The sequence below is a fragment of the Corvus moneduloides genome, chromosome 30, assembly GCF_009650955.1.
Source record: "Corvus moneduloides isolate bCorMon1 chromosome 30, bCorMon1.pri, whole genome shotgun sequence".
Taxonomy (NCBI): Eukaryota; Metazoa; Chordata; class Aves; order Passeriformes; family Corvidae; genus Corvus; species Corvus moneduloides.
The window spans coordinates 158506-1171635 of record NC_045505.1 but is presented as its reverse complement, the minus strand read 5'-3'; the positions used below and the strand labels follow the sequence as shown (position 1 = coordinate 1171635).

The following is a 1013130-nucleotide window of genomic DNA, read 5'->3' as shown; positions in this document are numbered from 1 at the left end:
CTCCAGCCCTGTGTCCAGGCATTTCCTAGCCCAGGCTTCGTGTCACCCTCTCCCGGGGGCCTCCGCTGTGCCAGAGTCCTCTCTCCCAGAGTTCCCTCTCCCAGAGTCCTCTCTCCCAGTGCTCTCTCTCCCAGTGTCCTCTCTCCCCTGGTTTTGGAGCTGTCTTCCCAAAGACAGGAAGGAATCAATGCACTTGGATGTGGCAGAGGAGACGCTCACACCACCAGCACCTCCTCCAGCCCAGCCCTGTCCTGCTGGAGATGGTTCTCCTGGTCAGTGTCTGGTTTTGGGGCTGTCTCCTGATTTCCAGGGGGGGTCGATGCCCTTGGATGTCTAAGAGGAGATGGTTTCACCACCAGCCACTTATCCTCCAAACCCAGCCCTGACCTGCCCCTGACATCACCTGGTGGCACCTGAGGTGCCAAAAGCCTTCTCCACCAACCCCTCCCGATACCTTGAACATGTGGGGGACGTGGAGCTTGGGGGACGGGATCCCGATCCCGAGGTCGATGAGCACCATGATGACGATGGTGAGGAACACAGCAAAGTCACTCACTGTGGATCGGACCTGGGGCGAGAAACCGGGGCTCAGAGGGGTGCCAGGGACACAAGATGGGAAATCTGGGGACACCCCATCAATGTTTGGGACTGGTTAATTCCTAAAATCCCACCACTCCAAGGACACCAGCAGCCAACTCCCTTGGGACGGATATTGCTGCGTGTTGGAGATCTGGGGATCTGCTGGGGGACCAGTAGAAGGAGTTTAATTAGGGGGAAAATTCAAATTTTAATTCAAACAGTAACAAACAATACTAAAAATGATGGAAAGGCACCACACGGCTGGGTAAAAGGGGAATAAGGCCACTGATGCACCACTCGTTCCCTGTTTTTTCCATGGCAACTCCTCATTTGAATGCCACTCCAGCAAATGACGCTCAGAAGGTGAAAAGAAATGAAATAACTTTGGAAGAGCTGATTTCCCACTGCCTGAGCCAACAAGCATCGCTCTGGAACAGGTCGTGAGGCGGGCGGGGAATGCTGCAACCTCTCTGCACTCATGGAAACGAGGGAGGGACATCCAAGGTCAGGACTTCCCAGCCTGGCCGAGTGCTGGCGAATCCTTCAGCGCTCCAGGGATGGCATTTTGGGAAAGGAGCGTGGAGCCTGTCACGGCCACCACCTTCCACCTACTCTGGTTGGGAAGTAACGGCTGGTTTTAAACTTCTTCAACAAACTCGACAGGGCAAAGGTGGAGAAGAAGAGGATGCAGCACCAGAAGAGGACGTTGGGCGCGTAGGGGCCGTTGCGTCCACAGGCAGGTCCTTGGAACTCCCCATGCAAAGAGCGACATTCCTGGAGAAACAGAGCATCAGGACACGGAGGAAAACTGGGATAACGGGGGGGGTTTGAGGGTCTTGGTGCAAGATCTGTGATCCTGCAGCTGCCACAGAAGTTATGAATGTAAATATATTATCAATATACCAATGTATTGTAAATATATCAGTATATTATAAATAGGTAAATATATTTAATGGGCAGCAGCGGCTGAACAAGTGACACGTGGAGCTGGAATTACACAGAGAGGAGCAGAGGTGGGATATGGTGGGACATCCTCTGCTCCACTGTGGCTGAGGAAAACACCAGGGGGAAGGAAAAGCTGGAAATTGGTGGATAAAGATGGAGCAGGGAAGGAGGGCTGGGACAACCGTGGGAGGAAAAAAGAGACAAATCCTCCCTTTGCAGTCGGGGCTCACAGGACGAGGCCAAAAGGGGCTGGAGAGCTCCCAAAGAGCTCCTGTCCCTCACCTGGGCTCTGCTTCCAGGGACAGTCCTGTGGAGCTGCTCAGACATGCAAATTTATGTGAGACCCCACAGACAGCAGGGCCTGGAGTCCTTAGGAACCAATTAAGGGAGCCAATCACGGCCTTCAGGCAGCAACTGCAGTCCTCCAAAGCTCCAAGAATCAAAGCACTGCCTTAACCTCGATCCCGGTCCCACAGCCTGGCTTGGGAACAAAGTGAGGTGGGCAAGGTGGGCTGGGCAAGGTGAGATGGGCAAGGTGAGATGGGCAAGGTGGGCTGGGCAAGGTGGGCTGGGCAAGGTGAGATGGGCAAGGTAGGCTGGACCAGGTGGGCTGGACAAGGTGAGCTGGGCAACGTGGGCTGGGTCAGGTGAGCTGGGCAACGTGGGCTGGGCAACGTGGGCTGGGCAACGTGGGCTGGGCAAGGTGGGCTCTCCTTCGCAGGACCAAGCAGGTTAAAAGTACCCATGAGATTTCAGCAGGGACTTCTCAGAGCACTTTGAAGCCCAAAGTCACCTGAAGATGGTGCCTTCGGCACCTGTGAGCGGCCCTGGCCTCCCCTGGCCTCCCAGAGGAACCGGTGGCCCAGGGCACTTACGGTTACTGTGAGGTTTCCCCAGGTGATTCCTGACACGTTGATCCCGTTGCTCCGCCAGAAGCGCAGGGTTTCGTTGCTGGGATGAGCCGGGGGCTCACACTTACAGCTGGAGGAGGGAAGGCGGGACAGGGCTGAGGGAACAGCGCCGGGACAGCCCCTGAGGCACCTGCAGAGGGCTGAGGAGGAGAACACCCACTAATAGATGGTGAGGAGGTCGAGCTTGCTATGCATGTGCACGGGGAAGGTCTCCCGCAGGTGGCTCAGCTTCTCCAAGGCCTCGTAGATGAAGATGATGCAGATGAGGGAGGCGAAGGCCTCCTCGGTGAAGCGGGTGATGTAGCACACCAGGCAGCTGGCGTCCGTGGCCACCAGCACCACGCAGAAGAACGCAGTCCAGAGCCCGATGCAGGTCCGCAGGGACAGATAGGAGAGCGTGTATTCCCTGGAAAAGCACAAAACTCCTGGGGAAAGGCCAGCACAGGCCTCGGAGCCAAGCTGTTCTCCAGGGAAAATCAGGAGCAATTTGGGAGCGTGTGGCGGCTGCAGGTGGTAACTGAGGTTTCCACATCCTTGAGGTTGCAGGGTGTGGGTGGAGAAGCCAAGTGTTTAATTAGCATTAATTAAGGTTGTCATAATGCCTTGAAGGCTGACTGAGGTTGTGGAAGGTTCTCCCACATCCCCCAGAGTCCCAACACCAAAACCAGCTGGGTCAGTCACCCACCGGCAACTTGGGGCTTAATGAGAAGTTTAATTGCGGTGTCACACCAACGTCACCAAGATGGAAGGACAGTCATGGAAAAGAGCCGTTTCCCAGGAGAAGCTTCTACTTGTTCAAAAAATTCCCCAAAACTCAAACTATTCCAATTGAAAACTACTTGGATATTTGGGCGAAATCTATTTCCTCCTCCAGCAAAAATCAGGTTTAAAAGTTTTGTACTCAGTAGAAAACAAACCCTCCCTCATTTCCAAACCAGAGTGATTTGTCTCACCTTCCCTGGGCATCCATCCAGAGCCTCTGGTTCCTCCTCCTCCCACTGCTTCATTTTAACCCTAAAACCCAAAATGACCCCAAGCCAAAACCCCAAACGACCCCCAAGCCCGAGGGCTCTCACCCTTCCTGTGCTACAGCAGCAGCATGAGACCTTTGTGACCCAGCAAACAACTTAAATCTGACAACTGCCACCGAGAAAATGAGAAGAAAAACATCTTCTCCCCACCCCAAAAAAGAAAAACATCTTTTCCCCAAAAAAATAGAAGACAAACTTCTCACTTGCAGAATTTGTAGAGAATCTTCTCAAAGACCAGGACGGGCCCTGTGCTGCCGAGGATGGTGAGGGGTTGGCCAGCAAAGAGGGAATAAACCACGCCCGTCATGGATGCTCCCAGCAGGGACTCCATGGCACTCTGGCAGGGAAGAGAGGGAGCAGGGAGTAAAGAAATCATTAGGGATAAAAAAACCCCAAAAAAACCCAAAGGAAATTCACAGCAGCAAAGAGATTTCAAAGATGATGGAGTGGGTTGGGTTGGAAGGGACCAGCGGGTTGGGCTGGCAGGGAATGGTTTGGGTTCCAAACACCCGCCATGGGCAGGGACACTCCCCAGCAGCCCAGGGGGGTCCGTTTGGGGCGTTTCCCCCTCCCGGGGCTCCTGGCAGAGGGAGGAGCTCACGATGTGGCCATGGGTCGCCTCCCCCAGCAGTCCCCCGAAGGTGATGACGGGGGACATGCAGGCACAGTAGAGGAACAGGAAGGACGCCAGGCACTGCAGGCTCAGACCGTCCCGGAAGTCACTCCAGAACCACGGGGCCTTGCGCTTCACATCCAGGACCAGCCCTCCAAAGAGCCTGGAGGGAGGAAAAACCAGGCTGGGAGAGCACGTTTGGTGTCCTTTGTGCAGAAACCTGCAGGGGTTTCCAGACCTGCCGCCGCCCCAAAGCCAGAAAACCTGAGGGTGCCGATGCTGGGGCTGGGCCCCCCTGCCCAGGTGTCCCCCCTGCCCAAATCTGCCACCTGCCCAGGTGTCCCCCCTGCCCCGATCCCCACCTTCCCAGACCTCCTCACTTCCCAAATCTCCCTCCTGCCCAGGTGTCCCCCTGCCCAGCCCAGGGGACCAAGGTGGCAACGTGGAGCCGCTTCACTGAACCAGGTGACGCCAAAAGCTGCTGGAAGGGGAGGTGCCTGCTCAGATTTTGGAGGCAAAACAGAAGGCGGCCTCAAACCAGGAGAGCTCCCACCTCCCAGTCCGCTCCAGTTCAGGACCGCTGTGTTTCTCCGGCTTGCTGTGGGAAGAACTCTCATCCAGAGCTCCCGGCATCTTCCTCTTTTCCTGTGAACACGGAATTCAGCTCAAAACAGGTCTTCTCTGGTATATTATCAACCACCGGCTTGTTTTGCTCCTGGCCTGGGTGTGGAATTCCAAGTTTAGCAGAATTTGGGTTGTTGTGCTGCCTGTCCCCCTTGCAGCACTCACCTGGGAGGGGACATTTTTGGGGGGCTCGATTCGGATGGATGGGTCCCACTCTCCCGGTGGCAACACCGTGACCTGATCCAGGAACTCGTCGATGCCGGCCACGAGGTCAGCCCGGTCCTTGGCTTTGTAGGCAACATCGTGGAAAACCTGCCCAGAGGAGACCTCCAGGTGGTGAGAGCAGGGCCCAGCCCGGGCGAGAGCACAGCCCAGAGTGGGTGAGGGCACAGCCCAGCCTGGGTGAGAGCACAGCCCAGAGTGGGTGAGAGCACAGCCCAGCCCGGGTGAGAGCACAGCCCAGACTGGGTGAGAGCAGAGCCCAGCCTGGGTGAGAGCAGAGCCCAGCCTGGGTGAGAGCACAGCCCAGAGTGGGTGAGGGCACAGCCCAGAGTGGGTGAGAGCACAGCCCAGACTGGGTGAGAGCACAGCCCAGAGTGGGTGAGGGCACAGCCCAGACTGGGTGAGAGCAGAGCCCAGCCTGGGTGAGAGCAGAGCCCAGCCTGGGTGAGAGCACAGCCCAGCCTGGGTGAGAGCAGAGCCCAGCCTGGGTGAGAGCACAGCCCAGACTGGGTGAGAGCACAGCCCAGAGTGGGTGAGGGCACAGCCCAGACTGGGTGAGAGCAGAGCCCAGCCTGGGTGAGAGCAGAGCCCAGCCTGGGTGAGAGCAGAGCCCAGCCTGGGTGAGAGCACAGCCCAGACTGGGTGAGAGCAGAGCCCAGCCTGGGTGAGAGCACAGCCCAGACTGGGTGAGAGCACAGCCCAGAGTGGGTGAGAGCAGAGCCCAGCCTGGGTGAGGGCACAGCCCAGAGTGGGTGAGAGCACAGCCCAGAGTGGGTGAGGGCACAGCCCAGAGTGGGTGAGAGCACAGCCCAGAGTGGGTGAGGGCACAGCCCAGAGTGGGTGAGAGCAGAGCCCAGCCTGGGTGAGGGCACAGCCCAGCCTGGGTGAGAGCACAGCCCAGAGTGGGTGAGGGCACAGCCCAGAGTGGGTGAGGGCACAGCCCAGAGTGGGTGAGAGCAGAGCCCAGCCCGGGTGAGAGCAGAGCCCAGCCCGGGTGAGGGCACAGCCCAGCCTGGGTGAGAGCAGAGCCCACCCTGGGTGCCCTCACCAGGGCAGCTCCCCTCTGGCTACAGCAGGATCGTCTTCCCCAAATCTCCTGGCAGCCGGAAATATTCCCCCAACAGGAAAAATCTGGGCTTTTTGGTGCTTGTAGTCATCTCCTCCATGAGGCCACCATCTCTCATGGCCTTGAGGAGAAGTTCTACCACCCTGGCAGTGCCACCACTGGGATGGTGCCAGCCCTGGATGTGGGAAGGATGAGGTGCAGGATGAACCCCGGGTGGGATTTCAGCCCTGCCCCTCGTGGCCACACTGGAGGCTTTGGCTTAGAGGGGAGGAGTTCTTCTGGCCCGGGCAATGCCACCACTGGGGACAATGTCCTGGGTACCCCGTAGGGAAGGGTGGGGTGTAGGATGCACCCAGAGGGGGTTTCAGTCCCCAGGATTTGGGTTGATGTAAATCTGCCTGGTTTGGGGTGCAAATGAAGGGCTGGGACAGCAAATCCTCTTCCTCACTGCTCCAGGGACAGGGAATGGTGAAGAACCCCAAAAGTGACCCCAAGATCCCTCTTATCTCGTCACACCTCGTCTGTCATGGTGGTGGCCATGGACCTGCCGATCTCGTGGTACTGATGGGCTTTTCCTCCTGGCCCCAGCAGAACAAACAGGAACCTGGGCAAGGAAAACCAAACTGAGAGAGGGAAACGCGGCTTCACTCCAAGAGCACCCAGGGAAATCCCTGGGACCACAAGGGTGAACATGTTGGTTCCCCGCCTCCTCTGTGGGCTGAATTGTTCACCAAAACCAATCACAAATCTCATTTTGGGGCCAGTTTCACTAAAATTGGTCTGTACGTTTCAAAGATCCAGCAGGGAAGGGAGGAAGGTGAGGAGCGGCATGGGAGAAACGTGCAGCTCCCGCTTGTTCCCTTGGGCCCTGAATCGTGGGGCAATTTGAGGCGGGTTTGGGGTTTTTTCAAATAAAAACTTTGTGCTTGTCCTTCAGACCTTGTTGGGATGGGAACTTCCGTCATTCCCGACAGGAGCACAGCGGGGGTCAGGCGGACAAAGGCCACGAGGGGCTGCTGGAGGAAATCCAGCTCTCCCACCAGCACGTTGGACGCTTCGGCTCCGCTGGGAATTTTCTTCATGAAGTGCAGCTCCGCCTGGGCAGGACCAGCGATTCTCAGGGAATTCCCCAAAAACGAAGCCCTCAGGGCCCCCCTGGAGGTGTGGGAGAGGGGCACGGGTCTCACCTTGCTCAGGTCCATGGCGCTGGTCTCAGGGGTCACCCCGTTCTTAGCTTCTGCGGTGGTGGGAGAAGGGTGAGGGGTGAGGGTTTGGGCTGGGAGGGAAGAGAAAGACACTGAGAAAGGGAGGAAAGGAGGAGCTGGGGTGTTTCTCTTTTGCCAGAACAAGTCTAACGGGGACGAAGTCACCCAGAAACCCTGCCTGGTGCCAAAGCCTGGAGAAACCCTCAGCTGGTGTCAGATCCTGGGAGAAACCTTCACCTCATGCTAAAGACAGGCAGAAGACCTCACCTGGTGCTAAAGCCCTGGGAGAAAACTTCACCCGATGCAAATTCCTGGAGAAAACTTTACCTGGCGCCAAATCTGACAGAAACCTTCACCTGGTGACAATCGCCTCCAGAAACCCTCACCTGGTGCTAAAATCTGTCAGGAACCCTCACCTGGTGCCAAATCCCAGGAGAAACCTTCACCTCGTGGTAAAACATGGCAGAAACCTCACCTGGTCCCAAACCCTGCAGGACCTCACCTGGCCCCCAACCCCGCAGGACCTCACCTGGCCCCCAACCCCACAGGACCTCACCTGGTCCCAAACCCTGCAGGACCTCACCTGGTCCCAAACCCTGGCAGGACCTCACCTGGTCCCAAACCCTGCAGGACCTCACCTGGCCCCCAACCCTGCAGGACCTCACCTGGCCCCCAACCCCGCAGGACCTCACCTGGTCCCAAACCCTGCAGGACCTCACCTGGTCCCAAACCCTGGCAGGACCTCACCTGGTCCCAAACCCTGCAGGACCTCACCTGGCCCCAAATCCTGCAGGACCTCACCTGGCCCCCAACCCTGCAGGACCTCACCTGGCCCCAAACCCTGCAGGACCTCACCTGGCTCCGAACCCTGCAGGACCTCACCTGGCTTCTCGAGCAGGTGCAGGTCCTGTTTCTTGCTGACGTCGGCGAAGGAGCGCACGATGGGCAGGAGGTTGTTCCTTTTCCTCTCGTTCTGGTGGTGGTGCTTCTTCAGCAGCACCTCCCGAACCTTGGCCCGCGTGCGCTCGTCGAACTCCGGGGACGGCTCCTGCTGGGCCAGGATCAGGTCTGGGTGGGACAGGGACATGAGGTCAGAGCACGAACGGGCCCTGCCAGAGCCACTCTGCCTTTAAAGCCCTGAACTCCAGGGTGTGGAGGGCAAATGAAATCAGTGTAATGGGGGGAAATGGCTTGGAATGAATCATTATTGAACGAAGGTCAGCTCTCAGGGAGAGCCGAAGAGCCAGGCCCGGAAACACTCAAAAATGTGCAGAACATTCCCCTTTTACCTCAGAACATTCCCCTTTTACTGCAGAACATTCCCTTTTTACTGCAGAATGTTCTCTTTCTGCTGCAGAACTTTCTCCAGTCTCTCTCTAACCCCAAAAATCGCTTTCCAATGGACCCCACGCTGCCAGCAAGAGCTGCACACCCAAACCCCACTCGAATCCCAGAAACCCCATGGGAACAGCTGGAAACGCCCATCCCTGGGCAGGATTTCCCCCGTACCCGCGATGTCCTCGATGCTGGTGGCGCGCACGTCCAGCAGCACCGTCCCGTTGATGATGCAGCTGCGCAGCTCGAAGAGGCTGTGCAGGGACAGCGTGGCCACGTAGGGTTTGCTCCAGCGCTCGCCCCCATCCTCCACGTCCTCCTCGAACTTCAGCCACCTGCGGATTTGGGGTGGGATCAGCCGGAGAAAAATGGCTCCAGCCCCTCGGATAAAACCAAGGGGCGGCAGGAGGAAGTTCCTGCAGCTGGGAAGGTTCCACATCCCAGAGAACAGGGACTCCTCTGGCGCCACAGCCGGCAGCAGGGGTCATGCAATCATGGAACAGCCTCAGCTGGAAGGGACCCACAAGGATCACAGAGTGCAACTCCTGGCCCTGTGCAGGACACCCCAACAATCCCACTGAGGGCGTTGTCCCTGACCTCTGGAATCATGGAATATCCAGAGATGAAAGGGACCTACGAGGATCACGGAATCATGGAAACTCTGGAATTGGAAGGGACACACAAGGACCATCAAGTCCAACTTCTGGCCCAGGATAACCCCCAAAATCCCAACTAATCCCCAAATCCCAATGTCCAAGCATTCCCTGACCTCTAGAACCATGGAACCTGAGTGGGAAGGGACCCACAAGGATCATCGAGTCCAATCCCTGGCCCTGCCCAGACACCCCAAAATCCCACCCTGCTCCAGAGAGCTTTGTCCAAACGCCCCTGGAGCTCCGGCAGCCTTGGGGCTGTGACCATTCCCTGGGGAGCTGTTCCAGTGGGGGAAGAACCTTTTCCCAGTATCCAACCTACCCTACTCCTGACACCGCTTCCTGCCCTTCCCAGATCCCAGGGATTTACCTGGCCGTCTCCTTCCACTCGGCATCTTCTCCCTCCTTCACGCAGATCTCATCCAGCTCCGTGAACAAGTCATGGGGGACGTGCTGCTCGTCCTCCTCCGTGCCCAGGATGAACTGGACCCGCTGGGATGGGGTGTCTGGGGACAGGAGGAGATTCCCCATCCCATTACTGAGCCGGGATCCATCCCGCCACGCCCACATTCCGGTGGCATCACACTGGGACCAGTGCAGCCATAAATGCAGGGCTGGCCCCTGTCCCACAGCTCTCTGTGGGCTCTCACAGAGCCTCCGGCCCCCCCTCCATGAGGATGAGCTGCTTTCCTTCCCCACACCTCCGGTTTCAAACCACGATCCCTAAATCCAGTATGGATTTAACTCCAAAACTGGAGAAAACTTTGGGAAAAGGGGAGTCTTGCTAAAAAAACCAGTTTTCTTTGGTAAAACAGCCACGCCAAGCATCCACAGGGACCGGGCTGGGAAGGCCAGTGGTGGCCACCCCGGCAGGACTCACAGTGGTATCCCTGCTCCGTGGGGACCGCGTCCTTCTCCCGCTCCCGTTTCCGGTGTTTCTGGCTGTGGGCGCGGTGGTGCCGGTGGCTCTGGCGCACCAGCGGCATCCGCACACCCACGTACAGGGTCCGGTGGCCTGGGAAAACAGGGAGGTCGGGAATGAGCGGTGGCTCAGTCGCTGCAGCCGTCCCAGGAGGTAACCATGGAATCGTGGAAGCTCCTCAGTGGGAAGGGACCCACAAGGGTCATCGAGGCCCTGCACAGGACACCCCAAAAATCCCACACCACCTTCCTTTAATGTCAATTCCAGTGGATCCCTGACTTTCCCAGACTTGTCCTTTTTTTTCCAAGCCTGTTTTACTCAAGCTTCACACCAAGGGACAGTTTGGGATCACCTAAATGTGCCCTGAAAGCACCAAAACCCTTCTCAAATTCCAGCTTGGGCTGGACAACACCACCAACACCACCACCACCCCTTGGATTTGCTCATTAAGGGGGAGATAATGCAGTAATTATAGTTTTGAAATCTTTTTATGGCACAAGGTGACAAGGAAAGATCAAAGGAGTCCCGTGATGATGAACTCCAGGAGGAAAACAGGGAATCTGCACCACACCAAACGATTCTCCTGCCCTGCCCAAGCCAGGAGCAGCTGCTGTGGGAAAAGCAGATGGGAATTACCCAACCCCATGGCCACGACTCACACCGGGGCCTCCACGAGGGCTTTAAAAGCCACCACATTAAAAACATAGATCAATAATTTGTTGTTTAATCAAGAACCACGACAGGTTTGGCTGCTCCTGATGTGATACCGAGCAAGGGACATTGCAGGGACTTTTTGCCAGGGTCTGGTGGCCCCTCCAGCAGGATCCCAGCAGGATCTCACCTTCCAGCTCCTCCTTCTCATAGTGGATGTTGACCACATTGCTCGTCCTGCCCTGGTCAATCACGGCCTCCTCGTCGTGTCTCTAACGAGGAGAAGAAGGGAAACTTTGGCCATGGGCGTGCAGAGCTCCCTCCACCCTCCCTGTCCATCCACCATTCCCTGAGGAACGCGGCTTCTCCTCCAGGCACCGCCCAAAAAACGAGCACTTGTGGGAGGTTCTTTTCCCATTCCCAAATAAACCCATCCATGTTTACGCGCTGGGAGTCCGGAAGGGTTACTACAGGGGGAGAGGGATTTCAGACCCAAATTCGGGCATTTCAGACCTAAAAATACCCAACCGCCTGCTTTGGTTTTGTGGTTCCTTTCTTGAAAAAGAAAAGCTACACCAGGATTTCCAAGCTGGGGGAAAAGAGCCACTTTTGGTCTCAGGGTGGTTCCTGCAGGACTCCCTGGGTGGCTCTTGGCCACAGGACATGGCCACCAATGACCTCCAGAAGCCCTCAAGGTCCTGCAGAGGTGACTCTTCAGCCCAGCAAGGCTCGGGCTCCCCTCAGTGCGAGTTTTCCATGGAAAACAGCATTTTCCATCTTTTAATTGAGATTTCTGAGCCACCTGGGCTCGTGGGAAGTATCCCTGTCCATGGCAGAGGGCTGGAGCGGGAAGGTCCGATGGTTTCCCAACCCAAACCATCCCATGATTCTTTTATGCCTCAAATACTAAAGGAAAGATGCCACCACTGCTCACCTTGCCCTTCCTTGTGCCCCTGGACAATCCAAGAAAACCAAAATCCCATCATCCGTGCAAAGAAAAACCCCTGCAACACCCAGCCACCCCTGTTTTCTACCAGCTTCCCAACCATTCCTCATCTGAGGGCTCAGAGGGAAGGTTTGGGATGATTGAGTGGATGAGGTTCATCCTCGCGTCGATGCCATCGCGGCGACCGAAAATGATTCAAACAACAAAAATCACACCCAGATTTCGATTCCTGAAACCGAAGGTGGGAAAGGAGCAAAATCCTGAGGGAACTGGGGGAGCTGGTGGGGCCGCTGGATGGAATTCCAGGAGCAGGAGCTCCCCTGTGCCCCGGGAGCCAGTTCAGAGCAACCACAGCTGGGATTTGTAAGGAAACTTTCCAACGCTGCCCTTGTATTGATCACGATGCCCCAACGCGAGGTTATTGGAAAATGGAGACTAAAGAATGGATTATGATTTCCACTGGGAAAACTAACAGGGAGTCTGCTCTTAATCCCCCAAATTCCTGCTTTAAGCAACCGGTGGAAAACCTTCAGGTCCCAGTCACGGGGGAGTTTGATGAGGAAGAGGAACAAACATTCCTGTCGGGAATGACCAGCTGGTCCCTGAGGACCGATTCCAGAGTTGACTGTTGCTCCCTCCCCGCCCGCTCCCGGACTTGCCCACGTTGCCCAGGAGCCAGATTTTCCTGAGCCAGTGGCTTTTCCGTCCTCGCTCCGGTGACATCCATCACCACCCTCCTGCCCTTCCTGGCACCCTGCTTCCTCCGGAGCTGCCAGAAGGGACTAAACTCCAACCTCGGAAAAGGCACGGGGTGAAAGGGCTCAATGAATCGCAATGAAAAAGGGGAATTTAGGTAAAATGGTGAATTTGAGCCACACCCACGGCAGTGGGAATAAAGGGAGGGATTTGGGAGTGGCACATTCAAACCTCCCGTGGCTGACACAGGCAGTCTCCTTCTCTCCCGAAAAACATTTTGCCAACCCTCCCCTCCCGCACTCCAGGGAAACTCCAGCAGGATTTGGGGGAGTTTTCCCTCTGTCGGGGAGATGTGCAGCCCCTGGCAGAGCCCCGGCCGTGCTCGCTGGGATTCTCCCAGAAAGGGTCACTTTGTCACTGCCGTGACCTCGTGGGTCCCTTCCCACTCAGGACATTCCATTCCCGTCCATCCTCACGTCAGTCCCAGGTTTTGGGTGAGCCTCCAGATGGATCAGGGGGTTGGATTCCCCCAGGAGAAGGTGGCACCTGGTGCCCCTCAGCTCCAGAGATAAAAAGGGATGGAATCGGAATCCGTGGTGCCAAGCCGGGGATTATTTACAGCCACGCTCCCCAAAACTCTGCCCACTTGGAGAACACAGCAGACAGGAAGAACCCAGCTCTGTTTTATGGAAAACTCTGCGGAATGGGGTGTAAACGCCACATCCTGCCAGGGGAAGGACAATCAGCCTCTGGGTGAATTTTAAACCCAAATTCCCGAAGAACAAGTGAGGTACAAATTGTCAGGAAAAGAGACATCATGGGCAGGGCTGATTTCCATCCAAACTTCCTGCAGAAAGTCAGGGAATTCCAGGAAGGTCTCTCTTTGGCACGAGCCCCATCCCCTGGGGGATCCTCGTCAGCCGGAGCCAGTCCTGCCACAGGACGGAGAGTCCGGACAAGCCCCATTTTTCCTCTCCTCGCTCTCCAGCTCTGCCTGGCTTCCTGAGCTGAGCTAATCCGGCATCTCCATCCTCCAGACTCGTTTGCTTTAATGAGCTTCCTCCCCGGCGCCGCCGGACTCAAAGGTCACCTGCCCGGAAAGGTGACCCGGGTGTAAAATGACCCGGCCGGGGAAGGCGACACCGAGGGCTGAGCAGGGAAAATCCCGCCGGGATCCAAGCTCAGAGCCCCACTGCTGGGTTATTAATCAGGATTGGAGCTCCAGGAGCTTTAGGACGGGCAGGTGGGCACCTGTGGGTCCATGGGTGCTCCAACATCCCATCACCCTTCCCTGGATGCAGCAGCGTCCCCAAAACCACACAGAGGTACCACCAAAGGAAACTCCAAAGCCCCCGAGCCTCAGTCAGGCCACTCTGATGGCCCAGGAGGGGTTGTTCCCCAGAGGAAATTCGGGAGGACTTCAGGACTTTATGGACGTGGGCCCGTGGGTTGGGGATGGGATGGAGCGGGAAGGAGGGATGGCTCCAAACCACGAGTTATCCCAGGATACCAGGGTGGGTACCAGCCTTCCCTCTCCATCCTCCTCACTGCCAACCGCCTGGGAACCACCAGACCAGCCAAACTGGGCTGGAAAGGGGATGCCGAGCTTGGCATCGCTCACTCTGGAGTTTCAGAGTAGCCAGAGTTGTTTCAATTTTCTGTTTTCTAAGAAAAAACTCAATTTGGCCACCTGGAAGTTGTTTTTTGGGGAGACAGAAAGGAATTGTTGCTACTAGGAGTGAAATCAGGAGTGGCTGGAGCAAAGCAGGAAAGCCCATTTCAATCCCCCTCTACGTAACGAGCTCAGTGCATCCCGTCCCCCTCTCCAAATCCATATTTTGTTGGGATTCTGTGTCCCCCAGAGGGATTTTTGGGGGTTCTGCCTCAGTTTCCCTGACTCCCTGCAACTCCTCAGGTTAGGAAAGAAAAACTCCTGCTCTGAGGAGATTTGGGGTAATTGAGGATGAAGAAAAGCTCCAAGCAGAGGCTCAGGACCAGCTTTGAGCCCTCTTGGTCCCCAGCCCAGGACACACCAGGAGCGGCCACCAGCAGCGTGGGGAGGATTGATGTCACTCTTCTCACCCGAGGTGTAATTAATAATTAATTAATAACTGACCCACCGTTCTTACGGGATGAGGGCAACAGGGGGTACCTGGGGGCTGCTGAGGTGGCAGAGCAGGGACACCCCCCTCACCCCCTCCATCCCCATCCCTGGGGTCCCTCGTACCGCGTCACCCCCAGGGACCCTCCGGCTCCTGGGCCAGGAGCTGAGCTGGGATCGGGACTGGACACAGCTGGAAATGGGGGAGGGGACAGGTCTCGGGACCCCCAAAATGGGGCTGGGGAGGGCCACGCTGGTCTCAGCCGAGCATCACCAGGACACGACGCTCACCGGTGCTGAGGGGACAGAAACTCCTTTCCTGCTATAATTTCCGGGCAGATTAATTTATTCCCAACCTCTCATTAATTCGCCGCCTGTCGTGGTCACCCAGAGCGGCTCCTCCGGCCGGTCCCGTGGGTGCGGGAGGGGGCAAGGGACAAGGAGACGCCAAAAGGGGGGGGGGAACAACCCAGCGGCCCCCTGCCCCCCCCCCCCCGGCACCGGGCACGGACTGGGGGCACAACACCGGAGCCCCCCGGACCTCGGGGCTGCGGCTGGGTGACACCGACTGGGTGACACCGACTGGGTGACACCGACTGGGTGGCGTGGAGCTCGGCGGGGACAGTGGCCTTTGTCCCCTCTCCAAAGGGCCGATGGCGGGGGGAGCAGGAGGGAGGGGAGGCACATCCAGATGCGGAGAAGGAGCCGGGCGGGGGCCCAGTGGGGACCCCCCCAACAGACAGCACGCAGGTGCCCTTCCCCCCTCTTCCCCTCCCTCCTGCGCCCACCTTGAGCCCCTCTCGCCCCCTCTCTGCACCCCCCGCCTTGCCCCCCCTTCCAGAGGCCGGACTCCCCCTTCCATACCCCCGGCACCCCAATTCACGGACCCCTCTCCCCTCCCCCCTCGCCGATGCCCTTCACCCCCCTCCGCACGCCCCTTGGGGCCCCCCCTTGCAGATTCCTCCCCTCCCCGCCCCCCCCCGCTCCCCTTCACCCGCCCCGGTCGGAAATGCCGCAGTGAAGCAGCCACGGAGCATCCTCCGGCCGCACCGGGGGGACCGGGCATCCCCCGCCGCCGCCCCCCACCTGGTAACTGAGGATCCCATCGGGCTCGTTGCTGCCGGCGGGCATGGCTGGGCCGGGGCCCGGGCACCCCCCCGGGGTGGGGGCCAGGGGGGGCCGCCGCCGGCTGCAGCCCCGGTGCCGCTCACACCGGCTCCAGCATCGCCCGGCGCCGGGGCCAAACCCCGCCCAGGGCCGGCGGGAGGAGGAGGAGGAGGAGGAGGGCGGGGGGAGGAGGCAGGGCCGGCGGGTGGGGGGCGATGCCCGGCGGGTTTCCTGCGGGTTTCGCTTCGGCAGCGCCCCCGGCCCCGATTCCCTCCAGCATCGCACTGACCCCCCCTCTCCCCCCCCGCCTTCGAAATCGCCCCCGGGCTCACCCCGCTAGCCCCCAGCCCCGCCTCCTCCTTCCCTGCAGCACCTGCCCTCAGCTGACCCCCAGCATCCCCCTGCCCCCATCCCCACCCGGATTCCCCCCAGCTTCACCCCCAGCCCCTCCAGCATTTCAGAGCCCCCCCTCAGCATTACCCCCTCCCAGGGGCGCTGCAGCAGCACCCCCAGCGTCCTCCTGACCCCCCCAGGATCACCCCAATTCCCCTCTCACCCCAACCCCCGCCAGCATTTCAGAGCCCCCTCTCCAGATCCATCGCCCACCCTCGGTCCCCCCCCAGCATCCTCCTGATCCCCCCCAGCATCGCCCCGACTCTGCTTCAGCACCGGCCCTTGATCCCCTCGAGCGTCAGCCCCAAATCCCCTCAGACCCCCCCAGCCCCCTCCCAGCTTCCTTCAGCATCGCCCGCGATTCCCCTCCACCATCCCTGCCCAGCATCCCCCTGGTCCTGCCCAGCATCACCTCCGACATCATCCTGGCCCCCCCAGACCCATCCTGACCCCCCCGGTCACTCTCATCCCCTCGAGAATCCCCACCCCAAACCCCATAACCTCCCCCTCACCCCCCCTGGCCTCCTCCACCATCCCCCACCCCCCTTTTCCCCCCAGCTGAGGCCAAACCTGGCCCTTTGCTCCCCAAAAAGCCCCTCGTCCCAGCAGGAAAGGCTCAGAAATTTGGGAGGGTTGAGCTGTCACCTAAAACTCTTCCAAAAACAACACTTGGAAGTCACTGAATTGCTCGGAAATGCACATTTTTTTATCCCATTTTCCAGTCTCTGCCTCCTCGAGCTCGTGTCCAAACACAACGGGATCACGGAACATTTCCCTTCCTTTAATGAGGGATGAAAATCGAGGGTCAGTTATTAATTAACAGAGTCATGAATGACTTCCCATCCTCGCTGGTGGCACAGATGGGCTCCTGCTGCAGATGGGGGGAGAGATGATCCCCCTCTCCCTCATTTCCAATGGCAGTTCCCAGGAGGTTTGGGACAGCCACAGCAGAGTTTTTCCTTAAGAGAAGTGCTGTTCCTGGGCAGGAAATTTCCCTTTTTCCTCAGTCTCCCATTAGAGGGATGAAATCCCGCCCTGCCCCACCCTCATTTCTTTTGTCTCCTCTGAAAATGTGGCCCCAGAGGAGTTGGGTGCTGGAATCTGGGGGTGTTTTGGGATTAGTGCCCAGAGCTCGGTGTCAGGACACGCCCGGCACCTGGGCAGCCCCTTCCCCCTCCCACGGCCCAGACCCGAATTTAGAAACCCTCAAAAATGAACATTTCCCACCCAAAATGCCGTTTCCAGCTGCGTTTTTGCTGCCGTGGTTTCCCCAGGAGCGCTGTGGCCGGTTCCATCCCCGCTTGGAGCGGGACACCCTCATCCCCGAGTTCTCCTGGCCCAGCTTTCACCCAATCCTGATTTTCCAACTTCTCCTTACGGGAATCTGCCCTCGCCCAGCTCCTGCCTTTCCCAAAACGACTCCCACCCACCTGGAGCCCAACCTGGCCTCAACAACCACACCCCACCCACGGCCCCACCAGCACCCTGCAATTAAAGTTATTTCGGAGGCAGAGGCACATTCCTGCCCTGGAGAGGGCTGCATCCAAAAGGGAAGCTCCGTGTCCCTGGGGACCAGCTGGGAGGGGGGGATTAATCACCCCCACAGCTAAAAATGTCCTCGAGAGAGGCCAGGTGTGTGGAGCTTCCATCATTGTCCCTCCCGGCTCACTAGGGATGGAGGATCAGCCCAAAATTCCCTCGTGGCTCACTCCAAACGCTCCCAGTGGGATTTTTCATAGGATTTTGGGCACTGCGGAGCCGCACCAGCCCCGTGCTGGCAGCTTTGACTCCTGAGGAAAACCATCCACGCTCCTGCTTTGGGAATTCAACTTCCCGGCCACGCTCTCCAGGTGAGGGGAGCCTGGCTGGATTCTCCTTCCGGCCATTCCGGGTGGCTGTGGCGATTTGGTACCAATGAATCGATGGGTTCTTTGCTCCGGCTTTGGGATCTGCGGCTTCCAGGGACTCGCCTGGGAAACGAGGGTTTCTCCCCTAAGAAGAGCATAAAACCCCATCAAATAATCCCGGTTAATCTGAGGAGCCACAGGAGGAAACTTGGAGCAGGAGGCGGTGGTGGGAAAGTTCACTGGGATGTGGAGAAAACCTTGAGAAAATCCCAAGAAAACCCAGCAAAAACCCATTTTCAGGGAAATAAAGGCCTCGGTTCTACCCAGGGCTGGAAGCAGCTCCAGTATCCCCATGGATGGAGAATCCAAGGTCAAAGCTGCAGATGCAGGGAAAGGAGTTGTGGGATTTGTCTTGGAAAGTGGCTCCGGGGACCCTGGGGACACGCAGAGCTCTGTCACGAGTAAATCCATTAAAGTGGCTCCGTTTTGAGGAAGAAACGTCACTCCTGACTGCTCTGTGCTGCCAAAGAGGAGATGTTGGAGCTGGAGATCCCAATTATTCCCGATGCCTGGAATTAGAGGAGATCCTGGCTCTCCGTTTCAACACAAGTTTCCTCAAACAGGAGATGCCAAATCCACTTCGGGAGAAACGTGCAAAATAGAAAGGCCTGAGATGGGATTTTTCCCAAAGAAAAGAGGGATTTGGAGCTGGTCCATGCTTTGTGCCTCAATTCCCCACTTCTGCAGTGAATTCCTATTGGAAACACATGGATACCACTGATGGAAGTGCCATAAAACACCCAAATTACTGTTAATTAATTAAAATAATTCTTAGTGACCCCCAAAAACCTTGAGATTCTCCCACTCAACCCTCCAAACTCCCAGAAAAAGCCAATGTGCCTTTCCAGACATCCCTAACTATTTATGGAAGACTCCTTTCCACTCAGTCAAAGGCAAATTTTGAGGAATTCCCTTTTCCCGGGAGCTGCAGCTCCCCCTCACACCTCCAGAGCCCGGGATGGGATCCACTTCGATATCCACGGAGATCAGTAACCCAAAACACACCCGAGGTGATCCAAATTCCGCATGGAGGACGAGGAAGGTGGAAAGTGCTCCCAGCCCAAACCAGCAGCAGGATCCCAGGATCCTCATCAGCCACAGAGCCCCAGGGCTGGAAGAGCCCTCCAAGGCCACCAAGTCCAGCTTGGGAATGTCCAGAGCCCGTCCCGTGGGTCAAGGTACAAATCCATGGATTTCCCATAGGGAAGACAAGTCCTACTCCAGGTGGGCCAAAATGTGGCTCAAATACTCCGCGTGTCCCGCTGCATCCGGGGGGAAGATCTCCTGGCGCAGGTCACAGGCCGGAGCGGCCTCGCAGGCAGGGCCAGGCCCGAGCGTTCCCTCCTCCAGCGCCCAGCCCGGAGTCCAGGACGTCTGCAAGGAAAAGAGGGATTTGGGACAGAGAGACCCCCAGGAGCGGCCTGGGGCAGCCCCCAGAACCCGACCTTTTTGTGCCCAACAGGGCTGGGCTGGAGCCTGGGGGAGCTCGAGCTGCCCCTCGCTCCACCCTCCATCAATTCCACGGGACAATCCCATGCCCACGTGGCTCCCGAGCCTCCCCAGCGCTTCCAACGAGCCAAACCAGGAGGAAAATTGGCTTTGAGCAGCAAACTGGAGCCCATTTGTCACTTGTCCCTGTGCCATTGTCCTTTGGGTGCTGATAGGGCCCCTTGGGGCCTCCCCAGACAGACACGGCCCCACTTCTCCCTTCTCCTTAAAAAACTCCCTCCCAAATATGGCCCAAAATCAGGAGTTAACCCCGGGAATACCCAGCCCCTGAAGCCATGGAAGAATTGTTAAGGGCTTCATTTAGGAAAAGGAATGAAAGAAAATGGGTTTGGCATCCCAGGGACCCAGGACTGCAGTGAAGGTTCACCAGGAGGACTGAGGGGCCAGAGATCAGGAGGTCTTTAAAAGTCCTTTCAGAAGGACAGGAATCATTTGGAATGGTTTGGAAATGTGTTTTGGGGTGGAGAGATCTGGGAGAAGGAAGGAAATACTTCAGAGCTGTTTAACTGGAAGACCCAAAGGAGACTGAGAGAGCTTTTCCCCCAGCTGACTCCTCCAGGGGATCCTCAAAGCCTCCACCAGGATCACGGGAGGGACGTCCTGGCTGGGACCCCGGGGGATTTCTGTACCCAATTCCCCTGGGAACCAGAAAACTGGGTGCCCAGAGACTTTTTAGGGCAATAACCCCACTCTGCCACACTTCCCGTGGGTCCGGGACTGATGGAGAGGAGGATGAAGAGTCCCTGATGCCGCAGCTCCCTCCAGCCTCCCGAATTACCTTCACAGGCCCTCGGATCTCCACCGGAGCCTCCACAGGGAGAGCCCCGTCCCTGGGAGCATCTTCCCTCTCAAGCACTCCTGGGGCTTCATAGAGGTCCAGAAGATTTAGGAAGGAGCCCTCAGCCCCTGGATTTAGTGTCTCCAAGTCCCGTGGGCTGCAGGGAGCTCTCCCTCCTTCCCGGGGGACAGGGAGGATCCAGGTCCTCATCCAGGTGGGCACAGCCCCCTTCTCCCCCTCGGTGCTGCCAAAAGCTGCGGCGCCTCCGGTTCCAACGCCGTTCCCAGGGCTCAGGGGGAGCCTGCTGGCGGCCTGGGGCTGTTCCATGGGATGAGCAGAGCCCTCCAGGTTGGATGCGGAGGATGTCGGAGCCCCTGGGTGGTTTTGGTGGCTCTCAGGTGACCTCTGGCCTTCCCCCGTCACCGCGTCCTCCGTGCACTGGATGGGCAGCGACACCGGGATGTCTTTGGGACAGAGCGAGGCAGAGGGGTCACTCCTGGCAATCTGAAGGGTTTGTTTTCCCTTTCCACTGCCCCATTTTCCTGCTGGGCTTGGGGAACCCCTGGGCTGGCAGAGCTCCCCTGTCTCCTCTGGAGCCTGGGCCAGCAGAGAAAGGACACTGAGGACAACCAGGGAGGGCTGGAGGAGCATCAGCTCCCTCTGGAGACCGGGACATCCCTGGGCCCCCAAACTCCAGGCTCATCCCAGGAAAGGCTTTGGTTTAGGTCCTGGAAGGACACAGGTGGACAGGAGGGAGCCCCAGGGCAGGGAGGCTGCATTTTCCCAGCACAGCTCTGTCCAAACCGAACCCTCCTGGCCACAAAATTCCCATTTTATGGTTGGGAAAATGGTGCCAGACCCCGTGGGAGTGATGTGAGTGTTTGGGGGGAACAGGAGAGTATGGGAAGGAGGAATCCTTGGAAAACCAGGGGGTTCTGGGTGTTTTCTGGGCTGCGGATCCTCCCCCAGCCCCAGCTCCCACCCCCTCCCAGTGATGGTCCCAGGACCAGGAGTGTCCCTGAGCAGCGAGAGCCAAAAGCCACGATGGGCTCAGGGCTCGCTCCTGCTCAAAGCCCCTTCACCCCACCGCCCTTCCCGGGGGAAGCTTCCTGCAGGCACCGGGATAGAGGTGGGAACGGCCCTGCCAGGGTAAAGGTGGGAACGGCCCTGCCAGCCCAAATGTGCGCTCTGGGGACACTGCAGGCCCCACTCACCCAGGACTGGCCCCTTCCTGGCCCTCAGCCTCTGGAGGAGCCTCCCCTGCTCCGAGCACAGCTCCTGCAGCCTGGCCACCTCCGCCCAGAGCTGCAGGAACAGCTCCTCCATCTCCCTCACACCTGGGCAGGAGAGAGGAGAGGGAACGACCACCTGTTAATGGTAATAATAATTAATAATCATAATAATAATCATCCACTGATAACTGGCGTTATGCACAAGCAGTGAGGAGCTGCCAGGGCCAGCCCGAGGATCTGGTGCTGCCGGTACCTCGAGATCCCGGGTGCTGTGGGTGTGTGGGATTGCACAGAAAGGAGCATTCCCGGTTCTCTCATAATTTATACAGATAAAAAAAGGAAAGGGAAGTGGATCTTCCTAAGAAGAGCCAAGCTGGGCTTTTCCACCTCTCCCCCACAGCTTCTGCGAGCTCCAAACAACCCAAAAATCCCATTCAGTAAAAAAACCTACCTGGAAAAAGCTGTATTTCCAACTCAGTACCAAAGGATCGAATTTTTTGGGCACGAGAGGAAAAAAAACCCCAACTACAAATCCATCCAAGGAACGACATCCAAGGGTGGGGACACAATTCCCTTTTTTTGAGCTGCTCACCCCCTTCTCCTCCCAAAAATACCCCGGGAAGCACCACCCAGCTCAGGCCCACCCAGTACCAATTAACCAAATATTGTCATTACGGAGGAAAATTGTGCTCCCCACGCTTGTCCCTGCTTTATTACAGATTAAACTTCCCAGCTTCCCCATCTTGCACCAATTATTACTGGGCGAAAAAATAAATAAACCCAAAGCTGGGCACAAATCTGCAAACCATCTGCAAAGGGGATCTGAAAGGTTCGTGCGATCTTAATTAGCATAAATATGCAAATCAGCCTGGCTTCCTGTCAGCTCCTCCAGGTTTGCTGCCGCTCAGCGCTGAAAGTTTCAGCTCGGCGTTCAATTTAAGCTCTGGCTCAAATTAGGGGTTTGGCTGGAGGGCTGGATGGAGCCGCCTCCGACGCTGTGGATTCCCCGGGAGGGATGAAGGGCAGAAATCCCGAGGGAAATGCACCTGGAGCAAGGAAAACCTCAGAGGCAATGGTAAGGTTTGCTCCCAGCGCAGGGAATTTCGGTGCTCGCCCCACACCGAGGGGAAACTTCGCCCCAGTTCTGGCTCTTTGGGGTTCCTCTACTCCTTAAAACCTTAAAACCGAACATATTTTTCACCCCCCGAGGCAGCAAACTCCACCTCTAATTCAAGTTTTATTTTGCCTGAGAGTTGTATAGAAAGACGCCAATTAATTATTAATTGGAGCGTGACCCGGAGCCGTCACTCCCTAACAAGCCTGGGAAGATTTTGTTATGGATTTCACTCCATCCCTGCTGGGGCTTTTCGGGACTCAGCTCCTCCTCATTTCCCCGGATTGGTGCCACCAGGACGAAGCTACAGCAGGAGATTTTTCATGTCCCGAAAAAGCCTCTCCCAAACTGCAATTAAAAGCAGCAATTTGGGAGCACAAAACTCCCCATTTGCGGGGTTGGTGGAGCGGCTGCGAGGGGCGGAACCCGGCGGGGGGGGAACGGGGCGGGTTCAGGGCACCCAAAATCCCATCCCCACGGCCCAGCCCGGCGTGGACCCCAAAACCCTTCTAATTTCCCCCAAAAGTGACTTACCGTGGTGGGGACTGTCCTGGCCCTGCCCGGTGGCCGCGGTGACATCGAGCTGACAGTGGCGGCTGCCCGAAAGTCGAGCAGCAGCAAATTTGGGGGAGGGAATTTCCCCTTCGGGTTTTGAGCGAAGAGCGAAACCTCCGAAGCAGGAAATGAAATGGGCGAGAGCGGCGGCTCCGAACTCGGAAAAGCCCCGGGGAGGGCGATGGAGGCCCCGGGGGGCTCGTGGGGGCCGAGGGTTGGCTCCAGGCGGTGCCTCAGTTTCCCCTCACGCCTTATTCCAGCTCATTAGCGCTTTAATTTGCGGCTGAGGGGTGTTTGTGCCCCGGAGACCTCATCCCCTGTAAGCCAGTTAATATTCCAGCGAATATCCCAATAATCCCGATTAATCCTCGCTCTGCTCCTGCTCAAATCTCCCAAATCCTCCGCGCAGCGCCGGAGCCAAAGGAAAATCCTCGGCTGGATGATGGGGCCCGCCCGGGCCCGGGGGTTTTCCCGTGCTGCTCCCATCACCCCCAGCGCCGGGCGCTTACTGGTCCCAGCACTCCTGAGGTCATGACCTTGGGACCTCCATAAATCCCTGTGGCTCCCAGCACGCCCAGTGCCACTCCCTTACTGGTCCCAGCACACCTGGGCTCACAGCCTGTAACCTCTGTAGGTCCCTGAGGCTCCCAGTGTCGCCAGTGCCAGGCATTTACTGGTCCCCAGCACGGCACCCCCATTTCAGGCACGGGGCCGGTGGGTGGCACCAGCACCCGGCGTTGTTCCCTGACCGGCACCTCTAGGACCCGGCGTTTTCCCCGGGACAGGCGGCTTTAGGACCCGGCGTTTTCCCCGGGACAGGCGGCTTTAGGACCCGGCGTTTTCCCCGGGACAGGCGGCTTTAGGACCGCGGCGGCCCCGGCCCGTGCACCTGTCCCGGGGGGGCGGGGAACAGGTAGCGCAGGTGGCTCCGCCCCGCCCGGACGCACCTGCGGCCCCGCAGCCGCCGTGGAGCCGGTGAGAGGGGAGGAGAGGGGACGGGACAGGACGGGGGTCCCGCTGCTGAGCCCCCCTCAGCTGTAAGCGGGTCTGCGGGTCCCAGGGCCGAGCCCTTGCCGGGGGAAGGGGGTCCCGGGGTCCCGGTGCACAGCCCTCGCCCCAGGGAAAGGGGGTCCGGTGGTCCCGGGGGTCTCGGTGCGGCGCCCCCCTCTGCGGTAAGGGGGCCCAGGGGTCCCGGTGTGAAGTCCTTGCGCTGGGCGAAGGGGTCCCGGTGGTCCCGGTGCGGAGCCCCCCACCACGGGGAGGGAGTCTGGAGGTCCTGCTGTGGCCCACCCCCTCCAGGCAAGGGAGACAGGAGGCTCCCGGTGAGGAGGGCTCGCCCCGGGGGAACGGGAGCAGGGTGGTCCTGGTGAGGGCTCCTCCTGGGGGTTGGGTGCTCGGGGGTCCCGCTGCAGAGGCCCCTCCGTGCAAGGGGGTTTAGGTGGTTCTGGGATGGAGCTCCCCGGGGTGGGGGGGTCCGGATGGAGCCCCTCGAGCAGCCCAGCGGCTCCAGGGCCTGTGGCAGTTCCTGGCAGGGCAGAGGGAGGACCCGGCCCCCGTCAGCCCCACGGGGTACCCCAGAACCCCTGTCGGGGCAGAGACCCTCACACACCCCCATCCCCCGGGGCTCCCATCCCACACCACCGGGAGCGGGTCCAGGACCCCTGGGGCTCATCCCAAGGGATGAGGGCAGCACCTGGACGGGGGGAGCCCGACAGGAATCTGCTTCCTGTGAGCTCGTGCCCCTCGCACTCCCCAGCACATCCAGTTCCTCGCACTGGAACTGAATCCCACCGGGAACAACCCCGGCTTTCCCTTGCTGCGCCCCACTTCCCGCTCCTGGCTTTTCCCCGTCCCTGCCACTCCCGATGTCACCGTGGCTCGCTGCCACGTGGAGCCCGTGGCCACCTCGCCTGCGGCAGTTTCGGTGTCATTCACTTGTTCTTCTTTTTCCTTTTTTTCCTCCACGAGGATCTCTCGATTTCCACCTCTTCCCACCATCCCTCGCTCCCACACCACCGGGGGATGCTCCTCGAATTCCCACCAAACCCCTTTTCCCCCTTTTCTGACCCCAGCAGGCTCTACTGGGTCATTCTCATGTTGTTTTTCGAGGGTGCAGGGCCAGCACACGGGATTCTCGGGATGGGCTGGACGGGATGGAGCAGAATCCAGCTGGGAGTTTGCGGGGCCTGGAGCAGAGGGCGCAGGTGCACCAGGAGCTCCCACTGGGGCTCTGTGCCAAATCCACCCCGGTCTCTTGGGGGGGGATTTTTTAATTTGTATTTGGGTTTTTTGCCCTTTTGGGGAGGGGGTTTTAACTTGTAGTTGGGGTTTTTTGCCCTTTTGGGGAGGGGGTTGGGGCCCCCCGGGAGCGGCCGCTCTTGTTGTGCACAACCGGCGCAACCTACACACCTGAGTGTCCCTCTGGGGTTAATTAGCACCGACACCTAACGAGCTTCGTTAGCAACGTGGCAGGAAGGAAATTCCGAGAGATGCGCGGATAATGGAAACGGGGGATTTTCCCCCAAAATCCGTTGCTTTCCCCTCTCCCGCCTTGCACGGCAGCGCCCTGCGATGAAAACCTCGGTGCTCAGGGGCACGGGTGGGGTGGGGTGGGGGCACCTTCGCTCAGCTGCGGGCAGGAATTCCGAGGAAATGGCAGAAAATACGAGGGGATTGATGTTTTTTCCCTGGTTCTGCTTTTCCGTGGAGCCGCTGGATGGGGCCGCGCGCCCTTGGCAGTGGAGCGTGGTCCGGCTTTGATCCCGCGGCGCTCAAAGCGGGGACCCCGGGGACCCTCCTCCTCCTCCCCAACCCAAACTTCCTCGCCCTTGAAGTTGTGGCAGGTGCCCTTCCCCGCCCCATTTCCAAGAGAATGAAAAGAAAAGGGAAAAAAGGAATCAAGGGAAGGGGGGGGGACCCCAAAGTGGAGGAGGAGGAGGAGGAGATGGCGGTGAATGGATCCCGCCGGGCTCGTCCATGCTCCGGCGGCCGTGGCTCACAAAGAGGAGCCGCGGGAAGTTTGGGGGTGGTGGGAAGCTCAGAGCCTCCGACGGATCCCGGGGGAAATTTGGGAGCTGGCGCCGAGCTCCCGGTGGCCGCAGCACCGGACACGGCATCGGACACCGAACCTGCTGCTCCAACCCGGCCGAACCCGGAGCTCTGCAGGGTCTGCTCGAGTTTTCCTTCGCAGGCAGGAAAATGCCCAGGAAAAGGCTTTTTCCCAGCGGCCAAAAATATTTTGGCAAATTTCTGGCTCTGTTTTAACTTTGGCGCGCGAGGAGTGGTGGCGGGGGGAGGCTGCAGCCTCTGAATCAGACCCAGGAGAAACTTTGGGGGGGGGGGTGTCCCGGGTGTGGTGGTGGGGTCCTGCACATCCTCCGGCATTTATTAACCCGCACTTTTCTTGGTGCTTTAATTTTGGGATGGGTTTAGGGGCTGGAAGGGCTGGGGAGGGAATGAATTTTACAGGTATTGCTTGTGCCTGACTTTATATTAACATATTGCTAATATTATATGACTGTATTAATATATTACTAATATTGTATTGCGATATTGATGCGTTAATATGTTACCGATATTGCATTACTATGTCGATATATTAATATATTACATTGCTATTGTATTAATTTATTATTGTTTGTTATTAATAATTTGAGTTTTTGTCTAGTGGGAGGTCCCCGCTCGTGGCAGGGGGTTGGACTGGATGGTCTTTAAGGTCCTTTCCAACCCAAACTGTTCCATGCCTTGATTTATATATTTATATATTCATATATTTATATATTTATATATTTACATATTTGCATATTTACATATTCCGCTTTAAGTACAATAGAATCTATTCTAAGTGCAATACATTATGTCTCAAGTACCATATATTCTGTTTTGACATCAGTGGGATCAGCACATCCAGCCCAGGAATTAACTGCAGGTGTTTCTCCTTCCCCCAGGTCGCTGGAGCAGAGCAGCGCATCGTGATGCTCCCCGAGCCCCCACATCCCTGAACCCCCATCCCAGCCCGGAGAACCCTCCAAACCCCCCCCAAAACCCCAAAATGAGGCTGTTCCGCCGCCGCTACAGCCCCTTGAAGGTGGCCTTGGCGGGCGCCGTCTTCGTCCTGTTCCTCTTCATCCTGCAGAAGGACGTGGGGCGCAAGGACCCGGGCGAGGAGCCGTGGCTGAGGAACATCGTGCAGGGCAAGGACCAGGTGCTGGACCTGATGCTGGGCGCCGTGCGGGACCTGCGGGACTCGATGCCGCGGCTGCAGATCGGGGCCCCGGAGCCGCCGCCGGAGCCGCTGCCCAGCGCCCGCTCCTGCCTGCCCGGCGTCTACACCGCGGCCGAGCTGCGGCCGCTCATGGAGAGGCCGCCCCAGGACCCCGCCAGCCCCGGGGCCGACGGAAAAGCCTTCAAGAAGGATCGCTGGACGCCCGAGGAGACGAAGGAGAAGGAGCGGGGCTATGAGAAGCATTGCTTCAACGCCTTCGCCAGCGACCGCATCTCCCTGCAGCGGGCGCTGGGCCCCGACAGCCGCCCCCCCGAGTGAGAGCCGGGTCCAAGCCCCCCCGGGGCCACTTAAAAATGGGCACTTACTTAAATCTGGCCGCTTACTTCCTTAAATCTAGGAGGAAATTAAAGCAGGTTTGGGCCAGCACGTCAGCCAGCACTGGCAGGGGATTGAATGAAGGCAGAGATGAAAAAAATGCATTTATTTATTTATTCTTATTTTTCCCTATTTTTGGCCCCTTGGGGGTGGGTTTAGTGGCAACAGGCTTTTTGTGTGTCCCTGTACCTGCTTGGTGGCTCCGGCACCTCCCCGCCTTTCCCTCCTCTCCCTCCTTTTTTCCAGTGGTCAGACTTTTTCTTTTCTCATCCGAGTGGAACAGCCTCGGACCCCGCTGGGGCAGGGGGGGAGGGAAAAGGGGAAACTCCAGAGATTTCCCCGCCTGCCCTCGGCCAGGGGCTGCCGGATTAAAGCGGGGCCCCCCCAGCCCTGCCCGCGCAGGGGGTTGGGATGGGGGAGACACGGGGGGAATTCGGGATGGAAAAAGCCTTGAAAGGGATGGAGGAATCCAGCCCCCCGCGCCGGCAGGCGATTATCCGTGCTTAGCAGGTGTAGCGGTGACAAAGAGGGGACACGGGGGCCGGGAGCGGGACTCACTCAACCAAAATCAATGGGAATCAAAGCAGGGATGAGTCCGGAGGGGCCAGAGCTGCTCCCCCGCTGTGGGGTTGGGGGAGGATATCGGGGGGGGGGGGGTCACTCCGGTCGTGCCTCCCCCTTCACACACCCCCCCCCCCCATTCTGTCCCCCAGGTGCATCGACCAGAAGTTCAAGCGCTGCCCCCCCCTCCCCACCACCAGCGTGGTCATCGTGTTCCACAACGAGGCCTGGTCCACCCTGCTCCGGACAGTCTACAGCGTCCTGCACTCGTCCCCGGCTCGGCTGCTCCGAGAGGTCATCCTGGTGGATGATGCCAGCACGGATGGTGGGTGGGGGCCACGGGGACACAGAGGGATGCAGGAGCCGTGGTGGGATGTGGGGCCAGAGGGGTGCAGGAGCCCCAGGGAGGTGTGAGGGAGCGGTGGGGGGATTCGGGGACCAGAGGGAGGCAGAATCCCTGGCAGGATGCGGGATCAGAGGGGTGCGGGAGCCCGGGCAGGATGCAGGGGATGCCAAGCCCCTTTCCATGCCTGGAAGCAGCAGCTCTGAGCCGCTCGGAGAAGCGGCTCAGGCTCCCGACATCCCGGGTTCTCCCAACAGCCGCTCCCCGTTCCACACCCACCCCGGAGCACCTCCGGGATTTTCCCTTCCCCAGCACTGCTGTCAACCCAGCCCTGGGGACAAACCGGGTGCCCCACAAACCTCCACCCCCAGCCAGCTGCAACTCTCGTTAATGAGCACCCCGAGCTAATTAAAGCGGGGTTCAGTGTCGGGGCGCTGGGAGGAGCGGACTCTGCCCTTGTCCCAGATAAATTCTCCCTTTCCGCCCGCGGGTTCCCGAGCAGCAGCAACCTCGCGGTGCCGCGGGGCTTCATTGCCCGGGAACTTGGCTCCCACTGTGGCTGGACGTGGCTTGGACTCGGGTCCCCTTCCCAGGACGGTTTTCCGGCGGTCCCGGCTCTCACTTGGCCATTTCCAGCTCCTGGCTTGGCTGCATCTGCCAGGAAATCCCGGGTTCCTCTGGTCACCCATGTCCGCTGTCCCTTCCCTCAGAAACAACTTGGTCCTGGTGACACTTCAAGCACAGGGATGCGACCTCCTCACCCTGTCATTCCCTGTCCCTCTCCAGAGAGGGATTATACGGGAGGGGGAGTTTCCCTCATAAAACTCATTTTCTTTAGCCAAAAATACACTTGGGTTTGGGGCAAAGGTTCAGGTGTCCCTGAACCCAAACCCGGCTGCAGGGTCTGAGCAGCAGGGGATGGGATGGGATGGGATGGGATGGGATGGGATGGGATGGGATGGGATGGGATGGGATGGGATGGGATGGGATGGGATGGGATGCAGGGACCGGCACCTGCCTCTCCGATGGATCCGGATGCTCTTCCCGCCCGCAGAGTACCTGAAGGAGGAGCTGGATCGCTACGTGGAGCAGCTGCAGATCGTGCGCGTGGTGCGGCAGCGGGAGCGCAAGGGGCTCATCACGGCGCGGCTGCTGGGGGCCAGCGTGGCCAGCGGGGAGGTGCTGACGTTCCTGGATGCCCACTGTGAGTGCCCACCCTGTGACTCCTGTGTCTGCTCCCGGGCGCTGTGAGCGGGGCTGCCCCGCTCCAACCCTGCCCCATGTCCCAGGCGAGTGTTTCCATGGGTGGCTGGAGCCGCTCCTGTCCCGCATCGCCGAGGAGCCCACGGCCGTTGTGAGCCCTGACATCGCCACCATCGACCTCAACACCTTCGAGTTCTCCAAGCCCGTCCAGAACGGGAAGCAGCACAGCCGGGGCAACTTCGACTGGAGCCTGACTTTCGGCTGGGAGGTCGTTCCCCCCCGGGAGAGGCAGCGCAGGAAGGATGAGACCTTCCCCATCAAGTAAGCCCAGCACGGGGGGATTCGTTATCCAGCTGGGTTTGCTCTTTTTTTCCAACGAATTGGTGTTTTCCTTGGTTTTGGTGCCTCCGGGTGGGCGGTGCTGCCCCTTCCCAGTGGGGTTTTCCCCGGGGATTCTTGGCATGAGGGATCTCAGGGGGTTTGTTCCCGGGCATGGTCAGAGCTGTGGGGGTGGTGGAGGACAAACCTCGCCTGAGGCTTGGGGGACGGACCTTGCAATTGCCTCCGGCAGAGTCTCTCATTAAGGATTTAATTGCTGTCTGTACCTTCTCACCCTCGCATGCCCAGGTGCCCCCGCACTGGCACAGCAGCACAAGTCACCTGCGGATTAGACTTGTACCAAAATCCCTCTTTTTATCCCTCTATTTTACATGCAGAGAAATCCTGGGTGATTTTCCCACCTCTCCGCTGCTGCCCCAGGACAAGCCGGGTGCTCCCACGGGGAGACACCGGACAGCCCGGCTGGCCCCGTCCCCACCGCGGCCGCGGGGCTGGCTTTGTGCACAGGTCACCTGGGAGACGCTCCTGTCCCTATAAAGGCCCCTTTTACCTCCAGCCGGGCGCTTGGCTCCCGGCGCTGCCTCGTCTCCAGCAGCTCAGCGAATCCTTGGGGTTTATTATTTCTCCTGAATAAAGGCGAGGTTCTGTTCCAGCCTCAGATGGAAAAGATTAGGGAAGCAGGAGGAGGGATTGGGGCACCGAGCTCTGACCTCCCCCTGTTTTTGGCGACAGGTTTTTGGTAACAATATCCCCTTTTCACTTTGAATCCAGCCGACAGCGAGGCCCCTCCGTGTCACGCTGTCACCTCTGTCGCCTCCCAGCAGCCGGGCCCAGCCTGTCCACCAAAGCCACCACAGCTGGATGGGGGGGGACTCTGATTTTGGGGCTGTGATGTCCCAAAACTCAGATTTCCGCCCTTTTATTTATGTTTTACCCCTTCTTTGGCCCCCCCAGGTCTCCGACCTTCGCAGGTGGCCTCTTTGCCATCTCCAGGTCCTACTTTGAGCACATCGGCTCCTACGACGACCAGATGGAGATTTGGGGGGGTGAGAACGTGGAAATGTCCTTCAGGGTAAGGACGGGGGGTCACCTTCAAAGGCACCTCCAGGGAGCTCCCTGTTGGGGGGCCCGGGGGCTGGACCCCCCCGCCTCAGGTGTGGCTTCCCCGCAGGTGTGGCAGTGCGGGGGACAGGTCGAGATCATCCCCTGCTCCGTCGTGGGCCACGTGTTCCGCTCCAAGAGCCCCCACACCTTCCCCAAGGGCACCCAGGTGATCTCCCGGAACCAGGTGCGCCTGGCCGAGGTCTGGATGGACGACTACAAGGAGATCTTCTACCGCCGGAACCAGCAAGCCTCCCAGATGGCCAGAGAGGTACTGGACACCCTGGGGGGCTACTGCTTCTATTGGGGGGGGGGGGGCTGGTCCTGCTGGGAGCTCCACTTGAGCAGGGGGAGGGGGGTGATGGGCGGGAAAACAGACACAGGTGGACAGAAGTAGCCAAAAGCCTATTTTCTTTTAATTCTTTGGCCAGAATGTTTCCCAGTAGGAAAACATCGATTTGTATGATTTTTTTTTTTTTTTTTTTTCACAACACCAAAACTTTGTGCCAAAATATCTCCGAGCTCTTGGTGGAGCCCGTGGGTACCTGCCAGGTGACACCCCCCCCCCCCCCCCAATTGTCTCAGTGCTGCTCACACCGTGAGGGGTGATGACAAACCTGGGGTGACGCCCAGCTCTGAGCCCCAGCTCAGAAAGGAGTTTTTTGGGATTTTCCCTGCTGTTTCCGGAGGTGACTTTAATTTTCTCCCGTGACTCCGTTGATAGAAGACGTTTGGTGACATCACAGAGCGGCGCAGGCTGCGGGAGCGGCTGCACTGCAGGAACTTCACCTGGTACCTGCAGAACGTCTACCCCGAGATGTTCGTGCCCGACCTGACCCCGACGTTCTACGGAGCCGTAAGTGCCGGGATGGCCAAAGCATCCACAGGCCTCGGCCCTGGGTGGGAACAGCGGAGCGGGGAAGTGCCCAAAGGTTGGGTTTGGGGGATTTGCATTAAACCAGCGCAGGGGACGGGGGTTGGTGCTGCCACGTTTGTCACCCGTCGCTGTGTCTGTCACCGTGTCTGTCACTGCTCACTGTGTCTGTCTGTCACCACCTCTGTCACCGGCTGGCCGGGCCGGTCTGGGCTCCGGCTGAGCTGGAATCTGGCAGAGCTGGTTTGGGGTGAGCTCCAGGGTGGGGAACCCACAGGAACGTGGATTTGGGTTAAACTCGGGGGAAGAGCTGAAAACTTCCCTGAGCCCCGAACAGTGCCCTGGCACAGGGAGGGCTGGGAAAACTGAGCTGGGGACGGGATGCGGAGCTCCAGCTCCATCCCGAAGGATTCTGGGAACAGGCGGGATACAGGACCCCATCCCCATCCACCCATCCACAGGGAAGTGGAGACAGGCGGGATGTGGAGGGCTGGCTCCATCCCTGAGGGAGCTGGGGACAGGCAGGACACGGAGCTCTGGCTGCGTCCCCAAGGAACTGAGCACAGGCAGGATGAGGGGCTCCAGCTCCATCCCTGAGCAGTCGGGACAGGCGGGGTGTGGAGCTCCGGCTCCATCCTCAGGGATGGAGCCACCAGAAAAGCCCTTTCCCCCAAACTGGGTCTGCCCCTCCTCAGCCAGGGCGATGTGACCGCAGCCGGCACGACCAGGTGACGGCCCGGTGACAGCGCGGTGACAGGGTGCTGGGTGCTGGCTCCCGTCCAGCTTTTAATTCACCTTTATTTCCTGAAACCTCAACCCGGGCAGCTTTCCCTTTGCTCCGTGTGCCGGAGGCGTTGGCTTGGGCGTTCCTCGTGTCCTGGAAAGGACACGGGACCCGGATCCGGTGCTGAGTGCCGGAATCGTGTTTGCACAGCGATAACCCAGAGCCCCGCACAGCCAAACCTGAGGCGGGTCCTACCCCGGCTCCTCTGAGCACTTCTTTCTTCCACCCTCCCCCCCCTTTTGCCTCACTCCTGCCCCTTTTCCCCTCTTCCCCGTCGTTTTCCCCCTCTTTTTCCACCCTCCCCCCTCTTTTACCCTGCCCCCCCCGTTCCCTTCGTCATTTTCTCTCTTTTTCCCCCTCTTTCCATCTCCTTTCTCCCCTTCTGTTTCCCCCCACCCCCACCTCTCTTCCCCCCACCCCACAGATAAAAAACGAGGGCACCAAGAGCTGCCTGGACGTCGGGGAGAACAACCACGGTGGGAAACCTCTCATCATGTACCCCTGCCACGGGCTGGGGGGCAACCAGGTGCGCCCCCCAAGCCACCCCCATCATTTCGCCGTCTGCCCCCCCTCCCGGTTTTCCCCCGGGGGTCCCTCCCGGGGCGCGGCAGTGACGGCCCCGGTTGGCTCTTCCCGCAGTACTTTGAGTACACGAGCCAGCGGGAGCTGCGCCACAACATCGGCAAGGAGCTGTGCCTGCGCGCGGGCGCGGGCGCGGCCGAGCTGGGCGAGTGCCAGTTCCGAGGGAAGCCCGGCCGGGTGCCCGCCAGCGAGGAGTGGGACCTGGCGCAGGTGAGGAGATCCCTCCGTGCCGGGCACCGCCCCTGGGCACGGCGGCATCGTGCCCGCCACGGCGCTGCTTCCCCGGTGCCGCTTCCCCTCGGTCACGCCCCTCGTTCACCCCGCGATCGCTCGCTGACTGCTTGGGTTGTTTCTCGGCAGAACCGGCTCATCAAGAACTTGGCCTCGGGGATGTGTCTGACGGCCCGGGGGAAGCACCCGGCGCTGGTTCCCTGCGACCTCACGGACCCGCACCAGCTCTGGTCCTTCACCTAAAAGGGAGCGGAGCCCCCGGCCGGCCCCGGCCACGCTCAGGAAACCAGGATCCAAAAACCTTCCTTGTTCGCTTTAAGAAGTGAAAGCCTTAAATATGCTGCATTTCGTGGCTGCCTTGAGCTGAATCCCGTGCCTTTGGGAGCCGGGCTCTGCCGGGGGCACCCCACGGACCCCAAAACGCAGCGGTCGTGTGGGGACGCTCCTGCAGGTGCTCCTCGGAAGCCGCTGCTCGTCCTCCCCATCCCGGCTCCAGCCAGAGACGCTTCAGTTCACATCGGGCATTAAAAACGTGGATGTGCCTCCGCAGATGTGGAATCGGGGTGCGGAAATCCGTCGAGGAGGAGGATGGGGACCGTGGGGCTTCTCCCGTAAGGGGGCATCGTGGCTTGCGGTGGCCCCTGGCGGGCAATGGGAGAAGTTGGGATCTGTGCCTTAGGAATCACGTTGGATTTGAGGGGGAGGGAAGTTCGATTTGGGGGGTTTGTTATTGTTAAATGATGATGATTCCTGGGTGCGATTCTGCTCGGGCTGAGCAGGAGCAGTTTCCCTGGATGGCACCACAGAATCCTTCCGAAGAGGATCCCGGGTGCCGCGTCTCCTCTGTTCCTGAATTTTTGTCTAGCCCAACTCCTGTAGCTGCCACTTTTGTTGCCATTTCATTTATAGTGAGTGCAAAATCCTCCTGGACATGGCAGGAGGCGAGAGAACCTGTCCTAGACACACAGCCTCAAATAAAGAGATGATTTATTTTACACAAATGCTGTCTCTAGCCTTTCCAAGCTCCCCACAATCCTCTCACCTTATAACCCTCCCTCTTCCTGCCCTAGAAACTCCCTATTTAGCCCTAAAATGAATCTACAGCCCTTTGTGCCACAACTGGGGGCTCAGCTTTGGTTTGGGGTGTCCCTGCGTGGGGCGGAGCCGTTGCCGCTGTCCCTCGCCGTGTGCCCTTGGTGCTGATAGAACCAACACGGGATCATTTGGAGATTGTGTCCCTGTGAAATCTCGTGTTTTCCTTGGAGATAAGGGCAGAACGGCAGCAGCGGCTTTTTACTTCCTCCATTTTTCTTTACCTCGGTGAGCCCATGACCCCCGTGGTCCCAAATGCTGTTTGCCAATGCCTGTCCCTCGAGGGCCAAGGTTCCCCCCCAAAACAGCCTCAATGTGGAGTTGAAGGGGTAAAAAAGGACACCGTTTTGGCCAGAACTCCGGGCTTTATTTCAAACCGTAGCGCTGCTTCATTTAGCCCCAAAGTCAGGCCCCGGGGAGGCCGAGCCCCGGCCCTGCTCCAGCGCTGGCTGTGCCGCGGGGTTGGCGAGGGACTGGAGGTCGTGCCCCGTTTGTGCCTCGATTTCCCCAGGCCAGCAACGCTGCGGCTCCATTCGGGTGCTGGATCAGACTCTGGGACCGTCCCACAAATCAAGGCCACGGAGAGCCGCAGCCGAGGCCCCCCGGGGCCCAGACCGGGACAACCTCGGGACACGGCTCCGGGACACGGGAGCAGGAAGGTGCCGGCGCGGGGCGGCGTCTGCGCGGGAGCCGGAGCCGAGGGCCGCTCGGGGTGTCCGTGGGGTGCCTCGGCCTCGGCGCCGTGTGTGCTTTGGCAGAGGGGCCAAGGCCGCTCGCTGGGGCCGCGGCACCTGCTTCCCTTCCCGCGCCTCCTCCCGCGGCCCCGTTAAAGCGCCCGCGGGGCAGCGCCTCGGTCCCGCCGTGGACACCGCGCTCCAGGATGATGCTGCAGCTCGTGCTCCTCGCCGCCCTCGCCCTCTGCGGTGAGTCCCGCCCGGAGCCTTCGGCCTCGGCACCTCCTGACACCCTCCCTGACCCCTCCGCTGGGGACTCACGCCGTCCCTCTGTCCCCAGGGCGCTGCTCCGAGCTCGATCTCGATGGGATGCAGCGGGTGGTCGGTGGGACCGAGGCGCGCTCGCACGCCTGGCCCTACCAGGTGAGTCCTGCCGGGGTCCCAAGGGCGATCCCGGGGCTCTCCTCGCCCCGGCACCCTGCGCTGAGCCCCCCCTGCCCGTGTCTCGCCCCCTCCCCAGATCTCCCTCCAGTATTACTCCGGGGGCAGCTGGCACCACACCTGCGGGGGCTCCCTCATCCGCACGAACTGGGTGATGACCGCCGCCCACTGCGTGAACAAGTGAGCAGGGCGGGCCCCCTCCTTCCTCTCGGGAAAGCTCCTTTCCCCCAAAACCCTTTCCAAGGAGAAAGTCCGGCCGCCCCAAGCCGCAGCGCAGCCGCCCTTGGAGGGCTTTTGGGCTCCTCCGGCAGGGGCTCCACGGGGCTGTTTCGGGAGCATCCTCTCCCTGCTCTGACCCTTCCGCATCAGCTCACGCTTGGAATGACCGTACTTTGGGGCTGAAGGAGTGTTTTTTGCACCTTCCCGGCAGTAACATGAACTACCGTGTGGTGGCCGGCGAGCACAACCTCAACAGGAACGAGGGCAGCGAGCAGATCTTCAGCGTCAGCAAGATCATCGTCCACCCCTACTGGAACAGCAACAACGTGGCCGCGGGGTAAGGCCCGCGGGAGGGGAGCTGGGGGAGCCCGGCCGGGATCCGGCCCGGGGGTCCTTGTAACATCCTCTCCCTCCGCGCCGCAGCTACGACATCGCCCTGTTCCGCCTGAGCGGCTCCGCCACGCTGAACAGCGCCGTGCAGCTGGCGGCGCTGCCCCAGGAGGGCACCATCCTGCCCAACAACTACCCCTGCTACATCACCGGCTGGGGGCTCACCCGCAGTGAGTGACGGGCTCCCCCCGCCCCAAATTCCCCCGAGGCTGGGCGACGCCGGCAGCCCAGGGAGCTCTCGGAGCGCTTGGCCGCCCCAGGAGGCTTCGCTCGGGGCACGCAGGTGCTCAGCGCCGGCTGGGGCCGCGCCGAGCTTTGGGGGGACGGACGGGGCCGGGGGGCTGGGCGGGGGCGCGGCTCTGCTTTCTTTGGCCGGGCCGTTGCGGGCTCCGGCGGCTGCGAGCCGCCGCTGACCGGCGCCGGGTCCGTGCAGCCAACGGGCAGCTGTCCAGCGTCCTGCTCCAGGCCTACCTGCCCGTCGTGGACTACCAGACCTGCTCCAGCCCGTCCTACTGGGGCTCCACCGTCAAGAACACCATGGTGTGCGCCGGCGGCGACGGCGTGCGCTCCGGCTGCCAGGTCCGGCCCCGCGCCCCGCGCTGCCCCCCGGCACCCCCGGCGCCCCCCGCAGCCCCGGCTCACGCCGCTCCTCGCTCCGCAGGGCGATTCCGGCGGTCCCCTGCACTGCGCCGTCAATGGCCAGTACCAGGTGCACGGCGTCACCAGCTTCGTGTCCAGCCTGGGCTGCAACGTCCTGCGCAAACCCACCGTGTTCACCCGCGTCTCCGCCTACGTCTCCTGGATCAACAGCGTAAGGCGGCCGGGCCGGGCCGGGCCGGGGCTCAGCCCCAGCGCTCTCGGGGCACCTCTGCGCCGGCCCCGGCCCCGCGCGGCTCAGCCCGGCCCCTTCTCCCTTCCAGGTGATCGCCCAGAACTGAGCAGAGCGGGACAAGCGCCCGCTCGCCCTCGCCCACGGACATCCCCTGACTCCCCCGCGCCGCGCTCCGGCCTTCTCGCCCCCGAGCCGGGGCCAATAAAATCTCTCTTCCCGTCTCTGTGCCTCGCTGCTGCCTTGACCCGCGCCCGCCGATCCTTCCTCCTCCGGCCCGGCATCCTCCTCCGCTCCCATGCCCCGCACCATCCCTTGCCCGCCTCCTCCTCCTCCTCCTCGCCCCTCAGGGAAGAGCCCTGGGCAGCAGGAGCCGGCTCCGAGCTGTCGGGGCAGCCCGAGCGTCTGTGAGATGCTGGCAGAGGGGGGGGAAACGCTGCAAATCCCCTTCCTGGGCAGCAAGGCGCATCCTTGGGAATGCGGGGGACACCCAGAGGATACGGGGCCGTCCCATCGCGATTTTCCCTGACACTCGCTCCGTTTCTCTTCCCAAACGGACCTCCTTGGCCATGAGAGATGCCGGGTTCGGGGACTGTCACCTCCTCGTCCCTCAGCTGCATCCTGCGGCTGTGCCACAACCCCCCAGCCCGGGGGCAAACCGCCAGCACCAACGTGCCCCAAACACCCAGTTTACGCCCAAAACAGACGCCGCTGCATGGATCCAGTGGCCCCTGGGGGTTCCTCTCACCCCTTTGTCGTGTCCTGCTGAACAAAACACCCAAGGACAGCAAGATGGCCCTCCCAGCACCGGGGTGGCCGCAGGAGCGGTGGCTGCACCTGGCACTGCTGAAGCCCCTCGAGGGCTGTGTCCACTTCTGCCCCTTCCAACAAGAAAAACACTTGAGGAGGAGCTGGACCATGTCTGGAGAAGGAAACAGAGCTGGGGAAGGGACTGGAGCAGCTGAGGGAGCTGGGAAAGGGCTCAGCCTGGAGCAAAGGAGGCTCAGGGGGGACCTTGTGGCTCTGCACAACTCCCTGACAGGAGGGGGCAGCCGGGGGGGGTCGGGCTCTGCTCCCAGGGAACAGGGACAGGAGGAGAGGGAAGAGGGGAAGTTCAGGCTGGACATCAGGAGAGTGGGACAATCCCCTCCTTTGACCAGCTGTGGTGCTGGGCCTGGTGCCCTCATTAAGGAAACTTCCCAGTCTGAGCATTCCCAAGATTCTCTGGCTGTCGCACTCTCACCTCAAGAGACTTTCGCTGTGGGGGCTGGAGCCCCTTCACAGCAGTGTCTCCAGTGATCCGACGGGCCCCCCTGGACTCCCCACATCCCCCAGTCCCAAGGTCAGGCGCTGTTTCCTCAGCGGTTCCAGCCCTGGTTTCCCACGGCAGTCTCAGTGTCCTGTTCCGTCGATCCCGGGGCAGTGACACAGGCACAGCCTGAGCTGCTGCCTCTGAGGAGAAGCCCCAACAAGGGAACCCCTCAGGTTTATCCCCTCACAGTCCAAGAGTGCAAGTTTGGCTCTTCCTCCCAAATCTTCGGCCCCTCCCGTCTCGCCCAGTGTCCACCCACCTGGCTGTGCCACTGCTCTCCAAAGGGTCGGCAAAGGCTCAGCAGTTCACAGTCTCTGGTACCACCCAGAGCTCAGCCTTCATCTCAGCTGCAAGCTGAGCTACTGCACCAGCTGCGTTCCTGGCACACCAAGCACGGAATCCCAGGATTCCTGAGGTGGGAAAAGCCCTCCCAGCCCGTCAAGGCCAAGCTGTGCCCGATGCCCACCTTGTCACCAGCCCAGAGCACTGAGTGCCACCTCCAGCCCTTCCCTGAACACCTCCAGGGGTGGGCACTCCAAACCTCCCTGGGCAGCCCCTGCCAAGGCCTGAGCACCCTTTCCCTGGGGAAATTCCTGCTGCTGTCCACCCTGAGCCTGCCCTGGCCCAGCCTGAGGCCGTTCCCTCTCCTCCTGTCCCTGATCCCTGGGAGAAGAGCCCGACCCCCCCCGGCTGCCCCCTCCTGTCAGGGAGTTGTGCAGAGCCACAAGGTCCCCCCTGAGCCTCCTTTGCTCCAGGCTGAGCCCTTTCCCAGCTCCCTCAGCTGCTCCAGTCCCTTCCCCAGCTCTGTTTCCTTCTCCAGACATGGTCCAGCTCCTCCTCAAGTGTTTTTCTTGTTGGAAGGGGCAGAAGTGGACACAGCCCTCGAGGGGCTTCAGCAGTGCCAGGTGCAGCCACCGCTCCTGCGGCCACCCCGGTGCTGGGAGGGCCATCTTGCTGTCCTTGGGTGTTTTGTTCAGCAGGACACGACAAAGGGGTGAGAGGAACCCCCAGGGGCCACTGGATCCATGCAGCGGCGTCTGTTTTGGGCGTAAACTGGGTGTTTGGGGCACGTTGGTGCTGGCGGTTTGCCCCCGGGCTGGGGGGTTGTGGCACAGCCGCAGGATGCAGCTGAGGGACGAGGAGGTGACAGTCCCCGAACCCGGCATCTCTCATGGCCAAGGAGGTCCGTTTGGGAAGAGAAACGGAGCGAGTGTCAGGGAAAATCGCGATGGGACGGCCCCGTATCCTCTGGGTGTCCCCCGCATTCCCAAGGATGCGCCTTGCTGCCCAGGAAGGGGATTTGCAGCGTTTCCCCCCCCTCTGCCAGCATCTCACAGACGCTCGGGCTGCCCCGACAGCTCGGAGCCGGCTCCTGCTGCCCAGGGCTCTTCCCTGAGGGGCGAGGAGGAGGAGGAGGAGGCGGGCAAGGGATGGTGCGGGGCATGGGAGCGGAGGAGGATGCCGGGCCGGAGGAGGAAGGATCGGCGGGCGCGGGTCAAGGCAGCAGCGAGGCACAGAGACGGGAAGAGAGATTTTATTGGCCCCGGCTCGGGGGCGAGAAGGCCGGAGCGCGGCGCGGGGGAGTCAGGGGATGTCCGTGGGCGAGGGCGAGCGGGCGCTTGTCCCGCTCTGCTCAGTTCTGGGCGATCACCTGGAAGGGAGAAGGGGCCGGGCTGAGCCGCGCGGGGCCGGGGCCGGCGCAGAGGTGCCCCGAGAGCGCTGGGGCTGAGCCCCGGCCCGGCCCGGCCCGGCCGCCTTACGCTGTTGATCCAGGAGACGTAGGCGGAGACGCGGGGTGAACACGGTGGGTTTGCGCAGGACGTTGCAGCCCAGGCTGGACACGAAGCTGGTGACGCCGTGCACCTGGTACTGGCCATTGACGGCGCAGTGCAGGGGACCGCCGGAATCGCCCTGCGGAGCGAGGAGCGGCGTGAGCCGGGGCTGCGGGGGGCGCCGGGGGTGCCGGGGGGCAGCGCGGGGCGCGGGGCCGGACCTGGCAGCCGGAGCGCACGCCGTCGCCGCCGGCGCACACCATGGTGTTCTTGACGGTGGAGCCCCAGTAGGACGGGCTGGAGCAGGTCTGGTAGTCCACGACGGGCAGGTAGGCCTGGAGCAGGACGCTGGACAGCTGCCCGTTGGCTGCACGGACCCGGCGCCGGTCAGCGGCGGCTCGCAGCCGCCGGAGCCCGCAACGGCCCGGCCAAAGAAAGCAGAGCCGCGCCCCCGCCCAGCCCCCCGGCCCCGTCCGTCCCCCCAAAGCTCGGCGCGGCCCCAGCCGGCGCTGGGCACCTGCGTGCCCCGAGCGAAGCCTCCTGGGGCGGCCAAGCGCTCCGAGAGCTCCCTGGGCTGCCGGCGTCGCCCAGCCTCGGGGGAATTTGGGGCGGGGGGAGCCCGTCACTCACTGCGGGTGAGCCCCCAGCCGGTGATGTAGCAGGGGTAGTTGTTGGGCAGGATGGTGCCCTCCTGGGGCAGCGCCGCCAGCTGCACGGCGCTGTTCAGCGTGGCGGAGCCGCTCAGGCGGAACAGGGCGATGTCGTAGCTGCGGCGCGGAGGGAGAGGATGTTACAAGGACCCCCGGGCCGGATCCCGGCCGGGCTCCCCCCAGCTCCCCTCCCGCGGGCCTTACCCCGCGGCCACGTTGTTGCTGTTCCAGTAGGGGTGGACGATGATCTTGCTGACGCTGAAGATCTGCTCGCTGCCCTCGTTCCTGTTGAGGTTGTGCTCGCCGGCCACCACACGGTAGTTCATGTTACTGCCGGGAAGGTGCAAAAACACTCCTTCAGCCCCAAAGTACGGTCATTCCAAGCGTGAGCTGATGCGGAAGGGTCAGAGCAGGGAGAGGATGCTCCCGAAACAGCCCCGTGGAGCCCCTGCCGGAGGAGCCCAAAAGCCCTCCAAGGGCGGCTGCGCTGCGGCTTGGGGCGGCCGGACTTTCTCCTTGGAAAGGGTTTTGGGGGAAAGGAGCTTTCCCGAGAGGAAGGAGGGGGCCCGCCCTGCTCACTTGTTCACGCAGTGGGCGGCGGTCATCACCCAGTTCGTGCGGATGAGGGAGCCCCCGCAGGTGTGGTGCCAGCTGCCCCCGGAGTAATACTGGAGGGAGATCTGGGGAGGGGGCGAGACACGGGCAGGGGGGGCTCAGCGCAGGGTGCCGGGGCGAGGAGAGCCCCGGGATCGCCCTTGGGACCCCGGCAGGACTCACCTGGTAGGGCCAGGCGTGCGAGCGCGCCTCGGTCCCACCGACCACCCGCTGCATCCCATCGAGATCGAGCTCGGAGCAGCGCCCTGGGGACAGAGGGACGGCGTGAGTCCCCAGCGGAGGGGTCAGGGAGGGTGTCAGGAGGTGCCGAGGCCGAAGGCTCCGGGCGGGACTCACCGCAGAGGGCGAGGGCGGCGAGGAGCACGAGCTGCAGCATCATCCTGGAGCGCGGTGTCCACGGCGGGACCGAGGCGCTGCCCCGCGGGCGCTTTAACGGGGCCGCGGGAGGAGGCGCGGGAAGGGAAGCAGGTGCCGCGGCCCCAGCGAGCGGCCTTGGCCCCTCTGCCAAAGCACACACGGCGCCGAGGCCGAGGCACCCCACGGACACCCCGAGCGGCCCTCGGCTCCGGCTCCCGCGCAGACGCCGCCCCGCGCCGGCACCTTCCTGCTCCCGTGTCCCGGAGCCGTGTCCCGAGGTTGTCCCGGTCTGGGCCCCGGGGGGCCTCGGCTGCGGCTCTCCGTGGCCTTGATTTGTGGGACGGTCCCAGAGTCTGATCCAGCACCCGAATGGAGCCGCAGCGTTGCTGGCCTGGGGAAATCGAGGCACAAACGGGGCACGACCTCCAGTCCCTCGCCAACCCCGCGGCACAGCCAGCGCTGGAGCAGGGCCGGGGCTCGGCCTCCCCGGGGCCTGACTTTGGGGCTAAATGAAGCAGCGCTACGGTTTGAAATAAAGCCCGGAGTTCTGGCCAAAACGGTGTCCTTTTTTACCCCTTCAACTCCACATTGAGGCTGTTTTGGGGGGGAACCTTGGCCCTCGAGGGACAGGCATTGGCAAACAGCATTTGGGACCACGGGGGTCATGGGCTCACCGAGGTAAAGAAAAATGGAGGAAGTAAAAAGCCGCTGCTGCCGTTCTGCCCTTATCTCCAAGGAAAACACGAGATTTCACAGGGACACAATCTCCAAATGATCCCGTGTTGGTTCTATCAGCACCAAGGGCACACGGCGAGGGACAGCGGCAACGGCTCCGCCCCACGCAGGGACACCCCAAACCAAAGCTGAGCCCCCAGTTGTGGCACAAAGGGCTGTAGACTCATTTTAGGGCTAAAAAGTTGGGATTTGTGGATTAATGAGTTTTTTGGGATTGTCCTGTGTAGGGCCAAGATTTGGACACACAGCTTGTGTCTTATCCAACTCCAGATGTTCCACATTTCTTTATTCCCAGTGGGCCCTTCCAAGTCAGGATATCCATGGTTCCATGATTCCGCACATCAGGGAGCACTTGGACACCGCTCTTGGACACTGGGATTTTGGGCATCTTTGGGGCTGTCTTTTGCAGAACCAAGAGGTGACCTTGATATTCCTTGTGGGTCCCTTCCAACTCTGGTTATTCCCTGATCCGAGAGGTCAGGGACCTTTCTGACAAGAGTCTTGAGCATTAGGATTTTGTTGTCTGTGGACTTTTGGGGTTGTCCTGTGCAGGGCCAAGAGCCGCCTCGATGATCCTTGTGGATCCCTCCCAGCGCCGGATCCTCCATGGCCCCCAGCCCTGTGCCCCAGCCCTGTGCCGGGCGCCGGGGGAGCCTTTCCGGGGGTTCCGGGGTGCGCAGCGGATGCTGCCTGGCCTTGCCTCCAACTTCCTCCATCAAAACCCTCAAACGGCAGCTTCGGGGCCGCGGGCGGGGCCGGGCCGGGGCCATGGCCGAGGGCAGGAGCGGCAGCGCCGGGCTCTTCGCCAGGCAGGTCCAGAAGCGCTTCAGCCGCGCCCAGGAGAAGGTACGGAGGTGCCACCCACCCCCAGATCCCAGCTTTTACTGGATTTGTCCTTTCCCACCACAGGGCTCTCGAGGGGGCTCAAATGGCACCGCTCGGCACCTTTGGGTGGTCAGAGGGTGGGAATTCGGGGGTTTCTGGGTCAACGTCATCGTTGCTCCAAGGCTTTGGATGATGGCATCTCCCAGAGCTCCCCAAGATACTTTGGCTTCTCTAGTCATGGGGGGTTTTCCACCCAAAATGCCTTGTAGAGGTTATGGGGGGGCTGTGGGGTGATGGCACAGGGTCCCTGTGGGCTGGCTCGGGGTGACGGTGCCCAGCAGGACCCGGCGTGGCCGGTGGTCCCAGCAATGCTGGTGAGATCGGCACCGGCCCCACAGGAAATGGGGGGGAAGGGCTGCGGAAGCGGCACGAGCAAGGCAATTCTCAGCTGCAGGGGGGCACCTCGGGGGGAGGGAGAGGGGGCTCTTTCCTTTTCTCTGCCCAAAAAAGCAGCCGTGACTCCCATTTTAGGCTGACACAAAGACCCCCCCCCCTCAAACCCTCCCTTCCCGGGTTTCCTGGCCAGGGCTCGGTGCTAAATTGGGCTCTCCAGGGCTCAATCATCCCGGGCCAGGCTCCGGCTGCTTCCCGCACACGCAAATCTCCCTCCCGGCCGGCCCCGACCTCTTCCTGGACACTCCAAAGCTCCCTGCTCCCAGCCCTGGCCTCTTCCTGTGGGGATCAAGCTCTTTGTGGACACCCCAAAAGTCCCTCCTGCCTGGCCCCAGCCTCTTCTGGGGGGGGGCGGCGGGGGCGGATCAGCCTGTCCTGGACATCCTGAATTTCCCCCCATCTGGCTTCAGTCATTTTCCGGAGGGTCACCCTCTTCCTGGGCACCCCAAAACTCCTTCATGCCTGGCCCAGTCTCTTCCCAGGGGGGCTGAATCGCTTCCTGGTCACCCCAAAACTGCCCCAGTCCAGACTCAGCCTCTTCCCAGGAGGCTCAGCCTGGACACCCCAAATCTCTCCCCTCTCCTTCAGCCTCAGACCCTCCTCATCCTCCTCATGGTGTCCCCTGTGCCCCACAGTCGGGGCTCAGGGTGTTTTGGGGTGCACAGGACTGCACCCATAGGGTTTGGGGGGGGCGGGAGGGGATGGGTTGGCACCCAAAAATTCACTGTTTTCCTGAAAAGAACAAAAGCACTGGGGGACCCACCGAAATTTTGCATTTCCACATAAATCCTGCCCTGCTGGATCCTCGGCAGCCCCTCAGGGGGTTTTGGGGGGCACAGCCCCGTGACCCCGGGGTGTGGTGGGCGCTCCTCCCCTCTCTCTCCGTCACAGGTTTTGCAAAAATTGGGCAAAACGGTGGAAACCAAAGACGAGCAGTTCGAGCAGAGCGCCTACAACTTCCACCTGCAGCAGGTGACAGGGGGACAGCGGGGACACTGGGGACACCCCGACCCTGCCCGGGGGTCTCTGTGCCCCCCCAGCCCCGGGGACAGCCCTGACCCCTCCTCGCCGCCGTGTTTTGCAGAACGAGGGGCACAAACTCTACAAGGACCTCAAGGGGTTCGTGGGAGCCGTGAGAGGTGCGGGACCGACCCCAAACGTCCCAGGAAAACCCGGGAACAGGGAAGGGCTCGGGGGGAGCCTCGCTGGGTCTGTGAGCCGGGATAATAAATAAGGAATATCAGAGGAGATAAATCATGCTCATAATAAATCGATTATTAATAAAGAATCATTATTAAATCAGAAGAAATAATAAATCGAAAGAAATATTGAGGATAAATAGATGGTAAGCTACAAATAGATAATAAAGAGAAAATAGATAATAAAAATACTGTAGGTGGGATAATAGATAATAAATATATTATATATGAGATATATATTATATGTCTTACATATACGAGATATACAACATGGATTTATATCTCATATATGAAAAACATGGGATAATAAAGAGATAAAAGTAACAGAGAGATAATAAAAATATAAATAATAGATATTAAAGAGATATTAAAGATACAATAATAATAAAAATACTGTATGTGGGATAATAGGTAATAAATAGATATATATGGGATATATATTATATATGGGATATTAAATAGAAAACAAGCAGATAATACATATATCATCTATCGGATATATGTGCTATATCTGGGATAATAAAGAGAAAATAAATAATTTAGAACAACATACCCGGGCTAATAAATAACATCAGGCAACAACGAATTAATTAATAGCGATAACAAATAATCGATAAGGGGTAATGGCCGCTATCTGTGCCCCCAGTGATGCACGAGAGCTCCCGCAAGGTGGCCGAGACGCTGCAGGAGATTTACAGCCCTGAGTGGGACGGGCACGAGGAGCTCCGAGCCATCGCCGACGTGAGCCCGGCGTGTCCCCAAGGGTCCCCTTGAAGCCTGGGGGGGTTGGAGGGTGCCGGGTGTCACCTCTGCCCCTGTCCCAGGGGTTTGGAGGGTCCCGGGTGTCACCTCTGCCCCTGTCCCAGGGGTTTGGAGGGTCCCGGGTGTCACCTCTGTCCCTGTCCGGGGGGTTTGGAGGGTGCCGGGTGTCACCTCTGCCCCTGTCCCAGGGGTTTGGAGGGTGCCGGGTGTCACCTCTGTCCCTGTCCGGGGGGTTTGGAGGGTGCCGGGTGTCACCTCTGTCCCTGTCCCTGTCCGGGGGGGTTGGAGGGTCCCGGGTGTCACCTCTGCCCCTGTCCCAGGGGTTTGGAGGGCCCCGGGTGTCACCTCTGTCCCTGTCCCCCCAGAGCAATGACCTCCTGTGGGACGACTACGAGGCGAAGTTGGCCGACCAAGCCCTGCGGCTCATGGAGAATTACCTGGCTCAGTTCGGGGACTTCAAGGTGCCCCCCTGGGCGGCCGGGCGGGGTTGGGGACAGGGGGAACGGGGGGGGTCCTGGCTGACCTGTCGCCCCCCAGGAGCGCATCGCCAAGCGGGGTCGAAAGCTCGTGGACTACGACAGTGCCCGGCACCACCTGGAGGCTCTGCAGAGCGCCAAGAAAAAGGATGAGGCCAAAATCGCCAAGGTTGGGACCCCCTGGGACCCCCCGGCACAGTCCCCATGCGGGGACAGTCCCCCGGCCGTGCGGACAAAGCCACGGCCCCCCCGTGTCCCTCCCCGCAGGCTGAGGAGGAGTTCAACAAAGCCCAGGCGGTGTTTGAGGACCTGAACAGGGACCTGCGGGAGGAGCTGCCGGTCCTGTACGGCAGGTATGGGGCTCTCACAGGGGCTGGGGGCATCGCGGGGGCTCGGGGACATTCGGGGGCTGGGGAGACGCTGCAGGGATTTGGGACATCGTGGGGCTGGAGGTCACGGTGGGGGTTGCCAGGCTGGGGATATCACGGGGCTGGGAGACATCGCAAGGGTTTGGGGACATCACGGATCGAGGGCTGGGGACATCGTGGGGCTGGGGGACTCTGCAGGGGCAGGGGGACATCGTGGGGCTGGGGGATACGGGCTGGGCACAGGTGCCATCGGGAGGGTGAGTTCCCCCCATGGCAGGGAAGAATTGGCCTGGGTCTCTCCTCAAAGTCCACCCTTGGGGACACATCGGGGATCCTGGGGGACATTGGCCACGGGGGCCTGTGACAGTGGGAGGTGGCAACTCCACAGCATCCATGGGGTGGCCCTGAGGGGGCCATCCCCCTTCCCTGTGGGGTCCACGGAGTTGGATGCGGGTGGGACGTGGGTGAGCACCCCCAGACCCCTCTGGTGTCCCCCCGCAGCCGCATCGCCTGCTACGTCACCGTTTTCCAGAACATCTCCAACCTCCGTGACGTCTTCTACAAGGAGATGAGCAAGGTGGGGAGGGCACCTCAAAACACCTCCCCCATCCCCTGGCAGCACCAGGCTTCCCCAGGTGTCCCCAGGCCTCCCCAGGCCCCCCCAGGTGTCCCCAGGTGGCTACGCCGGTGCTGCCCCCCACACCCCCGGAGTCCTCACTTTTCATTTAATTCACTCAGAGCAGCCCGAGAGTGTTCGGGGTGTCCCCAGGTGTTGGGGGCCCTGCTGAGCCCCCGGATGATGAGGGGCACCTGGGGGCCCCCTGAAGTGTTCCTGTGTCCTCCCTCCCCAGCTCAACCGAGACCTGTACGAGGTGATGAGCAAACTGGAGAAGCAGCACTCGAGCAAGGTCTTCATCATCAAAGGTGTCCCCAGGTAACACCTGGGGGAGCTGAGGGGACGGCGGGGGCTAAGGGGACAAATCGCCCCCAACCCCCACAAATGTGATGGAGTCCGGTCCCAAAGCCAAAGAGGGGCTGAGCGTGCTTTTGGTGGTCCTGGGGAGTTAATCCGGGTCCCGCTGGATGGGGCAGCGTCACCTGCAAGCTGGGCCAGTGACACCCCAAGGACGCCTGGGGACACCCCAAGCTGAACCCCTCTGTGTCCTCCCCCCCCCAGCAACCGCCGCTCGCTGGTCATCTCCTCGCCCGTGAGCCCCCCGGCCATGTTCCCCTGCCCGGACAAGGCGCCCGTGGTGGACGCGGAGGTGACACTGGGGTCCCCCGGCGGGGACAGCGCTGCCACCGATGCCACCTCCAACGGGGACCTGGGGGCTGTTTCCCCCGGGCCCCCCCCGGCTTCGCCCGCCAGCGGGGGGTCTCTGGACACGGCGTCGGTGTCCAGCGAGGAGACGGAGGAGCCCGGCCCCGGCCACGACAAGGCGTCCCCGGAGCAGGAGACATCGGTGACGGTGTCGGTGTCCAGCGAGGAGACTCCGGAGACCATCTCCGACCCCCGCTCTCTGTCCCCTGGTCGGGAGGCATCGGCGACAGCCGCGGAGCCGGGGGCCGACCCCTCCAGCGGGGGTCCGGAGCCGGGGGGCGACAGCGGGGCGCGGGGGGGGGCCCGAGGGCATCGCCACCTCCCTGGCGTCACTGATTTTATCCGAGGCCATTGCCCAGGCCACCGGCACCGCGTCCCCAGAGCCGGGAAAAGCCACGGGCACGGCAGGGGACAGCACGGCCACCAGCGCCGAGGGTCAGGCGCGTCCCGCGGTGCCACCGTCCCCCACCGCTGCTGTCCCCGGCGATGTCCTCGGGCCCGCGGCGGCGGCACCGGCGCGTCCCCGGGAGCCGTGCCAGCTCGGCGGTGACACGGCACAGCGCGGTGACACCGGGGACAGCGCGGAGGTGACGGATATCGAGCCAAAGGTGGGCAAAATTCAGGTGGGGAAGTTCTGGGAGACGCCAGGGGTGGGAGCGGGGAGCTCGCACAGGGGGATTCCTGGCCGGGGGGACCCCCGGGCGGGACGTGGGGACACGGGGCCGGCCCGGGGGACAAACCCGGCCCACGGGACACTCTGTGCTGCAGGTGGGGCTGGACCTGCCCCTCCCCGCGGCGTCGGGCCCCGGGAACGGCCGTTCCCCCTCGGGATCTCCAACCCAGGCGGCTGCAATGGGGCGGGGGGGGGTCACTTTCGGGTGGGGTTTAACGGAATCACGAGGTGCCCGTGTCACCCCCGTGTCTCTCCCAGGGCTGTTCCGGGACACCGGAGCAGGACACGAGCCAGGACACGAGCCGGGATCCCTCAGGTGCTGCAGACCTCCCCCAGGACCCCCCCGAGTTCCTCAGCGCCCTGTGATCCCACGGGAAATGCGGCGTCTTCCCCAAATTCATTCCCCAGGATGCATTTCCCAGCCCCCGTCCCGTCCGAAATAAAGGTGGAAAAGGTGGCAAAACCCCAAATCTCTATCTGGGATTGCGGAGGGGTCCGGGGGGGATCCCCACCGGCGGGTTTGGGGTGGCTGCGTGGGGGGGTTGGGGGTTGTCACTCTCTCCCGTCCCCTCCAACACCCGTGACTCAGGGAGAAGGCGTCGAGCCTGTTCCACCAGCTCCCGGAAAATGCGCCGTCATGCCAAAAAGCCCCCAAACACCCCAATTTTCCCCTCCCGTGATCCGGAATTCCCCCATTCCCACACAAAGCCCCATTCGCGGTCGCCGGGGTGAGGGTTTGGCTCCGCAGCCAGCGAGGGGTTAACGGAGGAGGAATCCCGGGGGCTGATCCTCATTCCAGCCGAACTGGAAAGGTGAGGCAGGGAAAGGGCAACGCCTCCACCTGGGCAACGCCTGCACCTGGAGCCGCACATGGTGCCGGCAGGTAAGAGCTGGAGGAGCGGGACCCGGGTCCCGGGATGCCCCCCCGGAATTCCCGTTCCCTGGGGGGGCTCGGAGGGGGTGGGTGCGCCACGCACGGGGTTTTGGACACGGAGGCACCGGAGCCCCGCAGTGAGGGCCGGGCTGTGCAGCTGGTTTGGGGTGAAGCCGGAATGTCGGGGCTCGGCCGGGCATTTTCCAGCTGGATTTGGGGTGGGAGGGGAGGGAAAAGGCCGGATCCTGCCACAGGGAGAGGCTGAAAACAGGAAATCCGGCAGGAAAGCTGAGGGGGAAACGGGGAGCAAAGTGCTGATCCCAGGGGATCATGGCAAGGTGACGGAGAAGAAATGAGGGTGAGCAGCAAATCCCGTCCTCCGTCCGCTGGGGAGGGGAAGGGGGGGCTGGGAAGGTGCTGCTGAGCACCCCAAAAAGAAGCCCGTGGAGACGTTTGCTGATCCCATCCTCCATCCGCCGGGAATGGGAATGGAAGTGGGATGGGAACGGGGGGGCTGTGAAGGCACTGCCAAGCACCCCATAAAAAATCCCTGTGGGGGTGGTTTGCTCATCCTGTCCTCCGGACACCAGGAATGCGCATGGGAATGGGGATGGGAATGGGGGGCTGCAGCCCCAGCGCTCCTCGAAGGAGTTTTGGGGGTCAGAGCAGCGGAGCGGGGTTGGGTTCCCTCGGGAGCGGCTCTCGAGCCGCTCGGCCGGAGCGCAGGAATGAGGAAGATGAGGGCTTTTCACAACCCTGCTTTAAAAACCCATGGAAATCCATCGGGATGCGGCGTGCTGGGGATGATTCACTCCCGCTGCCAGCCCCCTCTTCCGGGCTGCATCCCGGCCTGGCACCGCCAAACTCCCCGTGGATTTCCGCGCTGGGAAGCACCGGATCCTTCCCGCTGGGCTTTGGGGAGTTCCTTCCCACCATCCCAAGGCGGGAGCAGCGAGGGCCATCCACAGGGAGCATCCCTGCCCCCGGACAGAGCACGAGGAGCTCCACCTCCATGACCACGGATGGTTTGATGGAAATCAAACCTTTCCTCAGATAAAACTGGGTTTAGACCTTTGGTGAGTCCCAGGATTCTGGTTTTTGGGTGCTGTGGGTCCCAGCATTCTGTTTTTCGGGAGCTGGGCACAGAACGGGTTTGTGTTTCCCACCGGCAGTGCCAGACTCTTCCCAAGAATCCCTCCCTGAGGCTCGGACCAGCTCCCGTTCCATCCAGCGGCGCCTTTTCCTCTTTTTCTCTTAAATCCCGATCTCTTTTGGGGAAGTCAGACCCAGTTTCCGCTCTGAAGCCACCCGGGAGCAGCAGCTGCTCCTTGGGACGGTCGTGGTTGGCTTTGGGGAAGGCCCGTGGCTTCCTGGACAGCGCTGCTGGGGGGGCTTCACAGCAAAGCTGGGTTTAATGAACAGCTGGGTTAAAGCAAAACCGGGTTTAAAGCGAAACTGGATTTAAAGCAAAACTGTTTAAAGCAAAACTTGGTTTAATTCAAAGCTGTGTTTAAAGCGAAACCGAGTTTAAAACAAAGCTGGGATTAAAGCAAAACTGGATTTAATGCAAAACTGTTTAAAGCAAAATTATGTCTAAAGCAAACTGGGTTTAAAGGAAAGCTGGGTTTAAAGCAAAATCAGGTCTAATTCAAAGCTGGGTTTAATGAGAAGCTGGACTTAAAGTTGGGTTTAAAGCAAAATGAGTTTAAAGCAAAACCAAGTTTAAAGAAAAGCTGCGTTTAACATAAAACTGGGACTAAAGTAAAAACAGGTTTAAAGCAAAATTGAGCTGGAAAGAAAACCGGGTTCAATGAAAAGCTGGGTTTAAAGCAAAGCTGCGTTTAAGGCAAAATCGGGTTTAAAACAAAGCTGGGATTAATGCAGAGTTTGGTTTCAAGCAAAGCTGGGTTTCAAGCAAAACAAAATTTAAAGTAAAACAGGATTAAAACAAAGCAAGGTTTAATGCAGGGCTGGTTTTAAAGCAGAACTGGTCTTACAGCAAAACCAGGTTTAAAGCAAAGCTGGGTTTAAATTAAAACTGGGTTTAAATAGAAGTTTGGCTTAAAGCAGAGCTGGTTTTAAGTAAAACGGAGTTTAATGAGTGGGTGGCTTGTGCCAGCCCGAGCCGGGCATTGCCTGCTCGGGGTCCCGCCCATCCCGAACGTTCATTTTTCCCCAATTCCCGGCGCCCCCCGGCCCCAATTCCCGGCGCCCCCCCCGGCCGTGGCCCCGCCCCGCTCCCGACCCGCGGCCGCGCTCCCGCCGCTCGATTTCCTCTTTTCTAATAAACCACAAACAAATGAGATTTGATTCGCTCCCGACCGCGCTGAGTCACGGAATCCCCGAGCCCCGGAGCCACCCGGCCCCGAGCGCCGGAGCCACCGCCGGGACACTTTGGGGGGTCCCGGGGGTCCCCACCGGGCACAGCCGAGGTGGGTCCAGCAATTCCACGTCCCGGCTGCGGCATCGCCCTCCGCCCGCGGATTTAGGGCATTTTCAAGGACTTTCAAGCAATCTGAAGCTCTCAAAATTTGGAAGGGAATCCAGTCAGGGGCTGGTCCTTCCCTGTCCCGGCTCCGACCGCAGTCCCAGTGATACCAGTGCGTAACTGGTGCCGCACCCCCCGCACCCCCTCGCGCAGAGCCTTTCGGGGAGATTCATGAGAATTCACTGCTTTTATCCCTATTTTTGGCAGTTCCGAAGGAACCCGGAGCCTCACCTGGAAGGAGCCACTGGAAGGAGGGATCTCAGCCCCACCTGGGCCCAGGCGATGGGGCAGTGAGTGGGGAATTTACCGCTTTTATCGCTATTTTTGGCAGCTCTGAAGGACTCCAAACCTTCACCTGGAAGGAGCCGATGCGATGGAGGGAGAGCGACCCCACCTGAGCGCAGGTGAGCACCTGGAGCCGCTTTTCCGGGCTCTTCCCACCTTCTCCGCCTGGCTCAGGCCCTCCCTCTCTCCTCTGTCCCGAGGAAGACCTGACGACCCCGTACCTGAGGAAGGCTCCCACCCCCCCCGGCCATGAGGACGCCGACACCGCCGTCATCGCAGGTGAGGCCGCTCCTCCGGCTCCGCCCCGGGGCAGTGCCGCCGTCCCGGGGCTGACCGGGGCTCCCCTCTGCTTCCCCCGCAGTGGTGATCACCCTGGTGTTCCTCACCTTGCTGACGGTGCTGGTGGTGATCGGGATTTACCTGTACCGGAACCAGGGCTCCTACCGCACCTACGAGCAGCCGGAGCCGGACGTGGCCCCGCGGGCCGAGGAGGCTCCGGCCAAGGAGAAGGAGGAATATTTTATCTAAGGACGCACCTGGGATTCACCCAGGTCCCGAAATTCCCTGGAGTTGGGGGTCTACATAAATTTTCAGAAGTTAGGATGCTACCTGAATTCCCCAGCATCGGGGATTTGGGATCTGCCCAAATTTCCTGGAGTTGGGGGTCTACCTAAATATCCTGGAGCTGAGGATCTGCCGAAATTTCTTGGAGGTGGGGGATTTTCCTAAGATGGGAATCTGCCTAAATTCCCTGGAGTTAGGATCTGACTAAATTCTGGAGTTGGGGCTCTGCCTAAATTCCTTGGATTTGGGGATCCACCTAAATTGGAAACCTGCCTAAATCCCCTGGGGTTGAGGTTCTGCCTGAATCTCCTGGAGCTTGTGATCTACCTAAATTCCCTGGAGCCGGGGTTCTGCCTAAAGTTGAGGCTGATTTTGGTTTTTCATTTCGTTTTTCCCTTAATTTATGAAGCCAACCATGGAAGGAATATGTGGGTGCCCGAGGGCAGGAAAAACCCCAAATAGCCCCCCTGAAATAACAACCCCAAAAAAGGAAGTTCCCAGCCCAGCAGGAAAAAGGAAAGAAGTGAGGAAACCGCCGGCTGGCAGCAGCCAAAAGGGTTCTCAGAGGCCCGATAGAAATTTGTTACTTCATTTAAATTTTCAAAATAATCTTTATTTTATTTTTGGTTTTTAGTATAAAAACTCCACAAGTTCAGTGCAGCACAGAGAGTCCGAGAGCCGAGCTCGGGAACAGTCAGGGATGGTCACACACACACACAGGACACGGATTCAGATTAAAGTGAAATACTAAGATAAAACAGAGTCGAATCTGAGCTCCTTTTTCATCAAATAACAACCAAAAAGAAGAAAAACACCCAATTGAGGATCCCTGAAATGTTCCTCCTCAGCTTGTGGAGGTTTGGTTACCAATGCACGCATGAGTCACTGATAAACCCACTGATAAACTCATTCACATCCCATTTACAGACATCCCATTCATAAAAATCCATCTACAAACGTTCCATTCATAAAACTCATTCATAAACCCGCTGATAAGCAACTCATTGATAAACCCATTGATAACCCTCCTCCCAAACGATCCCATTCCCGAACAGTCCCCGATCCAAGCGGATCTGTGTTAACTGACAGTTCCCACACGCCCCCGGACAGATGGAAACCAGCCTCTGGGATTTAAGGAATCTGGGTGTGAAAACACCAGGTTTGAGTTAAAACCAAGCGTTTGCTAATTAAGCATCGGTTAAACCTGGTTCTGGCTGGAATGGGATGATCCCACGGGAGCTGCAGCACGGCCCTGGCACCGGTCATGGCTTTGATTAGAGCTGAAGTGCAAACAATCCAAGGTTACTTGGAGCGGGTTAAAAAATCCCAGGATAAACGTTTCCGGAGGAGAAAGGTGGGAGAGAGTGAGGGGGGACCCCTGGAGTGAGGCCAGCAAGGGCTCAGGTGCCCTTCCCACTGCTGGGAAGGGGATTTTTGCCTCTGGAGAGGGAATTTCGCTTCTGGGGAGGAGATTTTGCCTGTTTTCTACCCAAAATCCACCTTTCCCAAAAGGAAGGGAAACCCGGATGGGTTCAGCAGGGGCAAGAGGGCAGTGGAAGGGGAAACACTTCCCCAGGGCGTGATTAGGCCGTTAATTAATTAGAGCTTCATGTAAATGAGAAAAGGGCGGGGCTGAGCTCACCCCAATTTGTGAATGAACCCCCCGGGACCCACCCCCCCCCCAATCACCCGCTCGTGTCACCTGCGGGGGGGGGCCCCTCTCCGGCCTTTGGGGCTCCCCAGGTACCGGGGGGAGGTGCTGATGGGCGGGGGGGGCTCCCCAAACCCGGCCCCCCCTCACCAGAGGCTGAAGCCACCCCCGGCCCCCCCCAGGCCGAAGCCCCCCTTGCGTGGGGGCAGCAGGATGGCAGCTCCGGGCGGGACGGGCACCGGGGGGGCACCCGGGGGGCACCCGGCGGGCGGCGGCTGCAAGACACAAACGGAGGGACGGGTCACTGTCACGACAAGGGGACAGCCGAGGTCACTATCACGACAGGATGGGTCAGGCAATGTCAGTGTCACGACAGGAGCGGGGGACAAGGTTATGCCACAGCAGAGAGCTGATGTCACTGTCACAGGAGGGGACAGCCGCGGTCAGTGTCATGTGAGGAGGAGGGAGACGAGGTCACTGTCACAAAACGGGACAGCTCAGGTTGGTGTCACACCCAGGGCGGGCACGAACCCCCGTGGGCTGTGGGGACACAACAGTGTCCCCAAACCCTGCTGAGGGACAGCGGCCGGGGGTGTCCCCAAACCCTGCTGAGGGACAGCGGCCCTGACCCACCTGTGACACCTGCAGCACCTGGGAGCTGGGGGACACCTGTGGGACACCTGTGGGACACCTGTCACCTGTGCTGTCACCTGTGCTGTCACCTGTGCTGTCACCTGAGGGACACCTGGGGGACACCTGGGGGACACCTGTCACCTGTGCTGTCACCTGAGGGACACCTGGGGGACACCTGGGGGACACCTGTCACCTGTGCTGTCACCTGTGCTGTCACCTGGGGGACACGCTCTCCACCTGTCCACGAGCCACAGGTGGGAATTCCAGGGGAGCAGGAACCTCTCAGGTTCCAGGGAAGGGGAGCCAAGGGAGGCCAGGGAAGCAGGGACCAGGCGAGCAGGACCCTCCCCAGCTCACAGGAAGTGCCACGCTCAGGTGTGGGGACAGGTGAGGTCAGGTGGCCAAGGGTTTGGGCATCACTGGCCACACCCAGCCCGGCTGTGAGCCAGAGCCACCTGCGATCCCCAATCCCACCTGGAAGTGCCCAAGGCCAGCTGGGATGGGGCTGGGACTCCCCTGGGCCAGGGACAGGTGATCTTCTGCTCCCTCCCCACCCAAATCCCCCCATTGTGTGCACCCACCTGCACTGCCGGCGATGCTGCCAGTGCCACCTGTCCCAGACCTTCCCCCCCAACCCCAGATCCCACAGATCCGCCTGCACTCACCGGGATGCCGCCGCTGCCCCCTGTCCCCAGCCTGGCTCCGGTGTCAAATGCCCCTTCCAGCAGCACCGCGGATCCCGGCGGATACACCTGTCCCAGCGGGAAATAGGCCACGGGGGAGCCCAGGGCCCCCACGGGCACCGGCGGGGCCAGGGGCAGGTACAGGGACGCACCTGGGTACGCCGGGGACACGGGGGGGACGCTGGCAGCGCCCAGGGGGACGAAGCTGAGACGGTAGAGCTGGAAAAACGCCGAGTCAGCAAGGTCAGGCAGGTGTTATCCCACAGCCAGGTGTGCATCCAGCACCCGGGGGGCTCTCACCTGCCTGCGGGAACAGGGAATCACCTGGGATTCACCGCTGGGCTCTGACGGGGCTTTTGGGGTCACTTGGGCTATGGAGGGTGTCACTGCCCAGGGGAACCAGGTGAGCTTTGGGGCTCCCCCGGGGCGATGGGCAGGAGGGGTCCCAGGGGTAAGGGGCCCCTCTGGACAGGGCTCCCACCTACCTCGGGGTACGCAGGTGCAGGGTCAAGGTAGGGGGGCGGCTGCGGCAGGGGCAGAGCCTGGGGGTACCCGGGGGGGGCCAGGCCGGGGAACGAGGGCTGGCCTGGGAACGGCCCTGGGGGGGAGAAGCGGGTCAGGAGAGCCGGGATGGAGGAGCTGGAGGGTTTGGGATTGAGCAGGAAACTGCCCTGCCTGGAAAAGGCATCGCCCCCGCGCCCTGTGCCCCCCTCCCCATGGTATTGGCGTCCCCGTTCCCCTCCCCCGTGTGGCATCAGTGCCCCCCCCTCATGGTATCAGTGCCCCCCTCCCCCCCGCTATCAGTGCCCCCCTCCCCATGGTATCAGTGCCCCCCCTCCCCCCCCGCTATCAGTGCCCCCCTCTCCCCGCTATCAGTGCCCCCCTCTCCCCGCTATCAGTGCCCTCTCCCCGCTATCAGTGCCCCCTTCCCCATGGTATCAGTGCCCCCCTCCCCACGATATCAGTGCCCACCCCCCCCCCCCACGGTATCAGTGCCCCCCTCTTCCCTCTATCACTGTCCCCCCCCCACGGTATCTCCCCCCACTGCCCCCCCTCACGGTATCAGTGCCCCCCCCCCCCCCCGGTATCTCTCCCCACTGCCCCCCCCCGCTATTAGTGCCACCCCCCCACGGTATCAGTGCCCCCCCCACGGTATCTCCCCCCACTGCCCCCGCTATCAGTGCCCCCCCCCCCCCGTTATCAGTGCCCCCCCCCCCCGGTATCTCTCCCCACTGCCCCCCCACGGTATCAGTGCCCCCCCCCACGGTATCAGTGCCCCCCCCCCGGTATCTCCCCCCACTGCCCCCGCTATCAGTGCCCCCCCCCCCCCCCGTTATCAGTGCCCCCCCCCCGCTATCAGTGCCCGCCCCCCCCCGGTATCTCCCCCCACTGCCCCCCAAGGCATCAGCCGCCCCCCCCCGGCCCCTCCCATGGTATCTCCCCCACCCCGCTCCCAGCCCCGCCCCCGGGCCAAAGCGAGGCTGAGCACGCGTCTCCATGGCAACCCTCGCCCCGCCCCCCGCCCCGCGCGGCCCCGCCCAGCCCGCGCCGTCACGAGCCCTTAAAGGCGCCGCGCGCCCGGGACGGCGCTCCCGGAGGGGACCGGGGGGCTCCGGTGAAGGGGAGCGGGGGGCGGCGGCCCGGCCTTGCCTTTGCCGTTCATGGCGGCGGCGGCTCCCGGAGTCGCGGCGGGGGAGGAGGAGGAGGCGGAGGCGGAGGCGGGGGCGGCCCGCTGGGGGGGTGAGGGACAAGGCAGGGAGCGGGGCAGGAAGCGAGCGCCGTGACGTCATCGCGGGCGGGGCGGGGCCGCGCGCTCTTAAAGGGGCCGCGGGAAATGGAGGGAGGGTGAGGGGGGTGTCCCGGGGGGGGGGGGGATGGGGTCACAACTGAGGGGCTGGAGGAGAGGGGGGGGTCCCTAAGCGGGGTCTGGGGGGGTCTTGGGGTCCCCAGGCAGGGGTTGGGAGGGCTCAGAGGGAGGGGGATCCCTAAGCGGGGTCTGGGGGCGCTGGGGGGGCCCTAAGCGGGGTTTGGAGGTGACGGGGGGTCCCCTGAACCTTTCTTTTTTGGGGCGACCCCCGAAGGGCCCCCTTGGCCCCAGGGTGCCCCCCGACCCCTGGGCAGGTGAGCAGCGGGTCCCCCCGAGCCCCCAAAACTGCCCAGAGGCTCCGGGGGGGGACACGGGGCAGCCTCTGCCCCTCCCCCCGTTCCCTCCTCCCGCACCTGCACAGGGGACCCGCAGGGAAAGGAGGGAATAAAAACCCCTGAGGAATAAAAAACCCCTTTTCTCGCGTGTTTTGTGGCACTCGGGGGCTGAAGGAGGGGCGGAGGTGTCGCAATATTCCATGGATTTGGGGTGGAGTTGGCCAAAATCCTGAAATCCTGGCCCAGGTGTGACTGTGAGGGGCTCACCTGGTGCAGGTGCGGGGGGAAGCGGGGCTGGGCACGGAGCGGGGGTGGAAAATAGCGTTTGAAAATGGAATAGATCTCAAATAGAGCGAATAATAGCAAATACCGATAATAAAATAACAGCGTTCTAGATTTGGGCATAAATGCATGAGAATTTAACATCAAATACAGTTAAAATAAGTATTTTTAAAATATCTATAAAACCTTTAGGGATATATAGTGCATACTATAGTAATACAGAAAAATAGCAAATAATAAATATTAATAAAATATTAATGTAGTATATAATGTATAATATATAAGAATAAATATTAATAGTATAAGTATTAATAAGACATTGTATTAATTAATAGAATAATATATTAATATTAAATAGCGTATAATTATGCATCAATCTATAAATATAAAATATAATATATAGTATCATATGAATATATGCCAAGAAATAAAGATTTATATAAATAGACAATATATAGTATAATTGTAATAAAACACAGCAAATACTGATAAAATAAGAGAATATATAGTGCATAAAATATAAATACAACCTGCATCACATATATAAAGCTATCTATAAATAATCCATATATCTCTACGTCCTTAAAGAGCCCCCTTGGAGTGTAAAATTCCCCCTAGAAGTTAAAAATTCCGCCCCCTTTTGGGGTGATTTTCCTGCTCCCTCTCCCTTCATTTCGCCCCCACTTTCAGGACTCAAATCTCTCCTTTCCCACCTCATTTTCACCCAGCTCCATCCCCAAATCCGAGCGAGCCGCTCATGAATAATGTAGCAGATGGCGCATGAATATGCAAACGAGCCTCCCTGCTGGGGGGCTGCTCATGAATAATTAATGAGGGCGAAATGTTCCTCACCTTCAAAATGCAGAGAAATTGAAAAAATAATATTTATCTTCAAAGTGGGACCAGACCCCGCTCAGGGACCCCCCAGACGTGGCTTGGGGACCCCCCAGACCTTCCCATGGGGACCCCCGTGCCCTCCAGCCCTGCCCCGACCCCGCTAAGAGAGCCCAGGACCCCTTAGGGACCCCCTCTTCCCTCCAGACCCCGCTTAGGGACCCTCAGACCCTCCTTGGGGACCCTCTATCCCCCCAGACCCCGGCTAGGGACCCCCAGACCCGCTTAAGGACCTTCCTCTTCCCCCCAGACCCTGCTTAGGGACCCCTCTCCCCCTCTAAACCCCCAGACCCGTTTAGGGACCCCACTCTCGTCCAGCCCCTCATTAGTGCCCCTCCGGGCCCCCAAGGCCCCCCCTCAGCTGAGTCTTTGTTAATTAAAATCCGCCCCCCCACCCGAGCTGTTTTCCTTTCCCTGTATGCAATCTATTAGCGCTATGCAAATGAGCCCGGGATTTAACTAGCTGTAGGTATTTAACGATTCGTATTAAATATTCATAATCATGGCAGCGCATATGCAAATGCACCGGGCAGAATTGGGCCGCGGCCGCCAATAACAGGCGCACCTGGGCTAATTAGAATGTTAATGAATATTAATGATTATTAATGAGGAGGGGTCGGTCTGGCTGTGGGGTCATTAATATTTGGCCCTTGTCCCCCCCTTCCCCCGCCCCCATCCCTTGTCCCCTTTGTCCCCTCCTGTTTGGGGGGATCCTGGCACTTCGGGGGCTGGGGGGGCTTCAGGATTGGGGGTCCAGGGCTTTGGGGGGGTCTGGAATTGCCGGTGTGGGGTTTTGGGGGGTCCAGGATTGGGGATCTGGGGTTTGGGGGGTCCTGGCACTTTGGGGTCTGGGGTTTTGGGGGCTCTCTGGGCTGGGAACCTCTGATTTGGGGGTCTTGTGGCTGGAGGGGGCTCTGGTTCAGGTGCTGGGGAGGGTCTCTGGTTTTGGGGTCCCAGGGCTGAGGAGGGCTCTGCAGCTGGGGGTCTCTGGTTTCGGGGAGGCTCTGGCTCTGGGGTGTCCCTCTGCTCTGGTAGGGGGTCTCTGCCTCGGGGGGGGGGTCTTTTGGCCCTGGGGCATCTCGGGAGTCTCTGGCTCTTAGGGGGCTTCTGGAGGGGGCTCTGGCTCTCGGGTCTCTCTGGCCCCGGGGGGTTTCGGGGAGGTCTCTGGAACCGGAGGGTGTCTGGCTCGGGGGTTTCTAGGGGGTGTCCCGGGGGGTTCTTGGGGGTCTCTGCCTCGGGGGGGTCCCGGGGGGTCTCTGGCTCGGGGGTCTCTGAGGTCTCTGTCCCGGGGGTCTCTGTCCCGGGGGTCTCTGGGGTCTCTGTCCCGGGGGTCTCTGAGGTCTCTGTCCCGGGGGTCCCGGGGGTCTCTGTCCCGGGGGTCTCTGTCCCGGGGGTCTCTGAGGTCTCTGTCCCGGGGGTCCCGGGGGTCTCTGTCCCGGGGGTCTCTGTCCCGGGGGTCTCTGTCCTGGGGGTCTCCGAGGTCTCTGTCCCGGGGGTCTCTGTCCCGGGGGTCTCTGAGGTATCTGTCCCGGGGGTCTCTGAGGTCTCTGTCCCGGGGGTCTCTGTCCCGGGGGTCCCGGGGGTCCCGGGGGTCTCTGTCCCGGGGGTCCCGGGCGTCTCTGTCCCGGGGGTCTCTGTCCCGGGGGTCTCTGTCCCGGGGGTCCCGGGCGTCTCTGTCTCGGGGGTCTCTGTCCCGGGGGTCTCTGTCCCGGGCGTCTCTGTCCCGGGCGTCTCTGTCCCGGGGGTCTCTGTCCCGGGGGTCTCCGAGGTCTCTGTCCCGGGGGTCTCTGTCCCGGGGGTCTCTGTCCCGGGGGTCCCGAGGGTCTCTGTCCCGGGGGTCTCTGCGGCGGCGCTCGCAGCGCCCCCAGCGGCCGCGGGCGGGAGCGCCCCTGCGGCAGCGGCCTGCGCATAAATTATGTTCATGACGCAGCAGCCCCAAAACCCCGGGAAGAGGCAAAAATCCCCTTCCGGGACCCCCGCGGGACCGAGCCCCCCATAACCAGCCCCCGCCGCTCCCCCCGCCCCCCCCACCCCCCCGGGCCCGGGCCGGGGTCCCGGGGCCGCCCCCCCGCCGCCCCCCGCCCCTTTGTGCCGCCGCCGCCGTCGCGACCGCAGCGATCGCGGGAGCGGCGCGAGCGGCGGGGACCCCCCGGGCCCCCCCGGCCCCCCCGGGGCGCCCCCGGACCCCCGACCCCCGGCTCGGTGAGTGCGGGGCCGGGGCGGGCGGGGGGCGGCGGGCCGGGCGCGGTGAATATGCAATGGCGTAATTAGCATAATTTATATATTTATGATAAAGAGCGGTGGGGGGGCGGGGAGGGGAGAAACGGCGGAAAACGGGGGACAGCGGGGGGGGCACCGGGATTTGGGGGGGGGGAAAGGGAGGTCAGGGGAGATTTGGGGGGGCAGAGGGGCTTGGAAGGAGGCGGTGGGGCCGGGGGGAGAACTGGGGAGAACTGGGAGGAACTGGGGAGAAACGCGCAGGCACTGGAGGGGGGGGCAGAGGGGAGCGTGGGGACTGGGGGGGATTAGGGGGTGCCAGGGGGGACATCGGCTTAGGGGGGATCCCTGAGGGAACCCCGGAACTGGGGGGGGCAGGGAAGGGGGAAGAGGGGCTGGAGAGCCCCGGGGCAGGGAAAGGGGGGGACTGTCCGGGGGGGGTGCACGGGGGCGGGGGGGGTGTCAGGAGAAATTGGGGTGCGGGCGGTGGGGTTTGGGGTGCAGGAGAGGGGGCAGGGGGTGAGGACAGCTTTGGGGTCCTGCCCGGGGACGGCAAAGAGACTCCCGGGGTGAGAGGCGAGGGGGGCACCGGGATTTGGGGGGCAAAGACAGTTCGGGGGCGGGGGGGGGCAGAGGGGCTTGGGGGGGGGGGGGCTGGGTCTGGGGGGGGAATTGGGGAGAACTGGGGGGACACGCACGCGCTGAGGGGGGGCACATGGGGGCAGGGGGCACCAGAACGGGAGCTGAGGGTGCCGGGGGGCCCTCGGCTAAGGGGGGTCCCTGGGAGCACCCCGGAATTGGGGGGGGGGGGCCAGGAAGGGGGGGTTGGAGAGCTCCGGGGCAGGGAAAGGAGGTGACTGCCCGGGGGGGGAGGGGGCAGGAGGGATTTTGGGGTGCAGGAGACGAGAAACAGTGCTGAGGGGGGCAGGACGTTGTTGGGGTCCTGCCGAGACCACCAGGGGGGAGTCGAAGGGGGGAAGGGGGATTTGGGGGGGAAGGACAGATTGGGGGGGGGCTTGTGGGGCAGAGGGGCTTGGAGGAGGGCGCTGAGTTCACGGGGGAAACTGGGAGGACGCCACGTGTTGGGGGGCACAGGAATGGGGGCTGAGGGGTGCCAGGGGGACCTCGGCTAAGTGGGGGTCCCCGGGGACACCCCTCAGTTGTGGGGTGCAGGGAAGGGGGAGGAGCGGCTGGAGAGGAAAAGGGGGGCGGTGCACGGGGAGTGCAGGAGGGATTGGGGTGCGGGAGGTGGGGTTTGGGGTGCAGGAGAGGAGACACGGGGTGGGGGGTGAGGACAGTTTTGGGGTCCTGCCCGGGGAGGGCAAAGAGACCCCGGGGGGGGGGGGGGGCACCGGGATTTGGGGGGCAAAGGTGGTTGGGGGGAGGGCGGGGGAGTGAGAGAGGCTTGGAGGGTCTGGGGGGGACATTGGGGAGAACGGGGGGGCACGAACGCAGTGAATGGGGGTGGTGAGGATTAGGGGGTGCCGGGGGGACTTCGGCGAAGTGAGGGTCCCTGGGGGCACCCCGGAACTGGGGGGGTCAGGGAAATGGGAAGAGGGGACTGGAGAGCCCCAGGACAGGGAAAGGGGGGCACTGCCTGGGGTGGGGGGGCAGGAGGAATTCGGGGATGAGTTTTGGGGTGCAGGAGATGAGGAACCGGGCAGAGGGGGGCAGGGCATTATTGGGGTCCTGTTGGGACCCCCAGAGGGGCGGCAGTGGGATGTGGGGGGAAAGGCAGGTCAGGGGAATTTCAGGGGGGTAGCGGGGTTTGAGGGGCAAAGGCAGGCCGGGGGGGAGGGGGTGTCCAAGGGCATTTTGGAGTGTTCCAGAACAGCGGGGGGGGGGGGGGGGGGGGGGGGGAAGGCTGTGAGGGTTTGGGGGGCTGAACACCCCTTAGAGGGGGGCACTGTCCCAGGGCTGCCCCCACAGCCCCCCTGAGCCCCTCGTTTGGTGGTTTTGGGGTGGGGGGACCTTCCCTGGGTGTTTCAGAGCCCCAGCAGTGCAGGGATGGGGGGCAGGGGGGGTCCCCAACTTTGGCGGGGGGGGGGGAGGAAGGGGCTGGGGCTGTGTTGTCCCGTGTCCCCCCCAAACCTGTCCCCAGCACCTCCATCCGTGGCCATCTCAGCATGACTCCTGTTCTTCAACCCCTGCACCCCACCCGAACCCCCCAAAGGGGTAATGGGGGCACAGCACTGCCCCCCATCCCAATCCATCCCACCCCATCCCATCCCATTGATCCCATTGATCCCACTGATCCCATCCCATCCCATCCCATTGATCCCATTGACCCCACTGATCCCATCCCATTGATCCCACTGATCCCATCCCATCCCATCCCATTGATCCCATTGATCCCACTGATCCCATCCCATTGATCCCACTGATCCCATCCCATCCCATCCCATTGATCCCATTGACCCCACTGATCCCATCCCATTGATCCCACTGATCCCATCCCATCCCATCCCATTGATCCCATTGATCCCACTGATCCCATCCCATTGATCCCACTGATCCCATCCCATCCCATCTGTTATGATCCAATTATTATTCTTAGAAATGCCCAAATTAAGGTGCAGACGAGACCATTTGCCAGTGACAATAGTAAGGGTTTTGTTTGATGCTAAATACGAGAGAGAGAGAGAAAGAAAGAAAGAAGTAGAAAATAGGTGAGGGGGACAGAAAGAGTGACAGGGACTGAATAAGGAAAATGTCCCCACTCCGTGGGTCCCAAGGATGTCCCATTGGTGCTCTCCAGCTGCTCTTCTTGGTGGTGAAGGTCCCCCCAGAAGGTGTAGGATCCCAGGGGTTGTGGGTACACCCCTGAGCCGGGTGGCGATGGCCAGGCAGGTCCCCCTGGGGGAGGGGGCCGTGCTCACAGCAGGCTCTGGGTCTGGAGCATCATGGACAGTCCTGTGGGGCCTCTGGGGAGCCCTTTGGGGGGTCTCTGGTGGGTTGTGCCTCCCCCTGGGCTGTCTCTCACGTGAAGTCCCGTGGATGTGGCCTGTGGGGTTGGGGGTGCCACAGCCGGGCCGGTTTGGGGTTGTGTAACGGAGGACCCGAAACCTCCTCGCCCCCCTCGGCTGGGGGGAGTCTGTGTAAACCCGGCTCCTGTGAGCTCTGCTCTCCCCCACCCCAAACTCACCGTGTGCCTTTGGCCTTTGGTGGGTGCACACCTTTCCCTCAGCCCGAGGTGACTGAACAATGGGTTTCCCTTTATCTAATCAGCAGTTTGACTTTCGGTTCAACTCCCACCCTTCAGGGAGGCTTCTTCGGTTGCAGCTTCTTTGTCATGAACAAAACTTTCAGTGTTTGAGGCATGAACTGTTTTCAGTCTCTGACACCCATCCCATCCCGTCCCATTAATCCCATCAATCCCATCAATCCCATTAATCCCATCCCATCCCACTGATCCCATCCCATCCCGTCCCATCCCATTAATCCCATTGATCGCATCCCATCCCATTGATTCCATCCCATTGATCCCATCTCATTGATCCCATCCCATTGATTCCATCCCATTGATCCCATCCCATTGATCCCATCCCATCCCATCCCATTGATCCCACCCCATCCCATTGATCCCATCCCATCCCATCCCATTGATCCCATCCCATCCCATTGATCCCATCTCATTGATCCCATCCCATCCCATTGATCCCATCCCATCCCATCCCACTGATCCCATCCCATCCCATCGATCCCATCCCATGGGATATAGGCGCGGGGTGGGTCCCGTGCCCCCCAGACCCCCGTGCTGCCCCTCCAGGGTGTCCTGTGCCCACGGGGGCACTTCAGGACACGGGATCGATGCTCCAGGTTCTATTTTGGGGAGGGCCAAACTCCACTTCTGGCCTTGGCAGGAGATTGTAATCCCGGGAATAAAAATTCCTGGGAAGTCACCACAAAGTGCTCCCACTGCTCCCAGCGCTGGGGGGGCACACTCCCCACAGGCAGCAGAGCCAGGGGGACCCCAACGCCGCTGATTTGGGATCAGGATTTTGTCCCCAAAACGCCCGTGAAAGTGGGAAGGAAATCAGGGATTGAGGAATTCCACCAAGGCCGCGTGGCCCAGATGCTCCCTGCATCTTCCAGTTTGGGAAAAACGTGGCAAAACCGGGGAAAATCGTTCCTTTGTAGTGGTGCAAAAAGGATTTTCGGAGCGTTGCAGTTAAGCTGCTGAGCTGGCAGGAAACCTTTGGCCAACTGGTTTGGGGTTTTCCTTGGTTTCCAGCAGTTTTTGGGCCCCTCCTCAGGGTATTTCCTCTCTGATGGAGTGATTAAAGGATATTATTATTATTATTATTCCCTGGATTTGGGGGTCAGGGCGCTGGCACCCCACAGCCACACACCCGGCTCAACAACAGCCCCTCCTTTTGCTCAATCAAATCCCCCCCAAACTCCCCTTTTTCTGGGCTGCCCCTTTTCCCCGGATTTGGAAGATTTTGGGGCAGTAAATGAGTTTTCCCAGATTTTCCTTTGGAATTTGGCTGCCCCAGGAGGTTTCCAGGTGTGAATCTGGATGGATTTGGGGTATTTTGGGGGCAACATCTCATCTCCCGCCTCAGTTTCTCCATCTGTAAATGCCACAAAGCCATAAAAGACATCAAATTTAGAGGGAAGGAAGGATTTGGGGGGAATTATTCCCTCCAGGAATGAATCCGAGATAACAGCAGCAAGGAGTTTGTGAGTCCAAAGTCTCCCCTGCTCAGGTTTAACTCATCCCTGGGGTTTCTCACCTGGACAAACTCCATTTTCCACCATCTTTGGATCCATCTCTGCCTCACCAATGCTTAATTAACATGGAAATTAGATCCACAGGGAGACTGGGAGCATCCTAAACATCCTTCTCTTCCCTTTCCCCCCCCCCCCCCTTTCTTTATTTTTTAATATTTTTATTATTATTTTGTGCATTTCCTTGCCTTCCCTCCATCTGTTGCTCCGTGGCCGCTCCTCCCTGCCTGCCCTCGCCACCATCTGGATAAATTATCTGTCGCATTAAATGCCAAAAAATACCCCAGAAGAAGTGTGAGAAACGGGATCCGTGATAGGGAAAGGATCCCGCTCCCAAATCCGGAGCTGGATGCCCACCTACATCCAGCCTGGAATTACAAATGTCTGATTAATTGTCTCATTAATTAGTCTCTCCCCCCTCCCCCGGGTTATTTGAGTCTCCTCCCACCAGCAGCAGGGAGAGAAATCCAAGGATTTTGGGCATCTCGTGCCCTCCTCAGCCTTTTGCTGCTCCAGTTCAGCCAGAATAAATCCAGTTTGGCTGCTTAGCTTGGTCTGGGATGGGTGGGGATGGATAACGGGGAGGTTCTGTGCTCCTGTGTCCCCAGAGTCCCAGAAAATCCCACACATCCATTACGTTTCCCCTTTCTCCTGACCGAGTCGCCTTTTCCCAAAACTCCTCCATCCTTTGGGAGCAGGAAGGGAGGATGGGGGGGATCCTGGGGCTCCTCGTGTTTTCGGGGAGTGCAGGAGCAGCCAGAGCTCAGCACGGGAACAGCTCTGGGTTTTGTGTCCCTGCAGGCCAAACCCAGAGACCCCAAAACTCAGAGGAGCCCAGGGAGCTGGAGCCCCAAAACCAGGAGAGGCAGAACCCCGGAGAGCCCAGACACCCCGAAACCCGGAGAGCCGGAGCACAGAATTGCAGAGACCCAGGACACCAGAGAGCCGCAGCCCTGACACCTGGGAGCCCCGAAACCCAGAGAGCCGGGGCCCATCAGCCCATCCCGGGGGGCAGCACCCACATCCAGCCCCGTGTCCGGCCAGGAGGGTCCCTCACCCCGGAGCAAACCGTGGGTGAGTAGCCGGCACCCCAGAATCCCAGAATCAGTCTCTGACACCCATCCCATCCCATTGATCCCATCAATCCCATTCATCCCATCCCGTCCCATCCCATCAATCCCATTGATCCCATCCCATCCCATCTCATTGATCCCATCCCATTGATTCCATCCCATTGATCCATCCCATACCATCAATCCCATTGATCCCATCCCATCTCATTGATCCCATCCCATCCCATCAATCCCATTGATCCCATCCCATCCCATCTCATTGATCCCATCCCATTGATTCCATCCCATTGATCCCATCCCATCTCATTGATCCCATCCCATCCCATCCCATCCCATCCCATCCCACTGATCCCATCCCATCCCATTGATCCCATCCCATCCCATCGATCCCTTCCCATTCCCCCTTTCCCCTTCCCGTTTGGGGTCCCAGCGTGGCCTCAGCCATCCCCTCCACCGCAGCCCCCCTGTCTCACAGGTGCAGGGGAAGGGGTGGAGATCCCACCTGGAAGAGGCAGGAGTGGAAACTTTCCCACCTTTTCCAGCCTCAGGTGTAGGAAAAAAACTGCCCCAGGACTTTGGGATGTCCCTCGGGAGGCTCCTCCCGGCTCCCTGTGGCTCCCTGGGGTGGGTGTGTCCCACCTGGGGGTGACTCCAGCAGGACACAGGGCCCCCCCCAGCGACTGCTGTCACCTGCTCCAGGAAGCGTCCCCAACAATCTGGGCCTCCTCGGGAAGCACCAGGGACTTGTGGGGGCAGCCAGGGGTCACCTGGAGATCTGGGGACCCACTTTGGGCTCCAGCGAGGTGGCTTCACCTGGCCCATACCTGGTTTTTAGTGTTTCAAAGGGGTTTCAGAGGGGTGAGAGGAACCCCAAATCCCCCCGGGCACCCCCAGGCTCTCACCCAGGTGGTGACAGCTCCTCCTTGTCCCCTCTTGCAGCATGTGGCAGGTGTGACCCTCCCCACCTGTGCCAGGTCACCATGGAGCTGTGCCCGGGGCAGCCCCAGGAGGCCCTGCTGACCGTCAACGAGCAGGTACGGCCACCCTGCCCCCCAAAACCGGGCCGGGGGTGGGACCCCAGTTTGTGCCCTGGGAGGGGCTGAAACTCCTGTAGGGAATTCGGGGGGCTCACCTGGCCCTGGGCCACACCTGTGGGGCTGGAGGGGCACTCTGGTCCTGCAGGTGTGGGGTGCTGGCCCTGCTTTGGGGTGCTGCAGGTTTGGGGTGCTGTGGATGTGGGGATGATGCAGGTGGAGGGTACCTGCTCTGTTTTGGGGTGCTGCAGGTGTGGGGGTACCGGCTCGATGGGTTCATACAGGCTCAGGTGGAACAGCCAGGTTTAATTAATCATTAATTAACACCGGGGTCACCCCCAGTCCTCGGGGGGAGGGCCCAGAAATGAGTCTGGGGGCACTGTGGGGGCTCTGAGGGCTCATGGCTCCCTCTGAGGGGCTGAGCCAGCCCTGCCCCAGCAGGAGCAGGAACATCCCTCGGGAATGGGAACGTCCCAGCAGCTCCGGGGGTGGGTCTGGGGGTGCGCTGCGGCTGTGAAAGGCAGGACCTGCCTGATAAAAAGCCTGTCCGGGACGATAAGAATCCCGGAAGGATAAACAAACCAATCCCAGCAGGATAAAAACCCCAATCCCAGCAGGATAAAAAACCCAGTGCCTGTGGGATAAGAAGCCCAATGCCTGCGGGATAAGAAGCCCGATCCCGCCCCCACAGGGGCTGCTCCTCACGGCCTCTTCTCGCTTATCGGGCTCAAAGCCCAGCACGAACCCGTCCCCTCCTCCCCGGGCCGGGCAGGGGGTGCAAACCATTAGCCCTGAGCGTTCCACACCCTCCCACCGGCCCCTGGCTCCGAGCAGCCAAATCTGCCTCCATGGGGATGATTTTCACCGGAGGGAGAGAAGGAGGAAGGAGGGAGGAGGTGGATGGGAGATGATGGCCCAGAGCCACAGCAGTCCTTAAAAACACCAGTCCGGGAAGCAATGGCATTCCCATTCCCGCTCACCAGAGAGGCCCAGAGGCAGGGAAACCGAGACCTTGGGCTCCAGCCATTGGTCCTTGGAAGGTTCTCTGGCCTGGTCAGGGGTCTCCTGCTCCTTCTGCGGGGTGGTGGCCTTGCCCTGGTGCCACAGTCACATCTCACACCCCACACGCTCCAGGCTCTTCCAACAACGGATGGAGATCCCGGTTTTGTAGAGCCAGGTTTGGGAGCTGCTGGAGCTGGGGGTTCAATTCCCCCAAGGCACAGCCAGCCCAGTGCTTTGAGAAGGTGTGGACTGGGTGGTGTCTTGCAGAGAAAATCGGCGTCTCTGAGGATAAAAGTGTTCTCTGGCACTGGAGACGCTCCCATGTCCCACCGGGAAACCCCAACAGCAGCGCTGCACCTCACTGAGCACTGCCCCACATCCAGGGGGGACTGGCACTGCCTGGCCGGCTCCGTGGGTTTGGGAAGAGCTGGATTTGCTCTGGGTTTGGGAAGAGCTGGATTTGCTCTGGGATTGGGGGAGAGCTGGATTTACTCTGGGTTTGGGAAGAGCTGGATTTGCTCTCGGTTTAGGGAAGAGCTGGATTTGCTCTGGGTTTGGGAAGAGGTGGATTTGCTCTGGGATTGGGGGAGAGCTGGATTTGCTCTGGGTTTGGGAAGAGCTGGATTTGCTCTGGGTTTAGGGGAAAGTTGGATTTGCTCTGGGTTTGGGAAGAGCTGGATTTGCTCTCGGTTTAGGGAAGAGCTGGATTTGCTCTGGGTTTGGGAAGAGCTGGATTTGCTCTGGGATTGGGGGAGAGCTGGATTTACTCTGGGTTTGGGAAGAGCTGGATTTGCTCTGGGATTGGGGGAGAGCTGGATTTACTCTGGGTTTGGGAAGAGCTGGATTTGCTCTGGGTTTAGGGGAAAGTTGGATTTGCTCTGGGTTTGGGAAGAGCTGGATTTGCTCTCGGTTTAGGGAAGAGCTGGATTTGCTCTCGGTTTAGGGAAGAGCTGGATTTGCTCTGGGTTTGGGAAGAGCTGGATTTACTCTGGGTTTGGGAAGAGCTGGATTTACTCTGGGTTTAGGGGAGAGCTGGATTTACTCTGGGTTTAGAGGAGAGTTGGATTCCATGCACAGCCCACTGATACGTGGAAAAGACTCCTCTGCTGGGTTAAGCGGTGCCGTGGGTGTGTTTATTCCAGCGCTGGGGCACACGTGGGTGTGGATTGCCCCACTAAATGTCCCCCTCGGCTCGGTCTGTGTCGGGTCACGAGCTGCATATTCATTAAACTCCCCCACGAGCCTATGCATATTCATTACCCAGCCCCGCCTAGCCCCCTTTCCTCTCTTAATGAGCCCAAAGTCATTTCCATCCGCATTGGGCTCGTGCAGGAGTCTCTGGGGTGAAGTAAGGAGTCCTCAGATGAAGTCGGGAGTCTTCCTCAGGTTAAACTTTTCACCTTGTGCTTGTTCCCTGAATCCCTGGCCCAAGTTCAAACCCCAGGGCTGGGTTGAGCTGGTTTCTGGGTCCAAAGCGGGATCTTTCGGTCACGGCTGCTTCCCCTTATCAATAGCTTTGTGTCCTCCCTTTTTCTGATCGGCAGATGTGACAAATCCAAGCTGTGTGCAGCCCCTTCAGTAATTCACTTAACCCTCCTTTCCCCCACTCACCATTGGGATCCATCCCTTTCCCTGCGCCTCCTGTTCCGCACTGAGGTCAAATAAAGTCACAGACCCTCCCAGGACACCTGGTGGGAACCCCAGCACTCCGTTGAGTCCAGCCCTACCAGATGTGGGCAGCTGGGAAGGCATTTTCCCACCCAGACATGCCCAAACTGTTCCCTGTGGAATATTTGGCTCGTCAGGGATCCAGGTCACCTCAGGGAGCTTCCTGTGCCTTTTCCCTGGAATTCCAGGCCCTGGGTGATGGGAATGGCCCAGGACAGCCCCGTCCCCGAGGCCCATCGGGTGTAGCCTCAGTACCCCTGGTTGGGATAACCCAGCATGTCCTGGATAACAGCTCCCAGCTGCCAAGGTACTCCAGGTTTCTATGGGCTCACCTGCTCCTGCTGCCAAAAAACGCAGGATAAATCAAACTCTAGCACTATTTTTAGTCCTAGAAAACGGCGCTGCTTCAGTCACTCCCCAAACTCCCCCGCCCCCCACTTCCAAAACTTTTCACTATTTCTACATTTTAGCGAACGAAGAAATCCGTGCCCATGGGCTATAAATTACAGAACTGGCATTAATTAGCGTTCTGTCCCCTATTGGTTATTGATTTCTCTCTCCTCATGCTGGTTTAGTCCCCACTCTCAGTCTCTTTGTTGCATTTTTCCCAGATAGGGAGAGTTTCGGTTCAGCCGTGGACTGCCTGTGTCTCTTCTTTATCTCTGGCTCCTGCAGAATGTCCTTGTGCTCTGTAAATCCTGCATTCCTCACGTCCAATTCCAGCAAAAACATCTCCCTCTCCCAGGCTTTGTTTATTGAGAGAAGGATCAAGGTTGGTTCAGCAAAACTCAAAAGTTTCAGCGATTTTCCCAAACTGGGTTCCCAAAATAGCAGCCGGTGACAAACCTTGCTAAGTGCCGGCTGCGGTGGAACGTGGCGCTGCTTGTGGTTAATTAAAGCCATTAATTAGAGAAGTTAATTAAAACAATTAATTAGGAAAGTTGTTAGGGAAGTTAAATCATTTCCAGCGCAGAGGCACAGTCTGTAAATGGTTCAGGAGGGGTTGGGTGGGAGCTGGGAAGAGAATTCCCTGTTTTTCATCCCTGTTCCCTTCCCAGTCCTGTCCCTCCCCCTGCCCTGGGACAGCCCCAGGGGACATTTTCTCGTGTTTTGTCAAGGTTATTTCGTTCCCCTGTTCATAGCCCTGAAAAATTCAAACAAATCATCACAAATCTGAAGCCCTCCGAGGCAGAACTGATACAAATCCCTTCATTTGGATGATTCCAAATGTTCATTAATGCTCGTACCAACTCCCAGGCTTCATTCGGTTCAATTCCCTGATTTTCAGTTCGTTGAGACAAATTTGTACATAAGATAAATGTACATTTAAGGGAAGAATAAAAGCTTTTCCCACACCATTCTTCTTTTCCAGTAAAAAAAAAAAAAAGAAAAAGACAAAATCAACTCAGCAAAAAAATCAAACTGGCAGCACACGAAATAAATCTGGTTTGGATAATCCCAGTCATATTTAGTCGCCCAACAAGTTGCTCACAAGACAAATCAGCAGTTATTATTAAATTGATAACACAGGAGGTTCTTTTGGGGACAGTTTAAAGTGGTTTTGGTCCCCCACAGCTCAATCCGATCCCATAAAAAGGGAAAACTCAGCCCAGGACAGAGCAGTTATTAAAAAAACAGGAGAAGTCCATCAATTCCCAACTCCTTGTCTGCTCTGGCGGCTCCAGGGTGGAACGCTGGCATCGGTGACTCCTGTGAAAGTGGAAGGGCAGAGTGATGAATGCAAACCCCAAATCCTGGGATGATCTGGGAGCCTTCCCTGTAAACCCAGTGCCCTCCCCACTCAGGACTGGCCAAACTGGTCAGCCCCAGCTCCCGGGGGCTCTGGCACTGGTGAGGGTTGGAAGGGGAGTGTGAGACCACCCCCAGTGCCCAAGGACCTTGTGGAAATCTCAGCTTTTCACTCCAGGAATTCTGATTTTCCCTCTTTTTCCGCTGCTCTGAGGGCAGCACTGCCTGCCCTCTGCCAGGTTTCTGTCCTTCTGCAGGAATTGCAATTCCACCCTGGCGGGGTCAGGAATTGTCAGAGCCCAGCTCAGAGCGGGAGGAGAAAAATGACCATTGGTCACCGGGGACAGTGACCACTGAGTGACCCTCAGCAGTACCACCCTCAGTGACCCCCTGAGGGTCAGTGTCCTGCTCCCCACGGACCCTCCCTGAAGGTCAGCTGGGCTTTGTCCCAGAGGAGACCTCACAGCAGGTCTGGGTCACACCAGAAACCCCAACACCAGTGCTGGACCTCGCTGAGCACTGCCCCACATCCAGGGGATCCCAGCATTGCCTGGCCAGCTCAGGGAATTTAGGGAAGAGTTGGATTTGCTCTGGGTTTGGGGGAAAGTTGGGTTTGCTCTGGGTTTAGGGGAAAGTTGGATTTGCTCTGGGTTTGGGGGAAATTTGGATTTGCTCTGGGATTGGGGGAAATTTGGATTTGCCCTGGGTTTAGGGGAAAGTTGGATTTCCTCTGGGCTTAAGGAAGAGTTGGATTTGCTGTGGGTTTGGGAAGAGCTGGATTTGCTCTGGGTTTAGGGGAAGAGCTGGATTTGCTCTGGGTTTAGGGGAAGAGCTGGATTTGCTCTGGGTTTTAGGGAAGAGCTGGATTTGCTCTGGGTTTAGGGGAAGAGCTGGATTTGCTCTGGGTTTTAGGGAAGAGCTGGATTTGCTCTGGGTTTAGGGGAAGAGCTGGATTTGCTCTGGGTTTTAGGGAAGAGCTGGATTTGCTCTGGGTTTAGGGGAAAGCTGGATTTGCTCTGGGTTTAGGGGAAGAGCTGGATTTGCTCTGGGTTTTAGGGAAGAGCTGGATTTGCTCTGGGTTTAGGGGAAAGCTGGATTTGCTCTGGGTTTGGGGGAAATTTGGAATTGCTCTGGGATTGGGGGAGATTTGGATTTGCTCTGGGTTTAGGTGAAGAGTTGGATTTGCTCTGGGTTTGGGGGAAGAGCTGGATTTGCTCTGAGCCTTGCAGAGGAACAGCCACGATTCTCAAGAGGGTCAGGACCAGGCAGTGATTGACCCTCTGAGGGTCAGTGTTCTTCTCCCCATTAACCCTCCCTGAGGGTCAGCTGGGCTTTCTCAGGGAGAAAACCTCCCGAAGGTCTGGGTTACCCCAGAAAACCTCAGGGGGTCTGATGTGCCCAGGTCAGACCAAGAGGAGAATTGGAGTGGTGGGGAGCAGCGAAGATCAGGCACCTCTCCAGCTGCCAGGACCTTCTGCCAGAGGTTTCTGTCTCTTGTCCCTTGTCCAACCCTCCAGGTGCCGTTATCCCATAGGGAAACCTCTGGATTCTCAGAGTGATCCTGGCCCTGGCACGAATAAAACATTCCAACCACCCCAAATCCAGGGTAACGCGGGGTGTTGTTGATGGAACCCTTGGGATGAATTAGAGTGACACTGCATGACCTGTGTTTATAAACATATAAATATATAAAGATACATCAATATAAACATAGGGGTGTGTAGGATTTGGTTTAGAACAATTTAGTTGCAATGGAGAGCAGGGTTGGAGCTGTTTGGGTTGGCCTCATCTATGGAAAGAACAAAAATAATACAAGAAAATGTACAGGGAAAAGAGAAAAGGGAAGGAGGGAGGGAAGGAGGGAAGGAGGGAAGGAAGGAAGGGAAGGAAGGAAGGGAAGGAAGGGAAGGAAGGAAGGGAAGGAAGGGAAGGGAGGGAAGGAAGGAAGGAAGGAAGGAAGGAAGGAAGGAAGGAAGGAAGGAAGGAAGGAAGGAAGGAAGGAAGGAAGGAAGGAAGGAAGGAAGGAAGGAAGGAAGGAAGGAAGGAAGGAATTGGGAAGGAAGGAATTCGGAAGGAAGGAAGGAATTCGGAAGGAATTCGGAAGGAAGGAAGGAATTAGGAAGGAATTCGGAAGGAAGGGAGGAAGGAAGGAATTCAGAAGGAAGGAATTCGGAATTCGGAATTCGGAAGGAAGGGAGGAAGGGCTGAGTTGTTGTAACTTGGATGTGCCTTGGTCAAAGGGGAAACACAAAGTTCAGGGGCTCGATGCCCCTTTGGGGTCGGGTGAACACCCAGGAACCTCCTGGGGGGAGTTTTACCCTCTCTGATGTAACACCGGGGTCACCCCCAGCCCTCGGGGGGAGGGCCCAGAAATGAGTCTGGGGGCACTGCGGGGGCTCTGAGGGCTCATGGCCCTGCTGGGACCCCGCGCTCCCTCTGAGGGGCTGAGCCAGCCCTGCCCCAGCAGGAGCGGGAACATCCCTCGGGAATGGGAACGTCCCAGCAGCTCCGGGGGTGGGTCTGGGGGTGCGCTGCGGCTGTGAAAGGCAGGACCTGCCTGATAAAAAGCCTGTCCGGGATGATAAGAAGCCCAGTCCCGACGGGATAAGAAGCCCGATCCCGCCCCTGCAGGGGCTGCTCCTCACGGCCTTGTCCCTTATCTGGCTCAAAGCCCAGCACGAACCCGTCCCCTCCTCCCCGGGCCGGGCGCGGGGGACGGAGCAGCGCCGGCCGCGACAATGGCAGCGGGCTTCGGGTCATTGACCATTAACGTCCCGGTCCCGGCCAGGCTCCTGCAGGTACGGGGGCACCGGCTCTGTTTGGGGGCACCGGCTCTGGGGTGCTGCAGGTGTGCGGAGTTCCGTAGGTTTGGGGGTGCTGGTTCTATTTAGGGGGTGCTGTAGCTGTGGAGGTTCTGCTGTAGGTTTGGGGATGCTCTAGGTTTGGGGGTGCTGCAGGTGTGGGGGTTCACCTGCCCAAGGTCTCACCCGGGGGTGCCCCTGGAGCTGGGGTGCTGACAGCGAAGCGCTCAGGTCTTGGGGGGCTGCCACCCCCCCACCCGTCCCTCCTTCCTCCAGGGCCCAGGTGGGCTCTGCACCCCAAAACAGGCCCCGTGGGGCGGGGGGAGCCCCTGGGGGACACGGCCGCGGGGTGACATCCCCGGAATTGACTTTGGGGTCCGTTTGCAGGTCATTGTCATGTCCAGCCATGAGACCATCCGGGTGCTGGAGGTGGGGGTGGATGGGGACCCCAAAACGGCCGGGGAGGGAGCGGGGGGGTCCCCGGGACAGGGGGGCCCCCCAGGTGTGGAAGACGCTCCCTCCAGCACCCCGAGCTCGTCCGGCGGGGAGGCGGCAGGTGAGAGACCCCCCCCCTCCTTCCCGGGATGGTTCCCGGCCGTGCCCCGGGTCCGTCCTTCCCGGGATGGTTCCCTTCAGTGCCCCGGGTCCGTCCTTCCCGGGATCGTTCCCTTCAGTGCCCCGGGTCCGTCCTTCCCGGGATCGTTCCCTTCAGTGCCCCGGGTCCGTCCTTCCCGGGATGGTTCCCGGCCGTGTCCCGGGTCCGTCCTTCCCGGGATCGTTCCCAGCTCCATCCCGGGCAGCGGAGGGGGTGACTGGGTTGTGTCACCTGGGCTGCTCCGGGGTCCCGCTGCAGCTCCACCCCCACCCGCTCCCCGGGAACGCACTTTTTGGGGAGATCCCACTTTTTTCCTCGCTGGTTTCTGGCCAGCGCCCCAAATCCACCCGCACGTGTCACCTGTCCCGCCCTCTCCCCTGCCGGGGGGAGGAGGAGGCCCCGCCCGGGGGGATGGGGGATGGCCGCCGCCCCGGTCCCACTACGGCTGACCCAAGGCACTGCCCCTCCCCGCACCTGAGGACACCTGTGGGAGGGTGTTCGCTCCCTGGCTGTGCAGAGTTCGGGTGCCCCCCTCCTCACCCCCACCTGTTTCTCCCCCAGGTAAAGCCAAAGCAGCGTCGTCGCCCGTCCCCGTCCCCTCGAGCCACGCCCCGAGCCAGCCCGGCGTGACCCACCTGGCCGTGCAGGCCGCCCCACAGGTAACTGCCCCCCGGGGCCGGGGGGCGAGGGGGGCCCCGGGGGAGGTGTCCGCGGACAGGGGGTGGCCAGGTAAAGGGGACCCGCTTTTGTCCCCCCACACAGAGGGGTCTCCACAGACCTGGGGTGGGGGGGAGGGGAAGGGTGGCCCCCAGGTGCCCCTCGTCTCCCTATGGAGAAGGGGTTCCGTGTAAGGGGGGACCCCGAGGCAAAGGGGATCCCCCTCAGTGCCCCCCACCCCCCACAGAGCGGGGATCAGCGGATAAGGGGGACCCCCCTTTATACCCTCCAGAGAGGCATCTCCACACCCCCCCCAGTGCCCCCCACTCAACAGAGCTCCCTCCCCATCTCCCCACGGAGTGGGGTTCACGGGTGAGGGGGGCTCCCCCTTTGCCTTCCCCCCCCCTCAGATGTTCACCAGGGAGCCCCCCCTGGGCCCCCCTTCCCGCAGGGGTTCGGGGTTCACCAGCTCGGGGGGCTCCCCCTTTGCCCCCCCCCCCCAAGAGGGATTCACCGGGGAGCTCCCCCTTTGCCCCCTCCCCACCCCAGAGGGGTGTCCCAGGCCGGGGTGGGGGGGCCCTGTGGGGGTTTCCCTGATGCTGAGCAGGGCGTTGATTTGTGTTTCTCTTTCAAATCTCATTTATCTCCGCAGGTGTTGGCTCAGGAAAGCTTAGCCACAGGTGTGACAGGAGTAATGGTTCCGGCAGGGACAGTTACTCAACCTCTTCTTATCCCCATCAGTATTGCAGGTCAGGTGACAGGCCAGCAGGCGCTGGCCCTGGTGACAATTCCCACAGCAACGCTCGCCGCGCTCCCGGGACTGACGCCGGCGGCACCTGCGGGGGCGATTTTCAAACCGCCCGTAGCCAATCTCACAGGTAACCGCAGGTAACCGCGCCTGCCCCGCCCGCCCGCACACCTGGGAGCGGAAACGGGCTCCGGCCGGGGAGTTTGAGTGAAAAAGGTGCAGATTTGGGGCTCCAGGAAGGGTCTGAAATGGGCTTGAGTTTGGGGGATTTGAGAATAAAAAGTGGCGATTTGGGACTCCAGGTGTGGTACCTGGTGCAGATTTGGGGTTCCAGGTGTGGTGCCTGGTGCAGATTTGGGGTTCCAGGTGTGGTACCCGGTGTAGATTTGGGACTCCAGGTGTGGCACGTGCTTGCAACAGGTGAAGTCCAGGTAGATTTGGGGCTCCCGGTGTGGCTGCAGGAGGGGTCTGAAATGGGCTTGAATTTGGGGGATTTGAGAATAAAAGGCGTAGATTTGAGGTTCCAGGTGTGGCACCCGGTGCAGATTTGGGGCCCCAGGTGTGGGACCTGGTGCAGATTTGAGGTTCCAGGTGTGGCACCCGGTGCAGATTTGGGGCCCCAGGTGTGGGACCTGGTGCAGATTTGAGGTTCCAGGTGTGGCACCCGGTGCAGATTTCGGGCCCCAGGTGTGGCACCAGGTGCAGATTTGGGGTTCCAGGTGTGGGACCTGGTGCAGATTTGGGGTCTCCAGATGTGGCACCCGGTGCAGATTTGGGGCTCCAGGTGTGGCACCAGGTGCAGATTTGGGGTCCTGGTGTGGCACCCAGTGCAGATTTGGGGTTCCAGGTGTGGGACCTGGTGCATATTTGGGGTCCAGATGTGGCACCAGGTGCAGATTTGGGGCTCCAGATGTGGCACCAGGTGCAGATTTGGGGCTCCAGGTGTGGGACCCGGTGCAGATTTGGGGTTCCAGGTGTGGCACCAGGTGCAGATTTGGGGTCCTGGTGTGGCACCCAGTGCAGATTTGGGGTTCCAGGTGTGGGACCTGGTGCATATTTGGGGTCCAGATGTGGCACCAGGTGCAGATTTGGGGTCCTGGTGTGGCACCAGGTGCAGATTTGGGGCTCCAGATGTGGCACCAGGTGCAGATTTGGGGTTCCAGGTGTGGGACCCGGTGCAGATTTGGGGCTCCAGATGTGGCACCAGGTGCAGATTTGGGGTTCCAGGTGTGGGACCCGGTGCAGATTTGGGGCTCCAGGTGTGGCACCTGGCTGCAGCAGGGGATGCTGGAGCTCCCTTTGCCCCCTCCCCAGCTCGTCCTCAGCCCAAACCCAGCCCGTGGGCTTCACTGTGAGGGCTTTCAGTATAAAAATTACAGATTTAGGATTCCAGATGCAGCACCTGCTGCAGGAGTGTTCTGAAATGGGCTTGAATTTGGGAGATTTGAGACTAAAAGGTGCAGATTTGGAGGCCCCGGTGTGGTACCTGGCTGAAACAGGTGACCTTGGGGCTCCCTTTGTCCCTTCCCTAATTCATCCTCCCCCAGCTCAGCCCCAGTCCAGGTGGTCTTCACCTGCAGGGGTCTGAATTGGCCTTGAATTTGGGGAATCGGAGTATGAAAGGTGAACATTTGGGGCTCCAGGTGTGGCACCCCCTGCAGCAGGTGGGGGGGACCGACCCCAACATGTGGGGTTCTTACGGACCCTGGACCTGTCCCAGGTGTGTCCGGGCAGATTTTGGGTTCCCCCAGGTGCCCCCCACTCTGTGCTGCAGCAGCACCGGGGTCAGGTGAGGCCCCGGCCCGGTGATGGGAGGGGACAGGCGGGGCGGGGCGGGGGGGGGGGACGCGGGCGCGGTGCCCCCGGTGCCACCCCACTGACGGTGTCTCCGTCTCTCCGCAGCCGCTGCCGTGCTCAGCCCCGCCATCCCGGCCATCCCGGCGGTCCCGGCGCCGCGGCCGCCCCCGCTGCCCCCGGGGCAGCCCCCGCTGCTGCCCCAGCCCCCCCCGGCGCCCACCCCCCCAAAGGACCCCCCGATGTCCGTGCAGCCCCCGATGTCCGTGCAGCCCCAGATCACCGGACTGGCCTTTAACCCCGGCATAGTAAGGACCGAGCCCACCCCATCCCGGGATCCAGCGGTCGCGGGGCCACGGGGAGCCCCGGGAATTCCAGGGCCACGTCCCGGCCTCAGTTTCCCCAGGCAGGATCCCACTCTCAGTTCCACACGTGAGATTCTGACCTCAGTGTCCCTGGACAGGATCCCCGCCTCGGTTTCCCAGGACAAGACCCCAGCCTGTTTCCCAGGTGGGATCCCTGCCTCAGTTTCCCTGTGCAGGATCCCAGCCTCGGTTTCCCCAGTGCAGGATCCCAGTTTCAGATTTCCCGGGCAGGATTCCAGCCTCAGTTTCTCGGGGCACAATCCCTGCCTCAGTTTCCCCATCGCGATGAGCTGCAGCAGCTCTGCTTTGGGCAGCTCCCAGGGGATGGATTTATAGATTTAGGGACCCCCTGGGACTCTGGTGGCCACGGGCTGGGGGGGACGATCCGGGGGGGTCCCGGTGGCCCCCATTGCCCCAGCTCTGACCCCGTTTCCATCCCACAGCTCACGGCAGCTCTGGGGGCGCAGCCGCAGCTCCTGGGGTCCCTCAGTGCCCCCCCCGTGATCGCCAACCCCCTCCCCAGCGTCCAGGGGATCCCAGGGCAGCTCCTGACCAACGCCCAGGGCCAGGTACCGCGGGGGGTCCCCTGTCCCCCCCCGGGGTTGTGTCACCTGGGGAGGGGGTCCTGGATGCTCCCGGTGTTGTGTCCCCACTCCCCTCCCTCCCCCCCCCACTGGGTGGGCGTTTTCGGGTCCCCCAGCACCGTGTCCCCCCCCCAGGTGATCGGGACCCTGCCGTGGGTCGTGGCCCCCCCCGGGGTGGCCGCGGCCGCCCCCACGCCGGCCCCCCCCAGCCTGCAGGTGACGCCGGTGACGCCGCAGCTGCTGCTCAACGCGCAGGGCCAGGTCATCGCCACGCTGGCCACAGGGCCCACGCTGACCGCGGGGGCCACGCTGGCCACCGCCCCCCCCGCACTGGCCCCTGGCAAGAAAAATGGGCCCGCTGAGCCCCCCGTCAAGAGCGAGGTGAGCCCCCACCCCTGAGACCCCCTGAGCCCCCCAGGCCACCCCCCCACCCCCCACCGAGGTGGGTCACGGCCGGGGGGCCAGGGCAGTGTGGCCGAAGGGCGGCAGCGTCCCCAAAGGGGCTTTGGGAGCAGGGGAGCGGCTTTGGGACCCTCTGAGTACCTTTGGGACCAGGCCACGCGGCCTTGGGGGAGACAGAAGCGCCTTTGGGACGTGGCCAGGTGGCTTTGGGATACCACGACCATTCCTGGGACACGGCCCCGTTGTTCTGGGGAGAACGTGAGCCCCTCTGGGACCTGGCCATGCTGTTCTGGGGGGACACGAGCACTGCCGGGACGTGGCTGTGGGACCCCCTGAGCACCTCTGGGCTGCGGCCACATGGCTCTGGGACCCAGACGGGTGGATTTAGGAGCCCGTGAGCACCTTGGGGACCCAGCTGTGTGGCTGTGGGGGCACATGAGCCCCTTTGGGTCCTGGCCATGGGGATTTGGGACGCCAGGAGCACCCCCAGGCTGTGCCCCCTCCTGTCCCGTGGCCACGCCGTGGCCCTCCTGGTGCCACCAGCTGTCCCAGTGGGCCGTGCCCCACGGGGAGCGGAGCTGCCAGTTCCCCCCAGGTCACCCCCGGGTCCCCCCCACCTCAGGTCCAGCCCATCCAGCCGGCCCCGGCCGGGGTGGGGACGAGCCCTGCGCCCGTGGCCAAGGTGTCGCCATCCCCAGTGCCCATCACGTGCTCCGAGACCCCCACCGTGAGCCAGCTGGTGTCCAGTGAGTCACTGGGAGCACTGGGAGAGGGATAATGGGCTGTGGGGTCCGTGGGAATAGCAGGGACTGGGGTCCTGTGGAAAGAGGGATGATGGGGGTCTGGGATCCCTGGGCAGAGGGAAAATGGGAACTGGGAAGAGGGATAACAGGGTCTGAGGTGTTCTGGGGTTAACAGTGTTGGGGAACCTCTGGGAAGAGGGAACACGGTGCCTGAGGTCCTTGGGAAAAGGAATAACAGGGACTGGGCTCCCTGGGAAAAGGGATAACGGGGACTGGGATCACTGGGAGAGGGATATCAGGGACTGGGGTCCCTGGGCAGAGGGATGAAGGGGTTCACAGCCCCCCATGTCCCACCCCAGAACCCCCCGCCCCACCCAGCGCCGAGGAGGATGGGATCAACCTGGAGGAAATCCGGGAATTCGCCAAGAACTTCAAACTGCGGCGCCTCTCGCTGGGGCTGACCCAGACCCAGGTGGGGCAGGCCCTGACGGCCACCGAGGGCCCTGCCTACAGCCAGTCGGCCATCTGCAGGTAATGTCACCTGGGGGACAGGTGTGGGGTTATCTGCAGGTAATGCCACCTGGGGGACAGGTGTGGGGTTATCTGCAGGTGATGTCACCTGGGGGACAGGTGTGGGGCCGTCTGCAGGTAAGGGGACACAGCCAGGTACAAGCGGTGACAGGGGCCAGGTTGGGCATGGGGGGAGGAAAGGGGAAGGAAAATTGGGGGAAAGGAGTATTGGAGAAAGGCAGGAAAACAGGAGGAGAGGAAAATTGGAGAGGAGGAGGGAAATTGTGGGGAAGGAGGAAAAGCAGAGAATGGGAGGAAAACGGGGAAATGGAAAGCTGGGAAAGGGGGGAGAGGTGGAGGAAGAAGGAACTGGAGAAAAGGAGGAAAATTGGGCAAAGGAGGGTGCTGGGCATTGCTCCCCCCTCACTGTCACACCCCCAATCCCATCCTGCTGTCCCCCTGTCCCCCATCCCTGAGGGTCTCCCATGTCCCCTGTGTCCCCTCAGGTTTAAGAAGCTGAACATCACCCCCAAGACATCCCCCTGAGTGTCTCCCTGAGTGTCCCCTGTCCCCGCAGGTTCGAGAAGCTGGACATCCCCCTGAGTGTCCCCCTGAGTGTCCCCTGTCCCCGCAGGTTCGAGAAGCTGGACATCACGCCCAAGAGCGCGCAGAAGCTGAAGCCGGTGCTGGAGAAGTGGCTGCGCGAGGCGGAGCAGCGGCAGCGCGAGGGGCAGCAGCACCTGCTGGAGTTCGTGGGGGGCGAGCCGGGCAAGAAGCGGAAGCGCCGCACGTCCTTCACCCCGCAGGCGCTCGAGGCCCTGAACGCGCACTTCGAGCGCAACGCGCTGCCCACGGGCGCCGAGATCACGCGCATCGCGCAGGAGCTGCGCTACGAGCGCGAGGTCGTGCGCGTCTGGTTCTGCAACCGCCGCCAGACCCTCAAGAACACCAGCAAGCTCAACGTCTTCCACGTGCCCTGAGCTGGGGTGCTGGCAACGCCCCGGGCGGCCCCCGGCCCGCTGCCGTCAGCGCTTTGGCCGCTGGTTCTGTCCCTCACCGCCACCCACGCCCGTAGCTGTGTCCACCCGTCAGCATCTCCCCCCGTGCCCCGAGCTGGGAGCACCGGGAGCCCTCCTGTGTCCCCCCGGCCCCCTGCCATCAGCACTTTGGCCACTGGTTCTGTCCCTCTGCCACCTGTGTCCAGGCCCTCACCTGTGTCCACCCCCACGCTGCCCTTCAGCACCTCCCATGTGGCCAAGACTGGGAGCACTGGGAGCTCTCCTGTGTCCCCCCGGCCTCCTGCCATCAGCACTTTGGCCACTGGTTCTGTCCCTCTGCCACCGCCCCCATACCTGTGTCCACCACCCCTGTAGCCGTGTCCAACATTCAATGTCTTCCACACGCTCTGCACTGGGAGCACTGGGAACACTGGGAACATCCCAGTTCCTAGTCCCCCCAACCACCTGCCATCAGCACTTTGGCCATTGATTTTGTCCCTTTGGCCACCAATATTGTCCCTCCACGCCCGTGCCCATACCTGTGTCCAGGCCTTTCCCTGTGCCCACCCCCCCTGTGCCCCTCAGCATCTTCCCAGTGCTCTGAACTGGGAGCACTGGGAATCCCCTCTGTCCCACCGGTCACAGCCCCTTGACCTCCAGCCATCGGCACTTTGGCCACTGGTTTTGTCCCTTTGGCCGTGGATTTTGTCCCCCTGCCCCCGTGCCTGTGCCCACCGGTGCCTGTGTGTGTCCCCCCGTGCCCTCCTCGTCACGCCTCCCCCGCCTGTGACACACGTGGTGACAGACCCCCCCCGCCCTGTCCTGCCCCCTGAGTGTCACACACCCACCCAAAATCAGTGATTTCCATTTTTCTGGCTTTTGCCCTTTTTCCTGTGTTCCTGAGGCAATGTCACGGCTCACCAGGGGTGACCCCCAATTTATGTCACCCCCCCGACGCTGATTTGGGGGGTTCCTCACCTCGTGAGGGGCTTCTGGGGGTGATCCCCCACCTTGGGGATGTCCCGTGGGTGGATTTTGGGGACATCACTGGACTCCCCGGGTTGGGGGGGCGTGAACCCCAAAACAGAGGCAGCGCCCCTTCCCCACCTCCCCCTGCCCTGAGCCTGGGGGGCTCCAGCCCCCCCGGGGGAGCGATGGGAGGGGGAGGTTTGGGGGCGACGGGGGACACCGGGGTGCCCGCTGGGGCCGCGGCAGACTGATGCACTTGATGTAGTGGTGTGAAATAAACAGTATTTTTCTTTTTTCTTTTCCTTTCCCCTTTTTTCCGGATTTGGGGGGTCCTTCCTCCTCCTCGGCTCCCCCGCCCGAGGTCCGCGCAGCTCCGCGCACGCCTCAGGCAGCAGCGGGACTCGAACCCGCGGCCCCCAGGGGGGCGCCGCGCGGAGCGGAGCGCGGCACGCCGCCGCCGCCACGCCCCCCAGCCAATCCCTGCGCGGCCTGCTGCGCGTGGCGCTCTCTATTGGTTGCTGCTTCCGCCTGTCACGCGGAAAAACCCCGTCCCATTGGCTGAGCGCGGCGGAGGGGCGGGGCCGCCCTCCCAGCGGCGGGGGCGGGGTCGCCGCCTCCATCTTGGCGGAGCGGCGGGTTTGGGGGTCCCGGCCCGGAGCGGGGGGGGCCGGGCCAGGACTGGGGCGTCCCGGCTCGGATCAGGGGGTCCCAGCCCGGCCCGTGGGGTCCCAGCCCGGACTGGGGGGTTCCAGCCAGGACTGGGGGGTCGCAGCCCGGATTGGGGGGCCCCTGCGAGGGGCAGCGCCTAGGGCGGTGTAGGATTTGGGGGGTCCCTGCGGGTGCAGCCCTTAGAGGGGAGTGCAGGATTTGGGGGGGTCCCTGCGGGTGCAGCCCTTGGAGGGGAGTGCAGGATTTTGGGGGGTCCCTGTGTGTGCAGCCCTTGGAGGGGAGTGCAGGATTTTGGGGGGTCCCTGTGTGTGCAGCCCTTGGAGGGGAGTGCAGGATTTTGGGGGGTCCCTGCGGGTGCAGCCCGTGGGGGGGGTGCAGGATTTGGGGGGTTCCTGCGGGTGCAGCCCGTGGGGGGGGTGCAGGATTTGGGGGGTCCCTGCGGGTGCAGCCCGTGGAGGGAGTGCAGGATTTTGGGGGGTCCCTGTGTGTGCAGCCCTTAGAGGGGAGTGCGGGATTTGGGGGGTCCCTGCGGGGGCAGCCCGTGGGGGGAGTGCAGGATTTTGGGGGGTCCCTGCGGGTGCAGCCCGTGGAGGGAGTGCAGGATTTGGGGGGTCCCTGCGAGGGCAGCCCTTGGGGGGTGGTCCGTAGAGCTCGGGACCCCCGGGGGTGCCGCCTCTCAGGAGTTTGGGGGTCCCCTCAAGGCGTTCCCTTTGAGGGACTTCAAGGGCGGGGGCGCAGCCTCGGGGGTGTCGCTGGGTTTTGGGGTTCATTCCCCTGTGGTAGTGGGTTTTTGGGTGTCCCCAAATTAGGCACCTCAGGAGAGGGTCCCCAAGAGGGCTGCGGGGCTTTGGTACCCCCAGAGAACAGGGGGAGGCGTTGGGGTGCCCCCGAGGAGCCCCTGGGTTGGGGGTGACTCTGAGGAGCCCCATTTTTGGGCTGACACTGAAGACCCTGGTTTTGGGGTGACCCCGAGGCCCCCTCACACTTGAGGTGCCCCCAAAGCCCCCTGGTTTTAGGGGGACCTCTACAAACCCCTTTTTGGAGCCACCCCGTGTTTGGGGGTGACCCCACCCCCCGCTTTTGGTGTGTCCCCAGGACGCCCCCATCTTTGAGTAGCCCCTGACCCCCCCCCCCCTTTTTTGGGGTGTCCCCAAGGCCCCCTGGTTTTGGAGTGACCACAACAACCGCGTTTTCTTGGGGGTGACCCTGCCCACCCCCCGTTTTTGGGGGTGACCCGGCCGCCGTTTTTGGGGTGCCCTCGGGGCCATGGCGTGGGCGCTGAAGCTGCCGCTGGCGGACGAGGTGATCGAGTCGGGGCTGGTGCAGGATTTCGACGCCAGCCTGTCGGGGATCGGGCAGGAGCTCGGCGCCGGTGCCTACAGCATGAGGTACCGGGGACCCCAAAACATCCCGGGCACCCCAAAACATCCCGGAGAACCCCGGGGCTTGGCAGGGGCTGTGCGGGGAGTGGGGAACCCTGAAGTGAGCTGGAGGTTGAAGGCGTTGGGTGGGACCTCAGCACCGGTACCTGCAGCGGGAGGGGACCCCAGAATCTCCAGGGGAAACCCCACAACCTCCGGGGGTCCCCAGAATATTCATGGGGGATCTCAGATCCCCAGGGAGGAACCCAAAATCTCCTGAGGTCCCCAGAATCTCTGGGGGGGATCCCAAAATCTGTGGGGGATCCCAGAATGGCAGGGGATGGCAGGGGTGTGGGGAACCCCGAAATGTGCCAAAGTTGGGGCACGGGGGCGGATTGGGAGGGAAACGGGGGCGTTGGGGTGGAGTTGGGGTTGGAGCAAGGAAGAGCAGGCTTGGAGGTGGAGTTGGGATGGAGTAGGGATGGAGTTGGGATGGAGTAGGGGTAGAGTTACAGTGGAATTATGGCTGAAGTAGTGCATGGAGCTGGGATGGATTCGGGATGGATCTGGGATGGATTCAGGATGTGATTGGGATGGATTCAGGATGCCGCTGGGATGGATTCGGGATGGATTTGGGATGGATTCAGGATGGATTTGGGATGCAGTTGGGATGGATTTGAGATGGATTCGGGATGCAGTTGGGATGGATTTGGGATGCCGTTGGGATGGATTTGAGATGGATTCGGGATGCAGTTGGGATGGATTTGGGATGCGATTGGGATGGATTCGGGATGGATTTGGGATGCAGTTGGGATGGATTTGGGTCGGGATGTGATTGGGATGGATTCGGGATGGATTCGGGATGGATTTGGGATGCAGTTGGGATGGATTTGGGTCGGGATGTGATTGGGATGGATTCGGGATGGATTCGGGATGCCGTTGGGATGGATTCGGGATGCAGTTGGCCTGGAGCTGTGGATGGATTCGGGATGGATTCAGGATGGATTTGGGATGGATTTGGGATGCAGTTGGGATGGATTTGGGATGGATTCGGGATGCGATTGGGATGGATTTGGGATGGATTCGGGATGGATTCGGGATGCAGTTGGGATGGATTCGGGATGCGATTGGGATGGATTTGGGATGGATTCGGGATGGATTTGGGATGCAGTTGGGATGGATTTGGGTCGGGATGTGATTGGGATGGATTCGGGATGGATTCGGGATGCCGTTGGGATGGATTCGGGATGCAGTTGGCCTGGAGCTGTGGATGGATTCGGGATGGATTCAGGATGGATTTGGGATGGATTTGGGATGCAGTTGGGATGGATTTGGGATGGATTCGGGATGCGATTGGGATGGATTTGGGATGGATTCGGGATGGATTCGGGATGCAGTTGGGATGGATTCGGGATGCGATTGGGATGGATTTGGGATGGATTCGGGATGGATTTGGGATGCAGTTGGGATGGATTCGGGATGCAGCTGGGATGGATTTGAGATGGATTCGGGATGCCGTTGGGATGGATTTGGGATGCAGTTGGCCTGGAGCTGTGGATGGATTTGGGATGGATTTGGGATGCAGTTGGGATGGATTCGGGATGGATTCGGGATGCAGTTGGCCTGGAGCTGTGGATGGATTCAGGAAGGAGCAGGAGTGGTTATGGTTGGAATTGGGGTCATTGTAGTGGTCGGGGTCAGGGTTAGGAGTTGGGACAGAGCTGTGTGCAAGATGCTCACAGGTGTGCCCAGGTGGGCTCAGGTGTGCCCCAGGTGCTTACGGGTGTATTCAGATGGGCACAGGTGTATCTCTGGTGAGCAGGTGGCACCTGGGGACAGGTGTGCAGGGTGCAGGGGAGCGGGTGGCACCTGGGGACAGGTGTGCAGGGCACCCCTGGAATCCTGGGCTCAGTCTGGAGCAGGGTCCAGAGGCAGAGCCAGGTGGGGGCGGGGCTTTTCCCCCAGGTAACGAGGCCCAGGTTGGAGTGAAGGAGTCCCTGACCCCGCGGCCTGGCCCCCACCTCACCTGTCTCAGGTGACTCTGTCCCCGTGTCCGCAGCGACGTCCTGGCTCTGCCCATCTTCAAGCAGGAGGAGTCCAGTTTGCCGCCGGAGAACCAGGACAAGCTGCTGCCCTTCCAGTACGTGCTGTGCGCCGCCACCTCCCCCGCGGTCAAGCTGCACGACGAGACCCTCACCTACCTCAACCAAGGTGAGGCCACACCTGTCCTGCACAGGTACCTCCGGGAACCACCCCGAGCAGGAAGATTCCGCCTGTGGAAGTTTCCAGGGGGAAATTCCCGATTTCTGCGTTGTTCCTGGTGGGAAGTGGGAAGTGAAGCGGCGCTGCCTTCACCTGGCTGTGCTCTGGCCAGGTGGAGCTTGAGTCACCTGGGGGATTTCACCAGGTTAAAGTGTGGGCTCAGGTGACAGGTGTGTGTGAGGTGTATCCATACAGGTGTGTGTAAGGTGGTTACAGGTGTGTGCAGGGGGGGACAGGTGTGTTCAAGGTGTACCTGTACAGGTGTGTTCAAAGTGTATTTGTGTGTGTAAGGTGTATCTGTACAGGTGTGTTCAGGGGGTTACAGGTGTGTTCAGGGTGGTTACAAGTCTGTGTAAGGTGTATCCATACAGGTGCGTACAGGGGGTTACAGGTGTGTTCAAGGTGTATCTGTACAGGTGTGTGTAAGATGGTTATAGGTGTGTTCAAGGTGTACAGGTGTGTGTAAGGTGTATCCATACAGGTGTGTGTAAGGTGGTTACAGGTGTATTCAAGGTGTACCTGTACAGGTGTGTGTAAGGTGTATGTGTACAGGTGTGTGTAAGGTGGTTACAGGTGTATTCAAGGTGTACCTGTACAGCTGTGTGTAAGGTGTATCTGTACAGGTGTGTGTAAGGTGTATGTGTACAGGTGTGTGTAAGATGGTTACAGGTGTGTTCAAGGTGTACCTGTACAGGTGTATTCAAGGTGTGTCAGTGCGGGACAGGGGTTACAGCTTCAGGCTGTACCTGCTGCTTTCAGGTAGAACTGGAATCTTGGGGTTGGTGGGACCCCAGATGAACGAGGAGCTCAGGTGACAGGTACAGGTGACAGAAAACCCTCAGGTGCCCTCCTGCCCCCAGGTCAATCCTACGAGATCCGGATGTTGGACAACAGGAAGCTCGGGGAGCTGCCCGAGATCAACGGGAAGCTGGTCAAGGTGGGCAGAGAGCACAGGTACCGCTGGCCAGGTGTGCCCGTCCCAGCCGGCCGCTCTCCAGGGCCCTGCAGCAGGGTGGGAGTGGGAGATGTACCTGGTTTGGGGGGGAGAGGGGTTCCCTTTGCCCCTTTTTGGCACAGGGAAGGGCCGCACACCTGGCCAGGTGTGCCAGGGCAGCTCCAGGTGATGTTTCCCCCTTCCCCAGAGCATCTTCCGGGTGGTTTTCCATGACCGGCGGTTGCAGTACACGGAGCACCAGCAGCTGGAGGGCTGGAGGTGGAACAGACCTGGGGACAGGATCCTGGACATAGGTGAGTCTCACCTGGCTGGGGCGGGTGGGGGGTCCCAGGTGGGCCTCACCTGTTCCCCCCACAGATATCCCGATGTCCGTGGGGATCATCGACCCCCGCGCGAACCCGACGCAGCTCAACACCGTGGAATTTCTGTGGGATCCGGCCAAGAGGACATCGGTCTTCATCCAGGTGAGGGACAGGGGGCTGTGTCCCACATCCAGGTGAGGGCCAGGTGGGCAGTGCCTCACATCCAGGTAAGGGACAGGTGGGCTCTGTCCCACATCCAGGTAAAGGACAGGTGGGCATTGCCTCACATCCAGGTGAGGGACAGGTGGGCATTGCCTCACATCCAGGTGAGGGACAGGTGGGCTCTGTCCCACATCCAGGTGAGGGCCAGGTGATCCCGGGTGCTGCCCCGTGGATGCCAGGTGCTGCCCCAGCTGGCAGCAGCGTTCCCAGGGCAGCACACCTGTCCCCAGGTGCACTGCATCAGCACGGAGTTCACGCTGCGCAAGCACGGCGGCGAGAAGGGGGTTCCCTTCCGCGTGCAGATCGACACCTTCAGGGAGAACGAGAGCGGCGAGTACACGGAGCACCTGCACTCCGCCAGCTGCCAGATCAAGGTGTTCAAGGTACCCCTCCCACCTGGGCTCACCTGGGAGGCTGTCCCAGTTTGCCCTGGGAGCTGCTGGTGCCTCTGGAACCTCCCACCTTTAGGAGGTGCTGGGAGGGGCAGGGGTCGTTCCCACCCTGGTCACACCTCAGGGTGCCTGTGGCTCCGTCCCACCTGCGACACACCCAAAAATCTCACCTTGGCTCCTCTTCTCTCACCTGTTCACCCACCTGTCCACCTCGAGGGGTCAGTGGGCTTTGGGGTCCTGCCCTGCCCTCCCCATGTCCACCTGGGCCAAATTCCTTCACCTGTGAGTGCAGGTGCAGCCAAATTTTAAGAGAATTTCTTCAGGGATCTGCCAAGGGGAACACCTGGATACCTGTGGAGGTTCCACACCTGTGCTTCCCCTGGGATTTGAGTGAAATCCCCCCGGTTTTGGGTAGAAGAGGGGCCCAGGTGTTCAAGGTGTGGCAAAGTCAAGGCCACCCCTGAGACCTCGTGTCCAGGTGCACTTTGTCCCCCCAGAATCCCACCTCCTACCTGGGTGATGCAGGTGCAGAAGACACAGCTCAGGTGTATTGGGGGTTACAGGTGTACTCGGGGTTACAGGTGTACTCAGGGGGTTACAGGTGTACTTGGGGGGTTACAGGTGTGTGCAGAGTGGTTACAGGTGTGTGCAGAGTGGTTACAGGTGTACTTTGGGGGTTACAGGTGTGTGCAGAGTGGTTACAGGTGTGTGCAGAGTGGTTACAGGTGTACTTTGGGGGTTACAGGTGTACTCAGGGGGTTACAGGTGTACTTGGGGGGTTACAGGTGTGTGCAGAGTGGTTACAGGTGTACTCGGGGTTACAGCTGTGTGCAGAGTGGTTACAGGTGTGTGCAGAGTGGTTACAGGTGTACTCAGGGAGTTACAGGTGTACTCTGGTGGTCACACCCCTGTCCCTACAGAGGCCCTCAGGACAAGCTTCTCCCAGAACGACTCCTTTTCCCTCTGTAAAGCACCAAGAAGGCCGAGTCACCTGTGTCACCTGTGTGTTTCCCACACACCTGTCCTGGCCTGTCCCTTTTCCAGCCCAAAGGAGCCGACCGGAAGCAGAAGACGGATCGGGAGAAGATGGAGAAGCGAACGCCCCACGAGAAGGAGAAGTACCAGCCCTCCTACGAGACCACCATCCTCACCGAGGTGAGCTCACCTGGCTCACCTGGCCGGCAGGGAGCAGGGCTGTGCTGCCGGGAAAGCTTTGCCCAAGGTGTTCCTACCTGCCAGGCAAAACTGGGGGCAGAGAAGGTGCTTTTGTACCTGAGAAAGGGCTCTGGGGACATCACTGACCTGAGCCGGGCAGGTGTGTGCAGTGCAGGTGTGTGCAGGTGTGTGCAGTGCAGGTGTGTGCAGGTGTGTGCAGTGCAGGTGTGTGCAGTGCAGGTGTGTGCAGTGCAGGTGTGTGCAGGTGTGTGCAGTGCAGGTGTGTGCAGTGCAGGTGTGTGCAGGTGTGTGCAGGTGTGTGCAGTGCAGGTGTGTGCAGGTGTGTGCAGTGCAGCTGTGTGCAGGTGTGCATGTGTGTGCAGGTGTGTGCAGTCCCAGGTGTGTGCAGTCCCAGGTGTGTGCAGGTGTGTGTGTGTGCAGTGCAGGTGTGTGCAGGTGTGTGCAGGTGTGTGTGGTGCAGGTGTGTGCAGGTGTGTGCAGTTGTGGGCAGTGCAGGTGTGTGCAGGTGTGTGTGTGTGCAGTGCAGGTGTGTGCAGTGGAGGTGTGCGTGTGCAGGTGTGTGCAGTGCAGGTGTGTGCAGGTGTGCAGGTGTGTGCAGGTGTGTGCAGGTGTGTGCAGTGCAGGTGTGTGCAGGTGTGTGTGTGCAGTTGTGTGCAGTGCAGGTGTGTGCAGGTGTGTGTGTGTGCAGTGCAGGTGTGTGCAGTGGAGGTGTGCGTGTGCAGGTGTGTGCAGTGCAGGTGTGTGCAGGTGTGCATGTGTGTGCAGGTGTGTGCAGGTGTGTGTGGTGCAGGTGTGCGTGTGCAGGTGTGTGCAGTCCCAGGTGTGTGTGCGCGCAGGTGTGTGTGTGTAGGTGTGTGCAGTGCAGGTGTGTGTGCAGTCCCAGGTGTGTGTGTGCAGGTGTGTGCAGTGCAGGTGTGTGTGTGCAGTCCCAGGTGTGTGTGTGCAGTCCCAGGTGTGTGTGTGCAGGTGTGTGCAGTGCAGGTGTGTGTGTGCAGTCCCAGGTGTGTGTGTGCAGTGCAGGTGTGTGCAGGTGTGTGCAGTGCAGGTGTGTGCAGTCCCAGGTGTGTGTGTGCAGTGCAGGTGTGTGCAGGTGTGTGCAGTGCAGGTGTGTGCAGTGCAGTCCCAGGTGTGTGTGTGCAGTGCAGGTGTGTGCAGGTGTGTGCAGTGCAGGTGTGTGCAGTCCCAGGTGTGTGTGTGCAGTGCAGGTGTGTGTGTGCAGGTGTGTGTGTGCAGGTGTGTGCAGTCCCAGGTGTGTGTGTGCAGTGCAGGTGTGTGCAGTGCAGGTGTGTGCAGTCCCAGGTGTGTGCAGTCCCAGGTGTGTGTGTGCAGGTGTGTGCAGTCCCAGGTGTGTGTGTGCAGTCCCAGGTGTGTGTGTGCAGTCCCAGGTGTGTGCAGTGCAGGTGTGTGTGTGCAGGTGTGTGTGTGCAGGTGTGTGCAGTCCCAGGTGTGTGTGTGCAGGTGTGTGTGTGTGTGCAGGTGTGTGTGTGCAGGTGTGTGCAGTGCAGGTGTGTGTGTGCAGGTGTGTGCAGTGCAGGTGCAGTCCTGGCACACCTGTGCTCACCTGGCCTGTCCGCAGTGCTCGCCCTGGCCCGAGGTCACCTACGTCCCCAGCGCGCCGTCCCCCGGCTTCAACAGCTCCCACAGCAGCTTCTCCATCGGGGACGGGTGAGTGGGGACGGGATACTGGGAGTGCTGGGATGGGGGGCAGACCCCAGTGCCATCCCAGTGACCCCAGTGCCATCCCAGTGATGCCAGTGTCATCCCAGTGTCATCCCAGTGCCATCCCAGTGACCTCAGTACCATTCCAGTGCCGTCCCAGTGACACCAGTGTCATCCCAGTGCCATCGCAGTGCCATCCCAGTGCCATTCCAGTACCATCCCAGTGACCCCAGTGCCATCCCAGTGGTGCCAGTGCCATCCCAGTGCCATCCCAGTGCCATCCCAATGACCCCTGTGCCATCCCAGTGCCATCCCAGTGATGCCAGTGCCATCCCAGTGCCATCCCAATGACCCCAGTGCCATCCCAGTGCCATCCCAGTGATGCCAGTGCTGTCCCAGTGTCATGCCAGTGCCATCCCAGTGCTGTCCCAGTGACCCCAGTGCCATGCCAGTGACCCCAGTATCCCAGTGACAGTATCACCAGTATCATCCCAGTGACCACAGCATCCCAGTGATCCCAGTATCCCCATTAAAGTAATCCCAGTGTCCAGCCATCCCAGTGTCCAGTTACAATGTCCCCATGTCCCAGTGCTCCCAGTGTCCCCAGCATCGCAGTGACCGTGTCCCTCTGTCCCCAGCAGTGGGTCCCCGAGCCACCAGCCCGACCCCCCCACGCCCCTGGCTGACGTAAGTACCTGTCCTGGTACCTGCCCAGGTACACCTGGGGGGGGGGAGGTTCCACAGGGGGACACTTGGGGTCACCTGGAAACACCTGGGAGGCCACGGCCCTTCTGTCCCCACCTGGGGGGGAACCCACACCTGCGCTGGCCCCCCCTGAGCTCACCTGAGCTCACCTCAGAGGAAACTCCTCCAGGTCACCTCTGAGGCCATCACCTCATCCCAGCTGCTCAGGGCTTCAATCCACGCCTGCCTTGGCTCACCCTGAGCTCACCTGTGCCCCTGCCCGAGTGCAAACACCTGGTGTGCCTCACCTGGTCACCCGGGTCACCTGGCAGCACCTGTGTCCCCCCGTGTCCCCCCAGACGCTGCTGCCCACCTGGACCCCGCAGGAGGCGCAGCAGTGGCTGCACCGGAACCGCTTCTCCACCTTCTCGCGGCTCTTCAGGAACTTCTCAGGTGAGTTCTGCTCCCTCACCTGGGCCAGGTCACCTCCTCCCCTCTCCTGGGCCAGGTGAGATTTCCCCAAATCCCTGTTTTTATAACCCAATCTAACGGCTCACCTGGCACCGCCTCCCCCAGCTCACCTGGCACAGGTAACACGAGAAGGGCTGATTTTGGAGCTGAAAAATGGCAGGTTTGGGAAAACAAGGTGGAAATGGATGATGTGGGGACAATGAAGCTGAAAAATGGGGATTTGTGGGGGGAGAACGCTGAAAAAAAGCTGATTTGGAAGGGAAAAATAGCTGAAAATGGCAATTTAGGGGAAAACAAATTTAAAGTGCCAATTTTGGGGGAGACAGAGGGAGAAAATTTTGAATTCAGGCAAAAATGGGTTGAAAAGTGCTGATTCTAAGGAACATGAAGCTGAAAAATGGCAATTTTGGGGGGGGAGCAAGAGGTGAAAAATGCAGATTTTGGGGAAAACCAAGATGGAAAATGCCAGTTATGGGCAAAATGAAAGTGAAAAGCTGATTTTTGTGGAAAACGGAGGTGAAAAATGCTGATTTTGGATAAAGCAAACTTGGAAAATGGCAATTTTGGGGAAGACTGAGCTGAAAAATACCAAGTTGGGGGAAAATAAGCAAAAAATTGCTGATCTGGGGGAAAACAAAGCTGGAACATGCAAGGTTTGGGATAACCAAGCTGAAAAATGCTGATGTGAGGGAAAACAGGTGGAAGATGTTGAATTTGGGGGAAATCGCACTGAAAAATGCTGATTTGGGGAAAAATGAAATTGAAAAATGGTGATGTGGGGAGAAAAAGGGAGAAAAGTGATGGTTTTCGGGAAAACTGAGCTGGAAAATAAGGATTATGGGAAAACAAAGGTGAAAAATGCTGATTTTAGGAAAAAAAGTGGGAAAAATGCTGCTTTGGGGAAAACAAAGCCAAAAATACATAATCTGGGGGAAAGCAACGCTGCAAAAGGCTGATTTTGAGGAAAAACAGGTGAAAAATACCAATCCTGGGCAAACAGAGGAGAATTTGGGGCGAATTCGGGGTGAATTTGGCCCTTTGGGGGTTTTCCAGGAGCAGATCTGCTGAAGCTGACGCGGGAGGACGTGATCCAGATCTGCGGCCCCGCCGACGGCATCCGGCTCTTCAACGCCCTCAAGGGCAGGTACGGGGGGCTGGGACCCACCTGTGGGGCTGGGACTCACCTGTGGGACTGAGACTCACCTGTGGGGCTGGGACTCACCTGTGGGACTGGGACTCACCTGTGGGACCCACCTGTGGGACTGGGACTCACCTGTGGGACCCACCTGTGGGACTGGGACCCACCTGTGGGGCTGGGACCCACCTGTGGGACCCACCTGTGGGGCTGGGACCCACCTGTGGGACTGAGACTCACCTGTGGGGCTGGGACTCACCTGTGGGACCCACCTGTGGGACTGGGACCCACCTGTGGGGCTGGGACCCACCTGTGGGACTCACCTGTGGGACTGGGACCCACCTGTGGGACTGGGACCCACCTGTGGGACTCACCTGTGGGACTGGGACCCACCTGTGGGACTGGGACCCACCTGTGGGACTGAGACTCACCTGTGGGACTGAGACTCACCTGTGGGGCTGGGACCCACCTGTGGGACTCACCTGTGGGGCTGGGACCCACCTCTGGGGACTGGGACTCACCTGTGGGGCTGGGACTCACCTCTGGGGGCTGGGACTCACCTGGCCCAGCCTTTTCCCACCCGAGTCAGGAATTTAGAGGCACTTTGAGGAAGGCAGTCCAGGCAGGAGAGAGGAATTAGGAATTATTTCACTTTGAGAGTCCAGGAGTGGAGCCACAAGCCAGGAATTGATCCAGGAGCTGTCTCCACCTGTGACCCACCCAGGTGGAGTTACTTGCCTGGGAAGTTCCCAAAAAGAGGATGTTTCTTACACCTTTCCCTAAAAGGCAGGGGTTTAACACACCTGGAGCGTTTGGGAAGGCTGAGAGGGACAGGGTGTCCAGGTGGGGATGTCTGGGAAGCATCATCCCAGATACCTGCCACGGGACAGGGGAGGGCATCCCAGGAGCATTGCAGGTGTGCATTCCTGCCCCCATGGCACCAGGGAATGCTGACCCAGGGTCACCTGTGCCCCAGGGGACACCTTGGGATCAGCCAGGTGGGGACAGCCACAAGGGTTTTCCTGCGGGATGAGCTCATCCAGCTCCTGCTGAGGACACCTGGCAGGGAAAGGGGCTGGGAAGGGAGGGGACCGCAGGTGACCCTCACCTGTCGCAGGATGGTGCGGCCCCGCCTGACCATCTACGTGTGCCAGGAGTCGCAGCAGGTCAGGGACCCCCAGCACGAGCACGAGGACGGCGACGGCAGCGCCGGCACCTTCTTTGGTGAGGGGGAGCAGGGATCACACCTGGGGGGGATCGGGAATGTGGGGTCACACCTGGGGGAGCAGGGATCACACCTGGGGGGGATCGGGAATGTGGGGTCACACCTGGGGGGGATTGGGAATCTGGGGTCACACCTGGGGGGATCAGGAATCTGGGGTCACACCTGGGGGGTTGGGAATCGGGTCACACCTGGGGGAGCAGGGATCACACCTGGGGGGGATTGGGAATCTGGGGTCACACCAGTCTGGGATGTGCTGGCAGCTCTTTCCAGCAGAGCACCTGCCCACGGGTGCTCAGCACCCGCTGGCCCCATCCCTCATCCCCTCCTGAGATCAGCTGTACCCTCACCTGTGTCCCCACCTGTGCCTTGACCTGTGGCCTCACCTGTGAGCACAGAGCTCACCTGGGCCCTCTGTACACCTGGGGTCAGGTTAAAGTGCCAGAAAATGACCCCCTTCCCTCCATTCTTTGCCCCGATCCCAGAGGATTTCCCTCGGTGCCACCACACAGGTGTTGGCATCTCACCTGTGCCGAGCCAGAATTGGGAACACCTGTGAGAATCCAGGGGGGCTGGGGAGGGGCTGTTCCCATCCTGCTGGGAATAAAACCCACCTGGAACAGGCCAGGTGGTGCTGCCCAGGTGGTGCCAGAAGGATTTTGGGGCCGGGTGTGTCAATCGCACGCAGGACACGGGGACGGGCGGGTCCCCGTTCGGGGGCACAGCTGAGCCCAGCCCCGGGGGGCACGGGGGGCACACCTGGGCAGGTGCGAGGCCGTGCTGTGCCCTGCAGTGTACCACGCCATTTACCTGGAGGAGCTGACGGCGGCCGAGCTGACGGAGAAGTTGGCGCAGCTTTTCCGCGTGCCCGCCCAGCAGATCCAGCAGATCTACAAGCAGGGACCCACCGGGATCCACGTCCTGGTCAGCGACGAGGTAACGCCCGCCTGCCCCACAGGCACAGCTGGGGGCTGCTGGGAGGGCGGGCAGGATCCCCTGGGAGGTTCACCTGGAGAACGGCATCACCAGGGATCACCTGGGCAGGTTTTAGGAGGGGCTCTCTCTGTTTGGAGACAAATTCTGGGAGAAAAACACTCTGCAAAAAGTGTTTAAAGAGAAAGGACGTCAGCAATTCCCTTTTTCTGCCAATGAGATGAACGAATACCAGTGGGTGAAAGTGACAAAAAAAGGTAAAACAGTTCATTACCAAAGCAAGATACCTGCAAGGCACAGAAAGAAATATTGCACCTTACAGCCCAGCCCCACCTGGGCGCGTGGCCAGGAGGCGAGGACGGGGGCTGGCCCCGCTTTGTCTCAGGGAGGGGGAGAAGGGAGTGCACGCAGCAGCTCGGGCAAAAGCAGACGGGAGCCTGGTGATCCTCTGGCCTTGGTCTCCTCCTCGCAGCAGAAGCTGCTGGGTTTTGGTGTCTTTCCTCCTGTTGGTTCAGCTTCTCCGAGCTCTCGGAGCGGCCCCCGCCGGCTCCCTGGACTGAAAACCAAGCCAAAAACAGCTCAAGAAAAAAACCCAAAATAAACAAAGTCACCTAAAGGATTCCTGGTACAGCCTCCAGGCTGGGGCAAGGGAGAAAATAGAAAACTTCTTGCTTCAAGCTAGCGAGAACCAAGGCAGTGAAAGCGAGGATGGGACGTCACGCGCCAGAGAGGGAGGCTTTGAATGAAACCCGCACGGGTTAAAATCCCCCAGGTCCCTCTCAAAGCTCCAGTAGCCATTTCTGGGCATAAAGCAGACGATCAGGGAATGGAGAATCATCTGAAAATCACCCCGAGACAAGGGCCCGAGGAAGGAATGAAGTGTTTCTGGCTGGTGCTTCCAAAGCGCCCACCTGAGCTCCCACCTGGGCACCTCCAGCCCTTTGGAACCCAAACCCTTCCCCAAAACCCCCTAAATTGGTGTTGTTTTGGGTTTTTCCAGATGATCCAGAACTTCCAGGATGAATCCTGCTTTGTCCTGGACACCATGAAAGGTGCGTGAGTACCTGGGGCTCTGTGTTTGGGCCGCACCTGTGTCCGATGGCCCCGCCCCACCTTCCCTCACCTGCTGCGGGGTGACCTTGGCTTCCTTTGCAGCCGAAACCAACGACAGCTACCACATCATCCTGAAATAGGGGGCCAGGTGAGGGACAGGTGAGGAGCACCTGCAGCCTCTCAGCACACCTGGAGACCCTCCACTCCCAGCACGAGGACACGAGCAGAGAGATCTGGGAACCCCCAGGTGTTGTTACCTGGCCGCCCTCCTCGCAGGGAACACCTGGAAACCCCCCCGGAGAGCCCCCAGGTGTGGTTACCTGGCTGCCCTTCCCACAGGTGACTCCTGGGATGGACAGGATGCTCCGTTGCTGGAGCTCTGAGGCACCAGGTGTTCACCCACCTGGGAAAGGTGCTGCCTCCAGGTGTGTGCAGGTGCGAAGTGATCTCATAAGCTCATCAAGAATTCCAGATTTAATTATGGAAAATTGGAGGATAAAGGAATAACTTGGGGGGGGGGGGGGGTGGCGAGGGGACATTGCTGCGTGTTTTGGGGAGAAAAGCAAAGATTTCGCTATTTCTGCTGAATATGTGAAGTGATTGAAGGGGCTCCGGGCAGGTGTCCAGGTGTGGGAGGTCGATCCCCAGATCCCCCCAGACTTGGATGCTCCTCAGCCCATCAGGCATTTTGGGCAAAAAATTGGGGAAAAAAGACAATATAAACCAAGGATTTGAGTTAAATAAAGCTGGGGTGGGATCCAGGTGAGGCAGGTACTGGCTCAGGTGACAGTCATGACAGTCTGGCCATTGCAGGGGGTCAGCTTCTCCAGGACTGCAGTAACACCTCCAAAATCACCCCAAAATCATCCCCAAGACCATCCAAAAATCACTCAAAACCACCCCCAAGTAATCCCCCAAATCACCCCCAAACTACCTCAAAATCACCTCCAAAAATCTGCCAAACCACCTCAAGATGGCCTCAAAATCACCCTGAAACATCCCTGAATCTTCCCCCAAATTACCCCAAGTCACCACCGAAAATTACCTCAAAATCATCAACAAATTACCTCAAAATCATCCACAAATTACCCCAAAATCACCCAAATCCACCCCAAATCCCCCATGCCCAGGGGGTGTCAGAGCCGGAGGATCCCGAGGCTGATGGTGGTTCAGGAGGAGCGGGAGCGCCCCGGGATTTCCCCTGGAAAAGGCGAGGCTGGAGGGCACGGAGGGGCTCTGATCCTTTAATTTCGTTAATCAATAACTCGGAGTCGTGGTCCTCAGTTCGGTGCCTCCCCCCAGACTCCGAGCCACGCCCTGACCCAGGCGTGAAAAGAACAATTTACTGGAAACAGCAACGAGATAAGAAACAAAGGGAAACAGCAACACTGATAAGAAATGGTGTGGAATGACCTCGGGGTCCTGGCTGGTACAGAATGATCGGAGGGTCCTGGCTGGTACTGAATGACCACAGGGTCCTGGCAGGTACAGAATGACCTCGGGGTCCTGGCCGTGCCCCTCACAGCTGCTGCAGAAATTAACCCTGTCCTGGCCACCACCAGTCCATTCCCCGTGCCTTACTCCACACCATCCATGTCATTCCTCATTCCACACCTTCCACTCATCCTTTATTCTACACCATCCACATCATTCCCAGGTCCCCACACCTTCCAGCTCCTCACATATTTATGTGTACACACGTATTTGTGTGCGCACACGCAGGCAGGAGTTTCATCTCCACGGTCCCTGGCTGTCCCAGGTGTCTCTTGGGATCGGTCAGTCCTGGCTGTGGGATGTGTCCGTCCCGGATCTGTCCCAGGACACGAGGGCTGCTCTGCTGTCGGCTGGTGGCTGCATCCAGAGCTCCCAGCTGGTGCAGCCCATCCTCACCATCCGTGGGAGTTCTGGCAAACGCTGGCAGTGTCACCCACAACCACCATGACACAGTTCAGCATTCCAGATGTTCTCACCCCAAAATCAAAGCCCCTTGAAGGACACTTGTGTTTCCCTGCCCTTGGCATCACCCTCCAAGTGCACCCAGGTCCATGAGCAGAAACAATCCCAGGGATGGGTTTGCCTTTGCTTGGGGCAGGACTGATCCAAACTCTCTTCCCTGACACATTCCTCGCATGAACCACAGGGACTTTGTTCCCTTCTATGGCACCTGGGGGTTCACACTGGGCGGGGCCAGTTCAACTGGTGGAGCCTCGGGTGTTGAGTGACCAGCTGACCTTCACAAAATGCAGATCCCAATGTTTGAAGGTCCCACCAGCCCCTGCCTTCAGTGTGGGTTTTAACAGCCATTGCACCGTTCCCGTTACCCAGGGCTGGTGCCTGACAGGGAATGTGACACCCCCACCCCATCCTGAGCTCTCTGGCCCAGGTGTCCGCGAGGCCATTCTTGAGATGAGTCCCAGTGTCCGACTCCATCTTTCAGCGCTGCCATGTCGCCATGGGACTTGTTTTCCAAGGCCCAGGATGGTTTTCCAGGCAGTGGCGTGAGGCACAGGGTCCATCTCCAGCCATCCACTGGTGCCCCCCACCGCTGTCAGCAGCAGCGCCTGCCTTGGCGGGTTTGAGGCGCTGCGATGTGATCGATCTGCCAGCCCTCCCCACGCTGGTATTTAGATCACAGGGGCTTCACCCGCTTGGCCCTGCCTGATCACAGCGCACGTTTCACAGTCGTAGGCTACCAGGGGTGCAGTGTCCATGGCTAAGCCCATCCCTCCGTCATGAGCCCATTGCTGCACCGCCTTTTTGCCCTGATGAGCCCACCAAGCTGGAGTAACTCTCCAGATGTGCCTGACCCACCTGGTCATCGTCGTGATGCTCCTCATTAGCGCCTGATGGCTTTTCATGGTCAGCCACTCCACCCGGGCAGCGATGTCTTGCCACACTTGGGCAGCCCAGATGAGTTTCCCTCCGCGCTGCCAACTGGCCTTTTTCCGTTGTACTAGTTTGAAAGCAAACCAGTGGGAGATCCCAAGCCAGAGTTACAATTTAATAGGAAAATTAAGATAAAGGCAATAATACAGAAACCCTGGCTTAACCTGACAGGGTCAGGATACGACCTGACACCCTGCCGGGCAGGGCAGTCCGATTGAACGGTGGCTGCACTCCTGTTGGAGTGATGGATGTGGCTCTGTTGAAGCGGTGATCCTGTAGAAGGGGCTGCTCTTCCTCTGAAGGCCCAGTGGTGGCTATGTAGCTCTTGTTCTCTGGGAATCCACTGGGAAAGGCTGCCTGTAGTGTTCCAAACCCCAGATCATATCCAGGTAGGAATGCTTGGCTCCTCCCCCTGGGCGGAGCATCTCACAGTGGGCTGATGACGTTTTACGGGCCATGCGGTGAGGCCTTTGTGGCCCATTAACAGAAGATACTCCCCGGAGGGAGTTATCAGGGATGTGTCATGCAAGAGATAAGGAACGCTGCCCCACCTGCTTTTAACAGCTTATGAAAATGGTGATAGAATACCTACTTTTGGTTAAATCTTACATTGAGACATCCATCGTGCCAGCCACTCGCACACACCATTTGTCACCACCCACGAGTTCCTTCTCTTGCTCAGCAATATCCAAAGCCAGCTGGGCGGCTTTCAGCTCTGCAACCTGACTTGATCCCCCTTGTCCCTCGGTAGCTTCCCCGAGCCGCTGCACAGGGCTCCGTACAGCACTTTCCATCTCCTGCTGGTCCCTGCGGTCCAGCAGGATCCGGCACTGATCTCCCACTCTGCGGTAGCTGGTTGTGTGGTGGGACCTCGGTCACCTTTTCCTCCTCTGATGATAGTTTGAAATATTCACCTCCAGGCCAGTTTGTGATGATTTCCAAGATCCCAGGATTAGGATTTCCTCTCCGAGCTCGCTGTGCCATCAGTGCAATCCACTTGCTCCACTTGGCATCAGTTGCGTGCGTGATTTGTGGAAAGGGCTTTCCCTGTGAACGTCAGCCCAGCACTGGCAGCCGGGTGCCAGCAGCAGCAGCGCTTCGGTGCCAATCACATCCGAGGCAGCTCGAACCCCTTCACAGGCTGCTAAGATCTCTTTCTCAAGCTGTAGCTGATCCTCTGCCCTCAAATCCAGAGCCCCAGAGGTTGTTCTTGAGGTGCCTTCTGCCAGAGGCTCCAGGAAGGACCATTCTCCCCAGCTGCAGGGTAGAGCAGATTCTTCACATCCTGCCCTGGTCTGACTGGCCCAAGGGCTCCTGCAGGAACAATGTGATCTGACCGAAAGCTTGTTATCCTTCAGGGCCTCACTGGAAATCCTGCTGCTTTCGTGTCACAAGGTGGAGAGGGCTGACAGTCCATCTGCAACCAGGGATGGGCTTCCTCCAAAACCCCACAGGGCCAGGAAGGCCTGGGTCTCCTTGGTGCTGGTCAGTGGGGACACAGCAGTTACCTCATCATCACCTCTGCTGGAATCTGCATCCATCTCACCACTCCACCCCCAGGAACTGAATTTCCTGGGTGTGCTAGTTTGAAAACAAACCAGTGGGAGATTGCAGGTCAGAATTATAATTTAATAGGAAAATTAAAATAAATGCAATGGTACAAGAACACAGGCAGAGTCAGAGTACAGCCTGACACCCTGTCAGGCAGGGTGGTGGTAGCAGTCCAGATGAAGTGGTTCTGTTGAAGCCGTGATGCTGTAGAAAAGGGTTTGGTCTTCACCTGAAGGTCCAGTGGTGCAACTCTTGTCCTCTGGGAGTCCCGTAGGTCAGGGCTGCCTGTGCTGTTCCAAAGCCGAGATTACATCCAGGTGGGAATGCTTGGCTCCTCGCCCTGGGCGGAGATCTCCCAGTGGGCTGATGTAATTCTATGATGTAATTAATGCATGGGCCCTTGACAGTCCATTAAATAGAGATAGACCCCAGGGGGAGTTATCAGGGATGAGTCCCGGTAGGAGATAACAAGCACTGCCCCACCTGCTTTAATCCCTTTTGAAGGTGATAATGGAACACTTTTGCTTCTGGTTACACCTTACATTGTAACTTAGGGCACCGGGCAGGCCCCGTGACTTGGCTTTGTTCAGCGGCGTTCAGGAGGATGTGGATGATCTTCTCCCTTTTCCCAAAAACTTCCTCTGTTCCCCCCCACAATGATGTCATCAATGTACTACAGATGTTCTGGAGCCTCACCCTTCTCCAGCGCACTCTGGATCAGCCCATGGCAGATGGTGGGACTTTGCTTCCACCCCTGGGGCAGTCGGTTCCAGGTGTACTGCACGCCCCTCCAGGTGAAGGCAAACTGGGGCCTGCACTCTGCTGCCAGAGGGATGGAGAAGAAGCCATTGGCAATGTCAGCGGTGGCACCACTTCGCTGCCCCACACTCCGTACTGGAGTTCCAGCACGCCCAGCACAGCAGCTCTCGGTGGTGGTGTGACTTCATCCGAGCCACGGTAGTCCACTGTCAGTGTCCACTCTCCTCTGGACACCCCCAGGCCATATGGGGCTACCGAAAGGTGAGCGAGCCTTGCTGAGCTCTCCCTGGCTCTCCAGTTCATGGATCTTCCAGGGATGGGGATCGGGCAGTCCTGGTTGGTGCGGTACTGCCGAAGTCGCTGTTGTGGTGGTGGTGATTGGTACCTGCTGTTCCTCAGCCCTCCTCAGCCCCAGAACAGAAGGGTCCTCTGAGAGACAGGCAAGATGTTCAACTTCTAATGCCCTCTGTCTCCACAGCAGCTGTCCCCAAAGCCCACCAGTGTCCCTCTGGGTCTCTGAAATCCCCTCTCCTGAGGTAACCTGTCCCAAGGATCCCCGAGGCCTCTGTCCCAGCCACAGTGGGGGAGTTTTGCCGCTCGTTCCCAGTCAGGGTCACTTCAGCTTCCAGCACAGCCCCTGTTGGGATCCCCCAGTCACCCCAGAAACAGAGATGGATCTTCCCCCACAGACCTCGATGGCATCAGGGGACGCTGTGTGCCAGTGCTCCTGTGGCTCTGCCGGGCCAGGCCTTGGATCCACAGAGTCCAGCGGATCCTGTTGTCCCTTCCCCCACGTGGCTGGAGGGAGCTCTGGTCGGGTCATGGCACTCCCTGCTCACTTCCATAAATATGAACTTGAGGTCCCCTCGTGTCCCCTCTGTGTCACACAGGTACGGCCACAGGTGACCTCGTGGGGTGTCCCCTCGTGTCCCCTCTATGTCACGCAGGTACAGCCACAGGTGACCTCGTGGGGTGTCCCCTCGTGTCCCCTCTATGTCACGCAGGTACAGCCACAGGTGACCTCGTGGGGTGTCCCCTCGTGTCCCCTCTGTGTCACACAGGTACGGCCACAGGTGACCTCGTGGGGTGTCCCCTCGTGTGTCCCCTCTGTGTCACACAGGTACGGCCACAGGTGACCTCGTGGGGTGTCCCCTCTCTCTCGAGCAGGGGGCAGCTTCTCCCAGTAGCAGAGACTGGTCCATACTGGTGGGACAGGGGACATTTCCTAATCTGCTCGAGCCTTTTGGCTCTGTCCAAGGTCTTGGACGGTCCTTCCACAGCCAAGGCCGGTGGGGAGGAAAAAGGCTGATCTCCATGGTCACTTGGGGCACCGTTTGTTCTCCTGCCTCCGTTGCCATCACTGCCAGGGAGCTGGAGCACGACGATGCTCCAGACAAACCCCCACCACCTGGATTGTGTGCCCTGGCCCTGCAGGGACTGCTCGCTCTTGGAATCCCTGTGGGTTCCCTCCAGCACAGCCAATTCCCTCAGGTCCTGGACACCTTTCTCCATGGCGTTCCAGCTGCCTGGAGGCACCCTGGGATCATCCCTGAGGGAACACCTTTCCCTCACGCTCAGCAGGAGTCTCCTGCAGGGGCTGGGAGTCTCTGTCCTCTTCCCAACCCCCTCATCAGTGCCCACATCCCAGGACAGGGATCCCGGGTGCTTGGCTTCACTCCCACCCAGTTCCACGCTCACGATCTCCCAGCACTGGAGCAGCTGGGCCACCAGGGCCTGAAATCTTTTCCTGTATCCCACAGGTCTCCCAGGAATAGGCATCAGGGGGATTCTTGCTGCCTCTGCCTCTTCCTTGGGTTGGGAGGGCCCCGCTTGCTCTTCGTCCCTCACTGAGTGAACTGGTTTGCTCTTGGATTTCTTCTGTGTCGGGGTGGCTGCTCCTGGCACGGGCTGTTCCTCTGGCCCAGCTGCACTTGCAGTGGCCACGCTGCCTCTGGCTCTGCTCTCGTCCTCCTCCTCCCCCGAGGGTGCTGCCCAGTGACCAGCAGTGTCTGGCTCATCACCACCAGGGCCCAGCACACTGCACTGGGTTGCTGACAAAGCACTTTTCCTTCACATATTTGATCACTTTATCGCTGCGGTTTTTCGGGGGTGAACTTCCAAACCATTGGAGCAGAGAATTTCCTCAGATCCTGGCCCATTTTCTCCCACTTTCCAAACTGCCACGACTCTCCACCCTCAGGGCAGATCTCTGAAAGGCCTCCCTGGAAACCTCCTCCTCCTCCTGGACCACACTGAGCAGAGCTGGCAGAACCAGGAACAGGACCAGGCTTTCCTTAGCACCCAAAGGGAATTCAGGATCCTCCGAAGCTGCTGTAACAGGCCTGAAGGAGGCAAAGGGGCTGAAAGGCTGGGGAGAATCCTCCTTCCGTTTCTCCCCCCAGGATGGGTTCGGTTATTCAGGAATTCCCGGAGTAGGGGAGCAGGGGAGCAGCGCTGAACGCGCACCCCAAATGCCCCTCACTGCCCTGGATGTGCCCACAGCACGGCCACAAAGCAGCCCTGATCCCTCTCCCTGCTCTGGAAAGGATACCAAGGAGAATTTGGGAACATGGCCAGGCCTGGACACCACACCCACACGAACACAAACAGCCCAGCGGCTCCGGACCAACACACACATCGTGGGTCAGAGTTGTTTCCAACCCGCTCTGGGCACATCTCCGGGGGTCTCAACTCTTCGTGCCCTCCTTTGGGCTCCAGTTGAGGCTGTTGTGGTTTAGGAATGGTGGTCTCCAGTTTAGTGCTGCCCCTGAGACTCCAAACCAGACCCTGCTCCCCCCCTCCAACGGGAGGCACAAAAGGTGAAGATCCCAGGTGGAGATAAGAACAATTTACTGGAAACAGCAACGAGATAAGAGACGGAACAGGAACAGCGCCAATATTAACAACCAAAGGTGTGAGAAAAGAAATTATTCACACGGACAAACATCCCCGACAATAAACAAACCCCAGAGGGTTCCCTCATCCCATTCACTCCATGGAAGGAGCCCCTTGGCCCTGGAAGAGAATCCCTCCCCCGGCCCCAGCAGTGGCTGAGGTGGGACAGAACCACCCCTGGTCCCAGCCGAGCCCCTCCCGACTGCTGCAAAGCCCAGCCCTGTCCTGGCCAGACCAGGAGTGGTCAATCCATGGCCCCGTGGGAAGATCACCTGGGAGGAGCCAGGTGAGGGGGTGCCCAGGTCAATTTGGGGGTCTCAGGGAGGGGGGGACCCACTGGAGGCTGTACCAGGGCTCAGGTGCCTCGGGCCCCTCCCCACGGCCTCGAGCCCAGCCCAGCTCCGGTCCAGCCGCGCTCCCCGCTGGGCTCTGCAGAAACGGGGCGGGGCTGGGAAATGTCTTGGACCCCCCATCCGCTGTAGCCCCCCACATCCCCTATAGCCTACCCCATATCCGCTATAGCCCCCCCATATCCTCTATAGCCCCTGCATATCCTCTATATCCCCCATATCCCCTATAGCCCCATCCATATCCTCTATAGCCCCCCCATATCCTCTATAGCCCCCACATCCCCTATAGCCCCATCCATATCCTCTATATCCCCCATATCCCCTATAGCGCCATCCATATCCTCTATAGCCCCCCCACATCCCCTATAGCCCACCCCATATCCTCTATAGCCCCCATATCCCCTATAGCGCCATCCATATCCTCTATAGCCCCCCCACATCCCCTATAGCCCACCCCATATCCTCTATAGCCCCCATATCCCCTATAGCCCCCTGCATATCCTCTATAGCCCCCCCACATCCCCTATAGCCCACCCCATATCCTCTATATCCCCCATATCCCCTATAGCCCCATCCATATCCTCTATAGCCCCCCACACCCCCTATAGCCCCCCCCATCCTCTATAGCCCCCCAATATCCTCTATATCCCCCATAGCCCCTATAGCCCCCTCTGTAGCCCTCGTATCCCCTATAGCCCCCCATCCCCTGATGAAGTCGGGGACTCCTGGCCAGCAGGTGAAGTTTCAGTTGACCGAAAAAGGGAAACATTGTCCCCATTTTTGGAAAGATGGAAAGGAGGACCCTGGGAACGGCACTGCCACCCCCCGGGCCTCGGATGGATCCCCCTGGGAAGGTTCTGTGAGGCACAGCGGGAATGGGGAGGGGATTCGGGAACCCCAGCTCGACCTCACCAAGGCCGAGTCCTGCCCAGTGGCCTCCGAGGGAGTGACCCCATCAGGACACGGGAAGGGACACGGATTCCATTTATCGGGATTCCTGTGAAACCTTTGGCACGATTCCCCACATCCAGGCTGGGGGCACGGATTCCACGGTTGGACCGTTCGGTGGATCCAGAACTGGCTGGAAAATCACAACCAGAGGGTCATGGGCAGTGGCTCAGAGTCCCGATGGACATCGGTGACCAGTGGTGCCCTTGGGGCTCCACACTGGGACCAGCGTTACCGAAAATCCTCATCAGAGGGACCGAGGGACCTGCGCAGGTGACACCGAGCTGAGGGTCAGGGACACCCCTGAAGGACGGGGCCATCCCGAGGGACCTGCGCAGGTGACACCGAGCTGAGGGTCAGGGACACCCCTGAAGGACGGGGCCATCCCGAGGGACCGGGACAAGCTGGAGCAGGGCCCTGTGGGGATCTCCCGAGGTTTAACAGGGCCGAGGGCAGGGGCTGCTCCTGGGCCGGGGCAGCCCCCGGGATGGATCCAGGGGGATGAGCAGATGGAGCAGCCCTGGGAGAAGGAGCTGGGGGTGCCGGGGCTGAGAGCTGGACCTGCCCCAGCCCAGAGACCCCCGAGCCTGGGCTGAGCCCCAGCGTGGGCAGGGGGGAGGGGGGGTTCTGCCCCTCTGCCCCTGTGCTCAGGTGAGACCCCACCTGCAGAGCTGCCCCAGCCCTGGGGCCCAGCACAGGGAGGACCTGGAGCTGCTGCAGAGATCCAGAGGAGGCCCCGGAGCTGCTCCAGGGCTGGAGCCCCTCTGGAGCCAGGCTGGGAGAGCTGAGGGCGTTCACCTCACTCTGGGGAGAGCTCAGAGCCCCTTGCAGGGCCTAAAGGGGCTCCAGGAGAGCTGGGGAGGGACTGGGGACAAGGGATGGAGGGACAGGACACAGGGAATGGCTTCCTGAGGGCAGGGATGGATGGGAGATTGGGAAGGAATTGTTCCCTGGGAGGGTGGGCAGGCCCTGGAATGGATTTCCCAGAGCAGCTGGGGCTGCCCCTGGATCCCTGGCAGTGCCCAAGGCCAGGCTGGACATTGGAGCTTGGAGCAGCCTGGGGCAGTGGGAGGTGTCCCTGCCCATGGCAGGGGTGGAACCAGATGGGTTTAGGGTCCTCCTAACCCAGTCCATCCCATGACTCTGTGTTGTCCCACCCCAGTATCCCCCTGACCTCAGGGCCCAGCCCAGTGCCCACGTCCCGAAATCCCGATGTCCCATTTCAGTGTCCCATCCCAGTGTTTCCATCCTGGTTTCCCAGCCCAGTGTCCCAGCCTGGTGTCTCATCCCACTGCCCCCAGCCCAGGTCCCAGCCCAGTGCCCCCATTACACATCCCCATCCCAGTGTCCCATCCCAGTGTCCCATGCACACAGCCCCAGGCCAGTGTCACATCATGCTGTCCCATGCCCATGTCCCCATCCCAATGTTTTCATCCTGGTGCCCCATTCCAATGTCCCCACGTCCATCCCAATGTCCTGATGTCCCCATCCCGATGCCCTCATCCCAGCATCCCAATCTCCACGTCCCATCCCAAAATCCCACGGCAGCATCCCCAGCTCTGTCCCCCACCCCCCATGTACCCCCACGCTCCCCAGCCCCCCCACACCCCTCAATCCATTGCATATTTTTATTGGATCAAAGTTACAGACCTGGGGGGGAAATAAAAAATAAATAACGCCCCCCGAGGGTGGGACCCCCCCGGGGCTGGGGGGGCAGGGGGCAGGGATCCCCCCGTCCGTCCTGGGGGTCAGGGCTATGTACAGGGGTCCGTCTGTCCGTGCTGGGGGGGCTCTGCGGCACCGGCCCCCCCGGGGGGACCTGGCCCCCTCCTTGTGCCCCCCCCACCAGCCAGGGGGGCCGGGGGGCTCCCCCTGCTCAGGGGTGGTCCTGTTGTATGGGGGAATCCCCCCGCATGGGGGGTCCCGTTGCCTGGGGGGGTCCCTCTGCCCAGGGGGGTGGTCCTCCTGCCCCGGGGGTCCCGTTGAATGGGGGGATCCCCCTGCCCGGGGGGTTCCTGCTGTCTGGGGAGGTCCCGCTGCCCAGGGAGGGTCCGGGGGGATCCTGGGGGGGTCCCGGTGCGTGGGGGGATCCCCCTGCCCGGGAGGGGTCCCTGCCCCCCCACTCAGTCCTCGGTGATGCCCTTGGCCCGCAGCTCCTCCTGCACCCGGGCGAGGTACGTGGGGTCGGGGTACCCGAACCTGGGGGCAGAGGGGGGAGTCAGTCAGGCCGTGCCCCCCCCCGGGTGCTCTCCCTTCAGCCACCCTCCCTTCCCCCACACACCCCAGCTGCCCCCCCAGTGCCCCCAGTCCCCTCCCCCCGCACACCCGATGCCCGCTGGCACCATTGGTCTTGTGGTGGACGTTGTTCCCCCACCCCTCGGGTGCCCTCCCATGTCCCCAGGTGCCCATCAGCCCCCCCAGGTGCCCCCCTCGCACAGCTGGGTGCAGGCAGTCTGTGCTGGACGTTGCTCCCCGACCCCTCAGATGCCCCCCAGGTGTTCCCAGGAACCCCCCAGGTGCCCCCCAGCCCCCCCGGTGCCCCCCGCACAGCTGGGGCCCGCCGGTGCAGTTGGTCTTGTGGTGGATGTCGTTCCAGGTGATGACGTTGGCACGGCCGGTGGTCAGCGAGGTGCCCACGGTGAAGGTGAGGCGCTGGGCGAAGGCCTTGCGGAACAGCCCCAGCACCTTGTTCCCCTCGGGGCAGTCGGGCAGGTATGCCACCCGCGTGGTGCCAGGGTACCGCACCCCCGGGTTCGGGTGCTCCACCTGCACGGGGCACGGGGCACAGGTGAGGGGGGCACAGGTACGGCACCCCCGGGTTCGGGTGCTCCTCCCGTGGGGTTACAGGTGAGGGGGGAGTGACGGGGGGCACAGGGGGACAGATGCCAGCGTCTGTTCTGGGGTACTGCACCCCCGGGTTCAGGGGTGCCACCTGTACAGGGGGCACAGGTAAGGGGGGGAGGGACGGGGGGCACAGGGGACAGGGGCACTGCCCGTGTGGCGCCCAGGTACCACATCCCCAGGTGCGGGTGCTCTGCCCATGCAGGGGATGGGGGTACAGGTAAGGGTGGGGGTGCCCAGGCACTGCACCCTCGAGTGTCCACCTGGGGTGGGGACAGGGGCCAGGGTGGGAGGGAAGTGACCGGGGGCACAGGGGACAGGTGCCACTGCCCGTGTGGTGCCCGGGTACCGCACCCCAGATTCAGGTGCTCCACCTGCACAGGGGACAGAGGGGACACACACCAGGTAAGGGTGGGGACAAGGGACAGGGGGACAGGGCTGGGGGGTGCTTCACCTGCCTGGGGGGTGGCGGGCACTGGTCAGGGTGGGGGACAAAGGATGGGGGGGACAGGAGGGATGAGGGGGATGGGGATCAGGGCTGGGGGCACAGGATGGGGGCACCCAGCAGGGTTTGGGGCACCCAGGGGTGTCGGGAGCACAGGGGTGTTAGGGACACAGGGCTGCATCAGGGGCATTTGAGGGCACCAGGGGTGCCAGCAACACCCATAAAGATTTGGGAACTCCCAAGGACACCTGTCAGGATGTGTGGATAGCCCAGGGATGCTGGGTACACCCAGCAGCAGGGTCTGGGGGTACCCAGGGCTGTTGGGGGCACAGGACCAGGTCAGGGGGTTCCTGTAGAGTCTTTGAGGCCACTCAGGAGTGCCAGGGGCACAGGGCTGGCTCAGGAGCATTTGGGGGCACCCAGGGGCATTTGGGGGCACCCAGGGGCGTTTGGGGCACAGGACTGGCTTGGGGTACCCATCACAGTTTTGGGGCACCCAGGGGTGCTCCATGCACTCCTTGGGATCTGGGGGCACCCAGGGGCATTGGGGGCACAGAGCTGGGTCAGGGGTATTTGGGGACACCCAGGGCCATCCAGCAGGACCTGAGGGTGTTGGGGACACAGGACTGTGCTAGGGCCACCCAACAAGATTTGGGGACACCCAAGGGTGCCAGGACCACAGACTGTGGCCGGGTGCCCTCATCAGGACTTGAAGGCACCCAGAAGTGTTGGGGACACAGCACCAGGTTGGGGCACCCATCATGGTTTTGGGGCACTTCAGGAGTGCTGAGAGCACTCCGCAGGATTTGGGGGCACAGAGCTGAACCCGGGCCATTTGGGGTACGCTGGGGGCACAGGGCTGGGCCAGAGCCACCCGCCAGGATTTGGGATCGCCGAGCAGGATTTGAGACCCGCCCCGCGGCCGCACTCACCCCCTGCACGCCGGGCGGGAAGACGTACTGGATGATGATGGTGCCGAAGGCCTCGTAGCCGGGCAGGGGCAGCGCGGCGTCGCGGGTGACCAGCATGCGGCCGTCGGGGGGCTGGTTGCCCACCAGCTGCCCGTAGAAGCGGCCGCAGACGGGGCAGGCGGAGCGCACCTGCAGCGCCCGCGCGATGCACTCCCCGCAGAACGAGTGCCGGCAGCGCTCCAGCGTGCGCGGGCCGCGCATCTCGCCCAGGCAGATCGGGCACTGCCGCTCCGGCTCCTCGTCCCGCGCCGAGCCCGCGCCGGGGGCACCGGCGGCACCCGCGGGGGGCTCCGGCCGGGCCCCCAACACCTCCCCGTGCCGCTGGCTGCGCTTCTTCAGCTCCTTCTCCGTCTCCTTGAGCAGCGCCTTGAGCGCCTTGCGGGCCGGGCAGAGCCCCGCGCCGCCGGGGGGGCCCGGGGGGGTCGCGCAGAGCTGCAGCACGTACAGCTCGGGGGTCTCGCCGTCCACCAGGATCCGCACCCGCGCCTCCTGCGCCAGCAGCGCCAGGCGCGCCGCGCGCTCCCGCGTCACGAACTCCCACACGCGCTTCGGCACCGTCACCCGGCTCTTGGCGGGGCCCCCGCACCCCGACATCCTCGACAGCACGAAGGACACTGCGGGGACAGCCCGGAGCGTCAGGGGTTGGGGAAGGATGGCTGAACAGCCAGGGAGTGGACATGGACACCCCAAAACACCCACGGACACCCTAAAACACCCAGAGATTGGGTATGGGGCCCCAAAACACCCATGGATACCCTAAAACACCCAGAGATTGGGCATGGGGCCCCAAAACACCCATGGACACTCTAAAACACCCAGGGGCTGGGCACAAACACCCCAAAACACCCATGGACACCCTAAAACACCCAGAGATTGGGCATGGGCCCCAAAACACCCATGGACACTCTAAAACACCCAGGGGCTGGGCACAAACAACCCAAAACACCCATGGACACCCCAAAACAGCCAGGGACTGGGCATGGACACTCTGAAACACTCAGAGATTGGGCACGGACCCCAAAGCACCCATGGACACCCTGAAACATCAGGGCCTGGCACAGACCCCCACATGGCCAGAGACTGGACCCCCCTGGCACTGTCACCCAACTCCTGGTGGGGCCCCCACACCCCAACATCCTCCACAGCGTGAACAACACTGCAGGGGACACCCCAAAACTGTCAGGCTGGGCACAGGTACCCCAACCCCCCAGAGACTGGGAACACCCGGGACACCCCAAACCATCGGGGGCTGGGCACAGAACCCCAAACCCCCAGAGACCCGGATCCCTTTGGTGCCATCCTCCCACACCCCAACATCCCCAACAGCACAAATAACACCAGGGAAGGGGGACACCCCAAAACCGTCACGGGCTGGGCTTGGAGCCTGGGCACAGACCCCCCCCAAACCATCAGGGGCTGGGGATGGACCCCCCAAAATCTTCTAAGCCTGGACCCCACCATCAACCATCACCTGGCTCTTGGTGGCCCCCCTGCACCCCAACATCCTTGACAGCATGGATGACCCTGGGGGACCCCAAAACTGTCAGGGACCCCCGAAATCCCCATGGACCAGACCCCATCACCTGGTGGCCCCCACACACCCTGACATCCTTGACAGGACAAAGAACATGGGTGGGGACACCCCAAAACCATCAAAGGCTGGCCATAGGAGGCCTGGAACCCCAAAATCTGGGCACGGGATCTTAGAAGCCTGAGACTGGGCACAGACTCCCAAATCCCTCTGAGACTGGACATGGAGCCCCAAAACCTCTTAGAGCCTGGGCATGGATCCCCAAAATCCTCTGGCACTGGGCATGGAGCCTCCAAGACCCCAGAGCTTGGGGGCTGTGGGGTGCCCCCAAAAACCATCCAAGTCTGAACATGACCCCCCCAAAACCCTCAGAGTTTGGGTACTTAAGGGACTCCCCCAGAACGCCCAGAGCCCAGACACAGCACCCAGGGGGTCCCTGAGGGGGCCACAGTGTCCCCCTGCCCCCATGAGGGGACATTTACCCACCCAAGGTGCCACCTCAAGGGTTAAAACTGCCCCCGTCCCGCAAATCTGCCCCCAAACCCCCCAAAGCTGCCCCCCCCACCCCAAAACCTCTGGGGGGGTGGGGGCAAGGTTTGGGGCCTCCCCAGCACCTCCCTCCCCATCCAGCGGGGTCCCCACAGCCCGGGGGTGCCCGAGGGTGGTCCCCAGAGCCCGAGGAGGCTCCATGGCCGGTGGGGGTCCCACAGATTAAGGGGGTGCCCGGGAGAGGTGTTCGGAGGGGGTCTCACGGTGGGGGCTGCGCGAGGAGACCCCCACAGCCCAGGGGGAGGGTCCCAAGGGGGTCTCCAGAGCCGGGGGCGTCCCCAGAGCCAGGGGGGTGCCCGAGTGGGGCGCACACGGCCGGGGGGGGTCCCCAGAGCGGGGTGTCCCCCGCACCCACCTGGTGAGCCCATGGGGGACACGAGTGGAGGCGCCGGTGGGTCAGCAGAGCCACGAGCCCGGGACTGGGGGGACACGGGGAGACAAGGGGGGGTCACAGATGGTCCCCATCACCCCCCAGACCCAATTTGGGGGCTCGTCAGCCCCCCCGATCCCCCCCCGCCCAGGTGACCCTACAATAACAACAGCAGCGTCACCCCCTCCGTGTCCCCAGGGGACCCCACAGCACCCGCAGCCCCAGCACCCCGCCAGCGTTTTGGGGGGGGGGTCACCAGCTTCTGGGGGTCTCCAGCCCCCCCGGCCCCCCCAAAACCCGTTCAGCACCCCCGCATTGGGCGTCGAGGGCTGTTTGCCCACCCTCGGTGTGGGGGGGTCCCCTGGCCGGGGGGGGCTGGACGTGCTGCCCCCCCCACCCCGGGGGTCCCCCACCCCCGAGATTCGCGAGGGGCTCCACGCGGGGGGGGGGGGGGGGGAGGGATCAGGGTGGGGGATGGGGGATGCGGCCCGGAATGGGGGGGCTGAACCCCCCCCGGGGAGCTGGGGGGTCTCGATGAGGCCCGGGGAGGGCAGGACAGCCCCGGGGGGGTCCGGATGAGGCCCGGGCGAGGGGACAAGCCCAGCCGGTGACCGGACAGGCCCGGGGGGCGTGAGGGGTCCCGCTGAGGCCCGGGGCGGGGACGGAACAGGCCTGAGGAGGGGCCCGGGGGGTCCCGATGAGAGCCGAGGGGAGGTCGGGGGGTCCCGATAACGCCCGGGGGGGGTTCGGGGGGTCCCGCTGAGGCTCGGGGGGAGGAACGGACAGGCCCGGGGAGGGGCCCAGGGGGGCGCTGCGGTGGAGGCAGCACCAGGCCCGGGGCGGGGGGCGCGGGCAGAGCGGGCTGCCGGGGGGGGGGGGGGGGGTCAGGCCGGGGCGGGGAGCGCGGCGGGGAGGCCGGGGCGGTGCCGGGGGGTCCCGGGGGGTATCGGGGGTCCCGCACCCACCGGGCCCGGGCGGGCGCAGCATGGCGGGCGCGTCCGGCGGCGGGGGGCGCCCTGCGCGGGGCCGCGTCACGTGACCGCGCGGGGCGGGGCCGCCATGGCAACGGGGGGGAGGGGCGGGGCCATGGCAACGGCGCGCGGGGCCGGGCGGGAGGACGTCGCCATGGCAACGGCGCCGGGGGCGGGGCCGAGGGCGGAGCCACAGCGGCGGCGGAAACGGAGCCGGCAGGGGGCGGGGCCTGGAGCCGGGAATTTGGGGAGGGGGTCCCTGGGAATGGGGGTGCCCGCGGGGGGCGCAGAGGGGTCCGAGGAGCCCAGGGAAGGCGGCAGACTCAGGGCCGGTTCAATAATTTATTTCTCGGGGTACGGAGCGGGGGAAGGAGCCCCATCCATGCAGGGGAGCCCCGCTGGTCATGGAGGGGGGGGGACGACACACGACACTCCCGCAAATGGGGGACAGGGGTGTCAGCCCAGCAGGGCCCCGCCCCCCCAGGGTCACACCAGGCCGGGGTCCTCCCCTGACCCCCGGGAGCTGCAGTAAAGGGGGGGAGCTCTGGAGCCCCCCCAGGTCCCACAGGGAGGGGGGCAGGGTGTGTTCCCCCCCAGCCTCATTCGGAAGAGGGGTGGGGGCCCCCTTCCCTGGGGCAAGTAGTGTTTGACCCCCCCCTCCCAGCTTTCGGGGGGGGCAGAAGGGTCCCAGAGCCCCTTGTGGGGGGGGAGGGGGGCACTCCAGACCCCCCCATGCCAGGGCTGGAGTCCCCCAGGCCCCCCTTACATAAAGTTAAGGCACTTGAGTAGTGAAACCCCACTGGGGGGGGGCTGCTGTGGGGGCACTGAGCATGGGGGGGGGGGGGGGCAGCGCACCCTAGGGGGGTTTTGGTCCCGCGGGGAGGGGTCGGGGCCCCCCTTCAGGCGAAGATGTTGGTGATGAAGTCGAGGAAGCGCTTGGCGTATTGCTCGGGGTGCACCGTGGAGATCTCGGCTCCGGCCTGGGGACACCGGCTCAGACCCCACACGCACGCCAGGAGCAGCCCCCCGCCCCAGATACCCTGGGAACCGACCCCCCCCAGCCCCTCCTGACACCCCCCACCCCAAAATGAGGCCCCCACAATACCCCTGGGAACTGACCCCTCCCCAAAACCCCCCCACAGCGAGCAACACCTGCCCAGGCACCCCCTACAGTTTCACCCACCACCCCCCACCCCCTCCTGCCCCCCCCGACCCTGCCAGGGCCTTAACCCCCCCTCAAAGCCTCCCCTGAAGGGTCGCCCCCCCACTCCAGGCCCCCCCAGCCCTTCCCTCTCTCCGCCTTCAGCACGCCAAGAACCCCACTCCCCAAAAAACCAAGGGGAAGCCCCGGCACTCCCCAATTCACCGGCTCGGAGGTGATCCCCCCAATTCAGGGGCGCTCCCCCCGGCTCAGAGGTGATCCCCCCAGTTCGGGGGTGCTCCCCCCAGCTCGGATCCCCCCAATTCAGGGGTGCTCCTCCCGGCTCGGGCCCCCCCTCACCCCGTGTTTGACGGTCTTGGCCGCGTGCGCCGCCTTCTTGCGGGCGTCGTACTGGGTGAGAACATCGATGAGCCCCATGAAATAAACCTCGCGCCGGGGGGCTCCTGGGGGGCACAGCGAGGGGGGGCGGGGGGGGGTCAGCGCTCCCTGCACCCCCAAACCCCACCCCACACCCCCCCCCTCACCCCAAGCCCCCCCCCGCTCACCCTCGGCCCCGCGCAAGGCGTACACGTCCACGCAGGGGTCGAACTCGCCGGGCCCCAGGGGCCGGTAGGAGTTGAGGAGCCCCCCCAGGCCCTCCGGGGAGGTGCCATAGGGGCCCCCCAGCCCCCCCTCGTCGCCTCCTCCAGGCTCCTCTTCCTCCAGCTCCTCCTCCTCCTCCTGCTCGCCCCGGTCCACCTCGTGGATGCCCAGGAGCAGGCTGTAGTCCATCAGCTTCTGCTGCACCAGGAACTGCGGGGCAACAGCGGGAGTTGGGGGGGGAATGCCAAAACCCTTGAGGGCTGCCCCCCCAAAACCCCCAGAGCCTGAACACTGAGAAGGGGATCCCCACAACCATCACGTACTGGGCACAATCCCCAAAAACCCCTCGGACTCTCGGCACTGGGGGGACAAGGAAGGGGTCATTAGGGGTGGGGGACGCTTCCATGGCCCCCCGAACCTCAGAGCCTGGGCACTGGGAGGCCAACCTAGGTTCATTTGGGGTGGGGGGGGCCACTCCCGCGGCCCCCCGGGGGTGCAAGCCCCCCAGTTCCCACCTCCACGTCCCGCTTGAGCTTGTCCATGAACTCGCGCTGCTGCTCCTCCTCCACGAACACCTTCTCGTTCTTGTTGAGGAAATCCACGTCCTTCAATGTGGGCAGCTCCTTGCCCTGTGGAGGGACAGGAGGGGCGGCCCCCCCAAAAGCCCTGAGCTGGAGGGGCACCCCGGGGCTGCAGGACCCCCCCAGGCAGCGGCTCTGCCCGTGGGGGTCCCCAGGCTGGATCCCCACCTCATCAGGGGAGTGAGGCCTGCTGGGGGAGGGGGGCAGGTAATGAACTGTTATTATTGGGGGAGAGGGAACATGACGCCTGGAGACCCCCCCCTAAATCTGGGAGGGTCACAGCATCGTCCTGTGGTACCTTCTCCTTGTCACTGGCCTCTCGGTCCACGAGGGAGCCCTGGGGAGGAGCAGGGCACAGAGGTGACGGGAGGGTTTTTGAGGGAGGCTGGCCCCATAACGGGAGTCGGGGGGCTCAGGGGACACCCCGATACCTTCAGGTCGTACTTCCTGTGCACAGGCAGGCGGTGGCTGAACAGGTTCCTCATGACCAGCAGGTAGGTGTCCTCGCTGTCCACGCTCACCCGGTACATGCCCAGGAACCGCGGCAGCAGCGTCTGCCCGTGGCACTGCACCACGTACTGGGGGAGTGGGGGGGGACGAGGGTGACACACCCGCACTCGGGGACCGCCCCCCGCACCCCACAGGCCCCCCGTACCTGGTGGTAGTGGGACAGCAGCCCGTGGACATCGGCCACGTCCTCGCTCGAGAGCTCCTTCAGCACCAGCGTCCGGTCGGCCGAGAGCAGCAGGCGGTGGCCGCTGCCCACCCAGCGCGGGGGGCTCCGCGTCAGGGACACCTGGGGGGCACACGCGGAGGGGTCGGGTGGCCACGAGTGCGGGGAGAGTCCGGGGGGCCCCCCCCCAAAGCGTCCCCCCCACCCACCTGGTAGTCCTGGTCGTCAACGCCGAAGCGCTCGCGCAGGTTGCGGAACACCTGGGGACAGTATTCCTTGAACTTGAAGTGGCTGGGCAGGTTCTCCCTGAGTTTTGGGGGGGGGTTCGTGGCATAACGTGAGGTTTTAGAGGTGTCCCCCGCTGCAGGACACCCCCCAGGCCCCCCGGCGCCGCTCACCTGTTGAACAGGTGGTTGTTGACCTTGATTTTGGAGCTGGCTTTGAAGTCGTCGGGCAGCAACATCACGGGCAGCGGCACCTGGCTCAGCTCGTTGATCTGGGGCGGGGGACGGACGCGTTGGGACCCCCAGGAACCACCCCCACAACAACCCCCAAGTCCCCGGGGGTCCCCCAAGAGGGGCGAGAGGGGGTGACGGGGATCCCGGGGTGACGGGGATCCCGGGGGATGGCGGACTTGGGATCCCGGCCAGGGGGAGACGTGAGGGCTCCGGGGGAAATGAGGGTCCCAGGGAACGGACACGGTGGTCCCGAGGTGGGGGGATGCGGGGAAAACACGCGGGGGTCCGGGAGGGAGGGGCACGGAGGTCCCGGGTGGGAACGGGGGTCTCGCTGGGGGGACCGGGACCGCGGTTAAGGACCGGGGATCCTGCGGCCAAGGGAGGGCACACAGGGGTGCCGGAGGGAGGGGGGAGGGTACTGCGGGGGGAGCGGGGGTCCCGCGGGGGTCCCGGTGCCGGGTCCTGACCTGGTGCGTGACCCCCCAGCCCAGCACCGCCAGCAGCGGGTCCGCGGCCCGCGGCAGCTTCACGCGCTGCGGCACGAAGCGCTTCTGCTTCTTCTTCGTGCGGGCGGCGCCGGGGCCGGGGCCGGGGCCGGGACAGGGACCCGCCGCCGCCGCCGCCGCCGCCATGGCCGCCGCTTCCGCCGCCGCCGCCGCTTCCGCCCGGCCCCGGCCCGCACCGGAAGCCGGAAGCGGCGCCAGGAGTTGGGCGGGGCTGGCCCCGGGCGTGCCGCGCGGCCGGTAGGGGGCGCCAGAGGCCGTGGGCGGCACGTGCGGCACGTGCAGGGGCGTGGGAAACCGGCAGGGGGCGCCCGAGCCCCGCGGGGGACACGTGACACGGACACGTGACAGGGACACGTGTGTGAGCCCACCGGGACACGTGACAGTGTGACACCGGCAGGACACGTGGGACACTGACAGGGGACACGTGACACTGACAGGGGACACGTGTGACACCAACAGGGGACACGTGTGACACCGACAGGGGACATGTGACACCGGCAGGACACGTGTGACACCTGCAGGACACGTGTGACACCGACAGGACATGTGTGACACCGACAGGGGACATGTGACACTGACAGGGGACACGTGTGACACCGGCAGGACACGTGTGACACCGACAGGACACGTGTCCTCCCCATAGAGGGCGTTTGTGATCCCTGCAGGGGACAGGTGTGACCCCACAGCTCTGGAGTGCTGCCCTGGGCGGCTCCAGGTGTGCCCTGGTGGCTCCAGGTGTGCCCTGGGTGGCTCCAGGTGTGCCCAGAATGGCTCCAGGTGTGCCCTGGGTGGCTCCAGGTGTGCCCAGAATGGCTCCAGGTGTGCCCTGGGGGTCTCCAAGCCCTTCAGACTGGACAGGTGGAGCAGGAGCGGTGCTGGGTCAGCTCTGAACGTCGGGGACGTTTGGGTTTGATTGTGCTGACCCTGACCATGAGGGGAATGACGATGATGATGAAGGTGCCAGGGAAGGTCATGGTGATGAAGGCGACAATCGTGGTGACAACGGAGGTGAGGATGATGACAATGATGATGATGGTGACAGTGAAGGTGACACTGATGAAGGTGATGAGGATGAAGGTGGCATTGAAGGTCACAGTGATGAAGGTGATGCTAATAAAGGTGATGCTGGTGAAGATAACGATGATGAAGGTGACAATGATGAAGGTGTCGATGATGACAATGACGAAGATGAAGGTGATGAGGATGAAGATGATGATGATGATGAAGGTGACGATGATGAAGGTGACGATGATAACGATGACGAAGGCGATACGGCCGAGTGCCTGCGGGTGGAGGTCAGGGCGAGGTCAGCAGGCCGGGTGTCACGGGGGGTCAGTTCCAGACCCCCAGCCAGGCTGAGGGGTGAGGGGAGGCTGAACTGTCCCGCAGAGCTCCCGCGGCCATCGGCCCTCAGGCACCTGGGCAGCCTCACCTGGCCGGACGTCACCCGGACGTCACCCAAACATCACCCAAACGTCACCCGGACATCACCCAAATGTCACCCGGACGTCACCCGGACGTTACCCCAGTCCAGGAGGCTCCCGAGTGTGAGAGAGAACTTCTGCCACACCTGGGACCTGAGGAGGGGCCGCTGGACCCGCCCTTTGTCACTGGCCAGGGCTGGTGGGGACAGCGCCACTTGGGCCAAGTGACCCCAAAATGTTGGGGTTTTCCCTGGTGGGTGAGGGAAGGAGGGACACCAGAACGTCCCCCCTGGACCCGCAGCGGGCTGAGCCCGGCCTGGGCAGGACACTGGGCAGGGCAACGCTCGGGGAAAGGCGGGGCCTGGTGTCCTTCTGTGACGGAGTGACCGCTCAGCAGGGGACAAGAAGGTGGGGGATGTCCCCCTGTCCTTTGGGAGAGCTCTGGATGTCCCCCTGCCCTTTGGGAGAGCCCTGGATGTCCCCAGGAGAGCTCTGGATGTCCCCCTGCCCTTCAGGAGAGCCCTGGATGTCCCTCTCCCCTTCAGGAGAGCTCTGGATGTCCCCCTGCCCTTCAGAAGAGCTCTGGATGTCCCCAGGAGAGCTCTGGATGTCCCCCTGCCCTTCAGGAGAGCTCTGGATGTCCCCAGGAGAGCTCTGGATGTCCCCCTGCCCTTCAGGCGTGTCCAGCACCGTCTCCCGCAGCAGCTCCTGGATCAGTGTCTGAGCACGGGGTGGATCCTCAGCGGGTCCAGTCCCGGCTGATGGCCCAGGTGGGGAATGGAACCAAACCCAGGAGGGGCCAGGCTCCCGTGGGGCTCCCCGGGGTCGCTGCTGGGGCCGCTCCTGTTTCACACCTTTGCTGCTGACCGGGATGAGGGGTTGGGGACACCCCGAGTCGGTTCACAGGTGACACCGAGCTGGGTGGGATGTGGATCTGCTGGAGGGTGGGAAGGCCCTGCAGAGGATCAGGACAGGCTGGAGCCATGGGCTGAGCCCAGCAGGGTGAGGGTCACCAAGGCCAAGGGTCCCGCAGCAGCGTCACAACATCCCCATGGAATGCTGAGGGCTGGGGAGGAGAGCTGGGAAAGGGGCTGGGGACAGGGGCTGGACACGAGCCCGGCTGTGCCCACGTGGGCAGCGTCACCTGGGCTGGAGCAGGAAGAGTGGCCAGCAGGACCAGGCCAGCGCCTGCCCCTGTGCTGGGCAGTGCTGGGGCCACCCCTCCAGGGCTGTGTCCAGCTCTGGGCCCCTCATTTCAGAGGGGCTGCAGAGTGTCCAGACAAGGGAGCCACGCTCGGGAAAGGTCTGGAAAACGCCCGCTGAGGGGCGGCCGGGGGTGCTCGGTCTGGAGGAGAGGAGGCTCGGGGGGATCCCACCGCTCCCCATTGTCCCAGGTGGGGCCGCCCCTCCTGCCCTGTCCCGAGGAAACGGCCCTAAAGCGAGTCAGGGGAGCAGGATAAGCGATGAGACGATTCTGGAGTGTTGGAGGGGCTGGCACTGGAAGGGGCTGCCCGGGGAGCTGGGGGCGGCCGGGGGTGTCCCTGGTGGGGTCCAAGGGGTGTCGGGACCCGGCACCAGGTGATGTGGTTTAGGGTTTCAGTGGTTTAGGGGCTCCACGGGCAGTGCTGGGTGGGACCGGGTGATCCTGAAGGTGTCTTGGAACCTTGGCAATTCTGTGATTCTGTGACAGGGATGACACCTGCAGGGACAGGGGTGACACCTGCAGGGACAGGGGTGATCCCCGCTGGGACAGGGGTGACACCTGCTGGGACACGGGTGATCAGCACAGGGACGGGGGTGACCCCAGTTGGTGGCGTGGGAAACCAAAAGGGGGTGTCTGATCCCCGTAGTGGACAGGTATGACCCCATAGGGGACAGGTGTGTGACCCCATAGGGTGACAGGTGTGATCCCATAGGCGACAGGTGTGTGACCCCATAGGGGGACAGGTGTGTGACCCCATAGGGGGACAGGTGTGACCCCATAGGGGACAGGTGTGTGACCCCATAGGGGGACAGGTGTGACCCCATAGGGGGACAGGTGTGTGACTCGTATGGGCACAGGTGTGTGACCCCATAGGGGGACAGGTGTGATCCCATAGGGGACAGGTGTGTGACCCCATAGGGGGACAGGTGTGACCCCATAGGGGGACAGGTGTGTGACCCCATAGGGGGACAGGTGTGATCCCATAGGGGACAAGTGTGATCCCATAGGGGACAGGTGTGTGACCCCATAGGGGGACAGGTGTGACCCCATAGGGGGACAGGTGTGTGACCCCATAGGGGGACAGGTGTGTGACTCGTATGGGGACAGGTGTGTGACCCCATAGGGGGACAGGTGTGATCCCATAGGGGACAGGTGTGTGACCCCATAGGGGGACAGGTGTGTGACCCCATAGGGGGACAGGTGTGATCCCATAGGGGGACAGGTATGACCCCATAGGGGGACAGGTGTGTGACCCCATAGGGGGACAGGTGTGATCCCATAGGGGGACAGGTATGACCCCATAGGGGGACAGGTGTGATCCCATAGGGGACAGGTGTGTGACCCCATAGGGGGACAGGTGTGTGACCCCATAGGGGGACAGGTGTGACCCCATAGGGGGACAGGTGTGTGACCCCATAGGGGGACAGGTGTGACCCCATAGGGGGACAGGTGTGTGACCCCATAGGGGGACAGGTGTGATCCCATAGGGGACAGGTGTGTGACCCCATAGGGGGACAGGTGTGATCCCATAGGGGACAGGTGTGATCCCATAGGGGACAGGTGTGTGACCCCATAGGGAGACAGGTGTGATCCCATAGGGGACAGGTGTGATCCCATAGGGGACAGGTGTGTGACCCCATAGGGGGACAGGTGTGTGACCCCATAGGGAGACAGGTGTGATCCCATAGGGGGACAGGTGTGATCCCATAGGGGACAGGTGTGTGACCCCATAGGGGGACAGGTGTGACCCCATAGGGGGACAGGTGTGTGACCCCATAGGGGGACAGGTGTGATCCCATAGGGGACAGGTGTGTGACCCCATAGGGGGACAGGTGTGATCCCATAGGGGACAGGTGTGATCCCATAGGGGACAGGTGTGTGACCCCATAGGGAGACAGGTGTGATCCCATAGGGGACAGGTGTGATCCCATAGGGGACAGGTGTGTGACCCCATAGGGGGACAGGTGTGTGACCCCATAGAGAGACAGGTGTGATCCCATAGGGGGACAGGTGTGATCCCATAGGGGACAGGTGTGTGACCCCATAGGGGGACAGGTGTGATCCCATAGGGGACAGGTGTGATCCCATAGGGGGACAGGTGTGTGACTCGTATGGGGACAGGTGTGTGACCCGTATGGGGACATGTGATCCCATGCAGGACACGTGATCCCCGTGGGGGACTTGTGCGTGACCCCTACAGGGGACACAGGCAGTCCCTGCTGGGGACGTGCGAAACCGACAGGGGGGCCCCGACCCGCACAGAGACACGTGTGACCACACAGGGGACTCGTGTGACACCTGCAGGGGACAGGTGCGATCCCTGCATGGGGTGTGGGAAACCGAGAGGGGGCGCCCCTTCCCCACAGGGACACGTGTGACCCCATAGGGACAGGTGTGACTCTATAGGGACAGGTGTGACCCCATAGGGACCGGTGTGACCCACAGGGACACGTGTGACCCCACAGGGACACGTGTGACCCCATAGGGACAGGTGTGACTCTATAGGGACAGGCGTGACCCACAGGGACAGGTGTGACTGCTATAGGGACCGGTGTGACCCACAGGGACAGGTGTGACCCCACAGGGACAGGTGTGACTCTATAGGGACAGGCGTGACCCACAGGGACAGGTGTGACTGCTATAGGGACCGGTGTGACCCACAGGGACAGGTGTGACCCCACAGGGACAGGTGTGACTCTATAGGGACAGGCGTGACCCCACAGGGACAGGTGTGACCCCACAGGGACACATGTGACTGCTATACGGACAGGTGTGACCCGACAGGGACAGGCGTGACCCACAGGGACAGGTGTGACTGCTATAGGGACTGGTGTGACCCACAGGGATAGGTATGACCCCACAGGGACAGGTATGACCCCATAGGGACAGGTGTGACCCCATAGGGACCGGTGTGACCCACAGGGACACGTGTGACCCCACAGGGACACGTGTGACCCCATAGGGACAGGTGTGACTCTATAGGGACAGGCGTGACCCACAGGGACAGGTGTGACTGCTATAGGGACCGGTGTGACCCACAGGGACAGGTGTGACCCCACAGGGACAGGTGTGACTCTATAGGGACAGGCGTGACCCCACAGGGACAGGTGTGACCCCACAGGGACACATGTGACTGCTATACGGACAGGTGTGACCCCACAGGGACAGGCGTGACCCACAGGGACAGGTGTGACTGCTATAGGGACTGGTGTGACTCACAGGGATAGGTATGACCCCACAGGGACAGGTATGACCCCATAGGGACAGCTGTGACCCCACAGGGACACGTGTGACACCCGCAGAGCGTCCCGTGCAGGGGGGGTCCCACTCCCCCCTCCCCAGACCCCCGTGTCCTTCCTGCTGCCCCAAATGTCCCGTGTCCCCCCATCCCTGGAACGAGCGTCCCCCCAAATGCCCGGTGTGACTCCGCTCCCCCAGCCCCCTCCCCCAGCCCCTCCGGCCCCCCCAGCACCCCCAGCCCCCTCCGCGGCCCCCCAGGCTCCTCTCAGCATCTCCAGCCTTTATTGAGCCTCCGGCCGCGCCGGGCGGGACATGCAGCGCTGGGGGGGGCGGGGGGCACGGGGGACCCCCACGCGAGGATGGCCCGGACGGTCCTGTGGAGGGGGGGGGGGCACAGCCGAGATGCCAAGCGAGGGGACCCGGGGGGTGCGGGAGGGGGGGCTGCCCCCCACTTGTGGGGCTGGGCCGGGGGGTGACATTCTCCAGGTCCGCGTTAAGGCAGCTCGGGCGACCCCCGGCGCCGCCCCCACAGCGGGATTGGGGTGTCCCGGGGGGGGTCCTGGTGGGGGGGGGGACAGCCCCCCCGGCACGGGGCGAGCGTGGCACGAGCACAGGACACGGGTGACACCAGGACATGCGAGCGGAGCCGGGTCTGGCAGGACCTGGGGGGGGACACGCGGGTTGGGGGGGACAGACCCACCCCGGGCGTCCCCCAAGGATGGGGGGGGACCCCAGACCCTGCAGGAGTGGGGACCCCCACCCCGAGGAGTGGGGAGGGGTTTGGGAGTAGCGGGGTGCAGGGATTTGGGGGCATCCAAGGGAGCGCTGGGGACACCCAAGGAATGGGGGGAACTGGGACTGGGGGGGGTGTAGGGTTGGGGGGGGATCCCCGGGGTCCCTGAGACAGGGGGGCGGGGGTCCCCGGGGGTGTGTGAGGAGTGGGCTGGGATGGGGGTCCCGTACCTGGGGGGGCATTAACTGGCCGCCGTCTCCTGGCGCAGGGGGAAGAGCTTGGCCGCCTCCTCGGCCTCGCAGGCGCAGGACAGGTCACTCCTGGGGGGGCACGGGGTGTCAGCTGGGCCCCCCCCCCCCGAGACCCCCCCAGCCCCGGCCCCCCCTCACCTGTTGTCGTTGATGTCTGTCACGTTCCCTGCAAGGAAGAGCAGCAGCTCCAGCGGCGCGGTTTGGGGACACCCCCACCACCCCCCCGTGGCACCACCCCAAAACTGGGGACACCCCACGTCCCCCGGGCCCCCCCTCACCGTTATCCACGTTGAGCTGCTGGTAGGAGTCCGGGGGGCTGCTGGACAGCGTGGGGGGGCCGCTGGCAAAGCTGGGGGGGGCATGGGGAGGGGGGGACACAGCGACAGGGGGACAGAGGCCTTGAGACCCCCCTGGGCACTGCTGGCACCGGGGGGGGCACCCCGTGCCCTGCCCCCGCTCCAGCCCCTCAGAAACCCGAGCCTGCCCCGCCCTTCCCGAGGGATCCCCCCCTGCCCTCTGCACCCCCCGTACCCCACCCGCCCTCCCCCCCCGGACCCCCCCGCACTCCTCCTGCCCCCACCCCGGACCCTCCCACACCCCCTGCACCCCCCTGTGCCTCCTTCGCCCTCCCCCCAGGCAGCCCCCATGCCCCTGCACCCCCGTGTGCCCCCTCTGCCCTCCCGTCATGCCCCTCCATTGCCCCCCGCCCCACTCACAGGCCGTGGGGGCCGGGCAGGGGGCCCGCCCCGGGGTACCCCTGGAACAGGCTGTTGGTGTAGCTCAGCCCGGTGGGCGACGGCACCTGCCCCGGCCGCACCGGCTTGGCTGGGGGGGCACGGCGGGGTCAGGGGCGCTGGCTGGCACCCGGCACCCCCGGGAGCACCCCCAGAGTCTGTGACACCCCCTGGGCCGGACCCTCGGCCCTTGCAGGGGGTGTCAGCCCCAGCACCCCCTATGAACCCCAGAGCGTGCCAGGACGGGTGCCCACCCTGCACCCCCCGTGTCCCCCCTGCACCCCCGTGTCCCCCCTGCCCACCCCGCACCCCCCGTGTCCCCCCTGCACCCCCGTGTCCCCCCTGCAACCCCGTGTCCCCCCTGCCCACCCCGCACCCCCCGTGTCCCCCCTGCAACCCCGTGCCCCCCCTGCACCCCCTGCACCCCCCGTGCCCACCCTGCCCCCCAGTACCCAGTGCCGCTCCATCCTGTGCACCCCCTGTGCCCACCCTGCACCCTGGGCACTCCCTTGCACCCCCCATGTGCCCGCACCCCCTGTACCCACCCTGCACCCCCCCGTGCCCACCCTGCACCCCCCTCACCCCCTGCACCCCTGTACCTGTGCCCCCGCCCCGCAGCTCCCCGCGCACCCCCCGTGCCCACCCTGCACCCCGCGTTCCGGTGCCCGCCGTGCCCCCCGTACCGATGTGGGCGCCGGGCCCCCGCCGCGCCCCCCGGGCCCGCACGGCCTCGCGGATCCGCTCCACCTCCTGCTGGTACCGGCGCTTGTCCAGCCGCGCCCCCTCCTTGGCCGCCCTCAGCGCCCCTTCCAGGGCCTGCACACGCCCAGCCGTAGCGCGCAGCCGCTTCTCCAGCTTCGGAAGCTCACAGCGCAGATCTGCATTGTCACGGACCAGCTGTGCGACACGTCAGTACCGGCACCGGCACCGGGACCCCCGCCGGGACCCCCACGGGCACCTGCCGTGCCACCCGAACCTGCCCCGGCACCCGCACTCTGCACCGCCCGCCCCGGGGCTGCATTGCCAGGGACTCGTTGTGCGACACGTCAGTACCGGCACCGGGACCCCACCGGCACCGGGACCCACTCCCACCATCACCGGCATCCGCCCTGGCACCGGCACCGGCAGCCACCCGCGCACACCGGCACATCCACATCCATCCACAGCCGCCGGTACCGGCACCGGGCTCTGCACCCGCACACACCAGCACCGGTACCGGCACACAGCAGCACCGGCCCGCACCGGGACACATACCGGTACCGGTACCGGCATCGACATCCGCACACACCGGTACCGGCACCCACCGGCACCGGCCCGCACCGGGACACACACCGGTACCGGTACCGGCACACACCGGCACCGCACACACTGGCACCGCACACACCAGTACCGGTACCGGCACACACCGGCACCGCACACACCGGCACCGGTACCGGCCCCGACATCCGCACACACCGGCACTGCACACACCAGTACCGGCACCGCACACACCGGCACCGGTACCAGCCCCGACATCCGAATACACCGGCACACATCGGCACCGGCAGCGACACCAGCCCGCTCCGGTTCCGACAGTGCCACCGGCACCAGGCACCCACCGGCACCAGGCACCCACCGGCACCACGCACCCAGCCCAGCCCCGCACCGGCGGGGGCAGCCCCGGGGCGCCCTGCAGCCCCCCCGCCCCCAGCAGTGCCTGGGTGGGGGTCTCCGTGCCCCCAGCGGTCCTTGGGTGGGGGTCCCAGCAGTGCCTGGGTGGGGGTCTCCGTGCCCCCAGCGGTCCTAGGGTGGGGGTCCCAGCCCCCCAGCAGTGTCCCGGGGTGCCCCGGCCCCCCCAGCAGTGCCACATGCAGCAGCGGGGCGGTGCTTGGGGGGCAGTGAGGGGGGCTGGGGGGGGCGCAGGGAGTGAGGGAGGGGCTGCACAGCCGGGGGGGGGCAGGCAGGAAGGTGCCGGTCAGAGCGGTGCCCCCCACCCTGCAAAACTGGGGGCTGCCAGGGGGGCAGAGGGGACGGGGGGGGGTCTATTGCCCCCCCCCGGGGGGGTGGGGGGGGATCCCCCCCCGTGTCCTGCCCGCGGGGGTGCCGGGGGGGGCTCGGTACCTTGGACACCCAGAGATCCAGCTTGGGAGGAGGCAGCGGGGGGCAACAGAGCCGGCATCAGCGAGGGGGTCGCGGGTCAGCCTGGGGTGGGGGCCGGATGGAGCGGGGGGGGGGGGGGCACCCAGGGATGGGGGGGTGGGATGGAAAGGGGCGCTGGGGGTGATGCTGCAGGGGCCACCAGGAGAGCGAGGGGAGGCTGCAGAACCGGAGGGGCCCTGGGGTGGTTATGGGGCAGTTATGGGGCAGTTATGGGGTGGGAACCCCCCCCTGCGCCCCCCCCGTGCCCCCCCCGCGCACCTGTTTGTGAACCTTTGTAAGCTGCTCCAGGTTGTTCTCAAGAAAGGAAATCTTCTGCTTCTGGGAGTGGAGCCCCCCACTGTCCTCGGGTTCCAGCTCTGCGCTCTGGGGGCACCGGCACCCCCGTCAGAACCGGATCCCCCCTCCCCGGGAAACGCCCCCCACACGGGGATCACCCCTCCCCACCCAGACGGGCACCCCCACACCCCGGATCAGCCCCCCCCGCCCAGCATTGACGCCCTCCCCCCGCGGCTGTCCTGAGAGCCCCCCCAGGCTGAGAACCCCCAAACCTGGGCCAGGCCCCTTCCTTGTGACAACCAAGCTGGGACCCCCCCCAACCCCAAATCCGGGAATGCCCCAACCTGGTCTGGGAGCCCCCAGCCTGGGCTGAGATCCCCTCAGCCTTCAAAGGGCTCCTCCCAACCTGAACCGGACCCCCCCAACCTACTCTTGGCTCCCCCCGAGACCACCCCCCGTCCCTGCTCCCCCCAGTGCCCCCTTCCCTTCCCTTCCCTTCCCTTCCCTTCCCTTCCCTTCCCTTCCCTTCCCTTCCCTTCCCTTCCCTTCCCTTCCCTTTCCTATCTCTGACCCCACACTCTCCCAATACCCCACTTTCAGACTCCCCACTTGTCCCCTCTTTTACCCCCTTATCCCTCTTTTGTTCCTTCATTCCCCCCCTTGCCCGCTCCTTTTTCCGCCTTTTTCCCCCCTTTTCCCCATTTCCCCCCCTTTCCCCCCCTTTTCCCCCCTTTTCCCTGTTTTCCCCCTATTTTCCCCCTTTTCCCCGTTTTCCCCCTATTTTCCCCCCTTTTCCCCGTTTCCCCCTTTTCCCCATTTCCCCCAATTTTCCCCCATTTTCCCCTTTTTCCCCATTTCCCCCCCTTTTCCCTTTTTTCCCTCCCTTTCCCCCGTTTTCCCCCTTTTCCCCTTTTTCCCCATTTTCCCCCCTTTTCCCCTTTTTCCCCATTTTCCCCCCTTTTCCCCCCCTTTTCCCCCCCTTTTCCCCGTTTTCCCCCCTTTTTCCCCCTCACTTTCTTGACTCGAGTCGTGACGTCTTGAACAAACAGCTTGCGCAGGTTGTGGAGGGTCTGGAGTTCACGGGCCTGGGGGGCGGGGGGTGAGGGGGGTGCACAGGGACCCCCAAACCCCCCCCAGGCTCCCCTGAGCCCCCCAGGACCCCCCACCTACCACGGTCTCCTCCAGCCCCTTGAGGTCCTGCTTGGACTGCTCGTGGCGCTCGTAGAGGAGCCTGGGGGAAGGGACCCCAAAGTTAGGGGGGCTCAGTCCGAGGGGGGCACCCCGGGGTTGGGGGGGGGCAATACACGGAGGGGAGGGCACCCCGAACTTGGGAGGGTCACTTCGAGCTTGAGGGGGCACCCCGAGGATGGGGAGGTCACTCCAAGGATGGAGGTGTCCTTCTGAGGTTCGGGGGTCACCCCAAGGTTGGGGAGCACCCCGAAGTTGGGGGGTCACTCGATGGTTGGGGGATGTCAGGGGGTCCTGGGGGGCTCTGGGGTCAGGTTTAGGGTGCCGAGGATGGGTCCTGGGGGCCCTGGGGTTTGGGGTTCCTGGCGTGTCAGCAGGGTCGTGGGGGAGTGGGTTGGGGTCCTGCAGGGAGTCCCTGGTGGGTTCTGGGAGCTGCGGTGGGGGTCCCCAGGGGAGCCCCGGGGAGCCCTGGGGGTCGGGTTGGGGTCCCAAGGGGATCCCAGAGGCCCCTGGGGGTGGGGTTGGGGTCCTGGGGGTCTCACGTGAGCTCCTGCAGCCGCGCGGCCTTGGCCCGCTCCTCCGCCCGCAGCGCCTCGTGCTCCGCCCGCAGCCGCTCCAGCTCCAGCTCCAGCTTCTGGTTCTGGCTGTGCCGGACACACGGACACGGGTCAGGGATGGACAGATGGACACAGGATCAGGGGACAGACAGATGGGTGAGGGAAGGAGGGATGGACAGAAGGACAAGTGTCAGGGGTCAGGGGGTCAGGGCTCGATGGAGGGAGAACAGGGGATGGATGGGTGGATGGACAGGGGGCATGGACGGACAGACATGGGGTCAGGGGATGGACAGACCGATGGACACGAGGTCAAGGGGGCTGAGGACGGATGGACAGCACTCAGGGGAAGGATGGGTGGAAGGAGGGATGGATGGATGGATGGATGGATGGATGGATGGATGGATGGATGGATGGATGGATGGATGGATGGAAGGATGGATGGATGGAGGGATGGAGGGATGGATGGAGGGATGGATGGATGGATGGAGGGAGGGATGGATGGAGGGAGGGATGGATGGATGGATGGACGGAGGGATGGAGGGATGGAGGGATGGAGGGATGGATGGAGGGATGGATGGATGGATGGATGGATGGAGGGATGGATGGGGGATGGATGGATGGAGGGATGGATGGAGGGATGGATGGATGGATGGATGGATGGATGGATGGAGGGATGGATGGATGGATGAAGGATGGATGGATGGATGGATGGATGGGGGATGGAGGGATGGATGGAGGGATGGATGGATGGATGAAGGGAGGGGTGGATGGATGGATGGGGGATGGATGGAGGGATGGAGGGATGGATGGATGGATGGAGTAATGGAGGGATGGATGGATGGATGGATGGATGGATGGATGGATGGATGAAGGGAGGGATGGATGGATGGATGGATGGATGGGGGATGGAGGGATGGATGGAGACAGACCCACAAGGGGATTGTCCTTGCCTGCCCCCACTGTCCATCCCTCCAGGGATGAGCCAGGGAAGGGACAGAGCTGGGCTGGGCTGGGGGCAGCCTGGACGGGGCTGAGGTCAGCATCAGGGGCAGGGCCAGGTCATGGCTGGGTCAGGGGTCAGGGCCGGGCTCAGGGTCCGGCCGGGGTCACTCACTCCCGCAGCTCGTCAATGGTTTTCTGCCGCTCGTTGACCTCGTCCCGCAGCCGCGCCAGCTGCTTGTGCTGGGCCTCGCGCTGGCTCTCGAGCTGCAGCTCCAGCGCCGCCTGCGCCCCACATGGGGCCTCAGCTCGGGGCACCCCGGGCACCCCCGGGGACCCCAACCTTTCCTGGGGACCTCAGCACCTCACACCGCAGCACCTCCCCAGAACCCAGCATCTCCCAGGGACCCGCACACCCCCAGGGACCCCACACCCCAACATCTCCCAGGGACCCCACACCCCCAGGGACCCCACACCCCAACATCTCCTGGGACCCTCAGCACACCCATGTCCCCCACAAGTCCTGGGACCCCACACCCCTACACCCAACACCTCCCAGAGACCCCAACGACCCAGCCTCCCCAGCACCCCCCAACACCCCCCAGACCCCCAGCATCACCCAGCACCCCCCAGCACCCCAGGGACCCTCACCCACCTCGAGCACACCTCACATACCCTAAGAACCCCCAGCTGCCACCCCCCGAATCCCCCACACCCTTCAGGGACCCTGAACCCCCCGGGGTTGCTGTGTCCCCCTGCACCCCTCACCTTGACCTCGTCCGTGTCCTCGCTCTCATCCTGCTCCCGCTGCTTCCGAGCTGCCCCCTGCGCGGCCTCTGTAGGGCCCAGCGAGACAGGGACCCCTCAGCCCCCCCCTCAGTCCCCCAGCGCCCCAATCCCCTCCATGAACCCCAGCCCCCCATACTCTGCCCAGCCCCCCCGTTTCCCCCCCAACCCCTGTGCCCCCCATCCCCCTGAGCCCCCTGGGCCACCCCATACACCCCCATCCCCCTGAGCCCCCTGGGCCACCCCATACACCCCCATCCCCCTGAGCCCCCTGTGCCACCCCATCCCCCTGAGCCCCCTGTGCCACCCCATCCCCCTGAGCCCCCTGGGCCACCCCATTCTCCCGCCACACCCTTGAGCCCCCTGTGCCCCCGGCCCCCCCTTCTCCTCCCATGCCCCTGAGCCCCCCACCCTCCCGCGCCCCCCACCCTGCTCCTGCAGCCGCGCCAGACCCCGCTCCCCCCATGCCCCCGTGCTCCCCCCGTGCCCATCCCGTGCCCTCAGGCCCCCCCGTGCTCCCGTCCTGCCCCCAGCCCCGACCCCCCGCTCCCCCACCCTGCGCCTGCAGCCGCGCCAGCTCCTCCCCGAGCGCGTCGTGCGCCTCCTCCAGGTGCCGCTTGCGCAGCTCCAGGCTCTGCGCGTACTCGGTCAGCGAGCGGATCTTCGCCTCGTGCTGCAGCGGCACCGGCACCGGCCTCAGCCTCCGCCCGGGGGGCACCGGCACCCCCCGGCACGCGGGGGCACCCCAGCTCCCGGAACCCCCCCGGCACCATACCCCCAACACCCGCGGGGGCACCACCCTGGCAACCCCCAACCCCAGGACCACCCCCCCAGGTACCCCCTGATACCCCCAGGGGCACAGCGACCCCCGCGGGAACAGCCCCCCCAACAACCCCAGGGGCACCCCCCAGAGCCATTGACCCCCCACCACAGGGGAGTCAAACCCCCGGGTCACCAAAGCCAGGGTCACCGAACCCTTGGACCAATAAACTCTGGTGCCACCAAACCCAGGGCTAAGAAATCCAGGGTCACCAAAGCCCAGGGAAACCAAACCCTGGGGCCACCAAACTCGGGGGCCACAGAACCCCCAGGCCGCCAAACCCTGGGGACACCAAAGCCTTCAGCTGGCAAACCTTGGAGCCGCCAAACCCCGGTGCCACCAAATCCAGGGTCACCAAATCCCGGGGACACAAAACTCTGAGCCACCGAACCCTGGAGCCACTAAACCTTGTGCCACCAAAGCACAGGGTCCCCCCGGCGGTGGCACTGCCCCCGCCCCGGCGCACCTGGGAGATGAGGAGCTGGCAGGAGGACAACTCGCGCCCCGTCACCTCCAGCTTGCGGTGGCACTCGACCTGCAGGTTCTCCAGCTGCCGGCAGCGCTTCACCACCGACTTCACCTCCGACTTGATCTTGCTGATGTAGAGCCGGGCAACCGCGAACTCCTCCTCGATGGCCCCGCTCACCTCCACGGGCTGGGCAGGGCATGGCAAGGCAGGGCAGCGGGCACAGGAATGGCACAGCGTGGGTATGGCACGGCACGGCATGGCATGGCACAGGTGTGTGCCACACACAGGTGCAGCATGGCATGGGCACGGCATGGACAGCACACGGGTCAGCGGGCGTGGCACGGCGCGGCATTGAAGGATGTAGGCACGGCACGGGCACCGTGTGGCACAGGCATGTGCCGCACACGCGTGTGGCACGTGGGGACGGCACACACGGGGATGGCATGGCATGGGCACTGCGGAGGCGTGGTGGGGGCATTACGTGGGCGTGGCACGGGCACTTCATGCACCTGGGAATGCTGTGGGCAGTGCAGGGGCACGGCGTGGGCATGGCGTGGGCATGGCGTGGCACAGACAGGACAGCCTGGCACGGGGTGGATCTGACACTCACAGGGCGTATGGAATGGCATGGGCATCATGGGGACAAAGAATGGGCATGGAATGGGCACGGAATGGGCACGGAATGGGCACGGAATGGGCATGGAATGGGCACGGAATGCGCATGGAATGGGCACGGAATGGACATGGAATGGGCACGGAATGGGCACGGAATGGGCACAGAATGGACACGGAATGGGCACGGAATGGGCACAGAATGGGCACGGAATGGACACGGAATGGACACGGAATGGGCATGGAATGGGCACGGAATGGACATGGAATGGGCACGGAATGGACATGGAATGGACACGGAATGGGCACGGAATGGGCACAGAATGCGCATGGAATGGGCACGGAATGGACATGGAATGGACACGGAATGGGCACGGAATGGGCACGGAATGGACACGGAATGGGCACGGAATGGGCACGGAATGGACATGGAATGGGCACGGAATGGACACGGAATGGGCACGGAATGGACACGGAATGCGCATGGAATGGGCACGGCATGGCACAGGCAGAGCACACAGATGCGTGTGACATGGCACGGCTCTGGTATGGGCACAGCACGGCACGGCTCTGGTATGGGCACAGCACGGCACAGGCACACACCGCACACGGGGAGGGCACGGCAGGAGCACGTCCCACCGGGCACAGACCCCCCCGTGCCCCCCGTGCCCCTCACCAGTTTGATGTCGCCGCTGCCCACGAGGGCGCTCAGCTCGCTCAGGTCCCGCAGGAGCCCGTTGAGCACCTCGGCGGCGCGGCGCCGCTGCTGCCCCCCGAGCTCCCGTGCCCGCGACAGCTCCGACTCCAGCGACAGCGTGGTGGCCTGCGACACCCAGGGGGCTGCGCTGGCACCGGGGACAGCGGCACCCGGCACCCCCCGGGGACCCCTGGGCCACCAGGGAGCAGCGGCACCCGGAACACCCCGCGGACCGAGGCGCAGCAGCACCTCCGCGACACCTCCCCGGCAGCCCCCCACACCTGAGAACCCCAACACCTCCCAGACACCCCTGGCACCCCCGTGTCCCCGAACACCCAGCACACCCCGCCCCGGCAGCCCGGCACCTCCAGCCCCCCTCCAGCACCCCCAGCACCCCTGACACCTCAACACCCTCTGCCCTGGGACCCCTCAGCACCCCCTGCCTGAACCCCCGCTGCCCCGGCATCCACACCACAGCCGGCACTCCCAGCAGCCCCTGGCATGCCACCAGCAGCCCCCAGGACCCCCATCTCGGCACTCCCAGCACCCCCTGGCATGCCACCAGCAACCCAGCACCCCCCAGGACCCCCATCTTGGCACCCCCAGCACCCCTCAGTAACCCTGGAACCACCACCGTGGCACCACCCCCAGCACCCCACGATCCCACCCGCGGGGTGCCGCGGGAGCACCCAGTCTGGCTTCCAGGTTAAAGGGTGCGGTTCCCCAGTTTGGGTGCTGGTTTGAGGCGGGGGGGGAATCCCCTTCTGCTTGGAGGGGGTATCTCTTTCTTGGGGTGTGGCTTGATGGGAAGGGGACCCTCTTTGGGGTCTGGTTTGGGGTTTAAGGGGCTCCCAAGTCTGAGGCTCCTGTTTTGGGGTTTCCCTGGCTCAGAGCATCCCAGTTTGGGTTTTGAGTCCCAGTGTGGACCTGGGAGAGGGGGCTCTGGGAGTTGCTGTGTCAGAGGGTGGGGGTCCCAATGGGATCCATGTAGGTTTCCCAGTGGGGTTGAGGAGCCCATTTGGGGTTACCAGTGGAGTCTAGGAGGGATCTCAGCTGGGATCCCCAGCGGGTTCTCAGTAGGACCCTATTGCGGATCCTGGTCAGACACCCATGGGGGCTGCCAGTGTGGCCTCGTGGATCCTGCTGGGAATCCCTGTTGGGTGCCCATGGGGTCTCTCAGTAGGTTTCCCACTGGATTCACAGCTGATGAGCCACTCTGGGGTTCCCAGTAGTGGGGGGTCTCAGCAGGGATCCCTGTTGAGTCCCCTTGGATGCTCCCACTAGGACCCCACTGGGTTTCCTGTCAGGTTCCCAGCATGACTCCACTGGAATTCCCAGTGTGGGGTCTCAGCTGGGTTCCCAGCTGGGTTCCCAGTAGGATCCTGTTGGAAATCCCCATTGGGTGCCTGTGGGAATTCCCAGCAGGACTCCATTGTGAGTCACCGTGGGGCACCCGTAGAGGTTCCCAGCAGGACCCTGCTGGGCTTCACCGCAGTGTTTCCCTGTCGGGTTCCCAGTAGGACCCCACTGGGCTCCCAGTTGTGTTCCCTGTTGGGTCCCCCATTGATTTCCCCATTGGGTTTCCCGGTTGGGTTTCCCTGTTGGGCTCCCATTGGTTTCCCCTGTTGGGTTCCCCACTGATTTCCCTGTTGATTTCCCTATTAGCTTCCCAGTTGGGTTCCCAGTTGTGTTCCCTGTTGGTTTCCCAGTTGGGTTTCCCCATTGGGTTCCCCATTGGGTTCCCAGTTGTGTTCCCTGTTGGTTTCCCAGTTGGGTTTCCCCATTGGGTTCCCCATTGGGTTCCCAGTCGTGTTCCCAGTTGTGTTCCCTGTTGGGTTACCCCACTGGTTTCCCCATTGGGTTCCCTGTTGGTGTTCCCTGTTGGGTTTCCCCATTGATTTCCCTGTTAGCTTCCCATTTGGGTTCCCTGTTGTGTTCCCTGTTGGTTTCCCAGTTGAGTTTCTCCATTTGGTTCCCCTTCGATTTCCCCATTGGGTTCCCTGTTGGTGTTCCCTGTTGGGTTCCCTGTTGGTTTCCCCATTGGGTTCCCAGTTGGGTTCCCTGTTGGTGTTCCCTGTTGGGTTCCCTGTTGGGTTCCCCATTGGGTTCCCCATTGGGTTCCCTGTTGGGTTCCCCATTGGGTTCCCTGTTGGGTTCCCAGTTGGGTTCCCTGTTGGTGTTCCCTGTTGGGTTACCCCACTGGTTTCCCCATTGGGTTCCCCATTGGATTCCCTGTTGGGTTTCCCTGTTGGGTTTCCCGGTTGGTGTCCCCGCCAGGCTCCCAGCCTGACCCCGCTGAGTCCCCGTGGGCTGTCCTGGTGTCCCGGTGCGTTCCCCACCTCGGTGCGGGCCAGCTCGTCGGCGAGCCGGCGGTTGTGGCGCCCGGTGTCCTCGGCCTCCTGGGCCTTGCGGTCGTAGCTCCGTGCCAGCTCCTCCAGCGCCGCCAGCACCTCAGTGACCTCGGCCCGCGCCGCGCCGTGCTCGGCCCTCAGCGCCGCCAGCTCCCGGCGCGCCGCCTCCCCCCCGCCCCGCGCCGCTGCCAGCACCTGGGGGAGGCACAGGGGGCACAGGAGTCGGAGTAGGGGTCCAGAGGGGTCCAAGGGTCACGGTGGGCATCCCAGGGGTCAGAGTGGGGGTCCCAGCGGTCACGGTGGGCATCCCAGGGGTCAGAGTGGGAGTCCCAGGGGTCATGGTGGGCATCCCAGGGGTCAGAGTGGGAGTCCCAGGGGTTGTGGTGGGCATCCCACAGGAGGACCCAGAAGTCGGGGTGGAGGCTCAGGTTGAGAGGTCCTGGGGGGTCCTAGGGACCGGTCCCAAAGTGGTTCTGGCAGAGTCAGCCAGAGGTCAGAACTGGGGGTCCCAGAAGGATCCTAGAGGGTCCCCAGGTGGGAGTCTCGAAGGAGACCTGGGGGGGTTCCAGTGAGGTCACATTGGGGACCCAGGGGTCAGATTTTGGAGGGTCCCCCAGGCACTCAGGGTGAAGGGGTCCAGGGGGTCTGGGTTGGGGTCCCAGAGGGGTCCAAGTGGGTCCTGGAGGGTCTGGGTGGGGTCCAAGGGGGTCAGTCAGACAGAGGGGGTGTCACGGGGTGGGGGGCAGGGCCCTCACCTCCTCCTGGTCCAGCATCTGCTGCTTGAGCTTCTCCATGATCTGGCTCTGCTGGTTGATCTCGTCATCCTGGGGGGCACAGGAGGGTCCACACGGGTCACCCGAGGGGCTGCGGGGTGGGGGGGAAGGGGGGCTGGGGGTCCAGGGGGGAGCTGGGAGCTGCCAGGGCGTCCCAGGAGTCCCGGGATGCTGAGGGTCCTGGGGGCTGCTGGGCAGACTGGGAGGTCCCCAAGTCTGGGGGAGCTCAGGGGGTCCCTGGCAGGTCCGGAGGGGTCTCGGGGATCAGGGGTCCCCACCTTGTCATCCAGCTGCTTGTAGAGCTTGCGGATCTCCTCCTCGTACTTGTGGCGCTCCTCGTCCGAGATGTGGATGACGATGGAGGAGCTGTTGTCGTTCAGGGGGGGCTCCTCGGGGGCCCCCCCTTGGCCCTCCCCTGGCCCCTCGCCTGGCCCCGTCTCGGTCTCGGACTCGTTCAGCTGCTCTGTCTCGGGCACGGCCTCCCCTGTGGGGGGACACGGCCTCAGCGTCCCCATCCAGGGCTGGGGGGTCCCCCTGGATCTCAGGGTGTCCCCCAGACTTGGGGGTCCCCTCGCTGCTCCGCCAGTGGCTCAGCTCAGCCTCCCCTGGTGAAGGACACGGCCTCGGGGTCTCCTCTGGGGCTGGGGGGGCTGTTGGGGTGTGATGGGGCCCCCTCCCCACAGTTGGGGTTCCCCTCTGGATCTCGGGGTGCCCCTCACGGCTCCGCCAGTGGCTCAGCCTGGCCTCCCAGGGGACACCCTCTGCCTCAGTGTCCCCAGCGGGGGCTGGAGGGGAAGGTGGGGTGGGATGGGGTCCCCCCCAGCTCTCGGGGTGCCCCTCACCGCTCCGCCAGCGGCTCAGCTCCGCCTCCAGCCGCGCCAGGGTTTCCCTCAGCGCTTTGTTCTTCTCCTTCTCCTTCTCAAACTTCTTCTTCCACTGCTCGGCCGTGAGCTCCAGGTTCACCGACGCCGTGTTCTTGATCGTCTTGGCCCTGGGGGGGCACCCCGAAACTGGGACCCCCTGCTCCCCATCACTGGGCCACCGCGGCCACTCCAGGGGCCACCTGCCCTCCACTCCCCTCCTAGGTCTGGGGACCCCAATGCAGCCCCCGTGGGGTGCAGGGAGGCACTTGGGGCGCACTGGGTGCCGTTGGGGTGTGGCTGGGACACAAGGGGTGCTCCCGGGGTGCAGTGGGTGATGGGTGAAGTTGGGGTCCAGCAGGAGCTGTTGGGGTGCGGCTGGGCTGGAACAGGTCCGTGGGGGCAGCTGGGGGGCAGTGGGGGTGTCACGGCTACGTGGGGGGCACTGGAGGTGCAGTGGGAGCTCCTGGAATGGGGTTGGAGGTGATGGGTCCATGGGGGCACATGGGACACAACCGGTGCGGGGGGCGGCTTCAGTTGGGTCCCCCCAACCCCCACCCCTGCCCGAACATGAGGGGGGACTCAGGGGGGGTGCGGGGAGGTTCGGGACGCCCCCAGCCCCCACCTCTGCCCGAACATGAGCGTGGATTTGGTCTCGGCGTCGTTGTAGCTGGACGGGGAGCAGCAGATGAACATGGTGGTGCGGCAGTTGCCGCCCAGCGAGTCCTGCAGGATCCGCGTCATTTTGCTGTCGCGATAGGGCACGTACGCCTTCTGCGGGGGGAGGGGGCGGCGTCAGCGGGGAGACCCCCGCAGGACCCCCGGGGGCAGCACATGGAGGGGGCGGGGGGCTCAGCGGGGCAGCCTCCACCCCGGGGGACACACGGGAGGGGACAGCGGGCTCGGGTTGGGGACACGCCGGGGTCAGGGGGTGTCCCCCTCGCAGGACCCCGGGGCGGGACACGGGGTGGGCAGGGGGGCTCAATAGGGGGGGTGACACGGCGGGGGTGCTCAGGGAGTGTCCCCCACCCCAGGACCCCCGGGGGGGACACTGAGGGGGCGCACGGGGGGGGGAGGGGGCTCAGCAGGAGTGTCCCTGCCCCTGGACCCTGGGGAGGGGGCATAGGGGACACATGGCGGGGATACACGAGCGGGGGACACCGGGGGGGACTCCGGGCACCGCGGGGGTCTCACCGTGCCCTCGGCCAGGGCCGAGATGACGTTGCCCAGCGCCGACAGGGATTTGTTGATGTTTTTGGCCTCGTCCAACACGGCTCCCTCAGCCCCCGTCTTGCTCACCTGGGGGGGCGGCAGCTCAGGGACCCCCCGTGTGCTCCCCTACCCTAGGGACCCCTCCCTGGGGTGGCCCCAAACCCCAACCCAAGGGTGCCATCAGTCAGGAGACCCCCAGTGCACACACTCTCCGCCCAGAGACCCCCACCCCAGCCCGGCGATCCTGAAACCTGATGGTCCCCAAAACCCCATGGCCCCAAAAAACCCATGGACCCCCCAAGACCCCCGCCCTCCCAGTGTCCCACAAAACGCTACTGCCCCCCCAAAACCCCACAGACTGCCCCAGGCCCCCCCTCCCAATGCTCCCCAAAACCTCATTAACACAGGTCCCACCCTTCCAAGGGGGACACCCTCCCCCAGTGCCCTCCCAGTGCCCTCCCAGTGCCCCGTACCCCAGCCCATCTCCCCCGCCCCCCCGGACCCCCGGCTCTGGAGTCCCACAGCTCCGGGGTCCCCCCACCTTTGAGGTCCCCCCACCTTTGGGGTCCCCCCACCTTCTCGCTGCCCGCCAGGTCCACCAGGTAGAGTTTCCCGCTGAGCTTCTGCTCCGTCTCCACGTTCTCCTGCTTGATGTGGATGAGGAAGATGCTGTGGCTGCGGGAGCTGTGCTCGTTCATGTCTGCAGGCAGGGGCACACGTTGGGGGCACCCCCAGGACGGGCAGCACCCCCGCAGTGCCCCCACTGCACCCCAAAACGGCTCACAGACCCCCACAGTGCCCCCCAAAGCCCCCCAGTGCTGCTCAAGGACCCGTTCATTTCCCGGCACCCCGACTCACCCCGTGGACCCCTGAAAGCCCCAGGGACCCCCATAACTCCTACAGGGTCCCCCGTGGCTCCCCACAACGCCTCCGGCACCCCAGGGACCCCCAGCAGCCTGTGCCCAACCCCCATCAACACCCAGCCCCCCGTGTCCCCCCGTGTCCCCCCGTGTCCCCCCGTGCCCCTCACAGGTGACAGCCGTGCACGGGTGGGATGTCCCAGCTCCCACCCCGTGTCCCCCGTGTCCCCCCGTGTCCCCCCACGCCCCCCGCGCTCCCCCGTGTCCCCCCTGTGTCCCCCCGTGCCCCCCGTGTCCCCCCTGTGTCCCCCCGTGTCCCCCCGTGTCCCCCCTGTGTCCCCCCGTGTCCCCCCGTGTCCCCCCGTGCCCCCCGTGCCCCCCGCGCTCCCCCGTGTCCCCCCTGTGTCCCCCCGTGCCCCCCGTGTCCCCCCGTGCCCCCCGTGCCCCCCGTGTCCCCCGTGCCCCCCGTGCCCCCCCGTGTCCCTCCGTGTCCCCCCGTGTCCCCCCTGTGTCCCCCCGTTCCCCCCGTGTCCCCCGTGTCCCCCCTGTGTCCCCCCGTGTCCCCCCTGTGTCCCCCCGTGCCCCCCGTGTCCCCCGTGCCCCCCGTGCCCCCCGTGCCCCCCGTGTCCCTCCGTGTCCCCCCGTGTCCCCCCTGTGTCCCCCCGTTCCCCCCGTGTCCCCCGTGTCCCCCCTGTGTCCCCCCATGCTCCCCCGTGTCCCCCCGTGTCCCCCCGTGCCCCCCCGTGCCTCCCCGTGTCCCCCGTGCCCCCCGTGTCCCCCGTGTCCCCCGTGTCCCCCCGTGTCCCCCGGTGTCCCCCCAGTGTCCCCCCGTGCTCTCCCCGTGCCCCCCCGTGCCCCCGTGCCCCCCGTGTCCCCCTGTGTCCCCCCGTGTCCCCCGGTGTCGCTCACTGGTGACAGCCACGTGTCGGTTGGATTTCCCCTCGTCGATGACATCCAGGATCTCCTCGGGGCTGGACACGAAGCGCTCGGTGCAGCCCTGGCGGGGGATGGGCACGGGGGGCTCAGGGGGTTCCGACCCCATCCCCCACCCGGGAGTGCCCCCCCCGGACCCTCCCCTGCCCCTCACCTTGACGTAGGGGACGCGGTTCTTGTCCTCGTGCACGGACAGGTTCGTCTTGGTCACTGGGGGGGTTGGGCGGGAGAGGGGGGTTGCGGCCTCCCGAAGTGCCCCAGGAGCTGCCAGCGCCTCCCAGTGCTTCCCGGTACACATCCAGTGCCTCCCAGTGCTTCCCAGTGCACATCCAGTGCCTCCCAGTACACATCCAGTGCCTCCCAGTGCTTCCCAGTACACACCCAGTGCCTCCCAGTGCTTCCCGGTACACATCCAGTGCCTCCCAGTGCTTCCCAGTGCACATCCAGTGCCTCCCAGTACACATCCAGTGCCTCCCAGTGCTTCCCGGTACACATCCAGTGCCTCCCAGTGCTTCCCGGTACACATCCAGTGCTTCCCAGTACACATCCAGTGCCTCCCAGTGCTTCCCAGTACACACCCAGTGCCTCCCAGTGCTTCCCAGTCCCCATCCAGTGCTTCCCAGTACAGACCCAGTGCCTCCCAGTGCTTCCCAGTACACATCCAGTGCTTCCCAGTACACATCCAGTGCCTCCCAGTGCTTCCCGGTACACATCCAGTGCCTCCCAGTGCTTCCCAGTACACACCCAGTGCCTCCCAGTGCTTCCCAGTCCCCATCCAGTGCTTCCCAGTACAGACCCAGTGCCTCCCAGTGCTTCCCAGTACACATCCAGTGCTTCCCAGTACACATCCAGTGCCTCCCAGTGCTTCCCGGTACACATCCAGTGCCTCCCAGTGCTTCCCAGTGCACATCCAGTGCTTCCCAGTACACATCCAGTGCCTCCCAGTGCTTCCCAGTACACATCCAGTGCTTCCCAGTACACATCCTGTGCCTCCCAGTGCTTCCCAGTACACATCCAGTGCCTCCCAGTGCACATCCTATGCTTCCCAGTACACATCCTGTGCTTCCCAGTGCTTCCCAGTACACATCCAGTGCTTCCCAGTGCTTCCCAGTGCACATCCAGTGCTTCCCAGTACACATCCAGTGCCTCCCAGTGCTTCCCAGTACACATCCAGTGCTTCCCAGTGCCTCCCAGTACACATCCAGTGCTTCCCAGTACACATCCTGTGCTTCCCAGTGCCTCCCAGTACACATCCAGTGCCTCCTAGTGCTTCCCAGTCCCCATCCAGTGCTTCCCAGTACACATCCTGTGCCTCCCAGTGCTTCCCAGTACACATCCAATGCTTCCTAGTCCCCATCCAGTGCTTCCCAGTACACATCCAGTGCCTCCCAGTGCTTCCCAGTACACATCCAGTGCTTCCCAGTACACATCCAGTGCCTCCCAGTGCTTCCCAGTACACATCCAATGCTTCCCAGTACACATCCAGTGCTTCCCAGCACTCCCCAGTACACATCCAGTGCCTCCCAGTGCTTCCCAGTACACATCCAGTGCCTCCCAGTACACATCCAGTGCCTCCCAGTGCTTCCCAGTCCCCATCCAGTGCTTCCCAGTCCCCATCCAGTGCCTCCCAGTGCTTCCCAGTACACATCCAGTGCTTCCCAGCGCTCCCCAGTACACATCCAGTGCCTCCCAGTGTTTCCCAGTCCCCATTCAGTGCTTCCCAGCAATCATCCAGTGCCTCCCAGTGCCCCATTGTACCCCACCACTGACTCCCAGTGCTTCCCAGTAACCATCTAATTCCTTACAGATCTCCCCCGTCCCCTTCCATTGATTTCCAGTTCTTCCCAGTAATCATCTGGTAGTTCCCAGGACCCACCCACTACTTCTCAGTTTGCCCCCAAGGGCTCCCCACTGACTCCCAGCACTTCCCAGTGCCCCTGTCCCAGTCCCCACCAGTCTCTCCCAGTGCCCCCGTCCCAGTCCCCACCAGTCTCTCCCAGTGCCTCCCCACTCACTGTCCAGCAGGTCCCGGATCTTGTCCAGGTAGATTTCAAAGTAAGACACCTGGGGGGAGGGGATCGGGTTGTCAGCCCAGGGCCGGCCTGGCCTCCCAGTGCTCCCCCCAGAGCTCCTCCCAGTGCTCCCAGTGCCCACCTTGATGTGGAACTCGAGGTTCTCGTCCATGGAGTAGATGTGGTTGAAGATGTCGCGGGCGATGCGGGGGATGATGCCCATCTGCTGGGGGTCATGCAGCTTCCCCTGGGGGGGCGGGGGGCAGTGAACACCCAGCCGGTGCCAGGGCACCCCCAGTGCCCCCCCCCAGCCCCCTCGGAGCCCCCCAGTGCCCCCTCACCTCCATGGTGTGGGTCTTGCCCGATGACGTCTGCCCATAGGCGAAGATGGTCCCGTTGTACCCGGCCAGCACATCTGGGGGGCGAAGGTGGGTGTGGGCCCCCCGGGACCCCCAAACACCCCTCAGGGCACCCCCAGGACCCCCAAACACCCCTCAGGAACCCCCCGGGACCCCCAAACACCCCTCAGGAACCCCCCGGGACCCCCCAAACCCCAAGCGACTCCTCTGGAAACCCCAAGTGTCCTCGACCCTCTCAGGGACCTGAGGTCAGCTCTGAGCCCCTCCGGCATGCCCAAAGCCCCCAGGACACCCCGAAGGACCTCACAGACACCCCGAGAACCCTGGGGACTGCAGTGACCCTCAAAGGACACCCCAGAGCCCCCGTGGCTTCCAGTGACCCCCCCCTCAAAGTCCTGCAGAGCCCCCAAAGCCTTCTGGACACCCCAAGGCCCCCCTGCCCGGCGTGCCCGGGTGTCCCCAGCTGTCCCCGCGGGTCCCCGGCCCCTCACCCTTGACGATCTGCATGGCACAGGCGTGGTACACCTGCTCCTGCGTGGTGTTCGGGGGGAACACGCGGTCGAAGACGTAGGGTTTGCCCTGGGGGGACACAACGGGAGCCACACGGGGGTCGTTGGCCAGAGAGACCCCTCCCCCCCGAGGTGCTGGGGGGGCTGTGGCAGTCTCAGGGCTCCGCTGGCAGGGTCCACTCAGGTGCAGTGAGTGCCAGGAGGGGAGGTGGGTGGTTTTAGGGCCTCTGGCACTCCGTCCCCTTATACCCACCCTGAACCCCACTTACAGCCCCCATTCGTGTACCCAGCCCCCACACGCCCCAGGGTCCCCAATATCCACACAGACCCCACTCCCCACAACCTCTCACAGACCCCCAGACCTCTCCAGACTTCCCCGTAACTCCCCACAGATCCCCACAGACCCCCCGAGTCCCCCACAGCCCCACGAACCCCCAAGGACCCCTCAGCCTCCTCAGAGACCCCCCCATACACCCCCACAGAACACTCAGCCGCCTCGCAGACCCCCACAAGCACCCAATCCCCCATAGACCCCCACAGACCCCTCAGCTTCCATACAGGCAACCATAGGCCCCCCAGCCCTCCATAGACCCCCATAGGCCCCCACAGGCCCCTTAGCCACCCTACAGACCCCCAGAGACCCCTCCAGCCTCCCACAGACCCCCACAGACCCCTTAGCTGTCCTACAGATCCCCACAGACCCCCCAGGCCCCCATAAAACCTGTGGGTTTATAAGACCCCTCAGCTCCCTGTAGGCCCCCATAGACCCTCATACACCCCATAGACCTCCCAGCCGCCGTGTGGACCCCACAGACCCCACAAAGCCCCCCCGAGACCTCATCCATCCCCACAGAGTCCTCATCCCCTTACAGACCCCCCGCGGACCCCCCCTAGATCCCCAAGGATCCCCACCCCCCCAGGTCCCCCATAGAGCCCTCAGCCCCCCATAGACGATACAGACCCCCAGAGACCCCCAGAGCCTCCCCCAGCCCCTCCGTCCCCCCCCCCACCCCACGCCGGGAGCTGTCCAGGCCCCGGTGCTGAGGCGGGGACGCGGGGACACACGGACAGGGGGACACACGGACACGGGGACACACGGACATGGGGTCACACGGACATGGGGTCACACGGACGCAGGGACACGGGGACAGCCGGCGACATCAGCCCGCGCCCCCGCTCTCCCCGGGCTCCCCCCCCCCCCCGGCGCCCCGCAGCCGCCGCAGCACCGCGGCCCCGCCCGCCGCCGGTCACGCAACCCCACAGCCCCCCCCCCCACCCCCCCCCCCCACCGCCCCCGCATCCCCCACACCCCAAACCCGCGCCCCAAACCCGCAACGCCGCCCCTGCAACTGCCCCCGCAGCCGCCCCCCGCATTGCGCCGGCACAGCCGCACCGCGGCACCCCCGTCCGCGGACCCCCCCGCACCCACTGAGCACCCACGGACACCCCCCCGCACCCACGGACACTCCCCTGCACCCACGGACACCCCCGCACCCACTGAGCCCCCCTTCACCCACGGACCACCCTGCACCCACTGAGCCCCCCCGCACCCACGGACCCCCCCGCACCCACTGAGCCCCCCCGCACCCACTGAGCCCCCCTTCACCCACGGACCACCCCGCACCCACTGAGCCCCCCCGCACCCACTGAGCCCCCCTTCACCCACGGACCACCCCGCACCCACTGAGCCCCCCCGCACCCACTGAGCCACCCCGCACCCACGGACCACCCCGCACCCACTGAGCCCCCCCGCACCCACTGAGCCCCCCTTCACCCACGGACCACCCCGCACCCACTGAGCCACCCCCGCATCCAGGGGCCCCCCCGTACCCACGGACACCTCCCCCCCATCCGCGGTCTCCCCCCATCCACGGACACCCCCCGCGCCCACTGACCCCTCCCCCCCGCATCCAGGCACCCCCCTCCCATCCACGGACCCCCCGCCCCCACACCCCGCTGTCCCCCCGGGACCGTTTCTTCCCCCCCCCCCCCCCCGGGCAAGGGGGGGGCGTTATGGAGGGGCGGGGGGTGGCGATATTTTGGGGGCCTGAGACGTCCCCCGGATGAGCCCCTAACAAAGGGCAGGGCCGCAGCGGGAGGGGGAGGGGGGGATCTGCGGCAACCCCCCCCCCCCCTCCGCCGCTGCTTGGGGGCCCGGCCGTGCCCCCCCCGGGGGTCAGGGCGGTTCCGCTCATTGTAAACACACACCCCCCCCCTCCCGGCACTGGGGGAACTGGGAGTGCCGGGAACCTTGGAAATGGGGGGGGGGGGGGAGGGTAAGGGGGGGCATGGAAGAGCCCCGGGGGGCAGTGGCCACACCCAGGACCACTTCCCCCCCCCCGCCCCAAACAGGTTCTGCCCCCCAAGTGACAGCGCCCCCGCTCCGGACAGCTACCCCCCAAACTGGGGATACCGCCCCCGCCCCCCCCGCCCCCCGCATCCTGGGGGTCCCCGCGCCCCCCGCACTGACTCACCCCTACCACGACGCTGTCGTCCCCCTGGAACACGGGCAGGAACTTGTCCCCCCGCAGGATCTCGGCCTGGTTGAGGGGCCGGAACCGGCACAGGACCTTGATGCTGCACTCGGAGCTGGGCTCGGCCATGGCGGGGGTCGGGGGGCGTCGAGAGGGGCGGCCAAGGGGGCGGCTGGTGCTCGGGGGCGGCGGGTGTCACCCGGGGTGCTGCTCACAGCCTAAGGGTCAGGTGGCAGCCGGGGTGCGGGATGGTACCCAGCGGTGCCGAGCGGTGCCCGAGGGTGCAGGATGCGGCTCAGGGATGCAGGATGCTGCCCGGGGTGCCGGGTGGTACCCAGGGATGCGGGATGGTGCTCAGAGATGCCGGGTGGTACCCAAGGACTCTCAGGATGCTGCCCGGGCTGCAGGATGATGCTCAGTAGCGCAGGGTGCTACGCAGGGATGCAGGGTGGTACCCAGGGATGCAGGATGCTGCCCGCGCTGCGGGATGCAGGATGCTGCTCAGGGATGCGGGTTGCGGGCTGCAGGATGCGGGAGGCGGCGCCGGGCGGGGCTGACGCTCCGCAGCTGCCGCTGTCGCCGCTCCTGTGACCGCTGCTGTCGCCACTGCAGCCCCGGGACCGGGAGGTGGGGGGACCGCCCCCCCGCGCCCCCTCCCCCGCCTTAAGGTGGAGCCGCCCGCGGCTTTTAAGGTGGACGGGACTGGAGGGGGGGCACTCAGCCCTGGGAATGGACCCCCCAAACTGCTGATTCACGGCGCAGGGAGCAGGGCAGGGTGCGGGACCGGTCCCTGCACCGGCCGGGGAGGGGGTCGGCGCAGGGCCAGCCTCCCTCCGGCCTCCCTGCTCAGATTCCACCCCCCCCCCCCCCCACGGGAAGGCAGCGCTCCTGACTCATCCCCCCACCCCCGGCACAGTGAGGACTCTGCCCGGCCCGGAGGTCCCCCCGCCCTCCATGAGACCCCCCCAAACATGCCGGGGGGGACGGTCCGGAGCTGACCTCGGGATTCCTCCGCGGGTGGAAAATGCAGCCCCACCATGGGACGCAGCCCAGGACACCCCTCCGTGGGTGCCCACCCCTCTGTGTGCCCCCTGTGCGCCCCCCGGCCTGGGCGTGCTCCGTGTGCCCCCTCCCGTGAGTCCGCCCCGGGTGTCCCCCCGTGTCCCCACCGTGTTCCCCCATCCCCGTGTGCCCCTCATGTGCCCTCCCGGGTGTCCCCCGGCCGTGCCCCCACTGTGTGCCCCCCCGTGCCTCCCCCGTGTGTCCCCCCGTGTCCCCCCACGTCCCCATGTGTCTCCCCATGTGGCCCCACTCCTGAACCCCGTGTGTCCCCGCGTGTGCTCCCCATCTGTCCCTCCGTGGCTGTCCTCGTGTTCACCCGCCGTGTGTCCTCCCCGGGTGCCCCCCATGCGTGTCCCCGTGTGCCCCCCCCACCCGTGTGTCCCGCTCTGTGTCTCCCCCTTCCCCGCCGTGTGCATCGCCGTGTTCACCCCCGGTGTGGCCCCCTTTACCCCCCGTGACCCCCCTCGTGTCCGTGTGTCCCCTGTCCCACCCCATTGTCTCCCCCAGGGCCGCCCCCGCCCCCGTCTGCCCGCTCAGGCCCCGCCCTCAGGCCCCGCCCCACCAGGCCCCGCCCCCGGCCCCGCCCCCCGGCCCCGCCCCTGCGCTCTCGCCTCTCGCGCCGCCCCGCGCCACTCTCGCGAGATTGGCCCCGCCCCGGCCCTGCGCGGCCATTCCGGGACCCCCCCGGCACCGACCCCCCCCAACACCGACCCCCCCCAACACCGACACCTCCAAACACCGACACCCCCCAAACACCGACAGCCCCCAACAGCGGCCCCCGCCATGGCCGACCCCAAGTACGCCGACCTGCCCGGCATCGTGAGTGCGGGGCCGGGCCGGGGAGGAGGCGGGGGGCTGAGGGGTGTGGGGGGATCAGGGGCCTGGGGGTACTGAGGGGTGTGAGGGGATCGGGAGGGTCCGGGGGATCTGAGGGGGTGCTGAGGGGATCGGGAGGGTCAGGGGGATCTGAGGGGGTGCTGAGGGGATCGGGAGGGTCAGGGGGATCTGAGGGGTGTGAGGAGATCGGGAGGGTCCGGGGGATCTGAGGGGTTCGGGAGGGTCCGGGGTATCTGAGGGGATGCTGAGGGGATCGGGAGGGTCCGGGGGATCTGAGGGGGTGCTGAGGGGATCGGGAGGGTCAGGGGGATCTGAGGGGGTGCTGAGGGGATCGGGAGGGTCAGGGGGATCTGAGGGGTGTGAGGAGATCGGGAGGGTCCGGGGGATCTGAGGGGTTCGGGAGGGTCCGGGGTATCTGAGGGGATGCTGAGGGGATCGGGGAAGTCAAGCGGGATGAGGGCCCTGGGAGAGAATGCGGGGGTCTCGGGAGGTCTCGGAACAGTGAAGGGACCAGCGGGATGTGGAGGGGTTTGCGGAGGTCGGAGAAGGGGGGCTCTGAGAGGGTCCGAGGAGTCAGAGGGGGTCAATGGGATCTGAGGGTGCTGGGGGGTGTCTCAGGATGGGGAGAGGATGCGGGGGGAGTCTGCAGGAATTTAGGGATCCGTGGGCACTGGGGGGGACTGAGGGGGTCCAAGGGGTTTGGGGAGGCCCGGGGGGATCTGAGGGGATTGAGGGGCCTGGGGGGAGAATGACGGGATTGGTGAGGTCAGGGGTCCTGAGGTGGTCTGAGGGCATGAAGGGGGTCCGAGGGGGTCAGGGCAGCTGAGGGGCTGGAGGGATCAGATAAATTTGTGGGTTCTGAGATTGGGATGACTGACGGGGTATGGGACCAGGGGGATTTGGGGCATCTGTGGGGTTGTAGGTCTCTGAGAAGATCTGGAGGTGAGCTGGGGATTCTGAGGGGTCAAGGGGGTCTGGGGGTTGGCAACATTTGGGATGTCTGTAGGAATGGGAGGGAGCTGGGGCTGGGGAGGGGGCTTGGGGTGCCAGGGAGCTCTGGGTGAGGAAGGTGCTGGTGAGGGCCAGGCTGTGGGGGGAACACCCTGGGGGGTGGGAGCACCCCGGGGTGTTTGGGGTGACTGTGGGAGTCGAGACACAGAGCATGGGGGAGGTCAGGGGACAGGGAGTCAGGGTGTTGGGAGCACATTGGGGTGTTCGAAGGGCTGCTGGGGGAGCAGGGGCAGTCAGCAAGGGGTGTGGGGACACTGGGATGTGCAGAGGGAGATGTGGCACGTCGGAGGTGTCCATCGGGGATGAGGTGTGGGGGGCAGGGAGCTGCTGGGGGGCAGCCGGGGCTGGGTGGGGGTCCCAGCACAGCCCCTGGTGCCGCAGGCCCGGAACGAGCCCGACGTCTACGAGACCAGTGACCTGCCCGAGGATGACCAGGCTGAGTTCGAGGCGGTAAGGCCCGGCCGGTGGGGGAAGCAGCAGCTGGACCGGACCCCCGGGACCCCCCCGGGACCCCCCAGCCCATCCGGCCCCCCCCCAGACCGGCACCGTGGCAGGGAACCGGCTCCTGCCCCCCATGCAGCCAGCAGCACCCCAGAGTGACACATCCCCCCCACGGTGACAAAGTCCCCCCACGGTGACAATGTCCCCTACAGTGGCATCTTGCCCGTGCTTTGGGGGGCAGGACGGGGACAGCAGGACACAGCCTCCGCCACACAGGGTGCTGTCCCCGTCCTTGCTGTCCATGTCCCCAGGAGAAAGGGGCTGCCAGTCCCCTGACCCCACCCCAAGGGGAACAAGGGGGACCCCCTAAACCTGCTCTGAGTAGTGGGAGGTCCCCAGGCCTGGGCTAAGGCCATTCTTGGGGGGCAGCTGTCACAGGGGTGACAGGGGGGTCTGTCCTCGAGGGGCTCATGGGACCCCCGGAGTGGAGCGACACAGAGGTCCAGGAGGGGCCCGAAGGACCCCCAGGGCCCAGGGGGGTGACACTGGGTTCTGTCCTCGAGAGGCATGAGGGACCCTCGGGGATGGGGGGACACGGGGGTCTGTCCTTGAGGCCACACGGCACAAAGGACCTCCAGGGGTGTGGGGTGACCCCCAGATGTGCTGGGGAGGACGATGGGGGTCACAGCACAAGGGGTGACGCGGTGCCCTCCGAGCCAGTGAGGGGGTGCCAGGCCTTGGAGGTGCAGGGGGTGCAACCACCCTCTACCCCCGGTGCCGTTGGTGTTTTTGGGGTCTGGGAGATAGGCACAGCTCCCTGGCATGGAGCAGGGGCCCACCAGGCACCCCCAAATCCTGAGGGGGGCAAAGAGACCCACCCCTGTGAGAGCCAGAGCAGTGAGATGGACTGAAACAGGGGTTTGAACCTAAAGTGGACCCAAAGTCATGAGGTGATGTGTGGCCCCTGCTGTGGTGGGAGGTGAGGGATGGGGGGTCTTAGGCCCCCCTGCCTCGGGGAGCCCTCCACCAGCTCTGGGGCACTGAGGGATCCTCCCTCCCCCTTGGGGAGCCCCCCAAACTGACCAGGGTTCCCCCCGCTTCCCCCCCCGCTCCCACCTGGCCTGGACTCAGTTTGCACAAGTAAGCGTGGCCCTGCTTTGGGGTGCATGGGGGGGGGCACTGCTGCATGTGCATGGGGGTCCCAGCGCTGTCCCCTCGGGGGTCCCCCCGCTGCGCTGGGCGTTTTGGGGTGCCCTGTGCTGCCCCCCCACCTGCTCTGCCTTGCCCTCTGCATCCTCTGCCTGCTGCCCACACTGCCCCCTGGCCTTGGGACCCCCCGGGACCCCCCAGGACCCTCAGGCTGGGTCTCACTGCCCTGGGGACACTGCCTGGGCACGGGGGGGCCGTGCTGAGCCCCCTCACCACTGCCAGCAGTGCCTGGGGCGGCTGCTGGGCTGGGCAGCTCATGCTCCTTCAGAGCCCCCCCAGGCCTCCTGGGGGCCCTGGGGTCCCACTGAGTGTTGGGGTCCTGTGGGGGAGCCCCTGGCTCCGCTCACATCCCCCCACCCTGGGGAAGAGCCAGAGCTGGGGAGGGCAGTTACGGGGTGAGCCCCGAAACTCTGGCCACATCCTGCTGCCCTGCAGGGCACGGCCCTGCTGCCCCCACCCCCGGCTGCCCCGGGTCTGTCCCCCTGCCCCTTGTCCTGCAGGGGTCCCCAGCCCTCGGGGGTCCCCATCCCGTGGGGTTCCCTGTCCCGCGGGGGTGCCCATCCCGCAGGGGTCCCCAGCCCTCGGGGGGCGGCGGGCGCGGGCCGGACCTTCTAACGCGGATTTTGTCTCTCTCTCCCCTCTCTAACCTTGCTCTGACTTTCTCACCTCTGGGAAACGCCAGGAGCTGGTAAGCGCCCGTCTCCCGGCTGCTGTCACTGTCCCTCAGCCACTGTCACCCGCTGCCACCCACCGCAGCCCCCTAACGCTGCCAGCGCTGCTCCCGCCGCTCTCACTCCCCGCAGCAAACCAGGGCTCCCTGACAGCACCGGGGCCAGAGCCGGGAGGGGCTGGAGAGGGGCCGCAGGGGGGTCCTTTGGGTCCCCCCCAGAGCCCTGCTGAGCTGGGGACTCCCTTGATGGCAGCTGGGGGCGAGGGGAGCCTGGACACGTCAGCTGTGCCACCCTGCCTGGCACAGGGCATGGCCCCTTGGTCTGGGGGTCTGGGAGCCTACGCCCCCCACTGCCCCTCTGGGGGAGGTCACCCCGAAAGGCAGCCAGGGGACAGTGACAGCCCCAGGGGGCCGGGGGTCACCCTGGGGAGGAGGGTGTCCTGCCAAAACGCAGCTGGGGGACAGTGACAGTCCCACGGAGCCAGGGGTCACCCTGGAGGGGCCAGCAATGGGTCCTGGGCCTGGCCAGGGGCTGCTGGAATGTTCCACACTTTGGGGTAGGCTGAACCTTGGAGGTCCCTGAGCTGGACCAGGTCAGGCCAGGTGTCCCAAGTCCCGACACGGCCCTTGGGGGGTCCCTGCCTGGTGGGCTGGGCCAGACCAGGGCTCCAATGTCACCATGCTGGCCCAAGCCAGAGTCTACTGTCCCCACCCTGGACCCTTGGGGACGTGCCACATCGCTGCCTGCAGAGCCGTGCTGGGGGCCTGCGCCTGTGTCCTGGGGAGGACCGGGCCACCACCCCCCGTCCTGCCCACGCCGTGTGCTGGGGGTGGCGGCAGCCCTGGGGCCCCCTCGTCCCCATCCCTGTCCGTGCTGGGGGCGGTGGCAGTGCGGGGAGCGCCGGGTGCTGCGGCTGTGGCTGAGGGGGCTCTGTGTGCAGGAGGAGCTGAGCAGCACCAGCGTGGAGCACCTGATCATCAACCCCAACGCCGCCTACGAGAAGTTCCGGGACAAGCGCCTGGGCACCGAGGGTGTGGGTGAGCTGGGGGGCTCAGGGGGGCTGCGAGGGGCTGGGCAGGCTGGGGATGGGCCAGGGCACCCCTGGGGGGCTGAGCCCCACGTGCTTTGCTGGGTCACACCCGGCTCTGCCTCTTCCAGATTTCTCTGACCGCATCGGCCGGACGAGGACGACGGGTTATGAGGCCGGAGAGTATGAGATGGTGAGCGGGGAAGGGGCACCCCCTCCTCCCCACACACTGCTGGGGACATCCCTGTGGGCCACAGGTCCCGTGGGACCCCCGGCGTCACCGGCTGCAGCCTCCAGCCGTGCCTCACAGCAGCGATGTGCCAGCTCCACCACACCGTGCTGGTCTCTCCCCAGTCCATCCCAGTCTGCCGTGCTGGGAGCCCCTGTCCCGAGCACAGACCCCCGAGGGTGCTCAGGACAGCGCTGGTCACCGAGTCCTGGGATAGAGCTGGGGGTCCCAGGATGGATCTGGGGATGGACCTGGGGGTCCCAGGATGATCCTGGCTGGCTCACGTTTGGCTGGGTGTCCCCCAGGACCCCTGGGCCTTCCCTGGCTGCCCCCTCCCCATGTCTTGGGGTCTGTGCCCCAAGCAGGGCCCTGCCTGTCCCCTCAGTGCCTCTGTGAGGTTCTGTCACCCCCATTCCCCGGGCGGTCCCGGTTCCTGTGGTCCCTCAGGCCCGTCACAGGGGCTCAGGGTGGGCTGCAGTCCCTGTCACCCAGGGTCAAAGGGGGGAAGGTGACGGAGGCTCACCTGGCTCCTCCTTGGCCTGCTCGGAGCGGGGTGACATCTGTGTCCCCCGGCCCCTGGCCTGGTCACTGTGGCCCATCGGGCCAGGCCATCACCCCCTACACTGGCCCAGCTCGGGTTTGCTCTGGGAACAGCTGGATTTGGGCAAAGACCAGGAAACCCCCCCATTCCACGGGGGACACACAACCACCCAGAACCACCCCCACGGCTTTAGAGCTGCGGGTCAGGAGGAGGAGGAGCTCTGTGGGCACTGAGATGGGGAGATCCACGGGGGTGACGGTGAGGAGCTTCATGGGGGTGAGGATGAAGAGCTCCATGTGGATGAAGATGAGCTTCATGAAGGTGAAGATGGGGAGCTCTGAGTGTGAACATGAGGAGCTCTGTGAGGATGAAGAAGAGCTCCAGTGCAGCCCCTCTCCTTGTTGGTTCAGGACCCTCCTGGGCTGCTCCTGTCCCACCCCATTGACCCCATCAGGTTCCCTTTAGGTGCCACCTGAGGACCAGGTGCTGCCACCTGAGGCTGCTCCGACCTGTCCCTACAGGCCTCACCTGCTCCTTCTGCTGCCAGCACCTGTGAACCCCCTGAGCCCCCCCGTGACACCCCTGACCCCCTCTGAGACCCCTGAGCCCTGTGAGACCCCTGACTCCCCGTGAGATCCCTGAGCACCCCATGAGACACCTGAACCCACCATGACCCCTCCAACAGCCCAGGAGCTCCCCTGACCCTGTGTGAGCCCCCTGGCCCCCTGTGAGCCCCCCGACCCATTTCTCCCGCAGCTGGGTGAGGGTCTTGGTGCCAAGGAGACGCCGCAGCAGCGATTCCAGCGGTTGCAGCACGAGGTGCAGGAGCTGCTCCGGGACGTGGAGCAGATCCAGGTGAGCTTCCACCTGTCCTGGGGGTGACACAGGTGAGCACCCACCCAGGTGTGTGTCCCAGGGTGTGTCCCGGGGGTGACACAGCCCCTGTGTGTCCCCTCAGAGCTCGGTGAAGGAGTCGGGGGCTGAGGAGGAGCTCACACCCATGGCCCTGGCCAGGCAGGTGGAGGTGCTGAAGCAGCAGCTGCTCAGCTCCCACCTGGAGAAGGTGCTGGGCCCTGGTGCCGCCATTGACTTTGCTGACCCCGAGGGTGCCCTGGCCAAGTGAGTGGGGAACGGAACCCTGGGGGGGGATGGCAGCATCCCCGTGGGGCTGGGACAGGGACCCTGCCCACCTTGTCCTCTGCCTGCTTTGTCCTTGTGCCCCCTTTGCCCCCTGCCTGCTTTGTCCTTGTGCCCCCTTTGCCCCCGTGCCCACCTTGTCCCCTCCTGCCTGTCCCCAGGCGGCTGCTGCAGCAGCTGGAGGTGGCCAAGTGCAGCAAAGCGACCCCGGGGAAGGGCCCCGCCCGGGCCCCCACCCCCGCCGGCGATGCTGTCACCTTCGAGCTCTACTGGAGGCCGGAGCAGGACCAGTTTGCCCAGTCTGCCAAGGTGAGCGGGGGTTTGCTGGCCCCACAGCGGGGGGACACCGCACCTGGGACCTGGCCCTGCACTGCAGTCCCGGCACCTCACCCCAAACCCCACAGGTGTCGGAGCTGGAGAAGCGTCTGGCACAGCTGGAGGCGGCCGTGAGGTGTGAGCCCGACAGCCAGGTGGGTGCCCAGGTGAGGGGGGCCGCCCTGCCTCCCTCCTGCCCCTCTGCTACGCCCGTCCTTTATCTGCCCCCTCCTGCCCCACTGACGCCGTTTTCCCCCACAGAACCCACTGCTGGTGGGGCTGAAGGGCTCCAGCCTCATGGTGAGTCAGGCACGGGGAAACTGGGGGGAGCCCTGTCCCCCCCCCTGCCCCCAGCACTTTGGGGGGCTGCCGTACCCCCCCTCACCTGCCCCCCCACCCCCAGGACACGGTGCAGGTGCTGCAGGCCAAGGTGAACATTCTGGATGTGGCTGTGCTGGACCAGGTGGAGGCTCGGCTGCAGGTGAGGGGGGCTAGGGGGCACTGCTGCAGTTGGGGGGCACTGCTGGATTGGGGGGCACTGCTGAAACTGGGAGACATTACTGGATTTGGGGGGCCACTGCTGGATTTGGGGTCTCTTTCTCCCCCCACACCAGAGCGTCCTGGGGAAGGTGAACGAGATCGCCAAGCACAAGGCCACGGTGCAGGACGCCGACACCCAGAGCAAGGTATGGGCTGTGGGGCCCAGAGGCCACGGGGGGATCCAGAGAGCCCCCCCCGGGCTGCGCTGACCCCCCAGTTGCTGCCCCTCAGATCCACCAGCTGTATGAGACGCTGCAGAGCTGGGATGCTGTGGCCAGTGCCCTGCCCGACGTGGTGCAGCGCCTGGTGACCCTGCGGGACCTGCACGAGCAAGGTGAGGGCCGGGGGGGCTCGGGGACACCGGGGGAGGGTCACTGCCCTCCCCAGCACTCAGGTGTGCCCCCCTCCAGCCACCCAGTTCGGGCAGGTGCTGGTGCACCTGGACACGACGCAGCAGGAGATCGCGGGGGCTCTCAAGGACAATGCGGTGCTGTTGGCCGAGGTGGGTCCCCCTGGCCCCCACCCCTGGCCCTGGGGTGTCCACCTGTCCCCCCCATCACCCCATCCCCTCCTCCTGCCCCCCCAGGTGCAGAAGACGATGAAGGACAACCTGGCCATCGTCGAGGACAACTTCGCCGACATCGATGCCCGCATCAAGCGGCTGCAGAAGTGACAACACCCCAAGCCACACCCTGGGCTTCCCCTGAGGACTTCCCCAGGCCCCCCCAGCGACCCCCTGGGCCCCGTGACCCCCCCACGCCGGTCCCAGCTGCTGCTTGTAAATACCCCGGCTCTGCCCCCCCAGCACATCCTCCGTCCCCATCCCCGCAGGGGTCTCTGCACCCCCTCAGTCCCCACAGGGGGTTGTCCCTGTCCCCCTGCTCCATCCCCGTGTGTGGGTCTCTGGTCCCCCCTGTACCCCAATAAACGGCTCCGCTCCCAGTGTGTGTGTCAGCATCGCTGATGGGGGGCAGGAGCAGGGCCTCCCAAACCGGGGGTGGGCAGTGTTGGGATTGGGGTGGACCCGAGGGGAACCTCTTGGAGCCAGGACCCCCATGAGGACGAGGGGACAGGGGGAAGCTGGGCCCCCAAAGTGGGGGGGAGGGGGTCCAGGTGTGTCCCCAGTCCTGCTCCCCCAGGCCCCCCACACCCGTTCTGCAGCCCCCCACCCATACAGCCAGAGCACCCCATGTCACCAGTTCCCCCCAAGTGCCACCAGCTTCCCCCAGTTCCCCCAGTCCCACCTACCCTCCCAGCTCCAGTGGCCCCAGTCCCACCTGCCCTCCCAGCTCCAGTGCTCCCAGTTCCCCCAGTCCCACCCCCTCACCCCAGTGCCCCCAGTTCCCCCAGTCCCACCCCCTCGCCCCAGTGCTCCCAGTTCCCCCAGTCCCACTCCCTCACCCCAGCGCTCCCAGTTCCCCCAGTCCCACTCCCTCACCCCAGCGCTCCCAGTTCCCCCAGTCCCACTCCCTCACCCCAGTGCCCCCAGTTCCCCCAGTCCCATCCCCTCGCCCCAGTGCTCCCAGTTCCCCCAGTCCCACCCCCTCGCCCCAGTGCCTCCCACTTGCAATGAGAGGCTCTTGACGTGGGGGTGGGGGGCTGAGAGTGCCCGGCAAGGCTGAGACCCCCCCCGCCCCCGGCCCCTCGTTAATCCCGGGGGGGGGGGAACGAGCCCCGGTACCGCCGAGGCCCCGCCCACTCCCAGTCAAGCCACGCCCACTCCCAGGGAAGCCCCGCCCCCTCCCCGCAAGCCCCGCCCCCTCCCCGCAAGCCCCGCCTCCTCGCCCCGTGCTCGCTGGGGGCGGGGCCCATTTCCCGCCATTGCATCATCCCCGCGTGACCCCCCCGCGCGCCCCCCCCGCGCGCTGGGCGGTGCCGTCCGCCCCGCCCCCGGCGCGTTCCCATTGGTTGGCGCTTCCCTGCCGGTCACGGTTCTCGCGCGCCCATTGGCTGCTGCCGGCGCGAGCGTTGCGTCAGGCTCCTCTTAAAGCGGCGCGGGGCGGGGGAGGGGGCGCAGCGCGGGACGATGCGGATGAGGATGAAGCGGGGGCAGCGAGCGGAGCGGGGCCGGGGGGAGCCGGGACCACCCAGAAAGGTGCGGGGAGGGCGGGGGGCAACCCGGGGGCCGGCCCCGAGGGACGCTGGGGTGGGGGCGGGGGGCGCAGGCGGAGGGTATCCGCTTGGTCCCGGGGGAAAACCGGAGCGCCCGCAGCCGCCTCCGCGGGACGGTGACCCCGGGAGCGGGACGGGGTCGTGGGGTCACCGATCCTAACACCACTCCCTCGCTCCTTCCCCAGGCATCCAGGAGAAAGTGTGTCCTCGCCGACCACCACACCTGAGAGCAGGTAAGGGGACATCCCCCGCCGTATGCACACAGCCTTTGGGTCCCGGGGCCGGCTCGGGCACCGGAGGTCCCGGCCCGAGCCCCCCCCTCACTCCGTTCCCGTTCCCTTCTGCCTCCCCCAGCCCGTGCCGGGCCCGAGGTGACAATGGCGGCCGAAGGGCTGTGGGGGCCGGGCGGCCCCCCCGGCTGGGAGCTGGAGGGGTGGTACCAGGACCTGCAGGAGGTGCTGGCGGCGGAGCCCCCCGGAACCGCCCCCACCTGGGGGGCTGAGCAGGTGAGCGCAGGGCTGGGGGGGCCCGGGGGGCGCGGGGCGGGGTCCCCCATCCATCACCGTTCCTGGTCCCCGCTCTCTCTGCAGCTGGACCCGGGCCCGGGGGGCTGCGGGCTGGACGCGGCTCTGGCCGAGGAGCTGCTGGAGCTGCTGGGGCCGGAGGGCGCGGCACCAGCGGAAGCCCCGGGCACGGCCCCCGGTGGGAGCTCCAGTGCCCTCCCAGGCCCCGCCGAGGAGGAGGAGGAGGAGGCGGCGCGGGGGGCGCGGAGGAAGCGGCGCGGCGGCCCCGGGGCTCCGCGGGACGGGGAGCGGCGGGTGCGGGAGCTGACGGCGCACAACGAGCGGCTCCGCGCCGAGATCCAGCGGCTCAGCGCCGAGGTGCAGCGCACCCGCGCCGCGCTCATCGACCGCATCGTCAACCTGCGCCGGGTGTAGGGGCAGCCCCGGGACACGGACCGAAGGTGTCAGCGCTGCCCCGCAGCCGGGGACAAGGACTCTGCTGCCCCACGGACTGGTGGGGGCAGCCCTTTGGACAGACGGACATTGTGGACAGACAAGTGGATGCAGCTTCTGCACGCTGTTGTACAGCTCTTGTCATTTATTACACACATCTAACCACAACCAGCACGGCCCGGTGTGGTCACTGGAGGCACTGGGGCCACTCTGCAGAATGTCCCAGTCTGGTTACTGGGGCTACTTCTTCCGCTTGCCCTTGGGGACTTCGGGGCTCCGGCCTTCAGCCAGTGCCAGCTGCTGCTTCAGCTCCAGCAGTTTGGCCACCTGGGCGTCCACCTGGGCCTTCTCCACCTGGGCCGCCTTCAGCTGCCTCACCAGGTTGCCCTGGACAGGTGGGGGGGAAGGATTTGAAGGTGTGATGAGGCTTTGGGGGGGATTAAAGGCCTGACAGAGCCTGTGTCCCATGCCCTGTCCCCCTTCACCTGCTTGGCCACCTGCTCTGTCAGCTCCTGGATCACTTTGGGGTCACCTGGAGCTGCGGAAGTGTTGGGGGCTGGAGGTGGGGCTGAGGCTGGGGGGGTCTGTTTGGCCTGGAAGAGGAAGAGATGGGGGGATAAGGCCCCCCCTCCTGTTTGGGGCAGGTGCAGCTCACCTGGGGCAGCACCAGGAGTTACCTGGGGCTCTACAGCAGCACCTTTGGACTGGGAATGAGGAGGGAAGGACGGGGGGGGGGGGGGCACCTCAGCCCCCACTCACCTGCCCTCCCCCGAAGCGCTGGCGCAGAGCTTCCACCTGCTCGGGCTCCAGCTTCTGGAACAGGGGGCTCACCTGGTGCCGGCAGGGACAGAGGGGTCACACCTGTGGGGTCAGCACCTGCCCCCCCCAGCACCGGGGGTCAGGACCTGCCCTCCCTTCCTGAGGGTACAGCACTGGGGGCACAGGCTGCCCTTGCCCACCCCCCGGCCGTACCGTGCCCACGCGGTGTCCGGCGGGCAGGGTGCAGGTGAGGCCGGGCCCGAGGCCGCAGCGCTCCGGGGGGATGCGGAGCTGGCCCTGGATGGCGGCGCTGACCCCGGGCACGAAGGGCTGGAGCAGCGCGGCCAGAGCGGCCGCCACGTTCACCGCCACACCGGTCACCGTCCCTGCGCGCTGCCTGGGGTGGGGACACGTTCAGTGACACCTCTGTGACCCCCTCCCTGATCCCTCCCCCGTGTCCCTGTGCCACCTTCACTGCCGTGGTGTGCTTGGGCACTGCCTGGTGGGGGGGGACACCTCAGTGCCCTCTGTGACCCCCTGGACCCCACCCTCACCTGGTCAGTGCTTGTGGGAGGGGCCATCAGTGACACCCCCGTGCCCCGCTACTACCAGTGCCTGTGGACAGGGGCCTCTCTGTCCCCGCCCCAGCTCCTGGCCTTGCTCCATCCCTTCCCTCTGACCCCCAGCAGTGCCAGCCCCCACCCTGACAGACCCAGGAGTGGGGACCCCTCCATGCCACCCTCTGCCCCCTCAGCTCATGGCTGTGCCCCCAATCAGTGCCATCCCCATCAGTGCCCCCTCCCTGTCCCCCCGTGCCCCCTCTGTGCCCCCTCCGTCCCCACCTGTCCCTCTCGTCGCCCTTGATGCGCTTCCAGGGCTCATTCACCTGGATGTACTGGTTGCCGTGGCGGGAGATGCTGAGCACGCACCTGAGCGCGTCGCGGATGCTGAGGGGGCACAGGTGGGGCTGAGCACACCTGCAGGGCAGGCTCTGCCCCCCTCCCTAGGGTTCGGGACCCCCAGCACCCACCGGACTTTCTCCATCAGCTGGTGGTACTGGCGCATCTCCAAGGTGACCCGGGCCAGGAGCCGCTGGTCCTCGGCTGTGAGCACCATGGCGGGGACAGCGCCCGCGAAGAACTTGCACACGAACATGCCGGCCCTGGGGACAGGGGAGGGACAGGTGTGAGCACAGCCCGGGGACAGGCTGGGGACAGGTGTGAGCAAACCCTGGGAGACAGATGTGGGACCGGTGTGAGCACAGCTGGGGCCCAGCCCTCCTCCCCCCCAGGTGTCCCAGCACCTGTTGATGAAGTTGCCCAGGTTGTTGAGCAGCTCCGAGTTGTTCTTGAGCAGGAGGTCGGCCCAGGAGAAGGCGCTGTCCTGGCCCTCGGGCCGCAGGTACAGCAGGTAGAAGCGCCAGACGTCGGCGGGGATCCCGGTGTCCTTGGCCATGTCCCCGAACACGCCCACGCCCCGGCTCTTGGAGAACTTCCCGTCCTCGTAGTTCAGGTACTCTGGGGGCAGGGCAGCGCCCACCGTGGGCAGCCGGCCCCTCGCAGGCAGGGAACGGCCCCAGGCACAGCACAGGGGCAGCACGGACCCCACACACCTGGGGACCCCCTACACCCGGGGACCCCCCAGATCTGGGTACCACTCACAGCCAGGGACCCCCTACACCCGGGGACCCCGCAGCTGGCCCGTACCTGTGGCGATCAGGTGCTTCACCAGGGTGTAGTTGTCGTCAGCACCCAGGAGCGAGGAGGGGAAGACGACGCTGTGGAAAGGGACGTTGTCCTTGGCCATGAAGTTGTAGAGCTCCACCTGGCAGGTAACGGGACAGGTGGAGACGTCACCCGAGTGTCACCGAGTGTCACTGAGTGTCCCGCTCTGTCCCCACCTGTGCCGTCACCCGGCTCCTCCCACCTGCTGGGGGTTCTTCCACCACCGCTCCCACTGGTCGGTGTAGTTTGCCGTGATGGACAGGTACCCGATGGGAGCGTCGAACCACACGTAGAACACCTGGGGGAGGTGACACCTGAGCAGGTGACCCCAGCGGGGAGGGCTCAGCAGGGCCCCCCCAGGCAGAGCACCTGAGGCTGGGGGGACCCACCTTGTCGCGGAAGCCGTCGAGGGGCACTGGGGTGCCCCAGGTGAGGTCGCGGGTGATGCAGCGCGGCTTGAGCCCGTCCCGCAGCCAGGTGCGCGTGATGTGCCGGGCGTTGGCCGTCCAGTCCCCCGTGGCCAAGGTGCGCTCCAGCCAGGCCTCCAGCCGCCCCTCCAGCTGCAGGGGACACAGGTGGGACACCTGGGGTACCTGGGGGTCCCCAGCCCCACCTCAGCCCTCCCCCAGGGGCGCAGCTCACCTTGGGCAGGTCCAGGAACAGGTGCTGGGTGGGCGTCACCACCGGGGTACCACGGCAGACCTTGCACTGGGGGTTCTGAGGGAAAACGGGGGGTCCCCAACGCTGGGGGAGCAGATCCCCAAAGGTGGAGTGGGGGGCACCCAAAGGTGGGGCAAGGGGCGCTACCAGAAGTCGGAGGAGGAAGGCCCGGGGGGCGGTTAGGGAGGGCTGCAAAGGTGAGGTGAACTGGGAGGTCCCCAAAGGTGGAGCTGGGGGGTCCCCAGGGGGTGCTGCCCCACCTTGAGCTCCACGGCGTTGATGAGCTTCCCGCACTTGTCACACTGGTCCCCGCGGGCCTCGGCGTAGCCGCAGAAGGGGCAGGTGCCCTCCACGAAGCGGTCGGCCAGGTACCGCCCGCAGCTCTCGCAGCGCAGCTGCTCCAGCGTGTCCTGCAGCAGGAACCCCCGCGCCAGCAGCCGCTGGAAGATGTCCTGGGCGATCCTGGGCAGGAACAGGAGGCCACGTTAGCCACAGGTACCCCCCCGGTGCAGGTGGGGCTCACCTGGCCTGCTGGGGCTCACCTGGTCTGCTGGGGCGTGGTGGTGCGGCCGAAGTGGTCGAAGGAGATGCGGAACCAGGCGTAGACGTCGGCGTGCACAGCATGGTAGCGGTCACAGAGCTCCTGTGGGCTCAGCCCCTCCTCCAGCGCCCGCGTCTCCGTGGCCGTGCCGTACTCGTCCGTGCCACACACGAACAGCGTGTTCCAGTTCCGCAGCCGGCAGTACCTGCAGGGACACACCTGGGCGTGGGCACCTGGCACAGCTGTGGGGACAGCTGTCACAGCTGCAGGGACACACCTGTCCCACCCGGGCACGGGCACCTGTCACACCCGCGCAGGTGTGCGGACAGCACAACACCCCCGAACAACCCCCTGGTCACCCCCTCGTCATCATCCGACCCCCTCCTTGGTCACCCACGGGCCCCAGGGGGTGTCCCACACCTGTCACACCTGTGCAGCCAGCACAGCCCCCCCCCAGCCCCAGGGAGGCTCCCTGCAGCCTCACCTGGCGAAGGTGTCGGCGCTGAGCACGCAGCCGATGATGTTGCCCAGGTGAGGGACGTTGTTGACGTAGGGCAGCGCGCTGGTGATCAGGACGTTCCTTTCGCCCTCCACAGGTAACCTGGCGGGGAGGGGGGGTCAGAGCAGCGTCCCCCCCACCCAAACCCCCCGGCGTCACCTGGGCACTCACACAGGTGTCCGTGGCTGCCGGGGCGGGGGCAGCGCCGCGGGGCCCCGGGCCCAGATGTCCACGGCGGCCGCGATGTCGTCGTCGGTCAGCATCCGCTCGGGACCCTCCTCGTCCTGCGGGGACCGGGTGAGGGGGGCTGCGCCCACCTGCTCCCCCAACCTCCCCCCCGGGGCCGGGGCCGCACCTGGGGCTCGTGGCGGGGGCCCAGCTGGGCCGGGGGGTGCTGGGCCAGGTGGTCCCGGAGCTCCCGCAGCGCCTCCGGCAGCAGCGTGGCCGCGTCCCGGCACGGCTCCCACAGGGACATGGCCCGGAACCAGGAGCGCAGCACCTGCAGCTCACCTGGGCGGAGACACAGCGGCCGTGAGCGCCAGCCCCGCAGGGACCACCCCGCCCACCCACCGGCTCTTACTGGGCACACTGGTCTCGTCCTGGAGCACTGGGAATAGGCTGCCCCACACCACCACATCAGCGACCGAGGCGGCGTCCTGGGGGGAGACAGGCACGTACTGGGGGTACTGGGCTGTACTGGGGGAGTACTGGGGGTATCGGGCGCTCTGCAGTGGAGTTGGGTACTGGGGGTGCCAGCAGCACTGGGGGAAGACTGGAATATACTGGGAGTACTGGCACTGTACTGGGAGTATCAGGCAACCTGTGCCACAGCCCGATTTGATACTGGGAGTACTGGAGACACTGGGAGGGACTGGGAGTGTGTTCTGGTCTGGGAGACACCAGGAGTACCATGTAGGAAGAACAGAGACAAACTGGGGCAGAATGGGGACACTGAGGAGGGCACTGGGTGGTGGCAGTGCCAGGTGAAGCCAGGATTGGGAGCTGCAGGGTGGCACTGGGTGGACTGGGAGGCACTGGGGGCCGTTTCCCATACAGGGCGTCAGCAGTGCCCTGCCCTCCCTCGGGGAAGCCCCTGCACAGCGTGGGGGCAGGGCTGGGGACACACCTGTCGGGCAGGTAACAGCGAGCTCAGGACCCCCACTCACCCCGGCCAGGTGCGTGGTGCCGCTGCGGGCCAGGTGCTGCTCCAGGTGAGCCAAGAGGTGCTGCAGGTCCGCGACCGCGTCTGGGCCCGCCCGGCCCTGCACCAGCCGCAGGTACAGGGCAGCGGCCACCGCCGGCTGCGGACACAGCGGGGGTCAGAGCGGGCGGGCACCGGGGGGGGCACGGCGGGCACCGGGGGTCACTCACCTGCAGCTCGGTGGCCTCCCATTCCAGCCACTGAGTGGTGAGGTCGGTGGGCTCCTGCCCACGGCACAAGTAAAAATACCTGCGGGGGGTTAGGGGGAGGCGGGGGTCTGAGAGGGGGGGTCGGGGGATAAGGGGGTGTTGGAGGAGGTTCGGGGGGAAGTTCTGGGGGGTTTGAGGGGAGGGTTTGGGGGATGAAGGGCGGGGTTTGGGGGATCCCCCACGTCCCCCGCACTCACTGGCAGATGGCGTTGGGAGAGAACAGGACGGTGCCGTTGTCCAGCTCCAGCTCCAGCCCGGGGGCCCGCGGGGGGCTCGGGAGGCCGCGCGGCCGCTCTGTGGAGCGGGAGAGGGTCAGGCCCGCGCGGGGGTCCCGAGGCCGGTCCGGGGAAGGGGGTCAGGCCCGGGAGGCGCGGGGGGGCTGTGGCCGGCCCGGTCTCACCTGCGGGGCCGCCCAGGTGCGGCCTCACGGGCGCGGGGGCGGCGGCGGCGGCCGCGAGCACCTTGAGGGCGGCGGGAGCGCCCGGCGGGACCCGGAGCCGCATGGCGGGAAAGGGGCGGGGAGGGGCGGGGCCGGCGCGCGGGGCACGGCGGGAGTGGCCGAGGGGGGCGGGGGGGCGTGGCCAGAGGCGTTCGCCCCGCCCCGCCCGCGCTCCCCGCGAGCCCCGCCCCAAGTCTCGCGAGAGCGCGGCCGTGATGTTGCCGTGGCAACAGGGACGCTGCTGGCAGGGCCGGGACACCGGGATGGGATGGGATCCATGGGATGGGATCCATGGGATGGGATGGGATCCATGGGATGGGATCCATGGGATGGGATCTGTGGGATGGGAGGGAATGGGATCCGTGGGATGGGAGGGGATGGGATCCATGGGATGGGATGGGATGGGATCCATGGGATGGGATGGGATGGGATCTATGGGATGGGATGGGAATGGGATCCATGGGAGGGAATGGGATCGATGGGATGGGAGGGAATGGGATGGGATCTATGGGATGGGCTGGGATCCATGGACTGGGATCCAAGGGATGGGAGGGAATGGGGTCCATGGGCTGGGATCCATGGGCTGGGATGGGATCCATGGGCTGGATCCGTGGCATCCATGGGCTGGCATCCATGGGCTGGCATCCATGGGCTGGCACGGCACAGCCGGCACCCCACGGAGTCTCCCAGCCCCCCCTCAGGGCCCCCCAGAGCCGCTCCCGAGGCCCCGGGCGGGGCCCAGCCGGGCCCAGGGGGGGCTCCCGGGTGACTCCAAACCCGTTCTGGACCGAGTCCGATCCCGGGGTCTGAAGGGGAAGGTTGGGATTTGAACCCAAACTTTGTGAATTTAACCCACACTTCATCAACCGAACCCACATTTCCATGGATTTAACCCAAATTTCATTAATTTAACCCAAATTTTGTTACATTCAGTGGTTTTTTAAATTTCCCCTCTTTAAGGCACAACTCCCCCTCAAGTTTAACCACTTCTTTTATTTTTCCACTTAAATATTCTCTTTAAATACAGCATTGTCCTGGGAAACTGCAGAAAAGCGGGAAAAATGAATAATAGTGGGGAGAAGCTTTGGATTCACTTGGGGGCATTAAATGTGGAATTAAAACGGAAATCAAAAAGCTGAAAAATGAAATTAAAAATGGAATAGAAAAAGGAAAGAGAAAGAAAAAAATAAAGGAGAATTAAAAGGTAATAAAAAGAGAAATGGAATTAAAAGAGAAAGAAGTGCAAGTAAAAATCAAAGAGGGCAATAAAAACAGAGAAAGGAAATAAAAACAAAACTAGAAAGGAAATAAAAATTAACTTTCAGAGGAAAGAAAAACGGAATTAAAAATCAAAGAAATCAAAAGACAAATTTTAAAAAGGCACTAAAAAATAAAGAAGGAAATCAAAACGACACTGAAAGTTCCGAAGCCGCTTTGGGGGGGCAGAGCTGCTGTTTGGGGACCCCCCTGGGGTTTTTGGGGGGGGGGGGGTGGGGAGGGGGGGAGGGGGGCAGTAGCACCAGGGAGGGGCCAGACCCAGGAAATCCCGTGGATCCAATGGGATGGACGGGAAAAGGCCCAAAGCCACCCGGATCCCAGCAAGGGCAGCGGGATTTGGGTGAAACCGGGATAAATCCTGGGAATTCTGCGCTTTGGGAAGCACCAGCACGGGAGCTCCAGGGGATCCCAGCCCTGGGGGGATGGGGCAGGATTTGGGGTCACCTCCCCCTCCTCCCCCAGATGGCAAAAATCCAGATTTGGACCCATTTCTGTGGGATTTGGGCACCTCCGTGGGGGGAGAATCCCGGCTCGCCCCGGACTGAGCCCCTGGGGGGGTTGGGGGTCACCGAGGCCCTGGATTGGGAACCGGCCCCTCCCCACCCCAACCCCCTTTAGCCCCCTGGGAAATCCCCTTTTGAACCCCTTTAAGCCGCTCTGAACTCCCTTAAATCCCCCCAAACCCCTTGGAACCCCCTTTTAAAGCCCCCTGAACCCCTTTTAAACCCCTTTAAATCTTTCTAAACCCCTTTTGAACCCTCTCGAACACCAAAAAAAAACCCCTCTGAACCCCCTTAAACCCCTTTGACTCTGCCAGACACCTTTAAATCTCCTCTGAAGCCCTAAAAAACCTCTGAACACCATTAAATCCCTCTGGAACCCCTCAAAAACACCCTCCGACCCCCTAAATCCCCCCTCTGGATTCCCTTTTTAGTCCCTTTCAGAACCCCTCATTTGAACCCCCCTAAACCCCCTCTTAAACTCACTTAAACCCCCTTTTGAGCCCCTAAAAAAGCCCTTTAAAGCCCCTTAGACCCCAGTGAGCCCCTTAAACCCCTCTGAACCCCCTTAAAGCCCCTCATAAACCCCCCTTTAACCCCCTTCGAATGCCCATAACAATCCCTCTGATGCTCTTAAAACCCCCTTAAACTCCCCTGAACCCCCTTAAACCCCTCTGAACTCCTAAAAAAACCCTTTCACTCCCTTTTTAAACCCTCTCAGATCCAGCTGAACCCCTTTTATTCCCCCTTAAGTCCCTCTGAACACCTTTCCACCCAAAAAAAACCCTCAACGCCCCCATAACCCCTAAAAACCCCACTTTGAACCTCCCTGAACCCCCTTCAAACCACTAAAAAACCCCTTTGAACCCCCTTAAACTCGTTTTTAAACCCTCAAGCCCCCCTGAACCTCCTTTTTACACCCCCCCCCCCCCACGGGGGAGCAGGTGACCCCCAGGAGCACCAGGAGATCCTCAACCCCCAAAACTGGGAAAACTGCTGGAAAAGCCGACAGTTAAATCAAAAAAGTCAGGAAAATAAAGGGGTGGCAGCAGCTGGATTGGGGGATTTGGGTCCCTGTGCCCCCCCCAGCTGATCCCGGGGTCCGGGAGCATCCAGGTGAGCAGGTCCTGAAGGCACAGAGCCAACAGGTGAGCGGATCCCAGGGGCTGGGAGTGTCCAGGCGAGCAGATCCAGGGGCACAGACCCAACCAGGCGAGCAGATCCCACAGGCTGGGAGCGTCCAGACGAGCAGAACGCAGGATTTGGGGCCCAGACCCAGCCAGGTGAGCAGACCCCAGAATCCAAGAGCATCCAGGTGAGGAAACCCCAAGGGCACAGCCCCAACCTGGGACGGGCTGGAGAACAGGCAGCTCCACCCCACATCCCGATTCTCCCCCACTCCTGCCTCCTCCCAGGCTGGAATTTCTCCTGGCCCAGGTTGATCTCACCTGGCTGGAGCCCAAAAAAGAGGGAACAGCCCCAGAAATGACAAGTTTCACCCCAAGACAGATCCCAGAGCCTCAGGAAGGTCCGGAGCACAGGTGGGTTTTCCATGAATCCCACTCCAAGGAAGGGCTGGAAGGACCAGGTGAGTCTGGAGAACCTGAATCCATCCCAGTCTGACCAGTCTGATGCCAGGGGAGATGCCTGGAGTCAGAAGGAGCACAGGTGAGCAGGAAGCACCTGAGGAGCAGCAGGAGGAATTCCAGGTGCTCCGGGAAGCGGGGGAACATCCACAGGGATACCAGGACACCTGGGCACAGCCGCAGGGCTCTGCTCCTGCTGGCATCGCGGGGAGGAGCCGGGACGGATCCCGAGGGCTGGCGTGGCAGGTACAGGTTCTTTGGGAAGCACAGGCAGGTGGGAGGCACCCGGATGGATGGAGCTCACCTGGGATGGGTGAGGAGCCAACAGAGGGATCACGGACCAGGTAGGGCAGGGCCAGGTGACATTGCTGAGCCCCCCAGGCAGGAGCAGGAGCAGCACATCCGTGGGGTAACAGGGCCACCTGGGCACACCTGCAGGGCTCTGGTCCTGCTGGCATCGGCCCACGAGCACCTGGATGCACAGAGCCCACCAGGAACGGGCCGGGATGACAGGGAGGGACAGGGGACATTCCTGCACCCTCACAATCCAAAATCCTGGTCCTTGGAGGGGGGCACTCCAACCCCTCAACAGCTGCTGGAGGGAGCTCCCAGCAAGTGAAGGAACATTCCAGAAGGTTCTGACAGGTACAGGTGGTCAATTCCAGGTGATGGAGGAGCCAACGAGGAGGTGAAGCTGGTTCAAACCCCCCAAAATTCTCCAGGTGAGTCTGGGAGCTCCGGTCTTGGGTCTCCTGTGCCAGATCCAGGTGTTTCCCAATCCATCCCAGGTAAGTGGGAGCATCACCCGGATGAAGCGGGATGGGATGCGGCCCAGGTGAAACATTCATTAAACAAACTGGAATTAGGGAAAAAAGGGGTTTTTCCCTTAAAAACAAGGAAAGCGGAGGCAGCCAGGAGGGACGGAGCTGCCACGGGAGCCAGGAGGCTGCAGCTCAGGTGAGTCCTGGCACAGGTGACCCCTGCCACGTGAGCGAAGAACTCGTGGCCCCGGGCCAGGTAAATCCTCTGTCCAGAGCAGCCCCCAGCAATTAAATAATCAATCCATGGAATAAATAACGGAGCCACAGGGCCTGAGGCCGCTCATATGGGCAGGTGGGGGTGCTCCAGGTGCTCCGCGAGATTTTGGGGTGCTCCTCCCTTGCTTGCAGCAGCGGGGACAGGTGGGACCCCCAGCTCCTTCCCGGGGGGGCTGGAGGCTGGAGCTGGGTGCTCCATGTGGCCACTCCCACCCTTGGCACCCGCCCGTGGCTCCAGCTGGCAGTAGAGCCCAGGTGCATCGGCCAGGTAAGGCTGGGAGCCCACCTGGGCCGGCTGCCCCGGGGGGTAGCACAGCACAGAAGATTCCAGCGGGAACTGGGCTGGGATGAGGATGCTGGGGCTGAGCCCGGGGCACGGGGGAGGTTTCACCTGCCAGGTGTCATCCAGGTGCTCCCCCAGCACGCAGACTCCACCCCCCTCTCCCCCAGAGCTGCTTCCAGAGTCTTCCTCAGCCTTCAGCCTCTCCAGCTCCTCGGCCGTCTGCAGGTGCAGCACTGCCCGCTCGTTCTCCGCCAGGTACTCCTGGAAGTCCTGAGTCTCGGGGGGCTGTGGGGGCGGCCAGGTGGGCCCAGGGGGTGCGGCCGCTCCCTCCTCTTCCTCCTCCTCGCGCCGGTTCTCCAGCTCCAGCTTCATCAGGGTGTGCAGGAAGTGGGTGCGGACGCGCAGGGGGTTGAACTCGATGCGCCCGGCCACGTTCCCGCAGCCATCCCGGGAGCAGCCGCACGGGAACGACGTGCGATCCACCTGGGCCACGGGGGACAGGTGTGGGACCCCCGCAGCACCCCCCTCCCCCAGGACCCAAATCCCACCCCAAAAAAATCACAGTGAGGGTTTATCCCAGCCAGGTGTCTCCATCATGCGGAATCAGCAAGAATTAACCCCAAAAAAAACCCCTTGCTCCAGGCTGTCCCGTTTTTTGGGAGAGGTGGAATGTGGGAGTGTCCAGCTGAGCCCCGACACCAACGGGTGGGACCGTCCTGGTCCCGTTCCCGATCCCCCTCGGGAATCACCTCCCACCTCGGACCCGCCCCTGGGCTCCTCCTCCGTCCCACCTGGTCCAGGTGAGCACCAAACCCTGCACTGACCAACCCTTTCACTTCCAGCTATTCCAAGGAATCAGGAATCATTCTCCAGTTTTCCAGTCCTCTGAGCATCCTGTGGATTCTGGGATGGCTCCCAAAAATCCCACCTAGCTCCAGGGCTTGAGGAACTGGAGGATTCTCAAGAATTCCTGCTTGCATTCCATTGGGAAGAGATGTGGACAGCTAGAGGGTCCCACAGGATCCCCCCAGAGTCCGAACCCCAGATCCCACCTGGACAGCAGGAATTTGGCTCTGGGGTGGGCAGAGGAGTTTATCCCTTCCAGGTACGCCCAAAACACAGCCTGGAGCTGTTCCTGCTCCTTCAAGGAACACGGACATAGGAACATTCCAGCCCCTGTTGCACCACAAATCCCGGCTGCCTCACCTGGCCCCCTCTGCTCCCTCAAGGAGCAAGAACACGGGCACAGTGGGTGTGTGCCAACACCTGGCCCACCTCGAATCCCACCCGTCCCCCCTTCTCCCAGTTCACCTGGCACACCCGGCTCTCCCCACTCCTCAAGAAGCGCAGACACAGAAGCACAGGCACAAGCTCCAATCCCAATTATCCCCCCCTTTCCCAGTTCACCCAGCACTGGCTGCCCTCACCTGGCACACCTGGCTCTCCCCACTCCTCAAGGAGCACGAGCACAGAAGCACAGGCAGGGCTGGGATGGGCACGAGGAGCATTCTGCTGCCCGTGCCAGCCCGAATCCCCCGCCCTGCGCTCACCTGGCACTGGATGCCGGCCTGGCTGCAGGCGCAGGTGCGCGGCTCGCAGGTGAGGCGGCACAGGCAGCCGCACTGCTCGCGGGACAGGCGCAGCGCCCGCAGCTCCTGGCGCTCCTCGGCGTCGATCCTGCGCACGCCCGAGGCGCGGAGCAGCGCCCGGCGCCGCTTGGTGGGCAGCGGCTGCAGGTAGAAGTAATCGCCCACCTCCACCTGCCCCACGTCCAGGTCGTCGTCGGACACGTCAGCCAAGGTCAGCCCCGCAGCCTCGGCCGAGGGCACCGTCCCGTTCTGGGTCAGCTGGGCACGGGGGGCACACGTGGGGATGTGGGACCGTGGGGGTCACCTGGCCGGGTGCCCGTCCCTCCGCCCGGCTCCGAAACCCCTAAACTGAGCCTCTCCTTGTCCCTGCCAAGACCTGTCACCCCCAAACGCCACCCCAGGCGGTTCCCGTGCAGATTCTTGCTTGTAGCTCCTAAGATCCCCTCGAAGTGTTTCCCACCTGGGTTCCCCCCGCTTTGCCCCTCTTCCAACCCCACCCAGGCATGTTTCACTTCCCTCCCCCAAATCCTCCTCAAGGCCTTTCCCACCTGCTCACCACCAAACCCACCCAGGTGTTTCCCACCTCCTCTCACCCCCAATACCTGGCTCCCCCAAAATCCCCCCACAGCCACCCTCTGTCACCCCAAATCCCCCCTCCCCAGCTATTCCCCACCTGGAATCCCCCCCCGCTACCCCTCCAGGCACTCCCCACCTGAATTCCACCCTCCCTCCCCAGCTATTCCCCACCTGGAATCCCCCCCCGCTACCCCTCCAGGCACTCCCCACCTGAATTCCACCCTCCCTCCCCAGCTATTCCCCACCTGGATCCCCCTCTGCCACCCCAAATCCCCTCCAGGTATCCCCCCCAGCCAGCCCCTCCCAAACCACCCCCTCACCTCCCTCCTCCTGGCGCGCAGTTTCTCCCTGCGGAGGTGCTGCCGCAGGTGCTGCCGGTGGCTCACCTGGCGCAGGTGAGCGAACTGGCTGAGGCTGTACCTGCGGGCGCGGTGGTGCCGCGGGGCCATGCCCAGGGAGCTGCCGCCGGCGCTGGGCACGCAGGTGAAGCCCTGGCGCCGGGCGAAGTAGTACACGGTGACCTGGGCGAAGCGCACGCGCTTCCCGGCCCGGCGCGCCCGCGAGCGCCGCAGGATGGACGGGGCTGCGGGCACAGAGCGGCTCAGGGGGTGGAGAGCCCCAAAGTCACCCCTATTTACCCCAAAATTACCTTAAATTCGCCGAATTTCCTCTCTGAAGTTTAAAAACGCCCCGTAATTCCCCCACCGCCCTCCCCAACCAATTCCACGAAATTTCCCTGCAAACGCTCCAAATTCCCGTCCCCCAAACTCCCCTAAAATCCCTGAAATTCCCCCCAAACACTCCAAATTCCCGTCCCCCAAAATCCCTGAAATTCCCCCCAAACACTCCAAATTCCCCTCCAGGCTCCCCCCAAATTCCCATCCCCCAAACTCCCCCAAAATCCCTGAAATTCCCCCCAAGCCCCCCCCCAAAATTCCAAGAAAATTCAAGCCCCACAAACTCCCCAAATAATTCCCCATGAATTCCCAGATCCCCCAAACTTTCAAAAATTCCCAGAAATTCCCCCAATTCCCCAAAAAGCAAAAAATTCCTCCAAATTCCCCCATAATTAAAAAAAATTCCCAATTGTCCCTCAAATTAAAAAAATTACCAAAAATAAAAAAAAAAACCACCAAAATTCACCAGAATTTAAAAAAAAAAAATCCCAAAATTCACCAGAACTTTAAAAAAAATCCCCAAACCCAAATCCCCAATATTTCCTAAAACCCCCCCTAAACCCCAAAAATCCTCCCCCAAAATTGCCAAACCGCCACAAAATTCCCCCACGATCCCAAAAAACTCCACAATACTCCCCCCAAATTCCCCAACACTCCCCCCCCCAAAAAAATAAAATCCGCACCACAACCCAAAAATCCTGAAATTCACTAAAATTCCCCAAAAGCAAAGAAGCCCCAAATCCCCCCAAATCCTGCCCAATTCCCCCAAATTCCTCACGCCCGGTGCTGCCGGAGCTGCCGCTGTCGCAGCTGTCGCCGCTGTCGCTCGTGGCGATCTCGTCATCCGAGGTGGAGCCGCTGGATCCCCCCGATCCCGATCCCAATCCCGATCCCGCATCCTCCAGCTTGCGCTTGATCCCGGCGCTCGGGACCGCGGCCATCGGGGCTCGGCTCGCATGGAGACCCCGGCGGGGTCGGGGACGGGACCACCCTGCGGGGAGCAGCGAGGTGTTCCGGGGGAGCCGGGATCCCTTGGGATCCCTCTGGAGCACCGAGGTGTTCCGGGAGAGCCGGGATCCCTCTGGAGCACCGAGGTGTTCTGGGAGAGCCGGGATCCCTCAGGATCCCTCTGGATCACTGAGGTGTTCCAGGGGAGCTGGGATCCCTTGGGATCCCTCAGGATCACCGAGGTGTTCTGGGGGAGCCAGGATCCCTCAGGATCCCTCTGGATCACTGAGGTGTTCCAGGGGAGCTGGGATCCCTCAGGATCCCTCTGGAGCACCGAGGTGTTCCGGGGGAGCCAGGATCCCTCGGGATCCCTCTGGATCACTGAGGTGTTCTGGGGGAGCCAGGATCCCTTGGGATCCCTCTGGATCACCGAGGTGTTCTGGGGGAGCCAGGATCCCTCTGGAGCACCGAGGTGTTCCGGGGGAGCCAGGATCCCTCCGGATCCCTCAGGATCACCGAGGTGTTCCGGGGGAGCCGGGATCCCTTGGGATCCCTCTGGATCACTGAGGTGTTCCAGGGGAGCCAGGATCCCTTGGGATCCCTCTGGATCACCGAGGTGTTCTGGGGGAGCCAGGATCCCTCCGGATCCCTCAGGATCACCGAGGTGTTCTGGGGGAGCCGGGATCCCTCGGGATCACCAGCACGGCATTCCCGGGGTGTTCTCCCCATCCTGATCCCGGCGAAATCCCCCAATCCCAACTGGAGTTGTTGTTCCAGCCCATCCCATCCCGGGCCTGCGGGAAGGAGCTGGGTGTTCATATTTCATGAGTCACGATTGCTCGGGATCGCCAGGAAAAGATTCCCTGGGTTTTCCAAGAATCCCTGCCCTCCCCATCCCGGATAAATCCCGATCCCAACAGGAGTTCCCCATCCCAGCCCATCACCCAGGGGTGGGGCCTGCTGGAGGGAAGGATCTTCACACAAACATTTGCCATCACATTCGCTCCCTCCATCCCGAATTTTCCATTCCGGATTGATTTGGGATGGAATTCACCCGAAACCAAAGGAAAAGCTTTTTTTTTTTTTTATTTTTGGTTTGTTTGATTGAGGTTTTTTTGGGAAAGGCACTGCCAGATTCACCCCTGGAACATCCTGATCCCTCTCTAAAATTCCCTAAAGTTTAGAAAAAACTCAAAGAATTCCCAATCCATCACAGATGCCAGATTGGGAATCAGCCCCCCTGGGATTTTCCTGCCCCACACCCCTTAATCCCAAAAAAGCTCAACAAAATCCCAAATAACCCATGGTGATATTTAGGATTTGAGGGAAATTTCCAGCTCCAAGTTGGGCAAGGGAATTTTGGGACCTGATTTCCCATCTCCACATCTGGGAAAGTCCCAGAATGAACTGGGAATTCCCAACCCATGCACCAGTTTGGGGTGAAACCCAGGGGTTTGGGGTGAAACCCAGGGGTTTGGGGTGGTCTTTCGGGACGGAAAGTGGGGAATCCTGGTGGTAAAGGAGGAAGGAAGGAATTCATCGACCCGAATCCCAGGAAAAGGGGACGTGGAAAACACCCCCTCCTCCTTTCCAGCACCCTAAAATTGCCAAAAAGCCTCAAATTATCCCCCAAAACCGCATTTCCATGGAAAATCAGAGATGGAGTCCAGGTGGGACCCCAGCACCTGTGCAAGGTCCATCTGGGATGGCACCTGGATCCTTCCCCGATGGATCTATCCTCATATAAAAGCCCAAATTATTCCAAATTATCCTTTTTATGGCATAAAGAAACTCTTGAAGAGTCAGAGTGAGGGAAAAAAAACCCAAATAAATGCAAATTCTGGGTTTCCATTTTTTCCTGGTTTTAAAGTGGAAGGAATTTGAGATGAAGAAGGAAAAATGGGATCAAATGCTGAGGGATGAGCCATGGGAATCAGGGAATTCCCATTGTTTCCAGGATTAAACCTCACCAAAAGGAGTTAAGCTAAAAACATAAATTATTTTTCCCCATGTTCTGGAATCACCTTTGGAGCAAGGAACGGATCAGGAGAGTTTGGGATTCCCACAACCACAAGAGCTGATCTGGAAAACCTCCCAGCTGAAAGATGATCCAAGGGGGGTGGGGACAAACTGGGATCTCATGGAATCAGCAGGAATTAACCCCAAAAAAAAACCCCTGCTCCAGGCTGTCCCGTTTTTTTGGGAGAGGTGGAATGTGGGAATCACCCCTCGGGAATCACCTCCCACCTCGGACCCGCCCCTGGGCTCCTCCTCCGTCCCACCTGGTCCAGGTGAGCACCAAACCCTGCACTGACCAACCCTTTCACTTCCAGCTATTCCAAGGAATCAGGAATCATTCTCCAGTTTTCCAGTCCTCTGAGCATCCTGTGGATTCTGGGATGGCTCCCAAAAATCCCACCTAGCTCCAGGGCTTGAGGAACTGGAGGATTCTCAAGAATTCCTGCCTGCATTCCCCAGCCTCCAGCAGCAATTTTATTTTTTTTTATGATAATGAGATTCCCATAAAAATCCAGAGCCAAAAATGGATCCTCTGGATGATTCCCACGGTTTTGAGGGATCAGAGGTGGCACAAGCAGGGATCCAGGATATTAAAGGATGGGAAGAGAGTGGGAATGATCCGTGAGCAGGGAAGAGTCACTCTGGGAGAGACTCGTGGGATGAGCAGAGCCCGATGGGAGCGGGAACATCCCAACCCCATCCCAGTTTGGGACTGGGTGGAATTCAGATTATCCCACTGCAGCACCCTGAGCCTCCCAGGACGGTGACACAGGAACCAGGATGGAACTCCAAGTGCCCCATCCCTCTGGGATCAGGATGCCCCAGCAGGGATTCCAGCAGGAACCCCCCCAGAAAGGGTCTGGGACCACCAGTGAATCCAGGTGTTATTCCAGGGAAGGAACTGGGGCAAATTAACCCAAAAATGGGATTTTGGGATGGTCACCAGGAAGATTTTGGCAGTCTGGATCCTTAAGGAATGGGTCCAGTTTTCCAATGTGTTCCCCACGGATTCGGCTCAGCAGCTGGAGGGTCCATGGATTCCCCAGGGATTTGGGTCCATCCCAGGTCATTGCTGACATTCCCAACACCCAGCTCTGGGCTTTTGGGACAAAAGGTGGAAAATCTGGGTTCCTCAGGGAAATCTGGGATACGGCTCCCACGGAGCTTCCAGCATTTATGGAACCAGCATCCCACGGAGGATCTGTCAGCCAGGCGAGCCTGGGAAGGAGGGACAGGTGTGTCCCCCCCCAGGTGGGCAGGGGGACAGAAAGGTGATCCCAAAAAAACCTCCTTGGGCCCTGTGTCCATCGCTGGACTCGAGGGATAAAGGTGGGTCCATGGAACACCTGGATCCAGAGGCCTGGGAGGGGAAGGGAACCCCGGGAAGGGGAAGGGGAGGCTCCTTCTCAAATACCTGGGAAGGGTCCAGTGGGGGGGAATGGAAAAGGTGATCCCACAAAACACCCCTGGACACCTGACCAGGCCCCCCCTCCAGGTGTGACCCCCCCCATCATCATCATCATCATCACCGGCAGCTTCTTGGGGACAACATAACCCCTGTGCCCCCCCCATGAGGTCCCCAAGGCCACCCACAGGGGCCAAGGCCACTCAAGGACCCCCAGTGCCCCTCTAAGGTACAGCAGAGGGGGGACCCCACCTGCCAGGACCCTCCCCCCCCCCATAGCCCCTCCCCAAATATAAAGGGGGGGCCCTATACAGCCCCTCCAGGCCCCCCATCCCCCCCACACGGGGGAGGCCCATATTTCACACAGCCCCTCCATCCATCCTCAGTCATAAGGACCCCCCTCATCCCCTACAGCCCCCCCAGCCTCAAGGCCCCCCCATATCCTCTCTGTCCTCCCATCTCCTCCACGCTCTTGGCCATAAGGCCCACCCACACCCCCCACAGCCCTCCCACCATCCCCTACAACCCCTCCAGCCATAAGGCACCCCGTGCCCTACAGGCCCTCAAGCTACAAGCCCCTCCCTCCCACATCCCCTACGGCCCCCGCCCCGCTATAAGGGCTCCCAGCTGCAAGGGCCCCCCCTCCCCTATAGCCCCCCCAGCGATAGGGCCCTCCCATCCATAATGCCCCTCATCTCCAAGCCCCCCACACATCCCCTGCTGCTCCCCTAGCTGTGAAGCCCCCCAGACCCTTTTACCCCCCCCATCTCCTATAGGTGACCGCTGCCGTAAACGCCCCCCCCATCCCTCATAGCGCCCCCCACATCCCTTAAAGCCCCCCCCGCCCCCCGGCAGGCGGAGGCCGCCCCTCCGCCCTCCTTCCAGCCCCCGGGTACACCGAGGCCTGACCCTCCCGCCCTTCCCCCTCCACTCACCGGTGCCCGGGGGGGGTTCGGAGGAGTCGGTCCGGCGGGGTGGGGGTGGGGGGGTGTTGGGGGGGCCCGGGGCCGGTCCCGGGGGGGGTCCGGGGCCGGTCCCGCCCCGCCGCGCGCGCCGACAACAATGGGGCCGCAGCAGCTGCGCCGGCGCTTTTATACCGCCCCGCGTCACGTGACCCTCGCGCCGCCACCGCTCCGCCGCGAGGCACCATGGGAAACCGAGTCCCCTGGGGACACGGGGCGGTGCTGGCGGAGGGTGTGATGGGAAATGTAGTCCGGAAGTGCGGAATGTGGGGGGCTGTAGGCAAGCATGGAATCACGGAATGGTTTGGGTTGGGAGGGACCTTGGAGATCACCCAGTTCCACCCCTGCCATGGGCAGGGACACCTCCCACTGCCCCAGGCTGCTCCAAGCCCCAATGTCCAGCCTGGCCTTGGGCACTGCCAGGGATCCAGGGGCAGCCCCAGCTGCTCTGGGAAATCCATTCCAGGGCCTGCCCACCCTCCCAGGGAACAATTCCTTCCCAATATCCCATCCATCCCTGCCCTCAGGAAGCCATTCCCTGTGTCCTGTCCCTCCATCCCTTGTCTCCAGTCCCTCCCCAGCTCTCCTGGAGCCCCTTTAGGCCCTGCAAGGGGCTCTGAGCTCTCCCCAGAGTGAGGTGAACGCCCCCAGCTCTCCCAGCCCGGCTCCAGAGGGGCTCCAGCTCTGGAGCAGCTCCGGGGCCTCCTCTGGATCTCTGCAGCAGCTCCAGGTCCTCCCTGTGCTGGGCCCCAGGGCTGGGGCAGCTCTGCAGGTGGGGTCTCACCTGAGCACAGGGGCAGAGGGGCAGAACCCCCCCTCCCCCCTGCCCACGCTGGGGCTCAGCCCAGCACAGGGGGCACCTCAGTGCCAGTGGCCGTGGCCAGGATGTGTCCAACACCCTCAAATCCTTCTGCACGGGGTCACCCATTCCCCAAATCCTTCTCCCGGGCTGCTCCCAATCCCTTCCCTGCCCAGCTGGAGCTTTGCCCCGGGTGCTTTTGTGTGGAGCTTCCTGAGGCTCCCGTGGTCTCACCTTTCCTGCCTGCCCAGGGCTCTTGGAACGGCAAAACCACGATGGAACCCTGGCCTGGGACACCAGGGTGAGGACAGCAGGGTGGGGACACTGGGACGGGACACAGAGATGGGACACTGGAATGAGGCTGGGGACACCAAAATAGGGGCAGTGGGATGGGGACAGTGTCCCGGGAAACCAGGATGGGACATTGGGATGGGGCACAGGGATGGGACACTGGGATGGGACATTGGGATGGGGCATTGGGATGGGGCATTGGGATGGGGACATTGGGATGGAACATTGGGATGGGGACATTGGGATGGGACATTGGGATGGGGCACTGGGATGGGACACAGGGATGGGACATTGGGATGGGACACCGGGGTGGGACACTGGGATGGGACACTGGGATGGGGACACAGGGATGGGACATTGAGATGGGGACACAGGGATGGGACACTGGGATGGGACATAAGGATGGGGCACCGGGATGGGGACATTGGGATGGGACACCAGGATGGGGCACTGGGATGGGACACCAGGATGGGGCACTGGGATGGGGACACTGGGATGGGACATAAGGATGGGGCACCGGGATGGGGACATTGGGATGGGACACCGGGATGGGGACATTGGGATGGGACACCAGGATGGGGCACTGGGATGGGGACATTGGGATGGGACACTGGGATGGGGACGTTGAGATGGGGACATTGGGATGGGACACTGGGATGGGGACATTGGGATGGGACACTGGGATGGGGACGTTGAGATGGGGACATTGGGATGGGACACTGGGATGGGGCACCGGGATGGGGACATTGCAATGGCCCACCTGGGTGGGACTGGGGAGGGGACACGGGGTGGTGTCCCAGGAGCCCCCGGCTGTGGCTGCCAGGGCAGGTTTGGGAGGGGGGACAGCGCCATCCCCTTGGCAGTCCCATGGGGTCACTCAGGAGTGGCTGCAGGGTGGCCCCAGGCCTCACTCCAGGGTGTCACAGGACGCTTGGGGGGTGGCTGTGTAGGTCCCCCGGGGTGGGTGCCCTGGGCACTTTGTCCCCGCGCTGGCAGGAGCCACCGGGGGTGGGACCGGCACCTCCGGGGACGTGGGACGGGACCCAGCTGCCATTTGTCCCCCAGCACGGCTCTTGTTCGCCCACGAAGCCGGGGGACCCCAACCCCAGCTCTGCCATGGCCCTGTCCCTGTGTCCTTGTCCCTGTGGGTCCTTGTCCACCACGTGGCTGTGTCCCTGTCCCTGGCGTGTCCCCGTCCCTGGCATGTCCCTGTCCCTGGTGTGTCCCTGTCCTTGCCACTGCTCTGTCCTTGTCCACCACATGTCCGTGCCCATGTCCACGTCATCTCCTTGTCCCAGGTGTGTCCCATTGTCCTGCTCTGGCCTTGGCCTTGGCCTCGCCATGTCCATGACCCCGGTGTGTCCCTTCCCATGTCCCTGTCCCATGTCCAACCCCTGCCCAGTGTCCCTGCCATGTCCTGTCCCATGTCCCATCAACCCCCATATCCCTGGCATGTCCCTGTCCCGTGTCCTTGTCCCATGTCCCTGTCCTTGCCATCTCCCTGTCCTGTGTCCCTGTCCCTGTCCTTGTCCTGTGTCCCTGTCCCGTGTCCCTGTCCCTGCCATGTCCTTGTCCCGTGTCCCTGTCCCCTGTCCTGTGTCCCTGTCCTTGCCATCTCCCTGTCTCGTGTCCCTGTCCCGTGTCCCTGTCCCTGTCCTGTGTCCCTGTCCTTGCCATCTCCCTGTCTCGTGTCCCTGTCCGTGTCCTTGTCCCATGTCCCTGTCCTTGCCATCTCCCTGTCCTGTGTCCCTGTCCCTGTCCTGTGTCCCTGTCCTTGCCATCTCCCTGTCCCGTGTCCCTGTCCCTGTCCTGTGTCCCTGTCTCGTGTCCCTGTCCCATGTCCCTGTCCCATGTCCCGTGTCCCTGTCCTGTGTCCCTGTCCCTGTTCTGTGTCCCTGTCCCTGCCATGTCCCTGTCCTTGCCATGTCCCTGTCCCATGTCCCTGTCCCATGTCCCGTGTCCCTGTCCCCTGTCCCTGCCATGTCCCTGTCCCGTGTCCCTGTCCTTGTCCCGTGTCCAGCCGGGGCAGGATGGGGCCCTGGTTCGTGCTGGGTGGGGGGAGGGGACTCGAGGAGCGTTCCTGTGGAAAATCCACCCCCCCTTCACCAAAGGCCACGCCCGGGGAGCCACACCCAGAGACCACTGACCACACCCACTGACCACTGACCACACCCACCGGCCACACCCACTGACCACTGACCACACCCACCGGCCACACCCACCGACCACTGACCGCACCCCCAACTGGCCACACCCACCGACCACTGACCACACCCGCCGACCACACCCACAGACCACACCCACCGACCACTGACCACACCCGCCGACCACACCCACAGACCACACCCACCGACCACCGACCACACCCACCGACCACAGATCACACCCACTGACCACACCCACTGACCACCGACCACACCCACTGACCGCACCCATCGACCACACACTGACCACGCCCACTGACCACGCCCTACTGACCACACCCCACGCCCGCTGACCATGCCCACTGGCCCCGCCCCCGGGCCAGCCACGCCCCATGTGGACACTGCAGTGGTCCTGGGCTGGAGGTGCCGGGAGCGCCGGGGAGGGGGAGATCCATGAGGGGCGCTTGGGGGGGCCAAGGAGAGTCTGGGGCTGGTGGGGGGCGAGGAAGGGACTGGGACCCCCATGCCCCACAGGCCCCCTATAGCCCCTCCCACCCCCTATAGCCCCTCCCATCCCCTATAGTCCCCCCCGCACCCCATAGCCACCCGAGTGGGTGGGGCCTGGGCCACCCTCCCCCCACTCCTCTCCTTACTCCCCCCCCCCCCCTCCCCCCCCCAGTTTTTGGAAGAAAGAGGCCGATTTCGGGCTGGTTAAAATCTCACCATCCATTGGGTGGGTAGAAAAGGGCGGGGGGGGGACAGCCCCTCCCCCAGCCCCTCCCCCACCCACCCCGGGGGGTCCGGGGGGTCCCGGGGGGAGGGGCCGAGACTTGGCACAAAAATCCTGGCGGCAGCGCGGGGGAGGGGCTGGACCATAGAAAACGGAGTCGGGGACAACAGGAGGGGGGGGAGGCGGCGCCCGGGGGACCCCGGCACCCGCCCGCGCCCAAAGTACAAAAGAGCTAAAAACACCGCGGGGGGGGGCGGGGGGGCTCCGGGGACCCCGCGGGCCCGGGGTGGCCCTGGGTGGTGGCACTGGGTGGTGGCCCATGGCAGTGGCCCTCGGCGGTGGCCCTGGGGGTGGCCACGGTGGTGGCCCACAGGGGATGGTCCTGGGGGTGGTCCTGCAGGTGGCCAGTGGTGGTGGGCCTCGGGGCACCCCGGGGGGCAGCCGGTGGTGGTGGCCCGTGGGGTGGCCACCCCAGGGGTGCCCCAAGGTTGGTAGCCCTGGTGGTGCCCTGAGGTGGCCAACAATGGTGGCCCTGGCGGTGGCCCACAGGAGGTGGCCCATTGGGGTCAGTGGCCCTGGGGGTGTCCTAGGGGTGCCCCAGGTGTGGCCGGTGCTCCATGGAGTAGCCCACGGTTGTGGTGGCTCTGGGGACACCGTAGGGGTGGCTGGCAGCAGTGACCCTCGAGGTGGCCCGTGGTGACGGCCTGGGGTCAGCAGCCCCGCGAGTGATGTCCATGGGCTGTCCCGTGGTCAGTGACCCTGGGGGTGGTGGCCCTGTGGCACCTCTGTGTCGGCGGCCCCGTGAGCACCCCGGGGGGCGGTAGCCCTGCGTCACCCCAGTGTCAGCGGCCGTGCGGCACCCCAGGGCTGGCCGCTGGTGGCCGGGGCCGGCGGCCGGGGCCGGTGGCCGTGCCTAGTCGCCGGCCATGCACTTGAAGCGGTTCTTGAAGAAGAAGAGGCGCTGCTTGAGGCGCAGGCTGTCGTCCCGCGCCGCCGGGTACCGGTACCGGTTGTACTGGCGCTCGCCCTCCGATCGCCGCCACGGCAGCGCCAGCTTGGACGCGTGGTCCACCACCACATCCTCACACGAGCCCACGTGCAGCACCCCCAGCCCGTCGATGAAGAACTCTGGGGGGTAGAGGGGCACCCCAAAACGGGCTCAGAGCTGCCCTGGGGTCCCTTGGCCTGACTCTGATCCCGTGGGCCCGGCCATGGTGGGGGGACCCTAGCGTCCATCCCACCTCTGATCTCCTGACCCCATCGTGGGGGACCCCAGCACCCCCCCTTATCTCTGACCCCCTGACCCCATTGTGGGGGACCCCAGCATCCCCCCCTTATCTCTCAGCCCATCGTGGGGGACCCCAGCACCCCCCGCTTATCTCTGACCCCCTGACCCCATCGTGGGGGACTCCAGCACCCCCCGCTTATCTCTGACCCCCTGACCCCATCGTGGGGGACCCCAGCACCCCCCCCTTATCTCTGACCCCCTGACCCCATCGTGGGGGACCTCAGCACCCCCCCCTTATCTCTGACCCCCTGACCCCATTGTGGGGGACTCCAGCACCCCCCCTTATCTCTGACCCCCTGACCCCATCGTGGGGGACCTCAGCACCCCCCCCTTATCTCTGACCCCCTGACCCCATCGTGGGGGACCTCAGCACCCCCCCTTATCTCTGACCCCCTGACCCCATCGTGGGGGACCTCAGCACCCCCCCCTTATCTCTGACCCCCTGACCCCATCGTGGGGGACCCCAGCACCCCCCCCTTATCTCTGACCCCCTGACCCCATCGTGGGGGACCCTGCCATCCCCCCCATCCCCCGCTGCAGCCCCAGGGCTCTCCCCAAGTTCTCTACCAGAGAAATTCCCCTTCCCCCCAGGACTTCCCTCATGGTGACCCCCAGGACCCCCCATCAGGACCCCAAGATCCTCCAAGAACTCCCCAGCCCCTCCTGACCCCTCCAGACCCCCCCGGGACCCCCGCCCTGCCCCCTCCCCCACCGTTAGTCACCCCTGCTGCCCCTTGAGGCCCCCAGGCACTCCCAGGACTCCCCGATGCCTCCCAGACCCCCGGGGCCCCCTGGCCCCCCCTTTCTGCTCTCAGGACCCCCCCACCCCCCCTTCCTGGGAACCCCCAGGTGCTCCCACTCCTCTTCCGTATCCTCCTGCAGCTCCTCCCAGCCCCCCCTGAACCCCCATTTAGCCCCCCCACCTCCTTTCCAGGACCCCAGAACACCCCAGAACACCCCAGCAGCCCCCAGGCACCCCCTGCTTCCCCTCCTTGGGACCCTCAGCGCGGCCCCCAGGCCCCCCAGACTCCCTCCAAGGACACCCCCAGAGCCCCCTCCCCAGGGCCCCGTGTCCCCCTCGGGACCCCCACAGACCCTTCCTTCCCTCCCCCCGGCATCCGGGGCCCCCCTAGGCTTCCCGCCCCCCCCCCCCCCCCAGACCCCTCAAGACCCGCAGGGGGACCCCAGGACTCTCCTCTACCTCTCCCCCACGGCATCCCCTCACCCCCCAGATCCCTCAAACCCTGGGACCCCCTTACACTGTCCCCCCCAGGACCCTCCCCCCCAGCGCCCTCCGCCCCTCACCGAGATGAGCCACGCGGCGCAGGCGGGGGTCGAAGCCCACCTGGCGCACCTTGTCGGTGCGGGCCAGGAAGAAGTTGACGACGCCGTCGGTGACGACGCAGGCGGGGAAGCCGGCGAGGCGGTGGTGGAAGCCGGGCCGGGTCCGCAGGCAGTCGCCCCCCGCGCCGCCGCCCCGCACGCTCAGGCGCTGCCGGTACGTGGTGGTGTAGCCCGTGATCTCCCGCACCGCGCCGCCCACCTGCGGGCACAGCGGGGCGCTGGGGGGGCGGCACTGCGACCCCCGGGACCGCCGGCACCGCCTGTCTGTGGCACTGAGACCCCCGGGACCCCCGGCACCGCCTGTCTGTGGCATCGGGACCCCCGGGACCCCCGGCACCGCCTGTCTGTGGCACTGAGACCCCCGGCACCCCCGGCACCGCCTGTCTGCAGCATCGGGATCCCCGGGACCCCCGGCACCTCCTGTCTGTGGCACTGAGACCCCCGGGACCCCCGGCACCGCCTGTCTGTGGCATGGGGACCCCCGGGACCCCCGGCACCGCCTGTCTGCAGCATCGGGACCCCCGGGCCCCTCGGCACCTCCTGTCTGTGGCACTGAGACCCCCGGGACCCCCGGCACCGCCTGTCTGTGGCATCGGGACCCCCAGGACCGCCGGCACCGCCTGTCTGTGGCACTGCGACCCCCGGGACCGCCGGCACCGCCTGTCTGCAGCATCGGGACCCCCGGGACCCCCGGCACCTCCTGTCTGTGGCACTGAGACCCCCGGGACCCCCGGCACCGCCTGTCTGTGGCACTGAGACCCCCGGGACCCCCGGCACCGCCTGTCTGTGGCATCGGGACCCCCGGGCCCCTCGGCACCTCCTGTCTGTGGCATCGGGACCCCCGGGACCCCCGGCACCGCCCACCTGCGGGACGGGTGGGACGGGACGGGGCCGCCGCACTGGGGCTGTGCCAGCACCTGGGCACCAGGATCCCCTGAAACCCCCCGAGACCCCCGCGCCCCCCAGCATCGCCCACTTGGGCACAGGAACTGCTGCAGCGGGGCTGCACCGAGACCAGAACATCCCCAGGGATTCCCAGCGTCACCCACCCGCGACCCCCGGGACCCCCAGCATCGCCCCCCGCGGGCACTGCAGGGCGTGGGGGGCACCCGGACCCCCATTCCCACACCACGGGGACCCACTGTGCCCTGTGCCAGCTCCAGGCTGGTTCTGTCCAGCACTGGAACTGGGCATGGGAACGGGGACCACCCTCCCCAGACCACGGGGATGCACTGGCCATCCCCTGCCCCCCCGTGTGCCCTGCTGGTGCCCCCAGTACCCCCCACGACCCCTCCCCCAGTCCCCGCACCACGTCCAGGATGGTTCTGTCCAGCACTGGGCACTGGAACCGGGACCACCCTCCCCACACCACAGGGACCTGCTGGCCAAGCCCCCCACCCCCGTGCCCCCTGTGCCCCCCGTGCCCCGCACCAGGTCCAGGCTGGTTCTCTCCAGCACGTCCACCAGCTTCTCCAGCCGCGTGCGGGGGGTGAAGATGAAGTCGTCGTCCACCCACAGCACGTACTTGGTTGTCACCTGCGACACCGCCAGGTTCCTCCCGGCGAACCAGCCCTGTGGGGACACCCCACCGGACCCTCGGACACCCCACCGACACCCCACAGGTGCCCACGGATGCGTCCCCTGAGCCCCGTGGCCCTGACAGACCCCCACGTCCCCCATCCCCGGGGACCAACAGCTCTTCCAGGCGTCTTATCCCCCTTCTCTGGGACCCCACAGACCTGACAGACACCCCCCCACCCCCAATGCCCCCCATCCTCCGGAGACCTCAAGCCGTGCCCCCCCCCCCCATGAGCCCCCCGGACTCCTCACTTTGTCAGACCCTCACATGTCCCCTCTCTCTCTGGTCCCACTGCCCTGACAGAGGTCCCATGTCCCCCTTCCCCCTTGTCCCCCATCCCCAGGGACCCATCACCTTGCCAGCCCCACCCATGCCCCCCCATCCCCGGGGGTCTCCAGCCCTGCCAGCCCCACCCATGCCCCCCCATCCCCGGGGGTCTCCAGCCCTGCCAGCCCCACCCATGTCCCCCATCCCCGGGGGTCTCCAGCCCTGCCAGCCCCTCCCCCGTCGCCTCTCCCACCCAGGGAACCACAGCCTCCTCAGACCCCCCGTGTCCCCCCACTCCGGGCTCCCACCACGCTGCCAAACCTCCATGCCCCCCCTTTTTGGCGACCTCAGCTCCTGTCAGCCCCTCCCAGTGTTCCCCTCCCTGCAGTCCCACAGCCCCACGCCCCCTCCCTGGGGACCCACCCACGGCCCTGTGACCGCCCCGTGTGCCCCCCAGCAGCCCCACCTTGCCGAAGGGCATGAGGTAGTGCTCCAGGTGGGGCCCGGACAGGGGCTCGGGGCGCTGGCTGTCGTCGGCCACCACGATGGTGACGGAAGGGTAGAAGCGGCGGATGCTGGCGATGAGCCCCCGCAGTTTGTCGTAGCGCAGGAACGTCTTGGTGGCCACTGTCACCAGCGCCGAGATGTTGTACCCTGGGGGTGGGGGAGGAACCTGCGTTGGGAGCGCTGGGAGAACTGGGAGCTGTGGGAGCCTGTACTGGGGGTGCTGGGGTCATGCTGGGAGGGCTGGGCACCCATCCGTACTGGGAGCACTGGGAACCTGTGCTGGAAGCCCACTCTGGGAGTGCTGGACACTCCAGTACTGGTCACCTGAGCACTGGGAAGCCACACTGGGAGCACTGGGCACCCCAGTACTGGGAAGGCACCGGCACTGGGAGCACTGAACATCCACATTGGGAGGGTTGGGCATCCGTACTGGGAGCACTGGGACTCTGTCACAGGGAACACTTGGAAGGCTGGGTCACTGGTACTGGCAGAACCAGCAGTGTCCAGCACTGGGAGTCCGGCACTGGGGGCACTGGGATTCTGCTACTGAGGGAACTGGGACTCTGGCACTGGGAGCACTGGGGGCACTGGGATTCTGCTACTGGGGGAACTGGGAGTCTGGCACTGGGAGGACTGGGGGCACTGGGATTCTGCTACTGGGGGAACTGGGAGTCTGGCACTGGGGGCACTGGGATTCTGCTGCTGGGGGAACTGGGATTCTTGCACTGGGAGCACTGGGAGCACTGGGATTCTGGCCCTAGGGGCACTGGTTCTCTGGCATTGGGAGCACTGAGATTCTTGCACTGGGGGCACTGGGAGCACTGGGAACTCTGAACACCCACACGGGGAGCGCTGGAACTCTGTCCCAAGGAGCGGGGATGGGAACACTGGGGGCACTGGGAACACTGGGAGCACTGGGAGCACCACGAGCGCTGCGGCCATGGCGAGGGCTGGTTTCGGGGTGCAGGGCCCCGTGCTCACCCCCGTCCCCGCTGCTGTCACTGTCGCTGTCGCCGTCGCCGTCGCCGGGGGTTCCCGGGCCGTACAGGCGGGGCGTGGGCGGGTGCCGGATGCGGATGGCGAAGGCGGCAGAGTGGCCGTCGGTGGAGAACTGCACTGCAGGGCGAGGGGGGGCTGGGGGCGCGGGGGGCGACACGGGGGGCGCGGAGGGGTAACGGGGGGCCGGGGGGAGGCTGGAACTCCCGGGGTGCGGGGGTCACTGGAGGGAACAACGGGGGGGTACCACGGGTGCTGGGTGTCCCTGTGGGCATTGGGGATCCAGGGAGTGCCGGGGATCCGGGGGCAGCTGGCAATCCAGGGCAACCAGGGGGGCTCGGGGGTCCTGGGAGTCTCTGGGGGTCCCGTGGGTCAACCGCGGTCCCGGGGGGCACTGGGGTTCCCAGGCACGCCGCGGGTCTGGGGGTGCCGGGGGTCCCAGGGCTCTGGGAATCAGCACCCCCTCCCCCCCCAGAGCCGCTCCCGGCACCCGGCGCGGCTCCCCCCGTACCCACCGATGTCGGCGGTGTCGGGGTGGAACTGGGTGTTGGTGTAGGTGACGAACTGCAGCTGCCGGTTCAGGTGGTCCAGGTGGGCGGCAGCCAAGGACAGGTGCGGCTGCCCCTCCCCCCGCAGCGCCACGCCCTCCACCTCGGCCGCCACCGCCAGCGTTCCCAGCGAGGCCGTCAGGTTCACCTGGGGGCGGCACGTCACGGGGGGAACCCGGGGGGGGCACGGCAGGGACCCCCACACCGGGCGGGCCGCACACGGGGGTGGGGGGAGCGCGCCGAGCCCACCCCGGCCCCTCCCGCCCCAGGCCACTCCACTGCCCCGCCCATAAACCGGACAGACCCCGCCCACAAACCGGACAAACCCCGCCCACACACCGGACAGAGCCCGCCCATAAACCGGACAGACTCCGCCCATAAACCGGACAGACTCCGCCCACAAACCGGAGAGACTCCGCCCACAAACCGGAGAGACTCCGCCCACGCACCGGACAGAGCCCGCCCATAAACCGGACAGACCCCGCCCATAAACCGGACAGACCCCGCCCACAAACCGGACAAACCCCGCCCACAAACCGGACAGACCCCGCCCATAAACCGGACAGACTCCGCCCACAAACCGGACAGACTCCGCCCATAAACCGGACAGACCCCGCCCACAAACCGGACAAACCCCGCCCACAAACCGGACAAACCCCGCCCACACACCGGACAAACCCCGCCCACAAACCGGACAGACCTCGCCCACAAACCGGACAGACCCCGCCCACAAACCGGACAAACCCCGCCCACACACCGGACAAACCCCGCCCACAAACCGGACAGACCTCGCCCACAAACCGGACAGACCCCGCCCACAAACCGGACAGACCCCGCTCATTCTGTCCGAGCCACGCCCCGGTCACGCCCCCTCCCAGCCCCTCCCAGCCCCTCCCCCTGCCCCGCCCTCGCCCTCACCTGGTACCTGTTCCTGGCCGGCGCCTGCAGGCTGAGCCCTGGGGGCCGCGACACGGGGGTGAGGCGGGCCGGGGGGCACAGAGACCCCCGGAGGGACCCCCTGCCCCCCCTCTCACCCCAGAGACATCCGGGGGTGCCCCCTGCCCATGGACCCCCATCCCCGTGCCCCCCCCCGATCCTGTGCCTCCGCCCCTTGCTCGCCCCCCGCTGCCCCACACCTCCATGTTTACCCCATTCTGTGCCCTCCCCCGTGCCCCCCATATGCGTTCCCCTCCTTCACCCGGTGCCCCCCACACCCGTGCCCCAACCGTGCCCCCGATCCCGTGCTCCCCCCGCGCCCCCTCACCGGGCACCAGCACCGTCTGCAGCGGCCGCACCTCCACCCCCTGCGCCGGGTACTCCAGAGGGGAGTTGGCCGGGACGATGAGCAGGCGGTCGGCGGGGGTCTGCACCCTGCGGGGGGGGCACCGGAGGGTCAGCCGGGGGTCCCTGGGGAGTCCCACACTGCCCCGGGAGGTCATCACCCTGCAGGACTGGTCAGTCCGGGGCTCACACCCCGCACCCGGCCACGAGGGTCCCAACCCCCCCCAGGCTGAACCCGGGGTCCCGTCCTGCCCCGAGGTGCCCTGGGGGTGCCCCCTCCCCCGCACCGGAGCCCCGGGGGTCCCTCCCGCACTCACCGGTTCCGGTAATTGCGGTACTCGCGCTCCCGCAGCCGCAGCTGCCGCGGCCGCTCCCCGGGGGCGAAGGCGCTGGCGAAGTCGAGCCCCCCCGGGCCGGGCCCGAAGAGCCGCCGCCGCAGCGGCAGCGCCAGCCCCGCCTCCGCCTCCGCCTCGCACGAGCACCCGTTCCTGGGCAGCAGCCTGTCGCGACAGGGCCGCTGTCACCGACACCAGCGGCACCTGCACCACCGCAGCCGGGGACGGACACGGGGACCCGCGAGCGGCACCGCCCTGGCACCACCCTGACACCTCCCGTCGCTGCCTGTCCCCGCGTGGCACCGCCCTGGCACCTCCTGCCACCTTCCAGACACCGCCTGCCGCCACCCAGCACAGCCCTGACCCCACCCTGGCACCGCCTGCAGCCCCCTTTGCCATCCCTCTGCGACCACCCCATCACCCCTCCCCAGGTGCCCCCAACACCCACCCCCACTTTTGGGTGCCCCAACCCACGGGTGCCCCTGCCTCGGGAGCCACAGCCGCATCCTGGGGTGTCCTCAGCCCTGAGTAACCCCATTCTTGGGTGTCCTCACCCTGCGGTGCCCCAGCCCCGGGGTTCCCAGGCCCCAACACCCCGTGGGTGTCCCCCCTGAAGACACCCTCGCCCTTGGGTACCCCCATCCTCAGGTAGCCCCACCCCACAGGTGCCTCCCCCACGGTGCCCCCCGCCATCCGCCCCGGGTACCCCGGTGCCCCGTCCTTACTCCATGACTTCCTCCTTGAGGCGGAAGGGTACGTGGGGGTAGGCGCGGGCGGGGGGGGGCAGAGGGGGTGGCAGCCGCTCGGGGGGGGGGCGACGCAGGTCCACACTGGGGGGGCCCTTGGGTGCCCACAGGTGCAGGTACAGCGCGGCCAGCGAGGCCGAGGCCACCAGCAGCAGGCACAGCGCCCGCTGCGCCCCCCGCATCCTGCCTGGTGGGGGACACTGTCACCCCCGTGCCCCTCCGTGCCCCCCGGTGCCCCCCAGTGCGACCCGACCCCTCCCAGTGGCCCCCAGTGCCCAGCGAGGCCGAGGCCGAGGGCTGCAGCGCCCAGTGGCTTCCAGTGTAACCCAGCGTCCCCAGTGCGCCCCGATGCCTCCCAGTGCTCCCAGCACCCCCAGAGTGCGACCCAGTACAAACCAGAGCCCCCAGTGCCTCCTGCTGCCACCCAGCACCCCCGGCGCGAACCAGCGCCCGCAGCACCTCCCAGTGACACCCAGTGCAAACCAGTGCCGCCAGTGCAGCGCACCATCACTCCGTCCCTCCGCTGCCTCCCAGTGTCTCCCAGCGCTCCCATCTCCCAGTATCCCGGTTCAACCCAGCGCTCTGTCCAGTGCCCTCCCAGTTGCCCCGTGGCACCCCCTCCATCCCGCTCCCCAGCGCTCCCAGCGCTCCCAGTGCTCCCCTTGCCCTCACCTCGGGGTGGGCGCGGGTCCCAGCGGGGGGGGCTCAGCCCTCACTCATGGCTCTGCCCCCCGCAGCACCGGCCTGGGGACATGGGGACAGTGTCAGGGGCGGGAGGGACCCGCACCCCCAGTGTCCCCCGCCGTCCTTCCCCCCCCGGCTCCCCCAGTCCCCCGGGATGTGGCTGCAGCCGGGGGACGCCCCCCGGGGGCTCCCCCCGAGGATGAGGGGCTCAGGCAATGGCAGGGCTGGGGGGAGACGTCACGTCGGGAGGGGCTGGGGGTGTTTGGGGGGCACGAGGGGGGGCAGGGAGGGGCCTGGGCGATGCTGGGGGGAGGCTCGGGGGGCTGGGAGGGGCGGGAGGCCCGGGGGATGCGGAGGGAGGGGGGCTGGGAGTGTCCGGGGGGCTGGGAGGGGGGGGCGGGGGGGGCAGGGGGGGACCGGAGGGTTTCGGGGGGGCCCGGCGGCCTGGGGGGTGCCGCGGGATGTGGGGCGTTGGGGATGTGTGGGGAGCGAGGCGGCGATGCCGCAGCCGTGGGGCAGCGGCAGGTGCCATCCCTTGTCGCGACACGCCGCGATAGAGCGGCCCCGGCCCTACCTGGCTCCGCTGGCGGGTCCCGGCGCTCCGCGGCCGCGAGCGGCACCGGCACCGGAGCGGGCGGCGAGGGCGCCCCCGGCGGCCCCGGTGTGGAACGGCACCGCCGCAGCCCCGGGAGGGGCGGGGGGGGGAGGCTGCGGGGGGAAAGGCGGGGGGGGGGGGGTGCGAAAAGCGGGGAGGGGGCGGCGGCGGCGGCGGCGGCGGCTGTCACCGCGGCCTCGGGCCTGCCGGGGGTCGGGCCTGTGGCGGGGGGAGAAGGATCAGCCCCCCCGGTGCCGCTGCCACAGGCCGCGCGTTGTGCCCACGCGTGGGGCGCACAACGGCCCCATTGAGCGGGGGGGGCGGGGGGGCTCTGCCTGTACCGGGAGGGGGCGGGGGCTCGGAGCGCTGCGGAGCCGGGGGGGGCCGGGGAGATTCGGGGGGTGGGGGTTGGCAGGCGGTTGGAGGAACGCTGGGGGGTCCTTGGGGGGGACTGGGGGGTCCTGGGGGGCGCTGGGGGGGGGTGGGCGCGGCCAGGGGGAGGTCGGGGGCGCCGAGGGGCAGCAGGGGCTGGTGGGGATGGGGGCAGGGAGGGTGCTGGGGGCGGCCCGCGTGTGCGCGCCCGGGGTCCCAGGCGCGCCCCTCACCCTGGGCTGGGGCCGGGTCCCCCCTCCCGGCTCCGGTAATCACGTGACCCGCCCCCCGGGATGCTCTGTGCCCTCCGCCAATCAGCGCGCGCGGATCGCCTGCATCCCGCTCAGCCAATGGGAGCCTCCGGGCGCTCCGGCCAATCGCCGCGGCCCCGCGCCTCGCGACCGCCTCGCGACCACCTCGCGACCGCGGCCTCACACCCGGCGGCGTCATCGCCGCCCACCGACCAATCAGAGCCGCGCTCGCCGTTGACGGGCAGGAGCGTGGACCAATCACAGCCCGGAGTGGTGGGGCTGGGGCGGGCGCGGGGAGGCGCGGGCGGAAGCGGAAGCGGCGGCGGCGGCGGGGGAAGATGGCGGCGCGGCGGGGCCCGGGGCCGGTGGCGGCGCTGGCGCTGCTGGCGCTGCTCGGCCCGGGGTGGCCCCTGCGCGGGGCCCGCGCCGCGCTCAACCTGCAGGAGCTCAGCGAGCTCAAGTACGGCCTCGAGATCCTGGCCGAGCCCGTGCTGGCCGGGCAGGTGCGCCGCGGCACCGGGGCCAACGGCTGGGCGGGGGGGAGGCGGGCAGCGTCCTTGGGGCCCTACCGGGACCGGCACACCGGCCACAGCGCTGCCGAAGAGGGGAGAACCGGCTGAGGGTCAGGAATGCCGCCCGCGGGGTCCTGCGGGGATCGGGAGCTCCCGTCCGAGGACGTTCCGGGCCCGGGGCACCGGCTGGGGGTCCTGCTGGGGCCGGGACAGCGGTCAGGGGCTGTGCAGGGCCCGGGGCACCGGCTGGGGGTCCTGCTGGGGCCGGGACAGCGGTCAGGGGCTGTGCAGGGCCCGGGGCACCGGCTGGGGGTCCTGCTGGGGCCGGGACAGCGGTCAGGGGCTGTGCAGGGCCCGGGGCACCGGCTGGGGGTCCTGCTGGGGCCGGGACAGCGGTCAGGGGCTGTGCAGGGCCCGGGGCACCGGCTGGGGGCTGCCGGGCAGTGGAACACGGCCAGGGGTCCCTAGAGGGGCCGGGGGCACCTGTTCGGGACGGGTCGGAGGCGCCGGGTCAGGGTCAGGGGCGCTGCCCGGACTGGTACCGGGGTGAGGGCACCGGTCCAAGCGGGTCCTGGGTGGTCGCAGCCCGGGCTGGGGCTCGGGGCCCGGGGCGCTCCCGGGGGGAAGAGCCTGGCCGGGAGTCACCGGATCCGGGGGCACGCGGGGGTCCGTACCTCTCTGGTCGAGCAGCTCCGCAGGGGCAGCCCGGGGGTCCCGGGGGTGACAGCGACCCCCTCTCACCCCACCGGAGCTCGCGGGGCCGCACTCGTGCTGCTGGCGGATGTCCGTGGGTGGGTGCCCGGGCTGTGGCTCTGGCGGTGCCAGGGGAGGGGAGGGGAGGGGACTGTTCCTCCCACTTCGTGTTTTCGAGTTTCCCAGTTTGAGAGGGGAGTGGCACACCCCGCGGGCACCCGCTGCCGCGTTTTGCTGCCTGGGACGGCCCTGAACTCCCTGAGCTGTGGGGCAGGAGCTGCCGAGCAACCCCTGAGGGTTGGAGGGGTCGTCCGGAGCCCCCTGCAGCTGCTGGGGGCAGTGCCAGGCCTGTCCCCGTCCCCCCCCCGTGTGCCCTGGGCTGTGACAGGGACAGGGGTGAAGGCCACGCTGAGGGAAGGCTGCGGAGTGCCCTGGCCCCGTGGAGGACAGGCTGTGGGGTCGGTCACATCCCGCCCAGGGGAGTCTGTGGGGTCACTTGGGGGGGCTGCGGGGCGCTGGAGGGTACTGAGGGCTCCCAAGGGGGGCAGAGTTCAGGATCCTGGGGGGTCGGAGGTGTCCTGAAAGGGGCTGTGGGGTCCCGGGGGGAGTGCCCAGGGCTCTGACAGCCCCGGTGGCCCCTCCCCAGCACCAGGCCGAGGACGTGGTGACGGTGGCCTCACGGTTCAAGCAGCGCTACGAGTGCCGCCTGCCCCCCGCGGCCGTGGGACCCCCGCCCGGCCCCCCGCGGGACCCCCGGCTCTACAACGGCTCCGGCGTGGCCGAGCTGCTGCGGCCCATGGGGACAGCGCCCTGTCTGCTCAAGGTGGGGCCTGGGGGGTGACAGGGGGGCACCCCCAGCCTCACCTGGGGGCTCCAGGGCACCCCCAGCCCCCAGCCTCACCTGGGGGCTCCGCTCTTCCCAGACCAAGGACTGGTGGACGTACGAGTTCTGCTATGGGAGGCACATCCAGCAGTACCACCTGGAAGGTGACAGTGGGGACAGGGGGAGGGACAGAGTGGCCTTGATGACTCCTCCACCCCCCCAGCACCACCCAATACCTGCCCTCTGTGTGCCCCGTCCCCACAGAGTCGGAGATCAAGGGTGACATCCTCGTCCTGGGCTACTACCAGTCCGCCTTTGACTGGGACGACGAGGCAGCCAAGGTGCGTGTCCCCCCCGGCCGTGGGGCCAGCGGGCGGGTGGCAGGGACGGGGCTGTCCCCGTGCCCACCCCGCGGCCCCCCCCCGTCCCCCCCAGGCCTCCAAGCAGCACCAGCTGCGGCGCTACCACAGCCAGAGCTACGTGAACGGCTCCCGCTGCGACCTCACCGGCCGCGCACGCGAGGCCGAGGTCCGGGTAAGCGCAGGGGACACCTTGGGGCACGGGTGGCACTGGGTGGCAGCGGGGGGATGGCAGGGCGTCACCCGAGGGCCGTGCCCGCAGTTCCTGTGCGAGGAGGGCGCCGGGGACTACATCGCCCGCGTGGACGAGCCGCAGTCGTGCTCCTACGTGCTGACGGTGCACACGACGCGCATCTGCCACCACCCCTTCCTGCGGCCGTCCCCGGGGCTGGCACCGCAGCCCATCCGCTGCCAGCCCGCCCTCTCGCCCGCCCAGTACGTCCAGTACGTGCGCGCCCAAGTCTGTGAGTACTGGGGACCCCCGGCCTGGGTGTGGGGCCGTGGTGTGGGGCTGGCGCTGTCCCCTCCATCCCGAGGCTGACACTGACCCCTGGTGCGGGGCTGGCACTGACCCCTGGTGTGGGGCTGGCGCTGTCCCCTCCATCCCGAGGCTGGCACTGACCCCTGGTGTGGGGCTGGCGCTGTCCCCTCCATCCCAAGGCTGGCACTGACCCCTAGTGCGGGGCTGGCACTGTCCTTTCCAGCCTGGCGCTATCCCCTCTTTCTCAGGCTGCCACTGTCCCCTCCAGCTCCAGCCTGGCCCTGTCCCCTCCATCTCGAGCGTGGCACTGTCCCCTCCAGCCTGGCCCTGTCCCCTCATCCCCTAGCTGGCTTTGACCCGTCCATCCCGAGGCCAGCACTCTCCCTTCCCGCTGGGACTGGCACTGTTCTCTCCAGCCTGCCCTTGTCCCCTCCATCCCGGGGCTGGCACTGTCACCTTGCTGGCCCTGTCCCCTCTGCCCTGGGGCTGGCACCGGGACTGGCCCTGTCCCTTCTGTCCCAGGGCTGGCCTTGTCCCCTCTGACACCGGGCTGACACGGTCCCCTGCAGTGTGGAGTTGGGCCTGTCCCCCCACGGCTGTGCTGTCCCTGTCCCTGTCCCCCCACAGCCATGCTGTCACTGTCCCTGTCCCCATCCCCCCACGGCCGTGCTGTCCCTGTCCCCGTCCCCCCACGGCTGTGCTGTCACTGTCCCTGTCCCTGTGTCCCCAGCTGACACCAAGAGGAAGGTGGAGGAGATCTCGGAGGAGCTGCGGAGCCTGGACACGCGGCTGTGGAGTGACAGGGACAGCGAGTCCCCCTCGCAGAGCCCTGAGGGCGCCCAGGACGGTATGGCCCCTGTCCCCAGCTCGCAGTGACAGCACAGCCTGTGTCCCCCCCTCCTGCTGGGGCCCCTGGCCTGACTGTGGGCTTGAAGCTCCCAGTGCCAGCCATGTTCCCCCTGTGGCAGCTGTGTCCTCCCCTGTGCCAGGGAACCAGCCTGACCCAGCCAAGGATGTGACAGGTGGGGAGCCAGTCGCAGCCAGTGACCAGCGGGACAGCACCAGGGTGAGCCCCAGTGGCCCTGGGGACATGCTGGGGGTCTTGGAGTGGGTTGGGGTCGCTTTGGAGAGGGGTTTGGGGTCCTGCTCCATCCCCTGTCTCCTCCCCGCAGGAGCCGTCCCCGAGGGCAGCTGGTGGTCGGGCAGCTGGTGAGTCCCAGGGTGTCCCCCTCATGTCACCTCCGTGCCCAGCCTGTGCCCCCTGTGCCCCCCCTGTGCCTCCCCTGCACCTCCCCACCGCTCCCACCCACCTGCTCTGGGTCCCCTCGTAGATCCACGGAAGAAAATCCACTTCAAGGTTATCCGGAGCCCCGGGGACCTGCTGCAGTTCATCGAGGAGCTGAAGGAGACCACCAGGAAGGTGGGGACCCCCCCGTGCCCCTCAGGCCTCTCCGTGCCTCAGCTTCCCCCTGAGCCCCTTCCCACTGCCTCAGGCCAAGGAGAAGGTGAGCAAGGAGGAGGAGGAGGCAGCAGCAAAAGCTCCCCCAGCCCCCCCCAGCCCTGTGGAGCCCCCCAGCCCCGAGGCCCCGCCTGGCCCCGAGGCCCCCCCCGCGGGGGAGGAGGAGGAGGAGGAGGAGGAGGAGGAGGAGGAGGAGGAGGAGGCGGGGCCGCTGCTGGCGGGGCTGGAGCTGCTGCCACGGGAGCAGGTGGCGAGGCTGAAGGAGGAAGTGAAGAGCCAGATGGAGCAGGAGTTCGACAGCATCATCAGCGAGGTGGGGACCCCCTGAGTGAGCCGGGGACCCCTGGCCAGGCTGGGACCCCCACAGGGGCACTGGGACCCCCTGGCTGGGCTGGTACCCCCTGAGTGAGCTGGGGACCCCTGGCCGAGCTGGGACCCCCACAGGGGCCCTGGGACCCCTCTGGCTGGACTCTGTAGCCACACTTGGGGGCCCCCTGGCAGGGGTGGGACCCTCTGGCCGAGCTGGGGCCCCCCAGGCTGCACTGGGGCCTCCAGTTGGGTTGGCTCCCCCCAGCAGCACTGGGGATCCCCTGGTTGCTGCAGGGACACGCTGTCCACACCAGGGAACCCCTGTCCCTGCTGTCACCCCCCCGACCATGCTGGGACCCCCTCCCAACTATGCTGGGGACCCCCTGACTGCCCTGGGACTCCCCTGGCGGTTCCAGGGCTGCCCAGCACAGATTGGGACAGGCTGGGGATAACCTCTCTGGGCCGGGGAGCCCCCAGCTACTCTGGGTACCCGCTGACCCGGGGAACCCCGCCTTGAACCCTCCCGCAGGTGGAGGATGAGTTGGAGACCGAGGGGCTGAAGGGGGAGTTCGACCGGACCCGCGCGACCCGGACCCTGGCATCCACCCTGACCCGGCTGATGGACCGGCTGGACAGGGCTGAGCCCCGCCACGACCCCCCCGAGCCCCGCCGCGACCCTCCCGGGCCTCCCCCCGGTCCCGGGGGGCACAGAGAGGAGGAGGAGGAGGAGGAAGAGGAGGAGGGGGCAGCCGCGAGGAAGGGCGGGCCCCGGCTCCCCGACGGGCGGGTGCGGGTGCGGATGGGCAGGGCTGGGAACCGCGACGCTCCGCAGGACCGGGAGCCTTCCCAGGGGAAGCAGGAGCCCCCCCGGGAGGATCAGGAGCCCCCCCGGGAAAAGCAGAGCCCCCCGCAGCTACCGCAGGTGGAGAACGAGGTGCGGGAGCTGCTGGCCAAGGAAGGGCTGCGGGCTGAAGGTAGGGAGGGGTCGGGCTGGGGGAGGCAGCTGGGGGGGAGCCCCCCCGCCCCCCAAATCAACCCCCCGGGCCCCCCCTCCCCAGGGAAGATCGAGATCAAGATCGTGACGGCGTCGTCGGGGGGCGAGGAGGAGGAGGCGGCGCAGTGGCTGTCGGAGGAGGATTCCCGGAGCCTGAAGGAGATTTTCCTCAGCATCCTGGTGGGGGGGGGGGGGGGGGGGGCACGGCGGGGGCACCGAGGGGCCGGGGAGGGCACCGAGGGGTGCGGGGGGACAACTGAGGCTCAGGAGGAGGGGAGCTTTTGATGTTGGGGGAAACCAGGGACACAGCGGGGGATGTGTTGGGGGGGGAAACTGAGGCACAGGGGGTGGAACTGAGGCATGGCAGGGCTGGGGAATGTGGGGGGCTGAGGGATTGGGGGGGAAACTGAGGCACGGGGCGGGGAAACACACGGAGGTGGCGGGGCTGGGGGCAGGAGACAGGCTCGGGGTGGAGCCGAGGAGGGAAAAGCGGGGTACGGGGGACAGTGGGGTGAAGGGGGGCTCCGATCTGCTCCCCCCCAGGTGCAGGGCACGGAGGAGGCGCAGAAGGAGCGGCGGCGGCAGCAGGCGCTGGAGGACAATTACCGCTTCGTGTGGGGGGGCCGCGACGAGCCTCCCCCGCCCGCCGACTCTGAGGACCAAGACTTCTGATCCCCCAAATTCTGATCCCCCGACTCCTGAACGTCCCCCCACAATCGTGGCTCCCCCCTCATGCCGTGGGAGTGGGCAGGGGACGCCCCGAGGACACTGCTGACCCCCGCCCTCTTTAGGGGGAGGTCACTGTGTCCCCCCCCCGGGGACCCTGCCCTGCTTGGGGGAGGTGACCGTGACCCCCCGGGGGGACCCTGCCCTGACACCGGGCCCGTTTGTGACGTGGATGACCTGGGGGGGGTGGGGAGGGGGAAGAATGGCCGTGATTTAGGGGTGGGAGGGTTGGGGGGGGGAAGGGGCTGTAATTGGGTGGGGGGTCCTGCTGCCACTGGAGCCATTGGTGCTCCCCCCGTGCGGGGGGGTTCGCTCTCTCATAATGAGATGTAACGAAGTCGTCCGGCCTCTCTGCCCCCCCCCCCCCTTTTTATCAATAAACCGAGGTCACCCCAGGCTGTGTCTGTGTGTCCCCGCTGTCCCCCGCCCCGTCACCCCCTGTCCCGGGGTCCTCATCCCCCCCCCGGCCCCGCCCGCGGGGTCCCGGGGATCCCCTCCCCAAAATTGTCCGGCGGGTGGGGTCGGGGTGGGGTCGGGAGCAGCCAATCAGAACCAGGGCGTGGTCAGGGGCTCGCCTGGGCTCGGCCAATGGGAGCGCGGGGGGCGGGGCACACGGGGACCACCGGGACCCCCGAACGGACCGGGACCACCGCAAGCCTCGGGGACAGCGGTGCCACCGGGACCCCCGGCACTGACGGGACCCCCAGGAACCCACGGAGGCACCGGGACCCCCGGAGCCACCGGTACCGATGGGACCCAGCAGGGCCCCCAGATTAAGCAGAGCCAGCGGGACCCCCAAACCAAGCAGGACCCAGGGACCGACAGAGTCCTCGGGACCCCCGGACTGAGCCGGGACCCCCAACCCTCGCCACCAGGTGAGGCTGCACCACACCCCCCCCCATGGTACCTCGTGTCCCCCCCATCCCGACCCCCACTCACCCCCACTGTCCCTGCGCCCCACAAGGGGCTGGCGATAATCCGGGGCTCGGGGGCGAAGCTGCCCCTGTCCCCCCTTAACCGAAAGCGGGGGGATCTGTGCCGCCCACCCTGAGCCCCCAGGCACCCCTCGGATCCGGGGTGCCCAGCGTGGGGTGCCACTACTGTCCCGTGGGTGTCACCCCCCCCCCCCCGTGGGTCCTGTCCCCCACCCCAGGGCGTTCACCCCCTTCCATAGGTGCCATCAACCCCCAGGAATGTCACCCGCCTCTCTGGGTGTCACTCCCTGTGGCTCCTGTCCCTCATGGGTCCTGTCCCCCACCTCCCCTGGGCTTTACCCCGGGGCAGATCGAGCTGTAGCAGATGAGGGGTGACACGGGGGGAGTCCCCACTGACCCCCACATACCCGAGCCAGGTGTCCCCGTGCCACTCCTGAGCCTTGGCAGAGCCCGTGGCTGCCCTTCCACGGGGGCATCTTGGTGGATTTCATCACCACCTTCCTCCTCCTGCACGGCCTCCTGCTGCCCCAGCCTGTGCCCACGCCCAGCCGGGACCCCCAGGAGGCCAAAGACCCCCCCCGGGCCATCCTCATCCCCTGCCCCATCGGACTCTGCAGGTGGGCGCCGCTGCCGTGGCGGGTGGCACTGGGTGGGGACACGGGGGACTGAGTGTGGGGGGCCTCACTCCCTCGGGCTGCTCCACGCCCTGCTCGTGGCAGCGTGGGGACATCGGGGGTCTCCACTCCGTGGTCAGTGCGGCCCCTTCTCCCCAGGCGAGGCCGCGGGGGTGGCCCGAGGGCTGTTCCAGCGGGTCCGGGCTCTGCGCTGGGTGGTGGCGGCACCGCAGAACCCGGAGCCCACGGCCCGGCATGTGCAGGACACGCTGCAACGTGGCCCCGTTCGACACCCGGAGCCTGCCCCCGACACCCCGAGCCTTCCCCCGACACCCCGAGCCTTCCCCCGACACCCCGAGCCTGCCCCCGACACCCCGAGCCTGCTCCCGACACCCCGAGCCTGCCCCCCACTCCCCGGCCGTAGGGCTGGAGGTGCCTGAGGGCCGGGGGCAGTTCTACCACAAAACCACCCGCGCCCCCCGGTACGGGCACCGGCACCACCGCAGCCCCCGGCTGCTTCCTCGAGGCCCACGATGACACCTTGGTGCTGCTGGGCAACCTGCGCTGGCTGCTGGCCGCCCCCCTGGCCCACCAGCCCCTCTACTTCAGGAAGAGCTTCCAGCCCTTCACGCACCGGGGCTACGTGAGCGGGGGGCTGGCTACGCGCTCAGCCAGGGGGCCCTGGGCCACATGGCCCCAGCCCTCGCCCGCGGCACCTGTGGCCACCGCGGCCCCGAGGAGTCCTGGAGCGGCTGGGGGTGGCTGTGGGGGATTTGTGGGACATGTAGGGCCGGGAGACCTTCCACCCGTTCCTGCCCGAGATCCACCTCACCCACCGCATCACCCGGGGCTTCTGGTACCAGCGGTACTGCTGGTACCCCGCGGTGGAGGTGGGTCACCGCCCAGTCATGGGGTCACCCTGTCTCTGTCCGGCCCGGGTAGGGGCAGCTGGTGGGGTTGTTGTGCCCCCCCACACGTGGTTATGCCCCCCCCATGCATGGCCAGAACCCCCCCATGTGTATCCTCAGTAGCCCCACCTGTGGCCACGGTCTCCCTGTGAGTGGCCACCGCTCTCCTTGCGTGTCACCATCCCCCACTGCCCCACACACAACCATGGACCACTTGTGCGGCTGTGCTGTCCCCATGTGCATGGTCATGACCCCCCTCGCGTGGCCGTGACACCCTCGCGGTGCAGCCACAGTGTCACCCCCATGCCTGGCTGTCATGTCTTGCCAACACGGCCGTGGCATCGCCCCCCAAATCCCCGTGAGGTCCCCAGCCACGGCCAGGATGTTCCCACACCGTGTGGCTACGCACCCTCTGTGTGCGGCCAGTGCATCCCCCACAAGTGACCGCCGTGTCCTCCCTCACGTGTGGCCGCAGGCTCCCCGTGTGTGACCACGGTGGCCTCGGTGTTCCACGCACAGCTGTGACCCCACTCCCACGGCCGTGGTTCCCCACATGTTCCCCCCACGTGTGACTGTGGTTCCTCACACGACTCTGCCCAAAACCCAACCACGGCCCCCACCCTGTGCCTGCCCCACTGCCCCCCCGCCGTTCCTGTCCCCACGGCCGGACAGAGGCCCTGGTGACCAGGGACAACCTCCAGCTCCCCTTGCCCATCCTGCCCTGTGGCACCACCAATGGGGTAGGGGGGTACCGGGTGCCCAGCGCCTCCCCCCAGCCCCCCCCGTCCCCCCAGGGTCCCCAGAGCAGCTCAGACCTGGCCGTGTCCTTCGGCTACGTGGCCGGAGGGGAGATGAACGTGCTGGAGCTCCTGGGCCAGCGCCTGCACCCCTACGGCTGCAGGCCCCGCTACCGGCCCCCCCGACCCCCCCCGCGGCCCCCAACGCCACCTGGACCCCCCCGGACCCCAATGCCACCCGGAGCCACCTGGGACCCCAAGAACCCAACGCCCCCAAGCCCTGCCCCTCCCCTTCCCGGACCCCCCTGCGCTGAGGGTGGCCCCAGATTTGGGGGTTTCCTACAGTAGGGTGCACCCGGGGGAGGGGAGGTCCCCATCACCCCGTTCCTGCCCCGGGACCCCAAATGCCCTGAGCCCTCCCTGTGTCCTCTGCCCACCCCGACACCCCCGCGGGCGGACTCGCGTGGCCCTAATTAGTGGCTGTTAATGAGCTTTGCGGGGATTGGATGGCCCTGTTCCGGGGGTGCCGGGGGCGCGGCACCGCGGGACGGGGGCCCGGGGGCTTTGGGGGGGCCCGGGGAGGGATCAGAGGGGTCTCAGCGGGAAACGGAGCTGGGGGAGGATGGAACACGTCCCATCGCCACGGGGGGTGGGCAGCGCTCGCAGGGGGGCTGTGGGTGATGGGACCCCAAGGCGGGGGCAGCTCAAGGCCTCTCTGTGGGGATGGTCCCCTCCTATCCCTTCCTGGCCCCTGTCCCCACCTCTGTGTCTGAGGTGGCCGTGACCCCACTCTCCGTGTGGCCGTGCTGGCCCCCCATGTGTGGCCATGCCCCCCCTCAGGGTGTCCCCCCACGGTGACGGTGGCCCCCCCACGTCCGTGTTGTCCCCATGACACCCCACGTTGCCCCCCCCGCCCCGCAGTGACCACAGCGTGCTCCCACGCGTGGCCGTGACCCTGTGGCACCCCCCCCCCTCCACGGGCTCTGCCCTCCCTGAGTCACGTCCCCCTCTGGTTCCCTGGAACCCCCAAAAGTGATTGCCCCAATTCCTGGGCGCGGTCGGTGCCCACAGAGGGGGAATTTTGGGTCGGGGACAGTGTCTCACGTCCCCAGGCAGACTCTCGTGGCCGTAATTAGTCACTATTAATGAGCTTTGCGGGGATATGATGGCCTTGATCCCGGGGGGCGGGGCCGCAAAGCGGCGCTGGGGGCTTTGGGGGGGCCGGTGGGGCCCGGGGGTCTCAGCAGGACGCGGGCGGGGCGAGGCGGGGAAAGGCTGGGGGGGTCTGTGTGTGTCGGGACCCCACGGTGAGGGGAGAGCCGGGGACAGGGGGACAGTGTCTGAGCTGGGGACACCTGTGGGGCTGTCCGGGTGGTGATGGGAGCACAGCGCTGGGGACGAGGAGGCGACAACGAGCGCGGGGGTCGCTCCAGGCCGGGGACAGGTGCAGGGCGGGATGGGCGGGTTTGGTGCCCGCGTGTCCCTGACTCGCTCGGGTTTGGTGCCCGTGTGTCCCTGACCCGCTCCTTGTCCGACCCCACAACACCCCCGACCCCTCCCCGCGTGTCCCCTCCGCATCTTCGGACATCGGACGTCGCTGTCCAGCGGCTCCGGCCGGGCGGTGCTGGCTCCACCCAGTTCCGCAGGCCACGCCCACCCAGGGGTGCACACCCCGCTAAGCCCCGCCCACTGTCCGCTCTGTGCAAGCCACACCCACCTGATTTGCATCACAGTCCCGCCCATCGAGCAAGACCCGCCCCTTTTGTCGCCTATTTGTTTGTTTTAGCCACGCCCCCTTGTTTGCATATGAATATCCGCGCATCAGGTCACCCCAGCACCGCCCATCTGACCACGCCCATCTTATTAATATTCAAAACACATCGCAACGAGACCATGCCCACTCAGTTGCTACCCCGGCCCCGGCCCCGCCCCCGCCGGTCAGGTCCGGTCGGTTCCGGTCGGTTCCGGTCGGGTCTGGTCGGGTCCTGTCGGTCCCGGTCGGTCCGGTCGGTGCAGGGCAGTCGGTGACCAGCCGGGCACGGGGCGGGACACCGGCTCCTCCCCGGTGCCGCTCGGTGTCCCCCGGTGCCCCGCAATGTCCCCAGTGCCCTCCAATGCCCCGGTGACTCCCCAGTGCAGGACAGTGCCGCCAGTTCCGCCAGTTCCGCCAGTGCCCTCCCAGCCGTGCGCGGAGGCCGGATCCCGACCTTCTCCACCGTCCGACCACCGCCCTGCGACACCCCGCTTGTCACCCCATGTCACCCATCCCCCTGTCACCGTGTGACCCATTCCCCCGTGATCCCCCTGCCTCGTGTCATCGCCGCCCCTAGGTGCTCCTGTGGCTCTGTCACCCACCCTGTGTCACCCACCTCCTGTGTCACCCACCCCGTGTCATCCACCCAGTGCCACCCTATGTGTTCCTGCCACTCTGTGTCACCCACCCTGTGTCACCCAATGTCCCCAGTGCCACCCTATGTGCTCCTGCCACTCTGTGTCACCCACCCTGCGTCACCCATCCCCTGTGTCACCCTATGTGCTCCTGCCACTCTGTGTCACCCACCCTGTGTCACCCACCCCCTGTGCCACCCTATGTGCTCCTGCCACTCTGTGTCACCCACTCCGTGTCACCCACCCTGTGTCACCCACCCTGTGTCACCCACCCCCTGTGCCACCCTATGTGCTCCTGCCATCCTGTGTCACCCACCCTGTGTCACCCACCCAGTGTAACCCACCCCTGCGCCACTCTGTGTGTTCCTGCCCCTCTGTGTCACCCACCCTGTGTCACCCTATGTGCTCCTGCCACTCTGTGTCACCCACCCTGTGTCACCCACCCTGTGTCACCCACTCCGTGTCACCCATCCCCTGTGTCACCCTATGTGCTCCTGCCACTCTGTGTCACCCACCCTGTGTCACCCATCCCCTGTGTCACCCATCCCCTGTGTCACCCTATGTGCTCCTGCCACTCTGTGTCACCCACCCTGTGTCACCCATCCCCTGTGTCACCCATCCCCTGTGTCACCCTATGTGTTCCTGCCACCCTGTGTCACCCACCCTGTGTCACCCATCCCCTGTGTCACCCTATGTGCTCCTGCCACTCTGTGTCACCCACCCTGCGTCACCCATCCCCTGTGTCACCCTATGTGCTCCTGCCACTCTGTGTCACCCACCCTGTGTCACCCACTCCGTGTCCCCACCGCCCCGTCACCCTGTGTAACCCACCGAGCTGTGACTGTGTCACTCACCGCCCCCACGCCCTCAGCACCCCTTGTCACCCACGCTCCGTGCTCCTGCCACCCCCGTGTCCCCCGTGCCCCCCGCGGGAAGGACGAAGCGGGTCACAGCACCAGTTTCCGACATTGTCACGTACTTACAGTTACACCCGAGAGATGAAAACACTGTACACGGCCCGACCCCCGGGCGGCCCCGGGCCCGGGTCGCCCCCCCGGGCCGCCCCCCGCCCCCTCCCGCCCCCCGGCCCCGCGCGGGGTCCCTGGCTCAGCCCCGCCGGCCCCGCCGGGGCGTGTTGGGGGCGTCACAGCCGGGGCACCCCTACATTCATGGGGGTCCCGGGAGGGGGACGCGGCGGTGCCCCCCAGGCCGGCGGGAGGGGGTCGGGGGTCCCGCCGGCGGTGCCCCCCGCGGGGGGAGGGGCTGGCTCTATCCTATCGCTAAACAAAGCAATAAATTAACGGGGTTCCCGAGGGGACGCCGAGAAACGGGGGGCGAGGGGAGGTCGGGCCACGGGGGGGGTGTCAGGCCGCGGAAGGGGGGAGGGGGCGTACAAAAGGTGGTTGTAGAAAAGGGGGGAGGCGTCGGGGTCTGCTCTGGTCCTGCCACGGAGCCGGGGCTGTGCCAGAGCGTGGGGGGCACGGGGACAGGAACACGGGGTGGGGGGCACGGCCGAAGGGCACACGGGGACAGGGACACGGGGGCGGGGCAGATGGGGTGGCAGCGTGAGGGTAACTTGGGGAAGGGGGCACGGCTGGGGAGGTGACACGGGGAGGGGAACACAGCGCGGGGGAACGGGGATGGGGGTAGGACAGGGTGATGTGAGCAGGGGGCAAGGGAGGGGGCAGAGGGTGACACGCGCAGGGTGCTGGCACAAGTGGGGTGACACGGGCAGGGGTGACAGGGACAGGGGATGGCACGGGCAAGGAGTGACATGGGCAGGGGTTACCCCGTCTTCAGTGCCCCGACCCCAGCTGTGCCCACCCCACGCTGGGGCACAATACCCCGGGGAGGGGACAGGAAGGGGACCTGGGTGGCAGCGTGGCACTGTGACCCCCGGCATGGGAGTCCCTGGCACGGAGAGGGGGACAGGACCAGCGGAGACCCCGACATGGAAAGGATAATAAATAGAGCATCAAAAATACAAACCGTGGGCAAGGGGTGACCCCGAGAGTGGCACCGGGATGACCCCGGGGGTGGCACCGCGGTGACCCCGGGCTGCGGGCAGGGCCGGAGGGCTCCGGGCCCCTCAGGGCTATACCAGGGCGGACCGGGGCTCGCAGGGGCCCACGCTGGCACAGCTGCTGCGGCGGCGGGGCCCGGGGGTCGGGGGGCCGCCGAGGGTCGGAGGGCCGGGGGTCGGGGGGCTGCCGGGGGTCGGGGGGCTGCCGGGCCCCTCGCCGGGGCAGCCGTGCTGCAGCAGGATGTCGGCGCACTCGCGGCTGCCGGCGCGGCGGGCGTAGAACAGCGCGGTGCGGCCGTGGCCATCCCGTGCCCGCACATCGGCCCCGTACTGCGGGCACAGCCGCGCGTCACCCGCGAGTGAGGCCACCACACGGCCCCCGTGGCTGTGACATAGCCCCAAAGGCCGGAATGTGTCCCCCAGGGATGAGTCGTTACCCCCGGGTGTCCTGACACAGCGTCCCTCCCGTGGCCATCCCAGGCTTCCCACGGACACTTCACATCCCCCGTGGTTGTGCCATCGTCCCCAAGACCGCACCATGTCCCCCATGACCGTGTCATCTGTCCTCTGGCCATGCCACGGTCCCCAAGACTACCCCGCATCCCCCACGGCAACACCACATCCCCCACAGCCACGTCATGGTCCCTACAGCCCCACGATCTTCCCCCGGCTATGCCGTGATCCCCAGGCCCACCCCAGGTGCCCCATGAACACCTCACACCCCCCATGGCCCCCAAAGCCACCCCATGGTCCCCATGGCCATGTCACTTGCCTCCTGGCCATGCCATGATCCCCAAGACCACACCCCATCCCCCAAGGCCATACCACGTCCCCCGTGACCACTCCATGGTCCTCATGACCACCCCACATCCCTCACACCCATGTCACGGCCCCACAGCTGTGTCATCTCCCTCGTGGCCATGTCACAGCACCCATGACGACACCACATCCCCCAAAGCCACCCCAAGACCCCACCACTTCCCCCGGCCAGACCCCCACACCCACGCCCTGCCCCACGTACCCACACCAGCAGCTGGGTGACGACCACCTGGGCGGTGTCGCAGGCCAGGTGCAGCGCCGTGCGCCGGTCCGTGTCCCCCATGGCCACGTTGAGCTGGTCCTTGTGGCTGTGGGCCAGGAGCAGCAGCACCGCGGGCAGGTCCTGCTCCCGCACGGCCCCCAGCAGCCGCTCGGCCAGCGGCGCCTCGGCCGCGGGCAGCGGTGCCAGGAACAGCCGCTGCTCGTACTTGGCGCGGATCCACGATTCCCTCTCCTCCCTGGGCATGGGGGCGTGGGGACACGGGGTGTCAGGGACAGCAGGGTGGCACCACGGGGACACAGATCCACAGTTCCTGCTCCTCCCTGGGCACGGGGCGCTGCCGTGATGGGAGGACACGGGGGTGGCAGGGACAAGGGGCAGCAGCCGGGGGTGCGGTGGTGGGGACACAGAGGTGTCAAGGGGGCACCACAGTGGGCAGGGAGAGTGAAAACAGGGGACACGTGAAGGCCAGGGACACAGGGTGGCAGCAGGGTGGCATGGGAGATGGGGACACGGGGGTGTCAGGGACTGCAGCGTGGCATTGCTGGATCGTGGGGTCACAAGGCACCAGGGACAGGGGGGTGGGGACACGGGGGCACTGGGGACAGGGGGTGGCACCGCGATGACGCGGGGACAAGGGGCATCAGAGTCTGTGGGATGGCACAGCGGTGACTTGCAGGGTGGGGACAGAGGGCATCAGGGGCTGCAGGGTGGCATCAGGGTGGTGTCATGGTGGCATCAGGGACATGTGGTGACACAGGGGGGACACAGGGGTGGGGCTGGGGGACACCCACCGGGAGGACTCGTGGGTGGGCTTGCAGCGGCCGCGCGGGTTCTGCTCCCAGATGCTGTTGGCGGTGGCGTTGCCGATGGCCGTGAGCACCAGGGTGAGCTCCCGTGGCCAATCGTCCAGGTCCAGCGAGCGCACGCGCGACACGTGCGTGCCCAGGTTGCGGTGGATGCCCGAGCACTCGATGCAGATCAGGGCGCCCAGGTTCAGGCTGGCCCACGTGGGGTCTGGGGGTGAGCAGGGGTGGCGATTGGGGTGGGGGGTGACCTGTGGCACCCCTGGGCTCGGGGCACCCCCTGGTGTGGGACACGGTGTGGCCCATGGCATGGTGTGGTAAGTGGTTGCTGTGATCCACGGCACGGTGTGACCCGTGGTGCCGTGTGGCATCGTGTCACCCACGGCATCGTGTGTCCCATGGCATCGTGTGACCCTGGCACGGTGTGACCCCTGGCACCATGTGGCCCACGGCATTATGTCACACACGGCATCACGTGGCCCACGATCCCCCCTCACCCTGGTTGCCCGGTAGCCTATGGCCCGTGGCACAGTCTCACCCCACGGCACCGTCACCTGGCTCCAGGGCTCTGCAGGACCCATGGCACCGGGTCACCAACAGCTCCCCACGATCCCCGTTGCCCCATGAACCCACATCCCCCCATGCCCCACGCCCACCCATGTCCCCCTGCTGTTCCCCGGTGCCCCTGGGGACTCACTGGGTGCCCCGCAGTCCACGCAGAGCGAGTTCCCGCGGGCGTTGCGGATGGCCTGGATGGCCACAGCCTCACTCTGGCTGTCCATGCGCGCCTGGAGGGACACACGGGGGTGAGCGGGGCGGGAGGGTGACACGGGGACCCTGCCAGCCCCCCGACACCAGTCCCACCTTGTTCTTGCTGCTCTCGCAGCACTGCAGGCTGGCCAGGATCTGGCTCTCGATGGCCTGCACCCACGCGTCGCGCTCCTCGAAGCTGCCGGCCTCGAAGTGCCACGTCTGCCCCGTGCTTGACACGATCAGAAACTCAAAGTTCTCCTCCTCTGCGGGACCAGAGACCCCCGGGGGGGCGGTGGGATGGGAGGTCCTACACCTGCGGGGGGCTGGGCTGCCCCAGCACCCACTCCAGCCCCCCACATCCACCCCGGCACCCAAATTCTGCCCAAGCCCCCTCCCCAGAGGTCCCCACCCCTCCCGGCGTGTGTGCGAGCAGCAGGCAAGGGGGGCACAGCCACATGCACGGGAGGCACCGCTCACGCCACGTTACCTGTTTTATAAATATTTCTTAAACTACCAAAACTTTTTAATTTCCACATTTTGCGCTTGGCTGCGGAGGGTCCGGGCAGCAGGAGTGGAGAGAGGAAACGGGGACAGAGTCAGGGGGGCCCGCGGAGCCCTGGGGATGGTGCAGAAGGTGGCAGGCGGTGGCAGAGCGAGGGGGATGCGTGGGCAGCGTGGCTGAGCACGGACGGGGGGTGAGGGGCAGGATCACCCCAGATCCCTGGGCCGTTCTGGGGCGTCGTTGCCGTGGAGGACGGTGGCCTTGTCCCCTCAGCGCCATGGGTGACTGGGGCTGGGGACGCACGGCTGTGGCACCCACCTTCTGCCTGCCCGGTCGAGCCCTCGGTCTTGGACGGCGTCATCAGCTTCTTCCGCCGGTGCTTCTTCCTGTCCACCAGGGGCGAGGGCGGAGGGTCCCTGCCCGCGCTGCCGGGGCTGGACACGGCCTCCAAGGACAAGGGGGACTCTGCCGAGAGACCACACGTGGGGAACTGGGGGCACCATGGACACCGGGGTCACTGGGGTCACCAGGCTCACGAGGACCACGGAGCTCTGCAGGACCATTGAGGCCACCAGGGTCACCAAGTCCATCAGAACCACTTGGATCAGCAAGGGCAATGAGGGTCACCAAGTCCACTGGGCACAGCAATATCACTTGGGCCACCAGGGCCACTGGACTCACTGGGGTCACCAGGGTCACAAGTCCACCAGAGGCCCTGGGCACACTGGGGTCATCAGAGCTCCCCAGGGTCACTGATCTCACTGAGATCAGCAGGATTCCCAAGGCCGCCAAGTTCATTGGTCTTACCAAAATCACTGGGGCCACCAGGGTCACAAGAGTCCTCTTGGCTCACCAGAGTCACGAGAGTCACCAGGGCCACTGGCCTCACTGGGCTCACCAGGCTCATTGTGGCTTCTGGGACTCCCAGGTCCCCAGCAGTTTCACTGTGGCCACCAGTGCCACCAAAGGGCCACCTGGTCCCTGGGCTCACCCTATCCACCAGGGTTATTGTGACCACCAGGGTCAGCAAGGGCCATCAGGTCCCCAGACTCACCAGGGCCACCAGGTTTACCGTGGCCTCCAGAGCCACCGGCGCCACCAAGGGCCACCAAGGGCCACCATGTCCCCGAGCTGCCCAGGAGTCGCCGTGCTCAGTGGGGTCGCCATGGGGCAGTCCCTGTGTGTGCCCCGGGAGGTGGCATTGTCCCTGCACGTGCTGGCATCACTCACCTGAGGCGAGCTTGGCGCCCGAGGCAGAGGCGCAGCGCTGCAGTGACCGCTCGCCCTTGCCCACCACCTTCAGCCCCGGCTCGGGGGGGAGGCTCAGCCCCACGGAGGGGACGCCGGCTGCGAGGGGGAGGGACAGTGACACAGTGGTCCCCGTGGTGTCCCCCCCTGCCCGGTGTCTCCCTGGTCACTCACTGCCCGGCTCGGGGTCCCGCAGCAGCCCGTTGATGCTGGCCGAGGGGCCGCAGGCGGAGATGGCGCGAGGCGGGCGCTTCCCGGGCACCTTGACCGTAGTGCGGAGCAGGTCCATCTCCTTACCGTGCGTGCTGTGGATGTAGTCCTGCGGGGACAGCGGGGGTGACACCGGGCCCTCCCACACCTTGGGGACCACAGAGGGCCGGGGACACTCACGTTGATGCTGGGGTGATAGAAGAGGAGGCCGTTGCTGGACAGGGTCACGTACTTCTTCTTCCACTCCTTGTTCAGGGAGTTGCCGCTGCGCTTCAGCAGGAAGCTCTGGGGACAGGGGACAGTGAGGGGACAGAGGGCACGCTGGGACCCACCGGTGTCCTCCTGCCACTGCCACCACCCACCTGCTTGATGGGGATGGCACGGCCACTGCCGGCCACCTCGCCTCGGCTGTCCAGGCTGCGCTTCTCAGAGTCGCTGCCGCGGCGCGTCTGCGGGGACGGGGACAGGGACGGGGGTGGGACTCGTGGCACAGCTGGGGACACCGGGGAGCCCACATGCCCCCCCACTGCTGGAGCCTGGTGGGGGGGACATTGGGGTGCCACAGACCCCACCACTGTGGCCTCGTGGTGGGAACACCCTGGGTGCCCACGTGTCCCACTGTGCCACCACCACCAGGTCAAGGGGACACTATGGATGCCATGTGTGCCCAGCACCCTGCTAGAGGACACATCAGAAGCCCCGTGGTGGGGACATTCTGGGTGCCCTGTGCATCCCCCATCCCCACCCTCGGTGCCCACGTGTCCCTGAGTGCCACCACCACCATGCCAAGGGGACAACTGAGATGCCACATGCCCCTCAATGTCACCACCCTGCCAGGTGACACCTCAGGTGCCATATGTCCCTTGCTGCCACCACCCTACCAGGGTGACATTCTGGGTGACAATGTCCCCCCACTGCTACCACCCTGCCAAGGGGGCACCCTGGATGTCACATCTCCCTGTGTCACCACCACCACCAGGCCAAGGGGACAACTGAGACGCCCCCCAGTGCCACCCCCCTGGCAGGGGGCACTCACGGCGAAGAGGCTGGTGCGGCGCTTGGCCCCGCGGTGCAGCGAGCTGGGCGTCCCCAGCGGGGCCGGGGTCTCGCTGCGCAGCTCCCGGTGGCTCACATTGGGGGTGGACGGCAGTGAGGACGAGTAGTCGCTGGTGTGGCCGCCGTTGCTGGTCTGGGGGGACACGGGGTCAGCCTGGGCTGTGGCCGGGGGCCGGGGCAGGGGGCCGGGGGGTACCTGGCCAGGGTGGACGCCCCCCACGGGGGTGGAGGCGGCCGAGTGGCTTGGGGAGCTGGGCAGGGACTTGCAGGACGCCATCAGCTGCTGCTGCTTCTTCAGTGCCACGGCCTTCTGGGCCACTGCGGGGACCCTGAGTCAGGAGGGCTGGACCCCGACCTGCCCGGCCACAGCCTGGATACCCACACCTGGACGTGGTCCCCACCCTTATCCCACCTGGACATGGTTCCCATCCCACCCAGCCACTGGCCATTGTCCCCATCCCACCTGGACGTGGCCCCCATCCCACATGGAGTGGACATGGTCCCTGATCTACCCAGCCACGGGCCCAGCACACCTGAACATGGTCCCCTGCACTACCCCGTCCACTGTCCCCATCCCACCTGGGCATGGTCCCTGTCCCAGGGGATGGTAGGGTGGCCTGGACACAGTCCCTGTCTCACCTAGGCGTGGCCCTGTGCCATCTGGCCACCATTCCCCTCGACCCAGACATGATCCCACGCTGGCCACCATCCCTGTCTGACCAGGTCACCAGCCCCCTCCCACTGTGCCCATTCCACCCTGGCCACCGTCCCTATCCCACCTGGCCACGGTCCCCATCACACACCGCTCCCTGAACCCATCACACCATGTCACCAGCCCCCTCCCACCCTCTCGCCACCCCCCTTCTCAGCCCCCCAGCCTCAGGGCGTGGTCACCCACCCTCGGTGAAGACCCGGTCCACGTTGAGGCCGTACGTGGCGCAGGTCTCGTAGTAGAGGCAGCGCCGCATGTCCCCGCAGAGCGCCCGGGCACGGGCGTCCTCCACTGCTCGCGGGCTGGACGAGCTGATCTTGTCTGGGGAGTCAGGGGGTGAGCCGGGGGTCCCCCGTGCTGCTCCCACCCCCACAGGGTCCCCCCGCATCCCTGGCTCACCCTGGGTGCCCACCAGCGCCAGGGCCACGTCGCTGGTGCCGCGGAGGTCACTGAGCAGCGCGTGCAGCTGCGTCACCTCCTCGAAGCTGCTCTCGCTCTCCAGGCTAAAGACGAAGATGACGGCGTCCGCCCAGCTGGCAAACTGGGGGGCCACGGGCGGGGGTCAGGGCTCGGCTCTGGCCAGCGTGGCCCCCCCGGCCCCCGGTCCCCTCGTACCTGCGCGTCGGGGGCGCCGGCCTCCTCCCGGATGAGCAGGAGGTGGCTCTGGCCATCGACCGTCACCTCACGCTTGAACTGTCCACCTGTGGTGGGGCAGGGGGAGGGGAGGGAGGGGGCATCCTGCAGCTGTGCTTGGCCCACACGGACAGAAGGTCCCATGGCCATGACCAGCACCGCGTGTGACCAGCACTTTGACCCCAAATGTCCCACAGCCATGACCAGCACCATGACCTTGCCCATTCCATGACCATGTCCACCCCATGACACGTCCATTCCATGCCCAGCTCCATGGGTATGTCCACTCCTCCATCTCCATCCCCACGGTCACTCCATCACTGAACCCATCCTCATGACATGCCCATGCCCACGTCCATCCCATGCCCACGTCCATCCCATGCCCACATCCTTTGCACGACCACTCACTCTCGGTGGGCTCCAGGCCCACGTAGGAGCCAGTGAGGAACCGGTGGACGAGCGCTGATTTCCCACTCTTGCTGCTGCCCAGGACTCCCTGGGTGGGCAGAGGGGATGTCAGGATGGCTGAGGACACGGGGACACAGGGACACGGGGACATGGGGACACAGGGACATGGGGACACAGGGACATGGGGACATGGGCACACGGGGACACAGGGACATGGGGACACGGGTACACAGGGACATGGGGACACAGGGACATGGGGACACGGGGACACGGGGACATGGGGACACGGGGACACGGGGACATGGGGACATGGGCACACGGGCACACGGGGACACAGGGACATGGGGACACAGGGACATGGGGACACAGGGACACGGGGACACGGGGACATGGCACCCACCAGGCGGATCTCGGGGATAGAGCGCCCCAGGGTCCACTCCTGGCTGTTCACCAAGGCCTCTGCGGAGGGAGACGGGTGAGACAGCGCCCGGGACCCCCAGGAACCTTGGGCAACCCCCAGCAGCCCCCGGCACCCCCAGCAGCCCCTGGCACCCCAATCCCCGGGGGGCCCCCACCCTGCAGCGCAGCAGCAGCAGCTTCCTGAGTGGGCGGCCACCAGCTGTCACCCAGCAACGGCACCGGGCCCGCGGGGGCGGCGGGAGGACGTGGAGATGCCACGTGGCAGGGACGGGGACGTGGCAGCACGAGGCGTCGTGTGCCAAGGCACGAGGACACAGTGGGCATGGAGACACGGCGGGCACGGGGATGGAGCGTGGTGTGAGAATACGGCGTGGCACAGGGCATGGTGGGAACCGTGACAGGCACCAGGACACGGTGAGGCACCAGGACGTGGCGTGGCACCAGGACACCATGGATTCCAGGACATGACGGCCATGAGGGCACAGCGGGGCACCAGGACGTGGTGTGGCACAGGGACACGGTGGTAACCAGGCCACAGAGGGGACCATCAGGCCGTGACAGGCACCAGGACACAGCGCGGCACGAGGATGTGGGGTGGCCCGAGGATGCCGTGGATTCCAGCACACGATGGGCATGAGGACACAACGCCAGCAGTGCGGGACAGCGTCGGGCATGAGGACGCAGCACAGCGTGGGCACATGGTCTGGAACAGGGACACGATGGACGTGGCAGTGGTGGCACAAGGACATGGTGTAGCACAAGGATGAGGCATGGCACACGGACATGGCATGGCACGAGGACACGGCATGGCACACGGACATGGCATGGCATGAGGACACGACACGACACGAGGACACGGCATGGCACGAGGACACGACACAACACGAGGACACGACACAACACGAGGACACGACACGACATGAGGACATGGCATGGCACGAGGACACGGCATGGCACGAGGACACGGCATGGCACGCGACGGGCACAAGGATGTGGTGGTACGAGGCCGCAGCGGCGCGTGGCGCACAAGGACACGGCGTGGCACGAGCACCTGGTGTGGCACAAGGACGTGCCCTGGGCCCCTCACATCTCCTACCTGGCATCCCCAGCCCCTCTGGGCACCGCGGCACCACAAAGGGGGAACCTGAGGCAGGGCACAGGCAGAGGGTCCCCCCTTCTTGTGCCTCAGTTTCTGCCACCGACACCCAGAGCCGGGTCCCCGCCACGCGCGTGGCAGCCGGGGAGGGGTTAACGCCGCTGCCTGTCACCCCTCACTGTCACCGAGCTGCCACCCCCGGGCCCTGCAGGCACTGCCCACGCACCCCATGGCACCAAGGTGTGTGCAGGCAGACCGAGGGACGCCAGGGGGGACAGAAGGACACGGGGTGGCCAGGCAGATGGGGGACAGGATGTGACGCACAGATGGAGGCGAGGATAGACAGGCGGACGGCGGGACACAACGACAGAGGTGGGGGTCGCCCCGGACCCCCATGGAGTTCCCCCAATGGGGAAACCGAGGCGCGGGATCCCCACCAGGGCCAGCACCGGGCCCCGCCAAATCAGGCGCCCCACGTCGCCCCAAAGGTGCAAAAACCTGGGACCGCCCGTGTGGGGTGGCCCAGCCTGGGGGGGTCACAGCCCCCCCGTTCCCCAGCACCCCCACCCCGACAGGCACGGGGAGCAGACGGGTCCCCCTGCCCCACACACGACCCGGGGGTCCGGGGGCCTCCTCCCCCCTGCCAAGGAAACTGAGGCACAGCACCACGGCCACAGCGGGCACTGGCACAGCTGCCCCAGGTCACCGAGGGGCGTGGGGACACCGAGCCGCGGCCGGGGCGCCCCCCGGGAGCCCCCGGGCCGGTACTCACTGTGCGGGGTGGCCCTGGCCGGGTCGGCGGCGGGGGGAGACCAGGGGGGCGCGGGGTGGGTGGGGGTCGCCGCAGGGCTCTTGGTGAAGATGCCGCTGATGAACTTGAGCATCTTTCGGTCGCGGGTGGAGGCGCGACCCCCCTCGCGGCCCCGCTTCAGCCCCGTCTCGGGGGGGGGCACGGGGGCCAGAGCCCCCGGCCCCGGCTGCAGGTCGCTGTAGTCCAGGGTCTTGCTCTTGCCCTTGCTGGGGGACAGCCGGGCCCGGGGGGGCCCCTCGCTCTTGCCCCCCGCCTTGGGGCGCCCCTTGCCCTCTCCCTCGGGCCACGAGAGGCGGCTGCCGGCGGGTTTGAGGGGGGCCTTGCCCGCCCGGGGGTCGGGGGTCCCGCGGCTCCCACCGCTGCTCCCCGCCTTGGGGGGTTTTGGACCGGCCAGGCGGAGGCGGCGGGCGCCGGCGGAGGGGTGCGGGGAGGCTATGGGGGGGTTCAGGGGCGGCGGGGGGGCTCTGCTGCCCTCCGGGGGGCCCTCGGGGCCCCCCCAGGTAGCCTGGCTCAGCAGCGGGCGGCGGGGGGTCGCGGCGGGCTGGGGGATGTCCAGGGCGGCCAGACCCCGCTCCCCCGGCCCCTCCAAGGTGCCCTTGGCCCCCCGGGGGTCGGGTTTGGGGGGCAAGGCCGGGAGCGGGGGGGGCAGCAGCGCCGGGTCGGGTTTGGGGGGCACGGCCGGGGGCGGGGGGGGCAGCAGCGCCGGGTCGGGTTTGGGGGGCACCGCCGGGGGTGGGGGGGGGGCAGCAGCGCCGGGTCGGGTTTGGGGGGCACCGCCGGGGGCGGGGGGGGCAGCAGCGCCGGGTCGGGTTTGGGGGGCACGGCGGGGGGCGAGGCGGGCGAGCGGGGGCGGGGGGCGTCGGGGCCGGGGGGGCCGGGACCGGCCGTACTTATCCGGAGCGCGTCCTGCCGCTGGAAGAGCCGCTCGGGCCGCCGGGCTCGGCCGGGCTCGGGGGTGCGGGGGGCAGCCGCAGCCCCCCCGGGGCCAGGGGCTCCATCGCCACCCCCCCCCCGCCTCCTCCGCCTCCCCCGCGGCGCCCACCGACTCGAGCTTGACCAGCGTGAGCGAGATGAGGTAGGTGGTCCTGCGCTGGAGGCCGGTGGTCCTGCTCATGGGTGCGGGCAGGGCCCCCCCGGGGCGCCCCCCCGGCCCCCCTCGTTCCCCGCGCGGCGCCGCGGCCGCCGGTGCCGGTGATGCTCCGGTCCCACCCCCGGCCCTGCCTCCCCGAAGCCTTCGCCGCTCGCCCGCCCCCGGAGGGGTTGGAACCGCCGCCGCCCCCCCCACGAAATACAACCACCCCCCCGCCAGCCGCCGGGATCGGGGCCGCCCCCCCCCGCCTCACCCCCCACCCCGGGTTAGCGGCCGGGGGGCATCGTGGGGGGAACCCCCCAACCCCTGAGCCGGGGGGTGGAGGGGAGGGGTGGAGGGGAGGGGGAGCTTTTGGGGGTGGGGGAGGATAGGAGGGGTGTCAGGGCGGGGGGAGGGGGGGTTCTGGGGATTTGGGGGTCCGGGAGGTGGGGGGGGGGGGGGAATGGGGGACTGCAGGTGCGGGGGGTTGGGGGATGGGGAGGACAGGAGGGGAGATGGGGCGGGGGGCACAGGGGGGGGGTGGGGAGCGGGGGGTGAGGGGGCTACGGGAAAGGGGGAAATGGTGGGACGGGGGGGTTGTGGGGAGAAGGGGGGTTATGGGGCGGGGGGGGTCATGCCCGGGATCCCCCGGGACCGGGGCTCACGGCAGCGCCCCGACGGGCTCGTCCTTGGCAGCTGCGGCGGCGGCGGCGCGGGTGGTGGCCGGGGCCCGGCGGGGGGGGCCCTGAGCGGCCGGGGGGGGGCCGGGGCCCGGCGGGGGGGGCCCTGAGCGGCCGGGGGCGGCCGGGGCCGCCGCTCTCCGCCATGCGCCGCTCCCAGGGCCGGGCTGGGGCGGGGGCGGGCGGCGGCCCCGCCGCTACCGGGCAGGCGCGAGCGCTCCCGGGCACCCCCACCCCTCCGAACCCCCGTCTCCGGCCCCGGCACCTGCTGGGCTGCCGATACCCCCCCACCCCGACACCCCCCATCCATCCATCCATCCATCCCTCCATCCATCCCTCCATCCATCCCTCCATCCATCCATCCATCCATCCATCCATCCATCCCTCCCCCTGCTCCCCGTGCCCCTGAATCCCCTCCCTCCCCTTCCTAGGGCAGCAACGCTGGGTCGGGAGGGGACCCGCACGGGGCGGGGGGGGCGTGGGGGCGGCTTTGGGAGTTTTCGGGAGGCCTTGCGGGGCTCGGAGAAGGCTCATTCCCCCGTTTTCTGGCATTTTTAGCAGCGGCGCAGCATCCCTGCGCATCCCGTTACCACGGCAACGGCGGGGATGGCGCTGGGACCAGCCGTGGACCCCCCCCGTGTCACCCCCCGTCACTCCCGTGTCACCCTCGTGGAACCCGCGTGGAGCCGGGCCAGGTATCACGCCCATTTGTGTCCCCCACGCCAGCGTGACCCCCCCGGCTCCGCGTGTCACAGCCCCGGGAGGGACCCGGGGCTCGGGGGCACGGCGGGACCTCTCGGTCCCCCGAGCCCCCCCGAGGTGGCTGCTGCCTCCCGTGCGTGGGGTCCCCCGGGATCTGTCACCGCTCCGGGGTCGGTGACAGCGCCGGGGGCGTCGTCCCAGTGACGCGCACGAGGCCCCCCCGGGGAGGGGGCCACCCCCAGAGGTGTCCCTGCTGTCACCCCAGGGCTGTGACCGTGGAGCTGACGCTGTCCCGGGGGGATCTGGCCGCTGCCACCACCCCGTGGGGTCAGTGCTGCCTCCTCCAGTGCCCCCTTGTCTCTCCCAGAGCCCCCCAGGTGCCCCCAAGCCAGGGGCCTCCCCCATCGCTCGGGTGTCCCACGCTGCGGGGGGAGTGGGGGGGGGGGCACGGGGTCACGCCGGGTCCGACCCCGCTGCCAGAACACCCCTGTCCCCATCCCTGTCCCCATCCCTGTCCCCATCCCCGTCCCCGATGCTGCTGCCCCCCGGGGGGGCAGTTGGGGGGTTTAAGCGGGGGGGGGGGCAGAGCAGTCGGCACCTCCGCGGGTGGGGAAAAGCCCTGGGGGGGCTCTGGGGGGAGAGGTGGGGGGGCCTGTGCCCCCTCCAGCGCTCTGTGGGTACCACAGCGGGCGCTTGGCAACGCGGCATCCCCCGGCTTCCCGCTGCCATGGCAACCGCGCGGGAGATGCCGGAGGGGGGGGGGCACGGGGACGTGGGGGCTCGGTACGGGCAGGGGGCGGCAATGGAACCCCTCCCCAAGTGACGTCACCGGACACCCCCGGGTGGGTCGGAGGGGTGGGGGGGTGGAAACCCCAAACTCCGTGCGGCCCCCCCCCAGCACGGCCGCCCCCATCCTCCCCCAGCGGGGCCCCCCCTCACGGGACCCCCTCCAGCAATAAGCGCCCCCCTCAGATTGGCCCCCCCAGCATCAGTGCCCCCCATGCAGGGGGTTCCCCCCCCCGGCAGCCCCTCCGACCCCTCCAGCAGGGCCCCCCCATCCCAGCAGGGCCCCCCCATCCCAGCAGGGCCCCCCCATCCCAGCAGGGCCCCGCCCCGCCCCCCCGGCAGCAGGGCCCCCCCACCCCCCGCGGAAGGTGCAGAGAGGAAGTGGCCCCATTTCCCACAGCCGGAAACCGCCCCAGGGCTCCATCGCGGAAATGGGGCGGGGGGGGCCCGTCCCCAACCCCCCAGCGGGCCCCTGCACCCCCCGGGTCCCTCAGATGGGTCCCATGGGGGGGTTGGTACTGCCCAGCCCCCACTGCCGCACCTGAGCTGGGACGGGACCCCCCGTGTGGCCCTGGGTACCAGCAAAGGCCAGCACCAGTGCGGGGCTGGGGGGGGGACACCAGTGTCACATCCCTCCATCCGTCCGTCCCTCCATCCGGCCCTCCATCCGTCCATCCATCCATCCCTCCATCCCTCCCCCTGCCCCTTCAGAGGATGCCCCCCCCATCTGCCCATCCTTCCAGCCAGCCCCTGTCCACCTGTCCAGCCCTGCACCCTTCTGTCCATCTGTCCATCCCTCCCACTGTGCATCTCTCCATCCATCCCTGCATCCACCTGTTTGTCCATCCACCGGTCACCCATTCATCCTCCATCCATGCATCCACCCCTCCATCCCTTCCACCTGCCCATCCTTCCATCCGTCTGTCCATCCATGCCTCCAGCCAGCCCCCTGTCCACCTGTCCATCCATCCACCCACCCATCCATCCATCCATCCATCCATCCATCCATCCACCCACCCATCCATCCATCCATCCATCCATCCATCCATCCATCCATCCATCCATCCATCCATCCCTCCCTCTGCCTGTCTCCTTGTCCATTCCTCTGTCCACTTGTCCATCCATCCCTCCATCCCTCCCACTGGCCGTCTGTCCGTCCATCCGTCCCTCTCCCCACCAGCCCATCCCCTTGTCCCTCCACCCACCTGCCCACCCCTCATCCCTCCACCCACCCCCTTATCCATTCCTCCACCCGGAGGATGTCCATCTGTCCATCTGTCCGTCCCCCCACCCACCTGTCCATCCCGCTGTCTGTCGGTGCCCCCTGTGTCCCCTCCGTGTCCCCCCAGCCCGGTGCCCCCCGTACCTCGGAGGGCCCTGAGGGCGCTGCCCAGGCTCCCTCGCAGCCGGGGCTCGGGCACGGTCTCCACGAGCCGCACCAGCCGGTTCAGGTGGCCCTTGGCCCCCTCGTGCCGGGCCACCTCGGCCCGGATGGCGGCCAGAACCTCGCGCCGCTCCCGGGGGGCCCCCATGGCACCCCCCGGCCCAGGGACCCCGCTCTGCCCCGGCCTCCCCTGCCCCCCACGCTTCCTGCCGGAGCCTCAGCGACAGCGGGGACACGTCACGGGCCTGGGAACGGCGGGGCCCGGCCCCGTGGGCGCGTCGGGACACGCCGGGACGCGCCGGGGCCCGCCGGGGCACGGGGCACAGCCCGGAACGCCCCGACGCGCCACCTCCGGCCGCCACGCCACGGCCACGCCACGCCACGGCCACGCCACGGCCACGCCAGCGACGTGCCAGGGATGCGGGTGGGGGGACAGCGGCACAGGGGACACGCGTTGGGGACAGGGACACATGGGGGGGACACAGGTGGGCACTGCGGGGGACACACCGAGGACACAGCACGTGCGGGGGCCACGCCGGGATGCTCAGCTGGACACCCACGGGGGTCTTGTGCAGACGCGCTGGGGACACGCGTGCAGTGACACGGACACGCCAGTGACATGCTGGGGACATGTGGAGGCACACGGACATGCTACGGACACGTGTGCAGCCACAGGGACACGCCAGTGACACACGTGGAGTGACACAGACGCTGCGGGACACGTGCGCTGGGGACATGCGTGCGGTGACACACGGACACGCTAAGGACACATGTGCCATCACACAGCCCACCCCCGCATGCACGTGTGTCCCCCCCAGCCCACGCCCCCCAGGTGCCCCCGTGCCACCGCAGGGAGGGGATGAAGCTGCCAGGGGGCCTTGGAGATGTCGCTGCGTCCCTCCCAGCCACGGACTCCTGGGTCCCCCACCCCGAGTGCCCCCCTGGGAGGGAGAGGGGTCCCAGTGCCCACGGCGGGTGCCGACACCTGCAGAGGGTCCCAGCAGCCACTGTGGGGTCCCAGCACCCTCAAGGGGTCCCAGCAGCCACAGGAGACCCAACATCCACCGGGGGGTCCCAGCACTCATTGGGGGTCCCAGCACCCTCGAGGGGGTCCCAGCACCCAGCGTCCCCATCCCCTGCACGCCCCCAGGCAGAGGTGGGATTTGGGGTCCTGTGGAGGGGTTTATTGAGGGGTGAGGAGGGCTCATGGGGGGGGTCATGGGGGTGTTTTGGAAGGGTCAGGGGGTGAGGGGGTACGCCGAGGCCACGAGGCGCTGCTTGTCCCAGGTGTAGGTCTGGATGGTGGCGGCTTCTCCCCCCAGGCTGACGTGGCACCTGCGAGGACAGGTGAGGGTGACCCCGGGTCTGAGGCCCCCGGGTGGGTGCCATAACCCCTGGGTGGTTGTCAGGTCGCCCCCTTCGGGCAGGTGCCAGCCACCTCCCCCAGTGCCCCCCAGGTCGCCCCCCTCGGGCAGGTGCCAGCCCCCTCCCCCAGTGCCCCCTCCCCAGTGCCCCCCAGGTCGCCCCCCTCGGGCAGGTGCCAGCCCCCTCCCCCAGTGCCCCCTCCCTCAGTGCCCCCCAGGTCGCCCCCCTCGGGCAGGTGCCAGCCCCCTCCCCCAGTGCCCCCCACTCACTGGCGGTCGGGGCGGGCCAGGAAGCAGAGGGTGAACAGCGCCAGGTCGAACTCGGGGCTGGAGCCCACCAGGAGCGACCCCCGGGGTTTGGAGTGCCCGTCCCAGCGGAACTGCAGCGACAGCACGTCCGGGAAGCCCGTCCACTGCGGGGGGGGGCGGGCCGGGGGTCACAGAGGGGACACACAGGGGGACACCCCGCCCGTGGGCACGGGGGGACCATCGGGGCTCGGAGTGCCCATCCCAGCGGGTCACTGCGGGGGTGTCGCGGCGGGTACAGACGTGGGGTCACGGTGTGTGCATGGGGTACCCCAGGTGTGGGGGGCAGGGACACAGGAGGCCCCTGGGTGTGGTGCCGGGGGTCCCTGGGTATGGACACGGGGGGACGGGGACACCAGGGGTGCTGCAGGTGGAGGATGGTGACAGGGAACGGGGAGGGTGGGGGCCACCAGTGGGACGCAGGGGGTCACAAGGGACAGGGTGGTGGCTGAAGGGGGTGAGGGGGTCTCAGGGGCATTGTGGGTGGGCACAATGACAGGGACCCCGAGGGTCATCCTAGGGGACAGAGACCCGGGGGGACATTGTGGGGGATGGGGGCAGGAGGGGAACCCGAGGGCTGCTCCGTGTCCCTATCCCCCACTCAGGGGATCCGCCCCGTGTCCCCCAGTGTCACCCCCATCCCTCACTCAGGGAGTCCCCCGTGTTCCCATCCTCATCACATCCCCCTCCTCTGCATGTTCCTTTAGTGCCCCCGGTGTCCCTGTGTCCTCCCGTGTCCCCCCATGTCCTCCTGTGTCCCCCGTGTCCCCTCGTGTCCCCCCTGTCCCCCCGTGTCCCCCTGTGTCCCCCATGTCCCCCATGTCCCCCGTGTCCCCATGTTGCCCCGTGTCCCCTTGTGTCCCCCCCTGTCCCCCCATGTCCCCCTGTCCCCACTCACGGGCCCATCCCAGCTGTAGCCCAGGTACTCCAGCCGCCCCCATGTCCCCGTGTCCCCCCATTCCCCCGTGTCCCCCTGTGTCCCCCCGTCCCCCTGTACCCCCGTGTCTCCCCGTCCCCCTGTGTCCCCCTGTCCCCCTGTGTCCTCCCTGTCCCCCCGTGTCCCCCTGTGTCCCCCCGTCCCCCCGTGTCCCCCCGTGTCCCCCGTGTCCCCCTGTGTCCTCCCTGTCCCCCCGTGTCCCCCGTGTCCCCCGTGTCCCCCCATGTCCCCCCATGTCCTTCCGTGTCCCCCGTGTCCCCTTGTGTCCCCCTGTGTCCCCCTGTGTCCTCCCTGTCCCCCTGTGTCCCCCCGTGTCCCCCCATGTCCCTCCGTGTCCCCCGTGTCCCCTTGTGTCCCCCCTGTCCCCTGTGTCCCCCTATGTCCTCCCTGTCCCCCTGTCCCCACTCATGGACCCGTCCCAGCTGTAGCCCAGGTACTCCAGCCGCCCCCATGTCCCCGTGTCCCCCCCTGTCCCCCTATGTCCTCCCTGTCCCCCTGTGTCCCCCCCTGTCCCCCTGTGTCCCCCCATGTCCCCTCGTGTCCCCCTGCCCCCCGTGTCCCCATGTCCCCTGTCCCCCGTGTCCCCGTGTCCCCCTGTGTCCCTCCTGTCCCCCCCGTCCCCCCGTGTCCCCCCGTGTCCCCCGTGTCCCCCTGTCCCCACTCACGGGCCCGTCCCAGCTGTAGCCCAGGTACTCCAGCCGCCCCGCGCGCTCCAGCGCCTGCAGCTGCACCCAGTTGTGACACCCCGACACCGAACCCTTCTTCACCTCCCCTGGGGACACAGAGAGCAGGTGACCACAGCTCCCCCCCCACGGACCCCGCACCACGGACACCCCCACGTGACCCCCGACCCACAGCCTTGGCCCCCCCAGCCCCGCCAGCTTCATCCCCATTGTCCCCCCATCCCCTTGGTCCCCAGTCCTTCTCCCTGTTCCCTCCCCATCCCCACGGTGACCCCCTTATCTTCAGTGTCCCCCCTTGTCCCCCCAGGTCCACCAGGCCCCCTCACCATGGAACACGTGCTCGAAGCCGGAGGAATCCAGCGCCTTCCCACTGGAGCGCGAGTAGAGCCCAAACCACATGGAGTGGAGATCGGCCCGGAACGCCTCAGCCGAGGGGTACAGCCCTGGGGACACCGTGGGGACACCCAGGGGACATGGGGTACAGCCCTGGGAACATGGGGTACAGCCCTGGGGATACCATGGGGACATCCTGGGGACATGGGGTACAGCCCTGGGAACATGGGGTACAGCCCTGGGGACACCGGGGGGACACCCAGGGGACATGGGGTACAGCCCTGGGAACATGGGGTACAGCCCTGGGGATACCATGGGGACATCCTGGGGACATGGGGTACAGCCCTGGGGACAGGGTGGGATGTGTGGACAGCAGGGTTCAGCCCTAAGGACAGGACAGGGGGACAGGAGGGACACTGTGGGGACACTGTGGGGACACTGGGAGGACACTGGGAGGACACTGGGGGGACACTGGGAGGACACTGGGAGGACACTGCGGGGACAGGATGTACAGCCCTGCAGACTGGGGGGACACTGTGGGGACGGGGGGGATGGGGGGACACTGTGGGGACACTGCAGACTGGGGGGACACTGGGAGGACACTGGGGGGACACTGGGCAGGCAGAGGGGTCACTGTGGGAACATGGTGGGGACATTGGGAACACCATGGGGACACTGTGAGGAAAAGAGGGGACAGGGTGGACACTGGGGGGACACTGGGGGGACAGGGTGGACAGCCCTGCAGACTGGGGGGACACTGTGGGGACACTGTGGGGACAAGAGGGGAACAGGCCGGGCACATGGGGATACCGTGGGGACACCGTGGGGACAGCACGGCCCTACCCTTGCTGAGGACAAAGCGCTCCAGCAGCGCCAGGACCGGGGTGTCCAGGGCGGTGTCCAGGAATTCCCTCTGCTCCTGCTGCTCCTCGGCCGTCTCCGTCTCGTCCCGGCCCGTGCGCGGCTCGTAGTTATCCAGGAGCGCCAGGAGCCGGGAGAAGGTGGGACGGGCCAGCAGCTCTGGGGACACGTAGGAAAACAGCCTGGAATGGGGAGGGAGACACGTGGGAATTGGGACTGGGGAGGGAAACGTGGGATGGAAACGCCTGGGGTGGAGGGATGGGATGGGATGGGATGGGATGGGATGGGATGGGATGGGATCAATGGGATGGGATCAATGGGATGGGATTGGGATGGGATGGGATGGGATGGAATCAATGGGATGGGATCAATGGGATGGGATGGGATCAATGGGATGGGATTGGGATGGGATTGGGATGGGATGGGATGGGATGGAATCAATGGGATGGGATCAATGGGATGGGATGGGATCAATGGGATGGGATGGGGGAATGTGGGATTGGGATGGGGGATGGATGGATGCACGTGGGGTGGAGATGTGGGGTGGAGGGACATGGATTTGGGGTGTAAGGATGAGGAAGGAAAAACGGGGTGGGGAGGGAAGGGTGGGACGGAGACACGTAGGAGCAGGATGTCGGGATGAGGACAGAGACAGGCGGGATGAAGGTGTAGGATCAGGGGATGTGGGATCAGGGTAGAAGGATGGGATCAAGGGACGAGGATGGAGCCAGGTGGGTTTGGGACAGAGGGGTGGGATGGAGTGGGATGGAGACGGGTGGGACAGAGAGCAAGAAGGGCAGAGGGGTGGGGGGGATGGACGAGAGGGAGAACACGGTGGGTGCTGAGTCCCCCGAACCACCCCCAACCCTGTCCCCACCTCTCGGTGCCGCTCCCCGAGCCCTGCAGGTTCAGCTCCAGCTGCCCCGGCCCGGCCCGGTTCGAGTCTGCCGCGAGCAGCTGCTCCGAGAGCTCCCGGAGCTCGGCGTCCGACACAGCCCGGGGGGACCCCGGCACCGCCCGGGGGGGCTCCGGCACCGCCCGGGGCTCCGGCACCTCCCGGGGGGGCTCCGGCACCGCTCGGGGGGACCCCGGCACCTCCCGGGGCTCCGGCACCTCCCGGGGCTCCGGCACCGCCCGGGGCTCGGGCACCGCTCGGGGGGACCCCGGCACCGCTCGGGGCTCGGACACCGCTCGGGGGGACCCCGGCACCTCCCGGGGCTCCGGCACCGCCCGGGGGGGCTCCGGCACCGCCCGGGGAACAGGGGGGGCCTCCCCGCTGCCCCCCGCGCCGGTCACCACCAGCAGCCACAGCAGCCACAGAGCCATCGCGGCCCCCCCCCGGGCCCGCTGTCGCTTATAGCTGCCGCTATCGCCGCGATAACGCCACAAGGTCGCGATGTGGCCTCGACAGAGGGGAAGACCCCAGGGGGGACCCCCCCGAGCCCCCCCAAGGCTGGCTGGGGGGCGGCTGCACCCCCAATTCCCCCCGTCTCTGTCCGCGAAGGTTGGTTTGGGGAGTCGCAGCCCAAAATTTGACCCCTCCCCGGGGTGTTGGCACCTCCAAATCTGTCCCCCCCCCCGCCCCCCCGGAGCTGTTTAATGTTTAAGGGACCAAATGTGGTCTCTCAAGGACTTCCCAGCGGGGAGGTGACGGCCCCTCCGAACCGCTCCACACCCACCTCGGGGGACACAGGGGGGTATTTGGGGTACGGGGGGGCGGCAGGAGCAGGGCGGGACCCTGGGGGGAGCCATGGAGGACCTTGAGAAGGGTCGGGGGGCCCAGAAGGATCTGAGGGTCATGGAAGGGAATCTGGGGGGGCCTGGGGGCAGCGGGGGGGAGATCATCGGGGTCTCTTAGACCGGGGGGGCTATGGGAGTCCTCAGGCATGAAGGGTCTCTTGGGGGGGATAGGGGGGCTGGGGGGCTATAGGGGGATCCTGGGGGGCTGGGGGGGCCCTTGGGGTCAGTAGGGCTGGGGGGGCTTCTCGAGGGTTCCTGGAGGGCTCCGGGGTTTGGCGGGGCTGGGACTTTGTGCTGGGGGGGGGCTCGGGGGTCCCGGGGGCGGGGCGAGGCCGCGGGGGGCGGGGCAGGAGCCTCAGGGAGGCCCCGCCCCCTCCCGGGGAGGCCCCGCCCCACCAGCGGCGGCCCCGCGCGCATGCGCAGCGCAGACGGCGCTCGTCCGGCTGTGGGCGGGGCTATGCCCATATACGGGCAGGGGGCGGGGCCATGGGAGTGGTGGGTGGGACTTGCGGGCGGGGCTATGGAGGAACACGGGGTGGGCGGGGCTTTGCGCCCTGCGCACGCGCAGTGCGGGCGGGCGCGCGCGGGGCGCGGGGCCGCGGTTTAAAGGGGCCGCGGCGCGGGGACCCCGGAACCCCCCGAGCCCTCCCCCCCCGGGACCCCCCGAACCCCGGAACCCCCGGAGCCCCGGGAGTCCCCGCCCCCGCCATGGTCTGCGGCGGCTTCGCCTGTTCGCGCAACGCGCTCTGCGCCCTCAACGTGGTTTATGTGGTGAGCGGGGGGGGGGGATGAGGGGGATTGGGGACCCCTCTGCTCTGGGGGGGGCGGGGACCACCCTGTCTGGGGTGGTGGGGAGGGGCTGCGGGGTCCCATGCGGAGGCCAGGGGGGAGTTTGGGGAGGTCTGGACAGCGGGGGGACACCCTCCCAATTTGGGGTTGTGGGGACCAGGGACCCCCGTGGGGGGGAAGTTGGGGATCCCCAAACTTTGGGGGGGGGGGACCTCCTGGAACCCCCGGAGTGGGGGCGGCGAGGGGCTGTGGGACTCCCCCTTACAGGGTGGGAGATGGAGGGGAGGGGCTCGGGGGTCCCGGGGAGGGTCAGGGGACGCCCCAATACCATAAGAGGGGGTGGGGTCAAAGGCCACATCCCCCCCATATCCACACGACCGGGAGGGGCTGGGAATTCCGGGGGGCTGGGGAGACCCTGGGGACACCCTGCCCCCCCCTCAGGTGGCCTGAGGGCCCTGGGCTGTGGGTTCCCCACACACTGTGGCCCCCTCCAGGTGGCCCCGAGGAACCCCCCCCCCTCCCCAAAATGCTCCTGGGGCCCTCGGGCTGTGGGGGGGGGGGCACGGAGGGGGTGACACCGCCCCGGTGCTTGGGGGGATCTCCGGGGGTGTCCCGGAGCCCCCTGACCGCGGTGCCCCCCCAGCTGGTGGGGGTGCTGCTGGTGGGGGTGGCGGGCTGGGCCCGGGGCCTGGGCATGGGCTCCAGCCCCCCCCTGCTCGGCGGAGCCTTCGCCGTCGGCGTCTTCCTCCTGCTGATCGCGGGGCTGGGGCTGCTCGGGGCCCTGCGGCACCACCAGGTCCTGCTCTTCTTCGTATCCTTCGCTGGCGGCGGGCACCGAACCTCCGCTGGGGCCTGAGAGCCCCCAGCCCCTCCCGGTGTCTCCCAGCCCCTCCCGGTGTCCCCAAGCCCCCCTCAGAGCCCCCAGACCCTCCCGGTGTCCCCCAGCCCCCCTGAGAGCCCCCAGCCCCTCTCTGTGTCCCCAAGCCCCTCCCGGTGTCCCCCAGCCCCTCTAGGAGCCCCCAGCCCCTCTCGGTGTCCCCAAGCCCCTCCCGGTGTCCCCAATCTGCCCTGAGAGCCCCGAGCCCCTCCCGGTGTCCCCAAGCCCCTCCCGGTGTCCCCCAGCCCCTCTAGGAGCCCCCAGCCCCTCCCGGTGTCCCCAAGCCCCCCTGAGAGCCCCCAGCCCCTCCCGGTGTCCCCAAGCCCCCCTGAGAGCCCCCAGCCCCTCCCAGTGTCCCCAAGCCCCCCTGAGAGCCCCCAGCCCCTCCCTGTGTCCCCAAGCCCCTCTGCCCCCCCCCCACCCGTGGCACCACCAGGTCCTGCTCCTCTTTGTCCCCTTCGGGAGGGGATGTCCCAAAGCCCCCCCGGATCCCCAGCACCCCCCTGCCACCCCTCTCAGGGTCCCACCCTCTCCCCCCTGTGTCCCTTTTGAGGGGGGCTCCAAACCCCGCCCGGGGGCCCCAAAACCTGCCCGGGGCTGGGTCTGGGGAGGTTCCGGGGGGGCTCTGGGGGGGATTCTCTGTGTGTGTGGCCCCCCCCTTGACCCCCCCAAGTACGTGCTGATCCTGGGCCTGGTGTTCCTGTGCCAGCTCGGCGTGTCCTGCGCCTGCCTCGCCCTGGGCCGGGAGGCTCAGGTGGGTCATGGGGTCACCCCCCGCACCCCACAAAACACCCCTGGGACCCCACAGCTCCATGGGGGGCTCAGGGAATGCCCCCCCCTCCCCAAACCCTGGATCTCAGATGGGTCATACCTCCTGGAGACCCCCCAGAATCCCTCTGGGACCCCCACCCCACCCCTGGGACACCCCCAGGAGCCTCACAAGTCATCCCACAATCCTGGGTGCTCAGGGAACCCCCCACACCCCACAACCCTTGGTGGGGGGGGCGGGATCCTCCCAGCCCTGGGAGGGGCACGAAGGGGCACCGACTGATTTGGGGGGTGGGAGGGGTCCTAGAGGGCACTGATGGATTTTGGGGTTCACTGACCGATTTTTGGGGTCCCCAGGAGCGGTTGCTGCGCTCGGCCTGGCCCCTGCTGAGCGGGGGGGGCGCGGGGGGAGCTGCAGCGCAGGCTGGGCTGTTGCGGTCTGGGGGAGCCCCCCGGGACCCCCCCTCCTGCCAGCCCTGCCCCACTGAGCCCCACCAGGCTGGAGCCCCCCTGGGAGCCCCAAAACTGCCCCGCTGTGAGTCTGGGGGGGGGCGGTGGGGGTCTTTGGGGATCCCCGTGGGGGGGGGGAATTGAGGGGGGGTGTTTAGGGGGTGATTGGGGAGGTGGGGGGTAATGGGGGGGCAGGGGGATTTGGGGGATTTGGGGACACCGCTGGGGGAAGAGACTGAGGGGTTGGATGGGGACCCTCGGGGGGTGGCGGAGGGTTGAGTTTTTGGGGGGGGGGAGGAAACAGAGGGAGTTTGGGGAAGCCCCCGGATGTGCTGAACCCCCCCAGGAGGGTCCCACCCCCCCCCCCTGCTGCATGTCCTGGGGCAATGTGGGGGTTTGAGGACCCCCGGGGGTGGGCAGGGGGTGTTGGGGACCCCTCCCTAACCCTCCTGTGTCCCCCCCCCCAGAGGTGCCAGTTCCCCCCGGGGGGAGTCCCCCCGTGCCCCCCCTGCGCCCCACAACTGCTGCAGCACTCGGACCAGGCCCTCAAGATTCTGGGGGGGGTCGGGCTGTTCTTCAGCTTCACCGAGGTACGGGGGGGCGGGGGGGAGCCGGGGGGGGTCTCGAGGGGTTCGGAGGGTCCAGCAGAGCCACCAACCCCCCCGTTTCTTGCAGGTTTTGGGGGTCTGGCTCGCCCTCCGCTTCCGGAACCAGCGGGACCCCCGTGCCAACCCCCGAGCCTTCCTATAGTGGGGGGGGGGGGGGGGGGCACACACCCGGGGGGGGGGGGGTCACGGCCTTGAGGGGGGGTCCAGAACCCCCCAAACGCTGACCAGCTGCCCCCCTGCAGCTGCATGAAGCACTGGGGACATGGACCCCCCCCCCCCCAAATCAGGGGGTGACCTCCCCCCCCCCCCCCGGAGGGGCCGTGAGGCAGAGTCGTCCCCCCCCCAGTCTCCCCATCTCAGTCTGACCTCTCCCAAACTGGTTTGTACTGGTCATTCTGACACCCCCAGCCCCCCCACCGTGTGTCCCCCGGGGGGGTCCTGGTCACTCCCACGCTGGGGAGGGACACACGGGGAAGGACCCCCACCACATCCCAGTCGGACCCCTCCCAAACTGGGAGATTCCCCTCCCCCCACCCTTGTGGGCATTGGGGGCTGGGGGGGGGGGAGGGGTGCGCAGGGGGGGTCATGACCTTCCCAAACTCAGCAGGCCCCCCCCATCCCAGCACTCCTGAACTGGTCCGTACTGGTTCACACTGGGATGAGTGACACCCCCCCCCCCAGTGTGTGTGTCCCCCCCCAGACCCAATGGGGGGGAGGGAGGGGGGGCAGGGGGACGCCTCCCAATAAACACACAACACTGACCATGGCTCGGGGTCATTCTGGGGTGCCCCCCCGGGGTGCAGTGACCCCCCCACGGCCACCCCCAGTGACACAGGACGCACAGGTTGGGGGGGGTGCTGCCCACTCCCCTTTATTGGCAGACAAACGGGGGACCCCAAAAACCACACCCCCCCCCACCCCAGTAAAGGGGGTTTCCCCCCAAACCCAGTCCTGCTGTCCCCGGGGGGGTTCAGGGTGTTTGGGGGGGGGGGGACACCCCTCACCCCCCCTCACGAGGACCAGTGGGAGGGGCTTAGGGGGTGTTTTTGGGGGGTGTCACCCCACAGTTCCACCGTGCAGGTCCGAGCGCCCTGGGGGGTGCTCAGGGGTGTTTTTGGGGGTGGGGGGGGTGTCACCCCTCGTCCCCCCCCTGCAGGTATCGGTGTCCCAGGGCCTCGTGAGCCGAAATTCGCTTGTGGGGGCTGAAGGTCAGCAGTGCCTGGGGGGGAGGGGGGGACACCGGACGGGACAGTGTCAGGGACATGGGGGGGGCAGCACTATGACCCCCCCCCCCCCAGTACCACCCCAAAGGGGCTGCACAGCTCAGGGAGGCCCCATCACGTCCCCCCCAGGTGTCCCCGACTGTCGCACTCACACACAGTACCCCCGTGCCCCCCCGTGTCCCCATTCCTGGGGTGTCCCTAGTCCCACCCCGTGTGCCCCCCCCGCATGTCCCCTCCCCTGGTGTCCCCATTCCCCCCCCCAGCAGCACCAGCAGCTGTGTCCCCACGCTGTCCCCCCACCAATGTCCCCTCGTGTTCCCCCTCACCAGCAGCAGCTGCTCCCCGCTGTCCCCCAGCTCGGGGACCTCCCCCCGGGGCTCGCGGGGGGCGCAGGGGGCGAAGGCGTCCCTGGGCAGGGCCACGTCCTGCGGCCACTCGTCCTCGTGGGGCAGCCCGATCAGCCTGGGGGGGCACGGGGATCAGGGGGGCCCTGAACTGACCTTCCCCCCCCCCCCCCAGAACAGGTCTCCAAATGGGTCCCCTGCTCGCAGAACCCCACCCAGAACAGCCCCCCCCGCCCCCCCCCATAGGAGCCCCCCGGGAAATCTCTGCTTGCACCCCCCAGCTCATCCCCCCACAAACCCCCCCTCCCCACCCCCAGGTGCCCCCTCCCCATTCCAGCCCTCAAAACCCCCCCTTGGGCCCTGGCCCAGCCCTGCCCCAACCCCCCATAGCCCCTCTCCCCCCTGGGACAGCCCCCCCAAACCAGGACCTCCCAGCCCCCCACCTCTCAGCCCCCCCAGCTCCCCCTTGCCCCCCACCCCACACACTCGAAGATCTTCCCCAGCTGATCGGCCTCCGACGTCCCGCAGAACAGCGGCCTGGGGGGGACAGGGGACACGGGGGTGCCGCTGGCGTGGGGACACAGGGGACACCCCCCTGCCGCTGGCACCCACGGCGAGGGGCGGCCGGAGGGACCCCAGGAGTGTCCCCATGTCCCCCCAACCTGTGTCCCCCGCCATGTCCTCGTGTCCCCCGCCATGTCCCCCATCCTGTGGGAACCTGTGTTCTGTGTCCTCATGTGCCCCCTCGCTTCCCCCACCCCTTGTGCCCCCTGTCCCTGTGTCCCCCACCCCATATCCTCCCCCTTTGTCCCCTGTGTCTGGGTCTGTGTGCTTGTGTCTCCCCTGCGTGTCCCCTCACCCTGTGTCCCCTCCGTGTCTCTGTGTCCCCATCTCTCCCTCCTATGCCCCCCACCCGATGTCCCCCCCATGTCCCTTTGTTCCCCCATGTGCCCCCCCAGCCTGTGCCTCCCCCGTGTCCCCCGGTGTCCCCGGTGTCCCCTCACTTCCTGCGGAACATCTCAGCGAAGATGCACCCGACGCTCCACATGTCCACGGGGGACGCGTAGGCGGCCCGGAGCAGCACCTCGGGGGCTCTGTACCACAGTGTCACCACCTGTCCCCCACCGTGGGACCCACAGTGTCACCAGGGACCCCCTGGCACCCACAGACCCCCACCCAGAGCAGCACCTCGGGGGTGTGGTAGCGCTGTGTCCCCACAGTGTCACCGCAGTGTCACCCTGTGACCCACCGCGGGACCCACAGCACCCAGCAGTGACCCACTGACCATTCCTCAGGGGCGTGGTACCACAGCGTCCCCACAGTGTCACCCTGTGACCCACAGCTCCTGGGGGTCACGGCCACCATCACCTGATGCCACCTGGGACCCCCAGCTCCCACGGCCACCTGGCTCTAGGGCCACCCAAGACCCTCAGCTCCTGGGGGTCACCGCCACCCCAACCCACGGCCACCGGGACCCACACCCAGCCCCGTGTGGCCCCACCCGGGACCCCAAACTCCCAGGACTTCCCAGTCCCGATCCCACCTGGGACCCCCGGCACCCCGCAGCCCCCCCCGGACGCACCACAGGGGTCAGGGCCATGTGGCAGCTGTAGATCCGGGCCAGCCCGAAATCGGCCACCTTGAGCTGGCCCGCGCTGGTCACCAGCACGTTCTGGGGCTTGAGGTCGCGGTGGACGATGCGCTGGGCGTGCAGGAAGTCCAGGGCGCGCAGGAACTGCCGCATCAGGTCCTGGGGGGAGGACATGGGCTCAGCGACCCCCCCCTGCACCCCCCGGGGCCTCGGGACCCCCCCCACATCCACCTTGATGGTGTCGGGGGGCAGCCCCGGCGCCGGCGCTTTCTCCAGGAAGGTTTTCAGGTCCTGCTCCACGTGCTCGAACACCAGCGTGACCTTGGCCTCGTGCGGGGTGCGGGCACTGGCACACACGTCCATCAGCCTGGGGACAGGGACACGTCCATCAGCCTGGGGACAGGGACACGGGGACGGGGACGGGCTGGGGGGGACGTGGGGAGATGTGACAGGGGCCGTGGGGTGTGACAGAGACCGCGGGACAGCGGGGGTGGCTCTGCGAGCCACAGTGGTGCTCCCCACCCCCACTGCTGTGCCCTGGGAGCCCCATCAACCCTGGGCCCCCCTTCTCTGTCCTGGGACCCCATCACTCACCTGGGACCCCCATCCCTGCCCTGGGAACCCCATCACTCACCTGGGACCCCCATTCCTGCCCCGGGACCCCCATCCCTACTCTGGGAACCCCATCACTCACCTGGGACCCTCATCCCTGCCCCGGGACCCCATCACTCACCTGGGACCCCCATCCCTGCCCTGGGAACCCCATCCCTGCCCCGGGACCCCCATTCCTGCCCTGGGACCCCATCACTCACCTGGGACCCCCATCCCTGCCCTGGGATCCCCTATCCCTGCTCTGGGACCCCACCGCTCACCTGGGACCCCCCATCCCTGCCCTGGGACCCCATCACTCACCTGGGACTCCCTTCCCTGCCCTGGTACTCCCCATCCCTGCTCTCCTGGGACCCCCATCCCTGCCCTGAGACCCCCATTCCTGCTCTGGGACCCCCATCCCTGCCCCGGGATCCCATCCCTGCTCTGGGACCCCCATCCCTGCCCTAGGACCCCTTCCCTGCCCTGGGACCCCCCATCCCTGCCCTGGTACCCCCCATTCCTGCCCCGGGACCCCCATCCCTGCCCCGAGACCCCCATCCCTGCCCTGGGACCCCCATCCCTGCCCCGGTACCCCCCATCCCTGCCCCGGTGCCCCCCTCCCCGCTGCCCCATGGGGTGACCGGAGCGGCGGTGCCGCGGGGCAGCTCCGGCTCTCACCGGACGATGTTGGGGTGCTCGAGGTGCTCGAGGCGCCGCAGCAGGGCCACCTCGCGCACGGTGCTGGGGGGCAGCCCGGCCCCCCCCGTGGGCACCCGCACGTTCTTGAGCGCCACGAAGCGCCCGCTCAGCCGGTCCCGAGCCTTGAACACGGCGCCGTGCGCGCCCACGCCCAGCTCGGCCACCGGCTCGTACTGCACCTCCTGCGCCATCCTGGGGGGGGCCGGGACCCTCAGGGACACCCCGAAACCGACATCCATCCCCCCAGCACCCCACGGCGCCATCCTGGGGGGCGAGACCCTCAGGGACACCCCGAAACCCGACATCCCCCCCCCAACACCCCGCACCAAACCGCGCCATCCTGGGGTGTCCGGCACCCTTCAGCCCCCAGCCCCCCACACCTCCTGCGCCATCCGGGGGGGGAGGGACCCTCAGGGACACCCCAAAACCGACATCCCCCCCGCCCCAGCACCCCGCACCCCCCTCCTGGGGTGCCCAAACCCCGCAGTGAGACCCCGGCACCCTCCAGCCCCTCACACCTCCTGGCATCCCAGTGTGCCCCCAGCACCCCACAGGGAGGGACTCCCCCTCCCCAGCACCCCACGGCCCCCAGCCCTGCATCCCAAATCCCCCATCTCTCCTCGGTGCCCACCCGGTGCCCTCTCCTCACCCCAAAGCCCCCAGCTCTCTCCGGTGCCCAGCACAGGTCAGACCCCCCCCCCCCCAACCCTGCACCCCCAAACCAGCGCTCCCCGACCCCCCCCAACCCCGCACAACCACTGGGACCCCCCCAGCCCCCCCCAAACCAGCCACCCTCAGCCCCCCGCGACCCCTGGGCGCTGCCCCTGCCCCCCGACCCGCGGGGGCCCCCCCGGGGTTGGAGGGGGGGAGGTGCCAAAGTTGGGGGGGGTCCCGCGCGCGCCGGGGGGACCCCGGAACTCACCGGGCGGCGCGCGGGGCAGGGGGGAGGGGCGGGGGCGCCGGAACAGGCGGGAGGGGCGGGCGGAAGGGCCGGGGGGGAGGGGCGGGGCGGGGGGAGGGGCGAGGGGACCCCCCGAGAACCCCCGGGACGGGGGGGGAGGGGCAGCGCCCGGGCCGGGCTCGAACCCGCGGCCGTGGCGGGAGCAGCGGGGCGGGGGGGGCCCCAGAAGGCAGGACCCCCCCCCCACCTGATGGCCACGGCCCCCTCCCCTCTCGCCCCGCCCCCGCCCCCCCGGCTCAGGGGTCTCCAACGCCCCCAGGTCCCCCCCGGCACTCACCGGTCCGGTTCCAGAAGGTTCCCTCACCTGAGGTCACTCCGGTCCCCTCCCTCCCCCCCCCCCCGTGGTTCCCGGGGGCTCGGGGGCGGCTCCAGGATGGGCCCCACCCTCACCTGCCCCCCCGCCCCCCCCGCCCTGTTTGCCCCCCGGTTCGCCCCCCGCCCCGCACCGGGTCCGTCCCCGGTGCCACCACCCTGCCCAGGTGACAGCGGCCGGGGTGCGCAGCGCCCACGGGGCCTTTGGGGGTGCCCAGGTGAGCCCTGTCGCGATTGTCCCGACCGAGGGAACCTCCCCTCCTCCTCCTGCTGCTCACCTGCTCCCGCTGTCACCTGGGGGAGGGGCACGGGGGGGTCACCGCGCTCGGCTGCCCCAGGGTCCCCACGAGGGTCCAGAGTCCCCGGTGCTGACGTCAGCCCCACCCCCACCTGGGACATTGCCCCCCCCTCCCCGCCCCCCACCGTGGGTGGCACCGACTGGGTTAAACCCCACCGGGCACCGAGGGTTCCCCCGACACGCCCCGGGGGGGGGGGGGTCACCCATCACCCCACCCTGGGCATCGTGGGGGTCCCGGGGGTCCCTTGGGCACTGCAGCCCTGCTCGGGCCGTGGCCCCTCCCCCCCCAGGGGGCTCTCAGGGCACCCCCCCTCACCGTGGGGAGGGGGCTGTGCTCCCCCCACCCCCCTGCGGGGCCACGTCACCCCCGGGCGCACCTGGGCAGGTCGGGGCGGGTCCCCCCCATCCCCAGCCTGGGGGTTGAGTCACGGGGGGTGGGACAGGAGCTCCAGCAGCACCAAAATCTCTTTATTGGCCAATAAATAACCCCCAAATCCCGGGGGGTGTGGGATGGGGAGGACACGGCAGGGCTGGGGACACCGTGGGGTCAGGGCCACCGAGGAGTCACGGCCACCACCCAGGGTTGGGGTTACTTTGGGGTTGGGGACACCTTGGGGTCAATGTCACCACACGGTCAGGGCCACCATGGGGTTGGGGCTACTGCCAAGGTCAGTGTCACTGTGGGGTCAAGGCCACGGTCAAGGGTCACCACAGGGTCAGGGCTGTGGTGACATTGGGGACACTACGGTGTCAAAGCCACCGCTGAAGTCAAGGCCACCAAGGCCACCACACCAAGGGGTCAGTGTCATCATCGCTGGTGGTGAAGTCACCACCAGCGTCAAGGTCTCCCCGCCGTCCCTGGTGTCCCCGGTGTCCTCATGCCTCCGAAGCCTCCGGTGTCCTCAGTGTCCTCGGCGTCCCCAGTGTCACCGCTCGAGGAAGCGCAGGCCGATGGGGGCGGCGGGGGCGAGCAGGGTGCGGGTCATGGGGCGCACGTGGCCCCCCTCGGGCTCCGGCTGCACCTCGAACCGCAGCAGGATCTGGGGGAGCAGGGACGGGTGAGCGACGCGATGGGGACACCGTGGGGACGTGGGGACACCGTGAGGACGCGGGGACACCCACCTGCGCCAGCGCCATGTGCAGCTGCAGCTCGGCCAAGCGGCGCCCGACGCAGCTGCGCGGGCCGAGGCCAAAGGGCAGAGAGGCAAAGGGGTGCCCGGTGCCAGGGGGGTGCCCAGGAGTGTCCCCGGGGTCCCCGGGCGCGTCACCGGTGTCCCTGTGGCGCAGCCAGCGCTCCGGACGGAAGGCGTTGGGCACTGGGAAGAAGCGGCTGTCGCGGGATGTGGCGTAGTGGCAGAGGGTGATGAGGGTCTGCAGGGACATGGGGGTCAGCAGGGACACCCCGGGGACACCTCGGGGACACAGCTGGGGTGTGGGGTGTCCCCCCAGCTCACCTGGCGTGGCAGCAGGTAGTTGCCGACGCGGATGTCGCGGTCGGGGACAACGCGGGCGTTGGCCGGGATGACCGGGTACAGCCTGCGGGGAGGACACCGGGGCGTCACCTCCCTGTCCTCGTCCTCCTCCCCACCCCTGCCCCCATCCTGTCCCTGTTTTATCCCCAGACTCCTCCTATCTCCATCCCCATCCCTGTCCTGTCCCTGTCCCCATCCATCCCCATCCTTATCCCATCCCTGTTCCCGTTCCCATCCCGGTGTCCCTCACCTCTGCCCACCTGTCCCCATGTCCTGTCTGTGTCCCCGTTCCCGTCTCCATCCCTGTACCCATCTCTGTGCTCCTGTCCCCTTCCCGTCCCCACATCCCAATCCCTCTCCCCCTGTCCCATGTCCCCATCCCCATTTCCTTCCCATGTCTCCTCATCATCCCTGGTCCCCTGTCCCATGTCCCCACCCCCATGTCCCCATCCCCATGTCCCTGTCACCTGAGGGTCTCCTTCACCACAGCGCGCAGCAGCGGCAGCCGTCCCAGTGCGGTGGCGGTGGCAGCAGCAGTGGCACTGTCGGTGGTGGCACCGTCACTGTTGGTGGTACCGTTGGTGGCCGTGGCCGCCACCAGCTCGCGGTGCAGGGCCGCCTGCGCCCCTGGGTTCCGCGCCAGCTCGTACAGGCTCCAGGCCAGCGTGCTGGCGACCTGGGCACGGAGGGGACATGGTGGCATCAGTGGGACCCACGGTGACAACAGGGACACCCCAGTGTCACCCCCCTCACCGTGTCCACCCCGGCCAGCAGCAGCTCGGAGACGTTGCCGTAGATGCTGCTGATAGGGACGCGCTCCCGGGCCAGCAGGTCGGTGACACACATGTCCCCCTTGGCCAGCGGCCCCTGCGCAGCCACCGCGGCCACGCGCCGGTCCACGTGTCCCTTGGCTGGGGACAACAACACCCCGTCAGTGCCACCGTGGCCATGCATTGTCCCCAGGTCCCTTGGGTGGGGACAACGCCCTGTCAGTGTCACCACAGCCACATCCCACCAATGTGTCCCTTGGCTGCGGAGGATGATGGTGTGGGACTGTCACCACGGTCATGGGACATCCCTGTGACCCCACGGGGTGACTCTGTGTCCCTTGGATGTCCTCGTGTCCCTGCAGTGTCCCCTCGCCAAAGGTGAACATGTGCGTCACCAATGCCCTGGGACGCCCCCATGTCCCTGTGATCGCTCCCAGCGTCCCCGTGTGCCCCACGTGAGCAGCAGTGGCACCGTGGCCACGGGACATCCCCGTATCCCTGCGGGATGTCCCCGTGTGTGTACGATATGCAGGGTATGATGTCCTGGTGTCCCCGTGGGACATCCTCATGGTGTCCCCCGTGAGCCCCTGTCCTCCCTGTCCCCGTGTCCCCTCACCGAAGGCGAAGAGCTGATCCCAGGCGCGGCAGAAGGCGTCCCAGGGCGCAGGGTTGAGGCGCAGGAGGGGACGGGGCAGTGCCATTGTCACCAGCGTCAGTGCCAGCACCTCCCCCACGCTCCGGATCACACCCTCGGTGGCCTCGCCGGTGTCCTCCAGGCAGCCCAGGCGGGAGGAGAACAGCACCCAGGAGATGGCTGTGGGGCACGGGGGACGTTTGGGACGTGGGGACATCGGTGATGGAGGGAACCCTGGGGATGGGGGGATGTGGGGACACTGGGAACCCTGGGGACACTGAGGGGGGATCCCAGAGTCCCTGGGGACACTGAGGGACAGAAGGTGCCCTGGAGACTTGGGGGACACAGGGAGTCCTGGTGGGGGACCTGGGGAGCCCTGGGGTGTCCCTTGGGGGGGTGCGGGGGGTCCCTGTGGGGGTCACAGCCCTTTGGGGTGCCCCATCCCCCTCTGGGGTCCCCTCTCACCCTCGAGGCCGAAGCGGTTGAACTCGATGCCGATGTCGGGGACGATCCCCTGCGGGTGCTGCCGCCGCAGCCGCTGCAGCCGCGCCACCAGCTCGGCCACCGCAGTGGCCACGGGCCCCGCGAAGGCCTTGGCCGCCCCCGGGCTCAGCAGCCCCCGCGCCAGCACCCGCCGCGACCCCCGCCACGCCTCGCCCTCCCTGGGGACGGGGACACGCGTCACGGGGGGCGCGGGGACAGGAGGGGCACGGGGGACAAGGGACACGGCACGGGGTGGGGACATGGGGAGGACGTGAGGACGTGTGTGGGGAACAGGGACAGGGGGACACGGGGGACAGAGATGGGTGGAGGACAGAGGATGTGGGGGGGGGATGGGGACAGAGGTGACACCGGGCATGGAGGGACCGTGGGGACATGGGAACACATGGGAAGAGGGGGAACAGGGACATTGGGACGTGGATGGGGATGGGGACGCGGGTCATATGGGGAGCCGGGAGGACACAGGCGACACAGGTGGGGGGGACAGGGACATGGGGACGTGGGTGAAGGACAGGGACATGGCAGGGACACGGGGGACAGGGCATGAGGGGACAAGCAGAAACAGGGTGGACAAGGACACGGGGAGGGACAGGGACATGGGGGACGGGGGGTGACGGGTGGGGGAAGAGGACACGGGGGACGCCAGGACACGGGCGGGGGTCAGGCACACGCACAGGGTGAGGGACAGGGACACGGCGGGTACCGGAGACTTGAGTGGGGACATGGGGGGGGGGATGGGCACGGGGGAAATGAGGGGCGGGGAATGGGCACATGAGGGGCACAGGCCGGACATGGGGGGGGCACAGGGGACACAGCTGGGACACAGGGGACATGGTCCCCCCACGGGGCAGTGCCAGGGCCCCCCCCAGGTGTGATCAGGGGCACCTGTGAGAGCCACCGGGTCCCCGTGCCCACGGTGGGGGCTGGGCAGGGGTTTGGGGTCCCTCCCCCTGCCCACGCGGGGCCGGGCTCCCCCCGGGCAGTTACTCACATCCTGCGTGGGGGTGTGGGGGGCAGGGGGGGCAGGAGGAGGGGTAGGGGGGCTGAATCACGCCTGAGTCACCCCGGGCCCCCCCGCACCCCACGGGCCCTTCCCGGAACGGGCGTGGGGGGAGCCAAGGCCCCTGGGGGTACCGACACCCCCAGCTCAGGGGGAGCCCTGGGGTGCGGCCCTCCCCCCCCTCGTGACACAGCTCCTCGTGTGACCCCCCCCCCCACCCCCAAATCCCACATGCAGCCCCCCACGCCAAGGCTCCAAACCCCAACCCCCGCCCAAAGACCCCCCCGGGCGGCCCCCGGTCCCCCCAGGATCAGCCCCCACACGAGTGACCCCTCCGTGCACTCACAGGGTGAGGAGCCCCCCCGGGACCCCCCGGAGGCTCCGGTGCTCCTTCCAGGGGCAGCTCAGGGCGCGGCTGGGCTCGGGCCCCTCCTGCCGCAGCACCTGAGCCACGAGCGCCGGGTCGGCCACGTGCACCGTGAGCACCGGCCCGAACCGGGCCTTCCAGAGCGGCCCGAACCGGCACCGCCCGTGAACCTGCGGGGACACGCGGGGGTCACACCGGAGCGAACCGGCACCGGGCAGGAACCGCGGGGTACACGGGAGAATCACACCGGCCCGAACCGGCACCGGGCAGGAACCGGGGGATACACGGGGGAATCACACCGGTCCGAACCGGGACCGCCCGTGAACCTGGGGGGACACGGGGGGGTCACACCGGAGCGAACCGGGACCGGGCAGGAACCGCGGGGCACACGGGGGAATCACACCGGCCCGAACCGGCACCGGGGGGCACACGGGGTGGTCACACCGGCCCGAACCGGCACCGGGCAGGAACCGGGGGGACACGGGGGGGTCACGCCGGCCCGAACCGGCACCGGGGGGCACACGGGGTGGTCACACCGGTCCGAACCGGCACCGGGCAGGAACCGGGGGGACACGGGGGGGTCACGCCGGCCCGAACCGGCACCGGGCAGGAACCGCGGGGTACACGGGAGAATCACACCGGCCCGAACCGGCACCGGGCAGGAACCGGGGGGACACGGGGGGGTCACACCGGCCCGAACCGGCACCGGGCTGTCTTCGTGGGGAACACAGGGGGTCAGACCAGCCCAAACAGCCCCCCACCCTGTCCTGAACTGGGACCAGCACCCAGGCTGGGCTAAGGGGGGATCGGGGTCACCGGGAGTCGCACCGCGGGGGGAGGGGGCCGGTACCCGCTGCCGCAGGGGATGCGACAGGAGCAGCTGCAGCTCAGGGGGAGGTCCCAGCGTCCCCGTGGTCCCAGACCTGCTGTGACCCCCCGAGGGTGACCTGGTCTTGGGCGCCACTGTCCACCTGGGAGTGGCCCCGTCCCCGGTGCCGCTGCTCCCCCCGCCCTGCCAGGTCCCAGCACCCACCGAGCCCGGGCTGGTCTCGCCCCTGCCCAGCCCCGCGGACCAGATCGGGGTCTCGGTACCATCCCCCACGAGTCCTGGGGACCAGTTTGGGGTCTCCCAACCCCACCCAGCCCCGGGGACAAAGATCAGTGTCCTTCCCCCCTCCCCTCCGCGCCCCCAGGTGGGGGGACCACGGTCCCTCCAGTCCCCTCCAAGACTCGGGGTGGTGGCACTGAGGTACGCGCTGTCCCCTCCAAGCCAGGACCGTGACAGATGTGTCCCCCCATCTCCCCCATATCCCAGGACAGCGGGACCAGGATCCTGACGCCCCCCACCCAGGCTCCAGAGCGGAGGGATCAGGGTTCCCCTACTCCCTCCAAGCCCCAGGTCAGAGACCCCGGGGTTCCCGGTGCCCCCAGCCCCATTTACCTGCATCTCATGCAGCCTCCGCACCCCTCCTCGGCACAGCAGCTCGAAGATGAAGGCGGTGGAGCTCGGCCCCGGCATCTCGGCCAAGCCCCGGGGGCGGGAGGACTCCGGGGGGCCGCGGGGGTGTGGGGTGCGGGGCTGTAGAGAGGGATCAGGGGGGACTGGGGGACCCCGGGGGACCCTCGGCTCGGGCAGGGAGTGGGACAGCAGGGCGGCCCGGGCGGGCAGGCGCAGGCTGGGGGCCATGGCGAGTCACCGGGGGCTCGAGCGGCACCGGGGGCACGGGGGGAGGGCAGCGGTGACACCAGGGGAGGCGGGAGAGTGGGGGAAAGTGCCCGGGGGGCCACGGGCGGCACCGGAGGACTCGGAGGACTCGGGGGGACCCGGTGGGAATCGAGGGGGGGGAGCGAGGCCGAGCCTCGACTGCGGGGGGGGCCCCGGGCCGGGCATTTATAGCGCCCACGTGCACCCGGCAAGGCCACGCCCCCTCCGCTGTAGACACGCCCCCCGGCCTTAGCCCCGCCCACAACGCCAAACCGGGAGTCAGACCACGCCCCCTCGCGCTAAGCCACGCCCCCGGGCACGGAGCCCCTCCCGCCCCCCGCTGGTTGATTTGCATAGCGGGGTCCTCGGACCAATCAGCGCGCGGTGTGGGCGGGGCCCGGAGCGCGCGCACGAGAGCGCGAAACCGGGGGCGCGAACGGCCCCGAGCCCCCCAAAAACACCCGGGGACACCCGGACCCCCCAAAACCACCCCGGGGATACACGGACCCCCACAAAACCACCCGGGGATACACGGACCCCCCAAAACCCCCCCCGGGGACACACGGACCCCACAAAACCACCCGGGGATACACGGACCCCCACAAAACCACCCGGGGACACACGGACCCCCACAAAACCACCCCCGGGGACACACGGACCCCACAAAACCACCCCCCCGGGGATACACGGACCCCCAAATCCCCCTGGGGATACACGGACCCCACAAAACCACCCCCCCGGGGACACACGGACCCCCCAACCCCCCCCCCCCGGGGACACCCGGACCCCCCAAAACCACCCGGGGACACCCGGACCCCCCAAAACCACCCCCCGGGGACACACGGACGTCCACAAAACCACCCGGGGACACACGGACCCCCCCAAAACCACCCCCCCCCCGGGGACACACGGACCCCCCCAAACTCCCCCGGGGACACACGGACCCCCCACCCCAAACTCCCCCGGGGACACACGGACCCCCCCCAAAACCACCCCCCCCCGGGGACACACGGACCCCCCCAAACTCCCCCGGGGACACACGGACCCCCCACCCCAAACTCCCCCGGGGACACACGGACCCCCCAAACCCCCCCCCCGGGGACACATGGACCCCACAACTCCCCCCCCTGGGGACACACGGAGCCCCCAAACCCCCCCGGGGACACACGGACGCGGCCTCCCCAGAACCACCCCCAGTCACACACGGACCCTGCACCCCCAAACTGGGCGGGGGGATATTTTGGGAGGGGTCGGGGGGTGCCTGTCCCCACGGCGGAAGGGGACAGTGCCCGGGAGGGGGGACACGCAGCAGCCCCGTGTGCCCCACTCCCAGTTCCACCAGTGTTCCCAGTCCCGGGGGAGGGGTTGGTCCCATGCCAGCTCCCGTTGGGGGGTACGGGGGGGGACACAGGGCTGCCCCCCCGCCCCAGTACCGGATTCCCGGGAATTTCCGCCTTCCAGCACCGGAAAAGAGCCGCTGGAAAGCCCCGGCTGTGCGCCGGGATGTCACCGCGTCCCCCACCCCCCCGGGGGGTTTTCTGCGATGGGGAAACTGAGGCAGGAACCGGCCCCAACCTCCGCATTTTTGGGGTGGAAGGGGCAATTCCCGGCAGTGTCCGCGGGCTGGGGGAGGGGCAGGTGACACCCCCCTCCTCGGGCAGGGGTCTGCGGGACACTGAGCAGACTCGGGGACACTTTGTGGCTTTATTACAAAAGGGGGCTGTGACGGGAGGGGTCCGGCCCCCCCCGCAGGTCAGGGCCCCGCCGGGGGGGGGTCGGGGCGGCGGCGGAACACGGCGGAGCAGGGCGGGCGCCCGGCGCGCCGGGCCCTTTGTCCCTCCTCGGTCACCGACGGCAGCAGCGGCACCAGCGGGTCCGCGGCCTGCACGGGGCGGGGGAGGGGGGTGCCGGTGACACCGGGGACACCGCGGGGACACCAGAGACCTCCTCAGTGAGCCCCAGGTGGCCCCTCCAGTGACCCCTGTGTGATCTCCCCTTGTGCCCCAGTGCCACCCCGCGACCCCCAGTCAGTCATCCATTGACCCCCAGTGCCCCCCCATACACTCCTGTGCCCCCAGTTGCCCCCCCCAGTGCTCCCCCAGTTCCCCCCAGTCAATCACAGTGTCTTCGACACCCCCCAGTGCCCCCTTCACCAGCCCCCAGCGCCCCCCAGTTGCCCCAGTGCCCCCCAGTTGCTCTCACCAGCTGGGCAGGGGGCAGGGGCTCAAACAGGGGGTGCTCCCCAAAATGCTGCAGCATCCACTGGTGCAGCTCAGGCACATCTGTCACCGTGTACACCAGGCCCTGGGCACCCCAAAAACACCGTGACACCCCAACCCCCCTCCGGGTACACCGGGCTCTGGGGGACTCCAAAATCAGGGACACCCCAAACCCCCCCCACTCCCAGAAGGGCTGGAGCCCCCTCCTCCCCAACAATCCCAGAGGATCCTGGGGGATTTGGGGATCCCTGAGGGCACTGGGGAGGGTCAGGGGGAATTGGGGGGGGTCAGGGGGAATTGGGGAGGGTCAGGGGGAATTGGGGACCCCCAGGGGGAGACAGGGGCCTTCCCCAGGGGCTGCACTCTACCAGCAGTGTGGGGACATGGGGGCTTGGGGAGGAGCCCTGGGGGTGTCAGGGGGTTCTGGGGGGGGTCAGGAAGTTTCGGGGACCCCTGGGGGTTCGGGGACTCACCCCGGGGCGCAGCACGTAGCCGTACTCCGCCAGCATGGCGGGGCTGATGATTCTCCACTTGTGCTTCGTGCGCTTGAAATGGGGGTCAGGAAACAGGAAAAACAGCTTGGAGAGCTGGGGGGGCAAGGGGGGGGGCAAGGGGGTCAGCACCCCACCGGCACCGACCCTCCCAGACCCCATGTGGGGAGTGCAGGTTGGGGCCTGGGGGGGTCCCATGGGAAAGCAGCCGGGATGTGCAGGGGGGGGGGGCTGTCCTGGGGGGGCTGGAGGGGGGTCCTGAGGGTCCCCAGGGATGCTGTGGGGTGCTGGGGGTGCTGGAGGGGGGTCCTGAGGGTCCCCAGGGATGCTGTGGGGTCCTGGGGGTGCTGGAGGGGGGTCTTGAGGGTCCCCAGGGATGCTGTGGGGTGCTGGGGGGGCTGGAGGGGGGTCTTGAGGGTCCCCAGGGATGCTGTGGGGTGCTGGGGAGTCCCAGAGGGGTCCTGGGGGCTAAGGGGTGTCCCCGGGGAGGGGGGTGCTCAGTGGGTGGTTGAGGCATTTTGGGGAGTCCCAGGGGTCTCAACTGGGCCCTGTGGTAGAAGCAGGGCAGGTGTTCCAGGGGTTCCCAAGGGTTTTGGGGGGGGTCTCAGAGGGGGTTCAGACAACATGGAAGTTTCTAGGGGTACTGGGAGGGGGGGTTGTGGGTTTTGGGGAGTCCCAGAGAGGTCCCTGGGTTTTGGGGGTCTCGGGGCAGGTTCAGAGGACACAGAAATTTCCAGGGGTGCTGGGGGTGTTGTGGGTTTTGGGGGGGGGGGGGGGGGGGGAGTCTCGGGGTCCCACCTGTGCCCTGCGGAAGAAGTGGGGCAGGTGTTTCATGGCGTTGCCCCTCACGCAGGCCACGTTGCCGAAGCGGCCGGGCTGCGCCGCCCGCAGCGCCCGGATCCGCGCGCGGGTGAACGCGGCCACCTTCCCCCGCAGCTCCAGCCCCAGCGACAGCGTCTGCGGGAACCGCTCCGCCAGCGCCACTGCGGGGGCAGCGCGGTCAGAGAGACCCCCCCGGCACCCCCGGCCCATCCCCGGCCCCCGCTGCCCCCGCCCGGTGCCCTCCCCAAGCCCCCCGTGCTCACCCAGCAGCCCCCCGTAGCCGCACCCCACGTCTGCGAACTCCACGCGGGCCGGGGGGGTCCCGGGGGGGGCGTCGGGCGGAAAAAAGGTCGGGAACAGCGAGGCCCAGTCCATGTCCTGAGGGCGGGAGGGGCTGCGGGCAGCGCGGGGCGGTTACTGCCTGGCAACCGGAGCGGGGGCACCGGGGGCACCGGGGGCACCCGGGGGGACACAAGGGCGGGGGAGGGAGGGAGGGGCGGAGTGACCGGGAGGGGATGGGGAGCGAGGGGGATCCAGCCCGGGTGTTCCTGGGGACGGCCGGGTTCCATGCTGGGGGTCCCGGGGGTCTCGACGGGGGCGCGGGGCGGTGCCGGATCCCGGCCCGGGTGGTACCGGGGAGGGGGTTCCGGGCGGGTATCAGGCGAGTCCCGGGCGGCTCCCGGGGGTCCCCGCACTCACTACCGCAGGGTGTGGTCGGCCAGCGGGTTGGAGTGCGCGCGCTGTCGGTAGAAGCGCTTCTGCGGCGGAACCGCGGCCTCCTCCTCCTCGGCCGCCGCCATGGCAGCAGCGTGCGGCGCGGGGCTGTGACGTCACACGCAGCCTGCCTGCGGGGTGAACCTTCCCCTCCCCCCACCGAGCTCAGAGCGCCCCCTGTCGGCCCAGTGCCACTCCCAGTGCTCCCAGTGCCCCTCCAGTGCTCCCAGTGCCGCTCCCAGTGCTCCCAGTGCCGCTCCCAGTGCCGCTCCCAGTGCTCCCAGTGCTGCTCCCAGTGCCGCTCCCAGTGCTCCCAGTGCCGCTCCCAGTGCTCCCAGTGCCGCTCCCAGTGCTCCCAGTGCCGCCCAGTGCCCCTCCAGTGCTCCCAGTGCCGCTCCCAGTGCTCCCCAGTGCCCCTCCAGTGCTCCCAGCACCTCCCCCAGTGCTCCCAGGGCCCCTCCCAGCGCTCCCAGTGCTCCCAGTGCCCCTCCCAGTGCTCCCAGTACCCCCCCAGCACCTCCCCCAGTGCCCCTCCCAGTGCTCCCAATGGCCCCCAGCACCTCCCCCAGTGCTCCCAGTGCCCCCCAGTGCCTCCCCCAGTGCCACTCCCAGTGCTCCCAGTGCCCCCCAGTGCCTCCCCTAGAAGTCCTCCAGTGCTCCCAGTGCCCCCAGTGCCTTCCAGTGCTCCCATTTCCCCCCAGTGCTCCCACAGCACCCAGCCTGGCGCTCCCACTGCTTCCAGTACTCCCAGTGCCCCCCAGTGCTCCCCAGTGCCGCCGGTATTCCCAGTCCCTGCCGTGTCCCCCAGTCCTCCCAGTCTCTCCTGTGTTCCCAGTTTCCACAGTGCCCACAGCCCTCCCAGTTCCCCCGGTCTCCCCAGTGCCTCCAGTCCCACCAGTACCCCCAGTGCCCCCCAATCCTCAGCCCCTCGGTGCCCCCAGTGCTCCCAGTCTCCCCCGTGCCCCTATTCCACCTCTCCTGCCACTGTCCCACAGCCTCCCCTGGGACTGTCCCTCAGTCCCTGCCAGCGTCCCATCTCCCCAGTTCCCCCAGTTCCCCCAGCGTCCCATCCCCCCAGTTCCCCCCGCGTCCCATCTCTCCAGTTCCCCCAGTGCCCCCCAGTTCCCCCGGTGCCCCCCACTGCCCTCAGTCCCCAGGTTCCCCCAGTGCCCCCCAATCTCTCCAGTCTCCCACAGCCTCCCAGTCCCCCCAGTCCCTCCCAGCACCCGCAGTGTTCCCAGTTCCACCGGCCCCCCCCCCCCGCTCCGCGGGCTCTTCCCGCTCGGGGCCGTTTGGGGAATTCGCTTGCGGGGAAGCCGGGGCCGATTTCTGGAAAGCCCCGGGGGTGTCGGGAGGGCCGGGGGGGGCGGTGGGGGTTGAGCAATGTGGGGCCAGACCCGCCCGTCCCGCCCGTCCCGTCCGTCCCGTCCCTTCGGGGCTTCCAGGAACGGCCCCGCGGGCGGGCGGCACCGGGCGGGGAGTCCCGGGCGGGGTACAGGGGGAGGGGACACGCAGGGACCGACCCCTCCCCCAGTCCCCCCCCACGGCCCCGGGGCGCCCCGACCCCCCCCAGGCCGCCCTGACCCCCGGGGGACACGAGGGCCACCATTAACCCGGTGACGCAGGCGGTGACGCGGCTGCGCGGGGGGTCCCGAGCGGGGCCGGGGGGACCCGGGGGGGGTGGCCCGGGGCGAGTTGTTCATTACCCCGCGGGAGGGACCCCCGGGGTCACCCCCTGAACCTCTCCCCCCCCGGTTACTGGTTATCCCGGCGATCCCGGCGATCCCGGTGGCACCGGGGACGGTGCCGCCCTGCATGGGTGGCACTGGGAGGGCACGAGGGGGAGATGGCACTGGAGGGGGTGACACCGCGGGACGCTGGGACCTGGTAGGGATGGCACGGGGGGGTGGGGGGGTGGGGTTTGGAACGGGAGCAAGGCTGGCACCGGGTCCCCCTCCCCGGGCAGGGACAGTGGGACAGGGACACCGGGGTGGGCTGGGGCAGGGGGACACGGGGGGGGGACACTGGGCTGGGGACAGCAAGGACGAGAAGCGCATGAGGAACACGAGGGCCGGGGGCACCAAGGAGAGGGACACGGGGCCAGGGACATCAGGGACAGCGACATGGGGCCAAGGACACCAAGGCCAAGCTCACCGGGGTCAGGGACACAGGGACTGTGGGGACTGGGAATACTGGGGGCACTGGGGAGCACTCAGACAGGGCCAGTAGCAGCAGGGAGATGGGGACACTGGGATTGGGGACATCAGGGCCAGGGACATCAGGGACCAAGGACACAGGGCCAGGGACCCCCTGACTGAGGACACTGGGATCAGGGTCATCAGGGCCCCAGGGCTGCGGTGATACTGGTGGCACTGGTGGCACTGGTGTGGATGGGTGACAGGAGCAGGAAGGGACAGGTGGTGGCATTGGGAGGAACCCCTGGGGGGACTGCTGGGGTCTGGCTGGGGTGAGATGGGGACAGGGATGGGGAGAGAGGGGACACCAGGGATGGGGCAGGAAAGGGGCTGGGACCAGGGGTGACCAGGGATGGCCTGGGGACATTGGGGACAGGGCAGGGGACAGGGGCATGGGGGGAGGGGCCAGTGGGATAGGGCAGGGGACACTGGGATGGGAGAGAGGACACCGGGATGGGGCAGGGGACACCAGGGCCGAGCTCTGGGGTGCTGGGGAGGAGAAAGGGGACACTGGAATGGGCAAGAAACACTGGGGACTGGCCTGGGGACACCAGAAATGGAGCAGGGGACACCAGGAGCCACCTGCAGACACCGGGGGCACGGGGCAGGCGACACCGGGGACACCGGGAGACGCTGGGATGGTGGAGGAGACAGTGGCACATGGCAGGGGACACCAAGGGACGTGAGGGGACACTGGTGGGACATTGCCAAGGGACGGCAGGGACCCACCAGGGGGACACTAGGATATAGGATGGGACACGGGGGTGGGGCAGGGGACACCGGGGGACACTGGGGGACACCGGAGGATATCGGGGGACACCGGAGGACATCAGGGGACACTGGAGGACACCGGAGGATATCAGGGGACATCGGGGGACATCGGAGGACATGGGAACATTGGGGGACACTGGAGGATATCGGGGGACATGAGGGGACACCGGGGGACATTGGGGGACACCGGGGGATATCGGGGGACATCGGGGGACATCAGGGAACACCGGGGGACATCGGAGGCCATGGGGACATTGGGGGATACTGGAGGATATCGGGGGACACTGGAGGACACCGGGGGACATCGGAGGACACTGGGGGACATTGGGGGACACCGGAGGATATCAGGGGACACTGGAGGACACTGGGGGACACTGGGGGACATTGGGGGACATTGGGGGGACATCAGGGGACGCCGGGGAACAGTGGGGGACACTGAGGGACATTGGGGGACACTGGAGGACACCGGAGGATATCGGGGGACACTGGGGGACATCAGGGGACACTGGGGGACACCGGGGGACACTGGACCCCCCCGGGACCGAGCGGGCGCCGTGGGCGGAGCCCCATCACGGGCGGAGGAGGGGGCGTGGCTTATCCAGAACCGACCAATCAGGTTCGGGGGCTCGGCCCGGCCCCGCCCTTTCCACGATGGCGGCGCCCGGGAGCCACGTGGGGAGCGGGGGGGGGCGGGAGGAGGAAGAGAGAGGGGAAGGGGAAGAGGAAGAGGAAAAGGAAAAGGAAGAGGAGCAAGAGGAAGAAGAGGAAGAAGAGGAAGAAGAGGAAGAAGAGGAAGAGGAAGAAGCCGCGGCGCTGCGGGCCGTGTTCCCCCGCGACCCCGAGCTCTTCGCCGAGTTCTTCCCGGAGCGGCGCCGGTTCCGGCTGTGCGGGCGCGTCCTGCGCATCGCGGAGCACCACGGGCCGCGCCTCGGGCCCGCCGGGGCCGTCTGGGAGGCGGTGAGGGGCACCGGGGGGCACCGGGGAAGTTCCGGGGTCGCCAGGGCTGTAGGTGACATCCCGGCGGACACCGAGTTCTGGGGAGTAACCCGAGGGAACGGGGAGCAACGGGGGATGGGGAAAGCCGGGGGATCCCGGGGGTAGGGGGAGATCGGGGACACCGGGAGTGGGGAGGTGACATCCCGGGGGTACTGGGAGTGATGGCGGGGGGGGCACGGGGTGATGGGGGGCGGGGGATCCCGGGGGAGACACACACGACATCGCAGGGGTAGCAGGAGGGAAGGGGGACCCCGAGAGAACGGGGGCAGCGCTGGGGTGAGGAGGGTCCCAGGGGGGCTGTGACATCCCGGTGGGCACCGGGAGTGATGGGGAGAACCTCGAGAGAATGGGGAACACCGGAGGGGTTTGGGGGGACCTTGGCGGGGCACCGGGGGTGGGCACCCTGAGGAGATGGGGCTGCTGGGGGGTGAGGGCCGGTGAGGATGGTGAGGGGGGCGCTGGGGGGTGTCCCCGGCTCAGGGGGACTCCATGGGCTGTGCGCCCCCCCAGGCCCTGTCCCTGTGCCGGTTCCTGGGGGAGCAGAACCTGGAGCTGGCGGGGCGGCGGGTTCTGGAGCTGGGGGCCGGGACCGGCATCGTGGGCATCTTCGCTGCCATGCTGGGTGCGGGGGGCACTCATAGGGGTGGGGGTTATCTATGAGCGGGGGGAGGCACCCATGGGTGGGGGGGGATCCCCATTCCCCTGCCCAGTACAGAACTGGAAACCGGCGTGAGCAGCCCTCGAGTTTATTGGGATCTGGGGGGCGCAGGGGTGGTGAACCCCCCCTTTTGACTCAAGGTTCTTTGGGGTCGGGGTGGCTCCGGGGAGGGTTTGGGGAGGTCCAGCGGGGCTGCCCCTCACTCTGACCCGGGGTTTTTTGGGATGGGATCCTGGGGCGGTGGCTCCGAGGGGGTGCCCCTCACTCTGACCCGGGGTTTTTCGGGATGGGATCTTGGGGCGGTGGCTCCGAGGGGGTGCCCCTCACTCTGACCCGGGGTTTTTTGGGATGGGATCCTGGGGCGGTGGCTCCGAGGGGGTGCCCCTCACTCTGACCTGGGGTTTTTTGGGATGGGATCCTGGGGCGGTGGCTCCGAGGGGGTGCCCCCCCACACTCCGACCCGGGGTGAATCGGGATAGGGGTTCCGGGGGTGCTCAGGGTGTCCGCAGCCGTGCCCCGCTGACCGCCCCGCTGCCGGTGCAGGGGCGGAGGTGACGCTCACGGACCGTCCGCCGGCGCTGCCGCAGCTGCGGGACAACGTGCGGCGGAACTTCCCGGGGGGCGCGGGGGGGCCGCGGGTGCGGGCGCTGCGCTGGGGGCGCGACCAGCGCCGCTTCCCCCCCAAATTCCACCTCATCCTGGGCTCCGACATCGTGTACGACCCCCGCGCCTTCGCCCCGCTCCTGGGCACCCTCCGGCACCTCGTGGTCCCCCCAGCCCAGGCCCTGCTCAGCGCCCGCCTGCGGGGGGGGGACGCCGGCACCTCCCGCTTCTTCCGCCAGATGTTGCCCCCGTTCTTTCGGGTGCAGCTGCTGCGGCGGGAGCCGGACGGGGACATCGAGATCTACGCGGTGACCCCGCGGCACGGAGGGGGGGTCCCGCTGGACCAGGAGAGGGGGGCGCGCCCCGTCCTGGGGTCCCTCACGGGGGGCTGGGGTGGTCCGGAGGGGGGGAATTAAATGCTCCGCCGGGACCTCACGTCAGCCGGTTGTGTGTGATTTGGGGGGGGGGTCCAGTCTGGGGGGGGATGGGGGGGGCTCTGTGGGGGTGGCAGAAGGTCGGGGGGGGCCCGTGAGGGTGAGCAGGGGACGGGCCAGGGCTGGGGTGCCCTATAAGGGCCCGGGGACGGGGGGTCTGTAAGGCCGGGGGGGGGGGGGGGGGGGCTCTGGGCCCCGGGGGGGGACCTGTAAGGGTCAGGGGGGGGAGTCTGTGAGGTTGTGCAGGGGACGGGCCAGGGCTGGGGTGCAATATAAGGCCCCGGGGAGGGGGGGGTCTGTAAGGCCGGGGGGGGGTCGCGCTCCCCCCTCCCCCCGCAAACCCCCCCAAGTCAATCCCGCGGCTCCGTCGCGCCCGCGCTAACGTCACACACGCACAGCCAATCGCGCGCCCGCGCGCTCTGACTCTTCCCGGCGCCCGTAGCGCGGGGCCGTGACGCCATCGAGGCGCGCCGCGGGCAGGCCGGGATGCAGCGCGCGGCGCTGGGCGCGCTCGGGGGGGCGGCGCGGGTGAGCGAGACCCCCCCCCCACACCGGGCCCAACCCCCACCCGGGACCCCCTGCCCCCATCCCGGAGCACCCCCCGCCACCGCTCTGGGCCTGTCCCATCGCCCCTCCGGTACCACCCCCTCCCCCCCCCCTCCCCAGTACCGGGACACTCCTCGGGCTCCCCCCGCCAACCGGGACCTCCCCGCACCCATCCCCCATCCCGGGATCCCCCATTCCGCACCCACCGGGACTCTCCTAAGCGGGATCCCTGTCTAGGGACACCCCAGACCCCGCCCTGTGCCGGGACCCTCCTCAGGCCCGGATCTCCCCGCGGCTCCGCGGGTGCCGGTACCGCTGACACCCCCGTTCCCCCCCAGGTCCCCCCGGGCCGCTGGTTCAGCGCGGCCCCTCCGGCGCTGCGGGATCTGCGGGAGCTGCGGGCGCGGACGGGGCAGCCGGTGATGCGCTGCCGGGAGGCGCTGGAGCGGGCGGGGGGCGACCTGCGGCAGGTGCGGGGGGGGGCCTTGGGCAAGTGCAGGGCGTGGAAGAACCAGGGGGTCACTTGTGGTGGGGGGCGGGAGAGAGGAGGACCTGGAGGGGGGGCAGCGGCAGGAATTGGGGGGCGTGGGGGACACAAAACCCGGGGGGGGGGGGAATGAGGAGCCGGGGGAGGGGGGGCAGAGCAGGGCGAGAGGGGCGGGGGGACTCCGGGGGTCCTTGGGGCAGCGGTGTTGGGGTCGGGTCTGTGTCCTCCCCGCGGCCCCTCCGTGTCCCCCAGGCCGAGGGACAGTGCGGGGGGGACACTGGGGTGACGGTGGCCCCTCCCGTTTGCCCCCCCAGGCCGAGGCCTGGCTCGAGGCCGAGTCTCGCCGCCGGGGCTGGGCCCGAGCTGCGGCCCCCGGCGCTCGCCGGGCACGCGAGGGGCTCGTGGGGGTCCTGAGCGAGGGCTCGGCCGCCGTCATGGTGGAGGTGAGTGACGGGGCTTGGGGGGTCCCCGGGGGTTTCCCGGGGGGGGTCTCTGTGTCCCCAGCGTCCCTGTGTCCCCCTCAGGTGAACTGTGAGACGGATTTCGTGGCACGGACCCCTGACTTCCAGCAGCTGGTGGAGATGGCGGCCAGAGGGGTCCTGGGGCACTGCCAGGGGGCCTCGGGCACCAAGGTGGGGGTGCTGGAGGGGTGGGGTGTCGAGGGGGTTGTCAGGTGGGCTTTGGGGTGTTTTGGGGGGGTTTTGGGGGTGTTTGGGGGTGTTGTGGGAGGGTTTGGGGGTGCCAGGGGTATTGGGGTGCTCCCCTGACCTCTGCCTCCCCCAGCATCTGCTGCGAGAGGAGGAACTGGCCCAGCTGCGGGCAGGGGACGGGGCGGAGCTGCTGAGTGACCAGCTGGCGCTGGCTATGGGTGAGTGGGGACCCCAGGGCCTCTCCCAGTACAGCCCAGTATGCCCAGTGCCCCTCCTGTGCCCCTCCCAGTATGCCCAGTGTTCCTCCGAGTCCCTTCAATGCCCCATCTCGTGCCCATCCCGCTCTGCCCAGTGTCCGTCTCACCACTCCCAGTCTGCCCAGTGCCCTTTCTATGCACATCCCAGTCTGCCCCCTCGTCCCCAACCCCCAGTGATGCCAAGTAACCACCCTGCCACGTGCTGCTGCCCTGGTGTCACCCCCCGTGCCCCCAAAACCTGACAGTCCCAGTGCCCCCAGTGCCCTGTCCTGGCACTGGGCGGGGCAGAACTCCCGGGGTGGTTTCTGGGGGAGCTCTGGGCTGGCAGGGAGGGCGGTCCCTGACCCTTTCAGGGGGTTCTGCTCTCTGTGAGGGGGTGCCAGGCTCGGTACCATTTATGGGGTGCAGGTCCTGACCCCCCCTCTCCCCCGCAGGCCGGCTGGGCGAGCGCCTGGCGCTGCGCCGGGCCGGGTGGCTGCGGGCCCCGGGCGGCTTCGTGGCCACCTACGCTCACGGCTGGGTGCCCCCCGGGCCCCCCGTGGCCATGGGCACCTACGGGGCGCTGGTGGCCTGTGGGGGGCCGGGCCCGGAGCCCCCCTCGCCCGAGCTGCAGGAGTTGGGGCGCAGGGTGGCCCAGCACGTGGTGGGAATGGCGCCCACCGCCCTGGGCACCCCCGAGGACGAGCTGGGCGGGGACACGGAGACGCGGCTGCTGGCCCAGGGGTCCCTCCTGGAGCCGGGGGTGCCCCTGGGCCGGTACCTGCGGGAGCGGGGCGGGCTCCAGGTCTGGGACTTCTTGCGCTTCCAGTGCGGGGAGGAGCCCCCCCAGGAGCCCCCCCAGGAGCCCTCTGCCCCCCCAGCCTGAGGGACGTGGCTCAGGGGGGGTTCAGCCCCTCGCTGGCACCCCTGGGGACACTCACCCACCCTGTGACACCGTGTCTCCCCCCTCCCACGCCAGCCTGGGGAGCAGCGTGAGCCCCCCCCCCCGCGGGCGATTTGGGGGTATGAGGCTGAATAAAGGTGGAGAAGAACCAGCCCAGGTGTTCTGTTGGAAGGAGAAGGGGGAACCCAACACCCCCCCGCCCCGGCCCCCCCCAACCTTCTCCTGCCCCCTCTGACCTCCCCCAGCAGCCCCCGCTCTGCTGCAGGTTTTTAATGGGAAATCGACACAAAAAGGGGCCCGTCTGACCCCAAAGAGCCTGCACCCCACCGCGGGGGCAGAGGAACGGGAGGGCATGGCTGGTGCCAGGATTTGGGGCTGGGGGGGTGCCCCCATCCCGTCCCTGACGCCCCCTGGGGTGGCTGCTGGGGGGTCCCAAGGGCCGGGAGGGGTGAGTTAGGGGGAGGGGCGAGGGACAGGCGGGGACCAGGGGACAGGCGGGGACCAGGGGACAGGTGGGGACAAGGGGACGGGGGGGACAAGGGGACGGGGGGGACAAGGGGACAGGTGGAGACAAGGGGACGGGGGGGACAAGGGGACAGGTGGGGACAAGGGGACAGGTGGGGACAAGGGGACGGGGGGGACAAGGGGACAGGTGGCTGGGGGGGATCAGGACTGGGGGGGGTGACAAGGGGGGCACAGGCGGACGGTGGTGGTGGGGGAACAGAGGGAGCAGGAGTTGGGGGGAAGAAGGTGAGGGGGCGACGCACACCGAGAGCAGCCGGTGGCCGACGGCGGCCGCTCCGGTTCCCCCTCCCTCCCACGGGACTGCTCCCCCCGCCGTGTCCCCGTCCCCCCCCGTCCGTGACGTCACCAGCCGCCTCCCGGGACAAGTAACCGGGAACAGGCCGGGCTGGAACAGCCTATCCTGGATTACTTGAACCGGGCTGCGGCCGCCGAAGCCCCCCCCCCAACCCCACCCTGAGACCCCCAACGCCCCCCTCCCACCCCCCCTTCACCCCCGGCTCCTCCCGGGAGTCGCTGTCACCGCCCGTTCACCCCGGGGGCGGCGTGTTCGGGGACACCCCAGCCCCACAGCGGAGGTGTGGGGACCCCGGCACCCCCCCCCCCCCCCCCGTACTCTCCGGGAGCGGCGGGGGGGGGGTGACAGCGCAGGGAGGACACGGGACGGGGGGGGGGGGGACACGCGCCGCCCGCTCGGGGCTCAGCCCCGGCCCCTCCCGTGACCGCCTCCCCCGGTCCGAGGGGCTCAGCCCCGCCTCCCCCGGTCCGAGGGGCTCAGCCCCGCCCCTCCCCCCCCCCGGTACCTGCCGCTCCCGCCGCCGTCCGGCCCGGGGGGGGGGGGGGGGGCGGGGGAGGGGCGGGGGGGCCGCGCGCGCCCACCGGAGGAAACGGGGCCGCGGCGGTTTCGAGGCGCCCCCGGCCCGGGGCGGGGAAGGGGCGGGGCCGGCGCGCGCCGTGATTTTGTTATGGTGGGCGCGGGGGGGGGCGTGGCCGAGGGGGGCCTTGAAACGGGCGCCGGGTGTTGATTGGTCGGGGAGAGGGGGCGGGGCCCGGCCGTGTTTACCTCGCGCTGCGCTCCGGTGGGGGCGGGGCTTGCGTGGCCACGCCCACAAACGGGGAAGGGGCGGGGCCTGGGCGGGGCTTTCTTCTCGTCTCTTTTCTGCTTTAAATATTTATATTTAAATATTTATATTTAAATTAATTTTGTTAAATAAGGCGGAGAATCCCTTTCCCCCCCTGGATTTATTAGAGGGAACCCCAAATTTTCCCCGTTTCAGCCCCCAGTTCCTTCTTTTTCATCCCAGTTCCGCTTCATTCACCTCAGATTCCTCCCGTTTCATACAAATTCCTTTGGTTTCCCCAAAATTCCTAGTTCCCCTAAAATAAATTCCGCCTATTTCACCGCAAAATTCCTCCTCTCTTACCCCAATTTCCTTTTATTTCACCCAAATTCCTCCGCTTTTCCCTCCGTTTTCCGCAAAGGAAATGGTTTCCTCGGGTTTTGGGGTTTGTTTTTAAAGGAAACCCCTCCCGGGGCGGCACCAGACCCAGTTCCAGGAACAAGTGGGACGAAGTGGGAATTTGCCGCCCGGCGTGGGGAGCGGGGCCGGCCGCGTCCGGGCGTTTCCCTGCTGGAGCGTCCAGCTGGCAAACTGGGGGCGGACTGGGACTGGACTTGGGGCGGACTGGGAGAGGACTGGGAGTGGTGGGCTGGGAGCAGACTGGGAGTGGTCGCATCCCGCTGATAAACGGGGCTGGGACTGGACGGGGGGCGGAATGGGAGCTAACTGGGAGCGGACCGGGACTGGACTCGGAGCGGACCGGAACTGGCTTGGGATCGGACTGGGGTCAGACTGGGACGGGACTGGAATTGCACTGGGGGCGGACTGGGAGTGGGACTGGGAGTGGAACTGGACTGGGAGCGGACTGGGACGGGACTGGAACTGGACTGGGACTGGACCGGGGGCGGACTGGAAGTGGACTGGGACTGGACCGGGGGCGGACTGGAACTGAACTGGGAGTGGACTAGGGGCGGACTGGGACTGGATTGGGAGTGGACTGGGGGCGGACTGAGGCTGGACTGGGGGTGGAATGGGAGCGAACTGGGACTGGACTCGGACCGGACTCGGAGCGGACCGGAACTGGCTTGGGATCGGACTGGGAGCGAACTGGGACCGGACCGGGACCCCCGCCCCCGCCCCGCCCCCAACATCCGGGTGCCTCGAGCCGCAGCCCCGCCCACCCCGCTCTGCCTCCCCATTGGCTGTTGCTTTATGACGTCACTGGTGGGCGGGGCAATGGGGCGGGGGGGGCGCAGCCCCTTCCCAAGGGGATCCCCAAAATCTCCCCCAGCTCGGCCCCGTCCCTCACCTGGGACTCCCCCGGGGCGAGAGCGGCGGGAATGGGAGCGGGACCCCCCGGCAGCCCCACGGGGATGTCCCCCGGGATGTCCCCCGGGATGTCCCCCGGGATGTCCCCAGCGCGGCCCTGCTCGGGGGGAGGGGGAGGGACAGCAGCGACCCTCGGAGCCCAGAGCCCCCGACCCCCGTCCCTCGAATGGGGCGGCTTTGGGTCTCCACCAAAAATCAATCCCGCGGCTCCAATTTCCCGGGCAAACCCGGGATGGATCCAGCAGCTCCGTCACCACCTGGGACCTGTCTAGTGCCACCAGTGCGGCGTGGGGGTGGGAAATTGGGAACAGATGGAATTCCTTGGGGAAAAAGGGGCTGGGCAGCGTCATTTTTATTTCTAAAACAGGCTGAAAACTGCAGAGAAGGGAAATTCCCGGCGCTCGGTTGCGTTTTTCGGGAACTGCTGCCCCTGCACCCTTCTGAGGGTGGATTTGGAGCTCCGGACGCACCCGAAACTCCTGGAGATGTGGGAAATGCCTCTGTCCCACGTGTCCGCCCTGGCCCAAGGCCAGAGCCCAGCAGCAATACTGGCTTTTACTGGGAATTCTGGCAACAGCCTGGAATATCCCCAAATTAGGGAAAACCCCCAAGGAGCGATGCTGTGGTGCTGAGCCACGGGAGTGACCGGAATGGAAATCCAGGAAACACCAACGCGCTCTTCCCGGGGCAGCCGTTGGGAGGGAAAATGGGGAAAAGCTTTTGGGGGGGGGGGGGGGGCCCAGAGGCCCCCTGGGCTGAGGGGCTGGGCCGGGGATCCCCAGGATCCTCCTGATCCCGCTGTGCCGGGGGGTCCCAGCTCTGCTCTGCTCCTGCCACGCGCCCGGCGCGGGGCCGCGCTGGTGCCGGGCTCCTGTGGCACGGAGGGGTCCCGGGGGTCCGTCCCACCACGGGGGGGTCCGGGGGGGTCCAGTCTGATCCTGGCGCTGGCTGGGGTCACCTGGTGACGGACGTGTTGGAATCGACGTGGCCGAGGAGGAAGAGCTCGGGGCGGGCGGCAAAGCCCAGGCGGCCCTGAGGGGGGGAAGGACACAGTTAGTGCCAAGGGGAGGCAACGGGCCCAAGTTGAGCCTGGTTTAACGAAGCCTGAGCCAAAGAGAGTTTAAGGAAGGCAAGTTAAGGAAGCCTGAGCTCAGCCCCGGTTTAACAAAGCCCAAATGAGGCCCAGGTAACAAAGATGAAGTGGAGGCTGGTTTAACAAAGCCACAATTTAATGAAGCCTAAACTAAGTCTGGTTTAACAAAGACGAAGTTGAGATGGGTTTAACGAAGCTCAAATTGAGGATGGTTTAACAAAGCCTGAATTAAGCCTGGTTTAACAAAGCCGATGTTGAGCCCAGTTTAACGAGCCGGAGCAGGGCAGGCTTTTAATGAAACCGGAGCTGATCCCGGTTTAAGGAAGCCCCAGTTTGGCCCAGTTTAACAAAGCCCGGGTGGGTGCCGAGGTGGCAGCACCGGCCACGGCTCCAGAGTCACCGCGTGCCCCCGTTAACGGGCACTGGGCCAGCACCACAAGGACTGGTGTTAACTGGGAACGGAGCCAGCAGTTAACTGGGGCAGACACCAGCCCAGCCCCACCCCAAAGGCTCCTCCCTCTGCAGCCTCAATTAACTGCTCCATCCCAATTAGATCTGGGGTGTGGATGAGCCTTAATTAGCAATGAGGGCACAGGCTGGTTCATCACACGGAGACACTCCAGACCCTCCGGAGGAGGCTGGTGTTAAACGGGACTGAGCTGAGGCTCTGGAGGGGCAAAAGCAGGAAAAAAATGGGAATTCCGGGATTTTTGGTGCAGCTGGTGGGTCGGGCCAGAGCGGGGCAGAATGGACGTGCCCAGCCCTGATGCCACTGGAGGAAGGCCCCTGGGGACACGGGCACAGCGAGGCCCTGGGAGCCGATCCCACGGGAGGGGGACGTGGCCCAGCTCATCCCCCCGGCACAGCCCCAGCACCAGAGCCAGGAACTCCGAGCAGCCCCAAAAAATGACCCAGGAAGCCAAGTTGGAAAAGTCTCCATGTTTTAATGGCGAAGGGGGTTCGTACAACCAGGACCAAGGGAAAACCCCAAATTAGTGCAGCGAGGAGCAGAGGCCCCGGACGGGGACCCGATCGAGAGGCTCCATGCACAGTCAGTGCTCCAGCCAGGAGAGCTGACCCCTCCCAAGGCAGAATTCCCAACCCAGGAAAGCTGGGGGGTGGTACAGCGGGATTCCAAAGCCTGAGCCCACCTCTAGTCCAGCCCCCCATCCCCCCACCCTGCAATTCCCACAGCTGCTGTGTTGTGGGAGTGGGTGTAAAACCTACAAAGGTTACACTACGGGGTTAAATCCTGCTGGAATTCTGGGGTAAAAACATGGAAACTGGGAATCCACTGTGGTCAGGGGGAGCTGCAAGTCTCAGCTGGTTTGGGAAAGGGTGGGAAGAGGGATGTGATCCTGCCTCAAATCAAAGGGGGGTTTTCCTGCTGGGCTCTGAGTGTTTTCACCTTCATCCCCTGGAATGTGTCCTGGGCACCAGGGAATAGCCCCAGAGCTCGGGCAGTGATGGATAAAACTCTACAGAAGCTCAGAGCAGGAGGGGCTGCCCTGACCTGCTCTGATCCATGGGGAAGAAATCCCCATGACCACATCCCAAATCCAGTGTCCAGATTCCAAACCAGTGTCAGGGCAGCATTCCCAAGAGTTGGACACTGCAGGGATTTTATTTCAGAGAGAATTCCCTGCCTGGGACTGGGAGTGCAGGGAAAATGCAAAGGGAATTCCATGGAGGCCTCGTTACCCGCTGGGCAGCCCTGACCCAGGGATCCCAAATAAACCAGGACTGGTCTGGGCAGGAGCCCCTCCCCTCAGGGCTGGAACACTCTGGCCTGGTCCCAGGGGAGGTGTTTTGGGACCCCCACCCACCCCTGCTCCATCCTGCAGATCCATGAAATGCTTTAGGATCTAAACTCACGGAGCTGCACCCCCCTCGCAGCTCCAGCCGGACAGAGAAGGGAATTTTCCCCAAATAACCCCAATTTGAGCTTCTGACACCCAATTTCCATGATCCAAAGATCCAAATCCACCCCAACAGGGAAGATGGGGCCCCAAAATGCCCCTGGGAGATCCGAAGGACACCCTGTTCCCTCCATCCCAACCCACTCAGGTTGCATTCCTGGCAAAGCTTCTTCCAAAACTCGTTAAACAAAAGGGGGATGACAGGAGGGACTTAAATCCAGGACAAGTGAGAGCAGCAAAGAAACCCCTGGAAAAGGCTCTTGGAGCCTCCACAGCCTGACTTTGAGTTATAATCCAGGGATTTTTGAGAACTCCAAGAGTATTTCCACACATCACAAGGAATAAAGTCATAAAATCATAAATAACCACAAACTCGTTTCCTTTGCTGACCCCAAAATCCCACACTGGGCCATTAAAAACCAGTAGTGTCAATATTAATGCTCAGGTTTCCCCTCCTCGTGGGATCCCCACTGGGAATGGGAAGTGTTTTCCAGCGAAAAAGTACCAAATCAGGTCAGGCTGGGGCAGCAGAGGTAGATCCAGCCGTAGTGTCACCCCACACCCAGTGCCAGCAGCATCCCCAAACATCACCCAAAAGGGCATTTGGGGCTTTTTTAGCTTATTTGCCTATTTTATCCAGGTCTGTGCCAGAGCAGCGTTCCTGGAGCTCAGTGTTTGTGCTACGGGGGGGGGGGGGGTCAAACGCTCCGGGATGAGGAATTTACAGGGATTTAAAACAAAACTGGGAGGGGTCAGGCTGCTGCTGTGCCCCTGAGCCCCTCCCCAGCCGTGTCTCCCACGCAGGGATGATTTGGGGGATCAGCAAAGGAACGCCCGGCCCCGAGGATTCCGGCAGCGCCGGGCGCTCCGCGGCCTCCCGCGCGCGTCCGTGGCCCCGGGGAACCCGGCTCCGGTGGCGGCTGCTGAGGTCCAGCCCCCACCCCCGGCTACTTGGGGGGGTGGGAGGGTGGCTGCTCCGGGTGCAGGGTCCGGGTGACGCTTACCGTGTTCCCGCAGGCCAGGAAGGAGGCGCCCAGGGCAATGAGGCACAGCCACGTCTGTGGGGACAGGAGGGGACGGTCAGGGACAGCGTGGGGAGGGACAGCGACCGGGGTGTCACGGAGTCGTGGAATCACAGGGTGGGGTGGGGCTGAAAAGGCTCTGGGATCACTGAGGCCAGCGCTGGCAAGGCCAGCACTGGCCATGTCCCCAGGTGCCACATCCATATGGTTTTCAGTGCCTCCCAGGGATGGGGACCTCACCCCTGCCCTGGGCAGCTGGGTCAGGGTTGGACAGCCCTTTCCAGGAAGGAATTCTCCCCAATATCCAAGCTGAACTTCCCCTGGAGGCTGCTTGCCCTGGTCCTGTTCCCTGGGAGCAGAGCCTGACCCCCCCCCGGCTGCCCCCTCCTGTCAGGGAGTTGTGCAGAGCCACAAGGTCCCCCCTGAGCCTCCTTTTCCCCAGGCTGAGCCCTTTCCCAGCTCCCTCAGCCGCTCCTGGGGCTCCAGACCCTTCCCCAGCTCCTGTCCCAGTTCTGGACATGCTCCAGCCCCTCCGTGTTCTGCACTCAGGACCCCAAACCTGAGCCTGGGTGGGGGGAAACCCCACTGATGGCCCCAGAGAGGGAGCACTCCCTGGATCGGGAATTAGCCAGAATGTGCCACTCAAGGAGTCGTGGCCAGTGGCTCCGTACCCGGGTGACGAGTGGGGTCCCTTGGGGTCTGTACTGGGACACACAGGTGACACAGAGCTGAGTGGGGACATCCAGAGGGACGGGATCCAGGGGGATCCCGACAGCCTGGGCTGAGCCCCAGTATGGACAGCAGGTGAGGGGGGTCCTGCCCCTCCGCCCCGCTCAGGTGAGACCCCACCTGCAGAGCTGCTCCAGCCCTGGGGCACCAGGACAAGGAGGACATGGAGCTGCTGGAGCCAGTCCAGAGGAGGATTTTTGGGAAGGAATTCCTCCCTGTGAGGATGGGGAAGCGCTGGCATGGATTTCCCAGGTGATGCCCCATCCCTGGAAGTGTTCAAGGCCGGGCTGGACGGGGCTGGGAGCCACCTGGCCTGGTGGAAAATGTCCCTGCCATGGCAGAGGGGTTGGATGAGGCGTTAAATCGCCTTTAAAGTCCCAACCCGTCCTGTGGTTCCATGGCCATTCCATGATTTCCACCTCTGTGACACACAGACAGGGACAGAGGGGCCGTGCACTGTTCCAAAGTCTTCTCCCAGCTGGAAGGGGGCCCAGGTGGAGCCTGACTCACCAGGTACGCCACGAAGGACAGGTAGACAACGCTGAGCACGGCGGCCCCAATGTACAGGCCCAGGTGGTTGAGGGCCATGACGTAGGCCACCACGAAGTACATGTTGATGGCACAGATGAGGAGGATCAGGAGGCCCCCAGCCACCCTCCAGAACCTGGGAGCAAGGTGAGACACAGCGGGGTGAGGTGGGGGATGCCCAGGTGAGGGGGAGGTGGGCCCAGGTGAGGGGCAGGTGGGCCCAGGTGACCCCCGTGGTACTCACAGGCCGTTGGCGAAGTCGTGCATGACGCTGGGCAGGCTGGTGAAGGTGAGCACCGGGATCAGCGCGAACGGGAGCTGCAAGGGGCAGGGAAGCAGAGAAGAATGAAGAGTGGGAATTGCTCTGATTGTCAGGGAAGCCTGGAACAGTCTGGGTAGGAAGGGACCTTAACACTCATCCCACCTCATCCCCTGCCATGGCAGGGACACCTTCCACTGACCAGGCTGCTCCAAGCCCCATCCAGCCTGGCCCTGGACACCTGTGGGTCAGGAGGGGCCGGATCCCACCTGGCCACAAACAGCCCCGGGCCAGGAGGGGCCAGGAGGGGCCAGATCCCAGCTGGCCATGAACAGCCCTGGGCTGGGAGGGACTGGATCCCACCTGGCCACCAACAGGGGCTGGATCCCAGCTGGCCATGAACAGCCCTGGGCTGGGAGGGGCCGGCTGCCCCCGCTCACCTGGAGGCTCATGAGGACGTTCAGGAAATCGTTCATGCCTGTGAGGTGCTCGACGTCCTGGAAGATGGCGACGAAGAGGGTGGGGGTGACGGCGATGGAGCGCGTGAGCAGCACCCGGGCGAAGCGGGACCAGCGCAGGTTCAGGAAGCCCTGGGGGAGCACAGGGGGGGAGTGAGTAAGGAGTGAGTATGGTGTGAGTAGTACCAGAGCACTGCAGGTTCAGGAAGCCCTGGGGGGGGATGAAGCAGTGAGGCTGAGATGGCAAGGAGGGAGTAGGGAGTGAGGAGTACAGGGTGAGGAGTAAGTAAGGAGTACAGAGGAGTAATGAGTAAGGAGGACAGAATACAGAGCAAGGAGAACGGAGTGAGAAGTAGAGAGTCAGGAGTATGGAGTGAAGAGGAGCACTGAGTATGAAATGCAGAGTAAGGAGCAGATGAGTAAGGAATATGGAGCAAGGAGTACTGAGTGAGGAGTATGGAGTGAGGAGTATGGAGTACGGATTAAGGAGTAAGGAGTATGGAGTAAGGAATAAGAACTACAAGGAGTAAGGAGTACAGTGAAGAGTGAGGAGCACTGAGTACGAAGGACAGAGCAAGGAGCAGATGAGTAAGGGATGTGGAGCAAGGAGTACTGAGTGAGGGGTATGGAGTACAGATTAAGGAGTAAGGAGTGTGAAGTAAGGAATAAGGACTACAGGGAGTAAGGAGCCTGGAACACCGAGTAAGGAGCAGGAGGTAAGGAGGGAGTAAGCAGTGAGGAGCAGGAACTGCGTTACCTCCATGACGAACTGGCCCGAGTAGGTGCCCGTCATGGTGGAGCTCTGCCCGGCCGCCAGGATCCCGATGGCCCAGATGTAGAGGGCAGCAGGGCCGAAGTAGCACCCCAGGACAACGCCCTGCAACGGGGAGGGCACAGCTCTGTCAGCCCGGGGCCACCCAGGGCGGGCACGAGCAGGAGGAATGCCCAGGAGCAAGTCCTCAGTAAGAAGGGGGCTCAAGGGAGCTTCTCAGCCCCACTGTTTTCGGGCATCCCTTTACTGGTCCCAGTCCCCAGGGCTCCCAGTTTACCCAGAAGCAGCAGCTGACACCAGACCTGGCTGCCCCCACCCTGAGGACACCACACAGGGTCACTGGGCTGCCCCCACCCTGGGGACACCCCACAGGGTCACTGGGCTGTCCCAGACCTGGCTGTCCCCACCCTGGGGGCACCCCACAGGGTCACTGGGCTGTCCCAGACCTGGCTGTCCCCACCCTGGGGACACCCCACAGGGTCACTGGGCTGCCCGCACCCTGGGGACACCCCACAGGGTCACCAGCTGCCCCAGACGTGGCTGCAACCCCTGGGGACACCAGACAAGGCCACAGGACGGTGCCCAAGCTGTCCTCTCCAGGGACACTCACCCCCTTGTAGATGTCCACCTCCAGTGTCTGGTTGTTGTTGGGGAAGAGCGAGGAGTGGGGGCTGCTGGAATTGGCACAGACCTGGTACTGCAAGGGCACGGAAGGGTGGGAATAAGGGAATGGGTCGGGATGGAAAAGCCTCTGGGATCACTGGGTCCAGCAGCGATCTCAGCATTGCCAAGGCCACCACTGATCACGTCCCCAAGTGCCACATCTGCACAGCTGTTAAATCCCCCCAGGGATGGGGACTCCAGCCCTGGCCTGAGCAGCCTTTTTCATGAAGGAATTTTCCCTAAAATCCAACCCAAACCTCCCCTGGAAGCCTTTTTGTCTCACTCTGTCCCCTGGGAGCAGAGCCTGACCCCCACCTGGCTGCCCCCCTCTTGTTGGGCAGGTGTGGGGAGCCACAAGGTCCTCCCTGAGCCTCCTTTGCTCCAGGCTGAGCCCCCTCAGCCTCTCCTGGTGCTCCAGTCCCTTCCCCAGCTCTGGACACACTCCAGCCCCTCAAGGACACCCAAAACTGACCCCAGGATTGAGGGTTTGACCTCAGCAGTGCCCAGCACAGGGGGGTGGGCACTGCCCTCATCCCTCCATCCCTGCTGCAGCTCCCAGTCAGTCCCAGTCCATCCCACTGGTCCCAGTCCCTCTTACCACGTCGGCATTGGTCTTGTTGAAGAAGGCCTCGGCAAAGACGGTCACCACGAAGATGTTGATGATGAAGGAGACGAAGAGCGCGATGCACGACTCGATGAAGAAATACTTGTTGGCCTCTCGCACCTCGCGCTTGTCGGCGCGGTTCACCTGCCGGGACTGGGGGGGACGGGGCCAGGGGCACAGAGGGGACACAGGAATTCGCTGTTAGTCCCTGCAATCAGAGCTTGACTGCAGGGACGACAGCACACGGATCACTGGGTGGCCAGGACACCCTTGGGCCCCACACCAGCCACGCGTCCCAGGCTCCTCCGAGGGCGTTTTCGTGCCCCTGATGCCTTTTTTTGCTTTTTCTCTTTGATATTTTCTCTCTATCCTTTACACATCTACTTGCAGCTTTGTAGCTTCACATTTTAGCTTCGTTTCGACATTTTCCTAGGCAGAAAGACAGAACAAATTCCAGGATCCCTGTGCTGTCTTGGTGCTGTCTTGGCTCTCCTTAGAAACCAAGCCTGAAACCAGCTTTCTAGGACACGCTTTTGTAAGCAAGGCCCGGATCTCATCTTAAGGGGGGAGAATCTAGAAAGTGCTAGAACTGGGGGGAATCACTTCACCAGGGGGGTTCCTCACTGGGAGGCTCCTGCCAGACAGGAATCTATAACCTATATAATCTGACCCACAGAATCTATAAAAACCGGGTGCACAGCTCCGGCTTTTTCTTCCTGACGCATCCGTGCACCTGAGGATCCTCGTGGAAAGGTGCCCTTTTATCACCCTACTGGTGCCTGACTCATAAAAAGGCATCGCCCCAGGGTTCCCCCCGTGGCGTGGGCGCTCACCTTGACGAGGGCAGAGTGCAGGTACATGTTGTGGGGCATGATGACGGCGCCCACGATGCCCACGGCCTGCTCCAGCTGCGGCGTGCCGCAGTCCCGGCAGTAGGGGATGAACAGCCCCTGCAGCAGCTTCTCCTGGTTGGGCTTCACTGTGATGTACTGGGCAAGGGGGGAGAGGAAAACAGGGAATTTTGGGGTGCTATAGGGAGGGTGGCTGCTCCCGAGCGAAATCGTGAGGAGGACTCAGATTGTGTTGATTTTAAGCGTCCGTCCTTGCGTTTGGGGCTGTTTCGGCTCAGGAGTGGGATCGCAGCGTCGAATCGTGGAATTGTTAAGGTTGGAAAAGCCTCTGGGATCATCGGGTTCAGCACTGCCAAGGCCACCGCTGACCGTGTCCCCAAGTGCCACATCCACACAGCTTTTAAATTCCCCAGGGATTGGGATTCCCTCCCTGCCCAGGGCAGCTTGTCCCAGTGTGCCAGCCCTTTCCAGGAAGGAATTCTCCCCAATATCCAACCTAAACATCCCCTAGGAGGACATTTCCTCTCATCCTGTCACCTGGGAGCAGAGCCTGACCCCCACCTGGCTGTCCCCTCCTGTCAGGCAGGTGTGGGGAGCCACAAGGTCCCCCCTGAGCCTCCTTTGCTCCAGGCTGAGCCCCCTCAGCCTCTCCCGGTGCCCCAGCCCCTTCCCCAGCTCCATTCCCAGCTCCGGACACGCTCCAGCCCCTCAGTGTCTCCTGGGGGCAGGGGTACCTCGTATCCGAAGGTCAGGGCCATGATGGTGATCAGGAGCCCAAAAAACGCCTCCAGCTTCCGCAGGCCTGCCAGGAGGAACAGGCCCATTGTCAGCAGCCCGAGACTCGCTCCATCCCAGCTTTAGCTCCCGGAATTCCGAGGGAGAAATTACCGTATTTGTCGAGGAAGAGGAAAACGAAGGTGTCAGCGATGGTGATGAGCACTCCTCCCCAGAGCGGGATCCTGCGGGCGAGAGCGGGGTCAGTGCCCACCCAGAGCTCCAAATCCCTGTTATTTAGGGCTTTTTTGGGATGGAGCTGTATGTCTGGGGGGTTCTGAGGGGGGGTCTGAGGGACCACGGGGCTGTGTCCTGCCTCAGGAATGCCTGAATCCATGGGACACCCCATGCCTGCCTGGTATGGTTCCATTTCCTGCCCTCCCCAGCCCAAAGGACGCCTTCCCAGGAATCCTATATGGAACGTGGAGCTGGGCAGGAAGCTGTACCCCAAATTTTCTATCAGCCAGAGCTAAAAACAACCCCAGACCCTGTGGGTGCCCCACAGTCGAAATCCAGCGCTGGAGCTCGGCCAGCCGGGGTGAGTCACATCCCCGGTGCTGCTCTGGGAGCATTGATGGGAAGTAACGGAGTTTTTGGTGCAGGGTTTCCCTTCCTCCCTCGTTTCCCACACCAACCCAACTCACTTCCCCACGGAGAGCAGGTTGATGGCGATGGCTGAACCGATGACCTCCTGCATGTCGGAGCCGATGATGGCGAGTTCCACCATCAGCCACAGGATGATCCGAGGGAACTGGGGGGGAAAGGAACACCCAGCGCCATGAAAACCAGGGCAAAATCCCTTCTGCCATGGGGCTGTGGTGATCCCGCATGCAGGAATGGGATCCTCTCCCTGGCCTGGTTATGGCTGCTCTGGAGCTGAAATCTCAGCTCCTGTGGCAATCCTGGGGAGGATCTGGGTCACTGATGTCACCTCGGCTCCTGCCCTGGCTACAGGAGCCGATTGCAAGAGTGAAATGTGGTGTTTCCATGTGTGGATAAACTGGGAATGAGCGTGGGGAGATGTCCCAGGTCACAGCAGTGACACGGTGTCAGGAGCTGGATGAGCAACACCCGAGTGCACAGGGATGGGACATCCCAAATGTCCCCACAGCCCTTCCCAGTGCACAGGGATGAACGTCCCCAGTGTCCCCACAGCCCCTGCCCAGCCCAGCCCCACTCATCGTCAGCAGATCTTCCTTACATAAGCCCAAGGAATTCCCAACCAGGTGATAGAACAACCAAGAAACGGTTTTGACCTAAAGGGCTGTTTCTCTCCTCATAATTCCTTGGGATTATTTTAGCATTCCTGTGCGGGGAGGGAGCTGAAATCCCAGATTTTATTCCTGACTGGCAAATGGCAACATCCCCCCACTCCCTCCTCGTGTTTCCCAAGCCAGGACAGCACCAAGGGACCCCGAAACACACCCCAAGTGCCCCATTAACAGCCCAGGCTCCTAACGAGTCCTCATGGCACCACCAAGGACATTGGGACACCCAGGGGAGTGTCACCCACCCACCCCAGCCCCCATGGCACCCTTCAGAACCCGGGGGAGTGTCACCCACCCACCCCAACCCCTGTGGCACCCCTCAGGACCCGGGGGAGTGTCACCCACCCACCCCAACCCCCGTGGCACCCCTCAGGACCCGGGGGAGTGTCACCCACCCACCCCAACCCCTGTGGCACCCCTCAGGACCCGGGGGAGTGTCACCCACCCACCCCAACCCCTGTGGCACCCCTCAGGACCCGGGGGAGTGTCACCCACCCACCCCAACCCCTGTGGCACCCCTCAGGACCCGGGGGAGTGTCACCCACCCACCCCAACCCCTGTGGCACCCCTCAGGACCCGGGGGAGTGTCACCCACCCACCTCAACCCCTGTGGCACCCCTCAGGACCCGGGGGAGTGTCACCCACCCACCCCAACCCCCGTGGCACCCCTCAGGACCCGGGGGAGTGTCACCCACCCACCCCAACCCCCGTGGCACCCCTCAGGACCCGGGGGAGTGTCACCCACCCACCTCAACCCCTGTGGCACCCCTCAGGACCCACCTTCTGGTACTGGCGGTGGCAGACCTCGGCCAGGTGCAGCCCCGTGACCACGCCCAGCCGCGCCGCCAGCCGCTGCAGCAGCAGCCCGATGATCGTGGCCAGCATGAGCACCCACAGGAGCTGCAGGACACGAGGACACCAGTGGGTGGGGGGACACGGGGAGCCACAGCCACCCACAAGGCCCCTGGTCTCCCCAAACCCCACAGCACTGGTTGAAAATCCAGATTATCAAACTGTTGAAAAATCCACATTATTGACGTTTTTGAGGCGGTCCCGTGCCCAGAGCTGGCGTGGGATGGATGCCAAGAGACATAAAGGCAGCATCTGAGCCCCTCCTGCTGCCCCTCGTCTCCGGGGTGCTTCCAGCAGCAGCAGCCCCCTGTCCCACCCTCCCCACGGGACGTGTCTCGCCCTGCACCCACCTTGAAGCCCGCGACGGCCCCGGACTGCAGGTCAGACTCGATGTTGCCGGGGTCGAGGTAGGCGATGCTCATCAGGAAGCCCGGCCCCGTGAACGCCCACAGCTTGCGGAAGCTGAAGCAGGAATGCTGCGGGAGAGGACGGACACGGCAGGAAATGGGTTAATTCCCCCATTGACACCACAGGTCAGGCTCAGCCTGAGCCTTAAGCCCATCCTAAACTCTTCGGGGCTGTAAAACCAAACTATTCCCTAATCTCATCCTAAAAATCCTGCCTGTTCCTCAATCCCACCCCAAAGCCTGGATCTGTGGTCCCAGTCTGAGGGGTTCAGGCCCAGGCTCTGGGACGGGCAAGCGTTCCATGCTCATGGAATCCCAGGGGGACGAGGGATCCTCCCTCGCTGGCAGCTCAAACTGGGGGCTTCAGCCACGGGCAAGAGGCACCCCTGGCCCCGGGAGGGAACAAGGGGACGGTGTCACGAGGCCAGCCAAGCTCCTGCTCCCTGATAAGGGAACAAAGAGCCCAGGGCCCTCCCTGAGGGATGACAAGGCCTTTCCCTGCTCTTTGACTGCTCCAAGCAGGAGCCAAATCCCATGGGATCAATCATTAACACAGGCCTCACATCCCCCCAGACCACAGGAGACCCCTCCCCCTCTTCCCTCCCAAATCCCCATCTCCAGGTCCCACTTCCCAGTCCAGGAGACCCCCCCACCACTTCTCTCCCAAATTGCCATCTCCCAGTCCCCCTTCCCAGTCCAGGCTGGAAGGGGAACTGGTGCCCATGGGAATGACTCAGGGGGGGTGTCTGAGGCAGATTTTTCCAGCGGGGTTTTCCCACTCACCGTCTCATCCTCGGGGATCGGGATCTTGCTGTCAAAGTAGGTGGTGAACGGCTCCCCCTCGTCGGCATCGGGGGGCTGCAGGGGGCTCCTGCTGCTGGAGATGGTGCTGACGACCCCCCCGAGGCCCCCAGACTCCCCAGAGACATCCTCTGCAGGGAGAGAGGGAATGGGAGCAGTGAGCACCCCTGGAAAGGCAAGGAATTCTGACAGGGGCTGGGGAGCCCCACGGGCATCGCAGAACAAGCCAGCACACTCAATGCTAATTAAGTGATAAAGAGATAATTAAATTAAAATATCCCACACCGCTGCACTCCTTGGAGCCCGCTGCCTTCCCAGAATCTCCTCTCCCACCCAGTTCCAGGCCAGAGCCGGGGACTTATTGATTCCAATGAATTTAAACCATCCCCATCCTGGGGGCTGATGGGGGGGGATGGCAGCACCGGTGTCCCCATAATGATTAACCAGGGCTGGATGAGCCAGATCCCAGGGAAATCTGGGACTGCTCCTGCACCATTATCCCAGCCTCTCCTAGCTGGATCCCAAGGAAATACAATGTCTGGAAGAAGGGACAGTCAGGAAGCACCAACAACTCCCCATCTCCCACAAGGAGAGCCAGCGCTGAGAAAATTCCAGGAGTTTCTGAACATAAGGAATGAGGGAAGCGTGCAGGGTCACCCCAGCAATGGGGCACATTCCCACATTCCCACCCTGTCCCCCCCACCACCTCCAGCAAAAGCCCTGATCCTGATCCCATTCCCACTCCCAGTCCCGTTCCCACTCCCAATACCAGTCCTGTACTCCCTCCCAGTCCCGTACTCCCTCCCAGTCCTGTTCCCACTCCCAGTCCCATCCCCACTCCCGTACTCACTCTCAGTCCCACTCCCAGTCCCAGTCCTGTACTCACTGCCAGTCCCGTACTCACTGCCAGTCCCACTCCCAGTCCTGTTCCCACACCCAGTCCCCACTCCCAGTCCCGTTCCCAGTCCCAGTCCCGTTCCCAGTCCCGTTCCCAGTCCCAGTCCCGTTCCCACTCCCAGTCCCGTTCCCACTCCCATACTCACTCCCAGTCCTGTTCCCACTCCCAGTCCTGTTCCCAGTCCTGTACTCACTCCCAGTCCTGTTCCCAGTCCCAGCCCTATTCCCAGTCCCAGTCCCATACTCACTCCCAGTCCTGTTCCCACTCCCAGTCCCGCTCTCACTCCCGCTCTCCCCACGGGCCATTTCCCTCCGGGAGCAGCGCTGGAGCACTCTGGGCTCCGAGGGCTCGGACAGGGCAGCTCTTTGCCCAACTCTCCTATTGCATCACCACCGGGCTCCTCCTTTTCCCGGCCTCCCAGAAACCCGCCAGGGCTGCGTTTACATAAGGGATTTGGAGCTGCCCAGGTGTCCGGATATCCCTGCTCAGGAGATTTCTCCCAGGACATACCTGCCCAGGCCAGGCTGGTTTGGCTGGTTCAGCCGGGCTGAGTGACCCTAGGGTGCTGCAAAGCTCCTGTGGGGCTCATCCCAGCACCCCAAACCAGTAGGGAATTAATGAAAGGAAGGAGGGTGACGAGGGCAGCCCCTGTTCCCGATCCAGCCTCACCGTAGGACGCCTTCCGCTCCATGTCCGAGTTCCCCATGGTGCAGCCCTTCCTGTGCTCCGGGAGCTGTTTTATATTGGACACATTGGCTGTGAAGAAGGGAAAAAATCCTGTCAGGAAGGAAAATCAGAGCTGGCAGGAGAGCGGGGAGAGCCAACAGCTCTGGTGGACACAGATTCACTTCCCGAGCTCTTTTTCAGCTCTGAGAAACCTGACACAGATGGGATCGCTTCCTGAGCTCTTTTCCAGCTCTGAGGGTCTCAGCAGGGATGGGAGAGGGGATTTGGGATGGGACCTGCTAAGGAAGTCCCCCTGCTCTGCCCATGGAAGCCCTGATGGGCACAGACGTGGCAGACGTGGCAGGAGTGTCCGCAGGCAGCTGGAGCTGATTGCGAAACTCTGGCCGAGGAAACAAGCGGGGAATTGCCTTGATGTGGAAACCACATCTCGTTCCCCCTTCCCAGCACTCCCAAATCCTCACAGCGCCCCTCAAACCCCTCCAGCACTCCCCAAGCCCCTCCCAGCCCCCCAGGCAGTGGGAAAGTGGGTTAAGGCCAGGTTTAACTCCTCCATCGTGGCCTGGGTTTAAATTCAACCCATGCGGGAATGAGCCAGGATCTGGGATGGGGCTGGAGATGGAGCAGGAGGGAAGCAGGATGAGGGACAGGCCAGAGGATGGAGCAGGAGGAAGCTGGGAACTGGGATGGGACTGGGGATGGAGCAGGAGGGAACTGGGGATAAGCTGGCACCCTCTGGGCTCCAGAAGCTCAACCCTCCAAGGACAAGCCAATGTCCCTCAGGGTCGACTTTTGGCCTGTAAAGCACTTAATCCTCTGTCAAATTCCATCAGATTGGAATGGGAGATTTCCACAAAACAACGGAATATTGGTTCAGTGAGGATGTAAAAGGAAATCATCAGCCAGGGATTCAGGTTAAGTGAACTCCAGCTCTCACCCCTCACACATAATTTTCCTTCTTTTCTAAGCACCAAACCTCACAGCTTCCATTAAAACCAAAAAACCACTAAAGTTTAGCAATGAACCAACTTTTCTGCAAAACATGACCCAGCAGGAATGACCTTACCCCGGCAGCAAGTCCCACCAGAGCTTCACTCCATGATGAAGTGAGGAGGATGGTCTTGGGGGGAATGTTCGTTACGGACCCACCTCATATCTGCCCCCAGACCCAGCCCAGCCTGGGCAGGGCCCCTTATCTGCCCCAGCAGCTGCTGGGCTGGGGGCAGGACCCACACCCGGCTCAGGGAACGCGTCTCCAGTTTCACTCACCCAGAGGAGACTCTGCGAGCACACATGGGGCACGTGGGCTGCCTTTTCCATGAAGGAATTTTCCCTAAAATCCAACCCAAACCTTCCCTGGAAGCCTTTTTGTCTCACTCTGTCCCCTGGGAGCAGAGCCTGACCCCCACCTGGCTGCCCCCCTCTTGTTGGGCAGGTGTGGGGAGCCACAAGGTCCCCCCTGAGCCTCCTTTGCTCCAGGCTGAGCCCCCTCAGACCCCTCAGTCTGGTGCTCCAGCCCCTTCCCCAGCTCCATTCCCAGCTCCAGACACGCTCCAGCCCCTCCATGTCCTGCACTGGCGACCCAAAACCAATCCCAGGATTCAGGGTGGGGCCTCAGCAGTGCCCAGCACAGTGGGATGGGCACTGCCCTGGTCCCAGTGGCCACGCTGTGGCTGGCACAAGCCAGGTGCCTGTGGCCTCCTTGCCCACCAGGGCTCATGTCCACCTCCCTCAGGTTCTGTCCCACCCAGCAGCTTCCCTGACACCAGGTGTGGGCTCACCAGGCTCTGCCTCCACTGTGCCCCCACTGCTGAGTCTGGCACCACGCCGGGCAAGGCAGCCCCTTCCCAGGGAAAGGTTCCCTGGAATACAACAAGCCCTGAGCACGACACCACGAGGTCACCATGCAAACCCGCCAGGACATGGGTGCTGCTGTCTGGGCCTTCCCCACGTGTGTGTGGAACAAACAATGAACAAGGAACAATGAGGTTCTTGTTCTACCCCCACCCTCCCTTCCCCCCAAACCCACTCTGCCAGGTCCTTCCAGGATGAGCCGCAGGCTCACGCTCCTCCTGCTCCTCCCTGAAGGACACAGGAGCAGCCTGGCCCCGTGCTGGGAGCAGTTCCTGCCATTGAGGCCGTGCCTTTGATGTGGGGCTTTGAGCTGGGCTGGTTTCTGCGGGGCAGACAGGATCCTTACGGATTCTTCTGCCTCCACTCCTTTGGGGCGGTTTTGGGGCCGACATCTTGTTTTGCTCTGTGCACAGACACCCTGCAGGCCGGTGGCACTGCGAGCCCTTCACCTGGCCACTGACCCTCTGGTCCAGCCCTTCCAGGGGATGTCACACCAGGAGCCCCGGGCACAACGCTCCAAACCAGGGCACACAGCCTAGGTGGCCACTTGCCATCCCAACACAGGCAACCGGTGAACTGGGTGGTGACCGGTGCTGGTGTAATGGCTGGACTGGATGAGCTCAGAGAGCTTTTCCAAGCTCAATTCCCTGATTCTGCCCTGTTGACCACCTCCCACGTGGCCCTGCTGCTCTGCTGGCACCGGCACCACCAGGTCCAGGACCTGGAAAACCTTTTCCTCTGCACGGACCTCATGGGGGCACCCTGCGGCACAGCACAGTGGGTCCATCCTGCAGGATCCATCCCTGTGGGATTCCTCCCTCCTTGCTCTGCCCCACTGCTGCCCACGACACGAGAGGATAAAGGCAGCGGTGACCTCGGCTCCGCTCCAGTCACACTGGGACAGATCACCTGCCCACCCCTGAACAGGTTGGACCAGCTTGTTCCCTACCCATCCCTCATCCCATCCCACACTCTGCAGCTGGGAGATGCCCTGGGTTCAGGAGGGCACGGGGAGCCGAGCCTGCCCTGCTCCCCACGGTGTCCTCCGAGACAGACGGACGGTGACCTGGTTATTCCCACACCCAGAAACAACCTCCTGGCAGGGAAGAGCAGCTCCCCTCCCAGCCTGCTCCAGCTCCCACATTTACATTTAGGAGCCAGCCCCATTGTTTCGAGCGTGGGACGGGGCACCTGACGCACACCTGAGACTCCGAGGATGTAATGAATCAAACCGTGTCCAGCCCACAAAATCACGGAGCCGTTATCCCATGGTCCCGCTCTCCCACACCTCCGGAGCTTTTCTCACAGTTCCGCTGCCCGTGACTGCGACGGGGCAGCCACGGGAGGGACCGGACCCCGCTCTGAGCACCTGCACCCACAGCCGCGTGTGGACCTTGGCCGGGCCGGCCCCTCCGGCGTGAGGCGAGCCGGGAGCACGGGGGGGCCCTGCCAGGTCACAGCGACATTCCCGGAGCCGCTCCAGGAGCCTCTGGCACCGGCCGGACTCATCCTCCCCACCGGGAGGGTACCGCAGCTGAGAGCGGGGACACCGGAGGGCGGATCGGCGGGGACAGCGGGGACACGGGCACTGTCCGGGCACCTCAGCCCGGGTGGGACGAGCTGCACGGGGCTGCTGAGCCCGGTGGGGCTCCACGGCTGTGCTCGCACACAGCCCCAGCACCCCCAGCGCGTCGGAAGGACGAGGGACGAGGCCGGGGGAACCCCCAAACCCCGAGGGAGGACAGAGGATCAGACCCCGGGACACCCCAAGGTCACCGAGAGCCCGGGGGACCCCGAGCCCCGGGGGGAAGGGGTGGGGGGTGCGGGGAGCGCCCTGGGTGCCGCGGGGGCGGCGGGGGAGGGCAGCGGCTCCACGGCCCCCTCACGAACCCCACCGCAGGGGTCCCGCAGCACATCCAGGGGACCCCCCAGGCACCCCCAAGGCAGGAACCCCCCGCAAAACACCCGGGCAGCCCCCAAGGCAGGAGCCCCCCGTAGCACACCCGGGACCACCCGAGGAGGGTCCTCCCGTCCCATCCCGTCCCGTCCCGTCCCGTCCCGTCCCTCACTCACCGGCCCCGGCCGCCCCCGGCCCCGCCGCCGCCGCCTCATGCCCGGCTGGAGCCGCGTCCCGGCGCGCGGAGCCGCGTCACGGGGCGGGCCGGGGGCGGCACCGGGACCGCGGTGTGGAGATGCGAGAGGCCGCAAGGCACCGCCGTGGTGGGGCCTGAGCCCAGATGTGGGTCTGGGGTTGGGGGCAGAGCCCCAGGTGTGGGAGCCGCGGGGCTCCGCTGAGGGGGAGCTGAGCCCCAGTGAGGCCCCAAGGCTGGAAACAGGGCCCCGAGTCCCAGTTTGGGGCTTCAAGTCCCAGTTTGGGGCCCCAGTGCAGACCCCAGCAGGGCAGGCCCTGGGCTGTGGTGTGGGGGTTGAGCCCCAGTGAGGCCCCAGAGGGTCCCCGGACCCCCGTGCAGGCCCCGTGGTGGGTGGGGGCACACCCAAGGGAGCGGCAGAGCTGTGCCAGGGAGGGTCAGGTTGGACATCAGGGAAAGGTTCTGTCCCAGAGGGTGCTGGGCACCGCCCAGGCTCCCTGGGAAATGGGCACGGCCCCGAGGCTGCCAGAGCTCCGGGAGTATCTGGACAACGCTCTCAGGGATGCCCAGGGTGGGATTGTTGGGGTGTCTGTGCAGGGCCAGGAGTTGGATTCGATCATCCTGGTGGGTCCCTTCCAGCTCAGTTTATTCCCTGACTCTGTGATTCCCCCTCGACCTGCAGCCCACCAGGCCCTGCCCCTGCTCCCGCTCCAAGCTTTTCCCAAAAGCGTCTCATTCCACCCCAAAACACGGATCCATTGGGAGCCCTGCAACTCTGCTGGGACCTTGCCCGCCCTGGCACCGCTTTTCATGCCAAAAGCCCCAAATTCTGCCCCAGTTCCCTGACTTCTGCTGCAGGCAGTGCTGGCTATCCCTCACCTCACCTGGCTGTCCCAGAATGGTTTTGGGGAGAGAGGCCTGACAGGGCTTTGGTTTGGTTTGCTGCTGGCTTTTCCAGAGAGAAACGCTGCTCCCTCACTGAATTCCTCCTCCTCTGTGCATTCCCTTGGGATAACTTTTTCAAACACCCCCTTCCTGAAGATCAAGCCCATGGATTTAATTGGGAATGGGATGCAGCACCGGGCAGGAGCAGCTTGGCATCACTAACGGTGTTGCTAAATGACCACGTCCTGCAAAAATGAGGAGAAATCCAGGAGATGGGAGACTCCTCCACCACAGATTCACCCTCAGCCCTGACCCAACAGTGCAGCTGTCAAAGATGGGAATAACCCAACTGGTGGCCTCGCTCCCCACCTGCAACCAGGTGTGACTGGCCCCAGCCTGGAGCTGGGAAACTGCCCAAATTCCCCAAATCCAGGTGTTTTGGGCTGGGGACGATGCCAGCTGCCAGGGGTGGTGGGATACTCACCCAGCTCGCAGCCAGGGGTGGGTTTGGTGGGCATGGCTCTGCTGCGCTCTCTGGATCCCGGGCTCAGGTCCCACTCACTCCCGAGGGGTGACCCCTCCCTATTTAAGGGGTGTCCCCTCCCTCCCTCTCCTCCACCCAGAGCAGAGTTCCCGAGGAAGCTCAGAGGCACCTCAAAGCCTGCGGCATCTCCCAATCACCAATTAACACCCCATTAACCAGCTTTGATGTGGCCCCACGAGCCAGGGCTGATGGAGCTGCGGCAGCTCCGCTGAACCGCGGCCGCGCGGGCCCGGACTCTGCTCGGTGCCCGAGGTCCTGCCGGGTACGTGCGGCGTGGATCGTCCCACGGCATCGATCCGGCCTTATCGGCCACGCTGGGGGCAGCGATAACCCCCTCCCCAGCGGGCTGCCGATAAACAACAGCTGAGTGAGCAACACCTGCGCACAGGGAGGGAGGGAGGGCACAGGGCTGCGTGGCGGGTGCCACAAGCCAGTGAGCTGGATGGAGGGAGAAGCATTCCCAAGGGTCCCCAGGACACGGAGGGGCTGACTGAGATCTGGGAAGAGGCGGCGTAGCACCCGGTTTCGGGAATTCCTGAGGAGCTGCGGGTGTTCCCGAGCAGAGCTCGGGGAAAGGGCAGGGGCTGCGGGTGTTTCCCGAAAATCCTTGGACAATGTTTGTTCCGGCACCTGCAATGAGGAAAACAAACATGACCCACATAGGGCCTCAGGGCTGCGGGCAGAACCGGTTCTGCTGCCCGGGGAAAGAAAGGGGGGACAGACGGAGGGTCCTGCCCGGTGCCCCGGGAGGCCCAGGCGGAGCAGGAGGCACCGGGATGGGGCTCGGCAGGTCCCGGCCCCTCCGCCGGGAGATTTGGCCTCCGGCGTGCCCAGGCCCGGGCGGGGGCAGCGGCAGCTCCTCCACGGGCTCCCCAAGGGCTGGGAAAGCGTTTAAACCCCGGTGAAGCGGGAGGAAGGCCCCGGCTCACCAGCCCGCGGCCACCGGCTGCCCCAACGCTGAACCGCCGGGGCCGGAACGGGCGGCCTGGGCCAGAGCCGCAACCCCCGGGCGGACGGAGCCGGGGAAGAGCCGAGCTCTGGCCTGGGCCAGAGCCGCAACCCCCGGGTGGGCGGAGCCGGGGAAGGGCCGGTGAGGGGCCGAGCTCCGGCCTGGGCCAGAGCCGCAACCCCCGGGCGGACGGAGCCGGGGAAGGGCCGGGAAGGGCCCGGCCCCGCCGGGGGGGGGGAAAGGAAGGAACGGCTCTGGCCGAGCCCGGAGCCCCGGTCGCGGGCACTTCCGGCGCGGCAGCCAATCAGCGCTCAGAGCCCCACGTGATCGCCGGCCTCTGACCCGCCAAGATGGCGCTGTCCAGGGCCGCTGCCCGTGGGGGGCTCTGGCGCCTCGGCCCCGCCGCCCTGAGCCCCTCTTGGGGGCGGATGGAGCCGCAACTCGCTCTGGGAGTGTCCAGGTGAGCGCGGATCCCCACGGGGCAGCCATGCCCCGTGGCACCGGCTGGGACACACCCCCCTGAGGGAGACCCGCTGCCGACGCAGCCCTGACTCTTCCCAAACACCGATCGTAGCCCCCATGCCTCCCAGTGCCGGCGGCAACCCCCACTAAATACCGACCACACTCCCCCAAACACCCACCGCAGTCGTGAACCCTCGCCTTTGCCCCCCTCGTCCTCTCCCATTACCCCCCGGCCCTGGCCATGTCCCCACCCCCCCGTTCCCCAGCCCCCAGTGCCTCCCCGTTATCGCACACCCTTTCCATTACCGTCGTGCTGATCCCTGCCCCGGTGCCACCCGTTTCCGCCCTCCCCAATCCCCCTCCCCTGCCCGAGCCCCACAATGCCCGGCACGGGAATTCTGAAATCAACCGGGGCCCCTCGATCCCCCTGGACCTGGGGCGGGGGTGTCCCATCTCCCCCCCTTCCACCTCTCCAGGGGCTTTGGGAGCCTCAAACCCGGCCCGAGCTGACGCGGGGGGTGGGGGCGCAGGTGCCAGGTGTGGTGCCAGGTGTGTTGCCAGGTGCGCAGGTGCCAGGGGCGTTCCCTCTCCACCCGCGCCGCCTCCCGCGCCCTCGTGGCCGCCGTGGCCGCCGCAGCCCGGCGGGTCAACGCCAGGTACGAGCGGTACCTGGAGAGGAGCTTCCCCCGGTTCTATGTCCTGCACAGCACCTTCAAAACAGGTGAGTCCCAGGCAGGGGGGCCCCCAAAGGGAGGGTCTAAAAAGTGGGTGCTGAAAGAGGGGTCCCAACAGGTGGGCCAAAAAAAAGGGGGTCTGAAAGAGGGCGGGGTGTTCCAAAAAGGGGCGTCCCACGAGGTGGATCCCGAAAGAGGGGTGCTGATGGGGGAATCCAAACATCGGGGTCTCAAAAGGGTGGGTCCCAAAAGGGGGGTCCCAGCAGGTGGGGCTTGGGAGGTGGCTCCTGGGACGAGGACACATTTTGCTTCTCCAGCAGTGGGGACAGTGGCTGCACTGCCTGTCCCCAGCCTGGGAATCAGTACCTGAGGGAGTTCTGTCCCTGCAGGAGTCCAGGCACTCTTCCTGGAAGTGAAGGAAATCAGGAGAATCAAGTCCAAGATGTCCCGGCAGCGGCTGAGCCCGCAGCAGCTCCCGTACCGCGACATGGAGCGGCTGCGCCAGGTGCGCCTCCCCGAGCCCCCAGGAACGCTCCCTCCCCACGGAAGGGGGGCTGGAATTCCTCTGTGACACATTCCCTGCCTAAAGACAGGGAGTGGGAGCTGCAGCCAGCACCGGGGGGGGGGGATTTTAGGGAGTTTTGGGAGGTGGGTGTCAGGTGCTGACTCTGTTCCCTCCTTCTGGAGGCAGTTCCGCAGGGATGTGCTCAAGGCCATTCCCATCGGGATCATCGCCATCCCGCCCTTCGCCAACTTCCTGGTCATTGTCTTGATGTGAGTACTGTCCCCAGTTCCTGAATTCCGTGGAGTTGGGATTTCCAGAGGCAGGAATCTGCCCGGGCTCTCCCTCTCGCTGTGAGGACAAACACCTGGATCCTCAGGAGCTGAGTGCTGGATTGGCAATCCCAGCTCCTGGGACCGGAGTTGGAATCATGGAATCCGTTAAAGTGATTTAATGAAATCAATAATGATCACAGAGACCCTCCCTGGGGTTTTGCAGTTCTGCTGCCCCCTGCCCCCAGTGCTCCCAGTCAATGTCCCTGACTGTGGCCTCAGCTCAGAGGGGACGTGGGGAACTGCTGGAGGACAGGAAGGCTCCACAGAGGGATGGGGCCAGGCTGGATCTGTGGGATCGAGGGGATGGGGCTGATGGGATGAGGATTGACCAGGCCAAGTGCTGGGTCCTGCCCTTGGCTCACCTTGGCCCCATGGAATGCTCCAGGCTGGGGACAGAGCAGCAGGACAGGAGCCGGGGTGAGTGGACATGAGCCCAGGTGGGCAGGGAGGCCACAGGCACCTGGCTTGTGCCAGCCACAGCGTGGCCACTGGGACCAGGGCAGTGCCCATCCCACTGTGCTGGGCACTGCTGAGGCCCCACCCTGAATCCTGGGGTTGGTTTTGGGTCGCCAGTTCAAGACCCTGAGGGGCTGGAGCGTGTCTGGAGCTGGGAATGGAGCTGGGGAAGGGGCTGGAGCACCGGGAGAGGCTGAGGGGTCTGAGGGGGCTCAGCCTGGAGCAAAGGAGGCTCAGGGGGGACCTTGTGGCTCTGCACAACTCCCTGACAGGAGGGGACAGCCAGGAGGAGGTCGAGATCTGCTCCCAGGTGCCAGGACCAGGGGAAACAGCCTCGAGGGGAGGCTTGGGTTGGATTTTAGGGAAATTCCTTCATGGAAAAGGCAGTCCCGTCTTGGCACAGGCTGCCCAGGGCACGGGGGAGTCCCCATCCTTGGGGGCGTTTAGCAGCTGTGTGGATGTGGCACTTGGGGACACGGTCAGTGGTGGCCTTGGCAGTGCTGGTGCCAGTGCTGGACCTGATGACCTCAGGCTTTTCCAACCTTAACGATTCCCTGGTTCCTTCCCCTTTGGGAATGAATACCCGCAGCCCCTGGGGTCAGACTGTGCTGCCCCAGCCCAGGACTCCCCTTGGCCTCTTCCCACAGCCTGCAACCCGCCTGCCCTGCCATTCCCTCCCTGAATCCCTGTCTCCTGCCTTCTCCCAGGTATTTCTTCCCACGGCAGCTCCTGATCCGCCAGTTCTGGACACCCAAGCAGCGGGTGGAGTTCCTGGATGCCTACGACTCCATCCGGAGGGGCTCCTACCCCACCGTGGTGCGGAGCCTGGCGCTGGCAGCGCGTTCCCTGCCTGAGCCCCAGCCCCGGGAGCTCCTGCAGCAGCTCTGTGCCCAGGTGCCTCCCCACCGCCACCCCTCGGGCCTGTGGGAGGTGTTGTCACCTGTCAGAGGTGTCACCTGCGCTCCCGGGGCTCTTTCAGGTGCAGGGAGGTGCCCGGCCCCACCTGGCCCAGCTCTTGGCCGTGAGGAGTTTGTTCGCTGGGTCTCTGCTGGCGCTGAGCAGGCTCCAGGTGGATCATGTGGTGAGTTCAGCTCAGTGCAGGTGCTCACCTGCTCAGGTGTGCCCCCAAAACCAGTCCAGGTGCAGATGAAAAGCCGCAGAGGTGCCCTCGGGTCCCGGGCTCATCCCCACACCGTGGCAGCAGGTGAGGGGGGCTCAGCTGAGACCCCACCTGCAGTGCTGCCTCCATCTGTGGGAAGGATGTAGAGCTGCTGGGAATGAATCCAGAGGAGGATTTGGGGAAGGAATTCCTCCCTGTGAAGATGGGAAGGCACTGGGAGGGATTTCCCCACCCCTGGAAGTGTTCAAGGCCGGGTTGGACGGGGCTTGGAGCCACTTGGGCAGGTGGAAGGACCTGAATGGATCCCACCCCTGTTTTAGGAGGGGTTGGATACCTCACAGGCGCTCTCCTTGTCCTCCCCAGAGAGCCCTGGGCCAGGTGCTGTTCCTGACCCCACACCTGCCGGCCTTTTTCCTGCGCTATCGGCTGCGGAGCCACGTCCTGGAGATCCGACACCTGGACCGGGCCCTGCTGCGCCTGGGCCTGGGGCAGCTCTCTGAGGAGGAGCTCCGAGCGGTGAGGACCCCTCAGCACGCCTGTCCTGGGCTTGTGTCACCTCACGTGGCACAAGGGGGTCCCCCAGCCCCACCCTGGGCAGGTGGTGGTTGCTCTCTTCTGGGAAAATGTTTTTCACGCTGGGATCACACCTGAGCACTGTGGGGAGCAGTTCCCTGCTTCTCTTCCCCCCCCTGGAGCCCCAGCAGGATCCCGGTGCGACGCTGGAGTTCCCTGTGCCTGTCCCTGACTGTCCCTGTGTCCCCAGGCCTGTTACCTGCGTGGGCTGAACTCCACTCACCTGGGCCGGGCCGAGTGCCGAGCGTGGCTGGAGCAGTGGCTCAGGCTCTCCTGTGAGCTCCAAGGTACCCTGGGAGGGGGACGACACCCGAAAGCCTTCGCTGGGCACAGGGAGTGTGGCTCCTGGGGAATTTTGGGGTGACAGGGGGGCTTTGTCCCCATCTAGGCTTGCCCCCACACCTGAGCAGAGCCCGCGCCCAGGTGTCCCTGTCCCACAGACCTCTGGTGGCAGATTTCAGCCCCGAGGAAAAGAAAACAGGAGTGGGAGGGGAAATGTGGGACCAGGAGCCCAGCGCTCCCCCCATGCCCATCCCAGTGTTCCCAGTCTGCCCAGTGCCCCCAGAACCCACCCCGTGCCCACCACAGGGCTCCCAGTCTACCCAGGGCCCATCCCGTGCCCACCCCAACACGCCCAACATCCCCCAGTGCCACTCCCATCCCAGTCCCAGCCCTCCCAGTCTGCCCAGTGCCTGTCCCAGTGCCCCCAGTCTCTGACCCTGCTCCTCTGCTCTTCCAGCCTCCGAAGCTTCTCTCCTGGCCCACAGCATGGTCCTGCTGTCCCTCAACTACAGCCGGCCTCCAGAGTGACGGCCGCGTGCCCCCGAGCCCGGCCTGGCACCCTGACGGACCATGGAGTGACCGCTGCGTGTCCCTCCCCTCAGCCTTGTGCCCCGACCTGGTCATTCCCAGCCCGGTGCTGCCAAAATCCCAGCGTTTTGTGGAGCTGGCGCTGGGTTTTCCCTTCCTTCGGAGCCGTCAGAGCGGCCGGCAGCTCGGAGAGGTGGCTTCGGCATTCCAGTAATTAACTGCATCCCGTTAATTGTGGGAGAGAGCGAGCGAGCGGCTCCCTGGCCCGGGGATGTTCCCGTGGGATCTGGTGGATGCTTCCCATGGGATTTGGCAGCCGTGACTCGGTGCTGGAGGATTTTCCTCTGTTCCTTTTCTCTACTGATCAGTCTTTAAATGTAACACCCGCCCCCCCCCCCCCCCCCCAGGGCTTCAGAAGCTCCCTCAAACTCCCCCCAGAGCCTCCCAAATCCCTGGGGGGGACCTTCCCCAGAGCCTTGGGGGGTTCTGGGATTTGCCCGGAGCAGGGGGTGGGTTGAGGCAGGAGGGAGTTGGAGCTGGGATGCCCCTGCTGACTCCAGGGGTGGGAAGGGCCGAGCGTGGGGGACCCAAATTCAGCCTCCTTGAAGTGTCTCAGAGCTTTTCCCCCTGCATTTCCCACTCAGCAGCGGCGGCTCCAGGGATTTGGGGGGGTTAAACCCCCCCTGCCCCGCCCTGCACGAGGAATCCCTGACCCCAGAGCTGGGTGGTTTGTCAAAGCCCAAAGGAATCGTGGCTCTGGTGTCTTTGGGGGAGCTCCTCGGTGGCTCTGTCTGACACGGGACATGGGGACAGCTGGAGAGTTTCCCTTTGAAGCAGATTTGGGGTATCAAAGGGTAGGAGCCATCCCCCTTCCTGCTGTTTTTTGTGAATTGGGGACCCCCCCCTCCATGAGGAATTCATCGGTGGGGGGTATTTAACCCCTTTTCAGCCACAACCCACATCTAACTTAACCATTTCTTTTCTTTTTCCACTTACGTATTCCCCATAAATATGGCGTCGTTCAGGAAATAGAGTGAAAAAAATGTGTAATATTGAGGAGAAGCTTTGGATTCACAAAATCAGGGAAAATAAAAAATGAAAAATCCAGTGGGAGCTCAGAGGAATTTAAGGGGACACCTGGATTTTGAGGAGCAGGGGGACTCAGAAGCACCAGGACCAACCAAGACCTGGTGTTAGTGTGCATTAATTCCAATAAAAATTATATTAAAATGCAAAGATAGCCTTGGGTTGCCCCAGTAACACCGAAATCTGGGTAAGAGAGAATAAATTCCAGTAATTCCTGTTTTTTGGGGAAGCACCATCTGGCCCCACACCAGGGGATCCATCTGGGGTCAGGTGTGGAGTCACCCCCGCCAGGACACGGGGGTGGGGGGAGTGGGGGATCCATGGGGATGAAAAATATGGGAAAATAAGGATTTTGACCCTTCAGCCTGTGTAACCTCTCGGTGCCATGTCACCTCTCAGCCCTGTGTCACCTCTCAGCCCTGTGTCACCCCTGAGTCTGTGTCACCCGTCAGCCCCTGTCACCTCCCAGCCCTGTGTCACCCTTCACTCTGTGTCACCTCCCAGCCCCTGTCACCCCTCAGCCCTGTGTCACCCCTCAGTCTGTGTCACCCTTCACCCTGTGTCACCCCCCAGCCCCTGTCACCTCTCAGCCCCTGTCACCTCCCAGCCCTGTGTCACCCTTCACCCTGTGTCACCCCCCAGCCCGTCACCCTTCACCCTGTGTCATGTCCCAGCCCCTGTCACCCCTCAGCCCTGTGTCACCCCTCAGTCTGTGTCACCTCTCAGTCCTGTGTCACCCCCCAGCCCCTGTCATTTCTCAGCCCTTGTCACTTCCCAGCCCCTGTCACCTCTCAGCCCTGTGTCACCTCCCAGCCCCTGTCACATCTCACCCTGTGTCACCTCCCAGCCCCTGTCACCACATCCTGGGGCCATGCCAGCTGCGGGGGCGGCAGGAAACGTTCCACCGCCCCGAGCCCTTCCCGTGTGCGCGGGTGACCAGAGCCGGGGGTGCCGGTGCTGCCGGGGGTGCCGGTGCTGCCGATGCTGCCGATGCTGCCGCGGTGCCGGTGGCGCCGGCCCGGGCGGGCCGTGTGGCTGCGGGCGCTGTACAGTTACCGGTACCGGGCGGACGACGGGAGGGACGTGGCCATGGCCGCGGGGGAGCGGCTGCTGCTGCTCCGCAGGGCTACCCCGGACTGGTGGCAGGTGCGGCGACCCCGGGACCCCCCCTGGGCGCGGCCCTTCTTCGTCCCCGCTGCCTACGTGGCCGAGGAAGAGCCCGGTAACAGCGGGACCCAGAGCCCGGAGACCCCCACGGGTGAGTGTGGCGGGGGGGGCTCTGGGAAGGGGCCGTGGGGCTGGCGGGGGGGGGGGTTGGGGGGCACTGGGAGGGTGGGGCTGAGAGGGCACGGGGAGCTCAGGGCGGGGGGCGCGGCGCTGAGGGTGCTGGGCTGGGGGCACTGGGGCACATTGGGGCTGGGGGCGCATCGGGACTGGGGGCACATTGAGGCCGGGGGCACTGGGGGCTGTTTTGGGGGCACAAAGGGCTGGAGTGTCACAGGCTGGCGGGCACGGGGAAACAACGGGCACGCAGGGCAGGGGGCACTGGGGACACACTGGGGACACACTGGGAATACTGGAGCTGGGGCCCGGGGTGGGGTGTGTGTGTGGGGAGGGGTGTCTGCGCTCCCAACTTGCTGCACGGAGGATTATTTTGGGTGGGTGGGTGCCCCAATAACCTGGGTGTCCCCCCGGTCCCAGCTCCCCCCCGGGCCCTGGGGCTCAGCACCAGCCCCCTGCCAGACGGGGCCCCCCTTCCCCCCGCGCCGTGCCAGTCCCAGCAGGACACTGGGGTGAGTGGGGGCCTGGTGACCCCCGGACACCCTGTGTCCCACCCTGTGTCCCCCACCTGCTCCCCTCGGACCCCCCCCCCCCGGCACCCTCCCTCCCTGAACCCCGCACCCCCGTCCCCTCCTGCACCCCCAGTCCCCCAATGCCATCCCTGCACCCCCGATCCCACCCCAAACCTCCCCCCCGACCCCCCCCCGCCGTTTCCCGCCCGCCGGGGCAGCGGAGGAAGTGGGGGCGGGGGAGTTTGGGGGTTCCGGGGGGGGGGCGGGACGGGGGGGACAGGGCAGGGGGCGTTGGGGAGGTGAGGGGGCAGAGCGGGGGGTATTGAGGGTGGCAGGAGGTGGAGCAAGGGGTCACCAGAGGCTGGGGGGGGGGTCAGGGTAGGGGGCAGTGGAGGATATGGGGGGGGGGTCTGGGCACAGCAGGGGCTGGGGCGTGCTGTGGGCACTGCCCGTGTGCCCCACCCAGCTCCGGTCCCTCTCCCCCCCCCCCCAGGTGCCCCCCCCGGCGCCCCCCACCATCTCCCGCACCGCGGGGGGAAGGCAGCGGGCGGGCCCCCCCATGCCCGCAGGGCCCCCCCTGCAGGTTTTGGGGTCCTGGGAGCGGCACCGGGACCCCGAGAGCGGCCGCTGCTTCTTCTACAGCCCCGAGAGCGGCACCAGCTCCTGGAAACCCCCCCGGCGGCACCGGGACCGGGGGGACACGGGGGCGGGGGCTCCAGAACCAGGTGGGCACGGGGGCAGGGGGCACCGGGGGGAGGGGGGAACCGGGGTTGTGCCAGGCTCCCCCCAGTGCGGCCTGCACCTCCAGCCCGTCCCCACCACAGCCCACCCTCACGTCGCCCTCGCCCGCTCCTTGCCCCGCATTCTGCCCCCCCAGTGTCCCCCAGTGTCCCCTGTCTTGCCCCTTTTGCCCCCCCACTCCTCGATTGTCCCAAATCGCCCCCCCCGGTATCTTCCCTCCCCATCCTGGGTGGGTAACGGGGAGCACTGGGGAGGGGATGGGGAGGGGATGGGGGGGTCTCCCACACTGTCCCTCCCCCACAGCAGGTGACCCATGGCCGGACCCTCACCCACCGCAGCCCTGAGGAGCGAGGAGCCGCCCCCGCCTGTGAGTGGAGATGCGGGGGCGCGGGGGGCACGGGGGGCACGGGGGGTTGGGCACTGACCCCATCCCGTGGGTGGTGCCCCGGCCCGAGGTCACCCAGCAGGGCAGGAGGGAAGGGTGGTGGGAGAGGGAGGGGAAGGGAAAGGGGGGGTGTCCTCCGGGCTGGGGGAGGGGCTCTGTGCCAGGCCGGGGCCTGTCTGTGGTCCCTGGGGGTGGGGGGCTGTGCCAGGCTGGAGGACGGGGTCAGAGCTGGGGTGCTGCCAGTGCCCAGCCCTCCCCCCCCGGCTCTGCAGGGTTCGGGGGTACCCCTCACCCACTCCCCCAGGAAGAGCTGGGGGGGCTCCTGGGTGGGAACAACCTCGTTCCCCGGGGGCCAGGACACCCTGCCTGGGCGAGTGGGGGGCACCGGGGGGGACTCCGAGGCGTTGGGAGTGGGGGACACAGCGGGCAGCAGGGGGAGAGGGCTGTGAGGGAGCTTGGGGTGCTGTGGAGGGATTGGGGGGGCCGTGGATGTGCAGGGACAGACACCCCTGACAGCTGCTGTCCCCCAGTGCCTGGGCTGCAGCTCCCCAGGAGCAGAGCGGGTTTGTGGGGGGCTTTCCTGACCCCCCTGGAGCTGGAAGAGAATCCTCCAGGTGAGTGGATTGGGACCCCAGTGGGATGCGGGGCCTAAAACCAGGGGCTGGGGGCTCTCCAGGACAGCCCAGGGTGCCCCTGCACATCCAGGGCCCCCAAAACGGAACAGAGGTTGCTCCTCGTGTGGGGGGCATGGGGGGAGGAGGGGGCAGCACAGACCCCCTTGGGTTGGGGCACCCCGGAGCCCCTCATTGCCCAGAAACTGGTCCCAGTGTCCTTCCCTGCCCTCACACTGCCCCCTCACCCCCTACCAGTCCCGTTTGCCCCCCACCGACCCCGCTCCTCCCCATCCCAGTTTGCCCAGTGCCCCCCATCCCAGAGCGCCCCTGTCCTGGGGTGCCGCTGGCCAGGCACCCACGAGAGCCGCTCGCCCGCTCCCCTCTGCGCTGGCCGGAGGAGCGAGACTCGAATCGTGAGCTGGGATAGGGACCAGGAGAGGTCACTCCTCAGGGCCATTGAAGGCAAAACGGGCTCGGCTTAGAGATAGAAAATGAATTTATTGCCGACAAAATCGGGGCAGGGTAGTGAGAAGTGAAACAAACCCTTGAAAACACCTTCCCCCCACCCCTCCCTCCTGCCCAGCTCCGCCTCCTACCCCCGGGGGGCACGGACATGGGGTGGGGGCCGTGGGCAGTTCATCCCCTTCTCCCGCTGCTCAGGGACAGGAGCTGCTCCCCTGCTGCACCCTGGGGTCCCTCCCGTGGGAGACTTCTCCAGGAACTTCTCCAGTGTGGCTGCAGCCCCCGGCAGCAGCCCCCTCACAGCTCTGCAGCCCCTCCACAGCTCTGCAGCCCCCTCACCCCTCTGCAGCCCCTCCACAGCTCTGCAGCCTCCTCACAGCTCTGCAGCCCCTCACCCCTCTGCAGCCCCCTCACACCTCTGCAGCCCCCGGCAGCAGCCCCCTCACAGCTCTGCAGCCCCTCACCCCTCTGCAGCCCCCTCACAGCTCTGCAGCCCCCTCACAGCTCTGCAGCCCCCTCACACCTCTGCAGCCCCCTCACACCTCTGCATCCCCCGGCAGCAGCCCCCTCACAGCTCTGCAGCCCCCTCACACCTCTGCAGCCCCCGGCAGCAGCCCCCTCACAGCTCTGCAGCCCCCTCACCCCTCTGCAGCCCCCTCACACCTCTGCATCCCCCGGCAGCAGCCCCCTCACCCCTCTGCAGCCCCCTCACACCTCTGCATCCCCCGGCAGCAGCCCCCTCACAGCTCTGCAGCCCCCTCACAGCTCTGCAGCCCCCGGCAGCAGCCCCCTCACAGCTCTGCAGCCCCCTCACACCGCTGCAGCCCCCTCACACCGCTGCAGCCCCCTCACCCCTCTGCAGCCCCCTCACACCGCTGCAGCCCCCTCACAGCTCTGCATCCCCTGGCAGCAGCCCCCTCACAGCTCTGCAGCCCCCTCACACCTCTGCATCCCCTGGCAGCAGCCCCCTCACACCGCTGCAGCCCCCTCACACCGCTGCAGCCCCCTCACACCTCTGCAGCCCCCTCACACCGCTGCAGCCCCCTCACACCTCTGCAGCCCCCTCACACCTCTGCAGCCCCCTCACACCGCTGCAGCCCCCTCACACCTCTGCAGCCCCCTCACAACTCTGCAGCCCCCTCACAGCTCTGCAGCCCCCTCACACCGCTGCAGCCCCCTCAAACCTATGCATCCCCCGGCAGCAGCCCCCTCACCCCTCTGCAGCCCCCTCACACCGCTGCAGCCCCGGGGTCACTCTGCCCCGGGGTCAGCCCTGCCAGGACAGGCTGCTCCAGCGGGGCCCCTCTGTCCACGGGGCTCCCACGGGGTCCCAGCCTCATCCCAGGCATCTCCTGCTCCAGCAGGGACTCCCCCAGGGGCTGCGGGGGGATCTCTGCATCCCCCATGAATCTCTGGATCCCCCGGGGATCCCCAGGGGCTGCGAGGGGATCTCTGTACCCCCCATGGATCTCTGGATTCCCTGTGGATCCCCAGGGGCTGCGGGGGGATCTCTGCACCCCCCATGGATCTCTGGATTCCCTGTGGATCCCCAGGGGCTGCGGAGGGATCTCTGTACCCCCCATGGATCTCTGGATTCCCTGTGGATCCCCAGGGGCTGCGGAGGGATCTCTGCACCCCCCATGGATCTCTGGATTCCCTGTGGATCCCCAGGGGCTGCGGGGGGATCTCTGCACCCCCCATGGATCTCTGGATTCCCTGTGGATCCCCAGGGGCTGCGGGGGGATCTCTGCATCCCCCATGAATCTCTGGATCCCCATGGATCCCCAGGGGCTGCGGGGGGATCTCTGCATCCCCCATGGATCTCTGCATCCTCCATGGATCCCCAGGGGCTGTGGGTGGATCTCTGGATCCCCCATGGATCTCTGTGTCCCCCGTGGATCTCTGCATCCTCCGTGGATCTCCAGGGGCTGCGAGTGGATCTCTGCACCCCCCGTGGATCTCCAGGGGCTGCGGGTGGATCTCTGCACCCCCCATGGATCCCCAGGGGCTGTGGGTGGATCTCTGCACCCCCCATGGATCTCCAGGGGCTGCGGGTGGATCTCTGCATCCCCCATGAATCTCTGGATCCCCATGGATCCCCAGGGGCTGCGGGTGGATCTCTGCATCCCCCGGGGATCCCCAGGGATCTCACCACGGCCTGCAGAGGAATCTCGGCTCCGGCTCCTCCTGCCCCTCCTTCCCCCCTGCCCTTGGTGTCTCCGCGTCGTTTCCCTCTCGTGTTCTCACCCTGCTCTTCTCTGGCTGGAATTAAAACTCTGCCACCACCTTTGCTTTGATTTCTTCTGAAATCTCTTATCCCAGAGGCGTTACCGCCGTCTCTGACTGGCCCAGCCTTGGCCAGTGCTGTGTCCATCCTCTGAGCCACCAGGGCTTGGCTCTGCCAGACACGGTGGAAGCTTCTGGCAGCTTCTCACAGCAGCCACCTCTGTGCCCCCCACTGCCAAAAACCAGGCTGAGCAAAACCAACTCGGTCCCAGTGCCCCCATCCCAGTGTGCCCAGTGCCCCCATCCCAGTTTACCCATTTTACCCATCCCAGTGTGCCCCCATGGGGCATTGCAGGGCCTGGGCTGGAACGGGCACTGGGCTGAGCAAAGAAAGCTGAATTTTGGGAGGTTTTGAGGGGTTTTGCCTTTCATTCTGGAAAATAATTTCCCTGCCTGGATACGCTTTAGTCTCAAATTTCCCTCCTGGCGGGGCCAGAGCTGTGGTGAGCGAGTGGTGCTTCATGGTGCCCCAAATTCCCCCCACCTCCTTCTCCACCAACCCTCGGGCTCTTCAGTGCCAGCCTTTACTTCTGGTTTCTTTATTATTATTATTATATTATCATTTAATTATTATTATCATCATCATCATTATTGTCATTATTCTTTATTATTAATTTTAGTATTATTCATTTTATTATTGTCTTTATTAACAATTTATTACCAAATGATTATTTATTAATAATAATAATTTATAATTATTTATTATTAATAACATCATTATTTATTTCTACGTTTTTATCTCTTTGTTTTATCGACAGTCTTTATTTCTAGATTTCTTTCGTTTTTTATGATCATTTCTATTATTTTTTATTAATTTTTTTCAATTCTAACTCTTTATTGTATTATTTATTGCAGGTCATCTGCCCCCCCACCCCATGCTCAGACCCCCAGGAGACCCCAGGCCCCACTGTGGAGGGGACCCTGTCCCTGATGCCCGGGGCACGGGGACGTGGTGAGCTCCAGGCCTGGCACAGGATGGGCTGGGGCAGCATTCAAAGCATCGGGGACATTTGTGTCCCATCCTTTCTGGGGTCGGGTTTGCTCCATGGCTTTGCACCCCACAAAACTCCCCGTGGAGATGTTTGGGAAGCAGCCAGCCAGCCCCATTTCCCAGCAGAGCTCAGGATGGTGACGGGCAGAGCCAGCAGCTGCTGTGGGTGGGATGAAGGTCGTGCCAGGAGTGGTGGCAGCTGAACCACCACACCCTGAGACCTCCAAATCACAAAACCACAGCGTGGGTTGGGTGGGATGGGACCTTTGAGCTCATCCAGTGCCACCCCTGCCGTGGGCAGGGACAGCTCCCACTGTCCCAGGCTGCTGCCAGCCCCAATGTCCAACCCGGCCGTGGGCACTGCCAGGGATCCAGGGGCAGCCCCAGCTGCTCTGAGCACCCTGTACCAGGGCCTGCCCACCCTCCCAGGGATGGATTCCTTCCCAAAATCCCATCCAGCCCTGCCCTCTGGCACTGGGAAGCCATTCCCTGTGTCCTGTCCCCTCTGGCCCTTGTCCCCAGTCCCTCTGCAGCTCTCCTGGAGCCCCTTTAGTCCCTGGAAGGGCCTCCAGGGTCTCTCTGGATCCTTCTCCTCTCCAGGTGAGCACCCCCAGCTCTCCCAGCCTGGCTCCATCAGTACAAAGCCCCATCTGTGCCCCAAGGTGGTGGTGCATTTCGGAGATCAGGCCTGCTGGAAAAAACTTGTTCACCAGCTACAAAACACTCAGGATGCAGTTATTTTCTGCTTTACTTTCTTTATTATACCTCTTAAAAATTGTTAATAAAAAGGAAACAGTTTAAGTGGCGAAGTATCTGTGCAGCTCTTCAACATCATTCCCCAAGCAGAAAATAGAACAGAAAGCAGCGAAAAGAAACCTTGTTGATATAAACATCTACACCCACCCCCAAAGCCCTTCTGAAGTGCATCTCATCTAATCTCATCTAATTCAATCTAATCTCATCCACCATCTATCATTTATCATTTATCATCTATATCTTCTATCTTCTATCTTCTATAATCTATTTTCGATCATCTATCTTCTATCATCTATCATTTTATCATCTGTCATCTATCATCTATCATGTACCATCTACCACCTATAATCTATATAATCTATATAATCCATGTAATCTATATAATCTATAATCTATAATCAACCATCTAACGTCTAAAATCTATCATCTATCGTCCATCATCTCCCATCTCTAATAAAATCACTGCCCAGGACCACGAGGGCCCCGAAGCCACTTGGGCTTCTCAGAGCATCTCCAGGGCCAGCTGGGGGCGGACCCCGGCCCTGGCTCCGTGTCAGCCCCAGGAGCTGCCTGCAGGGGCAGGGAAGGGGATTTGCGAGGCTGCCGGGTCTCAGCACACCGAGCAGAGCCGCTCTCGTGTCTCGTGTCACAGCCCGCGGCTGTGGATCCGCGGGCACGCTGGTGCTGGCTCGTGCCTCAGTTTCCCGCTGGGGAATTGCTGTGCCCGCGTGGAAGCAGCTGAGAGCTGCCCTGTGCTGGGGCTGGGTGTGGGAGCAGCGCTGGGCAGGGCAGATCTCCCGTCCCTGCCTGCAGGGCAGAGGCTCAGGCAGAGTCAGGCGGTGCTGAAGGGAAACTAGAAGGTAAAAGGGGAGTTCTTCTCTACTTTGTTTTCTTTATCTCTTAAAAATTGTTAATAAAATGAAACAAATTAGAGTGGTGAACTATCTGTGCGGCTCTTCACAGCGTTCCCCAAGCAAAAAACAGAACAGAAAGCAGCAAAAAGAAACCTTGTCCATAAAACCATCTACACCCACCCCCAAGGCCCCTCCTACATCCCACCCAGAAAGCCCCCCCTAAATCCATCTACTCTAATCTAATCTAATCTAATCTATTCTAATCTAATCTAATCTTGTACCATCTCCCATCTCTAATAGACTCCTATGTGGGCCAGAGATTCCCAATCTATGGCATCCCCCTCTGGCAAAGAGGCCTGGATGTTTTCAGCCCCCTGCACAGTGGGGATGCCGTCGGAGGGGCTGTCTCTCATCTCCTCGTGCCAGACAGCCTCCAGGAAAGCTGTGGCCATCAGGTTTTCGTCCAAGCCCAGCTTGGTGGGGCTGCCTTCGGGGAGGACTTGCTGCTGCCCTTGTGCTGTTGGGTGCACAACACCGGGCGGGGTGGGAAGTGGGAGCTCCAGGTGCTCAAGGGCGGAGAAGTCTCCTTGCTCCGGGGCAAAGTCAAGGAGAGCCTCCCAGTCAGTGCTGCCCTTCAGCTCCATCAGCTCGCTCGGCTCTTCCTGGGGCCCCGAGGCAGAGCTGGGAAGCCAAGACACCTCGGCCAGTGGCGTGGGCCAGGGCTGGTTGTGCTGCTGCTGCTGCCCCGCTTCGTTCTCCACAGGGTTCCAGCTGTGGCTGCTTTCAAACTCTTCAAACTCTTGCAGCAGCTGCTGCAGCTCCGCGCCTACCTCGAGGCTGCTCTGGGAGCTGCAGGCCAGAGTGGCCGGGCTGAGGACACGCTGTGCTTCTTGCTGGGCTCTTTTGGTGGAGGCTGGCTCTGGAAGCTCTTTGGAGGTGCTGCTCTGGAGCTGCTCAGCATATCGGGGGTGAAGCTTCCAAAACGCACCTCTGCCTGGCTCGCCCTTCTCCCGGGGCACCTTGATGAAGCGCTTGTTGATGCAGAGGTTGTGCCGGATGGAGCTCTAGATGCAAAAGAGAACAAACCCCAGGGCTGAATGCCTGTCTGCTGTTGGGGGCAGACCTGTGCGGAGTCTGCTGCAAAAAGCACATTTTTCAGGGAGGCCCCTTGGTAAAAGAAAGCAGAAATGGCAACATCAAGGTGTGCCAGGCTGCTGCGTGCCCTGAAGGAAATCCCCTGAATCCCTGTATGTGCCTGGAGTGCAGCAAAAAACCCAAAAGAAAGGAAATTCAGTTGTTGGGCAATGCCCCAGCCTGGGCTCCCCAAAGCCAAGCCAAAGCAGCCAGATCCTACTTGCCAAGCACTCCCAGAGTTGCCCAAGCCCAGGGAAGGCTGGGGCAGCCAGGTGGCTCTGAGAGGGACCGGGAGGGCTTGTCTCACCAGTGATGGGCTTCCAGGCCTGCTGGAGACCCCAGGGTCGGGGAGAAGGTGGGCAATGGCTGGGCAGGATGTTTGGAGCCGGTGTGCCCAGCCCTGGCTGGGTGATCACGGCTGCCCAGGATTGTGGGCTTGCTGCAAATTTGGGCCAGCAAGAACCCAAGCAGGGGCAGGACCCATCCAGGGCCCTACTGCCCTGTCCTGTCCTGCCCTATCCTCTCCTAGAAAGCATCCCGGGCCAGAGGAGGAAGGCAGCGAGCCAAAGGGGCTGGGAAAAGCCGCTCTGGGGCTGTGCCCAAAGCTGGCGAGCCTGGGGGCTGTCCCCTTGCCCCTGAGGACATGTTCGTGCTCTCTGGGGACAGCAGCCCTCTCTGACCTCTCTTAGGCTTCCCTCTGCAACTCTCAGCAGTTGCTGCCGGCACCGGAGCCTCCTTGGCCTGTGCCTGGGGCCAGGAGCCCAGCGCCCTGCCCTGCTTGGCCAGCAGCAGCAGCAGCAGCGCTTGTGCTCGGCACCTGCCCAGCCAGGGACTTGTCCAGCAAGTGGCATCTCCATCCCTCCCGTCCTGTGCTCAGTCCTCAGCACTCAGGGACGCTCAACCTGGCGTCTTCTGCACGTGTGCTCAGCCCCGAGGGCCTTGGGACCCCACAAGAGCTCCAGGAAGGTCGGCAACGAGAGGCCAAGAGGACCTCAGGGGCCACGAACCCAACGGGCACCTCCTGCTCCCAAACTGGCCCCAGGCTCTCCCCCAGCAGGGCTCTTTCCCTCTGCCAGCCCTGCGGCCGTGGCGTTTGTGCGCAGCCAAGCTCTCTCCTGTCCCAGCCCTTGCCCAGCAGCTGCCACTCTCCTGCCAGTGCCATCCAGCACGGCCACGGGACCCTGCCAGGCAGGGTGGAGGCTGTGGAAAGAACCCTGGGCAGTCCAGAGAGGGCTCCAGATCTCCTCCTACCTGCCAGCTGGGATCGGCACGGCGGAAGTAGCAGAAGTTGTCGCTGATCCACTTGCAGATGGCTGCGAGGGTGATTTTGGGCTTCTTGCTGGCTTCCATGGCCATGCAGATGAGGGTGGCGTAGGAGTAGGGCGGCCTGACGTGCGCGTTGCTCTTGTAGTCGATGTCCCCCGTGGGCAGAGGGGGCTGGGGCACGGCCTGGCGCGTGGTCACGGTGCTCGTGGTGGTGGAGGAGGACGTGGGCGTGTGGGGAATATCGATGTACTGGCACAGCTCCTCAGAGGTCAGGGGAAAGCCTGGGCACTGGAAGTCCACCAGACTCACCAGATTCTCCCAGATGCTGCAGCGATCCTCGGGGTCCTCGCAGATCGGGGCCAAGCCGATGTGGGCGCCTGTGAGGTCGGCCAGCCACAGCAGGTCTGGCTCGCCACCATGCTGCTCTTCCTCGCTGGAGCTCGATTGCACCTGAGAGCTGAGCCCGGGGCTGGGGCACACCATGCCTCGGCGCTTGGCGGCGTTCACGGGAAGGGGAGGCAACGGACGGGGCAGATGCTGCAGGAAGAAGAGGGAGAGGGTTGAGGGTCCCCGAGGCGCAGCCACTGCCTGGCACCGGGACAGGGCTGGGCCTGGGTGCTCCCGGTGCCGCTGCGTGAGACCCGTTCCTGGGGCGTTGGGCACGGGAGCAGCAACGCCTGTCCCGGGGGGCTTTAGCGGCCCGGAGCCTCGGGAAAATTCCCTCTAAGCCCCGTGCCCCAGTGCCACCCAAAGCCAGCCGGGCTGGCACTGCCCAGCGAGCTACTGGTCACCGAAAGAATGAGAGAAACCAACATCGCCTCCCCGTCCTGAAACAACCCAAATCCAGTCCTGCCATCCCACCAAGCGGGGTTGTTTCTCCCATCTGCCACGAGTCGTAGGACAAGCTCTCGGCGTCCAACAGCTCGACAAAAGAACCTGAAGTCGTATCGTCCATTCCTTCCCGTCCCGTCCCATCCCCGCCACCACCTTCCTTCAGTTTGATGCTATTTGTTTCTTTTTTTTTCTCCCATTCCCCTGCTCCCCAAAACCAACCGTAGCAGGCGGAGGCGCTGGGAGCGTCCCTCCGAGCGAGCCGGCAGCTTCGGGCTTTCGGGAGAGCCGGGCAGGGGATGCGGTGCTGGCTCCGGCAAAGCCGGGCTGCAAAGCCGCAATGCCGGCGTGGCTTTTGGGCCAGGAGAGCGAGAAAAAGCGAGACAGAGAGCGGCCAGAGGGCAGCGGCGGCTGCTGGCCCGGCTGCGGCGGCGCTTGGGCGGCGGGAGCGATGCAGAACTCCCGGCTCGCGGGCGACGCCGCCGTTTGGGGCGGGGGGCTCGCGGCCGTGTGGGGCGGGGGGCTCGCGGCCGTTCCCAGGAACGGGCATTTGCTCGCCCGGCCGCCAAACGGGCTCCTCGGCCCCAGCTCAGGCTCAGCACAACAGCGGCGGCTCGCTCGGTGCGCGGTGCCGAGCGGCAGCCAGGGAGCCGGGGCATCCTCCGAGCGCTCCCTCGCTCGCTGCAGCCCTCGGCAGTGGCGAGCGGGCCCGTCCGTGCCGCCGCCCTCGCCAGCCCCGCGGCATTCCCCTTAGCCCGTGCAGGTGTCGTGCCGCAGCTGGCGCGGGTCGGGAGAGAGAGCGTGGTTTTGGGAAGAGCGGGAGCACAGAAGAGATGAGAAACCAATCCGGGGGAAATAAGAAGGGGCAAGAGCAGGGCCGAGGCCCCGGCGCTGACGGGCTCGCACCGTCCCGCCGCCCTCCGGGGTACTCGGGCGGGGGTGGTAGCCAGGGGTGCCGGGGGAGTCGCCGTGCCCCACAGCCGTGGCCACAGCCAGCGGCTGCAGCCCTTCGGTCTGTGTCCTGCCCCCCAAGCGCACCAGCAGCCCTTTGGCTGCTCCCCGTGGCCCCACCCCGCTTCTGGCGCCTGAGGCGCCACAGCCCCGAGGGCAGAGGAGTTCGTGTGGGGTGCAACTAAGAGTTTGTACTTGGAAGGGGAAGATCAGCGCGATCTTTCTGTGCTGACCCGGTGCATTTGAGAGCAGGGACGTCTGCAACTCGGATGCACGCCTTGGGTGATTCCGACGAGCGAGGTGCGTTCGCTTCCTTTGCAAGTCCGCAGCGGCATCGTGTGGTTGTTTGGATGAGCGCTGACAGTGCCGAGTTCCGTTTAGCTTTAGACTCCGAGGTGCAAAGAATCTTAAGGTAAACGTAGCCGAGAAGAAAAGCACACGTTCACATTTTTGCTCTCTCGCTGAACGCAGCTCCATCATTTCCCTCTGGAAACAGCAGAGGAGACAACGTTCTGGGTTCCACGTTCTCTTTGAAGGATATCAACAGCACCATGTGCCCCGGGGCTAGGAGCTCTCCTTCCAAACTCCATGTCCATTCTTTCTTTCAGTCCTACAGAGCTCCCGAACCCAACGGAACTGCCTCAAGGGTAAAGACTGGTCACCAAAGGTGCCCTCTCAGCCGGCTGCTGCTGTCTCCAAATGTACCTCGCATCCTGTGAAAAGCAGCACATCCCCCCGGAGTTCTGCACTTCCCTGCTCAGCCGCATGGACCATCCCCGTCTTTCACTCTTGCAGAGCCCAGCTTCAACACTTACTGTGCCCAGCAATTGCTCCCATCCCAAAGGTCCCAGAACAAAAAGGAAGCACCGGTCTTCACTTTCTCCTTGCAGCTCAGAAAGTGCAGCACACGCAGCTCTGTGCGCTCAGCTCTGGGTACACTCACGTCCTTTCCGTCTCCCAGAGTGCAGCTACAAAGCCGGGGACGTTCCGCAGACGGTCCCACAGACAAGGTTCCCGGGGAAAGAGGCGGTGCTGGAATTCTCCTTCCTTTTGCAGCCTATGATCTGCACGGCCGACAATGAGACGATTCGTCTTCCTTCCCAGCTGTAGGCACGATCACATTCGTTCAGCCTCCCGGAGCCAGGATCCACAAAGGAGCCCCCGCTCCCACTGCTCCCACACGAACGGGGCCGGGCCAGAAAAGCGCTTGGATTTACCTGGGCACTGTCAGCGCTCATCCAAACAACCACACGATGCCGCTGCGGACTTGCAAAGGAAGCGAACGCACCTCGCTCGTCGGAATCACCCAACGCGTGCATCCGAGTTGCAGACGTCCCTGCTCTCAAATGCACCGGGTCAGCACAGAGAGATCGCGCTGATCTTCTCCTTCCAAGTACAAACTCTTAGTTGCACCCCACTCAAGAGGACACACGAGCTCCTCGGCGCTAAGAAGTTTTTTCATTCTCGCTGAGTCCGGTGACAAACTTGAAAACATCCGGCAAAACCATAGCTCGCAGAAGTGTCAGCTGAGAGAGCGCCTCCGGTGCCAACCCATGGAACCCGCCCTGGTATCTGCGCTTTTCCTTCTCAGCTCCGTGTACCCTCCTAAGCCTCAGGCGCACGGAATCGGGATCCAAACTGAACGGCACCAGGGATGGCTCCCACACGAAAGGTACCGGGAGAAGCAGCTCAACAGCCTGGCTTTTGCATTCCCACTGTAACAGTTCCAACAGAAATGCCTGTTGGGGAGAGCCTTTAAATTCACCACGACCACCCAAAGTGTGGATCCAAAAGTGGTTTCCTTGCCAAAGAGAGGAACTACGAGACCATCTCAAAAGAAATGGGATCCCTCCTTCAAAGCAGAAAACATCCAGGGATTGATCCTGTAACAAAGGTGCCAGAAAACTGTTTCTGAGCATTACCTGCCCTGGGCACGATACCAGCTGCACACCAAGACTCAGCATAGCTGCTTAACTTGCCCAAAAGAAATGTACTGCCAAAATTTTAAGAGGCCACCTCTGAAGGTGCAAACGACATGCTAGATTGAACCTGAGACCACCTTCAAAAGATGCATACCAGCTCCCTAATTGTACAAGTCCAGGAAATGCTTCCTCACCAAATATGCCAGGACAGAAAGATGCTGCTGCCTTTTACCTGCACGTGGCAGCTTCTTATCTGCACCTGAAACACAGGGGCTACACGCTTTCCTTCCCATGGAAAAGCACTGGCCTCCTCTTTCAGCTGTGCACCAACTCAAACTTGGACAGCACCTCCAGTATCAAATCCAAGTCCAAGCAGTGCCCCTACACCAAAGGCGCCAGGACAGAAACGTCTCACCGGCATTTACCTCCCCAGGGTACCTTACCAGCTGCTCCCCCAACACTGGGACTACATCCTTTGCTTCCCAAAAAATCCACTTGGAGTCGCTCGGCTTGCCATGCCTTCAGTGCCACTGCCTAGCTCTGCCTAGCCCACCCTTGCTCTGCCTTCCCTTGCCTGCATCTGCCTTGCCTTGCATTGCCTCGCCTGCCACGCCCTCGCTCTGCTCTGGTGCAGGCCAGGCAGTGCCATGGGAGTGTCGGCAATTCCAGGCAAGTCAGGGGAGAGGTAGGAAAGGCAAGGCAAGAGCAGCGAGGGGAAAGCAAAACAGGGCAAGAGAAGGCCCAGAAGTTGTAGGTGAGGCAAGGCAGAGGAAGGTAAGGGATGGGTAGGGCAGGCAGGGACAGGGAGGCAGGGCAGGGCAAGGCAGGGCAAGGCAAGGCAAGGCAGGGCAAGGGAAGGCAAGACAAGGCCAAGCAGGGACAGGGAGGTAAGGCAAGACAAGGCAGGGCAAAGCAAGGCAAGACAAGGCGAGGCAGGGCAAGGCAAGGCAAGGCAGGGACAGGGAGGCAGGGCAGGGCAAGGCAAGGCAAGGCAAGGTGTAGGAGCCCAGAGTGCCAAGAATATTTCTCTGCCTGTTTTGAAGGGTTTTTACCCCCCTGAACAACACTGTTTTGACCTTGGTCCATGGAAAAAATTGCCAACGATCAGACAAGAGCTAGAAAATACAGTGGTGTGAATTAGGTGATAGATAAGTGAGATTGTCACAGGGTGAAAAATTTAGAGGTTTTGGGCTTCTCCTTGTAATAAATAGATAAGAGCAAAAAACATCAAAATGGAGGATTGTTGTTATTCTCCAAACCTTCTTTTTCTACTACTCCATGTTCTGCAGTAAAAGTAATTTGGGATGGACAAAGAATTCCACAGTTCCTGCCTGTGTTACTGAATAATTGGTAGGAAAGTGAAAATAATGTACGTTTTTAGTAACCATTGGTTAAATTATCTTTAAAAGGCTGTGTAAAACTTGATAATTCAGCTTTCTCCTGCATCCTCTGCTCTGTGCTGTGTGTGGATCATGCTAGTGACTCTGTTTCTTTGATAAGACTTAATAAACAACTATCTAGCAGCAGCAAAGACTAAAAGTCTCCATTTGTCTCTCAAACTAACTCCTGGCAAGGACTTTAAAAACTCTCTCCCATCAGGAGAGGTTTGATTTATGCCACGGGCTGTGGTGGCAAGGCAACGCAAGGCAAGGTGAGGTGAGGTGAGGTGAGGAGAGGCAAAGAAAGGGAAGGGAAGGGAAGGGAAGGGAAGGGAAGGGAAGGGAAGGGAAGGGAAGGGAAGGGAAGGGAAGGGAAGGGAAGGGAAGGGAAGGGAAGGGAAGGGAAGGGAAGGGAAGGGAAGGGAAGGGAAGGGAAGGGAAGGGAAGGGAAGGGAAGGGAAGGGAAGGGAAGGGAAGGGAAGGGAAGGGAAGGGAAGGGAAGGGAAGGGAAGGGAAGGGAAGGGAAGGGAAGGGAAGGGAAGGGAAGGGAAGGGAAGGGAAGGGAAGGGAAGGGAAGGGAAGGGAAGGGAAGGACGACAAGGCATGGCAAGTGTGGGAAGAAAGGGATAGGCAGGTCAAGGCAGGGATGGGTATGAAAGGCAAAGCAAGGGAAGGGAAGTGTAGGCAGAGCTAGGCAAAGCAAGGGGCGGGTTTGCCGGGCAATGAGCTATAAGAGGAGCAGGCAAGACAAGGCAAGGCAAGGAAGGAGGGAAGGGACGTCAAGGTGGGGGATGAGTGAGCAAGGCACTGCCAGGCAAAGGAGTGGTGGGAAGGTCAAGGGAAGGAGACAGAGGGGTCGGTAACGCAATGCGGGGTTGGGGTAGGAGAGGCAGGGCAAGGGAGGGGATGGGTGTGCAAGCCCGTGCCAAGCAAGAGGGGTAGGCAGGGAAGAGCAGGGCAAGAGGCTGGTTTGCAAGGCAAGGCAAGGCAAGGCAAGGGAGAAAGGCAATGAAAGGCAAGGCAAGGCAAGGGAGTTGTAGCTAATTCAAGGCAAGGCAAGGAAAGGGTAGGGAAGAGATGGGAGTGGGATGCAAAGAAGGCAGGTCAAAGGAAGGGCAGGGCAGGGCAGGCAAGGCCAGAAAAGAAAAGGGAAGGAAAGTCGAGGAGAGGGATGGAGATGCAACACTGTTCAAGGCAAGGTGGCAGATGTGTTGCTAAGGCAATGCAGGGTTGGGGCAGGCAAGGCAAGGCAAGAGCAGGGCAAGAAGGAGGAACCCAAAGGGTGGGTGGAGTGGCAGGCGAGAGAAGGCCCAGAAGTTGTAGGCAGGGCAGGGCAGGGCAGGGCAAGGCAAAGGCCAGGCAGTGAAGGCAAGGTAAAGACAGAGACGGACGAGGTGAGGAGGATGAGGTGGGGGATGAGTAGTAAGGCCATGGCAGGGAAGGGAAAGGTAAGCAGGGCAAGGCCTGGGGTGGGTTTGCAAGGCAAGACAAGGTTGAGGGAGGCAAGAGAAGGCAAGTCAGAGGAGAGGCTTGCAAGGGAAGGGCAGGCCAGGAAAAAAGGGGTAAAGAAGTCAAGGTGGGGAATGGGTGAGCAAGGCAAAACGAGGCAGTGAAGGGGTAAGAAGGGCAAGGGTAGGACACAGAGGGCTCAGTAAGGAAGTGCAAAGTTGGAGCATGCACAGCAAGGCAAGAGATGGCCTGGAATGGCAAGGAAATGCAATGTTGGGAAGGGAAAGGCAAGGGAGGGGGAGGCAAGGCAGAGGAATCATAGGAGGAGCAGGCAAGGCAAGGCAAAGCCAGGGGAAAAGGGGTAGGGAAGTCAAGGTGGTGCGTGGGTGAGAAAGGCAATGCAAGGCAGGGGAGCCGAAGGAAGGACAAGGAGGGGTCGGGAAGACAAGGCAAGGGGGGTTAGGAAAAAAGTTCGAAGAAACTATCTCTCATTAGTTACCCCAGCAGGAGCGGCCAAAAAAGGTATTGAGATTCTCCAACACCCAGAGAGGAACAAAAGAGATCTTCTGCCTCTCGCTGACTGGGCTTGGGAAACCTGCCCCAGGCAACTCTCTTGGCATCTGGGCAAGAACAAAAAAGAGAGCTCTGTGTGTGCCTGTCCCTGTCTTTTCAAGGGACCCCCCAAAACCTCCCACCTCGGCAAACCAGAGTAAAACACCCCATGGCCCTAAAGGGACAGTAACACCAACTGCGTGGATTGAGAGAGGAGAAATGTGGAACACAATGCACATTTTTGGAGACACCCAGGATGGGAAGTCAAAGTAGGGGCTGTGTGAGAAAGGCAATTCCAGGTAAGGGAGGGGAAGCAGGGCAAGGAAAATCAAGGGTTGGGTTGACGAGGCAAGGCAAGAGAGAGGTAGGCAAGGCAAGGAGAGTCCTAGGAGAAGCAGACAAGGCCGGGCAGGGCATGGCAAAGGTAGGGCCAGGCGTTCCCTCCTGTGGGAAAGGGCCATCCTTTGCCGCCTCCATGGCCAAAAGTGGGATTCTGCCTCCTAAAACTGCAAATGTCCAAGGATTGCTCCCAGACAAGAGCATTCAGGTCCAACAGGTCTGGCTGGGCTTGAACTCCCGGGGGCTGCCTCTCATCTTCCCCCGAGGCAGTGGAGCGCCAGGCTTTCCCTCCTGTGGAAACAAGCAGGGCACTCATGGAGGAGAGTGGGATTCCGCCTCCTAAAATTAGGAATGTTTGAGGATCGTTGCCAGATGAAATCTGCCAGGGTGTGGCTGGCCTTGGACTCCTGCGAGCCACCTCTCAGCTGCCCCTGAGACACTGGGTTGCCAGACTTCCCTCCCTGTGGAATAAAGCCCTCCTTCACGCCCAGGCGCCCGGAGATGCGAGCAGGATTCCCCCTCCTAAACTGCAAACATTCGAGGATCGCTCCCAGACAAAAGCTGCCAGGACCCATGGATCTGCCTGGCCGTGGCCTCCCGAGGGCCACCTCTCAGCTGCTCCAGAGACACTGGGTGCTGGATTTTCCTTCCTGTGGAGGAAAGCCATCTTTCCAGGCCAATACCAGCAGTCCAATGTGGAAATACACCTCCTAAAAGTGCAAAAGTTCGAGGGTTGCTCCCAAACTGCCAGGACCGATAGGTCTGGCTGGCCTTAGACTGCCAGGGGCCACCTCTCATCTCTTCCCAAGACCCTGGGGCACCAGCCTTTACTTCCCACGGAAAAGACCCTTCTGTCACAGCCAGGCGCCTGAGGCGGACAATGGGATTCCACCTCCTAAACCTGCGAACGTCCGAGGACTGCTCCGGACGAGAGCTGCCAGAACTGACGTGCCTGGCTTGCCCCGGCCTCCCAGGAACCTCATCTTGGCTGCCCCCGAGGCACTGGGGGGCCCTGCTTTCCTTCCTCTGCAGAAAAGCTGTCCTTTGCAGCCCAGTACCCACAGCCAGAAGTTGAATTTCGACTCCATAAACTGGGAACGTCTGAGGATTGCTCCCGGATGAAAGATGCCAGAACCGACTGGTCTAACTGGCCTTGGCCTCCCAGGGGTGCCTCTCCTCTGCCCCCAAGACTCTGGGGTGTTGGGTTTTTCCTCCTGTGGATAACAGGAATCCTCTGCTGCCCTGCCAGGCGCCTTGGGGCCGGATGTGGGATTCTGGCTCCTAAAATTGTGAATGTCCAAGGGTTGCTCCCAGATGAAAGCTGCCAGGACCAGCAGGTCTTGGTGGGTAAGGTTAGGGTTGGGGGTTGGGGTCGGTGTCACGATTAGGGGTAGGGTTTGGGATAGTACAGAGAGGGTTAAGTGTTTGGTTAGGGTTATGGTTAGGGGTTGGGTTTGCTTTTGATTTGGGTTTTTGTTTTAGCTTCAGGGTTATGGGTTTGGGTTCGCGTTATGATTTAGGGTTAGGGATTTTGTTAGGATTATTGTTAGCCTTTAGGGTTAGATTTTGGGTTAGAATTAGGGTTTTTTTGCGGTAGGGATTTTTTTTATCTTCAGAGTTATGTTTTAGAGTTAGGTTTCTGCTTATAGGTTAGTATTGGGTTAGGGTTAGAGTTTTAGGGTTAGGGTGCTAGTGTTAGGGGATTAGGGTCCTGTTTGTACTGGCAGCTTTTGCCTAGGAGCCATCCTCGCATGTATCAAATTTGCATTTTATATTCTAATTTCAGCCATGAGCTCCTGCAGGAGAATTCCTGTTCTTTTCCACAGGAATGAAATCATGTACCCGCAGTGTTTCAGGAGCAGATGAGGGGCTGCCTGTTGTGTGTAGCAACCACCAAGACCTTCCCGTGCTGCCACCCTCCCTGGCACCCACCTGGGCACCCATCTCAGCACCCAGCCCTGTCTTTACATAACTGACTCAGAGCCTCCTGGCTTTTCCAGGCAGCAGATTACGGCACATGGCTCCCAGGATGATTCCTTAAGCCCTAAATCTGCTCCCTGTCCTTCCCTGAGGTAAGGCAGAGCAAGAGGGCGGCAGGAGGTGTCACACCGGGGTGACACCGTGATGGCCATGCCACGCCTGGGGTCCAGACATTCAGCATCAGGATTCTGACACTCAGCATTGGGATCCTCGTGTTCAGCATCAGCATCGGGACTTTCAGCGCCAGGATCCTCATACTCAGCACCAGGATTCGCAGCTTGTGCTTCCCAGCACAGAAGAAACAGCTGGGATCCTTCATCTGATCCCCATTTTCATGTTCAAGGATGCAGCAAAGTGCCCTTTGGGACTCTGCCTCAGTGGCTGCTGAAAACGGGGAACGTGGCCTCCCACGATTTCCTTGGCACCAAACTCCTGCCTTTTAGGCAAGAAAAGAGCTGATCCAGGGACTAGAAGTTCCCTGTCCCAGATCTCACAGTCCAGATGGCCCTTGAACTTCAGGAAACACATAAAAACCTCCCAACCACAGACAAACAACAGCAACAGCAACAAAACCCTTTAAAGCTGAAGATAAGGGAGCAGTCGGGCTGCACGGGTAATTCGGGAAACAATTTTTGCAACTCCTGGGCTAAGGCTGCCCTTGGAGCTTTGGAATCCATTCCTAGTGGAGCAGGAGGGATGGAAACTCCAAGGCACCTTTCAAGGGGAAATCACAGAGTTTACGGAGTGCACCTGCACAGTTCAGGTGTCCAAGCCCTTGGCTGGAACAGCAGCTTGCCAGATTTATCTGCTCAGCCAATTCACCTGGATAAAAGGTCAGGTGGGAGGAGTTTTTGGGGTTTCAGCTGAGCCTGTGGGATTGCTCAGGCAGCACTGCCACGCCAAAGGGAGACAGGTATAAAAATACAGCCCAGGGCTCCCAGCAGCTCCTTGGCTAAAGACATTAAATCCTGTCCTGATCCTGCTCAGGGTGGATGGAGCCATTTTAAGCTACAGTTTAATTTAAGATCTCTTGGGTAGCTGAGCCCACATCAACGTGCAGGTTGTCACAGCTTTGGTGCCAAAAGGCCACTGCAGCCACAGAGCACAAACCTCTTTTTCCCTGCGGACGGCACAGAGGGGACATTCCACGGTCCCTTGGCGTCTCTTGGCTGTGGCCGGGATGCTGCCCAGCTGAAGAGGGACCCACGGGGATGATCTGAGCAGCCCCAGGGAAGATCAAGGTGAGAAGACCATCCCCCATCCCCTGCTTGGGAACATCTAAGGGGTGGGAAAGTTCAGTGGAATTCTGAAGGCTTTCCTCCTTTCATGGCACCCATCAGTTAATTGTTGGCTTCTGCGTAGGAGCAAAAGGGTTTAATTCCTGCTGCCAGGCTCAGCCAGCGTGTCCCTGCCCACAGCTCCTGTTCCAGGGCTGTCCTTTGTCCTGGGGGAGCCAGGAGCTGCTCCCGGCTGCTGTTCCGCTGGGAAAAGTCTTTGCATTTATTGGGATGTGCCCTGGATAAAAGGGGAGGGCGGCTGGGAAGGGCTCAGACCCTGTGTGTGCCATTGAGGGGGTGGACGTGTCCTTCCTACCGGTGCTTCGCAGAGCAGCCCAGCTGTTCGGTTCCCTGATGCGCCTCTACAGCCCTGGGGCCGTTCCCAACCTCACCGCCCCCCCGGGCTCAGCGCCTAAACTGCGGGACACTCACCCACCCCTCAAATTCCCGAGGTGTCCCCCTGGTTTTCCCACTGTGCCGCGGGGGGCTGCTCCCCTCCTGGGGTGTCACAGCACCCAGATACCCCCGTTTGCACGGGGCAGAGGATGGAACCCGGGCTGTGCTGGAGGCCGGGAGGCAGCCGAGGCTTCCCAGTGGGATGAGAGATGCCGGAGCCCCCATGGTTCCCACGCCCGCTCTGTGTCTGCACAGGGGGAGTGACAGTCCCGAGTGCCCCCTCATCCACCCGGCAGAGGCTCCTGGCCCCAGGCAGGGCGCGGGGCCAAGCTGGGCTCGCTCCCCCCGCCCAGGCCGGATGACAGATGCCTGCAGTGGAGGAGAACACGCTGCAGTTCCCACTTCCAGCCTGGATGCCTCCGACCCGGAGCTGCACTATGAGGAGGAGGAGGAGGACGCGTTGTCAGAGTCCTCGGAGCCCTCAGACACCAGCAGCATCTTCTCCGACGACTCCGTCTACCCTTGCTACGAGGTCTCCCCGGAGACTGACAGTGCCGAGGTCCTCAGTCTCTACCAGTGCTGTGCCAGGAATGATGCCAAGCTGGTGTGGGAGAGGCTGGAGCGTGGGGTGACCCGGAGTGAGGCCACAGAGCTGGACATCAATGGGAGGGTGAGTGGCTGGGGTGGGCAGGGTGTGCACCCTGCAGAGCAGAAAGAGGATTTTCCAGGAACAGGCAAATCCTGAGGGCTGCTGGTTGCTAAAGCAGGCGGGGCAGGAGGGAGAGGCCTGGCTGGAATGGGTCTCCTGGGGTTGATGCAATCCTTGGAGCAGAACCTCGTCCGTCCTCCCATCCTGCGCCTGCCTGGTTCGGGTGGGGGGACGCTTTGGAAGGGCCGTGGGAGCACCGTGATGGGAATGTGGTGCGGAGCTGGTGCTGAGTGTTGTTCCCTCTCCAGAACGGGCTGATGGTCGCCTGCTCCAAGGGCTTTGTGGACATTGTGCCGCTGCTGCGGAAGTGTCCCTACATCAACGTCAACCAGCAGGACAACGATGGGAACACGGCCCTCATGATGGCTGCCCAGGCAGGTCAGCACTGCGCCCGGCCTCGGCACAGGCAGCACCAGTGACACCCCTCAGGAAGGGATGTGACCCCCCTGTGCTTCCCCCAAAAACCACAAAACAATCTGTCACGAAAGCCATGGTCCCAAGGGATGTGTGACGTCGGCTACATTCATGGTTCACCTCAGCACTGCTTTAAAACTGGTGCAAAAATGGAGATTCCTGCAGTGCTGTTCTCTCAAAGGTGCTGTGTCGGGTGGCAGAGCCGGGCTGGAGCTGCCCCGTGAGCTCCAAGAAAGCTCCTGGAGCCGCAGGGATTTACCTGCCCAAAGGCTCTGAGCTCTGTGTAGGGCCCAAACCTCCAGCCACGATGGTTTTCTTTGCTAGTCTGGCTCCCTCCCCCCAGTTTACCAGGAGGGGAAGGAGAAGGGTCCTGAAGTGGGAATCACTCTTGATTCCCGTTGTATCCTTGCTGGAATTCATGATTTTATGGGGTTTTTTTTGCATTTTTGGACTCTTTTCTTTGTTCTCCACTAAAGCAGCACTGTTCCCTCCATGGCCAAACCTAAATAGACCCAAAGCTTTTCAATCCTGATCCCTTCAAACTCCTGCATATCTGCACCCCCACGGAATGCAGCTGCGAAATCCTTTGTCCAGCAGGCCCCAGCCGCTGTCCCCGTTAGCTGTCGGAACTCTAACGCAGCTTCTCTCTGGCTGTTAAGGACACATCACCATTGTCAACTACCTCCTCAACTACTACCCTGCGCTCGAGGTGGACCAGCGAGACCCCCGGGGCCTGACGGCGTTGATGAAGGCAGCGGTGCAGGGGCGGCAGGACTGCGTCACCGCGCTGCTCCTGGCTGGTGAGCACCTCCCCAGGGGCTCTCCGGGGTTTCGGGAAGGGGTGGCTCTGCTGCTCAGGGTGGGATGTCGTGGTGATGCTCTCCGCTGTCTCCAGGAGCTGACCTGCAAGCGGTGGATGCCGTGAAGGGGAAGACAGCCAGGGAATGGGCGACCTTCACCGGCCGCTTCGAGACAACCGTGCGCATCCGGACCCTCCTGCGGCGCCCGCGCGCAGAGCAGTTTGCAACCCAGTACCAGCCCGAGTGGCCGGCCCTGGCCGAGCTGGTGGCCAAGGCCCTGAGCCCCAAATCCAGGAGCAAGAGGCTGTCGGAGAAGATCCGATCCATGTTCACCTTCAACATCCCCCACGATGCCGAGGAGGACGGTGTGATGGACCACATGGTGAGGATGACCACGTCCCTTGCCAGCCCCTTCGTGGCCACTGCTTGCCAAACCATCTGCCCCGACAGCCCGCCCGAGGTGGGCAAGCGCAGGCTGTCCGTGCCGGAGATCCTCGGGCAGCACGTGCTGGATCCAGAGGACGAGTCAGAGACGTCCTCGCGCCCCAGCACCGCAGGATCATCCTGCAATGGCCAAGCTGTGTCCGGGGTCCGGCTGCCGCCGCCGCGCCAGCCGCCCAGCCGCCTCCTGAGCTTCCTCCCGCTGTGGCTGCGGCATGGGAACATCATCTTCCCTGGGGAGCCCATCCCCAAAATCAAAGTGAGCAAGACCTCTGAGTCCTCTGCCAGGGAGCGGACGCCATGTGTGAAGGACAAGAACCTGCTGCAGCCGCCTCAGTGGAGGTACAAGGCGCTGAAGGAGGAGAAGAGAGCGGCTGAGGAGGCCAAGGGCGGGGAGAAGAAGAAGAAGAAGAAAAAGAAGAAGAAAGGTTAAGGCAGGAGGTGTCAGGGTGGGGACAAGGGTCTCGCTGTCCCCCTGGATCCGCTGGCTTCTCTGGCACAGGGGTGGTTTTGTTCCTGGTGGATGGGAACGTCCAAGGGAGGAGGACACACCCAGCTGAAATGTCCCCGAGGGTTCACAGGCCCCTGCCTGGCCTCTTGTCCTCTCCACCCCAAGGGTGGCCACCCTAGCATGGTACGTGTCGTGCTGGGCACTTCTGTGCTGAGTCCCTGCACCGAGCTCCAGGGATGCCAGGGAGCAGGACTGTGGCACGAGTCCTTCCTCTGTTTTTTCCTCCTCTTTTTTTTTCTTTTTTCCTGCCTCTTTGATCTCCCCCAGCTCTCGATTCCGCAGCGTGCGTTGGAATGTGGCTGAGCAAATTAAAATGGAAGTGGTTGCCATGCTAACGGGATTGATTCCATGAATAAAGCTCGGGGTTGCTGTGGGGCTGGCAGGAACGCTCCCCCTTTGCTGCCAGTGTCCCCTGGCCACCCTGTCACATCCCCAGTGACGTTCCCCGCTCCCGTGTGCTCCTGTGTGGTGGATGGATACACCAGGGCTCAGCACAGCTCCACGCTGCGGAAGGAGCACCAGCTGCCAGGCACAGGCTGGAAACCAAGCGAAACCAAGCCTGGGGTACTCGTGGGCTCCATCCCCAGCTCCCCCCAGAGCTCCGGCACTGCAGCAGCAGGGTGCTGGTGTTCCCATATTTCCAGGTCCTCTCAAATCCAGCTCCATCCCAGGGTGTAGGAACGCGAAGCTGCAGTGCCGGCTCGTGCAGCGTGGGCAGAGTTTGACTCCAGGAGGTGCTCGGAGCAAAAGTTACCCAGCTCGTAAATAATTCTTGGCCAGGTGTGGAGCCCCCTCCCTGCACCACCCCCTTTTTAGGGGCACGGGAGTCCACGCTCCCCACTTTGAGGCTGCAGCTCCGCCCTTTGTGGGGCACTGGGAGGTTTGGGCTGGGCCGCAGGTGGGGAAGCATTCTCGTGGGGAAGAAGCTGCAGCGTCCCCGGCTGTTCCCCTCTATCCCTTGGCTCGCTCGGGCTCCCCGGCACGTGGCTGCCCTCCTTCGCCAGCTCCCTGCGGCTCGCAGATGAGCCGGGGGCGGGCGGCACATGGAGCAGCCGTGGCATGAGCCGTGCCAGCCTGGCTCCTGCCACGCAGGGGGAAGGGAGAGACGGGCTCCCGCCGGCCCCTCATCCCCCTCTGCCGCCACGGGGGTGGCTCAGTGACACCCCAGGGGACGGCTGGATGTGCCTGTGGAGGGTCCGGCTGTGGTGCAGGGATGCCCCTTCCCTTCTGCACGATGAAATCACAGCGATGAGCACCCGGAGGATGAAGGAAAGTCTCACTTTGGCTTCAAGGGGTGATGGGAGGTTGTTCCAGGGCTGGCATGGGACTGTGGGTCGTGGTGCTGTTTGGGTGGTGCCCAGCGCTGCTGATTCACCCTGTGTGCCCCAGACAAGGGCTGGAACCGGGGCAATCAAACCTGCGGAGGGTTTGATTTGCCCATCACCTTCCTCTACAGTCAATCCCACTCTGGAGGAATTCACTTTCCCACGGCGACAGTGCCACAGCTGCAGCTGGGCCCAGGGCTCCCACCCATCCCTGCCCTTCGAGTCGCCCGGGATTAGGATTTAGGAACTTTCAGAAGTTCTTTAGTGTTTATCCCCCCAGCGATGGTTAATGATTTAAAAAGGAAGGTGGCCCATTTGAAAGATGCAGTTGCAGGGATCAAAGCAGCCAGCAGCAGCGCTTGCCAGAGAGCTGGCGCGCTCGCCTGCCCAGAATAACTCCTGCCCGCCGCCGTAAAAGCAGGATGCCCTGTGTCTGCTCCCATGGAAGGGATGCAAGAACCATCCAGGAATAACCCCGGGAGGGGCCAATCCGGCCGGATCACTGAGACCCGCCTGGAGCAGAGATGGTCACGGAGATAAGGCGTCTGCAGGCACCAGCTTCCTCCCGGGCAGCCCCTATCTGATGGAAACTGCCCGTTTCCCCCGCGCCGCTTCGCAAAGCTCCCGGTCCCGCACGGGCAAAGTCACATGTGAAGGTCCTTCATGTTTTATCCTGGTTTTGTGCTTTTGTTTGTTTAAATCTCCTAGATCGCGGCTGATAGCGGGGCCAGGCGGCCGGCGAGATTCAAAGCTCCGCCGCCACCGTGTCCCGGCCCGGGGAGGCTCCGGGTGGGTTCGTGATGCGGTTGGGGCTGGTGATGCGACGGCAGCGGGGAGGTAAATCCGGCCCGGTCACCGCCTTAGGAAAGAGGCTGCAATTCAGGAGCGGTCACCGTGCCGGGGAGCAGCCGGCAGAAAGGCGGGGATGGGGCTCGGGATGGCACTGGAGGGAGAGGTGGGGGCGGGAGGAGGGAGAAGCAGCTGAGATTGGGGTGACCCAAAGAACAGCCCCGAAAGCGGCAAAACGGGAAGCAGCGCTTCCGCTGCCCACGGTCCCGTGGGTGCTGGGGGAGCGGGAAGTGCCCGGGCTCCGACCGTGGGAACGGCCCTGCCGACGGTGTCCCAGTGCCCGCCACCATCCCGGTGCCCGCCACCACGGCGCCGTGTGGGAACAGCGGGGCTGTGCCAGCGCAGGGCACCAAGCGAAGCCTCTCAGGCCACCATGCCCTGCTCCATGCCCGCAGCCAGGGCTCCACATCTCCAGCGGAGCGGCCATTCGGTGCCACGCCCTGATGCCACCAGGGTGGAATCCTCCCCTGCCCTCCAGCACTGCACCCTGGAATTGCTGGGGCCAGCATGGAATAACCAGGGAGCCCCTTGGCTCTGCCACGGTGCTCCATCCCCATGAGGGCTGGAGAAGGAGGGATGGCCAAGCAGGTCAAGGTCATTCCCATGGCATCTCTCTAGAACATTCCCATCCCCACCCGTGTCAAAGCAACCAGCTGTGCTCCTGCTGAAGACCTTGGGATGCTTGGGGTGAAGTGGTGGTGGCCATGTCCATACCATGGCATAGGGTTTGCCATGGAAACTGGGAAACTGGGGTGGGAAAGCGCTTGGTGAAGGACAAGGAGGGAGTAACAGGCAGGGGAAAGCAACCAGGATGGAGCTGGGGCCCGGTGAGCGGGAGGAAGGGAGGCTGGTCGTGGCTGTGTGCTCAGCAATAGGAAATGCTTTATTAGCTGGGAGTGGTGGAGAGAAGCCAGGCAGGAAGAGGCAGTAATAAGAAACATTTTTTTGACTTCTCCCACATCCAGACCACAGAGCAGCTGCCAAACGGCTGCATCGGACAACGGGGTCGCCAAGCCAAGCCCCTGCAGCCAGGCCGGGAAGGGTGACATTCCCCCAGCGGGACGGGCACGGCCGTGGGAGCCCCCACGGTGACAGGATGGGTGGCGGGAGGGGAGCAGATCCATGAAGATCCTCCGAGTCGGGGCTCAGGGCACGGAGCAAAGCTGCCCCGGCTGAGCCAGATCCACGAGCGAGATCGCAGCCGGGAGAGCCTCGCCAGGGCCGGGCAGTGCCGTGGGCTCCTGCAGGACGTGGATGCTGTAGGTGAGTGGGGAAGAGCCACGCGCTCGTGGGGTCTGGGGCTGCACCGAGCTCAGTGCTTCCCTCCTGATTTGCCCCTGAAATCAGGATTTGGCTCCGTTTTCTTTGTGTTCCATGGGACGCTGGTGTTGACATCAGGGTCGAGAGGCTGGAATTTGGGCCAGGGGCGTGAATCTGGGTTCACATCAGCGTGGTGGTGGCAGGATCTGTCCCCAGGTCCTTGTTAAAGAGCTGAAGTAATAAGCAACTGCAACGGAAAGGCTGGAATTGATGTGGGAAATGGGGAATTTGGGCGTATTTTGAAACGGCATGGGGGAAAATGAGGGAAAGTTGAGAGCTCCGCTAGCGAGGGCTGCAACGAGCAGTGGGCTCCAGCACCACAGAATATGCTGCCTCGATGCTCCCCTTCTGCACAGCCAAATCCCAGGTCTCTCAGAGGAGGGGTGGGCAAGGAAGACCCGAAGGGGCACTAAAGAGGCTCCATCTCCAAAGCCAGGCTGGGGAGAGCCCACCATGGAGCTCTTTCCCAGCGCGGGCACTGGAGCCCGCTGTAAGGCCGGGGCAGCCACGCTGCCCTTGTCCCTGCTCTGCACGAGGAGCCGTAGGCGATGCCAGCCCCGCACCGAGGTGACCCCGAGCGGGTTTTGCTGCTCTCTTTGTGTGCTGCACATTCCTGGGATGGTGACTCCCGTCAGTGAGAGGGGCCGGGGTGCAGGAGCCCACTGGAGGGTGAATTCTGCATCCGTGACCTGCCTGCAGCTGCGGGCAGGGAAAGGAAAACCTCCACCTGTGCCTGAAACCAGGCTGGAGCCTTGGTGTCCGTGGCAAAGCTCCTGCCAGCTCTGCCCCGCTGTCCATCCCGTCCTTCATCGCTGCGGCCGGTACACGCCCGGCTCACCTGGCTGGCACCGGCGCTGGCACGGGGGTCTCGGCCGTGTGCGACCCCCTGTGAAAAGGTGGCACAGGGAGCTGAGTCGTGAGCCACATCCTGTGGCTGAGCCCCCCGTCAGCAGCAGAAACCACAGGGGAAGGCGGAGGAGCTGGGATTGAGAAGCTCGGCCGAGCTGCCCTGGTAAGAGCAGGGAGCCCTGAACCATCCTGCACATCCCAGGGTTGTGCCCAGCCACCCTTCCCTGAACCCCTCTTGTGTCCTGCTCCGTTTTCCCTTTGCTTTTCCCTCCATGGGGTCATGGGGAAATTCCCCTTCCCCGGGGCTGGTTCTTGGTCCAGACCCTCCAGCTGCAGCATGGCTGCCTCTTGCTCCCAGCCACTCCTGCCGGCACCCACGTCCCATCCCACAGGTTTCCCTTGAGGGTTTTTCCTTCTCCTGATGCTACAAATCCCAAAGAATGTAATATAACACCCGGCCAGGCTGGGTAAGATGCTCTGGATGTCAGGAGGGCACGTGAGCTGCTGAAGAGAAAGGAGGAAGGAAGGGGCAGGGATGGGTACGCCAGGGCTGGTTGGTGCCACTGCTGAAGAACCTGGGTTGTTTTTCCTGTGGGATGCCAGGAATGACTCCAGATTAAGGTTTGCTCTCGGTAATGACGACGATCCATGCGATGTTTCATACACAGCAGAGTTTTGGGTGAGGCCCTGCCTGCTTTGTATTTCATGGCAAATATCCTGCAGCTGTCTAATGGCTCGGGATTTTGTGGAAGTGGCTCCAAGGAGGGAATTCACCACCTGGGAGACTCAGCTTCCCTTCGAAAACCTGCATCCTGGAGCTCTCAGGATTGCAAGAAGTGCGGTGCTCGGCAGCATCCTGGCGGTCAGGATTCAGCAGTCCAGCTCCAGAGGGGTTGAGGTTTTAAAATAAAGCAGATCCCAGCCCAGCTCCTGGGGAGTTGGGATTTTAAAACAAAGCTGATCCTGGCCCAGCCGAGGGTCAGATGGGTCAGCCTGGCACCGCTCCTCACACGAGGCACCAAGGACCAGCCCCCAGCTCCCAGGATCTGGTCACTGTTTCCTCCCCTCGAGCAGCAACCAAGTGAGTTATTCTGGGGAGGAAAAGCCCGATTTACGGCATGGCTGGAGCCTGCCGGGGTCAGCCACGTCCGTGTGCGCTCCCGAGGGCCGGGCTTGCGTGACTCCGCTTCCCCATCAAGGCCAGAATCTAAACAATCTTGATTCCTGTCCCAGCAGCCCTGGGCTGGGCTCTTCAATTGCAGGAAACGGAGCCTTTGCCATGTTTATGTCGGGAACACGAAGAATGAACTGAGGAGGGGCTGGGAGCCCGCGGCCGTGGAGCGAGGCGGGGGGCGGCGGGGGGATCGCCGTGTTTGCCTTGGCAGAAACGTCTCTTTTACGAGTGGGAAAAAAAAAAAAGGAAGATTAAAAATAGCCAAACTTCCCCCAAAGGCTCAGCAAGGAATTTTTGGCTGTCCCAGCACCTCTCTTCGTGTCATTGATAAGCTCCACACAAAAGCACCCCCAGGACTGAGCCCCTGCCCGTGGCCAGCGGCGCTTGGCGGCTCCTGGGCTGTGCACGGGGGTGTGGGGGCTTTGAGCTCCATCCCACAGCCCGGCTCTTGCCGAACCTGGAATCTCCAGCAGTGCCGTGGCATCGTCACGGCTGCCGAGGCCCTGGGGTGTGGTTTTAGGGAGCAGGAGCCATGGAAGCAGTGGGAAATGCCGGTGTCCCTATCACTGGGAGAAGGGAAGGAGGATGGGGCTGCGTGGAGATGGCAAGGCCCTGGCTCCAGTGCATTCCTGAGCACTGTGGGGCCGTGAGGGGCATCCCATGCCATGGTAGGGAGGTGCCCCGAGCTTGGGAGGTCCTGGGATCTGTTCTCAGGAAGGGCTGTGCCCAGGATGTCCGGAGCCAAACTCAGTTGGAGCAGCACATCCTACCTCACTCCATCTCTGCCTTGCCCTCTCCCTCTCCCGTCCCAAAGCCCCCATGGGTGGTGATGAGCCCTTTGGGAGGGCTGGGGGTGCCAGGGCTGCTCTCACCCCTCCGCTCCCCACAGGACGATGCCGTGTGGAGCCGGTGGCCGGGTGGTGCTGGCGCTGATGACCCTGTCCCTCAGCTTCGCAGCCGGTGAGTGCCAGTGCCATGCGGTGACAGCCGGTTAAAATAAGCCCTCGGCTTTTTGGGAGCATCTGTGCCCAAAATAAAACCCAGGGTGGAAGCTGGGCTCCTCAGGGACTGTGCTGTGCCCCTTTGGAATGCTGGCCCATCCCCCAGAGAGGATCTCGGCTTAGTTAATTGTGGTAGATCAAGTGCTTTGCTGTCACCGGAGGGGAGACCGGGAAAGGCTGGCACCACGTACTAAAAAACGTGGGTTTTCCCAGAGGTGTTGATGATGATGATGATGATGATGATAATGGTGGGAAGCAGGAGGAACTGCTCAGCATCCCGGGGAGCACCAGGTGACCTGGGGACAGATCCAGGCTGGGTGCTTTTGCAGGGAGGGCCAGGATAATGTGGCTGTGCCAGGGAGGAGCAGCAGAGCTTATTGGGGTCTCTACCAAGTCCCTGTCCTGCCCATGGGGCCACCAACCCCAAACCGGCCCTGCCACCACCCCACGGCCCTGGCACCAGGCAGCCTTTGGGGCAGGGACACAGGAAGTGCAGGATGGCCACCGCAGCCATCCCCTTGCTGTCCCCTCAGTGTCCCCTCTCTGTCCCTTTGCTGTCCCCTTGCTGTCCCCTCAGCACCGGATGTCTGGCTGCCCTCGTGCTGAACTGACTGATTCCAGGAGGGATATTTTCTGCGCAAAAGGGCAGAGCTAAATTAGGAGTTTGGGAGCGTGGCCGCCATCTGAGCCACTCTGGCACCGTGGCGCAGGAAAGTGCCTTCAGGGAAGTCAGGAAAAACTCCAGGAAAGACCCTGGGTTTGGCAGCCGGCTCCCAAAACACCCACTGGGGAGGCCCTGGCTGAGTTTGGGGCTTTTGATCCCAGTCTAGCTCCTGGGATCAGGCTCCCATAGGTCCCACGTCCCCTGGGATTCCGTGGGCAGGATGTGACCCTGTGTGCTGTAAACCAGTGCATCCCAGTAAATCCCAGCTGCTGGGGCTGGAGGCACAGTCCATTCCGTAGAGCCTCTTGGGGGTGTGGGAGCAGGTGACACCCAGGTTTAGGGCTGGCACTTGGATCGTCTCCTGGGGTTTCCCAGGAGCTGTCAGGACGGACTCCCTGTACTGAGTGCTCACAGCAGCCTTCCCCTCCTTCTAGGAGGCTGCCCACTCTCAAAACTCGGTTCAGGAGTCTTTAGGACAATGTCCCTGTCCCCAAAGCCACTGAAGCTCCTGGGTGGGCAGTGGGGTGACCCCATGGCACAATGTGTCCCCTCCTGGTGCCCGCAGAGGAGCTGCTGTGTGCCTGCGACGTGCCCCACTGCAGCCAACCCAACTGCACGGGCAAGGTGTGCTTCGTCAGCAAGAGGAAGGAGGAGGGGACCATCACCCAGCACCGGGGCTGCTTCTCCCAGAACATCCTGGAGCACTGCCAAACGCCCGTGACGGAGCAGTACGGCATGAGGTGCTGCAAGTCCCGCATGTGCAACGCCGAGCTGGAGATCTTCCTGCAAGGTACAGGGGCATGGGGAAGAGGGGACGAGCTGCCCACGTGGCTGGAGATGTGGTTGGGTCTCAAGATTGTCCCTGTCCTCACTCAGCACGTACAGAGCCACCTATTCCCAAGTGAGAAAGGGCCACCAAGATGTCCTCAGGTGTCCCTTCTTGGGCTGTGCCTGCAGAGCTGCCACCCATGGGGTTGATCCCAATGCAGAGACACTCTCCCCAGGTTCAAGGCCAAACCCCAGACCTCCACCCACCCAGGTCCACCCTCATGCTCCCATCCCTCGTTTCCCCTACCCAGGAGAAGATGCCCTGGGAAAGACGCCTTCCCTACCCAACCTCCTCCTGATGATCTTCGTCCCACTGCTCGCCCTCCTCGTCCTCGTGGCACTCACAGCACTCTTCTGCTGGAAGGTGGCCCAGCACCGCCACAAGCATAGCGACTTTGGTGACACAGACCTCATGCTGAAGGCATCCATGGTGGGAGACAGCACCTTAGAGGTGGGTGAGCTCCATGAGACACCCCAAATGTGCCCAAGGTGTGTGTGGGTGGGGGGTGGCCACCATGACCACCCTGACCGTGGCCATGACCCCATGGCCACGACCCCATGGCCACCCTGTTTGCGCAGGACCTGCTCAATGATGACTGCACCACGGGCAGTGGCTCCGGGCTGCCCTTCCTCGTCCAGCGAACGGTGGCTCGGCAGATCACCCTCATGGAGTGTGTGGGTAAGGAGAGCGGCCGAGGGGGGGGGCGGCTGCCCCAGTCACCCCCAGCTGGAGCTTGAGTGATGACACCACAAATTCAAACCAGAAAGGGGGGTTGGACCCAACCCTGTCAGCCAAAACCCAATAGCAACCCCACGTTCTCCCCCTGTCCTGCTGACTGGGGAGGGAGGGAGCAGCTGGGTGGGTGAGCGGATGTTGGCCGAGGTTAAGGAACCCTGTGATGCTCCATCGCTGTCCCACACGGGACCCAGGTGGGCCTTGGGAGTGCTCTGAGTGATGCGGTGCCATGGCTGCGGCAGGTAAAGGGCGCTATGGTGAGGTGTGGCGAGGCGTGTGGCACGGGGAGAGCGTGGCCGTGAAGATCTTCTCCTCCCGGGACGAGCAGTCGTGGTTCCGCGAGACAGAGATCTACAACACCGTCCTCCTCCGGCACGACAACATCCTGGGTGAGTGGGAGCCCAGGAGGGCTGGAGAAGTGGGGGCAGAGCGTGGTGGGTCCATGGTCCCACGTCTTTCTCCCTGTCCAGGCTTCATCGCCTCTGACATGACGTCCAGGAACTCCAGCACGCAGCTGTGGCTCATCACCCACTACCACGAGAACGGCTCGCTCTACGACTACCTGCAGAGGACGGCCCTGGATGTGGAGACCTGCCTGGGCTTGGCTTCCTCCATCATCTGCGGCCTCGTCCACCTCCATGTGGAGATTTTTGGCACGCAAGGCAAACCCGCCATCGCCCACCGGGACCTGAAAAGCAGGAACATCCTGGTGAAAAGCAACCGGCAGTGCTGCATCGCAGACCTGGGTGAGATGGAGGGGTGGGATGTGGTACCCCAGGTATATATAGGGGGGTGAAACCCCAGGGCTGTGATACCCGGGGTTGCAGCTCCCAGAGGTGTGGTACCCAGGGATGTGGTACCCAGGGATGTGGTACCCCCGTGACAAGGTACCCCGGGGATGTGGGACCCCACAGATGTGATGCTCCAGGAATGTGGTACCCTGGGGATGTAACGTTCCAGGGATGTGATGCCCCAGGGTGGTGGTGCCCCAAGGACGTGGTGTCCTGGGGTTTTGGTACCTCAGGGATGTTGAGCCTCGTGGATGCAGCACCAGCACAGCACTGACCAGGGCCGGTATCCCAGCGTTTTATAGTTGAATTGATGACCTTAAAAGTCTTTCCCATCCCAAATAACTCAGTGATCTGTCCCCCCAGGTTTGGCTGTCATGCACTCCCAGGGCAGCGACTACCTGGACATCGGCAACAACCCCCGGGTGGGCACCAAGCGCTACATGGCCCCGGAGGTGCTGAGCGAGCAGATCCGCACCGACTGCTTCGAGTCCTACAAGAAGACGGACATCTGGGCGTACGGGCTGGTGCTCTGGGAGATCACCCGGCGGACGGTGGTCAATGGTGAGCAGCTCCCGGCTGCCGGCTCCGCTCGCTCCCGGCTCCCCGTGAGGCTCCGAACCCGTTCCCGCCTTCCCTCCTTTTCTTGCTGGTTTTTTTTCCCCCTTTCCTTCGCCCAGAAGATTAGCTGTAAATTATAAACACTGTAATCTAGTGTCAGCACCCGGCTCCCTGATTAAAGGGCCCATTAGACTCAATCAGTGCTTTGTTTGTTCAGCGCTGATTAGAAAACAAGCAGCTTCAAGCGCTGCCTGGAAAGCGGCCACGGCCGGGACCTCCGGCCGCCGGGTTTGGCTCGGCAGCTCGGGACTGGGGCAAGGGGTAGGGACCCCCCGCGCTGGGGATGAACCTAATTGGGGCAGCCTGGCCAGTGCTGCTCATCACGGCAAAGTCCGGTAAAAGCATTAATTAAATGGTGGGCGCTGGCGGGTGGGGCGGGAGGTCCCCCCAGGCGCAGTCTGGCCCGGATAATCTCATTTACGGCCCCAGGGCTCCCTCAGATTACACATTTACTCCGAATTACCCCAGCCATGCGCACGCAGGAATGGCCTTCAGCCGGCTGGGTTTAACCCTTCCAGGATCGCTCACTCTCCAGGACGTGAAGAGTCCACCCTTCATTCCTCAGGGAATCGGGGATGGGGAACTCCAGGGCACCCTGAGATTTGGGGGTCACCCCTTGGGGTGCAGGGAGCTGGTGGGGGCTCGTGGCTTCCCAGAGACATTAAATCCCACGGGGACACGGACATATGGAAGCATTAAGCAGAGATTAGCTGGGCCAGCTGGCAGGCTGGCCAACAGGTGCTGAGTGGAGGTGGCCACAGTGCCAAGGGCTGGTATCGGTGCTGGACCTGGTGCCGGAGCTGATATTCGTGGTGGGGCTGGTGCTGGACTAGTGCCAGGGCTGCAGTTGGTGCTGGAGCCACCAGTGGCACCGGAGCCAGCGCCAGAGCCAGCTCCCACCGCCCCGTGTGTCCAGTGAGGCACATCCCACCGGCAATTCCCCACGTGCCCCCCCGGGCAGGGAGCAGCTCGGTCGTGCCGGAGCCTGCGGGCAGCCCACGATGTGCAGGATGGGGGTGAACCCCTCGCTCTCCCCCGTCCTCACGCCAGCCCCCTCCCGCAGGCATCGTGGAGGAGTATCGGCCGCCCTTCTTTGACGCCGTGCCCAGCGACCCCAGCTTCGAGGACATGAAGAAGGTGGTGTGTGTGGACCAGCAGACCCCCGTGATCCCCAACCGCCTCTTCTCCGACTCGGTGAGTCCCGGGGGACCGCCCCCCTCTCAGCCCGAGCAGGACTTTTGCTACCCATTAAGCCCTTTCATCTATCCCTCTTTTTGTGCCTCCCCAGGTTCTGTCGGCACTGGCGAAGATCATGAAGGAGTGCTGGTACCAGAGCCCCTCGGCCCGTCTCACCGCGCTGCGCATTAAAAAGACGTTGAAGAAGCTGAACAATTCCGTGGAGAAGCCAAAAGCGGAGCAGTGAGTGCCGGGAACACACCGGAGCCGCTTACGGGCTGCGCCGGGGACGGGATGGCTCCGGTCACAGAGGGGATTTGCTCACAGCCCCTGCCTCTCCCACCCCCCCTTCGAGCCGTTTGAATCTGCAAGGACGGAAAAAATAGGAAAAAAAAACCCAAATAAAACCACCAAAGGAGGAATCTTCCACCCGGCCATAAAAATACCCCCCGGATCCGTCACCCGACACCGGCGCGTCTCGCCGGGACGGCGGCGATGGCAGCTGGTCGCCCACCCCGAGCCCCCAGGCTGGACGCCACGGCGAGGGGCACCGATGACAGAACCAACCTCTGCTGCACCCCCAGCCCTCGGGGCACCCACCCAGCGCCGGCCGCGGAGCTGCCCAGACCCGCCCGCCCGGCGCTGGCAGCGGCAGGAATTCCCCGGCAGAACTGCGGTGCCCGGCGCACCCCTCGCTAAAGGAGGGATGGGTCTCGCTGGGAAAGGACGGTCCAAGGGCAGCACCGCCCTGGCCAGGCCAGATCCGCACCGTGGATTGTGGGGATCCCAAGTACGAGGAGCTGCCGGCGTCGAGCGTGGCCTGAGCGTTCCGTGTGCTGCAGGGACCTGCCAAGCTGGGGGTCCCATGGTGATCCTTCCTTGCCGAGCAGCCAGCATCCCCCTTGCCAAAGAAGTGCCCTTTTGGGTCTTTGCCAATATTTTGGTTTTTTCTGAGGTGTTTTGGCTCGGCCGGCTTCATCCCGCGTTGCTCCCTGCCATCCCAAAATCCACCCCATACTTGGAGATGTTTGGACATGACCAGGATGGGATGTTCAGCAGAACCAGCTTTGCCACATAACTATTTAATTATTAAGATTTAATATATTTAATAAAGTGTAAAGCTATTTTATCGCCTAAGAGCTGCCGAACCTCCCATGCTGGGCACTGGGCACTGCAGCAGGATGGGCCTCGGCACCCCTGCATGGCTCCATTTATGGCTTCACCTCCTCCTATCCAGCAGCACCATTGGATCCCATAATAAACCCAGCTCCAGCCTCGTGCCAACCCTCTCCCTCTGCCCGTGAGGGGCTGGGGCTGCTCCAGAGGGCCATGGCCACCAGCCCTCCTGCTCTGAGAGGTTTCACGGCCGAAGCCCCCCGGGATGGAAGCGGAGCTGGTGCGGGATAATGTGGCCGTTCAAGGGGTTCAGCTCCGAAGCGTTCTCAGCACATCACAGCTGCTGCCTTGGTCTGCGCCCAGTTAGAGACTGGAAGGAACTGGGCAGCAAAGGGCAACTGCTGGTTCTGGGCAGGGCACGAGGATATGGAGGATCTTGGGTGCCCTGCCCTGGGCTTGGAGTGCCCCACCTGGGGGTTTGGGATGCTCAGCCTGGGTCTTGGGGTGCCCTGCCTCAGGGTCTGGAGTGCCCTGCCTGGAGTTTGGGGTGCCCAGCCTGTGGTTTGGGGTGCCCTACCCAGGGTTTGGGATGCTCAGGCTGTGATTTGGGGTGCCCTACCCAGGGTTTGGGATGCTCAGGCTGTGATTTGGGGTGCTCTACCCAGGGTTTGGGATGCCCAGCCCAGGGCAGCTCAGTCCCCACCGTGCACCAGCTGCCCCGGGAAGAGTGCACACACACACACACACACACACATTATGCTTGCACACACACACATCATGCTTGCACACACATCATGCACACCTGCACACACACATCACGCCTGAACACACAGCCCATGTACGCTCAAACACACGTCATGGATGTTTGCACACACGCGATGCCTGAGCACACGCAGACATCAGGCGTGCTTGCACACACATCACGTTTGAACACACACTGTGCACACACAAACAGTGCCTGAACACACAAATCACGCATACATGACCACACACCACACATGCTCGCACACACACATCATGCTTGCACACACACAATGCGTGTGCACACACACCATGCAAGCTTGAAGATGCACAAATCATTCTCGAACACGTGCACACCACGCATGTGCACACGACTCATACCTGAACACACATCATGTGTGCTTGCACAAACACGGCACAGATGCCACAAGCACACCACGGATGCACACACGCACGCCGTGCATGCTTACACCACGCATGATTGCACACACACACCAAATCACACTCGAAAACACAGATCAGGAATGCTTGAACACACTCATCATGCGTGTGCACACATCAGACATGAGGGCACCATGAAAATCATGTGTGCACACACATTACACACAACTCACACAGACATCACACAGACACATCACACACATCACACACATCACACACACATCACACACATCAGACACATCACACACACATCACACACACATCACACACACATCACACACATCACACACATCACACACATCAGACACATCACACACACATCACACAGACACATCACACACATCACACACATCACACACACATCACACAGACACATCACACACACATCACACAGACACATCACACAGACACATCACACACATCACACACACATCACACAGACACATCACACACACATAACACACACACATCACACACATCACACACATCACACAGACATTACACAGACACATCACACACACATCACACAGACACATCACACAGACACATCACACACATCACACACACATCACACACACACATCACACACACAATCACACACACACATCACACACATCACACACATCACACACATCACACAGACACATCACACACACACAACACACACACATCACACACATCACACACACACATCACACACACACATCACACACACACATCACACACACATCACACACAGACACATCACATATCACACATGTATCACACCCCTATCACACACACACCACACACACATCACATACACACCATCATACACACACATCACACATCTCACACACACATCTATCACACACGTATCACATATCACACATGTATCACATATCACACCCTATCCCACCCTATCACACACGTATCACATATCACACATGTATCACATATCACACCCTATCCCATCCTATCACACACGTATCACATATCACACACGTATCACACACCCTATCACACACATCTATCACACACACGTATCACATATCCCACCCTATCACACACGTATCACATATCACACACGTGTCACATATCACACCCGTATCACATATCACACCCGTATCACACATCTATCACACACACACGTATCACACACCCGTATCACATATCACACACGTATCACATATCACACCCTATCACACACGTGTCACATATCATACACGTTTCACATATCACACATGTATCACATATCACACACGTGTCACATATCACACCCGTATCCCATATCACACCCTATCACACACGTGTCACATATCACACACGTGTCACATATCACACACGTGTCACATATCACACACGTGTCACATATCACACCCTATCACACACGTGTCACATATCACACATGTATCACATATCACACACGTGTCACATATCATACCCGTATCACATATCACACCCTATCACACCCGTATCACATATCACACCCGTATCACATATCACACCCTATCACACACATCTATCACACACACACGTATCACACACCCGTATCACATATCACACCCTATCACACACGTATCACATATCACACACGTCTCACATATCACACATGTATCACATATCACACACGTGTCACATATCACACACGTGTCACATATCCCACCCTATCACACACGTGTCACATATCACACATGTATCACATATCACACCCGTATCCCATATCACACCCTATCACACACGTGTCACATATCACACATGTATCACATATCACACCCGTATCCCATATCACACCCTATCACACACGTGTCACATATCACACATGTATCACATATCACACACGTGTCACATATCATACCCGTATCACATATCACACCCTATCACACCCGTATCACATATCACACCCGTATCCCATATCACACCCTATCACACACGTGTCACATATCACACATGTATCACATATCACACACGTATCCCATATCACACACGTATCCCATATCACACCCTATCACACACGTGTCACATATCACACATGTATCCCATATCACACCCTATCACACACACGCATCACACACCCGTATCCCGTATCCCATATCACACCCTATCACACACGTATCACATATCACACACGTCTCACATATCACACATGTATCACATATCACACACGTGTCACATATCACACACGTGTCACATATCCCACCCTATCACACATGTATCACATATCACACACGTATCCCATATCACACACGTATCTCATATCACACCCTATCACACACGTGTCACATATCACACATGTATCCCATATCACACCCTATCACACACACGCATCACACACCCGTATCCCGTATCCCATATCACACCCTATCACACACGTGTCACATATCACACATGTATCACATATCACACCCTATCACACACACGCATCACACACCCGTATCCCGTATCCCATATCACACCCTATCACACACGTATCACATATCACACACGTCTCACATATCACACATGTATCACATATCACACACGTGTCACATATCACACACGTGTCACATATCCCACCCTATCACACATGTATCACATATCACACACGTATCCCATATCACACACGTATCCCATATCACACCCTATCACACACGTGTCACATATCACACATGTATCCCATATCACACCCTATCACACACACGCATCACACACCCGTATCCCGTATCCCATATCACACCCTATCACACACGTGTCACATATCACACATGTATCACATATCACACCCTATCACACACACGCATCACACACCCGTATCCCGTATCCCATATCACACCCTATCACACACGTGTCACATATCACACATGTATCACATATCACACCCTATCACACACACGTATCACACACCCGTATCCCATATCACACGCTGTCACACCCTATCCCACAGCTTCCCCCCCCGCGGTCCTTTCCCCCCTCCCGTCCCCTGTGCGCACGCGCGGTCCCGCCCCGCCCCGCCCCCGCCCCGCCCCGCCCCCCCGGGCCCGCCCCCGCTCCCCCTCCCGCCGGCGCTGCGGCCGCTCCGCTCCGAGGCCGCGGCGCGTCCCCGCCATGGCCGCCCGGGCCCCCCGCTCCCCGCCGGCTCCTCCCGCCGCCCGCCGGCCCCCGCCGCCCCCCGCCGCCGTCCTGCTCGCCCTGCTCCTGCTCCTGGCCGGGCCGCTCGGCGGGGCCCGCGGTGAGTGAGCGGCGGCGCCGGACCCGGCCCGCACCGGGCACAACATGGCGGCGCCCCCGCCCCCGCCGTGAGGGGAACGGGGAGGACCGGGGAAGGGTCGTGAGGGGGAGCAAGGGGCGATGCGGAGGGAACCGCGAGTGAGGCGATGCGGGGGGCTGAGGGCAGCGGGGGGGAGGGGCCGGGGCCTGCCTGGGCCTGGGGCTGCCGGGCGTCTGTGGGGCAGGGGGGCGGCTGTGGGGCGGGCGAGTGGGGGCTGAGGCCGAGGGGCGATTTCAGAGGGGCTTGGGGAGGGGGGCGGAAAGGGGGTGGGAGAGGGCTGAGGGAGCTGGAGGTGTGAGGAGGCCCTGAGGAGTTTGGGGGCGGGGAGACGCAGGGGTGGGTGTTTTAGGGTTTCGAGAAGGGCTGCGGCGGGGGGATCATGGCATGGGGGAGGCGAGAGGGTTGGAGGGGCCTGGAGGTGCCCCCAAGGCTGTGAGGAGGCCCCTGAGGGGTTTGGGGCGGGGACATAGGGGTGGGTGTTTCAGGCTGAAGAGAAGGGCTTGGGGCGGGATCCATGGGGTTAGGGGTCCTGGAAGCAGGGGGGACTCTGAAGGCAACAAGGACGTGTGCTGGAGGTTTGGAGGGCTTGAGCTTGGCCGGGGGGGCTCTCAGGGGGCTCACAGGTGTGTGGTGTGAAGGGGTCCCTGGAGCTGGTTTGGGACAGTCGCTTTTCCCTGCAGAGGAGATGGGGGGCTGTCGGGGAGGGGCAGCAGCAATTGGGGCTGGGGGTTGGCTCCCAGTGCCAGGGGGTCCTGCAGTGCCAGGGGATGCTCTGAAGGGGCCTATGCTCACCTTGGGAAGAGATCTGGGAGCCTTCAGCATGGTTTCAGGGGATAACGATGGGAATTGGGATTTATGGGCTTTTCACAGAGGAGGAGCTTGGGGGTCTCAGAGATGTTCTGGGCTTGTCACAGAGGAGTGTGTCAGCTCAAGGTGGGAAGTGCTACCGTGTTGTTGTGTAAGTTCTGGAGTTTGTGGCCTCTTCCCATTGTCCTGTGGTCCATCCCAGGGGGAACTTGGCAGCTCCCCGTGCCCCAGAGATGGCAGTGTGTCTGTAACATCCAGCCCTCTGGAATCGGCAGTTCGGGCTTTTAAGGGGACCTTTCCATACCCTGAGCTTCTGGACTAGAACAACTGTAAATATTTGTCTGGAGGGAGGGGAGGGAGGAAAACCTCTTTGTGTCGGTTGTTTGTTCCGTGTCGATCCATTTCCTTTCCCTGACCCGGTTTGGCCTCTTCCAGAGGGAAGAGTGACGGGTCTCAGCTCTGGGTTTGGGAAGAGTGGGGGCCCTCTGCTCCAGGCTTGGGGCAAGTGGCGGATCTCGGCTCCAATTTTAGGAAAAGCAAGGCTCCTGATTTGGGGTGAACTCGGCCCTTTCCCCAGAGGAAGGGCCTGACCGAGCATCTCTCAGGGGGACAGGACAGGCAGGTGGCCATTGCCTCCAGTGTCCGAGGCTTCCCAGCGCAGTCCAGCTCTGTGGCTATCGGGGTGATCGCTGTTGTGTAACTTAGGTGCCTGTTCTGACAGGCTCCACAGTGGAATATTTCTCTCCTCCCCAACCTCTTGCCGTTTGTGTTCTGCATTCCCGATCGACCGTCGGAGGGTAATAAGTGTGTGTGTGCAGATCTGGGCTTGTTAGAGCACAGAAATGGCTTCAAACCTCACCTGGGCTGCAGGTGAGGGTTTACCTGTGAGTTCTGGGAATTTGGGAATAGAAATGTGCTTTTGGGAGGAGAGTAGCTGTGTTTCGGTGTAACCTCAGGTAAAACCCAGCCTTACAAGGGTGTTTCAGCTGCTCTGTGATAACTGGCAGAGCAGGATCAGATGAGACTCGTGGCACGGCTGTTCTCAGGCTTTCACTTAGGTAAAGGCTGGCGTTTATTAAAAAAAAAAATCATAATTAATAAACAGGAAAGGACCAATTGACTATACAAATCTCCTGGAAACTTGGCGACTCCCGGCGCCTTTGATTTTGGGCTCTATGAGTGACTATTGTTTCCGCTCAGTGTGTGCTGAACGCTTTCATTCAGTACAAGGTGTGAGCTCAGCCTGGATTTGAGGGAGTTGCACTCATGGAATGAGGTGCAGGATGGCAGGGAACAGGGAATCACCCTGGGAATTGTTCGCTGCTCGAGCAGCCATGATGCACGTTTTGTATGCCGGGGCTGCCCTCACTATTGTGCTTCATACTGGAGATTTAACAGCTGCTTATTCCGGGAAAGGCTGGAAAAACATCAGAATTTCTGCAGTGCTGGGGAGCGGGGAACCTCTGCGTGTCAGTAAACAGTGCAGGCAACACGCCTCCAGCCCCTTCCTTTGAAAAAAAAGGAAAATAATCAAGAAAGGCACCTTTGCAACGATGGCTACGGGGTGTTGTAGGTTGACTTTGCTTGAAATAAATCAAAAACCCACCCTGGGGAACAATTTTGGAGCAGCAGATTTTATTATTAAAACACCTGCTTCAAATATTTACCCAGTTAAATCAGGCAAATGCTGCTTGGTCCATAAGTTATATCCTACAACTTTCCAAGAAAGCCTTTCTCTAACTGGAAATTAAAAACAGTGTCCAACAAGCATTCTTGAACTCGTTCAGCTCCTTGGCCAGACAGCTTGGGTTGTTTTTTTCCTTTCCCCTGGATACGCTGCCAGGAGAGTGGATGCTCCGGAAATGGCTGTTGCGAAAGGAGTGAAGTCAAACGTCAGTTCTCTTTAGCAGCAAGCAAAGTTCACTGGGTGGTGACCAGGGGAACATGTCCTGCCCTGAGCAGACCAGGCAGGAATTGCTTCTCTGTGAGGGTTTTACAGCCATGAAATGCTGGGTGGGAGCTCCTTTGTCCTCCTTATTTAAGCCCCTGGCTCTCAGCTGCCCTGTGCTTCTCTTGTGCACCCTTATTTATTTATTTTCAGCAGAAAAAGAGCCTTCTCTGCACTTTAAATCCCCTTGATAAAGTCTCGCTGCCTTTTGTGGCCATCTTGGAAGTACCTGTGGATTGCTGGATGTTAAACAATGTATTTCCACTCTGGAAAAGCCAATTGCCTGAGAGTAGTCAGGATGGGTCTGAAGTCTTGGAACCTTGATAAATAAACCTGGGCATCAGGTGTGCAGGATGTTCTTCCACAGCACCGGTGTGTGAGGTCTGTTGACTCCTAAGCTGGTTTCCTGACAAGTTAAAACACAAAATGGGTGTCAGACCAGAGCCCAGAGAGGGAATGGGGAGCCATGTGTCTGTGTTCTGGGTGGGAGAGCAACAGCAGAAACATCAAGGCTTCTTCTAATTAACCTCTTAATGATGAGACTCCCATCAATTCCTTATTTACAATTCATTTAGAAGCTCTTTTGTGTTCCTTGAGTAGATGCAGGGAAAGTTCTGCACTTTAAAGGCACATTCTTCCTGCCTCTGGTTTTTTTTTTTTTTTCCATTTCGTGTGTTTTCTAGTCAGCCGTGCTGCCTTCACGTCAGGTCCAGCCTGTGCCAGGGGACTGCAGCCAGCTCAAAGAAGTTGAGACTCCTACTTCCAACTTGAAATATCCCAGGATAATGTTTAGTTTCTGGATGACTTGCTTTAAAGTGCTTTGTTTTTTCATAGTGCTTTGCAGCTAATTTTAACTCCATTTCGTTTAGCAGCAGTGGGTCAGTAGATATCATAAGCACCAGCAAGAACCAAAAGAAAGATGTTTTAATCCAAAATAGGAGGAGAAATTGAAGGGGAAACAAGATGTAGGGAAGGTACTCGAGGTGGTGGTGCTGTATCTGTGGAAGGGCAGATCCGTGCTCATTTCTCCAGCTCCTTAGTAAGGAAATGGGCAGTGAGAGCATCCAGAACTGGCCTAACATTTGATTTTGGAGGCCGTGGGTGCAGGTGAGCTGGCTATGGCGGCTTGGAGGAGACACTGGAGGAGTCACTTTGGACTTGAATGTCTCCTAGCAAGGGGTGTCAGGATCCCAGTTGCAGACACCAAGCAGCAGAACAGTCGAGGTGAATGTGAGTGTGAAGGGCCAGCAAGATGATCAGAGGGATGGAGCACCTCTCCTAGAAGGAAAGGCTGAGAAAATTGGGATTGTCCAACCTGGAGAACAGAAGCTTTGGGGTGACCTAATTGTGGCCTTCCAGTACCTGAAGGGAGTCTGCAAGAAAGATGGAGAGAGACTTATTTACAAGGAGTGCCAGGACACAGGGAATGGCTTCCCACTGACAGAGAGCAGGGTTAGATGGGATAGTGGGAAGGAATTGTTCCCTGTGAGGGTGGTGAGGCCCTGGCACAGGGTGCCCAGAGAAGCTGTGGCTGCCCCTGGATTGCTGGAAGTGTCCAAGGCCAGGCTGGATGGTGCTTGGAGCACGCTGGAATAGTGGAAGGTGTCCCTGCCCATGGCAGGAGGTGGAGCAAGATGGGCTTTAAGGTCCCTCCCAACCCAAGCCATTCCAGGATTCCATGATAATATAATGGAAAGTAAATCTTTTTTCTTTAAAGCCTTCATCAGATGGCTCAGTGTGCCCTCATTGTTGCCTTTGGGAATGGGAGCTGGTTGTTTTCTTGGAGCTCTGTTCCTTTATCCAGCTGAACAAGGAGCACGCAGGGACTCCTGGACACACCTCTGCTCCCTCACCACGAGGGAATGGATATTATTCCTAACCCCCTGTGATACGGATTGTTCTTTATTTTGGCACAGCACAGAGCCAGACACTGACAGGTATTTCTTTCTTCCAGCATGTTTACACACGTCCCTCTTCATTAAAGCATCTGAAGAAGCAGCAGAGCTACAAAGCCAATTGTTTCCCATTTCTGTTGCTGCCGTTATGCTGCTGCAGCATGAAACTGGTGCTCCCAGAGTGGGGCTCGTTAAGTTTGGTGCTGCACAAAAACACAATCAATTGCAGCTCCTGTTCCAGAGCCTTGGAAAAGCTCAAAGTCAGGGCAAACATTCTTCCAGCCTCAATTCAAACTGTTGAAAAAGAACAGCAGCTACAATCCCTGCAAAAAATCTGTTTATCTGGTAAATACGTGGGTGGTTATTGGCAATTTTACCAATGATCATCTTCAGGTTAATTATCCTCATACATATTGATCAGGTAGAGTTCAGCCCTGAGAAAATGGCATCTTTCTCAGGCACAGCTTTGGGAGATGCTGGAAAATGTATTCCAAAAGGTGGTTAACACCATTGCAGGAGATTTTGCTGTGAAACTTTCCCCTGTCTAGCTGCAGAGACATCTTGACACATGCAACTCCGTGTGAGAATAAATATGTGCAAAATGAGCTCGGAGAGTTGCTGGGAAAGGAGGAGAAATGTTCTTTGCCTGTCAGAGCTCAGTATTTGAGTCTCCCTGGAGCATAGAGCTTGAATCTGCAGCCCCCCACCTGTTTGTTTGGATCCATTTGGGGAATACAGGTTGCTTTTAATGGGGGGGATTTGGTGGGAGAGAGCCAGCCCTTGTTTTCCTCTCTTCAGTGGTTGATGCAGGGGGTTATGGATACCTCTGTGCCCCGGGATCCTTTCAGAGCTGGGGCCGTAACCCGGGAACCTCGTGGGGAGCAGAAGCAGCTCTTGGGCTTGAAGGAGTCAAACCCTGGGCTGGGATACATTGAGGATCAAGGAGAGCTTGTCTTTTGGCAGTGCTGACTGACCTCTCTGGTTTTGGGGAAGAGGCCCTGCACTCGGCTGGCTGCGCCCGGCCGAATCACAGCAAGGTTTGCTCCAACCTGCTCCATCTCTCCAGTGAGAACAAAGCTTCATCCACAGGATCTGCAGCTGAACGTTGGGCTTGTTCAAACAGTGTCTGAAGGGCTGGGCTCCGAGCGGGATGTCGGTGTGGGGAGCAGATCGGGCGGGCTCTGCTCCAGCTCCGCTTGCACCTTCCACACAGACTCATCCCCGGGCGCTCTGCGAGGGGGGAACGCGCCGCCCCAGCTCTGGGAACTGCTCTTTGTTTCCCTTCACCCCATCTATTTCCTTCAGCCCAGGCGGTTTCTTTTATTAAGTAGATTATATGTTTGGCTCAATAGGAGCTTTTCTTCCCGAAGAAAAAGAATGCTGTTGGCATGAAAAATCCCTTTATCCACTCTTGCTTTGCCCTGGCTGCTCTCGAGAGCACCCAAGAGATACCTGCGGGGGGCTCTGCTTCCCTGTCCACCTTCTGTCCCCCACCCAAGGGCAAACAACAGTTGCTTTTTCCTGGCTTCTAGTAGGTTTCTGATAGGAGAAGAGTTTTCCCTTCTGGTTAACCAAACTGGAGTTACTGGACCCGCGTGAGTTGCACTGTAATTCTCCTCTTTGCCAGGAGATTCCCAGTGAACCCTGCTGCAGACAGGCCTTTCCTCCCTGGCACACACAGAAAATTGGAGAGTTCCTGCCTGCAGCCTGGAGGTTCTGGCCAGCAGTACCTGGAAAGCCCCTCAAGGGTCTCTGATGAGACGTGTAGAGAAGGACAGTCGTGTGCTGAAGGCTCCATTCTCTTTGTTCCAGCTGCTCTCTGACCGTGGGGATTTTTGAGGTGCAAACATAAGAATTGAAGTTAAAAAAGAGCAGTTGTCTCAGAGGGGGAACGGGGTGAAGTGAAGCCGTGGGGCATCCCCCTCCTTAGCAGGAAATTTTGGCTTTCTGCACAGAACAGATAAGGATCTCGCTCTGTCTCGGGGCTGGGGCTCTGGTATCATACCTTGCAGGTAAAGTGATTTTTTTTTTTGGTTTTTAATCCTACAAATGAGACTGAGCAGACACAACCAGCTTCTCTGCTTTCCCTCTCAAAGGCATGCTTAGTTTCAGGCCAGATACTTCACTCAGAAGTTTACAAAACCAGTTTTATTAGTGCATTGAAGTGCTTTGTTTGCTTTGGAGCTTCTGGAAGCAAAACTGCCACAGCCTAAATCTTGGGATTGAGACCTCAAAAATGAGTGCAACAGGAACAAAGTTCAGTTTTGTTGTATCTAAATCAAACTGAAAAGAACCTACACAGTGAAATGTGTGTGGGTTAAATGTTTTTAATTTGTACCTCGAGCTTTTGATAAGTAATAAGGGAGATGCTTTAAAAGACCTTTTCCTTTTAAGTAGACATGAAGGCAGGAATGTGCCCTGGCTGCTCTTTGCCATCTCAGATTTTCATAAAATCTCCTTTATCACCAACCTTTGTTCCCCCAAGTGTATATATTCTTCAGAATTGTCTTTTCTGCACTCTGCTGACCATGGGAAAACACTGATCTTGGAGCTGTTTGAGGTGAATGTTAGTGGAGGGTTTTTTTCCTTTCATTACAATATTTCCTCTTAAAATCTTCAGAATCTGTGGATGTTCTGCACCCTTCTCAACACAGATCAGTCTGAGGGTCTTCCCTGTCCGTTTTCTGTCCCGTGTCCCTTTTCACTGGCCTGTGCTGAGCACCTGGTAATAAGCTACATTTGCTCATGATGCTTTTTAAAGGTGTCTCACTCAACAGCTCTTCAGGTTTTAATCACAGTTACAGAATCCTGGAATATCCTAAGTTGGAAGGGACCCACCAGGATCATCCAATCCAACTCCTGGTCCTGCACAGGACACCCCAACAATCCCACCCTGTGCCTGAGAGTGTTGTCCAAATGCTCCTGGAGCTCTGGCAGCCTCGGGGCTGTGACCATGGAGCCTGTTCAGTGCCCAACCACCCTCTGGGGGAAGAACCTCTTCCTGATACCCATCCTAAACCTCTCCTGACACAGCTCCAGACGTTCCCTTGGCTCTTGTCACTGGCTTTTCACTGCAGTTTTGAATCTGTTGATTCCAAACTAACCAGCACCCACATTCAGCCCATCTGAAACAGCTCGCAACAACAGCTGGAAAAGGAGGAGCAGCTTCCAGAGAGACTTAAGTGAATAGTAATGCAATTACCCTGATTGATTTACCCAGGTCTCTGGGATAAGGGCTAATGGGTGTCTTCCTCCTAAACCAACCGTGAGTGAATCAGGACCAGCTTGTTTTTCATTAAGCTTAAGGTAACATGGCCCCACACACGAGTGTTGAGGTGACTTTGTGTGTGACTTTACACTGGGAGGATTTAGATCAGCCTGGGCAGAGTTAACTGTGGCACTTGTATCTTTTAAAACCCTTCTTCACACCCTCCCTACCTGAAAGCCCATTTCTGCAGCGGGTAGGGACATGTTTTGGATTCCCTCTGGGAAGGCTGGGAGAGCTGAGGAAAGCTGGTGAAAACCCGGCATGCTGCTAAACAAGCCCCACCCTTCTTCTTGACATTGTTGGATTCCTCTTTGTTCCCAAGGATGGCAAGGCCTGGGGATTTGCTTACAGTTTTTCAGGCAGCTTAAGAAAAGTACAATGACAGCTGGGAGGTGGAAAAATGTGGGAATCTGCCTCAGAGTTTCTCCTTCTCTTTATCCAAATAATCTTTGTGGAGAGCAGGCAAAAAGCCAGGAATTTATTTGACCCAAGGTAGTGTCTCAGATCAGGAAAGCAGTTACTAAATAAGTGGCTGATCTAGCTGGGTGTAGCACGCTTGGCTCGTGCAGTCGGTTGGGATTGGGTTTGGTTTGGCATCTGCCAGCTGCTCCTTGTCTCTGTGAGCCGGGGTGGTGGTCCCTTGCCAGCCCAGACTGGGCAGCTCCTGGAGCCTGGACAGTCAGCCCAGGTGGAATCAGGTCAGTCAGTTTGAGTAATTGCTGGTTTTGGTTTGAGTCTGACCCGAGGTTGGGCTGGGAGTGGATCTCAGTCGGATCTCGCCCGGTTTGCAGGGATGATTTGGGTCAGCGCTGGTGGTGATTGCAACAGGGGCAGGCAAAGGGCTGCCTGGGCAGGCACCTCCTGGAAAGGCTCCTCTGCCTCCACACTCTGTTTCATGCCGAAATTGGATTCTTGCAGGTCTGGAATACTGGGTATGACTTATGCTGTTTGCAGAGCCGGTTCTTCCAGAGCTTGAGAACGGCCCTTCTGGAATGGAGAATATAAAGAAGGTTTCCTCTTGTTCGAGCTGTTGCTCTCCGTGGGTTTTAAGGAGTTGATCTTGTTTTGATTTCAGCTTTGACATGTCTGTGCTCTGACTGCAAACAAGCCAACTCCACGTGTGAGACGGACGGCGCCTGCATGGTCTCAGTCTTCAACCTGGATGGTGTCAAACACCATGTTCGGACCTGCATTCCTGAGGCAAAATTGATTCCTGCTGGGAAACCCTTCTACTGTCTGAGTTCAGAGGATCTGCGTAATACTCACTGCTGCTACTCTGATTTTTGCAACAAAATTGATTTAATGGTTCCCAGCGGTGAGTAGAGAGTCAGATAAATCATGTGTTTGAAGTGGGAGGAGAGGAGCTGTCTGTTTGGGATTGGGAATTTGGAGTTCTCGGCCCTGTTTTCACTTCTTCCCTTCAGTTGCTGCATGAACTTGAGCACTGGGTTTATTTCCTTCATCTGTAAAGTGGAGAAAACAAACTACTTCAAACGAAAATGGGAATGCATGCGTTCCCTTTGTCACCGAGCTGGACCTGCCTTTATGAGCTGGAGTTGCTTCCCTTCCAGGAGTCCAAATCTTTTCAGTGCCGAGCACAAGTGTGGGAACATTGCAGCAGCTTCAGAGCAAAGTGTGTGGGGAGGAAGGTGCCCGGGTTCAGAATACACGCAGGGGAAGCAGCTCTGCCTCTGAGTGAGGGTGTGGGAAACTTCTGCTTCTCATTCCTGGGACGGAGAGGGCATGTGGTGCTTCCTCATGCCTCCTACTTTCTGTTTTGGGCTGGTTTTTAGTGGGTGCTGTGAAGACTGTGGAGTAATTTTCCTTGGGAGCAGTGAGGAGGTCTCATCTGTGCTCAAAAGAACAAATAATTGTCTTAGGTACAAGTTCAGTGGTTGTTGCAGGGCAAAAGGGAAAGAGGGAGTAGGGAGGCCTGGCTGACTGGTTGAGTTCAAATGGAAGGTGAACTGCAGGCTGTTCTGGAAAATCAGCCCAGAACACATTCCTGTCTAAAGGAATGAATGCCCATAATCCCTGATCTCACAATTGCAGCTCCATCTTCATTTTGGGGTTTCAGCTTCATTTTGCCTGCCTGATGATCAGCCCCACCTTAACATCGTTGTTTGATGTGTCCCCAGGCTAAAGTTGTCCAGGCTCTGAGAGAACAGTAAAACACAAGAAGAAAGTCCTCAAAGGAATGATAATTTTCTCAAAGTGTCTGGTTTTCTCCTCCCTTTCCTCCCAAGGACACCTGAAAGACAATGAGCCCCCATCAAGCTGGGGTCCCGTGGAGCTGGTGGCGGTGATTGCCGGGCCCGTCTTCCTCGTGTTTGTTGTAATGATCATTGTAGTCTTTGTGTTCCATCACCACCAACGAGTCTACCACAACCGCCAGCGGCTGGACATGGAAGACCCTTCTTGTGAAATGTGCCTTTCCAAGGATAAGACCTTGCAAGATCTGGTCTATGATCTCTCCACCTCCGGCTCTGGCTCAGGTATTGCAAGATGACAGGACGTGACCTACGAGAAGTTGTAGCTGGAGTTGTCTCTTTGGGCTCGTGGTTGCCACAGCTTTGCCACAGCGGTGAGGCTGCTGCCTCAGAGCCTGTTCAGGGAGTCTGTCATGAGTCTGTTCAGGGGGTCTGTCATGAGTAACTCGAAGGGATGTTTAAATTCTGTTGTGGTAAGAGCAATAGTTAAACTCCTCCTTAACTGCAAGAGGATACCTCAAACAGCTGCATCTATTCCCAGTTTAGCCTTGGAACAGGATTTGGGTTGGAAACAGGCATTAACTGCTAACCTGTGCATTGTTGGCTTTCAGAGGGGAATGCAGGATGTCACCTGCATCAAAGCTGCAGGAAAATGGGGAAGATCCCAGCATATCAACATTTTATGGTGCAAACAGTGCATTTGCACAGCCCATTTCATCCCAGAGAACCCTTGGGTCTCCCCAGGTGGATGGTGTGCAGTGTTTGCTTCTGTAGCACTTAAAAGGAGTCCCCAGAATAGATGGAAAGTCATCATTTAGTGGTGGCTCTGAACTAGGAAGGTAGTCGGGTTAAAGAATATAAGGCATTTTGCAGCAGATGGAAACTGCAGGAAAATCCACAGAGGAGACAGAGAATGTCACAACCTGGTATTTGACCAGGGAATAAACCTTCAGCAGCACATCTGCTGCTATATGTAAAATATTTGGGATGTCTTCTATGCATGCTGTGAGCAGGTGAGCTCCGTGCTTTCTGTAAGCAATGGCAGCGATGCTGGGACTCCTTTCTTAAGAGGAATTTGGGGGGGTTTTCTGCTTTTTAGCAGAAACTGACTTCATCGAGTTCCATTCTGTGCATATTGAGGCTGCAGTTCCTTTGATCTGTCGTGGAGCACAAGTTCCCCAACTGCTCCATGCCGGATCTCTGCTTCAAAGCAAAATGCAGATGCTGCCCAAGCAGTGGCACATCCCACGCAAGAGCTGCCACCATTCCCTGGTTTGGGTCTTGCTCAGGCTCCCAGTCATTATCAGATGTAGAGCCTGCTGGGTTTGAGGACATTCTTCAGCCTCTGGGGTTTCAGGAGGTTTTCTGCTACCACAGAGATTCATTCCTCCGATTCTTTGTCCCCAGGCTTGCCTCTGTTTGTCCAGCGGACCGTGGCTCGGACAATTGTCCTTCAGGAGATCATCGGCAAAGGCCGCTTTGGGGAGGTGTGGCGGGGCAGGTGGCGTGGAGGTGACGTGGCTGTGAAGATCTTCTCTTCACGTGAGGAGCGTTCCTGGTTCAGGGAAGCAGAGATATACCAAACTGTGATGCTGCGGCACGAGAACATCCTGGGATTTATTGCTGCGGATAACAAAGGTAAGAAGTGCCTGAGAGCAGAGGTTTCACCACTGTGCAGCCAGTTCCAGTGCCTGACCACCCTTTCCAAGAAGTTTTCTCTGATACCCAATCTAAACCTTCCCTGGTGCGACTTTAGGCCTTTTCCTCTGTTCTTGTCGCTTGTTACCCCACCTGGCCCCATCCTCCTGTCAAGGAGTTGAACAGACTGAGAAGGTCCCCCCTGAGCCTCCTTTTCTCCAGGCTGAGCCCCCACCTACCTCAGCCGCTCTTCAGAAGTTCTCCAGACCCTTCCCCAGCTCCACTGCCCATCTTTGGTCACACTCCAGCACCTCCACGTCTTTCTTGTCATGGGGGACTAAAGCTGACTAAAGTCAACTTCTCAGGGCCTCTACACTGCCCAAAACTGACTCCAGGATTCGAGGTGTTGCCTCACCAGTGCCTGGCACGGGGGGTCAGTCACTGCCCTGGTTCTGCTGGCCACGCTACGGCTGATATGAGCCATTTCTTACTTGCCCCTGTGGAGCTGCAGCCTTACGCAGCAGCTCTGCTCTGTCCCAAAAGCCTGTGGGATGCTCAGTGGCCATCCCTGCACTGGATCTGCCTGAGCTCCATCTCTTTCCTGTTGCAGATAATGGGACATGGACTCAGCTGTGGCTCGTCTCTGACTACCATGAGCACGGGTCTCTCTTTGACTACCTGAATCGGTACACGGTGACTATCGAGGGCATGATCAAGCTTGCCCTGTCTGCTGCCAGTGGGCTGGCCCACCTGCACATGGAGATCGTGGGCACTCAGGGTAAAACCGAAGTTGGAAAAGGCATTGGGAATTCTTGAGGGGAGGATAAAGCAGGACTGCTGAAAGGAGCTGATGTGCTGTACAGCAAACCCTGCCTGAGTCAGCCCGGCTTCATCTGGTGGTTATTGACCAGAAATAGAGCGATTGCTTTGGCTGGCTGCGAAGTGGGTTAACCTGGCGCTCGCTCCCAGGAGTTATATCACCATTTCACATCCCATCCTAAAATTGGCGCTGCCTGGGTGGGATGTGAGCACAGGCAGCAGCAGAATCACAAACTCCTGACGTCGGCGCCTGTGCTGGGATGTGGAGTTTACATCCCTCTTGAGGCCTCTGGGTGCCACTGCATCAGCAGCGCCTCCAAAACACGATTGGAGCCTTTCCCTGCTCCGTTCCTTACGAATCTAAACAGGAAAATGTGTTGCAACAGCGGGTTTAACGCCCTGAAATCCGGTGCTGCCTCTGCGCCCGTTCGACAAATGGAATTCCCCAGCTTGACCCTTGCTGCTTTTTATTTTGCTCTGCTAGGAAAACCTGGGATCGCTCACAGAGACCTGAAGTCCAAGAACATCTTGGTGAAGAAGAACGGCACATGTGCCATCGCTGACCTGGGCCTGGCCGTCCGGCACGACTCCGTCACGGACACGATTGATATCGCACCAAATCAAAGGGTCGGCACCAAACGGTAGGAAAGTGCATTTGAAGGTGTTTGAGTGTGACTGGAAATGCCTGAGCTGCTGGTTGAGCATTGGGGGAATTCTCTGAATTCAGCATTTCCCAGCGTCTTGCAGGATCAGTTTTGTGCCCGAGTTGATGCCAAAGGGATGTTCCAGGTGTCACCATGCTGGGAGGTGTGGGCCAGCTGTGTAAACCTGGCACCAGGAGCTCATGTGATATGTGACAAGCAGCTTGGCCTCGCTAAAGCCTTTGGGACCTTCTGTTGGGAGCTTGATGTAGTTTTGGGACATTTTTACCTCTTCTCCCAGCTTGCTGGAGTTCTTGAGTTATTTTCTTTGCTCTCTTAGATCACGGGGCCCAGTTCTGTTTTGATGGTGTCTGTGCCAAGCAGAGCTTTTTCTGCTGGGAAGTGCTGTGTGGGGAAAGTGATCATTTACTATCTTCCAGAGAATTCCTTCTCGGAATGAACATGCTTTTCCTTTCTCTCTGCAGATACATGGCCCCAGAAGTCTTGGATGAAACCATCAACATGAAGCATTTTGATTCATTTAAATGTGCCGATATCTACGCCTTGGGCTTGGTCTACTGGGAGATTGCTCGAAGGTGCAACGCAGGAGGTAACGTCCTTTGTGTGCCTGGGCCATTGGCTACACTTGCTCCAGGGTCTCCCAGCCCTGGGGTTCCTATTGATCACAACCTTGGGGTTCCTGTTGATCGGGAGTTTGGGAGGTTTGAGCGAGAACAGGGCTGTGGGAGGACGTGTCCCCGTGTGTTGTCACTGAGGGAGGTAACAGAAGTGACTCATGACTGCTGCTAAGCCTGGCCAATGTTAGGTCAAGGGTGTTGGTGCTCCCAGTGGTGGCTGATGTTCCTTTGGATGGATTTTAAGGAAGTGGTGGTGCCGATTGGTGGGGGACTCCCCCAGATCAGTATAAATGTCTTGGCATGTGCAGCTGCAGCATCATCCCACGTGTGACAGTCCCACTGCTGTGGAGATTCAGTGACCCTGGCGCCTTGCTGGGAGGTGTTGATCCCAGCCTGCTGACTCTGTTCCAGTTTAGGCAGCTGCATTTTATTTCCCTGAATTTTTCTTGTTAACTCCAATTCCAGATTCTTCATTTCTGTTCTAAATAACTGCAAAGTGTTGACGCATCTCAGCAGTGAGTCATGGAGCCCAAACCTTATCCGTCTGCCTTTAGCAAGCACAGTGGCCACGGTCCCTGTTCCCAGGAATTTCATTTTCCCTGCTCTGCCTTTCAGGTATCCATGAGGAGTATCAGCTTCCCTACTACGACCTTGTACCCTCTGATCCTTCGATTGAGGAGATGCGGAAGGTCGTGTGTGACCAGAAATTACGGCCAAACATCCCAAACTGGTGGCAGAGCTACGAGGTAAGGTCTGCTTTCATCTCCATGCCCCCTTCCTCTCCTATGAGGAAAGGCTGAGAGAATTGGGATTGTCCAGCCTGGAGAACAGAAGCTTTGGGGTGACCTAATTGTGGCCTTCCAGTACCTGAAGGGAGTCTGCAAGAAAGATGGAGAGAGACTTATTTACAAGGAGTGCCAGGACACAGGGAATGGCTTCCCACTGACAGAGAGCAGGGTTAGATGGGATAGTGGGAAGGAATTGTTCCCTGTGAGGGTGGTGAGGCCCTGGCACAGGGTGCCCAGAGAAGCTGTGGCTGCCCCTGGATTGCTGGAAGTGTCCAAGGCCAGGCTGGATGGTGCTTGGAGCACGCTGGAATAGTGGAAGGTGTCCCTGCCCATGGCAGTGGGATGGGATGAGAGGGGCTTTAGGGTGCCTTCCAACTCAAACCATTCTGTGATTCCCCCAGGAGGTAACGAACGAGCGCTGTAAGGGGCACTCTGATTTTGGGGGGTGTGGAGGCTGTGTGAGTGCCCAGGCAGAGCAGCAGCCTGGCAGACCAGTGGGGCCAGGGGAAGAGCAGAGCACTGACCTTCGTTGTTGTTTCTTGCCCAGGCACTACGGGTGATGGGCAAGATGATGCGAGAGTGCTGGTACGCCAACGGAGCAGCTCGGCTCACTGCCCTCCGCATCAAGAAAACCCTCTCCCAGCTCAGTGTCCAGGAAGATGTGAAAATTTAGGCTCTGAGCCTCAGCAGGAGGAAACTGCACAGGAGCTGCTGTGCTACAGTAGACATGTGATGGAGGCCTACCTCGTGTTTCAGCCCAACCTACTGCTACAACCAGACAGCGGGACCTGCAGGCTGCTAGGCAGGGGGACGGAGCCTACAGAATCGCTCTCTTCCCTGCTTGGGTATGAAACAATCTGAAACCTTTTGTGATCACCTCCTGAGAGCGTGGAGACTTGAGAGGGACTTTACCTGAGGGATCTCAGCCATGATCGTAACTCTTTGTTCCTTTAAAGGAAATCCCTGTAAAGTTCAGCGTGCGTTGAGCACCCACTGGTGGGGTCGGAGCCAAGCCCGGGTGCTCGGTGCCGGGAGTGGGAAGGGAAAGGGAAGGTTTTCTTGCCGTACTCTTGAGGATTTTTCCAGGGACTGGCACGTTAATGCAGAAAAAGCAAAACAAATGGTGCTCTCTTCCGAGAGGCTGAGCCGGAACAGTTGATCAGCTTCACAAAACCGTTTCCCCTCCTTTTCTTAAGCTTGAAAAAGTCCAACTCAGCGCCCTGGCGGCCGTCGGGGCGCACCGGTGTCTGCATGCGCGGGGTGCGCGTGTCCCTGTGCCTGGTCATCTCCTCCATAGCCGTGCGGTGTCTGCCTGTGGGTGGCTCATCTCTGTCCGTGCTTCCTGTGCATGTGCAAATCTCGAGTGTCCCGTTCGTGAGCTGTTGCGCTGGTGCTCTCCGTGCTGAGTCGTGAGCGTTGTGGAGCTTGGACGGGCTGCTGCCGAGCGGATCCCTGGCTCCCCGATGGGCGCCGCGGCCGTGCTGACTCCGCCGCCGGCTGTCAGAATGTCCCATCAGGTTGCCTCACTGCCACCCCTTCCCTTTTTTTAAGACAAAACAAATAAGGAACTGAGAATCGCTCCTGGAATCCAGGTTTTTTTGTCTTGAGCCCCTGGGGTTTGTAATTCTTGGTAGCCGGGAGCTGAGATGTGTCGGAGATGGAGCAGGCGCTGTGGCCGGCACGTGGGGAAATGCAGGACTCGGTTCCCCTGGGAACACAGTTCCCGAGTCCACCACCCAGGCAGATCTCTGGGGGCCTGATGATGCAGCACTACAGGCTGGGTACAGAGTGGCTGGACAGCGGCCAGGCAGAGAGGGAACTGGGGGTACTGGTCGACAGCAGGCTGGACATGAGCCAGCAGTGAGCCCAGGTGGCCAAGAAGGCCAACGGCTCCTGGCCTGGATCAGGAATAGTGTGGCCAGCAGGACCAGGGAAGTCCTTCTTCCCCTGTACTCGGCACTGGTGAGGCCACACCTCGAGTGCTGTGCCCAGTTCTGGGCCCCTCAGTTCAGGAAGGACGTGGAGACGCTCGAACGTGTCCAGAGGAGGGTGACAGGGCTGGTGAGGGGCTTGGAACACAAGCCCTGTGAGGAGCGACTGAGGGAGCTGGGGCTGTTTAGTCTGGGGAAAGGAGGCTCAGGGGAGGCCTCATCACTCTCTGCAACTCCCTGAAAGGTGGCTGTAGCCAGAGGAGGGTCGGGCTCTGCTCCCAGGCAACCACTGACAGAACGAGAGGACACAGCCTTGAGCTGCGCCAGGGGAAGTTCAGGTTGGACGTCAGGAAAAAATTCCTCACTGGAAGAGTGATTGGGCACTGGAATCGTCTGCCCAGGGAGGGGTGGAGTCACCGTCCCTGGACGTGTTTGAGAAAAGCCTGGATGTGGCACTTGGTGCCGTGGTTTAGTTGATGAGGAGGTGTTAGGTTGGGGCATAGGTTGGACTTGATGCTCTCAAAGGTCTTTTCCAACCTAGTTCATTCTGTGACTCTGTGATGTGGGTGCTGGGGGTGCTCTGCACCTCGCAGAGGTGCTGGGCAGGATCTGACTGCAGGTGTGGGTTGGGAAATCAACATCCATCATTTTAATATAAGTGTATAAATATCTCCTAATGTGGAAGTGGCTGTGTCTCAGTGTGGGGTGGGGGGATCTGCATGGGTTTTCTTTTGATTCAGTGCTGAATCCAGGTGAGGGAGAGGTGGGGTGACTACAGCAAACATGGAAGTCAGGGCTGTGGCTGCCGTGATGACTTTGGCAGTCAGGAAGAGCCGTGGTGTGGAAGTCAGGTCAGTGTCTGCAGCAGAGAACTCTGAAGCCATAACTTTTAACTGGAGTGGTTTTGATTATTATTTTTTTTAAATTATTATTATTATTATTATTATTATTGTTTTCTGGGAGGGTCTGGATTTTAACTTTTTTGAATATTGTTAATTCTTTCTAAGAGCAGAAAAACAATCTCTAATTATTACCTCTTGACCTGTTGGTTTGTAAAGAAATCACTGCAAAAAAAAAAAAAAGAAAAAAAACCAAATGCACAGCTCGATTTACACTGGAACTGTTTCTACTCTGACCTTGCTCCTGCTCTCTAAGGTGAAGTTTCATCTCTGCTCCGGCCGCCAGGGTTAAGTCTTTATTTCAATCCCTCTGTTCTTGCTGTCTGTGTCCCTGTCCATGTGTCCCTCTCCCCCCAATTCCCCGTGTGTCCATGATCTTGTATAAAGTGAGGAGTGTGGTTTTTGAATCATGTTAGGGGCCGTTTTGCATCCCCCAAGGAGTTTTTGGCGGCGCGGATCTGCCGTGGGAGCGCCGGCTCGCAGAGCGGGATGGGGGTCCCCTGTCCCCCCCCGGTTTGTCCTGAGTCACATCTCAGCCACAGATTCCCACCGGTCTCCAGGCACGTGTGTCCCTTAAACCTGCCTTGAGAGGCCGAGGGGGTGGCGGGCACTGGCAAGCCCTGAGGACTCCCAGGCCACTGGAACAGGTGCCAGGGATGCCCTGGGAGCGGGGGGAAGGACGGGCAGGCCAGGAAGGGACATCACCCAGCTGTAGGTACTGCAGGCTCTCCGTTGGGTCTCCATCCCAGTGGCTGCAGGCCGGCACCCAAGGATGCCGTCGGCTCCGAACTTGCACTGACTCACCCCCTCCAACTGTAGCCACACATGCACCTGCCTCAGCACTAAACCAAACAGCGGCCGGCGAGCGGGTGAGAAGGGATGAGGGAAGGGCAACATCCCCACGAGCAGGATTTTAGGAAAAGCTTTGTTTCGGGAGAGATGGGGAAAACCAAGCAGGATCCGAGGCAGGAACGCTGACCATGTAGCATTTACACAGCACTTTCATGCAAACTGGTGCCCGGGGGTGCCAGTGCTTGCCGAGCTGACGGAGCACATGGGAATTGCTGCCTGGCTCCAAAAATTGCAGCAGCTCTGGGAAAAAGCAGCATTCCAGGCAGTTCCGAGGGGAGCCCGGTGCAGGACAAGGAGGGGGTCCATCAGCAGTACGTGGCTGCAGGACAGAACTCTTGGTACTTCTCTGCCCCTTTGGTTTGTTTGGTTTTGTACATTTTCTTAGCAAAGGACTGTAAGAAAATAGCCACTTAGCCACTTTACCTCTTCAGTATGCAAATGTACATACGGTGTAAGATAGGAAATCTTTTGTTTAATATAAAACCAGGCTGTCGATTTCTGCTGTACATTATTAAAAGTTTGTTTTATTCATGTGAGTTGTTGCAGTCTCAGTTCACTGTGAGGGGTGGGAAGTGCAGGGCACAGCTCAGTCCCCCACAGAGGGATCTGGGGTGGGGGGGAGCTGGTCCCTCACAGCTAAAATAATCTCTTTAGGACTCTTGGTCAAAACATTTTAATGTTGAATATTCCCATTTTTAGTGGAGATGCAGCTTCCAACAGCCACCAAGCGCCAGCATAGTGCAGGTGAGACAAAGAGGTGGCAGGTGGGATTCAGAAGCAGCGATGAGCAGCTCTGGAGACAGGCACAGAGCAGGAGGGGTTACGGAGAATACCCTGGAGATCCTCTCAGAGCGTCCCTGGGGATGTGGTGGGTACAGTGGGCATCTCCCTGGAGCATCCCCGAGCCTCCACACGGACCCGTGGCTCCAAGGAAGGATAAATCCCACAGCAAACTGCCCTGTGCTCCTGTGAAATCCTGTTTGCTCCGAGGGCAAATGGTGCTGCGGGAACTGCCCCTGCTAATTCCTCGGTTAGAGCCTCCTGCAAACGAGCCTGTTGTGAGCGGATCAGGGAGAAAATCTGCCGAGGCCTGGGGTCCCCCCGGGCTCAGACAAGGTGGGGAGGGGGAGGCACCATCTGGGCTTGTCCTTCCTCATTCCCAGCTTTGTCTGGAGCTCCTGCTGCAGTCCCCAGGAAAATCCAGCCCCATCCTGGAAACGTGGGCAGCAGTGAGATGAGAGTATGAGGGATTTTAAAGCAAAATCTGTCTGCTCCTCTAGGAAATGGGATGAGAAAACAGTCTAGGATGGCTTCAGCCGAGGAGCCAAGTCATTACCAGATTTTGGGAACAAGATGGGGTGTTCCTCTTCATTCCCAGTGGTTTGGTGCCTCAGCATCGGAGCTGGGCTCAATCCCATCCTTTCCCCAGCACTTCCAACCCGGAGCAGTTCTGCTCCTGGAGCAAACTTGCCTCCCTGGTAACCCCAGGCCAGGCTGTGGGCGGGAGGTTTGGGTGGAACGCCAGCGGGATTGTTACAATCTTCATTTTTTTTGGCAAATTTTAAACAAACATTTGGGCAAAGCTCTCAACTCCAGCTGGAAAATTCCCGTTGCCTCCCGCCGGGGCGCAGCGAGGAGCTGCCGGAGCCGCGCGACGTGTCCGCAGCAGACACCGCGGCTGCCTCCGGGAATTGTTCTTCCCTCCGTGTCCCAGCTCAGCGCCGGCACAGATCGTGCAGCCACAGTTTAAATCCCTCCGGCCGCCCCCGCTGGGAGCCGGGCCGGGGGCTGTGACCACCGCTGCCCCAGCTCCTGCCTCCCATTAACTCCCAAATGCGGCTTTGGCGGCGGCTGGTGGCCTGGGGATGACGTGGTGGCAGCTGTCGGGGAGCAGCAGAGCCCCGCATTGCTTCTGCTCCCGGAAACCCACGGGTTTCTCCCCAAATCATCCCTGAGGTGATCCCCGGGAACCCTCCTTGGCACCCCACAGTGCCTCCCGTGACATCCCCAGCAGCATCCTGCCCTGCACCTCCAGAATACCACCTCCCCCAGGTTCCTACTGCCCCACAGAAGCACCCAGACCTCCACGCTGAACCCCGTGGTGTCCCTGAGGATGCGCCCACGCAGGACCCTCCCACCAGACCCCCGCGCTGGACTCCCATGGGATCCCTGTGCAGAACCTCATGAAGGGCCCTCCCACTGGACCCCCACGCCGGACCCCACGAGGTCCCTGAGCAGGACCCTACGCTGAACCCCCCTGCTGGACCCCCACAGGGTCACCGAGCAGGACCCCAGGCAGAACCTTCCCCCTGGATCCCCCGGGACCCCTAAGCAGGACCCTGCATAGGACCGTCCTGCTGGACCCCACCCAACGGACCCCCGCGCTGGACCCCACGCTGGACCTCCATGGGGTCCCCGAGCAGGACCCTCACACTGGGCCCCTCACTGGACCTCCACGTGGTCCCTACTCAGGGCCCGGGGCCGGAGCGGTGCCGGCCACACGCCGGACACGGCACAGGCTCCCCGGCACGGGGCGTGGCCAAGCCACAAATCCACCGTGGTTTAACGCCCAAGTGGGTGCGGTTTGGGGCCAAAAGGGGCGCGTCCCGCGGTGTCCCCGCCCCCAGGGTCCATATAGCGGCGCACGGGACCGCCCGGCCCGGCCATGACCCTGCGGCGGCGGCGGCGGCGGCGGCGGCTCCGGCCGAAGGACGATGAGGCACCGGCGGTGGCCCCGGAGAGCCCCGGCCCCGCCGAGCTCTACCGGGCGCTGGCGGCGGCCGGCGGGACCCTGCCCCGCGTACGCAAGGTAGGGTTGCGGGGGGAACGGGGGAGCCGCCCCAGTGCCCCCCGGTTGTGCGCCAGGGCCGGAGGGGGAACCGGCGCCGCGGGGGGAGCGGGGCTGCGCCGTGTCCCCATCGCGCCCAGCCGCTGGTCCCTGCGCCCTGCGGGGCTGCTCCGCCGTCTTCTCCTGAGCTCTTGTCCCGCCCCGAGGTCTCCCTGTACTGCCCCGGGGGCCCGCCTAAGCTTTCGTCGTGTCCCCATCCCGCCCCGGTGTCCCGATCCTGCCCCGGTGACCGCCCCCAGCCTCTTGTCCTGCCCCAGCATCTCCTCACCCTGTCCCATCCTGCCGCAGCATCTTCCCAGTGTCCCCGTCGCGCTCCATATTGTCCCCCCCAGGCGTCACATCCTGTCCCGGATCCTCCCCACGTCGTGCCCCGGTATTACCCCTGTACCCCCACCCTGGCTTTTCCCCCAAGCCCCACGTCCTGTTCAGGTCCCTCCCCACGTTCTCTCAGGTGTCTTCCCTTGCCCCTTCCCAGTGTCCCTCCAGGCCCCGCGTCCTGTCCTGATCCCTCTCCATGTCCTGCCCTGCAGCTTTCAGGGCGCAGGGCCAGACCCCCACCCCAGTGTACGTGGCTCTGTCACTGGGACAGGGGTGACCCCACGGCCCCCCGGGACTGTGTCCTGTGAGAAGGGCAAGGGGACAGGTCACAGGGTACCCCGGGTCTGGTTTGGTGGAACACGGGGCCCCTAGGAAAGCCCCTCTGTGGTGGCGCTGGGACTGACACCGCCCTGGCGCTCCCCCCGGCCCCGTGGTGCTTCCTGAGTGTTGTGGGGAAGCGAGAGCAGAGCCGACATCCGGAGCAGAAGTGGCCTCACGGCTGCACTGCCACAGCCCAGATATGCATGGTGGCCCAGCTCCCACTCACCGGCCAAGGCCACCACAAGACATGTCCCTGAGGGGTCCAGGACATTCCCACGTCTCCTTCCCGTCGCTGTGGTGACGTGGGGCCCAACGTGACAGGCAGCAACTTTCCCTATGGTGAACACACCCAATTCTGGTTGTTCTGCACCCATGGATGTGTTTGGGATGGTCGGTCACTATCTGGTGACACCCGCGGGGCTGGTGACACCCGTGTGGCAGAGCACAGAGGGAACCGCCGGCACCCGGCTGCCACCAAGACGTGCCATGTGCCGCTCTCAAAGGGCAGCTTATGGTGTCACTGCCTGCACTGGGAGCCCAGCAGCCACAGAGGGGCATTTGGGGACAGCCCTGTCACCTCCTGCCCTGCGGTGAGGGTCCTGTCTTGCCCGGCCAGTCCCTCCACCCGCCCACGCCTCTGCGCCTGCCACAACGGGGACATTGTCTGGGCCGGGGGGGGGTGGATTTTGCATGAAAAAACCCGACTTTGTGACCACAACAGGGCCTCTCTGTGCCGGGGCCCCTCCGAGCGTGGCGTGGGGTGGGTGCGGCGCAGTTGACGTCAAAGCATGGGGCGAGCGCAGGGCAGCTCTGAGGGTGCCTTTGAGCACCGATCAAAGCCCCGTTATGCCCAGCCGGCCGGGGGGCACCCGGGTGCTGGTTCGGTGCCGCCTTGGCACGGTGCTCCCCCAGGGTTTGGTGCTGTCCTGGTGGGACACCCTGTTTTGGCTGTCCCTGGAGGAGGGGGGGGATGTCCCCTCGGGCGTTCCCCGCTGATGGCTCTTCCTTTGCCGCAGGACGCAGGGTTCAAGTGGGCATCCCCGAGCCAGTCCCCGGAGGAGCACAGGTAGGGACAGGGGACACAGGAGTGGGGTTGGGGTCCCTGTCCCAGGGGGTTGGAGCTTGGCCCTGGGACATTGTTCCACACTGGAGGCCCCAGGAGGGCTGGGAATGAGGGGGGTTTTATGGGGAAACCTGCGGCAGGTGAGAGCAGCGATGGGGTCACAGCTGCCTGGTGGGCTCAGACACCCCAGACCCTGTGGGGATCCTGCCTGGCACCCACAGGATAAGTGACAGAACTCTGGCCAAGGCAAACTGGGGGGGGTTCCATCCCTGCGGACCAGGGGGGGAATCCCGTTTTAGGGAGAGGTGTCCTGTCCTTGGGGACCCCAAAGGCGCATTTTGAGAAGAGCCCAAAGTTTGCACGGGGGGGTTTGGGTGTGCCAGGGGCTCTGCCTTGTCCCTGATCCCTGTGTCCCCAGGAGGGTGGTGACGCTAGAGAAGAAGGCAGAGGAGTCTTTCGGCTTCGAGATCCAGGTGGGTGTTGAGCCGATCCGAGCCCGGCCATGCCCGGCCACGCCATACCCTGCTCCCCACCCTTCCAACCCGCACCTTGCTTTGCATCGAGGGTATTTTTAAGTTGTTTCTGAGCTCAGGGTTATTTTTAGCGGGGCCGTGTTACTGAACCTCCCCCGGCTGTGCCAGTGGGGGCAGCCGGGGGGGCACACTGGGGTGCAGCCATCAGGGTAAGACCCCCCTCCCGGCGGCCGGAGTGCTGCCCCGTATCACCCCAGAGCGATTAAACACCGCAATTGCTGCCCCGTGGCTGCTGCTGGGGGGTCCCTGGGGGTCGGGGTGTCCCCATGCCCCTCACTGGACCCCCATTCCAGACCTACGGGCTGCACCACCAGGACAGGAACAGCGTGGAGATGTTCACCTTCGTGTGCCGCGTGCACGGCGGGAGCCCGGCCGAGGCCGCAGGGCTCAAGGCTGGTGAGCACATCCTGGGAGAGCCGGGGGGACCCTGGCAGTGGGGACCAGCGTCCCTGAACCCGTGTTCCCCCCGTGCTCTAGGGGACACAATCACGGGGGTGAACGGGCTGAACGTGGAGGGCATCCGGCACCGCGAGATCGTGGAGATCATCAAGAGCTCAGGCAATGTACTCCGGTGAGCTGGGGGGCGCAGGGGGGGCCTGGGTGGATGCAGCCCCCCCCTGCTGACAGCTGCTGACCCACAGGCTCGACACGCTCTATGGGACGTCCATCCGGAGGGCCGAGCTGGAGGCCCGGCTGCAGTACCTGAAGGTGAGCAGGGACTGGCAGGGGTCACGGCGGGTTGGGGACCCCCTCCACCAGAGTCCTCACCCCCTCACCCTCCCCGCAGCAAACCCTCTACGAGAAGTGGGGGGAGTTTCGCTCGCTGATGGTGCAGGAGCAGCGGCTGGTGCGGGGTGAGTGGGGGCCGGGGGCTGGCAGGAGGGCTTTGGGGCACTGCCCGGCCCCCCTGACACCCCCGTGTCTCCCACCAGGTGTGGTGGCCAAGGACCCCAGCATCTACGACACGCTGGAGTCCATCCGCTGGTGCCTGCAGGGGGAGGGACTGCCGGGGGGCTCCTCCCGTGCCAGCGGCAGCGATGACTCCCTGTACCAGACCTGCGTCTTCGCCTCCTCCAGCTCCTTGGATGGGGACAAGGATGGGAACAAGGACAAGGATGAGGACAGCGGGGGTCCTGCGCCCCCCCCACCGCGCCCCCGACCTGCCCTGGCCCGCAGCGCCAGCCTCAAGTGTGCAGGGGGCCCGGGGGCTGCGGGGAGGCTTTGGGCCCGGGCCGGGGACCCCGGGGAGGGAGCGGCCGCTCCCCGCAAGGGCCGACACAGCAGCTTCCGCCGGCGGCTGCTCAAGTTCATCCCGGGTCTGAACCGGGCGCTGGAGGAGGAGGAGAGTCACCTCTAGCCGGCGGCCCCCGGCCCCCCAGGACTATTCACTTATTTATTGCGAGGAGCTTCATTCCCCCGGTCCCCATCCCTGGGGGCTGCAGGAAGGAGGTTTGGGTTGGCCCCAGGGGTCCCGATTTGGGCACCCCCCCCCCGGGCCGTGGGGATTGTGACACTGAGGGACGGACGTGACACCAAGGGACAGACATGAGGACTCTCGTGAGGCGGCTTACGGAGCTGTCGCTGCTCTCGGGAATGGCTGCCTTCCTCCCTGGAGGGGAGCGCCGGGGGAGCCCCCCATTCCCCAGGTGAGGGGGGCTGTGGGGGTCCCACCCCCTGCTCCTCCCGGGCTGTTGTACCACGTCGGTGCTCGCCAATACAGAGACGATTTGCAGCGATGTGTGGCTGTGACTGAGGGGGGACGGAGCCCCGTGGGCACCAGGATGGGGTGCCTGGGGGGGCCGGGTCCCTGGGGGACCCCACCAGGCTACAGCTCCCCCATAGCCCCCACACTGCCCCCTTGGGCCTCCCCGCTGGGCTCCGGGCAGGGTGGCCATGGGGTGACCAACTGATGTCGCCTCGGACGTGAGTGAGCTCCCGGGGGCTCCCCGTGTCCCCCCGCCTGCTGCAGCCCCCGGTGCCGCAGGCCACGTCCCGGCGCTGCGGGGCCCCGGCCAGGCCCTTCCTGCCCCGTTTCCTCCGGTAGCCGGCGGGAAGCGGGTCCCACCCGGAGCCCTTCCGCCCGCGGGGGACAGGGTGCCCGCGCAGGACGGGCACGGGGGTCCCCCCACGCCCTGCCTCAGTGTCCCCCAGAGCCGCTGAAGCAGCATCCAGAGGAGCTGGGGGACACAAAGCCCCCCCAGCTGCTGCTGCAGCACCGCTGCGTGTACAGGGATTCCCTTGCACGACGATTCCCTTGCACGGGTGCTCCGTGGGGCACCGAGAGCCCCCAGCCCCCTGCTCCGTGTCTCGGTTTCCCCCCTGGCTGGGCTGTTGTGTGTTTGGGGACCCCAGCTCTCAGGTCCTGGAGTGTCCCATGGCTCAGCTCTCCCCCCTCCCCTTCCCTTCCCCCACCCCAGGATCCCAGGGGTGTCTGCTCTCCGGAGACCTGGGGGTGAGAACCCCAAAGCTGCGGGTGTGTGCGCCATGGAGTGGAGGGTGGGGGGCTCTGCTGGCTCCCCCACACTCTCCTACCTTGTCCCTGTTCCAGCTCGGCTTCGTGCTGGACATTTATGGTCTGGCTCCCACAGCCCCGGCAGCTCCCGGCATCCTCCCGCGTGCTGCCAGGGTCGGAGCACCCCGTTCTTGTCAAAGCCACAGCGGGTCCCCCCGTCGCAGCTGCCACCCCATGCTGAGCTTTTTATAGCCCCGACCTGGGGCTGCGTGTGCCCGGAAATGGGCAGGTGGCCGTGGGACACCGGGGTCACGCGTGGCACCGGCTGAGCTGGGCAGGGCCGGGGGGCCAAGGCTGCGGGGTACGGACCGGGAACGCCCCGGAGCAGCCTGTCATTACCGATAAATATAGGCCCGGGGCAGGGAGCCAGCGCCGGCCGTGGGCACCGGCTAATCACCGCCCGGTCATGGGCACCCTGCAAGCCCCAACGCCCGCCCTGGGACTCGGGAAGGGCTGGCTGGTGGCCACTGTATCGCCGCGTCCCCACCCGGGTGTCGGGGTGGATCCCCGGGGCTGGTGTGAACAGGGGTCCCCCCTGCACCCCCGTGGCCTTGCCAGGGTGGCTGGGCTCGGGTTTCCTCCCCCGGGGCTGTCGCAGTCCCCGCGGCCTCTCCCGGGGTACAGCTAATCCCGGGTGCGGGGGCTGCCAGTGTCACCCTCCTGCCTCCGGTAGCGCCGCAACCAAGCGAGGGATGCGGGGGGCTGCAGCCGCCACGCTCCGTACCCCCGGTGCCTTTGGGACCCCCGAGAGCTCTGGGACCCCGCTGTCGGACCTGTCCCGAGGACTCCCGGCCGTATCCCCGGGCTGGCACCGGCCGTGCTGCTCGTCGCGTGTTGCAGGGACCCTGGCAGGTCCTGCCGAGCCCGGGGGATCCCTTTGGGGGCGGCCCCGGTGGTGCCGCGGGATCCCCAAGACGTCAGTGACGAGGTGTGACGTCAGCGGGCAGGTGTGATGTCACGGAACCCCGTCGGGGGCGGGCGCCAGCGAGAAGCGGGGCCGCAGCGAGGTAATGGGCAACGGGAGGAGGCGGCGACGGCGCCCGCCCCCGGGCCACCACCTCTGATACCCCCGTGAGCCCTCCGGGCCCCTCTGGTGCCGGGCTGCCCCCGCCCCCGCCGCTCCTCACGGGGCCCGGGGTTTCGTGAGGCCGGGCAAGGTCCCGGTACCGGGGGTCCCGGCAGCACCCCCGGCGCCGGCTGCGGCTCCCGGGGCACCGGGGCACCGGCCTCAGGGTGGCTCCATTCCCCCGGTGGGACGGTACCGCGGGGCTCTGCCGCTGCAGCGGGCACTAATGGAGAAGAACGAAAGGGGCCGCCCACCCCGGGGGCGCTGCCAACCCGGGCACAGCGGGCCGGGTCCCCCAGGACCCCCGGTTTGTCCCCGGGGGCGGATAACGGCGGGTACGGCAAGGGAGGGTACCGACCTGGTACCGAAGTGTGTCGGGTCGGTACCGGAAGATACCAAGGGAGTACTGGGGTAGTACCGGAGGGTACCGGCTGGGAAGATACGGGGTGGTACCGGGGGCATCGCGGGAGGTACCGGAGCCGTACCGGAGGGTACCGGCATGGTACCGGAGGGTATTGGGCGGGTACCGGCGTGGCACCGAAGGGTACTGGGAAGTTCTGGGTCCCTTCCGCTCACCCTTCGGCCTCCCGCGGACCCGGCCCGGCTCTGCACGGGCTGAGCTCATCTTTCCAGCCCGCGGGCGCTGTTCCCGGCGCCGGCGCCCGCCAGCAGCCGCCGCTCTTTCCATCGGCCCGGCCAGGGGCTCCCCGGGGGACCGGGCGGAGGCGGGACCCCGCGTCACTCCCCCCGCACCCGGGCACCGAGCAGGAGGAGACCGGGGGTACTGGCGCCGCTGAGCACCGGAGATACCGGCTCAGATGGGCATCGGGCATAGCGGCACCGGGGGTACGGGGAGACCACCGGGGAGAGCGGCACCGGGGGGGCACCGGGAATGGGGGCACTGAAGATACCGACACCGAGGGGGCTCCAGGGATAACGGTACCGGAGATACTGGCACCCCGAGGGCAACGAGAATGGGGGCACCAGGGTACCGTCAACGAGGGGACACCGGGGATACCGACACCGAGAGGGCACCGGGGGCAGGGACTTAAGTGATGCCGGCACCGAGGGGGTACGGAGGGTGGGCGCACCGGAGTACCAGCAACGAGGGGACACCGGAAATAGCAGCAGCGAGAGAGCACCGGGGTGGAGGCACCGGGGAATGCCAGCCCCGGGGTACCGGCAGCGAGGAGACACCGCGGATACTGAAGGGGCACCGGCCCTGGGGACACCGGGGATACCCCTGACACCGGGGCCTCCCTCCCCCCGCTGGCGGCCCCCGGAGCCCCGGGGGGGATATGTGGGGGAGCGAGGGGCGCCCGAGCTATTTTTAGCCGGGGCCGCGGGGGTATTTTTAGCCGGGGCCGCGGGTGCGTCAATGGAACCCCGCGTGCGTCACGGCCGCGCCCCCGCCGGGGCCGCCCCCCCCGTGCGTCACCGGCCCCGCGCCGCCCCGCGCGTCACCGAGCGCTTAAGAGAAAGTAGTGGCGGGGCCGGAGCCCGGCGGAGCCCGCGGAGCGGCGGTGGCAGGAGCAGGAACCGGAGCGCCGCCGCGCCGGCAGCCGGGTACGGGCGGCACCGGGATGCGGGGGGCACCGGGGGCGGGGGTCCCGCTGGCAGTGGGGGCGGGCTGCGCGCACCGGGAGGTGCACGGGGTCGGGTGTCCCGGTGGCACCAGGGGGAACAGGACCGATCGTCCCGGGCGGCACCGGAGGGATTCAGATCGGGCGTGTCAGGTGGCACCGGGGGAATCTGCGTCGGGCATCCCGGTGGCACCGGGGGCTCAGGGCGCATGTACGTGGGCGTCCTGCAAGGTGTATGTGGTCGGGTGTCCCAGCAGCAGCACGGGCAACCGGGTCGCGCGTCCCGATGGCACCGGGTGGAGCCGGGGCTCGCGTGTCTGAAGGACACTGTGGAAGAAACTCCCGGTGCCACCGGCGATGGTCGGGGATCCCGGTGGAAGGGACCGGGCGGTGTGCGCTGTGCGGGACTGCCTCTTGGGGGTATCCGGTGGCACCAGGGGGAACCGAGTCGGGCGTCCCGCGTGGCGCTGGAAGGCGCACGGGATCGGGCGTCCCGGTGGCAGCGGCAGGAACTGGATCAGGAGTCCCGGTAGCACCGGGAAGAGCCGGGGCTCGCGCACCAGACGGGAGTTGGCAGAGCGAGAGATCCCGGCCCCGGGGGTCCCGGGAAGAGCCCGACACCACCCACTCCTCTGTGAGGAGCTGTGCAGGACCGGGAGTCGCTACTAGGACTGTGGGGATCGGGGCTGCTTCCCCCATCGTGGCACCCCGACCGGGGCCAGCTGCACGTGCAGGAACACCCCGTCTCTGGGGATTGTGGGGGGCAGAGTCACCCCATAGCGGGCATCCCTCCGGGATCCCTGAGCAGAGTGGTCATGGAACTGGAGTGGGCAGCAGCTGGGCAGGCAGGAGCATGCGGGGAGCACGGGGATTACGGCGCTGCGAGCTGGGATGTGCAGGCAGCATCAGGACCTGGCAGTGGAAACAGGGATGTGCAGGCAAACCCCGCACTGCCCACGCAGGCCTGGCAGCAGCCGCCACGGCATTACCGGGCAGCAGGTGCCGGCAGGGATGTGGGCAGCGTCGCCCACCCCCAGTGCCACCGGCTGCTCTCGCCCGCCCGCGGCCCGGGGCCCGGTGCCAGCGGCTGCCACCCGCCCGTGCAGGCAGCAGCCTCAGGGCTGGGCACAGGCAGCTGCCTGCGCTCCCAAATGAGGAATCTGCAAATAGAGCCCAGCCGTGGGCAGCGCGGAGGCTGCTGCGGGAATCTGTGCCCAGTCCCTGGGGAAACAGGGCAGAGAGGACCCCAAATGCTGTCAGTGAGTGGGTGAGAGCAAAAGCGTTCAAATAACCGGGACCACGGGAAGGGTCGAGGCATTGCATCCGCCGGGGTTTTCGTGTAGGCAAGGAAAACTCCCACTGGCAGAGACAGTGTCCCCCGGGGCCGTGTCCCCAGCACGGCCTCAGGTCCTCTCGGCTTCATCTGGGGACAGGAGGCAGCTGGGGGGTCATCGTCCCCTCTGAACCCACGCGCAAACCGGACACGCACAAACTCCGCTGGGACGCCAGCAGTGGGCTGGGGGCTGGTGCCACCTCATGGGTGCCAGAGCTGGACCCACGCTGGGTATTTTTAAACCCAGCTTCTGGCGGGTGTCGGCTTTCTTGGTGCCCGCGAGAGTTGCCCAGATTTGGCTGGGGGAATCCGGGGGCCGGCGGGTGCTCTGGCAGCAGGGCCGTGCCAGGACCGCGGCTGGGGGCCAGCACAGCGTGACCTTTAAAGGTCTGCAAGATGAATTACATTATCGGCTTGCCATTGGGATCACTTCTGGCTTGGCTTTCAGCTGGACATGGGACTCCGCTTGTCTTGTGTCTCACCGGGTCCATGCACAGCCCTGGGGGGCTTCAGGGACAGAGGGTGGGCTCCTCTCCCCCTGCACCTGGAGGTCTGCCTGCACTGATGTTCCTGAAAAGCCCCAAAAGGAGTTGTGGGGGAAGTGGCATCCTCAAAACCTAGTTCAGCCCTGACTCTGTTTTCCCTCAGCCAGCCCGAGGGCTTGGGAATCTGCTGGCCACATTCCTCCCTCCTTCCCTTTCGGGGGCTTTTGCTAAGCCAGCGTTTTGGGGAATGTCCTTTGTACCCATTGGCTGTGCCGTGACCTTTCCCAGGGATAGTGGTGGCCGCCACCAGACAGCCGGTGGCTATGGGGGTCCAGTTCCAGCACGAGGGGAATCTCCGTGGTTCCCACCCTGTTTCCATCCTCTGCCTGGATGACGGAGGGCTGATATCGGGGTCCCCGCTGACACCCCTCTCTCCCCACAGAGATGCCCTGCATCCAGGCACAGTACGGCACCGCGGGCACTGGCCCCTGTGAGCGCTGCCCGGCCGAGCTGCTCAGCCCTGAAGGCGGCCGATTCCCCATGGAAGTGGCTGGAGCCGATCTGGCGGCCGCCCCTGCCCTGCCCAGCTTCAGCACCTTCATGGAGGGCTACGCTGGCGAGTTTGACGCCTTCCTCTACCAGCTGCCAGCAAGCGGCCAGTCCAGCGCCGCCACCGCCTTCAAGCTGGAGGACTTCCAGGTTTACGGCTGCTACCCCAGCGCCTTCGGTGGGCAGCCGGACGAGGCCCTCTCCTCCAGTGGCTCGGACTGCTACGGGAGCCCCTGCTCCATCCCCTCGCCTGCCACGCCAGGCTTCCAGCCTCCACAGGCCCCAGGCTGGGAGGGCTCCTTCGGGGCGTACTCACCGCTACCGAACTACGAGGGTGGGCAGCCCTGGGCAGAGCCAGCCAAGGGCGGGGGGTCACAGCCCCCCTTCTTTGCCTTCGGCCCCCCGGCCCCCAGCCCAGGTGGGTCCCCCGTGACCCTGAAGGGGCAGCCAGGCCCCGCACCCTGTGTGGACCCGCGGCTGCTAGACACGGACGCCTTCCCCCCGAGCCAAGGTCCTGCCAGGGGTTTCGCGGGGCTGCCCCTGGCCCCCACCTCCCCGCTGCTGGAGGGGCCGGCGCTGGCGCCCACCAAGGTGCGCAGCCCCGGGGCGGGCGAGGGTCGCTGCGCCGTCTGCGGGGACAACGCGTCCTGCCAGCACTACGGTGTGCGCACCTGCGAGGGCTGCAAGGGCTTCTTCAAGGTAAGGGGACCCCCAACTCAACACGGGCTGCCGGGATGTTCCCACAATGCTTTGCAGCAGCAGGAGGATGCTGCGGGGTGCCCCAGCGAGGGGCAGGGCAGGGAGCACGGTCATGGAGCCCTCCCCACGGACATGGAGCCGGATGCTGGGCTGGAGCGGGAGGCAGGGGAGGACAGAAGGGCTTTTGTTTGGAGCTCGGCGCCCCGGGCTGAGCTCAGCCGCTCCTTCCCCACCCGCAGCGCACAGTGCAGAAGAATGCCAAGTACATCTGCCTGGCCAACAAGGATTGCCCTGTGGACAAGCGGCGCAGGAACCGCTGCCAGTTCTGCCGCTTCCAGAAGTGCCTGGCCGTCGGCATGGTCAAAGAAGGTACCAGGGTCCCATCCTGGGTGGGGGGTACCCAGCAGGAGTGGGGAGTCCCCACTCTGCAGCCTTTCAGGCTGCACTGAGGACAGACACACTCACTGCAAGTCCCAACCACAGTGGTCCGGACCGACAGCCTGAAAGGGCGGCGGGGCCGTCTCCCCTCCAAGCCCAAACAGCTGCCAGATGCGTCCCCCGTCAGCCTCATCACCTCGCTGGTGCGGGCACACATCGACTCCATCCCCAGTGCCACCAAGCTCGACTACTCCAAGGTAGGGCCAGTGCCACTCCATGCCCTCCCCAAGATCATGCCAGGGCTGGGGTTGGATCCTGACCCAATCCCCATCCCAGTTTCTCACCCATCCCCATCAACAGATCCTGATCCCGTCCCCATCCCAATCCTGACCCATCCCCATCGCAGTTCCAGGAGTCAGCACCGCGCCCGTTTGAGAAGGAGGACTCGGTGGACGTGCAGCAGTTCTATGACCTGCTCACCGGCTCCATGGACGTCATCCGCAAGTGGGCCGAGAAGATCCAGGGATTCTCCGAGCTGCCCAAGGAGGACCAGGACCTTCTGCTGGAGTCAGCCTTCCTGGAGCTCTTCATCCTGCGTCTGGCATACCGGTGAGCCCTGGGGCAGCGCAGAGCAGGGGGAGCCCGAGATGTGCCGAGGGGTGACGCCTGGATTTGTGCTGGCAGCTCTAAGCCAGAGGAAGGGAAACTCATCTTCTGCAACGGGGTGGTGCTGCACCGGCAGCAGTGCGTGCGCGGCTTCGGAGAGTGGATCGACGCCATCCTCGAGTTCTCCCAGAGCCTGCACCGCATGAGCGTCGACGTCCCCTCCTTCTCCTGCCTTGCCGCCCTCGTCATCATCACAGGTGAGACCCCCCCCAGCTCCAGGCTGGCTGCTGTCCCCATCCCCACCTCGTGTCTGTTGCCGCGGTCCCACACGCTGTGTGTAACCCCAGACCGGCATGGGCTGAAGGAGCCGAAGCGGGTGGAGGAGCTGCAGAACCGCATCGTGGGCTGCCTCAAGGACCACGTGGCAGCAGCAGGGGCCGAGCCCGGGCGCTCCAGCTGCCTCTCCAAGCTGCTGGGGAAGCTGCCGGAGCTGCGCAGCCTCTGCACCCAGGGCCTCCAGCGCATCTTCTACCTCAAGCTGGAGGACTTGGTGCCGCCACCGCCCATCGTTGACAAGATTTTCATGGACACTCTGCCTTTCTGAGTCCCGGGCAAGGGGCTGCCACGAGCCCCTGACCTGCCTGGGGACATCTGGGACCCGCCCTGGGCAACCCTGGTTCAGTCCGAGGATGCCTGGGAACCCCCTGGGCACTCCTGGGTCACCCCTGGCATGCCTGGAACATCTCCTGTGTACCCCTAGATCAACTGTGGGATGTTTGGGACCCCGCCTTGGTCACCCCTGGGTCACTCCCAGGATGCCTGGAACTGGCCCTGGTCACTCCTGGATCAGTCCTGGGATGCCCAGGACCTCCCTGTGGACTCCTGAATGACCTCTGGGACACCTGGGACCTCCCCGGGCCATCCCTAAGACCCTATGTACACCCCTGGATCACCCCCAGAACACCTGGAACCCCTCTTGAATCACCCCCAGAATGCCTGGGACCCCCCCCTAGGTCATCCACAGGATGCCTGGGACCCCCTGGGCACACCTAGGTGGCCCCTGGGATGCCTGGGACCACCCCTACATCACTCCAGGAATGCCTGGGATCCCCTCTGGATCACTCCCAGGATATCTGGGTCCCCCCTCAGATGCCTGAGTCTTCTTGGGGGCGCCCTTGGGGGTGCCCCATGTGCCTTCACGGCCCAGGGCACAGCCCCACAGCAGCCCCGGTGCCGTCTTCCCCGAGGGCATTGCCGGCGCGGTGCCCCCTTCCCCTGTAAAAATGCCCCTGATGTAAATAGCGCCAGCCGGGTCCTGTACAGAGTGGGGGGCGTGGGCGAGGGGTGGCTCCGGCCCCCCCAACCGCGGCCCCTTCCCCTTTATATATATTTTTCTGGGTTTCCCTCTTTTTGGCCATTTTCTGTATATAAACTTGTACGTACAGCGAGAGCCACTGAGCGGGACCTTTGTTGCGTGTACTCCCCGTTAGTGAATATTGCGGGATTGGGAAGGGGGGACAGAGCGACGGGGCTGGGGACAGCTGGGACGCTGGAGGTGGGGAAAAACGGGATGGCAGAGCTGGGGAGAGTGGGGATGCTGGAGCTGGGGACAGCCAGAACGCCGGGGAAGGGGAGAGGCGGAGGGCTGGAGCTGGGAACAAACAGGACACTGGAGCTGGGACAGCCGGAGCTGGGGACCGGAGCTGGTGACTGGAGCTGGTGACAGCCGGGGCTCGGACAGTGTAGGTGTCGGAGCTGGAGGCAGCTGGAACACTTGGGCTGGATAAAAACAGGACGTTGGAGCTGGGGAAAAAAACAGTCTACTGGAGCTGAGACAGCCGGGGCGATGGAGCCGGGGACAGCTGGAGCGCCGGAGCCGGGATGCCAGAGCTGGGGACAGCCGGGTCGGTGGATCTGGGGACAGCTGGGGCACCGGAGCCAGGGACAGCCGGGATGCCAAAGACAAGAACAGCCGGGGCTCCAGAGCTGGGGACAGCCGGAGCCGGGGACAGCCGGGGCTCCGGAGCCGGGGACAACCGGGACGCCGGAGCCGGGGACAGCCGGGGCTCCGGAGCCGGGGACAGCCGGGACGCCGGAGCCGGGGACAGCCGGGACGCCGGAGCCGCACGTTGCCCACGCCGCTGCCCTTGAGCCGTCACTCATCGGCGGCTGCCGCGGCCCCGCACCTGTCGCCTGCCTGATTTATCCTCCCCAAAATAACCGGGAAGCGTGACCGTGTCCCCCGCTCGTGTTCCCGGGGACGTGGCCATTGGCAGGGCCAGCCCTGGCGGGGGGGGGGGGGGGGTGATGGCGTTTTGGGGTCCCGATCCCGGGAGCTGGGGACGGAGCCGGGGGTTCCAAGGCAGGGGGGTGACACGCGCGGCTTATGTGTCCCCCGGCTTGTCCCCTTCCTCCTGCTGGGGACAGCCTGGCCCCGGAGCAAACGTTAACGGGGACACCCAGGGCCGATGCGGAACAAGGGCCACATTGAGGCGCGGGGCCGGGGGCGCCCCGCGGTGACACAAAACAAGGGTCCCTCTGTCCCCCCCGCCGCCGCCCCCGCCATGGACACAGCGCTGACGCACGGCGGGGCCGCGAACGGGAGTCGGGGTGGGGAAGAGCGGAGCTGCACGCAGTGGGCACGGGGGGCACGGGGTGGGCACCCGGCACGGCACGACTCGGCTCCGCGTGGCTCTGCTCCGGCTGCGGAGCAGGAATGGCCGTGCCGCAGGTCTCCGTCCCCTCCCCACAGCTCAGGGCCGGCTTCTGCCCACCTTGTCCTCATCGCTGTCCCCTTTCTCTTGGCAGGGGCTGCTGCAGGAGGGACGGGGATGGTACCAGCGGGGCCGAGTAAAAGCAGCTCCGTGGGCAGCTCCGGCCACGCCGGTGGTCCCGGGGCTGCACGGCACAGACACGGGTGTCTCGGTGCGTGCTGCGCAGGTGTCTCGGTGTGTGCTGCACAGGTGTCTCGGTGTGTGCGGCGCAGGTGTCTCGGTGTGTGCTGCACAGGTGTCTCGGTGTGTGCTGCACAGGTGTCTCGGTGTGTGCGGCGCAGGTGTCTCGGTGTGTGCTGCACAGGTGTCTCGGTGTGTGCTGCACAGGTGTCTCGGTGTGTGCTGCGCAGGTGTCTCGGTGTGTGCCCAGCTCCCCGCCCGGTGACACGTCATGGCCACATTCCTGCTGCTGTTTACACCAGGCCATGTGTCCCCATGGCAGCGTGGCCGATCAGTGCCCCAAATCCCCATGTCCCCACTCCCTGTGTCCCCTATGTCTGCCCATCCATCCATCCCTCTTTCCCTGTGTCCATCCGTCCCACTGTCCCCGTGTCTCTCCATCCATCCCTCTATTCCCATATCCCCCATATTCCCAGGTCTCTGTTTCCAGTATTCCCTGTGCCCTGTGTCCCCATGTCCATCCATCCCCTCTTACTGCGTCCCCCAAGTCCCCACGTCCCTGTTTCCACTATCCCCTGTGCCCTGTGTCCCCATACCCATGTGTCTCCCATGTCTATCCATATCCCCATCTCCAGCCATCCCGCTGTCCCGTTGTCCCCCTACTCTTCATGTCCCTTTACCCAGTATCTGTCCCGTGTCCCCATATCGCTGCGTCACTCTGTCCCTTGTGTCCATCTGTCCCTGTGTCCCCCTTTCCTCATTTTCCCACGGCCCTGCTGTCCCATATCCTCGTGTCCCTTCTGTCCCCATAGAGGTGTCCCCCGTGCCCCTGTGGCCCCTGTCCCCACGCGTGTCGCCCCGTTCTCGCCGTGTCCCCGCGGGGGTCAGCGGGGGACACCGGACCGCCCGCCCCGCTGCAGTACCGCCGCGGAGCCTCCAGCACAGGGGGCGCAATGGAGCCGCTGAGCCGCTCTGCGCTGCGGCATTGCAGCTCTATGGCCCCTTGGGAACGAACCAAACCGGGGAGAGGGGAATCCGCGCACTCGGAACGGCGATTCCACCCCCGGGAGACGCTCCGCGGCCGGGAACGGCACCGAAGGGACACAGTGTCAACCGAGTCAAGTTCAGAGTGATGAACACGGCGGATATGACGGGAAGGGCCACTAAGGTGGCCGGTGGGGTGTTCTGATCCCCTGCGCAGATGGGACGATCCACTTCCCTCCTCCGCGCCGTCAGATGGTCGGGCCCGGGCGGTGAGTGCGGCCTCGGGCGGGGACCGGCACCGGCACCGGGACCGGGGGTGAGGGGGCCCGGGGGCCCAGGGGGATTCGGGGCCTCGAGCCTGGAGGGAACCTGAGGCGCTCCGAGGGAGACTGAGGTGGTTTCTCTGGGTTGTTAGAGGCTCGAGCCAAGACATCTGGGTCCCTGTGGGATATTGAGGGGCCTGTAGTGGGACCGCGGGGCCCCTGTGAGGTGAGCGGGCACACACTGGGATACCGCCCTGGGGTGTGAGGAGACCAGAGCGGGGTATTTGGGTCCTTGTGGACACCCGGATCCCTGCGGGACACCCAGACCTGGACGCCCCGAGCTTCTACGAGGTGCGTGGGAGGGTCCATATCTGTGGGATGTGAGGTACTCAGACCAAGACATCTGGGTCTCTGTGGGGCTACGGGGGGCCTATACCAAGGACGCCTGGATCCTTGTGGCACGTGAGGGACTCAAATCAGGACATCTGGGTCCCTGTGGATTACCAGGAGGGCCACACCAGGTCCCTCTGGGGGGGCACTCACTGGGACACCAGCACACAGGGGAGTTGGCAGAGGGGCTGTCACCCAAGCAGGGGTGCAACCAACACCCCCCACCCACCCTTGTGTCCCCTCAGCACCCGCTGCTGTGCCCCCTCCAGCGCCGCCCCTGCCATGAACTGCCGCGCCGAGGTGCTGGAGGTGTCGGTGGAGGGGCGGCAGGTGGAGGAGGCCATGCTGGCCGTGCTCCACACCGTCCTGCTGCACCGCAGCACCGGCAAGTTCCACTACAAGAAGGAGGGCACCTACTCCATCGGCACCGTGGGCACCCAGGACGTGGACTGCGACTTCATCGACTTTGCCTACGTCCGTGTCTCCTCTGAGGAGCTCGACCGGGCCCTCCGCAAGGCCGTCGGGGAGTTCAAGGTAAAGGGGGGAGCCAGCAGGGATGAAAATGGGAGCGTAAAGGGCCTTAAGGGGAAGGCATACAAGGAGCAGCTGAGGGCACAAGATCTGTTCAGCTGGAGGAGACTGAGAGGAGGCTCATCCCTAGCGCAGCTCCGATCTCTGCTCCCTGGGACAGTGACAGGACCCGAGGGAACGGATGGAGCTGTGTCAAGAAAGGCTGGATATTGGGAAAAGGTTCTTCCCCCAGAGGATGGTTGGGCACTGGAACAGCTCCCCAGGATTTGGTCATGGCCCCAAGGCTGCCAGAGCTTCAGGGTGAGATTGTTGGGGTGTCCTGTGCAGGGCCAGGAGTTTGACTGGATGATCCTTGGGGGTCTCTTCCAACTCAGGACATTCAGTGATTCTGTAAAAGCCAATGGGATGTGCCCGAGGAGGGGTCAGGCAGTCCCTGCTCCCTCATGAACCGCACGCTGTCACGCAGGACGCGCTGCGTGGTTCCGGCTCCGATGGGATGGGGCAAATCTCCCTGGAGTTCTACCAGAAGAAGAAGTCACGGTGGCCCTTCTCGGACGAGTGCATCCCCTGGGAGCTCTGGACCATCAAGGTGAATGTGGTGAATCTGGCAAACGAGCAGGAGCGGCAGATCTGCCGCGAGAAGGTGGGTGAGAAGCTCTGCGAGAAGATCATCAACATCGTGGAGGTGATGAACCGCCACGAGTACCTGCCCAAGATGCCCACCCAGTCCGAGGTGGACAATGTCTTCGACACCAGCCTGAAGGACGTGCAGCCCTACCTGTACAAGATCTCCTACCAGATCACGGACTCCCTGGGCACCTCAGTCACCACCACCATGCGCCGGCTCATCAAGGACACACTGGCGCTGTAGGGCTGGTGTCACCCAGGCAGGGTCACCATGGGCAGTGGCACTTCTCTGGGACAGTGACCCTGCTTGGATCCCCTCCTTCACCTCCAAAAAGCCTCTGGGAGGAGCTGGGCTTGGCCTAGCCTGTAATTTGGGGGTTGCTGCTCCTTGGTTTATGCTGTGAGGTTTTGTCCATCCTGGAGAGCTGGCTCGGTGGCTCCGGCCTGGCTGATGACCGGGGTGAGTCCTCAGGGCATTGTGGCACCAGCTCAGAGTGGTGCTGGAGCCTGGCAGAGGGTGCTGGGGGTCAGGGTGACACCTGAACCCCACCCCTCTGCAGCACACTTGGTGCCACACAGCCAGTGCTGGCCATGTCCCTTATCACCACCTGTCCCCCGGTGTCACCCCTGTCCCTGGGGGGCCAGAGCTGCCCCAAAAATAAAGTGTTTCTGCTTTCACATGGAGCCTGGTCACATCCTGGCTGTGGGGGCTGGGGGCCGTGGGAGGGGGGAAGTGGATGCTGAGGCTGAGCTGGTGGTCCCCCATCACATCCAAAACCAAGGGGCTGGGCTGGGGGTCCCCACTCCACCCCCGTGCCGTAGAGCTGAGCTGGAGGAGCCCAGTGTAATGGAGCTGAGCTGGGAAATGCCATTGCACAGCTCGTACCATGGGGCTGAGCTGGGGGACCGCAGTGCTGTGGGGCTGAACTGGGGGTCCCCTGAGCCATGGGGCTGAGCTGGGTGTCCCCATTGCACCCCAGTGCCACGAGGCTGAGTTGCTACAGTGGGGAGAGGCAGAATGGGCAGTTGGGCAGCCCCAGCTGCCCCCCAAGGCACCTAGGGAGGGGGCTGGGGTGACTCCTCCTTCCTTGCAGGACCCTGCACCCCTCCAGGGGGGCTCCAAGGCGGGGCAAAGCTACTGCCCCTTCCCGGGGGGGGCACCCAGTGCCAGCGAGCGTGAGGGGGGCCATGGCAGGGAGGGATAAGACAGTCCTTGACATCACTTAAACCCTCCCCGTCTGTCACCGCCACACTCGGCTCCCAGGAGGAAGAAGAGGAGGAGGAGGAGGAGGAGGAGGAGGGGGACATGAATGCTACCCGCGAGGACACGGGGGTGAGCGAGGCTGCCCAGATCGCCGTGGTCCTGGTGCTCTGCCTCGCTGTCACCTTTGCCATCCTCTTCCTCGGCTGCAACCTGCTCCTGCAGGCTGAGAGCCTGGCAGCACCCACAGCCCAGGGCGAGCGACGCCTGTCCGAGCCCAACGGTGGCACCGAGGGCACGTAGGGACCGGCGGGAGCCGGGTGCGTGGACAGATGGATGGGTGGACGGCCGGGCACAGCCGGATATGGATGGACAGCAGCGTCCTTGCCCGTAGCATCTCCAAGGGACTGGGACAGCGCTGGGGGCTTGTGTGGGTAGATGTCACCGAGTGCATGTAGGGACTGGGCAGGCAGAGCCCAGTGGATGGACAGATGGACGGATGGGTAGGTGGACGCGGATCGCCGTGGATGGACGTGGCTGGGCAGCTGCATCCTTGCCTGCAGCATCTCCAGTGACCCTCGGGAACGGAGCAGGATGTGCACTGGGATCCTGCCCCGAGGCTGGGGACTCGGGGGTGGATGTCACTGAGGGCAGGTAGGGACCTGCCTCAGCCTGGCAGACAGAGATGGACGGATGGATGGATGGACACGGCTGGATGTGGATGGACATGGCTGGACAGCAGCATCTTTGCCCACAGCATCTCCGAGGGTCCCCCAGGACGGAGCAGGGGCCCATCCATTAAATGTGGATTAAAAGGTCCCAGGTCAGCAGCGGCGCTGGGGGGGCTGAGGCCGGGCCAGATCCCACCCTGGGTGCGGCAGTGCTGGTAATCCCCCCAAGAGGATTAGGGGAAACTTTTATTCCCTGTTTCAGGGCTAATCCCTGGGCTGGTGGAGCTCAGCGAGGGAGGCCAGGCCCTGTGCCACTGCTGGGGGTCTGGGGTCGCATCCTGCCCCTCCCAGCCCCTCGCACCCCCATGGCCACATTCCACCCCCGCAAGCCCTTTCTGCCCTCCTGGCCCCATCCTGCCCCTCTGCTCCCTTTGGGACCTCATCCTGCTCCCCCTGCTGCCCCTCCCAGCCTTGACTCTGCTCCCAGCACCCCACAGCCACCAAAAGTGGGATGAACTGGGGGTCACCCCACACTGAAGTGGGGCTGGTGATGTGGGGGGGGCTCCCAATTCCTCCCAAAAGCAGATGCCCCCTCTCCTTAATCCCACAGCTTTAGTAACAGCGCTGCAAAGCCTTGCCAAATGTCTGCTCCCTGCACATCTGTGTGCCCCCTCCTCACCCCCCGCCACAGGAGCTCTGGCCTGGGGAGGCTCCTCAGGCTCCTGGGCTGCCTCTGTGCCCCCACCACGCTCCCCCAAATCAGGCAGTGGCCGTGTAAAAGACTCCATATATTTCACATGTACAAAAAGTCACTGTGGGGGGAGGGCCAGGGGGGTCCTGGGGCGGGGGGCACCATCCTGCCCCTCTCCCGGCACCCCCCAGCCTGGCTTTGGTCCCTTTTTTTTGGCACTTAGTGTTCACATCAGTGGTCAAAGTGTCGAGCGCTGGGTGGGGGGGTCCCCGTGGTCCCTGTAGTGGGGGTGGGGGCTCTGAGGCAGTGAGCCCCCCGGGGACAAGGGGACCCCGATGGGGAGGGGGCACCCCACGGGTCAGCTCCTGATGCTGGGGCTCCACCACAGATGGATTTGGCCTCTGCCTTGGGTGGGCAGGGGGTGGTCTGGGTGCAGGGTCTCCCCAGGCACAGGGATGTCACCCGTGAGGATGGTGGCACGAGGACATTTTGGCCCTGTCCCCACATGGCGTCAGGGCAGGACGGAGCCTCTCTGGGCACCTGGGGGGCAGAGGGGGGTGAGGAGGGGAAACTGAGGCAACCCCAGTCCTCCCCTGCCCCCTGGTCGGGCTCCTCAGCCTCGCTCGGCTACAGGCGGATCCACCTTCGGGCTGTGGGACGGAAGGGACAGTCAGGGACAGAGCCAGCGACACTCGGCCTGGCCTGAGGGGGGCCCAGGTGACCCCCCCAGAGCGCAGGCAGCACAGGGTGAGTCCTCCAGGCACTGGGCTGGGACCCAGTAATGCACTGGGAACCCCACTCTGGGCTCCAGTAGTGCACTGGGAGCCTACCCTGGGATCCAGTTTTGCCCTAGGATCCTGCCCTGGAACCCAGCAGTGTACTGGGACCTTGTACTGGGACCCAGTAGTGCACTGGGATGCCAGCCTAGGATCCAGTATTGTGCTGGGATCTCATCTTGGGACCGACTGGGATCCTGCCCTGGGATCCGGTGATGCACTAAGACCCCACTCTGGGATCCAATATTGCAGTGGGATCTGTGCTGGAATCCAGCCTTGCTCCAGGATCCAGTGCTGGGATCCTGTGCTGGGACTCTGTGCTGGGTACCAGCATTGAATTGGAATCCTGTGCCAGGGCCCAGCCTTGCACCGGGATCCTGGACTGGGATCCAGTGCCAGGACTCTGTGCAGGGCAGCAACGTTTCACTGGGATCCAGTGCCAGGACCCAGCCTTGCACCCAGCCTTGAACCGGGATCCAGCCTTGAACCAGGATCCAGTGCTGAGACTCAGCGTTACAGTAGGATCCTGTGCTGGGATCCAGCTTTGTGCTGGGATCCAGCCTTGCACCGGGATCTTGTGCCAGGATCCTGTGCTGGAATCCAACCTTGCACTGGGATCTTGTGCTGGGATCCAGCCTTGCACTGGGATCTTGTGCCAGGATCCTGTGCTGGGATCCAGCCTTGCACTGGGATCTTGTGCCGGGATCCTGTGCTGGGATCCAGCCTTGCACTGGGATCTTGTGACGGGATCCAGTGCTGGGATCCAGCCTTGCACTGGGATCTTGTGCCAGGATCCTGTGCTGGGATCCAGCCTTGCACTGGGATCTTGTGACGGGATCCAGTGCTGGGATCCAGCCTTGCACTGGGATGTTGTGCCAGGATCCTGTGCTGGGATCCAGCCTTGCATTAAGATCCTGCCCCGATCCAAAGGACCAGAGCACACCCGACACCCTGGGGTGACAACATGCAGGGAGGGGACGTGCAGAAGGGGGCATGCAGGGTCAGGGGGAACCCAGGAACATCCAGGTGGGATCCAAGGGGATCCAGGCATGCAGGTTGTACCTGGGGTCTTAACAGCTGGACTCGTCGTGGTGGGACGGGTCGCAGAAGAAGCGGGAGCCCCGCTTGGCCGTGCGGGCAGTGAAGGGGACGCTCTTCAGCGCTGTGAGGGTACGGGCAGGGAACGGGGGGGACAGGGACACGTCAGCCCCCGTGGCTGGCGGGGCCAGGGCAGGGGGCCAGGGGCCAGGGGGGCCGTACCGGTGATGATGTCCTCGATGGTGCCATCCTTGCCCTCGTACATGGGCCGGTGGTCCTTGGCCTGGCGCCGCCGCAGCTCCGCGATCAGCTCCTGCTGCTGCCACTTGTTCCGCTGCAAGTGGGGCAGGGATTAGGGGCACGGGTGTTCCCTCTGTGCCCCCTACTGCCCAGCCCACCCCATGCCTGCCTCCACTAACCTTCTCCTGCTTTTTAGCCTCCTGTGCCAGCAGCTTCTCTCGCATCACCTCCTCCTGCTTCTTCCGTGTCTCGTTTTCCTGCTCCGCATCCTGCCAGGGCACGCAGGTGGGGAGCGTCAGCTTTCCCCCCCCGTGGTGTGACCCACGGACCGTGTATCCCCTCCCGGCCCCACCTCACCTTGTAAGAGTGGATGAACCGCACAAAGACTGGGAAGAAGACGGACGGGGGGGTCGTCTTGGGGCTTTCGCCAAAATACCTCACCACGGTGTTGTAGGCGTCCTGGCACAGGAGCGGTGGTCAGGGATGGGCAGTGTCCGGCACGGGGCGAGTGCAAGGCATGGCGGGCATCACACATGAACAAAGCAAGGCAGGAGTGCAGAAGAAGCGTGCAGAGCAAGGTGTGTGTGACAAGGAATGCACGGGGAGCGTGCAGAGAAAGGGCAGGAGCACACCAGAAGTGTGCAAAGCAAGGTGTGGATGACAAGGAATGCACAAGGATCGTGCACAACAAGGTGTGGATGAGCAGATGTGCACAAGGAGCGTGCAAGGCAAGGAGTGGAACCAGATGTGCATGAGGAATGCACAGAGCAAGGTGTGGATGACGAGGAATGACATGGAGCATGCAAAGGAAAGCAGAAGTGCAAGAGGAGCACGCAGAGCAAGGTGGATGAGCAGATGTGCACAAGGAGTGTGCAAAGCAAGGTGTGGATGAGCAGATGTGCACAAGGAGCATGCAAAGCAAGGTGTGGATGAGCAGGTGTGCACGGGGAGTGTGCAAAGCAAGGTGTGGATGAGCAGGTGTGCACGGGGAGTGTGCAAAGCAAGGAATGGATGAGCAGGTGTGCACGGGGAGTGTGCAAAGCAAGGAGTGGGACCAGATGTGCACAGGGACCATGCAAGGCAAGGTGTGGATGATCAGCTGTGCACGGGGAGTGTGCAGAGCAAGGTGTGGCTGCGCAGGTGTGCCCGTGGTCAGTGCCAGGCCAGGTGTGGGCCACCCTCACCTCGGCCGTGCGCGCGTCGCGCTGCAGCCGCTCGAGCTGCCCCTCGCTGCCGCCCAGGAAGCCGCGCAGCACCGCGCTCTCGTGCTGCCCACACTCCCGCCGCAGCAGCTCCATCCCCCGGCCCAGCTCCTTCACGTCCAGCAATACGTTCTCCAGGGACACTGCAGGGACACGGGGCGGGTCAGGGGCTGCATGGGGTTGGGACAGCGAGGTGGGGCTGTGGGCACAGGTTGAGGGGCACCTGCTGCAGCCTTCTCCACAAAGTGCAGCTCCTGCCAGAAGGTCGCCAGCTCTGGGTACTTCTCCCGCACTGTCAGCGCGATGAAGTGCAGCAGCGTCATCTTCCTGTCTGTCGACTTGGTGTCCAGGAGCTGCAGGCGGATTTGGAGAAGGGGTCAGTGCTGTGGGATGGGAGCCCCGGGGTCCCAGGGAGCCGGGGAGGGGCTGCCCACCAGGTCCAGGCTCTGCAATTTGAAGCCGTAGACTGCACCACGTTTGCTGCTGTTCATGTAGTTGCCCAGTGCCAAGATGATCTGCAGGGGCAAAGCAGTGGGGTTGGAGGGTCAAGAGGGAGCGAGACCCCCACAGGATCCCCCTCACCCAGCTACGGTGAGGTGGGAGTGCAGGACCCCCACCCGGCCCATCCTCACATCCCCACCTCCAACATGTGCTTCAGCTTCTGGGACGACTTGACAGAGGCCGAGGCTGCGATGATGGCGTTGAGCTGCTGCAGGGGGACAGGATGGGGGGACTCAGCCGGGCCTCGGGGTGCAGGGACCCCCCTGGCGTGTCCGGTATCCCCCTCCCCAGCTCCGTACCGGCGTCAGCATCTGGATGTTCTCGGCGAAGTTGCCGAGGAAGGCCATGATGGCCATGCGCTGCGGCAGCCGCTCCACCTTGCTGAACTGCAGCATGAACCGGTCCTCATCCGCCAGCTCCTCCAGCGGCTTCCGCTCGCGCTCGTACTGCCGCAGCGCCTTCGCCTCCGCCTCCGTGGGCAGGAACCGCATCAGGCACTCCACAAAGTCCACCGGCAGCGTTGCCAGGTCAAACCTGCCCCGCACCACAACGCTGGGGAGCAGCTCCCAGCCTGCGAACCCTGGATCCCAGCCTGGCTCCCTGCAACCTGCTTGGCCACCCTGAACCTCAGCCAGACCCCCTGCACGCTGCCTGAACCTCTGTTCCCTGCCTGGACCTCCTGAACCCCAAGCAGACCACGTGCCCCCCAACAAGCACCCCAACAAGCCCTTCTGCATTGTGCCTGCCTCTCCTGTACCCCTATGGACCCCCCCTTCCCCTGGCCAGACCCTCTGCAGCCCAACAAGCCCCCCTGCATTCTAGACAGTCTCTCTGCACCCTGCCTGGCACCCCCAAATCCCAAACAACTCCCACTGCACCTCTGCCAAGACCCCCTGTACTCTGCCTAGGTCCCCTGAACCCTAAGCATTCACTCTGCCCCCCCAGCTGAACCATCTGCACCCCACTCAGCCCTCTCGAACCCTGCCTGTCCCTCCTGCATCCCAACCAGGCCTGCCACACTCTGCCTGTGCTTTCTGAACCCCAACAAACCCCCCTGCACCCCACCAGTGCCCCTGTACCCTGCCTGGCTCCCCTGAACCCCAACCAGACCATTTGCCCCCCAGCCAAACCCTCCACAACCCAGCCAATCCCCATGAACCCTGCCTGGTTCCTCTGCACCCCAACGGGCTCCCCTGCATCCCAACTGTTCCCACTGTACCCCAGCCAAGGCCCTGTACCCTGCCTGAAACCCCCGCACCCCATCCACACCCCCCGAGCCACTAGAACCTCAGCCAGATCACCTGTCCAAGCCCTCTGCACCCCAACGAGCCCCTCTGCACTTTGCCTGGTCCCCTGCACCCCCACCAGCACCCTTGAACCCTGTCTGCCCCCTGCATCCTATTCCTGACCCTCCCTGCCCCATTCCTGGCCCCCTTGCCCCCCTCCAGCTCCCCTGCACCCCCACCAGATCCTGTCCCCCAGCCCCCCTGTCCCCCCGGCGCGGGGCCATACGTGTGGATGGCCCGGCAGATCTCGTCGGCGCTGCGCCCGGCCTTGCGCAGGGTGATGGCCAAGTTCTTGGCACGGTTGGCCTCCAGCAGGGTCACCTTGGTGGCCACTTTCTGCGCCGCCTTGCTCTTGGCACACACCAGGTCCAGCGCCGGGCCCTGCGCCTTGGTCTTGAACAGCTCCTCGAAGCGCTCCAGGTCCAGGTCCTGGGGGGACGAGGAGGGTCAGAAGTGGGGGTGGGGGTGCCCATCAGTGGGGAGGGGCTCCTGGGCTCACCTCCAGCACACGCTCGTCGTCCAGCTCGCTGAACACCGTCCCGCTGATCTGGCTGGGCTTCAGCGCCGTCCAGTTGAACACAGGCAACCGGAATTTGGTCTTGATGGGCTTCTTGATCCGGATGGCTGCCGGCAGGGTGGGAGCCAGCTCAGCACCCCCGGGGCATGGGGACATGTCCTGTGCCCACCTTGAGCCACCCCAGCCTGGTGTCACCACCCCTGGGCCACCCCATCCCTGAGTGGGTGTTCCTTGGGGATTGCAACCCCAACACCCTGGTGCCTGCAACCCTTCCCTGTCCCTGTCCCCACAGTTCCCACGTCCTCGCTGCCTGCACAGTCCCTACACCATCCCCGTCCCCGTGGTCCCCACATCCATCCTGTCCCCTGTCTCTGTCCCCACTGTCCCAGTCCCCACGTCCTCCCTGTTCCCTGTCCTCACAGTCTCCACATCCTCCCTGGCCTCCATCCCCATCCCTGCGGTCCCCACACCCTCCCTGTCCCCATCCCATGGTCCCCCTTCATCCCCACTGTCATGTGGAGGCACAGGACATGTCCCCACGTACCTGAGAGCCCGACGGTGAGGGCGATGGAGGGTGAAGCCCCGGGCAGCGGCGGGGCCGGGGGGCACTTCCCTGCGAAGCCATCAGAGGGTGAGACCCCAATTCTGGGGACCGCCCAGCCTCGGGCGTGGCCCAGCACCGGGAACCTCCCTGTTTGGGAGCCCTCCCACCCAGGGCACAGCTCAGCTCGGAGATGTCCCCGTTTTGGGGTGCCCCGGGGGCTTCCCCTCCTCACCTGGGAGCGGGGGCGCGGGGGGCGGCAGCGGGGGAGGCGGTGGGGGCGGGGGGGGCGCAGCCTCCACCGGGGGCGGGACCGGGAGCCGCAGGGTCTCCTCCAAGGGCTCGGGCGGGGGAGGTGGCTCGGCGCTGGGCAGCGGAGGCGGCTCGGAGCCGTAGTGCCGCCGGAAAGCCTCGTCCTTCTCCTTGATCATCCTGCGCAGCGTGTGCACCTGGTGGCTCGTGTGCTCGTAGGTCTCCTGGGGACAGCGAGCGTCAGGCCGGGGGGGGTCGGGACCCTTCCCCACTCCCTACAGCCCCTACGGCCCCCACAACGCACCTTGACCACCTCCAGCTCCTTCTCTCGCTGCAGCAGCTGCTTCTCCAGTTCCGCCACCCGCATCATGTTCTCGTTCTCCAGGTCCAGCAGCTTCTCCGTTAGCTGGGGAGGGGGACACGGCTGTGACAGCAGCCCAGGGACCCCCCCCCCCGGTGTCACCGCAGATCTCCCCGGGACCCAGCAAGGAACGTCCCTGCATCCCCCTGTGCTCACATACGTGGGACAGGTGCTCCTCCAGCTCCTCCACCTTCTCCAGGGCCACGTTCTTGGTCTCGGCATCCTCCAGCAGCCCGCCCACGTCGAAGACATTGTCCAGGTATGCCTGGATCTGCACCTGCAGCTTCTCGCTCTCCGTGTGCCTCGACTTCTGTGGGCACGAAGGCGGCGTCAAGGATGGGGGAGCCCCCTGGCACAGCTCCCCTGACCCTCGACCCCCCCCGTACCTGCAGGAACTCCTCCAGCCCCAGTTTGGTGAACTCATACTGGAGATGGACGCGGAAGTTCATGTCCTCCACCGAGTGCACCACGATGTTGATGAACTGCATGCAGGCCACCTGCAGGCAGGGCTGGTGTCACTGGGAGCTCTCCTGCCCCCCAGAGACCCTCCTCCTCGCCCAGGACAGGGTGTCCCACCATGAAGTCGATGCTGCTGTCCTCGTTGCGGAAGTATTCCATCAGCCGCTCAAAGCGGTGCTTCTCCTTGCACACCTGAGCAGGCAGAAACGGGGTTAACCTGGCGTGGGCCCCCCAGCCACTGACTCCCCCCATCTCCTGGACTCCACTTCCCTAATCCCAGTCTGGTCCTGGTGCTCCCAGACCCCCTATTCCTCATCCTCCCTCATCCCTCCATCCCCTTCACTCCAGACTCCCCATCCCAGCCTTCTCCTGGGGTTTCCCCTCATCTCACATTGGTCCTGGGGTCCCCAGTGACCCTATCCCAGTCTGGACCTGGGGTCCTCCCTTCCTCCGTTCCTGGGGTCCTGTTCCCCAATCCCAGCCTCTCTCTGGTGCTCCTGTTCCCCCCATTTGGGGCTGTTCCTGTCTCCCCTCTGGTCCCCCCCAATCCCAGTCTGGTCCTGTGTCCCCCCATTCCCACCCCCCAGCCCAGACTTGCAGTTCCCACTCCCCTCGTACCTCCTTGAAGTTGTCAAAGGCAGCGAGGATGATCTCGTGGCCGCCCCTCACCAGGCAGACAGCTGCCAGCAGCTCCAGCACCAGAGCCTTCATCCTGGGCACAGCGTCACCATCAGCATCAGCAACACCCCCAGCCAGCCCCAGGACCCCTGTCCCACCCTGCCAGACTCTCCCTTACCTCGGGTTCTTGTTGTTGAGGCTCAGGGCGATCTCATTGACAGCGTGCGGGTGAGACATGACCAGGTTGAAGCCGTACTGTGGGGACGGAGCAGGGACGGCGTCAGCCATGGTGGCAGTGGTGACAGCAGTGTCCCCACCGCAGGGTGACAGTACCTGGTAGTTCATGATGGCCCGAAGACACATGATGCAGAGGTGGACATCATCCTTCTGGCTCACCAGGCGCGAGTTCTTCAGCGCCCTGCGGCTGGGCAGTGTCCCATAGCTGCGGGACACGGCACACAGTGAGCGGGACCGTCCCCCACCGGTGCTGCACCGCCAGCGCTCACCCGGGTGGGAACCGAGGGACAGTGTGGGGACAGTGTGGGGACAGCAGGGATTTCGGAGGGGCAAAGGCAGAGAGAAGCGGTCGGAGGGCGAGAGGGACAGAGTCTGCAGACGCGGCACTGGGCTGGCCCCGGACAGCCAGTACTTACCCGGCGGGCGGGCGAGCGGCGAGGTGGGCACGGAGGAGAGAGAGAGAGAGCACAGCCAGAGAGGGGGACCCCGGCCCTGGAAGCAGAGACGGGGTGCATTACCCCGGGGCGCGGGGGCAGAGCCAGAGCAGGGGTGAGCGGAGCCGTGGTGGGCAGAGGACAGGCAGGACGGCGATGGCCGGACAGTGACGGCAGCGCCGGGGCTGCACGGGCTGGCAGGGCAGACACGGCGCGCGAGGCAGAACGGGACGCAGCACGCGTGGCACGTGCCACAGCAGAGCCACGCCAAGGGCGAGGCACAGCCTGAGCTCCGGGCACTGCATTTGTGACATGCAGCTGATGTGCATGGCACAGGACAGGGCGGTGAGTGGCACCGGGCACGACTGTACAAGCCACGGCAGGACAGTGCTTGGCACGGCACACACCATGTCACACACACCACGGCACGCCGGCACACACCATGGCACGCAGCACAGCAGGCAGCAAGCGGCAGCGCCGTGGCCAGCAGAGCCCTGAAGCAGGACGTACCCCCATGGCAGGACGTCCCCCCACAGTGGGACATCCCCTGGGCACGTACCGTAGGGCTGTCTGGCGGGCAGAGCGGGCCAGGCTGCTGGCGAAGGGGGCGGGCAGGGCGCTGGGGTGCTGCAGATCCTCGATGGACCTGCTCCAGGCACGCAGCTTCTCCAGTGCGCCATCCTCGCCGCCATCCAGGCCCTCAAAATCCAACCTGGTGGGGGGACACGCGCGCAGCAGGAGGCACACGGCTTTGGCGGGGGGCACACGGCTTTGGCAAGGGGGCACACGGCTCTGGCGGGGGGCACACGGCTCCAGCACGGATGCAAGCACTGAGGCAGGTGGCGAGAGGGCAGTGGCGGGGTGGGGAGAGGCACGAGGGTGGCTCTGGCATCCCCAAAGCAGGCAGGAAGGCTCTGAAAATCCCGCGTCCCTCAGAAGCCCAGTGCAGACAGGTCCCTGCCGTAGGGGTGATAAGGGACCGAGCAGTATCAGGCGTCGGCAGCAGGGAGCTGCCACAGCGACCAGGAGCCTCCACATTTCCCAAGGACTCCCTGGGTCCCCCCTCACCCCAGTGACCCCCCGACCCCACTTACATGACGGCGCACTGGGCGAAGGACAGGTAGTTCACCAGCACGTCCAGCCCCTTGTTCTCATCATTGAGGAACTCCCGCACCCACCTGCGGCACCAGGGACCCGTCAGAGCCCGCAGGAGTCGGGGATCCCCCCGACACAACCCCCTCCACCACGGAGACCCCTGTCCTGGCACGGGGACGGTGGGGGGATGGTGGGGGCACCCCGGGGTTGCCGTGGTGGTTGCAGCCCCTCTGCTATCGCTGGTGCCAGCGGCAGCACGGGGTTATCTGAGGAGTGCAGGGCAGGGAGGGCTCGGTGTGGGCGGGAAACGGAGGTGGCTGCTGAGGCTGCACCTCCACCCTGGGAACCTCGCGGGGGAATTTGGAGGGGATTCGGGCTGCCCCGACCCCCGGGAAGGTGTTGGGGTGCACTTGTGAGGTGCTGTGCCCAGGGGCAACGAGGGGGGCAAGCGGGGTGGGGGTGCGCGGAGTGGGGTGCGCGGGGTGGGGGATTCACCCAGGAGCATTGGGAGCACCGGGGGTCCCCACGCCTGCCCACAGCCGTGCGTCAGGGAGCCACGGGGGCCGCGGCCGCCCCTTTCCTGCCGCCGCCAGCCCCTCGCCTCAGCCCGTTTCCTGTCTCCGGCTGCTGCTATTTTGGGTCCGTGGGCAGGGACGAGCGGGGCCGGCGGCGGGGAACAGCCGGCACGTGCACGAGCCGGCCCGGGCACGACCGAGCCGGCCCGGGAACGACCGTGCCACCGGGCACCCGCCGCTGATGTCCCCAGCACCCCCTGGACGGCTCCGTCCCACCCGACGCCCCGCGCAGCCCCGGGGCATCCCGGTGCGGGTCGGGGTGTCACCGGCTCGGGGATGGTGCCGACCGAGTCCTCCGGTTGGTCGGGAGGAGCCGGCCAGGATCTGGCCGCGCTGCCTCGTTCAGGGCGTCATCGCCGGCCATCCGCACCGGCATCCGCCCCCGGGACCTGCCCGCGGGCCGGGGCAGGAACCGGCCCAGTTCCTGCAGCGCCTCCGGCTTCCCCTGCAGCTGTGTGGGGCTGGTGACAGGACCCCACCGCCCCCCCGGGACCCCACACCCCATCCGGAACTGCGCACCCCACTCTGCGGCCCTGCAGCTCTGGGCTGGACTCCACTACCCCTCCCTGCGACCCCATAACCCCCCCAGGACCCCACACTCACCCGATGTGGTTCGTCCTCAGGCTGATCTCCAGCTCGCGCAGCACCTTGGTCGACTCCTGCACCCTCCTCCTGAACTTCTGGGGGCAGAGCGAGGCTGAGCCGTGCTCCCCCAGACCCCCCAAACCCCCTAAGGCTCCCCCAAACCTCCCAGCCCCTCACCTTCCGTGTGACACCTGGCTCCAGGAAGCTGCGCAGCTTCTGGATGTAGGCGTGGGGAGGACTCTTCACCTGGAACCGCTCCTGGCGGGGACAGAAGGGTGTTGGTGACACTGGGACAGCAGCACAGTGTCCCCCCCCGACCCCCATGGACCACCCAGCCCCCACCTGGTCACAGATGAGGTCCCACTTCTTCTCGTTGTCATACTGGCGCAGGAGCCGGGCTTTGTCTGGGGGCAGGTTCATGGAGCTCTGGGGACAGAGGGGGGGTGTCACCCTGGGGGACATGGGGACAGTGCCCCCCAAGGGGCACCCAGACCCATGGCACAGCCTAGGTGCCCCCAAAAAGCACCCCCAGCACAGCCAGGGTCTCCTCTAAGGGCACCCTGACCCATGACATAGCCAGGGCACCAGGATGCAGCAACAGGCACAGATGTGGCACGGGGACAGCAGTGCCACTGGGGCCACTTGCCAGCCGCCAGCAGCACCAAATCTGCCTATCCCTGACGCATCCTTCCTGTCTGCACCCGCTTCCGCGCGACAAACCGCAGCCTCCACTCCTGACCGCGGCACGAGGCCAGGCACCCGTGCCAGCTCACCAGGACACCGGACATGAGGCCCGGCACTGGGACACTGGGCACAAGTCCCAGCACAGGTGTCTGCTCACCCGGGCACCGGGCACAAGGCCAGGCTCTGGTGCCAGCCCGTCGGGTCACTGGGAAGAGCCATGGGGGGACCCCAGCATCCTCTGTGCGGGGTGGGGCACAGGACAAATGGGGTGCCACAGTGGGCACCAGGGATGCCAGAGGGTCATGGGACTGGGACTGCTCTGGTGGGCAATGCCACCCCAGTGAAAGATGCCAGCCCAGGTGGGTGGTGCCATCGTGCTGGGTGATGCCACCCTGGTGGGAGATGCCAGCCCAGCGCATGATGCCACCCTAGTGGGAGATGCCACCCCAGTGACGCAGCTCCGGGCAGCCCCGCTATCAGGAGCCGGTCACCAGCGCTGCTCCACCCACCCCATGTCAGCTAAAGTTAGCCTTCCCCTGCTCATCCCGATCCCACGGAGCCGCAGGAAACCGGGACAGAGCCTGGGCGAGGCCGAGCACCCCTGGGTGGGGGTCCCGCTGGACCCGCAGATTCCCACGGGACTGACCACCAGCACGGGGCCGCTAAAACTGCCCCCAAAAGGGGCACCATCCCCTCCCCAAAGCACTGCGGTTATTCCCCCGTGGCCACCAGTAAAATCCCGGCCCCCCCTGGGAATGGAGGCGGAAAGGACACACAGAGACCCCGGGTGGGGTCGAGGGGCACCCGCGGGGGGCTTTGAAGCGCAGCCGCCCGTCCCGGCGTTCCCGCCGCTCCGTTTCCTGCCTTTGTGGTGGGAGCGCGGCCGCTCCCGGCCGGGCACTTCCTCCGCCGTTGGTCCCACTGGGAGCCTCCATGGCTGTCCCGGGGCTGAAAACCTCCGGGAAACGGTGCTACCGGGGCTGGAGCCCGCCCCGGGGCTGAGGGGCTCCGGGGCGGATCCTCGCCTGCGGGGGCCGCCGGAGCTCTATCACATGATGGAATATTTTCCACCCCCGGCAGCAGCCGGGACGGCACCGGGCGCCGCCGACGGCCGCGGGGACATTTTGGGGGGGGGGGGGGGGGGGGGGGGTGGCTGGTGCCACCACCCTGCAAACTGATCCCCCCGGCACCGGTGTCGCCTGGCAGGACGTGTCCCCCCGCCACAGGCCCCGCGGACACCGGCGGCCGCATCCGCCCCGCGTGGGATGCGGGACGGGCAGCGCCGCCGCGGGCGGGAGCCGCTCGTCACCGGCGGGACGCGCCCACGCCGGGGCTGCCGGTGCCCCCCGTTGCCCCTGAGCTCGGCTTCCAGAGCCCCGTGGGACCACTCTCGGCATTTCCTGCCCGGCTGCGGCTTCCGCTGGCGGCGGCTCCCACCGGGATGGCGGGGCCGGTTGCCGGGGGGCACCGGTGTCACCCAGCCATGGTGCCCCCCCCCACCCCCCCCCCCAAAACAAAGCCGGCGCCGCGGTGGGGCCACCGGGACGGCTCGTGGGTGACCCAAGCGCCGGTGGGACACCTCGGCGGTGTTGGTGGTCCCAGCGGCACCGGTGGCATTGCCGAGCCACGTCCCTGGGCCGCGGTGGCACCGGGGTAGCCACCGCCCCGGCTGTGACAGCGGACCTGGGACCGCGCAGAGCACCCGCGCCCACCGGGAACCACTGCATCCACCGGGAACCGCCGCACCCAGAGGGGAATCCCAGCCCTGCGGTCCCCCGCACCCACGGAGAAACCCAACTCCAGCCCCGCGCGCTGCCCCGACGGGACTTTCCCGGCTCACAAAGTTCCCGGGCCTCAGGAGCCCCCGCGGTGGCACCGGGAGTGGCGTCACCCCCCGGGGCTGTCCCGGGTGGGGTGTTCCCCGCGGCCCCGCGGCCACTGCCCATCCCCCCGGGCACCGGCGCTCCCCGCCCGCCCCCGGTGGCTCCGGGCGGCGGTGCCGTCCCGGCGGTACCCGGTGCCCGCCAACTGGACCGGGAGAGCGCATCGGGAGGAGTCCCGGGAAGGGATGAACCGGAGTGGGGGCTCAGCGGGAACAGGGACGGAGCGAACAGGCGAAGCGCACCGGGAGGGCACACGGAGGGAACGGAGGGTGAGCACCGGGAGCTGGGGAGCGCGGCGGGGGTCGGCCTCTCACCAGCACCAGGGCGAAGCGCTCCTCCAGCTCGCAGGGCTCCGGCATCGGCATCTTGCCCGGGGCGAACAGTCCGGGCCCCCCCGGGGCCGCCGCCGTTCCCGGGCCCCGGGGCAGCGCCTCCCCGTCCGCGCTCTCCACGTTCCCCATCCCCGGCCCAGGCACCGGGGGGCGGCGGGGGAGGTTCAGCCCGTCGTGTCCGGCGCTGCCACCGCCTCCCGGGCCCGCCCCGCCCGGGCCCGCCCCGGCGCTGCACTTCCGCGGCGGCGCCACCGGAGGGCGCGCAAAGGCCGGCAGCGAGCGGCACTCTCCGATTGGCCGGAGCGGACCCACATTGACCAATCAGCGCCGCGCTCGCGCGCGGGGGCGGGCGCTGCTCGCCCAACGGCGGCGCTCGGGCGCGGCCCGGGCCGTGACGGCGGCTCGAGACGAGCCCCGCCCCCCGCGCTGACGAGAGCCAATGGGATGACGCGGGAGGCGGGACTACGCGGGGGCTCAGCCAATGAGAGGCGGGGGCGTGGCGCAGAGCTCGCGGCCTGGCACGGACGGCGGACGCGGCGCAGGTGCGGGCGGGGGGCGCGGGCGGGGCGGGCCCGGGGCAGCCCCGGGGGAGCCCCGGGGGTCCCAGGGCGGCTGCGGACCCCGGGAAATCCCACAACGCCCCCCAGAACGCGCCCCGAGCGGACCGCGGCGGTCCCGCCCCCACCAGGCCCCGTGGCGGGGGGGGTGGGGGGGGAGCGGCGCGCACGGGTTCGGCCCCGGGGGTCTCCGCCCGGTTCTAACGGGAGGATCGGGGGGGATCGGGGCGGTGGAGGGGGGGGGAAGCGCCGGGGCAGCGCCGGGGAGGGGGTGCAGGAAGCAGCGGGTAAAGGTCGCTTGGAGCTGACCAGGGGCGGCACCGGCGAAAGCGAAAGCGGCGCTGGGGGCGGGGAGGGCGGCTCGGGGTCCGGCCGGCCCGGGACCGGCACTCACCGGGCCCTGCCCAGTGGAACCGGCTGTCACTGGGACCCGAGGGGTGTCACCCCCGGCGGGGGCTGTCACGCCCCTGTCACACACACCCCCGCCGCCACACCCCGGCGGGGACTGTCCCCATGGCCGCACCTCCTCCCTTGCCTTGCCCTCTGACCTGGGGCTGCCCCAGGGCCTCGTGGCACCAGCCCAGGGGTGACACCGGTCCAGTGCCACCCCATGCCACTGTCCCAGTGCTGAGTTGTGACCTGTGCACCCCTGGGCCGTGCTGGTGTGGCAGGATGAGGCCCCTCTCCGAGACCCTCCCCTCTGCCGGGGCAGCTGCCGGAAGCCCCTGTCCCCCGGCAGGCCCTGTTTGGTCCCCTCCATCCCTCGGGGACAGGTGGCTCGTGCCACTGGCTGGGCAGGTCGGGCTCTGGCAGGTGCCAGAGGGGACAGAGCCGGCCGAGCCGGCTGGACGAGGACAAGGAGGAGGGCGAGGAAGAGGAGGAGGAGGAGGAGGCCCTGCCGGGAGCCTCCCGCTGCCAGAGCCACCTCTGGGGACGTCATTACAGGCACTAATAGTCACCTGGCACAAAGACGTTTCCAGCTGCCGGCAGCGCTCCCACAGCACCGGGCACTCTTCAGGGGCTCCCCTGGCCTCACAACAGCCCCATTGCGGGATCTCCGAGGGCCGCCCTGGCCTTGCAACAGCCCTGCAACACCCCGGGGGCCACCGTGGCCTTGCAACAGCCAGCAGTGCTTGCACCAGCTGGACAAGGAAGGCTCCGGAGCCCCGGCAGCTCCGCAGCTCCTGCCACTCACTCCGCAGCTCCTGCCACTCACTCCGCAGCTCCTGGGCTCCCACCCGGCTCCTGGGGGAAGTTTGGGAGCTTTGGGTAGGCTCCAGATCCTTCCTGACCCCGCTTCCCCTCACAGCTTGCACCCCTGTGGAGCGGCCGTGGGCCCATCCCAGCCTGGCACCATGAACGTCTTCGACCGGAGCATTAACTTTGATGCCCTCTTCAAGTTCTCCCACATGTGAGTGACACACAGGCAGGGCGGGGGGCCTGGGGGGCTGCGCCAGCCCTCCCTGACCCCCTCACCACCCCCTCCTTGCCCACAGCTCAGCCTCCACCCAGGAGCACCTGAAGAGGGTCTATGGCAGCTTCGCCATCTGCATGTTTGTGGCGGCTGCAGGCGCCTACATCAACGTGGTGACCCACCTGTTCCAGGTGAGGGGCCTTTGAAGGGTCACAGGTGGCACCCCAAGCCCTGCACCACCCAGGTGAGGCAATGCCCAGCCCTCATCTGTCTCTTCACTCTCCCAGTTCGGGCTCCTGACTGGCCTGGGTGCACTGGGGCTGATGGTTTGGCTCACGGCCACCCCGCACAGCCGCGAGACTGAGCAGAAGCGGCTGGGGATGCTGGTTGGCTTCGCCTTCCTCACGGGTAGGTGAGCACCACAACTACCCCCCGCATCCCACAGGACCCCAAATCCTGTGGAGGGGCCGGATGGAGCCCCCAGAATGGCTCTCGTCACAATCAGTTCTGTCCTTCCAGGCATCAACCTGGGACCCCTCCTGCAAATGTGCATCTCCATCAACCCCAGGTAGGAGATGCTCCCACAGACTCCGTCCCCCACCTCCAACTGCCACACAGATCCTATTCCCCACCCCCAGCTACCCCCCAAGCCCTGCTGATGCCCCCCAGCTGACCCCAAAACCCTCTGACCACCTCTTTCCCCTCCCAGCATCATCCCTACTGCCTTCCTGGGCACTGCCACCATCTTCGCCTGCTTCTCACTGAGCGCCCTGTACGCCCGGCGCCGCAGCTACCTCTACCTAGGAGGTGAGAGGGGCTTTGGGGAGGACTCTCAGGGGCCTGGGGGGTCCCTGCGGGGTGTGGGGGGCTCCCCAGACCTGGCCCTCACCCCCTGCCCTCGCCCTGCAGGTTTCCTGCTCTCCGGCCTCACCCTGATGCTCCTCTCCTCCCTGGTGAACGCCTTCGTGAGATCCACCTGGCTCTTCACAGTGAGTCCCCTTCCAGCTGCTGGGACCCCGCTGAGGATGGGCAGACAGACAGGTGACACCAGCAGGGGACTGTCCCCACCTCATGTCCCTCTCTCCCCTGCAGGCCAACCTGTACGTGGCGCTGATGATCATGTGCGGCTTCGTGCTCTTCGACACGCAGCTCATCATTGAGAAGGCGGAGAGCGGCGACAAGGATTACATCTGGTGGGTGCTGGGGACACAGGGGGGGTGACACAGGGGGCAGGGTGGCCTACCCTGAGCATCCATCCCTCCCTCTCTCCCTCCCTCCCTCCCTCCCCCAGGCACTGCGTTGATCTCTTCCTCGACTTCGTGAACATCTTCCGGGAGCTCCTGATGATCCTGGGCATGTCCGAGGTAGGTGAGGGTCCCCGGGCAGGGCAGGGGGACAGAGGGATGGAGCCCACGGTGACCGTGGCCACCTTTCCTCTTGCAGAACAAGAAGAAGGAGAAGAAGTGAAGCGGCTCTGGGCCGAGGCGGAGCCACCCCTGTGTCCCCATGTCCCCTCCCGTCCCTCTCTGTCATTAAAGGGGCTGCGCTTTGCTGCCGAGGAAGCAGCCAGAAGCTTTCGCACCTCGTGGGTTTTTCTCTCGTTCAGCTTTTTTTTTTTTTTTTTTATTATAAACCAGTCAATTTGTGGATCCTGCTGGAATTTGGCTCCCCCTGGTTTTCCCCCCAGCCTGTGGCCCTTGGAGTGGTCACCCACTTGTCCTCTTTCCTCTGAGGTTTGTCCCCAGCCCCACCGGCACCCGGGGTGTTACCCTTCCCCGGGAGGCTGTAAAGCCCCAAACCAGCCCCCGGGGGGTCGTTGGTGCGACCCCCCCTCAGCCAAACTCATTGGTGGAGCCTCCCCTTGAGCACCAGTGCCAAGAAACGAACGTGTGCTGGGAGGGGGCCGCGGGGACATCGCATTCCCAGCGCTCTCAGTCCCGCCACCTCTGCTCTTTGTACACCGGGATGATTCAATAAATCGCTCAGACTCCAAACTCTCGTCCCCGTCTTTCCATCCCCCGCGTCCATCCGTCCATCCCTCCATCCCCCCGCGTCCATCCGACCCTCCCTGGAGCGCAGGGACACAGCGGCTGCACCATCACGTGTATAAATAACCCGGGCGGGGGGGGGGGGGGGGCGGCTTTATTGAGTTAAAAACCCATCGGCGGGGGCTGTACAGAGCCATAGCACCATCGGAGAGAGCCGGGACAGGGAGCGACAGGACACCGGACCCCCCCAATCCAGGCAGCACCCTCAGAGCGGGAGCGGGGAGCAGCGGGGACAGGGTGGAAGACGTGGGAGCAGGGCCGGGGCCGCTCAGCCCTGGCTGCCGCAGGAGGAGAGGCTGTCGTAGAGCGAATCGCTGAGGGACTCGGAGTGCTCCAGCCCGGCGGGGCCGTGCCCCCCGTCCCGGGACCGCGCCTCCGTGCTGCCCTCGTCCCCCACGTCTGAGGCGCTGGGGGTCCGGCTGCTGCTAGCGCTCAGGGCAGGGGGCAGCGGTGGGGGGGCCTCCGGGGATGCCCCTCGATGCCCCGCCGGGCTGCACACAGGGGCCTGGGGAGGGACAGCGTGGGCAGGGGGGGTTGCCTGTGCTAATGACACCCACGTTCTCACTCCCCCGTGGGGGGAACCTCTGTGCCCCCCCCCCCAAAACATTAGAGGGGCATTTTAAATCCCCCCCACCCCTCGGGGCACATGAGGATGTGGCAAATGATCACTCTGGGGAGTGTCCCCCCACATCCTCTCCCCATGGCTTCTCCATCGCCACAGCATGGCCAGGAGGGTCTGGGGTCCCTGTGCTGGGGTTTTGGGGTCTTGCTTCAGTGTCCTCACTCTGGAGTTTCAGGGACCCCACACCAAGGTTTTGGGGTACTCCAGGATTTCAGGGCTCCCACAGCCCGCCCTTACCTGCACAGGCCGATGCAGCCCCTCCAGCCCCCCGGGGGGGCACACGAAGGGGTCAGCAGCACTGCAGGCTTTGGCATTGGGGAAGGTCCAGTTCTTGCTCTGCTGGACGTGCCGCGGCTTCCGGGCGTCCTCCCCGGTGTCTGCGGAACAACGGGGGGCCAGCGCTGACCTGCAGGGCCTCCACACCCCCAGCCCCCCACCGTGGGGCCGAGCCCCTGTTGCACCTGAACGGGGGTGGGGGCACACCCGGCACGGAGGGGGGACACCCACCTTGGGGCACGGGGAAGGGGACACCCACCTTGGGGTGCAGCGCAGTGGCCGTGTGAGCTGGGGGGGGGGCGGGAGGCGGCACCCCGGGGCGCTCCGGTGCTTTCCAGGCACCAGCAGCTCCTCGGCGCTGGGCACCTCTCGCTCCAGCGTCCGGGCCTTGCGCGGCACTTTGGTGACGGCGGCCGGCACGGCCCCGGGCAGCGGCTCGGGGCGGCCCCGCGGTTTGGGGGTGCTCTTGGCGGGGACCCCCCCATAGTCAGGGGGCGGGAAGGTCCCGATCCCGCTGTCCAGTGTCCGCGTCAGAGACCCACAGGCTGCAGCACAAGGGGAGGGGTCAATGCCGGGGGGTCCACCCTGGTGCCCCCTCTCCGCCCTAACCCCCCCATCGCCCCCTCACCAGCGAAATGCTGCGACGTCCCCGACTCGGACAAGCTCTCGTCGGACGGGGAGCTCGTCCCGGAGCCCCACGTCAGGCACCTGCGGGGATGCAGAGGCTGAACGGCTGCGGGGTCCCCCCGGAGCGGAGGCCTGGGGGCTGGAGCGGGGGTCCTCACCTTGTCCGAGGGCTCCCGCAGGTGTCCCACGATGCCGTTGCGGGGCGGGCGGCAGAGCCGGGGTTCTTTGGCGTCGGGGGGGACCCTCCGGAGGTCACAAAGCTCCCGCTTGTGCTCCAGGCGGGTCTCGTAGGGGACGTCCTTCCCGTCCACCCTGGGGGGAGGCAACGATCAGGGGGACGCCCCACCCTCCCCCCTACCCCGAAGGGACCCAGGTGGGAGCTGACCTGTCCAGCAGCTGCTGCATGAAGGTCTCGGCCGTCACCTCCTGGTACATGACGGGGAGGGGGCCGGGGCCTCGCGGGGGCCCGCGGGGACGCCCCTTCTCCAGCGCCAGTCCCTGCAGGAACGCGTGTTCCTCCCGCAGCGCCTTCCGCAGATCCTCCGCCTTCTCCATCAGCTTCGAGATGTTGAGACTCTCGGCTTCCAGCTTGCGGGCGGCCAACTTGACCTCTCGGCGCAGGGGCGCGGGGGTCCCGGCCCACTCGCGCCCGCGTCCCCCGTCCCCACGCCGGCTCAGCGCCGGCAGCTTGCTGCGCCGCAGCCCGAACCAGCTCGCCAGCCCCGCCGCCTTGCCCTTGGCCTCGGTGCCCGGCGCCCGCTCCTGCCCCTGCAGCCGCAGCACGTTCTCCTCGATGCCCTTCATCACCTTCTCCTCGATGGCCGAGTGCCCCGCGGCGCTCGCCGCCGGCCCCGTGGGCTCGGGGTCTGCGGGGGTTTTGTGGGGACCCCCGCCCGCCTTGGCGCCCGCTGGCTCCTCGCCCCGCGGCGCCCCCGCTTTGCCCGCCTTGGTGGGCAGCTTGGTGGGGCTGCCGTGAGGGCTGCGGGAGGCCTTGGCAGGGGGCGTGGGGGGGGTCCGTGAGGGGGTCCGGCCGGTGACGGGGCGCCCCTTGCCCCCCGCCTTGCCGGGGTCGCCCATGGAGCCGGAGGAGTAGCAGCGGGCCAGGGGCTCCGCGCCGTGCGCCGGCTCGGGGTGCTTCAGGCTGCCCCCCAAACCCCCCCGGGGCGGAGGGCGCAGCTCGGCCCCGTGGCCCCGTTCGGGCCGCCCCGGGCCAGGCGGCTCGCGGCCCTCTGCCCCCCGCAGCTTGCCCAGGGCGGCCAGGCGCTCCTTGAAGGGCAGGTAGCCCGGCTCGGGGGGCTTCTTGCCAGGGCGGCGGCAGGGAGCCGAGCCCCCCGTGCCACGGCGGGAGCTGGGGGGGGAAGCGGCCGCCCGCTCCCCGCCGGCCAGGGGTCCCGGTGGCCCAGGGGGCTGCTCGACCGCCTCGAAGGTGCGGGGGTGGGGAAGGCGGAGGGCTCGGTGGAGCCGGGCTCTGGGGGGGGCATCGGGGGATGGGCGGCGGCTGAGCGCCGGTGAGGCCTCGGGGTGGGCGCCACGACAGGGGATCTTGGAGGGGTGGGCGAGCTGGGGGCTGAGGCGCAGCCCCCCGGGGGGGGCTGGCAGCTTGAGCACCTTGCTGGGGGAGGGCAGGGGGTTGGGGACCCCCCCAGGTGAGAGCGGGGTGAAGCCCCCCTCGGGGCTCTCCTCGCCCGGCGTGTAGAGTCCCAGGAAGGCGGGGTGCTCCCCGCGCCGCTGCCGGGGGGGTCCCCCAGGGGCTTCGCCGTTGCTCCGGCAGCAGCCCCCTCCCTCACCTCGCAGCAGCCGCTCAGCCAAGGCGCTGAGCAGAGCCCCCCGCGGCGGCCCCCCTTCCTCTGGTGAGGAGCAGGGGCTGCCCTCGGTCCCCCGCCAGCCCCCCACAGCCCCCGGCCCCCGCAGTGGGCAGGGGGGCCAACCCGGGGCTGAGCAGGGCTCGGGGGAGCCAGGGGAGGCCGGAGGGGGCCCCAAGAGCGGGTCTGTCTCCTCCAGCTTGCGCAGCACCTCCAGGATTTGGGCTTTCTTTTTGAAGAAGGGGGACAAGGCATCCAGGGGTGGGGCACCAGGGCTGAGCCCAGGGCTGCCTGATGGCACCGGTGGCAGCACCTGCGGGGACCGGGCATAGTCACCCTGTGGGCACCTGGCACTGAGCCCCCTGGTACCAGAGGGACACTCTGGAAACACAGAGAGGTGCACAATAGGCTTTGGGATGGGGACACAATGGGGACAGGGACATCTGGGGCAATGGGTTTTGGAGCCAGAGACATCACAGACAGAGGGGTTTGGGGAGGTGGACACCATGGAACTGGAGAGGTGACACCACAGGGAGCACAGGGACACTGCTGAAAGTATGATGGCACAGGCACATGGATGGGGACACCACAGATCCAGGGAGGGAGACAGGACACCGTGGGCCTGGAAAGCCACGTGTCACAGGCCTGGTGACACCACACACTGGGAGAAGACAATGGGGAAGGGGGTGACACAGCCCGGAGAGGGGGACACTAGAACAGGAAGGGGTTGGGAACACCGGTACTCACCTCAGGCAGGGGCACACAGAGGCCGGGGAGCAGCGGGGGAGGCTGTTGCTCAGCAGAGCCTGGCTGGGGGGTGACCGGGACATCTGGGGCTACTGGCACTGGGTGCAGCGGCAGCTGGAGAGGAGAGAGGTGGTGGGTTAAGCTCTGGGGGAGCTCTTCCCCATGCCCACCCCCCAGCTCCGATGCAGCCCTAGGCATACCTGGGGCAGGGACCCAGTGGAGAGCTGCAGCTTCTGCTGGAACAGGTCGCTCAGCACCTGGTTCTGCCGCTCCAGCTCGAAAACACGCTTCTTCAGCTTGATGCACTCCTCACGCAGGTCCTGACCGGGGCGTGGGGGGTCAGCCAGGACCCCCCGAGCCCCTCAACATCCTCCCGAGCCCCCCAACACCCTCCCGCCCTCCTGCCACCCACCTTCTGGTTGAGCAGCGCCTGCACCACGTGGTTGGCAACCTGGGGAGCAGAGGGGAGGTCTGGGGTGGGGCACATGGGCACACACGGCCTTGTGCCCCCGCACACGCGTGTTCATGTGTGTACCACGTGTGTACCCCGTGTGTGGCTGTGTTCTCCAGTACCTCGTCCAGGCAGCGTTCGTACGTCTCCCGCTGGTTCTCATTGGCCTGGGCCAGGGCTGAATTCTCTGCCTACAACAGAGCAGGGACAGCTCAGGGGACACCGTGGACATCCCCATGGCACCAAGCAGACCTCTGTCTCCTGGTGGCACTCAGGGCCACTCATGGCAGGATGAGGCTGCCCCAGGAGCAGTGGCACACAATGGCCGTGGAAAGCTGGACAGTGCGACCCATCACCATGGAGTCCAGACTGTGGGCTCCATGGCACTGGCCACAGCTGGCTCTTGGCACTGGCTGCATGGTGGCCATGGCCATGGATTCACAGTGGCCACAGCTGCCTGGTGGCACCAGCCACAGCTGCCCAGTGATCCCGTGTCCTGGTGGTCCCATTCCCGCATACCTCCAGCTCCCGCAGGCGCTGCAGCAGCTCATGGCTGGTGCCCGTCTCACCCAGCGCTGCCGGGCTCCCGGCTCCCGGTGCTTCGGCCACACTCTCCGACATCACTGCTGCAGGGGACACGTGTCACGATGGGGTCCCTGCCGGCCCCTGGCTGGTGGCACCTGGCCTGAGGCACCCTCAGGCCCTGCACAGCCCGGCCCTCCCTTACCTGGCTTCGGATGTCCTCAGCCCCGTCCCTGTGCGGTGTCACCTGCCGGGGAGAACTGGGCTGAGGAGGGGGAAGGAGCCTCAAAAGACCCCCAGGGCCGAGTCCTGACCCCACTGGCACCAAGAGCCGCAGGGACCCTTCTTGCTGCCCACCTCCCTCCCGGTGGTACAGGGGAACCTGAGCGGCACCAGGATGCACAGCACGCCTGGGACCGGGACCGGAACCAGCCCTGGGGCACCGGGATGTGCAGCACCACTGGGACGGGCACCGGCATCAGCCCCGGAGCACCGGTATGCCCCCAGGACCAGGACCGCCACCGGCACAGGGTCACGAGGATGCGCAGGACCACTGGGACCGGAATCGGCACCAGGGCACCGGGATGTGCAGCACCTCCGGGATATTGGGATATGCAGCACCCCCGGTGCTGACCCCGGCCCCGGGGCACCGGGATGCGCAGCCCCGGCGCACAGGACCCTCGGCCCCCCCAGTGCCGCACACCCCCCGCTCCACCCTGGGCTCCCCCCGCCGCCGGTGCCACCGCGTGCCTGCGCTGAGCCCCGACCCCGGCCCGTACTCACGCCCGGGGCTCCCGGCGGCTCCGCCAGTCTCGGCTCAGAGCGGCCCTGGGGCCGGTCCCGGCGGCGGCGGCGTTTCCATCCCGGCCCGGCCCGGCCGCGCTATTGTTGGGAGGCGGCGGCGGCGGCTCCGCCTTCCCGCCGCGGCCGGGGAGGAGCTGGGATGGAGCCACCGCCTCCCCCGGTGCGCGGCTCCGCCAGCGCCAGCCCCGGGGAACCGGCGCCGGGGCCCCCGGGAGCGGCGGCACCAGCACACCGGGAACCAACCCGGGAGAGGAAGCACCGGGAATCCCCTCGCGGCACCGGGCACCGCCGGGGGGGACAGGCCAGCGCACAGAGGGATCCCCAGAGGGCATTCCGCACCCTCTGGAGGGACCCCCCGGAGCCCGGGAACCCCTCGGGGAGCCCCCCGGGGCTGCAGACGCGGCGCCGAGCCGTGACCCCCGGCCGCGGCCTCCAGCCCCCGCCCCACGAGGGGGAGGTTTGGGGTTTTGGGGTTCACACGGGGCCACGCGTCCCCGGTTCACCCGGACCCCACGGCACCGCGGCGGGGCGGGGGGCGCTCGGCAGGACGAGGGAGACCGGAGGGGACAAGAGGAGGGTCTGGTGGTGATGCGGGGGATAAGAAGATGGTCTGGGGGTGATGGAGGGACAAGGGGAAGGTCCTGGGGGCACGGGCAGACCTCGCACATGCTGTCCCCGGCCCCTGCAGCCCGTGGGGCGAACCCACGCGGGTCCCTTTGGTCCCCATTGTCCCTGAGGTGCCCGTGGGCCCCTCGCCTGCCCCCCGCGCAGGAAGCGGCCCCGGGGCCGGCGGCTCCGGCTGCGTCACGGGGGGAAGTGAGGCTCTGTCTGGAGGGGAAGAGCAGCCCGCGGCCCCCCCAAGCCCCCGGCGGGGACAGCCGGGGGGGCCCCGACAGATGGACAGCGCGGCCATCCCCTCCCCCAGCGTGGGGCCCCGCGGGGGCAGCGCGAGGGTCCCTGTGGGGAGGGGGACACGGCTGTGGCACAGCCAGGGCCACCCAGAGCCCCCGTCCCCTCCCCAGTACCCCCCAGTCACTTGTTCCCCGCTGCCCCGGGCACTGTGGACACACGGCGTGGGGGCACGGCACGTGCCCAAACCGCAGCCCAGGACGTGCCAGCGTGGCTGTGACGGGCTGGCCCTGGCCTGCCCCACAGCAGGGCCCCCACTCCGAGCCCAGGGACGTGGGATGACAGCCCTGAGTGCCCCCAACCCTGCTGAGCTGCTCTGGGGACAGCCAGGACACACTGGGGACAGTCCAGGGATGTGGGATGACAGCCCCGAGTGCCCCCAACCGTGCTGAGCTGCTTTGGGGACAGCCAGGACACACTGGGGACAGTCCAGGGACATGGGGTGACAGCCCCGAGTGCCCCCAACCCTGCTGAGCTGTTCTGGGGACAGCCAGGACACACTGGGGACAGTCCAGGGACAGCCAGGATGCACCAGGGACGGCAAGGACACCCTGGGGACAGCCGGGATACACCGGGGACAAGTGGGATGTGCTAGAGAAACAGCCTCGGGGTGCAGGGACACATCGAGGACAGCTGGGACTCGCCAGGGACACGCAGGGACAGCCAGAGATGCGGTGGGGACACTGGGAACAGTCAGGATGTGGTGGGGACAACAGAGACACACGCAGGGGGCAGCTGGGGTGTACTGGGGACACTGGGGACCGGCGGGTGGGATGAAAGACAGTGGGGGACACCCCAGGGACAGTCGGGATGCAGTGGGGACACTGAGGACACCGCAGGGACAGTCAGGATGCGGTGGGAACATACCAGGAAGAGTCAGGATGCAGTGGGGACACCTGGAATACCCCACGGAGAGTCAGGATGCACTGGGGACACTGGGGACACCCCAGGGAGGACAAGCCGGGATGCAATGGGGACACTGGGGACACACCAGGGAGAGTCAGGATGCACTGGTGACACTGGGGACAGCCGGAATGCACCGGGGACATTGGGGACACCCCAGGAACAGCCAGGATGCAGCGGGGACACCTCAGAAACAGCCGGGATGCTCTGGGGGGACACCGGGGACACCCCAGGATGCACCGGAGACAGCGGGGAGAGCCGAGGACACAACGGGGATGCACCGGGGGGCAGCAGGGGAACACCGGGCCACCCCCGCCGTTTCCCCGGGGTCAACCCCCACCCTCCCACGGCACGATCCGGTGCCCGGAGGCCACGGATGCCCCCCCGCCTCCGGTGCCCCCGAGGAGCGGCCCGACCCCCCGGCCCCCCGCCTGCCCTCCCGCCGCGGAGCGACCGGACTCACCGGGGGCTACGGCGGGGCCGGGGCCAGGGCCGGGACGGCATGGCCGGGGCTGGGACCGGGACCGGGGCCGGGGCGGGACCGGCGGCGGCGGTGACGTCATGGCTCCACCGGGCCGGCCCCGCCCTGCGCCCCCACCGCCGCCAATCCGCGCCCGGGGGCGGCGGGGGAGTCCCGGTGCCGCCGCCGCATCCCCGCCCCGGGCACCCCCCCCGCATCCCCCCCTTCCCGTGATCCCCGGAACCGCCCGAGACGGAGCCGGTACCCCCCGCCCCTCCTTCCCCGCGGCGGGGATCGGTACCGAGCCACCGATCGCGGCTGCCCCGGGATGGGATCGGCCCGACCCGCGCCCCACGGAGCCCCCCGAGTGTGTCCCCCCCGGCACTGCAGCCGAGACCGAAATGAAGGGTGACCCCCAAAGAGCCCCCCCGGTAGCAGGAGGCGGGGCCTGGCAGCAGCGGGGTCCCCCCTCCCCGGGAGGGGACACAGCCCCCAGGGCACCCCCGGACATCCCCCCGCCCATCCACCGGCTGATCCACAGACACAGGGACACCGAGCGCCCACCTCCGTCACTTTATTGTGGGGGACCCCGTGGGAAGGAACCTCTGTCCCCTCAAAACGTTACAGGGCCACGTCACCCCCCCCCGGGGCACATCAGGGCGTGGCAAAGGATCCCAGAACTTCCGTGGTTTCTCCCCCTCTTCTCCAGGTCTTCTGCGGCTGCTCCATCCCCAGAGAGGAGGGGAGGGTCTGGAGACCCCACGCTGGGGTTTCAGGGGTCCCTGTGGCTCCAGGAACCAGTGGAGGAGCCGGAGCTGCAGCTCATCCTGGCACGGGAGCAGGACTCCAGCACCCGAGTCCCCCCCATATCCCACACTGGGGGTCCCCCGGGTGTGGAGACGCCGGAGCTGCCGGGCTCAGCTCACGGCCCCTGGCTCCAGGCTCCCGTTGGCAGCTGCTCCCCGGGCCGGGGTGGACGAGGCTGTTTCCTGTGGCTGCTGCTGCTGGTCATGCCGGGGCCCCGGCTGGTACGGGAGGTGACCCTGCAGGGGACAGGACAGGGACGGTGTGTGTTGGCTGTGGTGGGACACAGCTGGGGACAGTGTCGCTCCCACACGAATTGGCTGTTCCATGGGATGGGAGCACCAACAGACCGGGAGACGCTTCCTGTGGGCTCCTGCTTGAAACCAACGGCTACAGCAAACCGGGGGTCTTCAGTCAGAGCCTGGGCTGGGGTCCCCCCCACCCCAAAACTCGGCTCTCATGACAGAGGAGGCAGGACAGGGAGGTGGGTGACATCACCAAAGAGGACACTCTGTGGGGAAATCCCAAAGAAGCCCCAGGCTCCAGGCAGAAGGACAGGAGCAAGTTTCAGTTATTCCAGTGAAAAGTAAGACTCCAAGGAAGAATGGAGAACCCCTGGCCTGGGAAACAACTCCCCTAAAAACCCCCAGCTGGGATTAAGAGGTTCCAACAGCAGGCAACCCCCCTGGCCAGACATCCCCAGTGTCCCAGCCATCCCCACCCAGGACAAGGGTGGCACTGAGCCACCCACGGAGCCACCTCGGGGGCCAGGCTCTGGCTGCCACCCCCACCCCGGCACTCCTAATGCCATCCAGACCATGGGCACACCCAGGCTCTGGAGCTGCGGGGTGGAAGAGGAGCCCCTCCTGGTGGGAAGAAGGGCGGGGTCTCCTGCTGGGAAAAACCCATCCCGGGGTGGGTGATGGGTCCCACCCGGCCATACCTGCGCGGGCAGCTCGGCCGGAGGGATGAGCGGGGTGGAGGAGCTGCCCCTGTCTGTCTCCTCCAGTGCCAGGATGTCGATGGGAGCCTCGGCCATGTCCCGCAGGGATGGATCGAGGGTCACAGAAGGGTCAAAGAGCAGAGGGGAAGGGGGGCACTGCATCCCATCACCCACCACGTCCAGGTCCTGGCAGGGAAAACAGCGCAGCGGCTCATGAGGAGGGGTCTGAGGAGACTCCAGTCCTCTGAAGCAGCAGGAAATGGAGGAGAAGGGCAAGGGAGGAGGAGGAGTGGGCGCCATGCCCCTGGGACCCCTGGCCAGCAGCCAGGAACACACCCCAGGAACCCCCTCCTCCTCCTCCTCCTCCTCCTCCTCCCTCTGGAATGCCGTGATCCTGGCTAACACTGTTGAGGACAAGATGTGGGACACACCACCTGGAGCCCAGCATGATGTGTTGTCCCCAAAATGTCCCTCCAGCACCTGGAATGGCTTCGATAGGGTCTAACCAGGCCCTTCTGGGGACCCCCAGAGCAGTCCCCTGTATCCAGCATGTCACAAACATTCCTGGGGACCCCCGGATCAATCCCTGCTCTCCAGGATGTCACACACATTCCTGGGGACCCCCAGATCAATCCCTGCTCTCCAGGTTGTCACAAACATTCCAGGGGACACCTGGAACATCCCCACCTTCTCCTAGGATCTCACACCTCCTCCGCTTGCCCTGACACCACAGATGGGGACGGACAGGCTCTGAGGACTCCTCCATCTGCCCTCTCCCTGACGAGGGGAGAGGCTGGGATTTGTTTTGGCTCCAAAGGGGGTTTGACACAAGGGCGAGATTCCCGTGACTCACGAGTGGCGCTTCCCCAGCCTGGCACGACGTGAGACACAACACAGATGCCCCCCAGCAGCTTCCACAAATCCGCAGCGCTCCAGAGGGAGCTCAGAACCCTCTCAAAGGACAGGATGAGGGAAAACAGTCCTGTTTTTCCTTCCTAACCCAAAAAACCCACCTCCTGTTTGCACAGAAAGGGGCTGGGATCTGATCTGAGGCGGCTCCTGCTGCTGGAATCCTTCCTCCATCACCAAACCCCAGAGCACATCCCAGCTTTGCCTCCAACAGCAGGGCTCTGCAATCTCGGGAGCATCCAAACACGGAGGGGACACCTCGCTCAGAGGAGCAGCTCCCACAGATCCTGGGCCTTTGCTTTTGGCTAAATGCATTCCTGAGGCTTTGAAGTCTCTTGGCTTCAATGCAGGATGCCACAATAATCTGGGGATTAAAATCTTCGTCTTTTCCTCATGTGAGAGAAAATGGGGGGGAAAAAAAATCCTCTTTCTAAGAGGCCCCTGAAAGGATTTCAATGAGCACAGCCATTCCAAAGGAGCAGCCACCAAACCTTCCACATTCCTGCATTTTCACAGAATCTCAGGATGCTTTGGATCGGGAAGGAATGTAAAGCTCATCCCATCCCACCCCCTGCCATGGGCAGGGACACCTCCCACTGTCCCAGGCTGCTCCAAGCCCCAATGTCCAACCTGGCCTTGGGCACTGCCAGGGATCCAGGGGCAGCCCCAGCTGCTCTGAGCACCCTGTGCCAGGGCCTGCCCACCCTCACAGGAATTCCTTCCCAATAGCCCAGCTAACCCTGTCTCTGGCAGTGGGAAGCCATTCCCCCTTGTCCTGGCACTCCATCCCTTGTCCCAAGTCCCTCTCCACCTCTCTGCAGGCACTGGAAGGGGCTCTAAGGTGTCCCTGGATCCCTCTCCTCTCCAGGTGAGCACCCCCAGCTCTCCCAGCCTGGCTCCAGAGGTGTTCCAGCCCTTGGAGCAGCTCCGTGGCCTCCTTTGGCCTCGCTCCAGCAGCTCCTCCTGCGCTGAGCATCCCAGACCCAGATGCAGCATTCTGGGCGGGCTCTCAGGAGGGCAGCGTCCCCGTGGGACCCACTTACATCGCTGAATTCCAGAGGCAAACTCTCCGTGGGCTGGAGCTCGGCCGCGCTCAGGTACAGATCGGTGGGAGCAGCTCCCAGCTCCTGGGGGACAGCCAGGACCTGCTCGGGGACGTACATCTGGGGGGGCAGGCGGAGGTGCAGGGGGCAACAGGGCTCCTCAGAGAGGCTCACGGGCACAGGCTTGTTGCATGGAACTTCCTCTGAGCCCTGGCACGGCTTGAAGAGTGTCTGGTTTGTATCCTGGCAGATATCTGGGAAGAGGCAGTCAAGGAAAGCAGCAGAGGTATGGCCAGAAACACATCCAGAAGGATGAACGCTGAGAAACGCTCCCAACTCCCCCACAAATGGTGTTAAACTACCCCCCCATTTCTCCCAGATCAGCAATCCAGAGCCTAGAGCTGCACCCCAACTGCCCAGGGATGTGGGTGACATAATTTCCATGATGGAAAACTGGGACAGCAGCCACAGCCCCCCCCCACCGTGGGGGCTGGGAGATGTGGCTGGATCCCTGTAAACCACTCGCAGATCCTCAGATGGATGGCACAAAGGCACGGGATTAACTTTTGTTTGCAGACATCCGTGGAAAACGATCAGCTCCAGCCCCACAGGCAGGGAGATCCCAGCACACACAATGCCTTTCCCACAGCCAGGAGTTTAGTTATGGTATTTCCATCTTCCCACTGCATTTTCCTTCCCAATGGAAAACCTGTTCCTGCCAGAGGTGTAAATGGGATTTCCTGCCTTTAATCTCAAACTCTGCTTCAACTGCATCACACTTGCAGAGAAATCCAGAGGCACAGAAGCTACAGATCAAACCCCATCCTGCTCTGATCCTATCACCTTCCAAACCTTTCCGCTTCCCACCCCTTCTTTCTCTTCCCACGCCCATCCTTTTCTTCCAAGCCCCATTCTCTTCTGATGCCATCCTCCTCTTCCAACTCCTTCCTCCTCTTCCCACCCCTCTCTTCTGACCCCATTCCTCCTTTTCCACCCTTTTCCTCCTCTTTTAATCTTTCTCTTCTTCCTATCCCTTCCTCTTTTCCCAATCCCCATTCACTTCTTCCAGCCTCTTCTTCCAACTCCTTCTTCCTCTTCCTCCTCCTCTTCTGATCCCCATCCTTTTCTTCCAACCCCTTCCTCTTCTTCCCCCCTTCCTCCTCTTCCATCCCCTTCCAACCAGGATCATCCCAACTGCTCTCCAGCTTTGGGGGGGGTTCACGCTGCAATTTCCTCAGACACCACACACAGTGTGGGAGAGGGGAAAATATTCCCAAACTCACACAAACTGGGAAAAGACACCATGTTTACATCAATTTCTTCAGCTGTCTAGGTTTGAGATTCACCCTTCTCTCCTCCCTGCTCCAAGGATTTCTCATGAATCCACTTCCTGGCAGAGCCATAATCCAGGCTGGCAGCAATGTCGGAGCCCAGCCCAACAGAGACAGACCTGGGACACCCAAGGGCAGAGGTGGTGAGGGACCAGGGGATGGGGAAGGCAGATTTTCATCTCCTGGAGCAACTCCCAGCTCCCGGCACCGACTTTACTGGTAGCCAAAAGCACAGACTGCCAAGAGGACAAAAATCCCAGGCTCCATCTGGAGCCTCCCAGCCTTTCGCCATCCCTTTAGTGCCCTGTCACAAACAATCCAGCTCCTGAAAGCAAACAGAGCCCAAGAGCCTCCCAAAAAGCCACAGATGTTATCAATGTTATCAGCTGCCCGAGGAAAAGCTTGTTTGTGTCAGTGAGGGTCAGCTGAGAGCTCCTGCCAGACCCAGCTCTTCCCCTCCCTCCCGGGAGTGGCAGCTGCCAACAGCAGCTTCTCCAGCTGTTTTATGGGATTTCTCCTCTTTATTTTGAGGTCTGTGGTGGTTAGAGAGAAACAAAGGCAGCTTCCAGCTCCTGCTCCCTGCACAGGGCTGGGGGAGTCTGACAACTCCAGGGACAATGTGAACCCAGGGGCTCTCAAAAATCCAGAATCTCCAAAAAATCTGAAAGCTCCTCCAGATCTAAAAGCTCCCAAAAACTCACGAGCTCCTCCAGACCCAGGAGCTCCCACAAATCCAGAAGTTCCACAAACCCAGGAGTTCCCACAGACCCAGGAACTCTGATAAACCCAAGAGCTCCCACAAATCCAGCACCTCCCCCACAAGCCCAAGATCTTCCACAGATCCAGAAGCTCCTCCTCACCCAGTCCTGGGACCCAGCGCCAGAACTTGTCCTGACTCACCCCACTGCTCACTCCTGCAGCTCCAACCTGATCCAAATCTGGACACATCCACCCACTCCCACAAGAGCGGATAGAGCTGATGCACCCAGGGCAATGCTGGAGTCAGGGATCCCATACTGGGGGTCATCCCTGAGCTGGGGGATCCTTGATCCCATGCTGGGGGCTGATCCCTGAGCTGAGGGATCCCAGTGGGACTTGCAGTGCTGGCTCTCCAATAGCTGAGGCTGATTTGGGAAGTAGAACAGCTCAAGGCTGTTCACACACACAAGAGAACTTTTCCAGGGGTCACAGAGACTGAGGCGGGCCACAGCAGCTCCAAAAAGGCTCGGAACTACCCTTTCAGACCCTCCCAAAAATCCCCAAGGCCACGCTCTGGTGTGTGTGTCCTCAGGTGGGGGGCAGGCTCTGCTCCCAGGGAACAAGGGACAGGACAAGAGGAAACAGCCTCAGGCTTTGCCATGGGATGTTCAGGAATTTCTGAATTCATCAGGAGGAATTTCTTCATGGAAAGGGTGGTCAGACATTGGAAGGGCTGCTCAGGGAGGTGGTGGAGTCTCCATCCCTGAAGGGGATTCATGCACATCCCTCACAGCTCGGGATCTCTGCTTCCACGTGAAATGCCCACCCTGTTTGGATGCTCTGGACCCAAGAGGCCACGGCAGGACCACCCCTGGGACCAGCCCAGCCCTTTGTTGCTCCCTCACGAATTGGCTGTTCCACGGGATGGGAGCACCAACAGACAGGGAGACGTTTCCTCTGGGCTCCTGCTTGAAACCAACGGCTACAGCAAACCGACGGCCTTGATTCAGGGCCAGAGAGGGACAAAGGAGGCACAGCCACAGGGCAAACTGCTGGCAGACAGCTGGGAACAGTGTCAGGATCAAAGGATACGTGTGAGGCAGTGCCGGGTCATGGGGAGGGACTGGTTGGAGCATCGGACGTCATCAACAAAGGCCAAGCAGCGCTGGCTGGAGCGGGTGGTGTGTGCCTGAAATCATGGAATGGGTTGGGTTGACCTTAAAGCTCCTTAAGCTCCTGTTCCCAAGGGCAGGGACACCTTCCACTATCCCACGGTGCTCTAAGCCACATCCAACCTGGCCTTGGACACTTTCAGCGAGGGGACAGCCACAGCTTCTCTGGGCAACCTGTGCCAGTGCCTCCCCAACCTTGCAGGGAGGAATTTGTTCCCAATATCCCACCTAAACCTCTCGTATCTTAGCTTAAAACCATTCCCTCTTGTCCTGTCACTGCCTGTCTATGTAAAAACTCCCTCTCCCTCTTTTTATTAAGCCTCCTTTAGGCACTGGAATGGACTCACTCAGACCCAGGAGCTCACATAGACCCAAGAGCTCCCAAAAACCTGAGAGCCTTGACAAACCCATGAGCTCTCACAAACCCATGAGCTCCTACAGACCCAGGAGCTCCCAAAAATCCCCAAGCCCACAAATACCCTGAGCCTCCTTTTCTCCAAGCTGGGCCCCCCCAGCTCCCTCAATTCCTCAGTTTTCCAGCCCCTTCTCTTTGTGCTCCAGTCCCTTCCCCAGCTCCGTTCCCTTCTCCAGACTTGACCCTCGGTGTCTTTCTTGCTGCAAGGAGCCCGAAACTGACCCCAGGATTCAAGGTGTGGACACCAAGAGCTCCCACGGACCCGAGAGCTCCTGCAGACCCAGGAGCTACCACAGATCCACAATCTCCCGCAAACCCCCCCAAGCCTCAACAAACCCAGCAGCTTCTCCAAACCCGCGAGGGTGACAGCCAGGGCTATCCTTGCAGGAAGGGGAAAATCTGCCAGGGCCTGGGATCAACTCCCAGAAAGACACAAGAGGAGACACCCATCCAGGATGTCCCCACGGACCTGCTGGGCCGCGCCGTCGGTGGCCAGGACCCTGCGCTCCCGGAGCTGCCGGTGCAGCAGAGCCTCCACCCCGTAGCGCTGCCGGTAGCGCCGGAGGCACTTGAGCCGCTTTAGATTCTCCCTCTCCTTGGCCATCAGCCCCTCGGGCCCTGTCAGGAGGCTGCTCCCTGCAGAAATAAAAGAAGAGTCAGGAATCTCCACCCACCTGCCCGTTTTTTTTTTGGCATCGAGAGCCCGAATCAGCCGTCAAGGGCTCCATCCACAGGACCAAGGGGAAGCTTTGGGAGCCGTGCCAGGCGGTGCAGGTTCCATCCCAAAATTTATCCCGACCTCTCACCATGCACCAGGAACGCTTGGGCCCCCAGAGTATTTTTAAAACCTCCTTTAAAAATAATTCAGCCGCTCCCATCCGTTGTGATTTCAGCAGCAGAACAGAAGCTTGTCAAATTCCAGGTCGCTCCTGTGTGAGTTCTGGAAGCTTCCCGCCAGCATTCCCAGTGTAATTACAGGGCAACGCTCAGGATCTGCTTTTCTCTGACTCGATTGCTAAAAAGAGTTCTGCAAAATTGGTATGTACCAAACTCCTGGTTATTTTTACTTGAGCCTGAGCTGAATTATGGCGTTTTCCAGGATGAGCTATTAAAGGACGATGCTGGAAAAAAAAAAAGAGTCCTTTGCTCTGCAATACTTGGGATCAGTTATACAACTCGGTTTTGCCTCTGTTGAACTGGGAATTCCTGCTCCCAAGAGCATATTCTGCACAGGGAGAACGTCAGCAGAGGCAGAGGGAAAGCTGCATCCATGCTAAGGAGGAATTTGCCAGTGAAGCAGCACTGGTGTTACTGGAACCAACTCCTGTCCACACACCAAGGGCCTTATGGATGAATATTTTTTGTTCGTAAAAGGAAAAAACAGGAAATCCCAGTACAAAATAAGCGCTTTTGTCTCAGAATTAACATTACAGCTCATTTCCTGCCAACGCTGCAAGCTCTGAAGAGCAAAGAAAAGCATGAGCTTTGGAACTCTAATGATATGGATCTCTGGGCATGGGACCAGCACAGAATCGTGGACTCAGAAGAGCTCTCCAGGATCAGAGTCCAACCTGTGACTGATCCCTACCTTGTCAGCCAGACCAGAGCACTGAGTGCAATGTCCAGTTGTTCCTTGAACACCTCCAGGGATGGGGACTCCACCACCTCCCTGGGCAGTTCCAATGCCTGACCACCTTTTCCCTAAAGAAATCCTCTTGATGTCCAACCCAAACCTCCCCTGGCACAGACTGAGGCCATTTCCTCTTGTCTCATTGTTCTGTGGGAGCAGATCCTGATCCCCATCTGGCTGCACCCTCCTATCACGGACTTACAGAGAGTGAGATGGTCTCACCTGAGCTTCCTTTTCTCCAGGCCTTAGGATTGTAGCTTTTATGTTTTTCATATCCTGTAATTCTTCAGTGTATAATTCTAAACTCCATATAGACTGTTAGCTACTGTTCTCCCATTCTGGTCAGGCAAAACAATTCCTCTCTAGGCCTGAAGCTCAAGGACACCTCACTGTCTCAGGCCCCGAGAAATGTAAACAACAGTGAGTTGGAGGGGAGCAAACTTGGGAGTAAATGACTTCATTACCTGAAGCTGTAATTGAAGGATTAACCCCTGATATGCAAATGGACGAAACTTATAAAAGTATGAAAATCCATGACCTGACATCCATTTTGTGTGTAGCTCCTGGGGGCTTTGACTGCCCTAATGTACCTGAAGGCCCTTCAAGAAATAGAACTGCTTTTATCCTCTTAATTTTGTCTAGCCTCTGTTTTCAGGTAGTCCCAAAAAGGCATCAGGCTCAGCTCCTCCCAGCTCCCTCAGTTCTCCAGACCCTTCTCCTTGTGCTCCAGCCCCTCAGCGAAACACCTACTCCAAGTGTGGAACCCTCCCCTTACCCTGCTCTGAAATCTGCCTTTAGAAAGGCCCAAACCCCCGTTTTTTAGCAGATTTTTTTGTGCACGCCCTCAGGCAGGAGGTCCCGGGCTCACCGATGGCCTCGTGCTCTCCCTTCCGGCTGTGCAGGAAGCGGCGCTTCTTCTCCTTCAGCAGGTGCTGGAGCCGCTTGAACTGGTCGATGTAGAGGGACTGGAGCCGGATCAGCTTCTCCCGCATGATCAGAGCCACCTCCTCAGCCGTGTACACGCCGGCGTGCCTGGAAAACCCACACAAGAGGGTCTGGCTGGGAGGGTCCCTGGAGACTGATCCCCCCCAAAGGGTGTGGGGATTGATCCCTGAAGGGTGTGGGGAATCCTATGGGATTTTTCCGCTGAAGAGTCTGGGGGTTCCTCAGGGATGAACCCCCAAAGGGTGTGGGGGTCCCTTGGGGCTGCTCTCCAAAAGGGTGTGGGGGTCCCTCAGGGCTGATCCCGCTCAGGGTGTGGGGGTCCCTTGGGGTTGTTGCCACAAAGGGTGTGGAGGTCTTTCAGGGCTAAACCCCAAATGATGTGGGGGGGTCCCATCGGGCTGTTCTCCTGAAGGGTGTGGGGGTCTCTCAAGGCTGAACCTGCCATGGTTGGGGGCAATTCTCTGAGGATTATTCTTCCAAAGGCTGTGGGGCTGCCTCAGGGTTGATCCGCCCCCCCCCCAACAATACTGATGTTATTAGGAAAATTCTGGGTTACACCATCAGCAAGTGATGAGCTGAAATACTCAATTTCAGGCTTTAAGAGAAGGGATCACCCAGAGAAGCTGCTGAGCGATCCACCCCACTGTGGAAGAGGATGAGCAGCAAATGTTTCCCAGAAAACCCCAGCTCCAGGACAGCCAACAAACCACGTGGGCACAAATCCATGAAAAACCACTGATGTCATCACCTTTTTAACACAACCACCGTCCCCTGGAGCCAGAACACGTAACACGTGTGTCGAATGTACCTCAGTGAGCCCAGAACATACAACACGTGTGTAGCAGGCAGCAGCCACCACGGAATCCCAGAGGTTGGAGAAGCTCTCCAGGATTGAGTCCAACCTGTGACCAACCCCCATCAGAGCCCTGAGTGCCACATCCAGTCAATTCCTTGGACACCACCAAGGATGGGGACTCCACCACCTTCCTGGGCAGTTCCAATGCCTGACAACTCTTTCCATGAAGAAATTGCTCCTGATGTCCAACCTGGCACAGACTGAGGCCGTTTCCCCTTGTCCTGGTTTCCTGGGAGCAAAGCCTGACCCCCACCTGGCTGCAGCCTCTTGTCAGGAAGTTGTGGAGAGCCAGAAGGTTCCCTCTGAGCCTTTTTTCCAGGCTGAGCCCCTTCCCCCCAGAATGTAACACAAATTTAACTCTCCAACCTACTTGAGAGGATCCTCCTGGTCGCTGTCGATGCTGTCAGCCTCACTGTCAGGGTCCCCACGCCACGTCTGCTCCACGGTGACAGGGTCCTGCTCGCAGTCACTCCAGCTGTCCTCATCTGCAGGACATAGCACCGGGAGTCACAGGACACTGTCCCACATCCGCGGATGGCCAGGGACACCCCGGAGCTCGGCCCCATGGAGCTGAGCCGGCTCTGCCTCGTGCCAAGAGGGAATTCTCCACCCCAAAACTGTGAGTGATGGACATGGAGCAGGAAACAACAGGAAACCTCCCAGCTTGGAACTGCCAGAACACGCTGGGAGCGATGCTCCAGCCCTCCCAGGAACCACGGAAATCCGGTGGTACTATCCAGCAGCCTCACTAACATTTCCATGCTAAACCTGCAGGATTTGGGTCTGGCAGCGTGATTTCTCTGCAGGTGAGACACACCAGGCTTAACAAAATCCCAGCTTTTACTTCCAGACCATGGGATCTTTTTCCCACTGGACTTAAGAAGGGATGTTCTTGGCTTTCCCCCACAGAGCAGCCCAGCACTGCTTTTGGGTTCAGTCCTTACCCAGGATGCGGCTGGCCTCGCTCCGGCTGCTGTCCATGCTCTGGGAGCCCAGCTCTGCCCGGGCATAGGAGCTCAGCTGGCACAGGAGGGTCTCGCCCACGGGCCCGGGGTTGGATTTCTTCACCTGAGCCTGGAGCGCCAGCGCGTTCCGCCGGGCGTGCTCCGCACAGAACGAGGTGCTGAGGGACAAACCACGAGCTCGTTATGACCCCCGGCCCTCAGCCAGGCAAGGAAGCGTGGAATAGTTCGGGTAGGGAGAATCTAAAAGCTGATCTGAGTCCCCTCCCAGCTCCTGCTGCTGGAATCCTTCCTCCATCACCAAACCCCAGAGCACATCCCAGCTTTGCCTCCAACAGCAGGGCTCGGCAATCTCGGGAGCATCCAAACACGGAGGGGACACCTCGCTCAGAGGAGCAGCTCCCACAGATCCTGGGCCTTTGCTTTTGGCTAAATGCATTCCTGAGGCTTTGAAGTCTCTTGGCTTCAATGCAGGATGCCACAATAATCTGGGGATTAAAATCTTCGTCTTTTCCTCATGTGAGAGAAAATGGGGGGGAAAAAAAATCCTCTTTTTAAGAGGCCCCTGAAGGGATTTCAATGAGCACAGCCATTCCAAAGGAGCAGCCACCAACCCTGGAACAGCTCCCGAACCTTCCACATTCCTGCATTTTCACAGAATCTCAGGATGCTTTGGATTGGGAGGGAATGTAAAACTCATCCCATCCCAGCCCCTGCCATGGGCAGGGACACCTTCCACCATCCCAGGCTGCTCCAAGCCCCCTCCAGCCTGGCCTTGGGCACTGCCAGGGATCCAGGGGCAGTCACAGCTGCTCTGGGCACCTGTGCCAGGGCCTCCCCACCCTCACAGGAAGGAATTTGTTCCAAATATCCCACCTAGCCCTGCCCTCTGGCAGTGGGAAGCCATTCCCCCTCATCCTGGCACTCCATCCCTTGCAAACAATCTCTCCATCTTTCCTTCAGCTCCTTCAGGCACTGGAAGGTCACAATTAGGTCACCTCTGGACTTCTCTTCTCCAGAACAATCCCAATTCTCTCAGCCTTTCCTTCCAGGAGAGCTGCTCCATCCCTCTACTCAGCTTGGTGCCTCTCTAGACTCGCTCCAACAGCTCCATGTTTTTCCTGTGCTGGGGACAGGGCTGGAGGCAGCTCTGGGTGCAGGGTTTCACCTGAGCAGGGCAGAAGGGCAGGGAACACCCCCCGGCACCTGGAATCTCTCATAGAGAGCTGGCTGCAGGTCCAGCCTGGGAATGCTGAGAGCCCACTCAGCACTGTGGGAAGGTCACCTCTGGCACCGGCAGCAGGCAGAGAAAAGAGCTTCCAGTTAAAGCCAGTGAGGTGGGTGAGTTTTTGAGCTCTTCTGCTTCCAAACATTCTCACTGGACTCTGCCTTCCCCACATTTTATGGCACAGGGACCAGGGTGGAGACAACCACTGTCCACATCCCTGTAAATCCCTGGAAGCAATGCTCCTGTGAGGAATCTGTGCTCTATCGCCGTGTCCATAACTGTTCCATCCCCTTCCATCCCCAGCACTTGGAGTATTTTAAAGAGCTCAGGACAGCAGCAGCACAACCAGATCAAAGCTCCACAGGGACCTGAGTGGCTGCACTGGGGACTATCCACTGGCACAGGCAGTGGGAAGTGCTGGGATGAGGGAGGGACAGCACAGATGGATCCAGTGTAGGGCCTGGAGCACTCCAGCCACCTTCTGCTTGGCCAGGGCACAGCCCACGGTCCCAAAATGACTCCATGGAGTCTTTTTCCAGCTTAGAAACACTTCGGAAAAAGGGAGATACTTCTCAGAGGTAACCCAAGTGCAGCAGCTGAAGGAGAAAAATCATGGAATAGCCTGAAAGGGACCCACAAGGATCACCAGGTCCAAATCCTGGCCTTACATAGGACATCCCAAAATCCCACCATGTTCCTGGATGCATTATCCAAACACTCCTTGGGTTCTGGCAGGGTCGCTTGCGAATGTGACCACTGCCCTGAGGAGCTGTTCTGGTGCTCAACTGGGGGAAGAACCTTTTCCCAAAATCCAATATAAACTTCCCCTGACACAGCTCCAGCTGTTCCTTCAACAGGGAAGATGAAGAGAAAAACCTCCCCCTGCCTCTTTTAATTCCATAGGTTTTGGAACTGGAAAACCAGGAGGCAAAGCCACTCACCCATCCTTCTTCTCAGGTTTGGGAGCGGCGTTGGGACAACGCTTCCCGTTCTTTGTGGACACGTAGCTGCACTGCTTGAAGGGAGCATTCCTGTCCTCGAGGATGTGCTTGATGCAGAATTCCTGCCCTTCCAGGCGGGGCTGGGAGCAGGGCCGGGGGGCGAAGGCACAGGCCAGGGGCTCCTGCGGCCGCGGCACTGGGGTCAGGCGGCCTCGGCTCGTCGGCAACACATGGATCCGGATCCTGTTCATGCCGACGCTGCAGGAGGGATGCAGAGCAAGGAAAGAGAAATAAATAAACCGGTGATAAAATGAAAAGCAGCAGCGGGAAATTAATTTGAATAAAAGTCTGACCCCTATAGCACAAGATGAGGCTGCTCCTAAGGAGGTAATTCCCAACAATGTTCGAGGGAACTTTTAGCCCTGCAGAAATCTGGGTGGGATCCTCTTCTCCCAGTGCACCCTCAGTGCATTTCCTGGATGCTCCCAGTGCCCATCGCCGCCTCTATCCCGATGTATCCCGGGGACTCGTCCTGCCCCGCTACCGGTGCCCATCCCGCCTCAACCACGGTCTATTCTGGTGCTCATGCCGGCCTATTCCCGCCTCTATCTCGGTGTAGCCCGGTGCCCATCCTGATCTATCCCAGTCTCTCTCCCGGTGCCCATGCCGGTCTATCCCAGCCTCTCTCCCGGTGCCCATCCCGGTCCATCCCAGCCTCTCTCCCGGTGCCCATCCTGATCTATCCCAGCCTCTCTCCCGGTGCCCATCCCGGTCCATCCCAGCCTCTCTCCCGGTGCCCATGCCGGTCCATCCCAGCCTCTCTCCCGGTGCCCATCCCGGTCCATCCCAGCCTCTCTCCCGGTGCCCATGCCGGTCCATCCCAGCCTCTCTCCCGGTGCCCATCCCGGTCCATCCCAGTCTCTCTCCCGGTGCCCATGCCGGTCTATCCCAGCCTCCCTCCCGGTGCCCATCCTGATCTATCCCAGCCTCTCTCCCGGTGCCCATCCCGGTCCATTCCAGCCTCTCTCCCGGTGCCCATCCTGATCTATCCCAGCCTTTCTCCCGGTGCCCATGCCGGTCTATCCCAGCCTCCCTCCCGGTGCCCATCCTGATCTGTCCTAGCCTCTCTCCCGGCGCCCATCCCGGTCCATCCCAGCCTCTCTCCCGGCGCCCATCCCGGTCCATCCCAGCCTCTCTCCCGGTGCCCATCCCGGTCCATCCCTGCGCACCCCCGCCCGCGCACGTGCTCTGCCTCCGCGCTCCCGCGCATGCGCGCTACTGCCGCCCCGGCGCCGCCATTTTGTCCGCGGGCGGCGAGCGTGAGGGGCACCCCCTGAGGGGCGCCCAGGCAGCGCTGCCGGAGCGGAGAGCGGGAGGAAACCCGCCTCCGGGGCGATGCAGGGCGGAGGAGCCCTGGAGAAGCACTCGGGAGCCGCGCTGAGGGGCACACCGAGCCCCATTGCGAGCAGGCGGCGCCGCCGCCATCTTACCTCTCTGCCGCCGCGGCCTCCGCGCTGCCGCGCCGTGCACCCGCCCCGCCGCCTCACTGGCCCGCCCGCCAGCCAATCAGCGGCGGGCACAGGGGCAGTACCGCGCACGATTGGTTGAGCCTGCAGTCACTCACGCTGGGAGCGGCCGCGCCCACCTATGGTCACGTGGGGGCGGCGCGGCGGGAACGCGACACGTGGGCGCGGCGGGAGCGGGGGGTCCCGGGGTAGGACCGGGGGGGGCCCGGGGGGGGCCCGGCCCGGGAATCGGGGGGGGGCAGGCCGGGACCGGGTGTGAGCTCGGGCTCCGGGTCAGGAGACGCTCGCGGTAGGCCCGACTTGGTCCCAGAGCACCAGCACGGGGGTCACGAGCTCCCCTGGCATCACTCGGTTCCCTCCCGGTCTCCCGGGCCGACACTGCTCCCCACCGCGAAGGGCAGAGCCTCGACACCCCGGGAGCAGCCGCCTCCAAGAGGGGCTCCAAAAGACGGAGGGGAAGCAAGGGATGGGCCATGCCCAGAACCTGAAATCTAAGAACTGGTCCCAAAACTGGACCAAATCGGTCCCCAAATCCTTGGAGGGTGTTTGGCAGCAGCAATTCCTCCTAAAAACAAGCTAGATGTGGAACAAGAGTTTCTCAAAACCATCCAGAGACCACTCATTTATTGAAGGTCAGAGAAGTCAAGTCTAAGAAGAAAGGAAATAGGACTTTCCCAAATATTCAACCCAAACCCCGGCAGGTCCCCTGGTCCTGGGCCGAAGTTCCAGTAGAAGCTGCTTCCAGCTCAGCTGGCAACAGCCATGTGCCAATGGGATTCCCTGGAAGAGCTGCCCCAGGCACAGTGACTGCAGGACCAGCCTGGCACTTTCTCATCCCACATCCCACTGGCAATGTACCCCCCGAGTTCCCTGGTCCCCCCAGGGTTTCCAGTGGAAATCCCAGAATCTGCAGGAAGGGAGCAAGGGATGGATATCGGATCCCAAACCAGAACAGATCCAGGGGCAAGGGAACAGGACCCATAGGAGGGAGAACAGCTCCCATCACCTGGGATTCCCTCAGCCCCCCACATCCCTCCATCCCCCAAAAACTCCTGAACACCAACACCTCGAGCGGAACCTCCCCAAAAGCCCTCCTGGGCTCTGCCACAGCCCCTCGGAATTAAAAGGAACCAAACCACTAAGATATAAGTTAATGCTTAAATTATTTGTAAAACATCTTAAATTTTCTGTGACATATTTTAAATATCCCCCATGTTCCCCAGAGAGGGGTCAAAGCCCAACACTAACTGGGAGCCTATGGGGGAAAGGGAGGAATAGAGAAAGGGTTCCTTATCCTTTCACAGCTTTAACAACTAAATATCAATAATAAAAGTTATATTATAATAAAATAAGTTCTTCGTGAGGCAGTGGAGATCAAAAAGCCCTTAGAAAAGCCCTGCAGGTTTGGGCTCGGGCTCTGGACTCAGTAGTAAAAAGGGGGTTATTTGGGGAGGGGAGGCAGCGGGGGGGGCGGTTCCGAGGGCAGGGGGGGCGGTCGGGGCTTGTCCGTGTTGGCGGCAGCTCTGGAGCCGCTGGAAGCCCGGGGGTTCAGGAGCTCGTACGAGTGGAATTCAAAGGCGGGGGGCTGGGTGGGCTGCATGCCCTGCGCGCTCAGCAGCGAGTGCAGCATGTTCACCGTGTCCTGATAGTCACTGGCCTGGCTGGCGTTGTGCCCGTTGGCCCCCGAAGGCCCCTTGTCCGATTTGTGGGTGCCCCGAGCTTTGCTGGGCTGGGATAAATCTGAGCTGTGCCCAGGGAGATGGGCGGCCCCGGGAAGGTGGGCGTATGGGAACGGCACTCCGGGGCCTTTGGAGACTTTGCCCACCTTGGGCTGGTGCTCGTGGGACATGGCCAGGGGCTCCTCGGGCAGGGGTCTTTTGCGGGTGGGGGCGAGAGGCCCGTAGCCCTTGTGGGGGGTGGTGGTGGCGGTGGCACCGGGTTGGGCGCTGTGTTTGAAGTCCCCCGGGCGCTTGGCTGCGGTGCTGGGGCCGGCGCCGAGCTGGGCGTGCAAGTGTTTGTGCGAGTGGTGGTTGTGGTGGTGGTGGTGGTGGTTGGATGAGTGGCCCTTGTGCTTCTCTTTGTACTCCCGGCTCTTCCCTCCACTCTCATCCGCGGAGCTGTGTCTGTCTCCGGGACCCGGCACCTTAATCCGCATCTTGATCTCCTCCTGCTTGGAGGGGATCGGCCTCTCCCCGCCTCCACCCACCGCCGGGATCCTCATCTTGAGAGCTTTGTCACCCTTGTCGGCGCCGGGCAGGCGCTCGGGGTTCTCCGGCCCCGCGATGGGGATTTTCAGGATGATTGGGGAGGGGTTGCTGTCCTGCTGCCCTTCTCTCTCCCGCTGCTGCTGGACCAGGAGGTTCTGTGCGGCGTAGGCGTACTGGGAGCGCACGTTTGCTTCCATGTTTTCCAGCTGCCGCTTCTGTGCCGCCAGTTCCTCGGCGTGCTTGGCCCGGTACTCCTTGAGGGACACCTTGGCCGATGGGGCGTTCTTGGTACTCTGCTTCGGGTAGGCAGCGCCGTCCTGCTGCGGGTGCTCGGCGGCCGACGAGCTCTCGCTAGTCCTGTGGATGTCCAGCTTGGCCGGGGGATGCCAATGATCCGCCTGGGACGGGTCGGCAGCGCTCGGCTCGCCGGGGGAATCGGCCGCGGCCGGGAGCGCCGGCCCTGCGCCGGCAGTGGAGGACGTGGACATGCTCATGAGCCCAGCGATGTTCATGTCCGAGCTGTTGTTCCTGGAGATCATGTTGAGGATTGTCTGCTCTGACAGGCTCTCGTCCTCGCCGTGGTCGTCAGTCTTGGATTTCCTGGCTGCTTGAGAGGCCTGGAATGAAACAGATCACCGGGTGTTTACTTGGGGTGTCGCTGGAGCTGGTTTAAATCAAGCAGCTCACCAGGACAGGGCAAGGTCTTCTTTACAGACAGATCCACTTTGCTCCCATCCCTCCTTGTGCGAAAATTCCCAACCCCTGGAAGAAGCAGGGCTGCTAACGCAGCTGGAAAACCAAAGTTCTGCGCAAGTTAATTCACAACAGATGAACTTGAGCACCACAAGCACCATACAGTATCCCAATTCCACACACACCTCCCTCCCCTGCTGTCCTGCATTGGGATTCCCAAAGGAATCACAGCCCGTGTCCGAGTTTCTTACCCGCCAATTCCGGATCCGTTTCAGTCGGCTGGGAGTTTTCTCGAGGATTTGCAGGAATTCATGGGTCAGTTCTGCAGAGGAGACACAAACCCAAGCGGGAGAGTCAGAGCAGCCCCAGTCCATGAAGACAACCCCCTCATCTGATGGATGGAGCTACTGGTGGGATGGAGCTGCTCCAGGAGGGGAATTCTGACAACTGGAATCACTGACCCATTCAAACTCATTTCTCTGTGCTGCTACAGAAGCTGCTGCTGCCCTGGAAAACCTCAGCAAGCCCTGAACTCCTGGAGCCCGTGAAGTGGTGTTGGAACATCAGACCCAGGACCAGCGATGCCAAAATAATTTAAGAGCCTTTTGCAGGGGAAAAACCTCGCTCCCAAACTTACCATCTAAGAGCTCCAGAGTTACAGTGCCATCAACGTATTCCCACCAGTGCTTCCCGTCCGTGGAGACTGGGATCTCCCAGTTGGACCACTTACAGGCCAGGTGGATACAGACGCAGGCCACAACGGGCGGGGTGTACTGCAGGCTGAAGGTGGTCAGGTGCAGGCTGACGTCACCGGGAGAGAAAACAAAAAGCCATCAACTCCCACGCCTGAGCTGCAGATCCACGCGGGACATGGGGGGGAACGTGGGGGTGGCCCTCTGGACCTCCCCAGAAAGACCCTGGGGCACAGCCAGCTCCATCCCGCTCCAGCACAGCGGGGCTTCGGGACCGCTTCGCTTGTTCGGGCCTGGTTTGCTACAGGGAATTTGGGTTCTCCTCCATCAGTTTTTGTTCAGTTTTTATACAGGTAATTTGGGAGCTTCTCTGAAGAGGAAAGCCACTGGGGACCTGCCAGCCCCACCTGTGCTCTGAAGAGAAACTCATCCCTGGTTTGCTACAGGAAATTCGGGATCTCCTCCAAAGGAAGAATATCAGTGCTGAGGTCACCTGCCAGCCTCTGCTCTGAGGAGAAGCTCAGCCCTGGTTTGCTACAGGAAATTTGGGATCTACCTCCACTGATAGCCCTGTTTATCCCTGTTTTGATGTGGGAAATTTGGGATTCCCCTCCAAGCAGGAAAGTCACTGGGGAGCAGAGAAATTTGTCCGGTTTTTTGCTCACCCCTGTTTTGCTACAGGAAAGCTGGGATTTCCTCCATCTCTGTTCATTCCTGGTTTGCTACAGGAAGCTTGGGATCTCCTCCACTGGTTGCCTTGTTCATCCCTGTTTTGCTACAGGAAATTTGGGATCTCCAAGGACGGAAGTCAGTGCTGGGGTCACCTGCCAGCCCCACCTCTGCTCTGGGGAGGAACTTCCAAGCACAACTCCTGGATGGCATTCAAGGAGCAAACCTGTCCTTTTCAGCTTTAGGAAGGGTCTGATCTTTCCCAAAGGATTTTTAGGAATACACTCTATGCTGGAGTGACTCAGGAAAACCTGAGCCAGGTGACCTATCACATATTTTCATTAATAAATTGATTTTCCACGTGGCAGCTCAGCCATCAGTGCTGGGGGGTGTGGGGAGCACCAGGATCGGGAGAACTGAGGGACTACGAGGATCCTGCAGGAACATCAGAGCTTTAGGAAACACAGAAGCAAGTCTTGAGTGTGGGATTTGCCCACTCCTGAACAGGCCCTTTGGGAATTATGCCACCGAGCCCTCACGTGGCACCATCTCCCCACCACCCTATTCAACATTTTTCCATCGGTGAGAAGTGGAGAGGCAGAAGTTTGGCATCTACATCCAAAAATCCTGAAGTTTCGTGGACACTGGGTTTATCCAGGGGAAGTCAAACCCAGGGAATTCAGAGCCTCGGCAGAGCGAACTCAAGGATAACAAAGAGCCTCAACTCTGCCCCAGAACGAAACCAAAGGGAGCACAAGGATAAATGCAGTTCATCCCAGAACTGGCTCTCTCAGACAAAACTGAGGCTCTTCTTCACACTTTCTGCCTGGATTTCCCTCAATTACAGCCTTAACTCCTAATCCCGTGGCTTTGAAATTCTTGCTGCAGGGATAAAACAGGTTTCAGGGCTGTGTTTACCCAAACATCACCAACACCACATTCCCGAGGCCGGAAATCCACAGGGTGCCCTTTGGAGCCCGAAACACCTTCAACAAACAGTGCAGGTGAGCAGGCAACACCTCCCAGGTGGAAAAGGGAAACCACGTGCCCACAGACATTCCCAGCCATGGCTTGGAGGCATCTCCGGCCCTGCAGCTTCACCTGTGCTGGCACCCAAACCACTTTTCCCTCCCTAATTTCCCAAAACCTCAATGTTTTCCATGTCCACGATTTTTTTTTTTGTCTGTTCCAAACATTAACTCCGTGATTTGTCTGAAGCTGAAAATCCAGGAAATTGAATTTAAAAATAATCCCAACAAAAGTGCTGGCATCAGGCTGGCAGTGAAAATTTAGGGACAAAACAAATCAGGGGAAGAATCTGGAGATGATTTTTCTTTCCAGGGAAAACTTAGGGGCAAAACAACCCATACAAAAAACTTGGGGTTGATTTTTCTTCATTTATGCCCTAAATCAGCCTTTTTTGGGGTACAAACCATATTCAGGGACAATTTCCACAGCACCTTGTTGAGTGAAAACACTCCAACACCCAAGGAGTAAGCAAGGAAAAATGTATGTATCCATTTCCCCTCCATCTTTTTGGTTAGTTTTGGGGTTTTTGGCATTTTTTTTAAACTTTCACAACTAAATTCCTATCAAATAAGCAGTAAAGCTCCTGAGGATTCCATCTGCCTTATTTTCCAGCTCATTTTACCCAGCAGCTGGCAGGAAAAAGGGCTGGAACCCTTTCTTAAGGCTCTTCCTGCGGGATCCCCAGCTGCTCCGTGACTGAACGATGCCTCTGGGGTCACAGGCAGCAGATAAATTATCAATTATAAAATTATAAAATAATAACCTGTTTGTAGCCATGAAATAGGAAGTTTGTGCCAAGTCCTTGCTGGCTGCAAGAAAAAAAAAAGAAAAAGGAAAAATCAAGGTGTTATCTGCATATTTTCATATTATCAATATTTTCATATTATCATATTTTAGTGCAAGAACCACAGGCCACCCACGGATTGAGCAGCTGCAGGCCACAGCCACGAGGATTTTGGGAACTACTGCTCACTGAGAGTTTTGTGTGGTTCAGCAGAGCCAGAATCATCTAAAACTGCCTCTGTTTTGAGAATGAGAGGGATGGAACAGCTCTCCTGGGAGAATAACCTAGGAGATTTGGGATTGTTCAGCCTGGAGAAGGCTCTGGGGTGACCCTGTTGTGGCCTTTCAGGTTCCAAGAGAGCAGAAGTGGGACTCCAGATGGGACCTGGAGTGGCAGGATAAGCAGGAATGGTTTTTCCCCCAGGAAAAAGGCGAGATTTAGATGGGACAGTGGGAAGAAATTCCTCCCTGTGAGGGTGGGGAGGCGCTGATTGCCCAGGGAAGCTGTGCCTGCCCCATCCCTAGCAGCATCCAAGGCCAGGTTGGAACAACCTGGGCAAGTGAAGTTGTCCTTGCCCTCCCAACCCAAACCATTCCAGGACTCTGGGAAGCTCTGGAGCAATTCCAGCTGGACATTCCCCCGTATTTCCCCAGCCCTTTCCTCCCAATTCCCTCTCACCTCGGACAAGCTGGGTGCACTTCACCACGTGGGTGTGGGGATGGTCAATAGTGATCTCAAACCCTGGAAGGACACAGAGAAAGGACCATCAGAACCAGCAGCACAGCCCTGGATCCACATTTCCTGCACCCCTTCCCTCCTACAGCCCTGCTTGGAGCCGGGCAGGAATAGAGGAGCCCATTTTCCTGCATCCAGAAGCCTCAAGTTCTCCAGCTACAAACCCAGAAGGTCTCTGGTGCTCCCAGACCTCCCAACTTCTGAAAGGCCTCACTGGAAACAAAACAACTATTAAGGATTTTAAAAATAGCAGGACAAAGCCCCTTGAAGCAGCTGGGAGGAAGGCGAAGACAATGGCATCTGCTCCATGGAATTTCTCTCACCCAAAAAGCTGAGAGGAAGCAGATTGTTTTCCCTTTGAACGGGCCTAAAGCACTGAGGGCATCTGAGTTTAATCCTCGCTCCTGTTTCCTCCTCAGTTTGGGAATTATGTTTGAAAGGGAAGAAAGAATTCCAGTTGGTCCATGTGTGCAGCAGATCTGCAGAATGTTCTGGGAGAACTGGGATGTTCAAAAAGGCCACTGGAGAACTGAGAGGTTGCAGAACTGGGCTTGGTTTAGCCACAGGCTTGTGGCCCACGACACCTCTGCCCCTACTGAAGGAGGGACATGGGGTGTTTGCTCTGAATCCAGTCAGGAATAACAAATCCTGCTCTTTTGGAGGGAAAATCTACCTACAAACTGCCTCTGAAACAGAAGATTTGTTAGTGAAAACAACTTTTAACAGTACATTTGATAAAGAAACAAGGCACCAGCTCCACCAGCCACAGCCCTACGTGGAGACTACTTCCAAAAACACCCAGAAACTGCTCCTGGTTTGTTGAGTTCTGGGGATTTTCCCCCCTTTTAATTATTTGACCAAAATATTCACTTTCAACCTATTTTTTAAGACATCTCTCAGTACAAACTGCTTCCTGCAACAGAACTGGAGCATTATGGCCTGGAATTGGATGGTCTTTAAGGTCCCTTCAAACCCAAACCATTCCATGATTCTATGATTGAGCTGGAAAGCACAACCCAGGACAGGGACCGATGTCCAGGCAGCACAAATCCTGGATTTTTCAGGGAAGAAAAAAAAAAAAAAAAGAGATAAACCACACTTAAATCTCTCAGCACTGAGCCTGGCACAAGTTACACCTGAAAAATTGATGTTAAAACAGGAGTCGGGCTGAAAAACGGGGTTTGTTGTGTGGACTCTGTGGAAGGGGCGAGGCTCTCCAGCCTGTGGAATTCTCCTGGCTCTGGGATTCGTGTGGCAGTCCGGCCGCTTCGAGGAACTTACCCAGGGTCTGTAGGATTATGCTCTCTAGAATGACCAGGTCTTGGGCTTGTTGCAGGTAAGCCTGGGGTTGAGAGGACAGGCAGGTTACTCACGGAGAGGCACTCGGATCAAGCCTGCACATTCCTAACACCCTTCTCTCCGGGGCAAAAACGGGAATCTCCCTGCACAGGGGGACTGGCACAGATTCCCTGGAAGTATTCAAGGCCAGGCTGGATGGAGCTCGGAGCAACCTGGGCTAGTGGAAAACGTCCCTGCCCTTGGCAGGTGGGTGGAATGGGATGGGATTTAAGGTCCTTCCAACCCAAACCATCTGGGGATTCTAAGAAAGAGGGAGCAGAGTGTTGGGTGGGCCCTGGGTGCTGGTCCCCCACTCTCCTGGGGTGGCACACGAGCAGTGCAGGAATCAGCTGCTTTTCCTGTCTTTTTTTTTTTTTTTTTTTAAATTTTCTGCAAGTTTCCCTGGAAAAAGCTGCCCCTTCCAGCAGGACTGGCTGCTTAGCTCCAGGTAAAAGGGGCTGTCTGGACAGATGAGGGATCAGCAACGTTTTTAACCCACTGAGAAAGGTGTGGGGACAAACTTCTCCCACAGTGGAGCTCCTCTGCTCCACACCTGCGTCCACACCCTCCTCGGCAGCATTCCAGGGACAGTGGCACACAGCACACCTGGATCTAGGTGTGCAGCAGAAGAGAAAAGGGTTTGCACAGAGCGGGGAAGCCCAAATCTCTCCGTAGCAGGAGTGGTTGGATTGAGAAGCTGCCCCTGAGCACCTCGGGAGGGTCGAGGAGCCGCCGGAGCCGCGCAATTCCGGATGCCATTCCCACTCCTCGGGCCTCCAGCGCTCACAGCACATCCCAAGGCTCCATCCCCACACTTACCTCACTCTTGGTGTCAAGCAGAGGCTCCTGGGGGTGCAGACAGGCATGTGCCACCTTGATTACATGCTCCAGCTTCCGGGGCTGCTCCTCCACCTTGGCTGCCAGGAAAAGTGCTGCTGGCACCACCGACTGTGGAGGAAAACACTCTGTTTGCTTAAAAAGTCACTAAATTCACGATTAAAGCAAATAAATCAGGTGGATTCTCAATATTCCTTCAGGGAACGAAGGCTGTTCAAGTCCAGCCACCACCAGGAGAGAGAAGAGGGTCCCTCTCCCTTCCCAAACCCCTTCCCAAGGTGGGCCCCCCGCCCAGGCAGCGACAGGAGTGGATTTGGGGTTCCCAGCGCCGCCCACCCTCCCCAGATCCCAGCACTTACGTTCCTGTGGAACTGGGTGAAGGACTGCACCATGTAGAAGCGGTGCATGTACACGATGGCCGTGTTGATGGTGAGCTGGGAGCTGGGAAGGGGTTAAGGAACAGCGCAGCCAAAGCAGAGACCCCCGGGCAGGCTCAGGGGAGCCGCTGGAACAGATCCCACAGGCCAACAGCACCAGGAGGGGACGGGCTCTCCTCATTCCCAGGGCAGGTCTTCCCTGCATCCCGGCACAGCTCTCCCCACTCCCGAAACAAGCTCTCCTCGATCCCAAAATGGGCTCGGCGCTCCCCATTCCCAAGCCGAGCCTTCCCGACACCCCAGGAGAGCTCTCCCTGCTCCGAAAATGGGGTCTCCTCCATCCCAAACAGGCTCGGCTCTCGCTGCTCCCAAAACCCTTTCTGGGATCTCCTTGGTCCCAAAACAGGCTCGGCTTTCGCGGGGACTCGTGGGCCGAGCCTTACCACGCCTTCGCAACGCCTCAGTACAGCTTTTCCCACTCCTGAAACGGCATTTCCTCAATCCCAAAACGGGCTCGGCTCTCCCCACTCCTAGGCCGGGCCTTCCCGACACCCCAGCACAGCTTTCCCTGCTCCTGAAACGGGATTTCCGCGATCTCGAAACGGGCTCGGCTCTCCCTGCTCCCGTTCTACCCGTGTCTTCCCTTCCCCGCATCCCGGCACTGCCTTCCCCACTCCCGAAATCTCCTCGATCCCAAAACCGGCTCGGCGCAGCCGAACCGGGCCTTCCGCTCCCTTCCACGCACCCCGGCACAGCTCTCCCCGCTCCCGCGCCGGTCAGGCCTTCCCAAACCTTTCCAACACGCCGGCACAGCTTTCCCTGCGCCCGAAATGGCATTTCCAGAACCAAAAACAGGCTCGGCTTTCCCCCGCTCCGAGAGCCGGGTCGGGCCTTCCCGACACCCCAGCACTGATCTCCCCGTTCCGGGGCCGGGCTCTCCTCGATCCCCAACACACTCGGCTCTCCCCGCACTCGCTCCCGACACTCCCCATACCGGCTCCCGGCTCTCCCCGCACCCGCTCGCGGCTCTCCCCCCTCCCCGCTCTCCGCGCCCCGCCCCACTCCCACCCGCGGCCTAGCGCGGCCTAGCGCGGCCGGATACACGTTGAGGCGCTGCCCCATGTCCTGCAGCAAGTTGGCCGCCTGCTGCCGGTACGAGAGCTCCTTGTCGGGGTCGAGGCCGGCGCGGCGGGACGGACTCCGCTCCAGCTGCTCGCGGCTGAAGTACCAGCGGCGCCCGGGCCCGGCGCCGCCGCCGCCCGCCGAGGCCTCCATGGCGGCTCTGCGCCCGCGCGGGGGACGCGGCGTGCGCACGCAGCGCGGCGGCGCGATGACGTCAAGCGTCGGGTGGGCGGGCGCGGGGAGAGCCGTTGGAGGCGCGAGCGTTCCAAAGCAGGGCGGGACCGCCGGGGAGGCGGGGACCGGTGGAGGCCACGCCCACTCCCGACAGGCCACGCCCATTCACGGATAGGCCACGCCCACTCCCTGACAGGCCACGCCCACTCCCGGCCCGGTACCGCCCGCGCCCTCCCTCACGCCCGGTGCGGGGGGGAGGGGGAGGCTCTGATTTCGGCGGGGGCCCCCCCCACCGGCTTCTCAGCTCCCCCGTACCGGGACTTCTACGCATTGAGACGCGGGGACCCCCGGGACATTGGGGTGTCTACCCCATGCCGGGGCCCCCTCCTCACCGGGACCGCGTTGTGTGTCCCCCACTCCCCGGGATCCCGGTGTATCTCTCCCCATCGGACTCCGGTATGTTTCCCTCGCCCGGGACCCCGCGGCGCCGGGATGCCCGCAGCCCTCCCAGATCCGGTTTTACCGAGCTCCCGCAGGCCCCCGCACCTCAAGACGCTGACTGTACCCCCCCCCCCCCCCACCGACTTCTCACCCCCCTTCCCTTACCGGGACCCCTCCTCAGCAGGATCCCGGTGTTTTTCCCCCCCTCCTCCCACCGGGATACCGGGATCTTGGTCCCCCTTTCAACCGGGATTCCCCCGTGTGCCCTCCCGGCCGCCCTCCACCCCACAGGCCAGGCCACAGCTCGTATCCAAAGTGTTTTATATATAATTTATCTGTACACACGAAGGACAAAGTACCTCAGGTCTGCGCTGGGGTGAGGGGGCCAGTGCCCCCCCCCCCTTCCCCCCGGGCTGAGCCCCCCCCGCCCCAAAACTGCTTCAAAAAAAAAAAAAAAGAAAAGAAAAAAAAAAAAAAGTCACTTCATTAGGGTTTTTTTTGCATTTAAAAGGGGGGGGTCTGCCCCCCCCCCCTCCCCGCCACAGTCCCCCCGGAGGGAGCTGGGACCCCCGGGGGGTGAGGGGGCTGCGGAGATGCTGGGCCTGCGCCTCCCCACCCCCCGCAGGCGGCACTTCAATTTGGCACATGGAGGGGGCTGGGCAGCCCCCCGCCCCCAAAACCCCCTGCAGTCCCTTTCCTGGGGGGGCCCCATCTCCCGTCTTTGGCACATGGGGGGTTTCAGCAAAGGGATGGGGGTTACCATGACACCCCCCCACCCCAAGAAACACCCCGGTGCAGGGCTGGGAAACACCCCCTAAAACACCCCCGGAGAGGGGGCACAGGGTCACCTCCCCACACCCCCCAACCACCTCCCTTGTGTCCGTTTCTCCCTTTTCTTTGTTTTTTTAATACGTGGATTTGGGGAATTTTCCTTTTTTTCTTTGCCTGAGCTCGGCACAGGCTGGGGGAGCCCTCGGCGTGCGGGGACACCGTGGGGACCCCCCTAACTGCCCCCAGGGCCCGCATTGAGGAAGTAGGTGGTCATCTCCCCCTTGCCCTTGACCTTGACCAGCCCTCGGCACTCCAACACGTAGCCCTTGGCCGCCAGCACCTGGTACAGGTCCGTTGTCACCTGGAGGGGGGACACAGGGGTCAGGGGGGCCCGTGGGGGTCTCTGGGTGGGTGTCCCGTGCCCCTCCCACCCCCGGCTGACCTGGATGCGGTCGGGGACCCCGGTGCTGTCCATGCGGCTCGAGACGTTGACGGTGTTGCCCCAAATGTCATACTGGGGCTTGCGAGCTCCGATGACCCCTGCGACCACCGGGCCCATGTTCAGGCCTGGGGGGACACGGTTGAGAGTCAGGGATGACCCCCACGCTCGGGGAAATGGGGGGAGGGCAAGGGCAGGGGAGAGAAAGAGGGTAGGGAAAGGGGGAAAACGGGGTGAGGAGGGAAAAGAAGGGGTGAGAGGGGGAAAGGGGCTGTGAGATTGGAAAAGGAGGGAGTTACGGGGAAAAGAGGGGTGTGAAGGGGGGAAAAAGGTGGGGTGAGAGGGGAAAGGGGAGGTGAGAGGGGAAAAGGAAGGAGTGAGGGGGGGAAAAGGTGGTGTGAGAAGGGGAAGATGGGGCAGGAGGGGAGAAAAGAGAGGGCAAGATGGGGAAAAGGAGGGGTGAGAGAGGAAAAGGGGGTAAGGAAGGGAAAAGGAAGAGGTGATTGGGAAAGAGTGGAAAAAGGGGTGCAAGAGCCGCCAGGCACAAAGCCATGAACGACAGCCAGGGGCGTGCATGGGATGGCTGGAGGTGCAGAGGGGCGTGCAAGGGGCGTGCAAGGGCTCACCGATCTTCATCTGGAAGTTGTTGAAGGAGTGCTCGTTGATGTACTTCATCTGCTCCATGAGGTGCATGGCGTAGTCGGCCAGCGCTGCGATGTGGCTCCGGCCCTCGCGGTCGTAGGTGGCCGCGTTGAGCCCCGACGCCGCCATGTAGGTGCTGCCGATGGTCTTGATCTTCTCCAGCTGCCGGTACTTCTGCTCGCTGATGATCTGGGGGGACGGGGTGGGGTCACCCCCACAGCGCCTCGACGGGGCGATGGGTACCCCAAATCCTGCACCCCCATCCCATGGCTCCGTGAGTGCTGCTCCGTGGCTTTTCCAGCACCTCCTGCACCCTGCACTATGGCGCCATAAATGCTCCTCCACGGCCTCTCCAGCACCCCGTGACCCCATCCCCTGCACCCCAGCCTCATCCGTGGCGTTCCACAACCTCTCCAGCACCCTGTGCACACCATCTCCTGCACCCTGTCCCCGAACACGGTGCTCTGCAGGCTCTCTGTACCTCGTGCACCCCATCTTCTCGCACGTCATTCATGGTGCTCCACAGCCTCTCCAGCACCCCATGAATCCCATCCCCTGCACCCCATCCTCATCCATGGTGCTCCACAGCTTCTCCAGCACCCCATATCTGCATCCCCTATACCCCATCCTCATCCAGGGTGCTCCATAGCTCCTCCAGCACCCCATGAATCCCATCCCCTGCACCCCATCCTCATCCATGGTGCTCCACAGCTTCTCCAGCACCCCATATCTGCATCCCCTATACCCCATCCTCATCCAGGGTGCTCCACAGACTCTCCAGCACCCTGTGCACACCATCTCCTGCACCCCATCCCCAAACAAGGTGTTCCACAGCGTCTCCAACACCCCATGAATCCCATCCGCTGCACCCTATCCTCCTCCATGGTGTTCCACAGACTCTCCAGCACCCCAGTGAACACCATCTCCTGTCCCTGTCCCCAAACACGGTGTTCCACAGCCTCTCCAACACCCCATCTTCCTGCACCCCATCCCTGTGCACCCTATCCATGCTGCTCCACACTCTCCAGCACCCCACGAACCCCATCCGCTGCACCCCACGAACCCCATCCGCTGCACCCCAACCTCATCCACGCTGCTCCACAGCCTCTCCAGCATGCCCTGCACCCATTCCTGTTGCTCCATGAAAGCTTCTCCGTGGCTTCTCCAAGGATGGAGTACATCCTGTACCTCATTCACGCTGCTCCACAGCCTTTCCAGCACCCCGTGACCGCATTCCCTGGACCACAACCTCATCCATGGTGTTCCACAGACTCTCCAGCACCCCATGAACCCCATCTGCTGCACCACAACCTCATCCATGGTGTTCCACAGACTCTCCAGCACCCCATGAACCCCATCTGCTGCACCCCAACCTCATCCATGGTGTTCCACAGACTCTCCAGTACCCCATGAACCCCATCTGCTGCACCACAACCTCATCCATGGTGTTCCACAGACTCTCCAGCACCCCATGAACCCCATCTGCTGCACCCCAACCTCATCCATGGTGTTCCACAGACTCTCCAGTACCCCATGAACCCCATCTGCTGCACCCCAACCTCATCCATGGTGTTCCACAGACTCTCCAGCACCCCAGTGAACACCATCTCCTGTCCCTGTCCCCAAACACGGTGTTCCACAGCCTCTCCAACACCCCATCTTCCTGCACCCCATCCTTATGCACCCTATCCATGCTGCTCCACACTCTCCAGCACCCCACGAACCCCATCCGCTGCACCCCACGAACCCCATCCGCTGCACCCCAACCTCATCCACGCTGCTCCACAGCCTCTCCAGCATGCCCTGCACCCGTTCCTGTTGCTCCATGAAAGCTTCTCCGTGGCTTCTCCAAGGGTGGAGTACATCCTGTACCTCATTCACGCTGCTCCACAGCCTTTCCAGCACCCCGTGACCGCATTCCCTGGACCACAACCTCATCCATGGTGTTCCACGGACCCTCCAGCACCCCATGAACCCCATCTGCTGCACCCCAACCTCATCCATGGTGTTCCACGGACCCTCCAGCACCCCATGAACCCCATCTGCTGCACCCCAACCTCATCCATGGTGTTCCACAGACTCTCCAGCACCCCATGAGCCCCATCTGCTGCACCACAACCTCATCCATGGTGTTCCACAGACTCTCCAGTACCCCATGAACCCCATCTGCTGCACCCCATCCTCCTCCATGGTGTTCCACAGACTCTCCAGCACCCCAGTGAACACCATCTGCTGCACCCTGTCCCCAAACACGGTGTTCCACAGCCTCTCCAACACCCCATCTTCCTGCACCCCATCCCTGTGCACCCTATCCACGCTGCTCCACAGCCTCTCCAGCACCCCACGAACCCCATCCGCTGCACCCCAACCCCGCACACTTCACCTCCACACACCCCCTCCCCTCGCCCTTTCTCCGCCCCAGCACCTCATCGAAGTCGGCGATGATCTCGTTGAGCAGCCGCAGACACTCCACGCCCTCGTTGTTGGCCTCCAGCTCCACGTAGAACTCAGAGAAGTTGCTGATGGAGGCGAACATGACGGCCACGCACTCGCAGGACTGGTAGTAGAGCTCGTCGTTGCGCCGCTCCCGTGCCAGGAAGTGTGCGGCCACGTCCTTGGGCAGGATGTTGTGCAGCAGCCGCCGGTTGTAGGCCTGGAGCTCCTCCATCTCCTCCTTCTCGCCCGTTGCCTGCGGGCACAGACCCGTGTGGGAGCTGCCACAGGACCCCGTGGCCGCCCTGGCATCAGGGTATGGGGAGGGGGTTGGTCCCAGCCCCATGGTCACCCCAGTCCTGGGGTGCAGAGAAAGGGTCACTCCCAGCCCTGCGGCCTCTCCCGGGTCAGGGTGTGGGGAGTGGGGTGATCCTGGCCCTGGACTGGTCCCTGTCCCATGACTGCCCTGGTTCTGGGGTGCAGGGAAGGGTCAGTTCTGGTCCTAGAGTGCAAGGAAGGGGTTGGTTCCAGCCCCAAAGTCATCCTAATCCCAGGGAGCAGGGAAAGAGTCACTTCCAGACCCATGGTCATCCCATTCCCAAGGGAGCAGGGTCAGTCCTAGTCCCACAACCACCCCGGTTCTGGGGTGCTGAGAGGGGTCAGTCTTGTCCCAGAGTATGGGAAGGGGTCAATCCTGACTGCGTGGTCACCCCAGTCCTGGGGTACAGGGAGGGGGTCGGTCCCAGTCCCAGGATGCAGGGAAAGGGTTGTTCCAAGCCCCCCCACACCTTGGTCGTACCTGGAGCTTCCAGAGGAAGTCGAGGCGGGCAGTGGACTCGACCTGCTGTGCGTGCAGGTACAGGGCGAGCGCGAACACGGCCAGGACCACGGGGGTCACGTAGCGCAGGGCCACCTTCCCCTCCGCCAGGCTGCAGGACCCCCGGGATCCCTGAGACAGGCTGAGGGACCAGCCCCCACCCATCCAGGGATCCCAAACTGCACCCAGACCCCAAAGATCCACTCACCCACCCAGGGGAACCCCAAATGTGTACCCAACCCCAAAGATTCACCCACTCACCCAAGAGGCACAAAACCTGCACCCAGACCCCAAACATTCACCTGTCCGTCCCAGGGACCCTCAGTCTGCACCTAGACCCCAAAGATCCACTCACTCACCCAAAGGAGCCCCAAATTTGCACCCAGACCCTAAAGCTGAACCCACACCAGAGACCCCGAGGCTGTACCCACCCCCCAGTGCTGCAGCACAGACCCCCAAGGGACCCTCCTGCTTCTGCCCACCCTCACCCCCCTACGCCCAGGTCCCCACTGGCTCCAGTTTGCTGCTCACCACTCTCCCTGCGTCACGTTGAAGGAGGGCCTGTGGGGACAGGAGCCAGGGGTCAGTGGGGTGGGGACACAGCTGTGAGGTGGGGACCGCTGGGGGACCGGAGGCACTCACAGGGCATTGGCCAGGACCAGCAGGTCGGCGTTGTCAAAGAGGGCTGCGTGAGGCCCCTCCACCAGCAGCAGGAACGTGGCCTCAATGCCCACCATGAGCAGCAGCTTCCCGATGCTACTGATGTGCAGGAAGACGGAGCAGGCGAGCAGGCTCAGCACCACGCTGTAGCTGAAGTACTGGGGGGGGCATGGTGGGGTGCACCGGCACCCCAGGAACACCGGATGGTACCCAGAACACTGGGTGGTACCCCTGGGATCTTTGCAGCACCCAGGGAACCCCAGATGGCACCCCAGGAACCAGGACTGGCATTCCAGGAACCCCTGTAGTTCCCTGGGAACCCTGGATAGCACCCCTGGGAACCCTGGATAGCACCCCTGGAATGCGGGATGGCACCTCTGGAATGCTGGATGGCACCCCGGGACCCCCTGTAGCACCCTGGGGATACTGGCGGGCACTCCTGGGAATCCCTGATGGCACCCTGGGAACCTCTGCAGCGCACTGGGAACCCCAGATGGCACCCCAGGAACCCCAGCCCTCACCCCAGGAACCCAGGATGGAACTCCTGGGGAACCCTGGACAGCGCTTGTGGGAACTCTGCAGCACCCCAGTAACCTCTGCAGCACCCTGGGAACCCCAGAGGGCACCCCTGGGAGCTCTTTGGTACCCTGGGAACACCAGCCAGCATCACAGCAACTGCTGAAGCACCCCGAGAACCCCAGCTGGTACCCCAGGAACCCCGAATGGCACCCCAAAGAACCCTCTGCCACCTTAGGAATACCAGCTGAGACCCCAGGAACTCCTGCAGCACCCCAGGGACCTCAGACAGCATTCCAGGAACCCCTGCAGCCCCTTGGGAACACTGGATGGCACCCTTGGGAACCCTGCAGCACCCCAGGAGTCCCAGCACCTCCCCACGCCCACAGGGACCTTGCACCCCTGGGGACACCGTGCCAGCACCCAGCAACCTCAAGGGCTCAGTGCCAGCACCCGCTGAGGACCTTGGACCCGAGTGACCTGTGCCAGCACCCGGTGGCTGTGGGGACATGCTGGCACCCCGCACCCATGGGGACCCCATGCCAGCACCCTGGGGGACACTGCACCCATGGGAACCCCATGCCAGCACCCTGGAGGACACTGCACCCATGGGGACCCCACGCCAGCACTCCAGGGGACACTGCACCCTCTAGGACCCTGTGCCAGCATGTTTGGGGACACCGTGCCAGCACTCTGGGGAACACTGCCCCCATGGGGACCCCGTGCCAGCACCCTTGGGGACACGATGCCCACAGAGATCCATGCCAGCATCCCTGGGGACACTACACCCATGGGGACCCTCTGCCAGCGCCCAGCAACCTCAAGGACCCTCTGCCAGCGCCCAGGGAGGACTTGGCCCCAGCAGGGACCCCTGTAGGAACCCAACCCCATGCCCTGTGCCAGAGGGTGCCCGCGGCCGCTCACCTCGGGGAAGTCACAGGCCAGCCCGTCCCCATGGCAGGAGCCCGCGGGGGTCCCCAGGGAGAAGTTGAGAGCCCGGAGCTGGCAGGGCCCCACAGCCCCGGGGGTGATGTTGAGCTCACGGGCGGCGCAGTCCCGCAGGGCCATGCGGCTGCAGGAGAACTGGGGGGCCAGAGGGGTGAGACAGTGCCCCACAGCTCCCCACAGCCCCCCACAGCCCCCCACGGCCCCCCATGACCCTACCATGTTGACGAAGGCAGCGATGAAGACGAGGAGGATGGTGAAGACGGCGATGCCGGTGCTGCGGGCGCGGGACTGGACGATGCCCCGGGAGAGCTGCTGCAGGGCGGCGGGGAAGAGCTGGGGGGGAACCGAGGACCCTGTAAGGCATGGCCAAGGCCCCCCAAAAACCCTCCCAGCCCTCAGGTACTCACAGTGACACAGGAGTAGATGGCGCAGATGAAGAGGATGGCGGCGAGGAGGATGAAGATGCTGACGTAGACCCCGAGCATCAGCGGGGAGCTGGGCAGAGGTGGGAGGTGAGTTGGGGACGGGGTTGGGGGATCAGAGCTGATGTTTGGGGGGGCTGCGGCACTTACTGGGGGAACACCAGGATCTGGAGGCAGCAGATGAAGCAGAAGACGAGGAGGGTGCAGGCCACGTAGCCACCAAAACGGTCGTCGACCTTCTTGGAGTACTGAGGAGACAGGGGGAGGTGGGGTGGATGGAGAGAGGGGACGGGGGGGACCCCAGGGGAAGAGGGGAGGGGGGGCTGAGGGGTGGAGGGGAATGGGGGAATCTGGGGGATGGGATGGGGGGAAATGGGAGGACCCCAAGGGATCCAGACGGAGGGGGACTGGGGACATCCCAGAGGATGGGATGTGGGAGGACAGGGGCAACCCCAAAGGGGAATGGGGGAACCCCAGGGGATGCAAGGGATGGGATGGAGGGAGATGAGGGGACCCCAGAGGGTGGGGAAAAGGGGGACAGGAGCACCCTGGGGCATGGGATGGAGGGGGATGGGAGGGACTCTAGTGGATGCAGGGAGTGGGATGGAGGGGACTGCAGGGGATGGGATGGGACATGGGGGACCCCAGGGGATGGAATGGTGGGGGACAAGTGGACCCCAGGAGATGGGAGGGGACGGGAGGACCCCAGGGGATGGGAAGGAATGGAGGGGGCAGGGGATGAGGTTGAGAAGGTGGAGGGACCATGAAACCAGCACGGAGTGGACCCCAAGGGACAGAGGAGAGATGGGAGGGACGAAGGTGCTGACGGGACCGGGGCAGAGGGGACTTCAGGAGACAGATGGGACGGTGGGTCCAGAACAAAGGGGACAGAGGGGCCCCCACCTTCTTCTCCAGCTCGGGGGTCTGGAAGGTGAGCAGGAACTTCTTGACATGGTCCTTGCGGAGCTGGTCGATGCTACGGGCATCGATGGCCCGGCTCAGGAACTCATCCACCTCATCCTCAGGGTTGAGGGCCTCCTGGGCACCACGGCTGGGGAATGCAGGGGTCAGGACCCTCCCAGGCTCCCAGCTCTGCCTCAGGGAGGGGCTGGTCACGACCCCCCCAGCAGCCCAGCATGGGGACACTCACTTGTCCTTGCTGGAGTCATCAATGCCCTGGGAGACACAAGGGAGATGGAGATGTCAGCGACACTGGCACGGACGGGGGGGACCATCATGGACCACAAGGACATGGGACATCCCCCAGGGTCACCCGGGATGGGGGACAGAATTCCAGGGGTAAATGGGATGAGGGGGTGTCCCCAAGGGTTCTTGGCAAGGCCAAGAGGGTTCCCAGGGGTCTGCAAAGGAGGGACGGGTCTAGGGGGGGATGTCAACACCAGCGAGGACGGGAGACCCCTGAGGGTCCCCAGGACTGGTGAGAACCAGGAGGATCTCCAAGGTCACCAGGGACCACCCAGGAACTGCCCGAGGCCCGCGGGCAGCAGGAGGAAGCCATGAGGGCTGCGGGCAGGGCTGGGGAAGCCACCGACAGCCACGGAAGGGCAGCAAGTGGCTGATAGCACTGCGGTGGGGGTCCCCCATGCCCGATGCCCTCCCCGGCACCGCTCACCATCTGCCGGAAGGCCTTGGAGTCCTTGGTGCGGGAGAAGGAGCGCTCGGGCACCCAGCGCGGCACCAGCCCCTCGGTGGAGTTGGCGCGAGTGCGCTGCAGCTTGGCCAGGATGGCTTTCTCCTCCTTCTGCAGGGTGACACAGCCGTGAGGGGGTGACCCCAGCTTTCCCAAGCCCCAGCCGCCCCCCAGCTGCCCCCCAACTCACGCGCTTCTGGCTGCAGCCGACGATCAGGAAGGTCTCGATGTTGTGCTCCTTGAGGTAGGCGTTGCGCTCGCCCCCGTGGCCCGGCTCCACCTCGTAGTCCCCGTTCAGGTACTGCAGCGTTGCCCAGGTGATGTGGATGCGCCTGGGGACGGGGAATGAAGGTGCTGAGCCTTCCCTGCCCGGTGCCCCCCACCCCGCACCCCAACCCAGCCCCCGCGTCCCGGCTCACCCGGCTTTGCCGCCCGCTTCCATGTGGTTGGCGAGGGTGACATCGTTGGACCAGACGTCGAACTGCCACTTGCGCAGCCCCAGGACGCCGCAGTGAACCCGCCCGCTGTGGATGCCCACGCGCATGTTCACGTTCACCCCCGTCACCTCGCGCACCAGCCTGCAGACGGCACCGGCACCGCGTCACCCCTGGGCGCTCCGTGGCACCCACAGGCGCCTCGAGGTGTCCCCAAGCAACCCTCGGCCTTGCAGGGTTCCCAGGCACCACAGCATCCCATTGGCACCAGGGCATCTCCAGATAGTTCACAGCACCCCCAGGCACCCCATGGCATCCCATGGCCTTTCAGGATTCCCAGACACCACAGCACCCCAAGACACCCCAAAGCACTGCTGGACTCACAGGCACCCCATGGCACCACAGCACCCCCAGGCACCCCATGGCATCCCTAGGCGCTGTGACCCAGACTGGTGAGTTCTGGGGATGTGCCAGGAATGGGAGCCGTCCCCCAAGCTGCAGTGGCACTTGGGACTTGCCAAAACTGGGGAAATCACAGCCCCCCCAAGTTGCAGAGGCACCAGGGACACACCAGTGCCAGATGCAGCCCCTCAGGGTTGTGGTAGCGCCAGGGACATACCAGCACCACAGTGGGGTGCAGCCCCCCAAATTATGGTGGCACCAGAGATGTCCCAGCCCAGGGGATGGGCACAGCAGGGTCAGGTGCAGCCCCTCAAGCTGTGGTGGCACTGGGGACGGGCACAGCCCCGGTCTCTGCCCCACTCACGAGATGGCCTCGATCATGTCGACGCCCATCTCCACGCAGCAGTGCGCGTGGTCCCCGCGCGCCTCCGGCAGCCCCGACACGCAGTAGTAGCAGTCCCCCAGGATCTTGATGCGCAGGCAATGGTTCTCCTGGGGGGCACGAGCAGGTTAGGAGGGCTCCAGGACCCCGCGAACTCCCCTGGCCCCTCCACTCACCGCAGCCAGCTTGTCAAAGCGGGCGAAGAGCTCGTTGAGTGTCATCACCAGCTCCTGGGCCGTGCACTGCGAGGCCAGGCTGGTGAAGCCCTCGATGTCCGCAAAGAGGATGCTGCCAGGAGGAAGAGCACGGGCTGGGCATGGCCCATGCACTGCCCCAGACACCCTCCCCAGTGATACCTCCCCCAAACCTTGCCTGCACCCCTGTCCCCGCAGTACCTGACATTGTCGTGCTTCTGGATGTAGATCTTGTGGAACATCATGTCCTCCTTCTTGGTGTTGATGTCCTCCTTCATCTCCATGGCCACATGCTGCGGCAGCACCGAGAGCAGCAGCCGCTCCTGCACCCACAGCAGTCCCATCAACAGGGCTGGGGTGCTGAGGGACCCCCCCAGCCCAGCACGGGGACCCCCGGGACCCCCCATCCCACCTGCTGCCGGTTCTCCCGCTGGAGGTGCAGGCGTGCCTGGATGTAGCCACGGGTCTCCTGGAAGGCCTGGCGCTGCGACACCTCAGCCGGGTAGTGGGTGCAGACCCCCACCACGTTGGTGCAGAGGAAGATCAGGGCATTGGCGCTGAGCTGGGGGGGAGGTGGGCTCGGTGTGACCACCCGGGGATCCCCATCCACCTCTGCCACCCTCCTCTGTGCCACAGAACCTTGGCTTTGGTAGGGTGGGTGCTGTTCAGGGGAGGAGAGGGGGCCGCAAGGAGGGGGATGTGGGTGTGGGAACATGGGGGCTCTGGGACACGGGGCAGGGAGGATGCAGGGACATGGAGACACAGGGGACAGGGTCGGGGGGATGTGGGGCACCAAAGGACATGGGAAAACAGGGCAAGGGGGCTGCAGGGACATGGGGGACTTGGGGCTGCGGGAAACCAGGGAACAGGGGATGCAGGGACCTGGGGACACAGGGTAGGGGGGCAAAGGGGACCTGGGGACACAGGGTGGGGGGGGCAAAGGGGGCGTGGGGACACAGGGTAGGGGGGCAAAGGGGGCATGGGGACACAGGGTAGGGGGGCAAAGGGGACCTGGGGACACAGGGTAGGGGGGCAAAGGGGGCATGGGGACAGAGGGTAGGGGGGCAAAGGGGACCTGGGGACACAGGGTAGGGGGGCAAAGGGGGCATGGGGACACAGGGTAGGGGGGGCAAAGGGGGCATGAGGACTGGGGACACAGGGGACATGCATAGAGTGAATGTGGAGGACCTGTAGATCCAGGACAGGGGGAACATGGGGATGTGGGGATGTAGAAAACCAGAGCAGGGGGGATACGAGGATACAGGGGCCTAAGGCTGGGGGTACATGGGGACCTGGAGCATGGAGGTCACGGGGACGCCCTCGGGAAGCAGAGGAAGTGGGAAAGCGGAGATGACTGCAGTGGGAGCTGCGGTTTGCCCCATCCCCATCTCCCAGGACTGGGGCCAGGGCTATTTATAGCGCTCCAACACAGTGGGACACTGGGAGCAGGGGCCTCACACCCCCCCCAACCCCGGCCCCATCGCGTCCCCCTGGAGCCCCATCGCTCCTACCCTGAGGGGGTGAACCCTAGCCGGGGGGGTGGCCCCTCCCATGACCCCGCTGGCCTCGGATGTCATTGTGTTCCTTGCCCTGGGCCCCGCGGGGACGGCACGTGGCCCGGGTCCTGGCCAGGCAGGGCGAGGGTGACGGGTGACGAGTGGCCCCGTGCGAGGAGGGAGAGCTGCTGGGGCTGGGAACACGCGGCCCTAGGGTTGGGGGAACCCTCTGCACCCCCTGTGCAAGCAGCACCCTCCTGGGAGAGCCCACCACATCAGAAGGGCAGGACAGGGGACACTGGCAGTGTCCCAGCCCCCCTGGGTGACAGCCACTCCCCTGCCCTGGTGCCCTGGACTTGCGTCCCTCCTCGGGGCTTTCTGCCAGCCCTACAACGGGGGCTTTGTGGGTGCCCCTTCCCCCAGTGCAGCCCACAATGGTGAGTCTGTGCCGGGGTGAGGGGCACTGCAGAGACCCCCGGCCCCATCACGGGACCTTCCCTGGGGCTCCCCTACCCCGGGGCAGCCAAGGGGCCCCTCCTGCCTCCAGAATTTTCCACCAGCAGAAACACCAAGTGCAAAAAAAAAATCCCAATTTTTTTGAGAGAGCGGGATTCAGGGAGGGGAGGTCCCCACCTGCAGGTGGGCGGGACGCCGAGGCGCAGCCCCTCCCGGGTGTGTCCCTCCAGCCCTACCTGCTTCCAGAGGAAGGGGTCGGCAGCGTTGCGGTGCCAGGCGATGGCGAGGTGCAGGACGGAGAGCAGCACCCCGGCCAGCACGGCCGCCCGCATCCGCACGGGCAGCAGCGTGTAGGTGATGTAGATGAAAAAGACGCTCCACCAAACGCCCTCGGCCGCGCTCCGGGGAGCCACGGCCACCGTCCCCAGCGCCTGCACCCCGGCCAGCAGCCCCAGCACCACGTAGCTCACCACCCACATGTAGTCCTGGGGGAAGGCGCTGCGACTGCACAGCACCATGAGGAGCAGGAACAGAGCCGTGGCACCGGCCAGCGCGGCGGCCGCCGGCACGTGCGGGGCGCCGGGCAGGCAGAGGAAGAGCAGCATCACCCCGCAAACCAGCACCAGCACTCCCATCAGCACCGTCAGGCTGCTCTGGTTCATCTGGAAGAAGTAGCGCTGGTAGAGCCGCTCCAGTTTGGCCGACTGGAAGCGTTTGGAGCGGAAAACCTGGAGCAGCCGCCGCCAGCACTCGCCGGCTGATGGTCGCCCCCCATGTCCTCCGGCTCCCTTCGGCCCCTTGGCCTCGCCGTCCTCCAAGCCCGCATCCACCGATTTGAGTCCCAGGTCGCCCGCGGGCCCCTTCTTGCCGTAATGATCCTCCTGCCAAGTGCAGCGCAGCCCCCGGGGGGGTCCTGCACCCCGCTCCATCTCAGGGTCCTGCAGGCAGCTCATGTAGCGGGGGCCACAGAGGCCGGCTCGGGGCCGGGGGCCCTTCTTGCCGTTGCGCTCCCCCCATGCCGTCTTCCGCTCGTCCACCTTGGGCACCAGGATGCCGCTGAACCACGACATGCTGTGGGCATCAAGGAGGGGTCAGCGCTTGGTCCCCCACTCTGACACCCCAAAAGGGGCCCTGGTGTCCACGGGGGTGCAAGGCCATGCAAGGGGTGGAGGGTCCTGGTGTCCCCACCGCCACCCTGGAGGATGCAGGCCCCAAGTCCCAGCTCTCCCGCTACCCCCATGGCTCCTGTGGGAATGGCCAGTGCTGGGTTCCCGGTGCTGGGTGCCCGGTGCCAGAATCCCGGTGCACGGTGCTGGGTTCCCGGTGTCGGGTTCCCGTTGTCCCGGTGCCCAGTGTCCTGGTGCCCAGTGCGTGGCCCTGCCGAGGCCGCCCCGAGCCCGCCCTTCCCGGTGCAGCGACCTGCGACAAAGCTGGGACCGACCCGGGCGTCCCGGCCCTGTTTGTCTTGAACGGCGGCCAACGGGCTGTACCGGGCACGGCCGCCCCGGGGCACCGGGAACCAGCCGGGACGTGGCAGCCGGTCCCTGCCCCGGGCGAGCTGCGGTGGAGAAAGGCCACCGGGAAGGGCCGGCCCCGGTGGCGGCGGCGGCGGCCGCCTCCCTCCCTCCCTCCCCGGTCCGGGCACGGGAGCTCCGCCGAGCTCGGCCCGTTCACCGGGACCCACCAGCGCCCTCCGGCCGCCGCACCGGACGCTCCCACCGCACCGGCAGCTCCCGCCGCACCGGACCCCCCCGAGCACCGCGCAGCCCTCCGGGGCCGCACCGCTCCGCCGCCCGGGGGCCCAGCCCGGTGTCGCCCCCCCCGCCCTGATCCCAGTCCCAGTCCCGATCCCGGTCCCGATCCCCGACGCCGCCGCCGCCCCGATCCACCCCCCCCGCCCCTCCCGCCGCTCCCGGTGCGCCCGGGCGGCCCCGCTCACCTCCGCCTCCGGCGCTGCCGCCCGCGGGGCCCCGCGCCCCGCCACGGCCCCGCCGCCGCCCGCTCCTACACGGCGGCCGCGCCGCGTCCCCGCCGCCCCATCCCGCGCCCAGGCCGGGCCCCCGGTGGCGGTGGCGGCCCCGGTCCCGGTCGCGGCCGCGCAGCCCCGGCCCGCCCCGGCCGGTGCCCGCCCCCCCTCCCCCCCCCCCGCCCGGATCCGCTCCCGGGCGCTCCCGGCCGGCGGCCTTAAAGGCGCAGCGGCGGCGGCGGGAACGGCCCGGTGCGGCCCGGAGCGGTGGGGGCGGACTCGCACCCCCGGGGCTGCGCACACGCGCACGGACACGAACACACGCACCGACATGGCGGGGACACGCGCGGCTGGGCCCCCCGTGTCCACACCTCCCAGGCCCCCCCTTGTCCGCACAGCCCCCCCCGAGTGTGTCACTTGCACACCCACCGCAGTGCCCCCCGTGCCTTCCCCCCGCACACCCGCCCCGCGCATCCCGGGACCCCCCTTGCACACGCACACATTGCACACCCCGGCACACGTGTGTTGCATGCACATGTGTGTTCACACGCACACGAACGCCCCTCGCACACGCCCGTACACGCACAAACTTCCCCTTGCACACGCACACACATGAGAACACATCCCCTTGCACACACGTTTTCCTTGCCGCACACATACACATTGCACATACACACCCTCCTTGCACATTTACACCCCCTCACGCACACACACACCCTTGCACACTCATGCAGCCCCGCTACACACTCGCACATACACCCCTACATATTCGTGTGCAAACACACGACCCCCCGTGCACACACGCCCGTACACCGCTCAGGTACAGCGGGCGTGCACACATGTGCAGGTGCACACACACACCCTTGCACACACAGCCCTTGCACACACCCCCTTTGCACGCACACACTCACGGGGGCACACCCTCCCTTTATCCACACCGCACACACTTCATATACACTCCCTTGCACGCACACACACACTCACCCCTTGCACACGCGCCTTTACACGCACACAGCCCTTACACACGCTGCCCCCGCCTTCACACATACAGTCCTTGCACACACCCCGTTATACACCCCTTACACACTCACAGCCCCCTTGCACGCACACACACACACACGCATCCTTTGCACACGCCCCCCCCCCATTTCCACGCACTCTCACACCCAGCTTGGCACAAGGCACCCCCTCACTGCGCTCCCCACCAGCCCACCCCCCCCGTACCCCACGAGTGTGCGTGGGACCGACCCTGCCCTCCCCCCGTGGCCGAAGCTCCCCTTGCCCCCCCTTCCCTCCCCCGCAGCGGCGGCGCCGGGCCGCGCACCCCCCCACCCCCCCCCGCCGCGGCGCCGGGCCCCGGGGAGTGCTGATTAATCATTAATTAGCAGCCGCCGGCGGGGCCGTGTCCCTGCGGCCCCACGCGGAAGTCCCGCCGCGCGGGGGGTGGGGGGCCCGTGCTGGGGCTCCGTGGGGCTCCCGGTCCATCCCCGGCCCGCGGTCCGGTGATGCTGCAGCACCGGAACCGGCCGCCACTGTGGGCACGGCGGGGACACGGGGCGTGGGGTGGATGGGCTGCGTCCCCCCACGGCCCCGCCCGCCCCACGCGGGGGTCTTTGGGGGCGTCACCCCGTGGGGGGGGTGATGCCGCGGCGTGGGGGTGGCAAAAAAAACTGTGGAAGGGGCAGGGCGGCCGCGGGAGCCGTCCCGGTGGGATGCGGGCGGAGGGGCTCGGGCTCCCGCATCCCCGCACACGCGTGGGCAGGGCCGCGGCGGCCCCGGGGGGCTCCTCTTCCCCGGTACCGCGCGGCCGGTCACCGCAGCACTGCGGGTTGTGGGGAGGGTCCGTTGCCGGTGCCTCCCGGTGGCTGCCCAGCTGCGGGGGCGCGGACCGGCCGCCACGGGGATGGGCGCGGGGGCGGGCAGGCGGGGGCGGGGACGGCCGGGACGCCCCGGCGGCCCCGTGTGATGCGGAGCGCGGCAGTGGCGGCGGCGCGGCCCTTCCCCGCGGAGCGCCGCGGTCCGGTGTGGGGCTGCCCCGCCGGGATCCCCGGGGCTCCGGAGGGTGCCGCCGGGGATGTCCGCCCCGGCGCAGCCTGACGCTCCCGGCTCCTTCCAGGTGAGCAGACCGGAGCTCTCCCGGCCGTCGCGGGCTCCGTGCGGCCCGGTTCGGTTCTGCCCGCAGAGCCGGGGGCCGCCGATGGCAGCGCCGTGGCGGGGCCGCGCCGCCCGGGGCCGCCCGGTGCTCACCGCCTGCTCTCGCCGCAGAGCCCCCGGAGGCTCCCGAAGCGCAAGAGCCGCTTCAAGCGCTCGGACGGCAGCACCTCGTCCGACACCACCTCCAGCATCCTCCGCAGGCAGGTGAGCGGGCCGGCACCGGCACCTACACCGGCACCGACACCAGCGCTGGCACTGGGGCGGGGCAGCCCCGCCAGCCCCGGGGCCGCCGCTGCTGCGGCTCCGCATTGAAGCACGGACCCGGGATGGGGAGCGGGGAGCGGCCGAGCATCTCCCACCCCAACCTCCGCACTGGAGGGAACGACGGGGCCGCCTCCGCCCCGCCGCTCCCCCGGGACCGGGGCTGGGCGCCGGCACCGAGCGCCGGTGGCATCGCAACAGCCGCTCCCCGCGGCTAAAAATAGCGAGTGCTGCGTCAGGGCCGGGCCGGCGGCGGGCACCGGCACTGCGGCGCGGGGGGCGGCCCCGGGAAACTGAGGCAGCGGAAGGGGAACGGGCCGGCAGGAGGTGTAGAGGGGGCCGCGGGGCTCCCCGCCCGCTCCCGCAACCGGCACTGGGCCGCCTCCTCGCGCTGCCAGGGAGAGGCACGGACCCCTCCGCTGCCCCCCACCCGGTGCTCCGGTTCCCTCCGGCCGCCGGCGGGTGAGCGGGTACCGGGGAGGCCCCGTGGAGGGCGGGGGGTTCCTGTAGGGGCGGCCTCAGGAGGCGCAGAGCGGCCCGAGCATCCCGTTTCCCTCGTGGTGGGGTGGCATCTGCTGTTCGGTACTCCCCGGTACCCCCAGGGACCCCGCGACCCGGCCCGGCACCCGGCGCTGCCCCTTCAGCACCTCGGAGAGGGCCCAGCTGGGCCCCGCCATGTGCCCGGTACCGGGGCCGGTGCTCGATGCCTGGTGCCCGGTGCAGGTGTCCGCGGCCGGTCCCGCCGCTGTCCGAAGCCCCCACCTCGCCGAGCGCTGCCCCGAGGTCCCCGGGCCGGCCGCGAGCCGTCCCGGGCCGGTCCCGCCAGGGCCCGTCCCGCTGCGCGGTAACGGGGCGGGCCGGCCCGGTCCCCCGGGGCCCGTCGCTGCCCCCCTCCTCGGGGGCGGGGGGGGGGGGGGGGGGCGCGGCGGGGGGGCGGGAGCGGCTCCGGCCCCGCCGCAGGGCTCGCCCTGCAGACGGGGCTGCTGCCGGCTCGGGGCAGGAGCGGAGCCGCCGCACCGGAGCATGGAGGTACCCACCGGGACCCCCCGCCGCCGCCCCGGAGCCCCGAGCTGCGCGCTGCGGGAGGCTGCACGGCCCCTCTGCCGCTGCTCCGGGACTCCCCTCTCACCCAGAGCTCTCCTCTTGGCAAACTGTCCCCCCCCCCGGGCCACCGGGTGCTGTGCCGGTGACCCGTCCGGGGGCAGCTCATCGGGACCGCTCGGGACTCCCGGCTGCCAGCGGAGCCCCCCGGCGACCCCCGCCAGAGAGGGGCCGGAACCCCCCGCCAGCACCGGGAAGGGGGAACGGCGACCCCCAACACACACCCACCCACCCCTCCCGGGCTGAGCGGCGGGGGCGGCTCCGTGCGCCCCGGGGGGGGGCGGTGGGAGGCGGGGGCGGGGAGGGGCGGGGAGGGGCGGTGGCGGCGGAGCGGGCAGGGCCAGCCGGAGCCCGAGCCGCAGCCGGAACCGGAGCCGGTGCCGGTGGAGCGGGGCGGGGGGGCGCGGGCGGCTCGGCTCGGCTCGCCCCGTCTATGTCGTTTTCTGACTCCAGCGCTACCTTCCTGCTCAACGAGGTACCGGCTCCGGTACCGGTCCCGGTACCGCGGGGACCGTGCGCAGGGGGCCGCGGTCGGGCTGGGGGGGAGCTGCGCCCTCCGGGGTGGTGATGGCGCACGAGGGGGGTGTGCCTCGGGGGGGGCCGTGCCCGGTGCAGGGTTCATGCCCGGTGCGGGGGCTGCTGTGCCGCCCCCCGGCCCTTTGTTCCTCGCCGCCGCTCTCGTCCCCCCCCGGCAGATACCGCCGGGACCGGGACCAGGCGGGACGAGAATCCCGATACCCCCGGCCGGGGGCCGATGTTCCAGGCCGGGGGGTGGCTGCATGGGGGGGGTCGTGCTGGAGAGGGGGCTGGAGATGCTGTGCAGGGGGGCCTCACTGGGGTGATGGGGGTGTCGTACTGGGGGGCCTGACTGGAATGCTGCGGAGCCGTACTGGGCATGCTGGGGGGTGGGGGATGCTCGGGGCGCGTGGGGCGGTGACGATGCCGGGGGGGGCCGTGCTGGGGAGGCCATGTTGGGGGGGGCTATGCTGGGAAACCATTTTGCCTGCGGGGGGGGCTGGGGGGGGGCCCAGGCTCCCCTCAGTGTGAGCGGGGTGGGATGTGCAGGTTAGCGGGGGGCGGTGCTGGGCAGCGGCGCTGAGCTCAGCCCGGCAGGGCCCGGGGGGCCTCGGGGGAGGGGGGGGGGGGGTGCTCAGCCACATCCAGGGACCTATAAATATTTCACCGCAGCTTCTGCGCCTGTTCCAGGCGCAGCGGGCGGTGGGTAAATACCGGCGCGGCGGGGAGGGGGAGCCGGGGGTGCTGCGCTGAGCACCCCAGGGTGGGGGGCGGCAGCGGCGAGACCCACATCCCCAGGGTGACAGGGGTCATCTCCCCATCCCTGGGGCTGCGGGGGTCTCCGCCGTCACCCCCCCAGCATGTGGGGGCTGCACCCCAGGGCAGCTGTGCTGGGTGATGCCACCGTGGACCCCCGAGAGCTGGAAGGGGGTCAGTAGGGTCCCCACGTGAGGCTGCCATCGCCTCAGCACGAGGTCCCTCTTTGTGGGGGTTCCCCTCACAGCCCCCCGGCACTCAGCCCCGTTCCCCCAGGGCTCGGCGGACTCCTACACCAGCCGCCCATCCCTGGACTCCGACGTGTCCCTGGAAGAGGACCGTGAGGGTGCCCGGCGCGAGGTGGAGAGCCAGGCTCAGCAGCAGCTCGAGAGGGCCAAGGTATGGATGGGGAGACACCCAGGGCATGGCCCGGGGTCGCTGCCAGGGCCCGGGGGTGCTGATCACCCCGCCAAACGCCCCTAGCACAAGCCGGTCGCCTTCGCTGTGCGCACCAATGTCAGCTACTGCGGGGCGCTGGACGAGGAGTGCCCAGTGCAGGGAGCCGCCATCAACTTTGAAGCCAAAGATTTCCTGCACATCAAAGAGGTCAGCTGGGGTGCTGGGGGGGTCGGTTCAGGGCCAGGGACCTCCCCTGCTCTCACCTGTGCCCTGTCCTCACCCAGAAATACAGCAATGATTGGTGGATCGGGCGCCTAGTGAAGGAGGGGGGGGACATCGCCTTCATCCCCAGCCCCCAGCGCCTGGAAGCCATGAGGCTCAAGCAGGAGCAGAAAGCCAGGTAGGGATGGGATCCCCTGGCCCCACCCTGGGGCCCCCAACACTCGCTCACCCCCTTCTTCCCCAGGAGAGCTGGCAATGCCTCGGGCCTCGGCGACAGCGGGAGCCGGCGATCGCCTCCCCCCTCCTTAGGTAAGGGCAGGGGAATTGTGGGGGTCCCGGGGGGGGTCCCCACTTTACTGTCACCAACCTCTGTCTCTTCTCTCCCCAAGCCAAGCAGAAGCAGAAGCAGGTGAGTCCCAGGTGCAGGGCTGTGCTCTGGGCAGGGGGAGGTGAGGAAGGGGCTGCAGGCAGGGCCAAGAGTGGCTGCTTCTGGGGTGGGGTGGGAGCAGAGACCCCCCTCTCGTTCCTGATTATGGGGCTGGGCGCGCTCCAGGATGCCGTGACTGTCTGGAATATGCTCATTGACCCCTTCCTGGCTGGGGGTGGGAGCACAGGGCACTGACACGTCCCCGTGTACCCCTGCAGACGCAGCACATCCCACCCTACGACGTGGTCCCCTCCATGCGGCCTGTGGTGCTGGTGGGGCCCTCACTGAAAGGATATGAGGTATGGGGGGGCTGCAGGGTGGCCTCGTTGTGCCCTCGGGATGGTCGCCTGCGCCCCTTATCCCTTCCCTGCCCATCCTGTGCCGGCGGCGGGCAGATGGTGGGGCCGAGGGCGGCTGGCAGGGTGCTGAGCGGCTGCCACCTCCCTGCCGGTGCCATCTGCCATGGCTCACTGGGCTGGCGGCCCCGTGGCAGGTCACCGACATGATGCAGAAAGCCCTCTTCGACTTCCTCAAGCACAGATTCGATGGCAGGTGAGACCATCACACCGCCCAGAACCCCCCCTCCTTCCACGGCATGGGGGTCCCCAGGTGGCCACGGTGTCCCTGTGCTCCCCAGGATCTCCATCACCCACATCACAGCTGATCTGTCCCTGGCCAAGCGCTCCATCCTCAACAACCTGGGCAAGCAGGCGATCCTGGAGCGCTCCACCACCCGCTCCAGCATTGGTGAGGGGCCAGGCTCACTCCGGGGGTGCAGGGATCCTCTCCCAGGGGCCAGCCCAACCTGACACGGCCCCCCCCGTGTCCCCCCAGCCGAGGTGCAGAGTGAGATCGAACGCATCTTCGAGCTGGCCAAGTCCCTGCAGCTGGTGGTGCTGGATGCTGACACCATCAACCACCCGGCCCAGCTGGCCAAGACCTCCCTGGCACCCATCATCGTCTACGTCAAGGTGTCCTCACCCAAGGTGAGGGGTGACCACGGCTCTGGGGGGGTCCTGGCTGCCCCCTGTGGTGCCATCACTCCCCTCTCCCCTCCCCAGGTCCTGCAGCGGCTCATCAAGTCCAGGGGCAAGTCCCAGGTGAAGCACCTCAACGTGCAGATGATGGCAGCCGACAAGCTGGTGCAGTGTCCCCCGGTGAGCCAGCCAGCCCCCCTGCCCTGGGGATGCCTGGGGGGATCCCCGAGCCCTCCCTGACCCCTCTCACCCACCCCCCCAGGAGCTCTTTGACGTGATCCTGGATGAGAACCAGCTGGAGGATGCCTGTGAGCACCTGGCTGAGTACCTGGAGGTTTACTGGCGTGCCACGCACCACCCGCCACACGCCCCCCACGCTGTCCCCTCGCCCACCGGACTCCCGGGCCTGCAGGTAACCCTGTGGCCCCCTCCCTGCTCCCACGGGGGTATAGGGTGGGGGGGACACACAAGCCCCCACTGGCCCCACGGGGACTCAGCACAGGGGTGCTGGGGCCAGGGAGGCTGCACAGCCCCCCACCCTGTCCCCCCAGCCCCTCCCTGCTCCCCACAGGGGTCTGCAGAACAGGGTGGGGGGCGCACAGGTCAGAACTGGGGACACACAGCCCCATTCCATGCTCCTCATGGGGATCCAGCACTGGGCTGTCCAGGCTGGGGGGGACATGCAGCTCCCCGGTCCCCTCCCTGCTCCCTACGGACAGCTGGCACAGGGGTCCACAGATGGGGTGGGGGGCACACAGCCCCCCCTCCCTGCTTCCCACGGGGACCCAGCACAGGGTGCCAGGGCCGGGGGGCACACGCAGCCCCCCACCGCAGCCCCTCCCTGCCCACAGAGCCAGCAGCTGCTGGGGGAGCGGGGCGAGCACTCGCCGCTGGAGCACGACAGCCTGATGCCATCAGATGAGGCGGGGGACACCTCGCCCCAGCCTTGGGGGGCCACATCCCAGCGCAGCTCGCGGCACCTGGAGGAGGAGGAGGAGTACGGGGACCCCTACCCCGACCTGTACCAGCCCCACCGGCACCACGGCAGCGGTCCCGGCACGCCGGAGCGCCCGAGCGAGCGCAACCACGACAGGAACTGGCAGCGCAGCCGGCCCTGGGCCAAGGACAGCTATTAGGGGTGGGGAGAGGGGGGGCACGGCTGGGAACCGGCCCCCCCAAACCCCGGGCGCTCCCCGCCTCGCCCCAGCCCCGTGCTGGGGGTGCTCAGACAATCGAACTCCGCACCGGCAGCTTCCTCTGGCCCGGCCCCCCGGGCACGTCTTCAGCCATAAGCACAGCGCGGGGGGGGGGCCCGGCGGCCAGGATGCCCTGGGACTCCCCGCCAAAGGTTTGGGGAGCCTGGGGACAGACACATGCCTTCGCCCTGCCTCAGTTTCTCCCCCGCCCCGGGCCCTGCATCACAGGTCGGCTCATTCTCCGCAGGGCAACTGTCATGGACAGTGGGTGCCCCCCCCCAAGAAGGGGGGGTAAGGAAGGGGGGACAGTTGTAGCAGCATCCCCCACCCCGCACAGACCCGAGGAAGAAAGGGAAGGTGCCTGCTCACCCCCGGGACCTGGCCTGCCCCCTCCCCACCCCTGCATGGGACCCCCGGGAGAAGTGGGGCACACCACTCGCTTCGCTCTGCACCGATTCCCCCGCCCCGGTCACCGCAGCCAAACCCCTCCTGCCCCCCGGGATGGGGAGGGCAGAGTGGGGGGGCTGCATGGGGTGTGGGGGCCGCTCCACGCTTGCACCCACTGCCCTGTCCCCGACACCCCCCTGTCCACACTGTCACCGCACGTCACCACAGAGTCCTGTAAATACGGTGCCCACTGCCCTCGGCCGGGGGTCCTGGCGTGGGCTGAGCCCCCCCCGGGGCCATTACTGGTGGGGAGGGGGGGGAAATGGGGTGGGGGCCACAGATTTGTTATAATTTCTTTTGTAGAAAGCACTGATTTCCCTGTAATTGGTTTCAGAAACACACGAGTGCTCAGAGGTGCTGGCGTCCGTGTCTGTGGAGGGGACATGGGGGAACCTGCTCTGGGATGGGGGGGAGGGACACTGCTGGTGGGTTCTGAGCTCCTCCAGTGCACCCTTTGGGGCACTGCTGGCTTCTGTCCCCACGGGAGGTGGCACCCAGGGGCCAGGCAATGGCACCCAGGGAAGGGAGAGGACGAGGAGGTGCCGCCGGTAACGCCGCTGCCGGTTTATTCCTGCAGCTTGGAGCTTCAGCTACAAAAAAAACCCCAAAAAACCCAAAGGATGAGGTGCAGACAGTTCCCAGGACAGCCCAAAACCCAGCCCCGCCCTGGCAGCAGGGAGGAACTGGCCCCCAAACAGCCTCCGGCAGCTCCTCCGCTCCATGGGGAAAGTGGGGAGGGGGACTGGGAGAACAGGGGGGATATTTGGGATAATCCCAGCCCCAGTCTCTGCTTGTGGGCAGTCCTGGTTGCGCAAGGAGCTGGGAAAAGAACGGCCAGAGCAGTCCTGGCAGCCTTGCTGGTCCTGTTGTCCCTGGTGAGGTGACGAGGAAGGGCCAGCGAGGCCTCAGGCGAAGATGGTCTCCTCCCGCCGCTTCTTGGTGAGGATGGTGCCAGGCTTGTGCTGGGCATCGGGGTGGTTGGCCAGCTCGGGGGGGCAGGAGGACACGGGGCTCTCCAGGATTGCCTGTTTGAGGTCGTAGAACACCGTGGAGTCCTCCTTGGTGAGGAAGGTGATGGCCACACCGCTCTTCCCTGCTCGGCCCGTCCGCCCGATGCGGTGGATGTAATCTGGAGGGGGCACGAAGGGTTCAGTGTGGGCAGCGCCAGGGCCAGACACTCCCTGCACCCCCCCTGCACTCCCAATACCAGGGCCAGGCACCCCACAGCCCCCTGGGTGTGGCAGCACTGACGCTGGGCACCCCACACACTCCCAGTACCAGGGCTGGGCATCTACAGTGCTCCCAGTACCAGGACCAGACACCCCCAGCACTCCCAGTACCAGGGCTGGGCACTCCCTCCCCCAGAACCAATGCCAGGAACCTCCCCCCAGCCCCCCGACACAGGCAGCACCAGGGCTGGGCACCCCCTCCCCATCCCAAGAACCAGGGCTGGGCACCTCTGCAGCCCCCCTGGTGAGGGCAATACCAGGGCCAGGCACCCCCTGCACACCCAGTACCAAGGCTGGGCAACCTCACAGCCTCTTCAGTGTGGCAGCACCAGGGCCGGGCAATCCCCCAGAGCCCCTCCAGTGCTGGTAACACCAGGGCCAAGCACCCCCAGCATGGGCAGCACATCCCCCACAGCCCTGCTGGCACAGGCAGGACCGGAGCTGGGCACCCCCCCAGGCCCCCCCAGCCTCACCCTCGATGTTCTTGGCCATGTCGTAGTTGACCACCATAGAGACATCGTGGATGTCGATGCCACGTCCGGCCACGTCCGTGGCCACCAGGATGTCCTTGGCCCCGGCCTTCAGGTTGGAGAGGGCGAACTCCCGCTGCTCCTGGCCCTTGCCGCCGTGCAGGGTGCAGGCGTTGTACTGTGGGAACAGGGGGGGTCAACATCGGGGAGTCCCCACGTGGGGACAAGGGGGACAGGGCTCAGGGTGACCCCCCCAGCCCAGACTCACCCCCATCTTCTCCAGGGATTTGGCCAGCACATCGCAGCCCTTCTTCTGGTTGACAAAGATGATGATGGGCGGGTCGAAGCCCTGCTCCAGGATGGCCAAGAGCTTCTTCCTGTAGAGGAGAAGGAAGAGACAGTTGGGCAAAGAGAGGCTGAAGCACCCTGCAGAGTCCCTGTCACCCTCCAACCCCCAGGCCACGCCCAAACCCCGTGCTCCCCACCTCTTCTCCGACTCGGACATGAGGAAAACTTTCTGTTCCACCCTCTCGTGGGGTTTGCCAGCAGAGCCGATGTAGACCACGGCCGGGCGCCGCAGGTAACTGCGGGCCAGGCGCTCCACCGCCGGCGGCATGGTGGCCGTGAACATGACGGTCTGCAAGGAACGGGGCAGGGACGTCCCGTGAGGTGGGAACGTCCCCCAGCGAGGTGGGAATGTTCCCCCAATGAAGAAGGAATGACCCCGGTGGGGCAGGAACATCCCCCCACAGAGCAGGAACATCCCCCAGTGAAGCAGGAATGACCCCAGTGGGGCAGGAATGTCCCCCCCATGGAGCAGAAGCAACCCCCAATGAGGTAGGAATGACCCCAGCAGGGTAGGAATGCTCCCCCATGGGACAGGAACATTCCCCATGGAGCAGTGACATCTCCATGCTGGGCAGGATTGTCCCCCATGGGGCAGAAATGCCCCCCACAGGGAAAAAATGTCCCTTTGTGGGGCAGGAACGACCCCTCATGGGGCAGGAACATCCACTGTGGGGCAGGAATGTCCCTCCACAGAGCAGGAATGTGACTCCCATTCCCTCAACCCCTTCCCCAAAAGCCCAAATTGCCCCTCCCCACCCCATGGATCCCCTCCCAGCCCCACAGGCCCCCTCCCTGCCCCACCGGGGCCGTTCCTACTTCATTGAGGGATGTTCCTGCTCCATGGAAGGACACTCCTGCCCCACTGGGTGGTTCTGACTTCACTGAGGGATGTTCCTGCTCACCGGGGGGGACATTCCTGCCCCATCAGAGTCATTCCTACCTCACTGTGGGATGTTCCTCAACCCCTCGTGCACACCCACCTGTCTGTACTTGTGCTTCCCGGACTCGAAGTTGGCCAACATCTTCTCGGGGTCCTCGGCCTCGTCGGTGTCGGGTTTCTGGTTGGTGACGGGCATGTGCTCCAGGATCTTCTGCACGTCAGGCTCGAAGCCCATGTCGATCATGCGGTCGGCCTCGTCCAGCACCACGTAGGTGCAGCGGCTCAGCACCAGGTACCGGTTCTCCAGCACGTCGATGAGCCGGCCTGGCGTGGCGATGACGATCTGGGGGGGGACGGGGGGGTTGGTGGGAGCAGCCCGGGGCTGAGCCACCCCCCTGGGACCCCCCAAACCCGCCCCGCTCACCTCGCAGCCCATGCGCAGGCGGAAGCCCTGGTCCTCGCGGGAGATGCCGCCGATCACGGCCACGGTGCGGATGCCCAGGGGTTTCCCAAATTTGATGGTTTCCTCCTCAATCTGCTGGGCCAGCTCACGGGTGGGGGCCAGGATGATGGCGTAGGGCCCCTGGTCTGACTCCTCGATGCTGCAGCATGGCGGGACATTGTTGGGTCACCCACGCTGCCCTCCAGCCTCACCCCCTCCCCTCCACCGTGTCACCCTGTAACCTTGCCTCAATCCCTCGGCAGTGTCACCCTGTCACCCCACCCTGTCACCTTCACGGTGCCACCCTTTCCTGACTCCTCTGCAGTGTCACCCCGTGCCACAGGCAGCATCCCCGCCCCGCACCGGTCGATTTTGGGCAAGGTGGTGATCCACACGAGCAGCGGGATCAGGAACGCCGCCGTCTTGCCGCTGCCGGTCTCAGCCACGCCGATGATGTCCCGGTTCTGCAGCCCGATGGGGATGGCCTGGCGCTGGATCGGGGTCGGCTCCTGCCAGGGGGAGCAGGTTGGGAGCAGAACTTCTCCTCTTCCCCCTCTCTGAACTCCTGATAACCCCATTTTCCCCCTCCCCAGCCCCCCCTCTCCGTGCCCACCTTGTATCCACACTTGTCAATGACTTCCAAGATGTGGGGGGGCAGGGAGGAGTCCTTCCAGGAGCGGATGGGATTTGGGATCTTGCCCCCCTTGGTGGTGATGCTGTAATCCTCGCGGAAGATGCGCCAGTCCCTGTCCGTCATCTCGTCCAGCTTCTTCTGGGACCAGTGCCGGTCATCCCAGCGCTGCTTGGCCTCCTTCTTCCGCAGCTTCCGCAGCCGTGCCCTGGCCGGAGGGAGGGAAGGGATTGGGAAAAGGGGAGAGGGAAAGGAGGATAAGGGAAAAGGGAATGGGGGAAAGGGGGATGAGGGCAGAGTGAGGAAAAAGATGACAAAAGGGAGTGAGGAAGGAGGTGAGGAAGAGAAAAGAGAAAGGGCATAGGGCTTGCCCTGCACCTCCAGAACTCTTCTGCCAACTTCCTGCAGGACCTGCTGCAGCTCAGCTCCACATCCCAGCCACGCCAAGCCAGCCAGCACCCCGCACATCCCTCAGCACCCTCCCAGCTTCCCCAAAACCTCACTCCTCCTGCTCCTTCTCCTCCAGGGTCCGCCTCTTCTCCATCAGGTCCCCGTAGAACCGCGACTGCTCCCGTTTCTGTTGCTTCAGGTCGATGCCGGCGATGAAGCCGCGGCCCAGCAGCTGCACCTGGTGCCTCTCCTTGTACCTGGAGCAAGGTAGGAGCATCAGGAGCAGTGCTGAGGGCTGCCTTGCACCCCGCAGGGACGCCCCCAGCCCCAGGGGCACTCACAGGGGATTGTAGTCGATGGATGTGTCCTCCGACGCGTCCCACTCGAACACAAACTTGCGGTCGTTGAGGTGCCGCGTGCGCCGGCGCTTCTTCACCCCCCCCAGGTACCGCTCCTGCAGGACCCCAGGCTCAGCGGGACCCCCCATCCTCCCCCTGGCCCCCCCAGAGCAGCCCCCAGCCCCACCTTGATGGCGTGGAGCTCTTTGCTCTTATCCTTCTCCTCCCGGATCTTCTGCCTGCCCTCCTCGTCCTCAGTGCCGTTGGTCTCCCTCTCCATGCGTTCACGGCGCTCGCGGCGCTCGCGCTCCTGGGGGTCTTCTGGGGAGCAGGGGAAGGGGCTCAGAGCCAGCCCTCACCCTAAGGGCTGTGTGGGGGGCTCCAGGGATGACCCCTTACCCAGCATCTTCCTGCCCATCTCCTGGAACTGCTTCCTCTTCTTCCTCTCCTCCTCCAGCAGCCGCTGCCGCTCCTCCACCTCCTGCTGCCGCCGCCGCAGGGCCTCGGCCTCCCGCTCCGCCTTGGACAGGAACTTGGGCTGGGATGGGAGAGATGCAGCGTCACACTGGGCCTGGCTGCCAGCCCCGTGCTGCTGTAGGTCCCCTCAGCCTTCTCTGCTCCTTCCCAGGGTCCCCCAGGCCTCCCCTCTCCCTCCTGGGTTCCTCCTCTCCCTCCCTGGATCCCCCAGACTTCTCCACTCCCTCCCAGGGGTCTCTCTGCTCCCTCCCCGTGTTCCCCAGCTCCGTCCTTCTTTTCCTCCTGGGGTCCCTCTGTGTCCCTCACCGGACCCCTCAGCTTTCCCCGTTCCCTCCCAAGGTCCTTCTGCTCCCTCCTGAGGGTCCACCAGGCCTCCCCTCTCCTTTCTGTGTCTCCACAGCCTCCCATGTGCCCTCCCAAGTCCCCCAGACCTCCCTGCTCCATCCCATGATCCCTCCCTGGCACTCCCTGCTTCCTTCTGAGGTCCCTCTGTATCCCCAAGTTCCTCATCCCTCCCTGTTCCCTCCCAGGGTTCCCCCTGCGGTGTCCCCCCAAAACATCTACACCCCCAGCAGAGGGAAGAGGCTCCTGTTCCTGCTCCCACCTTGGCTTCTGCCTCCTCTTCTGCCTTCTTCTTTGCCAGCAGCTCCTCCAAGGACAGCGGCTGTGCCTGGAAGTGGGGCCAGATGTCAGCACCACTCCCAGGGACCTGGATCCCCCTGGAGCCACTCCTACTCCCCCTCCTCACCTTCTCCTTCTTCAGGGCATTCTCCTCTTCTTCCTCTGCTTTCCGTGCATCCCGATCCTTCCGAGACTTTGAGTCCTTCCCCCTGCCCGGGGACAAACTTCCAAGGAAAACAGCTCAGAATCAGCCACCAGACACAGCCCTGGGGGCTCCCCAACCTCCAGAGGGTTTAGGAGACAGCAGGAACCCCTCAAAAAAGCGACAGGACCCACCTGGATCGCTTCCGGTCCTTGTCCCGCCGGTGCCCATCCTTGTCCCTGTCCCGCTCCTTCTTGCTGCGGTCACGGTCCCGCTCCTTGTGCCGCCGATCCCTGCGGGTCGGGGGGATGACAGTGTGACCCCAGAACCCCCACTCGCCCTCCGTGGGACTGTCAAAGCTCTTCCCAAAAACCCAGGGAGTCCTGGGCCCTCCTCACCTCTCCGTGGACTTGGAGCGGGACCGGGAGCGCGAGCGGCTCCGCCTCCGGTCCCGGGATCGGTGTCGCTTTCTGTCCTTGGCTGGGGAACCCTTGCGGTCCCGGTCCCGCTCCCTCTCCCGGTCGGGGGAGCGGGAACGTTTCCTCTCCTCCTTCACCGGGGATGCATCCCGATCCTTCTTGTCCGTCACTTCTCCGGCCATCTGTGGGGAAGGGTCAGCGGGGAGGACACCAGGGGGGCTCAGGGGGTGCAGAGGGACCCCAGGAGAGAACACGGAGGGCTGGGAGGGGGACCCAGGGAGGGCACTCAGGCACAGTGGAGACCCAGGAGAGCCACAGAGGAACCCCAAAAAGGCGCCGGGAGACGATGAAGGACCCGGGGAGAGAACAGAGAGACGCCAAAAAGAAGCAGGGAGAGCTGGGGAACCCGGGGAGAGCGCAGAGGGACCCTCAGGAGGGAGTGGGGAGCCCTGGGGCACCCCCGAGAGGGCACAGAGGGACCCCAGGAAGGAGCGGGAAGGGCTGGGGGGCTCCGAGGAGAGAACGTGAAGGAAGAGGGGGAACCCGACACGGCACGGGGAGGCCCGGGGGGTGGGCGCAGAGAGGCCTGGGGGACACCGAAAGGGTTCCGGGAGGCCCGGGGTACGCGGCGCAACGGCGCTCCAGGCCCTGCCCCTGGCGACCAGCTCTGCCCGGTGCCGGTGCCGTGGCCCCAGGGCCCTCCAGGCCCTGGACGCCGAGGAGATCCCCCGGGGGTGCCGGCAGTGCCCCTCGCTCCGCTCCCGCCGCTCCCCGCTCACCGCCGCAGCCCCGGGTTCAGCGCCGCCGCTCCGCCGCCGCCGCCATGTCTGCCGGGGCCGCAGGGCACGCCGGGACGGCACGGGACTACAGCTCCCGGCAGCCCCCGCGTCGTTGGACTACAACTCCCAGCATCCCTCACGCGTTCTCAGCGCCCCTGCGAGCCGCAGCACCGCCGCGCCCCGTGATCCTTCCGCCGCGCGGCAGCTCCCCCCCCCCCGCAATGAGTCCTGCGGGACGGTGTCCCCGCGTCCCTGAGCCCCCCGCATCCCGCAGGGACCTCCTGCGTACCCAAATGAGGCCCCTGGGGCCGTGTCCCCACAGCCCTGTGCACCCCAAACTCTCCAGGGACCCCCCAGATCTGCTCCTGCAGGAGCCTCAAACCCCCACTGCATCCCCATTTACATGATAGGGGGACCCAGGCAGAGTCGGGGGGCAGCAGAAGAGGTGGGGGGTCCCTTTTGGCACCCCCCAAATCCCCCACCCCAGGGATTTTGCCGTCAGCACCAGCACCCAGGGGTGAAAGCACAGCCCCACGTAAGTGTCACCATCACCGATGACACCAAAACACAGGGCCAGGCAGGGCTGCACATAGGTAGGTGTTATATTTCTGATAATAAATAAGCTTTTTAATAACACTGACATGGAACAGAGACACCCCCCCAAGATAGTCCATAAAAGAGCCCCCCTCCCCCACACATCAGGGTCCCCCAGGGCCAAGCAGCAGATGAGGGATGGGGTAAAGGGGGAGAAAACAGGATGAGTCCATGGATGAGCCCCATGATGTGCACCCCAAACCCCACAGTGACCCCCTTGCGTTGATGTTCCTGAGGGTCTGGGCACCCCAAACCCCACAGGGGTCCCCGTGGGTTGATGTCCCCAGGGTCCTGTGCGCCCCAAACCCCCCAGGGACTCCCTCAGGGTTGGGGACCAGGTGAAGACACCCCCCAGGCCCCCCCCCTCCCATGGGGGCAGCCCCCCAGGCTGGGGGGCTGGCAGGGCAATGGTGCGAGGGGAGGGCAGCAGCCCCCCCATCCTCCTTTGTGGGGGTGGGCTCCAGGGCCCTGTCCAGCCCCCCCACCCCATTCTGGGGGCTTGGGGGGGGGTCAGAAGGTGTGTGAGTGTGGGGTCATTCCCGTCCCCCTTTCACATGACGGAGCAGCTTTTTGCTTTTTCCTTCTTGAAGGTGGAGGAGATGAGCTCGGAGCGGCTGGGGAGGTGCAGGAGTCTCTTGGAGAGGCTGCGGGGGGGGCTGCGGGGCGGCTGCGGGGGGGCTTTGCTGAGACAGATGCCGGACACTGTCCGGAAGATGCTGTGGACGCTCTTTTCCGAGGTGAAGGCTGAGCATTCCAGGTATCCCTCGGCTCCCAACTGCCTGGCGGCCGCACAGCCCTGGAACCAGCCCCGCATCAGATGGGCCCCCCAAACTCAGCCCCCTGCAAGCACTGGGACCCCTCCAAACCCACCCTCTGCAAACACCAGGATTTCCCCCAAACCCACGCCAACATCAGACCACCGGGACACCCCAAACCCACCCCCCTGCAAACACCGAGACCACCCCAAATCCACCCTCCCACGACCACCCCAAACCCACCCCCAAGTCAGAGCAGCAGGTGCCCAACCCCACCCCAGGGCCCCCCCAACCTGCTCGTAGGAGATGGGCGCCTGTTTCTGGTGCGAGAGCTCCAGGAGGGTGCTCAGGTCCGTCCGAAGGTCCGTCTTGCACCCGATGAGCAGCACCCGTGTGTTGGGGCAATAATCCAGGATTTCTGTCTTCCACTGAGGGGTGAGGGGTACAGAGCTGCTCTCAGGGACAGGGGACCCCAAAACCCTCTCCACGTCACCCCAGAGGGTTGGCGTCCCTGAACCCCCAAAACCCTGAAGGGATTCCCCAGGTCAGTGTCCCTGTGCTCCCCAAACCTCACAGAAATCCTCCCTGGACAGTGTCCCTGCATCCCTGAGCCCCCAAACCCCATAGAGACCTCTGAGGACAACATCCCTGTACTCTCCAAACCCTGCAGGGACCACCCCAGATCGTTGTTCCCCTGTCCCTGCACACCCCCCCCATCCCCCACAAGGGCCCCCTGGGCTGGTGTCCCCAATCTCTGAGCCCCCCAAACCCTGCAGGGTCAGCGTCCGTGTGTCTGTGAGTCCCCCAAACCTCACAGGGACCCCCCTGCATCAGTGTCCCCACATCTCTGAGCCCCTCCCAAACCCCACGGGGACTCCTCTGAGTCGTTCTCTTTGTGTCCTCAGATCCCCCAAAGCTCACAGGCACCCCCTTGGGTTGGTGTCCCCAATCTCTGAGCCCCCAAACCCTGCAGGGTCAGCGTCCCTGTGTCTGTGAGTCCCCCAAACCTCACAGGGACCCCCCTGGGTCGGTGTCCCCGCATCCTTGAGCCCCCTAAACGCTACGGGGACACTGTCCTGGGGACTGAGCCCCCTCCCCACCTTCTTGGCTGCGCTGTCGAGGGTCTCGGGGCGGCTGATGTCGAAGCAGAGCAGGACGGCGTCCGAGTCGCTGTAGCAGAGGGGACGCACGTTGTCATAGTAGGGAGAGCCTGGGGGAAAAGGGGGTGTCACCGCTCAGCCCCCTCACCCCAGGGACACGAGAAAGGGGGTCTGGCAAAGGGACACAGCCCCCCATCCTGCCCGGGGTGGGGGCACAGCTCTAGAGCCCCCCCTAAAAGGGACAGAGCCCCCCAAAACAGACACAGCCCCATTCCTGCCTGGAGTGGGGGACATAGGTCTAGACCCCCCCAAAAGGCCCGATGGGCAAACAACTCTTGAACCCCTCAAAAGGGACAAGGACCCCCAAACCAGATACAGACCCCGCTCCTGCCAGATGTGGGGGTCACACAGCTCTAGAGCGCCCCAAAACAGACACAGCCCCTAAAAGAGACACAGCTCCCCTCCTGCCCAGGGTGGTGGAGCTCTAGAGAACCCCAAAAAGGACACAGGGGCACAGTCCCCCCAAAAGACACAGAGCCACCTCCTGCCTGGGGTTGGGTGCACTGCCTTGGAGCCCCCCAAAAAAGACAGAGGCCACAAAAACAGACACAGCCCCCCTCCTGCCCAGCATGGGGGGGTCACAGTTCCAGAGAACCCCAAAAGGGACAGGGGAACAGAGCTCTAGAGCCCTCTAAAACAGACGCAGCATCGCAAAAGGGACAGGGGGACACACAGATCGAGACCCTCTCAAAAACGACAACCCCTGCTCCTACCCAACGTGGGTGCACCGAGCTCTAGAGCCCCTCAAAACAGACACAGCCTCGTAAGAGGGACAGGCGGACACACAGCTCTAGAGCCCCCCAAAAGGTACAGAGCCCCCCTCCTGCCGGGGTGAGGGCCACAGCTCTGGAACCCCCCCAAAACGCCACCTCCGTGCCCGCAGCCCATTAACGTCGCATCGCGCCTTCACGAGGCAGCGGGAAATGGATCCCGCGGTGTTTATGTAACAACCCCCCCCCCCGCCCCTCATTTTGGGGAGCCCCGGCAGTACCGAGGGGTGTCGAGGGGAGGGGGCAGCCGGAGGAGGGGGTTGGACACCCTGCCACCCCCTCGGGGTCCTCGGGGACACGGAGCCGCCAGCACCGCACCCGGGACTGCGGGGGAGGCGGCGCGGGGGGGTGAGGGAGGGGGTCAGTGGGGTGAGGGGGGGGGGTTTCCGGGATGTCCATCCTCTCCACCCCCCCCCCCCCCGACCCCCCAAAGGCCTCGGAGGGGTTTCGCAGCCCAGACGCTCCGTGCACAGAATAGCAAAGAGGCTGCGCCAGCGCATCGCCATGGCAACCGGGGACCGGCGGGGACCCCCCCGCCGGGGGGGACACTGCAGCACCGGGCAGGGCTGCCCCGACCCCCCCAACTCTTCGGGGTGACCAGGGAAGAGCAACACCGGGATCTCCCATAATCCTTCCAATTCACAGGCAGGGCGCAGGGAGCACCCTGGACCCCACCCGGAGGGGGGCAACGGTGGTGGGGATCCCCGCAAAGGAAGGGGTTCAGCCCTCTGTGACCCCCCCCGGTGTGTCCGTACCTCCCACAGTGAGGTCGGTCCCTGGGGAGTAGCTGCGCCCCCCAGACCCGGGGATATGACCCTAGACCTGAAGCCCTCCCAGGGCGGCCACCAAGCTCCCGCCCGCCCCCGCAGGGACCACAAAACACCCCCGGGTTCCCAAAACACCACCGAGACGCCACTGTGGCCACCAACGCCCCTCCCCCCCAGCGCTGCAGGTCCCCCGAACACCCCCGGGACGCCAAAACACCCCACTGCGGCGACCCCCCGCTCGCTGCAGCCTCCCAACCCCAACCCTGCCAGCCCCCGAATCCCCAAACCACCTTCCCCTGCAAACAACCCAATCACCCCCTCCGGAGCCGGGGCTGCCCCCGCCCCACTCCACCGGCACCAGAAGCCCCGCCAGCCCCCCGAACGTGCGCCGCGCGTGTCTCCCCCCGGTACCGGAGGTGTCCCAGAGGCTCAGTTCCACCCGCTGCTCCTCGCTGGCCAGACAAGCTGTGTAGTTCTCAAACACGGTGGGCACGTACGTCTGCAATAGCACCGAGAGCGTCAGCGCCCGGTCCCGTTGCCGGTGCCCGCTGCCGATTCCCGGTGCCGGTCTGGGCTCACCTCGGGGTAGCAATCCTTGGCCAGCACCTGCAGCATGGCAGTCTTGCCGCACTGCACGTCGCCCACCAGCACCAGCTTGCACCGGGCCGGAGCGGCCGGTGCCGGCCTTCGCTCCCGCATGGCGGTGGCGCGCACAGACTCCCCCCTACTCTCACCCACCCACCGCCCTGCGCCCCGCCGCCGCAGACGCCCTTATATACCCCGCCGGCTCCAGGGCCCGCCCACGGCGGCGCCCGTTGGCCAATCAGCGCGGGGAATCCCGGACCGCCGGCCAATAGCGGAGAGGCAGAACTGGCGGGACCCGCCCCGTGGGGGTGCGAGCGCGCTGCTGCCCGCCAGGGGGCGCCCGTGCAGGTCAGGGCGGAAGTGCCGCGCAGGCCCCGCCCCCGAGCGGCGGCGGCCGTTGCTGGGAGACCGCGGGGACGCGGGAGCGGGGCCGGTACCGGGGCTGGGGCCGGGACCCCAAAGGAGGGGAGGGAGACCCCTGGAGAGGGGGATGGGGGTGGGCAGGGGGGTGGTGGGTGCCGGAGGGGCTGGGGAGGGAGAGGGGGTGAGGCTGGAAGGGCTCTGGAGTTGGCGGTGGGCAGCGGGAAATGGGCCTTGAGGGGAGGCCCGGGGAGGGAGATGGGAAATAGGTCTGGGGGGGCACTGGAAGGGGAGATGGGGTATGGGGATTGTCCCAAGTGGAGAGGGTTCTGGAGGGGGTGTTAGGAGTGAGCAAGGGGAGAAGGGGCTGGGGGAGCCTGGGGAGGGAGATGGGGGTGGGCAGCAGGTGACGGGGTCTGGGGGTGCCCCGTGGTGCGGGGGGGCTGGAGCGGGAGATGGGGGTGGGCAGGGGGAACGGGCCTTGGTGGGCGCCGTGGAGGGGCCACCACGCAGACCCCGGGCACCCCCCGACCCCTCCCGCTGTGTCCCTTTCTCCAGCCATGGCGGGGCCCCATTCCACAGCCCCCAATGCAGCCGAGACCGAGCTGCTGCTGCTGCAGAAGCAAGCGCTGGCTGAGGAGGAAGCGGCCAAAGCCAAGCAGGAACTGCTCGCTCGCTTCCTGCAGGTCTGGGACCCCACTGCAGCCTCCCCTGATGGCCTCCAAGCCCCATCCCCCTGAGTCCTCAAACCACCTTTCCCCAGCAAATGCCCCCAATCATCCCCACCAGGGCTGGAGCTGCCCCTGTTCTGCTGGACCCCCTGGTACCAGAGACACCCCCAACCCCACTCCTGTCCCTTTCCCACTTCCCACGGGGCCCTCCACAGGTCAAGTTATCCCGGGAGGAGCAGAGCAGCATGTGGGGTCTCCACAAGGTCTGCACGCTCTGGCGCTTGGCGCAGCGCAAGACCAAGGACCAAGAGCTGCGCCAGGACATCGAGATCCTCAGCCAGACCTTCACGCGGGTCATGGACTGCAAGGACGGCGTCATTGAGGTGGCTGCGGGGCTGGCAGGGCAGGGGGTGTGCCAAGGAACACACATGACCCCCCCCAAAAAAACTCCACAGGCGCTGGTCAGGGAGCTGGAAGAAGCGGAGGAGCAGCAGAACCGAGCCCTGCGCAGTCACCTGCACCTCACGGACCAACTGCTGCAGCTCCAGCGCTGCCGCCTGGGCTACCTGGAGGAGGGGTTTAGTGCCCAGGTGGGCGCCCTGAAGGCCGAGTTTGAGGCTGAGAGGTGTGGAATTTTATGGGGAGAAGAGGAATGGGGCAGCAGTGGCACCCGTGGGCTCTCCTGGGGTGGAGTTGAGCCTCTCCTGGCCCCAGTGGGATCCCTGCAGCATCTCTGAGGAAACCCCTTTGCCCTGCTGTGTGTCCCCACAGAAAGACCATTCTGGAGCAGCAAGACTGGGAAAGGTGCTGCCTACAGGACATGGCTCTGGCCACAGAGCAGGATCACGCCAGGAGTGACCACGAGGCCATGCTGAACTTCCAGAGCGCCCGGGACGACATCAAAAACAAGGCAGGGGCCCAAGGGAGCATCGAGGGGCTTTTGGGGCTGGCAAGGGAGGTTTGGGGGTGTAACCTGTGTGTCCCCAGTGCTGGCAGGAGCAGCAGTACAGCCGGCTGCAGCTCGTCGCCAGGCTGGAGGGGCTGTGGGAGCAGATCCAGAAGGCCCGGAGGAGCTACACCGAGGCCACAGAGAAGAGGAAGGTGGAGTTCGAGGAGCTGAAGAAGAAGTGTGTGAAGAGCTCCTGGGATATCAATGTGCAGGCGAAGAAGCTGCAGAAGCTCCAGGTTTTGGCAGGGCGCTGGGTGGTTGTGGGAGTGGGGTCACCCACGTTCCCCGCTCATTTTCCATGGGATCATGGAATTGTTGAGTTTGGAAAAGCCTCTGAGACCATCAAGTCCAACCCAGCACTGGCAAAGGGGTGACAACAGGCTGGGCTAAGCAGGGGCCCCCAAAGGGCTCATGGAGCAGCGCCTGAGCCATGGAATCATGGAATTATTGAGGTTGGAAAAGTTTCTAAGATCATCAAGTCCAACCGTTCTCTCAGCACTGCCAAGGCCACCACTAAACCGTGTCCCCAGGTGCCCCATCCACGTGTTTTTTGAACACTTCCGGGGACGGTGCCTCCACCACTGCCCTGAGCAGCCCATTCCAATGCTGGGCCACCCTTTCCAAGAATTTTTCCCCAATATCCAACCTGCTGTTTCACCAGGACACGATTACAGCCACTAGGAGCCAGATCGCGGCTCACCTGCAGGAGAGCGAGGAGCAGAACCAGCGCATACAGGAGGAGAAGGACCACGCCGTCCAGAAGCTCCAGAAGCTCCGGGCTGCGATCAGCCAGGCCGGGACCACAGCTCACGCCCACCTGGTCACGCTCACCTGCCAGTGCAGTGCCACCCTCAAAGCGCTGCAGCAGGTGGTGGAGAAGGTGAGTTGGGCAGCGCTGAGCGGGGATGTCCCTGTGCCCAGTGTCCTGCTGTCCCTTCCCACCTGCCCTTCCCGGCATCCCCCCACCAGGCCCAGCGCATCCTGCGCCTGGCTGAGATGTGCCGCAGGCTGGAGACAGAGGAGGAGAAGGTGCTGCCTTTCTACCCCTCCTCGCTGGCCGAGTGGGAGCAGCAGGATGTCCGCAGGATCCTGGCGGCGTCCCCCAATGAGCCGCTGGCACGGGTGAGGAGGCACCGCCGCACTTCCCAGGGAACGAGGGTTGTGATTCGGCCCTGGGAATCACCCAGCTGGTGCTTGGGCAGGCTGGAGACTCCAAACTCCCCCCGCTGCCTCCCCCCCAGGCCATGCAGGACTACGTGGGGCTGGAGCGGTTCTGGCAGCGGTTCAACAAGGCGAAGCTGGAGGAGAAGGCGCTGGAGCGGGCGCAGGCAGCGCTGGCAAACAGGAACCGGCACCTGCGTGAGCTGCTCCAGCAGTACCTGGCGGGGGCTGCGCTCAGCCAGAAGGTGCCCAGAGACCCCCCACCCCTCCTCACCACCAAGCAAAAGCCGTGTCCCCAGAAATGAACCCCACTTAGGGGAGGAGCCACGCACAGGGACATTGGGCATGGCGCACCCCAAGAGCCTCTGGGGAGGGGTCAACCACCTGGACCCCATTCCTGGCTCCATTCCTGGCTGCACCAGTTCCAGCTGAGGCTGCCTGGCAGACCAGAGACCTGTCCGGTGCTTGGGGCCACCGGGGACTGCAACTGCCTGGAAATGCCTTAAAAGAGCAAAACTGCCTGAAAATGTGCTCCAGGGTCTTATTTCTGGGATTCATTGAGCAGGGGCAGGGGGAGTCTGTCACCTCCCGCTCAGGTCTGACAGGACCCCTCAAGGCCCTGGAGCAGGCGGGGAGCTGACGGGTGCTCAGCCTCTTCCCACTGCTCTGTCCCCATCACTGTCCCAGGAAGAGCAGCCACGGAGCAGCCGCAGATGCCGAGAGGAAGTTTTTATTTCTTTTTGGCTTTGTTCCTCTTCTCCTCCTTCTGTTTTTTCTTGGAGACCTTGGGGCTGCTGGCCTTGCGGTACAGGTGGAACCCGATGAGCCCCAGCAGTGCCGGCACCAGCCCCAGGCACAGCAGCGGCAGCACCTCGTTCACCACCTTCTGCCAGTAACTGGCCCGGGACAACCTCACCAGCTCCACCTCGAACCGCAGCACCGCGTCACCTGCAAGGGGGGCACAGCCTGAGCGGGGACCCCACAGAGACCCCATGGGGACCCTGAGGGCTGCGCTCACCTGGGATGGTGGGAGGAGAGCCCCGCTTGCCATAGGCTAAGTGAGGGGGGATGATGGCTCTGCGCTTCTCCCTGCCACAGCGAGAGCGTCGGTGCCACAAATCATGGTGGGGACACTCGGGGGGGGACACTGCCCATCCCCGGGTCCCCCATCTGCACTTACCCCACACACATGTCCAGCAGACTCTGCTCCAGACCTGTAACAGAGTGGGGTGGGGGTGAGTGGGGCTGGTCGGGGTTACCCCGGTTACCCCCCCCCAACCCCGCTCCCCCTGAGCCCCTCACTCACCGGGAATGACTTGGTGCTTGCCCAGCTCCACCTGCAGGGGGTCCCGGCTCAGTGAGGAGTCGATGATCCGGCCATCCTCCAGGCTGCCCTGTGGGGGACACGGCCACAGTCACTGCTGAGGTCACCCCTGGCACTTTTCTCTATGTGGATGCCAGCGTGTTCCCAGTGCTGCTCTGGTGCTGATCCCTGTGCTGATCCCAGTCCCTGTGGCCCCCCTGTGCCATCCCTGTGCTGATCCCAGTCCCGGCACACTCCGTGTCACTCTGGGACATCCCCACCCCTCCCAGTGCCCAGGGCCATCCCAAGGTAATCCTCGGGCTGATCCAGCGCCAGCCATGCCCATACTGGGGTCATCCCATGCCAGCCCCAGTGCCATCCCTGTGGCACTCCAGGTGCCACCCAGAGCCCATCCTGGGGCTGTCCCCATACCAGTCTCAGTGCCACCTTGTCACCGTCCCCTTGTCCAGCCCAGTGCCGTCCTCATGCCCACCCCAGTGCCACCCCTACGTTCACCCCAGTTCCACCACGGTACCATCCCATTGCCCACCCCGGTACCGCCCCATTGCCCACCCCGGTACCACCCCCGGTACCGCCCCGGTGCCGCCCCGGTGCCGGCCGAGGCCCCCCCGCCGGTGCCGGTGCCGGTGCCCCCGCCCCGCCCGCCGGAGCGCAGTGCTGACGTGTTCCTCCCGCCGCCCGCCCGCACCGTGTAGTGGATGTGCACCGTGTCCCCCGGCGCCGACAGCTCCGTGCAGCCCTCGGGGGGGGGCACCTGCAACGGGGAGGTCACGGGGAGCCGGGCCGGGGCCCCCTCGCCTCGGGGTCCACGCACCCCCCGTGCCCACGGGTCCCCCGAGCGCTCCGAGAGCCGAACTCTCATTCGGGCCCCCGTCCTCGGTGCGCCGCGTTCCTCCGCCACAGCCCGGTCCTCCCGGTGCCCCACCATCGCAGCCCGGTTCTCCTGGTGCCCCCCCCCCCCCCCCCCCCCCATCGCAGCCGGGTTCTCCCGGTGCCCCGTGGCTCCCCCCTCCCACCGCCGCAGACCGGTCTTTCCGGTGCCTCGTCCCCCATCCCGTGCCCAGGCCGGGCCCCCCGGTGCCCCCCGAGCAACACCATCCCGCCGGTGCCCCGTGTCCCGCCGCTCCCGCCGCTCCCCGCCGGTCCCGCCCCGGTCTCAGCTCTCTGCCCAAGGGGCCGCGTGGGTCCCCGGTGCCCGGTGTCTTCCGCGCAGCCCCGGTTCCCCCGTCCCCCCCGGGCTCACGATCGTCTCCAGCCGCAGCTCCCGAGCGCCGGTTTCGGTTTCGCTCTCGGCGGCGCGGGAGAGCGGCGGCGGCGACAGCAGCAGTGCCAAGAACAGAAGCGCGGCGTGGAACGGCATGGCCGGGCTGGCGGCGGAGGAACGGGGATCGGGACCGGGACCGCCCCCCACTTCGTGCCCCGCCCCCGGGCCCGCCCCCACACCGAGACCGGCCCCGGGACGGGCACCCGCAGCTGCTCCGGGCCCCAGTGGAATTGGGGGACAGAAGGATTCTCGGGACCGGCCGCTGCATCGGTGCCCGGTGCCCCGCGTGGGGACCCAGCCCGGCCGGCACCTGGGTCCGGTCCTGCCCGGGCACCGTCCCGGCGGCTTCGGCCCGCACCGAGCGGGGGCTCCAGGTGAGGGCCAGAGTGGGGGTCAAGACGGAGGGTCTGGGCGGGGGTCCGGGCCGGGGGACCCCCGCCCAGGCACCGGTTGGATGCAGCCCCCGGTGTCCTGGCGCCGCCGGTGCCAGCAGGCGGCAGCACAGCCCGGGGAAACCGGCACCCACCGGGGCCCGGGACCCGTCCCCGGGTGCAGAACCCTTCTCCAGCACCCCGCGGGTGCAGGTCGTTCCTTCTCCTGGCACTTCAGCGGCTCTTCCAGCCCCGGCTGTGCAGGACAAGAGAAGCCGAGCCCCGAGCCCAGACGGGGGGGCCGCTGGCCGGCTGGAGCCCGGTGGGACGGAACCAACCCCAGAGTCCCCGTCCCTGTGCCCGGGGATACCCAGCCTCTAGGGCAGAGCTGGAAACACACGGAATGCCCCCGGTCTGGCGGGGTCACACCGGCACATGGTGGCAGCCTGGATCTCGCTCCGTGTCAGCGGGGATGGCCTCACTGCCGGCCCTGGTGTCACCGGCCCCGGTGCAGCTCCGGGATGGTGACGACGTTGACGCCGGGTGCAGCTCCCGGACGACGGCATCGGCACGCCGGCCCCACCGGCGCACCCACATACCAGCCTCGGTTGCCGAGAGGTGGGGAAGCCGGGCTGGCGGCTGGGCCCGGGGCCCTAATGGGATTAGGGGCGCCGGGTCAGCCCTCGCCACACAAAGCCGTCGGTCCAGCCGGTGGGAACGCGTCAGTGCCGGCTCCGCTGCTCCCACCCACCGGGGACTCCCGGTCATCCACGCTGCAGCCCCCCGATGCAGCTCCCAGAGCCCCGGTCACCTGCACTGGAGCTCCCCCACGTCATTTCCACAGCCCCAGCCCACCAGCGAGCTCTGGTCACCCCCATTCCAGGCCCTCTGCAGCTCCCACCCACCAGGGAGCCCCGGACACCCCCAGCACAGCTCCCTGGTGTCACCAACACCAACAGCTCCCCAGCCACCAGTCCAGAGGGGACACGGAGATGGGATGGCAGTGCTGGCCCGAAATGCGACTCAGTCCCCCTTAACCCGTGCGGGGGGGTGACATGGGGTAGGGGTGGCACGCGGGGGCCAAGTTCCACTCGCGCCCATCCCAGCACTGGCACCGTCCCCACGCCCCAGCTGGGATTAGCGCTAATGGGATTTACCATTTCATCCAATATTCCCCTAAAGATGAGCCTGGGAAGGGGGGGGGCCCCTCCTCACCCCCTGCCAGCCCCACCTCACCCCCCCTGCCCCGTTAAGCTCTTTCTAATTAAAGCCAGTCCGGGGCTGTCCATCACTGTCCCCTCTGCAGGACCCCCACGCTGGGGGGGCTGCGGAAGAAGAGACGAGGGGCAGCGCTACATAAAACATGTTTAATATCCAAGGGGGGGGGTCAGGGGAGGTCACCCACCGTCTCAGGCGCAGGGGGCTGGGGGGGTAGGGGTGAGAACACACGTCCCTGGACAGGGCAGAGCCGCAGCGACACATCACACCAAGCACAGACCGGGGGTATAAATACGGTGCTGGGGGCGGGGAGGGGGGGGCACAGTACGGGGTGGGGGGGACACCGTCCGTCCGTGAAGGGCAGGGACATACAATCACTATGCTGGCATGATGGGGGGAGGCAGGCGGCCAGGGAGAGGAGGGGTGGGGGCATGGCCAAGGGGACCCCAGGAGTCCTGGCGGCCCCGTGCTTCCCCCTCCACGGGGGTCACGCTGCGGGGAGGAGACCTGCCTCGAAGTGACATGGGGGGGCCGGGGACGTGTGGGATGCCCGGGGGGGCACACGGGGCCGGGAGGGGGTGCTGGGAGGGAGGGGGAAGTGTATAGTCCCAAATTCCCCCCCATGGCCCTGCTGCCCCCACATTTGGTCCAGAGGAAGGCGAGGGGTGCAGGGACATGCATGGGGACGGGGTGTCTCTGGCCCCCCCTGGCAGGGCAGTGCCAAGGTGGCCCCCCCCCAGCCCCCATCCCACCCTCCCAGGGCTCTGCCCCTGCCCCCCTGGGCGTTATATAGAGCTCTAATTCCACGCACGCACACACGAGATCCGAGGGGAACCAGGGGGACCCCAAAAAAGGCGAAAAACCCCACAGCAACCGGTGCCAGAAGAAAGCAAAACCCAACCAGGGCAGGGAGGGGGCGGCCGGGGGGGGGCCCTGGCGCGGCCCAGGGGGACCGGGGGGGCACAAGGGGACCCCCCCTCACTTCTTGTTCTTGAGCTGATTGGCGAGCCAGTCGAGGCCCTCGTAGAGCCCGTCCCCGCTGGTGGCACAGGTGGCCTGGATGTACCAGTTACGGTGACGCAGGGAGTGCAGCCCCAGCTTGTCCGTGATCTCTGCTGCGTTCATGGCATTGGGCAGGTCCTGGAGCAGACAAGGGAGGTCACACAGGGGCCCGACGCTGCAGCAACGGATACGACCCCTCCATGGGGGCTGGCACCAGCCCTGATGCCATGGGGGTGGGCACAACCCTGCCACAGGGGACCGTCGTGAGCCCTGATGCTACAGGAAGGGGCAGGAATCTGCCATGGGGATGTGAGACACTGGCTCTGACACCACAGGGATGGCCACAGGGCGTTAAAGACCAGCCCTGGTGCCATGGGGGTGGCCCTGGGGGCCAGCACCATCCCTGATGCCACAGGGATGGCCGTGGCTCTGCCACACAGTCTCTTTGGCACCAGCCTTGATGCCACAGGCACAGGAGGTCCTACCACAGGACACCTGCCCTGACACCCTGGGGACAGTCTCAGTCCCACCCCAGGGCCCTCCCCACCCCCAGACCCACCTGCTTGTTGGCGAAGACGAGGAGGACGGCGTCCCGCAGCTCATCCTCCGCCAGCATCCGCATCAGCTCCTCCCGCGCCTCGTTCACCCGCTCCCGGTCGTTGCTGTCCACCACAAAGATCAGCCCTGGGGAGAGCAGCGGGCACTGACGGGGTCTCTGCAGTCACCCCGCTCCCCAAGTCCCCCCACTGCATCCCCTGAGACACCTACCCTGGGTGTTTTGGAAGTAATGCCTCCAGAGGGGCCGGATCTTGTCCTGCCCACCCACATCCCACACGGTGAAGCTGATGTTCTTGTACTCCACCGTCTCCACGTTGAACCCTGCGGGGAGCGACAGCGGAGGGAAACTGAGGCACGGGGAGCCGCGAGCTCCTTCAAAGGAGCCCTGATGGGGAGCGGTCTCTGCTCGGTGCCCCCCCAACCCCACCCACCGATGGTGGGGATGGTGGTGACGATCTCCCCCAGTTTGAGCTTGTAGAGGATGGTGGTCTTCCCAGCAGCGTCCAGCCCCACCATCAGGATCCGCATCTCCTTCTTCCCAATCAGGCTCTTCAGCAGGTTCCCGAAGATGTTGCCCATGGTGACGGCGGCGCTGGCTCCGAGGCCGGATCCTGCGGGGGCATGGGGCAGGCTGGGGGAGGCCCTGAAATCTGCAGGGGTGGGGCTGAAGGGGTCCTCTGTGCTTGGGGGGGGGGCTGCGGGGATCAGGGATCCTCATGTCCTGGGGGGATGCAGGGCTTGGGGGACGCCAGGCAAGGGGCTGGGGAGGGGGCCACGCACTGCATGGGGGTGTCCCCGTGTGCAGCTCGATATGGGGGGGCTGCAAAGACAGGGATCCTGAGGCCCCCCCGCTGTACCCTGCAAAAGGACAGCCCAGGGCGCTTCACTGGGGGAAACTGAGGCAGGGCTGCCGCCCTCCTCGAGGGGAGCAGAGCCCCCCCGGACCCGGCCCCTCCTCTGCACCCCCGGCCTCTGCACGACCCCCCCCCCATCACCGCAGCCTCGCCAGAGGGGGAGGCCCCCATCGCCCCCCCCCGCACCGCAGCGCGCCCCTTCCCCCCCAGCGTGTGCAGCCCCCGCGCCCCCGGGACCCCCGAATTCACCGCTACCCCCCCTTTACCACTCCCCCCATCGCAGCGCGCCCCCAAATCACCGCCTCTCCACCCCGCACTGCGCCGCCCCCCCCCTTGCGCATTGCCCCCCGCCCCCGCCCGCCGCGCCGCACCGCATCTCCCCCCCGCCCCCGGTGCGACCCCCTACCCCCCGGGGCTCCGCGCCCCCGCCGCACCGGGCACCCCGGCACGCGTTGCAGCCCCCCCCCCCCGCGCCGGTCCGGTGCCGACCCCCCCCGTGTACCCCCACAGCCCCCACGGCGATGCCCGCGCCCCGCATCCCCGAGCGGTGCGGCCCCCCGCACCTGGTGCCGGTGCCGGTGCCGCCCCCGCCGCCGCTGACTCTGCACCGCTCCCGCCGCCGGAAGCGGAGGCCCCGATCGCGCCGATCTCGCGAGAGCACCCGGTACCCCCCCCCCCCCCCCCCCCACCCCGCCGCCCCGCACCGCTTCCCGCACCCCCCCCCCTCGGGGACCGGGGGCGCGCGCGGGGAGCGGCGGGGGGCGCAATCGCGAGAGCCACGAGGCGTTACCATGGCAACGGCTGCAGCAGTGCGGGGGGGGGACGCTGTGAGGGGGAGCCCCCGTGTGTGTGTCCCCCCCCCCCCCCCGCCATGAGCCCGTTCCTGGGGGCACCGGGACCCGCACCGGGGGGTCAGAGCCTCGTCCAAAGGGGACCTGCACCGGCGAGGCGGGATGGGGATGTGGGGAGAGGGGGGTCCTGGATCTTCCCCCCCTCTATGAGCACCGGGAGGCAGAGTCCCGACCGGGGGGGGGGGGGGGGGGGGGTCCTATGCTTCATGGGGGGCGGGGACCCCAACACCGTCACGGGGGAACAGGCTGAGCACCCCCGCACCGTCCCGACATCGTCGGTACCGAGGCCGTCCCGGTGCTCGCAGGGTAGGGGCCGGGACCGGGCGCGGGGGACCCCCGGGTGCTTCCCACGTCCGTCTGTCCCACGTTGTCCGTCTGTCTGTCCCTGCTCGGTGCCACGGATGCCCCCCGCCTACAGGCAGGTACCGGCGGCCACCCCAGGGGCACCGGGCAGCACCGGCCGCCCCGACGGCTGCGGGAACGGTTCCAGCGGCACCCCAGGACCGGGGGGGATCCCGAGCATCGGGCAGCCGGGCCGCCGTGGGCTGCAGCAGAGGGGGTGGGGGGAACGGGGGCTCGGGGCAGTGGGCAGGGGGTGCGAGAGCCGGAGGGTCCCGGGATGGAGCGGGGGAGGCGAGGGCCGTGGTTGCGCCCCGCCGCTGGTGGCACAGCCCCGGGCAGGGCCCTCCCAGCCGCGCCCCGGGGCCTCCCCGCGGCCGCTGACCTCAGCCCCGGGAGCCCCGACGGGGCGGAGGCCCGAGGGCGTGGACACGGCCCGGCCCGGCCGGGAACCGGGGCGGGAGCGCCGTGCTGGAGCAGACCCCGGGTCGGCCCTGGGCTCCTCCCGGGCCGGGGAAAGGGGTGCGGGTGGGTGCCGGTGCGAGCCCCCCACCCCCGCTGCCGTCCCGGGCTTTGTCCGTCCTTGAATTAAACTGGTGAGCGGCGGCCCCGGGCCGTGACGGGCGAGCGGGGCTAATCCGGCCCCGCATGACTGGTCCGGGGAAACCGCGGCGGGGGGATTACCCCCCCCCGGTCCCCGCCCCAACGGGGGACTCAGCTCAGGCCCCCCGGCCCGTCGGGCCCCGCACTGGGGACTTCACACCCACCCACACCCGGCCCGGGCGGGGGGTGACGAGGACAGAGTCTTGTCCCAACCGAGACCGGGCCAGCACCGGCCCTGCGTGACCGTGTTCTGGCCGTGGGCACGTCAGGCCTCCCCCGCCAGCGTCCGAGCACCCCCTGCCCTTCCTTCTATCCCCCATCCCTCAATCCCTCCACTTCCCCGGTCCATGCCTACCTCCGACACCCCCGGTACCGGCCCAGACTGGGCGCTTCCGGGCAGCGCGAGTTGTAGACACCGTGGGTGTCAACGGGCACGTTCACGGGGCTCCGGGGTGCCGCCGGGACAGCCCGGGACAAGCCGGGCTCGAGCGGCTAGAAGAGGCTGTCGCCCCGTCCCGCCGGGCACGGACCAGGACGGGAGAGGGTTCCGTGGGCTCTGGAGAGGCACCGACGCAGCCTCGACGGTCCACGTCCCGGGGGGCTGCATGTGGTGTACCCCGGAAAGCCAGTGGCCCCGGGACGGTGTCCCCGGGCTTTCCCGGGATTGTGGTCCCCGTGAGCCCTGGGTTGTCACGGAACTCTGCCTCCCCCGTGCGCCCCGGACTGTCCCGGGAGATCCCGTCACTCCTGTGCACCCCGGGCTGTCCCGGGACATCCCGGGCTATCCCAGTTCCCCGCTCCCTCCGTGCTCTCGGAGCCGTCCGGGGCCGTCCCGGGTTATTCCGGGACCGGCTCCTCCTTGCGCCGGGAGCTGTCGCGGGCCGTGCCGGGCTCCCCCCGCCGGTGCCGGTGCCTGTGGAACGTGTGCGCGGGACGGCAGAGAAGGCGGGGGGCGACAGCCGGGAGCTCTGGGCACGGGGCCGGGGCGCAGCCACCCGCCGGGCTAATCCGGGCCGTGACGGACAGCCCCGGCGCCGCCGCTCCCGCCGCCCCGTAAGAGGTGCCGCAGCTCCGCCGCTCCCCATTGTTAGGGCGAGGACGCGGGGAGGCCCCGCGCGGCGGGACCGGCCCACGGGGACCCTCCGCGCCGCCCCTATAAGAGGGAAGGGGCTGGAAGATGCTCCCGGGTGCTGAGCGCTGTGCACCCGCCGCGCCGAGACGAGTCCAGCCGTGCCGGCTCCCCGGGGAGCTGCCGGTACCGACCACCGGCACCGGGTACCGCGCACGGACCGCCGAGAACCAGCACCACTACCGACACCGGGTACCGCGCACAGAGTGCCGAGCGCCGGGCACAGAGCACCGGGTCCCCAGCACCGGCACCGCGAACGGAGCGCCCGACGCCGCGCTCCAGGGCCCGGTCAGTGTGCGCTGGGCACCGCACCCCCGACGCCGCGCCCCGGCCACCGGCTGCAGCCCGGTGGCGGTGGCGGTGCCGGCCCGCCCGCCCGCCCGCCCGGCGCTCCCCGCGTCCCCCCGCGGCCGTCCTCATCTCGGAGCCGCCCCGCGCGTCCGGAAACACGCGTGGATGTAGCGGCCGGGCCGGGGGCTCTGCGGCACCATAAATACCGGGACGGCCGCTCGCCCGCGCACTCTGCCGGGGCTCCCGGGGCCGGAGCCATGCGCGCCGCCGCGCTGGGGCTGGCGCTCCGGGCACTCTGGGCTCTGGCCCTCTCCTCCCTCTCCAACACGCTGGCAGTGAACAACAGCGGGCGGTGGTGGTGAGTCGGACAGCACCGGCACCGGCACCGGTACCGGCAGCGGGGTGGTGAGGCGGGAGGGCAGGGCTGGCACAGGCACAGCAGAGACTGCCCCGTGCCCAGGGATGGGGTGTGCGGGGGGACACAGGGCTGCGACCCCCGTTTGGGATCCCTACAGGGATACCAGGGAGGAAGATGCTCCGGTCACATCGAGGAGCCCCCAGGGAGGTTGAGGTGAGGAGGGAGGTGCTGGGCACCCCCCACCAGTTGTCACCATCCCCACCTGTGCCACAGGGGCATCATCAACGTGGCCTCGTCCACCAACCTGCTGACGGACTCCAAGAACGTGCAGCTGGTTCTGGACCCCAGCCTGCAGCTGCTGAGCCGAAAGCAGCGCAAGCTGATCCGGCAGAACCCCGGCATCCTGCACAGCGTCAGCTCCGGCCTCCAGACAGCCATCAAGGAGTGCAAGTGGCAGTTCCGCAACCGCCGCTGGAACTGTCCCACCTCCCAGGGCCCCAACATCTTCGGCAAAATCGTCAACCGGGGTGAGGCTGGGGGGCAGCGCAGGGGTCCCCAGACCTCCTCCAAGCACCCCCGTGTTGGGATGCTCAGCAAAGCTCCCCTGGTTTGCCATGGGGCATCACCAGCCCATCGTGATGGAGGGTCGGGGGTGCCGGTGGGAACCCCCTCCCCATCCCGGCAGCATCCTGAGGCCCCGCTCCCTCCACAGGCTGCCGGGAGACGGCGTTCATCTTTGCCATCACCAGTGCCGGTGTGACACACTCGGTTGCCCGGTCGTGCTCAGAGGGGTCCATCGAGTCCTGCACCTGTGACTACCGGCGCCGTGGCCCTGGGGGTCCTGACTGGCACTGGGGGGGCTGCAGTGACAACATCGACTTTGGTCGCCTCTTTGGGAGGGAGTTTGTGGACTCCAGTGAGAAGGGCCGAGACCTGCGTTTCCTCATGAACCTGCACAACAACGAGGCTGGGCGCATGGTGAGGGCACTGGGAGCTTGGTGAGGACACTGGGGAATGGTGAGGGCACTGGGGGCTGTGGGCAGCGCTGGGGTGGGCACGGAGGTGAGCATGGCCACCAAGACCCTCAGCCTGCTCCCATGTGTGGGCTGGGAACTGTTTGAGATGGGTTTCGCACTTGTCTTTGGGACAAGTGATGTCTGAGCGGGATGTGATGCTGCAGAAACGAGGGGTGTAGGAGCGTGGTGGTCCCCGGAGGGGTCCCAGGCTGCTCACAAGGCCCCAAATTCCCCCTTCCTTCCAGACGGTCTTCTCGGAGATGCGCCAGGAGTGCAAGTGCCACGGCATGTCCGGCTCCTGCACCGTCCGCACCTGCTGGATGCGGCTGCCCACCTTCCGTGCCGTGGGCGACGTCCTGAAGGATCGCTTCGACGGCGCTTCCCGTGTCATCTACGGCAACAAGGGCAGCAACCGGGCATCACGGGTGGAGCTGCATCACTTGGAGCCCGAGAACCCGGCCCACAAGCCCCCCTCGCCCCACGACCTCGTCTACTTTGAGAAATCCCCCAATTTCTGCACCTACAGCGGGAAGACGGGCACAGCGGGCACAGCCGGGCGGTTCTGCAACAGCTCCTCGCCGGGGCTGGACGGGTGCGAGCTGCTGTGCTGCGGGCGCGGGTACCGCACACGCACCCAGCGCGTCACCGAGCGCTGCAACTGCACCTTCCACTGGTGCTGCCACGTCAGCTGCCTCAACTGCACCAACACCCAGGTGCTGCACGAGTGCCTGTGACCTGCCCCGGGACCACCCTGCCCAGCCCCGGAGGGGGTCTGCGCCACCCACCCCCCATGACGGGTGCCCGGCTGGATTGAAGGCACCCAGGGGTGGGGGTGTGGATGTGTCCTAGGGACCCCCATCCCGCCATGGGTGGGCTCAGTGCCACGCACCTTCCCGGCCACCCCCCCGGCTCCACGGGGTCCCTTCTTGCTGTAAATAAAATATTTATTGTGGACGGTTCGGTGTCGCCGCCCCCACCCTGCTTCGCTGGCCCCGGGCCCTGTTTTTTATAATTAAAGATAATAATTAATAATAATTAATAATAATGATGCTTTGTTACAGGTGTCACTGATAGCCTTTAGAGAAGAATAAAGAATATATTTTTCTCAGTCCTGCCCCGCTTCGTGTCTGGGGGGGCTGGGGGAGGGAGGGGATGAGCTGTGGGGGGACACCAATGTATCCCAAACTGTGTGATGTGCTGCCCATGTCCATCTGTCCATCCATCACTTCTCCATCCCCTCACCTCCCCATTCCACGTCCATCAGCCCCTCCGGCTGCTGTCTGTCCATCTTTCTCCTCCTTCCCTCCACTCTCTGACATCCCCTCCCCGCAGACCCCCTTCTTTCTCCCGCTGTGCCCGTCTCCATCCCAGCCATTCCTGCCGCCGCTCCCGGCCGGGACGTCCATCCCCACGGCTGCGGCGCCCATCACCATGGCACCTTGACTGCAGCATCTCCGATGCTGGAATTTGCCGGGGCGGTGGGGCTGGTGCCGCCGAGGCCGGGCGTTGGGAGCGGCCCCGGGAGGTACAAGACGACAGACAGGGAATGAGCATCGTCCATCACTGCTCCCAGCCGGGGCTGACGGCTCCCCTTGGCTCCGGGGGAAAAGCAGGGCCGGGGAGGGCACCGGGGTTACCGGGGCAGGGGCCAAAGGGGACAGAGATGGCCACTGGCCCCACAAACAGCCCCACATCCATGCGTGGGGTCTGACCACAACCGGAGAAAGGCTGTGGCAAAGGTGGGGGAAAGCTCCGTGGTTGGCAGGTGTTCTGCTGGTATGGCTGCCCTCCTGGGACAGGCATCTCTCTGGGACAGACTTCCCTCCGGGATGGGCATCCCTCTGGAATGGGCATCCTCCTGGGACAGTCCTCCCACTGGAGTGGGCACCCCACCGGGATGGGAATTCAGCACACAGGACATGTCCTGAGATGGGCTGAAATTTCCCTGGGATAAGCATCCCACAGGGGTGGGCATATCCCCAGAATGGGCATCCCTGGGAAGGGCATCCTTCGGGGACAGGTATCCCACGGGGACGGGTTTCCCACCAAGGTGGGCACCCCTCTGTGACAGGCACCCCTGGGGCGGGCACATATCCCCCCCTGCACCGTGACTTCACACTTGGGGACATCAAAACCTCCATCTCTGTGTCTGGGGGGCCCCCAGCCCGGTGCCCACCTGTCACAGGGGTCCCCACAGCCTGGGCTCCCCCCCCCCAGAGCTGGGAACCCCTCTGGGCCCCTGAGGCTCTGCCGCATCAAAGGCTGCGGGATGACGCTGCCACCACCCGAAATATCCCGCGGAGCCGATAGTGGAAAAGTTGATGTTTAGACTCAGAGGAGGGGGGGAAAAACACCCTGGAGGCCCCTGCTGCCCGCGCCAAGGTCAAAACACAGCCCAGCGTGGAGAGTAAAATACCAAAATGCAAGGAAAACGCCTGGAAAGGAACACAGCCCGAAATAACCCTCCGAGCATCTCCCGCCTGCCGGGTTATCTGCCTGCTAAATTCTGCTCCTGCTTCAGCATGAAAATAGCCTGTTTTCCTGCGGTAGGAGTCAGGAATATAGATAATGACATTCTTATAAGTCACCTCTGTTACTCAGCTTTTCCTGCATGTCCTGCTGGGCACCTCGGGCAGCCGCGACCCCCGGGCGGGCAGAGGCACCCCGGGCACAGACCTCCCCGGCTTGGACAAATACTCCTGGGTGCTGGAAATAGCTGCTGTGGGCCAGCGCAGGGACAGGGACAGGGACAGGGACAGGGCGGTCCCATCCTGCAGCAGCCTGTCACATCTGGGAAGCCGGGTAACAGCTGGATGGTGGCCACAAGCTGGGCCTGATGAGGGCTGGGACAACCCCCTTCAGGGATGGGGTGCAGGGGGCTCTGCCCGGGGGTGTGAGACAGAGAGACAGGATGACACACGGAAATGCAGGACAGAGGGACAGGGGAGCTTCCAGGATAGAAGGAAGGTGTCATTTCCAGAAATGCAGGACACTGGACAGGACAGTACCCAGAGGTGTGGGAAAGAAGGACAGGACAGTGCCCAAAGTTTCAGGACAGAGGGACAGGATGACACAGAGAGATGCAGGACAGAGCCATGCCAAGAGGTGTGGGTCAGAAGGCAGGTGTCATTCCCAGAATCTAGACAGAGGGACAGGACAGTGCCCAGAGATGCAGGACAAACAGACAGAGCTGTGCCCACCTGCCCAGACTCTCAGGTGGTCCCGTTCCACCTGCGGGACCGCCCCCATCCCATCCCATCCCATCCCATCCCCTGTCACCATCGCCAGCGGCACAGCCCCGTCCCGGCTCCCCTCGCCTCCGGTCGATGCGGACCCACGTCCCGCCAGCTCCCGGCTTGTCCGGCCGCCCCCTCCCATCCGCCGCATTCCTCCGGCGCGGGGCCAACGCGCCCAGCAACGGTGGCAGCGCTGGCCTCTAATCCCCGGGCATGCCAGCCCCGGGGGGACCGTCGCCGTCACCCACTCCCTGATAGGTGACCAATGCCCGAGACGAACAATTAGGGACAAAGCGGAGCCGCCGGGGGCTAACGCCGGCCTTCACGGGTGCCTTGTGCGGCATTCGGCGGGTTTAATGAATTGTCCATCAATCCTTTCAGCTCCGCTCGCCCGGGCTGGATTAATCTGAGAAGCCGCAGTGGGGAAGGAGCCGCTAAGCCTGTATTTATTACTCTGCCATTGTAACTAATTGAGGTAATTATCTGTGACTCCAACCCCGCGCAACAATGCCGCATTCACCGGACCCTTCCCACCGGCTCCTCGCGCGGCCTGGGAGAGCCAGCACCGCGGGCAGGACCGCGGGGATGCAGGGACACGCTGGGGACGGCGGGATGTGGATGGTCAGGAACGTGGCGTGGCTGGCACCGTGTGTAACCAGGTGACACCGCACTCTGGGGACACGGACAGCACTGCTGGCACACGTGGGTTGTGGCATGGCCAGTGCCAGCTGCACGTGTGGGTCATGGCTCTGCGGGGACACTGCCAACACCAGCACATAGATGGACACAGATCTCTGGGGACACCACTGTCACCAGTGACACGCGAGGGTCACAGCTCTGGGGACACCGCCAGCACTGGCACATACATGGACATGGCTCCTTTGGGACATCGCCAGGGTCAGTGACACACGAGAGTCACGGCTCTCTGGGGACGCCAGTGACCACCAGTGACACACAAGCGTCGCGACTGTCTGAGCATCAGCACATACATGAGCACAGCTGTCTGGCGACATCGCTGTCACAAGTGACACACAAGGGTCGTGGCTCTCAGACACCCCCAGCATCCACGACACACGTGGGTCACGGCTCTCTGGGAACACAGCCAGCACTGGCACACACAGGGACACAGCCCTCTGGGGACACCACCGGCACCAGTGACACAGGAGGGTCACAGCCCTCGGGGGACACCACCGGCACCAGTGACACACAGGGCTGCCGTGCCTCTCAGACAGGATGACACACGTGGGTGACGGTTCTTTGGGGACACCGGTACCGCTCCCCCCGCCGCTCCCGGGGCAGGACCCCCGGTGCCCCCCGGTGCGATCGGTCACCGGCTGAGCGGCGACATCTGGCGGCCACAGGCGACAACGCGTCCCTGGCCGGGGACCCCGGTACCGGGCGGGACCCCCCCGGTCCCACGCGTTGGCACCGCCACGGGCTGAGCCCCCCTGGCCCCGGGGGTACCCCGGGCTGCGGCGAGTTTCGGGGGCCGGCGGGTGCCCCGGGGGTGCCGGGGGAAGGCGCTGGCGCCGGCGCAGCCCGAATTAGAAGGTGATTTTCCCGGCGGGGAGCGGGTTTGGGCAGGAGCTGATCCCACGGGAAGGGCCGCGCCGCTGCCCCCGCGTCTGGGACACCCCGCGCCACGCCGGGCAGCGCGCCGAGCCGCGGCGTGACGTGCTGGGCTGGGCTGTGCCAGGCTGTGCTGGGCTGTGCCAGGCTATACCAGCCTGTGTCAGGCTGTGCCAAGCTGTGCCAGTTTGTGTTGAGCCAGGCCAGGCTATGCCAGCCCGTGCCAAGATGTGCCAAGCCGTGCCAAGCTGCAAAGAGCTGTTCTGGGCTGCTCCGGCCTTTGTGAAGCTGTGCCTGGCCATGCTGTGCCGTGTTGTGCCAAGCTGAGCCGTGCCAGGCTATAGACTGTGCTAAGATGTGCCAAGTCGTGCCAAGCCTTGATGAGCTGCACCGAACAGGCTGTGCTGAGCCGAACCGTGCTGAGCTGTGCTGAGCCATGCCAGGTGGTGCCAGGCTGTACCAAGCTCTGCCAGGCTGCCCTGAGCTGTTCTGGGCTGCTCTGGGCTTTGCCGAGCTGTCCCTTGCCATGCCAAGCCATGCCAAGACTGCCGAGTTGTGCTTGGCTGGTCTGGGCTTTGCTGAGCCGTGCCGGGCTGCTGTGCCAAGCTGTGCCAGGCTATACCAAGCTGTGCTAAGATGTGCTGAGCCGTGCTGGGTCATACCAAGCCACGTTCCAAACTGTGCCAGGCTGTGGCAGACTGAATCGTGCCATGACAACGTGTGACAAGGTGTGTGGATCATACCACACCTTGCCAACCATCCCACACTATGCCAGGCCATGCCAAGCCGTGCCAGGCGCCGCTGTACCTGGTGCAGGACTACGGCTGTGCCACGGTGGGCTGCAGTTGCCGTTGTGGCTCAGGCCAGACCCAGGTGTGGGACTTCGGTGCCATCCTGGCCACGTGCCAGCACAGGGGACACACGGGGTGACGTGGCCCTGGGGGTGCCCCCCCAGCCGCCCGGGTGGCCCTGCTGCGGCAGCTGCCCCGTGCCGTGACCTCCGGGCCGGTGTCACCGCGATAATGACAGGGTCGCGCAGGGGGGCGGGGGAGGAGCCGGTTTTAAATAACGTGCAAATTGGACACGATATTTGTGCGGTTTCCTGGGGCCGCGGGGATCCTCCCCCCCCCCGCAGCGTGACTAAGAGGTGGCGGCTGTTTGGGGGGGACAGTTCCCCCCTGGTGACTCACTCGGGGTCCCCCCCCGGCCGTGACGTGGGGCCGGTGGCCGAGGGCCAGTCCTGCTGCGCTCACCTACTCATTATGGGGGATACGGGGGGAGCTGGCACGTCCCGCCCGTGTCGTGACGCACTGCGGTGCCCGCCGGGACGCCCGGGACCTCCGACTGACCCCGACACCACAACGGGGAGGGAGTCTGGACACCGGGAATGTCACGGGGGTGTGCCCAGACACCTGTGGCCTTGCCGGGGTGGGTGAGGGGGGCCACAGGGAGGCCTGAGGGAGTGACGGTCCCCCCCGACCTCGCACAAACAAGGGGCAGAGGCAGCACACCGGGATCCCGGAGCTTTTATTGGGGTCAGCCCGTGGGAACTCCAGTCCTGAGCCCCGCCCCAAGACCACCCACCAAGCCCCGCCCCTGAGAACCACACCCTGGCAAACCCCGCCCCAGACGTGCCACACCCCGGCAAGCCCCACCCCTCAGGCCGGAGTGGGGCTGGCGGGGCCAGGGGGGGCCCCGGTGCTCTCCAGGCTGCTGCTGCTGCTGCTGTAGGCGCGGGGGTCTCGGCAGAGCCGCTGCCGGGAGCCCCCCACGCTCCCCTCGGCGTCCGAGTCGGAGTCGGGCGCCGTGTGCCGCCGGATGCGGGACACGGCCTCGCGCAGCGCCTGGGCGTACAGCACCGGCCGCCGCGGGGGGAGCCGCCCCCGGGGACCCCTGCAGCCCCCCGGGCTCCGCCACGGGCTGCGAGGGCTGCCCGAGGGCTCCCGGGGGGGCGAGGGCGCAGCAGAGGGGCTGACGGCCCCAGGGGGCACGGAAGGGCTGCGAGGAGGGGTGCCGGGCCCCGGGGAGCCCTTGGCATAGCGGACCAGCTGTCGCTGCGGGGGTGGCACGTACTGGGCCCGGACCACCACACGGGTGGCGTCAATGAGGACGTGTCCCCCCGTCCCCCGCCGCCCCCTCCCGCGCCCCGGAACCCGCTCCCGGCCGGCTGCCGCCCGTGGGAGCGTCTGGCAGTGCCGGGGGGTGCCAGGCTCCCCTGGGGACAGCTGCATCCCACGGGGCCACCGGTGCTTGGCCTCGGTGGCCGCCCGGGGCAGCGTGTGGCTCCAGCCGCTCGGCAGAGCCCCCCGGGCCCGAGGTGCCGGCGGGGGGCTGCGGGGTCCCCGCAGGGGGCGGAGCTGCAGGGTGCGGTGGGGGCCGTCGTAGGCGGGGGGGGAGATGTACGGGGGGGGTCCCCCGCGGCGGGCGTGGGCCGCCTGCACCCGCTGCATGTGCACCTCGTAGGTGGGGGGGCCCAGCTTGTCCCCCGACACCGGGGGCCGAGGTGTAGGCACAGGGTGCCCCCCCCAGGGCCCACTGCCCCCCGTCCCCTCAGGCTGTCGTGGGGGGCAGGGGGTGGGGGGCACCCGGGGCCGGGTGGTGAAGTCCTGCAGGCGACAGGGAGGGTTGGAGGGCACCGGGGGCCAGGGGGGGGCCAGCTCGGCCACAAAGCGCTTCTCCAGGTACCTGCAAGACAGAGACGGGGAGTGAGGGGCGCGAGGGGTGGGTAGCGGGACGGGCCCCCCACCCCGCCGTCCCCACTCACGCGTACTCCCCGGCGATGCGGCGGTAGGTCCAGGGGGGCTCGGGCCGGCACCCCGCGGCCATGCCGGTGCCCGTGCTGCAACACGCCACCGTGTCGATCTCCACCAGCACCAGCTTGGTCCGCTCGCAGATTCGCAGGCGCCCCGCGCCCCGCTCCGGACCCCCCAGCATGGCCCCGGCTGAGAGGGGGGTCCCCGCCGCGGGGGGCTCACCGGAGCCTCGGCGGAGCCACGCGCCCGCCCACGCGCACCCACCTGCCGCACGTGCGCTCCCCGGGACCCCGTGTCCCCCCCGGTGCCACCTCGAGGCAGGGTGACCCCCGGGCGGCCGGGAGACCGGCGCACCGCGGGGACCCCACCGGCCTTCCCAGGGGTGTCGTGTCGCCTGTGTGTATGTGCCCCCCCCCCCCCCCCCCGCGGGATCCCTTCCCCCCCTGCGACAAGCAGGCGATGGCGGGTTTGGCACCAAGCGCTGCAGCCCACGCGGGCTCCGAGCGGAGCTTAGCAACCCTCCGGCGGCGGCATGGCAACCGGCACAGCCCCCCCGAGTCCCCCGGGCCCCCCGGTACCTGCCCGGCTCTCTCACCTCGCTCTGCAGCCGCTGCCGGACCCCGGGACTGGCAGGGACAGGGCCCCCGGCCCGGCCGTCCCCTCCCCGCCAGGAATGTGCCTCGCTCAGCACGGCCGGGCCTCGCGCCTCCCCTGTGGGCACCGGCTGCAAACCCCGGCGTCCCAGCTGCCCGCGACCCCCGCCATCCCCCCCGCGGGACCCTAACGTCCAGCTCCCGCCCTTAAACCTCCCCCGGCCCCTGCCCGACACCCCCCGCTCACCGTGGTGCCCGCCAGAGGGTCCCCATGTCCCGCCGGGTCCCTGTCTCTGTCCCATCCCCAATCCTGGCCTTTTAGAAAAGCCACAGGCGGAACAAACAGGGATTTAGGGTCTGGGCGAGCTCAGCAGATTCCCCCTTCCCACGGGGGGGGCCACACCCCCTCCCCATGCTCCCCCCTCCCCGGCCAGTGGCCCCCCCTCCTCCGTGCCCTGCACCGAGCCAGGCTGGTGCCAGGTCTGTGTTTATTCGTGGTTTCTCTCCACACACGAAGCGGTGGCGGGCGTGGGCAGAGCCGGGGGGACATGGGGGAAACCCCTGGGGGCGTGGAGGGGGTCCCCGGGCCGGGTGCAGCTGAGGGGGTTTCACCAAACCCAGTGAGACCCCCATGGGAGAGGGGGCAGGGTGACAGGGACGAGGGCCCACACAGGAACAGCCCTGGCGTGGATATGGGTGACCCAGGCTCGGCACCTCTGGAGGGTTGAGGGCTGCCCCCATCACCCCACACGGCTTTGGGGTGCAGGGCACGGCACGGGGGGGCTGCGAGCTCCCCCCCATCCAGGGAAGGGCAGCGGGGGCTGTCCCAGGGCTGGGGGTTATTGCTGGATGCTGCTGGTGAGTGGGGGGCACACCCCAGGTGTCCCCACCAGCCCGGGGGGGGGGCACAGTGTAGCAGGAGAGGAGAGTGGGGGGCTTGGGAGGACTGAACCCCCTCCCCCCCACCGCCTCAGGGGCCCTGCGGGAGGACCAGGGCTTGCAGGATGTCCGAGAGGGAGACAATCCCTTTAACCACATCGCTCTCGTCCACCACCACCAGCCGGTGGACCTGCGGAGAGGGGGACACAGGGAGGGGCTGAGGGGGTGCAGGGACCCCAGCACACTCCTCCCGACCCCCCAGCACTCTGGGACTGTTACCTCAGCCTCGACCAGGCGGTTGATGATGGCTTCCAGCGTCTCGTGCTTGTAACACTTGAGGACGCCCTCGAAGTAGTGGGAGCGGTGCTGCAGCGCCCGCGTCACCGTCACATCCAGGTTGTTGTAGGTCTTCTCAGCTGCCAGGTTCTGGGGCAGGGACAGGCATTGGGGAGACAGCTGGGACTGGGGGCACCCCCACCACCCCGCAGCGTCCACCCAGCCCAGGATTTCCCCCCACCAGTACTCACAATAACGTCGAATTTGGAGTAGATGTCCACCACCCGCCCTGGGGAGGGAGGGGAGCAGCTCAGCCAGGCCCCTGGTGCTCCGGAGGGGACACAGCCCCCAAGGAGGTGACCTGGGGACAGGCAAAGCGAGGACAGCCTTACCCGAGTCGTCGACCACGGGCAGCGCGGAGACGCGGTGCTGCACGAAGATGCCCAGGGCCACGTAGATCGGGGTGCTGGTGCCAACCACGGCGATGTTGCTGTAGGTGCCGATCTGCAGCTCCTCCAACGTCCGTGCCATGAACTCAGGCTTGGGGACCTCTGCGATCTGCAGGGGATGGTAAGGGGACAGTGCTGAGCCCAGGCCTGGAGGTCTCAGAGTGACCCCTGGAGCAGCCCGGGCCAAGGGTTCCGGGGCAGCTTTGGCACAGCCTGAGATGGCACAGGGACCTGGCACAGCCTGGGCTGGCAGTCTTGGGGTGGTACTCGGGGTAGTCCCAGGGTGGTACCTGGCACAGGGACCTGGCACAGCCCAGGATGGGGGTCCTGGGGCAACCCCTGGCACAGCCTGGGCTGAGGAGCTCAGGGTGGTACCTGGCACAGGGACCTGGCACAGCCCAGGCCGAGGGTCCTGGTCTGGCCCCCATCATCACCAAGGGGCAGAGACTCACAAAGAGCTTGAGGAACTTGAGGATGCGTTTGTGGGTGAGGATGTAGAGCGTGTTCCCCGAGTCGGGGTCGATGACGGGCAGGCGATGGATCTTGTTCCGGATCAGGGAGGAGACGGCGTCGAACAGGCTGTGGGGCGGAAGGGAGGGGGAATTTGGGGTGTCCCCGGGAGTGCCACCACCAGCTGTGCCCCTCTCCCTGCCCCCCAGGGTACCTGGCGTTGGGGGAAATGCAGACCAGGGGCTTGAAGGAGTCTTGTAGATAAACCTCTGTGGGGAGAGGGGGGGTGAGGGGAGTGGGTGGGTGGGACGCAGCACCATGGGGCTCCGGGCACGCTGGGAAGGGCGGGAGGAAGTGGGCAGAGATCCTCCTCACCTCTCCACGTCTCTATTTTATGCTCTTCTAGCTCATAGATCTGCACCTGTGAGGAAGAGGAGAAACCCAGATCACCCAGCCAGGGTCAGGCGGGGCGGGCAGAGCCCGACCTGAGCCCCTCAGAGACCCCGGCCCTCACCATGGGCGACTTGTAGTAGCGGTGCAGGATGTTGATAAAGTCAGTGATGGTCAGCATTCCTGGGGGACAGACAGCGTGAGGAGGGTCCTGCCAGCCCCCCCCAGCCCCCAGAGACCCCTGTCCCCCTCGCTCACCTACAAAACTTTGCTTTTTGCTGTCCCACAGCGGGGCTGCCCGGACACCGTTGGTGACCAGCGCGAAGAATGCCTTCTTCACCTGCAGGCACGGGGGTCAGGGAGCCCCAAAAGTGCCTCCCCGGCCCCAAAAGTGCCCCCCCGGCCCTGGCACACCTGCAGGGATGTGTCGAAGACGACCAGTTTGGAGCTGGTGGGGATCAGGTCGTAGCAGCGATGGGATTTCATGAAGGCGGTGTAGGCACCGCGGTGGGTGTCCCCTGGGGCGGCAGCGTGAGGGGGCACCCCAAAACCTGGAGCACCCCAAATCCCAGACACCCCAAATCCTGTGGCACCCCCAATCCCGGGACACCCCAAATCCTGTGACGCCTCAATCCCGGGACACTCCGAACCCTCGGATACCCCAAGTTCCGTTTCACCCCCAATTCCGGGACACCCCGCTCAGGGCTCTGCGACACCCGCATCTCCGGGATATCCCCAGTCATGGGGCATCCCAAATCCTGCGACACCCAGCTCAGAGCTCCGGGATACCCCAGACTCCGGGACAGGAACCCCGCAGGAGCTGCAGCCCTCGGGACACCCAAATCACCGCGTCACCTCCTGTAACGGGACCCCCCCGCACGCCGGGACCTCCCAGGCCTCCCTCGGAATCACCTTCCAGCCCCGGGGGGCTCAGCTCCGCCGGGCTCTCGGCGGCCGGGCCGGGGTCAGGGTCGGGGCCGGGATCCTGGGGACAGACACGGCTCGGGTCAGACGTGGCCGCGGCCCGCGGTCCCCGACCCCCGCCGTGTCTCCCCAGGTCCCGCTGTCCCTCCCACAACCTCCATGGGTCCCGCTGCGTCCTGAGGCGCCGCTGCCCCACTTCAGCCCGGCTCTGGCCCCGCGTTCGCCCGGTTCCTGCTCCCGCTTCCCCGCGGCTTCCGGATCCACTTCCGCCCGGTTCCGGGCACCACTTCCGCTCGGCTTCCTGATCCACTTCCGCCCGGTTCCCGCCCCGCTTCCGCCCGGTTCCAGCCCCGCTTCCGCCCGGTTCCAGCCGCACTTCCGCCCGGTTCCCGCCCCGCTTCCGTCCGGTTCCAGCCCCACTTCCGCCCGGTGCCCGGAACAACTCGGGCCCTTTTCCCGGCCCCCCCACGTGAGCGGCGCGCCGCTGTCACGGCCGGGAGGGGCCCTTTCCCGTCCCGCCGGGTCACGGACGGGCGGGGGTGTCACACGCGTTGGGAATCCCCGGGGGCTTGGGGACATGGCGGGACACACCCCGGGATGCCGCAGGGAAGGGGGAACGCGGACGTGGGGCTCCCGGGAAAGGGGAGCGGGGGGGTGGCGACACACGTGAGGGTCCCCGAGAGCGGGGGGGTGGAGGAGGGACACACCGGGGGGGGTCACGGGGTGGGCGCTCCATGGCAGGGACCCCAGCCTGGGGTGGGGGGACACGGGGGGACACCAAGCCCCAGACCGGGACCGAGCTGTCCTGGGTTGAAGCCCCCCCTTGTCAGGGCTGTCCCCTGCCCCCCCAGACCCCCCCATCCCCTCCCAGGAGGGATCAGGCGGCCTCGGCTTCTCACGCGCTTTATTTAAAATAACATCCAGTGGTTCCGGTATTGGTAAAAACGGGATTTCTACACGCCCCGGCCTATGTACAGCTCTGAAAGTTAAATTTCTCGTATATTTTCTGTTAAAACTTTCTCATCCCCCCCCACTCGCGCTTTTTCCTCTGTGGTTGTTTTTTTTTTTTTTTTTTTTTTGTAATTTTCTTTTTTTTAAACATTTTTTACCTTAAACCTTTTGTTTGTTTGGGTTTTTTTTTCCTTTTTTTTTTCTTTTTTTTTGGTTTTTTTTTTGTTGGTTTCTTTCTTTTTTTTTTTGTTTTTTTGTTTTTTTGCAGCTTTGACGAGTTGCGGAAGCAGCTTTTAAAGATCGGCCCCGGCCCCCACTGCACCGGGGGCGGGGAGGGGGCACCACCCCCGCCAGACCCCCCCCCCCCTCCCCAATCTCCCCTCCTCCAGGAGCAGGAGGGTCCCTCCCCCGCGCCGTGTTTGTGCGTTAAGAGATCCCGGCGCCCCCCGGGGTCCCCCCCCGGAGTTGGGGGTGTGGGAGGGGGGGGATGGGGACAGGAGGGGACCCCGGTGGGGCCGCAGCCGGCGCGGGTGTGGGGGGGCAGGGGGGGGGGCCGGGGGTGTAATGCCCACTCGCTGCTTCGCTCTCCGAGGTCGCCCCTGCCTGGCAGGAGGTTGCAGAGACCCCCCTCCCCCCACACACACACCTCGGAGATTGGGTTGAAAACCTCCCCCCCCCGTTGCCCCTGCACCCCAAATCTCAGCCCAGCAGAGCACAAAGAGCCCCCCCCCCAGCCCCGTCTAGTATATACAATATAAGGTATAAATAGATAAATAACCTTCCCCCCCCAGTGCTGCCCCAGCTGGGAGGGCCGAGGGCAAGTGGGGGGGAGAGGGGGGAGGGGGCTCCACCCGGCCCCTCCCCAGCCGTGGGGGCCACGTGTGAGGAGGAGGGGTCCTCACCCAGCACCTCCAGCCCCCCACCAGAGCTGGGGGAGTGGGTCTGACACCCCCCCGCCGTCCCCCTCCCCACCTCACACCTTGGCACGTCACACGGCTGGGACCTCCTGAAGGGGGAGGACAAGGAGGGGGTGTCCCCGTGTCCCCCCTTCAAGGCTCCTGCAGCCACATCTGAGGAGGGGGACAGGGGGAAGCCGCATCCTCTGGAGCCCGAGGGAGAGGGAAAGACCCCCCGCACCCCAGGAGGGAGAGGGGGCCGGGTTGGGATGGAGGGGGCTCACATTTAAAAACAACAACAAATAAAAGAAACAAATCTAACACTTAAAATGAGGTAGGTTTGGGTGCAGAAGCTCCTTGTGTCTGTCGGGGTCTTGGCTGCATCCCGCCGCCGCTCCGGGGTCTCGTCCACACGCACAAACAAAAAGAGATCAAAGGAACCGAGCGAGCTCTGGCCGCCACGCCGGCGGGGCAGAGCCCGGATTGTCGAGCTCAAGGAGTCTGTGTTACCTTGGTAATTAGCGAGCAAATATTATTAGTTTCTAAAAAAAAAAAAAAAAAAAACCAAAACAAAAAAAACCAAAACAAAAAAACGAAACCAACCAAAAAAAAAAAAAAAAAGAAACCAAAAAATAAAATAAAATAAAATAAAATAATCGTTATATCCAGACCGGCTCCGCACAATCGCTCCGGCTGCGCTGGGCCCGGTGCTGCTCCCCCGTGGCTCCCCCGCGAGGGAGGCAGGCGGGGGGTGGTGAAGGGGGTGTTTCTGAGCACCCCCCACTCCTTTTTTCCTCGCAGGACGAAGCAAAGAAAACCCTGAGTTGCCAGTTCATCTGTCCGTCCGTCCCGCTCGGGCAGGGCCGGCAGCGCTGCAGCCGCCGCTCTCCCTCAGTGCCCGGCTGCCCCCGGCACCTCCTGCAGCCCTGGGGGGCTCGGCGAGGTCTCTGAGGCGGGGGTGGCAGCCCCCAGCCCCTTTTTCCCAGTTAGTTCATCCACTTCCTGCAGTTCCAAGCTCCACAGTGGCAGGGGATCTTGTGCTGATCGTCCTCGAAGTCGAACTGGTAGTCATAGGTGAGCTGGGAAGGAGCGGGGAGTCACCCAAAGCACAGAGCTCAGCCCTACCACCCCCAGCCACCCTCCCTTGGCCCCCCTCAGCCTCCCAGGACCCCCTCAGCACCCCTTCAGTCCCTCACTGACCTCCTCCCCCTTGGGGATGCGCCGGCTGGAGATGATGATGATCTTGTCCTCCTTGTCGAAGGTCACGACTTCGGCCACACAGTTCGGGGCACACGAGTGGTTGATGTACCTGGGGGATGAGGGGGGTCAGCACCAACCCAGGGATAGGACAGATGGATGTCATGGCTCCCTCTGGGGGCATCCCACCACCCTGAAGTCCCCCGTGCTCACCTGGCCGGGCCCCCCGTCAGCGTGGCGTCAATGACGTGCTCGTTGTTGATGCGGAACATGTAAATGCCGCGGTTCTGCCACGGAGGAGAGGGGGTTGAGGAGTGCACTGAGGTCCCCATATCCCACCTGAGTCAACGTCCACCACCCCACATCCCACTGGAGACCCTCAAATCCCATATGAGACCCTCCATGTCCCACCAGAACCCTTAACACCCCTCCCAAGTCCCTCCACATCGCGCCTGAGTCCCCCCCATGTCCTGCCAGAGCCTCCAACATCCCACCCAAGTCCACCCACATCCCACCCGAGTCCCCAACATCCCATCTGACTCCCCCATGTCCTTCTCAAAGTCCCTCCATGTTCCAGCAGAACCCTCAACACGCCACCCAAGTCCCTCCACATCTTGCCCAAGTGCCCACACGGCCCCCAGCATCCCACCAGAGCCCCACCTGCTCCTCATAGATCTTCTCCCGTCGGTTGGCCACCTCGTTGCGGATGATGGTGCCGATGTACTCGATGACCATCGTGTGCTTCTCGATGTCCTTGGCCGCGTAGAGCCCCAGCCCCTGGATGCGGGACCGCGCCAGGTACACGTTGTTCTTCCACTCCGTCTTCAGGCGCCGGTACTGGGAGGACTTGGAGTGCACGAACTGCTTGCTGTAGGGCGTGTTGGTCTCGCCCGTGAACGTGCTCTGGTAGGCCTTGGACATGCTTGTGCTGTTCAGGGTGTGGGGCCTTCCAGGGGGGAACGAGAGGAGTTAGAGCTGAAGGATCTCCAGGGATCCCAGCTCTCCTGGTGGATCCCAACTCTCCCCGTGAATTCCAGCCCCACTTACCGCTTGTAGTGGGTAAGGATCTTGGGCTCAGAGCGGGCGCAGCCGGTGGGATTGATCATCAGTGGCAGCTCCATCAGGGGATGGCGCCCGTAGCGGAACAGGTAGTTCTGGCAGCTCTCGACGCCCGGCAGCTGCAGAGGGGGACACGGAAGGACCGGGGGTCAAGACGCAGCACCAGCACAGCCACTGGGCCCTTCCCCAGCAGGGTGGACCCCCAGTATGGGGGAGACACCCCCACCCATCCCAGGACCCACCGACTCAGCGATGCGCAGCACCGCGTGCACCGTGAGGCCGAAGAGCTCCTCGCCCTTCAGGTACTCAGGGAAGAGTCGCAGCATGTCGGCCTCCTTCCTCATCATCGCCACTGGCTCGATGATCCGGTTCCAGACAGCTGCCAAGGGAAGGGAGAACCACAGAATTAATGAGCCTGGAAAAGTCCTCCAAGATGATCGAGTCCAAGTGACCAATCACCGCCTTGTCACCAGAGCACAGCACTGAGTGCCACTGAGATGGGGACCCAGTGGGGACCTCAAGCCACCTTCCACCGCCTCACCCTCTGGTGTGTTCTGGTGTGGCTCAGCCACTGGGACAAAGGCCGGACGCTGTCATCTCCCAACTCCTTACCTTGTGGCGAGGAGTCAGAGAAGACAAGATCCTCCAAGCCCTGCTCGATGACCTGCACGACGAACTCGGGGCGCCCGTTGTTCTCGCAGATGGTGCAGCGGTAGCAGCAGCGGCGGTTGTTGGTCCGCAGGCTCCAGTAGATGCGCGTGGCCTCGTAGCCCACGGGGTAGAGGGCCGTGACGCTGTGGAAATCGGCCATCTGGTGTGGCAGCAGCTGCCCGATGGCGTGGAAGACCAACCCACCCACGCGGAACATGTGGAGCCGCTCCCCACGCTGGATGATGCTGGCGATCTGCTTCACCTCGTCCCGCTCGATGTAGACGCGGCGGAACACGGTGAAGCTGCTGAGCTCCTGCTCGCAGGGCCCCTTCAGCTTGTGCAGGGGGCACAGCATGGTCTTGTCCTTGAAGAACATGCACTTGGCGCGGATGGCGCAGGCAAAGTGGTACACGCAGGGGCAGCGGATGCGGTTGCAGCTGTTGGTGGCACCGGTTTTCTGGCATAGGGAGCACTTGGTGAGCAGCCCGCGGTGCAGGGCCACCTCCACGTTGATCAGGGCCCCTCCCTGCGTCTCATACACCTCCGTGGACCACAGGGCACAGTTCAGGTGGACCCAGAGGTCGAGGTCAAGGTTGAGCAGGCGGGCCGGCCCGTCCGTGGCCCCGTCGCCCTCCTCGTGGCAGAAGCAGCACTTGCGCAGGTCCTGCGGCACCTTTTCGGGGCGCAGCGTGGTGCCCAGCTTGTCGATGAACTCCGCAATCTCTTTGTCGCCGTCGCGCTTGGCCCCCCCTTTCTGGATGGTGACGAGGAAGCGCAGCCGTTTCCAGCGCACTCCCTTCCACTTCTTCAGCCGCGGCCTCGCCTCATCCCCGTCCTCCGGAGGCCGCGAGCGTGGCTTGAAACGGGGCGGCGAGTGGGCGGCTGCGGCCCCTTCCTCCTGGAGGGCTGGCGAGGGGGCCAGTGGCAGTGGTGACAACGGGGCTGGGGCTGCCTCGTGGGGTGCCTCGGGGTTGGGGACCCTGGTGGGCTCAGCGGGGCTGGATGGGGAGGGAACAGAGGGGGACAGCGGGGGCGAGGGCTCCTGGGGCAGGACAGAGAGCTGCCGCACATCCAGGTTGGAGACGTTGTTGACGTAGCAGTGGTGAAGGGTCTTCTCAGGAGCAGGGCTCTCCTGTGGCACAGGGAGGGGGGAACAGGTCAGAGCATTGCAGGGATGGGGACCCCCAACCTCCCTGTGCATTGCAGGGAGGGGTCCTTGGCCTTGCAGGGGCCCTGCAAGGACACCTCAGCACCCCATATGCCCCCGACCCTGCAAAGACCTCCTGGACTCCTCCCTGGGAGACTCAGCACCGCCCATGGGGATACCTGGCCCCCTAAAAAAGTCCCTGCAACCACGCAGTGACCTACAGAGACCACCACACACCTCCACCAAAAAGCCCCTACTCCTGTACCCCCACACAGCCACAGCCCTATGGGTACCCCAATACCCTCCCCCCAGGCTCCCAGCCCCGGGGGACCCCTGCATGCCACTGACCTGTCTGAGCAGCGTCAGGAGGTCCAGCTCGCCCTTGAGGCTGTACCCCGGCAGCACCGCGTCAAACTGCTTCAGCCACTCGGAGCTGCTGTCCGGCACCTTCCCAGCCAGAGCCTTCTCCTTCCCTCCGAGCATTCCTGGGAGAGGGATGGACAGCCTGTCGTGGGGGTCCCAGCCTAGGGACATGGGGGGCCCATGGGGACAAGGTGAACACTCACCGGCCATATCGGTCTCCACCTTCTTGGCCTCAACCACGGCTGCTCGCACGGGACCGTCAGGGAACAGCACCTCATAGGAGCTGGGGATCTTCATGCTCAGCAGCTCGGCCATGGCCACCATCACCCCATTGAGGTTCTAGGTGAGAGAAGGGCAGGATGGGTCCAGGGTGCTGCAGGTGCCACTGTGTTGGGTCACTGCTGGGACCCCGAGGGTCTTGAATCCCCCCATGCCCTCGCTCACCTTGGCAGCAGCTGCAGACACCGTCAGCATCACAGAGACCTCGCTGCTCTTGCCCTTCTCCCACGGGGCTCCTGGGCCTGCTGCCCCCACCTTCCCTGGGGGAGCCCCAAAGGGCTCAGTGACCTCATAGGGTTTTGTGTCGGGGAACACTGGTGTGGGGAGAGGGGGGTCAGAGCCAGGGTCAGAACTGTGCAAACCCAGCCTCACCAGCTGCCACCCATGAGCCCACCCAACTGCCCCAGATCCCTGCTGGGAATCCTCCACCCTGCAGATCGCTTTCCCTCACATCCCACACTTCCCAAGGACCCTTCCCCTGACTCCCTCAATCCCCTCCTAGATGGGGAAGCCCCTCCTACCCCATCCATATCCCATCCTACCTGACACCCATGCTCCAGACCCCCTCCTGCCCAGTCCACATGGACCACAGACCACTCCCGCCCTGCTCCACACATCCCTCCAGCCCATCCCACCTGGGATACTGGCCCGGGGGATGATGGGGATGATGGGGGACAGCACACGCTCCTCCAGCTCTGGCTTGGCCTCACTGAGAAGTGGGAATCGGAGCAGCTCCTCGCCCAGGACGCTCTCAGGGGATGAAGCAGGGACGATGCTGTCGGGGGAGTCACTCTCATCGTCACTCTCCATCCTGTGGGGACGGACATGTCAGCGGCTGGTGTCACCCATGGAGGGCTGGTGTCACTTGTGGGGGGTCACCACCCTGGGGGGTCTCACCTGACGTCCTCGGTCTGGTTGTGCGGAGGGGTGGGCAGTGCTGCCAGCAGGTCCAGGCTCTTCACCTCCACGGCCGGTGCATCTGCACACAAGGGATGGGTGTCATGGCAGGGGGTGACAAGCGATGGCAGGGACTCTGTGCCACCCCCGTGCCAGCCAGGCTCACCTTTCTGGCCGTGGGGCTCGCGGGCTGGGTCGGCATCCTTGGGCTGCTCCCCCAGCTCTTCAGGGGCCGTGACACCGTTCACCATCTTCTGCTGCACGGAGGGAGGGGGTGTGGGGGGCAGCGAGGAGGGTGGCGTGGGTGGGTTGCTGAGGTTGTTCTAGGGGGAGACGGCGGGGTGAGAACAGCAGGATGGTCCAGGACCCCCGGATAAGGGGGACACCAGGGAACAACCCCCCTCTCACCTTGGTGAGCAGCTGGGAGTAGTAGTCGGGGACGCTGTCGAGCACAGCGCTGCCGAAGGCGCCCCGCAGCTGGCTCTTCCCATTGATGGGGCTGCTGCCGAAGGGCGCGAAGAGGCTGAAGTTGGCCATGATGGTCGGCTCCGTCAGTGGCAGCAGCGACAGCTCCTGGGGACAGAGCGGTGAGGGAGGGACAGGGGCAAAGGCAGCCCCTCGCCACGCCCTGGCCCACAACCATACCTGCTTCAGCTGCTTCATGAGTGCCTCCCCAGGACGCAGCCCCTCATCCTTCCGCAGCTTCTTGCGGGACGCTGGAATCCGCTCGTTGCCTTTCTGCACCCGCTTAGGCTTGGTGGGTGCTGGCTTCCTGGCAATGGAGGGGTCCTGGGGAGGGAGAAGGGGGCGTGAGCCGTGCCAGGGCAGCCCTTCACCCATCACCCCACCCCCTCACCCCAGCCCAGCCTGTCCTGCTCACCTCCCGGCCCAGCAGCAGGGACTGCGGCCGTGGCTCTGTCCCGGTGCTCCGGTTCTCCATGTGCCCATTGAGCTCGCCCGGGCTCTGCGCTGAGAGCTGCACATTCTTGGCCCGCAGTAGCTTCTGCAGCAGCAGGTGCCCGGCCTCAGAGCGCCCACCCGAGGCCAGCAGGCTGTTGGCTTGGCTGTCCCCAGGGTCCCCGTTGGCCTCTGGTTTCGCTGTCTCGTCTCCATCCAGCTCACACTGTGCCACTGCCGCTGCCTCTTCCTTCGGCTCCTGCTTCACCAACACCTGGGGGGCTTCGCCTGCTGCAGAGGCCCCCTCTGGCATAGCCCCATTGATGTGGGTCTCACCAGGGTTGGCTGGGTCCACCCCTGGCGCCTCGGGGTCCCAGGGGCCGTGTGCTGGCTCAGGGAGGGCACCGCTGGGCGTGGGAGTCAGCCCTGGCTCCGTGGGTGCCGCAGGGCTGGGGGCCAAGGCTGGGATTCCCGGTGACGTCTTCTTTGGCTCTTGGGGGCTCTGCTCGGGGCTGGCCAGGTGCTGGGGGGCACAGCCCAGGGGCGAGGGGGCTGGTGGTGTGGGGAGGCGGATGAGGCTAGGCTGGGGGCCACGGGCAGCCAGGGCTGCCTGAACCAGCTCAGCCAGGGGCTGCTGGGGGGGTTGCCCTGGCAGCGCCCGCCCCGGCTCAGTGGCAGAGCTGCTCTGTGTCTCTGCTGGGGCACCTGGCCGGGGCTGGAAAAGGGACCCCATGGGACGAGGGGGCTGGCGGGTGGCAGGCAAGCTGTAGTCCGGGGCCTGCCCGGGGAAGGGGCCAGGGGTCCGTAGCGCCTGGTTCTGCTGCAGCAGGCTCTGCTGGTGCCGCTGCACCAGGAGGGCCTGGAGCTGCTGCTGCTGCTGCGGCGTCAGATGCCGCAGCTGCGGGTTCTTGGCCAGGACACCCTGGAGCTGCGCCCGGATCTGGCCCATCACCGGCCCCGGCACCTGCCCCAGGAGACCCGGGGGGAGAGTGGCTGTGCCCGCTGCCGCTGACCCTACTTTGTGCTGAACGGGGCTCTGGAGCCGCGGGGGCTGCGGCTGCCCTGGCAGGGCCCCTGCCAGCCCCTTGCCCGGCTGCTCTGGGGGCCGCGGTGCCGGCACCATGGTCTGTGCCGGGCCTGTCCCACAGCCCAGCGGTTGCTCTGCCACCCCCGCCGTATCCCCATGCTGCTGGGACAGCTCGGGGTGGACAGCCCCAGGGCTCTGCAGTGGCGGGGCGAGTAGGGCGCCTGGCTGCCCGGGGGCGGCCCGCAGGGCACCTGGCTGTGGGGAGGTCAAGAGGAGCTGCTGGCTCTGCCCCAGCTCAGCCTGGTGCTTGGGGGCCAGGGACTCCGGGCCCCCCAGCCCTGGCGGGTTGAGGGCTCCCTGCTGCTCCCCATGCAACTGCCCCCCGCTCTCGCCGCCCTCAGCGTGCAGGGCGCTGCCGTCCATCCCCGTGGGCTGGTCCTTGGCAGCCAGGACCGCCGGGGCCGACTGCATTCCCTGACTCAGGTGCAGCACAGAGGGGGCCTGGCCCCCCGCCCCGTGCTGCGGAAAGTGCTGGATCGAGGGCTGCCCCTGGCCCAGCCCCAGGAGACCTGGCTGGGCAGCCGCTGAGTTCTGCTGCTGCTGCTGCTGTGGGGCCAGCATTGCCCGAGACTGCCCCAGCTGCTGGGATAGCACGAGCCGGTGGCTCAGCATCCCCGGAGTCTGCGGCGTCAGCTGGGGTGAGCCCAGCACCCGCTGCTGGTGGGGGGCCAGGACGACCTGGCGCTGGGGTGGGGGGTGGCCCATCACGGGCTGGTGCTGCAGCCCTGGCGCGTGGCCCAGCACACCTGGCTGCTGCTGGGGCGAGAGCTGCTGCACCAGGAGGCTCTGCTGGCTGCCCAGCAGCCCCGGCTGCTTTGGCACCATGGGCTGAGCCCCCGTGCCGGGCTGTGGGGCTGGGGACTGCTGCTGCTGCTGCCCCAGCAGGCCAGGCTGCCCGGGCACGGCTGTGGGCTGCATTGGGGCCTGGCCCAGCACACCTGGCTGCTGCATGGATGCCTGGCCCATCATGCCTGGCTGCTGCAGCGATGTCTGGGCCAGCACACCTGCCTGTTGCATTGAAGCTTGTCCCATCACACCTGGCTGCTGCATGGACGTCTGGGCCATGATGCTCTGTGGCTGCATCGAGCTCTGTCCTATCACACCCGGCTGTTGCATGGACGCCTGACCCATCACACCCTGTTGCTGCATCGACGTCTGTCCCATCACACCTGGCTGCTGCATGGACGCCTGCGCCATCACACCTGGCTGCTGCATGGACGCCTGTCCCATCACACCTGGCTGCTGCATGGAGGTTTGACCCATCACGCCCTGTTGCTGCATCGACGCTTGTGCCATGACACCTGATTGCTGAAGTGACGTCTGTCCCATCACACCTGATTGCTGCATGGATGCCTGTCCCATCACACCTGATTGCTGCATGGCTGCCTGTCCTATCACACCCGGCTGCTGCATTGACGTTTGTCCCATCACGCCCTGTTGCTGCATGGCTGCCTGTCCCATCACACCCGGCTGCTGCAGCGACACCTGTCCCATCACACCCGGCTGCTGCAGCGACGTCTGTCCCATCACACCTGGCTGCTGCTGCAGTGACACCTGTCCCAGCATGTTCTGCTGCTGCAGTTTCTGTGCCAGCTGCATCCTCTGGAGCTGCCGCTCCTGCATCAGGCGGCTGTCGGCGGCCAGCCCACGCAGCGCGGGGTTCCCACTGAAGAAGGCGCCAGAAGAGCCGGGTCCTGGGGCGTTCCCCACGGGCTGCTGCCCCATGAAGGACAGGCCCTGCTGCACGGCCATGGACACACCGCCCTGGGGCAGGCGCAGCCCCCCGGGCTGCCCTGGCTGCTGCCCCAGGCCCTGCGCTCCCACCACGGCCCCCCCGGGCTGCTGCACGCCGTGGGCTGAGAGGAGCTGCCCTGGGAGCTTGGACATGAGGCGGGGGCTCTGCGAGGGGCTCAGGGCCATCACGGCCGAGGCCTGGTGCTGGTGCTGCTGCTGCTGCTTGTTGCGGTACTCAGCCATGAGGTTGGTGTGTTCCTTCTGCTGCTTCCGCACCTGATGGGGACGGTGGGGTGTCAGTGCCAGGAATGCCACGGTTTTAGTGCCAGGGACAGAGGGGACAACACAGCCTTAGCACTGGGGACAGTGAGGCATCAGCACTGGGAGTGGCACAGTGTTAGTACCCAGGACACTGGAGCATCAGCACTGGGAATGGAACAGCGTAGTACCCAGGACAGTGGGGCATCAGCACCGGGCACGGCACAGCATTAGTAGCGAGGACAGTGGGGCATCAGTACCAGGAATGGCACAGCGTAGTACCCAGGACAGTGGGGCATCAGCACTGGGAATGGCAGATAGCAGCGCCAGAAATGGCCCAGCCTCAGCACTGGGAATGGCACAGCTTTACTGCCAGGGACCGTGAGGCATCACACCAGGACTGGCACAGCATTAGTGCTGGGGACAGCAGGGTGGTAGAACCAGGAATGACATGGCACCAGTGCCAGGAATGGCACGTTTACACTGAGGACATCACATTTGCACCGAGGATGGCACAGTGTTAAACTTGGGAAGAGCGGTGCATTAGCACTGGGGACATCACGTTTGCACCAGGGACGAGGTGCCCACCCACATGCAGGGTCCTACCTGGTCCAGCTGCTTCTGGATCTTGCTCTGCTGCTCTGTCACCAGCTTCAGCTTCTCAGCATCGGCCTCGGGGAACTCCCGCCCGGCTTTCTTGGCCGTGCGCTGCTTGGCACACAGAGCCTTGCGGGACTTGCGATGCGCCCCGATCTGCTCCTCCAGCACCTTCAGCTGCATCTGCAGCAGCTGCTGCGTGTGGAACAGCCACTCCTCGTACTGCCGCTGGTCGGCCTCGTCTGTGGGACGGGGAGAGGGCATGGGTCAGTGGGGACCCCAGGTAAGCAGAGACCCCAGGTCAGCAGAGACCTCGGATCAGCGGGGACCCCGGGTGAGCAAGGACCCCGGATCAATGGGGACCCTGGCCCCCAGGGGCAGGGTGAACCCCATCCCTGCTGTGTCAGTACTCACTGATGACGCCCTGTGCAAACGTGGGTGGGTTGGGGCGAGCCTGGGTGGGGTCTGTGCCGCTCCGCTCCTGGCAGAAAAGGGCAGCGTTGGGGACACACGCTGTGGACTTCTGTCCTCTCCCCACAGTCCCCACCCCCTCAGAGAGCCACAAAACCATTGGCCGGAGCAGTTCTGGCAGCTCCAAGAGACCCCTGTAGCCCCTCTGGACACCCCACTCACCTGCCCGCTCCCCGCCAGTAAGTGGTTCTGCATTTCGGAGACAGCCGGGCCCCCTGAGAGCCGCTGGGCCAGCAGGGAAACCTGTTGCCTTTGGGGGACACACACAGAGATGGGGTGTGAGCCAGAGCCAAGGCAACCTGCCTGCCCCACCCTGTGCCCCCTACATCCCCCATTCCTGTTACCTGTTCATGCCTGGAGCCACCCCGATGCTGCCCTGAGCCATCACCTTCTTGATGCCCTTCAGTGCCACCATCTTGGCCTTGGCAATGGGGTCCATGATGTCCTCAGCCGCAAACTTGTCCAGGTCTGCTGGGAGAGAGACCACAGCATGTTCAGCCCTACGTCCCCCACCCGAAAGGGCCCCGTGCTCCCCAGAACAATCATCCGCAGCCCCTACCTGTGTCCGGGAAGAAGCTGTTGGCCAGCTGCTGCTGCATGACGAGCTGGGGGGGCTTCAAGCCCAGGGCAGGGGGCTGCACCCCGGCCATCGGCTTCTGCACCAGCACCTGCTGCTGGCTCTGCTGCGGCTGCCCCAGGGCCACCTGCACCCCATGGGGGGATGACAGCACATGCGACTGCCCAGAGCCCATGCCCATGTGGGGGGCCAGAGCTGGGCCCTGCTGGGGTGCATTGAGCCGGGGGGCCTGCGGCGGCAGCAGCGGTGGCCGGGCCACCAGCCCCAGCGGGAGGGGTGTCTGTGGGGTGCCCAGGCGGGGTGGTTGCCCCTCGGGAGGCTGCCCGGACGCCCCTGTGTGCAGCATGGGGTGTCCCGGGGCTGGGAGGTGGGGGGTGCCACGGGGCAGGTGGGCCGACATCTGCTGCTTCTTCTGCAGCTCCTTCTTCTCATGCTCCAGGAGGTCCTCGATGAGCAGCGGCAGCTCGCTGGCCACCAACGAGCTCTCCATCTTGTCCAAGTCATCCGCCGGCGAGTGCCGGGCACTGCCCAGCCCCAAGGCTCCACTGTCCAGCTCGAACTTCTCCAGCAAGGGGTTGCTCTGGCCACCCAGCTGGGCAGTTGCCAACCCACGGCCAGGGCCGGTGTAGGCGTCCTTCTCCAGCACGGGGACGCCAGTGTGGCCACTGTTGGAGAACTGAGCCAGGCCGAGGCGAGCGGGGCCGGTGCTGGAGCTCAGAAGGGTCTGGCCAGGTTTGACACTCAGCCCCAGGGAGGCAGAGATTTTATCCGTGCCCTGCAGTGCTTCTGACTTGACCGGCACCGGGAGGCGCTCAGGGCCGGTGGCGGTGAACTGGCAGGGCGAGGTCTTCAGGCAGCCGTCCTCCAGCTTGGGTTTGATGTCAGTGGGCAGTGAGCCGGCCTTGGCCTCCACACCCTGAGCCTTGAAAGCCTGGTCGGGGGCCAGCACAGTGCCCGTGGGGCAGGCAGAGAGTCCCAAGCCCATCCCAGACACCAGTCTCTCCTTGGGCACCTCCTGATCCTCCGCAGATGGGGTCACATCTTTGCTGTCCGCAGGGTCGGGGAGCTTCAAGGCGGGCGCTGGCGGTTCCGTCTTGAGCTGGGCCTCGCGCTCAGCCTTCTCGTTGGCCGACTCGACCAGGCGCAGGTGCTCGTTGAAGATGTCCTTCTTGTCACCTGTGTCCAGCTCGGGGTCAGTGTAGGCCAGCAGGTCGAACTCATCACCATTTAGCAGGTCATCAAGGTGGGGGTCTGCTGTCTCCAGGCTGTCCAAGTTGTCCAAGTCATCGTCCCCTTTGGCCACATCTGGATCCAGGCTAAGGTTGGCCAAATCATCATCATCTTCCAAGTCCTTGTGGGAGCCAAAGTCGTCGTCCAAATCAGGCTCCACGGGCACCTCGCAGGGCAGCCGCCCCCCCTCCAGGCTCAGGTGGCTCTTCCCTGGGGCCGGCGCAGGGTCCGGAGCGGGGCCGTCCTTGGGACCCTCAGGGCGGAGGGCAGCACCAGAGGACAGCGGGCGCGGGGGGACGTGCTGCAGCTCCAGGGTGGGGGCCGGCAGCGGCGGGGCCGCCTTGGCGTGAGGCTGCTGCTGGTGGCTGTTGCCCATCTCGGCTCCCTGCGGAGACGCGGGCGGCAGCGGTGCCGGAACCTTCTGGGATGGCAGCGCCTGCATGGGCATGACGGGGGTGCAGAGGGCCTGGGGGGTGCCTTCCTCCCCGGGCAGGAAGAAGCGAGGCCGGGGTGCCTGGGGGGCAAAGGGAGACCCCACGACCCCTCCAGGTCCCTTCTGCATGTTGTGTCGCAGCTCGATGAAGGGAGCACCCAGGGCAGCTGGTGAGGGGGGCACGGCCTCGGCAGGGGTGGGCAGGCGGGTGCCCAGGCTGCCCATGGGGGTCCCAGTGGCCGGGGGGGCGAAGCGGGAGGTGACAGGGAGCCGCAGGGCCGCCACGGCCGCCTGTTGCTGCTGCTGCTGCTGCCAGAGGTGCTGCTGCTGCTGCTGCTGCGGGGACGGCGACGGGAAGACCCCACGGGGGTAGAAGGCCTGGGGGGGCCCCACCGCCGCCCTGGAAGACACCGCGGTGTTGGCACCAGCTCGGTACAGCCCCGACGCACCACGTCCCATCCCCCTCAGACCGTGCCAAGCACCCAAAAACCCACAGCCACCCCCTCCCTCCCGAGTGCTCCCCAAAAGCTGGGGGTACACATGCTCCCGGGGTGATCCCTGCTGGCTCCCACCCGTGCATGCTGAGCCCATCGCCCAGTCACGGGGCACCCACCGCCCGCTGATGTCCAGCATGGCTGGCGTGGCCGCCGGCGGGGGCCGGGAGAGCCGCTCGTCCTGCGCAAACGCCGCCTGCACCATGACGGAGCCGGGCAGCTTCCCAGTGCCAGCTGCCGTGGCCAGAGTCCCGAGCAGACCCTTGTCCTGGGAGAAGGAAGGAAAAAAGAGAGTCACCCCTCCATCAGCAGCACCCCCACCCATGCACACCGTGCCTCAGCTCTCCCACCTGTGCCGGTTGGTACGGGGCCATGCCCCGGCTCAGCTCGAAGCTCTGCCCGCTGGCCTCCGGGGCCCAGCCAGCTGGCGAGGAGGAGGCGGCAGCGGCCGCGCTCTCCTTCTCCTGCCGAAGGCTGTTCCGCTGGATCTGCTGGCGGATGAGCAGCTCCCGGAGCCGCTGGCGCTGAGAAAAATCGACTGTTAGAGCCCAGAGTGGCAACAGGAGCAACGCAAACCACACGTGGAGTGGCTGTCGATGCCTCCAGAGTCCCAGTTTTTCCCTTTCATTCTCTCCCAAACCCGGATGGATACAGCCAGATCCCCAGAGAGACCTCACCTGCCGCTGCTTCTCCAGCTCCGACTGGCTCATGGTGCCAAGAGCCCCGTCCTGGCCACCAGGCAGCTCCGCCAGGTCCCGGTTTGGGGTTGCCGAGAGCCCCGTGGCCACCTCCTCCCTCTTGTCGGCCGTCAGTCCCAGCGCAGCGCGGGGCAGGAAGGCTCCAGAAGGGTCCTGCTGCTGCGGGGGGGCCGGGGGCTGCGGCGGCAGCACCGACGGGGGCCGCAGGGGCGAGAGGCTGTAGGAGTCAGGGGCGGCAGTGCCAGGGCCCAGCGGGCTGCTGGCCTGGTGGAAGCTGGGGGACGAGGCGTAGGCCGAGCTCTGGGGCTTCCCAGAGCCGTAATGGCTGTTGATCCCGTGGGGCTGGTGGGATGGGGAGCCCTTGAGCGGCTCCGAGACGGCCGGGGGGAAGGTGAAGCGTATGGGGGGCTGGCTCCCCGGGAACACGCTGGCGCCGGGCGAGCGGGTGAAGGGTGGCTGTGGCCCGGCCGGTGCCTTGGCGTGGGGGTCGCCTGCCGGGGTGCCTCCAAAACCTCCGCCAGCCGCCCCCACTGATTTGAACCCCGGCTCCGGCATCTGCGGACGGGGGGGTTTGTGCAGCGGGGTGAAGGGATCCCGGGACTGTGGCCGGGAGGGCGGCTGGGAGTAGGGATCTGGGGATTGGAAGCGAGGGGTGACGGGGGACTGGCAAAAGGCTTCGTTGGAGAGCGGGCGGGGGGTCAGAGGGGACTGGGAGCTGGATTGGGACTGAGGGCTGGCGGGGATGCGGGTGAAGGGTTCGGAGGGCAGGGAGCGGGGCGGGAGGGAGCAGCAGGCCTCGGGGGGCTGCAGCCGGGGGGTCAGCGGGGGCTGCGAGTAGGGGTCCAGGTAGGGCGACTGACGGTAGAGATCGGGGTGGCCAGGGGGCGAGGGGGCCAGGGGATGGGGGTCGGGGGGCCGGTGCCCCAGCCCCGGGCTCTGCGGCTCTACCTGAGAGACCCGTGGGGTCATGGGGGCTTTGAAGACGTCGGCCGCCTTCAGCTCCGCAGCCGAGAGGTGGGGGCCACCCGGGGAGTCCCCGTAGCCCATGGCAGAAGCGTAGCCGGGCGAGCAGACCCCCAGGCTTCCCCCATCCTCCTTCTTCACCTCCAGACCCTTCTTCTGCTCCCCAAAAGGCAGGGGAGAGAGCAGGGCCTCAGGGGGCCGCGCCCCAGGACTACCTGGCACCGAGAGGTTGTCCAAGGAGGGGCACCGAGGCTTCAGGAAGGGGTCGGGGGTGCCGGGTTGGTGCCGGGGGGTGCCAGGCGGCGTGGGGTGGAAGTCGGGGGGAGCGCGGGGGGCTGTGAGGGGCTGGGGCTGGCCAGGGAAGGGCTGGAAGGCAGCGCCCGATGTGGGGCTCTGGCCCAGGGGCGAGGGGAAGCGCGGCTCCAGCGAGTAGGTGGGGGCCGCGCCGTAGGGATCGTGCGAAGGCACTTGGGCGGGGGACTGGGGCGGGAGCTTGAGGAAGAGCTCGCTGGGAGACTCCGGTCCCCCTCCGGCACCCGCTGGGGGCTTCAGGAAGCCCTCGCCGGTGGCGGGGGGGCTGCTGATGTAGACGGGCTGTGCCCCTGGCGGCACCGGGATCCGCAGGTGCAGCGAGGGCCTCTCAGGCTTGCGCAGTCCCTCCCCTTTGGTCTGCTTGTTGATCTGGCTCTCGGCCTGCTGCAGAGAGAGCCGGGCCATCAGGGCTGGGGGAGCCCTCCTGCCCTCCCGGTGGGGAGGGGACGGGCTGGAGGTGGGTACACCGTGTCCCCCAGGGCTGGGCCGGGGCCGCCGGGCACCTCCCCGCGCCTCACGTACCTTCTGCACCTTGTTGATGCGATGAGCCGCCCGGTTATCTTTGGCCTTTTGCTAACAAAGACACGAAGCCAGCTGACTTGCAGCCCCCGGCGCCCCAGCCCCCCACTCCGCTGACCTCCCAGCACTCACCAAATACGGGGCTTTGTCCGTGGCAGGGACTTTCCTCCAGAGCTTCATAATCTGCTTGCAGCGGCTCGACCAGTCTGGGAGTCCAGTATGAGCAGATGAATGGGAGAAAAGCGACATTAGCCCAGACCTGACGAGCCCACCCACATCCTTGGTGAGTCACTGTCCCCCCCTTCACGTGAGACACAGCCCTGTGCCTGGGAGATGGAGCTGAGACCCCCTGCCCACTTCAGAGAACACTTCAGTGCCACAACAGCCAGGATCTCCCCTCCAGAAAGGGACCAGGGGAGTCACGCTCCACCCACAGCCCCACCCCTCACCCCACTGGGGTGGCTGCAGCCCCCCCAGAGCCCTACCTGGATAATCCTGCTTGAGGTTGGGGAAGTTCATGTTGGCGTAGAGGACGGGGGAGATGGTGGAGAGCTCGCCCAGCTCCTCGTCCTTCTCCCAGCGCTGCAAACTGCGCTGGTTGTAGGACAGCCCGTCACCCTCGCCCTCCGTCGTGGGCGTCGTGGGGGTCGAGGGGGTGGTGGCGGCCGAGCTGCTGGCCCAGGGGCTCTCAGGCTCGCAGTGATCTGGGCTGAAGAAGCCACTCCGTTCCCTGAGTGGAGAGGAGTGTCACAGATCATCAGGGTGTGAGGGAAGAGTGGGTGCCACGACACCCCGCAGTTCAGCTCCTCCAAGGAGGGGACTCTTTAAGTACCTGTTATCGAGGAATGGGGACTGGCAGACCCCCGAGTAGGAGTCCAAGGAGACAGATCCAGACAGCGAGCCCAGGGAAACGCTCCCTGTGAGGGAAAGGAAGTGGGTTGGAGGGAAGGCAAAGCTGGGGCACAAATCTGCACCCGCCCTGGGGGCCCAAAAAACCCCCAGATAGCACAACCCCCAAAATGCTTCTCATGTTCACCCCCGAGCAACAGGGAATACCCAGGAGCCTGGGCTCTCGGGTACCACAGGCACCACTGCTCTCCAAGCATGTCAACCCCATGAGTTTGGCTTTCCTGGGCCTGGCCATGAGTCCTGCCCTTCATCACACCCTCCAGGGACCTCCTGGGTGACAGGGGCTCTGCCAGTTCCACCCACCCTGCCCCGAGAGCTGGAGGTCTCCTTGCAGGAACGGCCGCTGTGCCCGGCTGGGGTCCTGCCCGGCCTCCATCCCCGCGGCCACGCAGTTGAGGGGCTGCTCCCCACGTTCCGCCGAGCCCAGCACGTCCTTGAAGAGCTGCTGCACGTCTTTGCTCTCCATCTTGGGCAGCTCTGCAGGGGCAAAAGCAGGAGCTGAGCCACCACAGCGTGCAAATGCCACACTGATGGGAAATGGAGAAAGCTCGGGGTCACGGTCCTGGGACCGCTATGGCTTCAGCGGACGAGGGGGTACAGGATGGTCTCACCTTCCGTGGGGATCTTGTCAAGGTCGGAGCTCAGCGCTCCCTCGCCAGGGGTGGCTGGTTTTTCAGTGTCCCCAGGGTCTGGAGAATCCTTCGGCTCATCAGCCCCTGCGAGGAGGAATCAGGAAGTGCCCTCAGACTCCTGGGGCCCCCCAGGGGCAGCCCCCATCACCCAACAAGGGACGGGAGTGCCTCGGTCCTCCAGCGACGCCGCGCCACGTGGGGGCGCTCGAGGCGCCACTCTATGGTCACCGGCATCATGGGAAGGGAACCATAGAGGTCAGCCCTGCCTAGAGGGGCCCCCTCAACCATAGAGTTCCGTCTCGATGGTTGCGGGCGCCATACGCCCCGTGGAGGACTCGGCCATCGAGGGGTCCCGTGGGGGTCCCGGGGCTCACCCAGGTCCTCGGCCTTTGCGTCGTCCTTGCCATCGTCATCCGGAGCGGCAGCGCTGCCATCGGTGCTGTCGTCCCCTGCAGGGCACCCCAGGATTCAGTGAGGAGGGCCAGGACCCCACAACCCGCCCGGGGTCACTCCCTGACCCCCAGCATCCTCCTACACTCCTCAATGGCAGCCCCCAAGAGTTCTCAGCATTCTCCAACAAGCTCAGGGATGCCCAACAACCCCCTAGCCATCCTCAGCCATCCTGGCGACCGCGACAACTTCCAACAAACCCGGGGACCCCGGCTGTTGTGGAACAACCCCAGGAACAATCCCCAACCATCCTCAACAACCCCAGGGATCCCCAACCAACTCCAGGGACCTCCAACCACACTAGGAACCCCCATAAACCCCCGGAACCCACAACGACCCCCCACTAACCCCTCTCCTGGACGGCAGCCATGGTTTGGGTTGCAGACCCACTCCTGGCCACACTCACCTCGGGGATGGGTGGGGGTCTCCCTCCTGTCCGGGGTGCCCCCCAGAAGTGCCCCAGCCAGGTTGGGGTCCCCCTTGGGCCTTGGGGCACCCTGGCCCAGGGAGGGGCGGGCGGCCCCGTCCCCCACTCCGCCCGCTGCCAGCAGCGCCTTCCGGCTCAGGTCCATCAGTGCCTTCCCAAAAAACGCCTCCTGGAACGGGAGGGTTCCGTCAGCATTGGGGGGTGCCCTCCATCCATCCCCCCCATCCATCTCCAGCCCCTCCATCCATCCTACCTGCAGGTATGGGGGGAACATGTCCTCCAGCTTGCTCTTCTTCCGTCCCCGGCGCTTTTTCTTCTCGTCCCCCTCTCCTGAGCCTGGATCCAGGCCGGCCTCGGCTGGGACATCACCCGGAGCCCCTGCAACGGCCCCCCCAGGAATGAACACTCGCCCCCCCCAGAAAGGGTCCAGGGCTGTTCCTGTGCCACTGGCACAGCGTTGTGGAGTGCAACCTGAGGGCCCCTCCACATCCCTGGAGATGAGAGAGGAAGCGGAAATGGGAAGGGGTTGAAAAGAGAAAGAATGGTGCTGGAAAGGGGAAAGAAAAAAAGAGGGAAAGGGAAAAGAGGGAGGGGGGGAAAGGAGGAAAAGGAGGGAAGGGAGGAAAGCAGAGAAGGGGAAAATGATGGAAGGGGAGCCACTGGGCCCTACCATCCTCAGGGTGTCCTTCGGTGCTCAGCCCCTCACGCCCCACGTCCGGCAGCACCGCCGAGACCTTCTTGAGCCGCGTGTGGGACTTGCGCTGCCGCACCATGAACCCGCCGATGCCTGGGGGGCAGAGAAGGAGGGGGGATCACAGTGGGGCCTGGAGGGGTGGGTTACAGAAGAGCCCGGAAGGGTTCAGGGCCTGTGGGACACTCACCGGGCCGGTACGGTTTACGCTTCCTCTTCTTGCACTCCTCAGGGTCCTCCAGCCCCTTCCCCGAGTCCCCGTCAGCTCCAACGTCGCGGTCGGGGCTGGCCGGAGCCTCGAGCTTGATCTCACACTCCATGTGCTCCACACCCACTGCCAGAGGGGTGCACATGAGTGGGGTCCCCTGGCACCTCCACACTGCACGCCCCCAGCTCTCCCGCTGGCAACACCCACCCTCGGCTTTGAGCAGCTCATCCGTGTCCAGGTCACCGTCCTTCTTGTCCTCAGGGCCCAGGGGGTCACCCCCCTCCAGCCCCCCATCCCCGTTGAGGGCGCCTGGGCGGCCCTTGCGCTGCCGCCGCTTGTGCAGGGGCGACAGGGTCAGGTTGCGCAGCACGGCCATCCCTGTCTCCGTCAGCCACACGCCCTCGAAGCGGAAATACTGGGGCTCTGAGGGGACAAACACCGGCATTGGGGACAAACGCCAGAACTGGGTGCACGGCCAGAAGAGGGCACAGCACCGGGAACCCCACGGCCCCGGCAGGGCACCGCACGTACCGGGATCCTTGGCTTTGACCATCTCTGCAGAAGGTGCGGGCACTATGACAGGAAAACAGAGGGGAAGGTAAGTCCCCATGCCACCCAAATGCCCCCCCAAGTCCCCCGGAGCTCCCTCTGCCCCATGAGCTCACCGGGTTTGACCACATAGGGCTGGCAGGCGCTGCAGTCGAAGCCTTCATCCGCAGCCTGCTCCACCTCCTCCTCGGTGAAGAGGCTGTCGCACGCCGCGTGCAGCCACCTGCAGACAGCAGCGGAGGCCTGTCACACACCACGGCCTCCCCCGGAGGACCCCAAATGTGACCCCCCTCCCCAAGGCCAGGGCACGGTGCTCACCGATCGCAGTGCCGGCACTGGATGAGCAGGTCGTCCTCCACGTACTTCTCGCGGCAGAAGGGGCAGACGACGAGGCTGGCACAGGGCGCGCAGTGGGTGTAGTTGTTCTGCCACTCGCAGTGGAAGCCGGGGGACGCGGCCCCGCACTGCACACAGCACACGCACCTGCACAGGGGGAGTCCAAGGGGTCAGCGCCAGCGCCCAGCTCCCCCCGTGGCTCCCTTTGTGTCCCCCACGCACCACTTGCACTTCCAGCCGCCCTTGGGCACGGTCTGCAGCGGGGGGTCCAGGCAGTACGTGTGGTAGCTGATGTCGCAGTCGTCGCAGAGCAGCAGGCGCGAGGGGTCGGAGGCTTTGCCGCACACCTCACACACGATGCACTCCACGCAGCGCCAGCCCTTCAGCAGCATCACCTTGGTGATCTGGGGACACGGCAGGGCAGCCACGTGAGCCCTGGGCATGGCCACGGGGGTCCCCAGGCTCGGTGTGGCTGTGGGGGACACGCCAGGGCTCGGCACGGATGTGGGACGCGCCAGAGCACAACTCAACACACGGACGTGCCAGGCATGACCTCGTGTGCATCCCACGGGACGTGGACAGTCCCTGGGGGGCACAGCACAGTCCTGTGGGGCCAGGGGTCCTGGGCCCCCTCCTCACCTTGCTGTTGACGCAGTAGGGGTGGTAGCACTGGGAGCACTGGGAGCAGGCGAGGAGGTGCCCCTCGGCCCCACGCCCGAAGCTGCCGCACACCACGCACATGTCCTGGGAGGGGGGAGAGGTTATGAGTGAGGAGACAGCAGCCGGCGGGAGAGAGAGAGAGTCTGTCCCACCCTGTCCATCTGTCCATCCTGCCACACCCTGGTTACCTGCATGAGCACAAACTTGTCAGTGTTGGAGAAGAGGACGACCGTGTTCTGCATTGTGTCGTCATCGTCCTCGTCCTCCTCCTTGCTGGGCGAGCTCTCCACATCAGCGAGCTGGGGACAGAGCGGGAGGCTCAGCACTGAGGACACCCCCTCTGTGCAGGCTGGGGGGCACCAGGAATACACAGGGCCAGCAGAACCCCTCCCCAGGGGGAAGCTCTGTACCTGCCCTATGCTTGTGGGGTGAAGCCCCCAGACTCAGCAAAGGCCCAGGCAGTTTCACCTCCTGTGAGACCTCCATCCACCCCATCCTAACTATTCCCAAGCCTTTCCAAGGGATGGATGGTGGGGAAGGGGATGGGGGAGACGCTCAGCCTCACAGCTCAAGGACCCCCTGGACCCCACCTCTGCCCCAGCCCAGCCTTACTGCTAAGGTGTCAACAGACGAGGTGGTCGACTTCAGGCGTGCACGGCCCCGGCCTCGGCCCCCGTGGGACCCCCCTCGGGGGCGTCTCCGCCCAGGGAAGCTGCTGCTGCGACCCTGTGGCCAAGGGGAGAGGGGAGTTACAGCACCGGAGGGCCCAGTGGGACCCCCACGCCAGGGCAGCAGAGGGGCACTGCCCCATCTCACCCCGCCACACGCTCAGCCCTCGCCTACTTGCTGCAAGGGCTGCCCAGGGAGCGGATGTAACCCCAGTGGGGTACTCAGGGTTAGGGGTCCCCCCAAAATTGTGGTGAGCGGGGTGCCTCCATACCTGCTTGACGCGGGAGCGCCCCGGGGAGCTGCGGCGCCGGCTCTTGTCCGCGTCGCCCTTGGCTGCTGGCTCGAAGAGCAGCGAGTCATCGGTCTCGGCGCCCAGCGGCAGCGACCCAGCGTCCTCCTTCTGCAGGCTGGCATCAGCCGAGGCTGGGCCCAGCTCAGGGGACAGCGACCCCCCACCCTCAGGGTCCGGGGACCCCAGCAGTGGCTCCGAGCCGGGGAAGCTGCTGCTCGTGTCCCCCTGGCTCAGGTTGGAGATCTCATTGAGGATGTCGGGCCGTGGGCGCAGGGCGGGGGGCTCGGGGCACCCCTCGTCCGCGTGCCCCAGCAGCTTCTCGCCGGTAGTGCACACCTCCATGGGGGTCTCAGGGCCCAGCTCCTCTGGCTCCAGGAGCAGGGGGGACCCCGAAGGAGACCCCTTGGCTTCGGGGTCCCCCCCAGCCCGGCCTTCCTCCAGCGCATCCTCCTCGCTGAGTGGCGGGGAGCTTCCACTGGTGCCCTCCCTCTCCAGCCTCGGTGCCTCTTCTTCCTCCTCTTCCTCCTCCTCAGGCACGCCTGGGAAGGGCCCCAGCTCAGGGGCTGGGCTGCCGTGGGGGGCATCTCCAGGGGGGCTGGCTGGGGACTCCCCCTCGCCACCGGCCATCTCCATCTCCTCATCCTCAGGTGGCTCAGCGGGGGCCAGGGTGACAGCAGGGGAGCCCAGGGGTGGCGGCGGGGAGCCAGGGGGGTCGGTGTCCATGGCGGTGCCAGGGCTGCCGGGGGGCTCAGGCAGGGCTGGGGCGGGGGGCTCGAGCACCTCGTCCTCCTTGGCATCAGGGGAGGGGGCTGGGGTCCGTGCAGGTGAGATGGCACGAAGAGCTGGGGGTAGAAAGGTGGGAACAGTGATATCACAGCCCCCCTGGAGACACCCACCCCCTCAATCCCAACCCTGGTGTTTCCCCAGACCCACCTGGGGGAGCTGAGGGTGGGGGTGTCATCTCAGGGGGCAGCGAGGGCTCTGGCTCCAGCTCCATCTCCTCCTCCGGGAGCACCTCTGGAGCCAGGGCTGGCGCTTCCTCTGCCACCGTCACCTCGGGGAGGAGACCTGGGGAATGGGGATGGGGTGAGCGGGTATGGGGGTCCCCTCCACTTCCCTGTGCCACCCAGCCTGGGATTGAGAGGCAAGACCCCCTCCCACCTCCCCGTGTACCCCAAAACAGGGCACCAACACATGAAAAGAGGAGGAATACGGGGGTCAGGCAAAGCCAGTGTTGGGAGGAGCCCCTGGTGTGGGACCCCCACACCCACCAGAGATAAGAGGAAGGGGAAGAGGACAGTGAAAAGCTCCCAGATTACCTGGTGGGTTCAGGTCCTCCTCGGGGAGCAACTCACTGGGGACCGGCTCTTCAGGGGGCAGCTCAACAAGGGGGGGCTCCTCAGGGCTCAGCTTCTCGGGGGGCAGCGCTTCGGGAGGAGGTTCCTTGGGGAGCAGCTCGTCGGGGGGGGGGTTCATCGGGGGGCAGCTCGTCGGGGGGCAGCTCTTCAAGGGGTGGCTCATCAGGGGGCAGCTCTTCGAGGGGCAGCTCATGGAGGGGCGGTTCATCGAGGGGCAGCTCGTCGAGGGGAGGTTTGGGGGGCGACTCATTGGGGGGCAGCTCGTCAGGGGGTGATTTGTCGATGGGCAGGACTTCAGGGGGCAGCTCATGGGGGGGCGACTTCTTGAACGCTGGTTTCTCAGGGGGCAGCTCAGCAAGGGGAGGGACGTCAAGGGGCAGCTCATTGGGGGGTGTTTCACTGGAGGGCACCTCCTCAGGGGGAGTTCTGTCAGGGGGCAGCTCAGCAAGGGATGGTCTCTCGAGGGGCAGCTCCTCAGAAGGAGGCTCCTCGGGGGGCAGCACGAGAGGAAGGGGCTCCTCAGGGGGCTGCACATCAGGAGGCTGAATGTCAGAAGGCTGCGTGTTGGGGGGCGGCTGATCGAGGGGCAGCTCATCAGAGGGCAGTTCTTCGGGGGCTTCCTCACTGGGGGGCACCTCCACAGAGGCCAGCTCGCCAGGAGGAGACTCAGCATTGCTTGGGGGAGCCTCGTTGGGGTCTGGGGGTGCCTCTTTGGGGTCTGGGGGCGTCTCGCTGGGGTCCAGGAGGGGTTGCGTCTCCTCATCACCCCCCACAGGCTCCAGCTCAGGCGGGGGCATGGGTGCATCCGTCGGCTCGCTGGGGACAGGGGACTCCGACCTGGGATGGGGGAGCCTGGGTGAGGGGGCAGGGCTCAGGCCACCCCTTCCCCAGGGCTGTGGGACACATCCCCTGAGCCACAAAGGGCCTGATTCCCCCCTCCAAACCAGCACCCCCATCCCCACTCACGTCTGGGCGGGCGGGTCGGGCTGTGCTGGGTGTTCTGCCGCCGTGGGGGCATCGGCTGTGGCACGGCGCTGCTGGCAGTCCCCGCACACCGCAGACCCCGGGGACCACTGGCAGCTGGAGCCGAGCCCCGCGGGGTGCTGGCCACAGTCCGAGCAGACCCAGCAGTTCTGGGGGGAGGCAGAGATGTGTCAGGGGGTGCAGTGGGGGGCAGGCACCCTGTGCCCCTGAGCGAGAGCAGGACATACCTTGCACCTCCAGGAGCTGGTGGGGAGGCCCTGGATGGCCGGCTCCATGCAGAAGGGGTGGTAGCCCTTGTCACACGCCTCGCACACCAGCATCGCAGAGTCCCGGCTGGGCTGCCTGTGGAGTGCAGGGGCGAGTGAGTGAGGGCTGGGACCCCTCCTTGGGCGTGTATTCCCCTCCCCACCACGGGGCTGGGGGCTCACCTGCAGGTTTGGCACACTTTGCACTCGGGGCACTGCCAGCCCGAGCGCTTGCGGGGCGTCAGGGAGATGTCCAGGCAGGCCCCGTGGAAGTGCTGCCCGCAGCTGGTGCAGAACACCAGGTCCCGCAGGTCGCCCGGCCCTTTGCACACCGAGCACCGCGCATCCTCTGCCAGCCGGGAGAGAAGGGGGTCAGGGCTGCCTACTCAGGGGGTTCTACCCCACTGGGACCCCTGGCTGGGGCAGGAGGGTCCCAGCACCCAGGGGTGATGTCCCCAGCCCCACGCACCCGTGTCCACGGCCTCAGCCACGTGCTCAGGGCAGAGCAGCCGCAGGGTCTTCATGGACTGGAAGCAGCCGCTGGCGGCGGCACAGGGGAAGTGGTAGAGGCGGGAGCAGCCGGCGGCTGCCCGGCACGGGATGGTGGCCCCCGCCCGCCCGCAGCGTTCACATTTCTGAGGGTGGAGGAGTCCGGGGGGGTCAGCGCTGCTGCAGGGGGCCAAACCGAGCCCCCACCATCCCCCGGGACCCCTCAGGGTCTGCTCACCTGTGAGATCCCTGAGAAAACAGCTCTGGCCACGCCGGCCACCTCCAGCCCAGTACCAGCCGCCCAGGCCGCACACCAGTGGTGCACCCAGCAGTGCCCTGTGGGGAGGGGGTGTCAGGGACAGCTTGGGGACACCCAGGTGGCAGGATGGGGACCCCCATGCTGTAACTGCACTCACCTGTCGGCTCGAAGAGCTGCACTGGGGTCACCCCCTCGGAGAAGCCAATCTGAGCCAGACCGTCGCCCGCCAGCTCTGGCTCTGGGGGGAGCTGGCTGGGCCCTGGAGGAGGCTGGCCAGGCCCATCCGGGGGCTCGTGGCCCACCAGCCGTTCCGGCCAGTCGGGCACTGGCTCGAAGCGCTGCAGCTCCCGCTGCCCGTGTAGGCTCCAGTCCCCACAGTTGCAGAGGGCGCAGCGGCGGCCCAACGGGCTGGGAGAGGGCAACGAGGGGTGTCAGCGGTATTTAGGACCCCCCCAATAGCTCCACGCCAGCCCCAAGCCCTCCCACCCTCACCTGCCAGCCTCAGGAGGTCCCTCCGTGTCCGTGCTCTCCGGCTCTGGCCCCGCAGAGGCTCCTTCGGGGGGTTTCAGGGGGTCCCCCTCAGCGCTGCCCATCTCCTCCGAGGCCACAGCCCCATCGGCTGTGGGGAGAGGGGGTGTCACCACCACAGGGGAAACAGGGACAGGCCCCCAAAGTCCTGCCCTGGCTCACCTGGTGCGGCCGCGTCCTTCTCCTCGCTGGGCGCCTTCTGTTCATCCATCCTGCCTCTGGCGTCCCTGGGGGGCCACAGCTGCAGGGGGGACATCGGTCAGCACCAGGGGTGATGATACCTTCCCTGGTGCCCCTGCAGCCCCCCATGACCCTCTACCCTCTAAGGGACAGGGCAGCCTCTTCCCGTCACTCTCCCCAAGGGAAGTTTGTGGGCTCTCAGACTGGGAATGTCCCCCAGGAGCAGGGGGTGGGTCCCTCCTCCCTGGAGGTCCAGGACACCCCCTGGCCTCACCCATCACCCTCTGCCCCCCAGGTCCCCCCCAAGTCCAGGCAGTGACACCCAAACACATCTGGGGCAACCAAGCCCCCAGGTGACCTCGATTAAACCGTGGGAGAAGTGGGGGGTTGGTGACCCCGGCTCTATCACACCCCACGGAGTCACCAGGACCCCCGAGGAGCCCTCAGGACCCCCCCGGGAGCACACCCAGTGCCCCACACCTGGGGGATCTTTGGGGAGGATTTGGGGGTGCAGCAGAAAACGGGGTTCCCACCACCAGCACCTGCCTGTGCCACAATTTCCCCAGGCCCAGCACGAATCCTACACAGCACAGGGAGTCCCGGTGGGAAGACTCACCCCAAAACTCAACGCACAAATCTGGGGGGGGGGGGGGGCATATCCTGATCTGCAGCCGCCCCCTCCCACCGCTGCTTCACGCGCACCCCAAAAACCCGAGAGGGCTCTGGCACCGCGGGGCACTGAAGGGGACCCCAACCCTGACCACGAGCCACACACGGGGTACGGGCGGGAGACCGGGAGGGGACCCGCGGGCACGGGGGGGGCCCCAACCCAGAGCCCGGGGCACCAGGGAGCGGGGGACGCGCTGGTGCCGCGCCAAGCCCCCAAAAACCCGAGACGGCGCGGGGCGGGTGGAGAGAGCCCCCGGTGGGGTCCCGGCCGCGGGGCAGGAGCGTCGTGTCCCACCCAGCACCCACCCAGCACCCCCCGCCGGTTCCCGGTGGGCCCGGGGGTATTCGGGCCCTCCCCGGAAAGGCTCCGGGGCCGGGGGGATTTGGGCCCGCCCGAGAAAGGCTCCGGGGCCGGGGGGAGGCCCGACCACGCGGGGACACCCCCCCACACCCTTCCCGGTACGGCCGGGCCACGCTTCCCCCGCTCCCCGGTGCAACCGGGGGGTCGAGCCGGCCAGGCCCCGATCCCCGGCCCACCGCGGCCTACGCTGGCACCGGCACCGGGCCCCGAGCGACGGGCCCGGCCGTACTTGCGCTGCAGCCGCCCGAGCCCCACCGGTACCGGACACAAAGGCGTAGGAGCCGCGCTCTGGGCCCGGCCCCGGTCAGGCCTTACCGGGAGCGGCGGCACGGCGGAGGCGGCGCGGCCCGAGCCCGCACGACCGCGGGGCCGCTCCTTCCGGAGCCGCCGGGGCCCGTCCCGCCCGCGCGGGCCCCCCGACGGGGCCGTTCGCACCCCCGCGCCCCCCGCCCGGTGCTCACCCCCGCGGCCGCCCTACGCCGACGGGCCTCGGGGCGCGGGGCGTTCGGTGCTCCCCGGCGCGGCCATTTCCAGAGGAAAGTAGGTCCCGCCGCCCGCCCCCGCCCCGCCCCGCCCGCCCCGCCGGGGCCGCCGCCGCGCTGGGTCCTAGGGGGGAGCCGCGGACCGGGGGGCGCCGCCGCTCCCGCACTACTTTGGGCGGCGGGGGCTGCGGGCGGAGGGAGACGGTGCGCGGCGGGCGGGCGCTGCGGCCGCGGGGGGGGGGGGGTGCGGGGGGTGTGACGGCGCGCGCGCGGCCGCAGCGCACGCTGCCGGGCGGGGCGGGGGGGGAAGATCCCTCCGCCGCGCTTAACCCCGGCGGCGCCGGGGCGGGAGCGCACGTGGGCACCGAGGGGGCGGGGCCGGCGGCGGGAGGCCACGCCCCCTCCCGGGACCGGCACCGGGGCGGCCCCGAGGGTGGACAGAGGGAGGCATTCGGCACGGCCACGGGGTTAGAGGAAGGGAGGGTGGGCTCCGGGATGGGGTCGCCCGAGCAGCCGCCGGGACCGCCCACCGTGTCCCGGGCTGGTGTCTCTCTGTTGGCAACCACTGTGTCCGGTCCCAAGGTCGCCCGTAGCAGCCACCGGGGAGCGGTCCCGATGTATCCGGAACAGCTGCTGTGTCCGGTCCCGGTGCCCCCGGTCCCGGTGTCCGTGGAGCAGCCGCTGCATCCGGTTCTCGAAGCCCCGGTAGCAGCCGCCATGCCCGGTCCTGGGGTCCCCCCCGGTAGCAGCCGTCGAGTCCGATCCCGGTCCCCGCGCACGGCCACCGCGTGCTGCTGCTGAGCCACGGTGCTGCACCACGCGTGCCCGGTTCCGGTATCCCCGGAGCAGCCGGTCGTGCTCCCCACCGCACGGTCACTGCGAGCCCCACACGCACCCCTCGACCCCAGACCCTAAGGAGTACACGGGGCCGGTACCCCTCCCGCTGCGGGCCCACATCGGCCCCTGAACCCCGGGACCCCCGATCAGGACCCCACAGCCCCGGGGGAGGGGCGGACCCTGGGCCCCCGGGAGCTCAAACCCCCAGACCCAGAGATGTGGGAGGGCTGTTGAGGGGGTGCAGCCCCCCCTTAGCCCCCAGGCTGCACTACCCTGGCCCCAGCACCCCACTTCCTGCCCCCCAGCAGCTCCTGCTCCTCTTTACCACCATAATTGGGTAATTAGCAATAATTAGCCCGACTGGGTGGAGATAAGCCACAAGGGGAACCGCAGCCAGAGCCCCCCCACAGGCTCGCAAACATTTTTCAGGGAGAGAAATGGAGGGGGGATAGGGCTGAAGAACCCCCCAGGGGTCCCAGTGAGGCCCCTAGGGTGCTCAGCCACATGAGGAGGGGGCTCGGCCCAACAGCACCTCCAGGGTTGGAGAGACCCCCGTGCTGTGGGGTGTTGGGGTAGCCTCACACGCTGCCTCCCCCCTCCCCAGCAAGGAACAGCCCCCCCAGTCCAGGGGTTTACAGACAAAACAACGTTTAATTGTTTCAGCCCCGACTCCCACGGGTCCAGCCTGGCCGGACTGCGGCCCCACGCCGGGAACAACACCCGCATTCAGCCCTGGCTCCCAGAGCAGGAACGGCCCCGACCTGTCCTTGTGCATGTAGGGGACAGCGGTGATGAGGTGGGGGGGCTCCCAACTGGGGCAGAACCCCCAACCCTGCTCCCAGTCCCCCGTGAGTCCCATGGCCGGTGCAAAGTGAGGGGTTCCGAACCACAGCAGGACCACGTGGCTTCCCCAGAGCCGCTGCCGTGGTCTGGGCGAAAGTCCTGGGGGGATCTGGGCCATCCAGGGGGTCCTGCCCCATCCCAAGGATCACATCAGGTGGCAGCTGGTGGATCTGCCGTAGGAATTGTCCACCCGGTCGATCTCCTCAATGAGCTTCATGAAGATCCCCATGGTCACCTGAGGACGAGGGGACATCAGTGCCAGCCCACGGGGAACCCCGCTCCCAACCCCGGCTGGGCTCCGTCCCCCAGACCTGGCTCTCCTTGGCTGAGGACTCGAGGAAAATGGCCCCCCACGACTCCGCCAGCTTCTTCCCTTCATCTGTCCTCACTTCCCGGCTGAAGACACAGAACAGCAGGGGACAGGCAGGGTGTGCCACTGGGACACACACACACGGGACCCCCAGAACCCCCCTTACCTCTGCAGGGCCAGGTCTGCCTTGTTCCCCACCAGCACCACGGGCATGCTGCAGGCACAGGGAGGATCAGGGCCCAGACCACCCTGGGCCCCCCTTCCCGAGAGGGACTGCACCTACCGTGTCTTCCCCCGGCTCTCGTGCAGTTTCTTGTGGAGGGTCTTGACCACCTGGAAGCTGCGGGGACAAGGGGACATCCAGGCACTGCTTCCCCCTGTCCCAGTTGACCCATCCCCAAGTCTCAGGGGTTCCTCACCTCCGCAGGGATGTCACCGAGTAGACCAGCACGTAGCCATGGATGCCGATGATGAAGGAGTGGGGCAGGACGGTGTACTCATCCTGGGGGTGGGGAGACAAAACCGGTGGCAGGGGTGGCTGAGAGGCCAGCAGCCCCTCAACACCCCCAGACCCCCCAAACTGCCCCAGCATTACCTGCCCGGCCGTGTCCACCAGCTGCAGCTGGAACTCATCCTTGCCCACCACCACCATCTTGTTGTAGGCTGCAAGGGTGGCACCAGGTTAGGGAGGGACCACCTGGGACCCCCAAACCCTCCCCCCCAAGGTTCAGACTCACGGCCACCTCATTCCAGGGGTACCTCAGCCCCCAACACAAGGTTTTGGGCTACAACCCACGCCCCGCAGAAGTGGGGGACACGTCTGTCCTCATCACCTGGAATCCCACAGGGGCACCAGGGAAAAGACCCCGGGCAGGCAGCCCCCCACCCACCCCCCCCCGCGGGGGACTTACTGCTCTCCACCGTGGGCTCGTAGCACTCCACGAACTTTCCCTCCACGAATTGGTGGGCCAGGGACGTTTTACCTGGGTGGGGGGGAAACAACACGGCTGGGTGGCACCGGCATCACCCCGGGGCAGGGGACGGAGCCGGACGGAGAGAGGAGAACCCCCTCTCGGGGCGGGGGAATTGGGGGGAGGGGGGCTCCAGGAGGTCCCGGGGAGGTTGCCCAAGCTGAACACGACCCCAAACCCCCATCTGGTGGGATGAGGACCCAGCGTGCTGAGCCCGGAGAGGACCGGCACAGCCCCTACCGGTGCACCCGGTAATCCCCAGTGGGGCAACCCCGCTCCCACGCACCCCCGGAGGGCAGAGCCGCCCCCCCGGAGGGCAGGACGCCCCCAGGCCGAGTCCCTCCGCACTGACCCACGGCGCGGTAGCCGAGGATGAGAACTTTGCGGTGCCGGAGCGGCGGCATGGCCCGCGGGGCGGCGCGGGCGGGCGCGGCACACAGCGCTATAAACCGCCCGCCGCGCCGGGGGGGCGGGGCCGCCGCCGCTACACCCGCGGCCGCACGTGACCACAACACCGCCCGCCCGCCCGCTCCCATTGGCTGAGGCGCGACGGTGGGGGCGTGGCTCAACGGCCGCGCAGGCGCATTGGCTGCCAGGGCTCTCCATTCATGAAAACGGAGGGAAGGGCCGTGGCCACGTGGTGGTCGCGCAGCTGGGCGGGAAATGGGGGGGGGGGGGAGGGGTGTCCTTGTCCTGCCCACCCCCACAAACCCCCTCCGACCTGTCCCGGCCCGGGGACACCCGGGAACGCTCACACCCACCTCCTGCTCCCCGAGATCCCCATCGCGGCCTCCCCCAGCACTAGGACCCCCAGCCCTCCAGGGGTATTTCAGCCCCTCAGAACGCCTGACCCCTGCCCCAGGGATCCCCAGCCCCTCGGGATGCCCGATTCAAGCCTCAGGGAGCCCCAGCCGTGGGATACCCCAATTTCCTGCAGTGCCCAACCCCAGCCCCAGGGACCCACAGCCCCCTGGGGATACTCGAGCCCCTGAGGGCTGCATTGCTATTCCCCTCACCAGAAGCTGAATCACGAGGTTGTCTCCATCTGGCCAAAATTTGGAGGGAAACTTGAGTTTTTTGCCCATCTGGGGGCCAGGTAGTCCAGGGGGAACTGAGGTCCCTACTCCCACACTCAGGACCCCCAGAGCCCCAGGATGTCAAGCCCTCAGGGATACCCCAGCCCCCTGCAATGCCCTACCCAGTTCCAGGATACCCCAGCTACTTGGGGTGCTTGACCCCCACCACAGTGACCCCCAGACCCTGGGGATACTCCAGCCCCTCAGAATGCCCAGCCCCAGGGACTCCCAGCCCCCTGGGATGGTCAATTCCAGCCTCTCCAGACTCCTCTTACGCATCCCCCACTTCCAGCCACAGCTCCAATAGGGCCATAGACTTTCTTTATTTCCCCAAACAATTAAATAGTAGTATTTCTTTTGGTTTTTAAACAGAAGTGGTTAAAAGCAGGCTGCCTCCTGCCCCATGGGGTGAGCCCCGCTGCTGGGGCAGGCAGGCATGGGGGACATTTATATTACCATTTATAAATAGAAAAATAAAACTCTCAAGCAGGACAGGTTAGCGGTTAGCATGGTTAGAGTCGGGCCTGGCACGGGGTGCCCGTGCCCGTGGCAGACACCTGGTGCTCATGGCAGACACCCCGTACAGCCGCCCTGCAGCGCAGGGACAGGGACACTGTGGGCGACAGGGACAGACCCAGAGCAGGGGGACAGGCAGGAACTGCTGCCAAGTGCTCAGTGCTGGGGTGGTTTTGGTATCCCCCCTGCTGGATTTGGTCCCGGGGCCAGGTCTGTTGGTGCCGGGCTGTGGCTTGACAGGCACCAACCCCGGCCCCAGCAGGGTGGTTAATAAAGCAATAAATACCGGGAGAGCATGTGGGGGTCCAGGGTGTGGGGACCCAGCTGTGGGGCGCTCTAGGATACAGGACAGGGCTGAGCCAGGTCCTTGGGCCACCCCGTGACACTCCATCCCATCCCCACCACCCCATATCCCAGGGCAGTGCTGAGCCCCAACCTCCCCACAACACCAGTGGTGCCCCTGTCCCTCCTCCCTGGGTCCAAGGGGTGCCCAGGGCTGGAGCGCCCTGTTTCCAGTGTGTGGCATCACCTGCCATGTGCTAACTGGGGGGGCCAGGGACCCCTACACCTGCAGGGCCTCGTGGCCCAGCACGCCCCCAGCCAGCTGGTAGAGCAGGCGGGAGTACCAGTGCATGCCCGCCTCGGGCACCGTCCCATTGCCCACCTCGGAGTGGGCTGGCAGCAGCGAGAGGAGCCCGTGGAAGAGGCGGAGGGGGGCGAAAGCTCGGTGGGCCCAGCGGTGGCTCTCCAGGACGGCGTAGCAGGATGCCAGCACCCCGTTGACCAGCAAGGTGCCGTGGGAGGTGAGGGGGGCAAAGACCCCCACGCCATCCTCCCGAGAGACCCTCAGCACCCGCGTGGGGCGCAGCCCCTGCCCGCCAGCCCCGTGGGCCAGCACGGCGTCACCTGGGCGCACGCGGCGGGCGAAGATGGGCAGGAAGGCGGCGGAGCCGTTGGCCGTCCCACGGGCCGCGAACACCAGGTGGGACGGGGTGAGGAGCAGCCGGCGCGCTGGGCTGGCCGTCTCGATGGCCACGAAGGAGGCGCGTTGGCCCAGGTCCCGGTCGAGAAAGAGCAGCACCTCAGTGGGCACCAGGCGCCCACCTGGCTCCGCGCCCAGCACCCAGTCGCCCTGGCGCAGGTCGGCCAGGCCCCGGCGCTCACCGCTCTGCAGCGTCACGGTGGCGTGGCCAGGAAAGCAGCCACCGGTGCGGATGGCCAGCGAGTTATCTGGGAGGATGGAGAAAGTTGTGGTGTTTCCACCGGCCACCTCCACGGGGCTACCACCTCCAGAGGGGAAACGGCAACCCCCAGACCCCCAAACCACCCCTGGAACAAAGCGGGTATTTTCCAAAGCTCCCCCAGTTCCTGTGTGCAGCTCCTGAGCGCTGCAGGGCCCCTTTGTCCGCCCTGCACTGACGCCCTTTGTTCCGGGCTGGAACGGTGACATTTATGGCCACTTTCACTTTCTGTCAATTGTCACTTCTGGACTGGATGGCAACTGCTGGCTGGAGCAACTGTGGGGCAGGGGGCTGTGCGGCTGCAGGGCTGGGGGCTGCATTGCTATTTCCCTCACCAGGAGCTGAACCACGAGGTTGTCTCCATCTGGCCAAAATTTGGAGGGGAGAGTGAGATTTTTGCCCATCTGGGGGCCAGGTAGGCCAGGGGGAGCTGGGCTGGGGCCGGACACTGGCTGAACCCACTGGGGCCAGACACCAACCGGAGCAATAATCCCACATGGATCCAGGATGTAAAGGGAGAGCAGGCAGGGCTGTGAGGCTGCGGTCTAGGATGTTTACAGGGCTGGCAGCCCCCTGCCCTGGTGGCAGCCCCTTCTGCGTGGTACCTGCTTTGACGGAGACGTGGATGTGCGCCTTGGACTCATAGTAGACCCAGTCGAAGCCGGCCTCCACGGCCAGGCGTGCCAGCATGCCGTACTTGTGGCGGTCACGGTCGGACGTGGTGATGTCCAGCGCCCGGCCCTCGTAGTGCAGAGAGTCGGGGAGGTGGTGCCCATCTTCATCCCAGCCCTCGGTCACCCGCAGCTTCACCCCCGGCCACATGTTCATCACCGCGATAGCCAGCGAGTTCACGCGCTCCTTGCAGCGCTGTGGGGACACACCAGCACTGGTGTCACCCTCCCCACGACAGACAGGGACCCCACGGGGACAGACAGACACCAGGCCTGCAAAGGGCTTGGAGGGAGCCCAAAGGGGCTGCTGTGGGGGCAAGGTGGGGTGCCCCCGCAGAGTGCAGAGAGGGTCACAGCCAAGCTGCCCCCGTGCTTGGATGCGGGTTGAACATTAACGTGCCCCGGGGTCCCACAGTGGAGCTGCTCCACAGGCAGCCGGGCAGAACAGGCAGGGGACCGGGACGGGCACCGGGACGGTGTCACCTTCCCCGCGGCCACGGCCGTGACTGATTAACCTGGTGGGGGGGCGGTGAAGCAGAGCTGGGGAGCAGCTGACCCTGAACCAGCCCCGAGTCCGGGCTGACAGGGACAGCAGGGGGTCCCAGGCGGTTCGGGGGTCCCTCTCCCCATTAGCAGTGGCAGCATCGACGTGGGGTGCAGGGGTCGAAGCTGCCCCCGTCCGCCCCCGCAGCCGCTGAGGTCACAGCGTCCCTCGGTGCCCCAGCGCCCCTCCTCTGCGCAGTTCAACAAAGCGGCTCCCGGGAGCGCGGGGCCGCGGGGGCGGGAGTGCGGGGCGCGGGCCCGGGGCGGCCGTGGCGGGGGGAACGGCAGCGGCGGGGGGGCAGGAATGCGCTCGGCCCGGCCCGGCCCGGCCCGGCCACAATAGGCGCCTTCCAGCCCGGCGCTGACCTCAGGCCCCGGGAATGCCGCCGCGGCCACAAAGGGCCCTTTCAGCCACCCGCACCCCGTGCCGGCTCCGTGCCCGCGGCTCCGCTGGGCCCCGCCGTCCCGGCCCCGCCGCCTCCGCCGTCCCGGCTCGCGGGAGCTGCCGGCGCCGCCTGGACCACTCGCAGCATCCCCCGTCGCCATGGCGACCGCGGGGCCGCCCCTCGCCATGGCAACCATGAGCATCCTGACGGGCGCGCGGCGCGTCCCGGGCTCCCGCCGCCCCGGATTCCCCCCGGGTAGAGGGGTACCGGGGCCGCCCCCTCCGCGCTGACCCTGGGGCCGGGGCGCGGCGGCGCTGGGGGAGTGGAGCCGCCGGTCGGTACCTCGTGCCCCCGGTGCCATCCCGTCCCGTTAATCCCCGACGGTCCCGGATGCCCAACGCGGCGGGAGCGCCTCGTCCCCGGGCTCCGGTGCTGCCACGCTGCCGCCAAGGGCCGCGGAAGGGAGCAGGGGACCGGGGCGAGGTACCGTGCGGCCCCGACGGGGACCCTGCATCCCGGGAGACTCCGTGCTCCTGGGGAGGGTCGGTGCCACCCGGGACGATCCGTGAGCCCCGGGATGATTGGTGCGCCCTGGAGAGGGTCGGTGGCGGCCGGGAAAGCTCCGTGAGCCCCTGGGAGGGTCGGTGCCGACTGAAGGAGGTCCGTGAGCCCTGTCGAGGGTCGCTGTGCTCCCGCCCGTGCTCCCGCCCGTCCCCCCGCCGTCCCCGCGTCCCCGCGCCCCCGGGAGCGAGGCCGGACCGGGCCGGGCCGAGCCGGGTGCAGCCCCCACCTCGGTCATGAGCCGGTCCGCCCCCGTGTTCTCCTCGTCCTTGAAGATGATGTCGGGGTTGTAGTTGGGCACCAGGTCCCTGAAGCGCTCCGAGCCCCGCAGCACTTTGCCCTCGGCCTTCCCGCTCGCCCCCAGCGTCTGCTCGGGCACGTTGGGCACGAACTGCTTGTAGAGCAGAGGCGAGAGCTGCCGCCGCCCCAGCCGCCGCCGCCCCACCGGGCCCCGACCCGGGCCGCAGCCCAGCACCGGCGCGGCCAGCAGGCAGGCGGCGAGGCCGAGCAGGACGAGGGCGAGCGGCGTCCACCGGGGCATCCCGCCCGCCGGGCCCCGCTGCCTCCGCAGGTCCCGCTCAGTCGCCGGGGGCACGGGCGGCTGGGGCGGGCATGGTCCCGGTGTGGCGGCCCCGGGGCTTTTAGATGGTCGCGGTGCCAGGGGCGGGTCGGTGCCGTTTCCTTCTCACACCCACGGTCCCGTCGCTGCTGCGGGATCCGCGGCCGCTCGGGACGACTGACCACCCCCCCGTGCCCCCCCGTCGGTGCCGCCACCCACTCGGAGCGCCTCCGGTTCCGCACCCACGGTATCAGCACCCCCTCGCCTGGCGCTGCACCCCGGTCCGGGGAAGTCCCCGACACAGCCCGAGCCACAGGGAAAGCCCTCGCACCGCGGCGTCCCAGCACCGGCACCGGTACCCAGCTCCGGGCACTGCCTTGGCACTGGCACCGGGCACCCGGCTTCTGAGGCTGCCCTGGGACCGGCACCGGGACCTTACCCCGCGCCCCAATCCTGCTCCCCCTCCCCGTCTAAATCCCGCGCGCTGTTGCCGCCTCCTCTCCACGTCCCCTCACTGCGCTCCGGTACCGGGACCCCGCCTTATCCGATCCGAACGCCGCGATTCTGGTCCTGAGACCTCTCCTGCCACCGCCTGTTGGGACCGGGGACCCTCTGTCCCAGTCGCAGTCCCTCTTCTCCTCCCGCTGTCCCTTGCACCGAGGACCTTCTTTATCCTAAGGCTGTGCCACCGGTATCCGCACCTGCTCCGACCCCTTGGCACAGCCCCGCTCCCGGGACCCGCTCCCTGGCACTACCCCTGTCCCCTCTGTTCGGTCCGACCCACAGTTCCGGTCCCCGTCCCTGGCCCAGCCCCCGGTACCGGCTGCCTTGGGTGCTGGTCGGCACCGTGAGCCGCCCTCAGCCGCCCCGGCCGGGCTGCCCCCACCGTGGCCGCTCGGCTTCGGCGCTGGGCAGCCCCGTCGGGCTCCGCCTCGGACCCGGCCCCCGGGAGCGGCGGCAGCGGCGGCCACATCCCCCGGGGCCGCCCCCGCCGGGCTGCCCTGCCCCGGCCGGCCCCTCCGCGCCCCGAGACCGGGGCACCCCCGGACCGGGACCGGGCTCCGCCAGGGATCGAGGTACCGCCGAGGATGGGGCCGGGCTGCTCCGGGACTGGCACCGGGCTCCAACAGGGACACGGGCGCCTCCAGGAACGGGACACCCCCGGGACCGGGCTCCCCCCGGGGCTGGGACCGTGTCCCTCGACGCAGCACCCGAGAGCTCCCGGAGAAGCACCCAGGGGTTCCGAGGGCCTCGGCGAGGGCAGGAGGCAGCAGCGGGGCAGTGGAGGGTTGGGAGCGGGTCGGGGGGGGCCCGGCCTCCGCGGCCCCCCCACAGCTTCCCTGCAGCCCCGGTGCCAGCCCGGGGTGACTGGGAGGGGAGCAGGTCGCGGGGAAATCGCGGGCACCGATGGCCTCATTTCCTGCAATATAAACCAGGTTTCCTGTGCTTCCTGCTCAGCCTCAACCGGGGGGGGGGGCGAGGGGGGGCCCGGGCCCCCCATCCCCGCCATGGGGGGGGGGGGCGGGGGGCGGCCTGGCTCGGCCCCAGCCGGGGCAGGATGGGTGGGGGGCCGATTCCCGGGGCAGTTTCCGCTCCGGCCACACGACCCTCCATCCCAGGAGGTGCCGCCTCTGCTTTGCCCCTCTCTTGGGGTAGCTCAGCCCACACCCCGAAGCTGCCCGGAGCCCCCCAAACACCCCCGGGGTCCCTCAGCCCGGGCAGCGGGCAGGGAGCTGCCCTCATCTGCCACCGTGCCTGGAAGAAGCTCGTTAACCCCAACCAGGAAGAGGGTTAATTATGGCCCCCAGGGAAGGAGGGGCAGAACTGTGACCTCCCCCCAGGCGGGGACACCCCGCCCCTGCCCCCTTCCTACTCGGCCCTGCCCTCGGGGGCAATAAAACCCCCAGATTCAGATATTTTTATATAAAAACCAGTCACTATTTATTGCTCCAAACAAGTTCTATGGTAACAGAGACCCGACATACTCATCACATCAAGCTGCCAGAGAGGGGGGGACTCGTCCCCTGCACCCCAGGCCCCCTTATTGGGGACCCCAAAGGCCTTGGGGTGGGCGGGGGACAACCAGTGCCCCCCCTGCAGCCCTAGAGTGACACAGGAATGGAGTGTGGAGTGACTCTGGGCAGGGAGCACAGGACCCCCTCCCATAGTTTCAGGACAGTCCCCAGGTGGGGCAACATTTAAAACCCAACCAGACCCCAGGGAGCAGCCTGGGGAGGTCGGGGGGGCCCGGCCATTCTTGCACGAGGTATGTAAACGGGGTGGGGGGGCTGCAGCCAGCGCAGCCTCGGGGGGACCCCGCGCCCCTCAGAGATGTGTGATGGGGGTGTGGCTCAGGGCCGAGGCTCAGTAGCATAACACGCTGAGATAGAGCAGGGGGGCAACCCCCAAAGGTGTCTCAGCTTTCCCTGGGGGGCTCAGATGCCCCTGAGGCACCAGGTGCTATCAGGGCCAGCTCTGTGGCTGACAGCCACCCTGGGGCCACCACAGTGGGGGGGACACATCCCTGTCCCCCAGCCTAAGCAGGGCTTGACGAGAGGCTGGCAGGGGTTGTCGGCCCCCCCATGGGGTCTGAGCTCTCCCTGAGGGGCTCTGATGTCCCTCAGGCACCAGGTGCTATCAGGGCCAGCACTGTGGCTGACAGCCACCCTGGGGCCACCACGGGGTGGGGGGGATGACACTTCCCTGTCCCCCAGCCCTAGCAGGGCTTGCTGCGGGTCCGGCAGCGCGTCACGGGCAGCGGCAGCTTGTGCAGACCTGGATACAGAGAGAGTGTGAGAGCCAGGGTGGGGCACAGGGGACACCCCAGCAGCCATCCCTGTGACCCCATGTCCCTGTTCTCACCAAAGGCACGGATGAGCTCGGCCTGGACTGCCCAGGAGACCTTTTTCACCAGGCAGAGTGTGGTGAGCCCTGCAAAGCCCATGTTGTAGAGGAAGACGATGTAGAAGTTCCCCAACCAGTTGAAGCGGCCGAAGTCCCCCAGGAGGTCAAAACGGGTGATCCCTGCACAGGGGTGGGACACACTGGTCAGGGCACCCCAATCCTGGGGACACCCCCATCCATGCATCACCCTGATCCCACTGGGGGACTCACCGAGTGTCCTGGAGAAGACAGGCAGTGCTGAGCTGAGCACCAGCAAGGAGACACAGTTTCCAATGATCTGGGGAGAAGGAGGAGGTTTAGGGGGGACAGTGCTGCTGCAGGGAACCCCCAGGCTGGGGAAGGGGCTTTCCAAGTGCCAGAGAACCACTGGGATCCTGCCCAGCAGTAGGACACTGTCCTCCCATGTAGGGACACCACAGGGTGCCCGGGGACACGCAAGGGACACATTGTGGGGAGCAGGATCTTGCACCCCCACGGGAGCTCAGGAGCCCCCCAGCCCCGTCCTGCTGCTCCCACCTTGGTGAGGGGGGTGTCCTGCCGCTCCGGCAGCAGGCGAGTGAAGAGGGGGGAGCTGTAGAAGCCCACAACAGAGGAGACCATCAGGTAGCTGCAAGGAGTGTTAAGGAGGAAAACAGGATGGGATGGCACTGGGAATGGTGTTGGGGACACAGGGGATGTCACTAGGGACACGAGTGCCCGCCTGAAGGATACAAAATGAGGACAACCTGCAGTGCAGCTCCAAAGGAACCGAAGATGGAGAAGGAAACCTGGCCCAGGGACGCATCCTGCAGGAAGAGGAGGGAGCAGGTTGGGGAGAAATGGTCCCCAGACCAGCGAGGGACAGGACTCTGTGCTGTCCCATCCCCTCACCCGGGTACCTGCATGCCCCGTGGCATCGCGGCATCATCCAGCAGCAGCTCCAGGACGTGGAAGCAGACGATGAGCACAGAGATGCCCTGGGAGGAGCAGGGAGGGAGTAAGGGCAGTGGGGAGCATGGGGACAACCCCCAGCTCCCATGGGGGCACAGGACCACTCACCGTCAGTGCCAGGAGGACCAGCATGGCCAGGGGGTAGCCCAGGTTCCTCTGCCAGGGCGATGCTCGGTGCCGCAGCTCTGTGGGGAGGATGTGCCCAGGTGAGAGGGGAGCACAGCTCCCACCCCAGGGCAGGAGATTGAGGGGGCCTCAAAGAGCCAGGATGGGCTGTAACACCCCCCACCCCATCTCCCACCCACCCTCCCTCCATGGAGGCTGCCCCAGTGCTCCCAGTGCCAAGCTGGAGGGAACCCAGGTGTCCCGGCCTTCCCCCTGCCAGGCTCCTCACCCAGCTTCCGCCTCTTGCTCCGGATGGCAAAGAATTGCTCCCGCAGCATCTCCATGTCCAGATTCAGCCAGCAGGAAGCTTTGCCTGCCAGGGGGGAGACCCAAGGGGCTCAGGGGGGATGAGGACTCCTATGTGGTGGGGTAAGGGGGCCCCAAATCCACCCCATGCTCCCCTTTCCCAACCAGCAGCACCCACCGGAGCGGATCCTGTGGGACACGGCGGCTTCCTCAAACCTTGTGCAGCTCAGCTGCTCATCCAGGTCTTCCAGGAGCTGGGGGTGGGTGAGGAGCCTGTGAGAGGCTGCCGGGGTATGTAAATGGCTCCCCATGCCTGAGGTGGGACACCACGCAGCCCTGAAGCTGGGGCAGAGGGACCGGGGGGCGGGGGACACCTTACCCGGGGTTTCACCAGCAGCTTCCCAGTGACGGTGAACATGGTGGAAAGGCCAAAGGGGGTGCACACTGTGGTGGGAGGAGAGGCTGAACAGGAGGTGCCCCTCCATCCTACCCCTCCCCACACCCCCAGAAGGATCCTGGAGGCTTCAGCCCAGAGCCACGGCCCCTCCAGACCCCATTTGCCTGGACCACCACCAGGGCCTCGGGGGGACACAACTCACACAGCAGAAGCAGGACGCCAAAGAGCGAGATGCAGGAGTAGAGGTAGGGGAGATAATATTCCCAGAGATCTGCGGAGACAGCAGGGTCAGGCCGGTGGCACCAGGTATCCCTTGTTCCATTCAGTGCCAGGGTCTGATTCTGGAGTAGGGAGGGCCCAGTGCACCCCAGCAGCACCCACCGTAGAGTGACTGGCGACTGGCAGCATCATTGCTCACGATGGCAGAGGCCACCCAGACCATGCCCAGCACCAGCAGTGTCAGCAGCAGCAGCACCACCGACGTCTCGTACACCCTGGCCATGATGCCCTGCAGGAGCTGGGTTAGCAGGGAGCCACACATGGGGGGACAGGGGGGACACCCGCAGGGTCACCCACCTTCTTGGATCCTGCAAACCCCTCCGACTCAGTGAAGAAGTAGGCAAAGGGCATGAGGAAGACCAGGGACATATTGGAGAAGAGGAAGACCAAGTTCCAGAGGCCTGGAAGAGGGGGAACAGCATGGAGTGAGCTCCCGGGCAGGGCAACCCTGACTCACAGATTTTGGGGTGACACCAGGGTCACCCCATGCACCCACCATGAATGAGGGACCCGTTCAGCCACTGGATGTAGTAGTTCTGGGGGAAGGAGAGCAGCACCTCATTGCTGATGATGGAGAAGGGCAGGAGGAGGACGGCACCCAGCGCCACAGCCAGGGTGAAGGTGCAGAGTCCCAGCCTGCCGGAGGGACAAGCATCACCTCTGGGTCAGGGCTCCTCTGGGTGTCACAGCCCGGCTCTGCCCCCCAGCGTCACCAGCACCCACAGGACACGGTGTCCCAGCTGAGGAAGAGGCTGAGTGTCAGGGAACAGGGAAAGGGGCAAGCAGGAACTTACGCAATCCTGTTGACAGCAGCATCCTCATCATCGAGAACTGCGGGGACAAAATCCCAAACCAAAGGGCTGGGGGAGGTAGGGCTGCCCAGAGCATCGCTCCCTGTCCCCTGCCCAACTTCTCCCCACTCCAAATGCTGCAGAAATCCTCCCGGGGAATTTGGGCTTTGCTCCCACCTGGGGCAGCCAGTGGGTGCCCCGCAGCAATTGGTGTCACGGCAGCTGGGGCTGCTGGGGAAGGCCGAAAGCGATGGAGGAACAGGAAAAACCCTCGGGAGGCTGAATGTGGCTCTCAAGGGCTGCCTGGCTCTGGCAGCTCCTGCTCTCTTACCTGCTGTGAAATCCGCATGCTTCTTAAAGTGGGTTATGATGAAGTGGCAGAGGATGTAGAGGCTGGCGAAGAGCAGGGCACAGATCTGCGGGCAGAGGAGTGTGGGCAGTGCGGGCATGCCCTGAGGGCAGCGCTCCTACCCTGGCTCCTACCCCAGGTGATGCTGCCAGCCCTGGGGCTTGTCAGCTCCACCCTATTTGTTTTTCCACTCCTAGTCTTGGTTACAGCCCACTCGTGTGCTCAGACCTATTTGTTCAATGGGGGCTGCACACGGGGTTCACACATGGGTGCCCACAAGCTGGCACAGCACTCAGGCCAGCGGGCTGAAGACCCACCCAGAAGCTCTGGATCAGCCCTTGCTGGCAAATCTGTGACCCCGTGGGACATCCCTGAACTGCCTGATCCCACAGCCCTCGCCTTGCTGGCACCAGCACCCAGCAGAGCCGCGGGAACAGCCTTGAATCAGGCACCAAGGATATCTGTGGTGTCCTTCCCGCCCCCGCTGGAACGCCGAGGTCAAGCCAGAGCAGGCAATGTTCAGGGAACACGGTGACCTTTCATCCCTCTGGGTACGCGTCAGGATGGGGAAAGGTCACCTGAATCCTCCACCTTGGCACAGGTGTAGTGGGGAGCAGCTGTGGCACCTCCCTTCTCCCTGGCCAGGGGTGCTCAGCTGGCCGAGGGTCCCCAGAATCTGCCAGTGGGGTGGCAGGGAGCCCCCAGAGCTGGCCCAGCTCTGGACTCCCAGAAGGGCAGCTCCCAGCAGGTCCTTCTATTCCTGCTCCCACCCAGTGAAGGGTCTCAGGCCGCAGATTCCTTCCTGCCGTGGTCTGTACCCCACAGGCCAATGCTTTGCCTGGTGGGGGGACCCCCAACACCTCCTGTGCTCAGTGAAGTGGGGCCAAGTACGTTTGTGCTGCCCATGCCAAGCCAGGGGCTCCCGGGTGAGCCGTGGCTCCCCAGGATGGAGGGCAGGGGAGCTCCAGGGCAGAGGTGCTGGGCTGCGGCCACCAGGTCCTCCCTGTGGGTGCCGAATTTGGCTGTGGCAAGGTGGCCTCGGCCCTGCCAGTCACAGCCTACTTGGCTGCCCTGCATGCAGCATCCCGAAGGCCCTTAGGAGATGCAGGACCAGGACATCCAGGTCATCCCCATCCCTAAGCCTATGGCAGCGGGAGCAGACGAGCAGACCCAGCTGGCTCCCTCTGCAGTACCCGAGGCTTAGGCGGCTCTGTAGGGCCCCTTCCTGCTCACACCGAGCTGCTGGCCTGGGGACCAGGACAGAGCCAGGAGCCTGGCGTGGGGCTGGCCCGGCCCTAACACCACCACAGCCCAGCACCCCCAGCCCTCCCAGCACGACAGGACCGCAGCTGGGACTGCTGGAGCTGGCAGAGGGGTTGCGGCAGGGCCTCAGCAGGGTTCAGCCTTGGGACCCCGCTATCTGCTGGGCACACGCAGCCGCGGTGGCTCTGGCCCCGATAAGCACGGGGTGTGGAGCACTGCCACAGCCGGGCCACAGAGCTCCCGACGGTCCCACGGAGGGCTGCGAGCTCCCAGTTCCCCTCCCACCTCTCCCCTCCAAACCGGGCCCCTTCCCCCGCCCGCCGCCCCTCACCGCGGCCACTCACGATGCACTCGCGGACCCTCTCGTGGAAGAGCTGCTCCCGCACGGCCAGCGCGTCCTGCTCCACAGGGGCCATGCTGCGGCCAGCATGGCAGGGCCGGGGGGGCTACCGCGGGCAGGGGCAGGACGGCAGGGCCGGTACGGCCGCTCCGGTACAGGCTCTTCGGTACAGGCTCTCCGGTACCGCCCGGAATCGCCGCTCTGAGCCCGCCGGGACCAGCCCAGCGCCGCCGTGGGTAGCCCCGCCCCTCGCCGTGGCCCCGCCCCCGCTCCGCTACAATGTACCCGCTCCCCCGCGGCCCGAATGGGGCCCGGCCGGCCCCGCCCCCTGCCGCCCATTGGCTCCGGGGCTTGAATGAGGCGAAGCTCATTGGCCGGAGCGCGGCGCGGCGCGCGCTGATAGGCTGAGCCCGCCCGCCGCTCCCACGGGCCAGCGGCCCCTGCGCAGCCCCCGGATTTAGGGGCAGGGATGGAGCTAATCCTGGGACACGGCTAATCCCGGGCGCGTTAATCCCGGAGAGCCGCGGGGGGCGGGCAGGGCTGGGCTCCCGAGCGCTGAGGGCACGGGGAAGGGCATGGCCCCCCCTGGCCATGGGGGGGATCAAAAACAGCTCATGATGGAGCCCAGCAGGACCCGGGGTGAGGCCCCACCCTGTGGCACCCAGGGATGTGGGGTCTTCACCCCCCCCAGCTAGCAGAGCAGGGAAGGGCTGGCCAGCTCGGGTAGCAGCAGTACCATGCCAGCTGCCTCACTGGGCACAGACAATAGGGACAGTCTGTTCCCATGGGATGGGGCCAGCCAGCCCGGGCGAGAGCCGGCGCTGACACAGAGGGTTTGTATCCGACACAGTGTAGCTTCTCTTAAAGCCTTTTATTCACAGACACGGTACAGACACATGGAAAATCTGCATGATCACATCCGAGAGGGCAGTGTACCCCCTGGCTGAGCCCACGGGGCCAAACCCCACCCAGTGCACAAGGAAGCTCGAGTGTTTGAAGCAGACATTTCGTGGACATGCGACAGCGACAGAAGGAACCCAGCGTTTAGTATTCCTCCCCTTCCTCCTCTCCCTCCCCTTCCACTGAATCCACCCCCACCTCCTCATAATCCTTCTCCAGGGCAGCCATATCCTCACGGGCCTCCGAGAACTCCCCCTCCTCCATGCCCTCCCCCACGTACCAGTGCACGAACGCCCGCTTCGCGTACATCAGGTCAAACTTGTGGTCCAGGCGGGCCCAGGCCTCGGCGATGGCCGTGGTGTTGCTCAGCATGCACACGGCGCGCTGCACCTTGGCCAGGTCTCCCCCGGGCACCACCGTGGGCGGCTGGTAGTTGATGCCCACCTTGAAACCAGTGGGGCACCAGTCCACAAACTGGATGCTACGCTTGGTCTTGATGGTGGCGATGGCGGCGTTGACATCCTTGGGCACCACGTCCCCGCGGTACAGCAGGCAGCACGCCATGTACTTGCCGTGCCGCGGGTCACACTTGACCATCTGGTTGGCTGGCTCGAAGCAGGCGTTGGTGATCTCGGCCACCGAGAGCTGCTCGTGATAAGCCTTCTCAGCAGAGATGACGGGGGCGTAGGTGGCCAGCGGGAAGTGGATGCGGGGGTACGGCACCAGGTTGGTCTGGAATTCTGTCAGGTCGACGTTCAGGGCTCCGTCAAAGCGCAGGGAGGCCGTGATGGAGGACACAATCTGGCTGATGAGGCGGTTGAGGTTGGTGTAGGTGGGACGCTCGATGTCCAGGTTGCGGCGGCAGATGTCGTAGATGGCCTCGTTGTCCACCATGAAGGCACAGTCGGAGTGCTCCAGGGTGGTGTGGGTGGTGAGGATGGAGTTGTAGGGCTCCACCACGGCCGTGGAGACCTGCGGGGCTGGGTAGATGGAGAACTCCAGCTTGGACTTCTTGCCGTAGTCCACAGAGAGCCGCTCCATCAGCAGGGAGGTGAAGCCAGAGCCGGTGCCACCGCCAAAGCTGTGGAACACCAGGAAGCCCTGCAGCCCTGTGCACTGGTCAGCCTGCAAGGAGGGAAGAGGCAAACAAGACCAAACTGTCAGAAATGCTGAACTTCAGCTGCTACTGACTTACCCAGGAAGGCACAGATATTTCCCAAGGATCTCAGGCTTTTGGGGCACCTCTGCCAGCTCTGCTTCCAGCCACAGCACTCTGTGACTCAGCATGATCTGCCCTCAGGGAAAGGGACCCCTTCCTGCAGGGATTTGAGGACACTCAGCTGCTTCCTCCTACAACCCTGGCAATCTGATTGAGGGAAGGGGGAATCCACTAGAGCTGGCCTAGCAAGAGTTAAACACTCGGCACAGCTGCTCATAAGCAGTTGGTCAAGCAGGATCAGAGTCCAGATCAAGGAGAAACCTCACATGACCTTAAAAAAGGGATGAAGTAAGGTTTTCCCTGGGATAGAAATGACCCAGAATCCCTTGGCAGCATTGGTACATGCCATGCTCAGGGTGCAGGGCCCTGAGAAAAGGGATTCAGCCCAAGAGGAAAGGGGCTGATCCTGATTGCCACTTAGAGGATCCAGACCCCATAGGGAGCCAGGATGTGCTGCAGGCTAACGCCTGACTCACAACAAATCATCCAGACCCTGGAGGCACAACCTGGGCCATCCAGGTCCCAGCAGGAAGGCAGCAGGTTCCTCCTGGGACAGCCCCACCCTCTGCCCCAAAGGGCTGATGGGCTGAGAAGGACCTGCCCAGGGACACCTGGGGCTTCCCTTTGTCCCCACATCCCCCGCGGGGATGGACCCACCCCACGAGACCCCACAGGACACTCACCAGCTTGCGGATGCGGTCGAGGACCAGGTCGATGATCTCCTTGCCGATGGTGTAGTGCCCACGGGCGTAGTTGTTGGCCGCATCCTCCTTGCCCGTGATCAGCTGCTCGGGGTGGAAGAGCTGCCGGTACGTCCCCGTGCGCACCTCGTCTGCGGGGAGAGCCCCGGGCCCCGTTAGCACCCAGCGCCCGCTCCCCGCGCCCGCCCCGCCGGCCGCCCCCCGTGCGCTCACCGATCACCGTGGGCTCCAGGTCCACAAAGACGGCCCGGGGCACGTGCTTGCCGGCGCCTGTCTCGCTGAAGAAGGTGTTGAAGGAGTCGTCCCCCCCGCCGATGGTCTTGTCGCTGGGCATCTGCCCATCGGGCTGGATGCCGTGCTCCAGGCAGTACAGCTCCCAGCAGGCATTGCCGATCTGCACGCCCGCTTGGCCCACGTGGATGGAGATGCACTCGCGCTGCGGGGGCACACGGCACTGGTTCACCTCTTTTGTCCCAGCCCAGCCCCCACCGGGCTGGCACCGAGCTGGGAAGGGTCCCTCCCCAAGGCTGGATGGGGCCAGATCCTGCCCAGATGCACCTACTGTGCTCAGCTCTGGTGGTTCCGTTTTGCTCCACCCCCAGGAGCTGAGACTCTGCACCAGTTGGTGCCCTTCACCCTACACACCCCACAGAGCAGGAATTCGGGTTCCCCAAGGTTATTGCTGGTCCCCCCTATTCCCAGTCCCCCCCCCCCCCCCCATCCCTGGCTCATATGTGGACAGGGACACTTCACCTTCCTCCCCAGGTGGCTGCCTATTACCCTCCTTTCCCGGTTCAGGGACACCCCTACAGCCCAGGGAACCCCTCTTTTCTCCAGTGCAGGGTGTGCTCAGCTCCAAGGGTCCCATCCTTTCCCTCCCAGGAGCTGGGACCCTGGCTGCTGGGGGATGAAGAGATTTCCCAGGGGCTCAAGCTCAGCACCCCCAAACCCCAGTTGTGCCCTAGTGCCACCCATGATCCGACATGGGAGCTGTAGGGTGACACCCGTGTTTGGGGACAGACTGGAGCCACCCCGCAGCCGCCACCATCTGCTCCCAAATGGCGCCCAGGGGAGGACATTTTCCAGCCCGGCAGCCTGGGCAGGGCGAGGTCGGGAGGAGGAGGAGGAAGAGGAAGAGGAAGCTCAGCGCAGCAGCGGGGCCGAGACTGCACCAGCTGACCCGAAACCGCGGGGATGGGCCGATGGCGTCACCCCCGGGGGGTCGCGCACATTCCCGGCCGCTCCCCGCCCCGAGCCACCTGCTCCCGCGCGTTCCTCTCGCCCGGGGCGGGGGCAGTCCCGGCTTTGGGGGAGATCTGGAGCCGAGGGCGGCCCGCGTGAGTCCCCCCAGGAACCGCAGAGCGGGACCAGCCTCACGGGCTCTAGTGGGTACCGGGGGGGGTGGGCAGAGAACAGCGAACCTCGTGCTCCAGGGAGGGGTGAGACTGGGGGGATCCAGGGCTGGATTTAGGGGGGATCCAGGGCCGGATTTAGGGGGGGAAGGGTGACTATGCGGGAGGGGCGGGGCTGTGCCCCTGGCGAGGGGCGGGGCTGTGCCCCCGCCGCGCGCCTTCCCGCGCGCGGGAACGGTAACGGTCGGGCTGACCCCGCCCCCACCGGTGGGCTACCGGAGACCACGTGCGGCCGCCCCAGGAGTGCTGTGACCCCCCCCACTCCTCAGTGCACCAAGGACCTCACCCTCTGTCCCTATTTAACACCCCCAGCCCTGCTCTACTCACCCACCGCTTCTACTGTAGTCCCCATCCCCTCCTAACTTTCCGTGTCGGTTCCCCCCACCCTTATAACCCCCAGCCCTATTTCCCGGCCCCGGAGTCTCTCTCCTCGCCACTCCATCCCCCTCCTCTCGTACGCACCCATTCTCCCCTAATCCCCCTAGATCCAGCCCTTCTCCCCCTCTACCGTGCCATGCTCCGGGCCCGTCCCCCCCCCATTTCTCCCGCCCCGTCCCCTCACCATGGCTGCGGCTTGGTTACTCGTCCCGACAAGCAAGGAATCGACGCAAGTACCAGCTACCGCCGCCCCCGGGCGCCCCCCTATATACCGGCCGGGGGGCGGGCCGAGCGCCCCCGCCCTGCACTCCTATTGGCCGCTGCGCCCGTCCATCCGTGCGTTCGCACCGCTGATTGGCTGGAACGCATGGCGCGCTCCGCCTCCTCCGCCCTCCGTGCTGCGGGGCTGAAAGGGGGGGGGGCTCTCCCGCCGCGGGGTGCAGCCCCCCTCCGCCTCCCCCCCCCCCGGTTTGCGAAGGGCCCCCCGTGCGGGGAGTGCGGGGTACGGGGGGTCTGACCCTCCTGCGGTCCTCAGCTTCCCCCCGGTGCTGCGTTTGCCGCGTAGGATTGGGGGGGCACAGCCGCTCCCGCCCGCCCCCCCCCCCAGCGCCGCCCCTCCCGCCCGGTGCGGCTCCGCTGCGGAAGAAAACTGCGACATGGGGGGGGCGACACGTGCTGCCGCGCCCGGTATCGTCGTCCCCCCCCCCCCCCCGTCCCCAGGTTGTTAATCGGCTTCTCCGGACGGACCCCCACGCCCCATCTGCACCGCCCGGCCCCCCCGCCCCGGCTCATTTGCACCCCGGGGGTCCCTCCCGGACCATCTGCAGCCTGCGCAACCCCCTCCCCCCCCCAGCACCCCCCGGCCCATCTGCACCCCTCAGCATCCCCCAATTCCATCTGCACCCCCCGGCCCCTCCCAGCCCATCTGCACCCCTGGATCCCACTGCGATGGGGGGGTCCGGGCTCTCCTGCGGGGTCTGCACACTGGTGGGGTGGACCCCGCTTTTCGGGGTGGGGTTTGTCTCAGCCATGTCCGCAGCATGGGGGGGACTCCCCACACCCCTTCCGCCTTCTATGGGGACCACCGTGATGGCCATAAAACAGGGGACGTGCTGGGGTCCCACTGTACCCCCCGAACCTGGAGCAGCTCCCTGCCCGGCTGTGAGGCCACGGAGAGCAGCGCGGGGAGCCAAGGGGGGGCCATCACCAGCCCCCATCTAATCCCCGCAGCTATTTGCACCCAGTAATCCGCCTTCCTGTTTTGCCAAGAGCTTTGCGGAAAACCCAGCGGCCCCTTCGGCAGCACACGCTGCCAGAGTCCCCCCTCCCGCATCCCCTCCCGCCCCACCGGAGCCACCCCACGCCGGGGTCACCGTCCAGCCGAGACCAGCCCGGGGTGGCGGGGCTGGCGCGGCAGCATCCTCCGCAGCTGCACTGCAGCGGTGACGTGGCTCCCCGCCATTTGCCTCGCCAGCCGCGTGGCCACATGGCCGCTCCGGCCCCGCCGGTCCCACCGCGAAGGAAGGGGCTGCTCCCCCCCTCTCCTCAGCCTGCCCGCTCCAGGCTCCCACCCCGCTCTCAGTGTGGGGGTCGCGGATGGCACTTGGGGGGGGTCAGAGCTCGGTTCTGAGCGACGCCAGAAGAGCTGCTCCCGGTTCTGTTCGTTGGTGTTTATGGAATGGGTGTTCCGGGGGGGTCGTTACCCCCCTCTCCCTCCCCCCTTCCAGATTCCCTGCGCATCACATCACCTCTGGAATAGTGTTACGGTAGTGTTTTGGGTCTCTCAAAGGATCCCCGGCAAAAGCAGGTTTAACGTTAAAGTGAAAGTGCGACAGAATTCACTGGCAACTTCCCCCTATGACTCACTTGATAGTGAAAGCCAACAGAGGAAAATGGGGCTAAAAATTTAAAATCGATCAATGTAAAAACTAAAATTGGCCAAAAATGACCTAAGGGAAGGCTGGGGGTGGGAAAAGAATGAGAAAGATAAAATGGAATAATGGAGGTCCTCCCTCTGAGTCAGAAGGGGCAGAGTTGACCCCCCGCCCCATTGTCAAACTGAGCCCTGGGCTTGGCCAACAGTTTAAGCCTAAAGGTTTAACAGCAGTTAAACTTAATCCAGAGCTTAATTTAAATAATTTAACAACAGATTCATATAGAATTTACTCTAGGCACAATAGTAAGTCACAGGCCTATTTTATTTATGAATCTAAAGTGCTTAAGAATCTGAGAGCAACATTCCTGGCACATTTGCTATAGAATATTCACCCTTGTACGCACACTTACCTGAAGAGCACATACAGGTATAAACACCTGTGAAAAATCCACCTTGAATTCAGTATTGATGTCAGTGCATTTGTGTCTTCTCAACAGGCCAAGGGTTGAGCCCCGAGTTCTGGGGGATCAGCCCAAGCTCTGTTCATCCTCCGAGAATCCCAAACTCGTGAGCTTGCTGTCCCTGAGAGTTGTCCTGCCTGCTGTGGGCTGGGCGAACTCAGGGGGTCTCACTAAGGACCTGCTGGTTATAACATTGCAAGTGTTGGCTTGAGACATCCTAATTTCCTCTCCTGGCTACAATGTAGATCAGGAACTGCCTTTGAAAGTTCGGTAACAAACTTGTTGTCGCGCTTGGATTGTTCTTCAGGTAAGAAAAATTAGTTCCCAATGCCATTCCTTAAAATCAAGGAGTTGGTTTGACAGCACAAGTTCCTGGGAGCCAACAGCATTGCTGATGGACTCAAGAGGAGCTTGGCCCAGGTGCTGCTCATCCAGGCCTGGCCTGAGCTCACAGTGCAGCCCAAAGAGGGAGGGGGGACACCACACAAATGAGGGTCCCAGGCCCCCCCCCCCAACTGCAGCAGCAGCTCGAGTTTCACTCCACGTTCAACTTCCCCTTCATTATTTATCCCTGCGTGGAGCCGTGAGGGATAAGGTAAAAGGATAGGAAAGGGAGGGTAAGGGCTTCCCTCATTCAGGGGGGTCACTACCACATTTCCCCCTCCCCCCCACCAGTGACTGGGACCAACAGGGCCAACTCCTCATCCCTGCAAGAAGAGCCAGAGGGATTTAAGGACATGCTGCGGTTGGTGTTGGGAGAGCCTTGTGTATCCCCCAGACACGCAGCTGGATGAAGGGAGCCCTCTCAGCCCCAGCACTCCCACCTGTGGTGGGCAGAGCATCCCCTCCCCACCCCCAGGGCGATGCAGCCCCTCCCCTACCCAGGAACAGGAGGTAGCAGAGATACCAAAGACTTCTGCCAGACTGGGGGGCTTCAGGGATCTCCAGCCCACCCAGAGGAGTTAAGGCTGCCAACGTGCTCACTTGGCTCCTGGTTTTAAGAAAACCCAACCCTCTCCATTTCCCCAACCCTTGGGGTGGGGGCACAACACCAAGCCCAGCAGGATGACGAGGGAGCATGGGTTTGGGAGGGTCTGCAGGGTGCTGAGCTCACCACAACCCCCAGCACACACTCAGGGAGAGGGTGGAGACCCTGGGTACAAGCAGGGCCTGCAGGGCTGTGTCATGTGCTGGTGAGGAAAACATCAAAGCCAGGGAGGGACATCGCCACAGGGAGTGAAGACACCAGAGCCAGGGTAAGACAGGGAATGCTTTTTATTCAGACCCACAGGAGAGGACGGGTGGGTCCGTCACAGACTTTTCCATTGAAGCACAGACCATTGACAGGACAGACCGCGGCGCACACACTGCTACAGACCCCGCGGGGTCTTCAACTAGTTTATGTTCCCTGTTCGAGCAGCACCCTTGTGAGTTTAGTATTCCTCCCCTTCCTCCTCTCCCTCCCCTTCCACTGAATCCACCCCCACCTCCTCATAATCCTTCTCCAGGGCAGCCATATCCTCACGGGCCTCCGAGAACTCCCCCTCCTCCATGCCCTCCCCCACGTACCAGTGCACAAACGCCCGCTTTGCATACATCAGGTCAAACTTGTGGTCCAGGCGGGCCCAGGCCTCGGCGATGGCCGTGGTGTTGCTCAGCATGCACACGGCGCGCTGCACCTTGGCCAGGTCTCCCCCGGGCACCACCGTGGGCGGCTGGTAGTTGATGCCCACCTTGAAACCAGTGGGGCACCAGTCCACAAACTGGATGGTGCGCTTGGTCTTGATGGTGGCGATGGCGGCGTTGACATCCTTGGGCACCACGTCCCCGCGGTACAGCAGGCAGCACGCCATGTACTTGCCGTGCCGCGGGTCACACTTGACCATCTGGTTGGCTGGCTCAAAGCAGGCGTTGGTGATCTCGGCCACCGAGAGCTGCTCGTGATAAGCCTTCTCAGCAGAGATGACGGGGGCATAGGTGGCCAGCGGGAAGTGGATGCGGGGGTACGGCACCAGGTTGGTCTGGAATTCTGTCAGGTCGACGTTCAGGGCTCCGTCAAAGCGCAGGGAGGCCGTGATGGAGGACACAATCTGGCCTATCAACCTGTTGAGGTTGGTGTAGGTGGGACGCTCGATGTCCAGGTTGCGGCGGCAGATGTCGTAGATGGCCTCGTTGTCCACCATGAAGGCACAGTCGGAGTGCTCCAGGGTGGTGTGGGTGGTGAGGATGGAGTTGTAGGGCTCCACCACGGCCGTGGAGACCTGCGGGGCTGGGTAGATGGAGAACTCCAGCTTGGACTTCTTGCCGTAGTCCACAGAGAGCCGCTCCATCAGCAGGGAGGTGAAGCCAGAGCCGGTGCCACCGCCAAAGCTGTGGAACACCAGGAAGCCCTGCAGCCCTGTGCACTGGTCAGCCTGCAAGGAGAGACAAGGTGGGGGGGGGGGAGGGGGGGGCATGTTTACTCCAAGCAGCAGAAGTTACTCCTTCCTCTCTGTGGCCTCGCAAGGACATTTGGGGGCTTTCCAGCAGCAGAGCCAGAGTAAGCAAGGGAAGGGGGGGACGACAGGGTGGCACTGAGTCCTTCTGTTACCCACTGACTCATGGTGAATCACCCAGGGAAGCTGCCTGGCCTCTGGGGTGGGACAGTGGTCAGGGGCACCTCGAAATGCAGAACCGCCACCGGCTCAGTGGCAAAATGGGAACAAGTTTGACCACTGGGGACTGTCACGGCCACATGGCTCTGGCAGGGACTGGCTCGGGGCTGCCCGTCCCCAGTGCATGCAGCTGGACTCGGCCACGTCAGGAGCCAAGTGGAAACAAAGAGGGAATTGCCGAGCTCAGCACCGGTGGCGCCCGGGGGCTGCGGCGCTGTGGAGCGGCTCCAGCTCCAGCTGCGCCGCGTCCCACTGCCGGCCAATGGCAGCCACTGCACAACAGGATTACCATTAATTAATAAATTAAAACTAAACCCAACCCAGCGAGTCTGGAGGGGAGAGCGAGACAGAATGGAGGCTTTGTCCTCGCTCGCCATCTGCACCCCCCGTGCCCCTACCAGCTTGCGGATGCGGTCGAGGACCAGGTCGATGATCTCCTTGCCGATGGTGTAGTGCCCACGGGCGTAGTTGTTGGCCGCATCCTCCTTGCCCGTGATCAGCTGCTCGGGGTGGAAGAGCTGCCGGTACGTCCCCGTGCGCACCTCGTCTGCGGGGAGAGCCCCGGGCCCCGTTAGCACCCAGCGCCCGCTCCCCGCGCCCGCCCCGCCGGCCGCCCCCCCGTGCGCTCACCGATCACCGTGGGCTCCAGGTCCACAAAGACGGCCCGGGGCACGTGCTTGCCGGCGCCCGTCTCGCTGAAGAAGGTGTTGAAGGAGTCGTCCCCCCCGCCGATGGTCTTGTCGCTGGGCATCTGCCCGTCGGGCTGGATGCCGTGCTCCAGGCAGTACAGCTCCCAGCAGGCATTGCCGATCTGCACGCCCGCTTGGCCCACGTGGATGGAGATGCACTCGCGCTGCGGGGGCACACGGCACCGGCTCACCCCCTTTGTCCCCTCTTTGTCCCAGCCCAGCCCCCACCGGGCTGGCACCGAGCTGGGAAGGGTCCCTCCCCAAGGCTGGATGGGGCCAGATCCTGCCCAGACCCATTGCAGGGAGTGCTCAGTTCTGGGAGTCACATCCTGCCGGCGCACGGCACCGGCTCACCCCTTTTGTCCCCCTCCCCAGCTGTGGCAGCAGCCCAACACTGTCTCGGCTGTCACCGAGCTGGGATGGGCCCCTCCCCAAGGTTGGATGGGGCCAGATCCTGCCCGGACACACCCATTGTTCAGGGTCTGGAGGTGCACCCAGCGCAGAGGGTCCCATCCTGTCATGTCTCCCTCACCCCTGGCACCCTGCCTGTTGGGGGATGGGCAGCTCAGCACTTGTGGCTCATCCTGCCCTGAGGGACTGGGACTGGCTCATGGTGAGACAGGGAGCCCCCGGGGTCCCACCCTGCCCCGGTGAGACCCAGCAAAGCCCCAGAGTGGCTCAGCACCGGGGACTCCTCCTGCCTACCCGGGTCCCAGTTGAAGCAAGGCCACACCCAGTGCGGGACTGGGGTGGTCCCATCCTGCCGTGCTTCAACCTCTGGTGCGGGATGGGGTGCTCAGCACCGGGGGGCCCATTCCGTCCTGCTCACCCGGCACCGGAGACCCTTTCTGCCCCGTTAAACCGGGGCCACGCCCAGCGCGGGCTGAGCGCAAAGCGCCGGGGCGAGGGGGGGGGGAAAGAGGGTCTGTCCTGCTCGGTTTAACGGGAGCCACGCCCAGTGATAGACGGGGGCTCGGTACCGAAAGATGGGGGGGCTCGATCCTCACCCTTTCAATCGGTGCCACGCCCAGTAAGGGCTTAGCCCCGGGGACATATCCTGCCCGGTTTAATGGGAGCCACGTCTGGTTCAGGCTCGGGGTTCGGTCCCGGGGAACCATCCTGTCGGGTTTAACCATAGCCACACCCGACAGGAGCTCAGTACTACGTCCCAGGGTCCCATCCTGCCCTGTTTAACGGGAGCCACGCCCGCTGCACGGTCCCGGGGTTCCATCTTGCCCGGTTTAATGGGAGCCACGCCCGGTGTGGTACCGTGGATCAGCGCCAGGGAGCCATCCTGCCCGGTTTAACGGGAGCCACGCCCTATGGAAGCTCAGTGCGGGTCCCGGGGGTCTCATCTTGCTTGGTTTAACGGGAGCCACGCCCTATGGAAGCTTAGTGCTAAGTCCTGAGGGTCCCATCCTACCCGGTTTAACGGGAGCCACGCCCGCTGCGGGCTCGGAGGTCGGTCCCGGGGGAGGCAGAAAGACCCTTCCAGGCCCATTTAACGGGAGGTACACTCGGGACTGGGTCCCGGGCGACACATTTTACTCGGTGTAACGGGAGCCACGCCCGGTGCGGGATGAGTCCCGGCGCCGATGGGCGGGGGAGGGGGACAAGGAGCCCCGGGAATAGAGATCAGGGGGGTTGGGGACCAGGGACAACGGCGAGACGGGGGCCGGGGGGAGGGATGAAAACCGGAGACTATGACGGGAGGGTGGGGATTGGGATCGGGGAAAACCACGGGTCCGGGGGGTGGGAGGGATGGGACCGGCGGGAATGGGAACGGGGAACCACGGGACGAGGGATTATGGGAATAGGGAGAAGAGAGATCCCGACCCCCCCGCGCCCCCTCACCATGGCGGCGGTCGGTCCGGGGCGGTCTCACAGCCCGACGCTGAGGCGGTCGATGTAAGAGGCGCGGCGGAGCGCGGGGCTCGGTGCGGGCCTTTATAGCAGCGGCGGCGGGGCGGGGCGGGCGGCGGGGCCGGGGGGGCGGCGGGGCCGGCGGCGGCGGAGGCCATTGGTCGCCCGGAATGAGGTAATGCCCCCCCGCAGCCGCAGACAAAGGCCGGGCGGTGCGGGAGGGGGGCCCGGGGGCTGCGGCGGCCACGGCCCGGCCCCGCCGCCGGAGGGGCCCCGGCTGTGTCCTTGGCACCGTCCCTGCCACGCCCCGGTCCCCGGTCTTGGCTGAGCCAGCGGTCACGCTCGGGTCCCCATCCCACGGTCCCCATCCCCCCACGGCGTCTATCCCCCAAATCCCGCCGTTCTTCCCGATCCCGTTCCCCCACTGCCCGGAAAGGGTCTCTTGGTCCCGGGGCTCCCGTTACACTGCGTAGGACCACGCCCTGGTCCCCATCCCCGGTGGTGCAGCCCTCCCCTTGTCTGGTCACTGCCCCAGCTCCCAGTTATCCTCGGCCACACCCTGGCCCCTGTCCCCAGCCATCCTGGTGTTCCCATCCCTTGTCACACTCCGGTCCCCATTCCCAGTGAGCCACGCCCTGGTCCCCATCCTCAGGGACACTGCTCTCATCCCTGGCCAAACCCCTGTCCCCATGCCCAGGGACGCTGTCCCCATCCCTGGCCGTGCCACAGTGCTCTGGTTGTCAGCCACGTCCCTGCCATGGCCCTGTGCCTATCCCGGCCCTTTCCCTGCCGTGCCCAGCCCTTCCAGCGCCTCTTTGTCTGCGCGGGCAGTGGGAACCAGCGCTGCGGGGCCCAGCCGGGGGGACAAAGAGTCATCCCCCCGGGCAGCTGGGGACGAGCACGGCCGGGGGGTGAGAGACAGCGGGAGGACACGGGACAAAAGCCCCCAGGGCAGTTTTGGGCTGGGGGCTCAGACCAAGCGGCAGCTGCTGTGCGGCAGCTGGTGGCTGGGATGCAGCTGGGACACTGGGACACGCGTCCCCTGGCCACCCTTCCATCTGCTGCAGCCGCTGCACAGCCCCCCCGAGCCACCAGCCCCACAGCCCTGGGGTGTCTCCCTCCTGGGGGGCTTCCCTCTCCTGTTTGTTCCTGCAAAGCCCGCAGAGGCTGGGGGTTGTCTCCCCAAGGCAGGAGGGCCTGGGGGGCTCAGTCCCTTCGGAGGAGTGACCCCACACCACATGCACGGCCCCAGCTGCTGCAGGTGGAGCTGCCAGGACATTCCCCCTGCTGAGAAATCACTTTTTGTCTTCTGGTGTTTCTCACATTATGCAGATTTCTGGGCAGATCCAAGGTTCCCATGCCCCTGCTGCCAACCCCATGTCCCCACCACCATCCCCATGTCCCCACTGCCAGCTCCATGTCCCCACCGCCAGCCCCATGCCACTGCTGGTGCCCTGTTTTTGGGGTGCTGCTGGAGGTGCAGGGCTGCAGACAAAGAGGGGATGGGATTTGGGCATCGCCCACCAGAACAAAGGATCAGGTGGCCCCGGCTTTGCTGAGTGGAGAAAAAACAGGAGATTTGGCTCCCACCAGGCTGGTCCCCATGGCAAATGGGTGTTTTGGGGCACCCTCACCCCAAGGCAGTTCAGCCCCCAGCCCTGACCCCACTGTAGGTCCATCCATGCATAGGAAATGCCTCCTTCCTTTGTCTCCCTACAATCCCAAGTGCTTGACACCAGTGTGGGGCCTGTCAGGGTGTCCCCATTGTGTCCCCAAGGCTAGGGCTTTTGGGAGCTCACAGCAGCCCCCTGACTCGGGGACTGCTCTCCAAGCTAAGGAGGGTCCCCACCCATCCTATTGCCCTGAGCTGTGGGCAGGGGGTGCCTCATAGGGCGAGGCGTGACTCAGCCCCAGTGGGTGATGTGGGGTGTAGGGTGAGGGGCACTGGGCACTGCAGTCCCACTGGTGCCCCCCAGCCGCCTCCCATCTCCTCAGATATGGGCGACCACACGTCCTGCACCGACTGCTGCCAGGCAACTGGTGGGGTTGCTAGGAGACCAGTTGCTAGGAAATGGGCTGGGACCCCCCTCACATCCCCCTTCCCCAACATCCATCCCGGGGCCTGGTGGGCGGGGGGGTTGCCGGCAGAGAAGGCTGGGTTCCCACCACCGCCTGGCCTTATTGTCACGGTGGGGACACCATCCCTGGGACCCCCACTGCCTCACCCTGCTCTGCTGTGCGTGAGGCACCATCCTTGGGACCCCCAGTGCCTGACCCTGCTGTGCTGGGGGTGGGGCACCATCCCCTGGACCCCCAGTGCCTGATCCCTGTGCTGTGCCAAGGGGGGGTACAAAGGCCCTGGGGTCCCCCAGTGCCCACCCTGCCATGGAGGTCACCAGCCCTGGGCCCCCCCAATATCCAGCCCTAGTGTGTGCTGGTGTGGGGGGGTCTGGCGCAGCTCCCAGCCCCCCCCCACCCCGTCCTTCCCATTCGTCTGTGCTCTGTTGATTGTTGGTAGCAACACGGTGGCTCCTGGTGACGGTTGCTGTCCCCCTCTGCCATGTCCACTGCTCTGGTGCCACTGGGTGGGACAGACCCTGGACCCCCCCGGGGTCCCCCCTGTCTGCACAGAGTCCCCATGGCTGCCCCCACCCAGGCTGGGCAACTCGGGGGTTCCCAGAGCTGGCGTCTCATCCTGCGTGGGCTGATTTCCTGGCTGCTGGACTCCTGCCCGTGGCACAGCCGAGATTCCCAGCCTCCCCCAGTCTGGGCCCTTCCTGGGCATCCCAAATAGGTGACCTCGAACCCCATGACCGGGACACGCCATCCCAAGGGATCGACGGGTCTCAGCCCCATCAGGGGCTGCCATGGCTCAGGGCTGACATCCCAGACACAGGCTGCTGCTATTTTTAGCCTGTTTTCCCGCAGAACCCAGCTCTGTCTGTCTGTCTGTCCGTCCGCTGCCACCATCGATGTGACAGGTTCATTCAGATGGAGAGACAGGGCAGCTCGGGGGGCGGGGGGTGTGTGGGGGGGACGCTCCTCTCCGGGGTGCCGGATGAGGCCGTGGTGTGGTGAAGGGGCTCCGCCGCCTCTCTGCTGACCCAGGGCGGCACGGGGGGGCTGGACCCGCGGAAGGGTGGCACCCATCCCTGTCCGCGCCCCCGCCCCACTCGGAGGGCAGAGGGAAAGACCCTCCAACCCCAGCGCTGGGGGCAGCGGGGTGACCGCATTCCCTGTGGCAGGAAGCAGGGCGGTGTCACCGGTGTTCCCGCAGCCTGGGTGTCCGGATGCCCCCCTCCCGCCCCCCTCCGCAACCCCTCCCGCTCCCTCCCGGCTCTGCGGGAGCCACAACAAAAGGGAGACTCAGCCCCGGGAGGGGAGACACAGCGGGGGGCAGGGGAAGGCGCAGGGGGGCAGCCGTGGGGTGCGGGGGGCTGCGGGCGCGCTGCCCGTGGGGAGGGGGCTGCGGCACCGCCTGCGTGCGGGGCGGTTCCGCAATGCGGCAAAGCCGGGAATAAAGGAGCGGGGCGGCGGAGGGGTGGGGGTGAGGTGGGAGAGACCCTGCTGTCGGGGGGGTGCGCGCTCGGCCCGGCCCCCCTAAAGCATCCCCTGACCCTCAGCAGGGCCCCGGAACCGGGCGTGGTGGGGGTCTCGGAGGGCTCTGGTGGCATCGGGGGGGTCAAGAGTGGGCATTGCTGGGACGGCGGCCACCCCGGCCCTGGGCGTGTGGCAGCACCGAGGATGTGCCCAGGGAGACACCGGGGTGCTCAGGCAGGGGAGGGACACTGAGGTGCCCAGGGTGTGAGGGGACACAGAGTGCCCAGGAAGTGGGGGGGACATCGAGGTACCCAGGGAAGGGGGGGACATGCTGAGGTACCCAGGGTGTGAGGGGACCCTGGGGGTGCTCAGTGAGTGGAGGAGACGCTGAGGGTGCTCAGGGGCGGGGGGGACACTGAGGTGCCCAGGGTGTGAGGGGACACTGAGGGTGCCCAGGGATTGGCGGGACATCACGGTGCCCGTGGACCGTCTCGGGGGCCGACCCCATGTCCCCATGCTGTCCCAACCCCCCCTCTGGCCTTTGGAACGCGACTCCCACTCTCTTCAAGCCAACCCAGAGTGGGGGAGGCAGGGTGGGACAGGGCACTGCACCCCGGGGGTGGGCGTGGGATGCTCTCCCGGCCCCGTCCGTCCTGCCCCACAGGAACTGCCCCACGTGGGTTCCCCCGGGGAGCAGCCCCGGGGCTGGCAGGGAACAGGGCGGCGGCGGGCACAGGAGCCGGCGCGACGGGAGCCCGCGGGGCTTCCCACGGGAACGAGACCGGGATGGGGACGAGGGTGCGGAGAGGGATTACCGGACCCCTGAGGCCTCCAGCCCAGGCGGGGCCGGGGCGCTCCCTGGGCAGATGCAGCACCTGAGGCTGCGGCCAGGGGATTCAAAGACCCCTCCTGCCGCCGACTGAGCCCCCCGCCACAATACCGCAAAGCCCCCCGCCTCTAAAGCCCCTCGTAAAGCCCCCCATAAGCCCCCTCACCCCAATATTCCCCCGAGCCCGCTGCCGCTAATACCCTCCGACCCTTCTGAGCCCCACAATCGCCCCCTGTCTGCCCGTCCAGAGCCCCCCCAACCCTCGGGACCCCCAACCCTCCGTCCCTCTGTCCCCGCCTCTTTCCCCACCCTTAACCACGCCCATTCCACACTGACCACGCCCCATTCCCCGCCCCCACCCCGCCTCCCGCCCACCACATTCCACTCCGCTGACGTCACCGCCCACCCACCCTCGCCGACTTTCGAACCGGCCAATCAGAGTCGAGGCGGGGCGGGGAGGGCGTGGCCAGAGCGGCGCGTGGCCCCGGAGGGGCGGGGCAAACCCGCACAGGCTCCTCCCCTGTCCCCGCCCCCAGCAAGCCCCGCCCCCCGGGGTATATCTCGGGGGCCCTACGGGGCGACCCCCGCCTCCCTCCTCGACGGCTTCGTAACGGTTCGGGCAGCGAGCGGCCATGGTGAGGGGTGGGGGCGTGGTGGGGTCGTGAGGGGGCACCGCGTGGGCTGGGACCCCCTGGGAGTGCGGGACCCCCAGAGCAGCGCGGGGGGCTGAGAGGTGGGGGCGTGCTGGGTCCCCCCCCATGTCCCCAGCAGCACGTGGGGCTGTGGTCTGGAGAGGCTGGGAGCTCCTCGCGTGTTCAGGACGCCCCGTGGGGTTGCCGAGTTCTTGCTCGTCCCGGGCAGGACCTGAGGTGGGGGTGCGTGTGTCCCCCGCAGCCGTGGAATTCTCCCAGCCGGGGGTTGCTGCCCGAGGTGCTTCCACCGGGCTGTGCCGATGCCCCCTGGGCTCCCTGCCAGATGCGTGGGGACACGCCAACTGGCGCTGTGTGTCCTGGGCTCCCACGCGGGTCCTGAAGACGTCCCCACAGCCCCCCACGAGAGAGGAACGTCCCGCGAGGGGCTGTGGGAGCGCCGAGGGGACCCCCCGTGCCACCCTCTCCCGGCTCTGCTCGCCGGGACACGCGTGGGAGTGAGTCATGGCGGCGTGGGGCGATGGCGGAGGGGCAGATCCCACGCTCTCAGCATGGCCCGGGCACAACCAGGAGCGGCTGCCACGGGGAAAGTCCTCGCGGTGACCGGAGTTTGCTTTTGTCCCGGATGGAGCTGGCTGCCTGCCGGGCGCCCAGAACTGCGGTTCAGGGCTGCGACGGCACCGGGACAGTCTGGGGTTGTGCAAGGGGCTGGTGGAGAAGAGAGTGGCTCCACATTCCGTGAGGTCTAGAGCTGCCCCCGAACCGGGAAGTGATGGGTAGCACCCTGGGGAGGGGGCTGGAGTGTCCCTGTCCCTGTGTGATCCGTGGGTAGAGGGGAGTGGGAATGGTGGGGACCGGGAATAACCCTGGGGAATCCCAATTCCCGGCTGGCAGAGGGGTGGTGGCATGAATGGCGCCAACCGGTGCAGGGTCCCACCTCCCTGGGGGGCCAGGATGGGACCCCCAGAGCTGAGCACCCCCTGTGTCCCTGGTACCCCTAGAGCTGTGCACACTGGTAGCTCCAGTCTGTCCACAAACACAGGGGTCCCTCCATACTTCCCTCCTCAGCTCCTGGGTGTCTCCAGCAGGAGTTTGGGATGATGCTGGGTCAGCCCTGTGCGAGCCAGGGCACAACCGAGGTTTGGGGGGGGCGGGCTGAGCTTGTCCCCCCACAGCGTTACCGCTCCGTCCCTCTATGGGGAGGGTCTCACGTCCCGGTGGGGAGGGACAGGATGTGACCCCCAGAACTGAGCACTCCCTGCAATGGGTCTGGGCAGGTTGTGACCCCATCCAGCCTTGGGGAGGGACCCTTCCCAGCTCGGTGCCAGCCCGGTGGGGGCTGGGCTGGGACAAAAGAGGTGAACCAGTGCCGTGTGCCCCCGCAGCGCGAGTGCATCTCCATCCACGTGGGCCAAGCGGGCGTGCAGATCGGCAATGCCTGCTGGGAGCTGTACTGCCTGGAGCACGGCATCCAGCCCGACGGGCAGATGCCCAGCGACAAGACCATCGGCGGGGGGGACGACTCCTTCAACACCTTCTTCAGCGAGACGGGCGCCGGCAAGCACGTGCCCCGGGCCGTCTTTGTGGACCTGGAGCCCACGGTGATCGGTGAGCGCACGGGGGGCGGCCGGCGGGGCGGGCGCGGGGAGCGGGCGCTGGGTGCTAACGGGGCCCGGGGCTCTCCCCGCAGACGAGGTGCGCACGGGGACGTACCGGCAGCTCTTCCACCCCGAGCAGCTGATCACGGGCAAGGAGGATGCGGCCAACAACTACGCCCGTGGGCACTACACCATCGGCAAGGAGATCATCGACCTGGTCCTCGACCGCATCCGCAAGCTGGTGAGTGTCCTGTGGGGTCTCGTGGGGTGGGTCCATCCCCGCGGGGGATGTGGGGACAAAGGGAAGCCCCAGGTGTCCCTGGGCAGGTCCTTCTCAGCCCATCAGCCCTTTGGGGCAGAGGGAGGGCTGTCCCAGGAGGGACCTGCTGCCCCTATTCCAGCCCAATGCTGAGCCTTGCCAAGGAGAGGAGGGTGGGAAGCCCCATGGCCAGGGCAGAGGGAGGCAGGACAGATGGTTTGTGTGCTGGTGCAGCACTGGTTTGACTGGTGTGGCTGCCCAAGCTCTTTGAACCTCTTGTTCCCACGCTGGGGCTGGCGCCGGGGTGGCCGGACCTGCTGTGCTGTCGGCTCCGCTCGGGGAGCTCCTGGCACATCAAAGGCTGAGCTGGCTGCCCGTGGGCTCCTGTGGGAGAAGCTCCTGCTGCACCCTCTTGGAAAAAGAGGGGGTGAAGCCATGGTTGACTCTGGGTTGACCCAGAGCCTGCTGGGGTGTCTCCCAGGAGCTGGGGGATCCACCATGAGTCAGTGTCCAACATGTAAGGCCAGGGCTGCCTTGTCTCCCACCCTGGTGGTTTCTGCTCTGCTGCTGGAACACCCTGATAATGTCCTCATGTGGGCACACAGAGGAGCAACTTCTGCTGCCTGGAATAAACATGGCCCTCCTTGTCTCTACTGAGTGTCCCCAAATCCCTGCAGGAAGGGGTCCCTTTCCCTGGACCTGGTCATACTCAATCACGGGGCCTGAGATCCTGGGACAAATATTTGCTGCCCTGTGAGGAATTTGTACCTTCCTGGGTAAGTCAGTAGCAGCTGAAGTTCAGCATTTCTGACAGTTTGGTCTTGTTTGCCTCTTCCCTCCTTGCAGGCTGACCAGTGCACAGGGCTGCAGGGCTTCCTGGTGTTCCACAGCTTTGGCGGTGGCACCGGCTCTGGCTTCACCTCCCTGCTGATGGAGCGGCTCTCTGTGGACTACGGCAAGAAGTCCAAGCTGGAGTTCTCCATCTACCCAGCCCCGCAGGTCTCCACGGCCGTGGTGGAGCCCTACAACTCCATCCTCACCACCCACACCACCCTGGAGCACTCCGACTGTGCCTTCATGGTGGACAACGAGGCCATCTACGACATCTGCCGCCGCAACCTGGACATCGAGCGTCCCACCTACACCAACCTCAACCGCCTCATCAGCCAGATTGTGTCCTCCATCACGGCCTCCCTGCGCTTTGACGGAGCCCTGAACGTCGACCTGACAGAATTCCAGACCAACCTGGTGCCGTACCCCCGCATCCACTTCCCGCTGGCCACCTACGCCCCCGTCATCTCTGCTGAGAAGGCTTATCACGAGCAGCTGACGGTAGCCGAGATCACCAACGCCTGCTTTGAGCCAGCCAACCAGATGGTCAAGTGTGACCCGCGGCACGGCAAGTACATGGCGTGCTGCCTGCTGTACCGCGGGGACGTGGTGCCCAAGGATGTCAACGCCGCCATCGCCACCATCAAGACCAAGCGCACCATCCAGTTTGTGGACTGGTGCCCCACTGGTTTCAAGGTGGGCATCAACTACCAGCCGCCCACGGTGGTGCCCGGGGGAGACCTGGCCAAGGTGCAGCGCGCCGTGTGCATGCTGAGCAACACCACGGCCATCGCCGAGGCCTGGGCCCGCCTGGACCACAAGTTTGACCTGATGTACGCGAAGCGGGCGTTCGTGCACTGGTACGTGGGGGAGGGCATGGAGGAGGGGGAGTTCTCGGAGGCCCGTGAGGATATGGCTGCCCTGGAGAAGGATTATGAGGAGGTGGGGGCCGACAGCATGGAGGGCGATGAGGAGGGGGAGGAATACTAGTGCCTTGTCTCTTGTGTTACACTGTGGTGCTGTTCATTAAAATGGCTCTTTCCACTGCTGCCTCGTTCATTGTGCTGGGACAATCTGCCTTGTGGTGACCTGGGGGGACGTCCCGGGGAGGGGGGGGGCCTCAGCTGGGCTGGCTGCCTGGCACTGCTGCCAGCTGGCACGGGGGCTGTGCTGGAAGAGCCTGGGGGGTTGTGTGGGGTCGGGGTCCCTGGCTGGGTCCTGTGCTATGAGTTGGCAGTGCCCTGCTGGGCTGTCTGCAGTAGTGGGGGGGGGGGTCGTGTCCTTCTCACCATTCTGCTGGCCCTGGGGTCACCAGGTGGGGGGAGACCCCTGAGAGCTCCCATGTCTGGGTAGGACCCAGCCCTGGTGCAGACAGGCTGGACGTGGTGTTACACTGCTGCTGGCACGGAGCCGCTCTCGGTTCTCTGCAGAGCTGGGAAGGGGTCCTGGGCGGGGGGGACCCTCCCCACAGCCTGTGGGCAGGGCACCGACTCCTTCCCGTAAGTGCCGCACTAGCTGCCCGGAAAAGGGGGGGGGGGGGGCGAGGCGGGGTTGCAGAGCCCACGGTCCAGCGCTGCCCCGCGCATGGCAGCTCCCGCAGAGCCGAGTCACGGCGGCCCCGACAGAAAAGGAGCGGGGCGGATGACAGGGTCCCCCCTCCCTGGGAGCCGAGCACCCCGGGCAGAACGGGACCCAGCTCAGATGGGTGCTCTCCCTGACCCCTGCAGTCCCCGGTCCCTCTCTGCATCCCGGCTGGGGGGGGCTGTACCCCCACGCTACCTGGGGGGACCCCATAAGGGGGTCTGACCGAGTGGGGGGGGTCCTGTGTCCCCCGGACACCCTCGGCCCCTCTCCCCCCTGCCCCTGGTGCTACTGGGCTCCTCTGCCTGCACCGCCGAGGGGGAACCCACCAGCCCCCCGCCCTGCATCCCCAGGGGGTCCCCGAGCCCCCCTGAAGGGGAATGCCTGCAGCCCTACGTCCTGCAGCCCCTGCTCCTTATCCCGAGGGGTGCCCCGATCACCCCCAGCCCCTTTCCCCGCCCCTCCGAGGGGATATCCGCAGCCCCTGGTCCTCCCCCCGGCCGGGAGACCCCTCCCCTCTCTCTGTCCCGTACCCCCGGGTCCCCCCGGCGGGGCGGAGCCGCTGTCCGCTATAAACAGCCGATACCGGCAGCCGCCGCCCTCCCGGTGCAACCATGAGCCGCCGTGACCGCGACCCCGGGACGCCGCCGCCCCTCACCGTGGCCCCAGGGCGGCTGGCGGCGGCGGCGGCAGCGCGGGGAGCGGAGCGGGAGGAACTGGCTGCGCTGAACGATCGTTTCGCCGCTTTCCTGGAGCGGGTGCGGGCGCTGGAGCGGCAGAACGGGACCCTCCGCGCCGCCCTGGGCCGCGCCACCGCCGCCACCGGACCCCGCACCGGGCTGGTGCAGGGGGAGCTGCGGGGGCTGCGGGAGCGGCTGCAGCGCCTCGGCCGCGACCGGGACCGGCTCCAGGCTGAGCGGGATGGGCTCGCCACCGACCTGGCGGCCCTGCGGCAGCGGTGGGCCAGCGGTGGGACCGGGGGAGGCAGCGGGATGGGGACTGGGGATGCGCCGGGATGAGGGATGCACCGGGGTGGGGACGGGAGGATGTACCGGGAACCGGGGAAAGCGCCGGGATGAGGGATGAACTGGGATGAGGGATGAACTGCGATGAGGGATGAACTGCGAAGAGGACCGGGGATGCGTCGGGATGAGTTATGTGTGGGATGGGGACTGGGGGATGTGCCAGAGAGGAACTGGGGTATCCGCTGGCATGAGGGATGGGATGGGACTCGCACCAGGATAGGGACTGGAGGATGCAGCGGAATGGGGACGGGGGAGCCCCGGCTAAGTCGGGGTAGGGACTGGTGAATGTCCCGGGTGTACTGGGAAGAGAACCCCCGGGAAGGGACGCGCTCAGCAGACACTGGGGAAGGCACCCGGGATGCACGGAGGACACTGGGAGGTACTGGGAGATGTGGGCTCTGCGGAAGGGCGGGGCACTGGGAGGGGCAGGGCACGGGTGGGGGCGCTGGGAGAGGATTGGTGCGAGCCCCGGGGGTCACTCCAACCCCGTTTGCCTCCTCTGTGTGTGGAGGGGGCTGCAACAGGAGGCAGGAGGGGGGGGTCTGCACCCCCGCCCCCACCTCCCTCTCATCCCTTGCTGTCCCTAGGCTGGAGGACGAGACGCAGAAGCGTGAGGATGCCGAGAAGAGTCTGGTGTTGTTCCGTAAGGTGAGAGGACTGGGGGGCCCGTCTCCCCACGCAGTACCGAATCCTCATCCTCCACCTCCCTGGGGAAGCTCCAGGGTCTTCCCATCCCCTCCACGCTGCCCTGCAGCTCATCCCGGCGTCTCCCACAGGACGTGGACCACGCCACGCTGTCCCGCCTGGAGCTGGAGCGCAAGGTCGAGCTGCTGATGGACGAGATCGGCTTCCTCAAGAAGCTGCACGAGGAGGTGGGTGCCGGGGTGGGATGGGGCGAGGGGGAGCAGGTCGGGTCCTTGTGCCACGACGTGATGCCCACGCGCCCACGCAGGAGCTGCGGGACCTGGAGGTGAGTGCCCCGAGCCCGGTGGGGCTGGCCGAGGTGGAGGTCTGCAAGCCGGAGCTGACGGCTGCGCTGCGTGAGATCCGCACCCAGTACGAGAGCATCGCTGTCAAGAACCTGCAGGAAGCCGAGGAGTGGTACAAATCAAAGGTACCCGGGGCTGGGAGGGGTTTTGGGGTGGCTGAGCCATCCCTGAGCTCTGACTCGCGGGGCCCTCGCAGTTTGCCGACCTCTCGGATGCAGCAAACCGTAACCACGAGGCGCTGCGGCTGGCCAAGCAGGAGATGAACGAGTCCCGGCGGCAGATCCAGAGCCTGACCTGCGAGGTGGATGGGCTGAAGGGCATGGTGAGAGCCAGGGAGTGTCTGGGGGGTGCAGGGACCAGACCCCACCCCGGCCCCATGCAGCCCCTTCTGTGCAGAACGAGGCGCTGCAACGGCAGATGCGGGAGATGGAGGATGAGTTCGGGGAGGAGATCGGGAACTACCAGGATGTGGTGGGGAGGCTGGAGCAGGAGATCCAGCAGATGAAGGAGGAGATGGCGCGGCACCTGCGCGAGTACCAGGACCTGCTTAACGTCAAGATGGCCCTGGACATCGAGATTGCCACGTACCGCAAGCTGCTGGAGGGCGAGGAGAGCCGGTGAGGGGAGCCCAGCACACGGTGTCTCCCCACTGCCCCGGGGGGGGGAAGGTCCCCCGCGCTGAGTCACCCTGGTTATTGTGAGATTTTCTCGGGAGGAGGCAGCTCCAGGCCTTGTTCCCACAGGAAAACAAGAGGTTCCCATGGGAGCTGAGATAAAGGCAAGGCCAGGGGCTGGTGAAGTGGTGGGGGAGCTGCCTCTAGCTCTGCTCCGGGTGCCAGCCTGGCAGCCCGTGGGCATAGCCCCCAGCTGAGATGGGATGTGGGTCATGGACTTGGGGGTGAGGCAGGGCTGGGGTCACTGGCAATGTCCAGGAGTCCCAGACCCTCCTCATCCCCTTCTCCCTGCCAGGATCACCATCCCACTGCACCCCACCACCTCCTTCAGCATGAGAAGCTCAGGTGAGCAACAAGCTGCAGGTCCTCCACTGTGTCTGGGGGTCTTGCCTTGGGGGTAGAGACCCTGTGTGGGTGTGGCTGGGTCCCTATGCTCCTGCCCATGGTGTCTGGGAGGGCACGGGGTGCTGATGGCCCCTCTGTGCCCAGTGCTGGAGCCCCAGCCCCCGGAGAGCCCGGCACGGAGGATGGTGCTCATCAAAACCATCGAGACACGGGATGGGCAGGTGAGAACCGGGCCGGGGAGAATTGGGGGTGCCCTGCCTGGGAGGCCCAACTCTGCCATGGGACTGACCCCCAAATTCTCCTCTTGCAGCAAGTGGTGACGGAGTCACACAAGGAGCGAGCAGGGAAGTGACAGAGGGGAGCTGCTGTGATGGCCCCGACCCCGTGGTGGGAGTTTTGCCAGACCCTGCTGCATCCTGTGCGGGGCATGGAGGAGAGCAGGGGGGCTGGGAGCCCCCCAATTCCTATTCCTGCTGTCAGCACCACGGCACGATGCCGTGGTGTGTCCCTGTGCCTTGTCCCCCCACTATTTATCGCTATTTATTGCCCATTTATTATTCTCCCAACCACGACCCCAGCTGTATTTAATATCGAGTGTTCCCTGTGCTGCCCTGGGGCCGAGGGGGGTCCCGGCCTCCCTCCTGCCACCAGAGCTGGCACCGGCTGCCCCCGGGGTTGGCGGGTCCGGTGGCATCCAAGCGCTGTCCCCTCTGGTGTCACCGCCCCGGCGAGGGAGTCAGGAACGAGCTCAGTCCCGGCTCTGAATCCCCGGGGGTCCCGCTCCTTCCCGGGACCCCGCGACGTCCAGAGGACCGACGGGCACGCCCGGTATCCCGGAGAGCTCCAGGCCCACGGAGTCTCCGTCCGGAGAGGGATCGGTGCTCCCGGAGCATCGCGGGACCGGCAGCACCTCCGGGAGCGCCGCGCTCGTTCCTTACCGGCACCGCCAGAGGGCGCCACCGGCACGGCCCGATCGCTGCCGCGGGTTAATTACGTGTTAATTAAGGGTTAATTACAGCGTGATGAGGTTCTGGGTGTGAGGGGAAACACCCTGATTTCTAGAATTGCGTTATTTTAAGCATTTTTTGGCATGGTTAATTGCGTTACTTTAACCAAAGTATGCAAGATCGCGTTAATGCAGGATTTGCTCATTAATTTTGCTATTTTAAGCAAATTTTTGCACTATTTCATTATTTTCAGCATTTTTACGCACAATGCGTTATTTGAACAAATCTTGCACATATAATTGCATTATTTTAAGCAAATGTTGCATTATTGCATTTTAAGCATTTTTTCACATCATTGTGTTATTTTAAGTACTTTTTTGCATTATTGTGTTACTTTTAGCAAATTACACAAAATGGCATAATTTCACGGAATTTTGGCATAATTAATTGCATTATTTTAAGCAATTTTCGCATCATTAATCACATGAACAGAGGACTATCAAATTGCATTACTTTAAGATAGCTGTTCCATGATTAATTACGTTATCTTAGGTAATTTTTCGCATGATTGAATTGTTTTAACCATTTTTTTGCATAATGAATAGCATTATTTGAAGCACTAATTGTACTTTAACCACTCTGGGTCACAGCAACGCCTCAGGAACAGTTCCGGATCCCTGATCCGGAGGGAGCAGAAGCTGCTGCCAGGGGGTCTCGGCCCCAGGGGACCAAGGGGGTGTCCTGTCCACCTCTCCCCAGGATGAGACCGAGCTGGGAGCCCCTCACAGGGGTGACAAACACACAGTGACAGTCCCCTGAGAAAGGGTTTAATTGGGGGGGGGTGGCACAGACAGGAGGGACAGACAGACAGACAGGTGTGAACACGATGTACAGGCACCCCCCGCGCCATCTCTGGGGACTGGAGCAAAGCTGGGGGCGCTTGCAGTCCTGACAGACTGGGATTTGGGGTGGGGGGCAGTGGGAACACCGGGATGGGGCCCCATGGTGGCCGGGGCTCTTTGGTTTCGGCATTAAGGCTGCGCGGGGACACCTTGTCCCGAGCAGGGCGGGTGGGATGCGCTCTGAGGCACTGGGATAAGGGCCCAGTAAAACCAGTTCCCCACTCCTGGAGGGTTGGGGCTGTGTCTGGGACGCAGCAACGTCTCCCTCCGGAACGAGGGTGCCACTCAGAGCCTGGAGAAGGGGGGGGCTCCAGGGGTGTTCCCCGCTTTCCCCCAGGCATGAACCTGTGTGTGGGAATGATTCCCACCTCTGCCCACCACGCTGGGGCCCCCCCGGCCGCAGAGGTGCCCACCTGAGGGCAGGTACCCCCCGTTAGGACAGCGAGTTGAGGAAGTGGCTCTCCCCTGCCAACGTGCTCAGCATGGAGCTCATGTCCCCCACTGCCATGTTGGCACCCCCAGATGAGGGCAGCAGGAGCCCCCCAGCCGGGCTGGGGGGTCCAGGCAGCGCCGTGGGGGTCTCCACATCCTCCACAATGGCAGCGAAGTCAAGGTGCGTGTTCTCCAGGTCCAGTGAGTCCAGGCTGTTGGACACCTGCTCGCCCGAGTCCAGGTAGTAACAGGAGGTGCCTTTGAGTCCCTCTGTGCCCCCGCCGTAGTGCCCGGCACCCCCGCAGCTCGCTGCCCCCTGGCCCAGCAGCTTGTGCCCACCTTTGCCCCCCTGCCCATGGGGGCCCTGGCCTGGGTAGTACAGGGGGAGGCTCCCGGGCCCCTCGGGCACAGGCCGGGTGGGGGGCAAGCGCGGCAGGCGCCGGGCACCGGTGTCCACCCCATCGCAGATGTGCCCTGGCTGTGCCAGGCCGCCTGGGTAGCTCAGGCCAGTTTGGTGACCCGGCGGTTTTGGGCCACCCGGAGGGTGCGGGACCATCTCGGGGTTGAAGCAGGGGGGGCTCAGGAGGTGCTGGGGCTCCGCCAGGCTCTGCAGATGGTCCGGTTTGGGTTGGTAACCGCAGTACCTGGGGCTGAGGTACGGCGGGGCCGGCATGGCCTGGCACTGCCTGGGCTCGCTGCCCAGCCCCACGCCAGCCGCTCCCCCCTTGGAGGGGGGCTGCTCCCCCCACATCAGCGCCTGCTGCGCCTCCACGTAGTTCCGGACCATCACTTCTTTGGTCTGCAGGGTCGGGGTCTGGGCTCTGCGGGTGCCCGGGCTGGCCATGCCCATGTACCCGCCCGGTGCTGGTCCCGCGGTGGGGTACCCGCCCGGCCCCATGTCCATGGCGTGGCTGAAGGCAGCGTGGGACGGTGGTGGCCCGGCCAGTTTGGCACTGGGGCAGGGAGCGAGTGCTGGGGTCGGCGCTGGGTATCGCTGCTCAGATTTGATCTGCAGTCGGTTAAACCGGTGCGCCCCGGGAAATCCACCGTCCTGGCACGAGCTCACCAGTTTGGGATGCTGCCCGCAGGCACTGGGATGGGGGTACTCGATGCTTTGATGGGGACAGTGTGGCCCGGACATGGCGGGAGCTGCAGCACTGACACTTTGCCGGGAGCTCATGTCCAGCGTGCCCTGGGGGGGCCCATCCCAGGGCGCCGGCACAGCCCCATTCCCATTCCCAGCAGGCAAACTGGGGAAGCGCTGGTTCATCTGGCACTGCGGGAGGGAGAACTCGGGCTGCAGCAGCCCCTCCTCCATGTCCCCATGTGTCCCCACCATGGTCCGCTGAGCACCGTAGATGCCACCCTGGAGCTCCACGCCAGTGCCCTGGCACGGGAAGCTCTCCTCAGGATAGCTCAGGTACTGATCCATCTCCAGCAGGCCGGGCTCGGGGCCGGGGCCCCCCATGCTCTCCAGGAAGACGTTCTCAGTGATGCTGGGGGGGCGTGGGGAGAAGCCGTGGCGCTGCAGGTTGGCATCAGAGCTGCCCAGGGGCTGCAGCGCTGTCCTGCCCACGCCGGGCACGCTCACGTTCCCCACGCTCTTAAACCGCTGCACCCTGGGCACGGCCGGAGGCTTGGCCACCGTCCGGGCAGGGTCACTTGCCCGTCGCACGCCGTGCCGGGGCACCAGGTGAGCAGGGACGCTGCCCGGGTAGCCGGGGTGCTCATTGGAGCTGTGCCTTCTCAACAAGCCGTTGGCGACGCAGCGAGGTCCGGCAGGCGTGGGGTAGCCCCCGGGCACGCCACCGTGGCCACCCGTGGCCGCCTGCTCCATGCTGGGCAGTGGGGTTGGCGGGGGGCCGCCCGTGGCCGCGGCGTATTTGGCCTTGAGGCGGTAGCGCTGTGCCGGGGTGAGGTTGCCCACCCCCGGCAGCCCCCCGCCGCAAACGCCGGCGTCGCTGGAGCGCCGCGACTCGTCGGGAGAGATGGGATCGTAGCCGTCCGCCGGGCACGTCCCACCGGGCATCGCTCCCGCCTCGCCGCCCGGGCACGGCCCCGCCAGGTACGGGGACACCAGGGACGAGCGGCGGCTGACGGTGTAGGCGGAGCTGACGGTGCTGGTGCCGCTGCTCCGGCGCTCGCCCAGGGCCACCAGGCCCAGTTCCGCTGCCGACAGCTCCGCGATGCGCCGGTGAGAGGCTGGGGGTGGCACTGGGAGCCCGGGCACCTCCCCGGGCAGGCCTGAGGGAGAGAAGGAGGAGTTACCCTGGGACACAGCGTGGCAACGGTGTCAGAGCAGGGAGAGGAGCCACGTCCAGAGCCAGGGATGTGGCTCTTCCATGGTTAGAGCCTGCGAGGACAGGGAGCAGGTGGCAACAAAGATGGGCAGAAGCTCATTTAGGTTGGAAAAATCATTGACTCATGGAATGGTTTGGGTTGGGAGGGATCATAAAGACCACCCAGTTCCACCCCTGCCATGGGCAGGGACACTTCCCACTATTCCAGGTTGCTCTAACCTGGCCGTGGACACTTCCAGGGATGGAGCAGCCACAGCTTCTCTGGGCAACCTGTGCCAGGACCTCCCCACCCTCACAGGGAATTCTTCCTCTCAATATCCCCTTTAAACCTGCCCTCTGGCAGTGGGAAGTCATTCCCTGTGTCCTGTCACTCCAGGCCCTTGTCCAGAGGCCCTCTCCAGCTCTCCTGCAGCCCTGTTAGGCACTGGAAGGGGCTCTAAGGTTTCCCCAGATTTTGGGGTCTACCTCTAGTGCCAGGAAGGCGCGGAAATCTCTGGCTGCCAACCAGACCTCTCCCCACACTTCCCACGGGACAGGCCCCACACCCCCACCCCGATCTCACCGGCTCCGGGGATGGGTGGCAGGTTCAGGCCCTTGGAAGCCGCCGGTTTCCTCAGCTGCTTCAGTTTGTCAATGCGGAGGTTTTCCAGTTTGTGGAGGGCCATGAGCCCTGAGGTGCCCATGGGCTCGCCGGGCACCACGTCCTCCAGCGTGGACAGGTCCTCGTAGCTGCCGCCGGCGTTTCCTGCCATCTCCACACCGCTGTCGTTGTTGGTGGTGCTGCCCAGGGGCGAGTGGTCACTGCTGCACGACGACTGCCCGCCCGGGCTGGGCTGCGGCTTCTGGGGAGAACCAGAGCATGGCCAGGGAAAGGGGTCAGGCATCCGGGACGTGCTTGGAATCATCATGAAGATTGGAAAAGCCTCTGAGATCATTGAGTCAACCCAACTATTAACCCAACGCTGCTGTGTTCACCGCTAAACCACGTCCCCAAGTGCCACATCCCGGCGTTTTTTGGGCACTTCACCAGGGATGGTAACTCCACCACTGCCTTGGGTGGAGATGAAGAAATGAAGAATGAAGAAATTTTCCCTAATATCCAACCTAAGCATCCCCATTTCCCTAATATCCAACCTAAGCTTGAGGCTGTTTTCTCTTGTCTCATCACTTGGGGATGATCCCCCACCACCACCCCCTCCCTCCCTCCACCATTATCCCCGCAGCTCCTCACCAAGGCCAGGTCAGGCACCAGGAGTTTCCCATCATCCTTCCGAGCCTCGCTAGGGCCGTTGGTGTCCTTCTCCTGTTTCATGTCCGGGGGGGCACTGGGGGTGGGCAGTGCCCGGCCCGGCCCCACATCCCCTCGGTGCTTCTTGGTGACGTGGGCATCGGGGCCGTGCACGGTCTTCACGTGCTTCCGCAGGGAGCTGGGGTCCGTGTAGCGCTTGGTGCAGCCGGGAATCTTGCACACGTACGGCTTCTGTCCGGGAAAACCACGGAGCAGGGGAGGGGGTCAGCTCCAACTAGAGCCCCCTCCCCAAAAGTAAAGTCCCCCTCTCCCAGAGAGAGCTGAGGGTGGGATTAAAGCAGGTGAATCCCCTTGGAAGGGGCACGGTGGCTGCTGGGGAGTGCTCAGGAAGGCAAAGGAGGGAGCTCCCCAGGAGCGGGGTAAAGGATCCCAGAGGGAATGGTGGTGATGAAGGAGAGCAGGGAAGGAAGGAGTTGGGGCACACAGGTGCAAAAAGCAGGGATGTGGGGCGTTCTCAGAGGACAGAACTGATCCAGGAGCACACAGGGAGCCCTGGGTGGGGCTGTACCTCGTTGGAGTGGGTGCGGTTTTGGTGCTTGGCACGGTCGGAGGCGTTGGAGAAGGCCTTGTTGCAGCCCTCGTGCTCGCACACGTAGGGTTTCTCGCCCGTGTGTGAGCGCAGGTGCGTCTTGAGGTTCTCCAGGCGGGAATAGGCTTTGTTACAGCCCTCGAACTGCAGCAGAGCAGGGTGGCACACGTCACACAGCGTCACCAGGCCCTGGACCACGTCACCCCACATCCCACACCTGTGGCACGGACACGTGTCTCACCTCCCAACACACCTGCCCTTCACCCTGGTGTTGCGCCACCACGTCATTGTGTCCCTGCCCATGGCATCCCCTCAGAGCGTCCCCACAGGGAATCCCCAAACTGGGATGGACAGCAGCACCCAGCTCCCCATCCTGACATGAACTCAGGAACGCGTTCCAAAGCACAGGACAGCGCTGGGGCAATGTGACTCTGGGGTTAGATGGGACGTTGGGAAGGAATTCCTCCCTGTGAGGGTGCTGAGGCACAGGGTGCCCAGAGCAGCTGCGGCTGCCCCTGGATCACTGGAAGTGTCCAAGGCCAGGCTGGATGGGGCTTGGAGCAAGCTGGGATAGTGGAAGGTGTTCCTGCCCATGGCAGGGGCTGGGATGAGACGAGCTTTAAGGTCCCTCCAACCCAAAACATTCCAGGATTCCACGACCCCACGGCTGTACCCACCTGCTGCCCACCCCCTTCTGCCACACCACGGACCCCGCGGCCTCCAGCTGCCACCACCCCCTCTCATGCTCTACCCTGTCCCTCCTCATTTTCTCAGCTTGCTGAGCATTTTTGAGGAATTTCTGGCATCGCACCGTGCACTTGTGAGGTTTCTCGCCCGTGTGACGCCGCATGTGCACCACCAGCATGTACTGAGCCTTGAAGGGCCTCTGCTCCCGGGAGCACGCTGCCCAGTGGCACACGAACTCCTTCTTCTCCCCATGGATGTGCTCATTGTTGATGTGCTGAGGAGGGAGAGCAGCGTCACTGGTGGCTTTGGGGAGGAGGACAAGGGACAGGGAGATACGGGAATGTCATGGGAGAAAGGGATGTAGAGGGATTGGGAGAGGACTGGGATGGCAGAAAGGGACATGGAGGGACTGGGATGGCAGGTGGAGACACCAGAGTCTGGGGGAGAACGGGTCAGATGGTGTTTGGAGGAGACAGAGAATACAAGGGATGTTTGAGGGATCCTCTGGGAGGACTGAGCAGATAGAGAGGTCAAGGTGATCTGAAGGTTGGTCAGGGGGATACAGGAGAGTTGGAAGAAGGAAATCTGGAGCAAAGGAGGGAGTCTGGAAGCATCAGTGGCTGAGGAGAACTGGGGTATGCACATGCCTCCCTTCCCAGGAGGGAATTTCCAGCATCACAGTGAGATCCCAGCGCAGGTGGTTGGGAACTGGGAGCAGGAATCATGGGCTGATCCGGGGGGATGTTGCCCGGCAGCCTGAGGGCAGCTTTTGGGGTGGGAACACCTTGGCAGCCCCTGACTCACGTGCACCAGCTGCTCCTGAGTGTCGAATTCCTTGGCACAGCCGTCCCAGTAGCAGTTGGTCTCATACACGGCCTCACACTCGGGTTTCCCATCCTCCTTCTCCAGCTCTTCTCGAACATCCAGCATGCCCAGCAAGGGGTCCTGGGGGAGCAGGGACAGGTGAGCGCTCCCAGGTACCCCACAGGAGCGGTGCTGGGCGTGTGGGATGTGAGGAGGGGGGGGTCTCATCGCCTGGGATGTACCTGGGTGCCCGTGGATGCTGGGCTGGAGATGTCACCCTCAGATCGCTCCTCTGGGAATTTGGCAGTCAGGGGGCTGCTCAGGCTCCACTCCAGCTTCAGCTGCTGCCGGGGCAGGGAAAGCGGGAAGCAGTGAGCACGGAGATGGCCAGCGGAACATGGCTTACAGGGATGGCCGGCCCACGTGGATACATCTCACACTCATGATTCCCTTCTCACAGGGATCCCCTCTCACACGGATTCCTGGCTCATATGGATCCCCTCTCACATGGATCCCCTCTCACATGGATTCCCTCTCACATGGATCTCCTCTCACACGGATCCCCTCTCACATGGATCCCCTCTCACATGGATCCCCTCTCACATGGATCTCCTCTCACATGGATCCCCTCTCACACAGATCTCCTCTCACACGGATCCCCAGCTCACATGGATCCTCGGCTCACAGGGATGTGTCTCACATGGATCCCCTCTCACACGGATCTCCTCTCACACGGATCTCCTCTCACACGGATCCCCAGCTCACAGCAATCCCCTCTGACACGGATTCCTGGCTCACACAGATCCCCCCTCACACGGATGCCCCCCGTACCTGGCAGTGTTTGAGGGCCCCACGAGCGGGTGGGTGCTGCAGCAGCCCTGGGCGCATGGGCAGCTCGTGGGAGCTGCAAGCTGGGGGAGGCGTGTACAGGTGGCCTTGGCCCTTCTGCTGCCCAGGCGGACTCTGGTACCCTAGGGATGGGCTGCAGAGAGCAGAAGGATGAGCAGGTGACACCGTCAGGAGACAGCATTGGGGTCTGCTGAGCCAGGGATCCCAACCAGCCCTCCCCCACCATCCCACGCTGCTCCTGGCTCTCCCAGCGCTCTCCAAGGTGGGAATGGGCACTCGGCTCCCAGCCGGGCTCCCACCAGGTGCCCACCTGATGGTGCTGATGGACAGGTGCCCATAGGAGCCGCCGGCGGAGGCGCAGCGGGAGTTGATGAAGGCGACCAGGGAGTTGGGAGAGGTGCGGATCACGGTCTGCAAGTCGATGCTGGAGTCGGACAGCGGGGAGATGGACAGCGCCCGCTTCTTCCCCAGCTTTCCCGCACCACGGGGTGTGGAGAACCGGGAGCCTGGGAGGGCAGAGCAGGGGGCACTGCCCTCAGCATGGTCCTGTGGGGCTGGAGACACCCCAAGGACACCCACACGGTGTTTGGAGGCTGGAGGAGTGCCCCGAGGGTGCCAGTTCGCTTCGGATTTAGAACAGGAGAGATGCTTAACTCCTCTGTGGAATCCCCCCCACCCCATGGCCCCCCAAAACCGCAGACTCACCATCACCAGGGTGTTCGGCTCCTGGTGCCAGCCCATACCCACGGTGCCCGGGCTGATGGCACACGGGGAAATCAAGTCCTGGAGGAGGGAGGACGGGTGAGGCGGGTGGGGGAGAGGGACCCCCGGAGCACCCCTGACCTCGGGGGGTGAATCGGGAGCCTGGAATCCCCACCATGACCCACCTGGTGGTCCCGGGGCGGCAGGGGCCGGTCCGTGGGGCGGGTGCAGGCAGCAGTGCTCGCTGTAGCCGGCGGCCGGGGGTCCCGCGGGGTCGAACATGTCGCGGTGGGGCCCGGGGGTGTCTCAGGGGCGCATCGGGGCAGCGGCGGGGCCCGGGGGGCTGCGGGGCCCGGGGGGCTGCGGGGCTCGGGGGGCGGCGTGGGGACCTGGGGGGGGGAATAGGTTGGGTTTGGCCGCCAGGGGGCGCCGCAGCACGCGGGACCCCCCTCCCCGGGAGTGGTTTTAAACTAAAACAGGGGAGATTTGGGGGTATTGGGAAGAAGTTCCTCCCTGTGAGGGTGCTGAGGCCCTGGCACAGGGTGCCCAGAGAAGCTGTGGCTGCCCCTGGATCCCTGGAAGTGTCCAGGGCCAGGTTGGACGGGGCTTGGAGCAACCTGGGATAGTGGAAAGTGTCCCTGCCTATGGTGAGGGGGTGGAACGTGACTTTAAGGTCCCTTCCAACCCAAATCATTCCGGAGTTCTGGGATTCTATGAAATGGAAAAGCGAAGCACAGCCAGAACCATTCCCGGGCCAAGGACCAGAGCGAGCTCCCTACTCTTCCCTTCCCAGGGATTCTCCAGCATCTGCAGGTCCCACCCAGCCCTGCCTTGCCCGTGGGTCCCCACCCTGCCCGCGGGTCCCCACCCTGCCCTGTCCCACCCACGCATCGCGCCCCTGCCACGGGGCTCAGCCCAGCCCACCGTGGATCCCTGCCTGTGGGGTCTTGCCCTGAGCCTGGTCCCGCCCCCATCCAGGGCCACCGTTCTGTCCCCAGTCCATCCCAACCCCCTGGTCACCATCCTGTCCCCCAACTCCATTCCCACTCACGATCCTTGTCCTGCCCCCCAACTCCATCTCCACCCAGAGCCACCATCCTGCGCCCACCCATTCCCACCCCCACGGTCCCTGTCCTGGCCCAAGACCCCCGAGTGCTGACATGAAGGACAGGAGCAGGAGAAGCCACCACAGGATGAGGCAGATGTGGGTGGCGCTGGGAACAAGGGCTCCTTCCCCCTCAGCTTCGCCCTTTGAGACGCAGGGAATCGCCCCAAACAAGGGGTCTGGGGGAGTGGGAGCCCCTCACCCCGCTGGGAAAAGTGCTGGGCTGCGTTTGGAGCGGGGGGGGCGAGGGGGGCAGCAATTCTTCCGCATGAGTTGCCCCTTTGAAAGCTCGTCTAGGGGCTTTGTGAGAGTGTCAGGCAGGAAGAATGGAGGGGGGGGGGCAGCGGGGCAGGCAGAGGGGAGGGGGCTGCCCGGGAAGGTGGTGGGACTGGGGGGGGAAAGGGGAAAGAGAGATGAGGAGGAAACAGGGGGCAGAGAAGGGGGGCTCTCACCTGCCCCCTGGGCCTGGGCCTCGCACGACAGTTTGGGGATTGCTCCCCACCCTGCCAGGGCTAAAGAGGTTTGCAAGCCCCCCCCTCCAAAGTTTGTGGGGTTGTGGGGTGACCCCAGCCCCGCAGCCCTCTGTGCACGCCTCTGCTCACGTGTGTGTGCACACAAACGCACACACGGATGCACGACGCGACTCACCAGAGAGGTGCACCTGGGAGGTGATGGGGGGCTTGGGGTTCAGCGAACCCCCACCTCCCCCTCTCCACAACCACCACCTGAGACCCCCGGTCGCCCTGGTGACCATCAGTGACCAGCAGTCCTGGAGCACAGGTTCACACACCTGCAGAGCGGCCACCCCGTGCAGTCACATGGCACCTGTGTGACACCAGCACACCCAGAGAGGACACGAACGGCCACAGGAACACACACAGAGCTCGGTGTGCACAGGTGAACACGCTCGGCACACAGAGCATCACAGCGTGACTAAAGCTCATTCTCCCACTAGCCCAGCTTGCTCCAAGCCCCATCCAAACTGGCCTGGAACATTTCCAGGGCTGGGCACACGTGGGCACACGGAGCACACACATGTGCCCAGCATGTCACCGCACACGGGGAACACACAGGTGTAGCACAGGTCACACCCACCTCAGCACCCGCCTTGTTTTCACACTGCCTCCCTGCCTGGGGCTGTGTCCCCCCTTTTTCCCCCTGCAGCACCCCCTGTGCCAGCTCTGGGGGGCTCTGGTCCCCAGCTCCACCGAGGTGCAGCAGCAGCGTGAGGGTCCCGCTGTGCCGAGGCAGCGCTGGGTGCGAGTGGGGAGGGGTTTGGTGAGCAGAGCCAGCCTGGCAAGGTGGCTGCCAGGTGGCTGCCAGGTGGGTGCCAGGTGGCATTTCCCCAATCCCCCACATCCCACCTCTGGGCACCAGCACACGACAAGAGGCGGCTATGCACCACCACAAACACCCCAAAAACACCGGCCCCAGCCACAGGACGCTCCCCTCAACCCATGGGGTCCACAGGGGCTCCCCAAACCCCGGTGGCCCCCCGAGCCGAGGAGGCTGGATGGGGCCGGGAACGCTGGGAGCCAATGGGAAGCAATGGGAAGCAACGGGAAGCAATGGGAACCATCCGGCGTCTCGCCCACCGCCGCGCTCGCCTCCCCCGCCGGCCGCACACCGCCGCGGCCCACCCAAGTAGCAGCCTTTGGGCATAAATTTGAGAGCCAGGCGCAGGCGGGATGAGGGGAATCTTCCCTCGCTCTCCTCCTGCCAAGAAACTCAAACTGAAACACATTCCTGCTCCTCTCTGCCAAGAAAACCAGGAGCGCAGCCAGCGGCGGGAGCTCTCGGAGCAGGGCTGGCTCCAGACGCCGAAACGCGGCGCGGGAGGGGGTCAGGGCTGGCCGCCCCCCTCCCCCCCAGCTCCTCGCCTTTTATTTCCTGCAAACACATCTAAAATCTGTCATCTGGCTCCAGTTTCCTGAGGACACTGGGGAACGGGGCCGGGGGGAGAGCAAAGGAGATGGAGGAGAAGGCAGAGAGAGAGAAAGGGGACGGAGAGAGCTTACAGGGTGGGGCGTCGGGATGGTGACACCGAGGGGTGGTGGGGGCAGAGAGACCCCAATACCGATGGATGGTGGAGCAGAGATGGTGCAAAGGTGGGAGACAGACGGGCACTGACGGAGCGGGGAGACCAGAAGAGGAGGAGAAGGAGGAGGAGAAGGCTGCAACCCCCACCCCACCTCCCCACGATGGGGCAAACCCCCACCCCGGCACCCCATAACGGGGCGGACCCCCACCCCAGCACTCCAGTGCACCCTGTGATGGGGCAGAGCCCCACTCCAGCTCCCCCTGATGGGACAGACCCCAGAACTCCCCGACCCGGCAGACCACTACTTCAGCACCCCACGATGGGCAGACCCCCACCCCAGCTCCCCACCGCACCCTGGACGGGGCAGACCCCCACTCCAGCACCCCAAGGCAGTGCAGACCCCCACCCCAGCTCCCACGTGCACCGGGAACGCTCCCCCCAGCCCGCAGCGGTGGGTGCAGGGGTGGTGCCGCAGTGGGTGCAGCAGGGCGGCTGCCACCCAGCCCAGCCCCCGGGGGTGACGGGGGGTCCCTGTGCCCCCAGCCCCGGCAGGGTTAACCGGCCCGGAGCCCCACTGTGGAGGAATGTGATGTCAGGGCTGGATTAGCCCCCGCGATCCCACAGCCCGGCCGCGCTGAGCTGTGTGTGGCACAATCCATCAGCCGCCGGCACAGCCCCCGGCGTGGGGGGCCGGGGGGGCCCGGGGGGGGCTGCGTGCGTGGGGCAGCCGCGCTGCTGTCAGCGCCTGTGTGAACACACGTGTTTTCGGTGTGTTTGCGTGTGTGCACGCGGATTTGGGGCTATGCGGGAATGGTTTTTTGGGGACAACACCAGGGTGGTGATGGTGGGGAGTGGTGGGAGCAGAGACATCCCAAAATCGAGGGGTGGTGGGAGAAGAGACACCCCAAAAGTGATGGGTGGTGGAGCTGGGATGGTGGGAAGGAGGGAGGGGGACAGATGCAGGCACTGATGTCCCTGGGAATGTAGGGACACAGGGATGTGTGTCCATGTGCTCGTGTGGGATGTGCACAAGTGCATGTGGGGAGCTACAACACCTGATGGGGGCCCCAGTCGCCCCAAATCCTCACTCAGGGAGGAGCAAGGCAGGGCCAGAGCAGAGAGAACAAGCAGACAGAGGGAAGGGTGCGGTGCTGTGACAGGGGCCAGGGTGGGGACACACCCTAGGAGAACCCTGTGTACCCTTTTATCGGGAGAGCCGGGGTCTGTGCCGGGGTGGGCAAACCCCTGAGCCCACCACGGGCACCCCAACAGCCCCAAGCCACCTAACCCTAACCCCGACCCTAACGCTGGGCTGCAATTCTCCCGGCTGGCCTTCGACCAGATCTCTCCTGGATCTGCCAGGAGCCAACGCTCCTTGTGCCAGCAGCAGTTTGGGACCGTGGGGACACATCCCAGCTGCCGGCCAGGGCAGAGGGTCTGGCAGGGTCACCCCGATCCCCTCTTATGCTGCATAGCCACAGTGAAGACCTGGAGATTCCCGATGGAACGAGCCTCTTTTCTCTGCCCTAGGAGCCCAGCCCGTGCTGGGAGCTGCTTCCCCTGACCCCAAAAGTTTCTGGGCTCTGCCTCCAGCAGAAGCGACGTGTGGAACCCCCGCCTGCCGCCCCCGACCCCCCCCGTTAGGCCGGGCTTTAGGGCCAGCCCCAGCCCCTCCGCATGGGGCAGCTAATCTGCCCAGGACCGCGGCTCCACAAAGCGCATCGCTTCAGGTTCAGGGGGTCTGAAAGGGGACGACTCAGGGTCATGATCCCATGCTGGTGGGGGCTGCCAAGCTCGTTCCAAGGTGGTCCCTGGCCTGGAAAAGCTGAGGCAGGGAAGAACCAGCTTAACACTGGGGACAGGGGATGTTTATGCTGGTGAGGAGGGAAAGGTGCTGACACATCCCCACCAGGACAGCCTTGGGACATCCCCCACTCCATCCTCCCTCTCCCAGCCCTGTCACACATCCTTATTCCCCACCCAATCCCAAAATTCTTCCCTGCCCTTTGCACCACTCCCAGGGAGGATCAGAAATCCCTCCCCAGTCCACCCACCCCTCCAGGTGTCCCCCAGCACCCCAATGCCACATCTCAGGGGGCAAAACCATCTACCCCTCTCTCCCACGTGCACCCACACCCACCCAGGGCCATGCACCGACACGTCTCTGGACACGTTAACACACGCTGACATACGTGTGCTTCAGGAAAGGGAAGGCAGGCAGCCTGGTCCCGCGGATCAGGGATAACCCACGGAGGGGGCTGCAGACTCCCTGGAAAGCCGGGATTCCCAGCCCTCCACCACAGCACAGCTGCTCGGGAAGCCGTGGCAGGGCTGGGGGGGCTCCATAGGTGGTCCCCGGGCAGGCGGGCGACCCTCGCTGACGTTGTTTGCTTTGGCCCCCAGCACACGCTACCCCCAAATCACTCCCCTAAAGCCACTTCCCCGGCCCGCACCTTCACCAGGCTGGAGGCTGGGTGGGGGCAAGGTTTTGGGGTGGAGGTAAGGGGGGCACACACACGGCAGCAGCTGCTGTAAGGAATTTTTATGCTTCCCTCTTCCTCCCCGGCGCTGGAGGAACATGTGGGACCCATAAAAGCCCAGCTCTGAGTCACGGCTGTGGAGCCCCTGGCAGGCACCACTCCTTCCCATGGCATCAAGCACCATCCCATCCCAGCACGGGGGGCTGGGGACATCCTGAACATCCGAGGGGTCGAAGGTCAGACACGGCAAGCAGTGAAATCCATCCTCCCACCGCAGGCAGGGGATTGACACTGAGCCTGTTCCTACCCCAACAACTCCATCCTGCAGGATTTCTCCGGAGATGGGAACAGGAGGATGTGCAGGACGCAGAAGGGACTCTGGCACCGGCTAAAGGATGGGATATACAACACGAATCCTGTTAGTCTGTGGAATTGCCTGTGGCTTGACACGCTGAGCACGGAGCAAGGCAGCACCCTTGGGGTTTTAGGGAGCTTCTTAGGGCAGGAGACCCCTCTGTCTGCTGGGATGTGGCAGTGTAAGTGCTCTCAGGCTGTTCCCAAACTCCCCAGCCATCCTTTGCCTGCTGGAATACATTTGTCTCTCCTGAAGTATCTGCCACGAGTGGTAGTGGTGGCTTGTTCCTTGGCTGGAGACCTGCTCTGTTCCCACACAACAACTCCATCCTCTCTAGGATGTCCTCTGCCATCCCGGGGGCACCAGCCAGAGCTCTGCTCCCCTAAACCCTGGCCAGGACTTGCACAGTGGGGTTCTAACATCTGGAAACATCCCCCCAACCTCACCCTGGATGCAGCGGAGCTGAAACCCGACTCTGTTTTGCCACTTGTTCCCACTCCAAGGCAGCTCTTTCATTTTATTTTATCAGCTGTTCACCTTGTCCTGCAGCTTCCCAAGGGTTTGGATGTGCCATAAGGATTGGGGTGAACTCGCCGTGTTCCTGTGGGAACCCTCAGCCTCATGATGGACCAGGCCATCCATCCAACTCCTGGCCCTGAACAGGGGACAACTGAAATCCCACCGTGTGCCTGGGAGTGGCATCCAAACACTTTTTGAAGTGTGCCCACGTGAATGTGTGTGCAGGAGGGAACCTGTGCAGGGGTGAGGACGCGTGTGCAGTGGTTGGAAGGGTGGCAAGAGTGAGGATAACGGGCTGGCACTGCGGCTGGAGCTGCAGGATGTCCCCGACAGCATCCCAGTTGCACTGGAGGAAGGGCCCTCACGTCTCCCAGCCCGCCCGCCCTTGGAATCATGGAATCATTAAGGTTGGAAAAGCCCTCTAAGATCATCGAATCCAACCATTAACCCAGCATCGACATGGCCACCACTGACCCACGTCCCCAAGTGCCACATCCACGTGATTTTTGAACAGTTTCAGGGATGGTCACTCCACCACTGTCCTGGGCAGCCTGCACCAGTGCCTGACCACCCTTCCAGAGAAGGAATTTTCCCTAATATCCAATCGAAACCTCCTGTGGTGCGAGTTCCCAGGTTCTGGACAGCAAGGCACGGGTCCCACCCGGAGCCAGAGCTCCACACCCGCCTCTCCACAGGCTGTCCCGCCCGGACGGCGCGTCACAAGGTGTCCGTGCTGACTCACTCCGGGATGGAAACTTCCCTACTCCAGGGAGATCCTCGCAGCTCAGCCAGCTCCAGCACGGAGTTTATTCCACCACCTCCCACCGCACCGGCCCTGGGGGCCCGGAGACACCCGGCTCCCAACCTGCCCTTGGTTTTGTGATGGAAAAGACCCTGAAATATGGGGGAGATGAGGATCCCCCCAAGGAACCATCCCCTGTCCCGCGCGGAGGCAGCCTCTGCCTCAGCTGGACGCACAGCAGGAAAACTGGAAAGCTTTCCTAGGTCTGAATTTCTGAAGAAGAAACTTCATCCAGCTGCGTCCTCCTCCCTTCCCCCAAAACCCAGTGCCCACCCGCATCCATCAGCTCAGGTTTGGCACACGCAGCAGAGCGGGAGGAAACTCATGGAATCAGGGTGTTCAACAGCATCTGCCAGGTCCCCAAATCGCTTCCAGGGCTGGGAGCAGGACCTCAGCTGTGGCTGGAGTATCCAGTAGTTTCCCAGTCCCCAAACACAGCGTTGGAATGCCACAGCCATTCCTCAGCCGCATTCTCTCTGTCCTCACCATCCTCCCAGGAGAGGCTGCAGCCCCCAGACTGCCACCGCAGTGCTGGGTGTCCCCCAAATTCCACAGCCATCGCTCAGCTCCGTCCTCTCCATCCTCTCCATCCCCATCCTCTTGGGAGAAGTGCAGCCCCCACGGCGTCCCCGCAGCGCCGAGTGCCATCACACGGCCTGGCAGGACATCAGGGGACTGGGAGCACCCATTATCCCCGCGCCAACCCCTCGGAGCCGTGCCAGGGCCCCGGGAACAGCGGGTGCTGCTGGTGGGGTCCATCCGGCTGCTCTGGCCCTGCGGCCACCCCCGTGCCCTGCCAAAGCTCCTGGGTGCGGAGGCCCACGAGGCGAGTGCTGGAGCACCGTGGACACCCCGGCCGGTGGGATACGAGGCTCAGGGTGGCCAGGGGCTGGCAGGGTGGGTGGCACAGCTGGCACAGCCCCTCGGGACAGTCCTGCGGCTGCTGCGTCACCGGGGCCGGGACAGCAACTTCCACTTGGTTGCTGCTCCCACTCCAACACCCCCAATCCAGGCAGAGCCGGCAGCACCCAGTAGCACCCAGTAGCACTCAGCAGCGCCCAGCAGCCCCCAGCCCCGAACCAGCCTCCCTTCCGCGGGCTGCGAGCGGCTCCGCCGGCCCGGTGCGGCCGTCCCAGCCCACCCACACACCGACCCACCCTCCCACCCACCGGGCGCTCAAAGCGCGGCGGGAGCGTGCGGGCGTGGGCGGGAGCACGAGGGGACGTGACGGGGCACGCGTGGGGCCGATCCCCTCTGCCCGCCCCGCGTGGCCGGTCCCCCCACGCCGGGAGCCCCGGTGGAAGTCCCGGTTCCCCCGCGGAGCCCACGGGACGGCCCGCAGAGGGATCGGCGCCATCCCGGGAACGAGGATCCCGCGGCCCGGACCCGCCCGACGGCTCCTACCTCCGGGGGGGCTCCGAGCGGCCCCCGGAGGGGCGGCGGCTCCGGCAGCTCCGCGTCCCCCGTTCCCCCGGTGGCGGCGGCGGTGGTTCGGTCTGGGAGAGAAGCGGCACATCCAGGGGGGACGGCGGCGGCCGCCAGGATGGGGCGGGACGGGACGGCGCCCCCCGCACTCCCCCGGCCCGCCCCGGGCGCCCGGAGTAAGTTACCGGAGCCCCGCGGGGGCGGCGGATCCCGGCGGGTCCCGCTCCGCCAACTGCGGCGGCGGCGGCGCCGATCGCGCTCGGGACGGAGACCCCGGCCGGGAGCGGCGGCCCCGAAAACCCGGGCTGGATCCGGGACACGCACGGCCCCGCGCCCGCGCGCACCCCCCACGCGCGCACCGGTCCCGCGCGCTCACGGCCGCCAGGCCCCCACGCGTGTCCGCGCGCTCGCGCGGGTGTCCAGCGGGTCCCGCACGCTCGCGGCCGCGGGCACCCACGCGTGTCCGCGCACCCACGGGGGTCCCGCATAGCCGCGGGTCCCGCACACGGGGCCCCGCGCGTTGCGTGGGCACACGGTAGCGCACACGCACAGAGGTGGGGACACGCGTGGGCACCTGTGCGCGCGGACACGGGGCGCTGGCAGCGGGCGTGTGTGTGGGGACCCCTGTGCACGCGCAGCTGTGCCCACTCGGGTGAGGGATCACGAGCGCGCGTGTAAGAGTGCACGCGGCGCACACGCGCGTGTGCAAGCGTGGGCACAGCTCTCGCACGGTTACACGCGGGGGACACAGCCCACGCACGCGTGGGGGGAACACTCTCCAGCCCTCACACACACACGCACAGGGGGCACAGCCCACGGACACGCAGGGGGGCACAGCCACCAGCCCACAGGCACGAGGGGGGAACAGCTCGGGCACACGCGGGGGACACAGCCCGTTTACACGCACACGTGGTGGGCACAGCCCAAGCACACGGACACGCGGGGACACAGCCCACACAGGCGCGCACACGGCGAGCCCAGCCCACCCACAAGCGGAGTCGCAGCCCTCAGGCCACGCACACGCGGGTGTCGCAGCCCGTTTACACACACCAGCAGGGGACACAGCCCGCACACAAACACGCGCGGGTCGCTCAGCCCAAGCACAGGTGGAGACAATCCCCCCATCCCACCCACTCGCAGACGCGGGAGGCACAGCCCGTGTACACGCAGGGGAGACAGCCACGAGCCCACGCACACTCAAGGGGCACAGCCGCGCGCTAGCAAGGGGAAAATAGCACGCACACGCGGGGGGACACAGCCCACGCGGGGTCACACTCCCAGCCCGCGCACACGCGGGGAACGCAGCACGCGCTCTCAGGAGGCACAGCCACGCACCCGCGGGTCGCACCCTGGGGTCGCACCCTGGGGTCACACCCTTCAGCCCACGCACGCTCGTGGGACACATCCCCCACCCCGGGGGTCCCGGCCGGTCCCGTGCGGGGGTCGGGGCTGAACCGGGGGGAGCGCGCGGCGGGGCAGCGCCCCCTGGTGGCGGCGGGCGGAGCCCGTTGTGCTCCCCGGGCCGGTGCCGCCCGTGACCGGGGCGAGCCCCGCTGACCCCGGAGCCGCTTACCGGGATTACCCCGCCAGGAGCTCTGGTGTCCCCGGCATTAGCCTCCCCCTGTCCCCGGGTGTCATCGCGCACCGGGGGCGGCTTCACATCTTCACGGTGCCGCAGCTCCGGGACCCCCGGGGCAGAGGGGCAACACAGGGACTGCAGTGACAGGATTTCAGGACCCCTCAGCTCCCAGCCGTGGCCTGCAGAATCCATTCCCTGCCTTAGTTTCCCTCCCTACTGTCCTTATCTGGGATCAGCTTCTTCCCACCACAGCGAGAGTGAGGAGGGGTCTCTGCTCCCCAGGGAGCCCCCAGCACACGGGAGATGACAGTGGCTGCAGGGTCAACCCCTTCCTCTAGCAGGAGGAGGAAACAGCCAGCGGTGTCCTGGGGTGCCCCCAGAGTCTGCCATGGCTCGAGTCCTGCCACAGCGGCCACGAAGCAGGGCCGAGGGTGTGGGTGCAGGTGAGGGGGTGGTGCAGGTGAGGAGCTGCCTCCATCTCCGTTTTGTAACAGGCATAAGCTGCTCAGCAGCTTTACTCTGAGATGAGTGTGACCCTGGATAAGCTGCTTGGGGTCTGGGGACTTGCCCTGAGCCCGCCTCCCTCTTCTCACGGAACCATCTGCATGGCCAGACTGTCCCAGGTCCCTTCTGCCACCAGCTCCGAGCCCCTGGGTGTAACCAACACCTGGGCAGGCCCTCGGAGCAGCTCTCAACCACCACACCCCTACCCTGCCTCATCCCCCACTGCACGAATAATCCCGGTCTCCTGTTTGGGAAAGTCAAAGCAGCTCAGAGCAGGGCCAGATGATCCCCCAGATTAGGGATTTAGCGGTGCCACCACAGCCAGCTCAGCACCTCGGTGCGGGGGCAGCGTGTCAGTGTGTCAGTGAGTCAGCACACGGTGCACACGCATGTGGACACCCCCCTCCACACAGGGACACGCTCACTGCCATGGAGAAAACAAAGGAAAACTTCCCTTGCTGGTGACAGAAAACACGTTTGTGGTGTCTTGGTGGGATGCTCCACGTGGCTGGATGCATTCCCTCCTGGAACGCTGATTTGGGAGGGGAACAGGGTGACTCTGCAGACACCACACACATCCCCGTGTGCTTCCCAGAGATCCAGCTCCCAGCGTGTGCAGGGCAGCACGTGCTCCCAGGACACGGACTGGGGGTGTGGGAGCGCCCAGGAGGCTGAGGTGTCCTGCAGGTGCCATTGGCTTTTGCCCACAGTGGAGATATTTTGGGAGTGCGGTGGTGGCCGCAGTGCCCCAGGTGCTGGGGGGATGCCCGCTGCACTGGCTGATGAAAGCTGCCCTTTGGCCGCTGGCAGGGCCAAGCTGGGAAATCGAGGGGGTTTGTCCCCAGATAAAACAGCCCCAAACTGAGCTTTGAGCGGGCGCTTGCGCAACAGGGACCCAGGCCAGCGTGTGGAATCTCAGCGGGATGAGCATTGCCTCCCACTCCAGGAGCATCTCACCCCAAATTCCGCAGGAGACTCTCCGTCACCCACCCGAGCCTCTGTCTGGGATGGGGCTGAGACTGGGGTCACTGGGTGATGTTTGGGGGAGCACACGAGGAGGACTGGGGAGGTGGGACATGGTCAGGTTCTTTGCAGTGGGGCCCAGGATTTGGGAGTGGGCTGTGGCTCAGCAATTGGGATCACCCACCTGCAGCCAGAGCGACCAGAGTTCCACTTGGGATTGTTCCAGGTGGAGAAGAGCATCTCCAAGCTGGGTGATGCCTCCCAGTGCCTGCCCTGCTGGGACACAGCTTTGATGCTCCCACCCCTCTCCAATCCTTAGTGAGGTGGGACCTGGTTCCCAGCCCCTGCTTGATTCCTGGGAACCCCATCTGCAGGGAAGACCCCCCCTGCAGAGGCCTTGTGAGCATGCCAGGAGCCCCTCGAAGCCCACAGCTCCCCACAGCTTCCAGTATGGCAGTGCCATGCAGCTCCTGTGCTACTCCAGCCCCAGTGCCTGAGGGATCTGGACTCTTCTGGCCAAGCAGGACCCTCTCTCCCTCACCCCATCCCTGCAGGTGGTCCCAGGAAAAAGCAGCCAGAGCCTGGATCTTGCATTTCCACCCATTTATTCTGAAAGTCACACCAAAACGTTTTATAATAAATTAAAGTGGAGGCCATGTGGGTGCACGAGGAAGGGGAAGGCAGAGGGGGATCTTCAGCAGAGAGGATGGAGCACCAGCGAGTCCCAACAGCCGCAGGAACTGAGAAAGTAGGAACAGCTGCAAAGCCAGCGGCATAAACCAAATCTGTACCTTGAGTGTGGTCTTGAAGGCAAAGTTTCAGCTGGAGCTCCCCTCATGGAGGCACCAGGCTGGAGGAGACCTGGCTGGGGGTGGGAACAGGGGAGGAAAGCACAAACCCAAGGAAAGGAAAAGCACACAGGACCTGGAAGCTTGGCCCTCACAGCTCCACGCCCTCCAGGGATCAGAGAACTTTGTCCAGTCACTGCTGTTTTGGGGTTCTTGAGAAAGTCCTACCCTTCATCCCCCTCTCCCAGGCCTGTTATCTGTGCCCCATTCCATCTGTCCCCAAAACCAGGCCTGAACTGGGTGCAGGAAGGTTTGTTCAGTAGGGAAACAAGCGGGACTGCCTTGTCCTCCAGCTTCCTGCCTGGAGGAAGCAGCTCCGTTTCTGCATCCACTCTGCTCCCAAGAAAGCCACGTCCCAACCCCTCATCAGACACTGAATGCGAACCAAGTGGGGCCCCCACACCAGAGGGGAATGTGACCACCAGGAATGTGGGATCAGCTTGGGGACAGCGCAGGCAGGGATGTCCAGAGTCAACAACACCCACAGCCCAGGCTTGGGTAGACCAATGTGGCTTTGGCTCAGTCCCATATGTCCCCAGAGACCCCTGCTCCGGGCACTCTCCAGAGATTCCCTGCTCCCCCTGACAAGACCCTCTCCCTCCCAATCTTTCCAAAGGGGTCCATTGCACCGAGGGCTGACTCCAGCTCATGGAGCTCTCCAGCTCCTTCCCCCTCCACCAGAGGAGAAGGGGGGTCCCAGCACAGCTCCCCCAGCCCTAACTACAGCCACAGGCATCAACAATCATGTCGGGAATGTCAGTCTTGACAATATTGCTGTTGCGATCGAAGTAGAGGACGGAGAGCGGCCGGCGCCGCGTGGGCACGCAGCAGGAATGCCCCAACGCCCGGACGTTGTTGGCTTTGACAAGGTTGAAGACGGCCGTGTGGAAGGAAGAGGCCATGCCAGGGCTGCCGGCCACGTGCAGAGGGCACTGGCCCACGCAGTAGTTTATCTGGTAGCCCTCGGGCTTGATGATCCAGTCGTTCCAACCGATGTCACGGAAGTCCACGTAGTAATCCTTGCGGCAGCAGAGGTTGGAGTTCTGGCTGCAGCGGAGGCTGCGCTTGGCCACGTGGTGTTCGGGCTCCCTCACCTTCACCTTGGCCACCAGGAAGGGCTGGTGGGACCAGCTGGCATTGACCAGTGCCATGATATTGCTCCCGTCCCGCCAGCTCTCCAATTCCACCCGCAGGGTCCGGCTCTGCCCCCCGAAGAAGCTCTGCAGGGCCGGCAGGAGGGGGAAGGAGAGCCAGCCGCTGTCCGCTGTGCTCAGCCGCCTCTCCCCCAGCAGCGTGCGATTGCCCCGCGCCACGGCCCCGGCCTCGCTGGCCAGGAAGATCCTCAGGGTGAGGCCGGCCCGGGGCACTCGCAGGTAGAGCCAGAGCTGAGCCTGCAGGATGCGAATGTCCTGGTCCTGCGCCTGGCTGAACTGGAATTGCAGCCCCAGACTGGAGGGAGATGTGAGATCTGAGGGGAGAAAGGCATGAGAAGGTGAGCGCTGAGGGATGCTCCCCGGCCATCCGGCAAGTCAAGACTTCCAGCTTCATCTGTCCTCCAACCTTCCCTGGGAATGCAACCTCCGGAATGGGGGGCTGTCCCACGCTGCCTGGCAGAAGGGATGCAGAAGGGGAGCTTGCTCTCACCTGGCCCCTCTTCACAGGGTGAGGCTGGAAAGTGTTTCCAGCCCCCCAAGCTAATCCTGCAGCTCCCATCTCTAGCTACTCGGGAGTCCCAGGCACCCTGGGGAGCCCCATGTTTTGGGGGGTCATTGCAGCCCCTCAGGGCGCAGGGTCCCAACAGGCAGGAGCAGGAGAGGGGGCACCTCCGCCTCCCAGGCTGAGCCCTCGCGCAGCGGGGATGTCACTGATGCGCGACGAGTGCGGTGACTCCAGAGTTACCCACAGCCCGGGTGGGTCCGGGTCCCCGCACCCCGCGGGGCTGCGCGTCCCTGGGGGTCCCCAGCGCGGCAGGGCACGGACCCCTCGCCCCGGGGCTCACCGGGCTCACCCGCGCCCCGTCGAGGGTCGCGCACCCACCTGCCTCCGCGAAACTGATGATCTCGTAGCCCTGCTCCTCCTCCTCCTCCTCGCCGGTAACCCCGGGGCTCCGGTGGGCGCCTCCCGCCTGCAGCCGCCGCAGGGCGCGGGCCACCGCGGCGCGGGGCACGGCGTGGGCGAGCCGCGGCCGATCGCGGAGCCGCAGCTTTTCCAACAGCTGCTTCTTGGCCACCTCCTCCAGCAGCCGCCGCTCCGCGCCCTCCGGGCACGACGGGCAGCGCGGCTCGGCCGCCGCGCACAGAACCGCGGCCAGCAGCAGCCACGGGCCCGCGCCGCGCGCCGCCATCCGCGCCCACCGGACGGGACGGGATCAGCACCGGGAGCGGCACTGACGGGGCGGGACCGTCACCGGCACCGATCGGACGGGAGCGGGAACGGCGTGACGGGACCGCGCCGATGGGACGGAAGCGGCACCGGGAGCAGCGCCGACGGGACGGGAGCGGCACCGGGAGCGGTGCGGCGCGGCCTGCTTTGGGCACCTGCGGCCGGGGGCGGTCCCGCCGCCCCCCCGCCCCCCGCCATTGGCCGCCGCACCTGCCTGTCCCGTCCCGTCGGGGATTACGGGGATTAGCACCCCACCCCCGCCTCCCCGCGGGGGGGTCGGTGAGCAGCCCCCCCATCCTCCCCCGTTCCCGGTCCCCGCCACCCGTCGGGTCGCTGCGGGAGGAGTCCCACGGGGGACCGAGCACCGGCCCCCGCCGTGCACGCGTGGGCTGAACACGAGTGAGGGGTGATACTGGGGAGGTTCACGCGGGTGTGCGCAGAGAGTGGAACGTGAGGAGCTGTGCGGGCAAGGGGCTCTCTGTGCCCTGGGCTCTGCCTGCGGGTCACCCTGGCATCTGCCCGCGGGGAAGAGGGACCCCGGCCAGCCCCCCAGTACGGGCAGTGGGATCCTCCAAAACCTTCGGGGAGTGAGGGCTGGATTAAATCCTGGCCGGTGGAGGAGCCCCAGCAGCCAGCCAGAGAGATCCCAGCTCAGCTGCCCATCCATGGATCCACAGACCTGCCCCCAGCCTGGGCACTGCCCCCTGGGCACCCCCGAGCCCTCCTAGCCATGACAGTCCCGTTGGGTGCTGACAGAGGACTCAGCAGGGATCCAGGGGCTCCTGGGATGACCCTGCAGCTCCTGGGGACTGTCACGTCTCTGGGCTTTTGTCACTCCCACCAGTGATAGGTTTGGGGATCTGAGCCCACCCCTTGGACCACCTGGTCCATCCTCAGCCCGAGGCAGAGCTGGGAAGGGCCAGTGAATGCATACACGGTGTTCCCTCCTCCTCACACAATAAAAAGCGGATTTGTGTGTCCTGAGGACTCAGGAGGTGACAGCCAGTGTCACATCAACCTGAAGATGTTTCTCGGACTCTTTGGAGCGGGATGTGCAGACTGAGGCAGGGCAGGGGCTGGCAGAAACCTCCTGAAAGTGATGCAAGGTGCCACGTTGTGGGGGATCGGCAGAGCCCAGCTGGAGCAGGGAAGCCAGGGAACTTGAAGCCCCGCCAGGCCAGAGCTCCGGCATGTCCTGTGCCCACCGCGCCATGCACCGACTCCAAGGTCTTGACCACACAGAGCCCCTGGCCCTGGCCAAGCCAGAGGTGCCATGTAAACAGAGTGGGCTGTCTGGGAAAAAGCACCCACCGGAGGTGATGCAACCACGGAGCAAGGGGACAAAGGGCTCAGCTGGCCGGGCCTGCTGGCAGCTCCCAGAATAGCCCAGGAATGTCAACAGAGAGGAAACAGTGGGCACAGGCTGGCCTGGGAGCACAGATCCCACAGGGCCTGGGAGCCCTGGCTGCAGGCAGGAGCAGGATGGAGCAGGATGGAGCAGGATGGAGCAGGTGGCACTTCCAGCCAGGTGCAGGGCACACGTGCTCACAGGCAAAGATGCTCCCACATGGAGAGTGACTTCTTACAGGACCAGGGGTGGTGTCTTCCCACTGACACAGGACAGAGTTAGATGGGACATTGGGAAGGAATTCCTCACGGTGAGGGTGGTGAGGCACGGGCAGAGATTGCTTGGAGAAGCCCCATCCGTGAAGTGTTCAAGGCCACACTGGACAGGGCATGGGGCACCCTGGGATAGTGGAAGGTGTCCCTGTCCATGGCAGGGAGTGGAACTGGATGATCTTTAAGGTCCTTTCCAACCCAGACCATCCTGGATTCTATGATATGCACTTACACACGTTCAGGCTCCCTCCCAAATACCTGGACACCTGCTCCATTTTGGACACGCTCCTTATGCACCCCGTACCCATCGCCCTGCTGTGCTGAATTCCCCCACCCCTGCCAGATCGTAGAGCCATGATCAGCGCAGGGGTGGAGGAAACAGGAGACAAAGCGTGACAGAACAGGTGAGGGACTCTCCAGCACACCCACCCTCCATTCCAGGCTGGCAGTGGGGTGTCCCCAAAGGGATTAACCCTGTCCAACCTGCCCGGATCCCTCTGCATGAGGCAGCACTCCAATGAACCCCCACTCCATCTCCAGCTTAGCAAAAGCATCCCATGCCCCTCACACCGCGTGCCCCCCGGCACGCTCCGGCCCCCGGATCTAGGGCAGGGGTCAGCACGGAGCCGTGGCGGCTCTTGCACCCATTGCATAATTGTGTTGTTGATTAAGCGGTTCCCAGAAAGCAAAGCCCAGGGACTGACCTGACCAAAATACCCCCAAAGTCCCCCTGGGTCCAGCACCCGGTGCACACATGGCTCCGGGGCCTCTGACCCCATGGCCGGTGGGGCGAACGTGGCACCTGGTGACCTGACCCGGAGGTGACAACTGGCTGGGCTGAGCCGGGACCCCCCAAGAGCTCGTGCAGCAGCGCCTGAGCATGGCTCATGGAATCATGGAATCATGAAATCATGGAATCACGGAATCATGGAACCTTGGAATCATGGAATCATGGAATCATGGAATCTTGGAATCTTGGAATCATGGAATCATGGAACCATGGAATCATTAAAGCTGGAAAAGCCTGGATCATTGAGTCCAACCAGTAACCCAGCACAGCCAAGGCCACCATTAACCACGTCCCCAGCTGCAATATCCACATGTTTTGGAACCCTTCCAGGGATGGGGACTCCACCACTGCCCTGGGCAGTCCGTTCCAGGGCTTGACCACCCATTCCATGATGAAATTTTCCTTAATCTCCAATCTAAACCTCTCCTGGCACAACTTGAGGCCATTTCCTCTTGCCCTGTTGCTCATTCCTTGAGAGAAGAGCACCAGTCACCACAGTGGTGCCGCTGGCTGGGAATGGGCCATGAGACTGAGAATTAAACATTAACTCTTCTCAAGGCAAGGGAAGGGACTGTCAGAAATTCCCACCCCTCCTGGGAGCTGGACTTGCCCAGGGGCACTTGGCACAGTGCGCTTGGACCTTTGCTTCAGGGGCTGTTGATACTGGCAAAGGGTCCTTCCAGCACATCTGTCCCCTCCTGGAGTGGAGGGAGGAGGGACATCACATCTGTCCCCATCTGTGTCACAGCTGCATCCCAGCTGATTGCATGGATGCCGTGTCCCCGTGGCATTGCTGTGCTGGGGGCTGCAGGGTGGGCTCCCCACTGGCCTTACTGGTCCCAACAGGACAATTTCCCATCACCAGGCCTGAGCCACCCCTTCCACAGCCTCCTGAGGGATCAGGGGATACCAGCAGAGCACAGTGTCATGGTTGGGAGGGACGATCCCTGGCTCCAGGGAATCTTTCCTGATTGCACCCTCCTCACCCTGAGAGTTCCCCAGGTGGGAAGTGCCACCTTGGAATTCCTGAGCACCCCGTGCTGTGGGTGAGGAAGGGGCTGTCGGGTCCATCCAGGTGCCGTGTTTCCCGTGGGAGCGGGACAAGCCCCAGCTCAGCCTCTCAGGGTTGTGCTGCTTGAGCTGAGGGGTCTGTGGGGCCACAGGACCAGCCAACGGCTCTCCTGCCCCTTTCCCAGTCCCTGCGTGCCCACAGCTGCTGCATCCCAGGAGGCTTGGCCCTGGCTCCAGGGAAGCTGTTTGTTCAATAAATATAGACAGTGAAACGAGGCGTTGGAAAAAGAAGGCAAAAAACAAACACCAAACCCTCTTTGGGTTTGCGCAAGTGGCCTTGGATGCCAGACAGGATCAATCCCCGAGCCTTCCTCCCTTCCCATGTGGCAGGAACGCTTTGGGTCCAAGTCCTGGAGGAACCTGGACACCTGGATCTGGGGAGAAGGGGGTCCCTGCCCCATCAGGGCTGGTGGGAGGATGTGTACAATGTGGGTGGTGTCACCTGCTGATGGCCCTTCCATCCCTTCTCCAGGTGTCAGAGGTCCTCCAGGACAACCCTGCTCCAGCCAGAGCTGCTCATGGCTTGGGGCTCATCCTGGAGCAGTCAGAGGACGTGAAGCTGGATGGGGAGAGGGTCTGACACCACCTCCTCGCTCTTCTGACCCTTTCCCCACCTGGATCAGTTCTGTCCCAGCCTCTGGGGTCAGTTGTCAACCCTTGCAGGTGGATCCCAGGACTGAGGTCACCTGGCTGGGGCCATGGGGGTCCCCATTCCGTGGGGAGCACCTGCCACAGGGTGTGTGCGTTGTGGCCAAACACTGTCACCTGCTCCAGACACTGTCACCTGCTCCTGGCTCTTCCATCCGTTCTCCACATGGGACAATGTGCGTCCTGCCCTGGCTCCAGCCAGAGCTGCTCACAGCTCATCATCCTGGAGTGGGCAGTGGATGCAAAGCTGGGTGGGGAGAGGGTCTGACACCAGCTCCTCCCCCTGCCAACCCCCTCCCCGCCCACATCATCTCTGTCCCGGCCTCTGGGGTTGGTCGTCAGCTCTTGCTGGGTGGACCCCAAGACTGAAGTCACCCCTCAGGGATCACCCCAGGACCCCCCACCCCAATGTCCCACCCCAGCACCTTCTCCCCTCTTCTCCAGTCCTCGCAAACGGGGGACACGTGGGGAGCGGTGGAGAAACCCGAACGCGCAGTTACGTAATGGGGCCGAAGTGTTGGAGCCGCCCTTTGCCCCCCGCTCTCACGGCCCTGACATGTCCCACTTTGCTGTCACCAGGCTGGCGAGGGGCAGCGGGGGGGGACAGCTGCTCTGGCTGCAGGCCAGGGATGTGCCGAGGGGATGCTCTGCAGTGGGGCGAGGGGGTTTGGGGGGGTTTCTGGGTGCTGAGGCTGCCCCAAAGTCTGTCCACTTCAAAAGGCAGAAGTGTTCCTCGGTTCTGTCTTGATTTGGGAGAGGGGTGGCCAAATACAGGTGGTTTTGGTGGAATGGGAAATTCGGCCCAAGCAAGGAATGGCGCCTTTCCTGGTGGGAATTACAAATCTGTGCCCAGTGGGTTCCCCTGCTATGCCCTGGATTTGGTTGGGATGAATTAGGGGTTCCCCATTGTCTTGGGGTGACCTTATGATGTGTATCCCATATCGCTGCCTATGCCCAGAAATTAATTTTTGTGAAGACAACCTCTACCACCCCTCCTCCGATGCCGTGTTTCCCCACCCATCGCCCTGGGAAAGGCAGCCAAGGGGCAGGGAGCATGGGAGGGCTTTGGGAGCAGTGTGGAGATGCCCAGTCCCACTGCCTGGGTTTTCAGTGGCAGAACGGGTCTGTCCCATGCCATCCCAGGGCTGCCCATGCCAGGAGCACCGGAAGATGTGCTGGTGAGTGACAGGGCACACACACAGGGACACACACCACGGCTGGGAGTCTTTATTGGACACCAGGTAGCTGGGGTGCTTGGAGAGGGGGACACATTCCTCCCACTGGGATCGATTTCCCTTTCCTCTCCCTGCTCAGCCATGTGTCCAGCTGAGTGGGGCCATGGGAATGACCCCTGCCCTCTGTCCTCGCCAGCCCCAGCAGCTCAGCATGGCCACTGGTGGGTCCTGTGTTGGTGTAGCCACAACCAGGGTGCACCACGACTTTGGGCTGGGATGGCAGCGGGACCATCCTGATCTGGCAGGAGAAGGCTCTGGAGTCCCACATGAGCCAGTCTGAGGGGCTGTGAGAGGAATCCATGGGCAGATCTGAAGGGGGAAAGAGCCATGTGGGAGTGGAGAGAGGAGGGGACTTGCACATTCAGCATCACCCTCGATGCTTCACCCTGAGGAGGAGAAACCCCCTTGGCAGAGCTCCTGCCTCCCAGCCAGGAGCCAGGAGGAGGGAGCCCTGCACTGCCATGTCCTGGCCTCCCGCCCGCTCCGGCAACACTCAGGTGCAGCCACAGGAGTCCACGATCATGTCGGGGATGTCGGTTTTGACGATGTTGCTGTCCCGGTCATAGTAGAGCAGCGAGAGGGGCCGGCGCTGGGTGGGAACGCAGCAGGAGTTCACGGCTGCCGTGGCGCTGGCAGCCTTGATGCGGTTGAGGACGGCGGTGTGGAAGGAGGCGGCGAGGCCGGGAACGCCGGCCATGTGCAGCGGGCACAGCCCCGCGCAGTAGTTCATGTGGTAGCCCTCCGGCTGGATGATCCAGTCCTCCCAGCCGATCTCCTTGAAGTCCACAAAGAATTCCTGGCGGCAGCACATCCGCGAGTCCCCGCCACAATCGATGCCGCGACGATGGACACGGTGGGGTGTCCTGGCCTGGGCTTGGGCCACCACAAATGGCCAGTGGGAATCACTGTGGTCAGATGGCAGCAGGGACCCCCAGTCCTCTGGCACCTCCAGTTCCACCGTGAGCCGTGGGATGTCTTGTCCAAAGAGGCTCCGGACAGCTGCTCCAATGTCCAGTGTGGTCCAGCCGGATCTCTGCACCTCCAGCTGTGTCTCGCTGGCCACTGTCATGTTTGGCCCTGCCGGGTCCGGCTGCAGGATCCTGATGGTGATGGGCTGTGCTCCGGGGCTGGGGGCTGCCCAGAACAGGTAGAGGGTGGCCTGGAGGATCTCAGTGCTCCCGGCCACCTCCTGGGAGAAGCGGAAATGAAGGTGGACACTGCGGGGAGTGGAGGATCCTGCGCACAGAACCAAGAGCAGAGTCAGGAGTGAAGCAAAGCAGGGACTCGTCTCCTCCCACCCCTACCATGGGCAGGGACACCTTCCACTATCCCAGGTTGCTCCAAGCCCCGTCCAACCCGGCCTTGGACACTTCCAGGGATGGGGCAACGTCTCTGGGCAACCTGTGCCCATCTTCACAGGGAGGAATTTCTTCCCAAAATCCCATCTAAATCTCCTCTTTTCCAGTATGAAGCCCTTCATATTCCAAGACTCCCCTTTGTCCTGACACTCCAGGACCTTGCCCAAAGTCCCTCTCCAGCTCTCTTGGAGCCCTTGTAGGTACTGGAAGGGGCTCTGAGGTCTCCCCGGAGCCTTCCCTCCTTCCTTGGCTGCAGAGCTGCTGCTCCTCCTGGCCGAGAAAGGGCTGACGGGGCCATGAGAGCACTCGGGGCTCCTGGCACAGCTCTGCCTGTGAGGACACAACCCCCTCCCCGTGCTCCAAGCCTGGGTTCACCCCCTGGCTCGATTCCACCAAGCCAGGAGACAGCTCCCCATTGTCCTGCAGTGTGGGAACACAATGTGCCGCGGAGCAGCATTGTCCCTGAAGGGCTTTGAGGACACAGGGCCTGCGAGGGGAGTGGAGCACCCCCACCTCACCACGTGGAATTTGGTCTGGGAAAGTGAGGGTGCAGGGTGCTCTGTGGGATGGAGTGGCGAGTCTATGTCTCTCCAAGGAAAGTTGTCAGCTAGAAGCGGGATTCTCTTTTTCCAGTGATGCTTGTCAGGAGCCCTGAGTGTGTTTTGGGGAGTTCTCTCCTCCCAGAAGCAGCAGATTTTGGAGTGAAATGAGGCACCCACTGCTTTGGGTGGGACGTGGAGGCGCAGTGGGCTGTGGAGCTCTGTCCACATGCTATGGGCTGGCAGGAAATCGAGGCTAAAAATCCCATTTCGGAAAACATGGCCATCTGACCTCTCCACCTCCAGCACAAGAGGGACGGTTCAGCCGAAGTGGGCAACAGGCGACACGACACAGCAGCACATCCGCGCTCTGTGCCACCCTTCCACCTCTGCACATCCCCTCTGTGAGTGATTCCCTTGGGACACGCTTGGGATGTGGATACAAAGGTTCGGGAGCCTCTCGCACCTTCCAGCAGTGTTCCCTCCACCCCGTGCACTCCCACCTCCTCACGACCTCCCTTCCCTCCATGCCCCCCACCCACAGGATGCGGATCCGTACACACCTGACTCAGCAAAGCTCAGGATCTCGTATTCCTGCAGCCCCATCCCGGGACGCAGGGGTGGGACGCGGCCGTCCCGGAGCATCCCTGGGGTGGCGGCCGTGTCCGAGCGCTGCGCTCGCATCCTGCGGAGCGCGGTCAGCAGGGCCCCTCGGGCCGGGGGCTGGGGGGCGCTGGGCCTGGCTGGCAAGCGGAGCTTGGCTAGGATGCTCTGCTTGGCCAGCGCCAGGAGCGCGTCCCGCTGCGTGCCGGGGGCCAGCGCGGCCACCCCGCAGGCCGGGCACCACGCACCCTTGGCAGCCGCCACCCGTAGCAGGCTCAGGAGCAGGAGAGCCACGGTGACCGTCATTGCCGGTGGCGGGGGGTGACAGCGTGGGGGTTCCAGCAGTGTCCGAGAAGCCGAAGGGGATGAGCCAGCGGCAGCGCCGGGGCCAGGGAGCGGAGCAGGGTGGCGGAACTGGGCTCAGCGGGAGCACGGAGCGAGGATGGGCTCGTTCTCCTGACGTGGCCACAAATATTGGCTGATCCCGGGCGAGATAAACGCCCCTGCGCTCCCGCGGAGCCGCCCGGCCGCGGGCAGCGCGGCGCGGCCGCTCCGGTTAAGGTGGAGCCGGGCGGATGGTGCTGCTGCTCGGGGGGCGCAGAGCGGGGACATCGAGGCCGCCCCGGTGCCACCCCGGCGGTGCCCAGGCAGATACACGGTGGGGGCTCCCGGGGTATCCAGGGTGTACCGGAGGCCCCCGGTGCGCTGTGGGGACCACGGAGGTGGGGGATCCTCGGGGAATGTGGGATCCCCGCGGGCTGGGGGATCTCTGGAGGTCGGGGATCCTCAGAGAAGGGAGATTCTGGGGGATGGAAGGGCCGTTGGGGATGGGAGATCCCGACCAATGAGGGATTCCCGGCGGATGGGGAATCCTGGGGAATGGGGTACCCTTGGGGGTGGGGGATACTCAGAGAAAGGGAATCCCAGGAGGATTCCCGGCGGGATGAGGGACCCCTGGGGATAGGGGATCCATGGGGGATGAGAGATCCCTGGGAATGAGGGATTCCCAGAGATGTGGGATTCCCAGGGCTGGAGAACCCTTGGGGATCTAGGACCCCCGGGGGACTGTGGGATCCCTGGTGATGTGGGACCCCCGGGGAGATGTGGGACTCCTAGGGAATTTGGGATACCCGGGGATGGAGGATCCTGGGGGGTTGTGGGACCCCGGGGGAGATGTGGGATCCCTGATGACGTGGGACCCCCGGGGGGGCTGTGGGACCCCTGGTGACGTGGGACCCCCGGGGGGCTGTGGGATCCCTGGTGATGTGGGACCCCCGGGGGGCTGTGGGACCCCTGGTAACGTGGGACGACCGGGAGGCTGTGGGACCCCTGGTGATGTGGGACCCCCGGGGAGGTGTGGGACTCCCGGGGAATTTGGGATCGCCGGGGATGGAGGATCCCGGGGGCTGCGGGACCCCCGAGGGGGCAGAGTCGGACTCCCGCGGGGGGGGCGGGGGTCACGGCGAGTGGGCGGAGCCTGGCCATAGCCCCGCCCCAAGCCCCGCCCCTTCCATAAAAGGCGCCCCCGCCGCTCCCTCCGCCGCGCCAGGGGGCGCCCCACGCCCCTCCCGCCTTCCCCGGCGCGTAGCGTCCCTCCGGTTGCCACAGCAACGCGGGCGCGCGGGCGCAGGATGATGACGCAGCACGCACGGCGCGTTGACGCAGCGCGCACGCCGCGGGGGAGGGGCCGCCTCCTCTTTCCCTTTTTTTTTTTTCCCGTTTCTTTCCCCGTTTTTCCCCGTTCCGGCCACTCTCCCCTCCCCCCTCCCCCCCGTCCTGCCCCTCCCGCCTCCCCGCCCGGGCGGCCTGCGCTGGCCCAGGCCCGGCCCGGCCCGGGGTGGCGGCGGCGGCCCCGCGGCGCAGGGCCCGGCCCGGCGCGGCCCGGTAAGTGCAGCCGGGGGCGGGGGGGATCAGGGCTGGGGGCAGCGCGGCGATCGCGGTGCACCGGGGACGGCGGCCGCCGCGGGGACCCTCCCACGGTGCCCCCGGTCCTTCCCCCGCGGCGGCGGCGTGTCCCGGGGCTGCTCCCGCCGGGGCGCTGCCGTCGGTGCTTCCCGTCCCGGGGCTGCCCCTCTCGGGGGTCGCTCGGTGCGGGCTCCGGCACGGGGCTGCCCCTCTCGGGGGTCAGTTCCTGGTCGCTCCTCTCGGAGGTCGCTCATTGCGGTTCCCGGGCTGCCTCTCTCGGGGAGCGCTCGATGCGGGCTCCGGGGCTGCCCCTCTCGGGCTCCGGGGCTGCCCCTCTCGGGCTCCGGGGCTGCCCCTCTCGGACTCCGGGGCTGCCCCTCTCGGACTCCGGGGCTGCCCCTCTCGGGCTCCGGGGCTCCCCGTCTCGGGGTCCGGCTCCTGCGCTGCCCCTCCCGGGGCTCGCTCGGTGCGGCTCCCCGTGGGCTCTCCGGGCCTCGCGGAGCCGCTGCTCGGAGCAGTCTCACGGAGCCGCTTCCCCGGGCACGTTGGCGGAGCACGTGGAGCCGGAGCTGCCGGCACCGGAGACACGGCAGGTCCCGCTGGGAGCCGGCAGTGCCCGGGCTCGGCTCGCACGGAGCTGGAGAGGCCGAGAGCCACAGGTGGGAGAGGAGCCCGGGGCCCTTCAGGAGCTGGGAAGCGCCGTGCGATGTTCTGCTGTCCTCACGGACAGCGTCTTTGCTTTGAAATGCTTTTCCTGGCAGTGATCGCCAGTCCTGGGATCTCCCAACAGGTGGGAAGGTGCTGGTTTGGAGGGATGCGGAGGGTCTGTGCTGGTGGGATACGTGGAAAGGCGGTTTTGTTGCTTCTTTTTTGGTGTTCCTGGCCCTGAGACCGTTTAAATCCTCCCAGGGTTTTTATTTGGTACCTGTAGGAATTTGGGCTGAGGGTCAGAGTTGCTTCTGTCTCCTGGCAGGAGGTGTCATAGGTGAGTTGATGTTAATTAAAGTGTTAATTAAAGCGTCCTCAGGTCTGTTTGAAATGGACTGGTAGAAATTTGTGCTTCTGAGCTGCTGGTGGAAGCAGACGTAGCCGGTGGGCTGGGGGAAGGAACATCACCAGAATCCTTGTTGTTCATTCCCAAACACGTTGGCTTTTGGGGAATTTAAAATTAAATGTCCTGGCTCAAACCTGGCGTGGGCCCCACCTCTCTCCCCTTGTCCGAGATCTCCCTGTGGTGGTTCCTAATCCTGGGAGCTGATTTACCTCTGCCTAATCCCGGTGACCTGTTGCTGTAGGGGTGCTCTTAATGCCAGCATGGATCAGCTCAGGGACACAGGAGCTTTTCCATGCTGGGAAAATTCCCAAGGGTTCCTGGAATACTTTTGTGATTCTGCAGTGCTGACGAAAGGTGTTGGGAGGAACAAGGTGGATTTTTGGCCACGTTTGCTGAACATGCAGCAAACCAGAGTGGGAACTCCACACAGCTGAAATCCCTGTGCCTGGGAAACTGTGGGCCGAGGATTTGGGATTCTGCTGATTCCTGGAGTGGGGAGTGTTGGGAGAAAGGGCGGCACTGCTCAGTCTCACAGGAATTGTTTGTTCCTGGTACTTGTCACTGGTTGTCTGACCTGGCTTGGAAAAGGGGTTGGAAGGAATGCCAGATCCCTGGAAGTGTCCAAGGCCAGGCTGGACAGACCTTGGAGCTGGGATAATGGAAGGTGGCCTGGAACTGGATGAGCTTTAAGGTCTCTCCCAACCCAAACTATTCCAGGATTCCCTGATTAGAGGGGCCTGGTGAACTGACCCAAAGGGGAAGGAAACTGCTGTGCTGATGGATGAATTCCTGAGGGAGAAGCAGCTCCTCTGGCTCAGTGCTGCCTTGGAGCAGTGGAGAATATCCATGTCCAATCCCTCCTTCCAGCTGTTCCACAGGACCCCTGGTGCTGGCTGTGACACCGGATCCTCCGTTGGAATCGAGTTCCCCTTATAGCACTGATGCCATTTGTGTTGCTAAATTTAAGGTCGTGGCAGTGCTGCTATTCCAAACCCCTGATTTTGGGGAGAAGGTGCCTAAATCACCCCTCTGAGGTGCCTAAATCACCCCTTTGAGGTGCCTAAATCACCCCTCTCAGCAAACACTGCTCCCAGCCCCGCTCTCTGTGCCTCTGTCTGCACCTCTGCAGTTCACTTCACCTCGTTATCTCATTTACTATTAAATTAGAGCCAGATCAGAGCTCATTTTAATAAATGGATTATTTTTTAGTTGTCTTCGAGGAGGAGGTGGCTGCCCCAGAGGCACCACAGAGGGATCTGTGTCCAAACTTCCAGAGCAGCTCTGGGAGCTCCTCTCCCACCTGAATCACTCCAGTGCAGCAGGTTTGGGTCACTCAGTGTTATTCCCAAGTAATTTGGAGCAGGAGGTGCAGCCAGAGGCAGGGAACACAGCTTGGCACCTTGAAGACTTTTCAAAGGGCTTTTTTTTTTTTTTTTGTCTAAAGAGAAACTCAATAAACTGATCTTGCCAATACTCGGTGCTTCCCCTGCATTCTTGTGCCAAGGCGCTTTCCTGGCCCTAAATTCTTCCCAAATATCCATTTGTGGCTGGATCCAAAGGCTCCAGCAGAGGTTGAAGCCCATGTTAAAATGATTTAATGCCTGTTGAGATGATCCTGAGCCTCTCAGCCTGGCTGCAGGGGCAGAACTCCCAGCGGATTCATTCCTCAAGGGAATAAGCAGCAGGGAGATGTTGGTGTTTCTGTGCCCTGGCAGGGAAGGCGATGTTGGGAGGAAACAAATGCATGGGACAGGGGGATTCACCTCCTACCTTGGTCTGAATCATTTTTTTAAGGATGGGTTTTGGAAGTGCCTGTTGGTGTTTGGAGAGGTCAGAGACCTCCAGGTGCCTGGAGTGTATCTGGAGAAGGACAGTGGAGCCTGGGAAGGGGCTGGAGCAGCAGGAGAAGGGGCTGGAGAACTTCTGAGGGAGCTGGGGGGGGGCTCAGCCTGGAACAAAGGAGGCTCAGGGGGGACCTTGTGGCTCTGCACAAGTCCCTGACAGGAGGGGGCAGCTGGGGGGCGGTCGGGCTCTGCTCCCAGGGAGCACCAGGACAAAGGAAAACAGCCTCAAGCTGCACCAGGGGAGGTTTGTGTTGGACATCAGGAGGAATTTTTCCATGGAAAAGGTTGTCAGGCATGGGAAGGGACTGCCCAGGGAGGTGGTGGAGTTCCCATCCTTGGAGGTGTCCACGGAATGACTGGATGCGGCACTCAGGGCTCTGGTGGGGATCAGTCACAGGTTGGACTTGATGCCCTTGCAGATCTTTTCCCACCTCAGGAATTCCATGATTCTGTGAAACAAGTGGCAGACCTGATGGTGCTTGACAACCTGACAGTGCACGACCGCTCTTTCCATGTAATATTCCTGCTGCTGTCCATCCTGACCCTCTCCTGGAGGAATCTGGGGCCATTTCTCATCCTGGTGTTCCCTGGGAGCAGAGCCCGACCCCAGCCGGCTCCGCTCTCCTGTCAGGGAGTTGTGGGGTGAAAAGGTCCCTCCTGAGCCTCCTTCGCTCCAGGCTGAGCCCCTTTCCCAGCTCCCTCAGGAGTTCTCCAGACCCTTCTCCTGCTGGCCCAGCCCTTGGCCAGCTCTGGCCACGCTCCGGCCCCTCAGTGTCCCTGTGGCCGTGAGGGCCAGAACTGGACCCAGCACTGGAGGACAATCCCAGGTGCCATCGGCCTTTTGCCCACCTGGGCACACCTGGGCTCGTGTCCAGCTGCTGGCACAGCACCCCAGGGCCTTTCCCAGCTTTCCAGCACCTCTTCCCCCAAGCTGGAGCATTCCATGGGGTGGTTGTGACCCAAATGCGGGACCCAACACTTGACCTTGTTGAACTCAAACACACTCAAGGACCTGAGGGAGTTTCCCTCCCCTCCAGCTCTCCTTCATCTTTCCTTGCACCTTCCCTCGAATCCCACGACCCCAGCTGGGATCCATCCCTCCCTGGATTGCAGCCCAGGTGAGGGGTGTGGGATGGGCTGGGGTCTCCCTCGTGCCTGTCAGCACCGGGATTCCCCGGCACACGCTCCGGATCCAGGGGTTCCTGGGAAGGGCAGCTCCATCCCGGATCCGGAGCACGAGCTGTCTGTGTGTGCCGCAGGCTGAGTCACCGATGCTTCCCGGAGAATTTTGGGGTTGATTGAGTGTGGGCAGGCCCAGCCCACTCGTCAGAGCAGCTCTTTTTGGGTTTTTTTTAATGAAGTTTTTTAAATTTTGCTCTTGCTTTGACATCTTTTTCTTTGAGGAATTAATTTCTCCTGAGCTGAGTTTAGACACAAAATCCGCTTTGTTTGGGAAGGTGTTATCCTGGAAGCTGACCTCTCTGGGGAGGCTTCAGGCAGGAAATTCCATGAGGAAATGGGATCCTCTGCTGCCTGCTTCCCTGTGTCCATCCCAGGAGCTTTGAGCCCAATCCTGGTGGGATTTTACCTTGGATGGGGGGGAAGGAGGGAGCAGGAGCAGGAAAGAAAGATCCAGAACGTGGGGAATGCAGTGATGCCCAGTAGGATCCTGTCCTGCCTGGTTCCCCATGTCCAAACCCAAAAGACCAGGAGCTCTGAGCCCACTCCTGTTGGGATTTGACCCTGCATGGGGGGAAAGGAGGATGAATGGAAAAGGAAGACCCAGAATGTGGGGAATGCTGAGGTGTTCATGTCCTTCCCAGCAGGATCCCATCCTGTCTGCTTCCCTATGTCCAAACAGCCCTGAGCTTTGAGGCCAGTGGTGTTGGGATTTGACCCTGGATGGAGGGGAAAGCGGGGAGCATGGAAAAGGAAAACCTGGAATGTGGGGAATGCTGAGGTGTTTGTGTCCTGCCTCCGTGAGTGGCTTGGTTGCTCCAGTCTCAGCCTGCTCTCTCCCTTTAAATGTGTCTGTATCCCAAAATTTTGGGGTTTTCTTTTCCCAGCTCTCCCCCACAGATTGCCTTCAAACAGGGACATGGGATGTATGGAAGCAGTTGGTGTCCTTGGCGCTGCCTGGATGGACGTGAGCCCCTCCTGCTGAGTGTGATCCCAACAGCACAGAGCTTCCCAGAATAAGGAAAAAATCCTAAATTCCCACTGGGATGTGACTGGGAGGGTCCAGCAGCAGATTTGCTGGGCTGGTGAGAGCAACTCCGTTTTACCAGGGAATTTTGGAATCCCAGGATGGTTTGGGTTGGGAGGGACCTTATTAAAGCTCATCTCATTCCACCCGCCTGTCAATCCTTACGGGTATTCCCAGCTTCTGTGGATGGATTCTGGGTGGATTCTGGATCGCAGGAGTCTTGACTTGCCACTAGTGGGAGCGTTGGGAGCTTCTCCTCCATCTCCTCACTGACCAGCAGCTTTTTTGGGAGTTTTGGTGTCCTGTCAGAGTCTCCTCACAGCAGCTGCTGCCATGTCTTCCCTACATTTATTTTCATGTTTGTTGGGAAAACTGCAAAATATTTATGGAAAGCCTCTGAGTCCAGAGTTATTAGGTTTTTAATCACCTATACATGACACAATTTTATTTTTCCTTAGGAAAATCTCACTCTGTATTTTCTTATTAGTGGCAGTTCCCCATCTCACAAGTCCTTGGGAAGCTGGGATCGTTGTTCACGAGGAAGCAGGGAAAAATCCGTGTCTTTCTGGAGCTATTTTTGAAGCTGAGAGAGGAGGGGAGAACGCAGCCATCTGGCAAAGTATTCCTGCAAAACCTGGAAAGCCCATTTTTCCCTTTAGAGCATCCCAGTGGCAAACTGGGATAAAGGGGCTGTACCTCTGACTGAGCTTAATTAATAATGAATAGGGAATGGGAAGTGTTTTGTACAGGTGGAAGGAGCTGGTAAATGATCTTCCTACATCCTTTCTGTGTTCTAATCGCCACCACGAAAATCCAGGTGACACCTACACTGTTCAGAGAGTTGGGTATTTTAGGGTAGCACAAAGTTGGGTTGGTTTGGGGTTTTTTTTAGGATGCAGGAAGGGTGATGGAATCCTGAGACAAGAGTTTTCCGCTTATTGCCTGACTGGGAGTGGTGTTTGTGTGATGATATTTGTATGGTTTTGATGGATATATTGTATATTTATCTATTTTTATACATTTTATATATCTAGAAATACAACATTCTTTATAATTTGGGGTACAGCTCTTGGGACAGTTGTCCAGCAGCTGCTGTTATGGGTGATGAATGGAAGTGCCTGGGCTGCTTGCAGCTGGATTTGGGGTAGTACCCACCTACATCCTTCCTCCTGCTGGGGCTCATTTTTTGGGACTCTGCTTCCTTGCAGGGCTCCGATCCAGGACAGGATCCAGTCTGGAACGCTGCTGCTGTGCTAACAATAATTGGGTTAAATTCCCAGCTAAAAGAGAACGTGAACACCTGTGCTGGGGTCGGGGTGTGGAGCTGCTGGCACCCCTCGTGCTCCCGTTCCTGCCACCCCTCTCCTTCCCTCCATTCCTCTGGAGCGGCGCATGGTCTATTTTTAAATCTTGCTGGGCTCTGTATTGCGGCATTTCTCTTCCTGAATTATTTATCAGGGATTGGAGCTGAATGGAGCGTGCTACGTTTTCCCTGCTCGGCGCTGCCCACGTGTCTGTCTTGAGCCATTGACAGATTTGGTTCATGGCAAACCACACCGGGCCTGGCTCGGACAGGGGCTGGAGGGGTCAAGGGGTCACAGGCCAGGCCCAGACCCTCCGGATCTTCAGGTGTCTGATGCTGGGACAGACAGGGAGGGAGTGGTTGCCGTGATAATGCATCCATGGCCAAGCCAGGTTTGAATGGAAAGGCCCTTTTTTAAAATAGAAAGTGGAATTAAAATTCTTTGTGCTGCCTGGAGAACGCTTCCAGCCCGGGAAGTGTCACCTCTGCACACATGCCGAGGAAAACACGGGATCAGACTGTGGGCGTGGAGGACTTGGGAAGGTCCTTGACTCTCCATGTGGTTCTGTGGTGTCTGTCCAAGTGTTTGTGTCCTCGCTGACCCCCATGCTCGGATGCTGGCGGGTACCTGGCAGCACCTGACGTTGAGTCACAGCAGGCAGCCTCTCCATCTCCAGCTCCTCTCCGCAGTCCGTGTGCTCCTCATGTCCTTGGAAGCAGCCGCTGTCTGGGGCGTGGTTCCACCTGTGCACTCCAGTAATTAACGCTGGGAATGGCCGCTGCTGGATCCTGAGCAAGGTCAGGTCCATCCCAAAGAATATCTGTGCTCCAGCTCCTTGGGGATTTTCCTCTCCCTCGTCCCCGTGGTGCTGTGGGGGCTGAGGCTGACAGGAGTGAGACGTGAGCCTGTCCCAGATTTGGGGCTTTCCCCCAGTCTGAGGGGACAGGGAGTTCTGTGCTCTGGGTGGGTGCATGGATACATGGAATTCCCTTGGCAAAGCTCTTCTCCCTTCCCAGCCACTGTCTGTCTCTGGGAGATCCCAGTCCTGCTTGCTGGTGGGGACTTGCACCAGTGCCACCCCACTGGTTTAGTGTCTGACTTTTCCCCCTTCTGGTGGAATTTATCCACTTCCTAATTGACTCCTCTCCATGGAAGCTGGGCTGCCAGACAGAGCCTGGGCTCATGCAGGGAAGGAGGGAATGTCTTGTTGCATTTCCCTTTGTTTCCTCTTCCCTGTGACCGTTGGGCACTGGCAGCTTCCCTGCCAGCCGGGAGCACTGGCAATACCTGGAACTGCTGCATCTTCCCCGTCCCCGCTTTCCCTGACCCAGTTTCTCTTTGTGGCTGCGATTCCAGAGCCGAGGGCTCTCGGTGTGAGAGGCAGGAATCTGCTCCGTGGGGCTTTGTCCAGGCTGCTGGGGCTGATTCATTCTTCTTCTTCTTCCTCCTCCTCCCTCCACACGGGATTTGTTGTCTCCCATGTAAGGAGAAGGATGCAGCTCAGGAAATCCTCTCACTTGCACTGTGTTCCATGAGGATGAAATGCTGCTGGCTCGCAGCGATGGACGGGGATTTTGGGAAGAGCTGGATGAGCCTGCAGGAGGCTGCACCTGTGCTGTCTGGGGCAGGTGCTCACGTCTTGGGGCCGGAGGCTTTCGCATTCCGCAATCTGCTGATCCACCCGCCCAAATGCCAGAGCTCAGGTCTGCAGGCTCTCATGGAACTGCTTTTCTTCCTCCTTTAACTACACACAGTGAGGCCTCGACATCCAAACCAATGGGATGTTCTTTGAAAACAGGGAGATCTGTTTTCAGGTCTTTGAAAACAGGGAGAAGAAGGGGACAGCACCCATCCTGGGTTTTCTCCTTGTACAGCACTGATCCTGCCACTGCAGGGCTCCAGCACCTATCCCTCACGATCCTGAGGCTCCAGCACCCATCCCTCACGATCCTGAGGCTCCAGCACCCATCCTTCACGATCCTGAGGCTCCAGCACCCATCCTTCACGATCCTGAGGCCACCTCTGACCGCAGGATGCTCCTTAGCAGAATGAAGCTGTTGGCTTCACTGGGTTTGGGGGAGCTTGAAGGCTCCGTGTGGAGCAGTGATCCTTGCCCTGGGAATGCTTCCTCTGCCCCTTTCTGTCACTTCTTCACTTGCAAAGTATCTCAGAGCTCCAGGTTTCACACTCCAGGGACCTATTCCTGGGTGCCAGGAATAACCAACCCCCAAAGAGATGAGTTAAAAGGGGGTGAAAGCTGGTGCTGAGCTGTTGGGCTGATCCCTGGGTCCCGCTGGCCTGGCTGCCACGGAGAATCACTCTGAGCACGCGCTGCCAGCACTGGCTCCAGCCCGGCTCCTGCTGAGCAACCGGGGCTGCCGCAGCCGCTGCCTCTGGAGCTCCTGAGCAGCAGCAGAACCCGAGCTCAGCTGGAGCCCCTCGTCCTCCTTAGGCTGAGCTCAGCTGGAGCCCCTCGTCCTCCTTAGGCTGAGCTCAGCTGGAGCCCCTCGTCCTCCTTAGACTGAACTCAGCTGAGGCCCCTTGTTCTTAGGCTGAGCTCAGCTGAGGCCCCTCGTCCTCCTTAGGCTGAGCTCAGCTGAGGCCCCTCATCCTCCTTAGACTGAGCTCAGCTGAGGCCCCTCATCCTCCTTAGACTGAGCTCAGCTGAGGCCCCTCATCCTCCTTAGACTGAGCTCAGCTGAGGCCCCTCATCCTCCTTAGACTGAACTCAGCTGAGGCCCCTCATCCTCCTTAGGCTGAGCTCAGCTGGAGCCCCTCGTCCTCCTTAGACTGAACTCAGCTGAGGCCCCTTGTTCTTAGGCTGAGCTCAGCTGAGGCCCCTCGTCCTCCTTAGACTGAGCTCAGCTGAGGCCCCTCATCCTCCTTAGACTGAGCTCAGCTGAGGCCCCTCATCCTCCTTAGACTGAGCTCAGCTGAAGTCCCTAATCCTCCTTAGACTGAGCTCAGCTGAGGCCCCTCATCCTCCTTAGGCTGAGCTCAGCTGAAGTCCCTAATCCTCCTTAGACTGAACTCAGCTGAGGCCCCTCATCCTCCTTAGACTAAGCTCAGTTGAAGCTCCTCATCCTCCTCCCCCCCCCGAGCTCAGCTGAAGCCCCTCATCCTCCTTAGGCTGAGCTCAGCTGAAGCCCCTCATCCTCCTCCCCCTGCTCAGACCCTGGTCCCCATTTCTCAAAGAGCCTGTGAGGTTGTGCTTTGGTTTTCTTGCCCAGGTACCTTCATTGGAAAAGTTCTTTGCAGAATTGAGAGTAAAAAAAACTTGAAGTGGCCAGAAATGGGAGACATAAAAGGAACTGGGATCCTTTGGATCCGTCTTCCTTGCACCTTTTGGTGGGAAAATCTTGTACCACATCCCTGGAGTCTCAGCATTCCAAGGTGTGGGTTGATGAATTGGGACCTTTGATAACACTGGAAGAGCATTGCAGGTGATTTTTGTCTTCTTGTCCCTCATAATTCCTTTCTCTCCCATTTTCCATCCATGGGATGTGGAGAGCAGATTTGATTGTGGCCTCTGTGCCTGCAGAATCGCCAAGTCTGGGGTGGAAAACGCCTTTCTGGGGAAAGTTTAAGCAAGCAAAAGGTTTCCAACTTCTCTGGGGCTGTTTGCATTTCTTGTTTTCTGCCTCTCTGTATTTAATCACCAATGAATGAGCAAGAAAAATAAAGAACTGAATTGAAATTAAACCGCTAACAAAGTGACCCCTCAGAAGAATTGCGGCAGCAGTGGCAGGAGCAGAGCAAGGCTGGCTGTGACCCACCTGGGCAGGTGTGGGGTGTTGTGTTAGGTGTTGTCCACGCACCTGAATCCTTCTGGAGGCTGCTGATGCCTTGGGTGGTATCTGCCATCCCTTCTTTTATGGAATCATGGAATACCCTGAGTTGGAAGGGGGGGGCCCCCAAGGATCATTGATCCCAACTCCTGGCCCTGCACAGACACCCCAAAATCCCACCCTGGGCATCCCAGGGAGTGATGTCCAAAGGCTCCTGGAGCTCTCACAGCCTCTGGGCTGTGCCCATTCCCTGGGGAGCCTGGGCAGTGCCCAGCACCCTCTGGGAAGACCCTTTCCTGATATCCAACCTGACACAGCTCCAGCCATTCCCTGGGGTCCTGTCCCTGGTCCCCAGAGCAGAGGTTGGAGCTGCCCCTCGGGATGAAGCTGCAGCCGCCGAGGAGTCTCCCCTCAGTCTCCTCTTCTCCAGCTGAACAAGCCAAGTGCCCTCAGCTGCTCCTTGTGTGACTCCTCCAGACCTTTCCCCATTCCCATGTCCCTCCTTTGAACACTCTCCAGTATCTTTAGACCTTTTCCCTATCGTGGTGCCCAAACTGCCCCCAGCACTGGAGATGAGGCTACCCCAGCCCAGAGCAGAGTGGGACAGTCCCCTCCCTCACTGTCCAGCGGTGCTGGAGCTGATGCCCCCAGGATGTGGTGACCCTCCTGGCTGCAGGACGCACGCTGCTGACTCACATCCAGCCCCCCATCCACCAGGACCCCCCGGTCCCTTCCGGGTGGCTCCGGGGCTGGCAGGGGATGGATGCTGCGTCTTTAACGGCGTCTCGGGCTGCGCGGAGGCAGCTCCATTGAAGATTTGCGGGAGAGCAGGAGGGGGGGTGTGGATGTGGCTATTGGCAGAGCTGTGCTGACATCCCTGGGAACAGCTGGGATCTGCTCCGCTGCCGAGCCGCTTGTCAGAGCCCTGAGCTCGCCGGAGCAGCCGCAAAGATCACAAGCGTTTTATTCGGGAGGGCTGGCAGGGGCTTCCCGGGAGCGATGTTATCCTGGCAGAATTCCTCTTGAACTGGTCGTGGCCATGGAGTCTCTGTTGAAATCGGGAAACAGCTGACGTGCTCAGAGTGCACAACCACCACGGTGAGTTTATTTTTAGAATGAGCTTTTAATTATTTGGGGCTTGAGAAAAAGAAAGATCGATCAGACTTTTCTTTTTCCCTTCCCCAGTGCAAAATGCAGCGTGAATGTGGGCGAATATTTCAGGGATGGGGAGCTGGCAGTGTCCCTCTCCCGCTGGGAAGTGCCAGGATTTCTGCTGCTGGATGGGGTTAATTTAAAATGGAGCTGGACTAAATGAATATGTGTCTCTGGGATCTCAGTCAGGACTTGGGAGCGTGAGATGCGCTCTCCTCTTCCTCCTTTTGTGCTGCCGGGGATGCACCTACGGAGAGAGGGAATCCCCGGTCGGCATCCTGTGCTCTGCCATGTCATTAAGGAGTTCCCCTGACGGCATCATGGAATCTCCTTGTGCTCCAAGCGTCTGCAGCTTGCTCCTGGGTAGTTCCCGTTGTTTTGCAAAGACAGAACCTTCCCGGCTCTTTCGCTGGGTTATATTTTAATGGATTTACTTGTTTGGAGCTGGCTAGCCGATGGGGAATGTTGGCTACTCAGTTGGCTGTGTGCCAAGTGACGTTTTCGGGGTGGCTTATGCAATTTGGTGTTCTGTAGGACGGTGCTTGTAATCACTGATACATTAACCCCATTTTAAAAATTAATTTAGACCTCTCACTGAGTTGGGTTTAGTGGAAGCAGGAGGTTGGGTTGACTTTTCCCCCTCCTCGCACGTGTCCGTCATCCAGTTTTGCCTCATGCCCAAGAAGTTGTGCTCTCATCATTCCAGATTTAGTGCTGGGAGCTGGTTTCCTTGGGACTGAGGTGTGGTTACTGTGCTTTGGGATCTCGGGATCTCTCTACCTGCTCCTCAGTCTCCTCAGACTTCACACTCAATCCCAACTTCTGCTGCTGGCAGCCAACAGATGAAGTTGAGTTTTTTCTTTGAATCATGATTTCCCCATTTTTTTCCTATGTTCAAATCCATTTCTGGGTCCCACCTGGAGAACATCCCACGTCTCAAGTGGCTCTGTGTCCTCTGCCGGCATGGGGAAAAGCGGGAGCAGCAGCTGGAGAGCAGGAGGAGGGATGCAGATAACATTCCTGCCTCGTGCCTTCCTCCTGTGGAGGTTTGGGTTTGAGAAACAAAGTTTGGGGATGTGCTTTGCCAGCCGGGTCAGCTCAGGAAGGTGAGGGAATTCCTTGTTCCCTCATCCAGATTTTTAATGCCGGTGCTGCTGCCTGGCGCAGGCTCAGCACAGGAGCAGCTGCCAGCAGGAGAAGAGCTGTTTTCCATCTTTTCCTGAGCCTGGTTGGTACCTCCAGCACAGGTGCCTCATTACGGATGGGCTCAGGAGGGAATTCTGCTTGGGATTCTCCAGAAAAATTGGGAGCGTGTCGGTGGGAGCTGTGCCAGGGATTTCCGCTAAGCCATGGAAGGGTTAACAGCAATCCCTGTTCAGTGCTGTCCTATTGCATCCTGACACTGTGGAAAGTAGGTGGATAATTCCTTGCTCGCTTTTCAGGAAACCCCTGTGGTGGACAGCCCTCATTAATTGTTGCTGGGAAACTGCTTTGACGTCACCGGAGCAGTTCCCTGCTCTTTGGGTGAATACAGGAATAGCTCGTGATGAGGAAGTGGGAAGTGGTGTGAAATGGAGCAGGGAGCTCTTGACAGGGGATTCTCATCCTGGATTTCTTTCCTCTCTCCCATAGTTCTGCCCAGGAGCCCTCAGGAACTGTCCACAAAGCTTCAGTGCTGCATTGGGAGCAGCACTTCCTTCTCCAGGAAGCCCTTCGTTCTCCAGGGCTGTGTCACTGATGAGCCTTCACTTTTTAACTCTTTTGGGGTCAGGGTTTTTTTGCTGTTGGTTTTGGGTTTCTTCCTCCTCCAGATTTTGTGAACGAGGGGTGAGAAGGTTATCGCTCAGCCTAAAGCAGCTCCCAAAAATCAAAGGAGAAGAGAACAGCAGGATCACAGTTTCCTTTCCTTTTAACATCAAACCAATAATGTCCCTTTTCCTACCTGAGGGGAGAGCAGGGCTGACAGCGGCCCTTGGTGCTGGGAGCTCCAGGCTCGGACAACTTGGAATTAAAACTGTTTAATCCCTCTTTCCTTAGGGAAATGTTCCTTAGGACCATTTAATTCCTGAGGTGTTGGTGCAGTGGGTTCCTTTCTCCCAGCATTACCCTGTCAGTGTCTGGAAGCTGAGGCACAGGATAATTGGAGCAGGAATTCTCTGTGTTTCCTTTTCCACACGTGGAAATTAGGTTTAAACAAAGTTTTCCCATCCAGGTCAGAGTATTTCAGAGATTTTTGTACCCAGAGGTGCTGGAGAGCAGCAGAGATCAGGTGGGGCTGTGGCTCAGGTGTGCCCAGGTGGGACATGAAAGGGCCTGAAAGGTGAGGAAAGTGGAAGAAAGGACCTGAATGTGGAATCATGGAATGGTTTGGATGGGAAGGGACCTTAAAGCTCATCTCATTCTGCCCCCTTCCACTAAACCAGGCTGCTCCAACCTGGCCTTGGACACTTCCAGGGATCCAGGGGCAGCCACAGCTCCTCTGGGCACCCTGTGCCAGGGCCTGCCCACCCTCACAGGGAGGAATTCCTTCCTGAAAGAAGGAATATTGATGTTTATAAAACTTTTATACACTTTTACGCGATCCCTGGGTGTCACATGGAAATTATTTTGGCAGTCCCGATACTGGTCACACTCCTAGAATACTCCTGGAAGTTGATACCTCTCCTGAGTTTAGTCCTTGCCTTGATGGGGGGAGGTACCAAAATATCCGAGTATTTTATTCCCCCTGAAATGAGGTTGTGCTTTGAGATGTTTTCCACAAGGAAACCTCCTGATTCTCCAGAATTCACTCGGACTGACCTGCATTTCCTGTCTGCTTGTTCATGTAAGGTTATTGCCCCCCTTTTCACCTGGACTCAAACCCTTCCATCTGCATCAGAATTTCAGGATTTGATGTCATGTGGGGGTGGAGATTAGGACTCAAAGCAATGACTAAGCACGGGGACTGTGCAGGCAGAGACGCCCGGCCTCCTGTGGGGACTTTTGCTGGGTTTTGTGGGAACTGTAAGGTAGGGAGGAATTAAATCCCTCTCCAACTGATGATAAGGAATAAGGAGTGAATTCAGGAGAGGTGGCTTTGAAGTTGGAGTTTATGAGTGTTGCTGCGTTTGGGGTTTCTCACTGAACCAGCTTGTCCCAGTCAGAGCTGTTACCTGACTGGGAGCTGCTTTCTCCAGCAGGAGGAAAGGGGAGCGAGCTCCAAAGGCTCTTTACCTGTCGGAATTCCAGCCGAGCCTGCAGACTTTTCCTGGGCTGCTGGGGCTGCTGGTGCAGTGCTGAGTGGAGCCCAGGATGGAGATATTTCGGGAGCTTTAGTCCTATTAACAAATCCTTCCCTCCCGGCCTCTTGTTGCACCTGGCAGGTGCCCCTGGTTGCCGGGATTGTCCCAGCCGCTCTTCCCTGGCCGAGGAGGAGCCACTGGGACAGTCCCTGGGCACGGAGAGGGCCCGGCAGAGCCCGAGGGGCTCCGTGCCGGGAGTGGCAGCCCCCTCCCCACCCCGCCGCCTCCGCTTTTCCCTGTGCGAAGCCTTTTCCGCAGCCTCTGCCGCGCCGGGGATGGGGGGACCTGAGTCACCCCCGCCCCGTTGCTCCTGGCGACAGGGCCCGTTGCCATGGAGCTCGGCTCCCCATTGGCTGCCGGGCAGCCAATGAGCGAATTGCTCGCCAGAGCATCACTGGTACCCGGCGGGAGGGCGGTGGTGGTGGGTGGTGGGTGCTGCTGCCCCCAAACTCCGGCACAGGGGGACAGTGGGTGCTGGGGACAGCATGGGATGATCTGGGTTGGGAGGGAGCGTAAAGGCCGTTCCATCCCAGCCCTGCCACGGGGACACGGCCCTGTTGAGTGTCCCGTGGAGCGAGTCTGGGAAAGCCAAGGGAAATGGAGGGGAGGGAGGCAGGAGTCTTGTCTTGGAAGCCAGGTGGGAATGCTGCAGCACTGACGCTGCTTCCCGTGGCCGTGGCTTGGGTAGGTGCTGGGAAGGTGAAACCCGCCTGGAATCGTGGAATATCCTGATTTGCAAGGGACCCCAGCGATCACTGAGTCCAACTCTTGGTCCTGCACAGATACCCCAGCAATCCCACCCTGTTCCTGAGAGCGTTGTCCAAACACTCCTGGAGCTCTGGCAGCCTTGGGGCCGTGCCCATTCCCTGGGGAGCCTGGTCAGTGCCCCAGCACCCTCTGGGGGAAAACCTTTCCCTGATAACCACCCTAAGCATCTCCTGACACAGCTCCAGCCGTTCCCTCAAGTCCTGGGTCAGTGGAGAGCAGAGATTGGCACTTGTGAGGAAGCTGCAGATGGGGATGAACAAGCCAAGTGCCCTCAGCTGCTCCTTGTGTGGCCCTTCCGGACCCTTCCCTATCTCCATGTCCTTCTTTTGGATGCTCTCCAATAGCTTTAGATCCTTCTCATATTGTGGCACCCAAAACTGCCCCCACAGAACTTGAGGTGAGGCTGCCCCAAAGCAGAGCAGGACAATCCCCTCCTTCAGCACCTGTTTCCTTAGCCCTGAAACCTGAGAGGGAGAGGCTGAGGCACCTCAGATCCTTCCATCCCCGTCTCAGGCCCCTCCATCCCCGTCTCAGACCCCTCCATCCCCGTCTCAGGCCCCTCCATCCCCGTCTCAGACCCCTCCATCCCCGTCTCAGACCCTTCCATCCCCACCTCAGATCCTTCCATCCCCACCTCAGATCCCTCCGTCCCTGTCTCAGACCCCTCCATCCCTGTCTCAGACCCCTCCATCCCCATCTCAGACCCCTCCATCCCCATCTCAGACCCTTACATCCCCACCTCAGATCCCTCCATCCCCACCTCAGACCCCTCCATCCCCACCTCAGATCCCTCCATCCTGCTGCACCACCAGAGCCGTGTGTGGGCAGCTGCACCCGGCAGCCGTATGTCTCCTTTGCACCCTCATTTAGCTCAGGAGCGGGTCTGTTCCCTCAGAAACAAGGCCAGGAAGAGAGTTTATTTAGCAGGAGCTTCCTGCCGTTTCCAGATTTGCTGCCGGATCCATCTGAACTGGAAATGCAGAACTTTCTTGCTTTTATTCCCTGCCCAACCAGGAGCTGCTGCTGCTGCTGCTGCTGCATTCCCAGGGCTCGGCAGCTGTGAACTGCAGGTGGCAAGAAGGCAGCAGAGGTGGAATTCCATGTTCCTTTCTGGAGTGAGGAGGAGGATGTAAATGTGTCCCGACTCCCTGGCCCTTGGCCAGCATTCCCAGTGTGCCCAGTCACTGCTGTCACTGGCCCAGTTGCTTTGCCAATCCCCATCCCCAAACCAAAACAGCAACAGCACCTCACCCACCTCCTCCCTTCCACCTTCTCCCACCTTTGCTCCCGTTCTCTTTCCTGACACAGATTTTGTGTTGCATCTGTGTGATTTCTTTCTCTCTCCCAAGGCCCAGCTCAATCCCACCCACCCCCTCCCCGAGTCCTCTGAACTTCCACGCTCTCCGCAAGCCCTGTCTGTCACCGTCACTCGTGTCTGCCACCCCCTCGCTGCATCCCACGGCTGCCCGAGGGAGCGGGGCTGATTCATTCATCCCGCAAGGAATCCTCCTCTGGAAAGCAGCAGTGCACAGATCTTCCCTGGATTCTGTATGCAGGGAAACGTCCCGGAGGCTGGCTGGCAGGGACGGAAGCTGTAACAGGAGGGGGCAGCTGATAAATGTCAGTTCTGTGGCTCTGAGTTGTCTTTTCTGGGAAATCTGATAATATTCCCCGTGTGATGCTGAAGTTACATTGCAGCACGATAGAAAAAAATCCTGTTATCCTTCTTAAATTTGGCTGAGGTGTTTGGCTTGGGGGGAAAAGCTTGTTAGAGGGTGGGTGGTGCAAAGGGAATGAGCTGTACAAAACCTACTCCTTTATTTGAGTGTCATGTGTGCAGTTCCGGTGCTGCCTCCTTCCTCCCTTCCCCAAATCTGCTCCAGATCCTCTCAGAATGTTTAAGCCCCCCGCCTGGGCATGAGCCTGGAGCAGTTTCCTACAGTGTGGAGTGTTTTGGGGTGAGGGGAGGCAGAGTTTACCACCTTCACCCCCTGCACAATCCTCCCACAAATGAGGCACATCAGGCAAAGCGTTCCCTTTTCCCTTCCTGACCTAATTCCTGTCGGAGCAGCGTGGGATTCCCTCGTGTGGGGCTCGTCACCCTGTACAGCATCCCTGGGAACACCACTCTGGATATCAGCCCACTGGGGGGAGGACAGGCCCTCGCAGCTGCAGGATGGATGCTTTCCCTGCACCTTTTTCCCACAAATTTTCTGGGATATTTCCCACCCACTTGAGGTGTCGCTTAGCCTTGAGTTGAGTAACTTTTCCCTTTCCTGGTTGTCCCATCTATGGCCCTGCACTGGCAGCAGCCTCACTCACTGCAGCCTTGAGCAGGTGGTGATGGAATGCAGGAAGCTGAGGTGGCCAAGCTGCCTCCGTGGGTCAGTCCTGTTCCAGTCTCCCACTGGATCTGGCATTTCCCACACGCCCTGGGGCACCTGCCCTCCGTGTCTTGGCAAATTTGTTACAAAGCCCCGTAAGAATCCATGGAATGGAGGCAGTTGCCTGCATTCTCCTGCTTTCTGTGTCTGGAAGTGATTCCAGTAACTGCATAAATGTCAAATACACCTTTTGTGCTCAGCAGCTCCACAAATTAAAGGGGAATAGTCTGGGAATATCAGCTGTCCCTGTGCAGAGTCGGTAGCCGATCAATCTCCGTGGGGTCTGGCTCTGTTTCAGCCACCTTCTGCCAAAGGAGTTGGAAATGAGTTGTTAAACATCAGATGTGTTTTCTGGTATGAGGGGTTTTGTTTGAGCCTCGCTCTGATTTAGGCTCCCCTTTTCTTTTTGGGAACTTGTCTCTCCAGAGGTGTTTCCCAGTGCCACATCCCTCCACAGCCACGTGGAGCTGGTTTAGTCCTTGCTCAGACTCCCAAGAGCTGCTCTGAGTGACCGGAATCATAAAATCATGGAATGGTTTGGGTTGGAAAAGACCTTAAAGCTCATCCCATCCCACCCTGACGTGGCAGGGACACCTCCCACTATCCTGGGGTGCTCCAAGCCCCGTCCAACCTGGCCTTGGGCACTTCCAGGGATCCAGGGGCAGCCACAGCTGCTCTGAGAAATCCATTTCAGGGCCTCCCCACCTTCCCAGGGAGGAATTCTTTCCCAATATCCCACCTAACCCTGCCCTCTGGCAGTGGGAAGCCATTCCCTGTGTCCTGGCACTCCAGTTCCTGATGAGCTCTAGGGGCAGGGCTGATGTTTTGATTCCAGATGATCAGTTTGGAATTAACACTTAATTTGATGAGTGGGTCCTGGTTGAGGCTCTCAGCACCCCAAAGCACAGGCACTGCCCTGTCCAGGCTCCACTCTAATCCAGAGGTGCTTCCAGGGGCTCTGGGGGCTGCCTGCTCCTTGCTAATCAAAGGGAAGCAATTAAATGCAACTTTAGCAGGAATTTTTGTCTTCATGTGTAATTCGAGTCCCACTTGTCCTGAAGTATCTGGCCAGAAGGAGACAGCAGGGTTGCCTTATCTCCCAGAGCATGTTTGGGATACAAGGCCATTTTCTCACTGAAGATTTGACTGACTCCAAAAAGATTGGGCTGGGATTTGGGGAAATGCAGATTTTTGGTGGTGGTTTGCCCTGAGGCAGAGCACAGCTCTGGCTGCTGGAATTTATTTCACCTGTGTGATGTTTGCTGGTTTAGAGCTGCCCTCAGTCTCTCTCTCCATCACTTACCTGCTTCGGGACCTCTGTCTACCTCAGGGACTTTGTCCAGCCCTGGTGCCTCCAAAATCCTGGTGAGAACCACAGAGCTCCTGCCAGATGCCCTTGAGCTGGGGCTGCACCCGGGGGATGAGTGGGGGGGGCTTGATCCGAGTGCTTGGGATTTGTGGGTTTGGGATCTGCCCACGAGGTGGGTTCCAAGGAAGTTTCAGCCTGCACGAGCAAGAGTTTGTGTCCAGAGAGAACATCTGTGCACCCCTGACCCCCCGTCCCTGTCCTGCCCCTTGTCCTGCAGGTGCCCGTCGCTGCGCCGGAGGGCTCTGAAGATGTCCAACAGCAACACGGCACAGGAGTCCCTGGAAATTATGAAGGAATCGGAAAAAAAAGTGGTTGAGGAATCTGTGAACAAAACCAAATATGTATCCAGGTCACCGAGCAAGGAGGAGGTGGAGAAGGATGGGGGGGAGGAGGTCAGCGTGCGCCAGGAATCTCAGGTGAGTGTGGGCAGGGAGAGCTGGGCCTTCACCTGCTGCTTCCCATCCCTTCCCAAAGGATCTGAGCCTGGGCCCCCTTTTCCATGCTGGGCAGCCTTTCCAGCCTGCTCCCTGCCTCTTTAGCTGAATCTGCGCTGGCCAGAGGGATTGAAATATTCCCTGAGCCTGGGAGTGGAATAACTGAAATATTCCCTGGGGACACTCGTGCTCTGTCCCCAGGTTCTGGTGCCAGGGCTGTCACCTCCCTCTTACTCCTTTCTTTGATCTGAGGATGAGTTAATGACTTCATGTCAAGTGAAGGCATCCAGGGAGAGCTTGGTTTCAGGAATGCTGCTTGACTATTGCTGCGCTTCAGTTAAAAATAGGACGGGAATGTTTTGGGATTTCATTTCAATAAGGAAAAAAAGCTCAGTGCAAGCATCATTTGCGGGTGCTGGGACTCATTCCCACCGCTCTGCTCTCCTGCCACCTGTGCTTGTGGCTCCTTGTGGAGCTTGAAGCAGTTCCCACCCTCAGCTGCCTGCTGGATTGCTGCTGCCATTCCAGCTCTGGGCTGGCACAGCTGCCAGATGTGCTCACAGCTGCATGGGCAGAGCCAGAGCTGTGCAGGGAGAGCCTGACCAGGCACTTGGGGATGGACTGGGGGAGATTTCTGGGCTCGGTGGCTCTCCAGACAGAGCAGCAGTGTCTCTGCCGTGATCCCCTTTTGTGTCCCAGGAATGGCAGAATTCCAGGTTAAGCCTCTTCCCTTCCCTTTTCTCTCTCCACAGAAGCGAACGTCAAGCCATGGACACGCCAGGAAAAGAGCCAAGGTAGGAGCTCTGCTGCCATCCCAAATTCTGAGCTGAGTCCTGATCCCAGCCTTGGGATGCTGCTCCTGAGCCTTTCCTGTCTCTGGAGGCCACGTGCAGCAGAGGATGGGCAGGACAGGGATTTCCGTGTGCTCCTTTCTAACAGGATAAAGGCTGGAATTGCTCTGTCTGAAAGTCAGGGAGTGCAGGAATTCAGGCAGGGAACTTCTCACCTAAAGTTTGGTTCAAAGGCTGAAGGAATAAAACAACTCCTTGTTCAGGGATTCCAAGTCATTGTATATCCCTGAACATTGTGGGGAATATCCCTCTTATTGAGCAGTTTAATTGGGAATGGCTGCACAAGTGCCTTGGGAGTGCAGCTGCAGGAATTCCAGGGTGTGTTTTGGCTGAGGTGTTGTAACCACTCTTTTTTTACCTTTTCCAGTCTAACTCAAAGCTTAAACTGGTCAGGAGTTTGGCTGTGTGTGAGGAATCCTCGGGCCCCTTCGTGGATGGGCTGCTGGAGTCTCAGGTAAGCCCAGAATGAGACAAATTTGGGAGTGTAGAAGCCCAGGAAATCCATGTTTTGCTAGAAATGATCCATGTCTTCTCTCCTGTGCCTTGGGGAGCCAAAAAATTCCCACAAGAGCTGGTTGAGACCTTCCCGTGGTGCTTTTCTCAGCCACCGGCATCTCCAGCTGTGGCTCAGGGAATGTCCGAGGGACTCCAACGTCCTTTGTTCCATCCCAGGACATCATCCAGCTGCACGTGAGCTGCCCCTCTGACAAGGAAGAGGAGAAATCCACGAAAGATGGGGTGGAGAAAGAAGAAAAAGACAAGAATAAAGAAAAAACACCAAGGAAGATGCTCTCTCGAGGTCAGCTGCTGGTTTGAACTGGGGCAGGTGCTGGTTTGAACTGGAGCCAGGTGCTGGTTTGAACTGGAGCCAGGTGCTGGTTTGAACTGGGGCAGGTGCTGGTTTGAAATGGGCAGGTGCTGGTTTGAACTGGGCAGGTGCTGATTTGAACTGGGCAGGTGCTGGTTTGAACTGGGGCAAGTGCTGGTTTGAACTGGGCAGGTGCTGGTTTGAACTGGGGCAGGTGCTGGTTTGAACTGGGGCAGGTGCTGGTTTGAACTGGAGCCAGCTGCTGGTTTGAACTGGGGCAGGTGGTGGTTTGAACTGGGCAGGTGCTGGTTTGAACAGGAGCAGGTGCTGGTTTGAACTGGGGCAGGTGCTGGTTTGAACTGGGCAGGTGCTGGTTTGAACTGGGGCAGGTGCTGGTTTGAACTGGAGCAGGTGCTGGTTTGAACTGGGGCAGGTGCTGGTTTGAACTGGGCAGGTGTTGGTTTGAACTGGAGCAGGTGCTGATTTGAGCTGGGCAGGTGCTGGTTTGAACTGGGGCAGGTGCTGATTTGAGCTGAGCAGGTGCTGGTTTGAACTGGGGCAGGTGCTGGTTTGAACTGGGCAGGTGCTGGTTTGAACTGGGGCAGGTGCTGGTTTGAACTGGGGCAGGTGCTGATTTGAGCTGGGCAGCTGCTGGTTTGAACTGGAGCAGCTGCTGGTTTGAACTGGGGCAGGTGCTGGTTTGAACTGGGGCAGGTGCTGGTTTGAGCTGGGCAGGTGCTGGTTTGAACTGGGGCAGGTGCTGGTTTGAACTGGGCAGGTGCTGGTTTGAGCTGGGCAGGTGCTGGTTTGAACTGGGCAGGTGCTGATTTGAACTGGGCAGGTGCTGGTTTGAACTGGGCAGGTGCTGGTTTGAACTGGGCAGGTGCTGCTCACCTGCTCTGGGAATGCTCTGGAGGTGGGGCAGCTGTTGGATGTGGGCTTGGTTGTCTCTGCTGCTGCTGGGCAGGACCGTGGGGTTGATAACATCAGGGAATCCTGGAATGGTTTGGGTGGGAAGGGAGCTGAAAGCTCATCCCATCCCATCCCATCCCATCCCACCCCATCCCATCCCACCCCACCCCATCCCATCCCCATCCCATCCCATTCCTGTCCCCATCCTCATCCCATCCCCACCCCACCCCATCCCATCCCATCCCATCCCATCCCATCCCATCCCATCCCATCCCATCCCATCCCATCCCATCCCACCCCACCCCATCCCATCCCCATCCCATCCCATCCCATCCCATCCCATTCCTGTCCCCATCCTCATCCCATCCCCACCCCATCCCATCCCATCCCATCCCATCCCACCCCACCCCACCCCACCCCACCCCATCCCATCCCATTCCCATCCCCATCCCCATTCCCATTCCCATCCCCATTCCCATCCCCATCCCCATCCCATCCCACCCCATCCCCATCCCATCCCATCCCATCCCATCCCCATCCCCATCCCATCCCATCCCATCCCACCCCATCCCATCCCACCCCACCCCATCCCATCCCCATCCCATCCCATCCCATCCCATCCCATTCCTGTCCCCATCCCATCCCATCCCCATCCCATCCCATCCCATCCCACCCCACCCCACCCCACCCCACCCCACCCCATCCCATCCCATCCCATCCCATCCCCATCCCCATCCCCATCCCCATCCCATCCCATCCCATCCCATCCCATCCCATCCCCTGCCATGGGCACGGACACCTTCCACCATCTCAGGGTGCTCCAAGCCCCAATGTCCAGCCTGGCCTTGGGCACTGCCAGGGATCCAGGGGCAGCCCCAGCTTCTCTGGGCACCCTGTGCCAGGGCCTGCCCACCCTCCCAGGGAGGAATTCCCTCCCAGTATCCCACCTAACCCTGCGCTGTGTCAGTGCCCTGTGTCCTGTCCCTCCATCCCTTGTCCCAAGTCCCTCTCCAGCTCTCCTGGAGCACCTTTAGGCCCTGGAAGGGACTCTTAAGGTCTCCCTGGAGCTTTCTCTTCTCCAGGTTGACACGTGCTCATCCCATCCCATCCCACCCCTGCCATGGCAGGGACAGCTCCCACTGTCCCAGGTTGCTCCAAGCCCCATCCAGCCTGACCTTGGACACTTCCAGAGATGGTTCATCCACATCCTTCCAGAGCAGAGCATGGAGAAAGGGAGGGAGGGATTCTCCAGGCTGACACATTCCCAACAGACTCAGATTCCTGAGGCATAAAAATGGCTGAAAGAGACACGTTGGATGTGGGGAAGAAATTCCACCCAAAATCCCCGTGGGGCAGCTCTGCACGGGTGCTGATTCAGTTTCATTGGTTTATTCTGCAATTATTTTTAAATTTAAAAGGCTGTGGGAAGAGGGGAAACACAGGCCAGCAGGGCTCTCTAGAGCCTGCAGCATTTAAGGATTGTAAGGCAGAAATTGCTTGGACCAAGGTGTGGAATATCCACCTGCAAGGACCTGCTGGGACAGCAAGGAGGGTCCGGAGGGTGGTCCAGGGGGTGGTCTTGGGGCCAAGGTGTCCTTCCACAAACCCATCCCATCAAACTCTGTCTGGAATCCTCCTAATGGGGCCTTGGAGTACCTTGTACTGGGTGTGCTGGTCCTGCTGTCCTGGGAAAAGGCTGCTTAATCCCTGGGTTAGACTGGGGAATGCAGGAACGTCATCCTCGTGCACACAGACACTGAGACACAGCCCTTTCCTCTCCCCTTCCTTCCTCCTCTCCCCTTCCTTCCTCCCTTCCCTTCCTTTTTCCCTTCCCTTCCCTTCCCTTCTCTTCCCTTCCCTTCCCTCTGTGGTAATTTGGGGGTTTTTTTTGTTAATTTGTTCTGCTGCCCTTGTTGTTTTTTTTCAGATTCCAGCCAGGAATATACAGACTCCACTGGAATAGATTTGCATGAATTTTTAGTAAATACACTGAAAAAAAACCCACGGTAGGTCCTGGTCAGTAAAACTTCTCCCTGAGGGGTCTGTGTGTCCCTGTCTTTGGGCATTCCTGTATCCTGGGGTATTGCAGCACCTCCAGACAGACCTGCAAGTGGTTTTGTGTTTTCCTCTTCGGAATTCCAGGAGTTACCAGAGCTGGGACGATGCAGAAACTAAAAGCACAACTGTAATTTTATATCCTGTTTAATTCCAAACATGGAATTGTGTTTGATGGAGAGAGAGAGGACAAATGATTTGATTGAATGCAAAGAAATAGTTCTGATTGCTTTAAACCCTTTTCTATAAATGATTGTCAAGTGTCAGCCCATAAAGGAGCTGCTGGGGGGACAATCAGTGGAATTGAGGGAAAGGCTGGCAAGGGAATAGCAAAGCTGGAATCTCCACCAGTGGAGCTTCCAGCAGAGCAGAGATTCAGGCTTTCCAAAGCCAAGCACTGTTAGCAAAACAACTTTACACTGGAAAAAATCTGGTGTTCAGTTTGGAATATTTGCAAAGCACGGAGTTCTTTAGCCCATTCTGTTACCGTGTGGAATCAGGTGTCACCTGCTCCAGGAGTCTGGGACTTGTTCTGCTGCAGGAGAGGGGTCGGGATCAGGAAATGCTGTTCCACTGTCCCTAAAGTGGCCTTTTCCTTTCTTTTTTCTTGGCAGGGATAGAATGATGCTGCTCAAGTTGGAACAGGAGATTCTGGAGTTCATTAGTGATAACAAGTAAGTGATCATCGAGTTTGTGTCAAGAAAAAGGGGTTTGTAATGCGGAGTTTGGGAATTCGGGCTCCCAGGGGAGAAGGGAACATTCTCGGGACACACTGGTGAGGAGACCTCTTCCCTTGTACATCCTGACGTGACCAACTGCTTGGAATTCCAACCCTTTCCTCCTCTTCCCAGCAATCAGTTCAAGAAGTTCCCCCAGATGACCTCGTACCACCGGATGCTGCTCCACCGGGTCGCGGCTTATTTTGGGATGGATCACAACGTGGATCAGACCGGGAAGGCTGTGATCATCAACAAGACCAGTAACACACGAATGTAAGGTCCCTTCCCTTCCCTTCCCTTCCCTTCCCTTCCCTTCCCTTCCCTTCCCTTCCCTTCCCTTCCCTTCCCTTCCCTTCCCTTCCCTTCCCTTCCCTTCCCTTCCCTTCCCTTCCCTTCCCTTCCCTTCCCTTCCCTTCCCTTCCCTTCCCTTCCCTTCCCTTCCCTTCCCTTCCCTTCCCTTCCCTTCCCTTCCCTTCCCTTCCCTTCCCTTCCCTTCCCTTCCCTTCCCTTCCCTTCCCTTCCCCCCTTTTCCCCCAGCCCAGGAATGCTCTGTAGCAGGATGGGTTCCACACCACATTTTTTGTTGCCTCATAAGCAGGGGAGATCCCTCTCTAGAAGAATCAGAGTCATGGAACGAAGGAATAGGGAAGAATCTTTTCCTTCCAGCCCTCCCTGGCTCACTGTAGTTCCTGGAGAAGGGACAGGAGCTCTCGATGCCATCAGCCAGAGCTGAAATTTCACATCATAAACATCTTGGTCTGTTCTGGGCCCGGTTTTCCCCTCCTAACAAGGCTTGGTTTCCCTGCAGCCCCGAGCAGAGGTTCTCCGAGCACATCAAGGATGAGAAGAACGCAGAGTTCCCGCAGAGGTTTATCCTGAAACGGGATGACACCAGCATGGATCGGGATGATAACCAGGTGAGGGGTGGCCGTGGGGCATCTGCAGCCTTTGGGAAAGTCAAATGTGACCGGTCACAAGGCAAGAACAACTCCAGAATTCTCTTGGGTTTCCTGAAGTAGCATTTCATAGAAGCTCCCACCCCACCCAAGCAGCAGCATCTGAATTTCGTGAAAACTTTTCCAAGTACTGTGGAAATGGATGAAGATTTGGCGTGGGTTCCATGGGTGTGCTTCTCCATACCCTCAAATCAGCCAGGGGCGAGGCCAGGTTTTAAGGTGGAGCCTTTTGCCAAGGTTTCCTTGGGAATACCCCTCAGCTGAGTGTTGCCAAGTGTCTTTCCCCTCTCTCTTCCCAGGGCATGCAGTGAGTCCTGCCTTTCCCCAGGCATCTCGGGGTCTTGTAGCTCCCATCTTCATAGAAACATGGAGTGGTTCGGGTTGGAAAAGACCTTAAAGCTCATCCAGTGCCACCCCTGCCATGGCAGGGACACCTTCCACTATCCCAGGGTGCTCCAAGCCCCATCCAACCTGGCCTTGGACATGCCCAGGGATCCAGGGGCAGCCCCAGCTTCTCTGGGCACCCTGTGCCAGGGCCTGCCCACCCTCCCAGGGAGGAATTCTTTCCCAATATCCCATCTAACCCCAGAGTCACATCACCCCAGCGCTGTCCTGTGCTCTGGGACCTGTTCCTGAATTCCAGTCAGGATGAGAAGCTGGTCACTGCAGTCAATCCCAGATTTTGGTTTCCCTGTGGTGGCACTCAAGGGTGCGGCTGCCCACGGAGCACAGAATCCCTGAGGGAGCAGGAGCGTTGGCACAAGCTCCAAAGGGTGACCTTCAGCTTTTCCCCCTGGGAACAGACTGCTGGGGATATTCCTGATCTCTGGCTCAGGCAGAGTTCAGGCAGGGTGGTTGTGCTCGGGGCAGGAGGTGGATGGATGTCCAGGAATGAACATCCTGGCACCTCTGGGAGGTTCATCCCTGGACTCGGGTGTCCTGAAGGTAGGTCCAAAGGCAGAGGCTGAATCACTGCATCCAGGCACCACCTAATCCACATCCCACCCAAAATTCCCAGCGGCTGACTGCTCCCGCTGGCAACTGCTGACCCCTGAGCTGTGTTTGTCCCTTCAGATCAGACTCCCCTTGCAGGATGGGAGAAGGAGCAAATCCATAGAAGAGCGAGAGGAGGAATATCAGCGGGTCAGGGAGCGGATATTTGCACGAGAGGTAAGTTTGGATCACTCACCTGCCAGGACCCTCCTGGAGCTTTGGGGCAGAAGGTGGCCTTGAATATGCTGAGAGGTCAGGTCTTGTTGTTGCCTTTTTGACCAATTTCCCAGAATTTTGGGGATGTGCCAGTGAATTCCAGCTCCCAACAAAGACGTCTGAGATACACCTGCACCCTCCAATCTGCTCCTTCCCTAAAATTTCAGGGATCAGTGGATACAGTCCTGTTCCTTGCTGCCCAGAAGATGATAAATTTACACAGTGGCATTTTTGGGGTGATCAGAAAACCAGTTCCTGCCCCAAAGGGAGCAGCAGCTGCATCTCCCAGTTTCTTCCCCGTGCTGGAGCTTCTACCTCCTGACCCAGCAGTGCAGGGCTCTGCCTTTCCTGGGGGAATTTGGGCATTCCCACAAGGAATTTGGGCATTCCCAAGAGGAATTTGAGGAGGCTGTTTATTGTCTGTCTCATGAAGTGTCCAGCTCGGGTATTGCTTCCTGAAATCCCTGCTCTCTGCTTGGAGCCGTGTCCCACGCTCCCATCTGGCTCGGAGGCTGCTCCAAGGGCACTCCCAGCTGGAGTCAGCTCCAAATGCTGCATTTAGTCCATAAAGACCCTTCTGTGCCTGGCCTCGATTGTCACATGGACAAATCAAAGCTGCTTCAATGCAGGAGGGAGCTGAGGACTCAGATTTGAGAGATCTCGGGTTCACAGGGATCAGGAAAGGTTCCCAGAGGCCTGGCTGGAGATCCACAGGGAGCTGATGTGCAGGAGGTTCGACACCACACTTCAACACACACTGTCCCAGCCCCACCCTCTGGAATCACCTGGGTTTGTTCTTCCAGAGTTACTAAATTTCCCTTTTCTTTCCTCCCCATCTCCGTGGTCGTGCTCCCAGTCTGGCCAGAACGGATACCTCACGGACAGCAGGTGAGTGCTGCCCTGCAGCCCCTGGGGGTGTCTCCAGAGCCCTGCATGACTCTAAAATTATGCTTTCCCCTCATCAGACTCTCCACAGAAGGCTTTGTTTGTATCCCACAGACAGAGGCAGATTTGTAGGGATCTCTGTGTGATTTATTTTGTGCTGTGTCCTGCTGAGTCCCCCCCATGCGCAGCTGCTCGTGGACTTACTGACGGTGTTTTCTTTGCAACGTCAATTTGGAGTCCTTTTTTGGCTGATTCATCAATTAAAAAGGAGGCTGGGAATGGCAGGGAGGAATTCCAGCAGTTTTCAAACCATTCCACTTCTTGTTCCCCAAAAGGATAGGAAATCCCTGCCCTTACAGTGCCAGGATCAGCATTAGGATCAGGCAGGGTTGTCCCTAATCCCTGATTATCAAGGCTGGATGATTTAATGGTGACAGTGAAGTGTCTCAGGCTCCAGCTCAGCCAGAGGAGCTGCTGAGGGCCCTGGGAACGTGTTTGAGCAGCATTTTCTTATTAAGCAGTTTTCCCATGGATGAAAGGGTTGGCGTGAGGCTGGTGAGTCACCGGGCACAGACCCGGCTGCCGAGATGTGGGGATAAAAACGGGATCAAAAGGGAGAGAGCCTCATCCCTGCTGGGCTCTGCTGTCCCAGCCAAAGCTCTGGAGATGGGGCAGCTCCGTGTGGGACAGGACAGGAGGATCTGAGCCAGGCAGGAGCAGCTTTGTGCCTCTCCTTGGGCCGTCACCTGCCTCAGGCTGTCCTGGAGAATGCGGTGTCCTCAGCACAGTCACAGGGGCTGTGCCTGGGGTGTTCAGGACAGCAAGGACAGTTCTCAGATCTGTGAGGTTGGAGTAAAACTCCCCCAGAATGGAGCAAAAGCCCCGTTGCTGATGGAGCTCAGCTCCCAAAGCTGCAGCCCCAGCTGTGCCAAGAGCTTCCCTGCCTGTGGTGCCCAGGCCCCGAGGAGCTCGGTCAAGCTGCTTTTGGGGTTTCCCTGGATGGGAGAGGAAGGAGATGTGGGCCTCGGGACCATTTTGAGCTCTCTAGGGACATAACCATTGTGCTGCTTTTTCCAAGAGATGCATTTTTGGCTCCCACACGCTCCCAGCAGCCCAGGACATCACCTCAGGAGTTCCTTCCAAGCCTCTTTTTTCTGAGCCAGGCTTGGCAGCTCTTCCTCACCATCCATCCCCAGGGAAAGCCCAGGAACCCATTCCCAGGCTTCCTAACTGGGCTGATAGACCAGGCTCACTGCTCGGGGTCATGTGCTGATAGTCCATAAAATCCTGCTGTGGCCAGAGCTGGCCTGGGCTGAGGGAGGGTGGTCAGTGGGGGCACAGCTCTGGGGTAGTGATATCCCAGAATCCTGGAATGGTTTGGGTTGCAAGGGACTTTAAAACTCATCCCTTTCCACCCCCGTGCCATAGGCAGGGACACCTCCCACCATCCCAGGTTGCTCCAAGCCCTGTCCAACCTGGCCTTGGACACCTCCAGGGATGGGGCAGCCACAGCTTTGGGCAAACAGGCCCAGCTGGGCAGAAATCCTCACCAGGGCTGGGGTGGGAAGTGGTGTCCAAGATTTCCATCAGCCTTGTCTCCAGGCTTTTAAAAGCTCCCCGTTCTAAAATGGGGAGCTTTTTAGCACAGGATCTTACTCTGACCCTGCTAGGGTCTCCTCCAGGCTGGAGTCAGGCTGGGGAAGGGGCCAGGAGCTGCCTGTCACTGCAGGGACTGGGTCAGCACAAAAAGCTGTGCCCTGGGGAGGTTTTTGCTGTCAGACTCCCCCCCCTCCCCCGCCCCAAAAGGGTCCCAAACCCAGCTGCTGACTGTCCCCACCACCCTGCCCTGGGTGTGCTGGTGCGGCACCAGCAGCTCTGCCACTGCCCCTTCACTGGAGCCCAGTTTGACTCCTCTGCTCTCTGCAGGGGCAACCGGGACGGGCTGAGCCGGGCCTCGGGCAGCCGCCAGAGCAGCACCGAGAGCGAGATCAAATCCCTGGAGCCACGGCCCTGGAGCAGCACGGATTCGGACGGCTCCATCCGCAGCCTGCGGCCGCCCGTCACCAAAGCCAGCAGCTTCAGTGGCATCTCCATCCTGACCCGGGGGGACAGCATCGGGAGCAGCAAGGGCAGCACTGCCAGCAGGACGTCACGGGCAGGTACAGCGCTGCTTCCAGGCAGGTGTGGGGCCCTTTCCCTGCCTTTCCCTGTGTGCACCTGGCACACAGTTTTTGGGCTGGGGAACTGAAGCTCTTTCCCTGCCAAAGGGCACCTGGCAGACTGGTTTTGGGCTGGGGAACTGGGGCTTGTGATGCTCTGGTTAAAACAGGACATGGGTGGCACCAGGATCTCGGTAGCCTGGCATGGATGTGCCAGCTGGTTGTGCCACCTGGTTCATCACCTGCTTCTTCAGAGCTCACCATTACCTCTCCCATCCCTTCAGCAGAGTTACCTGGGGCAAAGGGCAGAGTTTGCTCCCAGCCCCTGCGACTCAAACTCCCAATTTGTGTTGTTTTCTCTCCTCTGCTGTGCCCCAAGTTGTGTTGCTGTTCCCTTCTGCTCCCAAGATCTCTCCCACCCCTGAGGATCCTCAGGATGAATCTCCTGGCACTGGGTCTTGCTTTCCAAGGAGGAGGGCCATGAAAGGTGTCACCCATTGGTCTTGTCAGACGTTGCAGTTACCTCGTCAAAGACTCCGTAACTGGGATCTGCCCATGATGTTCTCTCAGGGATTCACGGGATGGGAGCAAACTGCAGGCTTGAGCTCCAGAGCTGCTGGGAGCCAAGGCAATTTGGCTGGAGCCAAAGGGAATTAGGATCCCGAGTCTCTCTGCTGCTTCAGCTCAGTCCTTCCTTGTCCATCCAGCCCAGCCCACGCACGGGGGATGTTCCCCTGGGGTGTCACGGGTGGCCTGTTCTGGCAGCAGCTTCCCAAGGGATGTGTGTGCTGGGTGGGCATGTCCAGGACACCTCCCCTGGGTCAGGGAGGAGCAGAATCCCTGATTTCCAACCAGCTGCTTGGCTGGAACACCTGCAAGATGTTTGTGGAAGAGGCAGCCTGGGTTTTGCTCTCATTTAATCCCGTGACAGCTGAGGAGCTGTGGGGCAGCTGGTGGCTGCGTGGTGTCACTGAGCAGAACCTGGTGTTGTCCCACCGTCCTCTGTTCCCACTGGTCAGCAGCAGGTGCCAAACCCTTGGGAACCATCATTTTTGTGGGCAGGAGGGGCAGATTGGTGCATGTGGGCAATAACTGCTCCACAAGAATCCTTCCAGGGCTGGATCCCAGCACCCAGCCTGGCTTTGGAACCACACCTTCATCTCCCAGTTCAGAGGTGCCCATGGTGTCTCCCGGGATCCTGTTCCCATCGTGTGCAGGGCTGTGCTCACTCTGGGAGCTGCAGCCACCTCCAGGACTGATTCATGGAGTGCTGGGAGCACTTACTGAAGATCTGTCCCGGCGTGTGCCGAGCAGAGTGAGAGAAAAGCTGCTTTTTGGCTCTTCCTGTAATTTTCCCTCCAGGCCCCACCCCGGGAACAGAACATTTGCTTTCCAGGCTTTATATAATGGCAAGTGATCAGAAACATCTTGGGAGAAAGGGAAAAAAAATGCAAAGGAATTGTCGCTCGAGGGGAAAAAACACCAAGCCCACCTTCTTCCACATCCTCGTGTTTATTCCGTGGGGGTGGAAGTGCTTGGGACTCAGGGGCTCTTTTCCCATCCAGTCTTTGAGCAGCTGGGCCAGTGGAATATTCCCTCCTTTGCAGTGTGTGGCTGCTGACAGAGCTCCTCAGCAGAATCCCTGGAGATCAGCTGTGGAAATGTGGGAGATCAGAGGCAGCACTGGTTAAACAGCAGCCACTGGGCATCGAGCAGTAGTTGCACAACCCTTTTATTTCTGGAAGTAAGACCGGAATACTGAGGAGACACTTCCCAGCTGGGTGCCAGCAGTGCATATCGTGCTCCTTCCCAGCTTTTCCTGCCATGGGAAGGAATTGCTTTCAGCCTGCCATCATCTCCCAGCCTTTTCCTGGGAGAAAAGGGGCTCAGTGAGGCCGTGGAATGGGATCCCCCCACTCCCCTCTGCTCCGGGCAGTCAGATGGGTCATGACAGCGTTGGTGTGCAGGTGGGGCTGTGCTCAGAGCTGAGCTGGGACTGGGAGCGGCTCTCCAGCTCCTTCCCACAGACTCTCGTGGTCCTGAGCTGACGCAGGTGTGCCTGGCAGCTCCCTGGTTTTGGGATCCTGTGGGGGTGAAGAGCCTCCACCGGGCCAGTGCTGCTGTTGGCAGCCCAATTCCTCTTCCCTGCATGTGGGGCAGAGGAGGAGATCCCTGATCAGCTTTGGAGGGTCAGTGTGTGCACCTGGACATGGCGAGGAGGGAGGTGCCACGCCCTGGAGCGTCAGAACCTTGCTTTGCTGTGAGCAGAGACAAACCGTCCCTCATCCCACCGCCTGCTCGCGTGTCCCCGTGGGAGCTCCAGCCGTGACAGGATCCCCCTGAGCCCTCCCCTTTCCTCCTGGATCCCAGCCCTCCATGCCTGTCTCTGTTGCAGGTTTGGTGCTAGGTGCCCCTGAGACCTGCAGCCAGTCCCCATCGTCGCAGCCCAGCCGTGGCCTCCTGCCCTGCACGGCCCCGCAGCCGCCCCCACAGCCGCCCCCGCAGGCCCCCGGCCTCCCCCCAGGCCAGCAGCAGCCGGCCATGAGCAGCCCCATGATGTCCCAGGTGAGTCCCACAGGGCACAAGGAGCGGGGAGGCCGGGCTGGAGGAATCCCGGGGTGCTCTGGGCTTTGGGGGTCCCCGCGCTCGCTGTCCTGCAGTGCTGATGGCAGAGCAGGAGGAGGTTGGGCTTTGCTGTGTCTGAGTGATTCTGTGGGATATCCCACCTTCCCAGCTCCCTATGGTCTGCTCAGGCCAGCAGCCCCCCTGGAAAAGGGTCTGTAGCCCTTTGGATGCGTGGCAAACTGGAACCAGTTCCACTCAGCACCATCCCGAATGGGTGTTGGATTTGAGCTCCCCAGGGCTGATCTGAAGTCCTGGGGGAAGGCAGGCCTGGAGCAATGCCTGTTGTGTCCTCCATACCATCCATCCCTGAGTTAAAGCCAAGGGGTGTTCCGTGTCCCACAGCCTGCTGGGCTGTTCCCAGGGCTGGAACCCTCCAGGAAGCACCCATGGGTGACATTCCCATGTCCATGTTCTGCTCCCGAGGCTGTGTCCAACCACAGCCCAGCCCTGCCCTGCTGCAGGGGTGGGGATGGGGTGGGAACCATCCCAATGTGAGGTTTGGGGAGCACATTCATGTGGAGTGGGTGGTGGTGTGGGAGTGTCCACAGCACCTTCCTGTCCCACACGTTGGTGCTGGACCTCAGCCTGCCCAGGAGCTCCGCAAGACTCCTCTGGCATCACCTTGGGCTCGTGGTGTCTCCTACAGCAAAGAGCTGCTGGAGTTACAGCGGAGGGGTTCAAGGTGCAGCAGGGCAGGGAGGTTGCTGGATAACCACACCAAGGCTCCCTTTCCCATGAAAAGTTGGACCACGTGTTCTCCTGAGGGCCCTTCCAGCTTGGGCTGCTCTGTGATTCTCAGTGTTTTCACTAGACTGGAATGAGAGGAGGGAAGAACCTCCTCGAAAAGCTTTTAGTGCAGGTAACAGGAACAGCTCCTTGCTGGCTGTTCCCAGCTGCAGCAGAGGGGAGAGCCCTGGAGTGGCTCTGGGGTTGTGGATCTGTTTGTGGAGGATTCTGGGGCTCAAGGGATGAGCTGTGTCCCTGGGGTGTCTGTCTGGAGCTGGAAATGCAGAGTCCCTGGGTGGGATCTCGTGGGTTGTGCTGGGGTTTCAGTTTGTATCTTCTACTGTCTCGTCCAAGGGTTTAGGTCCTGGTAAAACTGATTTCAAGGGTTTGACTGTTGGTGAAGGGTCTGGAAATGCACCAGCCCCATGTCCCTGTCCCTTCCATGTCACCAAAGGTCAAATGAAAAGATCAAACCCCCCTGTCCAGCACTGACCATCACAGTGCCCAAAGCAGGGGGTGTGGGGTTTGAGCGAGGGGTTCTCATAAAGCCGGTGCCCCAGGTGACACAGTGGGGGTCCCTGTGGAAGGTGAGTGTGCAGGAATGGCCAAGGAGCACTGCAGGGAATGCTGGAAACGGGAGAGACACAAGGGCTGTGCTGGGAGACGCTGCTCCTGCTGCTGCTGGCCCTGGTGAACTCGTGTCACTCTTCCTGCCAGGCAGGAGCTGCTTTGGGGCAGCTCACTCGTCCCCAGCTCTGCAGAGCCTCCGGCTGGGCCGTATCTGATGGGATGGATGCTGCCCTGGAATGGTCTCTGTGCTTCCCAACCCCTGCAACGCCCCTCTGTGTTTGCAGTTGGCTCACTTGACTAACCTTGTTGTTCCTTCTTTTTCTCCTTCCTTTTCCTTCCTTTTCCTTCCTTTTCCTTCCTTCTCCTTCCTTTTCCTTCCTTCTCCTTCCTTCTCCTTCCTTCTCCTTCCTTCTCCTTCCTTCTCCTTCCTTCTCCTTCCTTCTCCTTCCTTCTCCTTCCTTTTCCTTCTTCCCTTTTCCTTCCTTCCTTCCTTCCTTCCTTCCTTCCTTCCTTCCTTCCTTCCTTCCTTCCTTCCTTCCTTCCTTCCAAATTCCTTTCGAATTCCTTTCGAATTCCTTCCTTCCTTCCTTCCTTCCTTCCTTCCTTCCTTCCTTCCTTCCTTCCTTCCTTCCTTCCAAATTCCTTCCTTCTGAATTCCTTCCTTCTGAATTCCTTCCTTCCTTCCGAATTCCTTTCGAATTCCTTCCTTCCTTCCTTCCGTCCTCCCTTCCTTCCTTCCTCCCTCCCTCCCTTCCTTTTTATTCCCCTTTTCCTCTCCCTCCATTCCCTTCTCTGCTGGTCGTAGCCGGTCCCGGCGCTGCAGCCCGTTCCGTACTCTCCAAGCTCCTGCCCCCAAGTCCTCTTGCCAGTCTCTCCACCCCAGCAGTACAACCTGGTACAAACCCCAGTTCCTCTTCTGCACTGTCTGTTGTGCTCTGTGCTGTGTTTGTGTTGTGTGAGCTTGTGCTGATCAGGTACGTCCCGGACACCCACCCCCTGGGGCTGGGATTCACGGAGCTCTGCGCTGCAGCGGGATGCCCGAGGCCACGGGAGCACTGCTGCTGGAGTGGAGCTCTTGGAAAGAGCCTGGGAAGAGCAAATTCCAAGCCCAGAGCTCCCCAGCCATGCCTGTGCTCAGTGCTGGGGTCTGGGGCCGCCCTGTGGGCTCAGCCAAGCCCCTGTGTTGTCTCCACTGGGATCTTTTGGGAATGGTGTGCCCCGTGGGACGTGGCCGCTGGGCTGGAGTCACCCCTGCCTGCGTGGGACCCCGCAGTGTCCCCCGTGTCCGCTGAGCATTTGGCCCCCCCCAGTTCGCATGTCCCCCTGTGCTGCTCTGGGGCTGTGGCTCGTGTGTGGGGGCCTTTTTGGGGGAGCTGCTCCCAGAGCAGGGAGAAGGGGTCTGCATTTACCAGCAGAGCTGTGTCCTCCCTGCTGCTGTCCCACGTGCCACCCTCCTCCATCCTTCCCTTATCCCACTCCAGGCCGACGAGCTCAGCAGCCCCTTCGGGCAGATCAGCCTCAGCCGACAGGGCTCGACGGAAGCCCCGGATCCTTCCTCGGCGATGTTCCAGTCATCCCTCATCTCCCAGCACCCTCAGCAGACAGGATTCATCATGGCAACCCCTGGGCAACCCATCCCCACCTCCAGCTACTCCGCCTCGGGGCACACGGCCCCCACTCAGCAGGTGCTGCAGCCCCAGGGCTACATTCAGCCTCCCCAGCAAGTAAGGACACAAGGGGATATCCCCAGAGCTGCCAGGCCAGGGACTGCTGGGGAGTGGGTCCCTCTTTTTCTGCGGCTAGTTGGTGATGGATCCATCCACGGGGGTCCAGGCTCCGGGTCTCGTGCTCCCCTGCTAGGCACAGGATGATCCCCGTGTCCCTCTGAGCCCACGAGGCTCTTACCTGGGACCCCCAGGGCCACTCCTGGCTCTCAGCAGTGGGGGAGGGACAGTGGCCGGACTCAGGGCTGACACCTCTAAGCTCTCTTTGGGGTCCTGCAGGGCTTTGTGACCTCTAGGATTGTCCCCTGAGCTGTGAGGAGAGAGTTGTGCCTACTGTGCTCTTGCACTACTGTGCTGGGAAAGGCTTGGATGAGGAGGCTGGGAGGCGCGGGAAGGGGCTGCGGTTCCCCGAGGAGCCATCAGCTGGCCAGAGCCAAAGCCCTGGGTGGTTCCCTTCGGCAGAAGCCAGGCCAGGTGAGAGAGAAAACTGGTCCTGGGGGACCAGCTTTCTTGGTCCTGCCCCTTGCCATGTCCTCACCATGGTGTTTTCTTGCCCCCAATAGATTCAGGTTTCTTACTACCCCCCCGGGCAGTACCCGAACTCCAGCCAGCAATACCGACCCCTCAGTCACCCAGTGGCCTACAGCTCCCAGCGCCCACAGCAACTCCCCCAGCAGTCCCAGCAGCCAGGTAAGGGGCTGGAAAGCGGGGATGGGGGCAGCTTTCCCTTTCTTGTTGCTTTTGTTGGCTCCAAAGATCTCCCGTGTGCTGTGTGGGGCCAGGTCACTCTTCCCTGTCTCCCACTCTTTGCTGGACCTGCCTCTTGGCTGGGAGGTTGGGATGCCTCCATTTGCAGAGGCTGTTGAGTCCTTCCCCTCCCTCTGCTCTCAGCTCACTGGAGGGGGGATGAGGTGGATTTAAGCCCCACTGAGGGGCTGCCAGGGGGATTTAAAGCCAGGAGCTTCCCTTGGGTGTGTTCACATCTGCTCTAAGGGAAGCCCTTTCCCCACTCTTTAGCAGGAGGAGGGAGCAGAGCAGGAATTGATTCCCTAAATCCTAAATCTGGGGCTGTTTCCTGTGTCCAACTGGGAAGCTGCTCCATCAAAACCTTGTTCTGGCAGGTTTACAGCCAATGATGTCCAACCAGCAGCAAACATACCAAGGTGTGATGGGGGTGCAGCAGGCGCAGCCCCCCGGGCTCCTCAACAGCCAGAGGAACAACATGGGGGGCCAGATGCAGAGCATGATGGGGGTGCAGCAGGCGCAGCCCCCCGGGCTCCTCAGCAGCCAGAGGAGTGGGATGGGGAGCCAGATGCAAGGTCTGATGGTGCAGTACACGCCGCTGCCTTCGTACCAGGTGGGCATCTGCTGCTGCCCAGCGTGGGGTGCTGGGAGGGGGCCTCGGCTGTGCAGGATGTGCCCCGTTCCTGTGCCTAAGGGATGGAGCCCGAGGTGGGGATCTGCTCACAGGGCAGCTTGGGGAGGGCACATCCATGTGGGAATCCTTGGGATGGATCTGGAGCAGGGGGACCGGGAGAATCTCTGGGAGGGGCTGCCTGTGCCTGGGTGAGGTTGCTCTGGGCTGTAAGGAAAAACCACCTGGAATCTCTTCACCTTGGTTGTTCCCCCTGCTCTGTTACCTGTTACCTGCTGCTTTCCTCCCTGCCCAGGTTCCCATGGCCAGTGAGTCCCAGAACGTGGTCCAGCAGCCCTTCCAGCAGCCGGTGCTTGTGCCAGCCAGCCAGTCTGTGCAGGGGGGGCTCCAGGCTGGAGGGGTCCCCATCTACTACAGCGTTATCCCCACTGCCCAGCAGAACGGCACCAGGTGAAGCTCTGCCTGGGGGTTCTGGCCTGCCTGGGGGTGCTGTGCCCACGGTGGGGGTTTTGGGGGTGTCCCATCAAGGCCAGGAGTCAGCCTTGATGATCCTTGTGGGTCCCTTCCAACCCGGGAGGTTCCATGATTGTGTTTGGTGATTCCATGATGATCCTGCTGTGAGCACACCCTGCTCCTGTGGCTGGAGGGGGCTGGGCGCCACAAGTGCTGCTCCTCCCTGACCTTGTCCATTCCTGGCTCCCTTAGTCAGGGCTTCCTGGCCACCAGCGTGTCAGGCTCCCATGTGCCCAGCCCTCTCCAGAGGCTCCCATGTGCCCAGCCATCCCAGTAAAGAGGGAGCTGCGAATTACCTGCGCAGATGCCCCAGCTCTTCCTCCCCATCCTCACCTGAGCCCTCTGCCCCACAGCCCATCCGTGGGGTTCCTGCAGCCTCCTGGCTCTGAGCAGTACCAGATGCCGCAGTCCCCGGCGCCCTGCAGCCCCCCCCAGATGCAGCAGCAGTATTCAGGTACGAGGGGCCACGGGCAGGGCTGGCATCGACTGCACGGGTGGGATCAGCTTTTGGATCACAGCCAAATCTGGCAGCTTCTGTGCAAGGGGATTCCTTAGTCTAGGAATGATCAGGATGTGGCACTGGCTCGTGCCTGGCATCTCCCTGCCGTGGTGGGCAGGGGGGTGGAGGGAGCTGTGGATTGGCGAGAGCGGGAAGAACTGCGGATGGGGAGCCTCGGGATTCCTGCTCCCTGTCACGGCTGCTGGGAGCGAGCTGGGGCAGAAGCTGGACTGGGATGGTGGAGGTCTGTGCCTGGATCCGTGCTCGGAGCCTTTGCCTGGAGTTCTGTGGAGATGCTCAGAGCGGTCACTGAGCTGCCATCCATCAGCTTGACCCCTGTGCTCCCATTTCTCCTGAATTAATCATCATCACTCCCAGATGTAACCTTTGATATTAGAGAGGAATCCCCAGCAGGTCCTGGTGGGGTTTTTGCAGCTGGAGAAAGGCAGGAGTGGCAGCGGAGAGAGTCCAGAGCGGGATCGTAGGGAAGGGTGTGCAGTGGCAGGGCCGGGCAGGTGCCCCGTGTCCCACAGCAGCAGAGCCATCTGTGCCTGTGTCTGTCCCCAGGGGTGTCCCCGTCAGGCCCCGGTGTGGTGGTGATGCAGCTGAATGTCCCCAACGGCCCCCAGGCCCCCCAGAACCCCCCTGTGGTGCAGTGGAGCCATTGTAAGTACTACAGCCTGGAGCAGCGGGGGCAGAAGCCAGGAGACCTCTACAACCCCGACACCAGTGCTCAGGTACTGGGGGGACTGGGAGGGACGGGAAGGAGGCAGCTCAGCCTTCGGGGTGGGCTGGGTGAGGGGTGGGGGGTTACCCCATGGGGTCAAGGCAGGTGTGGGAGTGGTCACAAGCACTGGGAGTGTCTAACACTGTCCCTCCCCCAGGCCAGCACCCAGCTGAACAGCCCCATCACATCCCCCACCCAGTCCCCGACGCCGTCGCCCGTCACCAACCTCAACAGCGTGTGCACGGGGCTGAGCCCCCTCCCCGTCCTCACACAGTTCCCCCGGCCCATGGGCCCGGCACAAGGTAAGGGGGAGGTGTGTGGGGCCAGCTCGGGGCTGGGAATGCTGCAGCATTTCCCGGGATCCCACAAACTCGGGCTCCTTGTGCAGGTGACGGGCGGTACTCGCTGCTGGGCCAGCCGCTGCAGTACAACCTGTCCCTGTGTCCCCCGCCGCTGCTCCACAACCAGCCCAGCTACACAGGACACCAGGTACAGCCGGGCCAGGCCGTCCTTTCCTGGCCCTTCTGTGGCTCTGTGAAGCCACAGTGTCCCCTGAGGTGACACGGTGCCCTTTTTATCCTTCAAGGGGCAGACCGGAATGAAACACGGAAACCGGAGCAAGAGACAGGCCCTAAAGTCAGCGTCCACCGACCTGGGGACAAGTGACGTAGGCAAGTGACCCCCTCGAGCCCCTTTGCCCTCTGATGTCCCCACGTACGGATGTTGGAGACTCCAGGTGCCATCCCTGCCCAAGCCAGCATCCCACAGGACCCCGTGCTGGTTTTGGACAGTGGCTCCTGCCAGTCCTTCCTCCCCACACCCACAAACACCCCCCAGTCCAGGTGAGCCCAGGCTGGGGGTGCAGCAGATCCAGCCCCAGCCCGCTGTGCCCCGAGGGAGGTGGGAGAACAGGGAGTAAAACCTCTGGAGGAAAAGGACACCTGGGTCCTGTTCCTGCCTCTCAGAGGGTGGAAATGACGGAGCAGGTGGAGCTGGCAGAACTGGGATTTTATTCCTCTTTATCAGCAGAAAGTGAGTGTCCAGACACTGAGATCTCATTTCCCACCATTGCTTTCCCAAGTCACTCTTCCCATCCATGTTTCCCTTTCCCATGGGGCCCGCAGCTTCAGAGCCTCCTCTTTGGGATTTGGGATGTCCCGGCGTGGCTGTGAGGGCTGAGGGTCCCAGTGAGTCGTTTCTCTCTGAAGGACACCCCATGCCCGGGTTGTCTCTGATGGGTCCTCGGGGAGGGAGGGACCCACAGCTTGGATGGAGCAGCTCTCACTGACCCTCTGGAGGCCTCAGGCATGTCCCCCATGTCACCTCCGTGTCACCACCAGCAGCTGCTTGCAGGGGCCCTTTAAGAGCTGCCTACCCCCCTCCTGCCCTGGCATGGTCCGTACGTGCCACGTTAATATTAGCAAAGAATCCCTTCAGCAGCTCTGCTAAGCCCAGGGCCAGGGCTGGAGCCAGGAGCTGCAGAGGGATTTGGGTACCACCAGGGAGGGTCCAGGAGCTGCAGAAGGGTTTGAGGATTGCTGGGCAGGGGCTGGAGCTGCAGAGGGATTTGGGTACCATTGGGGCAGGGGCAGAGGTCAGAGCCAGAAGCTGCCAGAGGGGTTTGGGTACCATCAGGGAGGGCCCAGGAGCTGCAGAGGGATTTGGGGACCACCAGCAGGGCACACTCAGTGCCACCATCCTCCATGGGTGCAGCCATTCTCCCTCCCAGGGTCAGGGTGGGAGCGTGGGGTTGGCTCCCAGTCCTGGTACGGGAGGTTTGGGATAGAAAAGCAGGCAGGGCCCCTGGGAAAGCCTGAACTGCCCAGCTGTCCTAAGGACACCAGGAGTGTCCCCATAGCCCTGGGACACTGGGAAATACCCACATCTCCTCCTGGAGCAGAACCAGAGCATGGGCACGAGAAGGGATGGGGATGGGGCATTCCAGGGAGCAGGTAGGGATGCTTTGGAGGGGAAGTGACTGGCTTAAAAAAAATTGATTCCTGCTGCGGGGGCAGCTTGGCACTTCGTGGCATTGCTGTGCCCAGGAGAGGTGGGTGCTCCAGCCTGGGGCCGGGGTGGCTCCTGGGCCACCAGGACCTGGCCAGTGACACGAGGCTCCTTCCCCGCAGTGCTGGGCCGGGTGCTGGAGGTGACGGACCTGCCCGAGGGCATCACACGGACAGAGGCCGACAAGCTCTTCACGCAGCTCGCCATGGCCGGTGCCAAAATCCAGTGGCTCAAAGAGACTCAGGGGCGCCGCGGGGACGGAGGCGGCGGGGACAACAGCGGGACTCCGGAGAACGGCAGGCACAGTGACCTCGCTGCCTTATACACCATCGTGGCCGTGTTCCCCAGCCCTCTGGCTGCCCAAAACGCCTCCCTCCGCCTCAACAACTCCCTCAGCCGCTTCAAGCTGCGCGTGGCCAAAAAGAACTACGACCTGCGGGTGCTGGAGCGGGCAAGCTCCCAGTAGGGCTCCCGCGGGCACCGGGCACTCCCCTGGGCCTCTTCTCCTCCCACCCTCCCTTCCTCTCGCCCTCCTTCCTTGATATATTTATATGAACATAATTAAGAGACAAGAAGTTGATTTTTTTTTTTTTTTAATTATTATTATTTTTGGAGTGACGCCCGTGCCCGCCCCCCTCCCCTGTGTCTATGGTTTTGTTTAAGCACTGTGTTGGACCGCACATACAGGTGTTGATTGGTATGTTCACTGCACATTTTATTTAATCGGATTATTATTTTGCGGGGGGGTATTTTTGGTTTTATTTTATTTGGGGGGTTGTTTTTAAATTAAAAAAAAAAAAAAAGGAAAATTGTCCCATCACTCGAATGTAACTTTCCGTTCTCTGCCAGTGCCAGGGCTGGGGGCTCTGTGCTGCCTCAGGGGCGTGAGGGGACAGCAGAAGGGACACTGGCAGGGGGATGGTCCTGCCCAGTGCTGCCCTCCAGCTTGGCATGTCCAAGGGCTGTGAGCCCGTGGTGTGCCAAAGTGCGGAACCCAGGCTGGGATCAGAGCATCTGGATTGGGGCTGAACTCCCCTGAGAGATGTCCATGACCCCATCCAGCTGTGGAATTCCAGGGCAGGAATGAGGCCAGGAGTGGCCCCAGCTGTGTGCCCTGCCAGGAAGCGTCAAATCCCTGCTGACAGGAGCAGCACCTGGAGCTGGTGGGTGCAGGTGGGGACAGGATTTGGGCTGGCACAGCCAGAGCCTGTGGCAGGAGCAGGATGCTCCCAACCTTCCTGGGCAGGTACAGCCGGACAGGTAAGAGCTGCCAGGAAGGGGGGGGCTCCAACCCCAGGCTTGTGCCAGCTCCCACCTCACTGCCACCCACAGCCAGGCAGGGACCCGAGGGACCCCGAGGTGCCCGTGAACTCCAGGGTCCTGTTCCTGTCACAGGCAGCCCGGCAGCAGTGGGATCCCAGCTCCCGGCATCCCAGCAGAGCCTGGAGCAGCAGGATTTGGTGCCAGAGGGTGCGAGGCAGCCACTCCTACCCCATGAGAGACCCCACTGCTGCCCCTCTGCCCGGTGACCCCCCAGCCTCGGGGGCCTCCAACGCACGAGTGGAGACACCGAGGCTGGAGCCTTTGGTGTACCCAGCCCCTGGAACCCTCCGTGTGCCCGATTCCCGGAGCCCTCGCTGTGCCCGGTTCCTTCTCCGTCCCATGCCAGGCTGGGGGGGCCCCTGGCACGCCCAGCAACCACCAACGCAAATAGCCGGTGGCTCCTCCGCCCGCTCCCTCCCGGCGCACGCTGGGGCTCCAATTTCCCGGCGTCAGCCCCCGCCACCGCTCAGCTGTCGTCCTGCTCTGCCCTGTCACTCCGCTCGCCACGGGACCGGGCCGGCTGCCGCCCTCCCCGCGCGCCGGGCACGGGGGGCTGGGGGCTCTGCAGCCACCGGGGCCCCGGCACCGCCCGCCCTTCGGGGGGTTCTCCAGCGCAGGGCGAGAACTCCAAGCACAGGGTGAGTGTCCCCGTGTGTGGCCCCCCTCGCCGTGGCCGTGCCCACCCCGGGTCCCCCCCGCTGCTGCAGGGCCTCGGGGTGCCCCACGCCCGCAGCGCCCCTCGCCCCAGCGCTCCCCAGTTCCGTTGCTGCTTCCCGATGGTTTTCCTGGCAGGTTTCCATGGGGCTGGAGGGGCTTGGGGGGTGGGTATCACCAAAAACAGCGAGGTCTGGGTGGAAGCACTGCAGGGAGGGTTGGCAAAGGTGGCATCGGGATGGCTTTGGGGCATGTGGGAGCAGCTCCTGCCGAAAGCCGGATGATGCCCATCAGTGTCCCCCGTTGCGCTCATCTGAGGCACCGTTTGCGGTTTCACGGTGAGATGGGGATGTCCAGGCCGAGGTGGGCACGTGCAGGTGGCCCAGGGGCTGGCTCACAGCACTTGGCACCGCGTCCCCGAGTCAGCGGATGTGCCACGCTCTGGGCTGGGCACCGGCCTCCTCCAGCCTGGCCCTGGGGCTCTCCTGGACAGAACCAGCCCTGGCCGGGGCAGGGGCTGCGGGAGGGGCGGTGGGAGTGACCCCGGGGTTTCCCCTGGCAGAACCAGCCCTCGCCAGGACAGCGGCTGCGGGACGGGAAGGGGAAGGGGAGGCACTGCCCACCCAGCAGGGTCTGACCGCTTCAGCCCCTGCCGGGCTCCTGCAGCTGGACCTGCCCCCGCCGACGCCATCTGTGTCTCTTCCCCTCGCAGCATGACGGAGAAGGAGGTGCCAGAGCCACCAGCTTCACCTGCTTCAGGTGGGAAACCCAAGAGCCGGGTAAGTGGGTGTCCACAGGGCAGTTTGGATGGGTGGGGAAGCCCCCTCTCTATCATCATCCTGCCGTAGCCCCAGGAGGCTTTGGGGGCGGGGGGTGCTTGGTGGGACCCCGATCCAGCCGGCTGCTGGGTGGGCATTTCCCAGCTTGGCATTTCCCTGACGTGCCCACATCTATGAGGTGCCCAGGAGCCACAGTTTTCCCTTTAGTGGGGACTTCACGGGACTGGGAGGAGGGTCGCCATCCTCAGAGCATTCCTGGGGTCTCCTCCCGCTGTGGAGGGGGGCTCTGGGTCGAGGCACTGGGGTGAGGAGCCAGGCACGGGGTCTCTGCCCTCCTGCCTTCCCCACACCGCCGCGCACCATCCGTCCTCTCCATCCCAGCAGCTGCAGAAGCTGAAGCAACTTTTCCAGCGAAAACCCAAGGAGGAGCCGGAGCCGGCGCTGGAGCCGCAGCCAAACGGGGAGCTGGTCAGCCCCTCGGGGGGACCCATCTACTACATCTATGAGGATGACGAAGAGGAGGAAGAGGAGGAGGAGCCCGAACCCCCTCCCGAACCCGAGAAACTTGTCAATGACAAACCCCACAAGTTCAAAGATCATTACTTCAAAAAGCCCAAATTCTGCGATGTTTGTGCCCGCATGATCGTCCGTGAGTCCTGACGGGGCTGGGGGCCATGGGCAGGACCGGGGGCCGCGGGAAGGGCTGAGGCTGGGGGCCAAGGCTGCCCAGGGCTCTGTCCCGGCCGTTTCACAGCTGCAGTGTCACATTCCCTCTCCTTTCCATCCCCACCCCCCCCCCCCCCACTGCCAGTCAACAACAAATTTGGCCTGAGGTGCAAGAACTGCAAGACCAACATCCACCACCACTGCCAGTCCTACGTGGAAATGCAGCGTTGCTTCGGCAAGATCGTGAGTGTCACCCCCCCGCCTCCAGCCCCCGGCTCGGGCACCTCCGGGAGCGGCCACCTCGGCCCCCGCGGGCAGGACAAAGGTGCCACCACCCCTGTCATTTCCTGGCTCAGAGGGGGACCCCGGCATCCCTTTTACGGGGTCCCCGAGCTCTGACAGATGGCCCATGGGTCCGGGTGGGTGGCTGATGCTGCGACCCCCCCTCTCTCCTCGCAGCCCCCCGGGTTCCGCCGGGCGTACAGCTCCCCCCTCTACAGCGACCAGCAGTACGCCGGCACCAAGGACCAGCTCTGTGAGTCCCCGTGCTGGGGCGCCCCGTCCCCTTGGTACCCACCCCGGAGTGCCCCATCCCCTCGTGTCCCATCTCTGACCCCCCCCTCACCATTCCCGTGCCCCCCCCAGCAAACAGGAGCGATCCCGTGTTCGAGACGCTGCGGACGGGCGTCATCATGGCCAACAAGGAGCGCAAAAAGGGGCAGGAAGACAAGAAGAACGTGAGTGTGGGGTCGGGCCCTCCCCAAATTCCAGCGGGTGCGGTGCCAGCACCCCACTGCCCCCCAGCCCCCCCATGCTGCACTCCCTGAGAGCTCTCTGTGCCTTCCAGCCCTTGGCTGCGATGATGGACGAGGAGTCGGAGGCCACGAAGCCGGTGGGGAGCAAAGCCGAGGGTGGTGAGCGTGCGGCCGAGGGTTGGGGGCTGAGCCCATGGGACAGGGAGGGAGCCCCTGGCTGATCTTGAGGGGGTCAGCAGGGTGGGTGTGCCCTGCAGAAAGAGGGTCCCCGGTTCAGATCCCCACCCTGGGGCTCTCGCTACATCCCCACGTTGGCTGAGGAGACTCTCGGGAGGCACCACCAGGAAAGGTGTGACCTCCTCCTCCCGTTCCCAGGTGCCTCTGAAGGGGACAAGAAGGCTGAGAAGAGCCCAACAGATGACAAGGTACCCCTCATCCTTGCCCTGCACCCCAAAACTATGGACAGAGCCTGTGGGATCTCCCTGCTGGGATCCTCGGGGCTGCCTGCAGCCCCTGGGACTGCAAACCCCACTGTGTCCCCCCAGAGCAAGAAGCCGCAGCCAGGGGCGTTCCTGCAGTCCCACTATTTCGTGGCACTTTATCGCTTCAAAGCCCTGGAGAAGGACGACCTGGACTTCCCGTGAGTTCCCAGCCTTGTCCTGGGCTCTTTCCCGACGCTTTTGGCTCGATGTGGTTCTGTGGATTTCCCAAGGCTGAGCTGCTCCATGCAGGACCTGCCTGTCCCTGAGCTCATGGGCTGTGCGTGTCCCCTGCCAGATACGGGGCTCGAGGAGCTGGTTCTGCAGGAAAAGCGGTTTTCCTTGGGGTCTCCCACGGCCGGGGGTCCTGCCCCCCCCTCAGAGAGCCCTTCCTTCCCTTCCAGGCCGGGGGAGAAGATCACGGTGGTCGATGACTCCAACGAGGAGTGGTGGCGGGTGAGGCTGGTGTGCGGCGGGAGGGAGAGCTCGGCTGGGAAAGGGGGGACACCCGAACCTGCTGTCAACTCCCAGCCTGGCAGGGGGTGGTCTGAGACCCCTGGATTGGCTCCGACCCCTCCTTGCACTCCCCCACTGCCTCCTTCCAGGGAAAGATCGGTGAGAAAATCGGGTATTTCCCCCCCAACTTCATCATCCGGGTGCGGGCGGGCGAGCGGGTGCACAAGGTGACGCGTTCCTTCGTGGGCAACCGGGAGATCGGGCAGATCACGCTCAAGAAGGATCAGGTGAGACGGGACCTCCCCCCCCAATCACCACCCGGGGACCCCCAGCCCCTCTCCAAGCCCCTCATCACGGCTGCACCCCACAACCAACATCACCCTCCCCCCCCTTCCCACCTCCCCCAGCCCCTTGGGTGAGACCTGCTCTGCCCCGACCCCTCCACACCTGGGGTTCCCCCCGCTCTGGGGGGTCCCGGGGGTCTCACCCGACCCCCTCTCGCCTGCAGATCGTGGTGCAGAAGGGGGAGGAGGTGAACGGTTACGTCAAAGTCTTCACCGGCCGCAAAGTGGGGCTGTTCCCTGTGGACTTCCTGGAGGAGATCTGAGGGGGGCTGCGAGGGGGGGACCCCCGGGATGGGGACAGAGACACCCCTGGGATGGGGGCGGTGAGACGCTGGCTGTGGGGTGGGGATGGGGACAGGGACGGAGAGAACGGCTGCAGAGCAGGGATGGGGACGGGGGACCCTCGGGATGGGGAATGGAAGGACCCCGGGATTGGGATGGGGAGCCCTGGCTGCGGGACAGGTATGGGGTCAGGGAAGGGCACCCCCATTCCTGCTGCCTCCAGCAATGGGGTTCCTGGGGCAGCTGTCCCCCCCCAGGACCGGGGCAGGATGGGGGGACAGGAGGTGCCTCAGGGGCTGTCCCCCCGCGGGAGGTTTTGGTGCCTCCAGAGACACTGGATGCAAGCAGGGGGCACCCCCAGACTCGCTGTGGAGACCCCCCCGACTGAGTGGGGGGACACCGGGTGCCGTGGGGAGGGTCGGGGGGGGTCCTGCCCCGCTGCTCCCGGGTTTTGGCAATACATGGCTGCGCCCACCCCCCGCTCTCCAGCGTGGATTTAATGGGGGAAGGGGGGGGGGGGGGCACTGTGGGGGTGCGGGTGGTCCCCCCTCTGGGGGGCACTGGGGGGTCCTGGGGGGTCACTGTGGGGGCATCGATGACCCCTTGGGAGGTGCCACTGTTGGGGTGCCAGTGCTCGCCGCTGGGGGGGGCCACTGGGAGGGTGGCGGTGGGGGGGTGTCACTGGTCACTGTGGGGGTGCCGGCGGCCCCTGATGGAGGGGTCACTGGTCACAGGGAGAGTGGCGGTGGCCCCTTTGGGAGGGGGGATGTCACTGGTCACTATGGGACTGCCGGTACCCCCAGCGGGGGCTCAGCCGGGCACGGGTGGTGGGAGGGGATAGGGCGGCACCGGGACCCCCCCGCCCCGTCCCCCGGGGGGCGGGCGCTGGCGCGGGGCCCGGCGAGGCCCGAATAGGGGCGGCGGGGGACAGGTGACGGTGCCGGGGACAGGACGAGACCTTGGAGCGCGGCGGGGGCGGGCGCCGAGCCAGGAACAGGTGCCCGGGCCCCGGAGCGGGGGCTGCGCCCCGTGACGTCACGGGGCAGTGACGTCAGCGGTAACCACGGCGACGGGCAGGCGGGGTGGGCGGGGCCTGTGGAGTGGGTGGGGCCGGGCTTCCCCGGCTCCGCCGCGAGGGGGCGCTGCCGACTCGTCGCGCGGCACCGCTGTATGCAAAGATATGCAAATTAGGCGGGGAGGCTGCGGCGCCCCCTGGCGGGCGGCTGTTGGGGCAGCCCCCACCCCCCCCCGGTACCGGTACCGAGGAGGGGATTTTGGGGGGGCGGGGGGGGCACTGCCCCAGGAGGAGTGTCCTTGTTCCCCCCCCGCTCCGTGGGGCCGGGCCAGGGCTGCTGAGGGGGTTCCGGGGGTACAGGGAACCCACGCTGGGGGTCTCCCCCCATTCCCAGCATCCCAAGGAGATGCTGCTCCAGGAATGATGGAAATGAGGGGGTGCGAAGTGGGGGCGGGGGGGGGGAGGGGGCAGTCCCCGGGACTGACCTCCTTCCCCCCCTCCCCTCCTGTCACACAGCTTTAAATGCCGAACCATTAAAATTTTCCACCTCATTTGCGGCTCCTCACACGGTTAATTTTCCCGGGATTGTCTATTTATTTATTTGCGGAGCCCTGCGGGAGGGGGGGGAAGGCGGGGGGGAAGGCGGGGGGGGGGGGGGGGGGAAGCAGCTGATTTGCTGCATCTGGGCGGTGGGGAGGGAAAGGGGGGGAACCACCCTGGGAAGAGGGGAGGGCTCTGGCTAATTTAACAGCTGAAGAGAACAACTTAATTGGAGTCAGCTGGAAAATTGGGTAAAACCCCTTCTATCAGCCTACCACCCCCCAGTCCCCTTCCCTGCCGGCTTCTGGTGGGATGCCAGGGTGGAGATGCGTTTTGGGATGAATTTTGGGAAGGGAGGGAAGAGCTGGCCCCAGCCAAGCAGCTGCCCTTCATTACAGACAGGAGCTAATTGGATTGATCAGCAGTTAATAGGGAATTAAGAGGTGAAGCGCACCCCCCCACCATCACCCCTCCATGTTCATCCCCCTCCTCGCATCCCAGCTCCCGCTGCTTCCCGGATGGATGCGGGGGGCAGGCGGAGGTGGGGAGTCACTGGCACCCGGTGGATGGGCTGAGGATGAGGGGTGGGATGGGATTTTCCACCCCTCATTTAAGGGCTGCTGAGCACTTTAGGGTTTGTTTCTTTCCTGTTTTCCCGTGGTTTTGCCATTCCTGGTGCTCCCAGCCTGGCTGTGACCTGGCTGCTTGCAGAGTGGGGGTGGGTTCCCCCAACATTCGGCATTTCCCTGCTCCTCCTTAGGCGAAGGGGTTGCCCCCCATCCCACCCCATGGAACACACAGGGATTCAGCTGGAGGAGCCCCCCTGACCTCCAGATTAATCACCTCCAGTTCTCTCTGCATCCCGTGAAAGGTCAGGAGTCTGCGAGGCCCAGGAATTAATTGAAATCCCACCGGTCTCGTTCCAGATCCATACATCATCCCAGGGGAGCGGCTCCGGGATGCGAGGGTGGGGGCACCCCCTCCTGCACCCCCTTTCCGGGGCGCGCGGAGGACAGGGAGCAGCAGATGCAGCGCTCGGAGCTTGTTCTCCATCTCCAGGCAGGGAAATAAATGGATTAAAGTAAACGAAAGCGTCTGCGCTCCCCACCTGCCCCCCCGGCTATAAATCAGCATAAATGCAATTTCCATATTCATGGTATTTATCCAATAACTGTCCTGTCCCAGATTAAACGCGCCCCGGGGAGCACCGGGGCTCCTTATCTGTACCGGGGGCTCCCGGGGAAGAGCAGCTCTGCCGGGGGCTGGGGCGGGAGGGGGCCCTGCTCCTCATCCTCCTCCTGAGGGACTGGAGAGGGGTGGGCTCCTCTCCTCATCCTCCTCCTGGGAGGCTGGAGCGGGGAGTGGGGTGGTGGGTTCTGCTCCTCATCCTCCTCCATCTCTCGCGGCCCCGGCGTGTCCTGGGAGAGGAGCTGGGAGTGGGGGCCCCAAGGCTCGGCAGCGCTCCTGTCCCGCTCCCTTCCCTCTGCTTTCCCCCCTTTCCTTTCTGTTCCTTTCCCCCTCTCCTCCTGGCGCGGCCGGGGGGAGCCTCGGGGTCCCCACAAATCCCCCACTCCCCACTCCACTTCCAGCGTGGGCAGAGATAGGGTCCGATCGCGCTCCAGCCCCCGGGGGGGGGACACACGGACCGTCCCACCCGGCTCCGAGGGCAGGACCAGGGGGAATGGTGCGGGTTGGGGGGCAGCTGCCCCCCCCCGGGGTCCCCACGGTGGCTGGGGACACACGCGCCACGTCTCCCACTGTGACAGGTCCTTGTCAGCCCTAATGACCCGAGTCCGGCAGGGCCCCAGGGCTCGGAGCTCGTTACGGGGGATTTAATGAGGGCAGCAGCAGCCACCGCCGCTGGCTGTTTGCCACTGGCGGTGGCCTCGGGCCCGCGAGGACCACGGGCGGTCTCCTCCACGGCACGGCACTGAGTTCCTCAGAGCCCCCCGAAAACACCCACAGCCCCCTCAAGCCCCCCCAGGCTTCACAGGTCCCCACAATCCCCCCCGCAGCCCCTTCTCTCTGCCCCCAGCAGATGTGGGGAGCTGGGGCAGTGCCCGCCCCCCGCCCCTGCTCAGGCTGCTCCAGCCTCTGGTGGAGGGAACAGAGGAGTTTGGGGGCTCTTGGGCTGTGGGTTAGGGGTGAGAGGCAGCAGGAAAGGCAGATTTTGGGGGGTATGAGAGCCAGGGGCTAAGGGGGGTGCAGCCAGGGCCGGGGGCTGGTTATGGGGTCCCCTACATGGCACAGCACCAAGCCTCTCACAGCCTTGCACAGCTCTCCCCAGCTCCTCACAGCCCCTCAGAACCCCCCCTTAGATTTGGGGCCTGCAGACAGGGCTGGGGGGTGCTGGTGTCGGGGTCTGTCCCAGCTGCAGAGGTGGCAGGGGGGGCCAGCCTGGCTGTCCCCCAAATCCTGGGGACCGGTCCCAGCTGTGTGGCGGTGCCAGGGCTGGGGGGGTTCAGCCGCGGGGACACTCCAGGTGCGCCAGCCCTTTTTAGGGGGGGACAGTTCTGAGCCTAGCGGTGTCCCGTCTGCAGCGCCTTTGCTCTGAGGCAGCCGCGTCCTTCTCGGCTCCACAGCAACCTGCGCAAGCAGGAGCCGGCGGGCAGCGGTTAAATATTTGGTAAAGAAGGAGGCGAAAGCAGAATCGGAAAGAACTCGGGGGGGAGGGGGGGGTGGAAATGCGCTGTGACCCCACCCTGCCGCAGAGCGGGGCACACCCCAGGCACCCGAGGGTGGTCGCATCCTGCTGGGACCCCGCGCAGGACAGCGCAGGCCCCACGCCTGCAGTTACAGGGCAGGTGCTGGAGGGGGGCCCCCGAGGACCCCCTGTCCCTGCTGAGCTCTCAGCTGAGCAAACCAGCCCCGCACCCCCGACGGGCCGGGGTCTTTGGGTGATGAGAAGACCCCCTCCTTGTCCCCCTGGCACCCCTGTTTGCCTACCGTGGTCCGGTGACCCCCCCTCAGGCACTAATCGAGGCAGGGATGAGCTCTGGGGCAGCTCTGGCTCCTGGGGACCGGGGGAGACACCTGGGAGGGTCCTGGGGATGGACAGAGCATCTGGATCAATCCCTGCCCTCCTGCTGTCCCCCCACTGAGTACTGGGGACCAGGGGGGAGACCTGGAGGGTCCTTGGGGAGGGACAGAGCACTTGGATCAATTCCAGCCTTCCTGCTGCCCCTGCTCCCGGCTTCTGACCCCCCCTCCCTGGCTGTGGGATCCATCCTCCCAAATCCTTGCCGGAGGATGAACCCCCCAAAGCCTGGCTGGGGCGTGTGGCCGCCTCAGCCTCTGTCCCCACAGCCCCTGTGAGGTGAACTAAATCCATCCTAATTAGCGCTGATTTGCATGGGGAAATGAAAATTAATCTAGCTTGGCTTTATTGGAATTAGTGATTCCAGTTGGGCACATCAGGCAGTGGCAGACGTCTGGAGGGGCTGAGGGGCTGCCCCCCTCCTCTCCCCCTCCAGCCTGGTTTGGGGTCTCTCGATGGTGACACGAGGGTGCTGGGGAGCATCCACGGGATGGGCTCAGGTGCCTGGGTTGGGCTCAGGCGCCCTCCCAGTGCGCCCCACTCCCTCTCCCAGTACCCCCAGCTGTGGGATACAGCAAAGAGCCCTGTTTCCCCCAGTTGTCACATCCCACAGGTGGTTCTGGGCACGGTGGGGAGATGACACCAGCGCTGGCACCGCTGGGGTGGGAGACGCTGCAGGGACGCGGGGTGTCACATTAGGGGTGGGGGTGTCATGTGCGTCCCTGTATTTCCACACCTGTATGTCCCTGTTCCTGGGCATCTCCACAAGCGTGTTGGCAAGTGTGTGCCCACGCGGGTGCCCAGTGCGCGCCACGCAGGAGCACGGGGTGGGGGCGACAGCGGGGGGAGCTCCGGCCGCGCCCCCTTCGGAGCCCTCTGGCCCCGGCTGCCTCCCAGCGCCGGCGCTCCGGGCCCGGGGGCGGCAGCGGTGCTCATTGTTATGGGGTCCGTGATGAGGCGGCGTGCGCAATTCTCATCCCGCTCATCAAAAATTAACGAGGAGAAAACAGCTGGGCAGGAGCTTGGTCCGCCGCGGGGTGGGGGTATCACGGTGTGACAGGCTGGGGGGCCGTGGGATGGGGGTCGGTGCCTGGCACTTCATAGATCACTTCGTCTTGGGGTGCCCCTCCAGCCGCAAACTGGCCGCATCCCTCTGGGATGAGGTCTCCACACCGCAGGAGGACCCAGTCCATGGGCAGGTTGTCCCCGTGCCCCATCACCATCTCAGGGTCACATCTGGCTGTGTCCCCCTGCCCCATCACCACCTCGAGGACGCGTCTGCCTGCGTGATCCCCCCCAGCCGCCCCTCGGGATTTCATCCCGGCTGACAGGAGCGAGACCTCCCAGCTCCTGCGGCTGCATTTGCAAGTCAACCAGGAGCTGAAGGGCCGGTGGCGGCGCTGGCAGGGGCCACCTGTCCTGTCTACCTGGGGACAGGGACGGGGACGCCCAGGGGAGGGGTGGGAGGATGGGGCGAGCCCCGGCGCGGGGGGATGGGGCTGTTTCCCCCCCCCCCCCCCCGTGTTTTCCCTGGCTGCGGGGGAGGGGTTTGCCTGTCTGGGGGGCTGTTTCCTCCTCCGCGCAGGCTGTAAACACTCAATTAAGCGGGAGCCGCGGTCCTGCCTTCCCTGTCGCTGCGGGTAATTATGTCGGTTTTTCGGTGTCAGGCGCGGCGGGGAAGCACGATTCCAGCTAATTGGAGCAGCAATCCCAGCCCAGACCCTTCCGCAGCTGCTGGTGCTGCCGCGTGACAGTGGCCCGGGGCCCCCCCGGATCGGTGCCCGCAGGATGCCTGGAGCCACCTGGCCCCCGGATGCAGAGCTCTCCCTGGATTCCACCTGTTCCCTGGATTCCATCTTCCCACTGGATCCCACCTATACCCCGGATCCAACCCTCTCCCTGAATTCCACCTGTACCCCGGATCCTAATCCATCCCCTGGATCCCACCGGCCCCTGGATTCCACCATCCCCCTTGATCCCACCCTCTCCACCCTTCGGTGCTGCGGGACTGGCTGAAGTACCTGCTGGGTGCTGTCCTATGCTCTGCTCCATGGTGGGCTTGGGTCCCCCTCTCCCAATTTTTCAGGGATCATTTTGGGCTCCCCAGTTCCTCCAGATCCCTCCGGGGGCTGGGCACACCTGGAAGCTGAGGTGTGCAGAGCTGGGGAGCCTTTGAGGATCCAGGGAAGGATCTGCAGGGAGAAGGGAGCTGCCTATCAGGGTGAGCCCTGCCAGAACTGGGGTCTGGTGGGGGAACCCGGGATTTGGGGGTGGGGGAGGACTCGCTGCCTCCCATCCCAGAGGAGCCGCACCGGGAGCTCAGCGTCTGCCATTGATTTCTTATTATGGAGTTCAGGAAGAAAAATGAGGCGCTGGGGCTGCGGAGCCGCCACTGTGATTTGTTGCCTTCTCAGCGTGTCCTGGCGGGGATGGGAATTGATTTTGGAGGCTCTGGAATCAGTCAGCGGGGCTGGGGTGGGGGGAAATATGGGGGGTGGAGAGGGGACAGCTGCTGGGGGCTCGGCACAGCCCCCAGGATGTGGGAGATGGGACCTCCCGGACCTGCTCGTGGTGGTCCCCACGCTGTGCCGGGAGTGACAGCTTCCATGGGGGGGGACAGGTCCCTTCGTTGTTGGGGTCCCTGCCCTGGTACTGGGGGTCCCGGGGCCGCGCTGAGTGGGTCCAGAGAGGCTCACGGAGGGGGGGCTGTAGCTGCAGGAAGGTCCTTGACCCTGCACCAGCTGCAGGAGCAGGAGGAGAAGAATAAAGAGAAGGAGCAGAAGGAGAAAGACGAGAAGAAGGAGAAGAAGGAGAAGCAGCAGGGCACGGCGGAAGGCACGGCCCCACCCGCGTCCCACGCTGCCGAGTGCCCCGCGGCGGCCCCTTCCCGGTCCCTGTCCGGTGCCGGTGCCCCCGGGCCGACCCCCGCCGCCGCCACCAGAGGGCACCACAGGCCTCCCGCAGGCCCCGGGGCGGCCCCGCGCGGCACCGGGCGGGACCGGGCCGAGACCCGGCGGTGTCCCCGCCGTGCGTGTGTCCCTGCCGTGTGTGTGCGTGTGTGTGTCCCTGCCGTGTGTGTGTGTGTGTCCCCGCCGTGCGTGTGTCCCTGCCGTGTGTGTGCGTGTGTGTGTCCCTGCCGTGTGTGTGTGTGTGTCCCCGCCGTGCGTGTGTCCCCGCCGTGCGTGTGTCCCTGCCCTGTGTGTGTGTGTGTCCCCGCCGTGTGTGTGTCCCCGCCGTGCGTGTGTGTGTGTCCCCGCCGTGCGTGTGTCCCTGCCCTGTGTGTGTGTGTGTCCCCGCCGTGTGTGTGCGTGTGTGTGTCCCTGCCGTGTGTGTGTGTGTCCCTGCCGTGTGTGTGTCCCCGCCGTGCGTGTGTGTGTGTCCCCGCCGTGTGTGTGTCCCCGCCGTGTGTGTGTCCCCGCCGTGCGTGTGTCCCTGCCCTGTGTGTGTGTGTGTCCCTGCCGTGCGTGTGTCCCTGCCGTGTGTGTGTCCCTGCCGTGTATGTGTGTGTGTCCCTGCCCTGTGTGTGTGTGTGTCCCCGCCGTGTGTGTGTGTGTGTCCCCGCCGTGTGTGTGTCCCCGCCGTGTGTGTGTCCCCGCCGTGCGTGTGTCCCTGCCCTGTGTGTGTGTGTGTCCCCGCCGTGCGTGTGTCCCCGCCGTGTGTGTGTCCCTGCCGTGTGTGTGTGTGTCCCCGCCGTGCGTGTGTCCCTGCCGTGTGTGTGTGTGTCCCTGCCGTGTGTGTGTGTGTGTGTGTGTCCCTGCCGTGTGTGTGTGTGTGTCCCTGCCGTGTGTGTGTGTGTGTGTCCCTGCCGTGTGTGTGTGTGTGTGTGTGTCCCTGCCGTGTGTGTGTGTGTGTCCCTGCCGTGTGTGTGTGTCCCCGCCGTGTGTGTGTCCCCGCCGTGTGTGTGTGTGTCCCTGCCGTGTGTGTGTGTGTGTGTGTGTCCCTGCCGTGTGTGTGTGTGTGTCCCTGCCGTGTGTGTGTGTCCCCGCCGTGCGTGTGTCCCCGCCGTGTGTGTGTGTGTCCCTGCCGTGTGTGTGTGTGTGTCCCTGCCGTGTGTGTGTGTGTGTCCCTGCCGTGTGTGTGTGTGTGTGTGTCCCTGCCGTGTGTGTGTGTGTGTCCCTGCCGTGTGTGTGTGTCCCCGCCGTGTGTGTGTCCCCGCCGTGTGTGTGTGTCCCTGCCCTGCCGTGTGTGTGTCCCTGCCGTGTGTGTGTGTGTGTCCCCGCCGTGTGTGTGTCCCCGCCGTGCGTGTGCCTGATGCAGGTGTGCGTGTCTCTGCCTGTGCATGCGTGTCTCAACGTGTGCACGCGTCTCATCTCTGCAGGTGTGTCTGATGAGTTCACGCGTGTCCCAGCCGTGTGTGTTTGTGCCCCCCAGGGCTGTGTGTGTGTGTGTGTGTGCGTGTCCCAGCCGTGTGCACATCTGATGTGTGTGTGCCTGGGCGTGCATGTCCCAGCCGCGTGTGTCCCTGCCATGTGTATCCATGTCCCAGCTCTGTGTGTGTGTGTCCATGTCCCTGCTGTGTGTCCGTGTCTGTGTTGCAGCCACGTGTCCGTGTCCCAGCCATGTCCCAGTCGTGTCCCAGCTGTGTGCTCCTCTCCGGCCCCACCGGTGTCTTTGTCACGATGAAGGACGAGGCCATTCTGTTTATTAAATTGTAGCGCGGCACGGCGCAGCCCTCGGAGCCGCTGACCCCGGTTATTTATAACGCGGGCGGGGAAATCGTAGCTCCGAGCTGGGGCTTTTCTGTGGAGAATTATGGAAAAAGGAATCGATAGTGCGGGCTGGGGCCGAGGTGGTGGGGAACTGTGGGGTCAGTTCCAGGAATCACTTCACTGGCATGGCTGAGCTGAACCCCACGGCTCCCCAGGACTGCCCCCAGCTCCCCAGGATCCTCCCTGGCTCCCCAAGACCCCCTCGGCATCTGGGGGGAGGCTTTTGCAGCAGCACTGGGGGGTGTCATGGTGTGGGGGAGTCAGGGTCTGAGGGTGCCAAGAGTCTGGGGAAGTCAGGGTTTTGGGGAACAACGGTCTGGGCGTGTCAGGATCTGGGGGTATCAAGGTCTGGGGGTGTCAGGATCTGGGGGAGTCAGGGTCCGGGGGAATAATGGTCTGGGGGAGTCAAGGTGTGGGGGAATAACGATCTGGGGGGTTTATCAGGGTTTGTGGGTATCAAGGTCTGGAGGAGGCAGGATCTGGGGGTGTCACGGTCTGGGGGGGTGTCCGGATCTGGGGGTGATCCCCGCACCCCGCCGCGGCTGTGGGTCGGAGCTGGGCTCTCCCGGTGCTCGTCCTGCCGCTCCCGTGATTAATGTGGGGAATTAGGCCGGTAATGGCTCTTAAATGACGGTGCCAGTTGCAGGCGCCGCGCCCCGATGGGTGATGGATGGTGCCGGGCCCTGGGTGGGCGCGATCGGAGCCGCGTCACGATCAGGGCAGGAGAGAGGAGGGGGCTGTGATGTCATGGAGATCAGTGACGTCACGGGGCAGGTGTGACATCACACTCCGGCTCAGCGCCACCGACCCCAGGCGCGCGGGGCTGGCAGGGCCGGGGCTGCTCCCCCATTATCTGGCTGTGCAAATCATCACGACATGTCGCGATAGTGCTGCTGGGTGATGCCCATTCGTGCCGCTCGGGGTCACAGGCAGCAGCACGGGATCGCCGGGATCCAGCCTCTTCTCCCTGCTCCAGGGCTGATCCCGGAGCGCACGGAATAGAATCCATCCCGTTAATTCTCCATTTAATTATCGGCTGTTTGTTTATTGTTTGTTTGCTTTACTTGGGATGAATTTTTGATGCTGGTTTCCATCATGCCACGCCAGAATCCGGTGGGATTTACGGCTCTGGAGGGAGCAGAGGCGGATCAAGGGGAAGGGTCCCCAAGGGGTGACCCTGTGTCACTTGGGGGGCACAACCAGTGGGTGCCAGCTGGGAGGGCCAGGGGGGCTGGGGGGGCTGGGGACTTGTCCCAGGGGATGTGGGGATTGGGAGGGGTCGGGGGAGGTTTGTGACCTTGTCCCATGGGAGGTGTGGAGCCGGGATGGGGACAGGGGGCCATGGCCTTGTTCTGTGTGGATCGGGAGAGATCTGGAAGGGCAGGAACTTGACCCAAGGGCTGTGTGGATGGGGAGGGGTCTGGGGGAGTTGATCCATGGGATGTGCGGGTCGGGAGGGTCTGGGGGAGCTGGAACTTCACCCAAGGGCTGTGTGGATCGGGAAAGGTCTGGAGCGGTTGTGAACTCGTCCCATGGGATGTGTGGAGCTGGGATGGGAACGGGGTGGGGGCTGTGGATTTATCCCATGGAATGTGCAGATCAGGAGGGGTCTGGGAGGGTTCTGTGAATGTGATCCACGGATTGTGGATCGGGAGGGGTTTTGGGGGGGGCTGGGGGCTTGATCCATGGGATCTGTGGATCGGGAGGGGTCTGAGGGGGCTGTGGATTCAATCCATGGGATCTGTGGATCGGGAGGGATCTGGGGGGGCTGTGGATTCAATCCATGGGATCTGCAGATCAGGAGGGGTCTGGGGGGGCTGTGGATTCAATCCATGGGGTCTGTGGAACAGGAGGGTTCTGGGGGGACTGTGGACTCAATCCATGGGACCTGTGGATCAGGAGGGGTCTGGGGGGGCTGTGGGTTCAATCCATGGGATCTGTGGAACGGGAGGGATCTGGGGGGACTGTGGACTCAATCCATGGGATCTGTGGATCGGGAGGGATCTGGGGGGGCTGTGGGTTCAATCCATGGGATCTGTGGAACGGGAGGGATCTGGGGGGGCTGTGGATTCAATCCATGGGATCTGTGGAACGGGAGGGATCTGGGGGGGCTGTGGGTTCAATCCATGGGATCTGTGGAACGGGAGGGTTCTGGGGGGGCTGTGGATTCAATCCATGGGATCTGTGGATCAGGAGGGGTCTGGGGGGGCTGTGGGTTCAATCCATGGCATCTGTGGATTGGGAGGGGTCTGGGGGGGCTGTGGGTTCAATCCATGGGATCTGTGGATCAGGAGGGATCCGGGGGGGCCCGTGGGGCGGGGGGGTGCTCAGTTCCAAGGCTGGGAGCCAGAGGAAGCGCGTGCTCAGGTGCAGGCACGTTCATGCCGAGCCGCAGCATCTCCCATTAATGAAGCACTTCATCACGGCGCCGTGCCAGGGGGGGCACCCAATTCCGGGTGATAAATTCCCGGCGACGGCCCTCGCTCGCTCGCAGCAGCCGTGATTCTCCTTCATCTTGAATAATATTTTTGGAGCGGTTGTAAAATAACCCAGCGCAGCAGCTGCCAGCGGAGCCGCGGGCTCCAAAGCCCCCTCCCCAGGCCCCCCCCCAGGGCCCCCCCGGCCCCCCCAGCCTCAGCACTGGCGATGTCACCTCTGTGTGTGTGTCTCACGTGTGTGACCACGCGGATGCCGAGCAGGTGTGGCCGTGGCCGTGCACGTGTGCGGGTGCAGGGACACGCAGCTGCACCGCAGGGCTTGGGGGTGCCCCCCCCCCAGATCCTCAGGGTGCCCCCCAGGGGATTCCCCCACACCCTTGGGTACCCCCAGGCTCCTGGTTGTTCCCTTGGATCTCTGAGTTTTGTGGTCATGTTCCCCCTTGTCCCACCCAGATCTCTGAGTCCTCTGCTGGGTCTCTGAATTTTGGGGTGAGGGTCATCTCCAGATCCTTGGGTGCCCCCGTAGATCCCTGAATTTTGCAGTGAAGGCCTGCCCAGAATCCTAGACCCTCCCCTGAACTCCTGGATTTTGGGGTGAGGGTCCCACCCAGGCCCCTGGTCCCATCCTGGACACCTGAGTCCCTCTCAGACCACTGAATTTCGGGGTGAGGCTTCGGTGAGTATTCCCTCTAGACCTCTGAGTCCCCCGTGGACCCCTGAATTTTGGGGTGGAGATTCCTTCCCGGACCCCTGGAACCCCTGGATGAGATCCCATGGATTGACTGGGTAGACCAGAGCCCCCTGGTGTGGGTGGGCATGGAGCTGCCCAGATGTGCACATCTGTGTAGCCCACACGTGTCCCCACATGTTCACGTGTCCCGGGCTTGGCTGCTGTGATTCCTTTCCTTCTGGGCAGGATTTGCGTGTTTTTCCCCCAAAATGCTGGCCCCTAATGTGCCAGGCTGGGGGAGAAGCTCCAGGGGCATCTCTGTGCTGGTGGTTATGGTGTCACCCTCGGGTGGGGCCCGCCTTGGAACCCCCCCAGCTCCCCGTCACGGCTGCTCCCGAGGGTTCCTGGCACCCCCACGGAACAGGGAGGCACCGTGAGGAATTAAACTCTTAATTACAGTCATTAATGAGCGTGGAGGAGGCTGGGCTCCGTGGGCAGGGAATCCCGTCATGTGCCAGGGGAGCTCCCGCAGGGAATGGGGGGCTGGGGGTGCAGGGTGTCCCAAAGCAGAGCTGGGACTGACAGGACCGGGGTCCCCCGGACCCTCTGGACCCGGTGCTCCGGTGCTGGGTCAGCGTCCCACCACGTACACAGATGTCCCTATGCACACACCCCATGGACCCCTCATGCCCCCCCACCCCGTACCCCCCTTCCCTGTGCCCCCCTGGCCGCCCTGGGCAGAGGAAGGTGACGAAGGACACGCGGGCCGTGCCCAGGGCAGGATGCTCCGTCTCGGGGAGTGGCACTTAATCAATCGCATCTCCGATCTCTAATTATGTCACCCGGGGCCTCGGATGTGCCTCAGCCTTCTCTTGTATCCATGGACTCCCGAAAAAATCCTCCCCTTTGTCCTTTAGGCTTGGCTGGAATCGGACAGGGTGGGTGGCACCGTGGTGGGGGGGACCCCACAACTGGGTGGGAGAGGGGAGCATTCCGGGGGGACCCCAAGGACTTCCAAAGTAGGGGCTCACGGGCACGGCTGTGCTGGCACTCGCTGCTGCCATAGCATGACCAGCCCCCCCCTCACGGAGGGTGGGGGTCCCCATCCCTGCTGGGTCCATCCTGCCGCCTCTGGCCGCCCGCTCCATCCCTCTCCCGGTCCTTTGTTGGGTACTAATAGCCGCTTTCCATATGCACGGCAGCATCTGTTCCTGCCAGGGAGATTTGCATCGCTAAATGTAAATTGGGTGTTCTATCATTTATCATAAACGGGAGGGCGGGGGGTGGGGGGGCGGGGGGCGCGGAGGGGGGCGGCGAACCCCGGCCAAGTTGTCATCGGGAATCACACGGCTCATCCTTCGCCCCGGCACCGAAGTGCGGAGCCACCTGTGATGGGGCTGGCCCCGCGTGGGGAGGGACACCGAGGCCGTGCGGGGACATCGGGGTTCGCACCCAGCGCTCATCGGTCCCCCAGACATCGCGGTCACCCCGGGGGAGGCTGGAAGGAGCGGAGGGCGCCCGGGCTCAGGATCTGATCCCCAGCCTCCTTCTCTCCCTCCCCCCTGGCCGTGTCCCCGGGCCGGGATGTCCCGACCCGCCCCGTCCCTCCCAGCCCGGCTGCAGACGCCTCCCTCGCCTCCTGCCCACCCTCCATCCTCGGTCGGACCTCGGAACCCGCCGTCATCGCCGGACCGATCCCACCCTGGCCATGAAGGGTCCCCTGCGTGGAGGAATGTTCTCCCGGCATGTCAAACGGCACCCCGGCGTGAGTCACCCAGCCCCCGCTCCCTCCAGGGACCCCTCCATCCCTCCCCTGCCCTCTCCCCCTCCTCGCAGGGACCCCGCGCAGCCCCCGTCCCTCGGGCTTGTCCTTGCCCATCTTTCGCCACATGTCTGGAGCCCCTGGGCTTCCTCACGTCCTTCTCCCTCCATCCCTCCATCTCACCATCCTACCCCCCATTCCTCCTGTTCTCTGTGTCCTTCCTCAGCCTCCTCTTCCTCCCGCTCCCCAAAACCCTCCTCAGCCCCCCAGTCCCGCGTTATTCCGGCTTCCCCTTCCCACTGTCCTCCCGCACTCACAGCACCCTCCGGGTAAGCCGGGAGTCCTGGGGATCCCCATCCCTCCTTCACCAAGGAAAGGCGAGACCACCCAGTGCTTCCCACCCCATTCCCTCCATCCAGCGCTGGCGAGGGGCCGGGGCTCCTTCACCGAGCCGGGCTGGGGTACCTCAACTCTTACCCACACCCCAACAGGCGGCTGGTGGGCGAGGGAAACTTCCCCATGTCCCTCCCCACCCACTACACCCTGTCTGGGGACATCTCTGTCAGAGGGGATGGAAATGAAGCCCCCTCCCCACTCACCCCAGCAGCCCCAGATCTGTCCCTCAAAATGTCAAGCTGAGGGGTTTGGGTAAAAGATGCCTCAACCCCGGGGCTGGACACTGCCAGGGGAGTGCCAGCACCGTGGGCACAGGCAGGTGGGACCTCCAGGGTGCTTCCCACGTCCTTGGATGGGCAGCACAGGCCGAGGCTCCTGTGTGATCCTCAGTTCCGAATGGGGAGATTTGGGATGTTTCTGTTCCTGCCATAGCTGTGAGTGAGTGACTTGGGGGGCACAAAGAGGACCCCAGACTGGAGGTGTAAAGGCATGGGGGGGTCCGGGGTTCTTGCACACGGCAGGGCTGTTGCTGGCAGGGGCTGTTGGGGCAATTTTTGTGGTGTCACCCGCTCCATGCGGTGTCATCCATCCATCCCACACGCTCAGCTTGCTGGGCAGGTGTAGCCGCGCTTTCACCCGGCGATGGATCCTCGGCCGCAGCGTGCCCAGCTGCCTGGCAGTGATGGATGTCCCAGCTACGCTGCACAGCACCGTGGCCATGAGGCACAGCAGCACTGGCAGGCCCAGAACCCGCTGGCACGGCTCGGTGGGCACCGAGCGGCCACCAGGCAGAGCCTGGCACCGCGCCCCGCCGCCCACCCGCCTCGTGCCTGGGGGAAATCGGGCTCCACCGCTGGCACCTGCGGCTTGGCAGCCTCCTCCTGCCCCTAATTCTTCCCAGCCATTAATTACCCAGACGGTGTCGGCAGCAGATGGTGAGACGGCCCCGCTGCCCCGAATCTTCTCCAGCAGCCACAGCAATTCCCGGCGCTGCAGCAGGTTCTTGATTTGCCAGCGCTTGGGCAGCGGCTGCTGCCAGCTCCTGCTGGCACTCGGTGCCAAGGACCATCATCCACTGATGGCTCTGACCTCCTGGATGGGCGCTGGCATCTGCCGGGCGCTCCATCGTTTCAGCCTGGCTTGAGCACAGCACTGCTGAGCAGGAGCTGGGCCGTACTGGGGACACTGGGAGAGGATGGGGGGGTCCGGTGGGGAGCAAAGGCTGGGCAAGGGGACACAGCTGTGCCCCCTTCCCCATGCAGGTCATGGAGCTGCTTGGCAGCGAACAGAGGGCTCGGACTGACCCTTTCCATCATATTTTCCAGTCGTGTCCCTCCCTCCCAGTGTCATCCCAGTGGGGAAACTGAGTCACGGAGCGGTGGGCGTTGAGTTCGGGGGCACTTTCTCAGAGCTGCGGCTGCCGAGCAGAGCTGCGAATCGAGGCAGGTGCTGGCGATGCGGCTCCGCCGGCACCGCTCCCGTTAATGGGCAGGACGAGGCTCCCTCCCAGGGGCACGGGCTGGCGCCGCGCTCATTACGCTGCCCGCGTCCTCCCCGGCGCGGGGGCCGCGGCAATTTGGGGGAGGTCAAAGCCGCCTCGGCTCGGCTCCGATTGAGGCCGCGTCGCTCCGGGCACTGGGGGATTGGCAGCGCGAGCGGAGATGAGGAGATGGAGCCAAGGTGCGCTGGGAGCCGCCGTGGGCACGGAGCGGGGGGTGAGGGGACCTGCTGGCAGGATGAATGTGGGGGGGTTGGGGTCACTGAGTGCCCCCCAGAGCCGCGCTGGACCCCTGGCTGCTCAGCCCCCGCGTGGTCCAGTCCAGCCCAGTAAGATGAACTGGACCTCCTTGTCTCGTGCTCTGTCAGGAGATGGTGCAGAGGGGGTGCAGAGCCTGGGGGGCTGTGGAGGGACAGGGACCCTATCTAGGGTCACGGAGTCGCTCGGGGACAAACCTTGCCCAGGGCCGAGTACCTCAGGGAGGAACCACGAGCCGAGGCTCAGCCCTGAGCAGCAGCACTGGGAACACTGGGAATGCTGGAAATGGGGTGCTCAGCACCCAATCCTTCAGGGAAGAACCACAAGCCGAGGTTCGCTCTGATCAGGGGCACTGGGAACGCCAGGAATGGGGTGGCCAGGACCAAATCCTTCAGGGAGGAACCATTAAACTGAGGCTCAGCCCTGAGTGGAGGCACTGGGAACACTGGGAATGCCGGGAATGGGGTCCCCAGGTCCTCAGCAGCGCCAGCGCTGGGCAGCCACAGGCGGAGGGGAAGTGATTTCTCATTCCAAATCCAATTCCTCTCCAACACGAGCCGATTTTTCTCTCCCTCTTTTAATTCAGTCACTCAAGCTGACAGCTACACTGTGTACCGCAGCCCGGCTACAGGATTGCTCTGCCATATTCCCCCTGTAAATCTCCCGGCGTGTCAGCTCTCCCTTTCACTCTCCAGTCCGCCTGATAAATATTCATTTTATTGGGGTATTTTTCATTTCTCTCTCTCTCTCTCTCTCTCTGCAGCTCGTTCCCCTCATTGGCTTCATCAGTGTGGGCCTGGGCAGCGCGGTCCTGTACCTGCTGCGGCTGGCGCTGTACAGCCCAGACGTCAGGTACGGGTTGAGGTGCCCTGGGCACCCCCGGGGCACCCCTCGGGCTCTCATCCCACACCCCCAGAGCATGGGGGGGCTCAGGCCAGGTGTGGTAGCAGCTGCTGGGGTGCCCACACACAGCTTCATGGTGAAGGATGGGGGGAAAATGTGGGTCCAGAGGTGCCCAGAGGGAAGTTTGGGGGGTTGTGTCCCCTCCCCTTGCCTTGGGGGGATGAGGGGAGGGCCCCTCCAGCTCCAGGCGCTGGGAAGGAGGTGAGTGGGTGAGAAGGACGTGGGTGAGAGCTGAATGTGGCTGATCGGCAAGGGACAAGAGTGTGGGGAGGGTGGGGTGGAGGGGAATGGGAAATGGGATGGATGGTTGGAAAAGGGAGCGGGGGAGGAAGGGACAGACAAAACCAGCAGGGAGGGATGAGCAGAGGGAGAGGTGTGAGGATGGATGGAGAGATGGGATGGGTGTGGGAAGGGTGGGATTGAGGAGGGAATGGTCAGAGGGATGCTTGGAGAAGGGACAGGGAGAGAGAGAGAGAGAGAGAGGGAGGGATGGACAAAACCAGTGGGGAAGAATGAGCAAAGAGCAAGGTGTGAGGATGGATGGATGGATGGATGGATGGATGGATGGATGGATGGAAAGAGAGCTGTGGAATCCCAAAGGATGGATGGGCAGGACAGCTCCACGTGCTGGGGTGACCAGGCTGGTTTTCCCATGTCCCCACTGCCCCCCACCTCGTTTGTAATTGTTTGCTCCCGGTAAAACCACTCACGGATTTCATCTGGCACCAGCTGAGCTCAGCTCCACAATTAGCAGATCCAGACACCTTGGCAGGCGGGTGTTTAGGGGGGGAATAACAGCCCCCCCATGCCCCAAACACATTAATGCCATTAAACAGCTCCGGGGGGGCTGTGTTTGCTGCACGGCCCCCCCTCCATCCCCCGATACAGACACAAACATCTTCCCAGATGGAAAATTCTGCTCTTGGCCAGCACCAGTGGATGGGGGGGGACGGGAGAAGGGGGGGGGGGCAACATGAGCTGCTCTCTCCAGGGACCCCATCCCACGGCTCCACTGGCCTCCCACAGCCCTCCCGGGACAGGAAGGGACGTGTCCAGTTTGGGAAGGTGTCAGGGAGAACTGGGGATGGTGGTGTTGGGGCTGGGGGGCTACAACGGGGTGGGGGGGTCTCTCTCCCACTCCTTACAGGCGCTGATGTCCCTGTCACCCCTCGCAGCTGGGACCGGAAGAATAATCCTGAACCCTGGAATAAGCTGAGCCCCACAGACCAGTATAAAGTGAGTACTGGGTGAACTGGGGGGCTGGCAGTGTGGCGGCGGGGAGGTAGCCACATTTAGGGCAAAACACCGAGTTTTTCTCTGGAAGGGGAAAGGGGGGATCAGCCCTGGAGCAGAGCCCCCCAACTCCTTGTGCTCCAATTTGGGGAGGGGGCTCTCTGTGCCCCCCCCCATGGCCAAGGCCAGGCTGCAGTGACACCTCCCTCCCTTCTCCAGTTTCTGGCAGTTTCCACTGACTACAAGAACCTCAAGAAGGACCGCCCCAGCTTCTGAGCCACCTCTGGGACGTGCTGGGCTGGAGGGGGAGCCCACCCCTCCCCCAAAAACTCCCTCACGGCCCCCCCAGCTCTGCCACAGCCACCACACACAGCTCCCACTGCTTCCCCAGCACCCCCAAACCGCGTGGTCGTGCCAGCCCCCCCAATAAACCACGTCCCCGTGGGTGCCCCTGCACCCCTCACCTCGTGACTGTAATTAACTCGTAGGACAGTAATAAATTAATGGGGGGGCAGGGGCGGCAAATGGGATTTTTTTATGGTTTCCCAGAGCCAGGAACGCAGGAGATGTTATCACCCCCCCGGGAAGGCTGGGGCGGGGGGGGGTCGCATCCTGCTGGAAGCAGGACAAGCCCTCGGATGCTGTTTCCGCTCTCCCACGCTCCAGGATCGCCCCTACCCCGGCCCCTGTGGAGAAGGGAAGAGCTGGGAGAGGTGGAGGGGTCACACCCACACGTGCGAGCGATGTCCTGGATGCGTGTGCACCCCCCCCGGGGATACGTGACACGGGGCAGGGTGCAGCTGGTGCCCATCTGGGCAGGAAAAAGGGGGGAAAGATCCCAAGCTATGGCCCCCACACTCGACCCCACAACTCAGCATCACCCCCTGCCCTCAGAGCCCACTGGGGGAAGCACCAGGATGGGGACACTGAGGTATGAGACCTCCCCCTGCCCCGGGTCTCCTGGCATGGTGCTGAGGGGCTCCAGCGACCCAACCCCCACCTCCCTCTGCCCCCCAGCACAGCACCCACACACCTCCAGGCTCTGCCCCCACGTTTATTAGCAACCCCTCCCCATAGAAAAGTGCAAGATGAGGCTGGAACAAGCGGTGCCCCCCGCCCCAAGCAGGGGCTGGGGGGGTCTCTGTACCCTAACACTGAGAGCAAGACGGGCGTGCGCCGCCCGCACCCCGGGGACGCAGCACCCAGAGGTGATAACGGGGAAGAAGGGGAGGAGGGAAGGCAGAGGGTGGGTCTCAGCCTCTCCCTGTTCCCCCCAGTGACCCCAGCCTGGCAGGAGGGGTGCCTCCCCCTCAGTGGTCGCTGAAGCCGGGCATGGGGAAGGCACGAGCAAAGGTCTCGACGCGCTGGCGAAGGTTGCTCAGGCGCTGCTGCGTCTCCGAGTCCTGCAGCAGGAAAGTCTTGAAGTCCTGGAGCTTACCTGGGGGTGGGGGGCAGCAGGTAAGGAGGGCGGGACCCCACAGCAGCCCCATCCCTTCCCAGGTACCCGCGATGGGCGCTGGCACCGGTGTGGGGAGCAGGGCTGGGACCACGAGGGGAGCAGGGCTGGCACCACGAGGGCAGCAGGGCTGACGGACACCCAGGAAGAGGGAAATGGGGGGAGACCCCCCTGTCGCTCACTGGTTTTGCTCTTGACGTCCAGGGCCAGCGTGATGCCCTCATCGATGAACTCCACGACCTTCTGGAAATCCTCCTCACGGAATTGGCGGGAGGTCAGCGCGGGGGCACCTGGGGACAGAGCCCATCAGGGATGGGACCACTGTGGGGGCACCAGCCCCACAAGGAGCTCCCAGAGTCCCAGCCCCTCACTGGGGCTCCCCCAGTCCTGGTCCCCATGGGGTCTTGCCCCCTTTCCGGGCCAAAACCGGCTCCGAATTCCCACTTGGAGTCCTCAGAGAAGGGTGAAACAGGGTGGGGATGCTGTGGGGTGAAAGCCTGGGGACCCCCCACCCCAGGGATGGACCCTCGGTCCCTCACCGAGGCGCAGCCCCCCCGGCGTCAGCGCGCTCTTGTCCCCCGGGCACGTGTTCTTGTTGGCGGTGATGGAGACGAGCTCCAGCACCCGCTCCGCCCGCGCCCCATCGATGCCCTTGGGCCGCAGGTCCACCAGCACCAGGTGGTTGTCGGTGCCACCTGGGGAGCAAAGGAGAGGGGTGAGGACCCCTGAGCACCCCCAGACCCCCACGCCACCCCTTTCCTGCTCTGCAGTGCTGCCTCTGTTCCACCTCACCCCCCCCCAATCCCCCTGCACTCCCCACTGCTGCCCCGAGACCGAGCGGGGCCACTCGTCCCCCATCACAGCTCACCCCTCTTGTCCCCAAAACCATGGGGCTGAGCATTACCTGACACCAGGGTGTACCCGCGCTGCAGCAGCGCCTGTGCCATGGCCTTGGCGTTCCTCAGCACCTGCTGGCAGTACTCCTGGAAGGCCGGGGAGCTGGCCTGGCAGCGGGGACACCCCATCAGCACCGGGGGGCCAGGTCACTCCCCGCCCCGAGCCCCCTATCCCAGCACAGACCTGTTTGAGGGCCACAGCCACAGCAGCAATGGCGTGGTTGTGGGGTCCCCCTTGCAGGGAAGGGAACACGGAGAAGTTGATCCTGTCCTCGAGGTCGTAGAGGGTCTCCTTCCCTGTCTTCTTATCCACGGAGCGCACGCCCTTGCGGTAGAAGATCAACCCCGACCTGGTGGCAAGAGACGCTGGCACCGCTCCTCCCATGGGTGACACCACCCCCATGGTGGGGGACGAGTGGCCCCGCTCATCGAGTGGCAGCTCCATCCTCATGGGGGGAGTCCCAGGGGTTCCCGAGGGGTCACAGCCTCACCTGGCGCCGCGCAGGGTCTTGTGCGTGGTGCTGGTGACCACGTCCGCGTGCTCGAAGGGCGACGGGATGGCCTTGGCCGCCACCAGCCCGCTGATGTGGGCCATGTCCGCCAGCAGGTACGCCTTGACCTCCTCGCACACCTGGGGACACCGCGGTCACCTGCTGACCCCAGACCCCCGTCCCCAGCCCCAGGCCCCTCCCCATGTACCCTCTTGATGCGGGCGTAGTCGATGAGCCGGGCGTAGGCGCTGGTGCCCGCGATGATGAGCCGGGGACGGAAGAGCCGCGCCGTCACCTCCAGCTGGGCGTAATCGATCAGCCCAGTGGCCGGCTGTGAGGGACAGACAGACAGACAGACGGGTCAGTCAGTCCAGGGACAGATAGACACAGAGACAGACAGAAAGATGGGTCAGTCAGCCCAGGGCTGGATGGACAGACAGACAGAACTTGGTCAGTCAGCCCTGTGGCCAGCTGTAAGGGACAGACAGACAGATTGGTCAGTCCAGGGACAGACAAGCAGGTCAGTCAGGCCAGGGACAGACAGACAGACAGGTCAGTCAGCCCCAGGGATGGCTGCGAGGGATGGACAGACAGACAGACCCCTCTGCCCCCTGCCCTGAGCACAGCACGTCCAGCTGAGCCCTGGGCATCTCCTGTGGCACTGGGACACGTTGGGACATAAGAGGAGACAGAGGGCAGGGGTTTGGCAGAGCAGCTCGGACACCTCGGGGACACCTCGGGGACAGCTCAGGGCTCACCCCTCAGCTACAGACCCTCCCTTCCCCCAGCTCACATCAAGCTTGTAGGGCATCGACTCGAAGAAGATGGAGGTGGCCGAGATCCTCTTGACGTCGGTCATGTACCCGTGCGTGAGGCTGCAGGGAGGGCAGGGGGTGAGGCCGGGACCCCGGGGGGGCAGTGGCCCCCAGGCTGCCCCCCCCAGCTCCCCACGTACTGGCCCCCGTCGGGCAGGTCCAGCCCCATCAGGCGGTCGTGGGGCTGCAGCAGGGCCGTGTAGGCGGCGAAGTTGGCCGGGGAGCCCGAGTAGGGCTGGACGTTGACGCCCCAGCGCGTGGGGTCCAGGTCGAAAGCCTCCAGCGCCCGCTGCTCGCACAGCAGCTCGATCTGATCCACCACCTCGGCCCCCCCGTAGTACCTGGGAGACAGGGTGGGGTCACCAGGGGCTCCCCACTGCCACCCCCCCACCCGACCCCATGGGGTGCAGAGGGCAGCCCCCACTTGGGAGCACCCAGTCCTGCCCCGGGGCTCCCCTGGGCAGCTGAACCCCCAACGCCCCCCCAGCCCACTCCCCTCTTTACCTCTTCCCAGGATACCCCTCCGAGTACTTGTTGTTGAGGCAGGAGCCCAGGGCTTCCAGTGCCGCCCGGCTGCAGAAATTCTGGGGGGAAAAGGTGGATGGGAATCGGAGCAGCCAAACCCCCCCCTACACAGGGGGTCCCCCAGGCCCGTCCCCACCCATGCCCGAGCCCCCCGGCCCCCACCTCAGAGGCGATGAGCTCCAGCCCCCGGCACTGCCGATCCTTCTCCTTCTGCACCAGGCTCCACATTTCGGGGTCGCTCTCGGCCAGGCTCTCCTGCCCCGTCCACCCCGGCACGTGCCCGGCGGCGGCGGTGGCGGCAGCGGGGCCGTGCTGTGCCCGCTGGCTGCCGGTGCCCACCCGGCCCCCCCATCGCTGCAGGGTCTGTGCAGAGAGGGGGGGACAGGTTGTGACCCCTGGAGCTGCCCCAACCTGTCCCAGGACCTGCAGGTGACAGTGGCAGGAGCAGCACCCCGTGTTCTGTCTCCAGTCACCGGTGTCACCCCGCAAGGTGGGTGCATGGGGACCTCAGGGACCCCACAGGGCACGTGGAGACTCCTCCACGGTCCCCCCAAGGCACATGGGGACCCCCTCAAGCTCCACAAAGGGCACACGGGGACCCCCAAGGACCCGTAAGGAACATGGGCAACCCCCAGGAACGTCACAAGACACATGAAGACCCCCCCCCCCCCCCGAAGCTCTCCACAGAATACACAGGGACCCCACAAACCACATGGGGACCCCTCCCAGGTTCCCACAAGGCACAAGGGGACCCCCAAGACACACGGGTACCCCCCCAAGCTCTCCACAGGGTACACAGGGACCCCACAAGTCACATGGGGATCCCCCCAAAGCTCCCATAAGGCACACGAGGACCTCCAAGGACCCCACAGGGTACATGAAGACCCCCTCAAGGTCCTCACAAGGCACACAGGGACCCTCCCAAGGCACCTGAGGATCCTCCCCAAGTTCCCCACAAGGCGCTCAGGGATCCCCCCCCAAAGCTCGCGCGCACACCCATGGGACCCTCCCCTCGTTGGACCCGGTGCAACCGGGGGGCGGCCGTGGGGGGGACCCCCTCAGAGTCCCCGTGCACAACCAGGGGGGCCCCCAGTGCCCCCCTCAGCCCGGTGCCGGGTGATGTAACCGCCGCCGCCCCATTGCATCACCCGCGGGGCCGCGGGCACCGGGCAGGGGCCAAGGCCGGTGGCGGTGGCTGTCCCGGCCCCGGGGACTTTGGGACGGACGCAAAGTCCGCAGGGGGGGGCGGGGGGGGGGCGGGCCGGGGTGGGGGGGGGAACACCGGCATGGGGGTCCCGGTGCCCAAGCGGCCCAAGCAGGAGAACCGGGATGGAGTTGAGAGCCCCGGGGGCGATGGAGGGCGGAGGAAGGGGGACACACGGGGAGAACGACGGGGCACCGGGACATCCCCCCCCCGCCAGCGGGCACCGGGACCCCCCCACTGGGGACGGGGACACGCCGGGGACCCAGACCCGTGCGTGCACCGGGGGCTGTGACACACTGTGGGCACCGGCACCCCTGAGAGCACCGAAAGACCCCCGGGGACCGGGACCCCTCTGCGTTCCGAGACACCCCCTCCGAGCACCGGGACTTCCCGTACACCGGGGTGTCCGCCCCCCCCCCCCCCCCACCGGGTACCGGGACCGTCCCCCCGGGCACCGGGACCCCTGAGAGCACCGGGAGACACCAGGGACAGGAGCGCCCGGTGAGTACCGGGGGATGCGGGAAGCGGGGATCCTTACCGGGGACGCTTACCGGGAACCGGAGACCTCCCCCCCGCCCAGGGACCGGGCCCCGCTCCCAGCCCCGAGGCTCACCCTGCCCAGACGGAGCGGCCACATCTCTGTCCGCACTGCACGTGGGTCCCGGCCGGGTCCCGGCCCCGGTCCCGGTCCCGGTCCCGGCCCCCGCCTGGCCCCGCCCCCACGCGCGCGCTGCCGGGAGGGCGGAGCCACCGGAGCCCCGGGGCCGACGGGAAACTGGAGGTCCGACACCTCCCCACCCCCCCCCCCCCCCCCCCCCCCCCCCCCCCAAAACCGGGGTCAGCCGGGTCCCTGCACCTCCCCCCCATCCCTAATCCTGGCGTCCCCCATCCCTGCAACCCCCTCACCCCAGGCCGGGGTCCCCCATCCCTCCCCCCCCCCCGCCTCATCCCGGGTCCCCATCCCTGCTCATCCCCCAAACCGGGGTCTCTCATCCCTGCACCCCTCCAATCCCTAATCCCCGGGGCTCCCTCCTCGCTGAACCCCCCATTCCTAATCCCGGGGGTCCCACCTCCTCGCTCCCCCCCCCATCCCCCGTCGGGGAGGGATCAACACACTCCTTCTTTTTTCCCAGGCTTTTCTTTATTTTTCACTTTTTTTCCATTTTAATTTTCTTAAAAAAAAAAAAGAAAAAAAAAAAGGTGAACAATCCCCTCCCCGAGAGGAGGGGGCACCCCCGGGAACCCCCCCATCGCATCCCTCACCGCCACCTGGCACTTCTTCACGGCTTCACGGCTTGGGGTGGAGGGGCTGCACGCCTGGGGGGGGGGGGGGTCCCCATGGAGTTTGGGGGGGGGGGATGTCCATGGGCCACCGGGGGCACGGATGTGGCACCGGAGGGTGGCCAGTGGAGGGGGGGGCTCCAGAATGCCTGGGTGGGGCCCTTGCACACGCGTGGTCTGGGCTGGACAGGTGTGTCACACACACAGGTGGGCACGGCTGGGAGGCTGCAGAGCCCCCCCAGTGTATGGGGCGAGGACTGAGCCCCCCCCCGCCAGCACCTTGACACCCCCACCCCGTACCGCCTGTGACACCCCGGAGGTGACATCGCATGGGGCTGTGCCCCCCAATACACCCCCACACTGCCAGGGACCCCAGCCCAGCCCCCAGCAAGGGGGGGCTCCATGCCTGCACCCCCCCAGCTGCAGTAGGAGGGGTGTCAGTGGGTGGGGGGGCCGCAACCCCCAGCACCAGTTGTAGCCGGGTGGGGTGGTGATGGAGTTTCAGTGGGTGGGGGGGGGGTCTCAGTGGGTGGGGGGACCCCCAGGTACAGGTGAACCCCAGTGGTGGGGTCTCAGTGGGTGGGGGGACCCCCAGGTACAGGTGAACCCCAGTGGTGGGGTCTCAGTGGGTGGGGTCCGGGACCCCCAGCACCGGCTCTACCCCCAGTGATGGGATGTCACTGGGGGGGAACTGGGACCCCCAGCACTGGCTCTAACCCAGTATGGGGTACTCAGTGATGGGGTCTCAGTGGGTGTTGGGGACCCCCAGCACTGGCTGTACCCCACTGTGGTGCAAGGATGCTGCAGGGATGGGATGGCATTGGGGGGGGGGGGGGGGAGGGGAATCTGCAGCCCCCAGAGCCAACTGAATCCCAGGGATGGGATGTCATTGGAGGGGTCCAGGACCCCCAGCACTGGCTGTCCCACAGCCCAGCACAGAGATGCTCCAGTGATGAAGAGGGGGCCGGCATGGGGGTGACAGGGGGGCCCCGAGTGACGACGGGGACACTGCAACCCCCCATCCCCCACCCATCCCCTGCTCCACTGCCGTCAGCCGAAGTAGGGGTTGTCGTGCTGGAAGTTGTAGTCGGGACAGACCTTCTGGACCAGCTTGTAGTCGATGCTGAGGAAGGAGATGAAGATGCAGATGACCTTGAAGGGCTTGGCGCAGAGCCAGGCTGCGTGGCTCTGCGTGTGCTCCGTGAAGCACACCTTGGACGGGTCGTACAGGCACGGCTTGTTCTTCCGCGCCCGGTTCGTCTTCTCGTACTCCACGTGGCAGTTGAGCGCCTTGGCCGGGCGCCCCTCGGGCAGGGTGCTCTGCTGGGGAGGGGGCAGTGGCCGTGGCAGGGGTGGGGGGCCGGGCACCAGCACCTCGAAACCCACCGCCTTGGAGGGGGGCACGATGCTGACGGAGACGTTGCCCAGGCTGGAGGAGTTGTGTCGGAAGTAGACGCTGAAGGTGCCGTTGATGTGGTCGACGATCTTGCCCGTCACCAGGAGGCTGAACTTGAGCGTCTTGATGTTGAAGTAGAAGTCGCCCCACCCAAAAATCTTCTTGGTGCGGCTCGACTTGAGGGTGGGCTTGCGGTGGGCGCGGGGGCTCAGCAGCTCCCCAGCCGTCTGGTTCTTCTGCCAGTCCCAGGGGCTCCGGCCGGTGCCCGCAGGTGTCCCCGCACCCCGGGGAGGCTCTGCCGGGATCAGCCGCCCGGGGTCGAGTGCTGGGGGCTTCAGGGTGCCGTAGGGGACGTCCTTGAGGAGGCCGGAGGTGCCCATCTCTAGGTACCCCAAGGTCTTGGCGACGTGACCCCCAGCACACACCGTCTGGGGGAGAGAGGGCAGAGACTGCATGAGCTGTGCCTGTGCCCTTCCTCATCCTCCCACCTGCACCCTCCTCATCTTCTGCCTCCCTCCTCTTCATCTTCTACCTGCACCCCTCCTCATCCTCCTACCTACAGCCCCTTCCTCTTCCTCCCACCTGCACCCTCCTCATCCTTCCGCCTGCACCCTCCTCATCCCTCTGCCTGCACCCTCCTCATTCTCCTACCTACAGCCCCCTCCTCATCCTCCCGCCTGCACCTTCCTCATCCCTCTGCCTGCACCCTCCTCATCCTCCTGCCTGCACCAGCTGGGCCGGGACCACAGCGGCCCCTTCCTGAGGTTCCCCCGGTCGCCGGGATGGACACAAGTGAGCAGAGCCAGATGCCAGCCCTAGCCTGGGACCCCAACTCTGACGTGTCCCCTGTCCCTCATCCCCCTGCCCACCTGCCCCCCGTGCCCCCATCCCTCATCCCACTGCTCCCAGGGTGCCCGCTGCGCCCTCCTGCCCTGCCAGCTGCTCTGGCACGCGGGATGCTGCTCCAGGAGCCCCGACCTCGTCAATCACTGTCGCCCTGAGCTGGCAGGTGCTTGGCTGCTCTGGCAGTTTCTGCTCTGGATGACCTGGATCCCGGGGGGAACGAAGGAGGGGGAGTGGGGAGGGGGTGGTGAGCAGAGGCACCAGCTGGAAGGGCTGGGGGAGCGTGGGGGGCTGTGCTCTGGTGGGAAGTTGAGGCAGGCCCAGGGAATGGCTCCTGTCATCACTGGGGGCTCATCCTGGCATCACCCACCTTACGGAATGGCTTGATGCTGTTTCCTGTTTGGGAATGATCCCCATCAGAGATGATGGGGGTCCCATGACCCCCATCAGAGAGGGGTGAGCTCCCCATGCCCCCTCCTCCGCGGCCGGGTGAGTCAGTGTGTGGGGTGTCCCCACAGAGATAGAGCAGCACCATGGGGGGAGCCCAGCCACGGACCCCCACCCTCACTGCTGAGCCAGGGGCTCCGCCTGATCCATCCCTGGGATCCCCCTGAGGATCCATCCCTGGGATCCCCCTGAGGTGTGCCGGGCTGAGCCCCTAAATCTGCTCCGGTTGTGCTGTGCCAGAGAGAGGAACCCTGGGCAGGGCGTGCAGCCCGGCCATGCCCATGGGGAAGGGATTTGTGGTGTTTCAGCCCCTTATGGGGAGGTCAGGGTGTGTGGCGCAGAGCTGCAGCTCAGCATCCATCCCTGCACCCCCCTGCCCGGCCAGCCCCCCGCTCCCCCCGGCCCTTTCCAAGCGCGGCTGCTGCCTTCGCCCTTATCTATATTTCAACGCAGCTTCAAAGCCGGGCGCCTTCGCCAGCCGGAGAGGGGGGGCAGGACCGGGATGGTGAGATAACAAGGGGAGGGGGAGAGGGGCACCCCCCAGCTGGGAGAGCTGCATTTTTGGGAGGGGGGTGGTGTCTGCACCCCAGCTCTGCTCCATTGCTCCGTCCATCACGCCTGGGACCCCTCACACCCCACTCTGGGGAAGCTGAGGGGCACCAGCTGGGAGCCCCCCAAATCCTTCTGCACCCACGGCGAGGGGCTGGGGGCTTACACCTGCGGGGAACACGCACAGCAGCACACGCTGCCGAGCCCCCACCACCGGGAAGGATTTCTGGAGGTTTCTGAGCTCCGCGCTGGATTTCCATCTCAGCCAGGGCTGGGAGCCAAGGCTGGTCCCCAGCAGTGCCGCAAGTGCCCGTGCCCTCCTCCCCTGCCTCAGTTTCCTTTTGCAATGCCCCTCTCCATGATCCCGTGCAGGGCTGAGGGGGAATGTGATTGGATTGGAACGGGCTGCGATGGGAATCGCTGGAGGTGGCAACGCGGGAGGGACAGGGAAGGGACAGGGATGGGCAGGCAGTGGGGAGGGGACGCACTGGGAGCAGAGGGGGACAAACACTGGCAGCACCCGCGGTGCTCCTGGGGGCTGTGGGTCCCCAGGCCAGGCTGGTGCGGGACAGAGCCCGGGGCTGGGGGGCACAGGCCGGGCACGGACAGAGCAAACAACCCCCATCCCTGCAGGAACAGAGGCGCCCCAGCCCCTGCGAGCGAGGGGCCGGACTGGCAGCCCCCCAACCCCTCCAGTCCCTCGGCAGAAGCTGCTGGGGGAGCGGGGGATGAAAGGGAATTGCAGAGCAGGGCAGCGGCTGCGATGCAGCCAGGGCGATCGATTGCGGCACCAGCGCAGTCCGGGAGCGCGGGGGGACCCTCGCTGCCCGCAGCCCCCGCTAAGCCCGGGCCGGCCGGGGGGCTCGGAGCCTCCGGGCTCGGGGCAGGGAGGAGCCGGGCCAGGGACGCTTCAGCCACGCCAGCGCCGTGGGGAGCCAAGGTCACCCCCCTGCGCCCTGGCAGCGCTGTCGGCATTCAGGGCAGGTCCCGTGCACCTCGCGTTAAATATTAATGCTCCTGCTGTGCCGTCGGGGTGCAGCCGCGCACACGTGCCCCTGAACCTCCTGGACATGCGTTGTGGGTGCACAGGGGGTCCCAGTGCCAGCCCCCTCCCACCCTGTTCTCACCAGGAGCTGTGGCCAGTGCCAGGCAGGGCCGTGCCTGGTTCTGTGGCGTGGGGGGGCTCTGCTACCACGCACAGGTTACCTCGGTGTGCCTGAGATGGTTGTTTTTCACTGTCACATCTCACTGCTGATCTACACATCCCTGCCGCTCCCCTCCTCATCCTCTCGCCTGTGTCCCCCTCCTCATCCACCTGCCTGTGCTCCTCCTCATCCTCATCATGATCCCTGCGGCATCATTCCACGGCTTAGCTGCTCTCAAGCCCCTCATGTGCCCTTCTGTACCCGTATGGGGCTGCCGCATGTCCGCAGGCTCCGTGTGTCACCCCCCGTGAGCACACGGAGCCAGGCGAGGATGCGGGAAGGGCTGGAGGCAGCTGCAGAGGGACCGGGAAGGCTCTCGGTGCCGGCATCAATTTGGTTTGTCAGGCCCGGCAGTGATGGCCGCTCACATCCCATTTGCTGTTGGGGCCAAGCGCCGTCAGTTGCTCCCCCGAGACCCTCGGTCACCTTGGTGGAGGGCAGCGGAGCAGCATGGGGGGGGGACAGGGGGCTTGGCTGCCCCGGTGTGGGCTGGGATGAGCTCCAGCACCCCGAGAGTGGGGCTGGGAATGAAAGGGTATGGGATCAAGGCAGAAGAGCCCCACTAGCACTGGAGGGGGAGCAGAGAACCATGACAGCCCCCAACAAAGGCCTCATCTCTGCCACCAGCCTGTCCCTGTCCCCATGGCCAGTCTGTCTCCATGCCCACCATCAGCCTGTTCCTGTCCCTGTCCCCACGGCCAGTCTGTCTCCATGCCCACCATCATCCTGTCCCCATCCCTACCGCCAGCCTATTCCCACCCCCATCCCTGTCCCCATCCCCGTTCCCATCCTGTCCCCACACCTCGGCGGGGTCCGCTGGCAGCACGGGCACTGATCCGCTGCTCGGGGGTCTCCCGCTCTCCCCATGGGCGCGGGGTCAACCCAGCCTCTCCCCTGTCACCCCGGACGCCTTCGTTAGCGCGAGGAGATTAATTGGAGGTGGTGAGCGACAATCCCCGTGGGCCTGCTCCCCCCGGCACGCGCAGCCCGGGGCGCCGTGGCATTTCCAAAGGTTAGCAGCAAACAAGGTGCCTCTGACAGCTCCCATTTATCTCCCGGCGCCGCGCGGGTGCTAATGCGGTGCCGCGGTGCCGCGCCGGGCTCCGCGGGCCTGCGGGAGGGACCCGGCGTGCCCAGGCGTGTCCGAGCGGCTGCGCGTGGGCGAGAGAGCGCGGAGAGCTCCGGGGTGGCTGTTCCCGAGTCTCTGGGTGAGCGTGTGCACCCGTGGGTGCCGCAGGTGTGTGCCCGGGCCACCTCCGTGCCCGAGTGATGCGACAAATGCCAGCGGGTGCTCTCGAACACACGCGCCGCTCCACATGCAGCTGGGTGTGCACAAACACCTCCACGTGTCCTGCGTGGCCCTGCGAGCGCGTCTGTGTGTGCACACGCACGCGGTGACACACGCATGGTGACACGCACGCGGTGACACACGCGTGCACGGAGTGAGGTGCTCGGCGTGGCTGTGCGTCCCGGGTGACGCGTTCCCCTGCTCCCCGTGCACCCGCCCCCGTCCCCACCACCATCTCGTCCCCATCTCTACCATGCGTGCCCGCCCCCATCCCTGCTGCCAGCCTGTCCCCATCCCTACCAACAACTTGTCCCCATCCCCGCTGCCAGCCTGTCCCCATCTCTAACAACAACTTGCCCCCGTCCCCACTGCCAGCCTGTCCCCATCAATGCCACCGGCCTGTCCCCACCCCTACACCCAACCTGTCCCCATCCCTACCAACACCTTGTCCCCGTCCCCACTGCCAGGCTGTCCCTGTCCCTACAGCCAGCCTGTCCCAATTCCTGCCACCAGCCTGTCCCCATCAATACCACCAGCCTGTCCTGATCCCTATCCCCTACCTGTCCCCATCCCCACTGCCAGCTTGTTCCTGTCCCCATCCTTACAGCCACACTGTCCCCAACCCTCCCAGACAGGCAGGGCATGGCCTGCACACTGAGCTGCAAGTGGCCGCCCTGGGCAGCACTTGGTGCCAGGGCTGACGTGCTGCTGGGCACCCCTGGGCTGGCAGCGGGGAGCTGGGGGCACTGGGGACGTGGCACTGGGGATGGCTGCAGCCGAGGGTGCTGCTCCAGGCAAGGGATCAAGGGCAAAAGGACAGAGGAAGAGGTAACACACAGGGACAAGTCGGGACACACCCGTGCATGGCCACCCTGCCACGTGTACAGTCACAGGGATGGCTGGGTGGATCCTGCTGGGAGAGGGGCTCAGTGAGACCCCCCCTGAAGGCTTCCTCAGTCCTTCCTCTGCCTCTTCTGTGCTGCTGCGGCCACAACCCCTGATGGGGTGGTGGGCAGGTGAGCACGACACCCCCAGCACCACGACGGGCACTCCCAGCATTGGGATGGACACCCCCAGCATTGAGATGGGCACCCCCAGCACCAGGATAGGCCCCCCCCAGCACTGGGATGGGGCACCCCAACACTGGGATGGGCATTCCCAGAATCGGGACAGGAACCTGACACCAGCACCTCCTCAGCCAGAGGAGAGCCTGGATGAGCTCACCAAAGCCAAACCCACCAAATCCACCAAATCCAACCAAATCCACCAAACAACCCACCAAACCCATCCTCGGGTCCTTCCCGTGGTCCTGCTGGGGTCCCACTGCCGGTGACACCGAGGTGCTGCATCCCAAGGGCCGGTGTCACCTCCAGCAGAACCATGACCCGCACGGGGCCGGGGGGGTTGGCTTTGGATCAGCTGTGCCTTCACCCCCCAAACAGACACCTCGCTCCTCGCCAACAGAAAAAATATGCAAATGCTGCAGCTTTATTAACGCGCTCGGCACGCGCTGGCTAATAAATATTTCATAGCCCGAGTAGGACTTTTTTTCTCCCTCCTCCTTCTTTCTTTCGTTTTGGTTCCTTTTCCCTGTCACTCGTTTCCTGCCTTTTCTTTCCTCAGCCGTTGTTTTATTTATTTATTACTTTTAAGGGCTTCACGGTGAGGCAGGAGCTGGGAGGTGGCTGGGGGGGGGGGGGCGGGAAGCCAGGAAAAAATGTACATCCCGAGTCTCTCCCCCCACGGGTGAAAAAGGAAAGTGCTGTTAAGAGCAAAGGAAAAAAATATAATAGAAGGGAGGAGACGGCAGCAGGCAAAGGATTCGGGGCTTGTGTGACTCATTGGGCTGGAGGAGAAAAGGGAATGAATGGGAAAACAGGAGATAAACGGAGCGGGAGGGGGAGAAGGGGTGCGGGTGGGTGGGCAGCAGCCAGCAGAGAGGGGACACGGGGGCGGTGGGGGACGGGGACATGTGGCTGTTGGGCATCTGTCACCCAGCAGCCCCCTGAGCTGACCAGAGGCCAACAGGCCTGGAAACCCCTTGATTGACTTCAGAGGGACCCAGCTGCTTGTGGGGGTCACTGAGGCGGGGGCTCCTGCTGGTCACCCCCAGTCACGCTGTGCAGGACGTGGGGACAGGGGCAGCTCACGGGGACGGTGTGTGGGGACAAGGAAGTACAGCCAGCAGGGGCGGGTCCCAGGTCACTCCCACACCTCTGGTGCCAGGGGATGGCCCCCAGGATACCCACACTCGCCCTCCTCGGCCCTGCCTCAGTTTCCCCCCAGCAGAGCAGGCTGTGGGGTTCCCTCCACCCCTCTTCCAGCTCTTCAGCAGGTGAGGACTTTCCAGGGCTGCAGAGAGGCAGCGGATTCCCCCAAGTCCCCCAAAAACAGGGGGACCCCAGGCCCGCAGCGACGCAGCCCCCACCTTCTGCCCGGCTGCTCCCCCCCACCCCAGCCACCCCCACCCCTCGCCTCACCATTTCACTTTATTATTGCAATAAATGTAGCCATAAAAGTGGCAGGTATTGGCGCGCACAGAGATCGCTGCTTCTGAGCTATGGAAATGTAATTTCGAGTGTGCCCGGGAAATTTTATAAGATCGTATCAGGCGGGATCATAAATCGCATTTCCAGCCCCCCCCCCATCCACCCTACCCCCCTGGATGAGACAGGGCCAGTGCGAAAGTCACCAGAGAGGAGGTAAATGCCGGCCTGTCCCCTCGGTGAGACCCCATCCCTGTGGCCCCCACCCTGCACATCTCCCCCTGACATTCCCGGAGCCAGCTGGGATTTGTTTCCCCAAGGAAGGGGGGGCAGCAGCAAAGACACAGCTGTCCCCCGCACCTCCCAACAGTGGGCTTTGAGACCCTCCAAGAGACCCCCCAGGAGCGCTGGGGACCCTCAAGGGCATCGCTGGCACCGCAGCTCCTCTGGGGTCACAAGGACCATGACCCACCACAGCCGGGTACTGAATCCCACCAGGAGCAGGGGACAGGGTGTCCCTGCAGCTCAACGTCCCCTGGGACCCTCCTCACGACCCCCAGGGCTGGAATCAGCCGCTCTTTGCAGCCACCACCCAGCCCAGGCTCCGGCCTCTTGCCGGTGCCAGGTGAGGCGTTGCTCTGCCTGCTGCAGACGGAGGCTCCGCTGCCCTGTGCCGGAGGGCCCGGGGGGGGACAGTGAGAGGGTCTCCCCCACTGTGACATCCACCCAGCAGCCGGGACGGTCACGGGGGTCACACGGGATCTGTGCACAGCGGGGTGCGCTGGGAATTGATTTGGGATTGATTCGCGTCCCTGCTCTGTTCCTCCACAATGACTTTCCTTTTGCAACAGGGAAAAAGGCGGGGGGGTTGGGGGGGGGGGGGGGGGCACGGGGACGTGATTATTCCTTCAGCAGCAATCCAAGCGGCGGGAGAGGAAGCTTCATCTTTCCTGGGCCATTTACCTCCAGCGCCCGAGCGCGAAGGCTGAGCCAGGCACCGCGGCGAGGCTGGAGCTCGGCCAGGGCAGGGGGTGGGAGGGCTCCAGCTGCGGGGTCTCAGCGCGGCGTCACCCCACGCTTGGGCCACCGGCTGCGGGGACCTTGGCTCCCTGAGAGGAGGAGATGTGGATGCAGAAAGGATGGGCAAAGTCATTAATCTGGGAGTGTTAATTGGCAAGGGTGTGATTAGTGGTGGGGGCTCAGCTGGGGGCTGCTGTGGCAGGGGGGGAGCACCTGCCTTGCCCCCCATCCCGGCTCGGCCACCTCTGCCAGTCCCCAGCGGAAAACTGGCAATTAAAAAGAGGAGAGAGAGGGAAAAGCAATAAAACGGGACCCGGCTTGGAGCCAGAACGACACCGGGAAGCACAAGGGTGGGTGGGTCTGGCTGGGGGGCACCCCTGGGTGCCCCCCCTCCCCAGCCACTGCTCCCCCTCCTCGGTGAGGCTGTGCCAGCCACGCTCCAGGCTCCAGCCTTATTGAATCTCCCAGCTTAGGGTGCAAAGGGCACCAGAGGGAAGAGTTATTAAAAAAAGGGAAATGAGTCGCTTGGAAACCTTCTTTCGGAATAACAGTGTGTGTTTGTTTGGCGATAGATTAGCTCAGCCATGCTGAGCACACAGCACCCGCCGCAACGGCGGGCGGCTCAGGGAGCCGCAGAAACGGCGACAGGGGATGTATGGAGCCGATCCCGGCCCCGCGGGCACCGTCCGGGCACCGACCCGCCGCAGCCGGTCCCTGGAGCTCAGCACCCCCCGGGGCCCCTGGCCAGATGGGGCTGCAGGGCAGCACCGCCACCCAAACCTCACATCCTCTTCTCTGGCCCCAAATGTGCTGCACAGCTCCCAGCAACGAACCGGCTAAATTCCCCCTGAAAATGGGAGCTGGGGGGGGGGGGGGGGGGGGGGGGAATTGGGGTGTCCTTGCATGGAAAGGGCTGACAGCATCTGCTAAGAGCAAAGCCATCTGTCAGCCAGCAGCCCAGGAGACAGCTCCCGGGTGACAGCAAGGCGAAGGAAGGGGTGAAGTGGATGAGTTTGGCATCCCGGGCCACCAGCCTCCGGCTGGCATGGCCACCGGCCGAGAGAGGCAGCATTTTCCTGGGAAGGGTTAACCCAAGAAGGAAAACCTGCCAGCAACACTCAGGTGCTTCACAGACAGCCGCTGTCTCACCTGCCTGTGCCAGAAAGGAGGGAAACCGAGGCACGGGCGCCAGGGGGTATGGGGGGGCACATTCTGGCAAAGGCAGCAGGGATGGAGCAGGGTGAGGAAAGACACCGTTGTCCCCAACCTGGTCCTGCTGTGGCACCCAGCCACCCCATCTTGGCTTCATCCTGGTGTTCCTGCCCGCTCCTGCCTGCTCCAGGGCCAGCATCACCCATCCTCTCCACTGCTGAACCTTGCTCAGTACTGGGTGGGGGCCACCCCATCACCAGGACATGGGGCACCCAGGGCCAAGGATGGCGTCCGCCTCCCAGGAAGGCCAGGGGGACGTGGATTGAATCTCCTTTCCTTGATCCAAGGCCAGCTGTGTCCAGCTGAGGGCCCTGGGTGCACCTGGGGGACTGGCTGGGACCCTCGGCAGGGGGGAGCCAGGCCAGCCCCACCCGGAGGGACCCCCAAGATTTAATGCTCAAGGAACAGAAAATAATGGGATGCATAAAAATAACGCAGGAGCCTGGAAAGGCTGGGGAGGGGGGGATGTCACTTGCAATCAGAGGTGGGCTCGTCCCCCTGCCTGTTCCGGCACTGCCAGCACTGCAAAGCCCGGGCGGCTGCAGCCACGAAGGGTAGGGTGCTGGGAAGGGGTGGTCTGCACCCCCGCAGTGGGAACAGCACCCACATGGGCTGGGAGAGTTTGTCCATCCCAGCCGGGATCGATCCCAACACACCAGTGTCACCCAGCAGGGACTGTCAACCAACCCACGGCCGGGGGCTGACACCCTGGGGGTCCCACACGCTGGGGGTCCCACACCCTGGGGGTCCCTGCCTTCCCTCCTGCGCAGGGACAAGGCTCTGCCCTGGGGTGCAGCCCCTCTTGCCCCTTTGCCCGGCGCTCCCACCACAGCCCTGGCGGGATGCGGCACTGGGAGCCCCAGTCCGAGGCACCCACTGGAGCCAGGGGGAAGCCAGTGGGATCCCCCCACCCATCCAGCTGCCTCCTGACCCCCAAAAGAGATCGGGAAAGTTTCTCCCCAACAGGCCCCAGAGCGCCGAGGGGCAGGAATGGCTCAGCTACCCTTCCCTGGCACCCGGTGGGCCCACGGCTGGGCAGACCCCTGCCCCTCCCGGAGCACTGGGAGGGGGGGAGGGTCCTGGACCCCCACCGCAGAGGGGTCGGGGCTCAGGGCATCTCCCGGGGTTACCCCTGTGCAGGAGCCTCCCGCACCCTCATGCCCACCCCATGCCCCAGGACGTGCCTGTGTCCGTGGCCCCCAGCTTTGAGCCCCCCGTGCCCCCCCTCAGCACCGCAGCCTGCGTGGGCGGGGGGGGGGGGGGGCCAGGGCAGCGCCCTGCTCCGGATTTCATCAAAACAAACCCATTTGTCTTGAAGCAGCTACAGCACCGACAGATGCTCTGCAATGGATGGACACGGGGAGGGGGGGGTCACGCCGAGCCACCCCCACACGCGGGCACACGTTTCCCCCTCCCCACGCAGGGAGCAGCGTGCCAGCGAGAGACAAGTTGCAGGAGCCTTTGCCTTGGGGGGGTCGGGTGGTGCAGGGGGGGTGTGGGGGTCCCTGATGTGCATCCAATTCCCGAGAGGGAATTGACTCGTTTGATTTTATTCATGAAACACAGAAAGTAAAAATGGAGTGTCAGGAAATCAGATCTGCTGGGTGATGAGCCCGGCCCCCCCCGGCTGGGCTGGGGGGGCTCCATCCCCCCCTCCTGACCACCACGGATGCAGCTGTAGCCCCCCGAGGGGCTCCAAGAGGAGGTGGCAGAGGGGGGACACGCGGGGGTGAGTGGCCTTGGGAAGCTTTGAGTATCTGGGACTGGGGGACATTTTGGGGGGGGACTCTGCAGGCGGGGGGGGCTCTGCGGCTGCAGCCGCTCCCCAGCTCCCGCAGACAGGAGGAAGGGGGGAAAACAGGCAAAGCTCCCTCCCCCAGGCCTGTCCTGGGGGTGCGTCCACCCCATGGCTGGGGGGCACTCGGTGAGATGGGGATGGGGTGGGTGGGAGAAACCCCCCGGCAGGGCCGAGCCCCGTGCAGGGGCTGAGCCCGAACCGAGTCGGGACAGGAATGAGGCGTCGCCTCTGCAGGTGGTTTTGGGGCTCACACCCTTGGCAGAGCCGGGGAACAGCTGGGCCCCCCCCCAGTCCCGCGTGGGCCCCCCCCCGGCACGGAAGTCACCCTGCTGCCCGCTCCCCAGGTGCGCTGCAGGTGCGGGGAGCGGGACAAGGGCACCCCCGACCCCCTCGCGGACCCCCCGGGCAGAGGGTCCGACCCCCCCCAAGAGAGGCCGCTCCCACGATCACGCCCGGCGCTGTCTCGCTGCCCCCCCCCCCGCATCTGCCAGACGGCGCCTCCCGCGCTCTGCAACCGAGGGGGGGGAGAAGCTGGAGGGGCTTCACCGGCCACGGGACCCCCCCGAAGCTCCCCCCGACATCACAACTCTGCCCGAGCTCCGGGACAGCCCCGGTCCCTCCAACTTGGGGAGGGGGGGGGACCCCCCATATGCAACCTCTGTCCGCCACCCCCCCCCAACTCTCCCATTCACCCCCCTACGACCCCTCCTCTCCGTGTCTGCACGACCCCCCCAGGGTCGCGCTTGACCCCCCCAAACCGTCTGCTGTTTCCGTGACTGCCGGAGCCCCCCCAAATGCGCGACATCCCCCAAACCGCACCCCCCCCCCCCAGCACCGACCCCCCCCACACACACACTGCACGACCCCCGTCAGGACCCCTCGCCCCCCCCCCCCGGATTTGTCCTACGCCCCCAATAACTGCACGATTCCCCCCGGTAATCGCCCCCCTGCCCGGTAACCGCGCACCCCCGCACGCCCCGCGGCGGCGGCAGCTCGCCCGGGCGGGGGTCCCGGATGCCCCGTACCTGCAGCAGCAGCAGCCCGGGCCCGAGCAAGGGCAGGCGGCGGCGGAGCATCGCGGGGCTCCGGGAGCAGCGGCGGCGGCGGCGGCGGCGAGGGGCGGCGGGAAGAAAGTTGGAGACTTGCGGGGCCGGGCGGCGCCTCGGCGGCCCCGCCAATCCCGGCCGGCGGGGGGGCACCGGGGGGGCGGCTCCGGGGGCGCCGGGACCCCGCACCGGCCCCGCGCGCACCGGCGGCTCCGCCACAGACCGGGGCAGAGGACGCGGGGAGAGCCCCCCACCTCGGGGTGCCTCCGGTCCTACTCCCCCTCCCCCCCCGCATCTCGGGGTGCCCCTGGTCCTACCCCCCGCCTCCTTCAGCATCCCGGGGTGTCCCCGATCCTGTCCCCCCGCCCCTTCTCCATCAACCCGAGGCGTCTCCGGTCCTACCCCCCCGCCTTCCCTCGCACCCCGGGGTATCCCCAGCTGTGCCCCCCCCCCTCTTCCCCATCGCCTCGGGGTGCCCCTGGTCCCGCCCCACCTCTTCCAGCATCGATGGTGCCCCCGGTCCTCCCCCCACCCCTTTTCTGCGACCCCCGGACCCCGGGAGACCCCGGTCCTGCCCCTCTCTCCCGGAGACCCCGCATCCTCCGGACCCGCTCCTGGCTCCCAATCCTCCGGCATCCCGCGGTGCCCCCCTCCTGCTCCCCGCTCCCCCAGATGATCCCGAACTTGTCCCCCTCTCCCCCCGCCCCCCGGGATGCTCCCGGTCCTGCCGCCCCCCCGCTCCATCTCCCCGAGACCCCGCTGGAGGCACCGGGGGGACACCGACGGTCCTGCCCCTCCTGGGGAGGGCAGAGGGTCCCCCCCTGCTTGACCCCCCAAAACTTCAGCAGGAAGGGAGGAGGCACCCTACGGAGGGTCTCTGGGGGGCACCCCAGACCCTGCCACACCCGAGGGGGTCCTCTTGTCCTGCACCCCCACCCGCGTCGGGCCGGACACGCCACCTGCGTCACCTGCACGGACACATGCGTGTGCACATGGACACGCGTGTGCTCAGCCCCCAGCGCCGTGCCCGGCCCCTCTCCCAGGGGTTCTCACCCCCCCGAGGGGTTTTCACCACCCACCCCCCCCCACCGCAGCCCCCTCCTCACCCCATCAATTTATCCTTATTCCCATTATTATTTTATTACTGCGATTATCCCGGAGAGCTGCCGGCGGGGACTTGGCATCGGCAGGGCTAGGGGCATTTGGGGGGGGGGGGTCTGGGGGCACTCAGGGGGGCTTGGGGCACGCGGGGGTGGTGGGGGCACGCGGGGAGGGCGCTGCAGAACCGCGTGGACATGCGGAGACGGAATGGTGAAAGGTAACGGAGAAATGGGAAAAGGGAAGGGAGAGGGCGAAGAATGAGGAAGACGGAGCCGGGGAAGAGAGAGGAGCGAGCAGAGCCGCGAGGAGCGGCGCGTCCAGAGGTCCTGGCATCAGCGGGGTCCCAACCAGCCCCAGACCAGCCCCGTGGGGGTCCTGGCCACGTGGGCACGTGGCCCCTTCTCCCCGGGGTCCGCAGCTGGGGGTCAGAGGAGCCTCCCCCACTTCAGGGAGAATTCCTCCAACCCCCCGCCCCCGCTTGCTGCTGCCCCGGTGCCAGCGCTGCCGGTGGGTGTGAGACCCCACTGCCAACCCCACAGCCCCCCGCGGCTCCCTGGCCCCCCACTTCCCGCACCGCAGGAGCCTCCGCACCCCTCTCCTCTCCCAGAGAGGTCCCCCAGGGACCCCAGAGCTGCTCCCCCCTCTGCCACATTCACTCTGCAGAGGATTGGGGTGGCTGAAGCCTAGGGGGCTGTGGGGGCACCCAGACCCCTCGGGAGCTCCCCCTACATCGCCAAGAAAACTCCACGAGGGGATCCCGGTGTCCCTGATGGTCTCACGGGGGAGCAAACAAACACCGGGGTCTGAGAGGGGTTGGGGGGCTCAGGAAGAGCCCCCCCCCCCTTATTAGCTCACGGGGCTGAGATGGGAGGGGCAGAAACAAGCGGGGGGAGGGTGGGGATGAATGGGGAAGAGGGTGAAAAATAGAAAATATTGAAGGAAAAAGATAAAAAGGGTTTGGAGGGGGAGAGGGGAAAGGGAGGAAAAACCTCGGGAGGAGATTTAAGAACCGATAAGTGAACAAAGAGCTGGTATTGAAATAGATCTGAGGCCGCCGGCACCCGGCGCGGGGCTGGGGGGCTTCAAAGGCAGTGGCTGCGGGGGGCCGGGGGCTGCGCCGAGCTCGGTGATGATGGGGGGGAAGGAGGGGTGGGCGAGGGGCGACCCGCTCCGCTGAGCCACCGGCCGGGGAGGACTGGGACCTGCCATGGCCCTGGGGGTCCCTCACAGCCACCTGGCACGTGGCGAGGCTGCGGCCGATGCCACGAAGGCTCGACGCCCTGAGGGCTCAATGCCGAGAGTGAGGCCGGCCCGAGCCCCCCACAAGCCCCCCGGGGCGGCCACGACTCCCTGCCCACCGGTCTTGCCCACCGGTCCTGCCCACTGGTCCCTGCTGCTGCCCTGGGCGTGAGGGGTGTCCCAAATGAGCCCCCCACCCGCAGCGCCCCGTGCTGTCCTGGTCACCCCTGTGGCTGTGGCAGGGCAGGATGAGAGGATCGGCCCCACCGTCCTGCCAGACACGGGGGGACACGGAGTGGGGGGCACACGGGGGGCTCCTGGTGGGCACAAGGGGGACACGGGGGAGGGACACGGTGGGTATGTGGGAGGGACACACACGGGAGGGGAAAAAGGGAAGAAACACGGGTGGGGATGTACGGGGGGGGACACAGGGGCACATGGTGGGACATGAGATGGGACACGGGGGAATACACAGGGGACACACAGCGGGGGGGCATGGGGGACACTCAGGGTGGGCTTATGGGGAGGGATCCATGGGGCTGTACAGGTGGGAGAGGCGGGGGACACTGGAAGATACACGGGGGGATACACGTGGGGGTTCGGGGACGACACACGGGAGGATTGGGGAGGGGGGGACACGGGAGGGACAGAGAGGGACATGGGGAGATACACGGGGGAGTCAGGGAGGACACGGGACGGGATACGGAGGGGCCACATGGGGAGACATGGGGCGACAAGGAGGGGGTCACACGGGGGGTCACACGGGGGGGGGCAGGGGATGCACGCGCTGCCCCCCCCGCCCGGCTCCGTTCTCGATGGCGGTGTCGCCACCTGGTGGCAGCTCCCGGGACTGCGGGCGCCGCCGGTGCCGGTTCCCGGTGCTCGGTGCCGGTTCCCGGGGCTCGATGTTCGGTGCCGGTTCCCGGTGCTCGGTGTTCAATGCTCGGTGCCGGTTCCCTGTGCTCGGTGCTCGGTGCCGGTTCCCGGTGCTCGGTGCTCGGTGCCGGTTCCCGGGGCTCGATGTTCGGTGCCGGTTCCCGGTGTTCGGTGCCGGTTCCCGGGGCTCGGTGTTCAATGCTCGGTGCCGGTTCCCGGGGCTCGGTGCTGGGTGTCGGTTCCCGGGGCTCAGTGTCCAGTGCCGGTTCCCGCTGTTCGGTGCCGGTTCTCGGTGCTCGGTGCTTCCCGGTGCTCGGTGCTCGATGCTCGGTGCCGGTTCCCGGTGCTCGGCGCTTGGTGCCGGTTCCCAGCTCCCGTGCTGGGAAAACCCTGTGTGCCCCCTCACCCCACCTCGGTGCCCCCCACTGCACCACGCGATGGAACAAGAGGTCCCGGTGGGATTCTCCTGCCTTACAGCAGCCACCTGCGACCCCCCACCCCGTGACCCCCCCCTCCGAGCCCCCTCCTCTCCACACCCCGACCCTCTCACTTCCCGGGGCCAGGACTGGCACCTCCGGGCTTTGAGGGCATCACAGCTGTGACCCCCGGAGCCCGGGCTCCCCCCGAAAGTGCTCCCCAACACTCCCACCCACCCCCCCCAACCAGCAGCCTGTGCTTCAGTTTTTAAAAATTTTATTTATAACAATATCTGTTTTGTTTAGTTGTAAAGTAATCCAGCAAAAATTATTAAAACATTTCCCCCCAATAAAAGGATGGGGTCCCCCCCCGCCCCCCCCACATGCGTTTATTTATTTCTACTATAAAAGCTAGGTCATTTCCAGGGGTTTTTTGTGGGGGTTTTTTTGGTTTTTTTTTTTTCTTTTTTCCTTTTTCCTGTTAAAAAATGTGCATGTCGGAGAGCGGGCGAGGGGCAGGTGAGAGGCTGGAGCGGGGGGCTGAGGGGCTGGGGACCCCTCCCCCCCGCACCGCAGCGGGGCTGGGGGCTTCATCCTGGCCCCTGTAACAGTCGGGCAGAGAATGGGGGAAAGGGAGGCAGAGAGAGGGAGGGGGGGATATGGGGGGGAAAGGGGGGGGAAAACGGCAGTGGGGAAGGCAGGGAGGGAGGGAGGGAAGGAGGGAGGGGGAGAATGGGGGGGAAAACGGGGGAGGGAAGGAGGGGAATGGGGGGCTGGGGGTGGATCGCAGAGGCCAAGCTGCAGGAGAAGGGGGAACCCGGGGAGCAGCAGATTTCGGCAGGGGAAGGAAACGGAGTCCCTGGAGAGGGGAGCTGCTGCAGTTGTTGGGGGGGGGGTGGGCAGGGGGCGTTGGGAGCCTGTGGTCCCCGCTCTGCCTCCCCCCGACCTGTGCCCCCCCGGAGCAGTGACCCCACGTGTCCCGTCAGCCCCAGCCCCGATGTGTTCGCCCCGGTACCGTGACACCCCGGCCTGTGCTGGGGGCGGGAGGGGGTGAGGAGGGGTGGGAGGGAAAGGGGAAGAGGAGGTGGGGGGGCCCAATGTAAAGAGATTTAAAATAAACCAAAGCCGGGTCTGGCAATGAAGACGCCGAGGCCTGGGACCGGGGAATATACAGGTAATAATACTGCTCACATAGAAAAGTAATAATCCTTCATTTGTACATTTATACAGCGGCTCGTGGCCCCCCCCCCCGGCCCCCCGCCCGCCCCTGAGGCGGGAGCTGTGCCGGGCCCGGGCCCCGCGGCCCCTCGCCCCCCACGCCCCTATGCCAGGGGGTCTGCCAGGTCGTCATCCCCCCGTGCCAGCAGCTCCCGCTTCTCGTCCGTGCTGGCCAGGGAGTTGCGGCTGTTGTGGGCGCCCATGTACAGCGTGGCATAAACTGGGTTGGTGAAGTTGGTGGGCTGCAGAGGAGGGGGGGGAGCAGGTGGGAGGGGGCACGGACATCCCCCCTGGCCAGAACTGCCGTCCCCAGGGGTGCTCCTTGCCCTGGGGCGACTCGGTGAGAGCCCCCACCAGCTGTGACCTCCTCCTGGGACACGGGATAGCCCTGCCGGCCCTGCCTGCAGCCCCCAGTCCCAAAGGCTTTGTGACCCCTCACAGCCCCCAGCCCCAAAATCTTTGTGACCCCTCACAGCCCCCCAGCCCCAAAGGCTTTGTGACCCCTCACAGCCCCCAGCCCCAAAATCTTTGTGACCCCTCACAGCCCCCCCAGCCTCAAAGGCTTTGTGACCCCCTCAGAGCCTGCCCAGCCCCAAAACCTTTGTGACTCCTTGGAGTTCTCCTAGTCCCAAAAATCTGCGAATCCTCAGAGCCCGCCCAGCCCCAAAGGCTTTGTGACCCCCTCAGAGCCTGCCCAGCCCCAAAGGTTTTGTGATGCCTCAAAGCCTTTGCGACCCCTCCAAGCCCCCAACCCTGAAGCCTTTAAGACCTTCAGAGCCCTGCCAGCCCCAAAGCCTATTCAGCCCCTCAGAGCTCCCCCAGGACCACAGAGAGCCCTGAGAGCTGCAGCAATGTGTCCCCCACCCCAGCACCCCCCACTTTGGGCAGGACCCCGCAGAGCTGACAGCCCCTCACCTTGTCAGGGTCCAGGGCGAAGTCTGCGTCCAGCAGCTCCCCCACGTCGTCGTCGGGCTCCCCCTCGTACATCTTGTAGGTGGGATTCCCGATCTCCACGTTCATGGCACCGTTGGTCATCCGCTGGTGCTGGAAGCCCTTGGCACTGAGGTGGGCGAGGCAGAGGGTCAGTGCCAGCGACACCCGCCAGAGACAGCTCCCGTCCCCTCCACCCCACCGGACTCACCCTTTAATTCTCCACTTGTACCAGACAAAAGCCACCACAGTGAGGAGGATGAGGAGCAGCAGGATGGGGATGACGATGGAAGCTGTTCCTGCAGGAGGAAGGCACGGGAACAGTCAGAGCCTGGGGGGGCGGGGGCAGCGCTCACACACCCCCACGCCAGCTCCAGCAGCCTGGGCTGGCCCTGTTCCCCCTCCACCACAGCACGGGGTTCAGGGGTCGCACAGGGGCACTGGGTAGCCCTGGATCACCCACAACAACCCCCCTGGCGTGGCGTGGTGTGGAAGGGGGGGGTCACACACTGCCCCCCACCCCCACTTACGGCTGCTTTGCTGCTCGCCCACGACGAAATCCTCGCAGCGCGTGCCCGTCATCCCCGCGGGACACCTGGGAGCGCAGGGAGAGCACCGGGATTAGCGGGGCAGGGCCATGCAGGGAGGGAGGGAGAGGAGGGCACAGACCTGGGGTCAGGCTGGGGCGGGGGCACACAAATGGGGGTGTGTCAGTGACGGCTCGGGGGGCACACAGCCCGCCTGTCCCCCCCTCCCCTCCATGCCCCCCGGTCCCCTCCTCTTACAGGCACTCGGGCAGCTGGGTCTTGTCGCTGATGGAGCAGGTCCCGCCGTGCAGGCAGTAATTGTCACAGGTCAGGCAGCTCGGCGCTATCTTCCCATCAGGGCAGCTGTGGGGCACAGGGGATCAGCCCCATGGGTACCCTCTGTGCCCTCCCGGATGTTCTGTGCTCCCCCCAGCCCCCCAGGACTCGGCTGTTGGCTCATCCCACTGGCACAGCTCACGGCTGAGCTGCATCCATGGCTGGGACACCGGGATGGGCTTTGGGGTGACACTGAGACACCTCCATCTCCTCCTCCCAAGACCACCAGGTCCCCTGGATTTATCTGCCCTAAATTACTGACCCAGCTCTGGCCGATCCTGCCACAGGGGAACAGGTTTTCTCTGGGGGTCTCTGTGCCCACCACCCCTTTTCCTCCCTCCAGCTCAACATTCCCAGCACCTACATGCAGGAGACCTCTCCGCTCTGCTTGTTGATGCTGCACTTGCCCTCCTGGCACCGGGAGCACTTGTTCTCCTGGCACTGGGCGCCCTCGAACTGAGGGGGGCAGCGGCACTGCTTGGCACCGCTGGCCGTCATCTGGCACACGCCGTCATTCTCGCAATAGTCAAAGCACTGCCCTGTGGGAGACGAGGGTGTCAGAGCGGGCAGCACCCTCAGAGGGCTGCTGGTGGCCCCAGTCCCCCACGGAGCACCACCACTGCCCACATAGCATCCTCCAAAACAGCGGGATCTGGGAATCCAATCCCATCGGTGCTGTTCCCAGAGGTCCCCAAGCACCTCCAGAAGAGGGGGACCAGGGAGCCCAACCCCTGATGCTGTCCCCAGGGATTCCCACACAGAGGGGGGGACCTGGGAGCCCAATCCCTCTAGCACTGTCCCCAGACATCTCCAGGTGAGGGACAGCCACCCTCCCGATGCCCCCACTGCTGTCCCCACCCCGTGGCACTCACGGTACTGGCAGCGGTCCCCGATGAAGGTGGGCAGGCAGCGGCAGGTGGGCTGGTTGCCCTGGTTGACGGTGCAGCTGCCGTTGTGCTGGCAGTAGTCCGTGCACACCTGCTGGTTGCACCGGGGCCCGGTGAAGCCGGTGGGGCAGCGGCATGTCGGCATTCCTGGGGATAAGACCCGTTAGCTCTGTGTCCACCTGTCCGTCTGTCTGTCTGTCCGTCTGCTCAGGACCGGCCGTGACCCCCCCAGCTCACCCGAGGGGGAGGCAGCGCAGGTGCCCCCGTTCTGGCAGTAGTCCCAGCACTGGTCAATCTGGCACTTGTCCCCGTTGTAGCGTGGCTGGCAGCGGCACTTGGCCTGTTTGCGGGCGTTGAGGAAGCAGCTGCCGCCGTTCAGGCACACCAGGTCGCACGTGTCAGTGGTGGGCACTGGGAGGGAGGCATGGAGGGGCTGGGGGTGAGCAGGACCACACTGGCAGGACCCAATCCCCCTCTTCATCCTCATCCTCTCCTCCTGCCGTGTCACCTACCGACGGGGGAGACGGTGGGCGAGGGAATGACCACACAGGTGCCGTTGTCCAGGCGTTTGCCGTTGGGGCAGGTGCACACGGGGCCGCTGGGGCTGAGCAGGCAGAGCCACTCGCACTTCTTGCGGTCACAAGGGTTGGTCACTGCGGGAGGGGAGGGCACAGGCGGTGAGGACGGCAGGGAGAGGATGACGGGGTGGCGACAGCATGGTGACCCACAGCCCTTCTTGCTCTACAGCACCTCTAGGACACTCCCCTCCACAGCCCTGTGCTGTCCCTCCCATGCCCTGGGGTCACCAGCTGACCGCTCACCACTGCAGCTGGACTCCCCCAACCCACCCCACCAACCCCCTGCTTTGCCCACCCACACACCCCCACTTTGGGCAGGGAGCTGGGGGTCTGCGTCCCATCTTCCCAAGCTCTGCCAACACTCCCCTCACCCTCTGGCACCTCACATCAGATACCAAGCCCTGGCACCTCCCTCCCACCCCAGGGGGAGCAGGGTGGGAGTCCCGAGCCCACACACACCCTCAGGCTGCTTGTACTGGTGGTAGAGCACGACATCGGTGGCGTGGTTGAGGCCGGACGTCAGGTTGGTGACAGCCTTGTGGCCGAACTTGTGAATCTTGAAGATGCGGTTGTTGATGTAGGTGACGCCGTAGATGTAGTCCTCGAAGATGTCGATGCTGAACGGGTGGCTCAGCCCTGGGGAAGCCAGGAGGGGACATGTGGAGGCAGGGATTTGGGGTGGGTCTGAGGCCGGGGACCCCCATGGGGCACCCCTTACCCTTCTTGTTGTCGATGGCCACAACGGGGTCGGTGCCGTTGAGCCGGATGCTGCCGATGACGGAGAGCTTGGCGTCGGCCCAGTACAGCCTCTCGTTGTGGTAGTCCACGGCCAGGCCTGAGGAGACACAGCCCCCAGTGAGCCCGCAGCCCACCCTGAGCCCCTCCTGACCAACTGACCCACAGAGCAGCCCCATCACCCTTCTGCCACGGGGCTCCGAGCCCCCAGAACAACCCTCCCCAACACAAATGGTTGTATATGTCCCCATCATGGCTTTTGCCCCCCTCCTGTCACCTGTCTCTCTCTCACCTGTTGGCCACTGGATGTTGTCCTGCACCAGGGTCTCCCGCAGCGTCCCATCCATGGCGGCCGTCTCGATCTTGGGATGATTGCCCCAGTCTGACCAGTACATCGTTCTGTAGGGACACAGGCAGCTCATTCCCAGGGGAATGGGACAGCCCAGTGACGAGCCGGAGAAACCCTCCTATGTTGTCCCCACAGTGTCCTGGAATCACCAGGTAACTCTGGGGCAACTCGAGCACACACAGAGAGTGACACTGGGACATGGGGAGCTGCCACCACGGGCGGGCTCATGGTGAGGGGAGCAGGGTGACGGCTGGGCAGAGGGATGGGACAAAGGCTCAGGTCTCTCACCCCCGCAGCGGGTCAACCACGATGGCATGGGGCTCATCGATCATCCCCGAAATCAGCGTCTTGCGGTTCTCGCCCTTCATCTGCGCCACCTCGATGACGTCCCGCCCTGAGTCCGTCCAGTAGATGTTCCCGGCCACCCAATCGATGGCGATTCCCCGCGGCATCTTCAGCCCTGAGATCTGTCCAGGGAGAGCGGGGACAGGTGAGGGAGGACACGGAGGACACCATCAGCATGTCCGTGCCGTGCCCTGGCAGAGCTCGCTCACGTTCAGGTGGGTGACGCCGCCGTCGATCTGGCGCCGGTTGCGGTTGGAGGCGGTGGAGGCGGAGGAGGAGGCGGGCAGCTCCCGGTACGAGATCCTGCCCGTGTGCCAGTTGGTCCAGTAGATCTTGTTGCCCTTGACGTAGATGTCCATGGCGTCGATGCGCACGTTCTCATCGCCCTGGAAGGCCGGCTCGTAGGCCGAGTTGGGGTTGAAAGGGTACATGCTCCGGATCTTGTTGTCGTCCGCAATGTAGAGGATCTGGTGCTCGGAGCCTGCAGAGGAGGAGGATGAGGAGAGTTTGGCCTGGCCTGGACTGGGAACACGGACTCAGCCAGGAACGGGGGCTCAGCCAGGAGTGGGGGCTCAACCAGGAACGGGGGCTCAGCCAGGAGTGGGGGCTCAACCAGGAACAGGGGCTCAACCAGGAACAGGGGCTCAGCCCAGCTCTCTGGTGGGATAGGGACAGGGTCACTGCAAGCTCATCATCGCCTTGGAGCTCTCTCTGTCCGGGATGGACAGACTGACAGCACCGGCAGGAGGATGGAGGGAAGAGCACAGGGGTCCCATTGGAGCTCCGGGGCACGCAGGGGGGTCCTGGGCACACACAGAACCCATGTGGGTGCCTGTTTTCTCCTGACCTTCCGCCTTGCACATGTTGTCTGTCTTCATGAAGTTCTTGGCGCAGCTGCAGACGTGGGAGCCCTTGGTGTTGTTGCAGAGCTGGGAGCAGGTCCCGAAGCTCAGGCACTCGTTGATGTCTGGGCAGCGGGAGATGGGATCAGGGGGAGACCCCAAGGGTGCCCCCACAGACCCCGACTCTGCCCCAAGGACACAATTCCTGCCGCCCGAACTCCATCCCAGCTGTGAAATCACATCTCACCGATGCCAAACCCCACAGCCCGATCCTGAGCCCTCTCCAGCAGCAGCAGGAAGTACCTTGGCAAAAATTCTTGTCCGGCACCTTTTGGAAGCCTCTGCGGCAGGTGCAGTACGAGGTGGACTGGGACTGGACGCAGTGGGCCTCGTCCCCACACATGGTGGTGTTGGTCATGCAGTCGTATGACTTGTGCTCTGCAGGGGGATGCGCCGTCACACGCGTGTCACAGCGAGTCCCCCAGCCCACACCAGGCCCCCGGCTCCCCACCCACCGTGGGAGCAGGATTCCTCATCGGAGCCGTCGCCACAGTCATCGAAGAAGTTGCAGCGGAGGTTGGCGCTGATGCACTTCTTGTTCCCACACAGGAACTCGTTCTTGTCCTGGCTGCAGCTCTTGGGCTTGGCTGTGGGTGACTCTGCGGGTGGGGGGCAGCAGTTGTGACCCCCCAAGTCCCGGGCACCCATCCCCACAGGACCCTCTGGGAGCAGGCAGGGACTCGGGACCCTGCATCTGCACCCTGATTTTGGGAGGGAAGACCGGACAAAGCCAATCCCAACACCTGGCCTGAACCCTGGGCTCTGGGATGACCATCCCGAGGGCTGTAGTGACCACGCAGGCACCCTGGCCAGGCGGGCACAGGGCTGTGCCCGCGGGCAGCTCCACTCACCGCAGTCCTTCTCATCCGTGTTATCTCCACAGTTGTCAATGCCGTCGCACTGTCGACCGATCCACAGACATACCCGGTCGTTCTTGCAGCGGAACGGTCTGTTGGGGGGACACTGGAATTTCACTGCACCAGCAAACAGAAACAAACGGTGACGGTGAAAGGAGACGCCGTAGCCAGGCTGTCACACTTGTCACGAGCTGCTGCTCGGCCTCTGCCCGCTCTCCGGGGAGGGCTGTCCCACGCGGGCGAGCGGGCTCCGGAGGCTGAAGCAAAGAGACTGAAGCAAAGACAATCGCCCAGCTGCTGTGAGCCCTCTCCTCGCCCAGCCCCGGCCCCACCCAAGCCCCCTCCCCACCGCCAGCCCTTCATCCCGCTCAGCCCCTCTGCGACTCCTTTCCCTCAACTGGAGCCACCTCCAGCCCCTCAGCCCCACCGGCCACCCCCGAGAGGAGCTGCCAGAGGTCTCCCCAGACCGTCCAGTCCCTGCAGCGGTGCCCGAGCCCCGGGACTGCCACCCTGTGAATGGGAGGGCTCGGGCAGAGGCACCGCAGGGTCACTCACAGCACTCCTCGGGATTCTCGTCCGAGTTGTCCCCACAATCGTCCTCCCCGTCGCACTTCCAGGCCAGGGGCTTGCACAGGGTGTTGTTGCACTGGAACTCGTCCAGGGGACACGTGCGAACTGCAACAGCACAGGAGGGGACACGTCAGCTCGTGCTGCCCTGCTGCCAAAACCCCAGCCTGGGGCCGCAATCCCCATTTCCACCACAGACAGGGGGTGTCCAGGGCTGGGTGGGTTTCCAGGGCTCAGATGCATGTCCATGCATGCTCAAGGGTGGGGCAGAGAGGGGTGGACACACACAGGGGAGCGCTCCCACCCGCAGCAGGGACACGAGGGCAGGGAGGGGGTGACACCACCTGCCCTGATGGGACAGGCAGTGCTGCAGTGGGGACGCAGGTGACACGAGGGCAGGGAGGGGGTGACATGACCCGCCCTGACGGGACACGCAGCTCTGCCATTACCTCCGGTGCCGCAGTTCTCCTCGTCGGTGCCATCCATGCAGTCGGCGTCGGCGTCGCAGCGCCAGCGCATGGGGATGCAGTGCCCGTTCTTGCACTGGAACTGGTCAAACTCACAGCGGGGGGTGCAGTCTTTCTGCAGGGGACGGGCGAGGGACACGGTCAGCAGGGACAGCGTGGCCCTAGCAGCCCGCTGTCCTGTTGCCACACCCAGGCTCTGAGCCCCAGGGCCACCGGCAGAGGCAGGGGTGGGGATGTGTCCCCGTGTCCCTGTGTCCCCCTCCCGCTCCCTCGCCGCTGCCGTACCTCGTCGGAGCCGTCGGCACAGTCGTGGTCCCCGTCACACTTCCACCTGCCCGCGATGCAGCGGCCGTTGGCACACGAGAACTCGCTCTCGGAGCAGGGCCGGGGCGCTGGGGACAGAGAACATGGGGTGTGCCCTGAGCGTGGGGACACGCAGGCTGCGAGGGAAAGGGGTGGCCCTGGCTGACACGGACACACGGCCGGTGGCACTGGGGACAGGGGGGTACAGGCAGAGCCGGGGGAGCTGCCAGAGGGGCACGGCTGGCACCACCTCCCAGCCCCTTCCCACCCCACTCCAGGGCTCCCGGCTCCCTGCAGGAGTGCTGGGGGGCACTGTGGCTGTCTCCCAGGTCACTCACTCTCCACAGGGCAGCACCAGCCCCACTGCTGCCCACCCCGGCTGCCCCCCAGGCAGGAGGAACTGCAGCGGTGCCCTGGCAGAGCCTCATCCCTGTCCCCCCTCACAGGGCACGGGGACAGACACCCCCTCACAGCTCACTGGCACGGCCAGTGCCAAATCCAGGAGGACGGCACGTGGCACAGCCGCCCGCCTGGGATGGCTCTCAGGACCCTTCCCCTCCCCACGGCCTCGGGGTGTTGGGGCACAGGGACCCTCCGGTCATGGCACAGGACTGTGGGGGAAGAGGGGGACGGGGGGTGTCCAGGTGGAGCAGGAAGAGTCACGGTGGGGATGGGTTTTGGAGCCAAGTCCAAGCCATGCACGGGCCCTGCGGAGCAGCAGGGTCGGACCCTCCCCACTGGAGGGAGATGCTGGTGCTGATGCTCAGTAAATCCACCTGGATTGTCCGGTCCTGACCCCTCTGCCCTCACCTAGAAATTGTTGCCTTCATTGATTTTAGAGAGACTGTACATGGAATTAAAAGATTTTGGCAGGAACCTACCTCTGAGCGCCCCATAACGACAGTGTGAAAATGGAGAAAAACATAAGATGAAGTGAAATGGCACAAACTCAAAAACACGACGGGAAATCAACAGAAAAGAAAACAAAAGCTGCACTCTAAAGAGCTGCAGGGAGACAGAGGGACCCGGTGGGCACTGTGGGGTGGGAGAGGGTCTGGCAGCAGACCCTGGTGCCATCCCATGGGCAGCCTGGGATCCTCTGGGTGCTGTGGGGTGGGAGAGGGTCTGGCAGCAGACCCTGGTGCCATCCCACAGGCAGCCTGAACCCCTCCAGAGGGACAGAGCCACAGTGGAGCCCTGGGAATGGTCCTGTCCATGAGGACACTCGTGTTCCTTGGCCGCTCAGTGGGGCAGGTGCTGGCACACGAGCGGGAGCTCATGAAGGGGCAGCACTGGACTCTCTGCCCCAGCTCTGGGGATCCCCATGCGCTGGCCCACGCCTGGGGTTGTGACCTGGGTCCCTCCTGACAGCTCTGTGTGTCCCCACTGCCATCCCAGGTGCCACTGCCAGGCAGGGGGTGACACACGGGGCGATGCTTGGTGGCAAAGCAGGATGAGGTGCCCTCGGGTGACTCCGGCCACACAGGGAGCGTGTTGGGGTCACCTCTTCCCTGTCACCCATCACCCTTGGGGTGTCTCCTTGGCACAGCCCCTCTCTGCAGGGCCAGGCTCTCCAGACCCCTGGAGTCAGGGGTGTCCTGGCTGGGGGACACCGTAGCTCTCCTGGCCACCAGCCTGACACTCCCTGGCAGCAGCAGAGGGGCTGGGGGGGCCCAAACCTGTCCCCTCTCCACTGCTCCGCCCTGGGGACAGCAAAGGCTCGGGGGTGGCACGTACTGCAGCTCTCCTCGTCCGAGTTGTCCCCGCAGTCGTTGTCGTAGTCGCACTGCCAGCGGCCCGGCACACAGCGGTTGTTCTTGCAGCGGAACTGGTACGGCTCACACGTGCGCTCGTCTGCGAGGGACAGCAGGGACAGGGACAGGGTTAGGCTATGGATGGGACAGGGACAGGACAGGGGTCAGCACTGCCCCAAATAGGCCATGGATGGGACAGGAACAGGACAGGGGTCAGCACTGCCCCAACCAGGCCATGGATGGGACAGGGACAGCGGTCAGCACTGCCCCAAATAGGGAAGGGACAGGGACAGGGGTCAGCACTGCCACAAATCAGGGGAGGGACAGGACAGGCACAGGGACAGGGACAGGAGTCAGCACTGCCCCAAATAGGCCATGGATGGGACAGGGGCAGGGGCCAGCACTGCCCTGCATGAGGGCATGAATGGGACAAGGACAGGTGCCAGCACTGCCCCAATCAGGGGAGGGACAGGACAGGGACGGGGACAGGGGTCAGCACTGTCCTGAACGAGGGGAAATATGGGACAGGGACAGGTGTGAGCACTGTGCTGCATGAGGGGAGGGACGGGATAGGGACAGGGACAGGTGTCAGCACTGCCCAAAACAAGGGGAAGGAAGGGATGGGGACAGTGACAGGAGTCAGCACTGCCCCACACGATGGTACAGATGGGACAGGGACAGGGGTCAGCACTGTCCTGCACAGTGGGAGATGTGGGACAGGGACAGGGGTCAGCACTGCCCCACACGACAGAAGGGACAGGACAGGGACGGGGGTCAGCGCTGCCCTGCACCTCCCTCTGACCCAGCCCTGCCCACGCCACTCGGAAAAGGAGCAGCTGGAACTCCTGGGGCAGCCTGTCCCTCGGGGAGCAGGGACACAAGGTGACGCTGGCTTGTCCCCGCAGCCCCTGCTCACCGCATTCCTCCTTGGGCTCATCGGATCCATCCCCGCAGTCGTCCTCCCCGTCACACTTCCAGCGCGCCGGGATGCACCGGCCCGAGTCCTTGCACCGGAACTCATCCACACCACAGGTCATTTGGGCTGGAGGGGACAAAGTGACACAGGCACAGGGATCAGCACTGGTCAGGCATGTGTTGTTCCCTGCAAGGCTGATGAACAACCTGGAGCTGGGGGAGATCCCCCTCCCTTCCAAGCATTGTCCAGGGAGAAGTCAGGGGGAGGAGGATCCCAGCAGAACAGATCCAGGCAGAGCCACCACCACCATCGCCCACTGCCCACAGGGACTGAGCAGGGACCGAGGAGGGGCTGGGGTAGAACTGGGCAGGGACTGGGCAGGGATCGAGGAGGGACCGAGGAGGGACCAAGGAGGGACTGGGCAAGGACTGAGGAGGAACTGAGGAGGGACTGGGGTAGAACTGGGCAGGGACTGAGGAGGAACTGAGGAGGGACTGGGGTAGAACTGGGCAGGGACTGAGGAGGGACTGCGGTAGAACTGGGCAGGGACTGAGGAGGGACTGGGGTAGAACTGGGCAGGGACTGAGGAGGGACTGAGGAGGGACTGGGGTAGAACTGGGCAGGGAATGAGGAGGGACTGGGGTAGAACTGGGCAGGGAATGAGGAGGGACTGAGGAGGGACTGGGGTAGAACTGGGCAGGGAATGAGGAGGGACTGGGGTAGAACTGGACAGGGACTGAACAGGGACTGAGGAGGGACCAAGGCAGAGCTGAGCAGGGACTGAGCAGACAGAGCAGGGACCAAGGAGTGACCAAGGAGGGACTGAGCAGGGACCTGCCACCCTGCTGTCACACAGAGGTGACTGGTGGCAGTGAGGCCCCATTTCACACGTGGCCAGCCCCCTCTCCCCACGCAGGCCCCTTACTGCAGTTGGCGGGTTCATCGGAGCCATCCACGCAGTCGTTGTCACGGTCACAGACCCAGACACGGGGGATGCAGCGCTTGGTGATGGCACATTGGAACTGGTTGGGGGCACAGGTCACCTCCGCTGCAGGAGGGAGGAGGGGTGTCAGGAGGGGCAGCAGGGCAGGCAGGAACCAGCCACTCCTTGTCCCAAAAACCAGCCGCAGGGCTGACAGGTGTGCGGGTGCTCCAGGGATCACAAGGGTCTGGTGTGCTCGGCAGAAGGGATGGAGCAGAGCCATCAAGTGGCCCCAGAAGACTCCCCGCTATGGGGGGGACAGGGAAGAGGCCACCAGATCCCTCAGCTAGGCAACAGGTTCAGCCCAAATCCACTCCAAGGGATTTAAGGATTTCATTTCCACTTAGGAGACAGCAGCAGGGGGTGATGGGGACAGAGGGTCTGTGGAGAAAGCCCTGGGACACCCCAGGGAGCCAAACACCCCAAGACATGGACCTGAGCCCTTCAGTGTGGCCCACGCTCACTCCCACCCCACACCCCGAGCCCCCCACTCACGGCAGTCCTTCTCATCCTCCCCATCCCCGCAGTTGTCCTGCCCGTTGCAGCGGAAGATGCCCGGGATGCAGCGGTTGGTGTTGGTGCACTTGAACTGGCTGGGCAGGCAGACGTGGATGTCTGGGGGAGGAGGTGACATGGTCAGGGGGTGACAGGCTGCAGCTGCACGCTGTGGGGGCCTGGGGGTCACGAGGGGACGCGGGGAACCTACCACAGTTGGCCTCGTCCGAGTTGTCCTGGCAGTCGTTGTCCCCGTCGCAGATGAAGGCGGGGTTGGTGCAGATCCCTGTGGAGCACTGGAACTGCCCTGGCCTGCACTTGAACTCAGCTGTGGGATAACACAGGGCCACAGGTTTGCTCTGAGGAACATTTTTAGGGCAAACCTCAACCTCAAACCCCTGCTGGACCCCTCTGGGGTCCTCTGCATGGAGCCAGCACCCAACTCCAGGCTCAGGCACTGCTCCACGGGACAATCCCGACACAGGGACAGGTGCGTCCCACTGCTCCCTGAATCCCGTTATTGGACTGACCCTCCCCTCCATGGGGCTGTCCCAACAGCCCAGGGGTGCTGGGACATGGGGGGCTGTGTCACCCCCCGGCACTCACGGCAATCCTCCGGCTCGTCCGACCGGTCCCCGCAGTCGTCCTCGGTGTCGCATTTCCACCAGAAAGGGATGCACTTGTCATTCTTGCAGACAAACTGGTGGAGAGAGGAGCCCGTGAGGTGGCTCGGGATGGGGAGGGGGGACCCCGAAAGATTTCATCCCCAGCGAGCTCAGCCCAGGGCACTGATCCTGTGCTGTCCCCTCCAGGTAGTCCCAAGTCCCAACCTGGAGCAAAGCCTTAACCCCACCCAGGCCCCGGGGTTTGAGGAGAGGGGCAGAAGAACATTCCAGAGCTGGAGGCTCTCTGGCTCCCCTAGACACCCCCAAACATGAAGTGCCACAGGAGGGAGGTGCTGCCTGCACCCACAGAAGACCCTGCTGCACCCCAGCACCCCTGGGGAGACCACGGCGGGAGGGACAGGGGCACGGGGATTATCCAGGCAGGCAGGGACAGGCAGGGACAGGCAGGGACAGGCAGGGACAGGCAGCAGGGGGTTACCTGGCTGGCTGTGCAGTTGGACACACAGGTTTTGCCATCGCTGCCCAGGTAGAAGTTGGTGGGACAGGCACACTTGTGCCCCCCACCCGGCGAGAGCAGGCAGAGGTTGCTGCAGCCGCCGTTGTTGATCTTGCAGGGATGGTCGGGAACTGGGGAGAGCAGGGGGACAGCAGCGAGTCAGACCCGGCTGGGGACCCTCAGGGCGGCGTGGGAGCGGCAAGAACCCTTGTCACCCTGTTCCTGCTCCCCCTGCCCAAGCCAGCATCCCCCCATGTCCCTTTTCCAGGGTGGTTCCCCAGCATGGTGACCCCCGGGCCGCGCTCACCGTCGGGCTGGCGGTACGGGTGGTAGATGTGGATGTCCATGGGCCGGTGTAAGGTGCTGATCAGCAGCGTCTTGTTGGCTCCCGTCGTCTTGTGGGCCCGGTTGATGGACTTGGTCTCCCAGTCGGTCCAGTAGATGAAATCCTCGAAGAGGGTGAGCGCGAAGATGTGTGGGATGTCCTGGCTCAGCACTGCGAGGGGAGCAAGCGCTCAGCCAGGGGCTGTCCCACGTCCCCCTCCCGCAAGGAAGCAGCCACTGGACACAGAGGAGTGGCCAGAGCTGGGGACTGTCCCCAGCAGCCCTGCCTCCCACTCCAAGGCCTGACCCACAGCCTGGACATCCCCCCAGGCCCGCTGGCGCTGTGGGAGCCCCGGTGCTCTCACCCGTGTGCCGGTTGGAGCCATCCAGGCTGGCGAACTCGATGTAGTCCTCGCGGGCATCGGCCCAGTAGATCCGGCTGTTGATGTAGTCCAGGGTGAGGCCGTTGGGCCACGTGATCTTGGTGTCCACGATGACGCTGCGGTTGGTGCCGTCCATGCCGATCTTGCCGATCAGCGAGTGGTCGCCCCAGTCCGTCCAGTAGAGGTAGCTGGGGATGGAACAGAAGGGCAGGGAGAGGCTGAGTCAGAAACCACAGAAATTCCTCCCTGTGAGGGTGACGAGGCCCTGGCAGAGGGTGCCCAGAGAAGCTGTGGCTGCCCTATCCCTGGAAGCGTCCAAGGTTGGACGGGGCTTGGAGCAACCTGGGATAGTGGAAGGTGGCTGCCCACAGCAGTGGAGTGGAACAAGATGGTCTTTAAGGTCCCTTCCACCCCAAACCACCCCGTGACTCTGTGATAAACAGGCACAGGGCAGGGAGAAGCATCCTGAGGCCAGGAGGGAAGGCTTCATCCCATCTCCCAACCTCTGGGACTACGGCAAGATGACCACAGCCCCGTTCCCAGTGCAGAGGGGCAGGTCTATGTCCCCCAGGCTCTCACCCATTCTGTACGTCCACCACCAGCGCGCGGGGCTCGCGCAGGCCCGAGTTGACCAGCACGGTGCGGTACGCGCCGTTGAGCTTCGACACCTCGATGGTGTCCCGGCCCTTGTCACACCAGTACAGGTTTCCTCCCACCCAGTCCACGGCCAGCCCATCGGGGTTGCTGAGCCCCGTGCGGTGAAGGACCTGCCGGGAGGAATCAAAGGTGACGGGGCTGAGCGGGGAGGACCAAACCCTGATCTCTCGGGGGTGACAACATCCCCCTCGCCAGCCCAGATCTCCTTCCTCACTCCCCTCTTAGGTTTAGATGGGCTATTGGGAAGGAATTCCTCCCTGTGAGGGTGGGCAGGCTCTGGCACAGGGTACCCAGAGGAGCTGTGGCTGCCCCTGGATCCCTGGAGGTGTCCAAGGGCAGGTTGGACAAGGTTTGGAGCATCCTGGGATAGTGGAAGGTGTCCCAACCCATGGCAGGGGGTGGGACTGGATGAATTTCAAGGGTCCTTCCAACACAAATCATTCCATGACTCCATGACTCTTCCCCCAGCCCACCTTGTCCCGTACTTCGGGGCAGCATGGAGCCCACCCCTGCTTGGGATGGGGCTGCCCAACATCCCACGGGGCTGATCCCCAGAGCCCAGTGATGACCCCACAGCAGGGCAGGGGGTGGGTGAGGCCCGGCTGCGTGCCCTGGGTGCCCCAGGGGCTGCCCCGTCCCCTCACCTGGACGTTGCTGCCGTTGATGTGCATGCGGCGGATCATGCTGCCCTGCGTGGTGACGTCTGTCCAGTAGATCATCTGCTCCCGGTAGTCGAAATCCAGAGCCACAGCGTTGTTCAGCCCCTGGGGAAGGGGGAGGGAGAAGGGTTGCAGCAGCCCCGGTGGCTGGCATGGGCTCTGGGGGGTTTTATAGACCCCACAGCCTCACCGCCTGCTCCTTGCTCACAGTGACCTCCTGCCATTTAGATGGATCTACCAAGAGCCCAAACTCCTCAGTTGGAAGCTCCCGTGCCCTTCAGGGCCCTCTCCATCCCCAAATCCCAGCCACGTGGGGCTGGTGTCCCCCCTGCTCCCAGCTCAGCCCGCACCTGCTTGAGCAGAGTGTAGTTTGAGCCGTCCAGGTTGAGCTTCCTCAGATAGTACCGGTTGGCGAAGATGAGGAAAGGCTCTTCATCTACGTGGGGAAAGAGGGAAAAGTGGCAGGGAAGCACTGCTGGGACGCGGGCAGAACCCTGCAGACCTGCCACCCTCTCTGCCCCACTCCTTGGTGAGTTGGAGGCAGCCACTTCACCCTGTGACCAACTCCAGCGCCAGGAACATCCCACGGTCACCAGGAACATCCTGGCTCTCACCTGTGACAGCCTTGCAGCTGGTGGGGTTGTCAGGTCTGAGCTTGTAGCCCTCGGTGCAGAGGCACTTGAAGCTGCCCAGGGTATTGATGCACTTCTGGCTGCAGGGGTAGGTGGTGGAGCACTCATCGATGTCGATGCACGTCTTCCCGTCGTCCTTCAGCCGGAACCCGGGACGGCATCTGCACTGCAGGAGCAACCCGGAGCTGTCAGACACCTCCAAGGCCCGCGCGCCGGGAGGTGGCAGGTGCTGGGAGGTGACAAGTGTCACCGTGGGACACGTGGACTCGGCAAGGACAGCTGAGATGCACAAACAGTGCCTGAAGCGCCCGCGTCACATCCCTGGCCCAGCTGGCACAGGACAGACACAACCCTCAGGTCTGCGGAGAGGGAACAGCAGGAGCTGTGCCAGGGGAGGTTTAGGCTGGATATCAGGAAAAGGTTCTTCCCCCAGAGGGTGGTCAGGCACTGGTGGTTGGCACAGCCCTGAGGCTGTCAGAGCTCCAGGAGCATTTGGACAACGCTCTCAGGCACAGGGTGGGACTGTTGAGGTCTCCTGTGCAGGGGCAGGCGTTGGACTTCCAACAATCCTTGTAGGTCCCTTCCAACTCAGGGCATTCCGTAACTCTACGATCCCTGCAGGCAGCCCCCCACCCCGTGGCCCCCTACCTTGTACCCGATCTTGAGGTCCTCACACTCCTGGGAGCAGCCACTCAGCTTCTTGTTGAGGCACTCGTTGATGAAGCAGTTCAGCTCGTCGGAGCCGTCAGTGCAGTCGTTGTTGTTGTCACAGAGCAGCGCCTCAGAGATGCACTTCCCGTTCTTGCAGAGGAAGAAGGAGTCGTTGCACTTGTTCTCTGTGGAGAAGAGGTGGCAGTGGTCAGTGGGGGGTGGCTGGGACCCCACTATCCCCCCTGGGACCCCACCGTGACCCCACAGGTACCTGGGCTGCTGCAGCGTGGGTTCTTGGGTGCTTCGTCCGAGTGGTCGTGGCAGTCGAACTCCCCATCGCACTCCCACTGCCGGTTGCTGAGGCAGCGGCCGTTGTCACAGCGGAACTCGTGGGGGCCACAGGTGGGGTACTCTGAGGGAGGGTGAGGGGCTCAGCCTGCATCCCACTTTCCTGAACCTTCTGGAGGCACCGTGGAGCCACTCGGAGAAAGAGAGGCACCACGGAGGCAAAGCTTCCCGAGCTGCTGGGAGTGACAGGGACACCACGGAGCAGCTGGCTTGGGACAGGGCTGCTCTGCACACACACGGATCCCTCCGTGGGTTTGGATCTCTCCGTGGGTTTGGAGAGATGCCAGGGCTGAAGGGCTGCTCTCCACCAATAATCCCCTTCTGCTGCCTCTCTGAGTTCCCTCTCACCACACTCACATCAAACCCCCCCGGGGTGATGAAGACCCTCCCAGGGTACCGTCCCAAAGCCCAGGAGGAGTGGGTCAGTCCAGCTCAGTCCCCCTGGGTCCCACAGACACCCACCACACTCTGGGGACTCATCGGAGCCGTCACCGCAGTCGTTGTCGTGGTCGCAGACGAAGTGCTTGGGGATGCACTGCCGGTTCCCGCACATGAACTCGCGCTCATCGCAGGTGTTGTTGTACGCTGCAACAGGGCACCGCCACCGTCAGCCCCTGCCAGCCCCCTGCCACCCCCAGCCCCCCTCCCTCGGGCACTCACAGCAGCCGGCAGCGAGGGTCTCATCGGCCCCGTCCGCACAGTCCTTGTCCCCGTCACAGAGCCAGCGCTCCGGCACGCACACGTAGGTGCCTGGGCACTGGAAGGATCCTGAGCTGCAGGTGGTCAGCCCTGGGGAAGGGAGGAGCAGGATGGAGTCCGGTCACCCCACTGCTGGAGGCTCTGGGGAGCCCCAAGACACAGAGCTCAGGAGAGCGGTGAGAGTGCGGGTGGGAGAAGGGATGGGCAGAGGCAGGAACACGGCAATGGAGCAGGCAGGGACTGAGGCAGGGGAGAGGGGCTGCGGCAGACTCACGGCAGCGACTGTCCTCGTCAGAGCCGTCCCCGCAGTCGTCGGCCCCGTCACACACCCAGAGCTTGGAGATGCAGCGGTGGTTGTTGCACTCGAACTGCACGGGGTAGCAGAACTTGTCTGGGAGAGGAGAAGAGTAGGATATGGAGGTCAGAGTGAGGTGATCTGGGGAGGAGACACCAGCAGAGCACGGCCAGGCTGGGTCAGCCGGGCTCCAGGAGCCCAGGGGGGTGTTGGGGGTACTGCTCGTGGTGATGGGCACCACTGGGCTGGTGGGGGACTCCCTATTCCTGGAGCTGGGGAAGACCCCCAGCTCCTGAGCACTGTTTGGGGCTTGTTCCAGGAGGTTAGAACTAAAAACAAAGCTGAAGGGAGCCAAAAGTGGCCCCGTTCAAAAGGGCCACGGACACTTGTGTATGTGCTGATCAAACCAGCACAGGAGGACATTTATACTGGTCACAGCTAAAAGCCCGAGAGTGTGGAGTAAAACCACACAGGGGGAGGAATGTGGGGTCTCGTCCTTGGCAAAGGGATGTCAGGTAGAGAAGAGGGCCCTGCCCACCCTCCAGCACCGCCCTGTGCCCTGGCCCAAATCCTGACCCTGCCGCTCACTGCACTGGGTCTCATCTTCGCCGTTCTCGCAGTCGTCCTCCTTGTCGCAGGTCCAGGTCATGGGGATGCACCTCCCGCTCGGGCAGGCGAAGTAGTTGGACGGACATTTGGGCTTCCTCCCACCTACTTTGTGAAGGAAACATCAGTGAGGATGATGGTGTGGCCACGTCCTGCCTCCTCCCAGCCCGGCACTGAAGGATTCCTCCCCAAAATCCCCCTGAGGTCCCGCATCCCCGATCCCTGCAGCACCCTCTGCACTGGAGCCACACGGGCAGAGGACAACAGTCCCAGTGGGAAAACAAAGCACCCACAGCCCAAGCAGACCCCAAAGGGGTATCCCTGCCCCTGGAGCCCCCTCTGCCCTCCCGCTCTCACCGGGGCAGTTGCGCTCGTCTGAGTAGTCGCCGCAGTCGTTGGCGCCGTCGCACACCCAGCTGGGCGCGTAGCACAGGGACGTGTGCTCGCACTTCTGGAACGTGGTGCCCTTCACCCCCAGCTTGAAGTAGCTGCTGCAGTCGGTGGCGGCTGCGAGGAATCACAGCAGGAGCCCCGGTGACACAGCAGGAACCACGCCAGAAGCTCCCACCACGTGGCACTGGCCTCTGCCCGGCTGCCGGAGCCTCTCACACCCCAAACACCCCTAGATGTGCCCCGCACATGCCCAGGGCTGCAGGGACCCATTGGGTGGTGGGGATGCATGGCACTGGGGGGCTGCAGGGATGGGCTGCAGCTGCCTCATCTGGCAGGTGCCCTAAAGCTGCAGGACAGGAGCAGGACCCTCCTCCCTCCCCGATCCAGCACAAATCCCAAAGACCAGGTCCCTGCCACTGGCACCGAGGGCAGGAGCATCTCCAGAGCTGAGGAGGGGTCAGGGGCAGCAGCCAGGCACTCACTGCAGTTCATTTCATCCGAGGCGTCCTCGCAGTCGATGAACTGGTTGCAGCGGCTGGAATTCCCAATGCAGCTCCCGTCTCGGCAGCGGAACTCGGTGGCGGCACAGCTGGTTTCTGCCAGGGGATGAGGCGGGGTGGTGGGACCCCAAGTGCACACCCACCCCATGGCACCCACGGGTGCTGCAGAGGGGCATCCACACCCCCCCACTGACCACGCAGCTCTGGGCTGCCCAGAGCGCTCCCAGACCCCATCTCCTTCCGGAGGAGACCCGGTGCCTCCTGGCTCACGCTCTGCCTGGCAGTCTGAGCCCCTCTCCCTGACACAACCAGGCCTGGACAGGACTCTGAGAAGCTCTCGACCGCCCCTGTCAGTTTGGGACCCAGCAGACCCATCCTGCAGCCCCCTAAGGGGGTGCTGCCTTTGGGAATGCTTGGGAGCCATGAGGAGCAGTGACACTGCGCCCTGTGCCCCTCCTGGGTGTCAAACCACTCTCGTTGGGAGGCTCCGGGCGCTGCATGCCCAGGCCCAGGCGTTTTTCCTCTCAGCTGTCACTCCGTGAGCTTTCCAAAGCAGCACAAGCTTGACCCTGACTCTCCGTTAAGCCCCAGCTCTACTCTGCTCCTGTCAAGCTGATGGTAACTCCCTCCTGAAGCCGCTGTCCCCGTCCCAGGCAGCTGACGGAGCCCTGGCAGGGCTGGCCGGGCGCCAGGCAGACACTCACTGTTGCAGGGCAGCTCGTCCGAGTTGTCCCCGCAGTCGTCCACGCCGTTGCACCAGTAGCGACTGGCGACGCAGCGCCCGTTCATGCAGTGCAGGTACCCCTTCTTGCACTTGCGGCTGCCTGCCAGGGAGGAGGAGGAGGAGAAGGAAGAGGAGGAGGAGGAAGAGGTGAGCAGAGGAAGGGCAGGCACCCCCGAGGTGCTCAGATCGTCAGGGACCCTTCAGCAGGGGAAGAAACCACAGAGCAGGATCAGGGAACTGATCCCTGGTGCAGAGGGGTGACGGCTGGTGTTTGAGGGTGCTGCAGATCCCACTGGCTCAGCTGCAGGTGTTCTGCTCTCCAGCCCATCCCCAACACCTGAAAAGGTCTGGAGACCTTAAAGCCTGGCTGGGCACAGCTCTGGGAGGGTAGGAGGGACTGCGAGCACCTGAGGGATGCAAGGATGCCCCAGAGCCCTGGTTCTCTTTGCTGAGCAACCCTGGCAATGTCGAAGGCCAGGATGGATGGGGCTTGGAGCAACCTGGGCTAGTGGAAGGTGTCCCTGCCCATAGCAGAGGGTGGAATGAGATGAGCTTTAAGGTCCCTCCCGACTCAAACTGTTCCATGATTCCATGATCTTGAACACAGGGAAAAGGATTGATTTACTGGAGCGCTGTGAATCCTAAATTGTCATCTTCCACCCCCTTAAGTTTTTGCCTCCATCGTCTTTTAAGTTTTTATGGCAAATTCAAAGAGGTTCTAAGACTAATTAACAAGGGACAGACCTCGCAAGGCTGTGTGGAGGTTCCTGCCTCGTGTGTTTGGCTGCCTTGAAGGGGAAGCCCCAGATTTGGTCCCTTCCAACCCAAACCATTCCGTGACTCTCTGAGCAGAGCTGGCAGCCCGGGCAGGGTGTCTGGGGGTGCCAGGGTGCGTGTGTGGGTGAGCAAGGCAGCAAGAGGAGGAACCTTACTGCAGTAGGACTGCTTCTCGTCCGACTTGTCCTTGCAGTGCACGACGCCGTCGCAGGTGCGGCTGAAGTCGATGCAGTCGCCGTTGCCGCACTCAAACTCGTCGTGCACGTTGCAGGTGGAATTCACAGCTGGACAGAGCATGGACACGTCAGCTCTGCCAGCCTGAGATCGGCCTCACCCCCTCCTTTCCTCAGCCCCTCCCACCCCCCTCACCTTTGCAGGTGAAATCCTCCTGCAGGACCCGCTCCCCGCGGCAGGAGCAGTTGACGTGGCCCTTGGGGGTGAGCAGGCACAGGTCTTGGCAGCCGCCGTTGTTCACCCGGCATGGGGACAGCTCGCCTAGGACAGAGGGATGGTGGTCACACCAGGGATGGACCCAGCAGCCCCTGCTCCTTGTCCTCCCTGCTGGGCCAAAGTAGGGATCCCTCCCCAGGCTCTTCCCATGGGGTTACGGAGGGGGTAGGGGGCTGGAGGCACCCGGTCTCGCCACATTTTACAAGGAGATGCCCTGGAAGAACAGGGACAGGGCAAATCCTCTCTGTCTTCAGCCTGCACAGGGTTTGGATATGGACAACTCTGGCGTGAGGGTCACGAGGGGGCAATGACAAGCTGGGAAGGACGATGGGATGGATTCCCAAAGGGCCAGGAAGGACGGTGGGATGGGTTCCTAAAGTTCCCAGAAGGACAGAGAAATGGATTTCCAAAATGCCAGGAAGGATGGTGGGATGGGCTCCCAAAGGACCATGAGGGACAGTGGGATGTGCTCCCAAAGGGCCAGGAAGGACGGTGGGATGGATTCCCCTTCCCCAGACCTGCAGACAGGGCGAGGGGCAGAGGGCAGGGACACTGCAGGGACAGCAGAGGGTCCTTACAGCTGTCGGTGTCGTTGGCCACGGCGATGATGCCCATGGGCTGCTGGGGGATGTCCACGCGCAGCAGCTTCATGTCGGTGCCCACGTATTTGTTGGCGCGCTGCACGGCCCGGCGCACCCAGTCCGTCCAGAAGATGTAATCACCGTACACGGCCAGGCCAAAGGGGTGCACGGGCTCCGACTTCAGGATCACCTGCCAGCCACAGAATCGTGGAACAGGTTGGGTTGGAAAGGATCTTCAAACTCATCTGGTTCCCACATCCCTGCCATGGGCAGGGACACCTTGCAGGGTTGCTCCAAGCCCCGTCCAACCTGGCCTTGGACACTTCACAGAATCCCTGAGGTTGGAAAAGGTCTCCAAGATCAAGTCCAACCTGTGACCAACCCCCTCCAGAGCACTCCGTGCCAGGTCCAGTTGCTCTTTGGACACCTTCAGGGATGGTGACTCCACCACCTCCCTGGGCAGCCCCTTCCAATGTTTAACAACCCTTTCCATTAAGAAATTCCTTCTCGTGTCCAACCTGAACCTCCTCTAATGCAGCTCGAAGCCATGTCCTCACTTCTCAGGGACACAGGCAAACTGGGAGCAGGAGGAACCTGCTGTGGGATGCCCCAAACACACCCAGTGTCCACCCCAGTGGGATGCCTGACCTCCCCAGCCCCAGGAACAGCTCTGCTTCCCTCTGACCACGCTCCAGCCCCAGTCTGGACACTCTCCTCCCCATCTCACTGGCCTCAGACTCACGTGGCGATGGGAGCCGTCGTATTCGCAGCGCTCGATCTTGTCCAGGGTGGCATCAGAGAAGTAAATCTTCTCAGCCTTGTGGTCAATGGCCAACCCGTTGGGCGTCCGTATGTCCTGGTCGATGATGATGAGGACGTTGGCACCAGAGAGGGTGGCTCGCATGATGCTGGGGTGCTGCTCATTCCAGTTGGTCCAGAACATCAGGCTGGGAGGGGACAGACACACAACGCTTTTGGAGCCCCAGCTCAGCCATATCCCTCCACGGCTGGGGGGCTTCCAGAGGCTGGGGGATGGGTGGGACATCATTCCCACATAAAAAGAGTGGGAAGGGGGTGAATGAGGCTGCTGGGACATGTGGCACTCTGTGGATGGGGATGGGGCGTCTGGAGCTGCTTTGGGGTGCTGAAGGATTTGTGAGGGGGGGGGGGAGCACAGGGTCTTTCCTCCCTGGGGGTCCAATCCTCTCTGTGCTGGGATCCAGAGCTTCCTTCCCAGTGGAGCGATGTCCACTGCAACCACGTGGACCCCTGGGGGGGCTGGCTGGACACTCAGTGGCCACTCACTTCTGGCACTCGTCCAGCACAAAGGCACGGGGGTGGTCGTCCCCTGACATGGTGATCACGGTCTCCCTCTCAAACGCCCCGAGCCGGCTCTGGTCCACGGTGTGCCGGGTGATGGTGGACGTGGTGTAGCTCGTCCAGTACAGCGTGTCCCAGCCGCGGTGGTACGCCAGCCCCTCCACCGAGCCCACGTCTGGGGGGACAGGTAAGGGTCACACTCAGCCCAGACCCCTGCATGGCCAGCGCTGACCCTGACACTGGGATGTTGAAGTTTTTGCTTTTAATTAGAGCCCAAAAATCCCTCGGAGGCTTTGGCTGCTGGGTGGGGACTCAGCGGGGCTGGGGGCTGCACTCAGGGAGGAGCAGAGACCCCTGAGACTCGGGAATCTCGTGGGCAGAGCTCTGCTGGAACGGCCCTCCCTTGCAGGAAGGCTGAGGGATGGACACCTACAACACACCAAGGACTTGAATTTGGCTCTCAAGCTCCACACCAGCCAGACCTTGCTCTGGGCCCACAGCAGCAGCGCTGGGAAGGGCAGGGTTTCCCTCTGCCAGGGGACAGCTGAGCCCCTGGGGCACAAAGTGACAAGGCAAAGCCTGGTGGGGACCAGGGAGCCCTTCCCAGCTGGGAACTTGAGCCATGCACCCATCCTCCCCCCTCATTAGTGCTCAGCAAAGGATTTAATGAGGCGGCTGTGAGAGCTGGGCCGCGCTCTCTCCTCTCAGGGATAAAGCACCTCGAGCGCCGCTGCGAACTCCCTCATTAGCAGCACGTCCAAGGCCCGGGGAGCTCCTGGAGCAGCAACCATAGCTCTTTGAAGCTGCTGCAGGTGCCAATAAACCCAACCAAGTGCAAAGCAAGGGCTGGAGGTGAGGCCAGGGCTGGGCACCCCAAGGGTCAGGGCTCAGGGCGCTGCCTCGGGAGGTGAGTGCAAGCACAGAGCCGATCCCAACTTCGCTGCAGTGCCTGTTTCTAGAGCCATGCCCGCCCGAGCCTCGTGACACGCTCTCTGTGCCACAACGAGCTCTGCAGGCTGCTCCCAGTGCCTGTATCCACTTCCAGAGGCTCCTCAGAAACCTCACAGCTGAGCCTGTACCCACTGCCCCTCCAACAAAACACATTATCCAAGGACCAAAACCCTTCGGGGTGTGGGAGGAGGTGGGGGAGGACAGAGAGAGGGGTCTGAGGGTGGGCACAGAGGGGAGAACCCTGTGCCACTCACTCTCCACAATGGTCTTGCGCCCCGTGCCGTCGTCGTTGATCTGCTGGATGTTGCCGAAGTGGATGTCGCTGTAGAAGATGCGGTTGCTGCCCTTGGAGCCGTAGCGGTAATCGAAAGCCAGGGCAATGACGTTCTTCATGTGCTCCGCGTCCTCGAAGGGTTTGATGGGCGCGTTGAGGTTGTTCTCATCCGAGAGGTGGATGCTCTTGAGGATGGTGCGCTCCGAGTAGAGCAGGTACCCGTCGTAGTCCCGGCAGCTCACGCCGTCCTCGGACAGCATCCCGTGGGCGCAGGCGCACGTCCTCTGCCCGCCGCCGCGGAACAGGCACAGCTGCTGGCAGCCCCCGTTGTTCTGGGCACAGATGTTGGTGCCTGGTGGGGGGACAGGGGGGATTGGGCGAGGCACTGGGCAGGATGCACCCGCTCGGCCGCTTTCGGCTCTCAGCGCTCCCGGAGGCGGCAGGGACACGGCGACGCATTTGTTTCCATCCCCGTTCCCGATATGAGGAGCTGCCCCCCACGCTCGGACCTACCCTTCTGCCGGGCCCGGTTGAAGACTTTGATGTCCTTGAGCTGCACGCCGATCCCGGTCCGCAGCGACACTGACTCGGTGGCATTGTCCTTGTTGCCTCTTTTGATGGAGCCGTTGGCGTGAGTCCTGAAGGAGGACGGAGTCACCGAGTGACCAGCACAGGACCCTTCCCCACCTCACCACAGCACCCACCGGCTCCCCCCGCCCTCCACACAGCCCCCAGCCCCCTTGGCACCGCACCTGTCGCTCCAGTAGATGTATTCCTCAAAGACCGACACGGAGAACATGTCCATGTTGTTGCTGGACAGGACGACCTCCCGGTTCTCGCCTGTCTCCAGGTCAATCCGTTCGATCTTGTCTGTCCGGGCGTCGCACCAGTACAGCTTCCCATCCTGCGGGGATGGGAGAACATCCCAGTTGGCCTGGGGGCAGCACCCTCTGCACCTCTGGCAGGATATCCCGGGGTTCAGACCACCCTGGACAACCCTCCTGGAGCCCCAAGGAGGGCAACCATGTCCCCACCAGCAACAGGACATGGCCACAGGGACCCTTGGGACTGGTACCAGATGCTGACTGTACCTCATAGTCCACGGAAATCCCATTGGGCCAACTGATGCTGACGTTGACCAGCACCATCCGCTCGGTGCCGTCCAGGCGCGAGCGCTCGATGCGGGGGTACTGCCCCCACTCCGTCCAGAACAGGTACCTGAGGGGACAGCAGGGACGTCACCGCAGGGACGTCACCAGGAGCAGCATCCTGAGGCCCTTTGGCCATTGGAGTAAAGGACAGACACCACCCCATTCATCCCCCCACACCGGCGCCTCAGTGCAGACCCTGCCCGCTCACAGACTGAGCATCACATCCCCTGCATCTCCAACCCTCCCCACATCCAAACACCGCTCCTCTCCCTGGGGCTCTGTCCAAAGCTGGAGCCAGTCTGGGGAGGCTCTGCTTGGATTTCCAGAGGTACTGGCACCCACCAGCTCCCAAGGGGCTCCCAGGGAGTTCAGCCCATCAGTGAAAGGAGGGTTGAATCCAGGGTTTGGACTCCTTGGTGTGGCAGGAGATGTGTGAGTCCTTCCCTGCTGTGTGCACACCCTACTGTGTCCCCCTCTGCTGGGAGCTGCGCGGGTCTCACCCTGTGCCCACCCTGCGGGTGATGCCCCTCTCTGGGGCGGTGTCTCACCCCTTCTCTGGATGGACCGTGATGGCCCGTGGCTTGTCCAGCCCCTGCGAGATGACCACATAGCGGAAGGACCCGTTCAGCCTGGCCACCTCGATGACATCGAAGCCCTGGTCCGTCCAGTAGATGTTTCCTGCAAGAGGGGACGGTGAACCCCTGGCAAGCCCCGCTGCCCCCGCTGTCCCCAGGTCCAGAGCCCCATCCCACCAGCGATCCAGTCCACAGCGATGCCTTCCACGCGGCCAATGCCATTGGTCACCACGTCCTCGCGCCACGTCTGGTCCCGCTTGGCTCGACTGATGGTGCTCAGGCCCATGTCCACCCAGTAAATCGTGTCGTTCTCTGAGAGGGACAAGGAGGCAGGAGGGGACGAGTCAGTGACCACCTCTGGTCACTCCAGAGTGGTAAAAACCTGCACCTCAGGGCCCTGAAATCCTGTCCTCTGAGGGGGTGTTCCAGGGCAAAGTGCTGCCAAAGGGAGGGATCTGGTGATGGCCCCTCATGCTCCCCATCCCCCATCCTGCTCCCAGCCCTGCATCACCTGCATGGAAGTCGATTCCCACAGCCAGGGAGGTCCCTGACACCGGCACAAGAGCATCCGACTTGTCGTTGGGGTCCAGGGGAATGCCCCGGATCCCCTCATGCACCGAATACAGGAGGAAGGAGCCAACACCTGTGACAGGTGCAGGGACAGTCAGACACATCGCAACACCCACAGGCTGTCCCTCCACCATGGAAAATGTGACAGGGGAGAAGCACGAGCCTGGCAGGGTTCCACAGGCCCAGCATGGACCTCCCTGGGGGCTGCAACCCCCAGGCACAGCCCGTTCCAGGGTCCTGCCCTGCTCCGGGGGGGCACGAGTGAGGCCCCTTCCCACCACCCACCACCCCCACCCCGTGCTGGCAGAGGCTCCGTGGCGCATCTGGGTCAGGGCAGCACTTGTTATTCAGCCCCTGCCCTGACCCAGATGGTGCAGAGCTCTGCCAACCCCCCCACAAAACCGCCCGGAACACTTTGCACACAAACAGCCTTTGAGAGGCCCTGGCAGTGCCCGGGGGGACAGGGGATCTGCAGAGTGAGCGCTGTGCCTGGCCCTGCTCCCGGTGAGCCAAACCCGCTGCCCACAGCGAGGGTCCCACCTCTCCCTAGGGGGGTCCCACTGTGCTGTCCCCCTCCCCTCCTCCCGTGACGCCCTCGGTGGCCGGGCAGTGCCCCACGCTCATCCGGGACAGCCCAGGCAAGGATCTTGCTGCCACCTGAGCCCACAACCCCTCCGAGCCCCTCGGTGTCCCTCCGGTCCCCAGCGTTCCCCCGCAGTGACGTGGGATGCAGAGCAGTGGGGAGGAGCAGCTGGAGCGAGGGGTCACCAAGCAGGGTGACCACAGTGGCCATGGGGTCTCGCTGCTCCGAGGGGTGGCTCAGGGAGGGGACAGGGACGGGCACACACCTTCACAGGACTGCTGCCCACTCTTGAGGCTGTAGCCCGCCGTGCACATGCAGGAGCGGGAGGTCTCCGAGGTGGGGAGGCAGAGCTGAGAGCAGTCCCCGTTGTTTTGGCTGCAGGGGTTGGTCCCGGCTGTGGCAGAGAGAAGGGGGTGAGGGGCTACGGGGGCCAGGGTGCACCCACCGGGGCTGGGGCAGCTGGGGCAGCACCCACATGAGGTGTGGATACCCCGCACCAGCCAGCACGGACCTGGCACAAGGGCAAGGGCCAGGCTTGGGCCAGCTGTCAGGGGTGGAGCAGCCACGAAGCGGCCAAGCTGCCGCCCGGCCCCGCGGGGTCTCTGCCCCAGGACCCCACACTGACCTTGCTGGATGCTCTCGTCGTACACCTTCATGTGCATCACCAGCGTGGTGCTGTTGCGCAGCACTGTCACCTCCGTCCCGTCCTTCTTGTTGCAGGTGCCCATCCTCTCGGAGGCCTGGTCAGCCCACCACAGCTTGTCCCCTGCGGGGAGAAGGCAGGAGCATGTGGCAGCGTTCCCCATCCCCCCTCCCACCCCAGCTGAGAGTTCAGGAAGGGCCAGGAGGCAGGGAAAGGTGTCCCCCTTCGCCAGCCCTCACCCATGATGGCCAGGGCGGTGGCCTTGCTCAGCTGGCTCCGCACGGACTCGATCACCTCCAGGTTGCTGCCGTCCAGGTCACACCTGTTGATGGTGCCGTTGCCAGAGCTGATCCAGTACAGTTTGCTCTCCGGGTAGTCGATGGCCAGGCCTGGAAAGGACGGGAATGTCATCGCGCTGGTGGCATGCAGGGACCATCACAGAGCAGGAGGTGGGATGGGATGGGATGGGATGGGATGGGATGGGATGGGATGGGATGGAGACAGTGGGCAGGTGAGGTCACAGTGACCCAGCACAGGACAGCCAACACCCCGCCGAGGAGCCAGAGTGGGGACTTGAGGCTCTGCAGGACAGCAAGGCGAGGTGGGGGACCCTGGGGGACACGGAGGGCTCCGTACCAACAGGTCCCTTCTGGTTGGTGAAGAGGAGCGTGCGGTTGCTGCCGTCCATGTTGGCCACGCTGATGTTGTCCCCATCTGTCCAGTACAGCTTCCTGCAAGGTGAGGGGCCAGTGGGTGAGGGGACACAGTGTCAGCACCCCCCTGCACCCTCCCAGCCCTGCAGAGCCCCTCGCCTGCTCGTGGCACAGCCTGGGCAACCCCACAGCCCCTTGGCCCCACCCAGGAGTGGGTCTGGGCATTGCCAAAGCCCTGGATTGGCACACGCTGGTGGGGGCACACTTGTCACAGCCTGTAAGGACACACAGCACAGCCCCCATCCCCTGTCGCACAGCCCCCATCCCCTGTCACACACCCTCCTGCATGCTGACACGCAGGGACAGCACCCGTTCTGTCCCCCATCACACGTGTGCACTGTCACACACACACCTGTGCCCGCACACACACCTGTGCCCACACACACCCCTCCTCCCCACCGGACTCACCCCCGCAGCGGGTGCACCACCAGGCAGTGGGGCTTGTCCAGCCCCTGGATCACAGCGTTCTTGAAGGAGCCGTCCAGCCGGGCCACGTTGATCTGCTTCTTGTTGGCATCATAGCTGGTCCAGAAGAGGTTTCTGGAAACCCAATCCACGGAGAGGCCATGAGCGTTGGGCAGGTCTGCAAGGCAACGGAGACGGGAGCTCGTCAGCTGTGAGGACGGGGCTGGGATGATGCTCAGATGAAGAGGAAGGGCTGATCTCAGGGAGATGAAGGCTCTGGAGGGCTGGGGGGTCCCCAGTTCTGGGAGCCCCACACCCACCTGCAGAGACGACGGTCTCCACGCCGGTGCCATTGATGAAGGCTCTCTTGATGGTCTGGGTGCGGACATCTGACCAGTAAATGCGCTGCTCCAAAGCGTCGTAGTCCACCACGGTGACGTTGTCGATGTCGGGCACGGTGAAGGAGATGATGTAGTTGTAGTAGGGGTTGTCGATGTCCACGCCCCGGATCTCCATCTGCCGCGCGTACAGCAGGAACTTCTTAAACTCTGCGGGAAGAAGAAGGGCAGCGGTGGGATCTCGGCTCTGGAGCACCTGCTCATCCCCCCGGCCCCCCAGGCAGACCCCTACCATAGCAGGTGGTGTTGTCCTTGTCCAGCTTCATGAGGTGGGGGCAGGCACAGGACAGGGTGCGGTTGTAGTTGATGAGGCAGAGGTGGGAACACGGCCCTTTGCCCCCGTTGGCTTCACAGGGATTAGGAGCTGCAAAGGGGACAGGACTCAGCGACATCCCAGCCCCTGGAGACACCCACCTGGGAAGCCCCAAGAGCTGCAGCCCCCCCAGACCCTGCCTGCCCCATCAAGGAGTTCAGACCATCACCCTCATCACCTGACCAGGCAAAGGGGCAGCCACAGCGATGACAGCAGCCCACATCCAAGTGGGTGTGGGCACAGACCAAGTGCCAGCACCACCCCCTGTGGTCCCCCCCACCCTGTCCCCCCACCTGCACTCCCCCAGCCTCACCCAGGGGCTGCCGGGAGGGGTGATACACCTGCAGGTCGAAGGGCTGCGTGTTGGTCCTCTGCACCACGGTCACGTTGTGCCCCGTCCACTTGTTGGCCTTGGCCAAGGTGTTGGTGCGCCAGTCAGTCCAGTACACCTCCCCCCCGTAGAGGGTGACGGCGAAGGGGTGGGACAGGTACTCGTGTCCCCGCAGCACCTCGATGTGCCCCGTGCCGTCATATAGGGCTGAGTAGATGGCATCCGACCTGTGCCGGGGGCAGACAACGGTGAGGGAGGTGGGGAGGGGGCACCACAGGGTCTTTAACCCAACAGCAACAACTGCTGATTTACACCAGGGATCCACGGAGGAGAAAACCCAGAGCAAGGGCTGCCACGTGTTGGAGACACAAACAGACCCCAGAGCGCGAGGGCTTCTCACTCCCAGCCCAGCACAGCGCTGCAGCTAGAGGAAGGTCCAGACTGGGAGGGACAGAGGGGGGGAGACAGAGAGAGGCGTCCTGGCCCTACCTGGCATCGATCCAGAGGATCCTCTTCTCCAGGTAGTCGACCGTGAGCCCATTGGGCCACCCCCCTGAGCCCGTCTCCTTGTGGATGGTGCGTCGGCCCGCGCCGCTCATGGAGGCGGCCTCGATGCGGGGCAGGCTGGCGTCCCAGTCCGTCCAGAACAGGATCCTGCCAGGAAGGACAGTGAGCAAGGACAGGAGGCCGTGGCCTCATTCCCCCCATGAGATCCCACAGGTGCTGGCGTGTCCCAGTGAGCGCCGTCCCCTCCTGCCTCACCCATAGCGAGGGTCCAGGGCGATGGCGCGCGGGTGCTCGATGTCCCCGGCCAGCAGCGTGGTCCGCATGGTGCCATCCAGCTTGGCCACCTCGATCTGGTCCAGGTTGCTCTCCACCCAGTAGATGTTGCCGGCGATCCAGTCCACGGCCAGTCCCTCGGGGGTGGCCAGGCCGTACTGAATCACCACCTCGAAGCTGGTCAGAGCTGTGGGGCACAGGGTGAGGGCTCAGGCTGGTGCCCCTTCCCCAGCCCACCCAGCACCACCATCCCCGAATCCTCAAGCGCTCCACCCAGCTCAGCTGGGGTTGATGGTGGGGAGACATGTCCTCCCCAAACGGGGCCTGAACCATCCCCATCCGTAGTCCAAACCCCAAAAGGCTCAGCCCCCATCCATGGTCCAAACCCCAAAGGGCTCAGCACCCCCTACCCATAGTGCAGACCCCAAAGCTCTCAGCTCCATCCATGGTCAGACCCCAAAGGGCTCAGCTCCATCCATGGTCAGGCCCCAAAGGGCTCAGCATCCCCTATCCATGGTCAGGCCCCAAAGGGCTCAGCCCCCATCCATGGTCAGGCCCCAAAGGGCTCAGCATCCCCTATCCATGGTCAGGCCCCAAAGGGCTCAGCCCCCATCCATGGTCAGGCCCCAAAGGGCTCAGCCTCCATTCCTGGTCCTGGCACTGGGCTCCTGCGGGAGCAGCACTGATGGAGGTGGGGGTCGTCTCTGTGCCCAGCCGCTGGGCTGCAATTACCAGCAGGGATGCGCTGGGAATGCTAATTAACTCCTGCATAATGAAAGCAGAACAGGATCCCTATCAGGGCTGTGAGCTTCAGCTGCCACATCACCATGGGGTGCCACAGAATCCCTGACCCCAGACCTGCCCCCCTGCTTTCCCTCCCACCAGCTCCCCCCAGCCCCGGGTTCCACACCCCCGTTCTCCAGCAGCTTTCCCCTGTAGATCTTGTCCTCCACCACGTCGGTCCAGTACAGGGAGCTCTGGTTGAGGTGGAAGTCCAGGGCGATGGTGTTGCGCAGCCCAGGCACCAGGACGCTATAGTCACCCCGGTGCAGGTCGATGCGCCGGATCTCGTGGCGGTTGGAGAAGATGATGAATGGCTTGAAGGGGTCTGGGGGAAGGAGGGTGAGGTCAGAGGGGCAGGGACAAGGCAGGGGACAGAGCACCCAGCCCCAGCCCCACTGCCAGCACACAGACCCCACCAGCACCCAGCCGTGTCCATCAGCACAACCCCCAGCTCCACGAGAGGACAAACCCCACCTTGAGGCAGCCAGGGGGCTGCTACCAGCCCCTGGTGTCCCCCAAAACACACCCAGGCTGCGGCAGCTCTCGCCGTCGGGCTCCAGCATCCAGCCTTCGTAGCAGGAGCACTTGACATTGTACTTGTCCTGCTCACACTTCTGGCTGCACTTGAGGTGCTTGGCACAGTAGCTCTGGATCTGGCAGGTCTTGTTATCGGCGCCCAGCTCCATGCCCAGGGGACAGGAGCATACGATGCCCTCGCCAGGGGCCACCGTGCAGTTGTGGCTGCAGCCGCCGTTGTTGAGGGAACACTGATCTGTGGGGACAGGACGAGCTCGTCACCTCCTCGTCCCACTCCCAGGTCACCCCGTGTCCCCACGCCCGGCCCCACGCTCACCGCAGAGCTCGCCCTCGTCGGAGCCGTCGCCGCAGTCGTCGGAGCCATCGCAGAGCTTCTCGGGAGGCAGGCAGATGGAAGTGTTGTTGGCGCAGGTGTGCGAGGGGGGCTTGCACACCAGGGACTCACAGTTCTCCTCGTCGGAGTTGTCCTCGCAGTCGCTGTCCCCGTCGCAGACCCAGGCCTTGCTGATGCACCGGGCTGACGGGGAGGGGGCGGGGAGGGGGCACAGCAGAAGCAGAAGGGACATTATTCCAGGCATTTCCAGATGTTATCCCGGGCAAGGGGGGTGTGGGGGTGTTTGAGAGCTCCCCAAAAATTGGACCAGAGCTGGCCCAGGCAGAATAGGACAGGGAGGGCCTGGGCGGGGCACAGGGGGGGCATTGGGGGCTCAGAGGGTCAGCCCCAGAGCTGATGTCCCTCCACACTTGTCCCCAACCCGCCAAAGTGTGTCACAGCCCCTTCCTCAGAGAAGGGGAGAAGGGATCTGAGGATGACACCATCCATCAGGATCCTGGTTCGTGGATTGGCCGCTTGTGTTTCCCCATTACCCCGGCACCGAGGACAGCCCAGCACCCCCAGGTGGGTTCCCCTTTCCCCTGCTCTCACCCGAGTCCTTGCAGCCGAATTTGACGTTGGGGTCGCAGACGTGGGTGACCCCCTCGCAGTTCTTCTCGTCGCTGGAGTCCATGCAGTCCGTGTCACCGTCACAGCGCCAGCGCATGGGGATGCACAGCCCGTCCAGCCGGCACTGGAACTCGTCCGTGTGGCAGCCCCCGGGCGGGCGTGTGGCTGTGGGGAGGGCACCGCTCACTGCCTGCACCCCACGGAGCTGGGGGGCTCCGGGAATGGAGGGGGACCAGGCACTCAGCCAACAGGGAAAGAGCTGGAGGCACCCAGAGGCACGGGAGGGGGATCTGGGCACTGAGTGTGGGCTGAGAAGGCGGCAGAATTCCCTGCCTGGAAGCAGGGCGGCTCTGCTCGGGGCAGGGTTTGGCTCTCCGGGCGATGCCTGTGCCTGTGCTGGGGCTCACCCTGGTTGGTGCAGTTGGCGTGGGTCTCGTCGCTGTAGTCACCACAGTCGTTGTCCCCGTCACAGGTCCAGTGCACGGGGATGCAGCGCCCGCTGTTGCACTTGAACTGGTTGCTGGAGCACGAGTGGCTGCAGCCGGCCTCGTCACTGTTGTCCCCACAGTCGTTGTCTGGAGAGGGAAGGAGGGGCGGGCAGGGGGTCAGCAGGTGGCCGGCCAGAAGGGGACTGGCAGGAGGGAGGACAGCAGAGACCCCTCGCCGGGGGAAGCGGGGAACAACAGGGAGCGGACAGACCCCACTGGCAGACGGGACGCGGGGTGACAGCAGCCCCTCAGCACTGGCGGAGGGACCCCCGCCATGGGCTGGAGACCCCCGGCCCTCCCTCCCCCCGCTTGCCACAGCACCAGCAGTGCACAGAGAAAATGAAACACAGAAACTGCATAGATCAGCCATGAACCTGGGGGGCTGCAGGCGCCCGGCACCACGGGGAGCTCCACTCCAGGGGGAGCAGGGCTGGGGGACGGGCGCTCCTTTGGGGGTGCACCCATGGGGAGGGGGGCTGGGACGGCCAATTGGGGGGCTCAGATTGCCCGGAGGAAACCCCCGTGCCCGCTGTGGGCAGGGGGAGGTTTGGTCTGAGGGTACCTGGATACTGGCAATGCAGCCCCTCCGCCCGCCCGGCATGGGGGGCCTGGCCTGGGGACCACCACAGGGCTCCACTGTGGATGTCCCACTCGAGACTGGTCAAGGGGATTTGCCTCCTGGTGCCTCAGGATGGGCACAAGGATGATGGCACTGATGGGGACAATGGCACTGACGGGGATGATGGCACTGATGTGGATGATGGTACTGATGGGGACAATGGCACTGGTGAGTATGATGGCATTATGGGGACAGTGGCACTGATGGGGATGGTGGCACTGATAGGGACTGTGGCACTGATAGGGACTATGACACTGATAGGGACAATGGCACTGATGGAGACAATGGCATTGATGGGGACAGTGGCACTGATGGTGACGATGGCACTGATGGAGACAATGGCATTGATGGGGACGATGGCACTGCCAGCTGCCACGTGGCCTCACCAGCAGCTCAGCTCCTGCACCTGCAGCCCTTGACCTCTCCAGGCTCCCACCAAGAGGAGCTTCCCAAGTGGCTCTGCTCGGTGAGCTGGGAGGAACAGCAGCTCCCTGGAACCTGGCACATCCCTCCTGCTGCTGGGGAGCATGGGGGACACTGCTGGAGAGGCACAGGGCCATGGCTGGAGAGGATGGGGTCATTGCCAGAGGCACAGAGCCATGGCTGGAGAGGCTTGGGGCATCACCAGAGGCACCAGGGGCATTGCTGGAGGCACAGGGCCATGGCTGGAGGATGAGGGCATTGCCAGAGACACAGGGGGCATTGCTGGAGGCACCAGGGCCATGGCTGGAGAGGCTTGGGGCATCACCAGAGGCACCAGGGGCATCACCAGAGGCACAGGAGGCAGTGCCAGAGAGGACGGGGGGCATTGCCAGTGTCCGGAGCAGCAGCCCCTGGGGCTCACAGCCCCTCTGGTGGGGGCAGGTCTGGGGGCTCAGGGGGCCAGGTGGGGGTCTGGTGCATGTTGATCTATGCACTAACCGGTAGGCTTTGGACAGTTCTTTTCGTCAGAGCCATCCCCACAATCTTTTTCTGAAACACAGAACCACCAGACAGGAGCGTGGGCACGGTGACAAACACAACACGCCACGGTGACAAACACGGCACACGCACAGCGGGCGGCACAGAGACACCGGGACGTGGACACGGACACGGACACGGACACGGACACACAGAGGCACCGGGCAGCCCGGGAGGCGAGACCAGAAGCAGCGCAGGGTGCTGGGGGAGCGGGGGGCAGCCAGGATGGGAGGACCCTCATGGTGCTGCAGCTCCTGCCCTGAGCACCTGGCGAGGCTCGGGGCTGCACAAGGGGCTCCATGCCATGGCCTGGCTGCCACGGTGGGGGATCCCAGGAGAATGGACCAGCCCTTGGCAGGGCCAGCTCCAAGGGAGCTCAGGAAGACTTCAGGGAGAGTCCGGCACCCACAGCTCTGCTCAGCCAGGCACCAGTGTCTCGCCTGCTCTGAAGCCACTAATTATTCCTAACAAGGCAGAGCGGCTCAAAGACTGAAATAAACTTGTGGGAAAGGAAAGGAAAGCAACCTTGGGGCAAAGGCTCTGTCCCAGGCCTGGCCCTGGAAAGATCTGAGGGCCGATGGGAGCTGGCTGGGAGAGCTCTCCTGCCTTGCCTGGGGCCGCGGGACCTGGATCAGCCCTGCCGGCAGCTCTGGCCATGCTATGCTTGGTTCCAGCACCAGGGCAGAGTTTGGAAACCTTGGAAAGGATGCCAAGGTCTGGAACAATCCCTGCCAGGTTATTCCTGTGGCACTCCCTGCCCCAGCACAGTCAAGGGAAATACGGGGCTGGGGGCTGCGGGATGGGCTCAGCTTTGGCTCACGCCCGCTCCCTTTGGGGCTTGGGCTCTGCCCTTCAGCACATGCTGAGAACTGGCCCAAATTGCCAAAATGGGGTCCCTGCCAGGCTGCACCCCCGCCTCGGGTCTCGCCGTCCCCTCGGGAGCACGGCGGGGCCGGGTCCTCACCGTTGTCACAGCGCCAGTTGATGTTGATGCAGCGCCCATTGTTGCAGGTGAACTGCGTCAGGGGGAAGCAGGTCGGGTAGGCTGCAGAGGAGGCAGAGGCACCGTCAGCATGGGGGACACCCCATGTCCACCCCAACAGCCCTGTGGAGCACCCCAGTGCCCCCAGTGCTCCCAGTCCCGGCTCACCACATGAGGCGGACTCGTCGGAGCGGTCCCCGCAGTCATCGTCCAGGTCACACGTCCAGGAAATGGGGATGCAGCGGCCGCTGGCGCAGGAGAACTGGTTGGGGGAGCAGGTCCGGGCTGGCCAGGAGGGACAGATGGAGTGTTAGTGGCCCTTGTTTTGTCAGGGGAAGATGGGGAACAACCCCCGGGCTCCTGCGAGGCCCAGGTGCGAAGCTGAAGTGCAGGCACATGCGAGACCCCAAACCTCAGGCTGCAGCCAAGGTGGGTGCAGGCCCATGCGAGACCCCAAAACCTCAGGCTGTGGCTCAGCACAGGCTCTCCGGCAACTCTCTGAGGACGAGGCAGGGTCCTCACCTGAGCAGGTGGAGTTGGACTCGTCCTCGTTGTTCCCGCAGTCGTTGTCCCCGTCGCAGAGCCAGCGGTTGGGGATGCAGCGGTTGTTCTTGCACTTGAAGCGGTCCGAAGGGCAGGTGTGCTGGTCTGCGGGGAGAAAACACACTCAGGACCTGCCCCTCATCCCAGCCCATCCCTCCTCTACATCTAACGAAGAGAAAAACCGGGACAGAAAAGGGCTGGAGCCTTAAACTTAGGATCAGAATCTCAATCAACATCGTCCTCCTATACCCCCTCCTCTCCTCGAGCTGGAGAGGGGACAGAGGGCTCCTGGCTGTCTGGCCTTGCCCCAACCCTGCCCCCACATCTGGGGGAGCCTCAGCCCCAATCCCAGCGCGCAGGAGGGGTCACGCACGGCAGAGCTCGGGGGCTTCGTCGCTGTTGTCCAGGCAGTCGTTGTCCCCGTCGCACTTCCAGCGCTCCTGGATGCAGCGGTTGTTCTTGCAGGCGAACTCCCCGGGCTGGCACTGCGGCGGGGGGATGTACGACGGGTTGGCTGCCAAGGAGAAAGCACAGGCAGGATTTTATCCAGGTGACCAAGCGCAGCTTCCCGTGGGAAAAGGGGGTCCCCACGAGGATCCCAGCCTACCCTGGCAGGTGACAGAGTCCGGCCCCAGGATCTGGTCCTCGGCACAGGCGCACTGGCGGCCCCGGGGGGTGGCCAGGCACAGGCTGCTGCAGCCCCCGTTGTTGACACGGCATTTGTTGGAGCCCACTGTGGAGGCAAAAGGGTGAGGAGATGGCACCTCAGTGCCCAGGGGCCGCTGCAGACCCAGGGGGGTGCTGGGTGCCCCCGGCCCCCTGGCCTCCCACAGTTGGAAGCCAGCTGGAGACCCCAGGGCAGGCCACGGGGACCCCTCAGGGGACACAGAGCCTGATGGAATCAGGGTGGAAAAAAGAGGGGAAGGCCGGAAGGGCAAGGCACGAGCAACAGGAAAGCAAAACAAGGAGCACGGGGATGGCTGGAAGGAAGCAAAACCGGGTGGGGGGCTGCTTAGGCAGCTCAGACTCACCCCCCAGCCCCACCCCTCCAACCCCAGCCCCCCGCGCCCTCGCACCTTGCTGCTGCTGCGCGTCGTACATGCGGATCTCGAAGATGGGCGGGCGCTCGTTGCGGAGCAGGCTCACGGCCTTGGAGGCCTGGTCCAGCCGGTAGATGCTGCCGCTGCGGTACTCGGTCCAGAAGAGGAAGTTGCTGTAGTGGCACAGCCCGAAGGCGTGGTTCAGCTCCGGGCCCTCGTACACGATCTGGGGAGGCGGAGAGGCTCCGTTAGCTGGGATGGGCACTCGGAGACACGGACAGGGTGATGGAAGGGGAGAGGAGAGAGGCCGCAGCTCGGCTGCCCCAGCGCTGTGGGTGGTCAGTGTCCCAGGGCCACGGGACCCCCACTCGCCTTCCGCTCAGTGCCGTTGAGATAAACCATCTCGATGCGGTCGTAGAAAGCATCCACCCAGTACAGGATCTTGGCCGGGATGTCCAGGCTCAGCCCGTTGGGCCACAGGACGGTCTTGGAGGTGATGAAGATGTTGCGGTTGGAACCATCCATCCAGGCCCTCTCAATCTTGCCCCTCTTGCTGTCCTTGGGATCCTCCTCCCAGTCCGTCCAGTACATCCACCTGCCACGGACACTAAGCTGAGCCCTGGCCTGGCCACCACAAGACCCAACCACATCCTGGTGGCCGTGGCCCCACCAGCCAGCCCTGCCCACCCGGGCACCCGCACCCGTTCAGGGGGTCCACCACGATGGCGCGGGGGTGCGTCATCTTCCCCTCGATCAGTGTCTTCCGCGTCTGGGCAGCCTTTTCCAGCCGTGCCACGCTGATGGTCTTCTTGGGGCCGTCGTCTGTCCAGTACAGGTTGTTCCCCATCCAGTCCACGGCGATCCCTTCCACGTTGTGGATGCCTTTGGGGGAAAAGCGGAGCGGGTTCATCACCGGCAAGGAGGTGAAAAGAGGAAGCAACAGCCCCGACTGGTGCCTGATCCTGACCCAAACCGATTGGGATGACGGACACGGGCACAAGTCCGGCCCCCCAGCCACGCACCGTCCTTCAGGATGGTCTCCCGCTCCGTGCCGTCAATCTTCTGGCGCCCGATGAGGTAGCTGGTGGTGTCAGCGAAGTAGATGAAGCCGGTCTCAGCGTGGAAGTCCAGAGCCCGGGGGTTCATGAGGTTCTCGATGGGGATCATGTGCTCGTCTGGCACCTTGGCGCCCATGTCCATCCCGCGGATGATGCCAGGACGTCCCTTCCCATACACCAGGAACAGCTCGTGCTCAGGCTCTGTGGAGACACAGGGACAGCCATGGCCACCAGCCGGGCCGGGGCAGTGCCATGGGGGTGGCACGTGGCACCGGGGCTGTTGTGGGGTCAGAGAACACAGTGCCCATGGCTCCAGCCCCTCGCCCCCGTATTCCCCCCAGGAAGGCCAGCACTCACTTTTGCAGGACTTCCCGTCGCTGCCCAGACTGAACCCGGAGCGGCAGCGGCAAGTCCGGCTCTTGTGGCTGTTCCCAAGCAGGCAGATGTCCGAGCAGCCTCCCGGCTTCCCAAACTGATCTGGTTCGCAGGCATGGCTCCGAACTGCAACACAGAGAGGGGCTGCAGCGCCTGGGGGCACTGGAGCGGCACTGGGAGCACAGGGGGGGGACAGGGACATGGGGCTGCAGCGCCTGGGGGCACCGGAGCGGCACTGGGAGCACGGGGCGGGGACAGGGACACGGGGCTGCAGCGCCTGGGGGCATCAGAGCGGCACCAGGAGCACGGGGCAGGGACAGGGACACGGGGATGTGGGGATGCTCTCATGGGTCCTCCCTGGGTTTTAGGGGGATCATTCCTCCCGGGAGCTCCTGGCCAGTCAGAGAAGGGCTGAGCACTGCACAGGACAGGGCAGAGGTGGGAAAGGATTTTCCCATGGGAAGGATCCCCAGGGAGAAGCCAGCATGTCCCAGCACAGCACCACAGCCACAGGGCCACGCTGCCCCATCCTGCTGCACCGGCGGGACAAGCCCCGGAGCGGGGACAGCCAGCACCATCCGGAGAGCCCCTTAATCACACTCCTTCCCCGCTCAGAAATCTCCTGATTAATTTTATAGTCTGGAAAATGCCGAGCAGGCTGCAGACACTAAGAGGATTTTAAAGGAGTAAATTGATTAACTGCAGGAAGGTGCTGGTGGCGGTGGAGCGGGCAGGCAGGGATGGATGCAGGGAGGGGTCGGCGCAGCACCGGAGCCTTTCAACTCCCTGGAAATCCCTTGGTGCTTGGGAGCACTGGGGTGAACGTGCTGGCAGTGGGGACAGAGAGTGGGACCATTAATATTTTAGGATGCCACATCTGCTCTGCACTCTCCATGATCCATCAGCTGTGTAGTGCAGCGCTCACAGGAGGAGCTGCAGCGAGAGCAGGAAAGGGGGGCACCCCAGGGTGTTCAGCAGCCCCCAGTGACCTGGAGAGTAGGAATTCCCGAATCCTTGAGGTTGGAAAAGACCTCCAAGATCATCCAGTCCAACCTGTCACCAATCCTTGTCAACCCAACCAGAGCACCACATCCAGTCATTCCTTGGACACCCCCAGCAATGGGGACTCCACCACCTCCTTGGGCAGCCCCTTCCAAAGCCTGACCACCCTTTCCATGGCAAAATTCTTCCTGAAATCCCACCCAAGCCCTTCACTGAGGAACCAGGGAGCTGTTACTCCCAAGTCGGGGTCCCACCTGTGGGCTGGCGCCGCTGGTGGTAGATGTGCAGCGCTCCGCCCTTGTCCACCCGTGTCACCACCTGGTACTCGGTGCTGTTGAAGCGGTTGACGCGGATGACGCTGGTTTTCTGCTGGGCGTTGGCGTTGTCAGAGTTGGTGGCGTACAGGTAGTTCTCAAAGACCGTCAGCCCGTACAGGTGTTCGATCTGGAAGGGTGTCCACAAGGATTTAGGAGTTGTGAGAGCCGGGCTCCGCAACGCACAAAACCCCTGGTCCCACCCCGTGGCTCTTGTCCATCAGTGTGGTCTTGTCCACCACTGGCACAAGATGACCCTCGGCAGGACCATGCCCAGTGCTCAGCATGTTCTTACTGGCCCAGTAAAGCCACAACTGCAGACCAGTGGCACCCAGGACACGAGCTCCGACACCAGTCCTCTCCCTTGACCCCACCCTGCCCCAAACCTGCTCACCAGGATGCCCTGGATGATGGTGTGCCTGTTCTTGCCCTCATAGTCCACCACCTCGATGTAGTCCAGGTAGGCATCAGCCCAGTACACCAGCCGGTTCACCAGGTCCAGGGTGATGCCGTGCGGGAAGACGATCTTGCTGTCCACCAGCTTGGTGCGGTTCTGCCCGTCCATGTCACAGCGCTCCACCTTGGGGATCTGCCCGTAGTCAGTGAAGAACACCTTGCTGTGAGAGAAGAGCAGAGGAGCGAGCTCAGAGCCGGGGTGGCACTTTCACCCCTGGCAGAGGGAGGATATGGATGTGTGAATCCCCGCAGGGACGGCTGGGGGCTGGCACAGAGCACCCGGGAGCATCAGATGTGTTGGTGTCACCAGAGGAGGCCCACGTGAGGTTGTAGATGTTAAAACACAACCTGAGGCAGCTGCCTGTGCATCCCAGAGCTCCCGGCACGGTGCTTCCCAGCACAGCACAGCAGAGCCAGGGATGAGCATCACCACCACAGAGCCCAAGGGACTTAACTCAGTCACCTGTGGGGCTTGTCTGCACCAGCCCTGCTCAAGCTTGGAGTCTCTCTCCAGGATCCTCTGTGATATTTGTTTGTTTACATTAAATACTCCCAATTTTCTGCTCAATAACACCAGCTTTTTCCATCCGAGCCAGGAGGGAAGTGCCCATCAGGAAAGCAGCTGGTGAGGGGGGAGTTTTCCTCTTGACTGGTTACTCTGCTCTGCCCACCATGGCCTCGGCCACAGCAGCTCGCAGCTCCCGGGGCCTGGCAGCTGCCAGGTGTGCCCTGAGCTGCTCCCATGATTCAGCATCCTGGCATCCCCATCCTCGGGGCTGTGCAGAAGGCAGCGGCTGGACCCACAGGCACCAGGGAGCTGCTCCGGCCACGCACAGAGCCGACTGCTCCGGCTCCCAAAAGCTGGAGCAAAGCTGTGACCACGCTGTGTGGCACGAGCTGGAAGCAGCAGCTTATCCCAGAGCTGGGCCAGGTGTGTCCCGCAGGACTGAGCCCTGCAGAGCTGGTGGGAAGCATCCCTGCAGAGAGGGCTCACAGAGACACAGGAAACTCCCCACCCCAGAGGGACAGGCCACCCTTGCCAACTGTCCCCAAGGGCAGTGAATTCCCAGGACTCACCCCATGGCCGGGTCCAGCGCAATTCCCTTGGGATTGTACAGCTCCAGGTCCAGCAGTGTGACGCAGGTGTCCCCATTCTTGTTGCAGACGAAGATCCTGTCATCGATGTCATCCACGAAGTAGAAGTTGCCCGTGAGCCAGTCGATGGCCATCTGCTCCACATCTGGGCCGGGAGAGGAGGGAGTGAGGTGAGGCAGGGAGGGACAGAGCCAGGAGCCCCCCAGGATCACACCAACACAGCCAAGGAACGAAGCCGTGGGAGCCACGAGGGCAGCGGGACCTGCACCCGTACCAGGGATCTGCCCTGGTCACCCTGCGTGGAGCCACAGGGCACCCACGGCACCCACAGCACCCACGGCACCCCATCCCCTGCTCCCCAGGGACACGGGACCTGCTGCCCCCAGACAAGCCAGAAACATCGCACACAACCGGGAAAGCATCTGGTGTGAACACCGCGAGAGCATCCCGCATTATCCTGCAGAAACACTGGGAATTCATCCCGCAGAAACACCAGGAATTATCCTGAAGAAATACTGGGAATTATCCACAGAAATACTGGGAATTATCCTGCAGAAACACTGGGAATTCATCCTGCAGAAACACTGGGAATTATCCTGCAGAAATACTGGGAATTATCCTGCAGAAACATTGGGAATTATCCTGCAGAAATACTGGGAATTCATCCCGCAGAAATACTGGGAATTATCCTGCAGAAACACTGGGAATTCATCCCACAGAAATACTGGGAATTATCCTGCAGAAACACTAAGAATTATCCTGCAGAAACATTGGGAATTTTCCTGCAGAAACACTGGGAATTATCCTGAAGAAACACTGGGAATCCATCCCGCAGGAATACCAGCGGAGCAGGGGGAAGCTCTGCAAGGTGGGTGCTGGAGGAGGGAGCAGGCAGCAGGGAAGGGGCTCCAACAGCGGCACCGGGACGGGACACGGGGGGCCGCGGGCAGATCCCGCTGGGCGAGGTGGGAGCAGAGCTAATCCGGAGCTGCGGGGACACCCCGGGGGCCGGAGCAGGTGAGGGACAGCACCTGGCACGCAGCGTGTGAGTATTTAATTAAACCACTGAAAGCCTGTTAAATCGGATAAACCCAGCGTACCCGAATTCCTGCCTCGCCACCGGCTCAGTGCCCAGCCCCTCCTGCGCCCGCCAGGCCAGAGGCCGGGCTGAGGGGCTGCAGCTCCTGGGGATCTCAAGTGCTCTGGGGAGCTGTCCTTTGGATTATTGCCCCTCCGAGACCCCAGCATTGCAGCACCACAGCCAGCACGGGCAGGGCGGATCAGGGACAGGGGCACAGCAGCCCTGGTCAGAAGGACCCAGAGGTCAGAGGGACCTAGAGAGCCCTGGAGGAAGGAGCAGGGATGGGGCACAGCAGCCCCCCAGTCCCAGCACCCCGAGGTCAGTGAGACCCAGAGAGCCCCAGAGGAGCAGGGATGGGGCACAGCAGCCCCCCAGTCCCAGCACCCCGAGGTCAGTGAGACCCAGAGAGCCCCAGAGGAGCAGGGATGGGGCACAGCAGCCCCCCAGCCTGAGCACCCCGAGGCTGGTGAGACCCAGAGAGCCCCAGAGGAGCAGGGATGGGGCACAGCAGCCCCCCAGCCTGAGCACCCCGAGGTCGGTGAGACCCAGAGAGCCCCAGAGGAGCAGGGATGGGGCACAGCAGCCCCCCAGCCTGAGCACCCCGAGGTCGGTGAGACCCAGAGAGCCCCAGAGGAGCAGGGATGGGGCACAGCAGCCCCCCAGCCTGAGCACCCCGAGGTCAGCAGGACCCAGACAGCCGCAGAGGAGCAGGGCCAGACACCACTGAATTATTAACCAATGCAGGGAGGGAAAACATGAATCAAGCCAGGAGGTTTTGCAATGCCCCCCGCTCCCCCTGCTCTCCCCGGCGATGCCGAGTCCATCCGCACTGCCGGGCTGGGATGAGGCCATGGGGATGAGCACGCAGAGAGTTCAGGGTGCACAAACCCCAATTCCCAGTGTCTGAGTTATCCGGGCCAGCTCACCCAGCCCTTTCGTGTCCGGGCCGTGGCCCTGGGGACGGGGATGGGGACACGCAGCCGGCGGTGATGCTGACAGTGACCCCCCCTCCGGAAGGGTGAGGCCGCGGCGCCCGCAGCCACCACCCGGCGTGAGGCAGCTCGTAAAAACAAGTGGAAACAGCCCGAGCCAAGGAATGAGCATCAACCCCAAACCCAGGCCGGCGCAGGGCTCCCACCGCGCTGCCCAACGTGCCGGGGCTGGCACAGGGCTCATGGGGCTCCTGCTCCAGCCAGGATCCCCCTATCCCAGCTCCTGGGGCGACAGAGGGGTTTGTGACGAGCAAAAACCATCTAAAAATGTACACTGGGGTGCCAAGGGCCACGCTCTGCCCCCGAGACGGGGCTGCCGGAACCCTGCTGTCACAACCAGCACCCACCGCCCTCCCCTGCTCCCCCCCAGCATCCCCAAACCTCCCCTGCTCCACCCCCCCCAGCAACCCCAAACCCCCCCTCTGACGCGGGGAGGGGGCGGCAGGGCCCTGCCGGGGCGAGAAACACTTCAGCGAAGGGATGTGCAAGAATTCCCCAAAAAAAGCAGGTCTTGGCTGGCGCCTGCGTGGCTGAGTCAGAGTCACAGGACCGGGGGAGCGATCCAAGCAGGGGCGGGTGGGGAGCGTTGGCAGGACGGGCTCAGGGGCCCTCGCCCCCCACCCGAGGCTGCAGACCCCCGGATTGTCCTCCTCGAGGGGGTCCAACCATCTCCGCCCCATCGCCAGCGCCCCTTTCCCGTCGCTCTCCCGCATCCCTCCGAGCCGGAGCTGAGTCCAGCCCAACACTCAAAAGAGGAATCCAAAGGGAAAACGGCCAAAACGAGCCACAGACTTCCAGCCCCACACTCCCCTCACGCCCATCCTGCCACAGCCACCTCTTCCCAGGGGAGCCGGGGGTCCTGGTCCAGCCGGGGGTCTCCGGACAGGCCCCAGCTCCGGGCAGGGCAGCCCAGGGCCGGGGCCTGGGGGTGACGCAAGCACTTGCTCCTCTCCCAGGCTGTATTTTTGCAGCTGGAAAGCATTACCCTCCTCAAAGGCTTTTGTTTTCCAGCTTTGCTCCTTCTTTCTGTGCTCACCATGCTCCCCTCTCCTTCGCAGGAATCACTTTGTATTTTTTTTATCATCATCATCATCATTGTTATTTTCATCATCATCACTATTATTATTATTATTATTTTCAGCTCTTCCTTGTAGCCTCAGCTAAACCTGGATTTCCTCTTGAACTTTTGGTGGAAGCTAATTTAGAAAACATCTATTTTTAACCCCCTGGCGCTGGCCTGCAGAAACCTTACCCCCCCTCCTTCCCAATCTTTGGAGAGGGGGGGAGTGGGGGGCAAAGAGTCTCCCCCCTGCATCCCCCCACCCAAAATGGGAGCCTGGGGACAGTGCCACGGTGAAGACACACCTTGGACCCATCTGAGGGGACCGGCAGGGATGAACTTGTCCCCTGGAGGGGTTGTGCCACGATTCCATGGCAGAATCCAGAGGGCACAGACCAACCCCCCCCCCCACTCCTGCAGCCCCCCGCGGGTGCCTCTCCCCACCAATTCCTATCCTGGAATCAATCCTCCTCCTTGCTCAACCTCGGCGGGGCCGTTGCGGGCGATTGCGACACGCCGAGCTCATTTCCCAAGATTTATTTATTTGAGAGTGTTTGGAAGGGAGCTGGTGGGGGCAGAGAGCAGGGAATGTCAGCTTCCCAAGGCTCTTCCTGGGAGAGGCGGCCAAAAAACCTCACGGGGATGGGGTCCACGCTGGCAGCCCCACTCGGGGGGGGAGGGCAGATGGAGGGAGGACGGAGGACGAAGGAGCACCGAGAACTTCAAAGTTGCTCAACACGGGCGGGTTGGCAACTTCAGCAAACCCCAAAACCCACCCGCACAGATGTTTCCTGGTTTCACACCCGCCACAGCCTGAGTGATCCCGGCTGAGAGCCGTTCCTGAGGTCCCCGCCACAAAATCCTGTGTGTCACGCTGAGCTTGGATTTTCCCTTTTCACAGAATCCTGGAATGCTTTGGGTCAGAAGGGACCTTAGAGCTCATCCCATCCCAGCCCCTGCCATGGGCAGGGACACCTTTCACCATCCCAGGGTGCTCCAAGCCCTGTCCAGGCTGGCCTTGGACACTTCCAGAGATCCAGGGGCAGCCACAGCTTCTCTGGGCACCCTGTGCCAGGGCCTGCCCACCCTCACAGGGAGGAATTCCCTCCCAGTATCCCACCTAACCCTGCGCTGTGTCAGTGGGAAGTCATTCCCGGTGTCCTGTCCCTCCATCCCTTGTCCCAAGTCCCTCTCAGCTCTCCTGGAGTCCCTTCATGCATTGGAAGAGGCTCTGAGCTCTCCCTGGACCCTTCCCTTCTCCAGGTGAACACCCCCAGCTCTCCCAGCCTGGCTCCACGGCAGAGGTTGCTCCAAGCTCTCAGAGCAGCTCCGTGGCCTCCTCTGGCCACATCCTTCTGCCGGGATCCCAGAGCTCCAGGTGGCCACTCAAAGAACTCCTTGACACAAGTGGGTCACCGACCCCACATTTCCCACTGGCGCCGCAGCCCGAGGTTCTCCCTCCCTTAACCCGAGCCGCCCGATTTCCCCCGCTCGCAGCGAGGCACTGCAGGGCTGTGGGTTTTTTGGGGAAGGAGCTTTGCTGACCCAGCACATAACTTTGCTCTGCATGAATCAGTTGCTGTGCAGTCTGCAAACACATCAATTGTGGCCTGACAGGAGGAGGAAGGAAACACACAATCTTCCCTCGGATTTAAACCAGGGATTTCGACAGTCCCCAAACAGCTGCGAGGGCAACGCGGCCACTTAGCAGCTCCTCCAGACTCCTGCACAGTTGAGCGAGGAAGAGGAGAAACCCCCTATAGCCACAGAGATCCAACAAGCTTGGCAAAAAATCCCTGAATTCCAGAATCCCTGAGGTTGGAAAAACCCTCCAGGACCATCGAGTCCAACCCGTGGCCGATCCCCACCAGAGCCCTGAGTGCCACGTCCAGTCATTCCTTGGACACCTCCAGGGATGGGCACTCCACCACCTCCCTGGGCAGCCCCTTCCAATGCCTGACAACCCTTCCCATGGAAAAATTCCTCCTGGAATGTGTGGACGTGGCACCTGGGGACACGTTTCAGCGATGACCTGGTGGCGCTGGGTTCATGGTTGGACTCGAGGGTCTTAGAGGGCTTCTCCATAATTATTAACGGAATTAATAATTCCGTGATTCCAAGTCTGGCAGAAACTCCACTTCCCAGCTACCCCTCCAGGGAGCACTCCCAGGACAGCAGGACTGGGATGGTGGCCAGGAGAGGTCCCAGCTTTGCTTGAAGCAGCCGGAGACATCGCTGGGCACGGAGCTCCGACACCAAATCCTTGTTCCCATTCTGCTGAGGAGCACTTTCCCCCTTGCCCCAGCACATGGGATGGAGAACAGAGATGGACCAACCTCCACCGCTAACGTCTGGCTTGAGATAAAGAATAATAAAGAAATAAAGAATAAATAAAGAATATTTACGTCTGATAAACACACATCTACAGCAACAGCCAGTTCTTGCTTCCCCACAATGAACAAGCCCTGACATGAACCCCAAGTGCCTCAGGAGGCCTCATGGGGTCCGTGGCCCAAGCAACACCACACCAGAGCTGCCCATCCACACCACATCCCACAGAGATCCCACCCGGAGAGCAGCGGGCGCTGCGTCCCCCGCTCCCGGCACAACCCACCCCGCGGGGCAAGGAGGGGCCGTGGCCAACTTGCCACCCAGTGAGACGCCCGGGCGGCCGCCCCACGAGCCCCCCGGAGCTGCCGGCACACGGCCTGGGCGGAAAAACAGCTTGGAAAAGTCGCCGAAATGTTTCGGCTCAGAAACGCCGGCGGCGCAGGAACGGAGCCTCGTCAGGAATGCGATCCCCAGGGCCGCTCGAACACATCGGTTTCCCACTTTCCTTTTTATAGGGAATGATCCGTTTGATACATTTACATAATACCATAATCTGGAGGAATTTCTGTCTCTTCCCTCCACAGACATCCTCTCCCCGGGAGAACAAGCCCGTCTCTGTGAGGGCACCGCGCTCTGTGGATAAACACTGCTCCTGGGGACAATTTTCCTTAATTAGAAGTATGTTAACAGCACGGGCACAAAGACAAACTCCTGCCCCGAAGGGCGCCGGACGGCCGGACAGACACCCCGTGCCCCCGAGGGTCCAGCACGGCCCCCCTGCTCCCAGGAACAGCCAACTCCTTGTGTCCGAGCCAGGCAGGAGGGGACGGCGGAGAGGACGGCCACCACCACACACGGCCACTGCCGTCACGTCAGCCTCGTTCCCTCAGCAAACCAGGCTCGAAAATAAATAAATTCACCGCCCTCTCTGCTAAGATGTTTCGCTGCGAGGAGGAACCGCTGAGTGGAAGCCGGTGGCCCACGGCCAGGATGTCTGACTCGGCGCTGGGATGGATCCCTGGGGCTCTGCGAGAGCTCACGCCCGCCCTGCGCAAGCCAAACGTTCCTCGGGGGCAACGCGGCCCCCCCCGGGGCTGTGCAGCCCCCACAGAGGGACATCCCAGCCCGATGAGTGGCAGATGCTGGAGCGCTGCCCTTCTCCAGGGAGCTCTGGGACCCCCAGCCCATGTGGTCCCTGTGCCTCAGACCCCCGGTGCAGCACCAGGGCTGCATCTGAAGGGGAACTGTGTCCAAGCGGTCACTGGCTCCTCTCCAGCCCCCCAGTGACACCGTCTCCAGCTCCCCGCGGTGGGGACACCCCAAACTTTCACTCCTCCCCATGTCCTGGCTCAACCCCGCAGCATCCCTGCAGAGCCTGGCTGAAGCACCGGAGGTGGGAAGAGCAGGAACAGGGATGGAACGAGCTCCAGGCTGCGTGGAGGGCAGCCAAGGGACCGCTAATTACTTGGCCTTAATGAGACCATTCCATGGGCACAAATATTCCGTAGAGGCCGAGGGAGGGATGGGGCGCTTGGCTTCCTTCTGGGTGAGAGGAGAGAGACACAGGCTCGACAGGAACCCAGGGAGCACCACTGGGGTGATCCGGGGGGAGGGGGGATGAGAAAGCAGAAATGGGGCCAGCGTGGGCAGGGAAGGTCCTGCAGGGTTCCCGCAGAGAGCCTGGCACGAGGCAGCACGGGATGGACACACAGAGGTGTGCAGGGACAGACAGAGGTGTGCAGGGACAGACAGATGAGTGCTGGGACACACAGATGAGTGCTGGGACAGACAGAGGTGTGCAGGGACAGACAGATGAGTGCTGGGACACACAGATGAGTGCTGGGACAGACAGAGGTGTGCAGGGACAGTCAGAGGTGTGTGCTGGGACAGACAGAGGGGTGCAGGGACAGACAGAGGTGTGCAGGGACAGTCAGAGGTGTGTGCTGGGACAGACAGATATGAGCAGGGACAGACAGATATGAGCAGGGACAGACAGATGGGTGCAGGGACAGACACGCTCCTGTCCATGTGAAACCAAGCCCATCCCTGGGCACGAGCATCCTGATGACTCAGGACATTAATGTCACCCTTTTGTCCCCAGCAAGGTGGGAATGCAGCTCACCGATGCCACCACGGCCTAGGGGGGTGGTCTCAGTCCACTTGGGGGATTTTTTCCTGTCCCCTGTGAGGGGAAACACCAGGTAATGGGAGTCAGAGGTGCTGGGCAGAGCCGCAGTGGGGTCCTGAGTGTCTCGGTGGCAGATCTTGATTAAAATCATCATCGTGGTGTTGTCCCCTCCCACACAGTGAGCTGGTGTGAGTGCACAGCTCCAGACATGGCCCCCAGTCCTTGTTCCCCCCATCCTCTGCTCTCCCCATTCCCACCCCCTGCTCCCCTGCAGCTCCTGCTCTCCTTCATCCCCAGCTCCCACTCAATCCCTGCTTTCCCATATGGCCCCTGCTCTCCCCCATTCCCTGCTCTCCCCCACTCCCTGCTCTCCCCCATTCCCTGCTCTCTGCCATTCCCTGCTCCCTCCATCTCCTGCTCTCCCCTACCCCCTTCTCCCAATCATCCCTTGCTCTCCCCTATCCCCTTCTCCCAACCATCCCCTGCTCCTGCTCTCCCCCATTCCCTGCTCCCATCCATCCTGGTCCCTGCTCTCCCCCATTCCCTGTTCCCATTTATCCCCCAATCTCATTTATCTCCTGCTCTCCCCCATCCCCTGCTCTCCCCCATTCCCTGCTCCCATCCATCCTGGTCCCTGCTCTCTCCCCCAGTCCCCTGCTCTCCCCCAGCTCCCCCTTTCCCGTGTCGCTGCAACAAGAACAGCCACAAACAGTTAAAGAAAAAACCCAACAGAAAGGAACCAGGAGATGAAGTTACCAATCATCCCGCTCTCCTGCCAAGTGAGTTCACATCGGAGCCTCTTTCTTGGCCAGGATGAGGCGGCAAGGAAGAAAAATAGCTTTCCATGCAAAGTGGGGGAAGAAATGTACTTGGATTCCTCTGCAGAGCAACATCGCCCTGAAATCAATCTGTCCCAGCGCCCACAGCTCCTGTGCCCGCTGGCACCGGGACAGCCCATTCCGAGTGACAGGGCTGAAATGGAGTCAATGAAAACACCCTGCGAGCCGGGCGGCTTGGGATTGATGCTGCCCAGGAAGGGATTTTAATGGTGGCCAGATTGCCGGCGTTCAGGGTTTATAACGCACTCGGGATCAAATGTCCTGATATTTCAAATCCCTTCCTGGGGGCTTGTTTTATAAAGGAAAACAACAAACCTTAAACCGAGAAATAATAAATCACAGCACCTCTGCAGCCCTTTCCCAGCAGCCCCACATGGATCCTGCCGAGCCGCAGAATTCCTGCCTGTTCCAACTGGGATGGAGCAGTGCTGGGACTGGGAAAGTGGTGCTGGGACTGGGAAAGCAGTGCTGGGACTGGGAAAGCAGTGCTGGGACTGGGAAGGAGCAGTGCTGGACTGGGAGAGCAGTGCTGGGACTGGGAAAGCAGTGTGGGGACTGGGAAGGAGCAGTGCTGGACTGGGAGAGCAGTGCTGGGATTGGGAAAGCAGTGTGGGGACTGGGAAGGAGCAGTGCTGGACTGGGAGAGCAGTGCTGGGACTGGGAGAGCAGTGCTGGGACTGGAGAGCAGTACTGGGACTGGGAGAGCAGTGCGGGGACTGGGAAGGAGCAGTGCTGGACTGGGAAGGAGCAGTGCTGGACTGGGAAAGAGCAATGCTGAACTGGGAAGGAGCAGTCCAAGACTAGGAAGGCGCAGTGCTGAACTGGGAAGGAGCAGTGCTGAACTGGGAGAGAGGTGTTGGGACTGGAAAGGAGCAGTGCTGAACTGGGAAGGAGCAGTGCTGAACTGGGAGAGAGGTGTTGGGACTGGGAAGGAGCAGTGCTGAACTGGGAAGGAGCAGTGCTGAACTGGGAGAGAGGTGTTGGGACTAGGAAGGAGCAGTGCTGAACTGGGAGAGAGGTGTTGGGACTGGGAAGGAGCAGTGCTGAACTGGGAAGGAGCAGCACCAGTGCTGGGATGGAGCAGTGCCGGCCCCAGCCACCTGCCAGCACAACAAATTCATTCCCTGGCTTCACCAAGCTCCTGGTTCTGCCCGTGCAAAAAGCCACAGAAAAGGGGAAAAAGAAACCGAAAGAGCATGAGGAGGGGAGGGGAAGGGGAAGGAAAGGGAGAGGGGAGCCACCCCAGGAGCCACAGAGCAGCCCAGTGCTCCCCAGTATTTTTCCACAGTCCAAGCAAAGGACTCCTGCCTTCCCCCGAAGGCAGGTGACACCCGAAAGCCGAGCGTCACCCGATCCCAGCGCACCGGAGACGGGGATTTAACGCCGCTGTCAACGCCGGCGTGGAGGCCGAGAGGTGACCGGCACAAGCTTGGGCTGCTGCCAGCTAAAGGTGGCCTCCTAAGGATAGTCCTGGCCTCTGTGCCTGCTCTAGGGAGGTGTTCCCACCTCCTGGTGTCACCTCTGGGGGACAGGGACATGAATTTGATGGAAGGAGGCACAAATCCCACCACAGCTTTTTCTCTCCCTGTCCTGGCCCTGGGTCGGTGGCTGAGCAATGAGGATTGCTCAAGGATGTGATCCCTGACAAACGGCCCCAGGACGGGGTACAAGGCCAGCAGGATAAGCTTGGAGAGCTGGGGGAGCTGGGGGAGCAGCGGGCTCCGGCCAGGACATGGGAAGCAGCAGCACAAGAGCCCAGCAACAGATTTTAATTATTATTTTTTAGTGCTCTGTTTTGGCTCTGAAATTCCTTGGAAGCCCAGCTCCAAACAAACAAGGACATTGTCTGGGGAAACACGCGGAGGCTGGAATCTGCTTGAGAAAACCCACGGGATCACAAAGTCCTCGGAGGTCAAGGATCTGCCACGGAGCACAGAGGGTCCAAGGGGAGCAGTGACAGCCCCGCCCCGGTCCCCAGCTGTCCCCTGCCCCATGCCAGAGGGGTTCAGGGCTGACAGGGGGTTCACAGTGAACCCCCCTGTGCCATCCCGATGCTCCAAGGGGTCGCAGCAGCCTCGGCACAGGCACGTGCCTCTGTCCTTGAGCACGAGCGGGCGCGCGGTGCCTGCCAGGATCCTCCCGGACAGGAACACTGCTAGATTGTCACACGGAGCGGAGGAGAGGGACAGAGGGATGGGAGGAAGGATAAGACAAGTTCCCCTTGTTACAATTCAGTGCTGGCAGGAAGGACGAGCCCTTCCCGTGCCATCGCTGGTGCCTCATCCTCGCCACGGGGCCGAGCACGGAGGGACACCGGGGCTGGCAGGACGGTGCCACTTCCAAGGTCCCTGTGGACACGGGGACAGCCTGGATCCTTGCCCAGTGAAGGACCACGTCATCCCACCTGTCCTGACCATTGGCACCAAGCTCCACATGTCCCCCAGAGGTTCCCCGAGCTCCCCCAGCCCACTCCGACTGATGGCAGAGAGAAATGATCCAATTCCAATGAGAATTGGAATTCTCTTTTGCAAGAGAAATGGACAGAAGGCTTCGTCAGCCTCGGATTTTTAGCCTGTCCCCAGAAAAAGACCTGGGGGTAGGGAACCAGCCAGCTTAGATCAACTGAGAAAATCAGTGCCTGTGACAAATATCCACGGGCAGCGAGGTGGGAGCCGAGGGGGCGGCGCCGCGGGAAGCGCTGCGGCTCCGGAGCCTGCGGAGAGCAAAAGGCTTTGGGAGCACAAGGACCAGGCGAACAGCAAAGCTCCGGGGACAGCGGGTCGTGCCAAGGGCTGTTAACAGCCTTCATTTAACACATCTCCCACAGCACAAGTGGCAGGAATCTCCACAGGAACGGAGCGGGACAGGGAGGCAGGGAAGTGACCGGAGCCAGGCTGTGGCACCGCATATCCCAGGCATCCTCCGGCAGCTGGAGCTGCTGCTCTCCAGCCCCTCAGCATCAATCTCCCCCCGTCAGATGCCAGCTCAAGCCCCATTAGCAGCAGGCACCAGAGAGGTCCTGTTCCTGCTGGGAGCAGATAATGCCATAAAGAAGCAAATAAAGAGGGAAACCACTAATTGGATTCATGGGTCTCGCCAGTGTCCTGCGGCAGAGTGACATTATCTCTTCATCCCGACCCCCAGCACCTGACTCAGCGCTGAGGGAATTCACTCCTCCACTTCCTTTGTGCTGATGAACCAGCCTCACCCTGAGGGAGCCTTCGGAGAGGGACACCCAAAGCAGAGACCCCCAAAATCCCACAGACCCCCTCCTAAATCCCAGGAGAGGGAAGCCGAGCCCTGTCCTGCCTGACTCCACGCTATCGCCTCTGAGAGCAAAGGGTGAGGCCTCTCCCTAAAAATACACCCTGCCCTAAAAATACACACGGTGAGCTGAAATTAACTGTGCACACACACCCTCGGCAGCGCCCACAGCCTGCCCAGCCCTGCCACACGCAGCCCCCAGGACCCTCAGAACCCCCGGGACCCCAGCTCACACCCCACTGCCCTCGGCAGGGAATCGCCCTGGGCTCCAGAATCCACCCGGGACCTTCACTCGCTTGCAGAGATCTGCTCCTCCAAGTTCATCCAATTTGCTGGATGAGCCATTGCTCGTCATCCAACAGCGTGGCCGGTGGGATAAGGGGATCCCTCTCGCTTCAGGCCCCCCTGGAAGCCTCCTCAATTTCAGGAGGCAAGAGACACCCCCGGGGGAATGACACCAGGGAGGCAAAACCTGACAGAGACCCACCGCAAACCCCAGATGCTCCAATTCCACCCCGACCAGTTGGTCTGTGGTGTCAAGGGATAAAACCAGTGACAGGAGGGGTGTCCCACATCCCGGCTCTCCAGCTTTCCATGGGGGGACCCCACCAGCCCCACTGCTCTGCACAGGTAGGGAAGGTGCTGGAAGCCCACAGGGACCCCTCTTGGGCCTGACTCAGAGAGCACTGAAATACCAGCCAGTAACTCTTGCTCCCATTCTGACTGCGGAACTGGGACCAGCAAGCCCAAAGAGGACACGGAGCTGTAACCGCACTCGTTCTGGCCACGGAGCCACCAGCAGAAGGAAACTGCCACCAGCCACTCACACCATGACTCACGTGGCACCCACAGAGGCACCTCTGGGTTGGGAGTTTGTTCTTAGTCACTTTTTGGGGTGGGACCGAAGGACGCAAGAACTGCCATCCCAAAACCTGCTGCACAGGCAGCAGCCCCGCTCCTCCCTGTACCCCTTTCCCTCATACCTGCACACCAAGAAACCACTAAACTTGCTAGAAATAACAATAAAAGGTAAGGGAATGACCTGGCCCTGCAGGAAGCTGCCTCCTTCCCAATTTCACCCACCATGTTCCGGGGACAGTGGGGCGGTGGCGAGGAATTGGGGATGGGGGAGCAGGATGGGGGTCCCGAGGGGAGCGGGCACTCACGGTGAAGGCTCAGGGAGATGTTGATGGACCGTTCTTCCACGAAGCCCTTCAGGTTGGGGATCTTGGCACACTTGAGGATGGTCTGCGAGGCGCTGTCGCCCACGTGCACCCAGCACACCGTGTCCTCCACGTAGTTGAAGTCCATGGCTGTGGTCTGCTTGGCGCTGGTGGGGGTGATGTTGGGCACGGGGGCTCCGCTCAGGTACGTGGCCAGGATGTTCTGGGAGTTGGCAATGAGCAGCACTGGAGGGCGATCCACGGGCTCTGCGGGCAAGGAGGGGACAAGGGGGTCAGGGTAGAGATGAATGCCATGGCTGTAACCCCAGGGAAGAGCCCAATGCAGAGAGCCCAGGGCAGGGCTGCAGAGCTGCCCCAAAGCACCACGCTCCCCCCTGCCCAGGCTCTCACCGTTCTTGGCTTTGCAGGATCTGTTGTCCGGCTGCAGGAGATACCCCTCGACACAGCTGCATGTGTAGGAGCCCTCTGTGTTGGTGCATGTCTGGCTGCATGTCCCGTACACGGTGCATTCGTCAAAGTCTGGGAAAGACAGGAAAAAACCCGAGGTTTGGACCAGAAAACACTCCTCCTTCGCTGAAAAGGGAATGTGGATCCCACCTTTCTCCAAGGTGGAGCTGGAGCTGGAGAGGAGGGGAGGATCCCTGAGCCAAAGGGACCCTCACACCAGCTTCCAGAAGAATTGAAGGGACCTTCACATCAGCCTCCAAGGAATCCAAGGGATTCCTTCCAAGGCCACGCCACGACAGGCCAGGCAGCCCCTGGTTCCCCGCTCCAGCATCAGCTGCAGCAGGACAACCCCTGCCCGGCCACTGAGCCTCCCTCCAGCTCTGCACCTTCATTCCCACTCCAACCCCCTCCAATGTCCAGCTCTCAAACCCCTGGCTTGGCTGCTCTTTCTTTGGGCAGATGAAAGCCATGCATCCCCCAGAGCTCCGTGCCAGAGCCAGGAACGGTCCCTGCCACCACGTGAAAGGGATGGAGCCAGCACAGTCTCCCACTTCGAGATTTGTTTCCATCACACCGATGCCATCAATCCTTGCTGTGACCCTCTCCTATTTTTCCCATCCTCTCCAAGCCAGGGACACCAGGAACATGTGCCAGTCCCTGACCCCGCACACAAAGACAAAGCTTTTTCCTTATTCCCAGTATTCCTCACTCAGGCTTTTGGGAGCCGCATCCTCAGCGGAGGGACTCCCATCTCATCCCATCCCATCCCATCCCATCCCATGGATCCCATCCCATCCCATCCCATCCCATCCCATCCCATGGATCCCATCCCATGGATCCCATCCCATGGATCCCATCCCATCCCATGGATCCCATCCCACAGATCCCATCCCATCCTGTGGATCCCATCCCATGGATCCCATCCCATGGATCCCATCCCATCCCATCCCATGGATCCCATCCCATGGATCCCATCCCATCCTGTGGATCCCATCCCATGGATCCCATCCCATGGATCCCATCCCATCCCATCCCATCCCATGGATCCCATCCCATCCCATGGATCCCATCCCATCCCATGGATCCCATCCCATGGATCCCATCCCATCCCATCCCATCCCATCCCATGGATCCCATCCCATGGATCCCATCCCACCTGCCCTGTGTTGACTCAAGGTCTGCCCAGCCCCTTCCCCCCCTGAGCCAAGCCCTGGCTGCCAGACGGTGGCATTGGCCACATCCCCAAGGACTCACGGTCACCAGCATGGAGTGAGGGCTGTGCCCACCCCAGACCCACCTCTGCAGCTCCTCCGGTCCTCGGCCAGCTGGAAGGAGTGGTTGCAGTAGCAGACGGGGCCGGCCAGCGTCGGTGCACAGTGGTGCTGGCAGCCCAGCGCCGAGCAGTTGGCCAGTTGTTCTGCGGGGACAGGGAAGGTGGAAGAGAGAGGATGTCAACCAGGGAGGAACAGGACGGACATCAAGGACCCAGGGTGGGGTGAGCAGGACCACCAGATACCCCAATGGGAACTCCATGCTGCTCCCACCTCCCCAGTGGGGAGAGAAGGACTGAGCCCCTCACCAGAGGGAGGGAGGACGTGTGGGATCCATGGCTGCTCCACGGAGGGGGGGTCTGAGCAGCCCCCACCGTGCCCAGGGCTGCTGATTCCATGCCACTTCCAGAAGTGGCCGAGACCCAGCACTCCTTTTGCAGGGGAGTGGCATGGGATGCAGCTCCAGGGCATCCTGGGGGATGTGGATGCACCAGAGCTCCCCTCCTGTCCAACCTGGTCACTGGAGTGCTCAGAGAGGACAATGGGGGGGTTCAGCACGGGAGCTCCGCTGGCACTGCCACCCCCAGGATGGCTGCAAGGGCAGCAGAGTCCCCAACTCCCTGAGGGGAGAGGGATGGGGGAAGCAGTGGTCCAGCAGCTGGAGCGTCAACAGGGGTTGGGGTGACAATTCAGGGTGATGGCTCAGGGTGACAGCTTGAGGTGATGGCTCGGGGTGATTGCTTGGTGTGACAGCTCGGGGTGACAGCTCAGGGTCATTGTTTGGGGTGACAGCTTGGGGTGACAGCTCAGGGTCATTGTTTGGGGTGACAGCTCGGGGTGACAGGGTGATTGTTTGGGTTGACAGCTCGGGGTGACAGCTCACCTGCCCAAGCCTGGGGCAGTGGCAGGCTGGGACTCGGAAGCAGCTGCGAGGAAATGGAGGAAATGCCTCCCTGGGGCGGCACCGGCTGTGGGCAAGGGGGACTCGGCATCCGGCTCAAGCACCACCGAGGGCTGGCGGCCCCAGCGTGCCCAAACCTGTGAGCACCAGGTGCCCAAAGCCCCGAGCAGCTGCCCCAACACGGCTCACGTGGCTCACGTGCTGCCCGGCCGTGAAAAATCAGATCCCACTTAAGTAACGAGAGCTGCTACTCAAATATTAATTCCCAGCTCAGGCACAGCTGCAGGAGCTGCCCCGGGCTGCTACCATGAGATTTGGGCAGTGGAGAGGAGCTGAGTCCCAGCAGGGAGCCCTTTGGGGCCAGGGGTGCTGGTGGAGTGGGGCAGGAGCCCCCCACCCCTGGCGGGGAAGGGTTGGGGAGCAAAGAGGCTCCGGAGCGCGGGGTCAGCCCAGGACACGCGTTTCTGAGCGATTAATCTGCGCAGCAGCACGCTGGTTTAGGGAGTTTTCCAGCAGGATTAGCCACGGGGACAAGCCAGGAGGGGGGACAAAGCTCCTGGAAATTAGGAAAAAACCACAGTGGTATCTCTTATCTGGACCAGAACCCCAGGCCTGGAGCTTTTAAACCCAGGAGACAATGCAGCTATTTCAGGGCTGCAGGCTCAGGAATGATGGGCATTTCGCTTCCAAGCGGCTCTGGATAATCTCTGGATCCGTGACTGTGCTGAGCTGAGTGTGGTGGGGCTCACACTCCACAGGAGAAACCAGGGGACCTCATCACTCCTGCCCTGTGGGGGAGAGCATCCCATGGGGCAGCCCCTCCTCTCCTGCAGCCCCCTGGCACCCCCAAACCTACCCCGGCAGTGCGGGCCCTCGTCGGAGCCGTCGAAGCAGTCGTGGAGCCCATTGCAGAGTTTGCTCATGTGGATGCACAGCTCGGTGCCCAGGCAGTTGTGCTCGTTGGGTTGGCAGCGGGACACTTTGCTCTGAGGACCTGCAAGGACACCAAAGGGTCAGCACAGGGACCGTGACCCCCCCCTCCCCCGGGTGCCAACACCCTCCTTGTCCCGAGGCCGTGGCACGGGCAGGTTCATGGGGGGGCCCCCTCCAAGCCCAGTACAAGGAGATTTAATCTCCATTATTAACTGGAAAAATTACAAAGGAAGCCAGGCTTTATTTTTAAGCTCCTCTGAAAAGAAGCAAGGCATGGAGACAAACAACAAACACACCATAAATCCATTAATGGCCTGAAACCCCAGGAAAAGCTCCTGCAACGTCCAGCACAGCTTCACCCCGTGCTGGAGGTGGCTGCAGGGGTGACAATGACCCCTGGCATGGCTCCTACAAATCCTGACCCCCTCCTTGGGGTCTCCTCCTCTCCCTGCCCCAAAGCCACGTTTCGGAGCTGAACAAGCAGCATTTCACTGGAGCCACCAACACATTTCTGCCCAGCCAAAACATCAAAATCCCATTTTTCAGGGGCTGTTCATGCCTCACCCTGCCCTCAGCAGGGCTGGCAGCGGGACGGTGGCAGAAATAGCCTGGTGGATCCCCTCGGGCCCCCAGTGAGCAGCGAGAAGGGCACAGCACACAGCGCGTGTCCAGGCACGGTCCCGTTTTAGCCCAGTCACCTTCACCGGAGGCTCCGACAGCGGAGTTTGCCCTAAATAAGCTCCAGCTCTCCTTGGAGGGGAGCGTTACATCACAGCCAGAGCTCCGTGTGCCGGCACATCCTCGTCCCGGACACCACCGAGGGACACTGGAGGTGATCCCACCGTGACCCTTGGGCCCCCGGAGGGGGATAAAAGCCCTCGGCAGCACATGGAGCTGTGGGACAGGGACCACAAAGCCCAGGGTTTGTGAACCCCCCGAGCACTGGAGCCCCACACCAAGCAGGGTCCTCAATCCATCCAAAGCCAAAATTTCCCTCTGTCCGTCCTGGGCAGTCACACCCATTCTTGCTCAAGGGATGCCAGAAAAACGGGAATCTAACAGGCTCCAGGTGCCAGATCACTGCCTGGCGTCTCAGACACATGCCAGTATGCTCCCAGTGAGCCCACTGGCCTGGCACTGGGGCGATGAGATCCTCAAGGTTGCTCAGGACACCCAGGCTCTGTCACAGCCATCGGGGATTTGGGCTTCCCCTCTTTCCCAGCCCCAGGGCACCCAGCAGGTGATTCCTGGGATAATTTCTTACCGGGTGCCATCGCACAGATTTATCTTTTCACAGAGAGTGGGCCCCCAGTAATTGCAAATTATGGGTTAATTAAGTAACGTCGATATATGGACCAGAAGAATGAAGGGGCTGAAGTGAAGCGCTCAATTCATCAGCCGGAACTGCTCTGCCGTGTCCATTATTCCCTACAAAGAGCCTGGATCAAACCACTTATCCCAAACAGGGCAGGATTAATCCACAAGCCACTTTGTTTGCTTTTGACCGTGCTGGCGCTAATAAATGAGCCAATTTATTACATGTGACAAGCTTGTGGTACACCCCAAGGAGCCGAATTAGATAGGAATGTTTAACCTTGAAAAACCACTCAGGAAAAAAAAAAAAAAGGAAAGAAGAAAAGCCATTCTTCCTCCTGCAGTTGATTTGGCAACAGCCCAGGGAGACGCAGATGGGGGGAACACAATGAGGGAAGAGGCTGGAGGAGCAGGAGTGGGATGGTCGCACTTGTCCCGTCAGGATGGCAGCAGTGAGGGTCCTGGTGCTGCCTCTGGGTCACTCCTGAACTCATCAGGACCGTGCCAACAGCAGATCCAGCATGGCAAGACGAGGGATCCAAGGCCTCCTGAACCTTCGGATCAACGGATGGGCCAACCAGGCACTGGCCACAGCTGAGCCACGGCAAATTCCTTCCTCAGAGCCCCTCATCTTTGATTTCCAGCAGGACGAAGGCTCTTGTCCAAGTGTTTTCCTCCCAGGGAAGCTCCGTGGAGCAAAAAACTGACCGTGCAAGAATCGTGCGTGAGCCGCTCGCACCGAACGAGCAGCACTGGGGACAGGAAGGGAGCAGCCGATGCTCAGCAAAGCCAGGGAATACTTCAAAGGATTCCCCAGGGAGGAAAACCTGGCACGTGCCTGACGGCATTTCAAGAGGCTCTGGCAGGAGAACGTCAGTGCCACGCAAACGCTGTGGCACCGAAGGACTCTGGAGCGGCAGCGGGAGCTGCGCTCGCAGCCCGGCTCAAACACGGATTAAACGAGAGTAATAAAAGTCATTCTCTCCCTGCCAGGGAGATAAGGGGGATGAGAGGCTGCTGGAAGCCCCGGTGCCGGAGTGGCGTGAGAAAAGCTGGCCTGGCAATCCTGGAGATACCACGGGCCTGTGCTGACAGGTTGGGAGTGAGCCTGGGCAGGAGCAGGCGGGAGGCTCCGCTCATTCCCCGACCCGTGGCAAAGGCACAGATGTGCCCTGGCACCCCAATCGCCAAGTCCCAGGGGGCACAGCATCCCCCTGGCTCCCTTCCAGGGTCTAGGGGTGCAAAGTGGGAACTGGGGGAGGTGGGCAGAGCCCCTCAGGAAGGTCCAGCCGCTTCAGGTCCCCAGAGGTCAGCTGGGGAGGGAATTGCTCCCAAAGAACTCAGAGATTCCAAAGTTTGGGGTCTGTGGTGGTGATGGAAACACACGGACTCAGTCCCATACATGGTGGTGAGGAGAGAGGAGATGCCAGGCTTTGGTCTGTGCCTCTCAGAGGCTCCCACTTCCCTGTCCTGGAAGTGCCAAGCGCATTCTGAGGAGGGGCGCAGGGTCAGCAGGGGTCCCGTGTCCTCCAGGGATGAGCCCTCAGGGGGCTTTGATCAAACCCAAGAGCCTTCCAACATCCATGACCTCCACATGGATGGGACATGAGGTGCATCCACAGCACCAGAGGCTGCTCCTCACCAGCCCCAGGGAAGAGAGAGGAAGAAGGTGGAGAGGGAAGAGCACCCAAGGGTCCGTGCTCCGGTCACGTGTCCGTACGGACGGAGCGCGGACGCGCGCAGCAAGCGGAACACGCCAATCAGGACGGATTCCTTCCAGCCCCCAAGTCCTCCCGCTGTAATTTTCCAGCGCTGCTGATTGACTGGAGCCAGCCAGCCCATCCCAGCCCCCCATCTCTCCCACGGAGGGGCCTTTGCATCATTTTCCCTTAAGGAATAAACAAACCCGGAGCCGAACCAGAAACTGCTCTGGAGGAGACGGTTCTGCCGAGCACAGAGTGAAGTGGGAACCAGAGAGGGACAGCTGGGACAGAGGATGAGGGGATTCTGCTGGGCCCTGTGGTGGCTGTCCTGTGGCCCGGAATCCTGGGACATGGGGACAGGTGGTTCCTTGCTCCAGCCCAGCCGGAGCAGAGCTCCCGGCACAGCCGCCATCCCTGGTGTCACCCGGCTCTGACCCCTGTGCAGACACCCCCCACATTCCCACTCCTACCCCCATCTAACCCATCCCAGGTCCCTATTTCCTTCCAGAAAGACTCCACCACCCCACCTGGGGCAGGAGCACCTCCAGAGCTGCGGCCACCAGTGTCCGAGCGGCTCCAACAGCTCAGACCGGTGAACCCAACCCAGCATCCTAATCCCAAAACACATCTGGGACAGCGATGCCGCCTTCCCAGCTGCTCCCCAGGACTCCCAGAGATCTCCTTCCCTCACTCCCCACACCCAGGAATGCCGAGGCGCTGAGGACGGGGTGACACTGCCCCGGGGGAGCCGCTGCTCCTGACTCTTCCTTCCTCGTGCACGCCCATTTCGATGGGAACAAAAACAAACGAGTCATTCCCTGTTCCCAGGAGGCTGGTTTGGAACTATGGACGGATGGAGGGATGGATGGATAGATGGAGGGATGGAGGGATGGATGGATGGATGGAGGGATGGAGGGATGGATGGATGGAGGGATGGATGGACGGATGGAGGGATGGATGGAGGGATGGATGGACGGAGGGATGGATGGACGGAGGGATGGAGGGATGGATGGATGGAGGGATGGATGGACGGAGGGATGGAGGGATGGATGGAGGGATGGAGGGATGGAGGGATGGATGGAGGGAGGGATGGATGGAGGGATGGAGGGATGGATGGATGGATGGAAGGATGGATGGATGGAGGGAGGGATGGATGGATGGGTGGATGGAGGGAGGGATGGAGGGAGGGATGGATGGGTGGATGGAGGGATGGATGGAGGGAGGGATGGATGGAGGGATGGATGGAGGGAGGGATGGATGGAGGGATGGATGGATGGAGGGATGGATGGAGGGATGGAGGGATGGATGGATGGAGGGAGGGATGGATGGATGGAGGGATGGATGGATGGAGGGATGGATGGGGGATGGATGGATGGAGGAAGGGATGGATGGATGGAGGGATGGATGGAGGGATGGAGGGATGGAGGGATGGAGGGATGGATGGATGGACAGGCAGACGGATGGATTGATGGACGGACGGACAGATGGACGGACGGACGGAATGGACACCCCCCACCCGGAGGGGCTGCGGCGGGAGCTGAGGTAGAACGCTGATGGCCGCTCGGGGCTCTGGAACACGCGTAGAGCGATGGAGCACACCCAGAGGAAGAGGATTAGGAAGGAAAGGCATACATACATATCTCGGGAGATTCATCCGAGCCATCCGGACAATCCTTCTCCCCGTCACAGCGCCAGCCCTTAGATATGCACGTAATCTGATCTTTGCATGCAAACTGTTTGGGGCTACAAGTCTTCGGTGCTGGATGAGAAAAGAAATAACGATAATAAACAACATCAGTTTCTTCCCAAGGACAAGTTGTTTCGAAAGAAAAAATCAAATTTCAATTAAAGGCCGAGGTTGGTTCGGGGGGGTTTTTTTTTGGGGGGTGGGGAGAGGGTGGGGATGATTTCTTTCCTATGGCTTGGCGGAAGTTTGAGCCTGGCACCGGATCCATCAAGCCTGCCCCTAAGGAAAGGAGGAAATTTAAGCTGGAGCATTAATTACACCGGGAGAAAACAGGAGCCGGGCGCTGCGATGCGCTCACAGATTTTAAAGATCATTTAACTTGGATGAATTAGCTCCTGGGAGCCAGAGGCGCTTCGTTTTCCGTGCTAGGCAAGAGAAAAACAGAGCAAAAAACAAGAAAACTCAAATGAGAACAAATTAAAAAGTATTGCTTTTTTAAATCATGAGGACAGCAGCAGGATGGGGATCCATCCATCCCGTGTCCATGACCCCCAGGCAGCTCAGGGAAGGGTGACCCCACATCCCTCACTGGACACACAGGGAGGGAACGTGGACAGAGCAAAAAACAGCAGGAAAAGCCAAAATCCGGAGGTTGGGGAGGGAGAGAGGTTGGGAAGAGCCTCCTGCCCATGTCCTGGGGGGGTCACTGAAATGGGAGGGACATTGCACCCCCCCAAACATGGGCTGCAATGGGGGTCACTGCAATGGGGGGTCACTGAAATGGGGGTCACTGAAATGGGGGGGGTCACTGCACCCCCCCAAATATGGGCTGCAATGGGGCTCACTGAAATGGGGGAGTCACAGCAATGGGGGAGTCAGGGCAGTGGGGGGTCACTTGGGGTCCCCTCAAAACACAAGCTGCAATGGGGGAGGGGTGTCACTGCAGCCCCCCCAGAGAAGAGACTGCAATGGGGGCATCATTGCAATGGGGGGGTCACTTTACTCCCCCAAACCCAGCCTGCACTGGGGGGTCACTGAAATGGGGGGGGTCACTGCAATGGAGGGGTCACTGCAATGGGGGGGTCACTGAAAATGGGCGTCACTGAAAATGGGAGTCACTGCATCCCCCTGAGCTGAAACTGAAATGGGGGGGGGGGGGGGGTGTCACTACAATGGGGGGGTGGTTACTGCACCCCCCAAGTGGAAGCTGTAATGGGGGGTTCACTGCCATGGGGGGATCACTGCCATGGGGGTCACTGCCATGGGGGTCACTGCCATGGGAGGGTCACCGACATGGAGAGGTCACTGCCATGGGGGGATCACTGCCATGGGGGTCACTGCCATGGAGGGTCACTGCCATGGGGGTCATTGCCATGGGGGGGTCACTGCCATGGGGGGTCACTGCCATGGGGGTCACTGCCATGGGGGGGTCACTGCCATGGGGGGTCACTGCCATGGGGGTCATTGCCATGGGGGGGTCACTGCCATGGGAGGGTCACCGACATGGAGAGGTCACTGCCATGGGGGGGTCACTGCCATGGGGGTCACTGCCATGGGGGTCACTGCCATGTGGGAGGGTCACTGCCATGGAGGGTCACTGCCATGGGGTTCACTGCCATGGGGGGTCACTGCCATGGGAGGGTCACCGACATGGAGAGGTCACTGCCATGGGGGGAGGGTCACTGCCATGGGGGGGGTCACTGCCATGGAGGGTCACTGCCATGTGGGAGGGTCACTGCCATGGGGGTCACTGCCATGTGGGGGGGTCACTGCCATGTGGGGGGGTCACAGCCATGGAGGGTCACTGCCATGAGGGGGGGGTCACTGCCATGGGGGGGTCACTGCGCAGCCTCAGCCCTGGGGGTGGCCGGCCCTCTTACAAACCCAACGCAACTGTGAGCCCTTGTTCAAGCCAAGGCAGCCGCACACGCAATTCCCAAAGCATTCATCCCGTGGCATCCCTGCTCTCCTGCCAAATTCCTGCTCCCAGGATCCACTCCACTTCCTGCTCAGCTCGGGAAAGGCGGGGGGGGGGGGGGGTTCTCTGTGTCTGCATCTTCCTCCTGCCATGGGGCCGCTCCACAGCAGGGAGGCTGCGAGGGGAGAGGATGGGGGTGATGCGGTCCCTAATGCCAATCCCATCCCTAAAGGCTGCGAGGAAACTTCCCACCCTGCCACAGCCCTGATTCCTCCTTGGAGCTGCACAGGGCTTTGCCTGATGCCGATGGAAGCGCAGCTCCTCCTGCCAACCCACTTCCTTCCCTGCCTCCCTTCCTTCCCTGCCTCCCTTCCTTCCCCGCGCACCGGCGGCGTGGCAGCTGCTGCTCGGCACCACGGCGGGAGCTCGGCACAGCCAAGATGGAGACTGGATGGATCAAAATGGATGGAGCATCCCTGTCCTTCCCCTCCACCTTCCCTAGGCCAGAGGAGCAGCCCAAGCTTGTCCCCTTCCTCCTCCCACCGGGCTGGGGGACAAGCTCCTCCTGGCCCAGCTCTGCTCCAGATCCAGCCCTGCCACCCCCTCGTCCCGGCGGAGCTCATCTGCCGCCTCCATCTCCCGGCCACAGGCGCATCCGAGGCAGGACTCATTAAGAAAACCACAGCAAAGAACTGACACTCTTGGATTTCCTGCTCCTCCTCGTCCTCCCAGGTCTCCGGCAGCCACAGCGTGACCTGCAGCTGCCGCAGCTGCTGGAACCCGCAGGTTTCACTTCTCGAAGGAGCAGGCAGGGCTACAGGAAGGCAAATCCGTGGGAACCCATTCCCAACCGGCTGCCCCATCCCAGCCGCTCGTGGGATGGGAAACCAGAGCTAGGACAGGAGCTTGTTGTGCACTGGCAACGCCAATCCTGGAGCAGGGACACTCGAAGGAGCCATCCCTCAGCACCAGCGTCTCCGTGCTGAGCATTCCCACTCCGGGACGGGAGCAGAGCAGGAGCACATGGGATTTCCTCCAAGCACTGACACATCACTCACACACACCCTGTCCCGAGGACACCTGCCCTTCCAGAGGGCTGCTGATCCAGGCAGGATGATCCCAGGGAGCCATCCCACCACTCCTCACCACCACAGGGCACCCAAACCCCAGCCCCTCCACCATTCCCAACCACGCCGCCGGCCTTCGGCAGCGCGAAGCACCGCGGCCCTGGCACGGCCACCACGGCTCGGGGCAGGGGGAGGACGGAAGGGGCTCGCTTCCCACCGGGCTCCTCGGCAACCCCACGCGTTGCCTGCGCATTCCCTGTCCTCGCACAGCGTGTTCCCGGCGGGTTCAATGCCCCCTGCTCGCGGCACGGTGCCTCGGTGCCAGGTGGACAATTAGAGAAGGTGTCTGTTCATGCATCCCTCGCACGGAGCCAAGTTTCCTTCCCGAGCCGGGCGCTCGCCCCAGCGGCAGAGATGGCAGCGGAGCTCCGGCTCCGGGATCGGGAATAAAGGCGCCTTCATCGGCGCACAATGGGCGGCTCAGAGCGGGGCCGGGGCAGCTGCGGGGACACGTCCCCGCCTTGGCAGGCGGAGGAGAGACCCCGGCTCAAAAGGGATTCAAAGGGGACAAAACTGTGCTTAAAAACACGGCAGAAGTTTTGTGAAAATAGCCAAAAGATGGGGGGAAACGGTGGGGGGGGGGGGGAACAAAAAAAAAAACAAACCCCACCCAAAGGAGGGTCCATAAACAGAAAAAATGGCGGAAAAAAGGGGGATGAAAATGTGGCAAAAAGACAAAAAAAAAAAAAAAAAGAAAAAGAAAAACCAGGCCACAAAAGGTGGCAAAATAAAAGGGCCTCAAAAAAGGCACATTAGGAAAGGGCCCCCAAAAAGGCACAAAAAAAAGAGGTCCCCAAAATAAGGCCCTATTGCAAAAAGAGGGCCTCCCAAAAAGGGGATAAAAAAAGGAGCCCACCCAAGAAAGGCCCCCCCAGAAGAAAAGGCCCAAAAAGGCCCAAAAAACCAAAAGGTCCGAAACCAAAGTGGTCCAAAAAAAAAAAAGGTGCAAAAAAATCCATTTGGGTGCAAGAAAGAGGATTGTTGTCCTCCAGGACAGGGTGGGAACAGATGTCCCAGCAGCATCTTCCCAGGTGGGAAGGGGACCAAGAGCCGGGTGCCAGCATTCCATGGACACCCGGAGGCTTCGTGTTGGAGTGTGGTGGGTTGGGAAAAGGGCTGGCAAACACAAACAGCAAAAACCGTCTGGTTTTTTGCCTAAAATAAGAAATGGACACCGAAACAGGCTGCTGGAGAGGTGGGGAAGCAGATCCTGGAGCAGATGCCACGAGACCTTCATTCCACAAATGAGGACGACATAAAAACCTGGACAGCCTGGAAGCAAAGTGCAAAAATATGAAAGAACTCCTTCCCTGCTTCCTCCTCAGCCCAGCTCCTCCTCCTCTCCTCGGGAGGAGGAGGCCGGCCAGGAAACAGCGCTGGCCATAAATACGGGCTGGGACGGGCGCGATTCACAAACCAGATGTTCCGGGGGAGAAGGGAGCGCCAAAGGGAGGGAATAAACCCACTCCAGAGGGAAACATTCCCACTCCATGTTCCTCCAGGTCTCCATCCCCACCTCGCACGGCCACAGCACCCCCAAAACAGGGCAGGTTGTTGTGTTTTGGGCAATTTCGGCCTTTCTTTGGCAGAGCCTATTCCATCAGCCAGAGGAATACCACGCCTTCATCCCAATGTTCCTCCTCTTCCTCCTTCCCTGTGGATCGAGGCTGGAGCACTCCAGAAATCCATGGCCACTCTTCCCAGTTGAAGCCAAGCCCGTGGCCCCCGTGGGACCCCCTCCAGTGCCAGCTCGGAATCTGTGACACGGAGCTGCCGGAGCCTTGGAGTCACCCAAGACACGAACTCAACCACATTCAGCACACAAAATCCACCAAAACCACATCAGAGTCACCTTCGGCTTCATTTCTCTCCCCCACATCATCCATCCTTTGTCCCCGAACTACAGGAAAAAACAGCATTTGTCCCTTTTTTGTGCTTTCAGAACTTCCAGTGTCCTGGAGTTTCTCCGCAGCCTCAGGACAGGCGCTGGGAAAGCCAAAGCCTAGAGCCCATCCCGCTCCCTCCTCCCCGAGCTGAGGCTCGAGGCTGATCCTCAAACCCCAAATCCAGTAAATTTTCCGGCTCCCAAAAGCTGAAGCGGGTAATAGAGACATTTAAAATACCAAACCCTCAGGTCTGAGGCACATTTTTTCCAGGGGGAAAGGGAAAGGAAGGCTCAGCTGTTTGTTTTGCATTTAAACACACTATCCCAAAACAGTTCAAATGCATTTTTGCAATTCTTCCATCCGGCCCCCTCCAAACAGGGAAGATTCAAACCAGATCCCGGCTCCGGCGCTTCCAGGACCGACAGGGCTCCCGGCCATTCCCGCCGGAGCAGCCGCAGGTATGCGGCCGGGCTGGGGGAGGGGGACGGCCAATTGCTGAGTAAATATTGACTTTAAAATACAGTTTTTTCCCCCTTCTCCCTTCAAGTCGGACTATGGCATCGGAATCACGAGGCATTCACCTTCCTTAAACAAAAAAAAAAGACAGTTTGGAGAAGCCAAGCCTGGCTCTGCTGTGCCAGAGGTGTTGGAATGGCAGCTCAGTGCCGTTCCTGGGACAGGCTCCGGCTGGATGCGGGCGCCCGGAGAGGGTTTGCTCCGATTTTCCCCCTTTTTGGAACCCTCGAGGGGATAACGACAAATCCAACCAAAACCAAACCCCACCATCGCTTCAGCCCCAGCGTTCCGGTGCTTCCCTGGTTTTCCATCCCTGGTTTCTGCCCATCTCCCCGGCCCTGACCAAGAGATGATGCTGCTGGGAAGCAGCTGGAAGTTCCCACCCGCCCCAAACCCATGCTGAGGTACAGGCAGGGCTGTCACCCCCTTGTCACATCCCAAAATCCTAAGGGCCCAGCACCCTCTGGTCACCCATCCCCAGATTCCACCAGCACATCCCTGCCCCTTTCCCACCAGCCATGCTCCACACGTTCTCCCATCGCCCACCAGGCCGCTCCCCACAGCCAGGGACATCCATCCCTCCCCATGGGACATGGACTGGGAGCCACTGGATCCCCACACCGGGTACCCCGTGGCGGCCCAGGGGTGGGGAGATGCCATCCTGATGTCCCCCCTCGCTCCGAGGTCAAGCCCAGCTCCCAGCTCACTCCGGGCAGCGGAGCGGGGAGAGATGACAACTCCAGGGCACAGGGGGTCCCCAGCAGCCCCCCAACACCCCCAGCACGTGCACTGGGATGGGATTCCCAGCAGCCAGGACCTGCTAAGGCTGCCTCCAAACCCAGACAAAGGAGCAGAGCGAGGATAGGGGGGGACGGAGAGGAGGAGGATGGACAGGCGAGCGCATCCCGAGGGAAGCGGGAGATGGAGGCAGGGGATGGACGCTGCCCACCAGCATTCCCCGTGGAGGGGGGAAGGGGGAGAAAATCATATTGCGGCTCCCGGGGCTGCGTCCATCCCGCAGCTCGGCGTCACCTGACTTCAAACGCGTCCGGGGGGAGACGATTTCCATGCGAACGCGCATCAGGAAATCAGGGAGGAATGCGCTCCCCCCCCCCCGCCCAGCCCCTTCCCCTCCCGCTCCCCGGGCTCCAGCAGCTCCGCCGCCTTCAGATGAAATCCATTAAAAAAAAAAAAAAAAGAAAAGAAAAAGAAAAAAAAATGGGGAATAAAGGAAAGATTTGCATTTTAAACCAAATTCAGGAGCCGGGAGAGCCGTGCCGGAGCGCGATCCCCCCCGCGTCCCCTCCCGCCTCCAGCCCCACGGAGAGTCCGCAGCGGAACGAGCTGAAAAATGGCAGGAGATGGAAGCAGATGAAACGAAAGCGCCGGCATTGCCAGAACTGGGGATAATAATAATAAAAGAAAAAAAAAAGAGCTGGATCATCCAGACTGTGGTGGGGAAGGGCAGGAGGGGCAGCTCCAGCCCCTCAGCCGAGGGGGATTCAAGGGAGAATCCTGCTTTTTTGGTATCTTTCTTTTTCTAGCTTATCTGCAATTTAAATGGCAAAAAAAAAAAAAAAAGGCAGGGTGGGGCGGGGGGGGGAAGGAAAGAGGGAAAAAAGGGAAAGAAAAAAAGCATTTGCAGCCAGGAGAAAGGGGCTTAAGTCCTCTGGGTGCAGTTGGATGAGCTGCAGCCGGCCCTGGCCCGTGGCCATCCCTGCCGGGGTGCCCCGTGTCCCTTTTTTCCTTCCTCAAAAGAGGGATGGGGAGGGGGCAGCGGGCCTGCAGAGCTCCCCTCACCTCCCCTACCTGCCCAGGCTTTATTCCCTGTACTTATCCCAGCAATAGGAGCGGGATGTTTACACCCTGGGCAGTTGGGAACCCAAACAGGACCCGGCGCTCTGCACCGCCGTGGTTATTTATGGCCTGTGGCTGGAGCTGATAACGCTCCCTCCAGAGCCCTGCCTGCGCCGGGAATAAAGCAATTCCACAGGGCAGATTAATAGGCATTTCATCCCGGCAGCTGGGAGGGAGGGAGGGGAGGCTGCCGGGGGCTCGGTGGGGCAGGAGGGTCCGTGCTTCCTCCCGCCGGGCCGGGCATCAGCTCGCCAAGGCTTTCAAAGGGCTGGAGCCCGGCCAGAACCATTGGCCTTAATTCATTAGTCAACTCAATTTCGCTGCCTCCGCAAATAAGGACTTTGTCTGGGATGGGGAAACGGAGCAGAGCAGCTATTGTGCCCTGGGAGCGGGCAGAAAGGGCCCTTTGAGAGGACACTCTGCTGGAATAAAAGTCACTTTTATCCCAGAATAATTAGCATGCTCTGAGTACACTAATTATTCCGGCATAAAGGGACTTTTATTCCCGAGCAGCGCGGCCACGCGGGGAGTTGCTCTGGATTCGGCTCCACCTGCCCGTGTGAACGCAGCCAGGGATGATCCAGCTGGGATTTGGGATCCTTGGGATGGCCAGGATCCTCACTGGAGTGCACATGGAGGGTCCCACCCCAGCTGGGGCAGGGAACTGTCACCCCCCAGGAGATGCTGGATGCTCCAGGAGGCTGGAGAACAGCAAGAGGGGCACAAGGACATGGAGTCCCAGACCTGTTCCAAGCCTCCAGGTCACCTCCTGGGGTCCCCTGGGGACCTGGGTCCCTTAGGGGACCTCAGAGCATCTCCCAGCTCTGGGGAGTACAAGGTCACGGAGCCACCGTCGCACGGCGCAATCTCCAAGGTCTCTGCAGGGATAACAACCCCTGACAATGCCATGGCCCTGCCCAGCTCCTGCCACAGCTTTTGGCTGTCACCAATTCCCATCCCAGCCCCCAAAACCAAGCCCAGCTGGTCCGTGGGGACACAGCTCCTGCCGCCCATCACCCCCCCAGCACAGCGAGCACGTGCTGCCGGTGAGGGCGAAGGTTTGGGGATTCCTTGATAGCACCTCCTGGGAAGGCAGGTCCTGCACAGCTTCCAGGTGGCAGCTGCTCCACTGGAAAAACATCCCTGGCACCGTGAAAAGTCCCATCTGTCTGTAACTGGTACAAATGGTGAAAGAGGAATTGGCACAGCTATCCCTGAGCTGGTGCTGCATCCCAGATGCCGCCTGAACCCTTGGCATCCCCACTGGATGCTCCCACGGGCTTCCTGCGGGTCAGGAATCCTGCTTTCCCTGGTTTTAACTTCTGTAAGTTGCAGGAAAAGAAAATTTAGGATTTCATGCAGCCGAAAGGGCGTAGGGAGCGCTGGGCGAGGGCTGATGGCATCAGAGCAGCTGCAGAGGAGAGCACGGCGCTGGTGAGTAAGCAGCGCTGGGCTCCAAACCCGCTCTTCCCGGGGGAAAACGCGCTCCAGGCCGGCAGAGGAGAGGCTGAGCGAACCCATCTGGAAGGGCCGGGGGGCTGCGGCAGGAAGCGGGGCCTTGGCGTGGGCACCGGCCCAAGGATGCGGAGCCGGCCCCGGGGCGGAGGCACCGGCACAGCCCCGCTCCACGCGGCGCCCGCCCCGGTGCCCCGCAGCATCCGCCGGGGCGCTGGGAAGGCGGCTGGAGCGGGAAGTATTAAACCCAAGTGCTTCCTTTTCCAAACAATAAAAAAGCACCACGACACCCGCCGGGAGGAAACCCTTCACAGCCTTTCCCTGCGCTGGGGGCCGGAGGGGTTCAGCTCCCAGCGCCTGGAGAGGACGGGACCACCGTAAGCACCACAGTTTGGGGTGTCTGTGCCCCCGGGTCAGAGCCCCCCAAGATTTGGAGCCGCTCTCCTGGCAGTGACAGAGCCAGGGACAGCCAAGGGGTATCAACACCGGCAGCAGCGGACAGGGAAGATGTGTGTCCCCAGCGGAGGCTGGAGTGGGTGGGCACATGGGGGTGGGTGGGCACACACTGGCAGCCCACCAGCAGCATGCCAGGGGGCAGGGTGGGCAGAGGAGCATCCTGCTGCTCCCCAGGACCGAGGGTTTGTGCTCCTGTGCCATCCTTTAGGCCACGATATTCCAATTCTGAGAGAATCACCAGCTGCCAGCATCAAAGGGCACAGGGAAGCAGAGGGAGGGGACACCAGGAGAGTCTCGGTCCTGAGGAGCCCAGTGCAGGGCCAGGGGTGCAGAGACTCCTGCACAAGCTGTGGCCACGCTGTTGGCCAGCTGTGATTGTTGGTGGCCTGAACGAGCCACATGTGACCCAGGACCACGAGCCCATACCCACGGACAAAGAGCTGCAGGTAAATGGGTGAGATTGATGCCATCCAAAGCTCTCAGAACATTTAAATTTTTGCCAGGCAACCTCCAGCAAACAAACCCGGCCACTCCCAGTGAGGCCGGGGCTTGGGGGCAGCAGCAGGATGGCTCCCAAAGCCTCCCCCAGCTGGAATCCTCCTCAACTCGGTCACCAAGGGATGGATGGCAGAGCCCTGAGTCCAAGAGCAGCAACTCCTCTCTCCCCCCCACAACTGCAGCCCCCCCAATTCAACAGCAACCCCCACACTTGCCCCTCAACCTTCCCACCTCTGGCACACCCAGGATGAGACCCCCAACACCTGCCTGTCCCAAGGATGAGACCCCCCCCAACGCCTGCCCATTCTCAGGTTAAGACCCCCAACACCTGCCCATCCTCACCACGGTCTCATTTGGAGAAACAGCATCTAGCACGAGGCTAATTACCCCACTCAATTAAAGATGCAACTTCCAACTCAATTAGACTCCCTCCCAGACATCCACCATTCCCACTGCAGCCCCAGCCCATGCATTTCGGACACCACAGACCTGCTCTCACCTTCCTGGCACTCACCGGAGCCCGGCATGCTCTTCCCATCCCTCCCCTCGATGCCACTGCGAGCACGGTCCCACTGGAGAAGCTCAGAGCTGCCAGCAAGGGCATTATCCAACAATTCTGCTGCCAACCCCACGAGCGGTGCTGGGACTGTCTGTGGTCCTGCACAGCATCTGCATGACTGCAGCTCCAGCCCGCTCTGTTCCCTGGCTCAGGAAGGACACTGGAGTCTATATTTAGCCCTAGAAATGGCCAGACCACGTTGGGGAACGCAACCTCTCACGGTGGAATAACATCCAGAGCAGCCCTCACGGCCCACCCTGCGTTTTTCCTTCAAAAATAGGAGTCACACAGCAAAGAAAACAACGAGTTTGGGCCGGATTAGAAAATGCTGAAAATATTTGGTGTGGTCGCAGCCGGGCAGGTCGGGCTGCCCGGGGATGGTGCGTGGAAAGGGCTGGGAAGTTAAGTCAACAGCAAAACCTGGGCTGTAAATAGCTCGAGGTGGCCTTGGGTTGCAAAATCCCAAGGAGAGGGGAAAAGCATCCCCTGGAAAACAAGCTGCAGCAGGGGCAGATGCTCCGTTTGGGAGAGGCCGAGGACGACAGCGCTGGAGGCAAAACGTCCCCAGGCACTCGTTCAGCAAGGCCACGGCACCACCGGCCACCAAGCCCACACGGACAGGGGTGTCCCTGGAGAGGGATGTCCATGGGAACACAGCTGGACACGCTCTCAGGGAGCTGACGGAGATAAAGTTCATGCCAAGCACAAGGAGAGGCCTGCCTGCCTGGCAAAGCCAGGGCTGTGGGGAGGAAACAGGCCGATGCACCCACTGCTCGCAGGCCGGGATCAGCACCAACCCCAAGGAGCCCATTCCCAACCCTGGGACCGCCGGATTCATCCCAGGCACCTCAGTGGAGCTTGTTGGGGTGAGCTGGGAGCAGGACCTTGGGCTTGGCAGGCAGCTCTCGCAGAGACTCAGATCCCGGCGGGGCTGGGAGGTCTGGGGGGCAGAGAGAGAAGATTTATCTTCACCAGGAAAGTGCTTGGAGTGGATGTGGGAACCGAAATCATCTCCACGCCTGGAAGAGGAACCTCCTGCCCCATGACAAAGCCATGGGCTCATGGTGGCGCTGACTCAGCAGGATGTGGCACATCCTGTGTGTTCCCCCCTCTCTCCAGGCACTCCACGGCTCCCGAGGGCCCGGCCCTGGCTGGGATTTCGGGAAGCGCCTCCCATGCACCCCCTTGCCGGGCAAAGGACACACGTGGAACCACGTGCTCCCTGCACCGTTCTGGAGAGGCTCCAACCAAAAGACCATCCACGGGCTCGGGAAAGCTCCCCAAAGGCACAGCCAGAGCCCTGGAGCGCCACGGGGGTCACAGACACGAGCACGGCTTCTCCTGCCTCCCAGTGCAGCCAAACCCTGGTGTGGACACCGTCCCCAGGGGCCCCACGGGCTGCCCCGTTCCCTGCGGAGAGTCCCAGTGCTTGCGAGACGCTGGCAGGTCCTCGGCAGCAGGATCCACCTGACAGCCGGAGCAGATCCCTCCTCACCAGCATCCAATGTCCTCACCTTGTCACCACCATCACCTCTACAGATGCTACCAGTGCTCCCAGTTTCTGCCCAAAGGGCTCCTGGCCCTCACCCTGCCCACGCTCCATCCCTCTCCCCACCCTCAGTGAGCGCTGGGAGGTGACATGGACGTTGTCACAACCTCAGGGGGCAGCCAGGTCCCCCCGTGCCCTCCCGGAGGGGGAAGGAGCCATGGTCCTTCCCCAAACACCCTCCTCTCAGGCAGTGGGAGGACAGATTTTGGGAGCCAACCCTCCCTCCTCAAAGCTTCTCGTTCCACCACCCCATCCCCTCGGCCGACTCCAGGGCTGTTTTCGGGACCCCACCCAGCAGCTGGTTTATGCAGCTTTTCCCTTAATTTGTCTCTGATTTTCCGCTCCAATCCTGCTGTTCCTGCGAGGAGAGGGGAACGCCCGTGCAGCAGAGCAGAGCCTGGACAGCCCCATTGGGCAACCAGGGGTCAGGCATGGGCTGGGGGCAAAGAGGAACCAATGGACACCAGCTGGACCCAGAGGAGGATGCTCCAGGAACCAGGGCCTTGGAGGCACAGGGAGGACCTGGGCGGTTTTGCTCCCCATCATCCCAACTCACACTGGAGGAAAAGCATCACCAGCTGGAGCAGCCCCCGCTCCTTCCCGGTTCGCAGGCTCCCCCGGAGCACATGGAACCGGCACGGAGAGAACACGAGGAGCGAGCGGCGGGGCTGAGACACCGAAGGCGAGGGGGCTGCCACAGCTGTTCCCACCCCCACGCCGCCCACGGCGCCTCAGGAGCTTCGGAAGCAGCGAGGAGGCGACGCCTCGGCTTCACCCCGAACCTGGCAGCGCTGCCAGGGATGCTCCAGCGCTGCCCCATCCTCCCGACGTCAGTGCCTGTCATGGACAGCGAGCACGTGGGACGGGGGCCAGAGCCCGGCCCTCTCGCCGGACACCACAGTGGCACCAGGCACCTCTCACACCGGGACAGAGCACCATGGGGCTACTGGAACCCCAAGCGTCCGGCTGGGATGCTCCACACGGGAATGCCGGACACCGCTCCGGACACTGCACGGGGGAACCCCCAGCCATGCCCCTCCAGCAGCTCCTGCCTTCTCCCAACACCCCAAACCTCCACTCTTCACCTCCACTGAACCCGGTGCAGCTCCGGGCGTGTCCGTGCACGCTTAGGGAAGCAGCGTGCGCACACCCACGCGTGTGCACACACATGGGAACTCATGGAAAAACACACGGGAAAACACCTGGGAACACACGGGCACACACGGACACACAGCGGGGCATGCCAGACCACCAAGGTGGCAAGAGGGAAGTGCTGCACCAAAACACCCCAGCCACCTTTAACCACAGATATTTCCAAAACAGGAACGGAGGGGAACCCTGCCTGCCCTCACTCCGCTCCTGGGGCTCTGCCGCCACAGGGCCCAGGAAGCAATGGAGGAATTGGGCAAACAGGAGCTGCCCACCAGTGCCCTTTGTTCCCCATGGAAGAGCTTTCCTCCCACCCCACGGCTGGACTTTGTCCTCTTCTTGTCCAGGAACAAGCAAAGAGCTTCCAGAGCTGCAAACAGAGGCAGTGGGTGTGAGGAACTGGCTCTGCAGACGAGGATGGGGACCTGCACCCTGACATCCTGGCCTCTCCCAGAGCCCCACTGCACCCAGCTGGGGCAGTGGGAGACCTGCATCAGGGAAACCAGAGCCCGGCCAGGACTGCCAGGGTTGAGGGACCAGCTCAGGTGGCACCTTGGTGGCAAATTCTGCCTCCCAGCCAGCCTAACCACACGCTTGCGGTGCCTCCACATCCGCCACATGCCTCCACATCCTCCCTCACACAGCTCCCAGCACCCCGAGGTGGTGGAGCAGCACCTCGTCCCCATCATGACTGCCAAAGGGAGCCCCTCAGGAGGGGAACTTGCAACAGGAGGAAGGGGGGTCTCTGCCCTACTCCAGCTCCTGGGGTGGAGAAGAGGATGGAGGAACTTCCCTCCAGCTCATCATCTTTCCGCAGCCTTGTTTCCAAAGGCAACGCAGCTTATGCAATGAGCGATGCCTCCTTTCCGCCCCCACCAACTTCTGGATCCGCCGGCTGCTCCGAGCCACCTCCAAGCGGAGATGATGCCTCTGAGACCTCAGGTCCCTGGAGGGGTGACCCCAGAGAGCTCAGCTGTTGGCCACCTGCACCGCTGAGCTCACCGGGCGGCGGCCAGCGGCTCAATCAGCCCCGCAGGTGCCACTGGGGGGAGGTTGCAGGGTGCCCTGAGCTGCTCCGTTCCTGTCACCTCCCTCCAAGGGACACAGATCGAGCGCCCGCACCCCCAGTAGAGCGAGGAGGGGCTGGAGGATGGAAACCGCAGGCTCCGGCCTCCTGCAGCCCCAGACATGAATCTGGGGCAGGGATCTGGCGTTTGCCCAAACCTCCTCCTCCTCCTCCATCCCTCCGACCCGGTGACGGGTCAGATGCTGCCACTGCCACGACACCAAATCCCTTCTCCTGCTGCGCTCGAAGGTGGGCAAAGAAATGGGACAGAAAAACCTCCCTCCAAAAAACAAACAAACAAAAAAAGCCCTCTCGCTCATCCATCATTCCGGCCTCTCATTTCACCAGGCCATTCCCACACGGACAGAGGGGAATCCGTAACAGGAAAGCCGAGACACCCCCCCCATTTCCCTGCTTTTAAAGGGAAAAACAGCCCTGCGCGTCCAGGCGTTGCAAGGAACTTCGCCACGGCCGCCGGTTCCCGGCTGGATCGGCTGCCAGTGCGGAGCACGGCGCTGCCAAGAGCGGCCCCTCGCACATTCCCAGCCCGGCCATGGAGCTGACGAGCTCAAGTATTTACTGAATAGATCAATAAGGGCCGGGAACGCGACGTGCACGGCTTGGGAACGAGCGGCTGGCAGGGAGCTGGATGGACGGATGGGGGAGGCTGGACAAACGGACACACGGACGGGGGGACGGACAGCCCGGTCGCTGGATAAACACATTCCCAGTGCCACCAGGCCCGGTCACAGCCAAACTCCGCAGCCGGGCGTCGCGGCTCCGGGGGAAGCAGCCCCGGTTATGCAAGAGCCGGGAGCGTGGGGCGAGGCCGGGCTGTCACGGGCACCCCTGGGACCGGTGAGACCCCGGCCCCAGGCACCCCCGGGACACCGGGACCCCCGGGCCCGGCTCCCGCAGCGGTGCTGAGCTCCAACTTTCCTGCTTGGCTGCGGGGAAAACTTTGGATTCCAGAGGAAAATGGGATGGAGGGGGGGTGGGAGCCACGGGAACGGGCAAAGAGGAGAAAACGGGGAGCGCGAGCGAGCGGCCCCCGCGGCTGCGGGGGGACGGGGCGGGGGGCGCACCGCGCGCTGCGGAGGGGTGCGGGGAGGACGCGCCTCCCCAGTCCGGCCCGCTACCCCCCGCTGCTCCCCGGTCCCTCCGGTGTCCCCACGGCGCGGCGGGGCCGGGCTGCGCCCGCTCTGCTTTGTCACGGCGGCGGCGGCGGGGGGGCGGGGGGGGGGACGCGCGGCGCCCCCCGCCCCCTCCCCGGCCCGGCCGAGCCCCGCGCCCCCGACAGCGGCTGCGGGGCCGCGCGGCTGCGGCGCCTCCCCCTCCCCGCCGGTGTCCCCCCCCCACCCCGCCTGTATCGCCCGGCGGGGGTCCGGCCCCGCCGCCCCCCCGACTCACCTTCGAGGGCGCGGGCGGCGGGCGCGGCCAGCAGGGCCAGGAGGCTCCCGGCGAGGGCCAGCAGTGGCCCCATGCCGGCGGCTCGGCGGCGGCGGCGGCGGCTCCTCACGCCGTGCTGCCCGTGGGGCGGCGCGTCCCGGGCCCGCGCACCGACATCCGCGGGGGGCGGGCGGGGGCGGGCCGGCGGCCGGGCCGGGCCGGGCCGGGGGGCGGGCGGACCCTCCGGGCTGGGCGGCGGCGGCGGCGGGGCCGGGGGGCGGCGGGGCCGGGGGGGTGGCGGCGGCGGGGGATGGGGGGGGGGGTCTGCGCGCGCCGCCGCCGCGGCGGAGGGAGGGCGGTGATTGGGGGGGGGGGGGGGAGATGGAGCGCGCGCCGCCGCCCGCCTGACGTCACCGGGCTCGAGCCGCCGCCGCCGTCGCGCGCGGACGGGAACGGGGAGTGGGGGGGGGGGGGGGACACGCGCGTGGCGTTGGGGGGGGGGGGTCCTACGCGCATGCGCGTGCGGTGCCGGTGCTGCGCCCCCCGGTGGGTGTGGGCAGGGAGAGGGTCAGGGCAGGGGTCCGGTGTCGGTGCCGGTATCGGTATGGTCCGGGCAGGGGTCTGGTGTCGGTGTCAATAATGTACAGGCAGGGGTCCGGTGCCGGTATCGGTATCGGTGTCAGTATGGCACGGGCAGGGGTTCGGTGCCGGTATCAGTGTCAGTATGGGACGGGCAGAGGTCGGGTGGGAGTGTCGGTGTCAGTATAGTACGGGCAGAGGTCCGGTGCCGGTGTCAGTATCGGTGTCAGTATGGTACGGGCAGGGGACCGGGGCCGGAGCCGGTGTGGTACGGGTACCACACGCAATACCGGCCCGCGATGCCACTCCAGCCCCCCGCCCGTCCCTGCTGTGGTGGCCCCCAATCGCCCCAGGTGCGGGGGCGGCCCAGCTCCCCTCTACCGGCACACGGTACGGGCTGTGGCTCAGAGACGGACGAGGCAGCAGGACCCTCATCATCCCCAAGGGCAGCGGGACCCTCGCCATCCTCTCAGGGCTGCAGCACCTTCACTGTCCCCCCAGGGCAGTGGGACTTGATCCCCAAAGGCAACAGGACCCTCGCCATTCTCCCAGGACAGCAATACCGTCACCAGCCCCAAGGGCAGCAGGACCCTGACCGTTCCCCCAGGGCAGCAGGACCCTCACAGTGTCCGAGGGGAGTGGGACCCTCGCTGTCCCCCCAGGGCAGTGGCTCCCTCGCCAGCCCCCAGGGCAGCAGGACCCTCGCTGTCCCCCCCAGTCGTCCCTGCGGGGGTGCAGGAGCAGGGCTCAGGGCCGGGGAGCCGGAACAGAGGACCCCCATCATGGGGGTCCCGTCATCGGCAAGGCCGCCCATCACTCACCCAACTCCAGCTTTGACTGAGAACCGTGACGTCAGAGCCTGAGCCGTGACGTCATCCATTGGCCACACCGCTGCCTGCGAGGGCCCGGGGCCGAGGAGGGAGATGGGCAACGGTGCCGGCACCGTCATCGGGCACCATGCGACCCCTCCGCGTGATGTCATATGTTTTTTTAAATTATGTCACACGCCTGTCCCGCCCCACCCCGGTCAGGCAGCAGCAGTGGGGCGGGGGAATGATTCGAGCTGCTGCGGAGCCAGATGTTCGGGAGAAGGTCCAAATGTTCCCGGGATGCCGCCCCTTCAGAAGGGCCGGGGTGGCAGAAACACAGCATAACCCGCTGGGCTGGAGGGGTTCCTGGGGCCGGCTCTGTACCCCCCCCCTTTCCCCCAGAGCCCCCAAACGTCGCACACGAGCCGGAGCGGGTGCGATTCTGATTCCTCCCACGCCTGGTTCCGGCCAGCTCTCCACAGCCCTCTGCCCACTCGATACCGTCCTGGACGGGGCCGTGGGGAGGCTCAGCGTGGCTGGGAAGCTCCTTCCCAGTCCCAAACAGTCCCGGTGGGTGTCCGGCCTCCCGGGAAGTCCAAGTACGCCGTGGAGCAACCGCGCTCACGGGGATCCCGGGCGCGTTTGATCCTCGAAATGGCAACACGGAGAGTTCACTAGCGCCACGGCGGGAGGAGCCGGGGGGAGCGCGGGGACCCCGCGGCCCTGCCCCAGCCCCGGTACCGCATCCCCAGCCCTGGCAGCCCCGGCCCCGGATCCCCCGGTTCGCCCCGGTGGCACCGGCGGTGCGGCAGCGCCCCCTGGCGGCTCTGAGGCAGCCCTGCCCGGTGCTGCCCCTCCGCTCCGGTGGACGCGGGGGTCGGAGCGGCATTAGGAGCGCCCTGGGGCGGGGCGGGTACCCCCGTGCAGCAGCAACCTCCCCAAACAACGAGCACCCTTTTTCAGTGCCCCCGCTCTCGTCCTCGGCTCGGTACCGGAGGGCGCAGGCAGAGGCGGACACAGCCCGGGACCAGCCGCGGGCTCGGACCCCAGGATGGGGACGGGGGCTCAAACCATGCGGTGAAGGTGCAGTCCGGGACCAACGGCCCGGCCCGATGTACCCGGGAACGGCGGGGCCACGGAACCGGGGCTGCCCGGGTGCGAGAGCACCCGCGGGAATGGGCGGGGGGCACCCACGGGGATGGGCGGGGGCTTGGAAGGACAGCGAAGAGGGACCTGATTAGAGCAGGAGTAGGGTCAGGGGTGGGTGTCACAGATGGGAGGGAGGGGCACGCGTGGGCGGGAGCAGTGGGTGAGTCAGATGTGGGGTCACGAGTGGGGTATGGGGTAAGAGTGGGGTCATGATGGGAGATGGGAACGGGGAGATACGGGGCAGGAGTGAGGTCACCAGTGGGTGGGGGGCTGATATGGGGCAGGCGCGGAGCCGATGGGTGCCGCAGCCCCTCGGTGGAGCGGTCCGGGAGTCCCAGGTCCTGCCGAAGCTGGTCCCGGTCCCGGTGCCCTCCCACCCCTCCGCTCGCACGTCTCCTCCCCCTTCCTGCGCTCGGCGCTTCCCGGCGGAGCGGGGCCGCCGCGGGGACCGGCCGCGCCCGCCGCCGCTATGGAGTGAACGAGGGGCCGCGGGGACCGGCCGGACCGGCCGCCCCCCGCCCGCGGCTGCTCTCGCCAGGTAACGGGGGACGGCGCCGGGGACTCTGCCGCCGCTTGGCACCTCCCGCCCCGGCCCGGAACTCGGGCAGGGGCACCGAGCTGAGAGCCGGGGGGGACGGGGCTCTGCGGAGTGTCCCAGGGGCGGGGGGCTGTCCAGAGGCACCTCCCTGCTCCGGCGGTGGGCAGTGCGACGTGTGACAGGCTGAGCGGGGCCTCTGAGGGGGAGCGGAGCGACCGTCAGCCCCTCACTGGGGTGCTTGGGGGTGGGATGGGGAAGGGGCTCCGGGACCGGTGGCGCCGAGGCTGCATCGGCCGCGCAGATGGAAACGCAGCCCAGCTCGACCCGCAGTCCAGAGCACCCGCTGCTGGGTGGGTGCAGAGGATGGCACCCCGCTCTCCTGGCACCCCCTCGCCTGGCACCCCGCTCTCCTGGAACTCGGATCTCCTGGCATGCCGCTGTTTGGGGGGTGGGTGGGGCAAAGGAAGACCCCTTCCCCCGTCCCGCCGGTGGGACCTGGACAGCGAGTTCCAGCGCGGACTCCCCGAGCCGTGACTCATCCTGGGTTGGGTCTCCTGGGGAAGGCCCCGCTCCTCTTCCTACACACCAGAGAAACTTTCGCTCGCTGACGAGCGCAGTCAGCAGTGGGCAGCCCCCCCTCCCAAACACGTGGGCTCCGCGGTGTCCTCCCCGTGGCACTGTCACCGGTGTCCCACTGTGTCCCGTGTCCTGGCCTCGGCTGGAGAACGCTGGCAGCACTGGCATCCCCAGCACCCCAGGGAAACTGAGGCACGCTGAGAGGCAGCCATGTCCCTCGGGCTCTTCCCCGCGAGGGCAGAGCCGGAGAGGAGTCCGGGTGTCCCAAGCATTTGGAAAACCTCGGAGCATCTGTCCCTGCTCCTGATCTCTGGATCCCTGTCTCGTGATCTCTGGAGCCCACCGAGCGTGAGCGTCCCTGCGAAAGCCCCGGGGAATCTGCCGAGCGGCCGGCAGGATAAGGACGGTGCCCCGAGGTGCCCCGCAGGATAAGGACGGTGCTCTGAGGGACCCACCTGCGCCAGGCTGCGAGATCGCAGACGGCAGCGGGGACATGGCCAGGGCTGGGGTCAGTCCCTGTCCCCCCGGCACAGCCCTCCCGAGAGTGGGGGGCTGCGGTTGGCTGCCAGGAAGGGCTGGTGGTTAATGAGTAACATCCGTGGGACGTACGGCACCTCGGGACAGGGAAGGGGACGGGGAGTGTACGGCAGCTCCGGCTTGGGGAAAGGGTTTCCTGTTGCAGTGAGGAAGCACAAAGCCCGTACTGAGAGTGTGGGGGTCCCTGAGCCCCCCACCCCCCGTGCCCGGGCTCGTCCTGAACCACCTCCCCGCCCGGAAGACCCCCAGTCCCACGAGGAGGCGAAGCCTGTCGGGTGGAGGAGGAAGAGAAAGTGGCTGCGTCGAGGGGGTTTGGGGAGGGACAGTGGGCGGGGGGCGGCTGTGCCCCCTCCCCGGGTGCCCTACCCTGCCCCGTGTCGAGCCGGTTTCCCCAGCCACAACGCAGCTGTGCCCCTGCGACCTCGGCTCCCCCAGATGACCTGGAGGAGGGTCCCCATGGGATGTTGCCCCCAGGAGGGAACTGAGGAAAAGCTCTACTGCAGAAGGAGAAGAAGAAGGAAACATGGAAATTAGGATGGGAAGGAAACTGGGCACAGCTGGGCTGTAGGAACTGCTGTGACTGATGCCAGGATGGGACAGGAATGTTCCCCCCATCGAGCTCCTCCTGGGCAGTGGGAGGAGGGAGCAGTGCAGCTTCTCCTGCAGACTCTCAGCAGATCCAGGCATGCTTGGCTTAAGGCTTACACTCCAGGTTGGCGCTTCCAGCCAGCAGCTGCCTCCCAGGGCTGAGCAGAAATACAGGTTTAATAGGGGAGGAGGAAAGGGATTAACCTCGAGGCTGGCAAAAGGAGAGGCTGTTTTTCCCTCCTGCCAAGATCCCCCCGGGACTGTGGGGAGAAGCCCAGCAGCATTCCCAGAATTGCTGGGTCCATCTCCCACCGGGCATTGACCCCTCCGGCATAACCTCATCCCCTGGGCCGTTCACTGCAGTGTATCACCCGGATCTGTTTGCTCCGGGCAGGCATGGAGTCGAAAGCAAACGCATTTCTGGAAGGCGTCAGCCTCCAGCCACCATGGTTGGTTCCTCACTGGAGTGGCGGCACACGGAGCTCCGTGAGGGCTGCTCCCATGGGACGCGGAACACCCCGGGGTGCACCCGCCGCTCCCTGGGGCTGCTCGCTGCAGGCCGCAGGCGTTTGTTTGCTCCGGCTGCGACGTTGCCCAGTGACGCCGGCTTCCTTCCCCTCGCAGGGCTCTCGGAGCGCCTCAGCTCCACCTCCGCCCTGCGCCTTCGGCGGCTCCGCGCGGCCCAGGCCCGTGGGGAACGCGCTGCCCGCGGGGACACGGGACGTGACGCGGCTCCGCGTCCCCCCGCTCGCCTGAGGGCACGGCGAGCCAGGCCCGGGCGGACGGGCCGGCCCGGGGGTCCCGCCGGTGCCCCGGCCCCTCGGCTGGGCCGTGAGACGCCGGCGCTGCGGGATCCGCCGCGGGATCGGGCCTTGGCCCCGGGTGGGGCCGGCGGAACCGGCAGCGAGGTGTGTGTGTGTGGGGACCCCGCTGGCCGGCCGGGCCCACGGGGCTGCGGCGGAGCCCGAGGGAGCGAGCGTGGGGGGAGGAAGGGCGGGAGCTGTCGGGAAGAGGCGCGGGCACTGCTGAGGGGACGGGCTGGGAATGTTGGGGTTCTGACGTCCGCCTTGGGGTGTGGTGGGGCCGTGAGCACCCAGCCCAGGCGTTCCAGGTGGAGTTCCCTATCTAGCGCCTCATTCCAGTCCTCTTCTTGCTTTCCGTGATCTCTGGAGCCCACCAAGCGTGAGGGGCAGCTGGGGAAGGGGCCCTCCTTGCAGGGGACACCTGAGGAAGTTTGGGGGGCAGCCGAGCCACCTCACTGGGATCACCCCAGCAGAACGGCCTCACCAAGCTCGGGGGAGTTCACACTTCTCCCACTCCCAGGGGTTTCCACAGTCTTCCGGCTCTCCCAGCTCTCCTGTGCCAAGTCTAGCAGCACTTGCCTGTCCCTCTGAGTGTCCTTGTGTGACACCCATGGCAGAAGGAGCAGGGGTTCCCCGGAGACACGGGAAGGTGAGGCACAAAGTGGGCTGCCAGCCCGCCCAGGATTGCCCAAGAGGCTGATCCTGAATCAAGCTTCCCATTCCTTCTCCTCCCCAGCAGCCCCACCCCAGTGGAGCAGCATGTTCAGACAGGAAGAGACAAGCAGCAGCTCTTGCCCCCTCCGTGAGAGGCTCTTGGTCCTCAGCCCTGCCAGGGTTGGGCTGGGGGCTGCTCCATTGGCCCTGCCCTCATCCCCTCTCCTTTTTGTTTACAGGTGACTGTTCCAAGATGTCCCTCTGGAACCTGGTGTCCCACATGCCACCGGAGGAGTTCAGCAGCCTCTCCACGGAGTTTCCCCGGAGCCTGCGCTGTCTCCTGGCCGAGTGGCTGGAGAACCAGCCCTGGTGAGTCTCCCGGGACCCTTCCTCCTCAGAGCAGCACGAGGCGGGGGGGTCACACAGGGGAGGGTGGGGGATCCATGCCCATTCTCCCAACTTCTCCCCTCTCCAGGGAGTTCATCAATGGCTCTGACACCTTCTGCACCAGCATGGCCAGCAGGATGCTGTCAGACATGCTGGAGAAACTCCGCAGCGCTGCCAGCAGCGACGGGCAGCAGTGCCAGATCCTGCAGCAAGTCAGCGGCATCGAGGTGCGCGGGGACCCTGGGGCTGGGTCACGCTGGGATCGCAGCCAGTTCCCAGGAAAACTTGATTATTTTATGCTGGAAGGGCTCGATGCCTTAGGATGGTCCCTGTGTGACACCCCTTTCCAGCCTTGTGGGCAATGAGCAGACTCAGCAGCTGGGTTTTTGGGGTGTTACAGAGGACAGAGGGGTTTGTTTGTATCCCAGGCTCTGCAGCCCAGTGGCCCACAGGGAGCTGCCACATCCCCCCTCAAACAGTCCCATGGGGACCCTCCTGAGCCCCTCAGCCCCCGTGGCCCCACTCACCCCCAGTTGTTGGCACCTGGGGGCTGTCTCACCAGATGTTCCCCATTTTCTGCTCGGCTGTTTGATTTCTCCTTTCCCCAGGCCATGTGGGGCTGCATTTCCTCCTGCCGTGAGCTCTAGGTTTCGTTTTTGGGGACCTTTCTCTTATCAAGGCTGTTGGAATTGCTCTGTCCTTTCCCAACCCTCTGGCCAGCAAAGCTCAGAGCACCAGGGCTGAGCAGGGCTCACTCCCAGAGCCCCATTCTGGTTGAAAACTCTGCTTTTTTGGTAACAGACCTTTTTAATATCCAACATTTGGGAAGGGATCAGCTTTACTCACAACTTCTGGGGAGCAGAGTGACTTTCCAAAACAAGACTGTTGCTTTTTGCTGTAGGAAACGAGCAGATGTTTCAGCTTAGGGATTTTTTATTATTTAAAATGTTGAAGCAGAGCAGCCTATCTGTGTTCCCTCCTCCCTCCATCCATCCCTCATCCCGGACCACCAAATCCTCATTTCTCCACACCCATCTGGGGTGTTCCCTGTTCTTGCTGCTGCCGTGGGTGGTGGGAGCCAGGTCACCCCCAGATTGGGCAACCACAGGGCTGGGAGCCAAACCTGGTTCTCTCACCCCCTGAATCCCACATTTTCCCTGGAAGAGCCCACAGGGCTGCATCCAGCCCCTCGAAGTGGAGCTCCCACCGGCACAGGAACCCACCAAGTGCGTCATCAGCCATTCCCCCCATGGTGTTTTGCTGCTGTTTTGGGAAGTAGCTAATTTGGGAAATGCGTGAAGGCCGGAGGAGCTGGCATGGGACACAGGAACGGAGCCAGCGGGGAATTCCTCTCCCTGTTTTCAGAGGAAAGCATTGATCCGCCCAGGGCAGCTGGGAGAGTCTCCCCCAGGTGTCAAGCTGGAGGAAATGCTCACGGGAATGGAGAATTCTTTTTTGGTTTGGAATTTTTTTTTTTTTTCCCAATTTGAAGTGGATTCTTCTACTTTTTATACAAAAAAATGGAGTTGGAGCCGATGATCCTGATGGTCCCTCCACCTCCAGATATTCCATGATTCTGTGCGCCATTTAAAGAGGTTTAAAAGCTGGAAATCAGCTCTGTGGTGGTTGTGGAACCCCCGAATTGCCTTGGCCAGGTGCTGTGGGAAGGGGCTGGGGTGGGAGGGGGCCAGGAACAGGGGGCACGTGTCCTGCCCCCCCGACACCCCCCATTTGTGTCCCCCCAGAGCACCTTCCGCCACGACCCGCTGCGGCTGGTGGCTGTCATGAGAGCCATCCTGGAGGGCGAGAAGGCGGCTGTGCTCAAACGGGTGGGTGGTCCCTGCCCCCCTCCCGGGCACCCCGAGGTGCAGGACTGGCAGCAGCCCCCACTGACCCCGCTCTGCTCTGTCCCAGGACCGCCACCTGCCCCTCAGCTTCCACCGGCGGCAGGAGGAGCTGAAGTTCAACGTGGGGCTGCAGCGGCTGCAGCATCGAGTCCGTGAGATCCAGGCACTCCGGGAAGAGGGGCCGGGGCGGGACGGGGCCGTGGAGAGCTCCACAGCCCCCAGGGAACTGCCCACCCTCACCCTGGAGGCTGTGAAGGAGCTGGAGGTGGCCAAACAGCAGGTCCTGAAGAGGATTCAGATCTGGAAGAGACAACAGCAGCTGGCAGGGAATGGGGCCATCTTCGAGGAGAACCTGGCACCACTGCAGAAGAGGTGGGGGGGCACCGGGTGGGGCTGGGGGACTCTGAGCAACCCCCTACTCCCTGCACTGGCCCGAGGGGCTCCAGGTGAGTGATGGTGGGGTGCTGAGGGTCCCCCTTTCCCCAGGTGTGAGAAGCTGGTCGAGGTTTACTTCCAGCTGCAGCAGCAGGTGATGGCAGCGAGCACAGAGCTGGGGCCTGAGCTGCTGCCCCGGCTCCTGGAGCGCTTGAACGAGGTGTTGTCCAGCCTGGTCAAGAGGTAACAGGCTGGGGGGCTGTGGTGGCCAAGGGTTGAGGTGGGTCTGCAGGGGCTGGTGGCAGAGCTGGCAGGTGCTGTGCTAAGTGCCATGGTGTCCCTTTGTCCCTCAGCTCCTTCCTGGTGGAGAAGCAGCCCCCACAGGTGCTGAAGACCCAGACCAAGTTCCAGGCAAGCGTCCGGTTCCTGCTGGGCCCGCAGCTGCTGAAAGCAGCGCCCAAGCCCTACGTGGTGAGGGCTGACATGGTGACGGAGAAACAGGCACGGGAGCTGGAGCTCAGCAACTACAGCAACACCCTCAGGTGAGCAGTGGAGGTGAGGAGGGGGGGCTTCCCCACTGCCGTGCCCCCCTGACCCCCTCCTCTGCCCAGCGAGAGCACGGGGGAGATCATGCACAACATGGTGGCCCTGGAGACCAACCCCACCAGCGGGACCTGCTGCGCCAACTTCAAGAACGTGGTGAGTGCCACCAGTGAGGGGCCGGGCTGGGGGCTCTGCTGGGGTCTCCGTTGGGTTTTTGGGAGTTCCGAGGCTGGGGATGCTCAGCTTTCCCTCCCCAGCTGCTGAAGAAGATCAAGCGCTGCGAGCGGAAGGGCTCCGAGTCGGTGACGGAGGAGAAATGCGCCGTCCTATTCAGCACCAATGTGGCCTTGACCCCCAGCAACATCTCCATCCAACTCCAGGTACCAGCTCCTCTGGCATGGGATGGGGCTGGATGTGCTGAGCCTTCCCCTGTGGGACACCTGTGCTGGGCTGGGACAGTCCCAGGGCAGCCACCACACTTGGCTCAGGGCCACTCTCTGCCCCCAGGTCCTGTCTCTGCCCATCGTGGTCATCGTCCACGGGAACCAGGACAACAACGCCAAAGCCACCGTGCTGTGGGATAACGCCTTCTCCGAGATTGTGAGTGCCAGGAGCCAGAGGGAAGGAGCTGGAACCTGGGGCTGGGTGGGCTCTGGAGGGGGGGGCAACAGTGCAGGCTGGAGCAGGAGTCCAAGGGTGAGCATCCTGTCCTGATGACCCCCTGCCCACAGGACCGGGTGCCCTTCGTGGTGGCCGAGCGGGTGCCCTGGGAGAAGATGTGTGACACCCTGAACCTGAAGTTCATGGCAGAGGTGCAGACCACCAAGGGGCTCCTCAAGGAGCACTACTTCTTCCTGGCCCAGAAGATCTTCAATGACCACAGCGCCAGGTTCGAGGACTTCCAGAGCCGCCACGTCTCCTGGGCCCAGTTCAACAAGGTGACTGGGAGGGCTGGCCAGGGTGGGCAGGAGCCAGCGTGGCCATGGGGAACCTCATGGCCTCTCTCTGCCTCAGGAGATCCTCCCTGGCCGGGGATTCACCTTCTGGCAGTGGTTTGATGGAGTCCTGGACCTCACCAAGAGATGCCTCAAAAGTTACTGGTCAGACAGGTGGGTGCCCCGGGGCTGAGCTTTGGGAGTCCTGATCCCACCCCACCACCCTGGGTGATCCTGATCCCTCTTCCCTACCTGTCCACCCCTCCAGGCTCATTGTGGGCTTCATCAGCAAGCAGTACGTGTGCAAACTGCTGAGCGCGGAGCCAGATGGGACCTTCCTGCTCCGCTTCAGCGACTCTGAGATCGGGGGCGTCACCATCGCTTACGTCATCCGGGGCAAGGACGGTGAGATGGGGTCAGAGGCTGTGCAGGGGGGGCCCTTCTTGCCAACAGCTGTGGGGTGTTACAGGAACCAGCACTGGAATCCCGTGACATGTCTTCCCTCGCTCAGGCTCCAGCCAGGTGGAAAACATCCAGCCCTTCTCTGCCAAGGATTTGTCCATCCGCTCCCTCGGCGACCGGATCCGGGACCTGGGGCAGCTCCGCAATCTGTACCCCAACATCCCCAAGGATCAGGCGTTTGGGAGTCACTACAACAGTGAGTGGAGGGGTCCAGGATGGGCCCTGGGCTGTGCTGCCCCTCTGCACCCCAGCAATGCCGTGGGGGGTGTCTTGGGTCTCACCCAGGTGGCCCCAGCGTTTGCGGGGGTGGTGGCAAAGAGGGTTGGCAGGGCACGGTGGTGGGAGGTGGTGGCTCATGGATGCTTCTCCTCCCTGAGCAGAAGAGCAGACAGGCAAGGACGTCCGGGGTTACGTCTCCACTGCCATCAAGATGACGGTGGAAAGCGAAAGGTGGGTGCGAGGCTGTGTGCACGTGGGCCAGGGTTTGCACAGACCTGGGTTTGCACGACCCCTGGCCGGCCTGAGCATCCCCCAGGGCAGGGAAATCCCTGACTGGGAAAAACAGAGCTGTGCTGATGAGTGAAGAGTCCCCTGTGGGCCCCCCGAGCTGCGCTGGGGCACGTCTGTGCACCTACCACCCTACCCCCGAGCACCCACCGGCACATGTCCCCCTTCAGAGCCTGGACCTGGCCATGCTGATGGGGACCATGTGCTTTTGCAGGGACCAGCAGCCTCCAAGCACCATGGGGGCCCCCCCCGAGGCCCCCCAGGTGCAGGTGTTCAGCCTGCCCCCCATGCTGCAGCCAGAGCTGCACCCTGAGAGTCTGCAGCCAGTGCTGCCCCCCATCTGGTGAGTGCCCTGCTGTGGGGTGGGGAGTGGGGGCTGTGGCAGAGTCCCCCCCTCAATCTGAACCTCTGTGTGTGTGTGCACTGCAGCCCCCCCACTCCGTTCTGCCCCCAGCCCATCCCCACGGGCTACCCCGCGGTTGAGAGCAACATGAACATGATGGTCCCCGACAGGCTCAGCTCCCCCTTCCACAGGTAGGAGCAGGGAACGGTGGGGGGCAGGGTGGGCACCCCTCTGCCCCCCAGCAGGGTCAGGGGGTGTTCCCCCCTCTCTGAGTGCTCCCCCTCCCCACAGCCCATCACCGATTCTCTCGTCGCCCCTGGCCATGGACCCCTCGCTGTCCCACTGCCAGGAACCTGCCTTCAGGACCCCCGGGTAAGACCTGGCACACAGGTGGAAGGGGGCCACCCTGCCCTGCACCCCTTTTCTCCCTCCCACCCCAGACCTGGAGCAGCCATCCCCAGCTGACCGGTGCTCCCAGTGCTCTGCCCTGCTGGTGCTCCCTGGAGGAGCCCCACACCAGCCCCCCAAAACCAAGCCGTGCCCCCCCAATGCCTTTCTACACCATTCTACACCATTCTTTCTCCCTCCAGACCCTTCATGCCCAACCAGTACATGCCCGGGGAGGTCTCGCAGCTGCTGCCCGGGGGTCCCTCTGTGGAGCCGCGGGATGAGGAGATGCCCGAGCTGCCCCCGTTCCCGGCCGTGGAGGATGGGCCGCTGCAGAGCTCCCCGCGGTGGTAAGCACGGGGAGGGGTCAGCAGAGGGAAACCCTCTCCCAATCCCCCCCGGTCATCCTGCTGCCTCTGTCCCCAGGATGTCACCCAGCATGGAGCAGTCACCGGGCTCAGAGTTGGAGCAGTTCCTGCAGGATGTGCCCCTGTTGCCCCCCTTCGCGCCCCTCCCGCAGCACAGCGGGTACCCCAATTCCAGCCCATCCTGCTGGGGGCTGGGGGAGGCGCGGTGGGATGACAGCATCCGGCCGGGACACGCGTGAGGGGGCTACCGGGGGGGAGGCGGGACATCGGACTGGGACCCCCCCACTCCCTCCCAGCCTTGTCTGGGTTCACGGACTTGATACGACTCGTGCAGGGGTGGAAACTCCAACTGGGAAAGGTGGGGTTGGGGGGATTTGGGGTAACCCCCGCCCCCCCCCTTGCATTGCTGCCCGCCCCCGCCGCTGCCGGGGGTCCGCGGGTGAGGGGGTGCAGGCGCAGGGGCCCCGTCCTGCGTGGGGGGCACCGGCAGCCGCACGCGGTGCCCCCAGCCCACGCCGCCGGGATGAGTCACCGCGGGGGCGGGAGGCGGCAGCGCGAACGGCGCCGGGGCGGAGGTGCCAGCCCGGTGCCCGGCGGGGGTAGACACCGGGACCCCCATGGAGGGGGACACGGCCCCCTCGCACCCCCGCAGTCAGCGCTTGCTTTGGGGTTTTGAGCTGCTCCCCACCCCCTCCCCCCCTCCAAGCTGGAGCAGGGGGCAGGAAGATAAGCCATAAAATAAAGTTTTATTCCAAAATAACAAAATAAATAATCTACTGTACACGGTACAAAGGAAGAGTCGCTAATGCTCTAAAAAGACACCACACAGTCCTAACGGGGGGGGTGGGAACCCCGGGGCTGGGCACGGCTTCTGGGGATGGGGGGGGGGGAAGGAGGGGTTGGGGTGGAGGGGGGGGACAGCACCTCCCCAGTGCCCGTCAAACGCCGCCTGCTTCGTGCTGGGAGGGGGTGACACCCCCCGGCACGTGTGACACCCCCCGGCACAGGGACCATGCTTGAAGCACACGCAGGTATCGGGGTGCGGGATGGGGGGGGGGGTGTGGGGGGCCGCGTGCGGGGGCTGCGGGGGTGGGGGGGGTATTTACAGCCGATGCGGTGCTGGGGGGGGGTCGCAGGGTGGGTGCACAGTGAGCTGGCACGTGCTGCGGGGAGGGGGCTGGCGGCTGGTGCGTGGGCGCTGCGGGTGGGGGGGGACCGTGTGCCCGGCGTGGGCGGCAGCGCTGACGTGGGAGCGCACAGTGCGACGCGTCTGTCCCCGCGCGGTGACGGGGCCGGGGAGGGGGACGGTCAGCACGGAGGGGAGGGGGGGAGGCTGTACAGGGGGCTCCAGTCCATCGAGGGCTCCCCAGCCCTGGGGGGCGGCGGGGGCGCAGAGCCGGGCGGGATGAGGGTATTGCTGCTGCGGGGAGTCGCATCCCGCCGCGGCTGAGGTAACCAGAGCGTCGGTGCGGGACGGGAGGGGGCCGGGGAGCTGTGGCTGAGACACCCCCCCCCCCCCCCCCAAGCTCCCCGGGCCCGGAGCGCCGCCGCACCCGTCCCCCAGCACGTTATTGCTTCGTTAATGGTGGCGGGGGGGCTCCAGGGGCCTCACTGCCGGCTGGTCTCCTGCTCCACCTTGATGGTGCCCCGAGGGGGCTCTGGGGGGGCCGGAGGACCCCGTTCTGCCAGCCCGTCCTCGAACTCTGTGGGGACAACACGGAGGTGGCGTCAGGACACGGTTCCGTAGCAGAAGGCAGCGGTGCCGCCCTGACCCCTGCCCACGGCAAAGCCCCCCCGGCCCCGCGGGGGCTCACCTGGTCCCGGGGGCTTCCCCGGCAGGCAGGGGCTGAGCCGCCCCACGCGCTCGTGCGAGACCAGCCGGGCCAGGCGCAGCCCCTCGTCCATCAGCGTCTGCTGGAGGATGTGGCGGCTCCAGAGCCCGTGGGGCGCGAGGCCGAGGGGCACGTCCGGGGCAGCACCGGGCGGAGGGGTCAGTCGGGGACAGGCCCCCGCCGCTGCCGAGAGAGGGCCGAGAGTCAGCGCGAGGGGCCGGGGGCCGGCCACCACCAGCCCTCCGGGAAGGGGAGGGACCCCCACTCACCCTGCAAGTGGCCGTCGAGGCTCTCCCCAGACAGGCTGCCCGTGTCCTCCTCCAGGCTGGCTCGGTACGCGGCCCCGGGAGGCTCCAGCCCCACCGGCAGTGCCAGTAGCTCAGGGCGGCTCTGCTCTCCCGCCTGCCAGGAGCGCACAGGTGAGCAGGTCCCCTGTGCCACCCACCCCAGCACACCCACGGCCGTCACCCCGAGCTGGCAGAGCAGCCCCAGGCACGTTGCGCCGTCAGACCCACGCTCACAGGTGTGCACACCTGCACACGCTCCCCCTGCACCTGCACCCACCTCCTGCTTGAGCCGCTTGGCCACGACGGCACCGCTGTCCTCGGGATGGGCCCTGGGGGTGGAAAGGGGCTGTGTCAGATGTGGCGGTGGCCACAGCAAGGCCCCACGCTGTGAGGGGAGCCACCAGGCAGGGCAATGCCAGAGATTCGGGTTCTGGCACGGATGGAATTGGGGGTGGAAAAAGAGGAAAGCAGCTGGAGAGCGAAAGGAAAAGGCAGCCCTGGCACGGTGGGCAGGGGGCTTTGGGGATAGAGGCAAGAGATGGGCTATCCCCAGTGGCATCCCTTTGCTGGCTGGCATCCCCCTCCCCACACCTGGCATCCCCCCCCACGCCTGGCATCCCCCCCCACGCCTGGCATCCCCGTCATTCCCATCCTCCCCACCTCCCACGCTCCGAGGTCAGGCAGAAACCACCCACACTGGGAAAGGGGAACTGGGGGCCGCAGGGTCCTGGCCCCATCCAGCTCAGCTCCCAGGGTGCAAGGGGATGACAGCCAAGCCCCCCTAGGCCTACGAGGCAGGGGTTTCCCAGATCTGGCTCACCTGGCGACCTTGAGTGAGGACAGGTAGGTGCTCTCCCGTGCGACCTGTCGGGACAGCGAGAAGAGCTCGACACGCCGCAGCAGCAGCGAGTTGTCCCGCAGGCAGAACTGGGCGGCCGCCTCGTTGATGATGAGCTGGGGGCAGAGATGATGCGTGAGCGGGGACAGGGACGGCAGCGCCCACGGGACAGCAGCGCCCACGCGACCCTCGGCTAAGGCAGCACTGGCTCCAGGCTGGCAGATGCCACCTGGGTGGGAGCAGACCTCGAATCCCACCCACCCACACCCCCAGAGCCGCCCCAGTCCCTGTCCCAACCCAGCACATCCCGGGAACTTCAAGCACGGAGCCTACCTCGTGCAGGGTGAGCTGCTTGCCCTCGCGGCGCCGGGCCTCGCCGCGGCCATAGATCGCGCTGTGCCGGCGGATCTCCTCCTCCTTCTGCCGGTCACCGTCCTCCAGCTGGAAGATGTGCCCCACAGCCTTGGCCAGCTTCTTGTTGAGCTTCATCAGCGCCCGCAGCTCAGCCTCGCCACCTCGGGGGCAGCTCTGCAGCAGCCGCTCCACGCTCTCCACCACCGTCCGTGCCAACTCCGGTTCCAGCTCCGTGCCCGCTGCCTGCTCCCCGCCACTCCCGCCCGGGGAGAAGGGGGGACCCCCCGGCTCCTCGTCCCCACCACCCTCCGACTCAGGGGTGCTCCTTCCCGGCCATGGTGGAGCCGCCGACGGTGACAGCTTCTCCCCCGGCTCCGTGGGGCTGCGGGCCGGGGGCGTCCCGGCGCTGCCAGCCCCCTTGCTCGCGGCCTCGCCGGGGCTGGCGTGCCCGTTGCTGAGCGCCTTGCGCCCGCCGGCCTCAGAGAGCTTGAAGAGAGGGATGCTGCTGACCGGGACGGCCGAGACGGGCTGGCTGAAAAGCCCCGGGTTGGAGGCCCACTCGCGCAGGGCCTTCTGGAGGCGGCGGACGTGGAGGGGCTTGGTGGCCATGCCCACCAGCGCCATGATCTCCAGGAACTCCTCCTCGCCTGCCTCGCAGAGCTGCTGCACGTCGTCCCCCCCTTGCTGGATGAAGGTCTCATAGTAGCCCAGCAGGTTGGCGCGTTGCAGCACCCGGTACAGCTGCAGCTCCCCCAGTGTGCGGGGCAGGGCCATGGCGAGCCTGTGGTGGACAGAGGGACAGACGGACTCACCACCGGGATGGACGGACATGCAGGAGAAACCCCCTCCCCACCCTTGGGCCCGGGGGTAAAGGGTAGAGGGGGCACTCCCAGGTACGGCTGTTCCAGTGTCCCTAAACCCCACGGGCACCCAGTCCCATCCATGTGCCCCGGGCTGGGATGGTCCCTGCAGCCACAGCCCCCGGACATGGCACAGACACGAGTGGGGTCCCCCTCATCTCAGCCCCTCCCCCCTACCCTGGGCTGTGCCCAGCCCCCGCCCCCCCCCAGCCACGCAGCCCCCCCCCCCCCCCGGTCCCCGCACGGGGCAGGACACACGTGGGGCTTCCCCAGCTGCCCCATCCCCGGGGATGATGTGCCAGTGCCGATCCCACCATGGCCGACCTCTCCCAGGCCCCCTGCCCTGCCCGTGCCCTGTTCCCTTGTGGTCCCCTGGATCCCATCAGGGCCATCCTTCCCCGGTGACCCCGCCCCGCTCGGTGCCCCCATCCCCACCCCGGTCCCACCAGGGCCATCCTCCCTCAGTGCCCCCGCACCTGTTTGGTGCCCTCCGGTGCTCTGAACCCACCCGGTGTCCCATCCCTCCCCGTCCCTCCCAGACCCACCGGGGTCCATCCCTTCCCCGGGCTCCCTGCCCTGCCCGGTGACCCCCGGTGTCCCATCCCCCCGCCATCCCCACGGTCCCTCTTTGCCCCCACGATCCCACCGAGGCCATCCTCCCACGAGCCCCCTACCCCGTCCGGTACCCCCCGGTAACGCGGTGTCCCCGGTCCCATCGGGACCATCCTCTCCCCGTGCATCATCCCGGCGCCCCGGACCCGCCCGGAGCCCCGTGGCCAACACCCCTTGGGCCCCCCGCCCTGCCCGGTGTCCCTCGGTGCTCCGCCCCCCCTACGGTCCCCCCAGTCCCACCATGGCCACCGTCCCCCGGGACCCCCGCCCTGGCCGGTGCCCCCCGGTGCCCCGTCCCCTCCCTCCGTCCCCCGCTCGCTCACCGCCGCCTGGAACCGCCTCCGTCCGCTCCGCCCGCCCCGCCGGGCGGCCGGGGAGGGGCGGGGGGGCTCCGGGGCCGGCTCTAGCCGGGGGTCCGGGGGGTGCCGGGGTCCGGGGGTCCCGCGGCCGGGCCGGGCGCGCTCCCTCCGCCGCGCCGCGCCGCTCTGCGCGCCGCCCACACGGGCGGGACCGTGAAATAGCAGCGGCCCCGGCTGCGCCGCGCGTGGGAGGCCCCGGGGGCGGATCCCGCGGCTGCCGCCCCCGCCGAGCGCGGGGGGGGGGGGCAGCGGCGGGGGCGGCGGCACCGGGCCCCCCTTCTTCCCCCCCCGGCACCGGAGCAGCGGGAGGGGAGCGGGAGCGGCGCCCCGCACGGCGGCATCGGGGGTCCCGCAGCCCCGGCAGAGACCGGGGAGGACCCGCGGGGCACGGGGGGGGCGGTCCGTGGGAGAGGCAGAACCCCCCGAAGAGGACACGGTGCTCGGTTGCTGCTGTGGACACCCTGAATCCCGGGGCTCCCGCGGGCAGCGCTCGCAGCATCGCCGGTTTCGGTGACAACCCGACCGGGCGCGGGGATGCTCCGAGCACCGGCACCGCTGTCCCGGCAGCCCTGCCCCGGTGCCGGAGCCCCGGCGAAGGGCTGGCGCTTGGTGTCACCGGCACACACACGCTGCCATCGATAGGCTTCGGGGTGAGCACCCCCGCGGCGCCCCGGAGCAGCGAAAACGGGAGCGCACGGAGGTTTCTCGGGTGGGCTGGGGGGGATGCTGAAGCCCCTCGCCCGCAGCACCGGGGTCCCTCCCGAGGGAGGCAGGAGGGGGGGTGTCACGGCCCGCACCCCGGTCCGGCCCTGCGTGGCTCGGCGCTATTTATACCGCGGCCGGCGCCTGGCGTGCGGCCCGAGCCGCCCCCGCGCGATCGTGCCCGGGGGGGCCGTGCCGGTGTCCGGGGCACATCCCCGGAGCTACCGGGGGAGCAGCCGGGGGGTCCCGTACGGGCACGGCCCCCATCGCGGGGGTCCTGCCCCAGTCCTCCCGGTTCACCCCCCTCTCCCCACCGCCCCCTTGTCACGCCCCCCCCCCTTCTCTCCACGACCAGGCGTCCGGCGCGGCGGGGCCGTTCCCAGCCCCGGCGCTGCCCCCGGCTGACGCACATCCTCCGCCCACGGCCCCGCCGCTTCCCGGCTCCGCCGCCCACGGCCCGCGGAGGGGGAGCGGGGGGGCCGCCCGAGCCCGCTCCCCGCTGCTCGCCCACGGGCGGCCACCGCCCCACGAGGAGGGACCCACGCGGAGGGCGGCACCCTCTTGCCGGGGCTGGGGGAGCCTCGCTGCGAGGGGACGGACGGTGCCGGCAGTGGGGCGAACTGGAGTCCCCCGGCCGAGCCGAGCCGCCCCTTGGCCCGTGGGATGCGGGACCCACTCCGCGCCGGGTGTCACCGGTGACCCGCGTCCCACGTCCGCCCCGGCACGGCCCCGTCCCGGCGGGGCCCGAGGCCGCGGGTTCGGCTGCCGGGGGAGGGGCGCTGGGGGCGAGGGGCGGGACCTGCGCGCCCCCCACGCGTGACCCATTCACACAAACAACGCGAGGCCGCGCCCTGATAGGCGGAGGCGGTTGTCAATCAGACGGGATTCATGAGGGGGTGGGGGCGTGGCCGGCTGTACCTGCGCTCTGATAGGCTGAAGGGCGTGTCTGTCAGAGCCGTTAACGGAGCGGGGCGGGGCTGGTGAATGAACGGCGGGCATGTTGGTCACCGTGGCAACCGGGGGCGGGACAATGGCTGCTTCCTGCACGCACCATGCTGATAGGTTAAACGTACTGTCAATCAACGCGGCAGGCAGCGGGGGCGGGAGCCAGATCATAGTTGCTTTCTGATAGGTTATCTTAGCTGTCAATCGGGGACAAAGCCCGGCGAGCTCCTCTCCTATTGGCTGTCGCCGCTCCTCGGCGGCGGAAGCGGAAGCGGCCGGCGCAGCCTCGGCGGGAGGGATGAATCCGCCTCCGGGGCAGCGGCGGCTCCCGGTTCTGCCGGTGTTGCTGTTGCTGCTGTTGCTGCTCCTGCCCTTCCTGATCGTGGAAGCTGCAGGTGTGCGGGGCGGCGGCGTCCCTGAGCGGGGACCGGGGGGGCGTCATGGCGGGGAGCGGGACGGCGACAGCCCCCGGGCAGCGTGGCTGCAGAATGGGACCAGCGGCCTGCGCCACGGGCAACTTCCCGGTGCCCGCTGAGAGACCCCCTGCCCCACCAGGGAACCCTCTGAGCGCTTCCCGGGGCCTCCATGCTCGGGGGTCGGTGCGGCCCGGTGGGACCGGGATTTCGTGTCCCGCTGTCCCGATCTCCCGGTGCGACCGGGCCTTCCGTGCGATTCGGGAGCCGCTTCACCCCGGGGGGCGAGCGCTGGCCGGAGACACCCTCGGATTGATGTCCCTGAGGTGGGAACGGTTCTGGAGCTAGGAGTCGAGCTGGAATGGGCGCAGGGATGGGGCTGTGCTGACCCCGACAGCCCAGGGCACGGGGTTATCCCAAAAAAGAACCAGAGGGTGTATTCCAAGGAAAACAGCGGCAGGACCGTGGGGAATATGCCTAAAGGGAGGATCCCCGGGGAGGCAAAGGGCAGTAGAGTGTTTGGTGGGTGAAGCAGAGGGGAGCAGTGCCTGAACTTCTCCCTGTGCACTTCCCAGGCGCCAAGGATCCCATCATCCCGCTCCAGGAGGGCCACACTTACCACCACAGGGAATCCCAGCGCTTCTGCTACACCAACACCCGCGTGCCACGATGGCACGACATCTGGACGAGGACACAGGTGAGAGGAGGAGGAGGAGGAGGCAGCAGATCCTCCCCGCTCCAGCCCCTCCATCCATTCCCGCCTCGCTTCCCGACAGATCCGCGTCACCAGCAGCCGGATGATCCGCGTCACCCAGGTGGACAGCGAGGAGGAGCTGGAGAAGTTCAGCGTGTGGAACGTGGTGTTCTCCTTCCTGCGGGGGAAGCTCAACGACACCAGCATCGACGTGGATCTCTACAGCAACAAAACCTGCCTCAAGGTCGAGCTGCTGGAGCCCGGCACCACCTACTCCGTCGTTCTCTTCCGACGTACGTCCCCTGCCTGGTGGGGGAAAGGGGGCCTGGGGCTGCCCGGGGGACAACAGGATGCAGCAGCTCATGAGCCAAGGACCAGCAAGGCTGTTCCTTCCTCAGGAAGGGCATTGGGTCTGCGGAAGGCAATGTGGGGGCATTTGGGGCACTTGGAGGTTCACCTGGACACTGCCCCATCCCCGTCCTTGTGACCCTGTGGCAGGTGGGAGCTTCCCACTGTGCCCCTCTCCACTGGGATTCGCTCTCTTCACAGGCTTTGATCCTAAGCTGTTCCTTGTTTTCTTCCTGGGCCTGCTGTTGTTCTTCTGTGGGGACACACTGAGCAGGTGAGTGCCCTCCTTTCCCCAGGGGCTGGGGCAGGTGGGCAGTGCCCGGTGGCTCCCGGGTGGGGGGTGTTTGTGCACAGGTACCCATAAAACACCCGGTGTGATCATTTTAGGAGCCAAATCTTCTACTACTCAGCTGGCATCAGCGTTGGTTTGTTGGCCTCGCTGCTCGTCCTCGTCTACATGATGTCCAAGGTCATGCCCAAAGTAGGTGTCATCTCCTGGGGATGAGTGGTCAGCAGCCTCATAACCCTTTCCATACTGGTGTAGTACTGGGATGGGCTGGGCTTGGCACAGAGCAGCTCAGCACCTGGGGGAGGTACCCACAGCTGCCCCACTGCCTGCCTGCAACTCCCCCTTGTCCTCCCCCAGAAAAGCCCTGTGTACTTCCTGCTGGTCGGAGGTTGGTCCTTTTCCCTGTACCTGCTCCAGCTGATCTTCAAGAACCTGCGGGAGATCTGCAAGTCCTACTGGCAGTACCTGTTAGGTAGGAGAGAGCCCTGGGACTCACCAGTTCACCAACTGAACGTCTCCTAACGGAGCTGGAACGTGCTGGGGAGCGACGCTGAGGCTCCCCATCCCTGCCGGTGCTCCAAGGGGGTGGTGTCAAGTTCACCCTCATCCTCATGTAGCCCCAAATTTCTGCCCCATCCCTGTGCTGTCCCACAGGTTACCTGCTCTTCGTGGGCTTGCTGAGCTTCGCCGTGTGCTACAGGTACGGCCCCCTGGAGAACGAGCGCAGCATCAACCTCCTCTCCTGGGCCCTGCAGCTGCTGGGGCTGCTGCTGATGTACTCGGGCATCCAGATCCATCCCATCGCCCTGGGCCTGGTGCTCGTCGCCATCTGCACCAAGAACCTGGATTACCCCTTGCAATGGGCCTTCGCTGCCTACCGGTGAGGCCTGTGGAATTCCAGCTGCTCGTGGCTCCCAGCTGGGTCGGGATGAGCTGCTGGGTGGAGCCTGTGCCACAGATCAGGGGTGTTTTCACTGCAGTGTGGGAGTGGGGTGGGTAACTGTGCCCTTTTTCCCCTGGGACTGGTGCAGGAGAGGGAGTGAGGAGCAGAGGCTGGAGGGGTGTGTTCCGCTTTCCCCACTGCCAGCTGCCCTGGGAGCTTGGTCTGCCCTAGGGATTCATGTCTCAGGAACTGGTCTGGCCCCAGGAGCTGGTCCTGCACCAGATTTCCTTCCCTGCAAGATGGTCCTGACTCAGGAGCTGGTCCTGCCCCAGAATTCCTGCCCTGGAAGGTGGTCCTGACTCAGGAGCTCATCTTGCCTTAGAGTTCCTGCTCCAGGGATCCTGCCCTGGAAGGTGGTCCTGCCCCAGGGGTTCTGTCCTGAGAGTTCCTGCCCCGGGAGCTGGTCCCACCCTGGAGGTCCCACCCCATCCAGGAGGGCAGTAACTGGTGTTTCCCCCCTGGCAGGAGGGTGCAGAGTTCCAAGCTGGGCCCGACCCCCCCTCGTCTGCTGACAGAGGAGGAATATCGGCTCCAGGGCGAGGTGGAGACCCGCAAGGCCCTGGCAGAGCTGCGGAGCTTCTGCCAGAGCCCCGAATTCTCTGCCTGGAGCACGGTGTCCCGCATCCAGTCTCCCAAAAGGTAACACCCCTGCCAGCGAGCTCGGGGTGGCCACCCTGTGTCCCTTTGTGCTGTCACCTCTGTCCTTAGCGACAGAGACACAGATCCAGGCTGTGTGGGAGCGCAGAGTGACCGGGGGGAAAGGATGGATAATGCCCAGTCGCGGCACCAAAACGCTTCACCCACATGTGTCAGGGCATATCCAGAGGTGCTGGACACACCTGCCCAACGTGCTGCTCCCTGGCTTCTCCCAGGTTTGCTGACTTTGTGGGTGGTGCCTCGCACGTCACCCCCAACGAGGTGTCTGTCCACGAGCGGGAGTTCGGCCTGGAAAGTCTCTTCATTGACGAGCAGCTGTTCGAGGAGGATGACGATGATGATGATGATGAGGACAGTGTCAATGACTCCTTTGCTGGGAATCACAGGAGTGATTCCCTGCCCCACAACCATCTGGATGTCCAGTGAGGTCAGCTGCCCTGGGGCCAAGGAGCAGAACCACTGCTGGGCTGCTCCAGGTGTGGTGGGGATGGACCTTAGGGGGAGATGAACCCTGTGGGGATGGACCCCCTCTGACAGGGAGAAAAGGGGGTCAGACCCCCTCCTCTTTCCCTGCAGCTCCTGCCTGAGGTGTGAACGCTGTTGTCAGCACAGCCCTGGGTGCTGGGGGGAGGTGGGACACATGGGAGCCCCCCCAAGGCTGGGAGGTCACCTGGTCCTGGATGCAGACTGGACCCACCCCAACTTTTGCAGCGGGTGTTTGTGAGCTCCCAGGGTGGGACCCCCCGGAGCAGGGACCCCCTCCCAAGCCTGGGTGCTCACCTGGCTCCATCCCTCAGTGCCACAGCTGTGGGATGCAGACAGGAGCCCTTTTCCCTGCGCTGGGGTGGGGACAGACCTTCCCCTCCATCTCCTGTACAGGTGCCCGAGGGTGACACACACGAGAGGAACTTTGGACGTGTCCGCCCGTACCTGCGTGCTCAGCACCTGCCTGGAGCCGTGCGGAGGGAGCTGCCCGTGCCCGGCTCCTCCTCCTCCTGTTACAAACACATCAGACGGCTCCAGCTGGTCGGGCCACGCCTCTGCCTTGCCTTCAATCCCGTGTGAATACCAAAAACTCTGGTGCCTGCCGGATGGAGCTGTGGAGCCTCGGGGTCTGCCGGCTGCCCCTGGATGTGGTGCTGGGGTAGAGGCCGTGCTCAGCCCCTCTCCCCATGCCAGAGCTGAGGATGAGCGTGGATGTGCTTCCTCCCTGCCTCGCAGCCCTTCTCCTGCTGTTACTCCTCTCCCAGTGGGTGCAGGCAGGGACTGAGGGTGACGTTGCCGCTGTTGGGTTCCCAGTGCTGGCTGGGGAGCTCTGCCAAAGCACAAAGCTGGAGGGGACGCCCCAATCTATGCAACTTCCTAAGCAATAACGCTGCCCTCACCTCCTCGTAGTGTCTCAGCTGTCCTGGGGAGCCCCAGCCCAGCCCCTACCTCACCTGTGCCGCTGCTGGAGCTTTTGCCATCATTTTTTGTCCCAGTCCCAGGTTTGCTCCCCGGCCCTCGTTGCGCTTTCCTCCCTGCTCAGGTGTGAGCAGCCTCTGTTACTGCATCCCCCCACCCTCAGTGTGGTGAATGACTGATTATATTTTTAATAAAGACATGTTTTTTAGGTCCTGAGCCTGATTTGTTCGTCCTGCTGTGGCCCCAGGGCTCATCCACCTGCAGGAGGTCGTTCTGCTGGGGATGGGGCACGGGGACACAACAGCTCCTGGGTGCCACATTCCCTGTGGCAGGACCTACCGTGGCCTCAGGTTGGGCTGGGAGCCTCTCTGGGGACTGGCATCCTCGTCAAAGCAGCCCTGGGCATTCCCGGTTCTCCAGCCCTGTACCTCGCCCGTTTCCCGCAGCCCAGGAGAGGAAGTTCCCTTTGTTTGCTTGGCTCCAGGATTTTCCCTGCTTGTTCCTGCTCTCAGCTGCCGGGTGGGGAAGGGACACAGCGGCTGAGCTGGGACCGCGGGCGGGAACTGCAGCCGGCGGCACTCTTGGGGCTGATCTTCACTGCCCGCTCCTTCGTGCCTCAGTTTCCCCAGCTGGGAGCTCTGGGGGAGGGCCCTGCGGCCCCCCCGCCCTCCGTGGGCCGGACGGGGCCAGCACCGGGCGCTGGGCTGGGCTGAGCCCCGCCGGTTCCGGGGCAGCTCCAGCTGCAGCCACTCCAGCAGCCGCTTCTCTGCGACCGGGAGGTGAGTCGGGGGTGGGAAGTGAGTCGGGGACTCCTCTGCTGCCTCAGCTGGATGGGGATACCCGGTCCCCATAACCCTCATGCCAGGGCACCTGCACCCCGCGGGGCGTGGGGACCCGGTGTCATTGGGAACACCGGGGCGAGCCCTGCGCTGCCCTGGAGCTGTGGGGGGCTCTTGCTCTGGCTCCCACCCACGACTGCTGACCCTGGGGTCCCAACCCAGCAGCACGGGGGGCCTCGGACCCCTGGAAGGCTCTGCCATCTCTAGAGGCTGCTGGAATCACCTCCATCACCCCATTTGCCCCAATCCTTCCACACCTTCTCCTCGCTCGTGAACTTTCCCCGGGCACCGATAAGTGGGGCTGGGTTTATAGCCCTGCGCCCCAGCTGTAAAGCGAGGGTGAAGGTCACCCCGGGGAACGTGACCGTGCTGTCACACACAGGTGAGGGATGGGGAACAGCGGGGAGAGGCAGCACACGGGCTCCCGGGGGTGACCTGTCGGGGGGTCTGGGCTCCTCTCCCCGCCCCGGATTCCCCAGCCAGGAAGGAGGGAGGAAGTGGAGGCTGAATTAATCCCTGCCCCAAGAATAGGATCCAGGTGTCCTCATTTCCTGGCCGAACCCCCGCTTCCCCCCAGCGTCCGGCTGCCCCCAGCCCCACCACGGGGTCCCGGGATACCCCGGGAAGGTGCCCCCTGTGCCTCTGTGGGTGTGTGGCCGCCTTGTCCCCTGTCCTCGGGGTTGGGGGGAGCAGCCACGATCCCAGAGACCGGCGAGGACCCGGAGGGGTGTTTTGGGGAAGGGGCTGCGTGTCCGTGGCTGCAGCCCCCCCGTGCCGTGTCCCAGCTGCCCCGGAGCTGCCCGGCCATGGAGGGCACCACGCCGCTGCTGGACGCCGAGGCCGTCGGGGACCTGGTGCTGCTGGACCCGCTGACCGAGGAGTCGCTGGTCCAGACGCTGCAGGAGCGATTCCGCCGCCACGACATCTACGTGGGCAGGGGAATGGGGAATTGGGGGGCACGAGAGGGGCTGCTGGGGTGCGAGTGGGATATGGGGTCTGAGATGGGGAATAGAAGGGCTGCGGGGTCTGGGATGGGGAATGGGATATGGGGTCTGAGATGGGGACTGGGAGGGCTGCAGGGTCTGGGCTGGTGAGCGGGATAGGGGTCTGGGATGGAAAGAGGGATATGGGGTTTGAGATGGGGACTGGGAGGGCTGCAGGGTCTGAGATGGGGAGCGGGATATGGGGTTTGTAATGGGGATTGGGAATGCTGCAGGGTGTGGGATGGGGAGCAGGATATGGGGTCTGGGATGAGAAGAGGGATATGGGGTCTGAGATGGGGAATGGGAGGGCTTCAAGGTCTAGGATGGTGAGCAGGATACGGGGTCTGGATTGGGAGTGGGAGAACTTTGGGGTGCAGAGTGGGAACAGGGTATGGGGCCTGGGATGCAAAGTGGGAGGGCTGCAGGTTTGAGGACGAGGAGCAGGATGTGGGATCTGGGATGGGGAGCAGGACCTGGGGTCTAGGATGAAGACAAGGATCTGGGGTGGAGATGGGGAGTACCAGGAGCTGGGCTGTGTCCTCCTGGCCCCTCATCTCTTCTGTCCTGCTGTCCCACAGACATACATTGGGAATGTGGTGATCTCAGTGAACCCGTACCAGTCCCTGCCCCTCTACACCCCGGAAAAGGTGGAGGAGTATCATAACTGCAGCTTCTTCGCAGTGAAGCCCCACATGTGAGCACGTGGATGGTTGGGGGTGTCCTTGATGCCCTGGATCCCACCAAGGGCTTCACCCGTGGGCAATCCCAAGGCATCAGGGTCCAAAGGAATCCACTTGGGGCAACACCACAGCCACAACAGGGGGTCTTTGCATTTCCTGAAGCCCCTAGATGGCTCCAGCCCCTTCCAACCCCTCTTGCCCCCAGCTTTGCCATCGCTGACGATGCCTATCGCTCGCTGCGGGACCGGGACAGGGACCAGTGCATCCTCATCACCGGCGAGAGCGGCGCCGGCAAGACAGGTACAGCCAGGGCTGCAAGGGGGGCTCAGGGCACTGCGAGGGGCTGGTGGGGTGAGGGGCACGGCCCCAACACCCACAGCCCCTCACCGATGACCCCTGGCCCCTCGCTGGCAGAGGCCAGCAAGCTGGTGATGTCCTTCGTGGCGGCCGTGAGCAGCAAAGGGGAGGAGGTGAACAAGGTGAAGGAGCAGCTCCTGCAGTCCAACCCTGTGCTGGAGGGTGAGTGCCCCACATCCTGAGCCCCACCTCGCGCATCCCGGCCCTGCCAGGGCTCGGCACCGTCCCCCTGGACTGCACCGTAACCCCCATTCTCCCCCCGCAGCCTTTGGAAATGCCAAGACTGTCCGTAATGACAACTCCTCCCGATTCGTGAGTGACCTGGGGACAGGGGTTGGACCCTGCCGGGGCCACGTGGGCCCTGATGGGGCTGGGAGCACAGAGGGGATGGGGGTGTGGATGTGTGGGAGCTGCCACTCCCACCAGGACCCCCTTCCCTGACCCAGCCCCCTCCCCCAGGGCAAGTACATGGACATTGAGTTCGACTTCAAGGGGGAGCCCCTGGGAGGGGTCATCAGCAACTGTGAGTACCCACCACCCATCCCGGGGGGTCCCACTCCACACACCCCAGTGACACTGACCCCTCCTCTCAGACCTGCTGGAGAAATCCCGCATCGTCCGGCACGTGAAGGGCGAGAGGAACTTCCACATCTTCTACCAGCTCCTGGCTGGGGCTTCTCCAGAGCTGCTCCGTAGGTCCAGACCCCGCAGTGTGGGGGGTTTGGGGGTGGAACAGGAGCTGGGGGGGGCCATGGCTGAAGTGCTACCTCCTCTCCCCTCAACCAGAACAACTGAAGCTCCACCAGGACTGCAGGCACTACGGATACCTGAACCGGGAGAGCTCCAGCTTGCCCGGCATGGACGATGCAGCCAACTTCCACGCCATGCAGGTACCCACAGGAAGACAGGACCCCTCTCCCCCAAACATCCTGGAGCCCACTGCAGCCCCTGAGCTGTTGTGTCCATCCCTAGGATGCCATGAGGGTCATCGGCTTCTCGCCCGCGGAGGTGACGGAGCTGCTGGAGGTGACGGCCGTGGTGCTCAAACTGGGCAACGTCCAGCTAAGCAGCAGCTTCCAGGCCAGCGGGATGGAGGCCTGCAGCATCACCGAGCCCCAGGGTAGGGATGGGGATAGGGATGGGAATGGGGGGTGTGGGGACCCCCTGAGCCCCTCCTTGTCCCTGGCATCGCCATCTCCCCACACAGAGCTGCACGAGATCTGCAAGCTCATCGGGCTGGACCCCAGCACACTGGAGCAGGCGCTGTGCTCCCGCACGGTGAAGGCGCGGGATGAGACGGTGCTCACCACCCTCACCGTCCCGCAGGTGAGCAGGACCACCCCCAGCCATGGGGCTGATGCCCGGCAGCCCCCAGTGAGCCGGCACCAGCCCCCCTCCCCTCTCCCCAGGGCTACTACGGCCGGGACGCGCTGGCCAAGAACATCTACAGTCGCCTGTTTGACTGGCTGGTGCATCGCATCAACACCAGCATCCAGGTGAGCTCCAGGGGATCCTGGAGCCCCAGCAGGACCCTGGACCCCCACCCCACACAGCGCTCAACACCCCATTATCTCTCCAGGTGAAGTCAGACGAGCAGAGGAAGGTGATGGGCGTCCTGGACATCTATGGCTTCGAGATCTTCCAGGTGAGTGAAGGACCCACATGGCCCCATCCAGGGGGTTGGGAACAGCAGGTGAGACATGGGGCAGGGCAGGGGGCTCGGGGAGCGCCTGCCATACAGGACCCTTCTCCCGCAGGACAACAGCTTTGAGCAGTTCATCATCAACTACTGCAACGAGAAGCTGCAGCAGATCTTCATCCTGATGACGCTGAAGGAGGAACAGGAGGAATACGTCCGAGAGGTACCTCCAGCGCCTGCCAGAGCACGGCCCCAAGGAGCTTTGGCCCCCCTGGGATGGGGAAGTGCCGGAGACGGCTCCGTCGCACGTCCCTCCCTCACCCCGCTCCCCGCCGGGAGCCGATTCAATGGCAGGAAGGGATTTGGGATCCTCGGCCCCGTGGCCGGACGTCCGGTTCCTGCCCCACAACAGCTGGAGGTGTCCATGGGGCAGGGGCTGGGTTATCCATTTGTCTGACCCACATCTGCTCTCAGGGCATCCAGTGGACCCCGGTGGAGTTTTTCGACAACAGCATCATCTGCAACCTGATTGAGAACGTGAGTTGCCCTCCCAGTGCCGGGATCTTGGGGTTCCAGCGCCCCCCATAGCCCAAACTGGGATTCGCTGGGGCCGGTCAGGAGTGACCCCATCCATCGTGGCACAGAGCACCAGCGGGATCCTGGCCATGCTGGACGAGGAGTGCCTGCGGCCCGGCGTGGTCAACGAGGACACCTTCCTGAACAAGCTCAACCAGCTCTTGGCCACACACAAGCACTATGAGAGCAAGGAGACGCAGAACGCCCGGCGTGTCACCGACACCAGCCTGCCCCCGCGCTGCTTCCGCATCCACCACTACGCCGGCAAGGTCCGGCAGTGCCTGCTCCTCCTCCCAGTGGCACGCTCCTCTTCCCAGCACCCTGATCCTCTTCCCAGCACCCTGATCCTCTTCCCAGTGCTACACTCCTCTTCCCAGCACCCTGATCCTCTTCCCAGCACCCTGATCCTCTTCCCAGTGCTACACTCCTCTTCCCAGCACCCTGATCCTCTTCCCAGCACCCTGATCCTCTTCCCAGTGCTACACTCCTCTTCCCAGCACCCTGATCCTCTTCCCAGTGCTACACTCCTCTTCCCAGTGCTACGCTCCTCTTCCCAGCACCCTGATCCTCTTCCCAGCACCCTGATCCTCTTCCCAATGCCTTGCTCCTCTTCCCAGCACTGTGGTCCTCTTTCCAGAACCCTGGTCCTCTTCCCATCACCCTGATCCTCTTCCCAGTGCCACTCACCTCTTCCCAGCACTGTGGTCCTCTTTCCAGAACCCTGGTCCTCTTCCCATCACCCTGATCCTCTTCCCACTGCCCTGGTCTTTTTCCCAGCACTCTGGTTCTCTTACCAGTACCCCAGTCCTCTTCCCAGCACCTCGGTTCGTTTCCCATCAGCCCAGATCTCTTTTCAGCACCCCAGTCCTCTTCCCAGCACCCCAGGCTTCTTCCCAGCATCTCAGACCTCCTCACAGCTCTCTGAACCTCTTCCCAGCACCCCAGTCCTTTTCTCAGCACCCCACTTCTCTTCACAGCATCCTGGTCCCCTTCCCAGCACACCAGACCTCTTCCCAGTGCCTCAGTTCTCTTCCCAGTGCCTCAGTTCTCTTCCCAGTGCCTCAGTTCTCTTCCCAGTGCCTCAGTTCTCTTCCCAGCTTTGCACAGGAGATGTGGGGCTGGACTGGGAACGGACATGGAGACGCTGAACCCTGCCCCACTCCCTGCCTGGGCGCTGACCCCGCTGCACCCCCAGGTGACCTACAACGTGACGGGCTTCATCGAGAAGAACAACGACCTGCTCTTCCGCGACCTCTCGCAGGCCATGTGGGCGGCCCGGCACGCGCTGCTGCGCTCGCTCTTCCCCGAAGGAGACCCCCAGAAGGTCTCCCTCAAGCTGCCGCCCACCGCAGGCTTCCAGTTCAAGTCGTCCGTGGCGCTGCTGATGAAGAACCTCTACTCTAAGAACCCCAACTACATCAGGTACCAGCCCCAGCAGGGACCCCCGGGGGCGGCTGCGGTGCCTGTGAGACCCCCGCCCAAACCACCGCTGCGCTCTGCAGGTGCATCAAACCCAACGACACCAAGTCAGCGATGGTGTTCACGCCGGAGCTGGTGCTGGCGCAGGTCCGGTACCTGGGGCTGATGGAGAACGTGCGGGTGCGGCGGGCGGGCTACGCCTTCCGCCAGCTCTACGGCCCCTTCCTGCAGCGCTACAAGATGCTCAACCCCCGCACGTGGCCCCGCTGGGACGGTGGTGACAGGTACGGGGCTGGCACGGACCGTGAGGGCCAGGGGGCTGCCGGGGGAGCTCTGACCGGCCTCGTCTCTGCTGTGGTGCAGGGAGGGGGCCGAGGTGCTGCTGGCAGGTCTGGCGTTCCCTGCTGAGGAGCTGGCATTCGGCCACACCAAGATCTTCATCCGCTCACCACGCACGGTGAGTCTGGGAATGGGGGAGTCCAGGGGGATCCAAACTTGTCCTGGGAGTTCCTGGGTGATGCCACAGCCCCTGGAGATGGCTCTGGATGACCCAGCTGCTCAGTGACCCAGCGCTTGCCATGGTTGTCGCCAGCTCTTCGACCTGGAGCAGCAGCGCCAGGAGCGCGTGGCCCAGCTCGCCACCCTCATCCAGAAGGTGTTTCGGGGCTGGCGGTGCCGGACCCAGTACCAGCTGATGCGCAAGAGCCAGATCCTCATCTCCGCCTGGTTCCGGGGCCACAGGGTGAGGACATGGCGAGTCCTGGCCATGCTCCCCCTGCCCATCCCTCTCCCCCTGGCTCTCTGAGCCCACCAGCTCACCCCCTTCTTCCCCTGCAGCAAAAGAACCACTACAAGCAGATGAAGCGGTCGGCACTGATCCTGCAGGCGTACGCACGGGGCTGGAAGGTGAGGGCTGAGCACCCCAGGACCACCAGTGGGACTGGCCTGGTGTGGGGAGCAGGGTGGGTGGGGAAGGGGCTCCGTGTGCCCCACGGTGGGACCAGGGGCTCTGTGTGTCCCATGGTGGGACCAGGTTCACCCTCATCTCCTCTCCCCGTCTTTCCTCCTTCTCTCGCCTCTCTCCTGCCTCTCTCCTGCCTCTCCCTCTCGCTCCGTGTCTGTGTTGGTGTCTCCCCCTCGGGCTCCCCGGGCTCTCATCCCCGCAGTCTCGCTGGCTCCTCCGGGAGCTGAAGTCCCAGCGCCAACGTCACGCAGCCGCCAGCACCATCGCCGCTCACTGGAGAGGGTACCAGGTAACGGGGCCACGCGCCCTCCGGCCACCTCTGTCATGCTGTCCGTGCCGCTGTGTCCGGGTTGTCTGTCTGTCTGCCCACCCCGCTCCTGCCCACTCTGTCGGGCTGGAGCCGCTGTCCTCTCCACTGGGATCAAATGGGGATGTGGGGGACGAGACACCCTTGTCCTTGGTGGGGCTGGTGGCGATGTCCGGTGTCCTCACCACTGGCCCTGTCCCCGCAGGCGCGCAGGACCTACAGGAAGTATTTCCGTTCCAGCGCCAGCACCTGCGTGGCCAACTTCATCTACCGGCGGCTGGTGAGTGGGGCTGGGGCAGAGGGGGCCACGGCGCCTTCCCAGCCCCCTGCCCTGGAGCTGGACAGCCCTGTCCTCTCCTGACCCCCCCCACTGCGTTGTCGCCCCCAGGTGCAGAGGTACCTGGTGGGGCTGGCGAAGAACCTCCCACCGCTGTCGGTGACGGACCGGACCTGGCCCCCGGCGCCGTACCAGTTCCTGGATAACACCAACCAGGAGCTGAAGAACATCTTCTACCACTGGAAGGTGGGAGCAGGGGGACACGGGGGGAATTCCAGCTGGGATCTTGGTGCGCCGGCTCACCCGAGGGGTCTTTGACGGCACCGAATCGCCCCCTCCATTGGCAGTGCAAGAAGTACCGGGACCAGCTGCCACCGGCGCGCCGGGCCCAGCTGCAGGCCAAGCTCTGCGCCAGCGAGCTCTTCAAGGACAAGAAGACCCTCTACCCCAAAAGGTGCCAGGGTCGGGGCTGGGGGTGCAGGGGAGCTCAGGGCAGCAGTGGCTGACAGCCTCGTCTCCAGCCTGCAGCAGCCCTTCCGTGGAGAGTACCTGGGGCTGAAGCAGAACCCCAAGTACCAGAAGCTCCTCGCAGTGGCCAAGGACAAGCTGGTGATGGCCGACACCGTGAGGAAGGTGAACAGGGCCAACGGAAAGGTGAGATCCTGACTCGTGCCCTGGGCAGCGGGAAGGCAAACGGGGCCACACTGACCCCCTGCCCGCACTGACCCCCTGCCCACGCTGACCCCCGCCCACAGACAGTCCCACGCCTGCTGCTCCTCACTACCGAGCACCTTGTCCTGGCTGACCCCAAGGCCGCCCAGCCCAAGACTGTGCTCAGCCTCAGCGACATCCGCGGCGTCTCAGTCACCCGCTTCTCCGACGGCTTCCTGGCCCTGCACCTCAAGGAGGTACCTGGGGAGGGGGGGCCCTGGGGGCTCAGGGGTTCCCCAGCAGGGCTGACCCCCTGTTTGCCCCACAGGTCTCCACAGTGGGGGCCAAGGGAGACTTCCTGCTGGTCAGTGACCACCTCATCGAGCTGGTCACCCGCCTGCACCAGACCTTCGAGGCCGTCACCGGGCAGGCGCTGCCCCTGCACATCACTGACAGGTGTGGGTGGGGCTGTGGTGGGCGTGGTTATCATGGGTGTGGTAGTAGTGGGTGGAGTCTGAAGGGCCACACTACAATGGGTGGGGCTTCTGTGGGTGGGGCAGGGTGGGGCTACGGGGGGCACAGAAGGCGTGGCTTCCATGGGTGGGGCCAGGAGGATGGGGCTTCTGTGGGTGGGGTTGTTGTGGGTGGGACAGGGCGGAGCTCACCGGGGGGGATGGAGGTGGGGGTGGAGTCTCCAAGGGTGGGGCACCACGTGAGTGCCCTGATTGGCAGCCCCTGAGGAGTGGGTGTAACCAAGGCAGCGCATTGGCAATGAGGGGATGGGCCTGGGTGTGTCCCTTCCAGGGACGCAGGGATGTCCAGGGACACCCTCTCTATCCTGACCCCTCTCCATCCTGACCCCTCCCCTCCATCCTGCCCCTTCCTCTCCATCCTCCTACTCCAGGTTCTCCACCCGCTTCCCAAAAGGCGACGTGTCCATCACCGTGGTGGAGTCACCCAAGGCCAGCACCAACGGCCCTGTCTGCAAGAAAAAGGGCAGCCACAAGATGGAGGTCCTGGTGCACTGAGGGGACCCCCAGCCCTCACCAGGACGCCCACCCTCACATTGGCACCCCTGACACCCCCCTTGTGTCATCCCGCACCCCTGCGGGTGCCGGCAGCGCCCAGGCATCGCTCCAAATTCATTAAAAGGATGCTGAGGTGTCGGTACCGAGGTGGTGACACAGTGGGTGACGCTGGTACAGGCGGGGTGGGACCCCAGGACACAGCGCCCAAGCTGGGGGGCACAGCCCAGCCCAGTGGTGAAGCCCCTCATCCCAGCCTCCCGCTTTTCCTGATGCCTGATTGCAGCCGGCGCTCGGCTTGTGGTGACTGGAAAGGCCCCAAATTGCTGCCGCTTTTCCCGTCAAGTGGCTCACGGCTCACACTGCTGCAGAGACAGTTTCTTGGCAGCCGTGGGTGGCTGCATGTGAGGTCCCTGGCACCCTCCTGCCCGTGCTGGACATCCTTGTCCCCCTGCCCAGCATCCCTCCACCCTGCTGCAGGACACCCATGCAGGGGCTCCCTGCCCGGACTGGCGCTGGAGCTGCACTTGGGGACCAGGGACACGGAGAATAGGACAGAGGGAAGTCGCTGCACAGCCCCAGTGCCAGTGCTGCAGCCCAGGGCCTGTGGGACCTCCATCAGTCCTGCACCCCTCAGGTCCATCAGGACCCCCACCAGTCCTGCAGTGCTCAGGTTCCTCAGGACTCCCACCAGTCCTGCAGCCTTTAAGATCTGTGGGACCCCTGCCAGTCCTCCACCCCTCAGAACTCTCAGGACCCCCACCAGTCCTTCAACCCCCACCATCCATGGGACCCCTGCCAGTCCTGCAGGCCCCAGGATCTGCAGAACCCCTGTCAGTCCTCCAGCCCCCTGGACCCTCAGGACCCCACAGCTCCCATGACAGACAGGGCATCCTCTCCCTTCGCTGCCTTTTTCCTCCCGCACTCATCAAGCTCTCGGAGAGGGTTTTTATCCTGTCCCCACACATCACCCGCGTTACCTTCGGGAGCTGCCAACTCGCCGTCACGTCACCATCAGCACCAGCTCCCAGGTGGGCCCCGGAGCGCAGTTTGTCGTGCAGGGGGAGCGTGTGCGGGCAGCTCCCGCACGTTGGGGGGCACGTGCGTGTGTGCGGGGGCACTGGGCGGCCTGGCCATGCCCCAGCACCGAGGGCTCCCCGCTCTCCGCCGCGGGCTCCGTCACGTCCCAGCACAGGGACCTTCCCCGGCAAGGGGCGAGAGCCGTAAACAAGCCCGGGGCACCGCGGCTCTTCACAGCTGCGCCGCACTTGGCATCGCACAAGTAGGTGTTATTAATTAATTAGACCGTCTCTGGCCAGGCTCCGATTTAATTAACGTTCTCGGCACTGCAGATGCTGCCCTGCCCCGGGCTGTGTTGCCACGTGAGCCGCCGCTGCCGGCTGCCTTCCCGAGGGGCTGCTGCAGCCACCGGAGCAGCCGCAGCCACCGGAGCAGCCGCCGCTGCCTGTTGATTGGGATGGAGTCGGTGGCTCTCACTTGTTGGCCCAGTCGTTCCCTCTTTCCTTGTACCCCTCTGCTTTCCCCCAAATTTTCCTCCCCGTGTTCCACCTTGGCACATCCTGCCACGGGAGCGGGCAGGCCGGGAGCGCTGCAATGGGGCAGGGTGTGAGGTACGTTTGTGGGCACACCTGTGCAGATGAACATGTGTGTGCATCGCGTGTGCGTGGTGGGAGCCTGGCTGATCCCCTCTCCCCTGTGAGACCCCCAAATCCTGGCTGCAGAGCCCAGCATCCAGCCAGGACCATCCCTCCGCGCGTGTCCCCACACGTGCCAACAGCCACATCGTGACGTCCCCACAATGAGGGGCCGGGGGCTGCGTGGGCACGGTGCCCGTGTGCTGACCCCCACCCCGGGGTGCCCGTGTGGGCACGCGTGTGTCGCTGTGTGACTCCGCGTGTGCGACGGCTGCCGTCGATGTCACGGTGCCTGCGTGGGCGTGAAGCTGCAGGGTGGGGGTACCACCCCCCCGGCCCCCATTGGCAGCTCTCCTCTCGCCCACCCACGCCGTGCCATGGGCAGAGCCCCTTATTTAGCGCCGCACAGCAGCCGCTGCCCCGGTACTTCGCCTCCCGGCTGAGCCCGGGCCGGGGGAGCTGCCCACCACCACTGCCCACTGCTGCTGACCACCACCGCTGCCGTCCATCACCACTGCCCACTACGCCCCGACGAGTCCCTGCTCCACAGCCACTGGCAACGAGGGTCCCTCAGCCCTCGACTCCACCGGAGGGCTCGGCAGGTCTGTGTCCCTGTGTCCCACAGCCCTGGGGGATTCCTGGGGGGCTGCGGTGCCGTGTCCTCACCCTGGTGGGGCTAGAGGAAGGCAGAGGGAGAAGGGGGAGGTTGGGACAGCACTGGGGAAGGCACAGGCGGGAGGAAAGATGGGGAGAAAGTGTCGCTTGAATTTGGGGATGGTTTGGTGGGGGCTCTGGAAGCAAGTCCGGCTGTGGGCAAGCATGTGTGTGCCGGGAGCGTGTCAGGGGACGTGACAGGGGTGTGCTGACACGGGTGAACGTGCAGGACAGAGCCCGAGCCGTGACGGTGCCCACTGTGTGCCCACACTCACGCGTGTTTGCACAGCTCATGTGTGAGTGCACAACCGGGGCACCGCGGGGACACGGGACCCCCGGGGCCACAGCAGGGCCGTGTCCCCCTGCACACCCCATAACGGGTCCCTCCCCACACCCCTGTAAGGCACCCTCGGGGTGCAGCCCCCTCCAAGGGACACCAGCGAGGGGGTCCTGCCACCCCCGGCCCCCTCGTCTCCCGTCTCGCTGCTTTCCCTCCCCAGAGCCCGGTTCTGTCCCAGATTCGTCCCGGGCCGCCCCGTCGAGGGGTCGCCAGCTCGGGGTAGCCCCGGGCCCCGCCTCTCCGTCGCTGATCGCCGCCCCCAGCTCGCCCCGAGGATGAAGAACCGACCGGTGCTGGCGGTGCTGCTCTTCCTGGCGCTGCCGCTCGCCCTCGCCCGCCGCGCCCCCGCCGCCGCCCCGCCGGGCCCCGCGCCCCTCGCACAGGTACGGCCGTCGGGGGGGGAGCGGCGGGCGGACCCCGGATCCCCGGGAGCCCCCGGATCCCTTCCCACCCTGCTCACCCTCTTCGCTCCCGCAGGGGATGCCCGTCCCGGAGCTGCTGCCGTGGAGCGTCCGCGGCAGCCCCGGGGCCGCCGCCGCCGCCGCCGCGCTGGAGCTGCTGCGGGAGGAGGGCGCCGGTGAGGGGCGGGGGGACTCGGGTGGGAGGGTGTCGGTCCGCCCCGTCTCCGCTCACCCGCTTCGGTCTCTTCCAGGTCCCCCCGCGGCGCCGCAGAAGCGTAAGTCCCGCCCGGTGCCGGCGCCAGTGCCGCCGCCGGTGCCGCTGACGGCCGGTCTCTCCGCAGGGGACATGCACGATTTCTTCGTGGGACTCATGGGGAAGCGAGCAGCGGAGCCCGGGCGAGCGACGGGGCGGGGGAGCGGCGGCCCGGCCCCCCGGTGCTCCCCGGGACCCCCCGCGCCCGGCGAGGCCCCGCTGCGGGCGGCTTGAGCCCCGGGAGGAGCCCCCCACGCGCGGAGGGACCCGGACGGGGTTGTGCCCGGTGTCCCGGGGGCGGTGGGACCGACTGAGGGAGCGTCCCGGGCACCGGCGCCCACGGAGCCGTCGCGGGACCCGGCGGAAGCGCGGCCGTCCCGCCCCACGCGCGCGTGTCCGTGCACCCGTGTACACCCGGACGAACCCCGCTATACACCCACCCGTGTCGGCGCGGGATACGCGCAAACACCGCCTCTGTGTCTTGGCTGCGCCACGGGGACCGGGTCGGGACAGCCCACGGGGATGGATCTGCGGGAAAGAGCCGACCGGGACCGGGCTGCGGGGACCAACCCACCGGGACCGGGCCAGAGGGATGGGGATGCGGGGACGGGGCCGTGGGGATGAGCCCGAGGGGATGAGCCCACGGCGATGCGTCCATGGGACCTGCGGGGCCGGGGTTTGTGTAGCGGGAGCTACAGCGACCTGTCCCTTCCCCACAGCAGCGCCCGTAACTGGAGAAGTGCCCGTGTCCGTGTGTCCCTGACCGTGCCCGTGTCCGTGTGCCCGTGTCCGTGGCCCTTTCTCTGTCCGTGTGTCCCTGTCCGTGTCCGCGTCCGTGTTCCTGCCCGTGCCCATGCTCGTGTGTCTCTGCCCGTGTCCCGTGTGCGTGTGTCCCTTCCCGTGTCTGTGTGTCCCTGTGCGTGTCCTATTCCGAGTCCCTTCCCATGTCCCCCTGTCCGTGTGTCCCGCCCCGTGTCCGTGTGTTCCTGTGTCCGTGTGTTCTGCCCCTTATCCGTGTGTCCCACCCCGTGTCCCTGTGTCCGTGTGTTCTGCCCCTTGTCCGTGTGTCCCCGTGTCCGTGTGTCCCCGTGTCCGTGTGTCCCTGTGTCCGTGTGTCCCGCCCCGTGTCCGTGTGTCCCGCCCCGTGTCCGTGCCCCTGCCGGTGTCCCGGCCCTGGGTCCTCCGCGCCGCGCGGGGGCGCTGCCGGCGGCGGGTCCCGGAAGGCGGCGCGGGCCGGGGCGGGCGCGGGGCGGGTCGGCGCCTTTGTGTGAGCCGGGCCGGGATGGTGCGGGGCGCCGGGCGGGTAAGGAGCGACCCCCGCCCGCGACCCCCGGCCCCCGAAGGGCCTCCGCGCCGCGCCCCCGCCCAAACCCCCGCGCCGACCTTCTCCGACACCCCCCCGGGGCCTCCCGCCGCCTTTCGTGGCTCCCCCCGGCGGCCCTTCCTGCCCCCCCCTCCCCGGGCCCCACCGGGGACCCCGCTGTTCCCCCCCCCATCTCCTCCCGTTTCTCCCCGAGCCGCTTCGGGACTCCCCGTCCGCCGCCGGCGCGGAGCCTCCTGCCCGCCCGGCCCCCCTTCCCGCTGCCCCCCCCGGTCCCCGATCCCCTCTCCCGCTCTTTTCCCTCCTGCCCCATCCCCTCCTCAGGGATCCGCACGCCGCAGGAATTGCCCAGGTGCTTTTTGGGCTGCTGAGCGTTTGCCTTCCAGAGCCTTCCCCGGCATCTTCATCCTCCTCCTCGCCCTCCCCAGCTGCCAGTGGTGTTTCCCCCATCCCTCCGCGTCCCGGGGGAGAACAGCCCGTCCTCTGCCCCTTTGGTTTTCCCCGGAGTTGGGGCAGGGGCAGCCCCAGCCCCCTCCAAACTCCCGCTCTTTGCTGCCTTTTGGGCTCGCTGTTCTCTGTTCCAGGGAGGGGAAGGCAGGGAATTAGGAATAAGGGAGTTAGGGATAGAGCTCCCTGGGTAAGTTCGTGGAGTCCCAAGAGCTGCTGGGGCATCCGTGAGCAGGACAGGGGGACAGAGGCAGTGGGACAAGGTGGGAGGACACTGGGGGGAATGGCCAGTGCTGTGGGACAGGTGTGGTGGCAGCCAGGGAATCTGAGAGGCACCACGGGCTCCATTGGAGCCGACAAGAAATCCCAGGGGAATCCACAAGGCTGGAATGCAGAGAATCCCACCTGGGAGCCTGAAGTCTCCTTGTGGGTACAGGTGGAATCTGAAGTGAAGGAATGAAGTGGCTGCAGCTGGAGGAGACCTAGAGGCAAATCCGACTGGCGTGTGCAGCCTGAGTGACATCTCTTTGGAGAGAAGCCTCATCCCCAGCTCGGGAAGAGGGGAGATGTCTGGGACATGTTCCAGTTGGGTCTCAGAGTCAGCAGGATCTCTGTCCCTGCCCCAATAGCAGTGAGGACCTCTGAGAGTCAGTGTCTTTTTGTTTTGACTTTGCTCCTTTGCACATCCAGCCTTTTACTTCCCAAAAAAGTCGGTCTGTGCAATGACAAGACAGGTTTAGTCTATCTCCAGCTGAGCAGCTGCTCTGTGACTCATCAGAAAGGTGGAAAACAGGGGATATGACCAGAATGGTGTGGCTTTGGTTGTTAAATGGTAACATTTTTTGCATTTCCCCTCTCCAGAGCCCCTTGCCCTGCCAGTTCCTGGCTGCCCATCACCTCCTGCTCCCGCCGCGGATGAAAGCGTGAAGGCCGAGCTGACCAGGAGAAGGGACTTTTAAGCAGCTGCTAAGATGGGCATGAGGATCAAGCTGCACAGCACCAACCACCCCAACAACCTGCTGAAGGAACTCAACAAGTGCCGGCTCTCCGAGACCATGTGCGACGTCACCATCCTGGTGGGCTCCCGCTCCTTCGCCGCGCACAAGGCCGTGCTGGCCTGCGCGGCCGGCTACTTCCAGAACCTCTTCCTCAACACGGGGCTGGACGCTGCCAGGACCTACGTGGTGGATTTCATCACTCCAGCCAACTTCGAGAAGATCCTGAGCTTTGTGTACACCTCGGAGCTCTTCACAGACCTTATCAATGTGGGTGTTATCTACGAGGTGGCGGAGCGGCTGGGCATGGAGGACTTGCTGCAGGCCTGTCACTCCACCTTCCCTGACCTGGAGAGCTCGGCCATCACCAAGCAGCCTGCCCTGGCCGTGGGGGAAGGCCGGGCTGGGCCTCTGAGCAGCACCTCCTCGGAGCAGAGCCACTCTCTGGGGGACATCCGGAGCGGCGCGGAGCACTTCGGCCCCGAGCGGAATTACCTCCTGCACGGGGACGTGGCGGGCAGCTACAAAGAGGATGACAGGAACCCTGTGGGTGAGGCCAGCCAGGCTCTTCCCTTGATGCACCCACAGCAGCCCCCCAAGACAGAACAGGAGTCGGATCCAGGGCAGTTCGCTCCGGTTGCGGGTCTGGGGGCCCAGCCCGGCGGGAATGTCGTGGCACAGACCACCGGCAGCTCCTGCCCTCAGTACAAGGCCCAGAGCAACGGCGACTACGGCAAGGGCGGCTTCTTCCCCACTGACCCCTCCCTGGATGTCTCCACAGGGAGCAACTCCTGCCCCAGCAACAGTGACCACTCCAAAGAGCAGGGATTCGAGCAGATGGATGAGCTCCAGCTGGAGGATTTGGGAGAGGCTGAGCTGCATTTTGAGGATGCTGGAGAAGAGCTGGTCCCGTCTGAGGAAGTGATTGAGCTGAGCGACGACAGCGAGGAGGAGCTGGCCTTCGAGAGCGACGGCCGGGACAGCAAGGCCATGCCCTGCCAGGTGTGCAAGAAGGTGCTGGAGCCTAACATCCAGCTGATCCGCCAGCACGCCAGGGACCACGTGGACCTGCTCACCGGGAACTGCAAAGTCTGCGAGACCCACTTCCAGGACCGCAACTCCAGGGTCACTCACGTGCTGTCCCACATCGGCATCTTCCTCTTCTCCTGCGACATGTGCGAGACCAAGTTCTTCACGCAGTGGCAGCTGACGCTGCACCGGCGGGACGGGGTCTTCGACAACAACATCATCGTCCACCCCAGTGACCCCCTGCCGGGCAAGGCGGCCGTGTTTGGGGGAGGGCCCAGCCCCGAGCTGGCCTGCGCTGCCTGCGGGAAGCCCTTGGCCAAAGATTTCCACACGGTCCGGAACCACCTGCTGGAGCACGTGAACCTGAAGAGCCAGACGTGCGGCGTGTGCGACCAGCGGCACCTGAGCCTCTGCAGCCTGCTGTGGCACACCCTGTCCCACCTGGGCATCTCCGTCTTCTCGTGCTCCGTGTGTGCCAGCAGCTTCGTGGACCGGCAGCTCCTGGAGAAGCACCTGGCCGTGCACCAGCACGCGGAGGAGGCTCTTTTCCAGTGCCACTTCTGCAGCCAGAGCTTCAAGCTGGAAGCGGCCTATCGGTACCACGTCAGCCAGCACAAGTGCGGGGGCAGCCTGGACATCCGGGCGGGGTTCGGGGAGCGCCTGCAGCCGCAGGGGCTGCCCAAGAGGAAGCTGCCCGAGGAGTTCCTGAGCGAAGAGCTGGCGCTGCAGAGCCAGCCGGGGAACAGCAAGTACAGCTGCAAGGTGTGCGGCAAGAGGTTCGCCCACACCAGCGAGTTCAACTACCACCGGCGCATCCACACCGGGGAGAAGCCCTACCAGTGCAAGGTGTGCCACAAGTTCTTCCGCGGACGCTCCACCATCAAGTGCCACCTGCGGACGCACTCGGGGGCCCTCATGTACCGCTGCACCGTGTGTGGCCACTACAGCTCCACGCTCAACCTCATGAGCAAGCACATAGGGGTGCACAAGGGCAGCCTCCCGCCGGACTTCACCATCGAACAGACTTTCATGTACATCATCCATTCCAAAGAGGCTGAGAAAAACACGGATAGCTGATGGGGCAGGGCAGGGCCGGCGAGGAGGAGCGAGTGTTAGTGAATGGAAGCTGTGGAGAAAAAAAAAAAGAAAAAACAAAAGGATGTCGTTTCGTTTTATTCAATGGTCAGGCATCATGGATGGAATTCTTTGGTTTTTTTGGGTTGGGTTTTTTTTTTCTTCGGTTTAATTTTTTAATTTTTGGGCCTTCCTAGGGCTTTTTAGAGTGGTGGCGTTGTACAAATTAACAGCACGTGAGGTACATCACTGTTTCGAGGAGTCTGTCGTGTTTACTTACCTCTGGTCCTGTTAGAGGCCATCGAGTTCTGTGCTTTTAGCATTTCTCACTAGTTTTTGAATCTAGATTCTATTTTTTTTTAAACTTTTAGCCCACTTGAGCAGGCTAACCCTGAGCTTGTCCACAAACTGATGCTGCTAAGATTTTCACACCTGACCTCAGTGGAGAGGGATGGAGCCAGAGCAGGTGCTGGACTCGAAGGAAAGGAATGAAAGAGAAAGAAAAAAGGAAAAAAAAAAAAAAAAGACATTCTGGGCATCCCTGGTGTTCTGCTGCTACTGCCAGGAGATGGGCAAAGTGTGCTCTGGGATCAGCCACGGCTGCGTTGCTGGGGAGAGGAGCAGGAAGCACCTGAGTGTGTAAACAAGGAGGAATCCCAGCAGGGAGCCAGGAGAGGGGGGTTCGCAGATTCCCAGGCCGTGTTTTCTCTGCCGTGGCTGGGACTCGCTCACGCCCTGAGACCCAGAGGAGGAGATGAAGGAGCCACGGGACCTCCCTGCAGAGCCCGGGCGGAGGCAGCTGCGCGAGCACAGGGATCTCCCGTCGGACTGGAGAGGGAGGGGAAGCAGGTCCGTGCTCCCTGGGAGATGATTTGTGGTGGCCACGGAGAGCCAGGAGTCTCCTGGCTCCACTCTGCCCCAGCTTCACGCTGTGCCCCGGGGCAGATGAGTCGGGATGAAGCTGTTGCCTTAACTCCCTGGAAGGTACCTTGGAGGACCCTTCTCCTGCCAAAGGGATCCTCCCTCCCAGGCCGTGGATCGCCACATCCCGGGCGTGTTCCGGTGCCAGATGTGTGTGGTTGGAGTGATGTGAGTTTGTTCATGGAGTGGGAGCCACAGCGATGGCTGGGCCTCTCCGGCCGCGTGCCGGGCACTGCTGGGAGCTCTCCTGGGTGTGGAGGGGCTCTCCTGGGCATTGATGGCTCTCCCCCTCTATGTTTCGGGTGCCCCTTGCTGCAGGAGGCTCTTCTGGGTGTGGGGAGCTCTCCTGGACATGTGTCAGGCTCTCCTGGGCACAGGCGTCTCTCTTGGCCCCGTGTCAGGTCCACCTCAGCGTGGGGGGCTCTCCTGGCCGTGGGCCGGGCACTCCTGGGGGTCTCTCCTGGCCACCCTGGCGAGGTCAGCTGGTGCCAACAGCATTAACACTGGGAAGGGCATGGATTAGCTTCTCCCCATGTTCTGCTGCTGTAGGGCAGAGGTGGGGAGGAGCAGACATTTCCAAGCTGGGACTGCCCTCGAGTAACTCATTCTACCTCACAAACAGGAAGCGCTCCAGGCTCTCCAGCCTCGGTGGTCATGGATCGGCTCCTGTGCTTCTGTCAAGTTTTGCTGTTACTAAACTAAACTAAACTAAACTATAAACTAAACTAGTGATTTGCAAACCCTGGAAACTCACCCCGCTGCCCCCTCCCTGTGAAGGGACACCCGGGAAAAGGACACCCGGGAAGGGTCATCCTGTGCTGGGGGCTGGACTCGGAGAGCTCAGAGCGCCCGGGGGTCTCTTCCCCCGGCTCCGCCGTGGCCTTGGGCAAGTCACTTCACCTGTTTGCCTCAGTTTCCTCATCTGTAAAATGAGGGTGGTACCTCCCGTGGTACCGACCTACCTCCGGGAGCAGGGAGGGTGCCTGGAGCCTGGCTTTGGAGGAAGGGAAGGCACTGGAGCCAAGGTCAGCTCGGGGTTGGCCTGGCTGCTGCAGCTCCGAGCTCTGAACTCCGGTCTTGTGGTCCTGGGATCGCTGTGGAGCTGTGTTGAACTGCATTAGGTTTTACAAGAGAAAGGGTGATTTTGGGAATGGCGTGGTGCTCTGGGCGGTGTGGGAGCTGAGGGCGCTTCGCTGCAGGCTTCTCCGAGCTGCTCTCTGGGTTCCGGGGTTTCTGTCATGGAATTGTGGGATGGATGAGGCTGGAAGGGACCACGGGGGGTCAGCCAGTCCCACCCTCTGCTTGTGCAGGGTCCCCTCGAGCATGAAACTCAGGGCTGTGCCCGGCTGGGGACAGGGACAGGGATGGACACGACCTGCGCTGCTCTGGAGGTGGCCATGAAGGATGTGAGGGACAGACAAGGCTGGGAGAGCCTTGAGATCCTCCTGGAATGTTCCCGAAGGTGTAGTGAGCTTCAGGGAGGGTCTGCAGCCCCGGATCTCGCTAATCTGTAAAGCAAAAGCCTTTTGTGCACATAAACCAAAAAGAGAAGCTTTTACACCGAAACACCACCGGGCACAGCCAGGCCTCACTCCTGGCCCTGCGGGGGTGAGCAGGGGCCCCCCATTTGCTGCTGGCTCTGATCCAGGGAATTTCTGTTTGCCTGGGTTAAAACAGATCATTCCCACATGGAACACCCCGAAACCAGCAGTGGAGGGGCTGCAGGGATGGGTCTGGACCTGTGGCTGCTCCTCCTGGGGGGTGATTCCCATGGGGGTCAGAGACCTGAGTGCTCCCCCCAGGAGGGCCCTGGGTGTCCCTGATCCTTCAGGGGTTGGCAGGGATGTCACCCCTGTCCCCGTGTCTGGCCAGCCTGGCTGGGAGCTCCAGTTCCATGTTGGGAGAGCCAGAGCTTTACTCCGTGCTAGATTTCGTTCTTTTTCCACCACCATGGGCAAACCTGGCTCCCTCCTGTCCCTACTGCCCTTGGTGACCTTGGGGACGCCAACCTACCTCCCCTGGGGCAGCCTGAGGTGTTTGAAAAGTGCTTTGGGATCCTGGGGTAGGAGAGGGAGTTGCAGAGGGGAAATTCCAGCAGCGTCCAGGTCACGGAGCCTCCGAGGGCCCTGCTCTGAGCCCAGGCTCACTCCCATCCCCAACACAAAATTCACTTTCCCCATTCTCAGTGGATCCAGGTCTCTCATCAGAGTAATTGAGCAGAAGAAGAAAGAACAAGAGTTGAATTTGCTGTCTAACCTTTTCGTTAAGTTAATCGTAGGTACTGACCTCCTGCTATTTAAGTGTTTACTATCTATTTGCTGTAAAGTTTTGTATATTTTGTAAACTTTTCCCTCCCCAAATCGTAGATGTCTAAAATCGTTGTACATCGGGTTCTTTTCTACTCCATTGTTCAGCACAAAGTGTGGTTTTTATTTAGAATAATAAAACGGAAAACATGGACCTCTTGTACTGTTGCCTTTTTCAACCTAGAAATGAAACTCGAGGTGATATTCAGGTATGGGAGGTAATATAAAAGTGGATCTTTATTGAAGGTCTTCAGGGGCAGGGATGGGAATGTCCACAAAAGCCCATTATCCACATGGGGTGGATACAGTTTTTGTAGGTTTAGCAAATTAGCATAATTGACAAAAAAAGCACCAATTAGGAGGACAAGTGGTGATGGAATTCCCTCCCCCCCCCCAACCTCGGCACTGGCTGTGCTTTGTCCATGAAATGTATCTCCAAGAGTTTTCTCAACCTTGGTAGCCAGGAAGAACCAAGATGGGATCAGGGCCTTGTGCTCTCCGGGGCTCGGAGCTCTGGAATTTATTTTGTCTTTCTGCCTAGGGAAAGGCCATGGAAAATTCCTGGGAAAACTGGTCCCTAATCCAATAGCTGCAAACATATGAAAAAGAAATAAAAGAATACAGGCAACATGTAAAAGAAAAAAGGCAAAACCCAAAACGGCGTCAGCAGCTGCTTCTGTATAAAAGGCGTTCCTCCCGGTGTGATCCCGGCATTCCTGTCTCCTCGGGAATTCCCGGGAAGCAGGTGAGGCCATCCCGCTATCCTGCTCCCGTGCTGTGCTCAGCAGGATTTGTGGCGTGGCTCCAGGACTGGGAGTGGCACAGGGGAGCGGGTCGGGACATTCCTGCGGGGTTCAGGAACAGGAGTCAGCAGCAGGGTGGGAGCAGAGCCCACCCACTGGGGAATCCCAGGATTTGTGTGGCTGGATGAGCCTTTTCCGTGCTGCTGGTGCCGTGTTCACCGGGAGCTGGAGCTCCACGGGCTGGGAACTGAGTTCAGGAAAGACAAGGATTTACTTGAGCGGGTCCAGCAGAGGCTACGAAGGTGTTGAGGCGTCTGGAGCAACGCGGTGATGAGGAGAGACTGTGGAAGCTGGGCTTGAGTAGTCTGGAGAAAAGACTGAGAGGGGATTCTGTTAATCCATAGAAATAACTCAGATATCCATATAAATATCCCATTTGAGCGGGGATCTCATCAGTCCATAACAAAACCTCAAAGGTGGGTGCCAAGAGGACGGTGCCAGACTTTTCAGTGGCGTGACAGGGCAAGGAGCAATGGCCATAAATGAAACCACGAGAGCTTTCAGCTCAACACAAGGAAGAACTTCCCATGGAGGGTGGCAGAACACAGGAACAGGGTGCCCTAGCCCAGGTCACCACGTGGGTGACAGGTTATTTGAGGCCACTCTGGCCCTGAGGTCTATGGGCAAAACTGCAGAGAAATTAAGACAGTTAAAAATTTAGTTTATTAGGTGAAATACCAAATTTTACACGTTTAAGTATCTTGAATACATTTTTACCCCGGTGATGTCACACAGCAAGTGGTTGGTTGTGTATTTATTATCCATTTCTTCGTTGGAAATGGGAGGGAATTGGCAAAGGGAAGCTCAGGGAGGATTCAGGATCAGGGGATGAAAGTGGTGGGGTCCTGTGGATGCAGATCTCAGCCCGGGGGTCTCACAGCCCCTGGGGTCTCACGGCCCCCGGGGCTCTGTGCTCACAGGTGTGAGGAACAGAGTTAAGGAACAGCCCGAGCTGCTGCCCTGAACCGGGAATTCTGAGGAGAGAGCTGCTCCCTTCCCAGGGTTTCCATGTAAGATGTGGATTTGGATTGTTCCCTCAGTGCTCGTGTCCCGGGATACAAAGGAACGTCCTGCAGAAGGAACCCTGAGGTATTTAGGGTTTTACCCCATTGCAGGACCCCTGGAACTGGCAGAGTTTTCCCAGCCCGTCCCGCGATAACCCCGTATCCGCCTTAAAGCCCTGGTCAGGGGCTTCTCCCGGGACATCCTGCTCCCACCCCCTGCTCCAGCATCCTGTCCCCAGAACTGCTTATGCTTTGCTTTTTTCACGACGTGTTCCTCAAGCAGCTCAAGGCCTTTGGTAGATTTATGGACTCCGGCGCCTGTCGCTCTGTCACCTTCCCCCACCGAGGGCTCGACCCGCAGCACGTGATTGGGATCAGGATCCGGACAAGGATGAACTTTATCCAGATACTCCAGTTCCTCGCATGGCACAAGCCCAGCCCGCGCTGTGGCTCCGAGGTTTTCTGTACGTGCCCAAGCTCCTGCAGGGATTTTAGTGGAAGGAAAAGGGCTGTTGGAGCCCTGTGGAGTTGAGAAATGCACCCAATGACCATAAAAACCTGCCAGGGGATGCTCCAGAGAAGGCTGGAGTTAACGGGATGGGGGACCCAAAGTCAGTCTGGAGAAGCCCTGCCCAGTGAAACTCAGTTTAACCATTGCTAATTTACCACTGAGTTTGCAAAATTGCTCTGAAAGAGTTGCTGATCTTGAATCCAAATTGTTCCTCCCCTCAGGTCCATGCCCTGCTCAGCCCCTTGGGCTGCCTTGCCTTCATCTCTCAAAAATCAGGCTCTGGACGTTGCTGGGCATGGTGAGGGGAGGTTTGTGTTCCAAAGGGATGATTCCTTCTCTCCCACTCGGGATGGCACTCACCAGGCAGTGCCATGCGCAGGGCTGGGGGTCAGGAACAGTTTGGGGGTGCAGAAACACCCGTGATGGGGCAGATCATGCACCCCAACCCCACAGCTTGGGGCAGGATGGGGATCAGATCTCGGGGGCTGGGTTGTGTCAGACGCTGAGCGCAGTAACTGAGTGGCTTTATTATTGCAAGGGTTTCCTTTGTAAAACAGGGAATCTCTTTTATCCTGTCTTTAGGCTGGATGCAGCAACGCTCCAGAGGCAAGATGTCCATAGCTCCCAACTCTCCTCAAACCTGGCACCTCATCCTGCCACGGGAGGTGCCCAGCCGAGAAGAGCTGTGTCCGAGCAAATTCTCTCCTCAGCACCAGGAGAAGCGATCCCACTGTCCCCAGGGAGGCACCACGACAGAGGCTGGGAGAGTCCAACCCCCCTTAGTTGGGAGGGCTGTTGTCCTTTGCGATGACTATGGAGTGCTGCGTGCTGGAGGAGGAGTTGTCGGCGCCCTTCTGGCCACCGTGGTCCTTCGGGATGTACTTGACCACAGCGGAGATGAGTTTGCTGCGGAAGTTCTTGCTGAGGAAGTTGTAGAGGATGGGGTTGATGACGCAGTGGAGCAGGGTGAAGCAGTCTATGATGTCATAGAAGAAGTAGAGGAGGTGGGCAAAGGTGCAGTGCAGGACGATGTGGTTGCCCTCGAGGGTGAGCAGCGTCAGCACAACGTGGAAGGGCAGCCAGCTGAGCAGGAACACCCCGATATAGGCGTAGATGAGCAGGCAGTGCTTGCGGCTCTCGGGCTTGGTGCGCCGGACGAACCGCGCCGTCAGCACGTTGAACACGGCGATGATGGGGAAGGGGATGAGGAAGCCGATGGTGGTGGTGGCCAAGCTGACCGCCAGCGCCCACTCGTCGTAGGTCTCAAAGGGGGCCATGAAGATGCAGATGGGCTCCCCGGTGTTGACCAGCTGCATGTGAGCCACCTCCAGGAAGGGGATGGCGGCGGCCAGCACCCAGCTGCAGGCGCAGACCACGTGGCGCGCGCGGTGCTGGTGCCGGCGCCAGAAGAGCGAGGAGCTGGTCAGGGTCACGTAGCGATCCACGCTCAGGCAGGTGAGGAAGAAGATGCTGGCGTACATGTTGGCGAAGTAGAAGTAGTGGGTGAAGCGGCAGAGGAAGCTGCCCCAGAGCCAGGTGTAATCCAGCATCACCTCCAGCATCCAGATGGGCAGCGAGAGCAGCACCCCGAGGTCAGCGATGGCCATGTTGATGATGTACAGGTTGACCAAGCTCTTGTTGCCCCGTGTCTGCCAGTTGACCCAGATGACGAGGAGGTTCTCCACCAAGCCCACCACGAAGATGACCAGGTAGAGGATGAAGAGAATCACCCGCTTGACGTTCTCGTCCAGGCTGAACTCGCAGTAGGTGTAGGTGTGGTTCAGGAGGTGGAACAGCTCGGACCAGTTGTGGTAGTCCCCGTACTCACTCGGGACGGTGTGTGTCTCCATGCGGACAGTGTGTGTCTCCATGGGGACACTGGTCACCTCGGCCATCCTGGTGGCTGCAGGGAAAGGGAGAGCACTGACCTTAGCAGCCTGAAACACAGAGCCCTTGTGGGGGCTTAAAAAAATCCTTCTGGGGGCTTCTAACCCAATTTTTACTCCCACAGTGACCCCCTACATCAACCCTGAAAAGATGCTGTGTCCACCCAGGCGATCCCCTCACACCCCAGGATAAATGCCAGCCGCAAACAACAGCCACCACATGTGGCGGCTGTTCCCTGTCCCAGAGCCTGGTCTGGGGCACAGACAGGTGCCAGTGACTGTCCCAGAGACTCAGCTCCAGCAGGAAAGCCACTGCTCCCCCCGCCCCGAAGCCCTCAGGGTGTGGTCACTTGCCGGCCACCCTCACTCTGCTGGGAGCCATCGGGACTTCCAAGTAGGTGGCAAAATTATAAATTTCAGGGAAATGCAGTTGACCTGAACATCCTCTTATTGCCCCAAGCGAGAGCTCTGATCCCAGCACAGCTGCGTCCTCACAGCGAAGACGCTGCGGACCCCGTCCAGCCTCGTGCTGCTGCAAGAGTTCAGGAGCAGCGTTCATGCCCAAGTTCCCTTGGGAATGCTGTGCAGGGCCAGTGGGGTCTTCCTGCTGCACTTGAAGCCTGGCAAGCCGGGACCAAGCCACAGCCAGGTGTCCCCTGCGAGAGCGTCATCCCTGTGGCAAAGGGGTGACACCCACCCAGGCTGACACCCACCGGCCCCAAAACCAGCGAGAGGCTGGATCTGCCACCCCCAGGGCTCCTGAACCTCCCAGCCCCTCTGCGCTGCACGTCCTGAGAGACCACTGGGATTGAGGAGAGAGAGATGGAGAACGGGACAGATGGACAGGAGAGGGGAGAGATGGACAGGAGAGGGGAGAGATGGACAGGAGAAGGGACAGATGGACAGGAGAGGGGACAGAAAGATGGGAGAGGGAACAGATGGATGGGAGAGGGAACAGGTGGACAGGAGAAGGGACAGGAGGACAGGACTAAGGACAGACAAACGGGAGAGGGGACAGACAGATGGGAGAGGGGACAGATAGGTGATAAAGGGGATAGATGGACAGGAGAAGGGACACGAGGGAGGAGGGACGGAGCTGGCTCACCGGCGGCTGAGCGAGGGCTGCGCGGGGGCTGTTCGGGAGCGGGGGGATCCTCTCGGCTCGGCAGCTCGCGCGCCTCTGGGCACGGAGCTCGGGTGGGCTTGGTGGCCGCTTCCTGGGCAGGAAATGACCATCGTGGTGCAACATCCTGAGACAGCCCCGCGCGGGTGACATTCGGCTGGATTTCCAGCCCCGGGACTCGGCTCCCCTTTGATTTTGCCGCAGGGTGGGGATGGGTGCGGGGAGGCCGCGGGCTGGTGTCGGTGTGGAAGCCGCAGGTGCCTGGGGATGGACGGGGGTCCCCGAGGCTTCCTGAGGGTCCCCTCCACTGTCACCCCGCTGGGCTCGAAGGCTGGATCCTGCCTAGATTCTGCTGTGGGGAAAATACATCCCAGGTCCTGCCTCAGCGCTGGGAATCCTGCGGGGTTGGGGTGGGTTATAACAAAGGTGCCAAAGCTGCCCCTGGTGCCACGTCGATATCAGGGTGAGCTCGGGGTTCTTTTCGGGGCAAAAGGGCTGAAAGTTGAACTCTCTGCCCGGGCAGCACTCCCGCAGGAGCCGATGGCAGATGTATGTCGGCAGAGAAGCACCTCTGGCCAGGCAGCAATTAATCACAGAGCCGTGATTGCCCCGCGGTCTGGCAGGGGAAGGGAGGGGGCTCAAGCCTTGCCCCGGCGCTGGGGAGGGGGCTGATAGGCAGAAATTTTTGCATCGATCTGCAAGTCCTGCGAAACAATTGCAGGAAATCTCCTTTTTTCCAGCGCAGACAAGACTGCGGGATCAACAATCGGCTCGGAAGGAAGGCACGGCCGGAGCGGGGAAGCACGAAGGCACTGATAAGTCGGGGCTCACAACAACAAGCCCAGCGCTGCTGACCCCGTGGGCAGGTACCGGCCCTGGCACGACCGGCTTCCAAACAGGAACTCAGCAGCTTCGTGCTGGCCCCGGGCACATTTTGGCTCAGATGGGGCCGTGGGGGTGGTGAGGGGCCGCTCTGCCACCGAGGGGCTCAGGGGTTTTGCCCAACCCGAGGGGGAAGCAGTGCTCTGCTGGTTCTCTTTAACAGGTCAGGGAAATTCCACAGCGAACTCTGGGACTGAGCAGGATCTGGGAGCCGTCAAGGATTGTGCTGGGGCTGCTGATCCTGGTGGGAATGGCGAGGTCTGCGAGCCGGGTGTATTTCCAAGCCAGCTGAGCCGCGGGGAGCGGGACAGGCGACTCAGCCTCTTCTGCCCGTCCCTACCGCAATGCCTGGGGCGCCCCAAGGTTCTCAGCACCCCAAATGCGTGCCCAGGAGCCCCCAGCCTCCCTCAGGGTTTGGAGAGGTGGGCTCCAGGCGGAGGCAGCGCCGGGGATCTGCCGTTCTCCCGCTCTTTGCCTCCCCGGGCAGCCGCGGCCGGCCCGGGGCGCTGCCGGAGGGATGCGGGCACAGGTGTCCCACGGCAGGTGCAGCCAAGGCAGCAGCTCCGGGGGCTTGGCACGCTGCATCCCGGCCCCCGGGGACACGCGGGCCCCGAACGCGACGTGCGGGGGCTGCCGGGGACGCTGTACTTTGCTAAGCCAAAGGAAACACTTCGGAGAAGCTTCCTTGGCTGGGGAAGTAGCTCGGCGAGCTGAACGCAGCTTGTGCAAGGTCCCGCCTCCTCCTCATCCCTCTCGTCCTCCCCATCGCATCCCGGGGGTCCCGGTCCGGCGTGGGCTCGGCCCCTGCCCGAGCTGGGGGGATCGGGGCTGCCTTGGCGCTGCTCTGATCCCGCAGGCAACAGCAGACTCAGAAGTCTGCCTCTCAGCTACTGATCGCTAATCAGCTCTTAATTAGCGCGGTGAGTGACGCAGGGATCACCGCCCACGAGCCCACGGGATGGATAAACACCGCGCTGCCTTTCCCAGCCCGTTCCCTGGCAGCTCAGCCGGGGCATCCCTGGATACGCCATGCCCACATAATGGATAAACACCGCGCTGCCTTTCCCAGCTCCTTCCCTGCCAGCCGAACCGGGGTATCCCGGGATACGCGGCTGCTCTGGGCACGGGCAGCAGCCGGGGGCCTGCCACGGGACCCCCCGGTGGGAAGGGTCACTAGCACCGTGGCCAGGTGGTCATCGGACACCTCCGAGGCCGGAGCTCCAGCATTGCACCGCCTTTACTGGGCACATTCTCGGGGGCGCGAGTCACCCACGGGCTCCCTGTCCGTGCCCCCGCTCTGGTGGTCATCCTCAGGGCACCCCGCTGGCCGGGATGGGCAGGAGGAGGCCAAGGATGGTGTCGGACAGCCAGGCCGGGCAGTAGCTGAGGGGCAGGAAGATGAGCCGGGCATCCCAGCCGGCGGCGTAGCGGCTGCGGGGGCAGCGGGAGAGCAGCGCGTGTGTCATGGCATCGGTGACGTGCGACAGGCGGGAGCTGCTCAGGCGGTGCAGCAGGGTGGTGGTCTTGGCATCTGGGTGGACACGAGGGGGTCAGCCCCATGGAGGTGGGGTCACCGGAGGTGACGGTGTCGTGTGGGGATGGACTCACATTTGTCCACGTAGTGGCGGCCGTAGGCTGCCTGGGCTTCTGCCGGGAGCCGCTCCCAGAGGCGAGCGAAGCCCTCCACCAGCGGTGCGGGGTCGATAATCGCCGTCTGGAAGCCTCCAGGTTCGATGATGGAGACCTGCACCCCGAAGGGACGCAGCTCCCGCCTGGCCCGGGGTGGGAACATCAGCGGGAGCTGCTGCCCCGAGGAGGGCAGAGACAGGGGGAGCGAGGGGGAGCCCGTGACCCCCCCCCGGCATCCCCTCATGGGCACAGGGGAGCCTTGTCCATGCTCCAGGGACCCCCTTGAATCCCGGGAACCTGGAATCCCCCTGAACCTCAGCACCTCGGGATCGCCCCAGATCCCGGGAGCATTCCCAGATCCCGGGAGCGCCCCCGGACTCCAGAACCCCAGACCCTGAGACACCCCAGGACCCCGGGACCTCCCGGACTCCAGGACGCACCGGGACCCCGGGGCGTTCCCATTTCCCCCGCCCCAGGATCCCTCCAGTGCTCTGCCCTAGAGCTCCTTGAAACCCTTCCCCTGATTGCACAACCACGGCTCCAGCCCTGCCCACGCTCCCGCCCCGCGGGTGGCCGGGTCAGCGTTTCACAAGCTCTCTGGGGAAGACGTAACGGGGAAGAGCAGCATGAAATCCTGTGTGAGGACAGCGGGGCAGCGCCGGGGCTGCTGGACGAGCACGGCAGAGCTCCGGGGGCTGCCACAGCCGTACCTGAGGCTATCGGAGAAGGCCTCCACGCCGTACTTGGAGATGCAGTACCCACCGCCGAAGAAGGACACGCGGCCCATCACGCTGGCCACATTGACCACGCGGCCCCGCGCCCGCCGCACCAGCGGCAGGAGGCTCAGCGTCACCTCCACGAGCCCCACCAGGTTGACATTCAGCACCTTGACAAAATCCTCCTTGGTCAGCCACTCGTTCGGGGCGGTGGGGATGATGATCCCTGCGTTGTTCACCAGCCCCCAGAGCCCTGGAGAGGGGATGGGATGAGCTGGGGCTGTTCCCCAGCCCATGCCAGCCTTGCCTGTGTTGAGTGGGCGAGGTGGCAGGAGAGCTGGTGGGGTGACAGTGGGATGACAATAGGGGTGCCAACCCCATCCTACCTCGATCACCCACACGCTCCCGGACCCAGGCGGTGACATCGGCGATGCTCTTGCTGGAGGTGACGTCCAGCAGGACGGTCTGGAGCCGGTTGGAGGTGGCCGCCCGCAGCTGCGCGGCCCCGGCCTCGGTCAGACAGGCGGCCAGCACCCGCAGCCCACGCGCGTCCAGCTGCCGCGCCAGCAGGTTCCCGAAGCCGCTGTCACATCCCGTGATCAGCACGTGCTTCTCCGAGAGCCGCGGCACCGTCTGCCGCTCCCGGTGCCAGCGCCGCAGCAGGAACAGCCCCAGCAGCACCGCCACCACGTACAGCCACATCCTCGGCAGCGGGACCGCACGGTGACAGCCTGTGCCGGCCATGCTCGGACCACATTTATAGAGCCAGGATTGCGGCAGCACCCGTGGCGAATTTTGTCCTCCTGGTTTGTAATTCCTGGCTTTGCCTTGCGCCATTCCCTGTGCCTGGGGCTCTGCTGTGCCCTTAGCAGGTGTATCCCAATGCCCCACAGAGCTGGATTTGCTGGAACCCTCCAGACACCGTCAGCAGCACCAACCCTGGACCTTCCCCTCTCACCCAGCTTTGGTGGGGGAGAGTGTCCCCAAATGCGGTGATGGAACGGGACAGCTCCCACCAACCAGCTCTGCCAGGAGGAGGAGGAGGAAGCAGAGGAGGACGGTTCTATAAGAGGCTGCTTGGTCCTTTGCCTAGAGGGAAATCTGGAACAGGTCTGACCTGTACTTGTGTGTGTTAATACCGCGGGTGCCCGTTTGGGCAAGTCCCCTGGCAACTTGGCAGGGGCTGCACCCTGAATGGAGCAGGTGCTCAGGGGAACAACCAGAGCCTCCAGGAGCCCCCATAGCACAGCCTCGGTGCCACAGCCTGAGAGTGACACCACGCTCTGCCAGGAGAGGACAGGGGGTCTTTATTCAGGACAAACCCTTTTGTGAGCAGGGGACAGAGGGTGAGATGTACACTCAGTTACAAATTCAGGGACCTTGGCATGGCCTCAGCTGCGGCCAATTTTGGATGCCGCCGTGCATCATTGGATCCCGCTCTGCACTGCCCGGTCCTGGCTGCCCACTGCATCCCCGCCTTAGGCTTTCCCAAAGGATTTGGGGCAGAACAAGGAGAACAGGGCGTCGCTGAGGGCTGAGGGCAGGTAGCTGAGGGGGATGTAGAGTAGCTTGGCGTCCCAGCCGGCAGAGTAGCGGGTGCGGGGGTGGAGGCTGGTCAGCGCGTGCTCCATGCAGTTCGTGACCAGCGACAGGTCGGAGTTGTAGCCCTTCTGCATCACCTTGAGCATTGCCACAACTGCGGAGGCAGAAAACTCCACTGAGAGCCTGCAGCTGAGCAGAGCCAAGTGGCTCCATGGGGTGTTGGGGCAGTGGCACTCCCATGGGACCCCCGTGGCCCTGGGGATGTGTCTTGTGTCAGGAGAGAAAGAGCATCGCTCAGCCTTTGGGAGAGGTACTTACGCTGCCTCAAGTAACCCTCCCCGTAACTGGCTTTGATTTCCTCTGGAAGCTTCTGCCAGCTGGAAATAAAATTCTTTTCCAGGTTCTCAGTGTTGGTGATCATTGTTTTGAAGTAGCCTGGCTCGATCACACAGACCTTCACCCCAAAGCTGCTCATCTCAAGCCTGGAAGGGATTGAGTCCTGTGGGCCATGGGAGCAGCACCAGAGTGTGTCCATGCCTGCATCTCCCACGGGATGCAGCCTCATGCCAGAGGCATGGAGCAGAGCCCGACCACACCAGCGGACCCTGTGCCAGCCTGGCACGTGGCTGAGACAGTGTGTCAGCAAACATTTGCCACATCTGGGTTGGTTGGGGACAAAGCAAAGCTCGGGACAGCGGGGCCATGTCCTGCAGGATCTTGGACAGGAGCAATGTCCACAGGGGAGGCTCCATGGCAGTAGAGGAACCGTTCACACTTCAGCAGCAGATATGAGTTCGACCCGTGCTCAGCCACGGTTGCGTGAGGATGGGGGTGGATAGCTATGCCAGACAAAGTCTGGAAAAACAAATTGGGAAAGCAGGATGGTGCCTGTTGGGTCAGAATTACCTGAGGCTGTCAGAGAAGGCCTCCACACCATACTTGGAGATGCAGTACCCACCGCCGAAGAAGGACACGCGGCCCATCACGCTGGCCACATTGACCACGCGGCCCCGCGCCCGCCGCACCAGCGGCAGGAGGCTCAGCGTCACCTCCACGAGCCCCACCAGGTTGACATTCAGCACCTTGACAAAATCCTCCTTGGTCAGCCACTCGTTCGGGGCGGTGGGGATGGCGATCCCTGCGTTGTTCACCAGCCCCCAGAGCCCTGGAGAGGGGATGGGATGAGCTGGGGCTGTTCCCCAGCCCATGCCAGCCTTGCCTGTGTTGAGTGGGTGAGGTGGCAGGAGAGCTGGTGGGGTGACAGTGGGGTGACAATAGGGGTGCCAACCCCATCCTACCTCGATCACCCACACGCTCCCGGACCCAGGCGGTGACATCGGCGATGCTCTTGCTGGAGGTGACGTCCAGCAGGACGGTCTGGAGCCGGTTGGAGGTGGCCGCCCGCAGCTGCGCGGCCCCGGCCTCGGTCAGACAGGCGGCCAGCACCCGCAGCCCACGCGCGTCCAGCTGCCGCGCCAGCAGGTTCCCGAAGCCGCTGTCACATCCCGTGATCAGCACGTGCTTCTCCGAGAGCCGCGGCACCGTCTGCCGCTCCCGGTGCCAGCGCCGCAGCAGGAACAGCCCCAGCAGCACCGCCACCACGTACAGCCACATCCTCGGCAGCGGCACCCGGCACCAGGATGGGGACTGGGAAGCGGCCCGGGAGCGGCTTGTCCCGACCTTGGCCCTGCCCGCTGGCCGCTGTTAATAATTAATTGGCGGATCCACCGGGGCAACGACCGCGGAGATGCTGCGGGGCCTGCCGGCACTACCGCGATGCGGGATCGGCTCCGCCCCGTCCTCTTACGGGGCTCGTCCCGGTGCTGCCGCCTGGAGCCCGCCGGGCTGCGGGCAGTGCCTCGGGGTGTGTCCCGGGGCTTCGCTCCGGCCGCTCTTGCGGGGAAGAGTTAACGGGAGCGGGGCAGCGCCTGGGGGTTCCCGCACCGCTGCGCTGCCGCCCCGGGAAGCCCCCGGACCCCGGAACATCCCCGCGCCCTCCCGCTCCCGGAGCCCCCCGAATCACGGGACTACCCCGGGACCCTCCCAGACTCTAGGACCACCCCGAAAACCCCCCGGACCTCAGCACCCCAGGGCTCACCGGACCCCGGGTCAACCCTGGACACCTCGTCCCGGGACCCCCTTGCACCCCGGGGCACTCCCGGACCCCCACGCCCCCGGACCTCTCCGGATCCCGCGACACTCCCGGACACCAGGACATCCCAGGACCTCAGCGCCCCGGCAGCCATCCGCCCGGGGACCCCTCGGATCCCGGGACATCCCCGGACCTCAGCACCCCGGGACCCTCCCGGATCCGGGTACCTCCCCGAATCCCGGAACCTCTCGGACCTCAGCGCTCCAGGACCACCCCGGGACCCCAGGACTCCCCCAGATCCCGGGACCCCCCGGGCCCCGGGGCATCCCCTCCCCTCCATCCCGGGACGGTTCCGATGCTTTACTCCCGTGCCACTCCCCCGGTGTGCACGCCCCCGGTCCCGGTGCCCCCGCTCCCCGGCGGCCCGGGGCCGGACTACATCTCCCGGCGGCCCCCGGGCCCGGCGCCGCCGCTTCCCGCCGCCTCCCGCCGCCCCGCTCCCGCCATGGCGCGGTTCGAGCCGGCGGCGCTGCCCGAGCTGCTCCCGGTCTTCTACCGGCGGCTCTTCCCGCACGGCCCCTACGGCCGCTGGCTCAGCTACGGCGGCGGTGAGCGGGGGGAGAACCGGTACCGAGCGGGGGGAGAACCGGTATCAGGCGGGGGGCGTCGATACGGGGCGGGGGGCGCCGTCGGGGATGCGGTACCGGGCGGTGGGCAGCCGTACCGGGCCGGGGGTATGGCCGGAGACACCGTGGGAGGGGCGGGGGCACCATGGGGGACACCGATACCGGGCGGGGGGCACCGATATCAGATGGGAGTACCGCGATCCCCGGTCCCAGAGCACGTTAGCGGGCCCGGGGGCAGGCGGTGCGTGGGTGCACTGACCGGGACACCGGGGGAGCAGGGAAGGGGAGGCCTGGGGGCGACTGTGATGGGGGATTCAGGACGGCATTGACCCTCCCGTGTCCCTCCAGTGAAGAACTACTTCCAGCTGCGGGAATTCTCCTTCACCCTGCGGGATGATGTGTACCTGCGCTTCCAGTCCTTCGGCAGTCCCCAGGAGCTGGAGCGGGAGCTGCAGAAGATCAACCCCTACAAAATCGACATCGGGGCCGTCTATTCCCACAGGGTGAGTCCCGGGCGCTGTGACCGAGGGTCTGCAGGGGTCCCTGGCCCCACTGAGCCCGTCCCGTCCCTCCTGCAGCCCAACCAGCACAACACGGTGCACCTGGGAGCCTTCCAGCCACAGGAGAAGGAGCTGGTCTTTGACATCGACATGACGGATTACGATGATGTCCGGACCTGCTGCAGGTTCCCAGGAGGGCTCTGGGTTGCGAGGGGCCTCGAGGGTGTGGGGTGGCCACCTGACCCCCGTCACTCTGCCCCCAGCTCGGCTGATATCTGCTCCAAGTGCTGGACACTGATGACCATCGCCGTCCGCATCATCGACCGCGCGCTCGTGGGTGAGGGGCTTGGGGACACGTGTGGGCCCTGACTGTGCACGTCCAGACCACGCTCGGCCCCACAGCGATGCCCAGACCCCAAAGAGGGGCCGGGCCATGCTCTCACCGAGCTGGGGCACATGCTGGTGCCCGGCAGGTTTGTGGCACCGTCAGCTTTGGGTGGTCGCCACAGCCTGTCCCAATGTGACCCCCAAGCCCATCTGTGCCCCCCAAACCCATCTGTGCCCCCTGCAGAGGACCTGGGTGTGCAGCATCGCCTGTGGGTGTACTCTGGCCGGAGGGGTGTCCACTGCTGGGTGTGCGACGATGCGGTGAGGAAATGGTCCCCGGCACTGCGGGCGGCTGCTGTGGAGTACCTGAGCCTGGTGAAGGTGGGTGCACGGGGGGCCAGAAACCCCCTGCCCCCTCCTGACCCTAGTGAAGGTGGGTTTATGGGGGCCTGGGCACCTCCTGACCCTGCTGAAGGTGTGTTTATGGGGATCTGGGCACTCCCTGCCCACCCCTGACCCTGGTGAAGGTGGGTGCACGTGGGTCTGGGCACCCCCTGACCCTACTGAAGTTGGGTTTAGGGGGGGCCAAGCACCCCCTGCCCACCCCCACAGCCTGACCACCGCTGTCCCCCAGGGCGGAGCGGACACTGTGAAGAAGGTGAACCTCTCCCACCCTGTCCACCCCTTCATCAGGTGGGTGGGGACCCCCTCAGCCCATCCCTGCAGGCACCGGCGGGCGCTGAGCCCATCCCGCTCCCCGCAGGCGCTCAGTTGGCGTGGTGGAGAAATACTTTGAGGAGTATGCACTGCTGGGGCAGGACATCCTGGGCAGCCCAGAGCGCTGGGACAAGGTGCTGGCCCTCATCCCGGAGGATATCCTTCCTGGTGCTGTGCTGTGCTGGATCTGGACAGGCTGGATGGATGGGCCGAGTCCAACAGCATGAAGTTTAACAGTTTCAAGTTCCAGGTCCTGCACTTTGGCCACAACAACCCCTGCAGCGCTACAGGCTGGGGACAGAGTGGCTGGACAGCGGCCAGGCAGAGAGGGAGCTGGGGGGACTGAGGGACAGCAGGCTGGACATGAGCCAGCAGTGAGCCCAGGTGGCCAAGAAGGCCAACGGCTCCTGGCCTGGATCAGGAATAGTGTGGCCAGCAGGACCAGGGAAGTCCTTCTTCCCCTGTACTCGGCACTGGTGAGGCCACACCTCGAGTGCTGTGCCCAGTTCTGGGCCTCTCAGTTCAGGAAGGACGTGGAGACGCTCGAACGTGTCCAGAGGAGGGTGACAGGGCTGGTGAGGGGCTTGGAACACAAGCCCTGTGAGGAGCGACTGAGGGAGCTGGGGCTGTTTAGTCTGGGGAAAGGAGGCTCAGGGGAGGCCTCATCACTCTCTGCAACTCCCTGAAAGGTGGCTGTAGCCAGAGGAGGGTCGGGCTCTGCTCCCAGGCAACCACTGACAGAACGAGAGGACACAGCCTTGAGCTGCGCCAGGGGAAGTTCAGGTTGGACGTCAGGAAAAAATTCCTCACTGGAAGAGTGATTGGGCACTGGAATCGTCTGCCCAGGGAGGGGTGGAGTCACCGTCCCTGGACGTGTTTGAGAAAAGCCTGGATGTGGCACTCGGTGCCGTGGTTTAGTTGATGAGGAGGTGTTAGGTTAGGGCATAGGTTGGACTTGATGCTCTCAAAGGTCTTTTCCAACCTAGTTCATTCTGTGACTCTCTGTGATTTGGGAGGGAGGGCCTGCACAGGGTTGACACGGGGTTAAAACGGGGTTAAAACATGGGGTTAACGGGGTCGGGGAGTCTGGGATGAGCCTTGACCCCCCCAGCACAGTACCGGGAGCCGCTGCAGGCGGAGTTCCCCAAGAAGAAGGACTCGGTGCAGCGCTGGGAGCTGCTGCGGGGCCGCGTGGAGCGGACGCGGGCGAGCGGCCGGGGGGTGGCCCTGGGGCCGTGCTACGCCGACTGGGAGGTCATGCTCCAGTTCTGCTTCCCCCGCCTCGACATCAACGTCAGCAAAGGCCTCGGGCACCTCCTCAAGAGCCCCTTCAGCGTCCACCCCAAAACAGGTGGGTGTGGGGCAGCCTGGGGACCGCCGGGCTGGGCGGCCGCGGTGACCCTGCTCTGTCGCAGGACGCGTTTCGGTGCCGCTGGACCTGCACAGACTGGACCAGTTTGACCCGTTTGCTGTCCCCACCATCACGTACGTGAGCTGGCAGCACTATGGGGGGGTTTCGGTGATGCCAGAGCCCTCCCAGCACATCCCATTTCTCCGGCAGCTCCCTGTGCCATGAGCTGGACACGGCCGGCAGCGACGGGGAGCAGGAGGATGTCGGGGAGACGGAGCCGAAACGCCGTGCGAGGGGTGAGCCGGGCTCGGGTTTGGGGGTCGGGGATGGGGTTTTGGGGGTCAAGGCTTGGGTTTTGGGGGTCAGGGTTGGGGTTTGGAAGTCAGGGTTGGGGTTTGGGGGACGGGGTTTGGAGGTCAGGGTTGGGGTTTGGGGGTCAGGGTTGGGGTTTGGAGGTCAGGGTTTGGGGGTCAGGGTTGGAGTTTGGGGGTCAGGGTTGGAGTTTGGGGGACAGGGTCTGGAAGTCAGGTTGGAGTTTGGGGGTTAGGGTTGGAGTTTGGGGGTCAAGGTTGGAGTTTGGGGGAAGGGGTTTGGAGGTCAGGGTTGGGGTTTGGAGGTCAGGATTGGGGTTTGGGGGTCAGGATTGGGGTTTGGGGGTCAGGGTTGGGGTTTGGAGGTCAGGGTTGGAGTTTGGAGGTCAGGATTGGGGTTTGGGGGTCAGGGTTGGAGTTTGGGGGGCAGGGTTGGAGTTTGGGGGGCAGGGTTGGAGTTTGGGGGGCAGGATTGGGGTTTGGGGGACGGAGTTTGGAGGTCAGGGTTGGGGTTTGGAGGTCAGGATTGGGGTTTGGGGGTCAGGGTTGGAGTTTGGGGGTCAGGGTTGGAGTTTGGGGGACGGGGTTTGGAGGTCAGGGTTGGGGTTTGGGGGTCCGGGTTGGATTTTGGGGGATGGGGTTTGGAGGTCAGGGTTGGGGTTTGGGGGTCCGGGTTGGATTTTGGGGGATGGGGTTTGGAGGTCAGGGTTGGGGTTTTGAGGTCAGGGTTGGGGTTTGGGGGTCAGGGTTGGAGTTTAGGGGTCAGGGTTGGAGTTTGAGGGACGGGGTTTGGGGGTCAGGGTTGGGGTTTGGGGGTCAGGATTGGGGTTTGGGGGTCAGGGTTGGAGTTTAGGGGTCAGGGTTGGAGTTTGGGGGACAGGGTTTGGGGGTCAGGGTTGGGGTTTGGGGGTCAGGATTGGGGTTTGGGGGACGGGGTTTGGAGGTCAGGGTTGGGGTTTGGGGGTCAGGGTTGGAGTTTGGGGGTCCCCAACACCCACTCCCGCCTCTGCCCACTCCCCAAATCCTCCAGACTACAAGAAGACGAGCCTGGCCCCTTATGTGAGGGTCTTCGAGCAGTTTGTGGAGGGAATGGAAAGCGCCCGGCGGGGAGAGCGGATCCGTCGGAGCGGTGAGTGCTGGGGGGGGTGCCCAAAAGGGACCCCAAGTGGGACCTTCTGACTCTGATAACGGATTTAGGGGTCTCCCACTGGATTTGAGGGTCTGCTCTGTTGGATTTGGGGCGAGGGTTGGTGACAGAGCGGGACACAAGGAGGCAGCTGAGTGATGGCTGTTGCTGTGACAGCTTTCCTTTGTCTGGAAAAAACTTCCCATTTCTCCTCTTCGCAGACCTGCAAGGAGATTTCTGAGGGACCCACTGCCAGCGTCACATCCTGTCATGGTCACCTCTGCCTTTGTCACCTCCACTGGCCTGGGGGTCCCAGTGCCGTGGAGCAGCCGAATCACACACGGGCTCCCTGCCCCTTCCACAGTTTTTGTACCTTTTGCACTGTTTTCTACGCAAAGACCATTAAATGTTTCTGGTCACCCGTGTGCTGTATGCCGAGGCGGGTGGGGGTCCCTGCAAGGAGGGGAGGAGCTGGGGGAGGGGGTCCCTGCTCTGCAGTATGGGGTCGCTGCCCCCAGTCCCCTGGACCCCTGCCCTGACCCCCTAATCCTGCCTGGACCCCTCAACCTTGCCCAGACCCCTGCCCTGACCCCCTAACCCTGCCTGGACCCCTGCCCTGACCCCCTAATCCTGCCTGGACCCCTCACCCCTGCCTGGACCCCTGCCCTGACCCCCTAACTCTGCCTGGACCCTCACCCTTGCCTGGACCCCTGCCCTGACCCCCTAACCCTGCCTGGACTCCTCACCCCTGCCTGGACCCCTGCCCTGACCCCCTAACTCTGCCCGGACCCCTCACCCCTGCCTAGACCCCTGCCTTCGGAGTCCCTGCCAGCCCCAGGAATCCCTGCCCCACGCTGAAACCAGGCCGCACATTCACAGCATCTCATCCCTCACCCGGAGGGCTCCTCGCCGCGTTCCCAGGGGGGTCCCACCCCACCCCGGGGGACCCCAACCCCCATTCCGGGGGGCTGCCCACACCCACGGTGGGGCCCGAACAGAGTCCGGAACTCCGGAGCGCGGCCGTGGCGGCCGGGCCGGACCGTGTTGCCGGGCTCTCCCCCTGCCCCGGAAGTCCCGCGCTTCCGGAAGTCGCGCTGCCCTCTCGGTCTCTTTCCGCCGCCATCTTGGGCCCCGCTCCCCGCACAGTGAGTCCCGCGCCGCTATCCGCCGCCATCCACCGCCATCCGCCGCTTAGGGCTCTGCTTGCCACTAGTGGAACGGGCGGGAGGCCGGGAGGACCCGGTTGAGGCCATCGATGGGGTGGCGGCCGCGCCGGGCAGGGTAGAGGGGGCGGCCCCGCGTACCGGCGGGGGGGGGGAGGAGGCGGCCTAGGCCCCGGACCGGGCTCGGGCTCCGGCTGTGCCCGTGCCGTGCGGCCGAGTTGTCTCGGTAGATTCTCCCGGTAGTGGGAGGCGCGTGGTGTTCCGAGTGGGGTGGGAAGGACGAGTTACCGGTGGTCGCCCCCGGGCTGTCCCGGAGCTCCGGCGAGCCCGGGCCTGTCGGTTTCTCCCTTCCCGTAGAAATGCCCGGCGAAGCCACAGAAACCGTCCCGGCCACGGAGCAGGAGCTGCCGCAGCCGCAGGCGGAGACAGGTGAGGCCGGGAGCTGCTCCGGGGCGGTTTTGGGGGTGATTCCCGGGATCCCCCCGCGTGGCGGGGTCTGCGGGAGGAGGGGGAAGGAGCTGCAGCTCCCCGGGGAGGGTGGGGCGGGGGTCGCCCGGTGGGCGAGGAGCCGGTGGCGGCAGGGGTTGTGTGACCCCGGCTCGAGTGTTGTCAGCTCCGCCGCAGGCGTTTCGGGGTGTCCATTCCATGCCGGGGGTTTTGGGGTGTCCATTCCATGGTGTCTCGGTGTCCTCGTGCTGTGGCCAAAACAAATCGGGCCGGTTTTGTGGTTTCCCACCCAAAACACGCGGGTTATCCCACACGGAACGTGACTGGAGTCATGGGAGCAGGGGCCCCTCGTGTCCCAAAATGCCGGAGACGAGGACGGGGATGGGGATGGGTCGGCTCCGCTCGGAGCCTGGATTGGGTGGTCCCCAGTGCCGGGTGGGAGTGGGAGGGAAGCGGCCGTGGTCAGCTCGGGGTATTGGAATTGGGGGCCTGTCCCGTTGGATTTGGGGGTCTTTCCTGCTGGATTCGGTGGTCTCCCATTGGATTTTGGGTCTGCTCCTTGATTGGGTGTTGTCACCTGATCTGAGGGGGCCGCTCAGGGCACGAGGGTGAACAAGGCTCTCCTGTTGGATTTGGGGGTCTTTAAGTGGATTTGGTGATCTAACCTGTTGGATTTGAGAGTGTGTCCCTTTGGATTTGGGGGTTTCTCGTTGAATTTTGGGGGTCTGCCCTGTTGGATTTGGGAGTCTCTCATTGGATTTGGGTGCTGTCCCCTTGGATCTGGGACCACCAGGGTTGGTGACAGAGAGGGACACGAGGAGGGAGCTGAGTGATGGCTGTTGCTGTGACAGCTGCGTCGATGATTCCCAGGGAACTGCTGAGCTCCTTATCCCTCCCTGCGTAGCTGGAATTCCTGGCTGGGGCCCCCTCCCTGGGATGGCTCTTCTGTCCCTCTCAACTGACAACTCCCAAAATTCTGCTGCTCTCAAGGCTCTGATGGTGTTGTGGGAATCCTCAGGCAGCTTCTTGGATGTTCATCGTGTTCCGTGGACATTTGCTGGTCCCTGGAAAAACCCTGGAGATGGGGCTGGTGCTCGCTGATCCGGAGGTTCAGCTCTGGGCAGGCTCTGTCGCCCAGGTGGTTTGAGCATCCCTTACAAATTCCGTGGGTTTGGGGAATTCTTTAGAGAAGGGGTTGTGGAAAGGTGGGGCTGTGGGGGGAGAAGCGACAAGTGGGAATGATTGCTTTTATCAGGAATGTGCTCAGATGGTGCCAGTGGAGCTGGCGAAGGAGCTGGGAGAGCAGGCAGGGATGAAGCGTTGTTCGGAGAGCGTGGCTCTGCACAGCCTGTTCTGTGACAGGCCCGGGCCCAGCGCAGCCCTTGGCAGGACTTGTTGCTCCTTTCAGAGGCACCAGGACGTTCCCTGGAGCAGGAAGTGCCCTGGCACCCACTGGCACTGATGTCCAGCTCCAGGCCTTCCCATCCTTCCCACGGCCCTGTGCTTTGGAGCAGTTTGGGGTAAAATGGGGCATTAGAAGCATTTTTCAGTCCCCCATTCCTGGGGCAGGGAAAGGGATGTCATTCCCTGCATTCCATGCACGTGTCACTGCCCTGGGTGGCAGCGAGAGCAGGACACGAGTGTGACCCTGATCCCAGGGTGGGACAGGGACACAGCACCTGGCAGGGCCACCTGGCCTGGAGCTGGGAGGGACAGGATCCCTGGAATGGGGCTGGCTTTGGGCTCCGGAGCTGCCGGTGCCGTGACACGCTGCCAAAGGGCGGCACCGTGGCTGGGCCGGTTCTGCTCTCCCAGCCGGCAGCGGGGCCGGTTACACCAGTTGGACCAGCACTGCCCTCCCCGGCTCTCCTGGGCTCTTCCCTCAGTGGTGCCCTTGGATCTCCAGTGGGTGCTGGGAATGACGTTGGGAATGTCAGGGCTCTGTTCAGGCTCTCTCGGAGCTGGAAGCTGAGTGCTCCCATGGCCTCGTCCCTAAACAGTGCCCCTTGATTGCTGGTTGGTGTTAGGGATTTCATTGGGAATGTCAGGGCTCTCTCCAGGCTCTCAGCTCTGGCTCAGGAGCTGGAAGCTGAGCCCTCTCATGGCTTGTTGCCTGAGCGGTGCCCTTGGATCACCAGCTGGCATTGGGAATGGTGTTGGGAACGGCCAGGCTCTCTCCAGCTTCCCTTGGAGCTGGAAGCCAAGTGCTCCCGGTCAGTGGGACTTGCCCTAATAAACTGTTGTTCTCCCCGTTCAGCTCCAGCTGCCCCCGTTCCTGCTCCCATCCCTGCTCCAGGTACTCGGGACCCTCTTGTAACCCCTCGTGTGCCGCATTAACCAGCGTGTGCCATTATGGGGGTTGCAGTTCCATTAACCCTAACAGCTTCCAGGGAACTGGGGGGCACTGGGGGGCCTGTCCCCACCACCCCCATGTCCTTGTGCCCTCAGGGCACCTGCCCATGTCACCCACAGCTGGAGGGAGGGGGCTTCCAGAGCGCTCCAGGAGTAATTCCACATGCCAGTGGGTGATATTTGACTTTTCCTTCCTCTTTTCGGGTGGGTCTTTGTTCCCCCCTGCTCCCAGCAGCTCAGGGGGTGACCCCCAGGCTCGGGAGCAGCCCTGCGGGTCCTGCCAGACCTCTGGGACTCCACGGAGGTTGTGACAGTCCCTTTGGTAGGGCAGAGCTGGGTCCCTGCATCCCTGGGGCTTCCTGGTGGTTCAGGGAGTGCCTCCTGCCACTCCAGGGTTCTCGGGAAAATCGGTGCTGGGTTCTAGAAGGGGATGAGCGTTCCGGTCCATGCTGACCCTGGCAGCCCAGGCGGTGCCTGCTGGGCCAGCAGCCAGGCACAGAGGCCAGAGGACAGCCAGGGCTGGCTGCCTGCCCCCTCCTTCTCTCCCTCCTTCTCTCCCTCCCTCTCTCCCTCCCTCTCTCCCTCCCTCCCTCCTCTCATGGCTCACTGTGTTTCTCTCCTTTAGCTGTTCTTCATGCTGCTCATTCCCCACCTCTGACTCCATCTCCATCCGCCCAGGCTCTCCCGGTGCAGCCGCCCAGCGCTGCCACAGCTCTGCCGGGCCCCCCGGGCCCCGTGTCCCCCCCCATGGTCCCAGCTGCGGCCATCCCCGTGTTCTCCGTGCCCCCCCAGCCCCCTGCCCCGGCTCTGCCTGGCCCAGTCACCGCTGCCCCTCCTCCCGCTCCGCATTCCCCGGTGGCTTTTGCAGCCCCAGGATCTCCAGGGCCTGCCCCTGTTAGCCCAGTGTCTCCAGGACTCCCGGCTCCAGTGTCACCTGGCCTGGCTGCTGCTTCTGCTGCAGTGACAGCAGCTCCCCTCGCCCCCCCAGTGAGCCCCAGTTCTCTCCCAGCTGCTCTCACCTCTCCCATGAAAGCTGCTCCCGCTGCTGCCTCTGTGGGAGCTGCACCCCTGGCCCCGCTTCCCGCCTGTGGAGCAGCCCCAGCTCCTCTCCCTGCCGCTGGAGCAGCCCCAGCCCCTTTCCCTGCCTCTGGAACAGCCCCATCCCCTCTCCTACCTCCCCCATCCCGTCCCCTTCTGGCATCTCCCCCACCAGTGTCTCCCAGTTTGCTGCCTGCTCCCACCATGGCAGTGTGTCCCCAGAGCCCGGGATCACCCCCACTTCCCACAGTCCCAGTGTCTCCTGGAATTCCTGCTTCCACGCCACTGCCTTCTGTTCCAGCCTCTCCCCAAGCCCCAGCTCCAACCCAGTGCCCGGTCCTGGTCGGTGCCATCTCTCCACCCATCTTCCTAGCTGCCCCCAAAGCTCCCTTGTCACCCCCTATCCCTCTGCTGCCAGCTGGGATGTCCCCTGGGCATCCTGCTGCTGCCCCACCAGGCCCAGCCCCTGGTGCTCCAGTCTCACCACTGGTCCCAGTTGCTCCTTCTGTTGCCAAGGCCTGTCCCGTGGGCCCTGCCCCGGTGGTCCCAGCTGTGGGACACCCAGTCCCTCCCTCGGTGGCCAGGACCTCTCCTGGGAGTCCGGCCCCTCAGGCAGCGCCTGTAGCTGCGGCAGCTCCTGTGGCTCCTGCCCTGTCCACACCTGCTCTGGGAGCTGCCGTCTCTGTCCCAGGGCCTCCAGCGAGCCCCATGCTCCCTGCAGCAGCTCCTGTGCCTGCTGTCCCCTCTGCCAGCTGCCCCCCTGTCACACCGGCCATGGCAGCTCCAGCCACCCCTCCTGTGGCCAAACCAGCTCCTGGGAGCCCGGTCCCTGCCCCAGCTGCCCCCTCTGTCCCTGTCACACCAGCAGTGGCAGCTCCGGCCACCCCTCCTGTACCCAAACCAGCTCCTGGGAGCCCGGTCCCTGCCCCAGCTGCCCCCTCTGTCCCTGTCACACCAGCAGTGGCAGCTCCGGCCACCCCTCCTGTGGCCAAAACACCTCCCCTGAGCCCAATCACTGCCCCGGCTGCCCCCTCTGTCCCTGTCACGCTGGCCATGGCAGCTCCAGCCACCCCTCCTGTTGCCAAAACACCTCCTCTGAGCCCGGTCACTGCCCCAGCTGTCCCCTCTGTCCCTGTCACATTGCCTGTGGCACCTCTGGCCACCCCTCCTGTGGCTAAAACATCTCCTGCTGCCCCAGTCACACCAGCAGTGGCAGCTCCAGCCACCCCTCCTGTGGCCAAAGCAGCTCCCATGAGCCCGGTCACTGCCCCCTCTGCCCCAGTCACACTGGCCATGGCAGCTCCACCCTCCCCAGCTGTCCCTCCCGCAGCCAAAGATGCTCCCCAGGGCCCTATTGCTGCCCCAGCTGCCACTCCAACTCCCCCCAGCCCAGCTCCAGCCACCCCACCTGCAGCCAAAGCTGCTCCCAAGAGCCCTGTTGCTGCTCCCCCGTCCCCTGCCACCCCAGCCCCTGCCACCCCAGCTCCTGCAGCTCCACCAGCTGCTCCCCCAGGAGCCAAAACACCCTCAAAGAGCCCTGCCAAAGCCACCCCAGCTCCAGCCATCCCCACTGAGGACAAGGCACCCCCAAAGAGCCCTGTCAAAGCCACCCCAGCTCCAGCCATCCCCACTGAGGACAAGGCACCCCCAAAGAGCCCTGTCAAAGCCACCCCAGCTCCAGCTTCCCCTGGAGCAGCCAAGAAGTCTCCCAAGGGCAGCCCTGTCACTGCCCCATCTGTTCCTGTGGCTCCAGCGCCGTTGGCTCCAGCTGCCCCTGCTGAGGCCAAGGCACCCCCAAAGAGTCCTGTCAAAGCCACCCCAGCTCCAGCTGCCCCTGCTGAGGCCAAGGCACCCCCAAAGAGTCCTGTCAAAGCCACCCCAGCTCCAGCTGCCCCTGCTGAGGCCAAGGCACCCCCAAAGAGTCCTGTCAAAGCCACCCCAGCTCCAGCTGCCCCTTCTGAGGACAAGGCACCCCCAAAGAGTCCTGTCAAAGCCACCCCAGCTCCAGCTGCCCCTGCTGAGGCCAAAGCACCCCCAAAGAGTCCTGTCAAAGCCACCCCAGCTCCAGCTGCCCCTGCTGAGGCCAAGGCACCCCCAAAGAGTCCTGTCAAAGCCACCCCAGCTCCAGCTGCCCCTGCTGAGGCCAAGGCACCCCCAAAGAGTCCTGTCAAAGCCACCCCAGCTCCAGCTGCCCCTGCTGAGGCCAAGGCACCCCCAAAGAGTCCTGTCAAAGCCACCCCAGCTCCAGCCACCCCTGCTGCGGTCAAAGCACCCCCAGAAAACCCCGTTACAGCCACTCCAGCTGCCCCCCCAGCAGCCAAGGCACCCCCAAAGAGCCCTGTCAAAGCCACCCCAACCCCTGCAGCTCCAGCCACCCCTGCTGAGGCCAGAGCACCCCCAAAGAGCCCTGTCAAAGCCACCCCAGCTCCAGCAGCCTCTGCTGATGCCAAGGCATCCCCAAAGAGCCCTGTCAAAGCCACCCCAGCTCCAGTGGCCCCTGCTGAGGCCAAGGCATCCCCAAAGAGCCCTGTCAGAGCCACCCCAGCTCCAGTGGCCTCTGCTGATGCCAAGGCATCCCCAAAGAGCCCTGTCAAAGCCACCCCAGCTCCAGCAGCCTCTGCTGATGCCAAGGCATCCCCAAAGAGCCCTGTCAGAGCCACCCCAGCTCCAGTGGCCTCTGCTGATGCCAAGGCACCCCCAAAGAGTCCTGTCAAAGCCACCCCAGCTCCAGCCACCCCTGCTGAGGCCAAAACACCTCCGGCTCCTGCCCAGGTGCCTCCCAAGAGCCCTGTTACAGCCACCCCAGCTCCAGCTGCTCCCCCAGCAGCCAAAACACCCCCAAAGAGCCCTGCCAAAACCACCCCAGCTCCATCCACCCCTGCTGCTGCCAAAGCACCCCCAAAGAGTCCTGCCAAAGCCACCCCATCTCCAGTGGCCTCTGCTGAGGCCAAAACACCCCCAAAGAGCCCTGTCAAAGCCACCCCAGCTCCAGCCACCCCTGCTGAGGCCAAAACGCCCTCAAAAAGCCCTGCTGAGGCCAAGGCATCTCCAAAGAGCCCTGTCAAGGGCACTCCAACTCCTGCAGCTCCAGCCGCAGCTCCAGCCACAGCTCCTGCTGCAGCCACGGGTGTTCCTGGTGCCCCAACCCCTACAAAAGCTGATGCCGGCCGTCCCGGCTCTGCCCCGAGCGCTCCCCCTGCCAAGAAGCAGCAGCCCCTCCCCAATAACAAGGTGGCCAAGCCGGCCACTCGCCTCCCCCAGCCCAAGCCCCCCTCGAAGGCCCCGCTCGGCGCTGACGACGAGGACCTGCCGCCTCTGCTCCCCCCCGAGCCGCCCGTGCTGCTGGAGCTCTCTCCCCCTGCGGGGGTCCTGGCCCCCCCGGCGCCGCAGCCCGTCCTCAAGAATGACAAGGGTATTTGCGGCCGCGGTTTGCCGTGTGCATGGAGTGTCACTGGCTGCCCACGGGATACTAACCCCGCCTGGGGCCCCGGCGTGTCGGGGTAGATTGAGCCGAGCAGGCGGTGAGCCGGGGCACGGGGAGGGACGGGGGTCAGCACGGTCCCGGTGGTCACTAACGCGTGTCCTCGGGCACGGAGCACGGTGTGGTTTGTGGCATGGGCACTGCGAGCTGAGCTGGCTTCACACGGAGGCTCGGGAGGAGCTGCCACGTGCCTGTCCCTGCTGTGTGTGGTGTCCACGTGGTGTCCCTGTGTCCGGCCGGCGGCGGAAGGGGGGCTGTGGGCAGTGCTGGTGCCAAACTGGGCTGTCCCCACACTCTGCCTGAAGTGTTGGGAACCCTCGGCACACCCTGACACCTGCAGAGAGCTTTGCCAGGGCTCCTGTGTGCCGTGGGCACAGAGGCCCTTCCCAGAGCAGGAAGCAGGACTGAATCCAGGTAATGGCTGCATGGGAGCATCACGGTCACCTCCAGGTGACCTCTGGCCTCCAGGGCTGGGGACACCCGGCTCTGCTTCGGTCACTGGCGTGGTCAGTGCTATGGGTCAGAGCCTGGTGGTGGCACTGCAGCTGGTGGCCCTCTGGGCACCCAGAGGGGCTATTCCCAGGAGGGGGTTCCAGGTTATCCCAGATCACCCCTGCCACGGATGTGCAGCAGCCCCGAGGGCTCAGTGAGTGGGGTCTCAGTGCCGTGTCTCAGCTCTGGGTTTGAGGGGTGTCAAGAGGGGCCCTGTCACACCGGGCTGCTGCCACCTCAGCACCCCGGGAGTGCCACCCACCTCCTCCTTGAGCTGGAGCCACAGGCTGGAACTGCCTCAGGGGACTCATTCCGGAGCCTCCGGGCACCTGTGGGGCTCTGGCACCTGGCTCCCACCGTGGGGAGAGGCTGGGAATCCATTCCTGCCACCCTGCTGATGGCATTTGGAGTGCAGGGAATGCTCCTTCCACCACCTAACTGGGCTGACTGGTGACTGACTGCACTGGGAGCCAGCAGCAAAGGCTGCATCCTGAGGTGGGAGGAGTGAGGGATGTGTCTCTCTGCAGGGTCTGGCACAGAGTCCGACAGCGATGAATCCGTACCAGAGCTCGAAGAGCAGGACTCCACACAGGCCACGACACAGCAGGCGCAGGTAGGGCAGGTGGCACATGCCATCCACGGTGGATCAGAGTCCCTGCCAGGGACTGTCACCCCAGGATTGTCACGGATCCCTCTGGTTTTCCCTCCCTGCAGCTCGCAGCAGCAGCTGAAATAGATGAAGAACCCGTCAGCAAAGCAAAACAGAGCCGGAGCGAGAAGAAAGCTCGGAAGGTGAGGCTTCACCTGTCCCTGGTGAACAGCCCCGGGGCTCAGAGTCACACTGGGGATCTCACCAGTCCTGGGATTGGAGCGTTCCTTCCAGCTGACCACCTGGGAGTGCTGCTCCGTGGCAGTAAAAGCACATTTCCATGTGTATCCATGCAGCAAATGTTGGATCTGGGGCTCTGGAGAGAGAAGTGGGCACATCTGGGCTGGCTCCAGAGTTCTTCTTTCCCTCACTGACCTTTCACTCGTGTTTTTCAGGCAATGTCCAAGCTGGGCCTTCGCCAGGTGACAGGAGTCACCAGAGTCACCATCCGGAAATCCAAGAACATCCTCTTTGTCATCACAAAGCCAGATGTGTACAAGAGCCCGGCATCAGACACCTACATCGTCTTCGGCGAGGCCAAGGTGAGCCCACTCTGGAGCCAGCAGGACCCTGTGCCAGGGTTCCTTTCTGTCACCTGTCCACCGTGTGGCTCCTGCCTAGGGAATGTGCTGGCACTGCCCAGGACTGGCCTCACTGCTCCTTCCCTTCCCTCCTGCAGATCGAAGACTTGTCCCAGCAGGCTCAGCTGGCGGCTGCTGAAAAGTTCAAAGTGCAAGGAGAACCTGTTTCCAACATCCAGGAAAACACACAGACCCCCACCGTGCAGGAGGAGAGCGAGGAAGAGGAGGTAACGCCTTCCCCGGGCTCCTGTGGGGCTGTGGTTTGGGTTAATCCATGCATTCCTCTCCTTCATCCGTGTCTCTGCCAAAGGCAGAGCGCAGGGCCCTTCCCTGGGGGTGTGTGCAGTGCAGGCCTGGCCTCCTGGCTTCCAATCCAGGCAATCCCAGCCCATGCCAGGCTCAGAGCTGGCACTAATCCTGGGCTCTGGTTCTCCCTCAGGTTGACGAAACCGGCGTGGAGGTGAAAGACATCGAGCTGGTGATGTCGCAGGCGAACGTGTCGCGGGCGAAGGCCGTGCGAGCCCTCAAGAACAACAGTAACGACATCGTAAACGCGATAATGGTGAGTGGTGGGGGGTAGCAGGTTTGGGGGGCTCCTGGGGGGCAGCTGCTGGCTCCGGGCTGGCTCCTGATTCCTGTTCTCCCCACAGGAGCTGACGATGTAGCCGCCGGAGGGAGGAGCCTTTTTTGGTGTTTCAGAGAAGAGTAAAATACAACTAAATTTAAAATTTGTACTATTTCTATCGGTTAATAAAGTTGTGGCTTATTGTTGGTGAAACTGCTGCTCTGTGATGCTTTGCTGCCTGCCCTTCCCTGGAAATCGTGGCCCCAGGGTGGAGCCTTCCTCCCGGGAAGATCCCGGCGCTGATACCCCGTCCTGGAACACCACCTGCCCGTTCCCTCCTTTCCTTCCTGTCCCAGAGCCTGGCTGGACACGAGCCCGGGTCAGCGCTGTGCCGGGCTCAGTCGGCTGCAGGGTCGCCCCTTCATCCCCTCAGGGTTCCCCTCAGGGGGGCTCCTCACTTCCCTGCAGCAGGCAGGAACAGGGAATCATGGATGAGGGATAAAGGCTGTAGATGTAGGCTGTGGACTCCAGGAAAGCCTTTGGGACAGGGTGTACCCCTTGGGGTTAAAACGTGGCTGGTGGCTGGGCCCACAGGGTGGTGGGGAATGGGGCTATGTCCAGGTGGTGGCCATGTCAGGGACAGCCCTGTGTGATGTCTTTATCCATGATCTGGGTGAGGGGATTGAGGGCACCTTGGTTTGTGGATGACACCAGCTTGGGTGGGATATTGATCTGCTGGAAGGGAGGAGGCTCTGCAGAGGGATCTGGACAGGATGGATCCATGGGCTGAGGCCAGTGGGTCGACAAGGCACCAACCCCGTGGAATGCTCCAGGTTGGGGGAATAGGAGCTGGAAAGCTGGGAAAGGCCCTGGGGTGCTGTGCCAGTGGCTGGACACGAGCCCAGGTGTGCCCAGGTGGGCAAAAGGCCGATGGCACCTGGGATTGTCCTCCAGTGCTGGGTCCAGTTCTGGCCCTCACGGCCACAGGGACACTGAGGGGCCGGAGCGTGGCCAGAGCTGGCCAAGGGCTGGGCCAGCAGGAGAAGGGTCTGGAGAACTCCTGAGGGAGCTGGGAAAGGGGCTCAGCCTGGAGCGAAGGAGGCTCAGGAGGGACCTTTTCACCCCACAACTCCCTGACAAGAGAGCGGAGCCGGGTGGCGTCGGGCTCTGCTCTCAGGGAACACCAGGATGAGGGCAGGAGGGGGGTCCCGGGGGTCCCGGGGGTCCCCTTCCCGCTCCGCCCCCCCCCCAATTCCCGGGCCGCACTGCGCATGCGCGCCGAGAAGCTGCTGGAAGGGCCGCGGGCGGGGGCGCGCGCGGGGCGGGGGCGCGCGCCGGGGGGGGCCGCGCACGCGCGGTGGCGGCGGCGGGAGGAGGCGGCGCGCGCGGGGCGCGGGGATTTTGCTGCGTCACCACGGGCCGAGCGCGCGCGGGGCATTGTGGGAGCGAGGCCGCGCCGAGCCCCGAGCCCGCCCGGAGCCACCGGAGCCGCCGCCGGAGCCCCCGGAGCCCTCCCGACATCTCCCGACCGCGACCGCGCCGCCCACACAGCCCGCGACACCGCCCGGAGCCCGACCCGCACCCGCAGGAGCGTCCGCCAGAGCCGTCGCCATCCGCCATGTGAGGCCCGGGGGTGGTAGCGGCGCGGGCAGGCCCCGCCGGGCCGCGAGCGCTGCCCGGGGAGCCGCCCCGGCGCCGCCGAGCGCGGGCTCCCGCCGCGTGCTGACCTTGGGCGGCCCCGCCGGCGGGCGCTGGCGCCGGTGGGTCTTGCCCCGGTTATTGGTTGGGCCCGGCCCCGGTTACCGGGTGAGGGCGGAGCGCCCCGGCTCGACCGCCGGCCCCGGTTACTGGCTCGGTCCCGGCGTACCGCGATCCGGGCGGGACGTGCCGTCCCCGCTCCGGGCTGCGCGGAATGAATGGGGCTGCGCGGGGCGGCCCGGGTGGCGGGGGGTGCTCGGGGCGTGTTGCGCGTTTCTCGGTGGGTCGGTGGCCACCGGCATTTGCCGAACGGTGGCGGCCGAATCCGCGGAAAACTCCCGGTAAGTAACGCGTGGAACCATCCAGAGCGTGCAGGCGAGCGAATCTGTTTGTAAACTTCCACTTTTCCACGTAAAATCCATCCCTGGGATTTGCCCCGTCCCTGAAGGTGTCCGAGGCCAGGCTGGACAGGGCTTGGAGCCAGCCCAGGCTTGGAGCAGCCTGATCTGGTGGAAGGTGTCTCTGCCCATGGGCATCGGGTGGAACGGGATGGGCTTTAAGGTCCCTTCCAACCCAAACCGTTCCAGAATTCCGTGAAAAAACCGAGGAATAACGAAAAGGCCCCTCAGGAATGGGTGGGAGCGCATGGAAACCCCCGGGGCAGCCGTGGTGCTGCTCTGCCCGGTGCAGGTGAGCTGCTGGATCTCCTCTGCGAGGGTGTCCACGTGCATCCCGAGCGGAATCCCGCGCTCCCCGGTGCCCGGGCTGCCGTGCCAAGGAGCCTAATTAACCGCCTTCGTTGGAATTCTCCCGGGGCTGCTTCAGCGACCCAAAACCAGCACGAGCTGCTCGTGGCAGAGCTCTGGTCAACGTGAGTGTTCCCTCGCAGCGCTCAGGAAAGAAGAGCCAGGGTTTTCTGTGTGCAGGATGACGCTCAAGAGGGAAAACCGGCTGGGGAAGAAGAGCTGCACTGCCCTGGGAGCTGCAGGCAGCATTCCCACGTCTCCAGTGACAGGACAAGGGGAAATGGCTTCAAACTGCCAGAGAGCTGGGTTAGGTGGGATATTGGGGAAAAAAATCCTCCCTCTGAGGGTGTTGAGGCAGTGGAATGGATTTTCCAGAGGATGCCCCATCCCTGGAGGTGTCCAAGGCCAGGTTGGACGTGGCTTGGAGCAGCCTGGGGTAGTGGGAGGTGTCCCTGCCCATGGCAGGGGGGGGGAGACTGGATGAGCTTCAAGGTCCCTTCTGACCCAAACCATTCCATGATTCTGTGACCTCCATGTGTCTGGCTGGAAGGACTGGAGGCAGTAGCACTTCCTGAGGTTTTGTTTTGTCAGGAATTTGGTCTGAGAACAGCATTACCCATTGGGGACCGGTGGCTTTTGGTCTCTTGTCCCCAGCCAGGCTTTTACTTTTGTTCTGAAACCCTGAACAGTGGAGGTGCTTCATCTTAACGTGAGTGAAAGTGAGAGAACTGTGATCAAGTTGGAGTTTTTTCATGTAATTTCTGTAGATTTCATCATCCTGAAACTGCAGCGCTGCTGCCTCTGCGTAGAATCATCTAAAATCTAAAATGAGACGCTTTTTAATGAGTAAAAGCACCTTTCCAGGGTGTATAAATGAAAAGTAATTTTGTAAAACAGGTTTTATTGCTGTCTGGGAGGGGAAAATCTTGCTGAGGGTCTGACTCCAGCAGTGTCCTCGAGCTGTAGGAACTGTCAGGATGCTTCCAGGAGACAAAGATTCCATAGGCACAGGCTATGGATGAGGAGCACAAGGAGAGCTTTGGGAACTTGCTCAGTGCCACAGATGGGGAGAGATTTGAGATTCCACTGGTGAGTTCAGCATGTCAGGAGCCTCTGCTGTGCCAGAGACCGGGAGCTATCCATGGATATCCTACAGAGCCCCCATGGATTGGGCAGAGCTCTGAGGGCTCTGCGGTGAAGCTGAGCCTCCATGTTGCCCATCAGTGCTGCTGGGAGGGTTCTAGAACCTGTTCCACAGTGCTGGAATAACGATTGTCATCGGAATGTGGGAACTGGAAGAGCCAGAGGAGCTGCGGGGTGGCTGTGGCTGCTCAGGAAGTCCCCAAAACACAGGTGGATGGGACAGAGGAAATCCTCACCCTAACAGAGCACTGGGAACCAGGCTGGAGCAGGCTGAAATTCCCTTCTCTTTTCCCAAGAGATCAATCCCATGGGAGTGCTGGATAACCAAAACCTCCTTGGCAGGAGGCCGAGCTCCCTCGGGATTTGAGTGAGCAGGATGGAGGAGCTCTGTAACAGGTGGCTGCCCACAAGTCCCGGTGGTGGGTCAGTGCCTGTGAGAGGAGATTCTCCGTGGGTGTGTGGGAACACTGGGAGCACGTGCACGGCTCCCCACGGGCTGCTGCGTGTGGTTGTCTCCTGGGAATCTCCGTGTGGGCAGGAGACAAAAAGGAGCTGCGGCTTCCGCCTCATCCCAACTCTCCGGCAGGTCCTGCGGTACTGGTTGGAACGGTGAGGCCTGACTGAAGCTCACAGGGAGGTTTCCCTCCTCCCTTTGGGAGGTTGAGATTGGAAAAGCAGATAAAAGGAGGAGAGGCAGCTCCAGCGCATTCCGGGCACGGGGTGAATTCCTGGGAAAGCAGCGTGGGTTTAGGTTCAGAAGCGTGAATTATGGCCGAGTAAAACTTATCTGGGACTTCACTGCTGTCCAGCTCGGGCGGGTGTGTGTTTCCTTGAGCTGAGTAGGATTTCTGGAAGCGCTGTGAGTTCTGTTGGTGCCTCAAATCGCCGATCCTGGCGGAGATGCCGAGGTCACGGCCGAGAGCCAGGACGCGTGCGGCTCCCTGGGAAGGCTGGAGATGTCTCCATTGACATTGAGAACTGGGAAGTGTTAACACCATTCAGCCCCTGCGTCATCCAGGCAGGGACACTGAGATTTCTGTTGGATAACGGGGCTGGAGCGACGTTCCGAGTGCCCCACGCTGGGGGGTTTTGTCTCCCAGCACACAGGGAGCAGAGCGGGGCGTTTCTCATCCTCCTTTCCTTTTGAGAGTCTTTCATTCCCTGTTAAAAAAGAGGAAATCTGTGTCCAAGAAGGGTTTAAAAATACCCCAGTAAGAAAATCGCTGCTCTGCTGCTGCACTTCACCTGAATAAGGTGATAATTAACATTCCCTAAAATGCTGCAGCAAGTTTTCACCCCTGGAACAGCATCTTGCTGAAACTCAAGGCTGAATTCAGAATCCACTTGTTTTTATGCTCTTGGTAATGAAATCCTTGGACATGGGTCTCTGACCAGGTGTTCTTGCACCTACAAGAGGTGTTGGGGCTGCCCGAGGCATCGTGGCCATTCTGCTGCCTTTCCTTGAGCTGGCACCAGTGTGTCCAAGGACCTGGTGGCACTGGGGGAACTCAGAGGTGGCTGGTTTGGGGTTCAGCTGGAGCTGGGCTGTGCCATGGTTGGGTTCATCCCAGGGAAATGTGGATGGGAGCCGGTAGGAGCCTTTGGGTGTGTCACTTTGCTAAATGTGCCACAGCTCAATGCCAGCAATTAATTGATGATCAGGTGAGTCAAAATGTGATCTGGAAGTTTAGGAAAGGTCAGCTTAACAAAAGGTCTGAAAAGTTCAGGTTTTGGTCAGATATTGGCTTAGAGAGCAGCACAAGCTGCTGTCACAGGCTCTGTCACATCGACCTCCCTGCTTGAGATCCTTATCCAGCTCAGAGCCTTCCACCTCATCCCACTGCAGCTCTCAGCTGGGAAAAATTCCTCCCTGAGAGGCTGGTGAGGCACAGGAATGGCAGATAAAGGGGGAATGGTTAAAGAGGAGATTAAGATGGGATATTAGGATGAAATTCCTCCCTGTGAGGTCCTGGAATGGCTTTCCCAGAGCAGCTGTGGCTGCCCCATCCCTGGCAGTGTCCAAGGCCAGGTTGGACGGGGCTTGGAACAACCTGGGATGGTGGAAGGTGTCCCTGCCATGGCAGGGGGTGGCACTGGCTGAACTTTAAGGTCCCTCCCAACCCCAACCGTTCCATGATTCCCTGATCTCGGGAGGACAAACGAGTGTGAGGAACACCCGTGGCCTCTGTGCCGTAGCAACAGCCCTGCTGGGAGGCTGTTTGGTTCTCCTGGAATGCAGGCGTTCCCTGGGCTCGGCCTCAGTTGCCAGGGAAGGACTGGAAGGGGGGGGGAGGAGGTGTCCAAGCCCAGCCAGGTCGTTTTCCCCGCTCCACAGAGCACAGAGTGCTGCAGGTGAGTTGTCAGGGTGGAACTGCAAACACAGGAGTTGGTCCAGAGCTCTGTGGCTTTCCCAGCCCCCCTGGACACGCTGTTGCTTTTTGAGGTGGTTGTGCAAAGGCAGAAGAACTCCAAAGTGCATGGGAATCCCAGTGTGAGTACTTGGGAGGTTGTAAAGAGGTTGGAGGAGTGATTTTCCAACCTGTGCTGACTTAATTGGGTCTTAATCATAGCAAATCCATTTGTTTATAGTATCAATACCCCAAAAAATGGGGTTTTTTTCAGTAGTTTTACTTTAGGTTACTCTGAAACCATGCAGCTGTCGGAGGTGGTAGAGCTGCTGTCACAATCTGTACTAGCTCATCCTGAAGTTTATCAAAATCTTGATCTGCTGAAATGTTTATTTCAGTCTCAGATTTCAGTAGCTCCTCCCAGGAGCTTTCTGGGGGCGTCACACACCGAATGCATCATTTAATTTTATTCCTGCTCTCTCTTTTCAGCTTTAAGCCCCTTTAAAGAATAACAGTAAGCTCAAAATGCAGGTTTTAAGCGCAGAAAAAAGGGTTTTTTGGTGGATTTCTTGATGAAAATCAATGCCCTCGTGTGTCCCTGCTGTGCCCACAGGCAGCCTGCCTCTGCAAAGTGGTACGACCGGAGGGACTACGTCTTTATCGAGTTCTGTGTTGAAGACAGCAAAGACGTAAATGTAAATTTTGAAAAGTCCAAACTCACGTTCAGGTGAGTAACTCAGGCCCAGGGAGGGCTGAGGAGAAGCAGATTTGTTCTACGACGTGTTTTGGGCTAAATACCGATTTCTTTTTCTCTTGCAGTTGTCTTGGAGGAAGTGATAACTTTAAACATTTAAATGAAATCGATCTTTTTAATAATATCGATCCAAATGTGAGTATCCTCTTGACTTTTCCCAGCTTCTCAGTGCTGGAGCCTGGTGAGGGGCTGGCACAGGTTGTCCAGAGAAATTACAGATGTTCCATCCCTGGAAGTGTTCAAGGCCAGGTTGGAGCAACCTGGGTTAGTGGAAGGTGTCCCTGCTCGTGGCAGGAGGGTGGAACTGGATGGGCTTTAATGTCCTTTCCAACCCAAACCATTCCATGGTGATCCTAAAAAAACCACCATCTTCTTTAGGCTGTTCCCTGGATTTTGGGAAATTTACTCCTTGGAAGATAAAAGCTCAAACTCCAGATCCATGAAACCTTCTCTGGGTGGTATTTTCCAGGAGAAGGAATAAGGGAAGAGGTTAAGATAAAGGAGAGATGTCAGCAGTTCCTGGTGAAGGTCATCCTGGTGGTACTAATGGGTGTTTGGTCTTTTTCAGGAATCAAAGCATAAAAGAACAGACAGATCCATCTTGTGTTGTTTACGAAAAGGAGAGTCCGGTCAGGCATGGCCAAGGTTAACAAAAGAGAGGGCAAAGGTGGGTTTGGGCATCTGCTGCCTCCCCTGGCTTTTAATTTAGTGAATATTTGGGTCATGTTCAAATTTTGGAGCATTTTTGGGTGACTTTCCTGCTCCTGATCCGACGGCAGCTCTCATTAACCTGCCTCTTGTAACTGACAGCCAGTTACTTCCTTGTCCTTAAATAATTCCTTGTCCTTAAATAACTCCTGGTGTTGGTGCAGCTCAACTGGCTCAGCGTGGACTTCAACAACTGGAAAGACTGGGAAGATGACTCAGATGAAGACATGTCCAATTTCGATCGCTTTTCCGAGGTAGGGGACAACGAATTCCTGGAGTTTGGGGGTTGCCAGGCAATGAATCCGGGGATTTTTTTGTACCATCACTTTGTAATTCCTGCATGGGGGACCTGATTTGTTAAAGCAAGGGGGGGCCTGTTGGTTTAGAACCAATTCAGGCTGGTTTTGGGTGGAAAGTGGGGTTGGATTCATCCCGAAGTGGGGCTGTTGTGTCTCTGAGCAGATGATGAACAACATGGGAGGAGACGACGACGTAGACTTGCCAGAAGTAGATGGGGCAGATGATGTGAGTACATGTGGGTGGAGTAAACACCTGCAGGGCTGGCTCCGAAGTCCTGCACTCGCCCCTCAGCCCTGCAAAAGGCTTAAACAGCCCCAAACCTTGATTGCACAGGTGATGTCACCTGGGGAAGCCACTTCCCTCCCCTCTCAGTGCCAGGGACGCCAGTTTGGTGTCTGTGTCTCTGTGCAGTGACAGGGGTTCATTGCGGGTCTGTGGGCTCTGCAGTGAGGCCAAACTAAGCTCACTGAGTCCTCTGGAACTTGGAGTTCCTCAAAATCCCTGCTCTGCCCGAGAGGGGATCCAGATTTGGGAACAGCAGCTCTTTGCTGGCGGGGGGGTGGGAGAGGAAAAGCGCCTTCAGTGCTGTCTGCTCCACTTAAGGTTGTTTGTTCTCCTTTCCAGGACTCACCAGACAGTGATGATGAAAGTAAGTTGTTGTTTTCCCCTCACACACCTGCTGAAAGCTCCGAGCCGGCCTCGGGCAGGGCCAGCAGATGTTCATCCTGGCCGCCAGCTAAATCCAGCACTGGGAGACAAATCTAATCTGGGAAAGCCTCTCCACGCAAGCCCCAAATACCAGTTTGACCTTCCCAAAGCAGCTGCAGTCCCAGGCAGGCTTTGGCTTTAGGAGCAGCACGTGCTCGGGGTGGCTCTGGCACGGATTTCCCTCGGGAAGAGCCAGGGGGAGAGATCAGAGGCCCCAAACTGCCCTGTGACCTCCTTGGTTGGAGGCCAGGTCGTCTTGCTTGTGTCCCTTGTGACATAATAGTGCTGTGGGAGCTTTTAAAAACCAACCAAGCAAAAAATAAAACCCACAAACCAATCCTAAACCACTAACTGTCTTCTCTCTTTCCCTCTAGAAATGCCGGATCTGGAGTAAGGCAGACTGTTGTCTTCAGGGTTTTGGGGAAAGAAGTTCATCACAACATTTCATAATTGAGATAAGAATTCCTGAGTTGATAGCCAGCCCTAAAGGGAGATCCTGCATCCTTTAACCCATTTTCAGTCCATTTTAAATGGCTTCACTGATGGTAGGTGTGTCCCATGGCACGGGGCGGTCTTAAAGCCACGAGAGGCAATAACGTTATGCATGAACCGTTTTCCAGACTTCCAAAAAAACAAGAAAAAAAACCACCAAACCAACCCAATTGAGGTGTAGGCAATCCGTACAGAACAGTTGCAATAAAGTTTACAGAGCCTCCTTGCCTCGTAGCAGATGTAATTACAATGGGAGAACCCTGAATTAACACCGAGTGGTAAACGAGCATTTTTTTTCCCCTTCCCCCCCCTCTCCCCGCCCCTCCACGGCCTAAAATTGTCCATTTGTACCGGGAACAAAACTTGTTGTCATCGGCTCCCCAAATTTAGCAGGCGAGGCGCATCCCTCTGTGGTGTCTTCAGGTCTGTTCCACTAAAAGTTTGTATTGAAAAGGAAAACTTTCAATTCTCCTTGTTTGGTGTTCGCCCCCGAGCCCCGACCGGTGCCGGTGGCCGGAGCCTGCCCCTGGTCCCGTGTGACCCCCAGACCTTTCCACCTCCTCGCCCGGGGTGCGAGTGGCTGTACATTGTTGCTTGTCAATCTGTACATTTAGACCAAATCGTATTTGCACTGTGGGTTTGGCAGCAAGTGACAGACCGTGGGGCGCGCGGGCGCCTGCGACCGGGCTGAAAAACCTCAATTTATGTTCAGAGCAGCTGGGATTTTTTTAATGTCTGCATTCTTTCTAATAAACTGTTGAAGACTCCCTGGCTCTCCTTCGGCCTGGGCCCTGTGCATTCCTCAGCGCCGCGGGGACACGGTGGGATCCCCTCCTGGTAGGGGTCAGTGGTTGGGATCCCCTCCCATTGGGAGCAATAGGGGTCAGTGGGGCAGGTTCCCCTCACGGGGGGAGTCAGGAGGGTGGGATCCCCTAATCCCCTACGATGTGGGGCAGTTTGGGGCTGGTGGGGTGGGATCCTTTCCTATGGAGGGCAGGTGGGGAGGGTTCCCCCCTCTCTTGGGGGGCAGCAGAGAAATGGGAGGGGGGCCCCAGTCCGTCGGGGTGGGGTGGGGTTTTGGCTCCTGGGAGAGAGCAGGGCCCGGTGGCTCGGGCTCAGCCCGTTACGGGGCGGCCCCTGGGGGCTCTACAACGGCACCCGGCCGTGTGAGGCGGACACGGCGTCCGGGCGGGGCGGTGCGTACGCGGGCCCGGTGAGGGGCGGCCCTCTCGGGGCGGTGCCGTGACGCGGGGTGGAGCACAACCGCAAAGGGGGTGGAGGAGGGCCCGTCACGGGCCCGGTGCGGCCGGCGCGGCCTCGTTCGCGGTCACGGCGCCCGCCCAAGGACAAGCGCGGGACACGTGCGCTGCCGCTTCCGCTGACCTTCGCCCGGGACACGCCCCTTCCCGCACGTCACCCTATCAGACTGCAGCGCGCTTTGACAGACGGACTTAAAACCCAATCGCGAAGAGGCGCAGAGAGGGCGCCGCATCGGTGTGACCAATGGGAGCGCGAATTTTCCCGGCGCCTCTCGGCGGGGCAGCCAATGGGTGCGCGGTGCGGCGGTGACGCGCGGCTCGGCGGCCCCGCCCTGCGGGGGCCGTGAGGGGCGGGCGGGACGCGGGGCTCAGTCGGCGCCGCCATGTTGGGGCTCGCGGGTCGTGCCGCCGCCGCCGCCGCCGCCGCGGCTCGGCCGCTGCTGCCCCGCGGGGCCACCCCGGGCCGGGACCTCCTCCCGCTCCTCCTCGGCCGCGGGGCCGCCCCGGCCGCCGCCGCCGTCGGGGCGCGTGAGTGCGGGGCGGGCCGGGGTCACCTTGGGGCCTGAGCGGGCAGGGGGCGCGGGGTGCCGGTGGTCAGGTCCCCGTTACCAGGATGGGGTGCGGTGTGCCGAGCGGGCAGGACGAGGGGATGGGCTGCGGCAGTGGAGCAGCGGCCCTGGTGGGTGGGCGTGGGGGCACTCAGACGCTGCAGGGGCTTCGGTTGTACCGGGGGAGGGGGTTCCGGGAGTCCTGGGTGCGCTGAGGGAAGGGGGTTCGGGGGTCCTGCGTGCCCTGAGGGGGGTGCAGGGGCTGCGGCTGTACCCGGAGTGGGGTGCAGAGGTCCCAGGTGCGCTGAGGAGGGTTCAGGGGGTCCTGGGTGTATCGAAGGAGGGGGGCCAGGCGCTCGTGGGTGCATGAAGAGAGGGAGTCAAGGGTTTACCGAGCGGGGTGTGGGGATTCAGGGTGCACTGAGCAAGGGGGCTCAGGGGGTCCTGAGTGCACCGAGGGGGTTCAGGGGTCTCGGGCACACCCCACGAGCTGCAGGGGAGCCCCATCACCGCACCCACAAGGCACACGGAGCCCGGAGCTGCCCTGCCCCGGCTGACCTTGACTCGTCCCTCTCCCCCCAGGACGGGACTATGCCGCCCAGGCAGCCCCCGCCGCCAAGGCCGGCTCCACCACCGGCCGCATCGTGGCCGTCATCGGGGCCGTGGTGGATGTGCAGTTCGACGAGGGGCTGCCCCCCATCCTGAACGCCCTTGAGGTGCAGGGCAGGGAGACTCGGCTGGTGCTGGAGGTGGCTCAGCACCTGGGTGAGCACCTGGCGTGAGGAAGGAGGGCATGGGGAGGGGTCCTCCTGTGATGATGATTCCAATGACTTTCGTTCTCCTGAGCTTGCTGAAGCCATGGATTTCAATCTGAGGAGAAGGAAAATGGCTGCCCGAGGGCTGTGGCTGCAGGGCTGGAGCATGGGCTCGGTTTTCCTCAGGGCTATTTTATTCCTGCGGCTCCTCTTGGTCATTCTCCCAGCAGAATGTCCCCTTGGCAGGACTTGGGGAAGCCACCAGCAGCTGTCCCCAGGGTCAGCCTGAGGACACCGTGGTGACTGTGCTGTCCTTGGGCCTTGGCAGGGGAGAACACCGTGCGCACCATTGCCATGGACGGCACAGAAGGGCTGGTGAGGGGACAGAAGGTGCTGGACTCTGGTGCTCCCATCCGCATCCCCGTGGGCCCTGAGACCCTGGGTAGGATCATGAATGTCATCGGGGAACCCATCGATGAGAGGGGCCCCATCACGACCAAACAGTGAGTGACACACGAGGTGTGAGCAGGGACGTGGCTCTGGCTCTCCTGGGTCACAGCGGGGCCTGTCCCCTGCCAGCCCCCAGCCCGGGGGGGCTCAGAGCAGCTGCCCACCCCCTTCCTCTCCTCCTCCTGCTCCAGGTTTGCTGCTATCCACGCCGAGGCCCCCGAGTTCGTGGAGATGAGCGTCGAGCAGGAGATCCTGGTGACAGGGATCAAGGTTGTGGATCTGTTGGCTCCCTACGCCAAGGGTGGCAAGATCGGTATGTGACCCCCAGAGCAGGGGTGGGTCTGGGGAGGGGGTACCCGACGGTCCCTCTGGGATTCCCAGCAGTTCCTCTGGGGAGCTTTTCCTTCACTGATGATTCACTCCATGACTTTCGTTCTCCTGAGCTTGCTGAAGCAACGCTTTTTGTATCTGAGGAGGAAAGAGCTGAAGGGAGACCCCGGGGGCAGCTAGGCCGGTGTGGGGCTGAGCAGGATCCCTGCTTCCCCCCTTGCCAGGTTTGTTTGGAGGTGCTGGTGTCGGCAAGACTGTGCTGATCATGGAGCTGATCAACAACGTGGCCAAGGCCCACGGTGGTTACTCGGTGTTCGCCGGCGTGGGCGAGAGAACCCGCGAGGGCAACGACTTGTACCACGAGATGATCGAGTCTGGGGTCATCAACCTGAAAGATGCCACTTCCAAGGTGTGTGGAGTCCCCCAGAGGGGTGCTGGGTCCCCTGGGGAGGTTCTGGATCCCTTGACGCAGTGCCAGGCAGTGACACCGTGCTCACCCCAGGGTCCCACCCGCAGGTCGCCCTGGTCTACGGGCAGATGAACGAGCCCCCGGGCGCCCGTGCCAGGGTGGCCCTGACGGGGCTGACGGTGGCCGAGTACTTCAGGGACCAGGAGGGTCAGGATGTGCTGCTCTTCATCGACAACATCTTCCGCTTCACCCAGGCTGGCTCCGAGGTCTGTGCTGGGCACAGGGAGGGTGCACCGAGCTCCCCCTTGTGCTCTGTCCCCTCACCTCTGTCCCCTCACAGGTGTCGGCCCTGCTGGGCAGAATCCCCTCAGCCGTGGGCTACCAGCCCACGCTGGCCACTGACATGGGCACCATGCAGGAGCGCATCACCACCACGCGCAAGGGCTCCATCACCTCGGTGCAGGTGAGGGCTGCACTGACCCCAGCGTCCTGGGCGGCTGCGTCACCTGCCTGGGACCGACTGTCCCCAACCCTCTGTGTCCCCAGGCCATTTATGTGCCGGCCGACGACTTGACTGACCCTGCGCCTGCCACCACCTTTGCCCACTTGGACGCCACCACGGTGTTGTCCCGTGCCATCGCCGAGCTGGGCATCTACCCGGCCGTGGACCCCCTGGACTCCACCTCCCGCATCATGGACCCCAACATCGTGGGCCCCGAGCACTACGATGTGGCTCGGGGTGTGCAGAAGATCCTGCAGGTGAGGGGGCCGGGGTAGCCCCTCCCCATGGGCTGCTGGGGTGGGGGATCAGCACTGGTCACTCACCCCATGTGTCCCCCTCCCCAGGACTATAAGTCACTGCAGGACATCATCGCCATCCTGGGCATGGACGAGTTGTCCGAGGAGGACAAACTGACCGTGGCCCGCGCCCGCAAGATCCAGCGGTTCCTGTCCCAGCCCTTCCAGGTGGCCGAGGTCTTTACTGGCCACATGGGCAAGTTGGTGCCACTCAAAGAGACCATCAAGGGCTTCAAGCAGATCCTGGCAGGTGAGGTGGCCCCCAGGGGACCTGGGGGAGCCCGGCTGGGCCTCCCACTCCCCCCTGACACGGTGTCTCTCCCCAGGTGAATACGACCACCTGCCTGAGCAGGCCTTCTACATGGTGGGGCCCATCGAGGAGGCGGTGGCCAAGGCAGAGAAGCTGGCAGAGGAACATGCCTGAGCCCCCCTGACCACCCCCACCCCCGGCTCCGCTGGGGCCGGCCCCCCAGTATTTAACATTTCCAATAAAACATCGGTGAAAACGTTCCCAGGCTCTGTGTGCTGTGGCTGCTGCTCCCAGGGGGCTGGAGGGGTCTGGATCCTGGGAGCCCCCCAGCCCTGGGGCTCCCCCTGACCCCCTCACCCCAGGATCCCCTCCATGGGGGGGTTGTGCTGGATTCTTTCCCAGCTGCTGCAGCAGTGCACGGACCCCGGCCCTGGGGGCTCCCCAGGAGGGAAAAGAGTCCCCCCTTGTTTTACGGGGTCGCCAGGAGTGGGGGGGAACCCCTTCCTCCCATGGGGCCCCCAGAACAGCAGCGTCCCCCCTCCACTGCACGGACAGCGCGGGGGGGGACAGATGCTGGTGCCGTGTCACTCCCCAGCCCTGTGTGTCCGTCTGTCCGTCCCAGTCCCCGCCGTTCCCCCCGCCCCCCCGCGCAGCTCCAGCTCCACCATTTCGCAGCACAAAGAGCCGCCCCGGCCCGGCCCCGGCAGCTGCCACTTTGTCCACGGGGTCCCGGGGGGCCGCCCCGGCCCGACCTCGCCCAGTGCGGGGCTGGGGAACGCCCGCCCCGAGGGTCCCAGGACCACCCCCAACTCCCCACCCCCCCCACCCCCCCCCCCACTGCTCCGCCGGTGACCCCCCCGGTGCCGGGCTCTGCTCAACCCCACGGAGGAGCGGGGTCCCGGGGGGTGTCCCCGCGGGGGCGGCAGCCGGGGGTCCCGCGGCGCCGCCCCGGTGGGGGAGTGTCCCCCGCCATCCCCCCCCACCCCACGGAGGGCGGCGGTCCCTTTAAATGGCGGCGCGGCCCCGGTGGCGGAGGGGGCGGTGGCGGTCGCTGACATCACGCGGGGCCGGGAGCACCTGCGCCCCGCCCGGCTCCGCCACCGGCACCGGCACCGCAGCGCACCGGGCCGGGCGGGCACCGGGCCTGGTGCGGGCCGCCCCCGCCGCCCCCCCCCCCCCCAGGTACGCACCGCGCAGGACGGGACCGGGGGACGGGAATACCGGGACCCACCGGGACCCCCACGGGGCTGGGATGGCTGTACAGGGACCCCCGGATCTGTACCGGAACCCCCTGAGACCGGGCCAGCTGCACCGGGACCCCCGGCTCTGTACCGGGACCTCCCCAACCCCCCGGGAGCCCCCACCAGGCGGGGAACCCCCGCACGGGGCTCCGCTGCCCCGCACCGGGAAGGGAGCCACCCCCCCTTCCACTGCGGCCGCACCGGGACAGCCCCCCCGCACCGGGACCCCCTTCTCCCCCCGCCGCCCCCGGAGCCGGTGTCGCCCCCGGGCCCTGCGCAGCGCGGCCCGGCCGGTGCTGCGTGACGTCACCGGGGATCCCGGGGGCCGAGGGGAGCTGGGGGGGGCCGGTGTCCCCGCGGCCGAACCGAGGAGCTCCGGTGTCCGGCGGGGTCCCGGTCCCGGTGCGCCGCCGTTCCGGGGGGGTCGAGCCGGGGCTGCGGGGAGCGAGGGGAGAACGAAGGAGAAAGCGCAGGGGGGAGGAGTGGGGGGAACGTTCCCGGGGGGTCCCGGTGCGGGGTGGGGGAGCCCCGGGGGGAGCCGGGGGGGTCCCGGAGCCAGGGGTGGGGGGGCGTCCCCGCGTGGGGATTCCCCCCGCCCTGACCCCGCCGGGGGCGGGGATCCCCCTCCCACGTGGGCGCGCGCCCGCCCCCGGTGACGCCACGGCGGCGCCGCTCCCGGTGACGCCACTGCGGCCGCCGTGACGTGCGGGGGGGGGGGGGGGGCGGCCGGGACGGGACGGGGGCGGTCCCGGGACCGCCCGGCGGCGCGAGGCGCTTCCTGCCGCGGCCGCGGGTTCGGCTCCGCGGCCCGGCCCGGTACCGGAGCGGATCGGAGCGGAGGGGCCCCGGCCCGGCCCGGTGCGGCGGAAGGGCCGCGCCATGCCGAGCCGCCCCCCGCCCCGCGCCGCCTGAGCCGGGCCCGCGCCGCCGCCTGCCAGGTGCGGGGTCACGGCGGAGGAGGGGGGGGGTGGGCGGTAACGGGCCGTTAACGGCCCGGGCGGGGGGGTGGGAGGGTCGGTTGGGGCGGTTTGGGCCCGGCGGCGGCTCCCCGCTCCCCTTTCCTGACCTCGGTGAGACGCCGTCCTCTCCCCCTGCTTCCCCCTGCGCATCCCGGTTCCACGGCGTGACCCCCCCCTCCTTCTCCGTTACCGGCCCTCGGCGACCCCCCCGCTCCCCTCCCGGTGCAGCTGCTAAGGGCCCGGACCCGCGGGGAGCCCGAGTCCCGTCCCCGGTGGCCGGTGCGGTTCTCCCGCAGCCCCGTCCCGGAGGTCGAGGGGAGCCCCCTCCCCTCCCGCACCGCCCGTCCGTGTCACCCCCCCCCGCGCCGCACTCTCCGGGACCGGGACCCCCCTGCGGCGCCGGGGGGGGAAGGAGGGCGGACACCGAGCCCCTCCATCCCCCGAGATCCGGCGGGGGTCCGCGAGAGGGGGCTGGGGGTGTCCTTGCCGCAGGAACCGGGGGGTCCCCGCCGGGTGCGGCGCTGCGAGGCGGGGGGGGGGGACCGGTCCCGTGTCTCCCCGTGTGTCCGTCCCCGCAGGAAGTGGCCGGGAAATGGCAGCCGGTTGTTGCGTCTCGTTGTTTTTGAAACGTCCTTTTTAATCAGGTCGCGTCACGCTCCCGGGGCCTCCCGGTGCCACCGGGCCGGGGGGGCCGCAGAACCGGGGGGGCCGAGCTCTGTGCCCGGGGAACGGCACTGGCTGCGCGGCACCGACAGCCCCCCCAGCCTGGAGCTCTGTCCCCCCCAGCTCGGCTCCCGGGGACAGTGCTGGCCACAGTGTCCCCGCGGGGATCCCAGGGGCCAGCGGGTGCCGCTGCCACCGGGTTTGACACCCAGGCGAGCGTCGCTGCCACGCTGGCCGTGCCCGGTGTAACAGAAGCCGGGGTCAGCCCCGGGCTCAGCGCCCGCCTTGTCCCGCACCGTCACCGAGGTCGCCGCAGTGCCGCCATCCCCAGGCTCCTGCCCCTTGCCCTCCTCACCTCGCCCGGCTCCGGTTTCGCGCCGTGGCCCAGTTTCGGCTCCACACTCGGTGCATCGGAGCGGGGGGGTGAGCCCCGGCGCGGGTGGGAGGTGATGGGTGGCCGTGGGTGGCCGCTGTCCACAATGCACCTGGCACGGGCTGAGCTCCCAGCGATGCCAAGGGCGGCTCTGGCCTCCGCAGGGCCTGGGGTGTCCCCGGAGCAAGGGTTACATTCTCACCTTCCTGCCTTTTATTTTCTCCCGGCCCCCTCCTCACACTGGCACGTTCCCACACCATCCCAGTCTACCTCAGTCTGCAACCCACAGCCGCCACCTGCCCGGTGCTGGCACGACCCTCGGCCGCCTCCTCTGACCTCCAAAGCCGGCAGCGCGTTCCCAGCCGGCACATCCCACACGGGGTGGGACGGGAAAGGCTTTTCCTTATCCAGCCCCGCTGCTGCCGGTGTCCCCACACCCAGGGGTCCCAGCTGGGTCAGGGCAGAGGCCGGCTCATGGCTCGGGGGCGGTGGCTGCGGGTCCATCCTGGGATGTCCGGGAGCCACGCGCGTGTGGCAGCTGCGTCACTGCCCATACGGGTTTCTCCGGTGGATGAATCACTGGTGGCCCTGGCCAGGCTCAGTGGCCCCTCCGGCCCCTGCCAGGGCACCAGCTGAGGCGGGCGAGGGTGTGATGAAATCTGGGTTTCGACACGGGCTGTGCCACCAGCCGCTGCTGAAGTGTCAAGCACGGCAGCCTTGGCCCTTCTAGAGAGGTCGGTGCCGCCTTGGCCAGTGGCAGGTTTGGCAAGCGTGGCACGACTGGGAGTTGCCAGCGATGTCAGCTCCGGGGGGTGTCCCTGTGGGTCCCCACCAGCACTGGAGCTCCGACCTCAATCTGCTGGGCTTTCAAAGCCTCGGCTCCCCCGTGCCAGGACCCTCAGGGTCCTGTCCCAGGGCTGGACCCACCGGGAGCCCTCCTTGTGGCCTCGGGTTTGAGGGAGTGTTTGGGGTTCCTGGGGGATGAAGGTCACCAGGCTCCTGCCCGAGCCAGCGCTGGGGCTCCAGCTCCTGCTTGCTCCCAGCACGGGTCCAGCCCCAAACCCTGGAGCTGTGCCTGGGGCATGGGGTGTGGGGTCCCCTCTGCCTTGGGGGGGATGGTGGGGATACTGTCTGTCACCACAGGGTCATTCCTGTGCCAGGAGTGCTGGGTTATGTGGGGTTACGGGGTCACAGAGTTGCTTTTGGGGGGGGAGGGGGTCCATGTGGGTCCTTGGCCAGGAGCCCCCACGGTCTCACCCCAGGGTGGTGGCACACGGTGATCAGACCTTGGCGATGGCCGTCCCAGGGGACGCCGGTGACAGGCTGTGCTCAAGCAGGTGGCAACTCGTCCAGCTGGGGCGGCTGGGTCTGGGCCAGAGCGCAGCACAGGTGGCATCTCAGTCCCGGGGGGCTTCTCTGTCACTCCTCACCCTCCTCGAGTTCCGGGCCGGGGACTGCAGGGAGAGGGGACGGAGGGTCAGTGGTGGGTGGTCACCACACTGGCAGCCCCAGTCCATGCCAGTGACTGACCCAGGCGCATCTTGCATCTTCTCCCCTGTGCAGAAATGGAAACAAACAACCATTTTAACTTCACTGGCCTTTCCTCTGCACCCGCTGCCTCAGGACCGAAACCCACGCCTGCCTCAGGGGACTCCCCCTTCACCCACAGCTCCCCGCTCAGCTTCCCGCTGCAAGGGAAAAGTAAGTGACCCCACGGGGACAGGGATGGAGGGGCTGCAGGGATGGGCTGGCCGTGGTGCCAGAGCGGGCACAGGGATGGAGGGGCTGCAGGGACAGAGGACCCTCAGGGATGGAGGGGCCGTGGCCAGCGGCAGCCGCAGCGCGTGGGGCCAGGGCCGGGGTCTGCGCGTCCCCGCTGCCGCCTTGGCCTAGAAAAGCAGGCGTGCCGGCACAGGGGCCGTGCGTGGATTTGGCTGGTCAGCTGATCCGGCACAGCCCTGCCAAGCGCTCGGCTAATCCCCGGCGTCCTGCGGCGCTCGGCCTGGTGCCAGTGGAGCCCGTGGCAGAGCCGGTTTGGTAAATGGGGACCGTGCAGCTCCCCCGCCGCTTCTGCCCAGGCACGGGAGGGGCACGAGCAGGGCTTTGGCCGCTGCCCGGCCTGGTCATTGATCCATCCTCAAACCCACTGCCAGTGCTGGAGAGACCCCGCGGCACTGACCTGGCCGTGCCTCTGCTCCCTCGCAGGTCTGAACGGGGGCATGAATGTCAATGGCTTCTCTACTGTATCGCACCCCGGTACTTCAGGGACGTTCTCGCCCGGCTCCGTGCCTGCCGGGGCCCAGCCCCTCCGCGCCTACGACTGCCTGTGGGACTACGCACCCTACGCGCCCGCCGGCGGCCTCAAGGATGGGGGCCCGCCCGCCCTCGGACAGTTCCCCCTCAACGGCGTGGCCGGAGGGTCCCGGCCGGCATCGCCGGGGCACGGCACCAACCTGCGGGCGGCCGGGCAGGAGTTCTGGGGCAACGGCACCGCCGGGCCCATGGGGCTGAACTTCGACTCGCAGGAGCTCTACGACTCCTTCCACGACCAGAGCTTCGAGCTGATGCAGAACGGGCCTGATGGCTTCTACGCGGCGGGTCAGTCCTCGCCCATCCTGAGCTCGGACACGCAGCCCTTCCCGCTGGCTCCGGACGAGCCGGACCCCGGCCAGGGAGACGCTGACGGCGCAGCCAAAGAGATGCCCACCACCATCGCGGAGAACGGGGGTGGGCTGGTGGGCAGCCAGGAGCTGGAGGAGGCACAGCCAGGTAGGAGCCCGGGACGGCTGGCAGAGCTCTGCATGCGGCGCTGGAGCCCTGGCAGGCGGGTGCTGGGTCCTGGTCGAGTTGGCCATTGTATTCCTTGGGGAATCCCAGCTGCTCTGACCCCCCTGCCCAGTGTCCTGGATGGGGTTTGGCCAGTCACAGCTTGGAGTAGGGGCTGGGATCTCGTAAAACCAGGCCGGGCACAGCCCGGGGTGTCAGCGCCCGGTGCCACGGAGGGCTGGGGAACAGCAGTGGGGATCCCCCGGCTCTCTCACTGCCACGTCTCAGGGTCTCTTTTCGGTCGATTGTTCCCCTCAGACCTGAAGATCTGCAGCTACAACGGAGCTGCCGCCGGCGCGGGGTCGCTGGGGCCGGAGGGGCCCGTCCTGGCGCCCAGGGACCGCGGCTGCCTGGGGGACGCGTCCCCCATCGCCCCGCGGCTGGAGGACACCCACATCCTCAGCGAGGACCCCCTGGAGCCCTTCGAGTCCCTGGCCAGAGGTAGGGGGGCGTTGGGTGTCGGGGCTGTGGCGGGCAGGACGCGGGAGGAGGCGGGGGCGGCACAACCATTCCGTGGCCGCGATGCCCGGGAAGCTGCGCCAGCCTCCGTCCGTCCCCGTGTGGGGATGTGGCCACGGAGGAGGCGATGGAGGAGTCCGTGGCCTGCTCCGGGGGCAGGGGCGGGCCCGCGTCCCTCCCGCGCGGCGCTCCCGGCCTTCCCTCCCGGCCTTCCTTCCTTCCCGGCCTTCCCAGCTCCGTGACGAGGCGGTTCCTCAGCGCCTGAACTTCCGCGCTGCTGAACATCGCCACGGCCATTTTGGGCTCCTCCGCTTCCCAGAGGAGGAGGCGGGGCTGGGGCTGGAGGGGGGGCCCCCAAACCCGTTTAACCCCTCTGCTGCCGGAGCCTTTTCGACCACTCCACACCCCCCCCCCCCCCACCACCTCCCCTCCCCCGGAGCGGAGATGTTGGGTCCGTGTGTCCCCAGCGCTGGTGCTCACCCCCCTCCCCAGACCCCGGCACCGGCGACCTGTACACGATGGACGACTCGCAGCTGGTGGGCGACAAGTCCTCCCTGGAGGAGCCCCCCGACCTGACCGCCAGCCCCCCGCTCCACGCCGGCCCCTTCAGCCTGCTGCCCGCCAGCTCCTCGCCCGCCCCGCTGCTCGATGGCCCCAGCTCGCCGCCCGCCCTGCACGGTACGTGCGGCCCCGGGACCGGCCGGTGTCCCCCCACACTGGAGAGGGGGGTCACCCCACCGGCCTCGCTCCCCCTCCTTGTGGGGACCCCGCGAGGGACGAGCCGTGTGAGCCCCCCGGGGGTCCCTGTGGCACCAGCGAGGCCCCCGGGCAGCGCAGGGAGGGGACGCCAGCCCCGTGACGTGTCCGGTGACGTCCCTGACCTTGGCTCCGCAGGCGACAGCGTCGAGCTGAACAGCGGCGACCACGCGGGGCTGCGGGAGTCGGGCTCCCTGGAGCTCGACCCTCCGCTGGAGCCGGAGTCTCCGGCCCCGTCCGCAGAGGAGGAGGAGGAGGAAGAGGAGGAGGAGGAGGAGGAGGGGGAAGAAGAGGAGGAGGAGGAAGAGGCTGCCGACAGCTGCCCGGAGACTTCGGCCGTGCCAGAAGGAGAGGGAGAGAGCGAGGAGACGGCCCCGCTGAGTGCCTCGGGGGCAGGTATGGCCGGGACCTGCCCCCTTCCCCCCAGGGTGACCCCCCTGGTGCCCCCTGCCCGCCAGCCCATCGTTCCATCTGTCCCCTCCCCGCAGGTGATGTCCCTCGCCGGCGCATCGCCACGCAGGAGGAGGTGCGCTTCCCGCTGCAGCACGGGTACGTGGGGTGTCCCCCTCCCGCCGTCCTGCCCCACAGCTCTGGCCCCCTCCTCATCCTGCCTCCAAAACTACTGTCCCCTCGCCACCATCCCGCTCCTGAAACCATCCCCCTCCTGCCCCTGACACTGCCCCCTTCCCATCCTGCTTCTGTCCCCATCCCCACCCCCTTCCCATCCCGCCCCCATTCCCAACCCCTCCCACTGCTCTGTCCCCGACGCCATCCCCTCCTCATCTTGTCCCCGACACTGTTCCCCTCGGGCCGTCCTGCTCCACAGCCCCGTCCCCTCCCCAGTCCGGCCCCGTCCCCGCCCCCTCCCGCCCCACAGCCCCTCCTCATCCCGCCCCCATCCTCTCCCCCGCCCCCTCCCCATCCTGCCCCACGGCCCCGGCTGACGCTGCCGTGCCCAGGTGGAGGCGGGAGGTTCGGATCAAGAAGGGGAACCATCGCTGGCAGGGCGAGACCTGGTACTACGGCCCCTGCGGGAAGAGGATGAAGCAGTTCCCGGAGGTGATCAAGGTACCGCCCCTGGGGACAGCGGGGTGGGGACTGACCCGGGGGAGGGGGGTCCTGGTCCACCACAGCCCCACAAAGCTCCCGACTGCAGCTGATGGAGGCTGCGGCGAGCCCGGAGCGCTGATCCCCCCTCACAGCCTTCCTCCTCCTCCTCCCCGTCCCCAGTACCTGAGCAGGAACATGGTGCAGGATGTCCGGCGCGAGCACTTCAGCTTCAGCCCCCGCATGCCCGTGGGAGACTTCTACGAGGAGCGAGACACGCCAGAGGTGGGTCTGGGGGCGTCTGAGCCCCCCTGTTCTCCCCCAACCCCGCGCTGTGCAGGGGGGTGACCCCGACTCGTGCCCCACAGGGTGTGCAGTGGGTGAAGCTGAGCCCCGAGGAGATCCCCGGGCGCATCCAGGCCATCACGGGCAAGCGTGGCCGGCCCCGCAACGCCGAGAAGGCCAAGCCCAAGGAGCCTCCGGCCGCCAAACGGGGCCGGGGCCGCCCGCCCAAGGTCAGGATGGTGGATTTGCTGAGCAAGACGGACGCGCGGCTGCTGAAGAGGCTGGAAGCACAAGGTACCCCCCTGCCCAGCCCCTCACAGCCGGGCCCCGGTGGGATCCCGGTGCCTGCTTCAACTCCACCCTCCCTCTGTGCTCCCCCCCAGAGGTGCTCAGCGACGAGGACAAGTTGAAAATGAGCAAGATCAAGAAGAAAATGAGGCGGAAGGTGGGGGCACGGGGTTCAGGGGCTGCTTGGGTGTGGCGTGGGGGTTTCCCTGGTGCAGGGAGTCCCTGAGCAGGTCTTGTCCTCCCCTCAGGCCAAGAACAAGCAGAAGCAGGAGGCCAAAGCCCCCAGGGCCAGGGAGGCCAAGAAGAAATCCAAGGTGAGACCACGGGCATGAGGAGGCTGGGGAGAGGGAGGAGATGAAAGATGGAGATGGATTTTCCCCCCTCACCTTTTCTCTCCACACATCTGGGCTCTGTCCCAGGCAAAGGAGAAGAAGGGGAAGCCAGAGAAGGGCAAGGACAAGGCCCGGCCCAAAGAGAAGAAGGGCAAGGGGGCTCGGAAGGCGGACAAGGGGCTGCTGGCCCAGCGGCGCCTGGAGGAGCGGCAGCGGCAGCAGCTGATCCTGGAGGAGATGAAAAAGCCCACCGAGGACATGTGCCTGGGAGACCACCAGGTGGGCTATACCAGGGGGCTCGGAAAGGTCACCCCTGGGAGCCGCCAGCTGAGCATGACCCACCCTTCTTCTCCCTGATCCACAGCCCCTTCCAGCCTTCTCCCGCATCCCGGGGCTCGTCCTGCCCAGCCGCGCCTTCTCCGACTGCCTGACGGTGGTGGAGTTCCTGCAGAGCTACGGGAAGGTGCTGGGGCTGGAGCCGGTGCGGGACGTGCCCACGCTGGGCGCGCTGCAGGAGGGGCTGCTGGGGGTGGCCCCCGGCGCAGGGCAGCTGCAGGACCTGCTGGTGCGGCTGCTGCAGGCAGCGCTCTGCGACCCCGGGCTGCCGCCCTACTGCCAGGTGAGACCCTTCCCCTTGTTGGGTGAGACCCCCTTCCCCGCCTGGTGAGACCCCCCCCCTTAGGTGAGACCCCCTTCCCTGCCTGGTGAGACCCCCCCCGTTGGGTGAGACCCCCTTCCCCGCCTGATGGGACCCCCCCCGTTGGGTGAGACCCTCCCCACCAGGTCAGACGGGCCCCTTCCCTTTCCTTTCACCCCTTTTCCTCTCTTCCCTTTGCTTTTCCCCTTCCCTTACTTTTCTGCCTTCCCTTTTCCTTTCTCTCTCTTACCTTTCCCTTTCCTTTTTCTCCTTTTCGTTTGTCCCCTCCCTTTTCAATTTTCCCCATCCCTTTTTTTCCCTCCTCTTTCTTCCCCCACTTTACTTTTTCTTCCTTCCCTTTCCATTTCCTCCTTCTCTCCCGTTTCCTTTTTCAACTTTCTTTCCTTTTTCAACTTTCTTTCCTTTTCCACCTTCCCTTTTCTTTTCCCCCTCCTTTCTTCCCCCCATTTTCCGTTTCCTTTTGCCCCTTTCTCCTTTCTTTTTCTCCCATTTTCTTCCCACCACCTTTTTTTTCTGCCTTCTCTTTCCCTTTTAACTCTGCTTTCACTTTCCTTTCTTTCCCTTCCCTTTCTTTCTCTTCTCTTTTCGCCACCTTCACCCCCCCCCCTTTTTTTTCTCCTCTCTTTTTCCTCCCTCCCTTGGCTGGGGCTGTCAGTGCCTGCAAAACTCAAGACAGAGATTTGGGATGTGCTGCTCTCCCTGCACCCTTTCCCCGTGTCCAGCCCTGTCCTGACCTCCAGCAGCAAAATTTTGGGGTTGTCCCCACATCTGTCCTCATGGTGGGAGCACCCAGAAAACCCCTGGACCACCTCTGGGCAGGAACCCCCTCCTGGCAAACCCCCACCGGGGGCAAGGAGGGGACTCCGCAAACCTCTCCCTCTGCTCTGCCCAGTCCCTGAAGATCTTGGGGGAGAAAGTATCGGAGATCAGCCTGAACCGTGACACCGTGTCCGAGGTGCTGCGCTGCTTCCTGACGGCGCACGGGGCGGGCGCGGAGCTGTGCGAGGGGCTGCACACCAAACCCTTCCAGGCGCTGCCCCCCGAGCGCAAAGCTGCCATCCTGGTCTTCCTGGTCAACGAGCTCAACAGCAGCGCCCTCATCATCAGGTGGGGCTGGGGAGGGGGGGCATGAAAATCCTCCAGTCTTGGATGCTGGAGCGGATCCTGCTCCCCTGGATCCTGCAGGGGATCCTGCTCCCCTCCCGGAGCTGCCCACTGCAGCCACCCCCATTCTGTGTTCCTGCAGTGAGATCGACAAGACCTTGGAGAACATGTCCAACTACAGGAAGAACAAGTGGATCATCGAGGGCCGACTCCGCAGGTTGGTGGGGAAGGGGCTCCACTTGCGGCCTCAGGGCCTTCCCCTCTGCCCCCGGCGCTCGGGGGCTGACCAGGTGCCTCAGGGGGTGTGGGGTGGGCAGGGGGACAGGTGCCCAACACCTCCACCTGTGTCCCGGCAGGCTGAAGGTCGCCCTGGCCAAGAAAACGGGCCGGCCCGAGTCGGAGATCACGGGACTGGAGGAAGGCCGGCGCCGGCGCAGCTCGCGCCTGACGGAGGACGCGGGGCTGGAGATGGAGGAGGAGGAGGAGACCCAGGGGCGCAAATCCCGCCGGGAGGAGGAGGTGGGGTGCTCCGGGCTTTGCCGGGGGGTGGAGATGGGAGTGCCACCTCGAGGGGTCTCTTCCCTGACTGACCATCCCTTCCCCAGGCCGACACGTCTGCGTCCAGCGTGCCGGAGCTGGAGCGGCAGATCGAGAAGCTGGCCAAGGTGAGCGGGTGCTGGAGGGCCGGGGGTTCAGCCCTGCCTGGGGGGCTGCAGCCCCCTCACCGCCCCCCACTCTCCCCACAGAGGCAGATGTTCTTCCGCAAGAAGCTGCTCCATTCCTCGCAGACCCTGCGCGCGGCATCCCTGGGCCAGGACCGGTTCCGGCGGCGCTATTGGGTCTTGCCCCACCTGGGAGGAATCTTCGTGGAGGGCGCGGAGGGTGAGCGGGAAAGGGGCTTTTTATGGGGGTTTGTCCCAGCTGGGAGAGGACCCCACATCTCACCTCCTCATCCGTCTCCTCTTGTCACAGCAGCTGAGGCAGTGGCTCAGGAGCCCCCGGAGGAGAAGGTGTCCCCACACGTGTCCCCAGTGAAGGAGGAGCCGGCGGCCGTGCCCGTTGCCAGCCGGACGAGCTGCCCGGCCTCGGCCTCGCGCGCCCGCGGGCGGCCCCGGAAGAGCAAAGAGGAGCTGGCGCAGCACTGCGGACCCTGCCCTGCCCCGGTCAACGGGGTCCTGGAGGAGCCGGAGCCGCTGGGGCAGAGCCAGCACGACCTCAGCCAGTCTGCCTTCCTGTCCTGGCTGAGCCAGACCCAGTCGTCCCTGCTCAAGGACTCCGTCCTCACCCCGGCCAGCAGCCCTGGCAAGGGGGACACGGGGCTGCTGCCTCCCGAGGCCCCTTCGGACCCCATGGAGGAGGAAGAGGAGGAGGAGGAGGAGGAGAGTGCCCCGGAGGCCGTGGCAAAGCGGGGGCCCTGGTTCAACCTGCTGCCCCGCACACCCTGCGACGACCGAGCCCCTCTCGCTACCTCCTCAGCCGAGCCCTCGCCGCGAGCCCCCGCAGCCCCCCGCAGCCAGAGCTGGGGGGAGCCCCCCAAGGGCTCAGCACGGCAGGTATGGGGTGGGGGGGCTGCGCCCAGCACTTGCACCACGGCCTGGGGGGTCGTATGGGGGGGGTGGATTCTCCCTGGGGGGCTGCAGGGAGTGGGGTGGGATCCTCTTCTTGGGCACCCCAGGGGTGGGGGATGGCACAGGGAGCTCAGTCCTGCTGCCCTCGACGGGCTGGTGAGAAGGGAAACACCTCCAGGGGTGGGGGGCTGCGGGGTTGGAGGCTGTAGGATTAGGGGTGCTGCAGGACTGGGGGGCTGCGGGGTTGGGAGCTGCAGGCTTAGGGGGAGCTGCAGAACTGCGCACTGAGGATGTGGGTGTGGTGGTCCTCATGGGTCCTTTCCAGAGCAGAATGTTTTATAATTTCACGTTTGGCTTCTCTGACCTTCCCCCTGTCCCCCCAGCTGAACGGCCTCCCCGCAGACGACCCCACGGCTCCCCTGCTCGCCTCCACGCCGGTGCACGCCGGCCCCAGGGCCCACGGCGCTTGCCCCCGCAGCCGGGGCAGCCTGGAAAAGCTCCAGGATGTGCCGGGACAACCCAAGCGCCGAGGGAGACCCCCCACCAAATTCTTCAAGCAGATGGAGCAGAAGTACCTGACGCAGCTGACGGAGCAGCCGGTGCCCGCCGGTGAGAGCCGGGACCCCCAGGACCCCCGCGGCGGCAGTGCCGGTGCCCCGGCACGGGGCTGAGCTGTTGGCGCTGCCTTGCAGAGATGCAGAGCGGGTGGTGGTGGCTGCGGGACCCCGAGGAGCTGGAGGCCGTGGCGCGGGCGCTGCACCCGCGCGGCATCCGGGAGAAGGCCCTGCACAAGCACCTCACCAAGCACAAGGAGTTCCTGCGCGAGGTTTGCCTCCGGAGCACCACCGGTGAGTCTGCCCGGCCCCCCCAGAGCTCAGCCCCTGCCCCCCAGACTCACCTTCCGCCTGGCATGGGAGGGCTGCTGCCTGTTCCCTCCCTGAGCCCATCCTTTACCCCCCGGACCTCACCTTGCACCCATGTCCTGGGGCAGGGGGGCTGCCCCCGGTTGCCCCCCCTGAGCCCACTCTCTGCCCTCCCTGTTGCCCCCACCTTCCACCCACACCACTGGGGTGGGGGGCTGCTGCCTGTCCCCTTCTCTGAGCTCACCCTCTGGCCACCTAGAGCTCATTTTGCCTCTGCATCCCTGGGTTGGGTGACTGCTGCCTGTCCCCCCACCTTGACCCACCTCTGCTCCCCCAGACCCCATATTCCACCTGCTCCCCGGGCCAGGGGGGTGCTGCTCATCCCCCTGCTCTGATCCCAAACCCCAAACCCCACCTTCCATCCGTGCCCAGGTTGGGGTTACTGCTCAATTGCCCCCTCCCTGACCCCCCTTTTCTCCTCTCCAGACCCCATCTTCCACCCGCGCCCGGAGTCGGCCACCGCCACGGTGTCTCAGGAAGCCCTGGCGCAGTGGTCAGTGCCAGACAGAGCCTACGAGACCGACCTGGGCGTCCTGCAGTGGGTGGAGGAGCTGGAGCAGCGCGTCCTCATGGCCGACCTGCAGATCCGGGTGGGTGCCGGGGAAGGGCGATCCCGCCGGCGGCAGCGCGGTGACACCAACCCTGACCCCGCTGTCCTCTCGCAGGGCTGGACGTGTCCCAGCCCGGACTCGACGCGGGACGACCTGCGCTACTGCGAGCACAAAGTGGAGCCCCTGGAGGACATCACGGTGCGGAGCCGGCGGGACGGGCTCCCGCTGCGCCGGGAGCTCACCAACCCCCTGGACCTGGCCGTGCTCCGGCTCGCGGCGCTGGAGCAGAACCTGGAGCGCCGCTACCTGAAGGAGCCGCTGTGGCCGCTGCACGAGGTGGTGGTGGAGAAAGCGGTGCTGAGCGGCCCCGAAGAGCTCAGCCTGGGCCCCACCGAGATGTGAGCACCCCACACGCCCCTCCCCGAGCTCTTCCCTGGGTCAGGAGCCCCCCCGGGAATGTGGGGGGCTGGCAGGGCTTGTTCTGGGAGTAGAGGTCAGGATTTCCCAGGGATGGGGTTCCTTGCTGGGGGTGAGGGCCCCTTGTGGGCCAGCAGTGTTCTTCCCGGCATGGGGATCCCTCCCAGGGATGTGGGGGTCCCTCCGAGATCTTTGGGGTCCTTCTTGGAGATGAGAGTCTTTTCTGGGGATGGGAGTCCCATGGGGGTCCGTCAGGGTCCTTTTTGGAATGAGAGTCTTCTCTGAGGATCAGGACCCTTCCTGGGAATGTGGGGGGCCAGCAGGGTCTGTCCTGGCAGGTGAGGGTCTCCCAGAGACCATCGTGGTCCCTCTTGGGAATCAGAGTTTTTCCTGGGAATGGGGATCTCTCCTGGCTATGGGGGTCCCGCAGAGGCCATGGGGCTCTCTCCAAGGGATGGGGATCTCCCCTGGGGATGGGGGTCCCACGGGGGCCATTGGGGTCCTGCTTGGGGCTGAGCAGGGACCAGGACTCCTCCCAGGGGTTGAGGGGGGGCAGCAGGGTCTGGGATCCCTTCTGGGATCACCCTGGTGGGGTGTGTGGAGGAGGTTCCCTATGACCGAGCCGGGAGGCTGGGCCAGGGCAGGACCTCCGTGCCGGGCTGAGCCCCGGGCTGAGCCCCGCACTGTCCCCGCAGCGCCTACGAGATCACGCCGCGGGTGCGGACGTGGCGGCAGACGCTGGAGCGGTGCCGCAGCGCGGCCCAGGTGTCCCTGTGCATCTTCCAGCTGGAGAAATCCATCGCCTGGGAGAAGTCCGTGAACAGAGTGGTGAGAGCCTGGGATGGAGATGGAGGGCGATGGAACCCCACGGAACCCCACAGAGCTCCACAGAACCCCATAGAACCCAATAGGACCTCCCAGAACCTTCTGGAGCTCCATAGAACCTTCTGGAGCCCCATAGAACCTTCTAGAACCCCCACAGAGCCTCATAGCAGCCCCACAGACCCTTCCAGAAACCCATAGAGCCCCATAGAACCTTCTAGAGCCCCACAGTGCCCCATAGACCCCCATAGAACCCAATGGGACCCCACAGCGCCCCATAGAACCTTCTGGAGCCCCACAGAGCCCCGTAGAACCCCATTGAACCCTCACAGAAACTTCTAGATCTCCATGGAACCCAGTGGGATCCCATGGACCCCCACAGCGCCCCATAGAACCTTCTGGAGCCCCATAGGACCCCATAGAGCCCTACAGAACCTTCTAGGACTCCACAGAGCCCCACAGAACTTTCTGGAGCCCCATAGAGCCCCACAGGACCCCGCAGAGCCCCATAGAACCTTCTAGAGCCCCACAGTGCCCCACAGCAGCCCCACAGAGCCCCACAGAACCTTTTGGAGCCCCGCAGCGCCCCATAGAACCTTCTAGAGCCCCATAGAACCCAATGGGACCCCACAGAACCCCACAGACCCCTCCATACAACCTTCTAGAGCTCCACAGAGCCCCGCAGAACCCCATAGAACCTTCTGGAGCCCCACAGCGCCCCATAGAACCTTCTAGAGCCCCATAGAACCCAATGGGACCCCACAGAACCCCACAGACCCCTCCATACAACCTTCTAGAGCTCCAAAGAGCCCCCCAGAACCCCATAGAACCTTCTGGAGCTCCACAGCGCCCCATAGAACCTTCTAGAGCCCCATAGAACCCAATGGGACCCCACAGAACCCCACAGACCCCCCCCTTCCAACCTTCTAGAGCTCCACAGAGCCCCCCAGAACCCCATAGAACCTTCTGGAGCTCCACAGCGCCCCATAGAACCTTCTAGAGCCCCATAGAACCCAATGGGACCCCACAGAACCCCACAGACCCCCCCCTTCCAACCTTCTAGAGCTCCACAGAGCCCCGCAGAACCCCATAGCACCTTCTGGAGCCCCACAGCACCCCCATAGATCCCCATAGAACCCACCCATCCCCGGTGCGGCTCTGAGCCCCCCTCCCCGTGACCCCCACCCCCAGACCTGCCTGGTTTGCCGGCGAGGGGACGACGACGAGCACCTGCTGCTGTGCGACGGCTGCGACCGCGGCTGCCACCTCTACTGCCACCGGCCCCGCATGACAGAGGTGCCCGAGGGCGACTGGTTCTGCTCCGTCTGCGTGGCCCGGGTAGGTTGGGGCAGCCTCCACACCCCCACCAGGGTGATCCGAGACCCTGCTGAGCCCACCTCCATCCCCAGGAAAGGTTCTTGGTCTCTGGAAGAAACTTTGGTTCCCAAGAGGGATCCTGATGGCCCCCGTGGGAGCCTCATCCCCAGGGGAGAGCCCCGTTCTTGGGAGAGACCCCGGTGGTCTGTGAGGGACCCTCCGTGCCCCTGGGAGGGATCCCCATCCCGGGAGAAACACTGGTGACCCCAGAGGGACTCTGGGAGCGGACCTGGTCCCCAGGAGAGACCCTGATGGTGTCTGAGAGACCCCCACCCCTAAAGGAGAGACCCTGATGGCGTCTGAGAGACCCCCACCCCTAAAGGAGAGACCCTGATGGCGTCTGAGAGACCCCCACCCCTAAAGGAGAGACCCTGATGGTGTCTGAGAGACCCCCACCCCTAAAGGAGAGACCCTGATGGTGTCTGAGAGACCCTCACCCCTAAAGGAGAGACCCTGATGGCGTCTGAGAGACCCCCACCCCTAAAGGAGAGACCCTGATGGTGTCTGAGAGACCCTCACCCCTAAAGGAGAGACCCTGATGGCGTCTGAGAGACCCCCACCCCTAAAGGAGAGACCCTGATGGTGTCTGAGAGACCCTCACCCCTAAAGGAGAGACCCTGATGGCGTCTGAGAGACCCCCACCCCTAAAGGAGAGACCCTGATGGTGTCTGAGAGACCCCCACTCCTAAGAGAGACCCTGATGGTGTCTGAGAGACCCCCACCCCTAAAGGAGAGACCTTGATGGTGTCTGAGAGACCCCCACCCCTAAAGGAGAGACCCTGATGGTGTCTGAGAGACCCCCACCCCTAGGAAAGGGCCCTGCTGGCCCCTACATTGCCGTGAGGGCTCCTGATCCCCAGAAGAGACTCTGATCCCCAAGAGAGACCCCGATGGCCTGTGAGGGACCCCTGGGAAGGACCCCCATTCCCAGCAACGCCGCTGACCCCTGGGGGTCACCTCGGGGCTCAGGGAGGGGGGGGGGGCACAGGCAGCAGCAGCAGCTTTGGGGGGACACAGGGTGGCCAGAGGATGCACAGGGTGGCCAGAGGATGCGCAGGGTGGCCGGAGGGTGACCAGACCCTTTTTCCTCCCCCCACCCTACCCCCGCAGGCAGGGCAGTACCGGGACCCCGTCTCCCCGCGGCGCGGCAAGAAGCGGAAACGGGGCCGTGCGGTGGCGGGGAGCCCCGGCGAGGAGGAGCCGAGCCCAAGGCGCCGCCCGGCCCCGCGCCGCCGGGAGGGGCTGCCCGTGCCCCGGTGCCCCGGCGAGGCTCTGGCCCCCCCCCGCCGGAGGAGCTCGGCCCTGCGGGGCCAGCCCAGCGACCTGACCTTCTGCGAGTGAGTGGGGCCGGGCAACGCGGGGAGGGGAGGGGGCTGCAGCCGCCTGGGGCTCCCCCTGATCTCGCCCCCCGTGGCCCCCCAGGATCATCCTGATGGAGATGGAGTCGCACGAGGACGCGTGGCCCTTCCTGGAGCCCGTGAACCCCCGGCTGGTGCCCGGCTACCGCAAGATCATCAAGAACCCCATGGACTTCGCCACCATGCGCACGAGGCTGCTGCGGGGCGGGTGAGCTTGGGGAGGGGTCCCTCGTGGGGGTGGGGGTCACTCCAGGGCTGGCAGGGTCCTTCTTGGGGATGGGGGTCCGTCATGGGGATTGGGGGTCCCTCCCAGGCCGGTGGTGTCCCTCCCAGGGATGATTCTTGTCGGTTTGGGGGTCCCTCAAGTGCTGGCACCCCAGTCCTGGGGGTGGGGGGTCCCTCCAGGGTGTGTGGGTCCTTCAGAAGCCATCGGGGATGGGGTTTCTTTGGTGTTGGCAGGGATCCCTCTAAAGTTTGGGGTCTCTTCCCAGGGATGGGGGTCTCAGGGGGCCATTAGGGTTTCTGCCCAGGGATGGGGTCGCTCCTGGAAATGGAGGTTTCTGCTGGGAATGGGGTCCCTCTAGGGCTGGCAGGGTTTCTCCTGGGGATGAATGGGGGGTCTTTAGGGGGGAATGGGGTCCCTTTAGGGCTGGCAGGGTCTTTCCTGAAGATGGGGGTTCTTTAGGGGGGAATGGGGTCCCTTTAGGGCTGGCAGGGTCTCTCCTGAAGATGGGGGTTCTTTAGGGGGAAATGGGGTCCCTTTAGGGCTGGCAGGCTCTCTCCTGAAGATGGGGGTTCTTTAGGGGGAAATGGGGTCCCTTTAGGGCTGGCAGGGTCTCTCCTGAAGATGGGGGTTCTTTAGGGGGAAATGGGGTCCCTTTAGGGCTGGCAGGGGATCAGTTCCCCTCCCAGTGTTCCTTCTCGGGGCTGGGGGGTCCCATGGGGGTCCCGGCCGCCCCCTACCCACCTCACACCATCCCTCAGGTACTCGAGCTCGGCGGAGTTCGCGGCCGACGCCCTTTTGGTGTTCGACAACTGCCAGACCTTCAACGAGGACGACTCCGCCGTGGGCCGCGCCGGCCACGCCATGCGCCGGTTCTTCCAGAGCCGGTGGGAGGAATTTTATCAGGGAAAACACGCTCCGAACCCGTGAGCGGGGGGGGGCCGCGGGTCCCCCCGGGGTTTGGGGGGGTGTCCCCCCCACGCCCCCACGAACTGCCTCCTCTGGAGCTGCTCTCGCTGCCTGCTGATCCCACACTGGGTGGGGTGGGGGGGTCTTGTCCCCCACTCCCCCCACCCAACAAAACCTCCGGCAGCGCGAACGGGCCCCCCCTAAAACCCCCTCCCTCCCTCCATGAGGCCCCTTCCCGCTGCCCGGACCAACCCCCCTCTCCCCCCCAAAAATCCTGCCCGGACCCCCCCCTCACCTCCCTTGCCCTTCACCCCGTTTTTTCCAGCACCACAAACTCACAGACTGTGTAAGCCAAAAAAAGAAAAAAAAAAAGAGAAAGAAAAGAAAAAAAAAAAAAAAAAAAGAGGTGGTTTTTTTTTTTTTTTTTCCCCCCCCCCCTCTCTCCTTGCTTTCTTTCAAATTTCATTTTCGAATTCAGAGCAGAAACAGCCCCCTCTCTCCCCCCTCCCCATTTTCTTGCCACCCTCCCCTCCCCACCTTGGGAATATTTAACGATAGCAATAGTTTAGTGAATGTCCGAGCACTCCTGTGCATCGTCTCATGCATTAAAGGCCAGTAAAGTGGACTTAGCCCCCCCCTCAACCCCCCCACCCTGGCCGGGACCCCCCCCTCTCCCCCGCCCTTGCAGACACTTTACGGGGAGGGGGACCCCCCCCCCTCACCCCCAAATCTGCCCTCGGACCCCGGCTCCAGGGACCAAACTGGGGAGGGCTGGGGGGGGGGGGTCCCGGCACCCCCCTTTCCCTGCCTCCACTTCTCAGGAAGAGCCCGGCCCCCCCCTCCCCAACCTCCCCCGGCATGAGACCCCTCCCCGCCCCACCCCCACCCTTTCGAGGGGGTGGGGGGGGCTTGGGGGGGTCCTGGCCACCCCCTCGCCCCCGTCTGAGACCCCTCAGGGATGCTACTGCAGGCCCCGGGGGGGGGAGGGGGGGGTCCAGCCCCCTGCCCCCCCCCCCCCCTCCAACCATGGACTTGAAGCCTCAGGCGGGTGTTGCCCCCCCCCCCCCCCCCCAAAAAACCCCGCCGGGGGGGTTGCACTGGGTGGGGAGGGGTCCTGAGTTGGACCAGTGGTCCCCCCCCCCCCCCCCCCCCAGGGTCACCCCATGCTGGGGGTGGCCAGGGAGGGGGGCCAGGACCACCCCCCCCCCCTCCCCGGCCCCCCCGCCCCGGCCAGGATATTACGGGTACTCGCTCTGGGGGTTCAGCGGCCGGAGGGGCTTTTTTTGGGGGGGGGGTCCCGGCGCGTTCCCCACCCCCCCCCCCCAACCCCCTCCCCCAGCCCCACAGAGCACTGAAAACAACTCACCTACCTGGGCGGGGGGGTGGGGGTCCGGCCGAGCCCCCCGCCCCACCCCCTCCCCCTTTTCCCCCCACCCCCCCATCTCAAAGTAGCCTTTTTTCTATCAGATAAACCTCAGAAACTTTTTATTTTATTTTATTTTTTTGCTTTGAACGAAGAGGTGATTTGAAGTCTATTTGAACTGACTTTATATTACGCATAAATATTTATATTTTATCTAAATAACTGCGCTGTAAACGGACTTTTTTTGTGGGTTTTAAGTCACGTTTTGGATCCGTCAGGTTGTTTTTTGGGTTTATTTTCGAGGTTTTTGGTTTGTTTGGTTTTTTGTTGGTTTTTTTTTTTTTTTTTGGCGGGGGGGTGGGTGGTTGTTTTTTTTTTGGGGGTTTTTATCTTCTTTTTTCGTGGTTTTTCTTTCCGTCGTGGCAAAGTTTCTCGGGAGTCTCCGTATCGTTCTCGTGTTTGTTCAGTTCAAAGTTGCACCCCCCCCCTAAATTTAACACCCCCCCCCCCCCCCAAAACACCCCCTCCACCCCCCGGCTGGCACCCACCCCCTCAGGGGGGGCTGGGGAGGGGTTTGGGGTCGAGGGGGTGGGGGGGGGTCTCTCTTTAATCCCCCTCCTCCCCTTCTCCCCCCCCCCCCCCGCCGCCTTTTCTAGAACCAGCCGTGTTGTTTTAGTGACTTTTTGATAATTGTACAGGTTTTTGTGAATTTAAATTTATTTCTTTCTATATTTTTAGGACCAATCTCGTTTTTAAATAAGGTTTAGAGGAGGGGGGCGGCCCCCCCCACCCCCCCCCACCACTCCCCTCCCCCCTCCCCCGCCGCCCTCCTCGCTGTTGCCTGTTGATGTCCCCTCCCCCCCCTTCCCTCCCCCTCCCCAAAAAAGTTGTAGGACCCCCCCCTCCCCTTTATCCCCTCCCCCCCCCGCGTGTTGCGTTCGAGAATAAACAACTCACGTTTGATAAACACACGGGGCTCCGAGCCTTTTTTGGGGGAGGGCTTCTGGGGTGGGGGGGTCGTTTGGGGACCCCCTGGGTGGGGGAGGGGCTGGGGGTGATGGGGGCAGAGTGAGCAGCCTTGATGGGGGGGGTTGGAGGGGGTTGAGAGGACCCCCAAGTGGGTGGGGGGGGGGTTCCTGGGTGATGGGGGCTGCGGGGAGGGGGGGGTTAGGGACCCCTGAGATGGGGGAGGGGTCTGGGTGGTGGGGGGAGTGGGGACCCCCAAGTGTGGGGGGGAGCTGAGGGGGGGTCCTGGGTGATGGGGAGTGGAGTGGGGACCCTTGATGGGGGGGTTTGGGGGGGTCCTGGGTGATTGGGGGGGAGCTGAGGGGGGGGTCCTGGGTGATGGGGGGAGTGGGGACCCTTGATGGGGGGGTTTGGGGGGGTCCTGGGTGATTGGGGGGCTGCAGGGGGGGATTTGGGGACCCCTGAGCTGGGGGGGGGGGGTCTGGGTGGTGGGGGGGTGATGGGGGGAGTGGGGACCCTTGATGGGGGTTTGGGGGGAGGGGTCCTGGGTGATGGGGGGCTGCAGGGGGGGATTTGGGGACCCCTGAGCTGGGGGGCAGGTCTGGGTGGTGGGGGGGTGATGGGGGGAGTGGGGACCCCCAAGTGTGGGGGGGAGCTGAGGGGGGGTCCTGGGTGATGGGGAGTGGAGTGGGGACCCTTGATGGGGGGGTTTGGGGGGGTCCTGGGTGATTGGGGGGGAGCTGAGGGGGGGTCCTGGGTGATGGGGGGCTGCCGGGGGGGGGGTTTGGGGACCCCTGAGCTGGGGGGGTACTGGGGGGGGAAACCGGGGGGACTGGGGGGAGTGGAGACCCTTCCCCAGGGGGAATTGCTGAGGGGGGGGGGGTCCTGGATGATGGGGGGCTGTGGGGAGGGGGTGTGGGTGATGTGAGGATGCCCTAAATTGAGGGGGGTGGGGGGTGGGCAATGGGGGGTGGGGATGGGACCCCTGAGCTATTTGGGGAGGGGGTTTGGTTATCAGGGGGGCTGTGGGGACCCTTGAATTGGGGGGGGGGGGGATTTGGGGGGCCCCTTTCTCATGCCAGAAACATTTTTCCTTTTCTTGCCGTTTTTTTATTTAAAAAAAAAAAACAAAACCCAAAAACAAAAAACCAACCTCGAAGGGGGGAGGGTTTTGAGGGGGGGGGGGTCGCGGGGGTCGGGAGGGAGGTGGGGGCCGCGAGGAGGGGGGGTCGGGAGGGGGGGGCGAGCGCGGAAGCAGGAGGAAGAAGAAAATACAAAACTAGAAACCTCTCGAGATTTTTAAAAAAAAGCAACTTAAAAACCTGTACAAAATGCGCTACGTATAAATTAAAGGGGGGGCCGGGGCGGGGGGGGGGGCCGCGGGGCGGAGGGGGGAGGGGCTGGAGGGGGGGTCTCGGCTTCTCCTCGGCAGCTCGAGCCCCGCCCCCCCTTCCACCCCACCCCAAAAGGGCCGATGGGACCCCAAATCTCAGCCCCTCCTCCTCCCCTCCCCCCCCATCCAAACCAGCAGCGGGCTCAGCACGGGGGGGGGCGGGGGGGGTTGGGGTCTCCCTCTTTGGCTCCTTCCTTGGGGGGGCCGCTGCCCCCCTGACCAAAGGGGCCGTGCCCGGAGCGGGGGGGGCCGGGCTGTAGCAGCAACGGGGGGAGGTGGGTGATGGCTGGAAACCTTGGGGGGGGGGGGCGTCACCCCTGGGGGAGAAGGGGGGGGGGGCGAAGGGTTGAAGCCCCCCCCCCCCGACACCCCCAAAGCGGGGCTGGGCGCCCACCGAGCTGTGGGGTGAGGTAGATGTGTGGCGGGGGGGGGGGGGGGGGGGGGGGGTCTTGGGGACCCCTCTGGGGACCCCCCCTGCGCTGGGGCGGGGGGGGGGGGGTTGTTGGAAGAACCGGGAGGCCCCTGGGTAGAGCTGGAAGGGGGGGGGGCACGGCCGGCCCCGGAGCTGGAAGCAAATTGAGGGGGGGGGGGGCTTAGGGGGCTGCCCCCCCCCCACCCCACTGCGGGGAGGGACGGACGGACGGACAGACAGACCCCCGGTGGGAGGGGGTGCGAAGCCTGCGGGGGGGGGGGGGGGGGCCGGGGCTGCTCAGCGCCCCCCCGGGACCCCCCCCCCCCCCCCCGCCCAATCTTTGGTTGCAAGAGCCGCCCCCGCGGGACCCCCTGATTGTCGCTGGGCGGGGGGGGCAGCAGGGGGGGCTGGAGGGGGGGGCCGGGGTCCCCCCGGGGGGGGCGCGGGGGCTCTAAAGTGCCTGGTTGACCCTCGGGGCGCCCGTCGAAGCTTGGGGGGGGGGGCGGGGTTTGGGGGGGGTTATTGCACTTGACCGACCCCCCCGGGGCAGGGATGGCTGGGGGGGGGTGGGGGGGGGGGGGAGGGCAGCACCCCCGGCCCTGCGGGGGGGCTGGTGCCCGGAGATCTGGGGGTGGGGGGGGGTCCTCCATGGCCCCCCCCACCCCGCACCCCGAGCCGGGGGCACCGGGCAGCAGAAGGCACGGGGGGCACCGGGGCCGGCGGGGGCCGCGGGCCCTGGAAGCACGAAGGGGGGGGGGCGGCCGGGACCCCCGGCCCCCCCCGGGGCGGCGCGCAGCGGCTTTTGCCTTTTTTTTTTTTTTTTGGCCTTTTTTTGCCATTTTTTTTTTTTTTTTTGCCTTTTTTCCGCGGTTTTTTTCCTTTTTGAGTTTTTTAGAAAACGCGGGAGGAAGAAAAGCCCTCCGAGAGCGGGGAGGTGGGGGTGGAACGGGGCGGGATGGGGGGGCAGCGGAACCCCCCCCCCAACCCAGCGCCGGGACCCCCCCACCACCCCAGGCCGGGCTCAGGGACCCCCGCCCGGGGCTCGGTGGCCGCGGTTGGGGGGTGGGGGGCACCGGGCGGGGGTCTCGGCGCGGCCCCTCCCGGTGGGTTCGGGGTCCCTCGGGCCGGGCGGGGGTCCCGGCGCAGCCCCTCCCGGGGGATGTGGGAGGGTCCCTCGGGCCGGGCCCCCCCCGCCGCTACTTGGGGTAGGGGTAGGGGAAGGCGCCGGGCTCGGACGGCGACTCGATGGGGCCGTGGGTCGGGGTGGCTCCGCCGTCCTGCGGGGAGGGGTTAATGGACCCCCAAACCCTGCACCCCTAAATCCTGCTTCCCCCCCCCACCCCCAGACCCCCTCCCAGACCCCCCCACCGCACTCACCTCCAGCGGGAGCGCCGCTGGCACCGGCGGGTACGGCGGGATGAAGGCTCCGGGGACGGCGGCGGCAGCGGGGACGTACTGGGGACAGCACCGGGGAGGGGGTCAGGGGGGGCCGGGAAAGGGTCAGGGGGGTTTTGAGGGGGGGTCTCGGGGGGGTCTTACCGTGCCGGCGCTGCCCAGTGAGAGGTGGCCGAGCTGCTGGGCCAGGGGGGCCACCACGGAGGGCTGGAGGGGGACGGCGTGGTCCACGGCGGGGGCCAGCACCGCGCCCTGCACGGAACGGTCAGCGGGGGGACACGGGGGGGACACTGGGACTGGGGCCATGGGGACACAGGGGAGACCGGGGGGCCATGGGGAGACTGGGGACATGGGGGGGACATGGGGACAGGGGCCCTGGGTACACGGGGGGAACATGGGGGGGGACACGGGGAGGACACTGGGACTGGGGCCATGGGGACACAGGGGAGACCGGGGGGTCATGGGGAGATTGGGGACATGGGGGGGACATGGGGACAGGGGCCCTGGGTACACGGGGGGGACACGGGGGGGGACACTGGGACTGGGGCCATGGGGACACAGGGGAGACTGGGGGGGCCATGGAGAGATTGGGGACATGGGGAGGACATGGGGACATGGACAGACATGGGGGGGGCACAGGGACCGTGGCCATGGGGACACACGGGAGACCAAAGGGGGGCATGGGTAGATTGGGGACATGGGGGGGGACATGGGGACAGGGGCCATGGGGACATGGGGGGGACACAGGGACAGGGCCGTGGGGACACAGGGGAGACCGGGGGGCCATGGGGAGATTGGGGACATGGCAGGGACACGGGGACAGGGCCTTGGGGACACAGAGGGGACCAAGGGGGACCATGGGGACACAGATGGACACGGGGGGCACAGGGACTGCGGCCATGGGGACACTGGGGGCACATGGAGGGGACACAGGGACAGGGGCCATGGGGACACAGCGGAGACCAAAGGGGGGTGTGGGTAGATTGGGGATGTGGCAGGGACACGGGGACAGGGCCTTGGGGACACGGGAGGGCCATGGGGGGCAATGGAGGGGGATACAGGGACAGGGGCTGTGGGGACACAGAGGGGACACAAAGGGATTGGGGTTGTGGGGCCACACAGCGGATGCAAGGATTGGGGTCATGGGGGACATGAGAGACACAGAGAGAGGGACATACGGCAGGGGGACACAAAGACAGGGCAGAGGGGACACAAAGGGGGACATAAGGGGACACAAGGGGATGGCGTGATGGCACATAGGGACTGGGGTCACAGGGGGACATGGGGGAGGACACCAGGACACACTGGGGACACAAGAGAGGAACAGGGGGTGGGGGGGACACCGGGGACACAAGGGGGGTTGGGGCTCTGGGGACATCCCGGGGACACAGGGAGGGGGGACACAGGCACTGGGGCCGTGGTGACGCATGTGGGACGTGGAGGAGGAACAACGGCGCCATTGGGACACGCAGAGGACACGAGGGTGGGGGACACTGGGACCAGGGCCATGGGGACACAGAGGGGACACAGGGAGCAGGGACATGGGGACCAGGGCCATGGGGACACAGAGGGGACACAGGGAGCAGGGACATGGGGACCAGGGCCATGGGGACACAGAGGGGACACAGGGAGCAGGGACATGGGGACCGAGGTCATGGGGACAAACGGGAGACAAACGGGGAGGGCACATAGGCACCGGGGCTGTGGGGACACACGGGGCATGGGACATGGGGGACATTAGGACACTGGAGGACATGGGGGACACAGGGGACACTGGAGGACACTGGGGGACATTGGGGGACATGGGGGACACTGGGGGACACTGGGGGACATGGGGACACTGGGTGGTCATAGGGGACATTGGGGACACTGGGGACACTGGGGACATGATGGTGGCTCCATGGGGGACACCAGGGATACTGGGGACCCTGGGGGACATGGGGGACATGGGGGCTTTGCACCCACGGGGAGGGGACATGGGACAGGGCCCAGGGACCCCCCGAGCGAGGCTGTGCCACCAATGGGCGGGGCTTGTCTGAGGTGGGTGTGGCAAAGTGGGAGGGGCTTGGCTGCAGGGGGTGGGGCAAGAGTGGGTGTGGCAGGGGTGGGGATCCAGCATCCCCTCCCCCCATCGGGGCGGGGCAGATCCAAGCGGGGCTCCCGACACCCCTCCACCCCTCAGGGCGTGGCACCGGGCGTGGCACCGGGCGTGGCACCGGGCGTGGCTCACCGTGGGCTGCACGAGGTAGGACTGGTGCATCCAGGTGGGGCCATGGACCTGCGGGTGGTGGCACCAGGTGGGAGCACCTGGGGGGCTCCCCCGAGCACCCCACCCCCTCTCTCAGGTGGGGACCCCCCCTCCCAGGACCCCCCGAACCCCCTGTACCTGGTAGGACGACACTGGGGAGGGGAGGTAGGGGGCCAGGGCGGCGGGAGGCAGCATCCGGCCGGGGGCCAGCCCGTAAGGCGCCGGGTAGAACCTGCGGGGCGGGGGGTCAGGGCTGGGGGGGCCGTGGCCAGCAGCCCCCGCCCTGCCGGGGCCGGGGGGGCCCTGGGGCACCCACCCGTTCTGCAGCGCCGTCGCGGGGTCGTAGGCCAAGGTCACGGTGCCCTGGGGAAAGGGGGGGAAAGGGTCAGCGCTGCCCCCCAGCACCACCAAAGCCCCCCCAAAAGTCGTCACTCCCACCCCCTCACCGTGTCGCCGTCCCGGGCCCAGGCTCGGCCGTTGGACACGAACTTGCCCTGGCTCTGCCGCTTCTTCTGCCCCCCGTCCGCGAACTTGCAGAGCAGGGGGTCTGGGGGGGCTGGGGGGGGAATGGGGGGCTGTCAGTGCCACCAGCCGGCCCCCAGTACCCCCAAAATGCCTCACCCCCCCGCCCCGGGGGTCCCCCAGCCCACCTGGCACCCCTGGGGGGGTTTTGATGAATTTCCCGTTGAAGTGGGTGATGACGGCCTCGCACTTCTCCGTGGATTCCATCCTGGGGGGAGCGGGGCTGGGCCGGGGGCCACAGGTGGGCCCCCCCCGGCTCTGTGTGCCCCCCCCTCTCTAGCCTGGTGCAGCCCCCCCCGTTCTCTGCAGCCCCCCCAAGTCCCTGCCCTTCCCAGCCCTTCCCAGCCCCCCTGTATCCCCCCAGCCCCATGGGCCCCCCAGCCCTGCAGCCCCCCCAGTCCTGTGCAGCCCCCCCCCCCCAGCCCTCCCCATCCTCCAGGCCCCCACAGCCCCTGCAGCCCCCCCAAGTCTCTACCCCCCCTGAACCCCCCAACCTCTGCAGCCCCCCAGCTCCGTGAAGCCCCCCCAGTCCTCCCCATCCTCTTGAACCCCCCCAGACCCTGCAGCCCCCCCAGCTCCATGCAGACCCCCAAGCCTCTACCCCCCTGAACCCCCCAGCCCCTGCAGCCCCCCCAGCCCTCCCCATCCTCCTGAACCCCCCCAGCCCTGCGTACCCCCCAGCCCCTGCAGCCCCCCACAGCCCACCCCATCCTCCTGAACACCCCCAGCCCTGCGTACCCCCCAGCCCCTGCAGCCCCCCACAGCCCACCCCATCCTCCTGAACCCCCCCAGCCCCACTCTTTGCCCCTTTCACCCCCACCCCCCCAGCCAAGCCCTGCCAGGCCCCCCCGTACCGTGCGAAGCCCACGCCCCGGCTGGCCCCGTGGGGGTCCCGCAGGATGCGGGTGGAGACCACCTGCCCAAAGGGCTTCAGCAGTGCCTCCAGCTCCTGCTCGTCCACGCCCAGCGGCAGGTTCGAGATGTACAGGTTGGTGGGGTCCTGCTCCTGTTGCTGTTTGGGGGGGCAGGGGGCGGTCAGGGGGCTGCCTGGGCCCGTGTGGGGGTCCCGGGGGGCTGTGGGGGTCAGGGGGCTCCATACCTTGGCCATCTGCGCCTGCACCCCGCTGGCCTTCAGCGCTGTCACGGCCTTTTGGGCGGCCGTGGGGCTGTCAAAATCCACGAAACCATAGCCTGGGGAGGGGGGCAGCGGTCAGAGAGAGACCCCTCAGAGTCCCCCCCCGCCCCCAGACCCCCCCTCCAGCCCCGCTGCCCCCTAACCTTTGCACTTGTTGGTTGTCTTGTCCAGGATGGCTTTGGTGGAGACGATCTTCCCGTAGCTGGGGTGGGGGAAAAGGGGAAATCACAGCTCAGCGGGACCCCCCACCCTCCCTGGGGGGTTCTGGGGGGAGCGGACAGCGGGACCCCAGCCCCACTCACGGCTGGCAGAGCTTGACCAGGTCCTGGTCCGTGGTGCCGGGGTGCAGCCCCCGGATGTAGAGGTTGGTCTTGCTCAGCTGGTCCGGGGCCCCCCCCGGCGGGGCTGGGGCTGGGGGGGCCCAGGGGCTGCGCCGGGGGCACATAGGGCTGCTGGGGGGGATGGGGAGGGGGGAAAGGAGGTCAGTACCCACCGCAGCCCCCCAAAATCCTGCCCCCCTCCCCTCCAGGGAGACAGCGTCGATGCGGGGAGGGGCACAGGGATAGACCCTGCCCATCCTGGGGGTCCCCCCAGGCTGCGGGAAACACCCCCGGAGACCCCCCCCCCCCGCCATTCCCGGGGACCCCCGAGCCGGAGGCAGCGGCAGCTGGAAACCTCCGGGCTGATGTCAACGTGAAAACATGAATCACCCCGCACCCCGGCCCCCCAGACCCCGTCACCCCCCCGGGACCCCTGGATCCCATCATTCCCCCCCCCCGACCCCCATTATCTCACCCCTGGATCCCATATTTCCCCCCGGGGTCCCCATCATCCCCCCATCCTCCTCCCCCGGGGGTCCCCACCCTCCTCCCTCCCCCGGGACCCCCGGACCCCGCCACTCTCCCCCGAGGGTCCCCACCATCCCACTCAGGGCGTCCCCATCTTTCCCCACCCCGGGACCCCTGGACCCCGTCATCCCCCCCCCGTCCAGGGTCCCCGTCATCCCCTTGTCCCGATGTCCCCATCACCCCCACAGGGGTGTCCCTGCTTCCCACCCCAAGTGCCACCCCATGTCCCCCACGTCCCCCCCAGCTCCCCGTACCCCCCCAAACCCCGCCCCTGCTGCAGCTCGGGGTGTCCCCCCCGGGGGGACACGGGGATAGGGGTGACCCCCCCCCCCCCCCCCCCCAGCACTGCTGACCGGGGGGAAACTGAGGCACGAACGGGCTGGGGGGGGGGGGGGAGGAGGAGCGCGGACACGCGGGACCGGAGAGGACCGGAGAGGGGCGATGACCGGAGCTCCGCGGGGCTGTCCCCGCTCCGTGTTCCCGAGTGGGGCCGGGGGGGAGGGGGGGGGGCCTCTCACGGGGGGTGTCCCCCCTTCTTAGAACCCCATTCCCCGCCCCCCCCCCCCCCCCCCCCCCAGGCCTGTCCCGCCGGGACGGCCCCGGACCCGCCCCCCCCACCCCCCACCTCCGCCGGGCCGGACCCCCCCGGCCGCCGCCCCCCGGCCCGGTACCTTCTTGCCGCCCTTGTTGTAGGCGAAGGCGGGGAGCCCCGAGCGCGGCGGCACCGAGAGCAGCATTTTCCCGAGCGCGAGGGGCCGGGACCGGGCGTGACGTCACACCGGGAGCCAGCCTGGAATCCGGGCGGGCCCCGCGACGCCGGGTCCTAGCGCCGATCCACGCCCGGTGCCGCCCGTCCTCCCCGGGTGGCACCCACGGGGCCACCCGTCACCCCCCCCCATCCTCCCGGTGCTGCCGTTGTTCCCCCGGTGATCCCCGTCACCCCCCCCCGGTGTCACTCGTCGCATCCTCCTCCCGGTGCTCCCCGTCCTCGCCTGGTATTGCCCTGGCACCCCCTCCGCCTCACCCGGTAGCCCCCGGTCCTGCCCGGTCCTCCCCGGTAACCCCACGGTGTTGTTCTGTCACACTCCGGGGTCAACCGTCACCCCCCCCCCGGTGCTGCCCCTTCCCCCGGTGTCACCCCCCCAGTGACCCCCACCAACCCCACGACAGCGGCGAACCCCCTGGGGGTCTCCCCGCCACCCTGGATATTGCCCCCTCCCCACAAATGAGGCGTCCCCCGGTGAGACCCTCCCCCCGACCGCCCGGGACACCGGGGGAACACCGGGGCGACACAGCGGGGACACCGGGGGGACACCCCGCACCCACCTTCTGCCGCATCGGCGTCAACCGGGGGGTCGCTCTCACGAACCCCCGGGGGGACTACACCCACCTAGCCCACCTCCCGTCCGCGCCGGGGGGATGTCAGGAACCCCACCCCCCCAACCTCGGTGCGGCGCGGCCCCTTTAAGTGAAGCACCGCCCACCGCCGCCATTACCGCCTCGGCCCCGCCTCCCCGCCCGCACCATGGGCGCGGCCATTTTGGAGGCGCTGGTCACGTGGTCCGACACCACACCTCGCCCGTCGCCATATTGGCGCCTTTCCTCCGTCACGTGACTGAGATGAGCCCCGCCCCCCGCTGAGGCAGGGCTGGGGGCCGCCATCTTGGAGTCGGGAAAGGGGGAATTTGGGGGGCACCTGGGGGGTCTGTGGGACGAGATGGAGGTTTCTAGCGGGGTCTGGGGGTCCACAGGGCAGGACTGAGGGGTGCTGGGGGTTCTGTGGACTAGGATGGAAGGATTCTGGGGGCACCTGGGGGGTTTCTGGGGCATCCTGGGGTCATCTGAGTGTCCATAGGGCCGGACTGGGGGACCTGGGGGGGGGGTCCTTGGGTGCAGGATGTGGCATCTGGGGGGTGTATAGGGCAGGATTGGGGGTTCTGGGGGCACCTCGGTGAGGTCTGTGAAGCAGAAGGGGGCACCTGGGGGTTCCTGGGGGGGGTCCTAGGTCACTGGAGGGGGTCTGAGCACCGAGGGGTCCTGGGGGGGTCCTGGGGGGCAGGATGGGTTACCTGGAGGCACGTGGAGGGTCTGTAGGGCAGGATTGGGGGGGTTCACAGGGCACCTGGGGGGGTCTATGGGGTAGGATAAGGGGTCTACAAGACGAGGAGGGGGTCTTGGGGGCACCTGGGAGGTCTGTAGGTCTTGGTGGTCCCCAAAGCGTCCGTGAGGTGACACAGAAACGCAGGAATATTCTGTCAGGGGCAGAACGGGGGGGTCCCAGCCCAGCTGTGCCCACCCTGGCAGGATGGCCGGGACAGCACAGGGCGGGGGGGACGGGAACAGGGTCTGGGGGAGCCCTCTGTCCCCCCCCTTCTCCACCCTTTGTCCCACTGGGTGTCCCCCTGAATGTCCCCTCCCCGTGTCCCCCCCCAATGACCGTCCACATGTCCCACCACGTGTCCCCCGTGTCCCTTCCCCTCGTGTTCTCCCCGCAATGTCCCCCCAGTGTCACCCCCGGGGTGTCCCCCTCGAGTGTCCCCCCGTTGTTCCCCCTCTCATCTCCCCTCCCCAGTGTCCCCCCCCCCCCGCATCCCCCCCATATCCCCCCTAGAATCCCCCCCGCCCAGTGTTGTCCCCCCCCGGTGTCCCCCCGCGTGTCCCGGCGCTGTCCCAGCCCTTTGTGGCCGCGGATTGTTCTGGCTTTGCCGGGCTCAGCAGCGCCGGGGCCCCCCCCGTGCTGAGCCAGGGCCCCCCCGTGCTGAGCCAGGGCTTCGCCCGCTGACTCACCCCACGTGCGGGGCCGCTGCTGAGCCGGCAGAGCCACGGCCCGGGGGGGCACCGGGGCTGCCCCCACCCCCGACCCCTCCCGCTGCCCCCCCGGGGACCTGCACGGCGGGGACAGCCCCGGCCCCGAGCTCGTCCCGGGTGTGTGACCCCCCCCAGGACAGCCCTGTCCCCCAGCTTGTCCCGGGTGTGTGACCCCCCCCAGGACAGCCCTGTCCCCCAGCTTGTCCCGGGTGTGACCCCCCCCCAGGACAGCCCTGTCCCCCAGCTTGTCCCGGGTGTGTGACCCCCCCCAGGACAGCCCTGTCCCCCAGCTTGTCCCGGGTGTGATCCCCCCCCCAGGACAGCCCTGTCCCCCAGCTCGTCCCGGGTGTGTGACCCCCCCCCCCCAGGACAGCCCTGTCCCCCAGCTCGTCCCGGGTGTGTGACCCCCCCCGGGACAGCCCTGTCCCCCAGCTCGTCCCGAGTGTGTGACCCCCCCCCCCAGGACAGCCCTGTCCCCCAGCTCGTCCCGGGTGTGTGACCCCCCCCCAGGACAGCCCTGTCCCCCAGCTTGTCCCGGGTGTGTGACCCCCCCCAGGACAGCCCTGTCCCCCAGCTTGTCCCGGGTGTGTGACCCCCCCCAGGACAGCCCTGTCCCCATTCGTGTCCCAGGTGTGTGACCCCCCCCAGGACAGCCCTGTCCCCCAGCTTGTCCCGGGTGTGACCCCCCCAGGACAGCCCTGTCCCCATTCGTGTCCCAAGTGTGTGACCCCCCCAAGGACAGCCCTGTCCCCCAGCTTGTCCCGGGTGTGACCCCCCCCCCCAGGACAGCCCTGTCCCCCAGCTTGTCCCGGGTGTGACCCCCCCCCCCAGGACAGCCCTGTCCCCCAGCTTGTCCCGGGTGTGACCCCCCCCCCCCAGGACAGCCCTGTCCCCCAGCTTGTCCCGGGTGTGACCCCCCCCCCCCCCAGGACAGCCCTGTCCCCCAGCTCGTCCCGGGTGTGTGACCCCCCCCCAGGACAGCCCTGTCCCCCAGCTTGTCCCGGGTGTGACCCCCCCCCCCCCAGGACAGCCCTGTCCCCCAGCTTGTCCCGGGTGTGACCCCCCCAGGACAGCCCTGTCCCCATTCGTGTCCCAGGTGTGTGACCCCCCCCAGGACAGCCCTGTCCCCCAGCTTGTCCCGGGTGTGACCCCCCCAGGACAGCCCTGTCCCCATTCGTGTCCCAGGTGTGTGACCCCCCCCCAGGACAGCCCTGTCCCCCAGCTTGTCCCGGGTGTGACCCCCCCCCCCCCAGGACAGCCCTGTCCCCCAGCTCGTCCCGGGTGTGTGACCCCCCCCCAGGACAGCCCTGTCCCCCAGCTCGTCCCGGGTGTGTGACCCCCCCCCAGGACAGCCCTGTCCCCCAGCTCGTCCCGGGTGTGTGACCCCCCCCGGGACAGCCCTGTCCCCCAGCTTGTCCCGAGTGTATGACCCCCCCCCAGGACAGCCCTGTCCCCCAGCTTGTCCCGGGTGTGTGACCCCCCCCCAGGACAGCCCTGTCCCCCAGCTTGTCCCGGGTGTGTGACCCCCCCAGGACAGCCCTGTCCCCTTTCGTGTCCCAGGTGTGTGACCCATCCTGGTCCCCCTGCCAGGGACAGCCCTGTCCCCACCCTCAATCCACGTGTGTCACCCCTCCCGCTGCCCCCCAGGGACCCTGTCCCCACTCTTGTCACAGATGTGTGACACCCCCGCCCCCCGACAGGGAACAGCCCCGTTTCCCGTGCTCGTCCCAGGCGTGTCACCCTGTCCCCACTCTTGTCTCATGGGTGTGACCCCCTCGGCCCCCCTCAGGACCCTGTCCCTGTGCTTATCCCGGGTGTTTGACCCCCTCAGGGACAGCCCTGTCCCCGCTCTCATCCCATATGTGTGACCCCCCCCTCATTCCCCCCAACCTTTCATCCCGGCCTTTCATCTCTGGTCGTCCTGGCAACACCCCAAAGGGTCCCGGGGGTTGCCATGGCACCCAGGGATGCTCCAAGCCCAAGGCAAGGATCCCCGAAGCCCCCTCCCAAAGTCCCACCCCACCCTCAGCGCCTCAGGGGTGCCCTGTGCCGGGGGGGTGGCAGTGCGGGGGGGTGACAGGGACAGGGGTGGCAGTGCCAGGGGGTGGGAGGTGCCCCCACCCCGGCTGTCCTCCGCGTTCCCCTCTCCCACAGCTGCGCCATGGCCATCAGGGAGGTAAGACCCTGCGAGCGGCCCCGACCCCCCCTAGCCACCCCAAAGCTACCACCCCGGGGTCCCTCCCTGCCAGGGGGGGTGGGTTAGCAGCCCCTAACTCATGGGGACTCCCCAAGGCTGTCACCTCAGTGCCCAGCCCGTAGCCCTGGCACGGGGGTCTCTGTGTGCCCCTCACCGTGGCCCCCAGCCCTGTTGTGGCTCCTGCCCCCACCTTCGTCCCTGTGACCCCCCCATGGCCCCATTGCCAGGTCATCCTGTCACCACAGTGCCCAGGGACTGACTGAGGGGTCCCATCCCCGAGGTACCCCCTCCCCATGGTACCTAGGGGATCCTGTTACCGTGGCACCCCATCGCTGAGGTACCCCATCGCCCCAGCACCCCCCAGTGTGGGACCCAGGTGCTGAGGGGTCCCATCCCCCGGGTACCCCATCTCTGAGCTACCCCATCCCCGTGGGTACCCAAAAACTGGGGCATCCTGTTGCCAGGGCACCCCACCACCAGGATACCCCATCACCAAGGGACCCCCACCACCACCGTGGTACCCCATCACCGTGGTACCCCATCACTGGAGCATCCTGTTGCCATGGCACCCCATTCCTGAGACACCCCATCCGCAAGGCCCCCCGTCCCACGTCACCCCCTCTCTGTGCCACCCACTCCTGGCTGTGCCCGCGGGGTGACCTCCGGCCCCGCTGTCCCCCCAGGAGCTGTGCAGCGGCCACTTCTGGCGGGGGGTGCTGGCGGAGGTGGCAGCGACCCTCATCTTCGTGGGGGTGGTCCTGGGGGCTTCCGCAGCCCCGGGGCCACTGGCTCCGGCTCTGGCCGGGGGGTTGGCAGCCGGGGGGCTCGTCTGTACCCTCGGGGGGCCCCAGGCCAACCCCGCGCTGACGCTGGCGCTGCTGTGCACCCGCAAGACGAGCGCCCTGCGCGGGGCTGCGGGGGTCCTGGCCCAGTGCGCAGGGGCCACGCTGGCCTCTGCTGCTGCCCGCGCAGCACTGCCGGACGACACCGGCCTCGTCACCAGGGTGAGTGCCCTCATCCCTGTCCCCGTCCCTGTCCCTGTCCCGTGGCACTGGACAAGTGTCCCTCCCGCAGGTGAGCGCGGTGGGGACGGCGGGGACGGCGCTGGCCTGGGAGACCTTTGCCACCTTCCAGCTGGCGCTGGCCGCCTTCGCCGCCGCTGAGCACGCGGCCCCGCAGGCCGGGCTGGCCCTGGGCAGCGCCGTGGCAGCCGGTGCCCTGGCTGCAGTAAGGAATCCCTCTTGTCCCACCTGCCCAGGGGGTCCCCACCCCACCAGCCCCTGACCCCCCTGTCTCCAACAGGGACCATTCTCCGGGGGCAGCATGAACCCTGCGCGCTCACTGGGGCCAGCCATCGTCACCGGTGTCTGGGATGACCATTGGGTGAGTTGGGGGCACCCCCGGGCCCCCCCAGAGTCCCCAAGTAAGGGTGGGTCCCCCAGCTGCAGCGTGTGACCGCTGTGGTGCCATCCCCACCCCAGGACGGCGGGTCCTGGTCTTCCCTTCCCTTGGGTGGGTCCCCCTGGGACAGGTCAACATCAGCTGCGTCCCCAGCCTGGGCCCTCCTGGCGTCCCCATCGCAGGACAGGTGTGTCCCCACATTCCCATCCTTGGGACAGGCCCTGCCTCGTCCCCATCCTTGGGATGGACCCACCCCTGTCCCCCTACCCCAAACATGTGACCCCCCCTTCCCACGGCTCCTCGTCCCTGGGGCAGGTTCCTCTGCTCAGTCCCCATCGCTGGGGTGGGGGTTCCCTGTCCCCCCCACCCCTGCATCCCCCCATCCCTGGCACACCCCAACACTCTGTGCCCCCCCAGGTGTACTGGCTGGGGCCAGTGCTGGGCGCCGTGCTGGCCGGGCTCTCCTACGAGTTTGTCCTGGCGCCCGGAGCCTCCCGGGAGAAGCTGGGTGCCTGCCTCGCCTGCCGGGACGTGGCTCTGGTGGAGACCCCCAGCCTGTCCCCTTCCTCAGTGGCCCACGACCCCTCGGCCTCCCCAGCTGAGCAGCGGGAACCGGGCACTGCCTGAGCCCCCCCGGACCCCCCACTCCACCCCAGCCCCCCGATCCTCCACACCCTGACACCGGTTCCTCGCCACCGCCAGAACCTTCCGTGGGGCACCCCACAGATGGGGAGGGGGGTCCGTGTCCCTTCCCCTTTTACTGTCCTCTCCCCCCGTGGGTGGATTAAAGGTGTGTTGGGGTCGCAGGTGGGTGCGGAGTGACGCTGTGAGGGGCCGGGGGGAGTCTCGACCACCGTCCTGCGCCCTCGGAGTGCGGCGGCACCGCGGCCCCGGGGCTGCGGGCGGGCGGGTGCCCCCTCTCCGCGGCCCCCCGGCGAGGGCGGGGGCCGGGACCCCCCGTCAGCCCGTCCCGTGCCGGGGAGCTGAGCGCAGCAAAGCCCTTTGTGGTGGCCTCTGCAGCCCCGGCAGATTCCGGCGGGCGCCAATGGCCGGGCCGAGCCCTAATCCCCCCGGCCGGGGACTCAGCGCCCGCTAAGCCGGGCTGAATAAACCCTCCCGCAGACAACAGCACCGGGGTGGGGTGGGGGGGGGACACACCCCGCGGCCCCCAGCGGGGCCCACCCAGGACCCCTCCCGCGGGGTGGGGGCGGCTCCCATCGGGGTTGCCGCAAAGTGTCCCCAAAACATTTGGGGGGTGGGAGGTGTGGCAGCGCTGGCCCCGAGCAGGGGGGTGTCCCCCAAACCCCACTGAGGGCACCTATGGGTCACAGCCCCCCCCCTCCCCTTCCCCAGGGATGGGGGGGCGGCGCAGCTCTGGGGGGGGTTCCCCACTATTCGGGGGGGTGTGGGGCTGCCCGGGGGGCTCGGGGGGGGGGGTTCCTCACCGCGTGTCACCTGTCCCGTGCCCCGGGCAGCGAAGCGGTTAACGGGAGGTGGCGGAGGTGGGATCCCACCCCCGGGGCCGGCCCGGGGGGGCCTTATAAAGGTGGGCGCGGGCGGCCCCCGGGGAGGGGAGCGGGGCCGTGGAGGGCAGCGGGGCCAGGCCATGCGGGAGCTGCGCTCGTCCGCCTTCTGGAGGGCCGTCCTGGCCGAGTTCCTGGGCAGCCTCCTCTATGCCCTGCTGGGGCTGGGGGCCTCCCTGCGCTGGGCCCCGGGCCCCCCCAGCGTCGTGGGGGCCGCCCTGGCCTTCGGGCTGGCCCAGACCACCCTGGTGCAGGCGCTGGGCCATGTCAGCGGGGGCCACGTCAACCCGGCCATCACGCTGGCCTTCCTGGTGGCCTCGCAGCTCTCCCTGCCCCGTGCCCTGGGCTATCTGCTGGCCCAGGTGCTGGGCATGCTGGCTGGCGCCGGGGTGCTCTACGGGGTGACCCCGGCCCCCGTCCGCGGCACCCTCGGCCTCAGCGCGGTGAGCGGGGACACGAGGGGGATCGGGGGGCTGGGGGACCATGGGGTGTGGCATTGGGATGGGGGTGTAATAGGGATTAGGGGGGACTGGGGGGCTCCGGGAGCTGTTTGGGGGTCTGAGGTACTCTGGGACTGTAATGGGGAGTTGTGGGGTTTGGAGGGATTGGGGAGGGTCCAGGGGTTGTTTTGGGCTCTGGGGTACCATGGGGCTGTAATGGGGGTATGAGGGGTTCAGAGAGGTTTGGGGGAATTGGGAAGTCCAGGGATTATTTTGGGCTCTGGGGTACCATGGGGCTGTAATGGGGGTTCTGGGGTTCAGAGGTGTTTGAGGGGTCTGATGGTGGAGTTGGAGGTCCAGAAGGTGTTTTAGGGTTTGGGGTGATGCGGGACAGTAATGGGGGCTGGGCATCAGGGAGGAGTTGGTGGTACAGTGGGGTTTTGGGGTGTGGAAGGATAACGAGGGGGGATTTGGGGTGCTGGGGGGAATGGGGGAGCATCTCTGCGGGGTGCTGAGCCCCCTCCCCGCGCAGCTGCACCCCGGCGTGGGCCCGGGCCAGGGCACGGTGGTGGAGCTGCTCCTGACCGCCCAGTTCGTCCTCTGCGTCTTCGCCAGCTTCGACGACCGTCACGACGGGCGCCCGGGCATGGCCGCCGTGCCCGTCGGCTTCTCCCTCGCCCTCGGCCACCTCTTCGGGGTAAGGGCGGCCGCGGGGACCCCTGTGCTTGGACCCCGGGGGCTGGGAGGGGACTGGAGGGCAGCTGTCCAGCCCCCCACCGCCCTGTCCCCCGCAGATCCACTACACGGGCGCCAGCATGAACCCCGCTCGCTCCTTTGCCCCCGCCGTCATCACCCGCAACTTCGCCAACCACTGGGTAAGTGGGGGGGGACGGGGACCCCCAAACCCGCCCCGGGCCCCCCCAGTCCCTCCCCGCTTGTCCCTGTCCTGCCCCAGCCGCTGTGTCCCCGCTGAGGGCGGGCGGCTGCCGGTGTCACCACGGTGACAGCAGCACCCCGGGGTGTTGGGGACTCCCAGCCCTGATTCCCCGATATCCCGGGCGGGGACAAGCGGCCGCCCCCCGCTCACCGGGAGTCGGGTGTCCGCGGCCGGGCCGGTGCCCGGGCGTCAGCGGGGAGGGTGCCGTGTCCCGGGGGGCCGCGGATGCCCCGGTGCCGGTGCCCACGCCGCCCCCCCGCAGGTGTACTGGGCGGGCCCGCTGCTGGGCGCGGCGCTGGGCGCGGTGCTGTACGAGTTCGCGCTGTGCCCGCGGCCGCGCAGCCTGGCCGAGCGCCTGGCCGCCCTCAAGGGAGAGCCGCCCGCCCCCACCGCCGTCACCGCCGTCACCGCCGTCACCGCCGTCACCGCCGCCGAGCCGCCGCCCGAGCCGCCGGCAGAGCCGCTGGAGCTGAAGACGCAGGGGCTGTAACGGGGCCCGTCCCGGGGCGCGGCCCCGCGCCCGCCGCTGCTTTGCTGTGACGGGGCCGCCGCGGTGCGTGTGGTGCGTGTGTGTGCGGCGCGGCGCGGCGGGCGGGCGGCGGCTGGGCCCCGCTGCCGGGAACCGGCCAGCGGGCTGCCCGGAGCCGCCCGTACCGGGCCGGGGCCGCCCCGCCCCGCCGCGGCGGGACTTCTGTGTTCGGTGAATTAAACCTGCTCTTTTATTTTGGTAACCGCTCGCGGCCGTGCCCGGCGCCGGGAACCGGGAGGGACCGAGGTGGGGGGGGGGATACCGGAGCCCCCCCGGTGGCCGCGCGCGGATGGCGGGAGGTGCCGCCCGTTCCCGCTCCCGGCGTAGGTCCCGCCCAGCCAGGGCCGTTCTTAAAAGGGCAACGCCACCACCGCGTCCCGTGCCCGCAATGAGACCCTCCCGTCTCCCACCCCGCAGCGCCGCGGGGCGGGGGGCGAGGGCAGCGGGGTTCGGGGCGTACCGAGGCACCGAGCCGCCGGTTGGTGCCCGCGGCGGACGGCGAGGGACGTGTGTGGAGGGGGGCACAAGAAGGGCCACCGGGAGCGTCAGTGGGCGTTGCCGCTTGAAGGGTGCGGGCGGGGCGGGGCCTCGGCCCGCGGGAACTGGGGCGGTTGTGTAACGCCGCCCCCGCGCCGGGAGCGGGAGCGCGGCCGTGAGGGCGCCGGTGAGCGGGACGGGGGACCGGGACCGGGACCGGGACGGCGTCCGGGATCGCGGGGTCCGGGGGCGGGGAATGCCCCGGGACCGGCGGGGACCGGGGACTGGGGGTGATCCGGGGTCGGGGGGCACCGAAACAGGGGGGTGATTCGGGATCGGGAGGGATCGGAACGGCGGGGGGGTTGATACGGGATCGGGGGAACCGGGACTGTGGGGCAGGGATACTCCGGGGTCTGGAGGGTGTCCCGGAATCCGGGGGCCCGGGGAGTGCTCTGGGATCAGGGGGGTCCGGGGGCGGGGAGTGCCCCGGGACCGGGGGGGTGGGACTGGGGCTGGGGTCCGGGGTCGGGGGGGCGGTTCTGAGATCTGGGGAGTGCCGGGAATGCTCCGGGATCGAGAAGGCAGCGGAGCCGACCGGGATCGGGGTGTACTCCGGCATCGGGGGGAACCGAAACGGAGGGGGGGGGTGATACGGAATCGGAGGAACCGGGGCTGAGGGGTGCGCCGGTATTGGGGTGGACCGGGACCGAGAGGTGCGCTGGGATCGAGGGGGTACCGGGGCCTGGGGGTTGCTGCGGGGTCGGAGGGGTCCGGTATCGAAGGTGACCGGGCCTGGGAGGTCCGTCGGTGTTGGGGAGACTGGGACCGGAGGCTGCCCCGGGATCAGGGGGACCAGGACCGGCAGGTGGGCCCGTATCGGGGGAGCTCGGAACGGGTGGGAGAACCCCAGCCCGGGGGTACCGTGCAGCCGGGCTGACGGTGGCCCGCAGGCCCCCGGTGCTGGTCCCGAGCGCAGCCCCGCGCTGCATGGACTGGTACATGATGAACTGCGAGCTCCTGGCCACCTGCAGCGCCCTGGGCTACCTGGAGGGCGACGTGTACCACCGGGAGCCCGACTGCCTGGGTAGGTGGGCACCGGGGAGGGAAGGGGAGGGCAGCGGGGACCGGGGACGGCGGGGACTGACGGCACCGTGTCCCCCAGAGAGCGTCAAGGACCTGATCCGGTACCTGCGCCATGAGGATGAGACTCGGGACGTGCGGCAGCAGCTGGGGGCAGCCCAGATCCTGCAGAACGACCTCCTGCCCATACTGGTGCAGTACCCGCAGGACAAGGTGCTCTTCGACGCCGTCATCAGGTATCAGGGGACAAGTCGGGGGTCAGGGGTGGCCCTGTGGGGGCTCCTCACAGGGCAGGGGTCCCTCACACCCCTCCACCCCTCGCAGGCTGATGGTGAACCTGACGCAGCCGGCCCTGCTCTGCTTTGGGAAGGTGCCATCAGATTCCGCCTCCCGGCACTACTTTCTGCAGGTGCTGTCCTACCTGCAGGCCTACAAGGAGGTGAGTCTGCCCGGGGAGGGGTCGTGGGCAGGGGGCTTTGCCCGCACCCCCCCTTGCTCACATGGGCTCTCTGCAGGCGTTCGCCAGTGAGAAGGTGTTCGTGGTGCTCAGTGAGAAGCTCTACAACCTCCTACAGCTGGTGAGTCCCCTGTCCCCGGGGGACTGTGGGTTCTGTCCCTGCTGGGGGTCCCTCAGGGGTTGGGGGTCTGTCATCCTAGGGGGCTGTGGGTCTGTACCTGCTGGGAGTTCCTCAGGGGGCTGTGGGGTCTGTCACTGCCAGGGGTCCCCATGGGGGCTGCAGGGTTTGTCCCTGCTGGGAGTCCCTCAGGGGTTGGGGGTCTGTCCCTATTGGGGGCTCTTCAGGGGGCTGTGGGGTCGGTCCTCCTGGGGGGCTATGGGTCTGTCCCTGCTGGGGGTCCCGAGGAGGCTGCAGGGTCTGTCCCTGCTGGGTGTCCCCAGGAGGCTGCGGGATCCTTCCCTGCCGGGGACCCCCGGGGGGGGTGTGGGGGGCCCTGACAGCTCTGTCCCCCCAGGACTGGGAGCAGCGGCAGGAGGAGGACACGCTGCTGATCGAGAGGATCCTGCTGCTGGTGCGCAACGTGCTGCATGTGCCCCCAGACCCCACAGAGGAGCAGGTACCGGGATGGGGCCCTTCCCTGGCTCCCTGGCAGGTTTGGGGCCGCGGTGGCTCCACGGGGACCCCCGACACCCTCCTCCCACCCGCAGCAGGGCGTGGACGGCGACGCCAGCGTGCACGACCGGGTGCTGTGGGCGCTGCACATCAGCGGCATGGATGACCTGCTCAAATTCCTGGCCAGCGCCCAGGTGGAGCAGCAATGGGCCCTGCACGTCCTGGAGATCATCTCCCTCATGTTCCGTGACCAGGTGAGCCGGGGTAGAGGTGGTGGGGCAGGGACTCCCCCAAGAGCCCCCACAATGCTGACAGAGTTTCTGGCAGAGCCCAGAGGAGCTGGCGGCGCTGGGACAGGGGACAGCGGGTGCTGAGCACGGGGAGGACACGCGGGAGCTGGAGAGCCTGCGGCAGCGGGAGCTGGCGGAGAAGAGAGCCCGGGCACTGCAGCGCCCGTCCAGGTGAGGAAGGGGGGACTGTGTGACAGGGCCGGGACCCCCGTGGTGGGGACAGCAGCACTCAGCCCCTGTTCCCTGCCCAGGCATTCCCGCTTCGGTGGCTCCTACGTCCTGCAGGGCTTCAAGTCCATCGGGGACCGGGATGTGGTGTTCCACAAAGGGCTGCACAACGTGAGTGTGGGGCCAGGGAGGTGGTGGGGGGCACAGGGCTGGGGATGTAGCAGGGGACAGGAATGTGTGTGGAACGTGGGGCTGGGGATGTGGCACGGGATGGAGGAACAGGGATGTGGTGGGAGGTGCAGGAATGTGGCGAGGGGCACGGGGCTGGGGACATCATGGGGGGCACAGGGCTGGGGTAAAGCAGGGGAACAGGAATGTGGGTGGGACACAGGGCGGGAGATGGGGTATGGAGCACAGAACCAGGGATGTGGTGGGGTTCCAGGAACAGGGACACGGTGTGGGACACAGGGATGTGGTGAGGGGCACCGGGATGGAGACATGATGGGTGGCACGGAGCCAGGGAGGTGGCAGGGGGCACCAGCACAGTGCCACAGGGACAAATCCAGCCACTCCATCCCCTGCAGCTGAAGAGCTACACCCACGACCTGGGCAAGGAGCCCCAGCGGGTGCCCCGGCACCGCCAGGCTGCCCCCGAGTCCGAGCCCTCCCGCCGCTCCGCCCGCAACGTCCGGCTCTTCCTGCGCCACTTCTGCCAGGACTTCCTAGAGGGCTGCTACAACCGCCTGATGCTGCTGGTCAAGGTGAGGGGCTGGAGAGGCTGGGACCCCCTCCCCGGGCTGCGGGACCCCTGCTGAGCCCCCCCCGGTCGCCCCCAGGACCAGCTGGTGCGGGAGAAGGCTCAGCAGCACGACGAGACCTATTACCTGTGGGCCACCGCCTTCTTCATGGCCTTCAACCGGTGCCGCGGCTTCCGGCCCGAGCTGGTGTCCGAGACCGTGGGGGTCCGAGCCTTCCACTTCATCGAGCAGAACCTCACCACCTACTACGAGATGGCACTGATGGACAAGAAGGAGGCAACAACCTGGGCCCGCAGGTCAGTGCCTGGGATCCCCCCCAGGGCACCTGGGACACCCCTCAGTGTCTGGGACCCTGCCAATACCTGGCGCTCCCCATGGTGCCTGGGATTTTCTGGGCACCTGGGACTCTTTGGATACCTGGGAGACCCCAGGGCACCTGGGGCACCCCTCAGTGTCTGGAGCCCCCCCAGTACCTGGCACTCCCCGTGGTGTCTGGGACCTTCTGGGCACCTGGGACCCCCACAGTACCTGGGTACTCCCAGTGCCTGGGACCCCTTTGGCACCTGGGACCCCCAAGTACCTGGGGTTCTCCTTGGTGTCTGGGACCTCGTGGGCACATGGGACTCTTGGGATGCCTGGGATCCCCTGGTGTCTGGGACCCCCTGGGCACTTGGGACATCCCACAGTGTCTGGGACACCCATCCTCCCCTGCCCAGGTCACCTGTGACCTCCCTGGTGCCTGGAACACCCCAGGAACCCTGGGCACCTGGGACTTTGTGTTGCCTGGGACCCCCTTGGGCATTTGGGACTCTAGGAGTGCCTGGGACCCCCTGGACACCTGGAAACCCCCCTGGTGCCTGAGACCCCCCTCTTTGGGCACCTGTGACCCCCTCCCTGCCATCCCCAGGATGCACTTGGCCCTGAAGGCGTACCAGGAGCTGCTGCGGACGGTGCAGGAGATGGACCGCTCGCCGGAGCAGGCGGTGCGGGACAGCAGCCAGGTCATCAAGAGTGAGTCCCTCTGTCCCTCCACCCATCCCTGGGGGGTGATCCCTGACCCACCCCTTCCCACTGCCCCCCCTCCTCCCCAGGCAACATCTTCTACCTGATGGAATACCGGGAACTCTTCCTCGCGCTCTTCCGCAAGTTCGACGAGACCAAGCAGCCGCGCAGCTTCCTGCGGGACCTGGTGGAGACGGCCCACCTCTTCCTCCGCATGCTGGAGCGCTTCTGCCGCGGCCGTGCCAACCTCGTGGTGCAGGTGGGATGTGGCTGCTTCACCTTGGGGGCCCCTTGAGCTCGGGCAGCCCCTCCTGAGCCCATCGTTGCCCCCCCAGAGCAAACGTGTGCGGAGGAAGAAGAAGCCTCGCGCGCCCGCGCCACCCGCCCCGCCCAGCGCCGCCGAGCTGGAGCAGCTGTGGGAAGGATTGGCTCCGCAGCTCCAGGCCTGTCTGGAGGTACCAGGGAAGGGTCCGGCCCCATGGGACGCTCTGGGGGTGTTGGTGGGGCATGGGGTGACCCTGTCCTGCCCAAGGGCGAGGTGCCCCTCCCCGAGGACGTGGTGCCCTTCGACGCCGCCTCGGAGACGCCGGTGGAGGAGCAGCGCGCGGAGGCTCTGCTGCGGATCCAGGAGTGCCTGCGGGATTCCCGCGTGCCCCAGGCCCTGCGGCTGCTCCGCTCTGCCAGGTACCGGCACCGCGATGCCCATCCCATTCCCGGGGCGTGGGAACGCGGTGCCAGCCTGTCCCCGCTGTCCCCAGGGACGTCTGGCCCGAAGGGGACGTGTTCGGAGCCGCGGACGCGGGGCCGCCCGAGGAGACGCAGCTGCTGCGGGAGATCCTCGTCGCTCCCCTGCCCAGTGAGTCCCCAGCTGTGACACCGAGAAGGGGGAAAACTGTGGGGCGCTGCGGCCCCTCAGCACATCCCACCGCAGGGCACGCGCCCGAGGAGCCCGAGGAAGAGGAAGAGGAGGATGAGGAAGAGGAGGAGCAGACCGTGCAGGTGTCGGAGAAGGAATTCAACTTCCTCGACTACCTGAAGCGGTGAGAAGGGTTTGGGGGGGTCTGAGGGGGTCCCGCTGTGGAGCGGCTGCGCTGACGGGGCTGCCGGGCGGGCAGGTTCGCCTGTGCCCCCGTGGTGCGGGCGCTGGTGCTGCTGCTCAGGGGGTACGCGCAGAACAGCCCCCGCACCAACCACTGCGCCGCGCGCCTGCTGCACCGCCTGGCCCGCGACCTGCGCATGGAGCCGCTGCTCTTCCAGCTCTCCCTCTTCGCCCTCTTCCACCGCCTGCTCAGCGACCCTGCGGCCGCCGCGCACCAGGTCAGACACGGCCCTGAGCCCCCCTGGGAGGGGTCAGTCCCTGCGGCCCCCAGCCCCGCTCTGTCCGTGCAGCCCCCAGCCCCGCTGTCCAGCTCTGCTGTCCCCCAGCCCCCCTCTGTCCCTGCAGCCCCCAGCCCCCCTCTGTCCCTGCAGCCCCCAGCCCCCCTCTGTCCCTGCAGCCCCCAGCCCCGCTCTGTCCCTGCAGCCCCCAGCCCCGCTGTCCAGCTCTGCTGTCCCCCCGCCCCACTCTGTCCCTGCAGTCCCCAGCTCCCCTCTGTCCCTGCAGCCCCCAGCCCCGCTGTCCAGCTCTGCTGTCCCCCCGCCCCACTCTGTCCCTGCAGTCCCCAGCTCCCCTCTGTCCCTGCAGCCCCCAGCCCCGCTCTGTCCCTGCAGCCCCCAGCCCCGCTGTCCAGCTCTGCTGTCCCCCCGCCCCACTCTGTCCCTGCAGTCCCCAGCTCCCCTCTGTCCCTGCAGCCCCCAGCCCCGCTGTCCAGCTCTGCTGTCCCCCAGCCCCACTCTGTCCCTGCAGTCCCCAGCTCCCCTCTGTCCCTGCAGCCCCCAGCCCCGCTCTGTCCGTGCAGCCCCCAGCCCCGCTGTCCAGCTCTGCTGTCCCCCAGCCCCACTCTGTCCCTGCAGTCCCCAGCTCCCCTCTGTCCCTGCAGCCCCCAGCCCTGCTGTCCAGCTCTGCTGTCCCCCAGCCCCCCTCTGTCCCTGCAGCCCCCAGCCCCCCTCTGTCCCTGCAGCCCCCAGCCCCGCTCTCCATCTCTGCTGTCGCCCAATCCTGCTCAGTCTCTGGTGTCCCCCAGCCCCCTCTCTGTGCCCACATCTCCCAGCCCCCCTGTCCATCTCTGATGTCCCCCAGTCCCTCTCCAGCCCTGTGTCTGCAGCTTCACTCTGTCCCCACATTACCCAGCCCCACTCTCTGTCCCTGGTGTCCCCCAGCCCCACTCTCTTGTCCGCGATGTCCCCCAGCCCCTCTCTCCCTCCCGCTGTCCCCAGGAGCTGGTGGCCTTGGCTAAATTCATCCTGGGAAAGTTCTTTGCGTTGGCGGCCACCAACAAAAAGGCCTTTGTGGAGCTGCTCTTCTGGAAGAGCCCGGCCATCGTCTGCGAGATGACCAAGGGCTACAGCTCCCTGCAGGAGGGAGAGGGGTGAGTGGGGCTGGGGAGGGGGCTGCCACCCCCTGTCCCCTCCTCTCACCTCCCCTCTGCCCCTCCCCAGGACCACCCGGAGCCGGGTCTCCCCCTGGACCCCCCAGGAGGAGCAGGAGCTGCAGGAGCTGTACTGGAAGTACAAGGAGGTGGAAGGTACTGGAGGTCCCTGGGGTGTGGGGGGGTGGCAGCGGGACCCCCGGGGGGGTGGCAGGGGCTCTGTCCCTACATCCCCCATGTCCCACAGGTGGGGACATCATCGCTGCCATCCTGGCCCATCTCCCAACGCCCGGGCGGACACGGAGGCAGGTGGTGAAGCAGCTGGTGCGGATGGGGCTGGCCAGCAGTGCCAAGGACTTCCAGCAGGAGAGGTGGGGCAGGGACCCCCGGGGACAGGGCAGGGACTCACCCCCGTCCGGGGCAGGGACCCATGGCTGTTTCCCACCCTGCAGGAAGGGCACCCGCATCGTGCTGTGGACGCAGGAGCAGGAGGAGGAGCTGACGCGGCTTTTCGAGGAGTTCCAGGGCTCAGATGGTGAGCTGGACACGGGGGGCAGCCCCCTAAAACCCCCCTGTAGCCCCCCAGCCTGACCCCCCTTCCCACAGACGTCCTGGGGAACATCATGAAGCACCTGACGGCGCGGCGCTCACGGGCTCGGGTGGTGGAGAAGCTGCTGGGGCTGGGGCTGGTGGCAGAGCGCAAGGAGCTGTTCAAGAAACGCAGGAGGAAGGGCCACGGCCACGGCCCCGGCCCCGGGCAGGTACGGGGGTGCTGGGGGGTCCCAGGCTATGCCCTGGGGGTGCTGTCCCATCCTGGGGGCACCCAAACACGGCCTGTCCCCATCCCGAGCACCCAAACACCGCTGGTTCCCTCAGGCTGCCGTGAGTGTCCCGGCTGTGCCAGCCCAGGACAGCTCGGGAGAGGACGAGGACAGCGAGGAGGAGGAAGAGGAGGATGAGGATGAAGCAGAGGAAGGCCCCATGGAGGAGCACTGGGTGCCCGAGGAAGGGGCTGGGCAGGACCTGGCGCAGCACCTGCATCAGGAAGGTGGGTGAGGGGCTCTGAGCCCCCCTGAGTTGGGCTTGGCTGTGGGGCCGGACCCTGGGTCACCTTGTGCTGTCCCCAGGCCTGGCCGGGCCCCTGCGGTGGCTGGAGACCTGTCTGCGGAGGGTGGCGGGGGACCGCGAGGAGGACGGTGAGCGAGGCGGGGGTCGGGCGGGGGGGCTGCGGGGTCGGGGTCCTGCTGACGGCGCTCCCGGCCCAGGCGTGTCCCACCCGGTGCCGCTGGTGCCGCTGACGGAGGAGAACGAGGATGCCATGGAGGACCGGCGCTTCCGGACCCTGCTGCGGCAGCTGGGGCTGCGGCCGCCTGCCAGCGAGCAGGTGAGGTCCCTGTCCCCATCCCTGTCCCCATCCCTGTTCCCGTCCCCATCCCCTCGCTCCTGGCACAGCCCTGCAATGTCCCCCCGTCCCTGCCCAGGAATCCTTCTGGCGCATCCCGGCCGCCCTCACCCCGCAGCAGCTCCGGCGTGCGGCCGCCTCCATCGCCCGCCATGGCCATGACCTCTCAGGATCCCCCCAGGACCCGCCAGAGCCACCCGGGTGCCCTCAAGACCCGGCTCCAGGTGAGGGGTGGGGCTGGGGGTGCGGGACCCCCAGATGTGGGGCTGGCTCTGAGCCCCCTCTTTGTGCCCTTCAGCAGAGCCGCTGCCGGCAGGGCTGGGATCGGACTCGGAGAGGTGAGACCGGGGTTCCCTCTCCCTGCCTGGGGCAGGGATCCAGCCCCCTGCGTTCTCCCCGTGTGGGGCTGAGCTGTGCCAACCCCTGCAGCGAGGAGCCCGTCCCGGTCCCCATCCCTGTCCCCAGCCCCGTGCAGCCGCGCACCAAGAGGCGCCGGGAGCTCGCCAGCGAGGATGAGGATGAGGATGGTGGGAGCTCAGGTGGGTTCAGCCCCTCTGGGGGTCACTGGGTCGGGGTTGTCCTGTCCCCGGCCGCTTTGCCACATCCCTGGGGGGCTCAGCCCTCTCCCCTCTCCCTCCACCCACAGGCACCGAGCCGGCCCCCGCAGCCCCCTGCTCCAAGGAGGATGAGGAGGATGAGGATCCACAGCCCCGGGGGCGGCGGAAGCGCATCCGCTGCCTGGAGGAGGAGGAGGAGGAGGATGAGGGTTGAGGGGCTCCCCCTGCCCTGCCTGTGCCCAGGCCCTGTGCTGTTTCCTGGGCTTTTTGCAGATTTTATTGGATTCCTGCAGGTTTTTTGCAGTTTTTCTGGGGTTTCTGCAGATTTTCTTCTGCAGGTTTTGATGCCGTTTTTAAAGGCTGCACAAGCAACCAGTTGTTCCACCCTCCCCCCTTCCCCTGGTGTCCTCATCTCCCTGTTCTACCCCAAATTCCCTCTTTTTCCTCAGCGGCTGGTTTTGGTTTGTTTTTTTTTTCCTAAAACTTTTAAAATCTGGACAGGGCCCAAATAAATAAAGGTGACTTTCGGCCTTCTGGGGTGTGTGGGTCTGCAGGGGGGCTGGGGGCTTGTCCCTGTCTCTGCGCCGGACATGTCGCAACTCCCTGATAACAACGGCTATAAAGGGGTCACGAGGCCGGCCGCGGCCACAGTGGCCGGACAGGGCAGGGGACAGCGGCGAGCGGGTGAGCCGGGGCGCGGGGGGTCACGGGGGGCTGCGGACACGGGGGATCTGACGGGGCTCTGCCCTTCTCCCACTTCCACAGACCCTCCCCGAGCTGCCACCATGCCCCGGCTTCTGCTCTTCCTCCTGTTCCTCATCCTTGGCCGCGCCATTGCTGTGTCCGACATCAGCCCCGGGCCGGCTGCCAGTGACCAGGAGCTGGCTGAGCAGGACCGGCCGCTGCTGGCGGGGCTGGCGGAGCCCGTCCGGCCGCGGGCACTGGGGGTCCCGTGCCAGACCCTGCGCCCCGCCGCCCTGCCCGGCTTCTCCCGGCTGCCGCCGCTGCCCCGCGGCCTGGCCCGTGCCGCCCTGGCCCTGGCGCTGCTCGGGGCCGGCTGTGCCCCCCAGGCCGAGGCCGAGGCGCTGGAGCTGGAGCGGGAGCTGGGGACCCCCACGGCCGCGGCGCTGCTGCGGGGGCTGGCGCGGCTACCGGGCACTCCGGTCCCCCGGCCGCTGGCCCTGCTGCTCCTCAGCCTGGCCCGGCCGGGGGGCTCTGCCTGTGCGGATCCCACCCAGCTCCGGACCCCCGTGCCCGGCACAGAGCCCACGGCGCTCTCAGGCCACGGTGTCCGGGAGTTCCCGGGTGTCCGGCTGTGCCGAGGCACCGTCCGGCGCCGGAGGGAGGACGAGGACGCCTGCAGCCCGGCGGGGGAGCGGGAAGCCCACCGGGTGCTGGACTGGGTGCCGGGCGTCAGCATCTTCTACAACCTGGGCACCAGCATCTACTTCGCCTTCCAGGGCTGCGAGGCCACGGCGTCCACGCGGGCGCTGGAGGCCGCCGAGGACCTGGGCTACGCCGGGCTGGCCGCGCTGACCGGCGGCCTGGGTGGCCCCGTGGCCATGGGGGTGCAGCTGGGGCTGCAGCCGGGGCTCAAGGCCGGCGTGCGGGCGCTCATCGGCTACTTCACCTCGGCCGGGGAGCCCTCACCGGTACCCACTGCCCACAGCGGCCCCGTGGTCATCGTTTGAATAAAGGCCACGTGTGGCAGCCGGGGCCGGGTCCCTGTTTGGGGGAGGCTGGGGACGGATCGATGCGGGGTCACCCTGCACTGGGGCACCGCGACCTTGGCCGCGTGGTGGCCTGACCCACGTGGTGGCAGCTGGCCTGGGCCTGTCCTTGTCCGTCTGTGGCTCTGTCCCCACGGCCTGTCCCCGTCCCCATGGCCTGTCCCTGTCCCTACAGCCCCAGCCCTTGGGCCACACTGCCTTGTCCCTGTCCCCGTGGCTCTTTCCCTCTCTCCCTCCAGCCCATCCCTGTCCCCAGGGCTCTGTGTCCCTCTCCCCATGGCCCTGACCCTGTCCCCATCCCCGCAGTTTCTCCCTGACTCTGTACCCCTGTCCCCACAGCCTGTCACTGTCCCCACACCTCTGCCCCTCTCCCCGTAGCTCCGTCGTCCCTGTCCCAGCGGCTCTAATCCTGTCCCCATGGCTGGTCCCCATCCCCATGGCCTGTCCTCACAGCTCGTCCCGCTGTCCCACTGGTTCTGTCCCCGGCCCCCTGTCCCTGTCCCGCCGCCCATCCCGGGTCGCCGCCGCCGCTCCTTCCCGGGGTCCCCGCTGACCCCGCCCCCGGCCCCGCCCCGCAATGGCCCCGCCCCTCGTGACGTCAATCTGGGGAAATGGGTGACGCCGCGGAAAGCCGCTGCTCGCGGGGGCGTGGCCTCGGCGCCGCGCTCCGCCAATCACCGCGCAGAGCGGAGGAGGGGGCGTGGCAGCAGCCCCGCGCTCCGCCAATCACCGCGCAGAGCGGAGGAGGGGGCGTGGCCAGCCGGCCTTCCTGCTCCGGTGGCGGCCGAGGTGGGTCCGGGGTCCCGGCGGGAGACCGAGGGTCCCGGGGGGGACACGGGGACACAGGCAAGGGGATCCCGGCTGGCGCACACAAGGAGTCCCTTGGAGGGCTGTCCCGCTGGGGCGGGGGGTGTTTAGGGGCACCCATCCCTGCGGGAAGGACATTTGGGGTACCCGGGGTGTGCCCGAGGGGTTCAATGGGGGACCGGTCTAGGGCGACCTCTGAGGAGGGGCCTGGGATGCTGCAGAAGGGGTGGTGGGGGCCCTGGAGCCGGGGGTTATGTGTGTGTGCCCCCCGCCCCGGGTGGGGAGCCCACCGCGGCTCACCCCGTGCTCCCACCGCGGGACGCGGCTGTCAGCCCGCGGCCACCCCAGCAGGAGCGAGGGGACCCCCGGGACCACCCAGGAGCGAGGGGACCCCCGGGAGCTGCCGGGGCTGAGGCAGAGCAGAGGGAGCCCCGGGACCACCCAGGAGCGAGGGGACCCCCGGGAGCTGCCGGGGCTGAGGCAGAGCAGAGGGACCCCCGGGACACCTGTGCAGGTACGAGGGGTGCAGAGGTGCCCAGCTGGGACACGCTGGTGTTTCTCGTCCTCTGGTCCTGCGGTGGCCGGGGGTCGCTCGGGACGCCTCTGACCCCTCTCCCCGCAGCATGGCGCAGTGGCAGGAGGTGCAGAGCTTGGCCAACACTTACCTGGAGCAGGTGCACCAGCTGTACGCGGGCTCGGCGCTGCCCATGGCTGTGCGCCAGTGCTTGGCTGCCTGGATCGAGAACCAGAACTGGTAACGGGGCTGGGGGCGGCACCGGGGGCGGCACCGGGGGGCACGGGCAGGGCCGTGCCGGTGCTGAGCCCGCGCTGCCGCAGGCGCCAGGCGGCAGAGCCGCTCTCCTCCCAGTCCCGGATGCTGTTCCACTCCTTACTGGTGCTACTGGGAGAGTGCCTGGGCAGCCCGGGCTCGGGCCACGAGGATTTCATGCTGAAGCACAACCTGCGCAAGGCCCACCGCGACCTCCAGGTGGGCGTCGGGGCTGGGGCAGGGGGCTGAAGAGGTGGGGGGGGGGGGGATCTCCGCACCCCGCTGACCACCCCCCCTCCAACCCCAACCCCTCCGCAGGCCGAGTTCGAGGAGAGCCCGGAGAGATTCGCCAACCTGGTGGCCAACCTGCTGCAGGAGGAGCGGCGGATCCTGCGTCTGGGGCAGGCTGGGGGGCAGGTAGGGCAGGGGGGTGTCCCCCCCACCCCCGGGGCCCCGCGGCCGCTGCCCCACACCCCGTGTTTCCCTAGGGGGGCTCGGTCCCCGCACCCAGCCTGGCCCCGGAGAGCGACCGGGAGCAGCGGATCCGGCGGCGCTTGGCCGAGTTCCACACGGCCCTGCAGGTAACACCCCCCCCGCCACGACCCCCGCCGAGCCCCCCCGGGGGCTGCCCGGCCCCTCCCGAACCCCCTTGTGCCCGCAGGAAGCCGAACGAGCCTTCAGGCACCTGGAGGATCTGCAGGATGCCTTCGATTTCTGCTACAAGGTGCACTACCAGCCAGGTGAGCCCCAGCCAGGGGGGCTGGCCCTGCCCTGCGCCCCCCCCGACCCCCTGAGCCCCCTGTCCCCTGCCCGCAGGTGAGGAGAGGAACAGGGACCCCCAGTACGTCCAGCAGCTCCAAGCCCTCCAGGCCAAACTGCAGAACCTGGACCGGCAGCGGCGGGTGAGGGGGCTGGGGGTGGCCGGGCTGGGTTTGGGGAGGAGGTGGGGGGGGCTATAACCACCCTGAGCCCCCCCCCCCCCCACCCCTGCTCAGACCCACATCTCCCCCTCAGGAGATGCTGGCTCAGATGCAGCAGCTGCTGGGGCGCAGCGAGACCCTGCAGGAGCTGCTGCAGCAGGAGCTGGGGGGCTGGCGGCAGCGGCAGCAGCGCCTGTGCCTGGGGGGCCCCGGTGACGCCAGCCTGCGCCCGCTGGAGACTTGGTAGGGCCGGTGGGCTCGGGGGGCTCGGCGGGGGCTGCAGCCGGACCCTGCTGAGCCCCACGGCCCCCGCAGGTTCACGGAGCTGGGCCAGGGGCTGTTCCAGCTGCGGCAGCTGCTGCGGGCGCTGAGCGACCTGCGGCAGAAGGTGACCTACGAGAGGGACCCGCTGGTGGCAGAGACGCCCCTGCTGGAGCAGCGGCTGCTGGAGCAGCTCACGCACCTGCTGAAGAGGTGTGGGACGGGATAGGAGCGGCTGGAGCCGTGCCAGGGCGGGTCAGGGTGGAGATCAGGGAAAGGTTCTTCCCCCAGAGGGTGCTGGGGCACGGAATGGGCTCCCCAGGGAATGGGCACGGCCCCGAGAGCTCCAGGAGGGTTTGGACAGCGCTCTGAGGCACAGGGTGGGATTTTGGGGTGTCTGTGCAGGGCCTGGAGCTGGGATCGATGATCCTGGTGGGTCCCTTGCATCCCCTCTGGGTGTTCCATAATTCAAGAGGTGTTTGGGCAACGCTCTCAGGTGTTGGGATTTGGGGGTTGGGGGGACTTTTGTGGTGTCCTGGTCCAGGCCAGGAGCTGGACTTTGATCCTGATGGGTCTCTTGCAGCTCTGGATGTTCCAAATTCAAGAGATCAGGGAGTGTTTGGACAACGCTCTCAGGTGTTGGGATTTAGGGTTTTGGGGGGTGCCCTGGGACTCAAAGATTGTTGTGGGCCCCTTCCCACCTCAAGGAGGGTTTGGACAGCGCTCTGAGGCACAGGGTGGGATTTTGGGGTGTCTGTGCAGGGCCTGGAGCTGGGATTGATGATCCTGGTGGGTCCCTTGCATCCCCTCTGGGTGTTCCATAATTCAAGAGATCAGGGAGTGTTTGGGCAACGCTCTCAGGTGTTGGGATTTGAGGGAAAATCTGTGGTGTCCTGAGCCGGGCCAGGAGCTGGACTTTGATCCTGACAAGTCCCTTGCAGCTGTGGATATTCCGTAATTCGAGAGGTCAGGGAGTGTTTGGACAACGCTCTCAGGTTTTCAGTGCTCTCAGGTGTTGGGATTTGGGGGTTGGGGAGGTTTTTGGGTTGTCCTGCTCAGGAATTGTTGATCCCTGTAGGTCCTTTCCAACTCAGGATATTCCATAATTCCAGGGGTCAGGGAGTGTTTGGACAGCACCTTCAGGTGCTGGGAGGCTGCGGGGACTTTTGGGGCATCTGTGCAGGGCCAGGAGTTGGACTTGATCCTTGTGGGTCCCTTCCAGCTCGGGGTATTCTGTAATTGGAGAGGTCAGGGAGTGTTTGGACAACGCTCTCAGGTCCTCAGTGCTCTCAGCCGTTGGGATTTGGGGACTGGGGAATTTTTGGGGTTGTCTCACACCAGGCCAGGAGTTGGACTTGATCCTGATGGATCCTTGCAGCTCAGGATATTCCACAATTCTGGACCTCAAGGAGTGTTTGAACAACTCTCTCAGCTGTTGGGATTTGCGGACTGGGGAATTTTTGGGGTTGTCTCATGCCGAGCCAGGAGTTAGACTTGAATAACCCTACTGGATCACCTCCACCTCAGGCTATTCCATGATTTTAACCAGTGGAGGATCACTGGGGGTTACTGGGGCGGCCCTGACCCCTCTCCCCCCACCCCAAAATTTTCCCCCAGCGCCTTCGTGGTGGAGCAGCAGCCCAGCACCCCCAACGCCAGCAAGCGCCCGCTCGTGCTCCGCACCGCCAGCAAGTTCTCGACCCGTGCCCGCCTGCTCGTGCGGCTGCACGACCGCAACCACCGCATGGAGGCCAAGATCCACATCGACAGGTGGGTGGGAGCCCCCCGGAGACCCCCCACCCACCCACGGGGGTCCCGCTGCCCCTGACGCCCCCTCCTCTCTTGCAGGGACCCGCCCAACATCAAAGGGTGAGAGCTGGGAGAGCGCTGGAGGCGGCAGCGGGGTGGGACCCCACCCCGGGGGTCCTGAGCCCTCCACCCCAGACCCTGGGAGGGGTATCCTGACCCCCACCTGAAATCCTGGGGGGTCCTGAGCCCCCCACCCCAGCCCCTGTGAGGGGTACCCTGACCCCCACCTGCCAACCCTGGGGGGTCCTGAGCCCTCCACCCCAGACCCTGGGAGGGGTATCCTGACCCCCACCTGAAATCCTGGGGGGTCCTGAGCCCCACCCCAGCCCCTGGGAGGGGTACCCTGACCCCCACCTGAAATCCTGGGGGGTCCTGAGCCCCACCCCAGCCCCTGTGAGGGGTACCCTGACCCCCACCTGCCAACCCTGGGGGGTCCTGAGCCCCCCACCCCAGCCCCTGGGAGGGGTACCTTGACCCCCACCTGCCAACCCTGGGGGGTCCTGAGCCCCCCACCCCAGCCCCTGGGAGGGGTACCCTGACCCCCACCTGCCAAACCTGGGGGGCCCTGAACCCCATCCACAGCCCCTGAGGGGTACCCTGACCCCTACCTGCCAAACCTGGGGGGTCCTGACCCCCATCCACAGCCCCTGGGAGGGGTACCCTGACCCCCACCTACCAACCCTGGGTGAGTCCTGACCCCCACCCCAGCCCCGGAGGGGTACCCTGACCCGCACCTGCCACCCTGGGGGGGCCCTGACCCCCATCCACAGCCCCCCCAGGGGTCCCAACCCCCATCCACAGCAGGGCTGTGCCCCCCTAGAGGTCCCAATCCCTCCCCCCCCAGCAGCCCCTAGGGGTGCTCCTGACCCCTACCCACACAAGAGCTGTGCCCCCTACCCTGGAGGAGGTCCCAGCCTCCACCCACAGCCCCCCCAGGGGTCCTGGCCCCCCCACGTGCACCGGGGCTGTGCCCTCGCGGGGGTCCCGACCCCCTCCCACCCGCCGTGTCTGCCCCGCAGCTTCCGCAGGTTCAACATCCTCACGTCGAGCAGCAAAACGCTCCTGGCCGGGGACAGTCCCCAGGAGGGGCTGGTCTGCGACTTCCAGTACCTCGTAGGGACCCCCCCCCAGACCCCCAGGTCCCACCCTGACCCCCCCACCCCGGGGCAGGGAGCAGGGTGAGGACCCTGCCCAGCCCCGGCCCCCGCCCCGGGCTGACTCTGCCGTCCCCACAGACGCTGAAGGAGCAGAAGGACAGCAGATCTGGCAAGGGCAAAGGCACCAGCGGTGAGGTGGGTGCGGGATGGGGGCCGGGAGGGCGCGGGGGGGGCTGGGGACAGCGGTGACAGCAGTGGCACCTCCCCGCAGGGTCCCCTGGTTGTGACAGAGGAGCTGCACCTCATCACCTTCACGCTGGCCTACGCCTACTGTGGGCTGGAGCTGGAGCTGGAGGTGAGGCTGGGGGTCCTGGGGGGCTTGGGGACAGCCAGGGGGGCTGGAGACGCTCAGCCTGACCCCTGTCGACCCCCCCCCAATCCCAGACCACCACGCTGCCCTTCGTCATCATCTCCAACAACAACCAGTTCTCCAGCGCCTGGGCCTCCATCCTCTGGTTCAACATGCTCAGCTCTGACCCCAAGGCGAGCGGGACCCCCTGGCCCTGTGCCACCCCTGCCTCGTGTCCCCCTGTGCTGCTGTCCCATCCCTGTCCCTGCTCCTCTCTTGGTCCCCGTCCTGGTGCCCTGTCCCTGGTCCTGGTTATCCCCTGTGCCCTGTCCCTGCTTCTGGGCCCGGTCCCTGTCCCATGCCAGGTGCACATCCCTGTCCCCTGGTCCCCGTCCCCTGCCCTGCTTCTTGTCCCTGTCCTCGGTTCTTGTCCCATCCCCTGCTTTGATGCACATCCTTGGTCCCTGCCACGTGTCCCCATTCCCTGATCCCCATCCCCTGGTGCATGTCCCATCCCTGTCCCCTGCCCTGGTCCCCATCCTCTGGACTCCACTCCCTGTCCCGTGTCCCCATCTGCTGGTCCCTGTCCTGCCCCGGTCCCTGTCCCATCCCTGTCCCCTTCTCCAGTGCGCGTCTCTGTGCCTTCTCCCCATCCCTTTTCCCTCTCCATGTCCCCCTCCCCTGCTCCAGTGCATGTCCCTGTCCCCTCCCCATGTCCCCGCGCAGCCCCTGTCCCTGTCCCCTGCCCATGTCCCCATCCCTGCTCACCCCGTGTCCCCCTGTGTCCCCTCCTCATGTCCCCATCCCTGCTCACCCTGTGTCCCCCTGTGTCCCCTGCCCATGTCCCCATCCCTGCTCACCCCGTGTCCCCCTGTGTCCCCTGCCCATGTCCCTGTCCCTGCTCACCCTGTGTCCCCCTGTCCCCCCGTGTCCCCCAGGCCCAGCAGTTCTTCTCGTCCCCACCGCCGGCCCCGTGGCCCCAGCTGGCCAAGGTGCTGAGCTGGCAGTTCGAGAGCGTGGCCGAGCGGGGGCTCAGCCAGGAGAACCTGCTCATGCTGGCCGAGAAACTGCTGGGTAAGGCCGGCACCTCGGGGGGACACGGGGGACACGGGGGGACACGGGGGGACAAGGCTGCACTGCCCCCCTCACCCTGCTCTGCCCTCAAAGGCTCCAAGCCATCACCGAACAGCGCCGTGGCCTGGCCCAAGTTCTCAAAGGTGAGTAGGGCCTGTCCCCGTGGCCCCATGGCCCTGTCCCCTCTGGCCCCATGGCCCCATGGCCCTGTTCCCCCTGTCCCCATGGCCCCATGGCCCTGTCACCTCTGTCCCCATGTCCTCATGTCCCCACGGCTCTGTTCCCTCTGTCCCCATGGCCCCCTGTCCCAATGGCCCTGTCCCCCCTGGCCCCATGGCCCCATGGCGCCATCCCCTCTGGCCCCCTGGCCCCATGGTCCCATGGCCCCATGGCCCCATGGCCCGCTCCCCTCTGGCCCCCATGGCCCCGTGGCCCTGTTCCCTCTGTCCCCATGGCCCCATGGCCCTGTCCCCTCTGTCCCCATGGCCTTGTCACCTCTGTCCCCATGTCCCCATGGCCCTGTCCCCTCTGTCCCCATGGCCCCATGGCCCTGTTCCCCCTGTGGCCCTGTCTTTCCATGACCCTGTCCCTCAGTCCCCCTGTGCCCTGTCCTGTCATCCCCTCCATGGCCTTGTCCCGCTGTGGCCCTGGCCCTCCTGGCCCCCCGGGGCCCTGCTCCCCTGTGACTCTGTTTCCCCCTTGCCTCTCTGTGGCCCTGTCCCCTCACGGTCCGTTCCCACCTGTTTTCCTATGGCCCCACCCCGGTGTGGCCTCGTCCCCTGTCCCGTCCGTGGCCCTGTCCCCCTCTGTGCCCCCACATCCCCGTGCCCTGTCCCACCCTCTCCCGCAGGACGGAGCCGCCGGCTTCTCCTTCTGGGCCTGGCTGGACGGGATCCTGGGGCTGCTGCAGGAGCACCTCAAGCAGCTCTGGAAGGACGGGTAGGAACAGGGCCGGGGGGCCAGCGAGGGGCCTGGGGGGGCCAGCGGGGCTGACGGTGCCACCCCCAGCCTCATCCTGGGCTTCGTGAGCCGCAAACAAGAGAAGAAACTGCTCAAGTCCAAGCGGACGGGGACGTTCCTGCTGCGCTTCAGCGAGAGCGTCTTCGGGGGCGTCACCTTCACCTGGGTGGAGCACCACGAGAGAGGTCAGCGACCCTTCCCACGCCCCCGGGGTGCAGCCCCGAGCCCCCCTCCCCACCCCGCTGAGCCCGGCTGTGCCTTCCCCATGCAGGATCCCCCACTTTCCACGCCGTGGATCCCTACACGGCCTCGGAGCTGGTGTCGCTGGCGCTGCCCGACATCATCCGCGACTACCAGATGATGATGGAGGAGAACATTCCCGAGAACCCCCTCCAGTACCTGTACCCTGACACCCCCCGCGACGAGGCTTTTGGGCCCTACTACAGCCAAAGGCAGGAGGGTACGGCGTGGCACGGCCTGGCATAGCCTGGCACAGCCTGGGGTGTCACAGCCCACCACCCCCTGACCACCCTCTTTGTCGCCAGGGACCCTGAGCGAGTCCCAGAAATACCTGAACCGGCGCCTCATCCGCGTCTCCTCCAGGTGAGGAGGGGCTGTGGGGACACCGGGGTCCCTCCGTGACCCCATGGGAAGGGGGGCATCCCCTGACCCCGATGCCGACCCCCGTTGTCTGTCCCTGCAGGCAGCCCAGCAAGTGGCAAACGGAAGAGGAGCTGGTGGTGACCACGGAAAACCTGGAGACGCTGCAGCTGCAGCCCGGAGGGCAAGGGGCACAGCAGGCTGGTGGCCTGGCATTGCCACAGCCCCAGAGCTCAGGGACACCACAGGTCACCCCTGGGAACTTGGGGACCCCCCACGGGGTGGTCACGAGCCCAGGGATAGTGCAGGTGGTGGCCACAAGCCCGGGGATACCACAGGTCACCCCTGGGAATTTGGGGACCCCTCAGGTGGTGGCCACAAGCCCGGGGATACCACAGGTCACCCCTGGGAATTTGGGGACCCCTCAGGTGGTGGCCACAAGCCCGGGGATACCACAGGTCACCCCTGGGAATTTGAGGACCCCTCAGGTGGTGGCCACAAGCCCGGGGATACCACAGGTCACCCCTGGGAATTTGGGGACCCCTCAGGTGGTGGCCACAAGCCCGGGGATACCACAGGTCACCCCTGGGAACTTGGGGACCCCTCAGGTGGTGGCCATGAGCCCGGGAACCCTGCAGGTGGTGGCCACGAGCCCAGGGGCACTTCAGGTCACCCCTGGGAACCTGGGGACCCCCCACGGGATGGCCACGAGCCCGGGAACCCTGCAGCCCACGGGGATGCTGCAAGCACAGCCCCAAAGCCTGCAGCGGGTGGGATCGGGGGTCCCCGACATGCGGGGGACACTGCCAGTGGCCCCGGGGGCTGCGGGGACTGTGCAGGTGCTGCCCGCGGCGCTGGGCACGCTGCGGCCGGGGGCTGCGGAGCCGCTGCAGGGCCCCGAGGAGCAGAGGGGGACGCTGCCACTGGAGCTGAGGGACCTGGAGCTGCTGCCCGGCGGCCAGGACATGCAGGAGCTGCTGCAGTCGCTGGAGGGGCTGGAGCCGGGCGCGGGGACGCTGGAGACGCTGGAGGCGGCGGAGCTGATGCCCAGCACGGTGGAGAGCTTGGACGGGAGTTTCCAGCTGAGCCTCGGTGAGTGTCGGGGCTGCGGCGGAGACAGAGGTGTCCCCTGGGCACTGAGCTGTCCCCTCGGCGCTGAGCTGTCCCCTGGGCACTGCGCTGTCCCCTGGGCGCTGCGCTGTCCCCTCGGCACTGAGCTGTCCCCTGGGCGCTGAGCTGTCCCCTGGGCACTGCGCTGTCCCCTGGGCGCTGAGCTGTCCCCTGGGCACTGAGCTGTCCCCTGGGCACTGCGCTGTCCCCTGGGCGCTGAGCTGTCCCCTCGGCACTGCGCTGTCCCCTGGGCGCTGAGCTGTCCCCTGGGCACTGCGCTGTCCCCTCGGCACTGAGCTGTCCCCTGGGCACTGCGCTGTCCCCTGGGCGCTGAGCTGTCCCCTCGGCGCTGCGCTGTCCCCCTCGGCGCTGCGCTGTCCCCTCGGCACTGCGCTGTCCCCTCGGCACTGAGCTGTCCCCTGGGCGCTGAGCTGTCCCCTGGGCGCTGAGCTGTCCCCTCGGCACTGAGCTGTCCCCTGGGCGCTGAGCTGTCCCCTCGGCGCTGAGCTGTCCCCTGGGCACTGCGCTGTCCCCTCGGCACTGCGCTGTCCCCTGGGCACTGAGCTGTCCCCTCGGCACTGAGCTGTCCCCTGGGCGCTGAGCTGTCCCCTGGGCGCTGAGCTGTCCCCTGGGCACTGCGCTGTCCCCTCGGCACTGCGCTGTCCCCTGGGCACTGAGCTGTCCCCTCGGCGCTGAGCTGTCCCCTGGGCGCTGAGCTGTCCCCTCGGCGCTGAGCTGTCCCCTGGGCACTGCGCTGTCCCCTCGGCACTGCGCTGTCCCCTGGGCACTGCGCTGTCCCCTGGGCGCTGCGCTGTCCCCTCGGCACTGAGCTGTCCCCTCGGCGCTGAGCTGTCCCCTGGGCACTGCGCTGTCCCCTCGGCGCTGAGCTGTCCCCTCGGCACTGCGCTGTCCCCTGGGCACTGCGCTGTCCCCTCGGCACTGCGCTGTCCCCTGGGCACTGAGCTGTCCCCTGGGCGCTGAGCTGTCCCCTGGGCACTGAGCTGTCCCCTCGGCGCTGAGCTGTCCCCTGGGTACTGAGCTGTCCCCTCGGCACTGAGCTGTCCCCTCGGCACTGCGCTGTCCCCTCGGCGCTGAGCTGTCCCCTGGGCACTGAGCTGTCCCCTCGGCACTGAGCTGTCCCCTGGGCGCTGAGCTGTCCCCTGGGCACTGAGCTGTCCCCTGGGCACTGAGCTGTCCCCTGGGCGCTGAGCTGTCCCCTCGGCACTGAGCTGTCCCCTCGGCGCTGAGCTGTCCCCTGGGTACTGAGCTGTCCCCTCGGCACTGAGCTGTCCCCTGGGCACTGAGCTGTCCCCTCGGCACTGCGCTGTCCCCTCGGCGCTGAGCTGTCCCCTGGGCACTGAGCTGTCCCCTGGGCGCTGAGCTGTCCCCTGGGTGCTGAGCTGTCCCCTGGGCACTGCGCTGTCCCCTCGGCACTGCGCTGTCCCCTGGGCACTGAGCTGTCCCCTGGGCACTGAGCTGTCCCCTGGGCGCTGAGCTGTCCCCTGGGCACTGAGCTGTCCCCTGGGCGCTGAGCTGTCCCCTGGGCACTGAGCTGTCCCCTCGGCACTGAGCTGTCCCCTGGGCGCTGAGCTGTCCCCTGGACACTGAGCTGTCCCCTGGGCGCTGAGCTGTCCCCTGGGCACTGAGCTGTCCCCTCGGCACTGAGCTGTCCCCTGGGCGCTGAGCTGTCCCCTCGGCGCTGCGCTGTCCCCTCGGCACTGCGCTGTCCCCTGGGTACTGAGCTGTCCCCTGGGCGCTGAGCTGTCCCCTGGGCGCTGAGCTGTCCCCTGGGTGCTGAGCTGTCCCCTGGGCGCTGAGCTGTCCCCTGGGCGCTGAGCTGTCCCCTGGGTGCTGAGCTGTCCCCTCGGCGCTGTCCCCACCGCAGGCAGCGCCGCGCTCCTGGACCAGCACGACCCGTTCCTGCCGCAGCCCGAGGACTCGGCCCCGCCCGCCGTCTGCTCCCTCTTCTCCACCGACTTCCCGCCGCTCCACATCGATGCCAGCGACTTCCAGTGACCCTTCCCCGGCCCCTTCCCTGTAAATAAACCCCTTCCCACCCCCCCCGCTGCCCACGGGATTCCCGGGACCCCCAGGTGCATCCTTGAGCATCCCTGGGATCCCCAGACACCCCTGGGACCCCCAGGTGCATCCTTGAGCATCCCTGGGACCCCCAGACACCCCTGGGACCCCCAGGTGCATCCTTGAGCATCCCTGGGACCCCCAGACACCTCCGGGACCACCAGACACCCCCGGGGACCCCCAGACACCCCTAGGACCCCCAGGTGCATCCTTGAGCATCCCTGGGACCCCCAGACACCCCTGGGACCCCCAGGTGCATCCTTGAGCATCCCTGGGACCCCCAGACACCCCCGGGGACCCTCAGGTGCATCCCTGAGCACCCCTGGGGCACCCAGACACCCCCTGGGACCACCGGACACCCCCGGGGACCCCCAGACACCCCTGGGACCCCCAGGTGCATCCTTGAGCATCCCTGAGATCCCCAGACACCCCCGGGGACCCTCAGGTGCATCCCTGAGCACCCCTGGGGCCCCCAGACACCTCTGGGACCACCAGACACCCCCGGGGACCCCCAGGCGCATCCCACGTGCAGGAGCCGCCGTCTCGTGTCCGTGCGACCTTTATTAGAAACCCATAAATACCCGAGATAAATTAAGGGGGTGTCGCGCATAAATAACCCCTCGGGGGAGGGGGAATAAATAAAGGGGGGGGTGTCGGGGGTCCGGGAGAGGGGGAATAAATAGCGGGGGGTGGTCCGGAGCCTCCTGGGGGTGGGTGGGGGGCTCAGCGGGCGCTGTGGTTGAAGACGCGGCCGATGACGGCGGCGAAGGAGCGGAGCCGCTTCAGGGCCAGGTGCCGCTGGAACGGGTGAGCCCAGACCTTGGTGGGGGCCGGGGGGGGCGGCCGGGGGGGGCGGCCGGGACCCTCCTGTGGGGGGACAGAGCGGTCAGAGGGGTGGGGACACAGAGGGGTGGCGGTGTCTTGGGAAAAATCCCACCCCGCCCTTCCCAGAAATAAAAAAAAAAGGGGTTTGGGGAGCCTCAAAAGTCACCGCTAGGAGTGGGCTCGGGGAGCAGCAAAATTGAGCAGAAAAGGGGGTAAAAATCGTAAAAATTCACCCCAAAAAGGGGCTTGGGATCCGGGGATGGGTTCCACCGGAATTCATCCCAAATATCCAGGGACACCCCCCCCCCCCCCCAAATTCACCCCAAAGCGTTTGGGGACCGTCCCAAATCCACCCCAAATATTCAGAGAGCCCCCAAATCCACCCCAAATATTCAGAGACCCCCCCCAAAATCCACCCCAAATATTCAGAGACCCCCCCCAAAATCCACCCCAAATATTCAGACTCCCCCCAAAATCCACCCCAAATATTCAGAGACCCCCCCCCAAAATCCACCCCAAATATTCCGGGACCCCCCCCAAAATTCTACCCAGGAGTCCTGGGAACCCCAAAATTCACCCCAAACATCCAGGGACCCCTCCTCGAAAATTCCATCCAGGGGTCCTAAGACGCCCCAAATTGACCCCAAATATCCGGGGACTCCCCCCAAATTCACCCCAAGGCGTTTGGAGACCCCCAAAATTCACCCAAAAAGGGTTTGAAGACCCCCAAAATTTCCTCGTGGAGGTCTTGGGACCCCCAAAATTCCCCTAAAAGAGGTCTGAGACCCCCCAAAATCCTCCCCAAAGGGCTTTGGGAGCCCCAAAATTGACCTAAAAAAGGGCTGGGAATCCCAAAACTTCATCCCAAAGGGTTTGGGGACCCCTTCTCCCCAAAATTGACCCCAAAAGGGGCTGCTCCCACCCCGCTGACGTGGACGTGGCGCAGCAGCTGCTCCATGGTGGTCTCCAGCTGGGGCTGGGGCTGCTCCCGGAAGATGTCGGAGCCCAGCAGGTCCCGGTAATGCTGGAGCGCCTGGCGGATCCGGTGCAGGCAGCGCTGCCGGGAGCGGGGAGGGGTCACACGGGGAGCCGGGACCCTCCCGGGAGCCTCCCGGGACCCTGCGACCCCCGAGTGCTCTTGGGAACGGCAGGCGAGTCCCTCGGCATGGCTGGGAGCCCCTCTGGGACCCCCAGGTGCATCCCCCAGCACCCCCGGGACCCCCAGACAACCCCGGGATCCCTCAGGGACCCCCAGGAGCATCCTTGAGCACCAGCCACGGGACCCCCAGACATCCCCTGGGACCCCCGGGACCCCCAGACAACCCAGGCACCCCTGGGACCCCCAGGCGCATCCTTGAGCACCAGCCACGGGACCCCCAGACATCCCCTGGGACCCCCAGCACCCCCGGGACCCCCAGACAACCCAGGCACCCCTGGGACCCCCAGGTGCATCCTTGAGCACCCCCAGACCCCCAGACAACCCCGGGACCCCCGGGTGCATCCTTGAGCACCAGCCACGGGACCCCCAGACAACCCCTGGGACCCCCAGGCAACCCAGGCACTCCTGGGACTCCCAGGTGCATCCCCCAGCACGCCCGGACCCCCAGACACCCCCGGACCCCCAGACAACCCCGGGACCCCTCCGGGACCCCCAGGTGCATCCTCAGCACCCCCGGGACTCCCAGACATCCCTGGGGACCCCCAGGTGCATCCTCAGCATCCCCGGGACCCTCAGACACCTCTGGGACCCGCAGGGGCATCCCCCAGCACCCCCGGGACCCCCAGACACCCCCGGGACCCCCAGGTGCATCCTCAGCACCCCCGGGACCCCCAGACATCCCCGGGACCCCTCTGGGACCCCCAGATATTCCCGGGACCCCTCAGGGACCCCCAGGTGCATCCTCAGCATCCCTGGGACCCCCAGACACCCCTGGGACCCCCAGGCGCATCCCCCAGCACCCCCGGGACCCCCAGACAACCCCGGCATTCCTCTGGGACCCCCAGGTGCATCCTCAGCATCCCTGGGAATTCCAGGCACATTCCACAACATCCTTGGGACCCCTCTGGGCACCCCTGGAACCCCAGAGCATCCCTTGGACCCCCCGGACGCATCTGGGACCCCCAAGCACATCCCACAGCACTCCTGGGACCCCTTTGGGACCTCCAGGCGCATCCCTCAGCATTCTCTGGAAGCCCGGACATCCCGGGGACCCCCCCAGGTACATCCCTGGGACCACCAGGCACCCTCAGCATCCCCTGGGACCTCCAGACACCCCTGGGGACCACCAGGTACATCCTTGAGCATTCCTGGGACCCCCAAACATCCTTGGGAACCCCAGGAAAATCCCTCAGCATCCCTGGGACCCCCAGGCACCCTCAGCATCTCCGTGATCCCCGAGCACACCTGGGGTGCCCAAGCGAACCCTCCCAGCACCCCTGGGCCCCCCTGAGCCCCGTATTTTCCCCCGGTCGCCCCCCGGTCGCCCCCCGCAGCCGCCTGTACCGTGTTGTTGCTCTCCAGCGTGAGCGGGTCACAGGAATCGCTGCAGCGGATCCGAGGGGGCCAATTCTGGGGGTCCTCCTCCATCAGCTGCATCCCCTCCTGGAGGAGCAGGGAGGCAGCGGGGGTCCCCACGTGTCCCGGCACCCCCGGGGAACCCCCGCACCCTCGGTCCAACCCCCGCCGCCATTCCCCGAATCCTCCCCGGTGCTTCCCGGTGCCCCCGGTTCTTCCCGGTGCCCCCGGCCGAGCCCCCCGCGCTCACCAGCGCCGAGTGCGGCTCTTTGACGGTCGCCAGCAGCCGCGACAGCTCCCGGGAGAGGATCCTGCAGGCGGCCCAGTCGGGGCGGCGGCCCGGTGCCGGTGTCGGTGCCGGTGCCGCGGGAGGCGGCAGCAGCAGAGCGAGGCAGAGGCAGAGGAGGAGGCGGCGGAGCGGAGCCATCGAAGGTCGGTCTGTGCCTGCACCGGGGCCGCCACCGGGCTCTTATGGGGCGGCGGCAGGTGGGGAATCCCGGGCAGGTGGCTCCCGCCCCTGCGAAATCATCGCCGCCGCCGCCGCCCCTCGAAAGCAGAACCGATACTGGGCCGGGGTCCCCGGGCTGCGCCTCGCCGCGCCCGGCCCCGCTCCGCACCGGGACGGGATGGGATGGGACGGGCAGGAAAACCCGGGGCAGTTCCTGGCGGCTCCGCGCCCAGCGGGATGGGAGGGACCGGCACCGGCACCGGCACCGGGACCCCCCCTCGCTGCACCTGGGCTGCCCCGGCGAGCGCACCGGGGAGCCCGCGGCGGTGTCAGCTCGGTGGATCCCCCGCGTGTCCCCTCCGGTGTGCCCCTGTGAGCAATCCGGTGTTCTCCGCGCGTCCCCTCGCTGTCCCCTCGCTGTCCCCTCGCTGTCCCCCGGGACATCATCCGGCCGCTCCCCGGCACCGGGACGTGCTGCCCGCGACGCCGCAATCTCGGCGGCCCCGACGGGGCGGCTCCGGCGCTTCCCGCTCCGCCCGCCGGGGCTGCCCCCGGCCTTCCCCGGGCACCGGGCGCGCCGCGGGCACCGGCGCCGTGTCTGCGCCTGGCTCTGGGACGGGGAGGGGAGCGACGCGGGGACGCTGCGGGGCATTTGGGACACTTTGGGATCTCGTCGGGCACTGGGGGAGCCCGGGGTGGGGCTGGAGGACCCCGTGGGGCACCGTGGGGCACTGAGGGGCAGTGTGGGGCACCGTGGGGCACCGTGGGGCACTGAGGGACAGTGTGGGGCACCGTGGGACCCCGTGGGGCACCGTGGGACTCCGTGGGGCACGGTGGGGTACTGAGGGACCCCGAGGGACCCCATGGAACAGTGTGGGGCACCGTGGGGCATCGTGGGGTACTGAGGGACCCCGTGGGACCCCGTGGGGCACTGAGGGACCCTGTGGGACACTGAGGGACCCTCTGGGGCACCGTGGGACACTGAGAGACCCCGTGGGATGGTGTGGGGCACCGTGGGGCACTGAGGGACCCCGAGGGACCCCGTGGGACAATGTGGGGCACCGTGGGGCACTGAGGGACGCCGTGGGACACTTGGGGACATTGTGGGGTGCCAGGGGAGTGCAAGGGACACTGTGGGACGTTTGGGATGCGGTGGAACCCAGTGGGGTGCCGTGGGACATCGTGGGACCCTGTGGGACACCAGTGGACACCGTGGGGTACCAGGAGGCTGAGTGGGACGCTGTGGGGCATTTGGGGACACTTTGGGACCCCGGGGACACTGCGGGACACTGAGGGACCCTGAGGAGAGCAAGGGACACTGAGGGGCATCTGGGGACACTTTGGGACCCCGTGGGGTGCCAGGGGACGCACCGGGGGGGACATTGCGGGACCGGGGCACCGGGGGACCCCAGGGGACATTGCGGGACCCCACTGCACGCTGTGGAACGCCAAGAGACTGCGTGGGACATTTGGGGACACTTCGGGATCCCGCGGGGGGCCAGAGGACGCTGAACGACACCCGCGGGCACTGTGGGATGCCACAGGCTGCTCTGTGACACCCGTGGGACACCGTGAGATCTCGTAGGGTGTCCGGGGACGCTTCGTGACACCCGTGGAAACCCACAGGCCGCAGACGCCGCACGGACCGGCAGCGCCCGGGGGTCTGAGAGGTGCCCGGGGGTCCCGGGGCTTCCCCCGGGGCTCCCCCGCCGCGAACCAGCCGAGTTCAGCCTTTTTGGCCCGTGCGCCGCCCCGTTCCGCCGTGCCGCTTAGTCCCGCCCCCCTCGGGCGCTGATTGGTCGGCGGCCGGCGCTCGGCGCTGCCATTGGTCGGCGGCCCGGGGCGGGCCCGGTTTACCGGGCAGGGGGCTCGGTTGCTGTAGCGACGGCGGGAGCGGCCTCGGCCCCGGCCCGGCCGCGGCGACGCAGCGGGACGAGCCCGGGAGCGCGGCCCCGGCGCGGCTGTGCCCGCGGCGGCTCGGTAACGGCGCGCGCGGCGGGTTGTGGGTGGCGGCTCGGGCTCGGTGACAGCGGCCGCTCGGGCCGGGCCTCCCGTGTCCCGCCCGGAAACGCCCGGGACTGCGGCCGCCGATCCCGCCGATCCCGCCGGCGCGTTCGGTGTCGGCCCGCGGAGATAAAGGCGGCGGGTGCGGAGCTGGCCCGGAGCCCCGGGGGTGGGGTGGGGCGGGGCCCGGGCGGGGCCCCGAGCTCCCCAGACGGCCCGGTTTGGCTCCTCGGGAGGCTGCCCGGTGCCATGGGATCACTGCCTGGTTCCCCGGAGTCTGCCCGGTGCTCTGGGACCATTGCCCGGTGCCTTGGGCCACTGCCCGGTGCCCAGGGACCATTGCCCGGTGCCTTGGGCCACTGCCCGCTTCCTCCGGAGCTTGCTCAGTGCTCTGGGACCACTGCCCGCTATCCCCGGGAGGCTGCCTGGCACCTTTGCGCTGCTTCCCAGTTCCCCCAGACGCTGCCCGGTGCCCAGGGACCACCTCAGGCCCCTTCCCCCGGCCGTGCCGGGGCTCTGAGCACCCCCCAGGGAAGGGACTTTACGTCCCCAAGCCTTGCACTTCACCCCCCACCCCGGAGATTCCAGCTGCCATTCCCATCCCCGCAAGTCACCGATTCCAAGAAGTCCGGGTGTTCCCAGGCGGCCGCCTCAGTTCCTTTTCCACCCCAAAGGCCGGGATTCACCATGAATTTCGAAGGGCTCAACCCCTCCCTGGCCGAGTACGCGCCTCCCCTGCTGGACCCCGTCCTGGATGCGCACCTGACCCCCAGCCTGGTGGAGCTGGATCCCGAGGGAGTGTCCCTGGAGGGGATGACGGTGCCGGAGTCGGTGCACCTGATGGAGGGCATGTACAGCGAGCTGCACACGGCCGTCTCCGAGGTCGGCGTGCCCGTCTCCGTGTCCCACTTCGACCTGCACGAGGAGATGCTGTGGGTTGGGAACCACGGGGTACGTGTGGGATGCCTGCAGGAGCGGGATGCGATGGGATATCACGGAATGGGCTGGGGTTGGGAGGGAGAGTGAAGCTCGGCTGGTTGCACCCGCCTCCCGCTTGCTCCATCCAAGCTGGCCTTGGGTGTCCTCTGGGGAATCCTTCCAGGGCCTCACCACCCTCACAGGGAGGAATTTCTTCCCAAGATCCCGCCTAAGCCTGCTCTAAAGCCATTCCCCCTTGTGCCATCGCTCCTTGCCCGTGTCCCAAGTCCCTCTCCAGCTCTCCTGGAGCCCCTTTAGCCACTGGAAGGGACTCCCAAGGTCTCCCTGGAGCCCTCCCTTCTCCAGGCCGACACACGCTCGTCCCATCCCACCCCCTGCTCCCACTGTCCCAGGCTGCTCCAAGCCCTGTGCAAGGTGGCCTTGGACACTTGCAGGGATGGGGCAGCCACAGCTTCTCTGGGAAATCCATTCCAACACCTCACTGCCCTCCCGGGGAGGAATTTCATCCCAATATCCCACCTAAGTCCCCTCTTTTGATTTAAAACCTTTCCCTCTTTATCTGTCCACGCAAACTCTCAGAGCACAGACCCCTCACTCCTTCCCCTATCACCGCTGTGGGGTTGTGTTGGGATTTTTTACTGGTGCCTGCATCCAGGGAAAGGTCTGAGCTGCCTTCCCTGGTTTGGGGCACCCGGGAGGGCCGGGAATGCCCCCCCATAACCTGGAAAAGCCGGGAGCTGGCAGAGGACAAAGCCACGCTGGGCCGTGTCACACCCACTGGGACACGGGGTTGTGACATCCCTGTCCCCTGTGCTTTTAGGGCCACGCCACCTCCTTCTTCGGGCCGACGCTGGAGCGCTACTCCTCCTTCCAGGTGAACAGCAGCGACGACATCCGCCAGATCCAGAGCCTGGAGAACGGCGTCCTGTTCCTCACCAAAACCAACCTCAAGTACATGTCCCGCGGCGGCCTCATCATTTTCGACTACCTGTGAGTGGTTCTGGCCCCTCCATCCCCTCCCTGCTCCCTCCCCGAGCCGGGCAGGAGCCTGAGGGTGTCCCGCCTGTCCCCAGCATGGATGAATCCGAGGACATGCACAGCCTGCTGCTGACGGACAACAACACCCTGCTCGTGGCCGGGCTGCAGAACCACGTCCTCGAGATCGACCTCAACACCGTCCAGGAGACGCAGAAGGTGCGGCCGGGCTGGGGGCTGCTCCCTGCAGCTTTGCTCTGGGATCCGTCCCTGCTCATCCCCGCTCTTCCCCGCCTCCTTCCCAGTACACCGTGGAGGTGCCCGGCATCACCATCATGAGGCAATCCAACCGCTTCTTCTTCTGCGGGCACACCTCGGGCAAGGTAACGCCCGTGCCGGGAGGGAGATGCTGGAATTGGGGGCTTTTCCCAGAGCTCCTGGGCACTCCAGGACGTCCCATCACAGGTGTCCCTGCGTGACCTGCGCACCTTCGTGGTGGAGCACGAGTTCGACGCCTACTCCGGGAGCTTGTCCGACTTCGACGTGCACGGGAACCTGCTGGTGACCTGCGGCTTCTCCAGCCGCATGAACGGCCTGGCCTGCGACCGCTTCCTCAAGGTCTACGACCTGCGCATGATGCGGGCGACCACCCCCCTGCAGGTCCACATTGACCCCTTCTTCCTCCGCTTCATCCCCACCTACACCTCCCGCCTGGCCATCATCTCGCAGACAGGTGCGGGCAGCTCTGGCTCCGTCACGGTGTGGGGACGGTCCCTTGGTGTCCCCAAGTTCAGGGTTGAATCCTGGGGGATTCAGGCTGGAGCAGTGGAGACCTCACAACTTCCTCACAGTGACAGGACACGGCTGGAGCTGTGCCAGAAGGGGTTTAGGCTGGATTTTGGGAAAAAAGGTTCCTCACCCAGAGGGTGGTTGGGCATTGAACAGGCTCCCCAAGGATTGGGCACGGCCCTGAGGCTGCCAGAGCTCCAGAAGGGTTTGGACAGCGCTGCCAGGGACTGGGTGGGATTTTGGAGTGTCTGTGCAAGGACAGGAGTTGGACTTTGATCCTTGTGGGTCCCTTCCAGCTCAGGATATTCCGTGATTCCAGGGACCAGGGAGCGCTCGGACAATGCTCTCTAGTCCTCAGTGCTCTCAGGTGTTGGGATTTGGGGATTTGAGGAACTTTCGGGGTTGTCCTGTGCAGAGCCAGGAGTTGGACTTGATGATCCTTGTGAGTCCCTTCCCGCTCAGGATATTCCATGATTCTGGAGGTCAGGGAGTGTTTGGACAACGCTCTCAGCTATTGGGATTTGGGGAATGGGGAGGTTTTGGGGTTGTCTCATGCAAGGACAGCAGTTGGACTTTGATCCTTGTGGGTCCCTTCCCGCTCACGATATCCCATGGTGGTTGTCCGAGCCCAGCCGCTTCCAGTGGCGTGAGGCCCGCGTGTCACCACATCCTGATTCCCACACACACTCCCAGTGCCACATTATCCCACTTTTCCCTCCTTCCAGGCCAGTGCCAGTTCTGTGAGCCCACCGGGCTGGCCAACCCCGCCGACATCTTCCACGTGAACACCGTGGGGCCGCTCATCATGACCTTTGACGTGTCGGCCAGCAAGCAGGCCCTGGCCTTCGGCGACTCCGAGGGCTGCGTCCACCTCTGGGCCGACTCCCCGGAGGTGACCTTCAACGCTTATTCCCGGGAGACCGACTTCGCCCTGCCCTGCATGGTGGACACGCTGCCACACCTGGACTGGAACCAGGACCTGGTGCCGCTGTCGCTCATCCCGGTGCCGCTGACCAGCGACGCGCTGCTCTCCGACTGGCCCGCCGCCAACTCCGCCCCGGCGCCGCGGTAATTCCCGGCCTCTCCCGGTAAAATAACATGGGAAAAGCACAGGAAAGCTGCTTCTGGTAGAGCCTGCTCCTTCCTGCTCGCCTGCCCTGGGAGGTGCCAGATGAGTTGCCCGCAGTGACCGGGCAGGTGTGAGGATGTGGGGCATGGTCCCACCTCCCTCTTGCTGGTGGGGAGATCCCAGTGGGATCCTGGCTCTGCTCTGCCTGTGTGGAATCTCCTTTTCCCTCTTCCTGCCCCTCAACACCCCCGTGCTCAGCGCTGCTGCCCTGGCACGTCCCTTGTTGGGATAGAAAACCAAACTTGTCCCTCCTAAACTTGTGTCAACCCAAGACAAAATTGAACCTGGGGAAGGGCTGAGGAGGGGGGGAACCCTCAGGACCACCCTCAGGGTGGGTCCCTGAGCACACCCGGTGGGTCTTTGGGTGGGTGAGAGATGCTGCTCTGACTCAGGGGGTGTTTCCAGGCGAGCCCCCCCCCGTCGATCCCGAGATTCTGCGCACCATGAAGAAAGTGGGGTTCATTGGCTACGCCCCAAACCCCAGGACCAAGCTCCGTAACCAGGTACCCGCTCCCAGGAGGGGATTTTGGGAGGGTGGAGCTCTGCAGCCCAGGAAGGGGCAGAGCTCTCTGCGTGCTGAGCGATCCCCGAGGTTTTCAGGGACTGGGACAAAAGGTGGAATTCCCACAGGATGTTGCAGGTGTAGTTTGGAGGTGGCAGCTTCTCTTGAGCAGGGAAAAGGACGGAGTTTTCCCACTTCCATCCCTCCGTGGCTCTGGGCAGGGAAGGTCTGAGCTGTCCGGCTGGGAAGTTCATGGCACGTCCCTCACCCTTGGGAAAACACTGCCCTGTGGTTTCCCACAGTGACAAATCCCTGTGAGCAGGAAGGTGTGGAGGCCTCGTGCAGCTCCAGGGAGGGCCCCTCTCCCTTCTGGTGGATCCCTTTGCTCATTCAAGGAGGCAGGAAAGCCCGGGAGTCACTCGTTTCACTACGTGCGGCTTCTCCCCGCCTCAGGGTTCAGCTGCTCATCCCTCCTCTCTCCCTGCTCGCAGATTCCTTATCGGTTAAAGGAGATGGACAATGAGTTTGACAACTTCAGCCAAGTCCCCGAGTCCCCGATTGGGCGTGAGGAAGAGCCACACCTCTACAGGGTGGCCAAGAAGTACAGGAAGGTGGTGGCCTCGGGGGGCTGCTCTGCGTGGGGAGCACCGGGGGTCCCGTGGCGTGGGGAGGTGTTTGTTTAACCTGTCACGTCTCTGCTCAGGTCACCATCAAATACTCCAAGCTGGGGCTGGAGGATTTTGACTTCAAGCATTACAACAAGACGCTGTTCGCAGGGCTGGAGCCCCACATTCCCAACGCCTACTGCAACTGCATGATCCAGGTGGGAGCTGCCCCGCTCCCAGACCCCCGTGGCCCCCCCAGAACCCCCCTGACTGCTGCCAGGTGCTGTATTTCCTGGGTCTCTGCCAGGTGCTGTATTTCCTGGAGCCAGTCCGCTGCCTGGTCCAGAACCACCTGTGCCAGAAGGAATTCTGCCTGGGCTGCGAGCTGGGCTTGCTCTTCCACATGCTGGACCTGTCCCGAGGAGACCCCTGCCAGGTCCGTGCTGGCCTGGGCTGCCCACACCTCCTGGGTGATTCTCTGGGTCATTTCTCAGCTAATTACGTTCATTTGATATCCCGCCTGTCTGAGGCTGCACCACGTCCCCTTGGTCACCCACCTCGTGCCCCCTTTTGGAGCCCCCCAGCCTCGTGCCCCTTTTCTGCCTGACAAAAGCCCCCAAACCACGTTGGCTGAGCACCTCTCCCAGGGTGCTGCTGCAGGCAGCTCCAGCTTCCCACAGAAATTTTAGGAATGAGCTGAGGAGTCCTGGCCTGGGTGACATCTCCCTCCACGATTCCCCTGGGTGCAGGGGAGGGTCACGGGGATGGCAGCAGCGGAACGGGAGTGGTGCTGGGCACTCAGCGTGGAAATTCCAGTCACTTGACCTCAGTGTTGCTCTTGCCCCATCCCCAGGGAAGCAACTTCTTGCGGGCTTTCCGCACGATCCCGGAGGCTTCGGCGCTGGGGCTGATCCTGGCGGACTCGGACGAAGCCACGGGGAAGGTGAACCTGGGGAGGCTCATTCAGAGCTGGAACCGTTTCATCCTCACTCAGCTGCACCAGGAAACGCAGGAGCAGGAGGGACCCCAGGCCTACCGGGGGGCTGGCAGCAGGTGAGGCCCTGGTGTGGGGACAGGACTGGGAATGACCCAGCTGGGGAGAGGGGCTGCTTTCCAGAGACCCCACCCATCCCTTGGGAAGCTTCCTTGCCCCTCATGCCCTGAGGGATCCATGGGAACACCCGGAGCTGCAGCTTCCCCCATGTTTGAACCCTGTGCTGAGCCTCCACCCCCTTAAAACCTTTTTTGGAGGGTCGAGGCTTTACAGAGGACACCAGCTGAGCTTCCAGAGGGGCTCTGGGGACTACTCAGATGGCTGATTCCCCAAAATCTGCTGGAATCTGGGAGCAGGCCTGAGCTGTGGGTCCCCAGCTTAGGGATCTGTGGGATTCTGCTGATCCCAGTGCTGGTTTTGCAGCAGCTTTGGCTCCTCGGGGGACTCTGTCATCGGGCAGCTGTTCAGCTGTGAGATGGAGAACTGCAGCATGTGCCGCTGCGGGAAGGAGACCGTCCGCGTGTCCTCCACGCTGCTCTTCACCCTCTCCTACCCCGACAGCACCGGTAAGGGCAGGACCCAGCACCCTCAGCTGGGTGGGGTTTGTTATCCATGATTTTCCCAGCTGGAACACACCTGCAGCCAGGAGCTGCCTCAGCTCCAGGCGTGGGTTTCCAACCAGCCGAGCTTTTGGCTACGGAAAGACACATTTGGGGCTTGACCTTCTGGCTGGTGGTTGCGAGGAAAACCCCAGAGGTTTGGCTGAGCTCAGCTGGTCAAGGTTTGTGTGTCGGGGAGGTGACGTTATTCTCCTTTCTCCCTGCAGAAAAACCAGCCAAGGATTACGAGTTTGCCCAAATTTTGAAGCGCAGCATCTGCTTGGAGCAGAACACGCAAGCGTGGTGTGAGAACTGTGAGAAATACCAGCCCACGGTGAGCCTGGGAGGGGGGGACAGGCACGAGGGGCTGCGGGCCAGGGGCGTGAGGGGGGCAGTTTCTCCATTAGTCACCGGGGAACCTCCTGAGTGGATGCCAGAGATTCGGTTCCTGGCCCGGCTGGCAGCCCTGGGGTATTTCCTGGGCTCTGTGAATTCCTCTCACAGGGGCAAGGATTCAGCAGGGAGAAACCCCCCCTGGGAGCTGTTGTGCTGGAAGTGCCACCGGGGAGGGGAGGATGTCCCAAATCCCGCTCGGAGCCTCTGCAGGGCTCCCATTTCCACATCCCCCTCTCCCCGCAGGTGCAGACCCGGAACATCCGCTGCCTGCCGGACGTGCTGGTCATTAACTGTGAGGTGAACAGCTCCAAGGAGGCAGATTTCTGGAAGACACAGGCTGAGGTGGGGGAGACACTCCGGGGCCGGTTCTCCCGGCACGCGGGGGTTGCGGTGCCCGGCCCCGCCGAGGTTTTCACTCTGCTCTCGCTGTCTCTGGCCTCTCTCCCTCCACCTGAGCCGTGCTGGCAGAGGACCCGGTGCCATCTGCTCGTGCCCGTGGCATGGGCCGTGCCTTTGGAGTCGGAAAAGACGAGATCTCGTGGCGTGGCAGAGCTGAAGGGACTGCAGGAGTCACTCTGTCTCTCCCCCAGCCCCCCGGGACCACGGCAGTGCGGGACCTTGGGTTTCCCTTGCTTTTTCCCCGTCACCAACTTTAATATCCCTGTGTTTTCCCTGCTCCTGGCCTGGCTGTCACCCACGTGTCCCCAGAGCTGGCCTGTCACCGTGTGCTGACGCTTGCCTGTGTTTCGTTGCCAGTATTCCTTTCAGAAAGCCATGATGAAGAGAGGAGGCTTTGACATCACCAAGGGAAAGGAGATCTCTCTTGGAGAGTGGTAGGTGACCCTTCAGGAGGAATTTCTTCATGGAAAGGGTTTGGACCTGGCCAGGGAGGTGGTGGAGTCAGCATCCCTGGAGGTGTCCAAGGAATGACTGGACGTGGCACTCTGGGCTGGGTGACAAGGTGGGGATTGGCCAGAGCTTGGCCTTGGTGTTCTTGGAAAGCTTTTCCAACCTCAAGGATTCTGGGATTCTGTTCCTGGGGTGCTGGCTCTGAGTAGTGACACCTCCTGGGTGATTCTCTGGGTCATTTCTCAGCTAATTACGTTCATTTGATACCCTGCCTGTCTGAGGCTGCACCACGTCCCCTTGGTCACCCACCTCGTGCCCCTTTTCTGCCTGACAAAAGCCCTCAAACCACGTTGGCTGAGCACCTCTCCCAGGGTGCTGCTGCAGGCAGCTCCAGCTTCCCACAGAAATTTTAGGAACGAGCTGAGGAGTCCTGGCCTGGGTGACATTTCCCTCCAACTCAGCTTTCCACGTTTCCCCTGGGTGCAGGAAGGATCTGGGGAACCCTGACACGGGGCATTTGTATCCTTCCGTGGAGGAACTGAAGAACATTTGGATCCCTCACGCTATCAAGATGAGGTTGACCAAGAGCAAAGAGCTCGATGTGAGCAACTGGAGCGAGACCGATGAGGTAAAGGGACAGAATCACTGTGGGTGAAGTGAGAGGAGCACGTGGGGCTGTGGGAGCAGAGCTGCCTCAGAACCACTGTCCGCTGAGAGGTGACGAGGATCTCTTGGAGATCACTCAGGGGGGGCGTGGAAATGTCGGGGCTGGTGGTTTGGGGGTTCAGATATTCCCGGTTCCTCCCACAGCTGAGCCCGATGGACGACCCCGAGTCCGTGTACATCTACGACCTGATGGCCACCGTTGTCCACATCCTGGATTCCCGCACCGGGGGCAGCCTGGTGGGGCACATCAAGGTGGGAGAGACCTACCACCAGCGGAAGGAGGTGAGACCCTGCAGGACCCCCACCAGCTCCCAGGAGCCTTCCCGAGGGGGGGATCCATCATTGCCAGGTCTCTCGGTGGAGTCTTGAGTGTTTGGCTGAATGTGCCAGGCAGTCCCGAACAGCCGAGAGCTGCTGGGGCCCCTCACGGGGAAGGAAGGGCTGAAGAAACCCTCTTCCCACACCCACTCAGGCTGGTTCCTCCTGGCCACGGGCACGGTGCCAGCTTGTCCTTGTACTTCCAGGTAAGGGCAGGGACGTCATCTCCCTTCCCGAGGAAAGGGCTGGTCTGGGCAGTCCTGTTGTCTGCTGGAGATGCCCAAGCCAGGAATTCCCAGAGTGTGTCAAGGCTCCATCCCTGGCTCTTATCTCTTGCATCTCCCTGGAGTTTTGGTCGGGAGCTGGGCAGAGCCCGGAGCCCGTCCAGCCCAATCCTTTCACGTCCTCTGTCACCACCCAGGGCAGCAGGGATTTCCCCACGGTGTCCCAGGAAGGGCGGGGGTTCCCACATGGCATGGTCACACCCTCCTTTCGCTGGTAACCGGGCAGAGGAGTCACTGCTCTGGCCTGGGGGGGCCCCTAAGGCTGTGCCTTTTCCCCCAGGGGGTCACACACCAGCAGTGGTACCTCTTCAACGACTTCCTCATCGAGCCCGTGGACAAGGTGAGCGCCGAGGCGACACCGTGGCCACCCCGTGGAGCCACCCAGGTTTGCCCCTGACCGTCCCCCCCCTCCCCTGCAGTGCGAGGCCGTGCAGTTCGACATGAGCTGGAAGGTGCCAGCCATCCTCTACTACGCCCGGAGGAACCTCAACGCCAAGTACAACCTCGTCAGTGAGTGCCTGGCGTGGAAGTGGCGGCGGGGCCGGCACCGCCGGGGCACCGCTGAGCTCCTTCCCCTTTCCCTGCACAGTCAAGAACCCCATCGAGGCCAGCGTCCTGCTAGCTGAGGCCTCGCTGGCCCGGAAGCAGCGCAAGTGCCACGCCACCTTCATCCCCCTCATGCTGAGCGAGATGCCCCAGGCGGGAGACCTGGTGGGGCTGGACGCGGAGTTCGTCACGCTGAACGAGGTGAGGGGGGCCCTGGGGCAGGGGACGGGGGGGACAGGGCGTGGGGACAGCCCCTCCGGGGTTGTTGGTCACCACGTGTCCCGTCCCTGGTGGCAGGAAGAGGCCGAGCTGCGCAGTGATGGCACCAAGTCCACCATCAAGCCCAGCCAGATGTCAGTGGCCCGGATCACCTGCGTGCGTGGGCAGGGCCCCAACGAGGGCGTGCCCTTCATCGATGACTACATCTCCACCCAGGAGCAGGTATGGGGTGCCCACTTGGCCTCACGCAGCTCCCCAGGCCCCCAGGGAGGACGTGGACCTGCTCTGCTGGTGATGGTCGCCTCACCTGGGCACCTGTGTTCTCCGTGGTGACTTTACCTGAACACCTGGATGTTCCCCATGGACAGCTGGGTGCACCCTGTGGACACCTGGGTGCTCCCGAGGGACTCCTGTGTCCCCTTTGGTGACCTCACCTGGACTCCTGTGTTCTCCATGGTGACTTTACCTGAACACCTGGGTGTTCCCCATGGACAGCTGGGTGCACCCTATGGACACCTGGTGACCTTACCTGGACTCCCGTGTTCTCCATGGTGACCTTACCTGGACACCTGGGTGCTCCCCATGGACAGCTGGGTGCACCCTGTGGACACCTGGGTGCTCCCGAGGGACTCCTGTGTCCCCTTTGGTGACCTCACCTGGACACCTGGGTGCTCCCCAGGGACTCCTGTGTCCTCTGTGGTGACCTCCCCCGGACTCCCATGACCTCACCTGGACACCTGGGTGCTCCCCATGGACAGCTGGGTGCACCCTATGGACACCTGGTGACCTTACCTGGACTCCCATGTTCTCCATGGTGACCTTTCCTGAACACCTGGGTGCTCCCCAGGGACTCCTGTGTCCCCTTTGGTGACCTCACCTGGACTCCTGTCTTCTCCTTGGTGACCTCACCTGGACACCTGGGTGCTCCCCATGGACTCCTGTGTCCTCTGTGGTGACCTCCCCCGGACTCCCATGTCCTCACCTGGACACCTGGGTGCTCCCCAGGGACTCCTGTGTCCTCTGTGGTGACCTCCCCCGGACTCCCATGTCCTCACCTGGACACCTGGGTGCTCCCCAGGGACTCCTGTGTCCTCTGTGGTGACCTCCCCCGGACTCCCATGTCCTCACCTGGACACCTGGGTGCTCCCCAGGGACTCCTGTGTCCTCTGTGGTGACCTCCCCCGGACTCCCATGTCCTCACCTGGACACCTGGGTGCTCCCCAGGGACTCCTGTGTCCTCTGTGGTGACTTCCCCTGGACTCCCATGACCTCACCTGGACACCTGGGTGCTCCACGCTCACCTGGGGCTGTTGTCCTGCAACACCAGCCCCCTCCGCGGGGTGCTGGCAGGGGAACTGGGGAGGGGGCAGAGCCCCTGTGCCCCTCCCCAGCCCCCTCCAGGTGCCCCGGTCTCCGCAGGTGGTGGATTACCTGACCCAGTACTCCGGGATCAAGCCGGGAGACCTGGATGCCAAGATCTCCTCCAAGCACCTGACCACCCTCAAATCCACGTACCTGAAGCTGCGTTTCCTCATCGACGTGGGCGTCAAGTTCGTGGGCCACGGGCTGCAGAAGGACTTCCGTGTCATCAACCTGATGGTGACAGCCCGAGCCCCCTCCCTGCCTGCACGAGGGTCCCGGCTGGGGCTGGGAGGGCTCAGGTCGGGTTTGCAGCCCCCCACCCCCGGCAGCAGGAGCCTCTCCCCTTCCCCAGGTGCCCAAGGACCAGGTGATCGACACCGTGTACCTGTTCCACATCCCGAGGAAGAGGATGATCTCCTTGCGCTTCCTCGCCTGGTACTTCCTGGGTCAGTGGCCGAACTCTTGGATCCGGGAAGGGGCGGGAGCCAGGGCGGAGTCCCCCCCCATCCCCCCGGGGATCCCCCCGCTGAGCGAGGGCTGTCCCCGCAGACCTGAAGATCCAGGGGGAGACCCACGACAGCATCGAGGATGCTCGGACGGCGCTGCAGCTCTACCGCAAGTACCTGGAGCTGAGCCCGCAGGGCTCGGAGCCCGAGGAGTTCCGGAAGGTGCTCAAGGGGCTCTACGAGAAGGGCCGCAAGCTGGACTGGAAGGTGCCCGAGCCCGACAGCCAGAGCAGCCCCAAGCGTAAGATGCCACCGCCACCCCCTCCCTGTGTCCCCTCTCACCCCTCCCCGTGTCCCCTCTCCCCTCCCCGTGTCCCCTCTCCCCCCTCTGTGTCCCCTCTCCCCCCTCTGTGTCCCCTCTCCCCCCTCCCCGTGTCCCCTCTCCCCCCTCCCTGTGTCCCCTCTCACCCCTCCCCGTGTCCCCTCTCCCCTCCCCGTGTCCCCTCTCCCCCCTCTGTCCCCTCTCCCCCCTCCCCATGTCCCCTCTCCCCCCACTGTGTCCCCTCTCCCTCTCTGTGTCCCCCCTCTCCCCTCTCCCCCCACTGTATCCCCCCTCCCCTCCCCGTGTCCCCTCTCACCCCGCTGTGTCCCCTTCCCGTGTCCCCTCTCTCCCCTTCCCGTGTCCCCTCTCTCCCCTTCCCGTGTCCCCTCTCTCCCCCCGCTGTGTCCCCTCTCTCCCTTCCCGTGTCCCCTCTCTCCCTTCCCGTGTCCCCTCTCCCCTCTCCCTGTCCCCTCTCCCTGTCCCCTCTCACCCCGCTGTGTCCCCGCAGACGGGGCCGTGTTCCCCCCCGTGCTGGCCCTGTGACCGGAGCCGCCGCGAGGAGCAGCCCCGGCAAAGGTGGACACGCGTGGAACTGGAACCAGCAGCGGGGCCGGGGCTGTTCCCGACCCGCCCGACCCCCGTCCCGGGGCTCCCTTTCCCTGCCGGTACCGGGAAGCGCTGCCCTCCCCACCCCGCTCGCCCGCCGGCCCGGGCGCCTTCATAAAACAGCCTCGGACCCCCGTGCAGCCGTGTCCTCCTTGGCTCCGGGGGGCGGGACCGGGACCGGGACCGGGACCGGGGACACGGCACGGAGGAGCCGGACCGGGACCGGGGCACGGCAGGACGGAACCGGGCTCAGACCAGCACTGGGACCGGGTACAAGGCGGTGCCGGGACTAGGACCGGGGACACGGCAGGACGGAGCCGGACCGGGACCGGGGCACGGCAGGAAAGTCCCGGATCGGCCGCGCAGCAGGAAGGAGCGGGGCTGACACAGGGCACACGGCAGGAATGACCGGGACCGGGGCTGGGAGCAGGGACACGGTGCAGAGGAGCCGGGCTGGCACCGGGGACACGGCAGCATTGACCGGGCCCGGGCTCGGAACGGGACCAGCACCGGGGCACGGCAGGACGGACCAAGGTCCGGGTCGGTGCTCAGACCGGAGGCACGGCGGGACGGACCAGGACCTGGGCTCAGACCGGGGCACGGCGGGACAGAGCCGAACCCGGTCTCGGTCCGGGGCTCAGAGCGGGGGCACGGCGGGACGGACCCGAACCCGGTCTCGGTCCGGGGCTCAGAGCGGGGGCACGGCGGGACGGACCCGAACCCGGTCTCGGTCCGGGGCTCAGAGCGGGGGCACGGCGGGACGGACCCGAACCCGGTCTCGGTCCGGGGCTCAGAGCGGGGGCACGGCGGGACGGACCCGAACCCGGTCTCGGTCCGGGGCTCAGAGCGGGGGCACGGCGGGACGGACCCGAACCCGGTCTCGGTCCGGGGCTCAGAGCGGGGGCACGGCGGGACGGACCCGAACCCGGTCTCGGTCCGGGGCTCAGAGCGGGGGCACGGCGGGACGGACCCGAACCCGGTCTCGGTCCCGGCCCCGGGACGCGGCTGAGGCGGGGCGGGGGCGTGGCCAGGCCGATCCGGTGGGCGGGGTCACGCCAGGCCCCGCCCACGCAGGGCCGAGCGCCACGCGGCCGGGCCCTGGCAACGGCGGGGCCTTCGGTGCCCGTCTCGGGCTGCCCCCGGCGCTGCCTGCTCACGGTTCGGCCCCGCCGCGGGCCGAGGAGCCGCCCCTGCTGGTCTGACCGGTCCGACCGGCTACGCCACCCGGCGCGGCTCGGCCGCCGCCCGCTCCGAGCGGCCGTGGCCCGCGGCGGGGCGGGGCGGGGGCGCGCCGGGACCGGCGGCGCCGCGGGCAGTCCCGGGGCAGCCGGTCGGTGTGGGGGGCGGTGGGAGCGGGACGGGAGAGCGGCCGGTACGGGGGGCGCAGGGCGGGGGGCTCGGCCCGGCCCGGAGCTCGGGATGGGGGGCGCGGGACGAGGGGGCTCCCAGGGAGGCGCTGGGCTCGGCCCTGGAGGCGAAGGGCTCCGTAGGGGGCTGTGAGGGGATCCCGGAGGGGAGGGGGCTCTGTAGGGGCGTCTGAGCTCTGCTCTATAGGGGAGGGGGCTCTATAGGCGCTCCGGGCTCTGGTCTATAGAGGAGGAGGTTCTGTAGGAGTTCTGGACCCTGCTCTGTAGTGAAGGAATCTCTGTAGGGGCTCTGGGCTCTGCCGTATAGGGGAGGGGTCCCTGTGGTGTCCAGGGGCACTAACGGGACTCGGCAAGGGATGGAGCCCTAAGGAGAACCGGGCTCTGCAGGGAACGGGGCTCCCGGGGGTCGGACGGGCCGACCAGGGATGGGACGAGGTGCGGGGCCAGCGGAGCCACCGGCGCTGGAGCTGCCCCTGCCCGCAGGTGACAGCGGAGCCCTGAGGATGCGGGGCGGGATCCCGGGAATCTGCGGAGCCCTGAGGATGAGGGGCCGGGTCCCGGCACTGCTCGGCCTGGCCCTGGCCTTGGCATCGCTGCTGCCCACGGCCGGAGCCCGCCGGAGCCAGGACCTGCACTGCGGAGGTGCGGGGGAACACGGGGGGACAGGATGGGTCAGGGGGACAGGGTGGGAAAGGGGGGGAAAGGGAGGACAGGGAACAGAACGGGGGGGACGGGATAGGACAGGGTGAGATGGGGAGACAGGGCTGGACAGGGACAGAGGGACACAGAAGGGACAGGGCAAGACAGGACGGGGCAGAGGGCGACAGGCGGCACAGGTCAGGGTGGTGGCACAGGCCAGGGTGGTGGCACAGGGTGGGGAGGTGTCCAGTGGGACCTGCTCACCCTGCTCAGGGACAGGCTGAGGGTCCCCAGGCCGTGGGGACGTCTCCTTGCACACCCACCATCCCAGTCTGCCCCAGTCCCACCAGTCTGGCTCTGGGCAGCCACAGGAGTGTCTGTGCCAGCTTCCCCATGACCCTGTGTCCCTCATGTCACCGTGCCCCCCATGTCACCGTGTGTCCCACAGCCTGCCGGGCGCTGGTGGACGAACTGGAGTGGGAGATCGCCCAGGTGGATCCCAGGAAAACCATCCAGATGGGCTCGTTCCGGATCAACCCCGACGGCAGCCAGTCGGTGGTGGAGGTGAGGCCTCTCCCGCTGTCCCCGCTGCCTGTCCCGCTCCGGGGGGACCCCGCTGACCCCTCCCCGGGGCCGCAGGTGCCTTATGCACGGTCAGAGGCGCACCTGACGGAGCTGCTGGAGCGGGTGTGCGAGAAAATGAAGGAATACGGGGAGAAGGTGGATCCGGCCACGCACCGCAAGAGCTACGTCCGGGTCATCTCCCACGACGGGACCAAGATGGATCTTTCCGGCGTCAAATTCGACGGAGATGTGACTTCCAGCCTGAAATTCGCGGTGCGTGGGGGGAGAGGGGAGCTCCTGGGAGGGTGTGGGTGGGTGAGGGGCTCCAGGGGTGTCACCGGTGTCACCGGTGCCGTTGCAGTGCGAGAGCATCGCCGAGGAGTACGAGGACGAGCTCATCGAGTTTCTCTCCCACGAGGCTGAAAACGTCAAGGACCGGCTCTGCAGCAAGAGGACGGGTGAGCCGGGGGGCTTGGGCTCTGCTGCTCATCCCGGGGTCGTGGCTGCTCCATCGGTGCTGGAATGGGAGGAGATGAGATTCCAGCCCAGAGCTGGGGCTGTCCCTGGGTCTCTCTGGCTGTTCCGGGGGTCTCTCCTGCTCTGTTGGTGCTGGGATGGGAGGAGATGCTGGCCCAGAGCTGGAGCTGTTCCTGGGAGTTTTTCCTGCTGTTCTGGGAGTCTCTCCTGCTCCATCGGTGCTGGGATGGGAGGAGATTCCAGCCCAGAGCTGGGGCTGTCCCTGGGGTCTCTCCTGCTCCAGAGGCTGAAGCTGCTCCGTCAGTGCTGGGATGGGAGGAGGCGCTGACCCCGAGCAGGGGCTGTCCCTGGGGATCTTTGCTGCTGTCCCAGGGGGTCTCTCCTGCTGTTTGGGGGTCTTTGCTGCTCCCTTGGTGCTGGGATGGGAGGAGATACTGACCTCGAGCAGGGGCTGTCCCTGGGGATCTTTCCTGCAGTTCCAGGGAGTTGCTCCGGCTGTTCCAGGGGCTGTATCTGCTCTGTTCATGCTGGGATGGGAGGAGATACCAGCTCAGAGCTGGAGCTGTTCCTGAGGGTCTCTCCTGCTCTTCCAGGGGTTGTGGCTGCTCCATCAGTGCTGGGATGGGATTTGCTGCCAGCCCAGAGCAGGGGCTGTTCCTGGGGGTCTCTCTTGCTGTTCCTGGGGTCTCTCCTGCTGTCTGGGGGTCGTGGCTGCTCCGTTGGTGCTGGGATAGAATTTCCTGCCAGCCCAGAGCAGGGAGGAGCTGCAAGCTCTTCCCAAAATCCCGGCTCCCCGTCACAGCCCAGTGCCCGGACTTTTTTTGGATGCTGGGGCCGAGCCAGGGCAGCTGCTGTGCTGACTCTGTGGCCTCTCCTGGCACATCCAATGGCCCTGTCCCTGTTCTGGGGCTATTTGCAGCTCACAAACACTCAGGTCAGGGCACGAGGTGACCTTTGGGCCACTCCAGTCCTGGACGGGGCCCCACACAGGGCCAGGGCAGGTCCCTTTGTACCTGGCACGGCCATCAGGGAAACGCTCCTTCCCAGGGGATCCTGAGGGTCTCCACAGCTGCTCCTGGGGCTCCTCCTGTGTCCGGCAGTGCAGGGGCCGGAGCAGGGACAGGCCGGGCTGTGGCTGTGTCCAAAGAGCCGCGTTTATCATTAACCACCGGACAAAGCCGGGGAAGCGCCGCTGGCCCCAGCTCAGGTCACAGCGGGGAGCGGTCCTGGTGCCAGGGCAGGAGGGGACAGGGCACCACAGGGCTCTGACGTGTCCTGAGGGTCCCACGGGGCTCCTCCACGGAGGGCCCCATGGGGCTGCCGTGTCCTGGGGGTCTCATGGGGGTCTGGGGCATCCCTAGGGTCCCACACGGGTCTGGGGCATCCTGAGGGTCCCACGGGGCTCCACCATGGAGGGTCCCACAGGGCTGCCATGTCCTGGGGGTCTTGTGAGGGTCTGGGGTGTCCTGAGGGTCCCACAGGGCTCCACCACGGAGGATCCCATGGGGCTGCCGTGTCCTGGGGGTCCCACAGGGCTCTGACACATCCTGGTGGTCCCACAGGGGTCTGGGGCATCCTTAGGGTCCCACAGGGCTCCACCACGGAGGGTCCCATGGGGCTGCCGTGTCCTGGGGGTCTCGTGGGGGTCTGGGGTATCCCTAGGGTCCCACATGGGTCTGGGGCATCCTGAGGGTTGCACACAGGTCTGGGGCATCCTGAGGGTCCCATGGGGTTCCACCATGGAGGGTCCCATGGAGCTGCCATTACCTGGGGGTCCCATGGGGCTCTGACACATCGTGGTGGTCCCACAGGGGTCTGGGGCATCCTGAGGGTCCCACGGGGCTCCACCATGGACAGTCCCACAGCGCTGTCATATCCTGGGAGTCCCAATGGGCTCCAGCATATCCCGAGAATTCCATGGGGCTCCACCCCATCCTGAGGGTCCCCCAGGGCTCCGGCACCCGCTGAGGGTCCCCGTTTGTCCCCGCAGACCTGTGTGACCACGCGCTGCACATCCCGCACGACGAGCTGTGACCGCCTCCGGAGCAGGGACCGGGACAGCGCCGGGATCCACCGGGATGTCGCCGGGACAGACAGACAGACCTACTGGGAGCTCCGCGGCTCCGAAGCCGCCGCCCCGGCCCGTGCGCAGCTCCCATCCTATTTATTCCCCGTGCGGGGGCACCGGGACGGCCACGGGGCCGGGGCCACATCCTCGCTCCTGCTGGGACATTTCAGGGACATTCCTGCCCCGCTGCCGGGGGACACGGGGGGGGACACACCGGGGCTCGGCCCCCCCCCCCAGGGCGGGGGGTTTGGGGACTCCCCCTCCCTGCTGCAGGCAATAAAGGGGCCGCGGGCCTGCCCGAGGGACGCTCTGGTCCGGTGTGCGTGTGGGGTGGGGACAGCGGTGTCCCCACGTGTCCCCGGTGGCTCAGCTGTGGGGCAGGGACACGGGTGAGCCCATGGCTCTGTGGCACCCTGTGGCACCCCGGGTCACCCAGCCCTGCCCCTGCGGGGGCACCATGGGGGTCCGGCCCCTCGGCTGCGGCCGGTCACCCCGTGTTGTCCCATGTCACATCACCCCGCCATCGTGGGGGCACAATGGGGGGGTCTTGGCTGCTGCTGGTCACGCCGTGTCACCTCATGTCACCCCTTCGTGGAGGGTGTGGCCCTCAGCTGTCATCCTGTGTTACCCCACCACGGCGAGGGCTCTGTGGAGGTTTTGGCCTTGCTGCTGTGGCCGGTCACCCTGTGTCACCCTGTATCACCCTGTGTCACCCGATGTCACCCGATGTCACCTGGCCAGCCTGCAGGAGCACCCTTTGGGTTCTGCCCCTCTGCCGGCGCCCATCACCCCGTGCCACCCGTTGCACCGGGGCCAGTGGGACAATGCCCTGGGGTCAGCGGGGCCGCTTACACGCCACCCCCTGACGTCACCACGGAGCCAGGGTCACGCCACAGCCTATCACCTTAAGCCACTGCGGCCACGTGCGGGATGACGTCATGGGCTCCGGTGACCTCATACTGCACGGCCGCGCGCCTGGTGACGTCACGGGGTTGCCCCCCTCCCCCGCAGCCGAGCCCCACCGAGACACCGACGCGGCCGCGGGGGCCACCCAGGGCCATGACGTCACACACTGCGGCCGGTGATGTCACGAGACGGGGCGGGCGCCCCTCACCCCACCCCTGGCCCTGATCAGGCGAATGCGGCGGCCACCTATAGCTCGCGCCCCTCGCCGCTTTATTAGCGTAGCCCCGCCCCACGGCGCGCCGCTTGGCCAATAGCGAACGGTCTGCCCGGAGGGGGCGGGGTTATGCTAATGAACAGCGCCGCGCTCCGCCACGCCCTCGTGGTGAGGACCCCCGGCCGCCGCCGCTCCCGCCCCGGTCCCGGTCCCGGTCCCGCTCCCGGTCCCGGCCCCGCTCTGTCCCGGCCTGTCCCGTCCCGGTGCCGCCATGACGCTCCTCGCCGCCGGCAGCCGGGCGGCCGCGCGCCTCCGCGGGCCCAAGGTGAGCGCGCCCGGCCCGGCCTCGCCTCGCCTTAAAGGGGCGACGCCGCGGGGGGAAGGGAGGGTGGGGGGGGTCCGGTTCTTAAAGGGGCGACGCGGGGGGCGCTGCCTTAAAGGGGCCGCGCGTTGGCGGCGGAGGAAGGGGGGATGGGACCGGGGGGGACCGGGATCGCGACCGGGATCGGGACCAGGGCAGCAGCACGTGGCGGGAACCGGCGCCGGGCTCTCCCGCTACGGCCTTGTCAGAGCCGCAGGCAGCGGGAGCGGCTCGGGGGGCTCCGAGCCCGGTCCGCGCTCGGGGGGCTCCGCCGCTGCCTCAGCCCCGTGTGGGGCCCCCCGCCCTGGGGCAGCCCCCGCTGGGGGCTCCGGTCCCGCCGCGCCCCCGTCCCCGTTGTGCGGCTGCGCTGCAGCGCCGGGATTGGGGGGTCCCGGGCGCCCCCCGGGGAGCCCCGCGCCGGCCCCGGGAGCCCCCGCCCGGCTGTACCGGCAGTGGGAGGGTGGAGGCGGGGTTCCCCCACGCCGCCGCCGCCGCCGCCCTTCCTCAGCGTCCCGGTGCCGTAGAGGACAACGGGGTCATAGCGAGGGGGACCCCCGTGCGGGCCGAGCATCGGTACCGGGCCGGACGAGCCCCGGTCCCCCCGGTCTGTTTGTCTTGGTTGCGGCCCCGGCGTTTCGTAACGGGCGTTGCGGTGTCTTTATCGACCGGGCGATATTTTGGGATATTTATGATGCCCCACTTGGCCCTGCTCACCGGCCCCGCACCGGCTTGAGCCGTGATCCCGACCCTCCTCCTCCTCCCCTCGGCCTGACCGCTCACCCTCGAGCCGGGGAGCCCCCGCACCCCCGAGCCCAGCGGGAGCCCCCGGAGGGTCACGGTGCGCCCCGGCACCCCCCGCCCCGAGCCGGTGCCCGGTGTCACCGCCAACACGTGTGACCTTGAGCCAGTGGCACCTCGGTGACAGCCGGGACGAGCCGTGGCGACCCCCAAAACGGGGTGACACTGGGGTGACACTGGGGGTGACACGGGGATGGGGGGTGACGGGGCCCCCGCGGCGGCGACAGCGGCCGCCTTGACCTTGGGCTTCCCGCTGCCGCCTCCATTGTTCCGCCGGCATTTTCCCTTCCCGGAGCCGCCTGTTGCGGGGAGACACGGCCCCGCCACTCGCCACGGCCACGCCCGGGGTGCCGGGGACCCCCCAGGCCGGGCCGGAGGCTCGCGGGGGGCCGGGGGACACCGGGGGGGATTCTCCGCGGCGCGGCCCCCCCGCGTCCTCCCGGCAGCCAGCGGAAAAACCGAGTCATGTTCTGGCTCTGCCGCAGGCGCTGCCGCAGCTCCCGGCCCCGGGGAAGCTCCGGGTGTCCCTGCGGGTGGCAGCCCCCGGCACGGTGTCCCCCGGTGTCCCCCGGTGTCCCCCAGTCCCCGTTGCCCAGCGCGGTGTCCCCGTGCCCCTGCGCTGCCAGCGCCGGGGTGTTCCCGGGGTGTCCCCGGCCGGCCGGAGTCCCCGTGGTTCCCACGCGTGGGCGAGGAACAAAGTTCGGATTCCCCGGCGCAGGAAAACCGCGGCCGTGGCTGGCCGGGCTCGGCTCCAGGAAGGAGAACGCGGCCTCGTTCCCCGTGCCAGCTCCGGGTCCCGGCTGATCCCGGCTCTGATCCGCGCCCGCGTGGGCGAGGGAAGCGGCTCCGGCCGCTGCCGGACACGGCGTCCTTGGGAACCAGGGTCTCGCTGGGGTCGTGGGGCAGCTCCGGCCACGGGGCTGGGGGGGCTCGTGTGGCTGCACCCCCCAAAAAGAGGCAGCTCTGCCCTGGTGACAGAGGGTCTCTGTGTTCGCTGTCCCGCAGAATGCACCGTGCGTCCTCTTCGCTGCTCGCCACGCCAGCACCACCACGGTAAGGGGGGCCTCTCCTGTGACCCCTGTCCTGTCACCTGTGACCTCTCTCCTGTCACCCCTTCCCTGTGGCCCCCTCTCCTGTCACCACTCTCCAAGGGGAGGCCCCTCTCCTGTCACCCCCTCCCCTTTCCCGTCTCCACCTCTCCTGTCACCCCCTCTCCTGTCACCCCCTGTCCTGTCACCCCTTCCCTGTGGCCCCCTCTCTTGTCACCCTTCTCCAAGGGGAGCCCCCTGTTCTATTGCCCCTTCTCCTGTCACCCCCTTTCCCATCATCCTCTCCAAGGGGAATTCCCTCTCCTCTTTCCCCCTCCTTTGTCACTCCCCTCTCCCGTCCCACCTCTTCTGTCACCCCTCTCCAAGAGAACCCCCCTTTCCTGTCACCCTCTCTTGTCCCCCCCTCCCCAGTGCTCAGCTCCCATCTCACATCCCCCTCCCCTCTCCCCTGTCCCCAGAACCTCAAAGACGTCCTGGCCACCATGATCCCCAAGGAGCAGGCCAAGATCAAGAGCTTCCGGCAGCAGCACGGCAGCACGGCCATCGGGCAGATCACAGTGGACATGGTGAGTGTGCGGCCACCGCAGCCGTGCCGGGGCCACCGGGCCCCGCCACCGTCCCTCACCGCGGCCTGCCGGCCCCTTCCAGGTGTACGGCGGCATGAGGGGCATGAAAGGGCTGATCTACGAGACCTCTGTGCTGGATCCTGACGAGGTAGGACCCCATCCCACCCCATCCCACCTCATCCCACCCCATCCCACCCCAGCCCCGCTGACGCTCCCGGCTCCGCAGGGCATCCGCTTCCGTGGGTACAGCATTCCCGAGTGCCAGAAGAAGCTGCCCAAAGCTGCAGGGGGAGAGGAGCCGCTGCCCGAGGGGCTCTTCTGGCTGCTGGTGACCGGAGAAATCCCAACCCAGGAGCAGGTAGCACCGGGATGGGGGCTGGGAACAGCGGAGCGGGCTCTGACAGCCCCCGGCCCCGCAGCTCAGCCCCGGCGCATCCCGTAGGTGACCTGGCTGTCCCGGGAGTGGGCCAAGCGTGCAGCCCTGCCCTCGCACGTGGTGACCATGCTGGACAACTTCCCCACCAACCTGCACCCCATGTCCCAGCTGAGCGCCGCCGTCACCGCCCTCAACAGTGAGAGCAAGTTCGCCCGCGCCTACGCCCAGGGCATCCACCGCGCCAAGTACTGGGAGGTACGGGGGCAGCCGGCGCCCCGACGCTGACTTTCGGGGGTGGATTTGGGTGCAGGGGGGGGGTCAGGGGAGCACGGTCTCACCCCGCTGGCCGCAGTTTGTGTACGAGGACGCCATGGACCTGATCGCCAAGCTGCCGTGCGTGGCCGCCAAGATCTACCGCAACCTGTACCGTGAGGGCAGCGGCATCGGGGCCATCGACCCCAACCTCGACTGGTCCCACAACTTCACCAACATGCTGGGCTACACCGACCCCCAGTTCATCGAGCTGATGCGGCTCTACCTCACCATCCACAGGTAGGGAGCTGCGAGCCGCACCTGGAGCAGGTGAGGACGAGGAGTGGGCGGGGGTTTGGCTCCGTTCCCAACCCCCGGGGCCAGGGACGTGCCAGGGCTGCTCCACGAGTGTCACCGGGAACAGGCGGGGCTGGGAACATCGTATCCCCACCCCCAAAACGCCGTGGAAGGCGTTTGGTGGGGCTGGGGGAGTCTTCATGGTCCCCCCTCACCCCGGCAGTGACCACGAGGGAGGGAATGTGAGTGCCCACACGAGCCACCTCGTGGGCAGCGCCTTGTCGGACCCGTACCTCGCCTTCGCCGCTGCCATGAACGGCCTGGCCGGGCCCCTGCACGGCCTCGCCAACCAGGTGGGTCCTGGGCGTCCCTCTCACTGTCAGTCTGTCCATGTCCCTCTGCCTGTCAGTCTGTCCGTGTCCCTCTCGCTGTCAGTCTGTCCGTGTCCCTCTGCCTGTCAGTCTGTCCATGTCCCTCTCCCTGTCACGCTGTCCGTGTCCCTCTCGCTGTCTCGCTGTCCATGTCCCTCTCGCTGTCAGTCTGTCCGTGTCCCTCTCACTGTCAGTCTGTCGGTGTCCCTGTCCCTCTCCCTGTCAATTTGTTCATGTGTCCTTCTCCTGTCACTCTCCCTGTCCATGTCCCTCTTCCTGTCTGTCTGCCCCCACCTGCTGTCTGTCCATCTCCCTGTCAACGTGTTCCTGTCCCTGTCCTGTCTGCCCCTTCTCCTGTCCATGTGTCCCTCTTCCTGTCTGTCTGTCCCTCTCGCTGTCCCGTGTCTCTGTCTCCCTGTCCATCTGTCCCTCCTGTTCATGCATCCCTCTGCCTGTCCCTCTCCCCTTCCACGTGTCCCTCTCCCCTTCCACGTGTCCCTCTCCCCTTCCACGTGTCCCTCCGTCCCTCTCCGCACTCCCCTGGCCTCACTCGGGCCGTTCCTGCAGGAGGTGCTGCTCTGGCTCACTGACCTGCAGAAGGAGCTGGGCCAGGACGTGTCGGATGAGAAGCTGCGGGATTTCATCTGGAACACGCTCAACTCGGGCAGGGTGAGCCCGGGGCTGGGGTTCGGGGCTGTTCCAGGGGTCAGGGCCAGGGGTCAGGGCCAGGGGTCAGGGGGCTGTTCCAGGGGTCAGGGGCTGTTCAGGGGTCAGGGGCTGTTCCAGGGGTCAGGGGCTGTTCCAGGGGTCAAGGCCATGCTGGGGGTCAGGGCCAGGGGTCAGGGGGCTGTTCCAGGGGTCAGGGCTGTTCCATGGGTCAGGGCCAGGGGTCAGGGACTGTTCCAGGGGTCAGGGCCAGGGGTCAGGGCTGTTCCAGGGGTCAGGGCCAGGGGTCAGGGGGCTGTTCCAGGGGTCAGGGGGCTGTTCCAGGGGTCAGGGGCTGTTCCAGGGGTCAGGGGGCTGTTCCAGGGGTCAGGGCCAGGGGTCAGGGGGCTGTTCCAGGGTTCAAGGCTGTGCTGGGGGTCAGGGGCTGTTCCAGGGGTCAAGGCTGTGCTGGGGGTCAGGGCCAGGGGTCAGGGGCTGTTCCAGGGGTCAGGGCCAGGGGTCAGGGACTGTTCCAGGGGTCAAGGCCGTGCTGGGGGTCAGGGGGCTGTTCCAGGGGTCAGGGCCATGCTGGGAGTCAGGGGTTGGGGTCAGGGGCTGTTCCAGGGGTCAGGGGCTGTTCCATGGGTCAGGGGCTGTTCCCTGGGTCAGGGCCAGGGTTCGGGGCTGTTCCAGGGTTCAGGGCCATGCTGGGGGTCAGGGCTGGGGTTCAGGGGCCGTGCTGGAGATCAGGCCCAGGCTCTGACCCCCGTGCCTGCAGGTGGTGCCGGGGTACGGGCACGCGGTGCTGCGGAAGACGGACCCGCGCTACACCTGCCAGCGGGAGTTCGCCCTCAAGCACCTGCCCAAGGATCCCCTGTTCAAGCTCGTGGCGCAGCTCTACAAGATTGTCCCCAACGTGCTGCTGGAGCAGGGCAAGGCCAAGAACCCCTGGCCCAACGTGGACGCCCACAGCGGGGTCCTGCTGCAGGTGAGCCCCGGGTCCTCTGTCCCTTTCCCTGGCTGTGTCCCCCTCTCCATCCTGTCTGTCCCTTTCCCCGTTAGTCCGTCCTTCTCCCTGTCCGTGGATCCCTTTCCATGTCCACGTGTTCCTCTGCCTGTCCTGTCTGTTCCTCCTGTCCATGTGTCCTTCTCCCTGTCTGTCCCGTGCTCTGTCTGTCCTTCTCCCTGTCTTGTCTGTCCCTCCTGTCCATGTGTCCCTCTCCCTGTCCCGTGCTCTGTCTGTCCTTCTCCCTGTCTCTGTCCTTCTCCCTGTCCTGTTTGTCCCTCCTGTCCATGTGTCCTTCTCCCTGTCTGCCCCATGCTCTGTCTGTCCCTCTCCCTGTCCTGTCTGTCCCTCCTGTCCATGTGTCCCTCTCCCTGTCTCTGCCCCTCTCCCTGTCCTCTCTGTCCCTCTCTCTGCTCTCCTTCCTGTGTGTGCGTCCCTCTCTCCATCCATCTGTCCCTCTCCGTCTGTCCCTTGCCTTGTCCGTCTCTCTCCCTGTCTCTGTTCCTCTCCCTGTCCCGTCCATCTCTTTCCCTATCCCATCCATCCCTCTCCCTGCCTCTCCCCATCCGTCCCTCACCCTGTCGCTCTTTCCCTCTCACTGTCCATTTGTCCCTCTCCCTCTCCGTGTCCCGTCTGTCCCTGTGGCCTGGGGGGGCTCCCGGCTGCCCCCTGCCCGCGCTGACCCCGCTGTCCCCGCAGTACTACGGGATGAAGGAGATGAATTACTACACGGTGCTCTTCGGGGTGTCGCGGGCCCTGGGCGTGCTGTCGCAGCTCATCTGGAGCCGGGCGCTGGGATTCCCCCTGGAGAGGCCCAAATCCATGAGCACCAAGGGCCTCATGCAGCTCGTGGGCTACAAATCCGGGTAAAGAAGGGACGGGGACAGGGCTCCCCAGGGAACGCCGCGCTGCCGGGCCCGGCCCGGACGCCCTCGGCACTGAACCCCCCCCCGGGACCCCCCCCGGCTGCTCCCCCTCCCCCTCTGCCCACCCTGGGGAGGGGCAGAGGCAGCCGCGGGGTCCCCCCCTGCCCCACACCCAGAGCCCCCACCCTGGTGGGGTGGGGGGGCTCCCGTGCCCCCTCCCCACCCCAGCAGCTCTCACTGCGCACACTGGGAGCCCCCCCCGGCTCCCCACACTGGGAGCCCCTCGGCTCCCTCACTGCTGGGCTGGGGGAGGGGTAAAGGGGTCCCAGTGGGGCTGTGGGGGGCACAGACCCTCCCCCCCCGCCCCGCTGCAGCCCCCCCGAGAGGGGTTCAGTCCAGCCCCGTGTCCGGCCCCCCCGCAGGGACTCGATACACTCCTCCCCGGCCGCGCCCCCGTGTTTGTGTGACCCCCCTTCCCCCCTGCCTGAAGCCCCCGGGAGCCAGAGCTGGGACCCCCTCCGGGCCCCCGCGCCGGCTCCTCGCGGCTCTCGGGCACTTCTGTACAAACAACAACAAAAATGCAAAATAAATGTTTTTATTAACAAACCCCCAGGCTCCCCCCTCCCTCCCTGGGCAGGGGATGGGACCCCCATCCCACCCGGGGGTCCCGCTGGGGCCTTTTGGCCCCTCGGTGGTGGCGGCAGAACCGGCCTGGTTTGGGTCTGGGGGGAGGGTCCCAGCATGCAGCCCCCTCCCCAAATCCCCCCTCCCACGGCTCAATGAGGACCAGGAGGCTGCTGACCCTTGGAAAATGCTCTTTATTGGCCTGTAAAAGCCCTTCCTCGGGCAGCACGGCCAGGGCGGGCTCGGGATGGGGGGGCTCAGGGAGCCCCTCACCCTCCCGGGGCGGGGGGGGGCTTCATGGCTGGGTGGGGAGCCGAGGCCTCCCCGTGCCCCCCGCCACAGGTGAGGAACCGCGAGTGGGGCCGGGGGGGGCAGCTGGGGGTGGGGTCGGGACCGTGGTGGTCCCTGCGGAGGGTGCTGGGGGTGGGGGGCGGCGGAGGGGGGGGCGGCAGCGGGAGCCGCCCCCTCCCCACCCTGTGCGTGTGGCTTGTGCAAAGTGTGCGACGTCGGGGGGGGCTCTTGGGGGGCTCCTCCCTGCGCTGGCTCCTTCCCTTTTGTTCCTGGAAGAGCTGGGGAGGAAATTGGGGGGGGGGGGGGGGGAAGTCCCAGCAGCTCCGGGTAGGATCCTCCTCGCCCCCACCCCACAACAAAACCCCCTCCCCGTCCTCCCGCTCTCCCGGAGCACGGCGGGGGCCCAGGCACCGGAGCTGCCCCCACCCGGGGCCCTCCGGCCTGGCCGAGGAGGTAAAAAATCAAAACCAACCAAAAATAAGGGTTAAAACAAAAAAAAAAAAGAAGAACAAAAGGAAAAAAAAAAACCAAGAACTAAAACAAAACTTAAACCCCCAAATCAGCTACAAAACCAGGGAGTCCGGCGCCGGGACGCAGCTCCTGGGGCCGGGGGCTCACGGCAGCCCCGGGGGACGTTGAGGCAACGGCAGCGGAGACGCACTCGAATATAAATATTTTGGGGGGTGGGCTCGGGGCAGGCCCGGCACAGTCCGGGGGTGCCCGGCCCGGCTGCCCTCACGTCTGGTGGACCTCGTGGAACATGAGCTCCCGGGGGATGCGGGTCTCAGGCCCGAAGTTCTTGGCCGCGCGGCGCTCGAAGGCGGCCACCATCTGCTTGACCACCTCGTCGAAGAACATGGTGGCCAGCTGGGAGTGCAGCAGGGAGCGGAACTCGAAGGAGATCTGGGCAGGAGGAGGAGGAGGAAGGAGGAGGAGGAGAGCAGGTGAGGCCCGGCAGGTGAGCCCTGCCCTCCCCGGGGGGCTCGGGGTGGGGTCGTACCGAGAAATCCACGGTGCTGGTGCGGGGGTAGCCGGGGATGCCGGGGCTGAAGCGCCAGTTGGTCTCCAGGTGGTTGAAGAGGCGCCCGTCGGTGCAGACGGCCTGGGGGGAGGGGGAGGCAGCGGTCAGGGGGCTCGGGAGCCACTGGGAGCCACTGGGAGCCACTGGGAGCCACCGGGAGCACGGAATCCTTGAGGTTGGAAAACCCTCCTGGAGCATCAAGTCCAGCCTGGGACCAACCTGCCACGTCCAGCCCTTCCTTGGACACCTCCAGGGATGGGCAATCCAATCCCTCCTGGGCTGTTCCAAAGCCTGACCACCCTTCCCATGAGGAAATTCCTGCTGCTGTCCATCGTGACCCTCTCCTGGAGGAATCTGGGGCCATTTCTCATCCTGGTGTTCCCTGGGAGCAGAGCCCGACCCCAGCCGGCTCCGCTCTCCTGTCAGGGAGTTGTGGGGTGAAAAGGTCCCTCCTGAGCCTCCTTCGCTCCAGGCTGAGCCCCTTTCCCAGCTCCCTCAGGAGTTCTCCAGACCCTTCTCCTGCTGCCCCAGCCCTGTCCCAGTGTCCAGCCTGAGGTCCCTGCTCACCTTGACGAGGTGTGGTCGCACCAGGGTGACGATGGACGTGTAACGCTCCAGCACGGGCGGGAACCCCACCTCCAGCTGCGCCTTGACGTGGCCCGAGCGCCGCGACACCACCACGGACTTCTTGCACCAGGGCACGAAGTTCTTGTAGTCCTCCACGTTGGCCACCACGTCGTACATCTCCTGCATGGAGTACCTGGGGCAGGGATGGCGCTGGGTCACGGCTGGGGCTGGGGTTGAGGCTGGGGTTGGGGTTGGAGCTGAGGTTGGGGCTGGGTTTAAGGTCAGGGCTGGAGCTGGGATTGGGGCTGGGGTTGGGGCCAAGGCTGGGATTGGGGTTGGAACTGGGATTGGGGCCGTGGTTGGAGCTGGGATTGGGGCTGGGGTTGGAGCCGGGGTTGGGGTCGAAGCCAAGGTTGGGGCCAGGGTTGGAGCTGGGGTCAGGGTTGGGGTTGGGCCAGGGTTGGAGCTGGGGTTGGGGTCAGGGTTGGGGTTGGGCCAGGGTTGGAGCTGGGGTTGGGGTCAGGGTTGGGGTTGGGCCAGGGTTGGAGCTGGGGTTGGGTTTAAGATCAGGGTTGGAGCCGGGATTGGGGCTGGGGTTGGGGCCAAGGCTGGGATTGGGGTTAGAACTGGGATTGGGGTCGGGGTTGGAGCTGAGGTTGGGGCTGGGTTTAAGGTCAGGGCTGGAGCTGGGATTGGGGCTGGGGTTGGGTTCAAGGTCAGGGCTGGAGCCGGGATTGGGGCCGGGGTTGGGGTCGAGGCCAAGGTTGGGGCCAGGGTTGGAGCTGGGGTTGGGGTCAGGGTTGGGGTTGGGGCTGGAACAGGGATAAGGGCTGGGGTTGGTATTGGGGTTGGGTTTAAGGCCAGGGTTGGAGCTGGGGTTGGGATCAGGGTTGGGGTTGGGGCTGGAACTGGGGTTGAGATCAGGGTTGGAGCTGGGATTGGGGCTGGGGTTGGGGTCGTGGTTGGGGCTGGAACTGGGGTATGGGCTGGGGTTGGTATTGGGGTTGGAGCTGGGATTGGGGCTGGGGTTGGGGCTGGAACTGGGTTTAAAGTCAGGGTTGGGGCTGGGATTGGGGGCTGCAGTTGGGGTCAAGGCCAAGGTTGGAGCTGGGATTTGGGCTGGGGTTGGGGCCGGGGTTGGGGTCAGGGGTGGGGTCAAGGTCAGTGTTGGGGTTGGGGCCGGGGTCCCAGCAGCACCCACCCGATGATGCGGCGCTCTGAGTACTCCTTGCGCTTGTTGGTGAGGTTCAGGAAGCTGCGGCTGGGCTGGGCTCGGGGCTCCCAGGCCACAGCGAGCCGGAGGCCACACAGGGCCGTGTGCCTGGGGGGACACGGGCGGCACCGGGCAGCACCGGGCGGCACCGGGCAGCACCGGCTGTCACCGGCGGAGCCGCGACGTGCGCGGCAGCCCCGGGAGCGCCGCGGGGCCGGGGGCCCTTCCGCAGCTTCCCAGATCCCTGCGGAGCCTCATGGGCCCCTCCAGACCATCCCAGCCCCGTTCCCACCTGGCCTGGGGCCCTTCCCCATCAACCCAGGTCCCTTCCAGTCCTGCCCAGGTCCTTTCTGCACTGGCCCAGGTTCCTTCCTGACCAGCCCAGGCTCTCTCCGGGCTGGCCCAGGCCCTTTCCAGACAGATCTGGGTCCCTCCAGACCGGCCCAGGAGCCTTCCAGACCAATCCATGTCCCTTCCCGACCAGCCCAGGCTCTCTCCAGGCTGGCCCAGGCCCCTTCTTGGCCTTTTTCAGACCTTCCCAGATCCCCTCTAGACCTGTCCAGTCCCTTTCCAGACCTGGCTCCCTTCCTGACCCCTCCAGAACTGCCCAGACCCCTTCCCAACCAGCCCAGGCCCTCTCCTGACAGGCCTGCCTTCCTTCCTGGCCACTCCAGGTCCCTTCCTGAGCAGCCCAGGCCCCTTCCCGAATTGCCAGCTCCCTTGCAGACCTTCCCAAGCCCCTTCCAGACAGCCCTGAGTCCCTTTCTGACCACTCCAGCTCCCTTGCAGACCTTCCCAAGCCCCTTCCAGACAGCCCTGAGTCCCTTTCTGACCACTCCAGCTCCCTTCCAGACCTTCCCAGGGCTGGGAATCTCCCCTGGGGGGGCTGGGCCAGTGCCCAGGGCCAAGTGCGGCTCCCAGGGCTGCTCTTGGCAGCAGGAGGAGGAGGAGGAGGAGGAGGAAGGCCGGGAAACCCGACCTTGGGGACACCTAATCCAGGCGGGGACAACTGCCCGCTGCCCGCCGGGGGCCTTCCCGGTTCTCCTGCTCCTCCCCCGTGTCCCGCTCCGGCCCCGTTCCACCCCTCCGGTGTCGCTCCAGGGGAGACAACGTGGGGGGGACATCCCCCCTTTCCCACGGGAACCGGGGGGGCCGGTCCCGCTCCTGTGCCCCGGCCCCGAGCAGCGGTCAGTGCCGCGGGGACACGGCCGGCGGGCCCCGGGACCGGCCGCTCGCCCGGGGCACGGTGACACCGGCGCTCTCCCCCCGGCGGGGCTCGGGGCCCTCGCGGGCGGCACCGGCCCGCTCCCGGTGTCCCCACGCGGGGTTTGCCCCAAGGTCAGACCCCCCCCCCCCCCGCCCACCGAGCGTTTCCCCACCCCGGGGCCTTTCACGGGAACCGGGGCAGCGGCACCGCCGGGACCGGAACCCCGCGGCCCCGTTCCGGCTCCCCAAGGTGCCCCCGGACCTCCCACCCCGCGGGGCAAGGGAGGGCGGGCAGGCCCGGAGGAGCCCCCGCAGCACGATCGCCTCCCGGGGCCCGCCCCGGTGCCCCCGGGGCCGGTGTGACCTCCGGGCCCCGCCCGCCCGGGGGCCGCCGCTGCTCACCTGCCGGGAGGGGCCGCCGCGGCCCGCAGGCGCTGCCGCGCCCCGAGCTGGAGGGCGCCGCGGAGCCGCCGGGCCGCCATGACCGGGCCGGGACCGGGGCCGGGCCGGAACCGGGACCGGGCCGGGACGCGGCGCCGCCGCCGCCGTGACCTTTCACCCCGTGACGTCACCACGTCGCCATAGCGCCGGGAACGTCACGGGGCGGGGCGAGGCAACGCCCCCCGTGCGAGGAACGACGGGAGTTGTAGTCGGTGTGCGCGGGGCGTGATGGGAAATGTAGTCCGGGCCGAGGCTGCGGCTGCCGCTGCACCGGGATCCAACCGGGACCAACCGGGACCAACCGGGACCCAACCGGGGCTGCCCCGCCCAGGGAGGCGCTCGGCCCCGCCTCCCAAGTGTGCCCCCGGTCGGTCGGTCCGGAGAGGGACGGGGAGTCCCCGGTGCCGTGTCCCGGTAACGGCCCCGCTCCGAACTGAGCAGAGGAGCCGAGAGACCGGGAATTCACCACGGCTGCGGGAATTGCGTGGCCCAGTGCCGCCCCAGTACAGCCCAACACGCCCCAGGGCCTCCCAGTGTCTCCCAGTACAGCCTGGCAGAGTCCAGCACATCCCAGTTCAGCCCAGCACAGCCTCGGGCCTCCCAGTGCCTCCCAGTCTAGCCCAGTATTACCCAGTACCACCCAGTTCAGCCCAGCACAGCCCAGTCCAGTTCAGCCCAGCACATCCCAGCACGCCCCAGTTCAGCCAGCACAGCGCAGGGAACCACCAGTTCCCAGCCCGGACACGATTCCCGAGCTGGGAATACCGGGCCGGCGCTGCTCGGAGCTGGGAGGGGTCTGGAGCCAGCGGGATCCTCCCGCCGAGCCCCGGGACCCCCACCCCGAGCTCACGGGATGGGTTTGGATCGGGGGAGTCCCCGCCCAGGGACCCCCGGGAACACCGAGCGCTGCCTGGGGATGGGATTCCCACTGGAGACACCCCACAGAAGGGATGGAGGTGGTACATGGGCGACCCCCGGGACCCTCTCCCACCTTTCCAGCACCCTTTGGGATGGGGGAGCCGCTGCTCAGGGACCCCCGGGACCACCGACAGCCAGACAAGAACAGGACTCGCATCGGACAGATCCCACAGAGCAGGACGGAGGCAGCACACCGAGACCCCCGGGACCCTCTCCCACTGTCCCAGCGCCCTTTGGCCTGGGGGAGCCGCTCTCCCGGGACCCCCCGGGATCACCAACAGCCGCTTGCGGATGGGATTCCCACTGCAGAGACCCCGCAGAGCGGCTCAGAGGCAGCGACCCCCGGGCCCCTCTCCCACCACCCCACCACCCTTCGGGCCGGGGCAGCCGCTGCCCGGTGACCCCCGGCCCCCTCCGCCTGCTGTCCCCCGTCCCCCCGGGGCGATACCGCTGCCCCCGGGCCGCCCCCCGCTCCCGCTGTCCCCGTCGGCGGCGGCGCTCCGGGGCGGTGGGCGGCGCATCCCCGGCGCTCCATCCCCGCCCCGCAGCCGCCCGAGCGGAGCCGCCGCGGCCGGACCCGATGCCGGGAGCTGGGCGCTGAGGGCGGCCCCGACATGGGGGTTCTCAGCATCACGGACCAGGTACGGCCGCCGCCCCGTCCTCCCCTCCCCGCTCCCGCCCTCCGCCGCCGCCGCCGCCGCCGCCGCCGCGCCCGGGCCGCGCCGCCACGGCAGCCCGGGGATGTGCGGCCTAGCGCGGCTCCGCCACCGGGCCCGGCCCGGCGCCGCCCCAGGCCGCGGGCCCCGCTCCGCCGGGCCCCCCCCGCCGCCCCCGGCCCCGCTGCAGCCCCGGGATGTGCGGGGGTCGCCGCTCGCATCCGCTCCGGGCCCAGCGCGGTCGGGACGGGCCGGGCCGGGCCGGGAACGGGAGAGCGCCGGGGATGGGAGCGCCTGGATCGGGAGCGGGAGAACGCCGGGGATGGGACCCCTTGGAGCGGGAAGGGCAGAGCCCCCGGGATGGGACCCTCGGGAGGGAACCCCCCCCGGCCCGGGAACGGCGGAGCCCCCGGGGTGGGAGCGCCTGGATCGGGAACGGGAATGGGACCCCCTGAATCGGGAATGTGAAGCATCCAAGGGGGATCCTGGCCCGGGAGAACCCCGGGAATGGGAGCCCTGGACCGGGAGTGGCGGAGCCCTGGGGACGGGACCCTCGGGAGGGACCTCCCCGCCCGGGCACCGCGGAGCATCGAGGGGGGATCCCGGCCCTGGGATCCCCCGGTCCGAGGATCAGGGAGATCCCTGGGCTTGGGACACCTGGATCGGGAGCAGGAGAATCCCGGGAATGGCAGCCCCTGGACCGGGAACAGCGGAGCCCGCAGGGATGGGACACCTGGATCGGGAATGAGAGAACCCCGGGAATGGGAGAATCCCGGGAATGAGAGAATCCCGGGAATGGAAGCCCCTGGACCGGGAACAGCAGAGCCCCGGCCAGGGGTGGGATCCCCGGCCAGGAACGGGAGAACCCCGGGGATGGGACCCGCTGGATCGGGAGTGGGAGAACCTCGGGAACGGGAGAGCCCCGGGGATGGGACCCCCGCTCCGGAAGCGGGAGATCCTTGGGGTTGGGACGCCTGGATCGGGAATGGGAGAACCCCGGGAATGAGAGAATCCCGGGAATGGGAGAATCCCGGGAATGGGAGAATCCCGGGAATGAGACCTCCTGGATCAAGGAGTTCGGAGCATCAAGGGGGGATCCCAGCCCCAAGACCCCCGGGATGGGACCCCGGCCTCGCTGCGCTTCCTTCTGCCTGGCCTGGATTTTGAGGGGCACCTCTGGGCTGCAGGGCGGCCTCGTTGGGGTTTTGGGGACACCTCTGGGGTTCGGGGTGTTCTCGATGAGGTTTTGGGGACACCTCTGGGGCGCAGGGTGTCCCCATCAGGTTTTGGGGGTACCCGTGGTGTGCAGCATGTCCCCGTGGGGCTTTGGGACACCTTCGGGGTGCAGCGTGTCCCCACTGAGTTTTGGGGGTGCCCCTCGTGTGCGGGGTGGACCCCATCGGGTTTTGGGGATGCTCCTGGGGTGTGGGGTGTCCCCATAAAGTTTTGGGGACACCTCTGAGGTCCCTGTCATGTTTTGGGGGCACCTCTGGCTCGCAGGGTGTCCCCTTCAGGTTTTGGGGTTACTCTTGGGGTGCAGGGAGCCCTTGTTGGGTTTTGGGGACCCTCCTGGGGTGCAGAGTGTTCCTGTCATGTTTTGGGGATGTTTCTGGGGTTGCAGGGTGTCCCCATTGGGTTTTGGGGATGTTTCTGGGGTGCAGGGAGCCCCTGTTGGGTTTTGGGGATCCTCCTGGGGTGCAGAGTGTCCCTGTCATGTTTTGGGGATGTTTCTGGGGTTGCAGGGTGTCCCCGTCATGTTTTAGGGACACATTTGGGGTTCAGGGTGTCCCCATTAGGATCTGGGGATGCTCCTGGGTTCCAGGGTATCCCTGTTATGTTTCAGGGACTTTCTTGGGGTGCAGGGTATCCTCATCGGGTTTTGGGGACCCGTCTGGGGTTCTGGGTGTCACCGTCAGGTTTTGGGGACTCTCATGGGGTTCAGAGTGTCCCTGTCATGTTTTGGGGATGTTTCTGGGGTTCAGAGTGTCCCCATCGGGTTTTGGGGACACTCTTGGGGTGCAGAGTGTCCCTGTCATGTTTTGGGGATTTTCTGGGGTTCAGAGTGTCCCTATCGGGTTTTGGGGACACTCTTGGGGTGCAGAGTGTCCCTGTCATGTTTTGGGGATGTTTCTGGGGTGCAGAGTGTCCCCATCAGGTTTTGGGGATGTTTCTGGGGTGCAGAGTGTCCCCACTGGCCGTGCCGTCCCCTCAGCGGAGCCGTGACCCCGCTGGGCTCGGACCCCCCCTTTTCCCCACAGATTCCCCCAAAACCACCTTCATCCCCTGGATTTTGGGGCCGGGAGCTGCCAGAGCCCCCCCAGTCCCAACCCCACACCAAACCCTGGCCCCGCTCCTGCCGTCGATCCAGGGATGGATTTTGGAGCCCTGCGAGGAGGAGCTGAGGATGAGGGGGATGAAAAAAGGGGGGATTTGGGATGGGAGGGGATGAAGGGAGCGGGGACTGACCCCAGCGATTGGAACAGAACTTTTGTTTTTTGGGATGCTCCAACCGCTGGTGTTTTCCAGCTTTTTCCCTTCATTTGTTTTTTGGGGGAAAAAACCCCTTTTTTTTAAAAAAAAACCCCAATTTTCTTCCCGAGTGATGCCGAGGCCGCTGCGTTCTGGGGGGATGCCCTGCCCTGGGATGTGTTCCCGGGCTTGGAGTGCCCTTTTTTTGGGATCAGGCAGGGCTGGGAAGGGGTTTCTGCCAGCTGGAGCTTGGTGTCCTCTGGAGGGGTGGAAAAAAGCGGGATTTGAGGATTTTGAGCTTTAAATCTGATTTGGGGGGGTTAGGCAGAGCTGGGGGGCGCTGCAGCACCTGGATCCCTCCATCCCAAAAGGGTTCCTCCATCCCAAAAGGATCTCTCCATCCCAAAAGGATCCCTCCATCCCCAAAGGATCTCTTAATCCCCAGAGGATCCCTCCATCCCAAAAGGAAGGATCCCTGCATCCCAAAAGGATCCCTTAATCCCCAAAGGATCCCTCCATCCCCAAAGGATCCCTGCATCCCCAAAGGATCCCTCCATCCCCAAAGGATCCCTCCACCCCAAAAGGAAGGATCCCTTAATCCCCAAAGGATCCCTGCATCCCAAAAGGAAGGATCCCTGCATCCCAAAAGGATCCCTCCATCCCCAAAAGGATCCCTTAATCCCAAAAGGATCCCTGCATCCCTAAAGGATCCCTGCATCCCAAAAGGATCCCTCCATCCCCAAAGGATCCCTCTGTCCCAAAAGGATCCTTCCATCCCAAAAGGATCCCTTAATGCCAAAAGGATCCCTGCATCCCAATAGGATCCCTCCATCCCCAAAGGATCCCTTAATCCCAAAAGGATCTCTCCATCCCAAAAGGAAGGATCCCTCCATCCCAAAAGGAAAAATCCCTCCATCCCCAAAGGATTCCTCCATCCCCAAAGGATCCCTCCATCCCAAAAGGATCCCTCCATCCCAAAAGGGAGGATCCCTCCATCCCAAAAGGATCCCTCCATCCCAAAAAGCTCCGAGGCCGGAGCGGGGCCGTGTCGGGCTCGGCAGCGATTGGGGGGTGCTGAGCATCCCAAGAGCAGCCGCCGCTCCCGTTTTTTAGGATTTTTAGGTCTGGGAACAAGGAATGGGGTTCAGGGATCGTGGCTGTCCCAGAGGGATTTGGGATTTGTGCCCAAATTTCGGGGGGCAGGAGCTGGAGTTGTTCCCATTGCGGAGAGCTCGGCCCTGGCTTTCCCGGCCATTCCCAGCTCCGCGTTTCGAGGAACAGCCGGGAAAAAATGTCTCTGCTGGCTGGAAAAGGCTCCGGGGCTGGTGGGGACACGGGGTGAGGGAGTGCTGCCTGGGCTGGGAGTGGGGATTTGCTCCTGGAGAGGGATCTGGGAGTGGGAATTTGCTCCTGGAGCGGGATCTGGGAGTGGGAATTTGCTCCTGGAGCAGGATCTGTGAGTGGGGATTTGCTCCTGGAGAGGGATCTGTGAGTGGGGATTTGCTCCTGGAGTGGGATCAGGGCTGGAGTAGGATCTGTGAGTGGGGATTTGCTCCTGGAGTGGGATCAGGGCTGGAGAGGGATCTGGGAGCAGGGATTTGCTCCTGGAGTGGGGATTTGCTCCTGGAGAGGGATCTGGGAGTGGGGATTTGCTCCTGGAGTGGGGATTTGCTCCTGGAGAGGGATCTGTGAGTGGGGATTTGCTCCTGGAGTGGGGATTTGCTCCTGGAGAGGGATCTGGGAGTGGGGATTTGCTCCTGGAGCGGGGTCAGGGCTGGACCGGGATCTGGGAGTGGGGATTTGCTCCTGGAGAGGGATCAGGGCTGGACTGGGATCTGGGAGAGGGGATTTGCTCCTGGAGAGGGATCTGTGAGTGGGGATTTGCTCCTGGAGTGGGGATTTGCTCGTGGAGTGGGATCTGTGAGTGGGGATTTGCTCCTGGAGTGGGATCTGTGAGTGGGGATTTGCTCCTGGAGTGGGAATTTGCTCCTGGAGTGGGATCTGGGAGCGGGAATTTGCTCCTGGAGAGGGGATTTGCTCCTGGAGCGGGATCTGTGAGTGGGGATTTGCTCCCGGAGCGGGATCAGGGCTGGAGCGGGATCGGGGAGCAGGGATTTGCTCGTGGAGCGGGATCTGTGAGTGGGGATTTGCTCCCGGAGCGGGATCAGGGCTGGAGCGGGATCGGGGAGCAGGGATTTGCTCGTGGAGCGGGATCTGTGAGTGGGGATTTGCTCCTGGAGTCGGGATTTGCTCCTGGAGTGGGATCTGTGAGTGGGGATTTGCTCCTGGAGCGGGATCTGTGAGTGGGGATTTGCTCCTGGAGTCGGGATTTGCTCCTGGAGTGGGATCTGTGAGTGGGGATTTGCTCCTGGAGCGGGATCTGTGAGCGGGGATTTGCTCCTGGAGCGGGATCTGTGAGCGGGGATTTGCTCCTGGAGCGGGATCTGTGAGTGGGAATTTGCTCCTGGAGCGGGATCTGTGAGTGGAGATTTGCTCCCGGAGTCGGGATTTGCTCCCGGAGTCGGGATTTGCTCCCAGAGCGGGATCAGGCTGCTGTGGCGCTCCGGCCGTGTCCCCTGTCACTGTCACCTCTCGTTGTCCCCTGCAGCCCCCTCTGGTCCAAGCCATCTTCAACCGGGATGTGGAGGAGGTTCGGTCGCTGCTGAACCAGAAGGAGAACATCAATGTACTGGTGAGGGCTCCCCAAATCCCTCCCGTTCCCATCCCTCACCCCGCGCTCCCCAAATCCTTCCTGTCCTTCACCTGGTGCTCCCCAAATCCCTCCCATCCCCATCCCTCACCCCGCGCTCCCCAAATCCTTCCTGTCCTTCACCTGGTGCTCCCCAAATCCCTCCCATCCCCATCCTTCACTTGATGCTTCCAAAATCCTTCTCCCATCCCTTTCCTGGTGCTCCCCAAATCCTTTTTACCCCTCACCTGGTGCTCCCCAAATCCCTCCCATTCCCATCTCCATCCATCACTCAGGGTCCCCCAAATCCCTCGTGGGCTGTTCCAAAGCCTGACCACCCTTCCCATGAGGAAATTCCTGCTGCTGTCCATCGTGACCCTCTCCCGGAGGAATCTGGGGCCATTTCTCATCCTGGTGCTCCCTGGGAGCAGAGCCCGACCCCAGCCGGCTCCGCTCTCCTGTCAGGGAGTTGTGGGGTGAAAAGGTCCCTCCTGAGCCTCCTTCGCTCCAGGCTGAGCCCCTTTCCCAGCTCCCTCAGGAGTTCTCCAGACCCTTCTCCTGCTGGCCCAGCCCTTGGCCAGCTCCATTCCCACCTCCCGCCCCTCACAGCGCAGCACTGGAGGAGGAGAAGAAGGAGGAGGAGAAGGCTCTCCCATCCCTTTCCCATCCCTCTCCCGTCCTCTCCCATCTCTCTCGTGTCCTCTCCCACCCTCTCCTGTCCTTTCACATCCTCTCCCATCCCTCTCCCACCCTCTCCCACCCTCTCCCATCCCTCTCCCACCCTCTCCCATCCCTCTCCCATCCCTCTCCCATCCCTCTCCCACCCTCTCCCACCCTCTCCCATCCCTCTCCCATCCCTCTCCCATCCCTCTCCCATCCCTCTCCCGCCCTCTCCCATCCCTCTCCCATCCCTCTCCCATCCTCTCCCATCCCTCTCCCACCCTCTCCCATCCCTCTCCCATCCCTCTCCCATCCCTCTCCCATCCCTCTCCCATCCCTCTCCCGCCCTCTCCCATCCCTCTCCCATCCCTCTCCCATCCCTCTCCCATCCCTCTCCCATCCCTCTCCCACCCTCTCCCATCCCTCTCCCACCCTCTCCCATCCCTCTCCCATCCCTCTCCCATCCCTCTCCCGCCCTCTCCCATCCCTCTCCCATCCCTCTCCCATCCCTCTCCCATCCCTCTCCCATCCCTTTCCCGTCCCTCTCCCATCCCTCTCCCATCCCTCTCCCATCCCTCTCCCATCCCTTTCCCGTCCCTCTCCCACCCTCTCCCATCCCTCTCCCATCCCTCTCCCATCCCTCTCCCGCCCTCTCCCATCCCTCTCCCATCCCTCTCCCATCCCTCTCCCATCCTCTCCCATCCCTCTCCCACCCTCTCCCATCCCTCTCCCATCCCTCTCCCATCCCTCTCCCATCCTCTCCCATCCCTCTCCCACCCTCTCCCATCCCTCTCCCATCCCTCTCCCACCCTCTCCCATCCCTCTCCCATCCTCTCCCACCCTCTCCCGCCCTCTCCCATCCCTCTCCCACCCTCTCCCATCCCTCTCCCATCCCTCTCCCACCCTCTCCCGCCCTCTCCCATCCCTCTCCCATCCCTCTCCCATCCCTCTCCCACCCTCTCCCGCCCTCTCCCATCCCTCTCCCATCCCTCTCCCATCCCTCTCCCGCCCTCTCCCAGCCCTCTCCCACCCTCTCCCATCCCTCTCCCACCCTCTCCCATCCCTCTCCCATCCCTTTCCCACCCTCTCCCACCCTCTCCCATCCCTCTCCCACCCTCTCCCATCCCTGTCCCATCCCTCTCCCACCCTCTCCCGCCCTCTCCCATCCCTCTCCCATCCCTCTCCCATCCCTCTCCCATCCTCTCCCATCCCTCTCCCATCCCTCTCCCATCCCTCTCCCATCCCTCTCCCATCCCTCTCCCATCCCTTTCCCGTCCCTCTCCCACCCTCTCCCATCCCTCTCCCATCCCTCTCCCATCCCTCTCCCATCCCTCTCCCATCCTCTCCCATCCCTCTCCCATCCCTCTCCCATCCCTCTCCCATCCCTCTCCCATCCCTCTCCCGCCCTCTCCCATCCTCTCCCACCCTCTCCCATCCCTCTCCCACCCTCTCCCATCCCTCTCCCATCCTCTCCCACCCTCTCCCGCCCTCTCCCATCCCTTTCCCACCCTCTCCCACCCTCTCCCATCCCTCTCCCACCCTCTCCCATCCCTCTCCCATCCCTCTCCCACCCTCTCCCGCCCTCTCCCATCCCTCTCCCATCCCTCTCCCATCCCTCTCCCATCCCTCTCCCATCCCTCTCCCACCCTCTCCCAGCCCTCCACGCTCACGGATGGATGTTTTCCCATCCCCCCAAGGACCAAGAACGCCGGACACCGCTCCATGCTGCTGCCTACATCGGAGACGTTGCAATCCTCGAGCTCCTCATTCTGTCAGGTGAGATCCCGGGATCGATCCCGATCCCGATCCCGCCCTCTGGGGTGCAGCTGGATGGGGTTTGGTCCCTCCGAGCGGGGTGGCAGCCGGGCGAGGATTAGGGGATGGTGCCATAATCAATCCCAAGAGGTTTTTTTTTTCTCTTGGAACCAAAATAGCCGAGCTGGAGGCAGAGCCAGGAGGGGGATGTGGGTGCTGGAGGTGCTCAGAGGAGCAGTTCCACTTGATCCCGGAGAAAATCCCCTGAAATCCGGCGGGTTCTGCTCACTTTTGGGTGGTGTCCCCTGTCACCCTCCGGAAAAACTCCGTGTTTGGGCTCTGTGTGTTGAATTTTGGGTGTCCTCACCCTGCTCCTCACCCTGTGGAGCCTCGGGGACACCGGGATGAGAGAGGGAACCCCGAGGCTGCTGCGATCCCGCGTGACCCCGACAGCGAGAAACTCCGCAAAATTCCCAGCCCGGGCCTCGTTCACCAGGATTTGGGATGCTCAGCTCCGCCTGCAGAGCCCTCACCTGCCCTGTGGGGATTTCCCCTGCCTCCTGTCAGGTTCTGGGCAGCGGGGAGAGGGCATTTTGGGGCGCTGGGACCCCGCTGAGCCCCGCTGTGTCCCCGCAGGTGCTAATGTGAACGCCAAGGACACGGTCTGGCTCACGCCGCTGCACCGCGCCGCGGCCTCGCGCCACGAGGTGGGTGCCCTGGGAGGGGGCTGCTCCCTGGGGGTGTGGTGGGTGCTGCTGCAAGAAGGGGGCTGTGCTTCTCCTCCTCTTTCCCTGCTTTGGGCTCAGAGTGGGACGAAAAACCTCCTTGGTTGCCTTCCCTGCATCTCCCACGGATTTTTTTTCCCCCCCATTTCCTCCTCTCTGCCTTCACCCCTTCCCCAGGGCTTTGTCTGCTCCACATTCGCCTCCCCTGGAGGGATTTCAGGGCTCCCTCCCTGTCCCTCAAGAGCTGATCCCAAAAGATCTCCTTGGAAAGTTTTCCTGGCCTTTATTTTTTGTGGGTTTGACTTCATCCCGATTAACTTCACTCTGGTTTGGAGAGTGAGGAGTTGTTGGTTGGAGCCGGGAGATCCGAAGCCCTGAGTGGGATTTTCCTGCTCAGCGGGGTGGGACATGAAGGTGTTTGTTGGGAATGTGTGTGGACGATCCCTAAAACACAGAGCTCCTGCTGCTTCTCTGGGAATTTGGGAGTTTGGCCTCGTTTTTCCACCTGGCAAGTTCTGCCATGCCCAGCTGCCCAGAGGAGCCTTCCCAAAATGCTTTCCCTGCTCTCTGGCATGGCTGGGTTGGTTTTCTGGGGCTTCACGTGCCCCGGGAGCGAAGAGCAGAGTGGCAGATCCATGGGGTCGGGATCCCTGGAAGTCCAGTGTGGGTCAGTGGGACACGTTTGTCATCCCCAGGGCCCTGCTGAGTCACCAGGGAACGTTCACTCCCTGTTCTTCCCATGGTTCTTCCCGTGGTTCTTCCTGTGGTTCAGGGCTTTCCCTTCCCCCAGCCAGGATTCGCAGCTGGGATGGGGTGGGATGAGCCCACCTGGCTCAGGTCCTACCTGGAAACGGAGCTGGAGCAGCCCAGGGGAGGGATGGAGGGTTCACAGAATCCCGGGAGCTCGGGAAAGGTCTCCAAGTCCAACCCCAGCAGGGCCCTGGGTGGCACCTCCAGGCCTTGGACACCTCCAGGGATGGGCAATCCAATCCCTCCTGGGCTGTTCCAAAGCCTGACCACCCTTCCCATGAGGAAATTCCTGCTGCTGTCCATCGTGACCCTCTCCCGGAGGAATCTGGGGCCATTTCTCATCCTGGTGCTCCCTGGGAGCAGAGCCCGACCCCAGCCGGCTCCGCTCTCCTGTCAGGGAGTTGTGGGGTGAAAAGGTCCCTCCTGAGCCTCCTTCGCTCCAGGCTGAGCCCCTTTCCCAGCTCCCTCAGGAGTTCTCCAGACCCTTCTCCTGCTGGCCCAGCCCTTGGCCAGCTCTGGCCACGCTCCGGCCCCTCAGTGTCCCTGTGGCCGTGAGGGGCAGAACTGGACCCAGCACTGGAGGGGCCTCACAGAGACAGCCCAGGTGCCATCCTGGTGACACCAGTCCAGCTCCAGGGCCTTTCCCAGTGGGAATATCTCTTCTCCCAGTGGGAATAACCCTGAGAGAAACCCCCACCACGGACACAAACAGCTCCTTCCCTTCGAGGTGTGGGGGGAAATACCGCAGTCTGGAATGTCGCAGCTCTGGAATCACGAGGGATCCGGAGCTGGGGGGTGGTTCTGGGGCTCCCCGGGGCCGTGTCCGAGCCCTGCTCCCCGCTCCCACCCCACAGAAAGCCCTTCACCTGCTCCTGAAGCACTCGGCCGACGTCAACGCCCGCGACAAGCACTGGCAGACGCCGCTGCACGTGGCCGCGGCCAACCGGGCCACCAAGTGCGTGGAGGCCCTGGTGCCCCTGCTGAGCACCGTCAACGTGGCCGACCGCACCGGGCGCACGGCTCTGCACCACGCCGTGCACAGCGGCCACCTCGAGGTGCGGCCGGGGACATCGGGGTGGGCAGGGATGTGAGGGGTGGGCAGGGATGTGAGGGCTGGGCAGGGACATGAGGGACATCGGGGTGGGCAGGGATGTCAGGGACATCGGGGTGGGCAGGGACATAAGGGACATTGGGGTGGGCAGGGACATTGGGGTGGGCAGGGATGTCGGGGACGTTGGGGTGGGCAGGGGACAGGGGTGGGCAAAGACATCAGGGTGGGCAAGGACATCAGGAACATCCGGGACAGGAGTGGGCAGGGATATTGGGGTGGGCTGGGGACAGGGATATTGGGGACATCGGGGTGGGCAGGGACATCGAGCAGGCCCGGGGACAGGGGTGGGCAGGGATGTCAGGGACATGGGGTGGGCAGGGATGTCAGGGACATGGGGGTGGGCAGGGACATGGGGTGGCCCCGCTCACGCTGCCCCGCACCCCGCAGATGGTGAACCTGCTGCTCAACAAAGGCGCCAGCCCCAGCACGTGTGACAAGAAGGACCGGCAGCCCCTGCACTGGGCGGCCTTCCTGGGTAGGTGTTCCCTGCTGGTTTCACCTCCCGCTCCTCCTCTCCAGCTCTCCCATCCCTCTGTTCATCTCTCCTCTATTCCTTCTCTCCATCTCTCCCACTCCTCCTCTTCCTCTCTCCCATCCCTTCTCTCCATCTCTCCCTTCTCTCCATTTTCCTCATCCCTCCTCTCCCTCTCTCCACTCCCTCTCCCCCTCCATCCCCATCCCTACTCTCCCAGCTCCCCGGGGCTGTCCCGTGTTCCCTGCGGCTCTCCCGGCTCTCCTGGGGCTATCCCGTGTTCCCCATCCCCCTGGATCTGGGGCTGTCCCGTATTCCCTGCGGCTCTCCCGGGGCTGTCCCGTGTTCCCTGCAGCTCTCCCGGCTCCCCGGGACTATCCCGTGTTCCCCATCCCCCTGGATCCGGGGCTGTCCCATGTTCCCTGCGGCTCTCCCGGCTCTCCCGGGGCTGTCCTGTGTTCCCCATCCCCCTGGATCCGGGGCTGTCCTGTGTTCCCTACGGCTCTCCCGGGACTATCCCGTGTTCCCTGCGGCTCTCCCGGGGCTGTCCCGTGTTCCCTGCGGCTCTCCCGGCTCTCCCGGGGCTGTCCCGTGTTCCCTGCGGCTCTCCCGGCTCTCCCGGGGCTGTCCCGTGTTCCCTGTGGCTCTCACGGCTCTCCCGGGGCTGTGCCGTGTTCCCTACGGCTCTCCCGGGGCTGTCCCGGGTTCCCTGCGGCTCTCCCGGGGCTGTGCTGTGTTCCCTGCGGCTCTCCCGGCTCTCCCGGGGCTGTCCCGTGTTCCCTGCGGCTCTCCCGGGGCTGTCCCGTGTTCCCTGTGGCTCTCCCGGAGCTGTCCCGTGTTCCCTGCGGCTCTCACGGCTCTGTCTCGCCCAGGGCACCTGGAGGTGCTGAAGCTGCTGGTGGCGCGCGGGGCCAACGTGATGTGCAAGGACAAGAAGGGCTACACCCTGCTGCACACGGCGGCCGCCAGCGGCCAGATCGAGGTCGTGCGTCACCTCCTCAGGCTGGGGGTCGAGGTGAGACCCCCGGGGTGGGCTCTGGGGCAGGAAGAGGTGGGGACAGGAGCCCTGGGTGGGGACAGGAGCCCTGGGTGATGGCAGGAGCCCTGGGTGGTTCTCAGTTGCTTTTTTTCCTTCCCGAATCCCCAAATCCTCTGGATTTTGATGTTTCCCAAGATTGAGGAGCCAATTCCTTCACCCTGGGTGGTGCCAGGAGCCCACAAGCTTTGGGTTCTTCTCATCCGCCTTCTCCCTTCCCAAATGCCCAAATCCTCTGGACTTTATTGCTCCTCGAGATCAAGGAGCCAAATTCCTTCACCCTGGATGGTGACAGGAGCCTTTTCCCTTCCCGAATCCCCAAATCCTCTGGGTTCTGTTGGTCCCATAGATCCATCAACCAAATTCCTTCCCCCTGGGTGGTGCCAGGATCCCTGGATGGTGCCACAAGCTTTGGGTTCTTCTCAGCTGCCTTTTTGCTCCCTGAATCCCCAAATCCTCTGGACTTTGTTGCTCTCTGAGCTCGAAGAACCAAATTCCGTCACCCTGGATGGTGACAGGAGCCTTTTCCCTTCCCGAATCTCCAAATCCTGTGGATTTTGTTGATTCCCGAGATCGAGGAACCAAATTCCTTCTCCCTGGGTGCTGCCAAGATCCCTGGGTGCTGCCGGCAGCTTTGGGGTTCTTCCCATTTGCCCTTCCCGAATCCCCAAATCCCGCGGATCCCTTGGCTCCCGCAGATCGACGAGCCCAATTCCTTCGGGAACACGGCCCTGCACATCGCCTGCTACATGGGCCAGGACGCCGTGGCCAACGAGCTGGTGAACGTGGGGGCCAACGTGAACCAGCCCAACGAGAAGGGCTTCACCCCCCTGCACTTCGCCGCCGTCTCCACCAACGGGGCCCTCTGCCTGGAGATCCTCGTCAACAACGGGGCCGACGTCAACTTCCAGGTGCGGGATCCTCGGGATGAGGGGGTCGGGGAGGCGGGGGAAGGTGCTGGGGTGTCGCTGAGCCCCCCACGTTGGGTGGGTGTTTCCCGCAGAGCAAGGAAGGGAAGAGCCCCCTGCACATGGCGGCGATCCACGGACGGTTCACGCGCTCGCAGATCCTCATCCAGAACGGTCAGTGTGCCCGGGGGGACACGGGCGGCACCGGGCGGCACCGGGCAGCACCGGCTGTCACCGGCGGAGCCGCGACGTGCGCGGCAGCCCCGGGAGCGCCGCGGGGCCGGGGGCCCTTCCGCAGCTTCCCAGATCCCTGCGGAGCCTCATGGGCCCCTCCAGACCATCCCAGCCCCGTTCCCACCTGGCCTGGGGCCCTTCCCCATCAACCCAGGTCCCTTCCAGGCCTGCCCAGGTCCTTTCTGCACTGGCCCAGGTTCCTTCCTGACCAGCCCAGGCTCTCTCCGGGCTGGCCCAGGCCCTTTCCAGACAGATCTGGGTCCCTCCAGACCGGCCCAGGAGCCTTCCAGACCAATCCATGTCCCTTCCCGACCAGCCCAGGCTCTCTCCAGGCTGGCCCAGGCCCCTTCTTGGCCTTTTTCAGACCTTCCCAGATCCCCTCTAGACCTGTCCAGTCCCTTTCCAGACCTGGCTCCCTTCCTGACCCCTCCAGAACTGCCCAGACCCCTTCCCAACCAGCCCAGGCCCTCTCCTGACAGGCCTGCCTTCCTTCCTGGCCACTCCAGGTCCCTTCCTGAGCAGCCCAGGCCCCTTCCCGAATTGCCAGCTCCCTTGCAGACCTTCCCAAGCCCCTTCCAGACAGCCCTGAGTCCCTTTCTGACCACTCCAGCTCCCTTGCAGACCTTCCCAAGCCCCTTCCAGACAGCCCTGAGTCCCTTTCTGACCACTCCAGCTCCCTTGCAGACCTTCCCAAGCCCCTTCCAGACAGCCCTGAGTCCCTTTCTGACCACTCCAGCTCCCTTGCAGACCTTCCCAAGCCCCTTCCAGACAGCCCTGAGTCCCTTTCTGACCACTCCAGCTCCCTTGCAGACCTTCCCAAGCCCCTTCCAGACAGCCCTGAGTCCCTTTCTGACCACTCCAGCTCCCTTGCAGACCTTCCCAAGCCCCTTCCAGACAGCCCTGAGTCCCTTTCTGACCACTCCAGCTCCCTTGCAGACCTTCCCAAGCCCCTTCCAGACAGCCCTGAGTCCCTTTCTGACCACTCCAGCTCCCTTGCAGACCTTCCCAAGCCCCTTCCAGACAGCCCTGAGTCCCTTTCTGACCACTCCAGCTCCCTTGCAGACCTTCCCAAGCCCCTTCCAGACAGCCCTGAGTCCCTTTCTGACCACTCCAGGTCCCTTCCAGACCTTCCCAAGCCCCTTCCAGACAGCCCTGAGTCCCTTTCTGACCACTCCAGGTCCCTTCCAGACCTTCCCAAGCCCCTTCCAGACAGCCCTGAGTCCTGCCAGATTCCTCAGAGCTCAGCAGAACCCTCCAGGAGGGAGAACACCCCTGGCTGGAGAGGGGGATCAGTGCAGGACACAGCAGCTCCCAGAGCGGTTCCCGGTTCTCCTGCGCCGTGCTGGCTGGACTGGGAGGTGTCCATGGGCTGGGAATTCAGGGATCTGGGGTCTGGAATGTTGGCAGAGCCCTGGGCTGTTCCCCTGCAGGCAGTGAGATCGACTGTGCTGACAAATACGGCAATACCCCCCTCCACGTTGCTGCTAGATACGGCCACGAGCTGCTAATTAGTACTTTGATGACGAATGGTGCTGACACTGCAAGGTAAGAGAGGCTTTTCCCCCCCTTGGATGCAGCTGTGGGGTCATGGAATAAAGGGTGGGAAGGATTTCTGAGTCCGGCTTTCAACCCAGCACCGCATCCCCACGGCTCTGAGCGCTGCCGGGGACGGCGGCTCCGAACCTCCCTGGGCACTTGGGATGCCTGGAAAGCTTTTCCATGAGGAAACGTTTCCTACAATCCGATCTGAAGCTCCTCTGGTGCAGCTTGAGGCTGCTCCTTTTCCCCTGGGAGCAAATCCTGACCCCAGCTGGCTCCGCTCTCCTGTCAGGGAGTTGTGGGGTGAAAAGGTCCCTCCTGAGCCTCCTTCGCTCCAGGCTGAGCCCCTTTCCCAGCTCCCTCAGGAGTTCTCCAGACCCTTCTCCTGCTGCTCCAGCCCCATTCCCAGGATCCCTGGCCCTCCCTGACTCCCCTCTGCTCCCGCCAGGCGTGGGATCCACGACATGTTCCCTCTGCACTTAGCTGTTCTCTTCGGATTCTCAGACTGTTGTCGCAAGCTGCTTTCCTCAGGTGAGTGTCCCCCACCCCTCCCTGGGCCGGGGTGACCCTTGGGGACATCAGAGTGACCATTGGGGACAGCGGGGTGTCCACTGGGGACATTGGAGTGACCACTGGGGACATCAGACTGACCCTTGGGGGCATCAGAGTGACCATTGGGGACAGCGGGGTGACCACTGGGGACAGTGGGGTGACCATTGGGGACATCGGTGTGACCCCTGGGGACATCAGAGTGACCATTGGGGACAGCGGGGTGACCACTGGGGACAGCGGGGGTGACCACTGGGGACATCAGAGTGACCCTTGGGGGCATCAGAGTGACCATTGGGGACAGCGGGGTGACCACTGGGGACAGCGGGGGTGACCACTGGGGACATCAGAGTGACCCTTGGGGAGGGATGGGTGACCCTTGGGGACATGGGGGTGACCATTGGGGACATTATGGTGACCCCTGGGGACATGGGGGTGACCATTGGGGACATCAGAGTGACCCTTGGGGGCATCAGAGTGACCATTGGGGACAGCGGGGTGACCCGGGGTGACCCCTGGGGACATTGGGGTGACCTGGGGACAGTGGGGTGACCCAGCGTGACCCTTGGGGACATTGGGGTGACCCTTGGGGAGGGATGGGTGACCCTTGGGGACATGGGGGTGACCCCTGGGGACATTGAGGTGACCCCTGGGGACATGGGGTGACCCTTGGGGACATTGGGGTGACCCCTGGGGACATGGGGTGACCCCTGGGGACATTGTAGTGACCCTTGGGGAGGGATGGGTAACCCTTGGGGACATGGGGGTGACCCGTGGGGACATGGGGGTGACCCGGGGTGACCCTTGGGGACATGGGGGATGACCCCTGGGGACATTTGGGTGACCCCTGGGGACATGGGGGTGACCGCTGGGGACATTGGGGTGACCCCTGGGGAGGGATGGGTGACCCTTGGGGACATGGGGGTGACCCCTGGGGACATTGGGGTGACCCCTGGGGACATGGGGTGACCCCTGGGGACATTGTAGTGACCCTTGGGGAGGGATGGGTAACCCTTGGGGACATGGGGGTGACCCGGGGTGACCCTTGGGGACATGGGGGTGACCCCTGGGGACATGGGGGTGACCCGGGGTGACCCCTGGGGACATTGGGGTGACCCTTGGGGAGGGATGGGTGACCGCTGGGGCCATGGGGTGACCGCTGGGGCCATGGGGTGACGGCAGTGCCCCGTGCCCCCAGGGCAGTTGTACAGCATCGTGTCCTCGCTGAGCAACGAGCACGTGCTGTCCGCGGGCTTCGACATCAACACTCCCGACAACCTGGGCAGGACCTGTCTGCACGCTGCTGCTTCCGGAGGGTGAGCGAGCCCGGGACACCTGGGGACACATCTGGGGAGACCTGGGGAGACCTGGGGGCACCTGGGGACACCTGGGGACACCTGGGGACATCTGGGGACATCTGGGGGCGCATCTGGGGACACCTGGGGGCACCTCGGGACACACCTGGGGACATCTGGGGGCATCTGGGGGCATCTGGGGGCACCTTGGGGCACCTGGGGACATCTGGGGACATCTGGGGGCATCTGGGGGCATCGGGGGGCACCTGGGGACATCTGGGGAGACCTGGGGGCATCGGGGGGCACCTGGGGACACCTGGGGACATCTGGGGGCATCTGGGGGCATCTGGGGACATCTGGGGACACCTGGGGACATCTGGGGGCATCTGGGGGCATCGGGGGGCACCTTGGGGCACCTGGGGACATCTGGGGACATCTGGGGGCATCTGGGGGCATCGGGGGGCACCTGGGGACATCTGGGGAGACCTGGGGGCATCGGGGGGCACCTGGGGACACCTGGGGGCATCTGGGGACATCTGGGGGCGCATCTGGGGACACCTGGGGACACCTGGGGGCACCTGGGGACACACCTGGGGGCATGTGGGGACACAACTGGGGGCACAGAAATCCTTATTTTTTCCTGGAGTTTCCTTTCCCGGAATTCCCATTCCCGCAGTTCCCGTTCCCGCAGTTCCCATTCCCGCAGTTTCCGTTCCCGCAGTTCCCATTCCCGGAATTCCTGTTCCCAGAACTCCCATTCCTGCAGTTCCCGTTCCCGCAGTTCCCATTCCCAGAATTCCCATTCCCACGGTTCCCATTCCCGCAATTCCCGTTCCCGCAATTCCCATTCCCGCAGTTCCCATTCCCGGAATTCCCATTCCTGGAGTTCCCATTCCCAGAATTCCCATTCCCAGAGTTCCCACAGTTCCCATTCCCAGAATTCCCATTCCCGCAGTTCCCGCTCCCGGAATTCCCATTCCCAGAATTCCCATTTCTGGAATTCCCATTCCCGCAGTTCCCATTCCCAGAATTCCGATTCCCGCAGTTCCCGTTCCCGCAGTTCCCGTAGTTCCCGGAATTCCCGGAATTCCCGTTCCCGCTGTTTTCCGGCCCTCACTCCTCTCTCCCGCCGCCAGGAACGTTGAATGTCTGAATTTGCTGTTGAGCAGCGGCGCCGATCTGCGCCGGAGGGACAAATTCGGGAGGTGAGCGCGGGAAACGCCCCGGGATCGGCCGAGCCCGGCCGGCTCCGGTCCTGGAAGGGCTCTGGGGGAGTTCTGGGATCCTGCAGGGTCCTGGAAGGGCTCTGGGGGAGTTCTGGGATCCTGCAGGGTCCTGGAAGGGCTCTGGGGGTGTTTCTGGGATCCTGCTGGGTCCTGGAAGGGCTCTGGGGGTGTTTCTGGGATCCTGCTGGGTCCTGGAAGGGCTCTGGGGGTGTTTCTGGGATCCTGCAGGGTCCTGGAAGGGCTCTGGGGGTGTTTCTGGGATCCTGCAAGGTCCTGGAAGGGCTCTGGGGGTGTTCTGGGATCCTGCTGGGTCCTGGAAGGGCTCTGGGGGTGTTTCTGGGATCCTGCAGGGTCCTGGAAGGGCTCTGGGGGTGTTTCTGGGATCCTGCAAGGTCCTGGAAGGGCTCTGGGGGTGTTCTGGGATCCTGCAGGGTCCTGGAAGGGCTCTGGGGGTGTTTCTGGGATCCTGCAAGGTCCTGGAAGGGCTCTGGGGGAGTTCTGGGGTCCTGCTGGGTCCTGGAAGGGTTCTGGGGGTGTTTCTGGGATCCTGCAGGGTCCTGGAAGGGTTCTGGGAGTGTTCCTGGGATCCTGGAAGGGTTCTGGGGGTGCCCTGAACTCCTGCAGGGTCCTGGAAGGGTTCTGGGGGAGTTCTGGGCTCATTCTGGGTCCTGGAAGGGTTCTGGGGGTGTTCTGGGGGTGTTTCTGGGATCCTGCAGGGTCCTGGAAGGGTTCTGGGGGAGTTCTGGGTCCTGGAAGGATTCTGGGGGTGTTCCTGGGATCCTGCAGGGTCCTGGAAGGGTTCTGGGGGTGTTCTGGGCTCATTCTGGGTCCTGGAAGGGTTCTGGGGGAGTTCTGGGTTCCTGCAGGGTCCTGGAAGGGTTCTGGGCTCCTTCAGGGTCCTGGAAGGGTTCTGGGGGTGTTCCTGGGATCCTGCAGGGTCCTGGAAGGGTTTCCAGGGTGCCCTGGGCTCCTGCAGGGTCCTGGAAGGGTTCTGGGGATGTTCTGGGCTCCTGCAGGGTCCTGGAAGGGTTCTGGGGGTGTTCCTGGGATCCTGGAAGGGTTCTGGGGGTGCCCTGAGCTCCTGCAGGGTCCTGGAAGGGTTCTGGGGGAGTTCTGGGCTCATTCTGGGTCCTGGAAGGGTTCTGGGGGTGTTCTGGGCTCCTTCAGGGTCCTGGAAGGGTTCTGGGGGAGTTCTGGGCTCCTGCAGGGTCCTGGAAGGGTTCTGGGGATGTTCTGGGCTCCTGCAGGGTCCTGGAAGGGTTCTGGGGGTGTTCTGGGTTCCTGCAGGGTCCTGGAAGGGTGCCCTGAGCTCCTGCAGGGTCCTGGAAGGGTTCTGGGGATGTTCTGGGCTCATGCAGGGTCCTGGAAGGGTTCTGGGGGAGTTCTGGGATCCTGCAGGGTCCTGGAAAGGTTCTGGGTTCCTGCAGGGTCCTGGAAGGGTTCTGGGCCCCTGCTGGGTCCTGGAAGGGTTCTGGGGGAGTTCTGGGCTCATTCTGGGTCCTGGAAGGGTTCTGGGGGTGTTCCTGGGATCCTGCAGGGTCCTGGAAGGGTTCCAGGGTATTCTGGGCTTGTTCTGGGTCCTGGAAGGGTTCTGGGGGTGTTCTGGGCTCATTCTGGGTCCTGGAAGGGCTCTGGGGGAGTTCTGGGATCCTGCAGGGTCCTGGAAGGGTTCTGGGGGAGTTCTGGGATCCTGCAGGGTCCTGGAAGGGCTCTGGGGGTGCCCTGAGCTCCTGCAAGGTCCTGGAAGGGTGCCCTGAGCTCATTCTGGGTCCTGGAAGGGTTCTGGGGGTGTTCTGGGCTCATTCTGGGTCCTGGAAGGGTTCTGGGGGTGTTCTGGGTTCCTGCAGGGTCCTGGAAGGGTTCTGGGGGAGTTCTGGGATCCTGCTGGGTCCTGGAAGGGCTCTGGGGGTGTTTCTGGGATCCTGCAGGGTCCTGGGGGTGTTCTGGGGGAGTCCTGGGCTCATTCTGGGTCCTGGAAGGGTTCGGGGGGTGTTCCTGGGATCCTGCAGGGTCCTGGAAGGGTTCCAGGGTATTCTGGGCTTGTTCTGGGTCCTGGAAGGGTTCTGGGGGTGTCCCAGGCTCCTGCAGGGTCCTGGAAGGGCTCTGGGGGAGTTCTGGGCTCCTGCAGGGTCCTGGAAGGGTTCTGGGGATGTTCTGGGCTCCTGCAGGGTCCTGGAAGGGTTCTGGGGGTGTTCTGGGTTCCTGCAGGGTCCTGGAAGGGTTCTGGGCTCATTCTGGGTCCTGGAAGGGTTCTGGGGGAGTTCTGGGATCCTGCAGGGTCCTGGAAAGGTTCTGGGTTCCTGCAGGGTCCTGGAAGGGTTCTGGGCCCCTGCTGGGTCCTGGAAGGGTTCTGGGGGAGTTCTGGGCTCATTCTGGGTCCTGGAAGGGTTCTGGGGGTGTTTCTGGGATCCTGCAGGGTCCTGGAAGGGTTCCAGGGTATTCTGGGCTTGTTCTGGGTCCTGGAAGGGTTCTGGGGGTGTCCCAGGCTCCTGCAGGGTCCTGGAAGGGTTCTGGGGGTGTTCTGGGCTCATTCTGGGTCCTGGAAGGGTTCTGGGGGAGTTCTGGGATCCTGCAGGGTCCTGGAAGGGTTCTGGGGGTGTTCTGGGTTCCTGCAGGGTCCTGGAAGGGTGCCCTGAGCTCCTGCAGGGTCCTGGCAGGGTCCTGGAAGGGTGCCCTGAGCTCATTCTGGGTCCTGGAAGGGTTCTGGGGATGCCCTGAGCTCCTGCAGGGTCCTGGCAGGGTTCTGGGGGTGTTCTGGGCTCCTGGCAGCGTTCCCGGCGGGCAGTGCCCGCTGCGGGCGCGTCTCTGCAGCCGTGCCCACCGCGTTTGTCCTCGCTGTCGCTGCCAGGACCCCCCTGCACTACGCGGCCGCCAACGGCAGCTACCAGTGCACGGTGACGCTGGTGACGGCCGGGGCCAGCGCCTGCGAGGCCGACGGCAAAGGCTGCACCCCCCTGCACTACGCGGCCGCCTCCGACACCTACCGCAGGTGGGCACCGGGCACCGGGGGGCACCGGGGGGCACTGGGGGGCACTGGGGGGCACTGGGGGGCAGTGGGGAGCGGGCACCAGGCACTGGTGGTACTGGGGCACTGGGCACCGGGCACTGGGGGGCACTGGGGGACACTGGCCACCAGGGGGGCACTGGGGAGCGGGCACCAGGCACTGGTGGTACTGGGGCACTGGGCACTGGTGGTACTGGGGCACTGGGAGGGCACTGGTGAGTGGGCACCAGGCACTGGTGGTACTGGGGCACTGGGGGCACTGGGCACTGGGGGGCACTGGGGGGCACTGGGGAGCGGGCACTGGGCACTGGGGGGACACCGGGCACTGGGGGGCACTGGGGACCGGGCACTGGGCACTGGTGGTACTGGGGCACTGGGGGGCACTGGGGGACACTGGGGAGCGGGCACCAGGCACTGGGGGGACACCGGGCACTGGGGGGCACTGGGGAGCGGGCACCAGGCACTGGTGGTACTGGGGCACTGGGCACTGGGCACCAGGGGGGCACTGGGGAGTGGGCACCAGGCACTGGTGGTACTGGGGCACTGGGCACTGGTGGCACTGGGGGGGCACTGGGGGGGCACTGGGGAGCAGGCACCAGGCACTGGTGGTACTGGGGCACTGGGGGGGCACTGGCCACCAGGGGGGCAATGGGGAGTGGGCACCAGGCACTGGTGGTACTGGGGCACTGGGCACTGGTGGCACTGGGGGGCACTGGGGGGGGCACTGGGGAGTGGGCACCAGGCACTGGTGGTACTGGGGCACCGGGCACCGGGCACTGGGGGGCACTGGGGGGCACTGGGGGGGCACTGGGGGGGCACTGGGGAGTGGGCACCAGGCACTGGTGGTACTGGGGCACTGGGGGCACTGGGCACTGGGGGGGCACTGGGGAGCGGGCACCAGGCACTGGTGGTACTGGGGCACTGGTGGTACTGGGGCACTGGGGGCACTGGGCACTGGGGGGCACTGGGGAGCGGGCACCGGGCACTGGTTGTACTGGGGCACTGGTGGTACTGGGGCACTGGGGGCACTGGGCACTGGGGGGCACTGGGGAGCGGGCACCAGGCACTGGTGGTACTGGGGCACTGGGCACTGGTGGCACTGGGGTGGCACCGGGCACTGGGGGTAGCACGGCGGGCACCGGAGCACTGGGCACTGGGGGTGGCATGGCGGGTACTGGGGGCACTGGGCATTGGGGGCACTGGGGAGCGGGCACTGGGCACTGGGGGCACTGGTGGCACTGGGGTGGCACTGGGGCACTGAGGAGCACTGGGGCACTGGGGGGCCACCGGCCACCAGGGGGGCACTGGGGATGGCACGCTGGGCACTGGGGGTACTGGGCACTGGGGGCACCGGGCACTGGGGGCACCAGGCACTGGGGGCATTGGGCACTGGTGGCACTGGGGGTGGCACGGTGGGCACCGGGTGGCACTGGGCCCTGGTGGCACTGTGGGGCACTGGGGCACTGAAGAGTGGGCACTGGGCACTGGGGGGATACTGCTGGTACTGGTGGCACTGGGGGCACTGGGGTGGAACTGGGGGCACTGGGGGTGGCACTGGGGTCACTGGGATGGCACAGGTGGCACAGGGTGGCACTGGGGGGTGGCACTGGGGGGTGGCACAGGGTGGCACAGGGTGGCATTGGGGGGGTGGCACTGGGGTGGCACTGGGGTGGCACAGGGGTGGCACAGGTGGCACAGGGTGGCACTGGGGGGGTGGCACTGGTGGCACAGGGGTGGCACTGGTGGCATAGGATGGCACAGGGTGGCACTGGGGAGGTGGCACTGGTGGCACAGGGGTGGCACAGGGTGGCACTGGGGGGGCACTGGGGGGTGGCACTGGTGGCACTGGGGGGGTGGCACAGGGTGGCACTGGTGACACAGGTGGCACTGGGGGGGTGGCACAGGTGGCACGGGGGTGGCACAGGGTGGCACTGGGGGGTGGCACTGCTGGCACAGGTGGCACAGGGGTGGCACAGGGTGGCACTGGGGGGTGGCACTGGTGGCACAGGGGTGGCACTGGGGAGGTGGCACTGGTGGCGCAGGGGTGGCACTGGTAGCACTGGTGGCACAGGGTGGCACTGGGGGGGCACTGGGGAGGTGGCACTGGGGAGGTGGCACTGGTGGCACAGGGTGGCACTGGGGGGGCACTGGGGAGGTGGCACTGGGGGGGTGGCACAGGTGGCACAGGGGTGGCACAGGGTGGCACTGGGGGGTGGCACTGGTGGCACAGGGGTGGCACTGGGGAGGTGGCACTGGTGGCACAGGGGTGGCACTGGTGGCACAGGGGTGGCACTGGGGAGGTGGCACTGGTGGCACAGGGGTGGCACTGGTAGCACTGGTGGCACAGGGTGGCACTGGGGGGGCACTGGGGAGGTGGCACTGGGGAGGTGGCACTGGTGGCACAGGGTGGCACTGGTAGCACTGGTGGCACAGGGTGGCACTGGGGGGGCACTGGGGAGGTGGCACTGGGGAGGTGGCACTGGTGGCACAGGGGTGGCACTGGTAGCACTGGTGGCACAGGGTGGCACTGGGGGGCACTGGGGAGGTGGCACTGGGGAGGTGGCACTGGTGGCACAGGGGTGGCACTGGTAGCACTGGTGGCACAGGGTGGCACTGGGGGGGCACTGGGGAGGTGGCACTGGGGAGGTGGCACTGGTGGCACAGGGTGGCACTGGTAGCACTGGTGGCACAGGGTGGCACTGGGGGGGCACTGGGGAGGTGGCACTGGTGGCACAGGGTGGCACTGGGGGGGCACTGGGGAGGTGGCACTGGGGAGGTGGCACTGGTGGCACAGGGTGGCACTGGGGGGGCACTGGGGAGGTGGCACTGGGGAGGTGGCACTGGTGGCACAGGGTGGCACTGGTGGCACAGGGGTGGCACTGGTGGCACAGGGTGGCACTGGGGAGGTGGCACTGGGGAGGTGGCACTGGTGGCACAGGGTGGCACTCAGCCGTCCCCAGGGCGCCGTGCCCGGCTCAGGTGCCCCCTGTGCCCCCCAGGGCGGAGGCTCCGGCCGGGAGCGGCCACGGCAGCGCCGAGGAGCCGCTGCGGGAATCCCGCAGGAAGGAGGCGTTCTTGTGAGTGCCGCACCGGGAATGCCGGGAATACTGGGAATGCTGGGAATACTGGGAATGCCGGGAGTGCCGGGAGCACTGGGAACACCGGGAACACTGGGAATGCCGGGAGTGCCGGGAACACCGGGAACACTGGGAGCACTGGGAACCCCGGGGACCCTGGGAACACTGGAAACACTGGGAACACCGGGAATGCCGGGAGTGCTGGGAACACTGGGAGCACTGGGAACACCAGGAACACCAGGAATGCCAGGAATACCGGGAGTGCTGGGAACACCAGGAATGCTGGGAACACTGGGAACACCGGGAACCCCGGGAATGCTGGGAACACCGGGAACACTGGGAATGCTGGGAATACCGAGAGCACTGGGAACCCTGGGAACCTTGGGAATCCCGGGAATACTGGGAACACTGGGAATCCGGGAACCCCAGCAATACTGGGAATACTGGGAGCACTGGGAGCCCTGGGAACCTTGGGAATCCCGGGAACGCCGCTCCCGGCCCCTCATTTCCCCGGGAATCCCTCCCCCCACAGCCCCATTCCCATTTTCCCAGGATTTCCTCTCTCCAAAGCCCGAATTCCTCTCCCCAGCCCCTCATTTTCCCGGGAATTCCTCCCCCCAGAGCTCCATTCCCATTTTTCTCAGGAATTCTTCTCTCCAGAGCCCAAATTCCTGTCCGAGGCCTCATTTCATTGGGAATTCCTCTTTCCAGAAGCTCATTTCTCTGGGAATTCCTCTCCCCAGAGCTCCCTTCCCATTTTTCCCAGGAATTCTTTCTCCAGCCCCTCATTTTATTGGGAATTCCTCTCCCCAACTCCTCATTTTTCCTGGGAATTCTTGTCTCCAGAGCTCCATTCCCATTTTTCCTGGGAATTCTTTCTCCCCAGAGCCTGAGTTCCTCTCCCCAGCCCCTCATTTTCCCGGGAATTCCTCCCCCCAGAGCTCCATTCCCATTTTTCTCAGGAATTCTTCTCTCCAGAGCCCAAATTCCTGTCCGAGGCCTCATTTCATTGGGAATTCCTCTTTCCAGAAGCTCATTTCTCTGGGAATTCCTCTCCCCAGCCCCTCGTTTTCTGGGACTTCTTGTCTCCGGAGCCCCATTCCCATTTTTCCTGGGAATTCCTCTCCCCATTCCCATTTTCCCAGGAATTCCTCTCTCCAGAGCCCAAATTCCTCTCCCCAGCCCCTCATTTCTCTGGGAATTCCTCTCCCCATTCCCATTTTTCCCAGGAATTTCTCTCTCCAGAGCCTGAATTCCTCTCCCCATTCCCATTTTCCCGGGAATTCCTTTCCCCATTCCCATTTTCCCCGGGAATTCCTCCCCCCAGAGCCCCATTCTCATTTCTCTGGGAATTCCTCTCCCCATTCCCATTTTCCTGGGAATTCCTCCCCCAGAGCCCCATTCTCATTTCTCTGGGAATTCCTCTCCCCATTCCCATTTTCCTGGAAATTCCTCTCCCCATTCCCATTTTCCCGGGAATTCCTCTCTCCAGAGCCCAAATTCCTCTCCCCAGCCCCTCATTTCTCTGGGAATTCCTCTCCCCATTCCCATTTTTCCCGGGAATTCCTCTCCCCATTCCCATTTTCCCAGGAATTCCTCTCTCCAGAGCCCAAATTCCTCTCCCCATTCCCATTTTCCCAGGAATTCCTCTCCCCATTCCCATTTTCCTAGGAGTTCCTCTCTCCAGAGCCCAAATTCCTCTCCCCATTCCCATTTTCCAGGAATTCCTCCCCTCCCCAGCGAGCAGAGCCCCTCCCTCCATCTCTGGGCTCCTTCCCACGGGATTCCCGCCCCTCTCTGGGATCCACCCGGGATCTTTCCTTACAAATGTCTTCTGGTTTTTTCTCTCCCACCTTTTCCATGGATTCCCGGCAGCTGCTTGGAATTCCTGCTGGACAACGGGGCCGACCCTTCCCTGCGGGACAGGCAGGGCTACACGGCCGTGCACTACGCCGCCGCCTACGGCAACCGCCAGAACCTGGAGCTGGTGAGCGGCTCTGGGGAAGGCTCGGGAATGGTCGGGAACACCTTGGGAATGCCTCGAGAATGGTTGGGAATGGTCGGGAGTGGTCGGGAATGGTCGGGAATGGTTGGGGATGGTCAGGAATGGTTGGGAGTGGTTGGGGATGGTTGGGAATGGTCAGGAATGGTTGGGGATGGTCAGGAACACCTCGGGAATGGTCGGGAATGGTTGGGGATGGTCAGGAATGGTTGGGAATGGTCGGGAATGGTTGGGGATGGTTGGGAATGGTCAGGAATGGTTGGGGATGGTCAGGAACACCTCGGGAATGGTTGGGAATGGTCGGGAGTGGTCAGGAATGGTCGGGAATGGTCGGGAATGGTTGGGGATGGTCAGGAATGGTTGGGAATGGTTGGGGATGGTTGGGAATGGTCAGGAATGGTTGGGGATGGTCAGGAACACCTTGGGAATGGTCGGGAATGGTTGGGGATGGTCAGGAATGGTTGGGAATGGTCGGGAATGGTTGGGGATGGTTGGGAATGGTCAGGAATGGTTGGGGATGGTCAGGAACACCTCGGGAATGGTTGGGAATGGTCGGGAGTGGTCAGGAATGGTCGGGAATGGTTGGGAATGGTTGGGAGTGGTCGGGAATGGTTGGGGATGGTCAGGAATGGTCAGGAATGGTTGGGGATGGTCAGGAACACCTTGGGAATGGTTGGGAATGGTTGGGGATGGTTGGGAGTGGTTGGGGATGGTTGGGAATGGTCAGGAATGGTTGGGAATGGTTGGGGATGGTTGGGAATGGTTGGGAATGGTTGGGAGTGGTCGGGAGTGGTCGGGAGTGGTTGGGGATGGTTGGGAATGGTTGGGAATGGTCGGGAATGGTTGGGGATGGTCAGGAACACCTTGGGAATGGTTGGGAATGGTTGGGAATGGTTGGGAATGGTTGGGAGTGGTCGGGAGTGGTTGGGAATGGTTGGGGATGGTCAGGAATGGTCAGGAATGGTTGGGGATGGTCAGGAACACCTTGGGAATGGTTGGGAATGGTTGGGGATGGTTGGGAGTGGTTGGGAATGGTTGGGAATGGTCAGGAATGGTTGGGAATGGTTGGGGATGGTTGGGAATGGTTGGGAGTGGTCGGGAGTGGTCGGGAGTGGTTGGGGATGGTTGGGAATGGTTGGGAATGGTCGGGAATGGTTGGGGATGGTTGGGAATGGTCAGGAATGGTTGGGGATGGTTGGGAATGGTTGGGAATGGTCGGGAATGGTTGGGGATGGTTGGGAATGGTCAGGAATGGTTGGGGATGGTCAGGAACACCTTGGGAATGGTTGGGAATGGTTGGGGATGGTTGGGAGTGGTTGGGAATGGTTGGGGATGGTTGGGAATGGTCAGGAATGGTTGGGGATGGTCAGGAACACCTCGGGAATGGTTGGGAATGGTCGGGAGTGGTCAGGAATGGTCGGGAATGGTCGGGAATGGTTGGGAGTGGTTGGGAATGGTTGGGAATGGTTGGGGATGGTCAGGAATGGTCAGGAATGGTTGGGGATGGTCAGGAACACCTTGGGAATGGTTGGGAATGGTTGGGGATGGTTGGGAGTGGTTGGGAATGGTTGGGAATGGTTGGGAGTGGTCGGGAGTGGTTGGGAATGGTTGGGAATGGTTGGGGATGGTTGGGAATGGTTGGGGATGGTTGGGAGTGGTTGGGAATGGTTGGGAATGGTTGGGAATGGTTGGGGATGGTTGGGAATGGTTGGGGATGGTCGGGAACGCCTTGGGAATGCTCAGCTCTGGGCGGGGAGAGCACCAGGGACAGATGCCATGGGCTCCTGCTGGGTCCTGGAAGGGTTCTGGGGGTGTTCAGGGCTCGTTCTGGGTCCTGGAAGGGTTCTGGGGGAGTTCTGGGCTCGTTCTGGGTCCTGGAAGGGTTCTGGGGGAGTTCTGGGCTCATTCTGGGTCCTGGAAGGGTTCTGGGGGAGTTCTGGGCTCATTCTGGGTCCTGGAAGGGTTCTGGGGGAGTTCTGGGCTCATTCTGGGTCCTGGAAGGGTTCTGGGGGAGTTCTGGGCTCGTTCTGGGTCCTGGAAGGGGGCCCAGCGTGCCCAGCCGTGGCCGTGGCTCCTGGGGAGCCGCTGGAATCTCCGGGAGGAGCTGGAGAGGAACAATCGGAGCCGAGCTGGAATCTGAAATGGGAAAAACTGGGAAAAAGGAGCGGGGGGAGGGGAGGGGACCTGAGTCAGGAATTTGGGGAATTCTCTTCCCTTTGGAAAAGCAATTCCGGACAATTCCTTTGGAATTCTTTCGGAGCTCCCCAAAACCGCCTTGGGGAGGGGGATGGGGATTGGGGCTGGGAATGTCACATCCCGAATTTCCCAGGCTTTGGATCGGGGTTCCTGCTCCCTCCGGGGCTCCCCGGGAGCGGGGCTGGGCGTGGAATGCTCCGGGATCCCTCCTGGATCCTTCCTGATCCCTCCTGATCCCTCCTGGATCCCTCCTGATCCCTCCTGGATCCTTCCTGATCCCTCCTGATCCCTCCTGGATCCCTCCTGATCCCTCCTGGATCCCTCCTGGATCCCTCCTGATCCCTCCTGGATTTGGGATTTTCCCCTTGCAGCTCCTGGAAATGTCTTTTAACTGCCTGGAGGACGTGGAGAGCAGCGTCCCCGTCAGCCCTTTGCACTTAGCTGTGAGTACCTGCAGGGTCCTGGAAGGGTGTTCTGGGTGTTCTGGGTTCTTTCTGGGTCCTGGAAGGGTTCTCAGGGAGTCCTGGGACCCTGCAGGGTCCTGGAAGGGCTCTGGGGGAGACATTTCTGGTGGGGATACTTTTGGCTCCCTGGGGGACACTCCTGACCACCTGAGCACCACTTTGACCACCCCAACCTCCATTTGACCAGCCCGAGCACCACTTTGACCACCCAACCTCCATTTGACCAGCCCGAGCACCACTTTGACCACCCCGAGCACCACTTTGACCACCCCGAGCACCACTTTGACCACCCCGAGCACCACTTTGACCACCCCAACCTCCATTTGACCACCCCAACCTCCACTTTGACCACCCAAGCTCCACTTTGACCACCCAACCTCCATTTGACCACCCCAACCTCCACTTTGACCACCCCGAGCACCACTTTGACCACCCAACCTCCACTTTGACCACCCAACCTCCACTTTGACCACCCAAGCTCCACTTTGACCACCCAACCTCCATTTGACCACCCCAACCTCCACTTTGACCACCCAAGCTCCACTTTGACCACCCAACCTCCATTTGACCACCCCAACCTCCACTTTGACCACCCAAGCTCCACTTTGACCACCCAACCTCCACTTTGACCACCTCAACCTCCACTTTGACCACCCAAGCTCCACTTTGACCACCCAACCTCCACTTTGACCACCCCAACCTCCACTTTGACCACCCAAGCTCCACTTTGACCACCCTGAGCTCCACTTTGACCACCCCGAGCACCACTTTGACCACCCAACCTCCATTTGACCACCCCGAGCACCACTTTGACCACCCCGAGCACCACTTTGACCACCCCAACCTCCACTTTGACCACCCAAGCTCCACTTTGACCACCCAACCTCCATTTGACCACCCCGAGCACCACTTTGACCACCCCAACCTCCACTTTGACCACCCCAACCTCCACTTTGACCACCCAACCTCCACTTTGACCACCCAACCTCCACTTTGACCACCCCAACCTGCACTTTGACCACCCAACCTCCACTTTGACCACCCCAACCTCCACTTTGACCACCCCAACCTCCACTTTGACCACCCCAACCTCCACTTTGACCACCCAACCTCCACTTTGACCTCCCAACCTCCACTTTGACCACCCAACCTCCACTTTGACCACCCAACCTCCATTTGACCACCCCAACCTCCACTTTGACCACCCAACCTCCATTTGACCACCCCGAGCACCACTTTGACCACCCAAGCTCCACTTTGACCACCCCAACCTCCACTTTGACCACCCAACCTCCACTTTGACCACCCAACCTCCACTTTGACCACCCAACCTCCACTTTGACCCCCCCTCCACGTGCCCCCCCCGCGATCCCCTCTCCATCCACGCCCCTCTCCCCGCCAGGCCTACAATGGTCACTGTGAAGCCCTCAAGGCCCTGGCCGAGACGCTGGTGAACCTGGACGTGCGGGACCACCGGGGCCGCACCGCGCTCTACCTGGCCACCGAGCGCGGCTCCACCGAGTGCGTGCAGGTGCTCACCAGCCACGGCGCCTCCGCGCTGCTCAAGGAGAGGAAGAGGAAGTGGACTCCTCTCCACGCCGCGGGTGAGCGCCCAGGGCCACCGAGAGCAGCCCCTCCGAGCCACCGTGGCTCTTCCCGAACCCCTCGGGATGAGCCCTTTTCCCGTGGGGTTTGGCCCGTCCTGGCTCTTCGTTGGCCTCGTTTTCTCTCTTTTGCTCGGCCCTGGTTTTTCTTTGTTCGGTTTTTCCTCGCTCTTGGTTTCCTCATCTTTGGTTTCCTCGTCCCTCGTGTTTTTTCTGTTTGCCTGTTCCCTTTTCTCCTGGTCCCTGTTTTGTTCATCCCTGTTTTCCTCACCCTTCTTTTCCTCATTTCTCTTTTCTTCCTCCCTCTTTTCTTCCTCCCTCTTTTCTTCCTCCTTCTTCCTCCCTCTTTTCCTCCCTCCTCCTTTCCTCATCCCTCTTTTTTTTCCTCATCCCCCTTTTTTCTCACCCCTCTTTTCCTGATCTCTCTTTTCCTTGTCCCTCTTTTTTTCCCCCCATCCCTCCTTTCCTCATCTCTTTTTTTCCTCATCCCCCTTTTTTTCTCTCTCTTTTCTTCCTCATCTCTCTTTTCTTCCTCCCTCTTTTCCTCCCTCCTCCTTTCCTCATCCCTATTTTTTTCCTCATCCCTTTTTTCCTCGTCCCTTTCATCCTGCTCCCTCTTTCCTCATCCCTCTTTTCCTCACCTTTTTCTCATCCCTCTTTTCTTCATCCCCCTTTTTTTTCCTCATCCCTCTTTTCCTGATCCCTCTTTTTCTTTTCTCACCCCCCCATTTTTTTCTCCATCTTTTCCTCATCCCTGTTTTCCTCATATCTCCTGTCCTCACCCCCCTTTTTTTTCTCCCTCTTTTCCTCACCCCTCTTTTCTTCCTCCCTCTTTTCCTCCCTCCTCCTTCCCTCATCCCTATTTTTTTCCCCATCCCTCTTTTCCTCATTCCTTTCATCCTGCTCCCTCTTTTCCTCATCCCTCTTTTTCTCACCCCTCTTTTCCTGATCTCTCTTCTCCTCATCCATCTTTTCTGTCCCCCATCCCTCTTTTTTTTCTCATCCCTCTTTTTTTTCCTCACCCTTTTCCTCATCCCTCTTTTCCTGATCCCACTTTTTTTCCTCATCCCTGTTTTCCTCTTGCCTCCTGTCCTCATCCCCCTTTTTTCTCTCCCTCTTTTCTTCCTCCCTCTTTTCCTCCCTCCTTTCCTCATCCCTATTTTTTTCCCCATCCCTCTTTTCCTGTTCCCTTTTATCCTGGTCCCTCTTTTCCTCATCCCTCTTTTTCTGACCTCTCTTTTCCTCACTCCTCCTGTCCTCATCCCTCTTTTTCTCATCCCTCTTTTCCTGATTCCCCTTTTTTTTCCTCACCCCTCTTTTCCTCACTCCTCTTTTCCTCACCCCCTTTCTTTTTTTATCCCTCTTTTCCTGATCCCTCTTTTTTTCCTCATCCCCTTTTTTTCTCCCTCTTTTCCTCACCCCTCTTTTCTTCCTCCCTCTTTTCCTCCCTCCTCCTTTCCTCATCCCTCTTTTTTTTTTTTCCATCCTTCTTTTCCTGACTCTTTTCATCGTGGTCCCTCTTTTCCCCATCCCTCTTTTCCTGATCCCTCTTTTTTTTCTCATCCCTCTTTTTTTTCTCATCCCCCCTTTTTCTCCCTCTTTTCCTCATCTCTCTTTTTTTCCTCATCCCTCCTTTCCTCATCCCTCTTTTTTTTCCCCATCCCTCTTTTCCTGATCCCTTTTTTCCTGATCCCTCTTTTCCTCACCCCACTTTTTTTTCCTCACCCCTTTTCTTCATCCCTTTTCCTCATTCCTCTTTTTCTCATCCCTCTTTTACTGGTCCCCCTTTTTTATCCTCATCTCTCTTTTCCTCATCCCCCTTTTTTTTCCTCATTCCTCTTTTCCTGATCCCTCTTTTCCTTCTCACCTCTCTTTTTCTCATCCCTCTTTTTTTTCCTCACCCCCCTTTTTTTTCCTCCCTCTTTTCCTCACTCCTCCTGTCCCCATCCCTCTTTTCCTCATCCCCCTTTTTTTCCTCACCTCTCTTTCCCTCATCCCTCTTTTTTATCCCCATCTCTCTTCTCCTCATCCCCCTTTTTTCTCTCCCTCTTTGCCTCACTCCTCTTTTTTTCCTCTTTTCCTCACTCCTCCTCTCCCCATCCCTCTCTTTTTTCCCATCCCTCTTTTCCTCATCCCCCTTTTTTTCCTCACCTCTTCTTTTCCTCATCCCTCTTTTTTATCCCCATCCCTCTTTTATCCCCATCCCCCTTTTTTCCCCCATCCCTCTTTTTTTTCCCCCATCCCCCTTTTTTATCCCCATCCCTCTTTTCCTCATCCCCTTTTTTCCTCACCTCTCTTTTCCTGGTCCCTGTGTCCAGCTGCCAACGGGAACACGGATTCCCTGCACCTCCTGATCGACAGCGGGGAGCGGGCGGACATCACCGACGTCATGGACATCCACGGCCAGTGAGTGCCCTCGGCGTCGCCCTGGCACCTCCAGAGCTGCCCTGGCACCTCCAGAGCCTCCCTTGCTCCCTCCAGAGCCTCCCTGGCACCTCCAGAGCTGCCCTGGCACCTCCAGAGCCTCCCTTGCTCCCTCCAGAGCCACCCTGGCACCTCCAGAGCTGCCCTGGCACCTCCAGAGCTGCCCTGGCACCTCCAGAGCCTCCCTTGCTCCCTCCAGAGCCACCCTGGCACCTCCAGAGCTGCCCTGGCCCCCTCCAGAGCCTCCCTGGCACCTCCAGAGCCTCCCTGGCACCTCCAGAGCTGCCCTGGCTCCCTCCAGAGCCTCCCTGGCACCTCCAGAGCTGCCCTGGCACCTCCAGAGCCTCCCTTGCTCCCTCCAGAGCCACCCTGGCACCTCCAGAGCTGCCCTGGCCCCCTCCAGAGCTGCCCTGGCACCTCCAGAGCCTCCCTGGCACCTCCAGAGCTGCCCTGGCCCCCTCCAGAGCTGCCCTGGCCCCCTCCAGAGCCTCCCTGGCACCTCCAGAGCTGCCCTGGCCCCCTCCAGAGCCTCCCTGGCACCTCCAGAACCTCCCTGGCTCCATCCAGAGCCTCCCTGGCACCTCCAGAGCCTCCCTGGCACCTCCAGAGCCTCCCTGGCCCCCTCCAGAGCCACCCTGGCACCTCCAGAGCTGCCCTGGCTCCATCCAGAGCTGCCCTGGCACCTCCAGAGCCTCCCTGGCCCCCTCCAGAGCCACCCTGGCACCTCCAGAGCCTCCCTGGCTCCATCCAGAGCCTCCCTGGCACCTCCAGAGCCTCCCTGGCCCCCTCCAGAGCTGCCCTGGCCCCCTCCACAGCCACCCTGGCACCTCCAGAGCCTCCCTGGCACCTCCAGAGCTGCCCTGGCCCCCTCCAGAGCTGCCCTGGCTCCATCCAGAGCCTCCCTGGCACCTCCAGAGCTGCCCTGGCTCCCTCCAGAGCCTCCCTGGCACCTCCAGAGCCTCCCTGGCACCCTCCAGAACCTCCCTGGCTCCATCCAGAGCCTCCCTGGCACCTCCAGAGCCTCCCTGGCACCCTCCAGAACCTCCCTGGCTCCATCCAGAGCCTCCCTGGCACCTCCAGAGCCTCCCTGGCCCCCTCCACAGCTGCCCTGGCCCCCTCCACAGCCACCCTGGCACCCTCCAGAGCCGCCCTGGCACCTCCAGAGCTGCCCTGGCACCCTCCAGAGCCTCCCTGGCACCTCCAGAGCTGCCCTGGCTCCATCCAGAGCCTCCCTGGCACCCTCCAGAGCCACCCTGGCTCCATCCAGAGCCACCCTGGCACCCTCCAGAGCCACCCTGGCTCCATCCAGAGCCTCCCTGGCACCCTCCAGAGCCACCCTGGCACCTCCAGAGCTGCCCTGGCACCCTGGGCGGGGCAGGAGAACACGAGGAAGGTTCTCTGAGAGCCCTCCGTGAATTCCAGCCCAGGCAGAGCCGGCGGGAATTCGGGAAATTCCTGGGATTTCCTGGGTTCGTTCGTGGGATTTTGGGAGTTTATTCATGGGATTTATTGAATTTATTCATGGGACTTATTGAATTTATTTATGGGATTTATTGAATTTATTTATGGGATTTTGGGAGTTTATTAATGGAATTTATTGAATTTATTAGTGGAATCTATTGAGTTTATTCATGGGATTTATTGAGTTTATTAATGGAATTTTTTGAATTTATTCGTGGAATTTAGTGAATTTATTTATGGGATTTATTGAGTTTATTCGTGGGATTTATTGAGTTTATTTATGGGATTTATTGAGTTTATTACTGGAATTTAGTGAATTTATTTATGGAATTTATTGAGTTTATTAGTGGAATTTATTGAATTTATTCATGGGATTTATTGAGTTTATTCATGGAATTTATTGAGTTTATTAGTGGAATTTTGGGAGTTTATTTGTGGAATTTATTGTATTTATTAGTGGAATTTTGGGAGTTTATTTGTGGAATTTACTGAGTTTATTTATGGAATTTGGTGAATTTATTAGTGGAATTTATTGAGTTTTTTCATGGAATTTCGGGAGTTTATTTGTGGAATTGATTGAGTTTATTCATGGAATTTGGGGAGTTTATTCATGGAATTTATTGAATTTATTAGTCGAATTTAGGGAGTTTATTCATGGAATTTACTGCATTTATTTATGGAATTGATTTGCTTTATTTATGGAATTTATTGAATTTATTAGTGGAATTTATTTAGTTTTTTAGAGGAATTTACTGAGTTTATTAGTGGAATTTAGGGAGTTTATTAATGGAATTTATTGAATTTATTAGTGGAATTTATTGAGTTTTTAGTGGAATCTAGGGAGTTCATTTGTGGAATTTATTGCATTTATTGGTGGAATTTATCGAATTTATTAGTGGAATCTATTGAGTTTATTAATGGAATTTATTGAATTTATTAATGGAATTTATTGAGTTTATTCATGGAATTCACTGAATTTGTTTATGGCATTGATTGCGTTTATTTATGGAATTTATTGAGTTTATTAGTGGAATCTATTGAGTTTATTAATGGAATTTATTGAATTTATTAATGGAATTGATTGAATTTATTAGTGGAATTTACTAAATTTATACATGGAATTTACTGAGTTTATTTATGGAATTTATTGAGTTTATTAGTGGAATTTATTGAATTTATTCATGGAATTGATGGAATTTATTAGTGGAATTTAGGGAGTTTATTCATGGGATTTATTGAGTTTATTGATGGAATTTAGTGACTTTATTTATGGAATTTATTGAGTTTATTAATGGAATTTACTGAATTTATTAGTGGAATCTATTGAGTTTATTTATGGAATTTACTGCATTTATTAGTGGAATTTAGGGAGATTATTTATGGAATTTACTGAATTTATTAATGGGACTTATTGAGTTTATTAGTGGAATTTAGGGAGTTTATTCGTGGAATTTACTGAGTTTATTCATGGAATTTATTGAATTTATTTATGGGATTTATTGAGTTTATTTATGGAATTTACTGAATTTATTAGTGGAATTTATTGAGTTTATTAGTGAAATTTATTGAATTTATTAGTGGAATTTAGGGAGTTTATTCATGGAATTTACTGGGTTTATTCATGGAATTTATTGAATTTATTAGTGGAATTTATTGAATTTATTAGTGGAATTTACTGAGTTTATTTATGGAATTTACTGAATTTTTTAATGGGATTTATTGAGTTTATTTGTGGAATTTACTGAGTTTATTAGTGGAATTTTGGGAGTTTATTCATGGAATTTACTGAATTTATTAGTGGAATTTACTGAGTTTATTAGTGAAATTTATTGAGTTTATTCATGGAATTTACTGAGTTTATTTATGGAATTTATTGAATTTATTAGTGGAATTTATTGAATTTATTAGTGGAATTTAGGGAGTTTATTAGTGGGATTTATTGAGTTTATTAGTGGAATTTAGGGAGTTTATTCATGGAATTTACTGAGTTTATTCATGGAATTTATTGAATTTATTAGTGGAATTTAGGGAGTTTATTCATGGAATTTACTGGGTTTATTCATGGAATTTACTGAGTTTATTCATGGAATTTATTGAATTTATTAGTGGAATTGATTGAGTTTATTAGTGGAATTTCGGGAGTTTATTAATGGAATTTACTGAATTTATTCATGAATTTATTGAATTTATTTAAGGGATTTATTGAATTTATTAGTGGAATTTTGGGAGTTTATTAATGGAATTTACTGAGTTTATTCATGGAATTTATTGAATTTATTTATGGGATTTATTGAGTTTATAGATGGAATTTACTGAGTTTATTCATGGAATTTACTGAGTTTATTTATGGAATTTATTGAATTTATTAGTGGAATTTATTGAATTTATGAGTGGAATTTATTGAGTTTATTCATGGAATTTATTGAGTTTATTAGTGGAATTTACTGGGTTTATTCATGGAATTTATTGAATTTATTAGTGGAATTGGTTGAATTTATTAGTGGGATTTATTGAGTTTATTAGTGGGATTTATTGAGTTTATTAGTGGAATTTAGGGAGTTTATTCATGGAATTTACTGGGTTTATTCATGAAATTTATTGAATTTATTAGTGGAATTTATTGAATTTATTAGTGGAATTTATTGAGTTTATTCATGGAATTTATTGAGTTTATTAGTGGAATTTACTGGGTTTATTCATGGAATTTATTGAATTTATTAGTGGAATTGGTTGAATTTATTAGTGGGATTTATTGAGTTTATTAGTGGGATTTAGGGAGTTTATTCATGGAATTTACTGGGTTTATTCATGGAATTTATTGAATTTATTAGTGGAATTGATTGAATTTATTAGTGGGATTTATTGAGTTTATTCATGGAATTTACTGAATTTATTCATGAATTTATTGAATTTATTTAAGGGATTTATTGAGTTTATTTATGGAATTTATTGAATTTATTAGTCGAATTTAGGGAGTTTATTCATGGGATTTATTGAGTTTATTGATGGAATTTCCGGAGCTTTTCAATGGCATTTATTGAGTTTATTGATGGAATTTCGGGAGTTTTTTATGGGATTTATTGAGTTTATTGATGGAATTTCGGGAGCTTTTGGATGGAATCCCAGCAGGGCACTGAGGGCTGGAAGGAGACTTTAAGAGCAGCTCCCCCTCCCCCTTCCCAGCTCTTCCTTGTCCTTCCCGAGGCTGCCGGGATTTGGGAATGGGCTCGGCTCGGCCCTCCTTGTTCTCTGCACCTGATGAACGTTTTCGGTTCCATTTGCATTTGCATTCTTTAGTTAAAACTTTGAATTTGTTCCTGCTTAAATATCCCGGCGGCATCGCCTGCATTCCTGATTGTCCCTCCCCATTCCTGATTGTCCCTCACCTGCATTCCCAGTTAACCCACACCATTCCCAGTTAACCCACACCATTCCCAGTTATCCCTCACCATTCCCAGTTACCCCTCACCTCCATTCCCAGTTATCCCTCACCATTCCCAATTACCCCTCACCTCCATTCCCAGTTATCCCTCACCTCCATTCCCAGTTATCCCTCACCATTCCCAGTTATCCCTCACCTCCATTCCCAGTTATCCCTCACCATTCCCAGTTATCCCTCACCTCCATTCCCAGTTATCCCTCACCATTCCCAATTACCCCTCACCTCCATTCCCAGTTATCCCTCACCTCCATTCCCAGTTATCCCTCACCGTTCCCAGTTATCCCTCACCTCCATTCCCAGTTATCCCTCACCATTCCCAAATATCCCACACTATTCCCAGTTCTCCCTCCCCATTCCCAGTTGTCCCTCACCTCCATTCCCAGTTATCCCTCACCATTCCCAGTTATCCCTCACCTCCATTCCCAGTTCTCCCTCCCTATTCCCAGTTACCCCCACCATTCCCAGTTTTCCCTCACCATTCCCAGTTATCCCTCACCATTCCCAGTTATCCCTCATCTCCATTCCCAGTTATCCCTCCCCATTCCCAGTTATCGCACACCATTCCCGATTATCCCTCACCTCCATTCCCAGTTATCCCTCACCATTCCCAATTGTCCCTTGCCATTCCCAGTTGTCCCTCACCTCCATTCCCAGTTACCCCCACCATTCCCAGTTCTCCCTCCCCATTCCCAGTTAGCCCCACCATTCCCAGTTATCCCTCCCCATTCCCAGTTACCCCCACCATTCCCAGTTATCCCTCCCCATTCCCAGTTACTCCACACCGTTCCCAGTTCTCCCTGCCCATTCCCAGTTCTCCCTCCCCATTCCCAGTTCCCCCCACCATTCCCAGTTGTCCCTCACCTCCATTCCCAGTTCCCCCCCCCCATTCCCAGTTACACCCACCATTCCCAGTTCCCCCCCCCATTCCCAGTTGTGCCACCCTTGGCAATTCCAGCCGGCTGCAGTTGGCCCTGCTGGACACGGGGAGAAGCTCCGAGCCCCCAAACCCGGCCCCGCAATCCCAGCGCAGCCGGGCCCCGCTGGGGCTGGGGAGCCGCGGAATTCCCGAATCCCAAACCCGCTTTCCATGCCCACCGTGCCCCTTTTCCAAACCCACCGTGCCCCTTTTCCATGCCCACCGTGCCCCTTTTCCAAACCCACCGTGCCCCTTTTCCATGCCCACCGTGCCCCTTTTCTGCACCCACCGTGCCCCTTTTCCGTTCCCACTGTGCCCCTTTTCCGTGCCCCTTTTCCGTGCCCCTTTTCTGCACCCACCGTGCCCCTTTTCCATTCCCACCGTGCCCCTTTTCCGATCCCACCATGCCCCTTTTCTGCACCCACTGTGCCCCTTTTCCGATCCCACCGTGCCCCTTTTCCATGCCCACCGTGCCCCTTTTCCATGCCCACCGTGCCCCTTTTCCAAACCCACCGTGCCCCTTTTCCGATCCCACCGTGCCCCTTTTCTGATCCCACCGTGCCCCTTTTCCATGCCCACCGTGCCCCTTTTCCGTGCCCCTTTTCCGAGCCCACCGTGCCCCTTTTCCATGCCCGCCATGCCCCTTTTCCGTGCCCCTTTTCCATGCCCACCGTGCCCTTTTCCGTGCCCCAGGACCCCGCTGATGTTGGCCATCATGAACGGCCACGTGGACTGCGTCCACCTCCTGCTGGAGAAGGGATCCACGGCCGACGCCGCGGACAAGAGGGGCCGCACCGCGCTGCACCGAGGGGTGAGCGCGTCCCCGAGGGGCCCCGGGCTCCGGCCACGCGAGGGTCCCCACGGAGGGAACGGGATCCCCACGGAGGGAACGGGATCCTCACAGGGGGAACAGGATCCCCACGGAGGGAACGGGATCCCCACGGAGGGAACGGGATCCCCACAGAGGGAACGGGATCCTCACGGGGGGAATGGGATCCCCACAAGGGGAATGGGATCCCCATGGAGGGAACGGGATCCTCACAGGGGGAACGGGATCCCCACAGGGGGAACGGGATCCTCACAGGGGGAACGGGATCCCCACGGGGGGAACGGGATCCCCACGGAGGGAATGGGATCCCCACAGAGGGAATGGGATCCCCATGGAGGGAACGGGATCCTCACAGGGGGAATGGGATCCCCACAAGGGGAATGGGATCCCCATGGAGGGAACGGGATCCTCACAGGGGGAATGGGATCCCCACGGAGGGAACGGGATCCTCATGGGGGGAATGGGATCCCCACGGAGGGAACGGGATCCTCATGGAGGGAATGGGATCCCCATGGAGGGAACGGGATCCCCACGGAGGGAATGGGATCCCCACGGGGGGAACGGGATCCTCACAGGGGGAATGGGATCCCCACGGGGGGAACGAGATTCCCACGGGGGGAACGGGATCCTCACAGGGGGAACGGGATCCCCACAAGGGGAATGGGATCCTCACAGGGGGAATGGGATCCCCATGGAGGGAATGGGATCCCCATGGAGGGAACGGGATCCTCACAGGCGGAACGGGATCCCCACGGAGGGAATGGGATCCCCACGGGGGGAACGGGATCCTCACAGGGGGAATGGGATCCCCACGGGGGGAACGGGATCCTCATGGAGGGAATGGGATCCCCATGGAGGGAATGGGATCCCCACGGAGGGAACGGGATCCCCACGGAGGGAATGGGATCCCCACGGGGGGAACGGGATCCTCACAGGGGGAATGGGATCCCCACGGGGGGAACGGGATCCTCATGGAGGGAATGGGATCCCCATGGAGGGAATGGGATCCCCACGGAGGGAACGGGATCCCCACAGAGGGAACGGGATCCTCACAGGGGGAATGGGATCCCCACAGGGGGAACGGGATCCCCACGGAGGGAATGGGATCCTCATGGAGGGAACGGGATCCCCATGGAGGGAATGGGATCCTCACAGGGGGAATGGGATCCCCACGGAGGGAACGGGATCCTCACAGGGGGAATGGGATCCTCACAGGGGGAATGGGATCCCCTCCCGGAGAGAGGGAAAAGGGCGTTGGATGAGCTGGGCTGAGGGTGGGGGTGTCCCTGAAGGTGGCAGTGTCCCCGAGGGTGGCAGTGTCCCTTAGGGTGGTGTCAGTGAAGGTGGGGGTGTCCCTTAAGGTGGCAGTGTCCCTTAGGGTGGCAGTGTCCCTGAAGGTGGCAGTGTCCCTTAGGGTGGCAGTGTCCCCGAGGGTGGCAGTGTCCCTTAGGGTGGCAGTGTCCCCGAGGGTGGCAGTGTCCCCGAGGGTGGCAGTGTCCCTGAAGGTGGCAGTGTCCCTTAGGGTGGCAGTGTCCCTGAGGGTGGCAGTATCCCTGAGGGTGGCAGTGTCCCTGAGGGTGGCGGTGTCCCTGAGGGTGGCAGTGTCCCTTAGAGTGGCAGTGTCCCTGAAGGTGGCAGTGTCCCTGAGGGTGGCAGTGTCCCTTAGGGTGGCAGTGTCCCTGAAGGTGGCAGTGTCCCTTAGGGTGACGGTGTCCCTGAGGGTGGCAGTGTCCCTCAAGGGTGGCGGTGTCCCCGAGGGTGGCAGTGTCCCTGAAGGTGGCAGTGTCCCTTAGGGTGGCGGTGTCCCTGAAGGTGGCAGTGTCCCTTAGGGTGGCAGTGTCCCCGAGGGTGGCAGTGTCCCCGAGGGTGGCAGTGTCCCTTAGGGTGGCAGTGTCCCCGAGGGTGGCAGTGTCCCCGAGGGTGGCAGTGTCCCTGAAGGTGGCAGTGTCCCTTAGGGTGGCAGTGTCCCTGAGGGTGGCAGTATCCCTGAGGGTGGCAGTGTCCCTGAGGGTGGCAGTGTCCCTTAGAGTGGCAGTGTCCCTGAAGGTGGCAGTGTCCCTGAGGGTGGCAGTGTCCCTTAGGGTGGCAGTGTCCCTGAAGGTGGCAGTGTCCCTTAGGGTGGCAGTGTCCCTTAGGGTGGCAGTGTCCCTGAAGGTGGCAGTGTCCCTTAGGGTGACGGTGTCCCTGAGGGTGGCAGTGTCCCTCAAGGGTGGCAGTGTCCCCGAGGGTGGCAGTGTCCCTTAAGGTGGCAGTGTCCCTGAAGGTGGCAGTGTCCCTGAGGGTGGCAGTGTCCCCGAGGGTGGCGGTGTCCCTGAGGGTGGCAGTGTCCCTTAGGGTGGCAGTGTCCCCGAGGGTGGCAGTGTCCCTTAGGGTGGCAGTGTCCCTTAGGGTGGCGGTGTCCCTTAGGGTGGCAGTGTCCCTTAAGGTGGCAGTGTCCCTGAAGGTGGCAGTGTCCCCGAGGGTGGCAGTGTCCCTTAAGGTGGCAGTGTCCCTGAAGGTGGCAGTGTCCCTTAGGGTGGCAGTGTCCCTTAGGGTGGCAGTGTCCCTCAAGGGTGGCGGTGTCCCTGAGGGTGGCAGTGTCCCTGAAGGTGGCAGTGTCCCCGAGGGTGGCAGTGTCCCTTAAGGTGGCAGTGTCCCTTAGGGTGGCAGTATCCCTTAGGGTGGCAGTGTCCCCGAGGGTGGCGGTGTCCCCGAGGGTGGCAGTGTCCCTTAGGGTGGCAGTGTCCCTCAAGGGTGGCGGTGTCCCTGAGGGTGGCAGTGTCCCTGAAGGTGGCAGTGTCCCCGAGGGTGGCAGTGTCCCTTAAGGTGGCAGTGTCCCTTAGGGTGGCAGTATCCCTTAGGGTGGCAGTGTCCCCGAGGGTGGCGGTGTCCCTGAGGGTGGCGGTGTCCCTTAGGGTGGCAGTGTCCCTGAAGGTGACCCCGTGCTGCCGTGTCCTGTCCCCAGGCCGTGACCGGCTGTGAGGATTGCCTGGCTGCTCTGCTGGACCACGATGCCTTTGTTCTGTGCCGGGATTTCAAGGGCCGGACCCCGATCCACTTCGCCTCAGCGTGCGGCCACCTGGAGGTCCTGCGGACCCTGCTGCAGGCAGCGCTCTCCACTGACCCCCTGGACTCCGTGGTGGACTACAGCGGCTACTCACCCATGCACTGGGCTTCTTACAGTGGTGAGAGCCTTGCCTTCCCTCTGGAAACAGGGAAATCCAGGTTATCCTCAGCCCCCTCCTGCTGCTTCGGGAGTTTTCCTGCTGGAAAGGGTGGTAGGAGTCCACGAGGGAGATTCTGACCCCGTCAGGTTCCTTAAAAAAAAAATACTGGAATGGGAAAGGAGCTGTTCCAGAGCAGCTTCCTGCAGGATTTGTGGGATGGCAGCAGGTGGGACTGAGAATGGGGATGGGGAAATCCAGGTTATCCTCAGCCTCCTCCCGCTGCTTGGGGAGTTTTCCTGGTGGAAAGGGTGGCAGGAATCTGAGAGGGAGATTTTTTCCCCCTGTCAGGCTCCTTCAAAAAGGGCTGGAATGGGAAAGGAGCTGTTCCAGAGCAGCTTCCTGCAGGATTTGTGGGATGGCAGCAGGTGGGACTGAGAGTGGGGATGGGGAAATCCAGGTTATCCTCAGCCTCCTCCCGCTGCTTGGGGAGTTTTCCTGGTGGAAAGGGTGGCAGGAATCTGAGAGGGAGGCTCCCAGATCTGTCAGGCTCCCTAAAAGAGGATTGGAATGGGAAAGGAGCTGTTCCAGAGCAGCTTCCTGCAGGATTTGTGGGATGGCAGCAGGAAGGGATGTCCCTGTGGGAGCTGTGAGTCCTTCAGGGGCTGTGTGGGATTAGAAACCTCCTCAAGCTGCTGCCAGCAGGGAAATGGATCCTCTGCCCCTGTGCCAGGCACTGGAAGGGGTTGGGCACCTCCTTTGGGCCTCTGGCTCTTCAGGCAGCTCTTCTCTACTGGTGAGGCCACACCTGGGTCCAGTTCTGCCCCTCACGGCCACAGGGACACTGAGGGGCCGGAGCGTGGCCAGAGCTGGCCAAGGGCTGGGCCAGCAGGAGAAGGGTCTGGAGAACTCCTGAGGGAGCTGGGAAAGGGGCTCAGCCTGGAGCGAAGGAGGCTCAGGAGGGACCTTTTCACCCCACAACTCCCTGACAGGAGAGCGGAGCCGGCTGAGGTCAGGCTCTGCTCCCAGGGAGCACCAGGATGAGAAATGGCCCCAGATTCCTCCAGGAGAGGGTCACGATGGACAGCAGCAGGAATTTCCTCATGGGAAGGGTGGTCAGGCTTTGGAACAGCCCAGGAGGGACTGGAGTGCCCATCCCTGGAGGTGTCCAAGGAAGGGCTGGACGTGGCACTTGATGCTCTGGGAGGGCTTTTCCAGCCTCAGGGATTCAGGGATTCTGTGAGGTGCCTTCAATCCCTGTGCTCCAGGGAGCCCCGGTGCTGACCCCGTTGCTGTCCCTCTCTCTCCTCAGGGCACGAAGATTGTCTTGAATTGTTACTTGAACACAACCCGTTTGCGTACCTAGAAGGAAACCCCTTTACTCCATTGCACTGTGCAGTGTAAGTGACACCCCAAAAAACCGTTCTGGGCCTTGGATCCCCTGGGATGTGCTAAAGGAGGGGTTTTATCCCAAAAATAATTCCAGGCCTTGGAGCCTCTGGGATGTGCTGGAAGGGGAGTTTTACCTCAGACAATTCCAGGCCTTGGAGCCCCTGCGATGTGCTGGAAGGGGAGTTTTACCCAAAAAAATTCCAGGCCTTGGATCCCCTGGGATGTGCTGAAAGGGGAGTTTTACCTCAGACAATTCCAGGCCTTGGAGCCTCTGGGATGTGTTAAAAGGGGAGTTTTACCCCAAAAACAATTTCTTAAGGAATCCACAGGCCCTTGAGCCTCTGGGATGTGCTGAGGGGCCCAAAATAACTCCAGGCCTTGGAGGCCCTGGGATGTGCTGGAAGGGAAGTTTTACTCCAAAAACAGTTCCAGGCCTTGGAGTCTCTGGGATGTGCTAAAAGGGGAGTTTTACCCCAAAAAATTTCCAGGCCTTGGAGCCTCTGGGATGTGCTGGCAGAGGAGTTTTACCTCAGACAATTCCAGGCCTTGGAGTCTCTGGGATGTGCTGGAAGAGGAGTTTTACCTCAGACAATTCCAGGCCTTGGATCCCCTGGGATGTGTTGAAAGGGGAGTTTTACCTCAGACAATTCCAGGCCTTGGAGTCTCTGGGATGTGCTGGAAGAGGAGTTTTACCTCAGACAATTCCAGGCCTTGGAGTCTCTGGGATGTGCTGGAAGGGGAGTTTTACCTCAGACAATTCCAGGCCTTGAATCCCCTGGGATGTGTTGAAAAGGGAGTTTGACCTCAGACAATTCCAGGCCTTGGATCCCCTGGGATGTGTTGAAAAGGGAGTTTTACCTCAGACAATTCCAGGCCTTGAATCCCCTGGGATGTGCTGCTCTCATCCCAACCTTGCTGCTGCTTTTCCCAGCCCTTTTCCTAACTTCCCTTCTCATCCCATTCCCACAGAATTAACAACCAGGACGGCACTGCTGAAATGCTGGTGGAAGCATTAGGTGCCAAGATTGTTAATAGCAGAGATGCCAAAGGAAGGTGAGCCCAGCCTTGTCCCCTCCTTGGCACCCCAGCTGTCCCTCCCACGCCATTCCTGCCAGGATCACGCCGTTCCCTCCTCCTGAGCCGCTGGGTTTGTGGTTTGTTTTTGGCCTCCCCAGGACACCCCTTCACGCTGCTGCCTTTGCAGACAACGTCCATGGTTTACAGCTGCTCCTGCGCCACCAGGCCGAGGTGGACACGGCGGACAAGCTGGGCAGGACCCCCCTCATGGTGGCTTCGGAGAACGGGCACACGGCAGCAGTGGGTGGGTGCTGGCAGAGCTGCCCAGAGCCTCGGATCCTGTGGGGGACAGAGGTGTCCTCGCTGCTGGCGGGCACGTGGGGGACGTCGTCGTGCTCTGGGTGGCTTCTCCTCAGCGGTTCCTTCTCGTCCTTGCAGAGTTCCTGCTGTTCCAAGCGAAAGCAAATATAACTGTGCTGGATGTCAACAAGAACACAGCTCTTCACCTGGCCTGCAGCAAGGTAGGCACGTGGCGGAGGGGGTGGCACTGGCACCGTGTCACCGTGGTGGGCTGGCACTGCCCGGCTGCTCTGCACAGACACACCCAGGGGGGTTTTGGAGCAGCTCAGGTGGCACAGAGCTGTCTGTGTTTTTCCTGGGGAGGAATTTCCAGGGTCATTTCCATGCCTGGAAGTGCCTCAGGCTGGGTTGGATGGGGCTGGGAGCAGCCTGGGATGGGGAGAGGTGTCCCAGGGGTGGATTGGGATGGGTTTGTGGGGAAGAGAAGGATCCAGAGAGACCTTCCAGTGCCTGAAGGGGCTCCAGGGAGACCTTCCAGCACCCAAAGGGGCTCCAGAGAGACCTTCCAGTGCCTGAAGGGGCTCCAGGGAGACCTTCCAGCACCCAAAGGGGCTCCAGGGAGACCTTCCAGTGCCTGAAGGGGCTCCAGGGAGACCTTCCAGCACCCAAAGGGGCTCCAGGGAGACCTTCCAGTGCCCAAAGGGGCTCCAGGGAGACCTTCCAGTGCCCAAAGGGGCTCCAGGGAGACCTTCCAGCACCCAAAGGGGCTCCAGGGAGACCTTCCAGTGCCTGAAGGGGCTCCAGGGAGACCTTCCAGTGCCCAAAGGGGTTCCAGGGAGACCTTCCAGTGCCTGAAGGGGCTCCAGGGAGACCTTCCAGTGCCCAAAGGGGCTCCAGAGAGACCTTCCAGTGCCCAAAGGGGCTCCAGAGAGACCTTCCAGTGCCTGAAGGGGCTCCAGGGAGACCTTCCAGTGCCCAAAGGGGCTCCAGAGAGACCTTCCAGTGCCCAAAGGGGCTCCAGAGAGACCTTCCAGTGCCCAAAGGGGCTCCAGGGAGACCTTCCAGCACCCAAAGGGGCTCCAGGGAGACCTTCCAGCGCCTGAAGGGGCTCCAGGGAGACCTTCCAGTGCCCAAAGGGGCTCCAGAGAGACCTTCCAGTGCCCAAAGGGGCTCCAGAGAGACCTTCCAGTGCCCAAAGGGGCTCCAGGGAGACCTTCCAGCACCCAAAGGGGCTCCAGGGAGACCTTCCAGCGCCCAAAGGGGCTCCAGGGAGACCTTCCAGCACCCAAAGGGGCTCCAGGGAGACCTTCCAGTGCCCAAAGGGGCTCCAGGGAGACCTTCCAGTGCCTGAAGGGGCTCCAGGGAGACCTTCCAGTGCCCAAAGGGGTTCCAGAGAGACCTTCCAGTGCCCAAAGGGGCTCCAGGGAGACCTTCCAGCACCCAAAGGGGCTCCAGGGAGACCTTCCAGCACCCAAAGGGGCTCCAGGGAGACCTTCCAGTGCCTGAAGGGGCTCCAGGGAGACCTTCCAGTGCCCAAAGGGGCTCCAGGGAGACCTTCCAGTGCCTGAAGGGGCTCCAGGGAGACCTTCCAGTGCCCAAAGGGGCTCCAGGGAGACCTTCCAGTGCCCAAAGGGGCTCCAGGGAGACCTTCCAGCACCCAAAGGGGCTCCAGGGAGACCTTCCAGTGCCCAAAGGGGCTCCAGAGAGGTCTTCCAGTGCCCAGAGGGGCTCCAGGAAATCTGGAGAGGGACTTTGAACAAGGGCCTGGAGTGATGGGAAAAGGGGAATGGCTTTACAGCGACACAAAGCAGGGTTAGGTGGGATTTTGGGAAGAAATTCCTCCCTGAGAGGGTGGTGAGACCCTGGGATGGACTTCCCAGAGGATTTCCCATGCCTGGAAGTAGCCCAGGCTGGGTTGGACGGGGCTGGGAGCAACCTGGGATGGGGAGAGGTGTCCCTGCCTGTGGCAGAGGGGTGGGAATGAGGTGATTTTTATGGTCCCTCCCATCCCAAACCACCCTGTGGTGGGAACCAGAGGCTTGTGGTCAAGGAGGAGGTGGAGGTGCAGCAGCTCTTCCTCTCCAGCCCTGGCAAAGCGGGAGCAGGACAGGTTTAGGGAACAATTCCCTATCCCAGCGAGCCACATCCCGCTCGGATCTGGCCTTTCCCTTCCTAACCCCACCCTAAACCCCCCTCTCTCCTCGCCAGGGCCATGAAAAGTGTGCCTTGTTGATCCTGGGGGAAACCCAAGACCTTGGCCTTATCAATGCAAGTAACAGTGCTCTGCAGATGTGAGTATTCCCACAGCCCCGGGCTCGGCCGCCGTACGGGCAGGGAAAACAAACCGGGAAAGGTGGGAATGGGCGAGCTGGGAGCAGCTGAGCTCGGAGCCTGCCCTTGAATCCATCCAAGATTTCACCACCACGGGGTGTTCCGGCTGGGTGGAGGTGGGATTTTTTGGGTGGGGTTTCAGGGATTGATGCCGCTTTTCCCCCTCGGCAGGCCGCTGCACATCGCGGCGCGGAACGGCCTGGCCTCGGTGGTGCAGGCCCTGCTCAGCCGAGGGGCCACCGTGCTGGCTGTGGATGAAGAAGGTGCGTGTCCTTGGGGCCATCCAGGGCGTTTCAGCATTCCAGGGAAAGTGGCCAGAGCCTGGGAAATGCTCAGCCAGCAGCAGGATTCCCTCGTCCTTCCCGCAGCCCTAGGAAGGGGCATTCCCTGGGAAAGCATTCCCAGGTCTCAGGGGTGTTGGAAATGTGGCTTCTCCCTCTCTGTGCTCTCTCTGGTGCTCCCAGCTCGGTTGGGATTCAATTCCAGCTTGGAAAAAGCTGCTGCTGCTTGTGGTCTTGCTCCTGGCAGAGCTGCAATCCTTTGGACTCAGAACGAGATGGGATTTAAAATCCTTCCCAACCCAAACCATTCCATGATTCCGTGGTTGTCCCCCCAGTTATTCCAGGCTTGAGCAGCTTTTCCTGCATTCCCACCTGTTCATTTTCATGGAATCCTGGAGCAACTTTAAAGGAAGTGACTTTTAAAGGTCATTTTCTTTCCCTGGGGGCTCTGGGAGAGCTGGAGAGGGATTTTGGACAAGGAGCAATGGGACAAGGGGTGGCTTCCAGCTGGGAAAGGGCAGGGTTGGGTGGGATATTGGGAAGAAATTCCTCCATGTGAGGGCAGTGAGGCCCTGGGATGGATTTCCCAGAGGATTCCTCATCCCTGGAAGTGCCCCAGGCCAGCTTGGAGCAACCTGGGATAATGAGAGGTCTCCCTGCCCACGGGACAAGAAGGGATTTTGATCCCTCCCAACCCAAACCATTCCGTGGTTTCCCCCTCAATCCTTCAAGGCTTGAGCAGCTTTTCCTGCATTCCCACCTGTTCATTTCCACGGAATCCTGGAGCAGTTTGGGTTGGAAGTGACTTTTAAAGGTCCTTTTCCTTCCGAGAGAGAGCTGGAGGGGGGATAAGGCAGGATTTAAGATCCCTCCCAAGCCAACCCAAACCAAAGCATCCCACAGCCCATCCCACAGCCCCACAGCCCATCCCACAGCCCACAGCCCCACAGCCCATCCCATAGCCCATCCCACAGCCCCACAGCCCATCCCACAGCCCCACAGCCCCACAGCCCATTCCACAGCCCCACAGACCCACAGCCCATTCCACAGCCCCACAGACCCACAGCCCATCCCACAGCCCATCCCACAGCCCATTCCACAGCCCCACAGCCCATCCCACAGCCCCACAGCCCCACAGCCCCACAGCCCATCCCACAGCCCCACAGCCCCACAGCCCATCCCACAGCCCACAGCCCCACAGCCCATCCCACAGCCCCACAGCCCATCCCACAGCCCACAGCCCCACAGCCCATCCCACAGCCCATTCCACAGCCCCACAGCCCATCCCACAGCCCCACAGCCCATCCCACAGCCCATTCCACAGCCCCACAGCCCCACAGCCCATCCCACAGCCCCACAGCCCATCCCACAGCCCATTCCACAGCCCCACAGCCCCACAGCCCATCCCACAGCCCCACAGCCCCACAGCCCATCCCACAGCCCATCCCACAGCCCATCCCACAGCCCATCCCACAGCCCCACAGCCCATCCCACAGCCCCACAGCCCATCCCACAGCCCATTCCACAGCCCATCCCACAGCCCCACAGCCCATCCCACAGCCCATCCCACAGCCCATCCCACAGCCCCACAGCCCATCCCACAGCCCATCCCACAGCCCATCCCACAGCCCCACAGCCTATCCCACAGCCCATCCCACAGCCCATCCCACAGCCCCACAGCCCATTCCACAGCCCCACAGCCCCACAGCCCATTCCACAGCCCCACAGCCCATTCCACAGCCCCACAGCCCCACAGCCCATCCCACAGCCCCACAGCCCATTCCACAGCCCCACAGCCCATTCCACAGCCCCACAGCCCCACAGCCCATCCCACAGCCCCACAGCCCATTCCACAGCCCCACAGCCCCACAGCCCCACAGCCCATTCCACAGCCCCACAGCCCCACAGCCCATCCCACAGCCCCACAGTCCCACAGCCCATCCCACACCCCATCCCACACCCCCACGGCTCCACAATCCATCCTACAGCCCCACACCCCCACAGCCCATCCCACAGCCCCACAGCCCCACATGCCAGCCCACAGCCCCACAACCCATCCCACACCCCCACAGCCCATCCTACAGCCCCACACCCTATCCCACACCCCCACAGCCCCACAACCCATCCCACACCCCCACAGCCCATCCTACAGCCCCACACCCTATCCCACACCCCCACAGCCCCACAACCCATCCCACACCCCCCCAGCCCACAGCCCCACAGCCCCACAGCCCCTCTTGGCTCTCGCACCCCCACAGCCCCACAGCCCCACAGCCCCACAGCCCATCCCACAGCCCCACACCCCCGTAGCCCCACAACCCCACAGCCCATCCCACAGCCCCACACCCCATCCCACACCCCCACAGCCCATCCCACAGCCCCACACCCCATCCCACACCCCCACAGCCCATCCCACAGCCCCACACCCCCGTAGCCCCACAGCCCCACAGCCCCACAGCCCATCCCACAGCCCCACAGCCCATCCCACAGCCCCACAGCCCCACAGCCCCACACCCCCTTGGCTCTCGCACCGCCGTCACCGCTCCCTCCCTCCCTCGCAGGTCACACCCCGGCGCTGGCGTGTGCCCCCAACAAGGACGTGGCCGACTGCCTGGCACTTATCCTCTCCACCATGAAGCCTTTCCCCCCCAAGGACGCCATCGGCTCCTTCAGCTTCAACCTCCTCAAGAACTGCGGCATCGCGGCCAAGACGGCGGCGGCGTGCGGGGCCCTCCCGAACGGCTCCGCCTGCCCCTACTCCAAGGAGCGCCACAACGCCATCGGCCTGGACGGCTGCTACTCGGAGTAGCCCCGACCCATGGGTGACCTAATATCTTATTCTATTTATTTAGAAATTCTATAAATATAGGGCACTTTAAAGGAGAACAAGACTGGGCAAGCCCAGCGCGGGCTGTGGGGTGGGCTGGGCTGGGGAGGAGCCAAGAGTTCGGCGCTTTCCACGCTCCGGCGGTGCCAAAGCTGCTCCTGGCAGTGGCCTTCCCGTCCCCTGCGCCTTCCCAATCCTGCCTGTGCCCCTGGCTGGCCGGGCAGGAGGCGGAAGGGGCAGGATTTGGGCTGGCACAGGGCAGGTGCCACCATCCGCTGCTGGGTTTTTCCTCTCCGGGCTTGATCGGAGCCGTTTCCTTCCCGGCGTTTGTTTCCTTCCCGGTGTTTTGTTCTATTCCCGATATTTTTCTTCCGTTCCCGCTGTTTCCTCCCCTGTTTTTCCCCAGTGCCAGCCCCCCCTGCCCTGCCGGGATACCCCCGGAGCTGCTGCCCCGGCAGAAGGGGCAGGATTTGGGCTGGCACGGGCCAGGTGCCACCATCCACTGCTGGTTTTTTCCTCCTCTGGGCTTGATCGGAGCCCTTTCCTTCCCAGCGTTTTGTTCCATTCCCGAGATTTTCTTCCATTCCCAGTATCTCCATTCCCAGTTTTTCCCTTGTGCCAGCCCCCCCCCTGCCCTGCCAGGATACCCCCGGAGCTGCCACCCACCCAGCCGGCATGAGGAAAAGCTGAACTCTTGGCAGGGGCGGGGAGGGTTTGGGATTTAGGGATGGAGGGGGTCAGCTCCCGGCCGAGCAGCTCGGAATCGCTGCCCTCCTGCGAGCCCAAACACTTGAAAACCCAAAATCTGCTGTACCTGGCACACTCCGAAATCCTTTGGCAGCTCATTTCTATGGAAAAACAAGAAACAAAGCCGGGTGCTGCTGCCCGAGCCCGGGCACAGATGCGCCGCTGGAGCCTCCTCCCCACACCAGGCACTTTAGGGATTCTGTTGGTCGTTGGCTTTTTTGAGTTTTTGAAGGTTTTGGTTGGGGTTTTTTTTTGGTTTTTTTGGGGTTTTGGGGGGTTTTTTTCCTCCCCCTTTTCCTTTGGCAAATCGTTACATCCTAAAAAGCTGCTTTGGAGTTTCCCTTCCCTGCTTTGCGTGGCCGTTTCCATGAGAGAGACTCAGTGTTGGTTGCTTGGGTTTGTGTTTTGTTGTTGTTGTTGTTGTTGTTTTTTTAAAAAAAAACAAAAAAAAAGAGAATTATTTATAGAGAAACGAGCATTTACCTTGGAAAAAAACCAACAAAAACCATAAAAAGAAGAAAAAAAAAAATTCAACGTTTTTAGCCTTTACTTCAAGAAACAAATGCACTTGCAAGTCCTTATTCCCAACGCTGCATTGAATTTTTTTTTGGGATGCAGCATCCTGGCAGGTTTCGTGGATGTGGGTGGGATCGTTGGGTTTGTTTTTTGGTTTGGGTTTTCCTTTTTTGAAAATTTAATTTTTTTTTTTAATTTTTTAAAATTTCATTTTATTTCTTTTTTTTTTTTATTTCATTTTATTTCATTTCATTTTATTTTATTTTGGCTTATTTCATTTTACTTTATTTTATTTTATTTTGTTTTATTTCATTTTACTTTTTTTTTTTTTTGGTTTATTTTATTTCATTTCATTTCATTTTGTTTTATTTTATTTTCTTTCAGTTCAGTTCATTTTGTTTTGCTTTATTTTATTTTATTTCATTTTTTATTTCATTTCATATTATTTCATTTCATTTTATTGTATTTCATTTTATTTTGTTTTACTTTATTTTTTCATTTCATTTTTTAAAATTTTTTTCATTTTATTTCATTTCTTTTCTTTTGTTTTCTTTCATTTAATTTCATTTTATTTTATTTTATTTTATTTCATTTCATTTTTTTGTTTTATTTTATTTCATTTAATTTCATTTTATTTTGTTTTGTCTCATTTCATTTTATTTTATTTTCATCATTCAATTTCATCTTATTTTGTTTTGTTTCATTTCATTTTATTTTATTTTATTTCATTCTATTTTATTTCATTTTGTGTTATTTTATTTCATTTTATTTCATTTTATTTTATTTCTTTTTTTTTGTTCCTTTTCTTTTACTTCATTTCATTTCATTCTCATTTTCATTTTTGGAAATCCCTGTTTATGCTGCACCTTCGACCCATCCGAGGATGTTGCGCTGTTGGTTCGATTTTTGCTTTTCCTTCTGAATCCCTGTAACAATACCCAAAAACCCAAAACCAAACAATTCCCTCCCTGCCACGAGTCTGCTCAAAGCCAAAGACTGGGACGCAGACCCGGCAAAGGACCTGGAAAAGGCAGCGGAATTTCGGGAATCTCCCAGCTCCTCTCCCTCCGCTGCCCTGCTTGGGAGCAGGGATACCAACAAGAGAAAAGGGCGTTTCTAGAACCAAAATTCTCTCTTTTTTTTGGATCTTTTTCAATTTTATTTGGAAATCTTTTCTCCATGAAGGCGGCTCCTCCCGGGGGAGGCGGCCCGGGCGGGACCCCCCCCCCAAGGCGGGACCCCCTCACTCCTTTCCTTTCCTTTCCTTTCCTTTCCTTTCCTTTCCTTTCCTTTCCTTTCCTTTCCTTTCCTTTCCTTTCCTTTCCTTTCCTTTCCTTTCCTTTCCTTTCCTTTCCTTTCCTTTCCTTTCCTTTCCTTTCCTTTCCTTTCCTTTCCTTTCCTTTCCTTTCCTTTCCTTTCCTTCCTTCCCTTCCCTTCCCTTCCCTTCCCTTCCCTTCCCTTCCCTTCCCTTCCCTTCCCTTCCCTTCCCTTCCCTTCCCTTCCCTTCCCTTCCCTTCCCTTCCCTTCCCTTCCCTTCCCTTCCCTTCCCTTCCCTTCCCTTCCCTTCCCTTCCCTTCCCTTCCCTTCCCTTCCCTTCCCTTCCCTTCCCTTCCCTTCCCTTCCCTTCCCTTCCCTTCCCTTCCCTTCCCTTCCCTTCCCTTCCCTTCCCTTCCCTTCCCTTCCCTTCCCTTCCCTTCCCTTCCCTTCCCTTCCCTTCCCTTCCCTTCCCTTCCCTTCCCTTCCCTTCCCTTCCCTTCCCTTCCCTTCCCTTCCCTTCCCTTCCCTTCCCTTCCCTTCCCTTCCCTTCCCTTCCCTTCCCTTCCCTTCCCTTCCCTCTTTCCCTTTCCTTTCGTTTCTTTGAACCAAAGCCAAACTCTTCTAGAACCAAATAGGAAGTTCCAGTCTTGGCCTTTGGGTGAAAAGCACATTTCCTTGGAATTCCCAGCAGGGATTTGTCCCCCGAGCGAGGGAGGAGATCGAGCCCGGGGCTCCCCCCGCGCTCCCCACCCCGCGCTCAGCAAAGCACTCGACAAAACCCTGCGGGAGCTCTCGGAGCCAGCACCAGGCACTTGGGAGGGGCTTTTTCCTTCTCCCTTTCCCTCTGGATCCCCCTCCCTTTTTTATTTTTATGGATGGAACCCCCCCCGGCCGTGTCCCCCTCCCCTCTGCCCCCCTTTTTTTTTTTTTGCACCGGATACCTCAGCTCGGAAGCGGAACGAACTCGTAAAACTTGAATCCAAACCCACAAAAAAAAGCTCCTTTTTTTTTTTTTTTTTTTTTAATTTTTTTCTCTTTTATTTCCTTTTGGGAAGATCCTTTCCAGTATTCTACGGAGGAGAACTGGAAAAAAAAATTAAAGAAAAAAAAAGAAAAAAAAAAAAAGAGGAATTGTTTACATTTCGCTGGCGAATCCGCGCTCGCCCGCTGCCGCTCCTTCCCTTTCCCGGCAGGAATTCAGGCACCGCTCCGTCCTCCCTCCGCTTCCCTCGCCCTCCCCACGGGGCAGGAAAACGCCCTGAGCCCTCCCGGGGCTGCGATTCCCGGATTCCCGGGATGCTCCGTTTCCATGGAGATCCATCCCGAGGTGCGGGGGTGGCGGTGGCACCCGGCACCATTTCACTGGAATTCCCAGCACGTGGAAAACGCTGCTGTTGCCTCGCTCTGCCCACCCCGCACACCTTGGGGGTTTTTGTCTTTTTTTTGGGGTTTTTTGAGGGGTTTTTTTGGGTGTTTTTCTTTGAGGTTTTTTTTTTGGAATATTCTCGTGGTTTTCCGGGTTTGTTTTTTTTCTTTTTATTTTTGGCTTGGAGGAGGAAGCTGATCCCTCTTGCCGGCCTCGTCCCCCGCGCTCCCAACGCGTCACCCAACGCGTCACCTCCGCTCAGCGACGCCGAGACAATCAATGTGATCTCCGTAAGGGCTTCTCCATCCCTTCCTCTCTCACCCTTTTGATTTTTCGTGCCCTCTGCCCTTCGCCAGGAGCTTTTTTCCCCCCCCCTTCATGTCTTGAAAAATAATAATAATAATTATTATAATTATAATAATAATGATGAAAACGGAGGAAAACGAGGTTCCAGCGGCGCATCCGCTGCCCGGGAGCAGAGGGGATGGGGTGGGGGGAGGGTGGGAGGGAGGGGAAAAAAGGGGACGTGTGGCCTTTTTTTGGGGGGTCCCAGTCTTGTTCTCCTTTAACGCTGTTATCGTTATCGTCGACAGCACAGCTTGACAATTTCAGTAATAATCAAAGTGTTTGGTAATAATTGCATTATTTTGCTAAACGAGATTTTTCTCTTTTTTTTTCGTGATGGTTTCCCTGGTGCGTTGTAAAAAAGAGGGATGGAGGGAAACTTCCGCTGCCCTGCCCCGCTCTGCTCCCCCACCCCGCACCGCCAGCACTTCCCAAATTTTCCATCCCTTTATGCCAAAGTTGGACCATTCCCTGCTCAGTTCAGCGGAATTTTTTTGTTTTCGGCTTCCCCCCCAACCCCGCCTCCAATCTGATTGATTGATTGATTGGTTCGGAACACGCAGGCAACAGATCTTTGTCCTTTTTCCCTGTCCCGACCCTCTGGAAAAAACAAAAAAACAAAGGAAGTTTCTCTCCGACCCCTTTGGTCCAAAGCACTTGCTTCAAGTAATAAGCACTTTTGTTAAAAAGCATGAGTCTGGATTCCCTTTAGCATCCCACGGGATAGAGAGCGGTGAGAGGGAGAACGAGAGTGTCTTTGGCTTTATTTTTTCAGTTGGAATTTAAAAGAGAAAGAAGAAGAAAAAAATGGAAAAAAAAAAAAACCAAAAACCAAAAACCAACAAAAAAAAAAAAGTTCGTTTCTAGGGAATGAATGGACAAAGGGAAGTTGTGTTTTGAGAGAGAGAGAGAGAGAGAGGGGAAAAAAAAAGAAAAATATGAAAAAAAAAAAGAGCTTAAAAATAGAAAGAATTAAAAAAAAAAAAAAACAACAGCACAAAAAAAAAAATTACATTTAACTACATTTCAAAGTCACCGGGTGTTTTTGCACTGCCATTGCCCGAGCGAGGGGCGCCGCCCCCTGAGCCATAGACCCTGCGACGAACACTGAATGTACCGGCGGCAGCGCCCCGAGCGGGGCCGGGCCGGGCCGAGCCGCTGCTGCCGCCGCTCCCCGGCCGCGGGCACTCGGGAGCTTCGGCTTGTTAGGGAAGTGTGTCCCCGTGTCCCCGTGTCCTGCTCCTGTGCCCCTGTCCCGTTCCCATCCCGCTCCTGTCCCCGTGTCCCCGTGTCCCCGTGTCCCCGTGTCCCCGTGTCCTGCTCCTGTGCCCCTGTCCCGTTCCCGTCCCGCTCCTGTCCCCGTGTCCTGCTCCTGTCCCGGTGTCCCGCTCCTGTCCCCCTGTCCCCGTGTCCTGCTCCTGTCCCCCTGTCCCGTTCCCGTCCCGCTCCTGTCCCCGTGTCCCCGTGTCCCCGTGTCCTGCTCCTGTGCCCCTGTCCCGTTCCCGTCCCGCTCCTGTCCCCGTGTCCCCGTGTCCTGCTCCTATCCCCCTGTCCCGTTCCCGTCCCGCTCCTGTCCCCGTGTCCCCGTGTCCTGCTCCTGTCCACCTGTCCCGTTCCCGTCCCGCTCCTGTCCCCGTGTCCCCGTGTCCTGCTCCTATCCCCCTGTCCCGTTCCCGTCCCGCTCCTGTCCCCGTGTCCCCGTGTCCTGCTCCTGTCCACCTGTCCCGTTCCCGTCCCGCTCCTGTCCCCGTGTCCCTGTGTCCCGCTCCTGTCCCCCTGTCCCGCTCCTGTCCCCGTGTCCCGCTCCTGTCCCGTTCCCGTCCCGCTCCTGTCCCCGTGTCCTGCTCCTGTGCCCCTGTCCCGTTCCCGTCCCCGTGTCCCGCTCCTGTCCCGGTGTCCCGCTCCTGTCCCCCTGTCCCGTTCCCGTCCCGCTCCTGTCCCCGTGTCCCCGTGTCCCCGTGTCCCCGTGTCCTGCTCCTGTCCCCCTGTCCCGTTCCCGTCCCGCTCCTGTCCCCCTGTCCCGCTCCTGTCCCCGTGTCCCGCTCCTGTGCCCCTGTCCCGTTCCCGTCCCGCTCCTGTCCCCGCGTCCCTGTGTCCCGCTCCTGTCCCCCTGTCCCGCTCCTGTCCCCGTGTCCCGCTCCTGTCCCGTTCCCGTCCCGCTCCTGTCCCCGTGTCCCGCTCCGGTCCCGTTCCCGTCCCGCTCCTGTCCCCCTGTCCCGCTCCCGTCCCCGTGTCCCGCTCCTGTCCCTCTCCTGTCCCCCCGTCCTGCTCCTATCCCTGTGTCCCGCTCCTGTCCCGCTCCCGTCCCCGTGTCCCGCTCCCGTCCCCGTGTCCCGCTCCCGTCCCGCTCCTGTCCCCGTGTCCCCGTGTCCCGCTCCTGTCCCTCTCCTGTCCCCCCGTCCCGCTCCTGTCCCCGTGTCCCGCTCCCGTCCCCGTGTCCCGCTCCCGTCCCCGTGTCCCGCTCCCGTCCCGCTCCTGTCCCCGTGTCCCCGTGTCCCGCTCCTGTCCCTCTCCTGTCCCCCCGTCCTGCTCCTATCCCTGTGTCCCGCTCCTGTCCCGCTCCTGTCCCCGTGTCCCGCTCCCGTCCCCGTGTCCCGCTCCCGTCCCGCTCCTGTCCCCGTGTCCCCGTGTCCCGCTCCTGTCCCTCTCCTGTCCCCCCGTCCCGCTCCTATCCCTGTGTCCCGCTCCTGTCCCGTCCCTGTCGCCTCTCCCATCCCTGTCCTGCTTCTGTCCCGTCCCTGTCCCGCCCCTCTCTCCCCCCTCTCCAATCTCTTTCCCCACCCATTCCCCATCCCTCACCCCTTTTTCCTCCTGCTCCCCTCTCTTTCTCACCCTTTTTCCCACCCCTTTTCCCGTCTCTCCCACCCCTTTTCCCTTCCCTTCCCTCTCCAAGCCCTGTCCCACACTTCCATTCCCTTTCCCACCTCTATTCCCACCCCTTTTTCTTCCTTCTTCCACCCCTTCTCTCCCTTTCCCATCCCCTTTTCACCCTTCTCCCACCCTTTTCCCCTTTTTCCTCTCCCTTTCCCCTTTCCCTTTCCCTTTCTCTTTCCCTTTCCCATTCCCTTTCCCCTCCCTCTCCTTTCCCTTCCCAGACGGAGCGAGGACCCCTCCCCAATCCCACAAGAGCAGCCCCCGGCCCCTCCCGGCCGCATCCCGGGGCTGGAATCCGGCAGATCAAAAAAAAAAAAAAAACAAAACAAAACAAAGTAGCACTGAAAAGCCAAGTGAAAAAAAAAAACCCAAAAATCTCCAAAAACGTGGAATCCGTTTTGGTTTTGTTCCCATTTGGGGTGCTCGGAGCACCCGAATCTGGGGGGGCTCGTGCAGATCCCAATTCCCGGGAGGGGAAGGAACAAGGAAAACCCCAAACCAACAAAAGCAGAGACCCCAGAAAAAAAAAAAAAACCTTTATTTTGGTTTTTTTTTCCTCCTTGATTTTATCCCGCTGTTCCGCGGGGCCTGCGGAGCTCCCCGGCTCCTTCCCGGGTGGGAACGTCGGGGTCGGATCCCACCTTTGCCTTCAGTGAGAAACCAAAGGAATAAAACAACCCCTTCCCACTGGATACCGGCACGGACACGCGGATTCCTCGGTTCGGGCTTTGTTTTTCCTTTTCCTTTCCTTCCCCCCCACCCCCCGCACTCCCTTTTCCACCTTTCCTTTCCTTCCCCTTCCCTTTGTTTTTCTCCAAGGACACAAGGAGCTGTTCAATCCTCTTCTCCCAGCTGGAATTTTCTGGGCTCGGCAGTGAAAGGAGATTTAAAAACAAAACAAAAAAAACAACAAAACCCCAAAAACGAATAAAAGCCGAGGCTCACCCGAAACATCAGCCTAAAAAAAATCCTTGGAATTGCGGCGCGAGGCTGGAGGGGGCCGGAGCCGGAGCCCCCGCGGGGCAGTTGGGGATGGGGGGGGGGAACGCGTCTCTAAGGCATCTGTAGCAACTCTGTGTCTTTAAATATCCTCCGTGTCAATGCTGCACCTCTGTATTTTATGCACATAAATGTTCCTTTGACGCCGACAGGACAAAAACGAAAACCTCATCATCACCTGTCAGGTACCGCCGACTCCTCCTCCGTGGGCGGGTCCGTTTCTCCCGGGCCTCGGTTTGTTGTCCCCCCGCCCCACCTCTTCCCGTGCAGGGGGAAAAGGGGAGAGGAGATGGAAAAAGAGAGGAGGAGGGGGAAAAAAAAAAACAAAAAACACACACACAAAAAAAAAAAAAAAAAAAAAAAAAAAAAAGAGGAAAATAGCCTTACTCGACCCAGTCGTTATCGATATTGTTCTTCGTCAACTTGAAAATAAATAAAGGAAACTTCGCATGGAAAGCTCCGTGGGTGTGGTGATTCGGGGATCCAGGGGTTCCTGCTGCTCTTCCCGAGTTCCTCTGGAGCTTTGGAGAAGCTGCGATTTCCTCCTGTCCCTTTTTTTGTCTTTTCTGAGCCCGTCGGTTCCCGGAGGTTTGAGCTAAAACTGCCGCGTTTTGGGGCTCTGTGCGTTGACCCCGGGGGGTTTCGGGGTTCTGCCGCATTGCTCTGCCCCGGGAATGACCTCTGGGATGGGTCAGGCTGAGCTGGGCAAAGCACGGTGGGAGAACAGGCTGGAGGTGCCAGGGGTCCTGCAATCCCTGAGGGGTCCCAGAACCTTGAGGGGTCCCAGAACGCTGAGGGGTCCCAGAACGCTGAGGGGTCCCAGAACCTTGAGGGGTCCCAGAACCTTGGGAGGTCCCGGGTTCCTGAGGGGTCCCAGAACGCTGAGGGGTCCCAGAACCTTGGGAGGTCCCGGGTTCCTGAGGGGTCCCAAAACCCTGAGGGGTCCCAGAACCTTGAGGGGCCCCAGAACCCTGAGGGGTCCCAGAACCTTGGGAGGTCCCGGGTTCCTGAGGGGCCCCAGAACCCTGAGGGGTCCCAGAACCTTGAGAGGTCCCAGAACCCTGAGCGGTCCCCGGCTCCTGAGGGGTCTCAGAACCTTGAGGGGTCCCAAAGCCTTGGGAGGTCCCGCGTTCCTGAGGGGTCCCAAAACCCTGAGAGGTCCCAGAACCCTGAGGGGTCCCAGAACCCTGAGGGGTCCCAGAACCTTGAGGGGTCCCAGAACCTTGAGAGGTCCCAAAGCCCTGAGGGGTCCCAGAACCCTGAGAGGTCCCAGAACCCTGAGGGGTCCCAGAACCTTGAGAGGTCCCAAAGCCCTGAGGGGTCCCAGAACCCTGAGGGGTCCCAGAACCCTGAGAGGTCCCAGAACCTTGAGAGGTCCCAAAACCCTGAGAGGTCCCAGAACCCTCAGAGGTCCCAGTCTTGCTGGGACCCCTCAGCGGAGGGGTCCTGGACCTTTGAGGGGTCCCAGTCCTGCTGTGGGATGATGTCCCAGCCCCTCAAAGGGTCCCAATCCCACTGTGGGACAGGATCCCAGCCCCCCGAGTGGTTCCTGGACCTATGAGGGGTCCCAGTCCCGCTGTGGGACAAGGTCCCAACCCTCCGAGGGGTCCCAAGCCCCCAAGGGGTCTCAGCCCCCTGAAGGGTCCCGGCCTTGCCCCGGGATGGGGTCCCAGCCCCCTGAGAGCTCCTGGACCATTGAGGGGTCTCACCCCCGCTGTTGGATGGGGTCCCAATCCCCCAAGCGGTCCTGAACCCCTGAGGGTTCCCTGCTGTGGGATGGGCTCCCAGCCTTTCCAGGGCTCCCAGCCCCACTGCAGGACGGGCTCCGAGACCCCCGAGGAGCCCAAACCCCCTGAGGAGTCCCAAGCGGCGCCCGCCCCCCAAATTTGGCGCATCTACAGCTGGACAGGGACACCCCGAGACCCCTCTCTGTGCCACCGCTGTCCCCAGAGCCGGACACCCGCGGGGACAGGAGCCAGGCAGCAAATCCAGCCCCTGTGACCAAATCCTGCTCTTTTTATTGCGGCGCTGGATCAATTCTCGCTTCTAAGAGCTCTGGTCCTTCCTCGGCTCCTCGCGGGGGGGGTCAGGAGAGGGAACACGCTCGGATCCAGCCCCGGAGCCGCGTGTCCACCCCGGGAGAGGCCACGGGGCAGCGAGGGGACCCCCCGAGTCCCCTCCCGCGGGGCTGAGCCTGAGGCTCCCGGCACGGCCGATCCCCCCGCGGGGTTCTTGAGGAGGGGGCAAAATCCCGTCCTGAGGGCGGGGTGGGGGTCCCGCCGCCCGCTCCGGCTCCGGTCAGCGGCGGGGGCGAGCGGGACCGAGCCCCTCAGGGCTGGAGCCAAGCGCGGAGGTGCCCCTCGGCCAGGGCGATGCCCAGCATGATGCCAGCGCCCAGCAGGAACCCCGCGTTCTGCAGGAGGAAGCGGCTCCAGGTGCCCTCGCCGGGACCCTCGGAGCCCCGCAGCGCCTCGGGGAGCTGGGGCAGAGCAGGGGGGGCTCAGCGGGGTTGCCGTGAGACCCCCCGGACACCCCCCGGGCCCCCCCAGACTCCCCTTACCATGTCGGCCAGGGCCACGTAGAGGAAGATGCCGGCGGTGGCGGTGAGGAGCCAGGGGGCGAGGGGGGTCCCGCTCTGCCCCAGGGCCGCCCCCGCGACCACCCCCAGGCAGGAGAGCAGGGCCGAGAGCAGGTTGAGGAGCAGGACGGAGCGCGGGGCTGTGCCCGCCCGCAGCAGCACCGCCAGGTCACCTGCGGCCACCGGAGGGGGGGTTCAGGGCTGTCCCCAGCTCTGGGGGAGGGCCAGGGCGGGGGCCAGCGACTCACCCAGCTCGTGGGGCAGCTCGTGGCAGAGCACGGCCAGCGCCGTGCTGAGCCCGCTGGAGAGGCTGTGCGAGAAGGCGGCTCCTGTGGGGAGAGGGTTCCTCGTCTCGGACCCGCACGGCCCCGGTGCCCGACGCGCCGGGCACCCCTTGTCCCTCTGTCCCCTTGCCCCCAATAAACCCGGCAGCCCTTGTCCCCCATCCCCGATGCACCCCTTGTCCCCCTGCCCCTGAACCACCGTGCGCCCCTTGTGCCCCTGTCCCTGCTGCTCTTGTGCACCCCTTGTCCCCCTGTCCCCCTGCCCCTGACACACCCCCGTCCGCTCACCCCTGGTCCTCTGTGCACCCCTTGTCCCTCTGTTCCCGATGCGACGCCTGTCCCTTGTCCCCTGTGCCCCGCCCCTGACGCGGGACCCTGTGCCTCTTGTCCGCCTGTCCCCGCTGCCCCCCTTCCCCCCGTCCCCAGTATCCTCCTGTCCCTGCGCATCCCTTCTGCCTCCATCTTCGTCCCCATCCCCGTCCCCGTCCCGGTCCCGGTCCCCGCCCTCACCGATGGCCAGCCCGTCCGTCAGGTTGTGGATGCCGTCCCCCAGCACCACCATCCACACAATGTCAGCGGCCCCGGAGCCGAGGGGCAGCGCGGGGCCGTGGGAGTGTCCGTGGGAGTGTCCGTGAGAGGGTCCCTGGGGGGGCTCGGGGCGTCTCAGCTCCAGCTCCGGGTCCGGTGCCGTCAGGTGTCGCAGCTCGGTCCCTGCGGCGGGATGGACACTCCGGCTCCGGTGGGTGCCGGGGCCGGGGCCGGAGCGGGGGGCTCTGGAGGGTGCGAGGGGGTCGTACCTCCCCGTGGCGATGCCGGGACCCCCGCGGCCAGGCCGGGGGTCTCTCCGTGGGGGTGTCCCTGGGGACAACGGAGCCGTTGCGTACAGAGCTGGCCCCGGTGGCGGCCCCGTGCCCGCCCGGTGCCCGCCGCTCTCACCGTGGCCTCCCGCCGGCGCCGCAGCATCCCCAGGAGCAGCTCCAGCAGGAAGAGCAGGTAAAGGCCCCCCAGCACCGCCAGCCCCTGCAGCACCTCGGGGCCCGGCTCCCCCGGCGGCTCCTGGTGCCTGCCCTGCGCCTGGACACGGGGACGCGGCGGCTCAAGGGACGCGGACACCGCGGTGTCCCCCGGGTGCCACCCCCGCGGCGGTACCTACGTGGGGCCAGAGGTGCAGCAGGGCGTCCCCGCAGAGTGTCCCCACGGCCAGGGCCACCAGGAAGGCCAGGAGCGAGCGAAAGGAGCCGCGGCTCAACAGCGGGACCAGGAGCACGGCCAGGGCGGAGGGGAGGCTCACGGACACCACGGCCAGGAGCCCCCAGCCCAGCGCTGCGGGGAGGGTCAGGGGGCATGGCCGGAGCAGGGGGGCACGGGGAGTGGGGGGTGGGAGTGGGGGGGCCTTGGGGATGGAGGGATGGGGACCCCAGGGATGTGGGAATGGGGACTCCAGGGATAGGGACCCAAGGGATGTGGGAATGGGGACCCCAGGGATGTAGAGGTGGGGACCCCAGGGATGTGGGAATGGGGACCCCAGGGATGTAGAGGTGGGGACCCCAGGGATGTGGGAATGGGGACCCCAGGGATGTAGAGGTGGGGACCCCAGGGATGTGGGAATGGGGACCCCAGGGATGTGGGAATGGGGACTCCAGGGATGTGGGAATGGGGACTCCAGGGATGAGGACAACGGGATCAGGACTGGGGGAAGGGGGGCACGGCTCGAGTAGGAGAGCACAGGGATGGGGGGAGGGGAAAGGGGGGTCTTGAGGATGCAGGGATGGGGACCCCAGGGATGGGGACCCCCATATCACAATGGGGACAGGGGACATGGGGACCAGACGATGGGGGGACAGGGATAGGGCTGCAGAGACGGGGGATCCCAGGGACGAGGGAGCTTGGGCCGGGGGCCAGAGAGGGGCCCCGGCTTGGGGTTACCTGGCCACAGGGCCCCCCCCGGGGGAGGCAGCGTCACCTCATCGCTGTGCTGGATGCAGACGCGGCTGTCGATCTGGTAGAGCAGCGCGGGGCACAGGAGCGTGAACTGCTCGGGCGTCAGCTGCGGCACCGAGTCCAGCCCGAAATTCACCAGCAGCTGCGTCACGTTGAGGCACTGGGGGCGGGGGGCCCGCGGTCAGCGGCGCTGGGGGGTCCCGGTTCCACGGGGGGGGCACCGGAATGTGGCACTGGAGCGGGACAGCGCGACCCCCCCCGTCCCCACTCACGTCGTCGTGCGGGTGGTCGGCGCTGGAGTGCTCCAAGCCCAGGACCCTCCCCAGCAGGCTCAGGGTGGGCTGGAACTGCCGGGAGGCTCCCCCAGCCCCGGGGGGCTCGGCGGGTACCGGCTCCACCCAGCTCGGCGTCCGGGAGGGCGGGGGGCTGCGGGAGACGGGGGTGATGAGCCCCCAGCACAGCGCGCTGCGGGGCAGCCCCGCGGGGAGCGGACCCCGAGCTACCTGTGGGGTCCGTCGGTGGTCGGGGCGCTGGGAGCCGCGTCCCCGCCGTGCTCCCAGAGCGGGTGGCTGTGCCGGTGCTTGTCCTCCTGCACCTCGAGCAGGTCCAGGTGGCTGACGTGGCCGTGGCCCAGCTCCTCGTGCTGGATCTGGACCACCTGCACCCGGCCCAGCCCGAGGCTGCCCAGCAGCCGCGCCAGCCCCTCGAAGGGCAGCGTCCCGTTGGCCCCGTACTGCCCGAAGAGCTGCTGCAGGTAGTAGCCGTGCTCCTGCGCCGCGTCCTCGGGGAGCTCCCCCGGAGCCGCCGGTGTCCCCGGGGACCCCCCGGTCCCCAGAGCCAGCAGCCCCAGGACGCCCAGGAGGAGCCCAGGGGGGCTCATGGGGCCGGATCCCGCGGCAGCAGCTGGAGGAGAGGGGCGATGTTGGGACCCCTCAGCCCTCGCTCGCAACCCACCGACCCCCCCGACACCCCCGCGGGTGTCCCCACCCTCCCCGGAGCCGCCCCCCCGCCCGCCCGGCCGGGTCTCGCTGTCCCCCGGCCCGCGGGACCCCCGCAGGCGCGGGGCCGGTGTCACCCTGGTGCCGGTGCCACCAGGACTGGGGGGGTTTCTGTTCTGTCACCCTCCTGTCACCCGTCCGGCGGTCCGGCCGCACGGAGAGCCACGGGCGGCACCGGGGACACCTCCCGGGACACGTGTCCCGCACCGGGGCTCAGGGACACCGCGGGGAGCGGGGCTGGGGGGGGGGGACGCGGCTCCCGGGCCCCCCCCGTGGGGTCGCAGGGTGGGAGATGGGGGGTCGTGGGGACAGCCGGGGGGGGACACACGGTGACCCTCGTCCTTGAGGGGAGGTTTTGCAACGGGCGCGGGTTTGGCGGGGGAGTTAATGTTTCACCGAGAGCGAGATAAAGCCCTCGGCCCCCACCCCACGCCCCCAGCCCCCCACCCACGGCCGTGTCCCCCCTCCAGCCCCCTCCGCCACCGTCGGGGACACGGGACGGCCCCACACGGACACGGGATGGCCGCTCCTCCCCCCCCCCGCCCCACTCCACGTGGGGCCCGGCCACGCCGTGGGGCTGGAAAACCCCGGGAGCCGCCGCCCCACCGACCCCCCGACACCCCCGCGGGTGTCCCCACCCTCCCCGGAGCCGCCCCCCGCCCTCCCAGCCGGGTCTCGCTGTCCCCCGGCCCGTGGGACCCCCGCAGGTGCGGCGCCGGTGTCACCCGTGCCCCCCCCCGGGACCCCTCCCGTGCCCACCCGTGCCCACCTGAGCCGATGGCGCGCCCCTCGCTGTCTCCCGCCTGTCCCCGTCCCCGTCCCGCGTCTGCTGCGCCCGACCCGGGGGGGGCCAAGGGTCACCCCGGAGCTGCTCCCAGCCGGCCCCGGTGCCGGGAGGGGCCGCGGGGAGGGCCCGGAGGGCGGCGGGCGGGGGGGTCCGGGCCCCCCGCGCTGGGCAGAGCCGGGGAGGCGCGGGCAGAGCTCGGTTCTTTATTAACCCCCCCCCACTCGACGCGTCCCGACCGCGCACGAGGGTGGGGGGCACGGCCTGGACACCCCCCCGGGGGCTGCCCCGTCCTGCCCGGGACCCCCGAGCACCGGAGGCGGCGGGGGAGGGTGGGGGGGGTCCGGGCCACGCTCGCCCCCCCCCGGAGGCACCGCCGCGAGTGGGCACCGGGCACCCCCTCCTCGCCCCGGGGCTGGGGCACCAGGGACCACCCCCCCCTCCGCCCCCAGCTGCCGGTGGTCCCGGGGAGGGCCCGGGGGGGGGGTCCGCGGGGGGGTCCCCGTTATCTCTTGCTGCTCCTGCGCGTCTCTTTGCCGTTGCTGACGGGGTTCGGGTGGCCGGGCTGGCTGCGGGTGATGCGGCCGCTCGGGGGGTGCGGGGGGGCGGCGGGGGGGTGCGCGGGCCCCCCCGGGCTCAGCCCGTTCCCGTTCTGGCTGTCGGGGGCTGCGGGGAACCGGGAGGTGAGGAGGGGGCTGAGGGGGTGCGGGGTGGCACGGAGGAGGGGGAGGGGGCTGCGGTACCCACCTGGGGGGGCGGCGGGGGAGCCCTGGGGGGGCTGGGGAGCTGCCGGGGTCGCGCTCTCGTTCTGGGCCTGGGGAGACGGGACGGAGACCCCCCGAGTGTCACAGAGCTGGGGGTGCCGGGGGGAGGGGTCCCGGCAGTGCCACCATGGCCCCTCCCCCTCCCCCCAGGCTCTGGGGGGGGATTTGGGGGAAATTTGGGGGCGTTTGGGGGGGGGTTAGGGAAATTTGGGGCGATTTGGGGGAAATTTGAGGGGATTTGGGGGAAATTTGAGGGGTTGGGAAAATCTGGGGGGATTTGGTGGGGGGGGGTTAGGGAAATTTGGGGTGGTTTGGGGGAAATTTGAGGGGATTTGGGGGAAGTTTGAGGGGATTTGGGGGAAATCTGAGGGGATTTGGGGGAAATTTGAGGGGTTGGGAAAATTTGGGAGAAGTTTGAGGGGATTTGGGGCAAATTTGGGGGAATTCTGGGAAAATTCAGGGGAAATTTGGGAGGGACTCGACTCCGAGCCCCCCCAACTCACCCCTTTGCCCTGCGACTGCTGCGCCACGTACTCGGGGTTGGGCTCGCTGAAGTTGGGCACCTCGGAATAGACCATGCAGAACCTGCGGGGCAGAGCGGGGCCGTGGGGTCCCCCCGTGACCCCCCAAACTCCCCCCAGACCCCAAAACCCCCCCGGGCCCGTCCTTACTCGCCGATCTTCTGCAGGTCCCCCCCGCGGCCGGTGTAGAGCGTCAGGCAGCCCTTGAAGACCGAGGCGTAGCTGAGGAGGAGGAGGAGGAGGATGATGAGGGACTCGGGGGGTCCCTGGGGGTCCCCGGGGGTCCCCAAGTGCCGCCGTACCCCTTGGTGAGCCGGATGATGTCCCCGGGCTGGATGAGGTTCCCCACATCGTCCCACACCGAGATGTTGATGCTGCCGGTCTTGTCGGCCACTTTGCACGTCCGCACCTCGTGGCCGTCCTTCGTCTTGGTCACCCGGCCTGGAGGGGACACCCAGGGGACACCCAGGGGACACCGGGGGTCAGCGGGGGATGGAGGGGACGGAGGGGACCCGGGGGGGGCGGGGGGGGCTCGCACGCACCCGTCTCCAGCACGATGAAGATGAGGTTGAGGTTCTTGAGCCCCGGTTTGACGTCCTTGACCAGCGTCTCGGTGCTCATGGTGCCGGCGGGAGCCTGCGCGGGGAAATGTCAGCGCGGGGGGACAGCGGGGGGACAGCGGGGATGGCGGGGGACAGGGGGGACAGCGGGGGGACAGCGGGGAGACAGCGGGGGGACAGCGGGGATGGCGGGGGACAGCGGGGATGGCGGGGGACAGCGGGGATGGGGGGGACAGCGGGGATGGGAGGGACAGCGGGGATGGCGGGGGACAGTGGGGACAGCGGGGATGGCGGGGATGGGGGGGGACAGCGGGGATGGCGGGGATGGGGGGGGACAGCGGGGACAGCGGGGGGACAGCAGGGGGACAGTGGGGACACTGTGGGGACAGCGGGGACAGTGGGGATGGGGAGAGTGCTGGGGAATGGGGGGACACTGGGGACAGTGGGGACACTGCGGGGACAGCAGGGATGGGGAGAGTGCTGGGGAACGGGGGGACACTGGGGGGACAGCGGGGATGGGGGGAGCACTCGGGAACGGGGGGACAGCGGGGACACTGCGGGGACATCAGGAATGGGGAGAGCTCTGGGGCATGGGGGGACATCGGGGGGACATCGGGGGGACATCGGGGGGACACTGGGGACAGCAGGGATGGGGGGACAGTGGGGACAGCGGGGGGACACTGCGGGGACACTGGGGATGGGGGGAGCACTGGGGACCAGAGCGGGGACACCGGGGATGGGGGGAACAGCGGGGGGACAGCGGCAGGGGACACTGGGACTGGGGACACTGGGGACTGGGGGGACACTGGGACTGGGGACATTGGGACTGGGGACACTGGGACTGGGGGGACACTGGGGACTGGAGGGACACCGGGGACTGGAGGGACACTGAGACTGGGGACAGTGGGACTGGGTGGACACTGGGACTGAGTGGACACTGGGACTGGGGACACTGGGACTGGAGGGACACTGGGACTGGGGACACTGGGACTGAGTGGACACTGGGGACTGGGGACACTGGGACTGGGGACACTGGGAGTGGGGGGACACTGGGGACCGGTGCGGGGGGGGCACAGCGGGGACAGGGAGGACTCTGGGGACTGGGGGGACCGGGGGGACACCGGCGGTGGCACCCCTGGGACGGGCCCGCAGGGACGGGACACCCGGGATGTGGGAACGGGACACCGGGAACGGGACACCGGGATGGGACCACCGGGACGGGGGGAGCCGGGGGTGACATCGGGGAGAGGCCATGGGGACATCGCTGCTGGGACCGCGGGGACGGGACCACCGGGCTGTGGGGACACCGGGGACCGGACACCGGGGATGGGACACCGGAGGCACCGCTGCTGGGGACGAGGAGCGACGGGACGGGACCACCGGGGACCGGCCACCACCGGACTGCGGGGACAGCGGGGACGCGACCGTAGGAACGGGACACCGGGGACGGCACCGCGGAGGCAGCAAGACCGCGGGAAGGGGCCCGCCGGGGACGGGACACCGGGAGCATCCTTGCTGGGAACGGGACCACCGGACTGCGGGGACGCGGGGGACGGCGCCGCCGGGACACCGGGGACAGGACCGCGGGAACGGGACTACCCACGAACGAGACTCCGGGGCCACCGGGACCGGGAGCAGAACCAGGATCGGGACCGGGGCCGGGACCGGGGCCGCCCTCTCTCCCGTCCCGCCACCAGGGGGCGCTCGCACCTCCCGCCGCGCGCTCGCCGGGCACGGCGCCGCCGCCGCCGCGGGCGCTCCCGGAAGTCCGCGGCTTCAGCCAATCAGCGCGCGAGGGAGCGGGTGACGCACAGCGGCTCCAACCAATAGTGAGGCAGAGAGGGCGGGACTCCGGGGATAAGCCCCTCCCCTTCCCCGCCCCGACCAGCGAGTTCCGGCCCGCGCGGCCAGAGCGGCGCTTCCGGCGCGGCACTTCCGGCGCGGCGGGGCCGGGCGGGGGCACCCGGAGGAGGCCGCGGCCGCCCCTCAGCCCGGAACGGCCCCGGAGCGGCCCCGAGCGGCCCGGGCCCGGCGGCCTCGGTACGTGGGGCCGCGGCGGCTGTGCCAGGGGGAGCGGAGGGGGCCCGGGGATGGTGTTCGGGGCTGCCGGGGTGGGCGGGCGCGCGCGATGTGGCCCCGGTAGAACCGGGAGAGGCCGCTGGGGTTTGGGGGCTGGGGGAGGTGGTGAACCGCCCGAGACCGTGAGAGCCCCGGGGAGGTCCCGGTGCCGGTGCCGGTTGGAGGAGGAGCCCCGGCCCGGTCTCGGTAGCGCGCCCGGGGGGTCCCGGCGGGTCCCGGGAAGCGGCGGAACGGAACGGAACGGAACGGCCCCGCCGGGACATCGGCGGCGGCTCCTCCCCGGGAGATCGGGAGGGAAAACCGGGCTGGGGCCGGGAGCGGCTCCGGTGAGCGGGGAATTGTCCGGGAGCGAGCGGCGGGGGGAGAGCGGAGGGGGAGTTCGGGGAGAATCCAAAAAACGTCGGGGAGAGTCCCGGGGAGTTTTGGGGAGAATCCTGAGGAATTTGGGGACCGATCTCAAGGGAATGTGGGAAGGATCCAGGAGAATTCGGGGGACAATGCGCAGGAATTCGGGGGTCAATCCGCAAGGATTTGGGGAAAAAAATCCCCGAGGAATTTGGGGGGAAAATGCCGAGGAATTTGGGGGGGAAATCCCGAAGAATTTGGGGGGAAATGCAGAGGAGTTTGGGGAAAAAATCCAGAGGAATTTGGGGAGCAACCCGTGAGGATTTGAGGACAATCCCGAGGAATTTGGGGGAAAATCCAAAGGAATTTGGGGGGGAAATCCAGAGGAATTTGGGGGAAAAATCCAGAGGAATTTGGGGGGAAAATGCCGAGGAATTTGGGGAGCAATCCGTGAGGATTTGAGGACAATCCAGAGGGTTTTGGGGGAAAATCCAAAGGAATTTGGGGGGAAATCCCGAGGAATTTGGGGAGCAATCCCGAGGAGTTTGGGGGAAAAATCCAAAGGAGTTTGGGGGAAAATCCAGAGGAATTTGGGGAGCAATCCGTGAGGATTTGGGGGACAATCCCGAAGAATTTGGGGGACACAGCCCCAAGGAATGTGGGGCACGCTCCAAAGGAATTTGGGGAATGTGGGGAGCACCCAGCGCTCGCCCCGAGCCCGGCAGCGTTCGGGAAGCGCAGGGAGAGCAGGGATCAAAGATTAGATTTTATTTTATTTTATTTTATTTTATGGGATTTCAAGCAATAAACATAAAACCCTCCCCAAAATCCCGGAATTCCAAGAATCCCAAGTGCCCAAATCCCCTCGGTCGCCGCCTCCAGGAGCCGAACCCCAAAATGGGTTTTTTTTTCCCCATTCCGGATTCCCAGATTTCCACAGGAGGGAGGGAAAAAACCGAACCTTGGGATGGCATCCAGGGGGATTTTCAGGAATCTGGAGCGGGATGAGCTTTGTGTTTCCCTGCTGCTGGAATTCCTGGAGTGCCCAGCTCCGGAGGGATTCTGGCTCTTCCCAAAATCCCGTGGTGGGAATTCTGAGCTCGGCGGGCACCTCATGGCAGCTGTGGCCACTTCCAGCTGCTCCGTGGCTTCTCCAGAGCTTCTCCAGGAAATCCCAGCTCGTTTGGCCTCATCCTGCTTTTCCCTGTGTTGTTTTTTACCCCCTTTTCCTTTGGGATCAGATCCGGACTCCGCCCTGGAGGGACGTGGAAGAGGAGAAGGGAAAAATGGGCCTCTGGGAGAGGTTCCCTGCACAGAGTGAGGCCGTGCCAGCCCCGAGCCGTTCCAGGAGGAATTCTGCCGCGGGAGGTAAATCCGGGATCCCTTTTCCGTGCGGATGGGGCTGATCCTTCCTCCGCTTTCATCCTTCCCCCGCTCTCCTGGAGCTCTCCCCGCTTCCAGGGCTGCTCCGAAAAACCTTCGGGATCGATCGGTATCTGCAGGGGAATGGGGAGATCTTCCCGAAATTCCAGAGGTTTGGTGGAATTCCTGCCGGGCTGGCTCAGGAGCCACCGCGTCCTGGATTTCATGTGGAAGGAGCTGGGAATAGTTTGGAATTCCCAGAGATTCCCAGGGAGAGTCTTTGTGCTGAGGGAGCCCCCTGAGGATGATTCCAAACCCCTCTGGATGAATCCAGAGTCCTGGAATCGCATCCCAGCCGGAATTCCAGGGATGCAAAGCCACCCTCAGGCCCACAAATCCATCCCTGGGCCGCTCTTCCCGCGGTTTTTTTCGGGATGTGGGCAGGAGGTTGGAATGGTTCTCGTGGGAGCCCATCCCGAATCCCGCCCCGTTCCCGGTGGGAACGAGCCGGGGCAGAGCCGAGCAGAGACTTTTCCACGTGGAAAAAGCGGCGAGCCCGGATCTGGGATGATTCCCTGCTGGCAAACCAGGCTGAGGTGGGGGAAATCATGGATCTGGGAATGCTGGAGCGAGGCGATTCCCCGCTGCCGAGCATTCCCGGGAGGATTTTCCTCACCTGCGGAATATTTTCCGAGGGATTCCTTGTGGGAATATCCACGAACTTCCCTTCCCCCTCCATGGAGGAAATGCTGGATTTGGAGCATTCCCGTGGTTCTGCCAACCTTTGGAATATTTCCAGGCATCCCAAAATAC

General features: G+C 64.0%; 101 protein-coding genes, 1 long non-coding RNA gene and 4 other non-coding genes across 193 annotated transcripts in view; 53 read left to right on the top strand and 53 right to left on the bottom strand.

The window, feature by feature from the left end:
- The window catches only part of SLC4A8 (solute carrier family 4 member 8), a 25342-nt gene extending 9596 nt beyond the window's left edge, over positions 1-15746 (bottom strand). Inside the window, 17 exon segments of the mRNA XM_032094074.1 lie at positions 455-568; positions 1192-1353; positions 2400-2505; positions 2596-2841; positions 3670-3803; positions 4068-4242; positions 4633-4724; positions 4869-5015; positions 6508-6595; positions 6931-7088; positions 7179-7267; positions 8079-8264; positions 8706-8866; positions 9555-9690; positions 10065-10199; positions 10948-11029; positions 15587-15746. Coding sequence (XP_031949965.1) covers positions 455-568; positions 1192-1353; positions 2400-2505; positions 2596-2841; positions 3670-3803; positions 4068-4242; positions 4633-4724; positions 4869-5015; positions 6508-6595; positions 6931-7088; positions 7179-7267; positions 8079-8264; positions 8706-8866; positions 9555-9690; positions 10065-10199; positions 10948-11029; positions 15587-15631 — 2256 coding nt within the window. The 5' untranslated portion in view covers positions 15632-15746.
- Positions 15747-16684: 938 nt separating this feature from the next.
- On the bottom strand, positions 16685-23844 carry LOC116436768. 3 transcript variants are annotated; one of them, XM_032094158.1, is made up of 4 exons: positions 23075-23836; positions 21409-21562; positions 20195-20658; positions 16685-19281 (listed from the first exon to the last, which is right to left on the bottom strand). In XM_032094158.1, exons 1-4 carry the CDS (start codon positions 23117-23119, stop codon positions 19123-19125), a joined length of 822 nt encoding a protein of 273 aa, XP_031950049.1. In that variant the 5' UTR covers positions 23120-23836; the 3' UTR covers positions 16685-19122. The 3 variants fall into 3 exon arrangements, with proteins under 3 accessions (XP_031950049.1, XP_031950047.1, XP_031950048.1); XM_032094156.1 differs by having other exon boundaries at positions 16685-20658; positions 23075-23844; XM_032094157.1 differs by having other exon boundaries at positions 16685-20658; positions 21409-21531; positions 23075-23843.
- GALNT6 (polypeptide N-acetylgalactosaminyltransferase 6) lies at positions 21662-34709 on the top strand. Its single transcript, XM_032094091.1, has 11 exons — positions 21662-22501; positions 27043-27634; positions 28409-28581; positions 29654-29803; positions 29889-30123; positions 31096-31213; positions 31313-31513; positions 31967-32098; positions 33325-33426; positions 33540-33692; positions 33843-34709. The coding sequence occupies exons 2-11, from the start codon at positions 27147-27149 to the stop codon at positions 33954-33956; spliced, it is 1866 nt and encodes a 621-aa protein (XP_031949982.1). The 5' UTR covers positions 21662-22501; positions 27043-27146; the 3' UTR covers positions 33957-34709.
- LOC116436605 (nascent polypeptide-associated complex subunit alpha, muscle-specific form-like) lies at positions 23955-25093 on the bottom strand. The gene is made up of 2 exons (XM_032093828.1): positions 24887-25093; positions 23955-24620 (listed from the first exon to the last, which is right to left on the bottom strand). The coding sequence occupies exons 1-2, from the start codon at positions 25091-25093 to the stop codon at positions 23955-23957; spliced, it is 873 nt and encodes a 290-aa protein (XP_031949719.1).
- LOC116436604 (chymotrypsin-like elastase family member 1) lies at positions 34250-37582 on the top strand. The gene is made up of 9 exons (XM_032093827.1): positions 34250-34310; positions 35317-35464; positions 35698-35902; positions 36000-36100; positions 36351-36476; positions 36563-36699; positions 36963-37108; positions 37191-37340; positions 37450-37582. Exons 1-9 carry the CDS (start codon positions 34250-34252, stop codon positions 37465-37467), a joined length of 1092 nt encoding a protein of 363 aa, XP_031949718.1. The 3' UTR covers positions 37468-37582.
- Positions 37583-40188: 2606 nt separating this feature from the next.
- On the bottom strand, positions 40189-42086 carry LOC116436602 (chymotrypsin-like elastase family member 1). Its single transcript, XM_032093826.1, is given in 9 exon segments — positions 40189-40321; positions 40431-40463; positions 40465-40581; positions 40664-40809; positions 41073-41209; positions 41297-41422; positions 41672-41772; positions 41870-41952; positions 42044-42086. Coding segments are annotated over 9 exon segments (804 nt in total). The 3' UTR covers positions 40189-40303.
- Positions 42087-43530: 1444 nt separating this feature from the next.
- On the top strand, positions 43531-49339 carry BIN2 (bridging integrator 2). The gene is given in 12 exon segments (XM_032094101.1): positions 43531-43645; positions 44969-45049; positions 45162-45216; positions 45923-46017; positions 46404-46499; positions 46576-46683; positions 46782-46867; positions 47384-47459; positions 47734-47816; positions 48060-48498; positions 48500-48811; positions 49135-49339. Coding segments are annotated over 12 exon segments (1617 nt in total). The 5' UTR covers positions 43531-43567; the 3' UTR covers positions 49243-49339.
- A 320-nt stretch (positions 49340-49659) lies between these two features.
- On the top strand, positions 49660-53847 carry SMAGP (small cell adhesion glycoprotein). Of its 4 annotated transcripts, none has more exons than XM_032094178.1 (4): positions 49660-49759; positions 52570-52642; positions 52728-52802; positions 52885-53847. In XM_032094178.1, exons 2-4 carry the CDS (start codon positions 52612-52614, stop codon positions 53049-53051), a joined length of 273 nt encoding a protein of 90 aa, XP_031950069.1. In that variant the 5' UTR covers positions 49660-49759; positions 52570-52611; the 3' UTR covers positions 53052-53847. The 4 variants fall into 4 exon arrangements, with proteins under 4 accessions (XP_031950069.1, XP_031950070.1, XP_031950072.1 ...); XM_032094179.1 differs by lacking the exon at positions 49660-49759 and adding an exon at positions 50008-50108; XM_032094181.1 differs by lacking the exon at positions 49660-49759 and adding an exon at positions 50193-50826.
- Positions 53679-57740, bottom strand: DAZAP2 (DAZ associated protein 2). Of its 2 annotated transcripts, XM_032094177.1 has the most exons (4): positions 57705-57740; positions 56540-56652; positions 56037-56273; positions 53679-55013 (listed from the first exon to the last, which is right to left on the bottom strand). In XM_032094177.1, the coding sequence occupies exons 1-4, from the start codon at positions 57715-57717 to the stop codon at positions 54885-54887; spliced, it is 492 nt and encodes a 163-aa protein (XP_031950068.1). In that variant the 5' UTR covers positions 57718-57740; the 3' UTR covers positions 53679-54884. The 2 variants fall into 2 exon arrangements, with proteins under 2 accessions (XP_031950068.1, XP_031950067.1); XM_032094176.1 differs by lacking the exon at positions 53679-55013 and having other exon boundaries at positions 55503-56273.
- A 3804-nt stretch (positions 57741-61544) lies between these two features.
- On the top strand, positions 61545-84312 carry POU6F1 (POU class 6 homeobox 1). Of its 6 annotated transcripts, XM_032094082.1 has the most exons (13): positions 65255-65408; positions 67125-67243; positions 67283-67397; positions 68336-68430; positions 76038-76206; positions 76807-76904; positions 77555-77780; positions 79553-79752; positions 80253-80378; positions 80529-80774; positions 81418-81541; positions 81898-82069; positions 82626-84312. In XM_032094082.1, the coding sequence occupies exons 1-13, from the start codon at positions 65300-65302 to the stop codon at positions 83026-83028; spliced, it is 2202 nt and encodes a 733-aa protein (XP_031949973.1). In that variant the 5' UTR covers positions 65255-65299; the 3' UTR covers positions 83029-84312. The 6 variants fall into 6 exon arrangements, with proteins under 6 accessions (XP_031949977.1, XP_031949973.1, XP_031949972.1 ...); XM_032094086.1 differs by lacking the exon at positions 65255-65408 and adding an exon at positions 61545-61574 and having other exon boundaries at positions 67125-67397; XM_032094081.1 differs by having other exon boundaries at positions 67125-67397.
- Positions 77797-79534, top strand: LOC116436761. Of its 5 annotated transcripts, none has more exons than XM_032094146.1 (3): positions 77797-78018; positions 78082-78170; positions 78299-79534. In XM_032094146.1, exons 1-3 carry the CDS (start codon positions 77899-77901, stop codon positions 79236-79238), a joined length of 1149 nt encoding a protein of 382 aa, XP_031950037.1. In that variant the 5' UTR covers positions 77797-77898; the 3' UTR covers positions 79239-79534. The 5 variants fall into 5 exon arrangements, with proteins under 5 accessions (XP_031950037.1, XP_031950039.1, XP_031950036.1 ...); XM_032094148.1 differs by having other exon boundaries at positions 77797-78170; positions 78235-78624; positions 78794-79534; XM_032094145.1 differs by having other exon boundaries at positions 77797-78170.
- A 1007-nt stretch (positions 84313-85319) lies between the features above and the next one.
- TFCP2 (transcription factor CP2) lies at positions 85320-99277 on the top strand. Of its 2 annotated transcripts, none has more exons than XM_032094117.1 (15): positions 85320-86072; positions 88105-88256; positions 89168-89244; positions 89450-89555; positions 89620-89726; positions 90017-90169; positions 91223-91333; positions 92931-93019; positions 93655-93700; positions 94057-94150; positions 95222-95312; positions 96421-96527; positions 97319-97461; positions 98459-98510; positions 98614-99277. In XM_032094117.1, the coding sequence occupies exons 1-15, from the start codon at positions 85951-85953 to the stop codon at positions 98649-98651; spliced, it is 1488 nt and encodes a 495-aa protein (XP_031950008.1). In that variant the 5' UTR covers positions 85320-85950; the 3' UTR covers positions 98652-99277. The 2 variants fall into 2 exon arrangements, with proteins under 2 accessions (XP_031950008.1, XP_031950007.1); XM_032094116.1 differs by having other exon boundaries at positions 93652-93700.
- Positions 99278-109514: 10237 nt separating this feature from the next.
- On the bottom strand, positions 109515-115630 carry DTX3 (deltex E3 ubiquitin ligase 3). The gene is made up of 5 exons (XM_032094155.1): positions 115573-115630; positions 114593-114656; positions 112119-112771; positions 110449-110666; positions 109515-110099 (listed from the first exon to the last, which is right to left on the bottom strand). Exons 2-5 carry the CDS (start codon positions 114603-114605, stop codon positions 110024-110026), a joined length of 960 nt encoding a protein of 319 aa, XP_031950046.1. The 5' UTR covers positions 114606-114656; positions 115573-115630; the 3' UTR covers positions 109515-110023.
- Positions 115631-115906: 276 nt separating this feature from the next.
- PIP4K2C (phosphatidylinositol-5-phosphate 4-kinase type 2 gamma) lies at positions 115907-119657 on the bottom strand. The gene is made up of 10 exons (XM_032094170.1): positions 119502-119657; positions 118975-119072; positions 118786-118882; positions 118559-118699; positions 118335-118481; positions 118202-118240; positions 117838-117951; positions 117286-117532; positions 117080-117183; positions 115907-116558 (listed from the first exon to the last, which is right to left on the bottom strand). The coding sequence occupies exons 2-10, from the start codon at positions 119037-119039 to the stop codon at positions 116478-116480; spliced, it is 1035 nt and encodes a 344-aa protein (XP_031950061.1). The 5' UTR covers positions 119040-119072; positions 119502-119657; the 3' UTR covers positions 115907-116477.
- A 6016-nt stretch (positions 119658-125673) lies between these two features.
- On the bottom strand, positions 125674-148746 carry KIF5A (kinesin family member 5A). The gene is made up of 29 exons (XM_032094075.1): positions 147953-148746; positions 145461-145548; positions 144952-145025; positions 144753-144857; positions 144614-144662; positions 142753-142808; positions 142575-142662; positions 141381-141505; positions 140788-140892; positions 140219-140367; positions 139576-139724; positions 139012-139217; positions 138716-138784; positions 137949-138155; positions 135589-135735; positions 134298-134486; positions 133567-133684; positions 132994-133061; positions 132401-132510; positions 131272-131373; positions 130712-130772; positions 130555-130626; positions 129524-129628; positions 127810-128023; positions 127109-127217; positions 126671-126741; positions 126531-126558; positions 126372-126461; positions 125674-126070 (listed from the first exon to the last, which is right to left on the bottom strand). Exons 1-28 carry the CDS (start codon positions 148079-148081, stop codon positions 126383-126385), a joined length of 3072 nt encoding a protein of 1023 aa, XP_031949966.1. The 5' UTR covers positions 148082-148746; the 3' UTR covers positions 125674-126070; positions 126372-126382.
- A 952-nt stretch (positions 148747-149698) lies between these two features.
- Positions 149699-157915, top strand: DCTN2 (dynactin subunit 2). Of its 3 annotated transcripts, XM_032094240.1 has the most exons (16): positions 149699-149833; positions 151244-151312; positions 152435-152443; positions 153195-153200; positions 154124-154220; positions 154342-154403; positions 155737-155835; positions 155939-156099; positions 156279-156426; positions 156522-156587; positions 156694-156732; positions 156836-156913; positions 157047-157118; positions 157204-157306; positions 157383-157474; positions 157559-157915. In XM_032094240.1, exons 1-16 carry the CDS (start codon positions 149798-149800, stop codon positions 157643-157645), a joined length of 1224 nt encoding a protein of 407 aa, XP_031950131.1. In that variant the 5' UTR covers positions 149699-149797; the 3' UTR covers positions 157646-157915. The 3 variants fall into 3 exon arrangements, with proteins under 3 accessions (XP_031950131.1, XP_031950132.1, XP_031950133.1); XM_032094241.1 differs by lacking the exon at positions 152435-152443; XM_032094242.1 differs by lacking the exons at positions 152435-152443; positions 153195-153200 and having other exon boundaries at positions 149700-149833.
- A 1049-nt stretch (positions 157916-158964) lies between these two features.
- DDIT3 (DNA damage inducible transcript 3) lies at positions 158965-160208 on the top strand. The gene is made up of 4 exons (XM_032094228.1): positions 158965-159067; positions 159270-159317; positions 159439-159590; positions 159675-160208. The coding sequence occupies exons 3-4, from the start codon at positions 159462-159464 to the stop codon at positions 160020-160022; spliced, it is 477 nt and encodes a 158-aa protein (XP_031950119.1). The 5' UTR covers positions 158965-159067; positions 159270-159317; positions 159439-159461; the 3' UTR covers positions 160023-160208.
- MARS1 (methionyl-tRNA synthetase 1) lies at positions 160150-166136 on the bottom strand. The gene is made up of 21 exons (XM_032094227.1): positions 166034-166136; positions 165831-165927; positions 165595-165673; positions 165390-165524; positions 164804-164879; positions 164579-164733; positions 164395-164507; positions 164209-164325; positions 163726-163929; positions 163444-163645; positions 163166-163240; positions 162913-163083; positions 162726-162821; positions 162506-162623; positions 162103-162316; positions 161830-161961; positions 161642-161746; positions 161013-161196; positions 160800-160871; positions 160526-160633; positions 160150-160427 (listed from the first exon to the last, which is right to left on the bottom strand). Exons 1-21 carry the CDS (start codon positions 166134-166136, stop codon positions 160281-160283), a joined length of 2703 nt encoding a protein of 900 aa, XP_031950118.1. The 3' UTR covers positions 160150-160280.
- A 2637-nt stretch (positions 166137-168773) lies between these two features.
- CSRNP2 (cysteine and serine rich nuclear protein 2) lies at positions 168774-178959 on the bottom strand. Of its 2 annotated transcripts, none has more exons than XM_032094205.1 (5): positions 178906-178959; positions 174377-174589; positions 173242-173504; positions 172307-172603; positions 168774-171239 (listed from the first exon to the last, which is right to left on the bottom strand). In XM_032094205.1, the coding sequence occupies exons 2-5, from the start codon at positions 174537-174539 to the stop codon at positions 170538-170540; spliced, it is 1425 nt and encodes a 474-aa protein (XP_031950096.1). In that variant the 5' UTR covers positions 174540-174589; positions 178906-178959; the 3' UTR covers positions 168774-170537. The 2 variants fall into 2 exon arrangements, with proteins under 2 accessions (XP_031950096.1, XP_031950097.1); XM_032094206.1 differs by lacking the exon at positions 178906-178959 and adding an exon at positions 176571-178016.
- A 4403-nt stretch (positions 178960-183362) lies between these two features.
- Positions 183363-195248, bottom strand: B4GALNT1 (beta-1,4-N-acetyl-galactosaminyltransferase 1). Of its 5 annotated transcripts, none has more exons than XM_032093906.1 (12): positions 194876-195247; positions 192460-192531; positions 191767-191974; positions 191024-191206; positions 190690-190796; positions 190344-190381; positions 189393-189573; positions 188863-189015; positions 187841-188028; positions 186960-187100; positions 185490-185727; positions 183363-184024 (listed from the first exon to the last, which is right to left on the bottom strand). In XM_032093906.1, the coding sequence occupies exons 3-12, from the start codon at positions 191967-191969 to the stop codon at positions 183810-183812; spliced, it is 1647 nt and encodes a 548-aa protein (XP_031949797.1). In that variant the 5' UTR covers positions 191970-191974; positions 192460-192531; positions 194876-195247; the 3' UTR covers positions 183363-183809. The 5 variants fall into 5 exon arrangements, with proteins under 5 accessions (XP_031949797.1, XP_031949800.1, XP_031949799.1 ...); XM_032093909.1 differs by having other exon boundaries at positions 188863-188997; positions 194876-195244; XM_032093908.1 differs by lacking the exon at positions 194876-195247 and adding an exon at positions 193672-193998.
- OS9 (OS9 endoplasmic reticulum lectin) lies at positions 194013-200094 on the top strand. Of its 4 annotated transcripts, XM_032093899.1 has the most exons (15): positions 194013-194192; positions 195541-195717; positions 195818-195881; positions 195982-196058; positions 196153-196251; positions 196339-196540; positions 197288-197404; positions 197526-197623; positions 197730-197766; positions 197889-197977; positions 198051-198062; positions 198264-198329; positions 198855-199299; positions 199384-199499; positions 199863-200094. In XM_032093899.1, the coding sequence occupies exons 1-15, from the start codon at positions 194028-194030 to the stop codon at positions 199989-199991; spliced, it is 1893 nt and encodes a 630-aa protein (XP_031949790.1). In that variant the 5' UTR covers positions 194013-194027; the 3' UTR covers positions 199992-200094. The 4 variants fall into 4 exon arrangements, with proteins under 4 accessions (XP_031949790.1, XP_031949789.1, XP_031949788.1 ...); XM_032093898.1 differs by having other exon boundaries at positions 197547-197623; positions 198051-198329; XM_032093897.1 differs by having other exon boundaries at positions 198051-198329; positions 199869-200094.
- A 6917-nt stretch (positions 200095-207011) lies between these two features.
- On the bottom strand, positions 207012-222152 carry LOC116436638 (arf-GAP with GTPase, ANK repeat and PH domain-containing protein 2-like). 5 transcript variants are annotated; one of them, XM_032093887.1, is made up of 19 exons: positions 221948-222152; positions 215418-215476; positions 215018-215105; positions 214592-214677; positions 214376-214517; positions 214163-214297; positions 213461-213582; positions 213245-213397; positions 212571-212657; positions 212389-212493; positions 212173-212317; positions 211981-212097; positions 211069-211215; positions 210736-210795; positions 210360-210511; positions 210193-210283; positions 209484-209706; positions 208672-208927; positions 207012-207980 (listed from the first exon to the last, which is right to left on the bottom strand). In XM_032093887.1, the coding sequence occupies exons 1-19, from the start codon at positions 222111-222113 to the stop codon at positions 207723-207725; spliced, it is 2592 nt and encodes an 863-aa protein (XP_031949778.1). In that variant the 5' UTR covers positions 222114-222152; the 3' UTR covers positions 207012-207722. The 5 variants fall into 5 exon arrangements, with proteins under 5 accessions (XP_031949778.1, XP_031949779.1, XP_031949780.1 ...); XM_032093888.1 differs by lacking the exon at positions 221948-222152 and adding an exon at positions 217306-218028; XM_032093889.1 differs by lacking the exon at positions 210736-210795.
- LOC116436816 (arf-GAP with GTPase, ANK repeat and PH domain-containing protein 2-like) lies at positions 217462-218743 on the bottom strand. Its single transcript, XM_032094215.1, is given in 4 exon segments — positions 217462-217471; positions 217515-217939; positions 218119-218350; positions 218352-218743. Coding segments are annotated over 4 exon segments (774 nt in total). The 5' UTR covers positions 218459-218743.
- Positions 219449-223710, top strand: LOC116436698. Its single transcript, XR_004237048.1, has 3 exons — positions 219449-219788; positions 223253-223312; positions 223620-223710. It is a non-coding gene; the product is annotated as an uncharacterized LOC116436698 (long non-coding RNA).
- LOC116436671 (poly(U)-specific endoribonuclease-C-like) lies at positions 222941-227959 on the bottom strand. Its single transcript, XM_032093949.1, has 6 exons — positions 227327-227959; positions 226432-226631; positions 225582-225698; positions 225238-225344; positions 223600-223742; positions 222941-223300 (listed from the first exon to the last, which is right to left on the bottom strand). The coding sequence occupies exons 1-6, from the start codon at positions 227773-227775 to the stop codon at positions 223204-223206; spliced, it is 1113 nt and encodes a 370-aa protein (XP_031949840.1). The 5' UTR covers positions 227776-227959; the 3' UTR covers positions 222941-223203.
- Positions 227960-228825: 866 nt separating this feature from the next.
- TSPAN31 (tetraspanin 31) lies at positions 228826-231958 on the top strand. Its single transcript, XM_032093977.1, is given in 7 exon segments — positions 228826-228960; positions 229622-229789; positions 230529-230609; positions 230981-231016; positions 231018-231158; positions 231541-231663; positions 231749-231958. Coding segments are annotated over 7 exon segments (687 nt in total). The 5' UTR covers positions 228826-228897; the 3' UTR covers positions 231824-231958.
- A 564-nt stretch (positions 231959-232522) lies between these two features.
- On the bottom strand, positions 232523-237442 carry CDK4 (cyclin dependent kinase 4). Of its 4 annotated transcripts, none has more exons than XM_032093957.1 (8): positions 237368-237442; positions 236109-236321; positions 235071-235206; positions 234831-234998; positions 234253-234362; positions 233726-233785; positions 233231-233366; positions 232523-232900 (listed from the first exon to the last, which is right to left on the bottom strand). In XM_032093957.1, the coding sequence occupies exons 2-8, from the start codon at positions 236318-236320 to the stop codon at positions 232814-232816; spliced, it is 909 nt and encodes a 302-aa protein (XP_031949848.1). In that variant the 5' UTR covers position 236321; positions 237368-237442; the 3' UTR covers positions 232523-232813. The 4 variants fall into 4 exon arrangements, with proteins under 4 accessions (XP_031949848.1, XP_031949849.1, XP_031949846.1 ...); XM_032093958.1 differs by lacking the exon at positions 237368-237442 and adding an exon at positions 237052-237095; XM_032093955.1 differs by lacking the exon at positions 237368-237442 and having other exon boundaries at positions 236109-236445.
- Positions 237443-238147: 705 nt separating this feature from the next.
- Positions 238148-244449, bottom strand: LOC116436601 (25-hydroxyvitamin D-1 alpha hydroxylase, mitochondrial). The gene is made up of 9 exons (XM_032093825.1): positions 243886-244449; positions 242424-242614; positions 241042-241238; positions 240559-240756; positions 239926-240083; positions 239640-239848; positions 239155-239236; positions 238823-239071; positions 238148-238740 (listed from the first exon to the last, which is right to left on the bottom strand). Exons 1-9 carry the CDS (start codon positions 244129-244131, stop codon positions 238627-238629), a joined length of 1644 nt encoding a protein of 547 aa, XP_031949716.1. The 5' UTR covers positions 244132-244449; the 3' UTR covers positions 238148-238626.
- A 1385-nt stretch (positions 244450-245834) lies between these two features.
- On the bottom strand, positions 245835-248527 carry METTL1 (methyltransferase like 1). The gene is made up of 6 exons (XM_032093971.1): positions 248381-248527; positions 247945-248075; positions 247658-247842; positions 246842-246955; positions 246352-246453; positions 245835-246031 (listed from the first exon to the last, which is right to left on the bottom strand). The coding sequence occupies exons 1-6, from the start codon at positions 248479-248481 to the stop codon at positions 245903-245905; spliced, it is 762 nt and encodes a 253-aa protein (XP_031949862.1). The 5' UTR covers positions 248482-248527; the 3' UTR covers positions 245835-245902.
- Positions 248528-251903: 3376 nt separating this feature from the next.
- Positions 251904-254071, top strand: EEF1AKMT3 (EEF1A lysine methyltransferase 3). Its single transcript, XM_032093968.1, has 3 exons — positions 251904-252318; positions 252868-252979; positions 253559-254071. The coding sequence occupies exons 1-3, from the start codon at positions 252013-252015 to the stop codon at positions 254032-254034; spliced, it is 894 nt and encodes a 297-aa protein (XP_031949859.1). The 5' UTR covers positions 251904-252012; the 3' UTR covers positions 254035-254071.
- Positions 254072-254527: 456 nt separating this feature from the next.
- TSFM (Ts translation elongation factor, mitochondrial) lies at positions 254528-257027 on the top strand. Of its 2 annotated transcripts, XM_032093966.1 has the most exons (6): positions 254528-254580; positions 254937-255068; positions 255400-255528; positions 255610-255717; positions 255869-255953; positions 256427-257027. In XM_032093966.1, the coding sequence occupies exons 1-6, from the start codon at positions 254539-254541 to the stop codon at positions 256855-256857; spliced, it is 927 nt and encodes a 308-aa protein (XP_031949857.1). In that variant the 5' UTR covers positions 254528-254538; the 3' UTR covers positions 256858-257027. The 2 variants fall into 2 exon arrangements, with proteins under 2 accessions (XP_031949857.1, XP_031949858.1); XM_032093967.1 differs by lacking the exon at positions 255400-255528.
- A 3094-nt stretch (positions 257028-260121) lies between these two features.
- On the bottom strand, positions 260122-279731 carry SLC11A2 (solute carrier family 11 member 2). 4 transcript variants are annotated; one of them, XM_032093902.1, is made up of 17 exons: positions 279683-279731; positions 274355-274441; positions 272770-272918; positions 271930-272055; positions 271508-271627; positions 270104-270210; positions 269574-269644; positions 269420-269487; positions 268668-268823; positions 267829-267987; positions 267178-267264; positions 266553-266672; positions 265778-265927; positions 265323-265396; positions 265061-265214; positions 263804-263857; positions 260122-260819 (listed from the first exon to the last, which is right to left on the bottom strand). In XM_032093902.1, the coding sequence occupies exons 1-17, from the start codon at positions 279714-279716 to the stop codon at positions 260742-260744; spliced, it is 1794 nt and encodes a 597-aa protein (XP_031949793.1). In that variant the 5' UTR covers positions 279717-279731; the 3' UTR covers positions 260122-260741. The 4 variants fall into 4 exon arrangements, with proteins under 4 accessions (XP_031949793.1, XP_031949795.1, XP_031949796.1 ...); XM_032093904.1 differs by lacking the exon at positions 279683-279731 and adding an exon at positions 278297-278380; XM_032093905.1 differs by lacking the exon at positions 279683-279731 and adding an exon at positions 277426-277540.
- Positions 279732-280917: 1186 nt separating this feature from the next.
- LETMD1 (LETM1 domain containing 1) lies at positions 280918-286859 on the top strand. Its single transcript, XM_032093950.1, has 9 exons — positions 280918-281151; positions 281684-281874; positions 282217-282332; positions 282519-282601; positions 283828-284014; positions 284100-284201; positions 284604-284756; positions 285004-285100; positions 285553-286859. Exons 1-9 carry the CDS (start codon positions 281042-281044, stop codon positions 285621-285623), a joined length of 1110 nt encoding a protein of 369 aa, XP_031949841.1. The 5' UTR covers positions 280918-281041; the 3' UTR covers positions 285624-286859.
- A 776-nt stretch (positions 286860-287635) lies between these two features.
- LOC116436690 (rho GTPase-activating protein 9-like) lies at positions 287636-294327 on the top strand. 2 transcript variants are annotated; one of them, XM_032093978.1, is made up of 6 exons: positions 287636-287967; positions 288411-288502; positions 288996-289227; positions 289547-289610; positions 290159-290242; positions 293846-294327. In XM_032093978.1, exons 1-4 carry the CDS (start codon positions 287691-287693, stop codon positions 289585-289587), a joined length of 642 nt encoding a protein of 213 aa, XP_031949869.1. In that variant the 5' UTR covers positions 287636-287690; the 3' UTR covers positions 289588-289610; positions 290159-290242; positions 293846-294327. The 2 variants fall into 2 exon arrangements, with proteins under 2 accessions (XP_031949869.1, XP_031949870.1); XM_032093979.1 differs by lacking the exon at positions 288411-288502.
- A 737-nt stretch (positions 294328-295064) lies between these two features.
- Positions 295065-301323, bottom strand: LOC116436655 (forkhead box protein J1-like). Of its 2 annotated transcripts, none has more exons than XM_032093928.1 (3): positions 300007-301323; positions 297977-298528; positions 295065-296655 (listed from the first exon to the last, which is right to left on the bottom strand). In XM_032093928.1, the coding sequence occupies exons 1-3, from the start codon at positions 300106-300108 to the stop codon at positions 295885-295887; spliced, it is 1425 nt and encodes a 474-aa protein (XP_031949819.1). In that variant the 5' UTR covers positions 300109-301323; the 3' UTR covers positions 295065-295884. The 2 variants fall into 2 exon arrangements, with proteins under 2 accessions (XP_031949819.1, XP_031949820.1); XM_032093929.1 differs by having other exon boundaries at positions 299045-300088.
- A 6986-nt stretch (positions 301324-308309) lies between these two features.
- ANKRD33 (ankyrin repeat domain 33) lies at positions 308310-312381 on the top strand. Of its 2 annotated transcripts, none has more exons than XM_032093939.1 (5): positions 308310-308635; positions 309421-309737; positions 310025-310154; positions 310850-310990; positions 311086-312381. In XM_032093939.1, the coding sequence occupies exons 2-5, from the start codon at positions 309426-309428 to the stop codon at positions 311862-311864; spliced, it is 1362 nt and encodes a 453-aa protein (XP_031949830.1). In that variant the 5' UTR covers positions 308310-308635; positions 309421-309425; the 3' UTR covers positions 311865-312381. The 2 variants fall into 2 exon arrangements, with proteins under 2 accessions (XP_031949830.1, XP_031949829.1); XM_032093938.1 differs by having other exon boundaries at positions 309323-309737.
- Positions 312382-314283: 1902 nt separating this feature from the next.
- Positions 314284-324410, top strand: ACVRL1 (activin A receptor like type 1). Of its 2 annotated transcripts, XM_032093915.1 has the most exons (10): positions 314398-315379; positions 318349-318419; positions 319690-319914; positions 320204-320403; positions 320532-320631; positions 320931-321077; positions 321159-321434; positions 321843-322040; positions 323161-323291; positions 323386-324410. In XM_032093915.1, the coding sequence occupies exons 2-10, from the start codon at positions 318353-318355 to the stop codon at positions 323518-323520; spliced, it is 1479 nt and encodes a 492-aa protein (XP_031949806.1). In that variant the 5' UTR covers positions 314398-315379; positions 318349-318352; the 3' UTR covers positions 323521-324410. The 2 variants fall into 2 exon arrangements, with proteins under 2 accessions (XP_031949805.1, XP_031949806.1); XM_032093914.1 differs by having other exon boundaries at positions 314284-315379; positions 320931-321434.
- Positions 324411-328676: 4266 nt separating this feature from the next.
- ACVR1B (activin A receptor type 1B) lies at positions 328677-345054 on the top strand. Of its 2 annotated transcripts, none has more exons than XM_032093935.1 (9): positions 328677-328758; positions 337791-338030; positions 338962-339210; positions 340333-340563; positions 341174-341341; positions 341867-342023; positions 342509-342633; positions 343277-343407; positions 343997-345054. In XM_032093935.1, exons 2-9 carry the CDS (start codon positions 337856-337858, stop codon positions 344120-344122), a joined length of 1362 nt encoding a protein of 453 aa, XP_031949826.1. In that variant the 5' UTR covers positions 328677-328758; positions 337791-337855; the 3' UTR covers positions 344123-345054. The 2 variants fall into 2 exon arrangements, with proteins under 2 accessions (XP_031949826.1, XP_031949828.1); XM_032093937.1 differs by lacking the exon at positions 328677-328758 and adding an exon at positions 337280-337413.
- A 4727-nt stretch (positions 345055-349781) lies between these two features.
- GRASP (general receptor for phosphoinositides 1 associated scaffold protein) lies at positions 349782-353950 on the top strand. Of its 2 annotated transcripts, XM_032093959.1 has the most exons (8): positions 349782-349940; positions 351635-351684; positions 352100-352154; positions 352508-352610; positions 352692-352785; positions 352856-352922; positions 353002-353068; positions 353147-353950. In XM_032093959.1, the coding sequence occupies exons 1-8, from the start codon at positions 349797-349799 to the stop codon at positions 353569-353571; spliced, it is 1005 nt and encodes a 334-aa protein (XP_031949850.1). In that variant the 5' UTR covers positions 349782-349796; the 3' UTR covers positions 353572-353950. The 2 variants fall into 2 exon arrangements, with proteins under 2 accessions (XP_031949850.1, XP_031949854.1); XM_032093963.1 differs by lacking the exon at positions 353002-353068.
- A 3298-nt stretch (positions 353951-357248) lies between these two features.
- NR4A1 (nuclear receptor subfamily 4 group A member 1) lies at positions 357249-362875 on the top strand. 2 transcript variants are annotated; one of them, XM_032093901.1, is made up of 7 exons: positions 357250-357358; positions 359636-360441; positions 360681-360810; positions 360925-361076; positions 361226-361428; positions 361504-361682; positions 361773-362875. In XM_032093901.1, the coding sequence occupies exons 2-7, from the start codon at positions 359638-359640 to the stop codon at positions 362027-362029; spliced, it is 1725 nt and encodes a 574-aa protein (XP_031949792.1). In that variant the 5' UTR covers positions 357250-357358; positions 359636-359637; the 3' UTR covers positions 362030-362875. The 2 variants fall into 2 exon arrangements, with proteins under 2 accessions (XP_031949791.1, XP_031949792.1); XM_032093900.1 differs by having other exon boundaries at positions 357249-357358; positions 361504-362875.
- A 2577-nt stretch (positions 362876-365452) lies between these two features.
- On the top strand, positions 365453-367798 carry ATG101 (autophagy related 101). Of its 4 annotated transcripts, none has more exons than XM_032093972.1 (3): positions 365453-365572; positions 366202-366490; positions 366954-367798. In XM_032093972.1, the coding sequence occupies exons 1-3, from the start codon at positions 365556-365558 to the stop codon at positions 367356-367358; spliced, it is 711 nt and encodes a 236-aa protein (XP_031949863.1). In that variant the 5' UTR covers positions 365453-365555; the 3' UTR covers positions 367359-367798. The 4 variants fall into 4 exon arrangements, with proteins under 4 accessions (XP_031949863.1, XP_031949865.1, XP_031949866.1 ...); XM_032093974.1 differs by having other exon boundaries at positions 365567-365619; XM_032093975.1 differs by lacking the exon at positions 365453-365572 and adding an exon at positions 365643-365792.
- A 1955-nt stretch (positions 367799-369753) lies between these two features.
- On the bottom strand, positions 369754-383490 carry FMNL3 (formin like 3). 6 transcript variants are annotated; one of them, XM_032093879.1, is made up of 27 exons: positions 383276-383490; positions 380737-380820; positions 380572-380652; positions 380413-380489; positions 379234-379317; positions 378699-378851; positions 377802-377910; positions 377647-377723; positions 377469-377562; positions 376968-377042; positions 376778-376888; positions 376552-376701; positions 376335-376436; positions 376014-376254; positions 375782-375850; positions 375220-375344; positions 374947-375149; positions 373734-373968; positions 373574-373642; positions 373368-373448; positions 373157-373286; positions 372916-373076; positions 372089-372190; positions 371911-372000; positions 371714-371825; positions 371516-371615; positions 369754-370327 (listed from the first exon to the last, which is right to left on the bottom strand). In XM_032093879.1, exons 1-26 carry the CDS (start codon positions 383420-383422, stop codon positions 371524-371526), a joined length of 3054 nt encoding a protein of 1017 aa, XP_031949770.1. In that variant the 5' UTR covers positions 383423-383490; the 3' UTR covers positions 369754-370327; positions 371516-371523. The 6 variants fall into 6 exon arrangements, with proteins under 6 accessions (XP_031949770.1, XP_031949772.1, XP_031949771.1 ...); XM_032093881.1 differs by having other exon boundaries at positions 376552-376698; XM_032093880.1 differs by having other exon boundaries at positions 380413-380486.
- Positions 383491-383732: 242 nt separating this feature from the next.
- TMBIM6 (transmembrane BAX inhibitor motif containing 6) lies at positions 383733-387258 on the top strand. Its single transcript, XM_032093969.1, has 10 exons — positions 383733-383835; positions 385160-385261; positions 385347-385455; positions 385552-385672; positions 385784-385832; positions 385974-386071; positions 386174-386253; positions 386357-386457; positions 386556-386628; positions 386708-387258. Exons 1-10 carry the CDS (start codon positions 383738-383740, stop codon positions 386729-386731), a joined length of 855 nt encoding a protein of 284 aa, XP_031949860.1. The 5' UTR covers positions 383733-383737; the 3' UTR covers positions 386732-387258.
- Positions 387259-387369: 111 nt separating this feature from the next.
- Positions 387370-395495, bottom strand: NCKAP5L (NCK associated protein 5 like). The gene is made up of 13 exons (XM_032093824.1): positions 395439-395495; positions 392565-392606; positions 392357-392463; positions 391960-392028; positions 391799-391837; positions 391587-391706; positions 391387-391500; positions 389223-390952; positions 388996-389149; positions 388839-388935; positions 388470-388755; positions 388227-388311; positions 387370-387817 (listed from the first exon to the last, which is right to left on the bottom strand). Exons 3-13 carry the CDS (start codon positions 392456-392458, stop codon positions 387581-387583), a joined length of 3033 nt encoding a protein of 1010 aa, XP_031949715.1. The 5' UTR covers positions 392459-392463; positions 392565-392606; positions 395439-395495; the 3' UTR covers positions 387370-387580.
- Positions 395496-395993: 498 nt separating this feature from the next.
- KANSL2 (KAT8 regulatory NSL complex subunit 2) lies at positions 395994-410848 on the bottom strand. Of its 3 annotated transcripts, none has more exons than XM_032093919.1 (10): positions 410804-410848; positions 409314-409571; positions 407127-407305; positions 406553-406667; positions 405250-405413; positions 403221-403387; positions 402257-402353; positions 399135-399388; positions 397183-397368; positions 395994-396481 (listed from the first exon to the last, which is right to left on the bottom strand). In XM_032093919.1, exons 2-10 carry the CDS (start codon positions 409562-409564, stop codon positions 396353-396355), a joined length of 1542 nt encoding a protein of 513 aa, XP_031949810.1. In that variant the 5' UTR covers positions 409565-409571; positions 410804-410848; the 3' UTR covers positions 395994-396352. The 3 variants fall into 3 exon arrangements, with proteins under 3 accessions (XP_031949810.1, XP_031949809.1, XP_031949811.1); XM_032093918.1 differs by lacking the exon at positions 410804-410848 and adding an exon at positions 409667-410128; XM_032093920.1 differs by lacking the exon at positions 410804-410848 and adding an exon at positions 409667-410127 and having other exon boundaries at positions 395994-396478.
- LOC116436856 lies at positions 396536-396663 on the bottom strand. The gene has a single exon (XR_004237090.1). It is a non-coding gene; the product is annotated as a small nucleolar RNA SNORA2/SNORA34 family (small nucleolar RNA).
- LOC116436855 lies at positions 402053-402180 on the bottom strand. The gene has a single exon (XR_004237089.1). It is a non-coding gene; the product is annotated as a small nucleolar RNA SNORA2/SNORA34 family (small nucleolar RNA).
- Positions 410849-411983: 1135 nt separating the features above from the next.
- CCNT1 (cyclin T1) lies at positions 411984-421488 on the bottom strand. Its single transcript, XM_032093894.1, has 9 exons — positions 421303-421488; positions 420183-420264; positions 419806-419934; positions 418930-418990; positions 417592-417654; positions 416893-416938; positions 414377-414540; positions 413991-414061; positions 411984-413663 (listed from the first exon to the last, which is right to left on the bottom strand). The coding sequence occupies exons 1-9, from the start codon at positions 421473-421475 to the stop codon at positions 412281-412283; spliced, it is 2172 nt and encodes a 723-aa protein (XP_031949785.1). The 5' UTR covers positions 421476-421488; the 3' UTR covers positions 411984-412280.
- A 927-nt stretch (positions 421489-422415) lies between these two features.
- ADCY6 (adenylate cyclase 6) lies at positions 422416-436588 on the bottom strand. The gene is made up of 22 exons (XM_032093871.1): positions 436540-436588; positions 434837-435671; positions 433061-433210; positions 432850-432971; positions 432631-432742; positions 432437-432564; positions 431656-431814; positions 431427-431568; positions 431219-431347; positions 430736-430761; positions 430489-430636; positions 429736-429833; positions 429571-429658; positions 429380-429496; positions 429140-429298; positions 427682-427857; positions 427571-427600; positions 427022-427151; positions 426215-426478; positions 423774-423978; positions 423151-423275; positions 422416-423069 (listed from the first exon to the last, which is right to left on the bottom strand). The coding sequence occupies exons 2-22, from the start codon at positions 435668-435670 to the stop codon at positions 422941-422943; spliced, it is 3471 nt and encodes a 1156-aa protein (XP_031949762.1). The 5' UTR covers position 435671; positions 436540-436588; the 3' UTR covers positions 422416-422940.
- Positions 436589-438534: 1946 nt separating this feature from the next.
- On the top strand, positions 438535-444971 carry CACNB3 (calcium voltage-gated channel auxiliary subunit beta 3). Of its 2 annotated transcripts, XM_032093921.1 has the most exons (14): positions 438535-438682; positions 438832-438924; positions 441631-441753; positions 441838-441960; positions 442038-442153; positions 442220-442284; positions 442365-442384; positions 442621-442701; positions 442896-442954; positions 443040-443149; positions 443237-443388; positions 443464-443559; positions 443642-443791; positions 444231-444971. In XM_032093921.1, the coding sequence occupies exons 1-14, from the start codon at positions 438641-438643 to the stop codon at positions 444513-444515; spliced, it is 1515 nt and encodes a 504-aa protein (XP_031949812.1). In that variant the 5' UTR covers positions 438535-438640; the 3' UTR covers positions 444516-444971. The 2 variants fall into 2 exon arrangements, with proteins under 2 accessions (XP_031949812.1, XP_031949813.1); XM_032093922.1 differs by lacking the exons at positions 438535-438682; positions 438832-438924 and adding an exon at positions 440419-440557.
- Positions 444972-445562: 591 nt separating this feature from the next.
- DDX23 (DEAD-box helicase 23) lies at positions 445563-452288 on the bottom strand. Of its 2 annotated transcripts, none has more exons than XM_032093892.1 (17): positions 452189-452288; positions 451389-451591; positions 451185-451283; positions 450976-451072; positions 450832-450897; positions 450150-450288; positions 449938-450071; positions 449754-449866; positions 449526-449669; positions 449005-449230; positions 448755-448900; positions 448374-448551; positions 448050-448292; positions 447207-447358; positions 446990-447098; positions 446725-446899; positions 445563-446151 (listed from the first exon to the last, which is right to left on the bottom strand). In XM_032093892.1, the coding sequence occupies exons 2-17, from the start codon at positions 451589-451591 to the stop codon at positions 445928-445930; spliced, it is 2448 nt and encodes an 815-aa protein (XP_031949783.1). In that variant the 5' UTR covers positions 452189-452288; the 3' UTR covers positions 445563-445927. The 2 variants fall into 2 exon arrangements, with proteins under 2 accessions (XP_031949783.1, XP_031949784.1); XM_032093893.1 differs by having other exon boundaries at positions 449938-450068.
- Positions 452289-452772: 484 nt separating this feature from the next.
- On the bottom strand, positions 452773-456988 carry RND1 (Rho family GTPase 1). The gene is made up of 5 exons (XM_032093976.1): positions 456814-456988; positions 456646-456733; positions 454638-454747; positions 453831-453965; positions 452773-453578 (listed from the first exon to the last, which is right to left on the bottom strand). The coding sequence occupies exons 1-5, from the start codon at positions 456931-456933 to the stop codon at positions 453333-453335; spliced, it is 699 nt and encodes a 232-aa protein (XP_031949867.1). The 5' UTR covers positions 456934-456988; the 3' UTR covers positions 452773-453332.
- Positions 456989-457180: 192 nt separating this feature from the next.
- Positions 457181-460491, top strand: CCDC65 (coiled-coil domain containing 65). Of its 2 annotated transcripts, XM_032093913.1 has the most exons (9): positions 457181-457252; positions 457738-457865; positions 458066-458233; positions 458306-458475; positions 458622-458760; positions 458838-459035; positions 459461-459679; positions 459769-459921; positions 460041-460366. In XM_032093913.1, the coding sequence occupies exons 2-9, from the start codon at positions 457740-457742 to the stop codon at positions 460263-460265; spliced, it is 1398 nt and encodes a 465-aa protein (XP_031949804.1). In that variant the 5' UTR covers positions 457181-457252; positions 457738-457739; the 3' UTR covers positions 460266-460366. The 2 variants fall into 2 exon arrangements, with proteins under 2 accessions (XP_031949804.1, XP_031949803.1); XM_032093912.1 differs by having other exon boundaries at positions 459461-459921; positions 460041-460491.
- FKBP11 (FKBP prolyl isomerase 11) lies at positions 460488-462699 on the bottom strand. The gene is made up of 6 exons (XM_032093980.1): positions 462528-462699; positions 461973-462038; positions 461267-461354; positions 461141-461174; positions 460979-461049; positions 460488-460908 (listed from the first exon to the last, which is right to left on the bottom strand). The coding sequence occupies exons 1-6, from the start codon at positions 462642-462644 to the stop codon at positions 460691-460693; spliced, it is 594 nt and encodes a 197-aa protein (XP_031949871.1). The 5' UTR covers positions 462645-462699; the 3' UTR covers positions 460488-460690.
- A 1573-nt stretch (positions 462700-464272) lies between these two features.
- Positions 464273-467223, bottom strand: ARF3 (ADP ribosylation factor 3). Its single transcript, XM_032093982.1, has 5 exons — positions 467115-467223; positions 466129-466308; positions 465908-466018; positions 465699-465823; positions 464273-465277 (listed from the first exon to the last, which is right to left on the bottom strand). Exons 2-5 carry the CDS (start codon positions 466274-466276, stop codon positions 465116-465118), a joined length of 546 nt encoding a protein of 181 aa, XP_031949873.1. The 5' UTR covers positions 466277-466308; positions 467115-467223; the 3' UTR covers positions 464273-465115.
- Positions 467224-469886: 2663 nt separating this feature from the next.
- Positions 469887-472247, top strand: WNT1 (Wnt family member 1). The gene is made up of 4 exons (XM_032093951.1): positions 469887-470122; positions 470396-470649; positions 470835-471100; positions 471384-472247. Exons 1-4 carry the CDS (start codon positions 470022-470024, stop codon positions 471870-471872), a joined length of 1110 nt encoding a protein of 369 aa, XP_031949842.1. The 5' UTR covers positions 469887-470021; the 3' UTR covers positions 471873-472247.
- Positions 472248-477499: 5252 nt separating this feature from the next.
- On the bottom strand, positions 477500-479105 carry LOC116436668 (dendrin-like). The gene is made up of 2 exons (XM_032093945.1): positions 478708-479105; positions 477500-478628 (listed from the first exon to the last, which is right to left on the bottom strand). The coding sequence occupies exons 1-2, from the start codon at positions 478875-478877 to the stop codon at positions 477602-477604; spliced, it is 1197 nt and encodes a 398-aa protein (XP_031949836.1). The 5' UTR covers positions 478878-479105; the 3' UTR covers positions 477500-477601.
- A 655-nt stretch (positions 479106-479760) lies between these two features.
- PRKAG1 (protein kinase AMP-activated non-catalytic subunit gamma 1) lies at positions 479761-482923 on the bottom strand. 2 transcript variants are annotated; one of them, XM_032093953.1, is made up of 12 exons: positions 482813-482923; positions 482646-482718; positions 482148-482251; positions 481992-482073; positions 481858-481916; positions 481719-481764; positions 481558-481612; positions 481346-481472; positions 480837-481002; positions 480696-480733; positions 480448-480594; positions 479761-480358 (listed from the first exon to the last, which is right to left on the bottom strand). In XM_032093953.1, the coding sequence occupies exons 1-12, from the start codon at positions 482816-482818 to the stop codon at positions 480260-480262; spliced, it is 1002 nt and encodes a 333-aa protein (XP_031949844.1). In that variant the 5' UTR covers positions 482819-482923; the 3' UTR covers positions 479761-480259. The 2 variants fall into 2 exon arrangements, with proteins under 2 accessions (XP_031949844.1, XP_031949843.1); XM_032093952.1 differs by having other exon boundaries at positions 481858-482073.
- Positions 482924-484807: 1884 nt separating this feature from the next.
- Positions 484808-511825, bottom strand: KMT2D (lysine methyltransferase 2D). The gene is given in 56 exon segments (XM_032093985.1): positions 484808-485583; positions 485705-485813; positions 485915-485988; positions 486362-486647; positions 486749-486879; positions 487003-487139; positions 487373-488543; positions 488907-489043; positions 489125-489260; positions 489366-489514; positions 489836-490011; positions 490098-490179; positions 490264-490420; positions 490506-490670; positions 490743-490886; positions 490978-494091; positions 494680-494912; positions 495085-495151; positions 495304-495391; positions 495486-495609; positions 495701-497781; positions 497995-498143; positions 498226-498399; positions 498553-500232; positions 500371-500421; positions 500500-500573; positions 500853-501097; positions 501200-501284; positions 501580-501753; positions 501888-501992; positions 502283-502357; positions 502765-502954; positions 503039-503163; positions 503456-503572; positions 503667-503810; positions 503892-504107; positions 504216-504257; positions 504350-504456; positions 504552-504716; positions 504792-504973; positions 505209-505313; positions 505418-505528; positions 505842-505955; positions 506170-507032; positions 507124-507258; positions 507510-507642; positions 507644-508385; positions 508515-508681; positions 508760-508874; positions 508961-509126; positions 509247-509412; positions 509505-509602; positions 509683-509933; positions 510018-510144; positions 510216-510294; positions 511725-511825. Coding segments are annotated over 55 exon segments (16296 nt in total). The 5' UTR covers positions 510265-510294; positions 511725-511825; the 3' UTR covers positions 484808-485490.
- Positions 511826-513213: 1388 nt separating this feature from the next.
- RHEBL1 (RHEB like 1) lies at positions 513214-515166 on the bottom strand. Its single transcript, XM_032093981.1, has 8 exons — positions 515059-515166; positions 514647-514718; positions 514331-514398; positions 514155-514237; positions 514019-514075; positions 513902-513949; positions 513737-513821; positions 513214-513660 (listed from the first exon to the last, which is right to left on the bottom strand). Exons 1-8 carry the CDS (start codon positions 515108-515110, stop codon positions 513571-513573), a joined length of 555 nt encoding a protein of 184 aa, XP_031949872.1. The 5' UTR covers positions 515111-515166; the 3' UTR covers positions 513214-513570.
- A 920-nt stretch (positions 515167-516086) lies between these two features.
- On the bottom strand, positions 516087-521176 carry DHH (desert hedgehog signaling molecule). The gene is made up of 3 exons (XM_032093944.1): positions 519930-521176; positions 518145-518406; positions 516087-517528 (listed from the first exon to the last, which is right to left on the bottom strand). Exons 1-3 carry the CDS (start codon positions 520239-520241, stop codon positions 516861-516863), a joined length of 1242 nt encoding a protein of 413 aa, XP_031949835.1. The 5' UTR covers positions 520242-521176; the 3' UTR covers positions 516087-516860.
- A 999-nt stretch (positions 521177-522175) lies between these two features.
- On the bottom strand, positions 522176-528172 carry LMBR1L (limb development membrane protein 1 like). 2 transcript variants are annotated; one of them, XM_032093917.1, is made up of 17 exons: positions 527928-528172; positions 526303-526387; positions 525975-526011; positions 525677-525816; positions 525478-525581; positions 525283-525409; positions 525104-525172; positions 524884-524948; positions 524683-524758; positions 524488-524571; positions 524202-524278; positions 524042-524119; positions 523875-523948; positions 523680-523770; positions 523374-523440; positions 523122-523283; positions 522176-523034 (listed from the first exon to the last, which is right to left on the bottom strand). In XM_032093917.1, the coding sequence occupies exons 1-17, from the start codon at positions 527997-527999 to the stop codon at positions 522976-522978; spliced, it is 1467 nt and encodes a 488-aa protein (XP_031949808.1). In that variant the 5' UTR covers positions 528000-528172; the 3' UTR covers positions 522176-522975. The 2 variants fall into 2 exon arrangements, with proteins under 2 accessions (XP_031949808.1, XP_031949807.1); XM_032093916.1 differs by having other exon boundaries at positions 522176-523283.
- A 603-nt stretch (positions 528173-528775) lies between these two features.
- Positions 528776-532824, bottom strand: LOC116436662 (tubulin alpha-1B chain). The gene is made up of 4 exons (XM_032093940.1): positions 532718-532824; positions 530957-531179; positions 530726-530874; positions 528776-529948 (listed from the first exon to the last, which is right to left on the bottom strand). The coding sequence occupies exons 1-4, from the start codon at positions 532718-532720 to the stop codon at positions 528968-528970; spliced, it is 1356 nt and encodes a 451-aa protein (XP_031949831.1). The 5' UTR covers positions 532721-532824; the 3' UTR covers positions 528776-528967.
- Positions 532825-536127: 3303 nt separating this feature from the next.
- LOC116436663 (tubulin alpha-1A chain) lies at positions 536128-540175 on the bottom strand. The gene is made up of 4 exons (XM_032093941.1): positions 540068-540175; positions 538155-538377; positions 537923-538071; positions 536128-537284 (listed from the first exon to the last, which is right to left on the bottom strand). Exons 1-4 carry the CDS (start codon positions 540068-540070, stop codon positions 536304-536306), a joined length of 1356 nt encoding a protein of 451 aa, XP_031949832.1. The 5' UTR covers positions 540071-540175; the 3' UTR covers positions 536128-536303.
- Positions 540176-544985: 4810 nt separating this feature from the next.
- On the top strand, positions 544986-548827 carry LOC116436664 (tubulin alpha-1C chain). Its single transcript, XM_032093942.1, has 4 exons — positions 544986-545080; positions 546481-546703; positions 546786-546934; positions 547799-548827. Exons 1-4 carry the CDS (start codon positions 545078-545080, stop codon positions 548771-548773), a joined length of 1350 nt encoding a protein of 449 aa, XP_031949833.1. The 5' UTR covers positions 544986-545077; the 3' UTR covers positions 548774-548827.
- A 1070-nt stretch (positions 548828-549897) lies between these two features.
- On the top strand, positions 549898-552908 carry PRPH (peripherin). Its single transcript, XM_032093946.1, has 9 exons — positions 549898-550322; positions 550977-551037; positions 551166-551261; positions 551342-551503; positions 551575-551700; positions 551775-551995; positions 552348-552397; positions 552542-552618; positions 552708-552908. Exons 1-9 carry the CDS (start codon positions 549979-549981, stop codon positions 552747-552749), a joined length of 1179 nt encoding a protein of 392 aa, XP_031949837.1. The 5' UTR covers positions 549898-549978; the 3' UTR covers positions 552750-552908.
- Positions 552909-554154: 1246 nt separating this feature from the next.
- Positions 554155-570833, bottom strand: GLI1 (GLI family zinc finger 1). Of its 2 annotated transcripts, none has more exons than XM_032093868.1 (12): positions 570565-570833; positions 562044-562247; positions 561862-561939; positions 561467-561662; positions 561139-561289; positions 560550-560651; positions 560308-560448; positions 559628-559777; positions 558796-558960; positions 558210-558458; positions 557541-557820; positions 554155-556922 (listed from the first exon to the last, which is right to left on the bottom strand). In XM_032093868.1, exons 2-12 carry the CDS (start codon positions 562138-562140, stop codon positions 554680-554682), a joined length of 3852 nt encoding a protein of 1283 aa, XP_031949759.1. In that variant the 5' UTR covers positions 562141-562247; positions 570565-570833; the 3' UTR covers positions 554155-554679. The 2 variants fall into 2 exon arrangements, with proteins under 2 accessions (XP_031949759.1, XP_031949761.1); XM_032093870.1 differs by having other exon boundaries at positions 560550-560648.
- Positions 570834-574217: 3384 nt separating this feature from the next.
- LOC116436675 (inhibin beta C chain-like) lies at positions 574218-577143 on the bottom strand. Its single transcript, XM_032093954.1, has 2 exons — positions 576517-577143; positions 574218-575947 (listed from the first exon to the last, which is right to left on the bottom strand). The coding sequence occupies exons 1-2, from the start codon at positions 576821-576823 to the stop codon at positions 575196-575198; spliced, it is 1059 nt and encodes a 352-aa protein (XP_031949845.1). The 5' UTR covers positions 576824-577143; the 3' UTR covers positions 574218-575195.
- A 5052-nt stretch (positions 577144-582195) lies between these two features.
- INHBC (inhibin subunit beta C) lies at positions 582196-586124 on the bottom strand. The gene is given in 5 exon segments (XM_032093934.1): positions 582196-583461; positions 584686-585058; positions 585060-585104; positions 585106-585270; positions 585272-586124. Coding segments are annotated over 5 exon segments (1392 nt in total). The 5' UTR covers positions 585338-586124; the 3' UTR covers positions 582196-582718.
- A 451-nt stretch (positions 586125-586575) lies between these two features.
- On the top strand, positions 586576-628095 carry R3HDM2 (R3H domain containing 2). Of its 4 annotated transcripts, none has more exons than XM_032093876.1 (24): positions 586576-586609; positions 605998-606196; positions 606967-607008; positions 607433-607519; positions 607738-607864; positions 610713-610791; positions 611455-611514; positions 611692-611832; positions 612368-612476; positions 613590-613685; positions 614581-614612; positions 616536-616768; positions 619164-619333; positions 621495-621584; positions 622171-622413; positions 622977-623103; positions 623535-623770; positions 624084-624238; positions 624655-624755; positions 625368-625537; positions 625685-625829; positions 625916-626016; positions 626114-626198; positions 627657-628095. In XM_032093876.1, the coding sequence occupies exons 2-24, from the start codon at positions 606029-606031 to the stop codon at positions 627998-628000; spliced, it is 3141 nt and encodes a 1046-aa protein (XP_031949767.1). In that variant the 5' UTR covers positions 586576-586609; positions 605998-606028; the 3' UTR covers positions 628001-628095. The 4 variants fall into 4 exon arrangements, with proteins under 4 accessions (XP_031949767.1, XP_031949768.1, XP_031949766.1 ...); XM_032093877.1 differs by lacking the exon at positions 586576-586609 and adding an exon at positions 597689-597924 and having other exon boundaries at positions 613608-613685; XM_032093875.1 differs by lacking the exon at positions 586576-586609 and adding an exon at positions 597690-597924.
- A 933-nt stretch (positions 628096-629028) lies between these two features.
- Positions 629029-633314, top strand: STAC3 (SH3 and cysteine rich domain 3). Of its 3 annotated transcripts, none has more exons than XM_032093933.1 (12): positions 629029-629495; positions 630224-630290; positions 630672-630939; positions 631102-631199; positions 631416-631491; positions 631602-631693; positions 631804-631870; positions 632087-632136; positions 632257-632351; positions 632595-632646; positions 632796-632933; positions 633155-633314. In XM_032093933.1, exons 1-12 carry the CDS (start codon positions 629029-629031, stop codon positions 633251-633253), a joined length of 1569 nt encoding a protein of 522 aa, XP_031949824.1. In that variant the 3' UTR covers positions 633254-633314. The 3 variants fall into 3 exon arrangements, with proteins under 3 accessions (XP_031949824.1, XP_031949823.1, XP_031949822.1); XM_032093932.1 differs by having other exon boundaries at positions 629119-629495; positions 630702-630939; XM_032093931.1 differs by having other exon boundaries at positions 629119-629495; positions 630675-630939.
- A 13862-nt stretch (positions 633315-647176) lies between these two features.
- On the top strand, positions 647177-652208 carry NDUFA4L2 (NDUFA4 mitochondrial complex associated like 2). The gene is made up of 4 exons (XM_032093984.1): positions 647177-647446; positions 650359-650447; positions 651674-651734; positions 651951-652208. Exons 1-4 carry the CDS (start codon positions 647390-647392, stop codon positions 652005-652007), a joined length of 264 nt encoding a protein of 87 aa, XP_031949875.1. The 5' UTR covers positions 647177-647389; the 3' UTR covers positions 652008-652208.
- A 559-nt stretch (positions 652209-652767) lies between these two features.
- On the bottom strand, positions 652768-657838 carry SHMT2 (serine hydroxymethyltransferase 2). Its single transcript, XM_032093924.1, has 12 exons — positions 657732-657838; positions 656077-656277; positions 655894-655973; positions 655530-655730; positions 655368-655449; positions 654783-654905; positions 654575-654714; positions 654268-654433; positions 654092-654191; positions 653727-653882; positions 653370-653477; positions 652768-653169 (listed from the first exon to the last, which is right to left on the bottom strand). The coding sequence occupies exons 1-12, from the start codon at positions 657753-657755 to the stop codon at positions 653042-653044; spliced, it is 1509 nt and encodes a 502-aa protein (XP_031949815.1). The 5' UTR covers positions 657756-657838; the 3' UTR covers positions 652768-653041.
- A 440-nt stretch (positions 657839-658278) lies between these two features.
- NXPH4 (neurexophilin 4) lies at positions 658279-671741 on the bottom strand. Its single transcript, XM_032093970.1, has 2 exons — positions 671669-671741; positions 658279-660223 (listed from the first exon to the last, which is right to left on the bottom strand). The coding sequence occupies exons 1-2, from the start codon at positions 671717-671719 to the stop codon at positions 659450-659452; spliced, it is 825 nt and encodes a 274-aa protein (XP_031949861.1). The 5' UTR covers positions 671720-671741; the 3' UTR covers positions 658279-659449.
- Positions 671742-676479: 4738 nt separating this feature from the next.
- Positions 676480-755162, bottom strand: LRP1 (LDL receptor related protein 1). 6 transcript variants are annotated; one of them, XM_032093858.1, is made up of 90 exons: positions 755054-755161; positions 739557-739679; positions 734827-734964; positions 733096-733215; positions 731742-731870; positions 731334-731597; positions 718455-718617; positions 717316-717538; positions 716862-717051; positions 715588-715731; positions 715195-715431; positions 714874-715054; positions 714545-714767; positions 714209-714398; positions 713740-713865; positions 713506-713646; positions 713112-713237; positions 712758-712874; positions 712572-712652; positions 711569-711619; positions 709948-710115; positions 709523-709705; positions 708914-709114; positions 708587-708832; positions 708188-708385; positions 707260-707464; positions 706987-707151; positions 706480-706724; positions 706086-706217; positions 705776-706003; positions 705459-705633; positions 704974-705068; positions 704577-704726; positions 704320-704460; positions 703960-704088; positions 703053-703184; positions 702719-702853; positions 702515-702644; positions 701907-702033; positions 701568-701719; positions 701329-701453; positions 700796-701167; positions 699576-699765; positions 699013-699217; positions 698268-698460; positions 697609-697734; positions 697395-697523; positions 696443-696562; positions 695721-695834; positions 695203-695352; positions 694816-694953; positions 694219-694335; positions 693906-694034; positions 693708-693830; positions 693169-693309; positions 692895-693082; positions 692229-692412; positions 691965-692050; positions 691600-691719; positions 690878-691065; positions 690281-690486; positions 689899-690087; positions 689574-689722; positions 689076-689169; positions 688681-688797; positions 688470-688589; positions 687918-688040; positions 686993-687118; positions 686060-686176; positions 684305-684411; positions 684002-684134; positions 683541-683660; positions 682980-683102; positions 682584-682727; positions 682372-682506; positions 682074-682193; positions 681436-681707; positions 681170-681348; positions 680825-680931; positions 680516-680632; positions 680257-680433; positions 679732-679872; positions 679457-679630; positions 679205-679366; positions 678697-678871; positions 678255-678359; positions 678000-678064; positions 677681-677768; positions 677455-677599; positions 676480-676781 (listed from the first exon to the last, which is right to left on the bottom strand). In XM_032093858.1, the coding sequence occupies exons 1-90, from the start codon at positions 755124-755126 to the stop codon at positions 676644-676646; spliced, it is 13683 nt and encodes a 4560-aa protein (XP_031949749.1). In that variant the 5' UTR covers positions 755127-755161; the 3' UTR covers positions 676480-676643. The 6 variants fall into 6 exon arrangements, 5 of the variants coding, with proteins under 5 accessions (XP_031949749.1, XP_031949750.1, XP_031949753.1 ...); XM_032093859.1 differs by having other exon boundaries at positions 694816-694950; XM_032093862.1 differs by lacking the exon at positions 755054-755161 and adding an exon at positions 749835-749862.
- Positions 755163-757773: 2611 nt separating this feature from the next.
- Positions 757774-767658, top strand: STAT6 (signal transducer and activator of transcription 6). Its single transcript, XM_032093886.1, has 20 exons — positions 757774-758107; positions 761505-761634; positions 761741-761879; positions 763398-763481; positions 763567-763871; positions 763986-764117; positions 764228-764416; positions 764486-764573; positions 764675-764797; positions 764925-765017; positions 765149-765355; positions 765432-765526; positions 765621-765757; positions 765864-766010; positions 766195-766264; positions 766536-766664; positions 766751-766855; positions 766956-767036; positions 767255-767401; positions 767478-767658. Exons 1-20 carry the CDS (start codon positions 757789-757791, stop codon positions 767656-767658), a joined length of 2901 nt encoding a protein of 966 aa, XP_031949777.1. The 5' UTR covers positions 757774-757788.
- A 488-nt stretch (positions 767659-768146) lies between these two features.
- On the bottom strand, positions 768147-772581 carry NAB2 (NGFI-A binding protein 2). 3 transcript variants are annotated; one of them, XM_032093926.1, is made up of 7 exons: positions 772526-772581; positions 770710-771511; positions 770359-770492; positions 769816-769867; positions 769521-769653; positions 769234-769434; positions 768147-769122 (listed from the first exon to the last, which is right to left on the bottom strand). In XM_032093926.1, the coding sequence occupies exons 2-7, from the start codon at positions 771502-771504 to the stop codon at positions 769028-769030; spliced, it is 1410 nt and encodes a 469-aa protein (XP_031949817.1). In that variant the 5' UTR covers positions 771505-771511; positions 772526-772581; the 3' UTR covers positions 768147-769027. The 3 variants fall into 3 exon arrangements, with proteins under 3 accessions (XP_031949817.1, XP_031949816.1, XP_031949818.1); XM_032093925.1 differs by lacking the exon at positions 772526-772581 and having other exon boundaries at positions 770710-771740; XM_032093927.1 differs by lacking the exons at positions 769234-769434; positions 772526-772581 and having other exon boundaries at positions 770710-771741.
- Positions 772582-774295: 1714 nt separating this feature from the next.
- NEMP1 (nuclear envelope integral membrane protein 1) lies at positions 774296-779166 on the top strand. The gene is made up of 10 exons (XM_032093943.1): positions 774296-774603; positions 775197-775318; positions 775398-775608; positions 775865-775937; positions 776051-776144; positions 776310-776424; positions 776607-776832; positions 777361-777534; positions 777768-777979; positions 778432-779166. The coding sequence occupies exons 1-9, from the start codon at positions 774507-774509 to the stop codon at positions 777976-777978; spliced, it is 1323 nt and encodes a 440-aa protein (XP_031949834.1). The 5' UTR covers positions 774296-774506; the 3' UTR covers position 777979; positions 778432-779166.
- A 111-nt stretch (positions 779167-779277) lies between these two features.
- Positions 779278-788832, top strand: MYO1A (myosin IA). Of its 2 annotated transcripts, XM_032093872.1 has the most exons (29): positions 779278-779735; positions 780581-780724; positions 781357-781472; positions 781664-781758; positions 781873-781977; positions 782081-782127; positions 782275-782338; positions 782409-782507; positions 782602-782705; positions 782788-782935; positions 783023-783141; positions 783225-783311; positions 783395-783460; positions 783573-783677; positions 783929-783991; positions 784099-784299; positions 785226-785452; positions 785533-785733; positions 785813-785906; positions 786042-786191; positions 786287-786355; positions 786616-786702; positions 786926-787000; positions 787109-787243; positions 787345-787451; positions 787519-787651; positions 787753-787905; positions 787977-788104; positions 788553-788832. In XM_032093872.1, exons 2-29 carry the CDS (start codon positions 780602-780604, stop codon positions 788674-788676), a joined length of 3225 nt encoding a protein of 1074 aa, XP_031949763.1. In that variant the 5' UTR covers positions 779278-779735; positions 780581-780601; the 3' UTR covers positions 788677-788832. The 2 variants fall into 2 exon arrangements, with proteins under 2 accessions (XP_031949763.1, XP_031949764.1); XM_032093873.1 differs by lacking the exon at positions 786616-786702.
- A 1873-nt stretch (positions 788833-790705) lies between these two features.
- On the top strand, positions 790706-792541 carry TAC3 (tachykinin precursor 3). The gene is made up of 5 exons (XM_032093986.1): positions 790706-790930; positions 791483-791705; positions 791800-791899; positions 791975-791998; positions 792065-792541. The coding sequence occupies exons 2-5, from the start codon at positions 791598-791600 to the stop codon at positions 792208-792210; spliced, it is 378 nt and encodes a 125-aa protein (XP_031949877.1). The 5' UTR covers positions 790706-790930; positions 791483-791597; the 3' UTR covers positions 792211-792541.
- A 671-nt stretch (positions 792542-793212) lies between these two features.
- On the top strand, positions 793213-800223 carry ZBTB39 (zinc finger and BTB domain containing 39). The gene is made up of 2 exons (XM_032093895.1): positions 793213-793279; positions 794606-800223. The coding sequence occupies exon 2, from the start codon at positions 794716-794718 to the stop codon at positions 796843-796845; it is 2130 nt and encodes a 709-aa protein (XP_031949786.1). The 5' UTR covers positions 793213-793279; positions 794606-794715; the 3' UTR covers positions 796846-800223.
- Positions 800224-801516: 1293 nt separating this feature from the next.
- GPR182 (G protein-coupled receptor 182) lies at positions 801517-807477 on the bottom strand. Its single transcript, XM_032093947.1, has 2 exons — positions 805379-807477; positions 801517-804290 (listed from the first exon to the last, which is right to left on the bottom strand). The coding sequence occupies exon 2, from the start codon at positions 804280-804282 to the stop codon at positions 803167-803169; it is 1116 nt and encodes a 371-aa protein (XP_031949838.1). The 5' UTR covers positions 804283-804290; positions 805379-807477; the 3' UTR covers positions 801517-803166.
- Positions 807478-807566: 89 nt separating this feature from the next.
- Positions 807567-811969, bottom strand: LOC116436679 (retinol dehydrogenase 16-like). The gene is made up of 5 exons (XM_032093964.1): positions 811795-811969; positions 809010-809339; positions 808618-808876; positions 807887-808050; positions 807567-807809 (listed from the first exon to the last, which is right to left on the bottom strand). The coding sequence occupies exons 2-5, from the start codon at positions 809323-809325 to the stop codon at positions 807589-807591; spliced, it is 960 nt and encodes a 319-aa protein (XP_031949855.1). The 5' UTR covers positions 809326-809339; positions 811795-811969; the 3' UTR covers positions 807567-807588.
- On the bottom strand, positions 809908-811809 carry LOC116436680 (retinol dehydrogenase 16-like). Its single transcript, XM_032093965.1, has 4 exons — positions 811464-811809; positions 811072-811330; positions 810484-810647; positions 809908-810319 (listed from the first exon to the last, which is right to left on the bottom strand). Exons 1-4 carry the CDS (start codon positions 811777-811779, stop codon positions 810102-810104), a joined length of 957 nt encoding a protein of 318 aa, XP_031949856.1. The 5' UTR covers positions 811780-811809; the 3' UTR covers positions 809908-810101.
- Positions 811970-812721: 752 nt separating the features above from the next.
- PRIM1 (DNA primase subunit 1) lies at positions 812722-817638 on the top strand. The gene is made up of 12 exons (XM_032093930.1): positions 812722-812865; positions 813232-813386; positions 813462-813568; positions 813647-813720; positions 813955-814091; positions 814345-814403; positions 814474-814583; positions 815542-815778; positions 815843-815912; positions 815989-816074; positions 817120-817218; positions 817437-817638. Exons 1-12 carry the CDS (start codon positions 812763-812765, stop codon positions 817454-817456), a joined length of 1257 nt encoding a protein of 418 aa, XP_031949821.1. The 5' UTR covers positions 812722-812762; the 3' UTR covers positions 817457-817638.
- A 610-nt stretch (positions 817639-818248) lies between these two features.
- On the top strand, positions 818249-828196 carry NACA (nascent polypeptide associated complex subunit alpha). 5 transcript variants are annotated; one of them, XM_032093864.1, is made up of 11 exons: positions 818249-818360; positions 818736-818807; positions 821803-823997; positions 824058-824537; positions 824787-825627; positions 826716-826801; positions 826903-826980; positions 827233-827379; positions 827517-827645; positions 827858-827980; positions 828069-828196. In XM_032093864.1, the coding sequence occupies exons 2-11, from the start codon at positions 818738-818740 to the stop codon at positions 828081-828083; spliced, it is 4164 nt and encodes a 1387-aa protein (XP_031949755.1). In that variant the 5' UTR covers positions 818249-818360; positions 818736-818737; the 3' UTR covers positions 828084-828196. The 5 variants fall into 5 exon arrangements, with proteins under 5 accessions (XP_031949755.1, XP_031949756.1, XP_031949757.1 ...); XM_032093865.1 differs by having other exon boundaries at positions 821803-824537; positions 824787-825041; positions 825162-825627; XM_032093866.1 differs by having other exon boundaries at positions 821803-824501; positions 825006-825627.
- A 1146-nt stretch (positions 828197-829342) lies between these two features.
- PTGES3 (prostaglandin E synthase 3) lies at positions 829343-837657 on the top strand. The gene is made up of 8 exons (XM_032093983.1): positions 829343-829603; positions 834532-834645; positions 834738-834807; positions 835241-835339; positions 835545-835634; positions 835843-835905; positions 836305-836329; positions 836763-837657. Coding segments are annotated over exons 1-8 (483 nt in total). The 5' UTR covers positions 829343-829601; the 3' UTR covers positions 836783-837657.
- Positions 837658-838497: 840 nt separating this feature from the next.
- On the top strand, positions 838498-841939 carry ATP5F1B (ATP synthase F1 subunit beta). The gene is made up of 10 exons (XM_032094239.1): positions 838498-838667; positions 839270-839452; positions 839771-839945; positions 840084-840205; positions 840447-840631; positions 840739-840897; positions 840972-841094; positions 841178-841390; positions 841478-841679; positions 841756-841939. The coding sequence occupies exons 1-10, from the start codon at positions 838523-838525 to the stop codon at positions 841851-841853; spliced, it is 1605 nt and encodes a 534-aa protein (XP_031950130.1). The 5' UTR covers positions 838498-838522; the 3' UTR covers positions 841854-841939.
- Positions 839493-839566, top strand: LOC116436854. The gene has a single exon (XR_004237088.1). It is a non-coding gene; the product is annotated as a small nucleolar RNA SNORD59 (small nucleolar RNA).
- LOC116436853 lies at positions 840295-840369 on the top strand. The gene has a single exon (XR_004237087.1). It is a non-coding gene; the product is annotated as a small nucleolar RNA SNORD59 (small nucleolar RNA).
- Positions 841940-843821: 1882 nt separating the features above from the next.
- BAZ2A (bromodomain adjacent to zinc finger domain 2A) lies at positions 843822-860934 on the top strand. Of its 2 annotated transcripts, none has more exons than XM_032094196.1 (29): positions 843822-843858; positions 846479-846616; positions 847121-847684; positions 848000-848182; positions 848693-848878; positions 849095-849352; positions 849445-849505; positions 849916-850024; positions 850187-850288; positions 850372-850582; positions 850672-850733; positions 850825-850890; positions 850996-851187; positions 851273-851527; positions 852459-852673; positions 852813-852887; positions 853027-853189; positions 853276-853335; positions 853417-853552; positions 853646-854223; positions 854622-854847; positions 854931-855086; positions 855588-855751; positions 855827-856110; positions 856825-856957; positions 858143-858289; positions 859439-859665; positions 859751-859894; positions 860671-860934. In XM_032094196.1, exons 2-29 carry the CDS (start codon positions 846481-846483, stop codon positions 860837-860839), a joined length of 5262 nt encoding a protein of 1753 aa, XP_031950087.1. In that variant the 5' UTR covers positions 843822-843858; positions 846479-846480; the 3' UTR covers positions 860840-860934. The 2 variants fall into 2 exon arrangements, with proteins under 2 accessions (XP_031950087.1, XP_031950086.1); XM_032094195.1 differs by having other exon boundaries at positions 853643-854223.
- A 4856-nt stretch (positions 860935-865790) lies between these two features.
- RBMS2 (RNA binding motif single stranded interacting protein 2) lies at positions 865791-872136 on the bottom strand. Its single transcript, XM_032094249.1, is given in 13 exon segments — positions 865791-866229; positions 866330-866407; positions 866492-866599; positions 868578-868625; positions 868734-868827; positions 868912-868958; positions 869042-869151; positions 869246-869325; positions 869972-870308; positions 870396-870454; positions 870555-870635; positions 870637-870704; positions 871772-872136. Coding segments are annotated over 13 exon segments (1257 nt in total). The 5' UTR covers positions 871838-872136; the 3' UTR covers positions 865791-866148.
- A 3207-nt stretch (positions 872137-875343) lies between these two features.
- On the top strand, positions 875344-878312 carry MIP (major intrinsic protein of lens fiber). 2 transcript variants are annotated; one of them, XM_032094018.1, is made up of 5 exons: positions 875344-876084; positions 876789-877109; positions 877180-877332; positions 877408-877488; positions 877924-878312. In XM_032094018.1, the coding sequence occupies exons 1-5, from the start codon at positions 876070-876072 to the stop codon at positions 878131-878133; spliced, it is 780 nt and encodes a 259-aa protein (XP_031949909.1). In that variant the 5' UTR covers positions 875344-876069; the 3' UTR covers positions 878134-878312. The 2 variants fall into 2 exon arrangements, with proteins under 2 accessions (XP_031949909.1, XP_031949910.1); XM_032094019.1 differs by lacking the exon at positions 877180-877332.
- Positions 878313-878973: 661 nt separating this feature from the next.
- Positions 878974-890741, top strand: TIMELESS (timeless circadian regulator). Its single transcript, XM_032093823.1, has 34 exons — positions 878974-879472; positions 880002-880166; positions 880264-880470; positions 880669-880892; positions 881353-881504; positions 882197-882496; positions 882575-882728; positions 882817-882931; positions 883008-883070; positions 883465-883566; positions 883658-883816; positions 883890-884023; positions 884104-884191; positions 884605-884781; positions 884857-885074; positions 885686-885789; positions 885870-886039; positions 886116-886235; positions 886313-886464; positions 886539-886636; positions 886712-886820; positions 886896-887097; positions 888097-888248; positions 888319-888404; positions 888496-888619; positions 888701-888783; positions 888855-889009; positions 889125-889296; positions 889376-889444; positions 889514-889632; positions 889730-889874; positions 889949-889988; positions 890080-890189; positions 890297-890741. The coding sequence occupies exons 1-34, from the start codon at positions 879113-879115 to the stop codon at positions 890419-890421; spliced, it is 4953 nt and encodes a 1650-aa protein (XP_031949714.1). The 5' UTR covers positions 878974-879112; the 3' UTR covers positions 890422-890741.
- A 41-nt stretch (positions 890742-890782) lies between these two features.
- On the top strand, positions 890783-891923 carry APOF (apolipoprotein F). Its single transcript, XM_032094017.1, has 2 exons — positions 890783-890891; positions 890973-891923. Exons 1-2 carry the CDS (start codon positions 890798-890800, stop codon positions 891896-891898), a joined length of 1020 nt encoding a protein of 339 aa, XP_031949908.1. The 5' UTR covers positions 890783-890797; the 3' UTR covers positions 891899-891923.
- A 708-nt stretch (positions 891924-892631) lies between these two features.
- Positions 892632-904367, top strand: STAT2 (signal transducer and activator of transcription 2). Of its 5 annotated transcripts, none has more exons than XM_032094016.1 (26): positions 892632-892726; positions 893077-893258; positions 893367-893498; positions 893582-893732; positions 893832-893930; positions 894002-894094; positions 894175-894253; positions 894330-894415; positions 894528-894676; positions 894749-894907; positions 896312-896464; positions 896543-896563; positions 897523-897616; positions 897739-897795; positions 897872-897955; positions 898045-898143; positions 898888-899023; positions 899117-899166; positions 899874-899962; positions 900032-900168; positions 900255-900443; positions 900529-900586; positions 900687-900891; positions 900952-901675; positions 903579-903886; positions 904057-904367. In XM_032094016.1, exons 3-25 carry the CDS (start codon positions 893368-893370, stop codon positions 903707-903709), a joined length of 3174 nt encoding a protein of 1057 aa, XP_031949907.1. In that variant the 5' UTR covers positions 892632-892726; positions 893077-893258; position 893367; the 3' UTR covers positions 903710-903886; positions 904057-904367. The 5 variants fall into 5 exon arrangements, with proteins under 5 accessions (XP_031949907.1, XP_031949906.1, XP_031949903.1 ...); XM_032094015.1 differs by having other exon boundaries at positions 892633-892726; positions 900687-901675; positions 904057-904166; positions 904198-904367; XM_032094012.1 differs by having other exon boundaries at positions 892633-892726; positions 900687-901675.
- Positions 904368-904470: 103 nt separating this feature from the next.
- IL23A (interleukin 23 subunit alpha) lies at positions 904471-908028 on the bottom strand. The gene is made up of 4 exons (XM_032094243.1): positions 907363-908028; positions 907101-907199; positions 905529-905654; positions 904471-904639 (listed from the first exon to the last, which is right to left on the bottom strand). The coding sequence occupies exons 1-4, from the start codon at positions 907537-907539 to the stop codon at positions 904496-904498; spliced, it is 546 nt and encodes a 181-aa protein (XP_031950134.1). The 5' UTR covers positions 907540-908028; the 3' UTR covers positions 904471-904495.
- Positions 908029-909445: 1417 nt separating this feature from the next.
- On the top strand, positions 909446-922248 carry PAN2 (poly(A) specific ribonuclease subunit PAN2). The gene is given in 26 exon segments (XM_032094204.1): positions 909446-909540; positions 910239-910515; positions 911324-911493; positions 911577-911697; positions 911784-911861; positions 911944-912211; positions 912993-913355; positions 913802-913899; positions 914390-914509; positions 914602-914721; positions 914811-914939; positions 915357-915556; positions 915921-916063; positions 916324-916430; positions 916736-916834; positions 917249-917325; positions 917828-917969; positions 918152-918289; positions 918890-918949; positions 919029-919119; positions 919199-919356; positions 919453-919596; positions 920794-920973; positions 921089-921182; positions 921286-921483; positions 922013-922248. Coding segments are annotated over 25 exon segments (3597 nt in total). The 5' UTR covers positions 909446-909540; positions 910239-910251; the 3' UTR covers positions 922048-922248.
- Positions 922249-922499: 251 nt separating this feature from the next.
- On the top strand, positions 922500-927530 carry CNPY2 (canopy FGF signaling regulator 2). Of its 3 annotated transcripts, none has more exons than XM_032094201.1 (6): positions 922500-923268; positions 923961-924119; positions 924565-924680; positions 924756-924953; positions 925042-925138; positions 927148-927530. In XM_032094201.1, the coding sequence occupies exons 1-6, from the start codon at positions 922515-922517 to the stop codon at positions 927189-927191; spliced, it is 1368 nt and encodes a 455-aa protein (XP_031950092.1). In that variant the 5' UTR covers positions 922500-922514; the 3' UTR covers positions 927192-927530. The 3 variants fall into 3 exon arrangements, with proteins under 3 accessions (XP_031950092.1, XP_031950094.1, XP_031950093.1); XM_032094203.1 differs by lacking the exon at positions 922500-923268 and adding an exon at positions 923393-923440; XM_032094202.1 differs by lacking the exon at positions 922500-923268 and adding an exon at positions 923408-923482.
- A 989-nt stretch (positions 927531-928519) lies between these two features.
- Positions 928520-934941, top strand: CS (citrate synthase). Its single transcript, XM_032093990.1, has 11 exons — positions 928520-928670; positions 930510-930557; positions 931012-931119; positions 931202-931267; positions 931346-931477; positions 931562-931750; positions 931848-932047; positions 932268-932397; positions 932983-933084; positions 933839-934048; positions 934766-934941. The coding sequence occupies exons 1-11, from the start codon at positions 928617-928619 to the stop codon at positions 934934-934936; spliced, it is 1410 nt and encodes a 469-aa protein (XP_031949881.1). The 5' UTR covers positions 928520-928616; the 3' UTR covers positions 934937-934941.
- A 1174-nt stretch (positions 934942-936115) lies between these two features.
- Positions 936116-940351, bottom strand: COQ10A (coenzyme Q10A). The gene is made up of 5 exons (XM_032093992.1): positions 940257-940351; positions 938637-938756; positions 937436-937628; positions 936848-936949; positions 936116-936750 (listed from the first exon to the last, which is right to left on the bottom strand). The coding sequence occupies exons 1-5, from the start codon at positions 940334-940336 to the stop codon at positions 936583-936585; spliced, it is 663 nt and encodes a 220-aa protein (XP_031949883.1). The 5' UTR covers positions 940337-940351; the 3' UTR covers positions 936116-936582.
- Positions 940352-941735: 1384 nt separating this feature from the next.
- ANKRD52 (ankyrin repeat domain 52) lies at positions 941736-993261 on the top strand. Of its 3 annotated transcripts, none has more exons than XM_032093987.1 (28): positions 941736-941854; positions 946947-947030; positions 949385-949463; positions 950079-950149; positions 951772-951972; positions 952416-952503; positions 953373-953515; positions 954235-954447; positions 954540-954618; positions 956109-956223; positions 956666-956748; positions 957965-958082; positions 959198-959266; positions 962136-962276; positions 965252-965368; positions 967244-967355; positions 969938-970009; positions 971433-971634; positions 973953-974040; positions 980571-980688; positions 983651-983870; positions 985162-985249; positions 986211-986294; positions 986417-986562; positions 986697-986779; positions 988767-988849; positions 989061-989152; positions 991732-993261. In XM_032093987.1, exons 1-28 carry the CDS (start codon positions 941828-941830, stop codon positions 991977-991979), a joined length of 3264 nt encoding a protein of 1087 aa, XP_031949878.1. In that variant the 5' UTR covers positions 941736-941827; the 3' UTR covers positions 991980-993261. The 3 variants fall into 3 exon arrangements, with proteins under 3 accessions (XP_031949878.1, XP_031949879.1, XP_031949880.1); XM_032093988.1 differs by having other exon boundaries at positions 941737-941854; positions 965291-965368; XM_032093989.1 differs by lacking the exon at positions 965252-965368 and having other exon boundaries at positions 941737-941854.
- On the top strand, positions 942057-944611 carry LOC116436702. Its single transcript, XM_032093991.1, has 2 exons — positions 942057-943301; positions 943333-944611. Exons 1-2 carry the CDS (start codon positions 942889-942891, stop codon positions 944090-944092), a joined length of 1173 nt encoding a protein of 390 aa, XP_031949882.1. The 5' UTR covers positions 942057-942888; the 3' UTR covers positions 944093-944611.
- An 8873-nt stretch (positions 993262-1002134) lies between the features above and the next one.
- On the bottom strand, positions 1002135-1005801 carry SLC39A5 (solute carrier family 39 member 5). The gene is made up of 10 exons (XM_032093822.1): positions 1005408-1005801; positions 1005177-1005330; positions 1004890-1005064; positions 1004117-1004286; positions 1003900-1004037; positions 1003761-1003821; positions 1003474-1003674; positions 1002928-1003008; positions 1002662-1002852; positions 1002135-1002580 (listed from the first exon to the last, which is right to left on the bottom strand). The coding sequence occupies exons 1-10, from the start codon at positions 1005782-1005784 to the stop codon at positions 1002431-1002433; spliced, it is 1698 nt and encodes a 565-aa protein (XP_031949713.1). The 5' UTR covers positions 1005785-1005801; the 3' UTR covers positions 1002135-1002430.
- A 1077-nt stretch (positions 1005802-1006878) lies between these two features.
- NABP2 (nucleic acid binding protein 2) lies at positions 1006879-1010251 on the bottom strand. Its single transcript, XM_032094255.1, has 7 exons — positions 1010131-1010251; positions 1008514-1008607; positions 1008274-1008412; positions 1008122-1008193; positions 1007954-1008035; positions 1007434-1007500; positions 1006879-1007352 (listed from the first exon to the last, which is right to left on the bottom strand). The coding sequence occupies exons 2-7, from the start codon at positions 1008590-1008592 to the stop codon at positions 1007192-1007194; spliced, it is 600 nt and encodes a 199-aa protein (XP_031950146.1). The 5' UTR covers positions 1008593-1008607; positions 1010131-1010251; the 3' UTR covers positions 1006879-1007191.
- Positions 1010252-1010476: 225 nt separating this feature from the next.
- RNF41 (ring finger protein 41) overlaps positions 1010477-1013130 on the top strand; it is a 14438-nt gene continuing 11784 nt past the window's right edge. The window contains exons 1-2 of the mRNA XM_032094226.1: positions 1010477-1010571; positions 1012197-1012323. The gene's annotated coding sequence lies outside the window, so the exon portion shown is untranslated. The remainder of the gene's footprint in view (positions 1010572-1012196; positions 1012324-1013130) is intronic.

Coding starts and splice junctions, on each gene's coding strand:
- DAZAP2 (XM_032094176.1), bottom strand. Junction 56,274..56,539: donor CTGCACCTGCGTACCCCGAG/GTAGGTGGGAGC, acceptor GCGTTTTTCCAG/CTCTACCGTCTCAGCTTCGT.
- METTL1 (XM_032093971.1), bottom strand. CDS start 248,481: ATGGCGGCGGCCGAGGAGGAGGAGGCCGCGGTTCCGCCGCAGAAGCGC. Junction 247,843..247,944: donor CGGCTACGGGGGGCTGCTGG/GTGAGCACGGGG, acceptor CTGCCCCCGCAG/TGGCGCTGGCGGAGCGGTTC. Junction 246,032..246,351: donor CCCTGCCCCCTGCCCAGCTG/GTGAGAGCAACT, acceptor CGCCCCGTGCAG/GCCGCGGACCCGCTGGTGCC.
- PTGES3 (XM_032093983.1), top strand. Junction 834,808..835,240: donor TTAATAATATCGATCCAAAT/GTGAGTATCCTC, acceptor GGTCTTTTTCAG/GAATCAAAGCATAAAAGAAC. Junction 835,906..836,304: donor AAGTAGATGGGGCAGATGAT/GTGAGTACATGT, acceptor TCTCCTTTCCAG/GACTCACCAGACAGTGATGA.
- EEF1AKMT3 (XM_032093968.1), top strand. CDS start 252,013: ATGGCGGCGCCCGGGAGCCACGTGGGGAGCGGGGGGGGGCGGGAGGAG. Junction 252,319..252,867: donor CCGGGGCCGTCTGGGAGGCG/GTGAGGGGCACC, acceptor GCGCCCCCCCAG/GCCCTGTCCCTGTGCCGGTT. Junction 252,980..253,558: donor CATCTTCGCTGCCATGCTGG/GTGCGGGGGGCA, acceptor CTGCCGGTGCAG/GGGCGGAGGTGACGCTCACG.
- LOC116436664 (XM_032093942.1), top strand. Junction 546,704..546,785: donor CCTGGAGCCCACGGTGATCG/GTGAGCGCACGG, acceptor CTCTCCCCGCAG/ACGAGGTGCGCACGGGGACG. Junction 546,935..547,798: donor TCGACCGCATCCGCAAGCTG/GTGAGTGTCCTG, acceptor CCCTCCTTGCAG/GCTGACCAGTGCACAGGGCT.
- CCDC65 (XM_032093912.1), top strand. CDS start 457,740: ATGGCGGGGCCCCATTCCACAGCCCCCAATGCAGCCGAGACCGAGCTG. Junction 458,234..458,305: donor GCAAGGACGGCGTCATTGAG/GTGGCTGCGGGG, acceptor AAAACTCCACAG/GCGCTGGTCAGGGAGCTGGA. Junction 459,036..459,460: donor AGAAGCTGCAGAAGCTCCAG/GTTTTGGCAGGG, acceptor CTGTTTCACCAG/GACACGATTACAGCCACTAG.
- COQ10A (XM_032093992.1), bottom strand. CDS start 940,336: ATGGCGGCCCGGCGGCTCCGCGGCGCCCTCCAGCTCGGGGCGCGGCAG. Junction 938,757..940,256: donor GCGGCGGCCCCTCCCGGCAG/GTGAGCAGCGGC, acceptor GTGTCCCCCCAG/GCACACGGCCCTGTGTGGCC. Junction 937,629..938,636: donor TCAGAGCGCCGCATCATCGG/GTGGGTGCTGCT, acceptor TCCCTGCCCCAG/GTACTCCATGCAGGAGATGT.
- STAT2 (XM_032094015.1), top strand. CDS start 893,368: ATGGCGCAGTGGCAGGAGGTGCAGAGCTTGGCCAACACTTACCTGGAG. Junction 896,465..896,542: donor GCCAAGATCCACATCGACAG/GTGGGTGGGAGC, acceptor CCTCTCTTGCAG/GGACCCGCCCAACATCAAAG. Junction 899,167..899,873: donor CCTGGCCCAAGTTCTCAAAG/GTGAGTAGGGCC, acceptor CCTCTCCCGCAG/GACGGAGCCGCCGGCTTCTC.
- MYO1A (XM_032093872.1), top strand. CDS start 780,602: ATGGAGGGCACCACGCCGCTGCTGGACGCCGAGGCCGTCGGGGACCTG. Junction 781,473..781,663: donor TTCGCAGTGAAGCCCCACAT/GTGAGCACGTGG, acceptor TCTTGCCCCCAG/CTTTGCCATCGCTGACGATG. Junction 787,452..787,518: donor AAGACCCTCTACCCCAAAAG/GTGCCAGGGTCG, acceptor CCTCGTCTCCAG/CCTGCAGCAGCCCTTCCGTG.
- LOC116436680 (XM_032093965.1), bottom strand. CDS start 811,779: ATGTGGCTGTACGTGGTGGCGGTGCTGCTGGGGCTGTTCCTGCTGCGG. Junction 810,648..811,071: donor GCCTTCTCTGACAGCCTCAG/GTAATTCTGACC, acceptor AATCCCTTCCAG/GCTTGAGATGAGCAGCTTTG. Junction 810,320..810,483: donor GGAGGGTTACTTGAGGCAGC/GTAAGTACCTCT, acceptor CTGCCTCCGCAG/TTGTGGCAATGCTCAAGGTG.
- NXPH4 (XM_032093970.1), bottom strand. CDS start 671,719: ATGCTCCGCCGCCGCCTGCCCTTGCTCGGGCCCGGGCTGCTGCTGCTG. Junction 660,224..671,668: donor CCGGGCTGCTGCTGCTGCAG/GTACGGGGCATC, acceptor TCTCTCCCCCAG/ACGGTGTGTGCTGGGGGTCA.
- RND1 (XM_032093976.1), bottom strand. CDS start 456,933: ATGCGGGAGCGAAGGCCGGCACCGGCCGCTCCGGCCCGGTGCAAGCTG. Junction 454,748..456,645: donor GAGCCTCTGGGACACCTCCG/GTACCGGGGGGA, acceptor CTTTTCCCCCAG/GCTCTCCCTACTATGACAAC. Junction 453,966..454,637: donor TCGACAGCGCAGCCAAGAAG/GTGGGGAGGGGG, acceptor CTCACCCCTCAG/TGGAAGACAGAAATCCTGGA.
- LRP1 (XM_032093858.1), bottom strand. CDS start 755,126: ATGGGGCCACTGCTGGCCCTCGCCGGGAGCCTCCTGGCCCTGCTGGCC. Junction 712,653..712,757: donor CGACGAGTCCGCCTCATGTG/GTGAGCCGGGAC, acceptor CCTCCTCTGCAG/CCTACCCGACCTGCTTCCCC. Junction 682,194..682,371: donor GGACAAGAATTTTTGCCAAG/GTACTTCCTGCT, acceptor CCCGCTGCCCAG/ACATCAACGAGTGCCTGAGC.
- TSFM (XM_032093966.1), top strand. CDS start 254,539: ATGCAGCGCGCGGCGCTGGGCGCGCTCGGGGGGGCGGCGCGG. Junction 255,529..255,609: donor CGGCCGCCGTCATGGTGGAG/GTGAGTGACGGG, acceptor TGTCCCCCTCAG/GTGAACTGTGAGACGGATTT. Junction 255,718..255,868: donor AGGGGGCCTCGGGCACCAAG/GTGGGGGTGCTG, acceptor TGCCTCCCCCAG/CATCTGCTGCGAGAGGAGGA.
- IL23A (XM_032094243.1), bottom strand. CDS start 907,539: ATGGCTCCGCTCCGCCGCCTCCTCCTCTGCCTCTGCCTCGCTCTGCTG. Junction 907,200..907,362: donor AAGAGCCGCACTCGGCGCTG/GTGAGCGCGGGG, acceptor CTGCTCCTCCAG/GAGGGGATGCAGCTGATGGA. Junction 905,655..907,100: donor CGCTGGAGAGCAACAACACG/GTACAGGCGGCT, acceptor CGCTCCCGGCAG/CGCTGCCTGCACCGGATCCG.
- LOC116436675 (XM_032093954.1), bottom strand. CDS start 576,823: ATGGCGGCGCGCGGCGCGGGCCCGTGGCTGCTGCTGGCCGCGGTTCTG. Junction 575,948..576,516: donor CATCAGTTTCGCGGAGGCAG/GTGGGTGCGCGA, acceptor TTCTCCCCTCAG/ATCTCACATCTCCCTCCAGT.
- PIP4K2C (XM_032094170.1), bottom strand. CDS start 119,039: ATGTTGCTGCCCGACGACTTCAAAGCCAGCTCCAAAATCAAGGTCAAC. Junction 118,482..118,558: donor TGCTGTCCCACTACCACCAG/GTACGGGGGGCC, acceptor CCACTCCCCCAG/TACGTGGTGCAGTGCCACGG. Junction 117,952..118,201: donor AGGCCAGTGACAAGGAGAAG/GTACCACAGGAC, acceptor GTCCCTCCACAG/GGCAAGGAGCTGCCCACATT.
- CNPY2 (XM_032094201.1), top strand. CDS start 922,515: ATGACCGGGACCGGGGCTGGGAGCAGGGACACGGTGCAGAGGAGCCGG. Junction 924,954..925,041: donor CTTCCAGCCTGAAATTCGCG/GTGCGTGGGGGG, acceptor GTGCCGTTGCAG/TGCGAGAGCATCGCCGAGGA. Junction 925,139..927,147: donor GCTCTGCAGCAAGAGGACGG/GTGAGCCGGGGG, acceptor TTGTCCCCGCAG/ACCTGTGTGACCACGCGCTG.
- SLC11A2 (XM_032093902.1), bottom strand. CDS start 279,716: ATGCCCACCAAACCCACCCCTGGCTGCGAGCTGG. Junction 272,056..272,769: donor CGATCCCCGAGGATGAGACG/GTGAGTGGGAAA, acceptor CCTCTCCCGCAG/CATTCCTGCTTCAGCTTCCG. Junction 263,858..265,060: donor TGTCCTTCGTGGCGTACCTG/GTGAGTCAGGCT, acceptor CTGTCCCCACAG/ACGTGGCTGTGCCTCATTGC.
- LOC116436663 (XM_032093941.1), bottom strand. Junction 538,072..538,154: donor CCTGGAGCCCACGGTGATCG/GTGAGCGCACGG, acceptor CTCTCCCCGCAG/ACGAGGTGCGCACGGGGACG. Junction 537,285..537,922: donor TCGACCGCATCCGCAAGCTG/GTAGGGGCACGG, acceptor CTCTCCTTGCAG/GCTGACCAGTGCACAGGGCT.
- MARS1 (XM_032094227.1), bottom strand. CDS start 166,136: ATGCGGCTCCGGGTCCCGCCGGGCGCTCCCGCCGCCCTCAAGGTGCTC. Junction 163,646..163,725: donor ACCACGCCCCAGCAGACCAG/GTGAGCCCCAGC, acceptor GTTCCTGCCCAG/GATCGCCCAGGACATCTTCC. Junction 160,872..161,012: donor CCGGACACCGCGTGGGCACG/GTACGGCCGGGG, acceptor TGCCGGCACCAG/GTGAGCCCCCTGTTCCAGAA.
- RHEBL1 (XM_032093981.1), bottom strand. CDS start 515,110: ATGCCGCCGCTCCGGCACCGCAAAGTTCTCATCCTCGGCTACCGCGCC. Junction 514,719..515,058: donor CCTCGGCTACCGCGCCGTGG/GTCAGTGCGGAG, acceptor CCCCCCACCCAG/GTAAAACGTCCCTGGCCCAC. Junction 513,661..513,736: donor CCTCAGCCAAGGAGAGCCAG/GTCTGGGGGACG, acceptor CCTCGTCCTCAG/GTGACCATGGGGATCTTCAT.
- GPR182 (XM_032093947.1), bottom strand. CDS start 804,282: ATGGCCGAGGTGACCAGTGTCCCCATGGAGACACACACTGTCCGCATG.
- R3HDM2 (XM_032093876.1), top strand. CDS start 606,029: ATGTCCAACAGCAACACGGCACAGGAGTCCCTGGAAATTATGAAGGAA. Junction 610,792..611,454: donor ACACTGAAAAAAAACCCACG/GTAGGTCCTGGT, acceptor TTTTCTTGGCAG/GGATAGAATGATGCTGCTCA. Junction 622,414..622,976: donor ACATTCAGCCTCCCCAGCAA/GTAAGGACACAA, acceptor TGCCCCCAATAG/ATTCAGGTTTCTTACTACCC.
- LOC116436668 (XM_032093945.1), bottom strand. CDS start 478,877: ATGCTGGGGGGTCCGGAGCGGGGCGCGGGGCGCCTGCGAATCTGCGAG. Junction 478,629..478,707: donor CGCATCGCCGGGGAGTACGC/GTGAGTGGGGAC, acceptor TCTGTCTTGCAG/GTACCTGGAGAAGCGCTTTG.
- APOF (XM_032094017.1), top strand. CDS start 890,798: ATGTCGCAACTCCCTGATAACAACGGCTATAAAGGGGTCACGAGGCCG. Junction 890,892..890,972: donor CAGGGGACAGCGGCGAGCGG/GTGAGCCGGGGC, acceptor CCACTTCCACAG/ACCCTCCCCGAGCTGCCACC.
- NACA (XM_032093863.1), top strand. CDS start 818,738: ATGCCCGGCGAAGCCACAGAAACCGTCCCGGCCACGGAGCAGGAGCTG. Junction 824,538..824,786: donor CTGCCCCCCCAGCAGCCAAG/GCACCCCCAAAG, acceptor GCTGATGCCAAG/GCATCCCCAAAGAGCCCTGT. Junction 827,380..827,516: donor TCGTCTTCGGCGAGGCCAAG/GTGAGCCCACTC, acceptor TCCCTCCTGCAG/ATCGAAGACTTGTCCCAGCA.
- DHH (XM_032093944.1), bottom strand. CDS start 520,241: ATGCCCCGGTGGACGCCGCTCGCCCTCGTCCTGCTCGGCCTCGCCGCC. Junction 518,407..519,929: donor CGGACCGGCTCATGACCGAG/GTGGGGGCTGCA, acceptor GTGTCCCCACAG/CGCTGCAAGGAGCGCGTGAA. Junction 517,529..518,144: donor CCACGTCTCCGTCAAAGCAG/GTACCACGCAGA, acceptor CCATCCTCCCAG/ATAACTCGCTGGCCATCCGC.
- LOC116436601 (XM_032093825.1), bottom strand. CDS start 244,131: ATGGCCCCCAGCCTGCGCCTGCCCGCCCGGGCCGCCCTGCTGTCCCAC. Junction 242,615..243,885: donor GGAGGCTGCATGAGATGCAG/GTAAATGGGGCT, acceptor GTGTCCCCGCAG/GTTCACGGGCGGTGCCGGTT. Junction 239,237..239,639: donor GTGGTGAAGGAGACCCTCAG/GTGACAGGGACA, acceptor TCCTCCCCGCAG/GCTGTACCCGGTCATCCCGG.
- SLC39A5 (XM_032093822.1), bottom strand. CDS start 1,005,784: ATGAGCCCCCCTGGGCTCCTCCTGGGCGTCCTGGGGCTGCTGGCTCTG. Junction 1,005,331..1,005,407: donor ACCACCGACGGACCCCACAG/GTAGCTCGGGGT, acceptor CGTCTCCCGCAG/CCCCCCGCCCTCCCGGACGC. Junction 1,003,675..1,003,760: donor CCCGGCATCGCCACGGGGAG/GTACGACCCCCT, acceptor ATCCCGCCGCAG/GGACCGAGCTGCGACACCTG.
- LOC116436761 (XM_032094145.1), top strand. CDS start 77,899: ATGGGCTTGAGTTTGGGGGATTTGAGAATAAAAAGTGGCGATTTGGGA. Junction 78,171..78,298: donor ATAAAAGGCGTAGATTTGAG/GTTCCAGGTGTG, acceptor TGCAGATTTGAG/GTTCCAGGTGTGGCACCCGG.
- CSRNP2 (XM_032094205.1), bottom strand. CDS start 174,539: ATGGCCGCGGTCCCGAGCGCCGGGATCAAGCGCAAGCTGGAGGATGCG. Junction 173,505..174,376: donor CAGCTCCGGCAGCACCGGGC/GTGAGGAATTTG, acceptor CTGTGCCCGCAG/CCCCGTCCATCCTGCGGCGC. Junction 172,604..173,241: donor TGCGCGCCAGGAGGAGGGAG/GTGAGGGGGTGG, acceptor CCCCGTGCCCAG/CTGACCCAGAACGGGACGGT.
- DTX3 (XM_032094155.1), bottom strand. Junction 110,667..112,118: donor TCCCGCCCGGCGTGCAGGGG/GTGAGTGCGGCC, acceptor TGCCCCGTGCAG/GTGGAGCACCCGAACCCGGG. Junction 110,100..110,448: donor TGCACCGGCGGGCCCCAGCT/GTGCGGGGGGCA, acceptor CTCTGCCCCCAG/GTTCGGGTACCCCGACCCCA.
- ARF3 (XM_032093982.1), bottom strand. CDS start 466,276: ATGGGCAACATCTTCGGGAACCTGCTGAAGAGCCTGATTGGGAAGAAG. Junction 466,019..466,128: donor CACCACCATCCCCACCATCG/GTGGGTGGGGTT, acceptor CGCTCCCCGCAG/GGTTCAACGTGGAGACGGTG. Junction 465,278..465,698: donor TCGTCTTCGCCAACAAGCAG/GTGGGTCTGGGG, acceptor TGTCTGCTCCAG/GACCTGCCCAATGCCATGAA.
- CACNB3 (XM_032093921.1), top strand. CDS start 438,641: ATGTCCGCCCCGGCGCAGCCTGACGCTCCCGGCTCCTTCCAG. Junction 442,702..442,895: donor CCTCACTGAAAGGATATGAG/GTATGGGGGGGC, acceptor GCCCCGTGGCAG/GTCACCGACATGATGCAGAA. Junction 443,792..444,230: donor CCGGACTCCCGGGCCTGCAG/GTAACCCTGTGG, acceptor CCCTGCCCACAG/AGCCAGCAGCTGCTGGGGGA.
- PRPH (XM_032093946.1), top strand. CDS start 549,979: ATGAGCCGCCGTGACCGCGACCCCGGGACGCCGCCGCCCCTCACCGTG. Junction 551,701..551,774: donor TGGATGGGCTGAAGGGCATG/GTGAGAGCCAGG, acceptor CCTTCTGTGCAG/AACGAGGCGCTGCAACGGCA. Junction 552,619..552,707: donor TCGAGACACGGGATGGGCAG/GTGAGAACCGGG, acceptor CTCCTCTTGCAG/CAAGTGGTGACGGAGTCACA.
- LETMD1 (XM_032093950.1), top strand. CDS start 281,042: ATGGCGCTGTCCAGGGCCGCTGCCCGTGGGGGGCTCTGGCGCCTCGGC. Junction 281,875..282,216: donor GCACAGCACCTTCAAAACAG/GTGAGTCCCAGG, acceptor CTGTCCCTGCAG/GAGTCCAGGCACTCTTCCTG. Junction 284,757..285,003: donor CTGAGGAGGAGCTCCGAGCG/GTGAGGACCCCT, acceptor CTGTGTCCCCAG/GCCTGTTACCTGCGTGGGCT.
- LOC116436604 (XM_032093827.1), top strand. CDS start 34,250: ATGTGCCTCCGCAGATGTGGAATCGGGGTGCGGAAATCCGTCGAGGAG. Junction 36,101..36,350: donor GCCGCCCACTGCGTGAACAA/GTGAGCAGGGCG, acceptor CCTTCCCGGCAG/TAACATGAACTACCGTGTGG. Junction 36,477..36,562: donor AGCAACAACGTGGCCGCGGG/GTAAGGCCCGCG, acceptor TCCGCGCCGCAG/CTACGACATCGCCCTGTTCC.
- WNT1 (XM_032093951.1), top strand. CDS start 470,022: ATGCGCGCCGCCGCGCTGGGGCTGGCGCTCCGGGCACTCTGGGCTCTG. Junction 470,650..470,834: donor CGGCAAAATCGTCAACCGGG/GTGAGGCTGGGG, acceptor CTCCCTCCACAG/GCTGCCGGGAGACGGCGTTC. Junction 471,101..471,383: donor ACAACGAGGCTGGGCGCATG/GTGAGGGCACTG, acceptor CCTTCCTTCCAG/ACGGTCTTCTCGGAGATGCG.
- LOC116436638 (XM_032093887.1), bottom strand. CDS start 222,113: ATGGGGGCCCCCCGGGAGCGGCGCGAGGTTCTGGCCGCCATCCGGGCC. Junction 210,796..211,068: donor CTCGACCGGGCAGGCAGAAG/GTGGGTGCCACA, acceptor GACCCTCCGCAG/CCAAGCGCAAAATGTGGAAA. Junction 209,707..210,192: donor CGTGGACTGCGGGGCACCCA/GTGAGTCCCCAG, acceptor GCTCACCCCCAG/ACCCCACGTGGGCCAGCCTG.
- PRIM1 (XM_032093930.1), top strand. CDS start 812,763: ATGGCGCGGTTCGAGCCGGCGGCGCTGCCCGAGCTGCTCCCGGTCTTC. Junction 814,092..814,344: donor AGTACCTGAGCCTGGTGAAG/GTGGGTGCACGG, acceptor GCTGTCCCCCAG/GGCGGAGCGGACACTGTGAA. Junction 814,404..814,473: donor CCTGTCCACCCCTTCATCAG/GTGGGTGGGGAC, acceptor CGCTCCCCGCAG/GCGCTCAGTTGGCGTGGTGG.
- KIF5A (XM_032094075.1), bottom strand. CDS start 148,081: ATGGCCGAGCCCAGCTCCGAGTGCAGCATCAAGGTCCTGTGCCGGTTC. Junction 139,725..140,218: donor ACGCTCATGTTCGGGCAGAG/GTGGGGGCTGGG, acceptor GTGCCCCCCCAG/GGCCAAGACGATCAAGAACA. Junction 131,374..132,400: donor ACCATTGACGAGCTGCGGGA/GTGAGTGACCCC, acceptor TGTCCGGCACAG/CCAGAACCAGAAGCTGGAGC.
- GALNT6 (XM_032094091.1), top strand. CDS start 27,147: ATGAGGCTGTTCCGCCGCCGCTACAGCCCCTTGAAGGTGGCCTTGGCG. Junction 28,582..29,653: donor GGATGATGCCAGCACGGATG/GTGGGTGGGGGC, acceptor TCCCGCCCGCAG/AGTACCTGAAGGAGGAGCTG. Junction 31,514..31,966: donor CCTCCCAGATGGCCAGAGAG/GTACTGGACACC, acceptor CTCCGTTGATAG/AAGACGTTTGGTGACATCAC.
- GRASP (XM_032093959.1), top strand. CDS start 349,797: ATGACCCTGCGGCGGCGGCGGCGGCGGCGGCGGCTCCGGCCGAAGGAC. Junction 352,155..352,507: donor CTTTCGGCTTCGAGATCCAG/GTGGGTGTTGAG, acceptor CCCCCATTCCAG/ACCTACGGGCTGCACCACCA. Junction 353,069..353,146: donor GGAGCAGCGGCTGGTGCGGG/GTGAGTGGGGGC, acceptor GTCTCCCACCAG/GTGTGGTGGCCAAGGACCCC.
- LOC116436671 (XM_032093949.1), bottom strand. CDS start 227,775: ATGGCTCTGTGGCTGCTGTGGCTGCTGGTGGTGACCGGCGCGGGGGGC. Junction 223,743..225,237: donor GCTACAGCTGGGACGGGCCC/GTGAGTGGGGAC, acceptor CCCCCCCCGCAG/TGGACGGGCTTCCCGGACGT. Junction 223,301..223,599: donor CTGGCCCGCCCCGACCGCCA/GTGAGTGGGGGG, acceptor CTGTCCTCGCAG/GTGCCACGTCAGCCTGGGGG.
- LOC116436690 (XM_032093978.1), top strand. CDS start 287,691: ATGCTGCCGATGCTGCCGCGGTGCCGGTGGCGCCGGCCCGGGCGGGCC. Junction 287,968..288,410: donor GAGCCCGGAGACCCCCACGG/GTGAGTGTGGCG, acceptor CCCCGGTCCCAG/CTCCCCCCCGGGCCCTGGGG. Junction 288,503..288,995: donor AGTCCCAGCAGGACACTGGG/GTGAGTGGGGGC, acceptor CCCCCCCCCCAG/GTGCCCCCCCCGGCGCCCCC.
- SMAGP (XM_032094178.1), top strand. CDS start 52,612: ATGGAGGGAGAGCGACCCCACCTGAGCGCAG. Junction 52,643..52,727: donor GCGACCCCACCTGAGCGCAG/GTGAGCACCTGG, acceptor GTCCCGAGGAAG/ACCTGACGACCCCGTACCTG. Junction 52,803..52,884: donor CGACACCGCCGTCATCGCAG/GTGAGGCCGCTC, acceptor CTTCCCCCGCAG/TGGTGATCACCCTGGTGTTC.
- LOC116436768 (XM_032094156.1), bottom strand. CDS start 23,119: ATGTCACCGCGGCCACCGGGCAGGGCCAGGACAGTCCCCACCACG. Junction 21,563..23,074: donor CCAGGACAGTCCCCACCACG/GTAAGTCACTTT, acceptor TACCATTAACAG/GTGGTCGTTCCCTCTCCTCT. Junction 20,659..21,408: donor CAGGAAGGGGCCAGTCCTGG/GTGAGTGGGGCC, acceptor TCTGTCCCAAAG/ACATCCCGGTGTCGCTGCCC.
- TMBIM6 (XM_032093969.1), top strand. CDS start 383,738: ATGACGCGGGAGGCGGGACTACGCGGGGGCTCAGCCAATGAGAGGCGG. Junction 385,673..385,783: donor TGGCTTCGCCTTCCTCACGG/GTAGGTGAGCAC, acceptor CTGTCCTTCCAG/GCATCAACCTGGGACCCCTC. Junction 385,833..385,973: donor TGCATCTCCATCAACCCCAG/GTAGGAGATGCT, acceptor TTCCCCTCCCAG/CATCATCCCTACTGCCTTCC.
- NCKAP5L (XM_032093824.1), bottom strand. CDS start 392,458: ATGTCGGAGAGTGTGGCCGAAGCACCGGGAGCCGGGAGCCCGGCAGCG. Junction 389,150..389,222: donor ATGCAGCAGCTGCTGGACAG/GTCAGCTCCCAC, acceptor GCCTCCCCCCAG/GGTGGACGGGAAGGACGTCC. Junction 387,818..388,226: donor GCCAAAGCCTGCAGTGCTGC/TGACCCCTTCGT, acceptor GTCCCTCCCCAG/GCCCCTGTGTGCAGCCCGGC.
- NR4A1 (XM_032093900.1), top strand. CDS start 359,638: ATGCCCTGCATCCAGGCACAGTACGGCACCGCGGGCACTGGCCCCTGT. Junction 360,811..360,924: donor CGTCGGCATGGTCAAAGAAG/GTACCAGGGTCC, acceptor TCCCAACCACAG/TGGTCCGGACCGACAGCCTG. Junction 361,077..361,225: donor CCAAGCTCGACTACTCCAAG/GTAGGGCCAGTG, acceptor TCCCCATCGCAG/TTCCAGGAGTCAGCACCGCG.
- OS9 (XM_032093896.1), top strand. CDS start 194,028: ATGGCGGCGCGGCGGGGCCCGGGGCCGGTGGCGGCGCTGGCGCTGCTG. Junction 195,718..195,817: donor CAGCGCCCTGTCTGCTCAAG/GTGGGGCCTGGG, acceptor CGCTCTTCCCAG/ACCAAGGACTGGTGGACGTA. Junction 197,405..197,525: donor CCCTGAGGGCGCCCAGGACG/GTATGGCCCCTG, acceptor CCCCTGTGGCAG/CTGTGTCCTCCCCTGTGCCA.
- TFCP2 (XM_032094116.1), top strand. CDS start 85,951: ATGGCGTGGGCGCTGAAGCTGCCGCTGGCGGACGAGGTGATCGAGTCG. Junction 89,556..89,619: donor GGACAGGATCCTGGACATAG/GTGAGTCTCACC, acceptor TTCCCCCCACAG/ATATCCCGATGTCCGTGGGG. Junction 97,462..98,458: donor ACGTCCTGGTCAGCGACGAG/GTAACGCCCGCC, acceptor GGGTTTTTCCAG/ATGATCCAGAACTTCCAGGA.
- LOC116436662 (XM_032093940.1), bottom strand. Junction 530,875..530,956: donor CCTGGAGCCCACGGTGATCG/GTGAGCGCACGG, acceptor CTCTCCCCGCAG/ACGAGGTGCGCACGGGGACG. Junction 529,949..530,725: donor TCGACCGCATCCGCAAGCTG/GTGAGTGTCCTG, acceptor CCCTCCTTGCAG/GCTGACCAGTGCACAGGGCT.
- TIMELESS (XM_032093823.1), top strand. CDS start 879,113: ATGCGGGAGCTGCGCTCGTCCGCCTTCTGGAGGGCCGTCCTGGCCGAG. Junction 881,505..882,196: donor TGGGCGTTGCCGCTTGAAGG/GTGCGGGCGGGG, acceptor GGTATCGAAGGT/GACCGGGCCTGGGAGGTCCG. Junction 883,567..883,657: donor CAGACCCCACAGAGGAGCAG/GTACCGGGATGG, acceptor TCCCACCCGCAG/CAGGGCGTGGACGGCGACGC.
- MIP (XM_032094018.1), top strand. Junction 877,333..877,407: donor CAGCCGGTGCCCTGGCTGCA/GTAAGGAATCCC, acceptor TGTCTCCAACAG/GGACCATTCTCCGGGGGCAG. Junction 877,489..877,923: donor GTGTCTGGGATGACCATTGG/GTGAGTTGGGGG, acceptor GTGCCCCCCCAG/GTGTACTGGCTGGGGCCAGT.
- KANSL2 (XM_032093919.1), bottom strand. CDS start 409,564: ATGAACAGGATCCGGATCCATGTGTTGCCGACGAGCCGAGGCCGCCTG. Junction 405,414..406,552: donor GACCAGGAGGATCCTCTCAA/GTAGGTTGGAGA, acceptor TGGGTTTTCCAG/GCACGCCGGCGTGTACACGG. Junction 402,354..403,220: donor CCGACGGCGCGGCCCAGCAG/GTCCGTGGGGAC, acceptor CCATGATTTCAG/GCACACACCACCCGCTCCAG.
- ANKRD52 (XM_032093987.1), top strand. CDS start 941,828: ATGGGGGTTCTCAGCATCACGGACCAG. Junction 956,224..956,665: donor AATGGTGCTGACACTGCAAG/GTAAGAGAGGCT, acceptor TGCTCCCGCCAG/GCGTGGGATCCACGACATGT. Junction 959,267..962,135: donor CGGAGGGACAAATTCGGGAG/GTGAGCGCGGGA, acceptor TGTCGCTGCCAG/GACCCCCCTGCACTACGCGG.
- CCNT1 (XM_032093894.1), bottom strand. CDS start 421,475: ATGGAGGCCTCGGCGGGCGGCGGCGGCGCCGGGCCCGGGCGCCGCTGG. Junction 419,935..420,182: donor TCACCCAGTTCCACAGGAAC/GTAAGTGCTGGG, acceptor TTTCCTCCACAG/TCGGTGGTGCCAGCAGCACT. Junction 414,062..414,376: donor AACTCTGGAGCTCTTAGATG/GTAAGTTTGGGA, acceptor TCTCCTCTGCAG/AACTGACCCATGAATTCCTG.
- ADCY6 (XM_032093871.1), bottom strand. CDS start 435,670: ATGTCGTGGTTCAGCGGCATCCTGGTGCCCAAGGTGGACGAGCGGAAG. Junction 433,211..434,836: donor ACCCCTTCCTCTGGAAGCAG/GTAGGGCTGGAG, acceptor CCTCCCCCCCAG/CTCAGCGCCAATGCCCTGAT. Junction 427,858..429,139: donor TGGCCTGTGACTTCCCCGAG/GTGAGCGGCCGC, acceptor TGCCCCCCCCAG/TACTTCAGCTACAGCGTGGT.
- ATG101 (XM_032093972.1), top strand. Junction 366,491..366,953: donor AGGCCGTCGGGGAGTTCAAG/GTAAAGGGGGGA, acceptor GCTGTCACGCAG/GACGCGCTGCGTGGTTCCGG.
- DCTN2 (XM_032094240.1), top strand. CDS start 149,798: ATGGCCGACCCCAAGTACGCCGACCTGCCCGGCATC. Junction 156,733..156,835: donor TGAAGGGCTCCAGCCTCATG/GTGAGTCAGGCA, acceptor CCCCACCCCCAG/GACACGGTGCAGGTGCTGCA. Junction 157,475..157,558: donor ATGCGGTGCTGTTGGCCGAG/GTGGGTCCCCCT, acceptor CTGCCCCCCCAG/GTGCAGAAGACGATGAAGGA.
- LOC116436605 (XM_032093828.1), bottom strand. CDS start 25,093: ATGGTGGGAAGAGGTGGAAATCGAGAGATCCTCGTGGAGGAAAAAAAG. Junction 24,621..24,886: donor GAAAGCCGGGGTTGTTCCCG/GTGGGATTCAGT, acceptor CTGCCCTGCCAG/GAACTGCCACAGGCCCTGGA.
- B4GALNT1 (XM_032093906.1), bottom strand. CDS start 191,969: ATGCGGGGGGCGCAGCGGGCGCTGTGCCTGCTGCTGGTGGCCTCGGCC. Junction 191,207..191,766: donor CTCAAGGAGGAAGTCATGGA/GTAAGGACGGGG, acceptor CTGTCGCGACAG/GCTGCTGCCCAGGAACGGGT. Junction 185,728..186,959: donor AGAGAACCAGCCTGGACCTG/GTGCGGGGCACG, acceptor CTGTGCCCGCAG/GTGGGCGGCGCGGTGCGGGA.
- NDUFA4L2 (XM_032093984.1), top strand. CDS start 647,390: ATGAAGGGTCCCCTGCGTGGAGGAATGTTCTCCCGGCATGTCAAACGG. Junction 647,447..650,358: donor ATGTCAAACGGCACCCCGGC/GTGAGTCACCCA, acceptor CTCTCTCTGCAG/CTCGTTCCCCTCATTGGCTT. Junction 650,448..651,673: donor CTGTACAGCCCAGACGTCAG/GTACGGGTTGAG, acceptor CACCCCTCGCAG/CTGGGACCGGAAGAATAATC.
- CDK4 (XM_032093955.1), bottom strand. CDS start 236,434: ATGTCGGGTTTCGGGGTGTCCCTGAGGGTCTCGCCCCCCAGGATGGCG. Junction 233,786..234,252: donor GCTGAGATGTTCCGCAGGAA/GTGAGGGGACAC, acceptor TGTCCCCCCCAG/GCCGCTGTTCTGCGGGACGT. Junction 232,901..233,230: donor GCGGGGAGCAGCTGCTGCTG/GTGAGGGGGAAC, acceptor CCTCCCCCCCAG/GCACTGCTGACCTTCAGCCC.
- DDIT3 (XM_032094228.1), top strand. CDS start 159,462: ATGGCGGCCGAAGGGCTGTGGGGGCCGGGCGGCCCCCCCGGCTGGGAG. Junction 159,591..159,674: donor CCACCTGGGGGGCTGAGCAG/GTGAGCGCAGGG, acceptor CTCTCTCTGCAG/CTGGACCCGGGCCCGGGGGG.
- TAC3 (XM_032093986.1), top strand. CDS start 791,598: ATGAAGAACCGACCGGTGCTGGCGGTGCTGCTCTTCCTGGCGCTGCCG. Junction 791,706..791,799: donor GCCCCGCGCCCCTCGCACAG/GTACGGCCGTCG, acceptor TCGCTCCCGCAG/GGGATGCCCGTCCCGGAGCT. Junction 791,999..792,064: donor CCCCGCGGCGCCGCAGAAGC/GTAAGTCCCGCC, acceptor GTCTCTCCGCAG/GGGACATGCACGATTTCTTC.
- ZBTB39 (XM_032093895.1), top strand. CDS start 794,716: ATGGGCATGAGGATCAAGCTGCACAGCACCAACCACCCCAACAACCTG.
- LMBR1L (XM_032093916.1), bottom strand. CDS start 527,999: ATGGCCCCTGTGGAGCAGGACGCGCTGGCCGTGCGGGAGCAGCTCTTC. Junction 525,582..525,676: donor GAACGGGTCCCTCATTCATG/GTGGGTGCATGG, acceptor CCCCTCTTCCAG/GCCTCTGGAACTTGGTCTTC. Junction 524,120..524,201: donor TGGTCCTCCTGGCACTGACG/GTGAGTGGTCCT, acceptor TGCTCCTCCCAG/GGCATCTCTGTGCTCATCGT.
- CS (XM_032093990.1), top strand. CDS start 928,617: ATGACGCTCCTCGCCGCCGGCAGCCGGGCGGCCGCGCGCCTCCGCGGG. Junction 930,558..931,011: donor GCCACGCCAGCACCACCACG/GTAAGGGGGGCC, acceptor CCCTGTCCCCAG/AACCTCAAAGACGTCCTGGC. Junction 931,751..931,847: donor ACCGCGCCAAGTACTGGGAG/GTACGGGGGCAG, acceptor CGCTGGCCGCAG/TTTGTGTACGAGGACGCCAT.
- NEMP1 (XM_032093943.1), top strand. CDS start 774,507: ATGAATCCGCCTCCGGGGCAGCGGCGGCTCCCGGTTCTGCCGGTGTTG. Junction 776,145..776,309: donor TGTCCAAGGTCATGCCCAAA/GTAGGTGTCATC, acceptor GTCCTCCCCCAG/AAAAGCCCTGTGTACTTCCT. Junction 776,833..777,360: donor TGGGCCTTCGCTGCCTACCG/GTGAGGCCTGTG, acceptor CCCCCCTGGCAG/GAGGGTGCAGAGTTCCAAGC.
- DDX23 (XM_032093892.1), bottom strand. CDS start 451,591: ATGGCCGGAGAAGTGACGGACAAGAAGGATCGGGATGCATCCCCGGTG. Junction 450,898..450,975: donor ATGCCCTGAAGAAGGAGAAG/GTGAGGAGGGGG, acceptor CCCCACTTCCAG/GCACAGCCGCTGTCCTTGGA. Junction 447,359..448,049: donor GGAAGCACAAGTACAGACAG/GTGGGTGTGCAC, acceptor CGTTCCTTGCAG/ACCGTCATGTTCACGGCCAC.
- SHMT2 (XM_032093924.1), bottom strand. CDS start 657,755: ATGTGGCCGCTCCGTCTGGGCAGG. Junction 655,731..655,893: donor GAGGGGTATCCTGGGAAGAG/GTAAAGAGGGGA, acceptor CCTGTCTCCCAG/GTACTACGGGGGGGCCGAGG. Junction 654,434..654,574: donor AAGACCCTGCGCGGCGCCAG/GTGAGGCTGTGA, acceptor TCTTGCCACCAG/GTCGGGGTTGATCTTCTACC.
- PRKAG1 (XM_032093952.1), bottom strand. Junction 481,473..481,557: donor TGCATTTCCCCCAACGCCAG/GTACCCTGGGGG, acceptor TCCGCCCCACAG/CCTGTTCGACGCCGTCTCCT. Junction 480,734..480,836: donor GCCCGTGGTCGACGACTCGG/GTAAGGCTGTCC, acceptor CTCCCTCCCCAG/GGCGGGTGGTGGACATCTAC.
- GLI1 (XM_032093868.1), bottom strand. CDS start 562,140: ATGTTCGACCCCGCGGGACCCCCGGCCGCCGGCTACAGCGAGCACTGC. Junction 560,652..561,138: donor GGGCCCTCAAACACTGCCAG/GTACGGGGGGCA, acceptor CTGCCCCGGCAG/CAGCTGAAGCTGGAGTGGAG. Junction 558,961..559,627: donor AGAAACCTCACAAGTGCACG/GTGCGATGCCAG, acceptor GCTCTGCTGCAG/TTCGAGGGCTGTAACAAAGC.
- BAZ2A (XM_032094195.1), top strand. CDS start 846,481: ATGGAAACAAACAACCATTTTAACTTCACTGGCCTTTCCTCTGCACCC. Junction 851,528..852,458: donor GGCTGCCGCCCTACTGCCAG/GTGAGACCCTTC, acceptor TGCTCTGCCCAG/TCCCTGAAGATCTTGGGGGA. Junction 858,290..859,438: donor GCTCCGTCTGCGTGGCCCGG/GTAGGTTGGGGC, acceptor CTACCCCCGCAG/GCAGGGCAGTACCGGGACCC.
- FMNL3 (XM_032093879.1), bottom strand. CDS start 383,422: ATGGGGAACGTGGAGAGCGCGGACGGGGAGGCGCTGCCCCGGGGCCCG. Junction 380,490..380,571: donor AGCCAGGTGTCACACGGAAG/GTGAGGGGCTGG, acceptor CTCTGCCCCCAG/AAGTTCAGGAGGAGGGTGCA. Junction 377,043..377,468: donor CCTTTGACAACTTCAAGGAG/GTACGAGGGGAG, acceptor CTGCCTGCTCAG/GTGTGCAAGGAGAAGCACCG.
- ACVR1B (XM_032093935.1), top strand. CDS start 337,856: ATGGTCTCAGTCTTCAACCTGGATGGTGTCAAACACCATGTTCGGACC. Junction 339,211..340,332: donor CACCTCCGGCTCTGGCTCAG/GTATTGCAAGAT, acceptor CTTTGTCCCCAG/GCTTGCCTCTGTTTGTCCAG. Junction 342,024..342,508: donor CAAAGGGTCGGCACCAAACG/GTAGGAAAGTGC, acceptor TTCTCTCTGCAG/ATACATGGCCCCAGAAGTCT.
- LOC116436679 (XM_032093964.1), bottom strand. CDS start 809,325: ATGTGGCTGTACGTGGTGGCGGTGCTGCTGGGGCTGTTCCTGCTGCGG. Junction 808,877..809,009: donor GGAGCGTGTGGGTGATCGAG/GTAGGATGGGGT, acceptor TCCCCTCTCCAG/GGCTCTGGGGGCTGGTGAAC. Junction 808,051..808,617: donor GCCTTCTCCGATAGCCTCAG/GTACGGCTGTGG, acceptor ACCCCGGGCCAG/GCGGGAGCTGCGTCCCTTCG.
- FKBP11 (XM_032093980.1), bottom strand. CDS start 462,644: ATGCCGTTCCACGCCGCGCTTCTGTTCTTGGCACTGCTGCTGTCGCCG. Junction 462,039..462,527: donor AGCTGCGGCTGGAGACGATC/GTGAGCCCGGGG, acceptor TCCCCGTTGCAG/GTGCCCCCCCCCGAGGGCTG. Junction 461,175..461,266: donor CAAGCACCAAGTCATTCCCG/GTGAGTGAGGGG, acceptor ACTCTGTTACAG/GTCTGGAGCAGAGTCTGCTG.
- NABP2 (XM_032094255.1), bottom strand. CDS start 1,008,592: ATGAGCACCGAGACGCTGGTCAAGGACGTCAAACCGGGGCTCAAGAAC. Junction 1,008,413..1,008,513: donor CTTCATCGTGCTGGAGACGG/GTGCGTGCGAGC, acceptor TGTCCCCTCCAG/GCCGGGTGACCAAGACGAAG. Junction 1,008,194..1,008,273: donor ATCATCCGGCTCACCAAGGG/GTACGGCGGCAC, acceptor CCTCCTCCTCAG/CTACGCCTCGGTCTTCAAGG.
- STAC3 (XM_032093933.1), top strand. CDS start 629,029: ATGAGAGACCCCACTGCTGCCCCTCTGCCCGGTGACCCCCCAGCCTCG. Junction 629,496..630,223: donor GCGAGAACTCCAAGCACAGG/GTGAGTGTCCCC, acceptor TTCCCCTCGCAG/CATGACGGAGAAGGAGGTGC. Junction 631,492..631,601: donor CGGCACCAAGGACCAGCTCT/GTGAGTCCCCGT, acceptor TGCCCCCCCCAG/CAAACAGGAGCGATCCCGTG.
- ACVRL1 (XM_032093914.1), top strand. CDS start 318,353: ATGCCGTGTGGAGCCGGTGGCCGGGTGGTGCTGGCGCTGATGACCCTG. Junction 318,420..319,689: donor GTCCCTCAGCTTCGCAGCCG/GTGAGTGCCAGT, acceptor TGGTGCCCGCAG/AGGAGCTGCTGTGTGCCTGC. Junction 321,435..321,842: donor GTGCTGCATCGCAGACCTGG/GTGAGATGGAGG, acceptor CTGTCCCCCCAG/GTTTGGCTGTCATGCACTCC.
- NAB2 (XM_032093925.1), bottom strand. CDS start 771,561: ATGTCCGTCCATCCCGGTGGTGAGTCCGTCTGTCCCTCTGTCCACCAC. Junction 769,654..769,815: donor CCAAGCGGCTCAAGCAGGAG/GTGGGTGCAGGT, acceptor CGCTCCTGGCAG/GCGGGAGAGCAGAGCCGCCC. Junction 769,123..769,233: donor GGGGAAGCCCCCGGGACCAG/GTGAGCCCCCGC, acceptor TTGTCCCCACAG/AGTTCGAGGACGGGCTGGCA.
- STAT6 (XM_032093886.1), top strand. CDS start 757,789: ATGGGAACGGGGAGATACGGGGCAGGAGTGAGGTCACCAGTGGGTGGG. Junction 764,118..764,227: donor TTGTCCAGCCTGGTCAAGAG/GTAACAGGCTGG, acceptor TTTGTCCCTCAG/CTCCTTCCTGGTGGAGAAGC. Junction 767,402..767,477: donor CTGCAGAGCTCCCCGCGGTG/GTAAGCACGGGG, acceptor CTCTGTCCCCAG/GATGTCACCCAGCATGGAGC.
- POU6F1 (XM_032094081.1), top strand. CDS start 65,300: ATGGGATATAGGCGCGGGGTGGGTCCCGTGCCCCCCAGACCCCCGTGC. Junction 68,431..76,037: donor TGCTGACCGTCAACGAGCAG/GTACGGCCACCC, acceptor GTCCGTTTGCAG/GTCATTGTCATGTCCAGCCA. Junction 76,905..77,554: donor CCGTGCAGGCCGCCCCACAG/GTAACTGCCCCC, acceptor TTATCTCCGCAG/GTGTTGGCTCAGGAAAGCTT.
- LOC116436702 (XM_032093991.1), top strand. CDS start 942,889: ATGGGAGAATCCCGGGAATGGGAGAATCCCGGGAATGAGACCTCCTGG. Junction 943,302..943,332: donor ATGCTCCTGGGGTGTGGGGT/GTCCCCATAAAG, acceptor GACACCTCTGAG/GTCCCTGTCATGTTTTGGGG.
- ATP5F1B (XM_032094239.1), top strand. CDS start 838,523: ATGTTGGGGCTCGCGGGTCGTGCCGCCGCCGCCGCCGCCGCCGCGGCT. Junction 839,946..840,083: donor GGCCCCATCACGACCAAACA/GTGAGTGACACA, acceptor CTCCTGCTCCAG/GTTTGCTGCTATCCACGCCG. Junction 840,898..840,971: donor TCACCCAGGCTGGCTCCGAG/GTCTGTGCTGGG, acceptor GTCCCCTCACAG/GTGTCGGCCCTGCTGGGCAG.
- LOC116436655 (XM_032093928.1), bottom strand. CDS start 300,108: ATGCCGCTGCGGACTTGCAAAGGAAGCGAACGCACCTCGCTCGTCGGA. Junction 298,529..300,006: donor CCTGCTCTCAAATGCACCGG/GTCAGCACAGAA, acceptor TTCTTCCTGCAG/CATCTGCCCCGTCCGTTGCC. Junction 296,656..297,976: donor GTGCCGATCCCAGCTGGCAG/GTAGGAGGAGAT, acceptor TTTTGCATCTAG/AGCTCCATCCGGCACAACCT.
- ANKRD33 (XM_032093939.1), top strand. CDS start 309,426: ATGACAGATGCCTGCAGTGGAGGAGAACACGCTGCAGTTCCCACTTCC. Junction 309,738..310,024: donor AGCTGGACATCAATGGGAGG/GTGAGTGGCTGG, acceptor TTCCCTCTCCAG/AACGGGCTGATGGTCGCCTG. Junction 310,991..311,085: donor CACCGCGCTGCTCCTGGCTG/GTGAGCACCTCC, acceptor CGCTGTCTCCAG/GAGCTGACCTGCAAGCGGTG.